The 1,153,433-nt window shown below is 42.4% G+C and overlaps 1 protein-coding gene, 1 non-coding gene and 1 pseudogene across 2 annotated transcripts; 2 read left to right on the top strand and 1 right to left on the bottom strand.

Moving 5' to 3' along the window:
- The first annotated feature begins 335,004 nt into the window (after positions 1-335,004).
- Positions 335,005-1,146,822, top strand: LOC126161883 (zwei Ig domain protein zig-8-like). Its single transcript, XM_049918024.1, has 6 exons — positions 335,005-335,106; positions 739,111-739,268; positions 962,829-963,039; positions 1,101,961-1,102,088; positions 1,111,822-1,111,990; positions 1,144,229-1,146,822. The coding sequence occupies exons 1-6, from the start codon at positions 335,061-335,063 to the stop codon at positions 1,144,336-1,144,338; spliced, it is 822 nt and encodes a 273-aa protein (XP_049773981.1). The 5' UTR covers positions 335,005-335,060; the 3' UTR covers positions 1,144,339-1,146,822.
- On the top strand, positions 442,881-442,955 carry Trnar-gcg (transfer RNA arginine (anticodon GCG)). Its single transcript has one exon. It is a non-coding gene; the product is annotated as a tRNA-Arg (tRNA).
- Positions 504,048-504,165, bottom strand: LOC126105064 (5S ribosomal RNA; annotated as a pseudogene).
- Positions 1,146,823-1,153,433: the final 6,611 nt, after the last annotated feature.

Raw genomic sequence — 1,153,433 nt, 5'->3', positions numbered from 1 at the left:
CATGAACGAGAGTCAACAGCATATACATTAGTGAGATACATAAGCTAAAAAGAGAAAGACAGAGTGAATAATTTTTGGAACGTTAGGAAGAGCATTATAAAAATATCTAGGCTGATGATTCTATAGCGAAGAAACACTGAGAAATTTTATCAGTTAACAATCATACACTTTTTCGAAATGAATGAATGTGATTTATCAATAGAAAAATTGAAGAACAGACGGCATAAAAGCCGAATACGGAGGTTTCTCACTGAGCAACAAACGCTACACCCGATTAACTTAGGCTCGACTTTGTGCCTAAGGTGTCTGAGGGGCGAAGGAAAGGCAGCAGAAGCGACCCAAGCATCTGTATAGAAATTTCACTCGTTAAGACAGTCAGTAAAATCCACAGCAGTATGTTAAATAATAGACTGTGCCCTAAGAACAAATACACTTCAAAAAAAGGACGATCCTGTACCAGTGGTATTTTTGATCTAAAGTAACTGGTTGAGAAAAAAAGGGAATACAACTCAAAGACGCACATAGGGTTTGTAGGTTATGAAAAAGCTTTTGAAAAACTCTATATGCACTTATTGTGCGCGATTATGGGAACCAGAGTCTTCCCTAAGCTCTTATTTAACTCTCTATAGGCCCTTTACAAAGACACAAAAATAATAATCGAAGATGGACATAACTTGTCTAAACAATAACAACACATTTGAATTTTTCTCGGGTTATCAGACGAGTGGTGGTGTCGTTTTGTAGCCACGTTTCAATGAGTTTCGTACCCATCATCTTCTGGCGAAGTGTCGGGATGTCTCTCTCTCTCACACCTTTTAACTTTCCCCTCCTTGGGGAGGTGTTTTGTGGAGCCTGTAGCCTATTGGCTTTCACTCCACTGTGTGCGTTTTGAGTTTGTGATTGTCTTTGACTGTTTTATCGGTCTGTGTATTGTGTTGGTGTTTTGGTGGTGTCTAGTACCTGCCTGAGGTTGGCGAGATGTTTGTTGTTTTAAGGATTAAGGATTGGGGTTAGCATTTGGGGATCTTCGACTCAGTCGTTGAAGACCGTCATGGGGCGTTTGTGCTTGTCGCAGGACTTTTCATACGGTGCTAGGGATTCGATAACGTGATTTCCAGATCTGGAAGAGCTCTCATTGAAAGGTCTTGCCAGATCCTGGAATATTTCTTTGAGGAGTGGGATTTCAGCAGCAGTGTGCAGATCGTCAGTGGGGAATCCCATGGGTAGGTGCAGTGCCCTCCTGAGGGTGCGGTTCTGCCACCTCTGGAGTTTGTCCAGGTGCTGCTTTGCCACGTATCCCCAGACAGGACACGAATACACCATGACTGGCCATATGAGGGCCTGGTAGACGTTTCGTCCCACAGAGCAGGGAAGGGACCTGGTTGTGTTGAGGACTGAGTATAGGATGGACATTCTGGCGCAGACCTTCCTGTCGATCTCGTCTATATGGGGTTTCCACATTAGTCCGGAGTCCAAGGTTACGCAGAGATACTTGGCGGATCTTCGCCAGGGGAGTCGGGATCCATGTAGGTGCAGGTGAACGGGGGGGGGGGGGGGGGCGTTGAGGGGGTCCGCGTCTCCCGAGTCTCCAGGTGATCAGCATAGCCTCTGTCTTTTCAGGATTGATGGTGATGCGCCAGCGACGGGCCCAGGTTTCTGTGTTATCTAAAACCCTTTGTAGCCTACAAATGACAAGGTCTTTATTCGCATTTCGAGTGTAAAAGGCGGTATCGCCAGCGTACTGTGCAGTGTGCACCAAGGGGGGTCGTTGGAGTGTCCACAGTGTACAGACTGTACAAAACGGGCCCCAGAATCTATCCCTGTGGTACCCCAGCACGAATATGCCTTTTGGTGGAGGTGGCTGTTTGTACCTTGACAGAGAAGGTTCTATTTGTGAGATAGCTTCAGATTAACCTGACTATGTTCCCGGGGAATCCTTGTGTGTATAACTTGTATAGTAGCCCTTTATGCCACACTGAGTCGAAGGCTTTGGCTACATCAAGTAGCACTATCCCAAAGTAGCCTCTGTGGTTGAAGCTTTCTGTGGCTGCTTCAACTAGTCTCATGATCTGTTGTGGGGTGTAGTGCTTCAGTTGGAATCCGAACTGGAAATCAGGCAAAAGTCGCTCATTGTGGTCTCGTATGGGAATAAGCAGCAGGCGCTCATAGATCTTGCTGAGACTTGGCAAGAGTCTAATCGGCCTGTATTGCTGCAGGAATAAAGGGTCTTTCCCTGGTTTGTGTATCGCGACCACTTCCGCCTGTTTCCAGTATGCTGGGAACTCGCAGGTACGAGTAATCTCGCTGAAGACGTTCGCGAGGTGTTCGATAGCCAAGGGCGGGAGGTTTTCAACTAGCTGGTTGGTGACACTGTCGTGTCCTGGTGCCTTTTTTGTATCGAGGGGTCTAATTACTTTTGCCACGTCTTCGGGGGGAAAATTGGGGGTTCATCCTCTGGGTCTTCCTCAGCGCTGAGGAAGACAGCCAGTTGATGACGGGCTACCTCTTCATGCTCGTCATCCTGGGGTTCTGCCGCTTGAGACTGCTTCTCTAAGGTGTCGGCGAGGGCGTTGGCCTTTATAGCATGGCCGTAGGCCAGACCCCTCTCGCCATGCAGAGGCGGCAGCCTAACGCGTCTTTTGGTGAATTGTTTGGTTGCTTGCCATAGTGTGTGATCATCTACTTTGAGGGCTGTGAGGCGTTTTTGCCATTGCTGGTTTCGGTGCTCATTGTGAGCTACCCTCAGCTCTCTCTGTAGACGGTTGAACAGCCTCCTGGTGGCCTAATTTCTGGTGATCTCCACTCTTTTGCCACTCTGTGCTTGTGACGGATTTGGGCTAGTAGATGTTCCGAGAGTTGTACTTGCGGGGGCGGGCAATCCCGTTGGGGGGGAGTAGCATCTTCCGCGGGCTGCGAGATGGTTCCTGTTAGGTCTTGTAGCGGTTGTTTTACTGTTTCGGCAGTAGGTGGTGGAGCGCGAGCGATGTCAGAGGTGACAGTTTCTCGGTATCGCTTCCAGTCAGTACGTTTGTACGACGTCTGGTATCGTGGGAGTGCTTCCCATTCTCCCACATCGACCTCTAGAATCACTGGGTTGTGATCGGAGGACATTCTGTTGATTGTCCTTGCGGCCACAAACCCCGCGATCCTCCTAGTGAGGGCAATGTCTATCACGTCGGGCCTACCTCCATTTCTTGGAAAATGTGTGGGCTCGACCGGATCCCTTGTTTCAAAGTGCTGGTTGCACACTAGTTGTTGCAGTTTGGCGCCTGCTCTGGAGGTTACTCTAGACTTTCAGTCGGGGTGTTTGGCATTGAAGTCACCCTGTATTATGAGTTTGCCTTCAATTTGCCTTAGAGCAGCTATGTCTCCCTCGTCTATCTCGTCTTGTGGGTGTCGGTAGATTGCAACGATTATCAGGGGTCCGGTGGCAGTGGTTGCTTCCACGGCCACTGCTTGCATTTTATTAGTAGCTGGTATGAATACCTGCTGGTGAGGAATCCCTCTTTTTATGTATGCGGCCACTCCTCCGCCTTGGGTTGGCCTGCCTTTACGGTAGCTAACATAGTTGGGAACTGTCGCTTTTATTCCCGGTTTTAGGTGGGTTTCCCCCATCATGCATATGTCGATGGAGAACTCCTTCATGAGTTCTCTGAACCCGACCTCTTGATTAACAATGCCGACTGCATTAAAGACGCACATTGTCATGCATTGGATAGTAGGTCGTCTGTCCATGATGAGGAGCGTGTGTGGAGTTCCCTGGAGCTTCCTCTGTCTCGATGGACCTGTTCGTTATTGTGTTTTTCCCGGCGTGTGTGTGTCTGGTGTTGTGGTGACAGGGCTTGCGCCGATTTCTCGACGTTTCCGTGGCTCTTTGGTGTAGAGACCACTTCTGCATATGTTGCCCTTGGAGTGTCAGACCTTGGCTTTACCCAAGTTTTGTCTGTGTGTATTGTCCTGTTTTGTCTCTCTATGTGGTTTGATAGGGCGGCTGTGTCTTTTTTTCGTGTGTGGGGGGTGGCCTTCTCACCTTTGGCCTTCTATGTGTGTTTTTTGTGGACCTTGCAGCCTTGGTACCCTGCTGTGTGGTTTTTCCCACACAGCACGCACCTTACCTGCGCGTCCATGTGTTTTACTGTGCAAGTCCTAGTGTCATGGGGTTCGGCGCATTTTCTACAGCGCACGGGCATCTGGCAGTGGGTTGCAATGTCATCCAGTCCTTGACACCAGAAGCACTACATCACCTTGTTCTTGCGGCGGAACGGCTCTGTGGTGACAGGGACCGCTAGAACAGCTTTTAGCTCGCCCCTGTTCTGCGGTATGTCCGGCAGAGTAACCTGGAATAGTGGCCACTTACTCTCTACCCCATTTTTACCCATCTACTCTACTGATTTGGCTACAAATCCCTGGGCTGTCAGGTCTGTCTTGACTGCCTGGGCAGAGAGCCATCTTGGGAGGTCCCTAATGACAATGTTTTTGTTCCTTGTCTCAGTGGTGGGGAACTTGTAATGGGATATATTTTTGTTTGTGAGGGCCTTTTTAATGGTGTTGTAGTTTTCGATGTTGTGTAGAGTGATCTTTATTTTGTGTACCCCGCCCCCCTGTTGTTTTTGCTGTAAAGTTATTCGCTTTGAGTTGTGTTCTGATCATGTCGTGGAGTTCCTTGTATTTGCAGGGAAACTCCGCGACGATGGTGGGAGACGGTGCGTTGTGTGATTTTGTGCTGTTGTTTCTTGTGTTTCGTGTGACGCATCAGCCACAGCATGAACCCTGTTTGGAGTGGGTTCCACTCCCCGAGCAGGTGGAAGTCTCGGCTGGAGAAAGACTTTTGTGTTGTGCTCTGCATATCTATATAGCTGCTTGGCCGTCGTCCGCTACTGTATGCCGGCCAATCACGTTCCTCCAGAAGGGGGTACCGCGTCGGTGGTGGCGGAGGTTGGGGGGGGGGAGAGGGGGACGCTGCACGGCGTCGAGACCCGGTGGCACTCTAATGTCTGCGGACGCCGCTGCCTTCAGATCGGAGCGTTCCTGAAGTATTTTGTCAATTGTGGGATTCCACGCTGCACTGAGCTGAAAACCGCTGTCCCTGTTTACTACATTGTTGAGCAGATGTATCTCCAATGCCTCTTTGAAGATAGAGTCCCAGAAACCGTTGGCGCTGCACAGTTTCTTCGTTTTTTAGAATTCGAAGGTGTGTCCCTCGATAAAGCTATGTTCGGCCATCACAGACTTATTTGTCTGTCCTAGTCGTACGTTCCTGATGAGTTCAGTACAGCACTGGGAGATATATCGTTGTCTGGCGGTGTAGCCGTTCTTTCGGAAGCTTTCCCGCAGATGTGCTAACTCATGCAGCAAACACTCGCTGTCACAGATCGACGTGGCTCTTTGTACTAAGGTGTACAGTACTGAGTTATGTTGTGCTGGATAGTGGCAGCTGCGAGCATTGAGATATAAGTCCGTATGCGTCATTTTCCTCTAGACCGAGTGTCCCAATGTACCGTCCGGATTTTTCTTGATCAGAATATCCAAGAAGATAAGGAAACCATTCTCTGCTACCTCCATGGTGAAAGAGTCTGAGCGTGTCCTCATCGAAGTGATCTCGGAGTAGAGCTAAGGAATCGTCCGGCGGCACCCGAGTGAAAAGAGAAGTGACATCAAAGCTGAGTATTAGATCCTTCTCGTCCAGGCAAAACCCTTGGAGTACCTTAACAAATTCGGTGGAGTTCTTGACATGGTGAGTGCAGTGACCCACGAGTGGTTTTAACGGCTGTGCTAGGTGCTTGGCTACACTATACGTCGGAGAATTTATGGTGTTCAGTATAGGATGTAGTGGATCTTCGGGAGGCCATACAGTCGCGGTGGAGTCGGTGCCAGAGGGTAAAGCTCCTGATGGTGTTTCTGTCAAGTCCGGAGCTGTTGAGAAGATCGATGGTCTTGCGGGTAACAGAATCAGTTGCGTCTTTCCCCACTCAGTATTGAGTGCGAATGCGGCATGGAATATAACGGGCAGACACAACGGTGTATCTCCCAGCGCTGTACTGAACACATCAGGAACGTACGACTAGGACAGAAAAACAAGTCTGCGGTAGCAGAACATAGCTTTATCGAGGGTCACACCTTCGAATTCGAAAAAACGAAGAAGCTGTGCAACGCCAACGGTTTCTGGGACTCGATCTTCAAAGAGGCAGTGGAGATACGTCTGCACAACAATTTAGTAAATAGGCATAGCGGTTTTCAGCTCAGTGCAGCGTGGAATCCCACAATTGACCAAATACGTCAGGAACGCTCCGGTCTCAAGGCAGCGGCGTCTTCAGACAGATTGGATAGCCACCAGTTCTCGACGCCGCTCTACGCCCTCCCCCTGCCCCCTACCCCCGCACACCACTACCGACGCTGTATCACCATCCGGTGAGGAGCGTGGTTGGCCGGCCTACAGTAGCGGACGACGGCCAAGCAGCTATATAGATATGCAGAAGACAGCATCCCGACACTTTGCCAGGAGATGATGGGTACGCAACTCATTGAAACGTTGTGACAAGACGACGCCAACACTCGTCTGATAACCCGAGAAAAATTCGTCAGTGGAATACGCTGAGAAAGACTGCAATCGCATATAAATAACAACACAGGCACTTTGATGAGAATGTGCTACATGGATGACCTAGTCATGCCTTTGAAGCAAAATATCTCCTACGGCATAAACAGCAAGAGTGATAAATGTTTTAATAGCCTGCTATGGGCCTATTACCAAACAATAATTCAAGGAAATGAAGGTGAATTTGAAAGGGCAGTTTATCTCCTCAAATAATGGTTTCAAAATACACTGAGGAAAATATCACAACTACTAAATCAATTAACGTAGTGTAGTGAAATTTAGGGAATAATTATGTCTAGGTAACATTTTGAGTGAGTAACACTGCAAGATCAAAGGTTAATATAAGCGCAAAGTAAATCATCGCTAATGTAAAATTCTGGTACATTATTATACGGTATAACCACCAGAATTTTAAATGGAAGCATGCAAACGTGCATGGGATGGTTAATGCTATTTGTGAATGATGCTGGAGTTGTCGTCCCATATGTGATAGATTGGAGACAGATCTGGTGATGAACCAGGCCACGGCAAAATGTCGATACTCAGTAGACCATAGAGGGTTACAGCAGCGGTATGCACGCGAGAGCTATCCCCCACCCTGTTTACCAAGTAGTTATCGCTTGAGACAACAAAAGTCATGAATGGCGGTTGTTTGGTTTCAGTGAATGCACGTTACAAGACGTCTGTCTTGGAGCTGTCGTAGAAGTAACCGATTTGTAACAGTTCGCTGTGACACTGTGCTGCCTACTCCTGCTGAAATAGCTGCAGCAGATGCAGTATGATGCTCCAGAGGCATACGCCGAACACGGCCATGGTCTTCCCTCTCGGTAGTGGAACGTGGCCGTCCGGAGTCCAGACTTCTTGCGACTGTGCATTCTCGTTACCACCACTGCCAGCAGCCATGTACAGTAGCTACGTTCCTGCGAAGTCTTATGCAGTACAGCAAAACTGACGTCCGACTTCTCGTAGCTCTATGGAACGAACTCATTCAAAATTAGTGAGATGCTGATAACGGCATCTTTGTCACCTTAAAGGCATTTTTCACCAATATCGACTCACCACGTCCAATCTCAAAGGTAAGTAACGCTTCCGACCCTTAAAGCGTGTATTTAAAGGAAACCTTATTTGCACCCTCACAGTGGCACTACTAGCGCCATCCTTATGCGATTGGCCCCGAATTTGAACAGACAATACTTTTAAGATGACGAAATATGTCTACCAACTGTCGTTTATGTCGAACAACTTCTTGTTGCTGTTGTTAGTTTTTGTGTCACTGCATAATATGAACACCTCCACTAATAACAGTAATGTTCTAAGCATCAAAGGAAAATCGCCTAAAAGATATAACATTATAACAAATGATATGACACTGGAACAGATTACCCACTTCCAATATCACGGCTGTAACATGGGACGAAATTCCGACAATTCAGGGCACGATCCTAAAATGTAACGCGAAAAAATTAAAAATACGTTAAAAAGCCACCAACGAGATAAATATGAAGCTTTACATAGTAGTATCACTGCCTGTTATACTGTTTGAGTGTTGCACTTGGATTCCTATGCGAAAGTTATGAGCAAGGTCCAGGCTGCAGAAATGAGATTTCTCCTTAATTAAAGCGAGTGCCCGAAATAAACACTTCAGAAATTAAGATATTAAAATGAATTACGTTTTCATTCAGTTGTGAAGGAAACAAATCTAGACAGAAAAAGATTGTAGGAACATGTACCTAAAATCCATAAATTGACTACAAACCTAGAGGGTCACGATGGACGGGAAGATCACAAAAGAGCCTTCATGCTCGGAACAGGTAAAAACACCCAATGCATGAGGGGAAAAGGAAGAACCTACTTAACCTGAAAATTTTTTTACTTTACTGTCAAATATTGTTGTGCAATATGAATTCATTTTTCAGCCCCTGTTTCACTGTTGATTTTAAGGGAATTGGAAATGTGTGCTTGGAAAGGAAGCTTCGTGCTCTCCTCCCAATTTAAGTGGGATCTGGTATGGTCTAGGGTCTCCTTTGTCGGCGGAGGGCAGTCTGTGAATCTCATTATGTGAAACCTGTCTCCCTGGGATGTTGAGCAACCTACGTGGTTGTCAGGCTGTGGCCTATTTCATCGCTTTTGTGCTAACATGCCTGGCATCTGCCCACTTGCTGGACAGTGAATACCGAGATTTCGTTGCTACCCCATTGGAATAGTACGAGCACGACCCATTTGAAGTTATGAGCCAACTTGAAAGGCTCAGACACTGTGGTGCTTCTCAGCTAGGGTGAGAGCATCTACTGCGCTTCTTCTAAAAATCTGATTTATCCTGTGAGAGAGCGTCGTTTCACCTGCAGCACTAAATGCACATTTCGATCAATCAAGGTAACGCTGTTCAAGCCGTGCCAACTTTGTGATGTAGGTCTTGTATGAAAAAGTGGTAATTTTTCTTGCTTTTCCTTGCGTTTCTGTAAATTTTGTTACATTTCTCGTCCGTCATCTATAGTTTGAAGTCGTCCCCCCGGTCCATCTATATTCGACTTCGTTCACCGTTTGGCGGGGGGACATTCAGGGATTGACTGACGGAGGGATCTGTATCTGATCGCCATCTGCGGTTGCTCGGCACACATTTCTGTCCTTGAGGTGATGTAAGTTTTCTCAATTCATAGAAGTGCCACCTGTAATCTGAGCAGTTTGCCTCTCATATGTCTTGACTACGCAAACTGAATTGCTGATTTCATTCCAGTCTGAATTTTGTCTTTTCTACCTTGTATCCGTGTGCTCCATAGGTATGTTGGTGCTTCGTTCTCCATGAAGTCTTCCTTTCATTTGGTACCTCCCAAATTGTATGCGTCATTCCTGTTACCGCAATTTCGTAAATTATTTACAGTTCTTTTTGATAACTTTTGACTAACCATTGTGAAACTATAGAGTTCCTTTATACCCAAACTACGGTTCGGTAGTCTTGGTACACTACATAAATGACGTGGTGTATGATAGATATGGTAACATTGGTAGAGAAAGAAACACAAATGAATGCGAAAGAGGGAGACAGCGAACCCGAAGTTCCTCTCTGCTTTTTGTTTGTTTTGCCCGTAATTAGAACGGCCCATTTGTAGCGGCACATAATTCAGTGTTAGTGCATTGTTTGTTTTTTAACCTTACAGAACGTGAATTGCATTTTGTAAGTAATAAAATTTAGTCGATCGCGTAACTTCTGCGCTCTTAGGTGATCAAGGCAGTTCGATGCATGTACTGCTTACATGGACGAACATAAAAAATGTATATTGTTCTTATTTGGTACTCAGTACAACGTTCTTCATCATGATCAAATGCAAGCGCTTCCTGTTATTATTGATAGATGTGAAAGTTATTTATGAACCACAGAAACAGGTTTCTTGTAAGATCGAGGAAGTACTGTAGTGACCTTTGACACACTTTTGTTCAAAGGGTCTTTTCTTATTTTGCTTTTTTGTTGAGGAATTTGTGCTGCATCGTTCCACCAAGAGCACGACACGCACAGGCCGACCAATCAAGGTAACTCTGCTCAAGCTCCTACGGCTTCCGTTAGGTACGAGAGTAATGTCGATAGCAGGCGCCTGCGCTGTTCCTATCGATCACATCATAGAGGGCATACTGTGCTCTCCCAAATAGCATGCTCTTGTTGTCCACTGTAAAACGTGCCTGTCGTCTGTATGAATTTTCGAATTAAACCGGAATTAAGGATCGACAAGTTCAGTTTTGCTATAGATACTCTTTATTTTCAAGTAACACACAGGAGGCTAACTATGTAAAAGGAAACACCTTCGTAGCTTACGGGGCCCTGTATATATCCTCACTCACTCACTCAGTGTCTAGACGCTTTACCGCTTCTGGTTTTTAGGGGAACCTAATAAGATACTGATTGCATACGTAAAGAAAGTTATAGTTATCGCGTAACGCCTGACTGTACGCAACACACCTAACATACAGGTAACGCGGGTACGATATTAAATAACAAAAGCTATTAGGACAACTACCGTAGTTTCAGTGTAGACAAGTGTAATGTGCTGCGAATACATAGAAAGAAAGTTCCTTTATCATTTAGCTACAATATAGCAGGTCAGCAACTGGAAGCAGTTAATTCCATAAATTATTTGGGAGTAGGCATTGGGAGTGATTTAAAATGGAATGACAATATAAAATTAATCGTCGGTAAAGCAGATGCCAGACTGAGATTCATTGGAAGAATCCCAAGGTAATGCAATCCGAATACAAAGGAGGTAGGTTACAGTACACTTGTTCTCCCACTGCTTGAATACTGCTCACCGGTGTGGCATCTGTACCAGATAGGGTTGATAGAAGAGATAGAGAAGATCCAACGGTGAGCAGCGCGCTTCGTTACAGGATCATTTTGTAGTCGCGAAAGCTTTACGGAGATGATAGATAAACTCCAGTGGAAGACTCTGTAAGAGAGACGCTCAGTAGCTCGGTACTGGCTTTTGTTGAAGTTTCGAGAACATGCATTCACCGAGGAGTCAAGCAGTATATTGCTCCCTCCTACGTATATCTCGCGAAGAGACCATGAGGAGAAAGTCAGAGAGGTTAGAACCCACACAGAGGCATACCGACAGCCTCTCTTTCTACGAACAATACGAGACTGGAATAGAAGGGAGAACCGATAGCGGTACTCAAAGTACCCTCCGCCACACACCGTCATGTCGCTTGCGGAGTATGGATGTAGATGTAGTTTACTCTTATTTACGGTAGTCTAGAGTTCCCTATGATCCGGCACGAATCCACCCGGCGGATTTGTGTCGAGGTCCGGTGTGCCGTCCAGCGTGTGGATGGTTTTAAGGCGGTTTTCCATGTACTTCGGCGAGTGCGGACTGGTTCCCCTTATTTCACCTCAGTTACACTGTGTCGGCGATTGCTGCGCAAATTCTTTCTCCACGTACGTGTACATCATAATTACTCTACCACGCAAACATTTATGGTTACACTCGTCTGGTATGAGACGTTCCCGGGTTGGCTCCACTGGGCCCGAACCGCACAGCAACACTGGGTTCGGTGTGGGGCGGCAGCGGGGTGGGTGGACTGCAGTGGCCAGTTGTTGTGTTGTGGACCACTGTGGGTTGCGGCAGGACGAAGCCTTTCCGTCGTTTCTAGGTCGCCGGTACAATACACAATACACGCACCCTATTTTACAACTGTACTTCAGAGTAAATAAAATACTATTAGTGGTGGATCGAAAATCTTAATTTAACCTAGCATGCTACCAAATTGTGTGTTGTCGCTTCGGCGTTCTCCTTTCGCATACAGTGGTCAAATTATACGAAAAGTTTCGTATTATTTCATTTCTTAATAGCAGTTACCATTAACTTCGCTCCATCATACCACACTAACCGAGCGAGATGGCGCAGTGCTTGGCACACTGGACTCGCATTCGGGGAGACGACAGTTCAATCCCGCGTCCGGCCATCCTCATTTAGGTTTTCCGTAATGTCCCTTAATCGCTCCAGGTAAATGCCGGGATGGTTCCTATGAAAGGGCACGGCCGACTTCCTTCCCCGTCCTTCCCTAATCAAATATGGTTCAAATGGCTCTGAGCACTATGGGACTCAACATCTAATGTCATAAGTCCCCTAGAACTTAGAATTACTTAAACCTAACTAACCTAAGGACATCACACACACCCATGCCCGAGGCAGGATTCGAACCTGCAACCGTAACAGTCCCGCGGTTCCGGACTGCAGCGCCAGAACCGCACGGCCACCGCGGACGGCCTTCCCTAATCCGATGAGACCGATGACTTCGCTGTTTGGTCTCTTTCCCAAAACAACCCCCCCCCCCCTTCCACACTAGAGTGAGCCACTTTTCAAGCTATTCTGTACGGTGCATAATGAAGACTTCTCGTTCCTATTAACTACCTTGTATATAATTACAACCGTCAGAAGACAAAGTTCGTCGTAGTTGGAGCAGAACGTGCAAAGGAGGAAAGAGCCCAGTGTCGTTAGCGCCCCGGCGAGCCGCCGCGGGTCGTCGCACCTGGCGGGTCACGGCGGCGACGACTGCCGCTGCCGGCGGCGCCAACGCTCCGCCGGCGACCGCGGCGCCTCGCTGACCCGTGTCATGCGGCAGCGGCGGCGGCTGCGGCGGTAGGCGCCGCCTGTCACGTGGCAACACGCCGCGCCGCGCCGCTCTGCGGTTTCCGCCGGCGGTCGCCTGCACGCCGTACGTACGCATTGCCCACTGTATTTGTCACGGTCCGCAGGCACATAAATTCAGAGAACGCCAGCCAAAGTAATTAAACCGAGTAGGCCCCGTGTCCCCCGTCCTCCAACTTGCTACAGCTTCAGTCACGAACGAGAGTTCCGTACATAAGCCGATACGAGTGTTTGAAGTGGGTATTATGTAGTAAATAATGTCTTCTGAAATACGGAACTGAACCACATGATGTCAGTATAGGATAGCGTAAATAACAATATTGTCATTTGTATTAGACAGTACTTCTCTAAGACAGAGATGCAGCCTTTCTTCGTACAATTCAGTCTGTACATTGAAGAAGCAGTGACGAAAATAGGTTCAGGAGTGCGATTAAAATACAGAACGGTGAGATTCCTGATGACACTGCTACGCTCAGTGAAGGAAAGGAAGAATAATCGGATGTTGTTCAAATGAGTGTGAAACCTTATGGGACTTAACTACTAAGGTAATCAGTCCCTAAGCTTACACACTACCTAACCTAAATTATCCTAAGGACAAACACACACATCCATGCCTGAGGGAGAACTCGAACCTCCGCCGGGACCAGCCGCACCGTCCATGACTGCAGCGCCTGAGACCGCTCGGCTAATCCCGTGCGGCACCGGGTGTTGTGACAGGCTGCCAAAAATGAATTGGGTTCTAAACGGATAATAAACGACACGATTATTGCATGCGTAAAACGTAAGAACTGTAATGTATTTATGGTCAAAACGAGCAACTCTTTTCGTTGTACATCTTTGACGTGACTATGGGTCAGGGCGTAGGTAGGTTAGTATAAACACATCAAAAAAGGCTTTGCATCACCCTGGTTCCCAGAACTCCTGAAGATAGATGTTGACTATGGATATTGTATCACAGGGACAGTCCCTCTGACTGTTCAGAGATGTCACTAAACCCGCGTAAAGATGTTTTTATTATTATTAGTAGTAGTAGTAGCTTTATTCATCCATAGATCTCTTTTTACAAGGATATAGGACATGTCAAAGTATTTACAAATTTAGATCAATTTAAAATAAGCTACATCGTATACGCATATATTTACAGACTTCTAGCTAGAGGCAATCATTAGATTCACTCCTGGTGTACAATACTTTCTTTTTTTTTTTTACAAATAACTTATTAGATAATGTAATGCTACATTTTTCACTCATATCTCACTATCAGGCACTGCACACACTGTACACGCATTGTTTCATAACACTTCACTCACTACACACACACACACACACACACACACACACACACACATACACACACACACTGGTGATCTCTGGGTTATTTTCTGTACTGCAACTTCCCATTTGTTATCCTGAAAAACTGAGTCAGCATCCCTCCATAATGAGTGAGATGTTGAGCTCAGAAAGAGGAAGAGGTGTGAGTATTGTGCTATGCATAGCTTGGGTGTAAGTGTTTCTAGAAAGAAAAAAAGAAGGAAAGAAACAAAAAGTGAAAGTGTTATGTGGAATTTCTGACATTTTCTAATCATAATTATTATTATTTATTTGTACAACATTTTCTATCAAACCCCTACTCTGTTTTAGCTAAGTAGTACTTCAATGTATAACAATGTTAACAACCATGCATGAGCAGCGCCTAGTAGACGGAGGGCGTCCGACAGCCGAGGAGTTCAGTCATTCCACCATGGAGGAGGTACACGGATCATGTTGTCTGTAGCTCAACCATGCCTAGACGGTCAATACCGCGGTTCGATCGTCTCTGCGTTGTTACTTTGTGCCAGGAATGACTCTCAGTAAGGAAAGTGTCCAGGCATCTCGGAGTGAGCCAAAGAAATGTTGTTCGAACTTGGAGGAGATACAGTGAGACAGGAACTGTCGATGAAATGCTTCGCTCAGGCTGCCCAAGGGATTACCGCTACCGACGGATTATGGCTCGGAGGAACCCTGACAGCAATGCCACCATGTGGAATACTGTTTTTCATGCAGCCACAGGACGTCGTGTTACGATTAACTGTGCGCAATAGTCTGCATGCTGCGCATCGTCACTCCCGACGTCCATGGCGAGGTCCATCTTTGGAACCACGACACAATGCAGCGTGGAACAGATGACCCAACTATATGCCGAATGGACAGCTCAGGATTGGTGTGTGTGTGTGTGTGTGTGTGTGTGTGTGTGTGTGTGTGTTTCAAAATGGTTCAAATGGCTCTGAGCACTATGGGACTCAACATCTTAGGTCATAAGTCCCCTAGAACTTAGAGCTACTTAAACCTAACTAACCTAAGGACATCACACAAACCCATGCCCGAGGCAGGATTCGAACCTGCGACCGTATCAGCCTCGCGGTTCCGGACTGCAGCACCTGAACCGCACGGCCACCGCGGCCTGCTTGTGTGTGTGTTTGTGTTGGGGCTTACGGGCGCTCAACGCCGAGGTTATCAGTGCCTCAGGATTGGCATCACGTTCTCTTCACCATTAAGTGTCGCAAATGCCTTCAACCAGACAATCGTCGAAGACATGTTTGGAGGCTGAACGCCTTAGACACACTGTCCAGCGAGTGCAACAAGGTGGAGGTTCCCTGCTGGTTTTGGGGTGGCATTATGTGGGGCGACGTACGCCGCTGGTGGTCATGGAAGGCGCCGTTAACGGCTGTACGATACGTGAATGCCATCCTCCGACCTATAGTGCAATCATATCGGCAGCATATTGGTGAGACATACGTCTCCATGGACGACAATTTGCGCCCCAATCGTACACATCTTGTGAATGACTTCCCTCAGGCTGGCCGATGTGGTCGAGCGGTTCTAGGCGCTTTAGTCTGGAACTGCACGATCGCTACGGTCGCAGGTTCGAATCCTACCTCGGGCATGGATTTGTATGATGTCCCTAGGTTAGTTGGGTTTAAGTAGTTCTAAGTCCTAGGGGACTGATGACTTCAGATGTTAAGTTCCATAGTGCTCTGAGTCATTTGAACCATTTGAACGTCCTTCAGGATAACTACATCGCCAGCAAGTTCTAAAGTCATGAACCCTATAGAACGTGCCTGGGACGGATTGAAAAGGGCTGTTTTTGGACGACGTGACCCACCAACCACTCTGAGGGATCTACGTCGAATCGCCGTCAAGAATTGGTACAATCTAGGTCAATAGTGCCTTGAGGAACTTATGTATATTATGCCACGACGAATACAGGCAAGCGTCAATGCAAGAGGACTTGCTATTTGGTATTAGAGGTACCAGTGTGTGCACCAATCTGGATCACCATCTGTGAACGTCTCGCTGTATGGCGATACAATATGCAATGTGTGGTTTTCATGATCGGTAGAAAGGGCGGAAATGATGTTTATGTTGATCTCTATTCCAATTTTCCGTACAGGTTCCGGAACTCTCGGAACCGAGGTGATGCGAAACCCTTTTTGGTGTGTGTACATTTATAGAATCAGAGTAACACTTGTGCTGAAATAGACTTTCGTTGGTAATACATCCAGAAGCATTGCTCAGTAGGAACTTTTTCTCATAGTACTGTTCGCAGACAAAGCTCACATATATACGCAAAGACTTCATGTTAACTAGAAGTGTCAAGCAGGCTGCTTCTAACTCTGTCGCCGCCGGACGCGGTACAGCTCTCGTTGCTTACTGTGGGCTTGACAGTGTTTGGAGTGTGGCCTGGCGCTTAATTGTCCTCATGTCCGTGTGTCGGTTAGTTTCTAGACAGGCCGTTGACGTTGGCGCGGAGAACTTCTGCGGGTGTGTCTTGCTACTTCCGCATCATTTGTGTGGCCAGCGATGCTGCGCTAGTAAGCAGCATCTTTGTGGTGTCGACAGGTCGACAGCAGGTGCCGGAGCTGTCCTTATCGACTACACCACACTGGGAGTACTTGATGGAATAAGAACTCTGCTGAGCTCCGAATACGCGTTTTATTGAATACAAACGAAGAACAACTAAAGTAAAGTGGAGTAACAGAAATGAGGTTAACGATAAACTTAACATGAAAACTGAGATTACGAAGTATATGAAGAGAAAGAATTCTGCTACCTTGGAAAAAAAGATAACGTATGACAGACGAACCAAGAAGAGCGTAAGAAGCAGACTACCACGAATAGAGAGGCAACTCATGGCTACAGAAGTCTGCTAATGAAGCGACTCTGTGTACGTCGCTTCATTGACTTTCACATGGACTTTTACATTACTTAAAGCATCGCTTATGGGTAGGAGCTCCTATAATTTCAAAATGGGAGAAATGTAAACAGCTAGGTGCCATATATGTGGTAGCCGCAAGTAATTTCAGAAGTATATATCCACGACTGAATTGTATCTCATATAGAAACTGTTTTCTATCGTATCTACAAACTTATTATTTAACTGAATCGGTAAAGCAATCATCATCTACTTGCATCGTTGTACTACGTCTTCCCACATGCCATGATTTTGTTGCCCGCCTGGAAACGTGCCTGTTGTGTGCGTGAATATCTGTACAGGGTAAATCATCTAAAGCTTTCAACAAAGATATCGCGAAAATGGAAAGTGCTACTGATGTCCGGTTTTCACATATTGGATTCGTAGTCGGGTGCTTGTATTTTTAGGCAATAAACAAATTGTGATAAAAGTGGGAAGTGTATGTTTGGTGCAGACATACGCTTTTTAAATGTAATAATGACTATTAACATTAACAGACCATAAGTAGGGTAAATTAGAACGTCAGTGGTGTCTGTTGAAGGATTGTAGTGCAAGTAGTTTACGAGATACCGTATTTTGAAAAATTCCCACGCTTACATTTATACCATACCCTCTGTAGCACACACAAGTGTGTACCTTAGTTATGTGGATTCTGAGCAGCAACCAGACAGTTGATCAGGTTTTGTTCAAAATAACCATCGGCAGACTCAATAATACTTCCAGTGTGGCACGACTGCTTCACACATGCTAGCGGCGATGTCAAAACTTTCAAAAGTGTGTGAATACCTAAGGGACCAAACTGATGAGGGCATTGGTCCCTAAACTTACATACTACTTAAAATAAATTATAGTAAGAACAACACACACACACACACACACACACACACACACACACACACACATGCCCGAGGGAGGACTTGGACCTCCGGCGGGAGGAGCCGCGCAGTCCGTAACATGACACCGTAAACCACGCGGCCACACCTCGCGGCGAAGATGTCCGAGAAGGCTGCAGTAAAGCGACGTTGCTTATTATCGGACGGAGTTCGTATGTGCTTGTAGGCAGTGTCTTTCAGCTTTCCCCTCAGAAAAATGGCTAGAAGCGTCAAATCCAGGGAACGGGCCTGCCAAGGTACATATCCTCTGCATCCAATCCTACAACCTGGAAACAATTCGTGAAGACATGCTGTATTACTTACGTGGGCTATGAGCTACACCGCCATATGTTGGTGCCACAGGTTCCTCCTAGTCTGCAGAGAAACGTTTTCTAGCATCCGTGGAAGACAGGAGGCTGCTATACTTGTTGGCGTTCAGTGTTCAGCCTATAACAGCGTGTGAGCTGATGTTTCTTTATTCCACAAGACACATGTACAGTTCAAGGGCGCTGGCGTTCCACCTGATGAAACCAACGGGACGAGTCAACAGGCCAGCGGTGCATGTTTTTTTGGTTTCTTGGCAATGATTGGTAAATGTGGCTACGTTACTAAGCAAGACGCATGATACATCTGGTGTATCCGGTCTTCAATGACCATATACAGAAGTTAACACGATTCTGATAGTCATTTCGATGCAGCTCTTGATGGAGAGAGATGTGAAGGAGGTGGAGTCTTTGTCGATGGAGAATGCGTAGGGCACTTGCCTGACTCACGCCACTTCCTCGTGAGATAACGCGGCTGTAACATGCGGAGCAACTGCAAGAGCAGCAAGGACATTAAGTTCCCCCTCTTCTGTCGTCATTTGTTTCATTCTGTTACATTGTCTAGATGTTTGCTTCACTTAACTGGTAGAATAGGTTGATAAATAATTGCCTTGATGATTGACTTCTATTGAGATGTCTTGCCGCATAAACCGTACAAGAACGAACTTCGTTCTTCCTACACTGTCCGCACACCATGAGCATGCCTGCTTTTTCTTCACTGGTGTATCCCACCGTCGACTCACAGTATATTGCTTGGACTGTCGTATACTAACTGAATAGCGAGTCGCAGTGCACTCAAGGAACAACCATGCACACTGTAAGAAAATGTAACAACATCATAGCCAGCAACTAGGCTGGTTGAAATGCACAAATAAAGGTCGGTGTGGAAAACTTTGAAATACAATATATCGTAAATGATTAGCACTAGAAGACTGCAACAAACACCACTGATATTCTAATATACCCTACTTTTAATCTGTTAATGTCAATAGGCATTTTTCTACTTAAAAAGTGTATGCTAAACAAAAAATACACTTTCTAACAATTATTAGACTCTGTTGATTGACCAACAATACGAACCCCTGACTAGTAGCCCATTCTCTGAAAAGCGCACATCAATTTCATTTTTCATTTCCGCCTTATTTGCAGAACAAGTCTTAGGTGATTCACTCTTTATGACTCTTTGACGTCGGGGTATATGTCTTTGAATGTAGGGGCAGTGTATTCAAGCCTTGTGTAAAGCTAAGAGGAACTGCATTCGGTCACAAGGACAGAGGCGACCGGTGGTTCGTCGCATTGTTAAGTTTGACACAGGTAGACGTGCGTATTGTCTATGGTGGCTTCCGATCTGCCACGGCTCAGTGAGGACAGTATAAGCAGCTTCATTGACCTGGGAATCGTCGAAGAGGTAAGACCTAGTTTTAACGCTTAATGTTAATTTTTTTATGTGTAAGTTCAGTTTAACAGATTGAAATTAATCACGTCAACAAAAGCAGAACGAGGATAATGGAATGTAGTCGAATTAAATCGGGTGATGCTAAGGGTATTAGATTAGGAAATGAGACACTTAAGGTAGTAAAGGAGTTCTGCCATTTGTGGAATAAAATAACTGATGCTGTTCAAAGCAGAGAGGATATAAAATGTAGACTGGCAATGGCAAGGAAAGCGTTTCTGAAGAAGAGAAATTTGTTAACATGGAGTATAGATTTAAGTGTCAGGAAATCTTTTCTGAAAATATTTGTATGGAGTGTAGCCTTGTATGCAAGTTAAACATGGACGATAAATAGTTTGGACAAGATGAGAATAGAAGCTCTCGAAATGTGGTGCTACAGACGAATGTTGAAGATTAGATGGGTAGATCACATAACTAATGAGGAGGTACTGAATGGAATTGGGGAGAAGAGGAGTTTGTGGCACAGCTTGACTAGAAGAAGGGATCGGTTGATAGGACATGTTTTGAGGCACCAAGGGATCACCAATTTAGTATTGTAGGGCAGCGTCGAGGGTAAAAATCGTAGACGGAGACCAAGAGATGAATACACTAAACAGATCCAGAAGGATGTGGGTTGCAGTAGGTACTAGGATGAAGACGCTTGCACAGGATAGAGTAGCATGGAGAGCTGCATCAAACCAGTCTCAGGACTGAAGATCAGAACAACAGCAACAACAGTGGGTTTCAAGTATTACAGAGTAGCTCGAGATGCTTTCCATATGTAGGAAATGATAGCAGCTCTTTGAGCGTTCTTTGTAGTCTATAACTTAGAGACAGAATGGCATGAGGCCACATGTATGTATGAGTTGTCTGAATCAGTCGTGTAACTGGTTATGAGCACTGCCTGTGTATTTAACATTCGGATGGACATATTAAAGCCGGACAGTGTTTTGTGGAGATAAGGGTGATTTTCACTGTGCGTGGCTTACACAGAGGTCGCCACGTGTTCTCTCTGAGATTGTCTTGGCTGTGTTCGAACCAATGAACCAGTTTTCGTTTTCAAATAATTTCTGGTGCACTACAGTTCGGTTTCGTGATTTCTACAGTTAAGAGGTATTTCTGTATTGTAAATAGCTACGTCGGAGCTACTGATTTACAGTGTCTCCCATTCGAGGAGAATTATTCACGGAACGTAGTTTCTGTTCACGGTATCCGTAATTGTAATTTCGCGTAATTTTTACTGTGAATTTTGGCGTAATTTTGCGTCTGAATGCTCAACCGACGAGCATAGGTTCTTTGTAACCCATTTCAGTTTTTGGTTATTTCTTAACTTTATGAGTAACTTCTGTCTTTGTGACGAATGACTAGTCTGAAGGCATGCGTGTGTAATCCATTGTGTTTCTAATTTTCAGATGATGGTATGATCGCGCACTTATTTCGTGCGTTAATCCAGTTGATTTCAGTACCAACACTCCGTGGTGGGTTAAGTTCTTTTTAATTTTTTATTTTATTGTTTTAGTATTTTTAATCCAAGAATAAATGTGTAGGAGAAGATATTGTTGCTGTTAATAGGTCACCCGCTATTTATCCAGTTCTCATCGAACTTATTCTAGGCCGACGTAGGTCACATGTGTGACTACCAGTTTTTTATAAAATGTGTTTCGCAAACGATACGGAAATAATTAAGAAGTTCTCATTGTCTACAAGGATATAATTATTTTTCTGAAATCAGGCTTATAAAGCAATAGCTCTTATCTTGAATTTCCTTGAAGTTATTGTACAGTATACTGATAGAATTCATTCACTTGTCGACCCTGTAAGATCTGTTAAATTTATTAGGAAACGCAACAGTTCCGTGCCAGAGACTCTACCCCTTCGCAATTATGTACGCTGAAAATTAAGTGGACTCCCAACGAGATTTTCGGAAGAGTCTGCGTGGACATATTACTTGTAAGACAAGGATACGATGACAGTCGTGTTAAGAGATCAAAGAATGACTTCCACGTCACTGGTAGGAGCTATAGAGGGTAAAAATAGCACGTGAAGCCAGAGATTGGAATGTTCCGCTGAAAAATAATTGAGAAAGTTGGTTGGAAGTGTTTCTCTGAGACAAAGAGATTGTTGCAGAAGAGCAGGCTGTGGTGGCCCTCATTAAGCCAGTCAAACGACTGATGACCCCCAGAATATTTTGGTTACGTTGGAAACACGCTACCTAGGTAACAACTTATAACACCACCGTCAGCTACTCTTATACTATAACCTCAAAGATGGAGGCAGTTCGTATAAGGAAATTATTTTTATTAAAGCAATTACAGTATAAAGAAGCAGAGCAGTGTTACCCTCTGAAAGGAATTTTGTTATGTTGACCGGGATGTACCTAACGGAGGAGGCTTATCGGAGGTGAAAGTTAGAATTACGTAAATATTTAAACAGTAACAAACGATAATTTACCTATCCACAGTGTCCAAATGATAATGACAACGGTCGCCAGCCTAATTAGGCATAAGAATGAGTAACATTCTTGTTCAAGAAACTTAAAATAAGAACTTCAATGGGCAAATACAGCCTATACTTTGTCACACGAGAGTGCAATGCACTATGGCACCTGCATATTTGAACGTTAAGGTTGGAGCTGACTGATAGAACAGAACAAACTATTTGCATAAACAAAACAGATACCGAAACACACTATTAACTTGAGGACTTAGTCAAACTGAATGGTCTCAATAACTTTACTATTAACATTCACCGTAGAATCGTAAATTGGACATAGTTTCAGTATTACTTTTCAAATATATTCCTATCTGACATGAAATATGGATATGGCTCACAGCAAAATTAGTTATTTTGGATAGATTAAGTCTCTCACTAGTAAACACCTTTCTAATTAGAATGAAAATTAAATGGAATTCACAAAAAAATTACTTCTCACTGTTTTTTGTATAAAGAAGTTACTGTTTTCATAGATAACGGTCTTCCAATTAATCGTTATCTAGCATGAGAACGATAGACAACTGTGGATCCTCTTACACCACTAATATGCACTTTTAATATGCAAGAGGAACTAATTATTGTACAGAATTTGACTTGACTAGCAAGAGTAATTGAAACTTTCTATAATTAAGTACCTTTGTGCATTTGAACTACTTTCAATGGAGGGGAGGGTCCTTAATCTTGTCCACTGTAGCGGAGCAAACTAAACACACTTTCAGTACACTAGAGAAACAAGCCCTTAACAAGCATGTACATATAACTTTCAACAGTAATAGTTATCAACTATTACTGCAGTTGAACACAACTTGACGTAGTTATGAGACAATAGCTCACCTTTGGTTGATTTTCAACAGGCTGCCTGTGACAATTTAATTTGCAAAACGCTATAAGCCACAGTTTTGAGAACACTCACTTTAGAAGTTGGCAACAAAATTTTAGTAAACAGTTTTAACAGAAAATTAATTTTCAGCAAGCATCATTTACTATATTACTCAGTTCTGCTACATTAACTTTAACTTAGTTTCTTCTTACTATCTTCAAATGGCATTAATTAGTAAAACACTGGGCTGTAATGTTCTTTCAATAAGGACACTCGGTAATCACTTTGGCATGGGGAGGATCCTAAGTGGAAATGTGACAGAGGATAAATCAAGGTAAGTTCTCATAAATAATCTTTTGCTTTACCTTATAATTGAAAACAAATAAATCATCCACATGAGCTGATCCTTCACTGTAAATTTCTACAAATCCTTGGTTCCTTTTTCAGTGATTGCGCAACGTGATGGCGAGTGCATGTCGGTGAGTGGATTTGCCGGCAGAAATGCTGGACTCTGTCATTTCTTGGTGGCTATGGTAGATACCAATACCAGAATAGTTCCATCTCTCTATAAATCCATCCGAGGCATTAGCACCTTGGAAAAAGGCACCAACAGCCTCTGTCGGCACCAGCAGAATACACAACTTTTACATGCCAACCTCATTTTGCGCGCGCAAGAAAGTTCCGTTCCCGAGGGGAACCACGTCACCTTTTACATACAAAATAAGTAAAAGGACTTAGTGAGGATCAGTCTTTACATAACAGCAAGTAGTTACTTTTAACAAAACATATCATTTGCCCATATTGGTGTTTCTATACAAAATTATTTAAATAAAGTTTTAAAGACAACAAAGAGATCATGTGAGAAAGACAAAACTTATCATTTGCTCATATTGTGCATATTGCAGAGATTACACTTCATTACAGTATAGAATTACACTCTAATTACAGAAATTCAACCATTGGATATTGAACAAAACAGAAAGCTAAATGAATCAACAAAATGTATGTAGTGTGTAAGCTATGGTGTTACCAACTACAACCATTAATACCAACGAATCATATATTTAAATTCAACGATCACATAAACATATTCCATTATCGGTTTCAGAATTCATGCTGCCGCCGTGTCATACGCTAAGGCACCCCAGTGTGTCATGTGAAGTGTTATTCTACTGTTTCCTGGAAATAAATCCAAATTACTGAACAACAGTCTACAATTGACAAAATTCAGTGATACATAGGAGCAATGGAGATATGGTCCGCATTGCATTTAACCACAGACAAATTCAGTACTGGATAACAACTGAGCAACCATGCCAACCGCAATTGCTTCACTTTCGATACGGAATGCAACATTAGAAATGAGAACCTACAACCACAATAGCCTGAGCCATAAATGGATATTGATCATTCTGAGTCGACAAGAGGTGGTGCAGGGACATTCATCGCCTCCAACATGATTACGGGATAGTAATCCCTCAGAACATATTCATTATACAAATACTTTTCTACAACAATGTGTTGGTAATATCCTGTCCATTAAACGATAGACACTATAGTCGTCGAGTACATAGCTGACTAGGGACATGAATCCTTCAGACGTCTGAGGTTCTGTTCAAATAACTCTTCCATATTTCCTCTTGGCTTTATTCATATCTGTGGACTATGGATGTCATTAGACCGCCACTGTCAGCAATACGGCATAAACCGGCAGTTTTCCATTTATATACGGTCCACCGGCGGCATTAAGGTGAAAGAAGGTGACAATTTGATCACTATTCTGCATTAATTGAGACGGAAAATCGGCACTGAGACAGTGGCAAATTGAAACTGAAGATAGTACTATGACACTCACCAGGTTACCTGTGTCAGTACGAGCGTTGTAATTGAAAGAGAAAGTATCGAAATCGAGTCGCGATACAGCACACCGTTTCAACAAATGATTATCTCTTATACAGGACGGAGAGTAGGACGAATGAAGACAGAATGAAATAGGCTTTTGTCCCATACATACAATGAAAATATGGCCTGCGTTTGTTGCAACTTAGGGTTTACGATTGATTGCTCCAGGATAGACGTTCTTATATAGTGGTAGCTTGATAGGCAATTGAGGTGTGTGGGAAAAATTAAAAGAATTTTGAAAGACACCTGTGTTACAGGTAGTGTGGAATAATGGTGAGAGAAAGAGCCAGACGCAAGTCCGAAGGGAGGTGACAGTCACTAGTTACAAAAGAGCCAGTGATAAAAGCGGAAAATAAGAGACGTTGCTTAGAGCTAACCCAAAAGAGATCGAGAGATCGATATTCGCAAGTTGATCTCCGTTAGCAGACTCCGTCGACTCTTCACTGGCCGCCGGAAAAGTGCTGGGCTATGCTGCGCCTTTATACAGGCTCTGTACTGCCCTTGGACTTCAGTTCATTACTTCAGTATTCTAGTAACAGCGCGTGTAACTGGTTAGAATGACTATAGTACTGAACGTAACATCTTGATGAGAGGAGAAACGATGATAAATTTATTAATTTCCAGAGATGAGCGGTGAGTTTGACAACTGGGACTATACACTCTATGACTTCGTAGTGCACGTCAATATGCCTTTAAGAAGTTCGCCAGACCCAACAGTTCCGTACTTCCATAATTGCTGGCCAGTGAGAGTACCACGTCTTTACAAATGATGGCACCGTAATGTTAAAATTGTTACTGGTTTGAGACTCCACGGTTGCCTTCTGACGTAACGCTGCGATCGTAACAGGTACAAACCAACCAGCTGAAAACAAATTGGACAGGTGTGAGTGGGACTCGTCCACTGATCCTGCTGTACAAACTTATTTATGTTTATAGACAGTTTATCCATTCCGAGAATCGAGAATCTCAAAGAATTTGGCCTTTCATCGCCATTGATCCCGGCAAGAATCGGGCCCAGGAATCCCTCGGAAATGTTTTAAATAAGTTAGAAAACGGATAACAAACAACAAAAAAAGTGAAACTTCCTGGCACTTTATAACTGTGTGCCGGACCGAGACACGAACTCGAGACCTTTGCCTTTTGCGGACAAGTCCTCTACCTCTGAGCTATCCAAGCACGACTGACGCCCCGTCCTCACAGCTGTACGTCTGGCATTACCTCGTCTCCTACCTTCCAAACTTTACAGAAGCTCTCCTACGAAAGTTGCAGAACTAGCACTCCTTAAAGAAAGGATATTGCGGAGACATGGCTTAGCCACAGCCTCGGGGATGTTTCCAGAATGAGATTTTCACTCTGCAGCGGAGTGTGCCCTGATATGAATCTTCCTGGCGGATTAAAACTGTGTGCCGGACCGAGACTCGAACTGGGGACCTTTGCCTTTCTCGGGCAAGTGCTCTACCAAGTTTTCAGGAGTGCTAGTTCTGCAAGGTTCACAGAAGTTTGGAAGGTAGGAGACGAGGTACTGGCAGAAGTAAAGCTGTGAGGAAGGGGCGTGAGTCGTGCTTGGGTAGCTCAGATGGTATATAATTGCAAATAAAGCCAGCACGGTAGCTTAGCCTGTTCGGTCAGAGGGTTTAGCTACCATCTGTAATAAAAAAAACTGAGTCAACGGATTAACGAACAACCTGAACGAGTGTCATCAGACGTCCGCCACGAGCAAAGTCAACGATTAATATAGGACAAAATGAGATTTTAAAAAAAGGATTGTAGAGCACTTGCCCGCGAAAGGCAAAGGTCCGAGTTCGAGTCTCGGTCGGGCACACAATTTTAATCTGCCAGGTAGTTTTATATCAGCGCACACTCTGCTGCAGAGTGAAAATCTCATTCAACAAAAAAGCTATTTTTTCGTGTGATTTAATTACAAATAAAGAATTTTCTCATGTTTTTCCTCTTCTTGTTCCGTGAAACCTCTTTTATCGGTTCAAACGGCTCTGAGCACTATGGGACTTAACAGCTATGGTCATCAGTCCCGTAGAACTTAGAACTACTTAAACCTAACTAACCTAAGGACAACACACAACACCCAGTCATCACGAGGCAGAGAAAATCCCTGACCCCGCCGGGAATCGAACCCGGGACCCCGTGCTCGGGAAGCGTGAACGCTACCGCGAGACAACGAGCTGCGGACCCTCTTTTATTGGCCAACCACGTGAACGTAAAGCAGCCTATAGGTTTGATTGTGTGACTTTGCGAGTATCAAATTCCATGACAAAACTGACCCTGCTTTTGTTTGCGTTGACCTAGAAGCTAACGTTTATTATACCGCTATGGGATTATAGACCTTAGTATGTGACAGAAATTTCAACTTGATACGTATAACTGTTCCCGAGAAAAACGGGTATTAACAGACGGTCGGACAGACAGTACGATAACAAGATGAAAGATATTTTTCGCGTGATATAATTACGTACAGACAGTTTTCGGAGTTCTTCCGTCGGTTATACTGTAAAACCTTGTTTCCTGCCAGATTTCACGATTCTAGGTCAACAGGAAGTACCCTATGCGTTCTGATGAGTGGTGTATTCAAGTGTCAAAATACGTGACAAAAATGGCGGTATCTTTTCATTGTATTACCTGAAGCTTCAGAGTTTTCACCAATAACGGATGGCAGACCTTGGTCTGTGACATAATTTTTCAACTTAATGCTCTCCTGGCTCACGAGAAGAACAGCTTTTAACAGTAGGACGGACAGACAGACAGACGGACAACAGACTGATCCTGTTAAGATTCCATTTTTACCGATTGTGGTACCGAACATCAAAACATACTACAAAAATACTATAATCATCTCACTGCTATCATCACAATACAGATGAAATTTAGTTCCTACACATCTCATTCCTTTTCTTCTTACACAATTTTTTTAACAGTAATACTGTTAATAATTCTTAAGTAATTCTTATATGCTACTTTCTCTTACGGCCATTCAGCGAGCTGGGTATCAACAGATCGCTGCTGCCACGTGTGACAGAATGTGTATGACAAACTTGCCGACCTTTGCATGGGGATGCTGCAGTTGTAGTAGATACGCGACGTCACTACGCGCTGGCTGTTTGCTGCTGATTGCTGGTTACGCGGTGCGTGTAAGACACCATGGGTGCGACATGTGCTTCGGCTGCCTCCATACTGACGTGTAACATCGAGAACACTAGGAAATAGAAACGAAAAGTGTGTTGGTGGGTGAAAGAACTGTGTTACCAAAGAGTTGGCATAGTTTTCACATTTTCCCTTATACTCAGTCTTGTAATGCAAGTGTGTTATATTTCCCCATGCCTGTCACTTCGTGTATGCTGCAGTCTTTTGTGAAATTACAAAAATTTCTCCGGAAAATAAGCTTTTCCCATGTGAGAGAAACTGTTTCAAGGTAAACAGTCATGTACCGTGGATGAAATATTCTTTGCAAAATTAAAAATATAGCAGTCAAGAAAATCTTGTCAGTACTGTGTGTAACAGCCTGTGTGTTTCAGTTACTACACAGCAACAATCAGCATGTGAAATCAAATTAAGAAGAAATATGATCAAAACTAGTTACATCTTAAAAACATTAGGAAACAGAAGCTATCGGCAACTAACAAAAATTTTAAACACAGGGAAAATTGTTAAAACATTAAAGTAACTCTGTTCATTAAAAAACTCTGTTCATTTGAAAATTTGAGATGCTCCATGGTAGGAGATATCCCGTGCCAAGGTACAAGACGGAGCACAACTGATGAAGTATGGCTCAACTGCCCATATGTTATGTAAATAGTTTTAAAAATATACAAAGCTCGACGCAGCACAAAATCAAGGAACTAAACAACTAACAATATACGTCAGGTAATTTTAATATAATTTACAACACTGCAATAAGTTAAACTCCTACCATTTACAAACACTGCATAAAACACAACCTTGTGTCTCACAACACCAAAGAAGCAGTAGAAAAAGCCTGCTGTAGGAGGTCTCTATCGAGCATTCCTTCAGGTGATTCCAAAACGAGTCGCTAGACTGGAATATCGTGTGTTCCTAGTCATGGCAAACATTTTGCTAATGTCTGCACAAATACGAAATACAGTTTTTCTTGAGGAATCGCGTTTTATTTTATAAAAATTTCAACAGTGGTTTATTAATTACGTACATCTTACTAGGATTTTGTCGATTTCGTAAATAAACCTTTGTGCATCCGAAATGACTGTAAAATGTATGACCTTCACATGCCACTGCCGAAATTTTAAGAAAAGGAAACGTGTGTGGTAAAGAATACTCACATCTAACAACGGCATACATGGGTATAATAAAGTAGTAATGATCAGCTTTTATAAGAACATTCCCACAGTTAAGTAGCTAGAAATAATATGAGCTGCATACTCTCTAGAAATTTAATAAATGTGTACATGCTTGATCCGTTATATGACTCTTCTTCTGTCAGGAATCCCCTTTTCTGTAGAAAGGCAGTAAAAATGTATTTTTCTGTTTCATTCTCTGAAATAGCATCTCCAGTTTGTTGCTTATATCCATTTTTGATGTGGTCTTTTCTAAATTTCGCTGTATCTGTATTGTATTCTAATGTTCTATCAGGTCAAGACATGTCTCGCTGTTCATTTTTGCCTCGCACAAACTCGAGAACTACTGTGTACTCTGCACGAACAGAGCAGTCTGAAAGCTCTGTGCCCCGGGATCAGTTCCAGGCCAGCTCGCCCGCGGTAGGTCGTGTCTACTGCGCGAGGTCACGTGACGAACGCTGACGTTGTTGGCCGTCAACCTCGGTCTACGCCCAGGCTATAAACTTGCATTCATTGCTGACAGACTTCATCTTATTTCAATAACTCTGATTCAGCCCATCTCATTATCATTATCTCTTTGTGGCTCTCCAACTGTCACTGTCTCTGGACTCACAGCCACAGGTGCCCTATAATTTTATTGGTCCATCTTGATCATACAAACTTTTACACTTTACTATTACCAGCTTCGGCTGCTGCCATCCTCAGGTCCTAAAATTTTCTGATGTTATATCTACGTCAAACTAAATGTGTACGTACATAGTAAGCACTTACTGTATACTTACTAAGTACCTACACATCTAGTTTGATGTTGATATTACATCTGAATACTTTATGTATCTGAAGATGGCAGTATGCGAAACCGGTAATAGAGAAGTGTAAAAGTTTGTGTGATCAAGACAGACCTCTAAAATAAACTTCCTAAATATGATCACGGACTTATTTTCAGACTTGATGTCTTCAATTGACAATTACCTTTCTTCTGTCCTACTACCACTGCCTCTTGTCACTTCCACTGCTGGCGTCTCTTCTCACAGCTACAATCTCTCTCTTCCTTGTCGCCATTGCCAAAGACTCGCATTATCAATGGATTTCACCCATTTCCACTTCCTAATTCCCTTTTCCCTCTCCCACTGGCACTGTCACCTTTACTATTTTCCTAGCACTATTCTCTCACTGTCTACTATGTTCCACTGCCACAATGGCTTTCTCTTTCCCCCACACTGCAGTTGGCTCCTTTGCTCTTTCGGTACCACAACCACCATCTACTATGTTACAGTATTTATTATTTTCTCATTGCGTTCACGCTGCCACATTCTCCTTCTCTGTCAGTACAAAAAACTGTAAATATGTTCATATGAAAAAAATAGTTGAGAAAATATTGAAAGCTGTTGACTGTGGAAGAATGAGGCAGTTGGTACTCCGCTTTTCAGTCAAAGTTTTTTAATAACTGGGAGCTTAATTTGTTCTAACACGAGTGTTACTGGTTCTTATCTATCTCCCTACCACAGTTTCGCAAGTACGACCTGCGAGTTAGGAATTTGGTGTTTAACCTAAGGCCTGCAAGCTAGGAAGATACCATCTCAAGTATACAGGGTTCAGAAGAGTGCAGCAGTATGGACAATGATGTAATCAGATAATGATCTCAACGTTAGTTCCACTACACTCCCTGTAAATGAAACGTTATCGCTAACAGAAAGTAGTGTATGGGTTCAGGCATAACTATATGTTAGCCAAACAACGAAAATCTTAGATTCTCGTTATTAAGGTTTACATTTTTCTCTAAGTATGACTTCATAATATCATTATTTTAGTATGTACAGGTTGGTAAAATGTTGATATTGCGTGTTCACAAATATGAAGCGAAGTTCCTAACTGTTCTAAGGTTCTTTAATTGTAAGATGGTTGATGACCAAGTCTGGGGCCCGATAGATTACAAACAAATTAAATACAGTTGGGGTCAGAGATAACAGTTAAGCTAAAAATGCACAATTAAAAACCAATTAATGGATGGGGTCGGTGAAGAGCAATCAGAAAGAAGTTAAAAATTAAAACACTTTAATAATTTCAGGGTACAATGCACTCTACAGTAGCTGATTAGTTCTTTTCATTAAATCGGATATCTCGCGTTTCTGCTTCAATTGAGCCTTACAATAGTGAATATGTTTAACTACAGGTCATGGTTGAATCTATATAAAAAAAAGAGAGAGAGAGACAGAGACGATCACAGTTCTGAGTGTTAGTTGAATATCACGTGCTTACGTAGCGCGAGGGCGCGTGTTTCCCTTTCGTTGGTGGCGGCAGTGGTTGCTGTCGGCTAGACCTGTGAACGTGACAGTCTATTACAAATCTCTCTTGACTGTTAAGCCCCAGTCTGATATATTTCCTACATCTTCGGTGAAGCTGAGACTCCTAAAGACTCCCTAGCTAATTGGCTTGGTACACGCTATTTCGCTGGAATAGCTCGTATACCATTGCCCTCAAATCGCTCACAAGTGTTTACTGTCAGTGCTCGATGCGGTTCTCCTTATTAGGAGACTTTGCAGTTTAACTCTTTTCGAGTTAAGACAAGCTTGTCAACAAGTGCTCGCATAATGACTCTCACAATCGTCTCAGTGCAGCGCAAGTCTCCTTGGTCAAACACTTAACAATTTGCTGCAAGAGAAAAGAGCGGATTTCACTGACTACATTTGTCTATATCAAAGCTGGTGGCCACACGTTTTCATTCTGGCCCATGAGAGTATATTTACCTGTTATAACTCGACCCACTAGAGGTTTTGTAGCCTACAACAGGTGTCGTTTGTTTCATAGTGCAGAGTTTAAGTTATGTAACGTATTGCTAGGATGAACAGCTTTTTTCATGTCAGTTTTAACAAAGGTTGCTACACTGAGACGCAAATGTTTTGAGTTGGGTTTCTCCGGACGTTTATCTCCCATCTCCCGTTGCATTCCTGTAGAAAGGATTTATGACGGTTTGTCATTAAAAGTAGGGACAAGGGCGGCTATGGCCAATGGTCTGTGCAGTGTCTCCAATGTCTAATTGTGTCTGCTTTGATGTCCTACTTTGTGGGTTTTGGCCTAACAGTGGGATGGGAATTTCCGTTGTAAAATTCTCCCTTCCTCAGAACAGCAGCTCGAAGCTCAGGTCTGGGAAACTACTTACGTGCCATGACTAATGTGAGTTCTAGTGGTTTACATTCATGAAATGCTGGCTTGCTTATTCGCTTTGTCTATCAATAACTCGTACATTTCCACGTAACTGTGTCGTGTGACATATCGATTTAACCAGAATTGTTTCAGAAATTCAATTTAAGGTATTTTGTTTAACATTTTACATTGTGCTTCAATAGGAGCATTTTTCCGTTAGTTCCCTTGCTTCCCCTACCACAGTGCGGCAATTCCTCATATCAAGGGAATTTGATGCGTCAGTAAAATTTTGGTAGTATATTTTTGTAGGACATCGAACATATTTGGTCAAAAGCACGCCAGAGCAGAAGTGAGTTGCAACAGAGCCAACTACAGGCAGGCAAGAGTCCTACGCACTCTGAAGCAGAACATGGTGGACAGGTGTTGCAAAGCCGAGCCAGGTGGGGGCTGTATAGCAACAGCCAATGCTGTAATACGCTACCAGGACATAAGCCATTCCGCACTTGTCATCACGGAAGTGTCTGTAGTATGCCTTATGCCCTTAACGAATATAGTCTGGAGCATGTAAGTACCCAGCTATTCGTGTACTTCTCGTCTCACTATCATGGCCTACACCATTGGCCTGTGGCACCTGCCGCAACATGCTGGGTTGAAGTATGGTGTCCCCTGATCGACCATGGCATGGGACAGCCTGCACTGAGTCGCAAGACCAATCACCATCGGAGCAGAAAGCCATGCGCTCGCAATAGGGCGGTCACCGCTGCCTCCGCTGTATCGCCTGAATGCCAGTGCTGTGCTGTCGCCATGGTCGCAGGTGGAGATGTCACCGACAATGGTATTCGTGTGAAGAAACGCACGGCTCCCCTCTTTGTGCCGTCAGTAATGCCAGACATCTATTTTTTCGCACGAGAGGCAACTGGATGCCTCCACTAAGCTGTTCCTGATGTATTACGGTCGAGGGCTGGAATGAAGAAGTGAATCAAATAAATCTACAGCCGTAATGAAATCTCATTTAATTCTCCACTACTGACAATTAAAGACACATCTAACACTGGTGTCAGACGTCGCTTTCTTATAACAATGTCTGAAGCTACATCCTATGCTACAGTGAGACTAAAAATTTTGATTGTATTTTGGTCATGGGTAAAAGTTTAACTTTCATGGATTTAATAAAGCAGACTTCATTGCAAGTAGAGGACCAGTCGATTTGTCTAGAGTTAGTGGTAATGGAAGTCACGATATGTTAGTGCCTATTAGATGCGTACACTGTAACTCTGATGTCCAGTGAGCACCATGTACAGAATTTTAACTGGTAAAATGTCATACATATAATCTTTGGGGGGCATATGACTAGGCATTGTAGGGAGTCGAGATGGCTTATGATTAGATGTAATAATTAAGTATACATTTTATTTTCTTGTCTTGTGGGTGTTAGTTCTGAAAATGAGTGTTCTCTAGGTCAAAGCTCCAACAGAACGGGAGATGCAAGGGGTGTCAGAGCAGTAAGCAGTATGCGTATTGTTTGAAAAGGTAGAGAAGTTAACATCAGATAATGCAGAACTGCACGGCTCGGTAGAATCGCGATTGTCAGAGTGGGATGTAGATTTACCAGTCGCAAGTTTAATGTCTCCTTTTTCTGGTATGGAGCTGAGGATATACAGGCCTTGAAAGTATGGCTGAATCGAAAGGTTTGTCTCTTAGGGAATTACTGAGTGTTGTAAAACAGAGAAGATTAAGAGCGGCAGCTAACACTTACGTATATAAATAAGTTCTTAAGGGAGACAGAGCTTTCGAAAAATTTGGAGGAGAGTTAATTCAGAGATATATGAAATGAAGTAGTGCCAGACACTATAGAGAGCAGTTAGGACTAATAACTAAGAGAAATACAGAAACTGTTGAACAATTTGCGGATAGGATAAAGAAAAGTAATAGACATACCTACGAATCAGGACAACATCCTGCTGCCAAGAAAATTATTTTGCAAGAAGCTGAGCAGAGGGCGCAAGATGCTTCGCATGAAGAAACGTCACAATGTGTATGGACAGGGGGTGCAACGGATTTCCGCACAGTAGTATGATTAGTTATAAAGTGTAAGGAGACAGATTCTTCCACTGGAATGCAGGTAAACGGTCAGTGTTTGCAGCTAATATAAAAAGTTTTTAGGGTGGAACTTGACGGAGAAATGTTTCAGTTAGGTGACTACATTAACCCATTGCCACTTTAGCGATGTCACAAGAGTCTGCCATGGAAGACGAACTAATTCAACCGCAAACGATCACACTAAAACTTGATTTGCACGATTGTGTATCTAAGGATAGTGGGAAATCACTTTGGCTTAGAGTCTAGCATGCGTGTCAATAAATTTTGCATCAGCATCAGTAACATAATGTTTAGAGAACCCTTCTGACAATGGAAAGTACATCATTTTTTTTCCTTGAATGTCATTTACAAACTACGTTTCCACCTCACACCGCAGTTTAGGTGCGTGTTTTACATGTTCAAGTAGGGTGACTTTGAACCTCTGTATCTTTGAAACGGATAATGATATCAATTTTCAAGTAAGTTAGACATCGGAATCTTACGTATACATTCCAAAAAATTCAGCTATTTGGTGTGGATGGCCGTATTCGAATCTGCGGCTGGGATTGGCCCACTGCTGCGGCGAAAAAATGGCGAAAAACGCTTCTTTGCGGTTTCCTTCAAATTACGTAGATGCATCGTTCATTCATCATTAATTCATTCACGGGTATACCTGCCAGTTTAATTAAATTGTGGGCTTATCATCCACATACTTGTCAGCCATCAACCTACTTAATTTTTACGAGCTTTTTTTACGTGTACGAGTGCGGTAACTTTGAATCTCTGTGACTTGGAAATGGATAAAAATATCAACAAAATTTTCAAGTTTGTTCGGGACCAGGATGTTAGGAATATATTGTGAGAATTTTAGAGCATAAGCATCTTTGAATCTTTTCTGGGTTTTGGTCCACTGGTGTCAGCGAAAATAGAGTAAAAAATTCTTTTTCGTTTTTATACGAGGACCCGCCCATAACCTAATGGTGCCTCTGTAACGTTCGTCAAGCTCATCGTAAAACATATCAAATGCTAAAAGAACCAAACAATTTGCTCCTTTTTTTCAGCAAGTTTGTGATATTCACACTTTGACACTGTATGGTAGGTTTACGGTAGGATAATGACACTAACACTATCCTTCTGTTAATTGTACAAGTGGTTCCCAACCCAGGGGCTATCCAAAACAATTGACATTACCTTTTTATCGCCAATAGAACCCGAGGTACGAGCGCCGAAAAATACCATTTTTATGCGCTGCCTTTTGAACATATTGGTAAACATGCTGTCTCATGGATACCGATTAAGATGCCGCTGACTCTAACAATGATATTTATTACTTTGGAATATAGTTTGATTGTCAGTATCAATGAAATTCTCGAACAGCCATGTAACTAAGATGTTATTTTATTTTGCTACCAAGTCTACGTATGAATCACTTGTGAAACCGTTTGAATTCACAAAATCCAGTGATAAATGTCTTGTTGGCATTATCGTTTATTTAGAGAGATGTGTATGGGGCCTGTAGACTGCACAGCGAAATGCCGAAACTATTTGTCGTCAAAATGAAATGAAATAACTTCTTAATTACACGGCTGTTGGAGAGTTTCAATTATAATGACAATTACTTAACCAGCTGATACGCTCTGTCCATGATGATCCAAGAGAGATATAGTTTGACTAGTGATTTTACTTGTTTAGGGAGCGCAAGCGAGAGATAATAAATAGAGAATAATGTTACACTGCCCTTATAGAGGTACTAACCGTAGCTTTTACTGATGGGATTTACAGTAAGTCGTAAGTCAATCATTCTCACCAGCATGGCGTTTTCCGTTGTACGTAAACGCCTTGTGCAATTTCAGAACGGTCCAACGTGCATGAATACACTAGATACCGCCAGGGAATCATCCCCGGCCATTAGAAATCGGCGTATCGCAACTAACGCGTACTAGGCAACCTGCCCAGAACTGTGCAAGTGATCAGTCAGTTTGGCTATGAAGTGTAGTGTCCTATGCGCAGGCGGAAGTTTTCTTCGAATTCCGGAAAGTTAAATAGCCCCACATCACGAACTCTTGTCACAATGTTGCTGGGATTCTTCTGCCGTCAGCACGCATTTCCGTGACAGGTACAGTCAGTCTCCAGGCACCTGTTCCTGCCGTTTAGGGGTCATATTGAAACAGTTTAACTAAGAGATACAGGTAACAGAAGAGCCGACAACAGATTACTGATCTGTCGTGGAAACAGTTAATGATCTTACTGCGACAATCACATTATTGGGAATTGCTGTGTCAACTCGTAATTACGATCGCATCCCCATCAGCGACGTCTCCATGGCGTCGCTGAGGAAATCTGCCACGTTTTCCTGACGTACGTCATCATCAGCACATCAGTCGCTTGCCATCATTCACGTGTTTCATTGTTTTATTTCAATGTTTCGTGCCTCCTGTTTATTTCTGGGTGTGTTTTTTATTAATTGACTAAGCGTTATCTACCGCTCCAGTAACACGTTTCTGTTATCCAGAGACATTTTCCACCTGCTTCAGTGCCTTTTAAACTGTTAGATCTGTAGGCTTCATTAACGTTGTGAGTCTTTATGAAAATACGCATATCTGATTGGGTCTGTGGTCGACTCTTATTTAAGCAGACCTTTTCTATACCATTCTGTATTTAATCTGTATACTGTGATCGTGAAGAGAAGTTCGTTCACAGCTGGAGTAGCAGACGAGACAATCGCTTCAGGTACGGGCTGGACAGTAGTCGCTCTATCTGACCGTTTAAATAACGCCTGCGACCAAACACTACTGCGGAACGACTCAGGATATTAGTACGATATTATATGGAATTTTACCAGTTACATTCCTGCATGAATTGTAGGGCGTCTTTGGTGCTAAATGGAGTAATCAACCAACTTCCTTTTTTTCCGTCGACAGTCTTATGAATGGTTTGATGTGGCCCGCCACGATTTACCCTTCTGTGTCTACCTCTTCACCTCAGAGTAGTACGTGAACCCTAAGTCCTCAGTTACTTGCTGGATGCATTCCGATCTCTACCTTCACAAACGGTTTTCGCCCTCTCTAGTACCGTGGAACCTTTTCCCTGATGACTTATCACATGTACAATGATCTTGTCCCTCCTTCTTTTCAGTGTTTTCCATATGTTCCTTTCTTCGCCTGTTCTGCGGAGAGCCTCCTCGTTCCTTATCTTGTCATTCCTCCTGATTTTCAACATTTGTCGCTAATACCACATCTGCAATGCTTCGATTCTCTTCCATTTTGACTTTGTCACAATCCATGATTCACCATCACACACTGCTCTGCACCAAAGGTACATTCTCAGAAATTTATTGCTCAAATTGATGCCTATGTTTGTCACTTTTGTCACTACTGTTGACTTCTCTTGGCAGAAGTCTCATCTTTGCTTGTACTAGTCTGCTTTTCCTTCTTTTCTTTTTTTTTTTTTAAATGTTCTCCTGGCTTCGTCCGTCATGGGTTACTTTGCTTCTAAGGTAGCAGAATTCCTTAACTTCCTCTACTTCGTTGCCAACAATGTTGATATTGAGTTCCCCGCTATTCTCATTTCTGTTTCTTCTCATTACTTTTGTCTTTTTCCAGTTTATTGTTGGCCTATGTTCTGTGCTCATCTTCTTTTATTTCCGTCATTGCTTCTTTGACGTATAGTTTGAACAGTAGAGGCGACAGACTGCAGCCCTGTCTTACAGTATTTGTAATCCGAGTACTTACGTTTTTAGTCTTCCAGTATTCTTCTTCCGTCTTCGGTCTTGCACATGTTAAATAACGCCATTTTTCCCCTGTAGCAATCAGTTCTTTATTCTCAAGACGTAATGAGTGCTGTTGACAACGGATGTCAACAGATCCCATATTTTTACATTTCCAGAAGACTTTTGACTCCATTCCTCACAAGCGGCTTCTAATCAATTTGCGTATGAAGTAGTCGACTTGATTCATCCTGTCAGAGACCCTGTCAGAAAGATCAAAGTTCGCAGTAATTGATGGAAAGACATCGAGTAAAACAGAAGTAACGTCTAGCATTCACCAAGGAAATATTATAGACCCTCTGCTGTTAGCAGATGATGCTGTCATTTATCGTCTTTTCATTATTTAGAGTAAACTGCCACCTTTTGCACCATACAGATGTCTTTTCTAAATCATTTTACAGTTGGTTTCATCATCGGTTACTTGATAAATCACAGAAATCTAAAGGCTGTAAATTCAATTAAAAACTTAGGGATTACAATTACTAATAACTTAAATTGGAACGACCACATAGATAATGTTTTGGTTGAAAGCAAGACAAAAACTGCAGTTTATTGGCAGAACACTTAGAGAGTGCAACAGATGTACTAAAGAGCCCGCTTACATCACAACTGTCTGCCCTCTTCTCGAGTACTGCTGTACGGTGTGGGATCCGTATGAGATGGGACTGACGGAGGACACCGAAAAAGTTCAAAGAAGGAAAGCTCGTTTTGTATCGGCACGAAATAGGAGACAGAGTGCTAAGGACATGATACGTAAATTGGGGTGGCAGTTATTAAAACAAATGGGTTTTTCGTAGAGGTGAAAATATTCTGTTGGCACCCATCCAAATAAGTAGAAACGCTCTTCATGACACAATAAGAGGCATCAGAGCTCCCACATAAAGATAGAATGGCCCCTCTATTTGGCAACGGTCGAGAGTGTAGCGGTAGGGTAACTGCCCGAAGGTGGTTCGATGAACCCTCTGCCAGGCACTTAATTGTGAATTGCAGAGTAATCAGATTTTTCTTAGAATTTCAAACATTTTGCATACTTTCACTTTGACGAACGCTATTTCTAAATTGACTGTTCCTATAAGTGTATCTTGATTTTTCTTCATTCTTGCTTCCATTACCAATTGCTAAGTCTGAAGAACCCCTCTGGCGCTTTCCTAAAGCTAAAATTATCGTCATCGAACAGATCCTTGATTTTATTTTCCGTTATTCTGCATATTATTCGTGTCAACAGCTTGGATGCAGGAAATCTTAAGCTGATTGTGCGATAGTTTTCGAAGTTAACTGCCCTTGCTTTCTCAGGAATTGTGTAGAAGATATGCTTCCTAAAGTTTGATGGTATGTTGCCAACCTCACAGTGTCTTCACACCAATGAGAATTGTCGTTTGCTCATTATTTCCCCAAATGATTTTAGTAATTCCGATGGAATGATATCAAATAAAGCAGAGGAAATAGCCTTCTTATAAATTCTGGCATTAATACTGGATCCCCTACCTCTTCCTTATCGACTCGAATTTCATCTTTAATCAGAAAATCATGGAAGTCCTCTCCCTCATAGAGACCTCCATCGTACTCTATTTATACCTATCCGATCCTCGCTCTGAGTCTAGCAGTGGAATTCACATTGCACTCTTAATATTACTATCACTTTTAGTGTTACCACCCTTGCTTTTTGTTTCACTCAACGCTGTTTTGACATTTCAGCGAACGTTGGCATGCTTTCTTTGTTATTCATTCTGACAATCATTTCTTAATAGATTTCTTCTCATTTTTCCCGCAGGCATTTCACCTTAGCTGCCCTGTACTTCCTGTTTTTCTCGTTCGTAGGCGATTTACGTTGCTGTAATCCTCTCTGCCCCTGGCACTTTTTGTACTTCCTCCTCTCGTCGCTCATTTTAAGTATTCCTTCTGTTATCCATGTTTTCTTACGAGTTACCTTGTTCTGCGTCTGAGTGTCTGGCATCTGTGTTTCCTCTGTTGAGAGAAGTTCATTCCTCTTCAACTGAACAGCTAACTGTGATATTCCTTATCGCAGTATCTATATCCTTAGCGAGCATGAAAAGTGTCTCGTCATTCTTCAGTGCTTCAGTATTCCCACTTCCTTCCACACTTACTCTCTTTATCATTACTAAATTTTGGTATGCCTCAAAATGTAATGATCTGCCTCTGCCTTACAACCCAATATCTGATTTAGTTATCTCTGTCTGACCATGACATAACGAAGCTGGAATCTTCCTGTGTATCCAGATCTTTCCCAAGCATACATCATACTCCCTCCTTCTCCCCACACCCCCACCCCTTGTGATTCTTGAACACAATTCAACATTTACTGCAGAACCGATTTTTTCTCCTCTCCCATTCTATCTAGCCCGTATTATCCTGTTACCATTTCATCTGCACCTACCCCCCACCCCAACGCGTTCCAATCACGCATAATTATTAGATTATAATCTCTCTCCACATACTGAATAACCCGTTGACTTTCCTCGTGTACTTTCCCTACTTCATCATCTTTTGCCTGCGATGTCGACATATATAACTGAATTATCGTTGTGAGTGGGGTATTACTGTCTAATCTGATGAGAACCACCCTATCACTTAACTGTTCACAGTAGCTCACCGTCTGCCCTACTTTCCTGTCCATAAGGAATTCTACAATTTCTGGTGCTGTTGGTGATACCCTGTGTTCTCCTGGACAGAAATCCTTATTTCCGTTCCGTTTCACTTCACTGACCATCACCGTATCCAGATTAAGCCTTTGTATTTCAGATTTTCTAGCTTGTTTACTTTTTTAAACTGTTGACATTACATTCTCAGACTCGTAGGATGTTATAACTTCGTTGGTTATTACAACTTCTTCACCCTCTCCCCAACTTCTTCACCCTCCCCCCCCCCCCCCATTTACCTTAGGGGCAGACCCCCGTTCCCCAGCCTGGGGATCTGGGTGGGGCTAATCCGGAATATTCATCCAAGAAACTTATTTCAACTTAGATGCTGCATACCCTGCGGATACACACTATGTATCTTAAATGCCGTGGCTTCCGTTGCCATCTTCAACGTCATGCCGTTGATCATTGCTGATTCTTCAACTATTGTGGACCAGTTTCCCACTCCAAGGGCTAGACAGTGCGTTGACCCTCCGTTTGCTCCTCCGCCTTCTTTCACAACGCCACTGGCAGATCGAGGGTGACTAATTTGTTCCAATGTTGACGAATTTTTCTTAAAATTTTAAGCAGGGACGAGGTTCGAACACGTGTCCCATTCAAAGAGCGTACCCCTTCTTACGCTCATACAGTGAGTGTGCGGAATTAGTAGTACTGTTATTATTATTATTACACGATTAACTGAAATCTGGATTTGCAGGACTGAGCGGATCAGGTTGTGGTTGTGGAAAGGGGCCAAAATCAGTTACCGTTATTAGCAGAAAACACACAAACTTTATTTTCCTAAAGACTCTCAATCACACATGCCCTTAAAAGGATTCAAAAACAATACGACTGAAGGCCCAAACACAAGTTATTAAAATTGCTTTAAGGAATACACACGGCTGAAGGCGTCAGTTAAAGAAAAATTTACTTTAAATCTCGGCTGAAGGTCACATACTGAACACTGAAGAACTGAAGGCGTAAGGCCTGAATAAGAAAGATTTAAAATAAAGCAAAATCTACTTTTTACAAATATTTTTAGGCAATTCAATCTTGAAACCTTAATGTAAGGCCTTATTTTAAATTTGAAACAACTAAATTAATAGACGGCTGAAGGCCTGGCATAGCAATTGAGACTAAAAGAAAATCACAACCTAAAAACAACAGAACAATGGTGCTCAGAAGTGCTCCAAGGGTCGGCCTGTGCAGGTAACTCGAACGTAAGATTAAGTAATCAGACGGCAACCCCACCTAGGGGCCGCTGAAGGACCGACGAACCACCTAATCAATTCCATTACGCCCGACCAACGGCACGACAACGGAAAATGTCAGCTAGGGCGAAGATACCAGCAGCACTACGTCTTCAAATATTGGCGTCTAAATATCGCCAAGGCGCAATAACAACTCAAAAATACGGACAACAACAAAGGCTGCCGAACTACACGCCGTGCCGGACTCTGTCTCAACCGACCCGTTGACAACTGCAGTGCGCAGGCAGCATTAACATAAGCTAGACACGGTTGCACAAAAACACTTCCACAAGAACTCGAACAATCCTAAAATCAATCACTGTGGAAGAACAAGGACGAATCACAAGTCGAGGCACACAGAGAACCCATAAGCGGTCGGCGACCAAATACACGTCGTCCGCTGAGACGACCGACCGAACGACCAACCAACGGTCGTTCCCGCTCGTCTCCATCCGTCGGATGGTGCACGTGTGTCGCCAGCGGTCGGCGAGTACTGGTTGCCCGGACCTCACTGGTGCTCCGTCCCCCACTGAACTCTCGACACACGACGAGCCGGAAAAACTAGCGGTCGCTTCAAAGAGAATATGCTGCTGCTACTCACGGGCAGGCAAGCCAACAACGTAATGACGCCAGTAAATCAAATAAGAAGCGAGGCGACAGCTCCATAAAGACAAGCTGTCAAGCAAGAAACGGCATGAACACGAGCCGCGCACGGCTTATTAACTAATACAGAGATCAATTAACAATAATATTTTGTTGTACTCCTGTTATTTTCTGACAACTTCTCTACTCAGTGCCTTCTCCATGCGTATCCAGCGGTGCTCCATTATTCCGTTGATGTGTCATTCCAAGAACTTTGTGGTCTCTCACATTTACGTCTGCCAAGTGGTTTCCATTCAGAAATTTTCTTTGGCCATACGTCGATGATATGGCATTTTCAACGCATGATCATAGTAGAGGTTTTACTAGCAATACAACTACAAATACCGCTGAGTAATGTGAGAGAGGTCTTGCTACTAGAAGAAGGCTACTCTCTCGCCTAATTTGGTCGTAGTTAATTATATATGTTATGCAGACATGAAAAAAGGCTCTGCGGTACTTGCTCTTTACTGTTCTCTTCAGCTGCGACCATTCTCCTCAAGAACACCGCTAATACTCGACCAAAATGTTTAAGCGTTCACTGCAATTGCCGACGTAACACATGCCAACTAGGTCGTCGCTGTGATCTTATGATATGAAATGAAAGGTTAGATTGTTTATTGAAATTTCTCATAATTAGAGATAAGGACATCCATTGTTACAAGGAGTGCTTATTCACTGTACGGTTTTTATTTGTAATAAAACTTTATTTTTAATAGAACTATACCGAAGTTGCTATATACTTCCATTATTATATCAACGTGGCGTGTGTGTTACAGTGGTAATGGTACAGGACGTATAACAACAAGATTTTAAACATCACAATATGACATTCTTAACTGTTGAAGTTGGTCATCAGGAATATATAATACTGAATGCGATCTTGTCTATTAAAGTTTCTTCAAAGTTAGATTTTAATATGTAATAATTATCAGTAGCCACACACTTTCAATTTCTAAATACACTTTGTCGGTCTGGCCTTCAGCTGACATTTTTAGCCCAAGAGGTTCAGGCATTATTTCTTCTCTTCGGAAATCTGGTCAGGAACTATTGTGGATTTCATATTTGAGTCATTGAAGCTATTCATATTTGTACCAGCCATAATATATTCAGCCGTTTGGTAGTTTTCGATGTGAACAGGAACAGAGTTCAGAATTATTCCTTGTATGCATCTACGTATGAATACCACCTTATAGTGTGTAGTAGACTGTACGTCTGGTGCTAATATCATTCCTTGTTCCTTTACGGTCGGGCTGTGTATAATGTGAAGTGAAACTCACTATGACCTCCAGTTTCTTTGATATTCTCGTACTGGTTTTGGAACGAGATGTATGTAGGACGAAGAGCTGTTCTCTTAAAAACTGCGCTCTGAATACCATCAGGTCCATGTCTCTGAATGACGAGCACCTCTCAGTCTTCGGTCAAACGAGCGATTTTTTGAAATAATTATGCTGGTTGCTAGGATATCTAAGACGCCACCCACACGAGTAGGTAGAAACAACAGCTCGGATTAATTTTCGGAATCCCCGTTCGCCACAATCTCTTACAAATCCGTGTCGCTGGATATGTTTTAATGCAGGTGGCCTATTCAGTTCACGATAACACGATCAGCTGATTTACTCGCTGGCAATCTCCAAGCGTTGTAAACTTGCTCACTACATAAAGATGACTCAGAGCTTAGTAGTTAAACCAATTTCGTTCTTGAGTATCTTACAAGAGACCCTTTAAGAATTTTCTTTGGACAGATGCAGATCGGTTCGGTCTCTTTAGAGAAGTCACCCGTATTTGCTCTCTGACGTATCTCTGCAGGGGAAACCGAGAGGGCGTTATTTGCTAAGCAGATCCCCAGTAGAGCAACACGACTCTTGCTTCCAGTTTCCCCTTTGAACAGCCGTGAGTCCGTGGTAAACACAGGGTACTCGTTGCACTGTAACACAGAACACACCACACCAGCCGCACATCAGAAAGACTCTGAAGGACACCTGGACGTCACAAAGGTCATTGCGCAACCAATACCAAACTATGCTCCTAAATCATGTCTACGTTTATTGTTGGCAGCACTCGCGTCTCCGGTGAACCAACCATCTTTCTTACATATTATGTCACACAGCGTCTGATACTTTCCATCTTTCTTACATATTATGTCACTGAACGTCTGATATGTGCTGATTTTTTAGTGAATTCCATGTACGGTTGACGAAAATTCAATGTTCAGTCGATGTCGCAGAAATACTTGCTCTGATTTGTTGCTTTACATTATTTTGCAATCAGTGTTCAAAGAGAATTTATGCACCTTTTTGAAAACTGCAAGCTAAGTACCCGGCATTTCCCTGGTATGTTTTTATATTAGGCCATTTCTCCTTCTATCTATTCCTCTCCTCCCCTCTATCTATGTCCTCCTCTTCCTATTCTCTGCCCATTTCCCTCTCCCCTTCTTACTGCCCATCTCTCTCTTCCCCACTCTGTTTGCCTCCTCTTCCTCCTTCCTTCCCTCTCCACATTTTTTATTTTTTATTTATTTATTTATTTTTTTGGTCATCAGTCTACTGACTGGTTTGATGCGGCCCGCCACGAATTCCTTTCCTGTGCTAACCTCTTCATTTCAGAGTAGCACTTGCAACCTACGTCCTCAATTATTTGCTTGACGTATTCCAATCTCTGTCTTCCTCTACAGTTTTTGCCCTCTACAGCTCCCTCTAGTACCGTGGAAGTCATTCCCTGAAGTCATTCCCTCATGTCTTAGCAGATGTCCTATCATCCTGTCCCTTCTCTTTATCAGTGTTTGCGACATGTTCCTTTCCTCTCCGATTCTGCGTAGAACCTCCTCATTCCTTACCTTATCAGTCCACCTAATATTCAACATTCGTCAATAGCACCACATCTTCTGTTCCGGTTTTCCCACAGTCCATGTTTCACTACCATACAATGCTGTACTCCAGACGTACATCCTCAGAAATTTCTTCCTCATATTAGGGCCGGTATTTGATATTAGTAGACTTCTCTTGGCCAGAAATGCCTTTTTTTCCATAGCGAGTCTGCTTTTGATGTCCTCCTTGCTCTGTCCGTCATTGGTTATTTTACTGCCTAGGTAGCAGAATTCCTTAACTTCATTGACTTCGTGACCATCAATCCTGATGTTAAGTTTCTCGCTGTTCTCATTTCTACTACTTCTCATTACCTTCGTCTTTCTCCGATTTACTCTCAAACCATACTGTGTACTCATTAGACTGTTCATTCCGTTCAGCAGATCATTTAATTCTTCTTCACTTTCACTCACGATAGCAATGTCATCAGCGAATCGTATCATTGATATCCTTTCACCTTGTATTTTAATTCCGCTCCTGAACCTTTCTTTTATTTCCATCATTGCTTCCTCGATGTACAGATTGAAGAGTAGGGGCGAAAGGCTACAGCCTCGTCTTACACCCTTCTTAATACGAGCACTTCGTTCCTGATCGTCCACTCTTATTATTCCCTCTTGGTTGTTGTACATATTGTATATGACCCGTCTCTCCCTATAGCTTACCCCTACTTTTTTCAGAATCTCGAACAGCTTTCACCATTTTATATTGTGGATCGCTTTTTCCAGGTCGACAAATCCTATGGAAGTGTCTTGATTTTTCTTTAGCCTTGCTTCCATTATTAGCCGTAACGTCAGAATTGCCTCTCTCGTCCCTTTACTTTTCCTAAAGCCAAACGGATCGTCACCTAGCGCATTCTCAAATTTCTTTTCCAATCTTCCGTATATTATTCTTGTAAGCAGCTTCGATGCAGTCTGCCTCTAAACTACCTTTCACCAGTCGCCAGGGTCAACATGTGATTCAGATTCCACGTTAAACTGTAAGTATCCTTTTATCAGTTGGATAAAACTTCTTGCCTGAGTACCTAAAATTTACATCTATTTCTAGATAAAAGTTACATACAAGAAAATCAAGAAATGTGTAGTAGCTGGACGAGAAAACTAAATATTTCAACTAAACTCGTTCTCAAAATTTGTCACGTTAGTATTTCATCTTCTCCCTGAATTCTGCGTAATAATTGATTTGACATTTCTGAAGTCCTATGGTGGTCTTTGCTTATTATTTCTTGATTTCCACGTCTTTCAGTCTGGAAGGCTTGCATGTCATATATATTATAAGGTAAAAAAGATCGTAAGATGTCGGTTCATAGCCAGGACTAGAAAATAAACGTATTTGAAATAGCTATTTCTGGAGATATAAATTTGTTTTAATTTCAATTAATGACTGTTATAGTTTTCAACTTTCAGAATTTCATCTCACATGCGCTTCATATTTACTAGTAAGAGGCTTCAGAGTAAAGGATTTTGTTAACCCTTTCCCAAGATATTCGTTAGACGTTTCTGGCAAATGTGAATATGATTCCTTCATGACAACTTTGATCGACTTTCTCTATTACAATGTCAAAATAAGCTAAGTGTTTGTTCAAATGGTTCAAATGGCTCTGAGCACTGTGGGACTTAACATCTGAGGTCATCACTCCCCTATAATTTACAACTACTTAAACCTAACTAACCTAAGGACATCTCACACACCCATGCCCGAGGCAGGATTCAAACCTGCGACCGTAGCGGTCGCACGGCTCTAGACTGAAGTGCCTAGAACCGCTCGGCCACACCAGCCGCCATTAAATGTTTAAAATTATGACCTCATTTGTCATTATTACCTCAGTATCTTAGAAGACTTACTCCGCAAACGTTGCAAACTCACTCCAAACGACTTCCAGTCTCTTTTGACTGACACTTGGCTCGAAAACGTTATTAAAGTTTGTATGCGTGCGTACTCTTCCACTGCAGTTGTCATCTTCAGTTAAATGTTTCCGGGTATGCGTCCACGTTATAAGCCTGTTCCTCAAACCAAGGTTTCTGCCACTGTTGCAACTGTGTCAAACATTTATTTTTTAAACACCATGACGAAATGATCACTTGAATGGGAACGTAGTATGGCAAATATACAACAAGGGTAGGACTCACTTGTAAAAATGTGTGTTTAATATTTCAAAATCTTAAACATGGCAGCGATTCAGCAACTGTATAAATTTTAAGAAACAGAAATAAATCATCCAACGAGTTGCAAGCCAAAGGTTTATTTAGGCCTTGATCTAAGTTTCGATACTCGTAAAAAATATCTTCTTCAGAAGTAGTGAGTTCTAGAAATGAATATAAACGGTTACAAACAATTTTTACATACGTAACAAAATATTACTAATAAATAAATATTTGTGAGGCAGACATACTCACTTGTTACATCACAAGGTTGTAAACTACATTAGCTGAAGCCGAGGCGTTCTTGTCTTATATTAAATGGACATAAAATTGATAAACATCACGTGCCACGGCTTAAGATAGCACCCAGATTACACTCAGCGTACGTCAGAATAAATGCACAAATGTACTCGCCCACTGGTAAAGGCTCTAGTCTACAATAAATTATAACAGGAATTCAAAGACTAAATATTTGCATGTTGTTGTTGTTGTGGTCTTCAGTCCTGAGACTGGTTTGATGCAGCTCTCCATGCTACTCTATCCTGTGCAAGCTTCTTCATCTCCCAGTATCTACTGCAACCTACATCCTTCTGAATCTGCTTAGTGTATTCATCTCTTGGTCTCCCTCTGCGATTTTTACCCTCCACGCTGCCCTCCAATGCTAAATTTGTGATCCCTTGATGCCTCAAAACATGTCCTACCAACCGATCCCTTCTTCTAGTCAAGTTGTGCCACAAACTTCTCTTCTCCCCAATTCTATTCAATACCTCCTCATTAGTTACCTGATCTACCCACCTTATCTTCAGCATTCTTCTGTAGCACCACATTTCGAAAGCTTCTATTCTCTTCTTGTCCAAACTAGTTATCGTCCATGTTTCACTTCCATACATGGCTACACTCCATACAAATACTTTCAGAAACGACTTCCTGACACTTAAATCTATACTCGATGTTAACAAATTCCTCTTCTTGAGAAACGCTTTCCTTGCCATTGCCAGTCTACATTTTATATCCTCTCTACTTCGACCATCATCGGTTATTTTACTCCCTAAATAGCAAAACTCCTTTACTACTCAAGTGTCTCATTTCCTAATCTAATTCCCTCAGCATCACCCGACTTAATTTTACTACATTCCATTATCCTCGTTTTGCTTTTGTTGATGTTCATCTTAAATCCTCCTTTCAAGACACTGTCCATTCCGTTCAACTGCTCTTCCATGTCCTTTGCTGTCTCTGACAGAATTACAATGTCATCGGCGAACCTCAAAGTTTTTACTTCTTCTCCATGAATTTTAATACCTACTCCGAATTTTTCTTTTGTTTCCTTTACTGCTTGCTCAATATACAGATTGAATAACATCGGGGAGAGGCTACAACCCTGTCTTACTCCTTTCCCAACCACTGCTTCCCTTTCATGTCCCTCGACTCTTATAACTGCCATCTGGTTTCTGTACAAACTGTAAATAGCCTTTCGTTCCCTGTATTTTACCCCTGCCACCTTCAGAATTTGAAAGAGAGTATTCCAGTTAACATTGTCAAAAGCTTTCTCTAAGTCTACAAATGCTAGAAACGTAGGTTTGCCTTTTCTTAGTCTTTCTTCTAAGATAAGTCGTAAGGTCAGTATTGCCTCACGTGTTCCAACATTTCTACGGAATCCAAACTGATCTTCCCCGAGGTCGGCTTCTACCAGTTTTTCCATTCGTCTGTAAAGAATTCGCGTTATTATTTTGCAGCTGTGACTTATTAAACTGATAGTTCGGTAATTTTCACATCTGTCAACACCTGCTTTCTTTGGGACTGGAATTATTATATTCTTCTTGATGTCTGAGGGTATTTCGCCTGTCTCATACATCGTGCTCACCAGATGGTAGAGTTTTGTCATGACTGGCTCTCCCGAGGCCATCAGTAGTTCAAATGGAATGTTGTCTACTCCCGGGGCCTTGTTTCGACTCAGGTCTTTCAGTGCTCTGTCAAACTCTTCACGCAGTATCTTATCTCCCATTTCGTCTTCATCTACATCCTCTTCCATTTCCATAATATTGTCCTCAAGTACATCGCCCTAGTATAAACCCTCTATATACTCCTTCCACCTTTCTGCCTTCCCTTCTTTGCTTAGAACTGGGTTGCCATCTGAGCTCTTGATATTCATACAAGTGGTTCTCTTCTCTCCAAAGGTCTCTTTAATTTTCCTGTAGGCAGTATCTATCTTACCCCTAGTGAGACAAGCCTCTACATCCTTACATTTGTCCTCTAGCCATCCCTGCTTAGCCATTTTGCACTTCCTGTCGATATCATTTTTGAGACGTCTGTATTCCTTTTTGCCTGCTTCATTTACTGCATTTTTGTATTTTCTCCTTTCATCGATTAAATTCAATATTTCTTCTGTTACCCAAGGATTTCTATTAGCCCTCGTCTTTTTACCTACTTGATCCTCTGCTGCCTTCACTACTTCATCCCTCAGAGCTACCCATTCTTCTTCTACTGTATTTCTTTCCCCCATTCCTGTCAATTGTTCCCTTATGCTCTCCCTGAAACTCTCTACGACCTCTGGTTCTTTCAGTTTATCCAGGTCCCATCTCCTTAAATTCCCACCTTTTTGCAGTTTCTTCAGTTTCAATCTGCAGTTCATAACCAATAGATTGTGGTCAGAATCCACATCTGCCCCAGGAAATGTCTTACAATTTAAAACCTGGTTCCTAAATCTCTGTCTTACCATTATATAATCTATCTGATACCTACTAGTATCTCCAGGATTCTTCCAGGTATACAACCTTCTTTTATGATTCTTGAACCAAGTGTTGGCTATGATTAAGTTATGCTCTGTGCAAAATTCTACAAGGCGGCTTCCTCTTTCATTCCTTCCCCCCAATCCATATTCACCTACTATGTTTCCTTCTCTCCCTTTTCCTACTGACGAATTCCAGTCACCCATGACTATTAAATTGTCGTCTCCCTTCACTACCTGAATAATTTCTTTTATCTCGTCATACATTTCATCTATTTCTTCATCATCTGCAGAGGTAGTTGGCATATAAACTTGTACTACTGTAGTAGGCATGGGCTTTGTGTCTATCTTGGCCACAATAATGCGTTCACTATGCTGTTTGTACTAGCTAACCCGCACTCCTATTTTTTTATTCATTATTAAACCTACTCCTGCATTACCCCTATTTGATTTTGTATTTATAACCCTGTAATCACCCGACCAAAAGTCTTGTTCCTCCTGCCACCGAACTTCACTAATTCCCACTATATCTAACTTTAACCTATCCATTTCCCTTTTTAAATTTTCTAACCTACCTGCCCGATTAAGGGATCTGACATTCCACGCTCCGATCCGTAGAACGCCAGTTTTCTTTCTCCTGATAACGACACCCTCCTGAGTAGTCCCCGCCCGGAGATCCGAATGGGGGACTATTTTACCTCCGGAATATTTTACCCAAGAGGACGCCATCATCATTTAATCATACAGTAGAGCTGCATGTCCTCGGGAAAAATTACGGCTGTAGTTTCCCCTTGCTTTCAGCCGTTCGCAGTACCAGCACAGCAAGGCCGTTTTGGTTAATGTTACAAGGCCAGATCAGTCAATCATCCAGACTGTTACCCCTGCAACTACTGAAAAGGCTGCTGCCCCTCTTCAGGAACCACATGTTTGTCTGGCCTCTCAACAGATACCCCTCCGTTGTGGTTGCACCTACGGTACGGCCATCTGTATCACTGAGGCACGCAAGCCTCCCCACCAGCGGCAAGGTCCATGGTTCATGGGGGGAATATTTGCATAACATAGGGATTCACCACTCCAGAGGAAAGGGCCAACTGTTCAAACGAACAGGCCCAAGCGATATGGAATATTTGGGATGCAGACAGCGCTAAATACATGCGCTTAAAAACTACGCGTTACTTGTTTACGTAACAGCTTTTACATTAAAGTCATCATCATCATCATCATCATCATCATTTATGACTGATTATGCCTTTCAGCGTTCAGTCTGGAGCATAGCCCCCCTTATACAGTTCCTCCATGATCCCCTATTTAGTGCTAACATTGGTGCCTCTTCCGATGTTAAACCTATTACTTCAAAATCATTCTTAACCGAATCCAGGTACCTTCTCCTCGGTCTGCCCCGACTCCTCCTACCCTCTACTGCTGAACCCATGAGTCTCTTGGGTAACCTTGCTTGTCCCATGCGTGTAACGTTACCCTAGCATCTAAGCCTGTTCGCCCTGACTGCTACATCTATAGAGTTCATTCCCAGTTTTTCTTTGATTTACTCATTGTGGACACCCTCCTGCCATTGTTCCCATCTACTAGTACCTGCAATCATCCTAGCTACTTTCATATCCGTAACCTCAACCTTGTTGATAAGGTAACCGTACAACCATACAACAAAGTTGGTCGAAAGATTGAACGGTGCACAGATAACTTAGTCTTGGTACTGACTTCCTTCTTGCAGAAGAGAGTAGATCGTAGCTGAGCGCTCACTGCATTAGCTTTGCTACACCTCGCTTCCAGTTCTTTCACTATGTTGCCATCCTGTGAGAATATGCATCCTAAGTACTTGAAACCGTCCACCTGTTCTAACTTCGCTCCTCCTATTTGGCACTCAATCCGTTTATATTTCTTTCCCACTGACATTACTTTCATTTTGGAGATGCTAATCTTCATACCATAGTCCTTACATTTCTGATCTAGCTCTGAAATATTACTTTGCAAACTTTCAATCGAATCTGCCATCACAACTAAGTCATCCGCATATGCAAGACTGCTTATTTTGTCTTCACATATCTTAATCTCACCCAGCCAGTCTATTGTTTTCAACATATGATCCACAAATAATATGAACAACAGTGGAGACAGGTTGCAGCCTTGTCTTACCCCTGAAACTACTCTGAACCATGAACTCAATTTACCGTCAACTCTAACTGCTGCCTGACTATCCATGTAAAGACCTTTAATTGCTTGCAAAAGTTTGCCTCCTATTCCATAATCTTGTAGAACAGACAATAACGTCCTCCTAGGAACCCGGTCATATGCCTTTTCTAGATCTATAAAGCATAGATACAATTCCCTGTTCCAATCATAACACTTCTCCATTATTTGCTGTAAGCTAAAGATCTGGTCCTGACAATCTCTAAGAGGCCTAAACCCACACTGATTTTCATCCAATTGGTCCTCAACTAATACTCGAACTTTCCTTTCAACAATACCTGAGAAGATTTTACCCACAACGCTGATTAAAGAGATACCTCTTTAGTTGTTACAATCTTTTCTGTTTCTATGTTTAAAGATTGGTGTGATTACTGCTTTTGTCCAGTCTGATGGAACCTCTCCCGACTCCCAGGCCATTTCAATTATCCTGTGTAGCCATTTAAGACCTGACATTCCACTGTATTTGATGAGTTCCGACTTAATTTCATCGACCCCAGCCGCTTTATTGCACTGCAATCTATTGACCATTTTTTCCATTTCCTCAAATGTGATCCTATTTCCATCATCATTCCTATCCCATTCTACCTCGAAATCTGAAACATTATTGATCGCATTTTCACCTACATTGAGCAACTCTTCAAAATATTACCTCCATCTGCCCAAGGCATCCACAGGATTCACCAGCAGTTTTCCTGACCTGTCCAAAATACTTGTCATTTCTTTCTTACCTCCCTTTCGAAGACTGCTAATTACACTCCAGAATGGTTTTCCAGCAGCTTGACCCATAGTCTCCAACCTGTTTCCAAAGTCTTCCCACTATTTCTTCTTGGATGCTGCAATTATCTGTTTGGCTTTGTTTCTTTCTTCAACATAACTTTCTCTGTCTACCTGGGTTCTGGTATGTAGCCATTTTTGATACGCCTTCTTTTTCCTTTTACAGACTGCCTTGACTGTATCATTCCACCAAGCTGTTTGCTTCATCCTACTTTTACACACTACTGTTCCAAGACATTCTTTAGCCACTTCTAGTACTGTGTCCCAGTACCTTGTCCATTCCTTTTCTAATGACTGTAATTGACTACATTCAACTAACTGGTACCTTTCTGAGATCGCTGTTATGGACTTGTGCCTGATTTCCTTATCCTGAAGTTTCTCCACTCTTATCCTCCTACATATGGACCTGACCTCCTGCACTTTCGGCCTCACAATCCCAATTTCACTGCAGATTAAATAATGATCAGTGTCATGAAAGAATCCCCTGAATACACGTGTGTCCCCCACAGCCTTCCTGAATTCCTGATCTGTTATTATATAGTCAATGACAGATCTGGTTCCCCTGCCTTCCCAAGTATACCGGTGAATGTTCTTATGTTTAAAAAAGGAGTTTGTGATTACTAAGCCCATACTGGCACAGAAATCCAAGAGTTGTTTCCCGTTCCAGTTGGCCTCCATATCCTCTCCAAATGTACCCATAACCTTTTCATACCCTTCTGTTCGATTTCCAATCCTGGCGTTAAAATCACCCATGAGCTGAACGCTGTCCTTCTCCTTTACTCTAACAATTACATCACTGAGTGCCTCATAAAAACTATCCATCTTATCTTGATCTGTCCCTTCACAATACGAATATACTGACACAATCCTAATTTTCTTGCTAGACACTGTCAAATCTATCCACATCAGTCATTCGTTTACATACCTTATTGCAACTACGCTGGGTTCCATTTCTTTCCTGATGTAAAGCCCTACACTCCATTGTGCTATTCCTGCTTTGACTCCTGACAGGTAGACCTTGTATTCTCCCACTTCCTCTTCTTTCTCACCCCTTACCCGAATGTCACTAACAGCTAAAACGTCCAGCCCCATCTTACTTGCAGCCTCTGCCAGCTCTACCTTCTTCCCAGAGTAGCCCCAATTGATATTAATAGCTCCCCATCTCATTACCATTTGTTTGCCAAGTCGTATCTTAGGAGTCCCTGGTTTGTCAGTTAGAGGTGGGACTCCGTCACCTCCAAAGGTCCGAGGCATTTTGCTCTGATTGTTGCCAGCATCATATTTAAAGTACCAGAGAAGCAGGTTGCTAGCCTTACTTGCCCCTAGTCCCATTGGGTTTTACCCCTAACGGCTGAGGGACTAACCGGTGGATTTGGTAGTCTTTGTCGTATGAGCACAAAGGTGTCCACGACTCAGAATATGTCCGAGATGCCCAGCCTTATTCCAAAGTAACTGCTATCCCTACTATCGGGACCACTTACTTGGCCACTCATACGTTGCCCATGGTTCATGAACTAGGACATGAATACAGGAACCCACACCATGAACCACTTACACTAAAGTAAGAATGAAAATTTCTTCTACAAGGTTGCTACTAAAGAAATAAATTTAGCAGCAGTAGTCTTCATCAGTATATTTCTGAAAATGGTTTGGGGAAACTTGCATTGCTAAAGCACGATTTATTGCTGAACGAAAAAACGCCCAGTCTCATAAAGTTAGCGTTTTCTCATTCAACAGTAAATCGTGCATTAACAACGCCACTTTCCCCGTATCATTTTCAGAAAGAAATTAAGTAAATTAAGACTATTTCTAGCAGTAATTAATATAAAGAAGACACAGTCGACCAGATACTTAATAGCGAAAGGGCAAAAAAAAAATTTTCAACATTAGGTGACAAAAAACTAAATAGTAATGAAGAGGGAAATGGCAAGTTCATTTCGATTACATTTTTGGGTAATATGTCCTCCAGATTTGTCCGTCTTCTGACTAGAAAATACGGTTGTAAAATCACCTTCTCCTCTAACAGTAGTTTGAAGAAAAATTAAGTACATATATTAAAAACTGGACAAGGCCCTTTCACAAATGCTGTTACTGAACTGAAGTGAGGTGGAGGTCTTAGGCGCATGTATTTCGCACTCTCTGGATCCCAATGTTTCCTTACCGCTTGAGCCTGCAGCTTTGAACAGTTGGTTTTTATGTTATGCAAATGTTTTATTCTTCGAATTACTGTTATAATCTAATGTAGACAAGAGAGTTTACAAGTGGGTGGGCACATTTGTGCATTTAGTCTGGCGCACTCCGAGTGTAATGTGGCTGCTGTCTTAAGCCATTACATGCGATGCTTCTGATTTTTATATCAATTTTATGTACGAGACGAACCGATTGGCTTCAGCTAATTTAATTTACCATAAGTGATGTAACAAGTAAGTACATTTACCTCACAAATATCTACACTGAAGCGCCAAAGAAACTGGTGTAGGCACTCGTGTTCAAATGCAGAGATATGTTAACAGGCAGAATACAAGACTGCGGTCGGAGAAGCCTATATAAGGCAACAAGTGTCTGGCACAGTTGTTAGATAGGTTACTGCTGCTACAATGGCAGGTTGTCAAGGTTTAAGAGAGTTTAAACGTGGTGTTATAGTCGGCGCACGAGCGATGGGACAGAGCATCCCCGAGGTAATGATGAAGTGGGGGGTTTCCCCGGACAATCATTTCATGAGTGTACCGTGAATGTCAGGAAACCGGTAAAACATCAGACCTCCATCACTACGGCCGGAAAAGATCCTGCAAGAACGGGACCAACGACGACTAAAGAGAATCGTTCAACCTGACAGAGGTGCAACTCTCCTCAAATCTGTGTAGATTTCAATGCTTGGCATTCAACAAATGTCAGCGTGCGAACCGTTCGACGAAACATCTGCGATATGGGCTTTAGGAGCCGAAGGTCCACTAGCGACTGCACGACACAAAGCTTTACACCTCGCTTGGGCCCGTCAACACTGTTATTGGACTGTTGATGGATGGAAACATGTCGCCTGGTCCGGCGAGGCCCGTTTCAAATTGTATCGAGCGGATGGACGTGTACGGGTATGGAGATAACCTCATGAATCTATGGACCCTGCATGTCAGCAGGGGACTGTTCCAGCTGGTTGAAGCTCTGTAATGGTTCGGGGCGTGTGCAGTTAGAATGATAAGGGACACCTGATACGTCTAGATGCGAGGTGAGACGTACGTAAGCATTCTGCCTGATCAACTGCACCCATTGTTGTCCATCGTGCATTCCGACGGACTTAGGCAATTCCAGCAGGACAATGCGACACCCCACATCGCCCAGCATTGCTACAGAGTGGCTCCAGGAACAATCGTGTGAGTTTGAACACTTCCGCTTGCCAGAAAACTCTCCAGGTATGAACATTGTTGAGCATATCTGGGATGCCTTGCAACGTGCTGTTCAGAAGAGATCTCCACCCACTCGTACTCTTACGGCTTCATGGACAGCCCTACAGGATTCATTGTGTCAGTTCCTTCCAGCACTACTTCAGACTTAGTCGAGTACGTGCCACAACGTGTTGCGGCACTTCTGCCTACTCACGAGGGCCCTGCGCGATGTTAGACAGTTTCTTTGCCTCTTCAGTGTTTTTATTACTAATATTAAGTTATGGACTTATAAACAGTTTATAACCGTTTATATACATTTTTAGGACTCACTCCGTCTGAAGAAGATATTTTTATAAATAAGTTTTGCATCTGACTGGTTGATTTTTTCAATCTGTTTGTATATTATTTAATGGACTTCGTAAGTAATAGTGAGAAATAAATGAAATATGATCAGAAGAAGTATGTCCCCCCGCCTGACCGTTTCTGTTACATCTTTGCCATCGATGGACAAAGTCCCATGTATGGCGGAGAATAAGAACGTCATAGATTGAACATCTTTGCCACGATCGGCGGTACAACCCCGTTGTTACCTTCGTGCATGTGATTCAGCTGCACAGTGAGCTACAAAAAGGATATACAGTGATAAGCCAAAACATTATGACCACTTCCATGACTTTGGATGCCGCTTGGTAGCGTTGCTGTCTTAAGCCGTGGCATGTGATTTTTCTGGTTTTTACATAAATTTCATGTGTGGCAAGAGTAACTCAGCTTCAGCTTATGTAATTTACTACTGTTTGATGTAAGAAGTGAGTACGCTTTAGTGGAAGCAAAGTATGTAACCGTAACAGACACGGATGGGGGTCATCCTAGCGAAGAAAATGGGGAATCCATACAGATAAGTGTCTTTGACAAACAGCAGATTCGTATTACACAGAGCCTGCGAATGAGTACCTTGAAAATGGAGAAAATGATCGAATGTGCACGTGCTACTGTCGTGAGCGTCTGTGGGACGAGGTAGATGGACAGTGAAACTACCACTAGGCACTAAATGGTTGGGCGTCCTCAACTCTTCACAGAGCATGGGGTTTGGAGGCTTGACTACTTTTTAAACTGGGGTAGATGGTTGCCTGTGGAATCCCTGCCGGAAGATTACAATGCTGGTGTACGCACAAGAATTTCGGAGAACGCCATTCATCGTACATTGTTGAACATGGAGCTCCGCAGCAGATCATTCCTACGTGTTCACAAGTTGACCCAATGTCATCGTCAATTACGGGTCCATTGGCACTCCACTGTCGACCAACGCAAACATGTCGGCTCTTCAGGTGAGTCACGTTTTTGCTACTCTATGTCTGTGGTCATCTCCACGAATGCCGTCAACGAGATGAACGTAGGCTCGAAATGTGCAGCGGCGCCAAAGACCCAGGCTCGTGGGAGCAGTATTATGCTATTGAAGACCATCTCCTGCGCTGGCATGGAACCTGTTGTAGAAATCGAAGACACGCGGGCAACTGCAATCTACCTGCACCCCTTCACGTCTGATGTCCTCTCTCACAGTATAATATCCATTCTCTCGGAGCCAGAGCCGTATTTCAGTGGTTTGAGGAGCATTATAGTGAACTCACGTTGATGTCTCGGCTACCAAATTCGCCTGCTGTATGTCCTATTGGACGCGTATGGGTCACTATCGGGTGCCACCACTGCCTACCTACCAACAAACTGTCGCGTGATACGCATAATCAGTGATGTATTTCGTTCCAAAGACGGGCAAACAAGTTATTAAGCATGTGGTTATAATTTTTTGGATCATCCGTGTACAAGAGAACTTCAAATCAAATCAGAAGTTACTCATTGTTATGTGGGGCCAATCTACTTTATCGAGTACACTGCACTCCAATGTCACGCAGGTAAGTGACATTAATTTTCGACATTCTCATCAAGACTGTTTAAAAAACGCTCTACCAATCGTTTATTTCCATACAATAGAGAAAGTCTCTATGGACTTCAGGGTGGAAAATTGCCGTTTGAAGTGGGTCATTTCCTAGGGTGCCTGGACATTGTCTTCTGTGCTCGATGTCGATGCCTTTCCTTTCCTATCAGCAGCATTACCCTCGTCTGTGTGCTAAATATGTTGGCATTATTTCACTGCGCCTGGACGTAACGTTGTATTTTATCTGTATACCGCCAAATTTCCACGATGAATCTTTGCGCAGTTCAGACGTTTTGCTTACACCAATTATAGTGCCGCACATTCTTCAGTTTAGGAGTAGGTTTCCAATTACCGCGCCATTTCAGTCTCGCAGTGTTATGCACCTCATTTTCGCACAGGAGCGGAACCACGAGTATGTCCGCAGAAACCTCAGAACACCTACTCTTTGCTGAAATTGTGCCAGTCATGCTGCGATATGGACATAGAGTAGAATTACATGTGCAGTTTACTTTTTAAAGTCTCCTCGACGGTTTGCAGAGCATATATCTTCCGGCAGCCATCTCAAGGATATCATCGCCAGATACGCCGCTACCTACTCAATTCCAATACGTCTTGACTCTGGTTATGGCATCTCTCAGTTCCGTAAGAAAATTCCGAATTCTTCGTCTTGCTCACTTCAGCTGCCACCGTCCATTGACACAGTAAACAGTGTGTGGTCAACCATTCTACGATTTCGTGGTCTTGGCTCAAATGGCTCTGAGCACTATGGGACTTAACATCTATGGTCATGAGTCCCCTAGAACTTAGAACTACTTAAACCTAACTAACCTAAGGACAGCACACAACACCCAGCCATCACGAGGCAGAGAAAATCCCTGACCCCGCCGGGAATCGAACCCGGGAACCCGGGCGTGGGAAGCGAGAACGCTACCGCACGACCACGAGATGCGGGCCTATTTCGTGGTCTGTCCCGTTCGATAAACTCTGATCATTTTGAGGTCACAGTCACAATCTATACGAGATCAAATACAACCTCTGTGACGGACGATAAGCGATAATGATCTCTGGCTACCACAATGGGTTGCTGTTACGGTTACTTGACTGCGCACCAGCACATTCGTCGTTAATGAGTCTGAAGATGTGGTCGGTCGTGTTCTCATGTCTTAATACAAATTACATCGTCTGTCTATGAAAATTGTGCTAGCTGTTTCAGTCATTTATATTATAACTGCGATCAACATTAACGGTGTGTGTACGCTGCAGTTGTAACACGAACCGACGAATCCTATTGTGTAAATAAATAATTTTTTTCAGCAGGTCAGAGCGGTAACATAGATAGCATTGTCTAAAAGTGTTTAACAAATTGTATGCTTGGACAGACTGTCCAGGCATTACGCATAGCTGCAAGTATGGTCAAAGTTTCTAACACAAGATACACTGAGGTGACGAAAGTCATGGGATGCGTCCTAACATCATGTCGGACCTCCTTTTGCCCAGAGTAGTGCTTTAACTCGACATGGCATGATCTCAACAAGTAGTCGGAAGATCCCAGCAGAAACATTGAGCCATGCTCCCTCTACAGCAGTCCAAACTGCGAGAGTATTGCCGGTGCAGATTTTTGTGCACGAAATGCCCTCTCAAATAGATCCCATAAATATTTAATGGGATTCATGTCGGAAGATATGGGTGGCCAAATCAATCGTTCGAACTGTCCAGAATGTTCTTCAAACCAAACTGGAACGATTGTCTCATTGTCACATTGTGTATTGTCACCCATAAAAGTTCCATCGTTGTTTGTGAACATGAAGTCCATGGACGTTTACAAATGCCCAATGATCTGTTTAGTTAGAGGACCCAGTCCATTCCGAGTAAACAAAGCCCAATTTGGAACCACCACCAGGTTGCATACTGCCCTTAGCGATCTTCGCTAAACCCTACTATCAGCTCTTACCAACTGAGATCGGGACTCATCTGACCAGGCCATGGTTTTCCGTTCGTATCGGGTCCAACCGATATGGTCACGAGTCCAGCAGAGGCGCTGCAAGCGATGTTGTGCATTTAGCAAAGGCAGTCGCGTCTGTCGATGTTGCCATAGACCATTAATACCAAATTTCGACCCACTGTGCTAACGGATAACTTCGTCGTACGTCCCACATTTATTTCTGGAGGTACTGACTGTTAGCACTGACAAGTCGACGCAAACGCCGCTGCTCGCGTTCGTTATGTGAAAGCCGTCGGACATAGCGTTGTCCGTGTTCAGAGATAATGCTTGAAATTTTGTATTCCCTTCACACTCTTGACATTTTGGATCTCAGATATTGAGTTCTATCACAACTTCCGAAGTGGAACATCGCATGCGCCTAGCTACAATCACTTCGAGTTGAAAGTCTGTTCAGTACCGTCATGTGGCCATAATCAGGCCGGAAACCTTTCCATGTAAATCACTTGAGCATAAACGATAACTCCGCCATTACACAGCCCATTTATACCTTTTTTACGTGATACTGCCGCCATCCGTATATGTGCCGACACTCTTGTCGTTGCCAAATCTTCGCCCACAATGGAATGTGCAGGAAAAAGTACTGATGCCACCTCTTCCACCATTTCTCTGATGAAACTTCCCGGGAGATTAAAATCGCGAGCCGGACCGAGACTCGAACTCTGGAAATTGGCCGTTCGCGGGCAAGCACTGGTAGTTCAGTTGGTTGAGCACTTCTCCGCGAAAGACAAATAACCCGAGTTCTAGTCTCTGTCCAGCACACGGTTTTAATGTGCCGGGAAGTTCCATATCAGCGCACACTCCACTGCAGAGTGAATATTTCATTCTGGAATTTCTCTGATAGTCACATGACGGTCGCTCTTCACCGCAGTGTTCACTTTGGCAATGACTTGGTCATTTTGGGATGTTGATAGCCGACTGAAGCGTGGATCGCTCTCCACCGATGTGCAGCGGTATTTCAACAAGTTAGACCATACCTTAATCTGTGAGATGCCCATAGCACCTTCGCCGAAAGGATTCTGAATCTTCCGAATGGTTTCCATTCGGCTGTCGTCCAGTTTCCGGCAAAATTTGATGTAGTTGCGCTGCTGCAGTCGTTGCGTTATTTCCCTTGCAATGAAAAACCGACGCCATCGTTAGATAACAAGTCACTCAACTACTTCTTACCAGAGACTGATGCTGTCAACAGCCGTGAAAAAATTCACGCATGCGCACGACGATTCAAAGTCGCCTCATGCAAGCGCGCTAGATTCAGATCTATCAAGTATTCGCAAAAAAAGTAAGGTCGGATACTTTTCTAACAGACCTCTTATGGAGGATATGTGAAAGCGGGCCCACATGTTGTCAAGGTTGTTTAGACTACGCTGCAGGAGCGTCGCTGGGAAACCCCTACACGTCCTCCTTACAGTCCAGATCTGTCCCCATTATGCGTAAAAAACAAAATGAATCATTCCATGAAATATCATTACACATAGAAACACGCACGAGACTCGGGGATTATTTGTATGGCGGATTATAGGAGCGAGGATCTGTTCAGATTCAGCCTTTGATGTGTTATGTATGTTTTAGTAAACCAGTCTTTTGGCGTAATCACGCAGTCGCTGAGCAGACACCACTTTCACATTTAATATATTAGATGACAACTTCACATAGTCCCATTACCTCCCAGTGTTTGCCAACACATTCATTTCTCTTGTGTGAAGCGATTATCCACGCTGAGTTCATGATATTTCTGAACTTGTGATCAAAGTTTTAATCTTGTATTTAAACTGCAGAACTACTGCAATAAAGTGGTTTGATGCTGAATCGTGTTTCATTTTTAGGTACTCCCATTTTTAGTTGTATGTTGCTTTGTTGTGATCCATGGCTTGTGTCTCATCACGGCCACCCTTTTTTTGATGTGTTGAACCCGTTGCGCACTATTTTAAGTTAAGATCATGAGCCTGTCGAAGTATGCAAAAATAGCAACTTCTACTACCATAATGACGCCTCTAACGTAAATTGAATGGTGTGAGGCGAGAAAGGAAGGGAAAGGAACTAATGATAGCAGCTGCATCGGGACTTTGTGCAGTATCGGCGGCGACGGGTGAAAAATATATCCCGAACCAGGACTTGAACACAGGATCTCCCACTTATTAGGCAACTGTGTTAATCACTGCTCCATTCGGACAGAGTGATGATCGCAAATGAGCGGAATATCTCGGCACTCTCCTTGGCCAACTCACATTCCCACCTAGAACTACCTATCCTCAGTCTCCCGCCCGTGTCCTCCATGCTCGTTAATTTTAAATTCCCGCTGGAGTTCTAACGTAAATTTGCCTCCGCACTGAAGATTTTGGGTTCACCGACCTTCCATGTGAATGAATTATATGAATGTGTGGTGTGTGTTCTTTCGGATACCAAGTATTCACGTAGTGATGCCCAACAAAACTACGCCACACAAACATGAAGGGTGACGCATTCGGAAAGATACAAAACACATTTGATTTCTTGCCTAATATCGAAGCACTTCATTCGTTGCCACTTCTTACCTGCTGTAGTCATATCTTTTTTCGCAGTTACATTGCTGTACACTCGTACTGAAAAGGAAACCAGTGACACCCCTTTTAATACCTACCACCAGGAAGGATTACATTTTCAGAATATTATTTCTAATTTTGAATATTTGAAATGTATATTCATTTTAACGTAAGTATTTATTCCCTTCTGAAACACCTTTTACTTTAAAATGGTTAATAGATAGAATCAATACAGACACACTCTCAACAACAATAAAAGTTTGATTACGCACACTGAAATAATATTGTTTGAAAACAAAATTTCAGGTATGTCACAAGAATTACGCGTAGTAGACGTCCTTATGAATATTACGTATACAGTAATTCTCTTTGATGACATGGTTCAAATGGCTATGAGCACTGTGGGACTTAACTTCTGAGGTCATCTGTCCCCTAGAACTTAGAACTACTTAAACCTAACTAACCTAAGGACATCACACACATCCATGCCCGAGGCAGGATTCGAACCTGCGACCGTAGCGGTCACGCGATTCCAGATGGTAGCGCCTAGAACCGCTCGGCCACTCCGGCCGGCTCTTTGATGACATGTCTTTACGATAATGTTCAAACATCAGTACCGTGAAGCAGCAATTTCTAACCTTGACTTGTCCCTTGACAGCTAATCACTTCTCTCATCGAATTTAGCCACTCATGAAATGGTATAGACGAAATAGGACCTAGAACTGGCATGAATACAAGCAAACAATGATAACAGTTTTGACGTAACTTATAAATTCAATCCACAAAGCAAATTGGATCGTCACTCTGTTACTAAATTTAGTTTAAGAAATGGAAATTTACTGCCTTTAGTTGTAGTGATTCGAAAAAACACCGTCAGTAGAAAGTGTTCAAAAGTAAAGCGCCATCTCGAACAGTACGGGCACCGTTCACTCGTTCTTCTTGCTTTCCATCATCAGTACACGGTGCGATTCTTTTAGAGGCCTGTTACTGTATCTAAAGCAAACCAAAGAATAATTTGGAGCAGGAACTAATGTTTTGGGAGAAGAAATGAAAACTTTGCTGTTTCCTGATAACATTGTAATACTGTCAGAGACAGCAAAGCACTTGGAACAGCAGTTGAACAGAATGGACAGTGTATTGGAAGAAGTATAGAAAATGAACATCACCAAAAGTAAGGATGACGGAATTGAGTCCAATTACATCAGGTGATCGTGAGGGAATTAGACAATCATTAGGGAATTATATTAGGAAGTGAGACTCTTAAAGGAGTAGAAGAGTTCTGCTATTCGTGCAACGACAAACACTATGTGATCAAAAGCATCCGGACACCACCAAAAATGTACGTTTTCCATATTATGTGCATTGTGCTGCCACCTACTGCCAGGTACTCCATATCAGCGATCTCAGTAGTCATTAGACATCGTGAGAGGGCAGAATGGAGCGCTCACGGACTTAGAACGTGGTCACGTGATTGGGTGTCACTTGTGTCATACGCCTGTACGTTAGATATCCACACTCCTAAACATTCATAGGTCCACTGTATCCGGTGTGATAGTGAAGTGGAAACGGGAAGGGACACGTACAGCAAAAAGCGTACAGGACGACCTCGTCTGTTGAACGCCGACAGTTGAAGAGGGTCATAATGTGTAATAGGCATACATCTATCCAGACCATCACACAGGAATTCCAAACTGCATCAAGATCCACTGCAAGTACTGTGACAGTTAGGCGGGAGGTGGGAAAAATTTGATATCATGGTCGAGCGGCTGCTCATAAGCCACAAATCACACCAGTAATTGCCAAACGACGCCTCGCTTGGTGTAAGGACGACTGGACAGTGGAAAAATGTTGTGTGCAGTGACGAATCACGGTACACGAAGTGGCTATCCGATGGCAGGATGTGGGTATGGCGAATGCCTGATGAACGTCATGTGCCAGCGTGTGTAGTGCCAACAGTAAAATTCGGAGGCGGAGGTGTTACGATGTGATCGTGTTTTTCATTGAGGCGGCATGCGCCACTTTTTGTTTTGCGTGGTACTATCACAGTACAGGTTTACATTGATGTTTTAAGCACCCTCTTGCTTCTGACTGTTGAAGAGCAATTCGGGGATGGTGTTTGCATCTTTCAACACGATCGAGTACCTGTTCATAATGCACGGCCTGTGGCGGAGCGGTTACACGACAGTAACCGTCCGAAATCTATACGTCTCCTCAGTGCAGCACTCTGTGAAGAATGGACTGTCATTCACGAAGAAACTTCCAGCACCTGATTGAACGTATGCCGGCGAGGGTGGAAGCTGTCATCAAGGCTAAGGGTGGGCCAACACCATATTGCATTACAGCATTACCGATGGAGGGCGCCACGAACTTGTAAGTAATTTTCAGCCAGATGTCCGGATACTTTTGATCACATAGTGTAACTGATGGCTGCCGAAGAAAGGATATGAAATGTGGACTGGGAAGAGAATAGAGGCCTTTCTGAAGAACAGAAATTTGTTAACATCGAGTATAGATTTGCTCTGTTCTGAATGGAGTGTATCCACGTGTGGAAGTGAAACATGGACGATAAACTGTTTAGACAGGAAGACAATAGAAGCTTCGGTATGCGATGCTAGAAAAGCATGCTGATGAGTAGATGCGTAGATACTCTAAGTAATGAAGAGGTACTGAACAGAACTAGGGAGAAGAGAAATTTGTGGCGCAAACTGAGGAGAAGTGATTAGTTGATAGGAGACATATTGAGACATCAAGGGAACAAAAATTCTTTATTGGAGGGTATTACGGGTGTAAAAGTCATCGAGTGAGAGCAAAAGGTGGGAGCAGATTTACAAGGACATGAGTGGCAGCTGTTATTCGGAGATCTAGAGGCTTGACCAGGATAGAGTAGCGTAGAAACCGGTATGAAACTGAGGACTGAGGATCACAACAACACCACAGAATACAACCACTTTCATATAAATTCAATGACCAGAGTAGCACACGCAGCTACTGCTTACGGCAGCGCCTGCAGGTGTTAGCGGAACTGCCCCACCACAATCTGCTGACACCAAAGAAGACGCGCCTCTGCAGCCGCCCACTCGTCAGTGGGGCGGTCGCGCCTTCCATCGGCATTATCAAATCCTTACCGTGGTTCCTGAGAGTAGCCGTAACACATACATAGTAAGAGCGCGAATGGGGACTGGAATTCGTTATTCAGACAATTTCCTCAAAATATTTACGAACTATGTATAAGAACGTTCCTTCTGAATCAAGAAATCTGTTACTAAAAACGTTATCCAACTCCCTATAGTTGTTCCATAGATTACCCTTCTTAAACCGGCGGAAAAACGGGACGTGTTTCTTTAATGTACTACAAGTAAACAAGAAGAATGTATTTAAATACTACTGAACCCGGCAGTGCCTCGCAATTACTAAATATACATGGAAATTGCATATACATACTAAATTTTTTGCCTCCACTCTCTCTACTCACTTTCTCATTACTGCTCTCTCCGTAGATCTTTTGTTGAGTGTTACTTAAGATAGGTAAATAAATTAGTGAAATCAATGTGAAGTAGAAATTAGAAAATAGATGAAAAACTTAGTTTAGTTTAGAAGAATTACAAACAGCGGACAGAGCAGCAATGGCAACAATCGGCGCTTGCAAGTCATCACGTTCAAGAGAAGCCATCGCCCTCCCCACATAAGCGGACGCTGTCGATTCAGCCGTCAGGGCATCGCCGGACCGGCTCACGTGTTTCTCGGTTGTCACACGTGACCAAAGGCCCTCGCCTAAATTCCAAAAGCTGTCGATTCAGCCATCAGGGCATCGCCCGAGCAGCTCACGTGTTTCTCAATTGTCACATGTGATCAAAGGCCCTCGACTACATTCCAGGAGCCAATGACCGACGTTAAGAAGATTCTTCGAGAAGCTTTTCAACGTGACAGAAGAGACAATGACCGTGAACTCGTTCACCTCCAGTGAACTGAAGTGAATAAATACGCGAGACGCAGTGGCTCCGACAGGAGGAGTGGTTTTCAGTGCAGTTTCGGTACTGAAGACCGTCATGCAGGAAGAGACTACATCGTACACAGAAGCACCGAGTCCGCCGCTGTGATGGAATAGCAAGCCGCAGCCTCGCCGCCAGAAGACAGAAGTAAAAGGTATTTGAAGATTTATTTTTACGTGCCCTGGTGACTCGTGAGGACGGGAAGGAGACGGCCTCACATCAGCAGTCACCTGTGGGCTGGGATGAAGATCTGACAACCGAAGACTGGCCAGCGGGAGTCCGTTGTTCGAGTCCGGGTCACTGGCCTTCGCCCGCCGAGCCGCTCCGCTGGCCGACGCACAACACACGCGGCCGCTTAGAGAAGAGAAACACTGGGACGCCACATCCAAGGTATCACCATCCGATGCACGACTTCGTTCTCAATAATTAAACGTGCCACCGCACGAGGCGCGTCTCCAGCCAACTGGGCGAAACGGCGACACGAGATACACACTGCCACGTGTAATCAGACGCCGCTGCTGCCACAGCAGAAGGCTTAGCAGACGACACAGCTGCCGCTCTCCCAGCCAGAACAATCGAGTAAGAAAACCTTTGTATAAATCTTTCAATAAAAGTTATCTTATGTAAAAATGCTGTTTCATTCTACCTCATACCCGAGCCAAGGAAGAACCCACCCTGCCCACATGTTGTTAAGAGGGAAAAAATAATTTATTTTGTGTTTCTCACCCTAACATAATGCTTTAGAATCAAATGCCCTTTGGAGTAATGCTCATCCTGACATTTGACTAGCATCAAAAGAGATAACCCAGTTACATTTTCGCACCCCGATCTCTCTGTGCATAATCTTCTCCCACTTTCTCTGTCCATCTCCTCCTCCCCCTTCTTTATGTCCATTTCCGCTTGAATGCTCAGCACTGTATCGTGTAAAAATATGAAGTAAATTGTTCAAGAACTTTTCCAGATTTTCAGAAAGAACGTATCCCCTTAATGAATCACATATGTATTTATATATGTTACATAACTGTCAAACAGATTTTTTTTTACGAAAAGATGTGACAGCCGAACTGTCAAACTGAACGCAGAGCATTTTTATTTTCTTCCCCATATCTAAATACCATCAGCATCCACAATTACGAACACACACAAAAGAAGAATCAAATCGGCCAAGCCGATCTTTCACAGCTGATTTTAATTTCCGGCCTTTGTGTTAGATTTTACAAACATTTCCTTTCATACAAATCTTGCCCTGATAATTACAAACCAACAAAGACAAAATCAACCGAATTGATCAAACTTTTCTCAGGTAACGATCTTTCTTACATGCCCATGTTCTTCCACCTACGATCAATGGAGCACGTTATCATGATTTCAACGGGATACTCTACCTGTGCTGCTAGAACATGGGCATTTACAAGTACGACACAACATGTGGTTCATGCACGATGGAGCTCCTGCACATTTCAGTCGAAGTGTTCGCACGCTTCGCAACTACAGATTCGGTGACCGATGGATTGGTAGAGGCGGACCAATTCCATGGCCTCCACGCTCTCCTGACCTCAACCCATTTGAAAGCTCTTGCCTACGCAACCCCGGTACCAAACGTAAAGACTCTTCCTGCTCGTATTGCGGAGGGCTGTGGTACAATACGCCATTCTCCAGGGCTGCATCAGCGCATCAGGGATTCCATGCGACGGAGGGTGTTGCATGTATCCTCGCTAACGGAGGACATTTTGAGCATTTCCTGTAACAAAGTGTTTGAAGTCCCGCTGGTAAGTTCTGTTGCTGTGTGTTTCCATTCCACAATTAATGTGATTTGAAGAGAAGTAATAAAATGAGCTCTAACATGGAAAGTAAGCGTTTCCGGACACATGTCCACATAATGTATTTTCTTTCTTTGTTTGTGAGAAATGTTTCCTGAAAGTTTGGCCGTACCTTTTTGTAACACCCTGTATTATATATTTATATTAGAGAGATGACCGATATGGAAGGAAAGAAAGAAGAGTTTTATACACTCCTGGAAATGGAAAAAAGAACACATTGACACCGGTGTGTCAGACCCACCATACTTGCTCCGGACACTGCGAGGGGCTCTACAAGCAATGTTCACACGCACGGCACAGCGGACACACCAGGAACCGCGGTGTTGGCCGTCGAATGGCGCTAGCTGCGCAGCATTTGTACACCGCCGCCGTCAGTGTCAGCCAGTTTGCCGTGGCATACGGAGCTCCATCGCAGTCTTTAACACTGGTAGCATGCCGCGACAGCGTGGACGTGAACCGTATGTGCAGTTGACGGACTTTGAGCGAGGGCGTATAGTGGGCATGCGGGAGGCCGGGTGGACGTACCGCCGAATTGCTCAACACGTGGGGCGTGAGGTCTCCACAGTACATCGATGTTGTCGCCAGTGGTCGGCGGAAGGTGCACGTGCCCGTCGACCTGGGACCGGACCGCAGCGACGCACGGATGCACGCCAAGACCGTAGGATTCTACGCAGTGCCGTAGGGGACACTGTTGCTCCTGGGGTATCGGCGAGGACCATTCGCAACCGTCTCCATGAAGCTGGGCTACGGTCCCGCACACCGTTAGGCCGTCTTCCGCTCACGCCCCAACATCGTGCAGCCCGCCTCCAGTGGTGTCGCGACAGGCGTGAATGGAGGGACGAATGGAGACGTGTCGTCTTCAGCGATGAGAGTCGCTTCTGCCTTGGTGCTAATGATGGTCGTATGCGTGTTTGGCGCCGTGCAGGTGAGCGCCACAATCAGGACTGCATACGACCGACGCACACAGGGCCAACACCCGGCATCATGGTGTGGGTAGCGATCTCCTACACTGGCCGTACACCACTGGTGATCGTCGAGGGGACACTGAATAGTGCACGGTACATCCAAACCGTCATCGAACCCATCGTTCTACCATTCCTAGACCGGTAAGGGAACTTGCTGTTCCAACAGGACAATGCACGTCCGCATGTATCCCGTGCCACCCAACGTGCTCTAGAAGGTGTAAGACAACTACCCTGGCCAGCAAGATCTCCGGATCTGTCCCCCATTGAGCATGTTTGGGACTGGATGAAGCGTCGTCTCACGCGGTCTGCACATCCAGCACGAACGCTGGTCCAACTGAGGCGCCAGGTGGAAATGGCATGGCAAGCCGTTCCACAGGACTACATCCAGCATCTCTACGATCGTCTCCATGGGAGAATAGCAGCCTGCATTGCTGCGAAAGGTGGATATACACTGTACTAGTGCCGACATTGTGCATGCTCTGTTGCCTGTGTCTATGTGCCTATGGTTCTGTCAGTGTGATCATGTGATGTATCTGACCCCAGGAATGTGACAATAAAGTTTCCCCTTCCTGGGACAATGAATTCACGGTGTTCTTATTTCAATTTCCAGGAGTGTATATATTAGAGAGATGACCGATATGGAAGGAAAGAAAGAGGTGTTTTATATGTGGGACAGTTTAGTTACAGTAGTTACACTGTGCTGATTCCTCCCACACATTTAAAATTATCACTCGACTCATAACTACTGTGTTGCCATAGTCAGGTTGCCGCTCATCCTGGTGTCACTGAGACATCTATCACGAGACCACCGGACGACTTAGTTTGTATCCGGTGGCAGGGCCAAGAGCATCCACAGGAAGTAAGTTGTCACGATGTAAGACATCGCTTGCCTTAATGGTAAACATATTTCCGGGTGGTGCTAAATATTATATAAAGAGTAGTATTATCTTCTCAGTAACCTTCAAACATTAAGCTACATCCCTAGTTTTTTAGTTCTGGAATTAGTGAATTTACCCATGGCTTGTGTCAGCGATCACTTTCAGAACTCAAATTAATAATCAAATTAACTAATTTAGTAAGATTTAACCTTGAACTGCTGGTGTACCCATGTATTACCACAAAGGAAAAAAATAGTAAAAGTGGAGAACAGTTGAGGAAGTTGAATGAGAACAGTGGCATAGTTAAGTTTACAAAGACAGTGACAAGTTTTTATTCGTCATTTTATAACTACAACGAGATGATAAATCTTACAAAAAATTACAAACACAAATCAGAAAAGAGATGGTGCTTGATTGGCAGAGTATTCATTGGGATGAAAAGTAAAGTAGTGAATTAAACTTTTTTACAACTCAATAGGATTTTGTTTATAAGAATCCACTGTGAGGCCTAATTCAATTCAGATGGAAACTACAACCAAGTACACCACAAACTATGGTTCACCGGAGAATAGGGAGCTGTGAATGTCGTTGAACAAACCTATGCTGTTGGAGCAATACTTTACCCTTTCACCTTGATTCATGTGGCAGCAGAAAACATCAAGCTGTGGGCGCGGAGTGGTGCGCTGCGACAGCTGTAATGTTCTAACGCGTGCACGAAAATCTGCAAACTACGCGGACTGGCGTAATGATTATTAGAACAATGGGCACTTTCCTATCATCCCAGCAGATTTCAGTGTTAGTTCCACCCATTCGCTGGTCTGGTCGAATCAGATTCATTCACAGGCACGACTGTGTGTGCTGGAAGTTTCAAATGTCAGATGGTCGACTCCAGACGATTAAGTTCACTCTCGTGACATACGATATGTCAGAGACGATACGCAGTTCCACAGTCCGTCAGTTGCACACTGCCATTGGTTCTTAATTCACCACAAGTTGCAGACTACAAGTCTCACCCACCAGGGAAAGACCTAAAGTTCTCCACCAGGGGAAGACCAGAAGATGAAGAGACCAAGAATCTCTGTAACTTTCCACCAAGTCTCGGCATGGTAGCTGAATTGTACAAACCAATCGAACTATCCTCTCCAACTTCAGTCATCCCTCTTGGTTGTTCTGCTAGCCTAGTAGCCAATCCTGACACAGTATCGGGTTTCCCACGCTGGAGGAGCCAGCCTCTCGTTAGCATATCCTGAGAGAAGCCAATCAGCGACTCAAATTCTCGCTTGTCTGAAAAAAAGAAGGAGTTAGACTAGGGAGACGTCGCTCTCATGGTAAGCACGGTCATGTTTCGGCAAAATGCTTCTGCTTAGGTGGCACCACAGCCCCTCACTTACAGAGCTGTTTAATCTTTCCAGGCTAAAGAAAGAAGGCTGTTAAGCTTCCGAGACAATCGCACTCGTGAAATATATGTTTTTGCCGCTCGCTAAAGAACCCTGGCGATTTCCTGGCGTCAGGGGAATTACAATCTTGTCTCCGTTAAACACGTGCACCAGCTGCTCTCTCCGTATCGTCTCAGCTTCTAACATGAGAACGCTTGAGATTTTACGACCATCCCACTGCTCGCACAAAACCTCATATTACAGCAATCACTCCCAAATGGCCCCCTCCACTCACTTTCCCCTAACTGGCCATCTTCACGACAGTATGTCGGCCGGCCCAGGTAAAGTGTTTTGTGAATCGGCGCCCTCCTGCTCCGAGACTAAGTGGGAAGAGGGGAAAGGAGTGCCATGGCCCGATGCCCCTATGTCGGTACAATCCACAGAGCGCTGCTTCCCAGAACCACTCGCACAGCCAGGTTACTGGGCACAGCATTAAATCACATATATTGAATGTAGTACTGGGGAAGCGAGATCATCAACTAAAATATGAATAACCATCTCAGTGACAGTGTTGTTACAGTGAGAGAGTGATGTGCCACCTCTTAACGTCACATGAACTTCTGAGCTCTCTTCCTTTTTTCACGTTTGTCAACACCTTGCTGTTTGAAGCGTCTTTGGGCTACACGCTTTTGCACCATTACACAGGAAGGTCCGAGCCAAATTTCAATTTTCTGTTCCTCAACAGTGGGAGACGATTACGGGGTTTCGAAAAAGTGACCTTTTAATTGTGTTGCGTAGTGTGTAAAGGCTTGAGTAGAGGTATTACTCCCAAGCCGATGCTACCTTTCCTGTTTGTGAGATTAATAAACTACTAAAGGTGACGTCAGGGTTATGTATTTACTCCAGCCACCCACTCCCTCCCTCCTTACAAGTTTCATTTGTTCTGTTTCTACGGTACACGTACAAAGCGGACGTAGAAGCCAAAATCGGCAGATTGTACAAGACGTGGAATTTCGTCTAATGATTACAGCAAAATGAAAGGAAAAGAACATTACTAATCTTTGTAAGTTTTTTATGTCGACTAACTCATTAAATTTTCAATATATACATGATCTAAAGGATAATGGTATAGCATGTGTTTGATTAGTAAGTCATCATGCTTTCAACAGGCATCATGACCAATCTGGATTCAGTTGACAAGCTGCAAATTCACACCATAAACGATATGTTCCGTGTACGCCAATGGTTTACTCTTCTTTTTATTATAAATGCAGTTATGATGCCAGTTGGAATCATGACCACTCTATGTTGCAGGGGACCTGAATATGGTGGTGTGTAGCACCGAAACTCGTTGCAAGTAAATAACCAGACACACAAAGCTGTTGGTGTTACTGTTGCTACAAAAAAATCGTTAAAAGACGTTCACTAAAACCAATTTACAGTGCCACTGGGTATTGAATGCAGCATCTGCACGCCCTTGCTGCAGTGACTGGGGCAGCCTCCCTGGTGGGAAACTAGTTGGCTTTGAAACCGCTGAGAGAATGAGAGATAGGCAGCCGGGGTGGCGTCCCCTGGTGTGACCTGAGACCCTGTCGTCGCGCCGTCACTACAGGGAGCGACGGCAGAGGTGAAGGGGATGGAGAGTGGGGGTGGGGGGTGGGAGCGGAGGGATGGGAGGCGTCGTGGGACGCCGCCAATTACGGCGTCCGCAGCCGACTGCAGCCGCGGCGACAACTTCCCTCCCGGGTCCCTGGCAGGTGTTTCCCGTCCCAGGCGCGGCACTGCCACCTCATCAGCACCACTCTAACCTAACCTAACCCCGCCCCACCTCGTCTCTGCTGCCGATTCGCCGTTGCGCAATTCAGTGTCTGCTTTTACGAATAGAGTTCTGTAGACCATAGTAAGTTTCTCACGGTCAAAATGGTCACTATTTATTTCTAATCATAAATGCATTATTTTATTCGTTCGATACTGAGATGCTGTACCAACCCCTATAACTGTTTGTACGGTTTTTTCATTTGCTGCTTTTCTCCATGGATTAGTATTTTGATCGTTTAGCGCTGTTAATTTATTTTACTGTAGGTTTAACGTGTGTGCAGTTTTTGTTTTATGTAATTTAGAATTGTTAGAAATTTTAGCCCATCTGTTGTTCACTTGGATAGTTAAATGGTTACTCACGTAATTTGAAGATGCTTAAATTCGAGACCATTCCATGTTTCCTTGGACAATAAAGTAAAATATAGATTTTTTTCTTTGTAAAAGTCCGAAAAGCTTATTGTCAGTGCTTTTAAATCCTGAGTGTGAAATAAAGATGTTCTTTTAGTGGTGAAAAATTTTTTAAATTACTAGAGGTCCAGTATTTTCACTTAACAGCATTTACTGGCACCGACTTTGGTTACCAGGCTCGATGAAGTGCTATTGCAATGCCATTGGGGAGCCACTGCAATGCTGCTCGAATTTAAGGGGAACATCGATTGGGCTGTAGTGTGAATGGGAAGTTGCATTGAGGAGGTAGGCATTCTAGACTAGTCCACGCAGTTGTGTTGACCACAGTGCCCAGATGGCGTAGTGGTCAATTCACCTGCCTAATGAGTAGGGATCCTCGGTTCAAACCCTGGTCCAGGTACAAATTTTCATTCGTCACTTAAATTTGCATATATACATCATAGATGTTTATGACTTCAAAACGTCTCCGTAATCATATAGATTCATTTGATTAAAGCACCTTTGTCTGGGTTCGAGGGAGGTTCCTCCATTTCGTTCGATGCTGTGATGCTATTACGACAGAGTTGAAGAACCTCTACAATGGTTTTCGAGTTTAGGAGGAATACCGAGTCAGCTGGGTCTTGAATGGGAATTTAGACTGAGGAGGGAAGTGTGCAAGGGTAGTGCATGTTTTGTGCTAAACCACTGTGCCAGTGTAGCGTAGTGGTTATCGTATCTGCCGCATGAGCAGAAAACCCAGGTTAGCATCCCACCGTTATTTTATTTATCTTTTTTTTTTTAATTTTTCGTTGCCGGTCTCCTGACAGCTTTGACGCGGCAGGCCACGAATTTTTCTCCTGTGCCAACCACTTCATCACAGAGTAGTGCACGCAAGCTATGTCCGCAATTATTTGCTGGATGTATTCCAATCTCTGTCTTTCACCACTGTTTTTGCCATCTACAGCCCCCTCTACATCCGTGGAAGTCAGTCCCTGATGTCTTAACAGATGTCCTGTCATCCATGTCAGAATTTCCCACACATGTCTTTCCTCTCCGATTCTGCGGAGAACCTCCTCATTCCTTGTGAGTCCACCGACTTATCAACATTCGTCTGTGGCACCACATCTCAAATGTTTCGATTCTCTTCTGTTCCGGTTTTCCCACAGTCCATGTTTCACTATCATACAATGCTGTGCTCCTAACGAATATTCTCATAAATATCTTCCTCGGATTAAGGCCAATGTTTTATTAATAGATATCTCTTGGAATCCCCTTTCTGCCAGTGTTAGAATGCTTTTTATGTCCTCCTTGCTTCATCCGTCATAGGTTATTTTGCTGCCAAGGTAGCAGAATTCCTTAGCTTCATCTACTTCGTGACCATCAATCCTGATATTAATTTTCTCGCTGTTCTCATTTCTGATACTACCCATTGCTTTCGTCTTCCTCTACTTACTCTCAATCCGTATCCTGTACTCATTAGACTGTTCATTCCGTTCAGCAGATCATGTATTACTTCTTCAGTTTCATTTAGGACAGCAGCGAATCGTATCATTGATAGCCTATCACATTGAATTTTAATTCCACTCCTGAAACTTTCTTTTATTTAGATCATTGCTTCTTCGATGTACAGATTGAACAGTAGGGCGAAAGACTACATTTCTGTCTTAGACCCTTTTTAATCCGAGTATTTCGTTCTTGGTCTGCCACTCTTATTATTCCCTCTTGGCTCTTGTAGATATTGGATATTAACCGTCTCTCCCTATTATTCGACCCAATTTTTCTCAGAATTTCTAATATCTTGCATATTTTTACATCGGCGAACGCTCTTTCTAGGTCGACAGATCCTCTGAACGTGTCTTGATTTTTCTTTAGTCTAATTTCCATTATCAACCGCAACGTCAACTGCCTCTCTTGTGCATTTACCTATCCTAAAGCCAAACTTATAATCACCTAACACATCCTCAACTTTCCTTTCCCTTCTTCTTTATGTTATTCTTGTAAGAATCTTGGATGCATGGCCGGCCGAAGTGGCCGTGCGGTTAAAGGCGCTGCAGTCTGGAACCGCAAGACCGCTACGGTCGCAGGTTCGAATCCTGCCTCGGGCATGGATGTTTGTGATGTCCTTAGGTTAGTTAGGTTTAACTAGTTCTAAGTTCTAGGGGACTAATGACCTCAGCAGTTGAGTCCCATAGTGCTCAGAGCCATTTGAACCGTATTTTTTTTTTTTTTGGATGCATGAGTTGTTAAGCTGATTGTGTGATAATTCTCGCATTTGTCCACTCTTGCAGTCTTCGGTATTTTGTGGATGATATTATTAAGAAAGTCAGATCTTATGACTCCAGACTCATACATTCTACACACCAACGTGAATAGTCGTTTTGTTGCCACTTCCCCCCAATGACTTTATAAATTCTGATGGGATGTTACCAATACCTTCTTCCTTATTTGATCTTAAGTACTCCTATCTCTTCTAAATCGACTCCATCTTCTATCACATCAGACAAATCTTCCTCCTGCATAGAGGCCTTCTATGTACTACTTCACCTATCCGCTCTCTCCTCTCCATTTAATAGCGGAATTCCCGTTGTCCTCTTGATGTTACCACTTTTTCTTTTAATTACACAGAGGGTTGTTTTGACTTTCCCATATGCTGAGTCAGGCCTTCCGATATCGTTTCCTTTTCGATTTCATTACTTTTTTATGCAGCCAGTTCGTCCTAACTTCATTGTATTTCCAACTCATTTCATGTCTCCGCGACTTTTATTTCTGTATTCCTGAATTTCCATGAATATTTTTGTACTTCCTCCTTTCATCAATCTACTGAAGTATTTCTTCTTTTACCAATGGTTTCTTCGCAGCTATCTTCTTTGCACTTATGTTTTTCTTCCCGATTTCTGTGATTGCCCTTCTAAGAGTTGTCCATTCGTCTTCAACTAACCTGCCTGCTACACTACTCGTTATTGCTGCACCTATAGCGTTTGTGCTCCGGTATTCAACTTCTTTGCGTATTGATTCTGACGGACTAATCTATTAAACTTCAGCCTACTCTTCATCACAATTACATTGAGCGTATATCTACTCCTGGGTACGACTTGCAATCCAGAATCATATTTCGAAATCTCTGCCTGACCATGATATGATCTAAATGAAATCTATCACCTGGCCTTTTCCAAGTATACCTCCTCTTCTTGTGATTCTTGAACAGAGTATTTGCTATTACTAGCTGAAACTTGTTACAGAATTCAATTACTTTTTCTCCTCTCTCAATTCTTGTCTCAAGTTCATATACTGATGTAGAGATTTCTTTTACACCTTATCCTACAACTGCATTCCAGTCCCCCATGACTAAGATATCCATCTCCCTTTGAATATTGTATTAGGCTTTCAATAGCCTCATCTTCAGCTTGCGACGTCGGCATGTAGACCTGAACTATCGTTGCCATTGTTGATTTGCTGTCGATTCTGATAAGAATAACCCTATCACTGAACTGTTCACGGTAACACAGTCTCTGCCCTACCCTCCTATTCATAACGAATCCAACTCCCATTATACAATTTTCTGCTTCTATTGATATTACCCTATACTCATCTACCGCAAAATCCTTGACTTCTTCCCATTTCACTTCACTAAGCTCTACTGTCTCTGGATAGAAACTTTACGTTTCCCTTTTCAGATTTTATAGCTTCCCTACCTCTTTAAAGCTTACTACATTCCACGCCCCGACTTGTGGAACGTGATCCTTTCGTTATTATTCGATCTTTTTGTCATGGTCACCTTCCCCTTAGCAGTCCCCTCCCAGTGATCCGAATGGGGGTTATTCCGGAACCGTTTGCCAATGGATCATCATGACACTTTGTCAGTTACAGGCCACATGTCCTGTGGATAAACGTTATGTGTCTTTATTGCAGCTGTTTCCATTGCCTTCGGCATCCTCATGCTGTTGATCACTGCTGATTCCACCTCCTTATGGGGGAGGTTGTCACCCCAAGGGCAAGAACCTGAACCTCTGTCCACTCCTATGTCCTCTCTGACAAGGCCAATGAACAAGTTTTCATTGGTCACTTCCGTCTGCATATATACATCAAAGCGGATTGACGGTTCGAAAGGTCTCTGGAACCATATACGAGTAGGTTCATTCGATTAAAGCACCTAAACCTGGGTTTCGGGCATGATCCTCCATTTAGTGCAGCGCTGAGGTGCTATTCCAATCCTGTTGGGAAACCTCCGCCGATCTCTTCGAGTTTAGGGAGGATACCGAGTGAGCTGAGGAAGGAGTCATGGAACGGTAGCCCACGTAGCTGTACAAGGCCATTGATCCACAGTGATCAGTCTGGCTGGCCCAAAACCTCTATCGCCGTGGAACACTGTCTGTGATGAGGATAAAACTAAGAACGTGCCACTTTTAAATGGCAATGCAGTCACACTGCATTCTACTTTGTTCCTTACTTCATATTTTTCAGCAACACAGCGATGAAACAAAACGAGTTATTACTATAATAGAATTAGTTTTGGCACGATGAAGAAATATTTTCATGTGATATAAACTATCGGCATACGGACAGACGCACACAACTTCACAGTATTACGCACTCAGGCTGCGAAATAACCATGAATTACATAGGTTCATACACATACATTAGCCGAAATATTCTAGCACTTTCACAACCTTGTTGTGGACACGTGGAAAGTAATTGAGCAAAGCAATTAGACATCTTTTCATAGGAAATTTCGAGTACCCGTGGCTTATGTGACTGCCTAATACGCATCAACAGGCCTCGTCGCTCTCTTCTGTCAGTTCCATTCATTTTAAAGGATTCTGACACTAGATCGCTAGACTGTTTCTTTTTGTGCAAACAGCTATAGGTCATGTGAACATCCTTCATATCACGAACAAATAGCGAAGGGTAAACAGAATTTCGTGCGCTGTAGTCTGCACCGTTTAAGTACCAGTGGTCTCAGCGTAGCGTCTTTGTTTCATAATCATAACGTTTTCGATCGCGATTTCGAATCACGCAGCTGATTAAATTTTGATTAATAAGCAGCACTGGTGGCCGAAAACTTCCGCCATTAGAAGTCACCCTTATTCTGCCAACAGCCTTGTGAAAGAGGGCGGAAGTGCGGATAGAGGTTCAAAACAATCTCTTGTCCTAGGGGTGGGAAACTGCCTCTGAAGGCGAAAGAATCAACAATGATCAACGGCATGAGGATGCAGAAGGCAACGGAAACCACTGCATTAAAGACACGTAACATGTGGCCTCTAATTGAAAAAGTGTGATGATGATCTCTCCTTTAGCAGAAGATTCCAGAATATTCCGCCATTCAGATGAGGGGTGGGGGGGGGGGGGGGAACACACTGCCAAGGGGGAGGTTACCATGAGAAGAAGATTGAATAATCAACGAAATAATAATATTCTACGAGTCGGGGCGTGGAGTGTCAGAAGCTTGAACGTGATAGGGCAACTAGAAAATCTCGAAAGGGGAATGCTAAGGCTCAATCTAGATGTAGTAGGAGTCAGTGAAGTGGAAAGAAGACAAAGATTTCTCGTCAGTCGAGTATAGGGTAATATCAACAGCAGTGGAAAATTTTGAAACGGGAGTAGGATTTGTTATGAATAGAAAGGTCGGGAGAGAGTATGTTACTGTGAACAGTTCAGTGACAGGGTAGTTGTTATCAGAATCGATACCAAATCAACACCGACAACGATAGTTCAAATATAAATGCCAACGTTGCAAGCAGTTACAGACTTAGATCACAATACTGAAGTGATGAAGAGTAAACTGAAGTATAGGACGTAAGTCAGGAAGAATCAATACGCAAAGAAGTGGGAAACGGAATTACTATGGAATGACGCGATACGCTTGGAGTTCTATAAGGCTAAAGATACAGCAGTAAGGAATACCTCAGTAGGCAGTACTGTTGCAGAGGAATGGACATATCTAAAAAGGGCGATAACAGAAGTTGGGTAGGTAAACATAGTTACAAAGAAGGTAACTGCGAAGAAACTGTGGGTAACAGAAGAAATACTTCAATTGATCGATGAAAGGAGGAAGTACCAAAATGTTGCGGGGACTCAGGAAAACAGAAATGCAAGTCGCTTAGAAATGAAATAAATAGGATGTGCATTGAAGCTAAGACGAAATATCTGCAGGAAAAATGTGAAGAAATCGAAAAAGAAATGATTGTCAGAAGGTCAGACTTAGCATACAGCAAAGTAAAAACAACCTTCGGTGACATTAAAAGCATGGGCGATAACAACAAGAGTGTAACAGGAATCCACTGTTATATTTAGACGAGAGCGCGTATAGGTGGAAAGAATACGTTGAAATCCTTTATGAGGGGGAAGATTTGTGTGATGTGATTGAAGATGAAACAGGAGTCGATTTAGAAGAGATAGGGAACCCGGTATTAGAAACAGAATTTAAAAGAGCTTTATAGGACTTAACATCAAATAGGCGTGAAGGAATAGACTACCTTCCATCAGAATTTCTAAAATTGTTGGGGGAAGTGGCAACAAAACGACTATTTACGTTGGTGTGTTGAATGTATGAGTCTGGCGATATACCAACTTTTTTTCGGAAAAACATCATTCACACAAATCCGAACACGCAAGAGCTGACAAGTGCGAGAATTATCGCACAATCAGCTTAAGAGCTCATGCATCCAGGTTGCTGAGAAGAATAATATAGCAGAAGAATGGAAAAGGAAATAGAGGGTTCGCTAGATGACGATTAGGTTGGCTTTAGGAAAGGTAAAGGCACGAGAGAGGTAATTCTGACGTTGCGGTTAATAATGGATGCAAGACTAATCAAAAATCAGGGCACGTTCATAGGATCTGTCGACCTGGAAAAATCGTTCAACAATTTACAATTTAGCAAGGTGTTCGAAATTCTGAGAAAAATAGGGGTGAGCTGTAGGGAGAGACGGGTCATGTAAAATGTGTGCAACGGGCAAGAGGGAATAGTAAGAGTGGACGACGAAGAACGAAGTGCTCGTATCAAAAAGGGTGTAAGGCAAGGATGCCGTCTTTCGCCCCTATTGTTCAATCGGTACATCGAGAAAGCAATGATGGAAATAAAAGAAAAGTTCAGGAGTGGAATTCAAATTGAAGGTGAAAGGATCTCAATGAGACGATTCGATTATGACATTGCTATCCTGAATGAAAGTGAAGAAGAATTAAATGATCTGCTGAATCGAATGAACAGTCTAACAGGTACAGGGTGTGAACTGAGAGTAAATCGAAGAAAGACGAAGGTAATGAGATGTAGTAGAAATGAGAACCACGAGAAACTTAACATCAGGATCGATGGTCACGAAGTACACTCCTGGAAATTGAAATAAGAACACCGTGAATTCATTCTCCCAAGAAGGGGAAACTTTATTGACACATTCCTGGGGTCAGATACATCACATGATCACACTGACAGAACCACAGGCACATAGACACAGGCAACAGCGCATGCACAATGTCGGCACTAGTACAGTGTATATCCACCTTTCGCAGCAATGCAGGATGCTATTCTCCCATGGAGACGATCGTAGAGATGCTGGATGTAGTCCTGTGGAACAGCTTGCCATGCCATTTCCACCTGGCGCCTCAGTTGGACCAGCGTTCGTGCTGGACGTGCAGACTGCGTGAGACGACGCTTCATCCAGTCCCGAACATGCTCAATGGGGAACAGATCCGGAGATCTTGCTGGCCAGGGTAGTTGACTTACACCTTCTAGAGCACGTTGGGTGGCACGGGATACATGCGGACGTGCATTGTCCTGTTGGAACAGCAAGTTCCCTTGTCGGTCTAGGAATGGTAGAACGATGGGTTCGATGACGGTTTGGATGTGCCGTGCACTATTCAGTGTCCCCTCGACGATCACCAGTGGTGTACGGCCAGTGTAGGAGATCGCTCCCCACATCATGATGCCGCGTGTTGGCCCTGTGTGCCTCGGTCGTATGCAGTCCTGATTGTGGCGCTCACCTGCACGGCGCCAAACACGCATACGACCATCATTGGCACCAAGGCAGAAGCGACTATCATCGTTGAAGACGACACGTCTCCATTCGTCCCTCCATTCACGCCTGTCGCGACACCACTGGAGGCGGGCTGCACGATGTTGGGGCGTGAGCGGAAGACGGCCTAACGGTGTGCGGGACCGTAGCCCAGCTTCATGGAGACGGTTGCGAATGGTCCTCGCCGATACCCCAGGAGCAACAGTGTCCCTAATTTGCTGGGAAGTGGCGGTGCGGTCCCCTACGGCACTGCGTAGGATCCTACGGTCTTGGCGTGCATCCGTGCGTCGCTGCGGTCCGGTCCCAGGTCGACGGGCACGTGCACCTTCCGCCGACCACTGGCGACAACATCGATGTACTGTGGAGACCTCACGCCCCACGTGTTGAGCAACTCGGCGGTACGTCTACCCGGCCTCCCGCATGCCCACTATACGCCCTCGCTCAAAGTCCGTCAACTGCACATACGGTTCACGTCCACGCTGTCGCGGCATGCTACCAGTGTTAAAGACTGCGATGGAGCTCCGTATGCCACGGCAAACTGGCTGACACTGACGGCGGCGGTGCACAAATGCTGCGCAGATAGCGCCATTCGACGGCCAACACTGCGGTTCCTGGTGTGTCCGCTGTGCCGTGCGTGTGATCATTGCTTGTACAGCGCTCTCGCAGTGTCCGGAGCAAGTATGGTGGGTCTGACACACCGGTGTCAATGTGTTCTTTTTTCCATTTCCAGGAGTGTAGATGAAGTTAAGGAATTCTGATACGTGGGCAGTAAATTAACGAGTGACGGACACAGCAAGGAAGACATCAAAAGCAGACTACCAATTGGAATAAGTGCATTCTTGGCCAATTAAAGTCTAGTAATATCAAATATCGGCATTAATTTGAGGAAGAAATTTCTGAGAATGAACGTGTGGCGTACAGCATTGCATAGTAGAGAAACATGGCCTGTGGGAAAGCAGGAACAGAAGGTAATCGAAGCATTTTAGATGAGGTGGTACAGGCGAATGTTGAAAATTAGGTGGACTCAAAAGGTAAGGAATGAGGAGGTTCTGTGCAGAATCGTAGAGGAAAGGAATATAGGGAAAACACTGATAAGGAGAAGGGAGATGAGGAAATGACTTCCATGGTACCAGAGGGAGCTATAGAGGGCAAAAACTGTAGAGGTAGACAGAGATTGGAATACATCCAGCAAGTAATAGAGGACGTAGGCTCAACTGCTACTCTGAAATGAAGAGTTTAGCACAGGAGAGGAATTCGTGGTGGAGGGTCTCATCAAACCAGTCAGAAGACATACCCAAAAAAAAAAAAAAAATAAATAAATAAATAAAAATTAAATTAAAACAAAAAGCTGTGTACTACCGACAAGGAACGAGCAAAGCAGAGACAGGCCGGGCCTTGGCACGCCAGCGGTCCGCACTTCTTGCCAAGCCTGGCCGGCCCTGGGTTAGCGATTCTGCCTGGCGAGCACCAGACCCGGGTTGTAAACCTGGCCTTGGTGCAAATTTCCATTCATTGCTTCAGTCTGAAAACATACATAACAGGTGCCTGAGTCGGGGACTTGGAACGGGAAGTCGAGAGCACACAGGTACACCGGGGTCACTCTCTTGTCCTTGAGCTTTCGTCCCGACTAGATGAGTTCTCCCGGTCCTATGAGTCTGGCTGCAGCAGATGCCTCGCCGCAGTTTAACTTTCCCGTATAACTTGGTTGTAGAAGATGGACCAAGAAACTCTATGCACTGAATCAAACACCCCTTGTGTTATCTTTTCGACTAATTTCCTCACACACTCGGACAACCAAGTCCAGCCTAAATCCCCATCCGGTCCATCCATGCACAGAAGAAAAGCAGTTACAATTTATACATCAGATGAAAACACTTTATGCGTGTCTCCGGTATTAGCAGTATATCACAAAATGTTGTATGTCTTGCGCTAGTGAGTAAGATTCCTCAGATACCAGATTGTTGCACTTGTATGAACTGTATTGAAGACCCAACTGGAATACTGGACGTGAACCTGATATATGAACTGCTCAACAGAATTAGTGTAACAGACTTTCTACGTTTATCGAACTGCATTGAACAGTAACTGAGAACTGGGTATGTTACTAAATTATACCATTATCTTTCATAAGCTAAGTACACAGTAAATCATCACTACATCCTCGATCATTTACATTAAAAGAATTCAAATGTCCATCAGGTGTCTAAGTGGAAACAATCATTCAGCCCATCACCCTGGGTGCTTTTCATTGGACTTTGAAAGCTTTGCTAATGTGTATGCCCACCGAGAGTGTTTCTGACTGCCTAAAACCGATGCTGCATGCTCTGCATAGGTCTCACCCTGTGATATGCATTTCCATTCTGCAGTGAGAGCCCATTAGAGTGCTTGGAGAGTCTGTGGTGCAATAGGACGATCATGAATACGTCTGTGGAGCATGTCCCATGTATATTCGATGGGGTTTAGGTCGGGACTCACTGCCGACCATTCCATTTCTTCATTGTCCAGTCTTCGCAACACATACTTGCTGACGCTCGCCACATAGGCCTTGGCATTAGGAGGAATTGAGGGGCACTACCACATGCATCAGCTGCTACATGGTCCAGCAGAATCTCTTCCATCTACTGCCTAGCAATAAGGCGACATCCACAATGGCGAGATTCTATGGCTGTCAACACTGACTTATCCCTCCCAGAAACAATCTTGAAAATACAGGGTGTTTCAAAAATGACCGGTATATTTGAAACGGCAATAAAAACTAAACGGGCAGCGATAGAAATACACCGTTTGTTGCAATATGCTTGGGACAACAGTACATTTTCAGGCGGACAAACTTTCGAAATTACAGTAGTTACAATTTTCAACAACAGATGGCGCTGCAAGTGATGTGAAAGATATAGAAGACAACGCAGTCTGTGGGTGCGCCAATCTGTACGTCGTCTTTCCGCTGTAAGTGTGTGCTGTTCACAACGTGCAAGTGTGCTGTGGACAACATGGTTTATTCCTTAGAACAGAGGATTTTTCTGGTGTTGGAATTCCACCGCCTAGAACACAGTGTTGTTGCAACAAGACGAAGTTTTCAACGGAGGTTTAATGTAACCAAATGACCGAAAAGCGATACAATAAAGGATATGTTTGGAAAATTTCAATGGACTGGGAACGTGACGGATGAACGTGCTGGAAAGGTAGGGCGACCGCGTACGGCAACCACAGAGGGCAACGCGCAGCTAGTGCAGCAGGTGATCCAACAGCGGCTTCGGGTTTCCGTTCGCCGTGTTGCAGCTGAGGTCCAAATGACGCCAACGTCCATGTATCATCTCATGCGCCAGAGTTTACACCTCTATCCATGCAAAATTCAAACGCGGCAACCCCTCAGAGCCGCTACCATTGCTGCACGAGAGACATTCGCTAACGATATAGTGCACAGGATTGATGACGGCGATATGCATGTGGGCAGCATTTTGTTTACTGACGAAGCTTATTTTTACCCTGACGGCTTCATCAATAAACAGAACTGGCGCATATGGGGAACCGAAAAGCCCCATGTTGCAGTCCCATCGTCCCTGCATCCTCAAAAAGTACTGGTCTGGGCCTCCATTTCTTCCAAAGGAATCATTGGCCCATTTTTCAGATCCGAAACGATTACTGCATCTCGCTATCTGGACATTCTTCGTGAATTTGTGGCGGTACAAACTGCCTTAGACGACACTGCGAACACCTCGTGGTTTATGCAAGATGGTGCCCGGCCACATCGCACGGCCGACGTCTTTAATTTCCTGAATGAATATTTCGATGATCGTGTGATTGCTTTGGGCTATCCGAAACATACAGGAGGCGGCGTGGATTGGCCTCCCTGTTCGCCAGACATGAACCCCTGTGACTTGTTTCTGTGGGGACACGTGAAAGACCAGGTGTACCGCCAGAATCCGGAAGCAATTGAACAGCTGAAGCAGTACATCTCATCTGTATGTGAAGCCATTCCGCCAGACACGTTGTCAAAGGTTTCGGGTAATTTCAATCAGAGACTACGCCATATTATTGTTACGCATGGTGGATATGTGGAAAATATCGTACTATAGAGTTTCCCAGACCGCAGCGCCATCTGTTGTTGACAATTGTAACTACTGTAATTTCGAAAGTTTGTCTGCCTGAAAATGTACTGTTGTACCAAGCATATTGCAACAAACGGTGTATTTCTATCGCTGCTCGTTTAGTTTGTATTGCCGTTTCAAATATACCGGTCATTTTTGAAACACCCTGTATGTTGATTCCCTGTACAAAATTTGGCAAGTACCGCTCACCACGAGTCTCCACACACGAACACGACCATCACCTTGCATCGGAGAATGTCTGAAGTCACCTGAAATGTAATGCGTAACACAGCCTATAGTTGGAAGCTGATTTTAATTGTTGCATACATTGAAAGGGAATATCTCAAGCGAAGCAATAAGATCTTAGGTAAGGCCAGTAACAAAGTAGGTTGAACACACGGGACATTGACGCCTCTCTACCCCTAATTCTTTTGAAGAGAATGCGTTCTATTTCGGATCTAGAGGAAACCGATATTTCCATACCTAAGAATGATGAAAAACAAATGATTTTGGATACAACAGGCACATAAGCTCTACAGCAACACATGTACACTATTTCTTAAACAAAAAGCATGGTAATTAATCTATCTACCAAATACATGCCAAAAAATGCAACTGTAGAGAGAACAACAAAATTTTCTAACAATACGAGAACTAAAAAAATATGCGAAATGAAAAACTCGAGTATAGCTTTAATACTATAATGCTATGTTTCGATAATCTGTGGATTTAATACAATCGTGTATTCGTTACGTAATTAGCATTCTTTATAGTAACTACTTTCATTAAAGCAAGAACAATATCAACGTTTGTTTGTTATCAGTCACGTCATGTTTCCGAGCCTGCCTTCTTCATGTGACTGTTCCGGACATGTTCTCTAAACTCAAGCAGTTAGCACTGGAACGTTTGAGCTGCTAGTCACGTTGTGCGTTAGTAAGCAAGTTAGTTACGGTGAATTTCTTAGCACTGAATTTTCCAAAGCGATGCAGTAACTCACACACAGCATGCGTCATATTCAGTGATCACTCCATGATAATCCTGGGAAACATTTAGGGATCACAGTAAATAAAATGTAAACGTGTCTCAAAAGGCAGTAGTAATTCATTCGATGATGATTCCTAAGGTATACCAACAATTTAATAAAAAGTTAATCACAATTTTAATCCATGTTTATGAAATGAATCCCTTTCAGCTATATATGAACTTTTATAGGTACACATGACCGGTTTCGCGATTTCAGATAACGTCTTGAGGTGCACATACATCAGTAAAGCATTTAAGCCCCTATACGGATGGAGGTGGACTCAACCTTCTCGAACTAAAATACTGTTACCCGCAACAAGCAGCACATCGTAATTCACATTTACCATTTGAGGAACTGATGTGTTAAAACATTCTGTGGCGATTAACAATACAGGGTGTTTATAAATGAATATCGGGGTTTTAACGCTTTATGACCTTTATTACATTAAACTAACAGTTATAAATGATATGTCAAATGAAAGAGCAACTCAAACGGTTGTGTTTGGCACCAGCGCGCAATGTTTCTGCCGCAATCCGCTAGACAGCGGTAGTAGCGAAGATGACGACTAGTGACCAGAAAGCGTTTTGTGTTCTGCAGTTTGCAAAGACCGAATCTGTAGTTACTATGCAACGTGCGTTCCGGCTGAAGTTCGGTTGTGATCCTCCAAGTGATACTAACATTCGTAGACGGTATCATCAACTTGAATATACCGGCTGCCTTTGTAAAGGGAAGAGCACAGGACGACCAAGAGTTAGTGAAGAGGCTGTTGAGCGAGTGAGAGAGTCGTTCACTCGTAGCCCAAAGAAACCAGTCCAGAAGGATAGTCGTGAATTACAAGTTCCCGTGTCGATTGTTTGGAAAGTTTTAAGAAAATATGTACAACTACGTCCTTACTGTTTACAGTTATTATAGGCTCTAAAGCCGGCTGACGATGTACTACGTGCCAACTTCTGAAACGAAATGTTGTTTCATGACAATGAAGATTTTCTGGATCATGTTGTCTTCAGTGATGAATCGACGTTTCACCTTAGTGATCATGCTAACACTCACAATGTGCGCATCTGGGACTCATAAAATCCTCACAAGGTGGTAGAAATGCAACGATATTCCACTAAAGTGACTGGTTTTTGTGCTGTATCACGGCAGAAGGTTTATGGGCCTTTCTTTTTTGGTGAACCACTGTAACTGGCACTTCTTACCTTGATACACAAGAGCAATGGCTCTTCCCTCGGTTGGAAAAAGATGAGCCAAAGAACTTCATTTTACAGCGAGATGGTGCGGCACCTTACTGGTACAGCGAAGTACGTGATTGGTTGAATTTCACTGTACCCAAGCACTGGATAGGCCGTAAGGGGCCCAATGACAGGGCTTGCTTTGCGTGGCCTCCACGTTTCCCCGACCTAACGCCATGCGATTCTCTCCTTTGGGGCTTCATCAAGGGTCGTGTGTATCGGGCCTCCGCTACCAGCAGACCTCCCTGAATTAAGAAACCAGACTGAAGCCGCTGTTGCTACAATCACTGAAGACACACTTATCAATGTTTGGGAAGAACTTGGCTATAGACTTGATGTGTGCCGTGTGACAAATGGTGCACACATTGAACATTAATAACTTTCTCGGTAAAATTGTTTGAGTTGCTCTTTCATTTGTTATATCATTTAAAACAGTAAGCTTAATATAATAAATATTATAAAGATCTTAAACATCGATATTCATTTACAAACTCCCTGCATTTCAGTTTGAGAAGGTTGAGCATACCTCCAACCCGTATCGGGGCTTAAATGTTTTACTGGCGTACGTAGATCTGAAGATGTGATTTTAAATCGCGAAACCGGTCGTGTTTATGTAAAAATTCAAATACAGCTGAAAGCGGTTTATTTCAGAAACATGGATTACTTCAGCTACGGTTGCCCTCAGCAGAAAGCTGTTTTTAACGATTTTAATCATTACTTCTTCTGGAATGCGAGACACCGTCCTCTTACGTTCTTATTTGTAATTAGTTCTAATGTGTTGGAAGAAAAAGGTCAACAGAAATGTATGTAAGCCGCCGCAAATAATATCGTAGTTTGACGCCCTTTAAGCCACCATTACAAGCGGAACGAATGAACGTTCGCCGCAGTACAATTGCACTGCGCGCTGGGAATTTAATATCGCTCGATTCCAATGACCGTCGTAACTTCGTGTTAATGCGGCCAATTATTAGCCAATCTTCATTGCACAGCGAATTTATGCCGCACTGCTCTGAATATACCCCAGTCTCCCAGAGAGAATAGTCTGAGCTTAAGTAGTCATTTTACGTTTTCTTGCATTATTACTACTGGAATATTGAGAAATATAATCACTATGCCTTTCCACAAAAGTCTCCGATGAAGCAGTGCGGTGAAAATGAAGCTTAAATGTATAGTAATTTTAATAAGAGTGTTAGTGATTGTGCAAAGCAAGTAAGTCCATACCCAGAGCTTACCGGGCATTAAAAAAAATATTACATAATTTAAAAGAGGTGGTAGTGTGAAGTAAATAGTATGGAGCAAACCAAAACAAAAATATCCAGTATACTGCAAGCTCCTTGCTATTACGAACAACTTATAGAAGGCAGTAATCGAACTAGACACATGACTCAGTTACTGTGCATGTATAGAGCAGTAACCATCTGTTAGTGCTCTTACAGCAGACTGTGTTCAAATTCAGGGCAAGTCGAGTGCATACATTAGTACAAAAGGAACCGGTTTGTGTTTTGATAAATTTTTGAAACGCTTTTACATTGTAGTTTTATCTCGGCCCTTACCACCATAGCGCAAGCCTATTATTCCACAAGGGAAACGACAGATATGATCTTCTGTTTGGGTGTGGTCACAGTAGTGAAAATGAAGTAGTTGTATTAGCTACTAAGGTATATATTATAGAGCCAATGACACTGGATATTTTGTTTTCTTCTTTTAGTCCATATCAACACCTCTCAAAATAGGGATTATTTTTTTTAACATTCTGAATAATAAAGCCACATCAACTGTAAGGTTTCATTATTATAGTTCAATTCTTTTATCTTGGCGGCTCGCGCATGCCCGCCCAGACGCGGGAGTTTGCTGCGTTGCCAGTTGTACACAACGCACCCGCCAAGAGAAGCAGCGCCATAGTTTAGCATAGTTCGCAAGCTTACGTTTAGGGGGGAGCGCGCAGTTCATGAAGTAAAGTCACCACGGCCGCATTAACCCTTTCGCTGCTACAGAGACGTGCTTACCGCATTCCGCGCTGTGCGCAATTTCGTCACTGCACTGCTCGCCTGTGCTGACACATGGTGTTCCGACTGCTTTGACACTCTTATCATTGGATTCCACAAAAACTATTTGGCCCAAAAATTAGATTTTTACACATCTTCTTGACTGATACCTTCCCCCCCATAAATGACTTAATTTTGTTTCGATGTTCAACGCAGATATTATGCAGCATTAAATATAGTAACCCATTGCACGAAATTTTGAAGAGTTTGCAGAGGTAAATGTCCATAGAGTATACTTTCCGTATGGTCGATTTTAGTTGCCACAATGTTGAGAATGAAATGTGGACAAGATACCTAAATTTCATATAAAATTTACTGTATAACAATATCTCATTTAAGTACCACACAGGTGTCATTGAGAAATATTCCATCTTTCGCGACTGTAACAAAAGTTTTATTTACACTGGGCACGTTTGGCTTTATTTTAAAGCACTTCAATCAATCAAAAGGAAGTAGACAAAATACATGAAACAAAACTGTGGACTTACAAAAACACTAGGACTTGAATATACCGTCTGTCAGTGAAGTGCTCTATGTCAAATAAAATTTTTGTGTGTGGCACACACAAACAGCATTTATTTACTAAAACACTGATCAGCCGACACAAATCTTGAATATTGTGTTACCGCAGCACGAAACTACGAAAGGTGACTTGGCAATTGAGAAGACAAAATACTGTCCACTGAAGATGCTCCAAAAGATAGAAACGCGTCTGGTCTAAATAAGTCGCTTATTACAGTTACAGAAGAGGAATATATTTCCATACCATTGGTAAAACTGCGACTGTGGAACGAAAACAAGTAGGAAGAACATGAGTACCATTGTGTATGTGCCATACCTTTCATTGATTGTGAAACGTCCCCTTAGAACAAATTATACAAGACTTTGCTTAAACTGACACACAATGTTTTTAGCGCAACGCAATCTGACTATCAAAGATCCCTGCAAAAGAATGGCCCTGACTAACATTAACCTATACCTTTCACAAATCACTTACCTCACAAAAATCTTCGTTACTCGAACTACTGCAATACAGCGAGCGCCATTATTGCCAGCTAAATAAAAGATTCAAACTACAGAAGGCACTAACTACTGATAGGGATAGTTAGCAAATGAAAGATATTAATAGAGGACAAACTATGTATTTACCTTAATAGTCATAATATATATAGCAGTTCATGACAAATTACAAAACTCCGCCATCTCTCTCCTCACATCCACCACTGCTGGCGGCTCACCTCTAACTGCCCAACGCTATGCGCTGTTAACATCCAGCTGCCCAACAATACAATGGCAGACAACAATGCAAACTAGCCACAGACTGCACACAGCACAGCCATACAGAGCGCTACGTGGCATTACCAATATAAAAATCTAAACAGCCTACTTACAATTGAAGTGCTTTAAGATAAATCCAAACGCGCCTGTTGTAAATAAAACTTTTATTACGGTCGTGAAAGACGGAATATTTTTCAATATTACATACGACACCTATGTGGTACTTAAATTAAATGAGATATTGTTACACAGTAAATTTTATATGAAATTTAGGTATCTTGTCCACATTTCATTGTCAACATTGTGGCAACTAAAATCGACCATACGGAAAGTATACACTATGGACTTTACAAGCTCTTCAAAATTTCGTGCAATGGTTTACTACATTTAATGCTGTACAATAACTGGGCTGAACATCGAAACAAAATTAAGTCATATATGGGGGGAAGGTATCAGTCAAGAAGATGTGAAAAAATCTAAATTTTGGGCCAAATAGTTTTTGTGAAATCGAATGATAAGTGTGTCAAAGCAGTGGGAACACCATGTGTGTGCAAAGGCGAGCAGAGCAGTGATGACAAAATCGCGCACAGCGCGGAATGCGGGGAGCACGTGTCTGCAGCAGCGAAAGGGTTAATGAAGAGACAAAGCACTAGAAATTTCAAAAAATTGCATTCAAACGAATATAATTTGTCAAGTTGTATAAATATCTCCATGTATCTATAACTTAGTATGTATTTGGAATGTGTAACATTGTTTTTTTTTTAAATAAAGGTCATATAAAAAAAGTGGTCTAGGGGGAGCGTCTTTGATTCATAATCAAAACGTCTCCGGTCCCGGGTTCGATCCCCCCAACTGCCTAAATTCTGATAAATCATCAGCATTGGCGGCCGAAGACTTCCGGCATAAGAAGTCAGCCTCATTCTGCCAACGGCCTTGTCAAAGAGGGCGGAGGAGCGGATATAGGTTCAGGGCACTCTCTTGTCCTAGGGGTGGGAAATTGCCCCTAAAGGCGGAAGAATCAGCAATGATCAACGACATGAGGATGCAGAAGGCAACGGAAACCACTGCATTAAAGACACGTAACGTGTATCCACAGGACATTTGGCCTGTATTTGGAAAAGTGTGCCTGATGATCTCTCCATTGGCAAAAGATTCCGGAATAATCCCCCATTCGGATCTCCGGAAGGGGACTGCCAAGGGGGAGGTTACCATGAGAAAAAGATTGAACAATCAACGAAAGGATAACGTTCTACGAGTCGGGGCGTGGAATGTCAGAAGCTTGAACGTGGTAGGGAAACTAGAAAATCTGAAAAGGGAAATGCAAAGGCTCAATCTAGATATAGTAGGGGTCGGTGAAGTGAAGTGGAAGGAAGACAAGGATTTCTGGTCAGATGAGTATCGGGTAATATCAACAGCAGCAGAAAATGGTATAACAGGTGTAGGATTCGTTATGAATAGGAAGGTAGGGCAGAGGGTGTGTTACTCTGAACAGTTCAGTGACAGGGTTGTTCTAATCAGAATCGACAGCAGACCAACACCGACAACGATAGTTCAGGTATACATGCCGACGTCGCAAGCAGAAGATGAACAGATAGACAAAGTGTATGAGGATATTGAAAGGGTAATGCAGTATGTAAAGGGGGACGAAAATCCAATAGTCATGGGCGACTGGAATGCAGTTGTAGGGGAAGGAGTAGAAGAAAAGGTTACAGGAGAATATGGGCTTGGGACAAGGAATGAAAGAGGAGAAAGGCTAATTGGGTTCTGTAACAAGTTTCAGCTAGTAATAGCGAATACCTGTTCAAGAATCACAAGAGGAGGTGGTATACTTGGAAAAGATCGGCATATACGGGAAGATTTCCATTAGATTACATCATAGTCAGACAGAGATTCCGAAATCAGATACTGGATTGTAAGGCGTACCCTGGAGCAGATATAGACTCAGATCACAATATAGTAGTGATGAAGAGTAGGCTGAAGTTCAAGACATTAGTCAGGAAGAATCAATACGCAAAGAAGTGGGATACGGAAGTACTAAGGAATGACGAGATACGTTTGAAGTTCTCTAACGCTATAGATACAGCAATAAGGATTAGGGCAGTAGGCAGTACAGTTGAAGAGGAATGGAAATCACTAATAAGGGCCATCACAGAAGTTGGGAAGGAAAACATTGGTACATAGAAGGTAGCTGCGAATAAACCATGGATAACAGAAGAAATACTTCAGTTGATTGATAAAAGGAGGAAGTACAAACATGTTCCGGGGAAATCAGGAATACAGAAATAGAAGTCGCTGAGAAATGAAATAAATAGGAAGTGCAAGGAAGCTAAGGCGAAATGGCTGCAGGAAAAATGTGAAGACATCGAAAAAGATATGATTGTCGGAAGGACAGACTCAGCATACAGGAAAGTCAAAACAACCTTTAGTGACATTAAAAGCAACTGTGGTAACATTAAGAGTGCAACGGGAATTACACTGTTAAATGCAGAGGAGAGAGCAGATATGTGGAAAGAATACAATGAAAGCCTCTATGAGGGTGAAGATTTGTCTGATGTCATAGAAGAAGAAACAGGAGTCGATTTAGAAGAGATAGGGGATCCAGTATTACAATCGGAATTTAAAAGAGCTTTGGAGGACTTACGGTCAAATAAGGCAGAAGGGATGGATAACATTCCATCAGAATTTCTAAAATCATTGGGGGAAGTGGCAACAAAACGACAAATCACATTGGTGTGTAGAATATATGAGTCTGGCGATATACCATCTGACTTTCGGAAAAGCATCATCCACACAATTCCGAAGACGGCAAGAGCTGACAAGTGCGAGAATTATCGCACAATCAGCTTAACAGCTCATGCATCGAAACTATTACAAGAATAATATACAGAAGAATTGAAAAGAAAATTGAGAATGCGCTAGGTGACGATCAGTTTGGCTTTAGGAAAAGTAAGGAGACGAGAGAGGCAATTCTGACGTTACGGCTAATAATGGAAGCAAGGCTAAAGAAAAATCAAGACACTTTCATAGGATATGTTGACCTGGAAAAAGCGTTCGACAATACAAAATGGTGCAAGCTGTTCGAGATTCTGAAAAAAGTAGGGTTAAGCTATAGGGAGAGACGGGTCATATACAATATGTACAACAACCAAGAGGGAATTATAAGAGTGAACGATCCAGAAGGAAGTGCTCGTATTAAGAAGCGTGTAAGATAAGGCTGTAGCCTTTCACCCCTACTCTTCAATCTGTACATCGAGGAAGCAATGATGGAAATAAAAGAAAGGTTCGGGAGTGGAATTAAAATACAAGGTGAAAGGATATCAATGATACGATTCGCTGATGACATTGCTATCGTGAGTGAAAGTGAAGAGGAATTAAATGATCTGTTGAACGGAATGAACAGTCTAATGAGTACACAGTATGGTTTGAGAGTAAATCGGAGAAAATCGAAGGTAATGAGAAGTAGTAGAAATGAGAACAGCGAGAAACTTAACATCAGGATTGATGGTCACGAAGTCAATGAAGTTAAGGAATTCTGCTACCTAGGCAGTAAAATAACCAATGACGGACGGAGCAAGGAGGACATCAAAAGCAGACTTGCTATGGCAAAAAAGGCATTTCTGGCCAAGAGAAGTCTACTAATATCAAATACCGGCTTTAATTTGAGGAAGAAATTTCTGAAGATGTACGTCTGGAGTACAGAATTGTATGGTAGTGAAACATGGACTGTGGGAAAACCGGAACAGAAGAGAATCGAAGCTTTTGAGATGTGGTGTTATAGACGAATGTTGAAAATTAGGTGGGCTGATAAGGTAAGGAGTGAGGAGGTTCTACGCAGAATCGGAGAGGAAAGGAATATGTGGAAAACACTGACAAGGAGAAGGGACAGATGATAGGACATCTGCTAAGACATGAGGGAATGACTTCCATGGTTCTAGAGGGAGCTGTAGAGCTCAAAAACTGTAGAGGAAGACAGAGATTTGAATACGTCAAGCAAATAATTGAGGTCGTAGGTTGCAAGTACTACTCTGAGATGAAGAGGTTAGCACAGGAAAGGAATTCGTGGCGGGCCGCATCAAACCAGTCAGTACACTGATTACATCACACACATCCATACCCGAGGCAGGGTTCGAACCTGCGACCGTAGCAGCAGCGCCGTACGGACTGAAGCGCCTAGAACCGCTCGGCCACAGCGGCCGGTGTGGAACAGGGACTGCTACAACTGGCAACTGTATGAAATGGAAGAAAATTATTTGCATTTGCGAATACGATTAGAATGCAACTTCATAATTTAATAGTGTCAAATGAACATTTATGCTGGACCGAAACTCGAACCCAGTTCTGCTGTTTTACGCGAGCTTTTGCCTTAACCACTTCGGCTATCAGAGAATGTTGCTGTATCATGCACTTGGACAGTTCTTTGATCCCTGCACATTGAGAGAGTTTATTATCAATGTCACAGCCTGTCTAGGCATTTGACACTATTTGCAGAGTGTGTTTTAGGAATACTCTGCACGCATCTCTGATGGACATGGCATAGTACAGCGAAAAACACGAACACCGCAAGTAGTATAACATATCTAGACAGGTCACGATAATAATAATTACGTCTCCTCCTGTGCGGAATAGCAGGAGTTGTGTGAGTACAGGACGTGTACATTCAATGAGATAAGGGGATTTGGGTCGATCCTGGTGGATTGCTGAGATAGCTGAAATGGCGGAGTCTGTCTTCGGCAGTAGCGAAGCGTGCACGCCTCGCTTGCGAGTGAGCGCGCGTTTGTTTACATCTGCGCAGCGGTTTGTCTCAGAGTCCGACGTCATCGACTATCATGGCATCGTCTTACCCCCAAGCATGAATTAAATAATCGTGTGCATTGGATTACGAACGACTGAGGGCGTATGAAGTAGAAAGTTTAATGCGTGATGAGAAGCGTCTCCCGCCACAGGATGTTCTCGGAATCCATTTTTCCATCCTCACTCCTCAAAGACTAGATATGTGCCGACGTTCTGCAGTCCTACACTAACGCTCTCAAGTTCCGGTACATAGAAGAGCACTTAGGGGCTGTCGTGGTTGAACACGCTAGTTTTGGTCTCAAGAATTTTGCGCGATTTCGAACTCTCGTAGGGCGTTGTGGTGGCCTGCTTTAAGCCTTACAGCAACGTCGTCAGTCACGTTGCTGAAACGTGGAAGACGCTCGAAATATACCGTGTCGTTAGTAGTGTCCGTCACATAAAAATTGAACTAACGAAGCACATGTCTTCCTACTTGATTATTACCGGCTGCAGGGCTGTCGACATGTACGGCGGCCAGCTGCAGACCTGTTCAGGTTGTGGCCGGGAAGCCCATGTTCGTACTGTATGTCAACGACGGAGAATGGTTCAGACGCCGATCGGAGCCGTCGCTGTCCCTGTTGAGTCCACTGTGTTACCTCTGTCTTACGCGTCTGCGTCGGTGCTGCCTGCTGCGCCCTCTACGAATCAGTCGCTATCGGATCGAATCCTCTCGACGAAGCGATGGGCGTTTCGCCTGTCTCTCCTGTACTCCAGCCGGAAGCAATACAAATGAACGATGATCGTCATCAGGTACCTCAGCCTTGTGGATCATGGAGCTGTACCGACCTGCCCTTTTCAGCCATCTCGCCGCATGTCAAATGACAGCCATCCGCTGAGCCGGAGCACGGTCGCCTAGGAAACAGAAGAGACTACCTCCATCGGGTGTCTGCACAGGATGTCGACCCTGCTATTGATGGTGCACTGTCCTCTGACGCCCTGACACCTGACGACGCGATGTGCTTCCCCGTCTACATCTACAGTCAGCGTCCACATTTGGACACCGACCTTCCCCCGCCTGCGACTGACGCAGTTGCCCCCCTTTTTGTGCCTGACGCAACATGTGGGCGCTAGTGTGACAGTAGTGAAACGATTTCGATGCTGGAGATGGACATTCTGGAGATGTACGGAGCGATGGAGCTACCTTGTTGGGGTTGGCTCCCTCCTCGTCATAGTGAAGCGCCCTCCCACGAGGGCCTAACGGGGAGTTCCCTGTGCTTACCCCGTATTGGAATCGCCCATTCTCCTGGCGATGGCAGCTTTCCAGGCAGACTTATCGCATGAATTATTTCCATGGTCAACGTCCATACCATTCGCGTACGCCACGTGCTGGCTTTACTCCATGACGTGCTATATACTGCGGAAGTTGACGTTGCTCTCTTCCAGGAAGTGCATGCCGCATCTTTCTAGCTCTCCATAGTTTTACAGCACATAACTCCCATGATTACCCTGCTGGTAGTGGGATGGCGATACTGTTACGTGACGGTACCCTCCCTGATGCAGTTGCCTGTCTCCCTGAAGCCAGAGGTGTCTCTCAAGTTTAGTGGCGTCAGGATCGTCAATGACTACTCACCATCTAGTGAGGGTCGCCACCATGACGGTTCCACCTTCTTCTCAGAGACAGTCACGCCTCTTTCCCTGGCTCGGCAGGATGCATTGATCATCGAAGGCGATTTCAACTGCAAGCAGGCACCTAAAGACCAACTACCACGTCAGTCTCCATGCGCGGCGCTGGCGACAATCCTCCAGTACCTCAGCCTTGTGGATTCCTGGCAGCACGTTCATGTTGATCGTTCGAGGTTTTCGCATTTCATTAGCCATTCTTCCAGTCGCCTCGATCGTGTTTACATCTGTCGCGATATTGACAGTGGTGTGCAGGATGCTGAAGTCTGGCCCGTTGCATTCTGTGACCATGACGCATATACCTGTGCTATCAATATCTGGCGCTAAAGGGTATGGTGCGGACTACGGAAACTGAACACAATTCACCTTACTTCAGCCGACTCTGTACGTGGTTCCCCCGATCAAACTTGTTTGGAGGTGCCAATAACACCTGCACAACCCTCTGTTGCTATCGGGACTAGTCGTTCTTGCTCACGCTCTTCGTGTGTCTGGACTTTTGTCAGCTCTTCAGCCAGGCGTTGTTTCGGATCAATCGCGACTGCTCCAGAATATGAGATACCCTGATACTAACGTCTACGTAGTAAAGCGTCTTCTTCGTGGAGCTACGTCTCGTGTACTCTACAATGGCCGTCTTACTCCTCCCATTTCGGCTCATCTATCAGTGGTGTCCGTTCTCTGTACTGTTGTATGCTTTCGCCACGGAACCCGTTCCTTGAGGCATCCGTCAACGCCTCTCTGGGCTGTCTCTCGGTGACCATGTATTCGGCTGCACTTCTCATGTAGGCCAGTTCGTCATCGTTCTTCGTAACGGTGCTGAGATAGGGAGTCACTGACATGGGTTACCTTATATAGAGAAGCTTCAGGTAGCTGCCCTAATATCCGCAAATCGAGCGCCAAGCCCATAGGTGCAGGGCTTCCTGCGGACAGCGCTGCTCCTTTGTGTGCAGCTGATAACCCCAAAAAAAGTCCCCTGCGTGGTACAGACATTTCCTATCCAGCCATCCATGGCCCGCCGCATGTTAGTTAACTCGGGTTCATTTGTTTACCACGGCTTGCTGTCCAACATCCTCACAACCCCGCATTGCATGAACGGTTTAGGCCTGTATCATGTGCACGACAGAGTGATGGGCCTTTTCATTGGCTCTCACAGGGTGTTGTGGAGCCGTTGTCCTCAGTACCTTAGCAGCCTGTTGTTGGAGGCCCTTCACCTTACTCTCTCTCTCACACCTGCCCAGCTCTGTATCCTATTCCACCTTCTAGTATTTCGATCTCTGATCCCTGCTCCACAATCTGGTTCATGTAGTTAGGCCTCTCACTCCAAGCTCCTCTAACTTGTTCTTGTAGTTCCATCTCAGGATCCCGCTTCTACCATCTTGTTCTCGTAGTTCGATCTGTCATCCTCCAAGGATGTTACAATGGTAGTTCTCTGTACGTTCCCCAGAGCTGCCATTGTACTTCATACTATTTATCTATTGAATTTAACTGTATAAATTGCTGAGCGGCTGTCGCCTAGCTATCGAGTTTCACATCGCCCCCATCCCATGCTGGATTTAATATGAAGCGTTTATTGCTTGCCGATAATGCCAGTACACATCTGTTTACAACGGAAACAATGTGTATGCTAGACATAATTATGTTCTGAACAGTCCATTTATCAGCATCATGTAATACCTAAGTGCTAAAGATCCAAGTCAGGTAAAGCAGTCTGTTGATCAGGGCATAGCGTACGGAATGACGGGAGCTTGCCTCGCTGACATTGGAGCACACACAGTGTCAGACACAGTGCTTGTGTCATACGTGCTACACTTTCTACATCACCTCTTTAAAATTTATGTCTGCCTTTTACTTTCACCATAGTAATATTGGTAAGAAATTCCATATCTTCTTGGGTGTGTGTTTCCGAATTCTCCCCATATTGTAACGGAACTTGCATGTCGAACTTTTAGTCTCCAGTGTGGAATTGGCTTGTCTCCCGTCGGGCGTCTCCCCAAGTGGCGGAAGGGGGAATGCTTACCGGATATGGTGACCAATGTATAAATAAAATAACTGGGGTGGCCCAAACTAAAAATCCAAAGAAAATTTCACGTACGACTGATCATTATATGCCGACCCATGAAAGAAATAGGACAAGGGATGAGGACTAATCAGATATATCAGAGACGTTTAAAATAGCTAAGTGGGAAGCAAGAGGTTGACGCGCAAAGGAAAAGAACTCGAACAACTAGGCAAAGCTAATATCGATATGTCTGAAATCATTGCAAAGAAAACAAAAAATAAATTACAGGGATCTACAGAATTTCAGAATTATGTGATAATGAGCAGTGTAGTACCACAAGAACAAAAAGCTGCTGCTTAAAACTCCATCTGGGTGTGGAAAGCATTGAAGAGCAAAATACGTTTCTTATACTTTTCCAAATGAAAGAATGATAGCGCTACGTCTTAAAGAACATACAGGGTCCGTCTTCATTGTATATTTACACGCCGGAATAAGAACTCACTATACTAATGAATATTTGTGGCCTGTTACAGAACACTATAGGAATAAATATAAAATTATACTTCTCATGGGAGAGTTAAAAGGCCAAGTGGGTAACAGATCTATTACAGATGAAGTAGGTATGGAGGGTGAAAATACACTTAACAACAGTGGAAAGAAGCTTATAGCGTTTGACACATAATAATGAATTAACAATAATAAACACATTTTTTAAACATAGTGACATACATATATTTACCTGGGCAGCTCGAGGTATAGTTTCTGTAACAGTCTACAGAAGCTTAGACGTGTTACCAGATCACTTTTTAGTAAGAAGTGAACTAACGTATTTAAATATGGAACATTCCACAAATAAACATCCATTCTGCTGTAAGAACTTACAAGGTGCACTACTCGAAGAATACGGTGTCAGACTATCGTATCAAAAGGGACTAAATGAAAAAGTTATGTGAAACCACTAAGCAGCAACGTAAATGGAGAATGGATACTATAATGGAGAATGGATAATTAGAAGCAAGCAGCCACTGAAACATTAGGAATAAGGAAAGAGAAATAATGCAAAAGCTGGAACGACCTTGTAGCAAACTAATAAAAGACTAAAAGGAGACATATCCAAAATCCTTGCTATAACCTAATAATATGAAGTGCAGAAAGTATTATTATAAAAGTAAATCTTCTTCTGTAAAGAAAGATACAGGATAAATTAAATGGGAAAACTGGGATCGATATGTACGTGAAGCAAAAAATGATAACTATGAAAGACAAAAAAAAAAAATGATACGAAATTATGCAGGAATTGAATAAACACGAACAAGGTTTCTACAACTAAATGTGGTATCCGAAAAAAATCGTTATAGCGCTCTAAATATTTAAATTCTGATATTGAAACGGAAGCAGAAACAGACGGCACTACCAGTTACTATAATACATCTGATGACGGTGAAAATATTGAGTACCGTAATCCAAGAAACAAGAGACGAAAAATGGCCGGGCCCTGGTAATATAAAGGAGCTGATTAAATATGCATCTGATCAACTGAAGCATAAGCTTTTTTTAAAATTTATGGAAGTTTGCTGGGTGAGAGGACATGGGTCACATGAATGGGTTCAAGATTTGGTGTGCCCTGTTTTCAAGGAAGGACACCAATCACTGTGTAGAAATTACCATGGATTGGGACTTCTATATTTCTGTTACAGACTTTTGCTAAAATTGTAAACAAAGGTTAGTACCAATAGTGGAAGTACGTACGTTAGAAGTAAAAAGTTGGTTTTAGATATAGTAGATCTTGTCCTGATTTTCAGTTTAGCATAAGCAACTAAGAAAAGATTACCAACCTGTGTTTTTGTCGATTGTGAAAAGGCGTTTGACAACATAAAACGAAAAATGGTGTGGGAATCACTAAAGGAAATGGAAGTTCCAGGACATAAGATTGCGTCAATTCAGTAATTATGCAAAAATAATGAAATATGGATCCGTTGTGTAAAAACCTGCAAATGGTCTCCAGGCATTTATCAAGGAATTAGATAACACTACTCGCTGTCCCCAGCCTATTCATTGTTTATACTGACGATATCATTCATAAGTCCTTTATTACATTACATTACATTAATAATTGATTATTTCAATTTCATAACGATACTGATGCTGATGATCAGCTTATAGTAGAAGAATCTGAAAAAACCCCTTCAAATTGCAGTACGTAAGTTAATTGCCGCTAAATATGGAACGAGGATGTCGAAAATAGTATTTTACTGCAGATCAACGACTGGAGCCCATAAGAGCAAAATTTGTAATCTAGAGCCGGATAATGGGTAAGTAAGAGATTTTACAAATTTCTTGTTCATTTTTCAAGTTTCTTAAGTCACATGATGAATACCTAAAATTTCCCAGATCCACATATTTCTATGCAACCATCCAACAGACATTAAAACATAACGTACGGAAAGAAACAATAACTATTGCTGCTGGTAAACCTTTCATGGTATAAAGTCGTCGTCAAAGGAACTCTTCTGTTCCCAAGGTTTCGTTCAGCCCTGCGCTGGACAACTTCAGAGGCCCTGCCAACTAGGCAAGATTCACGGGAGGAGTAACGCCTCTGAAGCTGTCCAGCGCAGCTGTGGACGAAACGTTAAGAACAGAAGCGTTTCATGGACCACGGCCTTATACTCCGAAAGATTAACCAGTAGCAGTGTCATCCGACTGTGAAAGCCTTCATTCTGTCAACAATAATTACACTTTGAAAAATGATAGCATTGTCTGTAAGACTGTGAATGTTGGACCCTAAAGTCTGATCTCTTATGACAGATCCAATAAACAGAGGGGAAACTCCTCTGCTTTGCAGCGGGATATTCATTACTGGATCGTAAAAGAAACGCCGGTATTAGATAAGAAACAAATGTTGAATTCCGTCAGAATTACAATTCTGAAGTTCTCCGATCATGCGCATTGTGCACCTCAGCTGGCGATAACTAGGGGAATCCGCAACAGACGCCGAGCTAGAAAATATTGGTTTTCGCTTGTTTTAGCTAATTTCCAATGTGTATCGGCAGCTGAAGTTTGGTTGTGTTTTTTAAGCGGCGTTAACTATCAATGACCAAAAATTAAGACAGACATCGACGTGATACGTCTGATCGTTCCATTGCAAGCACTGTTAGACGTGTAATACTGACAGACCGCGTAAATTGAGAGAAATGGTAGCTGAGACAAAGACTGTGATATGAAATTAGATCATCATGACTGTTGACGTCGTGATTACGCAAAACTGAAAAGATTAGAAGAACTATGAACAGAACCTGCGATATGGGATGGATACTGATGCCATCGCTATATCTGAGCAGCGCAGCTTCAGAGGACTCCAATGTATTTCATTTGCTGCATCCTCCAGCTACGTTGCTTATGTTGAGTCACATGGGGCACATATGTGACAATGACATAACAAGCTAATATACCGGGCGAAGTGGCTGAATGGTCAGCAGACTGAACTTGAGCTCAGGAGGGCGAAAAATGAGGAATCCGTCGAAGGGACTCCAGTGGATGAAAAAAATTAATGAATGGCTCTGACCGATCCTGCCTTGGAACTACTTCTAATCTGTCCCTACCCCTTCCAACCCCCTCCCCTCACGTGGTCACCCGCCTTGACTGGCCATGCAGATGTAGGTTTTCCGGGATTTCCCTAAATCACTTGACGCAAATGCTGGGACGGTTTATTTGAAATTTCGCGACCGATTTCCTTTCCAATTCTTCCATAACCTGCACTTGTGCAACGTCTCTACTGACCACTTTCGGCGTGATGTTAAATACTAATCTTTCTTCTCAAATCATAATTTGCCGCTTTTCTCTTTGCATTCGGCACAGATCTGGCTCGTGTAAATCGAACTACTGTCTGGATACTCCGACGATGACTTTAGCTATACACAGACATTTTCTAGTGACTTTAAGTGGCTGAGTTGTGTGGCGAGTGGTAATCTATGACGTTTGTTTTGTAGACTAGATTGCTGTGGGGTCCGTGTAAGTTTACGAATAATCTTGGCGTTCAGTAAGTAATGCAACTCGTTTCTTTCTAACAACAAGGTGTTTTTATTCAGGATTCCAGTACATCATATTATTCCGCATGCTTTTGGCTACAAAAACTTGCTTTTCAACATATTCTCCGTTTTGTGCAAACACGTTTATCCAACCTTACTAGGACGGACTGTCTGCAGCCTGGTACCACCGTACTAGTCGACATTTGAGACAACGTTTTGGCGCATCAATAACATCCCCATAATCCACATCATCATACCCCACAGATGGTCCTCCATTGTTCTTCATGTTCTTCATTTAGGCGGCGATTAATCCAGTGGCCACACAGCTGTGAGCAGTGCAAGTGGTGGACGAGTGTGTCAAATGGTTCAAATGGCTCTGAGCACTATGGGACTTAACTTCTGAGGTCATCAGTCCCCTAGAACTTAGAACTACTGAAACCTAACTAACCTAAGGACATCACACACATCCATGCCCGAGGCAGGATTCGAACCTGCGACCGTAGCGGTCGCGCGGTTCCAGACTGTAGTGCCTAATCCGGCCGGAGTGGCCGTGTGCTTCTAGGCGCTACAGTCTGGAACCGAGCGACCGCTAGGGTCGCAGGTTCGAATCCTGCCTCGGCCATGGATGTGTGTGATATCCTTAGGTTAGTTAGGTTTAATTAGTTCTAAGTTCTAGGCGACTGATGACCTCAGAAGTTAAGTCGCATAGAGCTCAGAGCCTTTTTTTTTTTTTTTTTGGAGCGCCTAGAACCGGTCGGCCACTCCGGCCGGCGATTGTGTCAGCACCGCCAACAGAGAAGTCCAATTGTGCAGTGAGGCGTTTGATTGCGATCTGTCGATCACTTCGAATGAGGGTGTTCACACCTTCCAACGTTGCAGGCGTGTCCGACCGGGCAGCAGATGAGGGATCGGACAAATTTGTCCGACCTTGTTGCGATGATGACAGACGCCTCCCCAGACGACTTACCGTGCTTTTCTTCACTGCCAGGTCTCCGTAGATATTCTGCAAGAACATATGAATATGTGCGATGCTCTGATTTTCTGCCACAACAAACTCAGTGACATCTCTCTGCTTGGAACGCACCTCCGCTACAGAGGCCATTTTGTAGGCCACTTATGGCACTGTCACCGGTCGGAACTTCATGAAATTGTAGGAGCTGAAGCGGAAATACTCCACGATGTTCCTCAACAAATTTAATATTTTCCAACTGTAATTATATTACATTACTTATTGAACGCGACTCATACATTCGAAAATTATAAATCTTTCTTATTCTGCCCACTCCCTGTTTTCTCCTTCCGAGTTGATTTCCAGCTTCCTTCGCCAATGTTTCATTCAAATACCTCATCATACTTTCTTCTTTGGTTCTGCTGTTTCATTTTTGTATCACGCACTCCAATTATGAACAGTAATTTGAGTAACTGGGCCAATAAGCATATTTGGTATTATTTTTGTAGTCTTGTGTAGGCAAGTATAAAGCTCAGGAGTACTTTTAAAAGCACAACGTTCATATAAGGTTCCGATATCCTTAAAAGAGGTAATGTAAGTCTTCACTGTACCATGATCAAGACGATTTTATTTTTTTTAAATATTTCGTTTCCTTAAGACGGCGTTGTTTTCCCCACTAAACTTAATAGTTATTCTCCAGGATTAATTAGTAAACGTAAGATTTTAGTAAATTATAGCTACTCATTATTATTGAGTCAAACTGACTGTCTTACCAATATATTTTATGGTCACTCTAGCACATTACGTTAATGGATACTAGTCATACACGAAGTAATTGTCGACATACTATTTGGAATAGTAACAATCATTCACGTCCTCTCTGTTTACACAAGGCTCTCTTCTGAAAGCACGACAAACAACAACAGTAAATAAGAACACGGATTTCAGAGAGATCGCATTTTGTAATAATGTTGTGTTTGATTTCTTTATTGTGTAATAATGAGGAATCCGTTGGAAAAACTCCAGTGGATGAAAAAAATGAACTACTTCTAAGCTGTCTCTCCCCCTTGCAACATCCACCCCTCACGTGGTCACCCGCCACCCTCTTTTTTCATTCATGCGATAATGACAAAGCGACCTCTGCCACCGTTGTTTTTGGTATTCCGTTAGCGATAAACATCCGAAATTTACATTCCCTTTCCAGTATACGATGGTTGCCGGATTTCATTGATTACAGAGAAGGTCTTAGCCATTATCTGCGAAGGTGGAATGGGTAAGATACCGGTATTAAGCTCCTCTATAAATCCGTCCCTTGTGAGATATTTATTACCCAGTAAATCGTAATTTCGCTAGTCTGGCCTCTCCATTACTTATACGGATTGTTGCCGAGCATTTAGGTTGGATTCGGCGATTCAGCAGAGACTGGAGAAGCGTATAAATGCCACTCTAGTCAATCTTCTGCAGCTGTTGACATATCAACTGATCAGTCTGACCACTTTCTTTTCTTTGGAATTATTAGGTTAATTCTCTCCAAAATCAGATGTTAATTTTAGGCACGCTAAAATCACCTTCAGCCAGATATCCAGAGCCAAGATTATTTCGGAAGTACTAGGCATAGAATTATTCAGAAACTCATAGGACATCTTTTGAACCACATATGTATAATAATTCCTAAAGATCGTGTTAATGACATTGTTATAAGGAATAATAACTTTGACGGTAAATAGTCATACTCCGGAAATGTCTGTGTTGCTCTAACACGGAACGCTAATTCACAGAAAAGGATGTTGTGTACGTGTGTACATGGTGGTTTATGACACTTATTATCTTTTTGTTAGGTCCCAAATTCATATAAAGTCGTATAAATGACCATATACTCGCCAAAACGACTGAATTACTTATTTTTCCTCTGCTGACCAACTTCGGCCTTATATTGAATATGGCACACTTAATTACTACGTCACCATTACAAGATGTCATATCCCTAAATTGTACGACAGCGGACTAGTAACAGTCGCTTTTGCGATACTGTAGTCAGACAAATAACCGTTTATTAACTTAATTGGCGGAAAAATAAAATGATTCGCTTGGCATTTCTGGATGTTTTCAGTATTACATTCTTCACACCTTTACGAACAATCGAAACGATAGAAATTATGTGAATAGAACCTATGTCCATAGACGTTCCGTTGACACCATGTTGCCGGGAAAAAGGAAGCAAAACCCTCTCATCTGTCAGCTGTTTGAATTTGCAATAACGCTGACAAGTATTACGTAATTACTAGATCTAGAATTAAATTCATTCGTTTCTGCTGATGTCATTTTATGATTGAAGTCTTTGAAGCCTAATTTACAGAGATCAAGCCGCCGGTACACATACTGTGCTTTCGAACGACAATGTTGAGCTTGCTGTATTCAAAGTGCTGCTGAACGCCCAGAAGGGATGCGACTAGTGCATGTGTTACGTGCGCCTCAACGTGGTATATGTGACTGCAGTGCACTCCAGCGGCAGTTGTCTATATCTTGCTCATAAGTCACAGAGTTCATGAAATTTCTACGTTAGCTCTATTAAAACACACATTTCCTCTCTTGTACAAATGCTAGTCATATTGTTCTGTCTGTAGTGTCCATAAATAAAAATTTCAATGTCCATGAACATGTCATAAGACGGAAAGGGGTGTACCATTTGCAATCAGTAACGACATCGACTTATAAAAGTTTCCTTGCAAATAGTGTAATGCAAATTTACCATAGCTTTCAACGTAAGATAAAAAAGTATTTCATCATTCCCACCCTTTAGTTAAACCCTAAGGTTATTATTAACCCATCACTGTTCCCGTTCAGTAGCAGACTCTTTACAATTTGCGAAATACAAAACTTGAAACAAGAAGGTACAAAGTATTTTACTGCAAGAAGTGCGAACTGTTTTGAAGTCATCGAACAAACGCACTTCACAGAAACAGAGCACTTATATTTATATAACTTCAGATATCATAGAATATACCAGATTAGAAGGCGCGAAGGTTGGTAAAAAAGAGCACAGCTTGTATCCGGTTAGATGTGAACTAGCATAAAATCGGCTGCTACCTTGCCGTTCTGCGAATGTATTTTTTACATTACATCAACCCTGAATGATTTACGACCATACTTTGCATCTTACCATCACCTTAATCTTTTAATCGTTGATAAGTTAAAAACTGACTTTTAATTATCGCACATCGTACCAAGAACAATGCGTTTTTGGTCTATTCTCAATGTGCTGTTGCCTTGGAACGGCATAGTTCCATAATATGCAAGTTAAAATACTTCTCTAACCACCAATATGAGGTTTCTTGTCATTTTATTACACCAAATCGTACAACTGAGACGGGTTTTCAAGAGATCCTCAGTTTTATGGTGCTTGTGATATATACATATGGGTTTCAATTGAAAGCCAATATAGTGTATCGAGTGTTTCTACTAAAGAGAGGTGGTATCATGTGACGTAAGTGGCGTTCTTCCATCTGATTTGTCTACGTTCAAACGCACGTTCAGAATACCTGACATACTAGATATTGATCTGCGCGTTCAGAAAGCGTTCCCAATGCGCTTTTTTATGCGCTTTGAGGTCCGAAACTCCGCACGTTCAACATTAGAATGTACGGCCCGTGAGCCGATGACGTTCGGATCTTACACTAATGTGATTTGAGAGATTTAGTCAGTGAAAACGGAGAAGAATTGCAAGACATACTGAATGGAACGAGCTGCCTGCTGAACACAGAATGTGGACTGAGAGTAAACCGAAACTAGATGTAAGTAGTGAGGAGTGTCAGAAATGATATGGAGTAAGACTTACCATCAAAACTGGGGACCAGGAAATACAAGCGGTGGAGGTATTCTGCTATCTTTTGAGCAAAATAAAATGTGACGAACGAAGTTAAAATGACTTAAAGAACCGATTAACACAACCGAAAAGGCCATTATTGTGCAAAAGAAGTCTTTAATGAAATAACCAGCAATCAGCTGCACAAAGGAGATTTTATTTCCTGAATTGGTTTAGGCACCTAATGCTCTTCTTCCGAAGGTTATATAAGTAATGCATTATTTGCTAGTGTCAGCAAGAAGATTCATGCAGCATATTACTATGGTCGTGTGGTTCATAGTGTTTGCAGTATGCTGCGTTCATCTTACTTTTATCACTCGCATATAATGGAGTAGTTTTATAACCTTGAGAACGACATTAGATGTCTAAGCCTTGATAAGGAAATAAAATATCTTTTCTGTAAGTGGTTGCTGATTTTTTCAATTAATATAAATACAGTTTCTGAAGACGTATGAAATACTAAAAGAAACACTAACATCTGCCTGAGTTTGAGGAAGATGTTCCTGTAAATTTAAGTTTAGAGCACGGAAGCGTTTGGTAATGAATCCTGGACTATGAGAAAACAGGGCGGGAAGAGAATTAAGGCGCCTTATAAGTGGTACTATAGACGGATTTTGAAGTTCCGGTGCACCGACGATATAAGATAAAAGTAAATATCCTCGGAGTAGTGAAGCAACTTAAATCACTTAATAAAAGCGTCTTCTGGTCCAGACTGTATACCAATTATGTTTCTTTCGGAGTATGTTGATGCATGAGCTCCCTACTTAACAATCACATAGAACCGCTCGCTCGACGAAAGATCCGTACCCAAAGACTGGAAGGTTGCACAGGCCACACCAATATTCAAGAATAGTAGTAGGAGTAATCCACTAAATTACAGGCCCATGTCGTTAACGTCGATACGCCGCAGGATTTTAGAACATATATTGTGTTCGAACATTATGAATTATCTCGAAGGAAACGGTCTATTGACACACAGTCAACAAGGGTTTAGAAAACATCGTTCTTGTGAAACACAACTAGCTCCTTTTTCACATGAAGTGCTGCGTGCTATTGACAAGGGATTTCAGATCGATTCCGTATTTCTGAATTTCCGGAAGGTTTTTGACACTGTACCACACAAGCGGCTCGTAGTGAAATTGCGTGCTTATGGAATATCGTCTCAGTCATGTGACTGGATTTGTGATTTCCTGTCAAGGAGGTCACATTTTGTAGTAATAGACGGAAAGTCATAGAGTAAACCAGAAGTGAGTTTTGGCGTTCCCCAAGGTAGTGTTATAGGCCTTTTGCTGTTCCTTATCTATATAAACGATTTGGGAGGCAATTTGAGCAGCCGTCTTCGGTTGTTTGCAGATGACGCTGTCCTTTATCGACTAACAAAGTCATCAGAAGATCAAAACAAACTGCAAAACGATTTAGAAGAAATATCGGAATAGTGCGAAAAGTGGAAGTTGACCCTAAATAACGAAAAGTGTGAGGTCGTCCACATGAGTGCTAAAAGGAACACATTAAACTTCGGTTACACGAAAAATCAGTCTAATCTAAAAGCCGTAAATTCAACTAAATACCTAGGTATTACAAGTACGAACAACTTAAATTTTAAGGAACACATAGAAAATGTCGTGGGGTAGGCTAACCAAAGACTGCGTTTTATTGGCAGGACACTTAGAAAATGTAACAAACCTAGTAAGGAGACTGCCTACACTACGCTTGTCCGTCCTCATTTAGAATACTGCTGCGCGGAGTGGGGTCCTTACCCGGTAGGACTGATGGAGTACATCGAAAAAGTTCAAAAAGAAGGCATCACGTTTTCTATTATCGCGAAATACGGGAGAGTCACAGAAATGATACAAGATTTGGGATGGATATCATTAAAACAAAGGCGTTTTTCGTTGCGACGGGATCTTCTCATGAAATTTCAATCACCAACTTTCTCTTCCGAGTGCGAAAATATTTTGTTGACACCGAACTTACATAGAGAGGAACGATCACCAAGATAAAATAAGGGAAATCAGAGCTCGTACGGAACGATGTAGGTGTCCATTCTTTCTGCTCGATATACGAGCTTGGAATAACTGAGAATTGTGAAGGTGGTTCGATGAACCCTCTGCCAGGCACTTAAATCTGTTTTGCAGAGTATCCATGTAGATGTAGATGTAGAAGAGGTTCTCCACAGAATCAGCGAATAAAGGAACATATGAAGAACGCTGACAGGGAGAAGAGAGAGTATTATAGGACATTTATCAAGACGTAAGGGAGTAATTTCCATCGAAAGACAGGAAACAATAGTGGTGCAAAGAAAAGGGTGTTTTCGGGCTGCATCAAAAAACCAGCCAGAATACATTGGAAAATGGAGAAAGAGAGAGAGAGAGAGAGAGAGGGAGGGAGAGAGAGAAGCAGCGATTCTCGTGGATCTCGCAAGTCTTTGATACTTATGTGGTAATTCCGTAAACGTTATTAACGCACGCTTCGAGGCGCCGCTTACCTTGATGAAGGAGTTTGTGTAGACGACCGTCGATCTAGTGTAGCAAAAGTGTGATTCGCCCGAAGAGCCGACAAGTTTCCAGCGATCTATGGTGGAATGTGGATGGTCCCGTGCCCACCGTAGTAGTAATTGATGATGTCGTTGGGTCAACATGGAAAAAAGTAGGTGTGGTCTGCTTTGGAGCGATCTCGACATTCTGTGCTGAGGCTTTGATGCCCAACGTGGGAGTCGTCCACTCGTGTTTTCACCTTCCTTCAAGCACTTTCCATATGTACTCTCTACAGTAGCATACAGATAGTAGTTTCGTAATGGGCATTCCCTGGCGTCAGTTCATGACAATCTGTTTTTGTCGAAATTGTTTCTGTCAATGTGTTTCATCATTTATGTTCCGTCTCGACACTAGAATGATCCTCTATTCTTCTCTGCTCCGCTTTCCTTACCGGATCACGTAAGCGCAATTGCATTAGACGGCTTTCAGTCTCACGGTGGACAGTGGTCACAATGTTTTGGCTCCTTATGCTCTCTACTAACTATACTGGTTATACTGTGGACGTACCGTGCAGCCGGCCGCGGTGGTCTAGCGGTTCTGGCGCTGCAGTCCGGAACCGCGGGACTGCTACGGTCGCAGGTTCGAATCCTGCCTCGGGCATGGGTGTGTGTGATGTCCTTAGGTTAGTTAGGTTTAAGTAGTTCTAAGTTCTAGGGGACTTATGACCTAAGATGTTGAGTCCCATAGTGCTCAGAGCCATTTCGTACCGTGCAGGAAAACAAATCGAATGTGTAGTGTGACGCGTGAATTTTATATTTGTCTTCTTTATTTGTGTTCTTTCGGAAGACCAGAGCCAGCCATTCACATTCCGGTTTCCGTCATTACCTTCAGTCGCTAAAACTAATGTTGCGATGGTTCCGTTGCAATGGTAAAGCCCATTTTCTTTCTATATCACTATCTTTCTTTTAACGACTTCTAACGACACGATAAACAATTATTATGTATTTCTTCATCTCCGTTTCAAAGTTAAGTTTAAAACTAATCTGAAATCTTTCCCTTCTGGATATCTTCTTTCATTCTCTACATGAATATTTAATTCCTCTAATTCAGGCTGAAACCACTTACGGACCAATGTGGCAGTGTGGGAGCCATTAGTTAGGCCACAATCTTTTCCTTGTATGAAAAGAATAATACCAAAAAGCTGTTTGTGTCAATTCCTTATAATTATGACTTCACATTTTATATTTTATATCTGATGAAAGAGAAGTTTCGACGTTAGCTGCAATCGGGCGTTGAAGTAAACCCACAGCGACAAATGAAAATTTGCTTTGGAAGGGGACTCGAAACTGAATTTCCGCATATCGCCAGCAGTTGCCTTAACCATTTCGGCTATTCAAGCATGCTTCCCATCCAACCCAAATTCCCTTATCTACCGCACTACATACGAGGGTCACTCCAAAAGAAATGCACGCTATTTTTGTAAAAATTACAGTTTTCGTTCTGAATGTGTGAAAGTTTTACAGTGTGTGGATACATCCTTCCCGCTTGTTTTCAAACTGACTTCAACCTGTTCCCGTGACCGGCGCCGTCACAGCATGTCTTCAAGCTGGCTGCTACACTTGACGTTCGTCAGAAGCAATGTGCTGTCATAAAATTCCTGTGCTATGAAAACGAGACAGTGGGAAACATCCACAAGAGGTTGAAAAAGGTGTATGGAGATGCTGCTGTCGATCGCAGTACAGTTAGTCGGTGGGCGGGCACGGCAATATTGAGGATTGTCCTCGCAGCTGCAGGCCTCGTACTGCACACACTCCAGACGATGTGCAGAGAGTTAACGAATTGGTGACTGCTGACATGCATCATTGTGAACGAATTGTCACGCTGCGTTGGGATAGGGAAAAGAAGTGTTTGCAGAATACTGAAAGTGTTGACGTTAAAAAAGATTTCTGCCAGGTGGGTTCCCAGGATGTTGACAGTGTCTCACAAAGAAACAAGAAAAACGGTATGCAGCGAACTTTTGGAACAGTACCAGGATGGTGGAGATGAATTTCGTGGAAGAATTGTGACAGGTGATGAAACATGGCTCCATCATTTTTCACCAGGGACGAAGTGGCAATGAATGGAGTGGCATTATGCAAATTCACCCAAGAAAAATAATGCAAAACCACACCTTGTGCTTAAAAGTTATGGCTACGGCGTTATTCGATTCCGAAGGACTCTTGCTAGTGAAGATCATGCCAAGTGGAACCACCATAAATTCTGATGCATATATGACGACACTGAAGAACCTTCAAGCTCGGCTGAGTCGTGTTCGACCACATTGGCAAAATCAGGATGTTTTGCTGTTGCACGAAAACGCACGGCGTCATGTCAGTCAAAAACCCATGGAAGCGATCACAAAACTCGGATGGACAACACTGAAACACCCGCCTTACGGTCCTGACCTGGCTCCATGTGACTATCATCTCATTGGGGAACTGAAAGGCTCTCTTCGTGGAACAAGATTTGAAGATGATGACGCCCTTGTGCACGCTGCCAAACAGTGGCTCCAACAGGTTGCTCTAGAATTTTACCGTGCGGGTATACAGGCGCTGGTTCCAAGATGGCGTAAGGTAATTGAGAGGGATGGAAATTATGTGGAGAAATGAAAATATTGTTCCTAAAGGATGTATCTACACACTGTAAAAATTTCAAACATGCGGAATAAAAGATCTATTTAAAAAAAAATTGCGTGCATTTCTTTTGGAGTGACCCTCGTGCACAGTGTCTTCTGTCCATTATCATACCTGCTCGTAGCCACATCTGATTCCCGCAAGAGGTCGAACGAAGAGTGCATGCGCACTATATTCATATGTGTGGTGTCCGTTCTTTCTGATATGTTTGAGAAAACATATACCACAATATGAAGAAAGCTTTGTATTTCTCATTCAGTGTTGTTGGATCCGTAGAGGATATCCATTTCTTCTAAAAAAAAAAAAAAAAAAGTTAAAGGAGACGGGAACTGAGTTATTAGAAAATTTTCTTTATTTTTCAGCATGTCGAAAATAAACAAACCTTTATCATATATCTCTCTTTTTTGTACCCAGCTTTTCAATAGTGTACGTGCCTAGCTTTCTTAAGCATTTGTGTTTGTTTATGACGCTCCTCGCTTGCAATCACATTACGAGTATTTCACATACATGCTGTCCCTACGTCTCACCCTGTGATTACGAGAGTGTCCATTGTGCCCGAAAGGCATGCAGTTTGTTCAGCAGCGATTCAGGGGTGCAGGGGAGCGAAGCCAGGAGCTGGTGGTCATCTCGGTGCTCGGCAGCCAACAGAGATGGAGAGGCGCCCGCGGGGTCACACGTGATGAGCCCACGCCGGTGTCCGCGGGCTGCCATTACTCACGGGCCACACAGCGCACGCGCACTGCGCACTGCCGCGTGGCACACGCAGTCTGCGCTTATCTCGCCTCGCGCCGTCCATCACGGCGAGATGAGCGACGCCCGCAGTTCGCAATCCCGACCGCTGCACACAGTACTTAGCGTCCTTTTCGCCGGCCCGGGCCGCCAGTAAGTGCCGGCTTAAGGCCGCGCCTGGATGTCACGCAACCCAACTAACACTGCCGGCAACCCGGTAGCCAGGATTTATCGTTGCCCAGCGACAGCGGCCGTAGGCAACGACTGCATTATCCGCCGGTGAGGTCAGCGCAGCCCCCTCAGTGGACGCGCCGTATGTAACCAGTATGGACATCCTGACGTGCCCTCGGCATTTCAAGCGCTGCACTTTGACATGATTTCCAGTGCAGCTCTGTCTGTCACGTCGTGTCGACCGCCCTCCCCGTACATTTATTTTCTTTCCGTCCACGTCCTGCAAAGGCAGCACACAACAAACATCAAATTAAGGAGTAAGCGGAACAGACATTTCTCTCACAACTCAATTACAACTCACACGATTTCTTGTTCGGGTTTTTAAATCATGCTTTAGACGGCCTTCATAGCTTCCCGTCTATACAGTACTACTGCACACACCATCCTGTAAAAGCATATATAGATCTATAATTAGCAAGCATAAGGTACAGAGTATGCCACTATTGTTTATCTTTACCTGTTGCATTCAAAGGTTATCAAAATGTCAGGTCTCCATAAATCCAGATATCTCCAATTATAATTTACTTGAGATACAGACGGTTTGACAATTTGGAAAAACAAAACAAAAAAAATTATTGTGCCTCATATGGTGCAGGAAACCCGTTGGCATTCAAAACAGTTTCCAGTCGCCTGGGAGTGGATAAAAGCTAGTCATTGGTCGGAATCGAATACACTATTGGCCATTAAAATTGCTACACCAAGAAGAAATGCAGATCATAGTCGGGTATTCATTGGACAAATATATTATACTAGAACTGATATGTGATTACATTTTCAAGCAATTTCGGTGCATAGATCCCGAGAAATCAGTACCCAGATCAACCACCTCTGGCCGTAACGACGGCCTGGCTACGTCTGGGCATTGGCTCAAACAGGGCTAGGATTGCGTGTACAGGTGCAGCTGCCCACGCAACCTCAGCACGGTACCACAGTTCATCAAGACTAGTGACTGGCGTGTTGCGACGAGCCAGTTGCTCGGCCACCATTGACCAGACGTTTTCAGTTGGTGAGAGATCTGGAGAATGTGCAGCCAGGACAGCAGTCGAACATTTTCTGTATCCAGAAAGGCCCGTACAGGACCTGCAACATGCGGTCGTGTATTATCCTGCTTAAATGTAGGGTTTCGCAGGGATCGAATGAGGGGCAGAGCCACGGGTCGTAACACATCTGAAATGTAACGTCCACTGTTCAATATGCCGTCAATGAGATTTAGAAGTGACCGAGACGTGTAACCAATGGCACCCCGTACCATCACGCCGGGTGATACGCCAGTATGGCGATGACGAATACACCCTTCCAATGTGCGTTCACCATGATGTCGTCAAACACGGTTACGACATCATGATGCTGTAAACAGAACCTGGATTCATCCGAAAAAATGACGTTTTGCCATTCGGGCACCCAGGTTCGTCGTTGAGTACACCATCGCAGGCGCCCCTGTCTGTGATGCAGCGTCAAGGGTAACCGCAGCTATGGTCGCCGAGCTGAAAGTCCATGCTGCTGCAAAAGTTGTCGAACTGTTCGTCCAGATGGTTGTTGCCTTGCAAACGTCCCCATCTGTTGACTCAGGGATCGAGACGTGGCTGCACGATCCGTTACAGCCGTGCGGATAAGATGTCTGTCATCTCGACTGCTAGTGATACGGGACCGTTGGGATCCAGCACGGCGTTCCGTATTACCCTCCCACATGACTACTCTGCAATTCACATTTAAGTGCTTGGCAGACGGTTAATCGAACCACAATCACACTATCTCTCTTCCATTCCACTCCCGAATAGCGCGCGGGAAAAACGAACGCATAAGTCTTTCTGTTCGAGCTCTGATTTCTATAATTTTATTTTGATGATCATTCCTACCTATGTAGGTTGGGCTCAAGAAAATATTTTCGCATTCGGAAGAGAAAAGTGGTGACTGAAATTTCGTAAATAGATCTCGCCGCGACGAAAAACGTCTCTGCTTTAATGACTTCCATCCCAACTCGCATATCATATCTGCCACACTCTCTCCAACTGAAGTTGTTCGTGATTTTAACACCCAAGTACTTAGTTGAATTGCAGCCTTGAAAACTGTACTATTTATCGAGTAATCGAATTCCAACGGATTTCTTTTGGAACTCATGTGGATCACCTCACACAACTGCGACACTCTAGACAGGAAATTACGAATCCAGTCGCACAACTGAAACGATACCCCATAGGCCCGCAGCTTGATTAGAAGTCGCTTGTGAGAAACGGTGTCAAAAGCTTTCCGGAAATCTAGGAATACGGAATCAACTTGAGATCCCCTGTCGATAGCGGCCATTACTTCGTGCGAATAAAGAGCTAGCTGCGTTGCACAAGAACGATGTTTTCTGAAACCATGCTGATTACGTATCAATAGATCTTTCCCTTCGAGGTGATTCATAATGTTTGATTACAAAATATGCTCCAAAACCCTACTGCAAACCGACGTCAATGATATACGTCTGTAGTTCGATGGATTACTCCTACTACCCTTCTTAAACACTGGTGCGACCTGCGCAATTTTCCAATGTGTAGGTACAGATCTATCGGTGAGCAAGCGGTTGTATATGATTGCTAAGTAGGGAGCTATTGTATCAGCGTAATCTGAAAGGAACAAAATCGGTATACAATCTGGACCTGAAGACTTGCCCGTATCAAGCGATTTGAGTTGCTTCGCAACCCCTAAGGTATCTACTTCTAAGGAACTCATGCTAGCAGCTGTTCGTGTTTCAAATTCTGGAATATACCATTCGTCTTTCCTGGTGAAGGAATTTCGGAAAACTGCGTTCAAAAACTCCGCTTTAGCGGCACAGTCGTCGGTAACAGTACCATCGGCACGGCGCAGCGGATGTACTGACTGCGTCTTGCCGCTTGTGTACTTTACATACTACTAGAATTTCTTCAGATTTTCTACCAAATTTCGAGACAATGTTTCGTTGTGGAACCTATTAAAGGCATCTCGCATTGAAGCCCGTGCCAAATTTCGCGCGTCTTTAAATTTTAGCCAATCTTCGGGATTTCGCGTTCTTCTGAACTTCGGATGCTTTTTCCGTTGCCTCTGCAACAGCGTTCGGACCTGTTTTGTGTACCATGGGGGATCAGTTCCAAATCTTACCAATTTATGAGGTATGAATCTCTCAATTGCTGTTGCTACTATATCTTTGAGTTTGAGCCACATCTCGTCTACTTTTGCATAGTCAGTTCGGAAGGAATGGAGATTGTCTCTTAGGAAGGCTTCTAGTGACACTTTATCCGCTTTTTTGAATAACATTATTTTGCGTTTGTTTCTGGTGGATTTGGAAGAAACGGTATTGAGCCTAGCTACAACGACCTTGTGATCACTAATCCCTGTATCGGTCATGATGCTCTCTATTAGATCTGGATTGTTTGTGGCTAAGAGGTCAAGTGTGTTTTCGCAACCGTTTACAATTCGCGTGGGTTCGTGGAATAACTGCTCGAAATAATTTTCGGAAAAAGCATTTAGGACAATCTCGGAAGATGTTTTCTGCCTACCATCGGTTTTGAACAAGTATATTTGCCAACATATCGAGGGAAGGTTGAAGTCCCCACCAACTATAACCGTACAAGTGGGGTATTTATTTGTTACGAGACTCAAATTTTCTCTGAACCGTACAGCAACTACATCATCGGAGTCTGGGAGTCGGTAGAAGGAGCCAGTTATTGACTTAGTTCGGCTGTTAAATATAACCTCCACCCAAACAAATTCGCACGGAGTATCTACTTCGACTTCACTACAATATAAACCACTGCTGACAGACACAAACATTCCACCACCAATTCTGCCTAATCTATCTTTCCTGAACACCGTCTGAGACTTCGTAAAAATTTCTGCAGAACTTATTTCAGGCTTTAGCCAGCTTTCTGTACCTATAACGAATTCAGCTTCTGTGCTTTCTATTAGCGCTTATAGCTCAGGGACTTTCCCAGCTACCAGCTGAACTCAACGATTCCATATTCTGCTAACAGACTTTTGGATCTCGACCAACGCGAGCAGCAATGTCGCGATAAGATAAACCGCAGTCGTGATAGGCTACAATCCGACCTTTATCAAAGTCGGAAACGTGATGGTACGCATTTCTCCTCCTTACATGAGGCATCACAACAACGTTTCACCAGGAAACGACGGTCGACTGCTGTTTGTGTATGGTAAATCGGTTGGAAAGTTTCCTCATGTCAGCACGTTTTAGGTGTCGCCACCGGCGCCAACCTTGTGTGAATGCTCTGAAAAGCTAATCATTTGCATATCACAGCATCTTCTTTCTGTCGGTTAAATTTCACGTCTGTAGCACGTCATCTTCGTGGTGTAGCAATTTTAATGGCCACTAGTGTATTATATCACTAATCTTACAAAATATTGGCAAGTTCAGATAACGATTATGGAGACAGATTTCGATAACGCATTGTTATTTCCAAAAGCAATTCACAAGGCTCTGTGATATTGATATCTGGTTACTTTGGTGACCAGCATGAATGGGACAGTTCATACTTGTGCTATCAATACCAGCCCTTGGCGATCACAGCGTCACCATTGAGGAACACCCATTGTTCGATGGGGGGACCTGATCAGGTTCGAATCTGGCCTCGGGGATGGATGTGTGTGACGTCCTTAGGTTAGTTAGGTTTAAGTAGTTCTAAGTTCTAGGGGACTGATGACCTCAGATGTTAAGTGCCATTGTGCTCAGAGCCATTTGAACCATTTTTGCACAGTGATCACCTTCTCCATGGGATACCACAATGTCGCTGCTCAAATCATCAATTAGTCCCGCCATGTTTCAGTCTTTGGACCTGAACTTGGTATGAAGTTCGAAACTGCGTGGAATAAGACTCTTCCTACTAAATGAGTTTCTTCTACTGCTCGATAGGCCTGGCTTTATGACTTAGGCATCACGTTTCCTTATATGAGCAACTGCATCGCTGATGAGTTGTTTCAGAGATACACCTCACAGTGCAATTCCTCACTAATGGAACTCCCTTCGTGCTGATTTGGTGCTGACGGGGTTCTCGAGTATGGCATTCAGTTATGCAGCTACTTTTGTATCTGCCGTCCCCTTAGTTTTCGTTACAGTCATTTTCAATGGCTGTCTGTCACTATCACTCTGTCCGCTGCTCGTGTCTTAGTGGCTAGCGTCGCTGTCTCTGCATCATGGGATCTCGGGTTCGATTCACGATTTTCTCCGCTCGGGGAAGTGCCTAGACAGGAAATGGAAAGATTTGGAACTCGAAGGAGCGCTGTTGACCAAGATGTTAAGCGCCCCACAAACCAACATCATCATCATCATCATCAACAAACGCTCTCGCCTGCGTTGTGAGTCAGTGGATGAGGATTTTCTGGTTTCGCTGTATGCAGTGTGAAACTTAGATACAGTACCTCTTGGAGACACTGAGATCCAGTATGTGCTACGCTCCACCATGGACACTATAGATGCTTGACACAATGCAGGTTTGTACAAGGTGGAATGTCGGTGTGGAGAAGCATACATCGGCCGAACTGGCAGACCAATAACAAAGCGCATATGGGAAAATGAGTGCTGTGTTTTTCTGGGTCAGCATAGAAAATCTGCAGTGACCGACCTCCAGCATGACTGCGGCAAGGAAATAAAATTTAATGGAACCTACATGCCTGCAAAGGAGCCTGGTTTGATAAAACGGAGGATCACCGAAGCTACAAAAATACTAAAACCTTCTAACAACACGTGCGGAGAGGATGGATGCGGGCTTGGCCTATTCTGGTGCCAACCCTCAGTGTTCAATAAGCCGCACCAAAAACAGAAGGTGCGAGCGCTACCGGCGAGTAACTACTGCCGCACGGCCTGCGTCGAGCAGGAAGAAAGCAGGTGCCCCACCTCACCAGCCGTTGACCACCAATCATGACACAATGCAAGAAGCAATAGACAACAGCAGATCCACGCTCCCTCCACCGCAGTAAACTGTTAAAAGAAAGTTTCCGTTCCTTCGTCTCAAGACACCATTCATAACAACCATCTTTTAAAGTTGTAACGTAACGAAATGTTCAGTGAGAAGTAATAAGTAGCTGTGCAGACTTAAAACACACCAATAGCACCAAAAAAAGCCACTGAAACCGTGGTCGAAACTTTGCTTCTCCCATATAGGTCTTTTTATTTTCTTACATTACGACGCGGTACGGTATTCAGAAAACTTACTTCAATGAGTTTTCATCTATACGTGCGTATAACAGAGCAGCGATTATGTTATCTTAAGTCTCTGACTAGTATGGAACTTTATTCTCGGTCTTATCTACTACTTGATGTTAAACTACGACGAGTGAAACTGAAAAGTGCACAGCGCCGAAATCAGGAAATGTTGTGCAATAAATGACTGTGATACTGTAACAGGCAAGGTGGAAAATGGACTTTTTTCTGGCTGTACTGAGAAAACTTCCTCACAGTTACCATTTACACTCCTTGGCTTTCCAACTTAAATTGCTTCGGACACATATGTCTAGTTACTTCGCGGTTGCCAATGCTAACAGTGAATGATAGTCAATCCAGTAAGAAAACAATAGTTGATTTCTTAGTATATTCGTGTGCATAACATTATCTTGCATTTATTGATGTTTTGGTTCAATCAACAGTTTTTGCATCAAGGTATAAACCCCTTTGTGTATCGCCGCGATTTGTCCATTAACAGCGACATCTTTGTTGACGCAGCTGTGTCATCTACGAATCACATCGGACTGCTACAGACTTATCGCTCAGGTGATTCACATTTACTATCACCATTAAGGCCCTCTCACGGTTGGAGTGCGCTGGACAATGCTTTCGTTCCTGAAAATATTCAGGGTGTGTCATGTACGATTCAAAGAAATGTATCTAGCGTTGTGTGGAGCCGCTACTTATCTCTCCAGTAGTTCTTCACTTGACGTCAAGAGGCTGAGTGCATTCCGTTCCACTCCTCTAACCAAGGAGAGATCCTTGGCAGCCCTCGGAATCGAAGCCGGGTCCCCCGCATGCCAGTCAGCTGCGCTGCTCACTCAGCTACGGAGAACAAACGACAGTCTAGTGTATTTATATTTATTGGTGGCTAGTTTTTAACTAGAGGCATCATCTGAATCAATCGGACACCATCACGCGATTAACAAATTTAAAGCATATGGCATAAAAGTCTGAGCCTGTGATTTCCAGTGTAAAATGGTATATTTATAAAACAGTATGCCAAATATCTACGAAATGTTAATACTTTTTGCAGTGTTCGAGGAACTTAAACATCAGTGTTGTGTAATGAAGACTTTATTTACTTTAGTGTTGTATCTTGCGTCACAGCGGTGTGCTGAAAAGAACAGTAAACGTTACAATAAGCGCCACAAATATAATCAGGCCCCTACTCAGGGTTATTCTATGTGACAATAAAAATTAAATGAAATAAAATTATCGTATTGCATTATCGATCCGGGGCTCCATCTGTTCTGCCGCCTAGAGGAAGCTTTTTTTTCTTTTCTTTTTTTTTTTTACACCATTTGGCCGACTTTCGCGATAGTATGAGACAAACAATTCACTCACAGACGACAGCTTTTTTTATCGTGTAACACTCAAAGAGATTTCCTTCGATGAGGACTCTCTTTGCACAAATGATGAATTTATCACAGTCTATTACAACATAATTGGTAGTCATTTTATTTTTATCGATGTTTTACATTCAACACATTGTTAACTTAAGGAACAATTACATTTTTTGCGATATTTGGCTACTGTGAAGAAATATTTGCACTGTAGTCAGCTCTGATGTTGAGTATGCAGAGAATTCTACAGATAAGCTTCATTAAATGCAACAGACATGCCACATATAATAAATTAAATGTCACAAGTTATTAGCAAATTAATAAGTAAAATAAATGATTTAAGCAGTAGCCTTCGTATGACGCACACATTACACGGAAAGAAAATTAAATTACAGACTCTCATCGTGGATACTGTTGTGTTAGAGTCTTTGAGTCTACTTCACAGAACTACCCACAACATCACCAAAAACTGAACATATTAAATGTTTCTTGACATTTAATCTGTGGACGTATAGATTATATATTATTGCCATCATAATCCATGCAACAGCTGCTTGGGAACCGCAAATGTTTCTTCAGTGGTATTTTGTAATGTTGAGAAATTAGGAAGATCCATCTATTTATTACTTGGTAAAAACACTCAGTAACCAAGATCGTTTACATTCGTCACTATTTCCGATAATCGGTTCCGAGATATTCCGGTGTTGAAAACAAAAATTATTACAAAATGTGTTCATTGCGAATTAGAACCTCTGCCATGTAGTCATTACGATGGATAGAATGTAACTTTTTTTACAACCATTTTTCAGGAATGAAAAAAGTACAGTTAAAAAGCAGCTAGTAAACATGTTCGTGTCCGTATGTGTAGAGCTCGTAGTATGAGATCACTACACTGCACGTGTCACGCAAACGTAAACAGAGCAAATGTGCATTTTACTGTATATAGTGAATTTTAAGAACTAACAATCGCATGCGAGCGTTATATATACGGACATGGCCATGAAATGTTTTGTTTCTGAGATATCTCTGTATAATGTGCTACATTTATCGACCATAATGGCATCGTTCCATGGGGTTCCAATTTGCAACGAACACGTTTTGTAACAGAAAAATAACTTTTTGAAGACCAGAAGATGACAGTATCTATTGAAACCGACTGTAAAAATTAATGACGAGTTTATGCGATACTGGATGTTGAAAGTTTTTTAAACATATGTTACTTTTCTCAGGCCACGAGAATTTGAAATGGACTGTTTCGCATTCTGCACATTATAAGTTGACCAATTTGTTTTCCACGTTTTACCATTGCTCCAGACCAATGAATTATCAACGTGAAGTAGATAACATTTTTGGAAACTTCCTTCATTCATAAATTGTATGTCATTTATTTTACAACCAAACTTCTTTTGGTATTGTTGGGCCGTCTTCAGTACTGATTACCTTCTAATCCAGCATCAAGTTGCCAGCCTTTGGGATATAAACCGATTGTCGTGATTCATCAGAAAATATAGCATATAATTTTATTATTATGCATTAACTGTGTACAAAAAGTGATGTTCTGTCGTTTTCCCGTGTAAATGGAAAAATTGCTCGTACAATTAAAGATTAGCTTTGATTTTTCACTTATTGAACGATTTTTAGCAGTCCTTGTAAAGCTCTGTCATAACTGATAGTGAATTCACTCATTTTCTCACCTAACGTAACTTTATAGAATGGGAAACTGACAGTTTTCGTGTAACAGGAACAAAACATGTTTGATTGCACAAGCTGCTTCAGTCATGGCATTTCGACTGAAAGCCATCGGAAATAGATTAAAAGTAGACATATTCTGTTAAATAAAATTGTTGTGCGGTATTTTCCACAGCAAGCAAAAATGAACACATGCTTTAATATTTGCAACAAAACTTTGGTGTATGAAGCAGAATATGGAACGATAAGACTGAAATATAGTGAAATGTAAAAATACAGCTTGGTAAAAATACAGCTTACTCATAAATAATGCCATATTTTACGATCGGTTTATTAGAAAGATTAAGTTCCAGAATATTACACAGCTTAAGAAAAGAGGTGTCTATTTTAGGAACCCAAAAAATTCTAAGTAACACTTATGGAGAATATAGACCGAAAATCCTGACCACAGAACTTTCGTGGCTGTGATTGCAGTCGTGGGCGCTGCCGTCTAATTCAGTGTGACGACTAACATCTGACACTAGCGGCATTCCACGTTAATACCTGCACGGAAAGGCTTTTAAGCGCATTTCCCTGCTCGTATTACATCGGATTATTCCCCGCCGAGCTCCGTTTGACTTAACCGCAGCACTGGATGCTCTCAATTCTCTTTTATTGAGTTGCAAGCTGACAATAATTTGGCTTCCCTACTCACTTCTCTGAAAGTAACTCGCTTACGTCGTTAAATAACCAGAGATGCGACTCTCGCAGCTCGTTTAACGCTTTCGTCTATCTTTTTCCAATTATTGTGCTAATAATTAAATCTGTATCTCTCAACTAAATCCAAATTACTCAGGAACATTGGCCAATAAAATTTTTCTGGTTTTTTGACCGCTTTGTCAATATGTAAAAGTATCGACTTTTCGGTCACTGTTGCAAGTGATCTTCTTCAGGGTGAAAATGGCTGCCGAAACCTGCGTTTATATTTAAAACGTTTAGTTTGTTCTAGTATTGAATGCTCCTACTATGCGTCTACTGCTGCCTGTAGCGCTATATTACTATTCTTAATTGTTGCGCACGTACCCCTAAATTCTCCTTGTTTCCAGTAACTGTAAGTCTTTATTTTACGCTTCATCTTTACATAAAGCTGACAAAATTCATTGGATAGCTATATGCACATATGCAGTTGGTGGACGTATAGTGTATAAGAAGTATAAAAGGACAGTGTACTGGCCGAGCTGTCATTTGTACTCAGGTAATTCATGTTAAGAGGTTACCAACGTGATTATGGTAATGGCTGCACGACCCGAATTAACAGGTTGTCAACGTGGGATGATAGTTGGGGCTGGACGCATGGGACATACCATTTCGTTAATCCTTATAGAATTCGGTATTCTGAGATCCATAGTATCAAGAGCGTGCCGAGAATACCAAATTTCAGGCATTATCTCTCACCACGGTCAATGCAGTGGCCGACGGTGTTCATTTAACGACCGAGAGCAGCGCTGCTTGAGTAGAATTGTCAGTGCTAACAGACGAGCAACATTGCGTGAAATAACCGCAGAAATCAATACTGGATATACGACGAACGTATCCGTTAGTACAGTTCGGCGAAATTCGCCATTAGTGGGTTCTGACAGCAGACAACCGACCCAATTGCTTTTGCTAACAACAAGACATCGTCTGCAGTGCCTCTCCTGGGCTCGCAACCATCTCGGTTCTACATTTACATCGATATTCCTCGCTCCACCTTAAGGTGCGTGGTGAAGGCTACCCCGTACCACTACTAGTCTTTTCCTTTCCTTTTCCACTCGCAAACAGAACAAGGGAGGAACCACTGTCTAGATGCCTCCGTAAGACCCCCAATTTCTCGTATCTAGTGTTCGTGGTCTTTCCACTCAACGTATGTTGGAGACAACACAATCGTTCTGCATTCAATTTCTAATGCTTTTCTCAAAAGTGTTGCTCGAAAAGTGGGCAGAGCGGCCTGAGCTGGCGAGGCGAGCGCATCGCTGCCGTTGCGCGCTTCGCTTACTCGGCCGTTGAGAGCTCGTGAAGAGGTTTCTGTGCTGTGGGCGCCGCGGAGAGCAAATTGTCGTGCGTTGTTTTCACAACGCGTGCAGATTGTCGTGTTCCGCGCCTCGCAGCATGGGAAAGAAGGGTGCGCAGAGGAAACCTGCCGCTACGAAGGGTCCTTCGATTTTGCAACTCAGTCTGCATCTGAGTCTGCCGACCATGCAAGGAACTCCAGAGAAGACGGGTCGCGGCCTGTTCCCCCTTTGTACGTCAAGTGCAAAGGCGGGTGGACAGCGCTGTTCGACACCATGACGAATTGCGCTCGGGACGAGGTGGTCTACGAGTCTGTCGATACAGACTCGCTGATCTGCGTTCGAGCCGCAAACGTGGCCGACCACAGGGCGATCAAGGTGGCAGTGGCCGACCACATCGTCGACGCGCCGCCGGCGCGTGAGAAGGCACCTTCCGTAGGAAGGATGAAGACGACCGAGGCACTCCTCAGGGGGTTACCTTGGTGCTGTGATGAGGCAGCGGTCTGGGAAGGGCTGCTACGAGTCGGGTTTGGTAATGCAACCGCAAGGTTGCGCAACAGGACGAACAGGAAGAGGGCGCCGCTCTATGCCGTGACCGTGCAAACGGTCGACGGCGGGAGCGACATCTTCGACTTGAGGAAGTTGCTGGGCTTCCCGGTTACGACAGAGGCTCTCCCGACCGCCATGGACCCTCAGCCCCAGTGCTTCAGGTGCCAGGGCGAGGGCCATGTTGCGAAGTATTGCCGCAACGCGGCGCGGTGCGTCAAATACTCATGTGGGCACGACAGCCGCGCCTGCGACCGCGGCAGCAACGTTCTGCCGACTTGTGTTTGGTGTGGCGGCCCGCACGTCGCCAGTTGGCGCGGTTGTGCAGCTTTCTCAAGCCGCAGCCGTGCCGGGGGCGGCGAGGCGGCCGCACCGGCGCAGCGGCGGAAGCGAAGACGAGGCCGGAAACGGCGTAGGGCGCAGAACAGCCCGGCGCAGCTGAGGGACGGCGCAGTAGCACATCCATCTGCCAGGGGCAGGGACGGCCGCTCGGAAACGGGCAGCCAGGACGCAGCTCGCTCTCCCGTGAAGAAACGTGACCTCGAACTCGGCGCCGCCGTGAAGGAGGCCACAGCAGCCCTCAAAGCCGTCATGGCGGCGGAGAGAGCTGCCTTCGTAGCCGTCGTGGCTGCAGAGAAGGAAGAGGCCTTGAGGCAACTGCGAGCAGTCTTCGCCCAAGGCCTCAGCGCAGTCGTACCAGCGAACACTCCTGCAACCTCGCAGAAGGACGTTCGCGCGCCTATCCCAGCGGCTGCCCCAGCAGCACCACAGGTGAAAGGTGCGAAGAAGAAAACCGCCGCCGCAGCGGAACCGGGGGCGACGCCGACCGCTGCGGGAGCGGCCATCATTGCGACAGCGAGAGCGAACGGCATGCATTACTCCGACGCTGAAGCGGCGCAGCTCACAGAACAAGCGGAGCTGCTCGAAGCTTCAGTGCAGAAGGCCTGCGCCGTGCAGTAGAGGAGGACGCTGAGCGGTAGCCGATCGCCGCCGTTCTGCACCAGCCTGATGAAGCTGCACCAAGTCACTGACGACAAGGCGCAGCAGAGAGCCTAACAGCAACGCATGCGTTGCCGCGCCGAACTCTTATGTTACAGGGAGGAAGCCACTGCGGCCGGCCCAGGAGACCCTAAGCGAGCCCAGTCGCAGCACCCGGACTGACCCAGCTAACGAAGACGCAGCACATAGGTAACGTTGCACGATACCTCACGCTAACCTTTCCTCACCTTGCATGCTCTGTCGCTGCTAGCAAGCCGCTACTGCCCTTACTACCCGTCCAACTGTCGTAGAGGTTTTTTTCCCTTGGCGCTGGCCTTGGCACTTTTTTTCCTCTGCCCTTACAACCCCTACCCTTCAATCGTTTTCGACCACTTCTATCTCCTGATGGACCATGTTAATGAGTAATCTTATCCAGACGCATGGATAACATCACAGCCCGCATCCTGTGACGCCTGATTCAAAAACTAACATGTTTACGTAGGTGACAGTAGAACTTTTGGTTTGGTCACCGCGTTGGTGTGGGCGTGGAGGGGCCCCATCCTTTTGTTTTGTATTGCTCGAAAAGTATGTTGCCGTCCCTCCAAGTATTCCCGTCTGAGTTCCCAAAGCCTCTCTCTCTTGATCGACATTACCAGTAACATGTCTAACAACCTGACTCAGAAATGCTTCACTGTCTTCCTTTAATCCGCTCTGGTACGGATCCGGAACACTCGAGGAGTACTAAAGAAAAGTCGCACTAGCCTCCTATACGCGGTCGTCTTTACAGATGAACCACACTTTCCGAGAATTCTCCCTATTAACCGAAGTCGACTTCCGTACCGCAATCTTCATATCCTCGTCACAATTCGTGTCACTATGCAACGTCACGACCAGATATTTTGACGACCTGATTGTATCAAGCAGTACACTAACAATGATGTACCCTAACACTACAGGTTAGTTTATCGTACTCATCCGGATTACCTTTTAATTTTTGCATTTCGATAAAGTTGCCAGTCATTAAGCCAACTAGAAATTTTGTGTAAGTCATCTTGTATGGAAATAGTTCCAATTTAGAGAGAACATTAGGGTGGACTATGTGGGCATTAGTCTAAAGTGGTGCACGGTTTGTAACTTATTAGACCGCAACATGCCGTGTACAAAAAGTCACCAGTAAAATGTTATGCATGCTATTATACTAAATAGCTGATGATATAGGAGAAAAAGTGGTATTTCATTGTTATGATTGGTTAAATTGTTATTATTCCCGTCGTGTTTTTCTGTTGGGATTTTCTTTATTGGATAAAGGTTCCAGAATGTCTGAGTCAACATGTACCATTTACTTGCGTTTATGGGCAACGGCCAGTCCCTGTACAGGCTGTGGAGAAACGCAAAAAGCCTTGTACCTTTCTGGCAATAGTACGTTCCTAGAGTAAAAAATTCACCGCAGTTGTAAAATACTTGTACTGACCAAAGTCTTGCACGACATGAGTCGCTGAACAGTGTCACGGATTCGGGCCATGTGTTTTCTTCTGATTCGCCATATCAGGTTGTAAGCTGATTTGCGGTTTCTACATTATAGGGTGGTCAACTTAGTTTAATTTTGGACTAGCGCGTGACTTCCACCTAACGTCCTATGGTGGCTTTCTTTTTGTTGTCTTCACGCATTCCCTGTGACAATTTTTGGACAGGGGCATTTTTCCAGGCCGCTATTGAAAGTTGACGTTCTTTGCAGACACTGTTCGTAACGTTATTTCACGGTCCACCTGGATCTGAACATAACGTCCTACTATTGCTATGTAAGCTACTTTTTAATCATTTTTTCTGACTGATCAGTTTCTAAATGTTAATCTTCAATTTCTTAAATTTTATCAGTGTTTAATCTAGAAGGATGCATCAGTTACTTACGTCAGATTCCAGATACATCCCACAAATAAAATTTGTATATTCCTATAGACTACAACATTGTCCCTGAAAAGACTGACTAAAAATGGTTCAAATGGCTCTGAGCTCTATGGGACTTAACTTCTGAGGCCATTAGTCCCCTAGAACTTAGAACTACTTAAGCCTAACTAACCTAAGGACATCACACACATCCAAGCCCAAGGCAGGTTTCGAAACTGCGATCGTAGCGGTCGCGCGGTTCAAGACAGACTGATTAAACTCCCGACTTCATGCAATACACTATGTATACAGGCTACATCACAATTAACATGGGAACGTGTAATATATATATATATATATATATATATATATATATATATATGTGTGTGTGTGTGTGTGTGTGTGTGTGTGTGTGTGTGTGTGTTTCTTTTGTAATATATATATTGGACCTCCAATCAATTGCTGCTTATTAAACTGCCTAGCCAAGTCAATATCAATCGCCTTCAAACTGCGATACACAGGTACGCTGCGCCGCCAGCGACGACGGTAACCACGTCGCAGAGGCATTGCTGTGGCACGTTAACACAAGTGAACGTAGCAAGCCAACGCCCAGCGAGACACCCAGAGCAATGCCTCTGCGACGTGGTTACCGTCGTCGCTGGCGGCGCAGCGTACCTGTGTATCGCAGTTTGAAGGCGATTGATATTGAATTGGCTGGGCAGTTTAATAAGCAGCAATTATATTGGAGGTCCAAACGTTTTTAATGGACTCCATCTGAACTTCACCTGTGATGTACAAGCAGTGTTTGGAGGTAGTACCTGGTTGACACTTGCTGTTGTATAGGGCAATTAAGCAGATTATGGTGGCCTTGAAGAATTTCCAGATCCTAACATTTTGGTTTGGAAGACATGGAGTATAGTTGAGACTACACGACTCTTGGCTAAACAGCCCTATGGTACTCTTGTTCCAAGTATGCCATTTGTTTTGGCCACGAGAAGGAAGAAGAAGTTAAATGCTGATGAGTACCTGTTTTTATGGGCGAAAGTCGGCAATGGCAATTGTAAAATAAAGATCAATGGTGATTGGATGATTTATTATAGACTATATATATATATATATATATATATATATATATATATATATATATGACAGTTTCTCCTATCAACTGTGATACAGCCTGCGCCTCTACGTCACAGCACGGACGGTCACAGACGGTCACTGAAGAGGAGAGTCTGCAGCTCGTGGTCTAGTGGCTAGCGTTCATCTTCATCATAACCATCATCATCATCATCATCTGTGAAAGTGGCTAGATTGGACTGTGTAAAAATTGGGACTTTTCTGTGGGCGCTGACGACCGCGCAGTTGAGCGCCCCACAAACTAAACATCACCATCACAGAAGAGGAGTGCGACCAAATATAAGAGGACGACAGCTTCAAAACTGACTGCATAATAGCATGCCACAATCGCGAACCCTGCCGGATGAAATATAGAGCAGCGACCCTCCTGTGTAGAATGTCCGTTTGAAACCAAGCTACATCATTTAGTTTATGCCTAGTGTACAATTGTTTCACAGATAATTTATTTTGTAATGCGGAAGACTAACGCTACTCTGTTCTTTCATTTCTCACTCCCAGGAAGTGCACACACTACACGCACTACACGCTAAGCAAACATTACTTAGTGCTGTAACACTGCAGACACTATCGTCTGACGTCAGGAATCAAGCGAGATGTGTGGTTCCAATATGATTACCGCAGCTTCTCTAGGTATCTTCAATACCTAGCTTTTTCCACAGTTGCGTGAAATGGCTAAAATTTCATTTCCAAGTGGCGGAGCATCACGCAGTGACATCTGCATGTGATCGTTTGGTAACAACGAGCGGCCGAAAATATAGATCGGCGGTATGTGTTGTGCAGATGTCTCACTGCCATGCAGGGTTGCAGCAACATGCCGACTGTTTGCCTCACCTCCCGACAACTTGGGTAAATTGTGGTGCAGTACAAAAACGTAGTGAAGACAGTAACTCTATACATGCTCGCAAAACAATGGGATGAGGTTGTCTAATGTCCTGAAGCTTTACCTGCTTTAGGTCGAGAGCACATCGAAAATGTTTGAAAGGTAAAAGAACACGTTGATCTTACATGTAATTTTAACATTTATCCCAAATTCGTATGTGTAAACAGGTGAAAGATATATATAGTCTTGTAAAATCTGAGGGTTCTATTTAAAATTAATGTTTTGCAGTATTATACCTAAGTTAAAATCTATTCCTAACTGATATCTTCATTCAGTCAGAAGACGCAGTCTTACGAAAGTGAATGAGTTTCTCAAGACACACCGTACACTTAAGGAAAGACACTGTTGGCACTTCTATCTTGAGGAAATCGAATTTCTGCTAGAAGGGTACGAGCTCTTACACATAATTTTTGTAGCATGTCACAGATTCGCACCTGGCCCTCATGCCTTTCCATCTTTGAATGATTTTAATGCATTTTCTATTCCGACAGCACTTATCTCAATATCTGTCAGTTGAGCGGTGGTGCAATGGTGATATGAACAATCTTACTATGACTTTCCACACTGAAACAGTTTCTCGTTGTACCCATTTACGTATGCTCACTGAGCAATGCAATACGTGATTTCGATCCGCCTATGACTTAACGCCAAACCAACTCTTCTTAGATTTTATTTCAGATAGCTTGGCCAACATATACTTTCAAATTCATTCAAAGCTTCTCATACTGCTCATTTTGGCTTCCATCAACTACATTCGTTAGGAAGACTTTGGCTTCACGTTAAATATCTAATGTAACTATGTTTGCCTCTGTTGCAGTTACTGAATCATGACTAAAATTTTCTTGAAATCTTTGCCAGGCACATACTATTTTAAGATACTTCTGGATTTTATGAATTCGTGGTCCATATCTTTGTCTCTAGAGGAAGATGTTTTATGTTGTCTGCTCAGATACTATGCAGTTTCTTACTTGTTACTCTTGCTAATTGCGAATATTTTCATACAATTGTTAACGTTCCTCGTAATATCTCTTGGCACTGAAATTATAATAATCTTATGACCACCGATCCCATCGTTTACAGGAAGTAATACGGAAGTTTCGTTCTTGTAGTTACTCGGAGATCTAAGACATACACTTGTGTATCGTATTGTTCAATATTATATTGCATTTGAAATAGAAGTTAATGACAAGTGAGACAATCTTTTCAAGCTGAAAGTTACGCCACTATATATTATAAATCTCGCCATTAACTTACGCTTCTCACTAGCCCATTGAACATCAAGAGTTACACGCGTAAAATTGTTGAGCCCAAAAGAAGTCATTAACACTGCAATTCAACCAATATAAAAGAATTAAAAAGAATGCATCCGACAAAATTTAACCTAGTAAAAATGAAAGAAACCATCAGCACACGATTAAGATCAATTTAAGGTGTCCCACAGAATGCATATGTTCCTAAATGAAGCGCATTGCGGGAATGAAACCTGTCTGCCCTAATGCACTTCGTGCTTCTTTTTAATTGTTGTGCCTTCTCGACTCACATGTAGTCACTTTTACCGCAACACTCGTACCAGCGTGCGTCTGCTGATATAAAAGCACAGCAGTGTGCATGCCAGTTTACACCTACCTTAAGCAAAAAGCGCCAGTGTCTCGAATTGAAGACAGTTTTTGACTCTATGCATTGCCTTTGTATTGAAATACCACAGAAACATTTCAAATGCAACGATAAATGATTTGGTTGAATAATATCAATGATTGCCAAGAACAATGGAGGATGTAGCTGACATCGACAGATTTAACTAAATATCAATATATTCAGCGGTTCAACCACAACTTTTAAGCACCAAAAAGCTATTCTACGCTTGCTTTGGAAGATCATCCGTTCCACGGAAGAATTCATTTCCCACAAATAAGCAAGTCGACTAGACAAAGACCGAGTGAAAAGCTGCCTACAGATCATAGGACGTACAAAACCTGGTTTATAGAACTCTTCTTGTCTCCAGAATACTTATAAATATCATGCAAATATACCACTAGTAAGAAAGGGGAGGGAAGTACCAATAGGTTTTAGAGAAATTACACGATAAGAGCTCCAACGTTAAACACTTAGCGTGACTATACACAGTACTGCATAATACAAGCTATGACTTTACACTGCCTGGCATTAATCAGGAAAGAATAGCAAATTTAACTACTTATTCTCCAGAAGCCTATGTGCTTCTCATAAGGAAAACCACGTACAGAATTTGTACAATCATTTACCTTGAAAAGATAACTTAAAGACAATAAACCATAGCAGAGGAGATCCCTGAATGCAAAAGTTAAAGAAACTGACTTTAAACTACACTACGGCTCAAGCTATGCTGCACTGGGACGCTCTTCCGAAACGAACGATGCCTCTACCTTCTCAACACCAACATGACAGCCAGGAGCCTCAAGTGCCATCAAACGACTCAACTTCCATGAGGCCGAAATGAGTTGCCCCTCTCTCCTTTGTTCAAAGACCAAAGGACAAGTGCCTGTCTAACATGTCCGCACAGACCTGAGACATCAGTTAGCGCAGACTGTGTGTCGCTGTGTGTTGACCGTTTCTGCCAGTTGTAATCTTTTCAGCCACAGCACGACAACTTTGGCAAATGTCTGTTTACGGTGCTATGTACGAACACATAGCAAATGATCTTTGAACCAACCATTTATTGCTCAAATCTAATGTTTCTTGTATGTACAACGTCAATTAGACATACTAAACTTGACTATTTTAATGAAAACCAACATTTCTCTCGTATGTTAAATCCTTTCTGTGTCACTAAGTTACAGGATCATGCCGATAAAAAAAAGCCCTGCTTCACAAATACGATGTGTTTATTAAAGTGAGGTGGGACAACACAGAAATGTGACATACGCAACATGACAATATGAGGCCTCTTAGTGGGTCCCAACAATCCAAGTGACAGGATGGGACAAATCATGTTTGAAAGATATGACCTAATCACTGTTTAGAGAATCGCGTTGGATATTTATATCACCTGTAGCATCTTTTCGCGGCTGAATATAAGACTCCAGCACGGAAGTATCTGTCCTGGTAAGAACGGTTCAAATGGCTCTGAGCATTATGCGACTTAACTTCTGAGGTCATCAGTCGCCTAGAACTTAGAACTAATTAAACCTAACTAACCTAAGGACATCACACACATCCATTCCCGAGGCAGGATTCGAACCTGCGACCGTAGCGGTCGCTCGGCCCCCAGACTGTAGCGCCCAGGACCGCACGGACACTCTGGCCGGCTGGTAAGAGCGCTTACAGCTACAATCCAGTGCCATGGTCGCTACCTTTCCACAACTGCTCAAAATCCAGCGCTACTCCTGTTTTCCTCAGAAACCTTGTGGCAGTCTCAGATTCACACGTCTGACGGCTGACCGTGTGCCGAAGCAGCTATGTGCTTCAGCAACCTGCAAGATACATCCCCGTTACACAAACACAATACATTGTTCGGCAACTTTTATTTTCTGCCCGAAAGGACTGCTCCCACAAAATGAGTAATTGCGTTCTGCTCACAAACGAATCGCAGCTAAACTTGCGAGAAATGAGAGTTACGTTTAATGAAGAATAGAATTTGTGCTACCAGAACCCTGCAATGTCTCTACGAGAAGATACGATTGTGAATGAAGAACGCACGGCACTTGAGTAATCGTCTATCACATTAATTATATAACCAACCGATTTAAGGCTACTGGACCACAGCCAGTAAAAAGGTAATCAATGCATTAGGACTAAATATGCCTTGAGAGATGCAGATGGTAGTGGAACAAAGAAATGGAATTTCTACAGTTTGTCGTCGTTGTGAAAAGCGGCTCATTTAGCGGCGCCATTCTTCTTCAATGGTGTAGTATCACTTTAAGGTTTTAAACATAGCTCCATGAATTTTATAGGGCTGTTGAAAAGACTGCAGGCTATAATGTAGTCATGCTGCATCCTATGACCGGCTTGCACCTGATGAAGCATACCGGTTCCATTTCACAGTTAACAATGTAATAGAACATAGGGTTGGAATGGTGAACCTGCAGCATGAAAATAACCACAGATCTTCAGTTTCCAACTGGAGATGCACTGAAATTGGGATGAAATTGCAGGAGACGATTTACGAGAAGAAGTGACGCCCTACAATCTAAAAAATGGTTCCTGTTTGGCACCTACAAGGTGCTACTAGTTATATACTGTCTACTAGTTATATACTGTAAGCTGGAGCACGGTGTGGGAAACCATCGTGCATTATGTAAGATCATACGAGAACTTCAGATTCCGTTTTGACGTTCTGTCTGCAAGCTGTGGAAAAAAAACTGGATACTGTAAATGCTCGTGGACGGGTTTCGAGTATTACTTGCACACCCTTCTGCCATATAACCATTTAGTGCTTGTCTCGTGTCGTGGAACGTGTAGATTCCATATCGGCCTAGATGTAGGCCTACTAAGGCACAGAGAAGTGAATAAAAATAAACATTAAAAAAAAACTCCACGTGCGAAATAGACAAAGATTTCTTCGATTTTAAGTATATCCGAAGTCCTTAGAATCATGTAAATTAGATGCCGAGACTAAAGAACAAAGACTAACGCTTGTTAAATAAAGCATGGCTCCTGAAAATGATAAACTAAAATATCCTTGGGTCAGAAGGGTGAAACTTTCCTTATAAGCGAACAAATTTAAACCTTCCCCTTCTGACTGAAAGTATGGCCAACAAGAGGTCAAGCGGAAAAGCTAAGATGCAATGCATATTCATTCACCCATCCTAATTCAGTCAATAAAGAGTGTGTTTATTGTTTATTCTACAAGCCTGTCTAGTATAACTAATGACGGAAGATTATTTGAGTTTCCCTGTAATCTATGACGAAGAGCTAAATAAAGATGCCGAAGAAGAATTACCAACCAACTATCAGCAGAACTTTGTATTGGAATTTGCAGTGACATGTGCGCACTCATCTAAAGTGTTCTCGTCTGTACCAGCGTCGTAAATAAAGTCGTACAGTGTAGTTTTACGCTTTGTCTCAGACGCTTGCGCTCCGTGGAACGTCTCATACCATCCGACGCGGTGTGGGTCTTTTACGGCTTCTCTTTCCTCCTCAGTGCTGTAAAAATCAACCTCACAAGCAACCGTGTCATAAATGCACGTAGCGGCATTGTCTCGTGGGGAAGTAATAAAAGGGATTTCTGGAAATGAACGAAAGCAGCAATGCACATATCTTTCATTCGTGGAAGGAGGTTAAGTTGACAATTGTTTAGAAACTTTGCGTTAATAACAAAATCTTTAGAGCCAACTCTTAATCCGAATTAAGCACTAAAGAGAAAAACAGTGTGACAAAAGTCATGAGATCTCCTGTTACCACGTGAGACCTCGTTTTACTCGGCGTAGTGTAGCAACTGGGTGTGGCATGGACTTAACAAGTCGCCAAAAGTCCTTTCTATAAATAGTGAGCTATGCGGACTCTGTAGCCGCCCGTAATTGCGAAAATGTCGCCGATGCATGATTTTGGGCAAGAGTAGACCTTTCGATTACGTCTCATAAAGATTCTACTGGATTTATGTCGGGAGACCTTGGTGGTCAAATCATTTACTCGAGTGATCCAGAATGTTCTCTACACCACGCGCGAATAGTTGTGACCTGGTGACACGGAGCACTTTCATCCATAAAAATTACATCATTCTTCGGGGACATGGATTCCACGAATGCCTACAAGCGGTCTTCAAGTAGCCGAATATAACCATTTCCAATCAATGATCGTTTCAGTTGGACCAGAATACCCAATACAGTCCATATAGACACTGCCCACATCATTAGGGAGTCATCACCAGTGCCCTGTCGACAAATTCGGTTCATTCCTTCTTGGGGTCTGTATAATACTCGAGCCCGCATCTCGTGGTCGTGCGGTAGCGTTCTCGCTTCCCACGCCCGGGTTCCCGGGTTCGATTCCCGGCGGGATTAGGGATTTTCTCTGCCTCGTGATGGCTGGGTGTTGTGTGCTGTCCTTAGGTTAGTTAGGTTTAAGTAGTTCTAAGTTCTAGGGGACTTATGACCACAGCAGTTGAGTCCCATAGTGCTCAGAGCCATTTGAACCATTTTTTACTATACTCGAACCCTACCATCAGCTCTTACTAAACTGAAATCGGGACTCATCCTACCAAGCCACAGCTTTCCAGTCTTCTCATGTCCAACTGATACGGTCACGAGCCCAGGACAGATGCTGAAGGCGATGTTGTGCTGTTAGCAAAAGGCATTTCCATCAGTCGTCTGCTGCCATAACTCAACAACGCCGAATTGCGCCACACAGTCCTGACGGATACGTTCGTCGTGCATCCTACATTGATTTCTGTTGTTATCTGATGCAGTGTTGCTCGTCTGTAAACAGTAACAACTCTTCGCAAACTCCGCTGCTGTTGGTCGTTAAGTGAAGGACATCGGCCACTGTGTTGTCCGTGGTGAGAGCTAATGGCAGAAACTTGGTATTCTTGTCACGTTCTTGACACTGAGGATCTCGGAATATTTCATTCTCCAACGATTTCCGAATCTCCGTGTCCCTTTCGTCCAGCTTCAACAACGATTCCGCGTTTATAGTCTGTCAATTCCCTTCGATCAGCCAAAATTACATCGGAAACTTTTTCGCACGAATCACTTGAGTAAAAGTGACAGCTCCGCTACTGCACTGCCCATTTATATCTGGTCTATGCTATACCACTGTTATCTGTGTATGTGCATATCGCCATCCCCATGTCTCCTCAGTGTAAAACTGTACGACAGCATTATTTTACTTATTATTATTTACCCTGATCAAATTAGGGGCTTCAGGGACTGCCTTACATCGGACCATTGTTTCACACACACGTACAGAGCCATGTTTTACGTCACAGGAACCTAAGAAATAACAATAATATTAGTGTGACAAAACCGTAAAAAGTAATTTGAGTATCGATAGTTATAATGTAAATATATAGTTCTGAGATCTAATAAATAATGGCAGTTCTTCTATTACTGATGCTGCTGCTAATAGTGATCAGTAATGATAATAATAATAATTGCTATTATAACAATTATCCATAGTGAGCTTAATACTGAAAACAGCTCACGGGGATCTGTTAAGACCTACGACTCGCTGTTAGGTGGACTGTAAGTTATCACTTATTAATGATATATACAATAACTTGATCAAGTGAGTCTAGCTGCGAAAGTTCCCGAATACATAGATGAGCCAAAACATTATTGCCACTAACAGCCATCCGAAGGCATTGCAATAATGTGACACAGTACGGAAAGAATGTAGGCGGATCAGAGTCGAGTAGGGAATCAATTGGTATGGCCCGTAAATGGATTGTTAAGACACATAAGTGACTTTGATGGACGGAAATGTGGAAGTTTATGGCCGGACGCCTGGGAAGGAGCATACCGAAAACGACTATGAAAAGGACGGCGCATACTCGCCATCGCTGATGTCGTCAAAACCAAAGTACATGCACGGCTTGGCCAGTAATGGAAGTTGCACGACTGGGAGCTCCAGATGGCCAGGCGTTTAAACAAAAATATCATTTTTGCAGCGGGTCGGACGAGGCATGAGCCATGAGCCATTTATGACAGCGTAATTTCCATGCACCGATTGGCGCAACGGGAAAAGTACACACAGTAGTCCTCGGGTTCTAAATGGTTCAAATGGCTCTGAGCACTAAGGGACTTAACTTCTCAGGTCATCAGTCCCCTAGAACTTAGAACTACTTAGACCTAACTAACCTAAGGACATCACACACATCCATGCCCGAGGCAGGATTCGAACCTGCGACCATAGCGGTCGCGCGGTTCCAGACTGTAGCATCTAGAACCGCTCGGCCACTCCGGCCGGCCAATCCCTGGATCCTAGAGTCGATTAATTACGCTTAAATTTTCTTTTTAAATTTTAGGGTTGCGTTCCGCACCCGTTAAAAACAATTACAGTCCTTATCCATACTAAACACTGTGGAAAATTAAACTACTCAGCTAAACGGACTATTGGTACATGCTGCAGAACTCTGCTGTAGACACTGACGAAAACGCAGGAACTGTGTCTAATAAAGTACATTATAATACAGAGATTCGAAAACAAAACTACCGAAGCACTCAGGTGAAACTAAATAATTCGCCCCTGGTTAGGAGCTCATAATATGTTACAAAATTGGTTTACTTTGCGACGCAAACGAAAACGCGAGAACAGTGGCTATTAGATATTAAATTAACACGCAGAAACTCAAGGTACTAAACTATTAAAGCCCACAGATGATACTATAAAACTTGCTGCTGATGATGTTTAGGTTTTGGGGCGCTCAACTGCGTGGTCATTAGCACCCTCATTTGCTCCCGGTTAGGATCACGTAAAAGTCACAAAACCGGTACTTCCCTGTCGCAGCGTCTGTCCCGGCCGCCTTCTGCTGCCTGACAAGAATATTGCTGAACATTATTTGGGTAGATCTCGTAAGTAACGAGGAGATAAAGCAACGAGGAGATACTGAACAGAATTGTGGAGAAAAGGAAATTGTGGCACAAGGTGCCTAGAATAAAGGTTCGGTTGATAGAACACATTCTGATATATCAGGGTATCACCAGTTTAGTATTGGAGGGAAGTGTAGGAGGTAAAAAACGTATAGGGAGACCAAGAGATGGATACAGTAAGCAGTCTCTGAAGGATGTGAGTTGTAGTAGTTATTCGAAGACGAAGAGGCTTGCACCAATCTGAGTAGAGTGGAGACCACCATGGAACCAGTCTTCTGACTGAAAACTACAACAACAAAAAGAACTCTAAAATTTATGGGCAAACAGTCATGAAACAATACACAGTGAACTTATATTTTGTATAGATTCTCCCTAGAATGCTCTCGCTCGTCTTGAATGATTTATACATAGCCTCCTCACGTATATTTTGCACTGTTACAGAACAATGTAGACTCCGAAATACAGATGAGGCACTGTATCTCGGAGGCAACAGTTACGTTTTAGGCATTAATTATGACAGATATTTTAGACAGGGATTGATGTTATGAAACTTGACGTAACGATTGTGCATGTGTATTTCTGTTGCGCATTATTTTATCTATTATACAGATAAATGGATGTGGAAACACTGATTTTTGGGGTTCCTTTATGTTTTACACCGAGTGTTTTACAAAGATCGAGTTCAGGTCGTTGAAAGGCGCTTCTTCAACTGTTAGACGACTAGTGCAAGTTACATGAGTGTTGTCCATATCTTTACATGATTAAAAAAATGACTGAAGAGTTTTGAATATTTTAATTAGATTGGAATCCATTTGATCCCAATGTCTGCAGCGATCAGTGATCAGTGATGGAGAAAAGGCAATCGTTCACGAAATTCGTAGTTTTATTACAGCAGGTCTAGATTTCACCTATCACATCGTCATCTTCAGTGCACGTGACAGTTAAAATTAGTCCAAAGTATTACCTAGTAAACAATATTGCTTGATGTAGAGCATAAATGACTCTAAAGGTTCAAGTTATGCTCCAGTATGCTCCACATGAACCAATGTCGTTTACTACTGGACACTTTGGACTAATGTAACCTGTTGTTATAGGCACTGAAGACGACTACGTAATTGTTTAAATCTAATTGTGGTGTAATAAAACGACTGATTTCGAGACCGACATCTGGAATTTTCTCTGTTTTGACTTTTCAACATAGCACAAAATTTAGGTGTTTCTGATATTTTTTAACATGGTGCCACTTTATGCAGAAATCACGTCTTTTGGATACTTTTGAACATGGCAGCACAATGACCAATAGCGGAAGTGAGACAATTCTACCAGGTTGAATACTTTTAAAATGATCTGGTTCTCCCGACTTTATTGCTGAATTTCCTGTCAAAGTCATCTTGCAGTTTAGACTTTCTTTCCACCACCATCACGCAATTAGTTTTTTTAAATTTCCCACATATGCCCTCTTGAATTTTTGAATTTCCCACCACCGCCATCTTGGATTTTCCACCGTTGCAGCGCTGACTGGCTGCGGCCTTTCGAACTGTATGCTTTAATAATTTAAATATCAATTTTGAGAAGCTACTAGCCTTGGTAACTCCTCGTCACCAGTTTCCTAAAGACCTCGTCTCTACCGCTGTGGAGGCAGAGTTGCCAGTGTTGTTACGGTAGGCCGAGTTTGTGAGTTCATGATACGACTTCTGCTGCAGTACACGGCTAAGACAATATCTCCCGGCAACTATCATACATATATGCATCAGGATACGTTAACAGGATAAGAGAGGGAAGGTTCTACAACACTCCAGCAAATTGATAACAAGATCACACAAATGTGTTAAAAAGGTTTACTTATCTTTATGACTTATTCAATAATGAAGTCTGCAACACTAAATGTAATATAACACAAAAAAATGCCCCCAATGGCCAAGTGCAAATAATTGTAGATAAACTTGACAGTACATAGCAAATGCAATTTACAACAACCGTCTCTTCACTTCTAAGAGTTCGCTAAACGACGTTCCGTGTCTAAGTCAGCCCTGAACGACGATCTATAAACAAGTGGACTCTTCTGTCTTCCGAGTAGGTTTCTGTTCGTGGTCGTCCGGTCATTTGCGGATTGTAGTCGGCCGGCAATTGGGCGAGGCGAAGTCGATATCGTCATCCTCAGAGCCGCCCGTGGCACAGGTGGTGCTCGAGCAAGTGGCGAGTGCCTAGGGCACTGGCACCAGCTCACATCTTTGGGCCTTTTGGCCAGGTTGTGTCTTGTTCGGTCGACACAGCACTAGCCTTCGTCAGTCAACCAGAACATCAACTAGTCTTTCTTGCTTTTCCAGTTATCTTACAGTTATCTGTTATTCCCACATAGTGCAGATTATTCGTTTGTGATGCACCTAATTATTATCGAGACATAACGTCTTGTATCACTCCACTTTTAAGAGAACATTATGTATTTATAGTGACATCACTAATACTTTTGTACCTTACTTTTGATTACAAGTAATGAGACAATGACACGATCTCTTGGCCCTTTACCACTTTCTGTAACGAGTCATCTATCTGATCAGAGTCCCTTTAACAAGTCTTGCAGTTTCTCGTTATATTATAGCCATTCAAATTTAAAAGTTCAAGTTGACAGTGTGGCAATGCAACATAATTTACGTTTTTTTCTCCTCATTCCTTCTTCGGTAGTAATGTTGGGAAATTTCCTGTCTATCAGATATTTCTTACTTCGTTGCTCCTACACTTGGATTGTAAGTGACTCCAGAGGTATATCATTGATTCCTCACTTTTTTGCGCTCTAACCATTCGATGCTGCACCAACATTGCCGGATTTGATTGATCAGTTGTATCTTCCACAGTTGCCTCTTCTTTCTTGCTTTCTCGTTTCGGGTAACCTTTTCAGTACTGTACAGTATTTCATGTTCCCACCATCTACAGCACATAATTTGAACTTCCTTCTGCAATTCTATTGGCCTATGCTATATTTAATCTTCCTGTTCAAGAGGTCAAATTTTTCTCGCTTTATATCTTCCAAATTCCCTTAGATACACCTCTCAGTCTTTCTATTTTTATGTCTTGAATTTACCCTTTAATTTATTACTAAGAAATTTTCGCTCTTTACTTCATGCAGTCCTCCATTAACTAGGCGATAGAAGTAATTCATGAGTTGTTCCTGTTGTCCCTCTGGTCACCTGACGTTGTTTCAGTATCCACTTTCATACATCACTGTATCACTGAAATTCAGTGTGACTCTAGCCTGCCTCATTTTGACGTACAACTTCCCAGTTTCACAACCCCCAGAGTGCTACAAAGCTCATTCTAAAACCCTACCCTGAACCATCGCCATCTTAAAGCAAAGTGTGTGCCAAATCATGCACGCACACAGCGAAAGTACGCGAGAAGTCAAGTAATTTAAAATGGGTCGCCTTTTAGTCCAAAATAAATAATATTTAGAATAAAATATGATAATGGTTGATGGAAAACAGAATCAGGATCACTAGGTAGTTTTTTTTTTTTTGATAAGGAAAAACATTTTCACTTTCTTACATGTAATATTACGTTCAAAAACCTGGATATATGGTGATAAATGACAAATAACAACGAATAAAGTGTAAAATCATACAACAGTGAAGCGGGGGTAATAGGTGTACAGTAGGAGTAAACACACATCGATAGAAAAAGGATTTCAAATCTACTGGGTTATGCATTCATGTAATTTGCTTGGATTCCCTGCACGTCTAGCAAATCCTGTGTCGCTTTCATACAGGCAAACCTTCTTACTCACTTTTTCAGAGTGAGATGAAATATGGTCTGTGAGGAAACATGGAAGAAAAACCGGAAAATACTCCATATGTGGTGAGACAGAGAGAAAATCAAACCATGTATGAACAATTAAAATAAATAAAACAAGGACGCGGAAAAACTGTAGGAAATTATTAAGTTAGTGATGAGAAGTCCCCTTTGAACAATTGTACATGACTGTGTTTAAACTGACACACAATATTTTTAGCGCAACGAAATCTGACTTCCAATAATCCCTACAAAAGAATAGCCCTGACTAACATTAACCTATACCTATCACAAATCACTTACCTCACAAAAATCTTCATTACTCAAGCTACTGCAATACAGCGAGCGCCAATACTGCCAGTTAAATAAATGATTCAAACTACTGAAGGCACTACCTACTGATAGGCATATTAGAAAATGAAAGATTTTTATAGAGAACAAACAATGTATTTACCTTGATAGTGTTCAAAAGTCATAATATCTAAATCAGTCCATGATATCAAATATTAAAAATGTACTGTCTCTGTCCAGATCATCCGCTCCCAACACTCCGCCATCTCATTCCCCACATCCACCACTGCTGGCGGCTCACCTCCAACTGCGCAACGCTACGTGCTGTTAACATCCAGCTGCCCAACACTACAATGTCAGACAACAATGCAAACTAGCCACAGACTGCACACAGCACACAGCACAGCCAGTGATTTTCATACAGAGCGCTACGTGGCGTTACCAATAAGATAACCTAAACAGCCTACTTACATAGCCCCCATGCTCCCCACAAAAAATTTTACAAATTGTTTTGGGCAGTGGCCAATACAGATTTGAATAAAATTTTCATAATTAAAATAACAAAGAAATCAAATGAACACACTTATTGATACAATGTTGGTCAAAAGCTAAAATTTTCTCACAGTCCATAAAGACAGTCATGATCATTCATCACAGTAAAATTGTAGTTTTTTTTCCTCAAAGTCAGAGCAGTAAAAGACAATGCACACGGAAGTAATGGATTTCAATGCGGTCTTGAAGAAGTAGCGTTGTCCTTCCAACAGGAAGACAGTGCTGACTCTTGACATGCAGACAGGTAATTGGCCAGAACAGAGCAAACCCACCGGAGAGTCAGTCGAAGTTTTGAAGAATATTGGTAGGTAGGTCATCACAGAGTAGACCCACTGTAGTCCTGGTAGAGATTACGGTATTGGTGGGCCATCAGAGATGCAGACCCAGTGCAGTCATTGTAGAAATAATGGTATTGGTGGGCCATCAAAGATGCAGACCCACTGTGGCCCTTGTAGAGACGGCCAGCAGTCATCTGTTGCGACTGTGCAGATGCACAATCACCACTGAAGGGTCTTGCGGAGAATATATCAAGTCCATGAACCACAACTTGTGCACTCACACAAATTTTTTTTTGAAATGTCCTTAGAACCAGCAATGCTGTTATCCAGTCCCTTGCTGAATTATTAACAAACGTGCAAACACTAACAGTCCTCTTTTATCACATATTGTGCATATACTATGACCAACAGAAATATGTGCAGTGAAATTAATGCTTACAAGTTACTTAATTTGATAAACTGGTGTCTATTACAATTTTATAACATAAGAATACAATAACAAAGGTAAAAAATATATCATTAAAGAACATAACAACACAGATAACATTTGTAGTAATACAGGCTTTACAAAAGAATAGAAATAAACATATACATCAGTGTTACAGGAATTGCGACATAAGTAAATACATAAAAGATCAGAATAACTTTTGAAACATCAACTTCACACACGAGCATTAAAACAAAACAGAATAAAAATGTCTAAACCTCTTTACAAAGTAAATAACATATTATTAATACAAATTATATTTGAGGACAACAGTATTCCTCATCATACTGAATGTAGATTAGTACTAGAAAAATTCTACAGCATAAATCTTATTAGCTAAACACATAAAGACAAGAAGAACACAAATACACAAGGTCACACAAACACATAGAGTGATAACACAAGAGGAAAGTGCAGGGTTTGTTTTCAGTGTAACATTTCGTACTGCAGTCCAACCCAAAACCGCATTCCATAGATCTTTCGTCTTATTTCGACATTTGTTTCCACCAAACAAATCCTATCCAAGCATGCTTTCCGTATTTATATGTTCACATATTTCTTACCTCATTATTTATTTTCCATTATCTTACCTCATCATTTATTTCCAAGAAGATCCTACCTAAACCTGTTGTCCCTAAACCCGAAACGTCCCCTTTGAACAATTATACATGACTGTGTTTAAACTGACACAGAATATTTTTAGCGCAACGAAATCTGACTTTCAATAATCCCTACAACAGAATGGCCCTGACTAACATTAACCTATACCTATCACAAATCACTTACCTCACAAAAATCTTCGTTACTCATTCTACTGCAATACAGCGAGCGCCAATACTGCCAGCTAAGTAAAAGATTCAAACTACTGAATGCACTAACTACTGATAGGCATAGTTAGCAAATGAAAGATTTTGATAGAGAACAAACAATGTATTTACCTTAATAGTGTTCAAAAGTCATAATATCTCAGTCAGTCCATGATATATAATATTACAAATTTACTGTCTCTGTCCAGATCATCCGCTCTCAAAACTCCGCCATCTCATTCCCCATATCCACCACTGCTGGCGGCTCACTTTCAACTGCGCAACGCTACGCGCTGTTAACATCCAGCTGCCCAACACTACAATGTCAGACAACAATGCAAACTAGCCACAGACTGCACACAGCACAGCCAGTGATTTTCATACAGACCGCTACGCGGCGTTACCAATAAGGAAACTTAAACAGCCTACTTACAGTGATATTTCCGCTACAGCATGTAGGAGCAGTTATCTAGTAAGTGGGAGGAAATCAGTACGGCTGACGCATGAAAAATTAATTTTTTGCGCCTCATGTGTCACCACTTCGAGAGTTTTCTACTCGGAGTTAATCGCATTAATTCCCTTCGGTATGTACTGAAGTGTAGTTCTCATTACCGTGTAAGAAAAGATAGATTTAGCTTTTTCTTTCTTGTTTTTGTTAATTACGATATTTTTATTTACTCACAACTGCCAGATTTCGATTTTGGCCTACTTTAAACCGGCCATATTCGTATGAGTCGTCGCGAGTCACGTGACATAGTTAGTATTCACGATTTTGGATAGTGCAAAACTACGTGAAACTGGTGTCAAGCCGAGGATAGATCAGTAATAAGAACAGCTGAGAGGTTAAATGGTTACGTTTTGTATTCGCTTGAGGAAATTAATGTACAGATATTACAAAGAAATGCAATACTTTCACAATCATTTCGATGATGCAACGCTGTAACGGGCTGGTTTATAGAGTGCATGGTCAGAAATGAAGACATCAGACGATATGTAGTTAATGTATACAGCGTAATGAGTAACTGAACTTGATCGTTTTGTGCATCCACGACTGAATAATGAGTTAGAGACTACAGGAGGCGCTGAAGTACATCGCTAAGGTGGCTCCTTCTGAAAATGTAAAAAAATATCGATTTTTCAGCAGGAGCGCCACTCGGAGACAGGGGAAACAGTGGTCGTTGGATAGGCTAACCACGCTATTCTTGACTGAAAATGATGATATTTTCAGTGCTCAGCGTAAAGAGATATTTAAGAACTTCGAGATACTGTCAGGAGATATGCACTGCATGGCCGCAGTATTGCTTTATTAGATTTCGTAGTAAATTTGTTTTGCTATACATGATGAATGTTAGGTACTTCAAGATTTTCTATTGCTAACTTCGTGGTTCCACATTATACTGCCTGAAAGTATATTTATTTGGTGCGTTTTTTTTTCAAGCATAGCACTGAGAGAAGTCTCTAGTTGCCGTTGTTTGTGCATCTTCGCCACTAGGGTGTTAGTCATCGTCTGCTGGCTCAGCTAAAGAGCCTTGCACGCGAACACACGAGTGGGGTAGAGTTCTGCGCTAGGTCTGAGTTAGGACGGTAATAGCGGCGTCAGACGGTTTTATCGGCAAAGTTAACGTCCTGGTAGAGTTGTGACGTTCGCAGACGCACTTCCTTCACGGATGCCGTTCGCAATGTAATGAGCTGAGTGAACTGAGTGTGGTAACGCGTACGAACGCTTTTGGGCGTGCACGATCTCTAATAGTTTGTAATATGGTTAGAACAGATAGCAATGTTGAGAGTTATTTTTTAATGTCATTTTTATGATTTGAAAATCCTGCTTGCCGCTTTACAGCAGTTGCGTTGATCTTAGTGTTACGTTCGATAAGACCATTTGGGCCGTCGCTCGATTTCGGGTAGAAGCTTATTATGACAATTCATTTATTTTCGACTCGTGTCACAGTCTTTCGGTCCGCCGCTCGTGGTCTCGCGGTAGCGTTCTCGCTTCCCGAGCACGGGGTCCCGGGTTCGATTCCCGTCGGGGTCAGGGATTTTCACCTGCCTCGAGATGACTGGGTGTTTGTGTTGTCCTCATCATTTCATCATCATCAAGGAAAGTGGCGAAATTGGACTGAGCAAAGGTTGGGAAATTGTACGGGCGCTGATAACCACGCAGTTGAGCGCCCCACAAACCAAAACATCATCATCATCATCATCACAGTCTTTCGGTGTAAGCACCCACTGATGTGATTTGGTGTGTTTATGTAGTGACGACGTGCTGCGGTGTGAATTAACGGATGACTAATGACTTCTCGCGACACAAATGATAAGGACATTGGGTCATACCCTTCCTTAACTATGTCCAAATCTTTTGACGAAGATGTTTGATAAGTTCCCTGCGGTGAGCATTTTCGTGATAGTGATGTACTAACTGCAGAAGTTTATGAGGAGATCGGCCTTTGTATGCTGCATATTACTTTTTTTTATTTGCGCATCCACATGCGTTTCGCTTTTTTAACAAGGCACCTTCAGTGACTGTCCTGAAATATTACATGATTTTTTCGCTGTCGCATGTAGGTTACAGGATGAAAACTGTTCAATTAAGTTTCTATAATAAATTGGGAACGTACCTACAGATCAAAATTAGACGCAAGCAAAGGAATTTTTGTAAACTGGTGCGGTTAACATTTTTAATCTTGTATTAATATAGTTTCTGTTTTCAATGCTTCCTTCAACGTAGTCGTGCCCAATAGTTTTGTGTAACAGATGTATACACCTGAAACTTGAACTGTACATGAAGTGCTTTTACCATGTATTTACTTTACTGGTTTCATGTTCCATTGAAGTGCGTTTTCGACTCATATTACTGAAGGACTCGACACATGTTGCTTACTGTTGAAACACCACTTTGCACAAATAAGTGCACTCTGATTGTACAGCAAAGTAGTGTGGTTCATTTCTGGTGCAGATGCAGACTATTATACCGGGTGATCAAAAAGTCAGTATAAATTTGAAAACTTAATAAACCACGGAATAATGTAGATAGAGAGGTAAAAATTGACACCCATGCTTGGAATGACATGGGATTTTATTAGAACCAAAAAACCGTTATAGGGCCTTTTTTCTTCGAGGAAATGCGTGATTCTGGTTTTGTAACTGCTGCCGTGACGGGTGAGAGGTACGTCGATATGTTACATAATCGCATCATCCCCAGCCTGGATAATAAACACCTCCTGTAACGTACGATGTTTATGCAGGATGGCGCTCCACTCCATATTGCTAGACGCGAGAAAGATCTCTTGCGCGCGTCGTTTGGTGATGATCGTGTGCTCACCCGCCAGTTTCGTCATGCCTGGCCTTCCAGGTCCCCAGACCTCAGTCCGTGCTATTATTGGCTTTGGGGTTACCTGAAGTCGCAAGTGTATCGTGATCGACTGACAACTCTAGTGTTGCTGAAAGACAACATCCGACTCAATACCTCACTATAACTCCGGACATGCTTTACAGTGCTGTTCACAATATTATTCCTCGATTACAGTTATTGTTGAGGAATGATGGTGGACATATTGAGCATTTCCTCAAATGAACATCATCTTTGCTTTGTCTTACTTTGTTCTGCTAATTATTGCTATTCTGATCAGATAAAGCGCCATATGTCGCATGTTTTTTGAACTTTTGTATTTTTTTGGTTCTAATAAAACCCCATGTCATTCGAAGCATGTGTGTCAATTTGTACCTCTCAATCTACATTATTCCTTGATTTATTCAGTTTTCAAATTTATACTGGCTTTTTGATCACCCGGTACTTCAGGTAGGGGAGAGTGCTGTGCACAGAGGATAGTGTACCTATAAGTACTTGATTTCTTTTGGTTAGTACATAAGTCTATTAACTGCTTTTAGAATCACAGAAAGAGTGCGCGTTAGAGACTGCCATAAGCAGATTCCTACATTTTCTGCACTTTTTGTCGTTGTTAGACGTGAGTTTGTGTTTAGTGTAGCATCTGTATATATTTCGTGGTCTACACATTTAAGTGATGTAAAATATATTGAAGCTATTTGGAATACATTGTCAATTCTTCAATTACAGAATTTCGTGGTGAGTAAAACGTAACGTATTTTTAGAACTCTTCATATACGATGCGGACACTTAAGCCATACTTCATTGATCGTGCACCGTCTTGCGTTCAGAAAGGGAAGGCGGCCTCTTACCTTGGAACAATGAACTGAAAAATGTGTATAAACTGAATTTGGAGGGTGGGGCAGATAAAAGTGGCCAGGAGAACAGAGTTCCAACGTATAAAGGAACACAGCAGAGGAAAGGAAATGCAGTACTAACCTGACTACAGCAAATGTTGTAAGAGGCCACTCTTCATCTCTTGGCACTTTTGTTTTCTGGTCAGAAAGTAGCTGAAGGCGGATCGAAGCTGGACTGATGGAACTGCTGCAGTCTCATCCGAAATTTCTTGCTGCAGTTCTTGAAGACTATGGGGGTTGTTGCGATACACTTTACATCTGAGGGCTCCCCACACAAAGTAAACGCACACTGACAGATCAGGTGACCTGTGCGGTCAGCTAGGTACACGACCAGACTGACCTCTGCTAACAACTGTGTCAGGTTTGAAGATTGCGTAAGTGTCCTCCAATGTTCGGTCGGCTGTTGCAAGTGGTTATGTGCATACATTTACGTACAACAGTCCACTCGTCGAAGCCACCTTTATTTGCCCTATCCTGTATTTTATGTCTCAACAGTTTTAGCTGCCCTAAACAAAGAACATTTTTTAACCTTTCTAAAAGATTCTATTTCCAAATGTAATTAAATTGTAACAGGTTTTTCGTAATAGCGTCACACATCAAGAAAGTAAGGGAATGAGAGAGTGGAATCTTCGGTGTCCGAATAGAATGCTCAAGCACAGAGAAGTATCAACATGAGCCAGCCGCTATGTGTAACATCACAACACGGGTACACAGTCACCGGGAGTGCGACGTCAACACACCTGTATGTGTCGTGTGGGCGTGTGTGTGTGTGTGTGAGTGTGTGTGGGCGAGCAATCTCATTAGAAAACGATTTAACGAGTTCAGACCAACCTGCCTTCGTCACTCTCATGACATTACGTAATAAATGCTGTGGAGGAAGCAAAAACAGGCGTGAGGGCTTGACAAAGCAGTTAAGTCACTGGGAAAAGCTGATTAAGGAAACGCACCAGAACGGAAGACCGTTGACAATTCGTAAAGATCAGAAGCGATTCGGTCATGACAAATGTCTTTAAAAAAACAGAGTCTCTCCTAGACGCCATAAATACTCAACCTCGTTACAATCAGTCGATCCGCAGCATCGATGGCGATCATGCTTTGCGGACTCGATTCTCTGATTTTTGTATTCTAATCTACTGTCTATGAGATTGTTCCAAAATCTGCAGTACTTCTGCCTACTTAATCCCCAATCTGTGTGAGTGGATGATAAAAGGCAGCTTCCAGCATCAGCCGCCACTGATGGGTAGTCTAGGGCCCTATCAACACCGTTCCATCCCGGGGCACAAACTGCTCTAAACCCTGGCAGCGCTTGGGTCACACGGCCTGCCGAAGCGGTGGCCAGATCAGCATTCAACATGACCTTACAACATCCGACATCTGATGGGGCATAACGACAGTGACTTGTCACTTGAGAGTGACAGTGTACTGCCAGAGTAACGAATGAGTCACAGCAATTACACCCGCCTTGGTCACCGCCATCTCCCAGCAGAACTTCCGACTGTTCGCCTGTTCCACACCAAGGGCCGTAACTCACTTAATGATGTACCGGTCTGAGCACAGGGCTAATACAGCGATACACGGCAGTCTGAACCAGCCACAGGGTTCAGAAAATTCCTCATTACCTTGCTCAGCCACCAGCCGCCCCTGAAGAAACAACGACGAGCTGTATCCAGAGAAATAAAGAAAGTACTACTTAAACATATTTATATATTTATTTACTTATTTAGTTAATTATATATTTATTTGTTGACTGATGACGGGACACAGGTTCCTCGGTCTTCATCCTGACAACCAGTAGCGGTTTCCAGACTAGGAACGAGCGACCCTACAATACTTCAGCTTCATTTGATTACACTTACAGATAACGACTAAGTATCGTATTCACAAGATTTTTTTTTCAGTTGCAATGTTTCTGAATTTTAGAGAAATTAGTATTCATAGGCACATGGCTATGTTGTACACTGAGGCGACAAAAGCAATGGGATGCTTCCTAATATCACGTCGGACCACCTTTTACTCGGCATAGCGCAGCAACTCCACAAGGTACAGACTCAACTAGTCGTTGGAAAAGCCTTTCAGAAATACCGAGCATTGCTGCCAATATAAACCGCCCACAACTGTGAAAGTGTTGCTGGTGCAAGAGGTTGTGCACGGACTGACCTCGCGATTATGTCCAATGAGTGTTCGTTGGGATTCACGTCGGCTATCTGGGTGGCGACACGATTCGATCGAATTTTGCATAATGTTTTCAGATCAGTTGCGAACAGTTGTGGGCCAGTGACGTGCAGCTTTGTCAGCCATAAAAATCACACCGTTGTCCATGAACAGAGACTAATTTTCTCCAAACAGCCGAACACTCAGAAGACATAGACCAATCCTTGTAAACACAGCTCGCGCCATTATGGAGTCAAACCAGTTGGCACAGTGCCTTCTTGGGTCCATGGCTTCGTGGGGTCGCTATCACACTCGAATCCTATCATGAGTATTACCAAATGAAGTCGGGATCCATCTAACCAGCTCACAGTTTTCCGGTCGTCTAGGGCCCAACCGATACGGTCACGAATCCAGGAAAGGTGCTGCAGGCAATGTCGTACCTCAGTTTAGAGTGGAAATTATTTTAACATTTGGAAAACCCCAGTTTTTTCAGTGTAATTTATTAATTACGTAATAGACTGCTACACATAAAAAGGGAATCGATTGTTTAATAATGGAATAAGGAAATACGTTAAACACCTATTACAGGGCTCGCGAGGGGGCGAAAGTCTGGAGAACAGAGCAGATCTTCCGTTGCCAAGGTAACATTTTTTATCTAAGGGCTTGAGGAGCATTACGTTTGTGTATGTTAGAGCATCAGAACATGCACTGAATTCTTTATAAGTTACGAAGAGAAGTCATTAACCGTTTCACAGGCTGGATGAATATACAAATTCTTACATTAACCAATTCCACATTTAAGAAGCACACACGAACAGTTACAGAGTTTCAATGTGCCGTGTTCAAATCATGGACGTAAATAAGTGAAATTTAATGGAGACTTTGGAACACATCTAGCGCTGTCTAAAATACACTACTGGCCTTTAAAATTGCTACACCACGAAGATGACGTGCTAAAGCCAAATTTAACCGACAGGAAGAAGATGCTGTGATTTGTAAATGATTAGCTTTTCAAAGCATTCACACAAGGTTGGCGCCGGTGGCGACACCTACAACGTGCTGACCTGAGGAAAGATTCATACCGATTTCTCATATACAAACAGCAGTTGACCGGCGTTGCCTGGTGAAAGGTTTCATGAGGAGAAATGCGTACCATCACGTTTCCGACTTTGATAAAGGTAGGATTGTAGCCTATCGCGATTGCGGTTTATCATATCCCGACATTGCTGCTCGCGTTGGTCGAGATCCAATGACTGTTAGCAAAATATGGAATCGGTGGGTCCAGGAAGGTAATATGGAACGCCGTGCTGGATCCCAACGGCCTCGTATCACTAGCAGTCGAGATGACAGGCATCTTATCCGAAAGGCTGTAACGGATCGTGCAGCCACGTCTCGATCCCTGAGTCAACAGATGGGGACGTTTGCAAGACAACAACCATCTGAACGAACAGTTCGACGACGTTTGCAGCAGCATGGACTATCAGTTCGGAGACCATGGCTGCGGTTACCCTTGACGCTGCATCACAGACAGGGGCGCCTGCGATGGTTTACTCAACGACGAACCTGTGTGCACGAATGGCTAAATGTCATTTTTTCGGATGAATCCAGGTTCTGTTTAGAGCATCATGATGGTCGCATCCATGTTTGGCGACATCGCGGAGAACGCACATTGTAAGCGAGTATTCGTGATCGCCATACTGGGGTATTACCCGGCGTGATGGTATGGAATGCCATTGGTTACACGCCTCGGTCACCTTTTGTTCGCATTGATGGCACTTTGAACAGTGGACATTACATTTCAGATGTGTCACAACTTTTGGCTCTACCCTTCATTCGATCCTTGCGAAACCCTACATTTCAGCAGGATAATGCACGACCGCATGTTGCAGGTCCTGTACGGGCCTTTCTGGATACCGAAAATGTTCGACTGCTGCCCTGGCCAGCACATTCTCCAGATCTCTCACCAATTGAAAACGTCTGGTCAATGGTGGCCGAGCAACTGGCTCGTCACAATACGCCAGTCACTACTCTTGATGAACTGTATTATCGCGTTGAAGCTGCATGGTCAGCTGTACCTGTACACGTCATCCAAGCTCTGTTTGACTCAATGCCCAGGCGTATCAAGGCCGTTATTACGGCCAGAGGTGGTTGTTCTGGGTACTGATTTCTCAGGATCTATGAACCCAAATTGCGTGAAAATGTTATCTAATGTCAGTATTTGTCCAATGAACACCCGTTTATCATCTGCATTTTTCCCTGGTGTAGCAATTTTAATGGCCAGTAGAGTACGTACGTGTGCGAGGCGCGAGCGGAGACGAGGGAGGTAGATCGCGGCACGTCTATGTTGATATGATCACGCGCGAAGAAGTAACAAAAGATAAATGGGCACTCAATGAAAGTCCAAAATATATGGGACTGCAGCGACAGTAATTAGTTTCGACCGTCAGGCTCTATATCCGCGTCGGAACGTGGCATCTGCGCGGGCTGTCTGCCCATACCCCTATTCCTTTTCAGGCCACACTTTTGATAACACAAACAGGCCGGGTGTCAAAACACAGTACCCGCCAGTGCCGGCGCCGCCGCTGTCGCACATTAGGTCCAGCGGCGACTCCACGTGCTGGTGTATTGAGCGCGGTGCAAAAATAACGCGTAATACAGAGATGCCGCCGCTGTGTGTGGCGCGACAGGACAGGACGAGCGGAACGGTCGATGGAACAAAGCGAGCAGCCGCCACCAGACAGACACTGGTACAAGCGTGCCGTACAGCCGGGGCCGCCGCCACGGGCAGCGCCACCTATAAAGCTGGGCGCGTCGAAGCGTGAAACTTGTCCGACACAGCCGTTTCGGATCACTGGCTCTTACATGCTCATCACAATAAAACTCTGCTAATGTTCAGTTATGCCTGACCACAGACTGTTGTTTGAGCTTGGGCGTTGGAATATCATGGCGTAGAGATACGTAATTACTACGGGCACTAAGGCACTTGAGTTACTGTGTACACCTAGGTCAAAATAACGAAGGGACTGATGGTCGACTACGGATAGGGGCGATGTTGGAAGCTCGCCTTGCTCAGCTCGCGCGATCTGCCTGAGACAGTTCTGAATCTAAAATAGTTGAAAAGCCATTATCGCTTCGATATCGTTTACTATATGACCGGTTTCAGCACTCTGAAGGTGCCATCATCCGATCTGTGAAGGTATAACAGATCAGGTTTGAGGGAGGACTTACATGAGTTAACTATATACATTATAATTATTACTGAACCACATACCTGAAACGTGGATTAACATTTATAAAACCATATGGACATCATGACACATGTGGCAGACCATCTGATAAAAATCATTGTCGTAACCAATAAAAATTAATAAAAAGCTGCTCTCATGGTCGTTTTTACCATAAAATATAAAACTGAAGTCGCCAGATGAAACAACCACTGCTCGCCTAACACCGGTCGGCATCATCACTGCCCTATTCCGCGCAGGCTTACCTGCTGTGATTCAAGCGGTTCACAAACGGCCACCAGATAGCGCTGTCCAAGCAGCGCGTATACAGTCCCACGGTATAGCCAATCATTACTACTAAAACACAACTGTACTATAACCGCTTGTCACATACCCATGCAAAGCCCACATTTGCGCAATCATTTCCTGTACATACTATAATCACTATGAAGTACGTGAATTACAAAGTAAAAGCATCTAAGGCACAGACATTATCCATTAGCGCCTTACAAAACTACATATTATTATTTACCTTTTTTCGTATAAGGACGCCAGGAATATGCACACTGAAAGCTGTTCATAACACGACTCAGGTACAATGTGACGAGCGATTAAAACCTTTAGGCTGGGCTTTACCTGTCTAGGCACTATGGTCTTAGGTATTGTAAGCGCTAAAAAAGAGCGTATTAACTTGCTATAAAGTCTCTCACCATCTATATATTCGTTATGAGGAAGGTACGAATCAACTACGAAAAACTGCATAGGCACGTGGAATTAAGGAATGACTGGTAAGAAGCAAACCCAAGGACACAGGAACAAGGGGGAAAATGACTTGCGGACCAAGATGCACAGTGACTCCACGTACGCTCCCGTCGGCATAGCACTCGTTTCGTCCGTGGGCCTCACCGAATGGGGAATAGTGAAAAACCATATTACTATGATGCCAAAAACACAAGCGTTCTAGCTTCATACACAAATGTGTCTGTAAAATATGAAAATAAATAAAATGAGAACGTAACGAAGACACGCTTGGCGGGCAATGGTAATCACTGAGTAAAGTTTTACTGGCGAAGCTGGCCAACTACACTTCAAGCCTTATAACAAGTATTTACTTTACCAAGGTAGGCCCTCCTAAAAACATATAAATAACATTAGCAGTATTCTAAAGGTGGCTTTCCGAGCATAATATTTTACAGTGCGTGTAGTATGTACAGGAAATGTATGCGCAAATGTGGGCTTTGCATGGGTATGTGACAAGCAGTTATAGTACAGTTGTGTTTTAGTATTAATGAGCGGTTATACCGTGGGACTGTGTGTTTGTTGCTTGGACAACGCTATCTGGTGGCCGGTTCTGAACCGCTAGAATCACAGCAGGTAAGCTGCATTTATTTCTCGATAACAGTCGTTGGTGATTATATAAGAAATGTAACTCGAATGAAACGAGAATTGTGAACGGCAGGATAATACCATATTGTGCATCCAGAGTTTCAGCAGTGACTTCCAGAAATGTTGTAGCCAGGTAATTGGATGTCCATCAGCTAGGTGACAAAGAAACGAATCAAGACACTGAACGGACAAAAATCGTCCTCTCTGTTAGGATTTATTATATTAACTGGAACAGGATAGAATTTATGGACGGTGTACCAACGACATTGTTTCACTTTGTTAATCAGCAGTTTTTATTTCAGATGCTTCAATAAATTATCATGCCTATTTAACAAATAAAAATTTGAACGTACCTCTGAAAATATACGAGAGAGATAAAGTTGAAACATTAACCAGTACATCACACAAAATGTAACAATATTCTCCAGTTCATCATTAATACAGTCTACAAGAAAATAAAACTGAAGATTTGTACCTGATGAATGTTAAACTCAAGAACTAATTAAAGGGCTAGATGTGCTTTAATTTTATGCAGACACAGATACATGTTTCTAACAATGGATATTTCTTTATTTTTGAGCGGGGCGTGTTACGTATAGAGACACATAGAGATCTTTTCTTTCTTTGAGCGTTTGCTTTCGATCTCCGTCACACACGACACGATCCAGTCCTGAGAACTAGCCGAAGTGACGTCGCAACAGACAAGCATTCTGGACGATGACGGCTCAAATACCCCTCCTGACATTCCGAGCTTAGTTTTTCATGATTTCCCTGAAGCCCTTAAATAAATTACGGAACGATTCCTTTACAACAAACATGGCTGATTATCTTCCTATCATTTCTTGTTGTGCTCCGCTTCTTATGCTCTCGCTGCGGACGAGACGTTAAACGTGAGTTCTCCCTTTTTCGCCTGGCAGTAGGCTAGTTGTGGCCGCACGCCACATAACGTGAAAAAATAATACTGAAGAACTTCACAAATATAGCAAAACTGACGTCGTAACGAAATAAATATTATCGCAAAATATCACAATCACTTTATAATCAAAATATCCACGGGTGTGCTGCCGGTCTATAGGGTTCAACGGGCACAATATGTCGGCGATCATACATGTCGCCATCATCAGGTGAACTGACGGACTGAGCTCCTGTGAACGTGCCCGCACGGAGATCCGTACGCTATGGCTGCTCAGAGGGAACTGGGTTCGGTCGCGGCGGCGGCAGATTTAAATACCCTCCGCCCGCGGCGCGCTCTCTCCGCCGTCCGCGCCACGGTCGGGCGGTGGAACAGATTGCAACGGCGTCTGAGTTGACGTCGGTGTGTTGGCTCTGTCCGCCGTGGTCGTCACAACTATACGTTTGCTAGATTTACTCTTGATTAACCCAGTTCCCTCTGAGCAGCCATAGCGTACGGATCTCCGTGCCGGCACGTTCACAGGAGCTCAGTCCGTCAGTTCACCTGATGATGGCGACATGTATGATCGCCGAAATATTGTGCCCGTTGGACACTATAGACCGGCAGCACACCCGTGGATATTTTGATTATCAAATACGCCGGGAAAAACTCAAGAATCAACTTTATAATCAATTAATATGATCTGCGAATGTCATTGCAATCTGTGTTTCTTTTGAAAAAGGATCGCTCTCAGTTCTGTTTTGTTTCTTCGTAGTGTAAGAAGCCATTTTGTGACGAGGCACGAAAACGTATAAGTTTTATGTAATATTTAGCCTAAATATAACCAAATATTACTTAAAGGTGGCGCTAATGTTTTAGTGTAACAGATCAAATACTCATGTGATGAATGACTTAAATGCTTTATGCAAATTTTAAGGGGGAACAATGGTGCAGAGGTCATCGCCATTGATCTAAATGTAACGGCCCAGAGTCGTAATAAATATCTTAATATTTGCTAGTTCTGTGTGTGTGTACTGCTGACAAAGGCCTTAATGGCCAGAAGCTTTAATTGTGTGAATCTTTTTGTTGTGCCTATCGCGACTCTGCATCTCCGCTATATGGTGAGTAGGGACTTTCCCTCTCTGGTATTTTTAATATTTGCTTATTTTGACGAATATAAATAAATGTAAATGTAGAAAGATTCTCTTGATTAATAGTACTTCCTTCGAAAAGTAATTAAGTTTTCCAGTATTAGATCATATTTGAGTAAAGTAATTCCAGAAAATTATTTGACCAACGCTAAGCGAAAATCGCCAATAATTCTACTGTCTTTTAATATAAAACCATAGTGTGGGGCAAACTTACTGCGAGAAGTACCACACCTCAGACACTGACGTAAATAATTTTGCAGTTGTGAAGTAGCCAGAATAACACTAACTCCAACTTTTCACAACTTATAAATACCAATAAATAAAAAAAGAAGCACCACGTACTCTGTCCTAGTCTTGAAATGAAGATGCCAGTCCTTCTCAAATGGACTTTGCAGCAATGGATAAAGTTGTGTCGTTTCAATTAAAATGCAGCTACCCACGGTGGTCCAATGGAGGCCGTAATTATCGTATGGCAACGAAACTTGGTAGAGATGCTAGTGCGTTAATCCGCAACTGATTAGTTCTAATTTTTGACAGCACGTGCAAATCTGTCTCTGTACACTGACTGCATGACGTCCACGCTGCCATTTGACAAGCCATTAACTTGAGCGGTACGAGAAGAGAGACCGTATGCTGGTAGTGAAACTGTTTTATATGAACGGCAGCAGTTACAATTCTACATTGAGACAGTATCGCCGACTTAAAGGTCTGAGGCTAGATCTCGTTAAACGGTTTAAAAAAATGATAATGAAATTAGAAAACACAGGTGAGGCACCTGGAAGAGGAAGCAACTTATCCCGGTGGAAGTTATTAACGAGGTTGCTGCTGCTTTAACTGACCATGGATCATGCGGCCCGAGTAGTGTTAGTGCTCGTCCACCTTCTCGACATACGTTTTTACAATGGTACGCGTACAAGGTCCAGACCGTGCAACAAATGAAACGTCATGATCGGCAGCAACGTTCTGAATTCGCTCCTCGGTTGCTGGCGCAGATCGAAGTTGATGACATATGGCCGGGCAATATTCTATGAAGTGACGAGCCACATTTTACACTGCAAGGCGCAGTGAATACGAAAAACTGCCGAATCTGGGCAACTGTTGGACAGCATGTTGTGCACGAAGGGCCATCACACTCGTCATATGTGAGCATGTGGTGTGAATTCAGAAGCACTTTAATCCTTGGTCTATTTGAAGAGAATACACCCAGAGGGTCTGTCAGTTGTACCGTGACGTTTATCGAGACCTCCATGTACAGCATGTGATTACTGCTTTGGAAGAATGCAACTTGTGGTAACCACTGTTTCATACTACGTGGGGCAACAGTCCCTGTGGCTCATCCAGTGAAGGATCTATTTAATGCAACTTTCCACGAACGTGTTATGTCCAGAAGTTTACTAGATGCATGACCTGGAAGTCCACCTGATCTGAATCCGTGTGACTTTTGGCTCTGAGGTTATCTAAAAGAATGCGTTTGACACGGACGTGATCTGTCTTATCTGCAGGCCAATATGTAAGAACACGTTGCTCGATTTTAACGGATCTGCTTCGAACAACAGTTAATCATATCGTTTTACGGATGCAATATCTCGTCGAAGTGTCCGGTACTCATACCGAACATATTGTTAAGCGGCGGTTAAGAATAAAACCAACATTATGTCTCTCTCGTTTGTTTCGCCTTTTCTGCCCCCAAACCAGAGGCTAATCCATGACGTATGGAAACATCCACATCGTCTTTCTTGAATTCACAGCGCCTTTGCACCCAGTGGTCAAAACGCTAACTAATTTTTTCAGTTTAAATCGGTTCCGCATTAACGCATTTGAATATCTTCCATGTTTCGCTGCCGTATGATAATCACAGTCCACACAGGACCTCTGTGAGTAGCTGCACTTCAATTATTAACACCAGACGTGATGTAATATTCACTGATTTAATCTATAACGAAGATAGTAAAAGGGAAATAACCATAGCCATATGTGAACTAAAGATACAGAGATATCCTTCATTAAATGCACACTTCGAACCACTTACCATTAAAGCGCATGGTTAAAGCTTCCGGCTAGTCTGTCATTTGATAAGGTGCCTCTCGCTACTACAAGTTTGCCTCTCACAGCCTTGCTAGCTACACTCCTCTTCTAACGGGTGTAAGAACCATCCGACTGAAGTGACTAAGGACTTTCTAGCTTACTGAGACTAGAGAACTCTACCGATTGTGCCCTAGTGTTCCAGCTGCACTGGTAATTTGTGTCTCATTATGGACAGCATACACGTTTCGCCGAGTTCAACAGCAACGCAACTCCGTGAAAGTGAAGATAACCCACGATTCCTTGCCGGAGTTCAATGTAACAAATAACGTTTGGAATACGCCAAGCAGTCACGTTCTAGCTGCGGAAGCTCATACCACAATTCCGTCGCTCTCAATTGTCCACCGTTAAGTTGCGCAGTTTCCTCCAGCAAGCCGTCACAACTGTCGCAACTGAGACAGAAAAGCAGAGCATGTAATAGAGAACCGACAGTATCAGGAAGCCCGGCCTTCTCCTCCTGTCAAATCCATTCTTCTACTGTCGTTCATTGCTTCACAAAACATCCTAACAAATCATTTTCGCGTATCCTGTCTTCTTATGATTTCAGAAATGTTCTCATCTACTATTCCTATTATTGCCATATTAACCATCAATGGACATTTTGTCACACATAAGAGTTTGCAATATACATCGATCCTCACCAATTAATACTAGTACGACTTCGTTATGTGCTGCGGCTTTGTGCTTAACACTTAACTTCTTATCATAGTTTTACACTTGAAATCATTGCTTTTATCTGAAATTCTCTGTTGCCCCATGCTGTCTTTCAAGGAATGTTCCAGACACAGTATTGTACACATTACTATGAAAAGTATTGGATATTAGGGGAACTTTCGTCTCCAACATCTTATTATATACGTCAAGCTCATAAATTAAGTATAATTGCAGAATGTGGTGCCACACAACGTGGCACTACACGAAACTGGCGCTAATATCATAGGCACATAGGGAACACACACGACACAGATCTGTAAGTCCACGGCATTGGTGATGGGTTGAGAAAACTGTCTCGAAACACATGTGCTACAAAACGCCACTGTTTCCTGCGCATGTATCCCGATATCAATGTGGGATATAATCATCATGCATACGTACATATGCCACACAACGGGTTGGCACACTCTGGATCAGGTGGTCGAGCAGCTTCTGGGCTATAGCCTCCCATTCTTGCCCCAGTGCCTGTCGGAGCTCCTGAAGTGTCGTAGGGGTTTGAAGACGTGCAGCGTTACGTCGGCCGAGCGCATCCAGACGTGCTCGATGTGGTTTAGGTCTGGAGAACAGGCAGTCTACTCCACTCGCCTAATATCTTCAGTTTCAAGGTACTCTTTCACGATAGCAGCTCAGTGGAGCCGTGCGTTATCATTCATCAGGAGGAAGGTGGGACCCACTGCACCCCTGCAAAGGCGGACATACTGGTGCAAAATTACATGCCGATACACCTGACCTGCTACAGATCCTCTGCCAAAGGCATGCATGGGTGTACGTCCATCAATCATAATCTTACCCTGCACCATCAAACCACGACCTCCATACAGGTCGCTTTGAAAGAAATTAAGGGGTTGGTATCTGGTTCCTGATTCACGCCAGATAAAATCCCGGTGAGAATCACTGTTCACACTATACCTCGACTCCTCCGTGAACATAAACTGGGACCACTGTTCCAACGACCATGTACTATGTTCTTGACACCAGGCTTTACGGGCTCTCCTGTGATCAGGAGTCAGTGGAATGTACCTTGCAGGTCTCCGAGCGAATAAACGATGTCTGTTTGTAGACTGTGTGTCTGGAGACAGCTGATCCAGTGGCTGCGGTAAGGTCCCGAGCAACGCTACCTGCAGTACTGAGTGGCCGTCTGGGGGCACTGTTCGTGAGATATCGGTCTCCTTGTGTTGTTGTACACTGTGGAAGTACCGTACTGTAGAGCCTGGACACGTTTCGTGTCTGCTGGAATCGTTGCCATAATGTTGAGATCACACTTTGTAGCACACGGAGGGCCCGTGCTACGACCTGCTGTGTTTGACCAGCCTCCAGTCGCCCTAGTATCCTATCCCTCATAAAGTCATCAATATGTGTTCTTTGAGCCATTTTTAACACACAGTTACCATTAGCACTTCTAAAAACGTCTGCACACTTACTCGCTGCACCGTACTCTGACGTGCACCAACACACCTCTGCGTATGTGGACTGCTGCTTGCGCCACCGTGCGACGACCGCAGGTCAAATGTACCGCATGCTCATACCCCGAGGTGATTTAAACCCGCAAAACGCCCACCAGAGCGTTGTTTCACCACGTATCTGCATTGCTGAGCTGTGCATGCATTAGAACCTATTTCTGCAGCTTATCAAACCTCTCTGCTCTTCGCATCCTGGTGATGGGTTCGCGGGTGTCCCACAGGATGCCGCACGCGGAGCTGACTTAAACGCACGCGCGCTGCCTCCTGCTCGGAATGTTTACCTGCTGTTTGCAATAGTGACTGAGGTCGCTCACCGAGGACTGAGGCCGGTTCGTCGTGTTTTGCATCGCTGTGTGCCTACAGAATTTGAAGAATTACTGCTTTCCTGTGCCATCGTGATTGCAGACTTGTATCTTCAGAGTCAGTAAAAATTCTGCTTCTACTACTTTGGTTCGTAAATGTGAGGAACTAGACTAGAAATAAAAACGGTGAGCACTTTTTATTACGTGGAACTGAAGTGCTGATTGTTCTTTGAGTGGGGCTCTCCTATGGAAACGGAATGCCCACTGGTGTGTAGCTTTGAGGAAAGACCGTCCTTTAGGTATTAGTTCCCCAGCGTTTTGTGTTCCCAGTACAAGCCCAAATTACTTTGAACCTACTCGTAAAAGGCAAAAAAAATTAGATTTTATTGTTGATTGTTTTATGAAAGTTTTATTTCTGTATTTATTTACTAACAATGAATTTATATTAAAATTGTCTGATTCCTTTTAGAGGCTCACATGCTAAAGCTTGAGAGAATTTTACGTATGACAGAACTTTTTCTTTTTAAAACATTTTACTATCGTTATTACTGTCGTAGTTAGAACCTGACACAGCCTTACGTAAATCCTTGTCACGCAAATTACAAGCTATTGCTATTGTTGCTACCTCGAGCCTTTGTGGATTTCAGATTTTGCTCAGTGTGTGCGCTCTAGAATTCCTAATCTAAGATGAGTGAATATTTTGTTGAAATTGACTTTTTTTACTAAAAGTAACCAGTGGATCTAACTTCAAAATATAATTCGTGAAGTATTTGATGAATTATAAACAGTTCGATAATAGCGTTTTATTGTTTGTTTTGTTTATGTTAAAATGTCGGAATGCCGCTGAAGCAAACAAATATTGTTTTAGCAGTCTTTAAATTTTGGCGCAGCAACTTTCCACTGCCAGCACCATGCTCCCTGCCATTTTAGTAGCCTACTGATTAACTGTAAAGTGATGAGCAACTCAAAAATGCATAATAACACTAAAAAGGAACTACTCCATTTGTGCCAGCCACTGGTTAGTCGATACATTATGGCCCCTGTCCTCCGCGAGAGTGAGTGCTGCCCGGTAAGATGAATCGCGTTTCGTGTTGCGACAGGTGGATGCCCGTGTCTGAATAGGCTGTCATCCAGGCGAACAGCTGTTCGAAACGTATACCACACCAGCAAGTGTGCCAGTATTTGTTTCGGAAATGAATGTCTGTATTAGATTATAGTAGCCCTCCTTTTGAGATGAAGTATTGTCTTTGACTGTCCTAATCTGCTCCTTCTGAAGCCGGCCTATGTGACCGAGCGGTTCTAGGCGCTTCAGTCTGGAACCACGCGACCGCTACGGTCGCAGGTTCGAATCCTGCCTCGGGCATCGATGTGTGTAATGTCCTTAGGTTAGTTAGGTTTAAGTACCTCTAAGTTCTATGGGATTGATGACCTCAGCTGTTAAGTCCCACAGTGCTCAGAGCCATTTGGACCACTTCAGCTCTTTCTGAGGGTTGGTCTAAGTTTTAATTAAGCTTCGCTTCTACTCTTTGCAGCCACACAAACGAACTGTCGACAATAATCCAAGAACTCAAATATGCTTCCCAAGCTACAGGCCGAAGAACTAACTTTCAAAAGACCTCCTGGATGCCCTATGCCCCAATAGGGGCCAAAGGAATTAAGTCAAGTAAGTCAAAGTCATGAACCATGTCATTATTGAAGGCTCTGTCGAAAACCATACTCTGGATGCAGTAAATGAATGTTTCTGTCTCGAACGTAAAATCCAACTTGGAAAAGATACCCAGATAGCAGAGATTACCCATCGAATTGGCCTCACCTGGATGGCGTTCGGGAAACTTGGTTACAACCTCAGTGAGTAGACTATCCCCTTAAATTAAAGAAACACGTTTTATGACACAGGCATCCTGCACGTAACAAATGTGCTCGAAACTGTTACACCCGTATCGATTGCTGGTCTGTTGAAGCAACAAGACTGAAGTGGCGTTGGGCAGGAGAGTGTGACATTACGTAACAGTTATCTGCTGCTGAGTAGTTGCTCTCTAAACAGTACAGAGCAGACAACATGTATCTTTAGCTGACGTTTATTGTACCATAGGTAATTGGGCTATGCACGGCTCTGTTGAAAAGAAATAGCTCAGTATAGTCGCAAGGTCCAATTGTGCACGTCTACTTTTATGACCAGCAGCAAACTCATTGCAAATAATAACCCGTAGATGGGTTCTGCAGACAAACTGTCTGTGCATTGGCAAGAATTGCGAGTTAAAAAAAATAAACAGACATATTAAATAGAGATGAACGAATAGGTAATAAAAAGGTTCTACTCTGATGGCTGTAATACTGCATGAGGTACTTGTCAAGTATTCATGCTGCATTCGTTTGCTGTCTTATTGAGCAATGCACACAGACTTCAACGATGATAGCTGCAGTGCTGAAATAGCACAAAGCGTTTAAACCTTTTAATTTCAGAGATTCACAGTGAAAATTTTTAGCCAATGTAAAACTTTAACTTCTGTAGCTTTAAAGATATTCAAAATATTGTTGTGTCAATGGATCCCCCTCATTTTTCTGAGATCACAGATGTATTCAGATTGGATTTTTTATGCAGCTGTGTTTTATTGTTGAATTTCTAACCGCTCTAAGAAGCAATATTTTCAGCTTCTACTACACCATTTCTGGTGCAGTCCGCATTCTACTGAGCGCCCGACTGCTGGCCAAAATTCCCCGCACTGTGATTTAGTCGCACCCTGTCGAGACTTTGTAGCTGCAGCTGGGATCGCATGGAGCGGTCGCAGTGGCTTGCTCGGCAGTGGCGCTTTGGCTGACAAGGAGAGGACACTTACTCGTCATTGCCGAATTCGTCCAAATTCATGGTACATGTAGGGCATGGTGAGACATGATAGCGCCCCAAGTGGCAACTTCAGATGGCCAAGCGTTTAGAAAAATAGAGGAATTTTGATATGTATCTATCACCATGTGGACTGTAGTAATTGCCCCTATGACAATTTGGTTACGATGAGGTGTTTTGGCCCAGCGGTATCAGAATGTATTGATATCGAAAAGGTCGCGGTTTCGACTCCACCCAGCGACAAATGTTTTTGTGCTCTTTAGCAATGCGTACACAATTAACCCGCATTTCATCCTATGCCAATACTTGTTGTGCTTATATAAATTAATGAAATAACCTATATGATGATATGGTTAATTGTGATGTCAGTAGTGTACGCCAAGGAGCACAAAAATATTTGCAACCAGGCAGAGTCTAACCTGCGACCTTTTAACCGCTGAGCCAAACACTGCTTCCTAAGCACACCCTCATAGGCACAATTGATAAGGTACACATGCCGATAGATACGTTTCCAAATTCATTTTTTTCCCTAAAGGCTTGGACGTCTAGAGTTACCCCTTGGGGCACTTTCTTCTCTTACCACGGCCTACATGTACCATACATTTGGACGAATTCGGGGATGACGAGTGTTCGTCTTCTCCATGAGACGTGGGCCGCTAGCGCTCAGCTGTACAAACCAGTCCATCTCATACTAATTCTAGGCGGCTGATTATACGCTTAACGTTACAACATGTAGCCAGGGACACCTTCAAATAGACCAAAACACTGGTGCAGTGGCATCCGAGGTAGTCAAAAAGAAGTGTCGACGCCGACTCGTGTGATGGAGAGACGACGTCCAACAACATTCCGGAAAAATAAAACTGGATTCAGTCCGCTCAGCAAAGGGCGACATGGAAATCTTTGGAGAGGTCTATGTCCAGGAGTGGAAGCCTAGAGGCTGAAAAAAAGAGAAAAAAGTAGAATTATTATTTTGTTTGTTCGCATGTACATTTATGCAGCAAACGAGAAACCTCGATGTATTAGAGTGTTCCTAGGAAAGCATATCTCTTCTACAAAGGAGAGTGTGAACTATCCATTCATGAGCACGAGTGTTTGTTATCCCCCACAGGTCTATTTACAAGAATTTATTGGTGCAATTCAGAGGCACGTTGCTAGATTTGTTATCAGTAGGTTCGGCCTATATGACAGTGTTACAGAAGTACTCCGTGAAGAATGGGAGTCCCTTGAGGGAAGAGAACCTTTTTTCCGATAAAGCTGTTGAGGATGTTTAGAGAAACAGCTTTTAAGACCGACGGCAGTACGATTCACCTAGCCGCCATGTATATTCTGTGGAACGTCATGTGGAAGCATACAATCTTCGTTTATCGTAGTTTCGTGTGCGAGGGGCATAGGAAAGTGGTGCGTGGTATCCAGTGCCACGTACCATTTGGTGGCCTGCAGAGCATGTGCGTACACATACTGTATCATGGCTCTAGAACAGGAAAAATTAGTAATTGGCGCAGCATATCAGCGTTTTAAAAATGGACTGCCAAATTTTCTTTTGGCTCCTACAGCAAAGAATTAATTCCGTAAGATTATTTGTTTGATGTTTATAATATTTATTATTACCCTTCACATATTCTCCTTGCTCTGTATATCTTTCGTTATCTTTTTTTCTATAGTAGGTTGATTACTTTATATAGTTGACTTTTTGATGTCACCCTAACTGTATGTTAAGTTTGAAATCCAACTGTCTTCTTCATTATCTTAAGAACTTGACCAGAAGAACACTATGCAGTTATGCACAATCGTTTTTCAAGCACTTGAAGTTGAAGACAACCAGTTTTTATGCGAGCATATGGTGACAGCTGATCTTTGGCGAGTTCTGATTGCGCTACTGCATTTACCATCAGTATCGTGTATGATTACTTACCTGAAAATGATTAAAATAATGTATACGTAATAATAATCATAGCATGCAGGATTTTGCAAGATATCTTTGAGTGTCGGTACAATTAAGCAGGGTATGTTACTAAAATATGGCCAGTTCCAGCCTTGTGATCCTACGAAAGCATTTAAATCAGTCAACGAAGACTAAAAAGAGATGGAATAGGGGAAAATTTCGTGTAGTCGGAAATTTTTGTGCAGTGGCAGGAGCGACTGACTTGAACAGCATACTAAAAGTCCTGGCCCTTAGGGTGTGAGCACGGGGATGGGATTGCGTTTAAAAGTAGCTTTTTGATGTTTCTCTTTAACAATTAAAACACCACAGCTTCAAACAATAATATTTCCAGGAGCAATATTAAACTATAGTAAGTTTCCTAAAAGGCAAGTGTTGTTCAGTTTTTTTAGTAATGGATACCGTATTTCACGGGATTGAAAAATCGCATGTTATTAAAGATTGTGTTTCAGTGATAAAAAACTGCTGACTTACAAATGAAGAGGATGGAGGACAATTATTAACAATTATTAAAAATTATTAAAAAACTGAGTGCAGTAGAGCGACATTAAGGGATAAGTAGTCTAATGGAGGCGTGTAACAGGGTGGCCATGACGAGAGAAGCGGTGGTTGGGGACAGCACGTAGCCGGATTTTTCTCATAGATTTCTCGTAGATCTGCAGACGTAGGAGCGAGTGAGCGGATCCCCACTCTCTCTCTCTACCTCATTACGTCACAAGAACCAAGTGCACGGTGTTTCACAAAGTTGTAAGGACTGGTTTCTTAGCTCGCCTGGTGAATCACTGTCGACGCAATGGACTGAAATTTACACAATAAACGAAGAGGGACGGAATCTACTCAAATCTCAGCACTCTGTTTTATATTGCTAGACGGGAAATTGATCGTCATCCAGTTATTCTCGGAAAGGAGACTTCCCTCATCATAGTTTCTGCTCGCTTTCCACTTATAGACGAGCGTATCTCTCCAGCAAACCGATTTCCAGTGTTCCTACATGATCATACAAAATAATTTCACGGAACTCGTATTTACATAGTGGAGAGATTTTCAGTTTATTAAGGGAGTATATATTTCCAGTGTTTGAATGGACTATTATGTAGAAAATATAAGTATATTCTGTCTTTAAAATATAGAAGAATGGAGAAGAAAATTGAGAATACCTTAAATGACGATTAGTTTGGCCTTAGCAAAGGTAAAGACAATTCTGACGATGCGGTTGACTAAAGAAAAATCGAGGCAATTTCATAGGATTTGTCGACCTAGAAAAAGCGTTCGAAAATGTAGAATAGCGCAAGGTGTTCGAAATTCTGAGAAAAATAGATGGAAAGCTATAAGGAGAGACGGCTAATATAAAATATGTACAAGAGCTAAGGGGGAATAATACGAGTGGACGACGTAGGACGAAGTGCTCGGATTAGAAAAGATGTAATTCACGGATGTAGTCTTTCACCCCTGCTGTTCAATCTGTGCATTGAAGAAGTAATAATGGAAATCATAGGAAGGGTTAGGAGTAGGATTAAAATTCAAGGTGAAAGAATATCTCAAAAAAACTTTAAATAATAGAACATGACCTATAGAAGGAATCTGATTACCCCTGTTAGTCATGGACGAAAGAGAAAAAAAGAAATTTTGGCATAGTTTTTGTCAGAACGTGCAGACTCTTATGTGAGGCCAATAAGACGTCAATTTCAATCTAAATGTGATATGCCAATGTTTACGTAATAAAAAAATAAGTTAGGTAATTCAGTACAATTATTATATGGATGCGATAAATCACTTCAACGGGGGCCAAATGAACAATTAAAGTCAATATAAATCCAGTAAACCTGCAAAAGTAAAAACAAATTATTGTAGGGGCCTACATAGACATCGTGCATCTGCTACATGCCCATGAAATACGTAATTTTGTTTTGAAGCTGCCAGCCAATGAGAAAATAGGTGCAGTTTTCAAGCAGTAATGGCGGACAGCATCAGCTGGTAATGTGCGTAATTTTATGGTAGCTAATTTTACTACACAAAACATAAAATATGTACGGCCTCCAAAAGAACTTACACACAAACATTAAAATAAAATTATGATGAGCAGCAAAATGTCTGAGAAGAATTTTGAAAGAAAATTATTAATTGAACTTTAATTTGGCGGATTTTCAACACTGTCAACAAGACGAAATAATGCAAAGAATATTTATTGGGACAAAACAAAATTGAGATATTCTGACAGTATTTTTAAAATAGTTAATTTAACTGCATTTGTCTTTAATTTGGAAATGAGATAGGGCGTAATAATTTTCTTTTAATGCCTTAACTGTTGCTGCAGGCAGTGTGATGACGTCAGTGGTGGTCCGCGCGGACGATGTGTGAAGTGGATCCTGGTTCGTGGCGTAAAGATAATGATGGATCCTCCTATTTCATTAATATTCCAGGTACGGCGGTGGTCCACGTCTCCGTTGTAGTCGAATCAGCTGGCAGCTGGCGCGATAATAATAGTTCCAGTGTGTTCGTTGTCGTTACGCTCGCACTTTCATTATTAAAAGTTTATTAATCACGCGGTCCGGGTAGGTCGGAATTATGCAATGTCTTTAGTATTTACGATATACACTTCTGGAAATTGAAATAAGAACGCCGTGAATTCATTGTCCCAGGAAGGGGAAACTTTATTGACACATTCCTGGGGTCAGATACATCACATGATCACACTGACAGAACCACAGGCACATAGACACAGGCAACAGAGCATGCACAATGTCGGCACTAGTACAGTGTATATCCACATTTCGCAGCAATGCAGGCTGCTATTCTCCCATGGAGACGATCGTAGAGATGCTGGATGTAGTCCTGTGGAACGGCTTGCCATGCCATTTCCACCTGGCGCCTCAGTTGGACCAGCGTTCGTGCTGGACGTGCAGACCGCGTGAGACGACGCTTCATCCAGTCCCAAACATGCTCAATGGGGGACAGATCCGGAGATCTTGCTGGCCAGGGTAGTTGACTTACACCTTCTAGAGCACGTTGGGTGGCACGGGATACATGCGGACGTGCATTGTCCTGTTGGAACAGCAAGTTCCCTTGCCGGTCAAGGAATGGTAGAACGATGGGTTCGAAGACGGTTTGGATGTACCGTGCACTATTCACTGTCCCCTCGACGATCACCAGTGGTGTACGGCCAGTGTAGGAGATCGCTCCCCACACCATGATGCCGGGTGTTGGCCCTGTGTGCCTCGGTCGTATGCAGTCCTGATTGTGGCGCTCACCTGCACGGCGCCAAACACGCATACGACCATCATTGGCACCAAGGCAGAAGCGACTCTCATCGCTGAAGACGACACGTCTCCATTCGTCCCTCCATTCACGCCTGTCGCGACACCACTTGAGGCGGGCTGCACGATGTTGGGGCGTGAGCGGAAGACGGCCTAACGGTGTGCGGGACCGTAGCCCAGCTTCATGGAGACGGTTGCGAATGGTCCTCGCCGATACCCCAGGAGCAACAGTGTCCCTAATTTGCTGGGAAGTGGCGGTGCGGTCCCCTACGGCACTGCGTAGGATCCTACGGTCTTGGCGTGCATCCGTGCGTCGCTGCGATCCGGTCCCAGGTCGACGGGCACGTGCACCTTCCGCCGACCACTGGCGACAACATCGATGTACTGTGGAGACCTCACGCCCCACGTGTTGAGCAATTCGGCGGTACGTCCACCCGGCCTCCCGCATGCCCACTATACGCCCTCGCTCAAAGTCCGTCAACTGCACATACGGTTCACGTCCACGCTGTCGCGGCATGCTACCAGTGTTAAAGACTGCGATGGAGCTCCATATGCCACGGCAAACTGGCTGACACTGACGGCGGCGGTGCACAAATGCTGCGCAGCTAGCGCCATTCGACGGCCAACACCGCGGTTCCTGGTGTGTCCGCTGTGCCGTGCGTGTGATCATTGCTTGTACAGCCCTCTCGCAGTGTCCGGAGCAAGTATGGTGGGTCTGACACACCGGTGTCAATGTGTTCTTTTTTCCATTTCCAGGAGTGTATTTCCGATTAATACCAATACTTCGCACAGTTCTTTCACTGTGTTGTCACAGGAAAACAGTCACATGTGTTCGTCACAATAACTCTCTGACACAGTTCTTCTCCTAGCCGAACCAAAGATTTACAAAGCATATAGAACCAGAACATTCATATTCGTTCAATATAAAATAAGAAACGGTAGCAAATCAATGAAGAAACAATGTGACGTATTAACAAATAAAGAATAGTTGAAATAAATGAGACATACGTACTATAACAAAGTAATGCACAAAAGACAAAAAAATATTATCGACTTTCGGAGAAAGCAATGTCTTTACAATATCAATGACACGATTCGCCGATGACATTGCTATCTTAAGTGAAAGTAAAGAAGAATTACGTGACCAGCTCAGTGGAATGAACAGTTTGATGATTACAGAATATGTGTTGAGAGTAAATCGAAGAAAGTCGAAAGTAATGAAAAGTAGCTTAAATGAGAACAGCGAGAAAAATTAACAACAAAAACAAATGGTTCAAATGGCTCTGAGCACTATGGGATTCAACATCTTAGGTCATAAGTCCCCTAGAACTTAGAACTACTTAAACCTAACTAACCTAAGGACATCACACACACCCATGCCCGAAGCAGGATTCGAACCTGCGACCGTAGCAGTCCCGCGGTTCCGGACTGCAGCGCCTGAACCGCTAGACCACCGCGGCCGGCGAAATATTAACATTAGGGATAGATGGTCACTAAGTAGACGAAGCTAAGGAATTCTACTGCCTAGGCAGAAAAATGTGGCAACGGCCTCTCCGCAGTGGTAACACCCGTTCACGTCAGATCACGGAAGTTATTCCATGTCGAGGTGAGCTAGCACTTGGATGAGTGAGCCTCGGTTCTGCCGAGCACTGTTGGCAAGCGGGGTGCTCTCAGCCCTTGTGAGGCAAACTGAGGAGCTACTTGACTGAGAAGTTGCGATTTCGGTCTAGAAAACTGGCATACGACCGCGAGAGCGTTGTGCTGTCCACATTCCCCTCCATATGCGGGTCCGGTGACGCCTGTGGGATGAGGATGACACGACGGCCGGTGGTTACCGTTGGCTCTTCTGGCCTGTTCGGGTGGTGTTTAAAAGCAGCAAAATAACTGATGACGGAGAGAGCATGGAGGATATCAAAAGCAGACTAGTACTGGCAAAAAGAGCATTCCAGGCCAAGAGAAGTCTACTGGTATCAAACACAGGGCTTAATATGAGAAAAAAATTTCTGATAATGTACGTTTGGAGCACAGTACAGTATGACAGTAAAACATAGACTATGGGAAAACCGGAACAGAAGAAAACTGAGGCTTTTGAGAAGTGATCCTACAGACGAATGTCAAAAATTAGGTGGATTGATACAGCAAGGAATGAGGAGGTCCCGCGAAGAATCGGAGAGGAAAGGAATGTGCGGAAAACACTGACGAGGAGAATGGACGGTGTGACAGGACATCTGTTAAGACATCAGTGAATTACTTTCACGGTACTAGAGGGAGCTGCAGAGGGCAAAAACTCGAGGAAGACGGAGATTAGAGTACATTCAGCAAATAACTGAGGATGTAAGTTGCAAGTTCAAATGGTTCAATGGCTCTGATGGGACTTAACTTAACACTGAGGTGCCGGCCGGGGTGTCCGAGCGGTTCTAGTTGCTACAGTCTGGAACTGCGCGACCACTGCGGTCGCAGGTTCGAATCATGCCTCGGGCATGGATGTGTATGATGTGTTACGTTAGTTAGGTTTAAGTAGTTCTAAGTTCTAGGGGACTCATGACCTCAGAAGTTAAGTCCCATAGTGCTCAGAGCCATCTGAACCACTTCTGAGGTCATCAGTCACCTAGAACATAAAACTACTTAAACTTAACAAACCTAAGGACATCACACACATCCATGCACGAGGCAGGATTCGAACCTGTGACCACAGTGGTCGCACGGTTCCAGACTGTAGCGCCTAGAACCGCTCGGCCACCCCGGCCGTCCTAAGTTGCAAGTGCCACTCCGAGATGAAGAGTTTGGCACACAAGAAGAATTCGTGGCAGGCCGCGTCAAACCAGTCAGAGATCTGAGAAAAAGTGAAATAAAATAAAAAGCAAACAGGGCTCGTGATGAGGGATATCTCCTTTCCCGGAACAATATTACAGCTAAATTAGAACTACATTAATACCTTCAGCTGCTAACGAGCGTACATATATATCAACGGGGACAGGTGAAAATGTGTGCCCCGACCGGGACCCCAACCCGGGATCTCCTGCTTACATGGCATACGCTCTATCCAGCTGAGACACTGAGGACACAGAGGACAGTGCGGCTTCAGCACTATCTCGTGCACGCCTCCCACGAGACCCACATTCTCACCTTGTATGTCCACACACTACACTCGTAGTGTCCTACCACAACACACTCATTACTCGTGGAAGACATTCTTACCAAGTCATGTAAGACTTCGGGGAACATGTGTGCATCCGCACAGAAGAAGAAAGTCGTGTCCGGTGTTCCCAGAACTATATACTTATATAGCATATCCGTATAATATTACAGCTATCGTGCAGGATGATTCAGAAGTAATTTCTCTCTAGCTGTATAGAAGAATGTGGAGAGATTTAACTATTTCTGTCCATATGTGTTTCTTATATTAGTAGAAGTGATTCAGAACGTGCGCTGTGAAGCGGTTGCTAAAACTTATTGAAACATCTTTCAGTTGCTTAATTTGATATAATGGGATTCCGCGGTTTGCGTTTTATTAAAGAAACATACAAAAAAGTATTTAAGCTTCTTACACGCTTTACATGGGAGGCAACGGCAGCACAATATGGAATGCATTTCTCTGCAAAGAAAAGTGAAATAATCGTCACAACAAGGAAGAAGAATAGGCCAAATGTGGATATAACTTGTGGAGGGGAAAAACTACAAGTGGTAGAGAACTTCAAGTTCCTGGGAAGCGTGATTGAAAGTAAGGGGGGAAACGCAATGGAAATAAATGAAAGGTGCAGAAAATCAGGGCAGTTCCACAAATGTATTAGGGGGCTTATTTGGAGCAAGGAGGTGCCACAGAAATCCAAGGGAATTATATACCGAACCTACTTTGTCCCCATATTGGCATACGGAAGTGAGACATGGGTAATGCACAAAAGCGACGAAAGTAGAATACAGGTTAGTGAAATGAAGTTCCAGAGGAGCAGGTTGGGTGTAACAAGACGAGACAGACTGCGAAATGTTTATGTGAGGGAAAGACTAAAGGAGGAACCAGTACAGGACAGGAGAGAAAAATCAAGATTGCAGTGGTATGGATACATGAAGAGAATGGATGAGGGAAGAATTCCAAAGAGGATGTTTGATCTGCAACTGGAGGGGAAGGGGCCCAGAGGAAGACCATGGGATAGATGGGTGAAGGGAGTGAAGGAATGTGTGATGAGAAGAGGAGAGAACTGGGCGAAGGTGGAAGAGGGGGAATGGTGGAAAGACAGAACACGATGGAGAGGCTTGTGTTCCCGACAGACCCAGCCAGTGGCTGGAAACTGTCCAAGATGATATATATACACGCTTTACAAAGATGTCCGCCAATGTCCGAGTTACTTCCCTCTTCTCCGCAACAAACTGTTCTTATTTCTCGAAAGTAATTTTCAAATCCCACTTTTTATACTGCAACAACTTCTTAAGCACGTAACATATAGCCGTGCGGTTAAAGGCACTTCAGTCTGGAACCGCGTGACCGCTACAGTCGCAGGTTAGAATCCTGCCTCGGGCATGGATGTGTGTGATGTCCTTAGGTTAGTTAGGTTTAATTAGTTCTAAGTTGTAGGCGACTGATGACCTCAGAAGTTAAGTCGCATAGTGCTCAGAGCCATGTAACATATATCTTGTTCATCGTCCGCTGCAACGAACTGGCCATCAGCATATTTCCTGCTTAAATCCCCATGCTCTTTCTACACCATAGCTTCACTGCCTTCTGCACATCTATCTTAAAGAGTGTGGGAGACAGACAGCATTCTTGCTTCAGTCCTTTAGTTATTCTCATGGCATCTTTAGAAATTTCTTTGCCCTTTTTATTCACACATTTTGCGACTTGTAGAGGCTACTGATACTTCTCGCATAAATGTTTGGCAATTACCTGAGCACAGCACCTCGAACAATAGCTTCAATGGCACTGTGTCACAGGCTTTCTCAAGAATTATGAAGACCAAATGACTACTTAAATTTCTCTCCAAGCGTTTCTCCATGATCTGTCTTAGTGTAAAGATGTTACCTGCACATGACCTGCCTTTTCAAAAATCATATTGTCTTTACACTTCATTTACAGACTTCTCTTTTCTTGATTTTAGAATCCTTTTGTGCAGCCTGATAACTGAACTGGTGAAACTTATGTCACGTTAATTGCTAACACCATTTTGCTTCCCTTTTTACATATGGGGCTTAAATACGCTGTGTTCCAATCCGCTGAAATGTCCTCCACACACCATGTACATCAACACACATTAAAAACGGATGTATGTACATTTGTATGTATATCGGTATGTTCCGCATCCCCTCCTAAACCACTGAACCGATTTCAAGCAAACTTCGTATACGTATGACGTTTCTCGTGGAAAGGATCGTTGTTGGGATAAGAACGATATAACTTTCAAAAGAGTGTAGTGAGGGGTGGAAAAATAGCGTTGCTAATGACACGCAATTAGTGATATTATATTCCTGCAATATTTGAAAATAGAGCTCTAAGTGGCTTGCAAAAAATTTCACACATAATTTCAAACCTTCAAGTAGCTTTTAATTTCTGCTCTTCATCAGTAAAACTCCCCACATCGGGCATGACGTTTCAATTTCTTACTGACTTACTATTAATTATATTTGAAACAAATTTAGCAGACAGTTTCCAGATACTCCATTGAATGTACCTGTAAAATTATACCACTGTAAGACATTTAGTTCAGGAAATACGACGTCATAAACACCGAGATGTGTGAAAACCTGCCACATGATGCTTGGCTCATATTTATTACTTCTTTGCTACTAACTATTCGCAACACTTTCCATAGGCAGTATCCACATATTTCGTTCAATGGACTTTATTTATTATATCATTGTACGACACACAGTTTTGGAGTTATGAGGTCATTAATTTGAACTGCTTAAAAACGACTCGACTGGTGAACTGTGTGTACAAATATGTGTGAAACATGTTAAATACTAGTAAGATACACTTGTCTATACAAGGGCGATGTACTTGAGGACAATATTATGGAAATGGGAGAGGATGTAGATGGAGACGAAATGGGAGATATGATACTGCGTGAAGAGTTTGACAGAGCACTGAAAGACCTGCGACGGAACAAGGCCCCCGGAGTAGACAACATTCCATTGGAACTACTGACGGCCTTGGGAGAGCCAGTCATGACAAAACTCTACCATCTGGTGAGCAAGATGTATGAAACAGGCGTAATACTCTCAGACTTCAAGAAGAATATAATAATTCAAATCCGAAAGATAGCAGGTGTTCACAGATGTGAAAATTACCGAACTATCAGTTTAATAAGTCACAGCTGCAAAATAATAACGCGAATTCTTTACAGACGAATGGAAAAACTGGTGGAAGCCGACTTCGGGGAAGATCTGTTTGGATTCCGTAGAAATGTTGGAACACGTGAGGCAATACTGACCTCACGTCTTACGTTAGAAGAAAGATTAAGGAAAGGCAAACCTACGTTTCTAGCATTTGTAGACTTAGAGAAAGCTTTTGACAATGTTGACTGGAATACTCTCTTTCAAATTCTAAAGGTGCCAGGGGTAAAATACAGGGAGCGAAAGGCTATTTACAATTTGTACAGAAACCAAATGGCAGTTATAAGAGTGGAGGGACATGAAAGGGAAGCAGTGGTTGGGAAGGGAGTAAGACAGGGTTGTAGCCTCTCCCCGATGTTATTCAATCTGTATATTGAGCAAGCAATAAAGGAAACAAAAGAAATATTCGCAGTAGGTATTAAAATCCATGCGGAAGAAATAAAAACTTTGAGGTTCGCCGACGACATTGTAATTCTGTCAGAGACAGCAAAGGACTTGGCAGGGCAGTTGAATGGAATGGACAGTGTCTTGAAAGGAGGATATAAGATAAACATCAACAAAAGCAAAACGAGAATAATGGAATGTAGTCGAATTAAGTCGGGTGATGCTGAGGGAATTAGATTAGGAAATGAGACACTTAAAGTAGTAAAGGAGTTTTGCTATTTGGGGAGGCAAATAACTGATGATGGTCGAAGTAGAGAGGATATAAAATGTAGACTGGCAATGGCAAGGAAAGCGTTTCTGAAGAAGATAAATTTGTTAACATCGAGTATAGATTTAAGTGTCAGGAAGTCATTTATGAAAGTATTTGTATGGAGTGTAGCCATGCATGGAAGTGAAACGTGGACGATAAATAGTTTGGACAAGAAGAGAATAGAAGGTTTAGAAATGCGGTGCTACAGAAGAATGCTAAAGATTAGATGGGTAGATCACATAACTAATGAGGAAGTATTGAATAGGATTGGGGAGAAGAGAATTTTGTGGCACAACTTGACCAGAAGAAGGGATCGGATGGTAGGACATGTTCTGAGGCATCAAGGAATCACCAATTTAGTATTGGAGGGCAGCGTGGAGGGTAAAAATCGTAGAGGGAGACCAAGAGATGAATGCACTAAGCAGATTCAGAAGGATGTAGGCTGCAGTTGGTACTGGGAGATGAAGAAGCTTGCACAGGATAGAGTAGCATGGAGAGCTGCATCAAACCAGTCTCAGGACTGAAGACCACAACAACAACAACACTTGTGGCAGATGCGTTTGTCGCCGCGTGGGATTAGCCGAGCGGTCTAGGGCACTGCAGTCATGGACTGTACGGCTGATGCCGGCGGAGCTTCGAGTCCTCCCTCGGGCGTGGGTGTTTGTGTTTTTCCTTAGGATGATTTAGACTTTTTTTCTTTTTTTTCTTTTTTTCTCCTGTTTCATTTAAGAAAAAAAAATTAAAAAAAAACAAAAAAATAAAAAAAGATGGATAGAGCGTCTGCCAAAAAAAATAGTGCTCAGAAAAAAAAAAGCGGTTAAGGAGTTGGACTTGCAATCCAATGGGTTCTACCCGCACAGGTTCGAATCCTGTCCGCAGCGAAAATTTTAATTTATTTGCTTGGACACCACGGGTCACTCCTTTGAGCGCATTAATGATATGTTCAACTGATTATAGGTTCCACACATTGCACCGATAATATATATATATATATATATATATATATATATATATATATATATATATATATATATATATATATATATATAAAAGCGGTCTAAGGCACTGCAGTCATGGACTGTACGGCTGATGCCGGCGGAGCTTCGAGTCCTCCCTCGGGCGTGGGTGTTTGTGTTTTTCCTTAGGATGATTTAGGTTAAGTAGTGTGTAAGCTTAGGGACTGATGACCTTAGCAGTTAAGTCCCATAAGATTTCACACACATTTGAACATTTTTTATGCGTTTGGAGGCAAAGCCAGAGGTAAAAAGCTCCTCCTAAACTGATAGATCTATTTGAACTGAACTTGGTACACAATACTGTAGAGGTAAGGAACAACGAGCTCCTTTTGGGGTAGGGTGATAACGTCGAGAGAGAAGGGTGTGGGAGATGAAACACTTACAGAGAGGGGGAATGAGGAGATAAACATGCTAGTGGTGGAGCGAGGGGGGACACGGAGAGGCGAAAGTACGACACTGACTGATAGAAAAATGGAAATAAATACACAAGTTGGCAGTGCCGGATACTCGGCTAGTTTATTAAATAACTTGCATAGATATTCATACAGGATGCCAGTACCATAGTTCACTAATTCCATTGTTACATCTTCAGGTCCTGTTGCTTTCCCAATTTTCATTTGCAGAGTCGTCTTTTTTACCTCTTTCATAGTTGTCAATGATAAAACACGCTACAGTTGTGAAAATTATTAATTTCAAGAAAGGGAAACACTATTCCGTTTCACGACTAACGTCCTATCTTCAGGTAGATATTAAAATGTGAGTCTACAAAGATGCGTAACTAAGATTAACATACGTTAAAACACGTTAAAATAACGCATCCCTGACACATCGTGTGCAGGGATGCACAATTTTAACCTATTTTAACTTTAGTTATGCATCCTTTGTAGACTCATATTTCAGTATGACCCAGTATATCCTGAAAATGGGTAGCTCAAATGGTTCAAATGGCACTGAGCACTATGGGACTTAACATCTATGGTCATCAGTCACCTAGAACTTAGAACTACTTAAACCTAACTAACCTAAGGACATCACACAACACCCAGTCACCACGAGGCAGAGAAAATCCCTGACCCCGCCGGGAATCGAACCCGGGAACCCGGGCGCTGGAAGCGAGAACGCTGCCGCACGACCACGAGCTGCGGACAAATGGGTAGTACTTGCCATTTTAGAAATAAATAATTTTTACAACTAAAGCGGATTTTTTCATTAACAATGAATAACAAAAGAAATGATTCAAATGGCTCTGAGCACTATGGGACTCCACTGCTGAGGTCATTAGTCCCCTAGAACTTAGATCTAGTTAAACCTAACTAACATAAGGACATCACACACATCCATGCCCGAGGCAGGATTCGAACCTGCGACCGTAGCGGTCTCGCGGTTCCAGACTGCAGCGCCAGAACCATGCGGCCACTTCGGCCGGCCAATGAATAACAGTTGTGGATGTCCCGTCAGGAGATACTTGGGAGTTCTTCGGTTATTTTCTCTACCTCTTAATGTTTAGGACAGAAAGGAATTACGGACAATAGCTACGAGCAGATATTAACTTAAATGAATGGGGGAAGTAGAAAATTTGTGCCAGATAGGGATTCGAACCCAGGTCTTTTTCTCACAAGGCAGATCCGCTGACCACTGCACCATCCGGACGCAGAGGTCGTCTACCATTATCCTCATACTCTCGGCATTTCGCCGATTCCCGTACTCCGTTTTCTCTGGCATAATTGCAAATCACATACTGCGCACAGTATACTGTCCACTCTGTTCAACAGGTCCTGTAAATTCTCTTCACTTTCATAGTGGATACCAATACCATTACCGAACCTTATCATTGTATTACCTCCACCCTGAATTTCAATCGCACTTCAGAAGCTTTTGTGTAGTATCAGAAGCGTAATGTCAGAGACAGACAGGCGAGACAGCGAGTGAGAACTTGAAGCGAATGAGGTGCACAATGAGAGAGAGACAGGGCAGCCTTCGGTAATGACGAGTGCTCCGTTGCTGGAGGCATCCCCAGCTGACAGGTGGAGGGTAATGGCCGTAGTTCTCGGCCGCTCTGCAGCGAAGCGCGCGGCCCGCTAGACTTCCTCGCTTGAGCTACTTAATCTCCGCGTGACGGAAGGTAGGGGTGGGGGAGGGTGCGGGCGAGGGCGGCGGCGGGGGCCAGGCATTACCGTGAGTGCCGCCGCGTCTGTTTCCCCTTCCAGTTCCAGCTGCAGGCAGCAGGCGGCGCGCCTCAAAGACGGAAGCCAGCCGCGTTCCGCCTCCTGAGAGGCCTTAGACGCTTTACACCTGTTGTAAAGAAAAGTAGCTCGCCATTTCTCTCGCTCTTTAATGTTGAATCATCCCCGTTCTCCCCATTTCCTCTACTAACACTTTATTACCGTCTGGCTGCAGTGCAAATAAACTGCGTCCGCGCGAGTCGCGCAACCTTTATTTTCCTGCTTCCTTCTTCACGTTTCACTAGGAAATGTCCTGAGTTTGTTGGAGTCAGGTAGGAAAAGGAAATCACGGATGATTCACGACTGACGTTTGTAAACAGCAAACTAGATTGCGAATAAAACGCTGCAGCAGCCTTTACCAGCAGCGTGCTTTAGGGTGTTAATCAGTGGCGCTTGCACCATCACGCTCGTATTACTGAAAGAAAACTTCTAGTCCATTACATTATCTGCTACGAAGATCAGTGACGAAGCAACTACACTGCGCAAAAGGAGTAAAGGATCACTTTTTCGAAATTCCGCAGTTCCCGCCCACTGGGACGCTTAGGTCTGAATTTTGGCAAAGCCGCGTACAAACTTCTGTAACGGTGCAAAAGCGTGGCGTCCTGCGAAATCGCCCTTAGGCTCGACGACGCTTTAAACAGCAAGGTTTCGACACATCTGGAGAGAAAAGGCAACAGCTCAGAAGTTCATGCGCCGTGTAAGGGTTGTTAACGATGGCGTATCGCCACCTGACTTCAGCATAATTCTTACCAGCGCAACCATGGATTTTGTCACACGATGGCAAGCTCGTCATAGTCCCTTTCACTAACATTTTACCCCTTTTTCTGACGTTACTGCGATGGAGGCTAGATCCGCGATGCACAGAGTGAAAGCTTGCGGTTTTCTTATGAATGGCGGAGGAAAACATTCCAGACACACCACCACTCAGAACTGGGACGAAAAGGCCACAGGGGATGGCATAAAGCAACTCAATGAAACCACCCCTTTCCCTGAGCAGTTTGTCCCACACATTTCGCGGTCCAAACGATAGTTCGCATTGCGATAAGGAACGTTCTTGACAACATTTGACACTTCTGACACCCTCTGACATTGTGAAGTTACATCCCTTCTGAACGTAATCGCTAGGTGCTTTGCTCTCTTCTACAAGTTTGTAACCACTAGTGACCGTCCAGAATCATCCGACGAAATATGAACGTGATCCGAAGCAGTAATCTAAGCGTCGCAGCGGGTGGAAATTACGGAATTTCGAAAAAGTGATCGTTTAATTCTTTTGCGCAGTCTAGTTGTTTTGTCACTGACCTTCGTAGTAGATAGAGTAATGGATTAACAGTTTTCTTTCTGTAACTCGAGCAGGGGGATCCACTGATTAACACTCTGCTGGTGATGGCTGTGGTACCTGGTAGTCAAGGGAAGGCAAGATTCGGTTACGATTGTGGGCAGGGCCGTAATCAGTTACTATTGGTTGCTTTTTACAGTTACACACAATTGATTTTAAACCAGAATCCCAGATTCAACAATAAATAAAAATACCACACGTTATTAATGAAGGAATAAACAACTGTGTCAATAACAGTGTTTTCAGTGAGCAAATCACCATTAAATACAGATACAGCAGATAGTGTTTTAAAGCAAACCACAGTGATCTGGGCAGAAGGCCTTACACGCCAGGAATGGCAATAAATTAAGAATTGTTTAAGAAATCGCTGCAATTTGCTACTTACAGTATTGAAATATTAAAGGTAGGTCGCCACAAAAACAGCAGGAGGCGTCAGACGCCAGGAATGGTGGTAAATAAGGTTTTAAGGCTTACTGCTTAAATACAAATATCAAATTAGAATTTTAATTCAAATGACCACAATCATGGCAGAAGGCCTTACTCGTCAGGAACGGAATAATATAAAAACTTTTGAAACCTGCTGTAAAACAGCAAATACGATAACAAAGGTCAATTAAAAAAACAAGCAACTCGTCACCAAACGGGTGAAATAAAATGATGGTAAACTTTGTAACGGAATCCTTAACATCCACTGAACACTACACTGCTAGATTTAATCTAAAAGGTGACCAGAACTATTAACCAGATATATATATATATATATATATATATATATATATATATAAACATTTGATGTAGGCATTACTAGGTATTGTAATAAATAATACAATAATAAAACACAAGGACCAGTACATAAGTACCTTAAAGGGGACTGAGGCAGATTATACCCTCAGAATGCGTGGGCTGAAGGAGCGTTACACTAAACTACTGGCGATCAGACGTCCCTTTAGAAAACGCATGTCTTACAAGAACCAAGGGGCCACAGACAGTGCTCCAGGAATCGACTTCTGAGGAAGTCAGGCAACAAACATTTCCGTGAGCGATGAGATAGGCAACCAAGAGTTGCGTTCACTTCACAAGATGGTACCTCAGTGCAGTGGCAGTCTAACGAATGACTAATGATAATCTTGCTGAAGCTACCTGACGTCCGATAAACCAATTGCAACGATTGAACAATACGCCAAAGCCGGAACCAGTGGTCTACACTATATCCCCAGAATACTTGTGTTTAGAGCGCCGGGAACGAGAAAGCAATCACTAGCACCAAAGTAGAAGAATCACCAGTCGGTCTACAGTCAAGAAAGCTGTTAAAACTACGTACCTCACCGGACAGCAGCGGCAAAGCGAGGAAACGTACACTAACCTCCAGGTAAGTGGGGCGTTAGCGGCCACCAGTCAAGAAACATTAACTCTGGTTGAACTTAACAAATTTTAACAAGTTGAACGCAGTAAATAGTAATAAGAAGTCGAATAAAGCTAATCAGATCCGCCTGCCCTAAGCACTCCACTCGCCGCTCTTCGCCTCGGCGAAACTACGAGCAGCAACACGAACCCAAGTCACTGGAGAATCGCGAGATATCACAACGGTGGAGGTTTCTCTACTTGGATTGAAATGCACTCATCTTAAAGGCTGCAGGATCTGGTTTACGTCGAGGTCGTGCACCCCCGTGACCACAGCCCTTCCATCCGGCAGTCCATGCCCACGCTTGCCGCCAGCGGTACAGGCGTGTTGTACACTGCGTGGACCTGGCTCCTCCTGAGTCTCCAACCGAAATGGCCCACTCACACGACTCGGAAAAACAACGACGTTGCCCAAAAGATAGGTCAACAGTTACTACGTGTCGATAACCGCCGCTTCTGCCACTAGCGGACAGGAAACGCTTGCGAAACCGAGTGGCGCCAGTCAACACGAGAAGAAGACAAACAACCGCAACCAGGCCTACTAAACGATATCGTCTGGCCTCCAACAGAGGGCGGAAACCTACAAACAGCACCAACGTGAGCCACAGTACGGCTCAGGCTGCTGCAAAGGGTGGGAATCATGGGGTTTCAAAAAAGTGATACTTTATGCTGTTGCTGAGCGTAGTAACAGAAGGAAATTTTAGTATAACTGAGTGGTCGAGGTTTTCGGTGTCCGGTGCTCTTCTCTTCCGTGACATTCTAAGAGAAATAGCTTCTGGTGAGTCCTGCGTTGTATATTGAAACAGTGACAGTCTGAGACGTGGAGCCAACGAAGTGATACCAGGAAAATTTTGTTCATGATACGGTGGTAATCTCACGCTCAAAGAAAGAATGTTGTTTCGTATCATAAAGGCTTCCACTACACACGATAATGAGACATTTAACAGTGTAAATAATTGGTACTTTCGTAGTGGTAAATGGGTGCACAAATAGAGTGAGTAGTTATACTCAATTTTTCTTCGCTGGTTGAGTATAGATTCTGATTGCTGGAGCACCTGTCGCATTTGGAATACCAGCTAATATGTCCCGTATAAAATGGCCCAATTACTCAAACTGACTTAATTCTCACATTCCGTTTTAAATGGTTCAGCGGTGGGTTTTTAGAGTAGATGATTCTTGCTGTAGTAAATTTATCCAACAGAATTTTGATTACATGAATGTGTACCATAATATTTTGGCAACTTCAATTTGTTTGATACTGAGAGAGGACGAGTCACTCTTCCACTGCTCTACATATTCATTTAATGTTGATTTTTACACCCAAGACATTTGTTTTGTGAGACGACAGGAAGTTATGATCATGGGCAGGCACTGGTGGGAGAATGCGTTCTGTTAATGCATGTGGGAACTTTGTGGTGGCTCTCCTTCGAACAGTATTTTCTGGAGTCGAGAACAAGCAGATAGTTCGGTAATTTAACAGTGGTTCTTGCAGTGGACGTTTGAGGCTTGGAAGCCACTTGCAGCTATTAGCGAAAGGAACAGCTCGAAGCACTTACTGGGGGCGGAATGCTGGTCCCAAGAATTTCTCGCGCTGGGGTATAGACAACGTGTTTAGAAAAGAGGCGAAAAAACAGACACTCGAGTCACAGCGGGCAGAAAAATAGGAAAGTAAAGGCGAGAGGAATCTAGGTCTCCTCTCCAACGTGTTTCGATGCCGTCGTAAACGCCCTTTGTCAACAGGGACGGCGGCCATAACAAACCGCGAGGTGCCATGTTCACCGTTGACTGGATGCTGTCGAGAGAGTCATCACGTGGTTTTATTCCTCTGTCTGCAGAGTTTTTTGGTATGTCTCTGGCCTTCAAAACAATTTTAGAAGGAACCCAAGATGAATGTCGGCTCTGAAATTATCTATGTTGGGACACAAAAGCACTTCTCTTAGCTTGGTGAGGCCCCTGGTCGGACACGCTATAACGTCCAGGCCTTCCAGATAATGAGCTCTGTGATAACTGTGTTACTCACCTTGAGCTATATAGAAACTCTAAACATGCTACATAAAGTGAACCTGGGAAATAACAATTTGGTACCACAAAGTCTTTTTCTCCCTATGTAGACATTCGTGAGTCCAGGACTGGTTGCTTCTCTTGAAAAGAGAAGAGTATTGTTAATTTTGATTAGGACTGGCTGATGGGCAGAGCAGATGAGTTCGAGGGAAGACAGGGAACTCATGCAGTCTTGTGATTGGCACGAAACAGTTGCGAGGGTGGCTGTGGGAGTGCTTTGGTTGACTTTACCAAGGTTTGAGGGAAAGAGAGGAGAGAAGTGACTTCGTATTCCTATTCAGACTCTGGTCTGGAGTGGGTCCTCTGATTCAGAATCTGGTTTGTAGAGGATTCTGGTCTGGACTTTAGTTGAGAGTGGGTTGCAACATTTGTCCTGAGAGTTACTTCACACTATCGCTGGTCTTGACTGGGAAGGCTGTGATGAGAACTTAACTGTACCGAGACCTTAGACCACATACATCTTGGACAAGTCCCTGTACTGAGGGAAATCTTATTCGTGACAGGTCTTCCGCCTTGCCATTTGATCTCTTTGTATGCACTGTCAAATTGGTTCATAGTATAACTGGCGAACGGGAATGTCACACGCTGGGATCTGCGCAGATTTCAGGGCTCATTAGAGAGTAACTACGATCCGTCTAACAGATCGCCAGCCGCGATATTGCATCTTTCGTGCCTGAGAAAGCGAATTACAGGCGCTGCACATCGTTGCTCTGGAGGCGCTTGAACCACGACCTTCACCCGAGACAGCGCCACACATTGAGAAAGGGGCATTGTATCGCTGCTCCCACTTGTTAGGGCAAACAACATCACAGTCTCGCCACTTGTTCTCACCTGCACAACCCAGAGATGCCTCACACAGAGTTCATCCCACAGTGACCCTGAGAGCTACAACACCAAGAAGAATCGCTTCTCGGCTTTTGACAAGATCAATGTGTAGGTTTTCTTATAAAAATAAACAACATAATTAAAAAAAAATCTTTATTAATCTCAAACGTTACAATAATAAACCATAACATCTCCTTGTACAGCACAATCATTACCTAAGGAACCACAACTCTTACATCATACAAATACAGGTTCAGAACTTTCTATTTTACGACAAACACGACTTCTTAAAACAAGAGGTTCATCACTTGCCAGATAACTTCCTCCATAAGCCTTATTAGACTGATGAATAATATTAAATGTCTTCCACGCAATCACATCACGTGTAGGAAAAGAATCCAAAGAACTCTGCTTAGCATCACTGGTACGAACAAAAGCAATAGTTATCCAACCATTACCAGTTCCTTGAACTGACAAAGCCAAACTAAATATTGCAACAAATCCCATCCACCTGTGTGCACCTGAGAATATGGAAGCCTCATCGGTTGCCTTTGGAGAGAGACTAATACTCTTACATACTTTGAAAACCGATGCCATAAAACGCCTTCTAAAATACAAACTATAAATAGCTCCCGCCTGGCGGATGACGTCAGTCATCCTGCAGCCGCACGAGCAGCAGCACGGGCAGCCACACAATGAGTCGAAGACGTTATGTTAGAAGGCGTTTTAGGCCATCTCTTTTCAAAGTATGTAAGAGTATTAGTCTCTCTCCAAAGGCAACCGATGAGGCTTCCGTATTCTCAGGTGCACACAGGTGGATGGGATTTGTTGCAAGATTTAGTTTGGCTATGTCAGTTCAAGGAACTGGTAATGGTTGGATAACTATTGCTTTAGTTCGTAATAGTGATGCTAAGAAGAGTTCTTTGGATTCTTTTCCTACACGTGATGTGATTGCGTGGAAAACATTTAATATTATTCATCAGTCTAATAAGGCTTATGGAGGAAGTTATCTGGCAAGTGTCCTCTTGTTTTAAGAAGTCGTGTTTGTCGTAAAATAGAAAGTTGTGAATCTGTATTTGTATGGTGTAAGAGTGGTGTTTCCTTAGGTAATGATTGTGCTGTACAAGGAGATGTTCCGTTTTATTATTGTAATGTTTGAGATTAATAAAGTTTTTATTTTTTAAATTATGTTGTTTATTTTTATAAGAAAACCTACACATCGATCTTGTCAAAAGCCGAGAAGCCCTTAATCCCTCTGGGAGATGAAACGATAAATCCCTGTTTCGTACAACGTGGTCGGCCGCTGACGGATCCACGACCACACCTACTCTTGTAGTTCCTCTTCCGGCTGGAACTGAGATCCACGCTTGTCTTTCTTCAGGTCGCGAAATACGTGAAACTCACATGGTGAAATATCTCGATTGTAAGGAACTGTTACAATGTTTTCGAACCAAGTCGATTCGTCCCGTTAGCAGAATGAACGTGCGTTATCTTGCAACAGGATAATTTCGTCCGACAACATTCCGACAGCCAGAGAGCGAGCGGTTAGGTCGACAGTCGGATATCCTACATCTCCGCCACCAAAGAAATCCGAAGCTATTCTCACAAGTTCCAGTCAGAACATGATGATGTTCTTTTTCGAATACAGGGACCCTTTTCTCGTCGAGTTCTTCAAGCGTGAAACCTCAATTAATGCGCAGCAGTGTGAAGACACTTCGCAAAAGCTGTGACGAACTCTAAAGTCAAAGTGCCCAAACATGTGGTCGGACGGATTCATCGTGTTGCACGTTAAACGCCAGACTCCACATTGACAGTCGTGCGAAGGTTACGCTTCAGCGATGTGGTTGGGAAACACTGCTACATCTTCCGTACAGCACGAATCTTTCACCGAGTGATTTTCAAATATTTGACGACGTGAAGAAAGACATGCATTATCGTCGGTTTCAGTCGGACAGGAAGCTCAAGAGTGAGTGAGGTTGCGGATCCTTCAGCGGCCGACTGCGTTCTGCTATATACGGATTGATTGTCTCATCTCGTATGAACCACAGTAAACGCCTTAATGTGTACGTGATTACTTTTGAATGGGACCATTCCATGTTGTCGTGGGTGCTCGGTTTTCACCCGACTGCCCCTCATACAACCTGCATTACGTAAGGAGACTGCAGGTTTACTTTGTCAGTAGAGATACATAAATAAACATCCATTAGTGCGGCAACATTTTTGGCAGAATGACCTGCAATATCAGTCTGCCGAGGAAGGACTCCTGATGTATAGTCAACAGCGATTGCACATGTAGTCGTGGGAACAGGACGAGAATAACAAAGGTAATTGGCCAGGGTCTTAAGTAATTGTCACAGTATTTTGTCGGTGAGCTTTATAGATGTCACAGTATTTTGTCGGTGAGCTTTATAGACAGCTTTCCGGATTTTAGGCACATTCCCGTTGACTAGTAATACAGTCGCAAGGCTCGTCCTAGTTGGAGAACTCTACACGTAAGGCCAACTAAAAAATCTTCAATCGTATTGGACCGTGTCAAGTAATCTCACTATCACAACGCAAGCAAGACTCACATGTGACCAGATTTAACCACTGTTGACTGCTTTAACTCACTCTGTCGAGCTAACCATCTACCATCTTACTATAAGGACCCGTTATTTAAAAACCGATGGAGCTCGGTGTGTGAACTACCGCCCCTCGAAGACTGATGGCAAAACTTTGAATCGCCTTTATATTCCATTCTTTCTCAAAGGTTTTCTTCATTTCATAACATCAGAAAAATACATATTCTTCAAGTATAGAATAAATGAAACCCTAACTCTCTGAGACGGAACACAATACCGGAGAAGAAAAGAATGTAATTAATATGGAAAATCGGTGACGACAGTAAATGTCTCAGGAAATGAGCGGCAGACAAGGAGGGATAACAAGAAATAAATTCTAGGATGACCAAATAATAAATTAACTGTAAGCAAGACATCTTCAATAAAATCTACAAGGATTTTAGAAAATGAAGAAGTTTAGACTTTTCATTTTCCACAGTATTATGTCTCCTATTTCATTTTCATCTATTTCCTTTCCTCTTTCTACAATATTTTCTTTACGTCAATTTCTCATGAATAGTCCTGTATGTTGCTTCCACTGTTATTGCATTTCCCATTTGCTTCGCACTGGATAGACACATAGGTAAAAATTCATAGAGTTCCTTCTCTTTTGTCGAAGGATTTTGCTATGGTCATGCACGATTCTACAAATTTCAAATTTTCCTCTTCCTATTTCTACTTTGCTATTCAGTATTTCTGCCAATCACCAAGACGAGTGTATTCACTTGTGTCTCCTTCATTTCCTGCTTTGGTATATTCCCTCTCTTGGTCAATTAATTTATTCGACACCGTGTATCATCCAACGATTTCTGCTGAGCCTTACCTTTTTGCCTATCTGAACTTCTGATATTTTTCTGTTTCAACCCGCAAAGCCATCCATTCGTCTTTTATTGTATTCCTTTCCCTGTTTGCGTGAACCGTCGCCTATTCCTCATTGTGAAACACTCAAAAACTCGGGTTCTTTACATTTATCCCTTTCCTACGTCTTTACTTTCCTATTTTTCTGCCAATTCTTTACTTCTAATCTGCAGTTCTTAACAAATAAAGTAATGTCAGAGCCCGCCCTTCCACCTAGTTACGTTAAGCGATATAAATCTGATTCCTAAATCCCTGCTTTAGCAGTATGTTCCCCTACTGTTTTCTCAATGAATTTTATCTTACTGTAGCTATCCAGCCGCAGTCATTCCTCCCTCCCCAACAGCCCCAACATATTAATTCTCGTATCCCTTAATTATCTGAATAATTTCTTTTATATCTTTATTGTCTTTATACATTCCTGCAGTGTTACTAGGGACATGAACTTCTATTACTGCGGTCGTTGTTTGCTTTGTCTCTCTCCTGGTTACGATAAAGCGTTCACTGTGATGTACGTGGCAGCTTGCGAGCATTCGTATTTTCGTACTCGCCATTAGACTTAGTCATGCATTCCATTTTCCAATTTTCTATTGATCATTCTATACCCAGCTGACGAAATTTCTGTTCTGTCTGCCATCGCTCTTTATTAATATCCGCTATATTCTAACTTCATCCTATTCATTTCCTCTTCTAGATTATTTAACCCATCTACCCGATTATGGTTTCAGATATTCCATCCGTCGCCTGTAGAGCACTAGTTTTACTTCATCTAATGCCGATATCTTCCTGAGTAGTCTCCACGCAGAGGTCAATATGGGGAATATTTTATTCAAGAGGAAGCTATCATGATTAAGCAGTACAGCAGTTGTACATGAACTTGGTGTCGCTCGGAGTGGCCGCGGTTTGAGGCGCCGTGTCACGAATTGAGCGGTCCCTCCCGCCGGAGGTTCGAGTCCTCCCTCGGGCATAGGTGTGTGTGCTGTTCTTCGTATAAGTTAGTTTAAGAAGTGTATAAGTCTAGGGACCTATGACATCAGCTGTTTGGTCCCTTAGGAATGACCTTGGTAAGTATAACGACTGTAGTTTCCATTGATTTCAGACTTTCTCAATACCTGTATAGCAAGGCTCTATTGGTTAAGGTTACAAGACCAGATCAATCATCCAGACTGTTGCCAGAGTAATTACCGAAAATGTTGTTGCCTTTCATCAACAAACAAGCTATAGTCCGCCGTCTCATTGTAACCCTCGAAATCGGTTGCAAGTTGGTAGTGGTATCACCATTATTGAGACTCGCAAGCCATCTCACCACACTAGGGTCCGAAGTTCTTCATAAATACACATCACTTTCACTCATCCCGTAAAAAATATATACTTCACGTTTATTAACATGTCGATGAATGTCTGCCGGCCGGTGTGGCCATGCGGTTCTAGGCGCTTCAGTCTGGAACTGCGTGACCGCTACGGTCGCAGGTTCGAATCCTGCCTCGGGCATGGATGTGTGTGATGTCCTTAGGATAGTTAGGTTTAAATAGTTCTAACTTCTAGGGGACTGATGACCACAGATGTTGAGTCCCATAGTGCTCAGAGACATTTGAACCATTTTTCTGATGAATGGTTCAAATGGCTCTGAGCACTATGGGACTTAACATCTATAGTCATCAGTCCCCCAGAACTACTTGAACCTAACCAACCTAAGGACATCACACAACACCCAGTCATCACGAGGCAGAGAAAATCCCTGACCCCGCCGGGAATCGAACCCGGGAACCCCGGGCGCGGGAGGCGAGAACGCTACCGCACGACCACGAGCTGCGGACTTTTCTGATGAATGTCTACAGCAAATTTTCAATATGAGAATCTCTACAAGGACTTTGCAATGTTGGGAACAACTACGTGATCTAGAATGTATTGTAATAATAACTTAATTCATAACTAAAATATAAAATTTCTAAATTTTTTCGGATAAAAATTTTACCTAACTGAGAGTCGATATTGTTTTTACCGACACAAACCTTTTAAGGAAGTAAAAATTATTCCGTTCCATTCTGTCAGGGTCCTACAGCAACCAGTTTCGAAATATTTAGAATTAAAACATTATTTATTGCGAAATTATTTTGTACTGCAATGGCAGAGTAGGCTGGCGTATTCAGGATCCACTTTGCATTTTATATGTTTTTGTGCCCCCCCATGAACCATAGACCTTGCCGTTGGTGGGGAGGCTTGCGTGCCTCAGCGATACAGATAGCCGTACCGTAGGTACAACCACAACGGAGGGGTATCTGTTGAGAGGCCAGACAAACGTGTGGTTCCTGAAGAGGAGCAGCAGCCTTTTCAGTAGTTGCAGGGGCAACAGTCTGGATGATTGACTGATCTGGCCTTGTAACAATAACCAAAACGGCCTTGCTGTGCTGGTACTGCGAACGGCTGAAAGCAAGGGGAAACTACGGCCGTAATTTTTCCCGAGGGCATGCAGCTTTACTGTATGATTAAATGATGATGGCGTCTTCTTGGGTAAAATATTCCGGAGGTAAAATAGTCCCCCATTCGGATCTCCGGGCGGGGACTACTCAAGAGGATGTCGTTATCAGGAGAAAGAAAACTGGCGTTCTACGGATCGGAGCGTGGAATGTCAGATCCCTTAATCGGGCAGGTAGGTTAGAAAATTTAAAAAGGGAAATGGATAGGTTAAAGTTAGATATAGTGGGAATTAGTGAAGTTCGGTGGCAGGAGGAACAAGACTTCTGGTCAGGTGACTACAGGGTTATAAACACAAAGTCAAATAGGGGTAATGCAGGAGTAGGTTTAATAATGAATAGGAAAATAGGAATGCGGGTAAGCTACTACAAACAGCATAGTGAACGCATTATTGTGGCCAAGATAGATACGAAGCCCACACCTACTACAGTAGTACAAGTTTATATGCCAACTAGCTCTGCAGATGATGAAGAAATTGAAGAAATGTATGATGAAATAAAAGAAATTATTCAGATAGTGAATGGAGACGAAAATTTAATAGTCATGGGTGACTGGAATTCGAGTGTAGGAAAAGGAAGAGAAGGAAACGTAGTAGGTGAATATGGATTGGGGCTAAGAAATGAAAGAGGAAGCCGCCTGGTAGAATTTTGCACAGAGCACAATTTAATCATAGCTAACACTTGGTTTAAGAATCATGATAGAAGGTTGTATACATGGAAGAACCCTGGAGATACTAAAAGGTATCAGATAGATTATATAATGGTAAGACAGAGATTTAGGAACCAGGTTTTAAATTGTAAGACATTTCCAGGGGCAGATGTGGACTCTGACCACAATCTATTGGTTATGACCTGTAGATTAAAACTGAAGAAACTGCAAAAAGGTGGGAATTTAAGGAGATGGGACCTGGATAAACTGAAAGAACCAGAGGTTGTACAGAGTTTCAGGGACAGCATAAGGGAACAATTCACAGGAATGGGGGAAAGAAATACAGTAGAAGAAGAATGGGTAGCTTTGAGGGATGAAGTAGTGAAGGCAGCAGAGGATCAAGTAGGTAAAAAGACGAGGGCTAGTAGAAATCCTTGGGTAACAGAAGAAATATTGAATTTAATTGATGAAAGGAGAAAATATAAAAATGCAGTAAATGAAGCAGGCAAAAAGGAATACAAACGTCTCAAAAATGAGATCGACAGGAAGTGCAGAATGGCTAAGCAGGGATGGCTAGAGGACAAATGTAAGGATGTAGAGGCTTATCTCACTAGGGGTAAGATAGATACTGCCTACAGGAAAATTAAAGAGACCTTTGGAGATAAGAGAACCACTTGTATGAACATCAAGAGCTCAGATGGAAACCCAGTTCTAAGCAAAGAAGGGAAAGCAGAAAGATGGAAGGAGTATATAGAGGGTCTATACAAGGGTGATGTACTTGAGGACAATATTATGGAAATGGAAGAGGATGTAGATGAAGACGAAATGGGAGATACGATACTGCGTGAAGAGTTTGACAGAGCACTGAAAGACCTGAGTCGAAACAAGGCCCCCGGAGTAGACAACATTCCATTGGAACTACTGACGGCCTCGGGAGAGCTAGTCCTGACAAAACTCTACCATCTGGTGAGCAAGATGTATGAAACAGGTGAAATACCCTCAGACTTCAAGAAGAATATAATAATTCCAATCCCAAAGAAAGCAGGTGTTGACAGATGTGAAAATTACCGAACAATCAGTTTAATAAGCCACAGCTGCAAAATACTAACACGAATTCTTTACAGACGAATGGAAAAACTAGTAGAAGCCGACCTCGGGGAAGATCAGTTTGGATTCCGTAGAAATACTGGAACACGTGAGGCAATACTGACCTTACGACTTATCTTAGAAGAAAGATTAAGGAAAGGCAAACCTACGTTTCTAGCATTTGTAGACTTAGAGAAAGCTTTTGACAATGTTGACTGGAATACTCTCTTTCAAATTCTAAAGGTGGCAGGGGTAAAATACAGGGAGCGAAAGGCTATTTACAATTTGTACAGAAACCAGATGGCAGTTATAAGAGTCGAGGGGCATGAGAGGGAAGCAGCGGTTGGGAAGGGAGTGAGACAGGGTTGCAACCTCTCCCCAATGTTATTCAATCTGTATATTGAGCAAGCAGTAAAGGAAACAAAAGAAAAATTCGGAGTAGGTATTAAAATCCATGGAGAAGAAATAAAAACTTTGAGGTTCGCCGATGACATTGTAATTCTGTCAGAGACAGCAAAGGACTTGGAAGAGCAGTTGAACGGAATGGATGGTGTCTTGAAGGGAGGATATAAGATGAACATCAACAAAAGCAAAACGAGGATAATGGAATGTAGTCTAATTAAGTCGGGTGATGCTGAGGGTATTAGATTAGGAAATGAGACACTTGAAGTAGTAAAGGAGTTTTGCTATTTGGGGAGCAAAATCACTGATGATGGTCGAAGTAGAGAGGATATAAAATGTAGACTGGCAATGGCAAGGAAAGCGTTTCTGAAGAAGAGAAATTTGTTAACATCGAGTATAGATTTAAGTGTCAGGAAGTCATTTCTGAAAGTATTTGTATGGAGTGTAGCCATGTATGGAAGTGAAACATGGACGGTAAATAGTTTGGACAAGAAGAGAATAGAAGCTTTTGAAATGTGGTGCTACAGAAGAATGCTGAAGATAAGGTGGGTAGATCACGTAACTAATGAGGAGGTATTGAATAGGAGTGGGGAGAAGAGAAGTTTGTGGCACAACTTGACTAGAAGAAGGGATCGGTTGGTAGGACATCTTTTGAGGCATCAAGGGATCACAAATTTAGCATTGGAGGGCAGTGTGGAGGGTAAAAATCGTAGAGGGAGACCAAGAGATGAATACACTAAGCAGATTCAGAAGGATGTAGGTTGCAGTAGATACTGGGAGATGAAGAAGCTTGCACAGGATAGAGTAGCATGGAGAGCTGCATCAAACCAGTCTCAGGACTGAAGACCACAACAACAACATGTTTTTGTGACGCATGGAATACATATGCAGTTACTGTTGCGGCCATTTTAGATTTTACATGTCTTCATGACGGACGGGTTTCTGATCCAACTACTTTTACACAATCAGATGATGCCCCGAAAGGTTGAACGGCGTCATTAGAATCACATAGTATCGCAACCAAGGCTATTTTTATTCTGAAATTGTTACGGAAGGTTTTTTTTTACTGTTGTACTTGCTGTAAACTTAAAAAAAACTTAATGCTTTACTTACGTTTATGAATTACTGATGTAATACAACGTAAGATAGATTGTATATCATATAAAGTGTGAATGACTTTTCTATTCCCGGTTCGTAATAATCATCAACGTAAACCGACGAACCACATTGCTTTCTCCGTTGTCGTGGTTTCCTGTATGGTCTTGACCCATCTCAGCTACGCGCGATACTTTCATCACACGTGCCTGGCCGGCCAGAGCTCTTTCCTTTTCATAGTCAATCACCTTCCAAGATTTTGTTATGCCAGTCATAAATCTGCCTTCAAAGGCGGCTTCTTCCTGAATCGACGCAGGATGCTCATTGCACTAGAACAATGGACTGACTTCGAGCAAATTCCAGGACACAGAATGATTTCTCTTTTGGCGTAGTTGCCATGTTGCTACAAGCAAAGAGCAGCGCAACTGTGTCAAAACTTTAAACCTTCCTCTATCCAGTGACATACGCATGGTGTTTCTATCTCTTATACTTCCGTGTGTAATAAAAAAATGAAAAATGTTTTTCCTCTTTGAATCACCCGATATTATTATCTGAAACGACAATTTTAATTTGTCGTTCACTTAACAAAGTACGTAGTTGTACTAACGACCAAAGTGGTAAAGTCTAGATATATTGGTCGCCCATCATCTTTCAACGGTTAAATTAGTTTTGTTATCATGTTTTAATGTAATAGTAAAATATTTGTAACAGTTATTTGGTGTCAGTTTTACAAACATGGTAGCTAGGAGGCTACGTGGTGAAAACCTTGCTGGCATTCCTCTTGTTCCCAAGCAGCTTTGCTATAAGAAAACAAAAAGGTTTCGTTAAAATCTATCAGTCTTTATGAAAGTAATGAAAAGGACTTGTCCCATCAGTACTGTCACACTTTATACTTTATATTTAATACTTCTTAATTTGCCAGTACTAACGGAAAATTACTTGCTGCTCTCACTTTGACACTGAACGCAAGCATTGTTTGTTCGGTGGGTACAACTATGTTATTAAGAGGATAACGCAGGTAGGAAGCACAGTGAAATCCACCGTTAATGTAGTTTGTTTGAAAAGAACCGAACCCCACATCCACGCAACGCTTCAGATAAAGCAAAAAAATCGCCATTCACATTAGTTTCAGTAGAGGTCAAAACATGCTTATAAGTTATCAAACGTTTTAATTTCACAGTAAGTTCTAATTCCAAAAAGCTTTCAAGAAAAGTTAATCTGTGAATTTCACAGCCTATTTCGAGTATAACATTTATAATAAGCTCGGCAAACAAGGTCGGGCGACTAGGAATGCTGACAAAAGCCAGTAGCTATTCGAAACGCTACACTTAAGAAGATAACCTCTTTAAGGCAGGATTACATAATTAAATATTTGACAAGAGGGAACGAGCGTGGGGTCACAAGTATGATACTGACTTCGACTCTGATTTACAATATCTGCTTTTAATAATAAAGTAGATCTGAATATAGAGCTTAGTTTAAATAAGTCCAGCAAAGCAGGAATCTGACAAACTGTGAGGAATATTCGTAAAACTGTAATCATTGAAGAGCTCACCAAGTTAACAAAAGTTGCGGTTACTACGCTACTCCGTTTTTCGCGCTGTTCATCAATATTTCTACTAGCAGATGAAACTGCTACTGCCAATTAAAGCCCTGGAAGCATGGTTCAAAGTCTTCCGGCATTTCACGTAACGGCTATGCTCGATAAGCTCCCCTTCATAGTTGTAGTATAGAGGAAATTGCAAATTGCAAATATTTCAATTACCTCGAACATCGTTGCAATTATAGTTCAAAATGGTACATATGGCTCTGAGCACTATGGGACTCAACTGCTGTGGTCATAAATCCCCTACAACTTAGAATTACTTAAACCTAACTAACCTAAGGACAGCACACAACACCCAGCTATCACGAGGCAGAGAAAATCCCTGACCCCGCCGGGAATCGAACCCGGGAACCCGGGCGTGGGAAGCAAGAACGCTACCGCACGACCACGAGATGCGGGCTGCAATTATACACTCCTGGAAATGGAAAAAAGAACACATTGACACCGGTGTGTCAGACCCACCATACTTGCTCCGGACACTGCGAGAGGGCTGTACAAGCAATGATCACACGCACGGCACAGCGGACACACCAGGAACCGCGGTGTTGGCCGTCGAATGGCGCTAGCTGCGCAACATTTGTGCACCGCCGCCGTCAGTGTCAGCCAGTTTGCCGTGGCATACGGAGCTCCATCGCAGTCTTTAACACTGGTAGCATGCCGCGACAGCGTGGACGTGAACCGTATGTGCAGTTGACGGACTTTGAGCGAGGGCGTATAGTGGGCATGCGGGAGGCCGGGTGGACGTACCGCCGAATTGCTCAACACGTGGGGCGTGAGGTCTCCACAGTACATCGATGTTGTCGCCAGTGGTCGGCGGAAGGTGCACGTGCCCGTCGACCTGGGACCGGACCGCAGCGACGCACGGATGCACGCCAAGACCGTAGGATCCTACGCAGTGCCGTAGGGGACCGCACCGCCACTTCCCAGCAAATTAGGGACACTGTTGCTCCTGGGGTATCGGCGAGGACCATTCGCAACCGTCTCCATGAAGCTGGGCTACGGTCCCGCACACCATTAGGCCGTCTTCCGCTCACGCCCCAACATCGTGCAGCCCGCCTCCAGTGGTGTCGCGACAGGCGTGAATGGAGGGACGAATGGATACGTGTCGTCTTCAGCGATGAGAGTCGCTTCTGCCTTGGTGCCAATGATGGTCGTATGCGTGTTTGGCGCCGTGCAGGTGAGCGCCACAATCAGGACTGCATACGACCGAGGCACACAGGGCCAACACCCGGCATCATGGTGTGGGGAGCGATCTCCTACACTGGCCGTACACCACTGGTGATCGTCGAGGGGACACTGAATAGTGCACGGTACATCCAAACCGTCATCGAACCCATCGTTCTACCATTCCTAGACCTGCAAGGGAACTTGCTGTTCCAACAGGACAATGCACGTCCGCATGTATCCCGTGCCACCCAACGTGCTCTAGAAGGTGTAAGTCAACTACCCTGGCCAGCAAGATCTCCGTATCTGTCCCCCATTGAGCATGTTTGGGACTGGATGAAGCGTCGTCTCACGCGGTCTGCACGTCCAGCACGAACGCTGGTCCAACTGAGGCGCCAGGTGGAAATGGCATGGCAAGCCGTTCCACAGGACTACATCCAGCATCCCTACGATCGTCTCCATGGGAGAATAGCAGTCTGCATTGCTGCGAAAGGTGGATATACACTGTACTAGTGCCGACATTGTGCATGCTCTGTTGCCTGTGTCTATGTGCCTGTGGTTCTGTCAGTGTGATCATGTGATGTATCTGACCCCAGGAATGTGTCAATAAAGTTTCCCCTTCCTGGGACAATGAATTCACGGTGTTCTTATTTCAATTTCCAGGAGTGTAGTTGCTACGATAAATAGGTACCATATGTTCAGTACGCTTACTCGAGTGAATGTATCACTGAAGCCACATTTACGTACAGTTGTCAGAAAACATTTTACAGGCTGTTGAGCCATGCTTTTCATTTGCCTGCAAAGGTCAACAAATGGCGCGTAGATGCATGTACTAATGATAAGGAACTTTCTATGCAGTAGCACTATTTATTGCACCTGAAATACAGTGTTTTTTATAACTGTCAGTCCTGCGACGTGAATGAAAATTTGCATCAGGATTGCTCCGGCCTGAAACAAAGCAACGTGCTATGTTTCAGGTCATCGACTGGGTGTGCACCTTCTGAGAACACCCGTGCTAGGAGCGTCATTTAATGTTTTTCCGTACAAAAAAATTTATTCGAATTTAATGAAATGAATAACGAGGCTAGGATTTTGAAGGTTAATAATACAAATAGGGTTAGTGTGTATCTACAGTGGTTAATTAATTATGTGATCTGAGCTGCTGGCTTGATACTATTGAGTAATTTAAACTTGCAAATTAGTGCCTACAAAGTAAGACGACAATAATGTTATGAAAGTGGCAGTAATAGTTTAGTGGTCTCGCGCCGCCTACAACTATTAATATGTAGGTTTTTTCAAAATGGTTCAAATAGCTCTGAACAATTTGGGACTTAACATCTGAGGTCATCAGTCCCCTAGAACTTAGAACTACTTAAACCTAACTAACCCAAAGACATCACACACATCCTTGACCGACGCTGGATTCGAACCTGCGACCGTAGCAGTGGCGCGGTTCCGGACTGAAGCGCCTAGAACCACTCGACCACCGCGGCCGGCTAGGTTTTTTCGAGCACTACCAGTTTAGCTGAGTGGTCACGTGTTTACCTGCCGTGAAGTGGACCCGGGTTCGATTTCCGGACGGGTTGCAGATTTTCTGCACTCATGGACTGGTTGTCTCATCACCTTCAGAAGCAAGTCGACCAATGTGGCGTCACCTGAAATAAGACTTGCAACGTGATGGTCGAACTTCCCCTGGCGGAGCCTCGCGGCCATCAATGCCACACAATAATTTCAAGACTATTTCGCAACTGCAGCCTTACGCCGTTTTCAAGTACTATCCATTAGCTATTTGACCACCAAAACTCCGCTATGTTACATTTTGCTATGCTGACTCGTTGCACATGACGTATTGGAAACGTGCCACTTTGCCTGGTACTTCGGAGTACAATGGCCTTATGGTTGATTAAGATGTTGAATCTAGCACCGTAGTTACGATAGCACATCACTAGCATAAGAGCACATAGAACAAGACGTAGTGTGGCAAACTTTTCGGCGCAAAACGTTCCAAGAGCACCTACAGACATTATGGGACTGTGTGTCGTTTTTTGTAACTGATCTATTTAATGTATTACGTCCAAAACAGAACACTGAACTACACAAGGGTGTCTGGTTTCTATTTCATGTCACCGAGAGATAGCAAAGGGGACCAGAGTTGCATTCCTCCTTCGCAATGAGCGTCGGTCGCCTTCAGGAGACTGTTTCGCTTGTCGTCGCTGATATTTGTGTATTGTTCAGTGTTAAAGAAAAAGGAAATGTGCTATTTTATATGCACTAAATGTTGTGAGATTGTAAGTGAGTCCATCCGTCGAACTATAACGTTTAATCTCAAAAGCTATTCGCCACATTACATTAAATGTTTTACATTTGACGACGGCAGGTACTCTTGATATACGTTGTGTGTGAACAATTGTGAAGAATGCAAATTGATTCCGGAGATTTTTTGCTATCAATCATCATCATCACTATCAAATCGGCGATCGAAGAGCCTGTAGATCATGAACTAACCTCACAATGCTCCTCATTAGATGGTGACCTTGTGCACTTAGGATCGACTTGTCACGAACTCCTAGCTGGTAAAGGTCTTTCTGTAGCTCATCCTCCAATCGCTTTCTGGGTCTTCCGACTGGATGGGTACCATCAGGTCTTTCCATAAGTACGGCTTTTGCCCGAGAGGTATCTGGTCTCCTAACAATGTGGCCTGCCAAGCTTATTCTCCGCGCTTTCAGTTTTTGAATGTTGTTCAGCTCATACAATTCTTGGTTCTTTTCTACGTCTCCACGAGACCCCAAAGATCTATCTCATAATTTATCTTTCGAAGACCAACAAGTTTTCTTCATCCTTCTTTGTTGCGCTTAGGGTTTCTGTTCCACACAACAATACTGGCGCTATCACGGCATTATAAGCTTTAAGTGTGGTTTTAATTAACAGATTCTTGGCTGACATTATCTGTTTTAGACTTAAGTAAGTTTTAGGCCCATGCACAATACGTTGGTTTATTTCCTGATTTAAATTATTTTGCCTGTTGGACCATCTACCAAGGTATTCAAACTTTTCGACTTTGACAAATTTCCTTATCCCTAACTGTAATGGGATATCGTTAGGGGCATCTCTTGATACCTCCATTACCTCAGCCTTTTCCGCATTAATACGTAACTCGCTCTTAGTTGCATTTTGTGCTAGGCCCTACACTTTCTGCCATCTCTTCCTCTGATTGCGCTAGAACTGTGATGTCGTCTGCATAACCCAACAAATCTGTCCTACCGTTTAGCGTCACCCCTTTGTTTTCTCGGATTAATTTTTTCTAGGACCAGATTAAATAACAGTGGTGAAATAACATCATCTTGTCTCACACCCGTTCTGAAATGGAATTCCTCGAACAGCTCCCCTTGGTATTTGACTTTGGCTATTGTTTCCGCTGTGCATACCTTGACCATATTTATTAACGTCATTGGTATAACAAGCTCTCTCAAGATGTTGTACATACTTAATCTGTGGATACTGTCACAAGCCTTTGAGAAGTCCACGACCGTCAAAAGGAACCGATGGTCCAATTCCCAGCACTTTTGCCAGATTTTTCTCATGGTGCAAATTTGATCGATGGTCGATCGTCCTTCCTGCAAGCCTGCCTGTTTCTCTCCTACAACATCTTTAGCAAATGGCTTAAGTTTTTCAAGTATTATTTCAAGCGTTATTTAAGAGAGAACTTTTTAAGGTACATTTAGGAGAGAAATGCCTCTGTAATTGTTGCAGTTCCTATTACTGTTCTTTTTGTGGAGTGGGATAATGACAGCTGATCTCTACTCTTCTGGGATTTTCTCTTTTTCTAGTATTTCTCTTATGAGACTGTATAGCTCTTTCTGAAGTGTTTCTCTTCCTACCTTCAACATCTCTGCCGTTCTCCTATCTCCTGCTGGTGCGTTATTATTCTTTAGTTTCCTCATTGCTCTTTCTACATCTTGTTGAGTCACTTGAATGTTTGCGGCTTCTCGTTCACCTTCTGTATTATTCTTATGTGGAAAGACATTTTATGGATCTTCAGCATTAAATAATTCTTCAAAATATTCTCTTTGCCTATTCAGAATTTTTCTATTGTCAGTTAGCATTTTTCCATCCTCTTCATTAATAGCTAAAGCTTCGTTTCTGTGACCATTCCTCAAGTGTTTCAACAACTATAAAACGAGCAACCAATACAGGGCTACGTTTTCAAAGTTCTCTATTTTGGAAAGTATTAAGATTGATGCAAGAGTAGAACGTAAATGTACCGAGTTGGCGTTAGGAGTGCAGTACAGTACCTTGACACAATGGCATCAAGAAAAAACATTTATGTCTTGGGAAGTGCGAGATGTTTATCTGTTACAACAATGTAGCGTGGGTTCAGAAGAAATTATGAAAAAGAACCGACTTTTAATCGCAGCATTTTGCGCTGACATCGAGAACATAGGAACAGCGTGTATTTTTGTAAACTGAAACGTACCGATTGACAAAGTTACCAGATACATCCGTGTAGAGGGTAACTGAAAATTTCGCACGCAGTCCAAAAAGGAACTAACGGTCCGTGCGAGCCAAAAGTTTGGTATACCGCGGCGATCGGTGAGGAAGATTTTGCGCTGGAGATTACATTGTAGGCAGTACCGTCTGTAGCCCGGGAAACAATTTAAACAGAGCAGTTGTCGCCCGTGCCTTCTTTTTGAGTTACAATACAGAAGAACTCGAAGATGAACATTTCGTTTATCTGAATCAGTTAATCGCCAAAATGTGAGAGTATGGGTCACCGAAAATCGTCATCTAATCGTGGCTCGTGGACGATATTCGCCAAAAGTTAATGTTTTCTGTGTAGTGTGACAGACGAAGCTGTATGGCTCGTTTTTCTTCTGTGAGAATACTATGACGGGTACTTTGTACCTTCATATGTTTCGGTTGTGTTTGTTTCCGCATCTGACTGCTGATTCCGAGAAGTTCATTTTCCAGCATGACGGGGAGCCCTCATTGGAGCATCTATGTACATCGCTACCTCAAGAACAAGATTCCAAATCGCTGCATTGGGCGTAGTGGCGAATATGACGTGGTTCTTGACTACCGCAGAGGACAAGCTATAAAGTTGGTGAGTTTATGGTTCGGTTCATACGTCTATCATGATTTTATATATAATACTTCGAAAATCTAGAGCTTTGAAAACGAATGAATCTGTAATAGTAGAGCTCTACGCTGGAAAACTAGAAAAGTTTATTACCAAAAGTTTATAAGAACGTTAATGACTACCTCAGGAGAACTTATTTCACATAAACACACATGAGCAGAGAAATAGTTTTAGGATAATGAAAGTAATTTTAACCCAAGCTTTGAAGTGAGTAGTCCAAATGCCATATTGGTATATATAACGTTCACGGCTCTTCTCCATAGCCAAGTGGTCTAGGCTACAGTTCAAATGCGTGGGAAATCTTATGGGACTTAACTGCTAAGGTCATCAGTCCCTAAGCTTACACACTATGTAGCCTAAATTATCCTAACGACAAACACACATACCCATGCCCGAGATCGGACTCGAACCTCCGCCGGGACCAGCCGCACAGTCCATGACCGCTTGGCTAATCCCGCGCGGCTAGGCTACAGACCCTCACGAGAGGGACCCAGCTTTGGTTCCTGGTACTGCCTGGGATTTCTCCCTGGTGGAGGAACGGCACAGGATGCATTCAGCCTCGTGGTGCCACCTGACCGAGAGGTAGTGGCTCTGAAGTCTGAACGTTGACAGCAGCCGGGACTGTGGAGTGTTAACCCCTTGTTCCCCAACGCAGCTTCCGATGATGAATGGCTATGGATGACATGGTGGTCAGTAGACAATCCCGTGGTCTTCAGAGCCTGGTAGCGGGGCTGTAGTATATTTTCTTACGATTTAAGAATGTTACATCAATAACGAAATTCTTAGCTGCCAAAATTAGTTAACGTAACGTCGCCGCAATAATTGACCAATGGTATATACATAAGTATGTGGAGCAGCAAAATCTGAAAGTTGTTGTACCTTCCAAGTTTACCTCAGCTGTGGTAAACCGAATATGACGAAAATAATTTTTGCCGTGGCATTAAGTTTTCTCCACCTTTTAGCTTTGTTTCATATGAGCTTAATAAGGACCTTTAATAATGTGTGAAGGGAAGAGATGATAAATACAGTTATGATTCATATTTGAAGAAAACCTTCTCTCTAAATAGTAACAACTCCGAATCATCGTAGTGGGCACAGGATGAGAGTTTAAACCAATTTCAATTGCATTTAAATGCCTATTGCTGCTGCTTTGCGGCGGAGCCTGATATCAAACTAGTAGCCTAACGCTGCAAGATTTAACTTGTCACTAATGGTACTTAAAAATGGCCTAGTAACGAAACTTTGAGTTACTGCGTAAATAACAAAAAAAGTCACCCGTGGTCTATTGGTAGCATCTTTGGTTGTTAATCAAAATGTCTTCGGTTCCGAGATCGAATGCCACCGCTGCTTAAATTTCGATTAATAATCAGCATTGGCGGCCGAAGACTTCTAGTACAAAAATACAGAACTCGTTATGCCAACAGCCTTGTTAAAGAGGGTGGAAGAGCGGACAGAGCTTTAGGGCAATCTCTTGTCCTAGGGGTGGGAAACTGCCCCTGAAGAATGCAGAATCAGCAATGATCAATGGCATGAGGATGCAGAATGCAATGGAAACCACTGCAGTAAAGACAGTTACGTATATCAACAGAACATGTGGCCTGTAATTGCAGAAGTGTTATCAAGATCTCTCCAATAGCTAAAGATTTCCTAACAGTCCCCCATTCGTATCACCGGGAGGGAACTGAATAGAAGGAGATCACCGTGAGAAAAAAATTCAATAATCAACGAAAGGATAACGTTCTACGGGGGCGTGGAATGTCAGAAGCTTTAATGTGGTAGGGAACGTAGAAAATCTGAAAATGGAAATGCAAAGGCTTAATCTAGATACAGTAAGGGTAGGCGAAGGAAAGAAGACAAGGATTTCTGGTCAGATGAGTATATAGTAACATTAACAGTAGTAGAAAACGGTGTAACGGGAGTAGGATTCGTTATGATTAGGAAGGTAGGTCAGAGAGTGTGTTACTGTGAACAGTTCAGTGACAGGGTTGTTCTTATCAGAACCGACAGTAAACCAACACAGACATCGATAGTTCTGGTATACATGCCGACGTCGCGAGCTCAAGATGAAGAGGTAGAGAAGGTGAATGAGGATATTGAAAGGCTAATATAGTATGTAAAGGGATATGTATATCTAATACTCATGGGTGACTGGAAAGCAGTTGTAGGGGAAGGAGCAGAAGAAAAGGTTACAGGAGAATATCGGCTTGGGACAAGGAATGAGAGAGGAGAAAGTTTATTGAGTTCTGTAACAAGTTTCAGCTATTAATAGCGAATACTCTGTTCAAGAATCACAAGAGCAGGAGGAACACTTGGAAAAGGCCAGGTAATACGGGAGGATTTCAGTTCGATTACATCATGGTCAGATAGAGATTCCTAAATCAGATACTGGAAGTGAGGCGTACCCAGGAGCATACACAGACTCAGATCATAATATACACTCCTGGAAATGGAAAAAAGAACACATTGACACCGGTGTGTGAGACCCACCACACTTGCTCCGGACACTGCGAGAGGGCTGTACAAGCAATGATCACACGCACGGCACAACGGACACACCAGGAACCGCGGTGTTGGCCGTCGAATGGCGCTAGCTGCGCAGCATTTGTGCACCGCCGCCGTCAGTGTCAGGCAGTTTGCCGTGGCATACGGAGCTCCATCGCAGTCTTTAACACTGGTAGCATGCCGCGACAGCGTGGACGTGAACCGTATGTGCAGTTGACGGACTTTGAGCGAGGGCGTATAGTGGGCATGCGGGAGGCCGGGTGGACGTACCGCCGAATTGCTCAACACGTGGGGCGTGAGATCTCCACATTACATCGATGTTGTCGCCAGTGGTCGGCGGAAGGTGCACGTGCCCGTCGACCTGGGACCGGACCGCAGCGACGCACGGATGCACGCCAAGACCGTAGGATCCTACGCAGTGCCGTAGGGGGCCGCACCGCCACTTCCCAGCAAATTAGGGACACTGTTGCTCCTGGGGTATCGGCGAGGACCATTCGCAACTGTCTCCATGAAGCTGGGCTACGGTCCCGCACACCGTTAGGCCGTCTTCCGCTCACACCCCAACATCGTGCAGCCCGCCTCCAGTGGTGTCGCGACAGGCGTGAATGGAGGGACGAATGGAGACGTGTCGTCTTCAGCGATGAGAGTCGCTTCTGCCTTGGTGCCAATGATGGTCGTATGCGTGTTTGGCGCCGTGCAGGTGAGCGCCACAATCAGGACTGCATACGACCGAGGAACACAGGGCCAACACCCGGCATCATGGTGTGGGGAGCGATCTCCTACACTGGCCGTACACCACTGGTGATCGTCGAGGGGACACTGAATAGTGCACGGTAAATCCAAACCGTCATCGAACCCATCGTCCTACCATTCCTAGACCGGCAAGGGAACTTGCTGTTCCAACAGGACAATGCACGTCCGCATGTATCCCGTGCCACGCAACGTGCTCTAGAAGGTGTAAGTCAACTACCCTGGCCAGCAAGATCTCCGGATCTGTCCCCCATTGAGCATGTTTGGGACTGGATGAAGCGTCGTCTCACGCGGTCTGCACGTCCAGCACGAACGCTGGTCCAACTGAGGCGCCAGGTGGAAATGGCATGGCAAGCCGTTCCACAGGACTACATCCAGCATCTGTACGATCGTCTCCATGGGAGAATAGCAGCCTGCATTGCTGCGAAAGGTGGATATACACTGTACTAGTGCCGACATTGTGCATGCTCTGTTGCCTGTGTCTATGTGCCTGTGGTTCTGTCAGTGTGATCATGTGATGTATCTGACCCCAGGAATGTGTCAATAAAGTTTCCCCTTCCTGGGACAATGAATACACGGTGTTCTTATTTCAATTTCCAAGAGTGTAGTAGTGATGAAGAGTAGGCTGAAGTTTAAGACATTAGTCAGGAAGAATCAATACGCAAAGAATTTGGATACGGAAGTGCTAAGGAATAACGATATACAGTTGAAGTTCTCTAAGGCTATAGATACAGCAATAAGGAATAGCTCAGTAGGCAGTACAGTTGATTAGGAATGGACATATCTAAAAAGGGCGATAACAGAAGTTGGAAAGGTAAACGTAGTTACAAAGAAGGTAACTGCGATGAAACTGTGGGTAGCTGAAGAAATACTTCAATTGACCGATGATAGGAGGAAGTACAAAGATGTTCCGGGAAACTCAGGATTACAGAAACACATGTCGCTGAGGAATGAAATAAATTGTAAGTGCAGGGAAGCTAAGACAAAACAGCTGCAGGAAAAATGTGAAGACATCGAAAAAGAAATGTTTGGCTTAAGGACTGACTCAGCAAACAGGAAAGTCAAAACAACATTCAATCACACTAAAAGCAGGGGTGATAACATCAAGAGTGCAACGGGAATGCCACTGTTAAATGCAGAGGAGGGAGAGCATAGGTGGAATGAATACATCGAAAGCCTCTATGAGGGGGAAGATTTGTCTGATGTGATTTAAGAAGAAACAGGAGTCGATTTAGAAGAGATAGGGGATCCAGTATTAGAATTTAAAAGAGCTTTGGAGGACTTAAGGTCAAATAAAGCAAAAGAGATGCATAAAATTCGATCAGAATTTCTAAAATCAATTGGGGAATGGCAGCAAAACAACTATTCAAGTTGGGGTGTAGAATGTATGAATCTGATGACATACCATCTGACTTTCGGAAAAGCATTATCCACACAATTCCGAAGACGGCAAGAGCAAATGATCGCACAATCAGCTTAAGAGCCTATGCATCCAAGTTGCTTACAAAAATAATACATAGAAGAATGGAAAAGAAAATTCGAGTCGTACAGTAAAGTGTGGTTTTAAAAAGATTATGTCTTTACAGGGTTACGCATGTGAAGTGATGTGACTGTTGCTGCAGAATGGGCGCAACCTGTCATAAAGAGGCCGACAGTGGCGTCTGCTGGTCAGCTGCCGCTGGGTCAGAAGAGAGAGGGGTCAGAGAGCGCCCAAAAATCCTACTCCATGTTGTTTGTACTGGTAAAAGGATTGCAAAAGTAGCAAACACCAGTTTCGCTACATGCAACGACATGAGCATAGCAGTCATGACTCTTATTAAACATTGGTAATAAGTTTACGTCATTAATTTGCAAGAGTTTTTGAATGTACGAATTAATAAAATTTTCAAAATGCAGTATTTTAGTACAGAATATTAATAGCAGTAGTAGTAATGCCGCCGGCCGGTGTGGCCGTGCGGTTAAAGGCGCTTCAGTCTGGAACCGCGTGACCGCTACGGTCGCAGGTTCGAATCCTGCCTCGGGCATGGATGTGTGTGAAGTCCTTAGGTTAGTTAGGTTTAATTAGTTCTAAGTTCTAGGCGACTGATTACCTCTGAAGTTAAGTCGCATAGTGCTCAGAGCCATTTGAAGTAGTAATGCCGTTCTACGTTCATAGATTTACACTTATGAAACATAATATTATGACCAATGCGCACCGCGAAATTCGATGCCGCCTGCTGTCGCTGGGGAATGTGACGTGGTAGCAAAAGCATACAAACAGAGCAGACACGGACGGGGGATCACCCTAGAGGAGATGTGGGCTGCAAATGGGGAAATACATTGAGATAAGGGGAAACGGCGAAGCTAGTTCTATGTTCACGTGCTACTGTCTGGAGTATCTATGGAAAGAGGTAGAAGGACAATGAAATTACCGTTTGGCACTAAATGAATGTACGCCCACAACTCTTCACAGAACGTGGGCTTCGTGCGCTTGTCTGTTCTGTGAAGTAAGATAGATGGTGACCTGTAGCATCTCTGCCGAAAGAGGACAATCCTACTGCACTTACAAGTGTTTCGTAGCACACCGTTCATCGTACATTGTTGAACATGGAGGTCAACAGCAGACAACCTCTACTTCTCCACATGTTGACCCAACGACATCGACAATTACAATTGCAGTGGGCACGTGACTATCGGGATTCGACGATAGATCAGTGGAAACGTGACTGCTCTTCGCGTTAGTCACATTTTTTGCTACAGTAGGTCGATGGTCGTCTGCAAAAAGCCGTCATCCAGGTGGACGGCGGCTCGAAACGTGCAGCACGCGCCGGATGCAGGCTGATGGGAGCAGCTGTCGTGCTTTGGGAGGCACTCTCCTGCACTTGCATGGCACCTTTGGCAGTAATCGAAGACATGCTGACAGTTGCGAGCCACCCGCATCCCTTCATGCTTGATGTCTTCCCTGGCGGTGAAGTCATCTTTCAGCGGTATAATTGTCTCGTAGCCGGAACCGTGCTACAGCGGCTTGAGGAGCATTATAGTAAATTCGCGCTGATGTAGCGGCGACAAAATTCGACTGATGTTAATCCCGTCATATCCATCAGGGTCCCGATCTGACGCCATCCACAAATCAGCGACCCGTTATTCGCGTTTAGACAAGTAATGCCACATTTCTCAACACACTTATCAACAATTTGTCCGATACCTGACACGCAGAATCATTTATGTATTTCGTTCCAAAAAAGGACATACAAACTGTTAAGTAGGTGGTCATAATGATTTGGTCCATCAATATATATTTTTCTGTAATGATATTTGAAATGATGATTAGCTTAATTTCAGAAAAAATGCTGCAAGGCTGTGAATTCCTAGGGTACCGCAAATGAGGTAAATATAATTAATCTCAGAAGTTCATATTTTATGTTTGCATAACGTTAAAAATTTATTTTTTTCTGCAGAAAGTCACGCTATGTAGGGAGTTATATTTAAGCATGTAGTCTGAATACATTAGATGCACATCAATCAGAAATTAGTCATGACCAGGCCGAGTAACACGTCTCTGCTCTTGAATTGTTCTCAGTTTCTGAGGAACACAGTTTGCAAGTTTCTTTAGACATGACGTATCTAATGAAGCACGTCGTTGAGGGATAATTCGCACAGAGCTACAAAATTCCGAAGATACTGACTGCTTCGCTTGTTCCTCTATTTATGTAGGATTATCGTCGGGATGTTTGCGTGCCAGTCGAGGAGCGACAGTGTCCGTAAGTGCTCATCAAAACACATACATATTCTTACAGTTCTGTGACCACGGCTGTTGTTATCTTGGGAGTGCCTATAACAAAGTCATCATGCGGATATAGAATGGGGAATATTTACCACAGACAATCTGGATAAAAACATTGTGGTTCCTATTCGTGGTGCCTGAATGTGTGGTCACAAATGATTGTACGGAAAACACCTCCAAAACACCACAGAACAATCACCACGTCTGCCGTTTAAACGCCTCATTGGGCGTTCAGTGCACTCGAAATCTTGCATCGTTTGAAAAAGTGGAAAATCGCCCCTCGTCAGACAACAATACACGCTTCCAGTCAGCTACAGTTCAGTTTCTTTGTTTGTAACAAACTGAAGATTTTCAGCTTTTTCCGCAACTGTAAACAATAAGCTCTTGTGGGTTACATGACTCTAAATGTCTTTCGCATTGTTCGCACGGAAACTGAGTGAAATGGATCTTCATTCTCTGACAGCAGCAACTTCTGTCAATTTTGAATCCGACTGTCTTAGACAAGAGCTTTCAATAAGCAATGTAATTCATTTTTTTTCCGAAAGCAGTTTGATTCTATTCAGGAGGGTGGGCAGGGGGCTGGGGTGGGACGGGGGTGAGTGGGGGGGGGGGCGGGGGGGAGGGTGTGGATCCAGCAGATGGCTGGGGCGGGATGGCGGGGTACTAGCTAATTGCTAATATCTATTTCCAGTCAGGGTTAACGGTCTAAGAAAGCCCCGTGTAATAATAGTGTTTTACTGTTGGAGAGTGCTCTGTAGAAGTACTCCATTTGATATCGAGAAAATATGTTTTCCTTGCGAGTAGAGCAGCGAGAAGCCATTACGAAAACTAAAAGCGACTGCGGATTCTCAGTGTCGTACAAAGCCTTTATTACTTATGACTAACTTATTTAACGACTTTATGAGTCGCGAAATGGAGAGCCGTTAATGTTTCGTCTTGTCTTAATTAGCCACATCCGAATCGCAGCCTTTGCTCTCTGCATTCTATTCCTGCCTAAAATATGGAGGCTAAGCGTCTGTTTTCCTTTACCTTTTGCCGTAGTGTAGGCTAACCACACACATCCCCATGTTCCTGTTTTGTCAGTCATAGAAGTTTGTAGAGCGAAACAGGAAAAAAGTAACTAGCCCGTTACCAATGCGGGGAGGATATGGAATAAGCCCTGTTTTCCTCTTGTGCCTCTACAAAAAAAGATAAAGAAAAAGGATCTTCCGTGTAACCAGGTTCAAAGGGATATGTAGAAGTAATGTTTAGATGTTGTATGTAGTAGAAGTGGAGACTGTTTTTCTGTAGACTGTGACGTGTCGTGTGTGATGCATCAGGAAGTCCTTTATGATCCATTCCCGTAACGCACATTTTAGCCGCAACATGGTGAAAGTTCCACGTCTGCCGGAGGGTGCGACATCGCTTCCAGAGCGAGTAGCCAGTGATACGGCTACGCTAAATTTGGAGGCAGTGTGTGTGTGTGTGTGTGTGTGTGTGTGTGTGTGTGACGTCACAGACAGGTCGGAGTTTCTGTTGACGGTTGGCCGCTCGGAAGTGCACCGGCTGGCTAAGCGAGTGCACGAAGACAGACACAGTAGGGAATTTGGAGGAAGAGGAGAAACATGCATATGTGCATTAATGTAATGATCCCTATGACCAAATAATTCCGCTGACGGAGTTGTGTGATTACAAATTGCCATAGCTGTATCATGAATAACAAAAGAAAGTACCGCTTTTTAAAGCTAATAAGTCGTACATAACACCTTGTCTCTCTTTGCCTTCCTTTTCACTTTCCTCTTTACTATTGCCTCTCGTTCTTCAGCTATTATAAGTTTCAATGATTGGATTAATAATGTCTTTTTTTACCCCAAATTTGAACAGTAAATTTTCTCTGCTTCGCTGCAGTCATGGACTGTGCGGCTGGTCCCGGCGGAGGTTCGAGTCCTCCCTCGGACATGGGTGTGTGTGTTTGTCCTTAGGATAATTTAGGTTAAGTAGTGTGTAAGCTTAGGGACTGATGACCTTAGCATTTAAGTCCCATAAGATTTCACACACATTTGAGCATTCTCTGCTTCAGTTTCTCTGCGTCTTGGATGCATTAAAACTTAATCTTTCTTCTACTTGTTTCAACGTTTAAGTCAACAAACTTGTCTTTGCACTACACACTATCGAACTGATTACCCAGAAAATCTATTTTCAATATCACTTTTATGTTTGGACGTGAAATAAAAAAGTTCTTCTTATTTTTACTACTCTATAGTGCTCTGATTTTCTTTAAGTGTTACTGCACTTGGGGGGGGGGGGGGGGGACCTTGGTGAAATTGTTGTCAGCATTTCGCTGCTGCTGCACGGGGTATAGAATTAGATTCGTTTACCGACAGAAACTCACGGTGAATTTGTGTACTATTTACATATTTCCCCACAAGAATCTTTCTGTCACATGAATTTCTAATTTTTAACCTGTGTCTAAATGCGGCGATACTTCAGTCGGTCTGGTATTCTTATCGACAAAGAACTGTTTTTGCGGGACACCCGGAACAAACAGTTTCTTCTTATATGCGCCACTCATGTTGTATCGTGGTCTTATCGTAGGACGACACATGTAACGTGATTCCCGGCGTCCCCCTGTGTATACTTGGGCATCAGCAGCTAGCTGCCTTATCTGCTAATATATTCTCGAACCGAAACGATTGTGAAACACATCCACTGGAAAAAATACAAACTGTTCCACGTCTAGAGGCTCCTACTTCGTCAAAAAAATGGGTTGCGGTCTTCTTACTAGGAATGCCTCAATAGGTTCACAAAGGTGGACCGATATCTCGTAATTTCGTGTTACGCTCACTATTTTACCAAGCGAAACACAATGAATACATCATCAATATGGACATCGTAATCTGCTGCCTTCTGCATGTTATAGACAAACATGGCGATATATTTCATGCGATTTTGGTTCGCAAAATCCTTGTCGAACCCTATAGATGAAGTATTTCGAACCCCAAAATGCGGATATTGCTTGAAACTAATTTCAAAACATATTTATGTCACTATGTCACTCATAAGTTAACACCAACTACTATAACGTCAGATCTGTACAACGAGCCACTCGCTACATAATATCAGTATTTACGCCACTAGCTGATGGGAAATTGCTTTGCATAGAGCGCTGTCACGTTGCGAGAGAAATTGTTCTCCGTTCGTGTATCCACTGGTATGGAGTATGGTATTTCATCTCTTTCTTTCTTTTCTGTCTTTTGCTCGCATCACGTCCTGTAGGTTCTCCCTTCTTTCGTCTGTCGAAGTGGTCCCATGCTTCTTCTTCGGTTTTCTATGGAGCTCTTTGGTATCTTGTAACTTCATTATGAGTGTCGATGTGTCCTCTATAACTCGTGGTTCAAATGGTCATCAGTCCCCTAGAACTTAGAACTACTTAAACCTAACTACCCTAAAGACATCACACACATCCATGCCCAAGGCAGGATTCTAACCTGCGACCGGAGTGGTCGCGCGGTTGCAGCCTGAAGCGCCTAGAGTGGCCGTGCGGTTCTAGGCGCTGCAGTCCGGAACCGCGGGACTGCTACGGTCGCAGGTTCGAATCCTGCCTCAGGCATGGATGTGTGTGATGTCCATAGGTTAGTTACGTTTAAGTAGTTCTAAGTTCTAGGGTACTGATGACCTAAGATGTTAAGTCCCAAGTGCTCAGAGCCATTTGAAGCGCCTAGAACCGTTCGGCCAAACCGGCCGGCACATCTCGTGGAGTAACTTTGTGTTCATCTATGTCCCTTCCACGCTGTTTCCACCATGTGCTATCCATTTTTCATTTACCCAAATATGCAAAAAGCTTTTTTGTCACTCTATTGGGAGTCATTTTTGAGATACAAGAAACAAATGAAATGTATTAGCAGTTGCGATTATTGACAACCGTCAGCTTTATAATGGAATGACGACTATGAAAATTCTTGCCAGACCTGCACTGAAATGCGGATTATTCGCGTATCAAGAGCCGTTGCCTTACCATGTGGCTACCTGAGCACGACTCCCCGCCACACACACACACACACACACACACACACACATGCATACTCCTGTACGGCAACACATTTTGCTTGAAAGTCACTGGCCCGGTATCGGCGGTAAATTTGATACAGCAACTCCGAATTGCGATGCGACGTTCATTCGGATACGCACGCCTGTTCGAAGGAACTTTCCATTGTTATTCGGAAAATATCTCCCCTGTATGGGAATATGCGTAATGGATGTACAGGTCCCGTTTGTAGACACATGGTTCACGACAGATGAATGGCTGGCTCTGGTCTGAGTCGTGTTCAGATAGTGAAATGGTGAGGCGATCGCTCGCAATAAGATGGAAATCCGGGCTCGAGTCCAGTCCGGAATGAATTTCCAGTGTCATAATTCCATTATACAGCTGGTAGTTGTCCACCTTCACAAATTCGAATGCATTTAGTGTATTTCATGACGATTTTAATCGCGGCAGTGCTTGTTCCTTCTGATTTATATATGAATGTCTGAAGAAGCTTTGCATCGTAATTCGGAATAACACGGGCACTGCGATATCGTATCGTATAATTCTTTGGATGAGGCCATAGGAAGCTATTCTTCTTTCAGTTTGAACATGTCTAACACATTTAACTAGATTTTGACATTTCTAAGGTTGTCTTAATCAGAATTAAAAATTAAAAACCTTATAAAATATCTCACAGAGAAACAAATTTCACAGAAACATGAACCAAGATGAATAGTTTCATAACATAGAAAGGTTACTTATATACTCGCGTCAAAATTTGGAAAGAAGAAACGTTCAGGCCTTTGATACGCACGCCTTGCAAGAAACAACATCAGACTGAGCGTCCCAGTGTTTTAGATTGCTGCTTCGAAAACAAGACACAAGTTGCTCTTATTATCGGGTGCGGATAGTGATATACGCCCATTCGAAACGTCATAACAGAAATAATCGAACTAAACAACAGTTCATTTTAAATAAGAAAATTCAGAGGATGAGAACTTAATGCATTTTTGAAAGTACGAAACCGTCCAGTAAATCAGGTGCAACTAGGAGCCATTTTTTAAGCTTTACTGGAATGTCCATTACGTACAAAGTATTCTAGAGTATTTACAGAAACAGATGCACAGTCCAGAAACCTCTGTATGAAGGAGACTTCAGTAGTACACATCTGTATATGGTTCGAAGGAAAAGATATTTCGGACCTAGAGGCGGGAAAACAGAACAAAAATAAAGCAATCAAAACCCGAGAGTAGTAGATAAAAGTCAATAAAATTTATGGTAATTGTAACTGTTCGGTGAGGATGAGGCAATCGTTCTTAGAAATATGTTTCAAAATTTCCAGCTCTTCGAGTACGTCCACCCCCCTGACATTTCTTTTGCCTACGCAACTTAGAAAATTCTCCTACGTTTTCGGTTTATGACGGAAATAACAGATGGTCAGCCAAAGTGAAATTATTTACAATAGTGGCTCATTTTCCAATAATGTTACTTGCACCTCACTTTGAAAAATCTTCCATTTTATCCTGTATAATAAATAGGACACCTATGACACTCCTGAACTGTTGTAGGAGGAAAGTGGGCCTTAGATTGTCAATAGTATTTTTGTGCAAGTTACTGTTAACAGGAAACGCAACTTTGGTACACACATATTAACTAGCAGACGAAGAATTCTATGAGAAACAGGACCAAAAAATGGAATCGAAAAACCTGTTTCTATTTTCGTTAGTGTCATAAGCAGCGCTGTTGACTGAAGTAGTCACTTTAGCGTCGTTTCTAACTTTGAAGATGTTTTCAACGAACACGGATTCATAACTGTTATCAACCGCAATGTTTTTTGTTAAATTCACATCATTAGCTTGTCTTGCGGCAGAGATACTGCGCTATGAATGACTGAATGGACTAGTGCTTTTTTATGGAAATGAATGAAGCACTGAACTAGTGGGCACAATTTGATCTGTACTAGCAGCTTTTCGAAAAATACCGAAGGAAAGTTTATCGTTGTCTGTAGCAGTACGTAAGGTCCAAGTAATGTAGTCGACAAACATTATTTTCTAATTCACGAGAGAAGCTGATTTCCGCATGAAGATTATTAAAAATCCCTGTCAGATGCTCTGTACCTTCCCGGGAACGACTGTATATGATAAAAAAAGTCGTATACGTACCAAGAGTATGACAAAATATCCAGATCAGTATGTGAAAAGTTACTGAAGAATGTGTCTTCTAGCAAATTAATTAAGACATCGCAAACATTCCTGCCGGTGGATTACCCATTGCTAGGCCGTCTGGCTAATGGTGTGATTTGCCGTTCAAAACAATGTAGTTGCATGATTACTTTCTTAGTAAACAAATAAGGTCAGTAATTTGCTCTTCAGAAATACCTTTTTGAAAAATACGTTGGCAAGCTGGGTGGACTGAGCCCTTGTGAGGCCAACTGAGGAACTACTTCATTGAGAAGTAACAGCACCGGTCACGAAAACTGACAACGGGGGGAGATAGATGTGCTGACTACGTGCCCCTCCGTATCCGCATCCGGTGACGCCCAAGGTCTGAGGATGACACGGCGGCCGGTCGGTGCCGTTCAGCCTTCAAAACCTGTTCGGGCGGTGTTTGTTAGAATACGTCTCCTCGAAACTTTGACTATTGCCTTCTCGCAATGTAAATTTAAGTAATTAACTTATCTTATTCTTCTTCTTATTATTATTATTTTATTTAATGGCATAAATTGGACGACTTTAGACAATATTATGAATTAGGTTCGTCCTTTTTTGTTGGCATAATACTTTTTCATCCTTTGAGATGACCCTTCCCTTTTTCTGTTTGTTAATTTTTATTAGTAGTGCGGTTTGTTTATACAGAAGTAGTTTGAACGCATCTGTCTTGCCTTTCAAATCCTTCATCATAATCTGTAATTTCGTCATGTCCTCCTTTAACTCTGCGATACATCTAATGCGACTTTTAGTGTTTCGTAACTTCTCAACTAATCTAAGCCTACTTTCTGATGATCTCATCAAATGTCCTAGGAAAGCAATCCGTTTTATTTTTCATTTTACTTGTCACTGGTTCTATTTCTTTACAAACTGCATTTGAAGTTATTCTCCGAACTCCGTCTTTTTGGTATTTTTTATTTACACATTTTCTGACTATCCTTTCTTCTAGTTTGAGTAATCTATCTGTCGCTAGACAGTTGGTTGTTTTAAATATAGTTTCGCTAGCGTATGGTATTGGCGGCTGTGTGACTGGTAGTGTTTCAATTTTGTGGCTACTGAGAGGCATTCTTTGTTGCATGTGTTCTTGGTAACATTATATGTAACTTGAAACTTCATGGCAGATTAAAACTGTGTGCCGGACCGAGACTCGAACTCGGGACCTTTGCCTTTCGCGGGCAATTGCTCTACCGACTGAGCTACCCAAGCACGACTCACACCCCGTCCTCACAGCTTTACTTCTGCCAGTACCTCGTCTCCTACCTTCCAACTTTACAGAAGCTCTCCTGCAAACCTTGCAGAACTAGCACTCCTGAAAGAAAGGATATTGCGGAGACATGGCTTAGCCACAGCCGGCTGTGGCTTCTGATAATTTGAGAGAATTTTTTTCTGATGTTGCACTTAGTTCTGTTTGGCGAGTTTGGAATTTTGTCCACGCTCGATGTCTTTCTTCATTAATTTCCTCATATTCCGTAGTCCACCGTGCATGTTTTTAACGTTGATTTACTGGAACCCATTCTTCAGTGTGTTGATTTAAAATTTGTATTGGTTCCTCAATATTATCCATTACTATTGTATTTCATGTGTTTTCGGACATACAACATTTTTAATTAATTTATGGGGTCATCTTCCCCCCATGAACCAAGGACTTTGCCGTTGGTGGGGAAGCTTGCGAGCCTCAGCCATACAGATGACAGTACCGTAGGTGCAACCACAATGGAGTGGTATCTGTTGAGAGGCCAGACAAACGTGTGGTTCCTGAAGAGGGGCAGCAGCCTTTTCAGTAGTTGCAGGGGCAACAGTCTGGAGATTGACTGATCTGGCTTTGTAACACTAACCAAAACGGCCTTGCTGTGCTGGTACTGCGAATGGCTGAAAGCAAGGGGAAACTACAGCCGTAATTTTTCCCGAGGGCATGCAGCTTTACTGTATGGTTAAATGATGATGGCGTCCTCTTGGGTAAAATATTCCGGAGGTAAAGTAGTCCCCCATTCGCATCTCCAGGCGGGGACTACTCAAGAGGACGTCGTTATCAGGAGAAACAAAACTGGCGTTCTACGAATCGGAGCATGGAATGTCAGATCCCTTAATCGGGCAGGTAGGTTAGAAAATTTAAAAAGGGTAATGGATAGGTTAAAGTTAGATATAGTGGGAATTAGTGACTTTCGGTGGAAGGAGGAACAAGACTTCTGGTCAGGTGACTACAGAGCTATAAATACAAAATCAAACAGGGGTAATGCAGGAGTAGGTTTAATAATGAATAAAAAATAGGAGAGCGGGTAAGCTACTACAAACGGCATAGTAAACGCGTTATTGTGGCCACGATAGACACGACGCCCATGCCTACTACACTAGTACAAGTTTATATGCCAACTAGCTCTGCAGATGATGAAGAAATTGATGAAATGTATGATGAGATAAAAGAAATTATTCAGGTAGTGTAGGGAGACGAAAATTTAATATTCATGGGTGACTGGAATTCGTTAGCAGAAAAAGGGAGAGAAGGAAACATAGTAGGTGAATATGGATTGGGGGAAAGAAATGAAAGAGGAAGCTGTCTGGTAGAAGTTTGCACAGTGGTTAACTTAATCATAGCTAACACTTGGTTCAAGAATCATAAAAGAAGGTTGTATGCATGGAAGAACCCTGGAGATACTAGAAGGTATCAAATAGATTATATAATGGTAAGACAGAGATTTAGGAACCAGGTTTTTAATTGTAAGACATTTCCAGGGACAGATGTGGACTCTATTGGTTATGAACTGTAGTTTAAAACGGAAGAAACTGCAAAAAGGTTGGAATTTAAGGAGATGGGACCCGGATGAACTGACTAAACCAGAAGTTGTACAGAGTTTCAGGGAGAGCATAAGGGAACAATTGACAGGAATTGGGGGAAAGAAATACAGTAGAAGAGGAATTGTTAGCTCTGAGGGATGAAGTAGTGATGGCAGCAGAGGATCAAGTAGGTAAAAAGACGAGGGCTGGTAGAAATCCTTTGGTAAGAGAAGAAATATTGAATTAAACTGATGAAAGGAGAAAATATAAAAATGCAGTAAATGAAGCAGGCAAAAAGGAATACAAACGTCTCAAAAATGAGATCTACAGGAAGTGCAAAAAGGCTAAGCAGAGATGGCTAGAGGACAAATGTAAGGATGTAGTGGCTTATCTCACTAGGGGCAAGGTAGATACAGCCTAAAGGAAAACTAAAGAGACCTTTGGAGAAAAGAAAGCCACTTGTATGAATATCAAGAGCTCAGACAGAAACCCAGTTATAAGCCAAGAATGGAAAGCAGAAAGGTAGAAGGAGTATATAGAGAGTCTATACAAGGGCGATGTACTTGAGGACAATATTATGGAAATGGAGGGGGATGTAGATTAAGATGAAGTGGGAGATACGATAGTGCGTGAAGAGTTTGACAGAGCACTGAAAGACCTGAGTCGAAACAAGGATCCAGGAGTATACAACATTCCATTAGAACTACTGACAGCATTGGGAGAGCCAGTCCTGCCAAAACTCTACCATCTGGTGAGCAAGATGCATGAGACAGGCGAAATACCCTCAGACTTCAAGAAGAGTATAATAATTCCAATCCCAAAGAAAACAGGTGTTGACACATGTGAAAATTACCGAACTATCAGTTTAATAAGTCACGGCTGCAAAATACTAACGCGAATTCTTTACAAACGAATGGAGAAACTGGTAGAAGCAGACCTGGGGGAAGATGAGTTTGGAATCCGTAGAAATATTGGAACAGGTGAGTCAATACAGACCTTAAGACTTATTTTAGAAGAAAGATTAAGGAAAGGCAAATCTACGTTTCCAGCATTTGTAGACTTAGAGAAAGCTTTTGACGATGTTGACTGGAATACTCTCTTTCAAATTCTAAAGGTAACAGGGGAGCGAAAGGCTATTTACAATTTGTACAGGAAGTAGAAGGCAGTTATAAGAGTCGAGGGGCATGAAAGGGAAGCAGTGGTTTGGAAGGGAGTGAGCCAGGGTTGTAGCCTCTCCCCGATGTTATTCAGTATGTATATTGAGCAAGCAGTAAAGGAAACAAATGAAAAATTCGGAGTAGGTATTAAAATCCATGGAGAATATATAAAACTTTGAGGTTCGCCGATGACGTTGTAAGTCTGTCAAATACAGTAAAGGACTTGGAAGAGCAGCTGAACGGAATGGACAGTGTCTTGAAAGGAGGACATAAGATGAACATCAACAAAAGCAAAACTAGGATAATGGAACGTAGTCGAATCAAATCGGGTGATGCTGAGGGAAACAGAGTAGTAAATAAGACACTTAAAGCAGTAAACGAGTTTTGCTATTAGGGGAGCAAAATGATGATGGTCGAAGTAGAGACGATATAAAATGTAGACTGGTCAATGGCAAGGAAAGCGTTTCTGAAGAAGAGAAATTTAACATCGAGTATAGATTCAAGCGTCAGGAAGTCGTTTCTGAAAGTATTTGTATGGAGTATAGCCATGTATGGAAGTGAAACATGGGCGATAAGTAGTTTGGACAAGAAGAGAATAGAAGCTTTCGAAATGTGGTGCTACAGAATAATGCTGAAGATTAGATGGGTTCATCAGATAACTAATGAGGAGGTATTGAATAGAATCGGAGAGAAGAGGAGTTTGTGGCACAACTTGATAAGAAGAAGGGACTGGTTTGTAGGACATGTTCTGAGGCATCAGGGGATTACGAATTTAGCATTGGAGGGCAGCGTGGGGGGTAAAAATCGGAGAGATAGACCAAGAGATGAAAACACTAAGCGGATTCAGAAGGATGTAGGTTGCAGTAAGTACTGGGAGATGAAGAAGTTTGCATAGGATAGAGTAGCATTGAGAGTTGCATCAAACCAGTCTCAGTGTTGAAGACCACAACAACAACATGGAGCCATACTTTATTTTCTCTTCAGTTGCTCCGTCTTTTTTTCCTTAATGGAGTGAATTTGATTTTGACCAGGGATCTGAAACAGTGGCTGTTCCTCTCAGTACTTTAACATTTCGAATTTTTTTATAAAAGAATTGGTCTATGCACACATGGCGCAAGTACTACACTCCTATTGTCCAGTCAGGATGTTTTTAAATCGTAAGCTTGCTTGGTTTCCTTTTCAAATATGTAGATTTAGAGATGAGCCCATCTTTCTACAAATTTAAATGAGTCTATGTCCGTTTCTATTAGTTAATTTAAATTAGTCTTTGTCTGTTTCTATTAGTTTGTTTATGTGGTGACCATTTTCCAATTATATCTTTGTAAATCCCCTTTTCTATGTTATGACATGTTTCATCCTTGTTACTGTTTCTGTCATCCTTATTTCTCTGTGAATTACTTTGAAGGGTTTTAAATTTTTTGTTCTGATGAAGAGGTCCTTGGAGGTGTCGATGCCCAGGTACATGTATTAAATGATTATATACAACTGGTTAGCTATGTTCGTTCTCCATTGTAACTTATATACAGTTGCTGAAATACAGCCTTGTTGAAAACAGTAAGGTTTCTACCAGCCATGACATCTAAGGTTATATCTAAATATAAAGACTTAAGAACTACACAGGTATGGCTACTATAATTGATAAGCATTACGAAGAAAATTGACTTTTGCCAAATTACTTTAACTCCTATCTTAATATCAAACAGAGCATGAAGGATACAAAAACATTTCCGTGCCTAGTACAAAAAATTATTTCCAATAAAATTAGTTTATAGAAGGAAAAGGACAAATTACATGAAGAGGCCTATGTTTTATATCTTGGGCTCACATAAAGATTTCGCTTACATTTTAATTTTCAAATTGATGCATTTTGTGATTTTAATTGATGGGAGGGACAACTATAAAAGTGTATTGATAAAAGACACAACAAGAAAGTTATTAAAACTAGAAGCATTTTACCTGTAAAAATGCGATGTAAGTAATTTCAAAAGGCATGAGCATTAATTTTTTACAGAATTCTGAGTAAGACTGAGATTCATTTTACAACAGAAGAAACAGCCTTGTTGAAAAAAGTATTAAACACAACGTAATGCTACCCTGCCAGACAAAAATGTTTTGGAAAGTATAATTGTAGATCTTAAAATAGGCCTTGATAGCGTCCAAATGGTCGCCAGGGAAGCTAATGATGTGCGCAATATTTGGATAAAAATGCACTTAAACATTTCTGATTGTGTAAGAAACTGATTGAAACTATTAATGTGAAGCTAAAAGAAAACAATGCCCTTGTAACAAAATCTGACAAACGTTATGCTGTAAACGTTGCTTCTCAGAAGGTGTATGTCCAAGACATTAATATTTTTTGAAGAAAACAGTGTTTCGGAGCTAGATCCATTCTCTATTGTACAAAAAGAAATTATCCTTGCTGTAAATAGGGCTAAGCACCTGCTTAAACCTTATCACAAGAAATAGATTATTGACATGAATCAACAGGCTCCAAAATCGCGTTTCCACTTTAAGAATTCACGATCAGATAAGTTCGATTGCTAACAGTATAAACAGTGCACATCATGAGTTAGCAACGTTTCTTCGCGATAAAATAAAAAGTAATTTGTTTTTCGCAATAACTATTCTGTCTTCAATGTTCAATCCGTAATCAGGAGAATCAAAGATCTGAAGTGTGATCAGGATGCTAAATTGTTATCACTAGATATTACGAAACTTTATAGTAATGTACCTGTTGTAACAACGACTGACATCATTCAATAAATGAACGTATTTTTAAAAAAGATATTTATGTAGAGTAAATCACTGATACTATCGTTTACTAAGAACAGTAGTAAAATACAATATTTAATTTTCAAATGGAAATTATACCATCATCCTTACAGCCTGGCAATGTTTAATACACTGGCAGGTATGTTAGCTATATCTTCACTAATTCGCTGGAAGACAAATTCTTCAATAATTGTTTGGGTACTGATCTGGATATTTTGACATATTCTTGCTACGTATACGACTTTTGATCATATATAGCCGTTCCCAGGAAGATACTAAGCATCTGATTGGGTCTTTTAGTAGTCTTCATGAGAAAATCAGCTCCCCGTGAATTAGAAAATAGTGTTTGTAACCTACATTACTTGGACGTTAGTACTACTGTAGAAAATGACAGACTTTCCTTCGCTATTTTTCGAAAACCTACTAATACCGATCAGAGTGTGCCTAGTAGTTCAGTGCATCCTCAGTCCCTTAAGAAAGCACTTGTCCAATCACCCACTCATTGTGCAGTTTCTGTATCTTTGTAACAAGACAAGCTTAAGGATGTGATGAATTTCATAAAAGTATTGCAATTAATAAAGGCTACAATTACTCGTTATTTGAAAAATCTTCAAATTTAAAACTGTCAGTCAGGTGATTACTTTAAGCATCACTGCTGTTTCTAACAGTGACGAGCAAACAAAAGTTCTGTCGATTCCATTTTTAAGCCCTGTTACTTGTAGAATTCATCGTCTTCTAGTTAAAATATATGGATGCAAAGTTGTGTTTCCTGCTATCAATCAGTTTTAATCAGCCAGGAAGTTTCATGTCAGGTCACACTACGCTGCAGAGTGAAAATCTCAGCCTAGAAACATCCCACAGGCTGTGGCTAAGTCGTGTCTCTGAAATATCGTTTCTTCTAGGAGTGATAGTTATGATAGGTTGACACAAGAGCTTCTGTGAAGTTTAGGAGGTAGGAGACGAGGTACTGGCAGAATTAAAGCTTTGAGGACGGGTCGTAGGTCGTGATTGGGTAGCTCAGAAGGACACTGTCACTGTGATGTTGCGCCTATAATACTAGACTGTTGCATGGAGGGTCGCTAGTTTAAAAGTCACCTGAACCGTAAAATTTTGTTTGTTCGGTTAGAGAGCTGGTTGGCCTCTGTAATGGAAAACTGAGTGAAAGGATCAATAACGAACTACAACGGATGTCATGTGACATCCGCATTGACCAAGCACAACGTTCAGGAAGTTTCAGATGTCCTGTTTATTATATAGGACAACCTAGAAGATCTTCCAGTGTCAGGTATAAGAGACATTTATTTTCAAACAGGGGCATAAATCGACGTAATTGAACTTTGTGCTAATTATCTGCTAATTTCTGGTCACAAACCGAAAAGAGTTGAAGAAATTTCTATTTTTTTTATAGAGAAAAGGAAGATCACAGGCTCGTCGTACTCTACAGCTGGAAATTTTCCAGCGTATTTTTACAAACGGTGGCCTCATCGCCAACGAACAGTGGCTTTAATCCACAGCTCGGGCTTTTCATTCGTTTACGTGTCATTGTGTTTTCCTGCCTCTAGTTCTATAATATCTTTATTCAAATCTGGTATACTACCAAAGTGCATTTCATGCAAATGCTCATGGACTGTGCAGCTGTTTGTGTAAATACTCTCCAATTCTGCGTATTTTACGGAATGGACATTTCAGTAACGCCTAATATATTTTTGTATTTTCAAATATACATTAAGCTCCCACCCTTTAAGTTTAATTTTTTTATAGCTAACTGCTGTTTAATTCGATTATTTCTGTTATAATCTCTCATATTGGCATACGTGACTGTCTGCACCCAGTAGGTGGCGTAACTTCTGTCTTTATTTGCGTAGTAACAATGTAAGCCACTTGGACGCCCAATCTAATGTTGTTCCTTGCAAGGTGTGCATACAAAAGGCTGGAAGGTTTCTTATTTTTAATTTTTGGCTTAAGCATCTGTGCTCTAGGCCCTGAGTTGTAATGTAACTTTACGTTAGTAACCTTCCTGAGTTATGACATTTCTCACCTTGGTTGTTTCTTCAAACTTATTTTCCTATGTGTTAATTTTATAGGGCTTTTAAATGTTGCATTCTAATGAAGACGTCCTTAGAGGTGTCGAAACCAAGTGAAATGTATTAAACAATTATTTGCAACCCGTTGACTGTGTTATTTCTCCATTGTATTGTTCTTTTCCTAATTATGCATGCAAGTTTTTCGGTACGTGTACAAGTCCACTATTATGACGTTTCCTGTAATGTATTTATCTTTGACTGACCCAAGATTTCTTCAATATTTTTGTTTCTGTCATTGACAGTACTTCCATCATCGCCATTTGTTCAGAGTTAAACATTATAAGGTATAGAGTGCTTCTGTACTCTTATAGTCGAGTATTTTTAGCTTTGATGAGTATTTGTTTTTCATTACAGACGTCGTTAGTGAGGGAGTAGGCAGTTATAATCTTATGAACTCTAGCTTAATGGCTTCTTTCTCCGAAATATCTTGTTTAATTACTTCCTCTTGATTCTGAACTTGTCAATTCTTCCAATTTTTCCATAATATTTTTCACGATTGTTAGGGCAGTTCGAATACTTGTCATAAACTTCTGTTTCTCAAAGGAGTTTAGTAAGTGTGCTTTCTCAGCTTGCTCTCTAAACAGTTATTCTATTTGTCCAATGATTGTTTACTGTGAGCCAGAAAAAATAGCTAGCTCTTAGGCAAATACCAAGCTTGCTGCCCCTTTTGTAACCTAATATGAGTAATCCATAGATTTTGCATTCTCCTAATAACTATTCCCATTGCCTTAAGATGTTTCATTATTGTGTAAGGACATGTGCAGGCGTGCTGCTGGTCAAGCAGTACACATGTTGAGTCTTTTTTACTGACGGTGTTGGTTGTTAGTTCTGGGACTTGTGAAAAGTGCGGCCGCTGATCCGCCTACTCTTAGAATGCTGTTACTATTCAGAAGTAAAAGCGTTATATAGCATAGCTTGTCCGCTGACTTGTTTAAATGTTCGGCCATTGTCTGTTGGATTAATTGCTCTACAAGCATATACTACGTACTGAGACCATGGTTCAGCCATTACAGTGATATAACTATTTTATTGTATTGGTCCAGTTTGCAAGTTCTTCGTACTGTTGCAGTTCATAATTTGTTATGTTCCAGATTTAGTCCCACTGATTCCATAATTTCTCCTAGGAAATCACTATGAAAAAGTGACTACTATCTTCTTTCTATCTGAGCCGCACCAGAGCAAAACTTTGTTTTTCGTAAAGCTTAATCTGTTGTGAATGATGTCTCTCGAAGATGCGATGGGATAGGTAGACAGAAGACAGCTTTTTCATCCGGCGAGGTAAGGTTTTCGCTGCACCGCATGAGAGCGAGCGCACATAGAGTGGGCAGACCCGCTGACCGCTCCCTCGCTAGCGTATCGTCTCCAATTCCTGGCCGTCGGGGCGAACCAGCTGGGGATCGGGCCGGACAACTTCCGCTTTGCGCCTGATCCGGGCTGACGGCGGCAAAGAAAGCCTCGCCTACACATCGGAAGCCGAAAAACATCAAGAGCGAGCTTCGCGGAAGAGTCTTTAGTAGGGGCGCGCAAGCAAGCTCCTCTGCAAAGGTGAAGACACAGCTCCCGGCCAAACTTCCGTCTACCGCTTTTATGTTATACAGTTCTTTCAGATGAGTAAAATGCATTCAGGAAGGGCAGGTCTCCGATAGTGTGTGGGTTATAAAGCAGCTGACAGAGAAATTAAAAGCGTATAGAGCGGTTATATTTAAACTCTCTACTTAATAGGCCCCCATGACAAACGAGTCATCGTAGGACAATGAAACTTGGTGGAAACATTTGTAAGGACATGCAGAAGTGATATAAAGAACAAACCGTTCAATGAAACATATTCTAATTTCCACGTGAGGAAGTAACATTTGTTAACGTTTCAGGTTCCGAACGTTGCTCAGTTTGGCAATCATCTTCATCCACGACCACCTGAACTGCTCTGTAGATTGCTCTACTGCTGCCCAGGAGGTCTCAGGTTGGATGCTGGCTACCTCGACCGATATGTTCACCTTCATCTTGAAGATCACACATTGCGTCCAGAATTCTCAGCCATGGCAACAGTAACTTCTTCAATAATTTGTGGAGTCCTAGGAGAAATTTCCAGATCGCCAGTTAATTCGAAATTGCCAATAACTTTCTTCAACCCCGTTTTCTTTAGCGCATCGGTTCTCGCAAAGAGCGGCAGCACTATTACTTTTGTTTCGATAAAACAGCTTTACGTGTTCTGTCAGAATGAGATTTTCACTCTGCAGCGGAGTGTGCGCTGATATGAAACTTCCTAGCAGATTAAAACTGTGGAGTCCGCAGCTCGTGGTCGTGCGGTAGCGTTCTCGCTACCCACGCCCGGGTTCCCGGGTTCGATTCCGGGCGGTGACAGGGATTTTCTCTGCCTCGTGATGACTGGGTGTTGTGTGATGTTCTTACGTTAATTAGGTTTAAGTAGTCCTAGGGCCAGTACATCGTCTCCTGCCTTCCAAATTTTACAGAAGATCTGCGAACCTTGCAGAACTAGCACTCCTGAAAGAAAGGATACTGCGGAAACATCGCTTAGCCACAGCCTGGGGGATGTTTCCAGAAGGGGAATTTCACTCTGCAGCGGAGTGTGCGCTGATATGAAACTTCCTGGTAGATTAAGAGTGTGTGCTGGACCGAGACTCGAACTCGGGACCTTTGACTTTCGCACAGTTCGCACAGTTTCAATCTGCCTGGAAGTTTCTGTCTTTATAGTCTGTAACAGCACGTTTCAACTCTGCGTTACCGTACCAGTACCGGTGCCTAACAGAAAGTCATGACACCAACACTACTAACAACGCAAACCCTCCGACGCACAGTTTGAAAGTTATTCCTACAAAGTTGTGTACAAACACAGAAAATAGTTTTCCATCTAAAGTAAAACAAAGGTGCCTAAAAACTTGATTAAAGCTGACGGACCGATCAAGATGTTTACCAACCAGTGGTATAATGATAAGCATTGACAATTAAGAAACTGTAAGTTTTATCTCCGTGACGTCGTGTCCTTCGCAAGACTTGTCCACTTGGAAGCGGCCAGTTATCGTTCCCGTACCCGCTCATTGCACGCCTACTCAAGCATATGTACACGGGCAGGTGGCTTAAATCACACTCCGACTTGTGAATCAGTGAAGTCATTCAGTATGCACAAATAAGGATGAAATACATGCAGTCTTTCACAATTACAACAGTCAATTGCTGGACTAGTTTTAGCATTGTGCTTTAAATATTTTTGGAAATATTAATAGCTACCTAAAATCAAAGTCTTATAACTTCCTACTAAAAACAAAATTCTGACACATAGACATGTTTTTGGAAATTCTCAAAGTATGGCCTAAATACTTTCTCGCTGTATGATTAATTAGACAGTAATTTATTGGTAATATTAATATTCAGGTTACCTTCCATTAGGAACGTGGGTGAACACAACGACTGTGATATGACTTTCAAATGATAGAGCACAGCGATCAGTCATCCTTTTCCTCCAGGCTTTATTCTACAAATCTAGATTTCGGCTAGTACCTAGCTGTTATCAGTTCACCATTTCATAGTATCAATGAATGTCCTAGTACGTAAACGCCTGCTGTTCGGCCCTAAGAACAGGGGACTGACGTACTAGAACATGCATTGATTCTATGAAATGGTGCACTCATAATAGCTAGGTACTAGCCGAAATCTAGATTTGTCGAATAAAACCCGCAGTGTGCAAACTGGGCTGTGGGCTGTGTTTACATGAAATGGATTGTCTGGTCCTACTGTACCCATCATTGACTGGAAATGGTTATGTTCGGACCATTTACAGCCATTCACCGACTTCATGTTCCCTAACAACGATGGAATTTTTATGGATAACAATGGGCCATGTCACTGGATCACAGTCGTTCGAGACTGGTTTGAAGGACATTCTGTGCCGTTCGAGCGAATGATTTGGCCCCCAGAACATTTATGGGACGTAATTGAGAGGTCAGTTCGTGCACAACGTCCTGCACCGGCTACACTGTCGCAGGTATGGGCAGCCATAGAGCCAGCGTGGCTCAGTGTTCCTGCAGGGGATTTCCGACGGCTTTTTCAGTCCCTGCCTCGTCGGGCGGCTGCACTACGACGGGACAACGGATCTCCGACACGATGTTAGGAGGCGTCCCGTGACTTGTGTCACCACATTGTAAAATAACCATCGTTTATACAGGTGGGTTGTTAAGGTTGAGACAAAACTCATTACATGTTAGAGAAGTGTTCGCTATACGCGGAAGTGTATTAAAATGCTGTAATGAATAAAAACTCTGTATTACATATCCCAGGGTGGATTGGTGGGGAGTGGTATACTTTGTATTATTCGTAGATTAGTGGCGATATGCAATTCATCTACAAATGAGATTGCTTACAAACCACTCGCTTTCCAGACGCAATGGAACACGAAGGAACCTCGACATCTGTGCTAAGTAACCTCTGCCAAGCGCTTCACAGTGGTTTTCAGTCTATGCGTTAGATGTAAATATAAATGTGGAAGTGAGAATCAACAGGGGTTGATACAGACGCAAATAATGGACATTCAGATATACTAAAGACAACTTCGTTATTATGCCTCACGCAGCGAACTTTATACTAAAGCTACAACTAAGAATTTTTTTTTAGTTGTATGTTATTCGTGTTATATGAGACTTAAATTTCATTGATGGCGTATCACTGAAATTAAGTCAGGAGCCATCCTCCGCGATTTACTATTTCGGTGTGCGAAGCAGAAGTTTTTGCATTCTGTTGCAGACAGTCAGATACTGGAAACTGCGTACCGTTGTGCTCCAAATTTTCTAAAGTCCGTGAAAAGAAATAGTAATATTCGCTTAAAGTTCCACATTTCATCTAGTGATTTATATTTTTATTTCATTGGCATTGCTATTTTCGTTTGCTGTCCTGTTAGAATGAGTGAGGTGGTGTGTATTACTCATGAATCTGGGAATCTGCTAACAATTAATGATGACTGAGCGTGTAAAGTGAGCTGTGTATCGTCTCGCATTCACAGTCTTCCTTCCACTTCATCGCTGACGTTATTACTTAGCAACGAGTTACAGCTTACCACTAGATTTGGAGCAGAGTGGTCCTGCCCTCCGAGTGATCCTTCTCCAGTGCCCTGGAGTCTTAGATCTGCCGCTAACCATTGTACGCTGGCAGAAATGCTCGAGAAATCTAGTTCAACAACGAATAATTTCAGTTCACATTTATGTGAAAGTAGTGAAGGTATTAGCGACGTATGACGAAATAAAAGTCATCAGTGAAAATATGATTAAAACGAAGGAAAAATAAATAAGGGTCCGTAACTCGTGGTCGTGTGGTAGCGTTCTCGCTTCCCACGCCCGGGTTCCCGGGTTCGATTCCCGGCGGGGTCAAGGATTTTCTCTGCCTCGTGATGACCGGGTGTTGTGTGCTGTCCTTAGGTTAGTTAGGTTTAAGTAGTTCTAAGATATAGGGGACTGATGACCATAGATGTTAAGTCCCATAGTGCTCAGAGCCATTTTTGAATAAATAAGGACAGTACTGCAGCAAACAGTAAAGATGCGTCAGAAGCAGTAATTACTAATTTTAAGAAAACCCATTTAAAAGACTAGATTGAAGTAACTTGTAAGTTATATAATTTAAGGAGAGAAATATTTGTATCACACTGGTTTGATAGAAAAAGTAACGATGAAGCAGTGTGTGATGTCTTGTTGTTGTGGTCTTCAGCCCGAAGACTGGATTGATGCATTTCCCCATGCTGCTCTATCCCGTGGGAGCCTCTTCATCTCTGAATAACTGCAGCAACCTACATTCTTCTGAATCTGCACCTTCGAATATGTCCCACCAACCGATCCCTTCGTTTGGTCAAGTTGTGGCGCAAATTTCTTGTCTCCCCAATTTTATTCAGTACCTTCACATTAGTTACATGATCAACCCACCATACCTTCAACATTCTTCAGTAGCACCACATTTCGAAGGCTTCTATTCTCTTTTTGTCTAAACTGTTTATCGTCCATGTTTCACTTCCATACATGGCTACACGTCAGACATATGCCTTCAGAAAATACTTTCCAACACTTAATTCTGTATTCGATGTTAATAAATTTCTCCTCTTCAGAAATACATTCTTTGTCATTGCCCATCTACATTTTATACATACTCTGCTTCAGCCACCATTAGTTATTTCGCCGCCCAAATAGCAAAACACACTCACTACTTTAAGTATCTTATAACTTCAACAGCTTCACCTGATTTTATTCTACGATATTCCTATATTCTTGTTTAGCTTTTATTGATTTTCATCTTATATCCTCCTTGAAGGACCATTTTGTTTCTGTTCAACTGCTCCTCCAAGACTTTTGCGTCTCTGATAGTATTGCAATGTCACTTGCGAACCTCGAAGTTTGTATTTCTTTTCCGTGAACTTTAATTACTGCTCCAAATTTTCCATTGGTCTCCTTTACTGCTTGTTCAATGTAGAGATTGAACAACATCCTTGATAATCCACACAACTGCCTCAATCCGTTGTCAAATGCTGCTTCCTTTTCGTGCTCGTGGCTCTTGTAAATGCCGGCTGGTTTCTATACAAGTTGTAAATAGCCTTTCACTCCCTGTATTTTACTACTGTTGCCTTCAGAATTTCAAAGAGAGTATTCCAGTCAATATTGTTAAAAGCTTCCTCTAGGTCTAAAAATTCTATAAACGGAGGTTTACCTTCCCTTAACCTATCTTTTATGAGAAGTCGTGGGGTCAGTATTTCCTCGCGTGCTCTTACATTTCTCCAGAATCCAAAATCGTCTTCCCCAAATCCTGTATAGAATTCGTGTCAGTATTTTGCAACCATGATTTATTAAAATGATAATTTGGTAATTTTCATACCTGTCAGAAACTGCTTTCTTTGGAATTGTAATTATCACATTTTTCTTGAACTCTGTGGATATTTCGCCCGTCTCATACAGCCTACACAGAAGAGTTTTCTCATGGCTGGCTCTCTCAAGCCTAAGAGTAATTCTGACAGAACTGTCGTCTACTCCTGGGACCTAGTTTCGACTTACGTCTTTCAAATATCTGTCAAATTCTCCTTGTAGTATAGTATCTCCCTTCTCATCTTCATCTACGTGCACTTTCCTTTCTATAATATTGCCATCAAGAACATCTCCCTTGTATAGAATTTCTATATAATCCTATATAATCCTTCAACCATTCAGCTTTCCCATCTTTGTTTAGGATTGGGTTTCATTCTGAGTTCCTGATATTCATGCAGCTGCTTCTCTGTTCTTCAAAGCCCCCTATCATTTTCGCGTTGGATGTGTTCACCTTTCAGCTAGTGAAATATGCTTCTAAATCTTTACATTTGTCCTCCAGTCATTGCTGCCTAGCCTTTCACCACTCCCTGTCAATCCTATTTTTTAAACTTCGTATTCCTTGTCTCCTGCTTCACTTATTGTATTTTTATATTTTCTCCTTTCCTTAGTCAAATTCAGTATCTATTGTGTAATCCAAAGATTTCAACTAAGCCTTGTCTGTTTACCTATTTCATCCTATGCTTTCCTTCATCATTTCGTCTCTTAAACGTACCAGTTCATCTTGTCCTTTGTTCCTTGTCCCTGTTCTAGTCAACCGATGCTTAATACTCTCTGAAACTGTCAGCATCTCTGAGTCTTTCAACAGGTCCCACCTTCTTAATTTCATACATTTTTGCAATTTCTTCAGTTTTAGTCCAGAGTTCACAACCAACAAATTGTGGTCACTATCAACATCTGCCCCTGGAGGTGTCTTACAATTTAAAATTTGGGTCTTAATCTCTGATCTACCATTATATAATCAATCTGAAATCTTTCGGTGTCCCCAGATCTCTTCCACGTACGCAACCTTCTTTTATGATACGTGAACCAAGTGTTAGCAATGATTAAATTATGACAACTTGTGGTGTTGCTGTTCTTCATCTTATGTCCGCGCTTCCTATGAAAATAGGACGACGAATTCCGCCTTATTCAAGATACCTTTTCAGTTTTATTTTACGCAGACATGCTTCAACCCTTTTTGTGCTATCTTCAGTGGGTTATTTTTATTTTCTTACTGTAAAATTGTTGTTACATATTAACATTTAGCGAAACTTTTGGTACATAATATTTATAATTGTGAATGAATAATTGTTGTAAAATAGTATACATCGTTTGTTCGTAGTTCACAGTTGAGATATGTATTAACGTATTTTAACTAAAGTTCAGTCTTCATCACAACACTTATATGTCTCAATAACATAGGTGACCGGTTTCGGTTATATTTTATATAACCATCTTCAGACCCATGGCTTCCTTGAAGGATAGTAGGCGGAGCTCTCCTCAGCTACTTTGAAGTCAACTGATCAGTCCTTGAATAAGGGTTGGCAATTCAGACCTGTGTATTGTGGAATGGCATATGAATAATGAATTATCAATTGTGCGAAATAAGATATTGTTGATTAAATAATGATTCTGAAGTGTAGCACTGGAGTGTTTTTGTGAGGTAATTTCAGCACTCGTGAAGGAAAAGCAGTTGGTTAGTTATTAATAATGATAATTTTGAATTTTATGAGAAATAATGAAAAGTTTAAGTATAATGAATTGAAGTTGTGCATATGATGATAATGCTGGTAATGAGGAATGTGACATCAATAAATAACGAAAAACATTGAGAAATTATGTGATATGATGGTTAGGGAATATGTTATAGACTTCTGTATCTGTTAGAGTTAAACTTTTAAACTGAGTGCAGTAAAAAGAAGCTGAGGGAAATAATTTTCCATTAATGCAACTGAAACATGTAAAATATGCTAGCAAGTAACAGCTACATAATCCAGGGCAACCATTTGGTTTTCTTACACTAAGATAGAAGCACTAAAGTGAAGACTGGCTGTTGGTTTATATATGGTATCAGTTTTTAAGCAAGTGAGGTGGAGTAAGGAATATTTTATATCTAATGAAGTTTTACATACAGCTGTTACGTAATTTTCAAAAAATTTAAGTTCTTACATCTCTTTTTCTTATGTCAAACGTTTTACTGATAATTTTTCTGCATTAGTACTCCTGCGTAGAAATTTGTTTTGGTAACAAGACTGTAACAGTCTATTTTTTGAAAAAGAAGAAGATAAGTACAAAAGAAAGCACAAAAGCCAAAACGTTTGAAGAATGCTGCATTATAAATCTATGGTGAAGCAATATGTTTCAAATGGCCAGACCAACAAATCCAATATAGTAAAGTACCCATACTATGCTTTGGGGATTGATATTTTAAGTTCTAATTCTATGTTTATTTACTGAAGACAAGTTAGTGGTATTTCTTTGAACTATTTTTATTATTACATATTTAATGGGATGAATGTTCGCGGCTTGTGGTCTTGCGGTAGCGTTCTCGCTTCCTGCGCAGAGGGTCCTGGGTTCGATTCCCGGCGGTGTCAGGGATTTTCTCTGCCTCGAGATGACTGGGTGTTGTGTGTCTTTCATCATCATTCATCCTCATTCACTCACAAGACGCCGTAGTGGCGTTAAAAAACTTGTGGAGCGGTGGCTGAACCGCCCCGCGAGGGGTCTCCTGGCCACCAATGCCATACGCTAATGATTATTATTATGGGAAGAATTATGTAGAGATCCTATGTTTTTTTTTGCTTGGCTAAGGATATTTAAAAAGGGGGCACCCTGAGTAGTGATTTTTGTGCCAAAATCAGACAGAAAATATATATGGATGCTGGTAAACCGTGACAGAGAATGAAAATTAGTTTTTAGAATTTATTTCAAATACAAGGGCTGTTTATCGAGAAATTTAGGATGTCATGACAAACTCAATATACGTTTCAATATTTGTATGACATTCGTAAATTTATCTTCGTATGTTCTTACTTGGTCTCATGTAAGAAGCTGATTAGGGAAGGTTTTGTATCTTTCTTGCATGCACCCACAGGGTGAAACTTGTGCCATGGACTGGGACTCAAAACGTGTTGTACATGAAGCAAAATGCAGACAGTGAATTAAGGAGTGCAAAAATGATATCACAGCTGATTTCTGAGGTTGTAAAAATGAGAACTGTTGTAATTGTTTCAAAATTTTCACAGGAAAATTTTGATAATAAAGTAAATAAGTCAATTAAAATTAAATTTTGTAAACTCCTCCCGGGTAAAAATGTTATTAAAAATTTAAAATGATTAGGTGCTTCCAATATTCTAGCGCGAGGCCGGCGCTCGCCCAGTTTCAGCCAATCTCCGTTAACTCCTAGTTTCGACTTAATTTGGGTCAGTACGTACTGCCACGTTCCAGTTCCAGAAAAACATGCCGTGCATCCCGTATGTGAGTTTATCGGCCTCAGGAACCGTCATATTGCAATATAATGTCTGAACTCAACTGTAGATTGTGAGCAGCACCTGTTATAATCCGACTGACGTTCTTCGAATGAATGCTCAATTATTTCCTTGTATGTTGTGTGAAGGTTATTAATATTACATGTACAAGTAAGGCACTTTAGAACTTTTTTAATGGTGGTTAATGAACTTCTATGGCCACTGTTACCAAGGATTACTGTTAAGACCAATAGAAAACGTAACATTTAATTTCCATAGTGTGATTCGCAAATATCCATTTCTCTTACTTACTTGTTACAAATTATTTATTACAAATATTTAAACTGTGTAAGATCTGTCATCATCTACATAAAATCAATGACATAACTAAAAATAGGAAGAATTTGCTTTATGAAACTGTAAAGCAAATGTTTGTCATTTCATTTAGTTTGACAAAGATTCCTGTTACACAAGGTTTCAGTTGGTGAACCAGCGTGTGTGCTCAGCTACCGAGTGCTGGTACTTCTACAGGTAGGTGCCGAAACGTGACTTGTTGAAAGCGGAGCACGAAACATATTTAATTAGGAGAGAAGCCTTTAAAACACAAACTTTCAGATCTCTGTGGTCCACAGCGAGTAGCTGGCACGTTTGCATAAGACGGACTTTAAGCAAAATTATTTAACTTGTGAGGTTTCATTTGTTTCCTCAGTGAGGTGGCAGTGGCATGTGGCTCTAGTTGTGTAATATACTCGTAATTTGTAAAGTTTCGAAGCACTGCCTCTGGGTTTGATATATGTGTATCCACCCTAGCCTATGTGTTATTTCAATTATATTTTCGTGTTGCCTGCTTACAGGTATTTAAATGTTAATACTTCCTTTATTTAAAAGTACGAGATTTTCATAAATATTTATTTAAAGCTGGTAAAAATTTGGGGTTTCCATGCCCTGTATGTAACCTGAAGTTGTTTGTTTCCTTACTTTCATTATTGCATAACGGTTATTCATTTCCAAGTTTAGTGAAAACCGCCTTTTAACTGTTGTCGTTGTCATGTACAACCATCTTACTGAGAGAAATTGTGAAGCTTGTCAGGCGGAGTGCGCGTCCAGTCCTGGTGATAGGGATCGGGTCCTGACAGTAAACGGCCTGCATTAAAACGCGTTGTTATAAATTCTTTGCGTGCTGGAGAGGCACTAGAATAACTTCCTATATTTATTGTTGAGCCACACGAGAATAAACTCATGCCGATTTCGTAGTTTTGGTGCGGTAGTGGCTTCAAAAAATAAATCAATAATTAAATAAAAATAAAAATAAAATAAAATAATTGGTTTCTTTTAAATATTACTCTGTAACTTCCACTGCCAACTCCTCACTCTCAACCGTTCACGAATAGTATTTTACAATCCAGTCACAATTATATGGTACTATACGCTTAACGATCAATACTTACTTTCACAATCTTAGAAGCAACATTTTAATTTCTCTTCTTAATTATAATGAAGATGAGACTACTTTCATTTTGCATGCGTTTTAGAAAATACTACCTTTGGTAAATAATTATAGTAACTTCGGAGTTGGGGACAAGTGCAGAGGTCCGTGAAATGCTCTGCAGCAGAGAGGCTACATTAATGATCCAGTCAGTCAGGATAGAGAAAAGTGGTGCGTTCTTCAAGAGGAGAGATTGGCCCTTGCTCGTCCCGAGAAGTCTTAATTCTGCTCTAATAGTATGCTGGCCTATGCTTGGGTGTCCTAATGCTTTTATAAAAGTGTGGCAATTTGCTCTCCGAATGTTCTGAGAATTTTAAAGAACTTTGTAACTTTCTTTCGATGGTCTAAGGAATTCTACGTGACGTTCAGTGCTGTCGCCCTTAGGCAATTTCAGATGACTGAATGTAGGAGAACTGTGTAGTTCTGAGTTAGCATACAAAACCGATAAACATGGTGCGAATTTCCCAACTGTTTATGGACTGGTAAAATGTTCCGTTAATTGGATAGCAGATCGCGAGACCGCACTTACCCGGGCTGCTAGTTGGAGAGAATATGTAATAAGCATATGCCACACAAGTGAACATAATAGTACAAACTATGAGCAAGTATACACTTTTTACGTCAAGAACTGGTGAGTACCGTTAAAATGAGAATATGACATGGGCATTTTTCACAGCAACTTGTTTTATTTAGTAGCCTTACTCTGACCTGTTGCAATGACCTTTCTTTCAATCAGGAAACAAAACTTCTAGGTGGAAATTAAAAACAAAATCCACTTGTTTCACTGGGTTTTGAAAGTTCAATCCCTACAGTGAGGTATGAAGTGGGGTTGAAGTTTTTTTCTTATATGTGTCGTTATTAGAGAAATTTTGAATGTAGAATCACGAAAACCGGTATTTGGTTTCTCAGTCAAAAAATTTAAAAGAAATATTTCAGAAATTTTGGAAATTATACACATAATGAGGATAAGTATTTGGTAGAAGTTTTTTTAATGAAACATTATTAAACAATTTTAAAGCTCAATTTATGAAATTCGGTATTTGATACCTCAGAAATAAAAGAAGTGTTTCCGTGCCTTTGGAAATTCAACACCTAAGGGGGTGGAATAGGGAGTGATAAGTTTTATGAAAAATATTATACTACAAAAGCATAATCGCTTGTTGGTCAGAAGCATTTTTTGCAAAGACCATGTTTATATGGTCTTAATTAGTGTCAAAAGCGTAGAAGAGTTTGTAGTTTGTGACTAAATCAAAGAAACCTATTTAACTATCATCACGAAAAATTTTCTTTGTCAAAATTACACAGAAAATTTGTAATTACTATGGAAGATAATCATTAGTGAGGACAAAATAGATACCACGCTTTGTCGCGATTCTACACACGAGAATACTCGTATGAGATGAGAGACGTCAGAGCGGAACTAACGACAGAAAAACTTTAGCACCTTGTTTCTTTCTTTCCTTTACCTGTTAAATGAAATGAAACTAACCTGCTGGTTCATTTCAACTAGGCAAAGACTGGCAGTCTTGTAAAGGGTGACTAATTTTTTATAGTGTGTAGATTTACGTAAGTTTAATGGCTGTAACAACATATAAATTCTATTTTCAAAAATCATAAACTTTTAATCACACCATCTACACTAGCAAAACAACGGGCGCTAATCCTATTTGAAAGAAAAATAAACATTTATTTATTCACTGATGGCAACTTAATTACTTTTGATGCTGAAGATAAGCTACATATTGCTCTCCCAACGCTAAACGTAACGTGCTCAGTGCAGAATATGAAGACATTTGAGTAGTTGAACATATAAAAGCCACAAACGTCTCTTATGACTAGACAAGAATTGATAAGTTTCAAGCATCGTGGAAATTATGCCTGTCTATGTGTACCGAAAAAATTCTGGAATTAAATATTTCCTACAGTAGTAGAATCACAATGGGAAAGTACTTATTAAATTTCTTGGCACTTTTTTACAAAATAATTTAGCCACAACTAATTTATTTAACACCACAAATTTCTAAGGGATTCTGTATGACCAGAATATTACAAGCAATATTAGATGAGAAAATTTGTCTTGTTGTCTACTATTCTCATGCACATTCTCGTGTCACATACAGGACAGTCATGTGTGGAAATGATGACATATTTGAATGGTTATTTACACCTCACAAAAAAAACATCAGGTTCATGTGCGATGTCCTAGCTAGAACTGCTGGTAATAGAGATTTATTTATTAGGCTTTATATTGCAACCCTGCCACACACACACACAGACACACACACACACACACACACACACACGCACACACACACACACACACACACATATATATATATATATATATATATATATATATATATATATATATATATATATATATATATATTGGTTTCTCACATACTTTAAGGAAGACTTGTAGTATAGGTCTACTCTAAATTCTGATACCCATAGTTATAATATACGATGGTGTGATGACATGAAGAAAGGCTTTCTTTATTTTAAGGGTCTAAGCAGCTTTAAATTCACATCCATTAGGTTATTTAATATACTACCAGACTCGTATGTGTATTTATTGTCTACTTTGTGTATATATTTTAACGTTTGTTAACGAGTTTTTTAGTCATTTAATTTTTCTTCTTTTCTTTGAAATAAAATCAATTCAGCTACTTTGTTGCTTAAAAATCTTCCGTTTCCACACAGCAGACTTAACGGGCCACTGTGTTATCGATCAGCACTTTATATAAAATCGGGGCGCTATCAGTACACTTTCCATGGTCGTGGCCTCGATGCTCAGCGGTCCACCGCTCGCACACAATTCCCGTCTCGGATAGGCCGTGGGAACACCGCTACCAGGTGGCGGTAGTTATCAATATATCCAATTCCACACCGCCACCTCGCACGTTGGATTCTCGGGACGTCACAGCAGCTGCAGTTATCCTTGGCGCCTGCTTAGGTACACGGTAGACCTAGGCTGTGTCATACTCATCATAATACACCCCAAAAGAAAATATTACGGTATTATTACACAGCTGTCAGAACAGGTTCTGCTTATGCATTTGAAAACACGATTTTGGTGGGAGATCCCCAACGAAAATTGTCGAAAAACGAGATTGTTCTTTTATAAGTACAGTGCGAAAACACAACTTCAATTTCAGAAAATCATTAGAGATCTATCGAGTCATCGCAGGATTACAGAAACTGTAAGGAAAGGCAGTTACTGTTTTAGATTAACTATATAGAATTGATAAGCTTATGCTCCTTAAGGATATTGGTTAATGCCTTTCTGTTGGCAAACAACATTTGTCTGATACTTTTCTTATTTTATATTTCTGGGTAAAACGTCATCTGCTGCGATAAAGAGAAATGGAACACTATATCTGTGCTATTACTTTGTAGCCTGATAGTGAGCATGTGTAGGCCAAAGTGGGAGAAACTGATGAAAACGACGAAGTGGGCACATAAATGCCTACCACAGAAGTAATTCTGCTAAATCAACAGCCACCCACGTAACGGACACTAGTGCTATATACTGGGTGATCAAAAAGTCAGTATAAATTTGAAAACTGAATAAATCACGGAATAATGTAGATAGAGGGGAACAAATTGACACACATGCTTGGAATGACATGGGTTTTATGAGAACCAAAAAAATACAAAAGTTCGAAAAATGTCCGACAGATGGCGGTTCATCTGATCAGAATAGCAATAATTAGCATAACAAAGTAGACTGGGACACTCAGATGTTTAGGACGGGTGGTAGGGACAGAGCATCGAGTGACATTATACTGAGTGCACTATCCGAAAATTACCTCGAGCAATTAAACAGAGAACCGACTCGTGGAGATAACATCTTGGACCTACTGATAACAAACAGTCCCGAACTTTTCGACTCTGTAAGTGCAGAACAGGGAATCAGTGATCATAAGGCCGTTGCAGCATCCCTGAATATGGAAGTTAATAGGAATATAAAAAAAGGGAGGAAGGTTTATCTGTTTAGCAAGAGTAATAGAAGGCAGATTTCAGACTACCTAACAGATCAAAACGAAAATTTCTGTTCCGACACTGACAATGTTGAGTGTTTATGGAAAAAGTTCAAGGCAACCGTTAAATGCGTTTTAGACAGGTACGTGCCGAGCAAAACTGTGAGGGACGGGAAAAACCCACCGTGGTACAACAACAAAGTTAGGAAACTACTGCGAAAGCAAAGAGAGCTTCACTCCAAGTTTAAACGCAGCCAAAACCTCTCAGACAAACAGAAGCTAAACGATGTCAAAGTTAGCGTAAGGAGGGCTATGCGTGAAGCGTTCAGTGAATTCGAAAGTAAAATACTAGGTACCGACTTGACAGAAAATCCTAGGAAGTTCTGGTCTTACGTTAAATCAGTAAGTGGCTCGAAACATCATGTCCAGACACTCTGGGATGATGATGGCATTGAAACAGAGGATGACAAGCGTAAAGCTGAAATACTAAACACCTTTTTCCAAAGCTGTTTCACAGAGGAAGACCGCACTGCAGTTCCTTCTCTAAATCCTCGCACCAACGAAAAAATGGCTGACATTGAAATAAGTGTCCAAGGAATAGAAAAGCAACTGGAATCACTCAACAGAGGAAAGTCCACTGGACCTGACGGGATACCAATTCGATTCTACACAGAGTACGCGAAAGAACTTGCCCCCCTTCTAACAGCCGTGTACCGCAAGTCTCTAGAGGAACAGAAGGTTCCAAATGATTGGAAAAGAGCACAGGTAGTCCCAGTCTTCAAGAAGGGTCGTCGAGCAGATGCGCAAAACTATAGACCTATCTCTCTGACGTCGATCTGTTGTAGAATTTTAGAACATGTCTTTTGCTCGAGTATCATGTCGTTTTTGGAAACTCAGAATCTACTATGTAGGAATCAACATGGATTCCGGAAACAGCGATCGTGTGAAACCCAACTCGCATTATTTGTTCATGAAACCCAGAAAATATTAGATACAGGCTCCCAGGTAGATGCCATTTTCCTTGACTTCCGGAAGGCGTTCGATACAGTTCCGCACTGTCGTCTGATAAACAAAGTAAGAGCCTACGGAATATCAGACCAGCTGTGTGGCTGGATTGAAGAGTTTTTAGCAAACAGAACACAGCATGTTGTTCTCAATGGAGAGACATCTACAGACGTTAAAGTAACCTCTGGCGTGCCACAGGGGAGTGTTATGGGACCATTGCTTTTCACAATATATATAAATGACCTAGTAGATAGTGTCGGAAGTTCCATGCGGCTTTTCGCGGATGATGCTGTAGTATACAGAGAAGTTGCAGCATTAGAAAATTGTAGCGAAATGCAGGAAGATCTGCAGCGGATAGGCAGTTGGTGCAGGGAGTGGCAACTGACCCTTAACATAGACAAATGTAATGTATTGCGAATACATAGAAAGAAGGATCCTTTATTGTATGATTATATGATAGCGGAACAAACACTGGTAGCAGTTACTTCTGTAAAATATCTGGGAGTATGCGTGCGGAACGATTTGAAGTGGAATGATCATATAAAATTAATTGTTGGTAAGGCGGGTACCAGGTTGAGATTCATTGGGAGAGTCCTTAGAAAATGTAGTCCATCAACAAAGGAGGTGGCTTACAAAACACTCGTTCGACCTATACTTGAGTATTGCTCATCAGTGTGGGATCCGTACCAGATCGGGTTGACGGAGGAGATGGAGAAGATCCAAAGAAGAGCGGCGCGTTTCGTCACAGGGTTATCTGGTAACCGTGATAGCGTTACGGAGATGTTTAACAAACTCAAGTGGCAGACTCTGCAAGCGAGGCACTCTGCATCGCGGTGTAGCTTGCTCGCCAGGTTTCGAGAGGGTGCGTTTCTGGATGAGGTATCGAATATATTGCTTCCCCCTACTTATACCTCCCGAGGAGATCACGAATGTAAAATTAGAGAGATTAGAGCGCGCACAGAGGCTTTCAGACAGTCGTTCTTCCCGCGAACCATACGCGACTGGAACAGGAAAGGGAGATAATGACAGTGGCACGTAAAGTGCCCTCCGCCACACACCGTTGGGTGGCTTGCGGAGTATAAATGTAGATGTAGATGTAGAAGACAAAGCAAGACGAAGCAAAGCTGATGTTCTTTACAGGAAATGCTCAATATGTCCACCATCATTCCTCAACAATAGCTGTAGTCGAGGAATAATGTTGTGAACAGCACTGTAAAGCATGTCCGGAGTTATGGTGAGGCATTGGTGTCGGATGTTGTCTTTCACCATCCCTAGATATGTCGATCGATCACGATACACTTGCGACCTTAGGTAACCCCAAAGCCAATAACCGCACAGACTGAGATATGGGGACTTGGGAGGCCAAGCATGACGAAACTGGCGGCTGAGCACACGTTCATCGCCAAACGACGCGCGCAAGAGTTCTTTCAGGCGTCTAGCAATATGGGGTGGAGCGCCATCCTGCATAAACATCGTACGTTCAAGGAGGTGTTTATCAGCCAGGCTGGGGATGATGTGATTCTATAACATAACGATAGCAGTGACAAAACCAGAATCACGCATTTCCTCGAAGAAAAAAGGCCCGATAACGGTAGGTGTGGTAAACCCAATCCATACCGTGACTTCCTCGTCGTGCAATGGAGTTTCCACGACAGTTCTACGATTTTCGGTAGCCCAAATTCTGCAGTTGTGGGCGTTGACAGACCCTCGGAGCGTGAAATGAGCTTCGTCGGTTCACAACACGTTACTCAACCAATCGTCACCTTCCGCCATCTTTTGAAACGCCCACACCGAAAATACCCTCCGTTTCACTAAATCGCCAGGTAACAGTTCACGATGCCGATGGATTTTGTACGGATAGCATCGGAGGGTACGCCTAAGTGCCAACAAAACAGTAGTGTATGAAATGCCGGTGCGACGTGCGACTGCACGAGCGCTGACTTCCTCGTGCATAGACGAACCCGCTACAGTCTCCAATTCTTCCTGAACTGTCTCAGCAGCATTACGCCTTGTGCTCGGTCGGTCACTACGCGGGGTCTATCATCTAAACAACCCGTGGCTTCGAACTTAGAAATCATTCTCGTCACAGCTGCATTTGTCAATGGACCTTTACCCGTTCGAATCCACTTCCTATGGCGATAGGGTCGTAACGCTGAACTCCATACTGATAATACAGCTTCACTAAAAGCGCCTATTCAGGAAACGTCAGCATGCTGCGACTGCTGGCGCATCTGATTCTCTCTCTTTTTTTTTCTTTATTGTGATTTCATTCCCCTGCCCCATATGGACAGGGGAGGGCTGTCAGCTGATTCTCTCTCTCATTACAGCTCCTTTTATACACGATTGTCATGCGCAGTCACTGACGTTTAGCTGTCCAGCGCCATCTGTTGGACATTTTGTGAACTTTGCTTTTTTTTGTTGTAATAAAACCCCATGTCATTCCAAGCATGTGTGTCAATTTTTACCTCTCTATCTACATTATTCCGTGGTTTATTAAGTTTTCAAATTTATACTGCCTTTTTTATCACTCGGTATTAACCTAAATCTGAATAAACCAGTAAATACTTAATAATTATACTGTACAACACATGCAATGACATAAATATTCTTGTACAAAAAACTATGTATCCTTAGTGTACAAAATAGATTTTATCTTAGCAGTTAGGAGGTGTTTGAAGATAAACAAATGCGAACGTCTGAAGTGATGGTGATGTGTTCGTTCTCGTGCACTGTCTACCAGATACGTATGTATCCAGCAAAAATTAAAGTAAAGATATCCCTGAGATTATCTGAACATACAGTTCACTTAATTTTGCAAACTTGAGTAAATCAGTATTTCTGAAGGGGCACAAATTTCTTTACATACGCTGTCTGGCGCACCTAGCAGATAGATCGCATCACACACGAAAATAATCTAAAACTAGAAGCTAATGCACAAGTATATTAAAATGCAGCAGGCTGCAGAGATTCGTAGCAATAAATGCAGTCAAATAAAAGTGACTGGAGATTAAAATTGTTTATATAAATCCTATTAATTTTACCTAACAACTTGACCTCTGTTTCGGATGCTGTGAATGTGTTAACAGTGTTTTGAAAGTAAACGAGTGATCTGATGCAATCATTAAGAAGCTGCGTTAACAGGTTTATGGTGGTTTCCGTAAATCGATTACGTCGGATGAACGAATGTAAACAAGACATTAATACCAGCAGTAGAAGTACGCATTTTAGACCCACAACATGGCTTTAGAAAAGATAGATTATGTTGTGGTTGTTTATTTACTCCGACACTAGTAGCTGAGAAAAGAGCCCCCTTATGTCTGTATCAATTATGAAAAGACGTTTGACAAGATAAAACTGAAAATAATACGGGAATCATTAAAGGATGTAGGAGTCCTAGCACATCTGATTACGGCAATTTATTAATTATACAAACATAATGTAATAGCGATCCGTACTGTAAGGAATGGTATACCAGCTGTCAGTATCAATCAAGGGGCTAGACAAGGCTGCATACTGTCCTTCACACTTTTCAATGTTTGTATTGACAAGGTGATTCATGAAGTGTTGACTATATGACACAATATAATAACAAGCTATAATTTGAAGTTCATGATGCTGCTGTTTTCTATTGATCAGCTTACAAGAGGAGACTCTGAAGAAAAGTTTCAAATTACTGTACATAAACGGAGAAAATACCTGTTAAATATGCAATGAAGAAACAAAAGTTACGTCATTTCAAAGACTGGAAATTGTTGTAGATGGATAAATTATTGAACAAATAAGACAGTTTAAATACATTGAGTGAAGTTTTAAATTTCGCAAATCAGATGAAGTAGAATTAAAACTGGCCAGATACTGACATTTTTTGGAACCATACAACGTATCTTAAAACATAACATAAGAAAAGTAACATTAATTTAACTCTTCAAAGTAATACCCTTGCACTTGTTGCTGCTGTACAGCAGCGAATCTTGGACCGTAACATCTGATCAGTTAAGACGAACTAAATCGACAGAGGTAAAATTCGTCTGCTTCGTACTGTGATATTCATTACTGAATTAAATGTGGAACCCTTTGAAAGTATAATCGAAAAATAGAGACTGAACTAGGAAGACTATGTCCAGTCTAACAAAAGGATAACTACAGCTACCGTATTATGTAAGCCATTACACTTGGGGTCTGATCGCACTAGCCCTCCGATTCTCCCTCTACTTTTATTTATTTATTTATTTACTTTTTGTCCTCTAACACAGAAATATCGTTCTCAAGCAGTTGTGCCGGAAACATTGTCTTTCTCATAGCCGAAATAGAATGAGTATGCAGAGATACTGTGGAGCATATTAGCAGCTTCGTCGCAATACAACGTCGCACAATTTCTCTTCTCGGCGTCTCTTGACGAGGAGTGGTAGCAAACGTGCTGAAACGTTGCATCAGGAAGAAAAAGTTTTTCAAATGAAAATTAGGGAATACTTATTCAGTGAAACTGACTGGAATGTCTTGTTCACACAAATGAGTTACGTACCCGGAGTGAGGACAGGCCCTGACATTCGGTAGCTAACAGGACAATAAACTCTCAGAGAATTGGTAGCAGGCGCTTGAGATGTTCGTACAGGGACTCAGACTTTCTGTGCTCAGGGCGAGGAGAAACTCAGGGCGGGCCGCGATTTGGTGTCCAGGGAGGCCGGCACAAGAAACCCGAGCTTTTAAAACAAGCGCAACTTGCTGGGTCTCGCTCGCCTGTGGCCGGGACCCCTGGGACTGCTTCCCAATCCTACTCCGGCGGCCGGTTTGCCCGTGCGCTCCACTACAGTGGTGCTTCACCGGCTGAGAATACGGCATACACCCTCACTTGTTACAAAATTTTCTCCCTTTTAACTTTTTCCTGTCGGTTTTGTTGCAACTGCCGTCGCAGCCAATATCATATTACATCACAAAATAGCAATCATCAATGGTTATTGTGATTACCTCAGAAATAGTCCTTACCACTAGTTTTACACACACAAATCCGCGCTTGTTAAAGGTTACGAGAAATGGAAGACTAGGCTGTAACTGACGATACTCCCAGTTTCATAGCCTACAGCCGCATCTTCAGGTGCAGCATATACACCTAAGAATTGAAATACAATTATTAACTGTACTTCAGTTCCGTTAGAGCTACAGATGGCCTTGGGAGAGACAGCCATTACAAAACTCTTCCACCTGGTGAGCAAGATGAATGAGACATGTGAAATACCTGAAACCTTCAGGAAGAATATAGTAATTCCAATTACAAAGAAAGCAAGTGCTGAAATGTGTGAAATGAGCGAACTATCAGATTAATAATTCACAGTTGCAAAATACTAACACGAATCCTTTAGAGAAAAATGGAAAAACTGGTAAAAGTCGACCTCGGGGAAGATTTCGGAGAAATGTAGGAACACGTGAGGCAATACTGATCCTAGGACTTCTCATAGAAGATTGCTTAAGGAAAAATTAATCTATGTTTATAGCACTTGTAGACTTAGAGAAAGTTATTGATAATGTTGACTGGAATACTCTCTTTCAAATTATAAAGGTGACAGTGGTAAAATACAGGGAGTGAAGGCTATTTACAATTTTTACAGAAAACAGACGGCACTTGTAAGAGTTGATGGGCACGAATGGGAAGCGGTGGTCGTGAAGGGAGTGAGACGGCGTTTTAACCTGCTCCCGATGTTATTCAATCTGTATATTGAGCAATCGGTAAAGGAAACAAGAGAAAGATCTGGAGTAGGAATTAAAATTCATGGAGAAGAAATAAAAGGTTTGAGGTTTGGCGACGATGTGTAATGCTGTCAGAGAAAGGAAAGGACTTGGAAGAACAGTTGATTGGAATGGACAGAGCCTTGAAAAGAATAAGATGAACATCGGCAAAAGTAAAACTAGTATAATGGAATGTAGTCGAATTTACTCAGGTGATGCTGAGGGAATTACATTAGGAAACGAGACAATTAAAATAGTAGATGAGTTTTGCTATTTGCGAAGCAAAATAACTGACAGTGGTCGTAGTAGGGAGGTTATCAAATGTAGATTGCTAAGGGCAAGAAATGCGTTTCTAAAAAAGAGACATTTGTTAACATTGAGTATGTACTTAAATGTCAGAAAGTCCATTCTGAAAGTATTTCTATGGAGCGTAGCCATGTATGAAAGTGAAACATGGACGACAAACAGTTTAGACAAGAAGAGAATAGAAACTTTAGAGATTTGGTGCTGCAGATGAATGCTGAAGATAGATCACGTAACCAATAAGGAGGTAGTGAACCGAAAGGGGGAAGGAAAATTTTTTGATACAAGCTGACTAGGAGAATGGATCCGTTGGTAGCATACTTTCTGAGGCGTTAACGGATCTCAAATTTAGTACTGGAGGGTAGCGTGGGGGTAAAAAAACGTAGAGGGAGACTAAGAGCTGAATATAGCAAGCAGATTTAGAAGGATGTAGGGTGCAGTAGTTACTCGGAGGTGAACAGGTTTGCACAGGATAGAGTAGCATGGTGAGCTGCATCAAACTTTTCATTGGACCGCAGCCCACAACAACAAGAACAACAGCAGCAGTTTTGTGCTGTTATATAAAAAATATTTGAGGAGTTAATAACAAAAATTATAACATTACTCCTTCAAGGTGAACTCAACGTTCTTACTCAAGGTACTGCCATTCAGACATTGTTGTCAATATTTAAAAAAATTGGAAGTGTACTTGGGAAGGTGCTCAATGTAATATCCTGTACTAATGTTGCCACGCAGTTCGACCTGATACACCGGCCATTAATAGCATGTGCTGTTATCAATGAGAGAAAGAGTGCTGTAGGCTAAAACCGATTTCGTAGATATAGCTCAAACGCTATTAACGTTGCAAATAGTGCAAGACTGTAGGTACGAAGTAGGCCGCTTTCTTATCAACCCAAACAGGGCATGGAGGCCCTGCCTTTACGGGCCACCAGAAAACACTGGCTGCCCAGGTAACCAATAACTATCACGTGGACATTGTTTCGCAATGTACACGTGTCTAAGAGCGCTGGGTTGCTCCCTTACAAAACAGTTAATCGTACAGACTATCGCAGTTTCCCTAAATGTTACGATGCTTTAATTTGAAACGACTATTCAATATGCTCTGTACACTATCTCTTTTTTATCTAATAGTTTCCACGTTTTCCAACAGATTCAAAACCTGACCTTTTTCTTTTCCATGGCGAATTAAAATATTTTCAGTAACACTTGTGATACTATGTCCCTGTTCCAGTAGATGCGACGTTAACTCAGATATGGAATCAAAATGTTCCTGCAATCTTTGGCAGAAGGATCTATCATTTTGCCCTGTGTATTTTCAGCAACAATCATTGCATGTGATGCAGTAAACACGTGATGCTCCATATATGTCACACGACACAATTTCTCAGTGTCCAAGCTTTCCACACAGGTTAGAAGACATGAAGCAAGTAGGAACGATAATTTGGGACCTCATAACACAGTCAATTTTCCCTGAGATAGAATCCAGATATGGTAGTCTACTAAGAAATATCGCTTCATTGGTCTGATCGTCTGGGTGAAGCGCTATACCATCCCACGTAGATCAGATCGGGAGGCAACAATTTCATTCTTTAATCTACCTTTATTGATTGCATTAATAACTGTACTTGATACTCATTATGATAAGCAATATATTAAATGAGAACGCATTCTTTTCTTTAGGCCTCTTTTTAAAGGGGGAAATCGTACATACAATTCAACATAGCTCGAAACGCGGAAGATTTGCACTTAAGTGGGTGTCATGAATCCTTATGAATAACAAATTCTGTCGTTGTAGGCCCCTCTATAAATGTCAGAACTGATTTTTTCATTTTTTGACGTCAGTTAGAGACCCAAAAACGGTTAAGTGACATCCTATACGTAATGTAAGATAAGCTGTATTTTTTTTATGTAGGCTAGTTAAATCTGACACGAGCATGCTTATCACCGTTACTACTATCATATTATATCAGTACTGTGCCAACATATCTATTACACAGCAGTAATCTACCAGCATTCTGAGGAAATTTTGCCATAAAAACAGGGAAAATAACGTTAGTCACGAAATGGGCGTGTGGCGTATCCGTAGCCAAACCTTCCTTTTGAGAGTAACATTATTTCCGAATTCTAATCCTTAAAAAGGCAAATACCTCCAGTAACTCCATTGATAGTATGTCACAGAAGGACATAGTAGAACAAATTTGCACTACAATTTGTAATTATATGTCAGTCCTAACAAACTTTTCTCTGGGTATTTACAAACGACGTCCACTCTCTAACGCCTGAAGACATTATCTGTGCAATATGCCGCTTTTTCGCGTCAACTGAAGTTTCTCTATCCTTTTTCCTGTAAAATCCCCAGAAACTGCATAACATAGAAAAAGTTTTGTAAATGGCATGCAGGAAAATGACCATGGTTTACCCAAAACTGTAAATACGTTAGGCATATTTACATTTTATTAACTAGAGATTTTTCTGTAAAATGTACATAAAGTTGATATATTTAACATTAGCGAATTATGGTTGTGTGTCTTTTATTAACGGAATAGTGTACTCAACCCCAAATTTCCCGTGGTTGGAAATACACGAAGAGGGGAATAAGCCTGGATGTTTGGTTTCTTTCACAGACTGAGTTTCTCGAACTAGCGCGGGTCCATCCTTAATCTTATAAAAACCTCTTTAAACCGTTGGCGCTTTCTTACTCTGTTGTTGTTGTGGTCTCCAGTCCTGAGACTGGTTTGATGCAGCTCTCCATGCTACTCTATCCTGTGAAAGCTTCTTCATCTCACAGTGCTTACTGCAACCTAGATTCAGACTTTTACCCTCCACGCTGCCCTCCAATACTAAATTTGTGATCCCTTGATGCCTCAGAACATGCCCTACCAACCGGTCCCTTCTTCTTGTCAAGTTGTGCCACAAACTCCTCTTCTCCCCAATTCTATTCAATACCTCCTCATTAGGTATCTAATCTTCAGCATTCTTCTCTAGCACCACATTTCGAAAGCTTCTAATCTCTTCCTATCCAAACTATTTATCGTCCATGTTTCACTTCCATATAAATACTTTCAGAAACGACTTCCTGACACTTAAATCTATACTCGATGTTAACAAATTCCTCTTCTTCAGAAAAGCTTTCCTCGCTATTGCCAGTCTACATTTTATATACTCTCTACTTCGACCATCATCAGTTATTTTGCTCCCAAAATAGCAAAACTCATTTACTACTTTAAGCGTATCATTTCCTAATGTAATTCCCTCAGCATCACCCGACTTAATTCGACTACATTCCTTGATCCTCGTTTTGTTTTTGTTGATGTTCATCTTATATCCTCCTTTTAAGACACTGTCCATTCCGTTCAACTGCTCTTCCAATTCCTTTGCTGTCTCTGACAGAATTACAATGTCATCGGCGAACCTCAAAGTTTTATTTCTTCTCCATGGATTTTAATACCTACTCCGAATTTTTCTTATGTTTCCTTTACTGCTTGCTCAATATACAGATTGAATAACATCGGGGAGAGGCTACAACCCTGGCTCACTCCCTTCCAAACCACTGCTTCCCTTTCATGCCCCTCGACTCTTATAACTGCCTTCTACTTCCTGTACAAATTGTAAATAGCCTTTCGCTCCCTGTATTTTACCCCTGCCACCTTTATAATTTGAAAGTGAGTACTCCAGTCAACATTGTCAAAAGCTTTCTGTAAGTCTACAAAAGCTAGAAACGTAGGTTTGCCTTTCCTTAATCTTTCTTCTAAGATAAGGCGTAAGGTCAGTATTGCCTCACAGGTTCCAACATTTCTATGGAATCCAAACTGATCTTCCCCGAGGTCGACTTCTACCAGTTTTTCCATTCGTCTGTAAAGAATTCGCGTTAGTATTTTGCAGCTGTGACTTATTAAACTGGTAGTTCGGTAATTTTCACATCTGTCAAAACCTGCTTTCTTTGGGATTGGAATTATTATATTCTTCTTGAAGTCTGAGGGAATTTCGCCTGTCTCATACATCTTGCTCACCATATGGTAGAGTTTTGTCATGACTGGCTCTCGCAAGGCCGTCAGTAGTTCTAATGGAATGTTGTCTACTCCCGGGGCCTTGTTTCGACTCAGGTCTTTCAGTGCTCTGCTTAGCAGTTTTGCACTTCTTCTAACTCTAAGGCAACTTTATATCGCTTTTAGTACCAAATATCCTCATGTGGCACTTGCACTATTCCGACACAGGAGAGAGAGTGTCGCATGCTTCTCTGGCAAGGAACATAACTATCGCAAGGATAAATGCTTGCATTCCTCGAAGCCCCTTTAAAGAAACGTGTGACCAGTAGGTGCAGGCAAGAATGACGCACACAATATCCTAATATCTAAGCCGCTGCAATAGTACCTACCTGAGAGGCAGAGGATGGAAACGTGAAATTAGCTGAATAGAACTCTATGAAACACCTGAAGTTGCTCGAGTGAGTTATAGTGCAGTGAGAACGCGTTTTGATATCGACAGTTCCTGCTCTCCGTTAGCCTCTCTGGCCGCAATAACTTCTCGAGCGGTTGGTCGCCTGCATAGGGCAGCTGTGTGGGCCAGCATTTGAGCGCAGCCGTGACCAGGAGGTGCTGTGGAAGTAGCGGGTTTCTGGCAGGTGTGTTTGACAGCAGCTGGAGTACACGCCGTGATGCCGCGGCCGACAGCTGCTAAAAGTTGCATTTTTGACTGCTGCGGCCTGGGTGGGATTGAATTCAGCTGGGGACGTGAAGATTCCTCGTTGAAAAGTCCATCTCAGTGCGGTACACGAAACTTGACTTGTTCTCCCTATTTGAATTTACAAGGAGCCTCTGTCCACTCTGGTGCCGGGTTGGGTTTCCGCCTGTCAGATTTAAGAAGCGGGTGACCCGGTGCAGGGCCATCTGGTGAACAGCATCCGTTCGTTCCTGATTCTTAGCAAACTCGTCATAACACCTACTCGAGGGCAGCCATTGGTCCAGCGGTTCTCAACTTACGCTTCGATCTGCAAGAAATTATGGCGAGCGTCCGATTAACGTGTACATGATTATGCTGTGGTGCGCAGGGACTATTTTAACTCGCCATCTTGGTCATCTATAGAAGAGTGTAAACACCTTAGTTCATGAATACTTTAAATGTTCGCCGTTACGTTAATGTGTAAGACTAAACTAGTGGTTCTCGAGCTGTTTCACTACGTCTGGCCCCACCTCAACTAAAATTTTTTGTTTGTTTGGAGTCAGGTGCTTCATGTGCAAAGTTCGTCTTTTCCAGTGCATTTACAGTGTCTACATGTGTTGTAAATACAAACTGGTAATTAGTGGCTCGTATGTTGTTTATATTGTGGATCCAGTTAAAGATGCCAGTGTATCATAAATGCCTTTACTGAAAATGTCTGTCTCTCCAGTGGAGTTCGTCATCCGCACTTGAGTGAAGAAAGAGAAATTGTTTGGCTCTGCAACTCCTACTTTTACCATAATTTGAATTTAACGTTGCAAAGTTATTCTGTTTGTTTGGAACCAGTGGTCTTCCTTCAGATTACCTGCAAATAGCCACGTGATAGGACGGCTGATGTTAATGACCTGTAAGATATTTTCAATATGTTTTTCATTTGAGATCTGACTGGGCCTCTGTGCTAAGCATTTATCAGTTTTTTAAACTTTATGTTGCCCTCCAAAATTTATTTCTTTTTAAATTTTTTTCTGTGATATATGGAAGAAATCTATATCTACTAGTAGTTCAGATGGTTCAATTGACTCTGAGCACTATGGGACTTAACATGCGAGGTCATCAGTCCCCTAGAACTTAGAACTACTTAAACCTAACTAACCTAAGGACATCACACACATCCTTGCCCGAGGCAGGATTCGAACCTGCGACCGTAGCGGTAGCGCGGTTCCAAACTGAAGCGCCGGGTACTGCTCGGCCACACTGGCTGGCGTACTAGCTGATTTTGAATTTAGTAAACACTGGGAATATCCCGTATATTTCTGTTTTATTGACAAAAAAATGGTTCAAATGGCTCTGAGCACTATGGGACTCAACTGCTGAGGTCATTAGTCCCCTAGAACTTAGAACTAGTTAAACTTAACTAACGTAAGGACATCACAAACATCCATGCCCGAGGCAGGATTCGAACCTGCGACCGTAGCGGTCTTGCGGTTCCAGACTGCAGCGCCTTTAACCGCACGGCCACTTCGCCCGGCTTTTATTGACACAATTGAGTTCTTGAATTAAAGAGAGATGGCACCGGGGGGGGGGGGGGTGCATCAGTGAAAGGAGAGTTGATCCCACTGTGTATTGTTTCGGTACGATAACAGTTAGTCAGTACTACATTTTTTCGTGTACCTAGCTCCCAAGATATGCTTTGCCATGAAACTGTCCTTTGCCATTAATGTCCGATAAATTAAAAATATGTCTCTGTGCCTTACAATGTGTAAGATGTGGAAGCTTGCCAATTGTCCCGACACGATATTAATTATGGGTTCGAATCCTAAATCTACTAGTATCAAACATAGGCCTTAATTTGAAGAGGAGATTTCTGAGAATGTACCCTGGATCACAGCACTGTCTGGTAGTGAAACATGGACTGTGGGAAGACCGGAGCACAATAGAATCGAAGCATTTGAGATGTGGTGCTACAAGCAAATGTTGAAAATTAGGTGGACCAATAAGGTAAGGAATGAGCAGGTTCTGCGCAGAATCGGAAGGAAAGGAATAAGTCAAAAACACTGACAAGGAGAAGGGATAGGATAGTAGTGATACGCCCTGCTTAACCCGCAGGACAGGGCAAGTAGAATAGATTGTGGAAAGGGGTCTAAGTAAGGGGCTGTCAGTTACACTCGAACATACAACTTTATTATTTGATTAAATATTACAAGAGCCCAAAAAATTTTTTTTAGCGCATAGCTTAGGGACTTAGTTACCGACTGAAAGACACTTTATGAAACGTCCCCTTTTGAACATTTATACAAGACTGTGCTTAAACTGACACACAATATTTGTTAGCGCAACGCAATCTGACTTTCAGAAATCCCTACAAAGGAATGGCCCTGACTAACATTAACCTGTACCTTTCACAAATCACTTACCTCACCAAAAATCTTTGTTACTCGAACTACTGCAATACAGCGAGCGCCACTACTGCCAGCTAAATAAAAGATTCAAACTACGGAAGGCACTAACTACTAGTAGGCATAGTTAGCAAACGAAAAATTTTAATAGAGAACAAACAATGTATTTACCTTAATTTCATAATTGACATCCAGTCTTACAAATTTCAAAACTCCTCCAGCTCTCTCCCCACATCCACCACTGCTGGCGGCTCACCTCCAACTGCCGCTGCCCAACACTACAATGGCAGACAACAATGCAAACTAGCCTCAGACTGCACACAGCACAGCCAGTGATTTTCATACAGAGCGCTACGTAACGTTGCCAATAAGAAAATATAAACAGCCTACTTACATAGCCCCCATGCTCCCCACAAAAAATTTTACAAATTCTTTTGGGCAGTGGCCAATAATGATTTGAAAAAATTTTTCATAATTACAATAACAAAGATATCAAATGCACACACTTATTTATACAATGTTGGTCAAAAGCTAAAATTTTCTCACAGTCCATAAAGACAGTCCAGATTGTTCATCACAGTAAAATTTCAAACAGAAAGTTCAATGGAACAACGTAGAAGATACTATCGCCCACAACCAATCATACAGAGTTATCAAACTACACGCCATGCTGGATAGTAACAAAACGATTTTTTTTATTCGTGTCAGAAGCACCATGGAACAGGAATATAAAAAAATGAATAGCACACAGAAAAAAATTAATTACAGGCATATGAAAATATATATATATATATATATATATATATATACAAATATGTGTGCACAGAAACAAAATGTTATAGGCATTTGGCCCATAAGCGGGCTACGTCAACAGCATTTGGGGTTGCCAACATCAGATCCTCTAAAGTGCAGTGTGAAGGACATTCAGGGCAGTTATACATGTGCTGGGTCGTCTGCACCTCTCCACAGTCGCAGAGATTAGATGTTGTAGAATATCCCCACTTCAGAAGGTTATCTCTTGACTGTGCAGTGTTGGTGCGTAGCCTGTTTAGTGATCTCCAGACCACCCAGTCCTCATCGTAACCTGGTGCCAATTCTTCCTTTGGTTCCATCCAGTGCCCTTCTCCCGACCGCTTCCATCTCTCCACCCTAGATCCAGGTTGGTCGCTAAAATCTTCGGTTGCTCTGAGAAAACTGCGTCTAGATTTCAAGCGTTTGGTGGCTGGCTGAGTTTTGTGGAGGAGGTGGCTCTCTGCCATCTCAGCCCTCGCTCTTTCACTATAGGCTGCCGCTTCTCTTCGCACTGCAGGAGGTGCAATCCCAGCAAGATGGTAGAGCTTGTCTGTTGGCGTCGGTTTCAGACATCCAGTGACGAGCCTGCAGGTCTCGTTCAGAGCAATGTCGACCTGTTTAGCGTGAGTACAGTTGTACCAGACACTGCTTGCATATTCGCCTGCTGGGAAGAAAACTTCTAGTGCTGTGGTCCTCACTACCTCTGGCTTTGCGCCCCAGGAGGAGTTCGTTATTTTCCGAAGAATATTATTTCTGCCGCTCACCTTCATTTTGGTGTTAATACAGTGCTGTTTATATGTCAGAGCCCTGTCTAGGGTTACTCCTAGGTATTTGGGGTTAACGCAGTGTTCGAGGAGTGTGCCCTTCCAGAAGACACGCAGCTTACGGGATGCCTGCTTGTTACGGAGATGGAAGGCGCAAAATTGTGTTTTGCTAGGGTTCGGCTTGAGTTGATTGTCGGCGTAGTACTGACAGAGCATGTCTAGCGCATCCGTGAGCTTTGTCTCAACATCCTCAAAGGAGTCACCCTGTACGGCCATAGCACGGTCATCGGCGTAGATATAGTTTTCCGTACCAGCTGGCAGTGGTTGATCGTTGGTGTATATGTTAAAAAGTAAGGGTGCCAGTACGCTGCACTGAGGGAGATCATTTTTCTGGGCCCGCCACCTGCTATGCATCTCTTGGAATTCCACAGAGAACCTACGGTTCTCTAACAGACTTCTAACTGTGGATGTGAATTTAAAGTCCCTGGTAATGGCATACAGCTTCTTCATTAGGAGACGTAAGTTGACGGTGTCATATGCGGCTGTCAAGTCTATAAAGGCGACACCGGTTATTTTCCGGTTCTCATAGCCGTCTTCAATCAGCTGCGTGAGGTTAATTACCTGAGATGTGGTGCTTTTCCCTGGGCGGAAACCTGCTTGTTGGGGGATTAGGTAGGATTCTTTGGCACTGGAGAGGCGATCCTGGAGTATTCTTTCAAAGATTATAAAGATATGGCAGAGAAGTGATACGGGTCGGAAATTTCTGGGGTCTTCAGCATTTTTGCCTGGTTTTAAAATGGCAATAACTTTAGCCTTACTCCAGATTGTGGGAATCTGACATGTTTCCATGCAATTGTTAAACAGTTTCAGTAACCATTGTTTAACGTTGGGACCAAACTGTTTAATCTGTTCAACAAAAATCCCGTCCAGGCCCGGGGCCTTCCTTGGCTTGCATTACGCTGTGGCTTTGTCTAGATCTGCCATTGCGAGAGGGATGGTCAGAGTTGAATTTTCTTGGTGTTCAATCCTGTGTATTTTGGTCTCCGACTTCCTGATTTTGGTGTCGGGTTTCCCATTCTTGAGAAGCTGGTGGGCTATTTGGTCGGCTGTGACGGGAGCATGTCCTGGAGAGAAAGTTGGGTCATTGTTGAGACGTTTAAGGAGTGTCCAGGCTTTCTGACTGCTCCTTTTCATGTCTAATTCCTCTATTGTCCTCAGCCATTTCTCTCTCCTGGTTTTAGCTAGTGACTCGGTTAGCTGCTCGCCCACAGTGATAGTTTCCGCGTGATAGTTTGCGTCAAACAGTGTCAGGTATTTCTACAACTGGTCCTCTAATTCTGGCTTAAGGCCTTCAACGTAATTGCTTCTGCATCCTCTAGGGATCGATTGCTTGGAACACCACTGCACAGCCTTCACGAAATTGTCATAGAATCTTGGTTCAGGTGGTAGGTTGTTTACAGAATCTTCCATGAGGTTTTGAAAGGTTGACCATTCTGCTTTCTTAAAATTGTACCTACGGCGAAAAGGTACGCTATGGGTTTTAACAACAGATGTGATCTGGCACATTATTGGACGGTGCTGGGTGTTTGGTATTGGTGAGCAAACTCCTTTTGAGCATTGGGACATTACTTGATGGCTAACGAAGATGAGGTCTGGGAACAACACGATGAGGAAACTACACTGCCTGAAATTTACGTCAACGCCCAGGGCATGTAACCGGAACGTTAACGGCCTCAAGGTATAAGATTCCGCTGGTGCACTTCAATTCAAGTAACCAAACACAGTGAAACTCCACCGGAGGGTGGCTAGAATTATCCACGTAGTTGCTCGCGAGAATATCCCAACAACCGACAACGAACTCCAACGACACAATGTGAACAATCTTGACATGCTGGTAGATTAAATCGAAACTCAACTTTCGTGTCCAGTGTCGGTGAGCCACGGACCTCGTAGCAATGGGAACAGCGCCACAATCTCCGACACCACGTAGAGACTGCCTGCGGCCCCCGGCCAAACTACGACCCGCCGTGAATTCCCCACTGCTCCACGCCAATCGATCGACTCCTCAGAGCTAGTAAGCCGACAAAATTTAAAATAACTTGTTCATCAAAATCACACAAACTACACACAGTTTTACGAACACCGCAAAAATAAAAAAAAAAAAACCAAAAAACAAAAAAGACTAGACAATGCTAACGGCAGTGACTGTACAATAACAGGGACGAATCACGAGTCGACCAACCAAAGTCGTCGCCACTCCAGTCATGTGTGTCACAACCGTCAGGCAAGTCATGGCGGTCTGGACCTCACTGCTGCAACACCCCGACTGAACTTGTGCCGCACGCCAACTCAAACACTGCCAGGTCCCAACTAACTGCTGGCATGCTCCAACTGACTCGTCGACACACTGAAACGTCCCCTTAGAAAAATTATACATGACTGTGCTTAAACTGACACACAATATTTTTGGCGCAACGCAATTTGACTTTCAAAAATCCCTACAAAAGAATGGCCCTGACTAACATTAACCTATATGTTTCACATATCACTTACCTCACAAAAATCTTCGTTACTCTAACTACTGCAATACAGCGAGTGCCACTACTGCCAGCTAAATAAAAGATTCTAACTACTGAAGGCACTAACTACAGATAGGTATAGTTAGCAAATGAAAGATTTTGATAGAGAACAAACAATGTATTTACCTTAATAGTGTTCAAAAGTCATAATATATATAGCAGTTCATGACATCCAGTCTTACAAATTTCAAAACTCCACCATTTCTCTCCCCACATTCACCACTGCTTACGGTTCACCTCCAATTTTAAATTGTCCTTAAAACCCGCAATGCTGTTAACCAGTCCATTCCTGAATTATCAACACACATTCAAACACTAACAGTCCTCTTTTTTTTCACATATTGTGCATATACTATGACCGACAGAAATGTGTGCAGTGAAATGAATGCTTACAAGTTACTTAATTTGTTAAACTGGTGTCAATTACAATATTATAACATGAGAATACAATAACAAAGGTACAAAATACATCATTAAAGAACATAACAATACAGATAACATTTGTAGTAATAAAGGCTTTACAAAAGAATAGAAATATACATATACATCAGTGTTACAGGAATTATGACATAAGTTCATACATAAAAGATCAGAATAACTTTTGAAACATCAACTTCACACATGAGCATTAAAACAAAACAGAATAAATAATGTCTAAACATCTTTACGAAGTAAATAACATATTATTAATGCAAATTGTATTTAAGGTTAACAGTATTCCTCATATTCAATGTAGCTTAGTATTAGAAGAGAAAAAAGTCTATGAAACAGTATACAGAGACAGGAAGAAAACAAATACACAAGGGTACACAAACACATAGTGGGATACACAAAAGGAAAGGACAGGGTTTGTTTTCAGTGTAACATTTGGTACTGCAGTCCAAGCCAAAACTTCATTCCATAGATCGTCCCTCTTATTTCAACATTTGCTCCAGCCAAAAAAAAAAAAAAAATCCTATCCAAGCATGCTTTCTGTATTCTGATCACATCCTCTTTCAAAAATAGTTTTTCTCCACTGTACGGTACTTTTTTGGCCATACCATTTTCTTATAGCATCTCAATGCATTTCTTCCAATTCATCATAGTTAGTTTCTTATATAGTCTACCCCCTCTTAAGCTAACTTAAATCTACTGATCTCAGATGCTAAACTAAGGGACGACGCCATGCAGCAGCACAAAACAATTAACACAAACAGCAATGAGAAAAAAAAATGCAAATTGGCAAAGCAAGTAGCGATATATATGTTATATATAAGTTAGCAAAGAAAATGCAACATTATCACCAATATGAGCCAATGTGCAGCAAAAAGAAAAATAAAGCAGTAGTAAAGCTGGCTTAACAGAGTAATACAAAGTGAAATTCAGTAGCACTATGCCTGGCACACAGCAGCAGCAAATGCAATAACTTATACCTAAAGATGACAAAGCTCAAGCAGAAAAAATATTACAGTAAAAATGACCATGTTTAATACCTATGTCACAACTTAATACTAGAGTGATGCATCACCTTAACGTACACTACTAAAAAGTTACTAGTCATTGACAAAAATTATGTATGCAATTCCTGTGAAGGGAAATGTCTTTTTGTGCTCCCTCGTTTTTTTGGAAGTAGATCATAAAATTACTGTTTACTGGATCTGTAGGCATAAAATATCTATATTAGTACATCCATTAAATTTTATTTTAACCAGTGCTGCAGTGCAGCTTGAAACTAGATATTAAATAAAATGTGCAATCTCTCAACTAGAAAGACAATACATGTAAAATGTTTCTTGTCATTTCATTAGGCATTTTAGTAAATATCATAAATTTAAAGCTCCACAGTATAATCATATGTTTTCAAGTTTGAGTGTGTCGTATTTGCGATGCTTTCTACAAAGGAATGTCAATAGCGAGGATAATGGCCTCTTTTTTTTCCTCCACCAGTGCCTCTGAATGGCACACACTAATGCTTTTTTCCAGGCGACTGTCCTGCAGCTGGGTGCCCACGATGCATTACGTGCAGGTGGTCACTTAACTTTCTTACCGAAATATTTACGACACCATTTTGCACTACAGTGACAGTCTCATATAAAAATTTCATGGGTCAAGAATTTGAGTTTCAAATCTGTAGAAACAAAATCCTTTAAATATAACAGTGTCCAAAAATTTTTCGCCAGCATAGTGATACATTCACGCATATATACACATTTCATAACTCTTAAAGTATGATTCTCGGTTTCCAACATCCTTTTTCACAAACCAGAGTCCCTAACCACTACTCATTATTCCTTGCTGTATTACACATATACATATTCGCAGACACTTCTTCAATATTTCATCATAATAAATACGTAGCATAATCAAATTCCTCATATAGCTGCAGCTTATTGATCATAAACATACCTCAACAGCATAATATACATTGTCATCGTAATAATAACATCATAACACCTCAGTCAAATCTCAAAATCGTTGTAGCTTCCTCCAATACTTTCAAAACCTAAAAAAAAGAAAATCTCTGCCACTTCAATAGTGTCATCTACCTCAAATGTACTTTAAAAATCATGATCCAATACCAAATACATCGTTCAAAGCTCTCATAGCATCACAATGGTACCGAAAAAATATGAACAGTTCACAAAGTGCAGACAAAATACAGTTTCATAAGTGTGAAATCATCCAACTGTGTAATTGTGTAAACATCTGTCACTGATGTAGTAAAAAAAATGTTTATTTCTCTGTTAAATACTCAGATAGCTGTGTAATTTATGTGTTAGAGAAATATGGTACCGATGTGTAAAGTTGTATAAGCAAATACCACATTAGCTAGGGCTCCTTGTGCTTGCTACACACATGGTACACAAAGTAAGCGTGTACCCCCCCTGAGGATTAATGTAATTGTACGCTCAGGTGTTTTACAGCAATGGAATGAAATGTATCACGGAAAACTTTCTTTGTAATTTAAAAATCTTGAAAAATAAATGGTTTAAGTACAAAATTAATCACTCAAATGCGTGTCCTGTAGCGCTAAATGTGCATCTTGCTGTAAGATAATTCTGTAGAAGTGTAGTAGTTATCGTCTTCTGTAAGCAAAGTTCAGCTGAAGTCAATGTACTTACCTCATCGTAAACGAAAGTGAAATGCTTTGCATATAGATATCATAGTTAATACGTACCTTACCATGATCAATAAAGTACTATAATGTAACGTATTGTTGTGCTACAGAAAAGGCTATCTCAATGTAGCTATACCACAAAAGTTACTACTAAAATATGTTTTACTTTCCAGAATAATACAGAAAAACTGTGCAGATATAAAACAGATACACCACAAAAGCAACAATGTAAATTGTGTCACAAATTAGTAGCGTCGTGATATAATCGTGTAGCTGTCAAATAAACTAACCACTGTGTCATCTGGTATCTCTCAGACAGTTCTTTAAATCCACAACGTATTTTCAAGTAAACCAAAATGTTGCATGAAAATCTCATTAGCAGTACCAGTAAATGTTCTAAGTATGTCAGCCTTATAGTCGTTACGTAATCGTGCAACTAACAAGCAAGAATGTACACACACAATAACACTGTGTCGTCTGTTCACTATAACAATGCACTCGTAAATACTGTCTAAATATGTTCCCTAGGTTCTAGACTGGATAGTGAACCTCAAAACATTGTTGCATGTTAACAGTTTCTAAGTCTGACAAAGCATACTAGTAACGTGAAGTGAAAAATTTTATGGCAAAGACTAAGTTATAAAGCAGTTTATCTTTCAATAAACGCTTTTACATGTGAAATGTGGTGCAATCCTTTACTCTTCCTAGTACCCAGAGTTTCAATTTCAAAGCAATTATCATATGGTATACGTCGGATTCTGTAAGGTACATTGTATACTAGAAAGAACTTGTGACTCAAGTGTTTCTTCTTATGTGACAAAGAATGAGCTTTAATGAGAACTTTCTGACCAATATATAATTTCTTTGCATTTGCTTTATCGTGTAGTTTTCTTCTTTTGTCTGCTGCAGATTTTATATTTTTAATAGCTAAATCAATTATGTCTTTGTGTCGAAGTTTACATGTATTCGGAAAAGGTACAAGCTCTCGGATTCTGTTCGGTGGTTCTTCATTCTTTAGTACAAGAATAGGTGGTAAAGCAGTGGAGTCATGAGGCATTTCATGCAGTACGTTTTGAAATAAGTGTAAATATCTGTCCCAATGCTGATGCTTTCTGTGACAATAAAGTCTGCAAAGCTTATTGATTTCTTTCATAATCCGTTCAGACTGGTTACAATGTGGTGAGTACAATGAAATAAAAACAGGTTTGATTTTATGGTTCCGAAGCATGCGTGACCAAACAGCAGATCTGAATTGCGGTCCGTTATCTGAAATGACTTTACTAACGCGTCCAGCTTCACATAAGAAATTTTTAACAAAGGCGTTGCATACAGACCGTCCAGTGGCTTTACGTAACGGAGTGAAAGAAACAAATTTTGAAGTAAGTTCTACAGTGACTAGAATGTACGAAAATCCATTCGATGTTCTGACAAGGGGTCCCAAGAGATCAACAGCAGCAAATTCTTTTAATTTGGAAGGAATGATAGGAAACAACGGAGCACGATGTGAGATAGTAGATGGTTTAGCTCTTTGACAAAGTTTACAAATAGACAAGACTCTTCGAATTCTCTTTTCCATATTGTTAAAACAACAAGTTGTTCGAAGAATATGATAACATTTTCGTGGACCAAAATGTGCGTAGCTGAAATGAATGTACCAAATGAACTTATAACGAAATCGTCTGGAATGCAAAGTACCCATAGCTTGTCATCAACAGTGCCGTGTTTGAAGAGTATGTTGTTTCTAACCAGATAATAATGCCGAATCTGAGTGTGTGTCTTTTTATGCCATTTACTTTTGATGTCTTTCCAAATCGGATCTATATCTTGTTCATGAGCAATGTCCTTTAAAGATGTGGTGATGAAGTTTTCAAAGGCGACTTTCTGACTGTAAAGAATACTGAAATTTTTCTCAAGGTTGCCTTCTGTGTTACTTTTCTCAAGCCCAGCCGGTGCGCGTGAAGTGCGTCCGCAACAATGTTCACCTTGCCGGGAATGTAGACTATTGTGAAGTGGAATTCTTGCAGAAACAATGCCCAACGTTTTAACCTATCATGATTTAATTTTGAAGACATAAGAAATTGTAATGCACGATAATCATTGTATGCTTTTACGTGCTTACCAGAAAGAAAGAAACGGAAGTTGTTAAATGCCCAAACGATAGCTAAAGATTCTAATTCAGTAACAGAATAATTTTTTTCAGATTTTGTTAGCACTCGGCAGGCAAAAGCAATTTTCTGAACAGTAGTGTCATTTTCTGTGGCTTATTGAAATAAATGGGCACCAAGATCGACTTTAGAAGAATCCGTGCTAAGGCAGAAATCTTGGGATAGATCTGGATGAGCTAGTATTGGCGCGTTAAGTAGCGATTCTTTCAATGAATTGAATTCCAACTGTGCTTGTTCTTCCCAGATCCGAATAGTATTTTTTCCAGTGAGAGAACAAAGTTTTGGTATAACTAGAATTTGCATATTCAGAAAACGACGGTAAAAATTTACGAGACCTAGAAAACTGCGGACTTGTTTTTTTGTGGATGGAACTGGAATGGCTCTGATTACCTCTAATTTTTCAGGATCCGGGTGAATGCCTTCAGAAGAAATAATATGTCCCAAAAACTTCACCTTTGTCCTACCGAATTCAGACTTTTCCAAGTTAACTGTAATTCCAGATTCTGCAAAAACACGTAACAAACTGTTGAGGATACGATTATGTTAATCCCATGAGGCTTCTGCTATTAGAATATCATCCACATATAAGGTGATGTGACGTTTTAAGAACTCAGGTAATATGGAATTTAGCCCGCGAATGAACGCTGCCGAAGAAATGTTCAAACCAAAAGAAAGTTTCCGAAATTGATAACAAACGCCGAAACAAAAGAAAGCTGTGTATTTTCTACATTCTGGATGAAGTTCGATCTGATAAAAGCTGGGTCTGAGATCAATAGAAGACAACTCTTTTACACCATTAAAATTTTGAAGAAGTTCTTCCAACGTTTGCGGCCTGTCTGCTTCAGGAATGATGATAGTATTGATTTGTCTCGAATCTAAGACAAGTCTGATCGATCCATTTTTCTTCTCAACAACATGTAATGGATTGTTAGATGAGCTTACTGCGGGCTCAATAATGCCCTCGTCAAGCATAGATTGTATTTCTGTTCTAACACGGTCCCTATAATGCGCTGGAATTATGTATGGTCTAATACAAAATTTAGTATGCTCACGAACACGAAATTGGTATTGAAATCCCTTGATTGTTCCTATTTTGTGAGTAAAAACTGTGGAATGTGCTTGTAAAATCTCAAAAAGGTCCTCCCTATCAGTGTCATTACAATTCTCAATTGTTTGAATTTTATTCAGAATTAACTCAGTAGTATCAAATGCACCGTCGATATCATCCCTGTCAGTACTTGCAGAGTGATTGTTAGTGTCAAGATCCGTCGAAAATTCCTAACTGTTGTCGAACAGGAGGTAAAGCCGATTAATTTCTTCCCCATGGCTTGAGAGCCAATATTCAAATTTCAAAGCTATTGACTTACCTTCCTACTCTAAACTTATTTCAGCATCGTGAAAGTTTAAGATTGCTTTGTATTCATTCAAAACGTCTACTCCCAATATAATTTCCGTCGACAATAATGGAACAATAAGAAAGTTCATAGAGAAGCTGGGGCTTTGGCAAAGGAATTCTAAGTTGGTTTGTTGGCATACATCTGCACTTTTTCCTAAGATTGCACCTTGTAATTTAATCTTACGTATCGGAAGTGTGGGGCAATCGTTCGATTTGTTGCATTTGCTAAAAGCTGTTTCAGTAATTACTGAAATGGGACTGCCAGAGTCCAGTGAAGCCGTAAATTTTAATTCATTTACTCTAATGTGAATCACAGGATATGCAATGTTGTTATGTTTTACGTCGTGTTCTTGGAGTAAGATGTCCCTAATGTCTTCCATTTTTACGTAATTACTTGCTACGGCAGCTGCATCGTCACTTTCATAAGTACGTTTTGTGGCTGCCAGCGGTATGAGTCATTGCCTATTGTGTCTTTGTTGGCGCGCGTCGTTATTGGGATTTGGAGACCTAACTTATACAAATTCACATTGTCGAGAGGGCCCTGCCCTGTTTAAATCCCGCCAGTTCTGATGCAATTCAGGTCTGTCGTTACGATCATATCGTCTGTCGTCATGTCGGTACATTCCATAGTTTCTTTCTTGTCGGTCATGTGGTGGAGAATTTCTCCCTGAATCGTAACTGCACGCTGGACCGTTGCGTCTAAAGTTATTCTGTCTCCCTTGATAATAATTATTTTGGTTCCCATATTGTCTGTTTCTCTGATTGTCTCTGTGATAGTCACTACCGCTGAGAGGTGATCTTTCTCTGTAATTATTACTACTCTGCCAACGATTGTCATATGGGTGGTGTCTGTTTTGGTCACGATTTGTGAGAATAGCCTTGTCGTGTCCAGTTATTATTTCTTTCATCGTGGAATTGCGACGGATGTGACCTGTAATTGTTGTGTTCCTGTTTTCGCGTTCCGCGATTGTCAATGTCAATTTCTAATTCTTGTAAGAGTACCTGAAAAGCTTCAAAGTCGTCTTTGCAACGTCGTGTCAAAATAATATGTCGTAAATGTTCAGGTAATTTGATTAAGCAAAATCGGATGAGCTCTGAGGGACTTTATGGGTTTGAAAGGTACTGATTTTTGTGCAACATGTCTTCAAAATATTTCACAAGACTGGAGAATTCAGATTGTTCGAAATGTTTCATCATTATGATGCTATGTTTTACTCAGTCTCGTGTAACTTGAGACCAATATGCTGAGAGGAAGTCATGATAAAATTCTCCTTTACTGTGACAATCGTGAACGAGCGATCGCATTCTTACAGCTGGTTCATTCTCTAAGTAGCCACACATAAATTCTAATCTGTGCTGCAATGACCAGTTGGGAGGAACACAATGAGAAAATTGATGATGCCATGCTCGTGGATGAATGTCGTGGCCAGAATTCTTAAATGTTTTGAATTTACGTGTAGTAATGAACAGCTTATAGTCAAAATCATCGTGTCGGCGAGTCGCAAATCGCTCATTGTTACTTCGTTTCGGCGGTTACATCTCAAAATTCAATGCGCCTTGCCAATTTCTTTCATAATTTCCGAAGTGTCCTGTGTTATTATTTTGTGGTTGTTCCGTATTTCTATGCCCCTCTTCCCGTACTGGAGCGCGAGTGTCCTCTGAAATATGTAATTCTTGTATTACTTGTGCCAACTGATCTTGTAGTTCCCAGATTTCTCTTTTGTACTGCGTATTGATTTGATTTTGATTTTGTTTGAATTTTGTGATTTGTTCATACTCTTCAATGTCAGTGGAGGCTACAGGTCTTGTGTCATTCAGATCATCATCTACCTTTGTAGATAAGTTAGTGAACTGATCTGAAATTTCGGCTACTTTATCCGATAGTGAAATTATTTGTTCTGTATGTTTTTCTGCACCAAGTTTCAGAGTGTCCATTTGTGTTGAAATCGTATCTACTGTGTCCTTTAAGTTTTCCTGAGTTTTTGCAAGTTGCGTAACCGAATCGGTAGATGCAACTGAGTCAATTTTAGCTTGCAAGGTCTCATGATTTTCATGAACAATAGTTTGCAGTTCTGTTATGGCTGCTTCGTGATTCTGTAATGCATTTTCATGCCGCGAAAAAATAGGTTGAAAATGCTCACAAATTTGTGTTTTTACATCATTACAGACTTTTTAACATTTCGATTCAATGTTATGTAACTCATTAGTTAAATCTTCACATGTTTGTTCAAGCGTGGTGCCTAACTTCCGAAGATTTTGTTCCGTTGTGTCTAACTTTTTAAGCTTTTGCTGTGTTTGTCTCTGGTGTTGTTCCATTGTGTCTAACGTTTGAAGATTTTGTTCCATTGTGTCTAACTTTTGAAGCTTTTGTCCCATTTGTTGTATTAATTGTAATAACAATGCACTGGTGTCTGAAACATGTTCCTCAGTGCTTTTCGGCAGTGAATTTGCACCGGCAACATTCACATTTTGACAAGCAGAAAATGTGTCTTGACTTATTTGAGAAAACGGTGAGGACCCAAAACCTGAATCTACAATATTTGCGAGAATGTGTCCTGTCATTTCCGATTACTGAGGCGAGCTGTTGCCGACCGATCTATCGATAATGCTTCCCTGTTCACTATTTGTTTTACTGTCTACGCCATTATTTGCCCCCCGCTCCATTTCCCTATGCACAATTACCAAATTACTACTTTTAATGTCTGTTAATTCATTACACAGTGGTGCTGATAAGCTACGCTCGTCGTCACTATTATTTCTCAGTTTCCTTTGGAGGCTAGTGTTACGTTTTACACACGCCATAATTATCACGTATTTCACACGATAACACAGAAAGGCACAATTTGAAGAGCAAAATAAGAAAACACATTAACATAGCGCTGAAAATGACATCTAATTAATTGCAAGCGCAGCTGCGAAATACTTGGTGCTAATCTACATGCATGTCACAACTGAATTGCTGTACAACAATGAAAAACTGCAACTACAAAGGAAATTCTCTCTATGATTACGCGCTAGCAATAAACAATAGCTACACTAATTACACAAACTACAAGAAAAAATCAGAAGATTCCAGTGAGGTGGCCTCGGCTAAGTGTCGACATATGAAATGTCCCCTTAGAAAAATTATACATGCCTGTGCTCAAACTGACACACAATATTTTTGGCGCATCGCAATCTGACTTTCAAAAATCCATGCGAAAGAATGGCCCTGACAAACGTTAACCTATACGTTTCACAAATCACTTACAAAAATCTTCCTTACTCTAACTACTGCAATACAGCGAGCGCCACTACTGCCAGTTAAATAAAGGATTCTAACTACTGAAGGCACTAACTACAGATAGGTATAGTTAGCAAATGAAAGATTTTGATAGAGAACAAACAATGTATTTACCATAATAGTGTTCAAAAGTCATAATATATATAGCAGTTCATGACATCCAGTCTTACAAATTTCAAAACTCCGCCATTTCTCTTCCCACATCCACCACTGCTGGCGGTTCACCTCCAACTGCGCAACGCTACGCGCTGTTAACAGTGAACTGCCCAACACTACAATGGCGAACAACAATGAAAAACAGCCACAGACAGCACAAAGCACAGCCAGTGATTTTCATACAGAGCGCTTCGTGGCGTTACCAATATAAAAACCTAAACAGCCTACTTACAACACGATGACCGGGAAGTAATAGCAGTCCAACAAAGATAATACGGCAGGGCTTATATCGATAAGCGCTGCTGCTGCCACTCACGGGCAGGCAAAGCAGCAACTCAGTGACACGAGTAATTGAAACTAACATAACGAGGTGGTAGTACGGTAAAAACAGTGTGTTAAATAAAAGATGCCATGAACACGAGCAACGTGCGGCACAGGTAGAACTGGTTAAGAGAGAAGGGAATGACTTCCATGGTACCAGAGGGAGATGTAGCTGGGAAAATCTGCAGAGCAAGACAGAGACTGGAATACATCCAGAAACTAAATGAGGACTTAGATTACAAGTGCTACTCGGAGTTGAAGAGGTCAGAAAACTGATCTGAAAATAAAGCAAGTGGCGCTACTGGCGCCACTCACACACGTCTGGCGCGAAATTTTAATAGGCGTCGTCTTTGAGTTGTGGAAACCTGCCTACCAACTTTCTTTTATGCCGCACAGCTCCTTCTCGGTTTTGTGACTTTTTTCGTTTAATGTAGTTACGACAATAAGCGTAACATCTGGGGAAAGACAGATGATGTACTGTAGGTGCGAAAACGAAGAGGAATGCTGATGACCTCGATGTTGAGCGCCCATAAGCCCCCCCCTCCCCACACGAAGAGGAAAAAGTAAGAACAAAGTACCAAGAAAGTTAGAATTATAATGTGTACAAGGTACCGATGTATTCATTCGCTTCCACTGACCGACCTACGTGGAGAAAGCAATGATTAATGTAAAAGAAAGGTTCAGACATGGTAGGCCACTGTGAAAGGACATCAGTGATAATTTTCGCTGACGACCTCATTCTCCTCAGTGAACCTGACAAAAACCTGCAGGATCAGTCTAATGTGCATACACGATGGACTGATAGTAAACCGAGGAAAGACAAAAGTAACAAATGGCTCTGAGCACTATAGGACTTAACAGCTGAGGTCATTAGCCCCTACAACTTAGATCTACTTAAACCTAACTAACCTAAGGACATCACAGACATCCAGGTCCGAAGCAGGATTCGAACTGGCTACTATAGCGGACGCGCGGTTCCAGACTGAAGCGCCAAAAACCGCTCGGTCACACCGGCCGGCGACTAAAGTAACAGGGAGTAGTAGGAAGGAGATTAGCGATAAACGTATCAAACCCGGAGACCATAAAGCTGACGGAATGAAGGAATACTCTTACTTATGGAGCAAAGTAACATATGATCAACGAAGCAAGGAGGACTTAAAATGCAGGCTAATACAGTCATGGGGGACAGTCTTGGCCAAACTAAGCCTATTAGCACTAAACATCGCTCTTGATGTAAAGATGAAATATCTGAATATTTACGTTCGGAGTGCAGCATTTTATGGTTGTGATAAGACCAAAATTGAAAACTTGATACTATATAGGTATGGTGGTAATTAGAACTGATAGGATAAGAAATGAGGAGGTTCTCCGCAGAATCGTCGAGGAAAGTATATGAGTAAAACGCTGAAAGAAGAAGGGACAGGATGGTAGGACGTTTGTAAAGATATCAGAAGTAACTTCCATGGAACTAGAGGTATTTTTAGAGGATAAACACCGCAGTGAAAGACAGACATTGGAATAAATCCAACAAATAATTGAGGACGTTGTGGGGTACTCTGAGATTAAGTGGCAGGAATCCAGGGCGACAAGCATGAAACCAGAGAACTGTTTCCAGAATGAAATTTTCACCGTGCAGCGGAATGTGCGTTGATATGAAACTTCCTGGCAGATTAAAATTGTGTGCCCCCTTTTGAGGGGGAAGTGCTCTCCCAAGCTACCGCCGACACGGTAGCTCATCGTGTTCGGTCAGAGAGTTGGTTGGCCTCTGTAATAAAAATACTGAGTAGGAGGATCAACATACGAACTTGACCGGATGTAATGTGACACCCGCAACGACCAAACACAACGGAAAACAAGGAAAAAAAAAACCTACCCAAGCACGACTAATTCACTCCATTAATTCTGCGAGTACTTCGTCTCCTACCTTCCAAACTTAACAGAAGCACTTCTGTTGACAAAAAACCACAAGGAACAATAAACAATATTATATGTTCATAACACACCATAGATAAATAATCAGCATTGGCGGCCGAAGACTTCCGGTATAAGAAGTCAGCCTCATTCTACCAACGGCCTTGTCAAAGAGGGCGAAGGAGCGAATAGAGGTTCAGGGCACTCTCTTGTCCTAGGGGTGGGAAATTGCCCCTAAAAAATGGTTCAAATGGCTCTGAGCACTATGGGACTTAACAGCCGTGGACATCAGTCCCCTAGAACTTAGAACTACTTAAACCTAACTAACCTAAGGACATCACACACATCCATGCCAGAGGCAGGATTCGAACCTGCCACCGTAGGAGTCGCGCGGTTCCGATTGCCCCTAAAGGCGGAAGAATCAGCAATGATCAACGACATGAGGATGCAGAAGGCAATGGAAACCACTGCATTAAAGACACGTAACGTGTATCCACAGGACATGTGGCCAGTAATTGAAGAAGTGTCGTGATGATCTCTCCATTGGCAAAAGATTCCGGAATATTCCTCCTTTCGGATCTCCGGGAGGGGACTGCCAAGGGGGAGGTTACCATGAGAAAAAGATTGAATAATCAACGAAAGGATAACGTTCTACGAGTCGGGGCGTGGAATGTCAGAAGCTTGAACGTGGTAGGGAAACTAGAAAGTTTGAAAAGGGAAATGTAAAGGTTCAATCTAGATATAGTAGGGGTCGGTGAAGTGAAGTGGAAGGAAGACAAAGATTTCTGGTCAGATGAATATCGGGTAATATCAACAGCAGTAGAAAATGGGATAACAGGTGTAGCATTCGTTATGCATAGGAAAGTAGGGCAGAGGGTGTGTTACTGTGAACAGTTCAGTGACCTGGTTGTTCTAATCAGAATCGACAGCAGACCAACACTGACAACGATAGTTCAGGTATACATGCCGACGTCGCAAGCTGAAGATGAACAGATAGAGAAAGTGTATGAGGATATTGAAAGGGTAATGCAGTATGTAAAGGGGGACGTAAATCTAATAGTCATGGGCGACTGGAATGCAGTTGTAGGGGAAGGAGTAGAAGAAAAGGTTACAGGAGAATATGGGCTTGGGACAAGGAATGAAAGAGGAGACAAACTAATTGAGTTCTGTAACAAGTTTCAGCTAGTAATAGCGAATACCCTGTTCAAGAATCATAAGAGGAGGAGGTATACGTGGCCGGGAGATACGGGAAGATTTCAATTAGTTTATATCATGGTCAGACAGAGATTCCGAAATCAGAAACAGGTTTGTAAGGCGCACCCAGGAGCAGATATAGACTCAGATCACAATATAGTAGTGATGAAGAATAGGCTGAAGTTCATGACATTAGTCAGGAAGAATCAATACGCAAATAAGTGGGATGCGGAAATACTAAGGAATGACGAGATATGTTTGAAGTTCTCTAACGCTATAGATACACCAATAAGGAATAGCGCAGTAGGCAGTACAGTTGAAGAGGAATAGACATCTCTAAAAAGGACCATTACAGAAGTTGGGAAGGAAAACATAGGTACAAAGAAGGTAGCTGCGAAGAAACCATGGGTAACAGAAGAAATACTTCAGTTGATTGATGAAAGGAGGAAGTACAAACATGTTCCGGGAAAATCAGGAATACAGAAATACAAGTCGCTGAGGAATGAAATAAATAGGAAGTGCAGGGAAGCTAAGCCGAAATGGCTGCAGGAAAAACGTGAAGACATCGAAAAAGATACGATTGTCGGAAGGACAGACTCAGCATACAGGAAAGTCAAAACAACCTTTGGTGACATTAAAAGCAACGGTGGTAACATTAAGAGCGCAACGGGAATTTCACTGTTAAATGCAGAGGAGAGAGCAGATAGGTGGAAAGAATACATTGAAAGCCTCTATGAGGGTGAAGATTTGTCTGATGTGATAGAAGAAGAAACCGGAGTCGATTTAGAAGAGATAGGGGATCCAGTATTAGAATCGGAATTTAAAAGAGCTTTGGAGGACTACGGTCAAATAAGGCAGAAGGGATAGATAACATTCCATCAGAATTTCTAACATCATTGGGGGAAGTGGCAACAAAACGACTATTCACGTTGGTGTGTAGAATGTATGAGTCTGGCGATATACCATCTGACTTTCGGAAAAGCATCATCAACACAATTCCGAAGACGGCAAGAGCTGACAAGTACGAGAATTATCGCACAATCAGCTTAACAGCTCATGCATCGAAGCTGCTTATAAGAATAATATACAGAAGAATGGAAAAGAAAATTGAGAATGTGCTAGGTGACGATCAGTTTGGTTTTAGGAAAAGTAAAGGGACGAGGGAGGCAATTCCGACGTTACGGCTAATAATGGAAGCAAGGCTAAAGAAGAATCACTTTCAGAGGATTTGTCGACCTGGAAAAAGCGTTCGACAATATAAAATGGGGCAAGCTGTTCGAGATTCTGAAAAAAGTCGGGGTAAACTATAGGGAGAGACGGGTCATATACAATCTGTACAACAACCAAGAGGGAATAATAAGAATGGACGATCGAGAACGAAGTGCTCGTATTAAGAAGGGTGTAAGACAAGGCTGTAGCCTTTTGCCCCTACTCTTCAATCTGTACATCGAGGAAGCAATGATGGAAATAAAAGAAAGGTTCAGGAGTGGAATTAAAATACAAGGTGAAAGGATATCAATGTTACGATTCGCTGATGACATTGCTATCCTGAGTTAAAGTGAAGAAGAATTAAATGATCTGCTGAACGGAATGAACAGTCTAATGAGTACACAGCATGGTTTGAGAGTAAATCGGAGAAAGAGGAAGGTAATGAGAAGTAGTAGAAATGAGAACAGCGAGAAACTTAACATCTGGATTGATGGTCACGAAGTCAATGAAGTTAAGGAATTCTGCTACCTAGGCAGTGAAATAACCAATGACGGACGAAGCAAGGAGGACATCAAAAGCAGACTCACTACGGGAAAAAATGCAGTTCTGGCCAAGAGAAGTCTACTAATATCAACTACTGGCCTTCAATTAAGGAAGAAATTTCTGAGGATGTACGTCTGGAGTCCAGCATTGTATGGTAGTGAAACATGGACTGTGGGAAAACCGGAACAGAAGAGAATCGAAGCATTTGAGATGTGGTGCTATAGACGAATGTTGAAAATTAGGTGGACTGATAACGTAAGGAATGAGGAGGTTCTACGCAGAATCGGAGAGGAAAGGAATATGTCGAAAACACTGATAAGGAGAAGGGACAGGATGATAGGACATCTGCTAAGACATGAGGGAATGACTTCCATGGTACTAGAGGGAGCTGCAGAGGGCAAAAACTGTAGAGGAAGACAGAGATTGGGACAGGATGATAGGACATCTGCTAAGACATGAGGGAATGACTTCCATGGTACTAGAGGGAGCTGCAGAGGGCAAAAACTGTAGAGGAAGACAGAGATTGGAATACGTCAAGCAAATAATTGAGAACGTAGGTTGCAAGTGCTACTCTGAGATGAAGAGGTTAGCACAGGAAAAATATTCATGGTGGGCCGCATCAAACCAGTCAGTAGACTGATCACCTAAAAAAAAAAAAAGAAATGAACACACCATAAAAATGAGGTACGTCATGTCTAATGACCTTTTTCATGTTGGAATGTACTAACTCATTTTCCCTCACAGCAGGTCAGGTTTTTAACATAAAAAGGATGGATACTGTCAGTTATGATTGTTGTTTAAGTTGTCTTGCACGAAACTTCTTCGTTAGGGACGTGTGAAAGGAATTCCCCTTGAGATCGCGGATGTTTAATTCATTACAGGAAACCTTATCCTATAGTTCTACGCCTCAGAATATGAGACGGTTTTAGCGCTCGATGACGACATGCAAGCAGATTCAATTTGCAATGAAAATCTTGCTTGCAGCTGAAGGCTCCTATATAGATGCATCCTGCTTTTTAATATCCGTAGCGCTCAGTGCGACGTACAGGTGGTATTACTGCCGTCTAAATTAATCCCGCGTCCGCGGAAACACTCACGAACAACACGAGAGCAGAAAACTGAATTTAAAAGAGACGGGACGCAATATGGAGAACTAGTTATGCGTTGAGTCCACATGCTTATGCACATTCTAAACGTTGCAGAAACGTGCCCCTCTCCAAAACTAAACCAAGCAAACTTAGTCGAACCGAAATCTGGAAAAGAATAGCACTTCTGCAAATATTAAAGTTTTTAATTTCAGTGTGAACAAGAAGTACCGATCTTTTCTACAACTTACACGTTTGAGAGACACAGAAAACCAGATTTTCAAGACTGGAAACCACTTCCAAAACCCTTGACGCTATGGTAGCACCGGTGCCGGGCTTGGCTACCACTTGGATGGGTGATCGTACAGGTCTGTCGAGTTCTGTTGGCAAGCGGTCTGCAAGAGCCCTTTGAGGTCAACTAAGGAAATACTTTACTGAGAAGAGGCGGCTCTGGTCACGATAACTGACCACGGTCGGGAAAGCGATGTTCTCACCACATGCCCTTTCATATCTGCATCCAGCGACGCTTGTCGGCTGAGGATGAGACGGTGGTCTGCCGGTGTTTTCTTGTTGCTGCCGTGTTGAGAAATTTCAAAACATATTCAAAGTCTCCAAGGAAGTATGTGTATCAGAGACCGAGGTATAGTTTTATCACATGGAAATCGGTCTTTTCGCTGATGTTACAGTTGCTTTAAATCGGTTACATTGGCACAAAGGATAATGTATTTCTCGCCAATTTAGCAAGGTAGGACGTTCATGAGGCTAAAAATATGATTGCCTGATATAACGATTATTCCGATGCAGACACACCGCTTCACTGACAAAATGAAAAAAAAAAAAAGGACGCGGAAGTCAAAGGTGGTTGCTCTGGTATGGTTATGATGTCACGAAGAACCTACTCAGTGTGTGCCATGATTTATCTACCTATTGCGAAGATACATTCGAGACTCCACCTTGTTTACGTCAATAAAACTTTCAGGTGTGTATGAAACAAAATGTTTTCGAATTAAAGAACGAGTGGTTGGCAGGAAAATCAGCAATAAGCAAAAATAATTGATCGTGATAAAATTCGTAGGGAATGTTCGGAAGAGGGATCTCATTTACGAGAAGTATGTTAACTTTATGGAAAAGTACATCTACATACTGCAAACTACTGTGAGCTGCGTGACAGAGAGTTACTACGGCTTTAATGATTGTTTAAATTCCTCCGTCCTGTGTGTTACAATTAGTCTGATCCTGCCCTCACGTTCCATGTGACAGCCGTAGGTAAGAGACTGTAGTACATTCGTGGTGTCATCATTTAAAACAGCTGCTTGAAATTTTGTAAATAGGCTTTCTCGGTGTAGTTTACGTATATCTTCTAGAGTCTTCCATTTCAGTTTTCTCCACCATTTAAAGCAGCTAACTGAAATTTTTGTAAGTAGATTTTCTTTTAGATTCCTCGAGTTCAGTTTCTTCAACATCTCCGCAATACTCTTCCACAGTTCAAACTGATCTATATCCATACGAACTGCCCATCTCTGTTTGGGATCACACACCTTCGAGCAGTAGTCTAGGATGGTATTTACGACGTAGTGATACCTGGTCATGTACTGGCCACAGGAATGTATCCAAAAATCAGCCCGACAGTGCTATTAGTTGTATTGAATGGGCCGATATTTAACGTCGTCTCTTCAGAAGAATTATTCTCTATATTTTGCAGGTATGTATTCATGGTGGAAATATCAATTTCAAGCTACTTCTCGTAATCAGATACATTGCAGTTTGTCACTGTTGTGAAGACAACCAGAGATGCTCGCTCGTATCACTAAACAGTCAAGCGCACGATAGCGCTAAGCATATCTCTATATTACGTATCTCCGCATTACGTATCTGTCAAAATATTTCACTTATCACTATTAATTTTCAATAAACTTTAATAAACTGTCAAGTACTTTCAGATTAAATTTAACTATTTCCACTGCTTAAAAAAAAAAAGCCCACTCAGAATCATGAGACCCAATTAATCATGTCTTTAAGCAAAAACAATCTGAGCAGTCACGTGGTATGACTGTTCAGTGTTTCTTGGTTGTGTATTACTTAATCCATCGTCTATGCTTTTTGGCGATTGAGATCTTGATTCAACTTTGATAATCAGCTTCAAGCATGCACAGTTCGAAAACCAAATAACAGCGGTTTTTTTCTTTTCAAAATAGATATCTTCTCCCTTGGTTTATTGATAATTCTTCACAGTACACATAGCATGGTATACATTTCCATACAACGAATGACTTCAATGGATCAAAGACATGAACTGAACTAAATTACAATAGTAACAAGTTCTTTTTCGTATTAACAATGCTATAATTTATTCTGTGTCGTATCTGCTGGCCCGACGACGTCGTCCCTACCGTGGCATGGCTGTCGGCTCAGCGCGTACAGCGATCAATTTCCGAAGCTGCGGTTACCATGGTTCAAATGGCTCTGAGCACAATGGGACTTAACTTCTGCGGTCATCAGTCCCCTAGAACTTAGAACTACTTAAACCTAACTAACCTAAGGACATCACACACATCCATGCCCGAGGTAGGATTTGAACCTGCGACCGTAGCATTCGCGCGGTTCCAGACTGTAGCGCCTAGAACCGCTCGGCCACCTCGGACGGCGCCGTTAGCATGCTGCTGTATGTCCGCCGTCGTTGTTGCTGCGTCCTCAGACACGTGGAACATAAGAACAGGAAAAACACTACACACAGTAGATCTTTTACATAATTTTAACCTATTACATTAATGAATGTTATCCTTGAACCTCGTTAACTACGTGCTACTTCATGTATTATAGTGTTCTTACCGCAAGATCATGCATCGAACAGCGGTATGAAGGATGGCCAAAAACATGCGATATTCGCTCAAGAATATCAACAAATACGTACAAGTTGGCTCAAATGGCTCTGAGCACTATGGGACTTAACATCTATGGTCATCAGTCCCCTAGAACTTAGAACTACTTAAACCTAACTAACCTAAGGACAGCACACAACACCCAGCCATCACGAGGCAGAGAAAATCCCTGACCCCGCCGGGAATCGAACCCGGGAACCCGTGCGTGGGAAGCGAGAACGCTGCCGCATGACCACGAGATGCGGGCACGTACAAGTGATCCGGAAAGAATCTCCTTTTGTAGAATTAATTTCCCGAGTTTTCTACCAATAAACCGAAGTTTTTTCATTTTGTGAAGTGTACAATTATACATTTCTGAACATTAAAGCAAGATTTTAATATCTGCACCACCTTGAAAACCACGTCGAGACCTGACTGAATACTTATGCAGCTTCTTTCAGATAGTGATTCATTACACATGAACAGCAACAGTCTCGCGCCACGTCACGGATTACGCGACCGCTCCCGCCGGAGGTTCGAGTCCTCCCTCGGGCATGGGTGTGTTGTTGTCCTTAGCGTAAGTCAGTTTAAGCAGTATGGAAGTCTAGGGACCGATGACCTCAGCAGTTTGCTCCCTTAGGATTAAAAAAAAATGCAACGGTCTCAACACAGTTGTCGGGAACACAACTGAAGTTACTTCTACATCGGTCAACGAACCTCCATACAAGATAACAAGCTACATACTCACTACCCAAACATCATCAACCAAACTTTGCTTGATACCCCTTACAATTATACTTTCGATAATAAGCGTGGATATGGACTGCTTATCGGAATCCGAGAAGTATTGCATCGACCTGACTGCCTTGATCCGAGTCTTTCAGTATGTCATGTGAGAAAACTAATGACCGATACTTTCGGAATCAACTCTGATTGGTATAGAAGAGATCGTTACGTTCGAGATACCTCATTATGTTTGAGCTCAGAATATGTTCTCAGATTGTACAACAAATCCGTGTCAGAGATTGTATTGTATTGTATTGTATGGAACTAGAAACGACGGAGAGGCTTCGTCCCCGCTGTAGCCCGCAGTGGTTCACAACTCCACAACAGGCTACAGCAGTCCATTCACCCCACCGCCGTCCCACACCGAACCCAAGATTATTGTGCGTTTCGGCCCCCAGTGGACACCTCCTCCACCCCCTCCACCCCCTCCACCCCCTCCACCCGCTCCTCCCCGGCCGGTAACGTCTCACACCAGACGAGTGTAATCAAAACGTTTGCTTCGTGGGGTAATTATGGTGTACGCGTACGTGGAGAAAGTGTTTGCGCAGCAGTCGCCGACATAGTGTATCTGACGCGGAATGAGGGGAACCAGCCCGCATTCGCTGAGGCAGATGAAAAATCCCTTTAAAAACCATCCACAGACTGGCCGGTACACCGGACCCCGACACTAATCCGCTGGGCAGATTCGTGCCGGAGACCGGCAAGCCTTCCCTCTCGGAAAGCAGTGCGTTAGACCGCACGGCTAACCGGTTGGGCGATGTCGGAGATATTGGACAATAGTTGTGCAGGCCACTTTAGCAACTTTCCTTGTAGACAGGTGTGAACTGTGCTTTCTTCTACTGACTATGGTCGTTTGTTCGGGGTATTTACGACAGAGTATAGTTAAAAAATGACTAGCTCAGTCGCAAATTCAGTATACAAGCTGATAGGGATTCCATCGGGCCCTGGAGTTTTGTTCAGTTTTAACGATTTGCCGCGTGGGATTATCCGAGCGGCACTGGGGCGCTGCAGTCATAGACTGCGCGGCTGGTCCCGGCGGAGGTTCGAGTCCTCCCTCGGGCATGGGTGTGTGTTTGTCCTTAGGATAATTTAGGTTAATTGGAGTGTAAGCTTAGGGACTGATGACCCTAGCCGTTACGTCCCACAAAATTTCATACACATTTGAACATTTTTTTTCACGATTTCAACTGTTCGATACCCCACTGGCATTAATATCTACACTGATAGAAAAAATTGCAAAACCAAAAAAAAAAAAAAAAATAGCGTAAAGCAATAAAATTTCTGGAATATATTTCTCTAGGTAACATATTTAAGCCACTAACGTTGGAAGTTCGCATGCCTGTTGCGCCTATTTGGTCATTATGTGGACGGTTAATGTTGGTTGTGGATGACTATAAAGGCACATTTGCATGCCGAGCGTGAGTTTCCTCGGAAACGCGAAATATTAATTAAATAAATAATCAGTGACAAATAAATAAAGCCTATGGCACACAACTACAGCGCTGTGTCGCTGATAAAACAAAAGCACAATTACGTTACTCTTATGTTGGATTAAGAAAAGGGAGAGCTCTGGTAGAAGTGGTGCGAGAAGCACGTATTTTATTCTATTGTCTGGCACACCGCCATATTTCATGTTATAGAAGAATACTGCGAGTTGCAACCAGACTAGGCACTCGATTCTGTAAAGAATTTATATTTATAAAAGTAAGTAGGATTATGAACTGTAGGCTTATTCATTGAATATATCTGATTTAACTAACTGTGTAACTTTTTTATGTTTAGTAGACAATCACCTCTGTACGACGTATTGGCATGGCTGGCCAATTATTGAAATATTGAGATTTAGATTATGAGTCCGCACCTACCGCAGCAGTCTTTGGAAACGATTTATTTACGAAGTCCGATTATTTCAGTTTTATTTCACGGTCAACTACGAGTAACATTGCCTATACGAGAAAGCCATTGTCAAGCGTCTGATACCGAATAATTAAACGTCCACGTTCCAGATAAGCAAATATTTATTACAATTACAATCACAATCACCATCATACAGATAGAAAAATTAATATTTAAATAATATTTTATTTATTTTATTTATTTTATATTGGCGACTGCGTGTCGGACTTGTTATTTTGTCATTTGTTACATTGTTCTCTTTGTTTCATGTGAAAAATCAACTTTCTGGACCTGGACGTGAATGTATGAGAGATAACAAAAAATCTGAAGATATTTTCCAATTCTAAAATTTTGCGTGAAGACGCAATGAAACTTCCAGCAAAATAAGGTAAGACGCAGCATCTTTGCATTCGCAGGCTTGACCAGACGTATAATTCAGTGTATTAGCTTTTCAGTAGATTCTGTAGTGTTTCTTTCGTGCATAACAGTTTTCAGTGATAAATTTCATTCTCAGTACTTTTCCTTAAACAATAACGTATGCAACAATACCAATACACGAGTGTACAATATGGCCGACTTCTGTACGATACGTAGTAACATGGACAGCAGCCATTACCAATAATCTCAAATTCAGTTTATATTTTTAAATTAACAGACAGCCATTGTTGCTACGAGCGATTCATGCTCAACTGCATTTTATTTTAAAATCAGTGTCAAATATTTTCTTGAAACATATATCACGTGTGGCATGGTAATAACTAGAAATCAATACGCAAAAATGGAACAGCAAAGACGTACTATTCAGACGCAATCCGACTCGGACGAGAGACAAATGTTAGAAAATGACTTTACGACAGCAACCGGTAGTGACGATTTATCAAACATTGACGCAAGTGTTGACGGAAATTTTGGCAATAGGCCGTCCACTACAAAAATTTCAAAGTCTCAGTCAGAGCCCATGTTGATGCATGACGTCACGTCTAATGACGCGACGGGGGCACAGACCTTGCAAACAGTAAACATTGCCGACATGTTACAAATGCTAATGAAACAAAACGCCGAAAACATGGCAACCTTACAGACACAAAATGACGCAATTAAATCTGACCTCATAGCACTCAAGACAGGTAATGACACTTTATGTAAACGTGTGGAACTTATAGAGGCCACACTGACCAAACAGATGACTGAACTCAGTACTAAATTTTCCCAGCTTAATACGAGACAAGAAAAGACTACAACTGACGTAGCACTTTTACAGACACAAGTAAAAAACCTTAATGTCACGTGTGAAGTTCTTACTGAACAAATTCAAACATATCCTTCAGTACATGACAACCTTGAAAAACGAATTACTGACGTACAGAATAAATTTGACAATGTTGAACAACACCTGACTGACATCTTACAATCTGATGCCACAGCTCATTTTCAAAATATTAATAAAGAATTTCATGATTGGGTAGTGAACAAAGACAAACATTTTGATAGATGCTTACGTGAAAATTTACCAACAATTGTGCACGACTCCGTAGCGCAATACATTACTAGTAACAAACAGCTGATCAGTGACGCAGTACAATCCGTCACTGCACCCATGAGACAATTCACCGATCGACCACAGTCTGAATGTAACGAAAATATCAGTCAAAATGCACAGTTCAGGAACCAATATACATTCGAGTATGACACACACATACCGCACACGACAAACACACAAGAACAAAACACACCACGACTACAACACATACCACGATGTGCAAACACAAACACAAGCTATTATCATGGTAAACCACAGCAACATTATCGTAATTACTCGCCAGCTGAACATACCAGTAATTACAGTGGAATAAATCCATATCACAATGCGAAGGAAGAAGAGAGCTTAATGAAACACAGGCAATTTCAGATTTTTATCCCAGAAAAACGAACCATTCATCCGGTGATTTTTCTTAAATCTTTTAGTAACGCATTTCCACGCACTTGGAGTGACCGGAAAAAGATTTCATATATTGTCGGTTACATCCAAGGCGATGCAGCTGTCTGGGCATACAGCCAAGCTGACGTATGTACCACGTACAGTGAGTTTGAGCGTGCTTTTCTGAACAAATTCTGGTCGCAATCCGTCCAGGAGCGACTCAGAAGACAAATTTTAGAACCTGAAACTTTTAACAGTAAAAATGGCAACGTACGCAGATATTTTGAAAAATACTTGAACATGGGACACTTTTTAGACGAACCAGTCGCAACGCGTGATATACTCCGTGCGTTGAAGGCCAAATTGCCTTTCAACATTAAAGAAAAACTCCTACATATCCCGGATGACGATTCAGATTATTTTTTAACAGCCTTAGATTCGGTTGACATGTTACTTGAAGATCAGGGCTTCGCACGGCAAAACAGCAGCCACAATGTTTACACTAGTGGTATGCAAAAACATGCAGGCTTGCCAACTCAATTCTGGCGCGCCCACAGTTGGATACGCGGTACAGAAAAAACAGCAAACACACATGCCGTTTCAATACGAAAATCAAAATCAACACGCGTATTCCAATACAAACAATAGTTACAACAGTAATAACACTTCATGCGGCAATCCATACAAAAGGCACCGCGGTAATAACTACAACGGTAACAACGGATACAAAGGCAACAACAAAAACACAAACAGAAATAGAAATAATAATAACTATGAGCCAAGACAGCATCAAGGTTGGACTCGTAACGATCAGTACTTCCATTCAAACTCTGCTTTACCACAGCATCCACCAGGACAAAATTGGAGCATACCTTACGACCGATAGGTAAGTTATAATGCGCAACAGCAACAACAACCGCAAAAGTTTGGAGATCATAATAGGCAATATCCGAATGTGAATATAATAGAAATGACACCTGATGCACAACATCAATCTGTGTCAGTACCTAGTACAAATGCTAATCCGACAAACTAGAAACAGTCACTTCTATGCCCCAGGTCGTGGCTGAAGAATTCTTGCGGGGCGACTGCAATGTTAATCAGTTATTTGACACCACACTTGAACAACAGAATAATGATATGCCGAATAATTCTAAACAAAAATTACCTGTTTTATTTATAAGATACAACTACAATAACAATATATCAGATGAACTTTTACAAGACAGTACTCGATGTCGTTCAAACACAAATGAAATTGTTTTAGCATCTACTACTGGTGTAGTAGGTGGGATTCCAACTACTATTATCCTAGATACAGGTGCAGCTGTGAGCGTTTTGTCTTTTAATTTATATAAAAAGATGTGTGAATTGGAACCTGTGCCTGAGTTTCCTGCCCAAAACTGTATAATAACTACTGCACTAGGTAATAAGTCATGTAGGGTTACGAAGCAAGTTTTTGTAAACGTTAAAATAGGTAATGGAACCGTACAATGGCCATTCCTGGTTGTACAAAACCTTGTGACAAATTGCATATTAGGAATAGATATTATGAGCGAGAAGGACTCTATTATAGACTTCTCCAAAGGTAAATGTATTTTAAATGATAAAGGCAGTGTAATTATTATTGATTTGGACAGGAGAACTCTAAAGCATGACAAACACTGTACAGGGTACAAGGTTCAGTTAGTACTTGACAATGACATTCAAGATATGCAAACACACTCATCTGACACAGAGCTATTGGACTTGAAAACATTGCTTGATCATAAGATAAGTGAAGCTACAGCTCTCAGTGTACATGAACGTATAAAACTACAGGAAGTGTTATTCAAATATTTACAAGTTTTTACCAAACGATTAGGTGTTATCAACACGTATGTATACAAGATTGAAGTTAAGCCTCACAAGATATTCTACCACAAGACATATAACGTACCATTATCTCAACGACCTGCTGTGTGGCAAGAATTAAAACAAATGTTAGACTGGAAGGTCATTGAACCATCCACCTCACCTTATTGTAGTCCTCTACTTATTGTCAAAAAATTAAATGGAAGCATTAGGTTAGTGTTAGACACACGAGCAATTAATGAAATAATTTTACCGGTTCACACAAAACCCGAAAATTTAGAAGAGCAATTACAGAAATTTCTAGATGCAAAATATTTTTCCACAATAGATCTCGCTAATTCGTTTTGGCAGGTGGGTATCACTCCTGATTCACGGAAATATACTGCACTTATGTTCGGGGGGCGAACCTATCAGTTTTGTGTTCTACCTTTCGGACTGAATGTGAGCTCTGGGGTATTCATTACAGCCCTGGATACCGTGCTTGGCGACGATTTAGTTGAGACAGTCACACACTATGTAGATGATATACTGATAGCTACACAGTCTTGGAAGGAACACGTTGACACACTTCAAAGAATTTTAGAAAAATACGCACACCGAGATCTTAGAGCATTTCATGCTGAATAATGTCAAAGTCATACCCATCAAAATATTGCTAAGCAACTCGAAAAACTCTGTTGTTACAACACAGATAATAAGTGGTGTAGAAATTTTCATTTCAGCGGTTCCAGAGTCGCAGTTGAAGGCAGAAGAACTCTTCTTTCAGCGCGCGCCACCACCTGGAAGACGGAATATCAAAATAAAATTTATGATTACGTAGCAGTGAATGATATATTAATTTTTCACGGAACATTTGTTATTGTAGGTACCACTGACTTGGTATGACACCTGACGAACCGACAGACGTCATCTGTGAAGCGATCTTTTACTTTGAGAAATAGATTAGACGCACATCTCTCAACACGAAAAGCATCTATCAGTAGTCAAGGCCACACAGACACTCTACACACACGCACAAAACGCGAGGAATCGAACATTTTCTCTCTCTTACTATTTTGAATATTATTGAGTAGTGAAAACGCCTGGTCTTGCCTACTGATGTAATGAATGTTGTGTCTAACCTATCTTAATTTCAGATGACATCACATGACACAATGTAATAACCTATAGCTATGTAATGATGATGCAAACATGTTTATGTGCAACTGTATTATGTTTATGCTAAGAAAATATGTGACGTGTGTATGTATAATTACTTATTTTTTTAACTGATGTATCATGTAACTGTTACTATGTAAAAAATTTGAACAAAACGAGTGCCTAAAAGACATTGCATAGTGAACCTCTGTTCACGGACATTAACGAACATTACTAACTCTGCAACTACGCAGAAACCTATGTGAAAGAAACGGTTAATGCCATTCATTATGCAGCATATCTATGTAAACGCGATGAATGATTTCTTTGATTAATAACTACGAACATTTAGGTGAGCTATATTCAGCAAAAAAAAACTGAAAATGTGAAGTGCATAATTCGTGCATCGTCTAGTGACATTACTACAGTACCTAACTTCAAGATGTTAACTGGATTAAATGGACACAAAGTGGCTGTCCAGAAAACAACACGACGGGTGGAAGAATTTTGGTTGGAACTTCAGGGAATGAAATGTTCTCGAAATGTGACGGACACTCTTACCTGGACTGTCCAAGGATCGACGCCAGCTATGTGCCGTCCGAGGTTCTGCAACCAAGCTTCCACGGAATGTAAAAAAAAAACGAACTGCACGTGGGCCAATTACTCGACGGGTCACGTCTGATCTGTAATGAGCAATGCCTTTAGTCACAACGAACTGCATCACAACGACTATAATGGAAATGGGAAATGGACACGCTTATGTATTAATCACGTTGTTATACAACGATGTTACTGTGATCAAAAAAACTTTACCACGACGATACTAACCTATAAAAAAAATTATTGTGCAGCAGATGAATATGAACTGTAATAACGACACGATGTGTATAGGTCAACGCACCTGAAACATACGGACATTTTTCTTTGAAGTATTTCAAAACAATACTATGTAACTAAGAACATTCAACAATCTAAGTTGTATTGTGTGATAACAAATATTGTAAATTTAAAACTAAGTTACCTGTCATAGAATGTAGTCTTAATATGTAACCTTGGTTGAATATTTTCTTTGTGCAACGACTGAGAAACGCGCGCACACGAACAATATGAACTGCAATACTGTGCCGCGTGATCTAACTGTACGATATAACGGCAGTGCCGGAGTCACACAGACGCTTCTGCGCATGCGCACACTCTATCTGCCAACATAAGAACTTTTACGGCGCACCCGCGTCATTCAAATTTTGTATATAATGTGTATAATGTAAGTCATGTAAATAGTTGTAGATAACTTAGATTTTCTTGTGCCTTTAGGTGAATTGCTCGCCTGCAGGTGTGTCCTTTCGCCTCGCAATTCAGGGGGCAATATGAAGGCACATTTGCATGCCGAGCGTGAGTTTCCTTGGAAACGCGAAATATTAATTAAATAAATAATCAGTGACAAATAAATAAAGCCTATGGCACACAACTACAGCGCTGTGTCGCTGATAAAACAAAAGCACAATTACGTTACTCTTATGTTGGATTAAGAAAAGGGAGAGCTCTGGTAGAAGAGGTGCGAGAAGCACGTATTTTATTCTATTGTCTGGCACACCGCCATATTTCATGTTATAGAAGAATACTGCGAGTTGCAACCAGACTAGGCACTCGATTCTGTAAAGAATTTATATTTATAAAAGTAAGTAGGATTATGAACTGTAGGCTTATTCATTGAATATATCTGATTTAACTAACTGTGTAACTTTTTTATGTTTAGTAGACAGACACCTCTGTACGACGTATTGACATGGCTGGCAAATTATTCTAATATTGAGATTTAGATTTGAGTCCGCACCTACCGCAGCAGTCTTTGGAAACGATTTATTTACGAAGTCCGATTATTTCAGTTTTATTTCACGGTCAACTACGAGTAACATTGCCTTTACGAGAAAGCCATTGTCAAGCGTCTGATACCGAATAATTAAACGTCCACGTTCCAGATAAGCAAATATTTATTACAATTACAATCACAATCACCATCATACAGATAGAAAAATTAATATTTAAATAATATTTTATTTATTTTATTTATTTTATATGACGCTGCAGTTGCCATCGGATGACGTTCGCATGTGTGCTCGATTGTAACAGATCTGGTAATCGGGCAGTCTAAGAAAACATATTTACTTCTGTAGAACACGTTGAGTTACAACAGCGATATGTGGGAGAGCGTTGTCCTGTTGGAAAACACCCCCAGGAAGGCTGCTCATGAATGGCGGCAGAATAGGCTTAATGATCAGACTGATGAATAGATTTTCTGTTAAGGAGAGTTGGATAACGAGAGTGCACCTGCCTTATTTCGAAATCTCACCCCAAACCGCAACTGCAGGTGTAGGATTAGTTTGTCCAGCTCTCTGACAGGTTAGTTGCTGGTCCTCAACTTGCCAGATTCTAATCAACACACAACTATCATGGTACTGAGGCAGAACCAGCTTTCTTCAGAAAACACTACAGACCTCGCCCTATAACACTCCCTAACTGCTACTGCTATACCTTAACCTCGAAGCTGGAGGCAGTTTGCAAAACAGAATTATTTAGTTATAGCAATTATGGTATAAAGCAACAGAGCAGTGTTACCCTCTGAGAGGAATTTTGTTATGTTGACCGTGTTGTTCCTAACGGAGGTGGCTTATCGGAAATGAAAGTCAGAATTACTTAAATATTTGAACAGTAACAAACGGAATTTTGCCTATCTGCACTGTTTAATGGATAAAGAAAATGGTCGCCAGCCTAACTAGGCAAGAGAATGATTAACATTCTCGTTCAAGAAAATATTTATTAGTAATTTTAGTGGATAAACACAACCTATACTTTGTTACACGGGAGTGCAGTGAACTCTGACACACATATGTTTTAAGATTGAAGCTAACAACTGGAGCAGCACAAACTATTTGCAAAATTTATAAGAGGTATCGAAACACCCTATTACTTTCAAGCTGACATAAATTATGGTTTTCTAATTTGTGGTCTTTCCATTACTTGATACTCAGCATTAATACAATAGACAAACTGTGGATCTTGTTATATTATTAATATGCACTTCCTATACACAAGAGAGACATACACTTAACAAACATGAGCATATAATGTTTCACAACTGCAGTTTTCCACTTTTACTACAGCTAAACACAATGTTGACAAAATTTCAAGAAACTAACTCACCTTTTTGAATTTACTACAGATATCTAGGTGATCATTTGCTAAGCAAAACTTTAGAAACCTCAGTCTTAAAAACTTTTAATTTTGCAGTTGGCAACAGTACTTTAATAAGCAGTTTTAATAGGAATATTTTCAGCAAACAACATTTGCTTTAACTCACTCTATTGCCACATTAACTTTAACTTTCTTTTTACTAAGTTCAAGAGGCATTAATTACCAAAACTCTAGGCTTTAATTTCTTTTAGTAAGGACACTCGGATATCACTTTAGCTCAAACGGAGAGGAACCTGAGAGATGTTATGATGAGGAGAAAATTCAAGGTAGGTACGTAAATTCAGATATAAATTACCTTATATTCCAGCACATTAGCACGTCCATTAAGCTGATCCTTCACTGTACATCATTATAGTATTAGGTTGCAATGATTGCGCAATGTGGTGGCAACTGCATGTTGGTAGGTGGAATTGTAGGCAGAATTGCTGGACTCTGTCATTTCTTGGTGGCGATGATAGATACAAACTCCAGAATAGTTCCAGCTACTTATCCATCCATCCGAGGCTTTGGAAAGAAGCAGGAAAAGCCTCTCTCGTAATCAGCACAATATGCATCTGTTACATGGCAGTGCATGGACTCGTAGCTCATCTCCGACTCGCAGCTCGTCTCCAACTGACTATCAGTTCCATCTTTTCCACCTAGGCCAACCATAATTTGTGCGCACTACACAGTTCCGTTCCCGACGGGAACCACTACAACTTTTACATACAGAATAACTAAGAGCCCTAAGTGAGGATCATCAATTTACATAACAGCAACCAAATACATTAAATAAAACAAAACATTTACACATATTGACAACTCTACAAAAAATTATTCACACAAAATTACAATCATATACAGTAAGTTTTGTTCCCTCCAAATGGGACAAAGAATATAAATTGCAGATACACTACTTTGCATAGAATCAAATAAACGACATCAAAAGTTTGACAAAGAAAAGAGCATTCAATTTTGTGTTATCCGTTCAATCAAACACATTTACAGATACTCAATGTTATAACATTAAATAAAACATAAGTAAAATAAATCCATACAGCATAAGAGCTGTGGTGTTACACATGCCCCATGTTTCGTTGAAGTTTCCTGTAAGGGATACTTCAAGGAAACATCTATAACACCTAAGTGGTTCTGGCTGCACAAAAAAAATTATTTCATCCAACTTCAGTTGGGAGAAAAAAAAACATATTACAAACATACAGTATAAACACTAAGAAACTTCATACCATTCTTCCAAAATATTTTCAAAATAAGGCATCTAAAGCAATTTTCAATTTCACACTGGTTTAAGGAAACTAATTTTGCATCATTACACAAGATATCTTTTAAACATGTTCATTTCATACACATACAATTCAAGCAACAGACAAACAGTATAAAATTAATCTGCATATTAGTAGAATAGGTAAAGCCCTTAAATAAAATAAAGAAAATACACATATACAACAACACAGAACATTCTAACTCAACAAATCAGAAATTTGTCTTTCAATAATTTTAAAGGAATGTAAAATTTCACAGACACACAAGCATATTTATGATCACAGTACATTTTACAAGGTTCAGCAATTAATGAAATATCGAAAATTTCAATTTGCATCCAGATATGCACAAATATTTACACAAACAACTATGAGAACCTTTTTCCAACTGACTCTTTAAATACCAAAGTAACTTTGCAAGGTTGTTTCAAAATAATTAACTTTAAAGCTGCTCTTCATTAATAGCAGTCCAAAATGATTGCTGCACATGAACACACTAACCTATTCAGACCCTAACTTTAATTATCACTGCTGTGCTTTAAAACAAGGCAGTCCAAAACTTTACGTTATTTCAAAAAACCTAGTATCAAAAACATCTACATCCATTTAAATAAGAATGCATATATATTTTATAATAACTTTTCACTGACTTCAATAAGAATAGTCAGTTCATAACATGTTGTTGTTGTTGTCTTCAGTCCTGAGACTGGTTTGATGCAGCTCTCCATGCTACTCTATCCTGTGCAAGCTTCTTCATCTCCCAGTACCTACTGCAACCTACATCCTTCTGAATCTGCTTAGTGTATTCATCTCTTGTTCTCCCCCTGCGATTTTTACCCTCCACGCTGCCTTCCAGTACTAAATTGATGATCCCTTGATGCCTCAGAACATGTCCTACCAACCGATCCCATCTTCTGGTCAAGTTGTGCCACAAACTTCTCTTCTCCCCAATCCTATTCAATACCTCCTCATTAGTTACGTGATCTACCCATCTAATCTTCAGCATTCTTCTGTAGCACCACATTTCAAAAGCTTCTATTCTCTTCTTGTCCAAACTTTTTACCGTCCATGTTTCACTTCCATACATGGCTACACTCCATACAAATACCTTCAGAAATGACTTCCTGACACTTAAATCTATACTCGATGTTAACAAATTTCTCTTCTTCAGAAATGCTTTCCTTGCCATTGCCAGTCTACATTTTATATCCTCTCTACTTCGTCCATCATCAGTTATTTTGCTCCCGAAATAGCAAAACTCCTTTACTACTTTAACTGTCTCATTTCCTAATCTACTACCCTCAACATCACCCGACTTAATTCGACTACATTCCATTATCCTCGTTTTGCTTTTGTTGATGTTCATCTTATATCCTCCCTTCAAGACACTATCCATTCCGTTCAACTGCTCTTCCAAGTCCTTTGCTGTCTCTGACAGAATTACAATGTCATCGGCGAACCTCAAAGTTTTTATTTCTTCTCTATGGATTTTAATGCCTACTCCAAATTTTTCTTTTGTTTCCTTTACTGCTTGCTCAATATACAGATTGAATAACATTGGGGAGAGGCTACAACCCTGTCTCACTCCCTTCCCAACCGCTGCTTCCCTCTCATGCCCCTCGACTCTTATAACTGCCATCTGGCTTCTGTACAAATTGTAAATAGCCTTTCGCTCCCTGTATTTTACCCCTGCCACCTTTAGAATTTGAAAGAGAGTAATCCAGTCAACATTGTCAAAAGCTTTCTCTAAGTCTACAAATGCTAGAAATGTAGGTTTGCCTTTCCTTAATCTTTCTTCTAAGATAAGTCGTATGGTCAGTATTGCCTCACGTGTTCCAGTATTTCTACGGAATCCAAACTGATCTTCCCCGAGGTCGGCTTCTACTAGTTTTTCCATTCGTCTGTAAAGAATTCGTGTTAATATTTTGCAGCTGTGGCTTATTAAACTGATTGTTCGGTAATTTTCACATCTGTCAACACCTGCTTTCTTTGGGATTGGAATTATTATATTCTTCTTGAAGTCTGAGGGTATTTCGCCTGTTTCATACATCTTGCTCACCAGATGGTAGAGTTTTGTCAGGACTGGCTCTCCCAAGGCCGTCAGTAGTTCTACTGGAATGTTGTCTACTCCAGGGGCCTTGTTTCGACTCAGGTCTTTAAGTGCTCTGTCAAACTCTTCACGTAGTATAGTATCTCCCATTTCATCTTCATCTACATCCTCTTCCATTTCCATAATATTGTCCTCAAGTACATCGCCCTTGTATAGACCCTCTATATACTCCTTCCACCTTTCTGCTTTCCCTTCTTTGCTTAGAACTGGGTTTCCATCTGAGCTCTTGATGTTCATACAAGTGGTTCTCTTATCTTCAAAGGTCTCTTTAATTTTCCTGTAGGCAGTCTCTATCTTACCCCTAGTGAGATAAGCCTCTACATCCTTACATTTGTCCTCTAGCCATCCCTGCTTAGCCATTCTGCACTTCCTGTCGATCTCATTTTTGAGACGTTTGTACTCCTTTTTGCCTGCTTCATTTACTGCATTTTTATATTTTCTCCTTTCATCAATTAAATTCAATATTTCTTCTGTTACCCAAGGATTTCTACTAGCCCTCGTCTTTTTACCTACTTGATCCTCTGCTGCCTTCACTACTTCATCCCTCAAAGCTACCCATTCTTCTTCTACTGTATTTCTTTCCCCCATTCTTGTCAATTGTTCCCTTATGCTCTCCCTGAAACTCTGTACAACCTCTGGTTCTTTCAGTTTATCCAGGTCCCATCTCCTTAAATTCCCACCTTTTTGCAGTTTCTTCAGTTTTAATCTACAGGTCATAACCAATAGATTGTGGTCAGAATCCACATCTGCTCCTGGAAATGTCTTACAATTTAAAACCTGGTTCCTAAATCTCTGTCTTACCATTATATAATCTATCTGATACCTTTTAGTATCTCCAGGGTTCTTCCATGTATACAACCTTCTATCATGATTCTTAAACCAAGTGTTAGCTATGATTAAGTTGTGCTCTGTGCAAAATTCTACCAGGCGGCTTCCTCTCTCATTTCTTAGCCCCAATCCATATTCACCTACTATGTTTCCTTCTCTCCCTTTTCCTACAATCGAATTCCAGTCACCCAAGACTATTAAATTTTCGTCTCCCTTCACTATCTGAATAATTTCTTTTATTTCATCATACATTTCTTCAATTTCTTCGTCATCTGCAGAGCTAGTTGGCATATAAACTTGTACTACTGTAGTAGGTGTGGGCTTCGTATATATCTTGGCCACAATAATGCGTTCACTATGCTGTTTGTAGTAGCTTACTCGCATTCCTATTTTCCTATTCATTATTAAACCTACTCCTGCATTACTTCAATTTGACTTTGTGTTTATAACCCTGTAGTCACCTGACCAGAAGTATTGTTCCTCCTGCCACCGAACTTCACTAATTCCCACTATATCTAACTTTAACCTATCCATTTCCCTTTTTAAATTTTCTAACCTACCTGCCCGATTAAGGGATCTGACATTCCACGCTCCGATCCGTAGAACGCCAGTTTTCTTTCTCCTGATAACGACATCCTCTTGAGTAGTCCCCGCCCGGAGATCCAAATGGGGGACTATTTTACCTCCGGAATATTTTACCCAAGAAGACGCCATCATCATTTAACCATACAGTAAAGCTGCATGCCCTCGGGAAAAATTACGGCCGTAGTTTCCCCTTGCTTTCAGCCGTTCGCAGTACCAGCACAGCAAGGCCATTTTGGTTATTGTTACAAGGCCAGGTCAGTCAATCATCCAGACTGTTGCCCTTGCAACTACTGAAAAGGCTGCTGCCCCTCTTCAGGAACCACACGTTTGTCTGGCCTCTCAACCGATACCCCTCCGTTGTGGTTGTACCTACGGTACGGCTATCTGTATCGCTGAGGCACGCAAGCCTCCCCACCAACGGCAAGGTCCATGGTTCATGGGGGGGGGGGTTCATAACATATTGCTCAAAAAATCTAACTTAGTTCACTGCTTGCCTCAGCACTAGCAGTCCATTTTACACATTCTGCCCAATATTGGTTTGGCAGTCTTTGTATGTAAACATTTAGGCACAAATACACAATTTAGATTAAGAACACCAAAATACACATTTTTAAATTGACACACTGCCCCATCCTCTAGGTTTGGCAGTTCGTGACCACTTATCAACTTCTTGTCCCACAATGGCAAGTTATTTGGCTACTGCTCACATAGCATATTTGGTAGCCCTCAACTTCAGGACCACAAAATTTTACTGTTTTGTCTTATTTTGCTGCCAATCAACACATCTTTGAGCAGTTTATTGTCATCATCTCCAGGTTTTTCATCATTCTGTCACACTTTTGGTACAATTTGCTTTAATGATATAAAACATAAAACCTGCAACTTTGAAACAACAATTAGACACTGGTAACAAAACCATTACTTTTCAAATGACAACATCAAGTAACATATACATTAATCAAGAAAATTTTAAATATCATATTCAGGATCAAGTTAGGATAAAGTATTTTTACTACTCATTTAACATTGCTTTTTCACACACAGTTAGGATATTTCACACATCAAGACCAGGACAATAATTTCATATCTTATTGCAAGTTCTTTCTGCCAACCCTTTGTGGTACTAGACACATACATCTCACACCTACTTTACACATATTAGTCAGGTTCCTCTCCTCAGTTTTAAACACACATACAGTTTTTCAACACCATATTTACCCCTATTTTCAAAAACCTTTACATTTAATCATATTATGGCATTCATTTACCTTTTCTTTTCAGTAAGCTATTCTTTTCTCATTCATATTTCTCTTTCCAATTACTTTTCCATTACATTTTCTCTTTAACAATATCCAGAATACTTACATTCATATTGGTCATTTTCTAGTATACCCAATTTAATTATTCATTTACTTGTCCACAAACAACACACAGTATCTTACATTATTTCCACACTATTCTAACTGATAGAGAAGAAGGAAAGAAGATAGTAAAAGTTCTGAATGATGAAGAGGAAGGTTGGCAGCACGAAAAGAAATGGAAGTAGTGCTGACAACAACTCGGGTTCCTGGTGCTCGTCAGGCACCTGACAATGCAAAGAGTGCATGTCCCCTGAGGCTTCTACATTTCATTCGTCATTGGTTCCTGTGGACATACAATTTCAGGTCAACTATATTTCTAACTCCTAAAGGCTTCCTTGACCTAGGATACACAAGAAAATAAGCATTTGCATGTGGAGTCCCTTGCACTTCAAAAGGCCCATTGTAAATGTACTTGAATTTAGAAATTTCATGATTAATTTCGCTAGATTTTTCATGGGTCTTCACTAAAACATAATCTCCAAGCTTAAATTTAGTTGTTTTGAGTTTATTATCATGCCTTTTAGATCTAGCGGCCGCTTTCTCTTTCATTCTTTTCGTAACTAACCCTTTTTTCTCATGCAGGTTAATTCCTACAATAGGTGGGAATTGCAAGATTTCTTCAATAATACTTTTACTTTTACGGTCCAACAGAATTTCCTCAGGGGTAAAACCGGTGGTTTCATGGTATAAGGTGTTCATGGTCTTTTCAAAGTCACTTACAAATCTGCCCCAAGCCTTATGGTTATGGTGACAGTAGGTTCTACCTAACCTTCCTAATTCACGCATATATCTTTCGACAGGGTTACTAGCCGGGTGGTAAGCTGAAATATATTTAACTTGAACATCATGTTGCTTCATGCCTTCTTTCCAGATTCTCGAGATAAACTGTGGTCCATTATCAGACAAAACTGCTTTAGGTTTACCAATGGTGTTAAAATACTCAGTCATCTTGCTAAAGACTGCTTTAGCAGTGGCTTTCCTGATTGGATATAATTTAATAAATTTGGAGAACACTTCCAACACTACAACAATGTAAGACCAATTACCTGAGGTTTTAGGTAAAGGACCATACAAATCCACTGAAAGTAATTCTAATGTGTCCTCTGGTACTGTATTCTGCATAAAACCTTGATTTACTCTATTTGTTACTTTTGCGCTCTGACATACATCACAAGATCTTATTCTCTTAGTAATTTTCCTAATAGCACCTACATTAATTGCAACGACATAAGTTAACTTTTCAATACTTTTCTTGGGACCACAATGCCCTAAGGCAAGATGAAAATAATCAATCACTTCAGTTTCAAATTGCCTAGGCCAACACACCTTCCATTCTTCAGTGGTGGTATTCTTTCTCCTATATAAAATTCCATTAAATATCTTGTAAAATCTGCAGATTTGTGGGTAATTAGGATTACTATAATTAACCTTCACTGACTTCCATATTTCATCCTCATTCTGGTGGAACCTCATGCTTTTACAAATTTGCTCTATTTTTTTCCTACCTGAAACCTCCTTAATATACCTTATATGAAATTTACCATCTTCATTACATTCCCTTGGTAAGTTGTTCATACCCTCAGGCAATCGTGATAAAGCGTCAGCTACATAATTGTCACTACCTTTAATATATAATATCTCATAATTAAACTGTTGTAAGTACAGGGCCCATCGACTCAATCTGCCAGTAAACAGTCGACAGTTTTTTAAAAAGGTTAATGCCTTGTGGTCTGTATGAATTATAGTTTTATGTCCCCATAAATAATTCCTAAATTTCTTTAATCCCCAAATGACTGCTAAGGCCTCTTTCTCTGGAATAGTATAGTTTTTCTCATATTTAGTTAAAGTTCTACTAGCAAAAGCAATGGTCTTATGAGCTGTTTCCCCAGATTCTGTGTTTTCCTGAAATATTTCAACACCAATACCATAAGCACTACTGTCTGTAATCATGTGGAATGGCTCACTTAAAACTGGATGATGTAAAATGTTTTCCCTTACTAACTCAGTTTTTAAATTTTCAAAATCTTTCTGACATTCAGATGACCAAACATATACACTATTTTTCTTCAACAAGCCATTCAAATGTGGGCTGTTGAAAGCTTGCCCCTTCGCAAATTTGCGGTAAAACCCGCAAAGACCTAAAAACGCTTTCAACTGTTTCCTGTTCTTTGGAGGAGGGCACTTTTCAATAGCATTAAGCTTTTCTGGGTCTTTGCCAATCCCAGATGTGGTTATTATGTGTCCTAAAAATTTAATTTCTTGCCTCACAAATTCACACTTTTTTAACTTTAAAGTCATGCCCCCTGCTTGAAGAGCAATAAGGGTTTTGTTTAACAGGTCACAATGTTCTTCCCAGTTATCAGTAGCAATCAATAGGTCATCCACATATACAGTCAATCTGGCACAAAGTTCTTTTCCTAACACAGAGTCCAAAGCCCTAATGAAAACAGAAACAGAGGTATTTAAACCAAATGGTACAAGTTTGTATTGGTAACACTTTCCTGCAAACAAAAAAGCTGTATATTTCCTAGAATCTTTGTGTAATGGGATTTGACAGTATCCAGCAGTGAGGTCTAAACTAGTTAGATATTTTACATTATGGACTTTTTGTAATAAATCGTCTAAATTTTCAGGTCTGTCTACTTCTCTCCTGACAATTTTATTCAGTGTCCGTGCATCAATGACTACTCTCAAGCCTCCATCCTTCTTATTGACTATAATAAGTGGACTATTATACTCACTATTGCTTCTCTCTATTACCCCCCGTTCCAACATTTTATCAATTTCATCTTGTACTGCTTCTTTCTTAGCTATAGGTATTGGATATGGCCTGACAAAGAATGGTTCATGTTCTATGACATCCATACAGTATTCAAAGTTGTTTACAACACCTGGTTTATCAGAGAACACTTCCTTGTTATTATTCAAGATATTAAATAAATCCTCTTTCTGATCATATGAGATTTGTTGGATAACATCAACAATTTCCCTAAAGCGGTCAGTTTTTTGATCATACTGCAATAAATCTTTTACATGGTATATTTCATATAGTTGAGATAAACCATCATTTTCAGAATCAATTTTTAACAATATAGGTTCTACATTAACATCTTGGCCCTGGGTGTCACCTTCAAATTTAATTTCTATTGTTTTGGTTCCTCTATTAATCTTAACAGTTCCACTACCACAATCTAAAATTACTTTTTCCTTGTCTAGCCAATCAATACCTAGGATCATTTCCGTACTTAGTTCAGGGATCACTAAAAAATCATGTTCAAATTTTTGACTTCCTATTTCAAAATCCATCAATACTTGTTTTTGAATGGGCTTACTGGACCTGCCAGTAGCTCCTATAATTTTTACCCCACTCACAGACATTATTACTAGTCCTGGTTTACATGAAATATGACCAAAGAAAGATTCTGATATGGCACTGATTTGTTATCCTGTGTCTAAAAGCACTTGCAGTTCAGTGTTATAAACATTTACAGGTATTATAGTTTGTTTAATAATTCTGTGTTCCTTTTCCTCCTGTTCTTCCCATAACAGATCCTGCTCAACCGTAATGTCTTTCCAGGAAATATTACCTACTGACTTCTGCTGTATATCAGGTGGCTTTTTGGGATTGTTGACTTCTACATCTTTACATATTTGCAACAATTCACGTACTACTAGATTTATATCTGGAGGTTCTTTAGGTTTCTGTAAATCTATTTCATTCATTACATCAAGCAAAGCTTGCCGTAATATAGTGTCATCTGGCGGCTCATTCGGTTTTGTTTCGGTTACGCATTCCGGATTTTGTGTCGAAAAGATGTCATTAACATTTTCGTAACCTCTTTCTGTAAAGGTATAATTGTGCTTGTCGATCTCCGAAAACTCATCTGTATCTGAATCTGTCGTCTCTCCTTCGTCTGAGCTATCACTAGGTTCTATCTCGTTATCAGATTCGAGCAGGAAGGCAACTTTTAAACAGTGAGACAGATTATCACTAGATGTTTCAGCCACTTCGTTATTCGACTCATTTCCTACACAATATATATCGTTTGGAGACTCAGGCACTTCTGTTGTATCACTTTGAACGATTTCAGCCTTAACTTCATACTTAACATAATCGTCATATACTTCGATAACTTTCATTTCATTTTCCCCTTTGTTATCATTCTCAGGTAATCGTGCGAACTTCCTACTAGGCCCTTCTGCATTAGAATCATAAAACACCTTTCCATCAACAACAATTTTGTCTGCACTGTTTATAATGCAATGTTCACTAACGTCCTCCTTTACATCATTTTCACCTATTTTTAATTGTGCACACGTCTTTTGCGTGGCATATTCTATCTCCCTTTCCTCTTTATTCATCATAACCTCCCCCACATCTACGTCTTTTACCTCATACACATCATTAACAGTGCCAATATTCTCCTTTTCACTCGCCTTTTCTGTCTCCCTTTCATTCTTTAATAAAGTCTTTTAGCACGATTCCGATACTGAGTTATCTTTATCATATGACATATTAACTTTATTTTAATTTCTACATTCATCTACTACTGAAACCGGCCAACTGAAGTGTCCGATCCCACCTCTTCTGTTTCTCTCTATGGCAGCCATCTTGTTAGGACGTCTGCCGTTTGTATGTGCTGCCAAGAGCAATGTACGCTGCTCCGGCAACCGCTGGCCCGAGCACGAACGGTCACATGACTTCGCACTGGGAACGCCACTATGTATCACTCCGCGCCCGTCTTTCATAGGCGTGTCCTTAACCTTCCTGCCCCGTATTTTGCATCTTTCCTTTTCGAATCTATTATTTGACATCTTTTCTTTGGGCCCAAAACCGGTTTCCGCGTGAATCCGGCCCGTAACACACGCGGTTTTCAGTTTTCCATTTCGTCTCTATTTTGGAAATTCTGTGCCATATATCCTCTACCGCGCATAGTATAATTTCCCCTGCCTCTCGCACGACCTCTTTGAATCGCGTTTACACGATATCTTTCGTTTTCAGGTCGTTCATTTTGGTCATTACTTTCTCGCAAATAGTTGTTGTTATTGTGCGGACGAGATTCGCGATTTCTTCGTCAGTGATCTTCATCCTCTACCCTTTCCAAAAATGCAGAAAAACTTTTGTGTGTACTCCCAACATATCGTTTACAATCCTCAGGCAATTTCTGCCAAAGAACCCAAACGATCTCGGCTTCAGTTCTTCTTGCTTTTAGGTGTATCAGTTTTCTGTACCATGATTCGCAAAATTCTTTCATGGTTTGCCTACCCCTGATGTCATACAACCTGGTCATTAAAAACTCACGCCACAACTGGTCTTGTTTTTGTTCTGACCAGTACACGTCAATAAACTTTTGTATAAAGGTTTCAAAAGACATCTGGTTAGTATCAAGATTCAACCCCCACCTTTTTGCTTCTCCCGTTAATGCACTGATTACAACATTAATTTTTTCGTGGTCAGTCAAATATTCAGGAAAATTTCTTTCGCAATTCTTCACAAAGTCTAGGGGGTGCCAGCCGTTATGTCTCTTCGCTGGGTCGAATATTTCCTCGCCCTCTAATATTTTACTGAAAGGCATTTTTTCAGTAAAATGTGTAGGTCCGGTTTGTATTTTTCTTTCCAAGTCATACATTTTGCCTTGGATTTGTGAAGTGTTATGTTCACACTTCTTTTCGCAAGTAAGAATCTGTTTGGTTAGAGCTCTGCTTGTTTCTGTTACAGATTGTTTAATCTGTGCAAATTCCGCGTTACATTCGGTTTGTATTTCGGATTTAATACCGAATACCTTTTCGTCAACCTTAGTACAGACTAAGGGTTCTATTTGATCTTGAATTTTAATTACTTAAGAGTCAAATATTTCGTTAATGTCATCAATTTGTCCTTGTACATTGGCAATATTGCCATTGATGACAGTAATTTCGCTTTTAATACTTTTGATTTCATTACTCACAATGTCTACTTTTACATCAACCTTCTCAATCTGTTTACTAAGATTCTTGCCCTGTGCTTCAATTTGTGCCTTAATATTGTCATTTTGTGCACCATTTTGTTGCCCCTGTGCTGCAATTTGATGCCCCTGTGCTGCGATTTGTGCAGACAACATTTTTAACAATTCTATCATATCTGGATTCTTTTCACTTTTAGGTTTTGCTACATTTTTGTGTTTCAGTCCCACTTCCCTTTCAGTTTTTGGTGATTCAAACATATCCTGCGATTCATTGACATAGCCACTATCTCCGACAACATCGCCCATATTGTCTTGCTTAGTATGCGCTACACACATAGCTTCGATCTGTTTATTAACGTCTGCGTGATAACGTACGTAATTTAACTCGCGCGTCATGCCATCTGTTGGTGTGCTGCCTGAACTGCTCTCGGTTGCATTCTGCTCTCGCGTGTCTAGATTTATTTCTAGTTTCCTGTCCATTTTAGCTATTATTAAGTACTGATTCCTTTTATTTTTAATTTAAACTGAACTTTCACTACTTAGTTCTGTCAACTAATGTACAGGTTCGTGCTGCTGGACGTTTTATGTTCACTCTATGTTTGTAAAATGCTAACTACTTATAATTTTTTCCGTCTGTAGGTGCAAATTGAACAACGTCCTGTCACGCGGCGCCACGTATAACACTCCCTAACTGCTACTGCTATACCTTAACCTCGAAGCTGGAGGCAGTTTGCAAAACAGAATTATTTAGTTATAGCAATTATGGTATAAAGCAACAGAGCAGTGTTACCCTCTGAGAGGAATTTTGTTATGTTGACCGTGTTGTTCCTAACGGAGGTGGCTTATCGGAAATGAAAGTCAGAATTACTTAAATATTTGAACAGTAACAAACGGAATTTTGCCTATCTGCACTGTTTAATGGATAAAGAAAATGGTCGCCAGCCTAACTAGGCAAGAGAATGATTAACATTCTCGTTCAAGAAAATATTTATTAGTAATTTTAGTGGATAAACACAACCTATACTTTGTTACACGGGAGTGCAGTGAACTCTGACACACATATATTTTAAGATTGAAGTTAACAACTGGAGCAGCACAAACTATTTGCAAAATTTAAAAGAGGTACCGAAACACCCTATTACTTTCAGGCTTACATAAATTATGGTTTTACTAATTTGTGGTCTTTCCGTTACTTGATACTCAGCATTAATACAATAGACAAACTGTGGATCTTGTTATATTATTAATATGCACTTCCTATACACAAGAGAGACATACACTTAACAAACATGAGCATATAATGTTTCACAACTGCAGTTTTCCACTTTTACTACAGCTAAACACAATGTTGACAAAATTTCAAGAAACTAACTCACCTTTTTGAATTTACTACAGATATCTAGGTGATCATTTGCTAAGCAAAACTTTAGAAACCTCAGTCTTAAAAACTTTTAATTTTGCAGTTGGCAACAGTACTTTAATAAGCAGTTTTAATAGGAATATTTTCAGCAAACAACATTTAGTTTAACTCACTCTATTGCCACATTAACTTTAACTTTCTTTTTACTAAGTTCAAGAGGCCTTAATTAGCAAAACTCTAGGCTTTAATTTCTTTTAGTAAGGACACTCGGATATCACTTTAGCTCAAACGGAGAGGAACCTGAGAGGTGTTATGATGAGGAGAAAAATCAAGGTAGGTACGTAAATTCAGATATAAATTACCTTATATTTCAGCACATTAGCACGTCCATTAAGCTGATCCTTCACTGTACATCATTATAGTATTAGGTTGCAATGATTGCGCAATGTGGTGGCAACTGCATATTGGTAGGTGGAATTGTAGGCAGAATTGCTGGACTCTGTCATTTCTTGGTGGCGATGATAGATACAAACTCCAGAATAGTTCCAGCTATTTATCCATCCATCCGAGGCTTTGGAAAGAAGCAGGAAAAGCCTCTCTCGTAATCAACACAATATGCATCTGTTACATGGCAGTGCACGGACTCGTAGCTCGTCTCCGACTCGTAGCTCGTCTCCGACTGACTATCAGTTCCACCTTTTCCACCTAGGCCAACCACAATTTGCGCGCGCTACACAGTTCCGTTCCCGAGGGGAACCACTACACCTTTTACATACAGAATAACTAAGAGCCCTAAGTATTGGATCAGCAATTTACATAACAGCAACCAAATACATTAAATAAAACAAAACATTTACACATATTGACATCTCTACAAAAAATTATTCACACAAAATTACAATCATATACAGTAAGTTTTGTTCCCTCCAAATGGGACAAAGAATATAAATTGCAGATACACTACTTTGCATAGAATAAAATCACGACATCAAAGGTTTGACAAAGAAAAGAGTATACAATTTTGTGTTATGTGTTCAATCAAACACATTTACAGATACTCAATGTTATAACATTAAATAAAACATAAGTAAAATAAATCCATACAGCATAAGAGCTGTGGTGTTACAGCCCCTGCCCTCCAGTGGGCTATCGCTTGACAACACTGAAGTTGCAAATGTCGGTGGTTTGGGGCCAGTGAAATGTACGCTACAGAGCACCTGGCTGGGAGCTGTCGTTCAAGTAACCTTTTGTAACATTTAGTTGTGTCACTATGGTGCAAACTGCTGCTCAGATTGCTGCTGTAGATGCAGGGCAATTCGGCGGAGCCATATGCGTAACATGATGGTCTTATCTCTCGGTAGTGCCACGTGGTCGTCCGGAACCTTATCGTCTTGCGACCGTCCATTCATATGATTACCGCTACTAGTAATCATGTCCAGTAGCTACATTCTTGCCACGATTTTCTACTGTATCGCAGAAGGAACATCCAGGCTTCTCGTAGCCCAGTTACTCGACCTCGTTCAAATAACGCTGTATCCGTCGCCTTGGAGACATTCTTGGTTGCCTTTAGCTCACCACGTCTAATCATAAAGCTAACTAACGATCGCTACCCTCAGATTCAGTTCCGCCCTCATCCACGAGGGGAGTCTTTGGTTCCACTGGCAGCCTTTATTGGGTTTCGTGAATTATCAGTGGACAACACTCTACTAAGTTAGTCCTAATTGGCTTCACACATTGCAACTTTCATCTCTCAATCTACAGCCTTATGCTTTGCTTTACACATATTACGGGGTAGTCTCTGTTTCCTTACAAGTGTTTTAACAGTGACCGTGCACCATGGAGGGTTTCTCCCATCACGAACAGTTCTACTGGGTACATATCTGTCCAATGGATGGTCAATTATTCTTTTAAACTTGAACCACAATTCCTCTACATGCTCTTGTCCCTCGCTAAAAATTTATATTGTTGCATTTAGATATGACGCTACTGCTTTTGTATCTAGTTAGCTAAACATACAAACCTTTCTATTTCCTTTTGTTGCCCTTCGTATTCATTGTTGCCACAATTGCCTCATAGTCAGTGATACAAGTCCTGATGTGGATATTTTCAAAGAGGTACATTTATTGCAGTTACATCTATGTTCACTGTGAGTGTGTTTCTGGTGGTCGAGGAGTAGAATAGTGTTTAACGTCCCATCGACAAAGAGTACATTAGAGAGAGAACACAAGCTCGGGTAGGGAAGGAAATTGGCCGTGCCCTTTGAAAAGAAGAATCTCGGCAGTTGCATGAAGCGAATAATGGGATTGTTGCAAAATAAACACGTCCCATCCTTCTTTTGGATCCAGTCTTTACACCATCACTGATTGAGTTCAGAGCAAATATTTCTATTGAGTGTTATGTTTTACTTATAAATTATTGTATAGTATTTACTTAAATATAAAATATACAGTTAAATTCATGAAACGAAGAGTCAAGTACATGTTGCTACATCTCCATTCTGAAAAGGAATGTCCAGCCACCCTCAATGACAAAAAATTCCAAATGTTCCAAATATTCATTCATTGTAAGACTTGCTAATATTCAGACTCTTTGTATTATCCATGAAAATAAAGTTCATTTTAATACATACTCCACACTTAACAGTGAACTGGCTTTTAGTGGGATGATGCGCTGAAAAAATTTATACGATGTTAGAATTCTGATAGATCTTCAACACATATCCTGTGATTGTAATTTGGATGGACTGTTAGCAACAGTGTGTTAAGAAATTAATGATTTGCATGTCAATAATTTTAACTAAGAAGAAACAAGTGTTTTAACAGTGACCGTGCACCATGGAGGGTTTCTCCCATCACGAACAGTTCTACTGGGTACATATCTGTCCAATGGGTGGTCAATTATTCTTTTAAACTTGAACCACAATTCCTCTACATGCTCTTGTCCCTCGCTAAAAATTTATATTGTTGCATTTAGATATGACGCTACTGCTTTTGTATCTAGTTAGCTAAACATACAAACCTTTCTATTTCCTTTTGTTGCTTATGGAGACAGTGTGTCAAATTTGACGTGTTCTCTCTCTCTCTCTCCCTCTCTCTCTCTCTCTCTCTTTCTCTCTCTCTCTCTCTCTCTCTCTCTCTCTCTCTCTCTCTGTGTGTGTGTGTGTGTGTGTGTGTTTGTTTGTTTCTAGCATTTTACATAGTAGTTGTTTTGGGAACAGTGATCTCAGGAGTAGCAATAGAAAGTAATTTTTTCCATTATTGTGTCGTCGTAACTGCCGTCTGCTTCACGTCTGCTGTGCAGCGAGCTACCTTAATTTAAGTATTAACTGTATTTTTCTTGTCACTTCTTCCGTGTGTATTTGCTTTTAGGAAGCTTTAATTGTCTGGTGCTATTAATAGTGTTCCATAGATTTCGTGTTTGTTTTGAATATAGTCAGAGAGAGTCCCTTTAGTCAACCATAGTGCCAGTAGTGCTAGTGTTTGTTTTCAATACAGTCCAGAGACAGGTAGTGCAATTTTCATTGTTTTCTACAAGAAGTGGCTAGCAACCCCAGTTTAGTGAATAAACAGCCGCCTTTAGTGAATTAGCAGTCTAGTTAAAGGTTGAACAACTCTCTTCAGTAAATTGATTCCTTAGGATGGATAGGATGTGTGACTGCTGTGTACGGACGCAGGAGGAGCTGGCCACTGTTCGCGAAAAGCTGAGCGTGTTGATGGCCGCGGTCAGCCGTCTTCAGGCTGCTGCCTCGGAGTGTAGCGGCAGTGGGGAGTCTGGTGCGTCGCAGGGTACACCCCAGGTGTTACATGCTTCACACACTGTCCCTGCTGTCGAGACATTTTCGCCGGTACCGGGCGCGGCTGGGCCACCCTCTCCCCAAGGGGAGTGGCGGGTTCAGCGGCGTTCGCGGCGCACGAGGCGGAGGGTCAATGTGGAGGCTGGCCGTGTGCATCGCCCGCTCTGCCTGTGAGTGGACATGTGGCTGCTCCTTCAGCAAGGTCCGAGCAGGCACACGGGGGGAGGGGTTTATTAGTTATTGGGAGCTCCAACGTTAGGCGGGTGATGGAGCCCCTTAGGGAAATAGCGGGAAGGTCGGGGAAGAAGGCCAGTGTTCACTCTGTCTGCTTGCCGGGGGGCCTCATCCGAGATGTGGAGGAGGCCCTACCGGCGGCGATAGAGAGCACTAGGTGCACCCGACTGCAAATTGTTGCTCATGTCGGCACCAATGACTCCTGCCGTCTGGGTTCAGAGGTCATCCTCAGTTCGTACAGGCGGTTGGCGGAATTGGTGAAGGCGGAAATCCTCGCTCGCGGGGTGGAATCAGAGCTAACAATTTGTAGTATCGTTCCCAGAACCGATCGCGGTCCTCTGGTTTGGAGCCGAGTGGAAGGCTTAAACCAGAGGCTCAGACGATTCTGCGGAGATCTGGGGTGCAAATTTCTCGACCTCCGCTATCGGGTGGAGAAATGTAGGGTCCCCCTGAATAGGTCAGGCGTGCACTACACGCCGGAAGCGGCTACAAGGGTAGCGGAGTACGTGTGGAGTGCACATGGGGGTTTTTTAGGTTAGAGAATCCCCTCCCTAGGCCCGACAAGACGCCTCCTGAGACGCGGCAAGGTAGGAGTAGGCAAAATGCAACAGGGAATAACAATATTAATGTGCTAATAGTAAACTGCAGGAGCGTCTATAGAAAGGTCCCAGAACTGCTCTCATTAATAAACGGTCACAATGCCCATATAGTACTAGGGACAGAAAGTTGGCTGAAACCAGACGTAAACAGTAATGAAATCCTAAACTCAGATTGGAATGTATACCGTAGAGACAGGCTGAACAGTGAAGGGGGAGGCGTGTTTATAGCGATAAGAAGTGCAATAATATCGAAGGAAATTGACGGAGATCCGAAATGTGAAATGATTTGGGTGAAGGTCACGGTTAAAGCAGGCTCAGACATGGTAATTGGATGTCTCTATAGGCCCCCTGGCTCAACAGCTGTTGTGGATGAGCACCTGAAGGATAATTTGGAAAATATTTCGAGTAGATTTCCCCACCATGTTATAGTTCTGGGTGGAGATTTTAATTTGCCACATATAGACTGGGAGACTCAAACGTTCATAACGGGTGGCAGGGACAAAGAATCCTGTGAAATTTTTTTAAGTGCTTTATCTGAAAACTACCTTGAGCAGTTAAACAGAGAACCGACTCGTGGGGATAACATATTAGACCTTCTGGTGACAAACAGACCCGAACTATTTGAAAAAGTTAACGCAGAACAGGGAATCAGCGATCATAAAGCGGTTACGGCATCGATGATTTCAGCCGTAAATAGGAATATTAAAAAGGGTAGGAAGATTTTTCTGTTTAGAAAAAGTGACAAAAAGCAGATTTCAGAGTACCTGTTGGCTCAACACAAAAGTTTTGTCTCAAGTACAGATAGTGTTGAGGATCAGTGGACAAAGTTCAAAACCGTCGTACATTATGCGTTAGATGAGTATGTGCCAAGCAAGATCGTAAGAGATGGAAAAGAGCCACCGTGGTACAACAACCGAGTTAGAAAACTGCTGCGGAAGCAAAGGGAACTTCACAGCAAACATAAACATAGCCAAAGCCTTGCAGACAAACAAAAATTACGCGAAGCGAAATGTAGTGTGAGGAGGGCTATGCGAGAGGCGTTCAATGAATTCGAAAGTAAAGTTCTATGTACTGACTTGGCAGAAAATCCTAAGAAATTTTGGTCTTATGTCAAAGCGGTAGGTGGATCAAAACAAAATGTCCAGACACTCTGTGACCAAAATGGTACTGAAACAGAGGATGACAGATTAAAGGCCGAAATACTAAATGTCTTTTTCCAAAGTTGTTTCACAGAGGAAGATTGCACTGTAGTTCCTTCTCTAGATTGTCGCACAGTTGACAAAATGGTAGATATCGAAATAGACGGCAGAGGGATAGAGAAACAATTAAAATCGCTCAAAAGAGGAAAGGCCTCTGGACTTGATGGGATACTAGTTCAATTTTACACAGAGTACGCGAAGGAACTTGCCCCCCTTCTTGCAGCGGTGTACCGTAGGTCTCTAGAAGAGCGTAGCGTTCCAAAGGATTGGAAAAGGGCACAGGTCATCCCCGTTTTCAAGAAGGGACGTCGAACAGATGTGCAGAACTATAGACCTATATCTCTAACGTCGATCAGTTGCAGAATTTTGGAACACGTATTGTGTTCGAGTATAATGACTTTTCTGGAGACTAGAAATCTACTCTGTAGGAATCAGCATGGGTTTCGAAAAAGACGGTCATGTGAAACCCAGCTCGCGCTATTCGTCCACGAGACTCAGAGGGCCATAGACACGGGTTCACAGGTAGATGCCGTGTTTCTTGACTTCCGCAAGGCGTTCAATACAATTCCCCACAGTCGTTTAATGAACAAAGTAAGAGCATATGGACTATCAGACCAATTGTGTGATTGGATTGAGGAGTTCCTAGATAACAGGACGCAGCATGTTATTCTCAATGGAGAGAAGTCTTCCGAAGTAAGAGTGATTTCAGGTGTGCCGCAGGGGAGTGTCATAGGACCGTTGCTATTCACAATATACATAAATGACCTGGTGGATGACATCGTAAGTTCACTGAGGCTTTTTGCAGATGATGCTGTGGTGTACCGAGAGGTTGTAACAATGGAAAATTGTATTGAAATGCAGGAGGATCTGCAGCGAATGGTGCAGGGAATGGCAATTGAATCTCAATGTAGACAAGTGTAATGTGCTGCGAATATACAGAAAGATAGATCCTTTATCATTTAGCTACAAAATAGCAGGTCAGCAACTGGAAGCAGTTAATACCATAAATTATCTGGGAGTACGCATTAGGAGTGATTTAAAATGGAATGATCATATAATGTTGATCGTCGGTAAAGCAGATGCCAGACTGAGATTCATTGGAAGAATCCTAAGGAAATGCAATCCGAAAACAAAGGAAGTGGGTTACAGTACGCTTGTTCGCCCACTGCTTGAATACTGCTCAGCAGTGTGGGATCCGTACCAGATAGGGTTGATAGAAGAGATAGAGAAGATCCAACGGAGAGCAGTGCGCTTCGTTACAGGATCATTTAGTAATCGCGAAAGCGTTACGGAGATGATAGATAAACTCCAGTGGAAGACTCTGCAGGAGAGACGCTCAGTAGCTCGGTACGGGCTTTTATTGAAGTTTCGAGAACATACCTTCACCGAAGAGTCAAGCAGTATATTGCTCCCTCCTACGTATATCTCGCGAAGAGACCATGAGGATAAAATCAGAGAGATTAGAGCCTACACAGAGGCATACCGACAATCCTTCTTTCCACGAACAATACGAGACTGGAATAGAAGGGAGAACCGATAGAGGTACTGAAGGTACCCTCCGCCACACACCGTCAGGTGGCTTGCGGAGTATGGACGTAGATGTAGATGCATGATGCATGAATCATAATATTGTGTAGCCTTTATGTTTAATTTTATTGCAATTGTGCAGGTGTACTTTTTGTGCTGAAGTGCTAAGTGAATACACTGTCATGTAATATACTACCATTTTCTGCTATATAATTGCAGCAGGCTCTCAGAAACTTCACATTTTACAAGACCATTTAGTCGGTATCAGGATATTCCACGGCGCCGTAGTGCTAGTAGAGATGTGTCCAACTCTGGTAGTGTGTACAGTGACAACAGTGGAACAGTCCCAAGAGGTGTGTAATTGCATGCCTTCTGCTCTACATTTACCATTCCATAACTTATATCCAATCAAGGACATTCAATTACCACATTAGCAATGTCCTCTATAAAGACCATGTAGTCTTTTCCAGAAAGTTAGCGGTTAATATCTACTTGAAACTATTACTTTAATGTTACTTTTATAATTTTACTTTAACTGATAGCAAGGATCACAAACAAAGAGTACTGAAAAATTGCAAAAATGTAGTAATAAGGGCACTACTGTAAAAATATTCCAGGATGCATCATTGCATAGGCAATACAGTTGGATTTGGGGAAATATCTTGACTATGTTATGTATTGAGATTAAAGTTCTTTTTAACTTAAATATTTGTTTAACACAATTTTTATTTGTCGTTTCCTAACAGTTCTTTCCCCTTTTGTGTGTGACATAACTATTACTTTTCCTTTGTTTAGTAATTTCCCAATTTGGAATATTTTTTCTGTATATATCCTAACTTTCATATTTACTTGTGCTACATTTTAATCTTCGAATGAAGAAAACAATGAGATTTTCTATCTCTTGTCCACTTATCACTTCAGTCATTTTACACAAAGTATTGCAAAACGGAAAAAAATTTCTGTCTTTGTTAGCATGCAGATAGTCTTTTTTGCGCTACTTTTCATGGAATACTTTATTTTAACATGACTTAATCAATTTTACTTAACATTTTTGTACACCAATTACAAGAATATGCTGCACTGAAGATGTATAAATATCTTCCATTAAAATAATTAAAGTCCTTTCTTAGTTGTTGTAACTTTACCATCTCTCTTATTGTGGACACCTTGTTTGATGAAGCCTAAGTAGTAGTTAGTGCAACTACTAAATACCTTTAGCAAATATGGAGGTAGTTTGGGGAGGAGGGACAGGAACATTACTCCTACAGTAACACAAATGCTATTGTAGAAACAATAGACAAAAAGGAGGAAAGTCACCAAACACTTGTTGACTGACATATGGCATGTAGACACAAATGGCAGTACGCAGACATCACTAGCTCTCAAGGTACCATTCTTTTCTGGTAGAAATATACACTCTCCCAGAGACAAACGAACAAAATTACTCACCTGTTATTACACTAACTCTTCAGGGATATCACCGTAAACCAAATCATGATGGCCGGACGCTGGTATGAACAGTCTCCTCGTGAAAGGGAGGCCTGTGCGTTAGCCACTGCGCCACCTCAGCCGGTCTGACAGTAGTTCTGACCTACTGTTCTAAGTATCTTTCAGAGAGAGTATTTAGAAATGCTTCGCGAGCTGTCTTTTTCATGCGCACCACTAAAAAAACTGTCATTTTCCCAACTGATTGATGAGTGCATTATGAATGAGGAACTCACGTGTGTGCCAACAGAGGTTTCCTCTGAAGTTTTAGACTACATCAGGAGATGAGTCATATGATCGATAGAAGGACCCAATTAAAATTTTATTCCTACCTCTGGTACTGAGTTTTGCCCAAACAATTTCGTGTGCAGCTTCAATTTCTATCCTGGTGGATTTGGATTTCTTGTCTACCCCGACAGATACACCATCTCAATTGTCGTTAGTCTATTCTTTCTGTATGTGCTTAAATTTTAGTGATAAATATCATTGCAATTAATTTCAGGATCTAACCAGCTTTGTGCAGCTAGTACTGTGTGGGCTTCACTGTTTTTTAGTAGTGCTTCAAACTCTGACTTCTTTTTGTGAATGATTCGACTGTGTACTAGGATTTTTCACCTGTGGAGGACCTGCCTTTGGAACTTACACCAGTATTTCCAATCCTCCCACAGCTGTTATCTGGACTGGATGGAGACTCGTCTAATGTAAAAATCCCCTTTGCGCACCTCATACACAGATGGTTTGGTAGCAACCTCTGATGTGTGATGAAACGTGTTTCTGAGAGAGCGGAAGGACTAGACCTCAAACAAACAATTTTACTAGACAAAGATTACCATAAATATAGAAATGTGCTTGAACATTGTTTTGGTCACAGTACTTCAAACAATGACGGTCCTCTTAATTCACGTTCTAATAACAGGACAAGACTCAAACTAACCCAGTAACTCCAGTAACTGGACGTCGCATAACAGTGGGCAGACCAATATAGCACAGTAGGTAATGCTTCTGCAACACAAATTGAAACTTTTTAGGATCTTATCGGATACAATTAGGAAAAATGTAAATTGGCTCTAAGCACTACGGGACTTAACATCTCAGGGCATCAGTCCCCTAGACTTAGAACTACTTAAACCTAACTAACCTAAGGACATCACACACATCCATGCTAGAGGCAGGATTCGAACCTGCGACCGTAGCAGCAGATCGGTTCCGGACTGAAGCGCCTAGAACCGTTCGGCCACAGCGGTCGGTGGTTAAGATCAAATAAGGTACGAGGGATAGATAAGATTCCATCAGAATTTATAAAATCATTGTTGGAAGTGGCCACAAGACGACTATTCACGTAGGTGTGTGGAATGTTTAAGTCTGGTGATAAACCATCTGACTTTCGGAAAAGCGTCATCCACACAATTCCGAAGAAGGCAAGAGCTGACAAGTGCGAGAATTATCGCACAATCAGCTTAACAGCTTATGCATCCAAGTTGTTTACAAGAATAATACACAGAAGAATGGAAAAGAAAATTGAGGATGTGCTAGATGACGATCAGTTTCGCTTTAGGGAAAGTAAAGACGCGAGAGATGCAATTCTGATGCTGCGGTTAAGAATGGAAGCAAGACTAAAGAAAAATGAAGACACATTCATAGGATCTGTCGACCAGGAAAAAGCGTTCTACAGTGTTAACTGGTGCAAGATGTTTGAAATTCTGAAAAAAGTAGGGGTAAGCTATCGGGAGAGACGGGTCATATACAATATGTACAACAACCAAGAGGGAATAATAAGAGTGGACGACCAAGGTCGAAGTGCTCGCATTAAAAAGGGAGTATGACAAGGACGCAGCTTCTCGCACCTACTGTTCAATCTGTACATCGAGGAAGCAATGGTGGAAATCAAAGAAAGGTTCAGGAGTGGAATTAAAATTCAAGGTAAAAGTATATCAGTGACACGATTCCCTGATGACATTGCTATCTTGAGTGAAAATGAAGAAGAATTACATGATCCGCTGAACGGAATGAACTGTCCAATGACTACAGAGTATGGATTGAAAGTGAATCGAAGGAAGGCAGGAATGATAACAACGATAATCAGGATTAATGGTTAGCGAGTAGATGAAGTTAGGAATTCTGCTACCTAGGAAGGAAAATAACCAATGACGGACGGAGCAAGGAGGACATCAAAAGCAAATTAGCAATGGCAAAAAGGGCATTGCTGGCCAAGAGAAGTCTACTAGTACCAAAGAGAGGTCTTAATTTAAGGAAGAAATTTCTGAGAATGTACGTTTGGAGCACAGCACTGTATGGTGGTGAAACATGGACTGTGGGAGAACCGAAGAAGAAGAGATGTGGTGTTACAGAAGAATATTGAAAATAAGGTGTCCTGGTAAGGTAAGGAATGAGGTGGTTCAGCGCAGAATGGGAGAAGAAAGGAATATGTGGAAAACACTGTTAAAGAGAATAGACAGAATGATAGGACATCGGTTAAGACATTAGGGAACGGCTTCCGTGGGGCTAGAGGGATCTACAGAAAGCAAAAACTGTAGAGGAAGACAGAGATTTTAATACATCTGACGAATAATTGAAGACGTAGGTTGCAAATGCTACTCTGAGAAGTAGATGTTCGCACAGGATAGGAATTGGTGGCGGGTCGCTTCAGACCATCAGACCAGTCAGAAGACTAATGTTCAAAAAAGAAAAAAAAAGAAAAAAAATGTGTACCAGTTCGACACCTGACCTAAAAATGCGATGGTATTTGTGCCGGCCACAGCGGCCGGCAGGAAAAATGTAAGAGGTGTAAACAAATGTGGACGCTTTTACTTTGAACTAATTTATGTACGTAGGAAAATAAATCAGACCACCATGGGTAGAATTAGTCTTTTAAAAAACAGGTTCCTGAATGCACGCACTTGTTGCAATTATATTTTATAAGTACCTGAAACTAATGGCTCATCTAAGATGTAAACATACAGTAGCATTTATATAGCCAGAATAGAACAATGCCTGCTTATGCAACCAGAAGATTTTAAAACTACATGAAAATCAGGATGTATACCCACAACAAACTTCCTTACCTTACCAAACTTTGGTGTCAACTGCACACAAGATATATCGGCCACTGATACGGTATATATAGGGACCGTGTCAATCCCTTCAGCATCAACTACAGCCTAAAGACGGCGCATTGAGGCGCCGAAACTGGTAGCTACAAAATCAATAAAATCAAAACATGCGAATCCGGTACTACAGACACAGTTGATACTTACGCACGAAATCGATTCAAATAACTACGCGAGTAAAAAAAACTTGTAACTATAGGAGGAAAAACAAATACTATCTGCGAAGCTTTTTCGTGAAGGAAAACCAACCAGCTGCACCAACAGATTAAACAGGTACATTTAAATCAATAACGAAAACACACAGCAAAGTACTTCATAAGTCAAACTGACCGGGACCGTTGCTCGATTCATAGCTTGGCAAACCCGCGAATTAAGATCAAACTGAACACAGACTTTGGAGGACTAATCCCGCCTAACATTTCTAATCAGCATTGGGTCCCCATAACATGCACGAGTTTAAGAGCCAGTTCCCACTAATCTCTTCCAGTAGTCAACACCCAGGTCAAAATGCCTTTTCTAGCAACTTTTTGTACGTCAATCCTTTTGACATGTCTTGGGGACGATGGCCGTTTATTATGGCGAGAATATGAAACGCCTACAGCCGTCCTTATGATTTTACTTATTTTATAGGTACCAGTTTCGACGCTTCAGTGCACCATCTTCAGGCTGTAGTTCATGCTGAAGGGGTTGACACGATCCCCCCGTTTATGCCCCATCACAGGGCATCATAACGGGTTTCGTAGACTACCTGAAAACTTTGGTGTCAACTGCACACAAGTTATGTCGGCCACTGATTCGGTATATATAGGGACCGTGTCAATCCCTTCAGCATCAAATACAGCCTGAAGACGGCACATCGAATGGCCGAAACTGGTAGCTACAAAATAAATAAAATCGTATGGACGCCTGTAGGGGTTTCATTTTCTTCCTATTTTCTAGCAAGAGTTACCGGTGGCACACGTGCACCTCAATGCAAAAGTCACAAAACGCTCATCTAATTCAGCTACACAGCAGCGATTCTGGAATATGCTGTAGGGCTCTGAGTGGGATCCTGGTGCCTCTCGCGTCCACGGCTACAACCCAGCACTTCCGGACAGGAAAGTCGACGTAAACACACCCCCAAGAGTTTCGGGACACTGTCACTGCTGGAAAGCTACTTACGTAAGAGCGCAACGCCACTCACCACCACTCTTTGAGGTCGACTGTGTGTGTGTTATATTAGCAGTGCAGGCCGGAGTGGTCGAGCGGTTCTAGGCACTACAGTCTGGAACCGCGCGACCGCTATGGTCACTGGTTCGAATCCTGCTTCGGACATGGATGTGTGTGATGTCCTTAAGTTAGTTAGGTTTAAGTGGTTCTAAGTTCTGTGGAACTGCTGACCTCAGAAGTTAAGTCCCATAGTGCTCAGAGCCATTTGAACCATTATGTTACCAGTATCATAATAGTGCAGACCCAGGCAAGACATTCGTGTTATTAGACAGAAACGTGTACCAAAGTCATACTTAAACAATGTAATATTATCTGTCACTCAGTATCCTTCGAAGTAATAAATGGGCATCATTGTGTTGTTAGACAGTGCTAAATATAGTGTCTTTCAGGTACACATGGATTTCATGCAGTTTGAGTCTTCATATATTAAAGTACTTTACTAAACGGAACTAGGTATTTAGTAACCGCTCGACCTCCTCAGTTGAACTGTCATCTGGGTTGCTATGACATATATAAAAAATATACACTTCTCTTGAAATGGAAAACTAGCTGTAAAACTATCTGTTAGCTATAATACATGCGAACAGTCCATGGAGGCCCCACGGTAACCACCGTTCTCCGTCTCTTCCTCAGCCTTTGGCGTCGCCGGATGCGGATATGGAGGGGCATGTGGTCAGCACATCGCTCTCCCGGGTGTATGTCAGTTTATGAGACGGGAGCCGCTATTTCTCAATCAAGTAGCTCCTCAGTTTGCTATACAAGGGCCGAGTGCACCACACTTGCCAACAGCGCTCGGTAGACAGGATGGTCACCCATCCTAGTGCTGGCCAGCGCGAAAGTGGTTGACTCCGGTGATCTGCTGGCCGCTGCCTAATAATATATGCTACAGTAATTAACTAGCAGCTTATCCAAACGACAGTGGTAACTTCTGAAAATTCTCAAAAATTTAGTTTTATTCACTTTGATACACAGAGAAATTCGGAGTGAAATATTCTCTGGCAGTAACTGTAAATCGTAAATGCTGAGTTATCCGTAACACTTGCAATTTAAAAAAGTTCTAAAATATCCTTTTGCGAGCCTCCAAAAATTCTCAAATACGAACCTTTTTCTAACGTAATTATATCCAACGAAATTAGGAAACGATTATTTCTGAACGAGGATGGACCCAGTGTTATCAAAAATTTCTAAAAGACCACAGTTTATGTTTAGGCCTACGCTTTACAATAATACAAATCGAATTTAAATTAGTTATACAAAAGTAACTTTTAATTGTGAAAAAAAGTAATTTACGGAAATGTTTGATACATCACTACATGCAGTGCATTTTCAAATTTTCTTGCCACCTAACACAGTTAGTTCCCGACATCTCACTAGATGTACAAGTGAGTTATTCCAGCAGTCACCATCGAGGCGTACAGTATAACGGTCCAGACTGTGTGCAGTGTTGTTCATTGTTTCATGAATCCAAACCCGCTATTACAGATCAGATACAATTCAAGATTAAATATCCTAAGTCACCACCTCAATGACAGTCTGTTGTTAATGGTTAAAATCGTTTCACTGAAACTGGCTGTGTATCACGTAGGACACGGAGTCAGGACAGGCTAGCAGTCTCTCACGCACAAACTGAAGAAGTTCGGCAGTCTTAGGTTCATAGCCCCGGTAGACGAGACGTGCCATCTTAGAATTGAAAATGCTTAGTGTAACAGTGTCTAAGGTATTACGGAACCACCTGTCATTCAGAGTCTATGAACTGGAACAGTTGAAGGCTTTAAGAGAAAGTGACAAAGGAAAACGAAATGAATTTTGTGTAGAAATGTTTAAGGAAATGCAGACTGAAGTCGATTTTCTTAATACAATTGTGTTGACTGACGAAGCCACCATCCATACCTGTACTAAACTGAATCGGCATAATATTCGGGTATAGGTTGAGGAGAAACAACGCCACGTAATGGAATATGTACGCGACTGCTTAAAGAAATAACTTTTTGCGCTGTAACCTCTAACAACATTCACGGTCCTCTTTTTTGTATAATCAGCTGATCAGCTATTACTAGAATACTACGCATGGACATGCTTAAAAGTTATCTAATGCCTCAATTACAATAAGAGGTACGCACAAAATTTATTTTCCAGCAAGATAGCGCGACATCACATCATTATCCTGAAGTTCTCGCGTATCCCCGTAGATGTGTGCCGACGTGGGTAGCACGTGGCGGAACAGTATCCTGACCACCAACATTACCTTACGTAACCCCATATAAACTTCTGAGTACGAGTTTACATTAATAGTAGTGTGTTTGTTCCTCTGCTTCCGGGAAACAGCAACATTGGATAACACAAACAGTTGCCTCCACGCAGCAACACTTGCTTCAGGATGTGGCAGGAATTTAATTATAGAGGGAAGATATGTCGTGTTACAGAAATAGCGACATAGATTAAATGCAAATAAAAATAGAAGATATGCAGCATTCGATCATGTGTCAAATATTTCTTTATTTACCTTTCTCACAAATAGAGCATGCTTTTGTATAACCAATTAACAAACAACCTGTAGTACGAGGGTTGCCCAGAATGTAATGCACCACATTTTTTTTTCTCAACCGAAAACAATACTACGAATGCGAAACGTTACGTATGTATTATTTGAAGTTTCCTCAGTGAGCGCGCCAAGTTTCCGCCACTTCCGACAGATAGCGCAGCTACAGGGCAGTTTCAAAATGGGGTCTCTAGGTGATACTCATTACAAGCAATGTGATGTAATTGAAATTCTCACAGGAGGGAAAGTAACTGGGGGGAATATTCACAATCGATTGTGCCAATTTTATGGAGCACCTGCTGTCGACAGAAATACAGTAAGTCGCTGGGCACGGAGGGTGAAGTCATCAGTAGGCAGTTTGGCGGAGCTCCACGATTTGCAGCGGCCGGGGAGATAATCCACAGCTGTCACACCTGACGTTTCAGCGATCAGATGTTGTCATTTGCTAAAACAGCCGCATTACGACTCGTCAGTAGGCGCTGCATCTGTCAATCAGCGAAGGAAGTTCACACAGTGAAGCACTGGCTCCGCCCCCAGGACAAGGGTTGGTACCGACAGGTCATTTACGCTCTTGTTTCAAGCTGGAGGAAGGTCTTAGAACAGGATGGAGATTATGTGAAAAAATTGGGTGTGTAGATAAAACACCATTCTTTTGTGTGTGCAATTCTCATAATGTTCAATAATGAATTGTTGAAGAAAAAAATGTGTTGTACTACTTTCTGGGAAACCCTCGTATGTTCGAAATTTCACATGATAGCATGATACGTACCAGTGCTGACACAATTAATAAAATGTTATGCAGAAGCAAGGAGGAGAGTCACAAACACGGTCTCACACAAAAATTTCAGAAGTCAGCTTTTACTATGTTAATGAACGTGTGAAATGCTGAGTCTGTGACAAGTAATGCACAGCCTGCCGAAGATGAACACTGTAGCGTCAGCTTAAATCAGTCAATATTTTGAAAATTGTACTGCATCAGCAAAGCGGGTCTTTTGCTTGAAGCAGCTAATAATCAGTTATTTGCAGCAAATTATGTAATACATTGCACAGAAACGAGGGAGCTACAATATTAATTTTCTTTGGTGACTAGTTTTGAGCCTAAGTTCATTATCAAATCATCCACTAAGCTATGCAATAACATCTGCTACGACAGCCACATGACTATACATTTCACTTAAACTTGCAAATTAGTTCAAGGCTATACTACATTCCGTTAACTTTTATACAACTGCATGGAGTGGTAGCACCTGTGAGAAAAGCAGTTGTATTTTCTTTTCTTTCTGTAACAAACAGGCGGTTTTGACCGCAGAGGTAAAGTTGTTTACATACATTCTGAATAACGCAACAGTCCCGCACACACTGTCTTCAACTGCCACCACGAACTATTTCGGGCCTGAAAAAGCAAACCGCATGAAGTAGATTTTTTAACACTGGAAATGATAATGATGTGTAAATAAATACCACATGCTGTTTTTACGTCTTTTTCATTTTTTTTTTCATTACACAACATTGTTTTAAGGCGTTGCAGTAGGACTGCATGTGTGCTAAGTAGAAACTACTCGTGCTGTGATAAACTCCGCCGATGTCTGCTGGTGTTTCAACGTTACTACTACACGGCCGCCACAGATTCAGACACAGCAAAACGCACCCATTAATCTCAGCCCGCTCTCGGGAACAATTGCTGCGTGTGACGCAACATGTAAACTGCAAACCGAAACCCCTGGCGAGCGTGCTGTGCGATCACTCCTGCAGTCCGCATGCGATATGAGAGTGTTTGATGTTGGATTGCTGAGTCTTGTGTAATTCAAGGGCACATCACACAATCATAAATTCCACATTATTCGGGATAACACTTTCCTAGTTTTGAAGAGCATGTCGGAGCACAGTACATCTTTTGCTACTTCAACAAAGGCTAGACGGTTGGACATTCTTCTTTGAGTGTAGTATATGATACAACCGTGTTTTCGAAAAGCATACGAATAGCGGATTCCTCTATAAAAGATAACCGAAATATTTCACACGTATAATACATCACCTAAATATTTCACTCATATAAAAATACTCACATTTAGTGTACATAATTTCTTCGTACATACTATTCAGTTCCCTCAGTAAGCCAGTTTTCCAAATGTATTCAAGCTTACGCGCAATTCCGGAACTTCAAAGATGGTTCTTATGTCAGCCACAGTTGAGTAATGACAGGGCACATCCATAAAGGGCACAATTGCAACATTCTATCGTGAAGATTTCTCTGGAATTGCGTGTACCCCTACCACCGCTAGTGTTTATAGGAAGAATAATTCTTTTATCCACACGAACAAGTGTGTGTCCTGTCGGAGTGGAAACCTATGTAACTCTGTTAGGACTTCAGAATATGTAAACGCCACAAATATAGTTATGCATATAGGATATTGTACGTAAAATTTTAGGAATATCCTTCGGTCAGAGATCTGTTTGGAGTACGAGAACTGAAAGAAGTCGGAAGAAAACGTATGCGAGAACTGGAATTCCGTGTTGAAAGCAGTGAGTGTCGGGTGCACAGAAACGTGAAGTGTTCAGCAGTCAACAGCCTGGATGAAATATATTTGTCACCGAGGAGCAGTATTGGATAACGTAAGGCGACAAATTTTATGAGATTTTGTTACTGAATTTTTAGCAGTGATTTGATGCTGTATTAACTTCTTCGTGATGACACTATTTAATTAAAATTGAGGATTGTTTGGCTACAAAGCAATACTTTTAAGAAGACATAACAAATTTCCAAGAGAGACGCAACATGACACAATAACGCATAGAACTCCCCGATCTAATTTCGTTGAAATATCGGTATTTGCGAAATTGTGAATAAATAGGAAATACTAACCGTGACTGAGTATTCGAACACACAATCTTCCCAATTTTATTGTACATTTCAGGAAAACTATTTGATTCGAGGCAGTTAGTTTCATTCTGGGTTGTACCCGTCGTCTAGGGGTTGCCGGCACGGTAGCTCAGCGTGTTCGGTCAGAGGGTTAGCAGCCCTCTGTAATAAAAACAACTAAGCTAATCGATCAACAACGAACTTCAACGGATGTTTTACGACGTCCGCCCCGAGCAGATGCAAGGAACAAAAGCGAACAATATGAGATTTTTTTAAAAAAAGGGGGGGCAGCGTCTTTGATTCGTAATCAAAACGTCTTCGGTCCGGGATTCGATCCCCGCCACTGCCTAAATTTTGATAAATAATCAGCATTGGCGGCCGAAGACTTCCGGCATAAGTAGTCAGCCTCATTCTGCCAACGGCCTTGTCAAAGAGGGCGGAGGGGCGGATAGAGGTTCAGGGCACTCTCTTGTCCTAGGGGTGGGAAATTGCCCCTAAAGGCGGAAGAATCAGCAATGATCAACGACATGAGGGCAGAAGGCAATGGAAACCACTACATTAAAGACACGTAACGTGTATCCACAGGAAATGTGGCTTGTAATTGAAGAAGTGTCATGATGATCTCTCCATTGGCATAAGATTCCGGAATAGTCCCCCAATTCGAATCTCCGGGAGGGGACTGCCAAGTGGGAGGTTACCATGAGAAAAAGACTGAATAATCAACGAAAGGATAACGTTCTACGAGTCGGGGCGGGGAATATAAGAAGCTTGAACGTGGTAGGGAAACTAGAAAATCTGAAAAGGGAAATGCAAAGGCTCAATCTGGATATAGTAGGGGTCAGTGAAGTGAAGTGGAAGAAAGACAAGGATTTCTGGTCAGACGAATATCGGGTAATATCAACAGCAGCAGAAAATGGTATAACAGGTGTAGGATTCGTTATGAATAGGAAGGTAGGGCAGAGGGTGTGTTACTGTGAACTGTTCAGTGACCGGGTTGTTCTAATCAGAATTAACATCTGACCTACACCGACAACGATAGTTCAGGTATACATGCCGACGTCGCAAGCTGAAGATGAACAGATAGAGAAAGTGTATGAGGATATTGAAAGGGTAATGCAGTATGTAAAGCGGGACGAAAATCTAATAGTCATGAGCGACAGGAATGCAGTTGTAGGGGAAGGAGTAGATGAAAAGGTTACAGGAGAATATGGGTTTGGGACAAGGAATGAAAGAGGAGAAAGACTAATTGAGTTCTGTAACAAGTTTCAGCTAGTAATAGCGAATATCCTGTTCAAGAATCACAAGTGGAGGAGGTACACGTGGAAAAGACCGGGAGATACGGGAAGATTTCAATTAGATTACATCATGGTCAGACAGAGATTCCGAATCAGATACTGGATTGTAAGGCGTACCCAGGAGCAGATATAGACTCAGCTCACAATATAGTAGTGATGAAGAGTAGGCTCAAGTTCAAGACATTAGTCAGGAAGAATCAATACGCAAAGAAGTGGGATACGGAAGTACTAAGGAATGACGAGATACGTTTGAAGTTGTCTAACGCTATAGATACAGCAATAAGGAATAGCGCAGTAGGCAGTACTGTTGAAGAGGAATGCACATCTCTAAAAAGAGCCATCACAGATGTTGGGAAGGAAAACATAGGTACAAAGAAGGTAGCTGCGAAGAAACCATGGGTAACAGAAGAAATACTTCAGTTGATTGATAAAAGGAGGAGGTACAAACACGTTCCGGGAAAATCAGGAATACAGAAATACAAGTCGCTGAGGAATGAAATAAATAGGAAGTGCAGGGAAGCTAAGACGAAATGGCTGCAGGAAAAATGTGAAGTCATCGAAAAAGATATGATTGTCGGAAGGACAAACTCAGCATACAGGGAAGTCAAAACAACCTTTGGTGACATTAAAAGCAACGGTGGTAACATTAAGAGTGCAACGGGAATTCCACTGTTATATGCAGAGGAGAGTGCAGATAGGTGGAAAGAATACATTGAAAGCCTCTATGAGGGTGAAGATTTGTCTGATGTGAGAGAAGAAGAAACAGGAGTAGATTTAGAAGAGATAGGGGATCCAGTATTAGAATCGGAATTGAAAAGAGCTTTGGAGGACTTACGGTCAAATAAGGCAGAAGGGATAGATAACATTCCATCAGAATTTCTAAAATCATTGGGGGAAGTGGCAACAAAACGACTATTCACGTTGTTGTGTAGAATATATGAGTCTGGCGATATACCATCTGACTTTCGGAAAAGCATCATCCACACAATTCCGAAGACGGCAAGAGCTGACAAGTGCGAGAATTATCGCGCAATCATCTTAACAGCTCATGCATCGAAGCTGCTTACAAGAATAATATACAGAAGAATGGAAAAGAAAATTGAGAATTCGCTTGGTGACGATCAGTTTGGCTTTAGGAAAAGTAAAGGGACGAGAGAGGCAATTCTGACGTTACGGCTAATAATGGAAGCAAGGCTAAAGAAAAATCAAGGCACTTTCATAGGATTTGTCGACCTGGAAAAAGCGTTCGACAATATAAAATGGTGCATGCTGTTCGAGATTCTGAAAAAAGTAGGGGTAAGCTATAGGGAGAGACGGGTCATATACAATATGTACAACAACCAAGAGGGAATAATAGGAGTGGACGATCGAGAACGAAGTGCTCGTATTAAGAAGGGTGTGAGACAAGGCTACAGCCTTTCGCCCCTACTCTTCAATCTGTACATCGAGGAACCAATGATGGAAATAAAAGAAAGCTTCAGGAGTGGAATTAAAATACAAGGTGAAAGGATATCAATGATACGAATCGCTGATGACATTGCTATCCTGAGAGAAAGTGAAGAACAATTAAATGATCTGCTGAACGGAATGAACAGTCTAATGAGTACACAGTATGGTTTGAGAGTAAATCGGAGAAAGACGAAGGTAATGAGAAGTAGTAGAAATGAGAACAGCGAGAAACTTAACATCTGGATTTATGGTCACGAAGTCAATGAAGTTAAGGAATTCTGCTGCCTAGGCAGTAAAATAACCAATGACGGACGGAGGGAGGAGGACATCAAAAGCAGACTCGCTATGGCAAAAAAGGCATTTCCTGCCAAGAGAACTCTACTAATATCAAATACCGGCCTTAATTTGAGGAAGAAATTTCTGGGGATGTACGTCTGGAGTACAGCATTATATGGTAGTGAAACATGGACTGTGGGAGAACCGGAACTGAAGAGAATTGAAGCATTTTAGATGTGGTGCTATAGACGAATGTTGAAAATTAGGTGGACTGATAAGGTCAGGAATGAGGAGGTTCTACGCAGAATCGGAGAGGAAAGGAATATGTGGAAAACACTGCTAAGGAGAAGGGACAGGATGATAGGACATCTGCTAAGACATGAGGGAATGACTTCCATGGTACTAGAGGGAGCTGCAGAGGGCAAAAACTGTAGAGGAAGACAGAGATTGGAATACGTCTAGCAAATAATTGAGGACGTAGGCTGCAAGTGCTACTCTGAGATGAAGAGGTTAGCACAGGAAAGGAATTCGTGGCGGGCATCTCGCATGACGTTTTCCTAAACTTAACGAGCATAAAAATCACAACCAGCAGCCGCACCATTACAGTCAGCGCGTGATAAGGCAACACTGCATAAATACAATACAACCAACAACAATTTTTTTCGTAAAAACTGACAACATATACCGCGCTGAACAGAATTTAACACAAGGGCGATTTTAATGTACTCATTAGAGGGCGTTACTGAAACTTATCACAGCTCTGACGTTGGTATAAAAGAACCGGCAAGTAGGCCAAGTATTAGTGTGGCTTTCGTGCCTTTCCGTCGTGGGTGGAGTAAATCAGGACGCGTGAACTATGGCTATGTTATTACCAAGTGGTTCCAAACACGACCAATGTGCTATTATTCCTTACTTGGCTGGCGAAGGACAAACACTGGCAGAAGACCATCATAGAATCAAGTATGTGTATCGGACAGCATGTCTGTCGAAGACGACCGTTCTTGAATGGTGCTGCTGCTGCTTCGTGATAACGCACGTCTCCATATCGCAAATTTCGCGGCGCAGAAGTTGCTCCAACGCAAGTGGGGGACACTGGAGCATCCGCTCGTAGTCCTTGACTCTCCCCATGCGATTATCACGCCTTCGGTTCTTTAAAAATTGATTGAAGAGACGATGACGTTCTGCAGGCAGTCAGGGTTTCTTTACGCGGCACGACGTGGTGTTTTATCAAGTGGGTATCTTCAGCTTGATGTTCATGGCGATTTTGCGTAGCTGGCATACCGTTTCTAGACTGTACAGCCTTCGAACGGAAACTTTTTGATCACTGACTATAATAAGTGAAGATATATTGCAGCTACCACTGTTAAACATGATGTAGGCAAAATTAAGGATCCAATAAGTGAGGAAAGACATCACTTTCGCAGTTGCTCGTTGTGAGGGAATCAGGGATCGTGTGCCTGCACATGGTCAAGCCTGAACGTCGACTTTATTGTTTTACATATCCAAATAGCTACCCAGATACACACTAGGCCTTGGTATTTATGCCTCGAACATTTTGCACCAGCTCGGTTACGAGGTTTCGAGAGAGTTCTCTTGGCTGCATGGCAAGTGGCGGATTAGAAAATTCTCTCACAAATACACTGTATCACAAATAAAAGTGAAGCAACCAAAAGGGGAGGTGGAAACTAAATGACACACCACGGTTTTACGTTATTTCAGTGATTTCTAAATCGAGTCAAATTTACTAAGAACTTGGAAGTATGAAATCACGTATCAGTTTGACGTTGCAACCCACGTTGTCTGGATAGAGTTGATGTTCGAGTTGGTCCCACAAGTGTTCTATCAGTGACAAATATGGGAATGTTTGTGGCCATCGTAGTATCTCAAAATCACGCATACAGGTCATAGACCAATATTCTGTGTGTGGATGAGCATTGTCCTATTGAAAAATGGGACGACGTTACTGTCACTTCAGAGAAAATACATGACGACCCAGTCGTCCATGGTCTAATATTGTGCCTTCATAGTTCGCTTATCAGTACCAATTTTGACCTGATATCGTATCCAGCGGCTTCGCGCTGCATGGTCCCAGGTACACTCCTGGAAATGGAAAAAAGAACACATTGACACCGGTGTGTCAGACCCACCATACTTGCTCCGGACACTGCGAGAGGGCTGTACAAGCAATGATCACACGCACGGCACAGCGGACACATCAGGAACCGCGGTGTTGGCCGTCGAATGGCGCTAGCTGCGCAGCATTTGTGCATCGCCGCCGTCAGTGTCAGCCAGTTTGCCGTGGCATACGGAGCTCCATCGCAGTCTTTAACACTGGTAGCATGCCGCGACAGCGTGGACGTGAACCGTATGTGCAGTTGACGGACTTTGAGCGAGGGCGTATAGTGGGCATGCGGGAGGCCGGGTGGACGTACCGCCGAATTGCTCAACACGTGGGGCGTGAGGTCTCCACAGTACATCGATGTTGTCGCCAGTGGTCGGCGGAAGGTGCACGTGCCCGTCGACCTGGGACCGGACCGCAGCGACGCACGGATGCACGCCAAGACCGTAGGATCCTACGCAGTGCCGTAGGGGACCGCACCGCCACTTCCCAGCAAATTAGGGACACTGTTGCTCCTGGGGTATCGGCGAGGACCATTCGCAACCGTCTCCATGAAGCTGGGCTACGGTCCCGCACACCGTTAGGCCGTCTTCCGCTCACGCCCCAACATCTTGCAGCCCGCCTCCAGTGGTGTCGCGACAGGCGTGAATGGAGGGACGAATGGAGACGTGTCGTCTTCAGCGATGAGAGTCGCTTCTGCCTTGGTGCCAAAGATGGTCGTATGCGTGTTTGGCGCCGTGCAGGTGAGCGCCACAATCAGGACTGCATACGACCGAGGCACACAGGGCCAACACCCGGCATCATGGTGTGGGTAGCGATCTCCTACACTGGCCGTACACCACTGGTGATCGTCGAGGGGACACTGAATAGTGCACGGAACATCGAAACCGTCATCGAACCCATCGTTCTACCATTCCTAGACCAGCAAGGGAACTTGCTGTTCCAACAGGACAATGCACGTCCGCATCTATCCCGTGCCACCCAACGTGCTCTAGAAGGTGTAAGTCAACTACCCTGGCCAGCAAGATCTCCGGATCTGTCCCCCATTGAGCATGTTTGGGACTGGATGAAGCGTCGTCTCACGCGGTCTGCACGTCCAGCACGAACGCTGGTCCAACTGAGGCGCCAGGTGGAAATGGCATGGCAAGCCGTTCCACAGGACTACATCCAGCATCTCTACGATCGTCTCCATGGGAGAATAGCAGCCTGCATTGCTGCGAAAGGTGGATATACATTGTACTAGTGCCGACATTGTGCATGCTCTGTTGCCTGTGTCTATGTGCCTGTGGTTCTGTCAGTGTGATCATGTGATGTATCTGACCCCAGGAATGTGTCAATAAAGTTTCCCCTGCCTGGGACAATGAATTCACGGTGTTCTTATTTCAATTTCCAGGAGTGTATAATAACGTTGTGCCTCTCCAAAACATCGGAAGGCTGACCACCGTACTCGCCGACGATGTTCATTTAGGCTTATGCAGAACCGTGATTCATCATTGAACACAAAGCGAAACCTTTCTTCAGGAGCCCTTGTACCACGGTCACCACTCCACCTGAAACGCAGCCGTTCGTGTTGGTTCAAAAATAGTTAAAATGGCTCTGAGCAATACGGGACTTAACATCTGAGGTCATCAGTCCCCTAGGACTTAGAACTACTTAAACCTAACTAACCTAAGGACATCACACACATCCTTGCCCGAGAGAGGATTTGAGCTTGCGACCGAAGCGGTCACGCGGTTCCAGTCTGTAGCGCCTAGAACCGCACGGCCACTCCGGCGTTCGTGTTGGATGTTAACGGCAGACTACAGATGAGGCTCTAATTCCCTAACCCAACTAGTTTTTGACAAATTGTCCAGGATAACACAGAATGTCACAGAGAATCCATTACTTGTTTTCGGGTGGCAGACTCAAATGCGAAGGACTTACAACGTGCCTGGTGCATAATATAGTAATACTTCCTTGTGGTGGTCGAACCTGATCGATTGGAATGTTGACGATGAGTGTGCTTGCCCACACGTTCACGTAAAGACCAACGTTGCACTACTGCCACGTCCAGATGCCTCAAAAATCTGGATACTGCTCTATTCGACCAGCCGACTAAATCGATATCCACAATGTGAACCCTTTCAGTCATATGCTGATAACGCTGCCTTATACGAGTACTCAGCAACTCTGTGCCCTTCACAGCGATCACTCAAATTCTGACACGACTCACGCTTCTTGTATACCCCGGCAATGCATGGCAAAAATACTAAACACGAACATCACCAATGCGCTCATTAGGTTCTTCTACCTGCCACAGAAATGAGAACTGCAACTCTAATCCTCTATATAGCCGCTGATGGTGTGCACGCATACGAAGTTACATTGACATATGACAATGTCTTCTCGGTTATTTCTTTTTTTGTCTGGCAGTATACAAGGTCTCCTAAGAGTACCTTTTTAAACATTTATCTTGGAGAAAACAGCGGTCTGGTTAAAATACCTTATAAATGCATTAGTAACATTTTCACCACAATAAAATATTTATTTGAAATGGTTTAGGTCACAATGTGACGATCTTCAGACCATTTAACCGCGGTGGTAGGCGGTGGCAATGAACGGCGTGGGTTTTGTAACTCCACAAACGTCAGCTGCTGAGAGTCATCAGGCACATTTTCTCTGGTGTTTAGAGAGATATCTGCAATTTAGTTTATGCATGTGTAGGTGAACCCAACGCAAACGAATAGTGTTCATCATGTTTTCCATGAGTAGCCCAGTGTCGATGGTAATAGTCAGTTTGTTTCCTGTTACAAACTGGATGATTTTTACAGAGAAATTTTACGTACCCTTTCGATAGAACGGTCTGCTATTAGATTTCTGCAGTACTCGTTTTATCGATATCTATTACCAGGGCCAGCAAAATAGAAAGAAGAACCATAACTCAAGCAACGACTGAGCAGCTCTGCTGCGTGGTGATAGCAGTGCGGAGTAGAATCCCTTCCCTGCTTCAACAACTCCTCCCCAAATTTACATTCCACTCACACTTACAAATTAAAGTGCATTTGTTGAAGAAAATTGGCATAGTAAATAATGTTATTCCCACGTCAAAAACTTGTCTCTATAACTGATATCAAACACAGTCAAACATTATAGTGCTGCCTCAAATTAGTTATTTTTCGTACAAGTATCACACTGTTATAATACACACACAAATGCACACACACAACACACATATACACACACACACAAACACACTCATGATAATGTTGTCGAAAATATGATGGGGAACTGTAAAGTAAGTAACCGAATTTTATTTACATGCCTAAACACAGGTGGAAAAATAAACTACACACTAAACAGACATGTAAACTTTTTATGGAATATGCAAACAATTTTAAAACTTGCCTTCCATAAATACTTAAAAACCAATGCTTACTTATGCAATGTAATTGATGACTTAGTAATACATAGGTATTGAAAAAGCTTCTTGCTTCCAGTACTAGTTTACAAAACTTGAAAATGAGCCATAAAATCAAATGCTACGCGACGTTCCTCTTGCTTGTCGTCACCAACAAAGGTCTGCATATGTAAATACTCAAAATTTTATTAATGTACTACAGAGAAAGGTACAACACAGCCTCAAATCAACTATTTTCGACATCTATGATACTTTCCAAGTGTCACAACGTTAATTCGACACTCAAAATATCAACAAAGGTACGTTACAACGCAAAACTGCAAAGTTTCCATCAAGTACCGCAATGTACAAAATTTAACTACACTACATTTCCTAAAAAAGGGGCTGTTCATATTTCCTGTAGTACTAACAATTTTCAAATATCGATCTAGAGAACACAGAAAACTTGTGCGTGGTGTTTGAAGGCATTGAGGGATTCATAAGACCCATGGGTATGGGCAGACGGATCACTGCGTATACAGAAACCTTCCTTGTGTATCAGTCCACCTGTTAGTGACATCCACATCAAAAACCCCACACTAGCTCTTGAGACCACCCTTCACATACAGACATACAGATGCACTGGGGGACTTCAGCTTATAAAATGCATGGATATTAAATGTGTCAGTATGTTGCCTTTTATATCTTCCTGTAAATTTATCATTTCACATTTATGTAAGAAACATTGATTTTTGTGATCGATTATTGTTGGTAATCCACTTCAGCACCGAAGATTTGCCAACACCACAAAAACTTAGTTTTGACGTACTTCGTAGCAGCTGATAGCGTACCCCTCTCCCATAGACCAGTTATTGGAAAGGTGAGTGAACATCACGAGAAAAAAAGTCGGCCGTGTCGGTCAGTTGTTCGCCTTAATGTGAGGTAATGAACGAATTCTCACGATATAGAGCCCAACACTGTAATCGTTACACTACATCGGTCGGTGATGTACATCATACCGCTCCTATTAGACAAAGCAGGCATCACTTACCAAATGCAAAGAACTCATGAGTACCCATGCTTTATTCCTTTTTTATTTTGCCTCCCTAGTTCCATATGGCCAAACTGACTAGCTGATCTCTGAGGTAATAGAAACAATCAATACATGAAGTTAACATCAGAAAAGTTAACAATAAATTAAAATTCGCGTGAATCCTATGCAGACGACAAGCTGCTGAATATATTTTAGCATAATTAACAATGCAACAGAGGAGCAGGCCTGAGATTTTTCCAGGAAGTGCTTCAAAGGAAAGAGGAAAGAGAGAATCAACAGTGAGAAAATTCCTTAGGCTAGACCTGCAAGTATAGCAACTACTGTTACGGGTTACTAATTCTTGTGGTAGCTTATTCAAAATGGATGCAGCAGAATACCATACGCTATCCTGCACAAGAGCCAAGAAGGTGCGATGCCAAAACAGACTAGAATTATGGATAGTACAGACCGAGTAAAATCCGCTGTTCCTTATGGAAGCCTCCCATTGTTAACACCAAAAGACATTAAGGAAAATACTTATATAGTCAGAGACCAGTGTCAGAAGTGCCAGATTTCGGAAATGGGGTTGAACAAGAGGTTTGTGACTTTACACCACAGAGAGCTCGAACTCCACGCTTCTTACCAACGAAGTATCCTTTGTGAATCGGAAAAGTTATCCCACAATTCTCGTAAGCAAAGTAGATTAATTTATGTTTGGCCTATGACTATTGCAGATACTCTTCTAAATTGGAACTTAACATGTTCTGCCATTCAACATCCTTCAGCACCAAGCTTGTGTCATTAACAGGAAGAAATATTTTAGAATAACCTGCCATTTTAGAAGGAATATATATATATATATATATATATATATATATATATATATAAGGAATAAAGCATGGGTACAAGTGAGTTCTTTGCATATATATATATATATATATATATATATATATATACGAAATGCAAAGAACTCACTTGTACCCATCCTTTGCATATATATATATATATATATATATATATATATATATATACGAAATGCAAAGAACTCACTTGTACCCATCCTTTGCATATATATATATATATATATATATATATATATATATATATATATATATATATACACGAAATGCAAAGAACTCACTTGTACCCATGCTTTATTCCTTTTTCATTTTGCCTTCCTAGTTACATAAGGCCAAATTGGCTAGCTGATCTCAGTGATAATGGAAACAGTCAATACATGAAGCTAACATCAGAAAAGTTAACAATAAATTAAAATTCACGTGAATTCCATGCAGGCGACAAGCTGCTGAACATATTTTACCACAATCAACACTGCAACTCAGGAGCTTGCTTAAATTTTTTTCTTGGAAGTTCTTCACAGAGAAGAGAGAATGAACCATAAGGTATTATATATTAGTAGTGGTCTGAACACAAATCCCTAAGGTAACCCGTAGTTAGCCTTGTCCCCTTCAGACAGCACCTCATAATCGTTCTCATTGTTGCAAAGAATGATCCTTTGCTGTGTGTTCTACAAATGTGAGAAGTACAGTGCTTCCGAACGTACGGAAGCTTGCCCACGAGAGGAGTCGCCAGTTTTGTGGTTTAACACCTTCGTGGCGCTACTGATTTCCCGATGGAATCTGGAAGCAAGGATAAACTTTTCGAAGCACAGATTGGAGGCATCCGTGTCGGACGTGCGGCTTTTTGCGGTGGAGGGCATTGTCAAGTCGCGCGCGCCGGAGACGCCGCTGATGTACTCGGCTTTCACTGGCCGCTGGAGCTGCAGCGACCGGCGGCGGTAGGCAGCGACGAGTCGGGCCCAGTCTACCCGGTGGCGCGGGGGCGGCCCGGGAGGGTGGGGCCGTGTGCGCATGCGCGCTGCCCGCCGCCGGCGTCACTCGCGCCCCGGCCGCTGCGGAGGCCGCACGCGACGCCGTCGCCGCCGTCAGACGAGCGCCGCGACGCCCATGGGCCGACACCGGCCGCCGCTGCCGCCCCCGCTGCTGTCGCCGCCGCCGCCACCGCCGTCGACATGAGCCGCCTCACGCTGCTGCTGCTGTCCCTCTCCCTGCATGCAGGTCAGCCCGCGTTGCGCCACTCGCGGCTCTACTCAACTATTACGTGACTGTGTGCCTACCCCGATCGCTAAGTGAAGTCCAGAGATATCAGTCGTGCGCCACTGCAGACTTTAGATACTCGTCGAGTACCAATAGTTCCCCTGTAACTGTGGCCAGCTGGCACATTATCTACGCTTCCTGTGACCCTTATGAATGTGCGTTGACTTCATGTGCAAAATTCTCTTAGAATGCAAGCCATTATTGTAACTTCGTACCTGTTTGCTAATGTTTACTTGCCGCTTGAACGTGGTCACATACCAGTATCAACTGTGCTGATACAGATTTATATGTCTTGAATCGTATTATTCCTTGGCGATGACATACCAATGTATTAACCCCTCTGATAATTTCCCTACATATTTTTGCCAGTGTCTCCTACTGTAGACCTTTCGTTTGAGAGCGAGTAAGCGAGCAGTATGCATCACTGTGTTTATCCCAGTGACAATTTACGTGGATCATTGTTATGTCCTCATAGTCGTTTTTGGCTATAAAGAGAAGAACTTTCGTGTGATGTGGAATACTTAATAGAGCAATGCTAAGACAGAGTAATGGGGGACGCACTGTACATAATACGTTTCTCGTCGTGTTGCGAAAGATAACACCCGAGCATACAGAAGGTGTGCAGAAATAATATGTCTTAAATATTACTCTCTGTTATTGGTGACTGATACTAATATTCTCCATCAAGTTCTTATCAGTTTGCATCCTGTTATAGGCTGTTCAGTATATTATTACAGCTCCGTTTCGGGTGGAATAAACGAAGCCTTTATGTCACTGAGTATCGCGCTAATGGTATGCTTCGATCATTGTTGTCCACACAGTTGTTTTTGCCAGGAAACAAACTTTGTCGGATGTGGAATACGTATTGGTGGACTTCAAAATAACATTGTTTGGAAAGTACGTGTACTTGTTGTATTTCTCACTACGTTTGCAAAAGAGAGCACATCATGATAATATTCGCGAGCAGATGCTATGTGCCTTATGTCGACGTTCATCGGTGTTGACTGATGACTCCCGCTGATAATTTTCTTGGTGATTTTGTTTCCGAGTTACCTAATGCAACCGTCTAACCCTAGCCTACATCTTCGTTGGAGCTACAATAGTGAACACTGTGTATCTCTGCATTTATCTCACTGAAGATATACGTAGATCATGTTGTCCATTCAGTGATTTTTTTCCTGTAAAGAACAGAAACTTTCATCTCGAGTGTCTACGAGAGGACTGCAGAGCCGAGGTAGTGGCAAAATTATTGCTGCGAAGGAGACTTCGTGTTTGTATAGAGGGTCAATCCCAATTCCACCAACAAAGTTTTATCATTTTGTTCAGGTATTTTACTGTTTCTGTAAATGGAACTCCTGATTTCAGAGCAGTAATAAAATCACGCTTTCGTCCTGAGAAAATACTGTCACGATAGCGGAAAGCGTGTTACAGGCTATCAGCAACACGTAAACAGCGCAACATTGTGTGATGCAACAACTCTCAGATTCATCATATCTACATCTACATCTACATCTATACTCTGCGAGCCACGTTACGGTGTGTGGCGGAGGGTACTTATTGTACCACTATCTGATCCCCCCTTCCCTGTTCCATTCACGAATTGTGCGTGGGAAGAACGACTGCTTGTAAGTCTCCGTATTTGCTCTAATTTCTCGGATCTTTTCGTTGTGATCATTACGCGAGATATATGTGGGCGGTAGTAATATGTTGCCCATCTCTTCCCGCAATGTGCTCTCTCGTAATTTCGATAATAAACCTCTCCGTATTGCGTAACGCCTTTCTTGAAGTGTCCGCCACTGGAGCTTGTTCAGCATCTCCGTAACGCTCTCGCGCTGACTAAATGTCCCCATGACGAATCGCGCTGCTTTTCGCTGGATCATGTCTATCTCTTCTATTAATCCAACCTGGTAAGGGTCCCATACTGATGAGCAATACTCAAGAATCGGACGAACAAGCGTTTTGTAAGCTACTTCTTTCGTCGATGAGTCACATTTTCTTAGAATTCTTCCTATGAATCTCAACCTGGCGCCTGCTTTTCCCACTATTTGTTTTATGTGATCATTCCACTTCAGATCGCTCCGGATAGTAACTCCTAAGTATTTTACGGTCGTTACCGCTTCCAATGATATACCACCTATGGCATAATCGTACTGGAATGGATTTCTGCCCCTATGTATGCGCATTATATTACATTTATACCCGACACAGAACCGAGAACAGCTGATATAACCGTGATGGCAAAGAGTGAAGAGGAAACTACTGTTGTCAAGAGTTAGTATCATCAGTGAATGGAACAAAAATGCTTCAAAATAAGACACAGAGCGCATATAACGTGATATTTTGCATTGTTTTGAAAATTTTTCATTGCAATACAGATACAAAGATACAAGGGGGAGAAAAACTGGACGACATACAACTGCCGTGTTACGAACCACCCGAGACCGCGAGTGCCTTACGGCTAACAGATCCCCGGACAGCTACAGAAATTGTGTCGATGAGGTTCGGTTTCACCGCATAAATCATGAACGGAAGTGCTACGTTCTAAATCTATTTATTGTTGGTGGCCGACATCAATATACTAGTCAATCTGAATATTTTATTCGTGCTTTTATCTGTGTGTCTGCTATTGCACCCCATTTCAATACTTCATAACACATTCGTATCAGGTGGAGTAAATGACGAGTGTGTAGAACTGCGTAAGCCCACTGATGAAATGCTTCGATCAGTGTTGTGACCATTGACTTCTTCGCCAGTAAGAGACTGAAATTGCACATGATTTCAATTGTTTGCTGATTACTTTAGCAGAAACTGCAGCAATTCTCATGTTTCTCTTCGTATCGTGAAAGACAATACAGGTTGGTGTAAATAGAGAACGCGCATACTTTTAGCACCAGTAAGCCTCAACCTTTCGTCAAAGTTTGATAGAGGTTTTTCGTGAAATATAACAAAAACTGCACTGACTCACACTTTTTGTTGGAATTCCACATAACTTACATTTTAAAACGAATTAGGTATTTGATTGTGCTACAGATTACAAAACAAGCAAATTATCCAGTCATCTTTTGGAAGGAATGCTTTGTTCGATATTAGTTTTCTTCTTCTATCAGGTTCAATAAGCACTTTTACAGCTGATTCCGAGTCCACATCCCTCATTCGAGGCATTTCGTGAACTTCAGACACATATTTCGTGCAACACAACAGACTTGTTCAACATGGTCGAACTGTTGAAATGCGGAAGTTTTCCGTGTGACCAGAGAACTGTCGAATTTCCTTTGCGCGGCGAGAGACAATTCTATGTGATAAAAGCTTCCTCTGTGGATTGGAATCCAATAAAGTACTCTGCGGACTCAAAGCGCGTGATATTCTGCGATGTTGGAGTGTTTTAGACTCTGTTGCTAGAGGTGTTTATTGGAACGTCAGTGGATTCCTGCCACTTGCAGTAATGGACTATACTATTTTACAGTGTGGTGTCGTGAACTGCTCCGTGTCCTTCACCTTGCAGGGCCAATGATTAATACGAATAGAGTGCTCCCGTTTGACGACTTTCATCAAATATTTCGATCTGCGTAGTTCTATTTATTTTATTTATTGCTCTATATAACATAGGACATGATCTTTATTCGAAAGGGAGCAAGTCACGGGGAATGAATATCGGTGCGTGCCCCTCAACGAAGCTACGCTTCGATTATTTTAATTATCGTGCTCCTTGTGACAATTCTTTTGATTCGACTTTGTCAATTTCCTCTATGCCAAACAAATTATCTAGAATGCATGAGCAAGAACAACTGCCGTCCAACCTGATTTGTGCGTAACTCCGAACAGCGTGTTCTTATCTATACATAAGGTTTTGTTAGACCGGGAAAAAATGTTACTGAAAAAAGTGTTAATTAAATTTTATATAGACGTAATCCATTTTTACGTAATTAACTGTTGTACGTAACAAATTCCGGTGGCATAAATTGAGTTTTGGATAACAGTAATCAGCACTTTAGTTTCGAAAGAAGTCCTGTGATACTTTCCTTAATTTTGTTGAAGTATGGAAGTACAATGAGCGTATGGCGCCGGGGAGGGAAGGGACAAAACACTGTTAACCAGAGCGGGTTGCAAGGAAACAAGGGGACAGCTGGCACTGCTGTTTTCAGTATGAGTATTTCTTTTGTGGTAACAATCGAGAAGATAAGAGATGCTGGGTGACGTTTTTTGTTGAACAGTCGTTCTATCTTTCGATCAGCCATGGAGAACACCAGGTGATAACACAAAATTCATTCCAGTGGTGCATGCTAATTCACACAAATGAAAATCTGAAATAGCTTCAGATTTAGGAATTGCCTATAACACACTATCACACTATGTGAGTCATAGCAAATGAAACGGTATTCTGAACGAGTTTTTAAAATCAGGTGCATAACCAAAAAAAACTGCCGTCGGCCAGAAATTACATACTTCTTACATGGTTCCAGCAAAAAGGAGCTTCAGCTCTACCATCAATGCCAACAAGCTGAAAACAGAGGCAACAGATTCAGCTAGAAGTATGAACATCACCGCTGATTTCAAGGCTTCATCAAGATTGTTACAAGAATTGAAATATAGTCATGGAACCACAAGGAGAACAATTTCCAGCTAACTGAAAGGAGTGAACGACGACAAAGTGAATCGCTGGATTGGTGAGGTACTTCCGGGTATACGAAGGGATTATCAATCTCAAAATATCTACAGCTGTGACGAGATCGGTGAATTCTTGTGTCTGCTTGCTAGTAAAGCGTTAGCTGAAAAGGATGACTCTTGCATTTCCTGGAGGCAAGAGAAGTAAAATTCCTGTGACCGTTCTTCTAGCCACAATTGCAGATCGACCTGACATACTTCCACAACTTGTGACAGGAAACACTAAGAATCCATGGTGATTCAAAGGTGTGTAAACGAAATCTACGGAATATGAATCCAACGGAATAGAATCCAATGAAAATTCTTGGATGACTATGATTTTAATGGAACAGTTGTTTAAAAAACTGGACATTGGGATGAAACAGAGAAAGAAGATGATCGTTCTTCTTATGGGTCGATGTGAAGCACATCAACCCCAAGTAGATTTAGAAAATATCAGAGTGGAATTTTTTCCTGTCAACTGTACCAGTCTTCTACAGTCACTTGATTTGGGCAGTACAGTTAATTTCCAAGAGCATTGTAGAAAAATACTTGCTCAACGTTTGATACTAATGATTGTTTTTGGAAATGAAAATCTCTCCATTAACGTACTACAATCAGTGGAATTTATTTAGGCTGGCTGGCAGCTGGTGTCATCATCCACAATCAACAACTGTTTCCGTAATGCTGATGCCTTACTGGAATTGACAGCTGATGCCAATGATGACGGTGACTATGGTCAAATTGTGTCTGCTAACGAGCTAGCTCCACTGGGCGCTGCAGATTTCTCAGTTTTGTACATTTTAACGGTGGTCTTGCCATGTGTGTGGAAATATAGGAGGAGGGGGTTATTAATGATGTGGGCCAGCAACACGGTGATGATCAAGAAGGCGGACGAGCTTAAAATGACAGTGACGGAGATGAAAATGACGACTTGAATCTTGACACACCTAAACTGAGTGAAGTGTTATGTGCAATCGATGTGTGCTGCGTCACATCACCTCGAAAAGTTGTAGCGCGAAGGCTCTGTGTATATTAATAAATTTGCAAACTGACACTTAATGCACTAAAAGTGAAGTAACCCAAATTATCTGATTTTCTTAAAGCATGATTATGTTCAAAATATTTCGTCATTAATACTGTATCGTTGTTTTTCAGTTAGGAGCGCCAAATGACAATACAGTGTCTAATTTCTCTAAAGCAGGACCAAGTAACATTTTTTCTTGTAGTACCTTACTTTGGCTTCGTCGTTTGTAAAGTTTACACGTATAGACTCATTGTACCTTTCTTTAGTGAAAAATATGATGTGTTATTGTACCTATGTCTTATTTCTAAGTAATTCTGAATTGCAATTAATCGTTTCTCTTCCCCTAGATATACACGTAAATCAGGTTCAATTGTACTGGCAAAACTACCGTGCCTTTGGTACTTCTCAGCTATTGTAAAAAAAATTTTTCAATATAAATCGTGAAAAATAATATTTCAAATGTACGCTTCTCAACAAAGTGATTACTGTTAGTAGTCGTAATTAGTAATAATTAAACAACCACTTACTTCGGTGATAATCTTTGACGTCACATGTACAGGAAGTTCAGCTGACGAATTACGTAAGATTTCCTACAACAACACAGAGCTGGCATACTCGCTTCGCGTAATAGAAGTTTCTTAAACGTCCTTAGACTTACGTAGTAGGAATCTGTATACATAAAACGGTGCTGCGTTTGTGACCGCGTCATCTTACAGGATATTGCTAGGTATCGGTCGCCGCTGTAGGTGACAATGTATAGTAGTGGCTTGCAACAGTGTTCGAAATAAATCAATATTCTTCAACATTTTGCCGTGACAAATCTAAGAGAATCTCAATGAAACTGGTACCTGCGGTTCAGGGATGGTGATTAACATCAGTGTGTTGATGAAGCGTGTAATTTACAAAAATTTTGAGTCGTCTACTTTTCTACGCATATGATTTTATATTTGTTTATTTTTTTGTTCCTACTAAAAGCTTAAAAAATTGCTTCAGATATTTCAGTTACTGAATTTTACGATTTCCTCCTTACCATCCTTTGTCAATCACTTCGTCTTACAGTAGAACTCTACCAACTTTCTGAATTATTTCTTGTATATTTTCCAGTCTCTCTCTTCGTCTACAGTGTTTCTGCTCTTCGGCTGAGTCTAGTACCATAAAAGACATTTTACGACGTCGTAACTCATCTCCTATCAACCTGTTCCTCTTCTTCATGTTTTCCCCATATTTCCTATCTCGCCAATTAGAGGAAAACATCCTTATTTGTTGTCATACCTTTGTATATCGAATTTATTTATACTTAATATACTCTTACAGTATTTCAATCAACGTACTCTCTACAGAAGTCTTTACCGTTGTACTTCGTCGGAGACAAAATAATGTGCTGTGAACCGTTTCGTTAACTTGAAAGCCGGTTTGCTTTACAAACACCCATATTGTCACGGAACATAATATACCATTTTATGAATCGTGTGAGGGCAATACAACTGTATTGGTGATACGATCAAATGTTGACCTGACACGTTTAAGCAATCAGTTGTTCAGTGTTGGATAGCACACTTCTCGAAGATCGAACTTAGCGAAGAATGGGTATCAGTGTTCGTATCCTCTTGCAACGTTTTTGTCATCGCTCTCCATAAACTACTGCCTGTACGGGGTAGTTCGTGTGAGACGGAATATATAGGGATGAATGACTCGAAATATGAATGTTTGAAAACAACTTCATTCGGCGCTCGTCGTGAAAAGGACTACTTAATGTTATAAACTACGAAGTCACACACTCGGTAAGGACCCATGACTGTCGAAACCATTCGTAGTACTTTATAAATCACTTCCACCAAATAGAATTGTCTCCTCATATTTTATGTCGAGAAAGATCAGAATCATTTAGTATAAAACACGTTAGTAATCATATAGTGACCTTAAATACGATTGAATACTCATGAAAACAGATTGATTTTGACAGTAACGTAGGTTTTCATTTTTTGTCCGTATTATCGCACGTATGACGTAGGTTTCATGTTCATCTTTATATCAGAATGTGGGTTAATACTCAGAGGTCTGTTTGGAATGCGACGAAGATTTATTCCGAAATTTTGATTGTTCGAGTATTAACCCATGAAGCATTGGTCAATCATTTAGTATACGGTTGTAACAAGTTTTCTCTGATAACAAACTAAATACAGAACTCTTGTCAATGTGTGTACCTTGATACTGATATGTTTGCAATATTACGGTTGACGTGCTTCCTACACGCGTCCTAGCTACTGTAAAGTAGCGATTAACCCATAATTAGTGTAGTGTGTCTTTGTAAATTTAAGCATGAGAATTTAAAAGGAACTCACGTCTCTGGTTATGTTCCAAACTAAATACATTACGACTCTTAAAACTGTTTACCGACAATGTATGTAAATAAATATTTCAGTTGATTCTTCTGTGAGTACACAGAAACATCATACTTGCATACTATTTTCACTCGTTCTGTAAGCATTACTATTTTCTTAGTGTACTGGAATGAAGTTATTCCATGCACTTTTGTAAATGTACCTTTGCCGTGCGAAAACAAAAACTATAGCTTACAAACAATATAATGTGAGGTACATAAAGCAAAGTGTGCGTAAACATTAATAAAGTAATAACTTGATTTCGAGAAACTGGTTGCTTGAGTCAAACGTTTCGTCATCTAACTACATCAACATATGTGTCTACCATTTACCGTCAGGCATTTATTTGTTTAGAAAAATGTATTAGCTATTATAATGCTGTTGAACTATCAGAAGCATCACTTTTAGTCCATATGGAGCGATTCTGTAGAATCTTGATAGTCAAAAAATCCGCTTGGAGGCAGAAACTGTTTTCCACTCGCATGCAATTAGTAGATTTTGATACCGTTGGTATATTTTTGTTCTGTGTGCGATGTGCTATATTCTACAACTTAAACAGATTTGATTACATTCTTATTATCTTTTAAGCAGATTACCAATTACGCACCCTATTCGTAAATGTAACGATGTATACTAGGATAAAGCAGTGTGATTGGGAACGTGTCGACAAAAGGAATAAATAGCTGATAAATGCAGAATTCGTCATAGCACATGGAGGTCACGTTGTATAATCGACGGATAATAAATGTTACTTTTTAGGCAATAAAGATTACATCGAATCATTAGAAAAGAATTGCATTACTTAAATTATAGTTATTTACAATTTTAGAATACGTACAGCGTTTTATTAATAAAATGCCTCTACTACTGTCCACTAAAAGGACTGTACAGATCTCGATGAGAACATGAATGACAGAAACATTTAGAGGAGTAATCAGTGGAGTGTTTAACGTCTCGACGCCAGCGTTACAAACCGTATCAGTGAATCTGCCGTTAGTACAGATGTGTTAGAGGTTTGCAAAAGTATGATGTAGATTGCTTCGAAAAGGCCTTAACTTCATTCTTTCTGTTATTATACACGCATTTTCTGATCCAAGGTAAAAGAACATGTTTATTGTTATGATAGGCAGACCGCCTTACAACCGAATGAAGACCGCGCTCCATAATCGAGTGTCTGGTGTCACATTTGGAAAGAGAATATGATAGCTTCTACAATATTATTTCAGTGGTACAGGGCGGCTCACGAAAAATCGGCCCCAAGTACTAGACTCCTCATTGTCGCCCACCAATCGTCATCTATTGTTTAGAAGTAATTGTTTGCATTAGCTTATTTGTTATTTCTTCACTGCCTAATTATGTTTATCTACTCTGCTCGTAGCGGTCAACAAATCGTGCGTAGTTGGCGGGCAGTCTGTACACGGGCACGATTTTTCGTGCGCCACCTTACATTATTTCACAGCGGTCAGCCACATAACGCTATAATTGGCTAAATGAGAGGTTTTGCAGAATCACAATAATTACAAGTGTGTGACAGTTCTGTTATGAATAAAAACACTGTACTCCAGGGGGGAGGCAAGTGCTCACTCTAGGCGCCTTCCATCTTCAGTCCCTATGGTACTAATTTTAAGTTTTTCATAAGAACCATATACCAAAGACAAATGAACTATGAACGAGTAAAAATGATCGGTTCCCAAAAAAGAGCGATCACCAGTGGACTATTTCAGAGGATGAACGTGTTTGCCCATCTCTACTATCAGCTCTAGCACGAACACGATCGTATCCATGCATCACCAGCATCATCATTATACCATAGCGGTATTATTATCATCAGCGATCATTCCTGATGTGTGACATAAAATCGGCTAAAATGTTTTAAAATAACATAATCTGTAAAATAAGTGTACTTTAAAAATATTGTTTACTTTCATCAACTTTTTATTTATTTTAAAACATCCATTATACAGACGTAACACCCCTTATATTTCGTGAACGGTTACCCACATCGAAACGCGATTTCCGGCAAATGTTAGAGCATCGAGAGGCACGTATTTCTTTTTGGTTAATTTTTTTGGCACAGGTAGCAACGGAGATATTGAAGCTAGTATGTTTTCTTAAATTGCACCTACACTTTTTATAGCTGCATTCGATAGCTCTTGAAAAGACAGTTACATTGATATAGCGTTCGTTAATATTGACGTTGAAAGCTGCCGTAAGAAAATCGAGAAATGTCCTAGAATTTGAAAGTGCAGTGACATTAGTGACGAAAACACTTGCCATGGAGAGTTCTCGGGCTACGCGGTGCCAGATTGTCAACACATTTGCCTGTTTATCTGTCTGCACCGCAGGCCGCGGCTTCAATATTCATTGCGTGCAGACAAAATTTGGATATACTACATTTGTTTAATGAATGTAAAAGAAATGCCATAAAAGGAGTACAGCGATGTATGGTCAGCTGTCTGGATCACCAATGTCCGATGCGCCAAAAATTGCATGAACTATTTAGACGCTAGTGTGAACAAGCTACTTGAACGTCAAACAGAGGAAAACAAAGTAGACAGCTACTGAGAAATAACACTAAGAAGTAATTCCGCCTGCTACGCAAATGAATCCGCATAGTGGTACGAGACGTTTTGCCAAGAAATGTGGAATCGGCCGGACGAGTCTCATTTGGATCGTGTATCGACGATCGTGATTGCGAACGTCTTACAGAATTTGGTCGGCTTGCCCTTCAGCAACTGAGAGGCAAACTTACGGTTTCCTAATGTGTGCGATCTAGCGATGAAACGAAGTTTTCTAACCACGCTAACGTAAATTTGCGTAACATGCGCTACTGGGCAGCCGAAAATGCACGCTGGCTCCGTCAGATGCAACAATACCGGCCGTGGAACGTAAACATATGGTGCGGCATCATAGGATATTACTTTGTGTGACCTTACTTCATTTCAGGAGTTCCGTTCGTACGCGCACTCTCTGACGAACATTCTACGGTTCTTTTAGGAGAGGTACCGGTAGTTATTCGATGTGCCTGCAGGACGACGGTTGTCCAGTCAATCGTCCCATGCTGCAACGAAAATACCGAATGAGAATTTTCCATGACGTTCGGTAGGATGAAACCCTGTCGTCTTGTGGCCTGTGAGGTCCCCCAATTTTATATTTGTCGATTTTTTTCTTTGGGGGGCACTCAAAGATGCTGTCTACGCCGAAGCCTCAACTACGCCAGACGATATGTGTCGTTCAATCGCCAGTGCATGCGCTACCATAAAATCGACTGCATTGTAATTATACCTGTTTTCAAATATGCCTTTCAGTCCACGGTCAACAATTGAACTCATGCTTAAATAAAAGATAAAGTCACTTTTTGGACGACAAAATGTTTGTTGTGTGATTTGGGTGGTTACCAAATGATGGGTAGTAAATTGTTTAACTCTCTTGCGTGTGTACGAAATTGTATCGCAACGTCAAATAAGCAGACAGCATGTATTGCACGTAGCTGATAACATTGGTATTATGCGCTTACGTTCAGCATTAAAAGACGTTTCGTTAAGAATAGTTATTTTGTGCTATACAGGTGATGACCAAAGTATTTTTAATAAAATGTTTAGTTCAGCGAATGTAACCCACATGATATAATTCAGGCCAGTGTAGGTAGAGACAGTTGTCGGACTACATCTGTTTTACGTCTAAGAAGCACGCAGCCGCGTGCAGGAAAAGAGAGGTCAAATCTGCCTGCTAACAGGCATTAATGAAATACTTGCTTTTTGCACTGCGTAGGTTCTCTTTATTTTTGAAGATTTAACAGTTGATTTCTCTGTTTCAGCTTACGTAAATCTGGGAGGATACACAATACGAAATAGTTTACCTAAGCTCTTTGTGATATGCTAATTCCAACCTATGTACTATTTCCATATACAACATACGTAGGTGAACCTGCCTCTAGGTGTAAGTTGGTTCAAACGGAAGTAAAATACAATTTTCGTAGCGCGGGCCTACCATACGGTATACAACTACCCACCGTTCTTTCATTTTCTATGACATGTCTGTGTTTTGTTTTGTTTTATCTTTTGTTTCTTTATTTTGCGTAGGGTTTCAACGTCAACATTAACAAACACCGTATGACTGTAATTGTCTTCTCAGGAGTTACCGAACTTAATTATAAAAAGTACATGGTTCCTTTTAAAATAAATGTACTTGCTTCAATATCTCCGTTGATCCTAGCGCTAAAATCATTAAACAAACAAAAACATACGTGCCCCTTGACGCTCTAACATTTGCCGAAAACCGCGTGACTCACCCTGTAAATGTAAAATCTTTGTTGGAAAGCGATTTTATCCGCTTCCAGCCCGCCTCTTCCTGTGGAATTTAGTATCAGTGCAAAAGGAAACAGCATGATGAATCGTTCTACCAATTATACTGCCCGAAAATGGGAAAATTTACTGATAGAACCCGATTTAGCCGTGGACAGAGTGCTTTGGCACGGCGCCTGCGAACGGGTATCTAAGAGACGGCGTTGCTGGTTGCTTTCTCGCGTGGTACTGTCGTGAGCATGTATGGAAAACTGTTCGACAAAGCTGAAACCACATGTATGACAGAAAGCGTGGGACATCGACCGTTCACAGATCGTGGGGTTCCGAGGCTCGCTCGCTGTGTAAAGCTGGACAGATATCTATCAGTGACAGATCTGGCGATACTATACAATGGTGGAGCAGTCACCAGTGTTTAGGTGTGCACTTTTCAGAGCCCATTTCTGTAAATTAGGCTCCACACTGACGTCACCTACGTCAATGCTGACCTAACGACGATACCACTCACGATTGCAGTGGTTAGGGGATACCTGCTACTGCACCGTGGATCATTTGAAATCTGTGGTCTGGCCGGATGAATAATGTTTCTTGTTACATCAGGTCGACGGTCGTACGCAGATACGCCGCCATCCAAGCGAACAGCTACTCGAAACATGCACCGCGCTATGTACGCAAGCCACTGGGGTCAACATTAAGCTATGAGGGGCTTCTACATGTACTTCTCTCGGATTCGTGATTGTAATCAAATGGCCCATGAAAGTTGTGGACTACGTGAATGTTAATGCAGACCGCCTGTATCCTTTCATCCTTGCTGTCTTTCTCGATGGAGACCGCGTCTTCCAGTAGGATAACTGTCCGTGTAACGAGACAAATTATTGCTACAGCTGATAAGTGAGCTCACGTGGGCGTCTTGACCACCAAAATCTCATGATGTGAACCCAATGGAACACGCCATGGATGGTGTCGTGTACCAGATCCGCGTCAACAAACCTTGATTCTGAATTTACAGGAATTGCGTGACCGGTGAGTAGGTACGTGTTCTCACTTACCCGCTTAGAGGTATCAATGACTTGCAGAATCCATGTCGCGCATAATCGGCGCTGCTTTGCAAACGTAAACCAAAACGCTATTAGCAGATGGACGTAAAGTCTTGGCGCTTCAGCGTGTGTTTACCGCAACGTAAGAACTGTTCACGGTGCGAGAAGGAGGTACCTTGTGTTTGTCCTCATCTGTCGTTCGAGCAATTTACTACGCGATTCTCAACAGTCAGTAACATTTTTTTGAAAAGACTATAATGTACAGCAAGCACGTTGTGTTTCTAACCACTTTTTTTCCTGATAATACCGCTTACCATGACCATAAAGAGAGAGCAACACTTTGGGAATCCTTAAACTGTAGGGTGTAACATTGCAATTTACCGGGGAAGCTGGTACGGAATGAGATGCTTTCGGACTGAGTTCGTAGTAAATACACTTTCAACTTTCTTTTAAACTAATACAGAACTGTAAATTGTAAATCCTGATTTTAAAATGAAGTGTATGTTGGTAGATGTCTGATGGAAGATTATTCACGGTCGACATCCGCTCTACTAGGTGGTCATTAAAAAACAAGCTAACATGTTAAACGAATGCGGAAGGAAATCAGGCTCATTCTTTCCGAAGGAATCATAATAGCATTCTTCGTAAGTGATTTAGGGAATGTCAAGCACGCACGCCTTTGTCACCAGAAGAGCATCTGAACATTGCTCCTCCTGAATGTGAGACACTTTATCCTCTGTGATACTTCTTTCAGCTTACAAGACTTTCTCCTTCAAATAGCTCATCCGTTGGTATCACGAGACTAAATGGACCCAATTCCAGCCGTCCCACTGTTGAAGTATCCCTGAGAGTATTGAGAATTGAACCCACGTCCTCTGTACGGGAATGAGACGCTCTGACCATTTATGTACAGATTAGGGGAATACTGACCTCACAGAGTGTTGTTATGAAAACTCGCCACGCGGAGTGGCCGCACGGCTTGAGGCGCCTTGTCACGGATTTCTCGGCCCCTCCCGCGGGAACTTCGAGTCCTCCCTCGGGCATTGGTGTGTTTCTTGTTCTTAGAATAAGTTGGTTTACGTAGTGTGGAAGTCTAGGGACCGTTGACCTCAGCATTCACATACATCTGAACGATATGAAAACTCCCTAAACACATTTATATCCAAATTTCTCCTTTTCAGAAGCTCTTCTTATACCATTGCCAGTCTGCATTATACAGGGTGATTGCACTGCCCCTACCGATAGGTCTTATGCAACCCACAGCACCTTCAAAAACTACGGGCGAAGTGGTCATATTCTACTGATTTCTATGCGAAAACTATAATTTGTACAGAAAAATGAACAAGAATTTTTGTAGGACATTTAATGTAGTTATATTTTGTACTGGGGAACGTTTGCGCTGTAGGCCACGATTTTCGAGTCATTCAAGAAAACTCGTTTGAAGATCATTTTTGTATGTATGTTATAATTTGGGAACTTCGGCGTCTAGTGAAAATGTATCCCAGTGGAAAACTCAGTTAAATTTCCCACAAGAAGATTCTTTTCATTTTCTTGTAGGACTAACAGCTTGCTTGTAGCGAGTAAGAGAATATGAAATATCTGGCGAGTGTTGCTTGAAACCGATTGGTAGGGGCAGCTGTATATCTGTATATCCTCTCCATTTCGGCCATCATCAATTATTCTGCTGCCCAAATACCAAAACCCATCTATCTCTTTTAGTCTCTCATTCTCTAACATAATTACCTGAGCTTTGCCTGGTTCGATTTCACTGTATTTCCTTATCAGAGGTCTACTTTAGTTGTTTTTCACCTCACTACTGTTTTAAAGAAACTACACATTCCTTTTGGTTTGTCTTGCAAGTTCTTTACCATCTCTCATGTGCGCATTTTAATGATTTTGATTACAAATTACAAAGAAACACGTTATTCATCGTAAATGCATAGAACTTTGTTGTAAGCATGTGACATATCCGTAGTCTGTACTGAATGCACACTAGGATTTCACTCAATCCTCGAGATACATATTTACGACAATTTTAATTGATCGTCGCTGAAATGTGAGAAGAGATTTTGAGCAAATGTCCATCGTTAAATAACGTATAAGCGTAATTGTTTTCCAGGGCAGGCCAAAATTAGCCGTACTTCCGGAATTGGTGTAACAGTAATTTTTGCTGCTCAGTCGGGTAGGCACGGTTAACGCAGCGGATCGCGTGTACTTTTAACGCGAGCGATGCGCACCGCGCGACCGCGGATTTTCCGCGGCTCTGCCTGCCGCTGCCGCTGGCCGACTAAGCTGGTGGCTCTTTCCGCCAGCATCCCTTCCGCCTCATTCTCTCTCGCGAGCCACCAGGCTCTAACAAAGTACTCTGTGTGTTTTGTAGCTGACTAAGTTTTGTGGCTGTGGAGAGCCCATAGCAGGCACACAAATTTACTCTCCAAAGCCACGATCTCCTCTGCTGTTTCCAACAAAAATAAAAGTTAAAGCAAGAGCTACTCTTCTGATCTCTACATTTCTTTTATGTTCATTTTTGTCCGAGATATTATGTTTAAGAGCGGCAGAGCTTTAGCCAGTTCCGCAAAAGTAAGTTGTATGCCACTTAATCAAGACTTTTTTCTCAGAGCTGTTACAATCAGTTTGAAATATAGCAATGTCTTGCCAAAATAAATCTATTAATGAAAGACGAAAGCTGTGTTTGTTGTATAGTACTAGATTAGGCCGTCTTCAGATTCAGCACTAGAACACTTGGCGGTTGCTAAGACCAGAGTAAGCTGATGAACAGCGTCTGGTTGTCTACATGTTACAGATAATAAAACGTGAGCTACCCTATTTCGTTCACTAAACTAAATGTGTTACTGACATCTACTGGGTCTATGTAGTGCATACATCACTCAGAAATCTTATTTTAAGGTTTCCCATGATTACTTTTTTCTCATATTCGCACGCCCCGACCCTCGATTTCCTTCTCCTTGCTCAACCACACTCTGCCATCTTCCTGCGCTCGTGCTTGTGCCCCCCCCCCCCCCCCCACACACACACACAGAGCCACGCGGGCAATTTTTCAGTGTTTCTTCTTAATATTGTATAGTACACTATATATATATATAGTAAAATGCGTTACTGGCATATCCTGGGTTTATGTAGTACAAACATCAGTTAAAAAACTTATATATGTATATAGACCTACAATCACCACTTTAAGAACTGTTCGATAGAGTTTTATCACCTCTGATAACGACATTCAAGTGTTTGGTGATGGCTTTTTAGGTCCAAAACGGGTTTGTGAAATGAACTAATACTCTTCAACATACACGGTTTGTCGTCTCCCTTCATAAATATGAGATTTTTCTACCATGCAGAGAAAGGCAATCCATTAATACGAGTATGGGGAGTAGATATGACATAGATATAAAATCAGTTTTGCATATTATGTATAGAACCAAAAGTATCGTATATTATATATCTCAAATACACAAGTCTCAGATTAACAGTTATTTTAAAATATCCAAGAAAGTATACTTTTTTGCATCAATACTAACATTCGAATATTCATGACAGCCTGTTTAGATACTAATTATTACAAAATTTCATTTTTATGAAAGGGTGTGAGAAACAGCATCTTGTTCATGTGTCTCTGTGTTGCTTTCACATAAGAATATGGTAACAGTGAACGACTTGACATGGCGTGGGCGCGATTATCCTTTAATCGTGGGGAATAACATAACTTTTTGAGCTTAATGTGTTTTTCTGTATGTGGTGCACTCGATACGAACAAAAACCATGAGGCTTAAAATACTATCGAAATAGTATTACAACTGTATAAAGTAGAAAATTGGCCGAGAAATTTCCGCTTATGTAAATGACGGTGGAATTTTTCTCCAATTTTCTTTTGGAATCATCTTAGTATCATATGTGTTATGATGTTGCTTCACGATCTAAAACTGCGAATCTGTGGGAGACCGATAATGTCAGTTTGGGTGCACACATATAGCTTTTCACTATCTAAAGTTTTATGTATTCGTCTTAGCGTTTTAATGAGCGCCTTTTACATAGTTGCTACATAACTTTTGTGTGAAAGTTGGATGGGATAATATTTTCCATCATCACTGCTTGTATTTTCTGGTTGAAAAATACCCATTATAACGAGAGTTTACCTTCAAAACATTTAATAATTTCTTCTTTGTTTCGTTTCATGACCCTTGTCCATTACATAAATACGTTTTGTATGATTGACGTACGCTTTCAGAAACGGATGCAATAAAGTTCCATGACACTTAGTGGCACATGATAAAATATGGTAGCGATCATTATGTTCATATCTAGGTCGCTGATGCAGCACATGCTACTATAATTTTTCGAATGATTTTGGCATGGTTTGTGTACATACATAAAGAATTAGACCAATAAATAGAATTTCATTCAGTTCATTGGTGAGTGTAGTATGCAAACATTATTTCACCAAACTCATCCTGGCGTGTGAACAGTTAGTTTTCGGTACAGAATCACTTTAACAAATTACTCCTTTTCATTAAATGGATGTATTAAAATTTTGTTAAATTATCTTAATTTCTTCGTCGTAATTGCTTTCCGATGAAACACAATGTTACGTCCAAATACTAGCCCGGTAATAAATGCAGACGGAGAGCATTTATTACGTTAAGATTCGCATTAGAATTATCAAAAATAAATCCACTGTTACTTAGACATTCACGAAATTGAATGGATTTTTCAGCAAGAGGGGAATCTGCTCCATACATAGGCAATCAATGACGGCTGTCGCGATAACTATAATCTCTTCCGTCAGTTTGTAATTCATAACCAGCTGACTATCACCTGATACAATTTAGTTAAAACTAACTCACACATTCAAGAAGAAACTCGAAATTCATTGTAACCGTACGAAACCCATATCGTTGAATGAAACAATAGTTTGAAGTTCGTGTCTTCTTCTCTGTTTCGATTCTTGAATTGTGTGGACGAAGGGTAAATTCATAAAGATACCTTAAAAGAGTCAGTGTTGGAGTTCAGAATTCACAAAAATATTTTGTTAACTGTTGTACTAATAGAATCCACAAAGAAATGAAGATACGGAGTGAGTTGATCATAAATAAAATCAATTCATATAAGATACTGGATTTTTATTGTCCTCTGATATTGGTAAAGTTTCAACTACTCCGTAGGTTTTATTTATTCGCTATTTCCTTATATTCACTTCGCTACATATATATCTGAGCACTTTGGTATTACTTTCAAGAAGTAGCTAATTTGCGGTTCTTTCGAGTTTTTCTTCTTTCTTTGGAAAATTTAATTTTTCTATGTGTTCCCTGTACCTGTATAAAATAGTAAATAAATGATTGAATGAACTGTTAACTGTCTCCATTTTGTGTATACTGTTGCAGTACTTTGCTTACAACTTTTCTTAAGTGTTACCCATCGATGATACATTGTATGTCAGTGTTCTTTCCGTGTTATCACCTTTAATGACACGCATGATCTACTAAGAATTTATTTTTCTCTTGGTTTTAAATGATTCACTGCGCACTGAACTAGGTTTAAGTATAAAGTTTAACGATATTTCCGTATTTTTATATACCGCAACTTGGGTGTTAACTAATAGTGGAAGTCTACTTGTAGTAGACAAAGGGGCTTTTGAAGACTCGAATATATTAGTTAAAGTTTATAACAGTTTGTAGAAAGTTAAGAGTGTACGACTGAATTCTTGGAACATCTGTTAGCTACTGTTTTTCTAACGTTTCATTCTTTCGTAAGCCATATGTTTGTGACTTGCATTTAAATTTCGTTAAAGCGCACTTTTTCCCACTTTTCGCAGTCTGCAGCAGATACAGCAAAACTTAATTTTCATAGCCATTGCGTCAATGTCCCGTTCTATCCAAGAATGGAGCGCTCAAAGAATGATTGTCGAAACGCCTTTGTGTTCGCAGTAAATAATCTAAGCCCGTCCTCTTGATCCCTACGGGAGAGAAAGGTAGCCCACTGTAGGTTATTGCTAGACCCATTAGTTAAAGGCGTTACTTTGTAAATGGTCTTTCTCGGGATGGTTTGCGTCTAGCTGCAGGCATCTACCAGTTCAGTTTCTTAGTAATCTCTGTGATACTCTCCACGTGCCAAACAAACCTACCGTGCGCTCTACGGCATCTTGTCACGGTTCGCGCGGCTGCCCCCGTAGGAGGTTCGAGTCCTGCATTGGGTATGGGTGTGCATGTTGTCCTTAGCGTAAGTTACTTTAAGTTAGATTAAGTACTGCGTGAGCCTAGGGACCGATGACCTCAGCAGTTTGGTCCCATAGTCCTTACTACAAATTTCCAAATTTTTTCCTTGCCAATTCGTGCTGCTCTTCGCTGTACACTTAAGTTTTATTCCGTACACTATCCTAAGACGGGTTGAACGATTGTTATATATGCAATCTCCTTTGATTGATTTTCCCTTAATGAGGGCCGGCCGCTGTGAACGAGCGGTTCTAGGGCGCCTCAGTCTACATCTACATCTACATCCATACTCCGCAAGCCACCTGACGGTGTGTGGCGGAGGGTACCTTGAGTACCTCTATCGGTTCTCCCTTCTATTCCAGTCTCGTATTGTTCGTGGAAAGAAGGATTGTCGGTATGCCTCTGTATGGACTCTAATCTCTCTGATTTTATCCTCATGCTCTCTTCGCGAGATATACGTAGGAGGGAGCAATATACTGCTTGACTCTTCGGTGAAGGTATGTTCTCGAAACTTTGACAAAAGCCCGTACCGAGCTACTGAGCGTCTCTCCTGCAGAGCCTTCCACTGGAGTTTATCTATCATCTCCGTAACGCTTTCGCGATTACTAAATGATCCTGTAACGAAGCGCGCTGCTCTCCGTTGGATCTTCTCTATATCTTCTATCAACCCTATCTGGTACGGATCCCACACTGCTGAGCAGTATTCAAGCAGTGGGCGAACAAGCGTACTGTAACCTACTTCCTTTGTTTTCGGGTTGCATTTCCTTAGGATTCTTCCAATGAATCTCAGTTTGGCATCTGCTTTACCGACGATCAACATTATATTATCATTCCATTTTAAATCACTCCTAATGCGTACTCCCAGATAATTTATGGTATTAACTGCTTCCAGTTGCTGACCTGCTATTTTGTAGCTCGGGAACCGAGCGACCGCTACGGTCGAGGGTTCGAATCCTGCCTCGGGCATGGATGCGTGTGATGTACTTGGGTCAGTTAGGTTCAAGTAGGTTTAAGTTCTAGGGGACTGATAACTTGAGATGTTAAGTCCCATAGTGCTCAGAGCCATTTGAACTATTTGAACCTTAATGAGGAAACCTGATATGATCCTACCAGATAATATAATGTATTGGTCACATATTGCTGGTATCAATACAGTTTATGTGAATGACGCCTACATGAGTGGCTCTGTCTGATAGAACCAAAAATAGACAGCAAAACTGAAAAATAATTCCCAGATATGACAGTTGCAATATACTGACGACAATCGGAGTGAAATATTTCCGTGTCAGTTAGCAGCAATTACACGTTTTTTGTTACCTGTGTTCCGACACACCTTCTGGTAGATCTCACAATGAAGCTACTAAACACACGAATATCTGAGTTATCTCAAATGGAAAGTTTCATGCGTTTAAACCCACCCATTAGTAGAACGAGTACACTCTCTGGTTGTTGTCCTCGCTAATAGTCAAGTACGCCTGTAACTGAATGACTGACTTAAGTCACTATTATTTTTTGGAGTGACATTTGAAATAACACTTGGATTGCTGTTAACTCCGTAGCACAGAATGTTAGCTTTCTATTGCAGATTTATAAAAACTTACTTTTTTCCGAGTGTAGGTACTCATTTTTGTGACGACTGGAAAAAGTACGCGAAACAGCTGCACCCATAAGGGAACTTCGTGGATCCAGACCACTACAGAAACGATTTTGTCAGCACCAAATGATGCGATCAATGAATAAAAGGCAAACTAGTTAATCTCCTACGATGTTAAACTGACGGACGTCATCACAGCATGAAGCTACAACATGACCGGGGAAGTGTCGATGTAGATACGTGAAAGCTTTTCAAAAAATGAGCGAGTTGTCTTCCCCAGACTTTTTTCTTCAGTTGATGAGGTCGTGGTCCACTGTTTTACAATGATACTTTCATTTTAATCATCACGTCTATCACAGTACAGGTGTCGGCAACATCCACCCAAGCACAATAATTTGAAATTTGTTTTACAGGCCTCCAGTTTACTACTAACGATTTCTGCTTGAGAATCGAAAGCAGTTGTGAAATCATTGACATAAGAGGGTGACAGAGTTATTCTTCCGCAAACTGAAATTAAGTGAAAACCAACTACCAATTTGCAGGACCGCAAACAGATTTTTGAGAAAGAGAAGGGATGTATGAGAAAATGTAGTAATTGACAAAGTATCTAGAGGTATAATAAGGTGTTTTGAAGGAATGGAAGACAGGTTTACTGGAGAATATAGGCTGAGAGCAAGGAACAAGAAAGGACTTTTGCCACATCTGTTAACTTGTTGCAGTGAGAACTCTTTTAGTGATTAAAAAGAGAAGAAGGTGTATTAGGATGAGAACAAGAGACCTGGGGACATGCAGTGTGGACTAAATCAGGGTTATATATGGATCCGTAAATTAAATTCTCGACAGGAATTATTCATAGCATGCTGAAATTCAATAACAGGAAGAAAATTGAATGGAATACCAAAAATGAGGGACAGAAAAAACAAAAATAAAAATTTTCTGATGTGGTGACCAATGGACAGAGTAAAATGTTCCGGAGTAGTTTGGTATGAAGGGACGGATCTAACAAACACACGGTAGCCATCCTAGGTACAGCGAATGCAGAGGGCAAGAATATATGGATGACAGTTGATATTGAGACTTGTTGGTGGAAGAAGCAACCGAGAAAATCTCAAGAAAGACGTAATTAGGCTCCAATATAGGTTACTTAGGATTGAATTTAACATGTAGTCAATCAAATAACAATGAGTGGAGAAACAGATGGAGATTTTGAGAAATGTATAGTTCTAGGAAAACTGAAATTGCTTACAGACAGGTTAAATGTAACTTACGAGAAATAAATCGTTAAAGGGTTGACCGGTAGGTAAAGAATGAACGCTTCAGTTAAATGTAGAAATATGGGCAGACATCTAGCGTCAGTAAGATGAAGAAGCCTGTCCTGAACCGTGATACGAGAAAGATGTTGATGTTGAAGAAGTAGGTGACCTGAGAACGCGGTCAGAGTTTAACAGAAGCCAGAATCATCCGACCTCATACATGTCAGCAGGAGTGGTTAACATACATTAGGAGTAATGAGTATAAACTTATTAGATTAGGTCATAAATCGATGAAACGAGTGTCTTTCCATAAGGTTCCAGAAGACCATTATCTTGAAGTGACTACATGAAAAAAATGCGAAAATTATCGGTCGCTTATTCTGAAAAATTACGTTTGTAAATTGCTGGTCAGAATGATATACTGACAACATAAGTAAAGCACCAGGAAGATTTGTACATGTAGACATCGTCGTCGGGAATGTAAATGTTTAGACGAGATGTATTATCAGATTGCGAGAGTGATTACACATCAGCTGTACAACTTATTGCTCACATATGAAAATTTCTGTCGGACCGAGACTCGAACCTGTATTTCCTATTCAACGCGAGCGGTTGCCTTAATCACTTCGGCTACCGCTACACGCCTCTGGGACCGACCCAAGCCTCCTTAAGTTAACGTGACCAAGTCTCTTAGTGCTTCCACAATTTTTTGTAATTCCCGCACGATTATCGTCGTTTTGGCTTGTCTTCGCATGTAGTACAATGTTGCAACTGTAAATTACAGACTTGCACAACTGTACAGATTTGTAAAACTGTAAGTGATTAGTGTTGCAAGTGTCTTTGACAGATATAACGGCAACCAGGGTGTGTCGCGTTTGGTGTTGTAAGGACGCCTCTTAGGATGTATAAACCGGATGAACAGTCAGTTGTTAAGTGACCACCGCGAAGGATGCGGAGATGCAACAAATTCGTTTGGTACAGCGTTATCAGCACCTGGCAAAGTTTAAAAGAGGTCATATTAAGGGCCACATTCGGACAACTGGTCGAATGGAACGATATCGTCATTTGTGGGGCGTTCGAAAGTGGCTGTGGCCCGATGTTCGACTGCATGCGAAGGAGTGGTCAAACAAACTTGTCGTCGACGTACCAGTCGACCACTTCTGACAGCCATAAGGGAGGATGGCCGCACAGTAAAACGCACTTACAGCATCCCCTTCTTACCTGTGTCTGCCATCCTCGAACAAGTATTGGACCCCTCCTTCCTCCCCCTCCCTCCTCCCCCCCTCCCGGTCCTCAATATCCCTTGTCATACCGCATGATTAGTCAGCAACCGGACCAGAGAATTACCATTCTACGTGTAGCTTGTCTAGCATCACAAAAGACCGGGGAGTATGGACTGGCGTTGTATGGTGTTTTGGTGTTTCATTGTGATCAGCGATGAATAGCGGTTCTGCACTATATCTACATCTACATCTACATTTATACACCGCAAGGCACCCAACGGTATGTGGCGGAGGGCACTTTACGTGCCACTGTCAGTACCTCACTTTCCTGTTCCAGTCGCGTATGGTTCGCGGGAAGACCGACTGCCGGAAAGCCTCTGTGCGCGCTCGAATCTCTGTAATGTAACATTAGTGGTCTCCTCGGGAGGTATAAGTGGGGGGAAGCAATTTCTTCGATACCTCATCCAGAAACGCACCCTCTCGAAACCTGGACAGCATGCTACACCGCGATGCAGAGCGCCTCTCTTGCACAGTCTGCCACTTGAGTTTGCTAAACATCTCCGTAACGCTATCACGGTTACCAAATAATCCTGTGACGAAACGCGCCGCTCTTCTTTGGATTTTCTCTATCTCCTCCGTCAACCCGACCTGGTACGGATCCCACACTGATGAGCAATACTCAAGTATAGGTCGAACGAGTGTTTCGTAAGCCATCTCCTTTGTTGATGGACTACATTTTCTAGGACTCTCCCAATGAATCTCAACCTGGTACCCGCCTTACCAACAATTAATTTTATGTGATCATTCTACTTCAAATCGTTCCGCACGCATACTCCCAGATATTTTACAGAAGTAACTGCTACCAATGTTTGTTCCGCTATCATATAATCATCCAATAAGGGATCCTTCTTTCTATGTATTCGCAATACATTACATTTGTCTATGTTAAGGGTCAGTTGCCACTCCCTGCACCAAGTGCCTATCTGCTGCAGATTTCCTGCATTTCGATACAATTTTCTAATGCTGCAACTTCTCTGTATACTACAGCATCAACCGCGAAAAGCCGCATGGAACTTCCGACACTGTCTACTAGGTCATTTATATATATTGTGAAAAGCAATGGTCTCATAACACTCCCCTGTGGCACGCCAGAAGTTACTTTAACGTCTGTATAGGTCTCTCCATTGAGAACAACATGCTGTGTTCTGTTTGCTAAAAACTCTTCAATCCAGCCACACAGCTGGTCTGATATTCCGTAGGCTCTTACTTTGTTTATCAGGCGACAGTGCGGAACTGTATCGAACGCCTTCCGGAAGTCAAGGAACATAGCATCTACCTGGGAGCCTGTATCTAATATTTTCTGGGTCCCATGAACAAATAAAGCGAGTTGGGTTTCACTCGATCGCTGTTTCCGGAATCCATGTTGATTCCTACAGAGTAGATTATGGGTTTCCAGAAACGACATGATACGCGAGCAAAAAACATGTTCTAAAATTCTACAACAGATCGACGTCAGAGATATAGGTTTATAGTTTTGCACATCTGCTCAACGACCCTTCTTGTAGACTGGGACTACCTGTGCTCTTTTCCAATCATTTGGAACCTTCCGTCCCTCTAGAGACTTGCGGTACACGGCTGTTAGAAGGAGGCCAATTCATTTGCGTACTCTGTGTAGAATCGAATTGGTATCCCGTCAGATCCAGTGGACTTTCCTCTGTTGAGTGATTTGAGTTGCTTTTCTATTCCTTAGACACTTATTTCGATGTCAGCCATTTTTTCGTATACGCGAGGATTTAGTGGAGAAACTGCAGTGCGGTCTTCCTTCGTGAAACAGCTTTGGAAAAAGGTGTTTAGTATTTCAGCTTTACGCGTGTCATCCTCTGCTTCAATGCCATCATCATTCCGGAGTGTTTGGATATCCTGTTTCGAGCCACTTACTGATTTAACGTAAGGCCAGAACTTTCTAGGATTTTCTGTCAAGTCGGTACATAGAATTTCACTTTCGAATTTACTGAACGCTTCACACATAGCCCTCCTTACGCTAACTTTGACATCGTTTAGCTTCTGTTTTTCTGAGAGATTTTGGCTGCATTTAAGCTTGCAGCGAAGCTCTCTTTCCTTTCGCAGTAGTTTCCTAATTTTGTTGTTGAACCACGGTGGGTTTTTTCCGTCCCTCACAGATTTACTCGGCACGTACCTGTCTAAAACGCATTTTACGGTTGCCTTGAACTTCTTCCATAAACACTCAACATTGTCAGTGTCGGAACAGAAATTTTCGTTTTGATCTGTTTGTTAGTCTGAAATCTGCTTGCTATTACTCTTGCTAAACAGATAAACCGTCCTCCCTTTTTTTTGTATTCCTATTTACTATCTCGGAAGACCATCGTCAACGAGTGTGGCAGCAGCCTGGGAAGAAGTCCCATTCTTCCAAAGAACTCGAGATACAGAGAGGTGTTATTCCTGGCGCTGTGGTGTCGATATCCATCTGGTATGACTTCATGTCACGGCTCGTAGTGACTGAAGGAACTCGGCACAACCATAAATCACTGACATCCTCATGTATTACCTTTCATGTGACAGTACCGTAGTGCCACTTTTCAACAGGACAATGCTCGCCTTCAGTTGTCACTTCACTCTGTGAACTGTCTGCCTGATGTTGAAGTATCCCCACGGCTGGCATCGCCCCAAATCTATCGGTGATAGAAAATGCGTGACCTCCGTCCGGACTTTAAGCTCCTTTCCACTGCCAGTATCCGCGATATCAGGGCCCAGTTGGAACTGTTGTGGTCCAACTTGCCTCAGGAAAAGCTTTATGATATCCTTCTCAATGGAATCAGTGCACGCATCACGCTAGAACAGGTGCAACGACATACTGATAAGTTCTCTGATACTGCTTAGTTTTTGTAAAAGTTGGCTGTCACTAAAATAACATCGCATACCCTTTGAACCTCAGAAGTTTCATTTCATTTGCTACATCTCTTCTCGATGCTTCAGATTTTTATGAAGAGAGGAAAATTTAAAAAGTATTGGCCGAAGTTTTGTTTGGTTCCAGGAAGGGGCAAACGTGCCAAAGAGGTAGCTCCGAGATTGTGTTTAGTAATGAGAGGAGGGCTGAAGAAAACAAAAGTAGCTTTCACTTTGCAAGGTGGAACCTCAAAAATTAGGGAAAAAAACGCAAGTGGCAATAATGAAAATGAAAGATCAAATAACAGAAGCTAATTCTATTTTTTATCGCGACAGCTTTTCGTTTTGTACGTCGATGTAGCAATTCAGGGTGTGAAAGAAAATATCGGAGGAAAATAATAAACTAATCACTTACTATTGCTAAGGTGTGCAGACTGTACACTACTTCAGGTCGGCCCTAAGGAATGCTTACAGGGCACTGAAAGGAATGAACATCATATTTTAGACAAAACGTGGTTTAAAGATACACAGAGTCGAAGGAAACGAAGAATTGTAGGAACGAGGATAATGACCTGCGGAACAACGCAACTTGTAACGAAGCGATAGAGGATGAAGTTAAATTATAGTATGCAGGAGGCACTATTACGCACTGCGACCAAATCAAGGAAAATATGAGATTTCGATTGGCAAGACAAAAAAGCTTTCGCTGGTAAAGAAGATCTGTTCGTTACATGAAACTGCGAAGAAGATTCGTTAAGGTGCACGTCGTGAGCACAGGGGTGTCTGGAAGTGATTTGTTGAGCACTGTAGATACAAAGAATAAGAAGTTTTAAATATTTGTAACTTTCATCCCATCGACGTATTAAGTGGACAGATAAGTACGAAACGTAGTGGTAATAGAAAGAGGAAGGAAGGAAGGAAATACGGAGACACCTGCCCGAATAATTTGTGGGTTAATGTAAATTTGCTACGGCATCAACAAATATTGTACTTGGTACTGGAAGACAAATAGAGGAGTAAAACCATACATAAGTTGACAACACCTACAACAATGAAAATTGAGAGTTCTGAACATAGTAATTATAGAAAATATTAGCAGAAAATAGGGAAAGAAAGAACATAGAAAACAAACTAATCGAAAGACTGAGTACGTAAAAGGAAGTCGGATGTTTAATATTGGCACTTTATAAGACTGGTACTGGTGACGAATTAGTATTTCGTTGGGTTTCGAGAGGCATAACTTCCGTAATTACCAAATTGCGGGTTCTATTCACTGTGTGTGCATTTGTCATGTATAGGGTGAGTCACCTATCGTTACCGCTGGATATATTTCGTAAACCACATCAAATACTGACGAACCGATTCCACAGGCCGAACGTGAGGAGAGGGGCTAGTGTAACTGGTTAATACAAACCATAAAAAAATGCACGGAAGTATGTTTTTTTCCGGAAGTAGGTTTTTAACACAAACCTACATTTTTTTAAAATGGAACCACGTTAGTTTTGTTAGCACATCTGAACATATAAACAAATATGTAAACTGTGCCGTTTGTTGCATTGTAAAATGTTAATTACATCTGGAGATCTTGTAACCTAAAGTAGACGCTTGAAACCTCCGACGTTCAGTTGCGTGTTGTAACAAACACGGGCCACGGTCGGCGAACAGCATCTGCAGGGACATGTTTACGATGACGACCGTGTTTACGAGTGTGGCTGTAGTGCACTGTTGTGGTTTGTTCTAGCTGTCGCAGTGTCCGCATGTAGCGCTTGCTGCTATTGTTAATCTGCATTCGTCTCCGCACGCAGACCAACTGTAGTGCACCGTGTTACCGGACGTCTGTGATAGTGTAGTGTTTTAGGAACTGCGACCATGGTGTATTCGAACTCTGAAAAGGCGGAGATGATACTCATCTATGGCGAGTGTCTACGAAACGAAGGTGAAGCCTGCAGGGTAAATGCAGAACGGTACACGGACAGAGAGCATCCAAAGTGCCTCACATTGCAAAACATCTACCGCCAACTGTATGCAACAGGTATGGTCGTAGCTCGCAAACGAGTCCGTAACAGGCCCGTCACGGGAGAAGCTGGGGCAGTTGGTGTGTCAGCTGCTGTTGCCATGAAACCACACATGAGTACACGGGACATTGCGAGAGCCGGTGGACTGAGTCAAAGTAGTGTCATGCGCATACTGCATCGTCACCGCTTTCACTTGTTTCATGTGTCGCTACATCAGCAGTTACGTGGTGATGACTTTAATCATCGAGTGCAAATCTGTCAATGGGCATTAACAGGGAATTCGTTGCATTTCTACCTGTTTTCCGATGAAGCGAGTTTCATAAACCACGGGGCAATGAATCTACGGAACATGCATTACTGGTCCGTGTACAATCCTCGCTGGCTCAGACAGGTAGAGCGACAGCGACCGTGGACTGTAAATGTATGGTGCGGAATCACTGGCGACCACCTCATTGGTCCTCACTTCATTGCAGGGGCCCAAACAGCTGCAACATGCATCGCGTTTCTACAGAATGATCTGCCAACGTTGCTCGAAAATGTCCCACTGGAAACGCGTCGACGTATGTGGTATCAGCATGATGGTGCACCTGCACATTCCGCAATTAACACTAGGCTGACCCTTGACAGGATGTTCGATGGGCGTTTCATAGGACGTGGAGGACGCATAAATTGGCCAGCCCGTTCTCCTGATCTTACACCTCTGGACTTCTTTCTGTGGGGTACGTTAAAGGAGAATGTGTACCGTGATGCGCCTACAACCCCAGAGGATATGAAACAACGTATTGTGGCAGCCTGCGGCCACATTACACCAGATGTACTGCGACGTGTATGACATTCATTACGCCAAAGATTGCAATTGTGTGCAGCAAATGATGGCCAGCACATTGAACATCTATTGGCCTGACACTTCGGGACACACTCTATTCCACTCCGTAATTGAAAACGTAAACTACGTGTGTACGTGTACCTCACACCTCATCGTAATGTACATGTGCGTCAGTGAAAAAGACCAATAAAAAGGTGTTAGCATGTGGACGTAATGTGCTGTTCCAGTCTCTTCTGTACCTAAGGTCCATCACCGTTCCCTTTGGATCCCTACGTAATTCGGTGCTCTCCGATACAGACGATCGAACAGCGGAGGAGTGGTACTCAAGCGTCAACTTTAGGTAACAATATCTCCGGATATAATTAACATTTTACAATGCAACAAACGGCACTGATTACGTATTTGTTTATATGTTCAGATGTGCTAACAAAACTAACGCGGTTCCATTGAAAAAAATGTAGGTTTGTGTTAAAAACCTACTTCCGGAAAAAAACATTCTTCCGTGCATTTTTTTATGGTTTGTATTAACCAGTTACACTAGCCCCTCTCGTCACGTTCGGTCTGTGGAATCGATTCGTCAGTATTTGATGTGGTTTACGAAATATATCCAGCGGTAATGTTAGGTGACTCACCCTATATATATATATATATATATATATATATATATATATCAAAGATTATGTTGTAAACGCATATGAATATATATTTAAAATACGGCAATATGCCATCTTAGGCACTGTATAACACTTAAAACACTTGATAATGGCACTTCGAAGCCTAAATCATGATTGTGTAAGTGTAAATGTAGCACTGCCAATAAACAGCTGTCTAATGGCGGTACTGACTTTAAAGAAATATATTATGACTGTGGCCCCGCATTATGAATTATAATTAAAATTGTTGCGTATAACTTCCACCTGTGATTTGCTTAATTTCTTTTACTACCGAGATCCTTGATAGAACCACCCATAACAAGACTATTTCACCTGGTACGCAAGATTACTAAAGAAGCTACATTCCTCTCCAGACTTGTAGAATATAATATACACAGCTACAAAGAAGGCCGGTTGGAACAAGTATAAATATTGAAACGAAATCATGGTTGGATAATACTAACACGATTCCTTAACGTAATAGTGGAAAGACTGTCAACAGCCAAGCCAGTGGCGGATTAATTTGGCTTCCGAAAAAATTTAAGAACCAGCAAGCAAGTACTGAATGAGAGGCGTTAGTGAAGACGGGAGTGAGACAAAGTTGTATGTAACATTCCACCATCCCTGTTTTCCAATTCGTACATTGATCGTGCAGTACAGAATAGCAAAGAACAATTTGGAAAGGGAATTAAGGGATGGTATTAGAATATTAGCTTGGAAGATGGTAGGAAACATCCGCAGGCATCAGAAGATAGGCAGTATGGGAATGGACGGAAGTGTAGGAGATAAAAATTTTAGAGCGACTTGTCTTAGAATATGGGTTGAAGAAAGGCGAACATTTTGCAAGTCCAGATTTAGAGACAATTTTCGATAAAGGTGTCCGGAATACACTCTTTGAAGTTCTGAAGATAACAGCAATAAAATAAAGGAGGAATGTTATTTACAACTTATTATGTAAGTTAGTTACTGTATAGCTTGCCTGCAGTTACAAGCATGGACGTGAAAGGGAGGTATTAGTTAAGACAGGAGCGAGACAAATTGTGTGTCGCCTTTACCCCCCATGTTTTTCAGTTTGTACGCTGACTGTGCACTAAAGAAAACTAAAGAATAAAGAACAATTCAGAAAGGGAATTAAGAGATGGCATCATGAGAAAAGTAAAACAAAGATAAGGAATGTAGCATTAAATCGGTGGAGATCAGGTAAATAGATTAGAAAATGAGAAACTAAAAGTAGTTGATGTGTTTCTCTGTCTGATCAGCAAAAAAGATCTGATAATGTGTAACGTAAAGAAGGTACATCAGGAAAACAGAATACCGTGAAATGTGTTTTTAAAGAAGAATCACGATGAATAGGTGAATATATTGAGTCAGTAATGTAGAGATTCTGAATGAAACTGTGTAGAAAATAAATTTGGCTAAAGGAAGATATCAGTTGATAGGGAACTTCCTGACTTCAAGAGACACTTAGATTAGGAACGGGTGGAAGTTTGGGGTATCAAAATTTTAGAATGAATCCAAAGTTTCACTACAGCAAGCAGGTTGAAGTGGATATAGGTAGTAGCAGTTAGGCAGAGATGAAGAGGCTTCCAAGACCAGCGTGGGGAGCTGCATCAAACCAGTCTTTGGACTGAAGACCACAACTACAACGGGTACTATGTGCCAGGAGTCTATGTTGCAAACCAATCCCTCATTCTGATATACAGCTGTGGGGAACCTCCAGGGCAAAAGAATGGAACCTCAGGTTGCATGGCCCTGATCCAGACCACTGGCCGTTAATCTGCGTGCGGTTTGTATCCGCGCGTGCTTTAGCTTGCAACCAATGGTACCCCGCGTTGCGCTACTCGAAGACTTCGCACAGATTTCGATAATTCTGACCTGACGGCGATTGCTAATAAAATAATGCGCCCGATCTGTTATTACGAGCAGCAATGAAATTTACATCAATGGCTTTTTAGAGCTGACATATAAATAAGAATACAATGATGGTGATTATAGAACTGTAGGTGATCAATTTGAAAATAAATTGTGATTTAGGACGTCATTGTGTTGTGGCAAGAGCTTCTAAACCTCCATTTATGCACTCAAACGACGAACAATACTATTACTGCTGAGGAATAACTATCCAATTGTTTGATATGTGTCTTCATAAAGCATCGTCGGTTGTTGCTGGAGAAACGTGACGAGCAAGCGAAGTTGGTGACTTTCTACAATCTCAAATGTGAAATCAGTCAAACTTGAAGCCACGCCATGCAAATTGGGGAAGAAGTACACTCGTTGTTCTTCGAAGAATGCAGGCAAATTCCAATCCTGGCCGATTTTATCGCTAAAGTATGGGGTGTGAAAAGTTCTGAAGTGGGTAGAGTAACCAGACCGTCATACTGCTGTTACTTATAATTCTTTAACACTTAGTGACATAACTCTATTTCATCTTCTATGCTCTCATCAACACTCACGTTTCAGAAGCACATAGTGAAGCTAGAATTTCTACTTCTTCAAGACTGTGGCAACTACATCTTTCGTGCACTGACGCGAGAGACGTCCGTGATTGTGAAGTGGTCGCTTCATCGTTGCTACTGCCACTCTATTTTCGGTGGCTGGACACCAGTCCACAGACAGAGCTGAATTTCATTTTCGAGTATTTTGCTGTTTTCAATCCGTCGTATGCAATGTACTTTTGAAGCAGTGGACGTCATCAAAATTTGTAAAACATATCACACATAAATGACATATATATTGATTTGAGAGTGATAAATGCCGTGTGGTGAGAAAGAGAAGCAGAAATCAGTTTAACGTCATCTCTTCGGCACGAGGACTCATCTATGCCGCTCTGATGATTAGTGGTGAACCAATGCAGGCGCGTCAGGTAACATTTAACATGATTATATTTTTGTTATTGGCTCTTACTTACTTTCTCAGGCTGTCGCAAACGTGCCCTGGGTTCTACATTTTCTGGCTAATCTTGTTGTTTGGTATGATTTATAATATCAAATGGCGTGTCTCTAGTTTCCCATGCCGATCTGTACCATTTGCTTATTTATCCAAGTATTTCACCTACCAAGACTAGGATACGTGTACTCTCTCTTACATCTAACCTGACTTCCTCAGTGAGTACAATTTGTATTGTACTTCTCGTGACTCTGACTTCGAGTCTGTGCGATTCTTGTTGTGATCAAGTGGGTCTAACGTTTCAGTTGCAGAAAATGCTGTAAATAAACTTCGGTTTTACAGGCTTCCTACTATTATGCACTGCCTATTAAAGTTGGGGTTTTGTTCATTATGCAGGAAAAATAAAATAAGCCAGACCACGATCAATACGGTACATCTAACTCATATATGATTTCATACTAATTTCCACTGTGCGTCGATTCGATCTGAAATGTCCTGAAGAAGTAAAACCGTGTGCCCGACCAGGATTACAACATGGATAATTGTCTTTCGCAAGCAGCTGCTCCACCAACTGAACTACCCCTGAACGACTCAAAAACAGTCCCGCAAGGCATGCAGTATAACCTTAAACTTGGAAGGTAGGAGAGGGGTCCTGTCGTTACTGAGGCTGTAATGTCGGGTCGTGAACTGTGCTTGGATAGTTCAGTCTGCAAAGACTCTTGCCCACGAAACGCAAAGGTTCCAGGTTGGATTCCTCGTCTGGCACTACGTTTTAACTTCCTCGGAAATTTTACATGAGAGACTAACACTGCTAACACTGTTGGATACGCTGTGACGTGTAAGCGAGACAGTTCGCATGCTCTTTGCGGTCTGAGACGTTTCCAGTTTACGTGTAGCGATCGTGAGAAACGTAAGTGAAGTTATTCTTGACTGGACTACATTTTGATGCCGCATAACGGATATTTATTCCGTCAGTGCGATCCTATTTTTTGAAATTGGTACCACGTACTTGTACGAAAGTGCATCGAATAAAACATTTTAAGAGTCTGGACTCAAATCTGAGAAGATTAATCTACATTAATGCCAACTCATTGCATTCTCGATGATGCACTCTGACAATGTGGAGTACTTTATTATATAGAAATACTGATGTAGAACATTGCTGTAGGATTTTTCTGCATTTATGATGAAGTACGTCCTTACAACAATGCTGGCCGCAGAATGCTAACCATGTGACCGGTCAGTCAGCTGAGAAATTATGACGGGCTGGATAGACCACATAATACTCTGATCTGCTTGCAGCCCAAGGCAGTAACCGTCTGTGCGTGCGGACCATCATGTTTGGATCGCGATCATGGTGCCTAAGGCGGACGTGTTTATTGGCCGCCATTGTGAAGCTACTTTTAAGCCTCCCTGCAGCGTTAATGTGCGCAGGCGGAGTCCCAATACGGGTTCGCCGTTGGCTGGCAGATTAATTAAGCACAGACTTAAAACTCGGCATGTAACCGCGTTGGTACAGCTCTGCCTGGAAAACAGCATGTGCGTTATTCCAGTCGGGGACACCGCGCTTGGCAAAACTTCTCCACCGCGCTAATGATATCCCCCCACCCCCATACATCGCTCCCCACCCTCACCCACCCTCTCTACGCAGTTGGGCTGCGCTCGTGATCCCGCCAAACTCGCAACATCATCTGGCGCGGCCGCACCGCGCCACTGAGCGCGCTTTCCAAATTTGCCAGCACGCTCTCCGTCTGTACCGCCTACTACCCCCACCCACCAGCCCTGCTACTGCTGCTGCGATCACATCTGTCACTCCGGGGATATTTACGTTATCGCCGGATGTCGGGGCATTAGCCCGAGAGTTAACAACATCGGCACGCGGCCTCAGAAACTAATATCGCCGCCGAGCCAGCGGTGTAGCTTACAAACACGCCTCTCCGGCCCGGGAGACAACAAATTTACGAGTAAATCGATTCGGCCAGCCCCAATAACTTTGCTTTTAATCTAATTTTTCAATGCACGTTGAAATAAAATAATGGCGTCTAAACAAAGACCGTAGACAGTTAAAGATAATGCAGTCTGTGAGAAACTGAGCCGTTGATCAATGACCAGTGACAGGTGGGGGATACCACAAACATCTATATCTACATCTACATGATCACTCTGCAGTTCACAATTAAATGCCTGGCAGAAGGTTCATCGAACTACCTTCAAGCTATTTCTCTACTGTTCCACTCTCGAACAACGCGCGGCAATAACACAAACCTTTCTGTGTGAGCTTTGATATCTCTTATTCTATTGTGACGATCATGTCCCCCCTTGTAGGTGAGAGTCATAAAAAATATTTTCACACTCTGAGGAGAATTTCGGTGTTTGAAGTTTCACAAGAATATTCTGCCGCAACTAAAAACGTTTTTCTTTTAATGATTTCCACATCAGTTCACGTATCATTTCCGTGGCGCTCTCTCCCATATTTCACGATAGCACAAAACGAGCGGTCCTTCACTGAAAGTTTTCAGTCTTCCATCAATGCCATCTGATGCGGATAACACACCGCACTGCAATATTACGGAAGAGGGCGGACGTGCGTATTGTAAGCAGTCCCTTTAGAACACCTGTTAATTTTCTAAGTGTTTTGCCAGAGAATTGCAATCTTTGGTATGCTTTCCCCACAAAATGTACTACATAATCGTTCCAAAAATGGCTCTGAACACTATGGGACTTAACATCGGAGGTCATCAGTCCCCTAGAACTTAGAACTAGTTAAACCTAACTAACCTAAGGACATCACACACATCCATGCCCGAGGCAGGATTCGAACCTGCGACCGTAGCGATCACGCGGTTCCAGACTGAAGCACCTAGAACCGCTCGGCCACCAGTGGCCGGCATAATCGTTCCAATTTATTTGTGACTATAATCCATAAGTGTTTAGTTGAGCTTACGGTCTTTAGATTTGTGTGATTTATCGAGTAACTGAAAGTTAGTGGATTCTATTCAGTGTTCATGTGAATGAAATAACACTTTTCATTATTTAGAGCCAATTTTCAGCTTTTCACAATAAAAAAAACTTGTCTATATCATTTTGCAATTCGTTTTCATCATTTGATGACTGTGAATGACGGTAAATGACAGTATTATCCGCAAACAGTGTAAGATGGTTGCCCAGATTGGCAGCTAAGTCGTTTATCTAGATCAGGAACAACACCGGGCCTATAAAAGTTCCATGGGCAACGCCAGATATTACTTCTGTGTTACTCGATGACTTTCAATCAGTTATTACGAAATGTGACCTTTCTGACACGAAATCACGATTCGAGTCACAAAAGGGGACGATAAACCACTGGCACGTATTTTATTTTGAAGTCGCTTGTGAGGAACGGTGTCAAAAGCCTTCTGTAAATATAAAAATGTGTAATCAATTTCACGCCAATAGAACTCATTACTCTATGACAGTGAAGAGCTATTTGTGTTACACAAGAACGATATTTTCTGAATCCGTGTTGCCTATTTGTCAATAAATCATTCTCTTCGAGGTGGTTCATATGGTTCGAGTACAGTATGTGTTCCAAAACCCTATTCCAAATAGACGTTAGTGATATTGGTCTATAATTCAGCTGATTACTCCTATCTCCTTTTCTCAGTATTGGCGTAACCTCTACATCACCCAAACTACTGTGGAGTGCATGCCAGAGAATACGTCACAATGTACCATTTATTACGACTTCTTTCCGTTCCAATCAGATATGAAGTGTGGGAAGCTGTGTTTGAACAGCTTTGTGCTCGCTGTATTAATCGTGTCCTCATAGTCCATGCGTAGCGATACTTAGAGGATAGTAGAACATTCACCATTTAAAGTCGGTTCTCCAAACCTTGTTCTTCAGCTTTCTCGGGGTAGTTTGCTTCTATCTTCAGGTGTCTGCCAGTTCAGTTTTTTCAGTGACATTGTGTCACTCCCACTGATAAAAAAAACCTGTAATTATTCGTGCTGCTCCTTTCTGTATGCAGTCGATAACACCTGCTAGTCCTACTTGGAACGGGTCCCACACACCTGAACAATATTTCAGGATGGGCTGCACCAATCATCTGTAAGCAATGACGTGGAATTAACGAAATGGATGAACCATTACTCTCAAATATCATCCCTGTACCTCTCTATTATACTTTTATGCATGATTTAACGTGATTTTCATATTAACATGTTGATTGTGTTAAAGATATTTTTCGGTTTCTCAATTGAGCAATTTGAGGCCCCTGCATTGAATAACTGCTGGGTTTGCAAATGTTTCGCTAGAAAATACTCGAAAACAACAAAGTAAGTCTCACAATGCAGTTACAGATATTTTCTGCTGCTAACAAATTACTTGCCGATTAAAGTATTACAGACATTTTCCATCGCCAGTACTTGAAATGGAATTCGACAGTTTTCGTAACGTATACCATAGATACGACTGCCAAAACATTTGTTTCGAAACGTTATTGAAGCGGACAACATACTGATACGGCTATGGAACTTGAGAATACGACACTCGTAACAGGTTTGCAATGGTTCCCGCGTAGAAACCTCAAGTTACGAGTTGTCAGAAGATTAAATACACCCACACGCACGCGCCCACACACACACACACACACATACACACACACACACACACACACTCACACACACACACACACATACATAATAATAATACCTGCTATGTCATTTATTTTAAAAAATTAAGAAAATAGGAACACAGCTCATGATGAACTCATTAGATCACTACGGAAGATACAGCCAAAATGGAAAGAAATGAAAGAAAATTCAGCTCCATAAGACGATTCGTAGCTATTCTGTAATACACGATAAACTGCAAAGAAAGGCACGTTCAAAGTGCAGACGTGAAAGAAGGATGTAAGATAACAGATGAGATCAGAAAAAACAGCACAGGAAGACAGGATGAACACCTGAATACAGTGGACCGAGAAAGACTACCAATAAAGTAAAGAAGCGGAAAAGTCCTTTTTTTAGACCTAAGCAAAAATGGGAGCAGAACCTCATTCCTTATCAGACCACATTATTTGCATTCTTCTTCCTCAAATTAATACCTATCATTGATACTGATACTAGTAGACTTCTGTTGGACAGTAATGTCCTTTTTGCCAGTGCCATTTTGCTTTTGATATTCTCGCTGCTTCGCTCATGATAGATTATTTTGCTGCCTAGGTATCAGATTTTTTTCACTTCTTCTTCGTGATTACCAATTCTGATTTACCCTCAATCTATATTCTGTGCTCATTATACTGTTCATTCTACTCAGTAGAGCCTGTAATTATTATTCACTTTCACAAGGATAGCAAAGACATCAGCGAATCTTATCATGGATATCCTTTAACCCTGAATTTTAATTCTACTCTTGAATTTTTCTTTTATTTCTGCCATTGCTTTTGCAATGTAAAGATTGAACTGTAGGGGTGAAAGACTACATCCCTGTCTTACGACCTTTTACTCTGAGCACTTCGTTCTTGATGTTCCACTCTTATTATTCAATCGTGGCTGTCTTACATATTATATGTTACCCATTTCTCCATATAGCGTGTCCTTGTTTACCTCAGAATTTCGAATATGTTGTGTCGACAAATCCTGTGAACGTGTCTTGATTTTTCTTTCGTCTCACTTTTATAATGTTAGAACTGTCTATCTGGTGTCTTTCTCTTTCCTAAAACCAAACTGATCGTCATCTGAAACATTCTGAATTTTGCTTTGTATTCTTCTGTATATTACTGTTGTCAGCATCTTGGATGCATGAGCTGTTAAGCTGAACTTGTGTTAATGCTGGTACTTGTCAGCTCTTGCAGTCTTCGGAATTTTGCGGATAATACGTTTCGAAAATCGGATGGTATATGGCCAGATTCACACATTCTACACACCAACTTGAATAGCCGTTTTGCCGCTTCCCTCAATGATTTTTGAAATTTTGAAAAGATGTTATCTATCCCTTCTGCCTTATTTGAGCCCGCATCTCGTGGTCGTGCGGTAGCGTTCTCGCTTCCCACGCCCGGGTTCCCGGGTTCGATTCCCGGCGGGGTCAGGGATTTTCTCTGCCTAGTGATGGCTGGGTGTTGTGTGCTGTCCTTAGGTTAGTTAGGTTTAAGTAGTTCTAAGTTCTAGGGGACTGATGACCATAGATGTTAAGTCCCATAGTGCTCAGAGCCATTTGAACCATTTGAACCTTATTTGACCATGTCTTTCTAAGCTCTTTTAAATTCTGATTGTTATACTGGAACCCATATCTTTTGTATATCGAATCCTGTTTATTCTTCTGTCATAGCAGACTTGTCTTCCTCCTCATAGAGGACTTCAATGTACCTTTCCAACTATCCTAACTCTCTTCTGGAATACCCATTCCACTTTATTGTCCTTGATTTTAATTTCACCGAAGGTTAATTTGACTTGTATGCTGAGTCAGTCCTTTTTTTAATTTTTCTTCATATTTTAATGCAGCCTTGGCTTACCGGTATTTCCTATCTGCTTCGTTCCTCAGCAACTAGCATTTCTATATACCCGAATTTTCATCAACATTTTTGTACTTCCTTCTTTCATCGATCAACTGGGATACTTCTGTTACCCACGGTTTCTTCGCAGTTATCTTCTCTGTACCTACGTGTTACTTTCCAACTACTGTGATTCCTCTTCTTAGTGACGTCCATTCTTCTTCAACTCAACTGCCTACTCAGCTATTCCTTACCGCAGTACCTATAGCCTTAGAGAACTTCAAGCGTATCTCTTTATTGCTTAGTATCTTACTACTTTGAGAATTGATTTTTCCTGACTAGTCTCTTAAACTTCAGGGTACCCTTCATCACCACTAAATTGTGATCTGAGTCTATATCTTCTCCTGGGTACGCCTTACAATCAAGTATCTGATTCCGGAATCTCTGCCTGACCATGTTGTGATCGAACTGAAATCTTCACGTATGTTGCGGTCTTTCCACTTTATACCTCCTCCACTAGTGACTCTTGAACAGAGTATTTGCCATTACTAGCTGAAATTTTTTGCAGAACTCTATTAGTCTTTCTCCTTTATGATTCCTAATACCAAGCCCATATTCTCCTGTAACACCTTTTTCCATTCCCTTCCCTACAACCGCATTCCAGTCCCTCATAACTATTAGATTTTCATCTCCCTTTACATACTGAACTACCCGTGCAGGATCCTCATATACTTTCACTATCTCTTCACTTAAAATATGCGAAGTCAGCATGTATACCTGAACTATCGATTCGGTGTTTATTTGCTGTCGATCCTGATGAGAATAGCGGTATAACCGAACGTTCACAGTAACACACTCATTGCCATACCTTCCTATTCGTAAAGAATTCTACCCCTGTTATGCCGCTGTCTGCTGCTGTTGATATTGCCTTGTACTCATGTGTACAGAAATTCTTGTCTTCTATCCATTTCACTTCACTGACCCGCGCTATATCTAGACGGAGCCTTAGAATTTCCCTTTTAAGATTTTCTAGTTTGTCTATCACGTTCAAACTCCTGACATTCCTTGATTCGACTCGTAGAACTTTATCCTTTCACGGTTATTCAATCTTTTCCTCATGGTCACCTCCCCTTTGGCAGTCTCCTCCCGGAGATCCGAATGCGGGACTATTCCAGAATCTTTTGCCAATGGGCAGATCATCTTTACACATTCCAATTACAGGTCACATATTTTGTGGGTACAAGTTATGCGTCTTCAATGCAGTGGTTTTCACTGCCTTCTTCATCCTCATGCCTTTGATCATTGCTGATTCTTCCGCATTCAGGTGCAGTTTCCGACCTCGAGGAAAGGAGAGTGCCCTGAACCTTTGTCCGATCCTGCCCCCTCTTGCACAAGACCGTTGGCAGAGTGAGGATGATTTCTTATGCCTGAAGTATTCGGCCGCCAGTGCTGATAACTTTTATTAAAAAATGTACGTAGTGGCTGGGTTCGAACGCGGATCAAAGACGCCACCTCTAGACTACGAGGTTCAAGCGACAAAATTAATTTTTTTTTAATAATTATAAATTACTGATTTAGGCCTATATTAAAATTTCATCTACTGAGCAGAAGGAGCTGTCATTCAGAATTTCTTTCACTTCACATACATGTTTTTTTGAGTATCGTAGTGCGTCATAATGTAAGAAACTGTACTGGAGAAACCAGTGTTTCGGCCATGGTTACAGTTGCCTTCTTCTGGCCACTCTACCTGTAGTCAACACATTGGTTTCTCAAGTACTTTTCTTTTTACATTATGACACGGTACCATATTGAGAAAGCATTTATGTCAACTGATTCTTGCCGGGGAATCCTACGCAACTCTTTAATTTGTTTTCAAATAATGTTTGGCTGTCTGTCAGACTTACCATGTTATTTGATAAGTGACAGTTTAATTCATCTCTTTCTGTGCCAAAGTTAGATTTATTCAAGATCAGCCTTTCTCCTAGTGTTTTAGCTATGCACATTGCTAATGCTTTTCAACTGGGAAAGGATCTACATCTACATCTACATCCATACTCCGCAAGCCACCTGACGGTGTGTGGCGGAGGGTACCCTGAGTACCTCTATCGGTTCCCCTTCTATTCCAGTCTCGTAGTGTTCGTGGAAAGAAGGATTGTCGGTATGCTTCTGTGTGGGCTCTAATCGCTCTGATTTTATGCTCATGGTCTCTTCGCGAGATATACGTAGGAGGGAGCAATATACTGCTTGACTCTTCGGTGAAGGTATGTTCTCGAAACTTTACCAAAAGCCCGTACCGAGCTACTGAGCGTCTCTCCTGCAGAGTCTTCCACTGGAGTTTACCTATCATCTCCGTAACGCTTTCGCGATTACTAAATGATCCTGTAACGAAGCGCACTGCTCTCCGTTGGATCTTCTCTATCTCTTCTATCAGCCCTATCTGGTACGGATCCCACACTGTTGAGCAGTATTCGAGCAGTGGGCGAAGAAGCGTACTGTAACCTACTTCCTTTGTTTTAGGATTGCATTTCCTTAGGATTCTTCCAATGAATCTCAGTCTGGCATCTGCTTTACCGACGATCAACTTTATATGATCATTCCATTTTAAATCACTCCTAATGCGTACTCCCAGATAATTTATGGAATTAACTGCTTCCAGTTGCTGACCTGCTATTTTGTAGCTAAATGATAAGGGAACTATCTTTCTATGTATTCGAAGTACATTACACTTGTCTACATTGAGATTTAATTGCCATTCCCTGCACCATGCGTCAATTCGCTGCAGATCCTCTTGCATTTCGGTACAATTTTCCATTCTTACAACCTCTAGATACACCACAGCATCAACTGCAAAAACCCTCAGTGAACTTCCGATGTCATCCACAAGGTCATTTATGTATATTGTGAATAGCAACTGTCCTATGACACTCCCCTGCGGCACACCTGAAATCACTCTTACTTCGGAAGACTTCTCTCCATTGAGAATGACATGCTGCCTTCTGTTATCTACGAACTCTTCAATCCAATCATTCAATTGGTCTGATAGTCCATATGCTCTTACTTTGTTCATTAAACGACTATGGGGAACTGTATCGAACGCCTTGCGGAAGTCAAGAAACACGGCATCTACCTGTGAACCCGTGTCTATGGCTCTCTGAGTCTCGTGGACGAATAGAGCGAGCTGGGTTTCACACGACCGTCTTTTTCGAAACCCATGCTGATTCCTACTGAGTAGATTTCTAGGCTCCAGAAAAGTCATTATACTCGAGCATAATACGTGTTCCAAAATTTTACAACTGATCGACGTTAGAGACAAAGGTATATAGTTCTGCACATCTGATCGACGACCTTTCTTGAAACCTGGGATGACCTGTGTCCTTCTCCAATCCTTTGGAACGCTACGCTCTTCTAGGGACCTACGGTACACCGCTGCAAGAAGGGGGGCAAGTTCCTTCGCGTACTCTGTGTAAAATCGAACTGGTATCTCACCAGGTCCAGCGGCCTTTCCTCTTTTGAGTGATTTTAATTGTTTCTCTATCCCTCTGTTGTCTATTTCGATATCTACCATTTTGTGTGCGACAATCTAGAGAAGGAACTACAGTGCAGTCTTCCTCTGTGAAACAGCTTTGGAAAAGACATTTAGTATTTCGACCTTTAGTATGTCATCCTCTGTTTCATTACCATTTTGGTCACAGAGTGTCTGGACATTTTGTTTTGATCCACCTACCGCTTTGACATAAGACTAAAATTTCTTAGCATTTTCTGCCAAGTCAGTACGTAGGACTTTACTTTCGAATTCATTGAGCGCCTCTCGCATAGCCCTCCTCACACTACATTTCGCTTCGCGTAATTTTTGTTTGACTGCAAGGTTTTGGCTGTGTTTATGTTTGCTGTGAAGTTCCCTTTGCTTCCGCAACAGTTTTCTTACTCGGTTGTTGTACCACGGTGGCTCTTTTCCATTTCTTACGATCTTGCTTGGCACATATCATGTAATACATATTGTACGATAGTTTGGAACTTTGTCCACTGATCCTCAACACTATCTGTACTGGAAACAAAACTTTTTCGTTGAGCCGTCAGGTACTCTGTAATCTATTTTTTGTCACTTTTGCTAAACAGAAAAATCTTCTTACATGTTTTAATATTTCTATTTACGGCTGAAATCATCGATGCAGTAACCGCTTTATGATCGCTGATTTCCTGTTTTGCGTCAACTGTTTCAAATAGTTCGGGTCTGTTTGTCACCAGAAGGTCTAATATATTATCGCCACGAGTCGGTTCTCTGTTTAACTGCTCAAGATAGTTTTCAGATAAAGAACTTCAAAAAATTTCTCTGCATTCTTTGTCCCTGCCACCCGTTATGAACGTTTGAATCTCCCAGTCTATATCCGGCAAATTAAAATCTCCACCCAGAACTATAACATGGTGGGGAAATCTACTCGAAATATTATCCAAATTATCCTTCAGGTGCTCAACCACAACAGCTCAACAGCTGCTGAGCCAGGGGGCCTATAGAGACATCCAATTACCATGTCTGAGCCTGCTTTAACCGTGACCTTCACCCAAATTATTTCACATTTCGGATTTCCGTCAATTTCCTTCGATACTATTGCACTTCTTATCGCTATAAACACCACTCCCCCTTCACTGTCCAGCCTGTCTCTGCGGTATATATTCCATTCTGACTTTAGGATTTCATTACTGTTTACGTCTGGTTTCAGCCAACTTTCTGACCCTAGTACTATATGGGCGTTTTGTCCATTTATTAATGAGAGCAGTTCTGGGACCTTTCTATAGACGCTCCTGCAGTTATTAGCACATTGATATTGTTATTCCCTGTTGCATTTTGCCTACTACTACCTTGCCACGTCTCAGGAGGGGTCTTGTCGGGCCTAGGGAGGGAATTCTCTAACCCAAAAAACCCACATGTGCACTCCACACGTACTCCGCTACCCTTGTAGCCGCTTCCGGCGTGTAGTGCACGCCTGGCCTATTCAGGGGGACCCTACATTACTCCACACGATAGCGGAGGTCGAGAAATTTGCACCCGAGATCTCCGCAGAATCGTCTGAGCCTCTGGTTTAAGCCTTCCACTCGGCTCCAAACCAGAGGACTGCGATCGGTTCTGGGAACGATACTACAAATAGTCAGCTCTGATTCCACCCCGCGAGCGAGACTTTCCGCCTTCACCAATTCCGCCAACCGCCTGTACGAACTGAGGATGACCTCTGAACCCAGACAGCAGGAGTCGTTGGTGCCGACATGAGCAACAATTTGCAGTCGGGTGCACCCAGTGCTCTCTATCGCCGCCTGCAGGGCCTCCTCCACATCTCCGATGAGACCCCCCGACAAGCAGACAGAGTGAACACTGGCCTTCTTCCCCTTCCTTTCCTCTATTTCCCTAAGGGGCTCCATCACCCGCCTAACGTTGGAGCTCCCAATAAATAATAACCCCCCCCCCCCCCCCCCGTGTGCCTGCTCGGACCTTGCTGAAGGAGCGGCCACATGTCCCCTCACAGGCAGAGCGGGCTATGCCATACGGCCAGCCTCCACATTGTCCCTCCACCTCGTGCGCCGTGAACACCGCTGAACCCACCACTCCCCTTGGGGAGGGGGTGGCCCAACCGCACCTGGTACCCGCGAAGATGTCTCGACAGCAGGGACAGTGGATGAAGCATCTAACACCTGGTGTGTACCATGCGACGCACCAGACTCCCCACTGCCGCTACACTCCGAGGCAGCAGCCTGAAGACGGCTGACCGCGGCCATCATCACGCTCAGCTGTTCGCGAACAGTGGCCAGCTCCTCCTGCGTCCGTACACAGCAGTCACACATCCTATCTATCCTAAGAAATCAATTTACTGTAGAGAGTTAATCAACATTTAAGTAGACTGCTAATTCACTAAAGGCGGCTGATTGTTGACTAAACTGTGGTTGCTAGCTACTTCTTGTAGAAAACAATGAAAATAGCCCTACCTGTCTCTGGACTGTATTGAAAACAAACACTAGCACTACTTGCACTATGGTTGACTAAAGGGACTCTCTGACTGTATTCAAAACAAACACAAGATCTATGGAACACTATTACTAGCACTCGACAATTAAAGCTTCCTAAAAAAACACGCGGAAGAAGAAGTGACAAGTAAGAAAAATACAGTTAATATTTAAATTAACGTAGCTCGGTGCACAGCAGACGTGAAGCAGACGGCAGTTACGACGACACTGACACTACTGCCAATAAAAAATTTCGTAAGTGACTATATATATAGTGAGTATACCTAGTTCCTAAAATAAATGTCTGTAAGGTGAACTTAGGTGGGATCCAGCTATTATTCTGATTATACGCTCTTTGCAATGAATACTTTTTTTCCCTCAACGATGATTTTCTCCAAAATGTGATACTAAAGCAGTGAATGAAAACAGACTTCGTAACCTAATTTACTGACATGTTCAAGGCTAAAATTTGTAATAACTCTAATAGCGTAAGTAGCTGAACTGAAACGTTTCAGCAGATTATCAATGTGTTTCTTCCAATTCAGTCTCTCATCAATGCACACACCAAAAAATTTAGAATATTCTGACTTCCCTACAGATTTATGATAGAAATGTATATTTATTGACGGTTTTATGCCATTTTCTGTACATAACTGAGTAGCAAGTCGTTAAGACGTATTAAGAACAACAAGGGGCCAAAGACTGAAACCTGTGGGCTCGTGTTTTCATACCTCCCTAGTTTGTGGAACCGCCTGATTTTTGCGCATTATCTTATCTATTTATTGCAACCTTCTGCACTCTACCACTTAAATGTGAACCAAATGATTTGTGCACTATCTCACTCATACCCAATATCTTATGTAGAAGAATTCCATGACTTACAGAATCAGAAGCCTCCTAGAGATCACAAAAAATACCAATAGATGATTTTTTATTACTCAGTGCATTTTATATTTGATCAGTGAAAGCATAGGTGGCATTTTGTGCTGAAAATTCTTTCTCGAAACCAAACAGTCATAGTTGTCAGAACTGAGATTGGGTTTTGCCCGTTGGCGTCAAACCTTTCGCCCTTTTTATGAACTGATTTAATGCATATTTCAATGTGTCAGGAAAAATGTCCTGTTTCAGTGAGCTATTACATCCGAATATTTGCCTTAGAATCCTAATTATCTGTGGGGACACGCTTTTAGTAATCAACTGGAAATTCTATCAATTCCATCCGAGCTTTGAGTTTTGTATGAGTTTATTATTTCCCTAATTTCAAAAAGAAAGGCTGGTAGAATTTGAAGTTTATAAAATTGCATAGTTATTGACTCTTATGAACTTGCAGGTCCTGTTTCTTCCACAACATTTAAACAATTATTACTAAAATATTTTCTAATGAACTTCTGGGTCCTGTTTTCTCCACAATATTTAGACAATTAATATTTAAAAAAATTTGGATTTCTGACTTTCTGTTAATAAAATTTTCATTCATTTTGATGGTAGTAGAGTATTTCTGTGCTCTTCATTGGCCTTTTACCCTTTCAACAATATTCCGGATTGTTTTAATCTTAATATCAGAGGTGCTAATATCAGGCATAATACACACACATCTGGACTTTTTAGTAACTTCCCTTAATCTAGGACAGTCGTTTTAATAATATTTAAGTGTTTCTGGGTTATTACTCTTTCTTCCTGTTACGTACATTTCCCTTTTATGGTACAAGGGTTTTTCATCCACTTAGTATGCCACTGTTTTTTACCTGGCTTCTTTCAGCTGTATTTCAGTGTTTACTAAGGAAAACTGTTTCTAAATACACTCACAAATGTATCATGAAATAATTTATATTTTAAATTAGCACCAGGTACCCGGTGCCACTCATCCTTGTCTAACTACCGCAAGCTTTCTTTGAAATTTGTATTGGTATCGTTCATTGAACGGACAGTTTTGGAGGACTGCTTTGCGTCGTTGTATAGAGCTATGTCATGTACTATGACTAACTGTGTATCGTGATATGAAAGACCTTTAGTAACAGGATAAATGTTTGTTTGGTTAAGTTTATCCTGGCCTACCAAAATATTATCTATTAATGCGTGACTTTCCATTACTAGCCAAGTAGGAAAACGAATAACTGATATCAAATTTAAAGAATTGAGTAATACTTCGATGTAATTATTCCTATCAGGCTCTTCTATAAAACGTACTTTGAAATCTCCGTAAACAATATTTTGGTTCCCTTTTTTTGCCGGGTAGCACAATGCATCAACATTTTTAACAACAACAGAAAATTTCGCAATGGGATCCTACACACTGTTACAATTATTAAAAAAAAGCATTATCTGATATAACCTTAAAGGTATGTAGTTCTCTGTGTTTCTCGGCAAAAAGGTTTTGGTTTCTAAATTTTTCACTCTACGATAGTTTTTAACATGTAGATCAACTCTTCCTTTCTCCATATTGTCTCTATTTACAAGTGCTGAAATCTTGTTTCACTTACATTTAAGTTTTCCATGCATTTGATATGTATAGGACGAAGTTTCTGTCACTTGAAGGACGTTAAGGGAGGCTGATAAACGATAGATACAGATACAACTGAAAATTCCAGTTACTGTGATATGATTAAAATGTGATTTTTAATTTTCATCATTTCTAGCATTATCTTACGCGTAGTCGAAAATTCCCTGACAGCTGACCACATGGCTGCCAGCTTTCAACTGCGAAGAGCCAATACCTGCAGGCGAATACACTATCCGTCTATAAGCGTGTGACAACACTGAGGCGTTTCGTGATGCTTTGCGGTAGAAGCTCGAAGCCAGCTGTGCTGAGCTCAACAGCAACTGTCATGGAACTTCTCTTTCCGGCGAAACATAGTAGGTTTGAAGAAACACGGTAGCAGTGACCGACCCCTGCCGAAACTGGGCATCAGAATAATACAGTGTTGAAAGCTGAAAAATTTTGCCGAACTAAGACTCGAACCCAGATCTTCCGTGTAATGCGAGCATTTACCTTAAACGCCTCGGCCGTTTGGATAAACTTCCGATCCGGCGCATATTCTCAATTTCCACTCGCTAGTAGATGGAAATCCTGGCTCGAGTCCCGATGCGGCACAGATTCTCAGCTTTCACCATCGAAACATTTCGAATAAAGTGGGTGTCTCTTTTGAAATTAGAAATTTCAGTACTTGACGGCCCCTCGACAAAGAAGTCATTAGAGACGGGGCACGAGTCCGGATTAGGAAAGGACAGGGAAAGAACTCGGCCGCGCCGTTTTCAAAAGAACCAACCCGGAATTTGCCTTAAGCGATTTAAGAAAATAGAGAGGATGGACCGACGGGGATCTGAGCCGTCGTCGTCCCGAAAGCGAGAACATTGTGCTAACCACTGCGCCAGCATTCTCGTTCTTACAATTTCGTGTGAACAGTGCTGACCTGTTACGATCCTAGGAAAGGAAAATGGCTTCACAAAAGAAGACGAAGTAAATATTCCAGAATTCGAATCAAAAACACCATGATTAACATACAAGTAAATATTCACGGAGTGGTGAAGCAACTTAAATCGCTTAATAAAAGCAAGTCTTCAGGTCGAGACTGTATACCAATTAGGTTCCTTTCAGAGTTTGTTGATGCATTAGCTCCATACTAAGTATACAACCGTTCGCTCGACGAATGATCCGTACCCAAAGACTGGAAAGTTGTACAGGTCCCACCAATATTCAAGAATGGGAGTAGGAGTAATTCACTTAATTATCGACCCATATCATTAACGTCGGTATGCAGAAGGATTTTGGAACATATATTGTGTTCGAAATTATTTCGAAGAAAACGGCCTATTGACACACAGACAACATGGTTTTAGAAAACATCGTTCTTGTCAAACACAACTCTCTCTTTGTTCGCGTGAAGTGTTGAGTGGTACTGACAAGGGATATTGGATCGATTCTGTATATCTGGATATCCGGAAGGCTTTTGACACTATATGACACAAGCGGCTTGTAGTGAAATTACGTGCTTGCGGTATATCGTCTCAGTTATGTGACTGGACTTGTAATTTTCGGTCAGAGAGGTCACAGTTCGTAGTAACTGACGGAAAGTCACTGAGTAAAACGGAAGTAGTGTTATAGGTCCTTTGCTGATCCTTATCTACATAAACGATTTGGGAGACAACCTGAGCAGGTAAATCAGTCAAATCTAAAGGCCCCAAATTCAACTAAATACCTAGGAATTACGATTACGAACAATTTAAATTGGAAGGAACATATAGAAAATATTGTGGGGAAGACTTCGTTACATTGGCAGGACACTTAGAAAATGTAACAGATCTGCTAATGGGACTGTCTACACTACACTTGTCCGTCCTCTTTTAGACTACTGCTGCGTGGTGTGGGATCCATACCAGATAGGACTGATGGAGTGCATCGAAAAAGTTCAAAGAAGGACAGCACGTTTTGTATTATCACGAAATATGGGAGAGAGTGATACAGGATTTGGGCTGGACGTCATTAAAAGAAAGGCGTTTTTCGTTGCGACGGGGTCTTCTAGCTAAATTCCAGTCACCAACTTTCTCCTCCGGAAGCGAAAATACTTTGTAGACACCGACCTTCGTAGGGAGAAACGACCACCACGATGAAATAAGAGCAATCAGAGCTTGTACGGAAAGATATAGGTGTTCGTTGTTTCCGCGCGCTATACGAGATCGGAATAATAGAGAACTGCGAAGATGGTTCGATGAATACTGTTCCAGGCACTTAAATGTGGTTTGCAGAGTATCCATATAGATGTAGATCGAAACACTGGAACGACGCTCTTAACAGATTATGACACTAGGGTACTTTGTCCAGTTTTCTTTACAAAAAAAAATTCTCTGAGCACTATGGAACTCAACAGCTGAGGTCATCAGTCCCCTAGAACCTAGAACTACTTAAACCTAACTAACCTAAGGACATCACACACATCGATGCCCGAGGCAGGATTGGAACCTGCGACCGTAGCAGTCACGCGGTTCCGGACTGAAGTGCCTAGAACCGCACGACCACCACGGCCAGCTGTTTTCTTTACAGATGCATTTCGCTTTGGCAGATGACTTCCGACGTGAATAATATGCATTAATGAAACACAGGGAAAAATATGACATCGTGAAAACGTTATAATCTTAGGTTAAAAATTTACTGCAATAAATCAAGTATCACTGTTAGACACTGTGAGTTTGTCCCGAGACTAGCCTAACTAACGGCATGCAAATGCCGGCAAATTATTCATCCTGTATCTGAAAATGAGAGAAATTAGCTACTTACAACGAGCTTAACAAATAATTTCAAACCCTAAAGAAACATTCTCCCCTTAACACCCCACCCCCGCCCACAAAACAGTGGAAATGGAAATGAGCGTTTTGGCGCCGTTGGCCGGGAGGCCCCTTACCGGGCAGGTCCTGCCGCCTTGGCGCAGGTCTTATTACATTCGACGCCACATTGGGCAACCTGCGCGCTGGAAGGGGATGAAGTGATGAAGAAGACACCACAACACCCAGTCCCTGAGTGGAGAAAATCCCCGACCCAGACGGGAATCGAATCCGGGCCCTTAGAACGTCAGTCAATAATGCTGACCATTTTTTTTTAATGTCTAAAAACCACATCCAGTCTGGCCGGCATACCGGACCTCGTCGTTAATCCGCCGGGAGGATTCGATCCTGGGCCGGCGCGCCTACCAGAGTCCAGGAAGCAGCGCATTAGGGCTCTTTTTTTTGAGAACTACTTTTTTTTCTTTTTTTTCTCTATCCATCTTTTGTTTCTAAAAAAATAAAATAAAAATAAAAACGCGGTTCCTCCGCTTTATGGTCCAACAATGCGACCACTTCTCTTTTTTTTTGGGAACAGGAACGCAGGGTAAACAAACAATCTTTATTCGTGCAGTTGTGCTGTCCTAGGGATAAGAAAAGTATCGAGACAGCAAAAACAATTTGGAAACCATAAAATGAACGCTAAGGCCGCCCTCTTTTTTTTCCTTTTTTTGTAACAGGAATAAAGTAAATGACAATCCTAGTCACGGGCGGGAGTGAAAATGAAGTTATCATCTGCATCACAGTCCCTGCAGCACGCGGTGTCGCATCATAAACCTGGCAGAAAGCCATATAATCTTGACCATTTCTGCCAGTGTGGGCGGTATTTATTTCTCCTGCGTCGACCATTCGAAGGACCATTATCTGAGACGGTTTCGGTGTTTACCATCGTTGTGTGTGGTTTTTTTTTTCGCGTTAACATAATGCAGTCATAACTGGCGCCAACAGGTAGGGCCCAGTTTTCGTCTCAGTGTGCTATATGCCAATATAATTGAACCGCGCAGTACTGTCTCTAGTCGTTCTGCTGCAGGAGTCTCCCCAGTTCTGGGACACCCCAGCTGTCGGGTGGATTGTGAAAAACACTTACTAAAAAATTGGAAAAGTAAGTCCTGTATTTCGTATGACGCCGTATGAGCTCGTGTTGTTCTTGTAAATACATCCAATAATCCATCACGGACTTAATATCGTACGAATACAAATATTTCGTCGCATGTCCAGTTATCCAATTGACCGCATACGTCTTTTGTTTGGGAAAAAAGGTCTTGTCCGGTAGAAAAATGACATCCGATGTGATTTCCGTGTAGTTAATGAGCCGAAGGAAGGCCAATATTCGACGCGTCAGCATCCAGACTCCCTCGCTGCGCCACACACTAAACCATGTTCTTCCGTTGCTAACAGTCCACAGTTTGTGCAAAGAGGAGAATCGACCATATGAATTGTATGTAATCGACTCCTGGTCACAAGTTTACGGTTTATAAGAATATACCACATCGATCTCGCTGCTGTTGACAGTAATGGAGTATGCACTGCACACCAAATGTGGTTCCACGTTCTCGACGGGTATTTGAATTCCATTATGTTGCGGCCATGGTGATCCATCAAGCATCTATAGATCTCCCGAGTCGTGGGTAGTCTCGTCGAAGGCGGAACAAGTACTTCTATCAGAGCTGACGTGATGGTATGCTTTCTTTGTTGCCAATTTCGTATCATCGCTCGCACGTAAGGCGCCAGAGTTTTGTTTCGCACGTATGTGAGGTTGAGGCCACCGTTCCGGAACTGCAGCGTTAACGTATCATATTTGATCTTAAATAACATCCCAGTACTAACATAGTAACGAAAGGCAGCCATGAGGCGGTCTGCGATACCCTTCGGTATTGGTAGGATCTGCGCGAAATGGGGCAGTCGTGACGCTATGTGAACGTTGGTGTATGCCACACGTTGGATCATGTCAAAGGCTCTCAGTGAGTTGTTGTGTATTGTCAGACGAACATTCTGCAGAAGCCGCCGAGAACTCGCCGCCGCTGACCGCCGTAGTGAACGGGTAAATGTAATCCCCAGACATCTCAGCGATTCCACCGTCTGAACCGGTCCCGGTACGTCTTCCAGACCCTGTCCAATGTGCATAACTTTGGATTTCGTCATGTTAACGACACTGCCTGCCGCCGTCCCGTAAGAGTGTAGATGTTCAACTGCCTGACGCACTTCATGTCCTGATCTGACAAGAAGGATTAGGTCGTCCGCATATGCGCGACAAACGAAAGAGTTCTCATTAAGCGCTATCCCAGTAAGTGAGCGCCTCATAACACACATCAGCGGCTCAAGCGCTATCGCAAACAGCATCATGGAAAGTGGGCACCCTTGTCGGACTGAGCTGTTAATAGGAATCGAGCCCGCTTCCCGACCGTTTACAATCACCTTCGATGTAGCCCTCGGATTAGCCTCATAACGATGGAGATGAAAACAGGTGGAATCGCCATTCGGCTCATGACTGACGCCAAGAAGTCATAGTTTATCCTGTCGAACGCACTATCGAAGTCCACAGATATCATCGCTGCTCGCATTTTACACGTTTCCGCTAGGGCGATAACGTCACGGTATTCACTTAACGCCGAGGAGATGTTGATTCGCACCCCTAGGCAAGCCCTATCAGGGGATATTGTCCTGGATATCGCCAGCTTGAGACGAGATGCTAGTAGTCGTGCAAATATTTTATAGTGAGAGGCCGATATTGATCAACACTGCGACTCCCTGCCATCTTCGGAATGGGAAGAAGAAAGCCCGTCACAAAATCCGACGGTAGGCGCATGTCCGGACGCATCGCCTTATTGTACATCGACACCAACTGTGGCATCATCATGTCCACGAATTCTCGATAAAACTCTAGCGTAATCCCAGCTGGCCCTGGTGATTTATGGGCCGCTCCTTTTGTGAGTGCCACTTTTATATCGTCTTCTGTGAGTGGCTCCATAAGCGCTGCCTTATCCGTCTCTGTCAGTGTCGTTTGCAGATGTTGCAGTATCTCTTCCCCCACCAGACGGTCCGTCGGTGTACCGGCATAGAGGCGGCGGAAATGCTCTAAAAATTCATTTGCAATGTCCTGTTGTGTTGTCAGTTGACGGCCATCTAAACCGTGGAGCACGGTTACCAATGCCCGGCGGTAACGTTTATGTTCCCGCGTCACATGGTGCATCGAGGTACGTTCCCCAGTGATGGTGTCGAGACATCTTGCCCGTATTGGGATGCCATCCAGTCGTCGTCGCGTGATCGATAGGATTTGTGCCTTGACACGATGAACTTCCGCATGATGTTCTGCCGATGGCTCCTGAAAGGACAGCTCACGAAGCATTGTGTAATAATAATCAAGAGTGTCTCTTTGCCATCTCGTCTTATCGCGACCATACTGTATGACCATACTTATTGCCGGCTAAGTACACTCGAGCCACCATTGAATCACGGAAGTATATGTTGGTAGACGGCGTTGACATGTGGCCCATACCTCCTCGACTCTCTGACGACATTCGGGGTCCGCCAAAAGTGACGAATTGAGCTTCCATGTCCCGCGGCTTCTCCACACACTTTGCCTAGGGAGTGATATGGTACAAATGTAAGCCAGATGATCAGTAAATGCCGCAGGCCATCGTTCCGCGTCGACCACCTTATCCTGTAGGCCAACCGAAACATATATGCGATCGAGTCTGCTCGCCGAGTGACTGGTATAAAAGGTGTATCCCTCACAGTTCCTATGAATCATGTCCCAGGTGTCGCGTAACTCCAGATCCCGGTAGAGCACATGCAATTCACGACAGGTATTGTAATGTGGAGTCTGGTCTTTTTGGGCTAAAACACAATTGAAGTCACCACCTATAATGAAATGATCGAATCTGCCAGTAAATAAGGACACAATCTCTTCCGAATAATATCTCGCACACGCTCGTCTGTTGTCTGTGCCGGAAGGGGCATAAACATTGAGAATGCGAATTCCATTAACAGTTATCGCCAGTCCTCGTGCCGAAGGTAGATAAGCCAGTCTCGAACCAGAATCCCGTCCCGGACCAATATTGCCGTTCCACTGACGTTGTTCGAGTGCGGCGAGGTGTAGGAGATGTATCCATGGACTTCCTAGAACTCAGGAATGTAAATTTCCTGCACCAGCAGTATATCCACATCCGACGCGTATATCATGTCCCCAAACAACTGCTGCTTCACGGGCGATCTAATGGTATTTACATTCACTGTCCCTATTCTGTATGCCTTGGGTCGAGTAGCAGTCATCTCCACATGATGTTAAAATGACAAAGTTTCACCGTATCGATAGTCCCTTTGCACATCCGCAGAGGGTCGCCCGACGGACGTGTCCCTGTGACATTAGGTTTCTTGAGATGCGGACGGATGCGAGTCCCCACCAGTAGAATGGTCCGCATCGGTAATTTCGTCGTCCTGCTCATACCAGCTGATATTATTGAGGTGCTCCAAATTTTCCTGTGCGGCATTGATGTGTGACATCTGCTGTTCTTTCGCAGCTTGAGACTCCACCGCAGAAGGGGTAGCAGGCCCCTGAGCGGATGCGTCTTCTGAGCGACATGACATCTTTTGGCTGTCCGAATTTATATGGTCTGCGACATCCGAAGCTTGTGGTTCCAAGTCAGACAGGTCCATAGTGTTAGACTCATCTGGGCTCCCAAGAAGAGAAGGGAGCGTCTCCGCAGAGTTTAGTCGGCGCTTCATGCGGCGCTTTGGCGAGCGTTGTTTGCGGGCCCTAACCTCGGCTTCTGGTGTTGGCGAATCTTGCATCACCTGCGCTCTCGTCGCCGCCACAACGCCCTGGGGCCGTTCCACTTCAGCTTCCATGCCTGTTGTGATGCTGTCATCCTCTTTCTGCACCACCTGTAATGTCTGGGATTGGAGGTTGGTCGGAGCCATTCCTTCTTCAGTGGGGTCCGAAGGCGCCTCAATCAATTGCGGCGTCGGTTCGATAGTGTGCTCCGATCTCGGCGTCACCTCCCCGCGAAGCGCCGCCACGTAAGTCATCGGCAGTGACGTTGGTGTAGTCGGATTCTGGAGGTCTCCGCTGGAGAGTTGCACGAGTCTCCTCTGCATACACGCAGATCTAAGATGTCCTTCACCACCACACCCGGAGCATGTCCGGGGCTGTCCATCATAGATGACAATAGCTCGACAGCCGCCAATGTTGATGTACGATGGCACATGTTTCGTGAGCGCAATTCGCACCTGTCGGACACCATTGAGCACTGGATACGTGCTAAAACTTGCCCAACGTTCGGCCGTATGACTGATAACTCTGCCATATGGCTGGAGCGATTCAGTGACCAATGATTCTGGTACCTCGAAAGGCAGCTCGAAGACTCGAATCGTACGCACGCCCAGGCCCGAATGAACGACTAAAACTTCGCCAATATGACCATCGGAGTGTCGGAAATGAAATCCTCGTTTGGTGGCTTCAATGATCCTATCGCATGCTGCGTCGTCAATCATCTTTACGTAAAGAGTGCTGCTCACGATTGATAAATGATTTCCAATAATCTCCGTGTAATGAAGTTGCACTTCGTCCCTCAAGAAATGTTCGATTTCGAAAGCCTTCGATCGTGCATACTCGTTACAGAACGTGAACTGTATCGTGGTTTTTCGGAAATTGTGTGCCATTGCGTTCGATTCAAACAATAACACACGCGAGTGACGACGGTGTAAACACCGCTTCTTCCGCGAACGTTCGCAGCCGGGACGTAAACAAGTCCGAGCTGCTCCGCGGCTAAAGGCGGACTGCCCATTCAGCTATCGGGGCGGACACAAGCCAATGAAAAGAAGATGTTTTTCACTAAACAGATTTTCGCTGTTCATCCATCAGACGTGACATTTCTTATTATTTAGTACCCTCTCTATTTGCAACCCAGTTTCTACACAGTACTCGTATATATCACTGAATGTACCTGGAGAATTATATCATTGCACGACACATGGGTCAGGAGGTAGGATGCCGTAAATATTAAAAAGCATGGTAAGGTATCTTCTTTAAAAAAATCAGCGCGAATTACTCCGTTTATATTCGTCCAGTGTTCCACAATGGGAGCACTTCGGCTACTAATCAACTTTAAGGTCAATTTCAAACCTTTTCGTAATATTTTTCCCGATCACCTGCTTAAAGCAAATATTTAATTTATTAACTCATTTGCAATCATACGTGTGAAGCTATTTTAGGTATAGGTGTTCGATTCTTTAAAAAATCTGGATTCTTTGGTTTAAAAGTGGTATTTTACGACAAGCGCAGAATTTAATCTGCGTCCCACAGACACATTGTATGTGCAGGACACAAATATGATGTCAGATCTGAAAGAAACCTCCAGATGATGACAGAAAGACCGCTCAAACAGTGGATGCAAAGAAAGTCTGCCTGCTGCAGGACGTCGTGGTTATCAGCATATTACCGACCAGTTGCAGAACTGCAAAAGTGACACATCATGAGAGACATCATTCTCTTTGTGGCGGTGTTATGCTTTAAATTTTTACCAACGGAAAACGAATCAAGTCTTCATTGGATCTCTAGGAAATACGCCGGGAGAGTTGAAATTACCACCTTAGTCTGACACAAAGACTACACTCGAAACAAAAGCGCCCGGATTAAATTTTTATTCCCCAGCGGTTGGAGCAATGAAAAGATACTTTATAACAGATTCAAAACCCTTTCAGTATCTGCGGACAGCCCTCTTCAGTCTAAAGCATCTCTTAACGCCCCACGGACAAACTAAAGCTGCAGTCTTTCAAATCTGACAGCGAATATCCAGGTGGTTCTTGTTCGGTATATAGTATTACTCTCTCAGTAACAATTACTGAATTTTTAGTGGGCAAAGCGTAGAAAGACGGATCACTATATGTGACTATTCCCACATGTCAATCTCTAATAACCATACTCTCTTATCGTATACATTTCATACTATTGTTAAAAAATAAATGCGAAATTCATCGAATTGTAAGAACCTTGGTAGCTGAATCTATCGTTTCTTTGAAAATAAGAGATTTTTAGATCCGTGTCATGTTGCCTCGATTTTTGATAACAATGTTCAGAATTCAGTTATATCAATGACGGTAAGAAATCGCTATAAGGTCTCACGTCCGAAAGAACAGAAACCATCGTAATAAACTTCTGTTTTATTCCATGACTTTCCGTCAATTACTACGAACTGTTACCTCTCTGACAGGAAATCACAAATCCAGTCATATGACTGAGACGATATTCCGTAAGCATGAAATTTCACTACAAGCCACTTGTGTGGTACGGGTGTCAAAAGCCTTCCGAATATCCAGAAATACGGAATCGATCCGAAATCCCTTGTCAATAGCACTCAACGCTTCATGTGAATAAAGAGCTTACTGTGTTTCACAGTAACGATGTTTTCTAAACCCTTGTTGACTGTGTGTCAATAGAAAGTTTTCTTCGAGGTAATTCATAGTCCATAATTCAAGCAGCTAAAAGAAGTATGCAGCTGATTCTAAAGGATATCACTGTTGAACCAATTATAAATGTTATGAAACTTCAAATTGAAACCTACTTCCTCATAGTAAGATATAATGCTTGTGCCTACTCATTTCGATATTAATCTTTTATACGCTAAAAAAACAGAAGCGAAACGTTGCAACGCTGGTAGCATTGCCATTAGCAACACCGTTAAGTACACACACTGACAGAATAACAGTAAAAAATGCGTCATACAAGAAGTATTTTAAGATAATATACCAACTTCTAACGTATTTTCCAAGTATTTTTTGTAGAGTTCCTAAGCCAATTAATTGTGTAGGTGCCAGAAAATTCACGTGTCTATTTGAGCACTTTTAATGTGCCGAAAATAATTTGCTTTACTGCATTAGTATTTACCTAACAAACTTTTTGTGTTACTCACAAAATTGTACTGCTGCAAGCTGTATGGTTATTCTTATGAAGCTGAAGTTCAGAATTGAGGGTGTGGATTAAGAATCTATCCCAGTTGACGTAACGTAGGTTAGTCAGTGTCTGAACAACGATTTGAAATGTCACTTGTTAATTATTGAAAAAATAGAACATTGAACCATGCATTTGCCTAGGAACTTTAGGTAGTAAGCTACTAATGTCATCACACGCTAAGGCCATTGTGCAACAAGAGTGGCTCAGTGTCACTATATTTTCCAGTTTGGTGCTGGCAATATCCTGCTGTGGTACGGATAACGGGTGCATCACAGTGAGAGGGTAAACTGGCGCTGCAACAGATAACATGAGCCAAAATTGAAGTTCACGGGATTGTACTATTCTTGTGGACGAAACGTCTAAATTGCACACAGATTCTCTGTGAAATTCAGCAGTATATGGACCAAACACAGAGTTATAGGTCGCCCATAGTGGGATGGTGCCAATAATTTCAGCAAGGTTGCAGAGACGTCAGTGATGCTGATCGGAAAGAAAGGCCATTGGCATCGAGCACAAACGACGACGTCTTCGCAATCGAAGAAATGTTTCAGAGCAAACATGTATCAACTGTCGTGGAGACTACGGATGCGGTCTCATCAGACGAAGTTCACTCTTATGTAAGGGTGGCGTTCACTAAGTAATGCAACGCACTTTTTCTCGGCCAGTTGTGGCTGAAAACACGCGGAATTTGTTGTGAAACATCGTGGATTATTCCCGATTCAGGTAATGTAGTTTCCTGATGTTCCGATAGGTGGCGGCGCCATGCGTAGATCAAGCAGAGAGCTATCCTCGAGTTTCTTTTGACGGGAAACTAAAGCATCGAAGATATTCACAGGCGCTTGTAGAATGTATACGGAGACCAGGTGGTGAACAAAAGCGCAGTGCGTCGTTGGGTGAGGCGTCTGTCATCAAGGTCGTGCAAACTCGTCCGAGCAACTGCGTGCCGGCCTGACGCACTCAGTTGTGACTACGGCAAAGTTGGAAAGTGCGGTCACTCATTCGAGGCGACCGACGAATCATAATCAATCACCTCCCTGTCCAACCAGACTCACACATGTCTGCGCAACAGAGAGGAACTCACAAAACTGTATTCGACTTCTACCCTCTCCCACCCTACAGCCCAGATTTCCCACATTCCGAATTCCGTCTGTTTGGCCCGATGAAGGATGCATTCCGCGGTAAGCAGTACGTGGATAATAGGAAAGTAATTGACGCAGCAAGACATTGGCTCCAACGAAAACCAGAAGAGTGGTACCATGTGGTCATATAGGACTTCCCAGTAAGATATCGTAAGGCTCTAGCACTCAACGGAGTTTACGGTGAATAATAGGTCTTTGTAGATTAGGGAGTCGGGAATAATATGGTGTACTGCAATCCTGAATAAAACCAAACTGATTTCAGGAAAAAGAGTGTGTTGCTTATTGAACGCACTTTGTAGTATCGGGAGTTGTGCTCACGATGGTTTAGGCGATCACCGTCGTCTGCATACAGAGGCGTCTGTCGTCTTCCTTGAGCGTTACTCCATAGAAGAAAGCATTGATATCCTTTTTTTTCCTTTGAATCATCAGTCTTCAGACTGGCTTGAGCCAGCCCACCACGAATTCCTGCCCTGTGTCAAACTCTTCATCTCAGAGTAGGGCTTGCAACAAACGTCCTCAATTGTTTGCTGGATGTATTCCAAACTCTGTCTTACTCTACAATTTTTGCCGTCTACAGCTCATTCTGTTAGCATAGAAGCCCTTCTCTGAAGTCCTGTTATCCTGTCTATTTCCCTTGTCAGTTTTTTCCTCATATTGCTTTCCTCTCCAATTCTGCTAGTAGCTTCTCATTCCTCATTAGGCCACCCAATTTTCACTAATTTGTCTATAGCACCACATCTTAGATGCTTCGATTCTCTTCTCTTCCAGTTTTCGTACAGCCCTTGTTTCACAAACATACAATGCTGTGCTCCAAACGTACGTTCTCATGAACTTCTTCCTCAAATTAAGGCTTATGTTTAATACTAGTAGACTTCTCTTCGCCAGGAATGCCCTTTTTACCAGTGCTAACCCGCTTTTGATGTCCTCCTTCTTCCGTCAGTCATGGATTGTTTTGCTGCCTAGGTAGTAAAATTCCTTAACTTCATCTACTTCGTGATAATCAACCCTGATGTTAAGTGTCCGCTGTCCGCATTTGTGCTACTTATGATTACTTCCGCCTTTCTTCCATTTACTCTTACTCCATTTTCTTTGCCCAGTAGACTGTTCATTCCACTTAGCAGATCATGTAATTCTTCTTCAACTTCATTCAGAACAGCAATGTCATCAACAAATAGTATCATCTATATCCTTTCACCTTCAATTTTAATTCCTCTCCTGAATGTTTCTTTTATTTCCACCATTGCTTCTTAGATTTACAGATTAAACAGTAGGAGAGAAAGACTACATCCGTGTCGTACACACCTGTCAATCCGAACACTTCTTTCTTGTTCGTCCACTCTTATCACTCCCTCTGGGCTCTTGAATAAATTGTATATTACACTTCCCTCCCTATGGCTTATCCCTGTTTTTCTAGGAATTTCGAACAACTTTGCCCATTTCACATTTTCGAACACGTTTTCTAGGTCGACAGATCCTATGAACGTGTTTGATTTTTCTTTAGTCTAGCTTCCGTTACCAACGGCTACGTCATAACTGTCTCTTTGGTGCCTTTACATTTACTAAAGCCAATTTGATCGTCTTCTGACTTATCTAACTTATTCATAACTTTCTTTTCCCTCCTTCTGTATATTATTCTTGTCATAAACTTGGATGCATTACCTGTTCAGTCTATTGTACGATAATTCTCGCATTTATCAGCACTTGCAGTCTTCGGAATTGTGTGGATGACATTTCCCCGAAAGGAAAATAATATGTCACCAGACTCATAAGTTCGACACACCAACGTGAATAGTCGTTTTGTTGCCACTTCCCGAAATGACTTTAGAAATTCTGATGGAATATTTTCCATCCCTCCTGCCTTATTTGATCTTAAGTCCTCCAAAGCTCTCATAAATTCTGATTCTAATACTGGAGCTTCTGTCTCTTCTAAATCGACGCCTATTTCTTTTCCTACAATTTAAGACAAATCTTCAACCTCATAGAGGCTCTCAATATATATTTTCCACCTATCCGCTCAGTCCTCCGCAATTAACAGTGAAATTCCTCTTGTACTTTTAATGTTAATACCTATGCTTTTAATTTCATTGAAGGCTATTTTCACTTTATTACATGCTGCGTCAGTCTTTTCGACCCACATTTCCTTTTCAGTTTTTCATGCAGCCATTTCATCTTAGCTTCCCTGCTCTTCGAATTTATTTCATTCCTCAGCGATTTGTATTTCTGCATTCCTGAAATCCCGGAAAATTTTTATACTTCCTTCTTACATCAATCAGCTGGAGTATTTTTTCTGTTGCCCATGCTTTCTTCGCAGTCACATTCTTTGTACTCATGTTTTCTTTTCCAACTTCTGAGATTACCCATTTTCAGATGTCCATACCTCTTCAACTGCACTGCCAACGGAGCTTTTCATTATTGCTGTATCTATAGTCTTGACGTACCTCACCAAATCCTTACGACTCCCGTAACCCACTTCTCTGGGTACTGATTCCTCCTGACTAATCTCTTATATTTCAGCCGATTCTTTATCACTACTACACACATGAGGAAACATTTAGCATCACATCGGTTCCGAGAGTTCCGGAACCTGCAAAGAAAACGGGGATAGAGATCAACATATACACCATTTCCGCCCTTTATATTGCTCGCGAAAACCACACATGGCATGCTGTACCACCATACAGCGAGACCTTCAGAGGTGGTCTCTAACATCCAGGAGCACGTCCTCTTGCATTGATGCATGCCTGCATTCGTCGTGGCATACTATGCACAAGTTCCAGAATGAGATTTTCACTCTTCAGCGGAGTGTGCGCTGATATGAAACTTCCTGGCAGATTAAAACTGTGTGTCGGACCGAGACTCGAACTCGGGACCTTTGGATTTCGCGGGCAAATGCCGCTCCAGAGGGAAAATCTCATTCTGGAAACATCCCCTAGGCTGTGGCTAAGCCATGTCTCCGCAATATCCTTTCTTTCAGGAAAGCTAGTTCTGCAAGGTTCGCAGGAGAGCTTCTGTAAAGTTTGGAAGGTAGGAGACGAGGTACTGGCAGAAGTAAAGCTGTGAGGACGGGGCGTGAGTCGTGCTTGGGTAGCTCAGTTGGTAGAGCACTTGCCCGCGCAAGGCAAAGGTACCGAGTTCGAGTCTCGGTCCGGCACACAGTTTTAATCTGCCAGGATGTTTTTTATGCACAAGTTCATCAAGGCACTGTTGGTCCAGATTGTTCCACTCCTCAACGGAGATTCGCCGTAGATCCCTCAGAGTGGCTGGTGGGTCACGTAGTCCATAAACACACTTTTCTCTCTATCCCAGGCATGTTAGTTAGGGTTCATATCTGGAGGACACGCTGGCCACTACAGTCGAGCGATGTCGCTATAATGAACGGAGCCGTTCACAATAAGTACACGATGGGGGCGCGAATTGTCGCCCATGAAGACGAACGCGTCGCCAGTATGCTGCCGATATGGTTGCACTATCGGTTGGAGGACGGCATTCACGTATCGTTCAGCGTTACGGCGCCTTCCATGACCACCAGCGGCGCACGTCGGCCCCACATAATGCCCCCAAAACCAGCAGGGAACCTCCACCTTGCTGCACTCGCTGGACAATGTGTGTAAGGCGTTCAGCCTGACTGGTAGCCTCCTAACAGGTCTCCGACGATTGTCTGGTTGAAGGAATGTGTGACACTCATCGGTGAAGAGAACGTGATGCCAATCCTGAGCGGTCCATTGTGCATGTTGTTGGGCCCGTCTGTACCGCGCTGCTTGGTGTCGTGGTTGCAAGGATGGATCTCGCCATGGACGTCGGGAGTGAAGTTGCGCGTCATGCAGCCTATTGCACACAGTTTGAGTCGTAACACGACGTCCTCTGGCTGCACGAAAAGCATTATTCAACATGGTGGCGTTGCTATCAGGGTTCCTCCGAGCCATAATCCATAGGCAGCGGTCATCCACTGCAGTAATAGACCTCGGGCGGCCTGAGCGTGGCAACTCATCGACAATACCTGTCTCTCTGTGTCTCCTCCATGTCCGAACAACATCGCTTTGGTTCACTCCGACACGCCTGACACTTACCTTGTTGAGAGCCCTTCCTGGCATAAAGCAATAATGCGGATGCGATTGAACTGAGGTATTGACCGTCTAGGAATGGTTGAACCACAGACAACACGAGCCGTGTACCTATTTCCTGGTGGAGTGGTTCAAATGGCTCTGAACACTATGGGACTTAACTTCTGAGGTCATCAGTCCCCTAGAACTTAGAACTACTTAAACCTAACTAACCTAAAGACATCACACACATCCATGCCCGAGGCAGGATTCGAACCTGCGACCTCAGCGGTCGCGCAGTTATTGACTGTAGCGCCTAGAACCGCTCAGCCACTCCGGCCGGTCCGGTGGAATGACTAGAACTTAATCCGCTGTCGGAACCCCTCCGTCTAATAGGCGCTGCTCATGCACGGTTGTTTAAATCTTGAAAAGTCAAAGGGACTGTGTCTGTGATACAATATCCACAATCAACGGCTATCTTCAGGAGTTCTGAGAACTGGGGTGATGCAGAACTTTTTTTGATATGTGTACTTTGTGTCTATATCTGCTCCTGGGTACGCCTTACAATCGAGTACCTGATTTTCAAATTTCTGTCGGACCGTGATATAAAATAACAGAAATCTTCCCGCATCACCCACCTGTTTCCGAATACATTTTCCTCCTGTTGTTATTTTTGAACAGAGTATTCGCTATTACCAGCTGAAATTTATGACAGAACTCAATTAGCCTTTCTCCTTTCTTATTCTTTGTCCCTGTCCCATATTCTCCTGTAACCGTTTCTTCTACTCCTTCTCCTACACCTACATTCCAGTCTCCCAATCTCCCTTTATGTACATTGTTACTCTTTCAGCATCCTTATATGCTCTCTCTATCTCTTCATCTTATGGTCGCTTCGTCGGCATGACTACCTGAACTATTGCTGTCGGTGTTGGTTTGCTGTCGATTCTAATAAGAACAGCCCTATCAGTAAACTGTTTGCAGTAAGACCCTTTCTTCTCTACGATCCTGTTCATAATGAAACCTACACCCGATATGCTGTTTCTGCTGCTGTTGATGTTAACCTATATTCATCTGACTTCCCTGTCTTGTTTCAATTCACTTTACTGACCCCTACAATAACTAGACTAAGTCTGTGAAGATCCATTTACAAATTTTCTAGCTTCTCTATCACACTCAGGCTTCTGATATTCCACTCCCCGACTCGTTGAATGTTACCCTTTCGTTGGTTATTCAATCTATTTCTAATGTTCACTCCTTTTCCGGAGATCCGAACGGGGGTCTTTTCTGGAATCTTTCCGCAATGGAAAGACCATCATGTCTCTTTTTCAATCACAGGCAACAAGTCCTATGGACAAGCGTCATATGTCTTTAATGCAGTGGTTTCCATTGTCTTCCGCATTCTCACGCCGTTGATCATTCCGCCTTTCCCACCCCAAAGAACAAAAGAGGATGCCTTGAATCTCTGTCCTTTTCCCCCTTCCTTCTTTGACAAGGCCGTTGGCAGAATGAGAGTGACTTCTTATGCTGGAAGTCTTCGGCCACTAATGATGATTATATGATTATTACACAAAATTTAATGGGTGACGAGTTTCTAACCTGGGACCTAGCACTAATCAATGACGCTACCCAATAGACGACATGTGCCTGGTTTGTTACACATTACTATAATGGCGATGAGACACAAATCCATCACGTTATATCTCAAAGGAAGAGAGCGTCTATGGAATGGAGACACACTTCTTTGCCACCACATAAGACATCGACCATCAGCAGCAAAGGTCATGACCAAAGTTTTTTCGACTCTGAAACACTCGTGTACACACAGTTTATGGCAAGGCGCACAACTGTTAATGCTGATTCGTATTGAATGACAATGAGCAATGAGACCGCTGAAAACGCCTGAAAAACAAAATGCGTGGAAAATTAAACAAGGACATGACAATCAACACTCCACACGGCGCGCACATCACACGCTTTGTCTGTTGCACTTAAGGCTACAGTAAATGTGGAATGATAAGAACACATTTCGCAGTACTATGTATCGCAGTACTATGATGACTGTATGAGATTGACAGCACACCTTTTCATGAAGCAGCATCTGTTACGAAATGGCTTGTGGACTATGACATTCCTTAATTGGTCTGGCCAGCAGGATGTTCCGGCCTGAATCCAACGGAATGTCTTTGGAATGGGTTCTGACACCGACTTCGAACCAGAACCCAGCGTCAAGCATCACAAGCTTCTCTGGTTCCAGCTCTTGAGGAAGAATGCAGTGCCATCCTCCTCAGGCATTCATATACCTCGTCCCAAGTGCTATGTTGCTGCGCCCATAGCAGTCGTTTCACCTTATTTTGTTTGCGTAATAAAGGTTATTTGCCTTCTATGCACCGCTTTAAACCTCGTTCACGAGGTTGCCTAGACGGTCAATATTTAGTTCCTCACGATTTTCAGGTCATTGAGTGTCCTCTGCCGTTTACTCTCTACACATACAGGTACAATCTGATCGTCCCTATGGTATTACTCGGAGTCTTCGACATCGCGGAACACTTGCACTAGCACCAATTTACTTGAACCGCTGCAACGTATACACCACTGTAAATTTGTCTACGCCAACTTTTCGTGGTACTGTCATGTTAGAATAGCTTTCTTGATGTTGTGCTACAATTAAAGCACGAATACTATCTTCTACTTCCGTCCCATTACAACGTAATATGATGTGAACCTGACGAGGAATACAGACACGCTGTCGTTTCACACAGTGTACTGTAAACTATTATGAACTGATAGCTGCACGGACAGAAGAAGGACTGAGGCCTATTCGAACAGAACCGGCTTTGATAAAAGCAAGTCGTTGTCGTGGTTACTATGACCGACTCTCTAGGCGGATAAACAGTCAGATACACAGCAGAGGTGCTTAGTCTTTACATGTTTATACTTGTTTTATTATCAGAAGGGGGATATGATAGAATATTAAGAAACAAATTCCTGCTTTAACCACGAATTCGTAGTTGTGACTGGTGACTGAAAAACTTTGACTGGTAGTCTGTACTATGCATTGAAATACGTGAATCTATGTATATGTGATTACTTTCCCAAGTATGTCTGATGATATAGTGTGTATTTCGATCATACATGTTGAAGGATAAACAACATGAATGAATTTCATATTCAAGAAATCCATGATCTACCACATAACAAAATATGCATCGCGGCTGCAAGCCTCCGAGATCCCATTGTTAATTATGACACGAAAATTAGAATTCTAAATACTGTTTGACGTCCGTGAAGTATCTGTCTACTGCTGCTTTTAGCATTAGCCTCTATGTTCCTGAGTTCCGTTGAGAAGGTAGGTTGACCCGACTATGATTCAAACCCATAATAAATACATATTAATTGAGAACTTTCTACTCAAGAATCAAAGAAGAAAGATGTTTCTCTACATGTATGCACCCTCTGCAGCAAAAGTCATGTCAAAAATCAAATAGTGTACTATCCCATATACAGGAATGCTAACCGACAAATTAGCCAGAACTCGCAAATCCTGCAATTATAAACAGAACTTCATTTTCTGTAAGAGGCATGACGGCTTCTTTCTTATTCAACAGCAAGGACAACACAGATTTAGTAAGTGACAGTGTTGTTTATAAAATCATGTACAATGACTGCAACAAACTAAATGTTGGTCAAACAGGCAGGGCTGTAGCAAATACGCTGACTGAACACGGACGCAGCTGGAGATTACGTAAATCAGACTCCATTTTCGCCGAACGTGTGTTGAATGAAGGACAGAGGTACCACGTCCACAGACAAGTGCTATATACAGCCAACAAAGCAAAAAATCTAAGCCTGTTAGAAGCATTTGAGGAAAACAAACATTTAGCTCAAAATCCCAAGCTGGTTCTAAATGATCATTTACAAAAGATCGCATCCCAGCTTTTAAGCGTCACATGACGCAGGCAACCGGTCCCACATGCACAGAACGTGACAATGACACATACTACTACACAAAAGTAAAATACAATAGAATAACATATACCTTAACTTGCTTACCTCACAAACATCAATAATATTGTATTATAATGTATAATATTGCAGTATTGTTATTTTAATCATGTCCTTATTTAATATTGCTCATTGTGCAAACTCTAATTTAGTACGTAAAACGTGTTGTTGCACAACATATGTGAAGAGTGCTCCAGGTCACGCCCTCACAAACTTTAGCATTATAACGATGTATCTTGTAATACTATAATATTGCGTAGTTTAATAATTTATTGCATTTTATATTGTTCATTACATAAAGTGTAGTTTAGAATGTTGAGAAACAAGTTTGGTGCACAACATTCTGAGCAAGCGCATTGTATCATTGATTAGAGTGTTTTGTTACCTAAGAAGTTGTGCCCCTTGTCGACACTTGTCACTTGTTTCCTGAAGATGGCCGAAGAAGCCGAAAGCTAGTTAGAAATAAGCGAAAAATAGTAGAACAGTTTATGTGGTGTGTGACTCCGTATACCATGATAAAGCAGGGGGGGGGGGGGGTTGCCGAGTGGTGCAGTAACTGTCGTCATAGGAATGCTGAACAGAAACAGAAGTGATTAGCGAAAAAGTTAACACTGTAAGTAGAACATATACATGATTTGCATTTCTCTGAGTGCACGAGGACCCATTCCAAACTACACTGCAAGAAACAGGGTCAAGCTCTCAATGTCAACAATTATGGGCGTCTCTGAACTAAAGCACGAATGACGGCGTCGGAGCTGCGATTATGCGGCGTAACCGTAGTGTCACGGGGCAAGTACGCTGCAAGTGCGATTGGGCTGTGTGGCTCCCGCCGACCATCCTGTATCATAGCAACAGAGGGCGCCCGTGGTATGGAGCTGCTGGAAACGTGACCCATCAGGCATGCTCAATTGGGTCCGCCAGATCCGCAGCACTGTTTTAGCGTCTAATGGAAACTTACAATTCAGTTGCCAACTTTGGAGCCTATTGGGTGGTGGGGTGGTATCGATATACACTGACGCGCCAATGAAACTGGTATGTGCATGCGTATTCAAATGATTAAAATGGCTCTGAGCACAATGGGACTTAACATCTCAGGTCATCAGTCCCCTAGAACCTAGAACTACTTAAACCTAACTAACCTAAGGACATCACACACATCCATGGCCCGCATCTCGTGGTCGTGCGGTAGCGTTCTCGCTTCCCACGCCCGGGTTCCCGGGTTCGATTCCCGGCGGGGTCAGGGATTTTCTCTGCCTCGTGATGGCTGGGTGTTGTGTGCTATCCTTAGGTTAGTTAGGTTTAAGTAGTTCTAAGTTCTAGGGGACTGATGACCAAAGTGCTCAGAGCCATTTGAGCCACACATCCATGCCGAGGCAGGATTCGAACCTGCGACCGTAGCGGTCGCGCGGTTCCAGACTGAAGCGCCTAGAACCGCTCGGCCACACCGGCCGGCCATGCGTACATACGTAAACAGGCGTACTTGTCTTGTGACAGCGAGAGCGAGAGCACCAGCAGCAGCACAGTACTGTTTGTATAAAGCGTTTATTTTGCATTTTGTTTACGACCTTCCACTAAGGAAGGGATTCTATTTGTGTTTATCTGCTCTGCATAGTAACTAACAGTTCTTGATAAAACTTTACGTAGTTTTCGTGTTAGATTTCTTAGTGTTTTCTTGATCGTTTAAAACAGAAAGCGCCCTAAAACCGTCATTTGTTTGTTTCGCGGCCGTTAGCCACTAGTCACTTGAATCAGCAGTTGTCTTGTGACAGCGAGAGCGAGAGCACCAGCAGCAGCACAGTAATGTTTGTATAAAGCGTTTATTTTGCATTTTGTTTACGACCTTCCACTAAGGAAGGGATTCTATTTGTGTTTATCTGCTCTGCATAGTAACTAACAGTTCTTGATAAAACTTTACGTAGTTTTCGTGTTAGATTTCTTAGTGTTTTCTTGATCGTTTAGAACAGAAAGCGCCCTAAAACCGTCATTTGTTTGTTTCGCGGCCGTTAGCCACTAGTCACTTGAATCAGCAGTTGTCTTGTGACAGCGAGAGCGAGAGCACCAGCAGCAGCGAGTACCGTTTGTATAAAGCGTTTTTGTACTTATTTGCTGCGCTTAGCTTTTAAATAGTTTTTCTGGGAAAACCTAGCGTAGTTTTCGCGTCTCGTATTTCAGTGAGTGTTTCTTGATTATCAGAGTAGCTCATCAGAAGATTATCTTGGGAATTTGTCACCGTATAGGGTAGGGTAAACATAGTCATGTGTAGGGACTGTGGTTGTTGTGAGCGGACGCAAGGAGAATTGGCCACTCTTCGGGGGCAGGTGGAGGCTTTGTCTGTTAGGCTCATCGAGCTCGAGGCGCAGGCGTCGGCTCGTAGTGGCGTTGGGGCAACTGTGGTGAGACCTATGCCTACTTCGGTGGCCTTGGAATCACATGGAACCCCTGATGTCGCTGCGTCTTCCGGCAGTGAGCATCTTACCGGTCAGCCATCACTCCAGGGTGAATGGCGGACAGTGGTGGGCTCTCGCGTGCCTGGCCGAAAGGCGAAGGTGGGATCTGGCCGCGTGGCAGCTGCCTTACCCCTTTCCAACAGGTACGGGGTGCTTCCTAGTGGTGATGACATCGTTTCCGAGCCACCACAGGATGCCTCGCCTGTTGGGCCAGTGGCCGATTCTCCGGCAAGGTCCCGACAGTCACAGAGGGCGGGCCTATTAGTTATAGGGAGCTCCAACGTTAGGCGGGTTATGGAGCCCCTCAGGAAAATAGCGGGTAGGTCGGGGAAGAATGCCAGAGTGCACTCGGTGTGCTTGCCGGGGGGTCTCGTCCGTAATGTGGAGGAGGCCCTTCCGGCAGCTATTGAACGCACTGGGTGTGACCGGCTGCAGATAGTAGCACATGTCGGAACGAATGACGCCTGCCGCTTGGGTTCTGAGGCCATCCTTGGTTCCTTCCGGCGGCTGGCTGATTTGGTGAAGACAACCAGCATCGCACGCGGAGTGCAAGCTGAGCTTAATATCTGCAGCATAGTGCCCAGAGTCGATCGCGGTCCTCTGGTTTGGAGCCGTGTGGAGGGTCTAAACCAGAGGCTCAGACGACTCTGCGACTATAATGGTTGCAAATTCATCGACCTCCGTTATTGGGTGGAGAACTGTAGGGCCCCCCTAGACAGGTCAGGCGTGCACTACACACCGGAAGCAGCTACTAGGGTAGCAGAGTACGTGTGGCGTGCACACGGGGGTTTTTTAGGTTAGAGGGACCCCCCCTTGGGCGAAACGATAAAATACCTGACGGCTTACCAGAGAGGACATTATCATCGTTGATAAAGAACGTCCGTCCTCAGAGACCAAAAACAGGAAAAGTTAACGTAATATTGGTAAACTGCAGGAGTATCCAGGGCAAGGTTCCTGAATTAGTATCTCTTATTGAAGGAAATAGTGCGCATATAGTATTAGGAACGGAAAGTTGGTTAAAACCGGAAGTGAACAGTAACGAAATCCTAGACACAGAATGGAATATATACCGCAAGGATAGGATAAACGCCAATGGTGGAGGAGTATTTATAGCAGTAAAGAATTCAATAATATCCAGTGAAGTTATTAGCGAATGCGAATGTGAAATAATCTGGGTTAAGCTAAGTATCAAAGGTGGGTCAGATATGATAGTCGGATGCTTCTATAGACCACCTGCATCAGCAACCGTAGTAGTTGAGCGCCTCAGAGAGAACCTGCAGAACGTCGTGAAGAAGTTTCGTGATCATACTATTGTAATAGGGGGAGACTTCAATCTACCAGGTATAGAATGGGATAGTCACACAATCAGAACTGGAGCCAGGGACAGAGACTCTTGTGACATTATCCTGACTGCCTTGTCCGAGAATTACTTCGAGCAGATAGTTAGAGAACCAACTCGTGAAGCTAACGTTTTAGACCTCATAGCAACAAATAGACCGGAACTTTTCGACTCCGTGAATGTAGAAGAGGGTATCAGTGATCATAAGTCAGTGGTTGCATCAATGACTACAAGTGTAATAAGAAATGCCAAGAAAGGAAGGAAAATATATTTGCTTAACAAGAGTGATAGGGCACAAATCGCAGAATATCTGAGTGACCACCATCAAACGTTCATTTCTGAGGAAGAGGATGTGGAACAAAAATGGAAAAAATTCAGAAACATCGTCCAGTACGCCTTAGATAAGTTCGTACCGACTAAGGTCCAAAGCGAGGGGAAAGATCCACCGTGGTATAACAATCATGTACGAAAGGTACTACGGAAACAAAGAAAGCTTCATCATAGGTTTAAGAGTAGTCGAATCATAGCTGATAAGGAAAAGCTGAACGAAGCGAAAAAGAGCGTAAAGAGAGCAATGAGAGAAGCATTCAACGAATTCGAACATAAAACATTGGCAAACAATCTAAACAAGAACCCTAAAAAGTTTTGGTCATATGTAAAATCGGTAAGCGGATCTAAATCCCCTATTCAGTCACTCGTTGACCACGATGGCACCGAAACAGAGGACGACCGAAGAAAGGCAGAAATACTGAATTCAGTGTTCCGAAACTGTTTCACTGCGGAAAATCGTAACACGGTCCCTGACTTCAGCCGTCGCACGGACGCCAAAATGGAAAATATTGAAATAAACGATATCGGAATTGAAAAACAACTGCTATCACTTAGTAGCGGAAAAGCATCCGGACCAGACGAGATACCCTTAAGATTCTACAGTGATTATGCTAAAGAACTTGCCCCCTTTCTATCAGCAATTTATCGTAGATCGCTGGAAGAACGTAAAGTACCTAGCGACTGGAAGAAAGCGCAGGTCGTTCCCATTTTCAAGAAGGGTCATAAATCAGATGCGAATAATTATAGGCCTATTTCGCTTACGTCAATCTGTTGTAGAATAATGGAACATGTTTTGTGTTCTCGTATTATGACGTTCTTAGATAATACAAATCTCCTTCATCATAACCAACATGGATTCCGCAAACAGAGATCATGTGAAACTCAGCTCGCCCTATTTGCCCAAGAAATTCACAGTGCCGTAGACACTGGCGAGCAGATTGATGCCGTATTCCTGGACTTCAGGAAGGCATTTGATACGGTTCCGCACTTACGTTTAATGAAAAAAATACGAGCTTACGGAATATCGGACCAGGTTTGTGATTGGATTCAGGATTTCCTAGAAGAAAGAACTCAACATGTCATTCTTAACGGTTCAAAATCTGCAGATGTAGAGGTAATTTCGGGAGTACCGCAAGGAAGCGTGATAGGACCTTTATTGTTTACAATATACATAAATGACTTAGTTGACAACATCGGTAGCTCCGTGAGGCTATTTGCAGATGACACGGTTGTCTACAAGAAAGTAGCAACATCAGAAGACTCGTACGTACTTCAGGAAGACCTGCAGAGGATTAATGCATGGTGCGACAGCTGGCAGCTTTCCCTAAACGTAGATAAATGTAATATAATGCGCATACATAGGGGCAGAAATCCATTCCAGTACGATTATGCCATAGGTGGTAAATCATTGGAAGCGGTAACGACCGTAAAATACTTAGGAGTTACTATCCGGAGCGATCTGAAGTGGAATGATCACATAAAACAAATAGTGGGAAAAGCAGGCGCCAGGTTGAGATTCATAGGAAGAATTCTAAGAAAATGTGACTCATCGACGAAAGAAGTAGCTTACAAAACGCTTGTTCGTCCGATTCTTGAGTATTGCTCATCAGTATGGGACCCTTACCAGGTTGTATTAATAGAAGAGATAGACATGATCCAGCGAAAAGCAGCGCGATTCGTCATGGGGACATTTAGTCAGCGCGAGAGCGTTACGGAGATGCTGAACAAGCTCCAGTGGCGGACACTTCAAGAAAGGCGTTACGCAATACGGAGAGGTTTATTATCGAAATTACGAGAGAGCACATTCCGGGAAGAGATGGGCAACATATTACTACCGCCCACATATATCTCGCGTAATGATCACAACGAAAAGATCCGAGAAATTAGAGCAAATACGGAGACTTACAAGCAGTCGTTCTTCCCACGCACAATTCGTGAATGGAACAGGGAAGGGGGGATCAGATAGTGGTACAATAAGTACCCTCCGCCACACACCGTAAGGTGGCTCGCGGAGTATAGATGTAGATGTAGATGTAGATACGTAAACAGGCATGGCACCGGTCGGCAACGCCTATATAGGCACTAAGTGTCTCGTGCAGTTGATAGATCGGTTACTGCTGCTACAATGGCAGGTTATCAAGAATTACGTGAGATTGAACGTGGTGTTACGTCGGCGCACGAGCGATAGGACACAGCATCTCTGACGTAGCGATGAAGTGGGATTTTCCCGTACGACCATTTCAGGAGTGTACCGTGAATATCACGAAACCGGTAAAACATCAAATCTCCGACATCGCTGCGGCCGGGTAAAGAACCTGTAACATGGGACCAACGATGACTGAAGATAATCTTTCAACGTGGCATGTCCGCAGCTCGTGGTCGTGTGGTAGCGTTCTTGCTTCCCGCGCCTGGGTTCGCGCATTCGATTTCCGGCGGGGTCAGGGATTTTCTCTGCCTCGTGATGACTGGGTGTTGTGTGATGTCCTTAGGTTAGTTAGGTTTAAGTAGTTCTAAGTTCTAGGGGACTGATGACCATAGATGTTAAGTCCCATAGTGCTCAAAGCCATTTGAACCATTTCAACGTGGCAGAAGTACACCCCTTCCGCAAATTGCTGCAGATTTCAATGCTGATCCATCATTAAGTGTCAGCGTGAGAACCATTCGGCGAAACGTCATCGGTATGGGCTTTTGGAGCCGAAGGCCCACTGGTGTACCCCTGAAGACTGAACGACAGAAACCTTTACTCCTCGCCTGGGACTGTCAACACGGACTTTGGATTGTTGATGACTGGAAATGGTAGGACAAATCTAATTTTATCTAGCGGATGGACGTGTCCGGGTATGGAGATAACTTCGCCGCGCGGGATTAGCCGAGCGGTCTGGGTCGCTGCAGTCGTTGACTGTGCGGCTGGTCCCGGTGGAGGTTCGAATCCTCCTTCGTGCACGGGTTTGTGCGTTTGTCCTTAAGGTAATATAGGTTAAGTAGTGTGTAAGCTTAGGGACTGATGACCTTAGCAGTTAAGTCCCATAAGATTTCACAATCATTTGAACATTTTTGGAGATAATTTCATCAATCCATATACCCTGCAATTCATCAGCGGAGGCTCTGTAAAGCTGTGGGACGTGTGGAGCTAGAGTTATATGAGACCCCAGATTCGTCTAGATGTGACACTAACGGGTGACACCTACTTCAACATCCTGTCTGATCACCTGCATCCATACAAGTCCATTGTGTATTCCGAAGGACTTGGGCAATTCCAGCAGGACAATGCGACCACCCAAAAGTCCAGAATTGCTACAGAGTGGCTCAGGGGACACTCTTCTGAGTTTAAACACTTCCACTGGCCACCAAACTCCCCAGACATGTGAAACGTCCCCTTAGAACAATTCTACATGACTGTGCTTAAACTGACACACAATATTTTTAGCGCAACGCAATCTGACTTTCAATAATCCCTACAAAAGAATGGCCCTGACTAACATTAACCTACACCTTTCACGAATCACTTACCTCACAAAAATCTTCGTTACTCGAACTACTGCAATACAGCGAGCGCCACTATTGCCAGCTAAATAAAAGATTCAAACTACTGAAGGCACTAACTACTGATAGGCATAGTTAGCAAATGAAAGATTTTAATAGAGAACAAACAATGTATTTACCTTAATAGTGTTGAAAAATCATAATATACATAGCATTTCATGACATCCAGTCTTACAAATTTCAAAACTCCGCCATTTCTCTCCCCACATCCACCACTGCTGGCGGCTCACCTCCAACTGCGCAACGCTACGCGCTGTTAACATCCATCTGCCCAACACTACAATGGCAGACAACAATGCAAACTAGCCACAGACTGCACACAGCACAGCCGGTGATTTTTCATACACAGCGCTACGTGGCGTTACCAATAAGAAAACCTAAACAGCCTACTTACACATGAGCATTATTGAGCATATCTGGGATGCGTTGCAACATGCTGTTCAGAAGATATCTCCACCGGCTCGTACTCTTACGGATATATGGACAGCCTTGCAGTATTCATGGTGTCAATTCCCTCCAGCACTACTCCACACATTAGTCGAGCCCATGCTCGCGGAGGCCCTACACGACATTTGGCAGGTGTACCGGTTTCTTTGGTTCTTCAGTGTATGATAACGCAGTTTATTTGTTATTGAACCGTAAATGAAACGTATAATAGCTGTACTCTTGCGAGTCGAGCACGATGCACCACACGAAGCACGTGAACAGATTGACAGTGGATGAGCAACTGCAGGTCTAGCGCCGTGGCACGCTTGTAGCAGTAGAGCCAGGCGCAGGCGGCGCACAGTAGCCAACGCGTGCAACGCCCACGCGGGCCTCGCGGCCGTCCGTTGGCCACGCAGCCACGCTCGCGTGGACAGCTGCGCCGCCGCCGGACCCAGAATACACCGCGCCGCGCCGCGCCGAGCCTCCCGCTGTCGCGTTCAAAGGCACGCATCAGTCACGCCGCGTCCGCCTCGCTGGCTGTCCGAAAAAATTAATTGGGCATGAACTCAATATGCTGGCACTCTGGCCGCTGCGCCGTTCCCCGGCAGTTTTTGGGAGTTACAGTTACTGGCGGCCCATTACAGTATTAGCGTACCGAATGGGTTTTAGCTGCCAGAATCCAGGAAGCCCTTTTCTTTTCCCACCATATCGCTTACGGCAAATACCAGTATGGTTCCTTCGTAAGGGCACGGCCGGTTTCCTTCTCCATCCTTCCCCAATCCGAGCTTTATCTCCATTCTAACGATCTCGATGTCAATGGGACGGCATACACTAATCTCCTTCTCCTCTTCCTCTCTCTCTAATATATGCAGTGAGCTGCTGAGTCGGTTATTGCGTTTATTGCGCGATCTGCAGCTTACAAAGGTTGGTACAGTGTTTAAATTGTCACCTCGGAATAAAATCAAGCAGACAAAGAGAACTCATGGGATTCTCTGACCTTTTCACATTTTGTTCATACTCGTTGCGCCGTGCCCGGGTATCAGTTTTCTAAAGCCATATGGCACAAATCTAGAAATAACTTAGAAAATCGTCTATGAAGATTACAAATTTCAACCACTGTTAAGTAAAAATTTTTTCCGATTATCATGGTAATCAGTAGCTCCGCACATGATTTTTTAAACTGTAAACTCACAATATCGTGTCTCACTAGTGGCAATCTTCTCTTTAACTTTTACATAAACTGCATATTTATCATCAACTGGAAATATTAACCAAACATTATTGAACCATAATTTTTTAATGGAAACCAAATTTTTATTTGTAATTATTGCTTATATGAAACTAAATTTAATTTGATACAGATATGCGAATGGCCTCACTGTTAAATGAAAAGTTATCTGTTTTACGTTTTCTATCATTCTTCAGTAGCCTCCATATTCTCATAGATGTGGGCCGCCTCTGCAACTAAATGAAAGGCTGTTTGTGCCATACGTGTTCCGCTTCCTTCAGGGGCCTGTAATACAAGTTCTGAAACACGGTACTTTAGCAAGTGAGGGCCTGGGACTGGTAAAGTTCTAGGCCACAATTAACATAACTCTTCATTCAGAAAAGACAAATTTATCATATAAAAATTTCTCCGTGCTGTTGTAGGATATTTATTTTCACGTGAGAAATTAATAAACTCGTGTGAATATAAGGAATGATCAGTAATATTTTGAAGTTTGAATTTTAAGTTGGAAATAGAAATGGTGAAATAGTGTAAACCGTGATCTCGCTGAGGTGGCTCTCCTACTATTTATATTCAAGAGAGCACTGTGTGACGTCAGTTATTACTAAAACAGACCAAAACATTTTAATTCATTCATCTGATATTTGGAAACTGGAAATTTGTGGTAAGGTCTATGGGACCAAACTGCTGAGGTCATCGGTCCCCAGGCTTACGCACTACTTAATCTAACTTAATGTAACTTAAACTAACTTACGCTAAGGACAACACAGATACCCGTGCCCGAGGGAGGACTCGAGCCTCCGACGGAGGAAACCTCGCGAACCGTAACAAGATGCCTTAGACAGCACGACTACCCCGCGCGCCGTGTGGCTTTTCAAATTTGACAGGCTGTAAAGAGTATTCACATATTTCAGCCTTATAACATCGTTTTCTTGACACGACATTTCACCTGACAACCATTCATCCATCTTCAGGTGAGCATTTTGCGTTGGATATCGCTAGTTCCCATCGCTAAATTTACATAAAAAATTCGCGTGGACATGGATGAGGAAGGGTAGCCGCTACTTGAAGACCTCTGTCGAGTTTTGCGCCCTCTTCGAATATTGCTCCATCCGTAACACGCAAGCGCGTGCTCAATGATGACACAAAATATGCACTCTTTGTCGGAATGCGAACTCGCGAATTTGTAATTCAAATGTCAAAATTATTACAGTGAACTGTCGATTGGCGTCATTGCTCACAGTTTTCTTTCTGAAGAAATTAAAGAAATCATCGGTCTACACGCTTTACCTATTGAAAAACCACCGTCACGATTAATAATATCTCGCGCTAAATGTATTTCCACAGATTCCTTAATACCTGAATCCAGAAGGATCTCCTCGAAGCCAAAATTTGCGAGGCAGAATAATCCACGGAATGTTCTGAGATACAATGATTGGCTATGGATAACACACTGGGCTGCGAAGGGCAGACCGGCCGGTGTGGACGAGCGGTTCTAGGCGCTTCACTCTGGAGCCGCGCGACCGCTACGCTCGCAGGTTCGAATCCTGCCTCGGGCATGGATGTGTGTGATGTCCATAGGTTAGTTAGGTTTAAGTAGCTCCAAGTTTTAGGGGACTGAGGACCTCAGATGTTAAGTCCCATAGTGCTCAGAGCCATTTTGCGAAGGGCAGGTTCACCGATTATGCTGAACGCTACTTACGCGTACTATGCGGGTTGCCTGACCAATGTAGGCTCTGCCACAGGGGCAAGATAATCTGAAGATTTCAGTATTCCCTAATCCCAGATTGTTCTTTGGCGAACCGAGAAGACTGCAATCCTTTGTAAGTTGGTGGAAAATTACTTTGAAATGATGTTTACTTAAGATTCTGCCCAATTATGACGAAATATTACCGACATACGGAAGGAACGCCCTGGAGTTGATCTCGTGGACGGTTACGTTTCTTCGTCCTTAAAGCTGTGCTGAAATAACGTGGATAATAACATCTTAGAACAGTGACTGCAAGTTCGTTGATAATTCAATCTTTTTCTCATGGTCAGCTTCCCTTTGGCAGTCCCATACCGGAGATCGGAATAGGGGACTATTCCGAAATCTTTTGCCAATGGAGAGAACATAAAGGGTCAAATCTTCATCGACCCTACCACGGATTTCTCTATTAATATATACCGTTTCCGTTTTATCTTTTACTGAAATAGTATTCTGTCTAACTTTTAACGAAAGGTATGAAAGAATATAGTTACAAAATAAGGATCGACGTGCACGCAATGAGCCAGAGTCGAATAATGAATGAATGAATGTTTCAGAACAGCTACAGGGAGAAAATTGCTGCACACTGAATAGTTTGCCAATCACGTCTGCTATTATGCTCCTGACCGAAAGCATTTTGGTCGGGATAATAGTATTTTGGAACTCAGTTGTGTTATTTGTCGATTATACGGACATTTATTTCGCAAGGACAAAGTGTTACATGCAAAAATTCCTTATTTCATCCAGTAGAATCCTAGCCTTCAGTAAAAAGCGGATCTATCTATTTCAGATTTCAAAGTGGTGGCGGAGGTATTTTTGAAGTACTGAAAATGTATTATTTCGTTTATAATCCGATGCGTAGTTTTTGACCTATTGTGAAGTCATCCTGTACAGCATGATATAGGTGTGCTGTGAAGACAGATTTTTCCTGAAGCTTTAAAGACATCCTGATTCTGTTTTCATGCTAACTGGTAATTGAGGTTGGACGAGTGAAGCATCTTTTATTCAGTCCTTTCGGACTATGACGCGAACAGTGGAAATTACTGTAGTTCGATTTGAATTTGATACCTATATCTCTGTAACTGGCATAGGTATGAAAATAGACAGTATGTCACTTAATCATAACTTATTCTCAGTTCATGGGTGTCAAAACAGATTTATGACATCCTAAAGAATTATGGAGATATTTGAGCTGAATAGTTAGATAAATCATACGTATACAAGGACGGTAACATTGCAATGGTTCAAATGTCTCTAAGCACGATTGGACTTAATATCTGAGGTCATCAGTCCCATAGATTTAGAACTACATAAACCTAACTAACCTAAGGATATCACACATGTTTATACTCGAGGCCGGATTCGAACCTGCGACCGCAGCAGCAGCGTGGTTCCGGAATGAAGCGCCAGGACCGCTCAGCCACAGCGGCCGGCTTGCAGTGCTCCCTTCACATAAAAGATGATCTGTGCAAGACATTCGAGACAAAGGAGTTCCTCTTATACTTCCAGCTAAGTGTTATAGATCGACGGGGCGCGACGACGAAGGGGATTTCATCTGAATTTACACTCACCATGGATGGAGCACACTTTCATACATCATAGCTCATTTTTCCCAGAGGTCTTCCACCATTCTCATGGTATACCAATGCAGCTGCTTTTCTAATCTTTCCATTACCATTATTTTGGTACTTTTGGGAAATGTTTCCTGTAATGCTAATCAAATAATCGTATCTAATGCGAAAACTACAGGCGTGCCTTTCTGGAAGCCATCAATTTTCTTACAAAGTCCACCTCGCCTTTGGTGGGTACTTTAAAACAGTTTGCGTGTGCTGCAAGTTACCTCAACGAAGCACGGAAAGCTGGCGAAGAGCCGTCTAATATGTTTACACCGATTTATACAGCGTCGGGTGACACGATAAACAGCCCCATTTCAGCGGGGCCGAGCGCGAAGTGTCGGCTCGACAAGTTGCGTTTGAGGCGCACACCTGCGCGCCGGGGCCGGGGCCGGGCGCGATGGCCCCCGGCGATTCGCCGCGGCTGCTCCCCTGCCCTCAGCGGGCCGGTCACTGCCGCTTTATGGCCGCCGCTCACGCAACGCGTGCCAGACACTCGTCCGATGCGAATAAACTGCCGTCTGTCTTCTGGCTGCCGTATTAGGGGCACTTCAGCCTTGCCCCGCGTCGTCGCTGCTCGTTTAGCGGACTCCTATAAATTGCTGACTTATTGACGTTTCACATGTGAGACCTTCGCTAGAGTTCAGTTGCCGCGAAAGAGGGAGGTAAATCAGGTATTCGATTTACAGACTTGACTGTAGATTTACTGACAATCTGCCGTCACGCATAACGATTTCGCTACGCTAAGAGTGATAAAACCGCTCTCTGCAAGGTTAACCTAAAAACATGTAAAATTCGGCAGAGTGTGCTCGTGCAGTGGATTATGCTCTACACTCGCCTTTGTGGAGGACAGATTTCAAAATTCTCATTGCAAGAGCCGTCTTCAGTTTGAACATAATACTTTGTATGTAGTCAAAGTATTACAAATTGAATAAGAAGGATGGCTGCGACTGTTAAAGACACGAAGGGATTCGCCAGCTATATTTGCATCATCAGGCATTTATAGTCAGTCCGTAGACCAGATCTGTTTAAAATCCGGAAAAAAACACTTTTCCCAACATTCTCGTCGAAATATTTCTAATTCTAATAATCAAATCCGCCCCATGAACCATGAACCTTGCCGTTGGTGGGGTGGCTTGCGTGCCTCAACGATACGGATAGCCGTATCGTAGGTGCAACCACAACGGAGGGGTATCTGTTGAGAGGCCAGACAAATGTGTGATTCCTGAAAAGGGGCAGCAGCCTTTTCAGTAGTTGCAGGGGCAACAGTCTGGATGATTGACTGATCTGGCCTTGTAACATTAACCAAAACGGCCTTGCTGTTGTGGTACTGCGAACGGCTGAAAACAAGGGGAAACTACAGCCGTAATTTTTCCCGAGCGCATGCAGCTTTACTGTGTGATTAAATGATGATGCCGTCCTCTTGGGTAAAATATTCCGGAGGTAAAATAGTCCCCCATTCGAATCTCCGGGCGGGGACTAGGCAAGAGGACGTCGTTATCAGGAGAAAGAAAACTGCCGTTCTACGGATCGGAGAGTGTAATGTCAGATCCCTTAATAGGGCAGATAGGTTAGAAAATTTAAAAAGGGAAATGGATAGGTTAAAGTTAGATATAGTGGGAATTAGTGGAGTTCGGTGGCAGGAGGAACAAGACTTTTGCTCAGGTGAAAACAGGGTTATAAATACAAAGTCAAATCGGGGTAATGCAAGTGTAGCTTTAATAATGAATAGGAAAATATGAGTGCGTGTAAGCTACTACAAACAGCATAGTGAACTCATTATTGTGGCCAAGATAGACACGAAGCCCACGTCTACTACAGTAGTACAAGTTTATATGCCAACTAGCTCTGCAGATGATGTAGAAATTCATGAAATGTATGATGAGATAAAAGAAATTATTCAGGTAGTGAACGGAGACGAAAATTTAATAGTCATGGGTAACTGGAATTTGACAGTAGGAAAAGGAAGAGAAGGAAACGTAGTAGGTGAATATGGATTGTGGCTAAGAAATGAAAGAGGAAGCCGCCTGGTAGAATTTTGCACAGAGCACAACTTAATCATAGCTAACACTTGGTTGAAGAATCATGGAAGAAGGTTGTATACATGGAAGAACGCTGGAGATACGAGAAGGTTTCAGATAGATTATATAGTGGTAAGACAGATTTAGGAACCAGCTTTTAAATTGTAAGACATTTCCAGGGGCAGATGTAAACTCTGACCACAATCCATTGGTTATGAACTGTAGATTAAAACTGAAGAAACTGCAAAAAAGTGGGAATTTAAGGAGATGGGACCTGAATAAACCGAAAGAACCAGGGGTTGTACAGAGTTTCAGGGAGAGCATAAGGGAACAATTGACAGGAATGGGGGAAAGAAATACCGTAGAAGAAAAATGGGTAGCTTCGAGAGATGAAATAGTGAAAGCAGCAAAGAATCTAGTAGGTAAGAAGGCGAGGGCTACTAGAAATCCTTGGATAACAGGAGATATATTGAATTTAATTGATGAAAGGAGAAAATATAAAAATGCAGTAAATGACGCAGGCAAAAAGAAATACAAACGTCTCAAAAATGAGATCGACAGGAAGTGGAAAATAGCGAAGCAGGAATGGCTAGAGAACAAATGTAAGGATTAGAGGCTTATCTCACGAGGGGTAAGATAGATACTGCCTACAGGAAATTTAGAGATATCTTTGGAGAAAATAGAACCACTTGCATGAATATCGAGAGCTTAGATGGAAACCCAGTTCTAAGGAAAGAAGAGAAAGCAAAAAGGTGGAAGGAGTATATAGAGGGTCTGTACAGGAGCGATGTTCTCCAGGACAATATTATGGAAATGGAAGAGGATGTAGATGAAGATGAATTGGGAGATACGATACTGCCTGAAGAGTTCGACAGGGCACTAAAAGACCTGAGTTAAAGACGGCCAGAGTGGCAGAGGGGTTCTAGGCGCTTCAGTCTGGAACCCCACAACCGCTACGGTCGCAGGTTCGAGTCCTGCCTCGGGCATGGATGTGTGTGATGTCCTTAGGTTAGTTAGGTTTAAGTAGCTCTAAGTTCTAGGTGACTGATGACCTTAGATGTTAAGTCCCATAGTCTGCAGAGCCATTTGAACCATTTCTGAACCTGAGTCAAAACAAGGCCCCAGGAGTAGACAACATTCCATTTAAACTACTGATAGCCTTGGGAGAACCAGTCCTGACAAAACTCTACCATCTAGTGAGAAAGATGTATGAGACAGGCGAAATTCCCTCAGACCTCAAGAAGAATATAATAATTCCAATCCCAAAGAAAGTATGTGTTGACAGATGTGAAAATTACCGAACTATCGGATTAATAAGTCACAGCTGCAAAATACTAACACGAATTCTTTACAGACGAATGGAAAAACTGGTAGAAACCGACCTCGGGGAAGATCAGTTTGGATTCCGTAGAAATATTGGAACACGTAAGGCAAGACTGACCCTACGACTTATCTTAGAAGCTAGATTAAGGAAAGGCAAACCTACGTTTCCATCATTTGTAGACTTAGAGAAAGCTTTTGACAATGTTGACTGGAATACGCTCTTTCAAATTCTGAAGGTGGCAGGGTTAAAATACAGGGAGCGAAAGGCTATATACAATTTGTACAGAAACCAGATGGCAGTTATAAGAGTCGAGGGACATGAAATGGAAGCAGTGGTTGGGAGGGGAGTGAGACAGGGTTGTAGCCTCTCCCCGATGTTATTCAATCTGTATACTGAGCAAGCAGTAAAGGAAACAAAATCCATGGAGAAGAAATAAAAACTTTGACGTTTGCCGATGACATTGTAATTCTGTCAGAGACAACGAGGGACTTGGAAGAGCAATTGAACGGAATGGACAGTGTCTTGAAAGGAGGGTATAAGATGAACATCAACAAAACCAAAACGAGGATAATGGAATGTAGTCGAATTATGTCGTGTCATGCTGAGGGAATTAGATTAGTAAATGAGACACTTAAAGTAGTAAAGGAGTTTTGCTATTTGGGGAGCAAAATAACTGATGATGGTCGAAGTAGAGAGGATATAAAATGTAGACTGGCAATGGCAAGGAAAGCGTTTCTGAAGAGGAGAAATTTGTTAACATCGAGTATTGATTTAAGTGTCAGGAACTCGTTTCTGAAAGTATTTGTATGGAGTGTAGCCATGTACGGAAGTGAAACATGGACGATAAATAGTTTAGACAAGAAGAGAATAGAAGCTTTCGAAATGTGGTGTTACACAAGAATGCTGAAGATCAGATGGGTACATCACATAACTAATGAGGAGGTATAGAATAGAATTGGGGAGAAGAGGAGCTTGTGGCACAACTTGACTAGAATAAGGGATCGGTTGGTACGACATGTTCTGAGGCATCAAGGGATCACCAATTTAGTACTGGAGGGCAGCGTGGAGGGTAAAAATAGTAGAGGGAGACCAAGAGATGAATACACTAAGCAGATTCAGAAGGATGTAGGCTGCAGTTGGTACTGGGAGATGAAGAAGCTTGCACAGAATAGAGCAGCATGGAGAGCTGCATCAAATCAGTCTCAGGACTGAAGACCACAACAAGAACAACAACAACAACAACAATAATCAAATGTCCGATAGTCCATAAATAGGAAACGGGGGCTAAGGCCATCCCTAAACCTCGATGTTGACTGCGTCGAGAGGAGGGTTTGTTGTTGTCAGTATTAAACAGCCAGGAGTAAACAGTTTAATACTGACAACAGAAGCGCGTCTTCCCCACGGTGGCAACATTGGATGTTTCGGAGTGGCCTTAGCACCCGTTTTCTATTTACAGACGTTCGCACCTTTGGAGCTTAGAAGTAATTATCTTTATGAGAATTATGGTGAATGTGCTTACTCCGTCTTATAAACAGATCGCTACTACGGGTTGCCTATAAACGCCTGATGTTGCAAATACGTTTTCGAAACCGGTCGTGTCATTGAATAAAGATTTTTAACAGTCTTAGCGGTCCTTCTTATTCAACAGTTTCAGTTTGGCTGCGATGCTTATAATCACTTAAGGTGAATCCTCAGCCCTCCTTGTTATATTTCGAGCATCTGGTGACTCTCTACGTACCATGTCGTTGACGGGATTTAAGCTTTAATCTTCCTTCATTATTACATCCGTTTCTGTAATATGCAGGGCGAACAGTAACTCCACCGAAAATAATTCGATTGTTGTTTGGTATTAGCCACCCTAAGAATCCGGTTGCCTGTTACATCCATTTCTTTCGATTTCTTACCCACCTGTATGCTTGCATCTCTCCTACGTTGAAAAAAGTCTGCGTTACTGTGCAATTGTCTACAGCAGGCACTGTGAATTTTTTTTGGAAATGAACTTATCCACTCATTGCCGGTAACTGTTGTTGACAACATGAAAGCCAACTCTACCCTTCGTCCTCAAGCTTGCGTTTTGTATTGCTCGTTTATGTCTCGTTTATTTTTCCGGTAGTGATACGCTGCAGTACGCTCAGTTTTAGTGAAGAAGAGCTGTCCCACATCCACACTGTGCACGGATTCACTGAATGAAGTGAAATTTCGGCACAACCACACTACGCTGAGCTGTTCCTGCAGTGACAGCGACAACATTACTGTACTTCTTCATATCATAGTTGTTATACTAGTCAGCGTTTTGTGTGGTTTGTTTCGCTAGAAGCATATTACAAACTTTTTCGCTGTCATGGAAGTCTTTTCACAGAAATAAAGGTAACTGGAGTAACAAATGAAACATTGTAAAGAGCTTAATTTTAAATTAACAACAGCGTCATTTGTTAATTTAAAATTAATATTTATACAGTGGCTGACAGAGCCGCGAAATATTGAAAATGTTGTAAAGAGCACTGAACCCTATAAAAACAGAAAATATTCCTGAATAGCCTCAGAAATTCGGTCGGAGCTTTGGTTCACTATATAATTGAATTTGTTTATTTGCGTACACACACACAAACACACACACACACACACACACACACACACACACACACACACACGCCGTGTGACTTAGTACCCATGGAATTAAGACATTCCTAGCTCTCCCATTTTTGGTGTGTAGATTTGACATTTGGTGGTATGTGGGCCTAGGTGTAGAACATCTGCAACAGTTTAATTCGAATTTGGTATGTAAGTCACACCTTATGCTGACAACTATGAAGTGCTTAAATTAAAGTAGTGACAGAGCAGATTAAACCAAATAGGTTAAAGAAAACCAAAACTACGTTTATAGATTTCGTAGATTTAGTGAAAGCTTTTGACAATCTTGACTGGACTACACTCTTGTGGCAAGTAGGGGTAAAGTACAGGGGGAAGGGGGCAAAATAAAGGTTATTTATAACGTTCTATACGATTCAGAATTGTTGTAAGAGTTGAAGGACATGGGAGGGAATCAGCGAAGAACTTGGACGAACGGAAGAAGTAAATGCACATGGTTTTGAAAATGGGTTATAGGAGGAATTAAAAAAAATAAAAACAAAAAAGGGCTCTTGGTGTGCATTCGAATTAAATCAAGTGATGCCGTAGGAATTAAATTAGGAAATAAGCTACTCAAAATTATGTGTGAGGTTTGTTGTTTGCACAGCAGAATAAACGATGATGTCTAGTCTTAATGACTAGTGTCTCGGTTGCGAACGCTACACAAGACTGACACCAAGGCAGCAACTCGGCAGATGTGGTTCATGCTTCATGTGTTCACTAGCTGGGACGTTATATAACGCCGTATTTTGTATTCGTCAAATTTTTAAATAGTTGTAAGGATGCTGGACAACTGGTCAACATAAAAAAGTAAACTACTTTTAAATTTAGCTTGAAGTTAATATCATGGTCTAAAAACATGTAGCCAAGAGAAAAGCTGTTTTGGTGGACAATGAGAAGGTTTTGTCTCGTATTAAAACGATAGGTAGCCGTCAGGACAGACTAGAATGAATGTAAAATTGTCTCCCGAATATAAGAGAAATTGTTTCAAGGCTACTCAAAATAAGATACCCCTTAAAATACAGCATGTTTAATGTGTAAACTTACGAAATCTCTTTTAAAAAAACAATCACGTGAAAATAAGTAAGAATCATTGTTATCGTAATAGACGAATGGAAATTGCTGGGGAAACTGACTTTGAGTTCTAAACGCTACTTTAACTGTAGGTTTTACACTACTCCTAATAGCACCTCATATCTAAATAGAGATTCTGACGTTTATTTTGTCAGAAATTTGAAATCTTTTAGAAAAGTAACGTATCGAGGTAGTACATTCCTACTGCATATCGAAATTCAAGTAGAATGGAAGATGAATCTGGTTTGCAGTACGTTAGACATTTCCCAGTCAATTTGTACTACCTAACCTGTGGTCGGAAATACGGCGGGCTGGTGGGGGGGGGGGGGGGGTTGAGGGAAGCACGGATTGTCATAAATAATGTAAGTCGCACGTGCATTGCTTCTCAAATGAGAGCTCAGTCTAAAGAAAGGAGTGAGAGAATGAAAGTAATTAACTCGCCCCGCACTCTACTGAAATAACAGATCTTTCATTCGAGTAAGTGTGAAAGTAGATTACCCCGAAGGGCTGATGAGGCGAGTAATTTGTATACGTGATATAATAACGAGCTAAGTGGTAGGCTTTCCATAGAAATGAGGATGCTTTCACTTAATTCTGAACCGCTGCTTAGCGTTCTCTTCCCTTCCTCTCTTTCTCTCTATCTCATTTCTCTAACTCCATGTATCTCCATAACTGTATTTTCTTCCTAATTATTTCCTCTTTATCTGAATCTGAAGTCTTTTAATTTATATCACAATACGATTAAAATTTGGTAACGATTGTAATACGACACTTCCGAGGGGACATTTTTATAGGAATAAATATCCCTTAGTCTCTTTCTCTGTATCAAACGCGAATACGAGGGTTGCCCAGAAAGTAAGTTCCGATCGGTCGCGAAATGGAAACCACTGTGAAAGCCAGAAACCTTTTATTTGCAACAGTTAGGCACTCCTTAGACCTACTTCTCTACGTATTCGCCGCTCCAACTTCGAGTTTTGTCGCAGTGTTGTATAAACTTTCCAGTATCCTCGTCATAGAAAGTAGCTGCTTGTGCTTTCGGCCAGTTATCTGCACTGTTCTGCAGCTCGTTGTCTGTGGAAAAATTTTGTGTTCATATCCAGCTGTTCTTGGGAGCAGAGATGAGACTCAGCGAGAGACAATTACGGACTGTATTTTGGGAAATAAGATACTAAAACCGTAGGTGATCAAACACTTCCCATGAGAATTTCAGGAGGAGCGTCTTCACTGCCCCTGCAGTGTGCAGCCGAGAATTGCCATTAAGAAGAAACTGCTCGACACTTGTGTTATGTGGGCTGCATGAAACTGTCGAAATCTCCAACCAGGCCCTCATACTTGGCGGGAGACGCTATTCCCTAGGCATCTTTAGGTGCTCACTGTTCACTCAGAATTGAATAGATCGACGCCCAACACATATGTGCAGAGCTTTGCCGGATTTTCCCAGTGGTTTCCATTTGGCGACCGATCGGAACTTACTTTCAGGACAACCCTCGTATTTTCTCTTTTTCAAAGTGTTATTTTCGCTTTGAAAATTTCACACTGAAATTCTTTTGGTGTTAGTATAGCACTCCTATTGCCAAGACTTGTATACTAAAATGTCAATATGAGCGAGTGTTTTACGAGGCATGCTTGTGCGTATGTGATGCCTGTTCCATGTGATTTTGTTCTTAGATGATTTGAGTGCCGAAGATTACGCTGCAGTATCGATTATGAATCTGCAGTAGATCCTCAGTGACATTTCTCCAGCCCACCTAACGATATCACAGTGGAAGAACGCTCCAGACTTATCAAGTTGCGTCAAGTCTGACATGTGGGTCACCGATTTTGATATAATTTTGCACGGACGGTGTGCACTGAAAAAAAGAAGTGCATGTTTTGTCTTTTTGCTAGACGCAACTTAGTTTCATGAAACAATCGAAGTCAAAGTTCTTGACGGAAAATCGTACTTTAATATTGTATATCGAAAGATCGTGTAAAAACAATAATTTCTTTACTAGTATAACTAGGAGTCCAAAGATAATAATGTTCTAGGTATTAAGGTTTTTGTGTTTTCCTGCTGTAGCTCGGGTGCACGTCATTCTATATGTCTAGCAGAGCGAAGTCAGTGGTGGAGAAGTCGAGGTCTTACACTACAAAACCGCTGCTGGTCCATATTCGAATCTTGATCACGGCTGATTCTCAACCGACTTGCACTTTTGAAGTCCCTCTCTTTGACAAACGTCTGACGTTTACTATTTCCGACAGTTAAACAATTTCAAAAGTTCAAAATCATGCGACATCACAGCAGAGCAGACAATTACAAGGTACCGTGGATGATATCAAAACTCATGCATTGGTTCATAACCAGCTGTACAAGCCTTTCATACACTTGGTGGGGAACCAAATTCACATCCGATAGATCTGTGTTAGGCAACTTGAATCAAATACGTTTTCCAAAAAAAATGTACCGGAAACGTGTCCCTGCAGCGAGATTTTGTTCATGTGTTGCACATGGTGCGAGAAATATTTATGTCTTTTCCTGTCTGTATGGTCGGTTTCACCCTCCTACTTGAGAGAACGCTCATGATTAGACGCTCACTTAGGATTCCGCAATACTACACTGTAGTGTAATTTTGTAGTGTGGATCATGATGAAAAAGTCAGTACATCAGACCAGGTATGCACGCTGCCCTCCGTTGACGGGTAGTTAATCTCAGAACCATAGACGTCGTAAGATTTACCTAAGAAGAATAGTTAAGGGGATTCCACACCAACAGGGAGGAGACCTGCTAAACGTTAAGACCAGCGCTTCAAAACTATCACTTTACAGCTGTAACTGGTCCTATAGCTCGTCTGTAGAAAACTTGCTTGCTGTAGGAGTTGTGCCGGGTTCGATCACTGGACTCAAGAACAGACCTAAACAATACGCACAAGGACCTAAGCACATCAATCATCAGTTTCAAGCTACGTCCATATATGATAATTTATTAACAACACATAAAGCACCAATCGTGCTTCACAATTGGCAGTATTACACCAATTCTGTCATGTCTCTGTTTGCAACACAAAACAATGAATATAATGAATATCTTGAATGATGATGTTTCAAACCTATGTTGGAGTTAGAGAGTGACATATCTTTATAACTGGGTTATTCATAACACAGATGCGGCATTGCATGTCCGCCTTGTTGAATGCACTAATGTAAGCGTCTCTCGGTAGTAACATGAATACCTCTTAACATTTCTGCAGACACAGATGCACAAGCATGACGTATTCATCCTTTTAACACATCAGGATTTTCCAAAATATTCAAATGGGTGTAAATTCGTAAGTGACCACTAGATAAAATTCTTATTTCATATACGTGTGACTTAAAGATGATGGCATTAATTAATGTCACACCTGGAAGGGGTCGAGGAAGTTGTTACACATGATCAATAAGTGACGTAATTGCATTACGTATGCACTGGCTTACTGTAAATGTGAACGATTGCATCTGAAGATGAGTCTAATAGTCTCTAAATCGATCACGTTACGAAACAAATTGCAGATAATGTAATTGCGGTTCGAGGCATAAAAGCTTCGTTGACCCGTTACTATTCAAGAAGCTAGTTTTTGAGGTAATAATTGTGCTTACGGTGTCCTTAATACATGTCTAAATTTATCAAAAGTCTCAAAAAGCAAAACAAAAACTCCAAAAGTCTTGTTCTCCGAAGCAATTATTTCACTCACATCGCTTCATTTTGTTACCCCAGTAGTTCACTACTAGTGCTATATTAAACTGAGCTCTTCCTCTTTTTTATGAGCATTCCCTTACATCGACCAAAACTAAGGCGATGTGCCATCCATAGGCAATAGCACAGTCAGTGAACCATCTGACGAGGCTGTTGCTCAGGCTACTTGATCATCAAGGATAAGTACCTCGTCACGAAAATCTGGTCAAGATACGCGTAATTCTCTTGCGAGAAACGTGCAGCATGCATTAATTTTCATTAAAAGAGGAAATCATCAGTGTCACTCATAATATTAATAATAATTCTTTAACGTAACAGTCCTGGTAGCGTAATAGTCTGTTAATTAGTGTTGTGAAGTTATCGTTAATGAGGCATTACAGACGTACAATTTTAAGATGCTAGATTTATTTACCAGCCAAAAAAGAAACATACGTCAAAATTTACAGTTTCAGAATATACTACATTTTCTTTCAAAAATACTACATCTGTAAAAAGACGTAAATAGAATAAAGCTTCGTGAGTAGCTCCACTAGAAGGAAATTTCTTGACTTGCGTATTAGACCCGCAATTAATCTTAGTCAACACTTGTCCAAATGAGGGATGTATATAAGCAGACTGCTGTCAACGGTTATTAATCAGACGGCCATAAATCGTCAGCTAATGGGTTTGAATTATTCATAAACGCGTTATAATGCATAATTGGCGCCATCACGGAAGCGTATAATGATTTCTGGCCAGTGCTGTCTGCTTCTTAAATCGTGACTATGTGGAATCTGCACTTCAATAACCGTTAACTTTTAGTTTCAACGGAGACTACCCTTCAGTAACCCTAATATGTGCATATGTCGCTGGACATACCTCCAACTTCATCTGAAAATAGTTTACCTGCAACACACAGAATGTAAAAGGACTTAAGTCAAGGCCCCTTTAATCGGCCTTGTTCTGAAGAGGGACGAATTCAATATCGCGAAAACGCTAGTGGCCTTAATGTTTGTCAGGCAGTGCTGTATTTAGGTACGAATCATCGGTCACCTTGACTGGCATAGACGTTTTTACTTCTGTAACTGAATCAGTCTTCCTATTTAAGACGAAGATTACTTTTGATTTATGTGCAAGGAATGGATGTATTATGTAAATAGCAGGCTTCCTACACACGGCAACACTCGTAATGTTTACTAAAAATAAACACAACCTAAAGCACAAGGCTGTTATGAAGGAAATGTAAAATCGTATTACATTGCCGACTGGAGGACTCTAAGGGGTTGGCTCAGCCGAGTGCCTGGAGAGAATCACTTCATACGCGCAAACGTATCGGGTGGTTATAATTAAAGTGCAGTTACTTACAGAGGTTCAGTGTGGGCTGTAATTATCGTATGCCAGCGAAACTTGGTAGACATTCTAACGCGTTAATGAGGCACGTATTTACACTGGAAAAAAATTAGTTCCAATTTGGGCCGACAGATGTAAATCTGCAGCTATGAATGCAAGAAAGACGCATGGAAATGTTCATCAGGTTACCTTCCACTGGGAAAGCTGTTGCACTCATCGACTGTTATATTGACTTGTAAATTATAAATTTCAGCGATCAGTCGTTCTTTCCAAATTTTATTGGCAGATTTAGATTTCAAGTAGAAGCTAGTCATTCTCAATGCACTATTATTTATTCTCAATGCAGGTTACGTCTGTAGGTTGGGCTTCTTCCACAGTTCATTGAATACTCAATGAACTGTGGATGAAGCCCAACCTACAGGCATAACATGCATTGAGAATAAATAATAGTACATTGAGAATGGCTAGCTTCTAGCTGAAATCTAGATCTGCCAATAAAATTTAAAAAGGACGACTGATCTCTGAAATTTATAATTTACAAGTATAGAAATGTTTTCATATGTAGTAGAGTAAAAATGGGATTTGGGAATAAAAGATCAAACAAACGAGAAAGGCATAATGTTGATTTTATTATTAACTGCTGCTTGCACAGTTTGTTCGGTATGAGCACCAGAGACGTCGACGAGATGCTTACAGCGCCAAATTTGTACCTGGTGGCCAAAATTGGAGCTATTTTTTTTAAATAAATCGATTCCTCGTTAATGCTTTAGAATACCTACCAAATTTCGCCACTAAATGATAACTATAGCCCACGTTACATCTCTGTGAGTAGCTACACTTTCATTATAACCTCCTTGTACGTTTTCTTTTCGAAATGTCGCTGTTGTGACTTAATTGTACCTGTTAACTGTACTTGACCGTGATGAGTGCGTGTAATGGCGATGGGGCAGAAGGGTACGCAGCGTACGCCTCCGCAAGACAGCAAGAGGCCGCCGAACGTGACATCATCATCCGACAGACGGACCACCACCAGTTCTGTCACATTCCTTCCCTCGCACCACGACAAGGTTTGGAATTTAACACAATATATTGGAGAAAAGTCTGGTTATCAGGAACTTCACAGCACCACCTCATTGCACGCCACATACTGGCGATGAAATTTTTCACTCTCCAAGAGTAGGATCGCCTATCTCAGTGTAGGGCGCCATCGGACAAGTGTGTCTTAGTGATGAAGGCTACAGTGGCAGGTTAAATTCGAAGTGGCTGATCGTTAATAGTTATGCCACACAGGTGGTGTAATCTGTATGATACGAGGTGTGTGTATCTAAGGTATAAATATCGAATATACAACAGCTATCAACAGTAAGACAAACAAATACTATTGGATATCATATAGTATCTTGAAACTCCAAGTAATATATCAATAAACACAAACACAATAAACATATATAAACACATATAGTTTCGTATGAGAATAGCTCGAAGTTCTGCTGAGACCTTCTCACCTGAAATACGTAGAAATATGCCATTATCAACCAAGAAGCTGCTTAAAATATACCACACATCCAAAACTAGTACATCACTTTCCTCAACAGATGGCAACTTACTTTCACCAGACTTATTGTATTAAATTTTTTCTTTCACATTTGCATTACATGAATTATATTCTCATCAACTAGGCAGAAACAAATTATATAGAACTACTTCAACAATTGTTAAACATTCAGTTCTTTATAACCTCATAGAAATTATCATGTATTATGCTCTCCATATTATTAAAAATAAATCATTAACAACTATCTACCAATAAGGCTGTAGTAATAAGAACCCTTTGCTATTAGATTTAGAAGCATCTGCAGAGTCTATGAGTGATCGTCAGCATATCGTATCTAAACCAACACTTTCTGAACAAGAAAGGCATTTCAATATTATATCAGCAACAAAGTGTCGGTGGGCCCACACAGATTTTTCTCATTGTCTTATTGCTATCTAAAAATTCCAGTTATTTAACCTACCTCCTCTTCATACTAAATAGATAAACTGACTTCACCCACGTAAGAAATCCGTCTGCTGAAACGGTAGTTAATGAAACAGAAAAGTACTGCCGGTGTGACTGTCAGGAAAAATACACAAGTTAGACATAACAAAAATTCATTTGGATTGATAATTATATCTTACCGTGGCCATCTACTGTGTCATGTGCTTGGTTTACAATATTTTTAAGACTTCAGAAGTTGGCGGATCAAGACTTTCGGTGTAGGAACGTTTTCAAGGTTTCTTAAAATACTGTTATAGCATGCTCTTGTTTCTTTGTCCGATAACCTATCGCCACTAGACGCCGAGAATATAGACTAGCGTGTGCGTAAAGAATGGATCCCTTTGGAATAATAACAATTTGGCCATATGTCATCGTCATTTTGAAACTACTACTTTGATGCTGAGCTGCAGTGAAGATCAAAATATCAACATTGGTTTTAGTTTCAAACTAATGTGGTCAGACGCCCAACAGCATTTTATTCAACGCAAAACGACCCGTGGAAACAATCGAACTTCTAGAATGTATTTTTTTGTGCAGCTTTCACAATTATCTAACTAGCAGTTATGTTGTTTCACCATGAGCTACTAAGACAACCTGTATTATTCGTACCAGTGTCATTTGTTGCTAATCATCATAATGCACAACAATTTTTGAATTATGGTTTTTGCAAGGGAACCTGCAGGATATCCCATTTCAATCTACATACCGTTAAAAACGCGAACTCGACAACAAACTTCGATACATATATTTTCATTTTTTTTGAGCCACACTGCAATGTACATAACCTGCTGCTGATTCTTGCTGAAGAGTCGGTTACCTGCAACGATTCTTTTTCAATAACTCTATTTCATTGCCTCACAAGCGGAGAACGAATCGCGTTGTAAACTTAATAAATCCTATTTCTAATTTGAACAGTGCGGTAGTTAATAAAATTTGAATATGGAATTGCAGTTATATTAAACTGAACGTGTTCATCATGATAAAGGTTGGATGCTCCGAAAAGTTCGAAAATTTAATATCAGACGGAAGACAGAATTACACTATGAGATTTACATTACCGGATTCCCGCCAGAGAACCTTATTACTTGGAGCAAATAGATAATCAGTTCACGATGCACCTAAAATGGAACTAAGAACTCATAGATTTCCTAACTCATAGATTTCTTACATTAGCGATAAAGGTCGATAAAACGTCATATTTTCGCTGTATATCTATTGAGGTGTCCCTTTGAAACCTCTCGTATTTTAAATGCCAAGACAAAGACTACCTTTGGTATGATGATTGAATTTCACCATATGCAGTAATACCTCTGAGAATTAATATTCCCTCGTCAGATTTAAGACCGCATGAATTGATAATGGTGATTCCACAGGAGTGCTTGCAAGCAGCAGTGTGGTTTGCAGAAACAAAATCGCCGATTAATGTGCAAAGAAATTATCGAAGGTTGCAGGGATGCGATTCAACCGACGTAAAAACAATTAAGGAATGATTTCGTATATTTCTGACGGTTGGAAGTGTTCTGAATTATTCTGTCGCCGTGTTTCGGAAGAGATAAGTGTTTCTCGGATGTCCACGTACGTCAATACGGCAGGCAGCTAGACAACTTAAAGCATTCCGAGCAACACTGCGTCGTGTAGTACATCAGCGTCTTCGCTTATATGCTTACAAAGTACAAATTCAGCAACATCTGAGGCCGAACGACAAAACATGCCAACAACAATAATCTGCTACGGATATGATGCAGTGTGCTGACATGAATGCCAGTTTCCTGGTAAGATGTTCCTTCCCTGATGAAACAACTTTCCATACATCGGAAACGGTTAATGGACACAATGTTCGGATTTGGGGCTCAGAACATTCGCATGTTATCATTGAACACGTCCGTAATTGCTGTGACGAGTTATCACAAACTACGTGGGTGCTAACCATGTGATAGGTGGCATAATTATTTCAGGCGTAAAATTTAAGAGTTGAAGTATACTTACAACCAAAATGAACAATTATCTTTTGTTACATAACGTCTAATTTGGTGTGACTGTGGGTCAGAGCACAGTTACATTTATATACATAGATAGAACCATTCTAACAGATGTGCTAATACAGACTGTCGCTGGTAATGCAACTCTAAACAATATTCAATAGAAAATCGTGCACGTAGCACTGTTCATTCCAATAGAAACTCCTGCACGTAACGCAGTTCAAAGACAAATTACAGAAACATATACAAGGGCCTGCATTTTATCGTGAAAGGTGTAACTTGTTGTCTGTAACTCTGTTGTTGCTAGACACGGTTCTCTTCTCGATGCTTGCTGCAGACTAGTCGTTGACTGGAACGTAGTCTGGTGTAGAGTTGACCTCGTGTCCGCGTGTCAGTCTGTTATAAGACATGGCGCCGACGGTGGCGCGGAGAACTTCTGTGGGCGCATCTTGCCACTTCCACCACATTGGTGTGGCCAGCGATGATCCTGTGGCAAGGAGAATCTTTGTAGTGTCGGTAGCAGGTACCAGCGCTACGCCTATCAGCTATACTGCAGTGATCTAAACTGAACATCTGTAAAGGCACGGTAGGATTTTGGACCCGGTGTTCTTTGCAGAAAATACAGTAAATTGGTCAGAATATCAAGACAAGTTGGAGCAGTATGTTTACCCTTAAAACACAAGGCTTGCAACCCAACACCATCTTTCAACAAGATGGAGCTCCACCGTATTGGTCAACGGATGCTCGCAAGTTGCTGAATAAGAAATTTAGGATCGAAAGCAGAGAACCCATTGCCTGGCCCGATATTACCACACTGGATTTCTTCTTGTGAGGATTTGTGATGGACCATGAGTATGCGCCCAAAGTGGACGACATTCCAATGTTAAGACGTCGAATAACTGATGGTTGGTTGATTGATTTGGGGGAGGGGACCAAACAGAGAGGTCATCAGTTCCATCGGATTAGCGAAGGATAGGGAAGGAAATTAGCCGTGCCCTTTGAAAGGAATCATCCCGGCATTTGCCTGAAGCGATTCCGGGAAGTCACGGAAAACTTAATGCAGGATGGCCGGACGCGGATTTGAACCATCGTCGTCCCGAATACGATTCCAGTTTTGCTAACCAACGCGCCATCTCGCTCGATATCTCAGAGATGTGACTTCATCTGTAACAGTGGACGTGTTACGAAGAAAATGGCAAGAAACTGAACACAGACCCGATATTTTTCGCGCTACAAATTCTTCAACTGAATAAATTGTTTGAGGTAGTCTAGGATACGGTGCATTTTCACTAGCGTATCTACAATAGTTGGTTTTTACCTGGGCCTTCGAAACATAGGACGGAGGTAAGGGACACCCTGTATTATTCATGTAATTTTTAACGGATCGTTTAAGCACTCTATATACGACTTTAAGACGGTGCACCATCCCACAGCTGTAACCCCACATCCTGCCACTACTGTTTCGTTTCTTCTTCGTAGAATTCACATTCGCATGGCTACGACTACCCAACAAGAACGTAATGCAATCCTGACAACTCATACATCAGCTCCAACAGCTTACCATTCCATTTAACTCACATATTCGGCACCACCCCAAAAACAGTTGTAAAAGAACCGTTCTGATCCTCAGTATGAACTATAAAAAAAGAGAAGGAACTGCGTTATTTGAAGTTCACAAAAATTACTGATTGTATGTGACGGCTGTTGGTAGTCTTCATAAGGGCCTGCTTAGATGGAGTGGACATTCATTAGCATTCATGGCGTTTACTCCAAAGTTATTCATCGTCTCTCAGTTCGTAGTACGTTGCACGTATACATCTACATCATTATAATAAAGTTCTTATATAATAGACATATATATAAACTTAAAAATTTTGTGTTCTGCCTTATGGCAGGTCTTGTCACGGGGGAGCCTCGTCAGAGAGGGCCACCACATGAGCGTCTTGGGAATTGATTCCGGTGGTTGTTCCCCGTTACCTTCCACTGATGATAATGAGGACAACACAACACCCAGTCCTTGAGCTGAGAAAATCTCCGAGCAAGCCGGGAATCGAACGCGGGCTCCTTGGCGTGACAATCCGCCATGCTGACCACTCAGCTATCGGGGCGGACATACATATAAAAGAAATCGCAATTCATGTACTTTACATACGAAAATTTTCGTTAGTTTTCAGTCTAACATTTATCTGTACGTAACTTGATGCGACACCTTTCTTATGTGGCGCCTTATTCTCGTTCTCGCTCGGCATTAAATACAACCTAGGAAGCTCAAACACAACTTTCGTGAAGTTGAAGACCATGTCGCTGCATCTGTTTGTTTCCTATATCTTCAAGCGAATTTTTTTATCTGCCTTTATCTGACTTATGTTCCCTTGCGACAGCCGGGGTGGCCGAGTGGTTCTAGGCTCTACAGTCTGGAACCGCGCGACCGCTACGGTCGCAGGTTCGAATCTTGCCTCGAGCATGGATGTGTGTGATGTCCTTAGGTTGGTTAGGTTTCGGTAGTTCTAAGTTCTAGGGGACTGATGACCTCAGAAGGTAAGTCCCATAGTGCTCAGAGCCATTTGAAACATTTTTTTGTTCCCTTGCAAAACATCGGTTTTATAGACGTACTTAAATTAAACTTATTTTCGTGATCTGTTTCTTCCATTGTTACATTGATTCAGGAATGAGATATTTCGGACGTCATTAGCTGATTGCGACTGGTATTTTATTGTTGTGTATGAACCATTTTATGGTCGTGGTCGTGGGGTGTAGCAAGTATACGACTAGATCCCGGCGTTGGAGGTCCTGGGCTCGATACCGAATATGAGCGTGGATATTTACACTCTAAGTTCTTCCAGAATGGCCCCAGGGCTGACTTAACCTGCTGTCTAATGATTACGCGAGACCTTTCCTGAGGGTGAAAGGCGGCCAGGGCAATGTGTCCACCATCCTCCCGCACTTACAAGGGAACCTCCCCATCGCACGCCCCTCAGATTTAGTTATAAGTTGGCACAATGCACAGGCCTTGAAAAACTGAACACAGATCAATCGAGAAAACAGGAAGAAGTTGTGTGGAACTATGAAAAAAATAAGAAAAGTAAGCAAAATGCCTCGGACCTTTGGAGGTGACGGAGTCCCACCTCTAACTGACATACCAGGGACTCCTAAGATGCGACTTGGCAAACAAATGGTAATGAGATGGGGAGCTATTAATATCAATGGGGGCTACTCTGGGAAGAAGGTAGAGCTGGCAGAGGCTGCAAGTAAGTTGGGGCTGGACGTTTTAGCTGTTAGTGACATTCGGGTAAGGTGTGAGAAAGAAGAGGAAGTGGGAGAATACAAGGTCTACCTGTCAGGATTCAAAGCAGGAATAGCACAATGGGGTGTAGGGCTTTACATCAGGAAAGAAATGGAACCCAGCGTAGTTGCAATAAGGTATGTAAACGAACGACTGATGTGGATAGATTTGACAGTCCAGCAAGAAAATTAGGATTGTGTCAGTATATTCGCATTGTGAAGGGACAGATCAAGATAAGATGGATAGTTTTTATGAGGCACTCAGTGATGTAGTTGTTAGAGTAAAGGACAAGGACAGTGTTCTGCTCATGGGTGATTTTAACGGCAGGATTGGAAATCGAACAGAAGGTTATGGGTAAATTTGGAGAGGATATGCAGGCCAACAGGAACGGGAAAAATCTCTTGGATTTCTGTGCCAGTATGGGCTTAGTAATCACAAACTCCTTTTTTAAACATAAGAACATTCACCGGTATATTTGGGAAGGCAGGGGAACCAGATCTGTCATTGACTATATAATAACAGATCAGGAATTCAGGAAGGCTGTGAGGGACACACGTGGATTCAGGGAATTCTTTGATGACACTGATCATTATTTAATCTGCAGTGAAATTGGGATTGTGAGGCCGAAAGTGCAGGAGGTCAGGTCCATATGTAGGAGGATAAGAGTGGAGAAACTTCAGGATAAGGAAATCAGGCACAAGTACATAACAGCGATCTCAGAAAGGTACCAGTTAATTGAATGTAGTCAATTACAGTCATTGGAAAAGAAATGGACAAGGTACAGACACAGTACTAGAAGTGGCTAAAGAATGTCTTGGAACAGTAGTGTGTAGAGGTAGGATGAAGCAAACAGCTTGGTGGAATGATACAGTCAAGGCAGCCTGTAAAAGGAAAAAGAAGGCGTATCAAAAATGGCTACATACCAGAACCCAGGTAGACAGACAAAGTTATGTTGAAGAAAGAAACAAAGCCAAACAGATAATTGCAGCATCCAAGAAGAAATCGTGGGACGACTTTGGAAACAGGTTGGAGACTATGGGTCAAGCTGCTGGAAAACCATTCTTGAGTGTCATTAGCAGTCTTCGAAAAGGAGGTAAGAAGGAAATGACAAGTATTTTGGACAGGTCAGGAAAACTGCTGGTGAACCCTGTGGATGCCTTGGGCAGATGAAGGAAATATTTTGAAGAGTTGCTCAATGTAGGTGAAAATGCGATCAGTAATGTTTCAGATTTCGAGGTAGAATGGCATAGGAATGATGATGGAAATAGGATCAAATTTGAGGAAGTGGAAAAAATGGTCAATAGATTGCAGCTCAATAAAGCGGCTGGGGTGGATGAAATTAATTCGGAACTCGTCAGGTCTTAAATGGCTACACAGGATAATTAAAATGGCCTGGGGGTTGGGACAGGTTCCATCAGACTGGACAAAAGCAGTAATCACACCAATCCTTAAACATGGAAACAGAAAAGATTGTAACAACTACAGAGGTATCTCTTTAATCAGCGTTGTGGGTGAAATCTTCTCAGGTATTGTTGAAAGGAAAGTGCAAGTATTAGTTGAGGACCAATTGGATGAAAATCAGTGTGGGTTTAGGCCTCTTAGAGGTTGTCAGGACCAGATCTTTAGCTTACGGCAAATAATGGAGAAGTGTTATGAGTGGAACAGGGAATTGTATCTATGCTTTATAGACCTAGAAAAGGCATATGACCGGGTTCCTAGGAGGACGTTATTGTCAGTTCTACAAGATTATGGAATAGGAGGCAAACTTTTGCAAGCAATTAAAGGTCTTTACATGGATACTCAGGCAGCAGTTAGAGTTGACGGTAAATTGAGTTCATGGTTCAGAGTAGTTTCAGGGGTAAGACAAGGCTGCAACCTGTCTCCACTGCTGTTCATATTATTTATGGATCATACGTTGAAAACAATAGACAGGCTGGGTGAGATTAAGATATGTGAACACAAAATAAGCAGTCTTGCATATGCGGATGACTTAGTTGTGATGGCAGATTCGATTGAAAGTTTGCAAAGTAATATTTCAGAGCTAGATCAGAAATGTAAGGACTATGGTATGACGATTAGCATCTTCAAAACGAAAGTAATGTCAGTGGGAAAAAAATATAAACGGATTGAGTGCCAAATAGGAGGAACAAAGTTAGAACAGGTGGACGGTTTCAAGTACTTAGGATGCATATTCTCACAGGATGGCAACATAGTGAAAGAACTGGAAGCGAGGTGTAGCAAAGCTAATGCAGTGAGTGCTCAGCTACGATCCACTCTCTTCTGCAAGAAGGAAGTCAGTACCAAGACTAAGTTATATGTGCACCGTTCAATCTTTCGACCAACTTTGTTGTATGGGAGCGAAAGCTGGGTGGATTCAGGTTACCTTATCAACAAGGTTGAGGTTACGGATATGAAAGTAGCTAGGATGATTGCAGGTACTAGAAGATGTGAACAATGGCAGGAGAGTGTCCACAATGAGGAAATCAAAGAAAAACTGGGAATGAACTCTATCGATGTAGCAGTCAGGGCGAACAGGCTTAGATGGTGGGGTCATGTTACACGCATGGGAGAAGCAAGGTTACCCAAGAGACTCATGGATTCAGCAGTAGAGGGTAGGAGGAGTCGGGGCAGACCGAGGAGAAGGTACCTGGATTCGGTTAAGAATGATTTTGAAGTAATAGGTTTAACATCAGATGAGGCACCAATGTTAGCACTGAATACGGGATCATGGAGGAACCGTATAAGGGGGGCTATGCTCCAGACTGAACGCTGAAAGGCATAATCAGTCTTAAATGATGATGATGATGATGATGATGAAGCAAACTGAGCAGTCCATTCGCAAGATAGGCAACATGAAGAGTATTGTGGGCCTGGGAGCACCGCGGTCCCGTGGTTAGCATGAGCAGCTGCGGAACGAGGGGTCCTTGGTTCAAGTCTTTCCTCGAGTGGAAATTTTACTTTCTTTATTTTCTCAAAGTTATGATCTGTCCGTTCGTTCACTGACGTCTCTGTTCACTGTAATAAGTTTATTGCCTGTGTTTTGCGACCGCACCGCAAAACCGTGCGATTAGTAGACGAAAGGACGTGCCTCTCCAATGGGAACCGAAAACATTTAATCGCAAGGTCATAGGTCAACCGATTCCTCCACAGGAAAACACGTCTGATATGTTGTATACGACACTGGTGACGGCATGTGCGTCACATGACAGGAAGATGTTGTCGGACCCACCTAACTTGCACACTTGGCGAATGGGTAAAAAGATTCTTCTACCTTGCCCGATTTAGGTTTTCTTGTGGATGTGATAATCACTCCCAAAAAAGTGATGAAAACATAAGAGTTTGTCACATAAACTTGAAAGATTAAACTTTTCACTCGAGGGAAGACTTGAACCAAGGACTTCTCTTTCCGCGGCTGCTCACGCTAACCACGGGACCACGGCGCTCCTGCGCTCACAGAACCCTTGATGTTGCTTATCTTGCTCATGGACTACTCAGTTTGTATATTTTGCTTATTTTTTTCATAGTTCCACACAACTTCTTCCTGTTTTCTCGATTGATCTGTGTTCAGTTTTTTAAGGCCTATCCACTGTGCCAACTTATAACTAAATCTGAGGGGGGTGCGATGGGGAGGTTCCCTTGTTAGTACCGCGGCCAACAGAGACTGTACTCTACTGTATTCTGCTCAGGCATACTGCCTGGTCACTGGCTTTTCTTTACCTTTTACTATTTAACGAAGTAGTTTATTCCTTTTAGAAGCCGGAATACAGTTCAGTCAGAGGTACAATTGGAGAACCAAAGCAGAATTTGTGTTGAACCTATGTCAAGCTTTGAAGTCCTCAAGTTGAGATATTGTTTTAAATAAACCCTATTTCCAACAAGTCGATGAGTACTTGTGCTTTTTCTCTTTTTTCCATTGCCAACAGTCCACATATTCGGCATTTATACCTAGTCAACCACTACACATTCTATATGTCACGTTAGTCAGCAAAACACGGGAACTTCACCGACTTGATTTTAACATCAAATATCAGTCGTATCAGTGCTTTGCTGTGAGTCGCCCATATCATGTAAACAGACAGTGGCTGTGAATAGAGCCTTTGTGTTGAAACATAGTTACACTTTTGTGAAAAACTGTTTGCGTTTCTTTCTTGTTATACATGTACACAACGAACGTTTCTGTCATAGTCCTCTTTGTGCGGTATTTATGGTGCCGCTCTTTCGCGGCGGGCTTTAATGGCAGGATGTAGCTACTTTTCTCGCTTACTACGTCTCTCTCACCAGTTCCTATCAAGGCATTTCATCTGTACTGTTTTATCAGAAGCATAAGAATTGGCTTCAGACCTACTTTACAAATTAAACTGGAATGTGTGACTGTTTTTAAGATACGTAATAATGAAATGTTATTAACAGCACATAACGCTAATTAATGTAGATGTGAAGCTACAGCAAACAGTTACTGCTGAATATGGTCAAACATTACGTACTGTTGTGTTTATCATTTAGATAAGAAGAATTCGTCTTTGCAAACTAATATTCATTTCGTTTTTAACCAGACATATTTCGTTTGTTCAAAATCTGTTATTTAGTTGTAAATATTTTCTAGCAAATCTGCAGTGTTTCCTGACAGCACATTTGAATTATCTATCTATTTATAATTATATGGTTGTGCTTTATCCGACTTAACTTTCATTTTTATATTCTTTTCAGGTGTCCATCGGTTGTTCTGTAGGCACTTGATGCACACAGAACGCATTTCTAAATCATAATATATCATATATATATACATTAACTTTTGTGTGTTTCATCAGTAATTACTTATTAAAATACTTCACTTAAAAATTGAAATGGTAACGAAAAAAAAGTTAAAAAAACACGAAATGTGTCCCCAAGCATCCAGTCTCCCTTCATTCTCTCCCCATCAGACTACTCCACTCTCACTCTTCACATTTTTAGCGAGCCTTCAGTCAGCTACAAACCAAGTTAGAAAGATCATAAACAATGCGCAACAAGAAAAATAATGTCTAGCGAAATATATGAATGTAACATACTGTCAATTGCTAAACTCTAGTGTGTGCACCAAGTGGCTACAGAACAACTAATGCTCACATGAAAAGAATAGAAAAATGAGAAGTAAGAGTACTATATAATTGTAAAGAGTCGAATAATTGAAATGTGCCACCGGGAAGCACTACAGATCACCTAACAAAATGTGTAGAACTAAAAGTGTTACTTATATAAGAGACTATTGACGATGCATAGTATGAGCATGACAAGCAAAATAAATATTCAGTTTCAAAAGAGGAAATTATTCTTATGCACTTGGTGAAGTTCAGAATCAGCAGCAAATATTAACAATATTAAGCAGAAATTACTTTGTTCGCCAGGAACAAGACCGAGCTTCCTACCAATGAGAGAACGCGCTTTTGTAGCAACTCTGACATGACGTTAATCTTGAGCCAAGCGAAAACGCATTAAACGCACTGAAAACACTTGTTGCACAGTAAATGCTTGAGAACAACTTAACAAGGCTGATGCAGCGAACAGAACCCTTATGACGGTGCCACGTAACTTGGAGTGGCATCCACTAGATGCATAAGGACCTGCGGTAATCCATTTCAACTTCATGGACATCCACAGCTCACAGAGATTCGTAATAGTTAGTTCCAGCGGGAGTTTATGTCACTTCATTGTGTCCCATATGTACCCAGTAGGTATTACGTCACATGACCTGGGTGTCCCACAATCATCCTGAGGTCGGCAATATATTTCTCTGTCATTATTGTGACACATCACCTTGTTTAAATGATTTCGAAGACTGTGCGGTGTAAGGTAGCCTGATAATGGTACTTGATACCGAAACTAGTATTATTTTGACAAAATAAAAATGCGACTGTAGACTAAAGAAAATAGTTTTCATGACATTAACAGTATTTTCTGTCAGCGCTTGCCAGAATGTGACAACAGTTCTAAATAGGAAATAACTTGCTGATGTTTTACAAAAAGTTATTTATTTGGTCACGTAATGGCTGTCGACTTCATAGGTAATCGTTACATAATATCTGAATATCGCAAACGCAGATGAAGTGATGTGCAACGTTCATTAGATAAATAAATCGTAAGTACGTAATATCTTCGTAAATAGCGCATCATTTTAACTGTCGTTGCTACATTCAGCTATTACCTGACGATGGCTTAAGAAGCCGAAGTCGGTTCATGGTCAAATATAACAATATTTGGCAAAACGACAGGAAATTATTTTCTGTTCAATATTTTTTGCTATCAGATGGCAGTACTAGTGGGACTTCTATCTTCATTTTTGATTAGCAATACCGTTTTCGGCTAACGAGGTCATTATCTAGTTGTTATGTACTGAGATGACAAAAGTCGTGGAACTCCCAATCGGACATCCTTTTGCCGACGTTGTGCAGCACATCGACGTGGCCCCTGCAGAAATGTTAAGCGATGCTGGCTCTATAGCTGACGGTAAATGCGAAAATGTTTCCGGCTCAGGCTTTTGTGCACGAACTGGTTTCTCGATAATGTTCCGTAAATGTTCGATGGGGATTCATGTAGATCAAACTGGGTGGCCAAATCATTCGCTCGCTTCAAACAAATCCCGAACAATTCTGGCCCAATGAGATGGCGCATTGTTATCCATACAAATTCCATCATTGTTTGCTGAAAATAATCTCCTAGTAACCGAACATAATCATTTTCAGTCAATGAGCGGTTCGGTTGGACCAGAGGACACAGTCCATTCCACGTATTCTCAGCCCACATCATTACGGAGTCACCACAAGCCTGCACCGTGCCTTGTCGATAATTTGGGTCAATGGCCTGATGGGATCTGCACCACACACAAACCCTACCACCAGCTCTTACTATCTGAAATCACTGGCTCACGGTTTTCCAGTCGTCTAGGATCCAACCGCTCTGATCCCGGGCTCAGTAGAGGCTCTGCAGGCAGTATGCTGCTGTTAGCAAAGGCACTCATGTCAGTCGTCTGCTGCCTTAGCTCATTAACACCAAATTTCGCCGTACTGTCCTAACGGATACGCTCGCCTTACGTCCCACATTGATTGCTAGGGTTATTTCACGCAGTGTTGTATGTCTTCGCACTGACAACTGCACGCCAACGCTGCTGCTCTAGGTCTTTAAGTGAATGCAGTCGATCACTGTGCTGTCCGTGGTGAGAGGTAAAGCCTGAAATTTTTACACTGTAGATCTCGGAATATTGACTTCCCCAACGATTTACATAATGCAATGTCTCATGTCTAGCGTCAACTACCATTCCGCGTTCAAAGTCTGTTAATCTCCGAATACGGCCATAATCAAATCGTAAACATTTTCAGATGATTCCAGAATGAGATTTTCACTCCGCAGCGGAGTGTGCGCTGATATGAAACTTCCTGGTAGATTAAAACTGTGTGCCCGACCGATACTCGAACTCGGAACCTTTGCCTTTCGCAGGCAAGTGCTCTACCAACTGAGCTACCGAAGCACGACACGCGCCCGGTACTCACAGCTTTACTTCTGCCAGTACCTCGTCTCCTACCTTCCAAACTTTAATCGGGCACACAGTTTTAATCTGCCAGGAAGTTTCATATCAGCGCACACTCCGCTGCAGAGTGAAAATCTCATTCTGGAAACGTCCCCCAGGCTGTGGCTAAGCCATGTCTCCGCAATATCCTTTCTTTCAGGAGTGCTAGTTCTGCAAGGTTCGCAGGAGACCTTCTGTAAAGTTTGGAAGGTAGGAGACGAGGTACTGGCAGAAGTAAAGCTGTGAGTACCGGGCGTGAGTCGTGCTTCGGTAGCTCAGTTGGTAGAGCACTTGCCTGCGAAAAGCAAAGGTTCCGAGTTCGAGTCTCGGTCGGGCACACGGTTTTAATCTGACAGGAAGTTTCATTTTCAGATGAATTACCTAAGTACAAACGACAGCTCCGTCAATGCACTGCTCTTTTGTATCTTGTATACTCGATATTACCGCGATCTGCTTATGTGCGTATGACTATCGCATGGGTTTTGTCACCTCATTGCACATCTACCTTCGCAGTACACATATAGTCTGTTGCTGCATTTGTACCGCCATGCTGCGTATGCTGAAAAAGGAGTTTAATATTTCTTCAGAGTTGTTGTTCTATATTTCAAATAAGAGTTTTTTCGGATATGTAATAGCGTTTAGTGAATACGACTTCTGGACGTTGGAGGGATTAGTTCATTCGCACCGTTTTTCTAGTCGGCTTTCACCGACGGCTACATTTCTGAGGAATGATTCTGGCAAGTGGCACTGTCAGAGGAACATCGGAGCCCTCTTTGGTCAATTGACTTCCCAGGGAGAACGCATTATTTTATAACCTCAGTAGGTTGTCAACGAAACGAGCTCCTCCATCATTGTCATCGTGAACACCCCTTACAGTTTTAGGTGCTGGATCTCACCATCTCTGTGCTTGACCTTCAGAAGTTACATGTAGCTCGATGCTATTTAAATATACCTTACTTTCACACCATCTTTTAGCCAGTAAAATTTGATTCGATTCAGTCGCAAATTATATGATTAGCAAAAAGAAGATACTGCTTTATGGTCAAATGCGCCGCCTTTTTAAGGCGATCTATTTAGACGACTGAGTGAAATTGGGCATCGCCTGGATATAGTCAGATAACTTGAAGCCCAGTACGCCGGCGCCTACAAATGAAGAAATCGCTTAACACAGAGCATTTCTATCCCGTCTTGCTTGCTCTTTCATGCTATAATAGGGCTGTTACGTGAATAAAAATACTTCGATTTCCAGTATTCTGTTTTGTAATCAGACCATTATGTGGTACATTAACATTACTGTGTTTTTAACGACTGTTCATGTTGCTATTGTTTGGAAAAATACTGAGTTGAGATAATACAGTTTCCTGTCTATATCTGAGAGTCTTTAATTTCCCTATCAGATACACTGAAGATCTCTGAGTGCATCTCAGACTGCAGAATTCCCAAGGTTGTCAGTATTACCATTAATCACTGTTGTACTGTGAAACACTGTGGGAGCACCGATGCTATCAACGCAAATATCTTACATATTTCCGTGCACTCTGAGAGGTCTAAGCGTCTTCGCTTTACTTTCCCGGATCTGGAAAAGACTTTTATCCAGCATATTGTGATCTTATAAGGATTGCTCTCCGAATGCAACAAGTACCTGAAAAACTATAATCCATTGTAGAGAACTGCATCATCGGTGTTTCTAATAATATTGTTTGCTAGACCATTAACACACGAAATGTGAATCTCGATCCAGGATCACGTGAGGCGTCCTCGATACCAAGAAATTCTCAGTCTAGTCACAAATTCCGTTTCACACCGCCATATTATCGTACTTTCGTAAATACGCATTAGTGCAGTATTGAGTCCAAAGCATTTTGGAAGACAATAAATATTGCATCTACTTGAAAGCCTGGATGCATATCTTCCTGGGCGTCATATGAAACTAGATCGAACCGCATTTCGAATGACTGATATTTTCGATATCCGTGCTACTTATGCAGTCCAGTTCATAGATTATCCGGTAATTTCAAAGCTCGTGGGTGTTCCATACTGATGTCTCCGCATGTGTTCCTCTGGTAGACGTTTTCATTCATTTATATTCTCGAATGCCCTTTACACGTTTAACTTCTGAGCAATTTTGTGTTCATAATATACTTTCCTCAGGAATTTCACGCTGCATCCTGTTAATATACGTAGATACTTTACCAAGTCGAATGCTTTCTTCACGACTGACTTACAAGTCACTACTCATCTCTTTTTTTCTCGAAAGAAATGATAAATAAGAATAAAGAAATCAGATAGGGGTAGAAGTTAAGGATACCTCTAAATCCGGATACCTACTACCTTTTGTATCGCCCCAAAGCCTCGCTAAGAGATGAAGTCTAACAGATTTCAAATGCGATCTTTCCCTCCTCTCACTCTTTCGAAGTTGCGTGTGATAAGCTAAAAACTAGTGACATCATTGTCGGTAAAACGTCTTCACGACTTCAGAGATTACGAATCCCGAGTACGCGTGTGCATGCGCGCCCTCACAAACATACACAGTCACACACACACACACACAAACACACACACACACCACACATACACACACACACACACACACACACACACACACACACACACACATTCACAGATATATCCTACCTGCACAATCACACGCTCCGGTACTCGCACGCAGGCACAACATTATAACCTTTTCCGAGGGAGAGGGGAACTTTCCGAAATGAAAATTACACAGGAAAAAAGCAAACAAACACACCACAGTGAATGCAGTAATTAGCACATGGTCCTCCACTACGGTATGAGGATTATCTCACGAGCTTTCGTAATCAAAACTAACTTACAGTATCCTTTCCTATTGAAACAGTGAAAGAAAATTGCTTTAGATTCTTATAAACAGAATTTTCGTAATGGAATAAATAAAAGTTTCTTGAGAAAACATTTTATTCAACAAAAACTTAAACTTTTTTTGCTACTACTACTAGTTTTACATTTGTTGGTACAAAAATGAGTAATACACCCGACCTTAAATTACTCGTATTTGTTCAGTAAAAGAAAACTGCCGAAAGAGAATCAATGAAGTAACAAGATATTCCATCATTTTCCGTTTGTATGAGCAACAGAACATTACTCATTTAAGATTTAAGTACCGATTACATGCATGAATTCCCCACTGAGCCGTTAGGAAGAAGCTACTACTTAGAAGAGCAGCTGTGAAATATACGTGCAGTTTATTCAAATGGCTCTGAGCACTACGGTACTTAACATCTGAGGTCATCACTCCCCTAGAACTTAGAACTACTTAAACCTAACAAAGCTAAGGACATCATACACATCCACGCCCGAGGCAGGATTCGAACCTGCGGTCGCGCGGTTCCAGACTGAAGCGCGTAGAACCACTCGGCCACACCGGCCGGCGTAGTTTATTCGTCTGTGAATTATTGAAGGCAGTTTTATAGGTTTTCGACACGTCATGTTATTATGAAGCGTCTAGGCTTTCACACCATGTCTCAGTGTGCTGAGATGTGAATAAAAATTAATCTTCGAATGTAGCGTATTACTTGCAGTCTGATGCAGCTGCAAACCCAAGTAGGTTCTGGAAAAGGAATGAAATTATTAAAATATTTTATTGTATTTTAATTAATTTATTAATTTATTTACTTAAGAAATTTTGTTTTCTTAATTCTCTGCTTCTTATTTAGTTTTGGTACCTTCAGTTATGATTGCCAGTGGTTTTATTTACGTTTTAGCTTCAGTCTCTTAAAAGCTAAAGTATATAAGTCTTTCGTTTTAAATAGCCCAGTGAGTTAGATATATGTCCCGCACCTGAGTCCTCGTCGGAACTGCCCCACCTGAAATCTCTAAAATGTTTATTTCGCTATGGAGATCGTTCCGCACAACTATGTACTATGTTGTATGATGCGTATGGATTGATGGTCTAACTTTTTTATCAACGTAAAGTTTATTGCTCTGAGACATTCTCTCGAAGAATATTGAGCGTGAAAAGATTCATGCACGAAGTGTCATTCGACACTGTACCTCCGATCGATCTACGTCACGTGATATCTGAAGAACGTTTGTCAAATCTTTTATAAATTGATAAATGCGGATTATTTTCTTGAATTTGTTTATTGTGCCATCGACCAACTAAACATTCACAATGGAGCTTAATAGCGTCGCACAACAATAGCAAAACCTCTCCAACATAAAACACGTCCGATCTCTGTAATCGCTTCACACAGAGTCCTCAAATATACATCTTTGATTACTTATACCAGAGAGATACGTCCGTAGCACGGAACGTGCAATTCTCGCACGCAGTTCATACTAGTCTCACCATTAATAATTCGCAGCATCTGAGTCAAAGATTTTCACCATTTGCGATCCATTACGAAGCCCATTATTGAACGCGGATTTTCTTTATGAGATAATACGGGGCCAAAACGGTAACATAATTGACCCTACTGTTGCCTAGAATATTACTAATTGGAATACGCTGGTGGCTGATGACAATTCTTGCTGCTTAAGAATTTTGTGTAGCTTTCATAAGCACTCGCTACTTCTCATAAGGTTAAATATTTTGACATTAGCCGTTTAAGTAACTCTGCAAACGGCTCATGTGGCCATGGACTTTCGACCAGAAAAGCCTTCCCGTTCGTGCAAGGGTTCCTGAAGGAAACCTTAATTTCCACCCAGTAATTTACAAAAATTAAATAAAAGTTAAAATCACAGATCTGACATTGTCTTTCAATAGGGTGTTCTTGCATTGGTGGAGTCGGGTAAATGTGAAGATGTCCTGGTAGCAGCGTCAACACGACGCCTGATGGAAGCTGCAGGACAGGTGTGTGTAGAGGCGGAGAATGACCCTCTTGGTAGTGTGTGTGTGTGTGTGTGGGATGGTAGGGATGGTCAGGAACAGGGTTGATCCTCAGGTAGGATAACGGCTGGATCATACCCTCATAGGCCATTCACAGGGCAGCGATGTGTGAACATGTATCATACCCAGGAACAAGTATCAATGTTTATCATTACTGATGGGAAACCACTGTGAGAGAATGGGTTAGTACATATACTCTTCATTCTCAATCTACTGGTCTGAATTTAGTGATTCGGAAGAAGTAATATACATTTTATTACTCAGTATTCAGGTAACCTTTCCCCAACATGACCAATTCTTTTCTCCTTTACACATTTGTTTATTAATATCAGAGTACGATGTCCACACTCATTGTCCTTGGTAAACTCTAGTGATGATTGTCTTTCGTGACTTCACCTTTTTCTTCAATGAAGCACATAATCGTTTTCGAATATGACGCACAGGAGTGCTTATTAGCACAAAGATATCTACTCTTATGTCTCACCACTGGTTTCTTTTTATGACACTGCACCAGCACGTGTTCATTATTTATTTTGTAACTGGAAACACACAACACTTAACGTGAAGTTCGTTTCTGTTCACGGAATCCATCACTACTCCGCAGTTATATCGGTCTGCGAAATTAGCTCTAACCTTTAAAGAAAATAATTACGAATTTATCTACTTCCCCCGAATCTACAAAAATTACAAATTCAGCCCAGTCGTTTCTCTTCATCATTTACCATACTTCAAATAATTACAATTTAATACCAAACACACCACAACGATCACACATATCCCTCTCTATCTGGCCCAGCACTGTCCTTCCCAATACTTTCGTTGGTAATCTGGTAATCTATCTCATATCTCAGTAAAATTTCCTGAAACTCCACCCAGTGAATTGAATAAATTCTTTAAAATAATTAATCCGCTATATTTCTGTGTCATTGCTTCGAATATATATATATACATTATCAATTGCAACTTTGCCCCTCTGCAGTATATTCCATGTTTTCCTTGTTTCCTCAGGAAATCTACCTGTACTAGGGCTCTGTCGATCCAAAAATTTACTTCCCAGGTAGAGAAATCTAGTTTTGCGTCCTTCACCCGGATGGTTTCTAATCCCAGAACACAGTCGACTATTAACTTATCTACTACTAGGAACGAGCATGTTATCGCTGCATTTCCTAGATCCAATTTTAGCAACGTCTGTGTGTTCACTGGTTGTGATCGCGTGCCAGACGCTCCTAGTATTTAACAATGTTGCGCAGGAAATGTCAGTAACGGAGTCTTCTTCATTATTTTATTAAATAAACTCAGTGATACTGCGTTAACTGATGTGCCCGTATCCAAAACTACCAGTACTGGAACACCCTCTGTTTCAACTTTCATTGCAGAAATGGGTTCCGATGAGTATTCCTCCATACATTTCGATGTGTCAGCACAAAGCACCTCCTCTAATAATCTTCCTTTGTAGTACCTCATCATATTTACTTTCCGCTCATAGCCCCTATACCTTTCTTCGACCGCTCCTGCGGGGCACGATTCGGTCGGAATAAGTTTTCCGAGCGCGATTAATTTACGTGAATCGCACCCCCTCTCACTTCTGTAATAACTGGGTATTCGTTGCCTCCAGTCATTATCCTTCACCACAGGAGATTGTGTCTGCCGGTTATTGTTTTGCCAATTCGTAGAATTCGAGTTCACATTATAACCTGGATTGTACCTTCTGTCGCGTCGATCCTGTTTTTTCCCGTATCTGAAATTCTTTCCATTACCGCTACGCGGATTACGATGTTGGTCATAGTTATTGCAGTGCGGTGGAGAGCGATTTACATTTGTCTCCTGAATGAGCTGATTGCTCGCTCGGTTACCATAAGCATTATTAGACTGCGAGAACGCGCTGTCTCTGTCTGGTCTCGCCTTAATATCCTCTTGGATCAAATCATTGGAGTCCAAGACTGACATGAATTCTTCTAAGTTCTCCTCCGAAGCATGTATTAACGTCTCTCCCGTCTCAACTTGAAGTTTCGCCTTCATAATCCGCAGAATATCCTTGTGCGTCATATGCTGATCCCAGTATCTTGATTTATTTAATTACTTCCCAAAGTATCGTCGTAGAATTCCTGCTTTTACACAGACCGCCTCCAGGTTAAAGACCTCTTTTCTTAATCGTTCTTTCAAACTCCGTGACCAATACTTAGCAAGAAACGCCTTATAAAATTCCTCATACTTTTCGCATGTACCCATCATATCCGTGGCCCATAACGCCCTATCACCTTGAATATATCCTGAAACGTAACTGACCTTTTGCGCTTTCAGTCCATGGCCTTGGTAGTACTTCACGAAATCCTCGTATAAATATCACTGGGTTTATGGATTTTCGGTCAGGTGAGAACGTCTGAAACTGCCTATGTTTCAACAATTTTGCCTCCATTAGCATAAAAGCGTACACATTATTAGCTCGCGGCTCTGCAAGCATTCCGTTATATTTTATATTTCCCTCCGGCGAAGCATGCCGGTTAGCGTAACATGGCTCATGGCTTGAGCCCTGCGTTCGTCCTAGTTCACGCAGCTCGTTTCTACAGTCTTTTACTGCCCCTCGCATCTGTTCCATATCTCTGGACACATTTTCAACAGAATGGACTATTTCGTCCTTCCATTATTTAAAATTCGCCCCTAATTGTTCTTTTACCTCTTTAAGGTCTTCTTTAATATTTTCTGCAATTGGTAAGCAGTCAATAGGCTATTTGCTAACCACTTCTTTTGTACTTTCATGTACACATAGTATCACCTGATATTCCTTAGCGGATACCCATTCATGTAACTTATTTGAGAAATCCTATTGATGTTTACTGAAACTTTTTTTTTTAAATGGCTCTGAGCACGATGGGACTTAACTGCTCAGGTCATCAGTACCCCAGAACTTAGAACTACTTGAACCTAACTAACCTAAGGAAATCACACACATCCATGCCCGAGGCAGGACTCGAACCTGCGACCACAGCGGTCGCGCGGTTCCGAAATGTAGCGCCTAGAACCGCTCGGCCACACGGCCGGCTACTGAAACTCTCTCGTATAAATTGAACACAACGAGAATCTATGGTAGTCAAAGTTTGTCTTGTGATTATTGAGTTTCTCCCGGCGTATTTGATAATCAAAATATCCACGGGTGTACTGCCGGTCTACAGTGTCCAACGGGCACAATATTTCGGCGATCATACATTTCGCCATCATCAGGTGAACTGACGGACTGAGCTCCTGTGAACGTGCCGGTACGGAGATCCGTACGCTATGGCTGCTCAGGGGGAACTGGTTTCGGTCGCGGCGGCGGCCGATTTAAATACCCTCTGCCCTCGGCGTACTCCCTCCGCCGTCCGCGCCCCGCACCACGGTCACGCGGCGGAACAGATTGCGACGGCGTCTGAGATAACGTCGGTGTGATGGCTCTGTCCGCCGTGGTCGCCACAACTATACGTTTGCTCGATTTACTCTTGATTAACCCAATCGCTGGTTCCCAATCCTTGCTAAGATTATAGCCACAGTCACGGTTTATGGGTACGAATTTCGATGGCCTCTCTAACAACGCTGTCCCAGGATCTCTACGTCTGTACCAGAATCGTCGTGCGTTCATACTCCATAGCGTGATTTTCCAACAAACAATGTTCAGCAACGGGCGACTTGCTCGGATACGTCAGTCGAGTGTGCCTCTGGTGTTCACGGCATCGATCCTCGACGGTACGCATCGTCTGACCAATATACGACTTGCCACATTGACACGGAATCTGGTACACGCCGTCCTTCCTCAAACCGAGGTCATCTTTGGCGCTCCCCACCAGTGCACGAGTTTGCCTCCACGTATTTTCTTTTTAATGGAGAATACTACGAAAAAACGGAGGGAGTCGCCATGGTTAGCCCACTCTCAACGGTGGTAGCGAATTTGTACATGGAGAACTTCGAGGAGGAAGCCCTGTCGTCATCCGAATGGAAACCTATTTGCTTTTTCCGTTACGTGGACGACACGTTCGTCATCTGGCCACATGGTATGGATAAACTCCTTGACTTCCTTACACATCTAAACTCCTTACACCCCAACATCAAATTCACTATGGAGACTGAAGCGGATGGTAAATTACCTTTCCTTGACGTCTTGGTCAAGAGAAGGGCTGACGGCACCCTAGGTCATGGGGTGTATCTGGAGACAACGCACACTGATCTGTATTTGCACGCAGACAGCTGCCACCACCCTTCACAGAGGAATGGGGTACTTAAAACTCTAGTACATAGGGCGCGCCCTATCACTGACGCAGACAGTCTACCCCACGAATTGGAACATCTGAGAACTGTATTTCGAAAAAATGTGTACTCAGAGTGGCAGATTCAACGTGCTCTCCGCCCAACCACTACAGCACAACCTGTGGAGATGGATGAAATCACGAGGGAGGAGGTAGGCACTGCGTTTATTCCATATACAGGCGCACTCTCTGGGAAAATCGCCCGCATTTTGAAGAAACACCGCCTCGGAACTGTGTTTTGTCCTCCGAATAAAACTCGTGCACTGGTGGGGAGCGCCAAAGATGACCTCGGTCTGAGGAAGGCCAGCGTGTACCAGATTCCGTGTCAATGTGGCGAGTCGTATATTGATCAGACGATGCTTACCGTCGACGATCGATGCAGTGAACACCAAGGGCACACTCGACTGATGTATCCGAGCAAGTCGGCGGTCGCTGAACATTGTTTGTCGGAAAAACACCCTATGGAGTATGAACGCACGACGATTCTGGTACAGACGTCGAGATCCTGGGACAGCGTTGTTATAGAGGCCATCGAAATTCGCATCAATGACGACCTCATAAACCGTGACTGTGGCTATAATCTTAGCAAGGCTTGGAAACCAGCGATTGGGTTAATCAAGAGTAAATCGAGCAAACGTATGGTTGTTACGACCACAGCGGACAGAGCCATCACACCGACGTCATCTCAGACGCTGTCGCAATCTGTTCCACCGCGTGCCATGGTGCAGGGCGCGGACTGCGGAGGGAGTGCGCCGCGTGCGGAGGGTATTTAAATCAGCCGCCGCCGCGGCCGAAGCCAGTTCCCCCTGAGCAGACATAGCGTACGGATCTCCGTACCGGCATGTTCACAGGAGCTCAGTCCGTCAGTTCACCTGATGATGGCGAAATGTATGAAGGCCGAAATATTGTGCCCGTTGGACACTGTAGACCGGCAGTACACCCGTGGATATTTAGATTAAAGTTTCTGTTAATTCCACTACGGAAGTTTCTACTTCCTCCTGCTTGGATTTCATGTTTTGCATTTCTTCGGTATTCCTTTTGATTTCCAAAGGAAACTGCTTTTGCGCATCTCGCTACTCGGTTATCTCATTTGAGATTTGTGGTTGCTGGCTAAGTAACGCCTGAATTGCAGCTGACATGTCTGTTTGCTTTTGACACAAGTCTGCTTGCATTTGTGATGCTGTTTGTACCACCAATGACATATCAGTTTGCTTCTGTGACATATCTTCCTGATTTTGTAATACTGCTTGTACCACACCTGACATAATCGTTACCGATACTGACAATAGTCTTAGTTGTTCTAAGACTTGAGCCATAGGATTTGTCTCCTGTTGAGACGAAGCTGCTATTTCCTCTACACTCGTATTTTCACCAATTTCCTGAACATCTAACACTTTCTCTTTATCCGTTTTCGTTTGTTATCTAGTTTTGAACATAAAAAAATTAGAAAACAGAAAAAAACCTGTATGTTTGTACACACTTAATTACAGTATCTCATATAAAACTTCCTCCTGAAAATAATGACCAAATAAGTGTCTATGTCTACTTCTGAAGAAAATACGGAAATGAAGTGAAAATATAGAACTATATTACAATATAAACATTGAGACTGTTCAGCTTAGTCCGCAGCTCGTGGTCGTGCGATAGCGTTCTCGCTTCCCACGCCCGGGTTCCCGGGTTCGATTCCCGGCGGGGTGAGGGATTTTCTCTGCCACGTGATGACTGGGTGTTGTGTGCTGTCCTTAGGTTAGTTAGGTTCTAATTTCTAGGGGACTGATGACCATAATTGTTAAGTCCCATAGTGCTCAGAGCCATTTTTTGTTCAGCTTAAACGACCAGATTGAGTTGAGATTGCTGATACTTGTGTCTGCTTAGCTTATCCAGCTTGCAACGATGTGAAGTTCTGCTATGGGGATCGTCTTAATTGTTATACCTTCCGTACTCGGACGCCATTTTATTATATATTGATTAACTAAATAATTTATTTAAGAAATTTTGTTTAAGAAAATTCCTCGCTTCTTATTTGTTTTTGGTACTTTTAGTTTTGATTTCCAGTGGTTTTATTTAGGTTTTAGCTTCAGTCTTTTGAAACCTAAAGTATGTAAGTCTTTCGCTTTAAATACCACAGAGAGGTAGATATATGTCCCGCACCTGAGTCCTCGTCGGAACTGCTCAACCTGAAATCTCTAAAATGTTGATTTCGCTACGGAGATCGTTCGGCACAACTAGGTGCTATGCTGTAGGATGGGTAGGGATTGATGTGCCTGACATTTTATCAACGAAAAGTTTATTGCTTCTGCGTAACTGTCTCGAAGAATATTTACCGTGAAAAGATGCACGCTTCGCAGTATCATTCCACAGTGCACATCCGATCGATCACGTGACATCTGAAGAATGTTTGTCAAATCTTTTATAAATTGATAAATACACACCTTGAATGTGTATTATTTTTTGAATTTGTTTATTGTACCATAGACTAACTAAACATTCGCAATGGAACCTAATAGCGTTGCACATCAATAGCAAAGTGTCTCCAACATAAAACACGTCCGATCTCTGTAATCGCTTCACACAGAGTCCTCAAATGTACATCTTTGGTTACTTATTCCAGAGAGATGCGGCTGTAGCATGGAACGCCCAATGCTCGCAGGCAGTTCATACTACTCTCGCACTTGTTAGAAATCTCGTGCTAGAATGAAATGATGCGGAAACTGACGCTCTTTACGTTTTCATAACGAGCTGATATGACACGTACGTCATATGCCATGTATATTTTCCGAAACGAAGGTGCTCAATAGAAAGAAATGATAAGGAGCTCTGGTTATAGGTTTCATCAGAAGATATACGGTTAAAATTATAGTCAGATACAATTTCATATGGAAAATTGGCGAGCAACACATTTCGTGACGAGTTTTTAGATCTTAAGATGCTCTATAAAGGCTGAAACCTGTTACCGAAAACATAATTGTGATCTCGATTGTGTTGTTCGAACAGTTGTAAAAAAACTATATGTAATGAAAATGGTCGTGGAAGCAACAAGCGAAATGAGAGAATGGTAGTAAAAACAGTGGTAATGTTTCATCTATGTGGATACAATTTTGCTGTTCAACAACACTTTTCGTGTTAGTAGTGAGGTGAACAAGGTTTAAGCCCACGGCCCATATCACTGGGTATGTACTAGGAAGGAAAACAATTATGTTATGGCGCAATTAGTAACCGACTTATAGCTACACAGTCTACGAGATCGTTTTATGGATCTGTTTGTGAAACCGGGTATGTACTAGGAAGGAAAACATTTATGTTATGGCGCAATTAGTAACCGACTTACAGCTACACAGTCTACGAGATCGTTTTATGGACCTGTTTGTGAAACCAAAAGAGGTAGATTACTTTGAGAATGTCATATTCAGTAAGCGTCACGACATAAAAGCGGCTCCTGGCTTCATTAAGCTCAGTATATTTGCTCGTAAATAAGAGATCGCGAATACACACGTTTGCTTCGTCTCTTTCTTTACATGGGTTCGCCATTATCTCTTTTCACATATCACACGGATTTGCTCGATCGTTTGCATGTGCAATGTCATATGAAAACGTGTTTAAACTACAGTTTTGGTTCTCGAAAGAATTGTAACCAAACAGTGAAGTGAGCAAAGGAAAACACCATGGTCTTTGCATGGCTATACAGTGGCAACCGATTCCTTGTGGATACAGAATTCGTATTAGGATTCAGTGCAACTGTTGGTATGTATGCTACAAGAGCGTCTCATAGGGGACAGGACGCCTTGCTTCTTAAATTTACAAAATGGAAAGGGAGGCTGAGCGTGAGAGGGGAGTAGACCAACTGGGGACCATATACTACACGGTCTAGTCACATTAACGTGGTCACCGCCTACGTTCGACGTCAACGTGCAGTAACCACTCACAGACAGCAGGTGGTAGCACTGACAGTGTTTGGTATATAAAGCGTGTTGGGCAGAGGAGGGAACGGGAGGCAGTCCTTGTCGTAACGCAAAAACGGAACGGTTTCTCGAACTTCCAAAAGGACATGGTCGTTGCCTTGCAAGCAAGGGTGGAAGCATTTTCGAAACGGTTTAGTTAGTAAGGTGTTCGCGTGCCCACGTGGTTATAGAACACTGTGCTTGTCGAAGTGGCGTTATCCAAAACTAGCGTCGCGGCAACTGTGGTGCACCGCAAGCCGTAGAGCACAGACTGCGGAAATGTACACGGACCAACGGAAGTGCAACTGGGCGCCCAGGCGAACCAACGATGCTGCCAAAAATTTCTGCATATGGGCCTAAGCAGCAAGCGCCCAGTTACTGCTCCCATGCTGGCTGCTGTTCATGGGCGACGAAGGGCGGGATTTACGAATTTTCACGCCCCTATCACAACTCCACCAAATGGTGGACTTTTGCAGAAGAATTGCACAGCAGGCTCCATTGGACAGAGGACCGTTGGCGCATAAGGCGTCAAACGTCTGAAAGCAAATACCCTGCAACAATCGTGGGAAGGGTACAATCTAGAGCAGTGAATATTGTGGCCCGAGTGGAATATTTTCGTGTCATTCCCTGCATGATCTTGTCATTCTGTAAGGCACAGTGTATCAACACAAATATGCATCTATCCCTGGGGACGACGAGCGCAGTTTGTTTCTTCTTCGACACAATGGCATCTGCCAGCAGGACAATGCAACATGTCACGCACCATGCAGTGTCCGTGTAAGGGTTCGAAGAGCACCAGGATGAGTCTACCCGATCTTGGCCACCAAACTCCCGGGTTTTAAACAGAATAGAGAATCTGTGGGACCATCTCGATAGGACTGCTCCCGCCATGGATCCTCAGTCGAGGCACCTAGCGCAGCTGGGAGCGGCACTTGAGTCGGCATGGATCCACACCCCTAACGGTCCCTCGTACAGTACCTCATTGACTCTCTTTCTGCTCGTCTTGCTTCGGTCTGTGCTGCAATAGCTAGAGTGACAATTTTTACAGTGAAAATGTGTTATAACATAGAATACATTAGACAAATCGCGACTAGGCATTGATCTATACGCTTCCACATTCACAGGAAGCATCAATACACCAAATGAATCTAATCAACAGCTATGGTCCTCTCAAGAAAAGTTCAGCTATGACATTTGGAAAATACTGAGGACTGAATAATTCCGGAGTGCCACAAATAATCACTCTCATGAAGAGGAGACAGTGGGTGTCATTACATGCTATTTCTGTTCAAGGAGAGTCCGTTGACTAGACGGCGTCACAAGGGCTAGAAACTCGAGTCTGTTACTCATGAGAAAATTAAACAAATAAAATTTGAAAATATAGAAAAGATAAAAATTTACTTTTATAAAACGCTACACAAAGGAACGTTTCCCTGCGGTGTAGGGGTTCGTTGTTCACAATAAGTTTTATATCATACGATTAGAGATGGTAAATAAGGACGGACAAGTTGATCAGGTCCAATCCGTGAAAAAAAAAAAAAGCAGTAAGTCCGCTAGAATCCTTAACATGGCACTTAGCGAATTCTCCACTGGGGGCGATTCCCAACTGTACACCACAAATTCGAACATACTGTACATGGAGATCAGTGCCACACAAAGGACTGATTTTACGCAATGGACATAGAACATAAAGACCTGGCAAACCGTTCGAACTTCCGCTTGAATAAATGCGGCGAGTTCGTTGAAGGCGGTTAACTAATGTTAACCATGGGAGAAACACTGAACCGAAAACAACTATGCCGAAGCCACGAGGTCTGAACTGGACTAAGAACAAAGCAAAATCGCAACGATATTCCTGCATTATACGAGAATTTAATCGTATCCAAAACACAACCTTCACTAAAAAGATTGTTAATTGCTAACAGGATGTAAACCCACTGAATCCTGTGTCGCCATGATTATTGTAGCCTCCACAAAACAATCTGAACTTAGAACAGACCATGTTCCAAAGATCAAAGATACAGCTGAATAATTGCAGCAAGAGTATCTTAAAAAGCAGCTCTCGGACGTCCCCTGTTTCTACAATGAAGGGGACGACTCCGGTAGGCTTAGACAATAAGTCGGGTCAAAAAAGTGAATAAGCTCTGAGTACACAGCAGCTATGACACTGGGCATCTATGGAATGGACCCCTGGGAAGTTGCAACCACTATGCTCTGAGGAAAGGAAATTTCTCTGTCCTCAAATGGTGTATTTGAAAACACTCATCCACACATTTATTCAGGGCCTAGCAACTGGACGAAAGAGGTTACTGATTATTAAGGAGATAAAAACAAAAGCGTTCCATTGCATTCCTTTCCCAAGTTCCGACACCTACTCGACTAGACAGCAAAACAGTTATCTTTAGATATTAGTAACGTATCAATTAAAAAAAAAAGAAAGAAAGAGGAGAACAACATGCCTATTTGAAAACAGATTCAGTAAACACGATCATGACTATCATTCCTACCGGTTATAGCCAGACTCTCTTTTAATGGTATATAGTGTTCCTTATACATAGATTCCTACTTCGATAAATAATTGGCTAAATCATCTCGACACAGTTGCATTCTGGAGTCGTTGCGATGTTACATCAACATTGTCATGTATTTGGCTGTCTTTAGATAATCTTGCAGTGAGACGTATTAGTCTACATAAACCATTGTCTAATTATAACTGTCGCTGCTGTCATAGTTAGCATTACACACTGTTCAGTTGAAAATTCAGTTTCCTACGCAGGTGATATCATTACGGTAAATCTGGCAAAATGCATCGTCTCCTTCTTACCTCAGTATCATCCGGAGATTTACGCGCCTTGTTCTCTAAATTTTATTCAAGGTGTTCTGTCACTACAGCTCCCGACGCATGCGGTCTATAATGGCATTCAGCACTCACCAGGTTTGACATCGCCTTCGAGGCTTATCTCTATTCCAGTTAGGCCTCATTTAGAATTTTTTATAATCTCGCTAAATACTATCGTGCACTCTTCAGCACAAAGTCCCTTTTCGCTATCGTAGTTCACAGTATTTTATGGTGTGTATTCGAATCGAAACTCTATAAAGCGCAGCTATTCCCTTCTCGTTTCAGGCAGCCTTGTGTCCATAGTAAGCGTTATTAAAGTGGAGCTAATTTTGGATCCTTAACTTGGATGTTCCTGCATCTAACAAACACTACATTATTTTCTCGTACAGTCACAGTCCTTTAAAGGAAAAGGAGTATCCACGACATGGACAGAGAACTGTGTTTCGTTGCCGACATTTTGAGGGCTATAGAACCTTCACCTTGGGGGCAATGTTCCTACAGGGCAGCGAAGTTTCTCTCAGGGCACCCTAGCCAGTAACGCACAATGTCCCATAACGTCTAGCAGTAGTGAAAACGGATAAGGAAATTGGTTTGAACGAAAACACAATTCCTTTCCTCCTCACTATGGCGGTTAAACTTGCTATAGAAAGATGTTAATAGAGCCAATTTGAAATTAGACGTGAAAGTGGATTTTAACATCACTAAAATGATGTGTAATCCACAAGCTGAAAAATTAACAGCAATTTATTTAGGCTAGACAAAGACTTAGCCTGGATTGATAAAAGAAGAAATAAACGAATGAATAAAGTGCGGACTGATCTGATTTTGGTCATCTTACAAAACAAAGTATTGGCTATGTGATTACAGAATCAATGAGTATTCCGAGTCGTGGTTCTGGTAATATTAGACAAATGTAGGCAGCTTAGAGAACAATGGATTCTTTTTCATCAATAGTCTGGTTTGATAATGTCTGCCATTATTTCCTTTCCTGGGCCAACTGCTTCATCTCAGAGTGGCGTTTGCACCCATCGTTCTCCAGTATTTGTTGGATAAATTCCAATATCTGTCTTTACCCTCTACAGCCCTCTTTAGTACCATCGAAGCTATGCCCTGATTTTTAACATATCCCATCATCCCATCTCTTCTTCTTGCCAGTGTTTTAAATATTTTTCTTTCCTCAACGATTTTGCAGAGAACTCCTCATTTATTCAATAAGAAAATACCAATCGCCGTTATACATGTTTATTTCTAGGCAACCACTTCCGACGTTACACTACGTCATTTTCAGGCCAAAACTGCTCCAATCCAGTACCTTCGTGTTACAAATATAGCATTGCCTTTAATTGGCCTCGTAATAGCTATTACGAGACCAGTTAAAGGCTCTGCTATATTTGTAACACGAAGGTTACAGGATAGGTGGAGTTTTGGCCTGAAGATGACGAGGTGTAACTTCGGAACTGGTTGCCTAGAAATAAACGTATATAACGGCGATTGGTATTCTTTCTATTGAACGTTGAACAATTTTAGTCCCATACTCCGCCAGAATATGGAGTTACATCCTTCATTTATTATCTTATCGGTTCATTTGGCTGTCAACATCCTTCTATAGCACCATGTCTCACTCTCTGCAATTCTCTTATATTCTGGTTACCCAAAGCTGTGTGATTCACGTTCATACATTGTTGCGCTCCAGACGTGCATTCTCAAAATTCCTCCTCAAATTGAGACCAATCTTCTCTGCTACTACACTACATTCAGCCATGATGGACTTCTGGTCTGTGATCCTTTACTTTTTATGTACTCGTTTCAAGTGCTATCTTGCTTCCAAGACTACAGAATACCAACACTTTATCTGCACCGTCATACCCAATTTTCATCGTAAGTTTCTCATTAATCTCATTTCTGCTACCAGTACTCATTACTTCCGTTTAGTCTCAATCCGAAGTCTGAATAAATACGAAAGTGGCGAGTAGCTGAATTGAGATTAATGACAAACATACCATAGGATATGTGCAAAAGCCAATAAATTGATCAGCGGCCAAATTGGTGTGGAAGACGTCATAGTAGTATGACGTGGAGATGGGATCAGGAATAGTTAGCAAGTGAATACCTGGTAGATGAACCAATGAAGTTCTTTGTAGGACCCCAATAGATTGGAAAAACAAATCGTAACTTCGTTGAAATGGCACAGATACTGGAAAGTATTTAGGAACAAAGTGGAGAGATGTGGCTGAACATCGCAATAAATGGTGCAAAATACAAGAGGCCGTCAACAGGCAGTGGATGTCAGCTGGTGCAGATGATGAGGATGAGTAGGATTATGGTGGTTGTAATGGTTGTTCTAAAATGAAATCGGCTTAATAGCGAAATACAGAAACAAGAAGTTCCGTCAGATGCACATAGCAACCGCAAGAGCCGCGTGGGATTAGCCGAGCGGTCTCAGTCGCTGCAATCATGGACTGTGCGGCTGGTCCCGGTGGAGGTTAGAGTCCTCCCTCGGGCATGGGTGTGTGTGTTTGTTCATAGGATAATTTAGGTTCAGTAGTGTGTAAGCTTAGGGACTGATGACCTTAGCAGTTAAGTCCCATAAGATATCACACACATTTGAACATTTTGAGCAACCCCAAGAAACCTCAATATCATATTTCCTGTATTGAAATAGTGAGACAAGAAAGGGACTATACCTGAAAGTACAGTGAAATCATACTTTTTTTGTAATGATACTATAAATACGACTTCAAGTCCGCCTCTTCAATCGAATTTCTTTACTGCGTTAGACCTGTTCCGCCTATAATTGTCATTGTCAAGCCATCTTCGAATAATACGCAGACTCTTAAATGTACTGCTTGATTTTTATTGTATTTACATGTTATAGCTGTATGATTTGTGTATACAGTGTTACTTGCATCTAATTATTCCTGACTTCTATTTCACCTCGTTGGTTGTTGTGCGTATCGAACTGTTTTGTATGATTCGTATTTCAGCGAATTTGTGACAGCTTGTTGGTCCTTTTTCATACCAGTGAATGGTGTCCAACGTGTTTTAGTTTATATTTATATGGTACGACAGGACAGTTGAGACTTGCACTGACGATGCTATATCGTCAAAAGTTGTTTCATGTAGTCTATGAAGTTAGCCGATTAATCCTTAAATTGTTACGTACCACGGCAGTTCATCGGCAAAGATAGGTTTGAAATTACAAGTGGTAGGCGGAAAATGGAGAAAGAGGATTAACATGTGCAACTAATTTGCATGCAGAAATGCAATCTTCTCGTGAGGATTATTAAGAGACTGTGTGTCTCAGTAGCTTTGATTTCCAATCCCGGTGCTTTACATTGATTTCCTGAACTACTACTTGCTTTCTCCTTGCAGATAAATGGCACCACTGCCGACCATTTTAGAGGCCGGCAGGAGGGAATGTAAGAGCATTCGTGCGGAGCAGGCTAGTAGGGCAACCCCGCCCCCACCCCGGCGTCCTCTGGTCAGCTGCGCGGCGTTTCCAATCACTTGGCCCCGCCCTCCCTGGGGGCTGCTACCGCCAGAGCCGAACTGTTTGTCTTTCGGCGCCTTAGCGACTACCTGCGCGACTCGCACACCCGTGAACGCCCTCGGGGAAAACAACAGCCGCCGGAAACTTGTTTGTGTTTGTCATCTTCTCGCACCTTCGCGCCGGAGATCGTCCGACGGTTTTGTGTTTGACGTGGGGGAAAATCGTTTCCACTCAAGGAAGCAAGGGCCTAAGTTTCGCGCAACTTTCTTTCTAAGGTGCATTTTGCAAATGCGGAGAGCTGTAGCGTGGAAATATTGTAACTTTTCTACTTTGTTTATTCTCGTGAGCTGAAAACTGGAGTAAACTGAACTAGTATTCCTTACACTGGTGTATCTGCATTGTGATGCTGAACATTGCAAGTTGTGAAATTAATAAAACTCTATCTCATAAAAAATTTGTCGTCAAGCCGGCCGGAGTGACCGAGCGGCTCTAGGCGCTACAGTCTGGAGCCGCGTAACCTCTACGGTCGCAGGTTCGTATCCTACCTCGGGCATGGACGTGTGTGATCTCCCTAGGTTAGTTAGGTTTAAAGTTCTAGGGGACTGATGACCTCAGAAGTTAAGTCCCATAGTGCTCTGAGTCATTTTTTAGTCGTCAAAACTAACTGTACAACCATAATTTTAATTGCCCTTCCCAAAGTGACTGAAAAACTTAACTCTATGGTAAATAACCTGATCTCTGAAATTCTGTTGAGCAGTATAATGAAGTGATTCACTGCACGACGTCGCAATACGTATCTTGCAATTTCTACATACAAAGTAACAGAATGAATTACTACATAAAGTTACCAGTCGAACTGTGCAAGAATAACGATCCAACATGTTGCTACAAGATTTCCACGTAAATTTATGTATTCAAAACTGACTAATATATATCTAAACGCTGAGTAATGCATATTCAAATGTAGGATGTCTCTAGACATGAAATGGAGGCTGAAATAACCTTTAACTAAATTGACTCTGATAATGAATTTTGAGGAGCAAAGCTAAGATAAATGAGCTTATTGTCTCGACTGTGATGTAACCGGACCTAACAAACTTTCATGTGGCTTACCCGTTGCAGCGGAATCCTGATACCGTTCGAAGTGATGAACATAAAATAGGCAGCACAGCAGCAAGCAAGCTAAAAGAAAAGGAAAGCCTTGCACAGTGCGATGCAAGGATATGAAACTGTTCTAAGCACCTCATGCTTCAGCTTTACTGTGTTCCGCAAAGTGAAATGCGGCGACACAAACAACCAGAAAATCAAAAAAGATCTGATATAACTTGAACTTGTTAAGCAATTGAAGGTAACCGACCTTTAAAAGCCACTGCTGCTAAACTGAAACTCATTGTCTGACTATTACAATCATCTTTAGACATTTTATCTTTCATAAGAAGTTCTTCTCGGACAATTTATTACTTTGTGAATATGATAAAGGAATGATTAAGGTTAACCTGATAACTTTATTTACCTATGTCTGCACAGTTAAAGTGACTAACCCGTAGGAATAACGAAAAACTCCGTTAAAACCTCCGGTTATTCAAAAATATCTAAGCGCAAGAAAGAGATGAGGCAACACTTTACTTCAAAATAATCTTCGCTTATCCAATTAATCTATACAAAATCATATTTCATAATTCCTCATACCCTGTAATTTTCTCTCTGTGCTCTGGAACCCATTTCCATCTGCCCTGAAGCGCTATCTACACCCGAGTCTCTCCCTAGCTGCTCTTAGAATGCTTACTGTAACAACAATGCTATTGACAACCGAAGATCAAAGTGTTTGTAGTCAGAATCTCTGTAGCGTAACATATCGACTATGAAAATCCCTGTTTGAAAAAATCCAGATACACGTGTGATATATGACACATTGACTGGAAATAGAGCTTACCTCACTTTCCGTGAATACGAAAGATAAACTTGAAACCTTAAAATATCAGATAAAATATTGCGATATGCCAGGTTAAGCTCGTTTTGAGTTTGCACTAATGAAATGTTAAGTACTGAATTAAATTCAATTAATAGCGAAGTTTGCCTTACTAACGACGAATTATATTCAGTCATAATAAATAATATGCATTACTTCAAATAAATGAAATACTGACCATTCTTACATACCAGTTAAAAACATAGACCACTAAGTAAATTTATGGCTCTTGCTACCACATTTGTTTATTGTAAGTCAAAGCATCCTACGTGCTGTAGCACGCAGCTGGCATTACTACAAGCTATTGATCAGTGTACGCGACCGTGAGGCGAAGCTGTAGTTTGCACACAACACTATAATTTGATGTGGGCCTTTAATAAGCTAATGCTCTTAATGTCTGTTGGGGTACTGCAGTCTCGCCGAAACATATAACTCCTTTCGAATTATTTGTTAAGTAAAGGAAATAAGAATTTTTGTGAGTAGAAAAGGACTTCAGATTTGACCGGCAATATGGAGATATGTATTTCATGCCGAGTCCTTAAGCAATGCTGACCAGTTGCATACTAGGTAAGTATTGTTCATTAGTGTACGAAAAACGTAATGAGTACATGAGCGAATCTTATAGTGCGTTGATTTGTAGATCGCCTACCTATTTGAGCACACGAATTTGAAACTACTGTGATTTTGCTATACGAGGACTATTAGTGTATTAAAATCCGATCGGTCGCGTAATGGAAACCACAGTAATTATCAAAACTGGTTCATTTGCAACAGCTACATCTTCCAGCTACTTCTCTACATAATTGCTACTCCGTCTTTGACGCTTGTCGTAGCATTGTCGCAACTTTCCAATACCCTCGTCATAGAAGACAGCTGCCTGTGTTTTCCACCAATTCTCTTTGCTACTTTGCAGCTCGCTGTCTGTGCCAAAATGCTGCCCTGAAAGCCAATGGTTCACGTGAGCGAATAGATGAAAACTGCAGGGGACCAATACTAGGCAGTATGATGGGTAATGAAACACTTTCCTAACAAAACGCTGCCTAAGAGCCCTTTTTCCCGTGGAGTTTGCGGCCGCGAATTGTCATGAAGAAGGAAATACATGAGTGTCACATTACGTGAGGCGAAATCGCTCAGTGGATACTGATACACGGCGGGAGACACTATTTTCTAGGCATCTTTACATGCTCACTGTGCGCTCAGCAGTAAAAAGATCGAGGTGACGCGATCGGTGGGCATACTATATAGACACTGATGACACTCTTGTGCAAAGTATCACTCGATTTTCACTGTGGTTTACATTTCGCGACAGATCGCAACTGAATAAACGGATAGCACTCCTATCAACCAACGTTAACTTAGTGAATAAAATAATTTGCATTTCTTTTAAACTCTCTACCGCATCACCTAATTGTTTGCTTGAGCTTTAAGATACAGGGTGTTTCAAAAATGACCGGTATACTTGAAACGGCAATAAAAACTAAACGAGCAGCGATAGAAATACACCGTTTGTTGCAATATGCTTGGGACAACAGTACATTTTCAGGCAGACAAACTTTCGAAATTACAGTAGTTACAATTTTCAACAACAGATGGCGCTGCGGTCTGGGAAACTCTATAGGACGATATTTTCCACATATCCACCATGCGTAGCAATAATATGGCGTAGTCTCTGAATGAAATTACCCGAAACCTTTGACAACGTGTCTGGCGGATGAGATGTACTGCTTCAGCTGTTCAATTGTTTCTGGATTCTGGCGGTACACCTGGTCTTACAAGTGCTCCCACAGAAAGAAGTCACAGGGGTTCATGTCTGGCGAATAGGGAGGCCAATCCACGCCGCCTCCTGTATGTTTCGGATAGCCCAAAGCAATCACACGATCATCGAAATATTCATTCAGGAAATTAAAGACGTCGGCCGTGCGATGTGGCCGGGCACCATCTTGCATAAACCACGAGATGTTTGCAGTGTCGTCTAAGGCAGTTTGTACCACCACAAATTCACGAAGAATTTCCGGATAGCGTGATGCAGTAATCGTTTCGGATCTGAAAAATGGGCCAATGATTCCTTTGGAAGAAATGGCGGCCCAGACCAGTACTTTTTGAGGATGCAGGGACGATGGGACTGCAACATGGGGCTTTTCGGTTCCCCATATGCACCAGTTCTGTTTATTGACGAAGCCGTCCAGGTAAAAATAAGCTTCGTCAGTAAACCAAATGCTGCCCACATGCATATCGCCGTCATCAATCCTGTGCACTATATCGTTAGCGAATGTCTCTCGTGCAGCAATGGTAGCGGCGCTGAGGGGTTGCCGCGTTTGAATTTTGTATGGATAGAGGTGTAAACTCTGGCGCATGAGACGATACGTGGACGTTGGCGTCATTTGGACCGCAGCTGCAACACGACGAACGGAAACCTGAGGCCGCTGTTGGATCACCTGCTGCACTAGCTGCGCGTTGCCCTCTGTGGTTGCCATACGCGGTCGCCCTACCTTTCCAGCACGTTCATCCGTCACGTTCCCAGTCCGTTGAAATTTTTCAAACAGATCCTTTATTGTATCGCTTTTCGGTACTTTGGTTACATTAAACCTCCGTTGAAAACTTCGTCTTGTTGCAACAACACTGTTTTCTAGGCGGTGGAATTCCAACACCAGTAAAATCCTCTGTTCTAAGGAATAAACCATGTTGTCCACAGCACACTTGCACGTTGTGAACAGCACACGCTTACAGCAGAAAGACGACGTACAGAATGGCGCACCCACAGTTAAAGTGTGATCTTTCACATTACTTGCAGCGCCATCTGTTGTTGAAAATTGTAACTACTGTAATTCCGAAAGTTTGTCCGCCTGAAAATGTACTATTGTCCCAAGCATATTGCAACAAACGGTGTATTTCTATCGCTGCTCGTTTAGTTTTTATTGCCGTTTCAAATATACCGGTCATTTTTGAAACACCCTGTATGAGTCACATACAGTAGCATTCCACTGTAGTCAATAGTACCTGAGGAAGATGCGATGCCTCACCTTTCACTGCTCTGCGACACATGGAGTGAGTACACCCGCTCACTGCAATGTACAGAACTTTTCCTGATGCTTTAAGATCTAACTACCATCCCACACAGCTGTAGTTTCAGTTTGGACAGAAACAATACTAAAGATATAGTGGTAACATTGGTAGGGGAAAATTTATACCCATTTCATATAAAACCATCACAACCCGCATATGTGACTGAGTACACACCTCAATGAAGTTGTAGTGTCTGTTCTTTCGGACGTGTCCGAAGGAACAGATACCACACATTCATGTAATTGATTCGCCTCGACAGGCAACGAATCCACCTGCTTCAGTGCGGATGCACAATTACGTCGGACCTCCTGCGGGAAACTAAAAGTAGCGAGCATGGAGGACATGGACTAGGATTGTAGATAGTTGGCGCTGGATGAAAGTGTGGGTCGGCAAAGACGCGTGCCGACACAGTCCACGCAGTTGCGGTAAACACTGTGTCCTAGAGGCGTAACGGCTAACGCAACTGCCTAATAAGCAGGAGATCCTGGTTTCGAATCCCGACCCGACACACATTTTCACTCGTTGCCGCCGATTCCGCGTTAAGTCCCGATGAAGCTGACATCAATAGTCCCTTCGCTTTCCTTTCCTCCTCCCCCCGCCATCTTTAGTACACAATATCTGGAATAGCAACCGATTCTCAGAAACGTACTTACCATTCTACAACCATCTGAAGTGGTGTTTATAACTCACCGCGCTTCAGCTGATGGGTAGAGTAACATAGCGTATTTCTCTGTCATGGTATACAACAGGGTAAACAAGATGAATGGTGCCAGGTCAGTCGATTACCTGATGTCACTTTCATCTTACATCTACGAACAGATGGATAGGTCGAGGTGAACTCACTGCGTGGCGCTTACGATCTTCGGATCCATATCAGTTTCAGTTTGACCTGCTAGACTTCTGTAGCATCTGAGGAAGATCTGCTGGCACGAGTTCTGGTCGCTGGACAACAGAGTGGCTTGACACCAGGTGTGATGGAGTACTGCAGAAAATTACTCGTGGGTACAATGTGTGTGGCGCATTTGTCGCCTTTTTCCTTTCGAACAATGTAAAGAGTTTCTTTTAAGTGTTACTACCTGTAATACTGCTACAATGACAAAGCGACAAGTTTCTTTATTCTTCCCTTGAAATTGTACGTAATTCAGTTTGCTTACTATGAGACAGATTAAAAAATTATGGGTCAGTATAGGGTTGAAGATGTGATTATTAAAATCAAATAGATGGGAGCGGGTCACGAAGTCAGTGGAATAGATGGTATTTTGGGAAAAACAAGACTTCTGCTCTTAGGGAGGAGCTATGATCTATTAATTAGAAAATTTTAGGCACAATAACATTTTCAAATAACAAGTCTCGAAATTACCATTTTATGCCATCTCGAGCCATCTGCAGTTTTGCAGTATTACAGCAGTGAGATCAATACAGCAGTCGTAGCATCGAATTGTCAGATACAGGACTTAATATGAACAACATGCCAGAACTCGTCATTACTAGATGGCGTGGCCCACTGAGGGAGAGCAACATCAGTATGAAAGATGGGTGACTGTTCATTTAAGCAAGAGATAACCGCATAACTCTACTCTTCGCTGTTTATAGCTCATGATAAAGGTTTTCGAGAAATCGAGATTGATCGCGTCGTCGGGGACGAGCTTGTTATGGGAAGAGCTAGAAATTAGACAAGACGTAGAAGTAAATGGGCTGTGGCTTTGGCAAAGAATCATACTAGCCCGATGCTCAAATTATTTGGGGAATGCGGAAACAATGCTAATCGACACTCCTGGAAATTGAAATAAGAACACCGTGAATTCATTGTCCCAGGAAGGGGAAACTTCATTGGCACATTCCTGGGGTCAGATACATCACATGATCACACTGACAGAACCACAGGCACATAGACACAGGAAACAGAGCATGCACAATGTCGGCACTAGTACAGTGTATATCCACCTTTCGCAGCAATGCAGGCTGCTATTCTCCCATGGAGACGATCGTAGAGATGCTGGATGTAGTCCTGTGGAACGGCTTGCCATGCCATTTCCACCTGGCGCCTCAGTTGGACCAGCGTTCGTGCTGGACGTGCAGACCGCGTGAGACGACGCTTCATCCAGTCCCAAACATGCTCAATGGAGGACAGATCCGGAGATCTTGCTGGCCAGGGTAGTTGACTTACACCTTCTAGAGCACGTTGGGTGGCACGGGATACATGCGGACGTGCATTGTCCTGTTGGAACAGCAACTTCCCTTGCCGGTCTAGGAATGGTAGAACGATGGGTTCGATGACGGTTTGGATGTACCGTGCACTATTCAGTGTCCCCTCGACGATCACCAGTGGTGTACGGCCAGTGTAGGAGATCGCTCCCCACACCATGATGCCGGGTGTTGGCCCTGTGTGCCTCGGTCGTATGCAGTCCTGATTGTGGCGCTCACCTGCACGGCGCCAAACACGCATACGACCATCATTGGCACCAAGGCAGAAGCGACTCTCATCGCTGAAGACGACACGTCTCCATTCGTCCCTCCATTCACGCCTGTCGCGACACCACTGGAGGCGGGCTGCACGATGTTGGGGCGTGAGCGGAAGACGGCCTAACGGTGTGCGGGACCGTAGCCCAGCTTCATGGAGACGGTTGCGAATGGTCCTCGCCGATACCCCAGGAGCAACAGTGTCCCAAATTTGCTGGGAAGTGGCGGTGCGGTCCCCTACGGCACTGCGTAGGATCCTACGGTCTTGTCGTGCATCCGTGCGTCGCTGCGGTCCGGTCCCAGGTCGACGGGCACGTGCACCTTCCGCCGACCACTGGCGACAACATCGATGTACTGTGGAGACCTCACGCCCCACGTGTTGAGCAATTCGGTGGTACGTCCACCCGGCCTCCCGCATGCCCACTATACGCCCTCGCTCAAAGTCCGTCAACTGCACATACGGTTCGCGTCCACGCTGTCGCGGCATGCTACCAGTGTTAAAGACTGCGATGGAGCTCCGTATGTCACGGCAAACTGGCTGACACTGACGGCGGCGGTGCACAAATGCTGCACAGCTAGCGCCATTCGACGGCCAACACCGCGGTTCCTGGTGTGTCCGCTGTGCCGTGCGTGTGATCATTGCTTGTACAGCCCTCTCGCAGTGTCCGGAGCAAGTATGGTGGGTCTGACACACCGGTGTCAATGTGTTCTTTTTTCCATTTCCAGGAGTGTATAAGACTGTATTGACAAGCGGATAAAACATTAGCCATTTCCTTGAAAGAACATACTGGTTCCTTTGTGTCAGTTACAAAGCACAGAACCGTACCAGGCAGTCATGTGGTACTCCACGGTATCGTAAGTAATGACAGTGAAGTTGTATGTACCACCGCAGTAAGACAGGTCGCTACGTTACAGAACAGCAGAAATGAAGTAGCATGCCCGTTCTCCTGACAGTGCCGACAATCACTTTGCCGGTTTTGTTGCTCTACCAGTGCGGACTGTTGTACCACTGATGTGCTGCACTTGTAAGAAAATTGGTCGTATAAGAAAGATCACAACAGACTGGGACAAGAGAAGAGTGAATCACGTCTTGCAAATTTGTTTCTAGTTCGGCTGTTGTCAGGGAATACAGGTCCTTCAAACGAATTTCCGAGCAAACACTTTGAAGGGTCTGAACGTCTGGGGAAGGCTACCTTCCAAAACCCTCCGTTTCTGACAGTAGCACATAAAGATACACTTCTTTAATTAGCTTGACTGTAGATAAATGGAGACGTTTAGTGTGGACCGACGATTCGCGATTTTGCCTCTGTTCATATGTTACAGGCCAGGTGGTGGACGGACGCTTAGCTTGCAATGTGTGGAGGATGTAGAACAGGGTGGTGGTGGTTCTGTCCTCTTTTGAGGGTATTTCTAGTACCATGATTTGGGCTCACTCATTCTGGTTAGTGTGGATATGAACCAGGTTGCTTATTTCAACGTTTTCGGTGGCCAAGTTTGGGAAATTCTTCTACATCTTCGTGATAAATACTCTGTGAACACTCCTCTCTTCCAAGAAGACAACAGAGCTGCTGGTTTGGCATTTCGCACCTCAGCTTACTCACTGAGTCAGTCGACATTAATTCGCTAGAAATTTTCTGTGACTCTTTAGATGAGCGACGGAACGTAGCAGTTAACATCCCCGCAATTTCGTAACATCAGTGAGTGGCTTCAGCTAACTATAGCATATCTGAAGAGGCTATTGGTAAGCGTCATTCCCTGGCCTGCCTCTTCTCAACGGTATTGGCGAGGTGTCTCCTGCCAGTGACATTGCTTAGTGTTATTATTTAAACACCACAGTTACGCGTTCTACAGACAAGAATATGCTCAACTAAATCCATACTTTGAAGATGTTGGGAAATGAAGCTTTCATTCCACATTGAAGCATTGGTTAGCAGGATAGAAAAATATGTCATGCCATAGTGCCACAAAAAGGGAAAATCAAAGATGTGTCCCCGTCATAATAGGTGACACATTTATTTTAGGTACAGACAGATAAAGTCGTAAATTCTCCAATTCATCGGTGATCGTCATAACACTTATTATACTGCAACGTCTCGCGTTACGTGTGAAATTGTTTGCGTAAGGAAATGTTTTTCCAAATCAACGTAATAGATATATCTTCTTTCCAAACAGTATTCAGACATTAGCAGAGATGTGACTGATTAGCACTAGTCAATAGTTATTTCTCTGCCGATCTCGGTTATGGTGCTTTGCCTGTAGCGACACGATAATTGGCTAAAGGCTTTTGTCATTGTGTGAAGCCGGTCTATTTTGGGATCTTAAATCCTTAAATCCTTAAATCCTCAGTATGTAATAGCACCAATAGCTTTCCATAATAATAATAAGTCACAGTCTTTTATCAATAGTCCATCATGAATCGACTCTGCGATCGTCAGATCTTGCGGTAATTACTTTACATCAAAACAGAACTTGTTTTCGGTGTACTTCCAGCTACGTCAATCTACATTGAGCAGCACAACTCAAGGGTCAGTTTTTCGAAACCCTACTCCGTCCCAGGTTTGAAATTTGGCTCAAAGGTGCCCACAATCTACTTCTGTAATAGTGTAGAGCCGTGACCCCCTACGGCGTCATGATACTTCAAGCAGCAAGCGAAGAAAATATCAGAGCTCAGAAGTTCAGGAGGGCTGATCACGTCACATTGGCATCAAATTTGACCACAATTATGGCCGACGTATCGTGGACATGTTACACGACGGGAAGGTTGTCACGTCCGCTTTTACCTACATTTCCCCCTTTCTTTTCACGCTTCTGCGATGGCGGTCAGAACCGCGATTCCCAGCGCTGAAATCACTGTTTTCTTATGGGTGGCTTCCCTGTGGGTGGCCGGGGAAAACGAGGAATTCGCAGTCGCTCAGAACCGAGACAAGAACGCCTCAGACGGTGACACAATGGGTGTCACTGAAACCATGTCTAATTTTGGGGCGTTGATTCGCAGACATTTGTGGATCGAAAACGAAAGTTTGCAGTGCGATGAGCAGTACGCTGACGTTCTTGACAATACACGGCACTGCAGACAGTGTCGGATGATTCAACGCTTCTCTGAGGATATCGTTGGCGGGCAGTCCGACTGTAAATGGTGGAGCCTGAGGTCGGTGCAATGGAATTCATAAGCGGTCGCATTTGAATAAAGAGACGTAAACTCAAGGCTCAAGATGTCACCATTAATTCTTGTTTACTGGCCAATCGTTGCTTCACTCTCCAACCGAAACAGGAGATGAATATACGATAGTTCTCTCACTTAATGTACCCACCGTCGACGAATGGGGAACCGAAACAGTTCCTTAAGATACTAGCACACAAGCGCTCATTTGATACGTTCAGCATATCGACACCTTTAACAAACTTAGAGCCTCAGTGTGTCATCAGGGTAACATTAATTATACGCACAGTTCCTTCAGAAACATTCCGAAGCAGAGCTGCCAAACGTAGTTGATACGCAATGCTCGATCGGCAACGTCTAATTCATTTCACCTATGGAATATAATTAACATCCCGCAGTTCAGTTTCTATGTGGGCTCTAGAGTAAATATTTTAGCACTGTGGGAAATTCTCCTTTAACTACATCTATAAAGGCAAAGCTGAAGAATACTCAGCATTATAGAACACTCAGTATAATGTCGTTTCTTGAACCTTAACTACACTTTCCAAACAATCACTATATACACACAAAGAAAACAAATAACTAGTAGGTGACTATTAACCAAGAGCGTCGGTAAGGTCCGTCGGAGCTGGTCCTAGCACCGCGAGGAACTGGCTGTACTACTGCTGCGCTGGTCTTATAAGGCCAGCGGAGGTAGGCGGATTACTCCAACTTCCCCGTGTCTGTGAGGCGACCTCTGCAGATAAAGGTTCGCATTAGTCTCTAGCAAGTTCTGTTTATTTTTGAAGAATTGTTTTCCTCTTGGTTGCGCCTGCAAGTGCTTGTGTATGTTATATGGTACACAGGGGTGTCTTAGTGTAGTCTGACTGGCACGGGCCGTCTGTGGCAGACGTAACAATAGCCATCCGCTCCTTGCATTTCTTTTGCAATGAAACGTCCCCTTTGAACAATTATTCATGACTGTGCTTAAACTGACACACAATATTTTTTTAGCGCAACGCAATCTGACTTTCAGATATCCCTACAAAGGAATGGCCCTGACTAACATTAACCTGTACCTTTCACAAATCACTTACCTCACAAAAATCTTCGTTACTCAAGCTACTGCAATACAGCGAGAGCCACTACTGCCAGCTAAATAAAAGATTCAAACTACAGAAGGCACTAACTACTGATAGGCATAGTTAGCAATTGAAAAATGTTAATACAGACCAAACAATGTATTTACCTTAACATCATAATATATATAGTAGTTCATGACATACAGTTTTACAAATTTCAAAACTCCGCCATCTCTCTCCCAACATCCACCACTGCTGGCGGCTCACCTTCTACTGCGCAACGCTATGCGCTGTTCACAACCAGCTGCCGCTGCCCAACACTACAATGGCAGACAACAATGCAAACTAGCCACAGACTGCACACAGCACAGCCAGTGATTTTCATACAGAGCGCTACGTAACGTTGCCAATAAGAAAACCTAAACAGCCTACTTACATAGACCCCATGTTCCCCACAAAAAATTTTACAAATTGTTTTGGGCAGTGGCCAATAATGATTTGATAAATTTTTTCATAATTACAGTAATAAAGTTATCAAATGCACACACTTATTAATACAATGTTGGTCAAAAGCTAAAATTTTCTCACAGTCCATAAAGATAGTCCTGATCATTCATCATAATAGTAATTACAGTTTTTGTTTTTCACAAAGTCTCATTAGTAAAAGAAATTGCACACAGAAGTAGTGGATTTCCATGCAGTCTTGAAGAAGTAGTGATGTCCTTCCAACGGAAAGACAGTGCTGACTCTTCACATGCTGACAGGTAATGGGCCACAACAGAGTAAACCCACAGCAGAGTCATTCGACGTTTTGAAGAATATTGGTACGTAGGTCATCAAAGAGTAGACCACTGTAGTCCTGGTAGAGATTATGGTATTTGTGGGCCACCAGAGGTGCAGACCCACTGTAGTCCTTGTAGAAATAATGGTATTGGTGGGTCATCAAAGATGTAGACCCACTGTAGTCCTTGTAGAGATGGCCAGCAGCCATCTGCTGCGACTGTGCAGGTGCACAATAACCATCGAAGAGTCTTGCAGAGAAGATAGCAAGTCCATAAACCACCACTTGTGCACGCACAAAGTTTTTGGAATTGTCCTTAGAACCAGCAATGCTGTTATCCAGTTCCTTGCTGAATTATCAACACACGTGCAAACACTAAGAGTCCCTACTTCTCACATATTGCCCATATACTATGACCAACAGAAATGTGTGCAGTGAAATGGAACTTACAAGTTAATAATATGATGAACTGGTGTCAATTACAATTTTATAACATAAGAATACAATTACAAAGGTATAAAATACATCATTAAAAACATAACAATACAGATAACATTCGTAGTACAAGCTTTACAAAAGAATAGAAATAACATATACATCAGTGATACAGGAATTATGACATGAGTACATACATAAAAGATCAGAATAACTTGCGAAACATCAACTTCACACATGGGCATTGAAACAAAACAGAATAAATAATGTCTAAGCATATTTACAAGGTAAATAACATATTATTAATGCCAATTGTATTTGAGGATAACAGTATTTCTCATCATAGTGAATATAGCTTAGTATTAGAATAAGAAAAAATTCTATGAAACTACACAGAGACAGAAAGAAAACAAATACACAAGGGTACATAAACACATAGTGGGATAACACAAAAGGAAAGGACAGGGTTCGTTTTCATTGTAACATTTGGTACTGCAGTCCAACCCAAAACTTCATTCCATAGATGTTTCGTCTTATTTCAACCTTTGCTTCCACCAAAATAATCCTATCCATGCATGCTTTCTGTATTTTTCTCGTATAACCTCTCAGTGCATTTCTTCAAATTCATCGCAACTCATTCTCTTATAGGCTACCCCCTCTTAAGCTAACTTAAATCTACTGAGCTGAGATGCTAAACTAAGGGACGAGGCAATGCAGCAGTACAAAACAATTAACATGAACAGCAGTGACAAAAAATTCAAATTTGCAAAGCAAGCAGCATTATTACAACTAATATGCAATGAGCAGCAAAGAAGAAAAATAAATCAGTAATAAACTGGCTTAGCAGAGTAACACAAAGTCAAATTCAGTAACACTATGCCTGGCAAACAGCAGTAACTTATACCTAAACATGACATAGCTCTAGCAGAAAAAATATTACAGTAAAAACAACAATGCAGATAAGGGAAATGTATATCCACATCTTAATGTCTATGTAATTAAAGTGATGCACCACAACAACTTATCGTAAAAAAATATTACCATGTACTTGACAAGAAAATTATGTATGCAGTTACTGTTACTAGTCCCCTTTTATTGTTCTTTCCGTTCCAAGAGCTCCTTTTTCGAAGAATGTGGATCATAAAATAATTATTTAATAGATCTGTTGACAGAAAATGTTCACATTAGCAAATGCATTTAATTTTATTTTATGAAACCAATGCTACAAGACAGCTGGAAAACAGATATCAAATTAAATAAGCAATTACGCAAACCAAAGCATAAAAACATCATTCAATAGCTATGTAACATTTCATAAGTTTTCTCTCAACTCTTGTAGAAAGACGCTTGTCATAATCAGGTGTGCAGATGTAAGTATCTTTCCAAGTAATGAGCGTGTCGTATTTGCGATGCTTTCTCTAAAGGAATGTCAATGGTGAGGATATTGGCCTCCTTTTTTTTCTCCACCTAATGGCTTTCTTTTGTCAGACGAGTACCTCTCAGCTGGGCGCCCAAAACGCATTACGTCAAGGTCACTTACCTTTCTTACGGAAATATTTACGACAGCAGTTTCTGCTACAGTGACAGTCTCAAAAAAAATTTCACGGGTCGAGAATTTCTGTTGCAAATGTGGAGAAACAAAATCTTATAAATATAACAGTGTGCAAAAACTTTTCGCTGGCATTGTGATGCATTCACGCATTTACACACATTTCATAACTCTTAAATTACGATTCTTGGTTTCCAACATCCTTTTTCACAAGTCAGAGTCCCTAACCACTATTCATTACTCCTTACCTTATTACACATATATATATTCGTCGGCACGTCAATCTTGCGATGACACTTCAATATTTCATCATAATAAATATATAGCATAATCAAATTCCTCATATACCATCAGCTTATTGATCATAAACATACCTCAGCAGCATAATACACATTGTCATCGTAATAATAACATCATAACACCTCAGTCAAATCTCAAAAACGTCGTAGCTTTCAGCAATAATTTCAAAACCTAAAGAAAGTTCTCTGCTCATTTCAGTAGTGTCATCTACCTCAAACATACTTTAAAAAATCATGATCTCATACCAAATGTATCATTCAAAGCTCTCATAATATCACAATGGGTCTGAAAATATATGAACAGTTCACAAAGTACAGACAAAATACAATTTCGTAAGTGTGAAGTTATACAACAGTGTAATTGTGTAAACATGTGTCACTGACATAGTAAAAAAAGTTTATCTCTCAGTTAAATGATCAGATAGCTGTGTAATTTATGTGTTAGAGGAATATGGTACCGATGTGTAAAGTTGTATAAGCAAGTACCATATTAGCTAGGGCTCCTTGTGCTTGCCAAACACATGGTACACAAAGTAGGCGTGTACCCCCCTGAGGATTATTGTAATTATACCCTCAGCTGTTACAGATTACAGCAATGGAATGAAATGTATCACAGAAAACTTTCTTTGTAATTCACAAATCTTGAAAAATAAATGGTTTAAGTACAAACTTATGCACTCAAATGCATGTCCTGTGGCGCTAAATGTGCATCTTGTTGTAAGATAATCTCTGTGGAAGTGTCGTAGTTATTTTCCTCCGAAAGCTAAGTTCTGCAGAAGCCAATGTACTTACCTCATGATAAACAAGAGTGAAATGCTTTGCTCTTCCTAGTACACAAAGTTTCAACTTTAACACAATTATCATGTGGTATATGTTGGTAAAGAATACTGGAATTTTTCTCAAGGTTAGCGTCTATGTTATTTCTCTCTGAGCCAGCCGGGGCACGTGGCAGCCTGCGGTGGGAGTCATTGTCTGTTCCTTTGTTGGCGCGCGTCGTTACTGGGATTAGGAGACCTAGCTTCTACAAATTCATGTTGTCGAAAGTGCCCTGCTCTATTTGAATCCCGCCAGTTCTGATAAAATTCAGGTCTGTCGTTATGATTATATCGTCTGTCGTCATGTCGGTAGATCCTACAGTTTCTTTCTTGACGGTTAAGTGGTGGAGAATTTCTCCCTGAATTATCACTGCACGGTGGACCGTTGCATCTGAAGTTATTCTGTCTTCCATGATAATAATACTTCTGGTTGCCAAATTGTCTGTTTCTATGATTGTCTCTGTCATATTCATTACTACGGAAATGCGATCTTTCTCTGTAACTATTACTCTGCCAGTGGTTGTCATACGGGTGGTGTCTCTTTGGTTCACGATTTACGTTGTAAGAATAGAATTGTCGTGTCCAGTTATTGTTTCTGTCGTCACGGAATTGTGACGGATGTGACCTGTAGTGATTGTTTTCCTGTTTTCGCAGCCCATGACTGTCTGTGTCAATTTCTAATTCTTGTAACAGTCCCTGAAAAGCTTCAATGTCGTCTTTGCAACGTCCTGCCAAATATAATATGTGGTAAATGTTCAGGCAATTTGATTAAGCAAATGCGGATGAGTTCTGAGGGGCTGTATGGGTTTGACAGGTACTGATTCTTGTGCAACATGTCTTCAAAATATTTCACAAGACTGGAAAATTCAGATTGTTCGAAACGTTTCATCATTATGATGCTATGTTTTACTCGGTCTTGTGTAGCTTGAGACCAATATGCTGAGAGGAACGCATGGTAAAATTCTCCTTCACTGTGACAATCGTGAATGACCGATCACATTCTTACAGCTGATTCATTCTCCAATTAGCCACACATAAATTCTAATCTGTGCTCTAAAAACCAGTTGGGAGGAAAACAGTAAGAGAATTGATGGAGCCACGCTTGTGGATGAATGTCGTTGCCAGAATTCTTAAATGCTTTAAATTTACGTGTAGTTATTTATTTATTTATCGTATGATGTGTACATTGATTTACATTTATATACAATATTTTCAGGACTAAAATGTACAATCACAAGTTCGTACAATTTTACAGCTCTATGTCTAGTTCTTCAATCCACTTGACTGCTTCGTCCGATGTACGGTGAATGTCCATTAAAGTTCCTCTGAAAGTACGATGAGGGCAGTCAGCAACAATGTGATGAATCGTCTGTGAGGGGGCACCACAGTCACAATTTGCAGAGCCAACCCATCCCCATTTGTGCAGTAGATAGCCACATCTGCCTTGTCCAGTTCGAATGCGGTTAATGATCCTCCACTGACGCCTTGGAAGATCAAATCCTTGCGTCTGCTTGGAAGGGTCCTCGACTAGATGTTTATTGGCTACTGAAGACTGTTCCCACTGGAGTTTCCATGAACTGTTAATGTTGAAAGCAGATCCTTCAAGGTCGAGTGCTGTGCGCCATGGTGGTTTCCTCGATTTCAAGCGTTGGTGTGTTCCTTGTACAATATCTTGATGGATGGGGAGCTGGGGGTTCTGCTGAATGTTTTTCCACGTCTTTAGGAGAGCTTCTGATCTTCTTAGGGCTGGAGGTGGGATATTGCTTAGAACAGGCAGCCACAGCGTGTTTGTGCTCCGAATACATCCTGTGATTAATCGCATTGCCTGATTGAGTTGCACGTCTATCTTCTTAGTGTGAACACTGTTGATCCAGGTTGTGCAGCAATATTCAGCAACAGAATATGACAGAGCTAATGCTGTAGATCTCAGGACGTTAGTATTGGCTCCCCATGATGTACCAACAAGCTTCTGAAGAATATTATTTCTAGTTTTAACTTTAGCAGCCACATTTGATAAATGCTGCTTGAAAGACAGAGTTCTATCTAGTGTTAATCCCAGGTACTTTGGTGTACTACAGTATGGCAACACTTGGTCTCTGAATATAACTTCTGGTTTGTAATTTGACTGTCTGTTACGTAGGTGGAATGCAGATATAACTGTTTTCTGAGGATTTAGGTGGAGGCACCATTTCTTGAAATATTTGTCTAAGGCTTCCAGATCAGTGGATAAAATAGTTTCAGCATCAGCAAAGTTGGAGCACTGAGTCACCAGACAAATATCATCAGCATATATGAATTTCCTTGAAGATGTTTCTGGTAAGTCGTGTATATACAAATTGAAAAGGAGGGGAGCCAGAACAGACCCTTGAGGTAAGCCGTCATTTAGTTTAAACATTCTGCTCCTATCATTATCTGAGTAGATCTGAAAGTACCTATTGCTTAGCATATTGTTGAGTAAGGCCGTGAGTTTACGACATGGGATAACACTCACAAATTTTAAAAGGAATCCTTCTCGCCAAACAGTGTCATAGGCAGCAGATAGATCCAAAAAGGCAGCCACACTTACTGATTTCTTCTCATACCCATTTTCAATGTGCGTAGTGAGAGATAGTACCTGATCGTTACAACTTCTCCCAGGTCTAAATCCTGCTTGCTCGATAGGAATATGATGGTTGATTGTTTCACAGATTCTGTTGTAGATCAGACGCTCAAGGAGTTTATAAGTGATACTTAAGAGTGCTATTGGACGATAGTTTTCCACTTTTGTGGGATCTTTATTTGGTTTCAGTATGGCTAATATTTTTGATTTCTTCATCAGATGTGGGATGTTTCCAGTTTGCAGGATGTTTGAAAGGAAGTTGGTCAACCATTTTACTGTAGCTGGTCCACAGTGAGCCAGGAATTCTGGGTATATTCCATCATATCCAGCTGCTTTTCCAAGTTTCATACTTTTGATTGCAGCTTTAGTTTCCTCTTCTTGAAATGGAGTAGAGAATTCGGAAGACTGTAGGGCTGCTCTTTTCTTGGTGTTCAACTGTAGTTTGATATCCCTTTTGACTTGCTTGTCCTTTATATTCTTTGTAACTGACACAAGGTGTTTAGCATAGTCATTCAAATTGATGGCATTTTTTGATCTTTTTGTTGTGGGGTTTGATGAGTCTAATTTCCTGATGATAGGCCAGGCTTTTCTGCTAGAATGGGTGTAATCTAGTGTAGTAATGAGCAGCTTATAGTCAAAATCATCATGTCGGCGAGTCGCATGTCGGTCATTGTTACGTCGTTTCGGCGGTTCCATCTCAAAATTCGGTGTACGTTGCCAATTTCTTTCATAATTTCCGAAGTGCCCTGTGTTATTATTTTGTGGCTGTTCCGTATTTCTATGTCCCTCTTCCCGTATTGGAGCGCGAGTGTCCTGTAAAATGCGTAATTCTTGTATTACCCGTGTCAGCTGATCTTGTACTTCCCGGATTTCTCTTTGGTGTTGCGTAGTAATTTTATTCTGATTTTGTTTGTATTTCCTAATTTGTTCGCACTCTTCTGTGTCAGTGATGGCTACAGGTCTTGTGTCATTCAGATCATCATCTACCTTTGCAGATAAGTTAGTGAACTGATGCGAAACTTCGTCTACTTTCTCCGATAGTGTACTTATTTCCTCAGTGTGTTTTTCTGAACCAAGTTTCAGAGTGTCCATTTGTGTTGAAATCGTATCTACTGTGTCCTATTTCTTGACTTTTTGCAAGTTCGTAACTGAATCGGCAGATGCAACTGAGTCAATTTTAGCTTGCAAGGTGTCATGATTTTCATGAACAATAGTTTGCAGGTCTCTTATGGCTGCTTCGTGATTCTGTATTGCATTTTCATGACGCGAAAAAATAGGTTGGAAATGCTCGCAAATTTGTGTTTTTACGTCATTACAGACTTTTTGACATTTCGATTCAATGTTATGTAACTCAGCAGTTAAATCTTCATGTGTTTGTTCGAGAGTTCGTTCCAATGAGTCTAACTTTTGAAGCTTTTGTTCCATTGTGTCTAACTTTTGAAGCTTTTGCTGTGTTTGTCTCTGATTTTGTTCCATTGTGTCTAACTTTGGAAGGTTTTGTCCCATTTGTCTCTGATTTTGTTCCATTTGTTGCATTAATTGCAATAATAATGTATTAGTGTCTGGAATCTGTTTCTCTATGCTTTTTGGCAGTGCATTTTCACCGGCAACATTCACATTTTGACAAGCAGAAAATGTGTCTTGACTTATTTGAGAAAATGGTGAGGACGCAAAACCTGAATCTACAGTATTTGCAAGATTGTGTCCTGTCATTTCGGATTCCTGAGGCAAGCTGTTGCTGACCGATCGATCGATAATGCTTCCCTGTTCACTAATTGTTTCACTGCCTGCGCCATTGTTTGCCACCCGCTCCATTTCCCTATGCACAATTACCAAATTACTATGTTGAACATTAGTTAATTCATTACACGGTGGCGCTAACACACTGCTTTCGTCTTCACTGTCATTTCTCAGTTTACTTTGGAGCCTAGTGTTACGTTTTTCACACGCCATTATTGTCACAATATTTCACACGATAACACAGAAAAACACAATTTGAAGAGCAAAAATAGGGGAACACATTAACATAGCACTGAAAATAATATCTAGTTAATTGCAAGCGTAGCTGCAAAATACTTGGTGCAAATCTACATGCATGCCACAACTGTTTTACTGTACAACAATGAAAGGCTGCAACTACAAAGGAGATTCTCTCTACAATTACGTGCTAGCAATAAACAAATTCTACACTAATTACACAAACTACAAGAAAAAAATCAGAAGATTCCAGTGAGGTATCCTAGGCTAGATTCCAGGTTCGAATCCTGGCAGTGTCGCCATATGAAACATCCCCTTTGAACAATTATTCATGACTGTGCTTAAACTGACACACAATATTTTTTTAGCGCAACGCAGTCTGACTTTCAGATATCCCTACAAAGGAATGGCCCTGACTAACAATAACCTGTACCTTTCACAAATCACTTAACCTCACAAAAATCTTTGTTACTCAAGCTACTGCAATACAGCGAGCGCCACTACTGCCAGCTAAATAAAAGATTCAAACTACAGAAGGCACTAACTACTGATAGGCATAGTTAGCAATTGAAAAATGTTAATAGAGACCAAACAATGTATTTACCTTAACATCATAATATATATAGTAGTTCATGACATCCAGTTTTACAAATTTCAAAACTCCGCCATCTCTCTCCCCACATCCACCACTGCTGGCGGCTCACCTCCTACTGCGCAACGCTACGCGCTGTTCACATCCGGCTGCCGCTGCCCAACACTACAATGGCAGACAACAATGCAAACTAGCCACAGACTGCACACAGCACAGCCAGTGATTTTCATACAGAGCGCTACGTAACGTTGCCCATAAGAAAACCTAAACAGCATACTTACAGCAATTTTAATAAGTGCGTTTAGTAAATCACGCTCACCAACAGTCTCACGAATTCAAAAGGTTCTCATTTCCGAAAAAGTTGGTCAGTACATCTCGTAGCGTCGCGGTCAAAGATGAATTTATGAAATATGTGTTTGCAGATTCCATGCTCCGAGTCAGAGAAAACGCTAGTCAAGCGTTAGGAGGCAAAATTATCTCCCACTTGACAACAAGCGATGAATCTTATAACGTCTGCATGAAACAAGCTTATGAATCGGTCATTGATGATTTTTGGTGACTCTTGTTGCCGATAACTCCAACTGACATTAAAAATGTCGTCAAATACTCCCATACGTAGCACAGTTTTGGGTGTATATGCTTTAGGGAGAGAAAACACTTCTGTAAAAATGTTAGCTTTCCACTGATATCATTCCAGCTAATTTTCCTTAAAAAAACACTTTTGGCATGTTGATGCAGGGAGTATTATATTTACCATAAATAGCAGCATGAAATTCTGTTCTTTCCTACCTGTCTGCCGACAGGCTGGTAACGTCTGTTACTGGACACACCAAAAACGTTTCAGCGGTAGAGTTTATTTTACATTGTTTATTCTGCAAATGCGGCTGAAGCTAGCTGCTCGTTCATAAATTAATTTCGGTGCGCTCCCAGTCTCTCGCTCAAAAACACCGGTCCCTGCGCAATAACCCGTGTCATTCACCACAGCTCTAGTTTGGCTAGTCTCTTTATTTGATCAGAATGTGCAGCTGAAACTTTGGTCGCAGTGCTTAAATGTATTCGTGATATAACCAAGATAACTACACGTTTTCAATATAAGTTAATATGACGTCACTCCCCTTAGGAGGGCAATCGTCTACAGATTATTCAATACGGTAGGAGAAGGGATGCTTCATTTTAAACTGCTGAACGAGCATTAGCTGTTTAATGAGTAAATGATTACATAATCAGTTGATTTCCTCAGTGAGATCGTAGTAGAAGAGGTTGTTAATACACTACCGCTTACCAAACAGCTTTCACGCGAAGTCATTACCGGTCATTGAGTGGTGTATTACATCATCGCAAAATGAAGTAACTCTAATATGAATGTCTTCATCATTATTTTCTTGACTTCCACTATTGCCTGTACACGATAGGTCTAATTAAATGTAGGAAAAAATGTACTAAATTGTACAATAACATTAAGGTGAACAAATCATATTCTAGTGTATAATTAGTTCACTGTAACTGCACAAACGTAAAGTAAATTTTGGATATAAGTACCCATGTATTTCGCATTGGCTGAATGCACTGTACATCAGCAGTTATGAATTAAACAAGTCTACTGTCACTGTTTATTATTTCCACAACGCGTTTCAAAGGTTTAAACCTCCATCATCAGGTGGATTTACGTGTATGATGGCATGTGTATCTTATGTTACGACTTTGGGGTAACCTGTGGCACTGCCGAATACAGAAAAAAAATCGCATTTTTAGAACATGCCTCTCTGTAGGTCTCTGACTAGTGTTCAAATGGCTCTAAGTACTATGGGACTTAACATCTAAGATCATCAGTACCATAGACTCAGAACTACGTAAACCAAACTAACCTAAGGACATCACACACATCCGTGCCCGAAGCAGGATTCGAACCTGCGACCGTAGCAGCAGCGCGGCTCCGGACTGAAGCCCCTAGAACCGCTAGCCACAGGTCGGCTCTGACTAAGGACTGAACGTAAATGCAAATGTAAGAATAACTTTAGTACTCACAAGTTCCTTCTCAGTCGTAATATATCATATATATGAAAATAAGTTCAGAGGACATACAGAAAAGCAGAAACATTAGATCAAAGTGCAGAAAACATGTAGCAAAACAAAAACACTATTCTGAAGCAAGTCTTAGAGCATTGTGAAGATCTTTGGTTGTGTAGATGAATAGACAGTTTACTGTGAATATTTCCGGTGATATAGAAGCCCTAGACATATTACTGTTAATATTTCCGGTGGTATAGAAGCCCTTATCTATCAAGTTTATATAGCTTATACTTTGTACCCATATATGTAATCAGGTGACAAACTGAAACAAGTGTAATAATTATGTTGCGAACAACCCTAAAGTAGTACACAAAAGACACACGCCTTAATGCACATAAGGGCACATTGAGTTGAAATCTATTAAACGCGTTGTAGAAACAAATAAACACTAACTTTTAACAGCAAACTTGTTCCATTCGCTATCGATGACAGTCATGGTAAAGCCTAACCTGAAATTTTCGCATTAGCTGTAAATTTTGATGAATAACACACGGAGCTAAAATCTAGATAGAAAATACCACTATGACAACAAGAGCCAACACATAAGTATTTTTTATGATTTTTCTGTAAGAGACTTTATTGCGGGTTCCATAAAAATTTGATCCTCGTGCAATCAAGATTTCTGGTGATAATTCCATTGCCTACTGCAGCGTATTCAAAAGCAAAGATGTTAACATAGTAGAGGAACAAATAAAGCAGAGGTAAAGGCTACTTTATACTGGTTGTATCAAAAGAAATGTTACAGGCCGTGGTCGATGATCAATTGGTACCGTGTGAGTATAGTGTGCTGGTATTCTTATGTTCGAAAATGTTTCCTTTGCGTGCTTAGCGTCTCTGAACGGTGGTGGACGAGATAGGCAGTTTGGACAACACAAGCTAGGAAAGAAGTAAAGGAGACTATCACTAAACAGTAGCGTTATTCACTTACAGAATGTGTGACTACGACTGCCACGAACTGCATAACTTTTGTTTGTCGCCTGATGTCTTGCCGAACCATTGTAAAGAGTCCCGGCGTATCACTCCGAGCGCTGCTTGTATTCGTGCTATATGATCTTTTGGTGTCTCATGCACTACGACATTCATGTACCCCCAGAAACAAAACTCCAGTGGTGTCAGGTTTAGTGAGCAAGTAGGCCAATCCATCCATTGATGAAGGTGTCATTCAAGTAGTCACGTACCAGATTCCAGAACGAGATTTTCACTCTGCAGCGGACTGTGCGCTGATATGAAACTTCCTGGCACATTAAAACTGAGTGACAGACCGAGACTCGAACTCGGGAACTTTGCCTTTCGCGGACAAGTGCTCTACCGTCTGAGCTACCTAAGCACGACTCACGCTCCGTCCTCACAGCTTCTATTGAGGCAAGGTTCCCAAGTTCGAGTCTCGGTCTGGCACACAGTTTTAATCCGCCAAGAAGTTTCACGTACCGAATTGTAGAACTCTGCTATTGCGCTGCCGTGTTGTCTTCCTACGACTTTAATTCGGGTTGTCTCTTTTACTCCTTTCCTAGTTGGTGTGGTCGAAAATGCCCGTGTACTCTTCCACATTTCAGAGACGCAAGCACGTAAACGAAGCGTTTCCTAATATAAGTTTATCAGCGCAATAAGACCACATCGTGCCCATGTATAAACCTCCACGCCTTGTACAATACGTTGTTATACGCCCAGTATAAAATTAACAGCATTTTCATAGTTCACACCACATGGTTAAAAGGGGAAGTTCGTTTGGTCTCAGCATAAAGGAGCAGCTTACAGAGATGTGAAAACTGACTCTGTATTCACATAACAGCTAGAAACAGTACACAAACAAATACCTGAGGTATAGTGCTTGTGCTGATGCTACAGAGTACGGTACATTTACGGGGTAGAAATTCAGAAAATAGTAATAAAAAAGATGAAGCATTCTCCTTGATAGGTTGCAGACTACTAAACACACCTATTTTCGCTGTTCCACTTCTGTACGAGAATAGAAATCAGTTTAACTATTTACCTTGGTATTACCTTTAGATCTCTACGAACGTTAGTAATGTGTATAGTACAGTTGCAGTATTTGAAGTTTAAACTATCGAACACAGGTTTATTTTGTGGTATCAATTAAATCTGTTTCAGTATGAGAATAGAAATAACTACAATTACTCTCCGTTAGATTGCTTTCAGCTGTTGGTATTGTTGTTGTTGTTGTTGTTGTCGTAGTGGTCTTCAGTATAAAGACTGGTTTGATGCAGCTCTCCATGCTGCTCTAACCTGTGCAATTCCTTTCATCTCCGAGTAATTGCCGCAACCTACATCGTTCGGAATCGGCTTAGTGTATTCATCTCTTGATTTCCCTCTACAAGTTTTGCCTTCCATGCTATAGCCTTCAGTTATAATGTTTTATTAGCCATACTTCATCCACTGTTGTAGTACTGAACGATGTAACACATTATTGACCAAATCCCGAGTGAACGGCCGGATGTGCAGAGTCATTAGACCCTGACATCCTGGCGCTCATCCGTAAGCTATTTCGTCATGTATTAAGCTGGAAGAAGTTGAAGAATCGCACTTATATTACTGATCGTTGGATATGTTGTATTGTGTTACTTCTCGGCTGCGGAATTTCTCTTGCATAGTATGAAGACATTGTTGGAAAAAAAAAAATGCTCCACAGTTTCCTAGTGACTACAGATACACTCCGTAGCCTGTGTCTTTCCGACCCTTCACTCCTACACCATGGCTGCACGTGCATACTATCCACTCTCTGGTCCATATAATCAGCAAATGTTACCTTAGAGTCATTTAGTATTCCGTTTGCGTAGCGTTGAGACGATTGCTAGCAGTCAGATCGATACATAGCTGCGCAGATTGCTCCTAGGTACCCAACAAGGAGATTCTGTGGGTTGTATTGGGGGACACAAAGGCGCTGTCACCGTTTTATTATACTGATAACCTTAACACTTGCAGCATTAGAATTTGAAGGTACCATGTATGCTAAAATTTACTATTCAGTTTTCGATCGTAGTATTTCATCGAACAGTATCATTACAAAACGTGACATTCGAAATGTCATTCTGCAAGGACTGTAAGGAATTTTTTGTTTGTTTCAAAGATATGTTCAAATGTGTGTGAGTTCATAAGGGACCAAACTGCAGAGGTCATCGGCCTCTAGATTTACACACTACTTAAATTAACCTATGCTAAGAACAACACACACACCCATGCTTGATGGAGGACTCGAACCTCCGGCGGGAGGGGCCTTCAAAAATATTTACCGGATTAGTTTCCGTCCTGTAGAAGTTTCAACAGTTGGTCTTTTTAACCAGGAGACCCTTAGGCCATGTGCTGTAAATATTTGTGCTGTGTAGGCGTTGGTATGATAATATTCAATCTCGTCGGGCGAACACAAAGCAGACTTTGTTTAATACTAATTACATCCCGTATGTCACTGTATGCATTACAGGCCTAACAAACGACTAGAGTTTCTGGTTTCTTTCTGTTCCAATATACTGTCACTTTTAGCGAAGTTCAGCCTGCTGCGCCTTCTCTTAACTTTTCCATTCGTTATTAGCTAATAGGACACACTACTCTCATGGGTCTTGTATTTCCCTGTGTTTTTTCTAACTCCTATATATTACTGTAGCCACACGCTTAAACCATGATAGCGTAGATTATATGCAGGGTAATAGCAGTTTTGAAATCCACACATTTGTCTTAAGCAAGTCTCTAACACGCCATCAGGACGTACACTACTAAACCACTAACAGGGAGAACTGTGTCTGAACACGTGGCTATGTCGACGCAGTTGTGTTGTCACCAACGGGAAGTCGCAGAGTTGCTACAGGCGTGTATGTTCTTTCTTCGACCATGCCTCATCTGCTCAAATGTCTGCTTCCTGACATTGGAATTTGTAGTATCTTCCTTTAGTCCAGTCCTGAGTTCGCAGTCACGGAAGAACTGAGTGGTGAACTGAATTCCATGCATATGTTGATAATCATGAATTATGCTGAGACTGGCCGGCCAGTGTGGCCATGCGGTTCTAGGCGCTTCAGTCTGGAACCGCGTGACCAGTACGGTCGCAGGTTAGAATCCTGCCTCGGGCATGGATGTGTGTGATGTCCTTAGGTTAGTTAGGTTTAAGTAGTTCTAAGTTCTAGGGGACTGATGACCACAGATGTTAAGTCCCATAGTGCTGAGAGCCATTTTTTATGCTGAGACTAACACATTAGAATATGGAACTATAAAGTTGGAAGTATGAGTAATTTTTTCTGTATTGCTACATCGGTGATACTTTGGAACGTCATAAGAAACGTGTGTTGCCACTCCAACCTACTTGCAAGATCTTATTTTGGAGGCATATTTTAAGGTTAGAATCAATGTGGCTGAAAGAAGAAAATACAGTATACGTCTGATATCAGTAGCCATTAACAGTGGTTTATCAACCCTATTACATGTTTCAGCATCATTGTAAATCGTTACTTCCAGAAGCTGGATCGCAACCAGTATCACACAAAGTGATAAATCTATAGTAAACGTTTCGATATTGTTGTTGTTGTGGTCTTCGGACCTGTGTCTGGTTTGTTGCAGCTCTCCATGCTATTCTATCCTGTGTAAGCTTCTTCATCTCCCAGTACCTACTGCAGCCTACATCCTTCTGAATCTGCTTAGTGCGTTCATCTCTTGGTCTCCCTCTACGACTTTTACCCTCCACGCTGCCCTCCAATACTAAATTTGTGATCCCTCGATGTCTCAGAACGTGTCCTACCAACCGACCCCTTCTTCTAGTCAAGTTGTGCCACAAGCTCCTATTCTCCCCAATTCTGTTCAATACCTCCTCATTAGTTATTCGATCTAACCACCTAATCTTCAGCATTCTTCTGTAGCACCACATTTCGAAAGCTTCTATTCTCTTCTTGTCTAAACTCTTTATCATCCACGTTTCACTCCCATACATGGCCACACTCCATACAAATACATTTAGAAACGACTTCCTGACGTTTAAATCTATACTCGATGTTAGCAAATTTTTCTTCTTCAGAAACGCTTTCCTTGCCATTGCCAGTCTACATTTTATATCCTCTCTACTTCGACCATCATCAGTTATTTTGCTCCCCAAATAGCAAAACTCCTTTACTACTTTAAGTGTCTCATTTCCTAATCTAATTCCCTCAGCATCACCCGACTTAATTCGACTACATTCCATTATACTTGTTTTGCTTTTGCTTGTGTTCATCTTATACCCTCGTTTTAAAACACTGTCCACTCCGTTCAACTGCCCTTCCAAGTCCTTTGCTGTCTCCGACAGAATTACAATGTCATCGGCGAACCTCAAATTTTTTATTTCTTCTCCATGGATTTTAATACCTACTCCGAACTTTTCTATTGCTTCCTTTATTGCTTGCTCAATATACAGATTGAATAACATCGGGGATAGGCTACAACCCTGTCTCACTCCCTTCCCAACCACTGCTTTCCTTTCATGCCCCTCGACTCTTATAACTGCCATCTGCTTCCTGTACAAATTGTAAATAGCCTTTCGCTCCCTGTATTTTACCCCTGCCACCTTCAGAATTTGAAAGAGAGTATTCCAATCAACATTGTCAAAAGCTTTCTCTAAGTCGATATTATCCTTAAATATTATCATCTCGAAAATGCAATTTTGAGCCCAGTATTAATGTCTGTGAGGGAACAGTTATGTCAGTTATTACTGTTTCATATCATATAGCTTGTTAGTTACACCTCTGCGATTGGAGAGTTTCAGCTGTAGCCTTTCTTCAGCATACTGCACGTGAACATATTTTGTGCGTGTATAAGTTTTGTCTCTCGTTTTGTACATCGTGTTATATTGCTACCTTTCTCGGTATGTCTGTGGAACATACTGGCACTAGTTATACAAACGATCAGTGGGTCTGAGAAACTACTTCATGCCGGAAAACATAGTGTTTGAGGCTGTCCTGACTAAAGGTCTCAGTTATACTAAGATGGTATAGCGAGAAGAGAAGAAATAAGGTCAAAAGAACTGTATCGCCCACACTGTCAAAGAGTTCCCATTTGTGACGGTCATTAGATTGTTAGCGTATAACTGTGTCGCCATCTTCCCAGTTTTCTATTTCTGTACACAAGAATTACTTACACGTTATAACAATTCTGCAGTAATTAAAAGATTTTGGCAGCTCTTTCATGACACGGTATTCACGAATAAACCTCTTTTTAAATAACCATGATTCACGTGCGGTACACTAAGTTCCACAATTTTCATATAGTCACAAACTTTGTGATTATAAAGTGAAGGCAGAGGGCAAGGAGGAATTGATAACTACCATCTGTAAATATTTTGGTGATATTCCTAACATGAAACATGCAAGACGTAGAAAATGAGCTTTCACCACATAGTGGCATGTTACATTCTATGACTGTTTTTAAGTACATTATACATTATGTACTTGTGTTTCATATTCTGCCAAAGTGTCAACTGTAACACAGACTCTCCTCATAAAGCGCTAAAAACAGAACTTCTGTTTCTTTTCATTACTTGTTTGCTGATCCACATGTATGACTCTGGATTCGGAGTAAAAGTATAGAGAAGATGCAATGTCTAAAGAGTTACACAAAGTTCGAGTTGATCAGCATATGTTGTCTAGGTCGCCGATATTATCGCCTGCACATCACGACCACTAGAATCGCTGATCAAACATTTCGTTGAAAAACTAATTTTCATTTCCCCTTCCTTTGAAACTCGGTGACGACAAAAAAAAATTTGTAATATTATTTAGTAAGGCACGCAAAAGGATGAAGCGTGGTCTAAGATGGTATGGTTCTTTCACCATATTCCAACCGCATACTTATTTATACGATATACTTTCTGCATCTAAAACTCTTACCATTCGGTTACCAGTAGCTCTCAGTGTCACCGTTAGGCCAACAAAAAAGCATCACAGTCATGCTTATTGCCGGAGCTTTGACTATAATTCAATTTCTGTGTTATCTTTATATGCAAAAATTGCGGTTAAACCTTAAGAATATCGTCGATCAGCCTGTTACAAGTGAATGATCAATGGAAACATATTCCCAATGCCAACAGCGGGACTGAATGCTGCCTGGTGGTTATGTGGGCTTATGAACCGATAACGGAGGTATGCAAGCGGACCAAAGACAAATGAGGAGTAATTCTAGGGTGGCAAATGGGAAATCTGACGATATAATTTACTTCTACAGATAGGAAGATAGTTACAGCTCGGGCCAAGAACGAGCTCCTCGGAACCAGCGAAGCTGTTAGGCTGTCGGTGTGCTACTTCCGTGAGCACCTGCGGGAAGTCGTCGAAGGACAGTGAAACCACGAGTACGTGGTAAGGTGCTGAACGTCAATGCTTCATCACATAATTTGGAGGTCGGAGACTTACTCGCTCTGAAAATCTTGATAGGCGACCGTCTGTGGCAGTCCTAATGACAGAGTATATTGCTCGAGCAGGCGCAGGTGTTTCGGTGCACAGTGTTCAGCTCATTTTGTTGAACTAGGAGCTCTTGAGCAGACGAAATAGGCGTGATGTCATGTTAAAGAATGACGTCGAAACCTACGATCCGATTGCAGGTGGATCAATGGAAATCTATTGCCTGGTCGGATGAATCACTTTTCCTGCTACACCGGGTCGATAGTAGTGACCGTGTACTCTCATTCAGACGAACGGCCACTCGGACGATGCACCTAACCAGTATCACGCTTTCTGCGGCCCTCACTTGGGCTTTCAATGGACCCGTGGTAGTAATTAAAAACACCATAACAGCTGCGAAGTAAGTGAAATGTTGCCTATCACCTGCGTCCCTTCCTTGCCCGATAACAATGGTATCTTAAAGCAACATAACTGATCGTGTCACAAGGTCGGAATAGGGATACTGTGGTTTGAGGAGCACATTAGTGGAATCACTTTGATATTATGCTCACCTAACTCACATTAGGTTACCCCGAAAGAAGACAAGTGGGACGCTTTTGGGCCTCCAACTCCGCGCCCACTAACCACCAGCTGATAAATTATGGGAACTGTGTGGTCTATGGTTATACATTTGATGCCACACCACCCATGAACCTACCTAGAACTTGTCAACGCTATGTACCGTCGCTTCCGTATTGGCTTCGGTAAGTGGACCCACCCACCTTTAAACGAGAATTTGTAGGGCTTTCCTACGTCATTGTTAGCAATGACGTCAAAGGAAAGCACCCTTTTGCTTACACCATAAGATAACGGTAAGTGAATGCAGAGTTCACATACCGACAGTTGGGAAGTACTTACGTCACAAGTGTATTTGTGCATACTGCTGGTTGCAGATCTTGCAACAAACAGTGACGCATTAACAGTAGGCAGTGACGTTTCGAAAATGGGTCTTCTGATGAGATGAGTACGCTTTTTGCCTTTTTGTGAATTATCCGCCGTGTCCTCCGCGTTACGGACTTGAGGTGGTCCTTTCTACACAAGCTGACCGTAAGTCGGCGAACAGGACGAAACGAGGTGACTGGTAGTTGTCGAAATAGCGACAGTAGTGACGGCAAAATTCTATAGTTCTCTGTTCGATGTTATACTATTTTTCCTTGATAATCTCATTCGCACTACTAATTCTTCATCTTATTCCACAAATGTAACTTTCTTTCTTTAGAGAGGAAAAGATTGAGCATTACTTTATGATCTGGGTAAAAACTATCTAAAATTTCCCGCCACATCGCAACCATGCTTTTAGGTCTATACCGATCTTCGTTTAGTACTTTCGTTCTCTATGTTGCGTAATTCTCAATCAAAGAAGTAGTTTGACGAACCAGGACGTTTCTCGATGTTGGTACACTCACTCACGTAGCTCTCACTCACGGATCGTAGGGAAACCTTCCGTACGCCAAACAACTCCATCCGCTCCAGAATAGACCAAATGAGGTGAAATAAACGAGGTAAAATATATTAACCACCTGTCCAGTGTCCTTACATGCAAAGAGTACGTGCAACTGTTGACGGAAGCTGTAAGAGGCCAACGGGTATTTAAAGTGATATGTATTGGTCACGGATTTGATATTACAGATTTGTTGAACTAGAACGACCTCACAGTGACGCTGCATTACCAGAGCCTATCCTTTGTCACTTCTGAAAAATTTTACTATCACTAACCCTAAAAAAATAACTGTTCTAGGTATTCTTGACTGAAACTATAACTAATTTAAACCAGGTATACAAATTAGGGCAGACCGTAGTGGTCGTGCGGTTCTAGGCGCTACAGTCTGGAACCGAGCGACCGCTACGGTCGGAGGTTCGAATCCTGCCTCGGGCATGTGTGTGTGTGATGTCCTTAGGTTAGTTAGGTTTAATTAGTTCTACGTTCTAGGCGACTGATGACGTCAGAAGTTAAGTCGCATAGTGCTCAGAGCAATTTAAACCATTTTGAACCAAATTGGGACTGATTTGTAATATCTGTGGAATTGGGCCTCATTCAGAATCTTTGTAAAGGAAAAAACGCACGGACTAGAGAAAGGCATCTAAAGAATGACGTCGAACTGTGTTAGTACTCTATTCTGTTTGATATTCAAAACTCCTTTGTGTATTAAACAAAGTGTTTTTTTTACATTTTTCTTATTACAGATATTTACACGTTTCGGTGCCTATGTGCCAACTTTTATGGTTCTAATTTCATTTTCGTGAAAATAATCTTCAGATTACTGCGCAATGTGATCCAAAGAGTGGAGCTACATGAACATTTCTTGAATACATTTAGACCATATGCCATTCAGGCTCCTCAGTCTGACTGCCCAAACGTAAGATGAGCGAAAGGGTCCGCCTCGGAAGCGGCTCGCTCACCTCGTTTATTGCTGGGAAAAGAGTCCCGGGTTCGAGTTCCGAGCGGGTCCGAGATTGCCTCCACTGGGTGACTGGGTACTGCGTTGTCCTTACCGTCGTGGCGTCATTATTAATTTTAAGCTACTGAGATCGATGAATGGACACAGCCCAAAAGTCAATAAAAGAGAGAGGGAGAGAGAGAGATCGAAGGGCATACAGCCGAAATACCAGTTCAGGGCCAATGCACCGTAAAATCACAACGATGCCCATTGAAACTTCTGGTTCCTTTTCTGTATTAGTTTTAGATCTGTATTTGTTTTGTAGTAATTGCTTACCTGAAATCGTACGTAAAATCTGAATTGTACTAGGTATCCCGTTGTTACACAGTTCGTGTAAAGACAGGATGTTATAAGAAAATTAGTCGTAAAATTTAGGTTTAGTTGCTCAAAAAATAATATTTAAATCTTATTTTATCTCGAGTACAATTATTGGTTGTTTTGTACTCAGGATTTATGTGCATCAGACAGAACGTACCAAGAATGCACTCTTCACTAAAGACGCCATCCACTCAAAATGTACCACTGGTACTCTCGGAACTAACTATGCAAAAAGCTGTTACTTTCCGAGCAAAGAAACAAATTATCCGATTAATTTGCATGTGCCATGTTACCGGTTAATAAAAGGCGCAGGATCGGATCATCTTGTCTTACTCTAAATTACTAGATTCAGGCGACAATTCGCAAGAAAACAGTCAGTCTGTTACAACAATCAGAGGGCGTAAATGCTTGGAGTGCTATTGCAGATTAGTTGAAATAGAACGACCTCACAGTGACGATGCATTACCAGAGCCTATCCTTTGTCACTGGTCTATTCAGTAAATGAGGTACTGTGTAACACATTCAAATGTGTGTAGTCGTCCTTCGAAGACAGTTGGATTTGTAATTTAATTTCCTAGTATTTTACCCTAAATCTGTAGGTTACTTTCCATTGATCTATAATCATGAAATTTGAAGAGAAGAAAGATTTCACAGTACAAGTAAAGGGAAAAATTGCGAAAATTGTTAATTTGTAATTGTAGCACCAGGAAACAAAAAGTTCATTTTTTATCTGCCTGTTGATATCCCTTTTTTTCGAAAAAGAGTGGACGTACGCATCAATTTGAAATTTATGTCTTCCATCACAGGAAGGATGAACTAATGATATATATATAATTATGTTTGTATGGATCCCTCAGTGCGCGATGCCTAAACGCACTTATACTGATTCTTATTTTTAAACATATCGACTGATGATGGCTTACTAAGCAGCGTAAAGAGATAACGAAATTCTTTGTGTGACATAGACCTGAATAATAAGAGAACTTCGTTTTGAGACGGTCACTTTGTTTCCCTCTCGCAGTATGCGTAGTCAGTATCTAATGAATTCTCTTACTACTTTGGTTTTGATGAAAGTCTATGTGTGTGTTAATGTAGCTAGCCGCTAACTTGGTGTAATGTTTTGTCTGTACAGAAGTGTATCTGTCGCCTTTATCGCTCTCTCACCCTCACACACAATTCTGTACAATAAAGTCAAGGGCTTAGGTTTTCTTATCAGGCTTATCCGTGCAAAGACAGACAAAACATTATACTAATGGGAGGATTCTGAGTAACTTCTAGAATTCCATTCTCTCTCTCTCTCTCTCTCTCTGTCCTTTATCTGTGTACAGTTCAAATATAAGTTACATGAAATCAGCCTAGTAGAATCTCTGGTGGAGCCCTTCTTCTTAATATTCAGCGGCTGGCTTGCTAGAAAAGATCTTTACATACGTTATTATTATTAAGCGCTGCATTCAGTTGGGAAAATCGATCGTTTGAACACTTCGTTCAGTTTACGACAGATCTAAAATTTCAGATGTGGACGAAGCCTTTTTGGACGATTTTCAAAAAACTCAGAGATTGCAGGCTCTCTTCGTCACAGCTGAAACTTCCCAATTAATTACAGGGCCCAGACAATCATCAACGATTCAGACAGAGAACGCATTCGTCATTCACTCTAAAATAAAATGGTCACAAACCTTATTTCTGAGGAAAATTGTATATTGAATCCATTTCCGTACATGTTCCGTTTCCGTGGATTTTAAGTCTCATGCAATTTACTTTTACAAGTCCTTCTTTCTCTTTATCTACCACGCTAGCGGCACAAACTTTCCTGTCTCGCTTTAGCGCGAAGAAGAGTAAATAAAAATCTCCTTTAGCAATCCGAAAATCTTCCAACCGATACTTTCCGAAGCTGTTCCTTTCTCTCTCTCTCTATAATGACCATGGAGCATACATCTCTGTACCTCTGTTGTTCCAAAGAATAAACGTACTAGAAAAATACCTTGGCGTCGACGAGCTGTCAGCGCATATATTACTAGAAAATCTGCTCAGATACTTTTCAAACGTAAATAAATGTGGATGATTTGATTGACCATTATTAATTATTGCGTGGTAGAGGGTAACTTTCCGTGGGGAGATTACAAGTATATAGCTTTGTACGTAATTTTTACAAACGAGACGAACAGAAAATGGCACACTTGTATCAAAAACTGTGTTTGATTCGTAAACAAGGATAAACGGCGAAATAAACGTATAGTTTTAACAAGATGATAGCAAATCAGTGGTAAGGCACAGTTACTCCTAAGCTGAGGCGCTGTCTAGTTGACGCGCCAGCTAACCGCGCTGTTTCCAACGCTTGCAGGTACGTTACAACATTTTAGCGTTTACTGTGCATCCGATGTATTTTCGACGTTCTTCGGTAAACTAGCGGTATTTTCACACGGGCCTTCATGCTTACAAATGTACAGAGCTGAAATGGTTTGCTTTACACTGAATGTGTATGTAGCCTTTCATACCAGAGGCGTCTATTTTCGTAGCCGCCATGAAGCGGAGGTATTCACTGCATACAGTCACACGCTTGGCTTTTGCACATTCCGATGTGAACATTCAGGCAGGAGACGCTATGTGAGGTGCTTGCTATAGAGCGATTCGCTAATTAACAGCCATTAGTCGCTGTCCTGATTTATCCATCAGCAACCAGTTTGAATCATTCACAGTACACTTTATGCACATATTCAGCAACGGAAGAAATACACTTCCTAGCAAAAAAAGAAGAAAGGAAAACATAAATCAACCATAAGACTTGGTCAGATATCAATGTAACTTAGTACACGTACACAAAATCGGCGGGTGTGTAAATGAGTACAGTTCCAATTCAGTGTGACATCTAGAACGGATAACAGAGTGCGTAAGTGTTTCTGTTGTTACCAATCGAGTTAAGTTGTATAAAGGGTACTAACTGACCACTGTTAAGGAGACGAAGATACCGCAAACTCTTCTGAGGCCGCCTTATCAGTACCTGACGAATTTTCAAAGGGGATATACACTCCTGGAAATTGAAATAAGAACAACGTGAATTCATTGTCCCAGGAAGGGGAAACTTTATTGACACATTCCTGGGGTCAGATACATCACATGATCACACTGACAGAACCACAGGCACATAGACACAGGCAACAGAGCATGCACAATGTCGGCACTAGTACAGTGTATATCCACCTTACGCAGCAATGCAGGCTGCTACTCTCCCATGGAGACGATCGTAGAGATGCTGGATGTAGTCCTGTGGAACGGCTTGCCATGCCATTTCCACCTGGCGCCTCAGTTGGACCAGCGTTCGTGCTGGACGTGCAGACCGCGTGAGACGACGCTTCATCCAGTCCCAAACATGCTCAATGGGGGACAGATCCGGAGATCTTGCTGGCCAGGGTAGTTGACTTACACCTTCTAGAGCACGTTGGGTGGCACGGGATACATGCGGACGTGCATTGTCCTGTTGGAACAGCAAGTTCCCTTGCCGGTCTAGGAATGGTAGAACGATGGGTTCGATGACGGTTTGGATGTACCGTGCACTATTCAGTGTCCCCTCGACGATCACCAGTGGTGTACGGCCAGTGTAGGAGATCGCTCCCCACACCATGATGCCGGGTGTTGGCCCTGTGTGCCTCGGTCGTATGCAGTCCAGATTGTGGCGCTCACCTGCACGGCGCCAAACACGCATACGACCATCATTGGCACCAAGGCAGAAGCGACTCTCATCGCTGAAGACGACACGTCTCCATTCGTCCCTCCAGTCACGCCTGTCGCGACACCACTGGAGGCGGGCTGCACGATGTTGGGGCGTGAGCGGAAGACGGCCTAACGGTGTGCGGGACCGTAGCCCAGCTTCATGGAGACGGTTGCGAATGGTCCTCGCCGATACCCCAGGAGCAACAGTGTCCCTAATTTGCTGGGAAGTGGCGGTGCGGTCCCCTACGGCACTGCGTAGGATCCTACGGTCTTGGCGTGCATCCGTGCGTCGCTGCGGTCCGGTCCCAGGTCGACGGGCACGTGCACCTTCCGCCGACCACTGGCGACAACATCGATGTACTGTGGAGACCTCACGCCCCACGTGTTGAGCAATTCGGCGGTACGTCCACCCGGCCTCCCGCATGCCCACTATACGCCCTCGCTCAAAGTCCGTCAACTGCACATACGGTTCACGTCCACGCTGTCGCGGAATGCTACCAGTGTTAAAGACTGCGATTGAGCTCCGTATGCCACGGCAAACTGGCTGACACTGACGGCGGCGGTGCACAAATGCTGCGCAGCTAGCGCCATTCGACGGCCAACACCGTGGTTCCTGGTGTGTCCGCTGTGCCGTGCGTGTGATCATTGCTTGTACAGCCCTCTCGCAGTGTCCGGAGCAAGTATGGTGGGTCTGACACACCGGTGTCAATGTGTTCTTTTTTCCATTTCCAGGAGTGTATATAGCGAGTCTCCATTTGGTTATCTGGTCGCATCGTGCAACATTAAAATTTAAGGGGCTTTAGGATATGATATTAACCCTATGTTGGACTGCATAGGGCCGTGAGGGCAGGTATACTCGATATCAGTGTTCCGGTCAACCACGAGTCGTATTGTACGAAACACACCTAGCGCCTTCACATCTGCAACAGCCGTCCCAGGACAAGTAATGGACTCCACGTAACATTCTGTGACGTCCCGCAGCATTAGTTGGAGACTCACACCAACCATACCACCAAATTTCTATCCCATTCGTCGGTCAGGTGTCGAACTGGAACACTATCAGACCTGAAAATATCTTTGAGTGACACTCGACGGATCTCTTACTTTCAAGGTGCATTGAATGAACTTCAAGTCGAAAGTATCTACCACGAACAATCTTCTATGAAAACTGACTGGACCACTTTGGGGCAGTCAACCAGAATAACTATGAACCTCTGCAGTGGCACTATGCTATTCTGCGGTAGAGTGTGCAAGTCCTGTTTGGTATAATTCAACATATGACAAACATGTGGACATAGCTCTCAATGTTATCTGCAGGATCGTAACAGTTTGCTTGATATCCACTGCAATTAAATGGCATCACCACCTCGCAAGAACAGAATCACCCCTTATTCGAAGAGACATAGCCTCTAATGTGGACAGAATGAGAGTGGAGCAGGATAGAACGCATCCGCCAATGTGGGGCACACTGATCAAGATGATATTCACTGTGACAGTGGAGAAGACATAACAGTTCATCATATTCTTCGATGCCAACTGTGTTCGACCTTATACACAGGAGATGAAATTCATCAAGAGGTAGAAAATGTATTAGCAGTGGTCAAGATCTGGTCAACAGAAATGTAATCATAACTGTGTATACACTACTGGTCATTAAAATTGCTACACCACGAAGATGACGTGCTACAAATGTGAAATTTAACCGTCAGGAAGTAGATGCTGTGATATGCAAATGATTAGCTTTTCAGAGAATTCACACAAGATTGGCGCCGGTGGCGACACCTACAATGTGCTGACATGAGAAGAGTTTCCAACTGATTTCTCATACACAAACAGCAGTTGACCGAAGTTGCCTGGTGAAACGTTGTTGTGATGCATCGTGTAAGGAGGAGAAATGCGTACCATCACGTTTCCGACTTTTATAAAGGTCGGATTGTAGCCTATCACTATTGTGTTTTATCGTATCGCGACATTGCTGCTCGCGTTGGTTGAGATCCAATTACAGTTAGCATAATAAGGAATCGGTGGGTTCAGGTGGGTAATACGGAACGCCGTGCTGGATCCTAACGGCCCCGTATCACTATCAGTCGAGATGACAGGCATCTTATCCGCATGGCTGTAACGTATCGTGCAGCCACGTCTCGATCCCTCAGTCAACAGATGGGGACGTTTACAAGACAACAACCATCTGCACGAACAGTTCGACGACGTTTGCAGCAGGAAGGACTATCAGCTCGGAGACCATGGCTGCGGTTGCCCTTAACGCTGCATCACACACAGGAGCGCCTGCGGTGGCGTACTCAACGACGAACCAGGGTGCACGAGTGGCAAAACGTAATTTTTTCTGATGAACCCAGGTTCTGTTTACACCATTATGATGGTCGCATCCGTGTTCGGCGACATCGCGGTGAACGCACATTGGAAGCGTATATTCGTCATCGCCATACTGGCGTATCACCCTGCGTGATGGTATGGGGAGCCATTGGGTACATGTCTCGGTCACCTCTTCTTCGCATTAACGGCACTTTGAACAGTGGACGTTACATTTCAGATGTGTTACGACCCGTGGCTCTACCCTTCATTCGATCCCTGCGAAACCCTACATTTCAGCAGGATAATGCACGAACGCATGTTGCAGGTCCTGTACGGGCCTTCCTGGATACAGAAATGTTCGACTGCTGCCCTGGCTAGCACATTGTCCAGATCTCTCACCAATTTAAAACGTCGATGGTGGCCGAGCAACTGGCTCGTCACAATACGCCAGTCACTACTCTTGATGAACTGTGGTATCGTATTGAAGCTGCATGGGCAGCTGTACCTGTACACGCCGTCCAAGCTCTATTTGACTCAATGCCCAGGCGTATCAAGGCCGTTATTAACGGCCAGAGGTGGTTGTTTTGGGTACTTATTTCTCAAGATCTATTCACCCAAATTGCTTGAAAATGTAATCACATGTCAGTTCTAGTGGAGTATATTTGTCTAATGAATACCCTTCTATCATCTGCATTTCTTCTAGGTGTAGTATTCAAATGGCCAGTAGTGTACATTATGTATGTTTCAAGCTCGAGAATAAATAAATAAAATCAATAAATAAATAAACACCGCAACACTAGAGTGTACGTTTGACGTAGGAAACTGATTAATGGCTCGCACTGAATTCAGCATTGAGTTGTGAGTCTCCCTCCACTGCCCCGAATGACTATAATGAGCTCGTATCGCAGCGACCTGATAAGTTTCCCCTTCCTTCCGATATTTTGGGGATGCACAGCGGTGTTCTGCCTCTGTCGTGGTGTAGGGAGTCATCGGCTATGACTTCAGGTCATAACTGGCACTGATTGAGAGTACAGTGACGGCACGCTGTTACGTCATAAACAACCTGCGTCTACATACAATAAGGTTATGGTGCCTATTTTAAAAGGCTTATCCTGCCAAGTTCTTTGCACATTTAACTCGATAGCTTTTTTTTCAGTCATCAGACTTCTGGCTGGTTTGATGCGGCCCGCCCCATCTTCATCTCAGAGTAGCATTTGCAACCTAGGTCTTCAATTATTTCTTGGATGTATTAGAATCTCTGCCTACCTGAATGTCTGCCTACCTCTACAGTTTTTGCCTTCTGCAGATCCATCTAGTCCCATGGAAGCCATTCCCTAATGTCTTAACGGGTGTCCTATCATTCTGTGTACTCTCTTTAACAGTGTTTTCCACATATTCCTTTCCTCTCCAATTCTGCGCTGAACATCCTCATTCCTTACTTTGTCAGTCAACCTAATTTCCAATATTCTTCTATAACACAACATCTCTTCTGTTCCGGTTTTCCCGCAGTCCATGTTTCATTACCATACAGTGCTGTACTCCAAACTTACATTCTCAGAAATATCTTCATCAAATTAAGACCTATGTTTGATACTGGTAGAATTCTGTTGACTAGGGATGCTCTCTTAATCAGTGCTAACCCACTTTTTATGTCCTACTTGCTCAGTCCGTCACTGGTTATTTTGCTGCCTAGGTTGTAGCATCTACTTCGTGACCATCAGCCCTGATATTTTCTCGCTGTTCTCATTTCTTCTACTTTTCATTACTTCTGTCTTTCTTCGATTTAGTCTCGGTACATATTCTGTACTCATCAGACTGTTCATTCACTCAGCAGGTCATGTAATTCTTCTTCGCGTTCACTCAGGATAACAATGTCACCAGCGAATCGTATCATTGATATCCTTTCATCTTGAACTTTAATCCCACTCCTGAACCATACTTTGATTTCCATCATTCTTTTTTCGATGTACAGATTGAACAGTAGGGGGGACAGAGTACACCCCTGAATTACACCCTTCTTAATCGGAGCGCTTCGTTCTTAGTCACTCTTGGTCCCTGTTCATAATATATAATACCCATCCCTCCCTATATCTTACCCCTCTTTTCTTCAGCATTTCCAATACCTTGCACTATTCTATATTGTCGAAAGCTTTTTCCATAGCGACTAATCCTATGAACGTGTCTTGATTTTACTTTAGTCTTGCCTCCGTTACCAACCGCAATGTCTGAATTGCCTTTTGGTGTCTTTACCTTTCCTAAAGCCGAAGTGAACGTCATCTGTCACTTCACCAATTTCCTTTTCTCTGGTTTAGTATATTACTCTTGTCAGAAACTTTGCTGCATGAGCTGTTAAGGTGATTGTGTGATAATTCTCGGACTTGTCAGCTCTTGCAGTCTTCGGAATTGTGTAGATAATATTTTTCTGGAAGTCAGATGAAATGTCTTCAGACTCATGCAGTGTAGGCGATACTACCACCATGTGTATATGTGCATATTGTTATTCCATGACTATTGTCACCTCATGGTTCCAACACGACGGTCCAGGGAACGTATTATATCTACACAAACTATTGTCAGTGATCTGACGAGCGATCAAGTTAAATGCCGGAATGCACATGGAGAGAAAACGAAATTCGAATTATGTTCCATGAAATATTCATTAGCTTGTAAGCTCTCGTCTCATAGCTTACTCATCATATACGTAAAACCAAACAAACTATTGCTGAAAGTATTGTGGTTTCCTTAATAAATGACATTATCAGCAGGGAGTCTTTTTCCAGAGACGATATTTCGTGGACGCCGTCTGCAGCCATTAAGCACTCCGTCATCAGGCAAGTGGCTCATCGGGCCCATCCGACCGCCGTGTCATCCTCAGATGAGGATGTGGATAGGAGGGGCGTGTGGTCAGCACACCGCTCTCCCGGTCGTTACGATGGTTTTCTTTGACCGGAGCCGCTACTGTTTGGTCGAGTAGCTCCTCAGTTGGAATCACGAGGCTGAGTGCACCCCGAAAAATGGCAACAGCACATGGCGGCCCGGATGGTCACCCATCCTAGTGCCGGCCACGCCCGACAGCGCTTAACTTCGGTGATCTGACGGGAACCGGTGTATCCACTGCGGCAAGGCCGTGTCTGCAGACATAGGTCGCTGGTTTTGGATGTCGTCACCGGAGGTATTGTCCTCTTGGGGCGACCATCGTCTCGAATTGTAGAAAGAATGGGGTTGAAACTTCACTGACTGGTCTATTAAATAAGTACCAGAGCGTTGGAGATAGCAGGCCACTTTCGAAGAATGAGAGTCGCGCGAGTACCTAGGGCTGGCTACAATTTTTACATCTATGAAGAGTGGGAATTTTGTGCTTAACTTAAAGGAACTGTGCTAGCGAAGGCAAGCTATTGTCAGGCTGATAAAGTTTTTTTCTTAGGAGGGTTGCTTTACGTGTTTCGTCACGGACAGTTTTGTTGGTCTGACTTCGAATGAGTTTTGACATTCGGGAAGAGAGTTTTAGGATAAGTTTAGAGAGAGTTGGAGCGGGCAGAAGCCTCTTGGTGCACTTTGCTTTGAAATTTGAGAGAAGACAGTTGGCGCTTGTATTCAGCCCTGGGAGTCGAGAACTCGATTATAGCGAGGGGCTCAGGTTCGACAGCTCTGGGAGAAATCTGATACCAGACGCAATTCGGTCGACAAGAGCCCACACCAACTTGCAGATTACTTCATGATGAAAACCTAAAGCCATGGGACCAGGAATGGGAGTTATCCGTCTTTTACTATCCATCTGATTTCGAATAAGTCGTATTTTAGAATGTTGATGTTGGTTAGGCTTCCTTGATACGTTGCCACGTGAGTTAGATATCCTAGTTGCATTTGACACACTTTGCCTTGTGGCGAGGTCAAAGCCAACACTGTTCGGATATGTGTTCATTTGCTTCGTGAATGGTGTGTATGGGAAAGGTTTATACCTTCCTTCCTTATTCCTCTGGATGTTCGTCTGCTTAATCGGATGTTACAGATCGGCTCACTTAATCCTTTCAACACAATTATCTTTCGAACAGTAATAGATATTTATAAACGACTTTCGCGGGTATGAAAGTATGGCAGGGCCTCATAAAAGTAAATATCGTGATACTTTTTAAAACGCAAGGAAATATTAGTTTCAACATAAATTTAAGGTTATCTTTATTTTGTTTAATTTTTTTACAGATGCCCCATATTATTTCTTACACAACCAATAAATGAAAAAGCACAACAAAAAGAATGGCGTTGGTTGCATCGCAATATATCAGTTACAGCCGGAGAAATTGCCAAGCGAGTCTGACGCTTGAAATGAACGAAACGTGGCGCTATTGCACATCCCGAGATGCAACCCCACGTTGCTCGTTATCGTGATGTGATTGACGTACTATGGAGCGACAAACGCTGTATTCTTTTCCTGTTTACTCTGTTATTAAATGGACTGGAAACAATACGGATGTCCAGTAAAACACAGTGAAAAATAAAGAAACGGTTTATTCGTCCGTGCTTTATTGATATTTATACAGTACGAGAATGGACATAGCGGTCTCGAAATGTCAAATATCACGGGCTAGGCTAAACATAATTAACAGACGGCCGAGGATCTAGCAGAATGGTATGTGCTGCCTCTAAGTAGTTCTACATCAACTACGTAATGGTACATGATGTGTACAACACATGTCACTGAACGCTTTTGATGACTACGTTAAAAATGAACGATCTCATGTAGTGAAACGATTACATAAACTTACAGCAGTACCTACAAGGTAAAAAAAACGTCTACTCAGAAACATGTAAAATGTACGCAAGTATCCAGTTCCATTTCTCATAGCAGAAAGGCTACGACGTATCTTCGTGGTTCTTGCAGCACTGTTGACCAGCGTACTGCGGTGGTGTAATGATTAGCATTTCTGTCTGACAAGCAAGAAGACGCAGGTTCGAGTCCCGACCGCAGCGCAAGTTTTAATTCACTTCGTCTGCTTCGATGATTATCGTAGTTACGACGTATGTTCGAAGAGATCGCCACTTACATGGCAACACCGCTGTGCACTCTCCAGCACTGATCAAGCCACTGCTTTCAGTGTTTCTAGTGTTATTGTGGCACATGCAGTGGTAATACGGGCTTTCATCTCGTCCATTGTTGTTGGAATTGCTGATATAGTTCGTGGGAGCGAAGTCCTGCGACCGCACTGGAAATCTCTGAACGGGATTGCCCCGTCCCATCCATTGATTTAGGAACTGTTGGTTCACTGCATTCCTTGCCACCATGACCTTATGCGCAGGGCACTGGGTGATACCACTCTGCCTGAGGCAAATGAAGTTGTATGTTTTCCGTCAGTTCAGGTAAGGCACGCCTCAAGAACCGCCCTTGCTGTCACCCGTTAAGGCTGCCATCAATGAAATACCGGCCAACGCAGTGTTGTCCTGCAACAACACACCATACTCTGAACTCCACCAACTTGATGCTCTACCTGAAGAACCCAATGTGGGTTGTCCGGTAACCAGTCATGCATTTGGTGTAAATTGACGTGCCCATGGTTTGTAAACGTGTCTTCATCGGTAGACAGTACAGTACGCATAAAGTCATAGTGATGCCACGGAACAGACTGACAGTATTCCAGGTGGATTTGAAAGTCAGTGCCATGGAGTCCTCGATGTAGCGACATGTGGTACCGGTAGTATATATGTCTGTGAAGGGTACGCATCACGCTTGGTCGGGGTTTCCCACCAGTCCCTGCATTTCACGAGATTTATTTGCAGCGGCCGCCGAAACAGGTGCATCATGTGCTACTCTTTTGCTCGTATCCGCGTCGGTGGAGACATGCTTCACGTCAAGCGAAGCCTTCGAACAATATTCGTGAAGCTAGGGCTGGCAGGATAATGTCTGTTAGGGTAACGCTGGGTGCTCGTGTGCCGTTTGAGTAGCGTTCTCCGCAAAGTAATAACTTGTCAACCACTTCTTCATTTTTGGAGACCACGTCGAATGCCTAAAACGGATGGACAGGTACATTAACATCACGTTTATAACATTAATACCAATTACAGTGTACAGTACCCCAGTACCATTTACCTGTACATACCTCCACATAAATCAGCCTTTTTCGTAGTGAGCTGTTCAGTTACACAGGGGCGATTGTGGTCCGTTCCAGTGCCTCCATTTCAGTACACAACTGCAGATGCGTGGGTTTGTGGTGTGTAGTCTAATGGATCGGCATGCACTGAGCGGTATTATTCCGTAGTGTGTGTGTAGATAAATAAAAGACGTAAGAGGGAAACCGTTATACACATATGAACGTTTATGAGCGAAAACATTATTCTTACTTTCGGCCCTCGTGATAACAATGAAAGTAAGATTCAGTGCGTCAATCGCGATTACAAGTAACGTGCTGTTCAACTTGCATCTCAAGATATGCAACAGCCTGCGCGTTCCGATTATTTCAAGCGTCAACTGTGCTTTTCTATTTCTCAAGATGTAACTGATGTATAGCGATGTTTTGATTGCGCAAGAGATAATCCAGGGTGTGAATTATATATATAAGTTTGTGTTGAAAATAAATATTCGTTTAAGTTTTACATACCTCCACACAAACCAACCTTTTTCGTTGTGAGCTGTTCAGATACACAGGGGAGGTTGTTTTCATCAGCCCCTGCCTTATATCCATACCCATGATAGGTGTTTTTCAGTTTCTGTCGTTGTTCCAGTGATATTTGCACTGAAATATTTAAGCAGGTCACCCTCTATATTCTAAAGATTAGATGTTTTCACTTGCGACTTATGTCATTTGTTTCGATATCATGGTTCTGTCTAAGAATTGTCTCAGAAGGTTTTGTAATAAGCAGGAGCCAAGCTGGGACAGCATTTTATTTAAATAAATAGATAAATCCCATTTTATTAAGCTAATTAATGCTTTCTGAAAGAACCAACACCCAGGACTCATTTGTCTTACCAATCCTCCCCCCCACCCCCACAACTGTTATTCCATTGCGTGACACTATTGCAACATCTGAGTTCCACTTGAGCAATCTGCCGGCCGAGAGGTGCATCCGATGCTGATCTTCGTTGCTACCAAATGCGTGTCCGGTTCAGCTGGCCTCTTTCATAGGTCGGATATGTATTACGACGTGATTCGTTGCCGAAATCAGTAGCTGAAGAGATGGTAGAAGCAAATAATCGCAGAGAGAGGTCGACAAATGAAATATGACGTAGTAAAGGTCGTCAATGATGTGAGATACATAATGATGAAATGGATAGAATAGTTAGTAATTGAAATCAGCGAAGAAGTGCGTTAAAACAACATTAACACTGAAGATCAAAAGGAGAATCTTGACGGTAAAAAGCGTACACAGCTTATTTTCTCGCTCATGCAGTCGAAAAATTTGTAGAAGACCTAACCAAAGACTCTGCGCACAATCTTTTATTCAGCCGAACACCTCATTGAAAAAAAAATCCATTTAGATGGTGTTTTAACGAAGGGGTGGAAATTTAGATATTCCTCTGTCTGATATTTGTTAGTACGCGTTCTTGATTCAAAACGATTGATGCATGACTGCTTCTGTACAAGGATCTCTTTCTACTATGAAAGAGATCGAAACATTTTGGAAAGTCTACGTTGGCTAAGCAATGTACAGGGTGTTTCAAAAATGACCGGTATATTTGAAACGGCAATAAAAACTAAACGAGCAGTGATAGAAATACACCGTTTGTTGCAATATGCTTGGGACAACAGTACATTTTCAGGCGGACAAACTTTCGAAATTACAGTAGTTACAATTTTCAACAACAGATGGCGCTGCGGTCTGGGAAACTCTATAGTACGATATTTTCCACATATTCACCATGCGTAGCAATAATATGGCGTAGTCTCTGAATGAAATTACCCGAAACCTTTGACAACGTGTCTGGCGGAATGGCTTCACATGCAGATGAGATGTACTGCTTCAGCTGTTCAATTGTTTCTGGATTCTGGCAGTACACCTGGTCTTTCAAGTGTCCCCACAGAAAGAAGTCACAGGGGTTCATGTCTGGCGAATAGGGAGGCCAATCCACGCTGCCTCCTGCATGTTTCGGATAGCCCAAAGCAATCACACGATCATCGAAATATTCATTCAGGAAATTAAAGACGTCGGCCTTGCGATGTGGCCGGGCACCATCTTGCATAAACCACGAGGTGTTCGCAGTGTCGTCTAAGGCAGTTTGTACCACCACAAATTCACGAAGAATGTCCAGATAGCGTGATGCAGTAATCGTTTCGGATCTTTCTTCCTTTGGAGGAAATGGCGGCCCAGACCAGTACTTTTTGAGGATGCAGGGACGATGGGACTGCAACATGGGGCTTTTCGGTTCCCCATATGCGCCAGTTCTGTTTATTGACGAAGCCGTTCAGGTAAAAATAAGCTTCGTCAGTAAACCAAATGCTGCCCACATGCACATCGCCGTCATCAATCCGGTGCACTATATCGTTAGCGAATGTCTCTCGTGCAGCAATGGTAGCGGCGCTGAGGGGTTGCCGCGTTTGAATTTTGTATGGATAGAGGTGTAAACTCTGGCGCATGAGACGATACGTGGACGTTGGCGTCATTTGGACCGCAGCTGCAACACAGCGAACGGAAACCCGAGGCCGCTGTTGGATCACCTGCTGCACTAGCTGCGCGTTGCCCTCTGTGGCTGCCGTACGCGGTCGCCCTACCTTTCCAGCACGTTCATCCGTCACGTTCCCAGTCCGTTGAAATTTTTCAAACAGATCCTTTATTGTATCGCTTTTCGGTCCTTTGGTTACAATAAACCTCCGTTGAAAACTTCGTCTTGTTGCAACAACACTGTGTTCTAGACGGTGGAATTCCAACACCAGAAAAATCCTCTGTTCTAAGGAATAAACCATGTTGTCTACAGCACACTTGCACGTTGTGAACAGCACACGCTTACAGCAGAAAGACGACGTACAGAATGGCGCACCCACAGACTGCGTTGTCTTCTATATCTTTCACATCACTTGCAGCGCCATCTGTTGTTGAAATTGTAACTACTGTTATTTCGAAAGTTTGTCCGCCTGAAAATGTACTGTTGTCCCAAGCATATTGCAACGAACGGTGTATTTCTATCGCTGCTCGTTTAGTTTTTATTGCCGTTTCAAATATACCGGTCATTTTTGAAACACCCTGTATCTGTTCTTAACAAAGAAGTCCTCAGAATAGGAATATTGCAGTATCCTACGAAGACATCATAGTGAATGTCTCTCCGTAGCAAATGGGATTAGATTAAATTATGTTTCATCCAAAAAGTTTTCGATGGTGATGAGCCACAGTAACGCACTATTTTTTTAAAGAACAAAACTACAGTTTGACTTTGAATTAGTGTATTTCTCTTGTGCAATACATTTACATCTACATCTACATGATTAATCTGCAATTCACATTTAAGTTCTTGGCAGAGGGTTCATCGAACCACAATCATACTATCTCCCTACCATTCCACTCCCGAACAGCGCGCGGGAAAACGAACACCTAAACCTTTCTGTTCGAGCTCTGATTTCTCTTATTTTATTTTGATGATCATTCCTACCTATGTAGGTTGGGCTCAACAAAATAATTTCGCATTCGGAAGAGAAAGTTGGTGACTGGAACTTCGTAAATAGATCTCGCCTCGACGAAAAACGTCTTTGCTTTAATGACTTCCATCCCAACTCGCGTATCATATCTGCCACACTATCTCCCCTATTACTTGATAATACAAAACGAGCTGCCCTTTTTAGCACCCTTTCGATGTCCTCCGTCAATCCCACCTGGTAAGGATCCCACACCGCGCAACAATATTCTAACAGAGGACGAACGAGTGTAGTGTAAGCTGTCTCTTTAGTGGAGTTGTTGCATCTTCTAACTGTCCTACCAATGAAACACAACCTTTGGCTCGCCTTCCCCGCAATATTATCTATGTGGTCTTTCCAACTGAAGTTGTTCGTAATTTTTCCACCCAGGTACTTAGTTGAATTGACAGCCTTGAGAATTGTACTATTTATCGAGTAATCGAATTCCAACGGATTTCTTTTGGAACTCATGTGGATCACCTCACACTTTTCGTTATTTAGCGTCAACTGCCACCTGCTACACCAAACAGCAATCTTTTCTAAATCGTTTTGCAAGTGATACTGGTCTTCGGATTACCTTACTAGACGGTAAATTACAGCATCATCTGCGAACAACCTAAGAGAACTGCTCAGATTGTCACCCAGGTCATTTATATAGATCAGGAACAGCAGAGGTCCCAGGACGCTGCCCTAGGGAACACCTGATACCACTTTAGTTTTACTCGATGATTTGCCGTCTATTACTACGAACTGCGACCTTCCTGACAGGAAATCACGAATCCTGTCGCACAACTGAGACGATACCCCATAGGCCCGCAGCTTGATTAGAAGTCGCTTGTGAGGAACGGTGTCAAAAGCTTTCCGGAAATCTAGAAATATGGAATCAACTTGAGATCCCCTGTCGATAGCAGCCATTACTTCGTGCGAATAAAGTGCTGGTTGCGTTGCACAAGAACGATGTTTTCTGAAACCATGCTGATTACGTATCAATAGATCGTGTCAGTGTCGTCGTAACTGCCGCCTGCTTCACGTCTGCTGTGCAGCGAGCTACCTTAATTTAAGTATTAACTGTATTTTCTTACTTGTCACTTCTTCTTCCGTGTGTATTTGCTTTTAGGAAGCTTTAATTTTCGAGTGCTCTTAATAGTGTTCCATAGATTTCGTGTTTGTTTTGAATAGTCAGAGAGAGTCCCTTTAGTCAGCCATAGTGCCAATAGTGTCAGTGTTGTCGTAACTGCCGCCTGCTTCACGTCTGCTGTGCAGCGAGCTACCTTAATTTAAGTATTAACTGTATTTTCTTACTTGTCACTTCTTCTTCCGTGAGTATTTGCTTTTAGGAAGCTTTAATTTTCGAGTGCTCTTAATAGTGTTCCATAGATTTCGTGTTTGTTTTGAATACAGTAAGAGAGAGTCCCTGTAGTCAACAATAGTGCCAGTAGTGCTAGAGTTTGTTTTCAATACAGTCCAGAGACAGGTAGTGCTATTTTCATTGTTTTCTACAAGAAGTGGCTAGCAACCACAGTTTAATGAATAAGCAGCCGCCTTTAGTGATTTAGCAGTCTAGTTAAAGGTTGATTAACTCCCTTCAGTAAATTGTTTCCTTAGGATGGATAGGATGTGTGACTGCTGTGTACGGACGCAGGAGGAGCTGGCCACTGTTCGCGAACAGCTGAGCGTGTTGATGGCCGCGGTCAGCCGTCTTCAAGCTGCTGCCTCGGAGTGTAGCGGCAGTGGGGAGTCTGGTGCGTCGCAAGGTACACCCCAGGTGTTACATGCTTCACCCACTGTCCCTGCTGTCGAGACATATTCGCGGGTACCGGGCGCGGTTGGGCCACCCTCTCCCCAAGGGGAGTGGCGGGTTCAGCGGCGTTCGCGGCGCACGAGGCGGAGGGTCAATGTGGAGGCTGGCCGTGTGGCATCGCCCGCTCTGCCTGTGAGGGGACATGTGGCTGCTCCTTCAGCAAGGTCCGAGCAGGCACACGGGGGGAGGGGTTTATTAGTTATTGGGAGCTCCAACGTTAGGCGGGTGATGGAGCCCCTTAGGGAAATAGCGAGAAGGTCGGGGAAGAAGGCCAGTGTTCACTCTGTCTGCTTGCCGGGGGGTCTCATCCGAGATGTGGAGGAAGCCCTACCGGCGGCGATAGAGAGCACTGGGTGCACCCGACTGCAAATTGTTGCTCATGTCGGCACCAATGACTCCTGCCGTCTGGGTTCAGAGGTCATCCTCAGTTCGTACAGGCGGTTGGCGGAATTGGTGAAGGCGGAAAGCCTCGCTCGCGGGGTGGAATCAGAGCTAACTATTTGTAGTATCGTTCCCAGAACCGATCGCGGTCCTCTGGTTTGGAGCCGAGTGGAAGGCTTAAACCAGAGGCTCAGACGATTCTGCGGAGATCTGGGGTGCAAATTTCTCGACCTCCGCTATCGGGTGGAGAAATGTAGGGTCCCCGTGAATAGGTCAGGCGTGCACTACACGCCGGAAGCGGCTACAAGGGTAGCGGAGTACGTGTGGAGTGCACATGGGGGTTTTTTAGGTTAGAGAATCCCCTCCCTAGGCCCGACAAGATGCCTCCTGAGACGCGGCAAGATAGGAGTAGGCAAAATGCAACAGGGGATAACAATATTAATGTGCTAATAGTAAACTGCAGGAGCGTCTATAGAAAGGTCCCAGAACTGCTCTCATTAATAAACGATCACAACGCCCATATAGTACTAGGGACAGAAAGTTGGCTGAAACCAGACGTAAACAGTAACGAAATCCTAAACTCAGATTGGAATGTATACCGCAGAGACAGGCAGAACAGTGAAGGGGGAGGCGTGTTTATAGCGGTAAGAAGTGCAATAGTATCGAAGGAAATTGACGGAGATCCGAAATGTGAAATGATTTGGGTGAAGGTCGCGGTTAAAGCAGGCTCAGACATGGTAATTGGATGTCTCTATAGGCCCCCTGGCTCAGCAGCTGTTGTGGCTGAGCACCTGAAGGATAATTTGCAAAATATTTCGAGTAGATTTCCCCACCATGTTATAGTTCTGGGTGGAGATTTTAATTTGCCGGATATAGACTGGGAGACTCAGACGTTCATAGCGGGTGGCAGGGACAAAGAATCCAGTGAAATTTTTTTAAGTGCTTTATCTGAAAACTACCTTGAGCAGTTAAACAGAGAACCGACTCGTGGCGATAACATATTAGACCTTCTGGTGACAAACAGACCCGAACTATTTGAAAAAGTTAACGCAGAACAGGGAATCAGTGATCATAAAGCGGTTACGGCATCGATGATTTCAGCCGTAAATAGGAATATTAAAAAGGGTAGGAAGATTTTTCTGTTTAGAAAAAGTGACAAAAAGCAGATTTCAGAGTACCTGTTGGCTCAACACAAAAGTTTTGTCTCAAGTACTGATGGTGTTGAGGATCAGTGGACAAAGTTCAAAACCATCGTACAATATGCGTTAGATGAGTATATGCCAAGCAAGATCGTAAGAGATGGAAAAGAGCCACCGTGGTTCAACAACCGAGTTAGAAAACTGCTGCGGAAGCAAAGGGAACTTCACAGCAAACATAAACATAGCCAAAGCCTTGCAGACAAACAAAAATTACGCGAAGCGAAGTGTAGTGTGAAGAGTGCTATGCAAGAGGCGTTCAATGAATTCGAAAGTAAAATTCTATGTACTGACTTGGCAGAAAATCCTAAGAAATTTTGGTCTTATGTCAAAGCGGTAGGTGGATCAAAACAAAATGTCCAGACACTCTGTGACCAAAATGGTACTGAAACAGAGGATGACAGACTAAAGGCCGAGATACTAAATGTCTTTTTCCAAAGTTGTTTCACAGAGGAAGATTGCACTGTAGTTCCTTCTCTAGATTGTCGCACAGATGACAAAATGGTAGATATCGAAATAGACGACAGAGGGATAGAGAAACAATTAAAATCGCTCAAAACAGGAAAGGCCTCTGGACCTGATGGGATACCAGTTCAATTTTACACAGAGTACGCGAAGGGACTTGCCCCCCTTCTTACAGCGGTGTACCGTAGGTCTCTAGAAGAGCGTAGCGTTCCAAAGGATTGGAAAAGGGCACAGGTCATCCCCGTTTTCAAGAAGGGACGTCGAACAGATGTGCAGAACTATAGACCTATATCTCTAACGTCGATCAGTTGTAGAATTTTGGAACACGTATTGTGTTAGAGTATAATGACTTTTCTGGAGACTAGAAATCTACTCTGTAGGAATCAGCATGGGTTTCGAAAAAGACGGTCATGTGAAACCCAGCTCGCGCTATTCGTCCACGAGACTCAGAGGGCCATAGACACGGGTTCACAGGTAGATGCCGTGTTTCTTGACTTCCGCAAGGCGTTCGATACAGTTCCCCACAGTCGTTTATTGAACAAAGTAAGAGCATATGGACTATCAGACCAATTGTGTGATTGGATTGAGGAGTTCCTAGATAACAGGACGCAGCATGTTATTCTCAATGTAGAGAAGTCTTCCGAAGTAAGAGTAATTTCAGGTGTGCCGCAGGGGAGTGTCATAGGACCGTTGCTATTCACAATATACATAAATGACCTGGTGGATGACATCGGAAGTTCACTGAGGCTTTTTGCAGATGATGCTGTGGTGTATCGAGAGGTTGTAACAATGGAAAATTGTACTGAAATGCAGGAGGATCTGCAGCGAATTGACGCATGGTGCAGGGAATGGCAACTGAATCTCAATGTAGACAAGTGTAATGTGCTGCGAATACACAGAAAGATAGATCCTTTATCATTTAGCTACAAAATAGCAGGTCAGCAACTGGAAGCAGTTAATACCATAAATTATCTGGGAGTACGCATTAGGAGTGATTTAAAATGGAATGATCATATAATGTTGATCGTCGGTAAAGCAGATGCCAGATTGAGATTCATTGGAAGAATCCTAAGGAAATGCAATCCGAAAACAAAGGAAGTAGGTTACAGTACGCTTGTTCGCCCACTGCTTGAATACTGCTCAGCAGTGTGGGATCCGTACCAGATAGGGTTGATACAAGACATAGAGAAGATCCAACGGAGAGCAGCGCGCTTCGTTACAGGATCATTTAGTAATCGCGAAAGCGTTACGGAGATGATAGATAAACTCCAGTGGAAGACTCTGCAGGAGAGACGCTCAGTAGCTCGGTACGGGCTTTTGTCAAAGTTTCGAGAACATACCTTCACCGAAGAGTCAAGCAGTATATTGCTCCCTCCTACGTATATCTCGCGAAGAGACCATGAGGATAAAATCAGAGAGATTAGAGCCCACACAGAGGCATACCGACAATCCTTCTTTCCACGAACAATACGAGACTGGAATAGAAGGGAGAACCGATAGAGGTACTGAAGGTACCCTCCGCCACACACCGTCAGGTGGCTTGCGGAGTATGGATGTAGATGTAGATGTAGATGAGGTGATTCATAATGTTTGAATACAGTATATTATCCAAAACCCTACTGCAAACCGACGTCAATGATATAGGTCTGTAGTTCGATGAATCACTCTTACCACCCTTCTTAAACACTGGTGCGACCTGCGCAATTTTCCAATCTGTAGGTACAGATCTATCGGTGAGCGAGCGGTTGTATATGATTGCTAATACCTAATCGGTATACAATCTGGACCTGAAGACTTGCCCGTATCAAGCGATTTTAGTTGCTTCGCAACCCCTAAGGTATCTACTTCTAAGAAACTCATGCTAGCAGCTGTTAGTGTTTCAAATTTTGGAATATTCCATTCGTCTTCCCTGGTGGAGGAATTTCGGAAAACTGCGTTCAGTAACTCCGCTTTAGCGGCATAATCGTCGGTAAGAGTACCATCGGCACTGCGCAGCGAAGGTATTGACTGCGTCTTGCCGCTTGTGTACTTTAACATACGACCAGAATTTCTTCGGATTTTCTACCAAATTTCGACACAATGTTTCGTTGTGAAACCTATTAAAGGCATCTCGCATTGAAGTCCGTGCCAAATTTCGCGCGTCCGTAAATTTTAGCCAAAATTTTAGCCAGTTTTTCTGAACTTCGTATGGTTTTTCCGTTGCCTCTGCAACAGCGTTCGGACCTGTTTTGTGTACCATGGGGTATCAGTTCCATCTCTTACCAATTTATGAGGTTTTGCTGTTGCTACTATATCTTTGAATTTGAGCCACATCTCGTCTACATTTATATAGTCAGTTCGGAAGGAATGGAGATTGTCTTTTAGGAAGGCTTCTAGTGACCTAGATTTCCACTTTTATGCCATTACGGAGAACAAAGCTTACGCAATTCAAAGCAATACCTGCTTTGGACTGGTTTAATAGATATTTCTTGCTGATGGTCTAAGTTCTTTCAGAACTTTATTAAAAAAAATTTAAAAAATGTTCAAATGTGTGTGAAATCTTATGGGACTTAACTGCTAAGGTCATCAGTCCCTAAGCGTACACACTACGTAACCCTAGGACGCCTACGGAGGGAGGGGGGCGATTCGTTGATCCCCACAATTTCTTTATGTCCCCTGCTTTTGCCCAAGTAACTTTCATACTACATATTCCCTTTGAGTTATTGTTTGTTGGCTATTTTATGAAACGTTAGTGTCAATATGTTTTATAGAAAATTCCTGCTTTGAAAGAAAAAACAAACTTATTATGGGTCCAAAAAATCGCCCCCCCCCCCCTTTTGGCTTCCATGCTATAGCAAATTTCCCTTAGGATTTCGTGTTTCTCATCTCTACAACAATACAAGTTAGTTTCTTGTTCGTTGGTATTCTTGATATTCACAGCATTCGGTTTACTTTCAAAGGAAGTGATTGTTGATGTCAGTCAGCTGTTATTTATCTTGTAAACTTGCAGTGAGGTAGTGCAGTTCCCTTCTGTTCACATCCAGACTTAGAAATGACTAAAAGAATACGTGACTCGTCTTTACAAAGAGTTCTTAATGAAATTTTAGATGAAGATTCTGACTCGGGGAGCGAAAGTGAATATGGGGATGGTGTCATGGAGTATGATTCAGATCGGGAAAGTGATGTGGATGTTAGAGAAGATGAAGATAGCGCAGCTGCTGGCAGTGACCATCAGGATGTTATTGTGGCCTAGTCTGGAAGAAGGTACGTAACCACACAGCCTAGAATTCCTCGGAACTCTGTTGCTAATATAATAAGAGAGCAGGCAGGAGTAACTCCAGCTGGTGTTTGCCATTCACCGGAGAGAATCATTGAAGTTACTTTTACACCTGATATCATGGATGTTATAGTAAAACATTCAAATATAGAGGCAGTTAGGCGAAATGTTACTTTGACTAATGAGAAAGAATTGTATGCCTTTATAGGAATCCTGATACTTATGGGGGCAAATAATGACAATTCTGTCAGTGTACACGATCTTTGGTCAGACCTAATGGGTCGGCCACTTTACAAGGGTATTATGGCAAGAGAACGTTTCAAGGAACTTATTGCAATCATAAGGTTTGATGACAAAAGTACCCGCCAGCGAAGAAGGGAAGCAGACAATTTCACAGCAATCCGTGATGTTTTCAACAAAGTGAATGATAGGTTTCCACTACTGTATAAACCAGGGGTCCACCTCACCATTGATGAGATGCTCAGCTTGTTTAGGGGGCGCTGCCCCTTCAAAGTATTTATGAAGGATAAACCGGGCAAGTATGGCATCCTTATACGCATGATGTCCGATGCAGTTGACAGAGATGTCTTGAATATGGAATCCAGTGCAGGTGATGTTCAGAATTTGTCGAAATTAGAACGGGGTTCAGCAGCTGTCGCCAAACGTATGGTAGCACCTGTGAAAAATACTGGTCGAAATATTACTACAGACAGATACTACACATCGGTGGATTTGGCGGAAGAGTTATACCCAGATTACAAAGTTACTAGAATAGGAACTCTCCAGTCAAACAGGAAGCATATTCCAGACATAATGAAGAACACGTCAAATCGAGAGCTATATTCATCAATGTTCTTGTTCACAGATCCATCAACAGATGGCCCCCAGTAACTTTGGTATCCTACATAGCAAAAACCAAGTAAGGACTTACTGATGTTGTCAACAATGCACCAAGATAAAGGCACTGTTGGAGGAGAGAAGAATAAAACGGAGATAAATGCATATTATAATTCCACTAAAGGTGGAATTGATACCATTGATCAAATGGTGCGTATGTACACCTGCAAGAGGGGAACAAAGAGATGGCCTCTATCTGTATTTTACTCTTTCATCGACATTTGTGCTATCAGTCCAACCAACATATTCATCCAGCAACATCCAAGATGGAATGAAAAGAAACACAGCAAACGGAAACTTTATCTTCTGCAAGCTGGGATGGAACTAGTGAAATTGCAGGTAGAAGAAAGAACTGCCAATGCGAGTGGGTTATCTAACCAAATTGTTCGATCAATGGAGACTATTCTACAAAAGAAAATCAAAGAAGTGACAACAGAAGCACGTCAGCCTCCTGCAGGGAAAGGTCGGTGCCATATTTGTGTAAGAGACGCTAAAACAAAGAAGCAGAAGTACAACAATCTAAGTAAACCAAAACAGTACTGTGGACAGTGTTATAAACATGTGTGTAACACACATTAAAAAAAAATTGTGAAGTGTGTCTCTTGCCTTGAAGTTGAGGACTCTGAGTAGTCTATTGTATATGAACACACCTGTGTTTTTTATTGTAATATGTCAATTTTTTATTCACTCAAGCCAATATTTATAACAATTAACAACATTTATAATAGGTTCCCTTAGTTAAAATACATAAACCATTTTGAAAGTTGTAATTTTTAGTCAGTAACTTACTTAATTCATGTGGGCTCGCCGAACCCGCCCCCCCCCCCCCCCCCTTAGGCAGCCAAGTTAGAAGAAAAGGCTTGGGCGTCCTAGGGTTAACCTAAACACGAACACCCATGCCCGAGGGAGGACTCGAACCTCCGCCGGGACCAGCCGCACAGTCCATGACTGCAGCGCCTCAGACCGCTTGGCTAATCACGCGCGGCGAACTTTACTCGATAATGGCATAAAAGCCGAAATCTAGATACTACATATGATAAATGAAGTAACACACAGTCACATGGCGGTTTATTCTTTCAAAAAATATGTTGCATCTGTTTTGTGGCATGAGCTTCTGGTTGGCTGTTGGGATATGTGAGTCAGCCGCCTATCTAATTCGCAGTCAAGCTGTTCTCACCTCAATGAGCGGCTTCAACAAGTACTCGAAGCTGTTGCTGATGTATGACGCGTCAGCTTCTCCTCACAGTCATTGGCTTCCAACTTGATCCACCGAGGCGATGACGTCTAGTGGGTGCCACCATCTGTCACTCCAGCCAGCCCCCGAGGGGTCCAGGGTTCGGTATGGGGCCTGCTGACTTCCTCAGCGTCACGGAACGCTAGCGGTTCTCCTCTACAGGGGCTGGTGTTACGACACCAAGTTGAAGTAATGGCCTACGCCAATACGTACACTACTACTGCAGGGTGCCGCTCTCTCAATGTGTCGATGGGGATTTCATTAGAGGTAGACTACTAGCCACGGCTGTCTCCTGGACCGCTGACATCGAAGTACATACAGTACGAAAGAAAGCAGTTAATAAAGAATATTCCTGTCGAGAAAGTGTTCTTGGCTACACGCTCGCCGCGGTGCTAGCTATCTTATACCGTCACTACCTGCACGTGCAGCATTGCAGCTACAACTAGCCAGCCAGTACAACAAGAGTTAGAATCGCTGTTGGAGAAAAATCACTGCTTTTGAAAGGAAACGTCGCGAAATCCGCTGTCATCGATTTGGGTAAACCATAATAATTTTAATGAAAGAATTTACTGAAATGTTGAGATGTAAAGTAGAACAGGCGACAAGTTGTTTTAGTTTTTTGCGAGTTTTTTATTTCTATCTGTGGTGTACATAATGTTGTAAGCTATTTATACATTACGTTTCGTAAGGGTCAATCGCTGCTACAGGTCTCCGTTGTTTAATGAGAACAACAAATATATTTATTATGTAAAAGTGAATGGTTGAAAATGGGGAGGAAATGGCTTTAAATATTTTTGTTATTTACTCTTTCAGTACGAAATTTGTTGTAGAACCCCTTTTTTTACGTGTGGTAATAAAAATTCATTTAGACAGAATTAAGCACATTTAAAATTACATGAACTTTAGAAATCCTCTCATGCTGATAAATTCAAACTAACTGATTAATAACATTTATGACTTTGAAAGTTATTTAAATTAAATTTTTTTACTTATTTCGGCCTTGACACATATTTTCTAGATGCAGTGGGTTTTTAAATATTTACTGAATTCTTTCGCGGCGTTAGCTATGGAACACGAGACTGTCTCTGTTAGCATAATATGGTTAAATATTGCCAAGCCGACCTGAACGTTTAATTATCATTGACAAAACACACTTCACTATACGTTTAAGTTATTTGCTTTAGAAATTGAAAGAACCAACAGATTAACAACTTCAACGTTAATTATCCTCCTATGAATGCACAAATGTAAAACCAGTAATAAATTCAGTCAGCCTCAGAATCGCTGTAAAACAAAAATATTTCGTAATTCACTGCTAATTTTACCTGCTCCCGATTTACGGGTTTGGTTAATTTTATAGCGGAACAATGTGCCGCCGCTGCAAATCGTTCGGTCGCGGCACAACCCAGCAACACCATCGATAATCGCAAAAAGTGCTGAAAATTCTTTAAAGAAATATTATAGATGACATGGGCAAGCTAATTTACATTAGTAATACATAATTTTGATAAATTGTAATGTATTTAGACCATAACAATAATTAAAATCACACACCTTTATAATTTCTCCTCTAATGGCGGCTAAAGATAGATATAGACAAAAGAAGTCTACTCATTCATATAATGCTACGTCACAGGATCCTCTCTCTCTCAGCTCTCGAGGAAGACGACAAAGAATGCACATTATGTAGTGCTATTTATAGTACTGCTGATAATAAATATCTCTTTGTAATCTTACGACATTATTTTCCTCTGTGGCTATACTTTACATTTTTTCATCGCAGATATTAATATATTTCGTCATTACATTATGAGTATAGAAATATTACAATCATAAATACATCGAGAATATTATTACAGAAAATATTACAATAATAACCAACGTCCTTTATACAAAATTAAATAATATTTTTTGTTAAACAATTACAGTACATACGAATTGCTTCATAGCGGCGTACATAGTACATTTAAATGTCATTTCATTTTATTAATAGTGTGTGTGCTGCCAGGGAACGTTACAGTTGTTCCGTCGTGGTCTCAACTCAAACCATACTATGTGCCACAGAATGTCACGCACATGTACTGTACATTAATATAAATGCCCGTGCTTTGGTCCCTTCCATTGTCCGCACCTGAAGGGGATGTGACACCACTTGTTCAACCCACTCACACATTAAACTGGATAGCGTCTAATTTACTCCAAAGTGATTCCTGGGTGCCAAGCACCTGGTGATTACGCTCGGAGAACTGTATATTTTGTTTGGCGCCGATAGCAATCAAGAGAGGGCCGTTGACTGCATTAAGGGAACATTAACACTCAGGAACTGAAAAGGGCTCCCCGAGACATAAATCAAACTTGATGGATGGCCTGTCCGCGCCTTCCTTTTCCTGTTTGCCGCAATCTTTCTACAAGGCAGATGATAACTAGTGCATTATGCACAAGGAATCTCTGGCGTTCGTGAAATGTGGTTCTGATTCTCGGAGCCCTCTTCGTGTGGAATCCCCAATTTGTTCTCTGTCGGAAGCAGCAACAACAAAATGGCCCAATTGCCGTGTATTATGCTCTCTCGCGTTCAGGTCTGACAACTTGTTTGTTATTATCTCACCATTACTCTGAATCATTACACAATGCGGAAGTGCTCGCACAACACATCCATCAGTATTACGACTCTGTTACTCGTTTCGCAGAAGCCCCTCAGTTAGGCATCACGAACCAACTCTGAGTTATTTATCTTTCACGTCCCTCCCCCTTTCGAAGAAGCAACGAAACTACGACCCATGGGCATGAGATGAACGTAAGGGATATAGGTAATACAGTATATTTATTATGAGATACACCTGAATACAGCTACTGCAGACTTTTTTTGATTAGCAGAGTTTGTTACCATAAAAGTGAGTTTGGAACCATGGAAGATGGTTTTGAAACCCTCTGCACGGAATTCTGCTACCTGAAATTTCAGGCAGTCTGGAGCTGATGTTTGAAACATTTCACCAGATTTGAAACTTCGAGCAGTAGTCATTTATTGGGAAGTAGAGAGAAATTATTGCCTGAGGGTTCGAGATAAGAGATACGAGGTTTGTATTCTCAATGTCTCATCCATTATGGTATCATTGGTGTGCAATCGTGAATGTGCTCGAATGCAGGCAAACTGAAAATTCAGTTTTCTCCCTCGTTTGGTTTGGACTGTTCGACTCTGGTTATGAAGTGTTTGATATTACAACACTGGTTTTAGCAGGTTTGTCGCTCCACCAAATAAAGCACGGTCATACCGGTATTGCCCCAAACTGCAGCTTCCATCATTTTTCTTGTTGGACACTTTGATCTTCGGTGAAGTGGAGTGCCATCACTGCTCCGACTACTAAAGTATTTACAAACCACGTTGAAGTAAGAAGACCGTCTTGAATCACAGTTGACGACGTACCGAAACAGTTTATTTAGGCCCACCATTTTGCTCAAATATGTATGTGCATTTGCGTAGGTTTATGTACCATTTGCCAATTTGTTTCCAGTAACTCAGCTTCACTCGAGCAATTAGGGACCATGTTAGTCTACAGATTTCTTCCGTTGTCACTAAACCTTTAATCTTCTTCCTGATTCGGCCACTTCAGACATCTACTCCAAAACTCGACATTTCGGTCTTTCTGCCAGGGTTGTCTCGAAGCGTCTGGCGATGACCCCTTTTCCTCAATTAGAAACAGTTTTTCCCAGGACATCTATGAATACTCCGGAGGTAGGTGAATTACTTAAGAGTTTTGATTTTCCAGCGTTTATTCATTCACACTCCCTAAAAACGTTTCAGCCTCTACTTCAGGCCCACCCCTAATGTTATCTTCGTACACTCTCTTGTAGACTTTCGTGAATACACAGAACTGGTCGTTTTACTCACTCGTTGCTGATGCCCATAAATGTGATACTGTCTTTGTCTGATGGCAATGCACTCTGCCGTTCTGCTGTGCTAAATCGAATTATTGTCCTACGACGTCGGGATTGCCTGTTTTCACAGTCATTTTAACTTAGTATCACACATAGAGAAGGAAGCGCAAGTGTTAGGTACACGAAGCTATTAAACTCGGGGGATACTGTATCCGGATTCAGTGCGCCACTTCCTTCAGCCCAAGACCAGATCAATTGACTGTCACGCTATAACCATCCTCAAAGAATGATTTGCGGACCTGGTCAGTTACATGAAATTTTTCCCTGAAGGTAGTAACAGAATATTCTCTTAATAACTGTATCTTGATTAACTTCACTTGAATTACAATGCGTTCACGAAATTGAACCAGTCTTAGCAGTCTTAGCAGGAATTAAAGTATGCGCCACGGCCGGGACTCGAAACGGAGTCTTTTCGTTTACTAAGGCAGAAATGCTAACCATTAAACCAACGGAGCTTTATAGTGAAAACGGCTGCACGAACAACCCAAGCCGAGTGCCGTCTCCAACACAAACCTCAATTCCTATCTCCAGCTAGTTTTCCCCCTACAATGTCACTACTGCCAGGGCTCTCCAGCATTGTAATAGCACCCCAGCGTTGGACGTAATGGGACAGTCCTGTAGCATAGGTGACCTTATAGATCTTATACTTAGCTGGAGATAGGAATTGAGGGATGTGTTCGGGAGGGCAATGGATTTGGTTACTTCGCGCAGTACTGACTACAGTCAGTACTGCTCCGGTGTTTTAAAGGTTAGCATTTTTGCTTAAAGAAGACACGTGTTCTAGTCCCGACCGTGGCACTAATTTTAATTCCTTGCTCCTGCTTCCATCATTATCGTACATCAACTCTAGTTTGTACACCGCTACTTCCAAATTGAGAAAGGCGCCGAAAATCATTTTGTATTTCCAAGAAGTAATTCATACATATGCATTTGTTATTTCATATCTGCCTCTGTTTTCAAGTAAGCGTGAATGTGTGCAAGTGTGTGTCTAACATCAACTTTCTTGAGCAAAGCAGGAGCGATATTAGTGGCGTATAGGTTCAACAGCAGCAACCATTCTAACATTAAATTATTTTGGTGGGACTGCAGCAATCAAGTATGTGTCTTTTGAGGGACACACTGCCTGTCATACAAAGCACAAAGTAAGGCACAAAGAAACGGAATGAAACATCAGATTTTGAGAGGTTGTTTTCTTCCTCGCGTCATCAGTCCTCTGACTAGTTCGATGCGGCCTGCAACGAATTCTTCTCCTGTGCCAGTATCTCAGAGTATCACTCGCAACCTACAACATCAATTATTTTCTGTCTTCCACTTCCGGTTTTACCCCCAACAGTTTTTACCCTCTGCAAATCCCTGTAGTGTCCTACCATCTTGTAATTTCTCATCTTTCTCTTTCAGTGTTTCCCATATACTCCTATTCTCACAAAAAAAAAAAGATTCAACAGTCTAGATCGCATAAAAATTTCTTAAGACAACCGGTTTCGTCAGACTCTGCTGTCATCTTCGGATCTTAAAAAATCATTTTGTTATGAAACTCGTTGTAGTTGGGCCTCACGATTTTGCGGAGAAGCCCCTCATTCCTTACCTAATCAGACCATCTAATTTTCTACATTCTTCTGCAGCACAACATCTCAGATGCTCCTATACTCTTCTGTTACTGTTTTCCCACAGTCCATGTCTCACTGCCATACAATGTTGTGCGCGAAAACTACATTCGCATAAATTTCTTACTCAAATGAAGGCCTGTCTTTGATTCTAGTAGACTTCCCTTGGACAGGAATGCCCGTTTTTCCAGTGCTAGTCTGCATCTGATGTCTTCTTTACACCGTCCGTCATGTGTTATTTTGCTGCCTGCGTATCAGAACTCCTTAACGTCAGCTACTCGTAATGACCAATACTTATGTTAAGGTTCAAATTGTTCATATGGCTCTGAGCACTGTGGTCTTCACATCTGAGGTCATCAGTCCCCTAACTAACCTAAGGACATAACACACATCCATGCCCGAGGCAGGATTCGAACCTGCGATCGTAGCGGTCGCGCGGTTCCAGATTGAAGTGCCTAGAACTACTCCACCACACCGGCCGGCTAATACTGATGTTAAGTTCCTCGCTGTTTTCTTGTCTGTTACTTCTCGTTACCTTCGTCCTTCTTCAGTGCAGTGCATTGACAGAGCAGTCATTTGAACCCAGGCGCTTTATATGATTTGTTTTCGACGTGATTGTGGCCGAGAGACAGGAATTAACAGACTCGGAATGGTAGCTGGAGCTAGAGGCATGGGTCATTCCGTTTCGGAAATAGTTAGGGAATTCAGTATTCGGCGATGCACAGTGTCAAGACTGTGCGGAGAATACGAAGTTTCACTACGGACAAGATTCTCACTATGGACAACACTGGCCGACTGCCTTCAATTAACGACCGAGAGCAGCGGCGTTTGTGTAGAGTTGTCAGTGCTAGCAGACAAGCAAAACTGCTTGGAATAGCCACAGAAACCAACGTGAGAACGTATGACGCCCGGGTAATGGAGTGAATTTGGCGTTAATGGGCTGTGGCAGCAGACCACCTTTGGTAAGACCACAACATCGGATGCACGCTTCTTCTGGGCTCGTCACAAAATCGGTTGGGCCCTATACGGCTGGAAAACCGTGGCCTGGTCGGATGAGTACCGATTTATGTTGGTAAGAGCTGATGGTACGGTTTGAGTGTGGCGCAGACCCCTCGAGGCCATGGACCCAAGTTGTCAACAAGGCACTTTGCAATCTGGTGGTGGCTCCATTAACGTTGTGGGCGGTGTTTACATGGAATGGACTGTATCCTCTGTGCGGAAGGAATCGATAATTGACTCAAAGTGTTTCTGTTCGGCCACTTCTAGATAATTCGTGGACTTCATGTTGGCAAACGACGATGGAATTCTTGTGAGTGACAGTGTCCCATGTCAGAACACTCTGGATAATTTTAGTAAATGACTTGGCCACTCAGATTTCGCGATACGAATCCCATAGAGCATTTGTGGAATGTAATAGAAAGGTTAGTTCGTGCACAATTCCTTCTCCGGTAACACTTCCGCAATTAAGGGCGGCTGTAGAGGCAACATGGCTCTGTACTTGTGCAGGGACTTCCAGTGACTTGTAGAGTCCATGTCATGTAAACTTGTGGCCCTAGGCGGAATAAAGATGGTTTGACACAATATTAGGAAGTATTCCATGACTGACGTTTATTACCTCTGTGTAACATTTCCGTTTCTCAGATGGTATAATGTAATGGGCAATATTCTTGTAACGATATCACACGACTTTGGGGATACAGCGAGGCTTTGCCTACTCAACAGTTCAGTAAAGAATAAATTTTCTCTGTTGGGTAAAAATGACACAGGACAAAATGTAGAATCCATTTCCAGGCCACCGTGTAGCTTAGTGAGGAGCCGTGTGCAAAGGGGTAGAGCCAGTCCACAGATAAAGCTAAGTCCACACCCCGCCGTCATTCACTACGGTCTGTAGCGAACGGAGACAGGTGGAAAGCATTCGGCCTCAGTCTGTATACAGTCAACTCACCGTGAATGCGTCAGGTGCGACCGAAACAAGTGAGAGGCTAGGTGCGCCCACTGTGAACGCTGGTGAAAGCCGGCGCTGGTGCGCCGCTTGCCAATTCCGCCGCCGCCGCCGCCGCCGCCGCCCCGCTCCTGTATAGATGCGAGGCCGACCGCGTCCCGGTGCGCACGTGTCGGCGCCCGCACTGGCCGCTCTAATGAAACGCGCGCCTTCCGCCAAGCACGTCACGTAGCCAAATATCCCGCCGCGATACCGCTAGCAGTGGCAGCTAGCTCACCGAGGGACAATTCCGGGCCGTAGAGCGCGGCGCCGCGCTGCTTTGTCAAACGTGATCACCGACAGCACAATTTCGCCTCAGATCCATGCTGGAGTCGACGCAAAGCGAAATTTTCGTGACAGGGACAGCGATGAAATCACAGGCCGCTGATGTAACATTTCTCCTTTTACTGTTGTTCCACTAATGTCAAAAAAGTTAAATCTGTTCTGTGAGAGGCCGGCCGGAGTGGTCGAGCGGTTCTAGGTGCTACAGTTTGGAACCGCACGACCGCTACGGTCGCAGGTTCGAATCCTGCCTCGGGCATGCAATAGTGTGATGTCCTTAAGTTAGTTACGTTTAAGTAGTTGTAGGGGACTGATGAACTCAGATGTTAAGTTCCTTAGTGTTCAGAGCCATTTAAACCATCTGTTCTGTGAAAACAGGGAGTAGGAGTGCAAATAATTTTCGGCAGTGGTTAACATTTCTTCACAAAATTACGTTGTTGTCATCTTCATTCCAAAGATATGTTTCTATGCAGTGCTCCAGGCTAGTCTAACTTCAGTGCCTTTTCATAATTATTAAATCCGTCCGCGGCTCGTGGTCTTGCGGTTGCGATCTCGCTTCCCGCGCACGGGCTCTCGGGTTCGATTCTCGGCGGGGTCAGATATTTTTCTATACCTCGAGATGACTGGGTGTTGTGTGTCTTTCATCACCATTTCATCCTCATTCACGCGCATGTCGCCGCAGTGGCGTTAAAGAACTTGTGGAGCGGCGGGCGCAACGCCCCGCGAGGGGTCTCCCGGCCACCAGTGCCATACGCTCACTATTATTATTATTAAAACCTACAATTTTATGCTACTCAGATGATGAATTATATTAATATTTCTCAGCCTTTAAACATCTATATGCAAATGTGCGTACCCATTTGTCACCTGCGAGAACAATCATACACAAAGTTTGCATCTGGACGCCCTAGTCTTTCAACTGCCAAAATCATCACTTCGTTACAAAGACCATAGTTCGATTAAAATAACTTGACAGTAGATGCTTCACGCGCTATAGGTGCTTTTCCCCAATCAAAGCACTCAACGTCTCGCTCGAACCTTTCGCCGTTGCCAAACTGTCACGACAATTGGTCATGATCAGTTCACTCGCGGTTTCTTCTCAGGCTTCTTTTTTCTTGATGTGTTGCATCCCAAGTCCTCGGCCTGGCCCTTTTATTTCGTATTTCATAACACATAAAACCAAAAGAAAAATATTGTCCGAACATGGCTAAAGGCCCAACGCGTCATCCTCTTCCCTTAGACGTCAATGGTTGTGTTCAACACATCGCTCTGGCGGGCGTTATCAGTTTTCATGACGGGTGCCGCTCGCTACTTCTCAATCTAGCGGCTGCTCGATTGGTCTCACATGGGCAGAGTGCATCCTGCTTGCGAGCAGCACTCGGTAGAGCCGGGCGGTGATCCATCCAAATGCTAGCCAAGGCCGACTGTGCAGAACTTAGGTGATCCGATGAGAACCGGTGTTACCACTGCGACAAGGCTGTTGGTATCATAAATGATAGCCACACCAAAAGCAGCACACACATATAAAGTGAGGAGAGGGGCTGATGAAATTCGTTAATGCAACCCATTGAGAAATGCGCGGAAGTATGATTTTCAACACATACTTATGAGTTTTTTTAATATAAACCTTTTATTACTTTTAACACGACTGAAAATAGAAACGAATACTTAATCAATGCCGTCTTTACATTGTAAAATGTTAATTACGTCCAAAGTAATTTGTAACGTAAAGCTGACGCTTCAGTAACTCCTGAGCAGTTCGATCGTGTGTATTGGAGAGAACCGAATTAATTAGGGATACAAAAAGAACAGTGATGTAACGTAGGTACAGAAGAGACATGAACAGCACGTTACGCCAACATGCTAACATTTTTATTAGTCTTTTTTCTCAGAAGAGTACTGTAAGGCAGTAATTTGTTAGAAGAAAATGTACATTAACATGAGAACATAGTTAAACTTACAAATTTCTTTTTGTTTTAAATTACAGAAAATAAACGCGTGTGTCCTGACATTTCAGGCCAATAAATGATCGAAGAGGTGCCCATCATTTGCTGCACACATTTGCAATCTACCGCGTAATGGATGTCTTACACGACGCAGTACATCTGGTGTAATGTTGTCACAGGCTGCCTCAATACGATATTTCATATCTCTGGGGTTGTAGGCACATCGCGGTACACGTTTTCCATTAACCTACCCCACAGAAAGAAGTCTAAAGGTGTAAGATCAGGAGAACGGGCTGGACAATTTATGCGTCCGCCACGTCCTATGAAACGCCCGTCGAACATTCTGTCAAGGGTCAGCCTAGAGTTCGTTGCAGACTACGCATTTCCAGAGAGACATTTTCTAGCAGTGTTGGCAGATAGTTTTGTAGAAACTCTATGTATTTTGCAGCTGTCTGGGTGCCTACAATGAAGTGAGGACCAATGAGATGGTCGCCAGTTACTCGGCACCACAAATTTACATTCCACGGTCGCTGTCGCTCTACCTGTCGAAGCCAGTCAGCGAGGACTGTCCACGGAGCAGTAATGCATGTTCCGTAAATTCACTGCACCGTAGTTTGTGAAACCTGTTTCATCTTTAAACAGGCAGAACGGCAATTTATCCTCTGTTAATGTCCACTGAGAGAAATTCACTCGATTACGAAAGTCATTTCCATGTAATTTGCTGATGCATCAACACATGATACGGGTGAAATTTGTGACGATGCAGTATGCGCATTACACTACTTAGACTCATTGCACTGCCTCTAGCGATGTTACTTGAAGTAATGTGTGGGTTCACGGCAACGGCAGCTAACACACCAGCTGCACCTGCTTCCCCTTTGACGGGTTTGTTAAGGACCGGTTCCCGAGTTACAACCGTACCTGTTGCATGTAATTGTTTGTAGACGTTTTCAGATGTGCTGCGCGTTGGATCATTTGTGACCATGTACCTTTCTGAATACAACCTGCAATCTGCACTTGCATTTAGTCCACACTCGCGGCAGATGAGTATCATCTCTACCTTTTCAGAATTAGAATAAACCATTTTCACAGTTCTTACTACACCGTACACACTGTTGTAATTGCGACGTTCTCACATTCCTACTGTGCGTACTTCTGTTCTTACTTGTTTACAGTACACTACCAGACGACTGGTAACATAGTGTACTACAGTTATTCTGAGTACATGGACTAATTCAGCAAGCACTACATGGAAATACTGAGACAGCTAAACTCGTAAACTTCGTAATCTTCGTAAACATACTCCTACAGATCTTACTTGTTACAACAAGCGCCGGCAGCCAAGGGTAGCCAAGCGGTCTCAGGCGTCTTGTCACGGTACGTGCGGCTTCCCCCGTCAGAGGTTCGAATCCTCCTTCGGACATGGGTGTGTGTGTCCTCCTTAGCGTAAGTTCGTTTAAGTTAGATTAAGTATGTGTGGCCTTAGAGACCCACAACCTCAAAAGGAGTTTGGTCCCGTAAGACGTTATCACAAATTTTCAACAAATGCTTGACCGTCTGAGGTTTCAAGCGTCAAATTTCTTTTACAAATTACTCCGGATGTACTTAACATATTGGAATGTAACAAACGGCATTGATTAAGTATTTTTTTTCTATTTTCAGTTGCGCTAAGATAATAACATTTTTCCAATTAAAAGAAAATATGTGTTGAAAATCATACTTCCGTGCATTTCTCAGTGGTTCGTATTAACCAATTCCACCAGCCCCTCTCCACACTTTCAGTCTGCAGAATTGGTTATTTAGTGTTTGTTGTGGTTTGGGAGGTGTTTCCAGTGTATAAACAGGGTGGTCCATTGATCGTGACTGGGCCATATATCGCACGAAATCAGCGTCAAACGAAAAAACTACACAGAACGAAACTTGTCTAGCTTGAAGGGGGAAACCAGATGGCGCTATGGTTGACCCGCTAGATGGCGCTGCCATCGGTCAAACGGATATCAACTGAGTTTTTTAAAATAGGAACCCCAATTTTTTATTACATATTCGTGTAATACATAAAGAAATATGACTGTTTTAGTTCGATTACTTTTTTCGATTTTTGATAGATGGCGCTCTAACAGTCACAAACATATGGCTCACAATTTTAGACGAGCAGTTGTTAACAGGTGGGTTTTTAACATAATAATACAGAACGTAGGTACGTTTGAACATTTTATTTCGGTTGTTCCAATGTGATATATGCAGCTTTGTGAATTTCTGAGAACGCATGCTGTTACAGCGTGATTACCTGTAAATAACACATTATTGCAATAAATGCTCAAAATGATGTCCGTCAACCTCAATTCATTTGGCAATACGTGTAACGACATTCCTCTCAACAGCGAGTAGTTCGCCTTCCGTAATGTTCGCACATGCATTGACAGTGCGCTGACGAATGTTGTCAGTCATTGTCGGTGGATCACGGTAGCAAATATCCTACAACTTTTCCCACAGAAAAAAATCCTGGGATGTCAGATCCGGTGAACGTGCGGGCCATAGTATGGTGCTTCGACGACCAATCCACCTGTCATGAAATATGCTTTTTAGTACAGCTTCAACCGCATGGGAACTATGTGCCGGACATCCATCATGTTGGAAGTACATCGCCATTCTGTCATGCAGTGAAACATCTTGTAGTAACGTCGCTTGAACATTACGTAGGAAATCAGCATACATTGAACCATTTAGATTGCCATCGATAAAATGGGGGCCAATTATCCTTCCTCCTATAATGCCGCACCATACATTAACCCACCAAGGTCGCTGATGTCCCACTTGTTGCAGCCATCGTGGATTTTCCGTTGCCTAATAGTGCATATTATGTCGGTTTACGTTACTGCTGTTGGCGAATGACGCTTCACTGCTAAATAGAACGCAAATCGTCCCGTAATTTCTCTTGTGCCCAGTGGCAGAACTGTACACGACGTTTAAAGTCGTCGCCATGCAACTCCTGGTGCACAGAAATATGGTACGAGTGCTATCGATATTGATATAGCATTCTCAACACCGACGTTTTTGAGATTACAGATTCTCGCGCAATTTGCCTCCTACTGATGTGAGGATTAGCCGCGACAGCAGCTAAAACACCTATTTGGGCATCATCATTTGTTGCAGGTCGTGGTTGACGTTTCACATGTGGCTGAACACTTCCTGTTTCCTCACATAACGTAACTATCCGACGAACGGTCCGGACACTTGGATGATGTCGTCCAGGATACCGAGCAACATACATAGCACTCGCCCGTTGGCCATTTTGATCACAATAGCCATACATCAACACGAAATCGACCTTTTCCGCAATTGGTAAACGGTCCATTTTAACACGGGTGATGTATCACGAAGCAAATACCGTCCGCACTGGCGGAATGTTACGTGATACCAAGTACCTTAACGTTTGTGACTATTACAGCGCCATTTATCACAAAGCGAAAAAAGTGATCCAACTAAAACATTCATATTTCTTTACGTACTACACGATTATGTAATAAAAATGGGGGTTCCTATTTAAAAAAACGCAGTTGATATCCGTTTGACCTATGACAGCGCCATCTAGCGGGCCATCCATAGCACCATCTGGTTTCCCCCTTCAAGCTAGACAAGTTTCGTTCTGTGCAGTTTTTTCGTTTGACGCTTATTTCGTGAGATATTTGGCGCGGGGGTGAAACGAAATTCGCGCACTCGGGCTTCGCAGCGTGACTCCTCACATGCCAGTGATATAAAATATCTCACTCAACATTTCGTCCGCCGAGTACATCCGGCAGAAAAAGGGCGTTAGTGGCAATTTGCCAACACTGTAACCACATGTACGGTAAGTATCTCTGTCAGTACGAATTATTTGTGCTGTACATTTGGTGCAGTGGAGAGAGTTTTGTGTTAGAGAGGAAATTTTGTGAGAGACGTTTTATTATCTGTGACAAGTGAGGAGTCGCACTGCGAAGCCCAAATGCGCAAATTTCGCTTCCCCTGTGTATATATAGTGACGCTGGGGTTTAGAGCAGTTTGTGCCCCAGGCTCGAACGGTGTTACATCGCCTGTCCGTTGCATTTTGCCTTAAAAATGGTGGGGTGTGCACCCACCAAAATATCAGCGGTCGCTGTTAATACTATCTGGCTGAATTCCTTGAAGTCGTTTGAAAATCATGTAAGTCTGCAGGCTTTCGTGGCCATTGTCACTAAAGTTAAAATATTCTCGAGTGTTAGGTCGCGTCATATTTTCTCTAAAATCATCGACTTTTCGAGCCCTCTGCTGGGACGTTCTTCAGAATCTTCGGGTTTCCACTAGCAATAGCGGACATCGGAAGATCCTGAAGTAGAACTCAACAGAGGGGTCGAATCGTCGATTATTTTAGAGGAAATACGACCCGGCTTAACTCACCAAAAGATTTTAACTATGTATAAAAATTACTTCATTTATTTCTCGGTAAATAAGACATTGCCGTTTCTGCAGCAGGATCTGGTGGCTTAGCAAACCAGCGAAGGACCTTAAATCAGCAGGTGTCTCAGACTGCCACTGTACCACTGTCTCAGACTGCCACTGTTCGCTGCTGTCTCAGACTTCCACCCTTCGCTGCTGTCTCAGACTGCCACTCTTCGCCACTGTCTCAGACTGCCACAATACGCCACTGCCTCAGACTGCCACTGTACACCACTGTCTCAGACTGCCACTGTTCACTGCTGTCTCTGACTTCCATGCTTCGCTACTGTCTGAGACTGCCACTCTTCGCTACTGTCTCAGACTGCCATTGTACGCCACTGTCTCAGATTGCCACTGTTTTCTGCTGTCTCAGATATCCATGCTCGCTACTGTCTCAGACTGCCACTCTTCGCAACTGTCTCAGACTGCCACTGTATGCTACTGATTCAGACTGCCACTGTACGCAACTGCCTCAGAATACTACTGTACGCCACTGTCTCAGACTGCCACTGTTCGCTGCTGTCTCAGACTTCCATGCTTCGCTACTTTCTCAGACTGCCACTCTTCGCTACTGTCTCAGACTGCCATTGTACGCCACTGTCTCAGACTGCGACTGTTTGCTGCAGTCTCAGACTTCCTCGCTTCGCTACTGCCTCAGGTTTCCACTGTTCGCTACTGTCTCAGACTGCCACTGTATGCTACCGATTCAGACTGCCACTGTACGCAACTGTCTCAGACTACTACTGTACGCTACTGTTTCAGACTGCCACTGTTCGCTACGTCAGCCATGTGACCATGTGAGTTACCTCAGTAACAGGGTTGCCGCCCGTGGTGCCGAAGGCACACCCCGTATGAAGGTCTCCGTAGAGATGATGGCGTCCACGGCGCGTTTGTGTTGTGCTTACACGCCGTTCTGGGAGGCAGGAAAAATAGCGCTGGTTGAACATAACAAATGGTAACAAACTGAACGCAACAAATTGTAATTAGAAATCCAGGAAAGCTAATCAGATCCGCCTTCCCCAAGCACTCCACTCACTGCTCTTCGCCTCAGATACACTACGAACATCAACACGAACTCAAGTCACTGGAGAATCGCAAGATCTCGCAGTGGTGGAGATTTCTCTACTTGAATCCAAATGCACTCAACTTAAAGTTTAAATTGATTTATGACGAGTTCGTGGCCACAGGCCTTCGATTCGACAGTCCATGCCGCCGCAGCGGTCCCGGCGTGTTCGCGCACTGCGTGGACCTGGCTCCTCCTGAGTCCTCAACCGAAATGCTTACTGACACGACCAAGAAGAACAACGACGTCGCCCCAAAGATAGGGCTACAGTTACTGCATATCGATAACTGCCTATGCTGCCACTAGTGGACAGGCAACACTTGCAAAACCAAGCGGCTCCAGTCAACACAAGAAAAAGACAAACAACCGTAACCATCTCAGCTAAACGATACAGTCTGGCCTCCAAGAGAGGACAGATACATACCAACAGCATCAACGCAAGCCGCAGCACTGCTCAACGTCGTTGCGTGCTCCTCAGCATTTACTACTTAGTATTACGAGGATAACGGAGGCAAGTTGGTGTGCACTCGTCTAATAATTTTACACTGAGATACCTCACACTCCAACACAGAAGTATTTTTGCGTCTAGCAGCTAGCTCGTGTTGATATTTCTGTGAGTTTTAGCAGTCTCTTCTTGTTTGGACTTAGAAGACACTCTTTCATTTCCTTTCGTTCTTGATGCGTGACAGTGTACAGCAACTGCCTAAACTACTAGAAAGCTATATCATTTGAATAGACCTAAGGAGAAATATCGTATATATTAGGGATTAGTATTTAGGTTTCATCAGTACCACACTGTTCACCGAGATGGATGGAAGATAAGAAATTTGTGATAAGTTACTATGGGCCAAACTGCTGAAATCATCTGTCCCTAGGCTTACACACTACTTAATCTAACTTAAACTAACTTTTGCTAAGGGCAACACACACACCCTTGCCCGAGGGAGGACTCGAACCTCCGACGGGCGAACTGTGGCAAAACGCCTTAGACTGCATGATTACCCCGTGCGGCAAGGAAGAGAAGAGATGCGCTATGAAGACCAAACTGCTGCACTAATTATATAGAGTTTTGTTGAGCTTCATGACAAGAAATTATTTCAGAGGTTCCTTAAACCACAGTGTTCTCAAAAACTTCATTGACTCTGTGCCTACATCGCGAATGATTTAATGTAGGTGCCACATAAAGGAGTTACTAAAAATTTGATTTTACATAAAGCAGATACCAAAAATTATATTTCTTGACATCATTTTTACGCTCTGAAGCAATTCGATCTCCACAAAAGACTGCCCTGAGGCCTAGACGTTTAACGTGTGTGGTCACACCGATATAAATTTGCTTTCAGTCTCGTTGTAAAACGGTTTCAGTTCCCTTATATGTGATAGTTTGTACTGAGGCTTTTGATCAGCGGAGTAATGCAAATGTGACAGTATCCATCAGTGCCTGGGAATGAGTCTGACAGTCTCTTTGTTCACCATTCCATAAAAAAGAATTATTGAACGCGACATATATATCGTTCAAAACTCGCGAATGTAACAAGGAACAAAGGGATCAGTTTTACTCTCAAGGTAACTAGCTGAATGTAAATAGAGATTGATTTGATGATAATGACACATAGTGATATGAGTATATTTACCGAAGACTACGTATTACACTTGTCAGTGTGTAAGATGTGATGAGGAGACTGAAGTTATGGAAAAAATGCTCGTTTCACAATACTGATATTTATTGGACAGGAATGCACCAGACTTGCAGTCAAAAAACTCTCTGGCACAGGCAATATACATAAAAAGAAAAAAAGAATGTTGACATACATGCAATTACTTTTATTGTGAATAATTCATACTATTTTGGTTAAACGCCGAAAGCGGTGTGAAATGAATGAATATGAAATGTGGGTTTAAAAATATTTAGACCCTTCATCAACATACGGCTACAGTCATGAGACAAGAAGAACAAAGTTTCTCTCTCACATAAAATCAAAATTACAACCACATATTCATGAAACACACGCTCAGTTTATGCACGTAATTTAGATTCATGTTACTACAATTCATTCAACGAATGGGAGGTTTCTGCAGACTAAAATGATATACAAAATGTAACAGTATACCTATGAGATGAAAGATTTAATTTCCTATGGAATTGTATTTCATTACAGAGTTGAAACAATAATACTACAGAGGAGGAGTTTTCATTATTCTAATCGGTGCATTTTCCATCGATACAAAGTAAATTCGTTTGCATCTTTTACACTCCTTAGACCCTAGTACAATAGCAAATTATTGGAGGAGCCCATTCCTAAAGTTTCGCAAGATATGGGTAGAATGTCCCGATGACGAAGGGTTCATAGGAAACAGAGTACAGGTTCGTATTTGCGGCGGGTTGGAGCAGGAATTTGGCGGGGAACTTTTCAAGCAGTCATTCCGGCATCTGTCTCAAGCCACAGAGGAAGACATAGTTCTAGATTGCCGTATGGGGATATTAACCGTTACTCTCCCAAATGTGAGTCCAATGTACTAACTGCGGCACCATCGGTATTAATAAGGGAGGTGGATGGGTAACTGGAGTGGAAACTACACACTCCCAGTGATAAATTTATTTGCCAGAAATACGGCAGAGGCTTTATTGGTAATATTTTAAGACACTTAAAAATAATTTAAAAAATGAAAACATGCAGAGAAATTAAGAAGAACTATCACGGTAAAAGCTATCAAATGAACAAGAAGAGACTAGAACTCCAATAAAAATTATACACGGAATGATATTTAAGAAAAAAAAAGCAATTCTTCAAGAAACAACCTCAGTTAGATGAACAGTTGCCAATATTTGCGCATCAGGCGTGTAACGACGTTAAAGAATTCTGTCATGAATATAACAAATAAAGGCAGAAATCTTAGTCACATCCGATTTTTTAGAATGAAAAGTAGCTGAGAAACCATACACCTCGGAGAAATATCAAGTTGCAACAATCTGCACACGAAATGCTATAAATAAGTAAAGATGAATAGTAAAATTATTTTTCTTTGTTTTTTTTTAATTCCAAGGACGTCCTTAAATTGCTTTCTTTCGTTACAGTCAATACAAAATCTTCAGTCGAGTACATGGATCCCAGACAATAGCGCATCACGAGCTTATCCGCTCTAGTAAAATCAAATTGACTGTGACGTTGACGTCGGGCAAGTATGACCGTCCAAACAACAATAATTATAAAGCCAGAGAATGGTGACCGGCACTACAACATGTAGAACACACAGGCGTAGCCTTACAATTTACAATCTTAAATATTATAAAATTAAAAAAATCTGGGGAAACACTTGCACCTAAGTAGTACACAAATCTCTTAAATCAATCAATCACATGAAGAATATCGCAGAAAACTATTAATTTGGTACAAAGATTAATGGTATTACCAGAATAGCTTAACTACAATATCTTCCTTTGCAAACACATCAACGCGATATTCAAGCTCATTAACTATCATTGCGTTGATGCCAGCTATAAACTTCTGTGATGATGATCCGCTGTAAATCAGCCTCACTAATCACCTACGACGACACACAAAGTGTAAAGTTCACAGATTGCTCACCATCCAGATTTTCTCACAGCGTTACCCACTCCACAATCATAACAGACTTTTTTTTTTAATTCTTCTGACTGGTTCGATGCGGCCCATCATGAAATCCCGTCCTGTGCCAACATTTTCACCTTAGAGCAGACTTGCAGCCTACGTCTTCAATTATTTGCTGGATTTATTCCGAAATCTGTCTTCTTCTAAAGTTTTATCCGCTGCAGCTCCTTCTAGTACCATGGAAGTTATTGCCTGATATCTTAGCACATGTTCTATCATCCAGTCCCTTCTTCTTGTCAGTGTTTTCGACATATTCCTTTCCTCTCCCAGTCTGTGCAGAATCGCCTGATTCCTCCCCTCATCAGTCCACCAAACTATCAATATTTGTCTACAGCATCACATCTAAAATGTTTCGATTCTCTTCGGTTCCGGATTTCCCACAGTCCATGTTTCACTACCATACAATGCTGCGATCCAAAAGTACATTCTCAGAATTTTTTTCCTCGAATTAAGGCCTATGTTTGACACTAACATGCTTCTCTTGGCCAGGAATGACCTTTTTGCCAATGCAGCGCGTGGGATTAGCCGAGCGGTCTTAGGGCGCTGCAGTCATGGACTGTGTCATGGACTCGAACCTCCGCGGGGACCAGCCGCACAATCCATGACTGCAGCGCCCTAGACCGTTCGGCTAATCCCTCGCGGCTACATGTTGTATATTACCCGTCATTCCATATAGCTTACACCGATTCTTCTCAGATTTTCGAACATCTTGCAGTATTTTACATTGTCAAACGCTTTGTCCGGATAGATAAATTATTTTAACGTGTCATGATTTTTCTTTAGTCCTACTTATATTATCAACCGTAACGTTAGAACCACCTCCCTGGTGCCTTTACCTCTCATAATGCCAAACTGTTCGTCACCTAACACAACCTCAGTTTTCTTTCCCATTCTTCTGAATGTTTTCCTTGCCAGCAACGTGGATGCAGGAGCTATTAAGCTGACTGTGCGATTATTCTCGCATTTGTTAGCTTTTGCATTTTTCGAAAGTGTGTAGATGACATTTTTGCAAAAAATATGTGGTATGCCATGTGACTTATACATCTACAACAACCAATTTGAATAGTCGGTTTGTTACCACTTTCCTGAATGATGTTAAAAATTGTGATGGAATGTTATCTCACCCATCTGCCTTATTTGATCTTGACTCCTCCAATGCTCTTTTAAATTCTTATTCCAACATTGGATTCTCCATCCCTTCTTCTATCACATCACACAAATCTTCTCCTTCATAGAGGCCTTCAATGTACTCTTACCACCTATCGACTCTTTCCTCTGAATTTAACAGTGGAATCCCTGTTACAATATTGTTGTTACCACCCTTATTTTAATTTCGCCGATGATTGTTTTTACTTTGCTATAAGCTTAGTCAGTCCTTACGACGATCGTTTTTCTTTTATTTCTTCACATTTTTGAAGCAGCCATTTCCTCTTAGATTCCTTGCACTTCCTATTTGTTTCATTCCCTAGCGACTTGTATTTCTGTCTTCCTGAATTTCCCTAATAATTTTTGTACTTCCATTTTTCATCCATCACCTGAAATAGTTCTTGTGTTACCCATGGTTTCTTCGCAGTTACCTTTTCTGTACCAATGTTTTTCTTTCCAACTTCTCTTATTGCCCTTTTTAGTGATGTCCATTCCTCTTTCAGTGTACTGCCTACTGAGCTATTACTTTTTACAGTATCTATAGCCTTAGAAAACTTCAAGTGTATCTTATCATTTCTTTGTACTTCCGTATCCCACTTCTTTCCGTATTGATTTTTCCTGACTAATCTCTGAAACGTCAACCTATTCTTCATCACTACTACACTTTTATCTGACTCTATATCTGATTCTGAGTAAGCCTTACAATCCAGTATCTGATTTCGTAATCCCTGTTTGACCATGACGGACTCTAACTGAAATCATCCCACAACACCTGGCCTTCTCGAAGTAGAGTTCCTTCTCTTGTGATTCTTGAACAGAATATTCGCTCATTATCTGATTACGTAATCCCTGTTTGACCATGATGAACTCTAACTGAAATCATCCCACATCACCTGGCCTTCTCGAAGTAGAGTTCCTTCTCTTGTGATTCTTGAACAGAATATTCGCTATTACTACAGGACTCAATAAGTCTTTCTCCTTTCTCATTCCTTGTCCCAAGCCCATGTTCCCCTGTAATCTCTACATCTACTTCTTCCCCTACAAGTGTATTCAACTCCCGCATTATTATTTTTCATCTTCCTGTACTTACTGTATCACCATTTTAATATACTCATATAGGCCGCGCAGGATAGCCGCGCGGTTAGGGGCGTCTTGCTATGGTCCGTGCGGCTTCCCCCGTCGGAGGATCTAGTCCTTCCTCGGGAATGGATGTATGTGTTGTCCATAGCGTAAATTAGTTTAAGTTAGATTAAGTAGTGTGTAAGCCTAGGGACCGATGACCTAAGCAGTTTGGTCCCATAAGATCTTATCACAAGTCTACAATTTTTTTTATCCTCATATACTTTCTCTGTCCCCTCATCTCCAGCTTGCGACGTCGGAGTGTAAACTTGAACTATCGTTGTCGGTGTGGATTTGATATAGATTCTGATAGGAATAACCTTCTTACTGAACTGTTCACAGTGAAACACTTTGCACCCTTCCTTTCTGTTCAATACGAATCGTACTCCCGTTATACCATTTTCTGCTGCTGTTGATATCACTCTATACTCGTTTGGCCATAAATCCTTGACTTCTTCCCATTTCACTTCACTGACCCTACAATAGGCGGCCGGTGTGGCCGAGAGATTCTATGCGCTTCAGTCTGCAACCGCGCGATCACTACGGTCGCAGGTTCGAATCCTGTCTCGGGCATGGATGTGTGTGTGATGTCCTTAGGTTAGTTAGGTTTAAGTAGTTGTTAGGTTTAAGTAGTTCTAAGTTCTAGGGGACTGATGACCTCAGATGTTAAGTCCCTAGCATATCTAGATTCAACTTTCGCATTTTCCTTTTCAGATTCTCTAGCTAGTTCAAGGTTCTCATATTCCACACGCCGTCTCTGTTAACAAGGTCATTAGCTAATTTGACCTGAATTGTTTTGTTATTAACTTCGAGCTGTAAGCGCGCGCCAGAATCTACTGGGATAGTGTTTTCGTATTATGGTAGCAATAAGTGATATGTAGGAGTTGATTGCGAGTTATGTTGGCTGGAAACATCACTAATGTAGAGCGCAGACTGACATGGTGAGTACTGATGGAGAGGTCTGTGAAGTAGTCAGTGTGTACAACTCGAAGCATACAGTTGAATCGACCTGCAGTGCTTACTCGCCTTCCCCATTATTAATTCATATACTGTTGGCTTCCTGTACAGCTCCCTGTGGAAAGAGATGTGGAAGCACAAACTGCACCCCACCATTCACAGATAAGGCAAGGATTTGTTCGTGCTGACTCTGATTTTGCGTCGTGTTCAGCCGACGACCGCTGCAGCGATGTATGGTCGATCCTTACCTCCACGAGACTGAACATAGTGATTGACTGATTAATAATCCCATACAATCTTCTTCTAAAGGAAATGCGTCTCACATTTTCGGAAGATATTGATCCTGAAATTCTTGCACGTAAGTGGTTCTTACATTACATTAAAGATGTCGAGTTAGTTTTGCGGCTCTCCTTCGAATACAACGTGTAAGGCGTTCCCTGTGTGATAGCTAACAGAAACAACCCGTCGTTCGAGACCATCTCATTCACTTGATCTCAAGTGTATAAGGCCTACGTCATCCAGGTCGAGAAGGATTCCAAAAAATGGTTCGAATTGCTCTGAGCGCTATGGGACTTAACTTCTGAGTTCATCAGTCCCATAGAACTTAGAACTACGTAAACCTAACTAACCTAAGGACATCACACACATCCATGCCCGAGGCAGGATTCGAACCTGCGACCGTAGCAGTCGCGCGGTTCCGGACTGAAGCGCCTAGAACCGCTCGGCCACCTCGTACAGCGAGAAGGATTATGACTGTCAGGAATTCCCACTTCTCTGACATTGTCTGTCATCTGAACAACTCTGGAGCTGTTTGCACGGATAAGATAGCGAACACCACTTCGAAGGGCTGTAGAATCCACTAGTTTGCGCGACTTGAGCAGATAAACCTATTCAGATTTTTATTGTGGATTAGCTGAGTAGCTGGCATTTCATGGGTATTTATTTTTTCCAATCTTCCATTAGTCCATCTCCTCCACGACCAGAGAAGATGTCCGTTTTCTTGGCCCAGCCAGTATTATTCATCTGATCGTGATACGTGAAAGAGAGGCGAGACAACACTATCTGCCAATGCAGTTAATATTTGTTAATCAATAAGTTTAAATCACCCAACGCCTAGGGATAGCGCCTTTGATTAGTAATAAAAAAATTCTGTATTCTGGGTTAAATCACTGAATTAGATACATGTAGCCTATAAGTGAAAAAAGTATCATGATGATCTCTCCAAAGTCAAAAGATTCCAGTATGGTCCCCCATTCGAGTCTCTGGGAGGCGATTGCCAAGGGTGAGGTCATCATGACAAAAATATACAATAACCAGCGAAAAGATACATTCTAAAACTAAGGGCGTGGAATGTCAGAAGCTTGGATGTGGTGGGAATATCTGAGAAGTGAAATGCAAAGGTCCATTCGGCATGTTGTTGGGTCCATCTGTACCACGCTGCATGGTGTTGTGGTTGCAAAGATGGACCTCGCCATGGACGTCAGGAGTGAAGTTGCCCATCATGCAGCCTACGTTTAAGTCGTATCACGACGTCATGTGGCTACATGTAAAGCATTACTCAACATGGTGGTGTGGCTGACACGAGTCCTCCGAGCCATAATCCGTAGGTAGCTGTCATCTACTGCAGTAGTGGCCCTGGGGCAGCCTGAGCGAGGCATGTCATCGACAGTTCCTGTTTCTCTGTATCTCCTCCATGTCCGAACAACATCGCTTTGGTTCACTCCGATACGCCTGGACACTCCCCTTGCTGAAAGCCCTTCTGGGCTCAAAGTAATGCTTTCGAACCGCGGTATTCACCGTCTAAGCATTGTTGAATTACAGACAACACGAGCCGTGTACCTCTTTCCTCTTGGAATGACTGGAAATGATCGGCTGTCGGACCCCCTCCGACTAATAGGCTCTGCTCATGCATGGTTGTTTACATCTTTGGGCGGGCTGAGTGACATTTTTGTCTGTGATGCAATACCTGTTATCAGAGTATATCTTGTCTATCTTCAGGAGTTCTGGGAACCGGGGTGATGCTAAACATTTTTTGATGTGTATACAATTTCTAGAAGAGCCAAAGAAAATAATAAAAGTGGACGATCAAGAAAGAAGTGCTCGGATGAAAAAGGGTGTAAGACAGGTATGTTGTTCAATCTATACATCGAAGAATCAGTGATGGAAATAAGAGGAAGATGCAGGACTGGAATTCAAATTAAAGGTGAAAGGATATCAACGACACGATTCACTGATGACATTGCTGTCCTGATTGAAAGTGAAAAAGAAGTACATTATCTGCTCAATCCGTTGAGTACAGAACATGCAGTGAGGGAATGGTAGAGCCAGAAAGGCAAAGATCACGAGTTCGAGTCTCGGTCCGGCACACAGTTTTTATCTGCCTGGAATTTTCAGTGTTAGAGTTGCTTCTCCTGGTTAAAAATAGGGTAGACGGGACGACGTGTACCTGCGTCAGACGATCACTGGACATTGTAATGCATCAGTCTGGTCAGTACCTACAGTATGCTCAGTACTTTTTTTCATTTTGAAGTAATGTAAACGTAATGTTTAAGTGATAGTACAAACAAATGTGCCTAAGTGATAAATGGATGTTTCTTTACATTTCCTTTCGAATTGTTACGCCATAATTGTACTGTGTCTCACCTAATTCAATTCCTCAAGCAGAAATGGATGTGTTAAACACATGAAACTGCCGTAGAACGGAAGCAGGACGTTTGAAGACATTAATACATGCAATGTACACACTCCTACCTACAAGTCCTAGAGGCTTTTAACGGGAATTTCCGAACACACTGTATATACGCACGTAAGGATAACGATTCTTATAGTACACTCCTGGAAATGGAAAAAAGAACACATTGACAACGGTGTGTCAGACACACCATACTTGCTCCGGACACTGCGAGAAGGCTGTACAAGCAATGATCACGCACGGCACAGCGGACACACCAGGAACCGCGGTGTTGGCCGTCGAATGGCGCTAGCTGCGCAGCATTTGTGCACCGCCGCCGTCAGTGTCAGCCAGTTTGCCGTGGCATACGGAGCTCCATCGCAGTCTTTAACACTGGTCGAATGCCGCGACAGCGTGGACGTGAACCGTATGTGCAGTTGACGGACTTTGAGCGAGGGCGTATAGTGGGCATGCGGGAGGCCGGGTGGACGTACCGCCGAATTGCTCAACACGTGGGGCGTGAGGTCTCCACAGTACATCGATGTTGTCGCCAGTGGTCGGCGGAAGGTGCACGTGCCCGTCGACCTGGGACCGGACCGCAGCGACGCACGGATGCACGCCAAGACCGTAGGATCCTACGCAGTGCCGTAGGAGACCGCACCGCCACTTCCCAGCAAATTAGGGACACTGTTGCTCCTGGGGTATCGGCGAGGACCATTCGCAACCGTCTCCATGAAGCTGGGCTACGGTCCCGCACACCGTTAGGCCGTCTTCCGCTCACGCCCCAACATCGTGCAGCCCGCCTCCAGTGGTGTCGCGACAGGCGTGAATGGAGGGACGAATGGAGACGTGTCGTCTTCAGCGATGAGAGTCGCTTCTGCCTTGGTGCCAATGATGGTCGTATGCGTGTTTGGCGCCGTGCAGGTGAGCGCCACAATCAGGACTGCATACGACCGAGGCACACAGGGCCAACACCCGGCATCATGGTGTGGGGAGCGACCTCCTACACTGGCCGTACACCACTGGTGATCGTCGAGGGGACACTGAATAGTGCACGGTACATCCAAACCGTCATCGAACCCATCGTTCTACCATTCCTAGACCGGCAAGGGAACTTGCTGTTCCAACAGGACAATGCACGTCCGCATGTATCCCGTGCCACCCAACGTGCTCTAGAAGGTGTAAGTCAACTACCCTGGCCAGCAAGATCTCCGGATCTGTCCCCCATTGAGCATGTTTGGGACTGGATGAAGCGTCGTCTCACGCAGTCTGCACGTCCAGCACGAACGCTGGTCCAACTGAGGCGCCAGGTGGAAATGGCACGGCAAGCCGTTCCACAGGACTACATCCAGCATCTCTACGATCGTCTCCATGGGAGAATAGCAGCCTGCATTGCTGCGAAAGGTGAATATACACTGTACTAGTGCCGACATTGTGCATGCTCTGTTGCCTGTGTCTATGTGCCTGTGGTTCTGTCAGTGTGATCATGTGATGTATCTGACCCCAGGAATGTGTCAATAAAGTTTCCCCTTCCTGGGACAATGAATTCACGGTGTTCTTATTTCAATTTCCAGGAGTGTATATTTGGATTTGAAAAGGTCTTATTTCTGCTTATAACTTTCGGGCGTTTTAGACCGAGTGAGGTGCCATCGGGATAGATTCGCATTTTGGGACAAAAGAGTTTCGGATCAGTGTCCGGCCATCCAGATATAGATTTTTTCGATTCCACCGAATAGCTCACGGAAATATTGGGATTGATTCGAAACTGTACAACTGATTTCCTTTTGGTTGCGTCCCAGATAAGTGCTTGTCCTGCTCTCTAATGACACAATGAGACGGCTGTCACCTGTCCCCGATGCTATACAATCTGTACTGGACCAGAAGAAGGGATCGCTTGATAGTACACATTCTGAAACATCAAGGGATCACCAATTTAGTACTGGAGGGAAAGAAAGGGGCTGGGTGGGAGGTGGAAGAGGGAGAATACAGTATGCAGATTTAGAAAGACGTACTTTGCGGAAGTTATGAACACAGGGTACAGTTCTACGGAGACATGAAGGCCACAATATCAACAGTTTCTTTCTGACACTGAAATCACATCTGAGATAAATAAGTCGTTATTTAATCTAAGATATCGACGCATACCACATTAAGATTGCAGAGATTTATTTTTGAAGAAAATCAAGACAAAGTCTCGTAATGCTGACTGAGAAATTGCTCCAACACAACGTGCACGAAGTTATCCAAAGTATAGAAACACAAATCTGTCTGTAATCTAAATATATTCAAGAATGTACCGTTACTTCTGTGGAGAGGTAAGTCATGTACGTGAAAGAATACTTCAGAAACACTACATGCTTTCCTACGACATTACAGTGCCTACGTTATTCTGAATTACGAGGCACTGTTCCTTTGACATACACTACTGGCCATTAAAACAACTATACCACGAAGATGACGCGCTACAGAGGCGAAATTTAACCGACACGAAGAAGATGCTGTGATATGCAAATGATTAGCTTTTCAGAGCATTCACAGAAGGTTGGCGCCGGTGGCGACACCTACAACGTTCTGACATGAGGAAATTTTCCAACCGATTTCTCGTACACAAACAGCAGTTGACCAGCGTTGCGTGGTGAAACGTTGTTATGATGCCTCGTGTAAGGAGGAGAAATGCGTACCATCACGTTTCCGACTTTGATAAAGGTCGGATTGTAGCCTATCGCTATTGCGGTTTATCGTATCGCGACATTGCTGATCGCGTTGGTTGAGATCCAATGACTGTTAGCAGAATATGGAATCGGTGGGTTCAGGAGGGTAATACGGAACACCGTGCTGGATCCCAACTGCCTCGTATCACTAGCAGTCGAGGTAACAAGCATCTTATCCGCATGGTTGTAACGGATCGTGCAGCCACGTCTCGATCCCTGAGTCACCAGATCGGGACCTTTGCAAGACAACAACCATCTGCACGAACAGTTCAACGACGTTTGCAGCAGCATGGACTATCAGCTCGGAGACCATGGCTGCGGTTACCCTTGACGTTGCATCACATACTGGAGCGCCTGCGATGGTGTACTCAACGACAAACCTGGGTGCACGAATGGCAAAACGTCGTTTTTTCGGATGAATCCAGGTTCTGTTTACAGCCTCATGAAGGTCGCATCTGTGTTTGGCGACATCGCCGTGAACGCACTTGGCAAGCGTGTATTCGTCATCGCCATTCTGGCGTATCATCCGGCGTGAATGTATGGGGTGCCACTGGTTACACGTCTCGGTCACCTCTTGCTCGCATTGACGGCACTTTGAACAGTGGACGTTATATTTCAGATGTGTTACGACCTGTGGCTCTACCCTTCATTCGATCCCTGCGAAACCCTACATTTCAGCAGGATAATGCACGACCGCATGTTGCAGATCCTGTACGGGCCTTTCTGGAAACAGAAAGTTTTCGGCTGTGGCCCTGGCCAGCACATTCTCCAGATCTCTCACCAATTGAAAACGGCTGGTCAATGGTGGCCGAGGAACTGGCTCGTCACAGTACGGCAGTCACTACTTTTGATGAACTGTGATACCGTGTTGAAGCTGCATGGGCAGCTGTACCTGTACACGCCATCCACGCTCTGTTTGACTCAATGCCCAGGTGTATCAAGGCCGTTATTACGGCCAGAGGTGGTTGTTCTGGGTACTGATTTCTCATGATCTATGCAGCCAAATTGCGTGAAAATGTAATCATATATCAGTTCTAATATATTTGTCCAATGGTTACCCGTTTATCATCTGCATTTCTTCTTGGTGTAGCAATTGTAATGGCCGGTAGTGCATATTATGTATGTTTCAGGCGTGAGAATAAATAAATAAAATCAATAAATAAATGAACACTGCAACACTAGAGTCTACGTTTGTCGTAGTGCCGCGGAAAGGAAACTGATGAATGGCTCGCACTGAATTCAGCAATGAGTTGCGAGTCTCTCTCCACTGCCCCGAATGACTATAATGAGCTCGTATTACAGCGACCTGATCAGTTGCCCCTTCCTTCCCCTATTTTGGAGATGCACAACGGTGTACTGCCTCTGTCGTGATGTAGGGAGTCATCGGCTATGACTTCAGGTCATAGCTGGCACTGATTGAGAGTACAATGACGGCACACTGTTACGTTATAAACAACCTGCGTCTACGTACAATAGTGTTATGGTGCTTATTTTCAAAAGGCTCATCCTGACAAGTTCTTTGCGCATTTGACTCGATAGTTTTTTTTCAGTCATCAAACCTCTGGCTAGTTTGATGCGGCCCGCCCCGAATTCCTATCCTGTGCGAACATCTTCATCTCAGAGTAGCACTTGCAACCTAGTTCTTCAATTATTTCTTGGATGTACGAGTACAGGTTGTAGACGCATGGTTGACGACATGTGGAAGTTTGGTCTGGCCGGGAGTTGTGCATAGATAGCGAAATGGTAGGGCGACTATGAGCGATAAGCGGGAAATTCAGGTACGATATCGGGTCCGACAGAAATTTTTATTGTCGTCATGTTGGTTGTCCATAATCGCAAATTGCGAATACACTTACTGTACATACTTTCCTATCCTTTTGAGCTCGCAAGTGAAGAGTACACAAGTCGAATAATCATGACACTGTACAATTAATCAGGTAACACAAGTTGAAGTACGGCAGTTATCAAAAAGCACAAATCTGCCCTTATCGGCGCCAGGACCTGAAGCCTCTTTCCCTCCACAGCAGGGAAGCAAGTCTCTCTCCCTGCAAGGCGATCAGTGCCCAAAATTATCCTCCTCTAAACCTAACTCCCAATTTTAATTAAAACTATGCATGGGAGGCACACACCCAGCCATTGCCACAATGGCCAGCGAGAATTTCGCTTTATTTACGTGAATACGGGGACACTCAGCAGAAATTATCCTTTGTCGGCTTGCAGAGTGCATCTTAACCTGCATGAGCTTGGCTTCAGCTGCTAGCCACGTTGCAGTCATTGATCGAGCTCTGATGGCGGATAAAGCCCATTTGATTGGATAACAGGATCTGGAGGAAAACGCAATGAATGTTCTCACTTTGGTCGAACAACGACATGGCGGCCCATTCTTTGATCTGCTTACTGGGAGGTTACACTCTGGGGACTTGCAATGGCAGAGTGGCAGCTGCCGCCAACGGAGAAGACCGCATCTGCCGCCAAATTTTCGAACAGGGGCTTACCGTAAAACAGTTTACGTGAATTGCAGTGCTCTGGGGACTCTCCTTCCCTGCACACTTTCTGGCAGACCATCTGTGCTCAATCCAGACAGCACGAACACTTCGATCTGCTCGTTTCCTAACAAAGTAATTTCAAGCCCTTTTACTGAGTTAGAGAGCCTTGTACTCTGGTCGAAAATAGCAAAGAAATGAGCAGATAAATAGTCAAATATCATCAATGATATATGACTTTCATATCACAAAGTCTTTGACAGTTTTTCCGGGGGTATTTGGGCACCAGATGTTCATTCCAATAATCTAAGGGCCAGTGTTCCATGGGTGCGGATATGGCGAGCGATATGTTTTCTTTGTGTTCAAAAAAATGTGAGTTTGGTGTTCAGGACATACCCTTTCACTGTCATGCCCCTTATCCCTCTGTAGCACGATCCGGGCTTTGTGACACAGAAAAATTATTCTGCTGGAAGATGCCATCACCATTGAAGTAGACATCAAACATGGAGGGTGCAGATAGGCTACAACAGTGTTCAACTAACCACCCAAGATACCATGGCGGCTTTTGTTATTACCACAAGTCTCATGGAAGCCCACGTGCACAACAGCCTGAGTATGAGTTTGCCTGGATCACGGCATATTCTGCCAACATTATCCATCTGACGTAACTACTGTAGAGACGTGATTCATCCGTCCGGTCGACTAGTTTTCAGTGACCTACGCTTGAATCTCTATGACTCCATGCACATTGCAACCGCAGCTGTTGATGTCATTGGAGTAACACGGGGCCGTCTGCTGTGCAGCCCAAGTTCCACAATGTGAACTGAACGGTGTGATCTGAAACATTTGTGCTCGCGCCGGCATGGAACTTTGTCGTCAGATCTGACACAGACCACCGCCTTTCCTGCGTCACAGAGCGAAAAAATGGATTAAATGGCTCTGAGCACTATGGGACTTAACTTCTTTGGTCATCAGTCCCATATAACTTGGAACTACTTAAACCTAACTAACCTAAGGACATCACACACATCCATGCCCGAGGCAGAATTCGAACCTCCGACCGTAGCGGTCGCGCGGTTCCAGACTGTAGCGCCTAGAACCGCTCGGCCACTCTGGCCGGCGTGTCACAGAGCGAGAAAACCGTTGACTTTCACGTTCTGTGTTGGGGCGTGGAGGTCGAACACATTGTCATCTACTTGTTTCACCCGCCTTTAACCACTTTCCGTATATGCTCATCACAGCAGTGTTTGAAAAGCCAATCAGTCTCTCCGTTTCTGAGAATCTCGAAACCAGGCGCTGTGCTTGGCTTTAGTTAACGATTTGGCTTTACAAAATTGTAAAGAGAGAAGCCAATAGGCAGTTTGTCGATTTGGCTTTAGTTAAAATCGTTTATGCCCGTGGATTTCCCATGTGCGGCCCATACCATCAATAAAATGATTCCACATTCTTCACTTGTTCCGCTTACGCACGCCCCTTACCCCGTCTCAATGTCGCAACGTAACCTGGCAGCAATCCGTCTCGTTGAGAGCAGTGCTAATTGTGTCTGGGATTATCAGTATATGTGGCTTCAACCACGTGACTATTCAGCGCTGTTCAAGGTATCCTAATAATTTTATTTGAATACAGTATGGTTAACGGACGAGGTTTTGTAATAAAGGTGTCAGTGACTGGCGACAACTGCTTAGGAGAGGGTGGCAGGGTCACACTGTGGACTGATAATGCATCGATGCTGCGTCAGTGCGTCTCTCAGAACTTACAGATTTCGAGTGAGATTATATTAACTATCTCCTTCCATTTGTTATTCCTATGAAATACTTAATCTGTGTAACTACTGTCACAGCCTTCGTGTCATTCCATCAATCTGTCATTCGCCTCATTACATTCTCGTTGTTTTTTGAGTGTATACTTACTTTCTTCGCTGTCTGCATTGGGGCTCGTTTTATTTCAGTGGAGAGATTAACTTGTTATTTTCATCGAAATCACGAACTTCCCTTTGTAAGTCAAATAGTGTTGCCCATTCCGGAAGCCTGTCTGCAGCTTTTGTGACGCTACAATTACAATACACATTTTTTCTGTAAAGATAATGGATAAAGACTTAGTTTTGGCTAGGATTGCTGGTGCCTGCGATTATTGAGAGGCCCCTAATGCTACGATCAAACAAAGGAAACACTCGATCGCGTTATACCACGTCACTATGCTTTCCTCACCTCGAAGTAGCTCTGGGTATTAGGTTAGACAACATGTTGGCCTGGCGTCGTTTAACATCCTTTTGCAGCGCGCAAGATGCCTCTAGTCCGAGGTAAGAGTCCACTATTATTCTCTTATGGTCTTGCGGCTTAGCTTGGCGCTCAGTGACTCGGTGTATCGGTTGTTTGTCGCTGCAGCGGCCAGCAGCTTCTTCCACAGCGCCGGTCACAGCCACCCCCGTCTTTTCAGGCCGGTGCCGTGATTAATGGGGGTGGCTGCCACTGCAAGTTGCCGTTCGCCCATCCTTTGTGTGCCTCAGCGCGCGCGCGCGCGCGCGTGTGTGTGTGTGTGAGAGAGAGAGAGAGAGAGAGAGAGAGAGAGAGAGAGAGAGAGAGCCTTTGCGTGAGTGACTTTCCATGGCGCTTCCCTTTTTTTTTCGTTTCTGTTGCAGCAATTTTTTTTTATTCATTTGAATTTGATATCCAAAGCCTTGGGTGGATGATGCAACCATCACCAGCTGCTTGTGGGGGACTACTGCAAGTTTTGTATGCTAGAGGTTCTTGCCTACGACTGTAATTATTTCACATTTTACCATAGTCGACGTTTTTGTGAGACACCCGCTGAAAACAGGAAGCTATGATTTTGAAAAGCTGGAGTACGATTTATCTTCTAGTATCTGCCATGTGTCTATGCCATTATTTTTTCTTTGTGATGTACACACAAGTTCACCATTTGCTCATCCTGGTAATGGAGTACTTCTTTCTTTATTGTATTGGTTAAAAACAGTCTTGGTTGCAACTTTAGTTTTTTATTTTTCAACCACGCGTTTCACCTTATTTAGGTATCTTCAGGTTGATCTTAATTTGGTATTGCTTAGAACGATCCTTTAGACAGTGTAGCCAAAGGGCATCGTCGAATACATCAGGCCAACATCGCCTTCGTTAAACTCAATAAAAACTTTTCTAGATGGACGTGAGTGACTCCAAGACGTGGATAACGCGTTCCCATTCACAGGAGTGAGTAACAGAATAAGATGGGGCTCAGGTAGTAAGCATAATGCTGTTACTCGTTCCTGTGAACGGGAACGCGTTTTGCAGGCGATGTTGGCCTGGTGTATTCGACGATGCATTTCGGCTACACTGTCTAAAGGATCGTCCTAAGAAATACCAAACTAAGATCAACCTGAAGATGCCTAAATAAGGCGAAACGCGTAGCTGAAAACTAAAAAACTAAAATTACGACCAAGACTGTTTTTCTTTCCGTCTTGACAGTGACACGTGTAGCCCTTCCGAAGGTGGCCTTGACGTTCGTCTATGAGGGCAGCACTACACATATTCTGAACAATAACTACGTCTCCTGTGTTTACTTTTTCTTTGTACATTTTGCCTTTCAACAAACCCAAGGAGGACTTCGTTGGCCACGAAATGTGACCATTCCAGCCGAGCCATCTTTCGGTGAATGTTAGGGTACCTCTACGCTGCAGCCTTGCTGCTGGCACATAGCTGGTAGCGCATGCGTCTTGTTTCTCACTAGGTACTTTTACTCTGGGCCTGTTCGCATGGCCAGTTGGACAGACTACTTGTAGTACGCACCATACGAATACAGACAACCCACACCGCAAATACTTTCATCACTTCCAAAAAACAGCTAATGTTCTTTACAGAGCACTTTTTCAGAAAGACGAATATCGCAAAATATTTTTCGTTTTGCTTTAAATATTATTAAGCCAGAAATAAAAGCAAGAAGACAAGGTCTGTACCATTATTTCTGTACAACAGCGATTGGTAGGACTGCTAATTATAAGGTGAGGTCAAGTTTCATCAGTCTTCATCCAGATCTGCTTCGTATACTACATCTGTCACTTTAAGATTGACGTCTTGATATTTGGCTCTGAGCACTATGGGACTCAACTGCTGTGGTCATAAGTCCCCTAGAACTTAGAACTACTTAAACCTAACTAACCTAAGGACAGCACACCACACCCAGCCATCACGAGGCAGAGAAAATCCCTGACCCCGCCGGGAATCGAACCCGGGAACCCGGGCGTGGGAAGCGAGAACGCTACCGCACGACCACGAGATGCGGGCTCTTGATATTTGATCGAAACACAGAAAACGATACATTAGATGAAAGGCAGAAGATAAATTTCCAAAAACTTATTACACTGAAGACTGCCCATCATCAAGCGATAGCCAGCCGCTGTGACCGAGCTGTTCTAGGTGCTTCAGTCCGGAACCCCTCTGCTGCTACGGTCGCAGGTTCGAATCCTGCCTCGGGCATGGATGTGTGTGATGTCCTTAGGTTAGTTAGGTTTAAGTAGATCTAAGTCTAGGGGACTGATGACCTCAGATGTTAAGTCCCATAGTGCTTAAAGGAATTTGAACCATTTGAACCATCAAGCGGTTGTGGATGTCAGTATGACCCCGGCGTCAGATAGCTTTGCGAGGAAAAATGGCTGATATAAGCGCATGTTTAAAATCGGCACAGACATTTCTCACTCTTGAAACTGTGTTGTAATCTCAGAACAGACATTACTGCATGCATTTAGTGGTTTCATTGTTAGGATATTCGGACGAGATCTCTCTTGCCAAGGAGTTCGTTTCTGGCACCAGATGGTTGCAGAAACATACTTAAAAGTAGAGATACGGAGTTCAGTTGCAGAGCAGACTGCTGTGAGATATCCATCCGCCAGACTCACTCTACTCGTCCATATGCACACAGCGGTGAGAACATCTAGTAGCATCGGTTGGTCAGGGCTCAATGGAGTTAAATATTTGCTAATGTTTCACTACATTCACGTTCTCATTATATGACTAGACAGACAGACAAGTTGCATGTAATCTGTTTTCTCTTTCTGCAACGACTATGTAAACACCGGAATCATTTCGCAGTTATGTCTCTGGTAATAATATATCAGGAAGCTGATTTACAGGAACCCCGTTTCCCTGTTACATTATCTCTGCCAACCGCACCACTATTTACTATAACTTAGTTTCACGTCTCAATTTTTATGTTACCCCCCTGTGTCCCTTTATAAATCATACAGTGCCCTTTATAAATTTGTACACAGTCAGGATTGTAGTAAATATTGGAATTACGAGGACCAAACTTCGGATTTGTAGTTAGTAAATTCCTCTAAATTTTTCAAATGGCTCTGAGCACTATGGGACTTAACATCTGAGGTCATCAGTCCCCTAGAACTTAGAACTACTTAAACCTAACTAATCTAAGGGCATCACACACACCCATGCCCGAAGCAGGATTCGAACCTGCTACCGTAGCGGTCGCGTGGTTCGAGACTGAAGAGCCTAGAACCGCTCGGCCACATCGGCCGGCCAGTAAATTCCTCTCATGAAGCTAATTAACAGTAAATTATGCGAATACCGGTTACTGGAATTCAATGCTAGGGCCTTCCTTTTCCATTAATTAATTTAATTAGACCTATTGCGTACGTTTTATGAAGTAGTAAGCTTCGAGGAGCGAATTGCTCCTCAGTAGACCCAGACTGATGAATATCAACTGGCAGGGCTCACAATTGTGTGTTCGCAAACATTAACACTGACTGCTATATAAAAACAACCTTTGTTGGCAGTTGCTCCACTTATTAAGGTTGCGCTGTACGAGAGAATCTTTGATACCCACGCAGTTACTGGTGGGATATTTCTGTCCACGGAGCTCCAACATTCGTAAGTAAATAGTTAAGGACAGGTGCAACGCTAAGAGAATGTACTGGTTACTTAGCCCTCCTACTTAAGAGAGAATTAAAATGTCAGAATTGATTTTGTCACAATGTCGCAAGGGCGCGCCTGTATTTGGTTGTGACGTTGCTGCGTTACGGGATTTTACGCAGGACCTAGGATACAACCTGTAGCTTTGAAAGACAATATTCTGGCAGAAACATGTTAGTAAGTCTGTGGAGGGAGCTCAGATGTCTAAAAAAACGGAAAAAACCGAGAGTTGGGTGTCCCTGCTGGAACCTTAGATCATTTTAGCACGTATCTGCGGATTGTTACCTTGCACAACGTGAACTCTCAAAAATTCATCAATGATTACGGTAGTGTTTAGTAAGATGGAGAATTTTAGTGGAACATTTGGGCTATGGAACTTTGCAGAGTTCCACGAGAAGATCTTTTCACCGAGCGTGAAACCGTCGTTCACTTAAAAGGAGCAGTCAGTCATTGCCACAATCGTTAACATCCGCTGCAGTTCTTTTGGTTTTGCAACCCCTCTACAGACAATTGCATCGCCCGCTAGCAGCTTCAGGGGAGGCTTGCTTACGCTGTAGTCACGCGGTATTTATTTCTTTTGCAGTTACGAGAAGCTAACACTTTTTCCCCTTTCTGACTTACTTAGTATTGTTTCCGCTTTATTTTCATAGTAAGGAATTATAAATTTGTCATTTCCTTGGTAACATCACGGGCGCTACATGTCAGCTTACCTAAAGCTCGAAAATGGAAAAAGTCAGTTAGAAGGTATTGTTTCTTCAACAACGTGGTGCTCATACAAAAGAACAAAACAAATTTCTCGAGATAAGGATGATATCACATGACCAATAACCTAAAATTCGTGAATTCTTGTACTGGAGTTCGCATTCTGCACATAATAATAACCTTCCCGCATCCAAAAGAAAGAAGAAAGGTCGGTTTCGCCCCTACATCAGTTAATCACCGTCTGAAATGACGAGAGATTCGTCTGCTTTAGCACATCTGTTCTCTCTTGCTATGCACGAAAGTCACCTGCGACTCTTCTCATCAGCATGCTGTAGTACCTGTATTATGGGGGAGGGTGTAGAAGTAAATTTACATTCCAGCAGAGTACTGTACCCCTCCAGTCGTGAATGGAACAATTTTGTATCTGTGCGCTGGCCCTACTCTGAACATGCTTCGAAGTCTAACTTCAAGATTGGACGATGTCCCAACGGCAGTATGTAGAGTACCTCTACACGAAAATGTGTAATCTAATCGGCAGAATACGAGGACTGTTTAACTGTGTATTACATGCAATTATTGTCTGTTTGATGTATTTTATTACTGACAGCAGTGGTACTGGATGGCATTTCTTTTGAAGCAGAAGTAAAAAAAATTGCTTTGATAGGAGTCGTAGATAACATTTTGAAACCTGATGATGATCAGAACTTTGAACCGGGTAGCAAATAAAGAATTATTTTAACACCAACTCTTGGCGGTTTGAAACACATCTTCTTGGCGGTTTGAAACACATCTATACACTAGAGTATCCTTCCGCTTTGGATGTGATTAATCATTCCTTCCTCTTGGAAATACTGTTCCAGAAATTACGAAGGAGATGAACATAATTTGGAAGAGAGTCGTACGTTGCTCACCTTCCAGATCCAGACCACCCTTTACAAGTCACCACACCGGCCGCAAAGTTAATGGCCCCCGCAGGTATGCGGCCCATAAATATGCCACAATGTGCAGCGACACGATGTGAAATGAATAACGTTCACACGAAATGGCCGAGGAGTAACTCTAGTTCTGGCGATGGCTCTTAGTAAGGTACACTTTAGCACGAGAAAAACTTTACATATTATTTAAAATGTACCATAAAACATATTTCGTTCATTTTAGGTTGTTCTTTTTCTATTTTGAAGCATGTACCTCGACGCACATTAAAATTTAAGATGTAAATGAAACTTAAATCAGCTAATGTGTATTGTTGCTGTATCTTGCTTCTTAAACATTTACTACTTGTTTGGACTTGCACTGAGTCGGTACATCCATCAATAAGAATAATAATTAATATAGTAATTAATAAATATAAAGTTAAGTCAGTTAATAAACTCAGCCCAGTTCTAAGGTAGGCGCGTTCCTGGGGATGAAGAACCGTCCACTTTAAACCCACAAATCAAAATCTGGCGAAGCATTTAGACTTGAGGAAAGACAGGCAAATTGGATTCGATTGCCCTTCTATAGTTTTTGTTACGTGTTTCTGGTACCGTGTACCATTTTCTCCATCACTTAGGAATGCTGAATGCTGGTTAACCACGCGGAAGTTATTACTTTCTATTTTTGCTACTATCTACAACTTTGCGGTTAATTTAATGATAAGAATAAAAGCAAGTCCCAGTTTAGAAACATTTTGGAAGGAAGTGGCCTCAAAGCAAGCCAGCTAACAGTTTTCTGAATGATAACATATCGATTTCAATATGTATGAATATATACTGCTGCGAATGTAAAAGGAAATTAACTTTGTGTGAACTAAGCATCAGTGTTCCGGTTATTATGATATGACAGTAACATCACAAAGAAAGTCGCCTTGGTATCGCGGAGCTGACGATTTGGTAACGAAGTATGCTATCTCTCCTAAAATCCCAACCATTCTGTATTTGCCACAAAGTTCCAGCAAAGTTCGTACCGCAGAAGCTCTGCGTAAATCTACAGTCTGTTGAGACCCTCCGCTGTAAGCTCACTATTAATAGCACGCTTAACTGCTATTTATGAGTGCAGGAGAGTGCAAAAAAGGCCACATTTCCTCGTTTCCACATGTTGCCTCTCCATCTCCCTAACAGGCTGCTGCTGTTTTTCTTTCTCCGACATATGCATACTCTATATCTCTCTCTTTTATACCTAGTTATTCCAAATTTTTTCATCGGATTACACCTGTCCACATTTCCTATTTTGACCCAATGTCTAATCGAGCCTCATGTACTTAGGGTTACTTCAGCGAGTACTGTCTTTTCAATGAGTATTTATTTATTTACTTTTTCGACGAAGAGATGGTTGAAATGGCTCTGAGCACCATGGGACTTAACTTCTAAGGTCAGCAGCCCCCTAGAACTTAGAACTACTTAAACCTAACTAACCTAAGGACATCACACACATCCATGCCCGAGGCAGGATTCGAACCTGCGACCGTAGCGGTCGCGCGGTTCCAGACTGTAGCACCTAGAACCGCTCGGCCACCCCGGATGGCGCGACGAAGAGATGTGTTACTGCACCAAGGTTATAAGCTTTTATCTAATATATTTATTGCTGGATTATTTCTTAGTGACAATTCAAAGGTTCCATGTTCTTCTACATGACTGCACTACTATGTAAAAGTTTATCATGTATTTCAAACAAATATTCCGGGGACAGCGTTCATGTTCCCTAACAGCCCAGTACGTGACCCTGCCCATAGCTAAATATTTACTCTGGAACGGAAGTTCATTTCTACCGCTAAGGATATTACGATGTTCCGTTGGTGTTCTCACAACCTCACAAAATTTAAAGAATAGAATTATGAAAGGACTGTATGAAAAAATAATTCAGTCACTCCCCAAGTGGCAATGCTCTTCAGTCATGCAGAGCACTTACACAGAATTGTTCATTACCAATTCCTTCTTCGAATATTGCTATTACAATAACAAACTTCTAATTAATCATTACGACTGATTTTATTCAACATTTTCTGGGTTTGGTTCTAGATTTTGTTAGTGCTTTATTACTTTTATTCTCTCAAAATGGGCTCTATTCCGCTTGATAGACCAAGTTGTTTAACTTCCTAGACCAAAGTGATTCCGTCATCTTGGTTTTTTGTTCCAGATCAGCTGTACAACCGTGAATTTTGAGCATTAAGATCTTCGTTTTTCTATATTAAGTTATGTTTTCTTGTTCCTTCAGGTCTTCATTTACTTCTCCGACCTGTTTTATTGTTTAATTTTAGCTTTGCTGCGACTTTCGTATAATTCTGCGACCTCTCTAGTTACTCTGATTGGTTCCACGTTTTTATTATGCCCTATGATCTTTCCCGCGTTTTTTCCTGCCTTCAGTTTATATCCTCTTGGTCTGCACGTTCGTCCTTCATTATTAGGTGCACATAGAATTTTTGTGTATAATTTTGGATCTATTTTGTGAATTATTTTAGTATCTCCGTTTGTGTTGAAAAGTTTTTCAGCCCCTTCAATACAACCTGGTTTGTTAACTGAAATTTTGTCTCAGTTTTTTGTACTCTTAAATGCATTTTATGTTAGAGATACGTTTTTAAGTCCGAGTACCGTTTCCATTCTCTGACAACGAATCTTGTGACAGATATTTTCTATGGCAGTTTCCTGGGAGGTTTCGCCTAAATGTTATACTTTGAAATTCTCACGACTTTCTCGATTTAGTTTTTAAAATACGAGTGACAGGCTATAGCAATATATGTGCTTTGATTTTTACAATGTTGCTTTGAGACCTACTCTTTCTGCTAATCCTTTAAAAATTGCCGTTTTTTGTCCTGTTTGAATGTCCTGGCACAGAATCATCAGATCGTCAGTAAAACACAAGCAGTCTGTCCTAATATATACTTCTTACGGGAATGGTACCTCACTCTACTTTTGTACCATATGCAACTTCACGCATATCAAGCTGCATCAACGCTAACCTCTAGCAAGATAAAATACTGGCGGTCACAGCCAGCAATATCACACATATTTCATCAAATTCGTCAAGCGTGGCGAAGATAACTTGTAATGCAAAAATGACTGGAGCTTGAGAATACTGTTCCGCTGGTAAAACTGAAATGAGAAAGAGGTATCGGTGATTATGATGTCTGATAATTTCCTGAAAAATGCTTTCCACTGTCCAAAAAATTCTTTATGGAGATGTTGAATCGCACTAGTAATTCTTGCAAGAATTGAACTGTCGATATGAAATTAAAAAAAAAAATGTTTGTATACATTAAGCCAGGTTTTCACAGGAGCAAACAAGCTAACAACCACAAATAAAAGAGAATTCTTCCTGGTGTACCTGGTAGGCCTCTTGCAGCTCTTTCATCTGGACGCCACTGCAGCTAGTTACGTATCCCTAACCCTCCAAAGTTACCTAACGTGAAATCGGAACCATCTGTGAGAAGTGAATGCTCGGTAAATCGTAGTGAAACAGTTGTGGTCGGAACGGAATTTGATCCCGCGCTCCCTTGGGCTTTCGAGCTGTGTCACTTCTTGAGATCATGTAAAAGTATACAAAAAAGAACATTTCTCATATAATGTTGAAAAATAATGCAGAGTTTTTAATATTCTGCCTTACTTCTGTTTTACTTACAAAGTGATGCGAAATTTCTGTCCTGAATCTTACCTTCGATTTTGCAGCATTTAGTCTTTCGCTAATAAGTGCAGTGGTTTAGTGGCTCGGATCTTGTTGTTCCAGAATTTACAAGAGGAAATCACGGTCCGGTATGTTATAAGCTCTTAAAATTTATGAGGGTACAAACTACTTCCATATTGTAAGATTCTTGATGTATGAGGATCAATTTCAGACTGAAATTTGTTCTGGACAAGCTATGTAACAGCGATAATAATAATAATAATAATAATAATAATAATAATAATTAATAAGAACTTAACATTGTGTCTGCTAGAATTAATAATGTTTATAATAATAATAAAATTATTTCAGTCTGTCTTAGCATCTACAGTTCCCTAAATTAACATCTGCAGTTCCCAAAATTAGCATCTACAATTCCCAAAACTTAGTACTGAAAGTACAGCAGGGTTCTCAACCATTAACAAAAAACTTGTAATTCTGAGTCCCAAAATTATCCTTAGTACATTATTCTGGCTAAAGCTCTTATTGTAGTTCCTCTCTATGAAGCCCCACAAAGACTTTCGAAAGTTATTTTCAATACTGGACTGACTTCCCTGAAACAGGCGTAGAGACAACGAAACGCGTGCCATAGGTACTGCCTCTGTGTGAGATCCCATGGTAATACTGATACATTACGTTAGATGGATCTCAGAAATCTGGTACGCATTGGACATGTCAGATAAATGAAAATTCAGTTCCAAAAACTCCAAACTGTAACACTGAAAAACAATATAAAGCGGAATATATAAATTTACTCTACATCCAGTTCATTTACTTTCGCACTAACAAGAATCACACTGCAAGTGCTGCAACCTGATTTTTCCAGAAACGTCGTTCAGTGGTAGAGGGGTCAAAATAATCGAACACGTGTCTCGGCCTTTTCTGTACCTACTCAAAGGTTTCTGAGAAACGACATAGTTTTTCGTACTTTATAAGCCTGTCAGCAAGTAACCATCTCAGTCGAAACGTGGACACAGTTGCTAGAGTAGCGATTTTACACTTCGGTGCCCCGTGTTCGAAACCCACATTGTTTTCATTTTACTTTTTCCTTTCTACATTTATCTCCCATGATCGTAGCAGTTTACTACAAAATGTCTCCTATCAAGTTAGGCATTAAATTAATTTTAAAATGGCAACTGTATTTCACGATAAGTGTCATACAATTATGTAACACATGTGTGTATAGTCCACTGCTGTCTGTTCGCTATTAGAACTAATTCGGGAACGATGTGTGACAAAACAAGCTGGGCACGTCAGAACTGACGCAACACCACCAAAATTATTGAATGAGACACAACAGAAATTTGAATGAAAATTATTTCAAATTCTTCTCTTTCATTCACTGTTTTCCACATCTGCTACGGACATGATTAGATAAATGGGAAGAGATTAAATGATAAAATCAAAGCAATAAACAGGTTTTAACACTGTGCAAAAGTGTAAATCCACGCCATCAGCCACTGTGCAAACCCCTCGACTTACGTGGTTGCTTGCTGATGGCAAGAAAGTACCTCAAAAATTTTGACTGTTGTTCTTTCAGAAACAGTCGAGTACCTATGGATAAGTAGAGATACGTGTTTGCTTATTATGATCCTATTTCCAGTGAGCGAAGTTTTTGTGAAATCGGGTTATGGCACTTGCCGTTTTCTCCTTGAAAGTTCCTTAGCTGGCACTCACCAATGTACTATAGTAGTTCACGCAGCCAGTTTTTGTAAACCATTTAAGACGGATGCCAGGGCTTCAATTTCGTAATGAAACTTGTCCTTCCAAAAAGAGTGTTCCTAGGCTAATGAGCTCGTTGCCACTGCAATTGTTGCTGCTAGTTTTTAGTGTTTTTTGACGTATCAGTCTGTGACATCAGGCATCTTCCAATGTTCTTCTTCTCACAGATTGGTACCGTAACTCCCATGACGGAACAAAGTAATCCGAAACATGTAATATAACTATACAAGTTTTCTGGATGTGGTATCACAACATGCTGTAAAGAACACCACCGATGAAACCAACATTTCGGCCACGGTTTACAATGGACATTTCTACCAGTAGACCAGTAAGCCCAGAAGTTGGGCACTATAACTGTTGACCAATCGTTTGATTCGTCAGTGATGGTTATTTACAATTTTGTGATCCGACTCTGGCTGCGGAAGCCTATGCAGTTACAGTGTTGTGTACGTGTCAGAGCATTGAGGAGGCACAAATGGCATAAGTCCTGACGAGAACTAACATGTCTACTGTGCTATGAAAGTGCCACCTAAGAGGCGAACCTGTGCCTGTAAACACACAAAGGTGATAAATGTCATGGGATACTTCTTAAGATCGTATCGGAACTCCTTTTGTCCGGCCTGGTGCATCAACTCGACGTGGTGTGGACTCAACAAGTCGTTGGAAGTTCGTTGCAGAAATATTGAGCAATGCTGCCTCTATAGCTGTCCATAATTGCGAAAGTAATGCCAGTGCAGAATTTTGTGCAATAATTAACCTCTCGATAATGTCCTACAAATATTCGATGAGATTCGTATCGGGGGCTCTTGGTGGCCAGATCACTCACTAGAATTATGCAGAATGCTCTTTAAACTAGTCGCAGTCGGAAACAGTTGCGGTCCGGTGACATGGCGCATTGCCATCCACAAAAATGGCATCATTGAATGGCTGCAAATGGTCTCCAAATAGCCGAACGTAACCATTTTGAGTCAGTGATTTTTCAGTTGGATCAAAGGTCGCAGTCTATTCCATGCTGAACACTGCTCAGACCCTGGAGCCATCAGCAGCTTGCACAGTGCTTTGTGACAACTTGGGTAAATGGCTTCGTGGGGTCTTCGCCACAGTCGAACTCTACCATCCACTCTTCCACTCTCACCAACTGAAATCGGAAGTCATCTGACCTGGCCATAGTTTTACAGTTGTCTAGGATCAGAAGTCATCCTCATCCTGACAAAGTCCTTATGAAAGAGGGTGGAGGAGCCGATAGAGGTTCAGAGAACACCCTTGCCCCTGAGGTTGGAAACAGCCCATCAAGGCGAAAGAATCAACAATAATCAACGGCAGTTTGTAGAAGGCAACGGAAACCACTTACTGACACATACTGACACATACTGAGTATCCATATGACCTGTGGCCTGTAATTGGAAAGTGTTATGATGTCCTCTCCGTTGGCAAAAGATTCCCGACTAGTCCCCCATTCTGGGATGTAAGTGCCAAGGGGGAGGTGAGCGTGAGAAAAAGACTGAATAACCGACGAAAGGATAACGTTGCACGAGTCGGGGTGCGTAATGTCAGAAGTAAAATATGGAGTTTCAGTCTTCGGTCGCTATTCTTTATTTTCAATTACCGGTTTCGGGCTAGCTGCCCATCTTCAGATCATATGTTGTAGTTACAGAGTAACTTGTCCGTACAGAACACACAGTTCACTCAGTTCACACTTGAGTGAACTGTGTGTTCTGTACGGACAAGTTACTCTGTAACTACAACATATGATCTGAAGATGGGCAGCTAGCCCGAAACCGGTAATTGAAAATAAAGAATAGCGATCGAAGACTGAAACTCCATATTTTACTTAATGAACGATCGTGGAATTCCCAATGAGACAACTATGTCTAGTTTTGATAATGTCAGAAGCTTGAACATGGTAGAAAAACTAGAAAATCGGAGAATGAAAATGCTAAGGCTCAATATAGATACTGTGAGTTCAATAGTAGCGGAAAACGGTATAACGGAAGTAGCATCCGTTATGAATAGGAAGGTAGCGCGGAAAATTAGTTACTGTTAATAGTTCAGTGATAGGGTTGTTCTCGTGAGAATCGACAGGAAACCAACACCGACAACATCAGTTTAGGTATATATGCTGAAATGTGACCTTTCAGAGTGCTGCTTAACCAAGATCAAACACATGAAAGGGCTCGGCAATGACTTTAACTACAAATAATTTATATCTGACAAATTTTATTGCCGGCTGCTGTGGCCGAGCGGTTCTAGGCGCTTCAGTTCGGAACCGCGCTGCTGCTAGGTCACAGGTCCGGATCGTGCATCGCGCATGGATGTGTGTAATGTCCTTAGGTTTGTTAGGTTTTAGTAGTTCTGAGTCCTAGGGGACTGATGACCACAGATGTTAAGTCCGATAGTGCTCAGAGCCATTTGAACCATTTTTGAACAAATTTTATCATTAAAAGAACATTCTAGAGACTAAGAGAAATAATATCTAATATCGTCAACAATTACATTAAACAGTAAGTAAGTGAAGAAAAGAGAGAAGAACAGTTAAATCACGAAAGGCACAAGAATTTCTATACCAGCTACATTTATAAAATGAAGCAGTGTCTTTTATCAAATTATAACTCTTCATAGGTAACTCCATAAAACCGGAAACCTATCAATTTAAGACTAAATGTTATTATTTAAACCACAGAGGGTGTATATTTTAACAACAGTCACAGCTTCTGAGAACAGTAATGGAGCCGTATAAGTCAAACACAATTTTCCATACTCTTTGACAAGAAAGTTACAAGCTAGCCTCACTGGGCTGACAAAGTATTTAAAGAACCATGGAATAAGGCATCACGGTCTGAATTTTAGAATTAAAAAATGAGAAATGTGAAACGTAAAGACTAGGCATGGTCGAAATGTTCAGCAAAGAAAACTTCATTATGCACAAGGTTTCAGCCACGTAATGCAGACCATATGCTTTTTCTCTTTGAAGATTTGGCTGGTAAAGCAAACGCAATAAATAGAGCCTAACAGGGCAATCATTTGACAAAAAAAGGAATAACTAAAAACAATATGCTTGCTTCTAGTCACCGCGCCTGCAAAATACAGTCAACTGTGGCCAAAAAAGCGCTAGGTGACCAAAGACAGTGGCGTAACAGCCCCCGTCATTTAAAGGTAGAGGGGGTGGGGGGGGGGGGGGCGGCCGCGGTGGCCGTGCGGTTCTAGGCGCTGCAGTCCGGAGCCGCGGGACTGCTACCGAATCCTGCCTCGGGCTTGGATGTGTATGATGTCCTTAGGTTAGTTAGGTTTAAGTAGTTCTAAGTTCTAGGGGACTGATGACCTAAGATGTTAAGTCCCATAGTGCTCAGAGCCATTTGGGGTGGGGGGGACAGCCACATCAGATAAACCAAAAGAACGACCGGTATACAACAGGAGTAGCTTCCCATACTTACTTTAAAATCTTGGCCAACTTTAAAACCTTTTTACACCGTCAAAACAAGTAGTACCTAAGAGGCACAGAATAATTGGCCTGAAAGGCCCTTAGAATGAGAAAAACGGCAGTTACATGAAAAACTTATCAGACTGAAATTGTGTTGCGAGTGGCGACCTCCATTGACAGCTTACGTCTTTAGAATGAGGATAACAGCAGTTACATGGAACACTTCATAGATTACAATTACAAAACTTAGTGAGGGCGACCTCCTCGGCGAAGATGGTGCAGACTGACCTGGCATGTAGAAACCCACCTACACTACGGTCCAAGGGTCCTATACGGCAGCTTATCACACTGTCCGTAACGACTGAACAGACTGAAGGCGCGTCCAAACTACACGGTGCACGCTCGACAGTACCACAGTTACACCGAGAGTGTAAAAGTGTTAAAGTACGCACACACTGTGGCTATACATAACAAGATGGTGCAGTAGAAAAATAATTCCAGGAATTCTGCCGAAAATTGACTTTTTTGGGTCACAAGTCTTCTGATGGTTTAATGCGGTCCGCCAAGAATTCCTCTCCTGTGCCAACTTCTTCATCTCAGAGTAGCAGTAGCAACCTACGTCCTGAATTATTTGCTGGATGTATTCCAATCTCTGTCTTCCTATACAGTCATTGCTCTCTACAGCTCCCTGTAGTAACATGGAAGTCATTTCCTGATGTCTTAACAGATGTCCTACCATTCTTTCTCTTCTCCTTGTGAAGGTTTTTTCATATAGTCTTTTCCTTGCCGATTTTGCGGGGAATCTCCTCATTACATACCTTATCAGTCTACCTAACTTTCAACATTCTTCTGTAGCACCACATCTCAAATGTTTCCAATCTCTTCTGTTCTGGTTTCCTCAGAGTCCTTCAGCCATTTCACCATTATTTCGCTGCACTTCCGTGGTGGGCCGCATCTTATCAGTCAGAGGAGTGATGACTAGAAGAAAATTAAATAAAGCGTCTAACCGATATGATTACGGGACCAGAGGAGTTACTGCCGCCGATGTAGTGCTGTTAGCACGGGCACTCGCGTCATTCGTCTGCTGCCATAGTCCGTGAACGCTAGATTTCGCCGCATTGCTTTGAGTTCTGTGATTATTTCATGCAGTGTTGCTTGTTTGTCAGCACTGACACCTCTATGTAGACGCCGCTACTTTGGGTTGTTATGTGAAGGCTGTCGGCCGTCGGCCACTGCGTTGTCAGTGGCGAGAGGTAATGACTGAAATGTTATATTCTCGGCACACCCTTGAGCTCAAGATAAAGATAAAACCCGAATAAGTAAATGTTTTGACGGGTTGTGAGGCCCAACGAAGAAAAATAAGTCAATAGCCAACTTCCGCAAACGTCGTTGAGCTACCGCGCAGTGGTGACGGATCGGAAATGATGGAGGAAAGTCTCTACGTCTCCAGAATAATTTCTGGTATGTTTTGAGAGTTTAACCGAAACGGCATCTGACTCCCTGGCAAAGAGAATCAGATAGCCATTCAAAAGAACGACCCGAGCGTTATGATGAGCAATTAGCGCTCTTAAAGGGAGGATCGAGTTAACGGCTATCTACGTCATGTAAATGAAAGACGTTTAATGAGTTTTCTTTCGCTGTTAAATGGAATATCGAGTGACATAATGGAAAGGGGTTACTGTTTTTACGTAATAGTCGTCTGTCCGTTTCGACATGACCATCCGCTAAAAATAGACTCCTATGCATTGCATAAAGGAAGACGAAAATGTAGCGTAGCACATACATGTTGGTTAGCCAGAAATAATATTGGATAGGAATTATAAGTATCTTGTATCAGTATCCTCTCGCCATTTTCTCAAAAAGTTGATCCATAGTCCTTCTGCCTCATGTATTTTTGTTTACGGTAAACCTACCTAGTTTCGTGATATTAAGGATTGTATATGAAAAAGCAAAACAAATAGCAAATCTAGAAAATTTGTATTTTACGAGTAAGAGACCATTACATGCTCTGATAACCCTTGATGAAGAACATTTAAGAAACAAAGAACTGATGAAGTTATAAAATGTAGTAAACAAAGTGGGAATGCTAACTAACTCCGCTATAGCATACCTAATTCTGTGACACTACACACTTGATTTCGTGATATGCTTAACTCCAAGATAATTTTCTTTCTTTTTTTTTTTTGCTTTGTGAAAGTTCACTTAACACACTTTTCATTCATTTTCAGCATCGGTGTTACTGTCACTAAAATTTGCGCAAGTACTGCCTTAGCATAAAATGAATTGATGGACTAACAACATTCACGAAACCATTGCAGACCAAAACAACACTGAATCCACGCGCTTTTCTTCTTTACACAGCTGTAGCTCTCTAAGTGACGCAGATGTGATCATTTATTTTGTTCTGTGACTTATGTTTTTCCTTAGAAACTGATATCACTGTGCTACCAATGTGAGTAGATTATTCGATTAATTCATGCAGAACGCTTTTTACTGCATCTACATTATGAAATTAATTGCACTTAATTTCCAGTTCACTCTTGACGGCAAACTGTCTATCCATTTTTCCAATGGTCACATTGTCTTTTTCACCATCTTTGCGGTCCACATAAAGTACTCCATGGAATGGAGAAATGTTTAGCGGATTTGTACTATCGACACTTTCCTTCCAGAACCTGAAGTTCTCCATGAAGAACATCAGGTGAATAGGACTGCCTTCTCTTGCTCACACAACACACTTTTGGCTTCTCCTTCATAGCAAATTAGAGATGGAGCTATTCTGAAATGGACACAAAACTTAAGAGTTGTTGTCGATTTCCTAACCGAATGATAATAAGACATTTAAGTCCAACCAACATGACTAAGAAAAGAAGTGTTTTCCCTTGATAATTAATGACATAAAAGTATCTCATTAATTACTTGAACAACTTATCATAATAGATTTGTGTTACAGAATAAGTGAAACAAACGACGTGTTTCTATACACGCACAGCATTCATTCCCGCCCAGAATGTCTCTCTATGTTACGGCATTCCTGCATCCGTTAATGATGACTGGAACTGTGTATTGAAGGCCTGCCTTACTTAAGGACTACGAATGTGTCTGCCATTACGAAATTAAATACGTCACGAAGTTAGGTAGGTTCCCTCCGCGTATATGTTTCGTTCTTGGGACGCATCCCGCATGTGATTCTCTCGAAAAATCTCCGTTCACTATTTAGTATGTAATGTTATAAGATTACCAGGTCTGCCCATCCTATTAAGTTCAATAACCTTTGCGTTTGTAATCATACGCTTCATACTGATGAAAGTGAGAAAGCAAATCCTGCTTTTGACTTGATGAGTACATTCTCTAATGATATTACTTTAATCAATGATTAAAAAATTGGATACAGGGAAGTAAATTTTTTTGTGAAATGACTTGCTTGAAAGAAAGAAATGAAATATATTAGAGAAAATTTTAACGCGGGTATGAGTAATGCACGAAATCATATGCAGCAAATGACCATGAAATGTTTCTCTAATCTTTCTTATTTCTTATGTTTAAACAAGTCATTTTATAGCATCTTTTACTATTTTTCAACTTTTTTGATTTTCAGGCTTTTTTTCAGAAAGTATGAAATATTTATTGAAATAGGGACCTGTATTCTGTCCTTATTATTTTTTGTTATTAAGAGTATATAGATCAGAAGAAAGTAGAAAAGTTTGAATATTTGCTGTAATTTGGTAGTTACTCTATTTTTCCACTTAAAGAATTTCACAATTACTATACCAACGTAATTTCCTTATGAGAAAAATAGCTATGTCTTGATGAGGTGAACTTTCTAACACTTCATTTACACACTTAGCAGCAGCCGTTCGTGAAATATTTCAGTTTTGAAAATGTGTTTGAACTCCTAAGGGACCAAACTGCTGAGGTCATCGGTCACTAGACTTGTACGCTACTTAAACTAACTTATGATAAGAGCGTCACACACACACACACACACACACACACACACACACACACACAGGCCCGAGGAAGACTCGAACCTCCGGCGGGAGGGACCACACAATCCGTGGCATGGCGCATCAAACTGTGCGGCCACTCCGCACTCAGTTTTCCCTCAGATCATTAATCATAATTACCTTGATAAATTTCAAGTAGTTAGATCTTTTTTGCATAACTAGATCAATCTGATACTCCATTTTCCCACTTCCCACTCTTCGCCTGGCTACGAAAATTAGGACAAAAGATTTCCTCTATATCATGAATTAAGTTTCTCTTATTTACTGTGATGACTTTCAATCATTACATAGTTTTTCCAAAACTAGACCTCACTTCGGTAATGTTTCCACCCCATTTGTCCTTTTCCACTCTTCATTTGGCTTTGAAAGTTCGAACAAAAGTCCATCGTTTAATATCTTCGGAGTTCTATGGGGTCCCAGAACCTGTTTAAGGCAAGTAAACAATTGCAAATACTCGTAGATAGCATAAAATCAATGTGGTTCATAGTCTCCTCGAATACGTGTTTTGTTGTCCGTCTCGGAAACTTTTTTCAGCTTTCGTAGGATGACAAGATCACCAGGGTACCAAGATAATCTAATAATTTATAGCTCGTGTAGTCATAAGTAGATATGTCTACTGAGCTTACTTCCTCATCATCTGAATTAATGGCGATCATCTTATACATTAATAACTTTATGTCAAATGGCTCTAAAATTTTACTCGTAATAGGTACAATAACCAACGACGGACGGAGGAGGGAGGACTAAAAAGGAAGATTAGCAATGGCTAAAAGGGCATTTCCGAGCAAGAGAAGTCTACTAATATCAAACATAGGTCTTAATTTGAAGAAGAAATTTCTGAGAATATATGTTTGGAGGACAGCGTTGTATGCTAGTTAAACATGAACTGTCGGAAAACCGGAACAGAACACAATCGAAGTATTAGAGATGTGGCGCTACAGACGGATGATGAAAATTTGGTGGACTGATAAGTAAGGAATGAGGAGGTCCTGCGCAGATTCGGAGAAGAAAGGAATATGTGGAAAACACTGACTAGCGGAAGGGACAGGATAACAGGGTATCTGTTAAGATAACAGGAACTAACTTCCATGGTACTAAAGGTAGTTGTAGAGGGCAAAAACTGCAGAGGAAGACAGAGATTGGAATACATCCAGCAGATAATTGAGGACGTAGGTTGCAAGTGCTACTCTGAGAGAAAGAAGTTGGCTTAGGAGAGAAATTCGTGGCGGGCCGTATCAAGCCAGGAAGAGGACTTATGACTCAATGACTCAAAGAAAAGATGCAATTATCATGTGACATGTGGCTATCCAAGACAATATGAAGTTGATGTAAGACTGTGCCAACGAGATTACCTCAGCATCAGAGAATTTGCAAGAGATGCTCTACCCAATCACAGTTATTCTTAAGACGTCTAACTTTCGCCTGTCGGAAGAACGTGGTGTAGGAGTGACTGGGAGAGGCGGGAGGGGGTCTAGAGACTGTAGACTGCAGATGTTGGAATCCGTATACATACGAGTTAAAAGTGCAGCAAAGGGTGGGAAGAAGTTGTTGTTCCAACAATGAACCGATCGCCGAACCTTTCGTTTAAGCTCCAGACATATCTACGAAGCTACAGACCCATGTACATTTCCATCTAAATCTACATCTACTCTTCGTAAGGTACCTTAAGGTGTGTAGCGGAGGGTACTTCTGGCTAAATCGTTTTTCCAACTTCCTGTTCCATTCGTCAACGGTGTTTGTGTTTGTGTGTGCGTGTGTGTGTAGAACGCGTGTTGATACGCCTCAGGACGACATCAATGTTTTTTTCTGATTTTCACGTCCTGATCATTTCTTACGACATAGGCGGGAGGAAGTAATTTGTTGGTCGACTTTCCTCGCAACGTATCCACTGACAGTTTAAACAGCACACCTCTCAATCACGCACTCTTTGCAACCCACAGACTTTTCGTGGGCAGGTACAGCACTTGGCGAAGCTACCAAGACTGCCCTTTCCAGTCCCAGCGACAAAGATAGAGAGTGATATAAAAATAATCCTTGAAATCTGATTACAGATACACTTTACTGGTGAGATTACTAGTTGATTGACACCGAGAGCAAACCAATTAAAAGACAAATTAAAATGCTTCTTAACTAAATGGTACAGTGTCAGTATCTGAAACAATTTTCCCAACCAACGAAACACTAGTGCCATGTTTGCAAGGCGGATTATCAGGTAGAGCGGGCTAAACTTGTTTCCTGAACGGCATTTAATTAATATTAAAATCTGCCAAGATGGCGGCTGGTCTTAAAATTCAAATCCGTTAAGTTCAAATACGAACAAATGACATGCGGTCGCGCAGGGGCACCAACTCGTCGTGTGCTCTGGACGGTTGGCAGCCAGCCGGGCCCATCAACCAAGCTTCAAACGATCTAACTGCACCTCCAATTCAAAACACAGGAACAGATGGAGCTTCCCTCTCCAGTTATGCTGACGGTGGGTTTCTTTTCACCAGTCGTTGAAGTGTACTCTGAAAAGTCGTAAGTGATAACGTAAGTACTGGAAGATTATCTCCCACCATTGTAGCACACAGTTGCTTGACGATGTTAACGGTGCACTTTGTGAGTAACCGTAATGTAGAAATTGCAAGAAACTTAGTTCAAGACTGACTTTCCATCACTTTGGAAACGATCTCGTGTAAAATCTTATTTCTGTTGAGCCTCTGGTAATCCATGAAGGAAAGTAGGACTGCAGCCATCAAAGTAGTACTTGAATAGCGGGAAGTAAGCCTCCGGTTGTATTTGAATATAACATCGTTTATACTTTTTAACACATGCAAGCAGTTTCAACACCAAATGGAGTCATCATCTGGGCCCTGCATATGGAATTTTTTTTTCTTTTTGAATTGCCGGTCTTCTAACTGGTTTGATGCGGCCCGCTACGCATACTTTTCCTGTGCCAACCTCTTCATTTCAGAGTAGCACTTGCAACATACGTCATCAGTTATTTGCTGGATGTATTACACTCTCTGTCTACAGTTTTCTACATCTCTCTTTACTACCATGGAAGTCATTCACTGATGACTTAACAGATGCCCTGTCATCCTGTCCCTCCTCCTTGTCAGTGTTTTCCACATGTTCCTTTCCTCTCCGATTCTGCGCAGAACCTCCTCATACCTTGCCCTATCAGTCCGCCTTATTTTTAATATTCGTCTATAGCACCATATCTCTAATGTTTCGATTCTCTTTTGTTTCGGTTTTCCCACAGTCCATGTTTCACTACCAGAAAATGCTGTACTCCAGACATACATTATCAGAGATTGCTTCCTCAAATTAAGATCTACGTTTAATGCTAGTAGACTTATTTGGCCAGGAACGTTCTTTTTGCCATTGCTAGTCTGCTTTTGATGTCCTCCTTGCTCCGTCCGTCATTGTTTATTTTACTTCTCATTACTTCCGTTATTCTTCGATTTACTCTCAATGCATATCCTGTACTCATAGACTGCCCATTCCGTTCAGCAGATCGTGTAATTCCTCCTCACTTTCTCTCTGGGTAGCAATATCATCAGTGAATCTTGTTATTTACTTGCTTTCACCTTGAATTTTTATACCACCGTTAAATATTTCTTTTATTTTAATTGTTGCTTCTTCGATTTACAGATTGTACGGTATTGGCGCGAACAACATAATTGTCTTACACCCTTTTCAATCCAAGCACTTAGTTCTTGGTCGTCCACTCTTATTATTCCCTTTTGGCTCTTGTACGTATTGTATATAACGCGTTTCTATCTATAGCTTGCTCCTATTTCCCTGAAAATTTCGAACGTCTTGAACCACTTTACATCGTTGAGCGCTTTTTCTAGTCTACAAACCATAAGAAAGCGTCTTGATTTTTCTTTAGTCTTGCTCCCATTATCAATCGCAACGTCTGAATTGCGTCCCTGGTGCCTTTACCGTTCCTAAAGAAAGACTAATGATCACCTAACACATCCACAATTTTATTTTCCATTCTTCTGCATGTTATTCTATTCAGCAACTTGGATGCATGAGCTGTTAAGCTGATTATGCCGTAATTCTTGCACTTGTCAGCTCTTGCAGTCTTTGAACTTCTGGATGCTATTTTTCCAAAAGCCAGATGGTATGTCGCCAGACAGATACATTATACGCACCAACGTTAATAGTCGTTACGTTCCTCTTCTCCCAATGATTTTAGAATTTCTGAAGGAATGTTACCTATCCCTTTGCCTTATTGATTTGCCTTATTGATTTGATCTTAAGTCCCCCGAAACCCTCTTACATTCAGATCATAATACAATATCCCCTGTCTCTTCTATGTGACTCGTGCTTCTGCTTCTAACACAGACTAATCTTCTCATAGAAGCCTTCAATGTACTCTTTCCACCTATCCGCTCTCTTCTCTGAATTTAACAGTGGAATTCCCTTTGCACTCTTAACGGTACCACCCTTGCTCCTAATTTCACCGAAGGTTGTGCTGACTTTCCTATAAGCCGAGTCAGTCCTTCAGACAATCATTGCTTTTTCGATTTCTTCACATTTTTCATGTAGCTATTTCGTCTTACCTTTCCTGCACTTCCTAATGATTTCATCCTTCAGCGACTTGTATTTCTGTATTCCTAAATTTCCCTGAATACTTTTTTACTTTCTTATTTAATGGATCAACTGAAGCATTTCTTCTGTTACCCATGGCTTCTTGGCATTTACCTTCCTTGTAACTATGCTTTTCTTTCCAACTTCTGTGATTGCCATTTTTAGAGATGTCCATTTCCCTTCAACTGTACTGCCAATTGAGCTATTCTTTAATGCTGTATCTACAGCCTTAGAGAACTTTAAGCGTATCTCGTCAATCCTTAGTACCTCTGTATTCAACTTCATTGCGTATTGATTTTCTTGAGCATCCCACATTAGTCTCTCAGATTTCATCCTACTCTCCATCAGTACTACAATACGATCTGAATCTCTATTTGCTCCTGGGTACTCCTTACAGTCTAGTGTTTCATTTCGGATCGCTGTCTGACCATGATGTCATCTAACTTAAATATTCCCGTATCGCCTGGCCTTTTCCAAGTATACCTCCTCCTGTTGTCATTCTTCAAGTCAATATTCCCCTTTACTAGCTGAATTTTACTGCATAACTCAATTAGTCTTTCTCTTCTCTCATCCTCGTCCCAAGACCATATTGTTCTACAACCTTTTCATCTGTTCATTCCCCTACAACTGCATTCAAGTCCCCATGACTATTAGATTTTCATCCCCCTTTGCGTACTCTATAACATTCAATATCTTCTTATGCTTTCTCTAACTTAATGTTTTCAGCTTGCGACATCGGCATGTGTACCTGAACCATCGTTGTCGGTGTTGGTTTGATGTCGGTGTAGGTTTGCCGTCACTGAACTGTTCGCAGTTACACACTATCCGCCCACCCTTCCTGTTCATAACGAATTATACTCCCGTTATACCATTTTCTTCCGCTGTTGATAGTTCCCTATTTTCATCGGATCACAGATCCTTGTCTTCATTCCATTTCACTTACCTGACCCCTACTATCTCTTGTCTGAGCCTTTGTACTTTCTTTTTCAGATCAACCTTCTGACATTCTGTAGAACGTAATTATTTAGTTTGTTATTCATGGTTTTTCCCATGGCCACATCCCCGTTGGCAGGCCCCTCTCGGAAATTCGAATTGGGGAATGTTTCGGAAATTTTTGCGAATGATGAGATCATCAAGACACTTTTTCGGTTACAGGCCACATGTCCTGTGGATAAACACTATGTGTCTTTGCCTTCTGCATCCTCATGCCATTGATCATTGCTAAATCTTCCGCTTTTAGTGGCAGTTTCTCACCCCAAGGACAAGAGAGTCCCTGAACCACTCTCGGCTCCTCTTCCCTCATAGACAAAGTCATTGGCAGAATTAGGGTGACTTCTTATGCCGGAAGTCTTCGGCCACCTATGCTTATTACTACACAAAATTTATCCATTGGCCGGTTTCGAACCAGGGACGAAGGACTTTTGATTACTAACCAAAGGCGCTGGCTCCAGATCATGTGTCTAGATGTAACATGACAGAAGAGTTTGAGCACACAGAGAACTTAAATCACAGTCTATGACTAAAAAGGGAAAAATCACATCATAAAGTTACATAATATGAATATGGTATTGTTCCCCACACAAAAATTTAGTATCTAACTTACAGCAGATTTGTTTCTTTTTTTTCATACTAATGACGTAATGGACTTGAGATGACCCAGCACGTACAAAAAGTTACATCAGCAAAGCCATCTCAGTCACGTATGTCTAACAGCCACAGTCAATATGTATCCACAGGCTTAAAAGTAGCATACATGATAAATGTCACAAACTATTGCCGAGCAACATCTCATGTGACAAATCTGCTGTTTTCATGTAACAACAGTCTATAAAGAGTAACCTAGTAGAAGTCAATCAGTAAAAACAATAGCTGCATACTTGCAACTACACATACACGACAATGAACATAGAAACGCCAGTATTTAAACACAGCACTGTAATACCTAGAACATGTACGTATTAATACACAAGAAGAAGAAAAAGACTGCGGAGATTCCTTAATAATCTGTACCCAGGTAATAACTTAAGCAAACGTGACAAATGTCGAGCTCATCCATATACGTTCCAGACGAAAAGAATAATTCATATCTTATACCTCTGCACATCTAAACAGCGCTGTGGTAGTGGTACACCAGTGGAACCAAACTGTGCGTCCAAAAGGCGCTTCACGCAGAGAAATTCAACAATGAACCCGTTCCCAGTTCCTAATAAGCCGTACGCAACGATACACTCAAATCAAACTGAAGTAGCATTTGAAGTCACTCATTATATTGCATTACATCAACCGCAACAAAGTCACAACCGAACACTACACAAACAAACACAAACTAATCAAGGGGCAAACAAACGACATACTCACACCCTTTAAAAACCGGGAGTGTTCGTTGAGTATCTAGGCCAAACGGTCCACACAACGAATTCAACACCACACACAAAAGTTTACAAGTAACATCCCTAGTAACCACACTGCAGTTGACCTCAGTAGCCATTTGAAACTAATCATAAACACAGTACATATGTTGGCCACGAAAATGAACCTATTTAGACAGGCATCACGTAAACCCTAAAAATAAAGCATGCTCTTTCGACTCCACTAATTATTTGTTACGCTGTTGGTTTTTTCAGGGGATTTCCGGAAGATTCACTATACTGTTCAAGGTATGACTGTTCGGATGTTCCGATACAGTCTGACTAGGACTAACAGAATCCTACGTGGGAATTTCACAGGCTCATATTCGTTGTGTGCCGGCAAAACTCAGAACTAAACTCCTTACGAAGTATGCTATTCACTGCTCTGCGGAAATTCTGCCAGAAATTCAGCGCGCCCACAACTGGGTCGGTGGTAATGAAATTTCCGCCAGGTCTGATTGCAGGGCCTTTTTCCGCCGGCAATCAAAGGCTAACGACGGCCACTGTGCGCAGCGCAGGCCAAAAACAAGTGAGCGAGCCTGCAGTGCTACGAGCCCGCACCTTGGGACCGCCGCACAAAGCGCACCGCCCGCTCCGCAGGGACATTATACCGAGTTCCGGCCTAAACGGCTGTTAACAGGTGGCGGCAAAGGAGAGCGTCTTCAAAGGGTAAACCTCTGCGGTTTTATAGGCCATTGCAATTAGAGGAAGAAGTGTTCCTTACTTGGATCTATTGTCCCAGGATTTAAATGCACAGAATGATATATTCCGGTGACGCATTATTAAAGAAACGAGTATCAGGTTACGACTGCTATCCATTCTTCCCTATCTTTGGATTCCTTAACGTTCCTTTTCTTCCCTTACTACTCCTTTCTATTATTACGGCATGGCCTGCAAAGAAACGCGCTAGAACCAGATCTTAGTTTCTCCAAAACGGATCTTTATCCAAATGCCATCTAGTTGCTCCATTACTTTTCATTAAACTATTATTAAATTGTTCTTCTGGTTGACTGATTAATATCGATTATTTTTAATGCAGCCGGCCGGAGTGGCCATGCGGTTCTGGGCGCTACAGTCTGGAGCCGAGCGACCGCTACGGTCGCAGGTTCGAATCCTGCCTCGGGCATGGATGTGTGTGATGTCCTTAGGTTAGTTAGGTTTAATTAGTTCTAAGTTCTAGGCGACTGATGACCTCAGAAGTTAAATCGCATAGTGCTCAGAGCCTTTTAATGCAACCCAGATGTTATATTTGACTTCCTCATCACCACAGTGATGCAATCCACAAGTTATATTTAATTTCCGCATCACCACAGTGCCCGGATCATTTGAAAACAGCATCATATTTGATATAGTTTGAATTTTATCGAGGAAGGGCGTGAAACATTTCATACCCACACAACTCGATCGAGAGATGCGATGCACCGTCTAAGAAAAAAAAAAAATGCACTTCCCTATGGAGGACCAGGATTGACATATTCATCGAGCCACTCGGAAATGGGTTCTCTATATCAGTTACGTTGAATAGCTTGGAAAGAAAAATACTAATTCCCTTCCTCTATCTCACCTCGCATGTGCAAGTGCGTAATTTGTATTCACGTAACTGTGGCAGGATGTTAACTTAAAATCTACTTTCTTAAATATTTATAGCAATACAGTATTTACAAATCGAAGGACAGCAGTTACCTCCTAGAAAAGTCGACCAAGTGAGACATAACCTTTAGTGGAATAATATGTGTGAATGAGTTGAAATGAAATGTCGTGTGGCTAGGGCCTCCCATCGGGTAGACCGTTCGGCTGGAGAAAGTTTTTTGTGAGAATGAATAAACAGAACTTTTATTTTAATACAACTGTTCCTTACAACAACAGCTGGTGCAGCATACATGGTTTTCTCCCCTGCGTAAGCTAAAATTCAGTTCAAAAAACAGTGCCTACTTAGGTCCCAGTTCACTGAATAAATAATATATTCAGTAACTGTGAAAGTTCATCCCATTCTCACCTGCATGGTTCTGAGGTGCTTATACAGTCTGACTACATTCCCGCAACATATCATGTTTATGAACGCAGCATCAAGCAAATGTCTGAGGTGCTTAACGCACGAAGGTTATTGCAGTTTCAAAGTGATTGCAAACTTGTTACACTACACAGACACACTTACTTTTCCTAACTTAAGTTTACATACGCTGGTAAGCCGAAACATTAAGACCACTGCCCACCGGGACATTGTATGCCGCCTGCTGACGTTGTGGCACTTGATGTGGTAACAAAAGTATGTAAGCGGAGCAGACACGGACGGGGAATCACCATAACGAAGATATGGGCTACAACTAGCTAAACCCATTGAGATAAGCGACTCTCACAAAGGGCAGAGTATTATTATGCAGAGCCTGCGAACGAGTACCTTGAAGACGGCGAAGGTAGTCGAATGTTTACGTGCTACATTCGTGAGCATTTATGGAAAGAGACGGAAAGACAGTGAAACTACCACTAGTCGTAAACTGGTTGGACGTCCACGACTCTTTACGGAACATGGGGTTCGGAAGCTTTTCTGTTCCGTAAAGTAAAAATGATGGTGATCTGTGGTATCTCTGTCGAAAGAGCACAATGCGGTGCTCGCACAATTGTTTCGGGGTACGCCTTTGATCGTACATTGTCGACCATGGAGCTCCGCAGAAGACCACCCATACCTGTTCACGTGTTGACCCAATTACAGTGCCAGTTATGAGTGCAGTGGGCACGGGAACATCGGGATTCGACAGTAGATCATTGGAAACGTATCTGCTCTTTGGGTGAATCACATTTTTGCTGCGCTAGATCGACTGTCGTTTACACAAAAGCCATCATCGAACTACCACGGACGCACCCTTGTGGGAGCAGTATTATACTGTGGGAGACATTCTCCTCCGCTTACATGGCACCTTTGTTTGTAGTGAAGGACACGCTGACAGCTGCGAATCACTTGCATCCCTTCATGCCTAACGTCTTCCCCGTAGGCGAAGTTATCTTTCAGCAGTATTATCGTCCGCGTCTTGGTGTCAGAATCGTAATACAGTGGTTTGAGTAGCACTACAGTGAACTCATGTTGATGTCTCGGAGACCAGATTCCCCTGATGTAAATCCTATGCAACCCATATGGGGCGCTATCAGGTGCCATCAACACGTACACAAATCAGCGGCACGTTATTTACGCTAAATGCATGACCTGTGCATGGACATCTAATGCCGCATATCTCCGCAAACCTACCGACAAACAGCCGGATTTCTGATACGCGGAGTTTGTGATGTTTTTCGTTCCAAACACGGACAAACCAGCTATTAAGTAGGTAATCATAATGTCTTGGCTCATCAGTGTCTGTATGAGTATATATTCATTTCTACTGGATGACACAATTCACGAGAGGGATAGATATGAAGGGCTTATTTCAAAACTGGTACAAGTCGAGTTTTGAACGTTCTGAGATGTTGTTGTTGTTGTCTTCAGTCCTGAGACTGGTTTGATGCAGCTCTCCATGCTACTCTATCCTGTGCAAGCTTCTTCATCTCCCAGTACTTACTGCAACCTACATCCTTCTGAATATGCTTAGTGTATTCATCTCTTGGTCTCCCTCTACGATTTTTACCCTCCAAGCTGCCCTCCAATGCTAAATTTGTGATCCCTTGATGCCTCAGAACATGTCCTACCAAACGGTCTCTTCTTCTTGTCAAGTTGTGCCACAAACTCCTCTTCTCCCCAACTCTATTCAATACCTCCTCATTAGTTATCTGATCTATCCAACTAATCTTCAGCATTCTTCTGCAGTACCACATTTCAAAAGCTTCTATTCTTGTCTAAACTATTTATCGTCCATGTTTCACTTCCATACATGCCTAGACTCCATACAAATACTTTCAGAAACGAATTCCTGACACTTAAATCTATACTCGATGTTAACAAATTTCTCTTCTTCAGAAACGCTTTCCTTGCCATTGCCAGTCTACATTTTATATCCTCTCTACTTCGACCATCATCAGTTATTTTGCTCCCCGAATAGCAAAACTCCTTTACTACTTTAAGTGTCTCATTTCCTAATCTAATTCCCTCAGCATCACCCGACTTAATTCGACTACATTCCATTATCCTCGTTTTGCTTTTGGTGTTGTTCATCTTATACCCTCCTTTCAAGACACTGTCAATTCCATTCAACTGCTCTTGCGAATTACAATTTCATCGGCGAACCTCAAAGTTTTTATTTCTTCTCCATGGACTTTAATACCTACTCCGCATTTTTCTTTTGTATCCTTTACTGCTTGCTGAGTATACTGATTGAATAACATCGGGGAGAGGCTACAACCCTGTCTCACTCCCTTCCCGACCGCTGCTTCCCTTTCATGCCCCTCGACTGGTTTCTGTACAAATTGTAAATAGCCTTTCGCTCCCTGTATTTTACCCCTGCCACCTTTAGAATTTGAAAGAGAGTATTCCAGTCAACATTGTCAAAAGCTTTCTCTAAGTCGATATTAGCCTTAAATATTATCATTTCGAAAATGCAATATTTAGCCCCGTATTAATGTCTGTGAGGGGACAGTTATGTCAGTTATTACTACAAATGCTAGAAACTTGGGTTTGCCATTCCTTAATCAATTTTCTAAGATAAGCCGTAGGGTCAGTATTGCCTCACGTGTTCCAACATTTCTGCGGAATCCAAACTGATCTTCGCCGAGGTTGGCTTTTTCCAGTTTTTCCATTCGTCTGTATAGAATTCGGGTTAGTATTTTGCAGCTGTGGCTTATTAAACTGATAGTTCGGTAATTTTCATATCTGTCGACACCTGCTTTCTTTGGGATTGGAATTATTATATTCTTCTTGAAGTGTGAGGTTATTTCGCCTGTATCATACATCCTGCTCACCAGATGGTAGAGTTTTGTCAGGACTGGCTCTCCCAAGGCCGTCATTAGTTCTAATGGAATGTTATCTACTCCCGCGGCCTTGTTTCGACTCAGGTCTTTCAGTGCTCTGTCAAACTCTTCACGCAGTATCGTATCTCCCATTTCATCTTCATCTACATCCTCTTCCATTACCATAATATTGTCCTCAAGTACATCGCCCTTGTATAGACCCTCTATATACTCCTTCCACCTTTCTGCTTTCTCTTCTTTGCTTAGGACTGGGTTTCCATCTGAGCTCTTGATATTCATACAAGTGGCTCTCTTTTCTCCAAAGGTCTCTTTAAGTTTCCTGTAGGCAGTATCTATCTTACCCCTAGTGAGATAAGCCTCTACATTCTTACATTTGTCCTCTAGCCATCACTGCTTAGCCATTTTGCACTTCCTGTCAGTCTCATTTTTGAGACGTTTGTATTCCTTTTTGCCTGCTTCATTTACTGCGTTTTTATATCTTATCCTTTCATCAATTAAATTCAATATTTCTTTTGTTACCCAAGGATTTCTACTAGCCCTCGTCTTTTTACCTACTTGATCCTCTACTGCCTTCACTACGTCATCCCTCAGAGCTACCCATTCTTCTTCTACTGTATTTCTTTCCCCCATTCCCGTCTATTAATCCCTTATGCTGTCCCTGAAACTCTGTACAACTGCTGGTTTAATCAGTTTATCCAGGTCCCATCTTCTTAAATTCCCACCTTTTTGCAGTTTCTTCAGTTTTAATCTACAGTTCATAACCAATAGATTATGGTCAGAGTCGACATCTGCCCCTGGAAATATCTTAGAATTTAAAACCTGGTTCCTAAATCTCTGTCTTACCATTACATAATCTATCTGATACCTTTTAGTCGTCTCATAGTAAATCAATTTCCAGACAAGAATGGTAGATATTCAGAAGAGACTACACGTACTGATATCCTGAAGACACAGTTGTGTTCGCAATTGATAACAGGTGCATCGCCGGCCGCTGTGACCGAGTAGGTTCTACGCCCTTCAGTCCGGAACCGTGCGCCTACTACGGTCGCAGGTTCGAATCCTGCTTCGGGCATGGATGTGTGTGATGTCCTAACTAAGGACTAAGTCCAGTGGACTGATGACCTCAGATGTTAAGTCCCCTAGTGCTTAGAGCCCGCCTTTTTGAACAGTTGCATCATGGTGTGCCAAAGTTGAAATATGCGATACAGTACGATTCGTGTCACTAAAACTTCTGCATTACAGACAGATTCAAATTCTGGCGGTGTATGAGCCAAAAGCAATGTTGCATCCAGCTGTAGTGAAATAGTTGTAACACTTTTACCAAGGTCACAAAGACGTGTGTGAAGGTGGTCGGGGGCCGGCCGTGGTGGCCGGGTGGTTCTAGGCAGTCCTTGGAGTCGTGTGTGAGCTGTCTGTGTTAATAGACGTCACACAAACAGTGACAGGGGAAGGTTGCCATCAATGTACCTTTCCGTAGATGGACCATTGCTATATTTTCGTTTGCGTGATGCTGCTGCTATATAGCTAAGCTGAACTGACTTAAAAGCTGAGAAACATGCCACCACCTTAGTTTGAAGCTTGTAGGTTACAGTGAAGACCTAATGCAGATGAATGAAGAAAAAGCCGGCCGCGGTAGCCGAACGGTTCTAGACGCTTCAGTCCGGAACCGCGTGACTGCTACGGTAGCAGGTTCGGATCCTGCCTCGGGCATTGATGTGTGTGATGTCCTTAGGTTAGTTAGGTTTAAGTAGTTCTAAGTTCTAGGGGACTTATGACATCAGATATTAAGTCACATAGTGCTCAGAGCCATTTTGATGCTAGTCGGGTAGGAAGGCCGTCGCCAGGCTACAGAGGAAGAACACAGAGGGGTATGGGGAGCTGGAAAGAGAGATTTTATAACGATGAATACGTTCGCATAGCGGTTCCATAACGACTCTGTTTCCAAGGAGCGGATTTCAGTCTTCGAGGAGTGGAGCGCTGGTAGACTGTTCTGACCGTTGTTCACAGAGGTCTGGTGGCTGTGTTGAAAAACGGTGTCACGCGTCACTGAAAGTAACTTGATCAGCCATAAAAACGTGTACGTACTGAGTCCTCTCATACTATGTTCACAAATTGATCTCTTATTGATATTTATATCCCCACGAACAGGACAACGGGTGGACCTACTCATGGAATGCTAAACTCTGGTTATCACTTATTCATCATTTCTCACAATTTCTATTTTTTAAAGGAGTTAATTATGAATGTAAAGGCCTAATCCGACCAAAAGAATTCAGAAAACTATAAAACAGTTAATGTGCTTCACAATCCAAATGTGTTATACAAAAAAAAAAAAAAAAAAAATACACTCCTGGAAATTGAAATAAGAACACCGTGAATTCATTGTCCCAAGAAGGGGAAACTTTATTGACCCATTCCTGGGGTCAGATACATCACATGATCACACTGACAGAACCACAGGCACATAGACACAGGCAACAGAGCATGCACAATGTCGGCACTAGTACAGTGTATATCCACCTTTCGCAGCAATGCAGGCTGCTATTCTCCCATGGAGACGATCGTAGAGATGCTGGATGTAGTCCTGTGGAACGGCTTGCCATGCCATTTCCACCTGGCGCCTCAGTTGGACCAGCGTTCGTGCTGGACGTGCAGACCGCGTGAGACGACGCTTCATCCAGTCCCAAACATGCTCAATGGGGGACAGATCCGGAGATCTTGCTGGCCAGGGTAGTTGACTTACACCTTCTAGAGCACGTTGGGTGGCACGGGATACATGCGCACGTGCATTGTCCTGTTGGAACAGCAAGTTCCCTTGCCGGTCTAGGAATGGTACAACGATGGGTTCGATGACGGTTTGGATGTACCGTGCACTATTCAGTGTCCCCTCGACAATCACCAGTAGTGTACGGCCAGTGTAGGAGATCGCTCCCCACACCATGATGCCGGGTGTTGGCCCTGTGTGCCTCGGTCGTATGCAGTCCTGATTGTGGCGCTCACCTGCACGGCGCCAAACACGCATACGACCATCATTGGCACCAAGGCAGAAGCGACTCTCATCGCTGAAGACGACACGTCTCCATTCGTCCCTCCATTCACGCCTGTCGCGACACCACTGGAGGCGGGCTGCACGATGTTGGGGCGTGAGCGGAAGACAGCCTAACGGTGTGCGGGACCGTAGCCCAGCTTCATGGAGACTGTTGCGAATGGTCCTCGCCGATACCCCAGTAGCAACAGTGTCCCTAATTTGCTGGGAAGTGGCGGTGCGGTCCCCTACGGCACTGTGTAGGATCCTACGGTCTTGGCGTGCATCCGTGCGTCGCTGCGGTCCGGTCCCAGGTCGACGGGCACGTGCACCTTCCGCCGACCACTGGCGACAACATCGATGTACTGTGGAGACCTCACGCCCCACGTGTTGAGCAATTCGGCGGTACGTCCACCCAGCCTCCCGCATGCCCACTATACGCCCTCGCTCAAAGTCCGTCAACTGCACATACGGTTCACGTGCACGCTGTCGCGGCATGCTACCACTGTTAAAGACTGCGATGGAGCTCCGTATGCCACGGCAAACTGGCTGACACTGACGGCGGCGGTGCACAAATGCTGCGCAGCTAGCGCCATTCGACGGCCAACACCGCGGTTCCTGGTGTGTCCGCTGTGCCGTGCGTGTGATCATTGCTTGTACAGCCCTCTCGCAGCGTCCGGAGCAAGTATGGTGGGTCTGACACACCGGTGTCAATGTGTTCTTTTTTCCATTTCCAGGAGTGTATTTGTCGAGCTAGTGCTGACTGACAATTGGAACAACTACAGAACTGACATATACTCACTACTGAATAATAACTTTTGAATTTAACAAAACCAAACAGGTAAAAAACTTACAATTGTACTTAAAGTAATATGTAGTCAGTAGAAGCCCCGAAACAATTTCAGAACAACAATTTTTAAGCAAGGTCCCTTCTGAGTGAACGAATTAATTATCAAAAATACAATTGAATAACAATTGTTTGAGTCAATGGCAGAAAGTCCTTAGTATCATAGGAAGCACTGGTATTGACGATCAAGGGGCTTGAGAGAACCTCAGTACGTGAGGCACTGAGGAACAAGCGACTAAAGACTACAGAAGGAAAGGCAGACTCAACTTAGGAAGGTGACGAAGCAGCATGAAAGGTGCCCGCTGAGGTAAGCGGCGGTGCCAGACCTCGCGCTGCACGACAAGTAGCATGCCGGAATGACGCCGTGGCGAGCAGGCGCACGCAAGATTTCGGAGCCACTGCAGTAGCGCGTCTTCCCAGGCCCCGCAACCAAGGCGAGAAGCGCTGCCAGGGAGGAAACGGCGCAGCGTAGGAACCTTCTAACGGAGACAGGTTCAAATCAAACACTAATACAGGCACAATAGCCCTTCACCAGAAGAAGGGCAAGACAAATAGACACCTAAGCCCCTTGAATTAGCTGCAATGAAACGACAAATTTTTTAGAACCAACTGAATCAATCTAAAGTTAGAATTTGAGTATCTATTAAATTATGTATTAAACAAACTCATTCAATTAAAGCTCTAAAAAAGACAACCTAAATTTAATACAATGTGCAACACCGATTGATTAAATTGAAAATAGTTACAATTACTTGCCCTGAGGGATAATGAGAAAGGTCAAATAAGAACGGCAAAGTTTATGGGTGTTGAATCATGAACGTAATGCCGTGAAGGAAAAGCCAAACAAGACCTTACCTCAGAAACAGACAGGAAAATGACGAGGCAAATAACGGATTTCTCCTTGTTAATCGCTTCAACAAACACCACGAGGACCTGACATGGCCACGCATCTGAAAAGTAACTAAAATTAATACAAATTAAAACATGAACACACATTAAACAGCACAAATGTGTAGAAGCTCGTATGATATTAGCATCTGGGAGGGCAAAATATCAAACAACAGTGACGTGTCCTGAAACCCAGTACATTGCCGGTTCGAGTGGCCGAACGGTTCGAGGCACTTCAGCCTGGAACCGCGCGACCGTTACGGTCGCAGGTTCGAATCCTGCCTCGGGCGTGGATGTGTGTGATGTCCTTAGGTTAGTTAGGTTAAAGTAGTTCTAAGTTCTAGGGGACTGATGACCTCAGATATTAAGTCCCATAGTGCTCAGAGCCATTTGAACCATCTGAACACAGTTCAGTAACCTTAAACACACTAGGAAGGTCACTTCTCACGACTTGCAGAGAAATTTTTACTAATTATTTGGTTAGAGCAACGAAGACTTTAATAGGAAAACAATAACAAATAGAAAACCTTAAGGCGTATTGAAACAAATAAACACACAGAAACATTAATAAAATATCGATATGGATACGAGCCAGCACGGCTCACGTATCTATATACGCAGAACTATTCACCATAAGCGATAACTGCAAATATTAGGTTAACACACTGAATACATTTTGATCACGGCTGATATCCTGTCCAACAAATTTGCGGTGTATTCCCTCCCAGTAAGTATAGCCACAGGAAATCGGACTTCGTCAGCTATTGTCCACATTACGGCTTTGTGAGCAGCCGGCCGCGGTGGTCTAGTGGTTCTAGGCGCTCAGTCCGGAACCGCGCGACTGCTACGGTCGCTGGTTGCAATCCTGCCTCGGGCATGGATGTGTGTGATGTCCTTAGGTTAGTTAGGATTAAGTAGTTCTAAGTTCTAGGGGACTGATGACCACAGATGGTAAGTCCCGTAGTGCTCAGAGCCATTTGAATCATTTTTTGCTTTGTGAGCCAAAGTACGATTTCTTCGTTTTCTGATATCGTTCGGAGTATTTCTGAGCCTTGAAATTAGTGTAGAATTATATAAAAATTACATGATGCTGACGTCAGACCTATCTACAAAATGTTCCATTTATCTCAACTCTCCTCTCAGCCGTCGCCTTCATGTACCCATCGCGTAAAAATGAACACTTGGGTAAGTGAAAGCCAAAGAGGGGCGAAAAGCTTCACCGTATACTGCACGTAACATTTCAGACCAACGACGTCTTCCTCACCGTTAATAGGCTTCTAAGCTTTCTTGCTAAGAGCACAAAATTAATTCCACTGTTAAACGTCGAAGAGCGAGCGGATAAGGCGCGCGGTTAGAGGTGCCATGCAACGGATTGCGCGGCCTCTCCCGCCGGATTTTCGAGTCCTCCTTCGGGCATGGGTGTGCAGATGTTGTTTTTAGCATAAGTTAGTTTAAATAGTGTGTAAGTCTAGGAACCGAAGGTCTCAGCAGTTTGGTCCCTTAAGAATCTATTCACACACATTTTAGAGCAGATGAGTGCCAAGGGAACACTGAGAACCTCTACAAAGGGGGGGTGGGGGGGGGCAACTATTTGCTAACGTAGTATGAAATGCATGTTCATTTGTAATACACACGGGATCCAGTCGTAGAGTAGGAGTTCCGCAGAGATTTGGAAGAAGCAAGGAAAAAGCGATGGATAACATTCATTCTGAACTTTGGAATACATTGGATAAATTGGGAAGCTAATGATTGTTCAAGTTATAGTGCGGAACCCAGTTACTGTGTGGAACCCATTAGACTAGGACATTTATTGGACTTTCGTAAGAAACCTGTCCAAAAAATTGTGAAGATAACTAAGGCAAATAAATGCGAGAGTTATCGCACTACCAACGTAACAGGTAATTCATTAAAATTCCTCACAAAAATCATGTACAAAAAGTGGAACAGGAAACTGAAGATATGTTACGTGACAAGCGGTTTCACTCAAGGCACCAGGGAGGCAATTCTGACGTTGACAATAGTGGAAAGAGTTAGGAAAAATTGAGAAACTTTTATAGTATTTATCAGCCTAGAAAAAGCGTTGGTCAACATAAAAGATATTCGAGTCTCAGACACTTAGATACAAGTTATAGTGGGAGACAGGTGATACATATTGTGTGCAGAAACTAAGCGGGTAGTGTTTGAGTTAAAAAGAGTGTAAATAAAATAATAGTTTAGATGTAGGATTCAAAATCAATGCTAACATTGGACACTGTTAAACTCACGCACCACTATCTGTAAACTGACAGCCACAGCGTTCCTATCCCATGCGGTCTGAGTGAAAATAATTGGCCCCAGTTAGCAGGTGAGATAAATATAGATAGGCCGTCGGGGTCTCACGCTATTATTCTAACCAGCATCAGACCGTGGGGCGGTATGGGCTATCACCCTACTTGCATCAAGCCACTGATATGAAAGGTTACCGGGGGGGAAGATGGTAGAAATCGCCATACAAATAAGTTATTTAGAAAAGAGCTCAAAGAGATATATTCTGAAATTAGCCCTCTTAACCGATGGCAACCTCCACTGGCGTAGACACAGAATGAGATGGAATTCACGTATAGCCACACAAGCTGAACTGAGAACACGAGTGGGAGTACTGAACATGAGAACTAGGTTTCGCCAACAAAAACGGAGGAGGGTGACAAAATTCGGTGAACCTTACAGTGTGTGTGGAACTGCTTCTCTCCCGTACTATTGCGAAATACCCGCGACTGCCAAACGACCGAAACGGCGATCCAGTCCGAACGTCATTATTATACTGTGCCCGAAGTCACGAACCATTAAGCCTGACCGCGACGTTGCGAAGAGTACCTACGGACAATAGGCGGTCGCATGCGGCATGGCTGCTAGTGGATCATCGAAGAAGACGTCCCAGAATGGGGTGGAGCGGCGATTCCCTGTACTTTTATTACCTGATCGGCACCTCACACCGTGTATCTACGGCTAAAAAAAGTAGTGCCGGTCAAGCGGCAATCTTCCGCCTGCTGGGCTGTAGACCTGGCTGCTTCCTTTTTGCTCCAGAAGTTTCCTAACCTCGCGCAGCCTCGGCCGTTACGAAGTCGGGATGTTCTGTATTCTTCCGCGCCTCAGGTGGAAGAAGACGCTCCGCTTGAACTTGAATTTCTTTAACAACCATCGCCACTTTGAACAATTTATTAATTTCTCTCAAAACGACGGCGCTGAATCTGTTTAAATATCTTGTTTCCCCCGTGCTCAGGGAATTATTATTACGATGTTCCTTTCGCTTCTGTTATTATTTAAGATGCTTCAATTCGCGGTTGAGTTTTAAATACTTAGAAAAAAAAAATTATATGCAAATTGTGAATAGAGCAACGGTTTGTCCCTCGTCCCGACCTCGCGCGCCCACCCACACGCCCGTCACTGAACGTGACGCTCTTGGGAGGGTTCGTAACACGATGTGTTACGTTACACTCAGTGAACATGAAGAAGAACTGAGGGACCACCTGACGAAATAAACAGTGTAATGAATGTAGAATACTGGTTGAGAGTAAACCTATGAAAGTAGGTAAAGGAAAGAAGCTTTAGTGACATGAGCGATAAATTTTTACACTAATGCCCTTGCGTCTAACTTGGAGAGCTAGGGTGCAGTTTCGAAGACGATTAGGATACTGATGACTCACAAGTGGCAGTTAAAAAGAAAATGAGACCCAGACACTGCATCACCTGACCTCTTTACCTTGCTCAGAATCGCTTTACAGTGGCCGGTCACATGATAGTAGTCGTCTGACGAATGTACTGTATATCAAGTCTTCAAGTGACCTTCGCTTATCTAGAGTAGACTGTACATCAACATTTCGGCTGTTTGTGGTGCCACTTTTATTAAGCACATGAACATGGTAGTAAGCTGTAGAAACGCTCATTACACCAACGTATCAGTGAGAGATGGCTATGTCCTTAGCACTATCCTTCTCAAACCCTCTCCCCCACTTTGTATCTCCAGAGATGAAACACAAAGATTTTCGTACATAAGCCAGATGTTATGTAGTCAGAGATCTGTTCACCAGATCCTGGTTTCTAGTAATAATCTATGGATTGATGGTTCCCCTACAAGACAGCAACCGTTTTACACACGAATAAGAGGAGGATTGCAAATACTCGAGAGAATCGGTGTTCGAAATCCGCACTAGCCAGTATTAAGTAGGATGCATGTTTCCTGTGAGTTACCTAAAAATACTTAAGAACCAGTCTTTACATCGAGACAAAGATCCGTTCATCTGCTGTCCATGTCCTAAAGAGAGTAGTAGCGACCTTGAAGTCGACGGTGCCGCAAAGCGTTCCTATTTTGTACCTATTCAGTATTCTTTTCAGAAAATGGAGATGTATATGGTATTGTTTCGTTGCTGTCTCAAGGGATTTGTGTACGAGAGGGCAGAAATGGAAACTGATATTTGCGTAGGAGCGTTTTCCTACTAATGAGATATGTTTTTCGAAAAACGTGATCCTGCAGATAAAAAGTCTGTGCTGCACTTTAAAAAGATCAGGACAACAAAGCAATGCGCCACTTACACTGTTAACAGATCACGCAACCAGAAATCAAACTTAGTATCTAAAATGGGTAGTAATAAGAACGAAATATAGCCCTTGTACATGACGGATATGCATGGACGGATCGTCAGTACCGCTCAATCAGCGGCTGAAACTGGCAGTTCTTTCTGCCGTCGACTGCGAGGGTCTGTCTGTAGTAAAGTTTCTTAATGCACAAAACGTAGCGCTGATCGAAATTGATCTTCAGCTGTGGCAGGTGTACAGCCGAAGGTCACGAGGAAACAGATGGTGCGTCGCTAATATGGGCAATATTCCGAAGTTTCTCAAAGTGTCCGTATTGACGAGGGCGGCTGTCACGAAGCACCTGCTGTTCGAAAGTTTTGTGCTACGTGGCTGCCGAAATATATGACGCAGAAAAACTAAATGTCCGCAGAAGTTACATAATGACGGCGACAGATTCCTCAACAGAATCTCGTAAGTATGATGAAGCATGAGTTTCTCTCTTTACCTCGAAGATCAAACAACGATCAATGCACTGACATCTCAGTGGATCACCGGAGAAGGCGAAATTCAGACTGCATGTGCCGGTACACAAAAAGATATGTTCGGTGTCCTCGAACAGGAAGGACATTCTTCTCATTGACTTCCAGCTAAGAGTGTAACATTGAACACATGCCGTTAGTGTGAAGAACTTCGGAAATGATGAAGGGTCATTCAAAACAGGAGGATTCCTGAACCCTCTGCAGGTGTTGCTTTTGTCCATGACAATACTCGTCCACAACGGCTTGACGCACAGCAACTGTTCTGAAGGACTTCGGTTGGGAGCTATTGATACCGTATAGTCGTGATATTGTCTGTAGCGATTTCCATCTTTTTTTGCACCTCAAGAAACTCCTGAAGACGACTGTCATATGCTCTTTCGATCCCCAAGCGGTGGACCTCTATGACAAAGGAACAAAACAGTTGGTCCCACAACGTGAAAAGGTTCTCTATTCTGATGGTAATTACGTCCAAAAGTAGCTCAAACATTGCTGTATCTTTTGCAAATAAAGTTATCTGTGTAACCATTTTTTTTAAATTGCAAACTTAATTACTGGATGACCCCCGTAACCAGATTATTTATCCCTTATATCAAAATAGAAAATGAATTAAACCACCATATAATACAACAAACGTAGTTTATTTACATGTTGTTAAAAGCGTAATCACAGTACACAGATTGTAAAATAGCATCCTTGCAATCCCGAATACAGCGGCTTCTATGATATTCATCGCTTCCAATTATTTTCTTACGTGTCGTTCGTTTCTCAACCCTTAAAAGGATGGTAGGAATGTGTCAATTCGACAAATACAACAATTAGCTGTAAGAACTGTGGGACTTAACATCTGAGGCCATCAGTCCCCTAGACTTAGAACTACTTAAACCAAACTAACCTAAGGACATCACAAACATCCATGCCCGAGGCAGGATTCGAACCTGCGACCGTAGCAGCAGCGCGGTTCAGGACTCAAGCGCCTAGAACCTCTAGGCCTCATTGGCCGGCAGGAATGTGTCACAAAGCAGACTTTTTCCCAGATAGTACCTAACATATGTCTTACGTTGGCTGAAATGTTTCCGTTCATTCCCAAGCTGTGCTTCCCAAGTATTATGTCAACTATGTATCACGTTGGTTCAAATTGTTCCCAGCATTTCCAAGCTGTGCTGGAACAACGTCCCAAGCTGTGCTGTAACAACATCCCACGCACACACATATACATACACTCCTGGAAATGGAAAAAAGAACACATTGACACCGGTGTGTCAGACCCACCATACTTGCTCGGGACACTGCGAGAGGGCTGTACAAGCAATGATCACACGCACGGCACAGCGGACACACCAGGAACCGCGGTGTTGGCCGTCAAATGGCGCTAGCTGCGCAGCATTTGTGCACCGCCGCCGTCAGTGTCAGCCAGTTTGCCGTGGCATACGGAGCTCCATCGCAGTCTTTAACACTGGTAGCATGCCGCGACAGCGTGGACGTGAACCGTATGTGCAGTTGACGGACTTTGAGCGAGGGCGTATAGTGGGCATGCGGGAGGCCGGGTGGACGTACCGCCGAATTGCTCAACACGTGGGGCGTGAGGTCTCCACAGTACATCGATGTTGTCGCCAGTAGTCGGCGGAAGGAGCACGTGCCCGTCGACCTGGGACCGGACCGCAGCGACGCACGGATGCACGCCAAGACCGTAGGATCCTACGCAGTGCCGTAGGGGACCGCACCGCCACTTCCCAGCAAATTAGGGACACTGTTGCTCCTGGGGTATCGGCGAGGACCATTCGCAACCGTCTCCATGAAGCTGGGCTACGGTCCCGCACACCGTTAGGCCGTCTTCCGCTCACGCCCCAACATCGTTCAGCCCGCCTCCAGGGGTGTCGCGACAGGCGTGAATGGAGGGACGAATGGAGACGTGTCGTCTTCAGCGATGAGAGTCGCTTCTGCCTTGGTGCCAATGATGGTCGTATGCGTGTTTGGCGCCGTGCAGGTGAGCGCCACAATCAGGACTGCATACGACCGAGGCACACAGGGCCAACACCCGGCATCATGGTGTGGGGAGCGATCTCCTACACTGGCCATACACCACTGGTGATCGTCGAGGGGACACTGAATAGTGCACGGTACATCCAAACCGTCATCGAACCCATCGTTCTACCATTCCTAGACCGGCAAGGGAACTTGCTGTTCCAACAGGACAATGCACGTCCGCATGTATCCCGTGCCACCCAACGTGCTCTAGAAGGTGTAAGTCAACTACCCTGGCCAGCAAGATCTCCGGATCTGTCCCCCATTGAGCATGTTTGGGACTGGATGAAGCGTCGTCTCACGCGGTCTGCACGTCCAGCACGAACGCTGGTCCAACTGAGGCGCCAGGTGGAAATGGCATGGCAAGCCGTTCCACAGGACTACATCCAGCATCTCTACGATCGTCTCCATGGGAGAATAGCAGCCTGCATTGCTGCGAAAGGTGGATATACACTGTACTAGTGCCGACATTGTGCATGCTCTGTTGCCTGTGTCTATGTGCCTGTGGTTCTGTCAGTGTGATCATGTGATGTATCTGACCCCAGGAATGTGTCAATAAAGTTTCCCCTTCCTGGGACAATGAATTCACGGTGTTCTTATTTCAATTTCCAGGAGTGTATATAGATAGATAGATATATAGAGAGAGAGCTACACATAACAGTTTAGAAGTATATATCCGACAACTATAATACCAATCAAATCCTGTGGGCGCACTGTGGATCCTCCTCTACTCCTTTTGAACCCAGCGGACTGTAGTGTTTTGCTAAAATTTTCATTTAAAGTGTTACCCTATGGGGGCGTAGTCCGTCAAACGGGACGACTGCGTGCAGGAGAGCCACCACAGGACATTTTAATTTGCACTGTCTACACTTTTACAAATAAATTCATCAAACTTTGTCAGGACGTACAGGAAGGATTCAGGATTCACACGCATAGAAGTGGAAGTACAAAAACATAACAAAATGATTTTTTAAATTTTCAAATTTCATCATTTTTCCACTTAGCATTGGCTGCACTTGTTGCTCTGGGTACACTTTTCTTCATAATTAAAAGAGATTCTTCAATGAATTTTGCAGAGCAGACAAACCATACTTACAGGTGTATGAAACTCTAGAATTTATTTAATTTACGAAAAAATGAATGACCTGTATAAACTTCATGTTTAGGAAAAACTCAAATTTTACAGTTAATTATCTCAGTTTTTAGCTAACTTTTCAATATATTTGGAAAATTCTAGAGTTTCATACACCTGTAGGTACGGTTTGTTGCTGTGCAAATTTCATCGAAGAATCTCTTTTACTTACAAACAAAAGTGTACCTATAGCAACAATTGCAGCCAGTAGTATGTGAAAAACTGATGTAATTTCACACTCAATTTGTTATGTTTTCGAACTTCCATCGCTATGACAGTGAATCCTGAATCCTTCCTGGTCAAGATGACAAAGTTTTATGAATTTATTTGCAAAAGTACAGACAGTGGAAATTAAGGTGTCCTGTGGTGCCTCTCCTGCTCCAAGTGTCCTGTGTCTATTTTCTCGGCAATATGCTTAGTACGTGATGTTTACCTGCCAGGATAGCCGAGAGCGCTAATGCGCTGCTTCCTGGACTCGGGTAGGCGCGCCGGTCCCGGATCGAATCAGTCCGGCGGATTAACGACTAAGGACCAGTGTGCCAGCCAGCCTGTATGTGGTTTATAGGCGGTTTTCCACATCCCACTATGTACATACCGGGCTGGTCCCCACGTCCCGCCTCAATTACCCGTCTCGCAGACATTTGAAACACATTCACACTCTTTCATGATTTACACTAGCTGCAGACAGCTGGGGTACACTGATTTCGTCCCTGGGGTACGGGGTGGCGGCAGGAAGGGCATCTGGCCACACCCTCAGATTAACCATGCCAAATCCGATTGTAACCCTGCTGACCCTGCGAAAACCGCGTGACATGGCAGTAACTGAACAAGAAGATACTTAGTGCGTCATCATTCGAATAAAAGGATATATCTAAGTATGTCTCCCTCTTTTTGTCGCGGATTAAGGGTACTGCTAGAACTTCTTGAAATTGAAGGGAATACACCTCACATTAGATAAATTGAGAAGCTTTGTGAAAAGTCGAAACATCGGCTGTATTTGAGGTACTGTGATCATCATGGTCGTCAGCGATTTACTTGCTTGTGGAATACAGCAACGGCTTCCTAAAAACATAGCATTTTATCATGTTGTTGTGGTCTTCAGTTCTGAGACTGGTTTGATGCAGCTCTCCATGCTACTCTATCCTGTGCAAGCTTCTTCACCTCCCAGTACCTACTGCAGCCTACATCCTTCTGAATCTCCTTAGTGTATTCATCTCTTGGTCTCCCTCTACGATTCTTACCCCCCCATGCTAAATTGGTGATCCCTTGATGCCTCAGAACATATCCTACCAACCGATCCCTTCTTCTAGTCAAGTTGTGCCACAAAGTCCTCTTCTCCCCAATTCCATTCAATACCTCCTCATTAGTTATGTGATGTACCCATCTAATCATATCCTATGGTATTAATAATATACACTGTCTGCCCAAGTGCCTGATGTTGCTGAAAAGTTCTATCATACTTGAAATCTAAATAATGTCTTGCGCAGAAAGCTCGATGTCACGCAGATCTGCCGTCTGCTGCCTTGGGTACAAAGCTCCTACAACTGATAACATTACCTGAGCATACAGATAAAAACCCAAATTGAAAGCAGACAAATAAAACAAAACGTAAATGCGTATGTAGTCATACCTTAACACATGATACAAGCTACGACATAGCCGCGAATAGAGACAGTAACCGAAAAAAATACAAGACTTCTGCCTTCAAATGCAGTCAACGATCGTATTATTAACGGTGTGTAAATATGAGTGAATTATTTGAATATCGCCTAGATCATAAGCACACGCGCCCGCACACATACGCGCGCCCACACACATACGTGCGCCCACACCCTCCCACCCACCCACACATACACACACACACACACACACACACACACACACACACACACAAAATAAGAAACCTGTAATACTCCTGCCACAAACAGAAGAAAAAGGCAACGAAATTACACAATTTAAGGACTATACTTGCGAAAAATATTTGAAGATGATTGTGGACCGAAGCTGACTGACGACTGTTTGTCATCACTGACTGGAATAATAGAGACACATGACGCATCATAATACACAGCATTGTTATACGTTCTCAGTAGTTCTTAACCGCACGTTGACAAATTAGTATTTGTCATAACTAGAGACAAAACAACAGGTGTTGACTGTCTAAATTACGCCGGCCGCGGTGGTCTAGCGGTTCTGGCGCTGCAATCCGGAACCGCGGGACTGCTACGGTCGCCGGTTCGAATCCTGCCTCGGGCATGGGTGTGTGTGATGTCCTTAGGTTAGGTAGGTTTAAGTAGTTCTAAGTTCTAGGGAACTTATGACCTCAGATGTTGAGTCCCATAGTGCTCAGAGCCATTTGAACCATTTGACTGTCTAAATTAAAATACACAATAACGAACAGAATTACTTTCATCATAAGACAACGTCGGACACGTCATATTTGAACGTAGAGAATTATATCTTTTAGAATTCAGATTATCAGCTACAATGTTTTCTTATGAATCGAGAGCCACATTGGAAGTTAAGATGTACATGCTGAGATGACATTTTTTCACTTTCTACAATATTTGCCCCCATTAAATATGGACCTTGCCATTGGTGGGGAGGCTTGCGTGACTCAGCGATAAAGACAGCCGTACCGTAGATACAACCCAAATGGAGTGGTAATTTCTTGAGAGGCCAGACAAACGTGTGGTTCCTGAAGAGGGGCAGCAGCCTCTTCAGTAGTTGCAGGGGCAACAGTCTCGATGATTGACTGATCTGGCCTTGTGACATTAACCAAACGGCCTTGCTGTGCTGCTACTGCGAACGGCTAAAATCGAGGGGAAAGTAAAGGCTTAATTTTTCCCGAGGGTATGTAGCTTTACTGTGTGGTTGAATGATGATGATATCCGCTTGGGTAAAGTATTCCGGAGGTAAAATAGTATCCTCTTTGGATCTCTGGGCAGGGACTACTCATGAGGACGTCGTAAGCACGAGAAACAAAACTTGCGTTCTACGGAACGGAGTGTGGAATGTCAGATCCCTTAATAGGGCAGGTATGTTAGAAAATTTGAAAAGGGGAATGGATAGGTTAAAGTTAGATATCGTGGGAATTAGTGAAGTTAGGTTGCAGGAGGAATAAGACACCTGTTCAGGTGAATACAGGGTAATAACTACAAAATCCAATTTGGGTAATGCAGGAGTAGGTTTAATAGTGAATAAAAAAGTAGGAGCGTGGGTTAGCTACTGCGAACAGCATAGTGAACGCATTATTGTGGCCAAGATAGAAACGAAGCCCCCACCTACCACAGTAGTACAAGATTATCTGTCAACTAGCTCCACAGATAACGAAGAGATTGAAGACATGTATGACGAGATAAAAGAAATTATTTAGACAATGAAGGGAGACGAAAATTTAATAGTCATAGGAGACTGAATTTCGATAGTAGGAACAGGAAGAGAAGGAAAAGTAGTAGGTGAATATGCAATGGGGGTAAGGGATGAAAGAGGAAGCCGCCTGGTAGAATTTTTCACAGAGCATAACTTAAACATAGCTAACACATGGTTTAAGAATCATGATAGAAGGTTGTGTACGTGGAAGAGGCCTGGAGACAGTGGAAGGTTTCAGATGGATTATATAAAAAAAGAAGGAGATTTAGGAACCACGTTGTAAATAGTAAAACCTTTCCAGGGACAGATTAGGACTCTGACAACAATCCATTGGTTGTGAACTGCAGATTTCAACTGCAAAAAGGTGGGAATTTAAACCGATGGGACACGGATAAACTGAAAGAACCAGAGGTTGTGGGGAGTTTCAGACAGAGCACTAGGGAACAATTGACAAGAATGAGGGAAAGAAATACAGTAGAAGAAGAATGGGTAGCTTTGAGGGATAAATAGTGAAAGCAGCAGAGGATCAAGTAGGTAAAAAGACGAGTGCTAGTAGAAATCCTTGTGTAACACAAGAGATACTGAATTTAATTGATGAAAGGAGAAAATATAAAAATGCAGTAAATGAAGCAATCAAAAAGGAATGCTAACGTCTCAGAAATGAGATCGACACTGAGTGCAAAATGGCTAAGCAGGGTTAGCAAGAGGAAAAATGTAATGATGTAGGGGCATAAATCACTAGGGGTAAAATAGATACTGCATACAGGAAAATTAAAGAGACCTATGGAGAAAAGAGAACCACCTGTATGAATATCAGGAGCTCAGACAGAAAATCAGTCCTAAGAGGAGAAAGCAGGAAGGAGGACCGAGTATAAAGATTGTCTGCACAAGGGCGATGTGCTCGAGGGCAATATTGTGGAAATTGAAGTGATCGTAGATGAAGATAAAATGAGAGTTATGATGCTGCGTGAAGAGTCTGATAGAGCACTGAAAGGTCTGAGTAGAAAGACCCCATTAGAACTACTGATAGCCTTGGGAGAGCCAGCTCTGACAAAACTGTAGCATTTGGTGAGCAAGGTGAATGAGACAGGCGAAATACCCTCAGACTTCAAGAAGAATATAATAATTCCAATCCCAATGAAAGCAGGTGTTGACAGGTGTGAAAATTACCGAACTATCAGTTTAATAAGTCGTGGCTGCAAAATACTAACACGAATTCTTTACAGACGAATAGAAAAACCGGTAGAAGCCAACCTCGGGGAAGATCAGTTTGGATTGCGTAGAAATGTTGGAATACGTGAGGTAATACTGACCCTAAGACTTATCTCAAAAGATACATTAAGGAAAAGCAAACCTATAATTCTAGAATTTGTAGACTTAGAGAAAACTTTTGACAACGTTGATTGGAATCCTCTCTTTCAAATTCTGAACGTAGTAGGGGTCAAACAGAGGGAGCGAAAGGCTATTTACAATATGTACAGAAACGAGATGGCAGTTACAAGAACCGAAGGACATGAAAGGGAAGCAGTGGTTGGGAAGGGAGTGAGACGGGGTTGTAGCCTATCTCCGATGTTATTCAATCTGTGTGCTGAGGAAGCAGTAAAGGAAACAAAAGAAAAGTTTGGATTAGGAATTATAATCAATGGAGGAGAAATAAAACTTTGGGGTTTGCCGATGACATTGTAATTCTGTCAGAGACAGCGAATTACCTGGAAGAGCATTTGAACGGAGTGGATAGTGTCTTGAAAGGAGACTATAAGATGAACATCAACAAAAGCAAAACGAGGATAATGGAATGTAGCCGAATTAAATCAGGTGATGCAGAGGTCATTAGATTAAGAAATGATACACTTAAAGGAGTACATGAGTTTGGTATTTGAGGAGCAAAATAACTGATGATGATCGAAGTAGAGAGTACATAAAATGTAGACTACCAATTGCGAAGAAGGCATTTCTGAAGAAGAGAAATTTGTTAACATCGAGTATAGATTTAAGTGTCAGGGAGTCTTTCATGGAAGTATTTGTGTGGAATGTAGTCATGTTTGGAAGTTAAACATGGACGACAAATAGTTAGAACAAGAAGAGAATAGAAACTTTCGAATTGTAGTACTACAGAAGAATGCTGAAGATTGTATGGGTAGGTTACGTAACTAATGAGGAGATATTGAATGGAATTGGGGAGAAGAGAAATTTGTCACACAACTTGACTAGAAGGAGAGATTGGTTGATAGGACTTGTTCTGAGGCATCAAGGGATTATAAATTTAGTATGGGGGGTAAGTGCAGAGGATAATAATCGTAGAGGGAGACCAAGGCATGAATACACTAAACAGATTTGGAAGGATGTAGGTTGCGGTAGTTACTCGGAGATGAAGAAGCTTGCACAGGATAGAGCAGCATGTAGAGCTGCATCAAAATATTCTCTGGACTGAAGACCACAACAACAACAACAACAATATTTGTTGTTTCAGTTGGAAATAGTCACACCTAACAACCGGATTCATTATCATGACCATTTTCGGAGCTAAAAGTTAAATAATGTCACTACTAATAAGTAACTAATTCTGTAGTTAACATAAAATGAAAATATTTAAATTTAAATTTCTTAAAGTTGTAGTTGAATAAAGAAATAACGTAGATTGACAGAATTTAAAATTTAAAGTCCTTAAGATTGTACCTGATTGACCACTTTCTGCGAAAAATCAAAATCTTTTAAAAATAACGTAATCAAAATTCGTAGATTAAAAGGAAGCACACTATAGTTCATTTCTGACAACACTGCACGGCATCAAGCATTTTAATAAAGGTATCACACGTAATACGATCTGTTCATCATGGATCATGTGTATAGGTGGGAGGAAGGTAGAAGAGGAGAAGCACTGATTGTGCGCTATTAAAAGTTAACAGAAATAAAGTCTAAGAGCTGTAATACTATTAAATTGTAAGATACGTTCCTCCCAAATTAGGTGTACTACATCTTTTAAAAGTCTGTATGAGTATCATAAACAGTGCGTTTCTTCTCCCTCTACCACCTTCTTCCTTCCCCTACCCATCATGCAAGACGCATGGCTCTTTATAACGCATAGTGAGTATATCGTAATGCTAGATGCCATGGGGTGTTTTCACAAGTGTACTACTAGTGCTGTTCCTTTTATTTTACACCTTATGACTATGTAATTTTTTTCAAAATTAACTTTTTACCACTCGTGATCAGTCAGGTACATCTCTTAAGAATTTTAAACTTTAAATATTATCCGCTTATCTTCTTACTGGGACATTATTTTGTACATATTAAATTTAAAATGTTTATATTATCACAGAAATACCGTGGTTATTTACCAGTGTTTTATTTTATTTTGAGTATGAAACTGATCATTAAATGTGATCCAAACAAGTTATCACTTGTCACTGTTTGCGACTGATATCGTTATGTATATTTTAAAATAAATTTATTATGTTGCGGTACCTCTCGTGACATTATGTGATCCATAAATAAATATTTTTCACGTCTCCTATAAGCAAATACGTGCTGGATGCGTGCCCAACGCACGGCACTTGGCTAGATTTTCATTCACAGGAACCTACGAGAGGAAATATATTTGCAATTTCAACAGATCAAAAGATTTTTACAGAAATAATTACCATACGATATTTATTAGCACCGTAAATTAATAAATTGTTTTCTAGCATTCTCTAAAGCTCCGCCGCTGTGAGCAGGATGTTATTGTTTACGTAAATAACGAATTCAAAATGAAATTCAGTACTGTGGCTACATATTTGTTTTGCATACACCACAAATTCTTTTGAGCTACTTAGTGATTGAATTAGCCATTCTAGTAATTAGCGATTTCAAATCTCTTTACTCCTTAAATATAGCGTTACTGTGCAGACACAGTTTTAATTCCATTATCTCTCTACATCTGGCTCTTTTATAACACTGTCTGAAACAAACTTATATATTCCTGATTGGGAACGCACACTAGTTTGCTGGAGACCGAGGGTGAGAAGAGCGATGCGACTCCTAGTGACTGATGAAATTTAAATAAAAGTATTTGGCCACCGAAGGCAAATGGTTCAATTGGCTGTGAGTACTGTGGGACTTAACTTCTGAGGTCATCAGTCACCTAGAACTTAGAACTACTTAAACCTAACTAACCTAAGGACATCACACACATCCATGCCCGAGGCAGGATTCAAACCTGCGACCGTAGCGGTCGCGCGGTTCCAGATTGTAGCGCCTAGAACAGCTCGGCCACACCGGCCGGCCAGAATTGTGTTGAATAAAGTTTGTTCAAGAAAGGAAATCTCAAATAAACAGGAAGTAAGTCATACGATATTCAGTTAAAATACAGATAGAAAATATCCTTATAAAATGCAGTAAATTTATGTAAAGAGCGGTAGGAGAATGGTAACAAAATCCCAAAAGTAAACAGTCATCAAAGATACGGAGAAACGTAGTCCATTTCATAGTCAGACTAGACGAAGTATGCGTCAACTCAAAATAATTCACAGTTCAACATCACGACTCAAAAATTAACATATGACACCAAGCATAGTAACTTATACTCTGTCTGTCCTCAGTTTCATAACTCAAGTAGCAAATTAATGTTTGCATATTGAAGCATAGTAGCGGTTGTTCACTACCAAGAATCAACCAGCTCCATAAACGAATTGCACTCATAACAGTGTCCACCAGTCGCTCCCCTTAGCTCTTCACTCGAAAAGTCCCAGTCTCCACTTGACTCTTGCAAAGTTTCCTACTGTCTTCTTTCCTGTTTGTCACCTCCACCAAAAATACAGCGTTGTTACATGCTATAGACATGATTTGATTCATATTGTCCACTTCCTATACTAAGCTACTATATCACAATATTTAAATGAAGAAATGTTATAAACATTAAGTCACACTCAAATTCACAATAAATGTAAATAAATGGTTCTGCATAAATACATAAGCCAGTATTCTTGCGCAAGTACGCTCACGATAAATGACAGGATATTGTACATATACTGTATATTGTTTACTAATTATTTAGACCTGCTTGACAGAAACGTAATTTTGTTCCCTGTTGAACTCTTGTATCAGCTAACACATGCGACAGATCACTTTTGCAGTAGCACAGTTTCTTAATATCATTTGCAGGGAACATTTAAATAAAGGTAATATCAAAACAGTAATCCGTTCATTAAATAAATACACAAGTATGACAGAATATGACGTATTGATGCTGTATTCATTAGCTGTGTAAATGTAGAGAATACGATGTTGTCACAAACTTTTGCATAATTTTAGACGGATACAGATATTTACCTTTCACGGATGGTAGCTATAGAGCAGTGCTATGATCTGAGATAACGTTTGCTGAAATCGCATGAAATCTCATTTTCCTGCAATCGCAGATGTGTTCAGATTCACTTCAATATGTAACTTTTACTTGTTTTCATAGTCCAGAGAGTTGCACACCAGTATTTATGATTGTCTAATACTCCGCCATTTCCTGGAGAAATATCTGTATCGCAAAGGCTGCAAGCGACAGCCATCCAAATCTCCAGCTCTGAGATTTACCCATTTCAAGTGATGCAGCTCTTCTTCTGCACGTGGCTGGCAGGAAGCTAACAACTAATCAGGGTGGCTGCAGCGCGAACCCCGTGCCCTGGGGCAGCTAGCGTCCAGCCGAGCAACAAATTCTAGGTGGACGATAACTCGCCCAAGGACTCGTAACGTTACCAATGGATGATTAAGTGATGTAGTATTTGCGTTCGACTGGACGGTCCACATTTCGAATACCTTCGTAAATATGATCTGTGGTAAATGCAGAGATTACGAAGTTATTATTCTCATTTTAACCAAATTACAAAGTTATTGTTCTCGCTGTAACCAAGTAAAATCTTTCCTTATTTGGCGTATCTGCCGTTTTGTCCCTTCTTTTCCTGTTTGCAGACACTATTTAATAAAGAAAACGTAGGTCATTTCCTGGTAACGACACAATTCGGACGCTTTTGGTAATTTACTTGTGAGGCAATACGGTAGGGTTTTGTTGTGTTGTACTTCACAACAAAGCAGCAGAGAACACGACACCCGTAAGTAAAATACTATATCTTACCTCAATGTAAATAAATAATAGTCTAGCACAATGAAAAAGATATTGTCTGCCAAACGCAAGACTCGAACCCTGAGACTCTCGTGCTAAAGTTGCACACGTGGACCCACAGCCACAGACCGATGTGCTCAACCAGTGCAAGTACGGCGAGCTACGTCGTGTGGTGACGTCACATGTTCAACATTTCTCATCCAGTTTTGCGTTATTTCACGACATTTGCCACCCAACGCGTCTTATACTAAAGTACTTGTCTCAGCGTCACCTACATCGCTTCGGAAGTTTTTCAACGGTGATACGGATCACCCTATATACTCACACCAAAATCAGTTTTGCATCACTCCGGTTCCCAGAACTCTTGAAGATAGAAGTTGACTGTGGGTATTGTATCACAGACACAGTCCTTTTGACATTTCAGAGATATAACTAAACCCGCCCAAACATGTAAGCAACCATGCATGAGCAGCGTCTATTAGACGGAGGGGGTCAGACAGCCGATCAGCTCCAGCCATTCCACCAGGTAGGTGGTACACGGCTCCCGTTGTCTGTAGTTCAATCATGTCTAGACGGTCAATACCGCGGTTCGATCGCGTCCAGATTGTTACTTTGTGCCAGGAAGGGCTCACAACTAGGGAAGTGCCCAGGCGTCTCCGAGTGAACCAAAGCGGTGTTGCCTGGAGGAGATACAGAGAGACAGGAACTGTTGAAGACATGCCTCGCTCAGGCCGCGCAGGATGTGGATGACCGCTGCCTACGGATTACGGCTCAGAGAAACCGTGACAGCAACGCCACCATATTAGTAATTCTTTTCGTGCTGCCAAAGGAAGTCGTGTTACGACTTCACTACCGACGTCCATGGCGAGGTCAATCTTTGCAACCACGACGCCATGCAGTGCGATACGGATGGGCCCAACAACATGCCGAATGGAGCTCTCAGGATTGACATCACATCCTCTTCACCGATGAGTGTCGCATATGCCTTCAACCAGACAATCGTCGGAGACACATTTGGTGTAAACCCGTCCTGTCTGAACGCCTTAGACACACTGTCCAGCGAGTGCAGCAAGATGGAGGTTCCCTGCCGTTTTGGGGTGGTATTATGCGGGGCCGATGTACGCCGCTGGTGGTCATGGAAGGCGTGTAACGGCTGTACGATACGTGAATTCCATCCTCAGACCGAATGTGCAACGATATCGGCAGCATATTGGCAAGGCATTAGTCTTCATGGACGACAATTCGCACCCCCATCGTGCACATCTTGTGAATGACTTCCTTCAGGATAACGAGATCGCTTGACATGAGTGACCAGCATTTCTCCAGACATGAACTCTATCGTATATGCCTGGGATGGATTGAAAAGTGCTGTTTTGGACGACGTGACCCACCAATCACTCTGAGGGATCAACGCCAAATCGGCGTCGAGGAGTAGGTCCAACTGGACCAACAGTGCCTCGATGAACTTGTGGGTAGTATGCCACCACGAATACAGCCATGCATCAACGGTAGAGGACGTGCTACTGGGTATTAGAGGTACCGGTGTGTACAGCAATCTGGACCACCACCTCTGAGGGTCTCGCTGTATAGTGGTACAAAATGCATCGTGATGTTTTCATGAATAGTAAAAAAGGTGGAAATGATGTTTATGTTGATCTCTATTCCAACTTTGTGTACAGGTCCCGGAATTCTCGGAACCGCGGAGATGCAAACTTTTTTTGATGTATGTATAAGAGAGAAGGAGAAAGCGTTTAATTCCCATCCTATTTGGATCTAAGTAGCACGTAACAGAAATCAGTCAGGTCGTTACAACGTCCTGTCTGTCATACTGTAACCACTGTTGTACACTTCTCCTGCTTTAGACTATCGTTGTGACTTTGTAGGTGAGGAATGTGCCTTCATGTAATCAAGAAGTGACCAGTATACCGTAACTGACGAACCTTATTTGTTTAAGACATATTTTCAGATGGTGGTATCCCACACCTCGTAAGTATTTGAAGAACGTCATGATTTAACGTCAAGAGCTGCTGATTTGTTTACGGGACAAGCTGTTTCATTTCATGGACCATCTTCATGTTCATAACATCATTTACAACATCATACAACGTGACATGTATTATATTACTATACAACAACAGTGACAAACTGATAGATTTTATTATCTGACGTCACTGATTTAAGATCGCTTAGTATGATATTGGAAATGATTTCATGAACCTGATGATAGTTCGTGGCCTGAAACTGATTGTTCATATGGAATTCATTAAAAAATGAAATCGGCGTGCTGATCGAAACTAGTAATCTGAGAAGGGCTGTATAACTTTTATCTCTGTTCCATCTAATCTCCCTCCAATTTCATGAAATATATTAAAAGCATAACACAAGCAAAGTTTCATATGGTGTGTGGATCACCAGCCTCGAGTAATGGTGCTAAGTTCAATGATCTAACTTTCTCCTTTGCTACTTGTGCTGTTTTAGTTCATCGAATTATGCTTTGCGGAACTAGACGCTAACAGACTTGGGAAATGGCTTCAATTTTGCTCCTACGTCAAAGCCACTTTCGTTAACAACTTTTTAGGTGCTTTTGAAGAGGCCATCAAAAGGCAGCCAAGCGACTCTGCAGAGGAGTTTGTCGACCATTTACTTTTCACTGGCAGACAACTGCAATTCATGGTCTGTAACGATATTACCAACAAATTAAGTAAGCTCCGTGTTCGTTATCAAGTAATCAACTGTGTACCTTCCCCACAGGATTATTTTTTAAAAGCCGGCCTCTGGGGCCGAGCGCTTCTAGGCGCTTCAGTCCAGAACCGCGCTTCTGCTACCGTCACGGGTTCGAATCCTGCCTCGGGCATGGATGTATGTAATGTACTTAGGTTAGTTAGGTTTAAGTAGTTCTAAGTCTAGGGGACTGATGACCTCAGATGTTAGGTCCCATAGTGCTTAGAGCCATTTGAACCATTATTTTTTATTTTTTAAAGGAAAATCTGGCGTGCGTTATCACGCTAAACCGATCAACTTAAATACTCTTCCCAGGGATGTAAATTTTAGTAAGACGTATATCAGTGACCTTGCAAAACGTCCAGTACTCTACCTGTCCTCTGTATCTAAAATACGCTCTGGGCAGTGAAAGCTAAATTTTACATGGCTTCTCTGTAACTGGTGTTGAAAATCTAGACAAAATTACAAACTTTCGGAATTCACTGATCAGGGAGTGGTAAAGACACACATTGTATGAGAAGTTTCTTGCTTTTATCCAGTACAAGAAACTTCTTATATAAACCCTGCCAAGCATTTTCAATTGGCCCCTACCAAAGATTGAGAGGACTACATCTCAACACTCATAAAACCGTGGAACACATTAAGTTCAACAATATCCGTCAATCCAATAACCTTGTGCCTGACCACATTAATGTGAAGATTAAGAACAGTTCTAGTGCTAGAAGTTGAAAAAGTATGGCTAAAATTGGAAATGAGATCTCTGAACAAAAAAAAAAAGAAAGAAAAGCACTTTATCTCAAAAGCTATATAAATATCTGTACGAATCTTATTACGTTGACAGTACCGCTGTTTTCTCTTATCCGGTCAACAACGATGAAAGTTACACAGACATAATACGACACAACTTGAAGGAAAAGATAACATTGCTCATGACGCAACAAACACACTACAAATAATTTGTATTACACGCATTTGCATATAGAAAACTTTTGTTTGACTTGATTTACCCCAAAAATGATCCTGTAGGTTTTTAAGGAATAAACGTAAGCGAAGCATACTACCTTTTAAATTTTTATGTCATCTATGTCTCACAACACCCGCACTCAAAATAAAGTTATGTGGTATTTTTCTTCCAGTCGTAACGGTTGCAAAGCTCTTCTGTATGCTTGTTGTCATAATTGAGATACAGTTATGAACTGCATATAGTTCGTATTTTTTTAAGTTTAGTGACAAATGATTAGCTAGGGATCATTTACTGATGTTCACGATAATCTCATTAACCTAACATCATAAAACTATCTACATTTGATATTTATTCCCTTTTTTGTATCATCTGCAAACAAAATAAACTAGGCATCTGGTACTCATCTGGATAAAAGGTCATTGAAATACACAGGAATAAATCAATGTATCCTAAGATGGAACCTTGTGTTATACCAGAGGCACGATGCCTGATAGCTTAATAATGTAGTCTTTCCTATTATTACCCTTTTTTCCCTATCAGAGAGAAACGATTTGAACCATTTTGAAACATTTTCTGTTAAATGTTAATATTCTACTTCACTTACAAGGGTGTTGTTATTTACTCAGTCATATGCCTTTGAATGATCACTAAATACACCAGTAGCCTGTAATTTACAGTATAATAAACGAAGAACATACTCGCTGAATGTGTAAATAGCCTTCTCAATACCGAAGCCCTTTATAAAGCAGAACTGTGACTTTTACAATGTGCTGAAAGTAGTCAAGTGATTAAGAAGCCGATAGTTTATAGCATTTTCTAAAATATTCGAGCATGCTGTTAGAAGAAAACTGGCCATAATTTTACGATATTTCTTTACCTCCTCTTTCCAACGGATGCTCAACACCAGCACCTTTCAACAGGAAATGTTCCTATGTTAAATAAGTTGTTACACAATTAACTATAACATGTGACTAAACTCAGAACACTCCGTAACAAAGTTTGTTTATGTTCTGTCATAACCAGAGTAATATTTTGATTTTAAAAACCTTACATTAGTAGCTACTCCTTACTTACGCAGTGAAGGTCATATTCATATTACCAAGGTCTGGGACGTTCCATGGCAATATCTACTGAATCTGATAACCCCAGTCCTCTCAGTAACAACATTCAGTTCATCGTTAAGGGTTTTGCAACACTTCATCTATCTCTTACGAACATGTTGTTTCCTGACAACGGTACCTGCCCTTCTTCAAAGAAATGGTTCAAATGGCTCTGAGCACTATGTGACTTAACTTCTAAGGTCATCAGTCCCCTAGAACTTAGAACTACTTAAACCTAACTAACCTAAGGACTTCACACACATCCATGTCCGAGGCAGGATTCGAACCTGCGACCGTAGCGGTCACGCGGTTCCCGACTGTAGCGCCTTTAACCGCTTGGCCACCCCGGCCGGCGCCCTTCTTCATCTTGGATTCAGTACGTTAAGTATATCTAGTAATGAGCAGTACTATCAACATCAAACTGTTTCTGATTGATACAGTTCATAAACTTCTGGATGAGCAATTAGAATGTCATCACCAAAAATCGCTTAAACTCTTCCTTTCCTTTCCGTAAGCAGTCATAGAGAAAAAACATAAAATGAATTATGAGTACCACATAGCCCAAACGTACTTAGAGGAAAACGCATTTGATGTTGGTGTAGTATTTCTCATAAACATACACAGAAATTAAGCAAAGATTTTGTGGTTCATTTTAGTAACTTTCTTAAATTCAGTATTTATTTTCTTTTAGATAATTACAACAATATTTGTGTCCTATGAGGTTTCGTACAACTTCAGGTATGTTGAAAAACGAAGAAAACTGCATTGGTAAGGAAGGATAAAAACACAAGTTGATATAAAATTAGGTAAACCGTGGCAAAAAGGAAAGCGGCACATTGAATAAAACACACATTGACGCAATTATTTCGTGACATAGGTGCTTTATCCAACATGACAAGATGGGATGGAGTGTTAGAAAGCAATTAACTACAGTTTTGAAAACATCTAAATAATTTTGGCATCTGCACTTAACCCTCCGTTGGGCGCAATCGGCCTGACAGGCACAGCTGAAATGCTCTTTTTTTCCCTTTCCCAATTAGTCGGCATGAGATTTTCCCGTCATTAGTACCTTTCTATATTCAGGCGCTGTTTACAACCCACTACACAAGTTTACGCGTGACTTTCGTAGAGAACAAATGGTTCAAATGGCTCTGTGCACTATGGGACTTAACTTCTGAGGTCATCAGTCCCATAGAACTTAGAACTACTTAAACCTAACTAACCTAAGGACATCACATACATCCATGCCCGAGGCAGGATTCGAACCTGCGACAGTAGCGGTCACGTAGTTCCAGACTGTAGCGCCTAGAACCGCTCGGCCACCCCGGCCGGCTCGTAGAGAACACATGCGACTTTAATGGCCTCTCAAGCTCATTGCACCCGAATACGTCTCACTTACGGAGGTGTGTGTTTTTGGTTCTTTCTCATCAGAGCTGTTATTTTGCTCACTTGGTGGATGAATATTGCGAATTTTGTGATAATATATAGTACAGTGAGCTCGACCTTTCAGGCCTGATCTTCTCTCTTTTTTACTCCAGATTCTTTACAGATACGGCTCGGAATTATTACGATTTGCCTAACTCAAGTCATCTCGAAGAAATACAGGATCTGGTGATGTGTAATGACGAGGAAGACCGCATGCTGTCTGACGATCATGCTGATGAGAATGTCACTGATTCACAAGACGTCGTGGAAGAAAGTGAAGCGATTCTGTAATGGAGCAATATGTTGAGAATAATGCTGAAGATGAGGAAGGAAGAGACATCAAAATAAGAATCTTTTATTTGGGAAGAGAATACCATGTGGGCCAAAAAGCTACTTGGGATACGACATCGTATGGGATCTCACAACATCGTCATTCACCGACTGGAGGTAATAGGAAACGCTAAGAACGCTAAAATCCATATGAATGTTGGAATAATTTATTGACTGACGACATCTGTGACACCATTGTAAAATACACGAATAAATACATTGACTATCAAGGCTAGTTTCTTCAGTGAGAGAAACATCACTTCCGTAGATGTAACTGAACTAAGAGCATTAATTGGCTTGTTGTACCTAACAGATGCACACAGAGGGAATCATCAAAGTCTGGAGGAACTTTGGGGACTGAAGTTGACGGCGTTGAAATGTTCAGTTTCGTGATGAATCTCAAGTGGTTTAAGAGTCTGATAACGTTGCCTTCGTTTTGAGAACGGAGTTATCAGAGCCCAGGTGAAAGATTTGACCGGCTAGCTCCTATTCGTAAGGTTTTAGAAAAGTTGGTGGAAGACTGTCAGAAGAGCACTGGGGATAAGATTACAATACGCTAAATGCTGTCTGGTTTTCTTGGTAGATGTGTTTTTCGACAGTGCATACCCTTAAACCTAAACAAATATGGAATAAAACATTTTGCTCTCCTTAAAGTTAAATGGTATACACAGTAAACATGGAGATCTACATTGGGCCCTTTGTGTGTCAGTAACAAACCGATCGAAGTTATCAAGAGAATGGCTAAGGCTGTATTTGGATTCGGTCGAAATATCGCTGCTGAGAACTGATTTTCTGATTTGACCACATCGACTACTCGAGGGCAAAAAAGGTGTCTTATGTTGGAATTGCCAGTAAAACAAGAAAGAAATGGCGTCAAATTTTGTTTATGTAAGAGGGAATACATAATAGAGCAGTATGTTTGATTTTAATAATAGGAAGGTTTTGGTTTCCTCCATACCGCGACAGAACAAAATTGTTATTCTTGTATCTGCGCTTCACAATGACAATGCCATTTATCCTGAATCTTGAGAGAAAAATAAACCAGAGACAGTCATTTCCACATTTCAACAAAAGCTGGCGTTGATAAAGTAGCTCAAATGTAAGCTACTTACAGCGTGACGAGAAACACAAAGCACAACTTAATGATGAATCTTTTCAGAATGTTGAATGTGGGTGGTATCAACTCCCAGGTTATTTATCTAGGAAATTAGGTAGAGAAACTGTGCAGAACCTAAAATCGGTGGCACATGAACTTTTCTTGCAGAACGATGCAGAAGAAATATGAAGGAGATTGGATTCCTATCCATCATGCGAAATCTGCTCAAAAGACTTACCCCAAGAAAGACAGAGAAACATCACCATCTCTCCCACATTTCAAAAGACGTAGATGCATCACCTACACTACACAAATGGGTCGCAGAAGGATGTCAAAATATGAATGCAATAACTACCACAACGTGATCTCCTTATCGCATGCAAATATGGTCCTCCAACTTTACTTCTCTGTCCTTCAATGTATTTCTTATTGTAATTCTGAGTGAGTGTGAAAGGCACCAGCACCTAAATACTGACCTAACATGGAAGTTTATAATATAAATTTACTTTTTAATAAAGTTGATGTACTGAAAGCTGTAACTTTTTGGAGGTGGATTCAAAATTTCGGGCTTTTTGATTAAATAAAAGTTTTTTTTAGCATCTGTTTTCATATTTTCTGCTCTGAAGATTCCCACGAAAGCCCCTAATTACGTTTAGGTTACTGAAATTGAAAATAAGAGCTGGTAACTGATTTCAAATTGTGGCCTGTCAGGCTCATTGCTCTGAAACACAGGAGTTCCAGAATTGCGAATGACGTAAGATTACCGGAGAGAAATCCGGAACTTCTTATAAAAGTAGCGCATGTGTGTGTGAATGTCATTAAATATTTTTGTTATCATATGATACAGATCGTAAAGGTATAAGTGTTGCTACTTTCGTACGTAGTAACCCAATATGTACACACATCACCATGTCGTTTTTTTTTCCTGCATCGAATAGTCTTCCCACAAACACGTCACAAATTTTAGTACCTGATGTTTTCTACACTGCCGTACTGCAACACTACATGGACTTCGCTTGTCACTACAGACTAATCGTTTTGCGTCCACACGTCCACATTTCTGCACCTAATCTTCCGCCCGGGGAAAATAAGCACATTTGCTTGCTCTTGCCGCATGTATTTGGGGGTATTAACGTACGTAGAAACGTACGGCATGTAGTGGATATAAATATTAGTTTGCAAATTATGTAAATACTGAGATATTGTAGTTCAGAATGCCGTACTCAACCAACAATAGAAAAGTAAGAGATATATGCATTCATTCCTTTCACATGCTGTACTGTTTATGAATATTTTGCTGAGTACTTCGTGTTCATATACCTAGCTAACAGAAGGAGTAGATTTGATATGTTGTATAACGATTATTAAAGGTTTTCGACAAGATTTGACAATGATTGAGATTGCATCGTTGTGTTTGTATTACCGAAATGTTTGTTGTGTCAGTTATTCCGGTAATATACACGTAACTACTAACAGTACGGCCCATATTACGAGTAGCTTATCTTCGGTGCAGATGTGCTCACATGAGCATCACGCTGCTGTGGATGAGAATTTGATTTATGTCTCGAAGGTGAAAGTGTTATCAATCGTCGTTTATGATCAGTATATAAAATTAAGTTTTGTCGAGTCACAAGGAAAAAGTTCATTTAATCCGTGCCGCTGTGTCTAAGAATATAGATGGCGTTCGAAAATTTCCGTTGCCAACACCTAGGACATGTAGAGGGAACTGAGTAGACGATATTTTTAAGTGAAACCCATATCCGGATGTTTGCTAGTTAGGTATGCAACAGTGCAGGGGGGGGGGGGGGGGGGACGGAGAGGGTGCTTGCGTCGGATCGCCTGCTGTCATTTGATGTCTATCCTACCTCTCTGACATGTTTCGTGTTTCATTCACGCGTCTTTGAGTGTTAGAACAATATGGTTGACTACACGTTTGCAGAATGCACCCACATGATCCACGCCATCGCTTACCGTTTGCGCCAAGTTACGCAACGGCTTTGAGAAAGAGGCCATCAGCAGGCTTCACTGTAGTGCTCTAAGGAGACGTCGTATACCCGAACTGGAAGAGGCCGTACTTAAACAACACTGTTTGTGGAAACTGGTTAAATTTCCTTTTTTCTTCTTTTTTTCTTTCTTCTTTTTCTTCTTTTTTTCAATGAGCAGAATTGTAAGACAGTGTTTGTGAAAACGGGTTAAATTTCCTTTTTGCTTCTTTTTTTTTTTTTAATGAGCGGAATAGTAGGACAAGTGGATTACTGGGTCAAGTATAATAGACTACTGGTCATTAAAATTGCTACACCAAGAAAAAATTCAGATGATAAACGGGTTTTCATTGGACAAATATCTTATACTGGAACTGACATGTGATTACATTTTCACGCAATTTGGATGCATAGATCCTGAGATATCAGTACCCAGAACAACCACCTCTGGCCGTAATAACGACCCTGATACGACTGCGCATTGAGTCAAACAGAGCTTGGATGGCGTGTACAGATACAGCTGCCCATGCAGTTAAAGCGCGATACCATAGTTCATCAAGAGTAGTGACTGGCGTATTGTGACGAGCCAGTTGCTCGACCACCATTGACCAGACGTTTTCAATTGGTGACAGATCAGGAGAATGTGCTGGCGAGGGCAGCAGTCGAACATTTTCTGTATCCACAAAGGCCCGTACAGCACCTGCAACATGCGGTCGTGCGTTATCCTGCTGAAATGTAGGGTTTCGCAGGGATGGAATGAAGGGTAGAGCCACGGGTCGTAACACATCTGAAATGTAACGTCAACTGTTCAAAGTGGAGTCAATGCGAACAAGAGGTGACCGAGACGTGTAACCAATGGCACCCCATACCATCACGCCGGGTATGGCCAGTATGGCGATGACAAATACACGCTTCCAATGAGCGTTCACCGCGATGTCGCAAAACACGGATGCGACCATCATGATAGTGTAAACAGAACCTGGATTCATCCGAAAAAAATGACGTTTCGCCATTCGTGCACCCAGGTTCGTCGTTGAGTACACGATCGCAGGAGCTCCTGTCTGTGATGCAGCGTCGAGGGTAACCGCAGCCGTGCTGCTGCTGCTGCTGCTAATAGTCCATGCTGCTGCAAAGGTCGTCGAACTGTTAGTGCAGATGGTTGTTGTCTTGCAAACGTCCCCATCTGTTGACTCAGGGATCGAGGCGTGGCTGCACTATCCGTGACAGTCATGCGGATAAGATGCCTGTCGTCTTGACTGCTAGTGATACGAGGCCGTTGGGATGCAGCACGGCGTTCCGTATTACCCTCCTGAACCCACCGATTCCATATTCTGCTAACAGTCATTGGATCTCGACCAATGCGAGCAGAAATGTCGCCATACGATAAACTACAATTGCGATAGGCTACAATCCGACCTTTATCAAAGTCGGAAACGTGATGGTACGCATTTCTCCTCCTTACACGAGGCATCACAACAACGTTTCACGAGGCACGCTGGTCAGCTGCTGTTTGTATATGAGAAATCGGTTGGAAACTTTCCTCATGTCAGCACGTTGTAGGTTTTGCCACCGACGCCAACCTTGTGTGAATGCTCTGAAAAGCTAATCATTTACATAACACACTTCTTCTTCCTGTCCGTTAAATTTCACGTCTCTAGCACGCCATCATCGTGGTGTAGCAATTTTAATAGCCAGTAGTGTATTAGCGGTTTTCGACAAGGTTTGACAACGATTGAGATTGCAGCGTTGTGTTTGTATTACCGAAATGTTTGTTGTGTCAGTTATTCCGGTAATATACACGTAACTACTAATAGTACGGCCCATATTACGAGTAGCTTATCTACGGTGCAGATGTGCTCACATGAGCATTACGCTGCTGTGGATGAGAGTTTGATTTATGTCTCGAAGGTGAAAGTGTTATCAATTGTGGCTTATCAGCATAGTATAAAATTATGTTTTGTCGAGTCACAAGGAAAAAGTTCATTTAATCCGTGCCGCTGTGTATAAGAATATACATGGCGTTCGAAAATTTCCGTTACAGACTTCTTGGACTTGTAGAGTGGAACCCATATCCGGATGTCTGCTAGTTAGGTATGCAACAGTGGGGGATGGTTGCGACGGATGTCTGTCCTACCTCTCTGTCATGTTTCAAGTTTCATTCACGCGCCTGTGTGTGTTACAGCGATATGGTTGACTAAACGTTTGCAGAATTCACTCACATGATCCTTCTGTATGGCGATGCTCATGGTAAGAGGTGCTCTTATTTTCTATCATGATCGTAATGCACGACGTCCCACTCCATCGCATACCATTTGTGCCACAATTACCCAACGGCTTTGAGAAAGGGGCCGTCTGCAGGCTTGACTGTGGTGCTCTAAGGAGACATCGTATACCCGAAGTGGAAGAGGCCGTACATAAGCAACAGTGTTGGTGAAAACTAGTTAAATTTCCTTTTTGCTTCTTTTTTTTTTAATGTGCGGAATTGTAGGACAGTGTCTGTGAAAACGGGTTAAATTTCCTTTTTGCTTCTTTAACATATAAGGGTATTTATCGACTCGTCATTTTAGGAAAAGTCGTACATTTTGGCTTCTTTGCAGAAGCGAAATGACTTCATCGTAACTAAGGTACAGTCTGAAAGCAATGTGGGACGTGAAGTTGTGATCGTGGCTTTCAAGGGTATTGACAGGGGAGTTCCCAGAAGCTTTCACTTCTTTCGCACACAAACCAAGCCAAAATTCCCAGTCGTGGTTGTCAGTGTGACGGTGTCGAGATACCCGTTTTCTCCGTAAACACGACAACAGAGTACTCTCAGGTTGCTATTTGAACGGAAAGGGTTTGTGCAAGGTGTGGCATCGGATTTGCATCTAAAAACTCTAAGTTGGTTCCAAAAAGTGACCTCAGTAATATATTTGTGTATCACGCTTAGTTATGTTGTCCTTTAATACGATGTAGGCTTTCACAACCGAGTCCTTGATGAAAACGTTTTACCTCCGAAGATGCCTCTAGCAGTCGCAGACGAAACGCTAGCGGCTGGTTTTACCTATAGACCACGGCCTGTTAGGTAGGAAAGTTTAACTGAAATGACCACCGGCCGTCAACACCTACATCGTATGCGTGAACGATTCTAAGGGAAGACATGTCAACATTGGTTTGGACACAGGGAACGCGCAAAAAAACGCTCAGCTGTGTACGATTGCTGTCCTGCTACGCTGTCGGGATGCTTCGACCATTCTGATATTTCTTAAGACGAAGAGGATGTTTCGCTTCTGACAAGATCACCATAAATACAACCGCCCTGAAATAGCGATGTTACGAGAGCGGGTCCACCAGAGGGGGCGACAAGTGTCGGCAGTTAGCAGTAAGCTACTACGTCTCCATTTGTGCATCAGCACCCATACGCAGTGTTGGTACTAGGTTAAGGCAGAAGTCTTAACGTTTAGGACTGCGGATTTAGTGCAGAGATGTCAGCCAATTCAAGAAGAAGCTTGCTAGCTTACAGAAGAACAATGCTGAAACTTCGATTGTTGACGATTCTCGAAAAGGCATTTACCTCTCAAGATCTATATGAGTATTCTGCAACTGACACTTAAGTGCCTGACAGAGGGTCCATTTCAGGCAATTCCTCTACTGTTCCTCTCCCGAGCAGCGCGTGGAAAGAACGAACATCAAAATTTTTCCGTGCCACTTCTGATTTTTCTGATTCTTTATGATAATCATTTTTTATGTAAGAGAGAGTGAACAAAGTATCTTCGTATTCGGATGAGAAAATTTGTGTCAGAAATTTCCTCAAAAGATCTCGCCGCAAAGGAAAACGCCTTTGTTTTAATGGGTGCCACACAATCTTACGTATCGTATCCGTGGTACTTCTTCTCCTGTCTCATGGTAGTACTCTTTACTTTTTCGATGTCCCCCGTCTATCCTATGTGGTAAAGATGTCGTACCGCGTACAGACAATCTAGCAGAGGACGGACGAGCCTAGTATAGGCAGTTTCTTTGTCGATTCGTTGTATCATCAAAGTGTACTGCCGATAAAACGCAATTTTTGGTTTGTGTTACGCATCTACGTGATCTTTCCAACTGAAGTTGTCCGCAACTGTTTCCAGTTGTTTAGAGCCAACTACTATTTTTCGCATCGTACAGATAGCGTGACTATACCATTCTGCAAATGGTTTTGATCTTCTGATGTTTTTATTTGACGGTGAACGAGAGCATCACCTACAAAGAGTCTGAGAGGGCTGCTCAAATGATCTAAAGCGTTTACCAAAATTAGAAACAGCAGAGGACTTGTAACATTTCCTTGGTTAACGTCATATATCACTTCTGTTTTACTCGATACTTTCTGTCAGTTACAATAAATTGTGACATTTCTGAAATGGAATATCGAATCCATGCGCACAACTGGGACGATAGTTTATAGGCACCCAATTTCATTAGAAGTTGTTTATGAGGTCAGGTATCAAAATGCTTCCGGGAATCTCTAAATATGGGATCAACTTCAGATACCCTGTCGATAGCACTCATTATTTCTTCAGAACAAAGAGCTTGCCGCATTCCACAAGAACGATATTTTCTGAACCTGTACTATTTCGCTGTAATTACAGGCCCACATCATTAACGTCGATATGCAGCTGAACCATATGAATTATCTCTAAGAAAACGATCTATTGACTCATAGTAAACAAGAATTTAGAAAACATCGTTCTTGTAAAACACAAGTAGCTCTTTACTCACGCGAAATGTTGAGTACTATTGACAAGGAATTTCAAATTGATTCCGTATTTTTAGATTTCCAGAAGGCTTCTGACACTGTACGACACAAGCAGCTTGTAGTGAAATAGTCTCAGTTATGTCACTGGATTCGTGATTTCCTGTCAGAGATGTCCCAGTTCGTAATAATTGACGGAAAGTCTTCGAGTAAAACAGAAGTGATTTCTGGTGTTCCCCAAGCTATTGTTACAGCCCATTTGCTGTTCCTTATCCATATTAAGGATTTAGGAGGCAATCTGAGCAGCCCTCTTAGGTTGTTTTCAGATGATGCTGTCGTTTGTCGACTAGTAAAGTCATCAGAAGATCAAATGAAACTGCAAAATGATTCAGAGAAGGTATCTTTATGGTGCGAAAATTGGCACTTGACCCTAAATAACGAAAATTGTGAGGTCATCCACATGAGTACTAAAAGGAACCCGTTAAATTTCGGTTACACAATAAATAAGTCAGATCTAAAGACCGTAAATTCAACTAGATTCCTTGGAATTATAATGACGAACAAGTTAAATTGTAAGGAACACATACAAAATGTTGTGAGGATGGCTAAACAAAGACTGCGTATTATTGGTAGCACCTTAGAAAATGTAACAGATTTACTGAAGAGACTGCTACAGTTCACTTGGCCCTCCTCTTTGAGAATACTGCTGCAAGGTGTAGGATATTTATCAGATAGGACTGAAGGAGTACATTGAGAAAGTTCAAAGAAGGCCATCACGTTTTGTATTATAGCGAAATATGGGAGAGAGTGTCACTGAAAAGATACAGGATTTGTGGTGGACATTATTAAAACATTCACTATAATAACGTAAGGGAAATCAGAGCTCGCACAGAAAGACACAGGTGTTGCTGTTACCCGCGCGCTGTACGAGATTGGAATAAAAGAGAATTATTGTGAAGGTGGTTCGATGAACCCTTCGGCAGGCATTTAAATGTGATTTGCAGAGTATCCATGTAGATGTAGATGTAGATCGCTTCCTTCGAGGTAATTCACAACGTTCGAGCACCGAGTATGCTCCAAACTCCTACTGCAAATTGACATCAGTGATGTGGCTTTGTAATTCAGCGGATTACTCCCATTTCTTTTCTTAAGTATTGGTGTTACCTGTGCAACTTTCCATTCTTTAGGTACAGCTCTTTTGTCGAGCGAGTGGTTTTTTATGATTTCTAAGTATGGAACGATTATAACAGCATATTCTGAAAGGACGCTGCTTCGTATATAGTCTGGATAGAAAGACTCTCCTTTATCGAGTGATTTGAGATGCTACACTACACCGGGGACATCTGCTTCCAAGTTACTTTTGTTGGCAGCCAGTCTTGCTTCGAATCCGGAAATATTTACTTTGTCTTCTTTGGTGAAGGAATTTCGGAAAACTATAGTAATTCTCCTTTCGTAGCACTACCATCGGTAACATTACAAACGCTGTCGCACTTTGAAGGTACTGAATGTGTCATGTCGCTGACGTAGTTTAAGTATCACCAAAATCTCTAGATTTTCTATCAGCTTTCGAGACTGAGTTTCGTTGTGGATACTATTAACAGCATCTCACATGGAAGTCCGCTCTAAGTTTTTGGTTTCTATAGAACTTTGCCATTGCTTCTCCGACAGTGCCCTCATTTGTTTCGTATACTGTGGGGTGTTAGTACCCTACCTTATTAATTTATTTGGTATGAACCTCAGAATTCCTCGGATAATATTTCTTTGAATTTAAGCCACATATGGTCTACGTGTACATAGTTTGGAAGAAATAGAGACTGTCTCTTAGGAAGGTGCCAAACTAATTTATATCTGCTTTTTAAAAACGAAATATTTTCATCGTTTATTTTCATTGGATTTGGATGTTACGACAATGAGTTTCGCTTCCACGACGTTGTGGTAACTAATCCCTGTATCCACTATGATACCGCCTATTTGCTCAGGATTATTTATTGTTAAGAGGCCAAGGATGTTTTTGCAACCATTTACACTTCGAATGGACTCAGAACTAATCGTCCAAAATCATTTTCGCAGTAAGCATTTAGTGCAATTTCGGACGACATTTTGTGCCTACCATGGCTCTGAACACGTATATCGAACGTAGAATAAAGTAACCACCAATTATAATTTATAGAACTTTTTCTTACCTACTATGGTATGATGCACCAATCAGTGGCAACGGTACGAAAGAACAAACAGTATTGGTTGCAAAATGGACTTTTTTTAAAATTTTATTCCTTCTCCAATGATGCACTTCGTCTTACACAAGGCATCTTCACATAGGCCTAAGAGAAAAGAAATACAATTTTCATGTACATGGCACGACGCCGATTTAGCGAAGTGAGCTAGCATGGGAAAAAAATTGTGTAGTTTCTTTAAAATAAAAAAAAGACATACCGGAATATGGCCGATAAATATTCATAAGCCAGTAAACAATCTAATGCATTAAAAGCCCAAAACATACTCAAACAAACTTTAAAAATATAAGGAAACAACTTACTGATGTAGACCACGTCAGCTACATTGGGGAAACCGTGTCTAAAGCACATGAAAGCCCCAGTAGGTAGTTTCAACTTTTTTCAATGACCTCGCGTACTGTTCTGTAAAACATACCACCTATAACCCCTAAGAAGTTTTGTAAGGCAAATAACTGGCTTAGTCTCAAAAGAAGTACGTATATAAGTATATACAGATATGCGGCTCCGTCTACATGTCTAAAACGGGATGAAGTCTACGTAGATGCACCACACAGTAAATGCGTAGGAGGCGTAGCTGCTCATGCAACTTAAAAAAATTGACAGGGCCACTACCTGGTGGTATCCTGCTAGGTCATTTATAAGCGCGGGATCCTATGTCCTTATCACCTTTTTTTGTCTTGCTAGACCAATTCTGCTAAATCGGAGTCATGACATTTATATGCTAAGTTGTATTTTCCCTCATAGACCAATGTGAAGACGCCTCGTATAAGGCGAATCGTTCACTGGAGGATCAATCAGATACCCACTTTTGCAACTAAAACTGTTTCTTCTTTCACATACACTACCACTCACTAATTTCAATACACCCAATAAATGGCATCTAGTCCCCTGTAGATAGGTCCAATATCGTAGGTACGGTTGAGGAAGCAAAGGAATAGTACAACAGTTGTACATATGTCATGATTTTTGTTTGTGGTTATCGAGATACAATAGTATCCAGCAAAAAACGTTGTGAACATAAACGTTATGTACCTATCTGATACAATTATTTACCTATTTGCCGACAGACGCCGCATGTGGTGCATCTGTGTTGTTCCCTGTAGTGATGTGATGTCCGCAGCGAACGGCAAGCAGTGCTACGATATATAACATGTGGTTCCTGCATGTCACTTCCTTCGTGACATTGAAGTGTGCACATCGCTAGTATAGCTTCACGAGTAGAGATATCCATAGAAAAAAGTGCTGCAATTTTAGCACTAAGCCAAGCAGGTTTATCTATTCGCCAAATTGCAAAACAGTATAGTGTATCTATAGGGAGAGTGCAATACACCCTTCACCGCAAGAAGACAACAGGTACCAATAAGGACATACCATGAACAGGACGACTTCGTAAAACAACTAAAAGTGATGATAAATGTATCAGAATTACTAGTAAGAGAAATAGATCCAAAACAGCGCCCAAAATGAATTGGTAGAAATGAACACGATAACAATATCTGTTGCAACAGTAAAGCGCTGATGACCTCGATGTTGAGCACCCATAAACCCCAACACACACACACACGCAACAGTAAAAAGGCGACTGACTGAAGCCGGCTTGAAAGGATGTGTCACAGCAATAAAACCCCTTCTAAGACCCATAAATAAATAGAAAAGACTTGAATGGGCTAGAAAGTATCGTAATTGGACGTCGGAAGAGAGGACGAAGGTGTTATTCACTGATCAATCCAAGTCCTAGATTTTTCGAACGAGAAGGAAAATATTTGTTCTCCGATTTGTAGGGGAAAGGGTAGCCCAGTAGTGTGTTCTACCCACAGTTAAGGACAAAGGAGGTTCTATTATGGTTTGGGCATGTTTTGCAAGAGATAGAGTTGGTGGCATTGTGAAAATAGAAGGGTGTATGGATCAAAAACAGCACCACCCCATACTTCAGTATCATGCAGTACGAAGTGGATTGCGCTTAACAGGGAAAGGGTTCACCTTACGACCGGGTAATGACCCAAAATTTCGGTCGGCATACTGTACGAAGTATGTTCTGTCAAAGAAAAAGCAGGAAGTACTGATCGATATGGTATTGCCGTCCCAAAGCCCCGATTGTAATCCCATTGAAATGGTCTGGGATGGAATGGACAAACGTATCAGGGATGTTAATATATCGAGGAAGGAACATCTCTGGAATATTGTTAAGAATGTGTGGAATCATATAGATTCACGACACATACAATAACTGATTGACCGCACGCCTCGAGTTTGTGAGGTACTCATTAAACTCAGAGGTGAATACTTTGATGAAAGTAAAATATAATGATTGTGATTGTATTATATACGTGGAAGTTAACATAATTATATTTTGTGATAAATAAAATTCATTTGTGTTGTAAATCTGAAATACCAGGGTCTATAGAAATTAATGAGCGGTAGTGTAGTTGTGTGAGTGGAGTAACTGTTTGAACTGAAACTTAATGAGTCTTTGAACCATTCAGCAACTCTATCATACTAGTTATGGAGTCAGTAAAAGGAACCAGTTATTAATTTATTTTGGTTGTCAATTAGAGCCTCTACCTCTGGTATATAATTAACTAAAGACATATTGGAAGGTTTCCACAGAAGATATTACAGTAAATGTTGACACAGCTATTGGTCTGTTACCATAACAGTCTGCTGATTAACTTAGGACAGAAAAGGCTAGGATATTACTTAAATGCAAGTCACACTCATTTAGTCGAACATGAAGTAACACGAAAGGAAGTGCCGAAGAAGAACATATTTTCCGAGATCAAAAAATTAATTTCACTGAGACGATCTTTCTACCGAAGACCATGCTTTATCATTAGAGAGGCCTTATGGATTCACAAACATCCTAATAATTTAAAAACAAAACAAGGTGTTAAAATAAGTAAAATACACTCCTGGAAATGGAAAAATGAACACCTTGACACCGGTGTGTCAGGCCCACCATACTTGCTCCGGACACTGCGAGAGGGCTGTACAAGCAATGATCACACGCACGGCACAGCGGACACACCAGGAACCGCGGTGTTGGCCGTCGAATGGCGCTAGCTGCGCAGCATTTGTGCACCGCCGCCGTCAGTGTCAGCCAGTTTGCCGTGGCATACGGAGCTCCATCGCAGTCTTTAACACTGGTAGCATGCCGTGACAGCGTGGACGTGAACCGTATGTGCAGTTGACGGACTTTGAGCGAGGGCGTATAGTGGGCATGCGGGAGGCCGGTGGACGTACCGCCGAATTGCTCAACACGTGGGGCGTGAGGTCTCCACAGTACATCGATGTTGTCGCCAGTGGTCGGCGGAAGGTGCACGTGCACGTGCCCGTCGACCTGGGACCGGATCGCAGCGACGCACGGATGCACGCCAAGACCGTAGGATCCTACGCAGTGCCGTAGGGGACCGCACCGCCACTTCCCACCAAATTAGGGACACTGTTGCTCCTGGGGTATCGGCGAGGACCATTCGCAACCGTCTCCATGAAGCTGGGCTACGGTCCCGCACACCGTTAGGCCGTCTTCCGCTCACGCCCCAACATCGTGCAGCCCGCCTCCAGTGGTGTCGCGACAGGCGTGAATGGAGGGACGAATGGAGACGTGTCGTCTTCAGCGATGAGAGTCGCTTCTGCCTTGGTGCCAATGATGGTCGTATGCGTGTTTGGCGGCGTGCAGGTGAGCGCCACAATCAGGACTGCATACGACCGAGGCACACAGTGCCAACACCCGGCATCATGGTGTGGGGAGCGATCTCCTACACTGGCCGTACACCACTGGTGATCGTCGACGGGACACTGAATAGTGCACGGTACATCCAAACCGTCATCGAACCCATCGTTCTACCATTCCTAGACCGGCAAGAGAACGTGCTGTTCCAACAGGACAATGCACGTCCTCATGTATCCCGTGCCACCCAACGTGCTCTAGAAGGTGTAAGTCAACTACCCTGGCCAGCAAGATCTCCGGATCTGTCCCCCATTGAGCATGTTTGGGACTGGATGAAGCATCGTCTCACGCGGTCTGCACGTCCAGCACGAACGCTGGTCCAACTGAGGCGCCAGGTGGAAATGGCATGGCAAGCCGTTCCACAGGACTACATCCAGCATCTCTACGATCGTCTCGATGTGAGAATAGCAGCCTGCATTGCTGCGAAAGGTGGATATACACTGTACTAGTGCCGACATTGTACATGCTCTGTTGCCTGTGTCTATGTGCCTGTGGTTCTGTCAGTGTGATCATGTGATGTATCTGACCCCAGGAATGTGTCAATAAAGTGTCCCCTTCCTGGGAAAATGAATTCACGGTGTTCTTATTTCAGTTTCCAGGAGTGTATGTATGATGACCTTGCACCTACAGATTAGAGAGCGATTACCTTTAGTGGAGAGCAATGCCATCAGCCACGTGCCCTCTATGCAACTCTAAAAATTAGGCTTTCTTTCGAACCGTTGCTGTTTTACATCTGAAGATGCCTCCCAGAGCTGGACAAGAAAATTCAGCTATTAGTTTTATATGTCGACTATGGTCTAACAGCCTGGAAGTTTTAACTGAAGTAAGTTTAACTGATATATGTTGTCCGATAGTTGAGGTATACATGCCGACGTGGCAAGCCAAAGCTGAAGAGACAGAGAAAGTACATTACCTCATGATGACGCAGAGATTTCGAAATCAGATAATGTACTGTAAGATGTACCTAGGAGAAGATATAGACTCATATCACAATTTAGTAGTGATGGAGAGTAGTCTGAAATTCAAAAGATTAGTCAGGAAGAATCAATATGCAAAGAAGTGGGAGGCGGAAGTTCTAAGGAATGACAAGATGCTCTTGAAGTTCTCTAACGTCATAGATACGGCAATAAGAATAGCTCAGTAGGCAGTACAGTTGAAGGGAATGAACATTTCTAAGAAGGGCAATCACAGAATTTGGAAAGAAAAGCATAGGTACAGAGAAGGTAAACGCGAAAAAAAACGTGGGTAACAGAAAAAATGCTTAAGTCGATCTATGAAAGAAGGAAGTACAAAAATGTTCGGGGAAGTACTGAAACACAGAAATACAAGTCACTGAGAAATGAAATCAGTAGGAAGTGCAGGGAAGCTAAGACGAAATGGCTGTATGAAAAATGTGAAGATATCGAAAAAGAAATGATTCATGACTGACTGAGAATATAGAATACTTGAAAGAGCCTCCAGTACAATTAAAATTAATGTTGAAAAAATTAATAATGCAATGGGAATTCTACTGTCGAATGCAGAGGAGAGAGCAAACGGGTGGAAAAAGTAGGTTTGTATGAGGGGGAAGATTTTGTCTTATGTGAGAGAAGAAGAAACAGGAACTGTAAATAGGCGAGACAGGGGATCCAATATTGGAATTCATAGGAGCTTTTTAAGACTTAAGAACAGATTTGACAGAAGGAATAGATGAATGAGAGTTTCCAAAACCATTTGGGAATGGCAACAAAACGACAGTTCACTTTCGTGTGTAGAATATATGACTCTGTATTATCTGACCTTCGGAAAAGCATCATCTACACACTTCATTGGTTTCTAGGAGCTAAGAAATAGGAGAATTATTGCGCAATCAGCTTAACTGCTCATGATTCACAGATGCTTTCAAGAATAATATACAACAGAATGGGAAAGAAAATTGATAATTTATTCGATAAAGATCAGTTTGGCTTTATTATAGGTAAAGGCACACGACAGGCAATTCTGACGTTGCGACTGGTAATGGAAGCCAGACTAAATAAAAATCGAGAAGTTTTCATAGGGTTTGTCGTCCAGAAGAAATAGTTGTACAATATCCAATGAATGGCACAAGGTAATCGAAATTCTGAGAAAAATGGCGGTAAGCTGTAGGTAGTGAAGGGTAATATACAAAATGTGTAACAGCCAAATGGAGCAATAAGTGTGGAAGAACAAGAACGAATTGCTCGGATGTAAAAGGGTGTAAGTGAAGTATGTAGTCTTTGCAGTTACTGTTCAAAACCTAAATCGCAGAAGAAATGTCGGAAATAAAAGAAAGGTTCGGGAGAAGAATTAGAATTCAAGGTGAAAAGATTTCAGTGGTAAAAGGAAAGAAGAATTACAGGAATTGCTGAATGATATGAGCAGTCTATTGAGTAGAGAATATGGAAGACGAAAGTAAAGTATGAGCAGTCTATTGAGTAGAGAATATGGAAGACGAAAGTAAAGTATGAGCAGTCTATTGCGTAGAGAATGTGGAAGACTGAAGTAATGAGAAGTAGCAGAAATGAGAAGAGACGGAAACTTAAGATCACGATTGATGATCACAAAGTAGATGAAGGAATTCTCCTACCTAGACAGCAAAATTACCCGTGACGGACGGAGCAAGGAGGACATAAAAACAGACTAGCACTGGTGGAAAGGACATTTCTATTAATATCAAACATAGGAAGAAAAAATTTTTGGAAGATATTTCAGAGAATGTTCGTTTGGACCACAGCATTGTATGGTAATGAAACAAGAGCTGTGGGAAAATCTGGAAAGAAGAGAATCGATGTATTTGAGATGTGGTGCTTCAGGAGAATGTTTAAAAGTAGGTGGACTGGTAAGGTAAGGAATGAGAAGGTTCTCCGTAGAATCGGCGAGAAGGGGAATGTATGGGAAACATTCAGAAGAAGAGGGGACGGGATGATAGGACGTATGTTAAAACATCACTTAATCATTTCCATGGTACTAGGGAGAAGGACGTAGATTGGAAGTACTACTGTGAGGTGAGGAGGGTGGCACAGAAGAAGATTTCGTAGCGGCTGCATGAAAGCTGTCAGAAGACTGATTACTGACGATTTTTACTCCAAATAGCGTCTTTATTGCTTACAGGTGCGGCTTGGGAAATAGATTCTGCTCAAAGTTACACGCACTAATGGTAGATAATTCAATAAATATGGCAAAAATCGTTTAATTTGTATTAAATATATAAGGTATTCCGGCAATGGAACTCGCAGATGACACTTTAAAATCCCTATGGCTCTAAGATCAGAACTTTTTGTGTTACAGCCTTCTAAAATACACATCATCAGGCATATCACAGCAAAATGATCAACAGATGTTAAAGTAATTCCACGGATTAGCTGTTCTCAAACGTATCAGTCGCACTATCGCTCATACCTGTTACATCAGTCGCAGTATTGTCTAAATTCACAGAATGAGGAAAGAAGGAATGAAGCTAGCGTGACAGGGGCAGTGGCAAGAAACTGACAAGTTGCTACCGTAATTTTGTCACTGAAACGATTAATGATCGTGAGATAATGAAGAAAGATATTTTCCAAAATTTGACAATATATCATCAGTGACGACCGGCCGCAAATGTATTTTGTGCCCTGTGTTCATATAACATACAATCCACCACATGATACGGAATAAACACGTAAAAGTAACATAAGAGGAGTGCTAAATCATTTAAGGCAATATAATGTTTCAAGCGTGTAACAGTTCAGACTCTACAACAAAGAAGTTTAGCGGAATTGGATGACAGTCGTGTCATTCAGAGCAATCAACAACGCTCTGCACAGTAATAATAAAAAAAGAGAAAGACAGGAAAAGGAAAAGAAGAAGGCAATAAATTGGTTCCTTACGTCTCAGCATAATATTCAGGGAGCCTTTGATGTTGGTCTGTACACGTAAACCTTTTTTTCCTGTTTACTGGAGCTTCCTTGTTAGCATTCCTTACAGCGCAGTTTATGTGACACAACTCTGAATGTTATTATTCTTTACTTTATTGTAAGTGTATTTTGAACATGGTTAAATACATTTTAAAGTCAGGATTTATTATTTGATAAAAAACGTTGAAATATGACGTAAAAAATCTGCCACCAGTGCGTAAAACTTAAGACAAATTCAACAATTATATGGATACTGAGCAAGTTTACCAAATATGAGCTGAATTAAATTAGTTTTGCTGCGCAAGGAACTTAAAATACAATGAAAGCTACTAATCTGTCTGTACCACCAGAACAATCATAGTGAAATTTGAAACCGCTACTACTTCTCATTTTATTGTGAATGTCTGGTATAAATTTTATAAGGCTGGGATCTGTAGTTTCAAAAATTTTGTCATCAAAGAAAATAATGTACTGATTAAATGACGAACATTACTTTCTAATTTAACTACTAAGACGATATCAGCATTTTAACTCGCTGATACATTTATTCCAACTAGTAATGCATTTTCTATCGTTCTAACCTATTCCCAAATAGGAGGTTGTATGTTGTATATTGAGGCTCATGCGAACTGGCGTCCAAGTGGGCAGAATCAAGTACAGTTTAAGTGTACTCGTTTACATCGGAGTGCTGTTTACTGACTGCGCTTAGCATGCACTTACGTCTAGTTTGCATGCACAAAGCGTCCGTACTGGCGCCATTGGGAGTTATTTGCTCCTGCGACGAGGCGTCATGCTTAAACAGTTGCGCTAACAGACGCTTTAGACTTAGCAGCTAGTAAATATTCAAGAGGTAGAGGAAGAACCTACTATGAAAAAGATGAAAAGAGGGAAAGAATAGAATAATCAGTGCGTGTTCCCGTTAATTGTATATTCCACGATACTAGGGAATAGCAGGCGTTGATCTTATTTAATCGTTTACTGTTTTACCATTCAGTGTTTGTGGTTTGTTTTCCATATCTCCCGAATGAGACAATGAAGAATGGAAACAGCTTTACATCTACATTGATACTCCGCAATCCACCTTACGGCACGTGGTGGAGGGTACCTCGTACCGCTGCAAGTCATTTCCTTTTCTATTCCACTCGCAAATACACTCCTGGAAATTGAAATAAGAACACCGTGAATTCATTGTCCCAGGAAGGGGAAACTTTATTGACACATTCCTGGGGTCAGATACATCACATGATCACACTGACAGAACCACAGGCACATAGACACAGGCAACAGAGCATGCACAATGTCGGCACTAGTACAGTGTATATCCACCTTTCGCAGCAATGCAGGCTGCTATTCCCCCATGGAGACAATCGTGGAGATGCTGGATGTAGTCCTGTGGAACGGCTTGCCATGCCATTTCCACCTGGCGCCTCAGTTGGACCAGCGTTCGTGCTGGACGTGCAGACCGCGTGAGACGACGCTTCATCCAGTCCCAAACATGCTCAATGGGGGACAGATCCGGAGATCTTGCTGGCCAGGGTAGTTGACTTACACCTTCTAGAGCACGTTGGGTGGCACGGGATACATGCGGACGTGCATTGTCCTGTTGGAACAGCAAGTTCCCTTGCCGGTCTAGGAATGGTAGAACGATGGGTTCGATGACGGTTTGGATGTACCGTGCACTATTCAGTGTCCCCTCGACCATCACCAGTGGTGTACGGCCAGTGTAGGAGATCGCTCCCCACACCATGATGCCGGGTGTTGGCCCTGTGTGCCTCGGTCGTATGCAGTCCTGATTGTGGCGCTCACCTGCACGGCACCAAACACGCATACGACCATCATTGGCACCAAGGCAGAAGCGACTCTCATCGCTGAAGACGACACGTCTCCATTCGTCCCTCCATTCACGCCTGTCGCGACACCACTGGAGGCGGGCTGCACGATGTTGGGGCGTGAGCGGAAGACGGCCTAACGGTGTGCGGGACCGTAGCCCAGCTTCATGGAGACGGTTGCGAATGGTCCTCGCCGATACCCCAGAGCGACAGTGTCCCTAATTTTCTGGGAAGTGGCGGTGCGGTCCCCTACGGCACTGCGTAGGATCCTACGGTCTTGGCGTGCATCCGTGCGTCGCTGCGGTCCGGTCCCAGGTCGACAGGCACGTGCACCTTCCGCCGACCACTGGCGACAACATCGATGTACTGTGGAGACCTCACGCCCCACGTGTTGAGCAATTCGGCGGTACGTCCACCCGGCCTCCCGCATGCCCACTATACGCCCTCGCTCAAAGTCCGTCAACTGCACATACGGTTCACGTCCACGCTGTCGCGGCATGCTACCAGTGTTAAAGACTGCGATGGAGCTCCGTATGCCACGGCAAACTGGCTGACACTGACGGCGGCGGTGCACAAATGCTGCGCAGCTAGCGCCATTCGACGGCCAACACCGCGGATCCTGGTGTGTCCGCTGTGCCGTGCGTGTGATCATTGCTTGTACAGCCCTCTCGCAGTGTCCAGAGCAAGTATGGTGGGTCTGACACACCGGTGTCAATGTGTTCTTTTTTCCATTTCCAGGAGTGTAGAACGAGCGAAAAACGGTTGTCTATATGCCTCTGTAAGAGCCTTAATTTGTCGTATTTTACAATCGCAGTCTTAAGTGCGATGTATGTTGGAGGTAACAGACTCGTTCTGCAGCCAGTTTCAAGTGATTGTTCTCTAAATTTTCTCAGTGTTGTTCCTCGAAAAGAATGTCACTTTCCTTCCATTTGAGTTCCCGAAGGATCTCCTCCAAATTTGCATGTTGTTCGACCTTACCAGTAACAAATGTAGCAGTCCGCCTCTGAATGGCTTCGATGTCTTCCTTTAATCCGACATGGTACGCATCCCAAACATTCGAGAAGTACTCAAGAATAGGTCCCACTAGCATCACTTTATGCGGTCTCCTTTACAGATGAACTACACTTTCCTAGAGTCCTCCCAATACATCGAGGTCCTCCATTTGTCTTCCCTACTACAATCCTTACGTGCTTCTCCCGTACAATAATAGTCAACATGACTGTATCAAGCACCACACTACTAACAATGTATCCGAATATTATGGTTGTTTTTTCCTGCGCATTAACTTACATTTTTCTATATTTCTGCACTGAGAGCTAGCTGCAATTCATCACACCAAGCCGTGTCTAAGTCAGCTTGTAAACTAAGACACTCACTCAACTTCAACAACTTAACGTACACCACAGAATAATCACCAAACAACCGCATATTGCTCCCCACCTTGTCCGCCAAATTTATGTATACAAGGTCTTCATTTTAACCGAAGACACTGAAATATCTCGAAAACTATACATCGAATCAAAAAAATTGTAATTCCAATTTGTTTGTTTCGGATGGGGGCCTCCATTGATACTATTGACAAGCTGCTATCGGAATTTTATCACTGAAGTGGTGTGTGATCGCGAGAAGATGAAGAAAGACATCTTCCACAACTAGACAATACGTCTTCAGTGATTACCGGCCACCACATGTAATTTCTGCCTCTCAGCACCGTGCGTAATTGGCGGGGTGCAACTCTGAAGTCTTCAGTGGTATCCCTCCGTTTTTTTATTGCAGCTTACGATTCTACGGCAAAATCTGCGTACGTTTCGTCTGAATCATTTTCTTCGTTTCACCACATATGACGCTGTAATCGGAGAAATAGAAATGAGTACACAATCACAATTTAAGACATGCTACTCAATGGCCCTTAATATTGCCCTTTAATACCCAATGACACGTAGGATCCTATTTCCATGCTGCGATGATAGAACAGGCCAATTTTTCACAACTTCTTATTGGAAACCCTATTCGCAACATTATAATCGTCGGACTTATCGAACTGGGGACTACCCGACGCACCACTGTGGCCGTGGCTCGACGCGAACGACATCCAATTAGAGTAAGTGTTCAAACGGAGTACCGCTAATTTCAATACACTTAGTGATCAGCTTTGCAAATAACTGTACACAGGACAGTAGCGTATGTGCAGAAATGTCAGCACAGGCGTTGGCGTTTCTGATACGGTCGACCATGTCCTCACGCCCTGTTGGCACTTGCTGGTATACCATATCTTTTAAATAAACTCACAGAAAGATATCAGGCTACCTCAAATTCATTGGTCTTGCCTGCCAATTAATAGGGCCACCTCTGACGATCCGCCAACCAGTGTAAACACGGTGTTTCGTGCTTCAGTTGCGTAATGCATTGGGCAACCGTCATACTGAAACTACATACCTCATCGAACGTCCAGAGCATCATCCTAGAGTAATACCGGTAGTTGTTGTTCCCAAAAAATTCGATGTTTGTGTCTATTTAATGAGTTAACGATAAAATACGGACCAATGAGTTTTTCTCCATTATGCCATACAATACGTTCACCGACCAAAGATGTTTATGGTCAACTTGTCATAACCAGTGGGGATTCTCTGCATACCAGTAACGCGTAATATGCCACTTAACACTACTATGGTTTATGAATTTAGGTAGATTCATCGGAAAACTGTACTTCGGCAAAGAACATGGGGATTACAGGTCCCGTTGGGCATTCAAGGGCCATTGAGTAGCATATCGGAAATTACAATTATGTACTCAATTATATTTAAAATTAAAGCAATAACAGCCCTCTGTCGCAAAAATAAACAAGGGGATCGTTTGCATTTGTTGACGTGCTCATTCACAAAATACTACCCAGTAATGGAGAGCGGCTCCATGAAGTGCTTGATGCAGTGACTCTTGGTATGATATTACTTAGTTTTATGACAGTGCTACCTACGGACATACTGGAATCACGGTGTAATTGCCGGGCGCTTATACGCGGGTTGTGATGCATTGACGCTAATACAGCTAATTTCGTTAGCTCCTCCTGCAACAAGTTTCCTTCGTTCCCTTTATCTGGCCTGTACGCTGCCATCAGATGTGATGGCGTTCACAACCTTGTCAAAGAACGAACGAGAGAGAGCTTTGTCTGGAAAATGCTAGGTAACAGCTGCCTCAATTTTTCTCATACATCCTCCATAAATCAGGATCTTCCGTTTTTTTCTGTGGTTGTAATATTCATCGTCCACTTGCTCATCTGTTCTCCAAGTGATAGGTAGGTACGCAGGCAATAAACGCTGTAAAAATATTGTAAAGTTTAGAGGCACTATCTGTTTTACTTCTGCACGATACGCGAGCTCCGGTTGCAGTGTACTGTCTGTTGTGATGTGTTGTAGTTCGCTACACGGCCACGACGGCGCTTTGAGTAGTTCCCTGCTCAACATGCAGGAGATTTACAATGTTGCGAATGGGGTTTGCTATTACAAGTTATGAAATATTGGCCTGTCCTACCCTCGCAGCCAGGAGGTGGGGTAACAAGTGCCGTTGGGTACTCAAGGGCCGTTGAGTGGCATATCGGAAATTACAATTATGTACTCAATTATATTTAAAATTAAAGCAATAGCAGCCCTCCGTCGCAAAAATAAAATCTTTTGACCTAGGTTTCGGCAAATACTAAGAGTGCCTTCATCAGAAGTAAAACATTCAAACTAGCCTATAACGTAAGTACAAAGTTTAAAAAAAATTATTTATTTACTTCTTTCTTATTTTATAAGCCAGTTTGAACGTTTTACTTCTGATGAAGGCACTCTTAGTAGTTACTGAAACGTAGGTCACACGACTTCATTTATGCAACCGAGGGCTGTTATTGCATTAATTTTAGTTTGTAAACGGTCACTGACCATGCAGCCGTGTTCAAAATTATCATTAATATTTCTCAGATAACAGCGTCATCTGTTGCGAAACGAAGAAAATGCTTCAGACGTATGCAGGTTTTTCCGAAGAATCGTAATCTGAAAATAAAGAACTGGGATTCACACTGAAGATTTCAAAGTTGTCCCTCGCCACCCACGCACGTGTTGGGACGCACGTTTTGGGATGGGGGTTCGAGTGTGGTAGCATTGGACATCCCCCTCCGAGGAAAACAGATTGAAGTTATAACTTCTTTTGATTCGAAGCGTATTTTTCGAGATACTTCAATGTCCTCACCCTATATAACACCCTATATAAAGAATAACAGCGGTCCTGTAGCACCCATCTAGGACACTCGTGACGATAGTCCTGTCTCTGATGAACATTTGCCTTCGAGGACAACATACTGGGGCCGGCCGGTGTGGCCGTGCGGTTCTAGGCGCTTCAGTCTGGAACCGCGTGACCGCTGCGGTCGCAGGTTCGAATCCTGCCTCGGGCATGGATGTGTGTGATGTCCTTAGGTTAGTTAGGTTTAAGTAGTTCTAAGTTCTAGGGGACTGATGACCCCAGATGTTAAGTCCCATAGTGCTCAGACCCATTTGAACCATTTGAACCAACATACTGGGTTCTATGACGTACTAAGTCTCTGGCCCACTCACGTATCCATGAACCTATTCCATATTCTCGTGCCTTCTTCAACATCCTGCAATGCGGCACCATGTCAAACATTTTCCAGGAATCCAGAAATATGGAATTTGCCTGTTGCCGCTCATCCAAAGTTCGCAATATGTCATATGCGTAAAGGACAGTCAAATCCATGCTCATTCGTTGACATCGGTTTCTCAGTGTTAAGAAAATTTGTTGTATGCCGCCTGAGAATATGTTCACGGATTCTACAAAAAACCGATGTTAAAGATGTTGGTATGAAATTTTCGTGTCCGCCCTTTTGCCCTACTTATATACAGGCGTAACCTGCGTTTATTTTTCCAATCGCTTGTTACTCTGCGCTGGGCGAGAGATTCTCAATGAATGCAAGCTAATTAAGAGGATAATGCTGTATAGTACTCTACGAAAAACCGAATTAGGATTCCATCCGGACGTGCTGACTTTTCCAGTACTTCAACTGTTTCGCTTCGCCATCGATGCTATGTCGTTCATACGGGTGTCTGTTCTCTCGTCAAACGACGGTGTAATAAATAATAATTATTATTATTATAATGGCCTGTGACGAGTGCCTCCCGTCGGGTAGACCGTTCGCCTGGTGCAAGTCTTTCGAGTTGACGCCACTTCGGCGACCTGCGCGTCGATGGGGATGAAATGATGATGATTAGGACAACACAACACCCAGTCCCTGATCGGAGAAAATCTCCGACCCAGCCGGGAATCGAACCCGGGCCCTTAGGATTGACAGTCTTACTCTCCCGCGTGAACGATTACTTGAGCGTGAAATTTAAAAATTCGGTTTTCGTTTTTCTGTCTTCGACTGCCACAACAAACTGGTCAACAAGTAACGGAATGGAAGCCTTAGACCAACATAGCGCTGTTACGCAGGACAAGAATCAGGTACTTGTTTACCTCGGAGTAACGTGCACTGGTTGCGCTTGGCCTGCATTTACGTATAGTTGGTACGCAAAAAGCTTCCGTACTGGCGCAACTACGAGTTTGCCAATAAATGGGATAAAAAAAGCAAAAAAATGACCCGAAGGATATACACAGTACAAATGAAATAAATAATGTGTTTTGGAGTTTTAAAGCTGCGTAATATTTACACCGCTGGGCATTAAAACTGCAGCACTGTGAAAACGAGCGGAATATATGCGATATTGGCATGGAACGTACTGCATGCTTGGATTTACAAGTGATAAACGTTGCAGCACATCTGGAGACCAACTGAAAAGACCCGGTAATAGCTTGCGGAGAGATTGTACGTCAACACTCGGCAGTTATTGAGAATGATGAAATCTGGTATGGAGTTGAAGCAGCACGGAATGACGTACCCATACCTGTCATCCAGGCTCAGTTCGGCTCGATGTCGACCCATGTTAAAGCTATCGTTGTGCCAAAGGCGGCAGATACGTGTTCTAATTTCGCACCATTTGTAAGCTCAGGTCACCACAAGTTTAATGATGTTGTCTTCCTACTACACCAGCAGTGTATTTGAACTTACATTTTTATTTTCTTAAGTCATTCACATAATTAGACAAAATTAAAGGGGTGAAGTGTTCAGTTGAGCAGGCCGGAGTAGCCGAGCGGTTCTAGGCGCTTCAGTCTGGACCCGCGCGACCGCTACGGTCGCAGGTTCGAATCCTGCCTCGGGCATGGATTTGTGTGATGGTCCTTAGGTTAGTTCTAAGTTCTGGGGGACTGATGACCTCAGATGTTAAGTCCCATGGTGTTCAGAGCCATTTGTTCAGTTGATTTTTGAAGACAAGTCCACATTAAAAACAGCACGTTCATTTACAAAGCGTGGAAGTGACACGGAAATGCTCAGCTATCTCCAGTCGCAGACGCAGCAAAAAGGTTACTGCATAAGGGTTCCTAGAAAACTCAGCCAATATCTCGCGTATATCTCGCGAGAAGACCATCATGGTAAAATCAGAGAGACCTGTGATCACACGGAGGTGCAGCAGTAGCTGTTCTTTCAGCAAGCGATCTACAAGCGACTAGAACAGGAGGAATTGATACTGGCACATAAAATACCTTCCCCATACACCGTAAGGAGTATAAATGTAGGTTAAGTTTTCTATAAACAAAAGAATCGCTCACTGTTTACCATTTGCAGACGCTGAATGTAAAGAAATACTATAAATAAAATATTTAATTGTGTGATGCAAACCATTGAAGAGAGAAAAAGTGAAAATCCGATAACATTGCTATGCGAGATGACCTAAACAGACAGTTGATATAATAAAGGTAAGAGGAAAGCGGTAGTAAAGAAGAAAAATTGACACGATAATGAGCCGACATAGCTGGCTAATACAAAAACTAGGAGCGAAATTAGCAAGTGATAGCAAAGTACAGCAGGCAATTGGATTTTATATTGTGTAAAAAGGAACTAGTCTGAAAGGCCGACTCTCATGTTTCAGAAAGTGAATAAAGACTCCAGAACACAAAATATTTAATACACTATGTGATGAAAAGCATCCCGATACCTGGCTGAAAATGACTTACAAGTTCGTGGCGCCTTCCATCGGTAATGCTGGAACTGAGTATGGTGTTGGCCCAATTTTAGCCTTGATGACAGTTTCCACTCTCATATGCATACGTCGAATCAGGTTCTGGAAGGTTTCTTGGGGAATAGCAGCCCATTCTTCATGGAGTGCTGCACTGAGAAGAGGTGTCGATGTCGGTCGGTGAGGCCTGGCACGAAGTCGGCGTTCCAAATCATCCCAAAGGTGTTCTATAGAACTCAGGTCAGGATTCACTGCACGCCAGTCCTTTACGGAGATTTTATTGTCGTGTAACCACTCCGCCACAGACAGTGCATTATGAACAGGTGCTCGATCGTGTTGAAAGATCCAATCACCATCCCCGAATTCCTCTTCAACAGTGGGAAGCAAGAAGGTACTTAAAACATCAATGTAGGCATTTGCTGTAATAGTAACCCCCGGAACAATATGGGATGCAAGGCCCCTCCATGAAAAACACGACAACACCATAATACCACCGCCTCCGAATTTTACCGTTGGCACTCACTACACATGCTGTCAAATGACGTTCACCAGACATTCGCCATACCCACACCCTGCCATGGGATCGCCACATAGTGTACCGCGTTTTGTCCCTCCACACAACGTTTTTCCACTGTTTAATCGACCACGCGTACACGTGGTCTCGTCTTTGATTCATAATCAAAACGTCTTCGGTACCGGGGTCAATCCCCGCCACTGCCTGATTTTTGATAAATAATCAGCATTGGCGGCCGAAGACTTCCGGCAAAAGAAGTCAGCCTCATTCTGCCAACGGCCTTGTCAAAGAGGGCGGAGGAGCGGATAGAGGTTCAGGGCACTCTCTTGTCCTAGGGGTGGGAAATTGCCCCTAAAGGCGGAAGAATCAGCAATGATCAACGACATGAGGATGCAGAAGGCAATGGAAACTACTGCATTAAAGACACGTAACGTGTATCCACAGGACATGTGGCCTGTAATTGAAGAAGTGTCATGATGATCTCTCCATTGGCAAAAGATTCCGGAGTAGTCCCCCATTCGGATCTCCGGGAGGGGACTGCCAAGGGGGAGGTTACCATGAGAAAAAGATTGAATAATCTACGAAAGGATAACGTTCTACGAGTCGGGGCATGGAATGTCAGAATCTTGAACGTGGTAGGGAAACTAGAAAATGTAAAAAGGGAAATGCAAAGGATCAATCTAGATATAGTAGGGGTCAGTGAAGTGAAGTGTAAGGAAGAAAAGGATTTCTGGTCAGATGAGTATCGGGTAATATCAACAGCAGCAGAAAATGGTATAACAGGTGTAGGATTCGTTATGAATAGGAAGCTAGGGCAGAGGGTGTGTTACTGTGAACAGTTAAGTGACCAGGTTGTTCTAATCAGAATCGACAGCAGACCAACACCGACAACGATAGTTCAGGTATACATGCCGACGTCGCAAGCTGAAGATGAACAGATAGAGAAAGTGTATGAGGATATTGAAAGGGTAATTCAGTATGTAAAGGGGGAAGAAAATCTAATAGTCACTGGCGACTGGAATTCAGTTGTAGGGGAAGGAGTAGAAGATAAGGTTACAGGAGAATATGGGCTTGGGACAAGGAATGAAAGAGGAGAAAGACTAATTCAGTTCTGTAACGAGTTTCAGCTAGTAATAGCGAATACCCTGTTCAAGAATCAAAAGAGGATGAGGTGTACTTGGAAAAGGCCGGGAGATACGGGAAGATTTCAATTAGATTACATCATAGTCAGACAGAGATTCCGAAATCAGATACTGGATTGTAAAGCCTACCCAGGAGCAAATATAGACTCAGATCACAATATAGTAGTGATGAAGAGTAGGCTGAAGTTCAAGACGTTAGTCAGGAAGAATCAATACGCAAAGAAGTGGGATACGGAAGTACTAAGGAATGGCGAGATACGTTTGAAGTTCTGTAACGTTATAGATACAGCAGTAAGGAATAGCGCAGTAGGCAGTACAGTTGAAGAGGAATGGACATCTCTAAAAAGAGCCATCACAGAAGTTGGGAAGGAAAACATAAGTACAAAGAAGGTAGCTGCGAAGAAACCATGGGTAACAGAAGAAATACTTCAGTTGATTGATGAAAGGAGGAGGTACAAACATGTTCTGGGAAAATCAGGAATACAGAAATACAAGTCGCTGTGGAATGAAATAAATAGGAAGTGCAGGGAAGCTAAGACGAAATGGCTGCAGGAAAAATGTGAAGACATCGAAAAAGATATGATTGTCGGAAGGACAGAGTCAGCACACAGGAAATTAAAAACAACCTTTGGTGACATTAAAAGCAACGGTGCTAACATTAAGAGTGCAACGGGAATTCCACTGTCAAATGCAGAGGAGAGAGCAGTTGGCGGAAAGAATACATTGAAAGCCTCTATGAGGGTGAAGATTTGTCTGATGTGATAGAAGAAGAAACAGGAGTCGATTTAGAAGAGATAGGGGATCCAGTATTAGAATCGGAATTTAAAAGAGCTTTGGAGGACTTACGGTCAAAAAAGGCAGAAGGGATAGATAACATTCCATCAGAATTTCTAAAATCATTGGGGGAAGTGGCAACAAAACGACTATTCACATTGGTGTGTAGAATATATGAGTCTGGCGATATACCATCTGACTTTCGGAAAAGCATCATCCACACAATTCCGAAGACGGCAAGAGCTGACAAGTGCGAGAATTATCGCACAATCAGCTTAACAAGTCATGCTTCGAAGCTGCTTACAAGAATAATATACAGAAGAATGGAAAAGAAAATTGAGAATGCGCTAGATGACGATCAGTTTGGCTTTAGGAAAAGTAAAGGGACGAGAGAGGCAATTCTGACGTTACGGCTAATAATGGAAGCAAGGCTAAAGAAAAATCAAGACACTTTCATGGGATTTCTCGACCTGGGAAAAGCGTTCGACAATATAAAATGGTGTAAGCTGTTCGAGATTCTGAAAAAAGTAGGGGTAAGCTATAGGGAGAGACGGGTCATATACAATATGTACAACAACCAAGAGGGAATAATAAGAGTGGACGATCAAGAGCGAACTGCTCGTATTAAGAAGGATGTAAGACAAGGCTGTAGCCTTTCGCCCCTACTCTTCAACCTGTACATCGAGGAAGCAATGATGGAAATAAAAGAAAGGTTCAGGAGTGGAATTAAAATACAAGGTGAAAGGATACCAATGGTACGATTTGCTGATGACATTGCTATCCTGAGTGAAAGTGAAGAAGATTTAAATGATCTGCTGAACGGAATGAACAGTCTAATGAGTACACAGTATGGTTCGAGAGTAAATCGGAGAAAGACGAAGGTAATGAGAAGTAGTAGAAATGAGAACAGCGTAAAACTTAACATCAGGATTGATGGTCTCGAAGTCAGTGAAGTTAAGGAATTCTGCTACCTGGGCAGTGAAATAACCAATGACGGACTGAGCAAGAAGGACATCAAAAGCAGACTCGCCATGGCAAAAAAAGGCATTTCTGGCCAAGAGAAGTCTACTAATATCAAATACCGGCCTTAATTTGAGGAAGAAATTTCTGAGGATGTACGTCTGGAGTACAGCATTGTATGGTAGTGAAACATGGAATGTGGGGAAACCTGAACAGAAGAGAATCGAAGCTTTTGATGTGTGGTACTATAGACGAATGTTGAAAATTAGGTAGACTGATAAGGTAAGGAATGAGGGGGTTCTACGTAGAATCGGAGAGGAAAGGAATGTGTCGAAAACACTGATAAGGCGAAGGGACAGGATGATTGGACATCTGCTAAGACATGAGGGAATGACTTCCATAGTACTAGAGGGAGCTGCAGAGGGCAAAAACTGTAGAGGAAGACAGAGATTGGAATACGTCAAGCAAATAAATGAGGACGTAGGTTGCAAGTGGTACTCTGAGATGAAGAGGTTAGCACAGGAAAAATATTCGTGGTGGGCCGCATCAAACCAGTCAGTAGACTGATGTCCAAAAAAAAAAAAAAAAATCTTCAAATGCTCACGCTCCTTAGACCAAGCGAGACGTCGTCTGCTATTTACCGGCATGATGTGTGGCTTATGAGCAGCCGCTCAAACACGAAACCCAAGTTTTCTCACCTCCCGCGTAAATGTCATGGTACTTGCAGTGGATCCTGATGCAGCTTGGAATACTTGTGTGGTGGGCTGGATAGATGTCTGCCTGTTACACATTACGACCCTCTTGAACTGTTTGCGGTCTCTGTCAGTCAACAGACGAGGTCAACCTCTACCCTTTTGTACTGTACGTGTACCTTCACGCTTCCACTTCACTATCACATCGGAAACAGTGAACCTAGCGATGTTTAAGAGTATGGAAATCTCGCGTACAGACGTAAGACGCAAGTGGCACCCAATCACCTGACAACGTTCGAAGTCCGGAGTTCCGCTGAGCGCCCCATTCTGATCTCTCACGGTGTCTTATGACTACTGAGGTCACTGATATGGAGTACCTGGCAGTAGGTGGCTACACAATGCACCTAATATTAAAAAACGTATGTTTTTCGGGATGCCCTGATACTTTTGATCACATAGTGCATGTTTAATAGAGACGCAGAAAATCCAAATTCCAGGAAGCGGCGGATCTATACTATGACTTAATCCAATGTAGCAAAGATGACATATGTCTATTACAGGTTTTCTTCTGGAAAACAATGACATACGCATACCGAATGTATTTATGTACATTGTGTCCTTAACATTAATCATTTCTCAAATTCAGAATTGATTCTGTGAACTAACGGACGTACATGAAGTAAGTTTTTCGTATATTTGCGGTGTAGCTGTATACGGTGTTAATTACACTTCCGAAAACTGAGCAGATTAACTTAAAAATACAGATTCATAATATAGTATACCATTGTTTAGTGACCGTTTACTTACTGAAAACTGACTCGTTCCACATCATTTCGATATAAGAACTGTTGATATAATCTATGGAACATAACAAACTCTAAACGTACTTGAAGACTATTCCACAGTTTACAAATACTACTTATCAGATATCGAAAGTAAAGCATTCCAGACAACCGACCTCTCCATAATACAGATCACACGCTATATTGGGAATATGTCTAGTGATCATAAATTGTACAATTTCTTTCCTGCAGACAGATCAGACTTTACTACATATTTTGGGAAATGACAGCATCAAAAGAGTCATTGAAATGAAGAAAAAATCAATTAATAATCAAATCTATGGAACACCTAATTAATTACGCTAGCCCCTAAATTTTATCAAAGGGAAATGTGGAATAGAAGTAGTATATTAAAATTCCTCCTTTTCCCAGAGAACGTCCACCACACACAATAGTACACCCACGCATACAGAATATAAATGAATATCAGACTACATACAGATAGCACAACACAAACAAAATGCGAAGTAAAAACACACAGTGACAGGTGGAAACATTATAAACATTATGAACGAAAAACGCAGAGGTCTGCTTTAATATTCTACAATATTTATAGTTTCAACCTCAGATTTTTAGCTGATACGCACTCGTCAGGTACAAAGACAATAAGTGTATCTGTGAAATTTTTGTGGCATAAAATATTTTAAAACAGTACTGATAATGTTTGAATCAAGGCTAAAACGACACCAAATGGTTCAGTAAATATTTGATATAAATTACTTACGTGAGATAAAATATGAGACTGATTACATAATTAAGTACGTAACAAATTACAACTCATCGGAAAAAATAAGTTGAATGATGTTTAGCAGACTTTGGACACGGGTTCCAAGGAGGTGACGGAATAAAATAATCATGTCTTTAAAAGGACATTTAATAAACAGGTACTAAATAGGTAAATGAAGCAACTGTGATTCTTTTGCTTCATCTTATCAGTGTTTCCCACGTGTTCCTTACCGTATCAGTGCAGATTATTTTCAGCACTCTTCCGGTTTTCCCACAGTCCGTGTTTCACTACGAGACAGTGCTGTTTCCCAAACGCACATACTAGAAATTTATTGCTCAGACTGAGGCCTATGTTTGATACTAGTCCACTTCTACTGGCCAGGAATGTCCTCTTTGCCTATACTTGTCTGCTTGTCATCCTTGTTTCGTCCGTCAGGGGCTATTTTGCTTCCATTTAGCAGAATACCTTAACCTCGTCTAATTATAGATCCCTGATTTTGATGTTAAGTTTTTCGCTATTCACATTTCTGCCACATATTGTTAGCTTTGTCTTTTTCCAGTCCACTCTCAGTTCATATTCTGTGATCACTGGGCCATTCATTCCATCCAAAAGATCCTGTAATTCTTCTTCAGCTTCATTGAGGATAGTAACCTCATTATTGAATTCTGTTACTGATATCCTCTCACCCTTAATTTTAGTTCCACTCTTGAATCTTTCTTCTATTTTCGGCATTACTTATTCGATGTATAGTTTGAAGAGAACTGGTGAAAAACTGCTTCCTTGTCTTAAACCACTTTTAATCCAAGCACAACTTTCTTATTCTTCGAGTATTGTTTGTATGGACCACACTATAGTGGCAACTTTGCGGGTGGTGGTGCTTGTGTGCTGATGCTGTAGGTAGTAGGGAACCGTATGGAAATGCCGTGTGGCTAGGGCCTCCCGTCGGGCAGACCGTTCGCCTGGTACTAGTCTTTCGAGTTGACACCACTTCGGCGACTTGCGTGTCGATGGGGATGAAATGATGATGATAAGGGCATCACAACATCCAGTCCCTGAGCGGAGAAAATCTCAGACCCAGCTGGGAATCGATCCCGGGCTGTTAGGCATGACATTCCGTCGCGCTGACCACTCAGCTACAACGGGCGGACAGGGAACCATACAAACGCTATGGACAGTTTAACAAAATAACTTTATTGTATCTTCAATTTTACATGGGGCAGGCACGCCTCTCCTCGTGAGCTCTGGACGGTGCAGCTGGCATCGACTGCTAGGACGGCGCCCGGCGATGCTGCGGCACGACTCCGGCCCTGCGGCGAAGGCATGGCCACGGCCAGTTGCGACAGTGGTGCTTCGCGGAGGGGTAGCATGCCAGGCGGCGGCGTCGCTCCTCTTTGCTTCGTGGTGGCGCAGGCAGCTGTGAGCGGGTCTCGACGCGCGCCCTCCGGACAGCGGCGGAAGACGGCTGGCGGCTGGCATTGTGACGCCGAGTCGCTCCCTGGGCCTCAGCGTCGGCAGCAGCAGGAGCGTACTGCAGGCCGACGGAACGGTGACACCAAGTCTCATGGAGGAACCAGTGCGATGGCACACGCAGCCTGGCCTCGAACCGGAAGCTGCTGCTGACGCTGGCCCAGTCATCTCGCGGTTTGACGGCGTGGCTATTCAGCGATGATCAGCTCCTTGACTCGAACGACGTCCGGTCCTCAAATTCAGCCTCATTCATCGTCCGTTACTGCTCGTTTGTTTCTCTAAAACGCGGTATCTAGTCACGTCACCCATAACAAAGAGTCTCACTCAAGCCTGATGGAAACGACCCACTTACTACATCATTCTTTGCTGCGCGGTGCAGTTTTTCTCTGCACTCGGTTGTCCTCTTTCCTGAAACCAAACTGATAATCTAACAGAACCTCGATTTTGTTTTCCAGTATTCTGTATATTATGCTTGCCCGCGGATTGTACGCGTGAGTTGTTAAGCTCATATTAGCAGCACATGTCTGCTCTTGCTCTCTACGGCATTGTGTGCATGATAGTTTTTCGAAAATGTGATGGTACATCGGCAGTCACATAGACTCTACAAACCCACGTGAATTATGGTTTCGTTGTCACTTCCCTAATGATTTTAGAAATACCTATGGAATGTTGTCTCTCCCTTCTATCTTATTTGATTCAAGTCTTCAAGTCGGACTAATACTGGATCCCTTATGTCTTCCATACGGATTCCTGTTTCTTCTTCCATCACGTAACTGGACACGTCCTTCCCCTTAAGCATTCAATAATGTACTCATTCCATCTGCTTTATCTCTCCTGTACGTTGAACAGTGCACTCTTAATTATACCACCGGTGCTTTTAATTTCACATGTTGAGTCAACTCCTTACCACGATCATTTCTTTTTCAGTATCTTTACATCTTTCCTGTAGCCATTTGGCATTACCCGCCCAGCACTTCCTATTTATTTCATTACTAAGGCATTTATATTATGTATTCCTCCCTCTCCCTGATCAGTTTGGCACTTTCTTTTGTCATTGAACAACTGAAGCATTTTTTCTGTTACCCATGGTTTCTTCGCAGCTACATTCCTTATACATATGTTTTACTGTCCAACATCTGTGACTCCCTTTTTAGAGATGGGCATTCCTTTTCAACTGAATTCCGTACTGTGGTATTTCTTATCACAGTATCTACATCTTTACTGAACTTCAAACTCGTCTCCAGATTCCTGAGTGCTCCAGTACCCCACTTTCTCCCACACTTATTCTCCCGGGCGATTCTTCAGTGTACTCTTCATGTTCAGTAAAATGTGATCTGAGTTGTGGATCTATATCTGTTCCTAGGTACGCTTTACAGTCCATTATATAATTTCGAAATGTCTCTCCATCGTGTCATAATCTGCCGGGAAATTTCCAGTGCCCCCGGGTCTTTTCCTAGTTAGACTCCTCCTTTTATGATTCTTGATCAGAGTATATGCTGTTACCAATTGAAATTTATTGCAGAAATCCATCACTGTTTCTCCTCTCTATCGTTCCTAGTGCCAGGCTCATATTCCTTCGTAAACCTTTCTTCTATTCCTTTACCTACACCCGCTTCCCAGACGCCCATGGTTATTGGATTTTGCTCTTTGTTTATATATTGAATTATCCCTTCAGTATCGCCATTTACCTTCTCTATTGGTTCATCTTCTCCTTGCGACGTAAGGATGTATGTCTGAACTATCTTCGTCGGCGTTGGTCTGCAGTCGAACCAGATGAGAACAACCCTGTCACTGAACTGTTCACAGTAGCTCACTCTCTACCCTGCTTTCCTATTCGTAGCGAATCCTACTCCAATTGCTTCATTTTCTGCTGCTCTTAACATTGCACTGTATTCGTCTTAACAGAAATCCATATTTTATTTCAATTTTATTTCATTGAACCTCAGTATATCTAGACTGAGTCTTTAACTTTTCGGATTTTCTAGATTTCCTGGTACGTTCAAACTTCTTAACTCCCAAGCACTGATACGTGGAATACTATCCCATTGCTGATTATTCCATCTTTTCCTTATTGGCACTCAATGACACGAAGGGGGGTGGGGATAACAGACCCGGAAAATTTTGTCAGTGGAGAGCTCGTCCAGACGCTTTTACTATTATATCCTAAGTGCCCTGATGGTAGACATTTTGCGGTGGTTTCCATTGAATTCTGCATGCTCATATCGTTCTTCATTGCTGGTTCTTGCATCTTTCAGAGGCAGTTGCTCACACCAAGTGCAATAGCGTGCCCTGAATAGAGTGCCCATAAACTCTGTACACTCCTCCGCCCTTCTTTAATAAGATGATTGGCAGAACGAAGGTGACTTCTTACGCCAGAAGCCTTCGGGCGGAATAGTTGATGACTTTTGTTGAAAATGTTATGCAGTGTATGTGTTTGAACGGTTGACCTTATGACGTTTTTGTTACCGTACTGATCTAAGTCTCTACCCCTACACCATGCATGCTATTATTAGCAGTATCTACAGTCAGAAGTGACGAGTAAGGGTTCTGTGATCATTCAGTAGTAAGCTTTGGTAAGTGGTCATATGTTTCACAATTGCCATTGATTTAAGGTAATTAACCTTCCTTGTGCATTTTAAGTGAAATTTCGGCCTGCACCTCGCAACTGTGGCTTTCTTTAAGCAGGTGGCTTACAAAAATAGTCTCCTTTTCTAAGTCTCAATCTTTTATGGTCTCCCTCCTAGCTGGTAGATGTTGGCATGTCAGACTCACCAATAGGGCATTTCGCTCAATTATAATTGATTTTATATATTCCACTCTTTCCGATGGTTGAAGTACTCTCTCTCCCGTTGGACAGCAAGTGTCGAATAGTGTTTCGTCCATGCAATGATGTTTTAAAGTACTTGGATTTAAGCTTTCTGGCCACATTCGGAGAGACATTACCTAAATACGAAAACGTGCCTCATTTGTTAGGGTCCTGAGTTTGTGGTTCAAGCAGAGGGAGAAATCTGTCTATATGTGTTCAGAAAAGTAAGAGAACTCTGAAATTCGTGGAATATTTTAACTTCAGCAAGGAACTACAGTTTTCATTTCGAAAAGAACCACTCTATTTTTCGAGGATTAGGTTTTACACACATCCAGATACAACACGATGTCCTTTTCCAAATTTTCCACCGAAGCTTTCATTTACCTTCCACAAGTTTTCAGTTTGCCCTCCGCCGCAAACTGAAAACACTCCCAGAATTAGTCAAAGATATCCGACAGTTTTGTGAACATATCTGGATTTGCTACGCGGCTTTGCAGATCATCTAAATCTGGCCTGCGGGGCACCACATGATGTCATTCAGAAGCCCTTACAAGAAAAGGAAGAAAAAGTAATATGAACTTAAACGATCTTGGAAGCTAAAATCTGTATGTTGCTTCACTACCAATGCAACGTCGAGATATCTCATTGTTAAGAAATGTTGTTACAGTGAGGTGCCAGTGCGTTGGTGTTCCGTACTGAAGTTTTCGTCATATTTTCGTGATTGTGAAGAATGTAGGTAAGTCATTCCTCTAACTGTATTTTCCGCAAAAAGGAACGGACACTACATTTTTTCTCAGGAAATGGCTCTAGACAAATGACGCTTTGGTGAGTGTCTTTCATGGTCGACGATGGTGTGGTATTAGGCTGCAGCGCTCCCGTACACTTACCTTGTAGCAGTTTACTTTTCCACTCAAATGGAACGCAGGTTACTAAACGTGAAAGAAAATTGTTGTCTTCCATCTCGACACGTAGAGAGAGCTCATCTAGCACTACAGGTTGTCTATTATCATTATCAGGGGCTTTCAGCAGGTGAATACTGTACAGTCGCAGTGGAACACGCGAAACACAAGCATTAAGAATGGCCAACTCTCGGCTAGCATCACGAGGTGATTTTCGTTGGCTGCATGCGAAATTATCGTCCGTGCTCTATGTCTTGAAGGAGAATTGGACGGCGACGTGCAGCGTTGTCCGATATGAACAGTGTCTTGAAATTGCCGTTAGTGTCATCAAATGCCTTGAGCTCCAGAATGAGCAGTGCCGCACTGGTGATGAAAATCGCGGCACAAAGTTGTAACTGAATTCCACCTGTCGAAAGGAAGGACGCAGAATGCCTTTTGCTGCCACCTTATCGCTACCTAAACTCGACGCACTCTGGATAATGAATGAGTGAACGACGAATCTAGCTGCACGAGGATCTCTTTATCGACAACTGCATGAATGAGTAACTTAAATGGTATGAGATTTCCAATCTGTAGCGGAGTGTGCGCTGGTATGAAACTTCCTGGCAGTTTAGAACTGTGTGCCGGACCGAGACTCGAACTCGGGAACTTTACCTTTCGCGGGCAAGTGCTCTACCAACTGAGCTATCCAAGCACGACTCACGCCCCGTCCTGACAACTTTACTTCTGCCAGAGCACTTGCCCGCAAAAGGCAATGGTCCCGAGTTCGAACTGTAGTATAGTACACAAGGTAGCTGAAAGAAATGGCGCTATAGTCAAAGACAATAATTACACTGAGGTCACCGCGATTTATGTCGGTCCCTTGAACATTATAAACGGCGGTACATGGTTCTTAATAGAATGTGTGGTGCAATGAACTCCCATGCTGGCCACAAGGTTAGTAAGCAGTTCTTGCGGGAGGGTGTTCCATCCATTCGTCAGCATGGTTGAGAAATGCTGGATGGTTGTTGGCGCATGTAGACTAGTGCAGTACGTGCTCGATTAGATTTAAGCCGGTGGAACGGAAAAGTCAGTCCATTCACCGACTGCCTTCTCCTCCAAGAGCACTTCCACATGCACAGATCGATATGGTCGCACATCATCTTACATAACAATGAAATCAGTACCGAAAACACTCAGGAAAATGTGCAAATAGTGTAAAGAGTACAGTGTCACCAGAACGTTGACCGGTGAGTTTACCGCTTTCAACGATTTGGGAGTCAGTATACGCTTGCTACATTAAACTTCTACACCATAACATCTGGATCTCCAAAACGATCATGTTCGGCGGCGTTCGTGGGTACATTTGGTGTTCTAACCTCTCGCTGTATACGGTTACATCCACCATTGTTGAGTATGATAGTTTTCGTGATCTAGGTGGCAAAGTGTGGGGAGACATAATATTGCAAGGTGTACTGGCCTCCAAACTTCAGGACGCGAGGCACTCACCCGTCAGCGTGTTTATGTCACTGTACTCCTTCCTGCGATCTTTTCCGTCATTACGGATGACAGTGCGCTACAGGATGTAACGGGGCAGGTGGAGGAGTCCTTGCAACGCGAGATTATTCTGAGAATGGGTGGGCTAGCCCGTTCCGCGACTGTGGGATGCGTTGCAGCACCCTCGACAGTCAACAATGAACATTACTAATTGTCAACCGCTCTAGTGAAGCAAGAGAACTTCTTACCAACTTTTTGGCCGACATAAGTGCTCGTTTCAGAACATGCGCAGCCGTCCGTGGTAATCACAAGCCCTTTTATGAACCACATCCCCTCCATTTTTTATGTCAAAGGAACCATCCTGAGTCGTGATGACTTCAGTGTGGTAATTGACTTCGAATAATTGCATCATTTATGTTTCTCCCAACAAGAGATTCTTTCAGTTAGTCTCTAAACTATGTTGTCGCAGTTCTTTCCGTATCGTCCAAGTTTCATCGAAGTATGTTTCTTGCCAGTGACACAAAACGCGGATCTTCGTACATCCATAGTTGAAACGCCGGACAGTGGGACGTCAGCTGGTACAAATTTATATTCTACATCTACATTTACATCTACATCTACATGACTACTCTGCAATTCACATTTAGGTGCTTGGCATAGGGTTCATCGAACCACAATCATACTATATCTCTACAATTCCACTCCCGAACAGCGCGCGGGAAAAACGAACACCTAAACCTTTCTGTTCGAGCTCTGATTTCTCTTATTTTATTTTGATGATCATTCCTACCTATGTAGGTTGGGCTCAACAAAATATTTTAGCATTCGGAAGAGAAAGTTGGTGACTGAAATTTCGTAAATAGATCTCGCCGCGACGAAAAACGTCTTTGCTTTAATTACTTCCATCCCAATTCGCGTATCATATCTGCCACACTCTCTCCCCTATTACGTGATAATACAAAACGAGCTGCCCTTTTTGGCACCCTTCCGATGTCCTCCGTCAATCCCACCTGGTAAGGATCCCACACAGCGCAGCAATATTCTAACAGAGGACGAACGAGTGCAGTGTAAGCTGTCTCTTTAGTGGACTTGTTGCATCTTCTAAGTGTCCTGCCAATGAAACGCAACCTTTGGCTCGCCTTCCCCACAATATTATCTCTGTGGTCTTTCCAACTGATGTTGTTCGTAATTTTAACACCCAGGTACTTAGTTGAATTGACAGCCTTGAGAATTGTACTATTTATCGAGTAATCGAATTCCAACGGAATTCCAACGGAATATCCAACGGATATTAAAAATGAAGAAATTCCTCCAGCTGTATTTAAGGTATCCATTTTATTTTGGCAACTAGTTTTAACGTTGTAACAACGTCATCTTCAGTCCCATACAATTCATGTCCATTATAATTATCCGGGCTGTTATGCCGTGGTCGGTTGATGAATGCTGTGGTGATTCCCAACGTTTCGTCTCCGACTGCGGGAGACATCTTCAAGGGGGTCCGTAGCTTGATGGAGGATCCAACACACACACTGGCTCGCTACTGACTGCCGCTACATTCCGTGTCCGCGCGCCCCCGCGCCGCGGCGTGACGTCACGTGTTTTGAAAACGTCAGTGCAATTGGCCGCTGTCCGTCGCCGTCGATCGCCGTTGCCGTCACCCAGTAGTGGACGAGTGGTACACATCTTTTTTAACACCGGCATCCATATACCGTTTAATTTGACGCCCTCCTCCTTTCTGTTGAAATTATTTGGGTGTTTAGCGATTCGGAGTCGGAGACGAAACGTTGGGAATCACCACAGCATTCATCAACCGACCACGGCATAACAGCCCGGATAATTATAATGGACATGATATTTCCGGCCGTGAAAGTTTACATTTTAGTATCCCATACAATTGTTGACGTCAACTGCTTGCGGCTGATACTAGACGTCAGTGGTGAGATACGGACGTGCTCCGTGTGGAAGGTGGACTAGCCACCAACGTCATCTTCAGGTCCATACACTTGTTGACGTCAACTGCGTGTGGCTGATACTAGATGTCAGTGGTGAGATACGGACATGCTCCGTGTGGAAGGTGGACTAACCACCTTCCACACGAAGCACGTCCGTATCTCCCCACTGACACCTAGTATCAGCCTCACGCGGTTGACGTCAACAAGTGTATGGGCCTGAAGGTGACGTTGTTACAACGTTGAAACTAGCTGCCAAATTAAAATCGGCACCATAAGTACAGCTGGAGGAATTTCTTCATTTTTAATACAAACATAACGTTACTTGCATCCTTAAGCTTTGACCACCATTGCAGTTTTGTATAACAGGTTGGCTCCTTTGCCTTTTGAAAAACTGCTAACTCGACTTAGAGCAAAACCATAATGTGGCAAATAGCTGCATTAACCTTGCGGTGCATAGAGCCCACTATCAGTCTGTCCTGAATTTGCTAATGTACACAGTCCACTGCAGTGGGTGATCCCGGCTGCATGTATTTGCAACCTCATGACTGGTCTAAAACGCCCGGTGAGGTGACAGTTAAAAGCTGTCGGCTGCAGTGAAAATCATACATAACAGCGTTGAAGTTGCAGAGGTTTACAAGAAATAATCAGGGTTAGCAGCATCCCGTGAGAAACACGTCGGTTGGTATCCAGCTATCCGCGCAGGAACGGACATCCGATGCTAGTCTCCTGACGAGGCCGCTGGAGTCGGCTGCAACTTTCCAGTCCTCTGCAGAGCCACTGCCACAACTCTGCGGAAACAAAGCCACGACCCTCGTCCCTCTGAGGCGAGGAAATTGGATGCCCGCGCTAGCTTATCAGCCGACAACGCGGACGCTGCTGGCCAAGCCGGACCAGCGCGCCGTATCTACAGCTCCCAGACCTCAAGTTTCGTGTAGCATTATACTTACCACCGTCCATTCATTACAACTACGTCGGCTTGCGCATTTCTTCCAAGCAGCCTGAAACGTATTCTTAAGTTATGAATGGAGTGAAACCTATGATTTTATCTTAGCAAATATTACTTTTGTAGATGTTGCTTCCTTGGCTGTGGGACGCACTGTTGAAACAACAATACTCGTACCGGTACGTAAATTTGTCATTTATTAATCAGGAAGCTTCGATTGTTATACATATTTTCAATAAACCAGTGCGTACTGAATGCGGATTTAAGCCTGCTAGACACTTCTTGATCAACGAATTTACCGTTCGACTAGTAAAGAGATAGCAACGGCACTGAACATTATTTACTGATCCTACTGATTTTAATGTCAATTGTTTTATGAAATAATTTTGATGAACGTCTATCTTGCAGTCAACTTAGTAGCATCGTGAGATCTCATGAAAACTCTCTCTCTCTCTCTCTAGAAGTTTTACGAAAACTATCCCCTTTTAATAATGTATTTACTAAGTTTCTTGTGTGTAGAATCCAGAAATAATATGTTACTCCGTTGTTAAATAATTACACAATTGAGAGTGGCTTCGTCATAGGACACAATTACTAAAGAGACAGTTAATGAATAACTGCAGTGTGCCTAGATCACGACTTAACTAACAAACAAGCAGTCAGGATCGAAAGACCACACACACTGCATAATGATCGTTGTTATGCCGATAACTTGTCACAAATAGTCACTTACTATAGGGTTATTACCTTCAACTCTAAAGCTCTAATTGTATGGCACAGTGCAGCATAAGCACCCCTTTCACAGGGAACTGTTATTCACCATTAACACTTTCACCTATAAATCTGAAAACCCTAACCCTTCCAAGTGTTATCCTAAACTATATAGGGACCGATGGCTTCAGCAGTTTGGTCCCATAGAACTTACCACAAATTTCCATAAACTATAAACTCTGTAGCTGTAAGGTGCTGCTATTTCATTACTTATGCGAACTAAGTGTTACTGTGCTGTGTTCTAGGTTCATGAAACTGTAAATGCTAGACTGCATTACTTATGTACTATATCTCTGTTGCCATTGTAATTTTAACACTACTCCATGAATGAAAATCAACACAAAATCTGCCTTTATGCAATACAAAAATGGTTCAAATGGCTCTGAGCACTATGGGACTTAACTTCTAAGGTCATCAGTCCCCTAGAACTTAGAACTACTTAAACCTAACTAACCTAAGGTCATCACACACATCCATGCCCGAGGCAGGATTCGAACCTGCGACCGTAGCGGCCACGCGGTTCCAGACTGTAGCGCCTGTAGCCGCTTGGCCACACCGGCCGGCTTATGCAATACAGATCCTATAGTTTAATGTGTAGCAAAAGCAACTGTAACAATGTAGATTCTGCATCAATGTTTTTTTTTTTAGTTTAAGACGATTCTCTTACTTACTTGTGAAGCACCATAAATGCGTTTTACGTTCAGTATACAGTTGGTGTTTTGAAGTACAACTTGTAGCAATGGTCTTGTTGTATGGAATATCTGTTACGCGACTCCAAAAGTTGATGACCACGTACTATTTAGCTCACATTCCTCTTGATGTGGAAGAATGAGCATATAATTTCCTCTGGACATACGTACTGATGAACACCCATGAGATGCTGGTAAATTTTATTCTAAGAGCAGGAAGGGCCTCGATAAGTGCTCTGCCCTCTTATCTTGTCGCCTTCCGTTGAAACATAAACACGGCACTGCTTAGTCACAGTTCACAGTACTTTATGCACAGGCTTTTCACATTATAAAACAAATTGCTGGCCGGCGTTAAAAGTCTTTTTTAAATATTTGTAGTAATTCAGACTGGGGTTTTGTCACAGTTTTGATTTTACTGCCCAGTATCGCTCAAGATATGTTATTGTAACCACGGCATATTGCCAAGTGCTAAGTCTTTCTTTCTACTGCAGCGGCGCGCGCTTAACAGTTCTGGTACGTCCCATGTCAGCAACACGCTCAGTAATACTGCTAACCAGGTGTGTAAAGTCTCTATGACCATTTTATATTCGATAATAGTTTGCAGATACATTTACGCCAAAGCACAGAAAAATACGAGTCGTTACAAGTTTCTAATATCACACAGAACATTAAGAAATCATTAACAAAAAAAAAAAACTTTTAAGATGTTTCGTGGTACCTTTATACATAAGCGTTATAGGTTGTCTCACTTTCTGCTTAACGGATTAACGTAACCGCAAGAAAACAATATTTACGAATTCATTTAGCATTTTATCTCATAGGTGATACGTGGTAATTACTGGAAATAAGGAAAACCTGGAAGCGAGGACCCACCCATATAACTTTCTTTCCACGCAACCTGTTTATTTAATAATATATAACTATAAAATTTTCTTTGACAAAATGAACAAATTTGCAAAATACTTTTGACCTTAGATCTTAAGTTGAATAAGCTCTTTCAAGATAAATCAAACAGCAAACAATATGACAATGATTACAAGACGGTCGGACCTGCAACCCGCCCGTTATCGAGTGAAACAGCGGTGTTTACTACGGTACTAGACACAGTCTGTTTTATTAAATGCCATTCTGCAACACATGAAAACTATATAAGCACCACTGATTTCAAGAGTGATTCAATTACTCAAAACAGATGACGTAACTTCTAATTTCAAAGCTGTATGTCGAAAGGTTCGGGGTTAGGATGCGTATCTGTGCTTAAAACAGATTAGGAAACAATATGACAATGATAAGGATTAGTTCATAGCAACCAACCTCTTAATTTCAATCTGTAACCTAGGTGTGACTGGATCACAATCCGTGCCTTCTGAAATTTTAATTTTAACTAAAGCCCTGGTGACAGTTGGCTGTTAATATTTTTAAAATTAAACTGATGGTCAGTTATTAAGACTGCTCTGAAGGAACGTCTTAAAACATTACTTGTGAACACTTATTACAAGAGAACTCACTCGGTGGGACAACAAGGTCCAGCTAAAATACATCAATAATGACCAGGTCTTTCGAACACAATTACGAACAGCATAGCACAACAGGTTGTTCAGATTATAACTAGTGACTGAAAAATGAAATTATAATCAAAGAACTGAACCGGTTAACATCCAAATCTAACCACAGGGTCCCTCTTTGTTTAACGGCAACATGTGCTTTAGTACAATTGCTCCGGCTGTATTTACGGCCAGGAGCTGATTCATTAGAACATTAATGATCGGGTACGAACCAGAAAGGCAGTATAATCGGGGCACAAAATTTCAAACGACAACTTGTGTCTCAGTACAACACTACGGCTTATATTTACGACCAAAGACCCGAGAAGAAAACTCTGATGGTCGGGTACAAACCAGAAAATAATAAGGACGGCAGGTAGGCAATGACACTAATCACCACGAGGATTACGAAATGTTACTCCCCTTTATCAGCGAGGAGTTCCATGGATCCACGGTGCCTCGCAGCGGTTACTGAGTGGTGCCGATGAAAGCCAGGTAGAAGAGGGCAGCCACGCCACGACCGGTCGTCTGACACGGCTGTTGCCAACCAACCGACGGAATGTCGGCCTGCTGCCTGTAATCGACGCAGACCCCGGTGAAGTTCTCTGGTATCTGCGCTCTGTGCAGGCCCTCCTTGCACACCTCGTGGCTTTGGCCTCTCGGATCTCTTGACCAACTCTTGTCGCGACTCTACCGCCAATCCCCAAACTTCGTGCCTCCCTCTCGGGCCAGCGAATCCCGTAAGGACACACCCCACAGATACCAACTATTCCTCATAGAAATTGGCAATGGGGCCGCAAGAGGGATGGTCGATACTGTACCTGAGCCAGTGGCGCCAGACCGAACAGGCTACTAACTCATCGCGCTACCCTCACTTGGTAACATTTAAATATTAACATAGTTTATGTAACGTAAGTCCAAGTAAGTAGTCTCATACTTGGGGAACGAGGGTAGGAGAGGAGATGCAGGAATCCTACTTCACCATTCTATGCAAGGTCCAACTGGAGTTGGTTTGTCGTTGCCTTCATTGGAGCATATACATATTACAATGACAAATAAAAGATACTGCATTCAGTAATCAAAATGTTTCATTTGTTCAATGAAGAGCATATCGAAGCGTGTCAGGAAAAGTGGCACAACGACAAAAATCGACTTAAAGAATTCTATAAATCTTATACTAAAATAGTATGAACGTCATTTACATTTCAAGTAAATAATTTTGATACAATACTCCATTGTAGTCTGTACAACAGTAATATGGACATATAGTCCCATACTCGTTGAATATGAGGTGTTGTCGGGTAATTATTAATTAATTGTTTATGTTGTGTCATTTTTCATGATTTTCTAATTTCCTTTTTACGATCACTCAGGTAATTGCTTGCCAGTTTTCCACCCCAAATAATATTGTTTTACTTAACGTAGTCTAATATGACATTCAAACCTCCATAGACAAAAATAATGTTTAAGTTAGAATAAAAAATTAAAACAGTTCGAAATTGTTGTATTAGAGAAATATAAAAGGCAGAATTGTAGTTTATGAAAATTAATAAAATTTAATAACGGACACCTAGCAGGTACACTTTAATGAACACAATTTACGAAATCATAGAATCATAATTGGGCTTATGTATTGTAGGAATACTTTTCGCCGAGAAAAGAATGCTCTATGAACTTCATTTATAGCAGAAGTTTCCCTTTTTATTTCGCAAGTCATAATGCACTAAATTTGCTAATATTTTAAACAGCTGTAATCTCCAAAGCAGGACATTATCATGTTAGTTTCAGACACAGTATGAACACAGACATTGCATCAGTCAATGATATTAAAAATTACATAACCGTATCTTACACATTGAAAGTTTCACAACTCAGTATGAGTCGCTCCCCTTGAATTACTCATGAACACCTGCCAGCAGCAATGCTGAAGTGAAGATGATCTTGTCATTGCGAATCATGAAGTAGCATACAACAGAAGTAACGCACCGGCCACCAAGTGGACAAACATTGAGACAGAGACGCGACGCTTTTCGTGTCCTTTGGGGCAGTTCATACATATTTTTCAAAGACAAAAACTGAAAATTGCATTTAATGACTTGTGGCATTTTCGTTGTAGGGTTGCGAGACAATGAACCTGCAGTAAGGTTCAAAAATATTCAAGTAGAACAGGCGCAGTCAGCACGGTGTGCTAAACGGTAAAAATAAGATCACGCTCATGATATTTCCAAATAATATCTACTGTCGTAACTTAAAAGTGTTTATTTTTCCACACTCACAAATATAAATTTTCTACATAACTTGGAAGCTAAATAATCTTTGCAGGAATGGCCTATTGAAAGACTGCTGTTGTTTTTCTTAATTAATAGCATTTGACAACATCCCGAATTGCCGTTTAATGAAAAAAATACGAGCCTACGGAGTATCGGAGCAGACCTGCGATTGGATTCAAGACTTTCTTGCAGCTAGAACTCAACACATCGCTCTAAACGGAACTGTATCGACAGATGTAAAGGTAAAATCCGGAGTATCTCAGGGAAGTGTGATGGGAGCGCTGCTGTTCATAATATATATAAAGGATATAGTAGAAAGCGTCGGGTGCTCTTTAAGGCTATTCGCAGATGATGCAGTTGTTTAAACCAAAGTAGCAAAGATAGTAAGAATTTGCAAAACGGCCTGCAGAGAACTGATGAATGGTGCAGACTCTGGCAGTTGATCCTGAACGTAAATAAATGTAACAAATTGCGCATACACAGGAAAAGAAATCAACTACTTTACAGCTATACTGTTGATTACAAACAGTTCGAGACAGCGCTCGCCGGAAAATATCTAGCATAACTGTCCAGAGCGACCTTAAATGGAATGACAATATAAAACAGATAGTGCGAAAAGCAGACACCAGACTCAGATTCATCGGAAGAATCTTCAGGAAATGAAACTCAACCACGAAAGAAGTGTCTTACAACGCGCTTGTTCACCCGATTCTTGAGTGTTATGTATCTATCTGGGATCCCTACCAGGTAGGATTGGTAAAGAACATAGAGAAGATCCAACGAAGAGCGGCGTGTTTCGTCACGGGATCGTTTAGTTAGCGAGAGAGCGTTAGTGAGATGCTAAACAAACTCCACTGGCAGACGTGGCAAGAGAGGTGTTGTGCATCACGGAGCGATTTACTAACAAAATTTCTGGAAAGCACTTTTCGGGAGGAGTCAGACAACATATACCGGACCGCATAGAAATTTATCTTATAGGCGATCTTCCGTGCAGTGCACATGTTTTATGCAGTTTGTGCAGACGGAAACAATTATGAACCATTCTTAAGTACGAAAACCCTGACCTTTTAACATACAAAGGAGGGTCTCCCTCTGACCATTGGTGACAATCTGTGACGTGTGGTGGCGGCACTCTTTCATATGTCGTCAGTCTAATGTGCAAATACTTACCCAAAAAATTTGAAATATCGCATAATACATATTAATACTCATGGTGGTGTAGAATGTACCAGAGCACTGGTGCTATTAAACAGGGAATGCAGTCATTATGTGGGCTGCAGCATACCACGATCTTACAGGGTGTTTCAAAAATGACCGGTATATTTGAAACGGCAATAAAAACTAAACGAGCAGCGATAGAAATACACCGTTTGTTGCAATATGCTTGGGACAACAGTACATTTTCAGGCGGACAGACTTTCAAAATTACAGTAGTTACAATTTTCAACAACAGATGGCGCTGCAAGTGATGTGAAAGATATAGAAGACAACGCAGTCTGTGGGTGCGCCATTCTGTACGTCGTCTTTCTGCTGTAAGCGTGTGCTGTTCACAACGTGCAAGTGTGCTGTGGACAACATGGTTTATTCCTTAGAACAGAGGATTTTTCTGGTGTTGGAATTCCACCGCCTAGAACACAGTGTTGTTGCAACAAGACGAAGTTTTCAACGGAGGTTTAATGTAACCAAAGGACCGAAAAGCGATACAATAAAGGATCTGTTTGAAAAATTTCAACAGACTGGGAACGTGACGGATGAACGTGCTGGAAAGGTAGGGCGACCGCGTACGGCAACCACAGAGGGCAACGCGCAGCTAGTGCAGCAGGTGATCCAACAGCGACCTCGGGTTTCCGTTCGCCGTGTTGCAGCTGCGGTCCCAATGACGCCAACGTCCACGTATCGTCTCATGCGCCAGAGTTTACACCTCTATCCATACAAAATTCAAATGTGGCAACCCCTCAGCGCAGCTACCATTGCTGCACGAGAGACATTCGCTAACGATATAGTGCACAGGATTGATGACGGCGATATGCATGTGGGCAGCATTTGGTTTACTGACGAAGCTTATTTTTACCTGGACGGCTTCGTCAATAAACAGAACTGGCGCATATGGGGAACCGAAAAGCCCCATGTTGCAGTCCCATCGTCCCTGCATCCTCAAAAAGTACTGGTCTGGGCCGCCATTTCTTCCAAAGGAATCATTGGCTCATTTTTCAGATCCGAAACGATTACTGCATCTCGCTATCTGGACATTCTTCGTGAATTTGTGGCGGTACAAACTGCCTTAGACGACACTGCGAACACCTCGTGGTTTATGCAAGATGGTGCCCGGCCACATCGCACGGCCGACGTCTTTAATTTCCTGAATGAATATTTCGATGATCGTGTGATTGCTTTGGGCTATCCGAAACATACAAGAGGCGGCGTGGATTGGCGTCCCTATTCGCCAGACATGAACCCCTGTGACTTCTTTCTGTGGGGACACTTGAAAGACCAGGTGTACCGCCAGAATCCAGAAACAATTGAACAGCTGAAGCAGTACATCTCATCTGCATGTGAAGCCATTCCGCCAGACATGTTGTCAAAGGTTTCGGGTAATTTCATTCAGAGACTACGCCATATTATTGCTACGCATGGTGGATATGTGGAAAATATCGTACTATAGAGTTTCCCAGACCGCAGCGCCATCTGTTGTTGACAATTGTAACTACTGTAATTTCGAAAGTTTGTCTGCCTGAAAATGTACTGTTGTCCCAAGCATATTGCAACAAACGGTGTATTTCTATCGCTGGTCGTTTAGTTTGTATTGCCGTTTCAAATATACCGGTCATTTTTGAAACACCCTGTATATAACCATGTGTTGGGAAAAATTACAACAAAGATGTAAACCCTTTCAGACCTGCAATATTAAAAATAATTTTTTGGAATTTTTCTTGTTTATATTAGCTTATTAGACATACATTGAGACAGAACACTGTACGAAAGAAGTGCTACATGCATTATTGGAACACATGTGGGTTAGTTTCAAATGAAGCCACTGTGCATGAGATGTCGTTACTTTTGGTAATAAAGTGAAATGCAGTTCCTTTCAGCAATTAGGGACCGGGCTGCTCAACAGAGAGCACACTCTCATCTGCTTCTGTGATGTTTCTTCGTCGTACTGCAGTGTACACAGTGTTCTGAGATGCCATGTACTGACAGATGGTTTGCTTCTGTTGCATGTTTTTCAAGTGGAATAACCGTTTTACAATTTTTGTTAATGGTTCTTTCTCTCCGTCTTTGAAGTAAGGCGAGGTAAGAGTGATTTTTTTTTTTTCGTTCGAAGATCAAGATCACTGTCTTCGGCTAACAAATCATTCCACTTCCACTAATACTGTCAGTCTGAGTCGGTACAGAAGGAAATCGCTTCCAAAAGGCTCCACCGCCGTAGACCACGAGATTATATAACCACGTGGTAGGAAAAGCAACAACAAGGATGTTAACCCTTTCGGGCCCGCAATATTAAAAATTAATTTTTCTAACTGTCTTCTTTTTATTAGCTTATTAGACATACACTGAGAGAGAAAAATAAGGAAAACGACTGTTACATACATTAATTGAAAAGCACGGGGTGGTTTCAAATGAAGCCACTCTGCATGAAATCAAACTGAGCACAAAAGAGATAAATTACCACTGCATGGCATCTGATACACTAAAACCAAAGAGCATCCAGTGAGGAATGTCATGCATCCTCTCAGTTAAAGAGACACGATAGGCCATCGACTACTGACTGCGAGAGCACATCGTGTGAAACTGGAAATGTTGGCCTTAGAACTGTAGTGGTCTGAAAGGGAATCATCACAATAATTAAGAAAATAAATACATAGATTTAATTATTACCGCAATACACAGAACATAAATTTTAGCAGGACAGTTTTCTGTACCTAATCCATGCGCAAAACATGCAGAGACAAATTAAGTCATAATAAGAAACCGAAGACAACCGTGCACAGCATACAAAAATGGCTCCCACGTTTCCTAGTCTAACTACTAAGATCAGAAACACGTGAATTTCTTCAAGCTACAAAGTTACAATTCAGCACCTACTGGAGAAGTAAAGGGTGGCTATAGATGTGGCTACTGTGCAGGTGCCACGAAATGAGGAAATCCTAAGTGGCCTATACGGAACCACATCGCCTGAAAGGGTTAAAAGAAACTAGCTCAGCGACATCAGATTTTCTAATAGCTCGCTCTATTAAAAAACCATCTCTTTACCGAGCAGGCAGGTATAAGTTGGACCTTCTCAATCGACATCGAAATTTGAACTGAGTACAAAGGGGATAAATTCCTGCTACATGCTACCTAATAGGCACTGAGAAACAAAGATAAACCAGTGAGAGATATCAGGCGTTGCTCCAGGCCAAAGAGCCACAATAATCCGTAGACTATCGAGCCCAGCGTGTCAACATGCGCGTCTGTTTGGTTAAGGCAGGATAGCGTGATGTTAACCCATGAGTGAAACGAACCAAGGCGAAACCAGATGCGTTTAGAAATTGCTAATTTTAAAAGTCAATGCTACTATACACAATGAACTCGTTCTTCAGCGAAATCTGAATCTACTGTAGGCGGACAAACCAAGTACTATGAAGGCTTCACACTTTGCTTGAGACTTTGTAGGCATCGCACTGCGTTCGTTAGTTCCGACAAACTAAATATTCTTCCAATATTCCATCCGGACAACCCTTCACAGGCTATACACTAGAAATTACTTTATTCAAGCAATTCTGGTGGCCAATTAAAGCTTTGAGTTTGTCTCTGAGGAGTGATCGAATATCACAATGGGTTGCGCACTGTCCGTGTAGATGAAAAATATGTGTTGGTGACCAGACGTGGCACGCTATTAAATTTGTCACTACTGTGGTGTGGCTATGGTGGTCCAGCGAATGGAGGACCAGTCTCCGGCTGCGAAGGTCCCAGGTTCACTCAGGGGCAGAGATGTTTCCTCTTGGGAGTTCCTCCAGGTCGGTCTCAGATACACACAGATCGATATTAGATGAGTCCAAGGAATCTTTTTCATGGGTAAAGGGTGACTGGGGAGGTAAGCCCACTCTCCCCCTTCTGGTGGAGTGGCGAAAAATGTCAGTACAATAGCCATTCACATGCTTACGACAAAAATGGACTTTCAGGTTAAATCACGTAATCTACACACAGAAAAATGTAAATTTCGTTTGTTGAGCATCTTAAATCTTCGACTGCTTTAAAATTTTGACAAAATTGCATTCGAATACACATGTGTTTTTGCATACCAAATGGAGCACCGTATGGCATATAAATATACAAAGGAGATAAGTTGCCACTCTCAGGTTCGTTTTTATTCAAAATCTTAAACATCCGAAAGTTCTTCACCGATTGCTTTGAAATTTTGATGCAACATTGCATGCAAATACGAGCGTGTTTTATATAACTCTTTCTAAATATGTAGAATAAATAGATGGAAACTTTCTTACTAAAAATCTGGAAAAGTTCTTCACCCATTTACTTAAAATTGTAACATGATGCTCTAATGAACATTGGGACTATATAGGTTATATAATTTTATATATATAATACATTAAGCAATGAATATGCAATACATGAAGAAGAATAATGGGAAGCACTGTTACCAAAAATTTCAGAAGGTACTTGACTGATTACTTCAAATCCGAAACGAGTATTTAACTTTCAGACGGATGCAAACTACATACATTTAAAAAATGCAGATTTTCTTCGACTGCGAGAAAGAGAAGGCTCTCCTGTACTGTGCTGTAAATATGTGCGCTTTTGTTTCCCTTGTTTTCTGGCTTATCGGCTTGTGATTAGAATACCAATACGGACTTTAAATTCGCAATAAAAATAAAAAAGATCAGAGAGGTTGGGAGTGGATATGGACAAAGGCTGTAGGAGGAAAGGAACTAGAAAAGTTGAGGAAGCAAATGGCAGGGAGAGGAGACAGGAGGAGATGGACAGAGAAGAGAAGGAGGAGAAGAGGGGTGGAGGGTTGCGGGAGGAGTTGATGACAGTGGGACGGGAAGGAGGAGGAGATGGACAAAGAGAGGAGGAGCATGAGATGGACAGACACAGGGAGGAGAAGGAGATTGAGGAGCATATCAAATTCCCATACGTATTATAAAGGCTTCCTTCCTTTATTTCTTTCTTTTCCATTAAACCAGTTTGGGCCACAGCAACGTGTAGCCGAGTACAGCTAGTAGAAAATAATTTAAGTACTTAAAATAAGCTGGCGTTTTCCGACAGGCATTGAAAGTAAATAAATAACATTACTGTAATGCATACAATCGATTTTAAGATGAAAAAATATGTTTTTCAATATTTAATTGTGAGCTGTTTTAATACACACAAACACACGCACAAAACTTCGGCATTAAACGACGGAAACACGCCGTGGTTCGAGAAAATAATATTTGTGACGTGTTGCCCGTTGGTGCACCTCTCGGGAACCCGACGGGCATTTACGGTTCTCCAACGTTTCGCCAGCACGAGACGCTGCCATTGTTAGTCACTTATTTGCACTTGCAGTGCTAAGGTTTCAAGCTATTTCCTTGATAATGACCGCTGATTTTTTCCCCTGTTAGAAGCAATGGTATGGGCGGTATTTACAGCTAATCTAATCTAATCTACACGGAATATACTGGGTCTTCTGGTCCAAACGCCCCGAGAAATAACTGGTAATGGTTATTTTCGGCTACTTGGAGATCTTTGATGTCATTCAAGGACTTCATATCCCCAAACAACAATGCATTTTTTATGGACGAAATTGCACCATAATTATCCGTGATTGGTTTGAAGAACATTCTGGACGATACGAGCGAATGGTTTGGCCCCCCAGTTCGTCTGACATGTATCCGATCGCACACTTATGGGACGTAATCGAGAGATCAGTTCGTCCACAAAATCCTATACCATGTTTTCTTTCGCAGTTATGGATTACTGTAGAGGAAGCGCGGCTCGATATTTCTGCAGGGGACTTCAAGAGACTTGTTGAGTTCGTGCTACGTCGAGTTGCTACACTACACCGAGCAATAGGAGGTCCGACACCATATTAGGAGGTCTGCCATGACTTTAATCACCACATTGTTAGTGTTGGCTGCTGTACTTTGTGAGATTAATTATTTCATAACTGCACAACTGTATACAGGGAAATCAAGTGAAGGTAGAGAAGTAAATCAATGGAAACGAGTCTTTTACGTTGTTTAGTTGATCACCTGAGGGAAAATGCTATCAACATCAGCAATGAAAACTTTGTTATAAGTTTGTAACTTAATTATTGGATGCAAATATGGAACTGTAATTTCAATAATGTGCATGGGTTCTCACAATAAGTCCTCACCATTTTTGTGGAAATATTTCACCTTTTATCGCCAGGTAATTGCTAGACTCACACTGGGGTCTAAAAGACCCTATACACATAATATGTTTTTCCAGAGCCGATACCATCTGAGGGAAAAATGAATATAATTTCACTTTGGAAAGCCAGAAGGAATTCAGTTATCACTTTTGAATGCTTTCCAGCATCTATATAAACATATCTTATTAGTTCCTTTAGCCGGCCGCCGGAGCCATGCGGTTCTAGGCGCTTCAGTCAGGAACCGCGCGACCGCTACGGTCGCAGGTTCGAATCCTGCCTCGGGCATGGACGTGTGTGATGTCCTTAGGTTAGTTAGGCTTAAGTAGTTCTAAGTTCTAGGGGACTGATGACCGCAGATGTTAAGTCCTATAGTGCTCAAAGCCATTTGAACCAAGTTCCTTTGTATTTCCTACGAAAAGCATCACTGGAACCAACAAACCTCGAAGACATGCGGAACATAATCCAACGATATGTAGTCTGAATGGCTTCCCGTATAATATTGGTGATAGGTCAGGTTAGAGATTGGTATAACGTTCAGTAAGACAAATATCATGTTGTTCCGCATTGTACAGGCATGTATTTCTGACGTGTCCACTCTCAAGAAGCGAGAAGAAAACAAGAGAAAAACGAGAGGCTTCGAATTCTTCTATTTTTAAATCACATCCGAGTCTTTTATAATTTAATACCGTAACGGCATTACACAAGGTCTGAAAAAATATAAAGAATCACGACTAGTCCTATTACTAAGGTACATTTTCTCGCTGAGTATTACTGAGCGTCTGATTTTCGAACTTAACATCTTGATAAGTTTATTGACAATCAATCGACTTTGTGGCAGCAGACGAGACCCTTACTGCCGACGATGAATTTGAAACTTATGTAGCACCTTCACTGCTTCAAGACAAACAACATGCGGAAATTTTTTGTGACGTCAGAACAATGAATACAGAAGCCTATGAACTCAGATCGTTCCTGCTTTGAAGACAGCCATCTGTAATAGAGCTTACTATTCACAAAATAATTTTTCTGCCTTTATCCAGTCTTTGGGGGGAGGTGGGGGAGGGGGGGAGCAGGACGTGGATAGGACAGCACATGTTGACGTCATCATTTTCCCACACAGCGCGTGAAGACGACTGTAGCTTTTTAGTAATAGAAACAGCCTTGCTTCTTTTACATTAGGCATCGCATAACGACACAAACGATTTGCAAGTCTCCCGGATATGCTTTTGTGCTTTCTATCTTACACTTAATTGTCGTTGTGTGTATCGTCACAAGGTTGTGATAAAGCTGCTCACCTGGCATCGGTGCAGAGATGTTTAGTAGCAGGAGTATACACAGGAACAACGTGCGCTTCTTCCCAATATACAGTTGATTACCAACTACTCTTGCGAGTACATTTTATTTTTCTCTAAAATTTCTTGCTTCAGTTACTGCTTCCCTTTTACTACTAAAACATCGTAAGTGCATCATAACTCAGTCACTCAAGCAGTTTTCATAACGCGGATGAGCCGACGAGAATTCAACATTTACTATACACGCACAATCAAATGGTTCAAATGGCTCTGAGCACTATGGGACTCAACTGCTGTGGTCATAAGTCCCCTAGAACTTAGAGCTACTTAAACCTATCTAACCTAAGGACATCACACACATCCATGCCCGAGGCAGGATTCGAACCTGCGACCGTAGCGGTCGTGCGGTTCCAGACTGGAGCGCCTTTAACCGCTCGGCCACTCCGGCCGGCACACGCACAATCCTCGTCACTATTTCAAGCACAAGAGTTATGGCTCTGGCGGACTCGTTTTAAGGAAGTTGTAAATTTTTGTCGTAAGTGAGAAATACTGCAAGGAGAGTTTCGTATTATAAAGGGGAAGAAGAAAAAAAAAAGGACGGGAGAAGTGCAGAAGACTGATGGCGTTTTCCTGTCTTCTTTCTGGTGTTCGTTTTCCCTCGCAGTCTGCGCCTGTGAGATGCTTTTTCCAGCTGTTGATAGGTTTTGCGCCACGCTGATATGCTTGCAGTCTACTGCTCCCAAAGTAAGAATTAATTTTAACTATGTGTTTGGCGTACATACTGTTCGGTGAGACATGATGGCGACTGGCAATAGCTAAACTTTCTTCAGATTTTTGGGGAATGAAATTGTAGTTAAATAGCACAAATTCAGAAAATTTTTCAGAAATTCCGTTGTTACATAAACATCGGTTACGGCCTATGGTTTCCGTAACGCTGCGATAAAGCTCCTTGTAGACAATGTAATTTCGCTAGCAGCCCTTGTAATCGTGTGTAAGGTGTCTTTGTTAATAGATGTCACACACACAGTTACACGGCAAGGTTGTCTTCAATGTACTCATTCCGTAGATGTACGATTGCTATATTTTCGTTTGTGTGACAGCTGCTGCTATGTAGCTAAGCTGAACTGACTTACAAGTTGAGAAACATGCCACCATCTTAGTTTGAAGATTGTAGCTTACAGCGAAGACCGAATGCAGATGAATGAAGAAAATTGTGTTATTTTTTGCTGCGCCGGGTTAAAATTAAGTTGTGTATGGTGATACCATCAATTATATCAAGTCTGCTTGGTGTATACCATTTCTAAACGAATCTCCTCCTCTTTTCATGGATATATTCAACTTTATATTACTTTCCCGCAACTTTCTATCTAATGACCTGTATAGCAGACCCTACAGTGTTATCACCGTCGAACCACTACTAGCTCCCATGTATAGGCATCTGGTCCATTCATGGGAATACCGTAATATTATTTAAGGATATCATCTGCACAAACAGTATTAGGATTTATTTATTTTACTGGTGAGAGCTACTTGCAAGAGGCCACTCCTGTTCCCCTGATAGGTACATAAATATAATTTAAATTACAAATATTGCATACTGTAAACATTAACTGCAATTACATGTACAACCAATGGTATTAAATTATTATTCCACGTTAAAATTTTTCTAGCAAGTTGAGTAAAAACAGTGGTGAATTATGTTTAATACTATAATCTTGTCATCACATGTACTCTTTTTTTTAATGCAGTCGACTCCGATCCGTCCAATGAAGAGTAAACGGTAGTGACAGAGACAACACTACTACAACCGACAGAGATGGAAGAAGCGTTAGGTTCAACGTCATACTTAGAGCATCAACAACCGTAAAGGCCGTCTGAAAGAATACTACTGGACCCAGTCGTTCGACTGTTCCTTTATCAAATATTTCTCCTGCTCCCAAAGTTGCCACGTCACTAAAGACTGTGTCAAGAGAAGACAAAAAGCTTTAATATTGACGAGTTCTCATACAAGAATCAATTATGAGGCACTAAACCTTGCACTAACCTAAAGAGAAAGCTGGCCAAAGTGTGTCAAACAAAACAAGTGAAAATACGAACGTCGGTGTTAGGTTTTGTGAGTTATGTCAAAAATGGATCAGTGGGCGAAGAAAGTGGGTGCACGAAAACTTCGCTGGAGTTAGGAGGAATACTAAAAGATTGTTTTAATTGCCTGTGTTACGGAAAAAAGTTCGAACTGGCTCGTACTTTGTCCGCAATTATATGCAACAGCAATGATTTTATAAAGTAGCCTAAATCTCAATTAATTTCATAATAGCATCAGTTTAGAATTATTCTGCACTTCAGTACTAGTATAATTTAGTTCTTTTTATGTACTGAACCAACATTCTTTGTTCATATTAAAACTAATTTCCACTTGTTTATCCTTTTATTTTCTTGATTATTCTATGTCTCCATATTCAAATCCACCCAGCCATTGTACAAGTAAGAGATGTTCAATCACTAAATTTCGGATATTTGATTAATAGTCCATTCACGAAATTCAAGTGGTCCATTGATGGAAACGGGTATCCATGAATGGATCTTTACGAAAATGATTCGCATTTTTTCATGGTGGCGTCAAAAGTACTTCAGGAACAACCTTATACACTGCAATGTAGGTTACCTGAAGAATTATAACATTCAATTTCATAACATTTGATACTTGGATTTCTTTTAATTCAAGACAATATATAATTGGTCCTCCGATGCAGCCTTACCTTGTCTGCTATTTAGGAGGCACTTCAGCAAGTAAATTACACATGTAGTTTACGCTAAGACTGAGCCAGTGTGACACGCTCTGAGAAGAGGGTACATCCTGCAGACACAGTGTGAGTGCGGAAATCGGATATGGCTCTGAGCACTATGGGACTTAACATCTATGATCATGAGTCCCCTAGAACTTAGAACTACTTAAACCTAACTAAATTAGGACATCACACAACCCCAAGTAATCACGAGGCAGAGGAAAGCGGAAATGTAATCCAACGTTGAAGTTCGTGGGTCGGTAAGATTTTTGTATGGGAAATATCGAAATTTCAAAGAGATTCACCGTGAAATTCACATACGACAGTGACCAAATGTAATTCGCGTCCAGTCGCAGTTGAATAGTGAGAAAGTTTGACTAAGAATGGACAGGATGATAATGACCAGTCATACAGAACACTTGTCGCAACATGTAATTTACATCTTTTCGGCAAGCTGGTAGAGCATCGTGGGTCCTCGAATGGCCCTGTGGCCTAAAACGGATTCCTATGGTCGAGCGGCGCAGGGTAACGATGAGTAAAATGTTCCTACGGTGGTTTACAGATGTTTGATGAATATGTAGAAAAATAGTGTCGTGTAACTGCGTCATTCTGAAGCGTAGGGCAGCATTCGATAAAAGTTACTTGGCCTACCATTATAATGTGTAACAAACTTTTCAAAGTACCCTCGTACATATAATGTATTCGTCGTATTTTCTGATTCTGGTGGACTAGCGAGAAATGAGTGTGTCCACTTGGTTATTCTCTTGCACACAGTGTTATCCTGTTCACGATATCACCCAAGGGAGAACATGTGATTCAAAATAAATTCAGTCATCTTGAGATACACAAGATACAGAGATATGTAACTTTTTCACCGTGTAATACCGCTATAGGCGGACAACAGTATTTTATGTATTTTCTGAAAGGCCATTATGGATTTAATTACGAAGAATCACAACGCTTGCGACTACAGAAATAAGATAGGAGACTGTCGAAGAGACCTGACAAATGGGCCACTCAGCGGAATATGGAGTTTTGCAGATACATTTTTCTGACCACTACTACTCACTCTGTGCCTCAGTATGGTGTTTGATACAAAGCACACTTCCGCGGCCGGTTTCAGCATGCTTGGTAATTGTTGTCATACGCCTTAGAACGCAGCATAATGCTCTTATAAAAGAAAAGACCATGACTGAAGATGTCTATCAATTCTGCTATTGATATTTTATGAAAACTTTTCCACTCACTGACGCTGGTGAAGTAAACGAACAGCCAACTCGTTTCTTGGGTTTCTCGCTCACCCACCTGAACCGATAGGTCTAGCTCTACCTACAAAGTTCCACAAGAAGATTATTTCCGAAGGCCTTCGAGTTCATGTGAAACGAAGAGTGAGGCTTAAATCATTTGCTTCAAAATGACCCACGATTGAAATTGTCAATTGCACGGATAATAAACAGATCTCAACCTGCTTGGACCACGTTTCCATTCTCATATTGAAACGCTGGCCACCCACAAAAATTAAATTTTAAAGAGTTTAGGAACATTAACACTATTGAAATTTTACTTGTTGAGCTATCGCTGTCAAAGGCGGATGGTTTCTGGAAGTGATGCCCCACACCTACACACCTAGAACAGGATCTTAAAAGCCAATTGAAACCACCTACATTGGCATGGCAAATCATTTTATTTTGGAACCAGTTTCACTAATAGCTTATCATCATACTCTGCGATACTGTGTGGTAACTTAATGAAAAATTTCTTACTGGTTTGCTGTCACCGAAAAGTCCACATTTCTTTAAGTAATTGCAAGCAGTCAGCCTACATACTGTAAGGTTAAGGCTGTTAATTTAGGTGGCTATGGATCCTCTCTTGGATTCAGGTAGCTGTGAAAAATTTCGGGAAAAGGACATATCAAGGAAACCGACAATGAAATTCATCAGATATGTAACGTCTTAGAGCATAAGCAAGTATACAAGAAGTACATATGTGATACAGAGGGAAGCTGACGGGTACAAGTTGGCGCATCTCTGACTGATGTCAAGGAAGCTGTCTACTCAAAAATATATGCCAGCCCCCGCCAAATGCAGTACAGATTGCAACTGTTAATATTATTTTCAACAGAAATGTCACTTGAAAACACCCTGTGGATACTTCCGTGATCCTTTGGAAATCCGTAACGTTGAAATGGGCGCCTGTCTCCACCTCAGGAAAAGCTTGGGTAGGAGGAGATAGGCGGCCAGTTACGAGTAATGGATGTCTAAAGATCACAAAACTATCTTAAACGCGTTCGTCTATCCTGGTGCCTCTTCAAGTGCAGGTTTTGGCTTGTACTGTATTGTATTTGGTGGGGTGAGGCTGACGGTGTTTACTTCTCCTTTACCAGAGGGGGAAGCATTTTGCTCAGCGCTGGTGGGTCCTGCAGAAAGAGCGGTTGCATTTCTTTTGTTTCTTCATCAGTATTAGTTCACACCAGTGATTTCGCCTCCAGGTCTCTCCCATATTAACACTAGGAGCTGTAGTCGCACAACACAATGACAACTCAGGGAAAAACGTAAAGGTAAGTAACGGTTTTGCTTTTTAACAGATGGAGATATCGTCACAATAGTTTATTTCTCATCCTTTTATAACAATTACATTGAAATCGAAAAGAAACTATGACATGCACACATACACACATGCACACAGACAATAACAATATCTCTTTCTCTCTCCCTCTCTCTCTCTCTCTCTCTCTATCTCACACACACACACACACACACACACACACACACACACACACACAGGCACATACACATCACACACCCACACACAAACACAACCAACACAATATATATAAGCCGAGTGTATGCATGTGTGTGTGTCTGGGATCTCCTGAATTGATATCAACTAAATGTGGCATAGAAACAGTAAGCCCCACGAGTAGCAGCACTATGGAGCTCATAACATTTAAGCTCCAATAAAAGTGGAGAATTGGGTAACAATATCTTTTGTCAACCCCTCCACGACTGGCATTGTGTGGGAACAGTATCGGCCTGCCAAATCAGTCTGGTTCCCAGGATGGCCTGCATGTCGGGACAAGAAACAATCATCCAGGCCCCCATACGTAGGCTGCCTTGCATGATCTATGTTCTAGTGGTGAAGTATCAGCCTGCCTTAGCGACGTGCTTTGAATGGCGGCCTCTACAATAGTGGCTACTACATGATATTCTAGCCCCTTTCGTGTATCTTGCTCTGCATGACAGGTGTGGAAGCGGTTTAGGACTGCTTTATTCAACTGCATTGCAGAGGCTACATGTACCAGTGAGCATGATTCCTGACAGGTCGAGATGACTAGAGAATTGTAGGAGCTGAGTGAGGAGGAGGAGGAAATGGGAAAAGACAGGGGGAGAAGAAAAAAGAGACTGAGGGTGGAGGAGGAGATTGAAAGATTGGCTTGGAGGATGAGATGGACACAGGGAGGAAGAAGTGGACACAGAGCGAGATAGGACGAGGTGTGTTCAAAACATGTGCCAAACTTAAATGCGGGCGAAACCGCGGAGAAAAGACTGGCGCCTCTCTTCTTCGAGACACCTAACTGCCCCCAGAAACTTCAAGTAGCAAACAAGTGTCGACGCATTTGAAACAAATCAAGACCTCAGAAGTTCATGTAAAGTGGGGTAATGATGCCAAATTGGCACCTCATTACATCACCGTTCTTCCCGACCCCCGTGGAGGTGTCACATGATCGGAAGGTCGTATCATGTTACACCTTCAAGATAGCCTTGAGCAGAACTGTGTTGAAATTTGGTGCCAATGTGACACCATTATTCAACCTTACCGTTCACAAGAACTTCTTCGCTCTAGCCTGTTTTTCGCTGTTTGAAACGTCGGCTAGCCCGAGAGTGACGTCGCGGTGGGCCACGCTTTCGCACCTTCACAGAGGATAGTTGCAGGCATCTTTGAGTCAAATTTCAAAACATCTCCGTATTTATGGAAGACAATTAAGGGATTTCTAAGAAGTCATCATTTAATTCTGTTGCGCCTTATATGTGCGTACTTTACCAAATTTCTGTTTCTAGTTGTCGTACTCTACTACTTATTGTTAAAAGGATCGTAAGTCCTCGACAAGTCAGATCTAAACAAGGGACGCCTTAAGACCTCCGCTTCAACAATGGTGTTATTAATTTTATTTGTCATAAGGTATATTTCGACGCTGTGGTTGTAAACTAAAACAGAAGCGTTTTGCTAAAGGAACTGACTGATTATAGCAACCGCCACTCTTTGGATACGTCTTATAACGAAAGCCTGATGTCAGTCAACAGGCTGCCAGCTCCCGACGCGACCACTGCAGCGGTAAAAACGTGTTCAGATGCCGAAGATTCGCCTGTGGGTGTCACCGTGCGGGAGACGACCGACTTATCCCTGGCGTGGGCCGTGGAGTGGGGCGAATAACTGCTGTTTGTTCGCGAGGCGTCTGTATTGGCAGCACGCCAGCGCGCAGCCGTTTCCGAGAAGGCATTCCTCTGTTTGCTATTCCTCCAATATTGGCTTTCTCCCCACTGCTGACAGGCGAAGACTTAATTGGCAAACTGATGAAGCCATTCAGTAGCCGACAAATAACTGGGCGCCGGAAACAGTTGCTATGAGGTCCTGGTTGTCTACCGGAATTCGTGCTACATCGATTTTTGGATGACTTTCTGACATTTGGGGACACGTTATTTTATTCTTTCTGCGTACTTTAAATTCTAAATACAAGTCCCAAACAGTTTTATTCCTGCAGGCTATTAATATTCAACACAACTCAGCAGCCGCATCATCAAACTGTATAACTTACATGAGCAGAACATTATTATAATAACGTCTGCCCTTGCGGGGAACGTGAGTTGTGTGGCTGTTACATTTTAATATGCACAAATTCTCTGTAGGCCTTGCAGTCTAACATTCGGAGATGAGTCCCGTCATTCTGTAGCTGTAAAGCACGTTCTCTTCAGATACAGAGTTGTCACTGAATATTGCTGGTCAAACTGACAATCAAATTTCCCTTTAAGTACTTTCGACTGAGCATTATTACCGATGTGCAGCCTCTTCTCCACATACACAGCACTGGAGTTGCTACCGTCTACGGGCGGTCTAAGGCGCTGCTGTCATGGACTGTGCGGCTGGTCCCGGCGGAGGTTCGAGTCCTCCCTCGGGCATGGGTGTGTATGTTTGTCCTTAGGATAATTTAGGTTAAATAGTGTGTAAGCTTAGGGACTGATAACCTTAGCAGTTAAGTCCCATAAGATTTTACACACATTTCAACATATTTTTTTTTTTTTTTTTTTTTTTTTGCTACCGTCATTTGTAAAAACTGAATAAATCAAAACAGAAGGTTCAGTTTATGACGGCACTTCCTGCTTCACACATTACCCACACTTTGACCATTAATCAAGTGAGTTTTACTTTTATTAAATATTACAAAATTTTTAACGTTCAGAAAATCTGTAATTGACTAGTGAAAACTCTGTAAAGCTAATGTACATTAAAGAAAACATTTCTTTAGTTTGTTATTAACCACAGAATAAGAATTCGACAGAAACGGATTGTAACACTACTGAGATAATACATTTTACCACAAAGAGGAAGATACAACACCAGCTACAAAAATGAAACCATCTACTTTCAAATTACATGAAAAGAGCCAAACTTAGATCACCTTGCAAATCTCAGATGACGTCTTAATTTTCTTTTTCAGATTACATTAGAAGCACAATTCGATGTTCGGTGCATACTATTACTGCATAACATATCGCGCACCAAATTTCTGTTAGTAAAAGCCCTTTTCGAAACTTCTGTTTTATGAGCCATGAGGGACCACATAAAGGTCATATTTTCAAACTTTTTTTCCATACTTCGCCTTCTCGGATTGTTATGTATCATTTACGATTCTTTGCTATACTCGTATCCTTTGATTTGACGGAAGATACTAATAAAGAATGCTTAGTAACGGTAAGCTGTTACATTTTTTCAACATTTTGAATCCTTCATGTCTACTCTAGATTTCCTTGAAATCTTCTTGCAAATATTTCCCCTGGAGTTCTCTTAAAAGTTTTTATTTGCAATTTGTACATTATAGGCTTAATTTCTCATTCAAACTTGACTCTGCTACAGAAAATCTGGCGAGATTCCTCTGTTTTTGTTAATACACCGTTTATGATTTCTGTTGTTGAAATATCTCACCCAAAATTGATCCTGCAGCAGGGAAGGCGTTTTTTTGTTTCTTTTTTTTTTTTAATTCACCGTTTGTGCTTTCTACGTTTCCAAATTTACCATCCAAATTTGTGCCTACTAATGAAATCACGTACCACACGTTTTGCGAACGCAGAAGAACGTTTCCCTGTAACATGTATTGATTGACGAGTTCACCTGTCAATACTTTTGCCGGCACTGACTTCTTTTCCATCTTTCATAGTATGCGTCCTCTTTTCTGTCCTGAACATCGTTTCAAAGTTGAAAAACATTGTTCTATTGTTATTCCTCTAAAGCCTATTATAACATCTGCTCTCGTCTTATTAGTAATAATGTAATGACCGAGAGAATTAATTATTTCTTTGCTACGAATAACTCTTCTTTCACTTTTACAGCTGATTATAATGTGAATATACTTTGGAGCCGGCATGACACCATACATATGTAGTTAACGCACGATCGCCATTATCAAGAGTTGGCTTTGAGCGACGGGTTCAGAAAGAATTACATTATTTTGAGTGGGTGATTACATCTAGGTCCAAATAAAGATATCTTTTCGGTTCTGTTGTATACAGTTCAGCCAGTAGCCGAAACATGAGCTATCCGTTCAAAGAACTTAATAGAAGTCTCAAAAGCTACTGCATGGACACTTTTATAACGTAAAAATGTCACAGAAGCCACTACATGGCAATCACTGCGACTTCTATGTCTCTAGAATGTGGTATACGGGTAGCGTCTTTGATTCATAATCAAAATATCTTGGGTCCCGGGTTCGATCCCCGCCACTGCCCGAGTTTTGATAACTAATAGGCACTGGCGGCCGAAGACTTCCGGCATAAGAAGTCAGCCTCATTCTGCCAACGGCCTTGTCAAAGAGGGCGGAGGAGCGGATAGAGGTTCAGGGCACTCTCTGGTCCTAGGGGTGGGAAATTGCCCCTAAAGGCGGAAGAATCAGCAAGGATCAACGACATGAGGATGCAGAAGGCAATGGAAACCACTGCATTATAGACACGTAACGTGTATCCACAGGATATGTGGCCTGTAATTGAAGAAGTGTCATGATGATCTCTCCATAGGCTAAAGATTCCGGAGTAGTGTCCCATTCGGATCTCCGGAAGGGGACTGCCAAGGGGGAGGTTACCATGAGAAAAAGATTGAATAATCTACGAAAGGATAACGTTCTACGAGTCGGGGCGTGGAATGTCAGAAGCTTGAACGTGGTAGGGAAACTAGAAAATCTGAAAAGGGAAATGCAAAGGCTTAATCTAGATACAGTAGGGGTCAGTGAAGTGAAGTGGAAGGAAGACAAGGATTTCTGGTCAGATGAGTATCGGGTAATATCAACAGCGGCAGAAAATGGTATAACAGGTGTAGGATTCGTTATCAATGGGAAGGTAGGGCAGAGGGTGTGTTACTGTGAACAGTTCAGTGACCGGGTTGTTCTAATCAGAATCGACAGCAGACCAACACCGAAAACGATAATTCAGGTATACATGCCGACGTCGCAAGCTGAAGATGAACAGATAGAGAAAGTGTATGAGGATATTGAAAGGGTAGTGCTGTATGTAAAGGGGAACGAAAATCTAATAGTCATGGGCGACTGGAATGCAGTTGTAGGGGAAGGAGTAGAAGAAAAGGTTACAGGAGAATATGGGCATGGGACAAGGAATGAAAGAGGAGAAAGACTAATTGAGTTCTGTAACAAGTTTCAGCTAGTAATAGCGAATACCCTGTTCAAGTATCACCAGAGGAAGAGGTATACTTGGAAAAAGCCGGGAGATACGGGAAGATTTCAATTAGATTACATCATGGTCAGACAGAGATTCCGAAATCAGATACTGGATTGTAAGGCGTACCCAGGAGCAGATATAGACTTAGATCACAATATAATAGTGATGAGTAGTAGGCTGAAGTTCAAGACATTAGTCAGGAAGAATCAATACGCAAAGAAGTGGGATACGGAAGTACTAAGGAATGACGAGATACATTTTAAGTTCTCTAACGCTATAGCTACAGCAATAAGGAATAGCGCAGTAGGCAGTACAGTCGAAGAGGAAGGGACATCTCTAAAAAGGGTAATCACAGAAGTTGGGAGGGAAAACAAAGGTACAAAGAAGGTAGCTGCGAAGAAACCATGGGTAACAGAAGAAATACTTCAGTTGATTGATGAAAGGAGGAAGTACAACCACTTTCCGGGAAAATCAGGAATACAGAAATGCAAGTCGCTGAGGAATGAAATAAATAGGAAGTGCAGGGAAGCTAAGACGAAATGGCTGCAGGAAAAATGTGAAGACATCAAAAAAGATATGATTGTCGGAAGGACAGACTCAGCATACAGGAAAGTCAGAACAACCTTTGGTGACATTAAAAGCAATGGTGGTAACATTAAGTGTGCAACGGGAATTCCACTGTTAAATGCAGAGGAGACAGCAGATAGGTGGAAAGAATACATTGAAAGCCTCTATGAGGGTGAATATTTGTCTGATGTGATAGAAGAAGAAACAGGAGTCGATTTAGAAGAGATAGGGGATCCAGTATTAGAATCGGAAATTAAAAGAGCTTTGGAGGACTTACGGTCAAATAAAGCAGAAGGGATAGATAACATTCCATCAGAATTTCTAAAATCATTGGGGGAAGTGGCAACAAAACGACTATTCAAGTTGGTGTGTAGAATATATGAGTCTGGCGAAATACCATCTGACTTTCGGAAAAGCATCATCCACACAATTCCGAAGACGGCAAGAGCTGACAAGTGCGAGAATTATCGTACAATCAGCTTAACAGCTAATGCATCGAAGCTGCTTACAAAAAGAATATACAGAAGAATTGAAAAGAAAATTGAGAATGCGCTAGGTGACGATCAGTTTGGCTTTAGGAAAAGTGAAGGGACGAGAGAGGCAATTCTGACGTTACGGCTAATAATGGAAGCAAGGCTAAAGAAAAATCAAGACACTTTCATAGGATTTGTCAACCTGGAAAAAGCGTTCGACAATGTAAAATGGTGCAAGCTGTTCGAGATTCTGGAAAAAGTAGGGGTAAGCTATAGGGAGAGACGGGTCATATACAATATGTACAACAACCAAGAGGGAATAATAAGAGTTGACGATCAAGAACGAAGTGCTCGTACTAAGGAGGGTGTAAGACAAGACTGTAGCCTTTCACCCCTACTCTTCAATCTGTACATCGAGGAAGCAATGATGGAAATAAAAAAAGGTTCAGGAGTGGAATTAAAATATAAGGTGAAAGGATATCAATGATACGATTCGCTGATGACATTGCTATCCTGAGTGAAAGTGATGAAGAATAAAATGATATGCTGAACGGAATTAAGAGTCTAATGAGTACACAGTATGGTCTGAGAGTAAATCGGAGAAAGACGAAGGTAATGGGAAGTAGTAGAAATGAGAACAGTGAGAAACTTAACATCAGGGTTGATGGTCACGAAGTCAATGAAGTTAAGGAATTTTGCTACCTAGGCGGTAAAATAACCAAAGATGGACGAAGCAAGGAGGACATCAAAAGCAGACTCGCTATGGCAAAAAAGGCAATTCTGGCCAAGAGAAGTCTACTAATATCAAATACCGGCCTTAATTTGAGAAAGAAATTTCTGAGGATGTGCGTCTGGAGTAGTGAAACATGGACTGTGGGAAAACCGGAACAGAAGAGAATGGAAGCATTTGAGATGTGGTGCTATAGACGAATGTTGAAAATTAGGTGGACTGATAAGGTAAGGAATGAGGAGGTTCTACGCAGAATCGGAGAGGAAAGGAATATGTGGAAAACACTGATAAGGAGAAGGGACAGGATGGTAAGACAACTGCTAAGACATGAAGGTACTAGAGGGAGCTGTAGAGCGCAAAAACTGTAGAAGACGACAGAGATTGGAATACGTCAAGCAAGTAATTAAGGACGTAGGGTGCAAGTGCTACTCTTAGATGGAGAGGTTAGCACAGGAAAGGAATTCGTGGCGGGCCGCAGCAAATCAGTCAGTAGACTGATGATCAAAAAAAAAAAAAAAAAAGAATGTCACTCGAGGTTGACCTATGTGAAGGCATGCGTGTTTTACATGTATATCTGCATCCATACTATGCAAGCCACCTAACGGTGTGTGGCGGAGGGTACTTTGATTACCTCTATCGGTTTTCCCTTCTATTCCAGTCTCGTATTGTTCGTGGAAGGAAAGATTGTCGGTATGCCTCTGTGTGGGCTCTAATCTCTCTGAGTTTATCCTCATGGTCTCTTCGCGAGACATACGTAGGAGGGAGCAATATACTGCTTGACTCCTCGGTTGAAGGTATGTTCTCGAAACTTCAACAAAAGTCAGTTCCGAGCCACTGAGCGTCTCTCCTGCAGTCTTCCACTGGAGTTTATCTATCATCTCCGTAACGCTTTCGCGATTACTAAATGATCGTGTAACGAAGCGCGCTGCTCTCCGTTGGATCATATCTATCTCTTCCATCAACCCTATCTGGTCGAATCCCACACTGGTCACCAATATTCAAGCAGAGGGGGAACAAGTGTACTGTAACCTGCTTCCTTTGTTTTCGGATTGCATTTCCTTAGGATTCTTCCAATGAATCTCAGTCTGGCACCTGCTTTACCGACGATCAACTTTAAATCACTCCTAATGTCTACTCCCAGATAATTTATGGAATTAACTGCTTCCAGTTGCTGACCTGCTATATTGTAGCTAAATGATAAAGGATCTTTCTTTCTTTGTATTCGCAGCACATTAGACTTGTCTACAATGAGATTCAGTTGCCATCCCCTGCACCATACGTCGATTCGTTGCAGATCCTCCTGCATTTCAGTACAATTTTCCATTGTTACAACCTCTCGATATACTACAGCATCATCCGAAAAAAGCCTCAGTGAACTTCCGATGTTATCCTCGATGTCATTTATACATATATTGTGAATAGCAACGGTCCTACGGCACTCCCCTGTGGCACACCTAAAATCACTCTTACTGCGGAAGACTTCTCTCCATTGAAAATGACGTGCTGCGTTCTGTTATCTAGGAACTCTTCAATCCAATCACACAGTTGGCCTGATAATCCATATGCCCTTGCTTTGTTCATTAAACGACTGTGGGGAACTGTATCAAAATATTACTATGCCAGACTGCAAGCTCTTCATTTCTGCACGATGGCGCTTTGTGTGCAATGAAACAGACGAAAGCAATAAAATCGTGTTAAGTCATTGCACCATACGCCAAAGATATGGATGTATACTAGCGGTGATTAATTATGCTTTCACCTTTCTGTGTTGTGAGAGGCATCACTAATACAGATCCTTTTCTCGGAACTTGGTTAAATGTGCATCCCACAACGGGGAAAGCTGTGCCGAGTGAAAAGTGTATAGAGAACCGCAGCTGTCCTTAATTAAAATAATTTCTATGAACCGTTACCTGCCGCTTCTTAAATATTCACAGGCGAAGCCGCGAGACTTCCAGATGATACCCCGAGGATAAATACTCCTCCACACAGCTAACGCTCCTGGTTCATGGTAACTTACGCGTAATGGAATACGCTAAACCACGGGAATGACTTCCCTCGTGTAATTAAATTACCCACCGGTAACGCTCAGACTTTGTAGGTCAAATCTCCAGTACGTCTAGTCTGACAGTTAATATGAAAACTTTGGTGATTCGCGGGAATTCTTATAACGTCCAGCTCGAATAGAGGTTAGCCTCTGCATTCATATTAAACTAGAAAGAATTCGCATTAGAAGAAATAAGATACTTTTGAAATAACTGTGGAAGCTCTAAGACACGGTATTTAACAGTTACTGTTCAACCGTGTGGCGAAGTGCAGTGGAACTGCAATGGATGAGATAGATCAAGTGTGAAGGACCTAATTCTCGTGCCTTATATCTTGAAAATCATATATAAATGGTTAACTGACTATCTCACTTACGGCGCCTTTCTGATACGCTTTCTCAAAACTTGAACCCGCAACTACGAATAATAGTTTCCAAACAACAAAATCAGTAGATCCGCTCCTCTTTCAAATAATGTCACTCTATTGTTGCGATGGGAGCATCGAAAATCATTTGAAAATTTAATTCATATCTGCACATTTGTAAACAACTATACATAAACGTTGAAATTCATAGTCTACAGATAGAATTATTATTGTTGTGCAATGAATTTGCTCAGTACAGATCTTGTTTAGTGTGTCGCTTATTCATGTATTCTGTTCGTCTGCAGCTCTTATAGCTATGTCTCTGCGCCTTAAAATTTCACTCAATCAGGGTCGGCAATTGATAATTGGAGTAATTAATATTCTGTTTGGTTCCAGAACAGTTTCCCTTCCCGAATATCATCTTACAATTAGCTATAATGGTGAATGGAAATCGGTCTTGGACCAAAAATTAAAAAAAAATGTCCACACATTTATATCATTGTTTTTGAATCTGCAATACCTCTATAGTATCAAGCAGTGTAATAAAAAAATGGCTCAAATGGCTCTGGGCGCTATGGAACTTAATATCTGAGGTCATCAGTCCCCTAGAACTTAGAACTACTTAAACCTAACTAAGCTAAGGACATCACACACATCCATACCCGAGGCAGGATTCGAACCTGCGACCGTAGCAGTCGCGCGGTTCCGGACTCAAGCGCCTAGAACCGCTCGGCCACCGCGACCGGCGCAGTGTAATCATACATCAGTAAATTTATATCTTTAGAGTATAAAATTGTATATTATACCTTGTTCATAACCTTATTTGTCTCGGCACCTGACCAAATCTCGTAAAGAAATTTGTCTAAATGTGAGCAATGATACACATCATCAAGTACTGAGGTAATGGCCCATTAATTTCTGACAATCTTGTAATGTCACCAGAAAATTATGTCTCTTGTTTGTATCGAGACAAAGTGTCGCCATGAACTTTCCTCACCTTCATTGGTGCTCTTCTAGTAATTCTGCCTAACAAGATGTAATGTTTGCAACTGCAGCATTACTTCTAGTCATACATTCGGTTCAAGTAAGCGAGATATGTTTTTAATATTGTCTGGCTTTATGTTCTGTTTCGATTCCGTTATTCAGCATTTTCCTTCATGCAAGTTTCGCGCAGACTCGTGAAGAAGACAATCATCTTCTTGTCTTTCCACGTAACAAAGTGCTATACACTGAGGTCAGACTAGTCATGGGCTAGCGATCTGCACAAATACTTATGGTGGTAATACCGAGTACACAAGGCATAAAATGGCGGTGCATTGGGTGGAGCTGTCATGTGTACTAACGTGATTCGTGTGAAAAGTTTACCGACGTGATTATGGCCACACGACGGGAATTAGCAGGCAACGCAGTGGCCGAGCGCCTTCTCTTAACGATGAGAGCAGTGGCGTTTGCTTAGAGTCGTCAGTACCAACACACAAACAACACTGAGAGCTATCAATGTGAGACGTGCGACGAATGTATCCGTTAAGGTGCGTTTACACTGCCATTTGTATCGGCACATGTATGAGATACATGTATATGGGACTTTGCGACATGTATCGCGACTTGTATGAGTTGACAAGTATCAACCTCATACATGTATGAGCGTGCGTTTACACTGGTTGATATGTATCACTGTGCGATAGCTTTCGACGACGATTTGGAAGATTTCACATTTTTATGTGCTGGTACACTTGCTCTTTTGGAAGATGATAGGAAGAAAAGGCGGAGGAAGCGTAGATGGTGGCAGAGAGAGTTTCTCGCGAATTAACGCTAAAGGATGGCGCATATTTTAGAAATTATGTTAGGATGAGTATGGAGGATTTCCGCGGTTTGTTATCACTTGTGGCTCCTCTTGTGTCCAAAACCAACACAAACTTTCGGGAAGCGATTCCACCAGAGAATCACTTGGCAGTAACACTCCGTTTTTTGGCCACTGGGGATTCCTCTTGAAAAGAAGATTTCATTGCAAAACATTTGCATTGTCGCGCGACTGCTAATGCCAACGTCTCACACACGATTGTCGGCATCCGTTGTCAACATTATCACGCGAGGCCGCCTGAATAATAGCAAAAAATTGATATACGTGCCAGATGCATGAAAAAATTATAGAATGTATTACATACTCTGATATATATAAAACTTTTACCTTCACTTCTTGCAATAAAACTTGCACAATGGCCTCGCAAACACGAAGATTAATGTTGCATATGGCACTTTTTGATGTTCTGTGCAGATACATTAACGTCGAAACGATAGTCGGCACCTCCAAAACTCAAACAGCCGCCAAAGAGCCTGATACTACGCATGCGTTGATCGTCAAAGTAAGCGGCAGGCGACAAGACGACAGGAAATGATAGTACTGCGCATGCGCGAGTTCAAATGTCGCTCATACATGTCGCGTATATGGCCAAAAAGCGATATACAAAATGTATACGCGACATGTATGAGCTCGAGGGTCCGTATACAAGTTCCGTAAATATTTGTATGAGGTGATGTATCGCGACATGTCAAATTGACATGTCGCTCATACATGTCGCGATACATGTATCCCAGTGTAAACGTACCTTTAGGATAAACTAAATTAAACTCCACTCGAAGGCCCAACGGTACCACCCGACCGCCGTGTCACCTTCAGCCAGCTGTCGGATATGTAGGGGCATGTGGCCAGCTCACAGCTCTCCTGGCCGTACGTCGGTTTCCGAGACCGGAGCCGCTACTTCTGAAGCAAGTAGTTTCTCAGTGGACACTGGTGCGAAATGTTGAGTTAATGGGCTGCGGCAGCTGAATGCCGACGTGATTGCCTTTGCTAACAGCACGACATCGCCCTCAGAACATCTCCTGGGCACTCGACCAGATCCATTGGATCCTAAACGACTGGAAAACGGTGGCCTGGTCAGATGAGTCCCAATTTCAGTTGGTAAAAGTATATAGTAGGGTTCGAGGGTGGCGCAGAGCCCATGAAGCCATGGACCTAAGTTTTCAAGATGGTACTGTAGAAATTAGTCGTGGCTCCATAGTGGTGTGGGCAGTGACTGCATGGAATGAGTATACCCCTGCTTAGCGAAAGATCTGGCTAACTAAATCATCCTACATGAATCCCATCGAACATTCACATAAGATAATACAGGAGTCAAATCGTGCTCAAGGTCCTTCACCGGCAACACTTTCGCACTTATGAACAGCTATAGAGGCAGCGTGTCTCAGTATTTCTGCAGTGCACTTCCAACGACTTGTTGAGTCCATGCCGCCTCGAGCTACTGCACTACGCCGGATAGGAGGAGGACACGATGTTAGGAGTCATTCCACGACTTCTATAGCCTCAGTTTATACTGGTTTCTAATTCACATATTTTTTTGTTGTCATACAAAACGTCAAATAAAGGCATCTCAGACCTCTCTAATGGACTGATCTATTTGTTCAGTTACAACTTAATTCAGTTACATTTGTGCAATGATCGCCTTTGCTCTGGTATCGTGTACGACTCTAATGATTCGTGTGGTTTTGTCCAATTTCAGATACAGTTCGTAGCACTACAATGGATCACGAATTTAACCTGTTCGTACATATGTTTGCCACTGTTTTCTTACGTTGTTCTAAATCTAGAAAAGTTTCTTCAATGAGACCATGTACAGCCACGTCTTTTCGGTCGTCAGATAAATCGCCCCGTTTCCGCATTTTTGCAACTGCATTGTTTTCCACGTCCCCCCCCCCCCCCTCCGATGCATTTTATATTCCTCCACTGCTAGTGCTGTCACCCGCTGTTTGTGAGTTGTTATTACACGTAGACGTCGAACTTAAGCCGTAGTCAGATTAATGTGAGTGGACCGTGTATAGCACTCCCTTCAGGGACGTCCCATGTTACCTTTACATCTATCGACTTTGCAGCGTTATGAGGAAGTACTGAGTTCTGTCTGACAGGAAGTGTTGTTTTATTCATACTGCGACATCGTAAAACTGTGTTGCCATGAACATCCCACTTCTTTATTCGTGGTTTTGCAGTAATTCTAGCTAAGACGATACAAGGTTTCTAACGCCTGCGTTAGTTCAGTCTCTAAATTCAGTTCGTACACGTCAGCTAAGTTTTCAGTGTCGCCTTGCTTGATGTTCTGCAACGATTCTCTTCTTCCGTAACTTCGGCGTGTCAACCATGCTCTCGTCTCTACATGTAATGTGCAACTATATGTAGGTTTCTGCTTTACCTATGTTTGTGTTACAACACTAATCCACAAAAAATTTCTCTCAGATATTACTAATGCACTGATCTATTTTCCATTACGAAAAAGCCTTAGTCTTAGCTGATTACTGTATTCAAAGAACTGTAGGTTTCATACCCCCCTTCCATATTTCCGTTACGAAACTGGCGATTCTTTCATGCCTCAAGATGCGTAATATCACCCGATCTCTTTTTTATTGTCCAGTGTACCATATATCCTATCTCTCAGCAATTAATTCAGTAGATTGCCACATACGCAACAAATTTTTTGTGTAACACCACTTCTACGGCTTCCATACTCTTCTCGTTTGAACTCTTTATTGTTCGCGCATCAGTTTCCCTATAAGGCCAAATTCCAGTCACGTACCCTCTGCATTCGTTTTCGTTATGACAAAAGATTTCCTTTCTGTTGCCAGGGCGAATTTTATATCCTCTCTACTTCATCCATCACCAATTTTTTGCTGCCAAAATAGGAAAACTTCTGTCCTATTTTTAGTGGTTCATTTAATAATCTAATAACGGCAGCATATCCTTTGTAATTAGACTACATTCCATTTTCTTTCCCATGTCATCTTCAGTGCGACTGGCATAAGAAACTTATCCTGGATAACTCTTCTTCTGCGTCCTTCTAATTAACACAAATAGTAAATGATTGAATAGGTTATCAATTACTGTAGTTAACAGTAATATGGTTTAGTTAGTTGGATGATTTGGGGGAGGGTACCAAAAAGCAAGGTCTTCGGTCCTGTCGCATTGAGGAAGAATGTGGAAGGAAGTCCGCCGTGCCTTTCTAAGGAAACATCCCGCCATTTGCCTGAAGCGATTTAGGGAAATCACGTGTGTTTCGAAATTCTCCATTTACTGAATTAAGTTGTTACATACTATCACACACACAAAAAATATAGGGCTTCTGTTTACGTCTGCTCAGTTCAGTAACCACTAGGAGAAGACGAAACACATCTGCCTTTGTATTTATCATTCATTTTAAGGCAGCCGAAATTTGGACAGTAGCAGAGATAAAACTGCTGAAGCGAGCGCACAATCGACACTTAAGTTACATGGTGAGAAAATAATATGAAGGTGTTATGTAAAACCACAGAACTAAACAGCTGGAGTTATGTCGCAGTGAGGAAGCTTTGATGCGTTGCGCTTTGCATTATTTATTTACTTTGATATTGATTTTATAACACCTTTCTCTGATATTATCCCTTTCCATCTGTTATTCGTCATCAATGGTAAAATGCACAGCAGTTGCAAAATTTATTTAGTTAAGGAAAGCAAAACACGGTTTCAAGAGGTATCTCCCATCTTCAGGTGCATATTAAAACATGAATCCACACATTTTAACTGGAGTTATCCATCCTTTGTAGATTCACATTTTAATATGCACTTGAGCGTCAGTCACATGTGTTGAAATCGGGCTGTGCTTTCCTGTTTAGAAATAAATAAACTTTACAACTATATCGGATTTTATCACTCACTATCCGTTGATTTGAAGAGATATTTCAAGTCTTGCCAAGTCCGACAGAATTGTGCTACCAGCAGCCTTCAAAGATTTTGTTTCTTCTACCAGAGTCTTAATTCCCTTTCTAAATTTTTCGTGGTTTCCTTAATCCTTGTTTGATATCCAAACTGAATGTATCTGCCTTACTCCCTTCTCAACTACTGCTCCTCTTCCATGCCTTTCGACCCTCATATCTTGCACTTTAGTTTACACAGAGATTCTAAATATCCTGTCTCTCCCTGTAGTATATCCGTGCTGCCTTCGGAGTTCTAAAGCTGATGAAAAGATATAACATAGATGGTATTAAATCACATACCTTTAGTTTTTGTTTTTAATTAAAAGTGAAGAACCTTCTCAAATTAATAGGATTTAATATCACCAGTCAATTTAAACTGATGACTTTTCTCACTTGTAATCGAAAACCAGAAGCTATGGGTAAGCGACTATTGACATGAGCGTTTTGTGTCACATATTTAAATAGGGAAGTACAAATAAACATCCTTTGCAGTAGAGTACTCTTGGTCTCCAGTACTGCTCAGACCATCAACAAGACTCGAAGGATCATTTCAGAGTGAGACTGTGTCCCAAAGTCAGTATGTAGAAACGCCCTCTCCCGTGCACAAAGATTTGGAAGATGATTGGCAGTGAGCATTGTACTTTAAGAAAGGTTGAAAGCCGTTCATTGGGGAAAGATAGGTGAGGGAGAAAAGCGTTAGGCGTTCTGTGGTATTATAAGATGAGGGGAGGTATAATAGTGAATGGAAAAATCCTGATGTGAATCAAGCCCTTCATAGTCTGCAGGAATTACATGTTCCAGCTTTTAAATCCCTATGTGAGAACATCGCCGGGCTTAAAGTTCTTTACTAAGAGAATTGTACGGGGCTTCCGTAGGAACAAAGAACCTATCACCTTTGCGTATAACCGGCAGAGAGGCTGACGTGGTTGCCCGGGTGCCCCAGAAGATGAGATTGTTTGATGTACAGCAGGGCGAGAGAAGAGAGCAGGGAAGGCAGCCCCATCTTCCCCAGCTGTCAGCCGGCGGTGTTTTCAACTCCTGACTTGGGAAACTCTGGGAGCAGAAGAGCTGCGGGGTTGCCGCCCAACAGGCGCTGCCAGGCAGGCCGGCAGCAGCAACTGTCGTTCTCTCAAACTAGCTGCCCGTCTTCACCCGTCAATCGTATCCCGTTACTTCTGAAATCTAATTTCTCTGACTCTACTCGTCGCCCAAACTTAGATGATCAATCTATTTAGCGAACTGTTAGTGAAACAGTTTTTAAGATACCTCTACCAGTCACAAAATTTGTTGAATACTTAAATTATTCAATCAGCAAGTTGTTTCAAAGCTGGACCTCATCATCAGGTTAGAGTCACAATAAGGAAACACTAAACACAAGTGCACATAAGTATAGTTTTTTTACGCAATTGTAGTAAATCTCTTTGTACTACCACTGTAGCCTCATGATGAGGTCTAACCTCGAAACATGTTCCTAACTACATCGTTTAAAATATCAACAAATTTTGTGGCTGGTAGAGGTATTTGAATAACCTTTTTATATTTTTAAACAGTCACAGTGATTAACAGTAAACTCGGATTCATACAAGCATTTGAATCTATTTATTTTACGATATGTTTTAAGAACTTCCCTATCTCAGCGAGACATAAATGGCTACTTCCATTCATCTATTAGTGTGCTGTAGTATTTAATATCTAAAAAGCAAATGGCCTTAAGAAGTTAGTGACAACGTCGTCTTTCAAGCACAGTTTACTTGTTATAAAATTCCAGAATGGAATTCCTCACTTCCTGAAGTGCTAATTACTGAGAACGTAGTACGGAAATCGTTCTTTTTATTCAAATCCACACTGAAGCAAGAAGGCCATAAATTTGAAAACCATGCCTAGTTTGACAAGTTTATAGGATTCCTCATATTCCCAGCAGTTACATAAATATTCGTCCATAAGCAATTTGCCTTTTACTTGCTGTGGTGTTGAAACTCGAGACGCATTTCGACCCTTGTGTGAAAAGAATCTTCGGTGGGCATTATGTAAAACATTTGACAAAAAGACCTTATTGCCTATGTCAAGCGATGGTGTAAATGTCTACGCCAGAATTTTACCAAAGTGCGGGAAAGAAAGTTGGGCGAGATGCGTCACAGTTCATGGAGGCTACATTGAGTAGGTTCAATGTATAGCTAAATGTTCCAAGTATGTTCACAAATAATTTCATTTTCCCCCTGCAAAAAAAAAAAAAGGAAAAAAATAGAGACGATTGTGAAAACCTTTTAGAACGCCATTTGTAGTAAGACGTAAATGTCCGTGGAACTTTCCTGGTGGTTCTCCATGTGGACAAAAGTCGAAAGTCACACTACAGAATATTTTTAACATATTATTGACGACGCAATTCCTGTTTTCTGAGGATTAGTTCATCGCACAGTATATTTTTCACGTTTACCACTTACGATCTGCCTCCCAGTAATCAGATATGCCACAGAGAGTTATTATTTCGCATAAGGAATCGAAAACGCTAAAATCTTCAGGATGTGTAAAACTAACTAAAACATTCTTCCCCCTACCACCACCACCCGAGGTGCCTTTCACAATAAAAGCGAACGGAGTCGTGTTTTGTTATAAAGCCGAGTGAAAGAAGCGTTTAGTCATTTTTTTTTTTTTAGTTTCGGATAATTTTCCAGTACGTTCCTCCATGTTATCGTAGTACAGCAACATTTAAAATCTACATTAGAAGAAGGCGTTGAAGATCGCAACACAGATGCCCGATTCAACTATCACACGAATGCCGAAATGGCCCAAAGTGAGATAAGCGACTACAGAACAGAAAATCAAGTAAAATCACGAAACAGTGAAGTGGCAGATGAATTGAATGAAACTTCTGTGAGATTGTATACATGTTACCCAAGAGAATCGCTCTCTTCGTGGCGGTAGTTAATTGTAACATTCTGGATCTTCTCGTTAATGTTTTCTAGGTATTGGAAAGTGACTGCGCTCGACACTATTTTATATCAGTAAATTGCTTTAAAATCTTTTGTCGTATTGTGTGTTTTGGTGTCTTTGATGGACAAGATTAGTTACTGGCTTTTGAATACTTTTGGCTATTATATTCAATTTATTTTTATTTTAAAGGGCACCACACAATATTATGAAAATATTGAAAACGTAATTTGCCCACTAAGGCAGTTACATGGACGGCAGCCTTTGTGTTTATGAGCTGTTATGCCGGTAAGTTGATTTTAATATTTTCCTTTGGAGTCCATAGATTTAATAAATTGGGTGTAATGCCAACTTCTAAGAAACTTTTGTATTTGTCTTTGTAGGCCAGTTTCAATATACCTTAAACAAGGCGACATGCGTTATTGGCAAAATGTGAAATGATAAAGCCTGTTTTGTAGCCAAGACTGTTATCTTTTCGAAACATTCAGTCCCGCTGAGTACTCCCCAATATCATCAGAAAATTTCTCCTGTCGATGGACCAGCAATGGCGCGTATGACTTGATGTCAGAGAGACCGAAAATGCTAAATCTACAGTACAGTCACAATGAAATCCATTTACCTGCACAAGTTCCACAAGTTGCTACGTTTACAATAATTGCTCGAAATGCCGTCCCCCAGCGCCAGTTCAGGCCCTACCCATTCTAATATCCTCCGTGTCGTCTGAACAGTGTCGTAGGCAGCAAGAATTCTTGCCAGGAGATACCCCTCAGTTTCACATGGCACCACAAGAAGATATTAAGAGACTTCAGGTGAACTTGCGAAACGTAGCAGAACCTCCTCCACCTATTCACTTATCGTGATATTTCTGATCCAGCTGTTCACGAAACCTAAGTCCACAGGGAGGTGAATCTTCATCTTGCTGGAACCACATCTGTGGACGAATAACAGGTAGACTATATTCCAAGAACCTGGGCAGTATGTTTCTGATAAACACCGTGTGCACAGGTACATTTCAGGGTGGAGGAAGAAGAAATGGTCGTAATGCGTGACCACTGACTATGCCTGGCCACAAATATGCTGATCGTCTCTGTTGATGGCACTTCACAATTTTAGTGTGGCGATTCTCATCGGCCAAAACCTGACTATGGCGAGCATTTAGTACTCCGTCTCTGCTGAAGGAGACTTCATGTGTAAAAAGTACATAAAGTACATACACTGGAAAGTTAGGATTGACTCTAAGGTGCTTTAAGTACCCTTGGCTGAACACACGTCAGCAGGAGTCAAAACAAGCACTTTCTGTGGATGGTAGGGGTGTAGCTGCATTTCCCGTTCTACTCGCCTCACAGTACACTGCCAAACATTCATTTCACGTCGAGGTGATGAATGCTGATTGCATGCATCTCTTACACTCGAGCGAGTAGTGCATCTTCTAAGTTGGGAGACAGTTCAGTTCGTCGCCCTCCTCGGTTGTTGCCAGTGCTACCAACTTCCATGTTTTACTTACTTTTGAAACTGTCTTGGAAACATGGTGCGAACCGAACGGCATCCCAGCGGACATTTGATTTTGTACAATCTCTCCCTACCTCTGCTGCTTCCGTTTGCTTGACCACGCACGAGAAACATGCCCGCCAAGATCCGTCGCCGGTATAACTGCATTTGGTTAGGGATAATCGACGTTAGTAGTTCGAATTGTACACGCAGTCTGCAGGCAACTACTGTACAGACATTGTACACCATGACTGCTAGTTTCAGTGCACAGTACGCCATTGCATCGGGTTAGTTAAGTTATTATTCTAAGGTCTACAAAAGGTTCAAATGGCTCTGAGCACTATGGGACTTAACATCTATGGTCATCAGTCCCCTAGAACTTAGAACTACTTAAACCTAACTAACCTAAGGACAGCACACAACACCCAGTCATCACGAGGCAGAGAAAATCCCTGACCCCGCCGGGAATCGAACCGGGAACCCGGGCGCGGGAATAAGGTCTACACCGGGATCCTAATCGGGATTGCGTACCCTATAGTCTTAGCAACAATGAAACCGTTAGCCAATGCCAGAGGTATCTGAACAATTTGCGCTTGTAACTTCCTACTCGATCGTTTCCGGACTAGGATACTTTATCTCAAAATGATACATTTTACCCATATTCATTGTATCTGAAAGTGTGTAACATCCTGTATAACAAATAGCAAGAACATCATTTGCTTTTTTCATTGGGAGAATCTTATAGAAACCTAATACAACCATTAAAGAGATAGCTTACAAAAATTATTCGAGCAGTTCTTGAGTATCGTTCATCAGTCTGGGGTTCTTTCCAAGCAAGATTAATACGAGATTTAGAGAAGTTACAGCGAAAAGTGATACATCTACTCGAAAAGATAGCGTTACGAAAAGAGGCGTTGTGCATTACGAAGAGGTTTAGTGCAGAATTCCGAAAACCTTTGTTCTAAGAAGAGTCTCGGATTATATTACCTCTTCCCTTATACTTCACGCGAGATAACACTGACCAAGTAATGAGAACAATTTGAACTGATGAGAAACTTTGCCGACAATCATTCTTCCCACGTGTCTATATACCAAGTAGAGGGTGGTGGTTAGATAGAGGTACCAGAAGAACTCTTCGACGCACACCGTAACGTGTGTTACGGTGTATAGATGCCATTGTGGGTGTAGGTACCGTATTGGAAGCTTATAGCATACTTTACGGAAATGTGTGTTGAGAGAAAAGCACTTCTTTCATTAGTTACGCATCGCCTTTGGTGGAAGTTTTAAATGAAATGCGGTGGAACGTCTGTTTACATAACACTAGTTTCTTATAGAAAAGGAAATTCGTTCACAATATGTTCTCAGAATAGTTACTTTTCTAGAGAAGCCATTGTCTGTTTCTCCAAACGATGCTACGTAATTCTTTAAGTCGTCGTAACTGCAATAAGTAATATTTATGACCATACAGTGGATTCTCCCGTTTCTTCTGATCTCTATAATGGTGAAATACAGCTTTAAAAATTTATATAGAGATCATAAGAACAATTTTTTGCCTAGATTTTCGTATAGTGCTGTAGGTAGCTAGATTAGTTTGTGAATGCAGGAAGCACAAGTTGGGTGTTACGGCGCGAGAGAAATCCCATTCCGTCGGTATCAGTTTGGCGCAGTTCCATCGCAGTGTCGAGCAACCAAACACTACTCATCACCACAGTGCGCACTTTTCTAGCTACCTGTAAAAATATTGATAAAGGTACAGCGATGCTATGGAAACCTATCACCATCAATGAACGAAACTTGTTTTGTCGATGTCAGATTCAGAAAGGGGATAAAACATACTAGTCCAACTCAGGGTACCGCTTGAAATAGATGATGGATCATTACAAAATGAATGATTTTCGTTTTTAAACGCTTGCCTTTTCAAAGTTATGCGTACGACTATCAGTTGTTATAGCGATAAAGACTAGCCTAAGGACTACCTCCGAATCTCGTCACCAGTAAGTTCACTTAATGCTTTCTGTCCTCTCATTTTGTCCGTGGTCTGTTCATGGAGCGACTCTTCAGTTTCACCTTACTACCGTTGCATGTTAGGCAAACTTTGTGGGTGGTAGATTCGCTGGAGACTCTCCTTTTGCACAAACATAATAGAGTTTGCAAAATGACGCAATCAGATTTCAGACAGGTAATTTAAAACTAGATGGGCTAGCTCACATTCTAATCTTACTCTCGCCGTTTTATAGCGCAGCATACCGTCTCCACACTGTGGTAAGAGTATCAGTGTTACTACAACCAGGCAACTCTTGAAATATTATACGCGGAAATATAACTTGTGTGATCATATATGGTTCCACTGTACCTCGGAAACGCTTATGAATCTGTCTCAACTAATTTAGACATATAGTCATATGACGTGACAGGATTGTTTATGTTCTAGTGGAAATTCAACATCATGACAGCTGCACTGAGTTTTCGTAGACGAACGCGAAGTGTGCGTCCCATATCATCATATGAATGATGAGATGCTAAACAGAGTAGGTTCACATTTATCACGTACTTATTGTAAAATTGTTCTAAACCACGTAGAGTAAAAGAATGTTTTTCCATGACAGTAAACACAGTGGTCTTCAGCAGTAGACAACAACCAACTCGTAAAAACACTCATATAGCTCTTGTTAAAAAATATTTTTTGAAGCAATTCATCAGACACTTGCCTCTGAATATTACAACGCATATCTTCTTCTTCCTCTTTTTTTGTGTCTTGATTGTGAATGGATCTGGCACTGTTAATTGGGGAGTGGCCGGCTGGGTGCCTGTCGCGGATCAGTAATCCCCTTGGCCGGAATACAGTATGTGCACCCCATCCATCTGCGTGTAATGCTATTCACGTGAAAGTCAGTGAAAGTTTTCTGAATATTTGAGAATCGTGTAACTGCAGTAGTTGTTGGGAAACAGCTTAAAAACAATATCCATGCTGCTCGGCACACCGATCCTCGTCGTTTATCATCAACTGCAACAACATTCTTATTCGGTACGTCATGTGACCCTCGGTATGCCTTCAGGCATACTATGGAGGTAAGTGTTAAGAGAGTCCATTGGAGTTTGACGCTTTCTCATGAAAGCTTTTCTAACATTCCTGTGACGCTGGGAACGGCTTCATAACTGACGTCACTAACGCAATGTAATGCAGTCCTACTCGATCCGAAGGCAGCGAATGCTAATCCTTGGATGCGAAAGGCTAGTTATTCACCATTGCTTCACCGAAAAAGTGACAGAGATAGACAGTGATTAATCTTTAGGCCATCCATCAAAGTGCTCGGTTTAATCTCCTAGTGTCTAAGAACTGTCTCAGCATTGGGTTTCACCGTCTTTCTTCATCCCTTCAGCCTTCTGTAAAAATACAGACACTTGTCTTTACAAGCTCACATGACAGGGAAAAAGATGGGAGAGAAAGGTGTAACAGGTGAGGGGGCGGAATGAAAAGAAAAGGGGGACAGGGGGTGCACCAAGAGGCACGAGATGGGTGGGGTGGGAAATGGAGAGGAAAAGCAAGTCACAAGGGAGTGCAGAGACATAGAAGGGTAGTGGAGCAGGGAGGAAAACCGCTCAGGGGAAGGCGATGGGAGAGGACGCACTGAGGATAGGGAGGGGGGAGGCAAGGTTAGAGTTGGTAGGAGGGGGTAGATGCCAGGACGAAGCTAATCATCCAGGAGGGGTAGATGCTGGAAGTTGCGTTGGGAATGAAGGTGGAGCGTGTGGAGATGGAGAGAGGGTGGGACACAATAGTAAAGGCACAGCAAGGGCTGGGGTTGGAGAGGAACGGAGACTCCAAGGGGTGAGGGGGATCGAGTCTTCGGATGATGTACAGGATGCGTATGCATTCAAGGAAAAGAAGAAGGTAGTGGAAGGGGATGAGGTCATACAGGATGTTTGTGGGGGATGGAAGGTGGATACGGGAGGTGAGGTAGAGTACATGGCGTTCTAGGATATGGAGGGCTTTATAGAATCTGCATGGGGGGGGGGGGGGAGTAACACAGTCACAACAAACGATGGGGTGGATCAAGGATTTGTAGGTGTGAAGGATGGTGGAAAGATTGAGTCCCCATGTCTGGCTGGACAGGAGTGCATGAGTGTCATGGCGGAGTCTATTGTGGGATTTGTGTTGGATCATAAGGAAATGGGGAGTGCAGGTAAAGTGGCGTTCAGGGGGGAAGCCAAGAAATTTTAGGGTGTGAATGAGGTGGATAGGACGACCATAAATGGTTAGGTAGAAACGACGGAGACGGGTGGAGTGGGTGGTAAGGCCTATGATGATTGACTGGGTCTTGGAGGGGTTGATGCAAAGGAATCACTCGTGCACCAGGTGGTGAACTAGTCAAGGTGGGTTTGGAGATTAAGTTGGGACTGTTGAATGGTAACATAAAGGGCTGGGAAGAAGGGCTGGGAAGGCGTTGTCATCAGCAAACTGAAGGAGATGAATGGGCTGGGGAGATTTGAGCATATCAGCAGCATACAGGAGATACAGGAGAGGGTGAAGGATGAAGCCTTGGGACACACCAACAGTGGGATAGGTAGTATGGGAGTTGGAATTGTGTACAGTGACATAGGAGGGACGACGGGAGAGGAAGGAAGCAACAATATGGACCAAATGGGTACGGAGGGCATAGGTCTGGAGTTTGAAGAGGAGCCCATGATGCCAGACATGGTCGTAAGCATTCTGGAGGCCCAGGGAAGCAAAGATAGAGGAGTGATGGGAGGTACGTCGGAGGCAAAGACGATTGGTATGGTTATGGAGCTGGTCGTCAGCTGAGAAGGAGGGCCATAAGCCACACTGGGTAAGGGGAAGGAAATGGCGCTGATTAAGGTGGCGATGAATGTGGCGGGAGAGAATGGACTCAAGGATCTTAGTGAGGTGAGGCAGATGGGACGATAGGAAGAAGTGTCAGAGGGGGGTTTGGAGGGTTTATAGATAAACAGGACATGGGAAGTCTTCCACAGGTCAGGGTAAAAGCCAATCTAGAGGGCAGACAGGAAGGGCAGGGGGGATTCCTTGAGATGATGGAAGGTGACCCCCTCATGACCAGGGGCAGTGTTGCGTTTCGAGCAGAGGACGAGTGTGATGTCGTGTGTGGTGATGGGAGTGCTTATGTCGGGGGGTGGGGGGGGGAGAACTAATCGAAGTACTGGAAACTAGGGGCGAGCGTTGGGACAGAGGTATCAGTGCGTTCAAGGACGGTGGGGAAGAGGGAGTAATAAAAATGGGGACCGTCAGGAATGGAGAAGACCTTGGATAGGTGGGAAGCAAATTGGTTAGCCCTACTGAGGTTGTCAGGGAAGGGGCGATTGTCGTGGAGAATAATGTAATGCGAGGTGGCATGGCTACTATTAAAGCGGTGGAAGGCTGACCAGTACTTGGATGAGTTGAAAGGGAGCGTGGAATTGGGGTGTGTACATTTCTGGTGCCAGTCCCAGCGTTTCTTTGCTTTAAGGAGGTTCAGGATGTTTCGCTGTATTTGCCAGTGGTGGAGGAGTGTAGACGAGGCTAGCTGGAGCGGCGCTTATATTCTCTTTGTATAGGTGCCGCTCCTGTCGTGGTGTCGTCCTAGTCAGCGTTCTGTCGATTGGCGTCGTCTTACAGCCTTCTCTGCAGTATCGTTCCAGGCCGACGTGCAAGCGCGTGATGTTACACCGGAACGTCTTAAACACAACAAAATCAATAAACAGTCGTTTAAAATACATTAAAAACAGTCTTCACAGCAATAAAATATTTATTTTTAATAGTAAGTCGTTTCCGCCTTCACACCATTTATGCCATGATGGTAGGCGATGACGGCGAACAGAGCAGATGTTGTCGCTCCACAACGTCACCCCCGAGTTACAACGCCTGCTCCCTTCACCGCCACCGCCCACCATCAGGATGTAAATGGCGTGAACATAGTCATATTCTGAACGTAACCAGTAGTTATAGCAAATAAATATTTTATTTTGGCAAGCCCGCCGGTTTTCTTCAAGAGAAACATCCCCAAATATTAATGGACAATCGATCCATTATGTACAGGACTCAAATTGTCACAGCTGCTTATGGAAATTGAAAGTGACCACTGCTGTCAGCTTCAGCGGGACATTACGCAGAATCAGCGACAACGAGCGGAAAGTATACCGGACCGAAATTCGAGGCGGGGATCTCCTGCTTACTAGGCAGGTGCATTAACGACTGCGCCATTTTGGGACCTCCTGTCGGAATCACAGAGTAGCGGATAGCGGATAGGCGACGCAAGGTGGCGATTTGGATCAGCAGACATAGTCTGCGCAGCTGCGATAACCTTGTGTTACGGATGGCGCCGTGGTTGCCCCACTTTGCTGGTAAGCAGGAGTCCCGACTTCGACCCAGTGACCCCCATCAGTTTGCAGATAATTTTCCACGGCTGTGGAATCTGCAGGGTGTCTGTTCTCTCGGACATGTCCTAAACAACGAACACTGTGCATTCACATAACTGATACAACTGTGACATATTTATCATCATATGGTAAATACACTCCTGGAAATGGAAAAAAGAACACACTGACACCGGTGTGTCAGACCCACCATACTTGCTCCGGACACTGCGAGAGGGCTGTACAAGCAATGATTACACGCACGGCACAGCAGACACACCAGGAACCGCGGTGTTGGCCGTCGAATGGCGCTAGCTGCGCAGCATTTGTGCACCGCCGCCGTCAGTGTCAGTCAGTTTGCCGTGGCATACGGAGCTCCATCGCAGTCTTTAACACTGGTACTTCATACAGTCTTTAACACTGGTAGCATGCCGCGACAGCGTGGACGTGAACCGTATGTGCAGTTGACGGACTTTGAGCGAGGGCATATAGTGGGCATGCGGGAGGCCAGGTGGACGTACCGCCGAATTGCTCAACACGTGGGGCGTGAGGTCTCCACAGTACATCGATGTACTCGCCAGTGGTCGGCGGAAGGTGCACGTGCCCGTCGACCTGGGACCGGACCGCAGCGACGCACTGATGCACGCCAAGACCGTAGGATCCTACGCAGTGCCGTAGGGGACCGCACCGCCACTTCCCAGCAAATTAGGGACACTGTTGCTCCTGGGGTATCGGCGAGGACCATTCGCAACCGTCTCCATGAAGCTGGGCTACGGTCCCGCACACCGTTAGGCCGTCTTCCGCTCACGCCCCAACATCGTGCAGCCCGTCTCCAGTGGTGTCGCGACAGGCGTGAATGGAGGGACGAATGGAGACGTGTCGTCTTCAGCGATGAGAGTCGCTTCTGCCTTGGTGCCAATGATGGTCGTATGCGTGTTTGGCGCCGTGCAGGTGAGCGCCACAATCAGGACTGCATACGACCGAGGCACACAGGGCCAACACCCGGCATCATGGTGTGGGGAGCGGTCTCCTACACTGGCCGTACACCACTGGTGATCGTCGAGGGGACACTGAATAGTGCACGGTACACCCAAACCGTCATCGAACCCATCGTTCTACCTTTCCTAGACCGGCAAGGGAACTTGCTGTTCCAACAGGACAATGCACGTCCGCATGTATCCCGTGCCACCCAACGTGCTCTAGAAGGTGTAAGTCAACTACCCTGGCCAGCAAGATCTCTGGATCTGTCCCCCATTGAGCATGTTTGGGACTGGATGAAGCGTCGTCTCACGCGGTCTGCACGTCCAGCACGAACGCTGGTCCAACTGAGGCGCCAGGTGGAAATTGCATGGGAAGCCGTTCCACAGGACTACATCCAGCATCTCTACGATCGTCTCCATGGGAGAATAGCAGCCTGCATTGCTGCGAAAGGTGGATATACACTGTACTAGTGCCGACATTGTGCATACTCTGATGCCTCTGTCTATGTGCCTGTGGTTCTGTCAGTGTGATCATGTGATGTATCTGATCCCAGGAATGTGTCAATAAAGTTTCCCCTTCCTGGGACAATGAATTCACGGTGTTCTTATTTCAATTTCCAGGAGTGTAATTTTCAGGGCCCTGAAAATTTATAGCAACATGGCATAGCCTACAAACGCCAGCCTCGAATTATATGGAACATTACACATCTTAAAATTGCTCCACTTAAGTTACATTCTCCACATGCGTAGTAATTCAGTCCATTGTGTAGGCCAATGACATATTGCAAACAATCGCGTCGTAAGCCACCGTGTGGCAAAACTATCGTGCCACTTCAGGTAATTAATTCTAATATAAAAACGGAAACCTCAACGATACCCCAAAATTAAAATCAAAGTGTTAAAGTAACACACAATTCGTACTGCCAACAGTCAACACGCCATTTATAGCTCAAATTCTCTTTTGAGGTCAAGTACACTTACCGCTAGCCATTGCCAGCACATGAAAAGTCACGAATACAAAAGACTTATAAAATCGTACAAAGGCAGTCTTTCGACGAATATAACAATATTTTTGTTGTTCTAACTGTTGCAACATTCGATACAATTGGAGACTATTAACTAATATTATGCTTTGTGGATATAATTGTTCGCGTCAAGTACATAACAAATTACAGAAAAGTGTCTCACTGTACCGGTATTAATTTAGTCTGAACTATTTTGTGCATTTTTTAGCTCTACTGATGAATAATGTACCTAACTATGTTTGACAAATGAAAGAAGAATTAGCCCTCCTAAACCGTTAGCTTTAAATACAGAACACTGTCGCAGACACGAGTTTTAACTGCAGCAATTTAACCCACCGTCCGAACACGCGCACCATTGTAGAGAAGCAGACCTTGTGCGCCATTCCACGCTCATTCCCATGCTGCAACAGCGTCGCTTCCGGTTTTATTTTAGCAGTTACTTTCAGGTTCCACTTTGACAATTAATCACCATGTGGCGCACCTGTACAGTTACTTTCCTCTGGCATGACTTTGGTGCCAGTAACAGTGGTGCTGCATTGAGCAGTTGCTTTGAGGAAACATTGGTGTCAGTAACAGTGGTGCTGTGTTGACCAGTTACTTCGAGGAAACAACTGTACTGGATGTCCACGCTGCACTAAGCTTAGTTTCTGGTCGGTAGTACTCTCGTATTACTTGACACTAGTCAAAGTTGACAGTTCAAAGAGGTTACACAAGTTACATATATTCACGTGATACATAGAACTTAGAACTAATTAAACCTAACTAACCTAAGGACATCACACACATCCATGCCCGAGGCAGGATTCGAACCTGCGACCGTAGCGGCGCTGACGACGTATGGAGGTTTGGCTGAGGTTGTGAGTAGTGCACGGGTAGCCAAATGGTAGTTTCACTTCCAGCGCCGAGAGGGAAGGTTCTTGTTTATTGCCGCGCGAGATTAGCCGAGCGGTCTGGGGCGCTGCAGTCATAGGCTGTGTGGCTGGTCACGGCGGAAGTTCGAGTCCTCCCTCGGGCATGGGTGTGTGTGTGTTTGTCCTTAGGATAATTTCGGTTAATTAGTGTGTAAGCTTAGGGACTGATGACCTTAGGAGTTAAGTCCCATAAGATTTCACACATATTTGAACATTTCTTTGTGGTTTATTTCACTTGCCACAGCGTCGCTTATGTGGAGTGTTCCTCGTTAATGTTGTTCTGTCTGCCGAGTAAGTCGTAGCGCCTTCTATCGCCTAAAGCCGTCGGCACACGGACCGTGCCGTCGAACGTTAATTGAGCATGACAAATTCAACGTTCTGCTGAGCGCTCAGGAACGATGCGAGTTGTGCATACGGTACGTGGTCCCCAGCGAGGTATACGCGATCGCAACGCCCTCCAGCGGCAGTTGAGGGATGTTTATAGTTCGTAAATCACAGTGTTTACCCAACGGGCAAGCGTAAAATTCCCACGTTAGCTCAATTAAAACGCACATTACCTCGACCGCCCACGAAAAGGAAAGTAGCATACCCAATCAACAAGGACACAGGCTTATAAAAGTTCCGTTACAAACAGTCCGTTACAAATTTGGAATACTTCTCAGCATAAGATAAACATTATTTCATCATTCCCACATTTTAATAAAAGCCCAAGGTCAGTCTTACTTGATCACTGTTCCTACCCAGTAGCAGAATCTTTCCAACATGTGAATTACGAAGCGTAAAAGAAAAACAAGCATAATATCATTATACAAGCAGCACAAGCTGTCCTGTAGATTAAGCCAATCGAACAAAGACACCCTTCAAAAAAAGATGAACCCAAATAGCCACACATAAATTCAAATCTGTGCTCCAGTGACCAAATATCGTTGCCAGAATTCTTAAATGTTTTGAATTTACGTGTTGTAATGAACAGCTTATAGTCAAAGTCATCGTGTCGGCGACTCGCATATCGGTTATTGTTACGTCGTGTCGGCGGTTCCATCTCAAAATTCGGTGCACCTTGCCAATTTATTTCATAATTTCCGAAATTCCCTGTGTTATTATCTTGTGGCTTTTCCGTGTTTCTAAGTCTCCCTTCCCGTGTTGGAGCGCGAGTCTCCTCTGAAATATGTAATTCTTGTATTACTTGTGCCAACTGATCTTGTACTTCCCGGATTTCTCTTTTTTCTGATTTTGTTTGAATTTCCTAATTTGTTCGTATTCTTCAGTGTCATTAAAGACTACTGATCTTGTGTCATTCAGATTATCATCTACCTTCGTAGATAAATTATTTAGCTGATCCGAAAGCTCGACTACTTCCTCTGATAATGAACTAATTTCCTGCATGTGTCTCTCTGAACCAATTTTCAGAGTATCTACTGTGTCCTTTAAGTTTTCCTGAGTTTTTTCAAGTTGCGCAACCGAATCGGTAGATGCAACTGAGTCAATTTTAGCCCGCAAGGCCTCGTGATTTTCATGAACAATAGTTTGCAGTTCTTTTATGGCTGCTTCGTGATTCTGCAATGCACTTTCATGACACGAAAAACTAGGTTGAAAATGCACACAAATTTGTGTTTTTTCGTCATTACAGACTTTTTGACATTTCGATTCGATTTTAAGTAACTCAGCAGTTAAACCTTCACGTGTTTATTCAAGCGCTTGTTCCATTGAATCTAACTTTTGAAGCTGTTGCTGTGTTTCTCTCTGATTTTGTTCCATTGTTGTGTCTAAATTTTGAAGATTTTGTTCCATTGCGTCCAACTTTTGAAGCTTTTGTCCCTTTTGTTGCATTAATTGTAATAACAATGCACTGGTGTCTGAAACATGTTCCTCAGTGCCATTCGGCAGTGCATTTGAAAAGCCAACATTCGTATTTCGAAAAGCAGAATATGTGTGTTGACTTGATTGAGAAACGGAAGGCACTAACTACTGATGGGCATAGTTAGCAAATGAAAGATTTTGATAGAGAACAAACATTGTATTTATCTCAATAGTGTTCAAAAGTCATATATATATGACATCCAGTCTTACAAATTTACTCTTTCTGATGTGCACACGTCCAGATCGTCTGCTCTCAAAATTCTGCCGTCTCTCTCCCCACATCCACCACTGCTGGCGGCTCACCTCCAACTGCGCAACGTTACGCGCTTTTCACATCCAACTGCCCAACACTACAATAGCGAATATTCCAACAATGCCAACCAGCCATAGACTGCACACAGCATAGCCAGTGATACAGAGGGCTACGTGACGTTACCAACATAAAAAGCTAAACAGCCTACTTACAACGTGTAACGACATTCCTTTCAACAGGGAGTAGTTCGCCTTCCGTAATGTTCGCACATGCATTGACAATGCGCTCACGCATGTTGTCAGGCATTGTCGGTGGATCACGATAGCAAATATCCTTCAACTTTCCCCACAGAAAGAAATCTGGGGACGTCAGATCCGGTGAATGTGCTTCGATGACCAATCCACCTGTCATGAAATATCCTATTCAATACCGCTTCAATCGCACGCTAGCTATGTGCCGGACTCCATCATGTTGGAAGTACATTGCCATTCTGTCATGCAGTGAAACATCTTGTAGTAACATCGGTAGAACATTACGTAGGAAATCAGCATACATTGTACCATTTAGATTTCCATCGATAAAATGGGGGCCACTTATCCTTCCTCTCATAATGCCGCACCAAACATTAACCCGCGAAGGTCGCTGATGTTCCACTTGTCGCAGCCATCGTGGATTTTCCTTTGCCCAATAGTGCATATTATGCCGGTTTACGTTATCACTGTTGGTGAATGACGCTTCGTTGCTAAATAGAACGCGTCCCAAAAATATGTCATCGTCCCGCAATTTCTCTTGCGCCGAGTGGCAGAACTGCACATGACGTTCAAAGACGCCGTCGCCATGCAATTCCTGGTGCATAGAAATATGGTACGGGTGCAATTGATGTTGATGTAGAATTCTCAACACCGACGTTTTTGAGATTCCCGATTCTCGCGCAATTTGTCTGCTATTGATGTGCGGGTTAGCCGCGACAGCAGCTAAAATACCTACTTGGGCATCATCATTTGTTGCAGGTCGTGGTTGAAGTTTCACATGTGGCTGAACACTTCCTGTTTCCTTAAATAACGTAACTATCCGGCGAACGGTCCGGACACTTGGATTATGTCGTCCAGGGCACCGAGCAGCATAAATACCGTTGGGCATTTTGATCACAATAGTCATAGATCAACACGATATCGACCTTTTCCGCTATGGGTAAACGGTCCATTTTAACACGGGTAATGTATCACGAAGCAAATACCGTCCGCACTGGCGGAATGTTCCGTGATACCACGTACTTACAAGTTTGTAACTATTACAGCGCGATCTATCACAAAGCGAAGAAACTAAAACATTCATATTTACTTACGTACTACACGAATATGTAATAAAAAATGGGGGTTCTAATTTTTAAAAAACGCAGTTGAGGTCCGTTTGACCTGTGGCAGGGCCGGCCGGAGTGGCAGTGCGGTTCTAGGCGCTACAGTCTGGAGCCGAGCGACCGCTACGGTCGCAGGTTCGAATCCTACCTCGGGCATGGATGTGTGTGATGTCGTTAGGTTAGTTGGGTTTAATTAGTTCTAAGTTCTAGGCGACTGATGACCTCAGAAGTTAAGTCGCATAGTGCTCAGAGCAATTTGAACCTGTGGCAGCGCCATCTAGCGGGCCAACCACAGCGCCATCTGGTTTCCCCCATCAAGCTAGATGAGTTTCGTTCTTTGTAGTTTTTTCGTTTGATGCTTATTTCGTGAGATATTTGTCCCGGTCACTATCAATGGTCCACCCTGTATACACATGAGCGTATAAAATCCTTGAAATCACATTGCAATTTTTCTTAGTTTCTTGTTTAGAATATGAACTGATTCGATGTCTTTCTGCTTTTAGATTCTGTATAATACAATATAAATACAAATTTAAAAAAACTATCCAAATACAAAGAACTTCCGAGGTGTGGGGTTGATCTGTTATTCTGTTATTCTGCGCAACGGATTAATCTGAGATGTACCCTTTACCCTGTGGCTCCCGCAAAATGCAATTTCCACCCCCACACTACTACAGAAGTCAGACAGACGCTCCTAACGTTCTAAACAGAAATGCCTGAAAAACTTTCAGCAATAAATATCTTCTGGAGTCGTCCGCTGTAAGGAAATGACACAAACATTCACAAAATTTCTTACGTAACTAGGGTACTGGAGTAGTGCTAGTTAGTGTAATAAAAACATGAAACTAACGAAAGTTATTGTTTATTTTGCAAAAATTCTGAGAAATCACAATGACACTTTTAGTTATGACCTGAACAAGTTATATCCTGGTTCTTTTTGGAATGTGAAGTTACCTTTCAACGATAGGATTCGCTAATGAAATTTCTATACAAAGTTTAAGATGCCTGTTGCCTTGGCAGAATGGCTGAGAGGCACAACTACTCAACTTGAATAATTATCCTTTAGAATGTTGCTAGATACGGTCGAGGCTGTCGCGTACGAAATGCAGTGGAAGTGTACTGTTGTGGAGGAAATATGGGGCTCGCAATAGCTGTAGCACACAATACCGTAAGCTGCGATGACTGCTGTCTGCGCCGCTCGCTGCTGACAAATAAGATGACTCTCGTTCTGTCTGGATTGACCTTCGCCAATCAAACTCTCCCTACACCTTGATGAAGTCAAGGATTCCTATTTGCCCCTAGTCTAACTATTGGCGTTGTACACCGGTCAGATAAGCAGTCCACCATGATGCCACTCAAAATTCGCTCACAGGCGTTTAACTATAACTCTGTCCATTCACACCACACAATAAGTGTGTCGGCCAACACAGTGAACAACGCTTAATCGCAAGGACTCAATATTAGAGTCGCCCTTTGATTCGCTCTCGACAGAGGTGCTCTCCCAGTGAAGTACTGAGGAGAGACTTGTTCCTCGCTCTTTCGAGTACACGTACGAGCGCGCACGCTCTCGTTACGTGTTCTCGCTCCCAGAGCGACAATGGAACCGCGCCTCTCCACGCGAGACATGAAGGGGTATATTTTTCGGTCTCTTCCATTACGCCTTCAGCTCAAGGCGTCAGGAATATCGTCTGCCAATCAGCATTGCTCTTCTAAAACGGGAGAATGAAGTTTCGTAGAAGGCGACCAATCCGGAAGCTTGTAGCTTTGGCGTTTGGCGCTTGCTGTCTCCCTGTGAAAATCTCTGAAACTGCGTGCTATGTGTAAGGAATGCATAGGCTGGCCGCTCCCACACAAAGTAGCGGAATTTGCTTTTAAGCCGATCGTGGGGTTGTTCCTCCCTTTCACTCTGGCCCACGCTGTCCACTATGGGCGGTCACTGGCTGACATGGGCTGGGTCGTCCTCTGAAGGGACCAGCGTCCTGTTGTGTGGCCTCTCTCCCGAACTAAAAGCCTCTGTGACCGTTGTGTCGGGAATGTATGTGTGCACGCCAGCCTCGAGTATTTCAACCACAGTGCACTCACTTGTCAATTGCATATCGTTTACATGAATTTTATACAACATTGACTTCATCTTATCGAGGTTGGGTTCGAATGAAGCGTCTTGATGTGCGGAACATGATTGTGAGGTCGGAATATGTAAGCAATGAAGGTCAGGAGAGCACGACGTCTTACAAACTATACATATCATGAGAGCATGGTAATTGTTTTTTGGCTATGTTCTCGCTTTTCTCCTTTCTCCTTTTACTATTGTTTTGTTCTCATAATTAACTTGTGTTCCCATTTTCAACTTATATTACACGATGATCTGACTATGGTCTACTGAAGTTTCATGATAGTAGCAAGTGACCCTGATAATTAAAAAAAAAAAAAAGATTGATCAGTCGGATAGTGTGTCCTGGGTTCGAGTCCCAATCGGGGAAAAAAATGGTAATGCGACCGCTGGCGATATGACGCAAATTCGGGTTCGAGTCACGGCCCGGCACAAATATTCGTAATTGTCTTTCATTTCTACAGCTGATGGTTGCCCTTACTCACAATTGTGAATACATTTAATGTGTCTCATTGCAGGTTGAATACGCACTTCACGACTGTCCAAGATATCACATCACTAATTGGTGTCTTGCTCCAACAAAACACCCTTAAACACGATGCTTTAGACAGATTCAATTCGGACTGCAGCACCGTGGGACATGTGCCATTATTTGCTCAGTACATTTCTTCAACAAACAAGCATATTATTTTGAGGCTCCTGAAAGCCGTTCATTCGTCGAACACTGCTAGTGGATCCAGAATGATATTTTCACTCTGCAGCGGAGTGTGCGCTGATATGAAACTTCCTGGCATATTAAAACTGTGTGCAGGACCAAGATTCGAACTCGGGACCTTGCCCTTCGCGAGGAAGTGCTCTAGCAACTGAGCTACCCAAGCACGAATCACACCCCATCCTCACAGCTTTGCTTCTGCCAGTACCTCGTCTCCTACCTTCCAAAATTTACAGAAGCTCTCCTGCGAACCTTGCAGAACTAGCACTCCTTAAAGAATTGATACTGTGGAGACGTGGCTTAGCCACAGCCTGGGGGATGCTTCCAGAATGAGATTTTCACTCTGCAGCGGAGTGTGCGCTGAAATGAAACTTCCTGGCAGATTAAAATTGTGGAAGGTAGGAGACGAGGTACTGGCAGAAGTAACGCTGTGAGGACGGGGCGTGAGTCGTGCTTGGGTAGCTCGGTTGGTAGAGCACTTGCCAGCGAAAGGCAAAGGTCATGCACCCAGTTTTAATCTGCCAGGAAGTTTCATCGCTAGTGGAATTCGCCACTGTCCACAAGTTACCCGAGCAGCGTGTGCATAATCTTCACTCCTCCCTTCTATCCACACTCTTCGACGGATACATCAAAAGGCAGCCCGCCAAAACCTAATAGTGCTCTCCTCGGTCGACATGCGTTGCGTCAGCATGGGGAAATTTCGACAGCGTGCCGCAAGCGAGACACACTCGCTGCTAATTTGCTTCTACGGCGAATCGTGTCGCTTACTCCCTCCACTTCGGCAGCTACTTCCTTTGTACTCTACAGACACTTCGTATTCCTGCAGTCTCACCCACTGCAGCTACCTCTAGCAGGCATTTCTCAAGTCTTGTCTCAGTCAGAGAATTAGCTAGCTGCCGCTTGTGCTGCGCGCAGATCTCTCTCGAATCAATAGCCGCTGCGACGGGTCAGATTTCAAAAAATCTTTCAAATGGCTCTGAGCACTATGGAACTTAACATCTGAGGGCAACAGTCCCCTAGAACTTCGAACTACTTAAACCAGACTAACCTAAGGACATCATACGCATCCATGCCCGAGGCAGGATTCGAACCTGCGACCATAGCGGTCGCATGGTTCCGAACTGAAGCGTCTAGAACCGCTCGGCCACAACGGCCGGCCGTTCAGATTTCTCGACCTGTCTTCCCATATTGGACACTAAAGTCTGTTCCCTAATTGAAAGTCTAAAGTCTACGCTAGATGATTGTCTTCGCAAGAACAGAAATTCAAAATCATAATTGAGATTAGTGAGATTTAAATGTATTAAAAGTATCATTAAAATTTACAGCTTCTAGGTTAGATAGTATTTGGAAATGATGATTTTGTCACCACCCACCAAGCTTGACATAAAACTGGCCTTCCAGATTGCACAGTGGAAAGCTCTGCAGAGCTGCAGCCGTCGGCTGACGGGCCGTACTTTCGGACGTCAACATTGGGCGTGCCTAGTACGACGTGTTGCTGAATGCTCAGAAACAATCTGACTTGTGCGTACGGTGCGTGTGTGCCTCAGTGTGGTATGCACAATTGCGGCGCACTCCAACGGTAGTTGTCGGCTCTATATTGCTCACAGATCACTCTTTTTACGAAATGGACCGACGTAAACTTCCTGCGTTAGGTCTGTTAAACTAATACGAAAGTCAGTATAGTCGACATAATTGTCTTCAGAGATTCAGCAACTGCTTAGGTAATTAAAATAATTCTCGTTTATTGTTACGTCTCAGTTGCACATTTTTCATTGGATTACATGCTTTGATACATCAGGATAATGTTCAAATCTAAGTAGCTGTGTCAGCAACACGTCTTAGCTACTCAGAACCACGTATGAATGCTACTGAGACTGGATAGTGAAACGGAATTATCATAATATGACAGTATCGCAGCTTATTAGGGAACTTGAAGGTTATTTAAATTATTCATGTACAGAGGGAAGCGAACAGGCGGCACATCAGCTGCATCACAATAAAATTCTTCTCTCGTGCTCATTACGCTACGCTGGCCTTTAGTAATATATGAGCTTACTTTGCTTTTCCTTCAAGCCTTAATCAATGGACACGTTTACTAACTGACAATGAATTACAATAAACGGTAACGAGAACAATACATTTTTTATTGATCTTCAACCTTGAAACGATATACGTTCACAATATCCAAGTTATATTTATTCCTTAACCACCACTATGACGTTTCAAGATTTTCGAGAGATCCTCAGTTTGAGGCATCTAGAACGAAGATAGAAATGGTGTTCAACTGAAAGCCAATACGGCGTCTCGCGACTCTGTACTGGAGAGAGATGGCGTCATGTGATGCAGGTGGCGTTCTTCCATCTCATTGGTCTACGTTCAAAAGCAATTTTAGAATAACTTATGTGGTAGATATTGCTCTCCACGTTCGGATAGTCTCCCCAACGAGTTATTTCCACGCTATGACGTCAGAAATTCGGCAAGCTAAACGCTCGAATCCACGACCGTCGGCCGACGGCATCACGAGCTTGCTATCCACTTCACTTTTTACTGTTGAACTGCCCTACACGCCCTTCGGGAAAGATTTCATTCAGGCCGTTATTTGTGGCCTCGGTAAAATCCACAACCGTTTGTATATTATCCGACAAATTGGTAGACAAAAAGACTCCCACTCGGTAGTGTCCGCTCCTTCGACGTGAAAGTCGCTTCAGGCCGCACCAAAACTTGGCGAATTAAAAGCTCCCGGGAGTGGGATGTGGCGGTTAAAAAGGCCAGTAAGCCCGCTACTCGTGTGTCAGTCTCTCCCCCTACGCCACACACCTAACTCTCTTTCCCTTACAGGGCAGAGCGCGGGCCCCCTCTGAGCCGAGCCCAATATCCGGCATGCGTGCCGCCCGAGGGGTTAATTGCAGCGGCGCGGCGCATGCCAAATCCCGACTCTAAACTAATTTCCTCTTTATCCCGGACAATAAGGCCGCGGCTGTCTCTCCCTGCTCTCCGCCCCCGGCCCGCTTCCGGAGGCATTAGACGGCTGCCGCCAGCCCAGCCCCCTGTACTGCAGTGCGTGGCCCCGGCTCTCGCTGGCCGCCGCACCGCCCTGCTTTAATCTGCAGAGGCCGTCTGTGGCGGCCCGCAGCGCGCACGGGGCTCCCGGCTGAGCAGTCGCCGTCTCTGCCGTGGCGCGTATTATTGCTCCGTTTGTGCGCTGCTGCACTTCACGCCGTCAGCCACTAGTGCTTGCGTTTGGCTCCACTCCTGTGAATTGGTGAGTCTCCACGGCACTTATAGCGTAATAGTGTTTCTAAAATATTAGTCCACTTTCACATGACTGTGTCCTCAGCCTTTGAGATGGAAAATATCACAACTGCGGATTGCACGTTGTGTCGACCATTCGGACATGTCCGAGGGAACATATAAACATTCACAAAATTGAGTCCCCTTGATGGGCAATGAATCCACAATCTTCACTGCGGAAGCACATTTACGTTCGATGTCAAGCGGAAATATAAAGTTAGCGAGCGTGGAGGACATGAACGGGCGGTCTGCGGACAGGTGGATGTGTGGCTCGGATGAGGAGCCTGCGGAGAGGTCGCGCGTTGCTATAACCACTGTGGCCGTGTGATGCAGTGCTTAATGCCACTGCCTACTGTAGTGGTGGGCAGGAAATCGCGTATGTTAGAAATCACAGTGATCGAGAAGTCACAGATATCACAATAACAGCTTCACAGAATCTAACTGCGATTTCAGTCACAGTTAGCAGTCGAAAGTAGCATTTCACATTCAAAGCCGTGAGCCATCTGTTGGCCGAATTTCGTACTGTTTTCTGCGGTTTCAGTGGCAAGTCATGGCTAGAAGCCGCAAGTAGCAACTAAAAAAGCGCAGTTGACAATGCCATCTCTTGGCCAAAATTCGTACTATGCACATCTGTGCAATATGTAATCGAGTCCAACTGTTGTTTCCGTGACAAGTCGCAACTAAGAGTCACAAGTAGCGACTTAAAAGCGCAGTTAACATTCTTTTCCAAGTGCCATCTGTTGACCGACGTTCGTACTTCGTTATGAGCGCCTTGTGCCTCACGAGATCGATGTGCTGTGTGTGCATATTATATGACGACATGCACATTCAGCACCAGTTATGCTTGGTCAGACACAGCTGTGACTCTGAATGTATTATATTAATAAGAATCAACATTGCCTTTTTCTCCTGAAAATATCAAGTAACCTAAAAAATGTGTTTGATTCTGCTTCCAGTATGACAGTTTTGGTTAATACTCCACATGCCTACAGAACTTCGCAATGATAACACAGCAGAACTCAGGCATCTGTATAAGTGTAATGAAATGAAAACAGTAGTATTGAGTCATATCAATGCCTCACTTTTGTTCCGACACCGTTCAAGACTCTGGAGAAAAGTTCTACACCTGATGTTCTACATGGCAACTACACAAACAAGAACTTTTTGCCGACACTACAACCACCTACATAAGTAAGCTTTTCCTGTGTTACTTTCAAGTACTGCACTTAAACTATTCCTGAATTAACTGGAAGATCTGTACTTCCCACTTTCATATCAACAGCCTCAAAATGCATATTCCAGAGCTCGAGACATATTTACAGGTCAGTGTCACACCAAGATTATGGGGAAAGGAGAAGGGGGGGGGGGGGGGGGGCGGCATGTGACTCTCCAACAAGTGTTTACCAATAAATAGGTGGCGCAAAATTTACAGGTATAGGACGGCTTAACATGTTAGAAAATGATATTTTAATTATTTAACATGTATCATTCCTTTAAAATCGCATAACTACTCCAATGAAACACAGTTTAATCACACATTCTGCACACTTATTTCATAATTATGGCACTTTTAAACTGCAAATCCTCTAAGAGCTGTCTTGAATCTTCACGATTCTCACTAAAGAGCCTTGATGTGGATAAATGCGTACAGCAACCAGTAATCAGAGTCGGAGCTGCGTCTGCAAAAACACAAGGATTATTAAGCATTTTTGCCGTCACTAATTACAAGCAATGTAATTGACAGAGTAGTACTGCTAATATTAGCTGTAATGAAAGCCATTCAATGGGATATATTTCACATTTGCAACAACGATCTCACTTAAGTAATTAAGTTTATCGAAACACTTAGAAACTAACCTCTCGCCTGATGAGCACAGTCTAAAGACGCATTGGCAATTTCTCCAGATCTGTTGACAATGGTATTTTGAATTATCACTTTACTGAGAGGCTGGAACGTAGTTCGGGTACCAGTAAACATAACAGTATGTTAGAATTCATTTTCTAAACACGAACTGTTACGGTATGGCTACCTACATATTAATTACACAATTAATATTTTCACAGTTGTTTCTTTAGTACAAAATTAAAGCCAACGGAAGAACAAACGTAAAATATACTTACTAATGACAGTTTTGTCGAGGTGCAGTTTTCTGTGTGGACAAATGTAGCTTTTTCATACGGTGGTAAGTCGCAGAAATCGAAGGAGTCGCAGAAATCGCAGAAGTGGCAGAAGTCGCAGAAATCACGGAAGTAGCAGAAATCACAGAAGTAGCAGTGGTAGAGTGCGGAGGGATACACGACCTGGATTCCTTAACTGCGACTCTTAACAGCGACAAATCACAGTTAATAATAACAGATACTGAAAAGTAGCATTCACAGAAATCACTGATATCGGAACAACGCAGTCTAGCCCATCACTACAGTGCATAGTAAGCAAGCGATCCCTGTTTCCAGTCACAATCCAGCACATATTTTTACTATTTGCCACTGACTGCGCACCAAGTCCCGATACATCTTGTGAGTTAACGAGCATTGCGCTCTCATTTAAATATATGGCCGAAATAGTCAGCCTTCAGGAATTGTGAAACTAACTCTGTCGTCGAGGACCGTGTGCCACAAAGGGCGCAGATTCACCACGAGATGGGGAAATTCACAGGCCGTCTATTGTTAATTGAGGCCTAAGCGCTGTAGTGTGCGACTGGGACAGACGAGAACATACGTCAAAGGGAAACCCAGTAGAAGCCTTTGTGGTCGAAGAGACGGACCTAAGATCGGCCATAATGGGTACATTTATGAAAACTAATTAATTCTGTAGTAATGCAGGAAATGAAGCCAAGTAATTTTAATCTGCCATCCTCCATAAATTTTCATGGTGATCCAAACAAAACTTGAATATTGGTCATACCTATAATAGAAGTTCATCATTAAAATGACACATGTTGTAAATATCAAGCTGTAACTTTATGTGTTTAAAAGATATAGTAAATTTAAATTATCCGTAATTTCAGTTAAGTATCAGTTCATCATTTCCACACACAAAACACATTCAACAATGACAGCATGACACCTTATTGAATCATTAGGCAATCGAATATTTGTTGTAAAATTTAGTGCATAATAGTTACTTTTGTTTTTTATTTATTTATCAGAAAGCAAATTGTTGCAAGGCTACTGGCCGTGACATTCAAAGTTAAGAACGAAATTGCATTGGCTTTATGTAAATGAATTTAATGTTTATTATGTAATGGATATTATTGTTACTTTATTTAGAACGTGAAAGTGGTAAGGCTTTGATTAATTAAATAAATTAAATGTAAAGTAATGTAGAATAAGCTATAGCCAATCAGATGTACAGCTTCAGGGAAGAGAACTGCACTAGTCAGGTGAGCGAAGATCTTCGACGCTCGGGAAACGTGGTCGGAGATGGGCAGAGGATAGTTTTGGTCGAGACACCAAAGGGGACAGTTCGGATGGAGACGCGGAAACGGACAGTTCGGCTGGAGACACCAAAGGGTACAATTCGGATTGAGACGTGAAAGCGGACAGTCGGTCTTTAAGCAGCTAGGAAGTGAAGTGAAACGACAGAAAATTTCGCGTTGTGAGGTATCACGGGACTTAGTCTCTGAGTGGTGAGCAGCCGCGTGCCTGGTTTGAGCTCTTATCATTTCGCGTAGTTAACGAGGTGGACTTGTAATCCGAGATGAGATTGTGAATGATCGAACTGTGGCAAATGGATATGCGTTCGAGTTTAACAGTAACTCCAAATACGACCACTATCGCTTTTAGTTTGCTTTCTGAATAAACAGTATTATAATCAAATCCCAACTGTGTGGCCAACATCATTTATGGGTAGCCCGATATCATTATTACTGTTATTATATGCTATGTTAACTCTGTATTTCGGAAACTTGCCATCAGCTAGACAATCTAACCAAAGGGTCACTTCACAAGTGCGTGAGTACTGTTACACGTAACACGGAAAAATGTTGGAAGCAGCTGCCGTTAGGTATTATGGGAAGGCGAGATTCTTCGTTCATAGCTGACTTAACTGCGGCAGTCGACGCTTTTTGAATTCACACTCATTTTCTACCCGAAACATAACGTTATAATGTGCAGTGTATCCGAGAAAATGGCAGTCAGCAACCCCAACTATTAATCACGAAAAATTCCACTTTCGGATACCTGAAACTATCCTCACACTGGCTATACGAGCTGACGGGATACCATCTGACGAGCAGTCATGGTTGGTACTCAGTTACGACTTAGGGGCGTCGTAGGCATAAACCAAACGAAAAAAAAGAATTGTAAGAAGAAAAAGTAACAGCAAATAAAAAAATTAACACGATGATGAAAATGAAGCGACAAAGGATTAGGAATAAAAATTGCATGTAAACCTATTATTACGATAAAAATAATGATCATAGTCGTTTTGATAAAGATTGAAAAATTAAAAAAAAGTGTCACCTGTCTAGATTCCGCACGTGAAGGATGTAACAAAAATATTACGCTTCACCATCGCGGTCACTGCAGTGTTATATCTACACCTCTACAAAACCAGTCGCAATGATGATTTGTTGCCTCCATAAAGTTCGGCTTCATGCAACTTTGTAAGCCAGTCTCTGTCAAGACAATAACAGACTGTGTGTCTCCAACTCTTATCCTGTGCGAAAGGATTAGTTAGTATTTGGTTGATGCTGCGCATGAGTATTTCCTTAACACCGTTGTGTGTATGTTGTTGTTGTAATTGTTGTTGTTATTATTATGTGTGATGAAATGCAAAGAAAAATGGCCAGACACAGGGTTCGGGATCCAAACGGATCGTGAAAGAAAGCCGGATATGGATCTGGAAGTTAGCGGACCATTTGTTGTGGCAGTATGGCAATAGTGAACAGTTCACACGTGACGCTGAAAATTTGGGATGAAACCACTTACACTGCATGAAGTATCTATTAATCAGTATAGAATCTTAGGTTGCTTAGCGCAAGCTCGTCTAGACGCCATGCTTTGCAGGCGGTAGCTGCAAACCAACCCTGAGTCAGGTCGGTTGAGATTTGAGCTGGCGTATCCATGTGAGAGAAAGACAGTTGTCATTATAGCCGACACATTCCTACGAGAGAACAGAAACTGTACCGCTATCGATATTTTAACCAATTTTAATGTTCATTTTTCAGTCACAAGTTGCACATTTTTTTATAGTATGTCTGTTTTCGTACGCCGTGGATCATCTTCAGATCTATCTAACGACACCAGCAAATCGTCGTGTCGGTATCAGATGCATATATGCTGAAATGTGGTTCTCATACGGAAATGATGGGACTACATAGACCAGAAAATTGTCGAAGGAGATTCTAACTACTCATACCGTTAAAATATTTGCAACTGTCACCGAGAAATGAAGGATATTTTATAATTGTTTTAAAGACACGTGTGTATCCGGGATCACATGGGCTGCCTGCACTCTTAATGGAATTTTGATCCAAATTCGATGTGTCTGTCCAATGTTGCATTTCACTAGGCATTTATAAGCTGCAACCTACAAGAATTTGTGGTGATAACGTTACCTGGTCGTCCACTTTGGTGTAATATACTGCTTGTTTCTCAGCTTTATAGTTGTGCTCTTCCTCGTGACCAAGGCTAAATCTGTTGTTCACACTGAGAAACTTTGGTAAATGTTCAACGATCAATATCGCTCTTTGATTAGTCATCTGTGAAACACATAATGGTTTACGTTACTATTCCACTTACTTAGAATGACTGCAGGTATGAGAAATTATATAGGTTCTGCTTTTGACGATTTGTAGTCATTGTATACCACACAATTCCTCTATGATTATGTTCTTTCATTACTGAGGTATCGTGATGTTTTCCTTGCATAGTTATCAAAGATTACTCATACGCCTCTTTATTGTTCTTCTTTCTTGGTCAGTCTATACGTGCTTTACAATTCGTCTAACGTGAGCGCTCTTAACTGAATACATAATGCTTCAGTGGAATCACTGTTCACACATCGTGCCATCAGGAGATTAAACAGCTGATTCTTTGGTAGAATATTAAAGCAAGAATAAGGCAGACGTCAGCCGCAGACATCTTTGAGACAATTTCTTATGCTGAGCATTCGGAGAATGTCTATTGTGATTAATGCTTCTTGTGGAAGGGTATCAGTTTATGCAACGTGCACTCTGTATCTCAATTGCAACACATGATCTCCGTAAAGGAGGATGCTATACACTTTCATATCGTGTTTGTAAGTGTTGAAAACATTCGACTTATTTGCGCAGTATGTACAATACTGACCATTAAAATTGCTGCACCACGAAGATGACGTGCTACAGACGCGAAATTTAACCGACAGGAAGAATATGCAGTGATATGTAAATGATTAGCTTTTCAGAGCATTCACACAAGGTTGGCACCAGTGGCGACACCTACAACGTGCTCACATGAGGAAAGTTTCCAACCGATTTCTCATACACAAACAGCAAATGGTTTAAATGGCTCTGAGCACTATGGGACTCAACATCTTAGGTCATAAGTCCCCTAGAACTTAGAACTACTTAAACCTAACTAACCTAAAGACATCACACACACCCATGCCCGAGGCAGGATTCGAACCTGCGACCGTAGCAGTTCCGCGGTTCCGGACTGCAGCGCCAGAACCGCCAGACACAAACAGCAGTTGACCGGCGTTGCCTCGTGAAACGTTGTTGTGATGCCTCGTGTAAGGAGGAGAAATACGTACCATCACGTTTCCGACATTGATAAAAGTCGCGATTGCGGTTTATCGTATCGCGACATTGCTGCTCGAGTTGGCCGAGATCCAATGACTGTTAGCAGAATATGGAATCAATAGGTTCAGGAGGGTAATACGAAACGCCGTGCTGGATCCCAACGGCCTCGTATCACTAGCAGTTGAGATGACAGGCATGGTATCCGCATAGCTGTAACGGATCGTGCAGCCACGTCTCGATCCCTGAGTCAACAGATGGGGACGTTTGAAAGACAACAACCATCTGTACGAACGGTTCGGCGACATTTGCAGCAGCATGGACTATCAGCTCGGAGACCATGGCTGCGGTTACCCTTGACGCTGCATCACAGACAGCAGCGCCTGCGATGGTGTACTCAACGACGAACCTGGGAGCACGAATGTCAAAACGTAATTTTTTCGGATGAATCGAGGTTCTGTTTACAGCATCACGATGGTCGCATCCATGTTGGGCGACATCGCGGTGAACGAACAATGGAAGCATGTATTCGTCATCGCCATACTGGCGTATCACCCATCGTGATGGTACGGGGTACCATTGCTTATGCGTGTAACCTCCCCCTCACTTACCGACCTTAATGACAGTGAAAAATGAAACCGCGTGTACCTAATGGGAGTTTTGGAAAAGCAATCGTCACCGAAGTTAACCTGTCGGTAAAGAGGGAGGAAAGGGTTACATCTAAATGAAAGGAAAAGTGCTAATGAAACTGGTGGAAATTAATTTTGAAAAAGGGTAAAGTTAATAAAGAAAGTAAATGAGCAGCCATTACGTTAACAATTAACTAGCGGTAATTAGGTATTTGAGATTTGGGGGAAATCACGGTCGCCAGTCCTAAGGACAATTACTATAGTAACTGAAAAAGAAAGGTTATTACACATATAATTAGCACTAGAAGTGTGGCAACTGAAGGTTGACACATGTAGTGTGAAAACTGAAAGTTTGTCAGAAGTAATAAATTTCGCTACACCCTGACTTAATTTAGCAAAAGAATTAATAAAACCGGAAAATCGAAAGTTAATTTAGTGACTGAAGTTAATAGTGAGCTTTCTTTCTGAAGCACGTCGAAATTCAGTAAAATACGGTTAGTCTTGGACTACCTCAACAATCATTTCAAAAGCTACTTGAATCTACGCAATTTAGAAAGAAGAGATTTAACTTTGAACTTGAATTAAATGATTCTGAACAATTAACAATAGTAAAATTTAGTACGTACCAAGCTGAGCTGCAGTCACAGGTAAGCTAAAATACGGTAACAAAGCTCGCACTCTTAATTCGTGCTTGTTTAATCTGAATATTGTAGCCAGCTATTAATGCCATAATTGAACTTTGAAATTAAAGCAGTGAAAACGAGTTAGTTATATTACTTTAATGCTGGCGTTTGAATTTCAACGACACTCGGGTTCATTTTGGAAAAGGAAGGGACTCTGCTTGGTAATGCAATTGGGACAATGAGCAACAAACGTTCATGCTAAGTTGTTGTAATTATAGTGACGAAAATGGAACAGTTTGAAAAGCTGAGGTCTGCCATACAGTTCTAAAACTTTACGTGCGTCCAGTCTTCCTTGTCGGTTGATTGAAGGTTTGAAGCTGTCGGTCGAGGAGGTGGCGACAGTCACTCATTGTCGGCCGTCGCTGTTGTAGAAGCTGGATGTTGGCACGCCTTCTTCTCGACACGGTCACCAGACGAAACGGGCTCTTGATGTGCGCTAGTTAATGTTTCCCGCCCGCGACACCATGTCAGAAACTATCATCGCAAGTCGAGCGCAATTACATGCTGCCAAACCCCGAAAGCGCGGCAACTCGCGGGAGCGTCACACAACACACCTGCTCCACTCGCTACTCCCGCCACACTCCTTCTCTCAGCTCTCTTCAGCCCGCGCTCCACACGGCAGAGTTAACACTACCAAAGATCCTACACACTTCGATTCTTCACACGACCTATCGACATAATCGTTCGATAGCAGTCTTCCCTAGGCAAGACCCAGCGTAAAAATACAAATAATATTTACGAAACAAACCAATTATACATCGACATAAATGTATAAATATATATATACAAACAGTAAAACAAGTACAATATACAAAGAGACAGAAATGTCATATCTTGAGGTAACAAAGCAAGGAAAAAAAATAGTACAATAGATGGAAATAGGTGGCTATGCATTTCCGGCGTTACACGTGCCCCACATTGTCTGAGGATGTTCGTGTAAAATGTCCCCAAAAAAGAAACAGCGGAAATGCATACGCTCAAAACATCAAAAAAATTTAGCATTCGTCTAATTAATCATAAACCAATTTTTATACAATAATAATTGAGTGGAGATACTCCTAATCTTATTCCACTCTGTCATCTTGCACAAAGTAAAACAGGTTGACAACATATCAAAATTCATAAAAAACATAGAAAATGGTGTAGCTATTCCAAAATCATTAAAATTCGTAACACTATAAGAAATGGAATACTATTTGCAAAATTAATCAGAGTACATGGTCATAAAAAAAACAGGTATATCAAAATACGCAAACTAATGATTAATTACATAGAATACACATTTTTATGTAACCTTTTCATAATTAATTTTCTCGTCATGTCCAATTAACGCTAAACAAAAAAATAATATACAGCAGATCGAAAAAAACATAAATATTGACAGCGGAGTTCTTTCACATCAGCTGTCCGGGAAGAAAAGCAACTCCACATTCCGTACTCGCGAGTACAAAGAATGCCGACAGTGGCACAAAAGCCGACAGCGACACAAGAGCCGACAGCTGCTCCGCCTCGCCAATATTGTTGCGCCCGCCTGTGCGGCACGCTTGATCTCACTCGCCTGTGTAACGGCATTTGCAGAACGTCCGTTTCACTGAATTCTTTCGGAAAAACTCACTCCCGAGTAATCTCAAGGAGTCCATAAACACTATCACAGTGGATAACTCAACACTGTCCATCATCACACGCATGTACTAGCCTGAAACTTAAAACAGCGTCTAAGTACATCGGCAATGACTAATAAAAACACACATTCATGAAATATTACAGTAAGTTACAATATCATATTTACATTCCTTAATCTACTGTGACTCAGCTGAAAACTTAAACTAGCAGCTTGGATTTTTCAGATGATTACTAATCAGTTACTCTTAAATCATTTAGTCAAAATTAATTACTTATTAATTACAACTTCTTTAATGACCTCTAGGTCAGGCAAAAGCGTCGTAACATGGCACATCCTTAAATCTTACACTCTATATTTACATACTGTACAAATTACCCTTTCTGTGGTATTAATGGATCCTAGGTTGGTACAATTTCAAGTCTACAATATTCCGTATACCTAATCGTTTTCCAGAGCTTGGATACTCTAAGCAATAAGCATTTGTGTGAGGTATACCAATGACTTTATATGGTCCATTATAAGCAGACTTAAATTTAGAGATTTCATTGTCTATCTCGCTCTATTTCTCATGAGCTTTTACAAGTACTAAGTCTCCGATTGCAAACTTAGCAAAACGCGCTTTAGCGTCATGACGACGTGTGCGTGCGTCGGCTTTTAGCTTCATTACTTCTCGCAAACGATCTTTTTTCCCACCAATACTGATGTCAATCCGTGGAGGGAATTTGATTATCTCTTCCAATTCACTTTCTACACTTTTGTCAATGCCGAAATTCCTCACGTTACGGCAGTTCAAATTCATACCTACGTCAATAGCATCCGGCCAGTTAACAATGTGTATAGGCTGGTATTGCCTATGCACACCGTCTCCTGCCTCGTCAAAACTAACTACTATTGTTTTATCTTGTGACGTACATGTCAAAGTTTTGCTTTCGCAATTAATCACTGCACGGTACTTTAATAGCCAATCTAACCCGATAATTACTTCCGTAGTCAAGTCTGGCACGACGACAAACTCTTGATGAAATCGTGCCCCACATATCTCGAAGTTGACAAAAATCTGTTTTGTGACCGGTTTACTGGCCTTCCCAGTAGCACCGATAATTTTCACTCCTGTTACTGGCATAACTACGATGCCAGGTCTGTCTTCCAGTAACTCAAATATTTTCCCAGATACAGCACTCAATTCTGCACCGGTGTCAATCAACACGTTTAGTTGTAGGTCGTGCATATTAACAGACACTACTATCTGTCTACACTTGTCCTCGACTGTATCTTTTTTTTCGCACAGTAAATCCTCGTCTATATCCAGGTCATTCCAGAAAAAACCATCCGGCTTTGATCCTAAATCCGGCTTATCTGGCGGCCTTTTCAGCCTCTGTTCACATACAGTTTTAATTTCAACACGTTTGTCCTGAGGCTTAGTCTGTAGCTTCGCCTCCAATACCGAAACCTTTTCCTGTAACTCGTCAACTAGTGAGTGTTGCTTTGCTATCAATTCATTAATCGTCACCTTCGTTGATTCCACTTTGGTCAGATTAATCTCATCCGCCAATCTACCTGGAGGAATGTGTCCAGTAGTTTATGCAATTACTTCCGCTAGATCTGCGCAACCCACACTGCTATCGTCTGACCGTATAATGTCAGCTCTAACCTCATACACGTTGTAATCTATGTGCTTTTCTACCAATCGTGTCCGGCTATCACTAAAATGTTCGCAATCTTTCTCCTTAATACTCTCGCAATGTTTAAACTGGAGGTTTGCGTCGGATGGGTCGGTTACTTCTACCACTGAAACGTTCGGTAAGGTCTGCCGGTTAGGGCCAGAACTTTCCGTTACTACTTCAACATCCAACCCTTGCGGGACGAAACACGACGAATCTTGCTCATGCTCCCCATTAACATCAACTATTTCTGGTAAAGTCTGCCGGTTAGGGCCAGAACTTTCTATCACTTCACAAACACTATCTTCTTGCGGGACGAGACGCGGCAAATCCTGCACGCGCTCCCCATAAACACTTCTCCCATACAGACCCCTATAATCTCTTAGTTCGTCGTATAAGCGACCGAACTGCCTTAACCAGACCTCATCCCTCTCTGCATCCCCTCGCTCGATGACGGACGTTTTATCCGACATCTGATCTTCTCTCAACACTTGCGAATCATTCTTAAACTCAATCTCCAGTTCCGCTGTGGGTATTACAGCTGCCACTTTATAATCGATTTCCGGAACACTACTTAAATTGTTCTCACTGACAGTGAATGTACTACCTACTGCCGTGTATACAGATGATCTACTACTTGTGGGCGCACTCCTTTCTCCTAACACTGGCACACACTCCCGCCGTTGATTATTCCACACGGAATTTTCATAATGACGATACCGGGGTTTTCTCCTGTTATTGGGCCGCCAAAATTTCTCCACGCCCGCTCGGCCCCTCACCGGCGCGGCTAATGGTTTCCCTGTCTCGTCCCAGCAGATACGCTCCCCGGATGCTGCTGAGGCGGCTGATCACACCCTCTGGCGTTATTACTATTCTGTGAAGCCCGTATCACGTTAGTATGATACTGGTTTCTGTCATTCCTGTTATTATTTGCATTGTACCGATTGTTATTACGGTCCGAACCATTATTGTTTTTGCTGCGGTATGCATTATTCCCATGGTTATCGTTGTTATGGTTGGGGTGGTACCCGTTGTTGTTACCACGGCCTCTACCACTGTCGCGATCATTGCGCCAATTGTCCTCGTCCTCAACTCTTTCCAGGAAATCATTGATTGTCCTGTAATTGCTTCCTACGTAGCGTTTTGTATCATCTGGAAGCTTCTTGTAGAGTTCCCAGACTATTTCGGATTCCGTGCGGCGATCACGCAAATATTCCAACTTGCGGATCCAGCCCTCACAAAACTCCCTCATCGAACCGCGCGAATTCGCATCGAAAGGCCTCGATACGACAAATTCGCGCCAGACACTTTGTTGTTTTTGCTCTGACCAGTATTCAGCCAGAAACAAATTTTTAAACTCGTCAAAAGTCAGGTTCGTAATGTTGAGGTTTAAGCCCCAACGCTTGGCATCACCAGCCAGCACATCAAAAACCGCATTACTTTTTCTCTCATTAGTCCATGATCTGGGTAAAACTCTTTCACAATTTTTAATGAAATCCGTCGCGTGTATACCGCCTTTTTTCAAGGGGTCGAACCGCTCCTCTTTCGTCAACAATTCCGAACTATGTGCACAGATTGGCACATAGCTCTGTTTTTCGTCAAGTTTCTTTTCTAATTCCGACACTCTCGTAATTACTTGGCAAGTGGTTGTCGCAAGCGTTTCCACTTCCCTTTTAGGTATTAGCCTGCTTCGTCACTTTGGTATCTACTTCGGATACTAACGCCTTTAAAGTTTCCACCTTCTTTTGATCCTCTTTTTTCACTAATTGAATTTGTTCCGTCACCTTATTCTCAATCATCGGAGCAACTGCTTCTCCTACACTTTTCTCGATTCTGCTAATTTCGGAATCAAAACGAGTATTTATGCTCGCAATTTCCGCCTGAACGCCTATCATTTCCTGTTTAAGATTACCGATTTCAGTATTAATTACAACAATATCTTCTTTGATTTTATCAACTTTTGTATTAACAACTCCAACATTGTTGTTAACAACATTAATAGCTTTGTTATGATTGTCTAGCTTTCGTTCAATTTTTTCAGACTGAGCTTCTTGCTTGGCAGCCTGAGCTTCTTGCTTGGCAGACAGAGCTTTAATTTCTGCCGATTGACTCTTGATTTCATTAATCAAAACATTCAATAAATCAGTTAAATTCCCGGAGACTACCGCTTTTACTTCCGTAGCTGGTTCCTCTATATATGTTCCCCCATATTCATCATCAAGGGGTACAGATTTGATTTTCGCTTCCGATTCCGAAACATTTTCTAAAGTTTGGAATTCCATTTATGGTCTTTGTTGCGTTTCGGCGGTCGCGTCTTTCATGCTAGCCGCCTGCCCCTGAACAATGGGTACCGCGGTGCGCGGTTCCCACTGTTCGACCGATTGTTCCGTATCCAAGCCTACCAAATCTTGGCAATTGTTGCCTTCACTCATTTTAATAATTTTCAATATAAATGCCAAATCTCAAATATAATTAGGATTACTCCCACTACTTATTCTCGCTGACGTAACGGCCTGTACGTAACCAGTACTTTGTTACGAGATTTGCACAATGCAAAATTCGTGTCCAGAACAACCTCAGATCTAAAGATTGTCCTGTCACCAGGTCGCCACGTGTAACCTCCCCCTCACTTACCGACCTTAATGACAGTGAAAAATGAAACCGCGTGTACCTAATGGGAGTTTTGGAAAAGCAATCGTCACCGAAGTTAACCTGTCGGTAAAGAGGGAGGAAAGGGTTACATCTAAATGAAAGGAAATGTGCTAATGAAACTGGTGGAAATTAATTTTGAAAAAGGGTAAAGTTAATAAAGAAAGTAAATGTGCAGCCGTTACATTAACAATTAACTAGCGGTAATTAGGTATTTGAGATTTGGGGGAAATCACGGTCGCCAGTCCTAAGGACAATTACTATAGTAACTGAAAAAGAAAGGTTATTACACATATAATTAGCACTAGAAGTGTGGCAACTGAAGGTTGACACATGTAGTGTGAAAACTGAAAGTTTGTCAGAAGTAATAAATTTCGCTACACCCTGACTTAATTTAGCAAAAGAATTAATAAAACCGGAAAATCGAAAGTTAATTTAGTGACTGAAGTTAATAGTGAGCTTTCTTTCTGAAGCACATCGAAATTCAGTAAAATACGGTTAGTCTTGGACTACCTCAACAATCATTTCAAAAGCTACTTGAATCTACGCAATTTAGAAAGAAGAGATTTAACTTTGAACTTGAATTAAATGATTCTGAACAATTAACAATAGTAAAATTTAGTACGTACCAAGCTGAGCTGCAGTCACAGGTAAGCTAAAATATGGTAACAAAGCTCGCACTCTTAATTCGTGCTTGTTTAATCTGAATATTGTAGCCAGCTATTAATGCCATAATTGAACTTTGAAATTAAAGCAGTGAAAACGAGTTAGTTATATTACTTTAATGCTGGCGTTTGAATTTCAACGACACTCGGGTTCATTTTGGAAAAGGAAGGGACTCTGCTTGGTAATGCAATTGGGACAATGAGCAACAAACGTTCATGCTAAGTTGTTGTAATTATAGTGACGAAAATGGAACAGTTTGAAAAGCTGAGGTCTGCCATACAGTTCTAAAACTTTACGTGCGTCCAGTCTTCCTTGTCGGTTGGTTGAAGGTTTGAAGCTGTCGGTCGAGGAGGTGGCGACAGTCACTCATTGTCGGCTGTCGCTGTTGCAGAAGCTGGATGTTGGCGCGCCTTCTTCTCGACACGGTCACCAGACGAAACGGGCTCTTGATGTGCGCTAGTTAATGTTTCCCGTCCGCGACACCATGTCAGAAACTATCATCGCAAGTCGAGCGCAATTACATGCTGCCAAACCCCGAAAGCGCGGCAACTCGCGGGAGCGTCACACAACACACCTGCTCCACTCGCTACTCCCGCCACACTCCTTCTCTCAGCTCTCTTCAGCCCGCGCTCCACGCGGCAGAGTTAACACTACCAAAGATCCTACACACTTTGATTCTTCACACGACCTATCGACGTAATCGTTCGATAGCAGTCTTCCCTAGGCAAGACCCAGCGTAAAAATACAAATAATATTTACGAAACAAACCAATTATACATCGACATAAATGTATAAATATATATATACAAACAGTAAAACAAGTACAATATACAAAGAGACAGAAATGTCATATCTTGAGGTAACAAAGCAAGGAAAAAAATAGTACAATAGATGGAAATAGGAGGCTATGCATTTCCGGCGTTACACGCGTCTCGGTCACCTCTTGTTCACATCGACGGCACTTTGAACAGTGGACGTCACATTTCAGATGTGTAACGACCCGTGACTCTACGCTTCATTCGATCCCTGCGAAACCCTACATTTCAGGAGGGCAATGCACGACCGCATGTTGCAGGTCCTGTACAAGCCTTTCTGGATACAGAAAATGTTCCACTGCTGCCCTGGCCAGCACATTCTCCAGATCTCTCACTAACTGAAAACGTCTGGTCAATGGTAGCTGAGCAATTGGCTTGTAACAATACGCCAATCACTACTATTGATGAACTGTGGTATCGTGTTGAAGCTGCATGGGCTGCTGTACCTGCACATGCCATCCAAGCTCTGTTTGATTCAAAACCCAGGCGTATCAAGGCCGTTGTTACGGCCAGAGGTGGTTGTTCTGGGTACTGATTTCTCAAGATCTATGCACCCAAATTGCTTGAAAATGTAATCACATGTCAGTTCTAGTATAATATATTTTTCCAATGAATACCTGTTTATCATCTGTATTTCTTCTTGGTGTAGCAATTTTAATGGCCAGTAGTGTATGTTCGAGATCCGCTACGTCTACCTATGAAAGTCTCCCTACCAGTCAATATATCATATTAAGAAGTGATACGCAAGTCAGACCAGTTGTGCCCCCAAACCGAATTTAAAATGGAGTACGAGAGTTTCAGAATTTACCATATAGCCAGTTGTAAGTTGGGAAAGATCATGCCGCAGGCGATTGATGTCTCCCTACAGTGGCAAGCTCGTTCTCCCGTTCATTCCGCTCATGGCAACTCTGGCTCTTCAGTCCATTATCAGTTTTATCGGAAGTATCCAATGTTTTATAGCAGCAGCTAATGTAACAGAAAAGAAATATATCGTTGTCTCGGGCTAAGGAATGTTGTGTCTTGGTCGGTTTGCACACGGCACTACAGTTGTGAGTTTCTACTAACGTGAAATCAGCAGATACTGCTACGTCTTGATTGGCTAATGAGGTTTAGCCAGCGCGCCAAATATGTTACTTCAGTAATGTTGACGAATTGTTCAAGGCGTCAAACAGGAAAAGGGGAATAGGTTTCTCATTAATGTACTCATAAGTACGTAGTTATTGAAATTCTATCATTTGTAGAAGGCGAAAAGACATGTATAGCCCGAATCACTTCGTGGAATTTTCTGTGAGTCACGAACAATACCACAAGAAAAAATGCGTGCTGGTAATTAGTCGTGGCATGCTCTCTTTGGCGGCAGCAGTGACGTTGCGTGTTGGCACGAATCTGCAAGCAGCGCAGAGCAGTACTACGGCAGGAGGTTTATTTCCTGCTCACAGCACTGTAGGACTTAACATCTGAGGTCATCAGTCCCCTAGAACTTAGAACTTCTTAAACCTAACCAACCTAAGGACATCACATCCATTCATGCCCGAGGCAGAATTCGAACCTGCGGTCGTAGCGGACGTGCGGTTCCAGACTGAAGCGCCTAGAACCGCTCGGCCACACCGGCCGGCCTGCTCACAGAGTATGAAGTAGTATTTTTCAACACGTATAATCTTTCGTGTCGAATAAAGATCATTTATCATTATGAGCACAGTAATGTGAGATTTTATTATTGTGGTCAATGCAAACATCGTGAGTAAAATAACTGGATCTCTTCTGAAATTTCGACTACGTCTGTTAGTAATCTTCCTAAGCCAGTGTATCCGAGCCACACATGTTAGGACCAATTTCACGTAATGGTACCTGATGACGTTCCGACGCCTCGGCGTTCACTGCAATGGGACGAACTACAGGGTGGTTCATAATGACACTGTCGCTACTTGAGCCAGTGAAGACGGAAAACATGTCCCATATTGCAACCCAACTTCATAGGGATGATGTTCAGACAGTGCACTGCAGGATTTGCGTTGTTAGTGGTATTAGTATCGTGACCTGCCGTTAGGCGCTTGTACTGGTATGGTGACGTAGGTTAGAAATAAAGCCTCGGTTGCAGACAGTCAACAGGGGACTGGACAAGGTGAACTAGGATTTACCGGTCAAGCTGTTCTACCAAAACGATAGCAACAGTGCTGCTGCCCTCCGCGAATATCGACGCATTAAACGAATACGTAGAGGTTACCTTTCCGCAGTAGGGTTGAGGAACGTGATTCGGTATTTCGAATAATCTGGCCGTTTAGCAATTGCTTCTGGGAGAGGCCGACAACTTGTTGAAGAATTTACTGTTGCCACGGCTGAGAACGCTGGAGGCAATGTGCGATCTTCGAGCGTTACATGGGCTGTGTGATGGCACCTGAACATTCCATGGTACGCCGTTATTTCGGGCAGCAGTAGAGCAATCCCTAATGCGGCTCCTGGATGTCGTGGATGCAGGTGGTCGTCACGTTGAGTAACATTTGTGGCCTGGAACGTAAACATGGTACGCAAATAAGAAATGTAGCCTGATGATTTGGAAATTTTACTCTACTGACGCACTGACACAAGCGCGTCCCCCACAAGAATTCAAGCTGAAATGAATCATGTAGCTGTAAGTGCCGTCCTTTTTTAATGAGGGTGGGAATAGCGTTATCTCGGCCGAGAGCTCCACTTTCTGCATTCTTCGTTCATAAAATCTTTTGTGAGACGGCACCCGCTGGTGCCATGATGCCTGTTTACTCAATTGTATTCCCTTGTCTTTCAAACCTGCATGGCTAGGAGCAGCGATCAGACCCGCCGATTATGTCGTCAAATGTAGTGAAACAGACCATGACTCTCTCTCCTGCCGCGCGGTGTGACCGCGCGGCTAGAGGTGCCATGTCACGGATTGCGCGGCCTTCCCGCCAGAGATTTCGGTCCTTCCTCAGTCATGGGTGTATGTGTGTGTTGTCCTTAGCATAAGTTGGTTTAAGTAGTGTGTAAGTCAAGGGACCGATGACTTCAGCAGTCTGGTCCCTTAGGAATTCGCACACACAGACACACACACACACACACACACACACACTCACACGCTCCCCACAGCGTTACTGCATGACCCTCGGGTCACCCATATAGACAGCTCACTCAGAAGGGGCTCACAACATCCCTCCCTGTCAAACTTCCTGGCAGATGAAAACAATGTTCCGGGCCGAGACTCGAATTCGGGAGCTTCTGTGAAGTTTGGAAGGTAGGACACGAGGTACTGGCGCAAGTAAAGTTGTGAGGACGGGTCGTGAGTCGTGCGTAGGTAGCTCAATCGGTACAGCCCTTGCCCGCGAAAGGCAAGGCCACCGAGTTACAGTCTCCGTCCGGCACACAGTTTTAATCTGCCAGGAAGTTTCATATCAGAGCACACTACGCTACAGAGTGAAAATGTCAGTCTAGGAACTATCTGTTTATTCCAGCCTAACAGAGGAACAGAACTTCTGGCCAGTTCTCAGGAATTTATGCACCTCAGTAAATTCTAAAATGGACCTGGATAAACAGCGCCCCGCGAGCGCTCCAGCCGCGCTTCTGTCTAGCGCTCCTTGCGAAGTGGCGAGTGGGGCTAAGTGATGTAAAGGAGGTGGACGCTGAAGGCTGCAGCCGGAAGTCACTAGAGATGAACTGTTACATCGTCACGCGAAGTTGAGTTTGCTGACTAACTTGCGTGAAATCAGATTGAAGTTGTGCTTTAGGAGTACTCTGGCGTCCACACAAATGTCCAAAAAAATGTGGTGAACTCACATCATTGAATTTCAAATAGGAATAACCTTTCTTTTCCTATTGCTTAAAGGCCAAGCCAAGGGCTTAATATTCCATCGCAATATTATGAGATGGGAAAACTTTCTTTGGAATGTCAGTACAACGGCATACAATGATGCTATGACGCACTTTTTTCTGATGAACGACAATGAATGCTGGATGAACCGAAGAAAGCTATTCGGAAACAAAAACTAAGTTCATGGTAAGTAGAATGGTGATGAAATCTTTTATTTGAATTTATTAAGTGTCGTAATGCAAGGGGAGAATCATTTGGCAGCGCATGTGGTGGACAAGATTGATGCTATAAACCAAAACTAAATTTTGTGGAAAAATCAGCTTCAAGTCCATGACATGAAACATTTCTCATAACCCAAGACAGTGTTTTGTGGATCACACGTGACCGAAAGCAATTAATGAAGTCCCACCGACATTCGAGTTTCAGAAATTTTAGTCTCTATAACTCGATGTGTTTGACTGTAATATGAACTATAGTTACACATACATTACATATTCTAAGCTCGAAATGTAAGTTTACAAACATCCAAACTTAATGCTAAATTAGTTTATGTAATGCTTTTGTAGTTCTGTTCACTGAATTGGCAATATCTAATGTATTTATTTAATAAAGTAATAGAGTTATTATTTTTGCAGAGAGGTAAAACGTTGAGGATAGGCACACAGGATTAACCCTCCTGATACAAGTATTCTGCAGTGTTCGACTCTTATAAGTAGCTGCACGCCTTCAGCATACAGCTGTGTGACCCACAGCTGCTCGGAATAGGGTTGTGTTGGGCAATCCAGAGCACTCAGCAGATTCTACTGTGCTGGTGGAGCAGTGTGCGCTCTAGGAGCGCCAATGTTGACCAGGCCTGTTCTAAATTTCAGAGGGAAAAAGAAACGAAAATAAATTAACATTCCACAACTTGAATCTCTTAGACACTCGTTGTGGGATAAAAACGAGCAACTTGACATCAAAATTATCAGAGGAAACCCGTAATTCTAATTTAATTTCATACAATACTGGAGAAGAAACTCTCAAATGGGTGCTGCCTCACAATACTTGCAATTTAAATCTAGTGACCACTGTAATTCAGCTCATCGTCTTGGGCGATATTGATGTGCATACTGACTGACTATGTAGCAGCTGTCTGTAATATACATTCCAATGTAAAGATAAACTACAACACTGAAACAATAATCTGTTGGTGATTATTACCCTGGAGCCAACTAGTACTGATTTGAAAATTGTTCTCAGATGCGGGTATCAGTAATAACTGTATTTGAGGGGAGGTACCAACGTCAATCGCAATTGGTCATTGAAATAATTGGATGGCGAAAGTTGAAAATTGGTGCCAGACTGGGACTCAGACCTGGATTTTCCACTTTACGTGAGCAGTTGGTTTAACCATTTCGGATATCGGAGCATGCTTTCTGTCTGACCCAAATTCTCAGCTCACTATAAATTAGCGTCTATCTCATGTACTTAATTTTTTCTCACAGCGTTTCCTATACTTACGCAAGAGGATCGAAACCTATTGTGCATCCACTCTGTGGATATCATAGATACCCAACCTGCCGATATACAATATGTGTGTTGTGCCTAAAGTCATGGATGCTACTTCGTAGAGTATGGTAAATTGAGAATTTGGGTCGGACGGAAAGCGTGCTCGCATAACTCAACCACTTAAGGTGATCGCTAATGTAAAGCGGGAACTTAGGGTTCGAGTCCCGATCTGGCACAAGTTTTCAACTTCAATTATTTCAGTGCCCAACTGCAGCTGATATCGATATCTTCCTCGAAATTTCGGTATTCATGGATACTGTATCAAAAACATTGGTGTCTATTCTATCAGACATCTCGGACATACACTCATCAAAAATAGTATTACATCACCTCGGTTCCAAGAGTTCCGGAAAACCGAGCGAGGTGGCGCAGTGGCATCACACTGCACTCGCATTCAGGAGGACGACGGTTCAATCCCGCGTCCGGCCATCCTGATTTAGGTTTTCCGTGATTTCCCTAAATCGCTGCAGGCAAATGCTGGGATGGTTCCTTTGAAAGGGCACGGCTGACTTCCTTCCCCATCCTTCCCTTATCCGATGAGACCGATGACCTCGCTGTTTCGTCTCTTCCCCCAAACAACCCAACCCAAGTTCCGGAAACTGACAGATACTGTCAGGATTCCTCCACACATAATCCGTGGGTAGAGATCAACATAAACATCATTTACGCTCTTTTTATTACTCATAAAAACAACACATTGCATGTTGTACCACCATTCAACGAGACCTTCAGAGGTGGTGATCCAGATTGCTGTACACACCGGTACCTCTAATACCCAGTAGCACGTCCTCTTGCAGTGATGCATGCCTGCATTCGTCGTAGCATACTATCTACAAGTTCATCAAGGCAGTGTTGGTCCAGATTGTTCCACTCCTCAACGGTGATTCGGCGTACATACCTCAGAGTGGTTGGTGGTTCACGTCGTTCATAAACAGCGCTATTCAGTCTATTCGAGCCATGTTCGATAGGGTTCTTGTCTGCAGAACATGCTGACCACACTGATCGAGCGAAGTGGTTATCCTGAAGGAATTCATTCACAAGATGTGCACGATGGGGGCGCGAATTGTCGTCCTTGAAGACGAACGCCTCGACAATTGCTGCCGATATGATTGCACTATCGGTCGGAGGATGGCATTCACGTATCTTACAGCCGTTACGGCATCTTCCATGACCACTAGCGGCGTACGTCGGCCTCACGTAATGCCACCCCAAAAGATCAGGGACTCCATCTTGCTGCACTCGACAGACACTGTGTCTAAGGAGTGAAGCCTCCAAATACATTCCGATGATTGTCTGGTTGAAGGCATATGCGACACTCACAGATGAAGAGAACGTGATGCCAATCTTGAGAGGTCCATTCGGCATGTTGTTGGGCCCATCTGTACCGCGCTGCATGGTGTCATGGTTGCAAAGATGGACTTCGCCATGGACTTCGGGATAGAAGTTGCGCTTCATGTAGCCTATTGAGGACAGTTTGAGTCGTAACACGACATCCTGTGGCTGCACGAAAAGCAATATTCAACATGGTGGCGTTGCTGTCAGGGTTCCTCCAGCCATAATTCGCATGTAGCGGTCATCCGCTGCAGCAGTAGCCCTTGGGCGGCCTGAGCGAGGCATGCCATCGACAGTTCCTGTCTCTCTGTACCTCCTCCATGTCCGAACAACATCGCTTTGGTTCACTCCGAGACGCCTGGACTTTTCCCTTGTTGAGAGCCCTTCCTGGCACAAAGTAACAATGCGGACTCTATCGAACCGCTGTATTACTGACCGTCTAGGCATGGTTGAACTATAGACAACACGAGCTGTGTACCTCCTTCCTCGTGGAATGACTGGAATTGTTCGACTGTCCGACCCCCTCCGTCTAATAGGCGCTGCTCATGCATGTTTCTTTACATCTTTGGGCGGGTTTAGTGACATCTCTCGACAGTCAAAGGGACTGTGCCTGTGATACAGTATCCAGAGTCAACTTTTACCTTCAGGAGTTCTGGGAACCGGGCTGATGCAAAACTTTTTTTTGATATGTGTATAAAGGAAACAGTAATGTTCACCTCATTTAATTTGCAATATACTTACTTCAAATAATAAATTTTATTCGTGATACCATGCTACATAAAACTATTTGTAGGTCTTTATATATGCCTGGTCCATTTCCTAGCATCCATCTAAATCAACGAAAGAGGTATCGAGCGACTGAAATTTACATTGAAAACAGAAAAAGATGTATTTAAATAAATGGCACAACTTGAAATAAAACAAATTGCACTAGAGCGTCTAGGTTTCTTAAATTGACATGAAACGAATGTACCACATTACTAGTGAAGTACTTAGAAGAAATATCAATGTTATTAGGTTTGATCCTTGGCCGACTCCAAATAACACACAAATTTATCTTGTCGTCACTGCAGATTCTCATGAACGAAACATTTTATTAATTCGACAGCTGCGAGGCAATTACATTTCTTTGTCTGTGTGAAAGGTAATGGATTTGATAAAAATTAAAATATCGTACTAGATAAATATATATGTTGTTGCTATATTTAATTGCCAGTCTTTGAATAAACATGACCTTTAAGCGACTCGTTACACCCTGAAGGCTATTCCCTGTGGTAGTCACGAAAGTTTTGCCAAGAACATGTTACACGACGTCCTTATAATGGTTCAAAAACCCATCCTTCATTAATTAACATTAAATGAGATATATTTAGCAATAAGAAGGTGTACATCAGCTCACAATTCTGCACTGTTTATTCTCATCATGATCAGTAAGGTGTCGCCAATCGAGAGCTCATTTGCTAACGGGCATATTATCAAACTCGCTGTGGAACAGCCACCTATTTACTGCCCGTTCTCGTTATAATTATTCTGGTAACATACGTAATTTAAGCTGTACTGATAATCCTGACGTAACAGCTACGTGTTTCCACCCTGTCTCACGCACGGGACTCTCATCTCAACGCGGTAGTCAACAATTAAACAGTTGGTTATAGTGGACTCGCTACTGATTATTGGGGTCTTACGCAACATAGCATGATCACCTAGTTGTACATAATGACACACTCTGCTTATTTGCCCATAACTTTCCATTTTTTTGTCAACATAAATAATATCTGATAGTAACAGAGACAGGGTACACTAACCGCTGGAAGGACCAGAGTTTCTGGAATATAACTGAAAATGGAGTTTGTAATTAAATCGAGGAGCATATTATTGCTTACCCCTTTCCACAGCAGTTAGGAAAAGCTTGCCAAACAGGGACAGATTCTAAAATTTGCACTTATGATGTAACAAATTTTGTGATTCTGAGAATGTGTTGCACCCACGAATTTTATTTTACAGGATGTAAACACAGGCTGAAGACTGTCAAACTATTGCTAGCTGTAATTCAGTATTATGGAAGTAGAAACACGAGATCTGAAAGTACCCCCATTAGTACGCAAACAACAGCTGAACAACCTTTTATGTTATTTTAAATAAGGGTGGTACATTTTTGATATAGTGATCCCACATTACTTCCCGTTATGGTGAAATACAGCGTATCGACCCATTTAGGAAATGAACTTAGAAAACAGGTATTTTTGTTCATATGCTAATAATGTTGTGACGACCCTGAGAATCTACACGAAATCTGAACATTTGAGAGAATACGTTAGTTACTAACATAAATAACCAGGACAAATGCGACCGATTAATATTTTACAAAGTGATGAAACAAGAAACAATTTTTGTACGTTTATTCAATTTTGATGTCATTTGTAACTAGTTCTTTAGACAACTTCAAAGTGAGTCAATCTAGCGGATGTATGACCTTAGATTTTTTAAACATGATTAGTGTAATGTAAATTTTATAAAATGCATTTTGGAACTTAAATGTTTTTGGTTTTTATGGTTTGTTTAAATTTTAAACCAGTTCAGCTTTCAACGAGTTGAATGTGGGAAACATCCTACAACAGGATTCTCAGCGGGACTCTACAGCAGAAGTAGCATTCTTCTGAAGATGGCGGCCCTCTGGGTCGCCGAATTACCGAATCGAGTTGATTTTAGGATCCAGCAGCAAACCCGAAGAGACTTTCAAGAGTTATTACGCCGGCAAAATCCTATGATGTCACATCATAAAACAACCTCGACTGTCCAGTACAACTGACTGTTAACAAAAAAAGGCTGAAACTACACGGTCTTCGTCTCCACATTTGCCATACTATTGAGCAAACTTGCCAACTGAGCTTCTGTAATCGCAGTTCAATGAGTGCATGTTACACCGTGTTACGCTTCATGCTATTGAGGAGGTTCGTAATTTCTGGAGGGGAAGTCTTCCAATTTCAAGCATTCTTTCCTATTTCTAGGGCAGAAAGCGTTATTTTCCGTTTTCGACTGATGTATTTGGATCCATAGCTTAAGTACATATGAATACACATATTGTGTGCGGAAAGATCGTGTTCTTCAGTGTCTGCAACAATCGCTCTCCGATTGTGAAACAGCGTGTGGCCCGAGCATGCCATGAAGAGTCTTGTTTGTCCACAGATAAATAGACAGTTGTCATTACGTCGTGCAGCCGGAGGAGGGGCGGGGGTCTTTGTTGAAACTGGAGCTGTGTTTACACTCTGTAATCAAAAGTGTTCAGACACCTATTAGTGGTCTTTACTATGGGACATGTACATCCTTCGCCTTTATGGCAACTTGTCGCTGGATTCTGGAGCGAAGTCGACGCTCTAACTCGCCCCAAAGGTACTCCATAGGATTCGGGTCGGGACACGAGGCAACACCGTTCATTTAAGAGCAGTCACTGTCTCCGAACAGTTAGTTCTTCTGCAGTATGCAGTACACAATACTCTACAATGTGTTTACACCCAACCACACGTAGCGTTTTCTAAAGCACAGTGGGGTACCACACCCTAAACGAGAAAAACAGGTTTGCATCACAACACCTACTCCTCGGTAATGAGCTCTAGGCGCTACACGTTATGGCAGGCAATGTTCTCAAAGCATTCGCCAGTCCATAACTCTTCCATCGAATTGCCACAGGGTGCATCTCGATGCACCACACGTTTGCAGTTATCCAATGTCCAGTGTCACCTCAAGGTCGCTTAGCGTTGACTACATAAATGTGTGGCTTATTAGGAGCTGCTCAGTCATTGTACGTCATTCTTTTTAACTTCCTACGCACAGTTATTGTGTTACAGGGAGTGCTGGTAGCACGTTGAAGTTCAGGAGCGATTCCTTCTGGGAATTTAATGCGACTTTTTCACAAAAGCATCCGCAGTGCTCGAAGGTCCCTGTCGATCGGTACACAAAGTCTGCCTGGTCTTGGTTTAGGTTTGATTGTTACTTCGCGTTTCCACTTCACAATCAAATCGCCAACAGTCGGCTTGGGCAGGTATAGTAAGGTTGACTTATTTGCTCGTCAGGTGAGACCTAACGACTAATACACATTTGGAGTCACTGAACACAGTATCCCCCCCTTCCACCACCCTCCACCCTGTACGAGGCGTGTTTTTTAAGTAAGTACCGTTTTGAAATTAAAAAAAAAACTTGCGAAGATATCTCAATAATTTTGTTTTTACATGAAAGTCTGTACCTTAACCTACTTTTCTACACAATTTCCGTCAATATTGAGGCACTTGTCATAACGTTGTACCTATTTTTGAATACCCTCCTCATAGAAGTTTGCAGCCTGACTTGTTAACCACTGCATCGCCACTGTTTTGACTTCGTCAACGTCTTGAAGACGCTGACCGCCCAGGTGTTTCTTCAAGTGCAGGAACGGATGGTAGTCACTGGGCACAAGATAGGGGCTGTACGGAGGATTATCTAGAGTTTCCCATCGAAAAGATGTGACGAGATCTTTGGTCTGCGGACGGGCATTGTCTTGCAGCAAAACGATGCCCTTGCTCAACTTCCATGGATTGTTGCTTTGATTCTGGTGTGAAGTAGGCCACCCATGTTTCATCGCCCATCGATCGCTTTTAAGCCTTTATCACTAAGAAATCTTATAACAGCCCGTACTTTACAGTCGGCGGGACTCACGATTATCGGAGGCAGTACACAACGTAAACAAGGAAGAATCAGGCTGTAATGGCGTCAGTACGTAGATTAAGGTAAAGGGTTTCATGTAAAAATAAAATTTTTGAGATATATTAACACAACTTTTTTTAACTTCAAAACGATACTTACTTAATAAACATTCCTCGTATATTGGCGGTTCCACGACTAGAGACTCGTAGTGGTGAATCTCTCGTTACATTTGGCTGTCATGATACATTTTATCACATAGTGAATACCGTGCTGGGCTTAGGCATCGGAATTCGCGAGCCCTCACTCGATGTGGACTAAACGAGGAAGGGAGAGAAAATACGCAGGCTCAACTATTTTGTTACATAGCAGGATGAAAACACCGTTTTACCTAGAGGAAGGCATAATTTTCGGCGAACAGCTTGACAACGAAGTAAAACAAAGTTATCAAGTGATACTAGCTAAGAAACTCGGCATTTTCAAGGTATTCATTTTGCCAATATTCTGTTAGAAATTTAAACAAAAAATCAATTATGTTTGCAGTGTAATGTCTAAAAAACCTTTGAAATAATGAAGCAGTCTCTGTACGCTGGGCGTAGCTGCTTTGCATGTCTACAACGTGACTGTGTAAACGTTTCTATGATAACGCCTCTTCTTTGCTCTATAGACGGCTATTATTTTCAGCTACAGCCGTTTGTGCTACTCAGTCGAAAAGTCTCGAAAGCGCTGCCAGGTGTGAGGGATTTCCGGAAGTGGATTAGACTGTGGGAGTAACATAGTGGCAAAGAATAAATATATTAAAACTTCAAACACGTATCTGAATGTTTATGACGTCATATGATCTATGTGTCATACAGTGATATAATTTTGTAGGTATATTCAGCGGAATATCTGGTCACTGTCGCCAAAATGTGATGCGAATAGAGTGAGTAGCAAAGAAGTAATATATTTACACAATACAGTTCTTCACACATTCGATTATTTATGACGTCATATCTAGTGAAATATGGTAGGTAGGTGGTTCTTCCCCCACAACAATTGTTGCCTGACAGCAAGGGATATTTTTACCAAACTTGGCTGAAATCCATCAAATGATTTAGTATATGTGGCACATACACGCATACGAGTATATACATCAGTTTTTTTTTTAAATACATATGTACGGTTTTCCCGTATCGCTAGGCAGTATTATACGGTACTAACACAGTCATACCTATAAACGACTGGGAACTCTGCATTGAAGAAATGAGCTGTATTCTACATTCCACGAGTGACAAATGTCCCCATTTTTGCTTCCCTACAATACTTGCGGATGCCCTGACCTTTATCCCAATTGACTTTAAACTGCATTTTACCTAGTCGTCCCATTCATTTAGATTTGAACCTAACGATGTTTTGCGTATCGGAAAAGTTGGTGAGACGAATTGTAAGCAAGCTATTTTGAGCCATGACTGGAAGATGTAGCGTCAAAATGTTACAGACGTCCATGTCTGTGTGTCTGGCAGGCTGGGCGGGGTCGTTCTTCCTAACGGACTTCCTTCACGAGCTGCCGACGCCCGCCACGGGCCCTCAGTTCGACACCTCCGTGCCGGACAACCTGACGTCGCTCGTGGGCAAGGAGGCGGAGCTCAACTGCCGCGTCAAGAACCTCGGCAACAGGACGGTGAGTCCGCCCCATTTACATACCGTCACACACATAGTTTAATTGTGGAGACTGTCGTTTGGACACTATACATCGCATAACTACATAAATAGAGCTACATCTCTACAACCCCAGTTTGTGATGCCATATTAACAGTGTATATATATATATATATATATATATATATATATATATATATATATATACATTCAAATTTCATACATATTAACAAGCACTGTTTTCTTTCTTTGTCTGCACACTGCTATTGTACTCCTGCTGCTATTTCGCTCTGTCGTATGTTGTCGTGTGGATACATTCAAAACAAATTCAACCCTACCAATTTTTTGTAACTGAAGGTGGAAGGGGGAGACAGGAAAGGAAGAGGAAGGAACAAATGATATCAGCTGCATCCTGTATCCCCCTCCCCTCCCCAACCCACAGTTACAAAATATGCAGGGTGAGTCACTAACTATTGCTACCAAATATGATAGGATGTGGGACAAAAGTTGCATGGGACAACGGGGGTCGTAATATGACGTTGTTTTTTGTTGCCAGATGGGGTCGCTTCAATGATATGAAGGTCAACTTTGCTTTTTTAAATGGGATGCTACAGTTTGGTACCTATTTGCTGACAGCGGCTATCGAGACGAATCCAATGATGTGTAACAGTAAGGTCTTTGAAGGTCAACGAAGGTCCCAAAGGTGGCATGAACGCCCATTTACAGAAGGTGTTCGAAGTGATGACCATTGGTATCACTGCAGTGGTGCAATCTTCTTGTCACGGATTGAGTGGTATTCCTTATCACATCGGCACTTATCAAAGCAATTCTCTCTCGCATATCTTCAGGTGTAGCTGAAACGTCTTTGAAAACAATGTCTTTTACGAATCCCCACAAGAAAAAATCCAGAGGCATCAAGTCTGGAGAAAGAGCCGGCCACGACCCATCTCCTCCGCGTCCAATCCAACTAACTGGGAATTGTCTATGTATCTTATTTCTAGCCATCAGCGAAAAACGTGCCAGACACTAATCGTATTAATAACATATTTTGTTCCTATTCCTAAAGGTATTTCTTACAATAGCAGACCTAATGTTTCTTGCTGTATTGTAGTGTACTTCCTACAATTAAGATTTCCTTCGGTGAAACAACGGCCTATAATTCTGTCCTCCAGAATCCCATACCATACATTCACCGACCACGGTTTTTGGTGTGCAAGTTGCCGCAGCAAACATGGATTTTCAGTTGCAAATTAATGCATTTTCAGGAAATTAACATTTCCATAGTTCGTCAATGTAGTCTCGTCAGTAAATAAAATGGAATTAATAAATGTGTCATCCCTCTGAAACTGAAGTTGAACCCATCGGTAGAATTCAATGCTACGCAAACAGTCCGTAGCAGTTAATTCTTGGTAGTGACTAATATTGTAAGGATGATATTTATGGCAATGCAGGACACGAAAAACACTACTCTAGTTCATGCCAGATTCCCTTGCGATCTGACGCGAACTGCACAAGGATCTCGATCCACAGTGGCAAGAGTACCAATTTCCGTGTCCTCGTTAGTAACTTTTCTTTACCCGATATGTTTCCGATGCGTTAAAGATCCAGTTGTTCTCAATTCATCATACACATATTTAAATGTACGACGTGTGGGGTCAGTACGTTGAGGATACCTTGCGGCGTATAAGTCTCTAGCTTTCACTGAATTTCGTTGGCATTCTCCGTAAATGAGAAGCGTATCGACTTGTTCTTCGAAGGAATACATCACTCACATTCACTTTATTCGACGATAGTAATCTTACCGTTCCAGTCAGTCTTGTATTGCGAAACCGTCGAATGGTGTTTATATGGCATGTTAGATAGATGCGCCGTATTCGGCATATATTTTCTATTTGCACTATATACGAGAGAGAAATTTCAGCGTATGTGCATCGATAAGTGCCGAAGAGATAAGGAATACCACTCATTCCGTGATAAGATGATTTTAGCACTGGACTGATACCAATGGTCATCACTTTAGAAGACCAACCAGCGATTATAACGGTTTAAACACCTAATCTAGTGCAACATAAAGAAACAAAAACCAATAAGAAAAAGAACATATATAAGTTAAGTAAGGGAAAATTACTCAAACAGCCAAAGAAATCATTAAATTAAAAACAGGAGAAAAATAATAAAGTAAATAATTAGATATAATATGAATTGGCTGCCCCTTACAAATCAACTTAATAACACCTTCTGTAAATAGTCGTTCATGCCACCTTCTTGACCTTCACTGACCTTCAAAGACGTTACTGTTACACATCATTGGATTCGTATCGATAGCCGCTATCAAAAAATAAACACCAAACTAAGGCACCTCATTTTAAAAAAAAATTTGCCCTTCGTAGTCCTGACGGGAGGCCACCTAGCAACAAAAAACCAACGTCATATTACGGCCCCCGTTGTCCCATGCAACAATGGTCCCACAAACTTTTCAGCTACTGTCATACTTTCGAAGTTATTCTAGGCGGCAATAGTTAGTGACTCGCCCTGTATAGCACAGCTGTGGTTCCCACTTGGTGTCTGTTCATCCGGATATGTCAAAAGAAAAGACACTTCGCGTTTATATGATTCAAACATAACGCCTTTTTATTATTATCGTAATGATGTGCTAGCACAATGGAAATGGGTGAGAGTTGCTGTTAAGAGTATTGTTACTGCCAAAATGAAATTTCATTTGCGGCGGAATGTGCGCCGATTGGATTATTCCTGGAAGGTGAAAACTGTGTGCCGGACAAGAATCAGTGCCTGAAGCTTTAACTTTCGAGGGCAATTGCTGCACTGACTGAGGCATCCGACGCTACAAACGCCCTGCCCATACAGCTTAATTTCCGCCAGTACATCTTTCTTACCCTCCATGTTTCTCCAGCATACCTAGTAAGACTACACTCCTGGAAATGGAAAAAAGAACACATTGACACCGGTGTGTCAGACCCACCATACTTGCTCCGGACACTGCGAGAGGGCTGTACAAGCAATGATCACACGCACGGCACAGCGGACACACCAGGAACCACGGTGTTGGCCGTCGAATGGCGCTAGCTGCGCAGCATTTGTGCACCGCCGCCGTCAGTGTCAGCCAGTTTGCCGTGGCATACGGAGCTCCATCGCAGTCTTTAACAATGGTAGCATGCCGCGACAGCGTGGACGTGAACCGTATGTGCAGTTGACGGACTTTGAGCGAGGGCGTATAGTGGGCATGCGGGAGGCCGGGTGGACGTACCGCCGAATTTCTCAACACGTGGGGCGTGAGGTCTCCACAGTACATCGATGTTGTGGCCAGTGGTCGGCGGAAGGTGCACGTGCCCGTCGACCTGGGACCGGACCGCAGCGACGCACGTATGCACGCCAAGACCGTAGGATCCTACGCAGTGCCGTAGGGGACCGCACCGCCACTTCCCAGCAAATTAGGCACACTGTTGCTCCTGGGGTATCGGCGAGGACCATTCGCAACCGTCTCCATGAAGCTGGGCTACGGTCCCGCACACCGTTAGGCCGTCTTCCGCTCACGCCCCAACATCGTGCAGCCCGCCTCCAGTGGTGTCGCGACAGGCGTGAATGGAGGGACGAATGGAGACGTGTCGTCTTCAGCGATGAGAGTCGCTTCTGCCTTGGTGCCAATGATTGTCGTATGCGTGTTTGGCGCCGTGCAGGTGAGCGCCACAATCAGGACTGCATACGACCGAGGCACACAGGGCCAACACCCGGCATCATGGTGTGGGGAGCGATCTCCTACACTGGCCGTACACCACTGGTGATCGTCGAGGGGACACTGAATAGTGCACGGTACATCCAAACCGTCATCGAACCCATCGTTCTACCATTCCTAGACCGGCAAGGGAACTTGCTGTTCCAACAGGACAATGCACGTCCGCATGTATCCCGTGCCACCCAACGTGCTCTAGAAGTTGTAAGTCAACTACCCTGGCCAGCAAGATATCCGGATCTGTCCCCCATTGAGCATGTTTGGGACTGGATGAAGCGTCGTCTCACGCGGTCTGCACGTCCAGCACGAACGCTGGTCCAACTGAGGCGCCAGGTGGAAATGGCATGGCAAGCCGTTCCACAGGACTACATCCAGCATCTCTACGATCGTCTCCATGGGAGAATAACAGCCTGCATTGCTGCGAAAGGTGGATATACACTGTACTAGTGCCGACATTGTGCATGCTCTGTTGCCTGTGTCTATGTGCCTGTGGTTCTGTCAGTGTGATCATGTGATGTATCTGACCCCAGGAATGTGTCAATAATGTTTCCCCGTCCTGGGACAATGAATTCACGGTGTTCGTATTTCAATTTCCAGGAGTGTATTACTATTGGAAGGAAGAAAATTTTGGATAAATTCCTAAACCTCTTGTTAGGTGATGGTCCCTAGAATGAATTTCGCTCTGCAACGGAGTGGGTTCTTGTTTGAAACTTCTTGGCAGACGTATTGCAAAATAACCTTGTACTGTGCAATTGGTAATGTGTTGGGTGCTTACACTGCTCCTGATTTCCTGGTGGCGTTGAATTATTGAAACAAAATTCGAAGTTCCATAATTGTCAGTAGTGTAAATCTTGGCGATCGTGATAAATGTGTAGGATCTGAATTCTGTTGGGAATAGTAGTATCCAATAATCCGTGTACACCAAATAACTTTTATATTTCCTCGTGCTGTGTGTTGGCCGCCATGGTGTAGTGGTCATAGACGCTGGTTTGCGACCTTTGGCGTTACCAGATAGATTCCCCCCTAATTCTATCATTTATCAGTTAAAATCATGTCATGTGGAGGATTGTGGAACATGCGAATTTTCTGAAACATTCTCTGTGTGTACATGCTAAATGGGGTACTCTTCAGTTCTGGCAGGCAGTTCAGTTACGTCTGCGTGTGCCCAATAAACATGTTTTCAGTGTGAAGTGATACTTATTGTTGCCTTTTTTCCCATGTCTTCGATGCTTACATGATTTTACGTGATAATGTAGACTAACTCAAGACCGTATGTCGATATCCCCAGATATTCTGTCTAGTAGGCACCTAAGACCTGAAACCAGAATTCATCAGATAACACTGCCAACCTCCATCACTGGTAACTATTAACTGACAACTGTGAGTCCGTTCAACCACAGAGTCTTTTAGTCTGTGATATTAATGAAGTCTATAGCGCTGCCAACATACAAACACATAAACAGGTTACCTAAATAGGCCCTCTGCTCCTCTAAAAACATTTTACGAAGTGTTTAGGATAGTAGCCAATACTAATTCGTAAAATTTTTTGTATTAACAGCATTAAACAGATCAGATGGACACAAAAGTTAAGTAACAAGCCGTTGGTCAATAAAGTAAAAATGCTCCTCACAGTCCCTAAAGGCAGTCCCAATCATTCATCAGGAGAGTAACCTATGACAGTTTAATGCACAAAGGCTGAGTAGTGTAAGAAAAATGCACACATAAGTAGTGGAAGATCATGCAGTCTTGAAGAAGTTGTGTTGTCCTCCCAACGGAAACACAGTGCTGACTCTTTACATGAAGACATGAAGATTGGTATTGGGCCCCAACAGAGCAGACTCACAGCAGAGTCAGTCGAAGTCTTGAAGAATATTGGTAGAATTGGTAGGTCACCACAAAGCAGACCCACAGTATTCCTTGTAGAGATTATGGTAGTAATGGGCCACCAAAGAAGCAGACCCACTGTAGTCCTTGTAGTGATTGTGGTAGTAATGGCCACCAAAGGTATAGACCCACTGTAGTCCTTGTAAAGGTGGCCAGGAGACATTTGTTGCGACTGTGCGGTTGCACAATCACAATTGAGGGGTCTTGGGAGAATGTAGCAAGTCCGTCAATCATCACTTGTGCACTCACAATTTTTTTGTAATATCATTAGAACCAGTAATGAAGTTAACCTGTGTCTTGCTAAAGTATCAGCACATGTGCAAGCACTAACACAATCATATAACCTCTGAGATTTTATGCATATAGTAGGACCAAGACAAATGTGTGCATTAAAATGAATCCGTGCTATATACCTAACTTGAAGAACTGGTGTTTATACAATTACAATTTAACAGTATACAAATTCCGTTACAAATGGAAAGAAGACGTCATTACAGTAAAGAACTTCGTAATACCAATAACGTTTGTAGTAACACAGGCTTTACAAAAGAATAGAAATAACCATATACATGAGTATTGCGGGAATTGTAACATAAGCAACTGAATGAAAAAGGAGAATATCCCTTGAAATATTAATTTCACCCATGAGCATTAAGAGAAAACATAACAGAATAAATAAGGTCTGAATATCTTCTTGAAGTAAAGAATATGCTACAAAAATAGACTAGATTTGAGGATAACAGTATTCCTCATCATAGTGAGTGCATCTTAGCATCAGAAGAAAATAAAATTCTACCAAATTTATCTTATCAGGTAAACACACAGAGACAGGAAGAACACAGACACACAAGGGTACACATAAACGTAGCAGAATATGTAAAGGCCAGGGTCTGTATTCAGTGTAACATTTAGTACTGCAGTACTTGGGGTGAGCATTTTATACCTCTGTTTCATTCTTCTGCTTTCAGTAATATTCTTCACGCTGATACCTCTTTAACTTTTAACTAAAGCTACTTCATTTCCAACCAAAACTTCATTTACCTCTCATACTTTAATATTTGTTCCCACAAAAAATTCTATTTATCTGTGTTTATACTTTCGTGTCTTTCTTACATCAACACTTGTTTCCAAAAAAATCCTATTATTCCTAATTGTACAACACTTTTTAGCGAAACCTTTTTCTTATATCTTCTGAGTGCATTTCTTCCCAATTCATCACAACTCATTTGCTTGTATAGCATACTTCCTCTTAAACTAACTTAAATCTACTGAGTTCAGATACATAATCAGATACAAAAACAATAAACACACACAACAATGACAAAAATGCAAAGTGGCAAGGCAAGCAGCAGCATTTCTAAATTAGCAAAGAAAATGCATCATTACAACTAGTATAAGGCAATACACAGCGATCAAGGAAAATAAATCAGTGGTAAAATTGGCTTATCACAGTAATACAAAGTAAAATTCAGTAGGACATTGCCTGAGAAATATCAGCATCAAATGTAATAACTTATACCTAAACATCACACAGCACAAGCAGAAAAAAGTCAAGACAGTCAAGACAGCAATGCAGATAAGGGAAATGCCAATTCACATCTTAACACAAAAATTCTAAGTCACATCTTACCAATAAAATTCTATGTCAAATCTTAACATTAAAGAGGTGCACCACAAAAACTTTTTCTACCAAAAGTTACCAAGTCCTTGAAAAGAAACTTATGTATGCAGTTCCTTCTGCTTCTTATTGTTCTTTCCTTTCAAAGTGCTCTTTTTTAAGACTTTCGATCATAAAATTATTAGTTAATGGATCTTTTGACAGAAAGTGTTCACGTTAGCATATGTATTAAATTTTATTTTATAAAACCAATGCTGCAGCGCATCCAGAAACCAGATATCAAATAAAATAACCAAATATGTACAAAGTAAAGTATAAAAACATCATTCATTAGCCATGTGGTATTTCATAAGTCAGTAGAAATTCTTTCAATATTTGTCATAACCAGGTGTGTAGACGTAAGAGTAGTTCTCATCAGTTCATAGGCATTTCAGTAAGTAGCACAAAGTACTAACTCCAAAGTGTAGTAATCATATGTTTCCAAGTAATATTATGTCATGTATTTGATGTTTTGCAAAGAAATGTCGATAGCAGAGTCAACGACCTTTCTTTTCTACAGATGTGAGAGGGCTTGTGGGAGTGCAGTGAGCTTAAAAGTGGCACCAGTAGAGTTGAAAGGCAACACAACAACGGGTTTTTCCAGGTGGCTAGCACGCAGCCAGACACAGCAGAGCATTGCGTCAATGTCACATACGATCTTTACCAAAATATTTACGACAACAGTTTGAGCTACGGTGACATTTCACAGGTTGAAAGATTGCGGGAGAAGTGTGTAGAAACGAAATCTCACCAATAACAGTGTCCAAAAATTTCTGTCGGCATTCTGATACTCACATTCACCTATATACTAACTTCTCATACCTCTTAAAGTACGCTTCTTGGTTTCCAACACTCTTTTCCACAGAGCAGTGTCCATAACCCTACCCATTATTCATTTACCCATATGTCAACACTGCTTCAACACTTCATCATAATAAACACATAGCATAATCATTTTCCTCATATAACATCAACTCATTGATCATAAACACGTCTCAGCATTATAATACACGTCGTCGCCATAATAATATCATCATGACACATCAGTTAAATCTCAAAATCGTCGTAGCATCCTCCAAAAATCTCGAAATCTGAAAACATTCTCTCTGATCGTTTCAATAGTCTCATCTACCTCAAATGTACTTCAAAAATAATGATTCCATGCAATATACATCACCCAAAAGTCTTACAGTATTGCAATGATTCCGAAAATATATGAACAGTTCACAAAATGCAGAAAAAGTACAATTTAGTAAATATAAAGTAATCCAACTGCGTAATGATATAGACATGAGTCACTGATGTAGACAAAAAAGTTTATTTCTCTCAGTTAAATGACCAGATAACTGTGTAATTCTTTATTAACGAAATATGTACTGATGTATGAAATTGTATAAGCAAATACAATATTAGCTAGGGCTTCTTGCCCTTGTCACACGCATAGTACACAAAGTTGGCGTACCCCCATGAAGGATAATGTAATTATACCTCAGATGTTACAGATTAAAACTTCAGAATGGAATACATCAGGAAAACCTTCTCTGTATCAATGTAATTCAAAAATATTTCTGAAAATGTTCCAAGAACAAAAGGTAATCACTGAAAGGCATGCCACGTAGCGCTAAACTATGCTTCTTGCTGTAAGAAAAGTTTTGTCCTCACTTAATGGTAAAAATATACCAAGCGTCGTCGTTATCGTCGTACATAAACAAACTTCTCCAAAAATCATCGTACTTACCTTGTCATACACAAAAGTAAAATGCTATGCATATAAACGTTGTAGTCATTAGGTTCATTGCCGTGACCGTGAAAGTACTATACTGTAACGTATTGTTACGTTACGCAAATAACCATCTCATAGCAGCTGTGCCACAAAAGTCATTATCAAAACATGGTTTACTTTTCAGAAGAACGCAGAAAAATGTGCAGACGTAATACAGACACAGCGTAAGAGCAATAATGAAAATTGTGTCACTCATAAGTAGCGTCGTAGCAGTAACGTGTAGCTGTCTTACATACCAAATACTGTGTCATCTGATCCCTCTCAGAAAGGGCTTTAAATAACAAATCTCATCAAGTAAACCAAAATGTTGCAGTAAAACTTCATTAGCAAAACATTTTCCAAGATTGTGAGCATTATTAGTCTCGACGTAATTGTGCAACTAGAACAAAGTTTTTGTGTTACTAGAATTTCCATATTCAGGAAACGACGGTAGAAATTCACGAGACCTAGAAAATTATGAACTGTTTTTTTATTTTTTTTATTTTATTTTTTATTTATTTATTTATTTTTTTTTTTGATGGAACTGGAATGCCTCTGATTGCTACCAAATTTTCAGGATATGGCAGAATACCCTCATAAGAAATCATGTGACCCAAAAACTTCACCTTTGTCCTACCGAATTCAGATTTTTCCAAGTTAAGTATAATTCCAGATTCAGGAAAAATACATAACACACTGTTGAGGATACGATTATGTTGTTCCCAAGAGGCTTCTGCTATTAAAATATCGTCCACGTATAGGTCGATGTGTCGTTTTAAGAATGCAGGTAATATGGAATTTAGCCCATGAATATGACTTTTACGCCATTGATATTTTGAACACGTTCTTCCAACGTTTGCGGCCTATCTGTTTCTGGAATGATTATGGTGATAATTTGTCTGGAATCTAAGACAAGCCTAATCGATCAGTTTTTATCTCAACAACATATAATAGATTATTGTATGAGCTAACTGCTGGTTCATTAATGCCCTCGTCAAGCATAGATTGTGTTTCCGTTCTAATACGGTCGCTATAATGTGCCGGAATTACGTATGGTCTGATGCAAAATTTATTATGCTCACGAACACGAAATTTGTATTGAAATCCATTAATTGCTCCTGTTTTGTGAGTAAAAACTGTGGAATGTGCTCGTAATATGTGAAAAAACTCCTGACTATCAGTATCACTACAGTTCTCAATTGTTTGAATTTTTTCTCAATTAAAACCTTAGTATCTAATACGTCATCAATATCATCCCTGTCAATATTTGCAATGTGATTATTAGTGTCAGATTCCGTCCAAAGTTACAAACTGTGATGTGACAAAATGTAAAGCCGATTGATTTCCTCGTCATGGTTTGAAAGCCAGTCTTTAAATTTCAAAGCTATTAACTTATCTTCCTTCTCTAAACTTATTTCAGCATCGTGAAAGTTTAAAATTGCCTTTTTGAAAAGTCTACACTCAATTCAATCTCCATCGACAATAATGGAACAATAAGAAAATTGATAGTATATCTGTGGCTTTGACAAAAGTATTATAAGTTATAATTTTTTGGCGTACATCTACACTATTTACAAAAATTGCACCTTGCAATTTAATCTTATGTATAGGAAGTGTGGGGAAATCTTTCGATTTATTGCATTTATTGAAAGCTGTTTCACTAATTACTGAAATAGTGACGTGAATTACACGTTATACAATATTGTTCTGTTTCATTTCATGTTCCTGGAGTAAAATATCCCTAATATCTTCCATTTTCACGTAATTGATAGTCACGGTTGCTACGTCGTCAGCTCCATAAGTAAGTTTCGTGGCTGCCTGTGGTGCGAGTCATTGTCTATTATCTCTTTGTTGTCACGTGTCGTTACTGGGATTTGGAAGTCTTACTTCTACATCAGCTTGTCGAGAGGGCCCTGCCCTCTCTGAATCACGCTAGTTCAGGTCTGTCGTCATGACTATAGCGTCAGTCGTCATGTCGGTCATTTCTGTAATTTCTTTCTTGTCGGTTAAGTGGTGGAGAATTTATCCCAGAATCGTAACTGCAAGGTGGATCATTGTGTCTGAAGTCATTTTGTTTCTCTTGATAATAATTATTTTGGTTATCATATTGTCTGCTTCTACGGTTGCCTCTGTCATAGTCATTACTATGGAAATGTGATCTTTCTCTGTAACAATTGTTATTCTGCGAATGGTTGGAAAACGTGTGGTGTCTGTTTTGGTCACGATTTGCGTTGTAATAATAGGCTTGCTTCGTCCACTAATTATTTCTGTCGTCACGGAATTGTGATGGATGTAACATGTAATTGTTGTTGTTTTCCTGCTTTTGCACCACGCGACTGTCTGTGTAGATTTCCAATTCTTGTAAAAGTCCTTGAAAATCCTAGATATCATCCTTAGAACGTCCAGCCAAAAAATTTTACCGCGCTGGAAAATTGAGATTGTTCGAAATGTTTCATCATTATGATACTGTGTTTTACTCGATCTTGAGTAGAAGGCGTGATAAAAATCTCTTGCACTGTGACAGTCGCTAATAACCGCTCGCATTCTTAACGCTGGTTCATTTTCTAAAGAGCCACGCGTAAGTATAATCTATGCTCTAACGATCAGTCGGGAGGAAAGCAATGATCAAATTGATGAAGCCAAGCTTGTGGATGTGCTTCATTACTAGAATTCTTGAATGTTTAAATTTACTCGTAGTGATGAACAGCTTATGGTCAAAGTCTTCGTGACGCCGAGTCACAAATCGCTCATTCTGTGTTCTGTGTCGGCGGTTCCATCTAGAGATTCGGTCACCCTGCCGATTCCTTTCAAAATCTCCGAAATATCCAGTGTTATTACTTTGTGGCTCTTCCGTATTTCAAAATCCCACTTCCCGTGTCGTAGCCCGAGTATCCTCTGAAATATATAGTTCTTGTATCACGTGTGCTAACTGATCTTGTACTTCCCGCATTTCTCTTGTGTATTGCTTATTCATTTGTTTCTGATTTTGTTTGAATTTCCTAATTTCCTCGTACTCTTCTTTGTCTGTAAAGGCTACCGGTCTTGTATCATTCCCCTCATCATCTGCCTTCGTAGATAAATTTGTTAACTGATCCCAACTTTCGGCTACTTTTTCCGATAACATGCTAATATCCTCCGTGTGTTTTTCTCAACCAAGTTTTGGTGTGTCCATTTGTGTCGTAATCGTATCTGCCGTTTCCTTTAAGTTTTCCTGTTTTCACAAGTTGCGTGACCGTATAAGTGGATGCAACAGGGTCAATTTTAGCCTGCAAGGTGTCGTGATTTTCGCGCAGAATGATCTACAGTTCTTTTATGGCTGCTTCATGATTCTGTAATGTGTTTCCATGTCGTGAAAAAATAAGCTGAAAATGCTCACCAAAATGTGTTTTTCATCTTCAGAATTCTTTTGATATTTCGATTCCATCTTAAGTAGCTCAGTAGTTCAATCTTCACGTGTTTGCTCAAGCGTTGTGTCTACCTTTTGAAGATTTTATTCCAGTGAGTCTAACTTTTGAAGCTGTTCCTGTGTTTGTTTCTGATTTTGTTCCATTTGTTGCTGATTTTGTTCCATTTTTTTAATTAATTGCAATAACAATGCATTAGTGACTGAAAAATTATCCTTCTTGGTTTTCGGCAGTGCATCTGCTTCGGCAATATTCGTATTTTGAAAAGCAGAGAATGAGTCTTGACTTAATTGAGCAAATGACGATGACGCAAAACCTGAATCCATGGTATTTGCTAGATTTGGTTGTGTTATTTCGCATTGCTGAGGCGAACTATTACCGACCGATCGATCGATCGACAATAGTTCCATGTTCGCTGATTGTTACCATTTCTTCCCCGTTATTTACTGCCTAGTCCATGTCCTTATGCACTATCACGGAATTATTATCTTGAACATTTGTCAATTCGTTACAAGGCGGTGCTAACACGCTAAGCTCGTCTTCACTGTCATTTCTTAATTTACTTTGCAGCCTAGTTTTACATTTTTCACGCGCCATGATTATCACAGTACTTCATTTTGGAAAGCCAAATAAGAAGACACACTAAATTAGCACTGAAGATAATAAACATCTAATTAGTTGCAAATGCGACTGCGAGATATTTGGTGCAAATCCACACGCATGCTACAACTACTTTGCTCAGTACTATACAGTACAACAGTAAGAAACTGCGGTACAACGGAAATGCCATATACAATTAAGCGCTAGCAGTAAACAATAACTAATTTCTAATCATGCTCTAATTATTCAAACTACAAGAAAATCAGAAGGTTTCAGTGAGGTATCCTCGGCTAAGGGTCGGCAGATGAAATTTCTCAATTTATTACTGAACCTTCTGTATGCAGCTGAGTGCAACTTCTTAGTGTTTACCACAAGATGAAGATAGTGCAACTGAACCTACTGCCTCTTTATTTGTTTTCATCACTTCAACACTGACCTACAGAATTTCCCCTGACAAATATAACTCAAACCTCTTCATTTATTACCCACAATATACAAGGATAACGCAATCTGACTGCAAATAGTTAACACAAAAGACTGGCCCTGAATTAGAAGAAAACATAACAATAACCCATACATTTCGTAAGTCACTTACCTCACAGAAAATCTTCATGACACGAACTACAGCAAATACAGCAAACAGCAACTACAGCCAGCTAAATAAAAATATTTTACCTACTGTAGGCTCTAACTACTAATAGGCATGCGGTTGGCTAAGGAAAGATTTTGTCGCTGAGCGAACAATGTATTTAGTAGATTTTATCTCAATCATGGGACATCCAGTTCCAAAAATTATATAATCGTCAATAATTCCATTTCCCAAACATTAGCAAATACATCAATCATCATTTTAGAATCCATTTCCTGCCAACACTAAATCTCCATTAAGGACACACGTCCAAACCGTCCGCTCGTGCTAACACTGCCAACCTCCATCACTGCTAACTATTAAATGACAACCGCGAGTCCTTCCTACCACAGAGTCTCTTAGCGAGGGTGCAGAGTGCAGTCAATGATATTAATGCAGTCTATATCACTGCCAACATACAAACATATAAACAGGCTACTTTCAAAATATACACAGTGATGAAATGCACCATGAACAGATACTATTATTGTACGAAATAGATTAAATATTCTGCTGGCTGTAATACCATATACGTAGATATGTTACCTGATGTAGAGCAGTGAGCTGGTATGGTATGATTATTAACGTACACAATAACAAATTTGCTACTTCCACACGTTATTTTAAAAACAGATCCTATTTCCTTTCATTGAGTAATGATTGTTGATACTACAGAAAGAACCATGATGCATGTATTTTGATGTGAATAGAAGCAGCACTGTAGACTACACCACTTTAATGCTAAGAAGCTTTTGGTAATTGAGACAGATGAGTCATAAAATTGAACTTACATGGTGCTTTAATAATACACTGAGTTTTCACGAATTTTTTTCTTTTTTACTCCGTGTCCTAAGGTAGGACTGAAATTGCTCACATTCTAGAGCTCGTCTCATTTCAACCAACTCGTAACAAACTAGGAGCGGTGTAGAATAAAGCTTTATAAATGGAGATCATATCGAAAGACTTACTGGCGCCAGCAAAGAGAATCCTCACAAACACCCTGCTACGACTGTTTTTACTTTCTTACAGTGTGATTCTATCCCGAACAGCAATATGACTTCATACCATTTGTTTATGTATTTGTTCTTGTGTGTAAGACAATATCGTCAGTGACTTGTTGGACTTGTGCATTGTACCTCCTTCCACACAATTAGCTTTAATTTAAATCAGTGTGCGCAAATGAATGCGATAGTATTACTAATGAGTTGGTTTGAAATTTCACTTAACGTTTTATGTAGTTACGCTCGTCAAATCATTTCTGTATTTCCATTTCATACTGCTACCCATGCAACACTGAAGTATCAGAATTTTAGGTTGCGTGACAGTCTGGCAAATGATTGTTACGGATGTACACTGACGAGCCCAAATATTACGTATGACCACGTGTTTCATAGCGAGTAGGTCCACATTTGGAACGCAATACAGAGGCGATTCTGTATGACATGGATTCGAGATGTCCTTAGTAGGTTTCCGGAGGTATGTGGTAGCATATGTCAATGCACAGATCGCGTGGTTCCCGTCAATTACGGGCTGGGGGTTTGTCGGAGCAGAGTTGACGCCCGATAGTATCGCAGATTTCTTCTTTTTTCAGATTTCATATCAGACTAATTTGACGGCTAAGACAGCAGCGTGAGTTCACTGTCATTCTCTTCGAATCACTGTAACACTGTTCTGGTCTTGTGAACAGTTATCTTGCTTGAAGGTGCCAACATCATAGCGAAAGACATCGCCCTTTAGTGAAGCAGGCAGCTGCGATAATGTTCGTGTAGTTCACGGGCCTGGCTGACAATGTTCTAGACACGAACATCGACCTAACGTTAACAAGAAACGTGATTTTTTGTAACCAACGACACTTGCATTGGCTTACCGTTCAGCCTCGATGATCCCGTGTTTACTTCAATCGTAATTGACTTTCTAGCTGCGTCAACTTGACAAACTCGGAGGTCGTCTGCTGCAAAGCCACTTGTTCAACAATGTACCTTAACGGTGTGCTCCAGGGCACTTACGCATACACCGGAAATGAAAGATGTCGTCAGAACTCCTATAGATCGCCGCCTACCCTACTTTACACAGCGGGAAAGCCTCCGAGTTCTGCGTTCTGTGATGAGGCGTGGACGTCCAACACCTTGCCGCCTTATCGTCGTTTCGCCGCCATTCAGACTCTCTTCGAAGATGTTCACAAAAATACTGCGCGAACACCCGACCAGCTTCACATTTTGTAAGATATTTGTCCGTAGGCGCCGGTTCCAATGGTTCAAATGGCTCTGCGCACTATGGGACTTAACTTCTGAGGTCATCAGTCCCCTAGAACTTAGAACTACTTAAACCTAACTAACCTAAGGACATCACACACATCATGGCCCGAAGCAGGAATCGAACCTGCGACCGTAGCGGTCGCGCGTTTCCAGACGGTAGCGCCTAGAACCGCTCGGCCACCTCGACCGGCGCAGGCGCCGGGTCACAACAATCTGAACCTTCACAGAGTCGTTTAGATTAGCTGATTTCCCCATCTGCGGCCCATAACATCGCTGGAATGATTCCCGGCTCTTCTCCATTTTTATACTTATCTTACTGCGTCACGTGATCGCCAACGCCACCAGGCGGCATTAAATCTCGCGGTGGTCAGTGGTTTTAATGTTTTGGCTGATTAGTGTAGTTTCTTCGTTGTTTACTTTACATCTAGAGTGTACCAAAAATTGAGAACCTGTTTCCTCTCTCTCTGAGTCGCTCTCTCTCTCTCTCTCTCTCTATCTCTCTCTCTCTCTCTCTCTCTCTCTCTCTCTGGAACAGTGCGAGCACTGCCATCTCTGAAACAGTGTCCAACGTTACCAGCCCAGATAATTTTTATCGCTGATGCCGTGATATTTTTATTATCTTCGATGGAACAAGGGAAGAGATCAAGGTATTAGTAGAAGACTTTAATTAACTGCATCCTAAATGGAACTCATCCACGAATTGACTAATAAATGTAATATACCTAATTATTTAGATTTGCAGGTAAAACTCAGTGGAGGTAGCATGTAATCGGCTACATACCGGAAATTTATTACGAGTCACATGGTGATCTTGTCACCCAACCCGTAAAAAAACTTTGCTTCATTATATATATGATTCATCGGGTTTGTGAACTGCCAATATATTAACCTCCACTGTGAAAGAGTAGGCTAATCTTAGGTAAACTGCCGTTCTTAAGGGCTATAAAGCGGTGGTAGTTGACAGTTTATACAGGAATCCTACGACAAATGAAAACAGGCCGCTTACATCCCCAACCGCTATCCCCAAATTAGTTAGCATCCCCTCCGCAGGAAATCTTTCGTAGGACTTAGCCAAACTCTTTCAAGAATATAATATTAATTTTGTGTATTCATAGACTAATGAGCTGCAGAATCATTATATTCGTAATGAACAACCATACAGAGACAAATTTTACGGTTCTTCGGTATACATCATTAACGGAAGTGAATGTGATAGGACACATAGATAGAAAGTTCAAGACCAGATTCTACAAATATTAATTGAACATTCTAATATTATTGGCAGGAAAATAGTGGTAGCTGTTTCAAATTCGTGTATTCATTCTGCTGCGAAGAAATAACAGTTACGCTCACAGATAAACGTTATACGTTTTCATTCATATATTTACCGATACAAAATCAAAATAAATTATACAGGTGTGACATACTGTAGACAAAGGAAACCAATGTATCATGTATAACTGTTTAATACGTATTTTTGATTGATTTGTACCTGACAAGAATTTAGTCAGAACTCATTTGGTGAGAAAAGAAAACGCAACTTTTCTCCAGCTACTGAATGATACGAGAGTGCTACGTCATGAAAGTTAGACGAAAAGTTAGTATCCGCCGCACTTCGGATCCCATCGTCGTCTTAACGGTACCTGGGGAGCCATCAGAAACTCATTCCAAGTTCCCGAAGATCAGATTTTTTTTATGGTCAGTAGTAACTCCCACGTGAGGCAGTGTATGAAAGAGAGAAGATTACTGACAGTAATGGAGTGATCGATGGACTCTTATAACCTTTCGTATACCGTATAAAGTAATTTTTGCAGACGTGAAAAAGTAGTTTATCACCGCTTTGTGTTTTATCGTCTCGTTTTTACAAAGCGATCACATTAAATTTGGTACTGCTGTACCAATAATAATATATATTACGTTAATAGACAAGGTAAAATATGTTTCGCATGAATTTGCAGTCAAACCTTAAGCACTAGAAAACACTTCCATTTATCTTACATTTGATTTTACACCCTGCCGTCTCCTTCAGTTGTTTAATTTTCCACAGTTTTCATTTTCAGCTGACAATAATTTTGCTATAGAACATCATCAGCTAAGCGAACCAGAGCGGAGCGTCTAGTGTACCCAACGGCTCCACATATCATTATTTCAGGCACTGTGTCATTTTGGACGACAAATATTTGCTGCAGTGTGAGATCTCCTCGGAGTGTCAACATGAGGACATAAGTATATTTTGTCATATTTTACGTCAAGAGATATGTAGTGCTTTGAACGAACGTGAAATCACGCCAAAATATCAGTGCCGATAGAAGGGAATGTCTGGAACTGTACAAGCAGTTGACAATGACAGATGTAAATAGAACTTAGATAAAATTCGTATCACTAACGATGTTTTCAGTTAGTAGAACGAGAAGTGTAAGGTCAAACAATTAAAAATTTTTATTAGTTTCCAAGATTGATTTTAGCACTTTAAGCAATTAATAAGAACTAGAATATAATAATTCCAATCCCAAAGAAAGCAGGTGTTGACAGATGTAGAAATTACTGAACTATCACTTTAGTAAGTCACAGCTGCAAAATACTAAAGCGAATTCTTTACAGACGAATGGAAAAACTGGTAGAAGCCGACCTCGGGGAAGATCAGTTTGCATTCCGTAGAAATGTTGGAACACGTGAGGTAATACTGACCTTACAACTTATCTTAGAAAAAGATTAAGGAAAGGCAAACCTACGTTTCTAGCATTTGTAGACTTAGAGAAAGCTTTTGACAATGTTGACTGGAATAATGTCTTTCAAATTCTTAAGGTGGCAGGGTAAAATACAGGGACCGAAAGGCTATTTACAATTTGTACAAAAACCAGATGGCATTTATAAGAGTCGAGGGACATGAAAGGGAAGCAGTGGTTGGGAAGGGAGTGAGACAGGGTTGTAGCTTCTCCCCGATGCTATTCAATTTGTGTATTGAGCAAGCCGTAAAGAAAACAAAAGAAAAGTTAGGAGTAGGTATTAAAATCAATGGAGAAGAAATAAAAACTTTGAGGTTCGCCGATGACATTGTAATTCTGTCAGAGACAGCAAAGGACTTGGAAGAGCAGTTGAACGGAATGGACAGTGTCTTGAAAGGAGGGTATAAGATGAACATCAACAAAAGGAAAACGAAGATCATGGAATGTAGTCGAATTGAGTCGGGTGATGCTGAGGGAATTAGATTAGGAAATGAGACACTTAAAGTAGTAAAGGAGTTTTGCTATTTGGGGAGCAAAATAACTGATGATTGTAGAAGTAGAGAGGATATAAAATGTACACTGGCAATGACAAGGAAAGCGTCTCTGAAGAAGAGAAATTTGTTAACATCGAGTATTGATTTAAGTGTCAGTAATTCGTTTCGGAGAGTATTTGTATTGAGTGTAGCCATGTATGGAAGTGAAACATGGACGATAAATAGTTTAGACAAGAAGAGAATAGAAACTTTCTAAATGTGGTGCTACAGAAGAATGCTGAAGATTAGATGGGTAGATCACATAACTAATGAGAAGGTATTGAACAGAATTGGGGAGAGGAGGAGTTTGTGGCACAACTTGACTAGAAGAAGGGACCGGTTGGTAGGACATGTTCTGAGGCATCAAGGGATCACTGGAGGGCAGCGTGGTGGGTATAAATCGTAGAGGGAGACCAAGAGATGAATACACTAAGCAGATTCAGAAGGATGTAGGCTTCAGAAGGTACTGGGAGATGAAGAAGCTTGCACAGGATAGAGTAGCATGGAGAGCTGCATCAAACCAGTCTCAGGACTGAAGACCACAACAACAACAAGCAATTAATACTACACGATCACTATTATTGTGTCCATTAATAATTTATGCTCATTTTTTCAGCCAGTAAATATTTATAGAAATCTTAGAACGTTTGTAAAATTTTCTGCCTTTTGATTTTGATAATGAATCTCTCATCTCAACTAACTAAACATGGTGTCTCTCCAACAAACATTTCTGCTTTGGCTTCTTCATACAGTTACAATTTTCATTTGTCTCTTACTAAACCTGTACTGATTTTCTCAGATCCTGTTGAAGTCATTACTAAACAGCATCCAGTATATACCAGAGTGGGGTTGAAATTCTTGGTGAAATGGTGTCTATGATAACATCCGATTACATTTCTATTCTCAGTGAAAGTGAAGAAAAATAGCAGGATCTATTGAATGAAATGAAATGTCTAACGAAGTACAGACCATGGAATGAGAGCAAATCGAAGGAAGACGAAAGCAATGAGAAATAGCAGAAATGAGAACAGCGAGGAACTTGACATCATGATTAATGGCCACGGCGTACATGAACTTAAGGAACTCTGTTACCTAGGCAGCAACATAACCCAAGGCGGAAGGAGCAAGGAGAACACAGAAACAGATTAGCACTGCCTAAAGGGGCATTCCTGGCAAAGAGAAGTCTACTAATATCAGACATTGGCTTCAATTTGAGGAAGAAATTTCTGAGAATGTGCGTCTGCGGTACAGCATTGCAGAATAGTGAAAGGTATACTGTGGGGAAACAGGAACAGAAGAGAATCGAAGCATATGAGATCTGGTGCTACAGAAAAATGTTGACAATTAGGTGAATTGATAAGGAAAGGGAAGACGTGGTCCTCCTCAGAACTGGTGAGAAAAGAAATGTATGGGGAAAAGATAAAGGAACAGGATGACAGGACAAGTGTTACGGCTTCAGGGAATAACTGCCATAGTACTAGAGGGAGCAGTAGACGGTAAAAACGTAGAGGAAGACAGAGATTGGAATACATCGAGCAAACAACTGAGGACGCCTATTGCAAATGTTGCTCTGAGATGAAAAGATTGAGACAGGAGAGGAATTCGAGATGGGTCGCATCAAACCAGTCAGAAGACTGATGTCTATATAAAAGGGAAAAAAAAATCGGGTTCCTACTGCCATATGTGGTATTTCTTTCTGTCTATCCAGTAGCCACTTGCGGATCTGAAATTTTTATTCCTTTCTTTCCATTTCTTCTTACTTACTACATGCTCTGCTGGTTGCGAAAGGATGTTTGTTAAATATTTCGCCCTTTTGTCTGGCTGTATAATATTCACATCCTGCTGAACTTGGTGCTGGAGTTAATTTGGTAAAGCTTGCTATTTCTAAATAAATTTTCAGAAGCTGAAATTAAAATCTTGTGTCCCGTATATTAAGATGCTTGCTTAACATCTACATCTACATCTACATCTACATTCATACTCCGCAAGCCACCCAACGGTGTGTGGCGGAGGGCACTCTACGTGCCACTGTCATTACCTCCCTTTCCTGTTCCAGTCGCGTATGGTTCGCGGGAAGAACGACTGTCTGAAAGCCTCCGTGCGCGCTCTAATCGCTCTAATTTTACATTCGTGATCTCCTCGGGAGGTATAAGTAGGGGGAAGCAATATATTCGATACCTCATCCAGAAACGCAACCTCTCGAAACCTGGCGAGCAAGCTACACCGCGATGCAGAGCGCCTCTCTTGCAGAGTCTGCCACTTGAGTTTGTTAAACATCTCCGTAACGCTATCACGGTTACCAAATAACCCTGTGACGAAACGCGCCGCTCTTCTTTGGATCTTCTCTATCTCCTCCGTCAACCCGATCTGGTACGGATCCCACACTGATGCGCAATACTCAAGTATAGGTCGAACAAGTGTTTTGTAAGCCACCTCCTTTGTTGATGGACTACATTTTCTAAGGACTCTCCCAATGAATCTCAACCTGGTACCCGCCTTACCAACAATTAATTTTATATGATCATTCCACATCAAATCGTTCCGCACGCATACTCCCAGATATTTTACAGAAGTGACTGCTACCAGTGTTTGTTCTGCTATCATATAATCATACAATAAAGGATCCTTCTTTCTATGTATTCGCAATACATTACATTTGTCTATGTTAAGGGTCAGTTGCCACTCCCTGCACCAAGTGCCTATCCGCTGCAGATCTTTCTGCATTTCGCTACAATTTTCTAATGCTGCAACTTCTCTGTATATTACAGCATCATCCGCGAAAAGCCGCATGGAACTTCCGACACTATCTACTAGGTCATTTATATATATTGTGAAAAGCAATGGTCCCATAACACTCCCCTGTGGCACGCCAGAGGTTACTTTAACGTCTGTAGAAGTCTCTCCATTGATAACAACATGCTGTGTCCTGTTTGCTAAAAACTCTTCAATCCAGCCACTCAGCTGGTCTGATATTCCGTAGGCTCTTACTTTGTTTATCAGGCGACAGTGCGGAACTGTATCGGACGCCTTCCGGAAGTCAAGGAAAATAGCATCTAACTGGGAGCCTGTATCTAATATTTTCTGGGTCTCATGAACAAATAAAGCGAGTTGGGTGTCACACGATCGCTGTTTCCGGAATCCATGTTGATTCCTACATAGTAGATTCTGGGTTTCCAAAAACGACATGATACTCGAGCAAAAAACATGTTCTAAAATCCTACAACAGATCGACGTCAGAGATATAGGTCTATAGTTTTGCGCATCTGCTCGACGACCCTTCTTGAAGACTGGGACTACCTGTGCTCTTTTCCAATCATTTGGAACCTTCCGTTCCTCTAGAGACTTGCGGTACACGGCTGTTAGAAGGGGGGCAAGTTCTTTCGCGTACTCTGTGTAGAATCGAAGAACATGGGTGCAGTATATCTTTCATGCCCAGAATATCATGAAGTGATTTTGCCACAGATCACTTTTGACGGTTACTCTCTGAATATGAAATATGAGGTAGCATTTTCAGGGGACCGAAGGGAAGGTCTTCGTCTCATTCACCTCACTCAGCACCAGATGAGGCAGTCTAACATTCCGGCATTATGCATCGCAGCACTTGGTCACCAGGGGCTCAGGGTAAAGGGACGACACTATCCAAAATAAGGATCTACTGAATGGAGTGAAAAGTCTACTGAAGTACAGAGTATGGATTGAGAGTAAATAGAAGAAAGAGGAAAGCAATGAGAAATAGCAGAAATTAGAACAACGAGGAACTTAACATCAGGATTGAGGGGAGCACGTATATGAACTTAAGGTACAGTTTAAGTCAATTCTTTGCTTCACTTTGTATGTGTTGTCGTATTAAAAGACAGAGCAGAAGGCAACCAGTAAGTACCGGACGCCTAGGGATATTTGAAAGAAGCACAGAAATTCCAATTGCAATAAGAAGGTTTATTGTTGGGAGATATCTTTCCTGACGACTCAACAGTGTAGACAATCAGTTGAAGTAGTTTGTAGTGGAGTTCACGAGAAAATACGAACTGGAATCCACTAAGGAACGCGCTGTCCATGGTGTCTATTCCCACAACATGAAACAGCGTGAGAGTGAGGTTAGAGGTATGCAGCAGCCTAGAGACTTCCCGACTGGTAAGATAGCAAATTTTGTCACTTTATGTGTAGTTATGCAGTGTCGCTCATTCATTGGGTGACGCTGCAAATAGAGCCTAACAACCACAAAGGCGATATGAGCGGAAATTCAGCGTCCTGGAGTGGCGGACAATGAACAAAAACTGTCGAGCATGGACAGCCTGGAGGTGAGAGAGGTTAACGTGAGGGATCAGACGGGCAGTGAGCGGTCGATTAGTTAGAGGAGGACCCAGAAAGCCCTGAGAAGAAGTGGTGAGCCTTGTTCTAAACTCGCCTTCTGAAGGGATGATGGCCTATTGTCGAATAAGTTTTGGAATTTCAAGCCTGATCTCTGCACTCATCGCAATGTCTATCATCAATTTTCAACATTCTCATTTTCCATTCCATGTCAGATAGATTTCTTCCTTACTGCTGGAGTCTGTTAATCTAGATGTGTTTCGTATGAAACTGTGTGACTCGGGAGTATATGCTGACTCAAGCGACGAAAGAAAATTTCCATCTAAGCCGGTATTAGAACCCTGGTCTCCTGCTCAATAGGCAGATATGAGCTAACTACTATGCCACCCTGGCATAGTGGTATCTCTGCATAACAATTCCGCCTAAACACGTACAGCATTTCAGCGGCTCTCCAACTATACTGGAATAACATCGCTACATGGAACGAAACGGAAGATTTCGCCTACAGCCCAGCCGTAGATGCTTTAATCAAATGAAGCCATATGGCTCCGGAGTTTTCAAGTCTCAAACATCTGTGATGTATACATGGTGACTCTCACTAACGTTTAAAAACCTCCTAAGAGGCGTAGCTAACGCTGAGACAAGTAATTTAATATGAGACACATGGGGTCGACAATATGTATGACAAGTGATAAAGAAAACAAAAGAGAAATTCGGAGTAGGAATTAGAATCCATGGAGAAGAAATAAAAACTTAGAGGTTTGCCGATGACATTGTAATTCTATCAGAGACACCAATGGACCTGGCAGAGCAGTTGAACGGAATGGACAGTGCCTCGAAAGGAGGGTATGAGATGAACATCAACAAAAGCAAAACGAGGGTAATGGAATGTAGTCGAATTAAGTCGGGTGATGCTGAGGGAATTAGATTAGGAAATGAGACACTTAAAGTAGTAAAGGAGTTTTGCTATTTGAGGAGCAAAATAAGTGATGATGGTCGAAGTAGAGAGGATATAAAATGTAGACTGGCAATGGCAAGGAAAGCGTTTCTGAAGAAGAGAAATTTGTTACCATCGAGTATAGATTTAAGTGTAAGGAAGTCGTTTCTGAAAGTATTTGTATGGAGTGTGGCCATGTATGGAAGTGAAACATGGACGATAAATAGTTTGGACAAGAAGAGAATAGAAGCTTTCGAAATGTGGTGCTACAGAAGAATGCTGAAGATTAGATGGGTAGATCACGTAACTAATGAGAACAGAATTGGGGAGAAGAGGAGTTTGTGGCACAACTTGACTAGAAGAAGGGATCGGTTGGTAGGACATGTTCTGAGGCATCAAGGGATCACTGGAGGGCAGCGTGGAGGGTAAAAATCGTAGAGGGAGACCAAGAAATGAATACACTAAACAGATTCAGAAGGATGTAGGTTGCAGTAAGTACTGGGAGACGAAGAAGCTTGCACAGGATAGAGTAGCATGGAGAGCTGCATCAAACCAGTGTCAGGACTGAAGACCACAACAACAACAAACATGTGAAGTCACCAGATGACGTACATCACTAGATGTGCAGCGACTGAGTCTTTCGGTTTGTCGCACCTGATTATCCCAATCCAAGTCACACAATTTCCTCGAATGTCAACATTTTAGCGCTAAATCATCTCTTGACGCCCAACCCCAACTGCTGCTCGAGCAGACTAAACGACGATAGCGGCTGTATTATGCTGCTCATGGCGCTAAGCGACCTTGCGGTTGTCATTATATTGCACATAGACTTTTATCTGGTTGACAATCACGTTGTAATTGTACATTTTAATTTTTATTACTACGACATTACTGTTTTACGAGAGCACTTTTGCTTTGACGTTTTAAACCATGGTATGATTATATGTATTCCATATAACTTTTTATACTGATGAAGATTGCATAGTGAAATCAAAACCGTGGTCAATCAACAAATTTTGTGCAACCGAAGTGGCTGTATATACGTTACTGTAACTAAACAGACTACGGTTTCTGGATCACAGCCAGTAAAATGTTTAAAATTTCAACTTCGGTTATATAATATTTCGGAAACAGTCACACAAATATCGAACGAGACCATTGTGAGGTAACATCAGGTCGTTCTATAGAGAATCGAGACAAAACTGATGGAAGAATAAAGTTACGAAATTCGCATGCAGAACAGTATTTATCATACATTTCACGAATGACTTGCAGGTACTGTAGCATTCATGCGACAGCGGTCACTGGATGAGTGGTCTGATTCCCTGATAGCATAAGCGTAACAGCGAATCATAAACTTTTGAATACGTAGCAACACGATAGCGTAAACTGCTCAATTACAGCGGTAATTTACGATCCGAAACGCATCAATAACATTAAGAGTTTCATACCGTGGGGTGTGAGAAAACGAATGAATCTCCACCAAGCGGTTGTACATAATTCAGCACTGTTTGTGTTACAATGACGTGCACATTTGTTAGTGCTTTGCATTATGTCGCACAACTCTGATAGCGTTATACTTATGACGGGTCACACAATTGAGCTACAAATTTATCCAAGAAAGCACTATGCTGTTGCGTGACGTAAGAGAGTGATGTTAGTTCCGCACGTACTGATCTTTAACTGTCTACCGCGTGCAGGAAACACATTCGCACTGTTAAATACATTTTAGTTACTAGATTTTTTGTTTTGCAATGATGTAATGGTGTTTACTCGTTAAGCCAACGGAAAGAACTGCAGTGTTACGTATTCCACAGAGTCGACGTCATTAACAGAACACCACAGACTGTGCTAAAATTTTTACCTTGATGTATCCAACCTTGCCGTTGACATGCTGTGGCCATACAGCACAGTTTGGAATCACAACGAATAGAAATGGAACACCTTTGAAATGTACCTCATACGTAATGGATTCCACCAAATTTCCATAGAACTTACGTGTTCGTTGTTATATGATGGACAACTGAGGACCAGCTCAGGCTGCGACCAGGAGGGACATACCGGTTCTGAATCCAGGTGCTCCATGTGGAGCTACCTCAACGATTCCCTATTACCTCTCTCCCACTAACATATATGGAGTCAGCATGACTTGATGTGATAGATGATCGAAGCGTGAAACAACTTCGAACCACTGAGTTCCACTGGAGACCTAGCACTTATGCGATGCCGATTCCCCACTGTCACAGAGTGGAGAAGTTCTGGCAGCCTCTTTACATTACAGCACCGAGGTAACCTAGCCACAGTCGTTGGTCAGATCAGAAGCAGGGATTACTGATGACAGTGCCGAACCACACCTTCTGTTTGATGCTGAGTCATGAAGCTGCAAACTAAAGTCACCCAAGTGACACAAAAAAGATGTTAGCTGAAGAATATCGATTGTTGGAGAATGACGCCAACAGTCTTGCAGCATCTTCGGATGCGACTGATTCCAGCAGCCTCATTCAACAGCAGGCACCAGACACTCTGGAACACTCGCCCGCTCCTGGTGGTTCGGAAAACGAGGCTCTTAATGTCTATCCCCTGAATGTGGGCACACATAAAAGTTGCCAGCCACCACTTGTCTCCCAATCCTCTCCTGGCGATTGGGCAGACAACATGGAGACATACAATACACAGCACACACCGACGCCCATGGCTGTTGTCGAGTCCTGAGGGCCCTCATAGTTTGGAAACCATACTACCACTGTAGTGCATGTCATGCGGCCGAGCGGATGCATACTGTCCAAACATGCCATGGGCTTCCACCTGCACATTGCCCCATTACCAGAGATGTTTCAATCTTATTTGTGAGAACAGTCATGTCAGTGGCGTTCACTCCACTGTCAAACAGTGGAAGGTGGCACAGTAGTTGGCATTCTTGGCTCGCACTCATGAGGATAATGGTTCAAACTCACGTCTGGCCATCCTGATTTACGTTTTCTATGATTTCCTAAATCGATTAAGATTAATACTGGGATGGTTCCTGTTAAAGGATGTGGCTGACTTACTTCCCCATACTTCCCTAATCCAATGGAACCAATAACCTAACTGTTTGGTCTCTTCCACCAAACTAACCAACCAACCACTGTCAAGACACATACTATAAATCATGATGAGAACTGCAGACTTGGACATTACCCCTCTCCAATGTCTGTCACTGCATGCACTGATACACAACATGCACTCCTCGAAACATGCCTCTTACACCACAGGAATTAACATGGATATACTCTCTTCACCAGCCACTCTACCAGTCAATTGGATCAGACGTATATCCCGTGCAACCTCCGCAGAGTGATTGGTGATGCAGAAATCTGGCCAACAGCCTTCGCAGATCGTCTCATGTATGTCTGCACTGTCACCCCGCTCCATCAATTGACCCGATGTAGTAGAGGCCCTTAGACACTAAATGTCACCCACCTTCATGAGGAAGCATGTCGGCGAGTGGTTGCTGACATGGGTGCCATTGTCTAAGATGCCTGGCCTCTTATTAACATCACATTGGTGGCTAGGATTTGTCAGACATGCACTCCAAAAGTATATAGATATGACAGAGTGAGTCAGTGAAGTGCGACATCAGAATTTAACTAAACAGCGTTATGCAAGCTCATGGCGGAACTGTCTTCCTCCATTGTCAGTTGGATATGCAATGCATCAAAGCCCATCCACTCCACATGACGGTGGACCAGTTAAAAGGCATCCGTGTCACGTCCAAGTCTATGCGAGAGTGCAAGACGATATCCTCCCAAAATGGCGTTACTCTAACGCTTAGTCCACGAGAGGAACCATTGCAAATGTCAATTCATTACGGCGATCAACACGGAGGCCAGCGGGAGCTCTGTGACACAAATCAACATAGCACTCACATTTGCCTGGTACTTTGAGACCTTTCATGTAGAAGATAAGAGGAACGTTCGTGACAACGGAAAGGTGCTGCACTATTTGCCCATCCCTAGAGATTTGGCTCCCAGTGATAGGCCTGCTATTGTCCATTACGGTCAACGAGTTGAAATCGGCTTTGAGGCAAGGATCTCCAAACAAATTGCAAGAGCTGCACTGCATGCCACAGGAATTGTACCACTTACATTACACTTCACACACACACACACACACACACACACACACATATATATATATATATATATATATATATATATATATATATATATATATATATATATACAGGCAATACATACATACAATATTGGAATGGAGCATGTTGCAAATTAGTAGAAAAATAAAAAAAAGACATGCAGGCTGTTAGGAGCAGTATTATGCTGGGTGTACATAGGACTTGTGGAAGTAATCGAAGAGGTCGAAACTGTGGACTACGAAATCATTTTTGTGAACCGGCTGCTTTCCTTCACGCTTACTTTCTCCTCCAGCAGTAAAACGTACATGAATATCGGTGACATTCTTTCACTCCACTGCCATAATAGCTACAAATCGTCCAGTGCCATGCACCTCGCAAATCGACGTTTCCGTGTAAACATGTAAGAGGACATGCGACACGAGCTGGTTGTGCAGCGGATGGAGAAACAAGTTGAGAAGGACACTGGTGTGTAGGTTAAACGGTTTCAGCAGAATCTGAAGAGGACTGCATCTCTTACGTTAAGATGAAAGACTTTTCTTGAAGCGCTCCGTTTACTTGTGCTTTTATCACGAATTTTTTATGCTTGCGCAAATTTCAATATTTTACTCCATCATCAAAATGTGGCCACTGAAAGAAGGAAAAGTTTGTGATCACTAGATTGCGCCATTCTCATGGATTAATCCTGTTAAATAAGTCGGATTTCGATCAAACAGTAGCTACATGGATCAAGTACTTTCACTTACAAGTTTCACAGAAGCTGGCTTCCAGAAACAGTTAAATACCCCTGCTGTTATTATTGTCTGTCTTCAGCTCAAGATGTCGTCTGGAAGAGGGGTGTTGTCTACTAGCTGCTCCTCGTACGACCCTGTAGAAGAATAGCACCACTTTAAGAAGGACTTAAGTATAATGGGACAATGTTTTCGTAAATTTGGACCTCAACTGGACCCTATGAAACAGATAACACATATTTTCATCTGTGTAATATCGTATCCAATCTTGAATTGGACATAATTTTAGAGAGTGATTTTCTGGCTCGTAACAAACATTCACGTTGCCCTAGAGTTATAACTAAAAGAACACTGTAAACTAAACTGCATCTAACAGAGAATACAGCTGAATTGCGGACAATAAATGAGATTAAGCAAACTTATAGCATACAACATGGGGTTCTGCAGCTCCGAACTTAACGATCACCTGTCCTTGATGTTGTCTACTTAGGTGCGGAATATGGCACCCCGACTGCATAGACAGAACCCGCACGAAGGCGGTAGATGCGCAACTAAATAAGAGGTTGCGGAGTTACTAGCAGCATTAAGTCCACTCCAGTATTCTGATTACTTACCCTGAACCACATTACACAACCTAACCTGAGAAGAAAGACTCTAATCCCGAGGGAATGTAATTATCAGCTGCTGCAACAACCAATAGCTGCCAAAACGTGCGGCCATATCTGCAATCCGGATTAACAGACACCGTTTCAGACAGCCCTCACCAACAACAGCTACCAAACTGAAGGACCACAACTTCAGTCTCCGCAGAACTTGGACCCAAAAATAAGCAAACTTATAGCATACAACATGGGGTTCTGCAGCTCCATAGCAAGAAACCATGTGAGCTTGATATGACCCGCACTATACGGAGCACACTTAGCAGCATCTGTACTAGCCATGGAAGTTGATGTGACCTGTCATACAGTGGGTGAAATATTACCACTCCAGAGCGCACCAGTTTCATTCCAAGAGAGACTGCTATATTGTTGGAGAGTGACCTCGAAATTAGTCCCCTGGAAATTCCTCGGACCTCTTGAACGCATTAGGCGTGATTAATTATGTAAATAATCTCTAAATTTGTAGATTATATGCATAATTTGTTTGTGCTTCGAAAGTGATGCGCAAAATTCCTTGCCATTAGTGATAGTAATAATAATAATAATAATAGTACCAAGTATGTTTCATCATTTCATTTCCGAGCTGGTTCAACATAAGTAATACAGTTTTCAAATGAAGAAGCAGTCTTTGTTACAAGTATTTATTTTAAAATAGACGCGTTTCACGCTACTGGCGCATCTTCATAATTTTCGTAAATTAACACTAACGTATGTATTACATAAAGTTGTGACGACGAGCCTATCCAAATCCTGCTAAGTAGCAACTGACTTAATTAACTTTTAAAAGAACTTGGCATAGACTGTGTAAACCGCACTAGTCAAAACGTAAACATTAAATGGAGCGTAAGCGAAATCTTCAAATATAAAACTAGAAGCCTGAAAACGTACACAATTTTTTAAAAAAATCGGTCTAAAACAGATAGCTACTAAAAATTCCGTCTAAAACAGATAGCTACTAGAACCGACTTTCCGTATCTATGAGCACAAAGAGACTAACCGGGTGTTATTTGACAGTTACACTCACCAAATCATGGAGATAATCTGTATGTGCATAGGCTTGCGACTAACAGTCATCTCGCACAACAGTGAGCAATAACTGCAATATGCAGGCTGCTGGCTGCGACATCGGGAAGCGTGCTGATACAACGTAAATGAACCGCTGACATAAGCGCCAAGCGGCCATCGCTTGTGCCTGGTATGTGGCCATCATTTACATACTGAAAGATAATTAAAAACAATGGTACAAGATAGTCAGTAAAGTACACAGTTTAAATAAATTAATGATTATTAAATAAGGCCTTTAAAGATGTTACAACAAATATAAACTTGAAAATGAACTGAGTATATATGAGGTCATAGTGGCGGCTGACAAACGGCAATCGTGATGGCGATTACTTAGCCGTAGAGGAACGGAATACTGAAACTTTGTAAGGCTGTCACCATTGTGTTATAAACATATCGCTTTTATAGTTTAGCCAACGGCCTTACCACAATGGTAACACCGGTTCCAGTCAGAACACTGAAGCGCTGTCGGGCTGCCTAGCACTTGGATGGGTGACCATCCAGTCTGCCGAGAGCTGGCGGCAAGCGGGGTGCACTTAGCCATTGTGAGGGAAACTGAGCAACTACGTCATTGAGAAGTAACGGTTCCGGCCTCGGAAACTGACATACGGCAAGGAGAGCGGTGTGCTGGCCACAAGCCCCCCCATATCCGCATCTGGTGACACCTATGGGCTCAGGATGACACTGCGGCCAGTCGGTAACGTTGGGCATTCATGGCCTGTTCGGGAGGAGTTTACTTTTTAGTTTAGTTATTGTTATTTACTTTTACGTAATATGCCTGTTCACCGCAAGCCTGTCCACGCCCCTGTTTTTTCTGTGAATTGGTGAGTGTTACTGTCTAATAGTTCCCAGTTAGCTTATTCGTCCCCATAGATGTGGTTAGTCCGTGCTAATACACTACTGGCCATTAAAATTGCTACACCAAGAAAATATGCAGATGATAAACGGGTATTCATTGGACAAATACATTACACTAGAACTGACATATAATTACATCTTCACGCAATTTGGGTGCATAGATCATGAGAAATCAGTACCCAGAACAACCACCCCTGGCCGTAATAACGGCCTTGATACGCCTCGGCGTTGAGTCAAACAGAGCTTGGGTGGCGTGTACAGGTACAGCTGCCCATGCAGCTTCAACACGATACCACAGTTCATCAAGAATAGTGACTGGCGTATTGTGACGAGCCAATTGCTCGGCCACCATTGACAAGACGTTTTTAATGGGTGAGAGATCTGGAGAATGTGCTGGCCAGGGCAGCAGTCGAACGTTTTCTGTATCCAGAAAGGCCCGTACAGGACCAGCAATATGCGGTCGTGCATTATCCTGCTGAAATGTAGTGTTTCGCAGGGATCGGATAAAGGGTAGAGCCACGGGTCCTAACACATCTGAAATGTAACGTCCACTGTTCAAAGTGCCGTCAATGCGAACAAGAGGTGACCGAGACGTGTAACTAATGGCACACCATACCATCACGCCAGGTGATACGCCAGTATGGCGATGGCGAATACACGCTTCCAATGTCCGTTCACCGCGATGTCGCCAAACACGGATGCGACCGTCATGATGCTGTAAACTGAACCTGGATTCATTCGAAAAAAATGACGTTTTGCCATTCGTGCAGCCAGGCGCTCCTATCTGTGATGCGGCGTCAAGGGTAACCGCAGTGATGGTCTTCAAGCTGATAGTCCATGCTGCTGGAAACGTCGTTGAACTGTTCGTGCAGATGGTTGTTGTCTTGCAAACGTCCCAATCTGTTGACTCAGGGATCGAGACGTGGCTGCACGATCCGTTAAGCCTTGCGGATAAGATGCCTGTCTTCTCGACTGCTAGTGATACGAGGCCGTTGGGATCCAGCACGGCGTTCTGTATTACCCTCCTGAACCCACCGATTCAATATTTTGCTAACAGTCATTGGATTTCGACCAACGTGAGCAGCAATGTCGCGATACGATAAACTGCAATCGCGATAGGCTATAATCCGACCTTTATCAAAATCTGAAACGTGATGTTACGCATTTCTCCTCCTTACACGAGGCACCACAACAATGTTTCACCAGGCAACGACAGTCAACTGCTGTTTGTGTATGAGAAATCGGTTGGAAATTTTCCTTATGTCAGCACGTTGTAGGTATCGCCACCGGCACCAACCTTGTGTGAATGCTCTGAAAAGCTAATCATTTGCATATCACAGCATCTTCTTTCTATCGGTTGAATTTTGCATCTGTAACACGTCTTCTTCGTGGTGTAGCAGTTTTAATGCCCAGTAGTGTAGTAATCTATTATAGGAAGAATTTTTATAAAAGTTTATTTACGTTTTCAAGCTTCTTGTTTTATGTTTGACGAATGTGATTACTCTTAATTCAATGTTTACTTTCAGTCTAGTGCTGTTTGCATTGCCGAAAGAAAGTTCCTCTTATAAGTTACTTAGGTCAATAGTTACGGGGTTTCGACAGGCTCTGGTCACTACTTTACGTAATACACTCGTCATTTTTAATTTACAGAAAATCTATAGTTTCGGCACTAGCGCGAGACGAGTCAATCTTAAAACAAATGCCTACAATGGAGACTGCCTTTTCATTTGAATAACCCTAAAAGTGGACCTATGGACATGAAACGTGATGCCTTTGTCATGGGTTCCGGTCTCCCCAACAGATCTGTCCATCAGATGAGTCAGTTAGGATCAGCGATTTTGTTGGTTACTACTACTCCAGATAAGTTGGATATTGCCGGAACCAACCTTCACTCTTCTTGTTTCTGAGTGGTCAATGCGATACACAACTGGTAAGTCATGCAAAAGTCGAATAATATTATTGGCAAACGTCTTCAGCAACATGATGCTCAGTTAATAACATGAGTTATCTCGCATTATTGTTCACTGAAATTAAGGTATGAGGATTGATCAACCAATAATTATCAGAATTCCCTTGTGGTATTTTCTAGAAGTCGACCATCGATACATGGGCGAGACGTAGCTGAGAATCAAACATTTCGTAATTGCAGCATTAAGGAGATGTTAAAAGCATTTCTAGCTTTCATGTTTTATTGCGTAACATCGATACAGGCAGTTCTCGGGTACGCTGTTGATATGAAAGCTGCCGTTGTAACCCTATAGCAAGTACTTACGAAGGACGTGGCCTAGCCATTCAGTTAGTCAGTCGTGCAAATTGCTCTCTGCAGTGCTGTAGAGTGAGGAAGGAAGAGGCCACTTTATACAGAGCGTGTACAGCAACAACAGTAAAGTTACGAGGACCACTGCATCCAAACAACGTTGTCATGGCAACGTTAGCACAAAGGTTCCAAAGAAGGAAACGCTCTTGGCTTGCACACGAAAGTCGCATGAACAGGATGAATAATTACTAAAGCGCACTGGTCCGCTCTTCTTACTGCACTGTGAACTTTCCTCGTTTCCTGCCAGATAGAAGCGAGAGCAAGCTGGCGTGTAACTCTCGTCAGAGGCACCATTCGACTCGTATAATCGTGTAATTAGGCTTTTCAGATACTGAGTAGGGTATGAACTACTAGTTTAGAAATATCAGACGCTGTTATGCAGGGCAATATAAGCATACACGAGTTAATTAATGGAAGTACATAACATTTAAAAATATATTATAATGTTCGCCTACCTATCCGTTACACACTGGGTTTCATGAAACGCTCTACGCACCGTGCACAAATGACCGGTTTTATCAGATTTATGAGGCCACATCTTCTTCACTTTCCTAGCATAACTGACTTACGTTCTCTTCCCTTGCTTCTTCTAAACTTGTCTCGCAGGGTCGGACTGCTGATATTTTTAAAAAATATCGAGTATCCGATATATCGATATTTAAAACTATCAATATTTCGACGGTAAATATCGATGTACCGACCAAAAAAAATGTAACGGTTGCACATTAAAAATATACTGCCAGTGTTAGAACTGTGTATTCAAGTATTTATTTATTATTAGGTGTTCTGTACATCAACAACCTAACAGTCTAATTATCCCCCTCAGAACAGGAATTGAAAAAGATGCACATTCACGCTTGGCGGTAATCACTTTGGTAACAAGGTAACCCCACGTAAGTGGCATTAAAAAAGATGTCCGCTGTGCCTGTCGTCCGGTTGCGTCACATATTGGATTTGTCAGGAACACTTCGTGTCGACTTCCCTGTTTTTTTCATTTCTGCAAACGCCAACGACCTAGCAGTTGTAGTGTCGAAATTGGGTGACGAAGGTAAACGTAGCAGTTTCTGTCGTTAGTGTTGGGCCCCGATTGCGTCTGCATTTCTTCGGCCACACAAAGATCGGTCTTGTCATTTAGAATTATTTTCATCAGCTTCCATTTTTTGAAGATTGCCGATGTTAGGACAGAGCACGCTAGCTGCGTTAAAAATAGTTTTTTTAACGCAACTGGTATTCTGTTTCTTCACATCGGATATCTCGTTATGCCTTTCACACCGCCACCCGCTAGTGCAATTGGACTACTTCTTTGTGCCATCTCTACTTGCCCCACACAGTCGAAGAGAAAGGCTGAACGTGATGAAAGTTCAAAAAGTAGTAAGACTTCTTCACACAGAGAAAGTACAGTAAAGTTCAACTTCATTTTTAAATTGAAATATTTATCAAAAATTGAAAAGAAAATATAATATAAAATACAAATATCGGCACTCTACATTGGCATTTAGATATCGATATAACGGCGAAGGAACCATCGCCTATGTATATCCATGGTTTTTGGTAAAAGTACCTGTATATCGATATTTTATCAACAGCCCTATCGTAGAGCTCATCCCAATTGTCTTCTCAATATGAAGGCAGGATTCGACGTGCAAACAACAAACAGTTGTCAAGTGGAAGTGTTGGAGAAAATCAGTGCTACGAAATAAAAGTTATCAAAACCTAGGATGCCACTTGATTTTTGATTATTAACGTTTGGCGTTAATTAAGAAAGGCAACTAAGAACCTGACTATGTTCGTTCATTAAATCAAATTCTGCAAAGGCTAACTATGTTGAGAGCACCGAAACAAAACACGTGTAGTAATTCACAGTACTCCAAGATGTTCAAAAACTGTTGAACACGATAAATGATTTTCAGGTACTCGTTACACTGCATAGTTCAAAGCGATTGTTGCATTTTTTCATGCCTGATATAAAACTTCCAGTGAGTTTTTACACACAAACGTTTTCCGAGGTACCGTAAACTGCGACGAACAATTGTTGGCATCTTATTCGACGTGACCGTCCCGGCGCGCGTTGCCCCTCTCGTACCAGGAAGAACACTCGTAGTGGTTTACAGTAACAGCTTGTCGCCCGCTTATTCAGTGCGCGCTTCTCATTGGGCAAAGGTCTACTACCAATAACGAATAATTTAGAACGATGTTCTCATTTACTTTTGGTTTTAGTTAATGACTTTATTAAGGCTACTATATTTTCTTTTTAGCATATGAGACAGCTGCAAAGGGAGTCCATCATCATCCTCGGAGACGAAGACGACCTGGGTATTCACTAAAACGACTTATGGATCCTGTTTAACAGGAATCGAAAAGGGTCAAAAATGGCTTTCCGTGTTTGGAATGTAAGGATATTGCATATCAAAGATAATAAAAAGCCTTTATTATTTATATGAAACTGGTACAACTTAGTTAAAAGAAAGAACATATCACATTTAAAACTATTTAACATTTCTAACAAATCTTTCATGCGTAGAACAATCTTTATGCAGTCATTCATGTTCACTTATTTTAATATTTTGTACTGTAAGAATAATTTGACAAGTCTTTCTGAGACTCATCAAACTGTCATGCATTTCCGTGCATGGGAAAGTGAAATTTCATTGTACCACTGAGGAATTTGCAAGCGTAGATTCCAAAATATTGGCCTCTTCACACGATTAGCACATATTTATTTCTAAAAATAATACGTTCTATGGGTGCATCTGAGTCTGGAGGACAAAAGATCAATTATATAGCCTTGGGAAGGATTTTAACTGCAATGTATTTCTCCTTGAATTCTTTGAAAATTTCCATCCACGTATCCTGTACTGCTACATTGTCAGCACAAGAGTGAAGAGTCAAGGATTCAATTACCTATGTCCTGTGTTGTTGAAAACTGGCCTCCACACCTGAGCATTTTTGTTTCGATTTCAAATTTTAGAGCATATTTACAAATGAATAACATCCATCTTGAGCTGGATGGTCACAATCATACAGTTTCAGTAATGCTGATTTAACTAAGAGACTCAAAAAATTATTACCTCTCCTATTTTTTATATTTGTTTTTAGTTCCAGAGGCACCACAAATATTCTGCCTCTCAGCTTGTAGAATGCTTATTTAAAAGATATTTAGCAAGCCTTGCACAAACCATAACCATAATTCTGATTCCTCCTTTCAAGCAGCAGAGCATCCTGACTCTGACAGAAAAAATGATTTTATAGTAAGCTATAATTTCATAGTCCTTTCAGGTGCAGGAAGCAATGCTAGTAACCTTGTGCTGCTGTAACCCAGTACCTACTGCTATTCAGTATTCACCAATCCATAGAATTCCTTTAGTCGTTCGAGCCCAACACTGTTTACATGGAAATATTTTAACTTGTTTTCTACAGCGATTGGTAACTTCCCTACTGCTGTTGTGAATCATAAGCGCCATGTAACCAATCCCTACAAGAAACTTTCTCAGACTTTCTTCTAATTTGTCGGAAACATTTTCTTCGCCTCCTCTCTTAACAGCACGAAATAACCATTCGTATTATCAGCTGAGAGACACACAAATTTTGACTCCAAGTTATGGGCCTGTAAAACGTATTGTACATACTGTGATAAGACAGATAATGTTTCATTATCGACAGAACGGGAATCTAACAACTTTGCATGTACCACACTTTCAGGTTTGAGGTATCCGACAGTGAGAGGAAGTAATTAAGTAGATTTTTGATTGCTGGTATCGATAGAAATGCTTATAAAATTCACTTCATTAAGGTCTTCAGCACGAAGCTCTTTGCACCACGGACCCAATACATTATTAACAATACATTCTAATTTTGGCCTTGCACAACTAACGTTATTTCAAACCGTTTCTTAATCATTTGTGATGTGCAGTCCGTGGAACTATAGCTGTGACAGTGTGGCAGGCAAATGTTTCTTCTGCAACAGCCAGTTTTAATTCTTCATTGACTGAATTTGTAAAAGTTACTAACAAAATAAAACAATGCAGTACTAACAAAAGCATAAGATTTCAATATTACAGTATTCTCTTAACATATCTAATGTTGCAGTGGGGAAGGATGTGCTCATTTTCGACGATATTGCAGCAGCTGTAGAACACTATTTACGTATCCTAGTTTTCTCGTGCTGTAAAATGTCTGAACTTCCACCATGTGCTATGGAAAACGTGTTGTGGCAAGATGTTCATGAAATCTCACAATTTATTAAGGTACTTTCCAGAAAAGGGTATTTTTCCTTAGGTTTAGATGAAAACATGCACTTGCGTTTGGCGTAAGTTGAAGAAATGTTGTATCGTAGTAAGGAAGAGAATGATTCTCTGAATACAGAATGTGAATACAATACTGATATGATTACTTACAAAGTTGAACAATAGCACACGGATTTCATAGAACATTAAGCATTCAATAGTCACCACTCAGCTGAGGTCGGCACAAGAATGCAGAGAAAATAAATAAGAATTGTCGATATTCAAATAAAGAAATATTACATGTGGCTAAATTCAAACTTTCGCAAAACAATAGTTTTACTTCTCAGTTAAATCATGGATTGTTGTTGTTTGATAGTATATATTAAAATGGTTTAGTATATGCGAAATTTTAATGTACAGGACATTTGTGCGTCCCGGCAAAAGTTAAAGGGGACGTCGGATACCTGAGCCAGGAAAGGAGACCGTCCCGTTTTTTACGGGATGTATGGTAGACTTACACTTTATGAAACTATTATTAACCTTCTATCAGTGCAACTAATGTTGACGCTATGGGCGGAAGAGCATAGCACTGTTCAAATAATAACTGTTAACTAACAACACTGTACTGCTCGCGCCACGCTCAGTATGTGGTTCCCGGCTGCCGATACGGTATTCCAGCGTATAACCGCTAGAAGGGGCGTTATATATATTTACACACACAAAGATGAGGGCGAAAAATATACAGAAATGGCACAATTAGTGTAGTGACGGTAGAAAATATGGTAGCATATATACGTCTTGATATTCAAATACAGATGCAGTTTGGAATTCCTGTGTGATGGTCTGGATAGATGTCTGTCTATTACACATTACGACCCTCTTCAACAGTCGGCGCTCTCTGTCATTCAACATACACTATGTGATCAAAAGCATCCGGACAACTGGCTGCAGATGACTTGCAAGTTCGTCGCTCCCTTAATCGGTAATCCTGTAATTCAGTATAGTGTTGGCCCACCCTTAGCCTTGATGACAGCTTGCACTCTCGCAGGCATACGTTGAATCAGGTGCTTGAAGGTTTCTTTGGGAATGGCAGCCCGTTCCTCACCGAGTGCTGCATCGAGGAGAGGTATCGATGTTGGTCGGTGACGCATAGCACGAACTCGGCGCTCCAGAACATCCCAAAGGTGTTCCGTAGGATTCAGGTCAGAACTCTGTGCAGGCCAGTCCGTTACAAGGATATTATTGTAGTGTAACCACTCCGCCACAGGCCGTGCATTATGAACAGGTGCTTGATTGTGTTGAAAGATGCAGTCGCCATTCCTGAATTGCTCTTCAATAGTGGGAGGCAAGAAGGTGCTTAAAGCATCAATGTAGATCTGTGCTGTCATAGTGCCACGCAAAACAACAAGGGGTGCAAGCCCTCTCCATTAAAGTTACCACCACACCATAACACTACCGCCTCAGAATTTTACTGTTGTCACTACACACGCTATCAGATGACGTTCACCGGGCATTCGCCTTACCCACACCCTGCCATCGGATCGCCACATTGTGTTCCGTGATTCGTCATTCCACACAACGTTTTTCCACTGTTCAATCGTCCAACGTGTACACTGTTTGCACCAAGCGAGGCGTAGTTTGGCTTACCAGCGTGATCTGTGGCTTATGAGCAGCCTCTCGACCATGAAATCCAAGTTTTCTCATCTCCTACCTAACTGTCATAGTACTTGCAGTGGATCCTGATGCAGTTTCGAATTCCTGTGTGATGGTCTGGATAGATGTCTGTCTATTACACATTACGACCCTCTTCAACAGTCGGCGCTCTCTGTCATTCAACATATGAGGTCGGCCTGTACGCTTTTGTGCTGTAAGTGTCCTTTCACGTTTCCACTACACTATCACATGGGAAACAGTGGGCCGAGGGATGCTTAGGAGTGTGTAAATCTCGTGAACAGGCGTATGACACAAGTGACACCCAATCATCTGACCACGTTCAAAGTCCGTGAGTTCCACAGAGCGCACCATTCTGCACTCTCACGATGTCTGATGATTACTGAGGTTGCTTATATGGAGTACCTGGCAGCAGGTGGCAGCACAATGCACCTAATATGAGAAACGTATGTTTTTTGAGAGTGTCGGGATACTTTTGATCACATAGTGTAACTATTCGAAACTGACGTTTCTCGATAATTCAAATAAATAGACGTCTAGAACGTATCATCTACTGATCCCCTTGACTTCTGCAAACTGGTGTAACTGATTACAAAGCATACTGTAATATAAACAAAATATTGAACTATGAAAGGCAGCGTCGTTTTCGGTCAGACTGAGCATTTCAGTATTAAGTTCATCATTTGTCTAAACCTGTATTTATTCCCGGAGAAAAGAACGGTGATTTGCTGCATTCAGTGTACTTTGGTCTAGATCCGAACTCAACACAGTACCTTCGCAAAGGTGGACGTTAAACTATTTGGTTACATCACGTCCTAAGTGTTCTCTTACATCCTTCTTGCTATTTTGATATTCACATGACAACAGTTCTACCAGGACCTTTCAACTAAACCGCACTCCCACAATACTGCATACGATCGTAGTCTTGCTGGGCACTGTCTCTGGAACAAACTCTACTCCTATTTGCTGTAAAAAATAGTCAAGCACTGTTGCTGTTGATGCAGAACGGACCAAACGCCGTTCCATTATCACCCACGCTCTTCGACAGCAGAAATACCTGGTGATCTACATGGATACAGCAGTTGACAAATACATTGACCGTGCAAATTAAATTTATATGCGAACTTTATTGCTGGAGGAGCACTTACACGTGACGTTCACTGTAGGTGTCTACACTATAATGCTCCGAACTGATACTGTGTGTAGAGGCATGATACGTTTCGATTTCTGCTGCTTCCGTGGTCGACATCGCACTCAGAATCGTCAGTGTTTTCATCATTGAACTCTACTTTACATCATACACACACTTAATTACGAAATTTTAAAGACAGGGAGATAATGTATGAGAGAATTCGTCAGCATTCTTGCGCCCAGTCAAATTTCCACAAAATAAAGTGTCCAATGGTAATAGCTATTAAAATATTGGGTCAACATAGGTCGTAGCAGGCGTTGCAGTCTCCCTGCTATCAGCAATAGGAGTCATTCTCATGCAAGGGTTTTGTACGATCTGTTTACTCCCACCCTTAGTAACCGAGAAAGTTCATCTCCAATGAGCAACTGACACCTCACGAATGGCGCATAAGAACAGTATCGCCATCCAACCTGACCTAGACCTCGGGCTTCACTACTTGTCAGTTAAACACCAGAAACACCATTCCAGAAAAAACATAGTAGCAAAATTTATATTTTCAGACCGAGCATGGTGGCGCAGTGGTTATCAGATAGGAAACGCATTAGAGAGGACGACGGCTGAAATCCCCGTCCACCCATCTAGATTTAGATTTTCTGTGATTTCCCTATATCGCTGAGGCAGATGTCGGGATGCTTCATTTTAAAAGGGCGTGGCCGATGTCCTTCCTCATCTTTTCATAACCTGTACTTTGGTCTATTGGCCATGCTGTCGTCTGGACACCAAATCCTCTCTTTTTTTTATCTTTTCGATCTATGTTTGCGTACAGTGATGTCAGGCGTCATCGTTCAGTATCGGTAGGTTTAATTCATCCGATGGATGAGCATATAATTACTCCAGTGGACTTCAGAATGAAATAAGACGTATTCTCTGGCTTCAGTAATTATCAGATTAAAATATTATCAAAGACCGAGGTCTGTATTGAGGAATTAATTAACGCTCCATTATCATTGTCATTTGTATACAGGGTACTTGTAATTTTTTCTGTGAGGAAGAGATTATGAAATTCTGTCAACTATTCAGTAGTTAAGCGCAGTGACAGTGTCGGGCTCGGGCTATTTCGTAGCCAAAAACAGCTGTACACCAAATTGTGTTGATGTTCATATTGTGCAGTCCAACTCGAGTAGACAAGCAGCATAAAACTCATTTTATCAGAAAAAATATTACCACATTCATCAAATTCGAGAAAGACAGCGACAGTAACGTCATGCAATTCAACAGACGCTATGGTTAATAGCTGTGGAGTAATCCAATTAGGTGCCAAGAAAATTGCTTCCTGACATAATCACAATTCAGAGCTCCAAAAACACTGAAGCTCGTACAGTATTGAAGAAACATACGCCTTTCTGCTTTGCAAAGTCTTGTTGCCAGCAGTGGATCGGGAGCCAACCCAAGCCCTACTGAGTGGACGGTAGTTCACCAATTGCCTTGTTAATGAAGTCTCTGTAACTATGTAAGACGTTCGTGTGTCCACATCGCTTTCATTGATCATTCCATAATGTAACGGCTGTCTTAAGCGGGTATGGAACATAAATGACAGGAGCAATACAAACTGTACTTCACACGGAAGAGAGCACATTCGCTATCCTGATAGGATCAGGATGGCTGTCTTCGTTCAGATACTTCATCGTTTCTAATGAAGCACTACTCAGCTTCCCGCCCATTATTCAGGCCGCAAAGTATCAACATGCCTCTGTCAGCATTCATTAAATCCCTGCGCCGAGTGCCGTGATCTCCAGCAAACAATGCTCTTAAGCTTGGCTCTTGGCAACTTAATGAATTCAGACGCGGTTTACTCTCCACAAGAGCGGTTCCAAAGGGAGACAGTCTTAATGCTATTGTAAACAACAAATAATCCTTCAATGTACTTCACTAAATCTCATGCCATATAGCTATTCACAAATACGTCTGATTTTTACTTTAATGGCTTTATTCTGTTCTCTAGAGTCTTTCATATAGCTCAGAATCTGAGCATTGAGAACAAAGCTAAAATCCCATAGCGTTCATGTGACGGAAAATTTTCAAAGAATTTCAGAGCCATTGGCCCATGGGCTAGTATTAGTACGGCACCCAGAGGTCTGTCGAACCCAACGTCGGCATATGACAGACGATTCGCCATCAACATTGGCAACTGGACACAATGAAGAGCACAGAAGCTGAAATAACGCAATAAAATTTGTGCCACGGCCGGAACTTGGACCCAGGTCTCCTGCTTGCCGTACAAATTGGTGAAAACTACTATAATCAAGAGTTATTATATTTACCGCTCGACATTTGAGTATGCTGTGTGGTTCACGAACGTAATACCACCACCTTTCCCCCGCTTTACTGTTGAATACTGCCGATGACAATTTTTACGCACAACACGACTTGCTTTGGCCACTCCATACCACTTTATTAGCCGCTCGGTTCGAGGCGCTATGACATTGATTGCGCAGCCTTCCTGTCGGAGGTTCGAGTCCTCCCTCGGGCATGGGTTGGTTTAAGCAGTGTGTAAGTCTAGGGACCGATGACCTGACCAGTTTGGGCCCTTAGGAATTCACAAACGCGCGTCACTCCAGGGCTTTATCCCTTCTTTATACATTTTAGTGACCTGCGATATACCAAGGCGTTCACACTCTCCTACCTATTTTTAAGCACACTACTAAACATGTTGCCTTCAACAAAGTGTAATGTTTCCTCATACATAATTTCACTATCAGTTTAACTATTCCCTTACAACATGCATACGGTAGCGTTCTCGCTTCCCACGCCCGGGTTCCCGGGTTCGATTCCCGGCGGGGTCAGGGATTTTCTCTGCCTCGTGATGGCTGGGTGTTGTGTGCTGTCCTTAGGTTAGTTAGGTTTAAGTAGTTCTAAGTTCTAGGGGACTGATGACCATAGATGTTAAGTCCCATAGTGCTCAGAGCCATTTGAACCATTTGAACAACATGCATATTGATTGTTCAGTACTTTGGACTTTCTCAAAGGCTTATTTTCTCAGGGGATTTTTTTTTTATAATTCACTTTATAAGATATTTCTACTTTCACAGCCGATATGAAACTGAGTGTATTCGAGTGCATTAATTGGGATATAGTATTTGAGAGTCTTAAGACAGCACCTGCGGTCTTGAGGTAGTAGCGTCTTTGATTCACAATCAAATCGTCTTCGCTGAGTCAAGACGGCATATTCAGTGATAAAACAAAGCTTTTACCAGAAATATTGACCCTTAAACAATGTGTCTAATAGTATATTTTAAGTACGACAGTATGCCATTTTAGGCACTGTATAACATTAAAACACTTGATAATGCCAACTTAAAGCCGAAATCATGATCGTGTAAATGTAACACTGCAAATAAAAAAACAGTCTAATGGCGGTACTGAATTTAAAGAAATATATTATGACTGTTCCCCAACACTATGAAAAAAAATTATTGCATGTTGTATAGCTTTTCTCAGGTTTTCCGATTTCCTCACAGTAAAGTGCTGATGCACATATTAATTTTTTTAGTAGTACTTGCAACCTACTTCCACAATTATTTGCTGGATGTAATCCAATTCTGTCTTCCAATACAGTTGCCGGCCGGAGTGGCCGTGCGGGTTTAGGCGCTACAGTATGGAACCGAGCGACCGATACGGTCGCAGGTTCGAATCCTGCCTCGGGCATGAATATGTGTGATGTCCTTAGGTTAGTTTGGTTTAATTAGTTCTAAGTTCTTGGCGACTGATGATCTCAGAAGTTAAGTCACATAGTGCTCAGAGCCATTTGAGACAATACAGTTTTTATCCTCTACAGCCTCCTACAGTACCATAGAAGTTGTTCCCTAATGTCTTAACAAATGTCGTATCATCCTGTCCTTTCTTCTTCTAAGTGTTTTCCAAACATTTCTTTCCACGCCGATTCTGCTGAGAACATCCTCATTCCTTACCTTATTAGTCCCCCTAATTTTTAGAATTCTTCTGTTGCACTACATCTCAAATGCAACGATTCTCTTCTGTTCTGGTTTTCCCACAGTCCGTGTTTCACTACCACCCACTGCTGTGCTCCTAACGTACATTCTGAGGAATTTCTTCCTCAAATTACAGATTATATTTGATACTAGTAGATTTGTCCTGATCGTGTTAACTGCATATTGTTGTTCCAACCCAGTACTAGGCATACCCAACGTTTGAGATTCGCTTGTTCATTTGAGGAGGATGCAGGAATGCTTTATGCAGAAAAATAAACGGTAGCTCGGTCCCATATCTGTGTACAACGGAGTTTATGTTCCGTTTCTAAGCAATCGGTCACAAAGAGACGCAAACCTTGACACTCGTCCTCTCCACTACAGGAGCACGCCTGCTGCCTCGGATCGATGCCATCTGCCACTGCTTCACCCTTTCTCTTCCAACTCAGACTCTCTCCTACACACGTATTTAAATGATTTTTGTAGAATAGCCGTAGGAGTGAAACAACATCATACTCCAAAAATTCTGCTTAAGCATATAGTTTTAATTACAACCGAACGATTACGTATTTAAATGGAATAATAAATCCTTACACCGTCAATTTTAATAACATTAAGATAGACTGTCTGTCCTGTATAGAAATTTTGTAACTGAAAATCACGAATTTCTTATAAAACTGGTAGCAATGTGAGGATTCATCTGTGGTTCATCACGATAGTTTGTCACAAGACTTAGTAATTTGGTCATGTGGAACATCTGTGATATAGTATGTGGAGAATAATTTTTATCGATAAATCATATTACTTGTTACATATGATGACCTGAACACGACACGATAGTGCTGTTACTGAAAGACCTTCGCGGAAGTATAGCATGCGACTATGAGACGGCTGTAATAAACGTACGATCAGTGATATGCTCCCAACGCAGAATGTATTTTGAATATTTCTGAGATTATTATCACGCCAGTAACTTGTTACTTTTGAGTCATCGATATTCTGACTTGTTCGATGCGGCCCTCGACGAATTCCTCTCTCTTACGCCAAGAAGGCCGTATGAAATTGGTGTGTGTTCGAGGTGGGTAATCACATGAGTCCCGCCATACGAAAAGCCTTCGCAATGGACGCCCTGACATTTAAGCTGGTTTTCTGGTTAACCAGGGGTCGCGTGTTGCATTTAATGTACCCTAAAAACCAAAACTAAGGTGCAGTCATACTTTTCAGATTAGTAATTCCACAATACGTCTTCAAATATTTGTTGGGTGTGTACCAATCTCCCCTGCAATATTTACCATCTGCAGCTCCCACCAGAACGACGGACGTTATTCACTGATGTCTTAACACAGGTCCTATCGTCCAGCTCCTTCTTCTCGTCAGTTTTCCCTGTAATCCTTCCTCCGCTGATTATGTGTGGAAACTTCTTATTCGTAATTCTATCATTTCGCTTCATTTTCCACGTCATTCAACAGCAACATATTTTAAACACTTCGATTCCATACAATGCTGTGCTCCATGCGTACACTCTGAACAATTTCTTCCTCAAATTAACGCGCGATGTTTAACACTAGCATACTTCTCCTGGCCTGGAATGCCCCCTTTACCTGCGACATTGCTTTTTACATCCTCCTTGGTTCGTCTGACCATGGTGTGAGTTTTGTCATCCTGTAGAGTGAAACCACCAGTTACTGCGCGAGGGGTTTCAAGCGTGTATACTATGTACGCCTGAACGACTACAGCTCCACAATGAGTAGCAGGAACGACTGTGGCTCCACTTAAGTATAAACCTGCTAACTCCCTCAACAGACTGTTTAACTGGAAGAATGTCCTGCCGTGACTATTAAAAATCACGTCGACACACAAAACTACTGGGTCCAATACAATATATGCAACCAGTTTCACACAGTATCATCATGATGATGGCCTTACTTGATTGAAACAGGTTACAAATAAAGTAACACGCATAGAATTTTGGTTTTCAGCATCTCGTTAAATAAAACTGTGTAAGCTTTGAGGTACTATCTAATTATTGTCATAATTTTGTTCGATGGTAATAATACATTATAGCTAAATTTCGAAACGGAACATAATACTTGTTTTTCTAATGTATCAGCCGTTTCTCGATTAACCAGCTAACCAGTTTCACTTAAGTGCTCACCTAGAATATACACTAACTTCATAAGGCCTTCCTTGCACACTACTCCATGATATCATTGTTCTAGTGCTTTGACTGTGGCACACCATGGTTGATACAGGGAGCCCGGTCCGGTCTTTCGACCGACCCAGCTGGCCCCGTAAATACGGTATTACACTTGCATTCGATGGGATGACTGTTCATATCCCCGTATGCCCATCCACATTAAGACTTTCTGTGAATTCATTAAGACAAAGACTGAGAGGGTTCCCTTTAAGCGATTTGATGATGCACGGTAGAAAATAAATCTAGATGATCCGACGGTAGACTGAACTTGGTCATTCCAAATTCGAGTACCAACAGCAAAATGGTTTCGAAGGTTTACTTGAGTTTAGTATTTTGCATATTCCGTGGATCGTATTGACCATGAAGTGGAACATATGAAATAAGTCTTACTTTCTCGTGGTGTGTTAGAAGATGGGCATGCAAGAGATTCCCAAGTAAATTTCTCCTGGAGAGGTGCACCAATGCACGTTCCTTAGTGGACTCATCATTATCTCTATGGAAGCAGCACGTCTCACCATAAAGTTGGTGGGTAAAGCGCATTCCGCCGAACCAGCCTTGTACGTTGCACATGATAAGTTAACTACGCCTCATTCAGTTTTGGAATTTCCGGTGTACGTCGCTAATTATTAGTGAAACGGTTCATTACCTTGTTAGTAGCGCGCATGAATGGCTTGTCAAGGATTCCCGCTAGGTACGTCCAGCGCTGCAGTTTAATCTAACGTGTTGCTCGATACACTGCATTGTTCCTGTGCAAACGTGTTAACTTGGGTCTGGAGTGGAGGCGACCGACATTTAGACTAACAGCCTCAAGTCGGGTGTGTGAAATGAGATCCTACTTCAACACTGGATATATAGACGATTAAATTTTTTTTCGGGATACACTTCCAGGGAGCTCCCTGCGTTGTCTGATCTAGAAACTTCTTATGTAATCAAAACTGTATGTCTGACGTTTCACAGACGCAATGTGCACATAAATAAGACTGCACGACTCTTGGACGTTTCTGAAAAAACATATCCACAAATTATTTTAATATACCGGGAAATGTTATTGCAATACGCTAATTCCATTGTCAAAAATTCGCTCTTGCTTGTCTTGTTCGACTGGCGTTGTAGACCTGTCAAACCTAAGGTTGTCTTGCAGTCAACAACTGAAAAGTGTTGCGTGGATCAAAGGTAATCAGCTTTGAATTTATGGCAATTTCTACTTTTATGTAACGAAGCAACAAATTTTCTACTGTGGCAATAAACCTTAGGGCTTGTGTCCGTAATGTTGAAGCTGTAATACGTAACGTAAGAAGAAGTGACAAGCGATTTTAGAGTTAAAGGTGAGTACCAGTGTGGAAATATCTTAGCAAGATAAACATGGCAGCATAGAATCCGGTGACGAGTTTCTGATAAAAGGAGAACGATTCTGCTAAAACTACATATCATAAAATGATTTACAGGTGTAAAACACCTTCCAGTCTCACTACTGAGTCTGTAAAATGACACGATCGGGTAACCTACGTCTCCACCAATCACGGGCTTTGGAATGTGTTGCACAATTTCATTGCTTAATCACGCAAACTTTTCTCAGTACCTAATAGCTCTCAGTCTGTGAGTCTTCTGTCTTTGATGTTCTTTAGTTATGAGTAGCTTTCCAGTAACTGAATATCAGAGCATTTTCGTTACGACAGGCGCTGCCTGCCGTCAGGTTTGTTTCACGTGGAAACCAAATAGTTATGAAAGGATTTTAATGAGCAAATGAAACAATCAGGAACTGTTGTTGTTGCTAATGTTCTATTGCTGTATCAACATTCGCATGTCAATGGCAGTCGGAGACTGCTAGCTAAGATTCAAGAACAGATTGTAGCAGCCCGATCGTTAGAAATCGGCTCTTACCCATGGTAAAGTAATGCATTTTGATGATATTTATTCATACTAATGCAATATAAAACAATCCGGTTGAAATTTATGCCAATTTGGTTTCTCACACAGTTCTTGTGACAATATCTGTAGTTATTAATAATGAAATTTTGCAGTCTCCCACCCGTGCATCGACTTCTACCAAGCAATGTAGGCAGTTCAGTTAACTCCGTTTCCAGCCATCTGCTATGCTTCAGGGCATAAAGCACGTGGCTTCCTGCTTTCAAAATGACGAATTTTCGCCAACCAACTATTAAGAAATGCATCCAAGTCGAAACCACAATATTAACAAAGCAAAGTGTAACGTAAACTGTTGAAGCCAAAAAACGTTACAACTAGTATTGTATATGACAGAACCTGACTGGATGGATTACTTCTTTGGTCAGGTAAACGCAGTCGAGAGATACACGATGAGAGGTATCGAAGGGTGATTTCACTTCAACGCGGACGTTGTATGTAAGACACACTCTCACCTGCAACAGACCCTTTAGCATAATTACAGACTACAACCTGTGATATGAACGTGATAGGATTCCCTCAGTTTTGGTCAACGCACACATTTCCTGAACTGCGCACCCACTCTCCCTCCAGAAACAGACCCCTTGCAGAAAGACACTGGTAGGCGTGATGTTCTGATAGCTTCATAATATTAGCAACAATATTAAACGATGACTGTAGACTCCAATAGAGCAGGAGTTATTAAAGGATTTCCGTTGCGCGCCCTTTCGAAAACTTAATTATTTTGCCTCCTAGCCCCTATTTGTCTTTCTTTCCTCAGCGCTTCTCAGACTTGGCACAAAAACGAGCCACAGTATCTATTTACTTCTAATTATTGCAGCTGTTAGTTACAGTAGTAATAATAATAATAATTAGAGAGAATCCTTCGAGCACATCAGAGTTACACATTTTTTTTAAAAAACTTATCATACATCTGCATTATTCACATGTGGTGAAAGTTAACAATAACAACTAGTTTATAAATAACCACAGCTCTTTTACAGTTACGGAACTGAGCAAATAGATGTACTTCACAATCTTTTTTTTAACAAGTTAATTAAAGTTTAAGTACTGCTATTTATATTGCTTTTAATTTATTGAGAATGTTCTAATATTTGGAAGATCACGACGACAATCAACATTTAAATGACAAATCGTTCAAAAAGAAAATAAACAAGAATAAAAATGCATACAGTTCAAAATTCGGAAGTTTTTGACATATGTACATTTAGCGTGATGGGTGTGCTTTAATATAATAACAAATCCAATCCAGTCTTGGTTGGATCTTTGAAACAGCAGTTCGCATACCCCCTCCAGCTGCATTCGACGCCACTGTTGAAAATATTGGCGCAAACAACTAAGTTCATGCGAAGGCTAATAGCACGTCGAATGCCGTTCCTACTAAACTGGATTAGTCATTCCTAGTCTTCACTCAGAAATTTTCATAGAAAACCATTTATATTAGTATTGAAGTATTCTATCACTTCATTTAATTTATCGTGTATATTTGTCAAATGGTGTATTGTGATCGTATCGAACGGATGTGGAGCCAGTCATACTCAGATGAAGATTCTGGAAATTTATCCTCGAACTGTTGACGAAGGTTTTTGAGATATACTACGTCCGTTCTACTGATTTTACTTGCATCCAAATTATTTTTCTTCACAGAATCCTTCAGACAGTAAAATATCTCGTAGTTACCCTTCTCCACCTGCGTTTCACAAAGTCCATGTTTTGTTTTATACACACGCACTATCTCGCTTAAGATGATAATATTACCATTTCGGCCTCGAAGTGATACTTCAGATCACTCAGCTTCTCAAAAATTTAGGCCAAGCAGCAAATCCTTAGAATACATTTTCATCCAGAAACAGAGCCGCGAGTGTAGGCCTATTCTTCAATAGGAACACGAAGTTCATCCCTCACCTACATAACGCAACGTAGAATTTTACCACGAGAAAACCAAAGTACCTCTGTGTTCAGTGGAAGCAAATCGTCATTAAAAATCCATTCCTCGCAAAGAATGGAGAATAGCGTACAGTCTCGAACTTGTGTTTTCACATAATTTACGGCATTGAGTGCAGCTTTCATCAATTTATAGAATTTCGGTTGTACTACTTTAGAAGCCAATGCCTCCCTGTGTATCATACAATGTCTGAAACTTACAGAACGAGAAATAGCACACACTCTTGCCATGCAACCCCTTTTCCGCTCTAGTAAATGCTGCCGCCACTTTGCTACGTACACCGACAATATTTGCCTATGAAAGAATACAGTCAACAAAAGAGGAATTCAGGAGAAAAAAATTTCTTACCGGACGTTTATAAAATAGAAAGTCGTCATGCATTTGATTTTTATAACGGTCGCGGACAAAAACAAGAACGCCGGCAGATTTCTATTATCAGTAATGCCACCAAGTAGCGGGACGAATTTTGTGCTTTCATGAAGACGTGGTAGCAACTAATTTATCGGGTCAGTGGCTATTACGCCAGGATGAAGGGCTCTAGTATCTTCTGAGAGTAGTAACTTTCGCCAAATATTTCTCCTTGGATTATGTCTGCTTGAAGAATAAATTTCTCACCAATAATATCTGGCGATCTGCATTTTGCAATTAAGTAGCATACCTCTAGGGATACTCTTAGGGCTTTCTTACGAACTGGTACCTATTTTTGAGGAATCTGACATTTCCTATTAGTTGTCGCTATGGCTCTTAAAAAAGTTCAGTGCGTTTACGAAAATGTTCCTGGTGATTTGCTTTATAGGCTTCAAGCTAACGTTAGCTAACTTCTCATAAGAACACATAGTGGTCATTTCTTCTTGTTAAAAAAATGCTTTTAAAACCCAGTGAGGGATAATCAACTTCATATTTGTGAATGTTGGTTTTGCGTTTAGAATTAACGTTGCTTATAGGAACAGAGGGAGATGCGAAAGAAGAACGTACTTAGATTATATTCGAGTATTTTTCCTTATTTGAGCTGCATAGTTTCCAAGGATGTGAATCACTTAGATAGCTGGCCCCTTCAACCCCCACAAACCAACCAACTGAATAAATTCTGTGAGCTCTCTTGTTACCTATGCGAATCGGCCTTTTATCCATGCGAACTTACATCACTGTATTTTAAATCCGTTTAACTAATGGCAGTGAACACGTTGTAGGGAGCAACTTCAACCCAACTCATTGTCTATGAACTGAATTCTAATTCCCGTCTAAAATCGCATGGACATCAACAGTGGCTGTGACGTACTATTCTTATAGTCAGTGCTGCAAGGACGTGACGGTCACATTGTCAAGCGGCTTATTGTCGTTAGTGGTTGTCAAATGTTTGGCAAGTAGCTAACCTTGCGGGAGGTCAAGGTGACTTTTCTCAGCATTCCTACTGACAAGATCTACTGGTCAGTTCTTGTAAAATAAAGCAGTAAATTAACTTGCTTAAATGCCGGCACGGTAGCTCAGCGTGTTCGGTCAGAGGGTTAAACTGCCCTCTGTAATAAAAAAACTGAGTTAGTATATCAACGATGAACTTCAATAAGTGTCATAGGACGTCCGCCCCGAACAAATAGAACGATCAATATCGAACAAAATGAGATTAAAAAAAAGAAAAAAGGGGGGAGCGTCTTTGATTCACAATCAAAAAAGTCTTCGGTCTCGGGTTCGATCCCCGCCACTGCCTACATTTTGATAAATAATCAGCATTGGCGGCCGAAGACTTCCGGCATAAGAAGTCAGCCTCGTTATGCCAACGGCCTTGTCAAAGAGGGCGGAGGAGCGGATAGAGGTTCAGGGCACTCTCTTGTCCTAGGGGTGGGAAATTTCCCCTAAAGGCGGAAGAATCAGCAATGATCAACGACATGAGGATGCAGAAGGCAACGGAAACCACTGCATTAAAGACACGTAACGTGTATCCACAGGACATGTGGCCTGTATTTGAAGAAGTGTCATGATGATCTCTCCATTGGCAAAAGATTCCGGAATAGTCCCCCATTCGGATCTCTTGGAGGGGACTGCCAAGGGGGAGGTTACCATGAGAAAAAGATTGAATAATCAACGAAAGGATAACGTTCTACGAGTCGGGGCGTGGAATGTCAGAAGCTTGAACGTGGTAGGGAAACTAGAAAATCTGAAAAGGGAAATGCAAAGGCTCAATCTAGATATAGCAGGGGTCAGTGAAGCGAAGTGGAAGGAAGACAAGGATTTCTGGTCAGATGAGTATCGGGTAATATCAACAGCAGCAGAAAATGGTATAACAGGTCTAGGATTCGTTATGAATAGGAAGGTAGGGCAGAGGGTGTGTTACTGTGAACAGTTCAGTGACCAGGTTGTTCTAACCAGAATCGACAGCAGACCAACACCAACAACGATAGTTCAGGTATACATGCCGACGTCGCAAGCTGAAGGTAAACAGATAGAGAAAGTGTATGAGGATATTGAAAGGGGAATGCAGTATGTAAAGGGGAACGAAAATCTAATAGTCATGGGCGACTGGAATGCAGTTGTATGAAGAGGAGTAGAAGAAAAGGTTACAGGAGAATATGGGCTTGGGACAAGGAATAAAAGAGGAGAAAGACTAATTGAGTTCTGTAAAAAGTCGCAGTTAGTAATAGCGAATACCCTGTTCAAGATTCACAAGAGGAGGCGGTATACTTGGAAAAGGCCGGGAGATACGGGAAGATTTCAATTAGATTACATCATGGTCAGACAGAGATTCCGAAATCAGATACTGGATTGTAAGGCGTACCCAGGAGCAGATATAGACCCAGATCACAATATAGTAGTGATGAAGAGTAGGCTGAAGTTCAAGACATTAGTCAGGAGAAATCAATACGCAAAGAACTGGGATACGGAAGTATTAAGGAATGACGAGATACGTTTGAAGTTCTCTAACGCTATGGATACAGCAATAAGGAATAGCGCAGTAGGCAGTTCAGTTAAATAGGAATCGACATCTCTAAAAAGGGCCATCACAGATGTAGGGAAGGAAAACATAGGTACAAAGAAGGTAGCTGCGAAGAAACCATGGGTAACAGAAGAAATACTTCAGCTGATTGATGAAAGGAGGAAATATAAACATGTTCCGGAAAAATTAGGAATACAGAAATACAAGTTGCTGAGGATTGAAATAAATAGGAAGTGCAGGGAAGCTAAGACGACATGGCTGCAGGAAAAATGTGAAGACATCGAAAAAGATATGAATGTCGGAAGGACAGACTCAGCGTACAGGAAAGTCAAAACAACCTTTGATGACATTAAATGCAACGATGGTAACATTAAGAGTGCAACGGGAATTCCACTGTTAAATGCAGAGGAGAGAGCAGATAGGTGGAAGGAATACACTGAAAGCCTCTATGAGCGTGAATATTTGTCTGATGTGATAGAAGAAGAAACAGGAGTCGATTTAGAACAGATAGGGGATCCAGTATCAGAATTGGAATTTGAAAGAGCTTTGGAGGACTTACAGTCAAATAAGGCAGAAGGGATACATAGCATTCCATCAGAATTTCTAAAATCATTGGGGGAAGTGGCAAAAAAACGACTATTCACGTTGGTGTGTAGAATATATGAGTCTGGCGATATACCATCTGACTTTCGGAAAAGCATCATCTACACAATTGCGAAGACGGCAAGAGCTGACAAGTGCAAGAATTATCGCACAATCAGCTTAACAGCTCATGCATCGAAGCTGCTTACAAGAATAATATATAGAAGAATTGAAAAGAAAATTGAGAATGCGCTAGGTGATGATCAGTTTGGCTTTAGGAAAAGTAAAGGGACGAGAGAGGCAATTCTGACGTTACGGCTAATAATGGAAGCAAGGCTAAAGAAAAATCAAGACACTTTCATAGGATTTGTCGACCTGGAAAAAGCGTTCGACAATATAAAATGGTGCAAGCTGTTCGAGATTGAGAAAAAAGTAGGGGTAAGCTATAGGGAGAGACGGGTCATATACAATATGTACAACAACCAAGAGTGAATAATAATAGTGGACGATCAAGAACGAAGTGCTCGTATTAGGAAGGGTGTAAGACAAGGCTGTAGCCTATCGCCCCTATTCTTCAATCTGTACATGGAGGAAGCAATGATGGAAATAAAAGAAAGGTTCAAGAGTGGAATTAAAATACAAGATGAAAGGATATCAATGATACGATTCGCTGATGACATTGCTATCCTGAGTGAAAGTGAAGAAGAATTAAATGATCTGCTGAAGGGAATGAACAGTCTAATGAGTACACAGTATGGTTTGAGAGTAAATCGGAGAAAGACGAAGGTAATGAGAAGTAGTAGAAATGAGAACAGTGAGAAACTTAACATGGGGATTGATGGTCACGAAGTCAATGAAGTTAAGGAATTCTGCTACCTAGGCAGTAAAATAACCATTGTCGGACGGAGCAAGGAGGACGTCAAAAGCAGACTCGCTATGGCAAAAAAGGCATTTCTGGCCAAGAGAAGTCTACTAATATCAAATACCGGCTTTAATTTGAGGAAGAAATTTCTGAGGATGTACGTCTGGAGTACAGCATTGAATGGTAGTGAAACATGGACTGTGGGAAAACCGGAACTGAAGAGAATCGAAGCATTAGAGATGTGGTGCTATAGACGAATGTTGAAAATTAGGTGGACTGATAAGGTAAGGAATGAGGAGGTTCTACGCAGAATCGGAGAGGAAAGGAATACGTGGAAAACACTGATAACGAGAAGGGACAGGATGATAGGACATCTGCTAAAACATGAGGGAATGACTTCCATGATACTAGAGGGAGCTGTAGAGGGCAAAAACTCTAGAGGAAGACAGAGATTGCAATACGTCAAGGAAAAATGTGAAGACATCGAAAAAGATATGAATGTCGGAAGGACAGACTCAGCTTTTATAGCTTTTATTAGATACGACTCCATAATAACGAAGACAGTGGTGAACAATACAGTAGTAGAACATGTCATTTATTTTACTTATCTGGGATATGAAATTACATGCATTTGTATGAAACGTATAGCGAAGAAAGTAGCAACATTTGAAAAACAGACAAGTCACAAACAAACACTCCTCAACAGACGTGAAACGTGGGTCATTTAGAAACGACAAGAAAGTAAGTTTCAGGGAACTCAAATGAGATTTCTTAGAGCTTTGAGTGACTGTACCACAGCAGGCAGATGAAGAAGCAGTGACGTCAGGAAAGATTTAAAAATTTTTAATGTAAGAAAAGAAACTGAAGATTGCAGAAGAAATTGGACTCAACATCTCAACAGAATGAACAATAATGGACAAACTTAAAAAGTCTTAAATTATAATACTGTAGGCGGAAGAAACTGACGCTACTGTTACTCGTTAACATAGTATGGAAGTAAGCAGTGTTTAAGCAACTGTGTTATTATTCACAAATGTCGCTTCACAAGGCTAGATAGTTCTTAAGATCCAGAATTTTAGATTTTAAAAGATGCGACAAGGAAACCTCCTGCATGTGGTATCAAGATTTACTGAAAATAAATAGATAATTTTCATCAAACGTAGCTCTATTTATATTTCAATGTGAAAACTGATTAAATATCCAAATCTGTGTTAATGATTTTGCTTCTCTTTCTCTCTGCCTTATTGTCTTGTAAGTACCAGGCTGCAGTTCATCTTCTTTCCAAGTCATTCGTCTCTTCTTCAGTTGGTTGTTGACTCTTTTCTGGAAGAAAATTTGAAGATCCTATTGGTTAACCTATTTTCCTTTCCTCCATAAATGTGCTCAGCGAAGATGAAATTTGTGTTCCTAATTGTTTTCTATGTTCTGGTACATTTTATAGTTACTTCTTAGTTTCGGAATTTGTGACGTTTCCGAGGGACCTAATATTTTCATTATAAATTCATAATAGATCTAGCTTTTCTAGCATATAATCAGCACTAAGCATTCTGTGGTGTATAGGTATCCCGTTTGCACTGTGCTGTAGTGCATTATTTTAATGTGTTTAGATAACCATTTTAGTACCATAAATTCCTTTCGTCCTATGTATATTTCATAGCAGTTTAATACAAAGTATATCTTGAATATTTCCTTCAAACTTTTGAATTGCGTTACCTTTTTGACCATCGTGTCTTCATAAACATTTTATAGGTTTTTTTGTGTTATCATAAATTTAAGTCAAATATGTTGACACTCTCTTCCGGGGTTTAGCCTTCTATTGCTGCATTTGTTACAATTTCAGAATGTATGGCTAAATCATATGCAAATTTTAGGCACCCTATTGCGTGACGTCATGACCTTTATTCTTCCTTCGCAGCAAGAGTGTTAGTATTTTGCGTACATAATTTCCCAACGCAGTATTCGAAAATGCGATTCAATAGCATTTGAGGCAAATCATTGTCTCATCTGACACCTGTGCTTCTTTTGAAAGATCGGATTAAATGTACCATAGATTTTAGAGACGTGTCCGTAATGGTAAATGGACCAAATTAGCCATTATAGATTTAAATTCAAATTCCCAGATTATTGCATGTAGGTTATCTTCATCACCAAAGTCAAAAGCTTTTTTAAAAGCAACAAATGTTACGACTATGTCTTTAGAAGTCAATATCCTGTTACGAATTGTAGAGTTCAAGCAGAAAGCTAGCAGGAGTAGGATCTTAGGAAAGCCACCTTCATATCCCCACAGTTGACGGTGAAGCAAATATTTATTTATATCGAAGTAACCAGCAATCACTTGCATAAAAGAAATTTAGTTTGTTAACCCACTTCGTGTTCTTAGAGCCCTTCTGCAGAAGGTTATAACTATCGCATTCTTTGAAGGACACCAAGTAACCGAAGCCCGTTAAGAATCTGAATTTCTTTTTTTCATGTAGTTGCAGATTTTTCCGATATATACAGCTACAGTTGCTGAAGAAGATGTGTAACATATTAAATTAATTTTTTATTTAACGTGATCTAATGAGGACCAGGCTCTCTCTAACATTGAACCAGGTTTCCATCACTGTTATCTAAGAAATAACAATTTTGAGATGACAACTAGCATTAAAATGATCTGAGTGTCTGAAGTGGCGCTGTGAGTTAATCATGCTGACTATGAACCAATAAAGTTATTATCAGCAGTGCTTGTATTACTGCAGCTGCGGCCACTAATAGTGATAACAGTAATAACAAAAATAACGACAATGATAGTGGAAGATATAAGAATTCATAGGTGTGCCAAACAGATGTTTTCTGATGTAGCGAGTTCTGGGGAAAGGAAATTTGAAGGGACTGCATCGGCTAAGAATACTGGCAAATGGGGAAGATTAGGTTGGAAAGAGGGATGTACAAGGATAACAAGAGCGTACGGGCACAGTGGTAGTCCTTTTTGCTGTTTTAGTATATGTGTCATTAACAGTCTTCTGAAGCTGGAGATGTTATGAAGTTCTTTAATATGCTGCGGTAGCTTATTTAACAGTCGGATTCCAGCTACTGAAAAGGACTTCGAGAAAGTGGCTGAACTATGGAGTGTTACAGAACGGACTTTACTCTGATGGGAGCGGGTATTTCCGCCATTCACAATAGAGGTCCCCCATATCTCTCGAGGAGAGACAGGAGAGACAGTGGTCACTGACGAGAGAGTAAAGGAGACAACTGTAAATATGGTGGCAAAATATGATCAAAGAATCGACCATCATAAATGTAACGAACACAGGCATTCATAACAATTTCCAGGCGCCGAGAGCTCTCCTGAAAAAGGCCTTGCAGCGTAACATCGCTGTAGTTAATATTATAAGTGTTCCTACAAGTTTCTCTTTCAGGTCAAGAAGCATTTTAGAAGGACTTATTTCATACGTTAGGCAAGCAATAATTCAGTTGGTACCACACTAATTAAATATGTCAGGTAAAGTACTTTGTCTCTATAAAAATACGCTTCTGCTTAGTGTATGTGAGCTTCGTCGACGAAAATAAAGAAACATTAGTTTACTGCATTTATACATGGTTCGGCAATTTCTGTTACAAAATTCTAGGCCTTGTAGAGGGGTGTGAGTACATAATATTTTGAACAGGTCCCGATACCCGGAAACGCACAGTTTCCATTCTACCATGGTTTCAGTTCAGATGTACAACACGTCCACGTCTGCCGAGGGAAAGAGAAAAGTGTTAGAGTTGCTTCTCCTGGTATGCTGTAGGCTAGACAGTATACTACGTCAGACAGTCACCTGATGTCACTTAAGGCCGCGAGAGATTAGCCGAGCGGTCTAGACGCTGCAATCATGGACTGTGCGGTTGGTCCCGGCGGAGGTTCGAGTCCTCCCTCGGACGTGGGTGTGTGTGTTTGTCCTTAGGATAATTTAGGTTAAGTAGTGTGTATGCTTAGGGACTGATGATCTCAGCAGTTAAGTCCCGTAAGATTTCACACACATTTGAACATTTGTCACTAAACGTCTGCCTTGCTACGAGACTCCTGCAGAGACAGAGGAGGATCATTTTCGTGTGTGTAAGACCGCGACTCGAACTCGGGAGTTTAGCCATTCGCAGTCAAGTCCTCTACCACCGAGCCTCCCAAGCACAACTCAAGATCCGTCGTCGGAGTAATACTTCTGCCAGTACCTCGTCTCCTACCTTCCAAACTTCACAGAAGCTCCCCTGTGAACCTTGCAGAACTAGCACTCCCGGAAGAAAGAATACTGTGGAAATATGGCTTAGCCACAGGCTGGAGGATATTTCCAGAATGAAATTTTCACTCTGCAGGGGAGTGTGCTCTGATATGAAACTGGCAGATTAGAACTGTAGAAGAGGAGCTACTGCTGGAAGTAAAGTTGTGCGGAACGGGTTGAGTCGTGCTTGGGTGGACCAGTGTGTAAAGCAAAGAGTCCGAGTTCGAGTCTCGGTGTGGCATACACTTTTAATCTGATTAGTTTCATTTCGGCCCTTACTCCGCTGAAGAGTGAAAATTTCATTCCAGAAGAAGATCTCGAAGAAGTTCTGGCCGCTGCAATACAAATTGAAGAGACTCATGGAGAGCGTCTACCACACTATGCTTTGTAGGTACAAGGTCCGTAACAACGATAGTGGTCGCTACATCGAGCCTCTGCTGCAAAGCATCAGTATTGTTTTATACGTACATGCGCTGGCTTCTTTTTTGTTTTGCAATAGTGTAAACACGTAATACAAACAAATGTGCTTAAGTGATAATGGAAGTTTAGCAATGTTTGCTTTAGAAGTGTTACGTAGTAAGTATACTGTGTCACACGTAATTCAGTTACTAAAGTTGAGGTGGATGAGTCAAAACTCTGATTTGAAACCGTCTTAGAACAGAAAAGACACGTTTCCTATTCTAAATATTATGCACTCACTCCCCTCTCTACATCCTAAGAGTTTGTAACGGAAATTCCCGAACACCCTGTAGAAGCTTCCAATTTTTAAAAATTATTCCATTCGATTGTGGACGGGTCCCACAGAAACCAGTTTCGAATTATTTCAGAATAAAAACAGTCTCTGTTGCGAAATATCAGTGAAGCGTTTCATCCTTTTAAGGGTCATGAGATAGTGTAAAAGTAGCTAGATATGAAACCCATCGTCATAAAGCCATATAAAATGGAAAATGTAATATCCAATTACGGTGGCTTCCATTTTCCATTCTGTTGGCATTATGATGAACGGGATTCGTATCCTGCTACTTCTACACAATCCGACGACGCCTCAAAAGGATGAAACGCATCATTGATACTAAGTAATTTCTCAAAGACTGTTTTTATTGTTTCTATTCTGAAATACCTCCAATTTTTATTCCTAGTAATTACATAAACTAGAAGGCTGCAGCATAATTACTGCTGAGTGATTTTTGCTACATGTACTGTGAGATAGCGCGAGTTTCATGCAGTTTTAAGCACTATCTTCGGCAGCCTTGTGAGTAGGTCGCCCTAAGCTCAGGGCTGGGACAGCATTCATCTCGCTGGCGGCAGACTTTGCTGCCGTGCGGAAGTGGCCGTAGCAGCAGCGGACAAGAGGGGCCCCCTGCTGCTAGCTAAAGGCCATTCAATTTTCGACGGGCGGGCCTGGTGCTGCGCTGCGCGCCACGTGCTGGTGCTGCCTCACGGAGCGACGGTCAAACTTGGCCGCGCCATCTATCCGCCAAAAGTCGCTGACGCGCCGCTCCCGCCACTAGTTATTGATAAACTTTTTCGGCCCACAGGCACTGCGCCAGCTGATATCGACCCACCGGTTTCTAGCGCCAGTGAGGTCTGACCCCACCACCTGCGCACCGCAGTTGCCAACTGCTGCTCAGGTGTGTCTGGTATCTGTGTCTCAGTCACAAATGCAATTCCATTGTTGGTATAAGTTATTAAACATACGAGCCGACAAATTCGTGTACGTGAAGATGGCACGCAGTAACCGTCTCATTGGCATGAAGTGTACCACGGATTTTATTTTGCAAGTACACTACTGGCCATTAAAATTGCTACACCAGGTTCAAATGGTTCAAATGGCTCTGAGCACTATGCGACTTAACATCTATGGTCATCAGTCCCCTAGAACTTAGAACTACGTAAACCTAACTAACTTAAGGACATCACACAAGACCCAGTCATCACGAGGCAGAGAAATTCCCTGACCCCGCCGGGAATCGAACCCGGAAACCCGGGCGTGGGAAGCGACAAGCTACACCAGGAAGAAATGCAGATGATAAACGGGTATTGGACAAATACATTATACTAGAACTGACATGTGATCACAATTTCACGCAACGTGGATGCATAGATCCTCAGAAATCAGTACCCAGAACAACCACCTCTGGCCGTAATAACGGCCTTGATACGCCTGGGTATTGAGTCAAACAGAGCTTGGGTGGCGTGTAAAGGTACAGCTGCCCATGCAGCTTCAACACGATACCACAGTTCATCAAGAGTAGTGACTGGCGTATTGTGACGAGCTAGTTGCTCGGCCACCATTGACCAGACGTTTTCAATTGGTGAGATATCTGGAGAATTTGTGGCCAGGGCAGCAGTCGAACAGTAACTGTATCCAGAAAGGCCCGTACAGAACCTGTAACATGCGGTCGTGCATTATCCTGCTGGGTTTTGCAGGGATCGAATGAAGGGTAGATCCACGGGTTGTAACACATCTGAAATGTAACGTCCACTGTTCAAAGTGCTGTTAATGCGAACAAGAGGTGACCGAGACGTGTAGCCAATGACACCCCATACCATCCGGCTGAGTGATACGAAAGTATGGCGATGACGAATACACGCTACCAATGTGCGTTCACCGCTATATCGCCAAACACGGATGCGACCATGATGATGCTGTAAACAGAACCTGGATTCATCCAAGAAAATGACGTTTTACCATTCGTGCACCCAGGTTTGTCGTTGAGTACACTACCGCAGGCGCTTCTGTCTGTGATGAAGCGTCTAGGGTAACCGCAGCCGTGGTCTCCGAGCTGATAGTCCATGCTGCTGCAAACGTCGTCGAACTGTTCGTGCAGATGGTTGTTGTCTTGCAAATGTCCCCATCTGTTGACTCAGGGATCGAGACGTGGCTGCACGATCCGTTACAGCCATGCTGATAGATGCCCGTCATCTCCACTGCTAGTGATATGAGGCCGTTGGGATCTAGCTCGGCGTTCCGTATTACCCTCCTGAATCCACCGATACCATATTCTGCTAACAGTCATTGAGTCTCGACCAACGCGAGCAGCAATGTCGCGATGCGATAAATCGCAATCGCGATAGGCTACAATCCGAGCTTTATCAAAGTCGGAAACGTGATGGTACGCATTTCTCCTCCTTACACGAGGCATCACAACAACGTTTCACCAGGCAACGCGGGTCAACTGCTATTTGTGTATGAGAAATCGATTGGAAACGTTCCTCATGTCAGCACGTTGTAGGTGTCGCCACCGGCGCCAACCTTGTGTGAATGCTCTGGAAAGCTGATCAATTGCATATCACAGCATCTTCTTCCTGTCAGTTAAATTTCACGTCTGTAGAACGTCATTTTCGTGGTGTAGCAATTTTAATGATTAGTAGTGTAATTAGCATTACGGTACATCCGCACAAAATATGCTATCAAATGAATATTGAGGGGTGTCCACCCATCAAGTTTCCGGTGACTTAAACTCTTCTAGGGATACTTTCAGAGAGGTGTCTGAAGGTCTGTCGAGGAATGGCTGCCCATTCTTCCTCAAGAGCCGATACCATAGAAGGTTGCGTTGTGGACATTGGGATCTGGAGAGAAGTCGTCGTTGTAACTCTACTCAGTGGTGTACCACTGACTTCAGTTCGGGACGCTCTGAAGGTCAGTCCACTTAACGAATGTTGTTGTCCACAAACCATTACCTCATGGACACTGAGGTGCATTGCCGAGGTGGTACAGTCAGTCATCGCCACCGAGTTGTTGCTCTGCTGTGCCCAGTACACAAAAGTATGAACTGAGTAGGTATCCTTCCGCGATCAGCGTTTTCTTAAGCGCAGTAATGCGACCAGACCCTGAACATGAAAATCACCCCCATATCGTAACAGTTTATCTTCCGTACTTCACCCTTGCCACTACACTTGGTGACAGACAACGTCCTCCAGCCGTTTGCCAAACCCACCCTGACTGTGAAAACCACCCCCATATCGTAACAGCTCTTCTTCCGTTCTTCACTCTTGCCGTTACACTAGGTGGCAGATAACGTTCACCGGCCGTCTGCCAAACCTCAACTCTTCCATTAAACTACCACAGGGTGTGCTGTGGATCATCGGTCCAAATCACATCTTTCTATTCATTCTTTGTCTTGTGGCGTCGCTCTTTACACTATCTGCAGTGTCGCCTGATGCTGACTGCAGAAATAAATTATAATTATATATTAATATCTTCAGCTGCTGACGGGCGTTGATTATATCAACGGGGCAGGTGGAAATGTGTGCCTCGTCCGGGACTCGAGCCCGGGATCCTTACATGGCAGACGCTCTATTCCATCTGAGCCACCGAGGACACAGAGGATAGTGCGACTGCAGGGACTATCTTGCGCACGCCTCCCGCGAGATGTCCGAAAGAACAGACACCATATGCATATAAGTATATAGTTCTGGCAATTCCGGCCATGACCTCCTTCTTCTGTGCGGGTGCACACATATTCCCCGAACTCTTACGGGAGTTGGTAATAATGCCTTCCACGAGTAATGAGTGTGTTGGGGTGGGACACTACGAATGTAGTGCGTGGACATACAAGGTGAGAATGTGCGTCTCGCGGGAGGCGTGCGTGAGATAGTCCCTGGAGTCGCACTATCCTCTGTGCCCTCGGTGCCTCGGATGGCTAGAGTGTCTGCCCTGTAAAAAGGAGATTCCGGGTTCGAGTCCCAGTTGGGGCACAAATATTCAACTTTCCCTGTTCATATATACCAACGCCCGTCAGCAGCTGAAGGTATTAATATAATTCTAATTTCGTTTTAGACGGCTGCAGGTCATCAATGGTGTCTGTTCTTTCGGACATGTCCGAAAGATCAGACAGCACATCCGTAGAAGACTACAGAAATGTCCGGCTTATGAACAGCTGTTCGAGCATTCTACCTATCCCATTCTTTTTAACTCCTTACGCACAGTCACTGTGCTAGCTGGATTGCTGGTAGCGCTTCGGAACTCACTTTTGTTTCCTTCCGCTAATTTCATGCGATGTTTTAATCATCCTTCTCAACGACGGACGGGCCCTGTGTGTCAATTCATGCGGTATGCCTGATCCTGGCTTGCCTGTTGTTGTCCGTCCGCTTTTCCACAAACACATGTTCAACACGCAGGCTGAAATGTCCATGGTGGATTTGTTCCTCAGCTAATTTATAATATCACAAGCCAAGTTAGCTTGATGTGAAATAGTTTATTTCATGACCAATTTTGACAGTCCGTCGATGAGACTGATGTGTAGTTGCATTCGTATCTGAGACTCTGAGGATGACAGCTGGATACTGTCGATACTGGTCATGAAATAAACTATTTCACCTCAAGTGACCTTGGATTGTGGTATTATAAATTACAACATTAGATCGCCTCAACAGTATGTGTAAATTATATATTTCCCAGGTGACATTCGATGACTAGTCCACATTCGAAGTCACTGAGCATTACCGACCGACCCATTCCACTGTTCCTCGTCCTCTACTGACAACGCTGTGCACTCCGCCTCTTTTTATACCCGCAGGTCCCCTTCTCGTGACATCTGGTGGTCAGTTCTCTATTACATAGCGGTGTCCGGACACGTCTGATCAGAATGTGTAGGTAAGAATAATGCTGTCTACATTCTGTATTATAACAAAACATTATTCAGCGAATTTTTCACTCAGAAGTCAATTCTGAATGTTGTTTGTTTGGGAGGTTGGAGAAGCGTTAATGTATCAACTTCAGGTAGTCCGGAAACGATGGAGTCGAAAGACGTGCGTGAAAATCCTTCTCATAAGACAGATAATGCAATATTTCTATCGGTAATGTTGCTCTTAAGACTGTCAGGCAAGTGAGATTGAAGGGTTCCTATTTATTGCTTTCTTTTCTCTTACTCAACTGATGTTTCAAACATCCATTTTGGGGGTAAAGACTCTCTCTCTTTCCAAGCATTAATCCCGACTTGCAGGGTCTGCTGTTATGGTTAACCGGAATTGGCGTGTTAAATTTGAAGGGTGGCCGGATGGCCTTCCTGTCGCCACCCCGACCTCCTACCCCCCCCCCCCCCCTTAGGCACAGAATGTGTGTACCCCAACTGTCTGCATCTAGTGTAGACCATGGAATAGTGTGAACGTGTTTCAAATGTCTATGAGTCGTCTAACTGAGGTGGAACGCGGGGACCAGCCCAGTATTTACCTAATGGAATGTGGAAAACCGCCTAAAAACCACATATAGGCGGATTTGATCCGGGTCAAGGCGCGCCTACCCGAGTCCATGAAGGAACGCGTTAGCGCTCTCGGGTACCCTGGCAGGTATTGTGGGAGAAAGACTATGCACTCTTTATATATATCTTAAAATATGCGCTTGTCAAGAAACTAGGTAATGCATTTGTAAACATTGTAATATTTATACATAGAGAAACGTGACGATGTTTATGTAATGTCGCTGATAAAGAATTGATAGAGGCTTGTTATAAAGCTACCAATTTGTCTTTTCCGTTTGGGAGCTTGTACTGATAGCATTTAACTCGATTTGGTTGTTATTTTCTCGCTTAATAATTATTTATTTCACTATAATTAGCTGAGTTTGTTATTTAACAAGATATACCATCCTATCTCCTTATCACATACATATTCTTTACTGTGCTTCAACTGTGCAAGATAAGAGAAAAAAATGGTTCAAGTGACCCTAAGCACTATGGGACTTTACATCTGAGGTCATCAGTTGCCGGCCGGAGTGGCCGAGCGGTTCTAGTGAAACGTCCCCTTTGAACATTTATACACGACTGTGCTTAAACTGACACACAATATTTTTTAGCGCAACGCAATCTGACTTTCAAAAATCCCTACAAAAGAATGGCCCTGACTAACATTAACCTATACCTTTCACAAATCACTTACCTCACAAAAATCTTCATTACTCGAACTACTGCAATACAGCGAGCGCCACTACTGCCAGCTAAATAAAAGATTCAAACTACGAAACTACGGAAGGCACTAACTACTGATAGGCATAGTTAGCAAATGAAAGATTTTAATAGAGAACAAACAATGTATTTACCTCAATAATCGTAATATATATAGCAGTTCATGCCATCCAGTATTACAAATTTCAAAACTCCGCCATCTCTCTCCCCACATCCACCACTGCTGGCGGCTCACCTCCAACTGCGCAACGCTACGCGCTGTTTACATCCAGCTGCCCAACACTACAATGGCAGACAACAATGCAAACTAGTCACAGACTGCACACAGCACAGCCAGTGATTTTCATACAGAGCGCTACGTAGCGTTGCCAATAAGAAAACATAAACAGCCTACTTACACTAGGCGCTTCAGTCTGGAACCGCGCTACCGCTACGGTCGCAGGTTCGAATCCTGCCTCGGGCATGGATGTGTGTAATGTCCTTAGGTTAGTTAGGTTTAAGTAGTTCTAAGTTCTATGGGACTGATGACCTCAGAAGTTAAGTCCCATAGTGCTCAGAGCTATTTGAAGCCATCTGAGGTCATCAGTCCCCCAGACTGAGAACTATTTAAACCTAACTAAACCAAGGACATCACACACATCCACGCCCGAGGCAGGATTCGAACCTTCGACTGCAGCAGCATCGCGGTTCCGGAATGAAGCGCCTAGAACCGCTCGGCCATAGCGGCCGGCGCAAGATAAGAAACGTTGGGAGCGGATTCTTTGGGGGCGAACATTTGAACACTATTTGTGTTCATTCGTTAACTGCTTTTCATTCTGTAGTCAGATCGCCCTATTTTATCCGATCATTTCACTTGCAGCATGTAACATTTTATTGCGAGAGTTGTGTGAGAATGATCGGTTGTCGCCTTAGAAGAATGACGCCTATCAGCCTACTCAGTAACCTGGTGATAGCTTTGAAACAACAAAGTGTGATTACATGATGGACCAGTAAAGGTAAAATTTCAGTCAGTACTACTGACATTTCAGGATTCTGGACCGTACGTTGCTCTTAAAAAAATCATTGTCCATCATCATTGTAGGTTGCTCCACGTCGTAACAGCCAATTTATGAAAATTTATTTACTTTATGAACTGGTACTTAATGACATCTCATTGAATGGAGGAAATTCCACATCTGCTGCCCATCCAATAATTGACATGCTATCATTAATATTGGTAGCTAAATGACAAATGAAGTAGCCTATACCATATTTTATCGCCGACATTACATCAACATCTTCCATAGATCGGGAGGTTTCTCTGTGCTTCGACTGTGTTTCAGTAGCAATATATAAGAGGCCAGAGGCGGATTCTAAGGGGGCAAACAACCAAACACTATTTGTGTTCATTCGTTAATTGCTTTTCAATCTGGAATCAGAGAGCGATATTTCTCTAGGTATAAATGTTGATTTAATTTGTTAATATGTGCATATTTCGTCAAATATAATTAGGAGTTCATTGCCTTCATTCTAAATTGGATTACTTCAAAAATCAGTCAAATATACGCAAAAAATAAAAAAATAAAATAAATAAACAGAAACACTTCAGCATGGACCAGGGAAAAGTCCGGTAAACATGGACTCCTAAAAGCGAACCTCAAGAGCTATGAGCACTTGATCATCTCCGCTTCGGAGAAACTTATCTCTTCTACTAAACAAGTGCTCCTTGCTCTTAAGGAATGCTCTTTCGAACGCATCTTTACTACACATTTATCGTGTTTACTAGACATTTCCCGTGTTTACTAGACATTTCTTCGCCGGCCGCGGTGGTCTAGCGGTTCTAGGCGCTCAGTCCGGAACCGCGCGACTGCTACGGTCGCAGGTTCGAATCCTGCCTCGGGCATGGATGTGTGTGATGTCGTTAGGTTTAAGTAGTTCTAAGTTCTAGGGGACTGATGACCACAGATGTTAAGTCCCATAGTGCTCAGAGCCATTTGAACCAATTTTGAACATTTCTTCCTTGTTTTTGTCCACATTACCACGTCTGAAAACTGACTGACCTACAGTCTCAGTGACTGGTATATGTACTCCATTGTCAGAGGTTGCAGAACGATTTTCGCTTATGACTTTTGACCCGTTCGTTTCTGGACCAGGGTTCCCTAGCTCAAATTGATATTTTTACCCTTCTGTATCATCCCTGAAAGCTTGTAACAGCATCACTAAATCACCCTGTGTAGATACTTTCGCATTAGATTCTGACAACACTGACCTACAGTCTCAGTGACTGGTATATGTACTCCATTGTCAGAGGTTGCAGAACGATTTTCGCTTATGACTTTTGACCCGTTCGTTTCTGGACCAGGGTTCCCTAGCTCAAATTGATATTTTTACCCTTCTGTATCATCCCTGAAAGCTTGTAACAGCATCACTAAATCACCCTGTGTAGATACTTTCGCATTAGATTCTGACAACACGTTGATATCTGATTTCTTGCACTGTTAGTATATTTAGAAGCGTCCGTGTTGAACATGGTTTACTAATATATTCAGTATATTATTTATAGTACCCGGACAACAACACCCCCCCCCCCCCCCATAAAACATACGTTTTTCACATTGGGTGCACTGTGCTGCCACCTACTGCCAGGTACTCCATATCAGCGACCTCAGTAGTCATTAGACATCACGAGAGAGCAGAATGGGGCGCTCCGCGGAACTCGCGGACTTCGAATGAACCCAAAATGAAATGTAAGACACCAGCAGTGTGAACGTGAGTCAAACCATGACTGATGATGTTACCTGCAATAACATCGTGATTGGGTGTCACTTGTGTCATACGTCTGCGCGCGAGATTTCCACACTTCTAAACATCCCTAGGCCCAATGTTTCCGATGTGACAGTCAAGTGGAAACGTGAAGGGACACGTACAGCCAAAAGCGTACTCGCCGATCTCGTCTGTTGTCTCACAGAGACCGCCGAGAGCTGAAGAGGGTCGTAATTTGCAGAATTGAATTCCAGCATTACCGTTGGAGGGCACCACGAACTTGTAATTTTCAGCTAGGTGTCAGGATACTTTTGATCACACAGTGTAAGAACGTTACGTAGAACTACCCACCTTAAACGTGACCTGTTTGCACGAAATGAGAGTCATCGGGATTTTTTGCCCTATCATTTCTGAGGTGAAAAGTGGTGTTACATCTGATGGAATTTATGGATTTGAAGCTAAGTTCATAATCGTATTTAATGAACCCAAAATGAAATGTAAGACACCAGCAGTGTGAACGTGAGTCAAACCATGACTGATGATGTTACCTGCAATAACATCGTGCATTGCCTGTTCATGAGCACTCAGACATAATGTGTGGAGGAGCACGTCTTCGACATTTTTTAAACCGATTTGGTACGGACGCAATACTTTCTTCCAGTTTTCTTTGATTTTATTTTTGAATTCGAGCTCATTGATACAAAGTTTTCAACGGAATGTTATTTCTCGTTCTGTTACCATTATTGGTGAGTGACTCATATCACATTTAGGCAGGTGATTAACACCAGAAGTGAATACTTCTCTTCTCTCATTCTCAAGTAATTATATGAACCAATATTAACAATTTATGAGAACTTTTGCCTCGAAAAAGAGTATACAAACAATAGTTGTTCCCTTGCTCATCCGCAAATGGAGTAAAAGAAATGTTTAATACTAGTACTAAATATCCACCCGCTCCCTCCCACAATCTCCACCACCGCTCACTCCCACGCCACCCCCCCCCCCCCCCTACCACGCACACATCCATTCAGCCCATCAATGCCACGCACAATGCAACAGATTGTGTTGCACGCGTACACTAAACTAAGAAAGGATGAATGCATACGGTGGGCTACAGTACTTCAGCATCTTCGGTGATGTTTCATCCCAGTTTCCGACCGACTCTTTTTCTTCAAGGACGTCAGTAATATCTCAATAATGCCAAATCTCTTTTAACATTTCGAGATATACTGGTGTTACTTCTTCCTCTTTTTCCCTGTGTTTCAGTAATGAATGTTAATCGGCTGTGAATAGTGATCGTGAATAAGATGGCATATTTCGCTGGGATTACATTTCCTGTCTGCCAACAACTTATGGTCTCGTGTTGCTTTCTTTTAGGAGTCGGGAAGTCGGGTCGTCAGTCTGCACTTACAGTACTCTACAGAAAGAAGAGGTACAAAGCGCACCGTTAACATTATTTTCATTTGTATTAAAATTTCATATAATCATTATTATATATTATTACATATTATATATTCGTTTCCTTTACAATGATGAATTTCTTAAACAAGGAATTCAACAAGATGCATCGTTCGACAGCCAAATACGGATGCTGACTTCTGAGTCAGAATGTATACCCAGTGTTGGCTCTTTCCATCGCTGTCTTTTTACGTATTACTGTAATTACATTGTCAAATTTCTGAACTACAGTAATATTTGCCTATGTTCTCTCTGTATTTACAACACTTCGTATGTTTTTACCTTTATCACATGTGTTGGTAGCTGTTGGTTTGAATTGAGGAATTTGTAATATCGATATCTTGAAACTAAGTCAATAGCAACAGTTGTCGCTGTCTGATTTCTGTACTTTCTCTCACCTGCCGAAGTAGACTCACTTTTTTTTCTTTTTTATGTCACTTTATGAATAAGCAAACGTCCTGCTCGGTGCTGATAACTACTCCTGAATTTCTCTCATTAGAAGCAGACTATTTCACTCACGTAGTTGTAATAATTCTCACTGGGCTCGTAGGCTGATATGACGGAATGCGGATTGCACCTTTTTGTGAGTCATTACGTGGATGTGTAAAACTAATGCAAAATCTGTAAAACATATTGTGCTGTCTTTGTTGGTACGATCTATATTGTGTTGTTTTAATTCCGTGTGGTTAAGCGAGAACGACCTTTACCGACCATCCGGACCATCCCTTGCAGATCACGGCTGTAGGGGATGTCAACAGATTCTTATGTATTGGATTGGGTGACATAAGACGGAGATCACTCGAGCAAACGAGTATTTAATATTTTTCTGGAACAACGTGAAGTGTCGAAATCGCTTGTGTGGCTGCTGTACACTTTAAGTCTGGCTCTTGCTCTGATCACCTCCTCGTCGACAGAGCGTTAAATCCCAATCTTCTCTATTACCGCAGGGAGTGGTTCAAGTACAGTCTAAGTGATTTTTTGGCACTTCGTTATTATTTTCGTCATGAGAGAAAGGAATAAAAAAAAATGGAGACGAAAATTGTTTTCTCTCCTGAGAACACTTTTCATAAAAATGATTACGACCTCATGTGACTCGTTTTTACTGGTTACAACGAACTGACCAAAACGTGAACAATAAGACGATCAGAACGGTTCGTTTTGTTTAGGAAAATACACCCACGCACATTTTCAGTTTCAATCAGCTAATCGTGTACCTGTCTTACTCAATATTTCCTGTCCGAATATCGTAGAATATCGTACAAATTTGTCATGTTTGGTCACATGAGCACTTCCTTTTGGAAAACTTGAAAGGTCTTGAAAAGAAAATCAAATTTTGCAGTAATCTAGAAGCAGTATCCTTTGTAACACTTAAATACATAAAGAAAATTGAGACTGTCTGCTACGATAAATCAGTACTACGCTGAAGCCAAAGCAAAAAAAAAAAAAAATTACCGCGCTTGAAACTCATTTCCTCTGTACATAATAAATCGGCAAACAGCCGGTATAAACTAGCGGTTCATGAAGCTACACACAAATGGAGTGCGACGCTTATGTTCGGAGACACTGCCTGCTTTCTCATTCGTTTTTGAAACAACTAAAAATTTGCCGGGCATCTTCCCAGAGTCGTAATGACCAGTTAGAGAAAACGATACAGCGATGCAAATGGGGTAGCTGCCTTAAAAGATCTTTTTTCGGCTGTTTTCTTGATAGCAGGAGTTAGTTGGTGAGAACGCCTTCTCGGGCCCTCATTACGTTTTATGTGGGCTTCCTTGCAGAAAATGGACGCGTGCACCGCAGCCGTTTTGCCCCGCTTCGTTTTCATAGCGGGCCCCCGCTCTAAACACCGAGACGGCTACTTCACTCGCTTTCGGCGCTAAGGTTGGTTCGCTGCGGAATGTATTCACCTGCGGTATAAAAGAAGAAGCCAGAAGTACCTCTGAGCCACACTCTGGTGACAAATGGCTTTCGTAAGTCTTCTTGGAAAACAAGTGGTTTCACCTTTTCAGTAACAAGAACGTAAGCAAGTTTAACAATAATGCATTACTGAAACACGAGCTTACGTTACACTCAGAAGCAAACTATAGTGAGATATTTCACAATGACCTTTAGCAAGCAACAACTGAAGACCTCTCTCAAAGAAGGCTGTGTTTCTCATTACTGGCAATATTGAGGTTTCACTGGAATAAAGCTGTGCGTCACAGGAAACATGAAGCCTTAGCCATGGATTTCATTTATTCTTTATAGAACTTGAGCCAATTGTAGTTGCAATGTTGGCGACGCTGGAAGAACGTTGTATATCAGTGAAAACAGCGGATGTGTCTGTTGAGGGTTTCACTCCAAGGGATACTGAATCGCTAAATAAAAAAAAATCGATCAAACAGGAAGGAGAATGTCAAGAAAAGGCTTGCCTCAAAAACCTACATCAAATGTGATATGTGAAAGAACGTCGTATATCATTATACAGGGCTATTACAAATGATTGAAGCGATTTCATAAATTCACTGTAGCTCCATTCATTGACATATGGTCACGACACACTTCAGATACGTAGAAAAACTCATAAACTTTTGTTTAGCTGAAGCCGCACTTCAGGTTTCTGCCGTCAGAGCGCTCGAGAGCGCAGTGAGACAAATTGACGACAGGAGCCGAGAAAGCGTATGTCGTGCTTGAAATGCACTCACATCAGTCAGTCATAACAGTGCAACGACACTTCAGGACGAAGTTCAACAAAGGTCCACCAACTGCTAACTCCATTCGGCGATGGTATACGCAGTTTAAAGCTTCTGGATGCCTCTGTAAGGGGAAATCAACGGGTCGGCCTGCAGTGAGCGAAGAAACGGTTGAACGCGTGCGGGCAAGTTTCACGCGTAGCCCGCGGAAAATTGGCTCATGCCACAACTGGAGACCGACAGCGCCGACTTCATCTTTCAACAGGATGGTGCTCCACCGCACTTCCATCATGATGTTCCGCATTTCTTAAACAGGAGATTGGAAAACCGATGGATCGGTCGTGGTGGAGATCATGATCAGCAATTCATTTCATGACCTCCACGCTTTCCCGACTTAACCCCATGCGATTTCTTTCTGTGGGGTTATGTGAAAGATTCAGTGTTTAAACCTCCTCTACCAACAAACGTGCCAGAACTGCGAGCTCGCATCACCGATGCTTTCGAACTCATTGATGGGACATGCTGCGCCGAGTGTGGGAGGAACTTGATTATCGGCTTGATGTCTGCCGAATCACTAAAGGGGCACATATCGAACATTTGTGAATTCCTAAAAAAACTTTTTGAGTTTTTGTATGTGTGTGCAAAGCGTTTTGAAAATATCTCAAATAATAAAGTTATTGTAGAGCTGTGAAATCGCTTCAATCATTTGTAATAACCCTGTACATCAAAATTGTGTACTTAAATAATTAGTTTGGTCTGATCGTTGATTTGGGCAAACCAAAGACGGGACAATGACACTTTCTGTACAACTACCTTGTCTTGACTGAAAGTGCGTTTCAGGTTATAGTTTTGTCCTGGGGCGGTACTTTTCCATTAAATGTAAATGTCGCGTGACTAGGGCCTTCCATTGACTAGACCGTTCGCCGGGTGCAAGTCTTCCGATTTGACGCCACTTCGGCGACTTGCGCTTCGATGGGGACGAAGTGATGATGATTAAGACAAGACAACACCCAGTACCTGAGAGGAGAAAATCTTCGACCCAGCCGGGAAAGGAACCAAGGCCCTTAGGATTGACATTCTGTCGCGCTGCCCACTCAGCTACTGGGGGCGGACTACTTTTTCATTTATCGGATCAAAAGAAGAGTAATGGACATCATGATTACCTACGAATGGTAGTGTGCAACATCTGAAACTTGTTTATCTATTTCTTTCGTTATAAAAGAAATGAGGCACAATGAATAGTTTGCTGTCACTGTTCTGGAAGAAATTAGGAAGTGTGAGCCGTACTCGAAAATTCCTAATTCATTATCAGTATCAATGAAAATTCAGCCTGTCTTGTTCACAATTTCATTAACCCTTGGTATTTCTTTGCTAAAAACCAAAGTGAAAAATCAACCTCAAGTAAACATCCCTATTCCTGTCATGAAGATTCCGACATCTACACCTACACGACTGCTCTGCAGATCACACATGCACCGAAGAGCCAAATACTGTGACCACCTATTTGTATCGTGTTGTTCCACTTTCCAAACACAGTAAACCAGAGATTCCACTTGGTATGTATTCTACAAAATCCTTGACGGGATACAGAAGTATGTGGTCAAGCAATTCCCGCAAATTACGGGACGGTGGTTTACGGGTACGCAGATGGCGCCTGATATGTGTTCCAAACGGTATAGATCAGGTACATTTGCTGGCGAAGACATCAGTGTGAGTTCACTATAAATCCCTCAAACCTCTGTAGCACGATTCTGACTTTGCGACACGGACAGTTATCCTGCTGGAAGATGTCATAGCCGTAGGGGAAGACTTCAAGCATGAAGCGATACAGATGGTCTAATGTAATGTTCACGTAGTTCGCTGTTGCCACGATGCCTTAGATTGCCAAAACAGATCGCATGGGAGCCAAACTCAATGTCTCCCTTACATTAATTATGTCCTCTCCGGCCAGAATTGCGGCGCGGTGATGTTTCGTGCACCCGTTCGCCTGGATGACGGCATGTAAGGACCCAGCCTTCGACCTGGTATAACAAGAAATGCGAATCATTCGACAGGTGACACGTTTTTATTGATCCACGGTGAAAATTCAGAGATTCTGCGCCCATTATAGTCATAAATGACGATGTCGATGGGTCAGTACAGGAAAACGTAGGGATCGTGTGATGTGGAGCTCAGTGCTCAACAATGCCCTTTGAATGGTGTGCTCCGAAACTCTGCACCAACATTGTACTCTTTCGTCAGATCGTCGCGCGGTATGAGGCGCCATGTCACGGATTGTGCGGCTCCACCCGCCGAAGCTTCGAGTCCTCCCTCGGGCATGGGCGTGTGTGTTGTTCTTAGCATGTGTTAATGTAAATTAAAGTCGTGTGCAAGTCTAGGGACCGATGACCTCTGCAGTTCGGCTCCATAGGGGTTCACACACATTTGAACAATTTCTGTCGTCAAATCTGCCACAGATCGCTACCTACTCGTTACTCCACCATCCTTGAACCATTTTCCATAGGTGCCCATGTCAGCAATACGCCTACAGTCATTAGAGATCTCGTTTCCGGCCGCAGGGACGTAGCAATGCACCCTTTATCAGAACTGCTTAAGTCAGTGGGTTTCCATATTTATGGCTCGTATGTTCGCTATAATAACTGTCCATTCGTCGCTCTTCTGCTTACATTCCTTCTTTAGTACGTAGCGTGTCCACAGTATTACCAGGGAGTATTCAAACCTCCCGCGATGGGCAGTTGTCATAATTTTTTGGATCATCAGTGTAAGTGCATGGCAGAGAGGTCAAGGAATCTACTTTCACAGTATTCCTCTACCGTTCCAATCTCTTAACAGCGCGCGGGAAAAACCAATACGTGAATCATTTGTTCGAGCTCTGATTTCTCCTACTTTGTGAAAATCATCATTACTCCCTGCGTAGTTGGGTGCCAAGAAAATATGTTCGCACTCGGAGGAGAATATGTGAGATTGAAATTTCGTAAAAAGATTCCGCCGCAATGAAAAACGTCTTTTTTTAATGGTTGCCATCCCAACTCTTTTGTTATATCCGTGACACTCTCTCCCCTATTTCGCAATAGGAGAAAACGAATGGTCCTTCTTTGAACTTTTTTGACGTCCTCCGTCATCTCCTCCGTCAGCACTAAATTTGTCTACTGTATCAATAGCTTTTCCCTCTTGAAAGCTTCCCACTCGCCTTTGGGTGTCTTTTTATTAATTCGAGCACGCTTGGTTTGCGTAGAATAATTTTCTTGCAGATCATTTCCAGACTGTGATAGAATCCTTTCCCACCCCTCCTTCGTCGATTCATGCCTGAAAAATTAGTGTAAGGAGACAGCCCAAAATAATTAATTATTCAGATTCGTATTAGTACCATGAATAAAGTAAGAGAGAGCTCCGGCAACCGAGTAAGGTAGCCATCTAAACCACACACTCTGACAGGATCCATATTTTTTACAACATTAAATTTTTGTGATAGCTAGGTTATACTTATTACAATATTAACGTTCAGTGCAGGAGTACTTAAAATGGTAGGGATAGTGTTCAAAATTATCACAATTAATGCAGAAAATTTTTCTCTTGGGGAAAATTATTTATTTATTAAAGCATGCACATGAGACTAAAGAAATGTATGCATTCACAAAATCTTTACGCTCATGTCACGTACTTGCTAAAACCCTCGTCTCTTAACAAGGGAGTGGACAGACTTGTCATGTCGAAACCTGTATTGCATTCCTTACCACTGTGAGTTGACGTTGTAAAAAGCCCGTACGCAATATTTTAGCTGCTTGCTTAACATGGAACACTGCAAGAAAACTTCATGAAGTAAGACATTTATCGCATGGTTTGCGCGCTAGTAACCGCTTGTTTTACATCGCTGACCTCCCTCGCTACTTTATGCCTGCGCCATCAAGGGACAGGGTGACGTCAGCTACGCGCCGCTCCTTACCACAGCAGTGAGCGAGCAGATTCGTCCAGTGAAAGTGGTCGTAAGGTAATTAAACATTCGTTGACAAGTACAACTGATATGTTATCTACGACTTTCTTTCTAAATTGCTATTGATTAGACACAAATAAATATACGATTTAGAACCCGACAATATTGATTTTATTTCTTTTAACTAACGCAAAAATGCGAAATAAAGATGCAATGTTCTAAACACACATTGTCCTGCACCAAGAACATACAAGTAAAGACGACATGACAGATCTGAGAGTCGCAGATATCATTAGACGTCCTTGTACAAAACTAGGCCTGAGTCGGAAATGATCCACGTCTAATATCTGTATATTTTGAGGAGTGCCACGCATATTCAATCAGACCTTGATGCCGTGGAGAGGAAAACTGATAATGTAGTACTAGACGGCCGAGCGGAATTAGCCGAGCGGTCTTAGGCGCTGCTGTCATGGACTGTGCGGCTGGTCCAGGCGGAGGTTCGAGTCCTCCCCCGGGCATGGGTGTGTATGTATGTTCTTAGGATAATTTAGGTTAAGTAGTGTGTAAGCTTAGGGACTGATGAACTTAGAAGTTAAGTCCCAAAAGATTTCACACATATATTATATAGTACTGGACGCCACTTCAGAATATTGTAACTGTGACAGAATGGGAACTGCAGTGATCTGCACACAACAATTAACTCTGTTTTCTGTAAAATACCTTCCAAAGACGGAAAAATTCTCTGTCTACCGGTTAAATTCCGTTCGTCGGTCCTGGTAGAAACGTAAGAATCTCTGCTTCTTTGTCAGGGTGAGCTCGAAATAAAGCTTTTAATTAATCAGAACTTTTATGGCGTGACCACTAATCTAGAAGGAGAAAAGATTTGTTCCCACAGAACTAGAGGAAAGCATGTCACATGAAAACTATAACGTTTCAATTTTCGGTTTTTTCTCCTAGTTCGATGGATCTACCACATGATTGTCCGCATAGAACATTATTGTTTTGACACGTGGTCCAAAACAACCGTTGATTCTTGAAGATATTTTTTACGTGGTCGTCTTTTTTTTTCTTTTTTTCTTCTGACTGGTTTGTTGCGGCCCACCACGAATTCCTCTCCTGTGCCAACCACTTCATCTCGGAGTAGCACTGTCAACCTAAGTCCTCATTTATTTGTTGGATGTATTTCAATCTCTATATTCCTCTGCAGTTTGTGTCCCCTACATCTTCCTCAAGTAAAATGGAAGTTATTCCCTGATGTCTGAATACATGTCCTACCATCCTGGCCCTTCTTCTTGTCCGTGTTCACTATATACTCCTTTCCTCTCCGACTCTTAGCAGAACCTCCTCATTCCTTACGTTATCATTGAACTTGATTTTCAACACTCATATGGAGGTCCACATTCCAAATGCTTCTATTGTCTTCTATTCCGGTTTCCCCACAGTCCTTGTTCCACTACCGTACATTGCTGTGCTCCAAACGTACATTCGCAGATACTAGTAGACTCCTATTGGCCCGGAATGCCCTTTTTAGCAGTGTTAGTCTGGTTCTGATGTCCACCTTGCTCCGTCCGTCATGGGTTATTTTGCTGCCTATGTAGCAGAATTCCTTAACTTCATCTACTTCGCGACCAATCCCGATGCTAAGATTCTCGTTCTTCTCATTTCGGCTACTTCTCATTACTTTTGTCTTTCCTTGATTTACTTTCAATTCACATCCTGTACACAATAGACCGTTCCATTCAAAAAACTTGTAGACAACATATATTTTTGTAACTTGTTATGTGAATTATAGTGTACGAATGTTTTGAGTGCACTCATGGACTGTGCAGTCACCGCTGTATATGTCTTCCCTTTTCATTGACAGCATTCTTGTAGCACGCTTTTCTTTTTGAAAACCGGACTGGTATGCTCTGTAAATGAAAGTTTCACTAAAGCTAGTGATCCCATGCTTGGCATTAGTAGTAAAAGCTTATATCACTTCGGTTTGGATTAATTCATTGTCGATCTGTTCATCAATACAAATTTTACTTGTTATTCTTTTTGTCACAATTCTAGGTGACCTTCGAAGCGACTAATCCAAGTTAGAGAAGCTATAAATTCTTTTGTGCCTATCGAATTGGCTATATCTAACGCTCAATAACGTAAAGTTGTATCGTTGACACTAAATGACTTTAGCCTGACTTTGGTATGTAGCTCAAAATGTCGCGAATTTAACTTCATCCCAATTTCCAGTCGATTCTTTATGTTGTCCAGAGACTTCCTTTTTCCATCTATACAATGCGCATTCAGCACGGACAAAGCGATGTTTATTGTAAAAAATATCGTGTAACTAGGGTCTCGCGTCGGGTCGACCGTTCGACGGGTGCACGTCATTCGATTTGACGCCACTTCGCCGACTTACCAGTCGATGGGGATGAAATGATAATGATTAGGTTAACATAACACGCAGTCACTGAGCGGAGAAAATCTCTAACCCAGACGGGAATCGAACCCGGGCCTTTAGGATTGCTATTCTGTCACGCTGACCACTTTTTCTTATCTCCTTTTGTTCGATATTGTTTGTTGGCGTTCTGTACTCCACCTTTATACAACTTCTTAATTAACTTTTAGACTTCGAGTGGTTCAGATCCTCATTTTCATATATATATATATATATATATATATATATATATATTTAATGTGTGGACGTCCCATGACACCCGTTCAGGTTCATCGATGATCCATACACTCAGTTTTTTTTATTGCAGAGGGCAGCTATCCCCCTGACCGAATACGCTGAGCTACCGTGCCGTTGGTTACTTACCACCTTCGTTCAATCAATACATCACCGCATTTTCTGTATCCGATAAGCTAATTTTATTTCCTGATGGTGCTTTCGGAGGCAAGTGATGACTATACGCAGCACTATCACCCAAAGGGTTTTCACGAGTATAACTTTCTTCGGTTTCATCGCCGTCTGTGAATCTGCAATATTTGAGCCGTTTCTAGCCACAAGTCTGAACTATTCACAAGTTCAACTAACGTTTCGCACATCACATACCCTCCTCACTTTTTTTTTTGCATCTGTTGTATGTCTCCACAGCTGCAAGCAGCAAAACATTTACAGGGTTCGTGATCAACTGTGAGAGGATTCAATTGGTTCAAATGGCTCTGAGCACTATGGGACTTAACATCTATGGTCATCAGTCCCCTTGAACTTAGAACTACTTAAACCTAACTAACCTAAGGACAGCACACAACACCCAGCCATCACTAGGCAGAGAAAATCCCTGACCCCGCCGGGAATCGAACTCGGGAACCCGGGCGTGGGAAGCGAGAACGCTACCGCACGACCACGAGATGCGGGCACTGTGAGAGGTGATTGAATCTTTAGCTTAAAGTGGTTTGAGGAGTACAGATGGACAGATGTAGATGTACAGAATATTTTTCGCAGATCGAACCAGCATCAGACGATTTTTTTTTTCGAAATACGTTCCAGAAATTGAAAGAAAATGCATCCCAACGAAACGAATATTAGTTTCCCTATTTTATCAAACCAGCAATGATATTCCCCTTTAGCGAACGCTGCGATAAGACGGCCGCACTTCCCGACCACGCGCGCAGCACCCCCCGTACCAACAGTTCGCGACTCGCGATTACCACGAGTGGCCAGCCTTCACTGGAAGCGTCAAGTAACAAAAACATTTGTCTTCGTGGTCTTGTTTAGGTGACTTCCAGTTCATATCAGTAGCTACAATTCTGAGTGCGTACCTTTTTCACTGTTAACTAACAGTTGTAAAAAAATCAATACATTTTGGTATTAGAGGTCTCACCATTCCTTTCTTACATATGATATCCAAGTGTACATTGGTCGTATCTATGCAGCTGTACTAGGAGACAATCAAATCTCTGTCAAAAACAGATGTCGATGTACAGTTCAAGCACGAACATGTAGTCCGCCTTTAACGTACGAGACTGGCCGTGCAAGGTTGTTGATAAAGAAATTTTTTGGGACTGGAAATCAACATTCTGTTCGCGAGAAGATAAGGTAATTTGTACGAGAAAGGGACTTGCAGGTATGACCATTAAAAGTAACACTGGCACATTTGCAGCAATACATCCCACTGAATGCTTCACACTCGCGCACATTAATTCCTGGTCTGAATTACATCAAGAGCGTGTAACATCTTGTAGTTTAATGCTGTCATCGCCAGGATGATAAATGGCAGTCATCCTGATCAACATTACTCACCGTTACAATGACACGGTCTTGGCCTATAACAAAGTGGTCATTCGCAGATGCCTCAACTAAACTTCCTCAATAACGATCCACCTGTTCCATGCTTTACTCACCGTCGTTAATCGTTCTTGGGCTATATTACATACAAAATTTCACAGATTTACATACGATTACTAAAATTATGATGTTGGCGGCCGATTCTCCTGCTGCGACTGCCCAAGAAGACAGATTTGAGACAGTGACCGACTGTAGAGAAGTCTATTAAGGGGGGTGGGACGTCAAACGGGCCGACTTGGAGCAGGAGAAGCACTCAGGACATTTTATTTTTCCAGTGTCTATACTTTTACAAATAAATTCAAAAAAACTTTGTCAGCATCATCAGGATGGGTTCAGGAGTCACACCCATTGCAGTGAACGTTCGAAAACATAACAAAATAAAGTTTTTTACGTGCGAAATTTCATCATTTTTCACTTACTAATGGCTGCATTTGTTGTTATAGGTACACTTTTCTTCGTAAGTTAAAGAGATTCTTCGATGAATTTTGCACAGCGTACATACCATACTCACAGGTGTAAGAAACTCTAGAATTTATTTCATTTATGAAAAAACGAATGAACTGTTATATTTTAAACTTCATGTTTAGAAGAAACACAAATTTTATAATTAATTACCTCAATTTTTACCAAGTTTTTAATAGATTTGGAAAATTCTAGAGTTTCATACACCGTTAAGTATGGTTTGTATACTGTGCAAAATTCATCGAGGAATCTCTCATACTTATGAAGAAAAGTGTACCTACACCAACAAATGCTGCCATTAGTAAGTGAAAAAAATTATGAAATTTCACATGTAAAGAAAATTATTACGTTATGTTTTCGAACATCCACTGCTGTGAGTGTGAATTCTGAATCCTTCCTGGCCATGCTGACAAAGTTTTATGAATTTATTTGTAAAAGGATAAACAATGAAAATTAAAGTGTGCTGCGGAGCCTCTCCTGCTCCAAGTCGGCCCGCTTGACGTCCTACCCCCCTCAAAAAGCAAGTTACATCACACGCTGATATTTCTTAAATACTTCACACAGATGACACCTGTTTCCTAAATATCTGCACATGACGTCTTTGAATCATCTAAGTTATTCAAGTTACGACCACAAGGGTAGTTCAAACAATGGATGAGGCCCTATTTACTAATAAAAGTCTCAAATTCTTATCAAAACTGCAAAAGTTAATCGTCGTCGAAATTGAATTTAGAGCTCATTTAACATCAGTTGTGCTTAAGGCACCAAAACATTAACTTCATTCTAACGGATGGTGGGATGCTCCATGTTTGCATCTGAATACGAAAATCCTAATTTCTGAGTTTAATATTGAAAGATACTACAAATGGTGGTCGTAACGAAAATTTCGCTGTCTGTCGCCTGCAAGAGAACGGATTAGACACATAAATGATATAATACTTCATGAATATTGTCATAGAATATTCGTATGGCGGAGATTATCAGTGACTCCGTGCACAACCTCTGCATTCCCGGAAACAAGTAACCAAAAGACGGTGACCACCACCAATGGTCTCTCTGCTTTACCTGAATGGAAGGAGAAACCTGTGAGTTAACGAGCGCTTCGCTCTCATTTAAGTATATGGCCGAAAGGGTCAGCCTTCAAGAATTGTGAAACAAACATCTTCGCCATGAGATGGGGAAACCGTCTATTGTGCTGAATGAGGCCTAAGCGCTGTAGTGTGCGAGTGAGACAAACGAGAACCTACTTCATACGGAACCCAGTAGAAGCCGGTTGTGGCCGAGGAGACGTATCAGTTTTAAATATGACGGACCCAAGATCGGTCATAAAGGGAAATATTTATGGAAACTATTTAATTCTGTAGTAAGTCAGGGAATGAATCCACAGTAATTTTAATCTGCCATCCTCCATAAAATTTCATGGTGATCCCAATAAAACCTATAATAGTTAAGGATTTACTGCTAAAGTGAAATTAACAAGTTTTGTAGCAAAGACCTGAATGCTAAAATCTGAACGCTTTGGTCGATCTTAACGATCGACATTTCATATAGAAGAGCATCATTAAAATGAGAAATGCTGCAAATATCAACTCTGTAACTTTATTTGTTTGAAAGATATAGTAAATTTAAATTATCAGTATTTTCAGTTAAGTATCACATCATCATTTCCTCCACACATAACATATTCAGTGATGACAACATGACAACTTATTGAATCTTTAGGTAATAGAATATTTGTAATAAAGTTGGGTGCATAATAATTACTTTTGTTCTTCATTTAGTTATTTATCAGAAAGCACATTGGTGCAAGGCTTCTGGCCGTGGCATTCAAAGCCAAGAAGGAAATAATATTGGTTGTATGTGAACGAATTTAACGTTTATTATGTAATGGATATTATTGTTGCTTTATTTAGAGTGTGAAAGTGGTCAAGCTTTGATTATTAAAATATGTTAAAATGTAAATGAATGTAGAATAAGATGTATCAAATCAGATGGACGGCTTCAGGAAACGGAACTGCCCTAGGCAGTTTCGCGACGATGTTTGGCGCGCGGGAAAACGCGGCCGGAAATGGGCAGAGAGAGGCAGTTCTGCTAGAGACACCAAAGTGAACACATCGGATGGAGACGCGAAAGCGGACAGTCGGTCTTTAAGCAGCTAGGAAGTCAAACGACTTAGAAAATTTCGCGTTGTGTAGTATCGCGGGACTTATTCTCTGAGCGGTGAGCAGCCGCGCGGCTGGTGTGAACTCTAACCTTTCGCGAGGTATTTTGGGATGAGATTATAAATGATAGAACTTTGTCAAATCGGTATGCGCTCGAGTATAACAGTAACTCTAAATACGACCAATTTCGCTATTAGTTTTCTTTCTGAATAAACATTGTTCTAACCAAATCGCAACTGTTTGGCCCACATCGTTCATGGGTCGTTAATTTGGTTCCCGACATTATTATTACTGTTATTATATGTTACATCAACTTCGTTTCATACCATTTCGCAAACTTGCCATCACCCAGACAATTTAACCAAATGGTCACAAGTGTCTAATTTAGGCCGTTTAATGCGACACGTGCAGTTCAACCCCTGGACGAATTTGAGCCAAAACATTTCGATACTCCATCACACAGCAGACGACCTTTCCCAGAAGATCAATCAACATTTAGCAATCCATAGCGTCATAGGGAGGATTGGATGCACATAACGAGATTTGTACTAAAGATACACAGTGATGTTCCTTCCCTCACCAGAATTTCACAGGAAAATATGAAATAAAATAGATAACAATTTACGCCATTGAGACAGCAAAACAATTGTTTCGTCAAGATAAGGTAATGAGGCGGAAGAATTTCTTCGTCACTCTATCGCCAGAGAAAACGAGGGACTTCTTCGATATGTGTAAATAACGTGATGTAAATTCGGAGAATTTTATGTGTATTTCCGAGTGAACAGTTCAATTTATTCTTCCTTTGTTTTATTTTTTCATTGCTTTTGTTCCATGTCCTGTTTATAATTGATTTCCTTTGGTGTAGAGGTTCACTAAATAAAGATATTATTTCAATATGTCATACAATATATTATGTTAATTCTTTCCATTATTTTTGCCGTTGTAAGAGACAATTACATTTTTTTGGTATACGACGTCATTCCACAGTGTTATTTAACAGGATATGCAATGTTCATTCACGGAAAGCTACATAAAATCTAAGATAACATTCTAAATATTTTATAATATGCTAACTACGTGTTGCTGATCTGCAATAAATACTGTATCCCTTGATCATACACAGTAAAAGCAGGATATAAATAAATAGTACCCCAAAGGAAACAACAACTAACTTCCTGAATAGCTAAGGGAGTTTGATAAACAATCTTCTTTGAGGAAGTCTTCAGTTATACATAATTTTCTTCGAACATCTATCGAAGTTGATAATACTGGGAAGGAACAGGGAGTTGCGACATGTTTTATGTAATCTACGAATGACATGAATTAAATGCCAGAAATATAGTGTTTGAGTGGGAAATTGCAGCACTATCTACTGTCAGGTTTGAAGTCAGAGATCAAAAGCCTGTAGTTGAGGCTGAATGGGGGCAAACGCGGCCAGCGCTTTGAATAAAAACCTATCTTAGAATTTCCTCTTTGGGAGACCCTTGGAAATAAAACTTTATTTGCGGCTGGATCAAAATTTGAACCCTTCGATGTCATAATCTTTTTATGCCTTGACCTTAGTGTCAGCTGCCTTGGTGGGGAAAGAGGTTGGGGGGGGGGGGCGGAAGGCGAATAGCATCAAGGCTCCTATCACCTTTTAACTACTTGTTTACTCGAATCTGTGTCATCATTTATCTGTCTTACACTCCGTAATATCGGTCTTCCGCTAAAAACATTAGGTACAGACTTCTCCGATCATTCCGAGATTAGCAAGTGACTGACATCTCAACCATAGCCCTACCAACCGGCTGCTTATTCGGGGAAAAATTTTCTCTAATCTTTGAGCTGACCCCTGCTTTAAACATATCCGATTCCCCAATTATTGTGTCCAATCGTTTCGTTTCTACACCTTCTTTGCTTTTCCCACGAACAAAATTTCAATCAAGAATGCTTTCTGATTAGATAATGCTTTCGCTGAACACAATTTCTTCTCATTTGCCACCCTGTTTATCTGTGCATTCGTTTATTATTTCGCACACTTTTGTCCTCCAGTTCTTCTAAGATGTCATTTGTTCTACCACATGAAATTTCTGCTTACTGCTATTTGTCTTTAAGTTTATATTTGATGTATATCCCAGAGTTTTAGTTCTTCTTCATTCTTTTTAGAGCTAATTTTTCGTGGAAACGTATCTTTAGAGCATAGACATTAACATCAATTGACCATGAATATCAATGAAATTTTAGAATGCTTCATCACACGAGTAACAAAACGCAAGTGTCTACTTCTTCATTTTGAGATTATTTAAGACCAGAATATGTGTACCAAATTGTGATAAAGTATAAAACGCCAGTGCCTTGTATACCACATCACCACGTTGGCGTACGCACCGTCAGTAGTGCTGTACCACATTAAACTAGTTAGCCTAATGCGGAGTTCTTAATGTTGTTGTTGTGGTTGTAGTGGTCTTCAGTCCTGAGACTGGTTTGATGCAGCTCTCCATGCTACCCTATCCTGTGCAAGTTTCTTCATCTCCCAGTACCTACTGCAACCTACATCCTTCTGAATCTGCTTAGTGTATTCATCTCTTGGTCTCCCTCTACGATTTTTACCCTCCAAGCTGCCCTCCAATGCCAAATTTGTGATCCCTTGATGCCTCAGAACATGTCATACCAAACGGTCCCTTCTTCTCGTCAAGTTGTGCCACAAACTCCTCTTCTCCCCAATTCTATTCAATACCTCCTCATTAGCTATGTGATCTACCCATCTAATCTTCAGCATTCTTCTGTAGCACCACATTTCGAAAGCTTCTATTCTCTTCCTGTCCAAACTATTTATCGTCCATGTTTCACTTCCATACATGGCTGCACTCCATATAAATACTTGCAGAAACTACTTCCTGACACTTAAATCTATACTCGATGTTAACAAATTTCTCTTCTTCAGAAACGCTTTCCTTGCCATTGCCTGTCTACATTTTATATCCTCTCTACTTCGACCATCATGAGTTATTTTGCTCCCCAAATAGCAAAACTCCTTTACTACTTTAAGTGTCTCATTTCCTAATCTAATCATCCGACTTAATTCGACTACATTCCATTATCCTCGTATTGCTTTTGTTGATGTTCATCTTATATCTTCCTTTCAAGACACTGTCCATTCCATTCACCTGCTCTTCCAAGTGCTTTGCTGTCTCTGACAGAATTACAATGTCATCAGCAAACCTGAAATTTTTTATTTCTTCTCCATGGATTTTAATACCAACTTCGAATTTTTCTTTCATTTCCTTTACTGCTTGCTCAATATACAGATTGAATAACATCGGGGAGAGGCTACAACCCTGTCTCACTCCCTTCCCAACCATTGCTTCCCTTTCATGTCCCACGACTCTTATAATTGCAATCTGGTTTCTGTACAAATTGTAAATGGCCTTTCGCTCCCTGTATTTTACCCACCCCCATCTTTAGACTTTGAAAGAGAGTATTCCAGTCAACGTTATCAAAAGCTTTCTCTAAATCTACAAATGCTAGAAACGTAGGTTTGCCTTTCCTTAATCTTTCTTCTAAGATAAGTCGTAAGGTCAGTATTGTCTCACGTGTTCCAATATTTCTACGGAACCCAAACTGATGCTCTCCGATGTCGGCTTCTACCAGTTTTTCCATTCGTCTGTAAAGAATTCGTGTTAGCATTTTGCAGCTGTGACTTGTTAAACTGATAGTTCAGTAATTTTCACATCTGTCAACACCTGCTTTCTTTGGGATTGGAATTATTATATTCTTCTTGAAGTCTGAGGGTATTTCGCCTGTGTCATACATCATTCTCACCAGATTGTAGAGTTTTGTCTGGACTAGCTCTCCCAAGGCCGTCAGTAGTTCTAATGGAATGTTGTCTTCTCCTAGGGCCTTGTTTCGGCTCAGGTCTTTCAGTGCTCTGTCAAACTCTTCACGCAGTTTCGTATCTCCCATTTCATCTTCATCCACATTCTCTTCGATTTCTATAATATTGTCCTCAAGTACATCCCCTTGTATAGACCCTCTATATACTCCTTCCATCTTTCTGCTTTCCCTTCTTTGGCTAGATATGGGTTTCCATCTGAGCTCTTGATATTCATACAAGTGGCTCTCTTTTCTCCAAAGGAATCTTTAATTTTCCTGTAAGCAGTATCTATCTTACCACTAGTGAGATAAGTCTCTACGTCCTTACATTTGTCCTCTAGCCATCCCTGCTTAGCCATTTTGCACTTCCTGTCGATCTCATTTTTGGGACGTTTGTATTCCTTTTTGCCTGCTTCATTTACTGCATTTTTATATTTTCGCCTTTCATCAGTTAAATTCAATATTTCTTCGGTTACCCAAGGCTTTCTACTAGCCCTCGTCTTTTTACCTACTTGATCCTCTGCTGCCTTCACTACTTCATCCCTCAGAGCTACCCATTCTTTTTCTACTGTACTTCTTTCCCCTACTGCTGTCAATTGTTCCCTTATGCTCTCCCTGAAACTCTGTACAATCTCTGGGGTAGTCACTTTATCCAGGTCCCATCTCTTTAAATTCCTACATTTTTGCAGTTTCTTCGATTTTTATCTGCAGTTCATAACAAATAGATTGTGGTCAGAGTCCACATCTGCCACTGGAAATGTCTTACAATTTAAAACCTGGTTCCTAAATCTCTGTCTTACCATTATATAATCTATCTGATACCTTTTAGTATTTCTGGGATTCTTCCATGTATACAACCTTCTTTTATGATTCCTGAACCAAGTGTTAGTTATGATTAAGTTATGCTCTATGCAAAATTCTACCAGACGGCTTCCTCTTTCATTTCTTAGCCCCAATCCATATTCACCTACTATGTTTCCTTCTCTCCCTTTTCCTACACTCCAATTCCAGTCACCCATGACTATTAAATTTTCATCTCCCTTCACTATCTGAATAATTTCTTTTATCTCATCATATATTTCATCAATTTCTTCATCATCAGCAGAGCTAGTTGGCATATAAACTTGTACTACTGTAGTAGGCGTGGACTTCGTGTCTATCTTGGCCACAATAATGCGTTCACTATGCTGTTTGTAGTAGCTTACCCGCACGCCTATTTTTTTATTCATTATTAAACCTACTCCTGCATTACCTCTATTTGATTTTATATTTATAACCCTGTATTCACCTGACCAAAGGTCCTGTTCCTCCTGCCACTGAACTTCCCTAATTCCCACAATATCTAACTTTAACCTACCCATTTCCCTTTTTAAATTTTCTAACCTACCTGCTCGATTAAGGGATCTGACATTTGTAATCTCCCCTTCACTTATCGACCTTAATGACAGTGAAAAATTAAACCGCGTGTACCTAATGGAAATTTGGGAAAAGCAATCGTCACTGAAGTTAATCTGTCGGTAAAGAGGGAGGAAAGGGTTACATTTAAATGAAAGGAAAAATGCAAATGAAACGCGGAAATTAATTTTTAAAAGGGGTAAAGTTAATAAAGAAAGTAAAAGTGCGGCCGTTACATTGACAATTAACTAGCGGTAATTAGATATTTGAGATTTGGGGGAAATTACGTTCGCCAGTCCTATGGAGAATTACTATAGTAACTGAAAAAGAAAGGTTATTACACATATAATTAGCACTAGAAGCGTGGCAACTGAAGGTTGACACGTGTAGTGTGAAAACTGAAAGTTTGTCAGAAGTAATAAATTTCGCTACACTCTGACTTAATTTAGCAAAAGAATTAATAAAACCGGAAAATTGAAAGTTAATGTAGGGACTGAAATTAATAGTGAGCTTTGTTTCTGAAGCACATCGAAATTCAGTAAAATACGGTTAGTCTTGGGCTACCTCAACAATCATTTCCAAAGCTACTTGAATCTACGGAATTTGGAAATAAGAGATTTAACGTTGAACTTGAATGAAATGAATCTGAACAATTAGCAATAGTAAAATTTAGTACGTACCAAGCTGAGCTGCAGTCACAGCTTAACTGACCTTTGAAATTAAAGCTGTGAAATCGAATGATATTACTTTAATGCTGGCTTTTGAATTTCAACGACACTCGGGTTCATTCCGGAAAAGGAAGGGACCTTGCTTTGTCATGCAATTGGGACAATGAGCAACAAAGGTTCATGCTAAGTTGCTGTAATTTTGCCAGGCAAATGGAACAATTTTGAAAAGCTGTGGTCTGCCATACAGTTCTAAAACCTTACGTGCTTCCAGTCTTCCTTGTTGGTTGATTGAAGGTTTGAAGCCGTCGATCGAGGAGGTGGCGACAGTCACTCATTGTCGGCCGTCGCTGTTGCAGAAGCTGGATGTAGGCGCGCCTTCTTCTCGACACGGTCTCCAACCAAAACGGGCTCTTGATGTGTGCCAGCTAACGCCTTCCGTCCGCGACACCATTTCAGAAGCTAAGATAGCAAGTCGAGCGCAATTACATGCTGCCAAACCCCGAAAGCGCGGCAACTCGCGGGAGCGTCACACAACACACATGCTCCACTGCACTACTCCAGCCAGACCCCCCTCTGCTTACGCTCATCACGGCAGAGTTAACACTCTCAAAGATCGTAAACACTTTGGTTCTCCACACGACCTATCGATGTAATGGTTCGATAGCATAGTTTTCCCTAGGCAAGACCCAATGGAAAAATACAAATAGTATTTACAAAACAAACCAATTATACATCGACATAAATGCATAAATATACAAATAGTAAAACAATTACAATATACAAAGACACGGAAACGTCATGTTTTCAGGTAACAAAATAAGGAAAAAAATTTATAGTACTATAGATGTAAATAGGAGGATATGCATTTCCGGCGTTACACATTCCACGTACCGATCCGTAGAACGCCAGTTTTCTTTCTCCTGATAACAACGTCCTCCTGAGTAGTCCCCGCCCGGAGATCCGAATGGGGGACTATTTTACCTCCGGAATATTTTACCCAAGAGGACGCCATCATCATTTAACCATACAGTAAAGCTGCATGCCCTCGGGAAAAGTTACGGCTGTAGTTTCCCCTTGCTTTCAGCCGTACGCAGTACCAGCACAGCAAGGCCGTTTTGGTTATTGTTACAAGGCCAGATCAGTCAATCATCCAAACTGTTGCCCCTGCAACCACTGAAAAGGCTGCTGCCCCTCTTCAGGAACCACACGTTTGTCTGGCCTCTCAACAGATACCCCTCCGTTGTGGTTGCATCTACGGTACGGCCATCTGTATCGCTGAGGCACGCAAGCCTCCCCATTAACGGCAAGGTCCATGGTTCATTCTTAATGTCAACAAAGTAATAAATATGTGAGGTGAAGCTATGTGCTGTAGCTAGAGGACGTTCACTATGTGACGCATGGCGCATTCTATGTTAATTTTTCGCATTGGTACACACGTAGTGACGGCTGGTCTTCATTAGGGTTTGTATAAAATAAATAAACGAATAACTGACAGCGACATCGTCCCTTAAAAGAAAATATTTCGAGAGCACGTCACAAGGAAAAACTGTGCTCCGATAGATACATTAGATAGGAAATTGGTCCGTGCGACCGACATCCCCAAGATGCTTTGTGTAGGTTGCTGTATAACATTATGACATCAGTATATGTACTCCCTTTGGAGGAGGGAATTAATTCAGGCTATTTTTCTTATTTTTTCGCACTTCAAACTTTGATAAGCTGTGTAATTAAGACCATAAACTAATACTATAGAAGAATAGAGACCAACCCCATGTGCGGCCTAGCTGATAGAGAACTTCTGTTGCACCTCTAGACTATTTTAGATGAGTGGAGGGTCAGTTAATTCAGATTGTTCTTGTGGGAGATAAACAGAGGAAACAGACAATTTTCTTTCTGCCAAATCTTCGGTTCAGTGGTATTAAGTATTCCATGAAAGTTGAAAAGGTAACAATGAACCAGCGTCGTCCCCTTCGGCTGCGTTTGCATGGGAACATGTCGTCCCTACTTCGCACCAGCAGGTCCCTTAAAAGCACCAAACATGTCCATCATTCTGCGCAGAACGTAAGGGAGAAAATCATTGTCAGTGGACCGTAGTTACCATTGATTTGATATTTATGTGCACACCCAGCCATGCTAACTACCAAATCCTACACAAAACACTTTCTTATTTATATGTGAAAAGAATAGCCCAGACAATCCCCTGTTCAGAGACAATAAATGAAATTACTTCACACCGATATCTGTTCGAAATGTCATGACATTTTGATGTGTAACAGTAACCTATATCGTTCGCTTGACGTAGGTAATAATTATACTTTTCTCTTTAGTGAATGCCTTCAGCGTATGAAACAAATTACGTATTTGACGTATTAATATGCTAAACTGCTTGGACTTCTGAAAGAAATACAGCCGCGCGTAAAACCGTATCTTTTCCTCGCCTGGTTCTGAAATTTAGTATCAACCTGAGATCATGTCAGCTTACATCCAATTAGATTCATACGATCAGCTCTACCGTATGCATACGTTATCAGTTATTGCCCTAGATTATATCTGGATGTATTCATCTTTCAGTTAATCACTTTGTTCTCCTACCATCAAAGGCTGTTTTTTTCCTACAGTTGTCATTGTTATTAAATTGCATCTGGCTCAACATAATAACGCAGTCGTCGTCCTTTGAGGGCTTATTGACATCTCGCATCTGCTATAAACACTTACAGTCGTTGACAGAAGTGTCTATAAGGCTGTTCTGAAAGTCGCTTCCCTTCTCAATACTGTGGAGCGTCGTGTGGATGTGGTGGACGGGCAGGAGCCACCATCTACTCTGTGGTAATCTCCTAATACACACTTCCATCTAGTTTTTGTACATTGTTGAAACTATTTCCTTTACTCCCTTTACTATAATGTTTCCATTGCTAGTCACCCCTCCGGTCAGCCTTAGACATGCGTTCCAGATCAGTATTGGCACTCTTCACTAAATGCATAAGGGCATGGTATTATATATCTGGGCACGCTAACAATTTCTTTCCTACACTCACCCCCACGGATGTGTAAACGTTATGCATGCGTCTGAAACAGAACTTGCTTCCAAAATCGGCAAAACCACACTTATTTGTCTCTTGAATGCAGGAGGATCATAGGTCAGGCCCACATCTCATCGTCTTGCTATAGGCTTTCCAAAGTTTCTTAAAATTATTTATGGATTAGTTTCTTCAGGAGAAACATAGTCTGTTGCCTCTTTCGTAAACATTCAACATTGCTAGGACTGCAACTGTATCGACCTCATCATCGGAATGACGTTAAATTCTGAGCGTCCATCTTCTATTTTTATGTGTCACACGTAACCAAAAATAATGAACATGTGTTCGTTGTAACTTTGGTCACATTACGTTATATCAGTTCCACAAAACACTTCCATTTTAATGCAACAGGCGCAAAGAAGTAAATGGTCGTTTAAAACCTACTCTGGTAGGTATTTTAAGAGCCGTGGTACACTCTTATATTATTATAAGCTTTAAATGCAACAGCTTCCTCATCATATAACAAAGAAGTGTAAAAACGGGACTCAGTGCATTTCTGTTTGCTAGTGTCAAATGATAATGCTTATTCACTTTCGCAGAGCATATTTCAGGAATTGAATGTTTCAGAAATTCTGACGTCTCGCTATTTGGAATATATTATACGTGAGTCATAAATTATGCGTGCAGAAACATGCCCTAAATCGGATATGCCGATGGAGGTCAGAAAACTTGCTGTACGTATACAAGCGCGACTAAAATCTCGCGCGTTTGAGTAGTAACGCTAGCGAGCGAGAGTGAAAAATACTGCAACGAGACCTGTATTTCAGAGATAAATACGGAAAAGAGACATGTCTGTTGAAGAGTAATGGCATTTCTCTGTCTTCTTCCGCATGTTCTTTTTTTTCCAGTGCCTGCGAGAGTACTTTTATGTCCGTTGATATGTCGTCTGTTTAACGTCTCTTCCCTCAACGGAAAACTCTAGGAATTTTTGGCCGTTGGGAATAGCGCACTCTCCTAGCATTCACGGACAGCTGCACAGTTCAAAATTCCCTTCACATTGTACAGCAGATGTACGCAGCTGAGTACGACCTACTCGTACTATTTCAATCTACCATCCTCTTTTCCCTCTATTTGCCCTTCTCTCTGTCTCTTTCTTCCCAACCCTGAGACAGTGTCTCTTGAATCAAACATTTCTCTTTAGTGTACAAAATGAGATTCCTCAACTTCCTTAATTGTATTCACGTTTCAGGATCCCTAACTATAAATCCATAATCCATATATCAACTTCGTGGTTCTTTATCCATCAGTTCCCAATTTGGGATATATGTTCAGTGCATCGAAATAACAAATGGTTATATCTTAGATTTGAGCATTGTCTAAACTTATTGGTGTAAGCGACACCACGAAGAAGCAAAATCGTCAATTTTACGTGAGCTCTATGTGGCAGCATTCAACGTACGTAGGCGCTGGACCATGCAACCTCTTTGTTCCTAACATTTAGTCCAGATTTTGAAACTTCCTGGCAGATTAAAACTGAGTGCCGGACCGAGACTGGAACTCGGGACCTTTGCCTTTCGCGGGCAAGTTGGTAGAGCACTTGCCCGCGAAAGGCAAAGGTCTCGAGTTCGAGTCTCGGTCTGGCACTCAGTTTTAATGTGCCAGGAAGTTTCAAAATCAGCCACACTCCGCTGCAGATTGAAAATTTCATTCTGGATTTCGCCCAGAGTTGCATTCGAGGTCTTTAGAGGTGCCCCTGGTTCCGTTGCGTCGTGCTGCCTGACCTATATTTCTAAAGGTGGTTACAAATAAACAGTGATAGATACAGTGAAAATGGTTTGATTTGTGAACAAGGAATACCTTCTCAATACTTGTCCACACCGTATTTTATAGACCATAAGACGTGTGACATCTCGTTTTGTCTTGGCTCGATGGTGATGGTTGTCCCGGTTGAGATGACGTGGAACGGCATCCGTCGATCACGACAACGCCAATGTGTAACTATTATAAAAACAAACTCCTCGCGCGGTTTGGTTATGTTTCAGATACTTTTCTCAAAACTAAATCAACGTGTCGATGGAGCAGCACGCCGGAGTGTGTGCGCCGCCCTTGCTTGTACTTAAAGCAATGGTGTTCGATGTCTATTGATCTTCTCCACTCATAAATAAAGTGACTGCACCACTCGATAACGCGATGACTCCCTTGATCTGAAATGATAACCAAAAGTCCTTTGGGTGTTCGCGACGGTCTTTTCAATTTACGACAATTTGCTCACTGTAGTTCTTATGCCCAGTTTGAGAATGGGTATTCAAACGTTGAAAATATAATGTCATGAGTCATCAATCCATCACCTAAGCCGATGTCACATCATGATTTTTGCGAGTAAAATGATTCAAATGGGTCTGAGCACTATGGGACTAAATTGCTGAGGTCATCATTCCCCTAGAACTTAGACCTACTTAAACCTAACTAACCTAAGGACATCGCACACACCCATGCCCGAGGCAGGATTCGAACCTGCGACCATAGCGGTCGCGTAGTTCCAGACTGTAGCGCCTAGAATCGCTCGGTCACTACGGCCGGCTTTTCCGAGGATAATGTTAATTATTATTCCGTCGTCAAGGCGTCGCTACGTCGGGTATTCAACAACTACACGACGTAATTCCAGAGATAACATACCCTTGAGCAGTGTTCATAATGTGTCATCTTTCGGTGTAAACTTGCTGGTGTTTACAGTTAAATTGTCACTAAATCAGTTTTCACTTTTATGTTATCCGAAGCATTAGTTAATTCCACGAATACACTTTATATGTACATTAAATGATGTATGCGACACGCCTACGCAAGACTAATAATTGAGTTTATGTCGGCGATCAGTCTCTTTCTGTGTCCTTTGATGTTCGTGACTATTAAGTATCACGAAGACTAAGTCCATCAAAAATCAGCAATCACACGAGTTATTTTTCTGTCACATAAATCAACTATCTCGTTATCTGTCTAAACGGTAAAGACGATTTTACTTTAGTCCAACTTCTGACTTATTTTTCCAAACGTAAAACTTTTAAACTTGGTTTTAAAACAATCTAGAAGCGGTTAACGTGCCTACTACGATTGCAAGAGTACAAGAGAGAAGTGAAGTTAACATCTCCATCGCCGAGTTACATTGTAGTCACAGCAAACTTACAGCTCGATGCGGCTACAACTGTCTTCTAGGATAGATGTTATCTTTGGTCAATTTATGGTCTGGGCTTTAACTTTCGTAAATAATAATTTTTGGAATTCTTTCTTTAATGTTTCTATTTCGTATCATGTAGTATTCTCTTTCATTCAGTCCTTTCATTATGATAAGCATTAGTATTTACATAACATTCTTGTTAATCAAACCCTCAAGTGTGTACATTTTGTTGTCAGTAGATGTCCTAACTGTCAGGATGACTGATTTTTCTATTAATTTTGCAACAAAACGTGTTCATTATGGGTTCTATAATTGGGGTGTTACAGACGCTACTGACTATAAGACATACATTCATTTTTAAGCTATTTCTTAAGAAAATAAAGTTTTCACCATTTTTATTTTTAGGTTTTTTGAGCCAGCCTACAAAAATCTCAGTCTAAAAAAAACCGAACTAATCTTTAAAATACCTGCTCTCGCGGCCTACCGACCTCGTCCCCGCAGTGGCGCCTGATGTTTCTCTTCAGCCCAGGTAATGTAGATTCATGACTGGTTACTACGGTGCTACAGTTTTATACTTGACATCTCCAAACATTGGCATGCAGTAGTTTAGGGTCACTCGCTTCTGAAGAAGGCCAAATTATTTTGTCTGAAACCGGAGTAAAGTTTGCTTTCTATTTGCAATTGAGGCTGACGTGTTACATGGTCAATTACCTGAAAATCGTCATCTGAACATTCTTCTTCTTCTTCCTTTTCTTTGTTATCGGTGTCCTTTGCATACATAAGGTTATCTTCAGTGTCATCGAAATCGTCATGCATGCCTCACTTCTTGAAAGATTTAACAATGATGTCTTCGCTCACTCTAGACTACGACTGTTTTATCCACTGACACACTTGTTTGATTGTAGGTTGTTCTGAAGCTCGCTTCGGCGTGAATTCAATTTTGGTTTCACCCATCATTCATTTGCTCTATTCCTCTCTCATATACACTTTAAATGGTGTATTTATCGAGACATCAAGAGGTTGCAGTTGTGAAGTAAATCCTCCTGGACTAACAGCAAGCTCTGAGTTGCTCTTGCTTTACTGCTCCTTCACAGAATTTTTCAAATGACTGCTAAACTGTTCTAGCACAAGAAGAGAACTTTTCTTCAGTAAAGCACTTTTTGCTTCTCTCGCACACTGTGTTAAGCCATAATTTCATACCAGCCTCCCATCCGCCTGTCGTCATGTATGTGCACTGTAGACTACAATGACGCATTATGGGCTAGACAGTGTTCTGGGTTTGTGGTAGCGGAGTGGAGTGAGACAGTGTCAACAAGCTAGTGAATCGCGGAAGCTCATGCTCGTCGCATCGGCGCACTGCTGCTGCCAGTTGAATCCATTGTTGCCAGATGGTGAAATGTTTCCCCCATTCCCCCAGCATCAAATATATGGCCATTTTTAAGGCTGGCTGCAATTTTAAATGACACACTGGAAATTTTTACATTAATTTCGAGAGTAAGACGAACCTGAACTCTGGACGCAATTTTTCAAAGAAAAAAGTGGATTTTCTATTCCGAAAAATGCGGTAGTTCTTCCTATGCTTTGGAAGTTTGTGTGCGTGTATGTCAAGATCTCTGCGCCGATTCATATCACACAATCCCAGGGTAACTGCATGTCTAAGTGCTGAAAGCTTTGGAGACTGTTGGGCGGACGCCCTAACAAGCGTGACATTTTCCAGCGTTGTTCCAATCCAATGTCGGCCACTAGATTTTCTTTCTAGTTCAGGAACTGATAAGCAAACCCGAACAGCTCTCCTATTGGAACATCTCTGCACCTGCATCAAAGCTCATACAGCGTCCTCTCCGAATATGGGATCTATTTTCGCCTGGTCAAAGATAAAATTTACTACCGCACTGCAGTCAGTCAACGATAAAACTTATCTGTCGATTCTGTATAGCTGCTGCCCATACATCACTATGATTCGTGGTTTCTTCGTTCTAAAATTGACCCCATGTTTGGGTCTACATAGAGGGATGGGGCAAATAGAAGTGGCCCAGAGAACAGAGTACCAACGTACAAAGGAACACAACAGACGAAAGGAAATACAGTACCAACGTGACTATAGTAGATCTTGATGCAATAATTTACCAACAGCCGTATGTATTGTAGAAATTTATTTAATGAACTTCTTATATGCTACCAGTTTCGGCATTATATTGATGCCGTCTTCAGGCCCCACACGTCATAGTCGTAAAATCGCTATACACGGAAGGAGCCATGTAACTGGGTTCGTGAACTGTGTCGCCTGGCCACCAAGAGCTGTTGCATAGCGATTTGATTCACGGATCCAGTTATATGGCTCCTTCCGTGTATAGCGATTTTATGACTATAACGTGTGGGGCCTGAAGATGGCATCAATGTTTTACCGAAACTGGTAGCATATAAGAAGTTCATAAAATAAATTTCTACAATACATACGGCTGTTGGTAAATTATTGCATCAAGAAATACATGCCAGCTGTTGTCTCACAGTCCATAATGGATTAACAAGAATGACTATAGTAGATGTTGACCACCAATCATCGCTTGGCACTTTCGGGCCCTGGTCAGCAAGTTGCTGAAGGCAGGTTGAAGCTGGACTGTTCAAGTTGCTGCATAATCGTCCGAAACATTCTACTGCATTTCTTGAACACTATGAGGATTGTTGCAATACACCTTGGACTTTAGGGCTCTCCACACAAAGTAATCGCACACTGACAGATCAGGTTCCTTGGGTCGCCAGCTAGGGCCGCGACCAGATTGACCTCTGCTAACAACTCTGGCAGGAGGAAGACTGTGTACATTTCCTCCAAGGTTCGGTCTTACACGTGGTGTGCACCTCACGGGGTGTGGTTGTTGGTATACATTCATGCCCAATCGTGTCCACTTGCATGGGCCACTTTTATTTGCCCCGTCCTGAATTTCATGGCTTCCCCACTTCGCGCTGGATAATACACGTTGCAGTCACATTAATGTGAATACCACCTATGTTCGACGTCAACGTGCAATAACCACTCAGCGGCAGGTGGCAGTCCTAGCAATGGAGAGGGGATGAAGAGAACAGGACAGTCGTTGTCGAAATGTGGAAACGAAATGATCTGGTCATTGGCATTCGAGCAAGTGTGGAAGCATTTTCGAAACGGCTAAGCTTATAAACGGTTCGCGTCCCGCCGTGCTTAAAATATATGGTGCACTGTGCAATGGCGCTATCCAAAACTGGAGCCGAGGCTGCTGTGGTCATCAAGGGTTGGTTTGGGTTGGGTTGTTTGGGGAAGGAGACACGTAGTCTTTACAGATGAATCACGTTTTATACTCCATCGGCGTGAAACATTCTGAAAGCAAATACCCCGCAACAGTCCTCGGTTCGCAGCCGTGAAGAGTGCATTATGGTCTGGGGAATGTTTTCGTGGCATTTCCTGGTGATCTCGTCGTCCTGAAAGGCACAATGGATCAACACAAGTAACCATCTATCCTTGGGGACCAGGTCTACCCCTAGGAGTACATTCCTTTTCCTCGGCATGATGGATTGGTAGATACATCATGCGGAGGATACAGTACAACGTGTCACACAGCTCTCAGTCTATGTGCGTGGTTTAAAGAGCGCCAGAATAATTTGATCATACTCCCCTGGCCATCAACCTCCCAGGGTTTAAACCCAGTCGAGAATCTTTGCGACCACGTTGATCTGGCTGTTCGACTGATGGATCCTCAACCGAGAATCCTACCGCAGCTGGACATGCCACTGGAATAATTGAGGGTCTGTATCCCTGTCGGTACTCTCAAGAACCTACCTGACTCTCTACCTACTCATCCGTAACGGTCCGCGCTGCGGAAGTTGGTTATTCTGGCTTTTGACGAGTGGTCACATTAATGTGAGTGGAAAGTATAATTCGTCTTTCTTGACTAAAGCACATGCTCTGCTGTTGCACATTTTTCTAATGTCTCCAGTCGACAATGACTTTTGTGTTCCTTCAGATGCGTGGACACGTTTCTGTTTGTAGTTCAAATATAGATCTTCTACACGTACATGGAATCATATATCGTTCGCATGCTAACAAAGGGAGGCATTTATCTTTTACGGAAACAAAGGGTTGGCACCATTTATCTGTTTGTCTAAAAAGCGATGACCTGTTATTTTTCTGTAAACTGTTACCGATACGATCAGTTAGGTTTTTATTACAACAGGAGAAAAACTGTGATCTCCCTTTTTTTCATCCTTGTCCTTCTGGCTAGTGCTGCCCGGTAAGAGAATATTTACTTCTTTTCCTGAGTAGACATTCCTCTGAACGAGAAGTTAGAAACAAGGGGTACTGCGGACCTCGACGATAAAACCTGGAATATTCACCGGCAACTAAGACAACCGGTCGTGAAAAGCTTCATTGTAGTTTCCATATGCATAAACTGCGTTGACAAAGTTTCCGTTCGGCAGCCAGACTAACCCTTGCCTACATTGCGATACTTCTATAGCAGCATCAGAGTCCCACTGTCTTGGTTATACGCTGCAGCAACGCCCACAAACGGAAACTCAGTGTTTGCCCCTTTATAATTGGACAAGTAACATGCAAGACGCATCTTACTCGTAAAGTGCGGTTGCAGTCTATGTACAAACTCACGTTTTCTCCAAACAGCTGGCCTAGTGGCAGTCGTCGCACCTCGTATCTACGACACTTCTTGCTGTCATCGGATGACGTTTCCTATCATCAGTTTTTTCTCCACACACCCTCTGTAACCCCTCGAATTTTGTCAGTATCGTTTTGATACGCGTGTATAAGTGGGTGTAGCATCCATTTATTGAGAGAATGGAGTATCAAGCGTAAAGAAGCAAACGCCCATGAGGTACTGTCATATAAGTCCTGAAAAGTCTACGAGCCATGCGTGCCATATCTGGTTTGATATACTGTTTTTACTGAACTAACACCTCGTTATGTTAATTTCAATTACTGGTCTCACTGAGTTGCCGCCTTGCCTGCCCGTGAGCGGCAGCAGCGGCGTTTATCGATATAAGCCCTGGAGTATTATGTTTGCTGACTGCTACTACTGCCCAGTTGTCGTGTGCTGGGGGTTAGTTCGGATCTGCCAGTGAGTTGAGAGGCGCTAGCAGTGGAGTTCGTACCTGGTAATGTTTGGCAGAAGTTCAGTCGGGGCGCTGCTGCAGTGAGGTCCGGACCCTTGGTTGGTTGATTTGGTTGATTGGGACGGTTGCCGATGCATATCACTTGAGTGAGGACCACCTTGGTCGGTCGTCGGTCGGTCGTCTTGTCGGACGACGTGTATGTTGGCAAGCGATCGCTTATGGGGTTTGTGGTGTCACCGCCAGACACCACACTTGCTAGGTGGTAGCCTTTAAATCGGCCGCGGTCTGTTACTGTACGTCGGACCCGCGTGTCGCCACTATCAGTGATTGCAGACCGAGCGCCGCCACACGGCAGGTCTAGAGAGCTAGCGATGGTTCACTGACAAAATACGCTCTCATTTGCCGAGACGATAGTTAGCATAGCCTTCAGCTACGTCATTTGCTACGACCTAGCAAGGCGCCATTACCAGTTATTATTGATACTGTAATCCTGTACCGTCAAGAGCGACGCTCATCATTAATGGATTAAAGTTAAGTATTCCACCAGCTACGTCCGTTTTTCTAAAGTCTAATTTCCTTGTGCTGTTCCAGACCTCACGCCAGCCTGCGTGAGCTAAAACGCGTGCCTTTCGGCTTCCTCTAATAATACGGTGTTGGCTCTCCTGCCAACACACAACAGGGTTTCCTGCGTGTGCCGACTCGTGATTCGTCCTCGTTATTGCACAGTCGCTGCCGTTAGTAATGTCTATTCCTTCGTGCAAGTGTTCGTGAAACTGTGTGTAGCTTGTGATGTCGACGGCTCAGTTATTTGAGTGCTGTCTCCGTGCCATGTATGGCAGTCTGTCTGTTGGTGTGGATCAGCCTGGAAGTCTCCGGGCGGCGCAGTGGGTCGGGATCGCTGGCGGTCTCTACGCAGTGTCGAAGTGTGTGGCAGCTGCTCCGATTGCTAAGAGGTTCGTGGCTCACCGAGCCAGGACATAAAAGTTGAGTGGTGATTTAATTACCGAAGCCAGACTGTTTATAGTGTGCATTTGGATTTTTATGGTTGGCTGTTGGGGGTATTCCCGTGAGCAACGGCGAGTGTTCGAGTTGGCGAAAGTTTAACTATATTTTGGTTATTTGAAGTCCAAGTGCACCAGCGGAATTGTCTGCCTTGTGGCCGTTAGCGTTCCGGTTACCTGCCCTGGACGCTGACGTAAAATTAAGGTGGTGCCCTTTCCTCACCGAGTTGTCGTTGTACAACAGGTGTGTTTAGTTTTGACAGCTTATGCATACTTGGTTGTGGGCGGTTACACCTTTTACGTTTTAGCTTTGGAGTTCCTTGTGCACTGGTAGGGTGGAAAAGCAAGTCGTCTTGTCGGTGGGTCCGTTAACTGTCTCTTGGTTGAGTTGACGGCGGATCGGATATAGTTCGGCCGACTACCTGTTACCCCTAGGCGAACGTTAATATTTCAAGTGAAGACCGACTCCCGGAAACTTCTGAGCGCCGCTGGCTGTACTGCCTTTTCTCATTGGTGTTTGGTTGTGTATTTTAGTGGCTCACAGTCGATGGTTTGAATCTGTGTGCTTTTGGTTGGGTTTTAAATAATGGGCGTTCAGCCGTTTTAAAATTTAAACTCCGTACTTGTTAAATCTCAGATTGTTTGGGCCTTCGGCAAGTGTAAAATAATATTTAGAAATAAAACTTTGGGCCTTCTGCCTGTTAAAATTTATTTTAGTTGTTTTAATTAATCGGCCTTCAGCCGTTTTTAAATTAAATGTTCTTGTATTTCAAGTATCATACTGTGTGGGGCCTTCAGTCTAATTGAAGATAAGGTCTTCTGCCTTGTGTCTTTAAATTAAACTTGTTTGCTTTTCAAGTGTTAGATTTGTTGGGCCTTCGGTCAAGTTATAGAACTTACTTACGTGAGGCCTTCTGCCTTCTAAATATTCTGTTTTGAGTCTGAATTTTAAGTTCTGTCTTGCGGACTTAAGCAGGGCATTTCAGTCTACCCTCGAAGAAAGCAGTGTGGTTGTAAAATCTCTGAAACCGGAATTAATGTTACGAATATTATACAGTCTCCCCTCCCTACCTGTCCCTGATCGAGACCCCGAAATATTATTTACTAATCTGTCGAAAAGTAACTTTTCAACTTATTATTTCCACGCTCTGGCTTTCGATGAGACTAGGAGAAGCACTTATACTGTGATGCAGTAGGATGTAGAATATAGAAGCCAGATTGACAATAGCCTCACCGACTGAGACATCTTACGTACTTCGTGACGGTTCGTCTGTGATGATCTTCAGTTGCGTAAGTTTAATCCCAACGTAAATCGTAAAGCTAGAGATTTTATAGATCAATCTTGCTGATCGTCGGAGCAAAACTACAAATAGGGTAACTGTCATCAGCTAATGTTTGTAAATATATTTTACAGAAGTTATTTATCGTAACGCGGTATCCAAGCGGGCTGGGGAAGATAAAATTACCTGGGAGTCAGCTGCGTGAGCGATGGCAGTAGGCCGATAACACACCGTCAGCCAAAGAACGTCGCCGGCCGTTGTCGCCGAGTGGTTCTAGGCGCTACCGTCTGGAGCCGCGCGACTGCTACGGTCGCAGGTTCGAATCCTGCCTCGGACTTGGATGTGTGTGATGTCCTTAGGTTAGTTACGTTTAAGTAGTTCTACGTTCTAGGGGACTGATGACCTCAGACGTTAAGTCCCATATTGCTCAGAGCCAACCAAAGAACGTCGGGGTGCCACTACTGTGGAACATGTAAATGATATTCTTGTACACCTGCCTTGCTCGCGCATTCGTAATTGACTTACGTAATAATATACTTCATTTGAACGACGATAGAGGGAGGTAAAGAACTATCAAAGCAAGACAGGAATACAGCAAAATAAATCACTCAGGAATGAAGTAAATACTAATTGCGAGGAAGTCAAGGTGAAATTGTTTCAGAAAAATTTTGAAGAAATCGAAGACGAAATGATCACTGAGAGAACTGGCGCAGGATGTTAAGTCGAAAACAACGTTTGGTGAAATTAAAAGCATGGGGGGGGGGGGGGCGAGGAGGGCAACATTAAGGGTCCAATGGATTAGATGGTTGATAGGTGGAAATAGTACACTGAAATCCTGTTTAAGTGAAATGACTTGTCTGATGACGTGATAGATGAAGATACTGGAGTCGATATGGAGGAAGTACGGTATGTAGTATTATAGTTACAATTTAAAAAAGTTGTAGAAGACTTGAGATTAAATAAGACAGAACAGAAAGATAACACCCCAGAGGAATTCCCAGAATCATTGGGGAAGTGTAACGAAACGGCTCTTCAAGTTGCCGTGTATAATCTATAAGACTAGCGACATGCGGTCAGAGTTTAGGAAAAATATCATCCATTCAACTTTCAAGACATGAAGACAAGGTAATTGCGAGAATCATCGAACCATCACCTTAATAGCTTATGCATCAAAACGGCTGACAAGAGTAATATGCAGAAGAATGGAAAAGTTAATTAGGAAGCTGTTACACGACGATCAGTTTGCTTTTAGGAAAGGTAACGGTGCAAGAGGAGCAGCGTCAGAATGGAGCCAAGACTGAAGAAAAAAAGAAAGGTCAAGATACGTTCACAGAATTTGTCGACCTGGAAAATTTGTTAGAAAATGTAAAATACTGCAAGACGTTATAAATTATAGGAATACAGGAGTAAGAAATAAGGAAAGACGAGCAGTATGCAATACATTCAAGAACCAAGACTAAACAATAGAACTGGTAGACCAAGAAAGAAGTCCTCGGATTAAAAAGGTCGTAAGACGGAGACTCAGTCTGTCGGCCCTACTATTCGATCTATACGTCGAAGAAGCAATGACGGAACTAAAAGAAAGGTTCTAGAGCGGAATTAAAATGCAGAGTGAAATGATATCAAAGATAAGGTAGGCTGATAACATTGCTATCCTCAGACAAAGTGAAGAAGAATTAGAGGTCCTGTTGAATAATGGAATGAACTGTCTAATGAACAGATATATGGATCGAGAGGGAATCTAATGAAAAGAGAAGTATAGAGATGTAGTAGAAATGAGAAGAACGAGAAACTTTACATCAGAACTGATCACAAAGGACATGAAATTAAAGTTTTGTGATACCTAGTAGTGCCGTAGTATTTAGGGTGCATGAACATGGCAGAGCGTAGCGAAGCGAGGGTTGGAGTAAACCGCACCGTTCTAGATATTATCCGCGTGTTACGGTTATGTTATACGTCTACTTGTTTCACAAGTCACTATTATTATTGGTGGACCATAAGTTCAACTCGGACTTGGAATAAATGTGCTACTTGGAATTTTCAACTAATACAGGGTATTGTAATATCTTTGCGAATAACGTATAGAGGTGTTAGATTGCGTCATGAGGGACAGCTTATTTTAGTGACAAAATGTTCACGGGCGCTACCCAGAGACGCCAGGAGTTCTTCAGTATTCTCCGGCACTGGAACGACGAGATTTCACGGCACTAACAGGATCTGCTAGTCAGGTGCGCAGCATACTACCTACCACAGGAAATTGATAGTTTTCAACATGAAAATTAAAAGAACGAGTATCTCTTCATGTAAGTAAACTACAAGAAGTTTATTATAAAGATTTACTAAATATTGCAAGAATCATATTCGCATTTGCAAATACGGTGAAGCTCCATCTGCACAATGTATTGGTAACAATGAACATTTGCGCCGGACTGGGACTCGAAACTGGATTCCCCGCTTTACACTAGTTGCCTCCTTAACCGCATCGGCTATCCGTGCACGCTCCCCGGACAGTCACAAATTTCCGCATGTCACAGTTATGTCTACGTCCTATACTCACATAGATACTGAGACTAATGTACTAGGAGAGAGATTTTATTAAAGTCACACATTTGATCTTAGCCATAAAAAAACCATATTAAAGTGCCTGTGTTGTTTCTATGTACTCTGCAATGTCGTTCACACACGCACGTACGTCGAGTACATCGGAGCAATGCTGGTAGTGCAATATGGTTCTTGATTTTGGTTTAACTGACGTCAACATCTTTCTTGAAGCAGCATAATGCCATGACATGCCAAAAACGTGCACATTTTGTGTGATAAACAGAGATTGATCATTTACAGTAAACGAATCACTTTGATGTACATAGTCGAGTTGCTGCGCTATCAGTAAGAAACATATATAAAAGCATATAAAAAGTATAACTGACGCACGTTGAGGAAGTTATATATAATATATACGGAAACATGGCACATAATTGCACATGCGTTATTGCTGATGTTAACTGGGTTAATTACGGCCATTTTATAAGAGACTATATAGAATCAAAATAGTATGTATTGTTCAGTACAAGCAGATCGGTCAACAAATCTTTGATATTTACATACGAATGTATATTTCGAACCCTTCTATGATTTCACTTCCGTAGCTGTTGTCAACTGCACAAAAAATTTCCTTGTTACAGAAAGATGATGGAGGAACAGTGTGTTTCTTTATTTTGAGATGCTATACGAAAGTTAAATTATATGAATTTTCACCATCTTCGATGAGCAAGTGCTCAGAAAGCAGGCCTTAAATGTCCTGATTGTCGGTCCTCTAAAAATTCGGACATACGTTACATTGAATTTTATACATCACAGATTTGAGAAGTCTGTCAACTATAGACTTCTAACTATATACAAACAGCCGCTTGGTGACATTATTCATGGTAAAACACATAGAAATGTCATATTAAAAAAAAAATTAGTTATACGATATGTAATGTTATCTAGAAATGGAACTGTAGCGTATTTCTTAACAAAACGATTATTTTTATTGAGTGTAGATAAATTTACATTCCGAAGATGACAGATTGTTGAAACCGGCAAAGTGAAATTAATTTCCTAACTGTGCAACTGACGATTGAATTTTATTCTAACACACACATTGGATGCAGATGCCACACACTGGCTACAGCCTGCAACGTCTTCGGGGGATGACCAGTCTTAAACGACGTCTCGCATCTCCGGAAACTCGGCGAGCAAAATGTGACCTGTTATCCCTGGATATTTTCCACAAAGACTTTGAAACAACCTGTACAGAAATCATTGTCAGGGGCGTAAAAACATCAAGAGGTAACGAGAAAACCCGAGAATCTGAAGACTAAGCACCTTAACTTGGGATATTTGCCTGACACCCGGATAGTCAGACCCAGGGACTCTCTTCAAATTGGAAATTTCGATTTGTGACAATGTGGTAGTCTCGTCGTCGAGTAGGTCTTTAGAGTGGTCGACGCGGCGTGTACTGTGAAAACAATAAATTAATTTCAATTCGGTAATCAAATTTTGCTAAGGTCAATCGTAGAGTGAGATGAATAGGTTTGCAGATAAGGAGCGTGCAGCTACTAACTTGCACCGCTACCTTTCGGCAGCTACATCTACATCTATATCTACATCTACATGATTACTCTGGAATTCACATTCAAGTGCTTAGCAGAGGGTTCATCGAACCACAATCATACCATCTCTCTACCATTCCACTCCCGAAAAGCGCGCGGGAGAAACGAGCACCTAAACCTTTCTTTTCGAGCTCTGATTTCTCTTATTTTATTTTGTTGACTGATATTTCGTAAATAGATCTCGCCGCGACGAAAAACGTCTTTGTTTTAATGACTGCCATCCCAACTCGCGCATCATATCTGCCACATTCTCCCCCCCCCTTTTTTTTTTTTTTTTTTGTCATCAGTCTACTGACTGGTTTTTCCTGTGGTAACCTCTTCATCTCAGAGTATCACTTACAACCTACGTCCTCAATTAGTTGCTTGACGTATTCCAACTCTCTCTTCCTCTACAGTTTTTGCCCTCTACAGCTCCCTCTAGTACCATGGAAGTCATTCCCTCATGTCTTAGAAGATGTCCTATCATCCTGTCCCTTCTCCTTATCACTGTTTTCCACATATTCCTTTCCTCTCCGATTCTGCGTAGAACCTCCTCATTCTTTACCTTATCAGTCCACCTAAATTTCAACATTCGTCTATAGCACCACATCTCAAATGCTTCGATTCTCTTCGGTTCCGGTTTTCCCACAGTCCATGTTTCACTACCATACAATGCTGTACTCCAGACGTACATCCTCAGAAATTTCTTCCTCAAATTAAGGCCGGTATTTGATATTAGTAGACGTCTCTTGGCCAGAAATGCCTTTTTTGCCATAGCGAGTCTGCTTTTGATGTCCTCCTTGCTCCGTCCGTCATTGATTATTTTACTGCCTAGGTAGCAGAATTCCTTAACTTCATTGACTTCGTTACCATCAATCCTGATGTTAAGTTTCTCGCTGTTCTCATTTCTACTACTTCTCATTACCTTCGTCTTTCTCCGATTTACTCTCAAACCACACTGTGTACTCATTAGACTGTTCATTCCGTTCAGCAGATCATTTAATTCTTCTTCAATTTCACTCAGGATAGCAATGTCATCAGCGAATCGTATGATTGATATCCTTTCACCTTGTATTTTAGTTCCACTCCTGAACCTTTCTTTTATTTCCATCATTGCTTCCTCGATGTACAGATTGAAGAGTAGGGGCGAAAGGCTACAGCCTTGTCTTACACCCTTCTTAATACGAGCACTTCGTTCTTGATCGTCCACTCGTATTATTCCCTCTTTGTTGTTGTACATATCGTATATGACCCGCCTCTCCCTATAGCTTACCCCTACTTTTTTCAGAATCTCGAACAGCTTGCACCATTTTATGTTGTCGAACGCTTTTTCCAGGTCGATATATCCTATGATATTTCTTTAGCCTTGCTTCCATTATTAGCCGTAACGTCAGAATTGCCTCTCTCGTCCCTTTACTTTTCCTAAAGCCAAACTCATCGTCACCTAGTGGCATTCTCAAATTTTCTTTTCCATTCTTCTGTATATTATTCTTGTAAGCAGCTTCGATGCATGAGCTGTTAAGCTGATTGTGCGATTATTCTCGCACTTGTCAGCTCTTGCCGTCTTCGGAATTGTGTGCATGATGCTTTTCCGAAAGTCAGATGGTATATCGCCAGACTCATATATTCTACACACCAACGTGAATAGTCGTTTTGTTGCCACTTCCCCCAATGATTTTTAAATTCCGATTCTAATATTGGATCCCCTATCTCTTCTATATCGACTCCTGTTTCTTCTTCTATCACATCAGACAAATCTTCACCCTCATAGAGGCTTTCAATGTATTCTTTCCACCAATCTGCTCTCTCCTCTGCATTTAACAGTGGAATTCCCGTTGCACTCTTAATGTTACCACCGTTGCTTTTAATGCCACCAAAGGTTGTTTTGACTTTCCTGTATGCTGAGTCTGTCCTTCCGACAATCATATCTTTTTCGATGTCTTCACATTTTTCCTGCAGCCATTTTGTCTCTCCCCTATTACGTGATAATACAAAACGAGCTACCTTTTTTTGCACCCTTTCGATGTCCTCCGTCAATCCCACCTAGTAAGGATCCCACACCGCACAGCAATATTCTAACAGAGGACAACGAGTGTAGTGTAAGCTTTCTTTTTAGTGGACTTCTTGCATCTCCTAAGTGTCCTGCCAATGAAACGCAACCTTTGGCTCGCCTTCCCCACAATATTATCTATGTGGTCTTTCCAACTGAAGTTGTTCGTAATTTTAATACCCAGGTACTTAGTTGAATTGACAGCCACGAGAATTGTACTATTTATCGAGTAATCGAATTCCAACGGATTTCTTTTGGAACTCATGTGGATCACCTCACACTTTTCGTTATTTAGCATCAACTGCCACCTGCCACACCACACAGCAATCTTTTCTAAATCGCTTTGCAGCTGATACTGATCTTCGGATGACCTTACTAGACGGTAAATTACAGCATCATCTGCGAACAACCTAGGAGAACTGATCAAATTGTCACCCAGGTCATCTATATAGATGAGGAACAGCAGAGGTCCCAGGACGCTCCCCTGCATAACACCCGATATCACTTCAGTTTTACTCGATGATTTGCCGTCTATTACTACGAACTGCGACCTTCCTGACAGGAAATCACGAATCCAGTCGTACAACTGAGACGATACCCCATAGGCCCGCAGCTTGGTTAGAAGTAGCTTGTGAGGAACGTTGTCAAATTACTGGTTCAGTTGGGATAGAAACGGCAATGAAGCCAAGGGGTCCTCACAATCTGACGCCAATGTCAGAGGTGCCTATCGATTCTTGTCCCGTTTTTTTCCCCCGTTTAACTGCAATCAGATGAACAAACAATTTGGCAGAGTAGCAGTGTTCGTGACCGCGTTTCTTACCAACGGGGCGTCCGAAATCCAGCCGGCCGTGGGAGGAATGTTAATGGGGCGTAATGAGAGCGCCAGGCGCCAGGTTTACGTACGGCGAGTAATGACAGGGCGGACCGCTCTGACTGCAAAGGTCAGGGTTCACGGCTCGTCAGCGGCCTCCCGCGGCCTTCCGCGTGGGACCCTCGTATTAGGCGGCGTAACAAGCCCCCGAGGGCCGTGAAATCCGGGGCCACGCGACGCAGCGCCGCCCCGCGCCACCAGAGCAGCCCACCCCAGGCCGGGCTGCAGGGGGCTACTGCCGAGTACTGGCCGCCAGAGCGCTGGTCACGCGACCGGCCGCTGCGGGGCTACCGGCACGCTCCGCTCCCGGCCATCGTCCACCTGATACACAGATCCACCTCGCTACACAGCAGGTGAAAGACTCGACCTCAGGGACAGGAAGGTAACACGAGGCTTCTCCTTGAAGGCTACCGCTGGTAGCTGAAATTTAACAAAGCCAAAGCTAGGCGTTGGGGACTGACTTGACGCGCTTTGTGTTATTGCATTCGTAACGCGGTCGCGTTCGAAGCTTTCTACTTAAGTTACTTACACATTCCATCCCGAGTGAAACTAACCAGTTTCAGTGTTCGGGGTGCGGAAAGGCGTGTGCCTATGTATGCAGACCCCATCAATTCGTCCCATATATGTACTGCATTATCTTATGAAACGGCAAAGAATCAATTCAGTTACAACTAACTGCTTCATAATATACACTGAAGAGCCAAAGAAGGAGGTACATCTACTTCATTCCGTGTAGAGGATATAAGATGAACATCAACAAAACCAAAACGAGGATAATGGAATGTAGTCGAGTTAACTCGGGTGATGCTGAGGGAATTAGATTAGGAAATGAGACACTTAAAGTAGTAAAGGAGTTTTGCTATTTTGGGAGCAAAATAACTGATGACTGCCAACGGCAAGGAAAGCGTTTCTGAAGGAGAGAAATTTGTTAACATCGAGTATAGATTTAAGTGTCAGGAAGTTGTTTCTGAAAGTATTTGTATGGAGTGTTGCCGTGTATGGAAGTGAAGCATGGACGATAAATAGTTTGGACAAGAAGAGAATAGAAGCTTTCGAAATCTGGTGCTATAGAAGAATGCTGAAGATTAGATGGGTAGACCACATAACTAATGGAGAAGTATTGAATAGAACTGGGGAGAAGAGGAGTTTGTGGCAGAACTTGACTAGAAGAAGGGATCGGTTGGTAGGACATGTTCTGAGGCATCAAAGGATCACCAATTTAGTATTAGAGGGCAGCGTGGAGGGTAAAAATCTTAGAGGGAGACCAAGAGGTGAATACACTAAGCAGATTCCGAAGGATGTAGGCTGCAGTACGTGCTGGGAGATGAAGAAACTTGCACAGGATAGGGTAGCATGGAGAGCTGCATCAAACCAGTCTCAGGACTGAAGAACACGACAACAACAACATTTCATTTTTAGTAAATTAGAACTGAATTTCTTTTAAAAAGTATTTAGCCTCTACTTGAAACCTTTAGCTTCGCCGACTCCAGTTTCTAAAAAGAAACTATGTAATTTATCCAAGTAATCCTCTTGCTTCAAAATAATGGCTGTGTTCCTCTTGTCACCATCAAAACCAAAGCTTCGATATCGTCAAGCTTCCCATTTACTTATTTTAACCCGTTCTCTTCTCTGCCCACCCTACCGAATGATAGTTAATTTTCAGTTTCGATGTTCCTCTGCTTGGCGCCAACTGTTTATGGAAAGGAATAATGTCTGAAGTAGTGCTGGAGGCAATTCACACCATGAATCCTGTAGGGATGTCGATTAATCACTGACAGTAGGAGGAGAGATCTCTTCTGAACAGCACATTGCAAGCCATCCGAATAATGTTCATGTCTTGGGAGCTTTGTGGCCAGCGGAAGTGTTTAAACTCGGAAGAGTGTTCCTGGAGCCACTCTGTAACAATTCTGGATGTGTGGTGTGTCGCATTGTCTTGCTGGAATTGTCCAAGTCCGTCGGAATGCACAAAGGACATGAGCAGATGCAGGTGATCAGACAGGATGCTTACGTACGTGTCACCTGTCAGAGTCGCATCTAGACTTATAAGGGGTCCCATATCACTGCAACTACACAACCCTCACACCATTACAGAGCCTCCATCAGCTTGAACAGTCCCCTGCTGACACCCAGGAGCCATGCATTTATGAGGTTCTCTTTGTTGTATCCTGCCTACTCGTAACGTATGGGGTGCCTAGGAAACATGCTTTCTCGGATCGTTAGACAACAATTCAAGCTAATCGTTTTAATGAATTTATTACAAGCCGGCATCTGTGGCCGAGCAGTTCTAGGCGCTTCAGTCCGGAACCGCGCTGCTCCTGTGGTCGCAGGTTCGGATTCTGCCTCGGGCATGGATGTGTGTGATGTCCTTAGGTTACTTAGGTTTAAGTAGTTCTGAGACTAGGGGACTGATGACGTCAGATGTGAAGTCCCATAGTGCTTAGAGCCATTTGAACCATTTTTTCAAATACAAAACGAAGTGATTACAGTACTTAACTTTCTGTTAAACAGAATTGTTGCAGGCAAAGGGTGACAGACAGAATAAGGAATCTCTTCAGTATATAAAATTCTTAATACAAGATAAGTACTTAAGTCGCTGCTATACAAGTGCCTATTCTTGATGCCGCTCTGGGTAGAACTGCTCTTCAACTGGGCAGCGGCCAGACGGTGAGGCGGTTATGTGATCTTCGTGTTGTGGGCACTGCCGTCGCGTTGTCGTACTAGAGCGGGGTCGGTCCACCTGCAGTTGGCTGAAGTCTTCTTCACAGCTCTCTTTGCTCTAACGTCCCCGCCCGACGTGCCGGCTCTTGACTCTACGCCCGAAAACTCTCCACAGCCGTACACGTCCATCCGCGCGATACGCTTTGAAACAAGACTCATCGGTCTAGGCAACATGTTTCCAGTCATCAACTGTCCAGTGTCAGTGTTGACGGGCCTAAGCGAGACGTAAATCTCTGCATTGTACAGTCGCCAAGGGCATACGTTTGGGCCCTCAGCTCCGAAAGCCCGTATCCATTAAGTTCCCTTGATTGGTTTGCACGCTGATACTTCTTGATGGCCCAGCATTAAAATCTGCAGCAATTTGGGGAAGTGTTGCACTTCTTTCACGTTGAACGACTCTCTGCAGTCGTCGGTGGTCCCATTCTTGCAGGATCTTTTTCCGGCAGCAGCGATGTCTGAGATTTGACGATTTATCGGATTCCTGACATTCAGGGTACACTCGTAAAATGGTCGTACCGGAAAATCCCCACTTCATCGCTTCCTCGGAGATGCTGTGTTCCATCGCTCGTGCTCGAACTGCAACGTCACAGTGAAACTCACTTAAATCTTGATAACCTGCCATTGTAGCAGCAGTAACCGATGTAGCAACTGCGCCAGACACTTGTTGCCTTATATAGGCGTTGCCGACCGCAGCGCCATATTCTGCCTGTTTACGTATCTCTGTATGTGAATAGGCATGGTTATACCAGTTTCTTTGGCGCTTCAGTGTAATAATAAGCAGTGAAGAGATACAGAAAATGAGTGTCATACAATACAAGTCCAAGTACGTGCACTGGGAACAGCCAACAGCTCTGCAGGGTATTTCACAATTCATGTTACACTTTTTCTAGGAAGCCAATTCCGAAAACGTCATACAAAGATGCTACAAAGCGTCAATGTGGTAAGCGCCGGCGCCTGTAAAAGTATGTGTATACATGGCGACTCTAGGATGATAGTGAAGGAGGAATCTATCAATTTGAGATAAAGATCCCAGTACCGGAAACGAACGAGTCGAAAGTTATAAGCGAAAACTGTTCTGATAACCCTGATCTTCGAATACACGTACTGCTACTGTTGTTGTTGGGATTGTAGGGTAGACAATATCAAAGGTAACAGTATGGACCAAAACAAGGAAAACATGTCTAGCAAACATGTACTGCAGAATACATACCCGAGGAGCTATGAGCACTTCTTCGATAGAGGAGATGTGTTTCGCGCCACCGGAAATGAACAAGTGCTCCCTTGTTTTGGTCAATATTATCACATCTTGAAGTTGCATACTCCACGTCCTCAGCAACAACAGTACTGGTAATGGACTCCATTTTCAGAGGTATCAGAATGACATTCGCTTGTAACTTTCGACTCTTTCGTTTCCGGCACTGGGACCCTTATCTCCAACTGACATATTTATCATATTTATCCTTCGCCATCATTGTAGCAAGGTCGTATCAGCAACACGGAATCGCCTTTAACTTTGGCACTCTGTATTGTAGGATGACGTTTCCGAACATGGGATTCTGTATCTTGATCTATTACGTACGTTCTAAAACCCCTATAAGTGTGTAACACGAATTGTGGGACGCCCTGTATATTGTCACAACAGAAGGACATAATCGTTGTTCAGTTACTTAATTTCGGTAACGACGTAACTATGACAGATGAGCATAATATCCTCAGAAGCACACTACGGGTTTAAAGGCGACACTGGCAGCACTGCGCAGTGAAACTGAGTGACCGCCAAAACTTCAAAATAAAACATCTTTCTGTGAAGAGAAGCACAGCGAATCGCTATCACTAGTCACAAATGCATTAGACCTTAGCTGCAGCTTTAACGAACATGTGCACTTACAGATTATGTTGTTTTACGATGTTTGAATGCGTGTGCTCGCGCTGTGTAACAACGTCACGAGTGTATTTAAGACTATTGACAACGATATACAAATGTGTCAGATTCCATTATGTTTATACGCCCTACAGATAACGCCGTTTATAACCAACATACTAAATGAACCCCTACTGAAGGGAAGAGTTCCGGCAGCCTGGAAAACTGCGAATACTGTAGTTATAAAGAAGTCTCCAGATAAAGAATCCTCCGACCCTAGGTCTTACAGGTCTATATGCCTGCTCAACTCGCTAGGCAAAATCTAAATAAGACTGCTATACAGCCCGCCGACTACAAGGACTGTTTTTTTTCCCTTTTTGACATCAGTCTTATGACTGGTTTGATGTGGCCCGCCACAGATTCCTCTCTTGTGCTAACCTCTTCATCTCAGAACTGCACCTCCAACCTAAGTCCTCATTTATTTGCTGGATGTATTCCAGTCTCTGTCTTCCTCTGCAGATTTTGCCCTCTACAGCTCCCTCTAGTACAATTTACGTCCTCATTTATTTGCTGGATGTAATCCAGTTTCTGTCTTCCTCTGCAGATTTTGCCCTCTACAGCTCCCTCTAGTACCATGGAAGTCATTACCTCATATCTTAACAGTTGTCCTGTCATCCTGTCCCTTCTCCGTATCAGTGTTTTCCACATATTCCTTACCTCTCCGATTCTGCGCAGAACCTCCTCAATCCGTATCTTACCAGTCCACCTAATTTTCACCATTCGTGTGTAGCACCGCATCTCAAATGCTTCGATTCTCTTCTGTTCCGGTTTTCCCACACTCCATGTTTCACTGCCATACAATGCTGTACTCCAGACGAACGTTCTCAGAGATTTCTTCCTCAAACTAAGGTTCAAATAGTTCAAATGTCTCTGAGCACTATGGGACTTAGCATCTGAGGTCATCAGTCCCCTAGAACTTAGAACTACTTAAATCTAACTAACCTAAGGACATCACACACAACCACGCCCGAGGCAGGATTCGAACCTGCGACCGAAGCGGTCGCGCGGTTCCAGACTGAAGCGCTTTGAACCGCTCGGCCACAGGGGCCTGTCCTCTAATTAAATGCGATATTTGATATTAGTAGTGTTCTCTTCGCCTGGAATGCCCTTTTTGCGTTGCTAGTCTGCTTTTGATGTCCTTCATGCTCCGCCCGTCATTAGTTACTTTACTGCCTAGGTAGCAGAATTCCTAAACTTGATCCACTTCGTGACCGTCAATCCTCACGTTAAGTTCCTCGCAGTTCTTATTCATACTACTTCTCATTGCCTTCGTCTTTCTTCGATTTACTCTCAGTCCATACTGTGCACTCATTAGACTGATCATTCCATTCAGCAGATCCTGTAATTCTTCTTTACTTTCACTCAGGAAGTAATGTCATCAGCGAATCGTATCGTTACTATCCTTTCACCTTGAATTTTAATTCCACTCCTGAAATTTTCCTTTATTTCCAGCATGGATTCCTCGACGTACAGATTGACCAGTAGGGGCGGAAATCTACATCCTTGTCTAACACCTTTTTTAACAAGAGCATTTCGTTCTTGGTCGTCCACTCTTATTATTCTCTCTTGGCTCCTGTACATATTGTATATGACCTGTCTATCCCTATAGCTTACCCTTACTTTTTTCAGAATTTCGAACACCTTGCACGATTTTACATTGTCGAACGCTTTTTCCAGGGCGACAAATCCAACGAAGATGTCTTGATTTTTTTCAGTTTCGCTTCCATTATTAACTGTAACGTTAGAATTGCCACTCTAGTGCCTTTACCTTTCCTAAAGCCAAACTGATCGTCATCTAGCGCATCCTCGATTTTCTTTTCCATTCTTCTGTAAATTGTACTCATCAGCAACTTGGATGCATGAGCTATTAAGCTGATTGTGAGAACTAAAATGTCTAGATGAAAATGGATTCCTTAACAACAAATCAATAGACGGTGTCATTAAGATGATACCATTATCAGATGTTTCGGACAGTTCAAGAAACAGCCAAGGAGTTATTTTATTGTGATTTTCGTACAGATCCTGGGAGAGTTCGTTAATGTGTGGACTCCGGGACTTTTTACCCGGCTAAGCGAACTGCAAGTACCGGCGTCCATGGACCATGTACTGTAGTGGCAGGGTGGCGCAATGGAGGGTAAAGAACCGGATAGTGGTGAAGAATATCACAGAAGGATCAAGATGTGGTTTACTCTTAAAATTCTGAGTGATTCCTGAAGAGTCAGCCAATATATTATTTCATCCTTTATATTTCTGGAGAAAGGACCATGAACGGAAATTTATGGCGATTCGGACTCACATGAAGGCTTACCGCAATCTACCTTTTCATGAAACATTCGAGACAGAACAAGAAAGCGGGGAAATGGCAGCTTCACCCAGAGAATCCTCCGACAAACACCGTAAGATGGCATGCTGAGTATTTCTGTATTTGTAGATGTACACTGTCTATCCATATAAGGTGACCAAATTTAAAAAGTCTGAACAATGAGCTTTTTCTGCGTGGGATGCTGCGAGACGCGCAGGAAAAGAGACAATGACGTTCTGGAAAGTACCGATAGGGTTGTGGAGACATGGCGACTCCAGTGACGCATCCAGTTGCGCGATGTTCTTCGGTTGAGGACACATGGCGCCACTCCGATGGAGGAGGTCCCTAATATTCTCGATTGGATTTAAATCCGGGAAATGTGATGGCCAGAGGAATACGGTGAACTCTTCCCGGTGCTGTTCGAACGACACACGTACACTGCGATCTGTGCGAGAGGTTGCATTGTCGGGCTGATAGATGCCGTCGTGCCGAGGAAAAACAATCTAGATTTAGGTGTGGACATGGTCCCCAAGGATGGATGCACAGTCCTGTTGACCCACTGTGCTTTGCAGAACGACGAGATCACCCAGGAAATGCCACGACAACATGCCCTAGGCCATAACGCTCCCTCCTCTGGGAACTTTCCCACTGTCGTTGCAGGGAGTTTGCTTTCAGAATTTTCGCGCTGACGGCAGTCTGTCGAATGAAGGAACTGGCATGTAAATTCCAGTCTTTGTCGCCGACGAACGGTAGTCAGCATGGGTGCATGAACCAGGAGTCTGCTGCATAGTCGAGGAGACTATGTTGGTAGCCTCTTAGCTCAGTTTTTCAATAATTGCACATCTATTCGCCTGTACACATCTCCACAACCGTCGTTCACCCCCATCATCTATGGCCCGTGGCGCAACACATCTGCCTCGGTACCTATTATGGATAGCGGAATTTGCTATGCACTGTACACTTCAACCACGGCGGCACGCGAACGCTGTAAAAACATAGCCACTTGGGAAATGCTTTCACCCTTGGCTCGAAAGCCATTGATCATGCCCCCTTCATGTCAGATAAATCATTCCGCATTACGACAAAAACTGCACTGTTTTCCGCGACTCCCAACACAGGTACGTGCCGAGTAAAACTGTGAGGGACGGGAAAAACCCAACGTGGTACAACAACAAAGTTAGGAAACTACTGCGAAAGCAAAGAGAGCTTCACTCAAAGTTTAAACGCAGCCAAAACCTCTCAGACAAACAGAAGCTAAACGACGTCAAAGTTAGCGTAAGGAGGGCTATGCGTGAAGCGTTCAGTGAATTCGAAAGTAAAATTCTATGTACCGACTTGACAGAAAATCCTAGGAAGATTTGGTCTTACGTTAAATCAGTAAGTGGATCGAAACAGCATATCCAGACACTCCGGGATGATGAAGGCATTGAAACAGAGGATGACACGCGTAAAGCTCAAATACTAAACACCTTTTTCCAAAGCTGTTTCACAGAGGAAGACCGCACTGCAGTTCCTTCTCTAAATCCTCGCACAAACGAAAAAATGGCTGACATCGAAATAAGTGTCCAAGGAATAGAAAATCAACTGGAATCACTCAACAGAGGAAAGTCCACTGGACCTGACGGGATACCAATTCGATTCTACACAGAGTACGCGAAAGAACTTGCCCCCCTTTCTAACAGCCGTGTACCGCAAGTCTCTAGAGGAACGGAAGGCTCCCAAATGATTGGAAAAGAGCACAGGTAGTCCCAGTCTTCAAGAAGGGTCGTCGAGCAGATGCGCAAAACTATAGACCTATATCTCTGACGTCGATCTGTTGTAGAATTTTAGAACACGTTTTTTGCTCGAGTATCATGTCGTTTTTGGAAACCCAGAATCTACTATGTAGGAATCAACACGGATTCCGGAAACAGCCATCGTGTGAGACCCAACTCGCTTTATTTGTTCATGAGACCCAGAAAATATTAGATACAGTCTCCCAGGTAGATGCTATTTTCCTTGACTTCCGGAAGGCGTTCGATACAGTTCCGCACTGTCGCCTGATAAACAAAGTAAGAGCCTACGGAATATCAGACCAGCTGTGTGGCTGGATTGAAGAGTTTTTAGCAAACAGAACACAGCATGTTGTTATCAATTTAGAGACGTCTACAGACGTTAAAGTAACCTCTGGCGTGCCACAGGGGAGTGTTATGAGACCATTGCTTTTCACAATATATATAAATGACCTAGTAGATAGTTTTGGAAGATCCATGCGGCTTTTCGCGGATGATGCTGTAGTATACAGAGAACTTGCAGCATTAGAAAATTGTAGTGAAATGCAGAAAGGTCTGCAGCGGATAGGCAGTTGGTGCAGGGAGTGGCAACTGACCCTTAACATAGACAAATGTAATGGATTGCGAATACATAGAAAGAAGGATCCTTTATTGTATGATTATATGATAGCAGAACAAACATTGGTAGCAGCTACTTCTGTAAAATATATGGGAGTATGCGTGCGGAACGATTTGAAGTGGAATGATCATATAAAATTAATTATTGGTAAGGCGGGTACCAGGTTGAGATTCATTGGGAGAGTCCTTAGAAAATGTAGTCCATCAACAAAGGAGGTGGCTTACAAAACACTCGTTCGACCTATACTTGAGTACTGCGCATCAGTGTGGGATCCGTACCAGATCGGGTTGACGGAGGAGATAGAGAAGATCCAAAGAAGAGCGGCGTGTTTCGTCACAGGGTTATTTGGTAACCGTGATAGCGTTACGGAGATGTTTAACAAACTCAAGTGGCAGACTCTGCAAGAGAGGCGCTCTGCATCGCGGTGTAGCTTGCTCGCCAGGTTTCGAGAGGGTGCGTTTCTGGATGAGGTATCGAATATATTGCTTCCCCCTACTTATACCTCCCGAGGAGATCACGAATGTAAAATTAGAGAGATTAGAGCGCGCACGGAGGCTTTCAGACAGTCGTTCTTCCCGCGAACCATACGCGACTGGAACAGGAAAGGGAGGTAATGACAGTGGCACATAAAGTGCCCTCCGCCACACACCGTTGGGTGGCTTGCGGAGTATAAATGTAGATGTAGTTTACATACCCTGCACCGCTGCCACGTGCCACCTTTGAGTGGTTATTGCACGTTGACGTCGAAAATAGGCGGTGAACACATTAATGTGACTGGACCCATCTGGTGAATCAGTCTATTGCGACCTATATTCGACAAAAAGAAAATCTGTGAGGCCGTGACTACATGTCTGGAGCCGTCAACAGCGGACCAGCGAGTGCGAACAGGAATCGCAAACAAGCGGGAAAGGATGAGTGGAGAGAGTATTACAGGTAAACAAAGTCCAAGCTAGAGAGATAAAAAAGGAGACCAAGAATCAACATTGCGTTACAGCGAGATGATAGCGAAGGGAAAACATCGCTGAGTGCCGTGTCGCTATGCAGTAGAACTAGTCTACCACAAACTCTAATTAACCGGTGGAATGGTTTGTGCAGTACGTTGTGGCAGGCGAAACAGGCGCTGAGGGTTGCTCTGCTTAGCAGCTGACGTCAGATTTCGTGTTCGGGGGCGTGATTTCAAAGTTTCCGAGCCAGCCTCAAAGACTCTCCTCCCAACGACCGTATCTTTTTCGATTTTCTCACATACTTTCTTCAGCCATTTATCTCTGACTTCCCTGCACTTCCTACTTATTTCCTTCCTATGCGATTTATGTTGCTGTATTCCTGCCTTCCCGTAAACATTTATCTATTTCCTCCTTTCGTCGATCCCTTGAAGCAATTCTTCCCTAACCCATGATTTCTTCGCAGTTACCTTCGTAGTACCTACGTTTCTCTTTCCAAATTGTGTCATTGCCCTTTTTAGAGACGTCGACTCCACTTTAACTGAAACTGTTATTGTGTTATTCCTTACAGCAGTGTCCACATCTTTAGCGAACTTAAGACGTGTCTCATCCTTTCTGTGTTATTCCTTACAGCAGTATCCACATCTTTAGCGAACTTAAGACGTGTCTCATCCTTTCTCAGTATTTCAATATGACACTTTCCTCCACACAGATTCTTCCGTACAATGCTCTTAAACTTCAGTCTACTGATGATGATCACCAAATTGTGACCCGACTCTTTATCTGCGCATAGGTATGTCTTAGTATTCTGTATCTGATTTCCGAAACTCTGTCTGACCATGATATATTCCATCTGGAATCTTCCCATGTCTCTGGACGTTTTCTACGTATACCTCCTTGTGGTTCTCGAACAGAGTAAACGCTGTTACCATCTGCAACTTATTGCACAATACAGTCTCTCCCCTCCCTCATTTCTACACCCAAACTCTCACTTTCCGATAACTATTAATGCTACTCCTTCCCCTACAACCATACTGCAATGCCCCACGATTATTAGATTTTTATTTCCCTTTTTATACATAATTACCTGTCCGATATCCTCATGTACTTCATTTCTTCATCTTCTGCTTTCGACATCGGCATATATACCAGAACTATCGTTGTTGGCGTTAGTTTTCTGCCCTGGGCCATGCGAATATCCGTATCACTGATCCCCTCAGTGTTCGCAGAAGCTCAGTTAGTACCTCAGTTCCCATTCATAACGACTCCCTCCCACGAATACCACTGTCTGCTGCTGTTGAGGTTACTGTATATCTGTTTGACCATCAATCCTTGTCTTACTTGCACTTAACGTCACTGACCTCAAATATATCTAGCCTGAATCTTTCCTATTCCATCTTTTGTTTCGCTAGCATGTTCTAACTTCTGATATTCCACGCTCCGACTGCCATAGTTGATTATTCCATCTTTTTCTCGTGGCAGTACCCTCCCGGAGATCTGAACTGGGGCTAATCCAATGTAGTGATCTTCAAGACACTTTTTTCAATTACAGGCTACATATCCTCTGGATACGCGTTATGTGTATTTAATGCAGTTGTTTCCAATTACTTCGCCGTTCATCATTGCTGATTCATCTGCCTTTCCCATCCCAAAAATAAGAAAGTTTCCAGAGCCTCTGTCCGCTCTTGCACACTCTTTTACAAGGCGGTCGGCAGGCCAGCTTCTCGTGTCGGAAGTGTTAGGTCACCATGGCTAGATTTATTTATAATTTGAGTAATAGCTAGACTCGAACCTGAAATGCAAGACTTTTTGATTACTAGTCAAAGACGCTACACTCAGACCAAGCTTCTAAATTTTCTATTACATTCCCTGCCATTCTTGTACTTTCTTATTGCTACAATAAATTGAAGCACGTCTTCTGTTACCCAAGGTTTTTCTTAGTTTACCTACTTTGTACCTCCGTTTATCTGTCCATTTTAGAAACGTCCATTCCATTTTTCAACTAAACTCCCTACTGTTGATGTCATGACTGCGGTATGTAGCGAACGTCAAACGCGCCTCGGCATTCCACATTGCTTCAGTATCACACTTGTTTCCACGTTGATACTTCGGGACGATTTTTTCCAACTTCAGCCTATTCATTATTACGGAATTATTATCTCAATGTCCATCTACTCCTCATAACCCTTTGTATCCAAGCATTTCATTTTGGAATTTCTGGTCATGATGTAATGAACATTTAATCTTCCCGTGTGTCCAGACCATTTCCAAATGTACATCCTCTACTGCTGTTTTTTGAAGTTGGTTCACTATTGGTAGCCGAAAGTTATTAAGTAAGGCAAGTATTCTCCCTCTTCACAGTTTTTACAATCAGTTTTTTTCTCGAAATCCCTAACTACATCATTAATATAGACGGCAGTCATTTTACTTGACAATGGCTGTTTGATCGAAAGCGCGTAGCCGACTATAATCTATATCCTTTCTCTGCCCCTTTATCTTGTGTTCATAATGTCGGTATGCATACCTAAACATTCCCATTATCATTGGCTTTCAGAGGATTCAAATGACCGTACCCTATCACTGCAATGGACATAGTAACTCGGCCCCACCCATATCTTCGTTTCACAGTGGAACCTGCTCTTATGATATCAGTATCTGTTACTCTTGAATTTGCCCATTTGGCCACAAATCCTTGTTTTTAATCCATTTCACTTAACTAATACTTACTACCTCTCGACTGAACCACTGAACTTCCCTTTTCCCAGCTGCCCCGTCCCACGATTTTCAAATTTATGGCATCCCAATTGCCGACTCGTAGTATGTTATTATTTCGACGGTTATTCTTTGTCACAATCACTTTCCGCTTGGCAGCTCCTCTAGGAGATCCGAATGGGGGATTAATCCGGAATGCTGTAGAGAGATCATCACCAGACTTGTCCAGTTGGAGGTCACATGTCCTACGGATGCACATTAAGTGTCGTTAATGCAGAGGTTTCCATTGCGTTCTGCATCCTAGTGTCATTAGTTATTACGGATCCTGCCTAAAGGATACCAGTATAATAATGAAACTTATGATTTATTCGAACTCGCGCACTTGACAGGATCCCCATCATGGGCATAACTAAGGTATCTCTTGAGACGCCCTGCTAAACCCACAGGACAGGACAGGCAGTTTAAGTTGTGGAAAGGGTCCATAATAAGTGGCTGTCAGTTATACTGGAACATACAACCTTTTATTTGATGAAACATTACAAGAGCCAAGAATAAAAAAATAAAAAAAAACACCTTTAGCTTTGGAACTTAACTAGCAACTGAATGCGCAGTACAGTCTCATGTCTTAAGGGCAAGACCACTTTAACTTAAAAACGGCTGAAATCCAATATTTTAAAGCTCAACGAAAATCAGATATTTAAAAGGAAAAGCCTTATCTTAAAACAGTTCTTTAATTAGGCTGAGGGTCCAAAGAATCTGACACTTTAAGAGCAAACAACTTAAATTCAAAATCGGCTGAAAGCCCAACACTTAAGACTCACTAACATTAATTTAAAAAAAAATGCCAAAGGCTTTATGTAAAACAGTTCTTAATTTAGGCTGAAGGCCCAAACCATCTGACAGTTTAAGAGCAGAACAACTATAATTCAAAATCGGCTGAAGGCCCAAAGCATCTTACCCCTTAAGAGCGAAACAAACTTATCTCAAAATCAGGAGAAGCCATGCAAGTACAAACAACAAGAACAAACAAGAAAAGGCAGTACACCCAACGGCGCTCAGAACATCCGAGGGTCGGCCTGGAATTCAAACACTAAGGCTCGCTTCGGTGAGACAGGCCGTTGGTCCAAACATTGTCGATCAGACGACCGTCAGACGGTCAGCAGACCCACCGACAAGATAACCTCCGCTTCACCCGACCAGCACCCAACACAGAGTTCAATGGAACAAAATCGGAGACATTGACGCCCACAACCAATTATACATTGAGCTGTCAAACTACACACCAAGCTGGACAGCGATGACACAATGATGAAGATACATTGCCTGAATTTACGTCTACGGACAGGGCAGGTAACTGGAACGTTAAAAGCCACAAGGCAGACGATTCCGCTGGTGCACTTCAATTCAAATAACCAAGTACAGTTAAACTCCATTAGAGGGTGGCTGTAATTTGCCAACTTGAAATCACACATTGTTGCTTGAGGGAATATCCCAACAGCTGACAACGAAATCCAAACGACACAATGTGGACAGTTGTGACTTGCTGGTAGATTTAGTCAAAACTCAACTTTCATGCCCAGGATCGGTGTGCCACGAACCTCGTAGCAATCGGAACAGCACCACACACTCTGACACCGCATAGAGGCCGCCAGCGGGCCCGGCCAAACTACGTGCCACGAAGATTTCCTCGCTGCTCCTCGCCAACCGACCAACTCCCAGGCCTGGAAACGGTGAAGGACCAAATATACGTCGGCCGATGAGACGACCAACCGAACGACCAACCAACGGTCGTCCCACTCCAATCTCCCTCCGTCGGACACTTCATGTGTGTATCCAGCAGTCGGCGAGCACTGGCTGTCGGCGCCTCACCGGCGCTCCGTCGCCGACTTCACTGCTACTGCGTCCCGACTGCACTGCTGGTGTGTTCCGAACTCACTGCCACACACACGACGACCCGGAATCCTATCGGTCGCTCCAGAGATGGTACGACAGTGCACTTATCGATACGCGCGTCTGGCGCCGTTTACGGGCAAGTAAGGCAGGAAGTTAGTGACGACAGTAAATGGAATAAGAAAACGAGGCGGCAGTACCGTTGTAGATGACAAACAATAAATGGGATAAACGCGAGCCATGCACCGCTCATCTTTACTTTCTCTACGTAGGTATTTTTAGCTGAATCATTACTCAGAAACATAACTGCGTGTTTCTTATAACTCGATTCCTACACAGCGAAGAGTTCGTATACTTCCCATGTTTTATGGGGATGGGAGATGGGAGATGGGAGATGCAGGTAAATTAAATATTTCTTCGTTTTATCCTCATTTTTATAAGTTCATCTGTAACTTGTTACCGTGTCTACATTAAGTCACTTTTAACAACGCTGCTTCCCCGAAGTGTTGAACTCAAACCCAGTTGCCTACCACCTCATTAAGTATTAAATAGTTTTCGAAGCGAATGCTGGGAAACTTCTTTCAAAATGACCGAGCCAGTTGGCGCTTTGGTAAGATACTGAAATAGTTTGCGTCGTGACCTTCTATGCATCCTTTTACGAGTTTTCCATCATTTCTGTAAACAGTTTATGATTGGTTCCTTTGAAAGGACACGCTCTCTTTCCTGCTTCATCCTTACGATATTCAAGCTTGCGCTCCATCTGTATTGATCTCCTAGTTTAAAGGATTAAAAACTAAATATTCTTTTCCCTACTTTCAATATTCCCGTATTTTCTGTCCGTTCTTGCACATTCTTTGTACTTCCTCAGTAATGATATAGAAACAAAAAGACTGTTTCAAATTCAATCTTCCTAACTACTCTCTTCACTTTCTACAGTATCAAACCTTAAGTTTCAGTTTGTGTTGTTTTTCCTGTTCATCATTGTCTCTCTACTTTCCCGTTGTGACGTTAGTAGCTATTCAAAATTCATCCTCCCGAAACTGTTGCTATTGGCACCCGCTATTTTTTACATTGTTCAGTCCATCACATTGTATGCATATAATATTAGTTTAGTGTTATTGTTGCTCGTTCATAGCAGAATCACGATGAAATTATTCTCTCACGCAACCGTGCAGTGACCTCCCCACTAATCCCGCTGTCAGCCATGAAGTGCAGAGCTATTACAGCACAGCCTGTCGCAGCAAATGCCGTTTTCTCGCTGTGAATTGTTTGTAATGATACGACTAAAAATACGACGCTCCATAATACAACATTACTTCCGTATACCTGTCGCACGAGCCCACAGAATTACGGACTATACGTCGGGTAATCTAGATTTATTGTTATCATTCCAAAAACCGAATAAATCTTCTAACACAGTAGAGTTTATTGCCTACTGTTTTGTGCTTCATAAACCACCCATAACCTTGTACTCATTTAATTCGCTATTCCATTTCTTCTGTTGCATATCATTGCCTCCACAGAATTTTTTTGTGAGTGTGATCACCGTTTTTCCTCAGTGAATATTTTGGTAACATTTTTGCAAATTATTTGTTCGTGAATATGTGTCGTACCAGTCGTAACCTCCCTCAAAGCTTTCCTTTGAGCAGTTAGATCCATCTGACTGTTCTGCGGACTGATTTATGGTTAGCTCCTTTACAGCTGGGTGAGACTTGCGTAGTCTCCATATTACTGCTTCCTCACGTGTCCTCTCAGTTCCAGTGGCAGTCGGCAAACCATTGTAGATAACAGATATAGTGCAAAATTACAATCTCTTCAGGCTATCGACTTCAAGGAATGATTAACGTTTTCTTAATGACACGAGAGAAGAGTGATAGTTTAACAGTATCGCTGTGAGAAAATAAAGTGTTCAATGGTAAATTATAATTATTGATTCCAGTGAGAAATTCGTTTTGCTTTAACCGATATTATAACAAGGAAAGCCCCTCAGGATTTAACTTGCTTTCATTCTCCAGGTCATTAATGGCATAGGATTTCCAAGGTTGGACAAGGAAGGATAAGTAATTCATCAAAAACGATTTACGAAATACCCGGCAATCCCCAATATCTGTCTCGTGGTCGTGCGGTAGCGTTCTCGCTTCCCAGGCCCGGGTTCCCGGGTTCGATTCCCGGCGGGGTCAGGGATTTTCTCGGCCTCGTGATGGCTGGGTGTTGTGTGCTGTCCTTAGGTTAGTTAGGTTTAAGTAGTTCTAAGTTCTAGGGGACTTATGACCACAGCAGTTGAGTCCCATAGTGCTCAGAGCCATTTTGAATCCAATATCTGTGGTCGGTGGTTAATTCGTAACCCTGAGTGCGAGACTGCTCCTGAATGTTAGACACAAGCTTCCACCTCGGCTGTTAGTATTTAATTTGCCACTACTATTGTTAACTACATTTTACACGATTAGCTACTTTTGGCCTTTCAGGGCATTCTCATATGCTACTGGTATCAAAACAACGACAACATGTAAGCACGAAGGAGCTGATATGTTCTGTAAGGCCGGAAATACTTGTAAATCAAGCAGTAACGCCGATGTGGAACTATGTCTCAGACCTTCAATAAATTCACGGCTTGGTACACTGCATTAAGAAAATGATCGAGACCACTCTCATAACCACGAATTATCTCTGTCGAAGAGTTCGGACCTCAAGCGCATCTTCAGTTTGCGGTGTAAACTTCTTGAAGTAACACTGTATAACTGCAGCGGTATTTCTCCTATAAGAAAGTTACAATGATTTCTTATCAAGATAAGTAAATAAAGTATTTTGTATGTGAAGGATGTTCAGAATGTTCAAATGTGTGTGAATTCCTAAGGGACCAAACTGCTGAGGTCATCAGTCCCTAGACTTACACACTACTTAAACTAACTTAAACTAACTTACGCTAAGAACAACACACACGCCCATGCCCGAGGGAGGACTCGAATCTCCGGCGGGAGGGGCCGTGCAAACCGTGGGGACACTCCGCACGGCCGAAGGATAATCCAGTATCTGTAGATGGGCTTCAGGTTAGAATAAAACGTATGGTGATAGATCGGCTTTGTTTTTCTCATAAATATAAAGCTGAATCTGCAAGTTTGTGACAATTTTGAAGAATCACAACTGTATATCCTAGCGATAAATGAATAATTCTTAATATTATTCTTGCAACAGCAACTGGAGACACTCTTTTGACCAAAAGGACAATAAAGGTGAGGATTCATAGCAGACAGTTGGGAATTAAGAAGAAAATATGGAGTGGTCATAGTGATTAAACTGTGAGTAGTCTATTATTACGGGAATATAAAGTATTTAGCAGTTTTAAAACAACATTTAATTCGTTGCCTTCAGACTTATAACATGAACTAAGCAAGGTCCACTGAAACATAAGAGTCGCATATGCTGCACTTCAAACTTTCTCTTGACATTTACCTTTCTTCTATAAAGGGCCTTCAAAATACTTTCTTACCTCATGGAATTCATCTGTCTTCGATTTTCTTGGTCCATTCGTTAGGCTCTATGCTAAGTTCCACTCTATTTTATTTAAATTATGGTCTTCCTTATGTCTTCCATTCCAATTTGATCCCAGATCAATTTATTTATTTTCCTGGATCTTAAGCGTACGTATGCATTCTTCGATGAGTAACTCTCTGTTTTTGACGAGTATTCACACCGGTAGCCTATGTCTCACTCACAAGAGAAAAACAATAATAATTGACAATGATAGTAATCTTTGCGTTTCAAACAAACTGATGGCAGAATTCCGAAAACTCTGTTTTGGTAATCGAAAGTACTTCAAAGAACGTTCAGTTTCCGTTTTCCTATATTATTCTTTCTCTACCCCTCCATCCGTCTCCTTGAACTACTCTTAATATAGAAATTAGCAAGTTCCTTGTATGACTTCATTATTAATTCTTTATCGTCTTTTATATCTTTCGTAACTGAATTACCGCCCTAATTTCAGGTTTGACTCTAGCAAGTTCTTCTACTGAAATTCACCGACACTGGAGAAAAAGAGCACAACGTCATCAGTGAAAAAATATTTTTCCTTTTTATCAATTAAGATTTATTCACTCTAATACAACTTACGCTAATCTAATATAACTTACGCTAATTTCCATGTTTTCGGCACTAATTCGGCTGTTGAAAAAAGAGCCATTGTACGCCTTGGTAGCTCCGAAGCTGAAACATTCTTTTACGCTATGCTGGGGAAGACGCAATGCCTTATCGAAAATTTACAGCCATCGTATGAAATGTTCTTTGTCAATACAATTCGTAGATTGGTATCTGCTGTAGGTTGTGATCGATGCCGCGTTCGTCGCAGAGTTTCAACTTCGTGGTCAATTGTCCACATCGCCAGCAACACATATAAACGCTATCTGCACGACTAGAAAACTAGGTATTGTTACTGTAGCTGGCGTAGGTCCGACACTGAGTTTTAAATAACTGTAGGTTTGCATCATACTTTACCCCAACACTGTCTCTATGATATTTTCTGTGCAGAATCCAGTTATTACTACAACGCAGCATAACACCACAGTGAACTAATGTTCTAGACCTCCAGAACCTTTGCTACACTTGCGAGACTGTATGGAAGTGGAAACAGTAATACAATGCAGGAAACTGGTCATAAGGTGCAGACACGACACACGACATATTTTCTAAGGCCAAAACACACGGCTGCGGCGAGACGGACTTAACCGTATCGCTTACCCTTTTTCTTTTATTTCCTTGCTCGTAATGTTAGTTGTAACTCTTCGGCTTTTCTTTGCAATATATGTCTTTTAGGTTATGTATTAATGGGCTGCACAAAACACTAACAGTCTGCGCGATTGAGTGACACAAAGTTTCATAATTTCAAAATAAGTCGTTTCAACTTTTCGTTCACGATTATGGCGTACTTTAGTTTCTAATAAAGTGCGCCGTAGCCACACACTGATAACCGGAGAGCTAACAGGGTTACTCAGAGGGAATTAACCGGCACTATGACAGAAGAAAACGAGAAAGTGTGGCTTGGATGAACTGATGCACATAATGGGCTCTATGCCAGTTTTACAGTCCATCGTCCAATAGTAGAGACTGCTGTCGATGAAACCGAAAGCTTCATTGCAGCGGATGTTACACTCTGAAATTCAATTTTGTCCGACGCGTGCAAGTGTCATATGCTTCACTGTTTACGCAATGAATTTTTTTTTGTTGGGAAACAACAGATTGTTTCACATCGTGATTAATTCCGTTGAAATATTAACCCTATATTTCCATACAGATTATAGAAAAGAACTGAAGTACGTAATACAGACTAGAAATTTCTGGCAGAGGGCAACAAGTATTTTCTCTAAGTCTAAAAATGAAAGTAAGAAGGAAGATGTCCTGTCAATGATCAAGTCTCAAGAGTCAGAGTATAATCTCGGGTAAGGTAAGGACAGCATAGGACAGTGGACATGTCCTTTCCAAAGGTACCACGCTGAAATCAACAAAAACTTTAGTGTCGTTTGCCGAACTGAAATTTGAACTCCGCTCTTCCGATTCGCTGTCCGTTATCTTAATCATCGCACCAAGCATCTGGAAAAGATCGGCTGGTAATTAGATCGTTTCCAAATGTGTTTCGGAGAAGCAGGTAAACTTCACAAGCAAAGTGTGGTGGGCCCTATCTTGCATGAAAACTGTTGAGTTCAATGCGCCTCTCTCCTGTAGGGCGAGCACCACAGGCCCGCGAAGCATATCGCAGTATCTCTGGCCAATCACATTGCACGTCTTTGATCCCTGAGCGCCAACCTGTTCAAAAAAGAATGGGCGAATGATGAACGTGGTTGTGAAGCACACCATACACGTTCACCAAACAGATGAACTTAATGCACAGCGACTGGAGATGAATATCCCCACATTCGACAATTCTGTGTGTTTACGTCACCCGTCAGAGAAAAATGAGCTTCGTCTGTCCATACGATGGTCAAGTTCCTGCCCTCGTCAACTTCAGTCCTTGCGAGAAAGTGGAGAGCAAAGTCAACATGTCGTTGTGCGTCGTGCGGTGCAAGCTGCTGTAGGATATGAATCTGGTACAGATACCGTTTGAGAATGTTTTGAAGCACCTTCCTTACAGTGACCAGGGGATGTTCAACTTCGTGACACAGCACGCGCACTGCCTGACGGTCGGGAATTGTAAGCAGCGTTGTTTGCCATAACAACACTGATTTCATCAATCACCTGTGGTGCAACCGATCGACAGCTTCTTAAAAGAAAAAAAAAAATGCGACGTCCTGTTCTCCAGCTCATTCGAAATTCTTCATCATGCTCCGCACAACAGGTGGAGAAAGAGGACCCTCAAGTGTTTTTTATTCCAGTCTTGGATCACAATACGAATTCCTCAGACGATGACCGGTTTCAGTCTGTAATGACCATCCTCAGATCTTTTTTACACCATGTCCCATCTGAGGATGGTCATTACGGACTGAAACCGGTCATCGTCTAAAGAAGTCATATTGTGATCAAAGACTGGAATAAAATACGTTTGACATTATTGGATCACTGTTTGTATACGCGACCATGTCGCAGTTGGTGAAAAGAGGACCCTTCCATAATCCTTTCAGCTCGCGATATTCTCGAAGGGCAGCTACAGCGTTACTGTTTCACCAATAATGCCCTGCTCCTTTTGTCGAAGCCCATGTTGGCACGTCAAGAAGTGCACTGCGGCTGTGTCAGGTGTGGGAGACTGTGAATCACGGCGACTGATCACAGCACCAGGTGGCCACAGTTGGAACTCGAACGTGGCGCTGTGACACATGAAAGTTACGCACCACATACTTCCGACATTAATGCTACCAAGTTTGGTTCTCGTGCGGTCATTAGTTTCTGTCTTATAAAGTGTTAAATAGGGATGGTTCAAATGGCTCTAAGCACTACGGGACGTAGCATCTGAGGTCATGAGTCCCCTAGACTTAGAACTACTTAAACCTAACTAAACTAAGGACTTCACACACATCCATGCCCGAGGCAGGATTCGAACCTGCGACCGTAGCAGCAACGCGGTTCCGGACTGAAGCGCCTAGAACCACTCGGCCACAATGGCAGGCTGTTAAATAGGGAACATTTAATCATAACCTCCCGGTAAATTTGCCACAAATTTATGAATTTTATCATCTTCTTTCCACATACTGGATTTCTCTTGAGAAAAAAAAAATTATCAGTGGAATGATATAGGATAAGTGCAAACCTTCGTTTCTTCAATTTTTTAATAATAAAAAAGGTCTGTGTTATTAGGAATTGAACCACAAATCTTCAAATGTGCAGTCGCATTCCCATGGTGAGACTCTTAGTAAATGGATAAGCAATGATATCTTCATTACCTGCAGAATATGTTGAACGGTATGTCTTTACGCTATTTTGGAGTAAGATAAGAAGTAAGAAGTGAAACGATAAAACACTACTACATCGGAGTCACCATAAATGTAACACATTTCCCTACAGGCAATAAATGACATCTTTGGTCCTCGAATTCCATTCTTTCCGGTGCTCCTGGAAGAAAAATCACAGAATTATACGAGCAAAGTCAGCGGATCCACCAGTAGATTCTGCAGCGCGGACCAAACAAGAAACCGGCAACGGCGTCTTTTTCTTGGCGCGGTGGAGGACTCTGACTGTATGCAGTGACTGCCCGGGGGGAATCGGCGCGTGGTGAGGAAGCCGTGCCCGGAATGCGGACGGACCTGTAGTAGGGTGAGAGGGTGGGGTAGGGGGAGGCGGAGGTCTCGGCAGGGGAGGGGTGTGGGTGGCAGACTTTGGACGCAGAAACCTGGCGCGCCATTCACCGCGCGCCGCAGGCTCGGGGCAAACGCGCAGACTTTGTCAACCGTGCGATTTTATCGCGCTCGCCAGCGCCCGGGCTTTTCAGCAGGAAGTGCCGGCGTGCTATAGGGCCCCGTGTAAAGGCGGGCGGAGCAGGCGTCGCGGCGCTGCCGCTGGCGCTGTTGCCACGCGGCTTTCGACGCCTCCGCCGCGGCTTCTGCCTACACACACTGTGCGGCCCAAGCAGGCGGTGCTCACAGCCGCCGGTAAGTGGCGATTGTTTTATGGAGCTCTACAGCACTCCAGTCGGGAGGGTAAAACAGTTCGGCAACGCAAGGCCCCCAACAAGTGTCGCGATGATAAAGCCCCTCAGTATAATAGACAGAACAGTCACCTTGATTTATAGTTTGAAGCGGTTTGAGCCAATATTTTGGCACATACGAGGACAAATATGTAGCAGCATCGTAGCACGGTTCATTCTAACCAAAAAACCAAATATGTGAATGAAGCAAATAATCCAGCATGTAGGGCATAACGGAAATCATAGCACATAACACTATTTTCACTATTTGGGGTGTGTAACGTTACATAAAGTAACCTTTATTTGTGAAAAGGGTAAATAACTTACATAAATATTTGACAAAGCACTGTATACAGTGTATTTTCAATTCTTATTGCCGCATAACAATGTTAGTTCCCGATGTTCCTGCTAGGTGGCATGCATGAATGAGTTATTGCAACAGTTATCACAGTTCAAACGAATGCGTAATGTCTGTTCCAAAAGAACAGATATCACACAAAGGGTGGTCAGTGTTGTTCATGGTTTCATGGTCCACCTGCTTAGCAGGGTGGTAACGTTGTGGCCTCCCGTGCACTGGGCACAGATTCGATTCCCGGCCGGTTTGGAGGTTTTCTCCGCTCGTGAACTGGGTGTTGTCCTTATCATCATTTCATCCACATCATCGGCCGCAAGTTGCCCAATGTGGCGCCGACTGAAATAAGACTTTAACTTGGCTGTCGAATCGGAATGAGATCTCCAAGCCAACAATGCCACTCTATCATTTCGAGCATTTCATTTCATGGTTTCATGAATCCAAATCCGCTACTTCACCTCAGAGAGAGTTCAGGACTAGATATCGCAAGCCACCATGTCAAAGGCAAATATTAATTGGTGCAGTCGTCTCACCGAAACTGGTTGTCTGTCGCACAGGACGCCGGATGACGGTAGGTCAGCAGCTAGCATCCCTGCACGTTCGTTTGTCTGAAAGTAAACACCCAAAAAGGGCTTGAAATGTTATGTGATATGGTTGGCGTCTGTAAGGCTACTTGTTTTGGTACGGCCGTGCTACCTCTTCACGTTTACCATCGGTCTGGCCGTGCACGAACACTCGCCGCTTGTTCCCAAAATGAATATCGGACCATCTGCTGCTTACAGTACGCTGCGTCAATCACACAACCTGCAACGCACAAGGAACACACGGCAAGTGGTGATAGGGACGTTCGTTCATTCGTCAGCGTCATCTACCAGGTTTCCGAACACATTTTCATAGGACCTTTTTTCCACCATTTCCAGGCAGAAACCCGTCCCTGTCGTTTGTAGGTTTTACTTTCACCCTGTAAAATGCATCGGTTACAACAGGATATGGGAACGGAATTTATTTTACAGTAAGATGGTGCGCCATTACATAACCATAATGAAGTCGTCGCGTATCTCCGCAGGAATGTGCCGCGTTGGATTGGACATGGTGGAACAATATCTTGCCCACCATCTGATTAGCCCCAATGGTCTTCTGTGTATGGGGCTAGATTAAAGACAGAGTGTTTGTTTATCCGCTTCCAGGAAACGTCGCCGAGCTTCGATAACGGACAGCAAGCAGTCACCACCTTACATCAAAACTTGCTTGTGGGATGGGGTAGAAAATTTATTACTGATGGAAAATTTGTCGTTTTACAAAGGTAACTACACTGAACATTTGTAAATATAACTCGAAGATATTTTGTATTCAGAGCTGTATAAAACATTTCTGCAAGTTACTTAGCTTTTCCACAATTAAAGATTACTTTTGAATATGAAACTTCCTGGCAGATTAAAACTGTGTGCCCGACCGAGACTCGAACTCGGGACCTTTGCCTTTCGCGGGCAAGTGCTCTACCAACTGAACTATGGAAGCACGACTCACGTCCGGTACTCACAGCTTTACTTCTGCCAGTATCTCGTCTCCTACCTTCCTGCGCAGGAGAGCTTCTGTAAAGTTTGGAAGGTAGGACGCACCTTACCGAAGCGGGGCGGTGGCCTCGATCTGGTTAATTTGAGAGCCAGGACTACGGCACTTTACACCAATGCTATGCTCCGGTTATGGAAAAGACAAAATGCTACTTTTACTGGAATGTTGACCACTGAGCTCGGGCCTGTTTCGAGACGCCCACCGACGTCTCTGGCACACATCCCACCTCCGATGTCACATATCGGCCGTTTCTTTTTGGACTATAGCTACATATGCACCGAGCTCCCCGGGACCAGGCAGACGACCACCCGCGACATCTATTGCCTTCTCCAAAAGTCTCCACCCCGCAACCCCGTCGAAACACGTCACCCCCAGGTTTCCTGGCTTACAGTTTGGAAAGCGATCCACCAACCATATCACACCACTGACACCACCTCTATGTGGTACCTTCTCGTCAACGGCAAGTACACTACAAGACAGAAACTGCATCGCATCGCACTAGTGGACTCACACCTGTGCCTCAAGTGCAATGTCGAAGATACAGATTTACATCGTTTTGAGTGTGGGCCAGCAGCAGCTGTCTGGACCCTCGCACAGAAGATTGTGGCTTTCTACCTCCGAGTACCACCACATCACGTTTCTCCTACCATGATGATATTCCCGACTCGACCTACTTTCCATCGGCTAAGTGGCACGCCATCACATGGATCAGTGGCATGGCTTCCGCGACGACATCGTCGATCCGGCGGACTTTTGGACGCGCCTCCAAGTACATCACCACACCCTTCGCCGACATCGACACTATCGGGCCACTTTCGCGAACTATTTACAGAGTATTTTCACCAACCCACCTCAAAGCTGGAATCTCAACAAACTGTGCCAGCCAAGACTGGACGATCCCACGTTCCCCTTTAATGGTCAATGTTAGAATGCATTTTGTTTTGATGGCGCGCCAAAGTGGAGCATGGCGCGGAAAGTATTCCTATTTTATTTCACTTCTCTTTTCTCCTCCTCTTCAAAGTTTTTTTTTCCTTACACATGTAACAAAAGAAAGAAATAAATAAATAAAAAAAATAAGGCCGTTGCGGAAATATAGCTACCTTTTATGTTTTACGTTTTCAAAGGATATTGTGTTATTTTATGGAGAATGTCGTATTTTATTTTCATACGCAAGAGGTTTTTATTTGTTTTCTCCTTACCTGCAACTTAAAAAAAAAAGTTGGTAGAGCACTTGCCCGCGAAAGGCAAAGGTCCCGAGTTCGAGTCTCGGTCGGGCACACGGTTTTAATCTGCCAGGAAGTTTCATATCAGCGCACACTCCGCTGCAGAGTGAAAATTTCATTCTGGATACTTTTGAATAGCTAATTTATAAACACTCTGTACATGTTCCGCATTTTGACATGTTTTCAGAAATATAAACATACTGCCGATGCTCCAGCTATATCACAAAACGTAAATTTGGCATCGTTTCTTGAAGATAGTTCGACCTAGATAAGAACTGAAGGTGGATGTTGGTCGACGCCATGCTATTACGAAATATGAATGAGCGTTATACAAGACTTTAATTCACAGATACTACTCTGAAGAAGAAATGAAGTGTAAAAAATTCACTTACCTGGAAGTGTAGAAGGCCTCTACGAATGGGTACTTTTAATGATAATACGTCGTACAACCGAATTCGTTTAATGAATGAACAAGGAGACGGATGGGTAAACTGTTGTAGTTATGAATCTACCTGAAATGATATTGGTGAGAAGAGCCATGTTACGTTTACCTAGTAGTCAGATACATCCCAAGACAATCCCTTAGCAAATTTAGCACAATTACTATTCATGCTAGACTGTCGCTTTATTCTTTCAAGCAAGAGAGATTTTATTCATTTGTAGTGCTGAATCCTTGTAATTCTATACCTCTAAGACTGTAAATATCTGTATATATGAATTACTTTACTATTCTTTTGTTCTTTTTTTGTAAAACCAGGACATGTTCAATGTCGTTTTGTAAGATACCTAGTGATAAATAAAACTACTACTACTATTACTACTGCTCCTACTAAGTATTTGAAATATAAATCTGCTAGGTAGGACGCATCTCACTCTCGACACACACACACACACACACACACACACACACACACACACACACACACACACACACAAATCATCACAATGAAAGTTGTTCTATCGCAATTCTCTGACCAAATCTTTAGGAAGTAATCTTTTGTTTACTTTGTTTAAACAGTTTAAGATTAGGGTTAAACCGAAAATTCAGTTTTGTAAATTTTCATACTGTAGCCACAGTTTCACAAACAAAATGCACTATTTTATAACCCTTCCATATCATAGGGAGCTGCCGCACATATTTTCAACTGAAAACGTAAATAAATAAAGTGACCTGTACTTCCCAAGCCACGAGACAACGGAATGAACAGGATTCATGATGGGATGGGATGGGATGTGCATCTCGTTCACTAAACTAACCTACCATATTTCATAGGCATTTTTCCGCATACTCTTAATCAAATGTTGGTTTTGTATTCCTCATGTCAATCATCTAACACAGATGATTAAATCACGAATATATAGAGGGGAAAGTTTTTCTCATGATTTACGTAAGCGGCACAACAGCTTGATTACTTTACCGCAACTCGAGGTAGTTACCACAGGAAGTGCATCAAGTAATGTCAGTGGGCTGTTTAAGGTGGTGAAATGAACTTCATCGAGAGGAAGAGAAGAAAAGAAAAAACCAAATAGGAAAGTATGCAGAAATAATAACTTGCATATATAGTGGTGATCAGCATTCGATCCAAATCACCACCTACACGGTATGAAAGAGTTAATTGTTTTGTTACCACAAAATGGTATAACTTACCTGTTACACTTTCATACAAAAAGTCAGACTTCCGAATCTCTACTGTTTGTATTATAAGCGCACCGGATCCCACACATGTTTTTATTTAAAGAATGATTTGTCTTCGCCGACATTAATTTTCTGGGAACAGTTTTGGCGTTTCTCGAAAGTAATATTGTATTAGCCGATATATGGGGTCATTTATACCTCAAGAAGAATATAGTCCACAATATAATTGTTCTGAAGGAGCCTAGAAAATTTGCGGAACATTCTGCAGTTCAGATTTAAAGGGCGCAAACTGCTTTATGCTAAAATCTGACAGTGATTAACGAAGAATGGAAAGGTAAAGTTGATTGATACATATGCTACATAATTGGAACTGAAAAGTATTTTGGATAATTATTCGAACATCAGCTGCACATTATAAACAAATTTCGTTCCTCTGCGTATAATACGAACATGATTTATGCAGTCTCACCCCTACTTACACAACAGAAAGGAACTCTATGTCATCTCCTTGATAAACAGTCTAACGCATTATCCTTACCGCTGCTTCCATTTATTAAGCCGTCTTTTGTATTGAATTTCACGTTATCGTTGAGGAAGTTTCTCAACGGAATGGTCAACTGTACAAAATAAAAACATTGCGTCCACTTTCATTTTGATGACATTAAAAGAGAATACCTGAGCTGCCTTCCTTTGCAAACACCATATAATTATTAAAACCGTGGCCGGTGTCTGACATGAGCAAAGATATTTTACAGTACCAAAAGACGTGTAACTATCCGCACTAGGGATAGTTAAATTAAAATAATAGCAATAGTTCTAATACATATCAGTTTTAATTACTATAGACCAGCAAACAGTTAATTTCATGGTTACATACCTGTTACATGCCTGTTCACTACGATACCCTATAGAATAACACAAAATAAGAGTGATTTGAAGTAATTCTCTTACAAAGAAATAAGAGAAGAACTCTATATTTGTATCTGATTTAGCGACAAGGCGTTTAATATTTCCGGCGATCGATAAAGTTCCACTATGAGGTCACAGAATAGGCCTACTGTCACATTACATAGAACAACTAGAATCTGTGTTAAATCTTTTCTCCTTCCTCCTTCAGAAGCTATTAAAGGAGACAAAAACACACATACGCCAGGAGACTGGTTCGTTCCGAACGTTAATAAACGTATATTCTCGTTGAGAAAAGAAGCACTTCAAGGTGGTCTCTTCTGCGTTCAAACAGTTTCTCACTGCTTTGTACCGCTAATTTGCACGTTAATGACGTGTGTTATTCTATTTCACGCCAAGACCAGTTGCTGCCTAATAATATCGAGAAATGATGCTGAAACGTATATATATCACATCTGCCTGTCGTGCAGTATATTTGGGCCATGACCCGTTTTCCTTCTCAGCGATTCAGTTGCAACATATCCTGTAAAGTCCATGATTTTTGACGCTTGCGACATATCAGGTTACTGACGTACATCTGAGAAAAAATTTTATCCGCTACACTTAACGCCACAGATGCCTTTTGTTCGTGTCGCTTGCTGAATTCCGTCGGGAAAACGTTAATGGCAGCATGTGCGCAGAATACCAATGAGGATGTACATAAAAACAAACGTGCGTTCCTTGTTTTCTCACGGGCCTTTGTGTTGTGTTACCATCCCCGCATGTTGATCCTCTGTGTTATTTTTGACGACGCTTTTGAGGACGGAACTGCGTACCATCGACAGTCGTGCCCGTGTATTCTTTTGTTATGCATACGTCAGCACCGAGTGCAGAGTTTTGGCTCGTGAGGAAGCCTTTCGTTTAGAGATTAAAAGCGTTTTCTGCTGTGCACTCTCCTCCTGGTGCCATTACTATTTCCCGTTGATAACGATCCACTTTGCTTCGTCTGTCCTTAAATTTACGTAACTTAATGTAACATTTGTATATTACTGATTAGTGCAACTACTGTCGCTGCACGATTCTGATCTTCCAAACACATTGAGACCATTATTCATAAACTTTCGGGCGTGCATCTGGGATATTATTAATGTTTGTTCCGATATTTAGATTTGCTGACTTTCAACCATTCTCATTTTTTTTTCCTTTATTGATTTTTAATCCCCCCCACCACTTGGAGATGGGTGGGCTGACAGGAGCTTAATACGCTGCTCTACAGCCGAGAGAAAAAGGTAAACAAACAATGATGAGACAACAAGTAATAAAAAAATGCGATAAAACGATGAGTTTGTTAATAATGGGGGAAGGTTGCGGAACTTAAAATACAAAAACAGGACATTGACGATGCCGATGAAGACACACAAGAAGGAGACATGCACAATGAAAAAAACATGGCGACAGTCTGGTTTCTGTTCGCACGAGATAAAAAACACAACTAGCGACAGAATGGTGGCTGATCGCAACAATGACAGGGGACGCACAACAGTGACCACTCACTTAAACAGCACTGTAGAGGCGACACAGCGGCAGATTGGGTGGGAGGGGGGGGTGGGGAGGTTCCGGACATATGAAGGGGAAAAAGGGGGAGGAGAGGAAAGGAAATAAAAGAGGGAACCAGTGGAGGGAGGGGACATATAAAAAAAGGTGGGGGGGGGGGGGGAGCTCGACAGACGCGAGAAAGAGTGGGAAAGGCAGAGGAGGCAGAGAGAGGCTCAAATGGCTCTGAGCACTATGGTACTTAACTTCTGAGGTCATCAGCCCCCTAGAACTTAGAACTATTTAAACCTAACTAATCTAAGGACATCACACACATCCATGCCCGAGGCAGAATCCGAACCTGCGACCTTAGCGGTCGCGTGGTTCCAGACTGTAGCGCCTAGAACCACTCGGCCACTCATCCCGATGGAGGCAGAGAGAGGGTAGGCGGGGAAAAACAGGATGGAAGGGGGAGGGGGAGGGAGCCTAGGAAAAAGAGAGAGGTAGGGAGGGCAGGTGAGGATCAGAGTTGACAGGAGGGATAAATGGAGGGAGAGAGGATATCATCTGGGAGGGGGAGTTGATGGAAGCCACCTTGGGAAAGGAGATGAAGGATGTAAAGATGGAGGGTAGGGGGGACACAACAGTGAAGGCAAGGCAGAGGGCGGTGGTTGAGTGGAGCAATCAGGGGATGAGGAGGATCAAGGCAGTGGGAGGTGTAGAGTATGCTGATACATTTGAGGAACAGGAGCAGATGCGGGAAAGAGTTCATAGAGGATCTGCGTGGGGGACAGGCGGTGTGTACGGAAGTCGAGGCGGCGTGCATGGCTCTCGAGGACCTGGAGGGACTTATAGAATTTGGGGGTGGGGGGTGGGGTGGATATTCAGATGAGACTGGAAAAACAGAGGATGGGACGTATTAAATATTTGTAGGTGTGAAGGATGGTAGAGGGGTTCAACCCTCATGTCCACCCAGAGAGGAGTTTGAGGAGTAGGAGGTGGTTGTGGTCTTTGGATTGGATAGAGCGGAGATGAGGGATCCATGTGAGGTGACAGTAAATGGTGAGTCCGGAGTAGATGAGGGGAGATGCGGACAGGGCAAGCGCAGATGGTAAGGGAGAAATAAAGGAGCCAGAACGAGCGAGTGGTACGACCTACGATGATTGCTTGGGTCTTGGAAGGATCGATGTTCAGGAGACACTGGTTACACCACGCTGCAGCCATTCTCAGCCGTCAGCATTTTTAAACATTGCCCGCGAATCACCTTGAAAATGGTTACGACATTGTGAATGGAAACATTAGAACAAGAATTAATAATATTCCAGATAGACGTCCGAGGATGATGGAATATTCTATAATTGATAAGCCTAGCTGGATAGTGAATCCACCTTCTTCAGTGTGAATGCACAAATACGTTCGGCCCCTGTGGGAATCTCTGAGTAGCGGACGGAATATAATGGACAGGGACTGCGGATAGGTGGCGCTCGGTGCGAGTGTTGATCGGCTGTGAGACGTGCAGAGATAGTCCGTGCAGTTGCGATAGGGTTATGTACCGGATAGCCAGTGGTTGCCGCACCTACCTAGTAAGCAGGAGACCCTGGGTTCTAATCTAGGTCCGGTCCACGTTTTCGCCTGTCGCCACTTATTCCACTCAATGATCTGCTGCAGCTGTCAGCAGTGTTCCACCTCGGTTTACAGATAATGTTTCACAACTGCGCATTCTTTTCTGGGCGAAAACTTCAGGCTCGCCGGTGTGGCCGAGCGGTTCTAGGCGCTACAGCCTGGAACCGCGCGACCGCTACGGTCGCAGGTTTGAATCCTGCCTCTGGCATGGATGTGTGTGATGTCCTTAGGTTAGTTAGGTTGAAGTAGTTCTAATGTCTAGGGGACTGATTACCTCAGCAGTTAAGTCCCATAGCGCTCAGAGCCATTAGAACCATTTTTTGAAAACTTCAGAAAAAGATTTAGACTAACTGCTCGTGGTAGCTGCATGGAGCATAAAGTTGTATACAGATCAGTGGCAGTTTCCCTGTAGCCGTTTTCAAATCTTAAATAACACGTTAGCCACTCTGATTCCACGCGAATCTGGTATTCTTACATTTCCTTCCTGTTTTGCGTATGTTGTACCGGTGAGATGTTTCACCTTCTGTACGAACTGGTCTTCAGGTTTCATTCCGTCATTTCTGTTCGTAACGCGTGGCATTTTATATATTTAATAGATGTTCCTTATCACAGCCATTAATCTCCTTGAAACAAAGGCGAACTCTCTATAATGGATTGAAACAATGTACGTACACTGTCATAACACATGGATTACAAAAAAAAAAAAATAATAAAATAAAAAAATGGTTCAAATGGCTCTGAGCACTATGCGACTTAACTTCTGAGGTCATCAGTCGCCTAGAACTGAGAACTAATTAAACCTAACTGACCTAAGGACATCACACACATCCATGCCCGAGGCAGGATTCGAACCTGCGAACGTACCGGCCACGCGGTTCCAGACTGCAGCGCCTATAGCCGCACGGCCACTTCGGCCGGCGGTGGTTACAGTTCTGCAGTGAATAGCACACCAGCTATGTAAGTGGAGTGAAGAGTTTCTAGGAAATAGAACACAGCATGTTCTTTTAATGAAGAGAAATCTTTAGACATAGCAGCAGTTTCGAATATTCCCTCAAGGGCTATTTACTGCTCACAATATGTACGAATGCCTACTGGACAGCGTCTGAAACTGCATTAGACTGTTTGCAGATGAAGTTTTTGTATATAGACAAGGCACAATCCTACGAAATAGCAGCGAAATGCAGCAAGATCTGCAGTAGATCGTCATTTGGTGCAGGTATTGGCAGTCTATCTTCAACATGATGAAATGTATCGTATTCCTCATGATTTGGCAGAAATATCCGATATTGCTTGATTATCCGATCGCTGAACACTCACAGATGCCAATGAAGTGCATAAAATATGTGGCAATATGTATACTCAGTGATTTTAAGAGGAGAAATCACATAAAATGCAGGAAATGCAGATGCTAGACTGAGATTCATTGGAAGAACCATCAGGGAGTTCAGCCTCGAAGGATACTTTAGAATTGTTCTTAGTCTGGGGCCCCTACATCTTAGTATTTACAGAGGAAATAGGAAAGATACAATGATGAACGGGACGTTTCGCTGCGTGATAGTTAGGTAAGGGTGTAAGCGTTACGGTGATGCTGATCCATTTATAGTGGCAGTCGTTGCAAAAGAGCCGATACCCAGCTCGACGAGATGCACTGTTAGAATTACGAGGACGCACGTACCTAGAAGAATCAAGTAATACATTGGCTCGTTCTATGTACGTCTTGAGAAAAGACTACGATGGGAGATTTTAAGTCATATGGAGATTCACCAGCGATCATTCTCCCCACGCACAATTCGGGGCTTGAACAAAAGGCGGGGCAACTGACAAAGCTACGCGAAGTACCCTCCGATACACATCGTAAAGTGACTTGTTGACTGTGATGCAAATTTGGATGTAAAGGTAAGCAAATCTGAAACGAAGACAATTATTGCAAGTGCAGGAGAGTTTAACGAATCGATAAACCAAATTTAGGCAGACACTGCAATACAGGTATTGAAGATATTCCACCTAGAAAGAAAGCATTCGCAGAGAATGAAAAATTAAAATAAACTGGCGTCAGCTATTTTCGCCTATCATTTAATTTCAATTAAGTGAGAAATTTGTAAATGTGTACGTCGTGAATACAGTAATACATGGGAAAGCTGGAGTGGAAGAAACCTGAAAGCATGAAAATTGGATGCTACAGAAGAATGGCAATAATGAATTGAACGGACAAATTATAAATGAACAGGAACCAGAAAGAATTCAATGGCAAACCGTTACCAAATTTTAGGATCACACAAAGATTAAGCTACGGAAAACAAGCTACGAAGTATGTTGGTGTGATAAGTAAACAACAATGATAAACTTAGTTCAAGAAAGAAAGTGACTGAATATCAAAATAAACCGCTTGTAACAGTGATGAATTATAGGAACAGATTAAAAATACTTAAGTCCACAAAACCGAATATATATATATATATATATATATATATATATATATATATATATATGTGTGTGTGTGTGTGTGTGTGTGTGTGTGTGTGTGTGTGTGTGTGTGTGTGTGTCTGACTGACAGAGACAAAACTAATTTCCTGGCCTCATACTTCCCTGAAACTGTGGAAGATATTTCTGAATATAGCCACTCACTTTCACAGGAAACCTGGCCTCCGCGTACTGCCGAAGTGAGACTAGACTAACGTCACAGTGAAGTTGACCTGCCACAGTCCAGCAGTCAGCTGTAGCTGGCAACATAATGGGCGGCAGTAGATTCTAGAGCAAGTGATGTCTCGCGATCGAGCAGTCTCTTGCTTTTATGCAAGACATAACGCTTATGTGTGCAGACTTTTATATTGATGAATGAGGACCATGTACTGAAGAACAGTTCCTCACTATTAACGTCACTTGAAAACTGATAATTATAGCTGTTATAAGTAATATTTTTTAGATTGGGTAGTTTGTTAAAGTACATGTGGTAGTAGTGAGACATTAATACTTATTTTCCCCTGAGTGGCAGGTCAGGTGTTGAAGTGTGAATGCGTGGACGCCATTCAGAGAGGCCATACTGCCAGGGGTCGTTCATTTCATTTCCCACTTACGGCCAAGCAGAAACCATCAGGCAGCAAAGTCTGTGACATGTTAATGGGCAGACTGTTTGACACAGAGGAAAAAACAACCATGTACAAACATGTCTGCACTTCTATCCATTGCACCCCGCATAACCCTGATGTAACATAAATAGCATTTCATTAGAAACATTCGATAACATTTTGATACCGTATTTTGTCAATAAGCTAAAACATTTTGTCTAATGCAACCAAAGTCACATGTTATTCCATTTTCCTACATACGAATAATAACTGTATCATGACAAAGTGATCTATATTTCAGAATTCACCCATGAGACGAGAAGGTTCAGTCAGGTCAGGGCCCAGGCTCTCATTGTAGTGAGTGTAAAGCTTTTTGTTGTTATGATACGATTTTACACTGAAAATGTCTACAATACTATTCAAAGTGGAGAAATGACTTCTCCTTTTGACTTTCGTGAAAGAAGACCTAAAGAACGCAACGCGATAAAAAATAATGTAACAAACGTTGAATTAGCTTTTGTCCACAACGGGTAGTATGTGATCTGGAAGCACGGGAGAACCTCAAGGATAATAATGGCGGTATTACTGGAAATCGATGGCAATAATATCTATGACAATTTCTGAGCCACCTTACGGAGGGATGGACGTTAAAGTGTGCTGTTTACCATCTCTATTGAAATTTATCAGAAATTTGGAAGAAATTTCCTTCATATGAAGATCTGCGGTGAAGATTTGCTTTGGTCAAGGAGGATTTAACTACAAACGCTGCCCATTTAAAATTCACGGAGCTGAAAAGCTGTTAATATCTTAACGAGTATCGATATTAGATCATCTTTATTTAAAGTAGCAGTTTAGATCTGCCCCGAAAACATGGTTTTGTGGTGGTAGGAACAAAAGCATAGAGATATCCAGTTTAAAATGTTCAGTCTTACATTCTAGTCACTGAAACTGCGTATTCAGACAGAGAACTGAAAATGCTGTCAACTGTTGTAGAGGCAGGTCAGAGATATGAAAAACTGTAATCCTGCATTTAATAAATATTTCACCTCCTTTTGCACCAGAAAAGAACTAGATTGAAACTTCCTGGAAGATTAAAACTAGATTAATTACTCTGTTCACTGTTTCGTCGATTACCTACTTTTCTTAATCCCGAAATTACCAATAAAACCTGAAACAATGCCTTCACAGTTCCTTAAAATCTTTTCTGAGAATTGTTTCATTCAAGCAATCTGATGTCTCTGCTGCACACATGCACGACTATTGTTAATGAAGCATTGACATTAGGTTGCAAACAGACGAATGCTTCGGAATTCGTAATGGAATTTCGTAGTAGCGGTTAGCTGGTCGACTGTTACGAGTGGGAAAGAACTGACAAACTATATTGGTTTTCCTGCAATGGAAAGCCGACAAGAAGTCGAAAACAAAGCAATACGGGTAGCGTGCAACATGTTGTCCTTTAGAGCATTGACTGGGAGTAACGTGTGTAAATTCCATACTTACCACTTAGACACTGTATTCACATAATACAGGTCTACACCTGTATCAAACAATAACGACGAAGAGCTGAATTACACGAAGATTCTATCTGAAGGAAGAAACTCCAACTAGAGTGTTTAACAGAACAATTCAGTGAAAAATAGGAAAATTATTTTGTCAATCACAGTGATTCACGTTCATCTGATTTCCTCGCCATGCCAAGCGTGGTATTTTCGGCCACTTTCTGTCTTTGTTTTTGAAGAGGGGATTGGGGGTAGAGGGGGGGGGGTCATGAGTCTTCAGGCTTTAATGTGGTATAGCACGACATACTCTCTATCGACACACGTACTACAACCTCTCCACAGTGCTTACAAGCAACGTCCTCAATTATGTGTCTGATGTATTCCAAAATCTGTTTTCCCCAACACTTTATTTTCCTTTTTGCAGTTCCTTCTGCGCTATTCCTCGATATGTATTCTATCATCCTGTCCCTTTTTCCGATTATTGTTGTCCACATAATGTCTTCCTCGTCGTTCTGCGGAGAAACAATTTCTGATCAGTCATTTCTACCTGACGAATCTCAAACGCTTCCATTCTCATCTTTTCCTTTATTTTACACTGCTTGATTCACTTCCCAAAAAGTACCATACACGAGATGGACATTCCCACGAATTTTTCTCTCAAATCGTGGCCAATGTTTAATACCAGTAGCCTTATTTTTGCTTGGAATGCCGTCTTTGCAAGTGATAGCTTCTTATATATTTGTTGCTTCGTCCATCATGCATTAGTGTATTTCAGAATCAGAATCAGAATTCCTTCAGTTCTGCTTCTGCATGATCCACGATTGTCATGTTCAGTTTGTCCTGTATTTCTGCCTCGCTGTCTCAGAACGTGGATACGTCATTTACTAATTTTATCATTATCACGCCTTCACACTGAATTTTAGTCTCACTCACGAATATTTCTTCGCACGTTTACTGGTAACCACGTAAGAGGGGTCGTCCTAGATACCAGACCATCTCTGAAGCCGTTTTCATCAGCTGTCAGATCAAACCTACGCCTACAAGATGAGTTACCACCTCGATTAGCGGACAGATTATAACAAGAAGTGGATAACTGCATGTAGAACGCTACGTGTATAGCATCATCATATGAACTTCGGTAAGATTTATACATTTACTGGTGGTGGACAAAAATATGGAAACACCAAAAACAGGCAAACACTGCCATGCCTAACACAGTGCAGGAAATACTCTGGCGTTCAAAAAAAGCTTCCATTCGTCTCGGAATGGGTAAATAAATGACTGTATGCTTTACAGTTCTTTGTGCAAAATAGTTTCAAGCTGATGTAACGATAAAAGACGTGGATAGCGATCATGTACACTTCTCTCCAAACTACGTCACAAGAACAATATTTAGTTCTGGTGACTGTAGTGAGCAGGTCAAGTGCGAAAATTCATCATCCTGCCCACAAAACCAGTCGTGGACGATGAGAGCTGTTTGAACAGGGCCCCGTCGTCTTGGGACGCAGCTCACCCATGGGGAAGTAACATGAACCATGGGATGCACTTGATCAGCCAAAATGGTTGCATAATCCTCCGCAGTATCGTGATCCTGCAGACTACCCATGGTGCCCGTGCAATAACACTTTCTGGCTGCCAAAATTACCATCGAAAATTACCACCGAACCCACTTTTAGGACGTGATCTTGGCCACAGACTGGAAACAGTGCGAATTAAGACACAACCAACGAAATGAGTTTCTTCCGTTGCTACATAGCCCAGGTTTCCGTACCACGCTTACCTGCTACGGTACATTTGCGTCACTGATGTGTAGCTTTGGAATTCCAGGTAGCACAGCAATTCACTGCTTATTGATCTCCTTTCGTGTTATTTTGGTGCCGACACGGTTCACGTATGCGACATTTAGATCTGCAATGATATTCGCAGGTGTCGCCCTTTTATTTTTGGTAACAATCCTTTTGTATGACAGTCCGTCACAATCACTCAACACGCACTTTCATCTGCGTTGTGACTTAGCTGGTGACGTTATTTTCGCTTCCTGGTGGTGTAAATTTTCGATCGGTTCTTCTTGCGCCAACGATTATCCAGCTGTTCTCAACAGCATTGGTGAAGGAATGGAACGCCCTACCACAAGAACTCCTTAACAGCACTATGGCCAGCATGGGAGCACGCTGCAGAGCATGCCGTCTGCGGTTATCATACACCCTGTGATGTCTAGGGGACCATCATGAATTGCAGTGCCTTTAGTGTAATAATTGCCTCTGGATCAGTCATTTCTGTTCGTCTGACTGCATATTACTTTTAGTTATCATTTGCACTATACTATAGCAGCTGGTTCCCTGTATGTTGCCCATACGCTGGACTTCTAATCATATGCATATCCATGTAAAACACTCCATGCCAATTTTGGCGTGTCGCGACTATCCGCCGACGGCACACTGCAGAAACAAACAGCATGGCTGGTGCTGCAGGCCAGAGGCTGCAGCCGAGCGTTCGGCAAATTTCAACAGCCGGCGCCAGATGGCCCCTTCGGCGCGGAGGTCACACAAGGCGAGGACGAGCGCGCACCACCGGCTTTATTGGCGGAGAAAGCCGCACTACACTGTGCTTCGGCAAACACGTCGCGCCACCAGTACTACTCCTATAAGCATCCGCCACCTGTGTATTTAGGGCCGTGCTGACGTCTCTGCAAAGGTTGCGGCTGCTTCTCATCTCAGAATATATAGTTTATAATTTAAAAGTCTCCAACTACAGAGCAGCAATATTTCTATATGTGGAGAAAGCCTTAAGTGCCTGGAAGGGTATATTATTGCGAACGTTACCAGATTACTGCATATCGCTCATCATTAGTTTTCTTCAGCATCGGAGAATTTTGGTGAAAATCGATGGGCAGTGTTTAGGTGTAAACAGCTTTCCGATGGCATCCCACAGGGATCAGTCTTCTCTCCTTCGTTATATACGTGAACGATCTCCCTACCTTACCAAATGTGGTACTGCTCGCTCAGTTCGCTGAAGACTCTGCCCTTACCACCAGTGGTCGACAGTGACTGCAGTTATCTCGCACTTTCAACAGCAACTGACAGTCACTGAAGTATGGGCCAAAGAGAACTTGACGTTTTTCAATGCCATCAAAACAAGGGCGGTAATTTTCAATCGGAAGCGTCCACTGCTATGCGTCTCAATGACCGAGAAATCCCTTGGACCAACCATATCTGGAACTTCGGTGTCTTACCGAAGGCAAAGCTACTGTTTAAACTTCACATCCAGGACAAATGGCAGATTATGTATCGAGCAACGGTCCTCGCAGCAGTACCCTACAGGTGTTCAAGGTCGGTGACGACCGGTGTCTCAAACCCCACGCCCGTTCAAAGGCTACAACACTACTGCAACCGTCAAATCCTATGGGCACTTAGATGGGTGAGGTTTCGTGACCTTCACGACCGATTGAATCGACCAACGATCAGGGACTCCATCGCCCGCTCCCCACAAGCGACTCATTAAAATCGAGGCTTTACGTCCCATACTTCGTCATCTTGAATACACAGGCTCTGTCCACCCCGAACTCTGGCACCGGATTCGAGTGCCTCGTACTATCACAGAGTTTCCACCATGACATGACACCTATGGAAGAAGCCACGTTATACAAGGTAACAAGGACAGACAGTCCATAGTCCTTAAGATCAGTAAGTAAAGAGAATATTATCCATATACTTCACAGGCAAAAGTCCAACCACGAAGTCGGTAGAACTTCGCAGACACTGCAAACACACACACACACACACACACACATACACATATAGGAAGAGAAATGCTTTACAACTAGCTTCTTCGCCGTCAGCTTCCTGATGCCCGCCGACCACGCAGCCAACCACCACCAGGTACCACACTGCCCGCTCTTCATCAGCCTGCTCTGCCATGGGGCCGTTCTGCTGGAAGTGCGGTATCTCACCGGTGTTTGGACGGACTGATCGGCGGACTTGTCTCAGGCTGTCGTAGCGAATTTTAAGTTTACACAGGCATGTTAAGTGCAGACTTTAGTCTTTGCCAGTGTAATTCAGACTTCATATAACCCGAAGAAAGCAGACTTGACTTTTTTTCTTTAGATATCTTTAGTAGTAGACTGTCAAACAGATAGTGATTGGTATTCAAAATAGCGGTCCAAGAATTAATTTACTGCAATAATTGGAAGACACTGTTTCGCTTCGTTTACAAATTTCCTGAAGATAAACTTTAGTCAACTCCATTTTCATCTTTTTTTGTTTTTGGTACAGTGATAAACTTTCACTTAACGTCTTGTGCCTGAAATGTTCAGAACTGAAACTTACGAAGAAAATTTGTTTTATTTTGGATATTCATGTGTTCTTTTTCGACTGCCCCTAACGCGGGGCATTTCATATTTGGCACATATTGTGCGGCGTCTTCGTGGTGTTGCAACTTTAACGAGCAGCACTTCCCAGTACCCGAGTACTTAGATGGACAATTATGCTTCACACTATGTTCTGTTTGTCGCTCTTACAGTATCATTTTATGTTGTTTGTCTTGTCTGATATGCTGCTTTTTGTACCGTTTATGTCCACCATTTCGTAGCCGCATGCCTTACGAACGGAACATAAACATCTGATATCATCACGTATGAGACAACAAAAACGTTTTACATGCGAGATGGGTTCAATAAGTGGTGCAACACATGTTTTTGTTAAAGTAGATTGGTTTTGCGATTGCAGTCCCGTTGCCAGAAGCTGATGGGTACGAAACTCATTGAAACGTTGCGACAAGACGACGCCACCACTCGGCTGATAACCCGAGAAGAATTCATCAGTAGATTGGTTTTATTCTGGATTCTAACACACCGTATTATTCTTCCCTATTTCTTAACGTAATCTCCGTTCTGGGCGACGATCTTACGCCACCGTACTGGGAATGCCTGTATGGTATCACTCTACTAATCCACGTTGGAGACAGCGTCTCGCTGCATCCATAATCGTCGCAATATCTATGTATTACTTCCAGCAGAGTGCATCCCCCTTAGGGCCAAATAGATGGTAGTCGGAAGGAGCGAGATCTGGACTGTAGAGCGGATGAGGAAAAGCGATCTAATGACGTTTTGTGAGCTTCTCTCTGGTGGGTAAACTTGTGTGGAGCCTTGAGTTGTCATATAGAAAGAGAAATTCTTTAGCATTTTTGTGGCAATGAATATGCTGAAGTCGTTTCTTCAGTTTCTTGCGGTATCACAACATAATTCTGCATTGACCGATGCACCATGAGGGAGAACATCAAACACAATAAGCCGTTCAGATTCCCAGATGACCACCGCCAAAACTCTACCACCTGAGGTTGCGGCTTTGAACTTTTTCCTCGGAGGAGAGGTGATTTGGCGTCACTACTTGGATTAACATTTTGATTCCAGTTCGAAGTGATGAACCCATGTTTCATCGCCTGTGAAGAAGTTCGAATACCGCACAGATGGCCCTTCGTTGCTCTTTATATTCTTCTGTTAGGCGCCAAGGAACACAGCTGGTGGACGACTGTGTCAGTACTGGCATCAGAGACATCCAGTTGAGCAGCTAGATGTGTGACTGTGATTTAGTCGACCACCTCGAATGACACTGCCAGAAACACAGCTGTGCGCAGCCGGCAGGATAGGTTTGCGCGACCTTGTTGCGATGGAGATGGAAACGAGCGTTTGATCCCTTACGGGGCAGGTCCTTCCGCCTTGGTGCAGGTCTTATTACATTCGACGCCACATTGGGCGACCTGCGCGCCGGATGGGGATGAAATGATGATGAAGACAACACAACAACACCCAGTCCCTGAGGGGAGAAAATCCCCGACACCGCCGGGAATCGAACCCGGGCCCCTTACGACGGCAGTCCGTCACGCTGACCTTTCAGCTATCGGGGCGGACACCTTGTTGAGATAATGATAGACGTCTCACCCAACGACTCGCAGTGCTTTTTTCACCATGTTTCCGTAGACTTTCTGCATTTGCTTATGAATATGTGCGTTGCCCTGGTTTTCTGTCAGAAGAAACACTCTGCTTGGAACCCACCTCCGTTACAGATGCCATTTTGAATGCTACGTATAACGTCACCGCAATTCGGAAGTTCATGGAACTGTTGGGGCTGAGTGGGAATACTCCACGTCCCACGATACATTCCGCATGTTTTTGTTTTTTCAACCTAAATTGGCTATATAATCAAAAAGTTAGTTTTTTGTTGTTGTTTCTTCGAGTCAGCGATGAATAAACCAGGTCTTACAGCTGAGAACCAACGTAAAACTGAAGCACAATTTCCCTACAGGCTAGTGAAAACGATATAAACAGACACATATATTTGCTAAAAGAGATAGCAGATGTAGGAGAGAGAACTTGAGGATAAATATTATTTGATACAGTTTTGTTTGTGTTAGTAATTGTTTGAAGGGCAGTGGCCCGCGGCGGGCGGCTCGGTTTCTCTGTGGAGGCGGGCGGCAGCGACGTGTGGGCCAGAGAGCCGGGGCTGCCGGGATGATGACGCCTTTCAGCCACTTCTCGCGTCGTTAGGCAGATGTTTCGCCCAGTGGCTCTTTGCCTGCGGGACGCTGCTATTCGCCTGCTCGAATTTCATTAGCTGCGCTGCTTCCAACTTCAGTGGCAGGGAATTTCAAACCGGTGGAACTGCCCTCGCTGCGTTAAAACGATTCCCGCGAGAGCGGACGCAGGGAGCTGGGGGGGAAAAAATTAAAACTCCGGGCTGTGTGTTCGTCCACGCAGCCGGCGGCGGGCGTTTACGCCGTAATTACTTCAGTGTACAGTATTTCACCATGAGTGCTTTTTCATATCTAGCGAATTAACTGCAATGACGATCGCAGAAAGATGATCGTACTAGAACGAATTCGCCTAAATGTTCAGGCGATTCGATAATCGTGATAAAATCGCCGATGGATTTCGACGCTTACATCCAAAGTACTGACAATTCAGTGGCTTTTCTTTGCTTCGGATTGGATTATATGTTTTTCATTGTCTGTTGTCGAGACTAAACATCAGCTATTTCACGTCATTGCCTGTTTCCGATGTAAATTGTGTATGGGGCGTGAGACGAATCAGATTTAGCAATGAAGGCTTTACAAAATTGTTAGTGACGTCGTTTCAGTGGAGCGATGCATAAAAAAAGGAAAACGTTGCAGTAAGTTGAAACGACCACCGTATTTTTTATAAAGACGTGGTGGTCAAGCTTTTTCAGTAAAAACTGACTTATCGAATATCAAATTAAACTGCTCCTTTACAAAAGTAGATTGAGCAACCAGAAAGGAATCCATATTCTAATACTGAGTATCTCCAGCCACCCAAGTATGTCACCAATGTCTCAAATGTAACGTCCACAAGTGGTGCCGATGTACTGCCCAAGTACTTATAGCTTCCATCCTGTTGATGGAAATAATCATCATAATCGCTGTTTCTACTGCAGTTACTCGTCTGTGTATAATCTCTTAGGTTACACCCCAAACAAGTCTGTAAATTTTTACTTGCTCAGAACATTTATCGGTCAGTAATACGAAGTCCTGAATTTCACCAGCGAAGTACGCTACGTGTTGTGATAAGATTCACCACCTCTGTCGTTGTTTAGCTACCGGCGGTGCATGCGCGTTACACAGTCTGAGATCTGGCGTAATTTATACTTTGGATGACATTACAATTTGCATTTGAAAGTAGTATGATTCACAACTCTAAAACTTGAAACACGTGCACTGTTTCTTTAAGGATACAAGAAGAATGTTTCAGATGTTTAGTGTTTAAGAAAAAATATAGTTCTTAGGAAAAAATTCGCAGGACGAGTAGATGATATTTATCTATTAATGGTATTAATGGATTCGTGCATAAGTTAGTAGCGTCGTTCCATAAGTTTAATAAACACATTAGATACAGGGTGACACAGAATAACGAGAATGTTTGAAATAAGTAACGGCAGTCATGGGCAGATGGCAGCACTCCGGGTTCATGACAGCGAGTAAACAGTCCGCCATTTCAGTAATCATTGATCAGTTGAACGGACAACAGCGTGCGTTAGCCATAAAAATGTTGTATAAAAACCACGGTAGCGGCGCAGAGGGAGTTACGACGTTTTTTTAGTTTAGGACGTCATGATATCGTTCCGTCGAAACACGCGATGAAATATTGGGTTAGTAACTTTGAAGAGACTGGATCTGCCCCCAAGGAGAAACCAAAGGGACGACGAAGAAGTGTGCGCTCTCCAGCGAACATTGATGCTGCACGCGAGTCTGACTTACGGAGTCCACGGCGTTCAGTTCGTAAGCAAGCAGCAGTGGTTGGAATGTTCCGGGAGAGTGTTCGCTGAATTCTTCATCTCGATCTAAAATTTCATCCTACAAACTACAGATGGTCAACAATTGAAGGACAACGATTACCGGTTACGATTAGGATTCTATCAACAAATTATAACAAAAATAAACAATGACGATGAATTTCTAAACAAGTTATGGATGACAGATGAGACACATTTTCATCGTATAGGTGATAATAAACAGAACTATAGTTACTGGGCATACACAAATTCTAATGACGTTCATGAGCGCCCTTTATACGCTAGTAAAGTGACAGCATGGTGAGGTGTTTCATCACATGCGATTATCATACCGTGTTTTTCCGCAAATGAACATGGAAACACAATAGCTATCAATGCTGATCGTTACGTGGAGAACTTTCGTTACACATGCATTGATCAACTTTCCAAACGTTCAAGAAGCCTGATTTCAGCAGGATGGCGTGACATCACACACTGCACGGCAATCAACCCAAGAATTTTTGGCAACCGTGTGATTTCACGATTCGGTAACATTCCCTGACCCCCTAGATCGCCAGATTTATCCGTTTGTGATTTTTTCTTGTGGGGCTACCTCAACAGCAAAGTCTACACGACTCGACCAAGAACCCTGGATGAGTTGAAACAGAGAATTCTGGATGCAATTCACAGTATCCCTGCAGAGATGTTACAGCGGTCAATGGGGAATCTCTACAGCAGATTTCACGAATGTATTTATACAGGAGAACTCCCTCTAAAGGACGTAATTTTTTAAAAAAGTATAAATGCCATAATGTTTCGTAAATGGCTAAGTTGTAAGATTTTAATTACGACGAATGAAATTTCTTTCCTTCATCACTTCTAGTTTTATTAGATTGTAGAAATGTTACCGTTTTTCTGCGTCACACTGTGTATAAATAACACAGATTTTAATCGTCAACAATATATTCTTCTTCACTGTTTACAACAGTCTACCATGTTGGGGTAACCTTCCAATCCCGCGACTGAAGGAATCTCGTTGTTTTGAGGTAAAGAACTCGTCGAGCCACATTCGGAGCGCATTTTCGATCGGAGAGAAGTTCTTTGGAACTTACTCGATACAGACCGAGAAAGATTAAAATAGAGTAAATGTCCACTGAAGACGAAAGTAACGGGAAGTAGCAGAATTGAGAATAGCCAGAAAACTAACATCAGGATGATGTCATGATGATGTTAAGGAATTCTACTATCTAGGCAGCAAAATTACCACTGACGGGCAGAGCAAGGAGGACATCAAAATCAGTCTAGCACTGGCAGAAAGGGCATGACTGGCCCAGAGAAGGCTACTAGTATCAAACATAGGCCATACTTCGAGGAAAAAATTATGAGAAGGTACGGATGGAGCACAGCATTGTATGGTGGTGAAACATGAAGTGTGGGGAAACCGGAACAGAAGAGAATCGAAACATTTGAGATGTAGTGCTACAGACGAATGTTGAAAATTCGGTGGACTGATAAGGTGAGGAATGAGAAAGTTCTGCACAGAAACAGAGAGCTAAGGAATATGTGGAAAACACTGACAAGGAGAAGGGACACGACGATAACACATGTGTTAAGATATCAGGGAATGACTTCCATGGTAGAGTACAGTAAGACATCACAATACCCTATGACACACTTAACTGAGCAACAACGCAAAGACTGTGCTCATATCCGAAACCAAGCGTCAGGCAGCCCTTCCTATAAACGTGTTGAGCTCGGAAATTATGCGATTCCATCCCGATGTTTATCGGACTTATTTTTCTAGTTTCGATGAGCACTACCATCTCTCAAATTACTCTACACTTCTACTTAACCACCACGTATAGACTTGCTGTCATGTCGGACTATGCGCTGGATCTGTGTTAGCTTCGAAATTTCTCGCAATTTATTACAGTATGTGATTCGGTCTTGATCCTCACATTTTCTTCACAAGTACACTACTGGTCATTAAAATTGCTACACCAAGAAGAAATGCAGATCATCAACGGGTATTCATTGGGCAAATACACTCCTGGAAATGGAAAAAAGAACACATTGACACCGGTGTGTCAGACCCACCATACTTGCTCCGGACACTGCGAGAGGGCTGTACAAGCAATCATCACACGCACGGCACAGCGGACACACCAGGAACCGCGGTGTTGGCCGTCGAATGGCGCTAGCTGCGCAGCATTTGTGCACCGCCGCCGTCAGTGTCAGCCAGTTTGCCGTGGCATACGGAGCTCCATCGCAGTCTTTAACACTGGTAGCATGCCGCGACAGCGTGGACGTGAACCGTATGTGCAGTTGACGGACTTTGAGCGAGGGCGTATAGTGGGCATGCGGGAGGCCGGGTGGACGTACCGCCGAATTGCTCAACACGTGGGGCGTGAGGTCTCCACAGTACATCGATGTTGTCGCCAGTGGTCGGCGGAAGGTGCACGTGCCCGTCGACCTGGGACCGGACCGCAGCGACGCACGGATGCACGCCAAGACCGTAGGATCCTACGCAGTGCCGTAGGGGACCGCACCGCCACTTCCCAGCAAATTAGGGACACTGTTGCTCCTGGGGTATCGGCGAGGACCATTCGCAACCGTCTCCATGAAGCTGGGCTACGGTCGCGCACACCGTTAGGCCGTCTTCCGCTCACGCCCCAACATCGTGCAGCCCGCCTCCAGTGGTGTCGCGACAGGCGTGAATGAAGGGACGAATGGAGACGTGTCGTCTTCAGCGATGAGAGTCGCTTCAGCCTTGGTGCCAATGATGGTCGTATGCGTGTTTGGCGCCGTGCAAGTGAGCGCCACAATCAGGACTGCATACGACCGAGGCACACAGGGCCAACACCCGGCATCATGGTGTGGGGAGCGATCTCCTACACTGGCCGTACACCACTGGTGATCGTCGAGGGGACACTGAATAGTGCACGGTACATCCAAACCGTCATCGAACCCATCGTTCTACCATTCCTAGACCGGCAAGGGAACTTGCTGTTCCAACAGGACAATGCACGTCCGCATGTATCCCGTGCCAACCAACGTGCTCTAGAAGGTGTAAGTCAACTACCCTGGCCAGCAAGATCTCCGGATCTGTCCCCCATTGAGCATGTTTGGGACTGGATGAAGCGTCGTCTCACGCGGTCTTCACGTCCAGCACGAACGCTGGTCCAACTGAGGCGCCAGGTGGAAATGGCATGGCAAGCCGTTCCACAGGACTACATCCAGCATCTCTACGATCGTCTCGATGGGAGAATAGCAGCCTGCATTGCTGCGAAAGGTGGATATACACTGTACTAGTGCCGACATTGTGCATGCTCTGTTGCCTGTGTATATGTGCCTGTGGTTCTGTCAGTGTGATCATGTGATGTATCTGACCCCAGGAATGTGTCAATAAAGTTTCCCCTTCCTGGGACAATGAATTCATGGTGTTCTTATTTCAATTTCCAGGAGTGTATATTATACTAGAGCTGACATGTGATTACATTTTCATACAGTTTGAGTGCATAGATCCTGAGACATCAGTAACCAGAACTACCACCTCTGGCCGTAGTAACGGCCTTGATACGCCTGGGCATTGGGTCAAACACAGCTTGGGTGGCGTGTACAAGTGCAGTTGCCCATGCAGCTTCAACACGATAACACAGTTCATCAAGAATAGTGACTGGCGTATTGTGACGAGCCAGTTGGTCGGCCACCATTGACCAGACGTTTTCAATTGGTGAGAGATCTGGAGAATGTACTGGACAGGGAAGCAGTCGAACGTTTTCTGTATCCAGAAAGGCCCGTACAGGACCTGCAACATACGGTCGTGCATTATCCTGCTGAAATGTAGGCTTTCGCAGGGATCGAATGAAGGGTAGAGCCACCGATTGCAACACATCTGAAATGTAACGTCCACTGTTCAAAGTGCCGTCAATGCGAACAAGAGGTGTCCGAGACGTGTAACCAATGGCACCCCATACGATCACGCCGGGTGATACGCCAGTATGGCGATGACGAATACACGCTTCCAATGTGCGTTCACTGCGGTGTCGCCAAACACGGATGCGATCATGGTGATGCTGTAAACAGAACCTTTATTCATCCGAAAAAATGACGTTTTACCATTCGTGCACCCCGGTTCGTCGTTGGGTACACCATCGCAGGCGCTCCAGTCTGTGATGCAGCGTCAAGGATAACCGCAGCCATGGTCTCCGAGCTGATAGTCCATGATGCTGCAAACGTCGTCGAACTGTTCGTGCAGATGGTCGTTGTCTTGCCAACGTCCCCATCTGTTCACTCAGGGATCGAGACGTGGCTGCACGATCCGTTACAGCCATGCGGATAACATGCCTGTCATCTCGACTGCTAGTGATACGAGGCTGTTGGGATACAGCACGGCGTTCCGTATTACCCTCCTGAACCCACCGATACCATATTCTGCTAACAGACATTGGATCTCGACCAACGCGAGCAGCAATGTCGCGATACGATAAACCGCAATCGCGACAGGTTACAATCCGACCTTTATCAAAGTCGGAAACGTGATGGTACGCATTTCTCCTCCTTACACGAGGCATCACAAGAACGTTTCACCAGGCAATGCCGGTGAACCGTAGTTTGTGTATGAGAAATCGGTTGGAAACTTTCCTCATGTCAGCACGTTGTAGGTGTCACCACCGGCGCCAACCTTGTGTGAATGCTCGGAAAAGCTATTCATTTGCATATCACAGCATCTTCTTCCTGTCGGTTAAATTTCGCGTCTGTAGCACGCCATCTTGCAATTTTAATGACCAGTAGTGTATGTGATATGAATGTAGCAGCGTCACCGCTGCACTTAACTGCATCTAACTGTACGTACAGCATACGTGTATCTGCAGATCTAATCAAGAAAAATCATAATAATCATGGAAATTGTAAGTGGGAAATTCTCATATTTATTAAAAAAACTATATTGTAAAAAAAATGTGAAAATACGAAAGTCGAATGGAGCTAGTGATCTCCAGAAACTGGAAACAAGAAAGCTATATAAACAATGCGAAACTACATTCGACATACGTGAATGCCTGTTACACATGTCAACTGCCTAAACTTCTCACAGACGATGCACTGGCAGCCGAATATAACTTTCACGTGATTCTCTATTTATTTATTTTGTTTTGACAAGTCCGTGACACGCGTTACCGTCACTGAACCCATTGTACAGTTCTGCGATAAGCTCACAGTTTGGCATATCTGCCTTCACACAAAGCCATGCGCGTCTTCTTTTGGGACCACTCCCGGAAATTGCCTTCTCTGCTCCCTTTCAGGCCTACCCTCGTGCTAAACTCCTTGGAACTTCACTTCACGCGTTTCGCGAGAAACTGAGGATTAAGAAGCCTGGTCCCGAATTCATAATACTCCTCATTCGCCAGTGTAGCCGACTTTCAAGCAGCTGAGCGAGGGCGGGGTGTGGGGGGTGTGGGGGGGGGGAGGAAGGAGAGGTGGCGCTCTGCAGAATTTTCATGCAGCGCGACGGCTGTTTGGCAGCTGTAGAAAAAAGCATTTAGCAAAAAATTTTTTAAGTCTATTCAAAGGGTCTTTTCAGTCTACACTACACGCTTCGCATATCTGAGCTGGTATATAAATAACACATGGAACCACGAAATAGCGAGCAGTGAGGGAAAAGCAATGGGACATAGCAGGCGCTTACCATTGAAAGAACGGGATATGCAAATTTTTTTTATCGCAAAAGAGATCAAGTCGTTCCTTTCAGCCTATTCGGTACTCTAAAGTAGGTTGTTACGTTTTTTACAATAACTGATTGTTTCAGAGATTAAATATGATCAGGTTTATAAAACAAAAGTGCTTTTGCTGGTGTGTTTTTGTTTCGACGCCTTTTCTTACTCAAGACGAGTTCGGCAAATAATTTCATTCGTCAGCGTGATGCTTGATCCGTAAGCTCATGCACTGTTCTAGTGACACCAGTGTATTGTAAACATTCGAAAATGCACTGACCTTTTCTTTTTTTCTATACACGTCGGAAACGTGAATCTGAATTGACTTTCAGAGTTTTCAGTATGTAGTTTGGAAAAACTCACACGTGCTTCTGATTAGTCACTGATATTTCTATTTTTTTTATTTGTACAAGCCATAAATGGAGACATAAACAGAGGAATAGACAGATAAATGTAACCTCTGAGGAAAATCACTGGGTGTTTTCATTTAATTATATTGCTTTTTTGTATTCGTGTTTTACTAATGCAAATCTCCAGTTCTTCTAATATATCCACTCTATAATTTGTTTTAATTCGTGGAGAACTGAAAGATGTTTTTCCTTACCTTCCAAATTGCATATGTGTTTATGCGTGTGTCTGGCATAAGAGAGTTTTTGCAGGGCATGGCACTCAAAATTCAACTACTGGGATTAATATTACATTTTTCACAATCTGAGAGACAAAAATGTAGTATTTTTGGTGTGCTTCTTTTGCTGACTAATTTCAAAATTACGCAGGTGCTCACATATTGCAAGCAATGCGTTCATATTTTCATGCATCAAAACGAGGAATAGACATTACTATCGGGAACCCATTGGCACAAGATAAATATAATTAATGTAAAAAATAGATCATATAAGGGGAATAACGGTTCAACCGACCATTGTACATATTGAAAAGTAAATTTTATGATGTTTAGCATTACACGAACATCACTTCAGAAAGGTCGCTGTATGCCATTCCTCAATTTTTCTTTTAAAACTCGTCGTTTTTGTTTTAAAACTGAAGCACTGGGAAATATTTATAAATCAAACTTAATACATACTGCACTGTTCTCTGGTCAGTAGCTGTCCGTGATACTCGGGAACAAGCCATAGTTGAAGTACGGGTCTCCAAGTGCACCCGAACTACTCTTACGATTGGACTTCGTGACGTTTTCACCGGCACATAATGGCCATTTTCTTCCGTAAACGGAAGAAATTAGAAACAACTGGTGAATCAGTTCGTGTAATACCGATCCTGGTAGTGACGAACACTTGCCTTCAAAAAATCCAGTTAAAATGGTGGCTCCAGCTACGTTTCACTTCATAGATTTTACCTACAATCTTGGTGCATTCCGGAATATGTGTGGTTCCGTTTCCAGTTGATGTGGTAGAGGACTCCAGGTAGTTATAAATCCGGTATGTGTCTGACCAGCCATTGATTAACGTGTAACTAGCGTATAATAAGAAAGTGTCTTACGGCGTTAGACATGTTGACACAGAAGAACTGGATTAGCTTATGCCACGCATGACACATGTCTGGAGTATCTGAAATACGTTGTACTTCACTGTTAAAATTTAATTCTCACTGTTCGTCCTCATGTTCATTGTTCTCAAAACCAAACATTGCATTTGTCATTGCACATAATTTGTTGAAGGTCATCCTCTTCTCGTTTAGGCTGGATGGTTGTTGTGCACCGGAAGTGAAACACAATGTACAGACTTAAATTTTTAATGTACGTTTAATTTGGTAAGTGCTTAAAAATGGTTGAAACTGACAGAAAACACGAAGCCCCATTCAAAAAAGATAAGAAACTGCTGAACCTAAATAAGTAGTTTGTCAGTCCAGTTGCACCATTCGGCTCGTGTGTGAACTACACTGCATTTTTCGCAAATATTAGCAAACAATAGAACCATGTCATCATCTTTCAAGTGTGTATCAGGACAGCAAAATTTCTTTTTCCGATACATCGGATGTTTGAAATACAGGTATCTTAAACGTGAGTATGTGTCTTATTTAAAAGTACTTGACATAAGGACCTACTGTTGGCTAGAAGAGCGTGTCAGAGGTAGTCGGCATAAGAATGGCAGTCATACATAAAAATTCATTCATCTAAGCATAAAATCTAGCAAGCGCCGAATCAGAATACACAGCGTTATGATTATGTGATTAATTATTAACATGGGTAGCACGCGTTGGACTGCCAGGCAGTGAAGTGTCAGAACAACAATCCCTCTAAGTTCACAGACCCGAAATGAGTCATCCCATTCTTGCCGAGTTGAAAGCCACTCGAAGCACTGGAAAATCTCACAATAATACGATACAGTACACGTTGATACACGAGGATATCAGGATGTTAATACGTCAAAACACCCAATAAGCAATACATATCACCTGGTCACCCGACACCAACCACACAAATGGATGAGATATTCTCGTGTGGAACGATGTTTATCAAGTCATACTCACGAGGTTGGTCCTTCATATGTACGTTCACTGAGTCAAATAGAGATAAGAACGTAGTCGTGCCCTGAGGAAGGCTGTTGCAATTCGGCCGAAACGTCGGTTTTGGTTATTATTATTGTTAGTTTTTAGCAATGACGCGGCATAATACCCAGAAGATTTTTAATCTAAAAGATGTGTTTGAACACCAAATACATACCTCTATTTCTCGTAGCCTTATCGAATCTTGAAGGCAATTGCGTTCGGCCCAGTCAATGAAGGAAAAAAATGTGATAAATAATTCGTGTAGCCACAAAACTTTGTGCAGTGATTGGAGAGACTGCCATTAACAACATAATAACCAATCCTGAAATTGGGGATGAGCGTGAGGACGGGGGTGCGTTTAAAAGTCATATTTTATATTTTACTAGAACAACTCGGAAACAGCAGGCTCTAGTGAAAACTTGACCCGGTTCTAAATTATGCTATATTAAATTTCCTACAAAAATAAGTCATATTCATTTTTTGATCTAGGACTAATTGTTTGTGCCGTGTAGGAGATGGAACAATCACAGATTACAAAAAATAGTGTTTCAGTGATATAAAAGTAATGTTCACCGTCAGTTGTACTTGGCGCACACTTTGGATCACGGATCATGGAAAACGGCTTTTCGGCATCCTCAACGTCCTCCACACGCAACAAAATATCAAAAAAGATATTGTTCAGTATCGCATCAGGGACCACCGGATCTTTAGTCATTGGGGTGAGTAGTTCATCTTCTGTTATATATTCACGTTATCATTAGCAAAATGCTACACCGACAAAGCACTGTCTAATATTGGCTAGGCCAAACAAACAACCCCTTCAACTTTTCGTAATGTAAGATCTTCCATATTCCGCACCCTTTGTTTTTCTTCTCCTGGAAAGTTGACTTCTTGCGCAATAATACACGGTCCATCTCATTATTGATTTAAAACTGATGCCAAACAAACGTCCTCCGCTCAACCTTTTGTCAAGTAAGGCCTTCCATATTCCACACTCTTTTTTTCCTTCTCCTGGGAAGCTGGCTTCTTGCGGAATGATCCTAGCTAAAACAACTTGAGCCAGTAAAAGTCCTCGAACACCTCTGCTTAAGCATGCCCAGTTATCTTGTCAACTGAATCTGCTGCATAAACTAGGTGTAAAGTTTCTTTTGGCCCCTATCCTGCCAGTGAGTGACCAGTGCACCCGATGAAAGACCTGAGTGAGTCAAATTCTCCAAATCTCGCGAAAATTATCTCAGATATAACTTTTCGAGCCTAAACAAATGCGATTTTTAACAATACGAGGTACTGTTTCCTGAGGTCACTACAGAATTTGTCAAAAGGCGGAAAAACGAAATTGAAACTTCTCATTGAGTAAATGTCTTCCTAGATTTTTGATACAGCCCTCTCTGCTTATTCGTCTTTGCACTCTGAAAAATATCACGCATTCAAAATTTGTTCACGCTAACAAAGAAAGCTCAAAACAGTTTTCATCGAGTGAATTGCCGTGAAAGCAACGTGTTTCCCGTATTTTTCGCTCATGCTATTCGTGACTGTCATTTCATGGGGTATTGTTGCGGGAACTTATTTCAGCGACCCATCGAAGGAGAACTGTCAGTCGTCATTTGTCTCTTTGTAAGGGAATATCTCCTACAGGTATGTGGCAATACCTTCTTCTCTATGTAGGTGCTGAGCCCATAAAAAGCTTCTATAGGAATCCCACATCTACAGCTACGTCCTCGGCTAGTGTCTCCCGTTCAACCTTCCTCTCTTGTGCACTGACTGTTACTGTATTGTCAACACTGGCGTGTCGAACACTATAAACTTTTGGCCGTAATTTTAGAGATTTTTTTTGTGTATATCAAGAAATTCGTTGATAACAGCTTCCACGTTAAACAGACAGGTACTTTTAAAGTCATATCGCGCTTCAGCTGTACACAAACGTGAGGCCCCACGAGACGTCGAGGAATACTCCTAGAAAAAATTTACGGTTTACAGCAAGAAGCACGAACAACATTTTCTTTTTGTTCCTAAATGCTTCAGCTTTCCAAGCCTTCCTTAGACAACTTGCATGTACCAATACACAGACTTTACATAAACACTAACAAATCACACCCACAAATGAAACACTTGTCAGGCATTGTTTTTAGGAACTTGTTTTACGTAAAGACTCTCTCAACAACTGCAAATGAACACTCATTTAATAAACTGTAAGTAGCCCCCACCGAGCGAGGTGGTGCAGTGTTTAGCACACTGGACTCGCATTCGGGAGGACGACGGTTCAATCCCGCGTCCGGCCATCCTGATTTAGGTTTTCCGTGATTTCCCTAAATCGCTCCAGGCAAATGCCGGGATGGTTCCTTTGAAAGGGCACGGCAGACTTACTTCCCCGTCCTTCCCCAAAAACCGATGAGACCGATGACCTCGCAGTTTAGTCTCTTTCCCCAAAACAACCCAAAACCCACTATATAAACGCGAGGTCAGTGAAATTATTTTGTACATTCACAAAAAAGAACTGGACAGAAAATGTCGGTGTCGCAGGAAGTGAAGAGCGAGTAGGCCTTATGGTAGTTAAAAGTAGCATTTCCGAGAATAACAATGCGACTTCTGTAAGAGGATTAAGGACGTTAGCCGTCTAGCAGTGGAAAGCAGATTTTGATCATTTATGTACGAAATAAATCTCGGGTGAACAGCCTGGTATGAGTGTGCATAGGACACAATATTTCGGCAATAGACCACGTTGCCATTATCAGGTGCGCTTATGTACTGACTGGCGGTGGGCTGGCGCCATATATATAGGGCAATCCCCCTCCCGCTCCTTCCTCAGGCGCTTCCTATGAGTCTGTGCGGTCCGCGCCCCGCGCGCGGTCCAGGTACAGCGTCCGTTCTCCCGCCGTCTGGGCGCTGCGTCCGAGGTCTTCTCGTTCAGGACGGTCTGCCGGCACCGCTCTCGTTATTCTTCCCTCCTCCCCCGAAGTCGGTACACTCTGGGAAATATCCTTTTTCTTCTTAATCCGAGTGATCGCGAGTTCCCACGCCTTGCTAAGGTTTTAACCGCTGTCACGATTTAGTTGTGGCTCCCTTACTCTGATCTCTATGGCTTCTATGATGACACAGTCCCAGTATTTGGAATTCGGTGACAGGACTTTGATTTGGTCATAATCATGCTGTGGAGTTCCGACAGGCAATGCTCAGCGATTGCTGACTTACTAAGCTGTTTGTTGCAGTCTAGTGTGCCGTTGATGTTCTCGGCATCGGTCGTCAATGGTACGAATGGTCTGCCCTATATGTACACTACCGCACTGGCAAGGTATCTGATAAACCCCTGATTTACGTAGACCAAGATTGTTCTTGACAGTACCAAGAAGGCTCTTGGTTTTGCTTAGAGGACGGAAGATGGTTTTCACTTGGTGTTTGCGTAAAATGCGTCCAATTTTTCCGGATAAAGCCCCACAAAACGGAATAATAGCCAAGGCCGCCTCCTCCTGAGGTTCATCGTCAGCTTACGCAGATTCTGCTGGTGTGGCATGTAGATTATGTCTCTTTCCGTTTGTTGCTGTAGTTTTATTAGTAAGTAATATCTGTATTCCGTGTAGTTTAAATGCTGTTTGCGTAAAATAAACATTCCCACGGCGTGTCTGCGCAGTGGGTATTTACTGATTTATAGGGCGCGCTGCAGGAGGGTCGGTGTAACTGTGAAACGGCGGGTAGTGGCTTCCTGTGATACAGTGGCATAGAGAGTAGAGAATCGCTTTACTCGCTCTTCAGTATGCAGATTCATGAGTGAGGAAAGTGGAAGTGCCTAAATGCATGGGAAATGTGTGGGCGTGCCCATAAATTGCCAAGATTGTTTCGACTACGACGCCGAGGTTTCACTGATGGGCTCTTACACATCCTACATTGAGACCCGATCTCTTCGCATGTGATTTCCATATTGCTGGAGTTCTGAAGAAACAGATTGGTGGTTTTTCACTTTCTTTGGGCGAAGAAGTGCGTGCCTGGGTGCAATCATCTTTCCGCGGACAACTGCAAACATTTCTTCACGAGAGCGTTGCCGGCTTGAGTCACAGTGAGATAAACGTATTAACAGTTATGGTGCTTACTTCTGAAATAATAAGTAGTTTACTCGCGCTACTTTTTTCCATGTGTCTCGTTTTCGTTTGACACTCCTCTATAAATCGGGCAAAATACTGGGTGATTCGTTCAAAAGAATTCACACGTTTTAGAACACTTAACATTGTAGTTTGAGTACCGCCTGCTGTAGTATAAATATTACACATTTTTATAGAACAAACTCTTTGATATCTTCCCAAGAGATATGTCCTACAGTGTGTAGCCACTTTCATTAGATGTGGATTGTTGACTGCCAAAGGACAATCATACAACTTGATAATAACTACCTCGCACTGGTTATCTGCAGCACGTACGATCTGAGAGTTTACACACTCAAAATACACACTCAAAAAAGAACAAAAGTATGAAATGATACAGATGAGTGTTTAATATGGGGCACAGTGAGTAATAGCTACAACTTCGGAGACACCGAAGTGCAAAATTATGCTTCCTTTTCGACATTTCACGTGTGGTAACTGAACGTCCAGTTAGAGATGAAATTTTCACTTACTTAAAGTAGTTGTAGACAGACTTGTGAGCCAATGATACATTTCTTGGTGGATACAGACAATACACCTTCTAGGTAGAGAAGCCGGTGAAAAAAGGACTATTCAATATTTCATTAAAATCTACGCAAGATAGCCACACTTGCGTATGCCAATTTGGACCCCGTACATTCTAACATTCTGCGTGGTGTCTAATTGATCTATATCGTGTCTCCCTACCACTTTCGCGCAACGACGCTCTGAGCGTGTTGTTTAGGGAATTAACCAGTTTGAACCTGGGACCTGTTGCTGGTAAGGAGACGTCAGACCACACATGACATGTAGAATTCAGAATAGTTCAGTGAGACTAGCGATGATATAACCAAATAGTTAATGATTTCAGCGTCAGCTCCACTGCACTCTCTGTATAAGAATCTTAATACTAACTAATTTTAGCGGAAGGGGTTCAAGGCTTTCCTATTTTTAGTTAGCTGGTAAAATAGCGTCGATAAAGCAGTTAAGTTTACCATTGGAAATTTTATTCTACTCACAAAACATTGTTTATAAATTGCACTATTGGTAAAAGGAAATGTTTTAATACAGGATGGTAAAAACCAACTGCGTTCAACAAAAATGTGAACGAATATTACCTGAATGGGTTTCCAAGTTCTAAAATGGATCGAAGGATGACCTATGCCATATCACATCTACAGTCTTGGTTTAAATTAAGTTTTACAAAAGAGAAAACTATCAAAATGGTCTACAGTGACCCTCAGTTATCTTTAATTACTTATCTAACTTGTCGTAAATTACAGTGGCTGATGTGGCTTGTCAATAACTATATAACAGGAAAATCATCGCGTTTCAGATTTTTACTTCAAGTGGCAAATGTGAACACCATGAGCTTTAATTGACGATCGACACTAGTATTACGCAAAAAGAGGGTGTAACAGATGAGACTTCTGCAGTTCTGAGTGAAGCTTTATGCGCTGTTATGCGGCATCGCGTGCGTTCATTACCTTGTCGGTGTTCGTCAGGGGGCGGCAGTCAGCACAGCTCCGCTCACCTCGCCGTCTCGGAAGCAACTCTCTCCTAACTTCTCCTTACTACAATTTACCGAAGTTGGTTTAAAAAACTATCTGGCTGTGTTTTCATCTGACCAATCAGGATCTCAATGTTAACCTTAAGCTCAGCCTACAAAAATTCTGTGGTGGGACAATGTTTTTAAAGTTTGCAACGTAACAGAGATGCGAAAAAGTCTCACGCTAAAACTTGCGGCTGAGGTGACCCTTTTTGTGTTATCGTAAGATCTATACTGTTCTTCTGAAGGGCTTTAGCTTTTTACATCGGCTGAGGGGGTGGTCCTGACGTAACAGAGACGCGAAAAAGTCTCACACTAAGGCTCTAGCTTTTAACATGGGCTGGGGGGTGGTCCTAACGGTTAGCTGGCGACGTGGGTGTCCGTCCCTTATCGTAGGGCCTTCTAACTTAACACGGTTCTGCTCTCAGCTTCTGTTCTCGTTTCTCCCCTCGGAACTGCATCTGTCTCACAGTGGGAAGGTATGACATGCATTTAGGCATTCTTGTGTTAGTTTGTGGTATTCCATTTGCTCACTCGTTACTCGTATTACTTTGGTTAATTTAATGTCACGATTTATTCGGAGCTATGTGACATACTACTGGATTTGCTTATCATGTCAGGGTTTTCATGGAAGGTGTTGGGTTTGCCTGACACCTTACAACATATTTTATCATTTCTGGTATTTTAAAGTGGATAGCGCAAATTCCCAATTTAGTTTTTCTTTATTAGTAGAATTCATAGAAGATAAGTTCCCAAAGCGTCAATGATGAAGGTTCTGAAAATTAATTAAATGTGTAGCACCGCCATCCTGCCACATCAACTTTATGGAGCACAACTTCAGTACTATTGCGGTCAACAATTCCATGGATTACTTTGAAGCAATTTTACATAGGATTCATCTAGAAGACTGTAATATACACTCTTTGAATTTATACAATCCTGGAAATGGAAAAAAGAACACATTGTCACCGGTGTGTCAGACCCACCATACTTGCTCCGGACACTGCGAGAGGGCTGTACAAGCAATGATCACACGCACGGCACAGCGGACACACCAGGAACCGCGGTGTTGGCCGTCGAATGGCGCTAGCTGCGCAGCATTTGTGCACCGCCGCCGTCAGTGTCAGCCAGTTTGCCGTGGCATACGGAGCTCCATCGCAGTCTTTAACACTGGTAGCATGCCGCGACAGCGTGGACGTGAACCGTATGTGCAGTTGACGGACTTTGAGCGAGGGCGTATAGTGGGCATGAGGGAGGCCGGTTGGACGTACCGCCGAATTGCTCAACACGTGGGGCGTGAGGTCTCCACAGTACATCGATGTTGTCGCCAGTGGTCGGCGGAAGGTGCACGTGCCCGTCGACCTGGCACCGGACCGCAGCGACGCACGGATGCACGCCAAGACCGTAGGATCCTACGCAGTGCCGTAGGGGACCGCACCGCCACTTCCCAGCAAATTAGGGACACTGTTGCTCCTGGGGTATCGGCGAGGACCACTCGCAACCGTCTCCATGAAGCTGGGCTACGGTCCCGCACACCGTTAGGCCGTCTTCCGCTCACGCCCCAACATCGTGCAGCCCGCCTCCAGTGGTGTCGCGACAGGCGTGAATGGAGGGACGAATGGAGACGTGTCGTCTTCAGCGATGAGAGTCGCTTCTGCCTTGGTGCCAATGATGGTCGTATGCGTGTTTGGCGGCGTGCAGGTGAGCGCCACAATCAGGACTGCATACGACCGAGGCACACAGGGCCAACACCCGGCATCATGGTGTGGGGAGCGATCTCCTACACTGGCCGTACACCACTGGTGATCGTCGAGGGGACACTGAATAGTGCACGGTACATCCAAACCGTCATCGAACCCATCGTTCTACCATTCCTAGACCGGCAAGGGAATTTGCTGTTCCAACAGGACAATGCACGTCCGCATGTATCCCGTGCCACCCAACGTGCTCTAGAAGGTGTAAGTCAACTACCCTGGCCAGCAAGATCTCCAGATCTCTCCCCCATTGAGCATGTTTGGGACTGGATGAAGCGTCGTCTCACGCGGTCTGCACGTCCAGCACGAACGCTGGTGCAACTGAGGCGCCAGGTGGAAATGGCATGGCAAGCCGTTCCACAGGACTACATCCAGCATCTCTACGATCGTCTTCATTGGGAGAATAGCAGCCTGCATTGCTGTAAAGGTGGATATACACTGTACTAGTGCCGACATTGTGCATGCTCTGTTGCCTGTGTCTATGTGCCTGTGGTTCTGTCAGTGTGATCATGTGATGTATCTGACCCCAGGAATGTGTCAATAAAGTTTCCCCTTCCTGGGACAATGAATTCTCGGTGTTCTTATTTCAATTTCCAGGAGTGTATTATACCCACAGAATTATAATTAAAAACTATTAAAATTCTTATATCCCATATATACAAAAAACGTCATGAGGGAAGCTTACTATAGGTAGAGATATTAAAAAGAGAAAACTCTCTAGTAAATTCTTGAATAGTTTCTGAGGAAAATATAGATATATTATTGTTTGAAAAAAAATTCTTTTTTAATTCCACATAAATATTAAATATAATCATGCAAGAAATTTAACTGTTAATTATGTTAATCTCGTGTAAAGGATAGCACAAAATTACCTTGTTCTCCTTCAAAATTAAAGATTTGGTGCATGTTTTAAATAGTGTAGGTTTCTTGTGAACGTCTCCACTTAACAACATTAAAACATTACAAGTTACATTAATCCCAAATGCATGAAAATGAGCGTGAATATACGCGTCAAATAGCCACAACAAAGTTCTTAGGGTATTACCTATCCTAGATGATTAATTACAAGTCCATCGTCACCACCACCTCCCTTTCATGAAGTAAGCTATTTTACATTTCGAAATGACAGACGAAATCATTCCAAACTTTCAATATCTCTTTTCCCGTTTGGTTTCTAGCTCAGGAAATTTTGGGGAATTCTACCACCTGGAATTGTCGTAAGGTATTGTCTCCAACTTTCGCAACACTTAAATTCTTTTATTCGCGTTGACAATATTTAATTCCACTTTTTCTGCAGTCCCTCGTCCTCTTCAGCAACCTCATTTCTTCTGCTTGAATATTTTTCTTTTTTCTTTCTTTAAAGTTATCCAGCTTTCACTTCTCTATATTGGGAAATAAATCATCGTCACTTTACAGAATTTCATAGTTGCCTCTTTATGTACTTTCTGACTGAATATTGTGTTAATCGCAGCACGTATAGCATGGAATTTGTTTATTTTTAATGTCAGAGTCAAAATCAAAACATATATGAATCAAATCAAAACCTGTATCTCAGAGTGTTGTTCTATAGTTGAATTATCTAAAACAATTCTGGATCTGCCATGCTGTTTTCGTTGAATACCATTATTTTCGTGTTATTACGAGAAGCTTTTAAACTGTATTTTTTTACACATTTCGTTCAGCTGCTATACGGGTCTTTGGAGGTATACTTCATTCTTCTGAGTAATAACGATATCGTCTGCAAACAGACATTCAGGTAACCATTGTCTATCTTAATCGTTTTGTTCGCTTTACATTTACGGAGAATGAAGTCAATGTAAATATTAAAAATAGATACCGATAGTCAACATCCGTTTCTTACTCCTTGATTAGCAACTATTTCCTCTAGTTAATATATGCCTGGGTTTAATACAATGTGTGTCTTCTTATAAAGACTTTAACTAACCCTATTAGGTGATAGGGACATCCACATTCAAACACAATCTTCCATAGCTATCACTGCTCACATAGACGAAAGCCATTTGAACGTAGATTAATGTCATATGGGTTTTTAGATTACACTCACTGCGTTTTTCTGTAATGTTCTTAATTACAATTACACTGTCTGTGCACGAACGACCTGATCTAAATCCATTTGTTTCCTTGGCAATAATTGCTTCTGTCATATTCTTCACGCTGTTTTTGTCTACCTTTGAGTATAGTTTGCGGCCAGTGCTTAGAATACTAATGACACGTTAGGTTTTACAGGCAACTCGTCTCAATTTTCTGAAGAGATAGATTACTTCTGCTCTATACCAAGGGTCTGAGATTTCGTAATACTTCCAACATCCTTTTATTAATTGTAAAAGACTTTTACCTGGTGAGAAGCTCCGGATCAAATTGGTTTGACATTTTCCCATCCATTCCAGTAGCTTTTTTGTGCTCATACGTTTCAAAGCTTCATGTAGTTCCTCTTCTGGGTCTACTGTTTTATCGTACATATTTTTTCCAGTATAATCTTTGCCCTTGTGTGTACATCGTAAGACCGTATTGTGACTAATCCATTGCCCAGTTAGTATAATGTTCAGTGAATCACTGTCTGTTTGTTTCTTGTTCAAGGCGCATTGCCGTCTACCGTGTACATCTAGAGGAACTTAAGGAGTATGCGTGCCCTCCGATGGCTGTTGGAATTCGCAACAAATTCTTCCTTTGTCTCTCTTGCAAGATGGAAGCCAAGCTTTTTTCTTCTTGATTGTCTTTCTTTGTGCAGTTCAAGCAGTGGCTGTGCGGCAGTTTGGGCCCTGCATGTGTGTGTTCCTGTTTTGGGACCGCGTATGTCGTATACTAAGACGCTACTGGACGTGTGCCATGACCCTTGGTGAGATCTGTGCAGTTTTTGTTTATCAGCATTCCTTTTTATTTTGTATGTTTCACAACTCTCTGACGCTTTTGTCTGTTTTTGTTTAACAAACCTTTTAATTTCTGTGTTTCAGATTCTGAATATTCTTTTTCCATTCGTTTTCTTTCTTTCTCCAAGTGCTTCTGAGATTTCTTGGACGATACGGGTGCCGGCCGCGGTGGCCGAGTGATTCTAGGCGCTCCAGTCCGGAACTGCGCGACTGCTACGGTCGCAGGTTCGAATCCTGCCTTGGGCATATATGCGTGTGATGGCCTTAGGTTCGTTAGGTTTAAGTAGTTCTAAGTTCGAGGGATCTGATGACCTCAGATGTTAAGTACCATAGAATTCAGAGCCATCTGAACCATTTTGAGCGATACGGGTCTTAACGTAAGTCCATCCCATGTCGCTGTCCTTATTGACTGGAGGTGAACAAGCTTTTCTTGGAGTTTTCTGATACCGTATTCCGGCATCAGATGTGCTTTGAATAACTCATGTTGTGGCTTATTTCGGAGTTCTTTTCTTTCCTTCCAATTTGATAGTAGCCTCATCTTAATTCCCAGAAGGAAACAGCTACTACCTTTCTCACCCTCACTATAAACACCAATATTTTTCATAAATTTCTTCAGTTATCATTAATAGGTATATAGACAGTCATAGACCTCGAGCCCCATGCTCTTTGTGTAAACCTGCGAATGTCTATCATTTTGGAAAATGTGTTAACAGTTATCGAAAGTAGAAAATTGGCATAATTCCTGTCCATTATTATTAAAAATCCTTTACCTAAATAATCCTATTAGTCCTGGTATATCCAGTTTTCCCAACACACTAAAATCACCAACGATGACGTGACCCATTTTGTTAATTTTGTTCACGTCTTTTTGAAGGTCATAAAAATGTTAGTAACAACCTTACCTACTCCGAAACGAATACGCCTGTCACTGTTAGATAACCTCTTGGAATTTTAAATCTGACTGTCAATATTCTTTCAGAATGAGATTTTCACTCTGCAGCGGAGTGTGCGCTGATATGAAACTTCCTGGCAAATTAAAACTGTGTGCCCGACCGAGACTCGAACTTGGGACCTTGCCTTTCGCGGGCAAGTGCTCTACCAACTGAGCTACCGAAGGTCCCGAATTCGAGTCTCAGTCGGGCACACAGTTTTAATCTGCCAGGAAGTTTCAATATTCTTTCAGTTATGAAGTTGTGCTCACGAACCTTTCCTCTTTGCTTATCATCGATTAAAGTTACTACGCCGGCACTAGCTAGTTATCTTTGTGTCACGCTGCCATAAGCCACAAGGTAGTGTGTGAAATATTTTGTTCCTTTTAGTTTTGTCTTAGTTGTGTTGTTATCGTAATGTCTACTTCCCTTTCTTCGAATACTTAACTCGCTATATTTGTTGCTCAATCGTCGTGCATTTCACTTTGCCAATTACAAGTTATGAATGCCCAAATTTTACCTACTTAGTTCCATTCACATGTATAGTGCATACTGTTGTTGCAGTACCTAGCTTGCTGATGCATCCTTAATTTGAATAGTCTTCAGTTATAATTAATTATAATCCCAAATTGCAGTTAGTGATTATACAAACAAATTCTGCATACTACCGATTTTCTTCCACGTTCAATGCTGAACATGAAACGACAGAACAGCGCTTTCCCCTAGCTTCGGCCTCCTAAGACTCATGATCAACAGGCGGTCAGCTTGGTACTTATTCTGCTCGGTGAACCAACGTGGTTCCTTCATAATTCATAGCCACGTGTTCTTCCTGTCCCAATTGACATTGACAGTTATCTTACAACTCGTTACGCCCACTCTGTAGCACTCAAATCGTCTCGCTTCACGCCTCAGGTTCCACATTCTGCCTTGTGCGGAGTCAATAACAAATGAGAGAAGTCAACCAGGAGTGAGTTGATTTGAGTCAGCAATAGCTTACCAGTAACGTAGGGCAGTTCAGTTTAACCATATAACGTACTGCTAGCTCGTGTTCGCTCTATTTCGGCGGATGAATGTATCAACCTCAGGTAGAAGTATATTCAGTTGCCGCGGGCTCGAGAGCCACAAAACCACAGTATAAACTGTATTCCCAGGTAACACGCAAGCCACGATCGCCAGCTACTACTGTAACCCCCTTCCCCCCTCCTGTGCACACCCGCTTACCCCACATACAAACACATTTCTCTCTCTCGCTTGAAGCTTTGTCATGAATTTGGCCACAGGAAGCATGGGAACAATGTTTCATATAACTGTTTTTGTACTTAATTTAAATATGAGCTGCTCTCTCGGTGTTGAATGCTCTTTGCGAATGAGTTTCTGGTGTTTGTTTCGCTTTGCACAAATGTATAAACAAAGCAGTCATTAGCTCGGACCCAGAACGTGTCTTACCACATTTTCTTGTTAACAGCTATAACTATGTAAAAGCTAAACTTCAAAGGCCAGAAGTTGAGCAGGTATTAAAATATTCCAGGCTGTTGCATCGAGGTCGACTGAATGCTTTGAAAACTCAACGTTTCGTCGCCATTTGCGTGGAACGTCATCAGAATGATGAGGATGTGTCGTTGTTGATTGAAGAGGCTCTCGCTCGACGGAAGCTTCGTACCTAAACACTGGAAAGGTGCGCAGATCACACAAATACTCAATAAAGGAAATGTTACTCTCTCCTCAATTACAAACCCACCCAACTAACGTAGGTTCATAGTAGGTGTTTGGGACATGCATTGTGTTTGAACATTATGAAGTGCCTCAAAGAAAACACAGTTAGCGCACGTTCAGAAAATATCGTTTCCGTGCAACACAGCTAGCTCTTATTCCCTCGAAGTAACTAGTGCTATCGATAGGAGATCTTAAATTGATTCCCGGTAGTTAAACTTCCTCCGTCTAATTAAACTGCATGCCTATGGAGTATAATCTCAGTCGTGCTACTAGATTCGTATTTTTGTGCCAAAAGGTCATGGTGGACGTGTGGTGAGATCTGGCCTTTAACGGACTAAAAGCAGTAGAAGAACGACGCGAGTATCTTCCCTAACAGCATGACATCGCCTCCTGAGCTCGTGACCACATCGGTTGGACCCTAGTCGACTGGAAAATCCTGGCCTGGTCAGATGAGTCGCGATTTTAGTTGGTAAGTGAAATTTCAATGAAATCCAGGCCCTTAACTGCTTACAGGTGTTGATAAATGTCAACGGGGGCAGTTGCAAATGTGTGCCCCGACCGGGACTCGAACCCGGAATCTCCTGATGGAGTACATCGAAAAAGTTCAAAGAAAGGCAGCACGTTTTGTATTATCGCGAAATATGGGAGGGACTGTCATAGAAATGATACAGGATTTGGGCTGGAAATCATTAAAAGAAAGGCGTTTTTCGTTGCGAAGGAATCTTCTCACGAAATTCCAATCACCAACTTTCTCCTCCGAATGTGAAAATATTTTGTTGACACCGACCTACATAGGGTGGAACGATCACCACAATAAAATAAGTAAAATCAGAACTCGTACGGAAAGATACAGGTGTTCATTCTTTCCGTGTGCTAATCGAGACTGGAATAATAGAGAATTATGGAGGTGGTTCGATGAACCCTCTGCCAGGCACTTAAATGTGATTTTCAGAGTATCCGAGTGGATGTAGAATTAGATCGCAGAGACTCTAGCAGTCTGAGCCACCGACGACACTGAGGATAGTGCGACTGTAGGGACTCTGGCATCCTCCTCGTGAGACCCACATTCTCGGCTTACTGTCCAGACACTAAATTTTGTTTGCCCCTGCCCACTATAGTCATTACCCGCGGCAGTCTATCTACCGATTCCCGTAAGAGTTCGGGCAATGCGAGTGCATCCGCAGTGAAGAGGATCATTGGCCGGTAAGCCATATCTATATGAAGATTGTATCTGCTCTTTCGGACGTGTCCGAAAGAACAGATACTATCTTCATACAGTTTGAAGAATGGGAGAAGAGCTGCAAGATCGCCAGTCATATCTGTACAGATACCAGCTTCATATAGAAAATAGCATAGTTAGACAAACACTGTAACACATTATTACATTTTTACTGATCGTTTTCTTTGGGTACTTTCATACTTTCTTAGTTATTGTAAGTTATGGCACCGTGCGACCGTGTAGTAACCACCCATAAACTGTATATAAGAATGACATTTAGCATAGTGAAACTGTTACGAGCTGAAACTAAATGAAGGGTTGGGACGCAACGGTATGCTGAAAAATGCTCAGCGCTTACAAACCCAGGCTGTATCATTCCTCTTCACAAGAACATAGCGTAGTTGGCGCCGACAGACAGCTAAAAGTACTTGGTCTTGCGCTAATTCTCCGTTCCATTCCAAAGAGCCAGTTCAAGATAGGACCCGTGTTACGTTGACTGCCATTTATCAAATGACCACAACTTTCGAGATAGCGGCCAGTCTGGCCTGCTGGACTTAGCAGTTGTGACCTGGTGCTCTCCATTGCCGATTTTGAACACTTGGAGCTTTCGACCTCCTGCCTATTGATGACTCAGCAGATAGTGCTTAGTGCGCTGCCGAACCATTTCTCTCTCGGGAAGGCACGCTAACTTCAGTGAGGAGACACCAGTGTCCACGGCTACTGCCAACGCACTTAGAACTACTGCAAGTCTGCTAGGAAGCTGTCTTCGATGTTCCCTAGTAATCCGTGTTGCCATGCTGTCGCAGGTCACCACCGAAAGGGAAACACTTGCGGCCAGTTGGGCCGACTACGTTGAACAAGACACATTCTGCTTTGGCCCTGACCACGACACATGCTCTCGAGGTTGCAAGGGCGGAAGCACTAACCCATGTGCCACTTCTGCTGCCATAGCAGCTGCCATGGAGAAGATTATTAAATAATTGTAAAACTAAATGTGTAAACTGCTGATGCTGTCTTGTGAACATCCCTGGACACCAGGTAAGTTCTCATCACCACACTCCACCCATCATCCTGTATTTATACAGGTCATACTCCACCGACTATTGTGTCCAGTGCTGTCGTTGGCGGCACTATGGACAGTGCACCTCTCTCTACAATTGCGTCAAGGGATGCGACAAAAATTTTCAACTTTCTGGCTGTCCATGATTCTCCAGATTACATCGCCATCTTGCTGTGGATACTTGTCTTGCTACAGGTAAGCTCACTTACTAACTCAAGGAACATGAGGTAGATGTATGATCCTGCACAGCTGTGCAAGAAGTGTGTCTATGCTCTTGGGCGCTAGTCGCACTGGGCCACTGAGATCCTACACGGCGTTGGGCTTGGAAATCTTGAAGATACTGATATGTGTATAGAGTCACGGCATTCAGACCAATGAGAGCAGCAACATCATGGGCTGATAAACCTAAGTCTCGATAGGGAACGGTCTTGCAACTGTCGAATTCCGACACAAGCTGGTAGATGTTACCCTTTGTTATTGGAAGTATAACGCGATGTTCTCACAAACAAACTACATTCGAAAACATTTCCTTAATGAGAAAGCCGATGTGTAATCTCTCTTTATCTAGCTGAGTACCCTGTATGTATTTATTTCATTTTTCTGTTAGTCCATATCCTATTCCTCCCTCTATTTGTCCATCTCACGCTTCATCCTCTGTCTGTCCATTTCCCCCACCCCTGTCTCGCTGTCCACTTCCACGACTCCCACAACCCCTCCTTTGCTCATCTCCTATTGTCCCTCTCTCTTTGCATCTCTTCCTATCCCTCTCTCTCTGCCCATCTTCTCATCCCCCTCCCTGTGTCCAGTTCCTTTTCTCTCTCTCCCTATTCATCTCCTCTTTTCCCCCTCTGTACATGTTCTCTGTCTATCCCCTCCTCTCCCCTCTCTCTTTCCTTCTCCTCCTACGCCAAACCTGTGTTAACCTCCTCCACCTACCTTCTCTCTTCACGTTATCGCCCTTACCCTATTGGGAGGGTAGTGGTTCTTACCACCATGGTATTTCTTTCCAGATACTAATTAATATCTGTAGCAAATTTCGCTGAAATCTTTCCAAGGCTTGAGGATGAGCTTTTTATTCCTGGCTTTGCCCGCCTACGCACTTGTCAACTATTTTTCACGTATATTTAACGTATGTCATACGTTTTTGCATACGTATTCCATATGTATCTCCAATGAATTTCGCCCTAGAGTTCCATTTTCATACAGCTTAGTATTTATGACGTTAAGGATATATCTTTTTAGGTTCATTCAGCGGTATATGTGTATACTGTCTGCGAAATGTGTCGTTAATACAGGTAGTGGCATCGAATCAATAAATTTAAACGTCATGCACGATGCGAAAGATTTTCACTCATTCAAGTGTTTATGACATAATATCTCTTAAAGCAATTATCACACATTGACATAGTTTTGCTGTTACAGTCGGTGTTATATGTGTGTACTGTCTGTAAAATGCGTCGCGAATACAGTTAGTAATAAAGAAGCATAAATTAAAACATGCTTCATACAGCACGTAAGCGATAAAGTTTTTCCTTTCATACATTTTATGAGGGTTTTCAGCGAGAAAAAGTTTCGCACAGGCTTGAATTGAAATACAAAGTCTGTAGAACGTCACTAAGTCATCTCATTCTCAAATACTGGGTAACTAATGTAAGGGTATTAGCACGTAGTGGGCTACTATGCTTTTTCATCCCCACCCACGTCTCTGTGATAAGAAGGTGGTTCTTACTCCCAAAGCGATTCTTTCCAGATGTGGAACGTCGATACGTAGGCCGACGTATATACGTACATATATTTTTTAGAAAATGTTTGGGTATAAATGGTGTTACTCCTATCTCCTTCGTGCGGTTATGTTGGAATGATAATCGTTTGCGGGCTTAAGTAAGCATTTCAAGCAAGTCTGACGTTTGTTGCATGCCATCTTAAGGGCGTTGCAATTTTAATGGACAGCAGAGCAATTAAGCCAAATTCATGGGTTTCAATGTGTGTTTATGCAAAAAGGTGAAATAATGAGACATGAATACCCCTTACGTGTGTATCCGTGGCATTTTGATAGCCTGGAAGTCTTCTTGTGGATGAAGCTACGGCTGTTGGTGGGAGACGGCAAATCCCATCGCTTTCTCGAAGCCGACTACTGTCGAGTAATGCCTATGTCCGAATCAGAAAGTCTTCGAAGCCTTCGAAGTAAACACTCAAAAGACGCATCCAGGGAATCCAGATATTGATGGGTGCAGTATGCAAGGATCGGTATATCTGACTGTCTGTACGTGAAGTGCCTATGGGCCTAAAGATGGCATTATTGAGATGCCGAAATTGGTTGTCCAAATAAAGTAACTAGTCGAAACATAAGGCTAGTTGGAGGTTTTCCTTGGTAAATAAAGAGGATATGGTCAGTGTTAAATAATTACACACAGTCTAAAAGCTGCTTTGCTGCCTATATGTTTCCTATTAACATTTCAGCAGACCTTTGAACGCACATGCACAAAGAAGTGCGATAACGGTCCCTCTACTTTACTAAGCAGATCATTTCTACTGGCTGCCCGGGAGTAACGGTTTTGCCTCTCCTTTCTGAAACATTCAGATATCTGTCAGACTGGAGATGTTTTACATTAAAGAAAATATCTCAAAAGATATTCCAGTGCGGCTCTGGGAACTCAGTAATTAGCCATCGTTTGTTGCCAGAGGAACAAGACGTCAAAGAGAGCAGCAGTCTCGTCCAGTTCTCGTGTTCTGTGGCCTCCGGACAGAGCTGTACTCAAACGGAATAAACGATCCGCTCTGATGTCTGCTCACCCTTTTTTCTGTTTCTACTCTGGGGCCGTATATAAACTACGTAACCGCCGCTGTGCGCCACAACTGTTTTAATACACGCGTGTTTTCCGCCTTTCACTGGTGGAGTTGTGGTAAGATACGGTTCCCTTACATTTTCGTGTGTGTTCTAGCCCCAAATGACGTGTGATACATACGCAGAAAGTAAAAGCGGACTTATATTTAGCAGCTATTCCTTTCACATGAACGGGATGTAGCAACCAGGCCCTCTCCGGGATCCAGAGGAAGCCTGTACACTAAAGTCTACATGGTACGCCTAATCCACAGAATAAAGCTTACAATGCAATTACCCCAAGGTGTACAGGGTGAGCACGAGGTCTTGCCTGATTATAAAAATTTATTACAGAATAACCGTTTGACATAATAATTTACATTTGATGCCATTACATACTTTAATGTTACTAGTCATTTTAAGACTACTTACGTCAGCAAACCTTAACGTGTGCTCCAGTAGTAGCTCGGAGAATGTCGAAGCGGTATTCCAGTTCCCACCAGGTGTTTCGTAACATGTGTTTTGTCACAGTATCCACAGCAGCTTGTATCCTAGCCTTCAGTTCGTCGACGTCTTCAACTGGTGTGTCGAAGACTCCGTCCTTGTTATAGCCCCCAGAAAAAAAAAAAGTCAAGGGGCGTAATGTCTGGAGAGCAGGGGCTCAAGGGTGTTGGACTGTTCTTTCCAATTCACCGTTCCGGAAATGTTTCATCCAGGAAATCGCGCACTATGGAAGCCCAGTGGGGGGTGCTCCATCTTGCTCTCGCTTCCCGCGCCCGGGTTCCCGGGTTCGATTCCCGGCGGGGTCAGGGATTTTCTCTGCCTCGTGATGACTGGGTGTTGTGTGATGTCGTTAGGTTAGTTAGGTTTAAGTAGTTCTAAGTTCTAGGGGACTGATGACCATAGATGCTAAGTCCCATAGTGCTCAGAGCCATTTGAACCATTTTTTTTCCATCTTGCTGGAAAATTATCCAGGGTTGCTTTTCTTCTAACTGTGGGGCAATGAACTGTTGCAAAACGTCTGAGTAAATGTTAGTGGTAATGGATTGTTCCGCAAAGAAACACGGTCCAAAAGCCTTGTTATGCATGAGGCCGCAACAAACATTCACTTTTTCGCTGTCTCGCTGCAACATTAGCATGTGGAGACTTTGAACCCCATATACGAACACTATGCCTATTTACCATTCCACTGACATGAAATGTGGATTCATCGGTAAAACATATGCGATTTAAGTCATCGTTAGAGCCATCCATACTGTTGAGAATCTCAGTTGCAGATTCCATGTCTCAGCAAATCATTCCGTTGCAAGGCCTGCACGATTTGCACTTTGTAAGCATGGAACCTAAGCCTTTCATGAAGAATCTTCACCACACTTGCTTCCAGTGTTTGAAGTTCACGTGGTGCTTGACGAGTTGTTTTAGACGGACTCAGGTGAAACGATTGCCGAACACGATGAACAGTTGCATCACTCACACGAGGCCTGCCGTTACGAGGACGATCTTCAACGCTGCCGGTTTCGTTAAACTTTGCATACCGTCGCTTTATTGATTTAACGTCAGGAGGGCTTCGTCCATAAGAAATCCAAAATTTACGCTGAACACTGATGGGCGATTTCGTTTCGTGAAGCCAAAGCAAAAAAAAGAATGGTTCAAATGGTTCTGAGCACTAAGGGACTAAACATCTGAGGTCATCAGTCCCCTAGAACTTAGAACTACTTAAACCTAACTAACCTAAGGACAACACACACATCCATGCCCGAGGCAGGATTCGAACCTGCGACCGTAGCGGTCGAGCGGTTCCAGACTGAAGCGCCTAGAACAGCTCGGCCACTCCGGCCGGCAAACCAAAGCACACATTGCGCTTTCTCCTGCTTCGACGCCACTTCGCTAGCAACTAACGTGACCAAACAGGCCGCACCGGTGTTGTGGAGCACTAGCGCCTTCTGTTGGTCACAAAAACTAGTAACACTAACCTGTGTAACGCCATCAAATGTTACTTATTATGTCAAACGGTTATTCTGTTATAAATTTTTATAGTCAGGGCAAGACTTTGTGCTCACCCTGTGTGATGTTTATGGCAGAGAAACTGTAGATCATAATCGCACTGACAGTGGTAACTGTGCAGTACCTGCGAACGGAAGAAGGTGGCAACGACAGTGATGCACGAAGTAGCCCTCTGCTGAACACAGTATTTTTCCTTCCACAGTATAGATGTGATCTGGGAAGATTCGCCCCCCTCCTTTTTTTTAAGAAAAAAAAAATCAATCTTCTGATTGGTTTGATGCAGCTCACCATGAGTTCCTATGCTCTGGCAACTTATCCATCTCACAGTAGCACTTGTTGCAACCAACGTCCTCATTTATTTGCTGGATGTGTTCCAATCTTTATTTTCTGATTTTACTCTCTACAGCTCCATCTAGTTATTTCCTGATGTCTCAATAGATGCTCTACCACCCTCTCCCGTCTTCTTATAAATGTTTTCCATACATTCCTTTCCACACCGATTCTTCGGAGAATCTCCTCATTCCTTACTTCATCAATCCACCTAATTTTCAACATTCTCCTATAGCACTGCATCTTAATGCTTCGTTTCTCTTGTTTTCTGGTTTTACCACAGTCCACATTTCACTACTCTACAATGCTGTGTTCCAAACGTGCATTCTCAGAAATATCTTCGTTAACATAAGGTCTATATTTGATACTTGTAGACTTCTCTTGGCCAGGAACGCTCTGTATGCCAGTGATAGTCTGCTGTCTAAGTCCTCCTGACTCCGTTCGTCTTGGGTTATTTAGCTGCCTAGATAGCAAAATTCCTCTACTTCATTTACTTCGTCGTCTCCAATCCTGATGTTAAGTTTCTCACCGTTTTCATTTCTGCTACTGCTCATTATATTTGTCTTACTTCGATTTACTCTTAATCCATATTCTGTACTCATCAGAGTGATCGTTCCATTCAACACACCGCCGCGCGGGATTAGCCGAGCGGTCTTTGGGCGCTGCAGTCATGGACTGTGCGGCTGGTCCCGGCGGAGGTTCGAGTCCTCCTTCGGGCATGGGTGTGTGTCTTTGTGCTTAGGATAATTTAGGTTAAGTAGTGTGTAAGCTTAGGGACTGATGACCTTAGCAGTTAAGTCCCATAAGATTTCACACATTTGAACATTTTGAACATTCAACACACCCTGTAATTATTGTTCGCTTTCACTGATGCTAGCAATGTCACCAGCGATTCTTATCATTGATATCCTTTCACCTGGAATTTTAATTCCACCCTTGATCGTTCCTTTTCTTCCGTAATTGTTGTTCGATGTGTAGCTTGAAGAGTATGGGGCAATACTACATCCCGGTACACCCTTTTTAATTCGAGTACTTCGTCCTTGAGTGTCTATTCTTATTGTAGTGACTTGGATCTTGTACATACAGTATATTACTCTTCTTTCCTTATAGTTTAATATTTTTCTTAGAATTTCGAACTTCTTGCACCATTTCACATTGCCGAACGCTCTTTCCAGGTCATAAAACCCTATGAATGTGTCTTGATTTTTTAGTCCAGCTTCTATCATCAATCACTACGTCAGAATAGCCTCTAAACTTCCTTTACCTTTCCTAAAGACATACTGATTATCGTCCAAAACATCCTCAATATTATTTTCCATTTTTCTATATTTTATTATTGTTAGAAACTTCTGTGCATGAGCTGTTAAGCCGATTGTGCGATAATTCTCTCACTTGTCGACTCCTGCAATCTTCGGAACTGCGTGGATGATGATATTCATGTCGGGTCTCCAGGCGGACCATATTGTTGTCTTGACACAATATTTCGGCGGCCTACCGGGCCTCCATCTTCAGGTCGCATGTTCCGGCGAGTTAGTGCGACGGCTTACTCACCTGAAGATGGTGGCCAGATGTACCGCTGAATTATTGTATCAAAATGATGTTACGTTCCGGCTGGAGACCCGAAATTAATATCATCAATTACTACGCCAGGAAAGTTCACGGAGGCACATGTGTGCATGATGTTACACGTAAAGTCAGTTGATGCATCACCAGACTTATATATTCTACACAGCAACGTGTACAGGCGTTTTGTTGCTATAGCATCAAATGATTTTAAAATTTCTGATGGAATGGTATCTATCCTTGCTACCTTATTTGATTTTCTGTCTTCCAAAGCTCTTTCAGATAATGATTCTAATCCCAGAGCCCCTTTCTCTTCTATATCGATACCTGTTTCTTCTTCTACCACTACATTAGGCAAGACTTTCACCTTCACAGATGCCTTCAATGTAATCTTTCGACCCATCCTCCGTCTCCTCCTCATTTACCAGTGGAGTTTCTGTTCCACCCTTAATGTTAACACCCTTGCTTTTAATTTCATCGAAGGTTGTTTTGACTTTTCTCTATGATGAATTAGACCTTCTGACAATCGTTTCTTTTTCAATTTTTTCACATTTTTCATTCAACCATTTCGTCTTAGCTTCCCTGCCCTTCCGATTTATTTCATTCCTAAGTAATTTGTACTTATGTACTGCAGAATGTCTCTGTACAATTTAGTACTTTCTTCTTTCACCGATAAACTGAAGTATTTCTCCTGGTACTCGTGGTTTATTCGTAGTTAGCTCCTTTTTACCTGTTATTTCTTTGTACCTATGCTTTTCTTTCCAACTTCTGTGATTTTTTTTTAGAGCTGTCCATTCCACTTAAGTAGAACTGTGTACTGAGCTATTCAGTATCGCAGTATCTGTAGCCTTAGAGAACTTCACGCATATTCCTTTATTCTTCAGTACTTCCATACCCCACTCCTTTATGCATTTATTCTTCCTGACTAGTCTCTTAAACTTCAGCTTAACTGGTCCTGTGTCCGCCTTACAATACGGTACCTTATTTCGGAATTTTTGCCTGACCATGATATATCTTCCTGTACGTGCTGGCTCTTTCCAAGCATATCTCCTCTGTGATTTTTTGAACAGGCTATTCGATATTACAGCTTGAAATTTACTGCAAAACTCAATTAATCTTTTTCCTCTCTCATTCCTGGTACCAAGCTCACATTCTCCTGTAACTTTTCCTTCTGCTCCTTCCCCTACATTTCGTCTCCCTTTACATGCTTAATTACCCGTTCGATATGCAGGGTGATAACAATTAAATTTAAGCTTTCAAAAGACTGTAGAAATAACACCACACCAAAATGACGCCAAATTGCAACGAAGTATTATCGGAGAAGGGGGAAAATGCATGGCAGAAGAAAAATAAACCGTTACAAAATATAACAACAGATGGTGCTGTAAGCATCATAATTTAATAGTGGTCGACTACAAATGACAAATGAATCATATTTCTGATATTTCAGCCACTGAAAAGATGGAGGTAAACTCACGGAAAAAGACACTCCCATACAGCAGTAAGTACAGTGAAACAAAAGCCGTAACTATATCAGTAAGGCACAGCTATGGCTTTTATGTTAATGTACTTGGTGTTGACTAGGAGAGTCTTTTCTGTGCGTTTACCTCTGTGTTTTTCAACGGCCGTATGGCAATGTGGCTTTTTCCTTCACGTATCCGATGATCTGTAGATGGCTATATACGTTACTGGAAGTATTAATAAGAACATGTGTCAACTGCTTCTGACAATCTCAGGTAGTTACATTAAGCAATCACTTGCTGTGAGAGCTGGTAAGTACCGCGGCTACGGAAGAGTGCCAAAGTAAACATCAGTGATGCTTGCAACTGTTACCCGGGCAATATGGCGTCTACCACTGCAAAATGATAGCCGTCCACGTCGATTTGACCAGACTGGACGTCTAAAACGATTTTTCCACATTTCAGAACATGCAAATGTGATGATGTTTCCCCGAGAGACTGAGTGGTTCAAGATAACGCCCCGTTGATCGAAGACGAGACTCGGCACGACCTTTCCTGATTTGAGAAGAGCTGGAACACATGTTGCTGATTACATTCATGTGTCTGCATGTTCGTCAAATCTTTCTGCACTGAGCTTTTTGTCATTAATTTATTAGAGAGGGTGCCTGCGGAAACGTGTACCTTTTAGAGAGGAGATGGTTTGAACAATCCAGTAATGTCATCCAACAAATAACTCAAGACGTAGGGTGCAAGTGCTACTGTACGACGAAGATATTGGCACAAGAAAGGAATTCGTGATATGCTGCAGCAATGTGTGCTAACTTCTTCATCTCATCCTGTGCTAACCTCTTCATCTCAGAGTAGCACTTGCAATCCACGTCCTCGATTATTTGCTGGATGTATTAAAATCTCTGTCTTCCTCGACAGTTTTTGCCATCTACAGCTCCCTGTCGTACTATGGAAGTCATTCCCTCACGTATTAACAGAGGTCCTATAATCCTGGCCCTTTTCATTATGAGTGTTTTCCACATAGTCGTTTCCGATTCTGCGCCGAACCTCCTCATTCCTTACCTTAAAGGTCCACCCAATTTTCAACATTCGTCTGTAGCACCACATCTCAAATGCTTCGATTCTCTTCTGTTTCGCTTTTCCCCCTGTCCATGTTGTCCTTACAATGCTGTACTCCAGACGTACGTTCGGCGAAATTTATCCTTAAACTAAGGCAGATATTTGATATTAGTAGACTTTTCTTGGCCAGGAATGCCCTTTTTCCCATTTCTAGTCTGATTTTAATATCCTCCTTGCTCCGCCCGTCACTCGTTATTTTACTGCCTTGGTAGCAGAATTCCTTAACGTCACCTAATTCGTGACGATCAATGCTGATGTTAAGTTTCTCGTTGTTCTCGTTTCTACTACTTCTCATTACCTTCGTCTTTCTCCGCTTTACTCGCAACCCATACTCTGTATTCATTAGACTCTTCATTCCATTCAGCAGATCACGTAATTCTTTTTCACTTTCACTCTGGATAGCAATGTCATCAGCGAATCGTATCATTGATATCCTTTCACCTTGAATTTTAATTCCACTCTTGAACCTTTCTTTTATTTCCGTAATTGCTTCTTTGGTGTATAGATTGAACAGTAGGGGCGAAAGGCTACATCCTTGTCTTACACCTTTTTTAATACGAGCACTTCATTCTTGGTCGTCCACTCTTATTATTTCCTTTTGGCTGTTGTATGTATTATATATGACCCGTCTCTCACTATAGCTTACCCCTAGTCTTTTTTCAGAATTTCGAATATCTCGCACCATTTGAAATTGTCGAACGCTTTTTCCAGGTCGGCAAATCCTATGAACGTGTCTTGATTTTTGTTTAGTGTTGCTTCCATTATTAACCGCAACGTCAGAATTACCTCTCTCGTGCCTTTACCTTTCCTAAAGCTGAACTGATCGTCATCTATCGCATCGTCAATTTTCTTTTCCATTCTTCTATATATTGTTCTTGTAGGCAACTTGGATGCATGAGCTGTTAATCTGATTGTGCGATAATTCCCGCACTTCTCAGCTCTTGCCGTCTTCGGAATTGTGTGGTTGAAGCTTTTTCCGAAATTCAGACGGTATATCACCAGACTCATACATTCTACACACCAATGTGAATATTCGTTTTGTTGCCACTTCCTCCTATGGTTTTAGAAATTCTGACGGAATGTTGTACCCCAATATAAATAAATAAATGAAAGGAAATTCTAAAGGTGTTTACGGCAGTGTCCATCGGATAGAATTGCAAATTTTAGCGTTGGCGTTTGGCCATTCCACAGAATCGTTAGTTTTTGATGATGTCTTCCCTCGTTATAATATGTCTTAGTATTCACTATTGTTTAAAGATCAGGAATGTATTCAAAGTTAATTGCATCACTGTAACTATCGTATGATTTCTTGTTCTGTTCTTCAGCAGGAATGGTCTCGTGCAAGGAAACACTACCAGTCGGTGGTCTGATGTTGTACACTCGCCGAAAATTTTGATGTATGCGATGCAGCTGTTCCTTAAGCCTTACACTTACTCGTCAATGTGGCAAATCTTTGTACTTGGTATTAATATGCTGCACGCTGTTGTTACTGAACATGCCCTCCGTTGTTTTGGTGTTTTGCCGCAGTTTTTTAGCCGCAGGTGGTGTGTTTCTGCATATGCTGCTGCAGATTATTACCTTTCATTACCTGCATACCTCAGCACTGCGCGTACATTTACGCAATACTGTGTCATTGAAAGTCGCATTTAACCATCTTAACTGATTTGTTACAGAAATCTCGCTGTATGGTAGCAAGAGAAATCAGTATCTCACAGTGTACCGTCATTATTATTCTCTATTCTACTGTAGAAAATTTTTGTACTAGTATCCTATCTTAACTGACATCGTTATGAGGACGGGTGTGGTTATTGTCGTATTGTCGCTGCCATCTGCTCTCTACCGATAAGACGAGCTCTCGCTGACTGTGGGCTTTCATGGCTATTTCTAACACTTACAGGAGCTCAGGTTTTTTATTTAGCTGTCCTTGAAAACATCGTATTTTAAAGTCGTGTAATTTTTGTTCTGATGTAATTCTCATTTAATTCACTGCTGAAAGGATACGCTTTCAGGCTCCACTGCTAGACTTAAGGGATTTACTGATGAAATCTCTGTCGTTGAGGCTCTTTTCATCGCTGATTGTGAATTGAAATATGACATATGCATTCAACGACGTAGCCCTACACTGGAGACGTTTACATCGGAGACGTACACATTGCTCAATTTTGCGACTCCGGAATTCGTAAACTTCAACAGCAAAACAAAGAACTATGGATCAAATACTATGACAAACGAGGAAATAAATGACATTTAAATCAGCTTCCTTCCCCAACCGAGCGAATGTATGTACCTACACGCATGATAGAAAGGTACACCGAAATAAACAGATTTCATAGTCACAGGTAGGGGTAAAAGAGGAAGACTCTAAATAGCAAGGCGCACATATAGCACTAGAAATCTCTACAAGCAGGTGCTGATAAAATTCATAAACACGACTGAGGATTTTGACGTCTTAAATCTAGGAGACAGCGAATGTACATAATTACAAAATAGTAAGCTACAAACTTGCCATGTTGTGGTCACGTTTTCTTTCGAATTATTCTAGGATGAAACAATCATCTAACTGAAATTAAAAAAGAAATTGTTATACTACCGTCTAACAGAATCTATGTCCAAGAGGTAACAACAAAAGCTCGCCTAGCCCTTAATTTTTTCGTCATTATTTTGAAGAAATTTCGCGTTAATGATTTAAAGTGGGTGAATAAACACGAGCACAATATGAATATAAATCATATTAGCTCACATCTCATCAGTATCGACCACCTTCCGCATTCACAGTACTGGAGTAAGGCACGACGTCATCTAGCCCAAAACAGAACGACACTAGAGTTCCACAGTCAATTTTTGTTCCATAAAGGGTGAATCGAAGTGAAAATTTTGTGACGAGTAGCACTGAACACTGTATGATCAACTTCTACCTGTTTAGTTAACAATATAACATTCAATTTTGATATAAAATCAGAAATTTAGCTTGCTATAACGCCTCACAATAATATTAACTATTACTTAAAGGAAATATAGAAGGCTGCACAATTTTTATCATTGGACGCTATTCTGAATTGAGATCTAGTCATTCCTCGTGATGCCAAACGAGGAGTTCCAGTAAATAACCAGCGGAATTTGGACGTGCACAATCGAAAATGACTCATTAAAAGGTTTATATTCGGTTAGGAAAGCATCAGAAAAACAGCTCGTGCATCCATGTTGCTTACAAGAATAATATTCAGAATTAAAAAGAAACCACCCGAACAGGTTATGTAAGCCCATCGATACCGACCGGCCGCCGAGTCATCCTCAGCCTACAGGCGTCACTGGATGCGGGTATACAAGCATCTACATCTACACTAAATGATCAAAAGTATCCAGATAACCCCCCCCCCCCAAAAAAAAAAACATGCGTTTTTCATCTTAGGTGCATTATGCTGCACATCTGCTGCCAGGTACTCTATATAAGCGACCTCAGTAGTCATTGGACATCGTGAGTGAACATAATGGGACGCTCCGCGGAACTCACGGACTCCGAACGTGATCAGGTAACTGCGTGTCACTTGTCTCATACGTCCGTATGCTAGTTTTCCCACTCCTAAACCTGCCTAGGTCCACTGTTCCCATTGTGATAGTGAAGTAGAAATGTGAAGGGACACGTACAGCACATAACTGTACAGGCCGACCTCGTCTATTGATTGACAGAGACGGTCGACATTTGAAGAGGGTCGTAATGTGTAATAGGAAGACATCTACCCAGACCATCACACAGTAATTCCAAAATGTATCAGGATCCACTGCAAGTACTATGACAGGTAGGCGGGATGCGAGATTACTTGGATTTCATGCTCATAAGCCACACATCACGCCGGTAAATGCCAAACGACGCTTCGCTTGGTGTAAGGAGCGTAAACACTGGACGACTGAACTGTGGAGAAACGTTGTGTGGAGTGACGAATCACGGTATACAATGTGGCGATCCGAAGCCAGAGTTTGGGTATGGCGAATGCCTGGTGAATGTCATCTGACAGCGTGTGTAGTGCCAACAGTAAAATTCGGGGGCGGCGGTGCTATGGTGTGATCGTATTTTTCATCGAGGGGGCTCTGCACCTCTTTTTGTTTTGCGTGTAACCATCACAACACAGGCCTATATTGATGTTTTAAGCACCTTCTTGCTTCCCACTGTTGAAGAGCAATTTGGGGAAGGCGATTGCACCATTCAATATGATCGAGTACCTGTTCAGTGTACATGGTCTGTGGCGGAGTGGTTACACGACAATAACATCCCTGTAACTGACTGCCATGCACAGTCTTGACCTGAATCATGATCATGGGAAGTTTTGGAACTCCGACTTCGTGCCTGGTCTCACTGATCGGCGTCGATACCTCTCCTCGGTGCAGCAGTCCGTGAACAATGTGTTGTCATTCCCCAAGAAACCTTCCAGCACCTGATTGAACGTATACCAGTGAGAGTGTAAGCTGTCATCAAGGCTAAGGGTGGGACAACACCGTATGAATTCCAGCATCACCGACGGAGGGTGCCACGAACTTGTAAGTAATTTTCAATCAGTTGTCCGGATACTTTTGATCACGTAGTGTACATCTACATCATACTCCGCAAGCTACCTAATGGTGTGTGGTGGAGGGTACTTTCCGTACCACTATCTCATCCCTCCAACCCTGTTCCACTCGCGAATAGTGAGTGGGAAGACTGATTGTCAGTAAGCCTCTGTATTGGCTCTAATCTCTCTAATTGTCTCCTCGTAGTCAATACGCGAGATGTATGTGGGGGGAAGTAATATTTTGTCTGACTCCACCTGAAAAGTACTGTAGCGAAATTTCAGTAGTATATCTCTCCGTGATGCACAACGTCTCTCTTGCCTGCCAGTGGAGTTTTCTTAGCATCTCCGTAACGCCCTCTCGCCAACTAAGCGATCCCGGGACGAAACGCGCCGCTCTTCGTTGGATCTTCTTTATCTCCTCTATCAGTCCTATATGACAGGGATCCGGAATAGCTGAAAAATATCAAGAATCTTGCGAACAAGCACCTTATAAATAACTTCTTTCGTGGGTGAGATATTTCCTTAATATTCTTCCGCTGAATCTGAGTCTTGTGTCTGCTTTTCCCACTATCTGTTTTATATGGTCATTCCACTCAAGGTCATTCTATACTCCTGGAAATTGAAATAAGAACACCGTGAATTCATTGTCCCAGGAAGGGGAAACTTTATTGACACATTCCTGGGGTCAGATACATCACATGATCACACTGACAGAACCACAGGCACATAGACACAGGCAACAGAGCTTGCAAAATGTCGGCACTAGTACAGTGTACATCCACCTTTCGCAGCAATGCAGGCTGCTATTCTCCCATGGAGACGATCGTAGAGATGCTGGATGTAGTCCTGTGGAACGGCTTGTCATGCCATTTCCACCTGGCGCCTCAGTTGGACCAGCGTTCGTGCTGGACGTGCAGACCACGTGAGACGACGCTTCATCCAGTCCCAAACATGCTCAATGGGGGACAGATCCGGAGATCTTGCTGGCCAGGGTAGTTGACTTACACCTTCTAGAGCACGTTGGGTGGCACGGGATACATGCGGACGTGCATTGTCCTGTTGGAACAGCAAGTTCCCTTGCCGGTCTAGGAATGGTAGAACGATGGGTTCGATGACGGTTTGGATGTACCGTGCACTATTCAGTGTCCCCTCGACGATCACCAGTGGTGTACGGCCAGTGTAGGAGATCGCTTCCCACACCATGATGCCGGGTGTTGGCCCTGTGTGCCTCGGTCGTATGCAGTCCTGATTGTGGCGCTCACCTGCACGGCGCCAAACACGCATACGACCATCATTGGCACCAAGGCAGAAGCGACTCTCATCGCTGAAGACGACACGTCTCCATTCGTCCCTCCATTCACGCCTGTCGCGACACCACTGGAGGCGGGCTGCACGATGTTGGGGCGTGAGCGGAAGACGGCCTAACGGTGTGCGGGACCGTAGCCCAGCTTCATGGAGACGGTTGCGAATGGTCCTCGCCGATACCCCAGGAGCAACAGTGTCCCTAATTTGCTGGGAAGTGGCGGTGCGGTCCCCTACGGCACTGCGTAGGGTCCTACGGTCTTGGCGTGCATCCGTGCGTCGCTGCGGTCCGGTCCCAGGTCGACGGGCACGTGCACCTTCCGCCGACCACTGGCGACAACATCGATGTACTGTGGAGACCTCACGCCCCACGTGTTGAGCAATTCGGCGGTACGTCCACCCGGCCTCCCGCATGCCCACTATACGCCCTCGCTCAAAGTCCGTCAACTGCACATACGGTTCACGTCCACGCTTTCGCGGCATGCTACCAGTGTTAAAGACTGCGATGGAGCTCCGTATGCCACGGCAAACTGGCTGACACTGACGGCGGCGGTGCACAAATGCTGCGCAGCTAGCGCCATTCGACGGCCAACACCGCGGTTCCTGGTGTGACCGCTGTGCCGTGCGTGTGATCATTGCTTGTACAGCCCTCTCGCAGTGTCCGGAGCAAGTATGGTGGGTCTGACACACCGTTGTCAATGTGTTCTTTTTTCCATTTCCAGGAGTGTATATAGGTACGCCTAGATATTTTACGGCAGACGCCGTCTTCAGCTGTTCGTCATGAACAGTGTAGCTGTACAGCAGTGGATTTCTTTTCCTATGTATGCGCCATACGTTACATTTATTTATGTTCAGGGTCAACTGCCAGAATCTTCACCAATCATTAATTCTCTGCATGTCGTTCTGCAAATTCTTTTCAATCTTCTACCGTTGCTAGGCTTTGGTATAAACAACTGCATTGTCTGCGAATAGCCTTAAAGAGAATACGACGCTTTCTACTAGATCATTGATATACATTGTGAACAGCAACGGTCCTATCACACTTCCTCGTGGTACTCTAGCTATTATCTTTACATCTACCGACTTAGTTCTATTAAGAGCGACGTGTTTAGTTCTACCTGCAAGAAAGTCTTGAATCCAATCGCAGGTCTGTTCCGATACTCCGTAAGCTCAGAATTATTTTTCATTAAACGGCAATGCCGGACTGTGTCAAATGCCATACTGAAATCAAGGAACACGGCATCAGCCTGAGCGCCGTTGTCCACTGCGCTGTGGATCTCATGGAGGAGAAGAGCAAGCTGAGTTTCACTGGGTCTCTGTTTATGGAATCCATTTTGATTTTTATAGAGGAGCTGTTCAGTTTCCAAGAACATCATAATTCTTTAGCATACAACATGTTCCATAATTCTACAACAGATCGACATCAACGATATAGATTAGATCTGTCTTACAACCTTTCTTAAAAAGGGGAATGACCTGCGCTTTTTTCCAGTCGTTAGGTACTTTTGTTGCCCAAGCGAGCTAAGATAAATTAACGCTATAAGGGAAGCAAGTTCTTACGCATAATCTTTATAGAATTTTATAGGTATCTCATCTGGTCCTGAAGCCTTTCAACTACTAAGCGATTGTAGCTGTTTTTCAATTCCCCGAGCGGTTATCTCAATATCTGCCATTTCGACGTTCGCACTACGATTGAAAGGAGCGACAGTGTTACGATTTTCCGCGGTGAAACAACTTCGGAAGACCGAATTTAGTATTTCGGCCTTCTCTCTGTTATCTTCAGTTTCGATGCCGGGGGTCTTCGCTGAAAGAATGAATGGATGATTTTGACCTACTTACTGATTTTACATAGGACCAAAATCTATTAGGGTTTTTACTCAGGTCGGTTGACAACCTCCTACTTTCGAAATAATTGAACGCTTCTCACATTGCTCTCCTTACGCTCATTTTTGTTTCGTTCAGCTTTCGTTTGTCAGCTAGGCTTTTATTTCTCTTGAATTTGAGATGAAGTGCTCTTTGTTACGTAGCGCTTTTCTAACACTGCTATTAAACTATGGTGGATCATTCCCATCCCTTAAAACCTTACTCGGAAAATACTTGTCTAGGGCATATTAAACGATGCATTTGAATTTTTTCCATTTGTTCTCCACATCTTCGTCCTCATCTCCGAATATTTGATGCCGACTGCTGAGATATTTTAAAATTTTTATTCTGTCACCCTTGCTGAGCAAATATATCTTCCTATCTTTCTTGTCATTCCTTGTAGGACCCGAAGCTATAGCTGCTGTCACAGCCTTATGATCACCGATACCTTCCTCTAGGTTAACTGATTCGATAAGTTCAGGTCTCTTTGTTGCCAGACAGTCTAAGACCTTACCCTCATTAGTTGCTTCTCTATCTGCTCAAGGTAATTTTCTGACAAGACATCCAGAACAATTCGACACAATTCCCTGTCTCTGGCACCAAATTTGATGGCATAACACTCCAAATCTATACCTGGCAAGTTGAAGTCACCCCCTATTACAACAGCATGATTTGGAAAATTACTAATGATATTCTGCAAGCTCTGTCTGAAGCGCTCTATCACTACAGATCCTGATCCAGGTGGTCTGTTAAAGCATCAGGTCACCATTTTTGACCGTTATTTGATACTCAGTTTCACCCATATTAATTCACATTCGGAATCGGTGAAAACCTCGTAAGATTTTATCGAATGTTTTACTACAATAAACATTCCAGTCTGAACTTAAGATTTCATTGTCATTGACGTCTGGCTTCAAGCAACTTTCTGTTCCCAATACTATCTGTGCATTATAACCTTCAATAAGCGATATTAATTTTGTTGCTTTCCTTGGATGCTCCTGCAGTTTACTAAAATCCTATTAATCTTTTGTATCTCTGATCTGCGAGGAGCAAGATACTCTGAGGTCACTGTGGCTAACATGCAAATCGTATTTGCTCGGAAAGGGGGGGTCCTCTAACCAAAAAAAGCCCCAAGTTCTCGCCATACGTGTTCCGCCAACCTAGTAGCCGATTTATGTGTGTACTGCACACCTGAGCTGTTAAGGGGAACCCTACAATTCTGCACTCGATAGCGGAGGTCGAGATATTCGCATCCAATACTGCTGCAGAGCCGTCAGAGCCTCTGGTGTAGACCTTTCACTCTGCTCCAACCAGAGGACCGCAACCAACCCTGGGCACGATGCAACAAATAGGTTAGACTGCACCCCGCGTGCGTTGCCAGTTGCCTTCACCAAATCAGCCAGCCGCCGAAAGGAGTCGAGGATGGCCTCTGAACCCATGCGGCAGGCGTCATTCGTGCCGACAAGTGCCACTACATGCAGCCGGTGGCAGCCAGTACTCTCGATAGCCGCCGGCAGTGCCTCCTCCACATCACGGATGAGACCTCCCGAAAAACATACCGAATGCGCACTGAAATTCTTTATCGCCTTGCCTGCTATCTCCGTGAGGGGCTCCATCACTCGCCAAACATTGGACCTACGAACGACTAGCATACCCACCCTCTGTAGTTGTCCGGACCGGGCATATGGTCAGCACACCGCTCTTCCGGTCGTTATGTCAGCTTAGGAGCCGCTACTTGTCAACCAAGTAGCTCATCAGTTTGGCTCACAAGAGCTGAGTGCACCCAGCTTGCCTACAGCAAGTGGTAGCCCAGCCCGACTGCACTTACCTTCGGTGATCTGATGGGAAACGGGGTTATCACTGCGGCAAGGCCGTAAGATACAGAAGAATGGAAAAGAAAACTGAAGATCTGTTACATGACGATCAGTTTGGCTTTACGGAGGCAATTGTGACGTTGATAACAGACGCGAGAGAAAAGAAAAATCGAGACGCTTTCATGGGATTTGCCGACCTGGAAAAAGCGTTTGATAATATCAAATGGTGGAATATACTCGAAATTCTGAGAAAAATAGGGTAAGCTATAGGGGAAGATGGGTGATATTCGGTCTGTACAAGAACCTAGAGGGTATAATAGGAGTGGAAGACCAAGAACGAAATGTTCGGATTAAAAAGGGTATAAAACAGGGACGTACTCATTCGTCCGTCCCATTCAATCTATACATCGAAGAAACAATGACGGAAATAGAAGAAAGGTGAAAGGACATCAATGATAAGATTTGCTGATGACATTGCTAACACCAGTGAAAGTGAACAAGAATTACAGGATGAGTTGAATGGAATGATCACTCTGATGAGTACAGAATATGGATTAAGAGTAAATCGAAGAGAGAGGAATGTAATGGGAAGTAGCAGAAATGAGAACAGTGAGAAACTTAACGTCAGAAATGGTGAACGCGAAATTGATGAAGTTAAGTAGTCCTGCTTCCTCGACAGCAAGGATGACATAAAAAGTAGCTAGTACAGCCAAAGAAGGCACTCATGGCCAAGAGAACTCTGGTAACATCAATGATACGTTTTAATTTAAATAAGTGATTTCTGAGAATATACGTTTGGAGCTCAGCATTGTATGGTAGTGAGACATGGACTGTGGGAAAGCGGAACAGAAGAGAATTGAAGCAGCTGAGATGTGGTGCTACAGAAGAAAAAAGTTAGGTGAACTGTTAAGTAAGGAATGAAGAGGTTCTTTGCAGAATCGGAGGGAAAGGAATATGTAGATAACAGTGCCAAGAAGAAGGGAGAGGATGATACGACTTGTGTTAAGACATCAGGGAATAACTTCCTTTGCACTAGAGGCAACTGTAGGGAAAGACAGAAAATGGAATACGTACATCAAATAATTGAGGACGTAAGTTGCAAATGCTATTCTGTGGTGAAAAATTTGGCACAGGAGAGGAATTCTTGGCAGGCAGCATCATCAAACCATTAAGAAGACATCCGTACGGTAGAACAGAGAACATTATGTCAAATTATTAAGAAAATACTCTTTTAGTATCTGTTTCGTTGGTCTTCACCAAAATAATTATTTGTGGTAAATTCTCTATTTCCATTATGTGCAGTTACAGCTGCATGTGAAATGGACATAAGGTATGGGGAAGCTTTCAGAGCTATAATGGAAATGTCCGCAGTTCTTGTGGCACAAAGTAAATTGTTATTTTTGTTTTTGTTCTCTCATTATCTGTGCTGCCACTGAAGCGTTGAGGGTTTGTGAATCATATGTACATATAAAATGAAGTGCCGCGGCCGTTCGGTACCTGTAGAACATCAATTAGTTAATTATACTTCTCTCTCCCTCTCTCGGATTCATCAATAGAGCGCAATATGTGACCAAAGTACACCTGACCAAATACAGTAACTCTTGCGATTACTAAGAAATTACTTCGGTTATATGGAAAACTAAAATGTGACGTAATTTTCTTTTTTGCTGGAACTAAAGGGCAAAGAAAGGTTATCTATGAAGTGTTGCATTAATAATATGAGTGTTACTGTCTTCACTATCAGAGTGATACATCAAAACAAAGATCGACCACTGCTCGCATTACTAATAAAGTATTTTGCCATGCCGTTTTACTCCATGATTTTCAACTTTCTACTGTAATTTTAAGGTGTGACATGTTTTATTGGAACAGTGAACGACCAGTTCATTAGAAGTAACGTGAAAACGGTGAAGTCTCAAGGGAAAGGGTGAAGAAATTAAACCTATTAGCATTTTTGAAGGTAAAATAATATTATTGTTTAGTGTAACTTGTTCATGACTGTGCAGTGTTTTAATGCAGCAGACAAAACAGACCATTAACAGAAAATTGGTTGGTTCTTGGAAGTCTGAACTGTATATTCGTTGTACTCATATTTTATTAAACGTAATTCCACGCATTGACAATTGGCGAAGGAGACTTATTTGCATACTCTACTCTACTGCGGTCGTCCTTGAATTATTACTGAATTGTGGCACACTATTTGCTTCAGGTAGTTAAAAAATTTCTGGTAAAAATAGTTAGTTATTCTGAATTAATGTTAGTCAACTCACCTCACGTAGTGCTGTTCCTCACAATACTGTTTTACGTCCTTTCACTAATTTGAAGTTCAGCAATAGTGTGTATTTACAGCTTATTTGCCTGTTATGTTTCAACAAATTTCTCTGAAGTTCTAATATGTGCTTTAATATTTGACCATTTCAGATACTTCGTAATGTTCGTTATCTCTCCCCGAAAGTCGTAGTGGTAGGTTTTCATTTGTTAGGAACAACGATCAGGCCTCCCAAGCGACTGGTCGTTACATTTACTGTGCGGCATAGTCTGACGCACACTTTCTTTTTCGTGGCTTTTGTTCCGTATCTTCACGGGGCCTGCTTGTTAATCTTCGATTTGGCAGTGGTAAAGCTTGGCCTGCGTCTTGTGTTATCCAATGTGAAAGCGTGTTACGGAGATTGCGCTACCTTTAACCGACCCTGATAGTACCTCGCGCCGTACAGTTGCCGTTGGAGTGGAAGAACCTGGTTATGGTACACTCACTAATAAGGGAATGGTCCAACCGCACATATCAAAACCTACCCTGATATTTTTCGCTCCGGAGGAATACACCGAAAGAAACGCACTGTCAAAATTTTAGCTACTAAGGCTCACTGCAGTTATTTGAAAATGGTTTAAATTTACTTAGTTTTCCCGCGCAAGGAACCACTTAAAATAGCATTTGTACAGCTTCACACAAATGCAAGATCTAAACAGTCGCACGCTACAGAGTCGCAACAAGTATTTACCAACATTGATGCAAGAGAAGTTGTACGCCTTGCTTAGTTGCACCCTACTGCTGCCCATGATCGTGCATTCTGGATTTGTTCAGTGCGTTATTAATATATATCCATAGTACTGGAAAATACTAACATACGATGTGCATCGTGAATTCGTGATGTTTGTGCAGGCTGTTAGTCAGTAATTTGTAAATTCTAATATATTCCCGTATAGTCAGATCCAAGAGGAACTGTAAAATTTCACTAGATACTAGATAAAAGAGTGTCTGGAATCGCTGATATTTTCTTAACCACACGACTGATAGATAGACACTAGCCTAGAAGTCTATCTCCAACAAGCTGTCGACAGCAGAAAGAGAAATTAGATTTAGAAGTAACTTGAAATTATTTTTTATGAGGTGGATTACTTGTCACCAACAGCACATACACTGCAATAGACATCCATTGTATGCAATATAGTCACCAACACTAGTCACATTTAAGTAATATCAGTCACGAATCACAAACGATAGGCTTCGAATGAACGAAGTACTCCGGATTTTGACGGTTGAATGAGAACAGGTAATTCCTACTAAAAATGCACAACGAGAGTTATCTCCTTATGTCACTCGGGATGTAGATTGCAGGTCCACTTTGGGTGCTGCTGTTGTTTGTGAAAAAATGTATCAGCGCGGTTGAAGGTTATGCTTTAGTATTAAGCCTAGAATGAAGTCATTACAGACGATTCATTGCTACAGGTTCGAAGAATGTGGAAAATCAGATCCGTGATCTCCTCTTCAAAGAAACCATACTCACTATAGACGTACGCAGATTTCAGAAACAAAATAATCTCTGTCAGGACTTCCGGATAAGAATGTGAACCACTGTCCAAATCGACAAGTATAGCTAAACTCGATGAAAGAAGAACCCTAACAGACGCAGTGGGCTTCGTACGACTATTTTGAGCGTATCCACGTCTAACAAGCACGTAACACGAACTTATATACGTCTCCATGGCGATGTCTGTGTTGTCGCAGCTCCATAGACGACTACTGTTATTGCCTGCAGCTGTTTGTGCTTCACAGTTAAAAGCAGGCTACAATTTTGCTAGCTGACTCTGCTACGTGCGTAGTTAGCCTAAATAATTCATCAAGTTTCAAAGGACTTTTTATTGACAAGTAAACGACGTACAAAGACAGACGTAAAGAAAAGGACGGTACTTGGAAAGATGGATACACTCACCAAGGTTAAAAGTCCCATCTCGTGGTTCGCGAGCACATCAGATGGAAAGCTTGTGACGGAACTCTACAAGATGGCGGCAATGCAGGTGAAGGGTTTTTGAGTGTAGAAATATGTGAAGTGTGTGACGGTTACTAGCGTCCAGCGCTCATCCCTACGCAAATACGAAAATGCTGCACCTATTCGCCTTAGCATTTTCCGCTCGTTTCTAAATACTGGGCGTTTGTGTAAAGGGTAAAGCACGGAGTGATCGTGTGTCTCAGAGAAAATCGCGGAGCGCGTGAGACAGAGCTTTGTGTGCAGCCCACAAAAGCCAACCGTTCGCGCAAGCTGTGAAGTGGGTATTCCACTGGAAAGGGTGCGGCGTTTGCATGAGAAACCCTACCGTTTGAAACTATTAAAGCGCTTTATTCCGCATCAGAATGCCTGCTGATTCGAGTTCTGTTCCCCAATGCAGGAAGCTATGGGAGATTATGATGACTTTGCGGAGACAATGGTATTCAAGAACGGGGCGACTTCCCAACTGTCGGGAAACGTGAATCGTCATAACGTGAGAGTGTACGGTCCTGCAATTGCCGCATGTACGTGTGGAATTGGAAAAGGGATTCACCAAAAGTGAATGTTTGCCGTGCTCGTCTACCTGGATATGTTGCAGTTTTGGTTGTTGCCACAACTGACTGCTGACTCCTTCCATATTTCAACAGGACGGCTCTCCAACTGATTTGAGGAAACTCTCCCCGCCTTTCCCGACAGAGACCTACCATACCGTTGGATGGGGCACACTGATCTGGGTGATCTTCTTTGTTTACATATCTCCCCCTCACCCTTATTTCTATCGCCAGATCTCACGCCATGTAATTCGTTCCTTAGGGGTTATGTTAAGGACGAAGTTTTTGTAACCCCATCGCCAACGACGATACAAGAACTGCATCAACGCATTACTGCTACTGTGACGGACAGTGACAGAAATATGCTGGTGAACGTATGAGGGGAACTAGATTGCTGTTTGGATGCATGCAGTGTGGCCAAGTGTGCATGCATTGAACATTTGTAAAATGTCCCAGAGATGATTGTGAGTATACCTATATTTTCAATGTATCTCCCATCTCTGTTGAATGTTTACCTGTAAGCAAACAGTGCTTTGATACCCAATGAATTGTTTAGACTAGCACCGTATTTGCAGTAAGTCTTACGCTGAGGTGACAAAAGTCTTGGGATGCCTACTAATATCCTGTCGGAGCTCCTTTTGCCCTGCGTTGTGCAGCGGGTCCACGTGGCATATAGACTCAACAAGACCCCTTCAGAAATATTGAGCCATGCTGCCACGGAAGCTGGCCATAATTTCGAAAGTGTTGTTGGGGCAGGATTTTGTACACTGACTGACCTCTCGATTATGAATCATAAATGTTCGATGTGATTCCCGTTAGGCGATCTGGGTGGTCAAATTATTCGCTCGAAATGTCCAGAATGTTCCTCAGACCAATCGGAAACAATTCTGGACCGATGACGTGGCGCATTGTCATCCACAAAAATTCCATGTCAGGGAATATGAAGCTCATGAACAGTTGTAAATCCTTTACAAGTAGCCAAACACAACCATTTCTAGTCATGATCGGTTCAGTTGGACTAGAGTATGCAGTCCATTCCACGTAAACACACCCCACGCCATTGTGGAGTTCTCGGTTTCGTGGTGTCTGCGCCACACACGAACCTTACCAACAGCTCTTACAGATTGAAATCGGAACTTATGCAACCAGGCCAAGGTTTTCCATTCGTGTAAGGTCCAGTCGATATAGTCGCGAGCCCAGGAGAGGCGCTGCAGGCGATGCCATGCTGTTAGCGAATACACTCTCATCGGCCATCTGCTGCCATAGCCCATTAACGCCGAATTCCTTCTTACTGTCCTAACGGATACGTTAATCATGCGTCCCTCATTGATTCCTGCTTTTATTTCAGGCACTATTACCGGCCTGTTAGCAGGAAAATTCTACGAAAATGCCGCTGCTCTCGGTCGTTAAGTGAAGGCGCTTGGCAACTGCTTTGTCAGTGGAGAGAGTTAAGGTCTGAAGTTTGGTATTCTCTCCTCACTCTTGACACTGTGGATTTCGGAATACTGAATTTGGTAATGATATCCGAAATGCAATATCCCATGTCTCTAGCTCCAACTACCATTTCGCTTTCACAATCTGTTACTTCTCGTCGTGCGGCCACCATCACGTCGGAAAGTTTTTCACGTGAATCACCTGAGTACAAATGAGAGCCCTGCTAGTACGCTACCCTTTCATACCTTTCGTAGAAGACACCACCAAATGAATATATTCCCATGACTTTCATTGTAGTGTCTGACATGCACACTCGCACTGTTTGCTGAACACCGAGTTTTATACCCAACGAATCTAGTATTGAATGTGAGAAAAATCCGTTTCGGTTGTAACTAATTTGTCTTTTTTATTGCACCAGCAGTTTCGGAAGCTACATAATTAGGTGCCATCAAATAACAAAAAAAAAAATCAAGAATATGTGGCGATCGAGCCTGTTAGTAACAATTTTATTCCATCACAATGATCCTCAGTGGCGGATGTTCACCTCATCAAATGGTTTGAATACGAGAAACTTGAGGCAAATTCAGAACGTGCTGGATAGTGCATTCGTCTGGTATACTGAGTAACAGGCTGTGTTGTTTAAAAGTGACAGTGTTATCATGCTCTTCAATAGAAAAGACCCACAGGCAACGGAGTGTGAGAACTGTACCATGCAAGTTTAACCGGCGATACTGAACGGATACACTGAAGCACAGCATGAATGTCCACAGTTTTGTTTGAATATTACGAAGAATTAACATTAGGTGAGGATTCAAGGAATACTCATACTTACGCCCTCTATTTGTCGCTACAGCAGAGTTTCCGAAGAAACGATTACATTAGATAGAATCTTAACGGATCCGTGTAAGCAGTCATTTCTTCATCTTGAGCTTTGTAAAATGCTTTAATCTTTTTGGAATTCTGTGGAAAAACAAGAATCATGGACACATTTCTACGCCAGTCAGTCACACTCTTTGATGCTATCCATCTGAGTTAATCCATTGTGTGGACTGGATTAATGCGACAACGCTCTGCAAGATGAAACTGGTCCCAACCAAGTTCGAACGGACTGGTGTCAGCAGACACCACAGGCCATTGTTTTCGGTTGATTCCTGTCACCCGCGCGAAAGTGTTCCCCAAATGGACACAGTGTGCTCGTAACTTAGCTTCCTGAATGAGGAGGTTATCGCAGAAATTTTGACTTTAGGGCTGGACTACAGGTCTTAGGATCCTTTCCCGATACTACACTGCTCTCAGGTTACCATAGACAGCAGTGTAGATCCAGAATGAGATTTTCGCTCTGCAACGGAGTGTGCGCTGATATGAAACTTCCGGGCAGATTAAAACTTTGTGCTGGACTGAGACTCGAACTGAGGACGTTTGCCTTTCGCGGACTAGTGCTTCTGTGAAGAGCTTCTGTGAAGTTTGAAAAATAGGAGACTAGGTACTGTGGTACACATACGCCGGACGTAGGGTTCCTGTGAGAAATCGGCTAAATCTTACGCAGTTTCACCGTGAAATTCTGGCGGTATGTAGACCAACTGCAACGGCACGTCTAGCCGTAGTGGAATGGTGCGTCAGTTTCATAAAGGACGCATAGAAGTTGGTTACGCTCATAGGGAACGAAGGCCATCGATATCCCCTTCAGACGAGAATGTCTAGGCAATCGACGAATTAATTGGCAGTAATCGCAAACAGCGTCTCTCGAATGGCAGCAGATAGCTGTCGTCGAAGAACTGAAATTTTGTTTGAGAGTTCTGATCGTTTTGTACATAGGCGTGATGGCAATGTGGAAAAGTAATGTCATTTCACTGTGTGCTTTATAGTGCAGCATTCCCTACAAGCTAGTTGGCCTGCCATAATAATGTGTAAATCACTTTTCAAATTCACCTCGCAGCTAAACCAACAGTGAAGAGAACCGGCCGCCTTTGATCAAGATTCAAATCCAGATGTTCTCTTGCTCATCTGATTCGCACACAAATGTGCTCTGGGTTTTGTACTTTCGAGGTCAAATAGATCACGTGGAAACAGGCATAGTCTTTCCTGTTATTCAAAAAGGGCATCCGTTTACCTGTTGTTGTTGTTGTGGTCTTCAGTCCAGAAACTGGTTTGATGCAGCTCTCCATGCTACTCTATCCTGTGCAAGCTTCTTCATCTCCCAGACCTACTGCAACCTACATCCTTTTGAATCTGTTTAGTGTATTCATCTCTTGGTCTCCCTCTACGATTTTTACCCTCCGCACTGCCCTCCAATACTAAACTGGTGATCGTTGATGCCTCAGAACATGTCCTACCAATCGATGCCATCGTCTAGTCAGATTGTGCCACTAATTTCTCTTCTCGCCAATTCTATTCAGTACCTCCTCATTAGCTATGTGATCTACCCATCAAATCTTCAGCATCCTTCTGTAGCACCATATTTCAAAAGCTTCTATTCTCTTCTTCTCTAAACTATTTATCATCCACGTTTCACTTCCATACAAATACTTTCAGAAAAGACTTCCTGACACTGAAATCTATACTCGATGTTAACAAATTTCTCTTCTTCACAAACGCTTTCCTTGCCATCGCCGGTCTACATTTTACATCCTCTCTACTTCCACCATCGTTAGTTATTTTGCCCCCCAAATAGCAAAATTCATTTACTACTTTAAGCGTCTCTTTTCCTAATTTAATACCCTCAGCATCACCCGATTTAATTCGACTACATTCCATTATCCTCGTTTTGCTTTTGATGATGTTCATCTTATATCCTCCTTTCAAGACACTGTCCATTCCGTTCAACTGCTCTTCCAGGTCCTTCGCTGTCTCAGACAGAATTACTATGTTATCGGAAAACCTCAAAGTTTTTATTTCTTCTCTATGGATTTTAATTCCTACTCCGAATTTTTCTTTTGTTTCCTTTACTGTTTGTTCAATGTACAGATTGAATAACATCAGGGATAGGCTACAACCCTGTCTCACTCCCTTCCCAACCACTGCTTCCCTTTCATGCCCCTCGACTCTTATAACTGCCATCTGGTTTCTGTACAAATTGTAAATAGCCTTTCGCTCCCTGTATTTTACGCCTGTCACCTTCAGAATTTGGAAAAGAGTATTCCAGTCAACACTGTCAAAAGCTTTCTCTAAGTCTACAAATGCTAGAAACGTAGGTTTGCCTTTCCTTAATCTATTTTATAAGATAAGCGTGTTCCTACATTTCTACGGAATCCAAATTGATCTTCATTGAGGTCTGCTTCTACCAGTATTTCCATTCGTCTGTAAAGAATTCGTGTTAGTTTTCTGGAGCCGTGGCTTATAAAACTGATAGTTCGGTACATTTCACATCTGTCAACACCTGCTTTCTTTGGGATTGGAACTATTATATTCTTCTTGAAGACTAAGGGTATTTCGCGTGTCTGATACATCTTGCTCACCAGATGGTAGAGTTTTGTCAGGGCTGGCTCTCCCAAGGATGTCAGTAGTTCTAATGAAATATTGTCTACTCCCAGGGCCTTGTTTCGACTTAGGCCTTTCAGTGTTCTGTGAAACTCTTCACACAGTATCATATCTCCTATTTCATTTTCATCTACAGTCTCTTCCATTTCTAGAATATTGTCCTCAAGAACAGCGCCTCTTTATAGACCTTCTATTAACTCCTTCCACCTTTCTCCTTTCCCTTCTTTTCTTAGAACTGGGTTTCCATCTGAGCTCTTGATATTCGTGAGCTGTAATTTGATTGTACTGTTCGTCAGCTGGAATTATTGCTCCGGGCGTCCTCAGGAGGAGTATATCTGCAGCGTTTTGTGACTCATGACTGTAACTAAATTTGTGTACTCCAATTTGGCCTATAACTTCACATATTTACATCCCTTTCTCTTGTGAAGTGACAATGAAAGGGCTATCTTTCCTGGAAATGACCCTTCAAGGTTTGTAGCACAACCAGTCTACTTCTTCCATTTTATTTGATTCAGCTAATGACACTGAGAGTGAGCCGAAGTACTGTGAAGACTTCAGCACGCGATTCCCGTTCATCGTAAATAACATTTTCGAAATATGTGTGAACAGCTTACAAGATATGGGCTATTTAATTTTACAAATAACATGAAATTCATTCAGGGAAACAGAAATTAAGCCAGCCGGTGAGACAGAGTGAATGGCTGAGCGTTAGATTGGAGAATATGTATATGTTTTGTGCTAGACGTTCTTTCATTTTCGTCCTGCAGAGTACCCTGCAACGCATTTAATTTTTCAAATATTCTGTTTCATACACTGATATTACGTATTGAACTGGAAACCGGCATCAGATATGTATGTGTATACTTTTTCTCTTCTTTCTCTTTTTTTAGGCTTGGGAGTCCGCGTTGATTAAATTTAAATTAAATTCGTTTGTCTGCGGACGGACGTTTATCGATGGGAGGCTTTGACATGGCGCGTAACGTTCTGGTGAACCCACCTGGCGCGCGTTATCCAACCGCCGTTGACAGCTCGGCTATTAATAGCCCCTGTTCCCGCCGGATGCCGGGGCCCACCGTGTTGTCACGTGATCAGTCGCGTGATGGTCGCATCCGCTCGGCAAAACTGTATTTTTCGAGCCATTTGGTACAGCTGTCGGACGCAAGCCTCATCCTGCGTTAAGCAACAGCGGCTACAAACAGTCGAAATTCGGCATAAAAATGTTTTCATCTAATTGTCATTTAGTTCATACAGTTTGCACTCAAACTACCAGGGCCGCTCTGAAAGTAATGAGTAACAATTTTTAAAATTTCAATCTTTGTCTTTTTAGTCCATTCTCGTGTATCACCTTAATCTACACAATTTCTTTCACTTTCCACCACTGTTTCCATTTCTTCGCACACATGTTCCCCATCGTTCTGCAAGTCTGAATGTGCTATAAAATTGTTTTGTTGTCGTGTTAGAAGCCAGATCTGGAAGCTGGAGAGATCCGTCGAGATCGAATAAGAGACTCTAACCGTTCTTTCCACCAACCTGTCGTCTTCTAAAGTTTTGTCCCCAGCACAGAAGACAGCTCGTCGGTCGTAGGATCTTCTTCGGCGGAAGCTGCTATTCTGTCGTCTCGAACTTGGACCTGTGTTTATGCCTTTTTTGTGGGATGCCACTTGCCCAGGTCAGGCTCTGTATCTACTCAGGGGAAGATCTGTAGTACTGACAATGGTGGTCTGCGACACCTTTCATTAATGTATGCTTATATTTTAAAATATCTCTTTTTACACTGTCGTCTACAACACTCGACATAGCTTTCTTAATAGTGCGGTAACTTTTCCGACAACTTCCGATACAGAATAGGACATATCCGTCCGAAACAGAGATACACCTCCGGCTCTGAAGAACATCCGAAACAGTGACTAGCGTAGCCGAAGGACTTCGTCTACCAGTCGCGCCGAAGCGACCCAAAGGTGTCCTAAACACTTCTGTTGTAATATCTTTACTCTTATGTTTCTCAAAACTAGTGAAATTTAATAAACAAAATCCGGTAGACGCGCATGGCAACCGTGACAGATTGTCATACTGTAAACTGGATTAAATACAATGAAAAGTATATAAATAATTAGTAAGAGAAATTAGGCGTTTTGGCGCTTAACACCCGAATGTTCCGGCCAATCAGAAGCAAGTTCAGTACAATTGGCCGACTCTCCCACGGGACTGGTACATACTGTACTATCTGTCGCTTGTACCTCACTCCACTTTTGTACCATATGCTACTTCAGGTGTATCAAGCTGCAACAAGGCGAGCTCCTAAGAAAATAAAATGCTGCCGGCCACAACCAGGAATATTACAGTGCACTTACCACAGAGCTCCGCTCCAACTTCTCGAAGGCACTGACGCACTTCTTGCTGGGTGTCCTCCACCATCTCGTAAAACGTCAGCCTTGCGTCTGTCCTTTACCAGAAGCTAAACGATGGTAGTCGGAGGGCACCAACTCGATACCAACGGAAAATCTGAAAGAGCGTCCCACCCAAAAGGCCTGATCTTTTCTATAGGAAACGAGAATTGAGAGGACGGTTGTTATGTTCCATATGATATTTTGAAAAGGGTGTTTATCGCGCAACGCTCGACGTAGATTAGAAAGTGTTTCAATACAGCGGGCAGCTTTTACCGTTTGCCCACGTGTAGTCAGAACGCCGCACGGCGGCGCCCCAAAAGACGGCGCCCGTAAGTTTCGTGGCAAATTGGTTGTGTCCTTGGCTCTTTGTTTGTTGCTCGTGGTGATGGAACCACCTTTCATCGGCTGCCACAATAGGGACTAGTCATAAAGAAATCGTCTCCTTCATTTTGATATTTCTGAAGAAGATTTTGGATAATGGTTCATCTCTGAAGACTGTGCTCTTCGGTCAATAAACGTGATCCCAAAGGGTACAAACATGTCGATAGCCTGTGTTTTCAGGTATTTCTTGCACTGAACTGCGTCCCACTGCAAGTTATGCAGTGGTTTCTCTCACTGTGCTATGCCTGTTTTTTTTCTAGTGAGCTCATCCACTCTTTCCTTGTTTCGTTCCGTGGAGGCAGTCGACAGCGACCGTTACGAGGCTCGTCTTGGATACTCTTGTTTCCATCTTTGAAATATTTCAACCACCTCCTAACTTAGCTAGCCTCCATACCAACATCTCAATAGGCACATAGTCTGGGGTGATTTTCAGCAACACTGCCTCTTTAGCAAGGAATTCAGTGACATCACGCTGTCGCAACGAAACATTGATGTCGACCATTTTGGTAGCACTGCCTGTGGACTCGTGATAGAGGCTAATGACATCAAAATATTGCAACATATGTTGCAATGTCTGTAAATTACAATACTGCTGCCGTTTTTGTTTTAGTGTTGCAAGGAATTTTAAAGTGGGTTGCTCACGACCTTCTCTCTCTCTCTCTCTCTCTCTCTGTGTGTGTGTGTGTGTGTGTGTGTGTGTGTGTGTGTGTGTGTGTGTATTATGTTTTCAGAAGCAGGGGGGGGGGATGGATTTACATCACCTGAGAACACAGATAAAAGTTGGTAGGCTGTGGAACAGCTGACCAGCTGACGTTTCCATGACAGTGAAATACCTGATCGTTAAAACAGTTTAAACGATAGACATGACATCTTTTGGCAGATCTATGGGGGACGTTCTTAGTATGACCTGATACTAGGAAACAGGAAATACATTGCTCTATTCCGGGGTTACAATGGTTTTGTCATGGTGGTCCTATTACAAAATCAGGTTGGTCACCAGTTAAGACGTATACGGACAAAAAAGGATTTGATCGACGGACATATGAGGAGAACAGTTAACGATAGTCCAAACGAGTCTGGGATATAGATGATTATAAAATTTCGATCAGCTGCTTTAATGAGACTGTTACATCAGTGGCTGAGCAGTACTGACTTCGTTGTTCTGTCACCGTTATGAGTGACATTATTCTGATAGTTTGTACTATAAAACGAGTTTTGTCGTGTCATAGGTGTTTCGCCTTTATGTTTTGGAAGACATCATCAGTGTCAAGGTTAGTAAGTACTGCTCTACGTGTATTCTTATTCTGGTTCTGATTTAAGGCTTGTTCTTCTGCTTTATGTCATTCATTGCTGAAATTATGAACACTCGTTTACTTCTTGTTATGTTTTGAATTCACAAGCGAAACGTGTACGACACGATAAAGCTCGTTTTATTCAGTTGCTTATAGACAGCGCTAACGTGAAAATCAGAAACACAGTAACATGTTTGTATTTCGTTGCAGGGCTGTTGCATAAAAAATATGTATCTATGGTTGCTGATGCCTGTTCTCTCTTACTCTACACATCAAACCATAGCCACCATTGTTGAAATCATTAGCTATATTCCGTCACCCTTAAGACGCTGTATTTAAGCCCAATACATCAACAGAACATTTTGAACCATGAGTTTCATACATCATGCCACGCAGTAATGACTTTTTAAAATATTTCATAGTGTTTCGTGCCCATCTGAATAATTCCACACGTTTCCAGCAAAGTTTATGACTGTTGCCTGTGTTTTTGCAGTTTTACTTTAGACTGGTCATCATGAAACCCATGATGCTATCTGCGTTATTCATAGTCGAAATACTGAGGTAAAACAGGTTTCTTAGCTAGGGATACATATTGCGTAATAGCAATATGTTTACTCATTGGGTAATTTCTTGGCTTCAAAGCTATGACACTAGGATTTAATTTAAAAAAAAAAATTATATTAGGGCACCGTAATGCAGGAAGTTACATAAATATCAACAGTTTTTGAAACTGGAAAAGCACAGGAAAAACTGAGCTTTAGGGGAAGACTACTAATAAAATATAATAAATAAATAAAGCTTGATCTTTCTTCCTGTTCCTATCGAACATCGATATTGCAGATAGGACAATAGAATAATGTCAGCCAGCATAGTACACGAGAAACGCGCACGAAACTAGAATCATTTCCCAAAAAGCGTCACGCAAGAAACAAATAAGAAGGAAATCGTAACGGACAGCTGAAAAAATAATTGTCTGCCGCTGAACAATACGACATCAAACATAGGCCCATGCAAAATAACAATTAATTAAAAAAATCCCTACCACGATCGAGTAATTTGCGACACTATCAGACATTTTTGTGAAGAGTGTGCATTGAATGTTTATGTACTGATGTGCTTTTAACATGAACTCTGCGTATGCCTATCAAAAAGTGTCTCTGACTACATCATTGCCTGGTATAGGTACGAGTAACAACTGCCGTCGCACCGCACGTTCCATGCGCTCTCAACTCCCCATTCCAGGATTCATGGGAAAGTTGACTGCTCTCCGTTGGATCTTCTCTATGTCTTCTATCAACCCTATCTGGTATTGATCCCACAAAAGTGAGCAGTATTCAAGCAGTGGGCGAACAAGTGTACTGTAACCTACTTCCTTTGTTTTCGGACTGAATTTGCTTAGGATTCTTCCAATGAATCTCAGTCTGGCATCTGCTTTACCGACGATCAATTTTATATGGTCATTCCATTTTAAATCACTCCTAATAATTACTCCCAGATACTTTATGGAATAAAATGCTTCCAGTTGCTGACCTGCTATATTGTAGCTAAATGATAAAGGATCTTTCTGTCTATATATTCGCAGCACATTACACTTGTTTACATTGAGAGTCAATTGCCATTCCCTGCACCATGCGGCAATTCGTTGCAGATCTTCCTGCATTTCATTACAATTTTCCATTGTTACAACCTCTCTATATGCTACAGCATCATCCGCAAAAGCCTCAGTGAACTTCCGATGTCTTCCACAAGGTCATTTATGTATATTTTGAATAGCAACGGTCCTACGACACTGCCCTGCGGCACACCTGAAATCACTCTTACTTCGGAAGACTTCTCTCCATTGAGAATGACATGCTGCGTTCTGTTATCTAGGAACTCTTCAATCCAATCACACAATTGGTCTGATAGTCCATGTGCTCTTACTTTTTCATTAAACGATTATGGGGAACTGTATCGAACGCCTTGTGGAAGTCAAGAAACACGGCATCTACCTGGGAACCCGTGTCTGCGTCTCGTGGACGAATAGCGCGACCTGAGTTTCACACGATCGTCTTTTTCATAAACCCATGCTGATTCCTACAGAGTAGATTTCTAGTCTCCAGAATAGTCTTTATGCTCGAACATAATACGTGTTCCAAAATTCTACAACTGATCGACGTTAGAGATATAGGTCTATAGTTCTGCACATCTGTTCGACGTCCCTTCTTGAAAACGTGGGTGACCTGTGCTCTTTTCCAATCTTTTGGAACGCTGCGCTCTTCTAGAGACCTACGATTCACCACTGCAAGAAGGGGGACAAGTTCCTTCGCGTACTCAGTGTAAAATCGAACTGCAAAAAGATGCCACTCAGGCCTTCCACAGGTGATCACATTAATGTTACTGAACAGCGTATCAACAACGGGGGAAACTATTCACACACAAGCCAAGAACGTGTTCTTCTAACGAATGAAATCTTCTCTTGTTTACAGACTCACCGAGATGAGAGAGGGCTCAATGAAATTGAACAAATAGTCCACAACAATACGTAAGAGCATAATCTAAATGTATATAAATGAATCAAATGTCATCCCGCTTGCTACTGTCAGTTTCACATTATTTATTCTACTATTGGCCTTAGGCCGTTTTCATGCATTTTGATAAAAATAACACACGAGAATTCAGTATACAAAACATCGTTTAAAAATTAAACCATAAAATATGCTAAGATTAATAAGGACTTACTACCCATTTATAGAAAGCTTGTTTATCAAAAAACAGCGTTAAATATTCCAAACTAGTGTCGTGCACATGTTGTGATTGGCTGTGGACACTCTTCATATACAACATATTCAAGAGACAACAGTGGAATAACGTTGCAGCGATGATTTTCGACAAACGCAGTGTTCACAAACATCCAGGAACGATTTACTAACTTAAGCATACTTTATGACCTGGTTTGTCACCATGTTTCATTTTCGAATAACCTTCCATGCATTGATTTCTTATCAGGTCTTTTGATCAGGACACTTGAAAATGTCCTAAATGCCCATTTAAACATCCCTTAAATCGTGCAGCAAAGCGGACGTTAAAGTGGTAGTGGAAATTTGCTTGTGGTTAAACGCGACTCAAAGTAGACGTCAGACTGCAGACGCTGCTTTACATTCCACGACAGCGAACAACATGGAAAGAAGAAAATGGTTTCCTTGATGAAAAAAAAAAGATGATCAGGCGGGAGTTCAAATGGCTCAGAGCACTATGGGACTTAACTTCTGAGGTCATCAGTCCCCTAGAACTTAGAACTACTTAAACCTAACTGACCTAAGGACGTCACACACATCGATGCCCGAGGCAACATTGGAACCTGCAACCGTAGAGGTCGCGCGGTTCCAGACTGTAGGGCCTGGAACCGCTCGGCCACTTCGGCCGGCCAGGCGGGAGTAAAGAGGAAGATTGATATATATTTAATAATAACTAGCATTAGAGGACGAATATTGACTTCGAAATTAAGACCTAGTACAACAGTACTGACACTGTAATTAGAAAAGCAATTACTATTCCTGCGATGTTATCAGCTACTCTAAAGTTGATGCTTATGACGGAGTCTGTCATCAAGCTATGCTTTTGGTCTGTAAAAACTCACACTGTCAACACTACTGCTCATTGGGTCTAGACGACACGGTTCTTTAGTATTAGTGTAAGGCAGATTCCTAATTTTCTTTGTAGTGGCTTCCGCTGTTTTCATTCTACGTTCTTCCAATAACGTACCACGTTTCTGATAAGTTTCACTTCCGAAGTCAACAAGATGTCGCTTCAGCTGCTATAGTTCCTTGCACCAGGTTGCCATATTCTGTCGTGTTCTTTCCCGTTATCACAATGTCAGTACGCTGCGGGAGCTCTGTATTGCGCAGCTGCTGTCGGTTTCGCCGCTTGAATGCACACATGGAGCGACGCTCCGGCTTCCACTGACAACATTCGGGTAACATCATATGCGGTTTCACGGTTCCGTGCAAAATGCAGCAGTAACGCGGAGATATCAACTTTAGGTAGTCTGAGAACTCCATGAACTCTAGTTGTGCGTTAAAAGGAACTTTTAAGTTGACACTAAGGCTGAAAATCTACAAGAGTACAAACGGTTCTGTCACAAGTGGAATACAATCGCTTAAAACATCTGTCGCAACTCTTGACCCCGTTTCAATGAAAAGTATTTTAAATAAGTCACCAGGGATGGATGTTACACGGCAACTGGAGAAATGAACTGAGGAAACTATGTACCCTATGTACGAATTATTTGAAGTATCTTTCTTTACTAGACGTTGTTTCATTTTCTATCTGTGCGTAGTCCTCAAGTATAGTAAAACTGCGACGTAATTAAGAAAGGCAGACGTAACCAACTCAAATGTCATGCTACTCATCTGCAAAAGAAAGGAGTTCATGGACTGTCTTTACCTGTACAGCAGCCTGTGTGCCAATACTTGTGCTAGGACAGCTACGATGTCTAATTTTGTGATGAACGAAGAAGTACAATGAAAGACTTTTAGGTGAACATGGGAAAACGATGTCTGTCGGTTACTCATGACCATTCGTGCAGAAGCTATGGAAAGAATATAATCCCGAAATTACGAAACAAAGTCTTGGAAGACTGTAAGGTCTCGAAAGTAAGCAGAGAAAAGCTATTGTCTGAATGATTATGGCTTTGCTGTACTAGAGTAGCTAGCTGTAAATACACTGATGTGCATAGCTTAAGGATGACAATAACTTTCGCATGATGAGTCACTGCCGAGTAATATAGATCCATCAAACTCAGACCTTGCCTAGAAAGAACTGCTACTGTATAGGGCAGAAGGAAACTGAAAGAAATACGCAGCGAAACGAAAAAAGATGACACTCTTAATCAAGGACAGTAATGACACACGTGACACTGCGTTTTACGATGGTCGCCTGGGCATTACAAAAGGCGGGACGTGGTTCTTGTTTTCTCATGCTGGCGACGAGGTTGATATGGATTTCTTGTGCTAGGGAGTGCTCGATGAGATCTAGCTCATGGGAACGGGTAGGCCAGCGCGTTCGCAGGATATCTTCTCGTTCCAAAAGTTCCCTCAGCTGAGCAGTTCGATGCGACCGCGAATTGAAATCGATAAAAATGGAGTCTGGGTTGAATGCAGCCTTGTAAAGACACACGTGATGACCGATTTCAGAGTCACGATAACGTTGACTAGTGAGAATGTCTCGTTCTGAGATTTAAAGGTCAGTATGCCCTAAAAACATTATGCCTCCCCACACTGTAATACCTGGATCACAAAAACGATCATGTTCGACAGTATTCCTAGGCGCATTACGTGTTCCCATTTCTCGCCATAAGAGAATTCATAATGTACCTCGGGACATTGTCGAACTTAATAGTTTTCATGGTTCAGTTGTTGTAGTGTGGTGAGGGGTAATGTAGGATTGGTATATAGACTTCCAAATCCTTGCATATGGTACACTTGCCGGTTAATGTTATTGCTGCATTGGACTACTTAATCCCTGTGTGTCTTTTCAGTGCCGCATTCTGCTCTGAATTCATTTTTATCGATGACAATGCGCGGCCACCTAGAATTACGCAGTTGGAGGAGCTCTTGACAATAGAGGATAGTCGCCAAATGGACTGGCTTGCCCGTTCCCTCGACTTAAATTCTACCTAGCACATGAGAAATGCGCTTGGGAGGTGTGTTGCAGCACCTCCATGTGCAGCAACGACTGCCCAGCAGTTGCCAACCGCAGTGGATGAAGAATGGAATTCCGTACTACAAGAAATCGTTATCAACCTTGCGTCTAGTATGGGAACACATTGCAGAGCATGCATTACGCAGAGTACTTAAAACAGGCAAGTCTTGTACCTGTGTTAAAAAAAGGTAATGCGGAAGACACATAAAATTACCATTTCTCTGCTGTCACTTTTCTTAAAAATAATAGAATTTATTTAGAAAGATAGTTTAATGAATTACCTGAATAAGTACAATCTTTTAAGTGAGTCATAGTTTGGTGTCCATTAGTGCTAGTCACAGGGAAAAACTCATTGCTGATGACAGCAACATTATAGACAATGGGAAAACAAATACACTCCTTAAGCGAATGAAACCATCAATGAAGTTTACAATTGATCAACAAACAATAAAATCAATTTGACCACAAAAAGACAGATGCCGAGAATTTCAGGGAAAATGACACTATGAAAGTAAATGTAGGTAGCACATTCGTAGGCAATGTAACAAATGCATAATTTCTATGAATGTATATTGTATCTCAGTTGAAGTGGTGTTAACACACAAATATATTTGAAAATAGAATGTTATCAGCATATTACTCCTTAAGTGCTCTGTTATCAGTTTGTAATAGCTGGAGTCTTTCAGTCACGTACTATTTATATGTACACTGAGTTCATAGCTAAGGCATTCCTTTCTGGGAATCAAATGCACAGCATATAAGTACAAGTTTCAGATTGTACAACAGGGCCATAAGAATAAGTGTAGAATATACACTACTGGCCATTAAAATAGCTACACCACGAAGATGACGTGCTACAGACGCGAAACTTAACCGACAGGAAGAAGATGCTATGATATGAAAACAAGGTTGGCGCTGGTGGCGACACCTACAACGTGCTGACATGAGGACAGTTTCCAACCGATTTTTCATACACAAACAGCAGTTGACCGGCGTTGTCTGGTGTAACGTTGTAGTGATGCCTCGTGTAAGGAGGAGAAATGCGTACCATCACGTTTCCGACTGTCACAAAGGTCGGATTGTAGCCCATCGCGATCGCGGTTTATCCTATTGCGACATTGCTGCTCGCGTTGGTAGAGATACAATGACCGTTAGCAGAATATGGAATCGGTGGCTACAGAAGGGTAATACGGAACGTTGTGTTGGATCCCAACGGCCTCGTATCACTAGCAGTCGAGATGACAGGCATCTTATCCGCATGGCTGTAACGAATCGTGCAGCCACGTCTCGATCCCTGAGTCAACAGATGGGGACGTTAGCAAGACAACAACCATGTGCACGAATAGTTCGACGACGTTTGCAGCAGCATGGACTATCAGCTCGGAGACCATAGCTGTGGTTACGCTTGACGCTGCATCACAGGCAGGAGCGCCTGCGATGGTGTACTCAACGACGAACCTGGTTGCACGAATGGGAAAACGTCAATTTTTTCGGATGAATCCAGGTTCTGTTTACAGCATCATGATGGTCGCATCCGTGTTTGGCGACATCGCAGTGAACGCACATTGGAAGCTTGTAATGGTCCTCGTCATACTGGCATATCACCCGGCGTGATGGTATGGGGGGCCATTGGTTACACGTCTCGGACACCTCTTGTTCGCTTTGGTGGCACTTTGAACAGTTGAGTTACATTTCAGATGTGCTACGACCCGTGGCTCTACCCTTCATTCGATCCCTGCGAAACCCTACATTTCAGCAGGATAATGCACGACCGCATGTTGCAGACTCGTCACAGTACGCCAGTTACTACTCTTGATGAACTGTGGTATCATGTTTAAGCGGCATGGGCAGCTGTACCTCTACATGCCATCCAAGCTCCGTTTGACTCCATGCCCAGGCGTATCAAGGCCGTTATTATGGCCACAGGTGGTTGTTCTGGGTACTGATTTTTCAGGATGTATGCACCTAAATTGCGTGAAAATGTAATCACATGTCAGTTCTTGTATATTTGTCCAATGAATACCCGTTTATCATCTGTATTTCTCCTTGGTGTAGCAATTTTAATGCCAGTAGTGTAGTAGTCGATCTCATTGTAAGGACCTATTCAGAACACTGTGAATGTTAGCTGCATAATATGAATACATTTGCGAGGCATTTGTACACATCAAAAATAACATTGTTAATTAGTGGGAAAACAGTTTTGTTCGTGACCATGAACAAGATATAGACTGGATACACGTTAACCAAGAAAGAATCAACATAAAGTTAAAAACAGTATTTTCTACACAGGAATAAAACAGTACAATAAATTACCAAAGAAGAGTAACCAAATTGCTAAAACAATCTCATTGAAAAGGTTAGTTAAAAAGTACCTGTATACATTGAAGGATTGCTTAGATAACAAAGAGTAGGGATGTGGTAAAAGTGCAATACCAATAATAATTACGGTAGTAAACTAACATACCACATAACACTTGATTTTCCTTCACACTTGATTTTCCTTCTTTCCTCCTTTCCACAAATCTATGTAATGTATATTAATACCACCTTATCCTCTCTCTTTCTGAGCTCAATATCTCAACCCGAGAGGACCCGGCAGTATCAATGAAGGAGAGGAATATTATGTTGTCAGCAGAGAACCAGTAGCATCATAATCGGTTGGTGAGGGGAGCTCAGTGACATCGAACGTGAACTAGTCATTGGACGTCAACTGAGTAATAAACCCGTCTGGGACATTTCGACCCTTCTAAGGCAACCAAAGTCGACTATTAGGGGTCTGACTGAATCGGATGCGCGAAGGAACAGCGACAGGTAAACCAATATCATATAGTTCACATAGACCGACGGACAAGGACCGTCTAGCATTGCAGACTGTTTGTAAAACGTTTCATCAAATCAGCGGAACCAGTCACTCGTTGAGCCAAAGTGCTACCAGCAGCACAGTTAGCACTATCAGTCTGTGTAAGGAGTCAAAAATAATGGGCTACAGTGGTAGAGCAGATCCTCATAAGGTCGTTTAAAGAGAGACGCCACTACACAGTGGATATGTGGCTCGACGAATGCGAGCTGGTTCCCCTTATTACGCCTCAGTTATGCTACGTCAGCGAATACCGCGGAAACACTGTCTCCACGTACGCGTACACCATAATTACTGTGTCACGCAAACATTTGGGGCTACACTAATCTGGTATGAGACTTTCCTAGGGGAGGGGGGGGGGGGGACCACTGGGGGCCGAGCGCACAATAACCCTGGGTTCGGTGTGGGGCTGCAGTGGGGTGAGTGGACTGCTGTAGGCTGTTGTGGTGTTGTGAACCACTGAGGGCTACGACGGGGACGAAGCCTCTCCGTCGTTACTAGGTCCCCGGTTCAGTACACACACATACACATAATGGATAACTGGAAGCGAGTAATTTAGAGTGACGAACCACATTATACAATCCGCTATACTGTGGCAATCCGCCGGACACTGAACTCGCATTCGGGAGGACGACGGTTCAATCCCGCGTCCGACCATCCTGATTTAGGTTTTCCGTGATTTTCCTAAATCGCTCCAGGAAAACGCCGGGATGGTTCCTTTGAAAGGGCACAGCCGACTTCCTTCCCCGTCCTTCCCTAATCCGATGAGACCGATGACCTCGCTGTCTGGTCTTCTCCCCCCAAAACAACCTCCAACCCAATCCACTGGAGGGGTTCGGGTGTGGCGAATGCCTGTAAAACTCTACTTGCCATCATGTGTAGTGCAAACTGTAAGATAGATAGGAGGTGGTGGGAGCGTTTTTATGGTTGGGCTGTATCCCCATTATGGCTCTTAAGAAAACCTGAACGCAGGATATGAACACATTTTACAGCATTGTGAGCTACGTTCAGCAGGGGAACAGTTCGGAATCGATGATTGTATTATCAAGACAATTCGCCCTCTCATAAAGCAGTACTGTGAGTCAATGGTTAGTGGTTAGTAACAGTCCTGAAATGGCAGCCTCCCCCGAGCCCCGACCTTTGGGTCGAGATGAAACGTCGATTTTGCTCCAGATCCCGGCGTCTGACATCACTACCTTATCTGGTTTCAGCTCTTAAGGAAGAATGTGCTGCCATTCCTCCAGAGACATACAGAAGCAATTAAAACTGTCCATAGCAGGCAATTTCAACAGAAAGCGTGTGCATTTATTTATATTTCAGGAAAAAAATACATCTGGAAAGACAACGTCGATTCTGATATGATGACGGTAAATGCCAAATGGGGGATAGTGGATTTACTTGTAACGGTTTCAAAGTCGTCCCCCAACACAAACCATAATGGCATAGCTACCATAGCGCTATCTGTCTACAAACCTTTTATAGTGAATACTTACAGCGAGAAGGGTTAGTGCAAATGTGTGAAGCAAGTAGGCAACCATGCCATGGAAAAGCACTCCTGCTTCCTACAGTCGACTTAGAGAGTTTGAAATGGGTCAAATTGCGAGCTTCCGAGTGACGGCATGGTCCTTTGGAGTAATTCCCACAGAAGCTTCACGTGCTGCGTTAGTTGTGCAATGATGACGATATCACTCACATACTCAGAGACGAGATTCTGGACGTCCACGCACCACGTCCACGTGCCACGATCGTCATAATGTAAGGGCGGCAGTGGCAGATTGTACAGCTACTATAGGACAGATAAGAGGGCTTTGGAGCCCAGGCGTGTCAACACGAACTGTTGCGAACTAGTTATTAACGTTGGGACAACGGGCACGTATAGTTCTAGCCCGTCTTCTACTCACGCCACAGTATCGTCGGGCACGGCTCGAGTGGTGTCATTGGACGATCATTTGGAAGAGGGAGTGGCACGCCGTGGTCTTCAGCCATGAAAGCAGGTTCAGCCTGCACGCAAGTGACGATCATTTGCGAGAACGACGTCGACCTGGTGAGCGCTGTCTCATACAGTGTTCAAAAATGGTTCAAATGGCTCTGAGCACTATGGGACTTAACATCTGAGGTCATCAGTCCCCTAGAACTTAGAAATACTTAAACCTAACTAACCTAAGGACATCACACACATCCATGCTCGAGGCATTATTCGAATCTGAGACCGTAGCGGTCACGAGGTTCCAGACTGAAACGCTAGAGCCGCTCGGCCACACTGGCCGGCTTCATAGAGTGTTTTGGTCCACGATATACTTTCCCTACCCCAGGCCTTATGCTCTTGGGTGCGATATGCTACAACTCTCGTTCACCTTCGGTGTTTCTGGAGGGGACGCTAACCAGCGGCTGGTACATATTTAATGTTGTAAGACCCGATATTTTGCCATTGTTGCATCAGGAACGTGATGTGTTGTCTAACAGCATAATGCTCGCCCACACACTGCTCGTGAAACTCAACGTGCTATGCAAGACATGCAACAATTTCCTTGGCCAGCACGATCTCCTAAATTGTCTCCAGTCGAGCATGTGTGGGATGTGTCTGGACGAGAAGTGATTCGTGGTCAACCAACAACTTTTACACAGCTATGTGAATAGTTTAATCAGGCGCAGCGTAACCTTTCCCAGGACAGTATTCTTCATCTGTACGATCGACTGGATGCCTGAGTCGGCGCCTGCGTTGCTGCTCTTGGAGGCTTCTCCACGTACTAATATTGTTGTTTCAGCATCGGTCGATATCTGGTACTCTAGGACCGCTTATGCTATTAATATGTAAATGTAATCATTTCATGTAATACGTGTTCTTGCAGCAATAAATTCTGAGTAAATCTCTAAAGGAATGCTCTAATTTGTTTCCGAAGAGTGTTATAAGTCCTTGTAATCGGTGTCGGAGATCTGTTAAACTTTTATCCAATGTTGTGGTTTATTTTCCCGAAATCGAAGGTATATAATCTCCTCATTATGGCATTGGTTATAGGAAAGTAGCTGATATTCCGAAATATTAACTCACCTCATCACTGGCGAGAAGCGTGACACATGTAAACTTCAAGATCATTGCGTAGAAGGGCCATAGTGAACTTCTGATAACTGGTTTTTATCGATCGCTCATAGCATCCCATTTGTCTGCCTCGTGCTGTCGTCCTGTGTAGTTGTGCGTGCCCAGTAAACTTTTATTTTAGCGTTTTTCAGACCATCAACCATGAGACAGCGTATTTCCTTATTGACAATAAGACGGAAACCTCTATGATGAAAGATTACCTATTTCTGTCCACCGGCAGGTGTCTTGGGTGAGGCACCGCGACATCCACTTGCTGACGGTCGGCCGCTACACGTATACCAGCGACCAGCGCTTCGAGGCCGTGCACTCGCCGCATTCAGAGGACTGGATGTTGCGCATCCGGTACCCCCAGAAGAAGGACTCCGGCGTCTACGAGTGCCAGATCAGCACCACGCCGCCCATCGGCCATCAGGTCTACCTCAACATCGTGGGTGAGTTTCATTCACTCTACCACTTGCACTCTTGCGGATACTCTTTAAACACTATCAGCTTTGATAAACAGGCTCTGCGGCATGACACCGAAATTAATGCGTGCCCAATACTATTGTGTATTGTGACTTATTTACTTACTCTTAATTGCGTAGCAGCCAATCCACTGGTGTAATCTTCACTTTTTATGACAAACAAAATCCAAAGTCTGATTATGAGGCAGCCGAATTCGCTTGCTCAGCACCTTGTAATCAAGAGTGTTATGGAAAGCATGTGGGAGGTCAGTTACTTCGTATCAAAGATAAGTACAAGAAGAATTTTGGGACTTTGTTAGTTACATTTCCATAAGCCTACAACATTTCTTATTTCTCCAACACTTTTTTAAAATTTTCATAAGCTTAAAAACACAGCTTCCAGGTAGCTAGGGTTGCTTTATTTTTAACCCCTAACTCATGAGGTGACTTTTCTGTAACATATACTACGAGTGTGGTGTGTCTGGACTCATGTGTTTAAACCGACGTCTCTGAGAGTTGTATGCTTAAACCGATGTTTAAGAAACAAATAACTTGTAATATTTAATTTAAGTTGAATAAGATTTAATTTTACAATTATTTAATATAGAAAATTTAATAACCGAAGTCGTATTGAATCCTTTTTATTCCTGATGACTGGTTCAACCTCTTAATACTGTCATCATCTAATCTCCAAAGACCTTCTTGTTATACGTCCTGTTTTGTAATGACTGTACCACACGTGTCTTGTTATTATTATACGTTCACTTCCATCACACATGAGTGATACAGTAATAGTAAAACATGATGTATAACAACATGATCGATTATGCAGGTTGTAACGGTTGAAACCGGTCATCAGGAGTAAATACCATTGAATGTGATATTGGCTATTAAATTTCTTCAGATCAATTAAAAATAGCTCCTTCGTGTCTAATTACACGAAATTTCCAACAATTAAGTGCTTCCTAAATGCTCTTCATTGATCTTATAGCACTCAATAAAGCCTGCAGTATTTTACTTTTTATAGCACATAATCACATACTCTGACGATTGTTTTTAATAATACGCATTAACTGATTGTTAGAGAACTGGATTTTAGAGTCTTAAAAAATTATGGCATCTCTGTAACAAATAACTTTTACGTAACACTAAATTCCAGGAATCAAACTTACACATAAAACTGCACTCCATAGGTGCAAAAAGTAAGTCTGCAAAACCTACTTTCAGTGCAGGGATCCACATTTTTCTTGCTCACTGCTCTAACATATTTGATTTTAACTAATGTTTTAATCATTTTATTGGAGAAACAAGAACGTTCACTTCACATTTGTACTGAAGTTCTCCCTCTGAATGATACTCTTACTCGCCAGCAGAACTGTGGTCTCTGGTATTAGGCCCTGTATTTTAAAATACTAAAACAACTAAATTGCCGACGTTTCGATTCGGCCCACTACCCAAAATAATTTTATTCAAAATGACACCGACTGTGGAAGCGTACGAACAAATTAATTTGTCGAAGCTGGTGAGGCAAAATGAAAAATATTTGCAACGGACGACTTAATTTTATTCTGAAAACATATTTACTACATTTGCTGAAAATTACAGTAATCAATAAAATAATTTTATTCAAATCTACAAATATAGGTTCGTCTTTCTAAAGTCTATTTTCTATGATTAGTTGTACCGCCATTATTACCTAGCGTGCTTCTTTTCTGAGGTTACTTATAGGCCAGTGATGCCCCGCGTGCTCCTACATCTCTTACAAACCTAAACTGATTTTCACTGATGTCGACTTCGACCAGTCTTTCCATTTTCCTGCAAATAACTGATGTTAATATTTCGCAGTCGTGACTTACTAAACTTATGATCCTCAAATATTCACTATTGCCCTTTTGAGAACTGCAATTATATTGAGGTATGAATATATTTCCCCTGTTTTATATACCTGCTTTTCGCAGTATCATATTTCCTTCCTCATTTCTATTGGAATGGCGGTAATTAATCATGGCACAGGTTAGCTTGGTTGCAGGGATCCTTGAGCAGTACGTCACTGACACTTTTATTAAACATTTTAGCTTGCCAAACAAGCAAGGTTTACTCCATGCGCCAGTGAAGCCGACGCGGGGGTAGAAATTGATACATACGTATGATTTATCTACTTTCTCTTCCTTTACCGTTATACCTCCCACGACTGATTTCGAGCGTACTGGCTATTTTCCGGTCGACTAGTAAGTACAGGTGTAAAACTTGGCGAGGCAGTATTCATTGAACACATCTGTGTGTGAATAATTGAATACAGGAAGTACCATTAATTCCTAAATCAGTTACGTGATACGTATAGTCTTCTGATGAAAGTTTTGTAGACATGGAACTGTAATTCGAAATTTACGTGCTTTGTTCAGTATTATATGTATCTATGATGACTTTGAAACGGTCATATAAGCCGAAATCGTTTGAGTATGTGATATTAAATTGTTGTTGTTGTGGTCTTCAGTCCTGAGACTGGTTTGATGCAGCTCTCCATGCTACTCTATCCTGTGCAAGCTTCTTCATCTCCCAGTATCTACTGCAACCTACATCCTTCTGAATCTGCTTAGTGTATTCATCTCTTGGTCTCCCTCTACGATTTTTACCCTCCACACTGCCCTCCAATGCTAAATTTGTGATCCCTTGATGCCTCAAAACATGTCCTACCAACCGATCCCTTCTTATAGTCAAGTTGTGCCACAAACTTCTCTTCTCCCCAATCCTATTCAATACCTCCTTATTAGTTATGTGATCTACCCACCTTATCTTCAGCATTCTTCTGTAGCACCACATTTCGAAAGCTTCTATTCTCTTCTTGTCCAAACTAGTTATCGTCCATGTTTCACTTCCATACATGGCTACACTCCATACAAATACTTTCAGAAACGACTTCCTGACACTTAAATCTATACTCTATGTTAACAAATTCCTCTTCTTGAGAAACGCTTTCCTTGCCATTGCCAGTCTACATTTTATATCCTCTCTACTTCGACCATCATCGGTTATTTTACTCCCTAAATAGCAAAACTCCTTTACTACTTTAAGTGTCTCATTTCCTAATCCAACTCCCTCAGCATCACCTGACTTAATTTGACTACATTCCATTATCCTCGTTTTGCTATTGTTGATGTTCATCTTATATCCTCCTTTCAAGACACTGTCCATTCCGTTCAACTGCTCTTCCAAGTCCTTTGCTGTCTCTGACAGAATTACAATGTCATCGGCGAACCTCAAAGTTTTTACTTCTTCTCCTTGAATTTTAATACCTACACCGAATTTTTCTTTTGTTTCCTTTACTGCTTGCTCAATATACAGATTGAATAACATCGGGGAGAGGCTACAACCCTTACTCCTTTCCCCACCACTGCTTCCCTTTCATGCCCCTCGACTCTTATAACTGCCATCTGGTTTCTGTACAAACTGTAAATAGCCTTTCGCTCCCTGTATTTTACCCCTGCCACCTTCAGAATTTGAAAGAGAGTATTCCAGTTAACATTGTCAAAAGCTTTCTCTAAGTCTACAAATGCTAGAAACGTAGGTTTGCCTTTTCTTAATCTTTCTTCTAAGATAAGTCGTAAGGTCAGTATTGCCTCACGTCTTCCTACATTTCTACGGAATCCAAACTGATCTTACCCGAGGTCGGCTTCTACCAGTTTTTCCATTCGTCTGTAAAGAATTCGCGTTAGTATTTTGCAGCTGTGACTTATTAAACTGATAGTTCGGTAATTTTCACATCTGTCAACACCTGCTTTCTTTGGGATTAGAATTATTATATTCTTCTTGAAGTCTGAGGGTATTTCGCCTGTCTCATACATCGTGCTCACCAGATGGTAGAGTTTTGTCAGGACTGGCTCTCCCGAGGCCATCAGTAGTTCAAATGGAATGTTGTCTACTCCCGGGGCCTTGTTTCGACTCAGGTCTTTCAGTGCTCTGTCAAACTCTTCACGCAGTATCTTATCTCCCATTTCGTCTTCATCTACATCCTCTTCCATTTCCATAATATTGTCCTCAAGTACATCGCCCTTTTATAAACCCTCTATATACTCCTTCCACCTTTCTGCCTTCCCTTCTTTGCTTAGAACTGGGTTGCCATCTGAGCTCTTGATATTCATACAAGTGGTTCTCTTCTCTCCAAAGGTCTCTTTAATTTTCCTGTAGGCAGTATCTATCTTACCCCTGGTGAGACAAGCCTCTACATCCTTAAATTTGTCCTCTAGCCATCCCTGCTTAGCCATTTTGCACTTCCTGTCGATCTCATTTTTGAGACGTTTGTATTCCTTTTTGCCTGCTTCATTTACTGCATTTTTATATTTTCTCCTTTCATCAATTAAATTCAATATTTCTTCTGTTACCCAAGGATTTCTATTAGCCCTCGTCTTTTTACCTACTTGACCCTCTGCTGCCTTCACTACTTCATCCCTCAGAGCTACCCTTTCTTCTTCTACTGTATTTCTTTCCCCCATTCCTGTCAATTGTTCCCTTATGCTCTCCCTGAAACTCTCTACAACCTCTGGTTCTTTCAGTTTATCCAGGTCCCATCTCCTTAAATTCCCACCTTTTTGCAGTTTCTTCAGTTTCAATCTGCAGTTCATAACCAATAGATTGTGGTCAGAATCCACATCTGCCCCAGGAAATGTCTTACAATTTAAAACCTGGTTCCTAAATCTCTGTCTTACCATTATATAATCTATCTGATACCTTTTAGTATCTCCAGGATTCTTCCAGGTATACAACCTTCTTTTATGATTCTTGAACCAAGTGTTGGCTATGATTAAGTTATGCTCTGTGCAAAATTCTACAAGGCGGCTTCCTCTTTCATTCCTTCCCCCCAATCCATATTCACCTACTATGTTTCCTTCTCTCCCTTTTCCTACTGACGAATTCCAGTCACCCATGACTATTAAATTTTCGTCTCCCTTCACCACCTGAATAATTTCTTTTATCTCGTCATACATTTCATCTATTTCTTCATCATCTGCAGAGGTAGTTGGCATATAAACTTGTACTACTGTAGTAGGCATGGGCTTTGTGTCTATCTTGGCCAAAATAATGCGTTCACTATGCTGTTTGTAGTAGCTAACCCGCACTCCCATTTTTTTATTCATTATTAAACCTACTCCTGCATTACCCCTATTTGATTTTGTATTTATAACCCTGTAATCACCTGACCAAAAGTCTTGTTCCTCCTGCCACCGAACTTCACTAATTCCCACTATATCTAACTTTAACCTATCCATTTCCCTTTTTAAATTTTCTAACCTACCTGCCCGATTAAGGGATCTGACATTCCACGCTCCGATCCGTAGAACGCCAGTTTTCTTTCTCCTGATAACGACGTCCTCCTGAGTAGTCCCCGCCCGGAGATCCGAATGGTGGACTATTTTATCTCCGGAATATTTTACCCAAGAGGACGCCATCATCATTTAATCATACAGTAGAGCTGCATGTCCTCGGGAAAAATTACGGCTGTAGTTTCCCCTTGCTTTCAGCCGTTCGCAGTACCAGCACAGCAAGGCCGTTTTGGTTAATGTTACAAGGCCAGATCAGTCAATCATCCAGACTGTTGCCCCTGCAACTACTGAAAAGGCTGCTGCCCCTCTTCAGTAACCACATGTTTGTCTGGCCTCTCAACAGATACCCCTCCGTTGTGGTTGCACCTACGGTACGGCCATCTGTATCGCTGAGGCACGCAAGCCTCCCCACCATTAAATTATGTGTAATAATTACAACCAAGTAACGCATAATTGTCCTTACTTAATTTTGAACACTCTGTCGAACCCAGTTCGAATAAATCGCTTACATACTTTATAATCTCAGGTTTAACTACGAAGTACAAAACTGACGAAAACGGTTTTGGGAAGTGTTATACATATTAGAAGAAAATGAGAACAGGATGTCTGCAAGATAAATATGACACTACGTGGGGAAGAGAAGGCATAACTACCAGATATTCTGCACACGCTCCGCAAAGAACAGTCTGAGGTCCGCTATTGTTTCTCTTATAGAGGGTGAAAAGTATTTAAACCGACAAACTCTGGGAGGTTGTAGGGGACATCAAAACAAATATTTTTCCCCAACGTCATTTTTTCTCATGAGGAGTATTTTCACCGGTAGAGGAAGATTTCTCTGTCGGCAAATTAATTAAACCAACAAACACTTTTCCGTTTTTTGTGACCAAGAGAAAACACATTAACACAACCCAATTTCAATTACAGTAGATTTTCAAAAATGCCTCCATTGACACGTAAACAAAGGTTACACCGTCGGATCATGTTCCGTCTGACACAGGCAAAACCCCCAGGAGTATCCCGAATTGTTCCTACTGCTGCTACTATCCGGGCATCCAGATCCTCTTCTGATGCAACAGGAGTTGCGCAAACAAGGTTGCGCATCGCTCCCCACACAAAAAAGTCCAGAGGGGACATATCTGGGGATAGAGCAGACCATGGTACAGTACCACCTCTGCCAGTCCACGTTTCTGGGAACCATCGGTCCAGGAATCGACGCACACGACGACTGAAATGTGCCGGCGCCCCGTCATGTTGGAACCACATGCGTTGTCTTGTAGGGAGCGGGACGTCTTCCAGCAATTCTGGAAATGCTCTGGCGAGAAAATTGTAATAGTGCCTGCCAATTAATGGCCTAAGTAGGAGATACGGCCCAATTAACAGTCCTCAACAACACGACCAACACATTAACGAAGAACCGCACTTGATGAGCGCTAGTAAATGTGGCATGTGGGTTATCCTCACTCCAAACATGCGAATTGTGTATGTTGAAGACTCCATCACGCCCGAACGTTGCTTCATCGGTAAACAACAAAGAGGATAGAAATTTTAGATGCATTACACACTGTTCCAGGTACCACTGCGAAAACTGTGCTCTGGGTGGATAATCAACTGGTTCCAGGTTGTGGACACGCTGTAAGTGAAATGGACGAAACAAGTGCTCTTGAAGGACTGTTCTTACATTCGTCTGATTCGTCCCCATGCTACGTGCAATTTCACGAGTGCTGATTGAAGAATCCCGCTCCACATGCTGCAAGACAGCTTCCTCAAATTGCAGCGTTCTTACCGTGCGACGGCGTCCCTGTCCAGGTACTCTGCTAAATGACCCGGTTTCACGCAGACATTGATACACAGCAGCAAAGGTCGTATGATGCGGGATATGGCGATTAGGATATTGTAGTTGATAAAGCCTCTATGCAGCTCGTCCGTTGTGGTGTGCTACGTAGTACGTACCAACCATATCAGTGTACTCACTCCAGGTGTATCGCTCCATTAGTAAACAGAGACAATGCACTACTACACTGGTGGACAACTGAAGAGCGTAATACGCCCTCTAACAACTGAAGATCGTAATACGGCCTCTAACAACTGAAGAGCGTAATACGGCCTCCACCGGTTTAAATAATCCCCATAGGAAAAAATTCCAGTACGGAAAAATATTTGATTTGATATCCCATACAACCTCCCAGAATTTGCTGGTTTAAATACTTTTCACTCTGTATGAAAACGGTCTTTTGTCTAATATACAAGAAGCAGAATTAATTTTCTTGCAAATTACACCATTATTATAACAAATCAAAACATACAGAACGCAACAGAGTAAGTGGTAAATAATGTTGGAGAATAGTATCTGTAAATGACTAGTTTTCTGCAAGTAGTTTCACTATCAGTTTCAAAAAGACAAAATATATTCAATTCTGTGTAATTAGAGGTCCTACATCAATGATAATTACAACATAGCGTGAGGTAATAATAACTGGGACAAAAAAAATTTTTTCCATGTTGGTAAGAATTTAAACTGAACAATAATATACACTTGGGATATCGTCAAACAATTAGCTCTGCTACATTTCCAATTAAAATTATTGTAAGTATTAGGAGAGAAAACTTCAAGTCGACATAATTAGCGTATTTTTATTCAGTAACGTCTGTTTAATAAGTCACAATTGCAAAATATTAACACGTATTCCTCACAGACAATTGGATTCCGTAGTAATGTTGTAACACGTGAGGCAATACTGACCCTACGACTTTTCTTAGAAGATAGTTTAAGGAAAAGTAAACCTGCGTTTCTAGCATGTGTAGCCTTAGAGAAAGCTTTTGACAATGTTGACTGGTATACTCTCAAATTCTGAAGGTGGCATGGATCAAATACAGGGACCGAAATGCTATTTACAATTTGAACAGGAGCCAGATTGCAGTTATAAGGGTAGATGGGCACGAAAGGGAAGCAGTGGTTGGGAAGAGAGTGAGGCAGGGTTGTAGCCTTTGTCCCAATTTATTCAATCTGTATATTGAGCAAGCAGTAAAGGAAACAAATGAAAAATTTGGAGTAGGAATTAAAAATTCATGAACAAGAAATAAAATCTTTGAGGTTTGCCGATGACGTTGTAGTTCTGGCAGATACAACAAAGGACCTGGAAGAGCGGTTGAAGGTAATGGACAGTGTCTTGAAAGGAGGATATAAGATAAACATCAACAAAAGCAAAACGAGGATAATGGAATGTAGTCGAATTATATCAGGTGACGCTGAGGGAATTAGATTAGGAAATGAGACACTTAAAATAGTAAATGAGTTTTACCATTTAGGGAGCAAAGTAACTGATGATCGTCGAAGTAGAGAATATATAAAATGTAGACTGGCAATAGCAAGGAAAGCGTTTCTGTATAAGACAAATTTGTTAACATCGAGTTAGGCTGAAGTGTCAGGAAGTCTTTTCTGAAAGTATTTGTATGGAGTGTAGCCTTGTGTGGAAGTGAAACATGGACGATCAATAGTTTAGACAACAAGAGAATAGAAGGTTTCGAAATGTGCTACAGAAGAATGCTGAAGATTAGATGAGTAGATCACGTAACTAATGACGTGGTACAGAACAAAATTGGGAAGAAGAGGAATTTGTGGTACAACTTGACTAGAAGAAGGGATCGGTTGGTAGGACACGTTCTGTGGCATTAAGAGATCACAAATTTAGTATTGGATGGAGGTGCGGAGGATAAAAATCGTAGAGGGAGACCAAGGCATGAATACACTAAACGGATTCAGATCCAGTAGTTACTCGGAGATGAAGAAGGTTGCACAGTATAGACTAGCATAGAGAGCTGCATCAAACCTGCCGGCCGCGGTGGTCTAGCGGTTCTAAGCGCTCAGTCCGGAACCGCGCGACTGCTACGGTCGCAGGTTCGAATCCTGCCTCGGACATGGATGTGTGTGATGTCCTGAGGTTAGTTAGGTTTAAGTAGTTCTAAGTTCTAGGGGACTGATGACCACAGATGTTAAGTCCCATAGTGCTCAGAGCCTTTTTTACCATTATTGCATCATACCAGTCTCTGGACTGAAGACCACAACAACAACAACAAAGTCATACGAAATAATGTTCTGCGGCAACCCATCTTTTAGAAGGCAAGTCTTCATTGCTCACATACAGGCTGTAAATTAATATGTGGCGCTCACATACGATCGTGTTGTAGACATCTATTTAAGGAGTAATTCATTTTGACTGTTGTTTCATGTTATATTCATTGCCTCGTGAAGCTTGTTGTAAATAACCGAGTACAGTTCAATGAGGTACATAATTACAATACCAGAAGAAAAAAATTACATTCATTGTCCCACATTAGAATTGTCTTTAGAGGGTACGTAATTCTGGCACCAAAATTTTTGATCACTAGCACCGTGATAGAACTGTCGGATAGACAAATAAGTCAGATTAAAAAACCAGCTGTAAAAGTTTGTCATCGACAGATCATTCGATTCCGTACAAGAATTCCTATTTTTCTGTGTAAAAGATTGCGAGTACGTTAACTAATTCGGATCGGTATTTAAAATAAATATTAAAAAAGTAAAATATGCAAAAGTCTTTGAATAGTCAGTATGTAGCCACATTTACATACGAATGTATAATGTCAACGTAAAACAGGCAGTTCCACATCATCAAGGTTAATCGGACAAAGGTCAATCTAAAATCGCGCCCCACATCCGAGAAGTGTCATGGACTGTGGAGAAACGAGAAACATCTTTTAAATAGAGCGCTATAGAATGAGGGGTACGTTGTTTACGTCTAAAGGATGCTACATTTTTTTCTTTTTGATCAATAGTTTCTTAAATGATGATCAGTTTGGGTGTAGCAAAATTCACAGAAGCTCTCCTGCGAACCTTGCAGAACTAGTACTTCTGGAAGGAAGGATACTGGGCAGACATGACTTAGTCACAGACTGAATGATGTTCCCAGACTGATAATTTCACTCTGCAGCGGAGTGTGCGCTGATATGAACCTTCCAGGCAGATTAAAACTGTGTGTGGACAGAAAGTAGGAAACGAGGTACTGGCGGATTTAAAGCTGTGAGGACGGGGCATGAGTCAAAGGTTCGCAAGAGAGCTTCTGTAAAGTTTGGAAGGTAGGAGACGAGGTACTGCAGAAGTAAAGCTGTGAGGAGTGGATGTGAGTCGTGCTTGGGTAGCTCAGATGGTAGAGCACTTGCCCGTTAAAGGCAAAGGTCCCGAGTTCGAGTCTCGATCCGGCACACAGTTTTAATCTGCCAAGAAGTTTCATCATTTCAATTATTAGTAGTAAGTTTCAGAGCGCCCACAAAAGAACAACACAATAATTAAAGATAAACGTTTTCGCCGTCGCAAAATTGTCATCGTTCTAGAAATTTTAACTACGTATCGAGGAACAGATTTTCATCTTAATAACATTATTGGAATCAAAATCAGGGAAAACGTATGTACTCGAAACGCAGTTCTCGAGTAATGTATTAAATATCGTACAGAACTTTACATACAGTCAGTTATCAAATGCCTCTCACGCAAATAGCATTAACTCAGTTATCGGGTATTATTAAAAATTCTTTATCCAACCACACTACCTTTAACTAAATTAACAAACTAGATTCTTCATTGGCTGTATCGTAGCCAGTTTACACGGAAACTGACTATGCACTATCCATGTCAAATAATTGTAAATCTTTGGTCTTGATAACGAGACAACACTTTCGACTGTTATTGATCGTACTACTTCTTCACATACAGGATGTTTCCTCGATGATGCATCCAACAGTTGCTTGCAGAATTAGAAACATTGTGTAAGTGGTCATTGTGCGAAAATACTCTTCGGAAACGTTATTAAGGAGGTTTCCTACAGGCCGAAGATATTACGAGTATGAATTGACATGAACACCCTCAAAGGTATCAGCTGTGTATTGACACTTGAGCGGAAGTATGCCATAGGATAAAAAGACAAGCCGATTACCTGAGATAATGAGACAGTCACGTCGGCGACATTTCTCATCACGTTTGCTACTTTTGTGAAGCTCTTTCTCTTGAATAAATCATCCAATTGTTATGAAATTGTAATCAATTTTCTATCTGTACCTAAACATCACATCTACCGGTTTCCGTCCCTATGGTATAATCCTTAGTCGTGTGCCATTTTTTTTTTTTTTTTGGTCTTAGAATGTATGTTTAGGTTACTGGCCAGTTCCAGCTTCAAACTGCAATGGCCTGGCTGTTTATTAAAGTGCTCTTCCTCACTGTTTCCTTTTGCAATGTATACATAATGAAGTGAAAAACACTGTTATACACACAAAATCTGTCCAATGAACCCTAATGTTTGTCCTACGCATAACTTGCGAAACGACCATTAAGATAACATTAAAAGGATTCGACCTCACATGGAGGGCTAGCAGCATTCTTTAGTCCCGCACACCTTCCGCGAAAGGAGAGGGAAGTTGTGGCAGTGCAAACCAGTATCACCTGCTACACTCCATCAGGTGGCTTCGGAGTACAGATTCAGATGAAGGCGTACAAGTTAGCGTTTCACCTGTCTATTAAGTTAAGTAATAACTCAAAATATGATTGTGTCAGGTGTTTTGTGCATCAGTCAGTGTTCATATCATCAGTTATAATGCAACGCATTAGTTGTGAAGGTGCTATACCAATTTCAGTTAGTATCTTGTCATCTTGTTTCTACTTAACTGACCGTTTTTGCTTCTACCTGGCGCCTAACAAACACTGACCTACTGGGCAAATAATAACACGGGTGACTAACAGAAACGGCCATGACACAAGTGGGAATGCGATAGGTTCCTCTGACAGAGAATTTTACAGACATTACCTTCCCTTGTCGACAGACATTAGTGGTGCCTTTCATTTTATGTGACGATATGATCAGGAAATGGATTTAAAGTTACAACACCTTCTGATCCTAACTGTACATTAAGAATATAACTGACAAAAAGTTTAAATGGAAACCTGGACATAAGGAATTTGCAGATAAGGGAAACTGTCAAATGTCCTCTTGACATGTTGCCGTCTCAAACCGCTTCCAAGTGTCCATTACCGCGATCATTACCCAACTTTCTCACGCCTCATCTGTTGAGGTGGACTTGCATTTAGCAGTAAAACATGTTCAGGTTAAGTGGCAAAAAATTTTTTCCTAATAGGCAGCAGTTGCTGTGAGCCTTTAACACTAAATAGACAGAAGTTTTCATCTGCAAGGAGTGTTTCCATCGACGCTTAATAGTAACTAGTGTATATATACGTAATAATGTAATAAGGTTGATACTGGTGACCTTATAATCCTCTTTGTTTTCATTATTCCTGTGGTATGGTTGTCAGGATTTAGGACCAAATTGTAAGCGAATTAACACAGCAGACCACCCGATAGATGTTCACAGGGTTTCAGGTGAGGAGCTCTGAACGTGCAACCAGCATATGCACCTGGTTATCGACGATCCACAATATAGTAACTCATTTTTATTTAAAATAGTATACTAAAGCTAGTACAAAAATATTATGGTCCCAAATTATTATCTAAGTGATTTTTCTAATTGTAGAGGTTCGACTGTACTGTAATATCCTTCAATAGTTGTATGAAACATAGTTGAAAGCAAAGATCAACCTTCTCTGAATGGAAAATAAACAAGATAAATTGAAAGGTCCCCATTATAATCGGCCATCTTCCATATATTCTGTTTTTATGTAGTTTCGTCTGGCGAGCAGTCTTTTTTACTATATCTGTGGCACATTCCGCATATTCATGACTTCTTCCGGTCCGCGAATGAATCTACCTGAAGCGTACGTAGCTTCGACCATCATTTTGCAAGGTTGTTGTCGCCATACATGCTTTGCTTGTTTTGAAGGAAAACAAGTTCTGCTTTAGGCTATTCCGTTTGAGCCGTCCGAACACCGATCTGGCTAATAAACATTGGAGCTACAACTTCTGGTTTGTAAGACGTCCTTTGACAGATATCTAAGACCTGTGGACATCAAATATTCAAGATTTTTATACCATGACGCATGTAGGCGCATATTAAGGTAGCAGTATGATTCCACAGCAAGGAATTCTGTTGCTTGGCCAGTACGGTATCTGATAACTCAATGTTGGCTATTGATATGAAAGATTGTAACAACTAAATACGGTATTTTGAAGAAAGGTAATTTAACGAAAAATAACAACTTTAACACAGAAGTAATGAAAGCTATGTCAAGACGTTAGTTATAGAGTGTTAAATTAACATCGTGATGGATGGACTGTCGGAAAACAAGAAATGAAGAACAGAGTTTGGAAAACAGAGATGCATACACGAAGAAACATAAAAACATCATAACTGAACAAAAATGGTAACATATAGTGCGCATTCGCATAAATGAAGTAAATAAACAAATTGCAGAAGGGGAAACAGGCATTTCTGAACTACGTTTTCTTTATTTTTTTATTTTTTTTAATTTTATTTTAAGAATACATTCTCTGGGAAATTCGTGGGATGTAAACTATGAGACAAGTCAAGGGCATGCGGACTGCAAAGAGCAGTCTGTGGAACACTTAGAACACAACGATATGGACAACAGTAAAGAAAGAAATGTTGCGGCAGCTAGGCGGTGCTTTTGTAAATGATGATAAGCGTGGAAAGTTTTCAGGCACCCTCGCGCTAAACTTTCTGTCGATGAATTGTATTAGTCCGAGCCGGAATGACAAAAAGAGTTTTTGCCTTCAACTTACCTGTACTGACTTACGCTGTTTCCAGAACCACTCAGTTAAAACCGTTCCATTTCCATCCACTAGAGTAACACAGGCCGATATGAGTGCCACGTCGTATAGCGTTAAGTCATTTTCTTGAGATGTATCGTGCATCAATTACCGCAATGACTGCACCATTTTTACCCGTTGTCTCAATCACAAGTAGCTTCTGTGCAGCTGAATGTCTATGAAAACCAGGGCTTATTTCCCACGAATCGATCGTTTTGTAGCTGCAGTTGAGCTGCAATTGGAGTCCTCTGCAGTAGATTAAAGGAACTGATAATTACTGCCTCCATTGTAAAATTGCATTGCTGATGGTCGATCGGGACAAATGTAAATCCTGTGAAGCCTCTGTATGTCGATGTTGTTCCACGTGTCAGATAACGTGTTTTAGAGTTATATCTACTTATACTCATTATAACGCGTTTGGATGTGCACTATCTTCAAAGTATTGGCGTATGTCAAGGTCATTGTCTCGTCTATATGTTTCCGCAACTAACATAAGTCTTATCAGTGCCACAAACCAAACACATGTCATTCGAATCAAATTCTCAGTTTATTAATTCTTACAAAAGAGATGTCCATGATATTGACTCATTACAGTTTCAGTTAACTTCCCTCGGATGCGTATGAACAATAGAGTACTCGGAGACAGTCATAGATTGTAAGATCTACCGGTGGGAAAGATGTAATAAAACTGTAAATTACTAAACAACAGTTATTCGAAATAAGTCTAAGAAATGGATTTGTTATTCCTAAGTTATCGTTGAAAGATCATACTTCAGAAGATACCGATATACGTAGCATTCAGTGCACAGTCGGTAAGGTAAAACGCTAGTGAATTCTATTAAAATTACGTACATAAGCCAACATCTCATAATAAAGCACGGTCCGATATAAAAATATTAAGACTAGAGCCTTTAATCATACAAACACATATCCAGACAAGACTCTAGCATTTTAGGTACAAACAGTGTTCAGTTAAGGAACTTGAACTTCGGACTTTTTCTGTACCTTATGCCGTGTCTCATAATTTTCTAACATAAAAACTACCATTATGCAAAGATATTCATTTTGTCATTTTCATCCTGTGAAGAGGATGCTCCGGATGGTTGACTAATTCGTGTAGAAGCATAAATCAGGGTTAAACTGTACGTAGGTGATGAGCCAGTAAGAAGAACAAAACTGGTGGTTGTATTGTTTTTGTTCGGTGATAATTTATATGCATTTTTAGCGTTGCATTCACCATAAGATCAAGCCATTCACAATAACAGCAATTACAGGATATTTATTCACTTCCGACAGTGATGTAGCTGATCCAAACTGCACACAGGACAGGCCGTCACACACACACACACACACACACACACACACACACACACACGTCCGCGCGCATGCACTTGCTGTAACTAACCGACATCAGTGAAGTACTCTCAATGAACGACAAGCAGATCTCTTGATATTCCATACCTAAATGTAACCAGTTAAAAGGTCAACGATTCACTACGCTTTCTAGCGTATTGATGTCTGATGTCTACTTTCACTGACTGATACAATGGTCGAAATCAACGAAAATTCAACGATGCTGTCTGAAAGATATACAGTTTTGCAGAAGGTACGATATTTCGATGTCATTTTAAACGTGTTTCTCTTCCATATATTCGTCGCCATCCGTGTCTATACCTAAGCTCACTAACGCATACCCTAGCATCGTTAACGTAACTATGTAGCCGTTACTAATCATGTTTCCACAAGGAACTTCCATTACTGATATGCAGCGAGGAAAGCGTACGTAAATGCAGAGAGGAGTGACGTCCAGGGATATAGCGTCACTCCGGGAGCGGTTAACTGATGATTTGTGGCATTATAGGTAAAATGTCTGCCTGATGGGGATATTAACTCGTAGGAATAGGGTATCAAGTGTCTACGGTCTTCACACCACACCTCCCTTAGTTATCCATAACAAAACATATAATACTTCAAAACGTATACTCTCTAGAGTAGATGCATTGTAACTATGCATATAATATGTATACGTATCTTCACTGATCGACTGGTGACATCAGCAAACCACGTCCATTCAAACTGCGCATATATTTATTATATTCAAGTTATTACTTTCGGTCAACTACGACCTTCTGCGTAAATGCAGTACACCGCTCTATTCGTGCCACTGCGTATTTTGATGGTACAATAAATTATACCAACACACGAACTGTAATAGTATATTGCATTGCTACGTACTTTTAAATGATTGTTGCGTATGTGGCCTACACTGCCTTCGAATTGCGTATTTCGGTAAGAAATGATTACATGCATAATAGGGCACAGCGATGAGCAGAACGAAATTCCGATTATTATTACTTCCGTGTCGCTGATACGAGGACAGTAATTTACCGTGATGGACATGAGTATTGTATGGTCGGTGTAGCTACTACTCCTGATTGTTGTTCTAACGATTAGTGACTAACGTGGATAGAGTAGATGCAGATTTCTGAGGCACCAAAAGGCACTAAAGGCCACATTACAATCACTAAATAGCCACATTTTGTTAGGGCCTGTGAAAAATTTATTTTATTATAATGAACTTAATTTCGGTCAACGAAGACTTTCTGCACATCTCTGTAAATGCAGTGCACCGCACAGTTTGTCTCATAGGGTATTTTGATGGTACAGTGAAATACACCATGATACGAACTGTATAATATACTGCCTTTAATGATGTGAAGAAGATAATTGGTGACCGAAATTAATGACTTTCATAAACGTGACTCGATTTACAATAAAATAAACAGTTCCTGGATCCCTGGAGAGCCTTACAGCGGCTGTGTAAAAGTATTTGGAACAGTCGTATTCCAAGGTTGTATTAGAACCAATTTAGCATTGCTTCGATTCTAAAAATTAACAACAACACGCAATACATCGTTATATGAATCCAATCCCTGTCAGGCGCCGCATTCACTGGCATATCGGTTGGATGGGAAGAAGCGAAAGAAAGTACTCCGCCTGAAGACTTTCTTGCGGACTGAGGGAAGTAATAATCGCCGTAGAGTTTAATAGCAGCAGCCGGGGTTCCAATATCTGGAGGGCAATCAGCGACACGGCTTCGCTCCTCGCCGACAGCTCTCGATAGGGCGAGGAAGGGAAGCGAGCAGAACGGGACCACGCCTCTGACATTCTCGCTTCTTCTACAGAGGAGAAAAAAATCCACTTCACGACATCCGGAATTGACTTACCGTCGCCTGCTCCAGACAACGCTCTACCTCATCGACACATCTAGTCCGATAACTGGGACACACAAGTTTCGCCATTCGCTGCACTAAAGCTTGTAACATCCTCATAACAAAAATACTCTAAGGAAATTAGTAATATTTCTTAAGAGGGTACTGTTGGTCAACAAAGACTGGCACTAGATACATTTGCTGACTTGCTCGTTAAAGCATTCAAGAGATGTATCCAAGAAGTAACAATAATTTTTGTACTCTGAAAATAATTTTATTTCTTTCATTCGTTTCTGGCCGGCTGAGTTATTTCAATTTGAGAAACAGACTGTATTGGAATTCTTTTATCTTCAACAACTCGTTTCGCTCTATCAGGGCACCACCTGAGTTTCTAAAAGTGGGTAGACATAAAGCACACACTTGTGTTAGTGTTAAATGTGCCTATTGTCCAGTTCATAGCTGATACCGCGTTTATACTTCTGTAATTGTGGGCCTACGCTGTGCTTCTATGGCGGTTCTGGTGTTGTAGATAAGATGCACCTCTCATTCTGAACGAATATGTGATGGGTGGATTTTTATCCAGGTACTTTTGTACAATCTGATGATGCGAAAAGCATTATTGAAATTAAATAACTTTACACTCAGACTGGTTTTCAGTTTCAATGAATTCTACTTATTCGTCCGTATCAATGTTGTTCCCTTCAGAATAGTCTACATTAGACACTTTACACGTATGCCAGCGCTTTTTCCAGTCCCCGAAACACTTCTTGAACTTATAAATATCATACTGCAATGCTACTGCGTACGATAATTGACTTCAGTAAATTATCATTGTCTTGCGATATAAAACTAGTGCCCTGAGTAGCAGATATATAAAAAAACTGTCTCTACTTATCTTTTCGATGGTGCAGTAGTCCAGAGACTAGAATTATCTATCCATTACTATCCAATGAAGATAACTGGGTTCGCTTCGTGAAATGACAGCAAACTAATTATTTGCTGTTGTGTACTGGAAAGCAAACTTTATAATGATACACTTTGGAAAATACTGAAATAGTTTCAATCACATTATTTTTCGATTCTGATTCATGATTTTAAGTTACGTCATGGAGTGTGTAAGGTGCTGGCTATGATTTTAAGTTTGCTAGAATGGATTGAGCTGATTGTAAACTAGTGGTCTTAATATGTATTTTTAATTGATAATAGGCAAAAATGTGACAGTGATACACATAATCACTAATTTCTATCGTTGTTTTAAAACGTCTCCTGATGATGGTGTCGTACACCGTGAGGGCAATGGCCACACTGTGGTCAATTGAAGTAGGACGAATTTCTGCTCTGAAGACAAATAAAATAATTTATGTAACCTGATCCAGCGGGTACAAGCAGCACAGTATGGTCTCACGGAGAAAAACACGATGTATAGCCGTACCTCATATTTTCCTTTATCTATTGCCTGATGCATCTTTAAATTATTTGGGATGCTTGAAGTGAAAGACTGAATTGAAACCTTCAGATTTATCAACAGTTACTTTTATAAGAACGAAATTTGAATTAATATCCTACAATGTTCTTAACTTACGAAATGAGGACTTGACAATAACTTAGCAGACGAAGTGATCAGATTGTGATGTACCTCTGTGGGAACATTGTAAAGGATTTTATAGGCTTCTGCGTGATCCAACATGCTGCAACAGAGGTATGCGTTGCTGAGGGTAAAGAAAAAGAGAGAAAGTTGCTATTATTCATTCACAGAGATTTGCGCTGCTCAGAAACTTACAGTTTTTTTAACCAATTTGCACGGGACATGGGCAGAACGAGAGAGAAATTGACGTTAGTTGCAGTTATTAAACCAAGAGAACGAGCACTCTGGTCAACCTAAGACAGGGCGATGTAAAGACTTTGGCTTACGACACACGTAACAAATATTTCAGCGGTTCTGAAGGAGTTTGGTACACTGAATTGCGACTAGTACTAACAAGATCTTATCGAAACCTAACTAACAGCACGCCAGCAATCTGCCGCAATGCGTCTCACCGACATTGCCTCGCAGTAGAGCTGCTCAGCGTGTCCCCACAGGCTAACAGCATCTCCAACCCTACCACACTGCAACTCGTCCCGTCTGCCAACGCTTCGGCTCTCAACACCGCCGAGAGAATACACTTTTTGGCACACATTCCGGCCAATCACAGGCCTCACTTCCGGGTGCAAAACAAGAGACCAATCGGCTCGCGTCAAAAGCGCACACGACGGATTCCATGTTCGCCCGTTTTAACTGACAGATTTTCTAGAAATATCTCGATGCTTCTCCCACGAGCTTCTGGCAACCAATGGAAACACTCGCCCACGAATTCAGCTCGAGAGATCGCTTTTCACCTACGCACTCGGAGACATGTACGCCAAGGCAGATAGAGCTGGAGTCCTCTGCTACCATTTCTCTCATTGCTCTCTTCTCCTCCACCTGCTTTTGTCGTGTGCATTCCAACGGTTCAGTACGCCATTTTTATCTCAGAGAGAGCAAAAACATTCGCATTACGTCACAACTAAACTATCAGAATGGATTTCATGCAGGGAGTGTTCATGAAATAGAGGCTATTAATCGTGACGGAAAATTTATGATTAAATAAAACACATACCCCAATGATCACTTCATATAGGCACTGGTCAGAGTTGAATATGATAAAGATGGCATATAAAAAAAGGTAAAATACCGTCCGTAGTTGGCAGAATATACTATAATGAAAAATGTACTCAAATAAACGTACGTCTTTCACGTATACATCCGCTACCACTTCACAGAACCGAGACATAAACACGACTACTCGCCTCGCTTGGCACCAATTATTTCCATGGATAATCTTTTTTCAAAGATAAATATTTTCACTGCCTTTTTTCAGTCATCAGTCTTCTGACTGGTCTCATGCGGCCCGCTACAAATTCCACTCCTGTGCTAACCTCTTCGTCTCAGAGTAGCACTTGCAACCTACGTCCTCAGTTATTTGCTGGATGTATTCCAATTTCTGTCTTCCTCTACAGTTTTTGTCCTCTACAGCACTCTGTAGTACCATGAAGTTATTCCATGATATCTTAACAGATGTCCTATCATCCTGTCCCTTCTCCTTGTCAGTGTTTTCTACATACAGCTTTTCTCTCCGATTCTGCGCAGAACTTACTCACTACGTACCTTACCAGTCACCAAATTTTCAACATTCGTCTGTAGAACCACATTTCAAACGCTTCAATTGTTTACTGTTCCGGTTTTCCCACAGTCCATGTTTCAATACCACACAATGTCGCGCTTCAAATGTACAGTCTCAGAAATTTTTTCCTCAAATTCAGGCATATGTTTGATACTAGTAGACTGCTTTGGCCAGGATGCCCTTTTTGTTAGTCCTAGTCTGCTTTTGATGTCCTACTTGCTTCGTCCGTCAGTGGTTATTTTGCTGCCTAGGTAGCAGAACTCGTTTACTTCATGTATTTCGTGACCATCAATCCTGATGTTAAGTTTCTCAGTGTTCACATTTCTGCTACTTCTCATTACTTTCATCTATCTTCAATTTACTCTCAGTCCTTATTCTGTACTTATTACACTGTTCACTATGTTCAGCGGATAATGTAATTCTTCATCACTTTCACTCACGATAGCAATGATTTCAGCGAAGCGTATCACTGATTTACTTTCACCTTGAATTTTAATTCCGCCCCTGAGCGTCTCCTTTATTTCCATCATTTGCATTTTCAACGTACAGATTGAAAACTAGCGACGAAGGACTATATCTCTGTCTTACACGCTTTTTAATCCGAACATTTCTTTCTTGGTTGTCGACACTTATTATTCCCTCTCGACATATTGTTTATTACATATTGTATATTACCCGTCTTTCCCTATAGCTTACCCCTACTTTTCTCAGAATTTCGAACATCTTGCACCATTTTACATTGTCGAAAGCTTTTACCAGGTCGATAAATTTTGTGAACGTGTCTTGATTTTTCTTCAGTCTTGCTTCTATCATCAACCGCAACATTATAATTGCCTCTCTGATGCGTTTAGCTTTCCTAAAGCCAAATTGATTGTCATCTAACACAGCCTAAATTTTCTTTTCCATTCTTCTGTGTATCATTCTTGTCAGCAACTTGGCTGCATGAGCTGTTAAGATGATTGTGCGATAATTCTCTCACTTTTCGGCGCTTGCAGTCTTCGGAATCCTGTGGATGATATTTTTTCGAAAGTCAGATGGTATGTCGCCAGCTCAAACATTCAATACACCAATGTGAATAGTTGTTTTTTTGCCGCTTCTGCCAGAGTTTTTAGAAATACTGATGGAATGTTATCTAGCCCTTCTGTCTTATTTGATTTTAAATTCTCCGAAACTCACTTAATTTCTGATCCCTATACTTTACCCCCTGTCTCCTCTAAATCCCTGTCTCGTCTAAATCGACGTCAGACAAATATTCCCCATCATAGTGGACTTCAGTCTACTCATTCCACCTATCCGCTATCTCCTCTTCATTTAACAGTGGAATCCCCATTGCCCGCTTAATGTTACCACCCTCGCCTTTAATTTCACCAAAAATTATTTTCGCTTTCCTATTTGCTGAGTCAGTCCTTCCGACAATCATTTCTTTTCCGATTTTTTACATTTTTCATACAGCCACTTAGTCTGCGCTTCCCTGCACTTCCTACTTATTTCATTCTTAAGCGGCTTGTTTTTCTGTATTCCTGATTTTACCGAACATATTTGTACTTCCTTGTTTCGTCAATCAACTGAAGTATTTCTTCTGTTACCCATAGTTTCTTCGCAGTGACGTTCTTTGTGTATATGTTTTTCTCTCCAACTTCTGTCACTGATTTTTAGAGGTACCCATTCCTCTTCAACTGTACTGCCTCCTCAGCCGTTCATTATTGCTGTATCTACACTACTGGCCATTAAAATTGCTACACCACGAAGATGACGTGCTACAGACGCGAAATTTAACCGACAGGTAGAAGATACTGTGATACGCAAATGATTATCTTTTCAGAGCATTAACACAAGGTTGGCGACGATGGCGACACCTACAACGTGCTGACATGAGGAAAGTTTCCAATCGATTTCTCATACACAAACAGCAGTTGACCGGCGGTGCCTGGTGAAACGTTGTTGTGATGTCTCGTGTAAGGAGGGAAAATGCGTACTATCACGTTTCCGACTTTGATAAAGGTGGGATTGTAGCCTATCGTGACTGCGGTTTATCGTATCCCGACATTGCTGCTCGCGTTGGTCGAGATCCAATGACTGTTAGCAGAATATGGAATCGGTGGGTTCAGGAGGGTAATACGGAACGCCGTGCTAGATCCCAACGGCCTCGTATCACTAGCAGTCGAGATAACAGGCATCTTATCCGCATGGCTCTAACGGATTGTGCAACCACTTATCGATCCCTGAGTCAACAGATGGGGACATTTGGAAGACAACAACCATCAGCACGAACAGTTCGACGACATTTGCAGCAGCATGGACTATCAGCTCGGAGACCATGGCTGCGGTTACCCTTTATGCAGCATCACAGACAGGAGTGCCTGGGGTGGTGAACTCAACGACGAACCTGTGTGCACGAATGGCAAAACGTCATTTTTTTTGGATGAATCAAGGTTCTGTTTAGAGCATCATGATTGTCGTATCCATGTTTGGCGACATCTCGGTGCCGGCCAAAGTGGCCGTGCGGTTAAAGGCGCTGCAGTCTGGAACCGCAAGACCGCTACGGTCGCAGGTTCGAATCCTGCCTCGGGCATGGATGTTTGTGATGTCCTTAGGTTAGTTAGGTTTAACTAGTTCTAAGTTCTAGGGGACTAATGACCTCAGCAGTTGAGTCCCATAGTGCTCAGAGCCATTTGAACCATTTTTGACATCGCGGTGAACGCACATTGGAAGCGTGTATTCGTCATCGCCATACTGGCGTATCACCTGGCGTGATGGTGTGAGGTGCCATTGGTTACACGTCTCGGTCACTTCTTGTTCGAATTGAGGCACTTCGTACAGAGGACGTTACATTTCAGATGTGTTACGACTCGTGGCTCTACCCGTCATTCGGTCCCTGCGAAACCCTACATTTCAGCAGGATAATGCAAGACCGCATGTTGCAGGTCCTGTACGGTCCTTTCTGGATACAGAAAATGTTCGACTGCTACCCTGCTCAGCACATTCTCCAGATCTCTCACCAACTGAAAACGTCTGGTCAATGGTGTCTGAGTAACTGGCTCGCCACAATACACCAGTCACTACTCTTGATGAACTTTGAAGCTGCATGGGCAGCTGTACCTGTATCCGCCATCCAAGCTCTGTTTGACTCAACGCCCAGGCGTATCAAGGCCGTTATTACGGCCAGAGGTGGTTGTTCTGGGTACTTATTTCTCAGGATCTATGCATCCAAATTACGTGAAAATGTAATCACATGTCAGTTCTAGTATTATATATTTGTCCAATGAATACCCGTTTATCATCTGCATTTCTTCTTGGTGTAGCATTCTTAATGGCCATTAGTGTATAGCCTTAGAGAATTTCAAACGTATCTCGTCATTCATTATTACTTCCGTATCCCACGTCTTTGCATATTGATTCATGTTGACTAATCTCCTTAAGTTAAATTATGATCTGACTCTATATCTGCTCCTGCATATTCCTTACAATCCATATCTGACATTCGAATCTCTGTCTGACCATGCTGTAATCTTAGTGAAATTATTCCCATTATTACGCGGTTTTTTCCAAGTATACCTCCTCCTCTTGTGATTCTTGAGCAGTACTCTGCTATTATAAGCTGAAAGTTATTGCACAACGGCGTTAGTGTTTCTGCCTCTACATCTACATCCATACTCCACAAGTCACCTGACTGTGTGTGGCGGAGGGTACTTTGAGTACCTCTATCGGTTCTCCCTTCTATTCCAGTCTCGTATTGTTCGTGGAAAGAAAGATTGTCGGTATGCCCCTGTGTGGGCTCTAATCTCTCTGATTTTATCCTCATGGTCTCTTCGCGAGATATACGTAGGAGGTATCACTATACTGCTTGACTCCACGGTGTAGGTATCTTCTCGAAACTTCAACAAAAGCCCGTACCGACCTATTGAGCGTCTCTCCTGCAGAGTCATCCACTGGAGTTTATCTATCATCTCCGTAACGCTTTCGCGATTACTAAAAGATCCTGTAACGAAGCGCGCTGCTCTCCGTTGGATCTTCTCTATCTCTTCTATCAACCCTGTCTGGTACGGATCCCACACTGCTGAGCAGTATTCAAGCAGTGGGCGAAAAAGCGTATGGTAACCAACTTCCTATGTTTTCGAATTGCATTTCCTTAGGAGTCATCGAATGAATCTCAGTCTGGCATCTGCTTTTACCGCCGATCAACTTTATATGGTCAATCCATTTTAAATCACTCCTAATGCGTACGCCCAGATAATTTACGGATTTAATTGCTTCCAGTTGCTCACCTGCTATATTACAGCCAAATGATAAGGGATCTTTCTTTCTATAAATTCGCAGCACATTACACTTGTCTACATTGAGATCAATAGTCATTCCCTGTACCATACGCCAATTCGCGTATAGTGGGCATGCGGGAGGCATGCGGGAGGCCGGGTGGACGTACCGCCGAATTGCTCAACACGTGGGGCGTGAGGTCTCCACAGTACATCGATGTTGTCGCCAGTGGTCGGCGGAAGGTGCACGTGCCCGTCGACCTGGGACCGGACCGCAGCGACGCACGGATGCACGCCAAGACCGTAGGATCCTACGCAGTGCCGTAGGGGACCGCACCGCCACTTCCCAGCAAATTAGGGACACTGTTGCTCCTGGGGTATCGGCGAGGACCATTCGCAACCGTCTCCATGAAGCTGGGCTACGGTCCCGCACACCGTTAGGCCGTCTTCCGCTCACGCCCCAACATCGTGCAGCCCGCCTCCAGTGGTGTCGCGACAGGCGTGAGTGGAGGGACGAATGGAGACGTGTCGTCTTCAGCGATGAGAGTCGCTTCTGCCTTGGTGCCAATGATGGTCGTATGCGTGTTTGGCGTCGTGCAGGTGAGCGCCACAATCAGGACTGCATACGACCGAGGCACACAGGGCCAACACCCGGCATCATGGTGTGGGGAGCGATCTCCTACACGGGCCGTACACCACTGGTGATCGTCGAGGGGACACTGAATAGTGCACGGAACATCCAAACCGTCATCGAACCCATCGTTCTACCATTCCTAGACCGGCAAGGGAACTTGCTGTTCCAACAGGACAATGCACGTCCGCATGTATCCCGTGCCACCCAACGTGCTCTAGAAGGTGTAAGTCAACTACCCTGGCCAGCAAGATCTCCGGATCTGTCCCCCATTGAGCATGTTTGGGACCGGATGAAGCGTCGTCTCACGCGGTCTGCACGTCCAGCACGAACGCTGGTCCAACTTAGGCGCCAGGTGGAAATGGCATGGCAAGCCGTTCCACAGGACTACATCCAGCATCTCTACGATCGTCTCCATGGGAGAATAGCAGCCTGCATTGCTGCGAAAGGTGGATATACACTGTACTAGTGCCGACATTGTGCATGCTCTGTTGCCTGTGTCTATGTGCCTGTGGTTCTGTCAGTGTGATCATGTGATGTATCTGACCCCAGGAATGTGTCAATAAAGTTTCCCCTTCCTGGGACAATGAATTCACGGTGTTGTTATTTCAATTTCGAGGAGTGTATTTCTATTTACGTCTGAAATCATCGATGCAGTAACCGTTTTACGATCGCTGATTCCCTGTTCTGCGTAAACTGTTTCATATAGTTCGGGTCTGCCGGCCGCGGTGGTCTCGCGGTTCTAGGCGCTCATTCCGGAACCGCGCGACTGCTACGGTCGCAGGTTCGAATCCTGCCTCGGGCATGGATGTGTGTGATGTCCTTAGGTTAGTTAGGTTTAAGTAGTTCTAAGTTCTAGGGGACTGATGATGCGATGTTAAGTCCCATAGTGCTCAGAGCCATTTTTTTTAGTTCGGGCCTGTTTGTCACCAGAAGGTCAAATATGTTGTCGCCACGGGTCGGTTCTCTGTTTAACTGCTCAAGGTAGTTTTCAGATAATGCACTTAAAAAAAATTCGCTGGTTTCTTTGTCCCTGCCACCCATTATAAATGATTGAGTCTTCCAGTCTACATCCGCCAAATTAAAATCTCCACCCAGAACTATAACATGGTCGGGAAATATACTCGTAATATTTTCCAAATTTTCCTTCATGTGCTGTGCCACAACAGCTGCTGAGCCAGGGGGTCCATAGAGACGTCCGATTACCATGTTTGAGCTGCTGAGCCAGGGGGTCCATAGAGACGTCCGATTACCATGTTTGAGCCTGCTTTAACCGTGACCTTCACCCGAATTATTTCACATTTCGGATCTCCGTCAATATCCTTCGATACTATTGCACTATTTATCGCTATAAATACGCCTCCCCCTTCACTGTCCAGCCTATCTCTGCGGTATACATTCCAATCTGAGTTTAGAATTTCATTACTGTTTACATCTGGTTTCAGCCAACTTTCTGTCCCTAGTACGATGTGGGCATTGTGACCGTTTATTAATTAGAGCAGGTCTTGGACCTTTCTATAGACGCTCATGCAGTTTACTATTACCACTTTAATATTGTTATTCCTTGTTGCGTTTTGCCTACTGCTACCTTGTCGCGTCTCAGGAGGCGTCTTGTCGGGCCTAGGGAGGGAATTCTCTAACCTAAAAAAACCCACATGTGCACTCCACACGTACTCCGATACCCTTGTAGCCGCTTCCCGCGTGTAGTGCACGCCTGTCCTATTCAGGGTGACCATACATTTCTCCACCCGATAGCCCAGATCGAGAAATTTGCACCCCAGATCTCCGCAGAATCGTCTGAGCCTCTGGTTTAAGCCTTCCACTCGGCTCCAAACCAAGGGACCGCGATCGGTTCTGGGAACGATACTACAAATAGTTAGCTCAGATTCCACCCCTCGAGCAGGCTTTCCACCCTCACCAACTCCACTAACCCCTTGTATGAAATGAGGATGACCTCTGAACCCAGACGGCAGGAGTCATTGGTGCCGACATGAGCTACAATTTGCAGTTGGCTGCACCCAGTGCTCTCTATCGCCGCCGGCAGGGCCAGCTCCACATCTCGGATGAGACCCTCGGCGAATAGAATGAACACTGGCCTTCTTCCCCGACCTTTCCGCATTTTCCGTAAGGGCCTCCATCACCCGCCTAACGTTGGAGCTCCCAATCACTAATAAAACCCTCCCCCCGTGTGCCTGCTCGGAACTTGCTGAAGGAGCGGCCACATTTCCACTCAACAGGCAGAGCGGGCGATGTCACACGGCCAGCCCCCACATTGACCCTCCGTCTCTTGCACCGCGAACGCCGCTGAATCCGCCACACCCCATGGGGAGAGGGTGGCCCAACCGCGCCTGGTACCCGCGAAGATGTCTCGATAGCAGATACCGTGGGTGAAACATGTAACAGCTGTGGTGTACCATGCGACGCACCAGACTCCTCACTGCCGCTACACTCCGAGGCAGCAGCCTGAAGACGGCTGACCGCAGCTATCAACACGTTCAGCTGTTCGAACAGTGGCCAGCTCCTCCTGCGTCCGTACACAGCAGTCACGCATCCTCTTTCATTCCTTGTCCCAAGTCCATATTCTCCTGTAACCTTTTCTTCTACTCCTACAACTACTTTAAAGCCCCCAATGACTATTAGATTCCTTCTTTACATAGTACATTACCCTTTCAATACCCTCATATACATTCTCTATCTCTTCATCATCAGCTTGCGACGTCGGCATGTACAACTATCGTTATCGGTGTTTGTTTGCTGTCGATTCTGATAAGAACCAATCTATCGCTGAACTGTTCACAGTAACACACTCTCCGTCCTACGTTCATATTCATAACGAATCCTACTCCTGTTATACCATTTTATACTGCTTTGACGGATATAAAATATTTCTGTGGTATTGCGTCGTTATCGAAAAAAACAACATTTTGTTCAAATGGCTCTGAGCACTATGCGACTTAATTTCTGAGGTCATCAGTCGCCTAGATCTTAGAACTAATTAAACCTAACTAACCTAAGGACATCACACACATCCATGCCCGAGGCAGGATTCGAACCTGCGACCGTAGCAGTCCCGCGGTTCCGGACTGAGCGCCTAGAACCGCTAGACCACCGCGGCCGGCCAACATTTTGTTACATAAACGTATTTTCATTTTATGAGATATATAACTTTACTCATTTTAATTTAAGTTTAGCGTAATAATTGCCGAATATTCTCCTAAATATGATATAGTATAAAAAACTAGAAATAACTGAGAAATGCAATAAAGAAAAACAAGCTCCCCAGTAAAAACCATGTTCCACACAAATACGTCCAGAAATGTTACCGTACGATTCATAAATAGAGAGACTGGCATCGAGAGATTCAGTCGGGAAATAGAATATCAGCCTACCATCGTTACAGACTTTATATTTGGAATAATTTTAAGCTCCCTGAGAAATGCGTTCTTAATTTCATCTATGCTTTCAAACGACGGCGTTTTAATGTTTTCTTTGTTATTGTGAACACAAAAGCCGCATGGACCCATGTGTGGCATACCTAGAGGCTGCGACAACGCTACGGAACTATTTGTTTTATAAGTGACTGCGGCGGAAAAATTGGTAGGGTGACTACAGTTAGTCGTATCTAATGTTATTCCGTAGTAAGTTATAGCGTTCCAAGGAGGGAAGATAGGGTATAATGTCTCATTGATGATGAGGTAATAAGAGCCTGTGCAAAAGCTGAGATTAGGAAGAATGGGGAAATAAATGGCCGCGTCACATTATAGGAATCATCTCATCGTTACTTAAAGCGGTTTAAAGAAATCACTGATAGCCTAAATATGGATGGCCAAACGAGGATTTGTGTCACCGTCGTCCTGTGTACAAGTCTATTTTCTTACCACTGCGTCGCCATGCTAGTCACGTGGTTCAAGCGAAAACTTTCCCCGTTGAACATAAACCGGAAGAAAAATACTGGTCTAGAGAAAGTTTCGTAAAAAGAATTGATACCACTAATAGGAAGACCACTGCCACTATTATACGGTGTCTCGGACACTTTGGGTCAAACTGAAACAGGAGATTGTCGGCCAACAACCTATTATATTGAGATAGTGATCCAATGGTCGGAAATGTAACTTTACTGTGTTATGGACAAATGTGGCGTACACGGCATATGTGTAGGCCATATCAATTGTTCAAATCTACATACGCCAGTCTGAATGCATGTATTGCAACGGTGCATGCAGTTCTGCCGGACCCTCTTAAGGACCCCATGTGTCTGTTGTATACAGGACAGGCAGCGGGTGATAAACAGCGCACGTCCCTGACAACCAAAAAGACATATTGTACACAACTTACACATAGCACGTGTGACATGTGACGACCGCACCGCACCGGCGCATTAACCTGTGCCACACACACACCACTATTCTTGGTGTCATTTGTCCACAGCATCAGAGAGCTCTGTGTACAGAGAATGAAGCGTAGGCGAAGATGGAACGTTGATCTTCTGGATATAGTGCCTGTAAAGCAGCACTAATATACGGCGAACGCGTTCCCAGCAGGCGTTATCCTAATTGGAAGAAATTTATTTCTGTGGATAGCAACTTACGAGACACAGTGTCATTCACATCACAGAGAGATGGCCAAGTTCCCGCCAAGACATTACCTAACACCAGGTTATGCGGAAATGGTGTTGGATAGAGTGGCCGATCACCCAGCAAAAAGCATCCGTCAACTTGCCCATGAAACGCAGGATACATTGTGGAAAGTACTGGTATTACACTTGTATCATAAAGACCGTATACCAGAACTGGTATCAATGGCTTTCCGTCATTGGATTATCAACTGCTGTGCTATAGTGGCAAACTCCACACGATTTGTATTGATCACTGATGCGGCATCATTCATCTGTAACCGTTTTTTCGATGTTTTCAACACTGGCAACACCCATTTCAGGAGGAGGAAAATTCGCATATCACCCACCTGCAACAATTGTCTGTTATCGTAAGGGCGGGTATTGTCCAAGGTCATCTAACAGGATCTTATTGGCTACGTTCCCGTTTCACTGGTCCACGTTACCTGTTGCCTCTGAGAGGTGTGCTACCACCGTTCTTTGAGGCTGAACCTCTTGTTCTCCTCGACAGGATGTGGTTCCAACATAACGGTACATCAGCCCACTTCAATGTTAATCTCCACGAGCACCTGAAGAAGACGTACCATCATCGTTGGATGGGAAGGGTAGATCCTGTCCCATGGTCAGCGCGATCCCCGGGTCTCACAACTCTGGAACTTCTCCACTGGGGTTACGTCAAGATTCTGATGTGTGAAACCCCGTAAAAACGGATGAAGATGTGCTTACTAGGGTCCAAGGTCCCTGTCTCCTGGTACAACAGGCACCAAGAGTCTTTGAAAGAGTGCGGAAGAGCTTCGTGCGTGGTTGCCACGCATGCGTTAAGAATGGCAGTCGTCACTTTGAACAATTACTATAAGCTACATTGTTGGTATTCAGTGTACACTGTGTATGTTCAAAACACAAAAAATATGTACTCCGACCATTGGTTCGCTATTTCGTTATGGACTCACAAAATGGTTCAAATGGCTCTGAGCACTATGGGACTTAACATCTGAGGTCATCAGTCCCCTAGAACTTAGAACTACTTAAACCTAACTAACCTAAGGACACCACACACATCCACGCCCGAGGCAGGATTCGAACCTGCGACCGTAGCAGGCCTGCGGTTCCGGACTGTAGCGCCTAGAACCGGACGGCCACCGCGGCCGGCTATGGACTCACAGTCATCTGTTTCCTTTTGACCCAAAAGGTTTGAGACACCCTCTGCACACTGACGGAGAAAAAAATATCGCAACACCAAGGAGTTGTGCGACAGAAACGAAAGATGGTAGGTGCGTTTCTACATCTGAAAGGATATGTGTATTCAGATTTTGCAACAGCTTCATAATAATCGCGCTAGTAGCGCTACCATGAGATGCAGATCAGTTTTGGTTTAAATACACTCTGTAACGGTCGTGAGCGTTAGTTATCTTTGAGATTCGACGTGGTGAGTGGATGTTAGTTCGACAAACGTTATCCTGCTAATGTTCATTGAAAAACTTGATTTTGATACATGTTAATGCACAGTCTTAACATTGTTTGCATGCTGTTACGGAAAACACTATTTTTCTGTTTTAATTATATGAAAATGGGTTCAGGTAATTAATTAATTTATTTATTACCAAATTATAGACTTGATACCTGATGTTTAAAACAGGTCGTACATCTTACAATTTTCGTTTTTCATCTTTTTACAGTTTTCTTTTATCTACAACATTTACAAAGAATGATACTTTTCAAAATAACAATAATTTAAGGTTGAAATGTAAATAAAATTTTGCCGTTTTTTAAGAAGAACATAAAAAGAAGATATAGTGCCATCATCGAATGTGACTGACGGTGAATACCTCGGAATGGTTTCTTCGAGCCGTTGACCGCCAGTCTCTCTCTCTCTCTCTCTCTCTCTCTCTCTCTCTCACACACACACACACACACACGCACGCACACACATACACACACACACACACATACACACACACACACACAGACACACTCAAGTGGTTATTTGTAGAGAAATAATGTTGCTTATCATATTTATTACTAATCGGATGTATTAACTACTTTAGGCGCCCATCCATGTACAGCATTTGGTGTTTTCTTGGCTAGAACGCCAGCACTTACGCTTATTTAGTGTCACATCTCAGCTTCCTCCTCCTCTTCCTCCTCATTGTCACTATTTTCGCTGTCACTTTGGCTATCACTGGCCACCCTCTGGAGATTGTTGTTACGTTGCACATAGGCATGTCTGTAATGTCGTGTCCGTATGTACTCTTCATGTGTTGTTTTTGAAATACTGTTTGTCAGTGCGTTTAATTGTGCCCATTGTTCTTCGTCTCTAATAGCTATGTATATATCTATGTCGGTATCTGTGTAGTCTAGGTGTAGTGTATGTCTATAGCTCGCGTATTGCGTGCGGAAGAAGACAGTGTGTTCTGGGGAACTTTCTTCCCCGCATGTGCGTGTAGGTGTCAGCCTCAGACTCACGTGGTTTAAGTGCGTGGGATAATGTCCGTGTCCGGTTAAGGTAACCCGAAACTAGTCATCAATTAAACAGAAAAGCTGGATCTAGCAACTTCAGCTGTTTTCTATACATGGACTGTGCGGCTTGTCCCGGCGGAGGTTCGAGTCCTCCCTCAGGCATGGGTGTGTGTGTGTGTTTGTCCTTAGGATAATTTAAGTTTAGTGGTGTGTAAGCTTAGGGACTGATGACCTTAGCAGTTAAGTCCCATAAGATTTGACACGTATTTGAACATTTTTCTTGTTTTCTACATCAAATTGGTTAACACACGTTGCTCTTCCGTCATTAGCCTAGCATGTTGGAAATCCACTTTATGACTTTCCTTAGTAGTTCTTTCCCGCTACAAACGCACAAACACGTATGCAGTACGAAACTGCAGTGCCTGTGTTGTGAAGAAGTACCATGCTATGTTCCTTCGGACATGTATGATGCGTGCGAAAGATCCGGGACCGTGATCTGATCCGGCACAGATTTTCATTGTCGTCATTTCATTATACAGGTGGAGGTGGTTCATATTTGTCATCCGAATACACTTCACATATGCAGTAGCAACAAGCACCCAATTATGATAACGAATGACATTAGAACAACGAGCAGGAAGATTCTTTATAATATGAAGGGCATTCAGAGCCCGGTAACACAGATTTCCAACACACAATACAGCAAATAGCTGTGGAATGTCATCAGGCAGGCTAAAACAATGTATCATACAAAGATAACAAAAGCTCCCAGAATAAAATTAAAACTATATGTTCCACTGTGAAAGGGGTATCAGGGCGCACTGTTGGCACACCACAAATTTCGTCTCTTTTGCTTGTTAATTAAACTGTTAGTGATGCTGCAGAGCTGTGCAAAGTATTTAATAATCAGTTTTTAAAAAATCAGTGTCGCTGTTTGTAAGTTTTTATTTATTTATTTCACTATCGCCTTTTCGACTGTAGGCCTATTTTCAGGTGCACTTGAAGATGGGTTTTCATCCGAAATCGCGATGCTGAAGCAACTAAATAAAAACAGTCAAATAACGACAGTGCTTTCATTTCTAAAGTTTATTATAACTGTTGTCCCCGAGCACAAAGAAGTAGTGTTCATTAATATGGGATCCATACCAGGAAGGACTGCCAGAAGAGTTGAGTGGATCCAACGCTGAGCGGCGAGTTTCTCCACGAGATAGTTTAGTTGGCGCGAGAGCGTTACCGAAATTCTCAACAAACGCCATTGGCAGACGTTACAAGAGAGGAGTGGTACATCAGACAGAGGTTTACTATTGAAATTTTGAGAGAACATTTTGCGGGAAGAGTTGGACCACTTTTACTTCCTGTCGCAGGCGTCTCGTGTAATGGCCATGACCGGAAAATATCGAGATATCAGAACTAATACACAAGCTATCCGACCATTATTTTCCCACGCGCCATTAGCGAACGGAACAGCGTAGGGAGATGATTTGGTGCACCGGAAGAAGTCGCCGCTACACGATATTACGTAGGTTGCAGAAAATGCTGTGAACACATAGTGTGTTGTGGGGCGATCACTCTGTTGTAGAAATAATTCAAAACCCAAGATCGCTTAAATACTGTTTACTAGATGACCGGTTTCAACACACTAAAGGTGCCATAATCGGATGTGAATGTAGTTTAACATGTATAAATCATTTGGATATAATGATATATGCGGCAGACCAGCTGATATAAAATCTGAGACATTGATTTTATATCAGCTGGTCTGCCTCATGTATCGATATATCCAAATGATTTATACATGATAAGCTTCATTCAGATCCGATGATGGCACCTTCAGTGTGTTGAAACCGGTCATCTAGTAAACAGTATTCAAGCGATCTTGGGTTTTTAATTATTTCTTGCAGAAAATGATGAAGATGTAGATACGCTACACTTGTTTATATTGATGGTCAACTGGTGTTCTGTGCGACCACCGACTATTGTCTCTATCGTCTGCAGGTATCCTGCGTCTCGCTACTATTTTGTGTCCTTGTGACTTTTCAGTATACAACACGGAAAGGCTCGCTGAGTTTCTGACGTTCTCCACAAGGTCGCTGATAGGGGTTGTGCGAGGTAATGGTGCTATAACATTAACATGTAGTACGCCTGAATCTACTTTTTCTTTGACGATTTCTCTGCGGTTTTCTGCGTCTACTGCGTTTTCTTTACTAGCAAATCTTCGTTCCAACAACATGGCTGCTCTGATGTTCCGTTCAGTCCTATTTTGTTCACAAGGCGGCAGTGTGGGACTGAGTCGACTAAAGCTCTGTATAGGGAAAGTACAGCCAACTTGCCAGTGGCCCCCATTATGGGCCCACTGCGCCGCTGGTGATACCTGTACCACCAGTGGCGCAGTGGGCCCAAAATGGAGAGCACTGGCCAGTTGATCGAACTTTCCCTATACAGAGCTTTAGTATCGACCGCCTTCTAGAAGTCAAGGAAGCCAGTATCAACCTATGTGCCGATATTTACTGCTTTCTAGGTCTCGTGGACGAACAGATCGAGTTTGGTTTCACACGATCGCCGTTTGAGGAATCCATGCTCTTTCTTATAGTGAAACCTCTTCACTACAGTTACTTAATGTGCCTTCATAACATTCTCACGAAATCAAGTAACTTTCAAAATTTCGTGTTTGCTCTCGGACGTAACAGGTGAACGGAACGTTCACTATATTACAATTTACATGCACAAAGAGTCTTTTATGATCAGAGGAAAGATCACAACATGGCAGTTTACGTAGTTGCACTGTAATCCAAGGGGAAAATTACTTTCGTGTTCGGAGACATCGCGCACTTCACAGTGAGGAGGTGTGTGTTGTATTTTACTTTCACTTTTGGGCCCAGTCACTGAGATTACGTGATGCCGTATCATCATGGACTCCATCCTCGACTAACCAAGTGAGACAGCGCAGTGATTAAGACGGTGGACTCACATCGGGAATGGTTCCTGCTAAATTCCTGACCATCCAAATTTAGAACCTCTGTAGTTCACAGTGCCAGAATAGTTTGTTCCTACCCTACCCCAATCCGAATTTATGATGTGCCTGTATCTATCTTTTCCTTTCTTCGATGTTTTATACCATGTAGAATGTTGAGAGAGAGCGTGCTATGTTAGAAGCATCGGTATTTTTCAATCTGTTTTCGGCAAAAAACTAGTGAGACAAGAAAACTCTCGACTGAGAAATAATGGGAGAGAGATTTCAATTTTCTTGAAATTAAAAAGATGTCCTCTCTGCCTTTATCGTAGCCGGTGTTTCTAGTTTAATGCATTGCGTTTTTCACGCTCTCTCATTACAGCCAAAAATGCTTGGGCCACGCACTTGTACAGGGATTTGACAAAAATATGAAAAAATTGCGATAAATGCACGCTTAAACGTAAATGTAGAATCAAGCGAAGCCTCCAAGTTGCGATCCTGTATTTGACCACGAACGGCACCTGTGCAGTGTCCTCAATACGTTCCAAGTGTCGCTCGTGGTCAGAAGAGTTATCTGTGTAGTTGTGAGGGTATTGTACCTAAGTGGATTCGATCGTGTGAAACTTGTCGATGCTTGACTGTTGGGTACTTCCGTAACCAAGCGAGCCGTATCAAAGATACATACTGCTTACAGGGAAAGTAGAAAACATCACAACGCGGACGATAGTGAATGTTGAGTGATCGTGGTAGACGATGACTGAGGAGGATTGTGACGAAAAATAAGGGATCGACAGCTGCAACAATCACTACAGAACTGGTTTGTCACACTCGAGAATCCAGTGAGCACCTAAATAACAATAAGGGGTGCCATAAAGGCAAGCACTTGCTTGGCAAGCTGTAATTCCAAAACCACTCATCAGTACTGAAAACGCACTAAAGAGATATTAGTGGTGTCAAGCCGTGAAACCTGGAGCAACTTCTGGCCACGTTTACGTTCTAAGAGTGAAACACGGTGTGCTTTCGTTGGTGATTTGGGCAGCCATATCGTAGTATTCCATGGTGACAATGGGTACATGTAAGGTCGCATTACTGCCAAGGACTATGTGACCATTTTGGCTGATCATGTCCATTGTAATGATCAATGGGGTTCCAGAGCCACTGTTCACACAGCTTACTTCGTTCAGGACTGATTTTGTGAGCGCTAGGATTAATTGTTCCACCTGTCTTGGCCATCGCAGTCACCAAATCTCAATATTATTGTGTGTGGCCTACTTTAAAGTGTAAGGTGCATAATCATAATCCATCTCCATGACCGCGACATGAACCTGCCACTAATCTGACACAAGTTTCCTTTAGAGAACTTATACGACCTTTATTTATCCGTTCAGGGACGACTGGATACTGTTTATAATGCCAATTGTTTTTCTACACCGTAATAGTCGTGGGAACGTATTGAGTGCTTGGTGTTAGTGTGTGTTTTCTCTTAATGTAGTAAATAGGGTATTATGTCTTAGGGCTCGCTATTGTCTTAGGAAAATAATTGCGAGCTGTGATTGAAGAAAGACATCCTACCATTAAGATTTATTCCCAACGATGGATCAAATTCAGAAGTTTCGGGTTTCAAAGCGGAACTGGAAATTCTTAGTTAGGTTTCCAAGTATACCGTAAATCAACTGAGGTGTACAGGATTAAAGCCGTAGCTCCACATTCTTATTTATATTTCCAGTATACCTGAAATAAATTCAGGTGCGTGCTTCGATGGTAACTTCTGTTATGCTCTCATCCTCGTCGACCCGGTACAGAGTGCCGTCTAACAGGACGTCAAAATCCAAAATTCCACTGTATTTCAATTTCAAGTTGTAATAATAGTATGTAAACTTCTCCACAGTCTTTATCGAAACCAGAGCACTAGGCTCAGACCGAAAATGATATTATTTAAATTTCAGAACTTTCTTTTCGGTCAGACTTTGTATAAATATCGAATAGCGGATTGTATAGTTACGTAAAATTTCATGTCTTCACGTGTGAAATGAAACCATTTGTAGCTTCTTTTGTCCCACTTGTAAGTCAAATGAAAGAACTGGAAATCATCTCCCAAAATAACGAGCTGCGGCTCCCTATTTCCCACTACGGGTTGGTCCGATGTTTGACTGAAAAGTCTCTGGCTCTACAATGGGTCCTTATTCGAACAGACCGCTATACCTGAATGGCGAAAAATGTTAAAAAAATGTAAACAGTTGCGCACGATGCGTTTTACACCGTGAAATTCACCACTTAACATTTCTATTGAGTGTATGCGCTGCATTCTTACACATGCCTTCTTACAAATATACCACCAGGTAGAAACGAGCACTAAGTCTTCTTATTTATTCTCCGGATGTATCATTCCGGGAAAACGAAAAACTCACTTGTCAGAGCCACCGTTAGACAGTGGCCGATAATGCTGTTACTTTTGGGAAATCCATTGTACAAATACGGCGCACGCTTTGCTTATGGTCTCTTCCTAGTGCTATGGCATATGCTTCTAGGCTGGGATCTTATTATATGTTATTCAGATGCCACACGGTTGCAGTTGTCCACGATCAAATGCCTGCAAGCGCACAGTCAATCCTCTGAAACTTACAGCATGCAATAGAGTCTCTCTCAAAGGTTCCGTTTCGTTTACTGTAAAAATAAAGTATCTTTTTTTTTCAGTTTTGATGAGCAGCTCTCGGATGAGGCGTATTCGGGAACTGATAGTCCTTTCCCAAATATTCCCAATTGGGAAGTCCTATGTAGCATTCCTAGACCCCTGGTATTTAGCTGAGAAGAACACAGCTCACTGAGCGAGTGTGTTTAGAGGTATATGAATTACATATATGTTTGGTTCTTCCCTGGAACTTAATATAGGTACGACTTTGCCACTCGGCTGATATTACCGAGACATGAAAGCGGCATTTGTAGCTGCAGGACGCGAGGAAACACGCGTAGAGTACACCACGCCTTGTGGAAACTTGTTTGCGACATTCGTTGACAGCGTCTCCTCCGCAGCTGCGCCGCCTGCCCGTGACAAGTGCGACGCCAGGGGAGGCGTCCCCAGTGTCCGGCGCCAGCCCGCCCCCGCCGCCCCCGGCCACAGGAAGGCACGCCCTTGTCCGCGCGCCAGCCCGCTGCCACAGTGTCCGCCTGTCGCCGGGTGCTCCGCCGCCGCTCCCGGATGATATTGACATTCTGCCCCCGTAAAGCCGCCGCCCCATCCGGCTGGAATTTCCTCCCTTTATCCGGCCCGGTAACTCGCCCTTCCTTTCGGCAGCCCCGTGGACGCCGTGTGCTCCTTGTGCTCTGTACACAGTCGCCCGTAAGTCGCTTCCGCTGCCTTCCAATATTAGACGTGTGGATATATGTGGCTGGCGCAATGTCCCCACCCTTTGTTTGCTCCTCTGTGCGTCTGCTGTCCTACGTTCTGCTAACTTCTCGCTAGCCTCTCTCAAAAAACAGAAAATCGCCATCTGCGACCTACGAAAAGAGATATCAGAAGAAATCCTAATACAATCAATAACATAATTCGAATAAAGTTGTTTCACGTGTCATGATATCATATGACGAGCTTTGTTTATGGTCAGATCTCTTTCTATTTATGCAGTCTCCTTCTTGCATATAACCTAGACCCGTTTCATCACGAAATCTTGTCCTTTGGTAGATGGGATTGGATATTCGTGTCTGCTTTCGTCGACTGTTGTCATCCTTTTTTTTTTCATTTTCTTCGATTTCCGAGTCACTATAACTACTTGTTTCTATCGCGACAAAAAATGGTTGAAATGGCTCTGAGCACTATGGGACTTAACATCTTAGGTCATCAGGGCCCTAGAACTTAGAACTACTTAAACATAACTAACCTAAGGACATCACACACACCCATGCCCGAAGCAGGATTCGAACCTGCGACCGTAGCGTTCGCGCGGTTCCACATTGAAGCGTCTAGAACCGCTCGGCCACTTCGGCCGGCTTATCGCGACCAGTGTTGTTTATAGTGTTCCTATAATTTAATCCTCGCAGTGAAATAATTTTTTTTTCAAGTATGTAATACGAATTCACAATTGCGAATATCGACAACCATCAGCTGTATAATGGAATGGCGACATAGAACATTTGTGCCGAACTGGGACACGAATTGGAATTTCCCGGTACGAGCGAGCGGCCGCCCTGCCATTAAGCTGTCCTAGTACGAATCACGGCCATGCCCAAAATTCCACATGTCATCAGCCGTGTGCAACGGCGAATACATTTCATGCATTTCATAACAGTTGTACTCGCCGCAGTGCTCACTAAAACTGTTTTGTTGACTCGGCACAGTAGAGGAACACGTCGCCATAACAACTGAGGCTGAGAAAGTCGAGCCACAGCATTCGTCTTTACAGAACTGGGCAGATGGCAGTGAGAAAATCCAGCCGCCTGTGACCACAGATATCACGGTTGAGGCTGAAACGTCCCCTTAGAACAATTCACACACGACTGTGCTTAAACTGACACACAATACTTTTAGCGCAACGCAATCTGACTATCAAAGATCCCTGCAAAAGAATGGCCCTGAATAACATTAAACTATACCTTTCACAAATAACTTACCTCACAAAAATCTTCATTACTCAAACTACTGCAATACAGCGAGCGCCACTACTGCCAACTAAATAAAGGATTCAAACTACTGAAGGCACTAACTACTGATAGGGATAGTTAGCAAATGAAAGATATTAATAGAGAACAAACAATGTATTTACCTTAATAGTCATAATATATATAGCAGTTCATGATAAATTACAAAACTCCGCCATCTCTCTCCCCACATCCACCACTGCTGGCGGCTCACCTCCAACTGTGCAACGCTACGCGTTGTTCACATCCAGCTGCCGCTGCCCAACACTACAATGGCAGACAACAACGCAAACTAGCCACAGACTGCACACAGCACAGCTAGTGATTTTCATATAGAGCGCTACGTAACGTTGCCAATAAGGAAACATAAACAGCCTACTTACATAAAGAAAACATAAACAGCCTACTTACATAGCCCCCATGCTCCCCAAAAAAAATTTTACAAATTTTTTTGGCCAGTGGCCAATAATGATTTGATAAAAATTTTCATAAATACAATAACAAAGAAATCAAATGCACACACACTTATTGATACAATGTTGGTCAAAAGCTAAAATTTTCTCACAGTCCATAAAGACAGTCCTGATCATTCATCACAGTAAAACTGCCGTTTCTTTTATCAAAGTCTGAGCAGTAAAAGACAATGCACACGGAAGTAGTGGATGTCAATGCAGTCTTGAAGAAGTAGTTTTGTCCTTCCAACAGAAAGACAGTGCTGACTCTTGACATGCTGACATGTAATGGGCCACAACAGAGCAAACCCACAGCAGAGTCAGTCGAAGTTGATGAATATTGGTTGGTAGGTCATCACAGAGTAGACCCACTGTAGCCCTGGTAGAGATTGTGGTATTGGTGGGCCATCAGAGGTGCAGACCCACTGCAGTCCTTGTAGAAATAATTATATTGGTGGGCCATCGAAGGTGCAGACCCACTGTAGTCCATGTAGAGACGGCCAGCAGCCATCTGTTGCGACTGTGCAGGTGCACAATCACCATCGAAGAGTCATGCAGAGAATATAGCAAGTCCATAAACCACCACTCGTGCACTCACAAAGTTTTTTTTTTTCTAATTGTCCTTAGAACCAGCAATGCTGTTAACCAGTCCCTTGCTGAATTATTAACACACGTGCAAACACTATCAGTCCCTACTTCTCCATATACTATGACCAACAGAAACGTGTGCAGTGAAATGGAACTTGCAAGTTACTTAATTTGATGAACTGCTGTCAATTACATTTTTATAACATAAGAATACAATGACAAAGGTACACAATACATAATTAAAAACATAACAATACAGATAACATTTGCAGTAATACAGGCTTTACAGAAGAACAGAAATAGACATATACATCAGTGTTACAGGAATTATGACATAAGTAAATACATAAAAGATCAGAATAACTTGTGAAACATCAACTTCACACATGAGCAACAAAACAGAATAAATAATGTCTAACATCTTTACAAGGTAAATAACAGAGTATTAATGCCAATTATATTTGAGGATAACAGTATTCCTCATCATAGTGAACGTAGCTTAGTATTAGAAGAAGAGAAAATTCTATGAAACTACACAGAGACAGGAAGAAAACAAATACACAAGGGTACACAAAAACATAGTGGGATAACACAAAAGGAAAGGACAGGGTTTGTTTTACTGCAGTATTTTGCATGGAGATCTCCCTTCATTCATCATTATTCTCAAAAGTCCTATCTAAGCCTGCTTTCTGTATTCTGTTCACATCCTCTGTCAAAAATAGTTTTTCTCCACTGTACAGTATCCTTTTTTTTTTTTGCCCAAACCATTTTCATATAGCTTCTCAATACATTTCTTCCAAGTCATCATAGTTAGTTTCTTATATAGTCTACCCCTCTTAAGCTAACTTAAATCTACTGAGCTCAGATATATATACCAAGGGACGAGGCAATGCAGCAGCACAAATAATTAACACAAATAGCAATGAAAAAAAACGCAGATTTGCGAAGCAAGCAGCATTAAGAAATTAGCAAAGCAATTGTAATATTACAACTAATATAAGGCAATGTGCAGCAAACAATAAAAATAAATCAGTAGTAAAACTAGCTTAACAGAGTAATACAAAGTGAAATTTAGTAGCACTATGCCTGGCAAACAGTAGTAACTTATACCTAAACATGACATAGCTCAAGCAGAAAAAAATATTACAGTAAAATGGCCATGTCTAATACCTATGTCACATCTTAACACTAGAGTGATGCATCATGAGAACTTACACTAGCAGATAAGTTACCAAATCGTAAATAAATTATTTATGCAATTCCTGTGAAGGGAAATGCCTATTTATGTGCCCTCGATTTCTTGGAAGTAGATCATAAATTTCTTATTGACTGGATCTGTAGGCATAAAATAACTATATTAGTACATATATTAAATTTTATTTTAACCAATGCTGTGGTGCAGCTAGAAACTTGATATTAAACAAAATGTGTAAATAAATACATAAAGCAAGCCATATGGCATTTTTCTCAACTAGCAAGACAATAGCTGTGAAATGTTTCTCATCGTTTCATTAGGCATTTCAGTAAATATCATAAATTACGAGCTCCACAGTATGCTTTCAACAAGGAAATGTCAGTAGCGGGGACAATGGCCTCCCCTTTCTTTTTTTTCTACCTGTGCTTCTGACCAGGCACTCACACTAATGGCTTGTTCTCCAGGCGTCTGACACGCCTGGGTGCCCACGACGCATTATGTGCAGGTGGTCACTTAACTTTCTTACGGAAATATTTACGACAGCAGTTTCCGCTACAGTGACAGTCTCATATAAAAATATTTCACAGGTCAAGAATTTGCGTTGCAAATGTGTAGAAACAAAATCCTATGAATATAACATTGTCCAAAAAATTTTCGCCTTAATTGTGATACATTCACGCATTTACACACATTTCATAACTCTTAAAGTACGATTCTTGGTTTCCAACATCCTTTTTCACAAGTCAGCGTCCCTAACCACTATTCATTACTCCTTACCTTATTCGTCGACACTTCTTCAATATTGCATCATAACAGATAAGTAACATAATCAAATAACTCATATAGCATCAGCCTATTAATCATAAACATACCTCAGCAGCATAATACACATAGTCATCGTAATAATAACATCATAACACCTCAGTCAAATCTCAAAATCGTCGTAGCTTCCTCCAATAATTTCAAAACCTAACAAAATTCTCTGCTCATGTCAAAAGTGTCATCTGCCTCAAACGTACTTTAAAATCATGCTCCCTTACCAAATACATCATTCAGAGCTCTCATAGTATCACAATGGTACCAAAAAAATATGAACAGTTCACAAAGTACAGACAAAAATACAATTTCGTAAGTGTGAAGTTATACAACGGTGTAATTACGTAAACATCTGTCACTGACGTAATAAAAAAGTTTGTCTCTCTCAGTTAAATGATCAGATAGCTGTGTAATTTGTGTTAGAGAAATATGGTACCGATGTGTAAAGTTGTATAAGCAGATACCATATTAGCTAGGGCTCCTTGTGCTTGCCAAACACATGGAACACAAAGTAGGCGTGTACCCCCCTGAGGATTAATGTAATTATACCCTCAGGTGTTACTGATTACAGCAATGGAATGAAATGTATCACGGAAAACTTTCTTTGTAATTCAAAAATCTTTAAAAATAAATGTTATAAGTACAAAATTAATCACTCAAATACATGTCCTGTAGCGCTAAATGTGCGTCTTGCTGTAAGATAATCTCTGTGGGAGTGTCGTAGTTATCGTCCTCCGAAAGCTAAGTTCAGCAGAAGCCAATTTACTTACCTCATGATAAACAAAAGTGAAATGCTTTGCGTATAGATATCGTAGTTATTACGCTTATTGCCGTGATGAGGAAAGTACTGTGCTGTAACGTATTGTTGTGCTACAGAAAATGCTTTCTCCTTGTAGCTATACCACAAAAGTTACTACTAAAACATGTTTTGCTTTCCAGAAGAATTCAGAAAAACCGTGCAGATATAAAACAGATACACCGCAAAAGCAACATAGTAAATTGTCACTCATTAGTAGCGTCGTGATAAAATCGTGTAGCTGTCACATTAACTAACCACTGTCTCATCTGGTATCTCACAAAAAGTACTTTGAATCCAGAATGTATTTTCAAGTAAACCAAAATGTTGCATGAAAATCTCGTTAGCAGTATCAGTAAATGTTCTAAGTATGTAAGCCGTATATTCGTTACGTAATCGTGCAACTAACAAGGAGGAATGTATAAATAACAACACTGTGTAGTCTGTTCGCAATAACAATGCATTCACAATTACTTGTCTAAGTTACCTATGTTCTTGACTGGATAGTTAGTTAGCTTTAAAACATAGTTGCATGTTAACAGTTTGTAAGTGTGACAAAGAGTACTAGTAACGTGAAGTGAAAAATTTTATGGCAAAGACAAAGTTAAAAAGCAGATTATCTTTCAATAAACGGTTTTACATGTAAAATGTGGTGTAAACCTTTACTCTTCCTAGTACGCAGAGTTTCAACTTCAACGCAATTATCATGTGGTATACGTCGGATTCTGTTAGGTCCATTGTAAACTAGAAAGAATTTGTGACTCAAGTGTTTCTTCTTATGTGACAATGAATGAGCTTTAATGAGAACTTTCTGACCAATATATAATTTCTTTGCATTTCCTTTACCGTGTAGTTTTCTTCTTTTGTCTGCTGCAGATTTTATATTTTTAAGAGCCAGATCAATTATGTCTTCGGGAAAGGTACAAGCTCTCTGATTCTGTTCGGTGGTTCTTCATTCTTTAGTACAAGAGTAGGTGGTAAAGCAGTGGAATCATGAGGCATTTCATTCACCACATTTTGAAATAAGTGTAAATATCTGTACCAATGCTGATGATTTCTGTGACAATAAAGTCTGCAAAGCTTATTGATTTCTTTCATAATCCGTTCAGACGGGTTACAATGTGGTGAGTACAATGAAATAAAAACGGTTTGATTTTATGATTCAGAAGCATGCGTGACCAAACAACAGATCTGAATGGCGGTCCGTTATCTGAAATGACTTTACTAACGTGTCCAACTTCACGTAAGAAATTTTTAACTAAGGCGTTGGATACAGACCGTCCAGTGGCTTTACGTAACGGAGTGAAAGAAACAAATTTTGAAGTAAGTTCAACAGCGACTAGAACGTACGAAAATCCATTAGATGTTCTGACAAGGGGTCCCAAGAGATCAACAGCAGCAAATTCTTTTAATTTAGAAGGAATGATAGGAAACAGCGGAGCACGATGGGAGACAGTAGATGGTTTCGCCTTTTGACAAAGTTTACAAATAGACAAGACTCTTCGAATTCTCTTTTCCATATTGTTAAAATAACAAGTCGTTCGAAGAATATGATAACATTTTCGTGGACCCAAATGTCCGTAGCTGAAATGAATGTACCAAATGAGCTTATTAACAAAATCGTCTGGAATGCAAAGTACCCATAGCTTGTCATCAACAGTGCAGCGTTTGAAGAGTATGTTGTTTCTAATCAGGTAATAATGCCGAATCTGAGTGTGTGTCTTTTCATGCCATTTACTTTTGATGTCTTTCCAAATCGGATCTTTATCTTGCTCATGAGCAATGTCCTTTAAAGATGTGGTGATGAAGTTTTCAAAGGCGGCTTTCTGAATGTAAAGAATACTGAAATTTTTCTCGAGGTTGCCTTCTGTGTTACTTTTCTCAAGCCCAGCCGGTGCGCATGACAGCGCGTCCGCAACAATGTTCTCCTTGCCGGGAATGTAGACTATTGTGAAGCGGAATTCTTGCAGAAACAATGCCCAACGTTTTAACCTATCATGATTTAATTTTGAAGACATAAGAAATTGTAATGCACGATGATCACTGTATACTTTTACATGCTTACCAGAAAGAAAGAAACGGAATTTGTTAAATGCCCAAACGATAGCTAAAGCTTCTAATTCAGTAACGGAATAATTTTTTTTCAGATTTTGTTAGCACTCGGCTAGCAAAAGCAATGGTTTTCTGAATGGTAGTGTCATTTTCTGTGGCTTCTTGAAATAAATGGGCACCAAGACCGGCTTTAGAAGAATCCGTGCTAAGGCAAAAATCTTGTGACCGATCTGGATGAGCTAGTATTGGCGCGTGAAGTAACGCTTCTTTCAAAGAATTGAATTCCAACTGTGCTTGTTCGTCCCAGTTCCAAATAGTATTTTTTCCAGTGAGAGAACAAAGTTTTGGTGTAACTAGAATTTGCATATTCAGAAAACGACGGTAAAAATTTACGAGACCTAGAAAACTGCGGACTTGTTTTTTTGTGGATGGAACTGGAATGGCTCTGATTGCTTCTAACTTTTCAGGATCCTGCTGAATGCCTTCAGAAGAAATAATATGTCCCAAAAACTTCACCTTTGACCTACCGAATTCAGACTTTTCCAAGTTAACTGTAATTCCAGATTCTGCAAAAATACGTAACACGCTGTTGAGGATGCGATTGTGTTGTTCCCATGAGGCTTCTGCTATCAGAATATCGTCCACATGTAAGGTGATGTGACGTTTTAAGAACTCAGGTAATATGGAATTTAGCCCACGAATGAATGCTGCCGAAGAAATGTTCAAACCAAAAGGAAGTTTCCGAAACTGATAACAAACGCCGAAACAAAGGAAAGCTGTGTATTATCTACATTCTGGATGAAGCTGGATCTGATAAAAGCTGGATCTGAGATCAATGGAAGACAACACTTTTACACCATTAAACTTTTGAAGAAGTTCTTCCATCGTCTCCGGCCTGTCTGTTTCAGGAATAATGATGGTATTGATTTGTCTCGAATCTAAGACAAGCCTGATCGACCCATTTTTCTTCTCAACAACATGTAACGGATTGTTGTATGAGCTTACTGCAGGCTCAATAATGTCCTCGTCAAGCATAGATTGTATTTCTGTTCTGACACGGTCCCTATAATGTGCTGGAATTATGTATGGCCTAACACAAAATTTAGTATGCTCACGAACACGAAATTGGTATTGAAATCCCTTGATTGTTCCTGTTTTGTGAGTAAAAACTGTGGAATGTGCTTGTAAAATCTCAAAAAGGTCCTGCCTATCAGTGTCATTACAATTCTCCATTGTTTGAATTTTATTCTGATTTAACTCATTAATTTCAAATATGCCGTCGATATCATCCCTGTCAGTACTTGCAGAGTGATTGTTAGTGTCTAATCCCGTAGAAAATTCCGAACTGTTGTCTAACAGAAGGTAAAGCCGATTAATTTCCTCATCATGGTTTAAGAGCCAGTCTTCAAATTTCAAAGCTATTGACTTACCTTCTTTCTCTAAACTTATTTCAGCATCGTGAAAGCTTAAGATTGCTTTGTATTCATTCCAAAAATCTACTCCCAGTATAATTTCCGTCGACAATAATGGAACAATAAGAAAGTTCATAGAGAAGCTGTGGCTTTGACAAAAGAATTCTAAGTTGGTTTGTTGGCGTACATCTACACTTTTTCCAAAGATTGCACCTTGTAATTTAATCTTACGTAACGGAAGTGTGGGGCAATTGTTCGATTTGTTGCACTTGCTAAAAGCTGTTTCACTAATTACTGAAATGGGACTGCCAGAGTCAAGTACTGCCGTAAATTTTACGTCATTTACTGTAATGTGAATCACAGGATATGCAATGTTGTTACGTGTTACGTCGTGTTCCTGGAGTAAGATGTCCCTAATGTCTTCCATTTTTACGTAATTACTAGCTACGGCAGCTGCATTGTCAGTTTCATAAGTACGTTTTGTGGCTGCCAGCGGTGTGAGTCATTGCCTATTGTCTCTTTGTTGGTGCGCGTCGTTATTGGGATTTGGAGACCTAACTTCTACAAATTCACGTTGCCCAGAGGGCCCAGCCCTGTTTAAACCCCGCCAGTTCTGATACAATTCAGGTCTGTCGTTACGATCATATCGTCTGTTGTCATGTTGGTAGATTCCATAGTTTCTTTCTTGTCGGTCACGTGGTGGAGAATTTCTCCCTGAGTCGTAACTGCGCGCTGGACCGTTGTGTCTAAAGTTATTCTGTCTCCCTTGATAATAATTATTTTGGTTCCCATATTGTCTGTTTCTCTGATTGTCTCTGTGATAGTCATTACCGCGGAGAGGTGATCTTTCCCTGTAATTATTACTACTCTGCCAACGGTTGTCATACGGGTGGTGTCTGTTTTGGTCACGATTTACGTTATAAGAATAGGCTTGTCGTGTCCAGTTATTGTTTCTGTCGTCACGGAATTATGACGGATGTGACCTGTAGTGATTGTTTTCCTGTTTTCGCATCCCGCGACTGTCTGTGTCAATTTCTAATTCTTGTAAGAGTCCCTGAAAAGCTTCAATGTCGTTTTTGCAACGTCCTGCCAAAATAATATGCCGTAAATGTTCAGGTAGTTTGATTAAGCAAATGCGGATGAGTTCTGAGGGGCTGTATGGGTTTGAAAGATACTGATTCTTATGCAACATGTCTTCAAAATATTTCATAAGACTGGAAAATTCAGATTGTTCGAAACGTTTCATCATTAAGATGCTATGTTTTACTCGATCTTGTGTAGCTTGAGACCAATATGCTGAGAGGAAGGCATGATAAAATTCTCCTTCACTGTGACAATCGTGAATGACCGATCGCATTCTTACAGCTGGTTCATTCTCCAAGTAGCCACACATAAATTCTAATCTGTGTTCTAATGACCAGTTGGGAGGAAAACAATGAGAGAATTGATGGAGCCACGCTTGTGGATGAATGTCGTTGCCAGAATTCTTAAATGTTTTGAATTTACGTGTAGTAATGAACAGCTTATAGCTTATAGTCAAAATCATCATGTCGGCGAGTCGCATGTCGGTCATTGTTACGTCGTGTCGGCGGTTCCATCTCAAAATTCGGTGCACATTGCCAATTTCTTTCATAACTTCCGAAATGTCCCTCTTCCCGTATTGGAGCGCGAGTGGCCTCTGAAATACGTAATTATTGTATTACCTGTGTCAGCTGATCTTGTACTTCCCGGATTTCTCTTTGATGTTGCGTATCAATTTGATTCAGATTTTGTTTCAGTTTCCTAATTTGTTCGCTCTCTTCTGTGTCATTAAAGACTACCGGTTTTGCGTCATTCAGATTATCATCTACCTTCGTAGATAAATTATTTAGCTGATCCGAAAGTTCAACTTTTTTCTCTGATAATGAACACATTTCCTCAGTGTGTTTTTCTGAACCAAGCTTCAGAGTGTCCATTTGTGTTGAAATCGAATCTACTGTGTCCTTTAAGTTTTCCTGAGTTTTTGCAAGTTGCGTAACCGAATCGGTAGATGCAACTGAGTCAATTTTAGCCCACAAGGTCTCATGATTTTCATGAACAATGGTTTGCAGTTCTTTTATGGCTGCTTCGTCATCCTGTAATGCATTTTCATGACGCGAAAAAATAGGTTGAAAATGCTCACAAATTTGTGTTTTTACGTCATTACACACTTTCTGACATTTCGATTCAATGATATGTAACTCAGCAGTTAAATCTTCACGTGTTTGTTCGAGAGTTTGTTCCAATGAGTCTAACTTTTGAAGCTTTTGCTGTGTTTGTCTCTGATTTTGTTCCATTGTGTGTAACAGTTGCTGTGTTTGTCTCTGGTGTTGTTCCATTGTGTCTAACTATTGAAGCTTGTGCTGTGTTTGTCTCTGATTTGGTTCCATTTGTTGCATTAATTGAAATAAAAATGTGTTAGTGTCTGGAATCTGTTTCTCTATGCTTTTTGGCAGTGCATTTGCACCGGCAACATTCACATTTTGACAAGCAGAAAATGTGTCTTGACTCATTTGAGAAAACGGTGAGGACCCAAAACCTGAATCTACAGTATTTGCAAAATTGTGTCCTATCATTTCGGATTCCTGAGGCGAGCTGTTGCCGACCGATCGATCGATAATGCTTCCCTGTTCACTACCTGTTTGACTGTCTACACCATTATTTGCCGCCCGCTCCATCTCCCTATGCACAGTTACCAAATTACTACTTCGAATGTCTGTTAATTCACTACCCAGTGGTGCTGATAAGCTACGCTCGTCCTCACTATTATTTCTCAGTTTACTTTGAAGCCTAGTGTTACGTTTTTCACACGTCATTATTGTCACAATATTTCACACGATAACACAGAAAAGCACAATTTGAAGAGCAAAAATAAGAGAACACATTAACATAGTACTGAAAATAATATCTAGTTAATTGCAGCTGCGAAATACTTGGTGCAAATCTACATGCATGCCACATCTGTTTTACTGTACAACAATGAAAGGCTGCAACTACAAAGGAGATTCTCTCTACAGTTACGCGCTAGCAATAAACAAAATCTACACTAATTACACAAACTACAAGAAAAAATCAGAAGATTCCAGTGAGGTATCCTCGGCTAAGGGTCGACATATGAAACGTCCCCTTAGAACAATTTATACACGACTGTGCTTAAACTGACACACAATATTTTTAGCGCAACGCAATCTGACTATCAAAGATCCCTGCAAAAGAATGGCCCTGAGTAACATTAAACTATACCTCTCACAAATAACTTACCTCACAAAAATCTTCATTTCTCGAACTGCTGCAAAACAGCGAGCGCCACTACTGCCAGCTAAATAAAGGATTCAAACTACTGAAGGCACTAACTACTGATAGGGATAGTTAGCAAATGAAAGATGTTAATAGAGAAAAAAACAATGTATTTACCTTAATAGTCATAATATATATAGCAGTTAATGATAAATTACAAAACTCCGCCATCTCTCTCCCCATATCTACCACTGCTGGCGGCTCACCTCCAACTGTGCAACGCTACGCGCTGTTCACATCCAGCTGCCGCTGCCCAACACTACAATGGCAGACAACAATGCAAACTAGCCACAGACAGCACACAGCACAGCTAGTGATTTTCATATAGAGCGCTACGTAACGTTGCCAATAAGAAAACATAAACAGCCTACTTACATAAAGAAAACATAAACAGCCTACTTACAAGGCTACAGCCCCCAAGGTGCCCAGTTTATGACTGATGATGGCCGATTCATTGACGCCAACGACGAAAACCGCACCGACAAGGACAATGAGCGCCTCCATGTACTCACCACAGCAGGTAGGGCGTCAACAGGCGTTCCACATCGCATCCATTAGCATTAACACCGTACGTTCTCGGATCAAAAGACCTTAACCACAGATATGGTGCATGCAGCGGATATACTAGGTATATCTCTTTTACACGGATTCCCGTCCCTCGGTCGTTACGACAATATGGTGTCACCAGCTTCAGAAACTGGCAGTGGCATAGCGATAATAATTGTTCAAAGTGACGACTGCCAGTCTTAATGCATGCGTGGCAACCACGCATGAAGCTCTACCGCACTCTTTCAAAGACTCTTGGTGCCTGTTGTACCAACAGACAGGCAGCTTGGACCCTAGCAAGCACATCTTCATAGGAAGCCATTGTACCGGTGGGCATCACATCTCTACCATCGGCACGCGGAATGGCTGTAACAGTACTTGGGGCTTGTCACTATCCAAGCCTCATCAGTCTCAGAAAAGTGAGGAGAAGGATCGCCCTCCTTTGCAGAAGACTAATCCGCTCTTTCTGGGACGGCACACTCATTGCAACCTCGGCGTCGACTTCGATTGTGTGCTGGCTCCGAATGATAATTTCCCCCGTGATAAATCATGCCCCGAATTGGGAACAATGGCAAGAGATCTGCAGTTGGTAGATTCGTGTGAACTTGTCCATGTATACTGAACGAGGTACACATACTAGCCACTCTGCTACCGTATCAATCGCGTCTTCGTCACGCGCAGCTTCCAGTCTGCCATTCATGACCCAGAAAGGTGACCAGCGGCCTTCAACAACCACACCTTCAACGACCGCATGGTATATACCTACACGATCGCCCTCCTAAGGCAGAAGGTATGGCGAAGCCTCAGCCTATGGAAAATGAATGTGGTCCCCGTTAAAGCTCCAGAGTGTCACCAAATTTCTGAAGAAGTCTGAGAATCTTGTGTAGTACGTCGACTGGTGTACGCTGCGACGTCACATTGGTGGTTAGAATGTAGAAAACGGCTTACGGCGTGAAATTATTGCATTTGGCCGCGAGAATTCACGGTGGAAAAAAATGGCTCTGAGCACTATGGGACTCAACTGCTGAGGGTATTAGTCCCCTAGAACTTAGAACTAGTTAAACCTAACTAACCTAAGGACATCACAAACATCCATGCCCGAGGCAGGATTCGAACCCGCGACCGTAGCGGTCGTGCGGTTCCAGACTGCAGCGCCTTTAACCGCACGGCCACTACAGCCGGCAATTCACGGTGGAGACGGTGGACTTTAAACTTATATTTCAAGGTATTACGAGGACGTACCAACCAGGCCCAGTCTCATACACGGCGGACGGTGGTACAACGATTCCAGGCAAAAATCACTGCTATTATGCGTTCTCATTTGGAAGGGGCAGCGGTCCGCATGAGGGTACTAAATCGGGCGAACGTCAGTCAATGCACCATGTCATTAATGATCATAAGCGGCGCCGCAGAGTCCTAATACATACCACTGAACAGAGAACGATACACATCTGACGACACAAAATGAAATGGCAAATGCCTTCGTTGACCATTACATCGATTACGAGAGGATTGCCCTACAAGATGCTACTCACGGGGCGGAGGCCACACTAGGGGAGGAAATTAACGTGAACGGAGTGGTGGACGCTATAGGCAAGAGGGAGCTCAGTAAGACACCAGAGCCGGACAGAATACCCTTGGACATTTATCGGTCCTTTCAAAACTTGATGGCTCGCTGTTCGACTGAAATCTTCCTCGAGCTAATATCTCGCGACGTGTCTTTGTAGAGGGACTGATCATCCAAGTACATAAAACTTCAGGTGGCACACGACGCGTGTACTACCGCCCACTAGATCCACTTAACTGTGATTTTAAGATTAGTACCAGACTGATGGCGGCGTGACTCACAAGAATATTGCGTAGCCACTAGTCACTTGATCAGATACACTCAGGTTCGGTAGTAACATCCAAAAGGCACTTTGCGAATACCGCTACTCGAACTTACTGGCGAAAACATGTAGATTACAAGGAGCTCTGATATCCACAGACTTCGATCAAGCCTTTGACAAGAGGAGCTATGCATACTTTGCCGAAGTGTTGACACAAATGAAGTTCCGGCAGCCCTACGTTGCCAGCTCTAAAGTGCTTGTTAATGGCCACTTAATATTACGAGTTCAATCCGACAAGGATGTCCCTTATCGACGATCATATATGCAATGGACCTTGATCGACTTCTCAGCAGCCTTCGCCAGGACGTAGTTAGAAAGACACACTTTCCAGTGAAAGGCGTACGCAGAATACCTATTCCTGGTGGTGCGGAACGCCAACGACAAAAAGCATCGTTGGATTGTAACAATAGATAAGGTGCCGCTACTGGCAGCCGTATGAACCTGGACAAATTGGTCGCCCTGAATGTTGGTACTGCATTTCCTGCTGACTGCGTTGCACCCTTCCAGATACGAGGCAGTATAAAGTGTCTGGGGATCGTCTTCAGGAACAACGTACGACGCACCATGGCGGCGACCAACTTCAGGAGGTTGTTCCTAGTCGTCCGGAATGGTGTATGAGCGAACGCCTTGTGCGCCTTAGACATGATTCAACCGGTTGCCGAAACAAACAGTGTCTTGTCATCATATATCCCCCACCACAGACAGATTCTTCCGATGCCATAAATGATCCCTCGATGCACACTGGCAGCGTTTGGATACTTCGTCATCGCAGGATTATGGTTCAAATGGCTCTGAGAACTATGGGACTTAAGAACTGAGATCATCAGTCCCCTAGAACTTAGAACTACTTAAACCTAAATAACCTAAGTACATCACACACGTCCATGCCCGAGGCAGGATTCGAACCTGTGACCTTAGCGGTCGCGCGGTTCCAGACTGAACCGCCTAGAACCGCTCGGCCACTCCGGCTGGCATCGCAGGATTACTCTTCAATATCCACTACGATGGTAGAGGAGACCTCGACTTCGTACACGCTCAAGAACGCACAGTGGCGCTTTATCTCAGTGCGATCCTGAAAACGTGGTGTAGCAAGAGTCGAACCTGTCGGGACTCTTGATAGAAGAACTGGAGCCAGCTTCTCGACCTGAACCGATGATGATGAAGAATATTTCCCAACGCTATCAGTATGTCAGAGATTTTTTCTCGATTATAACTACGTTATGAAAGATCTACCGGCCCACAGACTGGTGACAGAACGTGACACCTACCGAATACTGACGGGCAGGCGTTCTGCCAACACTGTGGAAACACAGCGCGCCACAATCCACTGACCGAAAATATGGCGGACCATTCACCGTATCACCCTTGACAAAGAAACACAAACAACGTGGTATCTAGTAGTTATAGAAAGTTAACGGTAAGAACGTCACCGGATCCGCCCCCCCCCCCTCCCCCACCACCAATATGGTGAACTGCCTGTTCGGCCAGGTGTGTCAGGTTAAAGATGACGACGCCCACTGTCTTATGTGCGGCCCCTCTGCGGAAGTGTGGCAGATAGTGAAGAAGATGATTGCCTTCCTACTCTGCGTAGAGCATTAATGCATTAATTCTATGATCGGTCTTCTTCCGGACATAACGTACTACCCACGAGCCAAGACGAACGCTTTGTCGTGGCTACGAGCCCAGAGGATGCATTACTTGCTTCGCGACGTCCTGAAGACTGTGCTGGACTTCTCGAACCGCCTGCATAATCGAAGTACGGCGATTGTGCGCAACCCGAAATACTGAATATTATTTTTCTAATTTTTGAGGACTGCATTACAAGATCCTCGGCTCAGCTGGAACGTCACGGGTATGAAAAGCTGATGTAGAACACTATGAAGAGGCATACAGTGACGATGACGAAACGGTTACTTCCTCCAGTTCTACGAGGTAAGCGCTCTTATCCGTACTCCCCCAATACTGGGAGATTTTCTTTAGTGAAGAGGTATCCTTTCTTTAGTGAATGAACGAAATCGTTATAAACTCAAAAAAGGTGGAGTTTGGTTAATTTGAGTTGTTCCCTTTTCAAAAGCGTTCTGAAATATCTGCTACTTTTGAGTTGTTTATTTTCGACTGTCTATCTGCAACGGAAAAACGTGCAGCCTCGGCAACTGTTTCTAAGGAGACCAGGTATAAGTTTTGAAATAGAGAGCTGTTCATCGTACTGATCTTTCAGATGGTTCAAATGGCTCTGAGCACTATGGGACTTGACTTCTGAGGTCATCAGCCCTCTAGAACTTAGAACTACTTAAACCTAACTAACCTAAGGACATCACATACATCCATGCCCGTGGCAGGATTCGAACCTGCGATTGTAGCGGTCGCGCGGTTCCAGACTGAAGCGCCTAGAACCGCTCGGCCACTCCGGCCGGCGATCTTTCAAATAATCCATGTGAGGACCTCTGTAACATGAACATTTGGCGACTGAAGAAGGTTCAAACATCACACTGTAGTGCATATACATTAATAACACAGTTCAACAAATAAAATTTAATAGACTTGGAAAGCGGTAATCTTTGTTAATTTGCTGTCACTGAATTGGAAATTGAAGTCAAAATTCACCTATTAGCTCAATGTTTCGAATTTCAGACTTACCTGTAATTACTATTTTTCACATAAATGATTTTTTTGCAGTTTCAAATGATGTGCAGATTGTCATAGCATAGCATAGTATAACCGCAAGGTGAGGTACAAGCACTGCAAGGGTTCGTCACTTGAAAAGTAGAGTTCTGGGCAGAAGAGGATGTGCAGATTTGAAAAGTTGTTGTAATCAAGTGGATGTAGTTCGACGCTTCTTGAATTGCTTTCCTAGGTATTGTGTTATGATACACCACAAGCTGTTAATCTGCTTTTAACAAATATGTGCTAAGATGTCTCGTGGATGCTTTAGTAATTGAGATGCTTTCTGCTATATTTACGGTGTACTTATATTCTATACCAAGAGCTGACCAATTACAGCTTCTATTAAAAGGGGCATATTGCTTGTATTTTCAATGTGAGGTAGAGCAGGGAATGGGCAATAGGACGGCACGTGTGCTGCACGACGTGTTGGTCCAATCTAAAAGCGTGGGTGAATACCGAAGAAAGTCGTCTACTATTTTGCCTGTTGATGGTTTTAGGGCAGCCACCATCTGTACTAATGACGTATTTGTATATGTTTCCCCTTTATCAAAGGAGTCGTTATGTAGAAATAACTACATGATGTATATCCTAACATACTGTTACTAATTCGTCTTGTACCTCTTACCAAAGGACATTGTATTCCTGAAATACCGAAAAAGCTGTCTGTAGTCTCCAGTGAGTCTTAAATTGAAGACTTAAAACAATTCAGCGTGAGAGATGACTCTGCATGCATTTATCTTAAAAGCAGCCCCAACTCAGTTTTGAAAATAGTTAAAGCAGACGTCTTTATTGGCGCACTGCCAAGGGAACTTTTCATCTGCGGAAGTCCAGGGGGAACTAGCATGACTATCCCGTACTAATATTTCCACTTTTTTGTGAAATTTGAACGCTGATGTGTCTGTACGAACATTTAGAGTGTTACAAGCCATTAGAAATGAACTACGTGCAACTACCTATGCGTTTCTACTTACCTTCTTGTAGTGATGTGTGTGTTGAATATGGTAAGCACTTTCACCAAGGTATTTCACAGCTGGAGGAAAAGTGTAATGAGGAATGAAGTGCTGACACGATAAATAAATATTTTGGGGTAATGAAAAAGGACTCTTCTGTTACAAGTAACAAAGGCAAGCCAAAAGGTACACTGTGAAAGCGTTCTATAATTGTTACATCTTTTCTTATAAGTCACAAATAAAAATATCATCATATCAAAATCATGAACCGATAAATAAATTTTAACTTCACTTTCGCTTTCTGTGATCCATAACGTATGGAGGACTTTGAAGGAAAAATGGCTCAAATGGCTCTGAGCACTATGGAACTTAGCATCTGAGGTCATTGGTTCCCTAGAACTTAGAACTACCTAAACCTAACTAACCTAAGGACATCACACACATCAATGCCCGAGGCAGGACTCGAACCTGCGACCGTAGGGGTCGCTCGGTTCCAAACTGAAGCGCCTAGAACCGATCGGCCACTCTGGCCGGCTTTGAAGGACAGTAACAAGTGCAAACATGTATCGGTTGTGAATAAATAGTTGCCACTATTTAAATTTCAACCCTCGCAGTTTCTGGCAGGCAGTCCCACCCTAAACCGCATCGTGCTTATGTGGAACAAACTTGACGGACGTGGTCGTCCTGCTCAATCAGTTATTTTTTTTTTAAATTGTCTTGGGTTCTCATCGAGGAATCGGAACGGATACCACGGGGAGACCTCCGTAGACGTATTTAGAGCATGCCACGTAGGTGTCAGGCATTGATAAACGCTCACGGAGTTCGTACATGTTACTGAAACTCTCAAAGTCCAATGAAAAGCACTGAGGATGACATGATGAACGATTGTTTCCACCCTGTTTTTGACACCTGTCGGAAATTTCAGCTATTTTCATGTGAACGATAAAGGATATATTGTTGTTTTCTTTTGTATTTAATTTGTGAAAGATAATGGTGTAATTTCGTCGTACCCAGTGCTCCATTATTGCTCAATAGATTATGGCAGACGTCCAAAGTCATTTTCTCCCAATTCTTTCGAGCACTGTATATAAACGATTTCGAAGACAATCTGAGTAGCTTTCTTAGTTCGTTCCAAAACGATGCTGTCGTTTGCCGTGTATTAAAGTCATTAGAAGATCGATACGGATTGCAAAAATAATTTACACAAAATATCTGTATGGTGCGAACAGTGACAATTGTCCCTACCGTAAAAAGTGTTTGGTGCTCAATATGAGTACGGCACAAAAGCAAATCTATTAAATTTTGGTTGCACGATAAATAACATAAATTTCAACGTTATCGATTCAGATAAATCGCTACGGATTAAAATAAAGGAAGTTTTACCGGCAGAACAGAAAATGAAACAGATCTACTGAAGAGACCACGTCGATTACGCTTGTCTGTCCTCTTCTGAGGTACTGCTGCGCAGAATGCGGTAGTAGATGGGCTCGACAGGTGACATCGAACAAGTTGAAAGAAGGGATCCTCAGTTTGTATTATCATGAAGTAGGTGAGAGAGTGTCACAGATATGACACGCGAGATGGGGTATCAATTATTATTGCAAAGGCGTTTTTATTTGTGACGAAATCTTTTCACGAAATGTTATCATTCTTCTCCGAATGCGAGACTGTATGTTCACTTTTCCCACGTCCTAGTCGTGAGTAGAACGGTCGAGAAATAATCTGAAAGTGGTTTAATTAACCATCTTCCAAACACCTGATCGTAGTTACAGGATAGTCATGTGGACGTAGAATGAAATTCATAACAACTCAGAATTATCTGAACTCCTGAGAGAAACCGACAGATATACGGCAGCTAGGAAGACTTCTGCGACGTAGTCTTTCGGAGGTTTGCCGGTAGCGGACCTTCAATGAAAATTGGGCTTTCGCTGCCTGTACACGATCACTCTGCGGCGGCAGTTCTGGCCGTGTATTTCCTGAAACCAAATTTTTCCTTCGGGCACATTTCTGGAACTCGCCGATACCATCCCGACGAGTTCGGCTTTAAGCGGTAGAAGCCGCTGTCTCTCGAGTTGTAGCAGTATTTTCCTCGTACGCCTCTGGGGGTCATTACGTTTTAGTGTCACGCCACCGAGATTAAAGGTCTCATTAAAGAGGTCGTGCCGCCTTCTATATTTCACAAAGATGAGGAACAGTTCTCTCTGCGCTCGTCTCAGGCTTCCGGATCGAAGCATCTGCCACACAGCACAGAAGAATAACCGTCGGCGTTGAATCACGAACACCATTTAAACGTCAAAAACGGCGTTTATAATTACTAATTACCTCGGGGTAAAATACTCTTCACTTAATTGAGAGACGAAGAGAGCGAAAGATAAAGGGAAGAGATAGAGATTTGAGTGAGGAAGAGAGAGAGAGAGAGAGAGAGGGAGAGAGAGAGAGACAGACAGAGGGAAGGAGATGGAAGGAGATAGAGAGAGAGCGAGAGAACGGAAACGTAATTGTCTACGAAATATGAGGCGCAGTAGCAATTACGTTGCAGTTGATTCAGTAAAATGTGCCGGAACCTCGCGTAAACAAAAGGGAAAAATGCGGACAAGCAGAAGCTGTCTCGCAATGTGACCTCGTGAATCTTTCCTCGAAAGATAGAATAGGAACTTCATAAATCAACATCCCATCGTTTTATTTGCTTCTCAAGATTTCACAGTAGTCAGTCATCACCGTCACTGTACAGACATATATGAGGCGACCATTAAATTTACATCCATGTAATTGATGCAAACAAGGAAGCTGACGGGGAGCGTTATCAGCAGACACATATCACCTAGACCGTGCCAACGACGTATGACCGCCCTCACGTTACCACTATGGAACTAACTGTTCACTGTGTGACGTAAATAATGTGCTGCTATGGCTGCACATTTCACCATTACACATACTTTAGAAAATACAGTACACTTTACCCGGAAGACCTACACTAATAAACTTATAGCAACATGGCGAACAAAAGGCAAAAAGAAAGTAAATTTAGTGGGCCACAAAGAAACGTATATTTGTTCATCATTCTGTGGTAACGTTAGTGACAGGGCGGTCTTCCAAAAAGGAAGTCAAAACGTAAGTGTGGGGTTTTGTACTGCGGTTAACCTGGGTAGAATGGTTAAAAAAAGTGCAGAACTGATTGTCCCAAATGCGCTGCTTGCTGTGTAGGATAGAAGCGTGAATAATGTGACATTGTCGGAACAGGAGAAAGCGATCGCAGAAAGATAAACAAATGTAAAATTATAAAAATTTGAAAAAAATTTTTACAAAACTTTATAAAACTTTCAAAATTTTGTATGTATTGTATCAATTGCTTCTAACATTAAATTTTTTTTACGAAGTGATGATCAGTTTCAGTAGCTGAACTGCCATCTTCAGATAATATATGGTATTAAAATGTACTCGCAGTGTACAATACTGATGCATCGTACACAACACACATACTTTAAATCTCCAAATAAAATGTGCTATGTACAGCCACGTTATCTATGAGAGCAGTTGAAACAAAGAACCTGTACACAGTTGTAATTCCTTTATACATAAAATTGTTCCTTTTCTGCTTTACTGTTGACTCCAGGTGCTGCACACATGGTAAATCTCTGCTTGCACTTACTGGCTGTAACAGAAATAATTACATGGACGCTTCATTACGACATTGTACACGCCTTTTGTTTCAATTCTTGTTATAGATTTTAAAAAGTTTTTTAGAAAGTTTTTTTTAAATTTTCATAATTTTATATTTGATTATGTCGCTTTAATAAAAAATGTGGCAGAAAAACCTATTTCGCTGCCCACCTTGCTGAAAGCTGATGTAGTGTACCAGAGATGTCCTCACATATGAAAACATTCCTTTATTGATTCTTATATAAAGCTTATACAAATGCACATATAACAAGGCATGATGTTATCTTACAGGAAATGTTTTTTTATGTCTTTCGGCATGAATATGGCCACACAGTGACCGAAATATGGATTTGTAATAAACGTTATTTGTTGCTGATTGTTGTAGTCTTTATCTAAAAACTAAACTAAAATGAAATCTTTCCGAACAGGCCTTGGAAGGCCCAGCGGGATACCGACCGGTCGCCGTGTCATCCTCACCCCACGGGCGTCACTGGCAGCGGATACGGAGGGGCATGTGGTCAGCACACCGCTCTCTCGGCCGTATGTCAGTTTACGAGACCGAGGTCGCTACTTCTCAATCAGTCAGTTTACGACACCCGAGCCGCTACTTCTCAATCAAGTAGCTCCTCAGTTTGCCACACAAGGGCCGAATGCATACGGCTTGCCAACAGCGTTCGGCAGACCGGATGATCACCCATCCAAGTGCCAGCCCAGTCCGACAGAGCTTAGCTTCAGTGATCTGAGGGGACCGGTGTTACCACTGCGGCAAAGCCGTTGGCGTAGTCTTTATCACTTGAAATAAAGACAGTCATTCGGCATATTTATTTCCACATGGAATGAAACCTGGTTATACCATTCGTCCTGCAAACTAGTGGCAAGTTCAGATAAAGATGATGGAGGTGGTTGGCAATTATTCACCCTTCCCTCCAAAGTAGACGGTAAAGACTCAATAACATTGACATGTGTTGACTGTCGTGGCCATTATCGTGCTCACAGAAGTAGTCCTGGACGAGTGCGAGCAGTATGAATAGGAACTTCATCTTCTTGGAACACAGCGTCACCATTTGGTAGCAAATATTGTGACATTATATGCGCCTGATCAGCCAAAATTGTCACATAATCCTCGGAAATGATACGACTTCGCAAAGTAACCATGGGGCCCATCGAACACCACGATATGGGTGCCCTAATCATCGACGAACAACCGCCATATTTCACTCCTAGAAGGTGTACTCGGCCAGAAGTTGGAATGAGTGTGAAAAAAGTCTCATCCGACCAAACTATTTCCTTCTATCGTTCAGCAATCCAGATTTTATGGCTTCGGCACCACGTTTTCCTGTTACGGGCATTTTCAGCACTGATGAGTGTTTTTGGAATTCCATTTCGCACGGAAATCCCCTGCCTAAGGAGCCCCCTTCCTGTTCTTTTGATGTTGACGGGATTCAGGAGAGAACTTTTCGGTTCTGCATTGACTTTTGTAGCTTTCGTCCTCTTACTTATCGTCATCATCCTCTTCAATGACCGTCTGTCACCATCACACTACACTTACGACACTTACATTCGCATGCGTTGAGACTTAGCAGACTATGTTTTTCCGCTTTCCTTGTATGTGGTGCAAATCTTGGTTACCGTATGAGCACCAACAGTTTTCTGACATTCGAATTCACTTACCTTCGATTTTGTGGAAATGTTTGGTCAGTTGCTATGGGAATAAACTGCTGAGGTCATCGGTCCCTAGGTGTGCACACAACTTAATCAAACTTAAACTAACTTAGGCTAAGGACAATACACACATTCATGGGCGAGGGAGGACTCGAACTTCCGACAGGGGGAGCCGCGCGAACCGTGGCAAGGCGCGCTAGAGAGCGCGGCTACACCGCGCGGCTTTAGCTTCGACGTAATGCAATCGCAGCTACGAGGGCAGTTCAATAAGTAATGCAACACATTTTTTTCTGAAACAGGGGTTGTTTTATTCAGCATTGAAGTACACCAGGTTATTCCCCAATCTTTTAGCTACACAACACTATTTTTCAACGTAATCTCCATTCAATGCTACGGCCTTACGCCACCTTGAAATGAGGGCCTGTATGCCTGCACGGTACCATTCCACTGGTCGATGTCGGAGCCAACGTCGTACTGCATCAATAACTTCTTCATCATCCGCGTAGTGCCTCCCACGGATTGCGTCATTCATTGGGCCAAACATATGGAAATCCGACGGTGCGAGATCGGGGCTGTAGGGTGCATGAGGAAGAACAGTCCACTGAAGTTTTGTGAGCTCCTCTCGGGTGCGAAGACTTGTGTGAGGTCTTGCGTTGTCATGAAGAAGGAGAAGTTCGTTCAGATTTTTGCGCCTACGAACACGCTGAAGTCGTTTCTTCAATTTCTGAAGAGTAGCACAATACACTTCAGAGTTGATCGTTTGACCATGGGGAAGGACATCGAACAGAATAACCCCTTCAGCGTCCCAGAAGACTGTAACCATGACTTTACCGGCTGAGGGTATGGCTTTAAACTTTTAATTGGTAGGGGAGTGGGTGTGGCGCCACTCCATGGATTGCCGTTTTGTTTCAGGTTCGAAGTGATGAACCCATGTTTCATCGCCTGTAACAATCTTTGTCAAGAAATTGTCACCCTCAGCCACATGACGAGCAAGCAATTCCGGACAGATGGTTCTCCTTTGCTCTTTATGGTGTTCGGTTAGACAACGAGGGACCCAGCGGGAACAAACCTTTGAATATCCCAACTGGTGAACAATTGTGACAGCACTACCAACAGAGATGTCAAGTTGAGCACTGAGTTGTTTGATGGTGATCCGTTGATCATCTCGAACGAGTGTGTTCGCACGCTCCGCCATTGCGGAGTCACAGCTGTGCACGGCCGGCCCGCACGCGGGAGATCAGACAGTCTTGCTTGACCTTGCGGCGATGATGACACACGCTTTGCCCAACGACTCACCGTGCTTTTGTCCACTGCCAGATCACCGTAGACATTCTGCAAGCGCCTATGAATATCTGAGATGCCCTGGTTTTCCGCCAAAAGAAACTCGATCACTGCCCGTTGTTTGCAACGCACATCCATTACAGACGCCATTTTAACAGCTCCGTACAGCGCTGCCACCTGTCGGAAGTCAATGAAACTATACGAGACGAAGCGGGAATGTTTGAAAATATTCCACAAGAAATTTCCGGTTTTTTCAACCAAAATTGGCCGAGAAAAAAAATGTGTTGCATTACTTATTGAACTGCCCTCGTACATAGAACACACGGTGCAGTGCCTCTTGAAACGTCAAACATTTCAGCTCCCTTGGTTACGGATGCGTCCACCATATGAGCAGCAACAATTTGCTAACATTTGAGTTCATTTTGCTCCGACATAATGTAATCGCAGCTACACAGATAACTCGTACTCTGACCTCGGCTGTCACTTGTAGTGTACTGAGGGCACTGCGCAGGTGTCAAGTACAACAACGCTGCATGCAGGCTTGGCTGCCGTCTACATTTATGCTCAAGCATGAATTTCTTGCATTATTTCGATATTTTTGTCCACCTCCAATGTGTCTCGTACACATTGTCACGGTTTCTTTATTTCTTAACGAGATACAGTTTACGTACCTATCTTGTTCTACTGCGACGTAAACAAACGAGTTCCCTGTCTTCATTCATCTTGGTGAAGGTGAAAATGGATAAAAATATCAGCTAATGAAGGTTTGTTAGGCGACGTCATTTATGAATTTGTGCTGTTTTAGTGCCGTATTCCTCTAATGTATTAATAATATACTGCCATGCAACTCTGCCTACGATGGTCGCCGTGCAAGGAAATACTAACTTTCACATCATAGCTGTGCAACGGGTCGGACAAAATGAACACATCACTGGACAGTATTGTGACTGAGCTGTTGGGCGTCAACGGTAGGTAAAAGTCTATTGAACACAAATAGAACATGTAGAAAATTCGGAAGATTACGATCCGGTTTAGTTCCTCATATGGTCACACCGACCTGCGGATAGCTGGGATTAACGACTGGCTTATTGTGAAACTAGATTTACCTCTAAGGATAAGCGTAGATTTCAGTTCGCTTTGTGAATCTAGGAACGCAAGGGACATTGGGTCGAAGCCGACCTTTGACCTTTGATCTTGAGCTAGACATTTGCTCCTTCACACCTCTCACTCCCTTCCCCGCCCCTACCCCTCCACCAACCTCCAGCATTTTCTCTCTCACTTTCTGTGCTAAGCAGTGTCCCGTTTTTGGAAACAGACCAGTTTGAGAGCTTCCGAGTCGACACATCTATTTAGCATATATGCAGACTGAAGCGATAAATGAAAATTGGTACCAAGGCAAAGATTACAATCTTGATCTCCTGCTCAGTGGACGGACACGCAAACCATTATGCCACCATAGGACGACCTGTTTTCTAGAATCATACATTTTCATTTGATAAAAGCACCTATGCCTGGATTTCAGGCAGGATACCCCGCCTCGTTCGATCCTGCGATGCCATTCAAATACAAAGAGCATCTGCAATGCTATTCGAGTTCAGAGGGAATATGGAGCGGGCTGAGGAGTGAATGGGAATTTTGATTGAGGAGGGGCGTGTGCTAGGGTAGTCCGAGCAATTGCGCAAAGCCACTCTGTCAGGGTGGCGTAGCGGCCATCGCATGTCCCTGGTGAGCAGCACCCTAGGTTCGAATCTTGGCCTTGATACAAATTTTCATTCATCGCTTTAGTGTTCACATATACATCATAGATGTTTGACACATGGATCGGTCTATGGAACCATAAAATTACATGCTCTCTCAATTACGACTTAGTATTTTGCTAGTATGCCTGTTGTTCGTACACGTCCTAAAATTTATGTTTATTCTAAGAGGGGACGTACGACGATTTTGTAACACTTGCTAGGTGGTAGCCTTTAAATCGGCCGCGGTCCGTTAGTATACGTCGGACGCGCGTGTCGCCACTATCAGTGATTGCAGACCGAGCGCCGCCACACGGCAGGTCTAGAGAGACTTCCTAGCACTCGCCCCAGTTGTACAGCCGACTTTGCTAGCTGTGGTTCACTGACAAAGTACGCTCTCATTTGACGAGACGATAATTAGCATAGCCTTCAGCTACGTCATTTGCTACGACCTAGCAAGGCGCCATTAATGCTGTAAAACATGTACCGTCAATAGCGATGTTCATCATTTATGGATTAAAGTTAAGTATTCCACAGCTACGTCCTTTTTTGCTAGTCAAATTTCCTTGTCCTGTTCCAGACGTCACGCCAGCCTGCGTGAGCTAAAACGCGTGCCTTTCGGCTTCCTCCCATACCGGGTTGGCTCTCTTGCCAATCCACAACAGGACGAATGAACCAAAGTCTGCTAACTGTCTTCCTGCGTCTGTGCCTATTTAGTCATAACCATATGATATCCACATATATCTCCACAAACTGTTTTACAGTTCAGTATTTGTGTGAGTATTTGATTGCAGTTCTGACTCAGCATTATTGCAGTAATAGGATATTAGATTACTGTGTTTCCGCGTTTACGAACATTTAAAGCAAGTTGGCAATATTTGCCCAACATTTTAATCTTAACAAGATCTGATTATATCTGCTTGCAGTTTTTTTCAGTTAATATTTCGTTATGGATAAACGAGTAATTTGTAAATATTCTGAGGTCATTATTAATGACGACTGTCACATCATCCAATGCAGAATTTCACGGCTTTTGTTTGTGTGCTAGGTGATTATCATTTTATGGTCATTAGGTCGTGGTACAAGACATATTTCTCTTCCTAACGTTTCGTCTTCCAGTGTTTGAGACATCATCATACGCTAAACCGACAAAGAAAGCAGTTACGATCTCAAAAAATCTCTGCAAGCCGCACTGCTTACAACCTATCTGCAGAACAGTCCGTTCGTGATGTCGTCAGATCGCTGCATAAGAGCGCTGAGTTTCACCGACGTGGGTTATAAAGCTTCTAGTGGGAAAAGCGCTGTACTCTTTATTTAGCACCAAGACACACAACGTGTCCTGTTTGAATCCCTATTTTTGGTCTTTCTGTACATCTACCGCAGTAGTAATTGGATCGGGGAAACAATTTAGGTAGTTCCCTGATTACAGTGCATGATCCTGGTTAGATTATAGAAATGATTCATGCTGTTCTTTAACATCCACTGAACACGGAGGTGACAAAAGTCGTTATTTACGACTTAATACCGTGTCGGACCTCCTTCTGTTCGACGTAGTGCAGCAGCTCGACTTGGTATGAACTCAACAGGTCACTGGACGTTCACTGCAGAAATATTGAGCCATGCTGGCTGTATATCCGTCCATAGTTCCAAAAGTGTTGCCAGTGTAGGACGGTGTGCATGAACGGAGGGACCTCCCGATTACTCCCATAAATGTGGTCCAAGTAGCCGAACATTACTTCCTGTTAGTGGTCGGTTCAGTGGGACCATACCCAGTCCATTCCATGTAAAGACAGCCCTCACCGTTATGGAGTCACCACTAGCTTGCACCATGCCTTAACGACAGCTTGAGTCGATGGCTTTGTGGGGTCTGCGCCAAACTCGAACCCTACCATGAGCTATTATCAAATGATATTGTGACTCATCAACCAGACCACTGTTTTCCAGCCATCTAGGGTCCAACCGATATGGTCGCGAGCCCAGGAGAGGCACTGCAAATGATGTTCCGCTGTTACCAAACGCGCTCACGTCGGTCGCCTGCTGCTGTAGCCCATTAAAACAGGATTCGTTCGACGAATGTCCCTCATTGAGATCTGCGGTCATTTCACACAGTGTTGCTTGTCTCTTAGCAGTCACAACTTTGCGTTAATGCCGCTACTCTCTGTCGTTATGTGGTAGCTGCGTTGTCCGTAGTGAAAACTAATGCGAGAAACTTAGTATTCTAGGCACCCATGACAATCTCGAAGTACTGAATTCCCTACCGATTTCTTAAACTAAATGTCCCATGCGTCTAGTTCCAACTATTATTGCCGGCCGCGGTGACCTTGCGGTTCTAGGCGCTCCAGTCCGGAGCCGCGCTGCTGCTACGGTCGCAGGTTCGAATCCTGCCTCGGGCATGGGTGTGTGTGATGTCCTTAGGTTAGTTAGGTTTAAGTAGTTCTAAGTTCTAGGGGACTGATGACCACAGCAGTTGAGTCCCATAGTGCTCAGAGCCATTTGAACCATTTTTCCAACTACTATTCCGCATTCAGAGTATGTTAATTCTTATCGTGCGGCCAAATTCACGTTGGAAAGCTTTTCATATGAATCTTCCAAGTACAAATGACAGCTCAGCCAATGGACCGCCCTTTTATACCTTGTGTACGCGATACTACCACCTTTTGTATTTTGCATAATGCTATCCCATGAATTTTGTCACTCAGTGTACGGTGCCTACTGGCATCCTCGGGACATGTTTCTCATCTTTAAGTATGTCAAGTGATTTAAATTGTGTCTGAATCACTCTTAGAAATGAGCTCGTGAATTCCAAGGAACGTGATCCTCCTAATCATTTGTACTGCAGTTTCCTTCAGCGACATTTGTCGGCTGTATCCGGCTCGCAAACGACACAGTTTGTTATCGAAAATGCACGGGGGCAAATGCCGACGACAGCTCTTACAAAACGAACATTTCCTGTATTGTCCATATGATGTTCTTCCATCGGTAGTATGTATCTGAAATATTTCCATTTCCAGAAACATTTCGTAAGAGGAATAAATGGAAATTCCGTGTCCACTCAGTAAGATCACCAGTTTATAAAAGTTCAATATTAATTTACAATCGTCTTCCATATAAGAATCAGAACTGTTTTGTCGTCACACTTTTTAACAAAACCCAAAAACACTGCTTCTATTTTTAAAACATGTTAAATACAGGACCATAAAGAAGAATGCGCAATATCTCCTAATACTTTATCTGTACTTCATGTTAGTGTGTGTGTGTGTGTGTGTGTGTGTGTGTGTGTTTGTGTGTCCACGTGCGTGATAGACATAGTCATAAACAATTTTTATATAGCAACGTTTTTTAGATGAATAACTACATACAGATACACGATTGAATCAGGCAGTGACGTAGAAGAAAATTTTTAATTCCTTAGTCCATTTTTCCCATGCATGTTCACAAAAACATCGATATTCGCTCCATATAGAGTGTGCTATTATATTTGCATAACATCGAATATTACAAAACATACTTTTATAAAATTTACGAGAAAGTCCTAGAACCTTTAGAAAACGTAAAGGTAAATTAAAAAGAAAGAAAGAAGAACTTGATGTAGCAGGATGCGCACAAACCTCATTTAACTTCCCAACTCCATTCTCTGTGCTGAACCTGTAAAACACGAGTCTGTGTTTCTTACGATCTGCTGAAGGCTATATTCACCGATATGTTATTAACTGACAGTCAGATACAACAAATCGTTCCAAGATGTACACGTTTTTATAAATCTTCAGTGAGTCATTCCCTGAAACTGCATAGGCCATAAAACGTAAAGTGTAAGAGGAAATCACCCATATACGAAAATTCCTTAATCATCAATACTTTGTCCCCATCATTTTATTACAACAAATCAAACCAATAACGACGCATTACCGAGAGTTTCTCAACAGTATGTATTTATATGTCATAATGTATAACCCACCAAAAAAAAAAGGGGAGAGAGTCTTAAAGGCAATGGCAGTGAGAGGCAGATGCTGAACTTGGAGGGATAACGACAAAGAGAGACTCAGTAAAATTCACTTAGAATGTGTCAAGGGAGCGCTAATATGTTGGCATGATTTGTAAGGTTTGTAAGGAATGTGGAATGAGGATTAGCAGTCTGGAAGCGTGGAGGGCACTAATTCATAAGGGATTCGTGGTTAGACAAGGATAGTGGTTTACATAAACCTTCAGCTTTATTTTCAGAGAAGTGAAGAAGGAAGGGAACCAAAATTTAGGAATACGAAAATAACGTGCAAAACTGGCAGTTATCAGAGCTAAGGTTCGAAAAACTATTGAAAAGCCTGAAAATTTTGCTTAGCGCAGAATATGAGTTAATATATGACACAGCCAATACGAGATTGGGAACGATATTAGCCAGTTATTTGACATTAAGCAGAAGAATAAAACAATGAGCAGAAATGTGAAAGATGGCCATAGCAAGGAGAATATTAATGGTAAGCTTGAGTAGGTGGGTATTCTGTTGTGGGGATACACATCATTCCACCGCCGTAGTCAGTAGTTAAACAATGGGAACTTCGCATTTCATTCTACAGTTCTGACGGATGGTATTGTCACCTGAAAATTTCTCGAAAAAACCATGACTCCGACTTTCTCCGTATATGCAGGCTCCTTCAAGAACTTTGCCTTAAAACCTTCTGCATTTTAGTTATGGAGATAGTTTCAGTGGGGTGGTAACTTATAATAAAGGAGGAAAAACACACTCTTTAAACCACTAGACATGTCTGCAAAAGAAATAAAAACTTTTCAGAAAAAATAACACAATCAAGTACTTTCCAGCAAGTGCCTGTGCAGTGATACAACAGAATTCTCCCCCTTCAACTGTTCTCATTCTGAGCGCGCACACCCGTTAGCTGACAGACGGAGAGGTTGCAAATTATGCCAGCAAAATTCGTTTAAGTGATCGTCCTGAACAAGATTCTTGAAGTTCTATTAAAGTTTCTCAATATTAAAAAACGTCATTCGCCACGCGGTAGTATATGTCGTGCACACACCTGGTTTATAACATTCACAGTGCTTCAGCTGCTTGACAAAACTTAGAGCCCCAAATCTAGTAGAGTCTTCGGAAGTTCGCCATCTAGTTTGACGAAGAATCTTCTATGTCCAGACGAACACCGTTCCCGAATGACAGGAGAGACTAGAGCGCTGAAGGGGTTTCTGTACCATCGCTGTACCATCGCTACCTACCTTTGACTGGCGAGAGGCGCAGCTTTCAACTGACAGAGCGCACGGCAGCAGGGACATCTATTATATGAATGCGGGGTGTCTATTCTCTCGAACATGCGGTATCCGCAGCTGTGATACATTATATGTAAATTAAAGGTGCAGACGGAAGAAAGGAAATGAAAGGAACTATTGATAGCTGCATCGGGACATTATGCAAAATCAGCGGCGACAAGCGAAAATGTGTGCCGGACAGTTCTTCGAACCCGTGATCTCTTGTTTACTGTTCAAATGCGTTACCTACTATGCATTCATACTCGTGTAACTGATTCGCCTCGATGGGCAACGAATCCACCTTCTTCCGTGTGGATGCACAATTATGTCTGACCTGCTGCGGGAATCTCACAGTAGTAAGCAGGGAAGACAGAGGACATGGACAAGGACTGTGGATAAGTGGGTCGTCCGAGAGGCGTGACGAGACAGTTCACGCAGTGACGATAAACGGTGTGCGTGGGTAGCAAAGTGGTTAACGTACCCCCCTCGTAAGCACGAGCGGTTCTAGGCGCTACAGTCTGGAACCGCACGACCGCTACGGTCGCAGGTTCGAATCCTGCCTCGGGCGTGGATGTGTATGATGTCCTTAGGTTAGCCTTAGGTTAGTTAGGTTTAAGTAGTTCTAAGTTCTAGGGGACTTATGACCACAGCAGTTGAGTCCCATAGTGCTCAGAGCCATTTGAACCATTTCGTAAGTAGGAGATCCCGCGTTCCAGCTCGGGGTAGCCGCTCGGTCTGCGGCGCCTTGTCACCGTCCGTGCGGCTCCCCCCCCCCCCCCCCACCCCACCCCACCGTCTCGGACATGGTTATGTGTGTGTGTTGTCCACAGCGTAAGTTAGTTTAAGTTAGATTAAGTAGTGTATAGGCTAAGTGACTGATGACCACTGCAGTTTGGTCCCATAAAACCTTACCACCAATTTCCATTTTCCGGGTGACCAATCCCAGTCCGACATACATTTTCACTCTTCGCCGCTGATTCCGCATAAAGTCATGATGCAACTACCAGTAGCCTCTTGCCTATCTTTTCTCTCTACACACTCCACTTCCTCTTCAATTTACATATAACAGAAGGAGCGTCCATCCTCACATCGCTAGAGCCTACTTTCAGGGAGCAAATGTCGTCCATCCGACCAACTAAATCACTCACGGAGTTCCCATTTTAGTCTCTACTATGATTTGATAACTTATTGACATTCATGGATCTTTTCGTGGATGATTCCCAGCAACAAGTATCCTGCTAGTCCGCAAACCAGATGCAGGAGAATTTCTTAAGGATGCAACATGATCGCTGTGGGCTTTGCAGGGATGCATAATGGCTTCACTGGGCTTGAATTCTGCTCCAAGTCCACTTATTCGTACTGAGGCGTAGCGCCGTGTAACGATCCTGCCTTGGAGGCGGTTAAGTGGGACCCGAGACTGGACGCGCACGTAGTTTATGTATCAGCCGATAGAGGACAATATTTGATAGGGGGACTGTGATTTTAGTTTCGATTGTACCCATTAGAGTGCACTAAAGTAATAGAATGTTTTTCATAAACTGTTCTAGTATTTTCATAAAGTGTTATTATTTCTTTTTGTGTATGTAAAATGTTATAAATGTGTTTTAGCAGTATGGATGATGCGTGAGTGTGGTTTAAGGTTAATATGAAGATAATTGTTTAACTAGCTATGTAGTGGGATTTAGTGTGGGAACATTTCGAAGGAGAATGGATATGGACAAAGGGGATTTTTGTAGAATAGATTTGTAAAGTAAGTTTGTGGTAAAGGGATTGTTAATTCAGTTATAAATAACAACAGTAAATAACTTTATGCATAAGCAAAACTTTAGCATATTAGATAATTACGTCGGTAAAAAGTGCAGTCGTTAGGTTCACTATTTTGCGATTGCTAATTGAGGAAAAGCGCGGATTGACGCGGGAGAGTGTTGGTTTGCTATGGCTGTTGAGTAAACTGACCAATGGTAAAGCAATATTCTTCGCGCGCCTTTCTCTGCTGGTAGAGAAGACTTAGAGTATTCTAGAGAGGAGTCGAAGCCTAGTCATGAAACAGATCGGACGTGTGTAGTAGTAGTTCCGTTGGAAACGATAAGTTGCCCGATCTAGCAGTGTTTCATGCATCAAAAGTGTGATAAAGTGATGGCAAAATTATTCTGATGGGTGTGTAGAAATTTCGGAATTCTTAAGTGAATTTTGTGACGAGAAAAGACATATATTCCGCGTGGCGTAGTGAGCAGTTCGGTGGCTAAAAACTGTGACTGCATATAGTACCGACAGACTTAATATTTGGCGAGCATTCTCAATCAAAAACAATCAGTATTTTTGTAGCTATTACGTTTTCGGGAAATGCAACATCATAAACTTGCTAACGTGAGTGAAAGGGATTGTGAGTGACTGTGTTAAGACTAGCACGGGCTTGGCAGTGATATTTGTTCACCTAAGTTTCAGAATGTATTAATTGAGGACAAAATTTCCAACCTTTCGTTTCGTGTGACAATTTTCTCCCGAAACGTAGATTAGTGACTTTAATTGCAGCCTGGTTCACTTCGAAGTACAGTAGATTTCGCTCGCCTTCTGTAGTGATGAAATGCTGAGACAATGTTCACCTGTAGGTGCAGGTTCGTCGTAAAGGGACGCAAAGAACCGCACCGCCGCAATCCGCATTTCTGTTTTACTCGAAATTTGAAAATATCTATACTGAGTGTTTTAAAAGAAGGATAGTTATTCATAAATTTCGTTATAGTTAGTGAGTCATTAATTTCATAACAAATTCCTCAAACTGAAAGATATTTGCAGATGGTCTCTGAGATTGCTCCTGAACAGGAAACAGGCTTCACTCTAGAATTACAGCGCTCTAACGCCATTCTTTAGCATTCATCAACACATCGAAGAAACAGAAATATCTCTAAAAGTATGTGTTTAACTTTGAAGGAACTACAAAAGGTGCTTTGAGAATACAATCTTCTCGCTGACAGAATTGTATTTACGAAGAAGGTTCCTTTAGCACCTCTAAAATTATTGTACAACTTGTAATCTCCCCACGGAAAATTACCCTCTACCACGCACCAATTAATCATTGTCAATCAAATCATCCACATTTATTCACTTTTGAAAAGTATCTGATAGGATTTTCTAGTAATATATGCGCCGACAGCTCGTCGACGCCAAAGTATTTTCTAGTACGTTTATTCTTTGGAATAACAGAGATACATGTATGTATTCTCCAAGGTTGTTAGACTGGTAACTAGGACAGCTTCGGAAGTATCTGTTGAAAGATTGACGGGTTTCTAAAAGAGACATATTTGCTTTTCTTCTCGCTAAAGCGAGCTATTAACATTTGTGCCACTAGCGGGTTGTTTGAAGAGAAAGAAATTGTAACGGAAAATAATTAAGACTTGGAACCAACAGAGATCTGGACATGTAATGGAGATGGATTGAATATACAATTTCCTTCATAAATAAGGTTTGTGACCCCTTTTATTCTGGAGTGAATGAACGAATGACTTCTTTGTCTGAATCATTGATGATCGCGTTGGCCCTGTAATTAGTGGGGAAGTTTCAGCTGTGTCGAAGAGAGCCTGCAATCACCGAGTCTTTGTCAAATCGTCCAAAAAGGCTTCGTACACATCTGGAATTCGAAATCTTTCGTAAAAGGAACGAATTGTTCAAACGATTGATTTTCCCAACTGAATGCAGCGCTTAACAATAATAATAAATGTAAAGATCTCTTTCAGCAAGCCAGCCGCTGAATACTAAGACGAAGGGCTCAACCAGAAATTCTATTTGGCTGATTTCACGTAATGAAATATTATATCAAAAACTGTACATAGATAAAGGAGAGAGAGAGAGAGAGAGAGAGAGAGAGAGCGAATGAAAATTAGAGAAAATACTAATCATCCTCCATTAGTCTAATTTTTCGCCTGTCTTATCACGGATCAGCCTAAAGACAAAACGGGAGGCCCTTACTTTACTGTATAGATTTATGTGTGAAAGTAAAGGGATCTTAAAGGCAACAGATACACGTCTATACAGACATGACATTACACAAAGTTAGCGGCAAGCTGCATGCATTCATTCATTCAGTATCTAATCTTCTTATCATAATACATTATAAACTGACTGTAACGTCACCACTAAGCTGTATGCGCAAACAACAGACAGAGCTGTGTGTCTGAAGCCTGGCGGCAGGTTGGAGTAAGCCTCACAAGCTTCCTCACAGAATTTTTTTACTGGCGTGATGTATCCACTTGGGACTGAGGCCGAAGTTGCTGAAAGTACACTGTGAACCCTGGTAATGGCGGAGGAGTAAGGTTTGACAGAAGCAGCGAGTGGAAATTTGTACTGAGTCACCTTGGCACAGCATTCACACAACCACACCGATTACCCTACGCTTCTCAGGTCCTGACTCCCGCCCCAGTCTAGTCTAAATTCCTCGTTACTCTCGAAAGGAAATACCGAGGCTCTCCATGTTCTGGAACAGCACCTCAGCATTGGACATAAATGGCGGATTCATCCCGAAATCCAGGAGCAGGTACTTACACAAATGAAATGACACAGCTTCAGAGATTTTACTAGTCCCATAAAGGCATAATTTTATGTATACAGGGAGTTTATAAATGAATATCGGGGTTTTAACGCTTTATAGTACCTATCATATTAAACTTACAGTTATACATTATATGTCAAATGAAAGAGCAACTCAAACCGTTTTACCAAGAACCTTATAAATACACTCCTGGAAATGGAAAAAAGAACACATTGACACCGGTGTGTCAGACCCACCATACTTGCTCCGGACACTGCGAGAGGGCTGTACAAGCAATGATCACACGCACGGCACAGCGGACACACCAGGAACCGCGCTGTTGGCCGCAGAATGGCGCTAGCTGCGCAGCATTTGTGCACCGCCGCCGTCAGTGTCAGCCAGTTTGCCGTGGCATACGGAGCTCCATCGCAGTCTTTAACACTGGTAGCATGCCGCGACAGCGTGGACGTGAACCGTATGTGCAGTTGACGGACTTTGAGCGAGGGCGTATAGTGGGCATGCGGGAGGCCGGGTGGACGTACCGCCGAATTGCTCAACACGTGGGGCGTGAGGTCTCCACAGTACATCGATGTTGTCGCCAGTGGTCGGCGGAAGGTGCACGTGCCCGTCGACCTGGGACCGGACCGCAGCGACGCACGGATGCACGCCAAGACCGTAGGATCCTACGCAGTGCCGTAGGGGACCGCACCGCCACTTCCCAGCAATTCAGGGACACTGTTGCTCCTGGGGTATCGGCGAGGACCATTCGCAACCGTCTCCATGAAGCTGGGCTACGGTCCCGCACACCGTTAGGCCGTCTTCCGCTCACGCCCCAACATCGTGCAGCCCGCCTCCAGTGGTGTCGCGACAGGCGTGAATGGAGGGACGAATGGAGACGTGTCGTCTTCAGCGATGAGAGTCGCTTCTGCCTTGGTGCCAATGATGGTCGTATGCGTGTTTGGCGCCGTGCAGGTGAGCGCCACAATCAGGACTGCATACGACCGAGGCACACAGGGCCAACACCCGGCATCATGGTGTGGGGAGCGATCTCCTACACTGGCCGTACACCACTGGTGATCGTCAAGGGGACACTGAATAGTGCACGGTACATCCAAACCGCCATCGAACCCATCGTTCTACCATTCCTAGACCGGCAAGGGAACTTGCTGTTCCAACAGGACAATGCACGTCCGCATGTATCCCGTGCCACCCAACGTGCTCTAGAAGGTGTAAGTCAACTACCCTGGCCAGCAAGATCTCCGGATCTGTCCCCCATTGAGCATGTTTGGGACTGGATGAAGCGTCGTCTCACGCGGTCTGCACGTCCAGCACGAACGCTGGTCCAACTGAGGTGCCAGGTGGAAATGGCATGGCAAGCCGTTCCACAGGACTGCATCCAGCATCTCTACGATCGTCTCCATGGGAGAATAGCAGCCTGCATTGCTGCGAAAGGTGGATATACACTGTACTAGTGCCGACATTGTGCATGCTCTGTTGCCTGTGTCTATGTGCCTGTGGTTCTGTCAGTGTGATCATGTGATGTATCTGACCCCAGGAATGTGTCAACAAAGTTTCCCCTTCCTGGGACAATGAATTCACGGTGTTCTTATTTCAATTTCCAGGAGTGTATTCAATGTGGGCACCATTTGTCACACTGCATACATCAAGCCTACATCAAGGCTATAGCCGAGTCCTTCCCAAACATTGATGAGTGTGCCTTCAGTGGGCCGGCCGGTGTGGCCGTGCGGTTCTAAGCGCGTCAGTTTGGAACCGCGTGACCGCTACGGTCGCAGGTTCGAATCCTGCCTCGGGCATGGATGTGTGTGATGTATTTAGGTTAGTTAGGTTTCAGTAGTTCTAAGTTCTAGGGGACTGATGACCTCAGTAGTTAAGTCCCATAGTGCTCAGAGCTATTTGAACCATTTTTTTTGTCTTCAGTGATTGTAGCAACAGCTGCCTGAATCCGGTTTCCTAATTCAGGGAGGTCTGCTGGTAGCGGAGGCACGTACACACGATCCTTGATGAAGCCCCAAAGGAAAAAAAAATAGCATGGCGTTAGGTCGGGTGAACGGGGAGGCCATGCAAAGCAAGCCCTGTCATTGGGCCCCTTGACGCCTATGCAGCGCTTGTGTACAGTGAATTTCAACCAATTGCGTACTTCGCTATGCCATTGAGGTGGCGCACAATCTTGCTGGATGGCTCTTGGTAAAACTGTTTGAGTTCCTCTTTCATTTGACCTATCATTTATAACTGTAAGTAATATAATAAATGTTATAAAGCGTTAAAACCCCGATATTCATTTATACACACCCTGTGCTGCATAGAGTGAAGTAGACTGAGGGAGGGGGGGGGAGGGGGAGACAGTGAGAATTTCGATCGAGGAAGGGAGGAAGGAGGCGTGCCAGGGTAAACCGTGCAGATGTGTGAACCGCTGTGTCAAGGTGGCTTAGTGGGTAGCGCACCTGCCAATATATATATATATATATATATATATATATATATATATATATATATATATATATATATATATATATATATATGAGACCAGTAAAGTCTCTGAAATTTCGTCAATTTATCCAAAGTAGATACTTTGTCGTGTTTTCGACACATTTTGTAAAATGTTTAAAGTGAGTTTACTTACGGATCTATTTCAATCACATATTTATTCATTAAGGAATGAATTTTACCCAAAATGTAAGCAATATAACTAACCTTTAGTGTGTTAAATGTATTATATCTATAAATAAGGTGAAAATAATTTTTGGCTCTGAGCACTATGGGACTTAACAGCTGTGGTCATCAGTCCCCTAGAACTTAGAACTACTTAAACCTACCTAACCTAAGGACATCACACACATCCATGCCCGAGGCAGGATTCAAACCTGCGACCGTAGCAGTCGCGCGGTTCCGGACTGCGCGCCTAGAACCGCGAGAGCACCGCGGCCGGCAAAATAATTTTTAAATAATTTATGAGTCTGCTGTATGCAACCAATAGTCACACAATAAGAAGTTAGTAAAATGACAAAGGATGAGAAGTGTATAAGAAAAAGAGAAGGATATTTTAGTGATAGGGTATTCCATTAAATATGTATAATGATATTAACTTCATAAGAGAGTATAGGTGCAGAACGCATTAATAAACTTACTAACCTACCTTAATGTTCTGGCATTGTAGATAATCAGTTTGTTAATTGGTAACGAAGGAATGTACAGTACTTTATCCAGCAACACACAACGTGGCTGTTTGCATTGTACAGATATTTCATAAATCGCTGTTCACTTTTAAAATAGCGCCCTTGCAGGACACTACATACCTAGCCGGCCCTGTATTTGCGGTAGGAATTAAGACACTGTAGCTTTATCGATATTCGGCGCAGGTAACGAGCAGAGCTATTTGCAGTAGCGGCACGTCGCCCCTATTGGGTCACGGGAGCCGGTTGGCGCGTGCCCAGTGGCATCGAACTCATTCTGTGCCGATAAAGGGATTCCTTAATAATACGTACTTTCCGACTGCAGTAAAATGCAAAGTACATTCATTTTATTCCAGTCCAGTAAAACCATTTCCGATCTCTCATTTCACGGTACCAGCACCTCCCAATTCAAATCAGTCGTCTACGCAAACAGCTTTAATAACTAAACTTCGTTCTTTTGTCCATACTGTGCTTTCTTCTCCTGCCTGTATGCATCATTCCAGAGTTACCCACATCTCTATGAACTTAATCAGGAAAAATTAGTGTTCGTGCGGCTATAGGAATGTATGTTCAGAGCAAATTTAAGTACATAATCGGTTTCCGCAATTAATCGTTACAGTCGTATAAATAGCCCTAGGAGATTTTAATGGAACTCATGGAGCCTACCATTAACATCACAATAAATTTCATTCCGTTTTGAAGTGGAATAAATATGTGACTGAATATACAGTATTATAAAGGGTGAGTCACTAACTATTACCACCTAGAATAACTCAGAAAGTATGATAGGAGCTGAAAATTTTGTGGGACAAATGTTGCATGCGACAACGGGGGCCACAATATGACGTTGGTTTTATGTTGCTAGGTGGGGTCGCATCAGAGATATGAAGGTCAACTGTGTTTTTTTACATGAGATGTTATAATATGATTTCTGATACCGGCTATCGAGACGAATTCAATGATGTGTAACAGTTAGGTCTTTTAATGTCAACGAAGGCCACAAAGGTGGCATGATCATCTATTCAAAGAAGGTGATCGAAGTGATGACCATTGGTATCAATGCAGTGCTGCAATCTTCTTATTATGGATTGAGTGGTTTTCCTTATCACTTCTGCACTTATCGAAGCACATGCTCTGACAATTCTCTGTCGTATATCATGGAAAAAGTAAATATTCGCCGAATACGGTGTATTCATCTAACGTGCCATTGACATGTAAACACCATTCGACGGTTTCGCAATACGACACTAATAGCAACGTGGTCGTGCGGTAGCGTTCTCGCTTCCCACGCCCGGGTTCCCGGGTTCGATTCCCGGCGGGGTCAGGGATTTTCTCTGCCTCGTGATGGCTGGGTGTTATGTGCTGTCCGTAGGTTAGTTAGGTTTAAGTAGTTCTAAGTTCTAGGGGACTGATGACCATAGTTGTTAAGTCCCATAGTGCTCAGAGCTATTTGAACTAATAGCAACGGTAAGACTTGTATCGTCGAAATAAGCGAATGTGAATGATGTATTCCTTCGAAGAACAAGTCGATATGCTGCTCATTTACGGAGAAGGCCAACGAAACTCAGTGAGAGCTAGGGACTTATACGCAGAAAGATATCCTTACGTACCCGTTCTATACGTCGTACCTTTAAATGTGTGTTTGATAAATTGAGAACAACTGGATCTTTAACGCACTGGAAACATATCCGGCAAAGGAAAGCTACTAACGAGGAATCGGAAATTGTTTCTCATTCCAATGCGGTTCCAGATGTCTTACTTCGTGTCAAATTGCAAGGGAATCTGGCATGAGGCAGAGTAGTGTTGTTCATGTTCTGCATCGCCATATATATCATCCTTGCCTTATCAGTCTCCACCAAGAATTAACTGATACGGATTGTATGCGTCGCATTGAATTCTGCCGATGGGCTCAACTTCAGATTCAGAGGAATGATACATTTATTAATCTGATTTTATTTACTGACGAGGCTACATCCACAAACCATGGAAATGTTAATTTGCGTATAACATGCATTATTGGGCAACTGAAAATCCATGTCGGCTACGGCCAGTTGCACGCCAAAACCCGGGGTCGGTGAATGTATGGTGTGGGATTCTGGAGGACAGAATCATAGGCCCTATTTCATCGAAGGAAATCTTCATGGTAGGAAGTACACCACATTCCTGCAAGAAACATTAGGTCTCTCATTGAAAGAAATACCTTTAGGAACAAGGAACAGACTGTGGTATCAAAACGATGGATGTGCGGCACATTTTTAGCTGATGGCTAGAAATGAGTTGCAGAGAAAATTCCCAAATCGTTGGATTGGACGCGGTGGACATGTGTAGTGGCCATCTCGTCCTCCAGACTTGACGCCTCTGGATTTTTTCTTGTGGGGACTCGTATAAGACATTGTTTATGAAGACGTTCCAACTACACCTGAAGATATGTGAGAGAGAATTGTCAGAGCATATGCTTCGATAACTGCAGATGCGATAAGGAATACGACTCAATCCATGATAACAAGATTTCAGCACTGCATTGATGCCAATGGTAACGACTTCTGACACCTTCTATAAATGGACGTTCGTGCCACCTTTGTGGCCTTTGTTGACCTTCAAAGACTTTACTGTTACACATCATTGGATTCGTCTTGATAGCCGCTAACAGAAAATAAGTACCAAACTAAAGCATCACATTCAAAAAACAGAGTTGACCTTCATATCTCTGACGTGACCCCACCTAGCAACATAAAACCAAAATCATATTGTGGCCCCCGCTCTCCCATGCAACATCTGTCCCACAAACTTTTCAGCTCCTACCATACTTTCGGAGTTTTCTCGGTGGCAGTTGTTAGTGACTCACCCTGTATATTTCCATTAGAGCACTTCGAACGGAATAAAAAAAATGGTTCAAATGGCTCTGAGCACTATGGGACTCAACATCTTACGTCATAAGTCCCCTAGAACTTAGAACTACTTAAACCTAACTAACCTAAGGACATCACACACACCCATGCCCGAGGCAGGATTCGAACCTGCGACCTTAGCATTCCCGCGGTTCCGGACTGCAGCGCCAGAACCGCCAGACCACCGCGGCCGGCGAACGGAATCACAAGATGGAAAATTTTAACTAGTGTTACGTTTAAATTTATGGGTGAGATATGATTTTTGGATTGAAAATGTTCCTACGACAAATACTTTTCTACGTGGCGTTTCAATTGCGGGGAACACTGCAACAAAATTTGATGACACGTATGTCAATCTATCGACGTTAACTGCTTCAAAGAATATACTCTTTAATCAAGATATCACGAGCGACAGACATTGCGTAGTGAAATAACGCCATCGCTGTCGAGGTTGAGCGAGACGCAATAAATCTCTAAGCTCATTCATCCGATAAGTATAAAAGGTAACGTCTCATTCCCATGTAAGAAGACGGAATATGTAAGATGGTGACAGATATTCAAACAACATTAATCGTGATGTGGATGCCGTACAAACAACTGCATATAAAATAATGAAGCACTAGCACCCGAGTGAACGTGCACTGTTTTAGTCATTATGATCACGAGGATTCTGGGTTAAATTATCAAGAACTACGGACAATCCCTGGACAGGTTTGTGCTGACCCATACTTTGTAGAGGAATAAATTTAGGATTCTACTCGTATAACATATGAAGTTTCTGAGGAAATGTTCGAGCCACCAAAAATAAAATGGAAAGCTCGTAGAGGTTCAAATGGCTCTGAGCACTATGGGACTCAACATCTTAGGTCATAAGTCCCCTAGAACTTAGAACTACTTAAACCTAACTAACTTAAGGACATCACACACACCCATGCCCGAGGCAGGATTCGAACCTCCGACCGTAGCAGTCCCGCGGTTCCGGACTGCAGCGCCAGAACCGCACGGCCACCGCGGCCGGCAGCTCGTAGAGGAAATTGTGTGGTTACTGAATTAAGTAAATGTACTTCATCGTCATTTTATATGAACTTACTGAATGTTTGCTTGAGTACGTACAGAGCATCGAAGGAATTGTCAGAGAACGTAATAAACGACATTTTTAAAAAAAAAGGAATAGAGAAGAAAGCCACAGTTACCGCGGAATCAGGTCAGTGAACGTACAAAATAAAGGCGCAAATTGTGACAAAAAGGTAGTTGGTGAAATCCCTCTGACAAAAGAACGCTGCGATTTTAGAAGAGATCGTTCCCATTCTCATTGTAGAACAATTTCAATAAAAATGGGGGAAACCTAATACAGTCTACCAACATTCTTGTTATTCATGGATTATGATGAAGGATTTTCCTGCAGTTAAAAAGATATCCCAAACATTAGACCAAAGAAGAGAAATCGAATTTTATATATAAACCAAGGAATGAAGATTGAGGCTGTACAGTTACTTAAAAAAGTACTTTCACTGTACGCCTCGTCTCTGGCACAGTCATTGTAATTTATAAGGGGCGGTCGAAAAGTTCCGGTTTGGAGGCCGTGCAGTCCAGAATCCGTATGCCAAACAGGCGAAATCGCCGAGAGCCTCGAGGCGATCATCCCACGGACGCAGCCGGTCGAAGATACTAGTTTGGTAAAGTAATGTGTCATGCTGCGTGAGCGTCGTTAATTGCCTGCTGAACGTCCTCGTCAGACAGGAATCTTCGATCATCCAAGGCCTTTTTTTAGGTGCTGAATACTTGATAATCGGATGGGGGGGGGGGGGGATCATGACTATAGGGCGGGTGCTCGAGTGTCTCCCACTTGTGTTGACGTAACCTCTGCGTTGCGATGAAGCTGATGATGACGTTTAGTTTGTGGGGCTCTCGACTGCGTGCTCATCAGTGCCCGTACAAAGTCCAAATTTTTACGCAGTCCTATCTAGCCACTGTCACGAATGATGATGATGATGAAATGTTGAGGACAACACAAACACCCAGTACCCGGGCAGAGAAAATCCTCAAACCGGTCGGGAATCGAACCCGGGACCCCGTGATCCAGAGGCAGCAACGCTAGCCACTAGACCACGAGCCGCGGACTCTGCGTTACGAAATTTACGACATGCGGACGTCCGTTACCATGAAACCGCAGCAGCCCTTGGCACACAATTCCACAACGCTGGACGTCAACCGGCGTCTGTCCTTCGGCAGACAAGAAAAGAGTAACAGCACGTTTGGGTGCATTTGGTAACAACGTCACAACTTCAGGTTTCCGCATTTACTGCACACGCGTCGGATGGACGCGAATCCCACATTAGTCTCTTGCTTACATGTTGGTGCTTTACACCCGCATCGGAGTTGAGCAACGTTGCATGTACGCTGCAACAACACCCACAAACTGAAACTTTTTATCGCACCTTACACATCACATTACGTCATAAAAGCGACGGTGATTGTGTAACAACCAAGAGATAATGGAACTTTCTTTTAACCACTTAGTGGCTGTAGCAAACGATATGAAGAAACTAGCGGCAAAAACAAAACGTTCGAAAATCAATAAGATAGGGATGTCCAATGTCATCGTCCTGTTTAGTATATGGGTAGACACAGTCACTCAGGAATGGCAGAATACTCTGACCAACAGCTTTAAAGTTGGTAATCCGATTTTAGTGCCCTTTTATTTTCAGATGACCTCGGTTACCATTTTCTATTCAGAAAAGGCGTGAAATTTGCGGCAACTGATCAAAAGGCTTTGAACTGAGCATATATCTAACAAAAACGAAGGTGATGGGCTACCAGAGGAAACATTTGAGGCCGGCTGGAGTGGCCGAGCGGTTCTAGGCGCTACAGTCTGGAACCGGGCGACCGCTACGGTCGCAGGTTCGAATCCTGCCTCAGGCATGGATGTGTGTGATGTCCTTAGGTTAGTTAGGTTTAAGTAGTTCCAGGCTCTAGGGGACTGATGACCTGAGAAGTTAAATCCCATACTGCTCAGAGCCATTTGAACCATTTGAAACATTTGGGAACTGAGATAATTATACACAATATACATATAGAACAAGTTCGTAATTTTAACTACGTACCGTGTAATGGACACTACAAGATCAAAAGTACTCGGATTCTCCTACGCAGTGCTTAATGAACCTCTGTATGTCACTAGAGGCTGACCCGCCAGAGTAACATGAGGTGGGTAAGATTGTGTTGTCAGTAAATAAGATGAAACAGCAAATGGGACGTCCAGGACAGCTCAGCGACTCTGGACGTGGGCAAGTTATTGGATGTCACCTAAATAATAAGTCAGCCAAGGACATTTTACCCTTCTAAAAACGGCCAGCTGTTGTTTGTGAGTCAGTGACGTGGAAATGTGAAAGGACAACCGCAGCTAAACTAAGATCAGGAAGACCTCACGTAATGACTGACAGGGATCATCGAGCGTTGCCTAAGATGATTGTAAAAGAATAGCAGGAAATCAGAGCAAGGAATCACTCGTGAGTTTCAAAGTACTGCGAGCAGTCCACCTATCACTATCAGTTTGCGAAGGGATACACATCAAAAAAAGTTTTGCATCAACTCGGTTCCGAGAGTTAAGGAACCTGTACACAAAATTGGACTAGACAGCTACATCAACATCATATCTGCCCTTTTTATTGCTCACGAAAACCACACATTCCATGTTCCACCATCATACAGCGAGACCTTCAGCTTGCATTGATGCATGCCTGTATTCGTCGTGGCATACTACCCACATGTTCATGGAGGCACTGTTGGTCCAGATTGTCCCACTCCTCAAAGGCGATTCGGAATAGATCCCTCAGAGTGGTAGGTGGGTCAAGTCGATAAACAGCCCTTTTCAGTCTATCCCGGGCCTGTTCGATAGGGTTCAGGTCTAGAGAATATGCTGGCTACTCTAATCGAGCGATGTCGTTATCCTGAAGGAAGCCATTCACAAGATGTGCACGATGGGGGCGCGAGTTGTCGTCCATGAAGACGTATGCCTCGCCAATATGCTGCCAATATGCTTGCACTATCGGTCGGAGGATGTCATTCACGTATCGTACAGCCGTTACGGTTCCTTCAATGACCACCAGCGGCTACGTCGGCCCCACATAATGCTACCCCAAAACTGCAGGGAACCTCCAATTTGCTGCAGTCACTGGGCAATGTGTCTAAGGTGTACAGCGTGACCGGTTGCCTCCAACCACGTCTCCGACGATAGTCTGGTTGAAAGCATATGCGACAGCCTATTGCGCACAGTTTGAGTCGTAACACGACGTCCCGTGCCGGCCGAAGTGGCCGTGCGGTTCTAGACGCTGCAATCTGGAACCGCGAGACCGATACTGTCGCAGGTTCGAATCCTACCTTGGGCATGGATGTGTGTGATGTCCTTAGGTTAGTTAGGTTTAACTAGTTCTAAGTTCTAGGGGACTAATGACCTGAGAAGTTGAGTCGCATACTGCTGAGAGCCATTTTGAACGACGTCCGGTGGCTGCACGAAAAGCATTACTCAACATGGTGGCGTTGGTGTCAGGGTTCCTCCGAGCCATAATCTGCAGCTAGCGGTCATCCACTGCAGTAGCCCTTGGGTGGCCTGAGCGAGGCATGTCATCGACAGTTTCTGTCTCTCTGTATCTCCCTCATGTCCGATCAACATCGCTTTGGTTTACTCCAAAACGCCTGGACAGTTCCCTTGTTGAGAGCCCGTCCTAACACAAAGTAACAATGCGGACGCGATCGAACCGCGCTATTGACCTTTTATGCATGGTTCAAGTACAGACCACACGGGCCGTGCACCTCCTTCCTGGTGGAATGATTGGAACTGATCGGCTGTCGGACGCCCTCCGTCCAATTGGCGCTGCTCATGCATGGTTGTTTACAACTTTGAGCGTGTTCAGTGACATCTCTGAACAGTCGAACGGACTGTGCCTGTGATACAATGTCCACAGTCAACTTCTATCTTGACATGCAGTGCACGCGAATTTGTCCCAACTTTGGCCATACCTGTGAGCATTGTGCGTTAAAATTCACGAAACATCTTTCATTCCTATCCATATAAAATTAACTAAGCTCAGGAGTTGCTTCATACTGACCTGCCAACGAGGCAAACGTTTGTGACCCACCAATCAGGCAAACGTTTGCTCCAGAATTTCTTGCTCGCAAGGAAGTGAACAATGAATGGCCACGGATCACTCTGTGTAAATATGAGGCTCGTTATCCCCTTCAACGAGTTGTCAATACGCATTATTACAGAATATGGTCAATGGAAAATACTGTCGCACAGCAAATGGTACCACGTCATTCTGCAAAGGAAACTGTGTGGTGCGGCCCTATTTTTCCGAAAAGATGTGATCTGCGGTTCCTGTTATTTGCAGCGTCACTGTTAAAAGCTATGAAAATCTGTTGCTCACCAACGTCATTCCAACGCTTCAACAGCGTGGATGTGTGAAGGATCAATCTCATGCAGGATGGTGCGCCTCCTCACATTCTGCAGCCAGTGAAGCAGCTGCTGCAGAGCCATTTTGAAAATGCTAGAATTATCACTGTTCGACATGGGTTCTATTTCTGATATTAAAGTATGTGCTTCTACACCATTTTACCGTGGGAAATTCAAATATGTAAACAAAATATCGTTGTCAGGGATACTTTTTATGTAATATGTATATATATATATATATATATATGTATATTCACAATTCATGGCAAACACAGAAGTACGGGTATGTTGCCGTATCCAGTAGTGATAGAACGTGATAATTTCTTGTGTAACAGCAGGTGGGAAGAATCAGACATCATTGGGTTATCCCCCGCCACACCTACGTCATTAAGACCACCTGAAACATATCATTAACTCGAACGGCGACAGCCGGTCGCTGCCTCGGCAGTAAAGCTTCATGCCTCCTAAGGGCAGGTGCATCGAGTTTACAACAGTGGTGTTAGCCGCAATTTGTGTAAGTCTTAACGAGTGGGTGTTTTCGCTGACAAGTAACTGTCTGTCATATTTCCGAGCACGGTTGAATTTTTTAGTTCCTGTGTGTAAACTGATTGAGCCTGGTGCTGAAGGTAAAACAACTGCTTGTTTTTACACATCAGCATTCCTCTAGTTTCCTACTATTAATTTAATACTGGTGTATTACCAAAGTGGTATTTTTAAATTTGCAGAAATGCCACGTCGTTGTGAATGTCGATATTAGCCGGACAACTTCTGCTACATCTGTGGGAAGTTCACTTTTCCAAAAAATAGTAAGAAAATTTTTTCAGTCATAAAGAAAGCCTACAAATATTACTTTGGAGTAGAGGTAAGAGACCAAGATAAAGAATGGGTACCACATTTCTGTTGTGCTACATGTTACTGCAAACTAATTCAGTAGTGGAAAGGTAAAGAGAATGTGGCATTGTTTGCTTTTCCCATGGTGTGGAGGGAGCCTAAGGACCATGTTACTGATTGTTATTTCTGTCTAACAAAAATTCAGGGTTTTACAAACAAAAAGTCAAAGAGGCACATTGTTTACCCAGATCTGCCTTCAGTGAGAATGCCAGTGCAGCATTCCGACAACCTTCCAGTACCTTCAAGAGCTCGAGGTCAAATTCAGAGTGACAGTGAAATAAGTACGAGTAGTACTGAAGAAATCATAGATGATGATTCTTTATATCACTGCACAAGTGAGTCATTCCCACATTTGTTAACACAGGCAGATTTAAATGATTTAGTACGTGATCTAGGACTAAGTAAACAAAAGGCGCAGCTGCTTGGTTCAAGATTACAAAAGTATAATCTACTGCACCAAAGTACTAAAATCAGTGTGTTCAGGCACAGAGAACATGCTTTTATTTCCTATTTTTCAACTGACGAAGCACTGACATGGCCTGATGAAAGTGCTGAACTTCACTTATATTTCACAGGAATGGAGACTTTTCATACATACATCGAAAACAAGTCTGAAGGGTGTTTTGCTCCATAACGGAAATAAAATACCCTCTGTTCCAGTAGCTTACGCTAGCTTGACAAAAGAGAATTACGAATTCGTACAAAGGATGCTAAATTCATTAAAATACAATGAACACAAATGGAAAATATGTGCAGATTTCATGGTAATTGCTATGGTACTGGGAATGCAACAAGGCTACACAAAGTATGCCTGTTTTCTTTGCGAGTGGGATAGTCAAAACCAAAATTCTCACTACGTAAAAAAGAGATGGCCTAGGCGAAGATGGAAAGTTGGCGAAAAGAATGTACAACGTGAAAGTCTGGTAGCTCCTGAATATATACTACTTCCACCGCTTCACATCAAACTTGGCCTGATGAAACAATTCGTGAAGGCCATGGATCCAAAAGGCTGTGGGTTTGCATATCTAGCTACCAAATTCCCCTGTCTCTCAGCTGCAAAAATAAAGGAAGGTGTATTTGTGGGCCCACAAATCAGGGAGCTGCAGAAAGATGCATATTTTGAAGCATGTTTAACTGATAAAGAGAAAACTGCATGGGACTGTTTCAAGATGGTGTCGGAAAACTTCCTCGGAAGAAGAAGAGCTACTAACTACAAAGCAATGGTGAAGGATATTATCAAAGCATATCAGGATTTGGGGTGCAATATGTCTTTGAAGGTACATATGATGGACTCTCATCTGGACTACTTCACAGAGAGTTGGAATGACGTATCAGATGAACATGGGGAAAGATTCCATAAAGACATTTCTACCATAGAAAGACGCTATGAAGAGAGGTGGGTACCTTCTATGTTAGCAGATTATTGCTGGAATATCATTCGAGAGAAGAAAGATTCACAATACAAGAGAAAAAAGTGATGTACATTACAAGGCAGTGGCTCATTGTTTGTCAATTTTCTGTAATTTCTTATGTCAAATAAATGCTTCGAAGTGTATACACAAAGGTTACTATGTTATATGTTAGATCCCACCCTCCATTAATGTGATGAACTTATAACATCATAAAGATGTGCATTTGTTTGTCGAATTTCACGTCACGTTTGCTGCACTATATCATAAACTGAAAAGAGAAATAAAACTGTGATTACTCATAAACTATCCGTGACAGAAAAAAACCAAAACCAGTTTTCAATTCAGCACTCAAAGTACAACTAGGATCACAATATTATTTATCAGAAATAGAAAAAAAGGTTTTTTTTGTAGAACAGTGTTATCGGCCTTAATACTCTGTAGCCTGGCCGTCCAGATCACCTGATCTTAATCTGGGTGACTTCTGGCTTTGCAGTCACCTGAAAGATGTTGTGTTCAGTGCTCCAATTACGAACGTCGCTAAACTGAAGACATGCACTTCACAACGCTTTCTGAACGTGACCCCCGAGACATTCCAATCCGTTATGGAATGTGCTGCTTCTCGATTTCAACTTGTAGCAGGAAATGGTGGACAGCCTATTGTTCTTCTTTTGCGCCAGCTCAATGACCGTTACAAAACGGATTTCACTGTTGATATTTTATGCGGTTTTGGCTTCAGGAGAATTAAAAACCGATTTCCCTAACAGTGACGCAGCTGTTAAATGCCATAGCCACACCGTAGCCGTCGCATTGCAATTCATCTGTTATATTTAGCCCTAATTATTTACCTAGGACACAGCACAATCTAGTGGGAAAATTTTCGTTAAATTTTTTCCATTACACAACGTTGCCTCCTTCTTCGATCCATAGGGGCATCCTAATTCCTCTATTTTAATGTCTTAGTTTTACTGTTATTAATTTAATGCTCTGGCACTTGATCTATAGCCATTCGCCTTCTTGCTTCCCAGTGAAATGTTACGAAGCCTGAATTATAATCACTTGTACATGATAAAAATTGTCTTGTGACGTACAGTATACAGCAGGACTGAGATATCCACGTGGGAGGCTAAACATTCATGCGCAGTAGTCAAGCGGGATATGCCTAATGCTACAGTTTCTTGGTCCACTAGATAGATTTGAATCATCGTTGAGGTTTATCTCTGTATTTCCCTCAAATTCAATTTCATTCGATTATTTTAATTCTGCTTGAAGTAAGTTGTTAATAGGGTGTTTCACTATAAGATGCGACACATTAACTTTTCCAGTACGCCTAATTTTTGTGCCCTTTTTGAACAGAAAATTTGTTTTCAAATTCCCGTCTAAGCCACAGTGAGATGGTAGCCACTGAACTGCAATTGCTTTTTTTCTGTTGTAAAGGTTAGTTGCTTCTTGGGGTTCCTTAACTTTGGTGATTGATTTCTTGTGTTGGTAGTTTCCGATATTGCTGCACTGGATTCACAAGATCTGACTGTCAGATACGTGCAGGTAATTGTTCAGATTACTCATTGCATTTATGATGACCTAAAATTCGCTTCCAAAATTTTACCTTTGTCGTCGTGAAGTTTGACAGCAAGAGAAATTTTTGCTGTATATTCGCAGGATGACGTGCTGTTTTTTCTCCATTCATCAACTATCTGGGTAGGTGTGGTGCCACTGACCTTTGGAGTGTCTGCGACTGCGTCTACAAAGGAAAGACAAAATATTCAAATCCATCGATACAATTGTAAAGCAAGACGAGAGCCTAAACCCATAAACAGAATTCCAAATTTGCTCAATGTTACGGGTATGTCCTTGCAAAAAGCTTCTGAACAGCATGAAAGGAGTGGAAACTTTAATCCAAAAAGCTTCATACCGCGATTCCCTGTCTTTTGAACTAATTTGCTGTTCCGATTTAATGGGCGCAAATTTACGGAACGATAAGCTTACAGCGTCACTATCAATAAAGCAGAATATCAAAGGTTCTAATGATGTGGAGCGAATTTAAATAAACCGCATTTCTTGCACGAACAACTATACATAGCGTGTTCGCGTGTCGGTCAACCACAAAACTTACTCGTCTTTGCAAGGGAAAGGATAACTCCAAATATAGTTCATAAGAATATACTTTGAAGAAGTTAGATTCTCTACAAATTAGATAATTAATTGCACATTACTTTTCAATTTAGGAAGCAACTAAACAAAAAGACCAAGCCAAGTGGGTCCTTTTCAGCTAATATTGCACGAAAAATGTTCGCAACAATGCATTGGTACTTAAATCGGCTGATTCGTTTCGTGATGCGTACAAAAATGTATTACTATATTGACATTTTGTTTACTGTAGACAACTTTTTTTCGAGTTTGTAGCATAATCTTTAAGGGTTAGTTGATTATGGGACAAGTTTTGGCTTTTTATACGTCATGTGGACGAACAAAAGTGTCTATACCCTATGGGTTTGCAATTAATAAATCACTCAAGATGCATTCAGAATGTAATTTACTTTCCCTTTATTTTACAACAGTATGACACAAAACTCATTTAAAATTCGTGAATAAATGTTAATTTTACCATTTTCAAGAATTTTATACACCATACAAAGAAGGAAAAAAAATGAATTCCTGCAAGATAAATGCCATTGCTCCTGTTTGTTAACCATTTTTTTGAGTTAGCGGTCTTCTGACAGGTCTGATGCGCCTTATCATGAATTCCTCCCTCTGCCAGCCTCTTCGTCTCAGTGTAGCACACTCAACCTATGTCTTCAATGATTTGCTGCATATATTCAAATTTCTGTATACCTCTATCTTTTTACAATCTACATCAACCCCTAGGCCTATTTTTGATACTAGTAAACTTTTCTTGGCCAGGAATCCCCTATTTGGCAGGGATAGTCTGCTTTTGATGACCTCCTTGCTCCATCCGTCATAGATTATTTTGGTGCCAAGGTGGCAGAATCCCCTTAACTTTATTTACTTCGTGATCACCAATCATGATGTTAAATTTCTCGCTCTTCTCATTTCCACTACTTCTCATTACTTTTGTTTTCCGTCGGTTTACTCTCCATCCCTATTCTGTACTCATTAGACTTTTCATTACATTCAATAGATCCTGTAATTCCTTTTCACTTTCACTGAGGATAGCAATGTCATCAGCGAATGTTGTCATTCACGTTGAATTTAAATCCCACTCCTGAACCTTTCTTTTATTTCCGTCATTTCTCCTTTGATGTATAGATGCAACAGTAAGGACGAAAAACTACACCGCTGCCTTACACCCTGTTTAATCCGTACACTTCGTGCTTGGTCTTCCACTCTTATTGTACCCCCTCGCTTCTTGTAGATATTACATATTACCCGTCTTTCCCTACAGGTTATCCCTGTTTTTCTCTGAAATTTCAAACATATTACACTATTTTACATTGTAAAAGCTTGTTACAGGTCGAAAAATCCTGTGAACATGTCCTGCACTTTCTTGAGTCTTGCTTGTGTCATTAATAGCAACGTCAGAATTGCCAAACTGATCGCCATTTAACAGATTTTTAATTTTCTTTTCCACTCCTCTGTATATTGTTCTAGTGAGCAACTTGGATTCATGAGCTTATAAGCTGATTGTACGATAATTCTCGCACTTGTCAGCTCTTTCTATCATCGGAATCGCATGAATGATATTTTTCCGAATGTCAGATGGTATGTCGCCGGACTAACACATTCGACACACCAACGTGAATAGTCGTTTTATTGCCACTTCCCCCAACGATTTCAGAAATTCGGACGAAATCTTATCTATTCTTTCTGCCTTATTTTACCTTAAATCTTCCAAAGCTATTTTAAATTTTGATTCTAATGTTGGATCCACTGTCTCTCCTATGTGGACTTGTGTTTCTCTTCTGTCAAGTTATCTGACAAGTCTTCTTCCTCGTAGAAGACTTCAGTGTAATCTTTCCTCCGATCCGCTCTGCACTAATGCTACCATCATTGAATTTCATTTTACCGAAGATTGCTTCGATTTTTCTATATGCTCAGTCAGTCCTTCAGACAATCATTTTATTTTCGATTTCTTCACATTTTTCCTACAGCTATTTTGCCTCAGCTTCTCTGCGCTTTCTGTGTACTTCATTTCTAATTGGCTTGTATTTCTGTATTCCTGATTTTTCCTGAACGTTTCTGTATTTCCTTGTTTCGTCGGTCAGCTGAAGTTTTTCTACTCTTACCCATTGCTTCTTGGCAGATATCTTCTCTGTACCTACGTTTTATTTCAAACTTCTGTGATTACCCTTTTTAGAGATGTCCATTTCTCTTCAACAGGACTGTCTACTGAGCTATTCTTTATCGCAGTATCTTTAGCCTCAGATGGCCTCAAGAGTATCTCTACATTCATTAACACTTCCGTACCCACTTCTCTGCTCATTGATTTTTCCTTACTAGTCTCTTCAAGTTCTGCCCACTCTTCATCATTACCTAATTGTGATCTGAGTCTATATCTGCCTCTGGGTACTCCTTACAATTCAATATCTGATTTCGGAATCTTTAAATGAAATCTACCTGTTTCCCCCGGCCTTTTCCAAGTATGCGTTCCCTCTTGTAATTCTTGACAAGTGTGTTCGTTATTACCATCTGAAATTTATAGTAGAACTCAGTTAGTCTGTTCCTCTCTTATTCGTATTACCAGACCCATATTCTCTCGTAATCCTATCTTCTGTTTCTTCCCCTACAACCGGATTCCAATCTGAACAGTGATTAATTTTCAGAGAATATACTTAAGAATTTATTTTATTTACTAGCGATTCATCAAAAACATTAACACATTTAATCACACTATTTAAGCATGGAAGTAGTTGCCAGGGAGTAACTGATAAAAACATAACCAAATTCCTTTTAACAAGTGGGACTTTTATTCACTTTAATAGTGCCTAAAAGCATTTTTTAAAAGAAACAGATTTAAAATTATAATCAGAAAGCACCGTCTAAATATCAAAGTTACAATTTATTCAGAGGAAGAAAGAAACAAGCTTTGACTGTATGAGCTTTCGGGCAGAGACCCTTCCCGCTCCTTTTCACAGGGCCGTAGTTACGACCGCTCACAACAGCCTCTGAAAGACTACACTGGTCCAAATCTGCAACACACCAGATTACTTTAAACTAAAAGTTTTAACAATTTACACAAGCACACAAATTACGCACCCCTGTAGGAGGGACGGAAATGGTACAAAACACTAACAATTAAAATATTAATTTTGCCACCGAAGGTGCAACTTAATTTTAACCTCTAAGAAAAGTCTTACGGTGAAAGGGTGGCACCTTTATATACTAAAATTATCAATGAAATAAAAGTCCATGAAATGCAATCTTATGTAAAATTCTACAAGGTTGGCCAAACAATAGTTAAGATGCTCTACAGTACACAGGTACCGCCTCTCAAGATCATAGGGAATAATATGAAAGTTTCCAAAGATCAAAACATATTTCAGGTATTAGGCTGTTACACTCCAAGCTATAAACTCGCTAACACACCAAATCCGACAAACATGACAGAGGCAGCTACTAACGTACGGTAGATTGCTAGGGAGATTACCGAACAACCCAAATCGCAGTTTGCTCTAACCTGTCCCTATTCAACAAGGGAAAAACGCACCACCCAATTTATAAACAACCACCTTCGCGCGGCTGGGAAAACGGAGAAGAATGGTGGGAGACCCCAAAGCAAAACGGCTGGTGACCTCACGAAGAAAACCAGTAGACTTTAACAAGAGTAAATCAAACAACATATCAGCAAACTTCTAATAAACTGCGATTTCTCGAGAAGACCTGGTGCAGCAACCCCCAAATCGCTCTCCCGAACCGTCCGCTGCCATCCGCTTCAACAGACGCAGGAAGGCGTGCCGATCTCCCGTCTCACGGCGTCACAGTTCGCACCGGCCAGTCTGATGTCGTGGGTTGACTCCTGTTGCTCTCGTGTCGACCGCGAAGTCACTACCCCTCGGTACACGCCGCGGTCCACTGGACTGACGTGGTGACCTCACATGCGCCGACGCTCAAGACGGACAAGTCATCTTGTGTCTCAGTGCGCGACCGACCAACCGATCGATCCAACCGCCAGTGACCATTGCCTGAGCAAACTCGAGCAGACTGTCGGCCTAACGCGCAGACTCAGATGCAGGAACTAAGCCCCGACCGGACGACCACTTGCTGAGATCTCATACTGGCGGAGTAGCAAAACTCACATTTTTCCAGCTTTAAAGGTTGATCCGAACGAGAGACATACTAGCACTCCGAACGACAGACAGACACTAAGTGCCTAACAAATGCGGACGAGAGACAGACAGCAAACTGGGGACGAGAGACTGTCCCAGACTGACTCCCTGGTGTGCTCATAGCGCCCCTTACACGTGAACAGTCAACCTTCCCCCTTTCCCGCCAGAAGGAGACACCAAAGCTGCGATTTCCACAGCGGCGCCACCGCCAAAAACGGAGGGTGACTGCTTCACACTACGCGCTGCGGCGCGCTCTTCAAAACAGCAGTTTTTACCATGGCTCACAATCCTCCATGATTACAACACTTTCAAGTCCATCTACGTCCTGAATTAACTCTCACATACCTTCTCTGTCCCTTCATCTGCTTGAGACGTTGTCATATTTGCCTGAAATCATTGTTGTCGAAGTAGATTTGCTGTCAGATAGGATGAGAACAACACTATCACTGAACTCTCCACAGTAACACACTCTCTGCACTACCTTCTTGCTCGTAATGAATCCTAGTCCTTTTTACTTCAATTACTGTTTCTGTTGATATTACTCTATACTCGTCTGACCAAATTTCCGTGTTTTCTTTCCATTTAATTTCACTGACGCCCACTATATCTCCGTTATACCTCCTCATTTCCGTATTCAGGTTTTATTGCTTAGATACCACGTTCAAACTTCTGACATTCACGGCCCCGACTCGTACAACGTTATCCTTTCTTTGGTTATTTAATCTTTTGCTCATGATCACCTCCTCCCTGACAGCTCCCTCTCGGAGAATCGAAATGGGGACCATTCCGGAAACTTTTGCCAATGGAGAGATCATTACGACACTTATTCAGGGCATATGTCCTGCGGTTACACATTACGTGTTTTCAATGCTGTGATTTCCGTAGTCTTCTGCAGCCTCATGCAGCTGATCATTGCGGATTTCTTCGCCTTTTGGGCAGATTCCCATCCTAAGGGCAAGAAGTTCCCTGAACTTCTGTTCCCTCCTCCACCCTCTTGGACAATGGTGTTGGCAGAATAAAGGTGACTTCTTATGCCGGAAGTTCTCGGCCGCTATTTCCGATCACTATTATTCAAAATTTAAGGAGTAAAATGGTTCGAAGCCGCGACGGAAGCCTTTCTCATTACTAATAAAAGACGCAACGCCCCCCTTTTTGAGTTATGTGAGGGAATGGGGGCAGAGAGGGAAGGGGTCGCCTCACGATGCCTGGCCATTGTGTCGCCCTGGTCTGGAACACACACCGAAGGAGGAGACACAAAGGGTTGTTCCTTTTTCTGTTTTATTTGTTTAGCTATTTGCGCTTTAATTACAAAGTAAATACTATTCTAATTAGGTAAAGGAAATCCTACAACAACTAAGCACGGAGATCCTCTATGTCCTCTTCTCATATGATGAGGAGTTCAGCCTCTTGTGTACACAATTTAAAATCGAGCTTGAATTGTTGGCCATCGTCATCTATCTCTTCTCGCACCTGGAACGCTCCAGCTAGTAAAAGGGTCCATGAATAACGAACGCAGAAAGATGGTAAAACAGAACCTATATTTCGCTTTGCCTTGTAAGTCTGCCTGTTTGTCCTGCCCCTAGATCGGATATTCGATATGTGGTTGTGAGTAGACAAGGCGGGTTGCTGGCGCTACTTCTTAGATACAATCGTGATTCAGAGTGATCGAAACGTGTATTCTAATAAAAAATGTGCAACTGAGACGGAACAATAAATGAGAATTATCTTGCCGGCCGGCGTGGCCGAGCGGTTCTAGGCCCTTCAGTCTGGAACCGCGCGACTGCTACGGTCGCAGGTTCAAATCCTGCCTCGGGCATGGATGTGTGTGGTGTCCTTTGGTTAGTTAGATTTAAGTAGTTCCAACTGTAGGGGACTGATGACCGCTGATTTTGAGTCCCATAGTGTTCAGAGCCATTTGAACCATTTATAATTATCCTAATTGTCTAAACAGTTACTGAATCTCTCAAGACGATTATGCCGACCATAGACAAAAGAGTTCACCAACGTAACAGATTAATAATGACAATCGACGTTGTCGTGAAACTACTGAATATGAAGTTAGAGACATCGTAATAAAATGTGAATGGAAAATAAAGTTATATTGCCTTAAACCAACGTTTATTTTCCAACTTTATTTGTGTTTTGTACTTGTGAGTCAACCAAGGAAACGGAAAACTAACCTCTGTCAGTGTAATGCTCTCATTTGGTACTAAAAGACCAATTTAATGATTTAGAACGAAATGAGTTTAGTATTACTGATGACTTCTAGCAGCAAACGAAAGGTACTGATAGACATTTGAGGTATAGTTTCATGTATACCTCCTACTCTTTCAGGAAACATGTAGAATCAGGATGGAACAGTCTATCAGACGAATTCCCTTGTCCGTAATACTGCACTTATTTGGATGAGTTTGCCACTCAGACACAAAAAGAGGGCGGAGAAATCGAATTTCAAACCACGCATAAATTTTGGAAACGAATATCACTAGGAGCAGTAAGATGTAATACTCAAGCAAAAGCGTAAAAACTGACGCAACAGAATTGACGTACCTCAGGAGGATTCAAACTGTGAACAGTGTAGACGCTCTACACAAATTCGCAGTGGCACATTTGGTATACCTCCCAACCACTTGAACCTTAGAAATTCGCTCAAACGTAAAAGAGCATGACGGAATTACAGATCGCGTTGTATCCACAATTTACACGATTATCCATTCCGCACGTGCTTAGTGGATACTTTAAAAATGTCAAATTGTGAAGTAACTTCAATAACGGCTGATTTAAATGGACGTACACACACACACACACACACACACACACACACACACACAAATACGCGCGCTCTCGCGAAGGGAGGGAGACGGAGCGGTCGTTGGGGGTGGGTAGTGTAAATAATACCTCTTATTATGAAACTAGGAAACTCAGGTGATGATGAGAATGGCTGAGCACTGACTTGCGAGATCATACACGCAGTTGCGATGAGGAAAAGTGGCCTAACCCATTTTCACACATAAATTTTGAATGGATGGCAAAGGCAATTATTCACCTGGCAGTATTTTATTACGACATGAGTTACACAGCAATGGCTTTAATGTACGCTTTTTGTGACTACAGAATCACCAAACATAACAACTGCAAATTTTGACCCTGCCGATGCCAACCACCTCCTTTGGACCAAGACGACATAAATCACTGATTGAAATACAATATGCGTAAAATACACACCGTAACAAGAACTTGAGTTATTCTCGTAGTTTCGAACTCATTGTCTGCGATAAAAAACACTCAGTGTCACTTTCCAGCATAACTTTGATATCGAGGCATGCTACTTTGCTCTTAGCGCAACTAAGAGTTCTTATACATATTAGTTGGCTACAACAGCCCACTGCAAAACTGTTATCTTCCAGTTCAGCCTAGATTTTCACTACTCTACAGATCAGTCGGGTGCTACAAACTTAATTTTAAACGATTGTCACTGTTTTTCTTTTACACTATTTGCAGACATTTGATATCATACACCAATACATTATTGTGTACTGTGTATTAAACCAGGGACCTAGATACGACGGAAAGGCTTCGTCCCCGCCGTAGCCCTCAGTGTTTCGCAATCCCACAACAGGCCACAGCAGTCCACCCACCCCACCGCCGCCCCAGACCGAACTCAGAGTTACTGTGCGGTTCGGCCCCCAGTGGACCGTGGACACTAATCCACCGGGCCTATTCGTACCAGTGACCGGCACGCCTACCGGCTCGGGAAGCAGCGCTTTAGACCGTGCGACTAACAGAGCGGGCTAATACATCATTGGTTCACAACTCCAACTCGACGTGCAGTATCGCTTAATGCAAACGACATTCATCCACCTGCTCCCAATTTTACGGCGTAATCGTGACATCACAGTCTGGTGACAACTGGTTCGAATTCTGCTAGAGGTACAAGAATTTCATATAAGCAGAATTTGGCGTAAATGTAATACGAAGTTTACTGTGAATATGCGAAGAATTCATAATAAGTACAACTCTATCATATGTGTTGGGCTAAATTCGTTGCATCTGCTGTGCGTCACAATAAGAACGTGAGGCACAGCTGATTGTGAGCCACGCGTCAGACGAGAACCTAATACTCTTCGAGAGGAAAAGTATATGTTACAGCAGATGCTTTCCTCTCACCCTTCTCTCACTCCCTCATAAGTTACGTAAATCAAATGCTACGTATTATATGCCCTCATTATCGACAGCTTCAAAGAAACAACTACTCTGAAGCTATTTCATAGGCCTTACAGGAGACCTTTCCATCTTGTGCAATGATTTACCAACATTTCGACCAATACTGAAAGTGTCGAAAGTAGCCCTCATCAGTATATGTAACGTTACGCAGTGCTATAAATTTACATTTCCACGCTGTACGGAGGAGGCTGCAATGTTTCGCAGCCAAACCGTTGACTCGTAGCTTTCACCCGATTGGCAGTTTAAGGGCGGACGTTATCGTGCAGGGGTGTGATTCCGTCAAACAGCATTCCGGGATGTTTTGACTTTACGACGCATCGCAGTTCCTGCAAAGTGTCTTCATAGCGCTGCACATTGCTTGTGGTTCCACGCTCGAGGAATTCGATGAGCAGAGAGCCGCTGCAGTCGAAGAAGGTCATCATGACCTTACCGTGCTGGGGAACCGGGGGATGTTTCCACTGTCGGCTTCGGCATTTGTCCTCGGGTTGTCCGAATGCTGTCGGACGGAGTCATCCTGTTGCACGATAACAGCGGCCACCACACTGCCAATCGGACAAAGGCCACGCTTCATAAGTTGGCTGGATTACACAGCAACAATTTCCGTACAGCATGGATCATTCACGGTGTGATTGTCACATGTTTCGCGGCCTGAAGAAAGGCCTGCATGGACGTCGGTTTTAGTCGGACGAGGAAGTGCTCTTTACAAAACAAGAATTGAGCGTCTCGTCTCCTGAGGGAATAAATGCCTTACCAAATGTGGTGATTATTTTCTAATGGAATCCTTCCATGGTCCCGTTGTGTCGGGTGTTTGATTTTCATTTGACTACCTCCCAAACAACGTTTGAGGTTGTAGCCCACTAAGCGTAGGTCATATAATATGGAGAGACGAACAGAAGTGACACTTTTATTGAAAGACAGTAATTACACTGTAGTCACCGCCGTTTATGATAATTTCCTAGACATTACCAAAGGTGGGACGCGTGGGATTAGCAGAGCGATCTAAGACGCTGCAGTCATGGACTGTGCGGCTGGTCCCGGCATGGGTGTGTGTGTTTGTCCTTAGGATAATTTAGGTTAAGTATTGTGTAAGCTTAGGGACTGATGACCTTAGCAGTTAAGTTCCATAAGATTTCACACGCATTTGAACATTTTGAACCAAAGGCGGGACATGGTTCTTAATACTGTGTGTGATGGACACGGGCAGCAACGGTTCTGCTATGTGCTCCCGTGGTGGTCACAAGTTTGCTAAGGAGTTCATCTCGTAGGGCGTTCCACAGCTACGCCAGTACGGTTGGATGGTTGTTGGTGCAGATGGACGTACTTCAATAAGTCTCCCCAACGCATCCCACAGGTGCTCGATGAAATTTAAGTCGGAGTAACAGGTAGGCCCGTACACTCGCGGAAAATACTCTCGTTCCAAGAGCTCTTCCACTTGAGCTGTTCGATGCAATCGCGCACTGACTTCCAAAAAAAATGAAGTCATGGCTGGATCCACGCGTAAAAGACGCTCATGGGAAGCAGTACAGTATCACAGTAGAGTTGACTGACGAGCTCACTGCCTTTAAAGATTTGGAGGCCAGTGTGCCCATGTTACATTATGACTCGCCACACCATAACAACTGAACTGCAAAGAGGATCATGTTCGAACATGGCGAAATGTGGGAAGACGTAATGCACCCAGGAACACCGTCGAACATGATTATTTTCGTGGACGATGCGATCTCGATGCTGTCGTGGCCAGTGCCATCGTAATTGGAGGCATCGTTGGGCCAACATGGAAGTACGTAGATATTGTTTGAGGCGGAGCTCCTTGTTCAGCAATGGGGGCTGAACGGTATGCTCCGTGCACTTGTGCATGGTGCAGTGTTTCCCTCCGCATTTTGCGATGATTCATGGACGCCATCATTGCGTCGTGTACTCGTGATTTCGTCGTCCTTCAACTACATTCCGTAGAAGTTCACGACAGGAGCGAGCGAACAGCCAACCAGCTTCGCCCTTCACAAACTGCTCGTTTCCCCACACCTAGTAATAACAATCTGCTCTTTATTAAAGACACATAATGCAGAGAATGTTCTTATTTGCGGCCCGCATCGTCGCTAGGATGATTCCTCATACGTCTCTGCTACCCCTATACGCTTTCGTTAACACGTCACGTGCTCGCAACGCAGCGGGCGACATTCAGCCTCGAGATGGGCCACTCGTAATACAGAGCGAATTACTAATGATTAATTATATTCGTAAGTATAGCAACTGTTTAAACTAAGTAATTTATTTCGGACACCAAGCCCGGCGTGCTGACAAGTACTTCAACAATTTAGGGCACCTTTGCAACTGGACGTTATGAAGACGTTATTTATACGCTGATGCGATCACAAATAAATTAACAATTCATTGAAAAAGAGTGGAGCGTATGATGTGGATGCGCATACAGGGGTTGGGATAAAATCTTGAAACACCGCGAGAAATGTATTGTTGAATATGAAGTAATGCAGATGCTAGACAAGCGTCCAGGTTGTGCTGTTGTGTTTGACACGATCGGAACCTGCGCAGTGTCCACAATGCATTATGAGTAGCAGTCGTGAGCAGAGCAGTGTTCTGTATAGGTTACAGGTGAAGACGAAAGTCTGCGTTGACTGATCGTGACGGACGGCCACTGAAGGGGATCGTGACGAAAAAGAAGTGCAGTTTCAAAAGTCGCTGCTGAGCTGAATGCAGCTCTCGTGGACCTTGCCAACACCAAAACTACGCGAAGTTAGCCCCTGAAATACACAGTTCCAGGTCGAGCTGTAGTTCCAAATCCGCTCGTCAGTGATGCAAATGACAACGTTGTGATGATGCCATGAAATGTGGACTACGGAGCAGTGCAAGACTGATCGGATGACTTGCTGCAAACTGTTTCCAACTTCTAGCCGAGAATGAAATACAGCGGTGTTCGCTGACGGTTGGTCCAGCGTTACTGTGGTAGTCCTTGCCTCACTTCAGTACTGTGCAGGGTTCCATTACTGCCAAGGATTATGTCGCAGCCGGCCGGAGTGGCCGTGCGATTCTAGGCGCTACAGTCTGGAACCGAGCGACCGCTACGATCGCAGGTTCGAATCCGGCCTCGGGCATGGATGTGTGTGATGTCCTTAGGTTTAATTAGTTCTAGGTTCTAGGCGACTGATGACCTCAGACGTTAAGTCGCATAGACCTCAGAGCCATTTGAACCATTTTCATGTGACAATTTTGACCATTTTCTGGTGCAATGTTTGTTTCATAATGGTGATCTTGTATTCCCAGATGATAGTGCCCTTGTTCACGTTGCTCGCATCATCGAGGACTGGGTCTGTGAGCACGAGGATGAACTGTAGGACCTCCCCTCGCCACCATGGTCACAAGATGTCAAAATTATTGAGCCATTATGGTCTAATTAGGAGAGAAGAGTGCGGGACTGCTCTCCATACCTCCTGAACTTGCCACTATTTTGCAGGAAGTCTGTAACCAATTTTGAATGTCAAAGGTTCTCCTACACCGTATCGTCAACACTAATGAGTTGTCCCCATATTTTTGTGCACCCCTTGTACTTTTTACGTACCTGTAGTATTTGGGAGCGGGGTAGTGTTAGAAAAATTACCTCATTTATAACTAGTCTGATATCTTTGATACGGTACTTGTAAAACTGAATATAGTTTCCACTGCCGGCTTCTACATTGACTGAGTTCTGAGTTCTCCTGCCGTTTCTCCTGAAGTTTACTGCTCGTGTCTCATTTCGTAAATGCAGTGTCGCCTCTAAGATAATCCTGGCGAGCTCTGAAGCTGCGTCGACAGTTCGTGCTCGACACGCCGTTACTCATTTTTCACTTTTTTACTATCGCAAATGAAACAAGAATCGCTGCTACGAGGCGACATGCCGGGCGCAAGGTCGCCGGAAGGCAGAAGGCAGACTGCGTCGTAAAAGTTTCCTCTCGCCTGCGGCCCGCACTCGCTGGAGCCGCGACATAAAGGCGGCACAGTAGCGAGCAGCGGCGCTGGCGTCGTCAGACCAGGGCGGACCCGCCGGCCGGCTCAGGGGTCCTGCCTGATTGAATGAGTGCTGAGCCAGAGGCGCACCAGCCACCAGCTGCCCCGGGGCAGGACGTCGCCGATACCAGCGCTGTGTGGGCCCTCCTGTCAGTCCAATCTCATTACTTTGTCTCCTGCTTTTCACTTCCAGCCTCTGCCGTAAAGCTGACCATGATGTTACAACCAGTCTCCAAACACAATGACAGAAAAAAAATCGCAACGCCAAAAAGTAATTAATGTAGAGTCATGAAACATTGGAAATACACTACTGCCCATTAAAATTGCTACACCACGAAGATGACGTGTTACAGACGCGAAATTATCCGACAGGAAGAAGATGCTGTGATATGCAGATGATTAGCTTTTCAGATATGCAGATGATTAGCTTTTCACACAAGGTTGGTGCCGGTGGCGACACCTACAACGTGCTGTCATGAGGAAAGTTTCCAACCGATTTCTCATACACAAACAACAGTTGACCGGCGTTGCCTGGTGAAACGTTGTTATGATGCCTCGTGTAAGGAGGAGAAATGCGTACCATCAACGTTTCCGATTTTGATAAAGGTGGGATTGTAATCGCAATTGCGGCTTATCGTATCGCGGCGTTGCTGCTCGAGTTGGTCGAGATCCAATGACTGTTAGCAGAATATGGAATCGGTGGGTTCAGAAGGGTAACACGGAACGCCGTGCTGGATCCCAACGGCCTTGTATCACAAGCAGTCGAGATGACGGCATCTTAACCGCACGGCTGTAACGGATCGTGCAGCCACGTCTAGATCCTTGAGTCAACAGATGGGGACGTTCGCAAGACGACAACCATCTGCACGAACAGTCCGACGACGTTTGCAGCAGCATGGACTATCAGTTCGGAGACCATGGCTGCGGTTACCCTTGACGCTTCGTCACAGACAACAGCGCCTGCGGTGGTGTACTCAACGACGAACCTGGGTGCACGAATGGCAAAACGTCATTTTTTTTTGCCTGAATCCAGGTTCTGTTTACAGCACCATGATGGTCGCAACAGTATTTGGCGACATCGCGGTGAACGCACATTGGAAGCGTGTATTCGTCGTCGCCATATTGGCGTATCACCCGGCGTGATGGTATGGGGTGCCATTGGATACACGTCTCGGTCACCTCTTGTTCGAATTGACGGCACTTTGAACGGTGGACGTTACTTTTTAGATGTATTACGACTCGTGGCTCTAGCCTTCATTCGATACCTGCGAACCCTACATTTCAGCAGGATAATGCACGACCGCATGTTGCAGGTCATGTACAGGCCTTTCTGGATACAGAAAATGTTCGACTGCTGCCCTGGCCAGCATATTCTCCAGATCTCTCCCCAACTGAAAACGGCTGGTCAATGTGTGCCGAGCAACTGGCTCGTCACAATACTCCAGTCACTACTCTTGATGTACTGTGGTATCGCGTTGAAGCTGCATGGGCAGCTGTACGTCTACACGCGATCCAAGCTCTGTTTGACTCAACGCCCAGGCGTGTCAAGACCGTTATTACGGCCAGAGGTCGTTGTTCTGGGTACTGATTTCTCTGGAGCTATGCACTCAAACTGCGTAAAAATGTAATCACATGTCAGTTCTAGTATAATATATATGTCCAATTAACACCCGTTTACCATATGCATTTTTTCTAGGTGCAGCAGTTTTAATTGCCAGTAGTGTACATTTATGTAGGTTACACATTTAAGTGATGAACATTGCAAGATCACAGCATAGTTTAAGCGGGAGATAAGCCATTGCAAATCAAGCATGCTGAAATTTTAATAACCGGTGTAGTGACCAATATCTTGAATGCAAACGTGTTTTCATTGTGTTTTACAGGTGCCGGATATCACTTTTTAGGTTGGAGTTCCATGCCTGTTGCACTTGGCCGGTCAATAAAAGGACTGTTAATACTGGTTGTGGATGACACTCGAGTTGTCGCCCGACGATGTTCCATATGTATGTGACTGGAGACAGATCCAGTAATCGAGCAGGTCAAGGCAACATGTCCCCATTATGCAGATCAAGCTATGTTACAACAGCTGCATGTGGACGAGCCTTATTCTGTTCGAAAACACCCCCTGTAATGCTGTTCATGACTGTCAGCATTGCAGGTTAAGTCACCAAATTGTCGTGCAATTTTGCAGTCGGGGTGCGTTCGATATCCAATTGAGTGTTCCTGCTGTCATACGAAATAGCACCGCATTTCATAACTCCAGGTGCAGGTCCAGTGTGTCTGGAAAGCAGACAGGTTGGTCGCAGGTCTTCAACTGGCCTCCTTCTAACCAACACACTGGCACCGAGGCTGAACCAGCTTTAATCAGAAAACAAAACAGACCTCCGCCCTGTTCTCCAATGAGCTCCCACTTGAGTGCCGTTGGTTTGGGATCAGTGGAATGCACAGTACAGAGCGTCTGACTCGCATCTGTCCGCTAAGTAACCGTTTTGTATCAGTTGTGTCCCTGTGCACGACACTCCTGCTCAAATTGCTATTGCAGATGCAGTACTATGAGCCACAGCCACATGCCGAACACGATGGTCTTCACTCTCGGCAACGCCACGTGGCCGTCCGGAGCCCGACCTTTTTCCCACCGTATATTTCCATGACCACCGCTGCCAGCAGTCATGTAAAGTAGCTACATTCCTGCCAAGTCTTTTTGCAATATCGTAGGAGGAACATCCAGCTTCTTGTTGCCCTGTTACACAACAAGGTTCAAAATCAGTCAGATGCTGATACTTGTGTTTTTGCCGCCTTAAAGACTTTCTTGATTACATCAGCTTAACATGTCCATTCTCAAAGATAACAAACGCGCACCAACGTTACACCGTGTATTTAAAGTAAACATGATTTTCATTCTCATAGTGACGCTACTTGCGCCACTCTTATGCGACTGGCGGGAAATATGAATAGACGTCTTTCAGATGCAAAAACACGTTTACCGACTTCCGTTTATAACGCACAAATCATTCTTGGTGTGGCGACTTTCTTGCTGCCTCTGTAGTTCTGCCATACACCTAATCGAGTTCACACTCAGGATCGCTTTACCGCATGTCCTCCAGTGAAGAGTGTTTTGGTGATGCACCAGCGGAAGGAATATATGCAGTTTTTTTAATGAAAGAAACAACTTCATGTTATTTCACCCTCTGCAGGGTAGATGAAGAAAGTAGATTACGAAATGTACTGAAAGACGAAGTCGAAGAAAGTACTCAATGGAAGACTCTTAGCACAAAAAGGTGTAGGTTAGTGAGGATTGGCGTTTAGTTTCCGGACCACATGTCAAAAACCAAGATTCGTCACGTTCATCACGCTTTCTGAGAAATCAGCATCATTTCAACAGTATTCAAGGTGTTAGTACAAACATTTTCCCGAGCTTCTTTTTGTTCCACTGTGAGAGTTTTTGGCACGAGTTTCGCACGCACTACTCTCATGTTGCAATAGCTATCTAAAATTTGCCTTACGCGCTGCTTGTCGTCAATTCTTACAGTTTCAGCAATTGATCGAAGACGCAACTGACAGTCAGAATCATATTACCAATTTTTTCGGTATTTTCATCCATTTTTGATGTTGGAGGCTGTCCCGCGCTCGAGGCATAACGTCTTCTCAGTCATCTTGGAAACGCCTTAACCCGTCAACAACTCGTGTACGTCATTAACGCTCATCGCCATACCCTTCTTGTAGAAAAAAATACACTATGTGATCAAAAGTATCTGGACACCTGGCTGAAAAGGACATAAGTTCGTGGCGCCCTACATAGGTAATGCTGGAATTCTATAAGGTGTTGGCCCACCCTTAGCCTTCATCACAGCTTCCACTCTCGCAAGCATACATTCAGTCAAGTGCTGGGAGCTTTCTTGGGGAATAGCAGCCAACTATACACGGAGTGCTGCACTGAGGTGAGGTATCGATGTCGGTCGGTGAGGCATGGCACGAAGTCGGCCTTCCAAAACATCCCAAAGGTGTTCTATTGGATTCAGGTGAGGACTCTGTGCAGACCAGTTCATTACAGGGATGTTATGGTCGTGTAACCACCCCGCAACAGGATGAGCATTATGAACAGAGGGAAGCAAGAAGATACTTAAAATATCTGTGTAGGCCTGTGCTGTGATAGTTCCACACCGGTCGGAGTGGCCGAGTGGTTCTAGGCGCTTCAGTCTGGAACCGTGCGACCGCTACGGTATCAGGTTCGAATCCTGCCTCGGGCAAGGATGTGTGTGATGTCCTTAGGTTAGTTAGATTTAAGTAGTTCTAAGTTCTAGGGGACTGATGACCTCAGATGTTAAGTCCCATAATGCTCAGAGCCATTTTTGATAGTTCCACGCAAAACAACAAGGGGTGCAAGCCCCATCCATGAAAACCACGACCACACCATGACACCACCGCCTCCGCATTTTACTGTTGGCAGATGACGTTCACCAGGCATCCGCCATACCTACACCCTGCCATCGGATCGCCACATTGTGTTCCGTGATTCTTCACTCCACACAACGTTTTTCCACTGTTCAATTGTCCAATGTTTACGCTCCTTACACCAAGCGAGGCGTCGTTTGGCATCTACCGGCCCTGATATGTGGCTTGTGAGCAGCCGCTTGACGATGAAATCCAGGTTTTCTCACCTCCTGCCTAACCGTCATAGTACTTGCAGTGGATCCTGATGCAGTTTGGAGTTCCTGTGTGATGGTTTGAATAGATGTCTGCCTATTACACATTACGAACCTCTTCAACTGTCGGCGGTCTCTGTCAGTCAACAGACGAGGTTGGCCTGTACGGTTTTGTACTGTACGTGACCCTTCACGTTTGCACTTCACTGCCACATCGGAACCAATCAACCTAGGGTTGTTTAGGAGTGTGGGTATCTCGCGTACAGACGTCTGACACAAATGACACCCAATCACCTGACCACATTCGAAGTCCGTGAGTTCCGCGGAGCGCCCCATTCTGCTCTCTCAGAATGTCTAATGACTACTGAGGTTGCTGATAAGGAGTACCTGGCTGTAGGTGACAGCACAATGCACCTAATATGAAAAATGTACGTTTTACGGGGTGTCTGGATACTCTTTATCACATAGTGTAGGCTTCAGTAGCAGTTTTGTCAAGTTTTATGTGGAATTTCGCAAGTTCGTTGCTCTATTATTAAACTTATAGTTTTACCGGCGAAAGAAAGTAACTGCTCTTGCACAAATGAAGGCCACGGCTACAATGAGTTGTCTACGGATACCACAGATGCCTGATTCGACTGTGAAGATGTTCTGGTAGTGGGCTATGCCCGAAACGAATAAGTAAATAAAAATGTTTGACAGCTATTGACCAGCTATTCCAGCGATCCTATTCAGCAGTGGCATAAGTCTCCTCAAATTGAATGTAATATTTGCATAGAGATTCCACAAGGCAGGCGGAAAAGAAATTGCATCAGACCAGCTAAAGCTCGTAAGAAAATACTGCATACCTTGTTCGTCACTACGTAGGGTGAATATTAAGTACGGGGGCAAACTTCGGGAGACGATCCCCCGCAGGAGAAAAAGTAATATTGTTCATATCAACATAAGTCCGGAAACTGACTGCCAGTCCACAGTGAACCACTTTGTACTGGTACGTCTCACTACACATTACAAGGAATTATTCTCTCTCATGCTACAGCAGATGTTCGATGTAACAGGCCGTTGGACCCAATGCAAATGTTCAAACATCACATAATGGATTGCCTCACTCGAGTGTTGATGGTAACTTAATAGAGTCACAGATTACACCGACACGGTATTCAAAAGTCTTCACATCGGCAGCTGGTTAAGCAAACTCGAATATTTGTTGATGTTCACACAAGTGACAGTCACCTTGGTTAAAGGTCGAGGTTGACGAAAATGAGGGAATCTTCATACTATTCATCTGCTGTGGAAAATGTAACTGAGATATTGACAAACCATTATACAAGAGTGAGCTGGTGTCCCATCATGCATCAGCCACATAACCTTGGGGACTGCTGAAGGCACATTCTCCACAAAGAGAGGCAAAATGTTCTCAAGGATTTCCAGGTACGTGTCTTTGGTTCCACATGTACTGTTCCACAAATTCAACGTAATTCCTCACCGTAAAAACCGTTTCTTACGTCCACAGTATATTGTCGTATTCTTTTATTATACTGCTCAACTTTATCACATCACATTAGTTGTATGGTTTCAGTCTGTCTGTTTTCAGATAACCATAATATCAAATGTCAACGAGCTAATACAAGATAAAGAGGTGAAACACCTTTTTATAATTTAGGTATACTTTGGAAGTCACTGCTACACAAGTCTAAAATCTGTTCCCAGGTGGCGCTAAATAGTCTTTGTATTTTAAATATAATGGCATACATTTCATCGATCCAACTGTAAGTAACTCAAGAGCAATGTAATTTGTAAGGCTGAAAGATGTTGAGAAAAATGTTTTACCTCCTTACTTTGTGTTAGCTCGCTCATACTGCAGGCATTTGAAAATTTGAAAAAGGCAACAGACCGAGACATACCGGCGTGATATAGTAAACTTAAGCTGTAAAAAAAAAAAAAAAATCTGGAAGGTCAAGACGTCCATTAAACGTACACCAACATACACGTGTACATAAATGTTTTGTAGCAAATCAAGTTGTCCAAGGAGATGGTTGTCAATAATCGCTGCCCAAACATTCATACTAGACCATAGCTGGAGAGACGATTCCCTGAGGTTTCTCTCAAACCCACGGAAGCTGACTATCTATGTGTGTGGTGCCATCTGGTAGAATGATTTATTCAGTTTCACTGTCTGTTTCTTGATGGATGTTGATATGTACTTCTTTGTTCCAGAAATAAAATCCTTTAATTGGTCACCAAATTTAATATTCACCTTGCATATAGATTAGAGGCTGAAGACTTGGATTTTAATACATCGCCTACTTTTAAATTGAAATATTTTTGTAATAACTACGTGATACTGTGATTCGTGTTAATAACAAATTTCAGCTTGTTGGATTAATTTCGTCATACGTGTATCAGTTTGGCCAAAAAGTAAAACTGATGCTCTGAATACCAATTCCATTTCTTTAGCAAATGATGAATGACAAAGGGTAGGCGCTCCATCAGAGCCATTACACAGGTTCACTGTGTAGTGTTGGCCAGAAAAGTCAATTGACTTACAGATAAATTGAAAAATGTTGAATCATTTTTTACGCAAACCAATATCAGCGAAGCTCCGGCAGCTTCTCTGTAGCTGGAAATAGGTCGGAAGAACAAAAAACTAATTAACACATAGATATAACATATTAGACAGATTTCATGGAGCAGTTTCATGTGAAAGAAGCACGTTTGTCATGAAATGCATGAACAGTTCCAGTAGTGATCCAAGAGCAAAACGCTCGTAACTTTGGGAACACAAACATTAGTGTGAGCTTGGCTGGCAGGGTTACGTGCCGAACGTCGTCGAGTGAATGTAGCGTATTCTTCATTCCACGTACCCGAGATGTGTTATCAACAAAATCTCGGAAATTTTCAGCATGTCAGCTTGTGCCAACATCCACATGCTCCTCCCTGTTTTGGTTGTAGTTGGTTTCGACAAGTGTTAGCAAATCACTTATTTTACAAACAGTTGACCAAACAAAAAATAGAAGAGAGGTTTTGCTCACCAAATTGTCTGTACTCTCTGGCGGCTACGTTTTCCTTACACATCTATAAGTAAATTAAAAACTATTCCGAATATTGCACTCTATTTTTAGAATAAGTCATGAATATCTGTTACTTTTTTGTTCCTTCATGACATATTGCTTGCAGAGAACAGAAATAAAGTTAATCATTTTACTAAACATTAAAGGATCTCAGGAAGTATGCGCGTTATGCACCCACTGTCCTGATTTGAGCAGGTCTGAACTTAGAGCATATCTGAAACGAAAATCTCATAACAGAATATGAGGAACAGTGAGATATCCTCTCAACCACGTGTCGCCAATAGTTTCAGTGTTAGCTGTTAAGACTAGTTCGAGGTATATACGAAACACGTTCTCTAAAGAAGAAGAATGAGTATGACATAGTTGTGGTGGACAGCTTTGCAGTATTAGTATTATGTGATAAGAGCCACATCAACAGTTGCAAATGAAGCAGTGCTATCGCCATGATAATGTTTAGAAATATGGAATACACCAACATGCATCTGACCTGTGTTCATGTAAAAGGAAGAACATAATTTTCGAGAGACCAGTTGTAACAGATAGTTACTAAGATACGCAAGTGAAAATAAACAATCATCTCTGGACAAATTATTCACGGGGAACTGTGCATTTTTCTAATCTGCACTAAGCAGACGAGGATAATTTGTTGCAAAGTGTTACGGGGAATAAGGACAAAATTTTGTACCACTGGAGTAAATTTGTTGGAAAACTTCACTGTGCGAACACTGAAAGAAATATCTTCTGCACTCAGAAGATGCAAACTATATTACTGGCAGGTTACATATGAAACTACCAGAATAAATTAATGACTGCATTCGTGTACGCCGGCAACAACGAAGTACTGCGACATTATCTATAGTCATCTTACAGAGAAACATTTCATTCTTAAGCAATCCGTAGTACTGGACTCCTACCTTATCTTGGCACTATTACATCTTATGAGTTTTGACATAAGCTCCAGTACTTCCTCGACTACATACATATTTTTCGCCTAAATTTTCGCTGTTATTATAGTGTTGTATTTATTAACGCTTTGTTATTTTTCACTAATCTTCTAGTGAACAAGTCTCAACGCTTTTACTGAGTCATCGGTCAATTCTGTGGAGAATTTTGCTCTCAGTTTTCCCTAATTTTCAGTATTTCGTCATATAATCCTTTTTCTATGTCCTCATGAATGTCAACCTGCCCATCGCCGACATTGGATTATGATCTAATACAACATCCCAACCTGGGAAGTCCAGATAATGATCTTTAAATATTTGTTTGATCTTGATACAGTCACGTTGTCGATAGATTATTAACAAGGACAATATTTCTTCTGGTTACTTTGGGCTATTTAGTGTGATAGTATCCTTATAAATATTTATTGATTCGCGCAATAGTGCCACATTTCAATAATACGGTGTAACGCAGTTTCTGCATTTCCGATCGGGCCGCACGGGGAAGCCGCGCAGTCTTAGGCGTCCTGTCACGGTCCACGCGGCTCCCGCCTTCAGAGGTTCGAGTCCTCCCTCGGGTATGGGTGTGTGTGTTGTTCTTTGCATAAGTTAGTTTAAGTTAGGTTAAGTAGTGTGTAAGCTTAGCGACCGACAACCTCAACAGTTTTTTCCCATAAGACATTACCGCAAATTTTCAATTGTCAAATTTTCGATCGTTCGTTAAAACTGCATATTTTTAGAGGAAGGAAAAGGTGCTACTTTGTTCAAACCGTACCGTAGCATTGGCCTATTGAATTTGGGTTGTCTATGAAGGACAAAATAACCTTTGTCATATTTAAATATAGTTATAAAATTAGAAAATCTTAATTACAGTAGAAAATGTAATGTGTTGCGTGTACATAAATTCCCGATTACAGTAGTTGTTCTACAGACAGATATGTATTACCAGCTTCTTACCCGCGACTGCTATCTAGAGCAAGTAGAAATATAATTTGCAGCGACTGACTCTGTTATTCACTTCATAGTTACCATCACAGTACCGTTGCTTCTATATTGTTGGTTATACTCCTCCGACAAAGTTGCATTAAAATATGTTAAAAACTACAACCAGGTATCTTCATAGCTGAGGTCACTAGCGCAAACTTGTAGTCGCACACGATTTGGAACTACCATCTTTGAGTCCCTGTAATGGATAAAATTACCTTCGTCTCTATGAGGCTAGCACCAAATATTGGACAAATGTCGGAGTAGATTTTGATCACCCTTCTCTAAGTCTGAATCTCCGATTAACTATGAAAGTAATTTGCGGTGTTTCATACACTGCGAGCATGTACTTATTTTATTCGTGTTAATTCCTATGATATGCTGAGCTCGTCGGTCTCCTAATTGTTGTTGAGCATGAGAATATATCTCAAGCTCTTCATTCTCTTACATTCTCATCATCAACACGAACACGGTACTACCATGCACATGCTATCCTCATTCAACCAAGTTACATAGAAACGGAAAGTAGAACGTCAGTAAATAACAGCAGTAATTTGATGTTTTAGACTGTTAATTTGGTGGTTACTTCTAACAGAACTCTCTGAGTTTTATTCTCAGTAGTATTATTTTATGGACCTAAAGGTTAGCATCCATGTAACAAATGAACTGTCCCAATATAATTTACTCCATTAGAGTTACATTTGTACATTCAAGAGAAAATATTTGCTTTAAAGTTCTAGCCAAAAATTATAATGGACGTTGTAAATCATTTAAAAACTGCCATGAAATGTAGTTAATTTCCAGCATCTGGAATCGTGTGTCAGATTTCTTCGTAGTTGCCATAAATATAAACGCACAAAATAAGCGTCATTACAATGTTTGATTCTGCGATAAAAATTCCGTAAATTTACGAAGCAGGAGTAGCCTCCAAATGAGTAACAATTTTGGTATTACATTTTAGTTTTACTGCAGAATGTCATGGGGAAATAGTTTTTGTTTTACTTTCTACTTTATAGTAATACAAAGAATGCTGCTGCCAGCGAATAACATTTTACTGCACACAAGTAAATAAATACATAAATAAATTAGCGTTACAGAGGCGACGTCCATTATTTTGCATCTACATTTTTGCGCTGTAGTCTAATAACTCCCTGGTTTAATAATGAATATCATTACGGGGTGACTACTTCATGCAACAGATAGCGGCGAATTCGGCTTTATAAATGAAAATTTATGAGACTAAGCAAAATATTATACACAGAACTTCCAGTTTTGTTCAGATGCCGGACTGGTATGTTTGTATGCGCTATATTCATTAATAAATTCTCTATTAATGGCTGTTATGATTTTATATTTGTGTACAGCTCATTGCTTTATAGTAATATCGAACAGAGCATTGTTCGTATCGCGTGTTATTATCGACAGTATCCACACGACGAGGATTGTTTTACTGCTAAAAAGCATTTTAATATTTTGAAATGCATATAAGTCTAAAGCCGTTAGTAATTTCCAAGTACACGATAAACTTAGGCTTGTTGGCAAATAAAGCAATTAATATCAGCACTATCCACAGTCGACAGCGCACAGAATCAGATACCGGAAGAATAATCCATTAATCACGAGTATCTCAATTCAGACCTACTGCAAGAACGTTGATTAACAGAAAGTTTCTACTTTTCGTGTGCTGTATTCCCGCATGACAACCGACTCGGGTAGAGTTGCAGCCAAAGTGATATTTTTAGACTAATGTAAACAATGGTATGAATCTCATTATCTACGGTATGACAACTGCGTATCGTAAATGGTTTTCATGTAGGACCTACTCTGACTAAGGTTAGCGGTCTGCGATCGGGATGTAATCGTAAAGGTATGGTCATAATATAAATTCATCAAGATGCAGCCGCTTACGTAAGATGACCAGCGCACACCGAGCTGCAAACAGGAATAACAATTTAGAATTAATGCCTAGAAAAAAAGCCTCTATCCCATATGGTGAATTTGAAAAGATTAAATGATGATGCATGAGGGTAAGCTTTCACGGAAGTAAGTTTCCATAAAATACATCTAGTACGTTCGCAGCATCATACTGCAACGCAAGTCATCGATACGGGTAACACTGTAAGGGGTCTTTTCGAGAACCCTTCACACATACGACATATCCACATAAGACCCGAATATAGTTTTTGTAGTATTGGTCAAAATATTTAACTGCGTTTAATTATGACACAGTCCAAACCGATCAAAATGGTTTGATGTATTGCTTCCTATCGCTGAAGAATCGCTGCACTAATTGAGGAATGACAGGCATTAGTGAACACGAAGCGTTACGAAGAGAAATTTCACAACTGTATTTTCGGTCCAGTAATATTTTCAAAATGCAAATTGCTGCCCATCGTTCTTTTAATGGTATCAATGCTAGGAGTATTGACTCTGTGACACCCAAGCTCACAAAGTTTCAACCTTACTACCAAGATCTTGTCTCTGAAGGGAAAAACGAGAGAATTAAAATCCTCGGAACTCACTACTTATGGCTTATATTCATATAACAAGTACGTCAGTTCTTCTGTTTCGATAGAAAAGACACAGTGATTAGCAAAATAGTTAAATTTCGTGTTTCCAACTGCAGTCACCGAATGACTACTATCACAAGACTCATTGAAACCACTGATAATCCGAAGTCTCCTAGAATCCAATGACATGAGAACAAATCTATCATATTTAGCTTGCAAATTTTTCAGGAATATATCTATCAACTTCGTGTGAAAACTTTAATGAAACTAACACTATTAATTAAATTATTTTGTGAGTTCTTACATTATTTAATGATAACAGAAGTCACTCCGCTCATCATAAATAATTAATAATCACTTTTTAAAGTAAAATGAAAGTCAAACGAAACACCACACTCGTAAAAGCACAATGTTCACAAAACAAAGATGTCCGCGATGTCGTTATTGCACTAGTTGTTGCGATACACAGTTTACAGAGTGATATGATGTGGCTCTTCCTCTAACCTTTGCAAATCTCTTCATCTCTGTACAACCATTGCAACCTACATCCACGTGAAGCTGATTACTGTAGTCAGGTTTTGGCTCCCTCCATAATTTGTACCACGCACACATGTGGCGTTACGAAGCTGACGTTTCTTGACACCTCAGGATGTATCCTGTCACCCAGTCACTTCCTTTAATCAATTTGTACCACAAATACTTTTTCTTCACAATTTGATTCACAGCTTCCTCATTAGTAACCCAGTCTATCTATATAATTTTCAGCATTATCCTACAGCACCCCATTTCAAAAGCTCAAATTGCAGTCTTTCCTGAATCGTTTATCGTCTACATTTCTCCTCTAACTGTAGCAAGGTACCTTCAGAAAAGGCTAAATAGGAATAAAATTTAAGTTCTGTGTTAATAAATTTCTTTTTTTTCAGAAATTATTTTCTTGCTGTTTCCAGTATCATTTATATTCAGTCTCCTTAAGCTGTTTACAATCACTTCGCAGGGCAGATAACTCATCCGCCAGTTTTAATGTCTCATGTCCTAATCTAAGTTTCACAGGATCATCTGCTTAATTCTTTTGCGTTCTACTGCCCTTGTGTTACCTTTAGTATTTTATTGAGTATATTTCAGTCAACCCTGTCAAATGCTATTTGTAAATCTACAAGTACTATAGTTGTAGGTTACCTCCCAATAAGAGATCAGTATTGACTCGCGTATTCCTACACTACTCGGGAATCGAAACCCTTCTTTCCCTTGCATGATTTAAACCTTCTTTATAGAAATCATAATGTCCCTATATTTTCCAGATTACTTGAGGTCTCCAGGCTCTTTTCTATCTCTGAGTATGTCCCACACAGACCTTTCCGAGAGGTAAATTTTTTGCGATAAAAAGCTTCCAAATCATCTGTATTGGAGTGCAAAGCGAGATAAACACAATAGACTTCCATATGGTTGGCGCCCTAGGAGCTACGCCATGAGAGCAAGAGGTCTTTTAGCCTACATCTGTCCAGAGGTAGAATGGGGTTGGTGGGGGGCAGGGTGTCGGACAAAAACAAAGCAGCTGGAAGCGCCAGATAGGGTTAACCTCTGCCGTAGCGCCTGCAAAAGCGGAGCAACAGGAAGTACGGCAGAGTGCACGCGGTGCATCGGCCACCCGCAGCACAGCACTTGACCTCGTTCCCGCTGGCCGCTCCGCTTCACAATCCACAGCGCAGAGCGGTGCAGCACACGGTAGCCTACCTACAGGGCGCCCAGCGCCACGGCTCCGCTCCTGCCGACGCCTGCAGCGGCGGTAATTGCCCACATGCGAGTGGCGCAGCGAGGCGCCCGGGGCCCCGTCAGTGGCTCGTGTGAGAGTAAATATCGGTTAGCCGTCCGTTCCTTATGGCCTGGCCGCCAACTTCGCCGCTGGCCAACTAGCGGCGTTAAGCCGCAAAGTGGGCGCCACACAACCCCCTGCCCCCGTTCCCCAGCTCTATTTACATCGCTCGCGTCCGCCCTCCCCCCCTCTTCTGCCGCGCCCTGTCGGCCTAAATTGGTTTTTCGCTCGCTCCCCGCCACCGCTCCAATCTCTCACAAAGAAATCTCGCGCAACTGGAGAATTCCTGCGCGTATTTTCCAACTTATCCCTGTACTCTTGCTAGGTTCGCTGATTAAAGGGTTTTTTCCCCATTATTGCTCAGTTAGCAACGCAACGGGGTGGAAAGCTCCGGCAGGTAAATACTGGCTCAATCCCGGCGCTCGGCTTTGCCGGGTTTCCAATCTATACTGTTCCGCGCAACAAACCTCGCGGGCCTAAGCAGTTTGCAAAGTTTGGAATACATTCTTTTCTAAAAGGTGAAATAATGAAAACACTTTCTTTTCTCTCTGAGTAACACAAAATGAACCTTACCAACCGGTATCCATCTAAATGGTGTGTTTAAAGTTGTTAAGCTGGAATCATACATTTCCTTTTTTTGTTTGGTGCAATCTGTATCTTCGAGAGTGAAGACACAGGCTTAATGTAAAGGCCATCGATTCCACTAAATACTGAGGAATTACAGCTAGAATCACGTTTAATCTGAATTTTCACATAAAATACTCTGTAACGACCGTTTTATTGGCTGAACGCCTACAGAGGATAAGAAATGCACTTAACAAACAGCAAACACTACACTTGTCCGTCCTCGAGTATTGCTGTGCAATATATGATATTTACAAAATGCATAGTAGAAGATTTGTAAATAGCGCAAACAAGGTAGACTTTTTGGTGTTATCACGAAATAGGCGAAGGAATGACAGTTAAAACTGGCTGGGATGGCGATTATTAAAAGAGATATTTCCTTCGTTGCGACAAAATATTTTCCAGAAGTTTGAATCAACAGTATTCGTCTCACTTACCAAATTAATTTGTTGAATCCCACTTACTCTGGAACGATCGACCATCACGGTAAAACACAAAGAATATTTAAATGTTATTTCTTTGCACATTCTATTCGAGAGAAAAACGAAAGCGATATAGGTTAGAAGCGGTGTCTTTGGTCATCTACCAAGCACTGCAGTGTGAACTACGTAACAGTCAAGTAGGTGAAGATGTTACCTGATCTCCTTCCTCTTCTCCTTCCAATGGATGAACCACTTAAACTCTTATGCGTCCACGTTATACAGCGTATTCTTATCAGGTTTTCTACTATCCCCACCACTATTTGGTTTTAAATATAATCCTTATTTGTGCTGAATATTTAATTACGCATCATTCTCCCAAATTATTGCTTAATGTTAGCATCTTCGAGTCCTGCGTCTTGTCACATATGTCCAAATGTAGCTTGATTTACATATAAGTTTTTATCACGATCTAGAACAATCAGATAATCCAAACAGCCGAAGAAAGTTGCATGTTCCATGATTACTCAGTTATTTTGATTAGGGTTAGATCTTTGCCACGAACAGTTTAATTTTCTTCTTAGATACAACCACAAATGTGTATCTGATTGGAACAATGAGTTGATAAAACCCTCCTTCAGACTTCTCAGAGAGTTCTCATATTTCGTAGTGTCATCAGTACACCTGTTATTACGTTGTAGTTGTAATTTAATTTCTTAAAATCTGGTGAACAACTTCCGTTGTATACCTTTCCATTATTGGACTGAAACCATGTCGCACTCACCGGCTCCGCTACTTCAGTGCAGCCAATATATCTGGAAAATGCCATGTTTCGTTCTCACGTATATATCACATGTTTATTTCACTTTCCAAATGTGATTAATTGCTTTGGCGGCACCAGTCAGGTTGAAATAACATTTCCATGCATAGTGCTATAGGACTTGCATGAAAGTCTACGTCAGGTGTTGTAAGATATGATCTTACATATGATCCTCATCTGCGCCCCAAATATACGTATTTTCTGTGGTATTACTCGCACTGCAGCACTATTTGTATCCGGCCTCGTCTCTTGGCAAGGTCCAGTATTTGAGGGGCGATTCTGGCGTTTCCACCACAGAGTCACATCTGCTCCACGATTATACACAGACAAATCTGACGAGAGGTATTTCAATGGGCTCATCATTGCATCTCTAGTGCTTTTCAGTTTCTTAAGTTTTCGTACATGTTTATTTCGATAGACTTTTCTGTTTGGGATGGTGTGTTACATTTACTGGTTATGGGCTCACTGAAAGCTGGTTTGCTACAGTATGTACACTGCTTCAGTATGTGGTATGCTCAGTTTCTTATAACGGCTTCATATAAGAGACTTCTGAAATGCGGTATACACAAGTATTTTTGAGAGCCAGATCGCCTTCCACACTCGAAGGTACGTATTTTCCTTTTGTGAGAGTGCGAAATACCCTGGATACAATTTACTTGTTTTTGCTGCTGGCTATAATTCCGGAGATAAGGATTCATCTATCGTTTTTTCGTTACTGACTACAAATTCCACTACTGTTGTTCCTTTTGACTACAGCACCTCCTTGATTTGTGTTTCTTTGAAAAACTGTTCATAGGTTACGTGGTTCTTCAGCGAAGCTCCCCTTTCTTACAGTGGCTGATCATTGTGGCTCAGGTCCTTAGAACTGTCTACTTTGGAGTGTTATAATACAAACCGTTATTCACATTTTTAACCGTGCTTCCTAAATATTTCTGTGCAATTATCGGAGCGCTTAGATAAAAGAACACCACGCCAACTCCAAGACTCGACCTTGCCCGAGAGAAATAAAACTCCCTGCTACTACGTGAGAGTGCACCGAACCTGCTTTCGTAACTTGGACACTTAATTCGCTGTGTCGAGGAACAGTAATCGCAATGCATCTCGTACTGCTAGCGTCACTCGCTTAAGCTCGTATTACCAACGTTCCTCTTCCGCCAGAGGCTATTGACATTACAGTCGATGGTCATTTCACTTTTGGTAAGATTCCCTGTGATTCAAATTACGTAGGGACTCCATTATCGTCCTTGCGTTGCTCTACTCATCCACTGCTGCATTTAATCAAAACTTTAATTTCTTTTTCTTATTCTACTGTTTTGACTTTCAATGTTTGATTTCTTCGATTGAGTCACATTCTGTAGAGACTGTACATCATTTGAATAAGAAGTTTGTTAACCACTAGTATTCTATTTCAGCCTAAAGCTCATTTTCAAGTGTACGTATACATCAGTACTGAGGATATTACGCACCAGTTGTCAACTGTGGGATACGTTAACCACTACTTGTTACAGGACTACATTATCCCATTACCAAGTGCTATAAAACAAGGAAACAAGTCAAAACATTTCAATATTGACAACCATCTAAATATGTATATTGTCCTGCAGTATAAATACCTTAAAATTTCTATTCCAGCATCAGACATGCATTATCAAACATAAAACTCTTTCCTGGCGCATCGTACTCTCACAAGGCTCAGTTGTAAACTAAAAGCATCTGCTTTCACCTCTAAAAGATAGTACTAAACGGTCGTGCATGTGTCGTAGCCACCAACGGTGCAACTGTCACCATAAAATATTTGAACAATACGTGGAATACCTGCAAATACTAAACCTTACTCTGCTTCAATACAGAACATGCACAGAAGATTCTGACTCTAAAGCATTACTTACGAGAGGATAGTTTTGAATCTCTTTTAGATAGTGTACTTTCCCATTATAAAAGCATTTTTGAGGGTAGATACCGAACCATTTATTCGATAAATATTAATTTTAGGTTTTGAACACATTACCTCGGAAATAGGGTAGTTGGTCAGTAACGCAAATGCTGTGTAAATGGAGCTTCATCTTCATACCCTTTTCTTTGTCTCTCTACCCAACTGATAAAGAGGGCTGTTTGACACTAGGATCCATTAACAGAGCCTTGGATGTTTGCAGCTAAAAACCCCCAGCCCAACACACTCACACAAAACCCTACACACAGTTCGATTAGAATATTGAGGAGCAAGAAATAGCTAGTAGAAACAGCAGAGATACAGCAGCGTACCTATATTTTCAGAGAGACTATCATCCTATTCTGTTGAATACCCTACGGAACAAAGAATCAAAAATGGATGCGCTTCATTCCCAGATGTGTTAGTTTCTTAAACTGGTCTGTGGTAACTACATTCCCTAAACTCAGAGTGATGATGAAAGTATTTGACGTAGTTTCTATCGCCACTCACGTCTACATTGTAGAAGCAGCCCAAGTTACCTTCCCCTGTGAGGAGGATTACTGCATATTTCGCAAACACTTTGACAGAAAGAAAGAAATTCTAGAACATAGATGGTACGATTTTAAGGACTTTTTTACTAATGTGATGCTGTTCCTCCATGAAGGAAACCTTTTCAACATTTTATAAACTTTAGACTGTATCCCAAAAGATATATAAACATATCTATGGATAAAATGGTGCTAATTTAAGGAAATACTCAAAATTAAAGGAATTTTACTGCAGAATCCAACTACTGCTTCATGTGATTAATACATAATGAGCAATAACTCATCGTTTCGTTACACACTCGTCCTTAACCACACAAACACAACACTGCATGAGCTTTGTTCATAGTCAGCACCAGCAGACACAATTTTGAATCTTCGTAAAAAGACAGAACTTCAAATAATCACTACTACTTCACCACTACAACGTTTTTCAGTTAATAAAAAGGAATTATCGCATTATGCGTAATACAACTTATATGATTACTTAAGTCTTATCGAGTTTGGATATCATAACTTAAACGTATAGAGAAAATATTCTTCCTTAAGCTTGGGGATCAACATGTTCGTTATAGTTTTCAAAATATCCCCTCCTTTCGCACCTCCATCTTTCCCTTTAAATGTTTTTTCTGACGAGTCGGGTAAAAGAGTCAGTGGTTTATAGAGAATGAATACGCGAAAGACGTCTAATTAATTAAATCTGGGATTTTCAGTTCGTATTTATAACTAGTACTTTCGTCACTGGGTCATATTACATTCCTGAGGAAAAAAACTGTCACCAGTTAGACGCATCGTACCCATAAACAATTACATCAGTTAAAAAATTCTTAAAAAAGAAGTTGTGAATTTTCTGTAGGTTATACTGTAACGCTGCTTTCTTTCGTGACCGTCAAGATCCATTGTAAGCATTTTTATTACAGCAATTCCCGTTCGTTCACCACCTCAATAACACCGACGAATTAAGCACTTAAAATCCGGTGGTAATTTGTCTACGACAGAAACATTGCTTTTATCGAATTATTATCACACTGAAATTAACCAGGCGTAATTGAGGTGACTTACCTCGCGTGGTGATAAAAACTTTGACAGCCGTAAATTTAGAACTTGAGGCGTGTTATTAAAGATATGCAAAATCTTTCCATCACTCTAGAAAACTACTAGAAGCACAGTGCTTAAAGGTCCACTGTTATGTATTTTTCTAAGACTTAGTGCTCTTAATAACTGAATATATAGCCCGTTATCTGAATGAGAAATTGCGTTAAAAGTGTGCATTCATATGTGCATTAAGTAATATATCAGAAAATGTCATGGAGCGATGAACTTTCTAAAATGGAGGAGTTTTATCTACTTTACCCAATGAGTAGTAATGACTGCAGTACTTTGCAAACGACTGTGAGGATCACGGTAGAAGCTGCTTCCCACTACATCTCTTATGTGGGCTTTTTTCTGTTCGATCAGCGTATAGATCACGAGAGGAATGATTTCTTAGACGCCTGTGTATAAGCTATAATTGGTCTGACTGACCTCACGGTCCCTATTGGGACAATAAGTAGGGAGTTGTTGAATATTCCTAGAGTCCTCACTTTAATGTGCTTCCTGAAACATCGTAAGTAGACTTTTGAGGGTTAGTTGCCATCTGTTTTTAGCGCTTGCCAGTGGGGGTCCTTCAGTATCTTTGTTACAGTCTTCCTTGGGCAAATAAACTTGGGATCTTGCGTGGTGGCATTCACTGTATACCTTCAATATGATCTGTCTATCCAATTGGCTATAGTTGAGCAATGATCTGGGATAGGTCGAACTAGTGTTGTATAAGCAGTGTTCTTTGTAAACTAACTACTCTCTGCCAGTGTCCTATCTATGAACCGGAATCAGCCACCTGCTTTACCGACAAGTGAGCCTATGTGACCATTATATTTCATATCCCTACAAATTATTTCACTCAAGTATTTGTACTACATCAATTGTAGAAACATTGAGATTGCTGTTAACCCTTGCAAAACCAACGCGTTTTCCGCGATGTCCACACGCTTACCAACATAAACGCACTTTCGACAATGTGTGTTACAAAAGATGTGAGAAGTACTTTATGTCCACACTCAAAATGCAAATTTCATTACTTGTTTGAGTTTTACTCGTAACACACTTTTTAAAGAGATGTTGATGTGTAGCCGGCCGCTTTGGTCGAGCGGTTGTAGGCGCTTCAGTCTGGAACCGTGCGATCGCTACGGTATCAGGTTCGAATCCTGCCTGGGGCATGGATGTGTGTGATGTCCTTAGGTAAGTTAGGTTTAAGTACTTCTAAGTTCTAGGGGACTGATGACCTCAGATGGTAAGTCCCATAATGCTCAGAGCCGTTTGAACCATTTTTTGTTGATGTGTAAGCAAGGTCTTGAAACTGAAATTACCGAATATAACATTCACTGCGGAAAGAGACATCTACTACCAACATAAATGTTTGATCTTCGTACATCCATATTGAAATTGGATTATGGTGAAACAGAGCTTGTATAATTTTTATTAAAAATGAAACTCCTCCATCTGTACTTAAGATTTTATATTTATTTGGCCACTAGTTTCGGCGTTGCGTCAACTCCATCTTCAGCCCCGTTCAAATTGATGAAATCAATTGTGTATGGCTGAGTACTAGAAGTCTGCGGTGAGACCAATATGTGCTCCACAATGTTTGGCTTAAGTTTAGTTGAATGTTTTGAAACATATATAGAATCAGGAAAAATAATTCATTAAAAACAATTAATATTTTGTTCAGAATTCTAAAATATAAAGTAACTTACTATAGTGGAATATTTTCAAAATATGGGCATGCAGTATCTACATTCGTATTGCGAGGGTTAATACTGTGTGCAAGATCATTAATAAATAACGGACAGCAAGGAATCCTATAAGCTTCCCTGGGATTCACCTGAAGTCGTTTATCCGTTTGCCAATGACTCTTCATACGAGATAACATGTTGTGTTCTCCCTAGCAAAAATCCTCAATCTAGTTACCAAATTTACTTAAATACTTACCTTGGCATTGCAACAACATTAAACGTTCTAAAATACTTCGAAAACTTTGGATTGTAATGCGTGTGACATTGGGAAATCTGTACAGAAAAGACGCTGTGAGAAAGCAATTTGCTTATGATGCAATGGTTCTAGCATTTCGTACCTGGGAAGGAAACTGTAGCTGATAGTGTTGCTTCTCAACAAACAGGCGCGGTGTCAGGCACCATCTAGAAATTCCGTCAGATGCTGAAACAGAAGTGACTCCTGTCTTTGAAATTAATATCGGAGGAAATTAAATTTTCTGCAGCAAAAATAACTGGCAATCTCAAGACATAGTGAAAGAAATCCATTTGATATTACTCTTTCATCTGAGTTAAAGATCTATCTTATATATAAATTGCAATTTACTTGCAAGAACCATCTGGTTCGAAAATTTCTACGTGGTTTCTAAGACGCTGTCACAGAAATATAGAGTTTATCATCTCTCCCAAGCCTTAAAAATATGCCACCTTCAAATGTCAAGGATCACGAAAATCTTAGGCATCTATCAGCAAGTATTACGTTTTGACAACAGTGTGTGATCTGTGGACATCAGATTAGTTTGTATTTTCTGTACTTCTTTCTCTTTCAAACTTCCACATATATCTTATACAGTAGCTACAGAATGACACTACAGATCTTTATAATGCCACTCAACATGAACTTCAAAGTAGCCTTTGGGTAATCTTAACTACTTATGGGTGACCAATAGCTATTCCTAAATAATATTAAAGTTTAACGTGTGGTATCTCTTTAACAGTGAACACAAATATGTGTGAGAGGGACTGACACCGGGAAACTGCTACCCGTCTACTGATTGAGGAGAAATGTTGGCGATGCAAGAATGCACCGCAATGACTGCAGCTCGAGAAAAGACAATGCATGCTTTATCTTGGTTTCCCTCAGACTCTCCAGATTAATTCAATACGCGTTGCTGTTTTGTACCGATTGTTTCATTTCCATTACACAGATATATAGTTTTACATCTGACTTCTTTCTATACCATCACAATTATCTCCTCTGTTGCGTCATAAGAGTGAAGTTAACTATTCATGGACGTCTTAGCACACAGTTCTCTTTGATGACCAATGATTTATTTTCATTAACTAGTTTCTCAGCTTTTCCAGTCTCATCTTCAGATTCGTAGAGAAGAATGATGCTGATCATTGGATGCTGTTTTACTGCGACAAAAGTCATAAACTGAGATATATCGCTTTCTGCGGTGGCTATTCGGCAAATTATATAGAATGTTGAAATTGAGCGTGATACTGATATAATGATCATTGTAGAATTAAGCACTATACATTGTCTTCGAATATTTGTTTCTATTATTTTGCAAAACACACCGTGTCACGGGAAACCGACCTGCATTTACCATCTTCCGTACAGCTATAGCATGAAGATGTTCGAAAAAAGATGTAAAGTTCATTTAATAGGTTGTTACACATATAAGACAACCACTGTGAACACAAGTACACTAACATAACATTCTAATAACATGGACGTTGAATTATTGATTTACAAGAAACACAGGTTTAGAAGCTTACAGCTGTTGCCAGTTAAATTTTCTTTGCATTATTGGAACAATTCAGAATTTATTGAATGACTATATGAGTAAAATATCGACCTTCATAGTATATCACTTCAAGAAACTTAAAACTATCTGGTTAAATCACAAGCAATATTCTTTTAAAGGCTACTGCCCAATAGCATAATCAGAAATACATTTGCGAAATGAGAGATAGAGTGTTAATAAATCTTGAATGTTCTACCGTAAAAACTTGTTTGCCAGTTTATGCATTGTTCAGCACTATCATAGGCTTGTAATTATTACAAAGGGGAGTTTTTTTAACGGTATCCTCTTCTTGTTAGAATATGCTAAGTGCTTTTAAGAGTATTTATTTTTCGAGTCATATGTTTTTGTTTCCTTTTTGCTTTTACGGATATGAGATTTCTGTTTACGGCTTTGTAGATATTTCTGCAGAATTCGAGGGTCTGGTAGCATTTGTAGAGGGAGATTCGATCCTTCTTTCTTTTACTCACTGGCCTTTGTACTCCAACTTCTTCTTCTGCCCGCTATCTTCGAGGGTGTCCTTGAACTTTCCCTTAAATTTTCAATTTCCTCAGTTCATCTGATAGCTACAAAATGAACCTTTTTATCAGGCAGTGGTGTCCTACTACCTTTTATCATTATGGGCAAGGTATTGTAATAGTTATGCATTATCTTCTGGGGACATTTGTGGTTATTGTATAGGTTAATTGGTGAATCGTGTCGACCCCGCTTTTCAGTTCTTATAAAATTTACGACTTCAAATTTCTTCTCTCCTTCTTTGCTTACTACCACTACTGCAGGCAAAGTTCATAGAATAATTATGTTTTCATTTCACACACTCAATGAACAAACCCTTCCACTAAGCAATCGTCTGGTGGTTATGGAGTATATTTGTGCTTTGGGATTATACGATATCATCTTTGTGCGAAGAATTTTGTTTACTGTTGCCACCGAAGTAGTTTCTGGAATGAGATAAACCTATTCTCTACTTGAAGATAGATTTGAACTTCGTAAATGGGTGATATTGACCATGAGTTTGAAATTGGCAGAGAGCGAATAAAAGTATTACATAGAGTTACTGCTTTAACATTTAATTCAATCTGAAAGTAAGTACCACGTTCCACGAAATGTAATTCATCATCCCTCCCACGTCGAAGCTCATGTAGGCAGTTCCTTGGTAAAATTGTCGAGTTAAAGGGGCAGGATCCTCTCGGGACTTTGTTTAACGAAAACATATTTCAGAAGTGTTTGAGGAAATACTTGCTGTGGACACTTCACCTCTAGAATATGAAATCCAGTTTGTAATAACGTCACCTAGCTGCTCTATAACAGAATGTTAACTTTACGATAGATGATATGAGGCTCAAAAATTTCCATCGTGATTTAAGTTTCTTAGTACTAATGAGACGAACTGTAAATTTGTCCTCGGATGAAAATAGCGGTGGTAAATTTTCCATGAAAACCAGATGTAGGTGGTATTTACATTGCAGTTTTGACGCATTTTGCGCTACCGGTGACTCTCTGAGGATTGTCAGTCGGGAGACACGCGATCTGTTCTGTTAAAATGTGTCGATAAGAATTATAAGACAAGATCGCAAAATTTCTTTTATTGATTACTAGTTTGAGCTTATGACGGCCTTGCAGTTCAATATGTTAATGACAACAAGGGCGATTCAGCTCAATACAATATGACGATGTCAAATGCATGGTGGCAGATACAAGATGAATTAAGCTATAATTTTTACTGATCTGAAGATGGCTTGTCAACACGCTGAAAGTAGTTTTCGATAAAGGAATTTTCGCGAATTTGACTAAAATAGTTTCATTCAGACGCTCTCAGAGGAAAGTGAGTTGCTTAACTGTAAGTTATGTGTTTCGTAGAACTTTATTACGGAAATATTTACGCTATTCGGATTTGGGTAGACCAATGGGGCAACTTTTCGCGGCGATAATTCGTAATTCGGTTGCGTGTCGACCGGTAAAAGCAGTTGTCAAAGCCATTGAAGAGAGGGGGGGGGGGAGCAGAGGGAAGTAGAGGAGAGGGAATGAACATTTTTCGGGCTATTGCTGAATTCTCTGTAGTATTATACATGACTTTGAAAGAGGGGGGGGGGGGAGCAGAGGGAAGTAGAGGAGAGGGAATGAACATTTTTCGGGCTATTGCTGAATTCTCTGTAGTATTATACATGACTTTGAATGTAATAGAATTAGTCTTAGTGTGGACCATCTCAACCGCGACCGAGGTTTCCACTGCATTTGCTGTGCCACATAGCTCGCAATTATTATTTTCATTTCAGAAGCTGACTACCCAAGAATCTAAAGCGAAATATTCATTATTTTAAATCAGTCGCATACTGTCTGGTGGCACTTATCATTCGGAACTAATGTCCGTAAACTGAATTACGAGACAGAACTTTTGCCAGTCGTCTTACATCGTGTGTGTGAGGTTCGAGTAATAACCCTTTTTCTTAAGAGATGCATCATAACGATCATTTGTGGAGCATAATAGAATTTCCCTATGTAAAGTGCCATATTGTCTACATAGGGAAAATAGTATTTCCTTACTTTGGCAACATGATTACTCTACACATTTTTCATCGTCACAAGTGAAAATCACGGATGGGAGACACAGTGGAAAATTTACGTATTTATTTCACGTAGCCTTCCATTTAAAAACAATTACTTTACATTCTTTCGTACTCTTACGTGTGGTCATAAGTTCATTTCGTTTCTGTCCTGCAGTAATGAACTAAATAACTGGACCTTGTTTTAGCTTCTGTGTCCCTCGACTACCTCATATGGAAACCATGTCACGTTCTCTCGAATTTGCAAATGAGAGACCATAGTTAGCGTGAAACTATAGAGGCGAAAAGAAACAGTGAACAAAGTTAGGTTCCCTTTTAGTGGTATCAGAGGCCCACAGAATTCAACAATACACAGTCTAACGGCAGCGACATGAATTACTTTCTCGATGGTTTCGACCGAATTAGTATTACTGTTTTGAATAACTCTATCGAACTCACTGATGGTAGTAAACATCGTCAATATCTCCAACTCATTTTCAAAAAGTTCATTATCATTGGATACTGATTCCATTGTGTAGATGACGTACAATTAGTGTAACTGATGTTGCAGACCATTGAAAATGCACACGAAAAAATTTATTTCTTACAGTGGCTGGTTATGAATAAGGCATTTGTTCTCAGATGAACGAGGCGGTATACGAGTCATGTAATGGGAAGTTTGTAATTTCTCGACGTAAGCCGGTGAGATATGCGCCATTTTGTTGTTGTGTTGGTAATCATACCTGAAAAGTGCCTCTGCAGTGTTAGTCAAATTGGATACATGGTTAGTTATGAGCTGTCAAAGAAATTATATCCGTTTTGGTAGTATCGGCAGTTAATAACTATGTGTACTACTGTATACAAACAAGTAGTTGATCAATATTGTTACCAACAATATCGAAAAGTACTTCCTAATTTACCTTAGAATTTTAGACTATACTCGAATGAATATTCGGACGGACATATATACCATTTTAATATGCGCAATACATAAATGTATAGCGATATATAAACGGCAAACGTTCTTACCAAATATCGTGAAAACGTCTTGAGCGATTTACTTTAAATTTTTACGCTTTAGTCTAATAAACGTTCAGACGGACATAGGAAATATTTTTTAAAGGTACTCTATGTGATCAAATGTATCCGTGCACCTGGCTGAAAATGACTTAGAAGTTCGCGGCGCCCTCCGTCAATAATGCTGGATTTCAATACAGTGTTAGCACACCCTTAGCGTTGATACAAGCTTCCGCTGTCGCAGGCATACGTTCAGATAGGTGCTGGAAGGTTTCTTGGAGAATGGCAGCCCATTCTCACGGAATGCTTCACTGATGTCAGTCTATGAGGCTTGGCATGACATTGGCGTTCCAAAATATCCCAAAGGTGTTCATAGGATTCAGTTCAGGACTCTGTGCAGGCCAGTCCATTTCAGGGACGTTATTGTCGTGCAACCACTCCGCCATAGGCCAGGCATTATGAACAGGAGCTCGGTGGTGTTGAAAGATGCAATCACCATCCCCGAATTTCTCCTCAGCAGTGGCAAGCAGGAAGGTGCTTAAAACATCAATGTGCGTCTGTGCAGTGATAGTTCCACGCAAAACAACAAGGGTTGCAAGCCGTCTCCATGAAAAAGACAACCACACCACAACATCACCGCCTCTGAATTTTACTGTTGGCACTACACACGCGGACAGATAATGTTCACCGGGCAGTCGCCATACCCACACCCTGCCATCGGATCGCCACGTTCTGTGTTGTGACTCGTCACTCTACACAACGTTTTCCACTGTTCAGTCGTCCAATGTTTACACTCCTTACAAAAAGCGAGGCGTCGTTTGGCATTTACCGGCGTGATGTGTGGCTTATGAGCAGCCGCTCGACCATAAAATCCAAGTCTTCTCACCTCCCACCTAACCGTCATAGTACATGCAATGGATCCTGATGCAGTTTGGAATTACTGTCTGATGGTCTGGATAGATGTCTGTCATTACACATTACGACCCTCTTCAACTGTCGGCGGTCTCTGTCAGTCAACAGAGGTCGGACTGTACGCTTTTGTGCTGTACGTGTCCCTCCAAGTTTCCACTTTACCATCACATCGGAAACAGTAGACCTAGGGATGTTTAGGAGCATGGAAATCTCGCGTACAGATGTGTGACACAGGTGACACCCAATCACCTGGCGACGGTCGAAGTCCGTGAGTTCTGCGGAGCGCCCCATTCTGCTCACTCACGATGTCTAGTGACAACTGAAGTCGCTGATACTGAGTATCTGGCAGTAGATGGCAGCACAATGCCCCTAATATGAAAAACGTATATGAATACTTTTGATCACATAGTGTGTACAGTGCGTACATATGTAGAATATAACGGAGCATCTTTCTTAGCAGTTGTATCGAAACGTTCTTGGCATCTGGACGTAATCTATATATTTTTGTAAACAATAATAACAATAACCAACGCTCTGTCAGGGGGAGAGAGAGAGAGTGACAGAGAGATAGAAAGAGGAATAGTTAAGAAGGACATAGATATGTGGAGGAAACTGACATAGAGAGGACAGGTGGAGGTGGTCAGGGAGAGGGGAGGAGGAGATGCAGAAGGTGTGCGATGGAAGAGATGGACAAAAGAGAGGAGGAGGAGGTGATGAACAGAGAGAGAGAGAGAGAGGAAGCGGAGGAAATGGACAGAGGGAAGGAGAGAAAGAGATTAGGACGTATATCCAAATCCCATACATCTTTAGCAATGTGAAGCATTGCCGGGTTTCTTTGTTTTGTATAAAAGTACTTCAGACAATTTGGACTACAATTTGTATTAGACGAGAATATGTTTCAGATTAAAACTATTTATTTCAGTCAGTGTGCTACAAGTAGAAGGAGGGCTAATGATTGGTATAGGCGTTTAGGAAGAGATCCCTGTACGCTCCAGGATAGCATCGACCGATGAAATCATGGAAAAGATAAAATAAAATTACAATGATCTATTGTCAGATCATAATCTGAGAAATACCCAATAGATGATGGAACATCAACTGGCTCTTCACAGAAGAATGTTTAGGAAGTTTTTGATATTGAGTTTCGAACGAAAATCACACGGATTGCAAGTTGCCCAGAAGTCGCTAGATGAAGCGACAACGACGCAAAACTACTGAACTGTGTCGTAATAGGTGATGAAAAGTGAAGTTCTTGATACGACGTGGAAACTAAGACTCTACTGGCCGATTGCATGTCTTCTGGATCGCCATGAACGGCTAAAGCTCGACAAATGCGGTCAAACGTAAACTTTATGGTACTAGTTCTACAGTTTGAATGGAATAGTTCAAAATGGTCCAAATGGCTCTGAGCACTATGGGACTTAACATCTGTGGTCATCAGTCCCCTATAACTTAGAACTACTTAAATCTAACTAACCTAAAGACATCACACACATCCACGCCCGAAGATGGATTCGAACCTGCGACCGTAGCAGTCGCGCGGTTCCGGACTGACGCCTAGAACCGCGAATCACCGCGGCCGGCAATGGAATAGTGCACCATGGATTCTTCTCACGAAGTCTGACCATCAATAAGAGGCACTAATTACAAGTGCAACGACGATTGCATGAAAAATATAAAATAGCACGGTTTTGTGCCCAAGAATTTCATAACTTTTGCAACACGATAGTTCATATGCTACCACTTAGTTTGTTGTTCGTGAAAGTTTCCCTAAAAACAATATTGTAGTGATGTGTCAACCTTCATATTGACCACACATGGTCCCATGTGGCCTTTTTCTGTTCCTAAAAACTAAAAAAGAATAGATGAGACTGAAATTCCATTGCGGAGAGGGCTATAAGGTATCTCAAAAGTCGAGTTCCAGAAGTGATTCGAGGAGTAGAAAAATCGCTGGTATTAGTGTATAATATCTAATGAAAACTAGTTTGAAGTATATAACGTTGATATAAACGAATAAACAGAATTCTTTCAATAAAAAATCCGTTTTCTTAACTCATATAATAAAAGATGAAGATGGTACGCTATAAACACTCAACATGGGTGGAATGATATTCTTATTTGGACCACATCTCGTTAAATGCGTACCAGACGTGGTTTAGTGATATGAAACAAAGGTCACGAAAAAGTACAAAGGCCCTGGAAAATAGTTAGGCCATCGTTAGCACATCCACAGTTTCTGATGTCACGTGTAGTAAAATTTAAGACTGTTACCAGCGTTGTTAAAAGCTTACAGTGCCACAAGCCTCAGAGAATACAGTGAGATCCATGATGCAATGGAAGAAATTTATAGAACATCAGCGTAACTGGCACACTTGTGGACAGTAACACAAGGTACAAGGCTCTGCATCATCCGACGCTCACACGGGATGACAGTTGACTGACCTCTATTTGGTCTTCATAGGGGAATGTGATCACGCAGCCAGCTTGTCTCTGCTGCACTCATTTAGAATTTAATCACTGAGGATTTCAGTGTATCATACATCATCCCTCATGAAGTGAAACTGATCCGCTGGCTTCAATGATGTGTTTATTGGTAAATATGCTGTAGATGGCAGTAAGCTTTTCCTTAATCTAGGTACGAGATACATTATAAAGATAATTTTAATGTGAATTTCATTTCGAAAATGTGAGACTTATCTTGCATTTGGAATGGTCTCGAATTTCTGTATTTTCCAGTGTTTTAGGATACTTCACAGAATGTGAAATATTCGTTTCAGCCCACCGATCCAATACTTAAAAATATTAAGTTTACGGTCCTTTATTAAAGTAATTTGAATGATTCTCAGATTTACGTTTCTGAACTCCGTATAGTGGCAGACAGTAAACGATAGCTACATCTATATACATACTCCGCAAGCCACCTACTAAGGGCTAACACGTACTACTAATTTCGTTCCCTGTTCCATTCGCAAATAGAGAGAGGGAAAAGCAACTACACTCCTGGAAATTGAAATAAGAACACCGTGAATTCATTGTCCCAGGAAGGGGAAACTTATTGACACATTCCTGGGGTCAGATACATCACATGATCACACTGACAGAACCACAGGCACATAGACACAGGCAACAGAGCATGCACAATGTCGGCACTAGTACAGTGTATATCCACCTTTCGCAGCAATGCAGGCTGCTATTCTCCCATGGAGACGATCGTAGAGATGCTGGATGTAGTCCTGTGGAACGGCTTGCCATGCCATTTCCACCTGGCGCCTCAGTTGGACCAGCGTTCGTGCTGGACGTGCAGACCGCGTGAGACGACGCTTCATCCAGTCCCAAACATGCTCAATGGGGGACAGATCCGGAGATCTTGCTGGCCAGGGTAGTTGACTTACACCTTCTAGAGCACGTAGGGTGGCACGGGATACATGCGGACGTGCATTGTCCTATTGGAACAGCAAGTTCCCTTGCCGGTCTAGGAATGGTAGAACGATGGGTTCGATGACGGTTTGGATGTACCGTGCACTATTCAGTGTCCCCTCGACGATCACCAGTGGTGTACGGCCAGTGTAGGAGATCGCTCCCCACACCATGATGCCGGGTGTTGGCCCTGTGTGCCTCGGTCGTATGCAGTCCTGATTGTGGCGCTCACCTGCACGGCGCCAAACACGCATACGACCATCATTGGCACCAAGGCAGAAGCGACTCTCATCGCTGAAGACGACACGTCTCCATACGTCCCTCCATTCACGCCTGTCGCGACACCACTGGAGGCGGGCTGCACGATGTTGGGGCGTGAGCGGAAGACGGCCTAACGGTGTGCGGGAACGTAGCCCAGCTTCATGGAGACGGTTGCGAATGGTCCTCGCCGATACCCCAGGAGCAACAGTGTCCCTAATTTGCTGGGAAGTGGCGGTGCGGTCCCCTACGGCACTGCGTAGGATCCTACGGTCTTGGCGTGCATCCGTGCGTCGCTGCGGTCCGGTCCCAGGTCGACGGACACGTGCACCTTCCGCCGACCACTGGCGACAACATCGATGTACTGTGGAGACCTCACGCCCCACGTGTTGAGCAATTCGGCGGTACGTCCACCCGGCCTCCCGCATGCCCACTATACGCCCTCGCTCAAAGTCCGTCAACTGCACATACGGTTCACGTCCACGCTGTCGCGGCATGCTACCAGTGTTAAAGACTGCGATGGAGCTCCGTATGCCACGGCAAACTGGCTGACACTGACGGCGGCGGTGCACAAATGCTGCGCAGCTAGCGCCATTCGACGGCCAACACCGCGGTTCCTGGTGTGTCCGCTGTGCCGTGCGTGTGATCATTGCTTGTACAGCCCTCTCGCAGTGTCCGGAGCAAGTATGGTGGGTCTGACACACCGGTGTCAATGTGTTCTTTTTTCCATTTCCAGGAGTGTATCTGTATGCTTCTGTGCAAGACCTAATTTCTATTTTTTTACCTTCGTGGTCCACACGCTAAATGTACATGGGTGGCAGTAGAATCATTATAAAGTCGGTCTCAGTTTCTGGTTCCCTGAATTTCCCCTGTAGTAAAATTTGTCTGCGTTTCGCAAATGAAAGTACTAAGTGTCCAGGGTCTGTGTTACCGGCATAATTTACAGCATTAGTCCTGAAACAATTCCACTTAGCCCATTAAAACTAATTTGTAAATCAGAGCGGTAAAAGGGATCAAATTTCTTCAAAATAAGACCCTCTTGCGTCAGTATATTTTTAAAGAGTAAGATTTCAAAGTATTGTAGGCATCCTGGATGACCTCGATCGGAATGTCCTTTAAGGAATTCCACGTAGTCTAAGGCCTCGAAACGGTGCCCTTTCAAGCGTGTCTTAAGCCGAGGTAACAAAAGAACGTTCATCAGAGTGTCGTTTAGATTGTAGTGGGGATGGGATAGCGTTGCCACGTCGTTTTTGCCCAGATAAAGTGGATGGTATCTCTGGGAGTATTGCCCTAATGGAGATCCTAGAAATCTGCTCATGGTTTGGAAACGTTTCGGCAGTGGAATTGCTACGTTTAACAGATAATGGTTTTGCGGACCGCTGCTCAAGGGAACGTTGCATCGCGGGTGCAACTGGACCACTTTCCGGGAGCTTCGAAGAAACTTGGTTTGGTCGCGAGCGGGAAACTAACCACCTCCATGAAGCAGCGCAGGCAGGCAGACCACGCTCCGAGCACTAGAAACGTGATAATTGTACTGATAACGTTACGTTCCGACCGATCTTATATTATTGAAACTATGCTACAGTCGTTAGTTTGCCTACTGATTTTCTTCGCAATTTGAGAACCTAGTAAACCTGTTCTAAAGAAGAAGGTCTTGACTCACTTCAGCTCGTGTACAGGGTGAGTCACCTAACATCAGCGCTGGATGTATTTCGTAAACCACATCAAATACTGACGAATCGATTCCACAGACCGAACGTGAGGAGAGGGGCTAGTGTAATTGGTTAACACAAACCATAAAAAAAATGCACGGAAGTATGTTCTTTAAAACAAACCTACGATTTTATAAATGGAACCCCGTTAGTTTTGTTAGCACATCTGAACATATAAACAAATACGTAATCAGTGCCGTTTGTTGCATTGTAAAATGTTAATTACATCCGGAGATATTGTAGCCTAAGGTTGACGCTTGAGTACCACTCCTCCACTGTTCGATCGTGTGTATCGGAGAGCACCGAATTACGTAGGGATCCAAAGGGAACGGTGATGGAACTTAGGTACAGAAGAGACTGGAACAGAACATTACGTCCACATGCTAACACCTTTTTATTGGTCTTTTTCACTGACGCACATGTACATTACCATGAGGGGTGAGGTACACGTACACACGTGGTTTCCGTTTTCAATTACGGAGTGGAATAGTGTGTCCCGACATGTCAGGCCAATAGATGTTCAATGTGGTGGCCATCATTTGCTGCACACAATTGCAATCTCTGGCGTAATGAATGTCGTACACGCCGCAGAACATCTGGTGTAATGTCGCCGCAGGCTGCCACAATACGTTGTTTCATATCCTCTGCGGTTGTTGGCACATCACGGTACACATTCTCCTTTAACGTACCCCACAGAAAGAAGTCCAGAGGTGTAAGATCAGGAGAACGGGCTGACCAATGTAAGGGTCCTCCACGTCCTATGAAACGCCCTTCGAACATCCTGTCAAGGGTCAGCCTAGTGTTAATTGCGGAATGTACAGGTGCACCATCATGCTGATACCACATACGTCGACGCGTTTCCAGTGGGGCATTTTCGAGCAACGTTGGCAGATCATTCTGTAGAAACGCGATGTATGTTGCAGCTGTTTGGGCCCATCCTATGAAGTGAGGACCAATGAGGTGGTCGCCAATGATTCCGCACCATACATTTACAGTCCACGGTCGCTGTCGCTCTACCTGTCTCAGCCAGCGAGGATTGTCCACGGACCAGTAATGCATGTTCCGTAGAGTCACTCCCCCGTGGTTTGTGAAACCCGCTTCATCGGTAAACAGGTAGAACTGCAACGCATTCTCTGTTAATGCCCATTGACAGAATTGCACTCGATGATTAAAGTCATCACCATGTAATTGTTGATGTAGCGACACATGAAACGGGTGGAAGCGGTGACGATGCAGTATGCGCATGACACTACTTTGACTCAGGCCACCGGCTCTCGCAATGTCCCGTGCACTCATGTGTGGGTTTATGGCAACCGCAGCTAACACACCAACTGCACCCGCTTCTCCTGTGACGGGGCTGTTACGGACCCGTTTGCGTGCTACGACCATACCTGTTGCATACAGTTGGCGGTAGATGTTTTGCAATGTGCGGCACGTTGGATGCTCTCTGTCCGGGTACCGTTCTGCATACATCCTGCAGGCTTCAGCTGCATTTCGTCGACACTCGCTATAGATGAGTATCATCTCCGCCTTTTCAGAGTTCGAATACACCATGGTCACAGTTCCTACAACACTGCACTATCACAGACCTCTGGTAACACGGTGTACTACAGTTGGTCTGCGTGCGGAGACGAATGCAGACTAACAATAGCAACAAGCGCTACATGCGAACACTGCGACAGCTAGACCAAACCACTACAGTGCACTACAGCCACACTCGTAAACACGGTCGTCATCGTAAACATGTCCCTGCAGATGCTGCTCGCCGACCGTGGCCCGTGTTTGTTACAACACGCAACTGAACGTCGGAGGTTTCAAGCGTCAACTTTAGGTTACAATATCTCCGGATGTAATTAACATTTTACAATGCAACAAACGGCACTGATTACGTATTTGTTTATATGTTCAGATGTGCTAACAAAACTAACGTGGTTCCATTTAAAAAACGTAGGTTTGTATTAAAAAACATACTTCCGTGCATTTTTGTATGGTTTGTATGAACCAATTACACTAGCCCCTCTCCTCACGCTCGGTCTGTGGAATCGGTTCGTCAGTATTTGATGTGGTTTACGAAATATATCCAGCGGTAACGTTAGGTGACTCACCCTGTAGAGCGGAAAACGCTTTGCACTAAAATGAGATGAGGTGATTGGTGATTTCGGTTTGTTCAGCTAACCATCTTCAAGTTTATCTCTGCAGCCCTGGATAGAATCTTTCCTGTCATAAATACAGTTTCTTAAATAAGCCGAACAGTCAGTAGCCGGAACACGAATAAAATATTTTATTTCCAAAATAGATTTTTCACTCTGCAGTGGAGTGTGCGCTGATATGTAACTTCCTGGCAGATTAAAACTGTGTGCCACACCGAGACTCGAACTCAGGACCTTTGCCTTTCGCAGGCAAGTGCTCTACCTTCTTTTTTTTTTCATTTTGTTCGATATAGTTCATTGCGTTTAGTCTGGGCGGACGTCACAATGCACCTGTTCAAATTAATCAGTGATTCCTTGACTCAGATTTTTTATTACAGAGCACGCAGCCCTCTGACCGACACGCTGAGCTACGTGCCGGCGCCATCTTAGCTACCCAAGTACGACTCACGACCCGCCCTCACAGCTTTAATCTGCCAGAACCTCGTCTCTTACCTTCCAAACTTCACAGAAGCTCTTCTGCGAACCTTATTATTTTATTGTTATATTTACTGGTGCTTCGGGTGATGACAAATTTTATAACATGTTCAAGAAGTGTTTGATATTTGCTGCTGGAAAACGTAATCTATGACAGTAGCGATATAAACCGCTTACACTTTCCATATGAAAATGTAGTGCAGGAAAAATGTATGAATGATAACATCCAAGTGTTTCATCGTCTTGAACTATTAGCAGCATAGTTCAGATCACCGATAAAATAGCTTAACTGTTATAGAAGCGCAGCCCGCTCTCCATAGCCATTTGTCAATGCAGCGACACATACTCTGTCTCGACAATAAGGTTTTCGTTATTTGCTCGCAGAGCCACGCTCCGAGATCTTGGGCGGACCTGACATCTTCATCGACGCGGGGAGCACCATCAACCTGACGTGCCTCGTCACGTACCCGCCAGACCCGCCTCCCGACATGGTCTGGACGCACAACGGCAAGGTAAGCACCTACTATAGTAAATTTCTCCAACATAGACAATGATTTTTGTTTAATAGGTTACAATGACTACAAAATGAAGTAGTCTGAATGGTCATGTAGATGGTTGTGGTTTGACTAGGAGGTCGTGCTGGCAGTAGAATGATATCTAACTCTGATTTCAGAATTTTAAAATCCGTATCAATTTTCTTATATTAGTGTTACACCAACTACACTACTGGCCATTAAAATTTCTACACCAAGAAGAAATGCAGAGGATAAACGAGTATTCATTGGACAAATATTTTATACTGGAACTGACATGTGATCACAGTTTCACGTAATTTGGTTGCATAGATCCTGAGAAATCAGTACCCAGAACAACCATCTCTGGCCGTAATAACGGACTTGATGCGCCTGGAAGGAGCTTGGATGGCGTGTACAGGTACAGTTGCCCATGCAGCTTCAACACGATACCACAGTTCATCAAGAGTGGTGACTGGCGTATTGTAACGAGCCAGTAGCTCGGCCACCATTGACCAGACGTTTTCAGTTGGTGAGAGATCTGGAGAATGTGCTGGCCAGGACAGCAGTAGAACATCTGCTGTATCCAGAAGGGTCCGTACAGGACCTGAAACATGCGGTCGTGCATTATCCTGCTGAAATATAAGGTTTCCCAGGGATCGAATGAAGGGTGGTGCCATGGCTCGTAACACACCTGAAATGAAACGTCCACTGTTCAAAATGCCGTCAATGCGAACAAAATGTGACCGCGACGTGTAACCAATGGCACTCCATACCATCAGACCGGGTGATACGCCAGTATGGCGATAACGAATACACGCTTCCAATATGCGTTCACTGCGATGTCGCCAAACACGGATGCGACCATCATGATACTGTAAACAGAATCTGGATTCATCCGAAAAAAATGACGTTTTGCCATTCTTACACCGAGGTTCGTCGTTGAGTATACCATCGTAGGCGCTCCTGTCTGTGATGCAACGTCAAGGGTAACCGCAGCCATGGTCTCCTAGCTGACAGTCCATGCTGCTGCAAACATCGTCGAACTGTTCGTGCAGATGGTTGTTGCCTTGCAAATGTCCCCATCTGTGGACTAAGGGATCGATACGTGGCTGCACGATCTGTTACAGCCATGCGGATAAGATGCGTGTTATCTCGACTGCTAGTGATACGAGGCCGTTGGGACCCAGCACGGCGTTCCGTATTACCCTCTTGAACTCACCGATACCATGATCTTCTAACACTCATTGGATCTCTACCAACGCGAGGAGCAATGTCGCGATACGATAAACCGCAGTCGCGATAGGTTACAATCCGACCTTTATCAAAGTCGGAAACGTGATAGTACGCATTTCTCCTCCTTACAGGTGGCATCACAACAACGTCTCACCATGAAACGCCAGTCAACTGCTGTTTGTGTATGAGAAATCGCTTGGAAACTTTCCTCATGTCAGCATGTTGTAGGTGTCGTCACCGGCGCCAACCTTGTGGGTATGCTCTGAAAGGCTAATAATTAGCATATCGCAGCATCGTCTTCCTGTCGGTTAAATTTCGCGTCTATAGCACGTCATCTTCGTGGTGTAGCAATTTTAATGGCCAGTAGTGTACATTGGGTCAATTTGGTATTACGGGGCATATATATTCTAAAAACAGTGCCACAATAACACTTTTAGTAAACAGTAAGATTTCATATAATTTCAGAAATTCTCATAATAATCAGTGAAATTTATGAATACACTGGGTATGCAATGATGACCAAATTCAAAAGGCATGTATGTTCGGTATCCTGTTGACGGAAGTCATTTATGTTCATATCGTGGGGACACTGTCACGGTTTCCTGATAATGCCGTTGTAATCAGGGGTGACTTCAACTTGCCAGTGTAGATTGGGAGCGTTATACTATCAGAATAGGCGTCAGAGATAGGGACTCATGTGATTCAGTTCTGGATGTCTTGTCCGAAAATTACTTTGAGCAGATAGAGAATCAACTCGTGTGTGTAACGTCATAGACCTCCTGGCAACAAACAGACCTGAACTTATCGAATCATTTAACGTAGAGGAGGGCATCAGCGGTCTTAATGCTGTGACAGCATCGGTCTTACAAAGTATGTTGAGTAAGGTCGGAGTACTTATTTAATTAGAAATAATGACAGGGTACAAATTTAGGAGTATCTGATCAGCATCAAATATTCGGTAATGAGCACAAAGATGTGGAGAAAAAATGGAAAGACATCATGCAGAATGCCCTATACATGTATGTTCCGAGTAAGATCTTAAGGGATGGGAAAGACTTACTATGGCTTAATAGTCATGTTAGGAAACAGTTACGTAAACAAAGAGAACTTCTTCTCCGATTCAAGAGAAGTAAAAACCTAGCTGACAAACAAAAGCTGAGTGAAGCGGAAATGAGCGAAACAAGAGCAATGAAAAAAGCGTTCGATGACTTTGAAAGTACAACTTTGTCAACTGATCTGAGGAAAAACACTAAGTGGTATGTAAAAACAGTACATGGGTAAAAGAGACCTATTCATTCACCCAGTGACCATACTGATACCGAAACGGAAGATAACAGAGAGAAGGCAGAAATACTGAATTTGGTCTTCGGAAATTGTTTCACAGCAGAAGATCGTAACAGGGAAGTTCCTGTCAGTCATTGTAGTAACTTCAAACTGACAGTTATTGAGATAACAGAGCACGGAAAAGAAACACAACTACAATCGCTTTGAAGTGGAAAGGAGTCAGGACCAGATAAGACACCTAAAAGATTCTACGAAGATTATGCGAAAGAACTTGCTCCTCCTCTAGCAGTAATTTATCACTAATCGCTTGAGCAACGAAGGGTACATAGCGGCTGGAAAAAAGCGCAAGTCATTCCATTTTTAAGAGGGGCCGTAGGACAGATGCACCCTATTATAGACCTATATCGTTGATGTAAATCTGTTGTACAATTATGGAACATGCTTTTATGCATGCTTTTATGTTCAAGAATTATGACGTTTTTGGAGAATGAAAATCTCCTGTCTAAAAATCAACACGGGTTCCACAAAAAGAGATCCTATGAAACTCAGCTCCTCTATTCCTCCACGAGCTCCACAGCGCCGTAGACAACGGCGCTCAGGTTGACGCCGTGTTCTTCAATTTCAGGAAGGCATTTGCACCGACCCGCACTGCCGTTTAGTAACAAAATACGATTTTATTGAGTATCGGAGCAGATCTACGACTGGATTCAAGACTTCCCTGAAGATAGAACTCAACCCGTCGCTCTTAACGGAGCAAAATCTAAAGTTGTAAAGGTAATTTCCGGAGTACCCCAAGGAAGTGTGATAGGACCGTTACTGTTTACAATATATGTAAATGATGTAATAGAAAGCATCGAATGCTTTTTAAGGCTGTTCGCAGATGGCACGGTTGTCTATAACAAAGTAGCAACACCAGGTGATAGCAACGATTTTCAGAATGGCCTCCAGATTATTGATGAATGGTGCAGGCTCTGGCAGTTGACACTGACGGCAAATAAATATAACATTGTGCGCATACATAGGGAAAGACGTCCACTGCTGTACAGCTACACTATTGATAACAGACCGCCAGGAACAGTATCTACAGTAAAATATGTAGTGGTAACTAACCAGAGCGACATAAGTAAAATGATCACATCAAACAATTAGTGGGAAAAGCAGATACTAGTCTCAGATTCGTAGGAACAAAGGAAATGTAACACATCCACGACGGAAGTGGCTTATAAGGCGTTTGTTCGACCTATTCTTGAGTATTGGAAAATTTGGATATTTGTGTTAACATCTGTGAGACCAAACTGTTGAGGCCATCGGTCCCTAAGCTTACACACTAATTAATGTAACTTAAACTAACTTATGCCAAGGACAACACACACACACACACACACACATGCCCGTGGGAGGACTCGAACCTCCGGCGGGGGCAGCCGCGCGAACCGTGCCAAAGCGCCCTAGACCGCAAGGCTACTCCGCGCGGCTCTTGAGTTTTGTTCATCTATTTGGGATTCTTACCAGGTAGGACTCACAGAGGAAACAGAGGAGCTCCAACGAAAAACGGCGCGTTTTGTCATTGGTTCGTAACGGAGACGCTCGACAAACTCTATTGGCAGACTTTACAAGAGAGGCCATGCGACGTACATCGTGGAGAGATTTGCTATGAAATTTCGAGTGAGCACTTTCAGGGAAGAGACGGGCAACATATTACTTCCGTACGCATATGTTTCACGTAATGACCACGAGAAGAAAATTCGAGAAGTTAGAGCCAATACAGAGGCTTACCGACAATTATTCTTCCTGTGTGCTACTCGCGAGTGGAAAAGGGTTGGAGGGCTTCGTAAATGGTATGAAAGTACTTTCCACCACACACTATCAAGTGGCTTGCGGAGTATGATATAGATGTAGATGTAGATGAAGATGGGACGTCGATCAGTCAGCCCATCTCTCACATTGGTCAACACTGTATTCAATTCGCCCACCTCGTTTGTAGCATTGTTCCTTTTTTCGATGCCTCTGTCGCAGTCCTGTGCTACCCATCTGATATAACTGAGATGCGGATTGCGATTTGATTCAGAAGTAACGTACAGAATGTCTTTAATATAGCTATTTCATTATAACATCCACCTCTGAGTCGACCATTGCGTTTGGCAGTAAACACTCTACGTCTCAAAAGTGAAGAGGGAATGTTTCCTTGATTTTTCAAGACTTGCGCGGTACTGTAGGAAACAAATTGTTGGGATGTGGACGTGAATACCTACCTCAAGCATAGTTTCAGTGTGTAATGTAAATTTAATAACGTGTATGCTCGCCGAATAAATAATGCAGTTTCAACTGGGAAATTGATAAAATGATTGCCATTAACGGGCAAAGCTTCAGAGCGATTTTGTGCCACTTAAAAAAGTTTGTTTCCACATGGGATCCAGGTTACGGATGTTACTTGTCAGAGGAAGGTAATTCTGGCTTAAATATGATCGTTGTGTAGACGACAGCGATTTGGTTGGTGACTACTTGACTTTAATTTCTTTCATGTGGAACTCGTTAACACAAACAGATTTGTACGTAGGCCTACTTAGATTGTTGCGTGTAGAACCCATCTTCGGCCTGAGAAGATCGTCTGAACGTCGTGGTACCACTGAAGAAGAGGCACGGGCGCATCGTTCCGATCCATCATGACTGCTTAAAGCTTCCCTAAGCATGAAGTTCCATCGCAGCTACTTGCAAGATATGCACATGCCGCTCTGCGGCGTCCCAGATGTAATGAATAGGACTGGAATCACATGATGTCGAGAGCCACAAACGTACCCCAACTTCCCGAAACGAACCTGACACATTAGTAGAGCCGAGTACTGGTGCATTTCTTTTCGAAAGCGTACGGCGCACTAAGCGAACAAACTGAAGTACGTGATCGAGCCGTAAGTCTCTGCATCACCCATAGTAAGAACCCTTTGTGCTCTGTCATCAGTTCCTGACAACCTGTTTCAGATATTCGGGCGTCAAGTAGGGGTGTGTGCAGTGAGGAGAGGTACACGCGATGGTCGATAGCTCCTGTAGCGAGGAGGCGCTTCACACGAGAGCTGACCTAGCCTGGTGTTGTTGTCGAGCACTGAGTATCTGTGTGATTTTCTGCACAGTTATCCATCTATCCGTTGTTTCACTCTGTGGTAGTGTACCGTGAGCACTGTCATCGGACTGCGTAGTTATGATACTCCTTCGACACAGTGGCTTATGAGAAGCGCACGCTGAAAATGGAGTACCCACCCATATACGTCGAGAACCCACGATCTGACTCTGCTGAAACGTCCTAAGTTAGATCGTCTTCCCCATCCTGGTATCGACCCCAATGCCAACGACCAGTACAAGATATCAAGACATTCCAGTCATCTAACATTACAAACTATTCTAGTCAGACCAGTGGCATCTAGAGGGAAGAACGTGATCTGTCACTCTACCATCCGCCCCAGTTCAATGCCACAGTCAAGGTAATGATCCACGGAAGGAATGCAGAAAGGAGGGCAACAACCAGCATCCACTGGCGAGAACAGTAGCTGCAGTTTATACGAGAGCATCAAGACAATAGTTTCTACAGTTTTGTTTATTTATTTATTAGTAAGGCTCACATTCAGTTTAAAATTACAGGTATATAATTTAAGTAATACTTTATATAAGAGGAACATGAAAATACAAAACTAAAAAGAAAACTAACAAAATGTCAGTATCTAGGTTCCTAATCCATATAAGAGCCGTATCAACAGTTCTCATGAGGTCGCTCCAACTCCCCTGGTAGGAACGCAAGGGGCATTCATCTCTAATGTGCTTGACTGTCTGGTTCGGAGCCCCACAGCCACAAAGCTGAGACTCTGTAACCCGCTATTTGTAAAGAGAGTCTGCGCATCGTACATGCCCAGTGTGAGCTCTGTTCAATTTGACCCACCTGTTTCCTGTCGAGTTCTGTGCCAGCAGTATCACAGTTATATTTTCGGAACCACTCATGCTCTTCTCGATTTTCAGTAAGTTGACATCTCTGACCCCACAGGTCTCTCACCCCAGTATTACTGGCGTCTAGCTGTTCTGCTTACCGTGGGTTCTTTGAACGGAGTCTATTTCGTCGTAAACTTGGTATGTCTTTATGTATTGATAAATCCAGGTTCTCCTGTAGCTTACCGTGTTTCCTAAACAAGGCCTCGCTTCTGCGTATTTCGGGTGGATAGATATTTCTCAGCACAGGGAGAGACTAAATCGGTTTTTGTCGGATACCCCGGTTGTTAACCGCATACTGTCGTTCAACTGGACGTCGATCAAATCGATGTGGCAGCTGTTTAGCCACACCTGGGCACAACACGCGCCTTCTGAGACGACCAGCTGAATGGATGGTATGCGCAAGGTATCTACTGAAGCTCCCCATGTCATTCCACACAATTTTTGAATATTATTGTTACGAGTATTTACCTCGGCAGCAGTGTTTTCAAGATGTTTTCTTTATGATCTCGCTCTTTCGTATAGAAAACATCTAGTAAATACTGCTGCCAACATAAAAACTCGTAACAATATTATTCAAAAATTGTGTGGAATGAAATGAGAAACTTCAGTAGAAACCTTTCCTACACCACCATTGCGCCTGGTCTCCTCAGCAGCTGAGTATAGTGCCCCATTGTGGGGCACAGTCGAATTATTACACTATTCAACAAATTTAAACATTTTTACTGCCTCTGGTTTTTAACCTGGTGGATATAACTATTTTTTGGGAGCTGAATCCCATAGTATAATCAGTTTTTCTCTATCATGTCACATTTCATAGCTATACATTAGACTCGAAAACAGTGCTGGCGAACATTGAACGATTAAAACAAACAGGAAATACGTATTTGGAACTAAAGAATCTCTGATTAGGATTGAATGGAGAAGGAAATCGTCAGTGCCTTTTTCGAAGGAACCATCCCAGCATATTGCTTAAGCTACATACGTTCCGCCAACAGAAAGCCTGAATTTGTTCACGAAAGGTTTCCAGCTTTAATCTTCCCTGGTACCCTATAAATGCGACAACGATTTTCTTCCTTTGTTTGCTGTTTCGTCACTCTCTTTGTCAACATACCATCATCGAAGAGTTTCAGTTAATGTGATAATGGCTTTCCTTGGTACGGGTGTATTTGATAAGAGAATTCACTTTCTGCACACAATCTTCTTACAGCAGTCCAACAGATCATTTATAATGGAAATGTAGCAATTATCTCTTCTGTCACTCAAAAGACCCTTACAATTGTTCTGAAAGAAGACCGGCAATTAATTCGATATTTGCGAGTTTAGTATTAAAGGTTAGAATTTTAATATTTTTCTTGTTTGCGGACCATCAAATACAGTTTACTTCAGTTTAGCTTCACTCAATTTGGGAAAGTATTCTTTCAAGTGAATGATGGCCAGACAGTAACAAAAATTTCAAAAACTCAAAAACTTTACGTGGCAGAACATTTTGAAAGGTAGAATCAGATTCTTCACACCAATGTACATAAAAATTTACATATCACATGCCAGGTGCAAAATGATTGGTGTAATTATTGAAGAGATTAGCACTCTTTTTAAGAGGGAAACGATTTTTCATAAACATTGATGCCGGAAATATAAAGAAACATTGAGTCTAAAGCTTCATTTCATGCTATATAACAATCAGATAAAGCAGCTGTTTACAGTTTTACTGTACGACAGTTAGACATACGTTCTCTCAAGATGTAATTTTCATAGGGGGCGAGCTGAGCTATGCTGTTATCCAGGTGACCAGCATAGAGTTCCCAGCCTGCCGATAGTGAAGTACGTATCTACACTCCATTTGACAGATTATTCAGAACGCTATGGATGCCAAATATCAAATATTTTTGTTTTTAGTTTTATTTTAAATATCTGGTTAGACGATATTGTCTGTGGTCCATAGCGAGTCTAGTAATGGAGAAATGCTCTGTGACCACCAGTCTAATTCGCCTTTGCACAGTTCACAAATATAATGTTTTAATTTTATGTAGTTGAACTATTTCGACTATCACTGCAGCTTTTTGTACCCGTTATGAAATGTCAGCTATTGTGCAATTTATCTGCTCATACGGAAGGTAGTGCCTACAAAAAACTGGCCATGTGCGAGTAGGACTCGCCCACTAAGGGATCCGTACAAACTAAATTGTTTATTTAGACAGTTTATCTATTCCTGGAATTGAGAAAATTGCCGATATTTGACTGTTGTCGACATTGGTACTGACAAGTTATCGTTCCCAACGATTCCATGACTTTCGAGAATGTTTAAATTTCAAGTTTGTAGTCGGATAAAACACGAGAAGAGGTTTATCTTTTCGTGTGATATAATCACAAATCAACTATTTCGAGCCGGCCTCTGTGGTCGACAGGTTCTAGGCGCTTCAGTCTGAAACGGCGGGACCGTTACGATCACAGGTTCGAATCCTGCCTCGGGCTTGGTTGTGTGTTAGGTTAGTTAGGTTTAAGTAGTTCTAAGTTCTAGGGGACTGATGTCCTCAGATGTTAAGTCCCATAGTGCTCTGAGCCACCACAACCAACAATTTCGAAATTTTCCCTTACATGTTCTGTGAAACCTTACTTCCTGCCAGATTTCATGATTATATGTGAAAGAGGTGTACCCTATAGGTTTTGATGACTGAGTTTTAGAGTTTCAAAATAGGTAACATAAATGGCTGCATTTTTTGATTGCATTGACTCGGAAGCTTAAAATTTTCACACCACCAAGCGACCATAAGCATTTGTATATGACATCAACTTGTACTTCTTACGTCTACTCTTCCCTGAGAAAAAGGGCTCTTAACAGTCGGACATTGAGACAGACAGACAGATGGACAAAACAGAGATACTGTAAGAGTTCTAGAATGAAATTTTCACTCTCCAGCGGAGTGTGCGCTGATATGAAACTTCCTGGCAGATTAAAACTGTGTGCCGGACCGAGACTCGAACTCACGACCTTTGCCTTTCGCGGGCAAGTGCTCTACCAACTGAACTACCCACGCACCACTCACGCCCCGTCCTCACAGCTTTACTTCTGCCAGTTTCATGTAAGAGTTCTGTTTTCACACTCTAAGGCACGGAAAACTGATTACGTTTCTGTTTCCGCTGTTAATGGGCTTCGACTCTCTGCAGGACGGTATGAGCCTAGTAACAAAGGCGCCACCGTTAGATATTCGAGCTTTGATTCAGAAGGCGGTGTTCTGTGCAGGTGATCAGCTTCGATTCTCCTCGGGGCGGGGTGAGCCTGGTGACGGAGAAGGGCGCCGCCACCACCAGCCGGCTGCTGATCCAGAAGGCGGTGCCCACAGATACCGGCCTCTACACGTGCACACCCTCCAACGTCGCGCCTGACAGCGCTCGCGTGCACGTGCTCAGTGGTGAGTACTCCTCACGTAAGCTAAGCAACCTACTAAAAGAGGTCAGCTCTGTTCAGTAACCTACTGGGCACAGCCCCAAATTATGTGTTCCAGGCAAATCGGATCCTTGTAATATCCTTTCGCACACGATTTTCTTAGAAGTAAATCAATGTTCAGGAAGTGTTTCAGTGGTGACAAGTTATAATGACATTTGTTTCTTCTGCTTCACCCGGCCTAATTCATGACATTTAGTTCGTGGGTGAGCGGTAGGATGTCAGTGTCTAACGAGCGCAATATTTCAGCAAGCGACCACGTTGCTATCATCAGGTAGACGGCTCGACTGACTGCTTAGGATCTGGTTTGGCGCTTTTATCTCTAAATGGACCTGCAGCTCTGTTCGAGGTGGTCCACGACGACGGATGAGCGCGCATCCAGCACCTCCTCTTTGTCTCCCCCTCCCCCCCCCACCTCCTGCCGTCTTCCGCCCAGAAGTCACTCTGCCCCATGTTCGCGCCACGCCCAGGGACGTATGCTTGCGGTGTCTCTTCTTAATCTACATGTGGGTTCAAAAGCCATACTGAAGATGTTGCCACTACACGAGAGATAAGCGGTTTTGGGAAAAAAGCCATGTATATTGCTATTAAGATTTTTATTTATTTTTTATAGCATTTCATCCACAGTCATCAGCAGATATCAGAAAGTTAAGACCTTGCAAAACAATGTTCACTGTTGGCACTAAAGCCTATGCCTAATCGAGGCGTCCGTAAATTCTTCCAGAAACTTCCTATATAAAATTATAAAGAATGTCGCAACCAGTCGCGGAAACATAATTTATTTATCTTGTTGCAAATCGATTTCGACTGATATCAGTCATCATCGGTGCTAAAACAAATACATGAGACAGGGCATAAAAAACAACTGCTTTAACAAATGGATAAAGACAATAAAACATAGTTACATCAATTACAATACATACAGATGTCTGGAATTAAAATTCAGAGTCATAACATACGATTTTTCCAACCGATACATGCCATAAGAAAAAGTACTCTCCTTGGCAGACTTCTATCGTGAAGTGACACATCATAGGTCAACACTACAAGTTAGTATATAGAACGGCAGATGGCCATTGATACCACTATTCGATTTCGCAGTTATGACAAATAAGTGTCATCTCCTAAAATTGTGTGAATGGAATCATAGTTTTAGCGAGTTTATCTCTTCTTACAACTTTGACGATCGTAGTTTTGACGTATATATTTAATTTTTTATGATCAACTGACATACAATGTTCAGACATTTTCACTTGTTGTAATTATTTAAATTGGTATTATCAATTACTATCACTGTCTAATTTATTGCAATGTGATATATCCCTTATTGCTTGTATTTTACATTACTTTTGTGTTTACATAGAGGGAGCTTATTGCAACGTGGCGGCACCTCATGTTTTCTTGTTGTAGTTTTGACCTATGATGTGTCACTTCATGTCAGGTATCTGCCAAGGACAGTACTTCTACTTATGGGATGAACCGGTTAGAAAAATGGTATCTTATAACTCTGAATTTTAATTTCAGGCATCTGTTTATGTTGTAATTGAGTAACTATGTTTTATTGTCATTTTTTCGTTTGTTAAAGCAGTTGTTGTTAATCCCCTGTCTCTTGTATTTGTTTTAGCACCGATGATGACTGATCAGTCGAAACCGATTTGCAACAAGCTAAATAAATTATGTTTCCGCGACTGGTTGCTACATTCTTTATAATTTTATATTCCACGGCCGCAGCACAGAATGGGAACCTTATGGAGCCCAGCATTCAAAAATTCCTATATGCAGTGTGATTCAATGGCCCCTACCAATATCGTTTTATGCGACTCCTCATGACAGAATAATGTTGGCAAGTTCGCTCCAGAGATAGGAAGAAAATTGTGAGAATGCCGCAGAATAATTGGTAAAGTATTTCAGATATCTTGGGAAGCAACTAGGTCATTAGAGGCGGAGCACAAGTTCGAGTTGGGAAAGGATGCGGATGGAAACTAGCCATCCTGGCATTTGCCTTAGGTGATTTAGGAAAATCACCGAAAACCTAAATCTGGATAGCTGGATGGGATTTGAACCGTCGACCTCCCGAATGCAAGTCCACTGTGCTAACTACTGCCCTCTTTTGCTCAGTGATGACATCTTAGTCCTATTGTATTAACTTTGTTTATGAAACTACTTTAGCACGTTAACGTAGCGAGTCACTTATTAATTTTTTCCGGAAGGTGTATCTTCAACATCTCCCATTTTCTATCTCCTGTTAATTTCGTTGTTTCGCATGATGAGGCATACTACAAAAGGCAACGTTTTTAAGCATTATTTTATTCAAAATAGTCTCATTGCTATTTATACATTTTTCCCGCTACGCCGGCAGCCTATGGATGCCACGCCAAAAAATTAGTTCTTCTCTTGAAACGAACCAGTCAGCGAGCCATTTCTGTACATTTTCATACGAATTGAAGCGCTTTCAGCGAGAGTATGTCCCAGTGATGCAAATACATAATAATCGGACGGAGCAAATTCCGGAGAAATAACTGCATGCCCTAGTATTTCCCATCTGAACGCCTCGATCGTTTTCCTGACCCATTTTGCTGTGTGTGATGGGGCTTTATCATGGAGCAATATGACTTTGTATTGCATTTTTCCACATTCCGGTCGTTTTTCACGTGATTATCAATTTAAATCGATCATTTGCTGTTGGTAGCGAACAGTGTTAAAGGTTTCACGAGGTTTTAGCAGCTCATGATAGAGGACAGCCTTCTGATCTCACCAAACACAGAGCATTGTCTTATTTCCAAAGGGATTTGGGCTTGTACTGGATGTCGATGGTTTTCCCGGATTCACCCATGATTTACGACTCTTAGGATCTTCAAAATAAATCCATGTTTTCATCTTTCACTATTCAATGGAGAAATGACTTCATTTTGTATCTAGCGTTCAAAATTTCACAACTGGTCTTTCTATTTGCTTTCTGTCTTTCATTTAGTTCACGCGGAACCCATTTTCCAACTATCTGCGCCTTTCCCATCGCTTTCAATCGATCACATTCCTCGAATTCGTGTTGAGTTTGAGTATCATTTTCATCCAATAAGGCCTGAAATTAGTTGTCTTCGAATTTCTTCGGTGGTTTTCCTCGCTCATCGTTTCTCACGTCAAAATCACCACTTTTGAATTTTTTTTGAACCATTCGAAACACTGTATTTTCCCAAGAGCATGTTCTCCGAAAGCTTCGACAACCATTCATTGCGATTCTGGAGCAGTTTTCTTCAAATTATAACAGAAAACCAATGCTGTCAGCAAATTGCAGTTGAGACAGATAGCGATGTATGGAACTTGGATCACTGTGTGTCGATATTCGTCGTCAGCCGGTATAGGAAGCAGATGGCGCTGCAGACGTGATCTCATTGGCCCTACTGACGGCTAGCACCATCTACAGGGAAATTACGGTTTCATACGTCTACACCTGGTAAACACTATAAACGAAATAAATTTACAGAGGTTCTAAAACCTGTGTGGCTAGACCGCTAATTACACAAAGAAACACAGGAGACACCTGTAAAAGTATTGCAGAAGTAAGGTATATCTTGTTCCAAAAATACGTTGTAGCTCAGTGCCATTCCTCACTTTACTTTTATACAGTATGATTCCGTTGGCTAACCTTCTCTCAAACCTCTGAGGAGGAACTTACGAGGGCTGTTCGGAAAGTAAAATCCGATCAGTCGCAAAATAGTAATGACAGTGAAAATTAAAAAAAAAAAGTTTATTTGCAATCGTTAGCTACGTTTCCAGATAACTTTCTACACAGTCGCTCTCCGAATTCTATGCTTGTAATGGTATTGTATCAACTATCCAATACTCTCATCATAGAAGGCAGAGGTCTGTGCTTTTCGCCAATTCCCTACGCTGGTCTACGGTCGTTGTCTGTGCCAAAATGTTGTCTAACAGCCAGCGGTGAATGTGAGCAGAGGTGAAACGTAGGGGCAGCCAGTTACAGGATGATCAAAAACTTCCCATCGAAAACGCTGTGGGAACATCTTTATTGTCCCTGCAGAGTGCAGCCTAAAATCGTCTAGAAAAAGGAAACGCATGACAGTCAAGTTATGCAGGCTGCATGGCATCACGTTAAATCTCTCACCAGGCTCTCATAGCGGGCGGGAGACGCTATTGTCTAGGCATCTTTACGTGCTCCCTGTGCGCTCAGAATTGAAAATAGCGACGTGATGCTATCAACGGGCATACTAGAGACCCTACCTAACACATTTGTGCAGGGCTTCATCGGATTTTCCCTGTGTTTTCCATTCCGCACCAGATTGAATCTCACTTTCCGAATAGCTCTCGCACATCGGTTACGTGCCTGTCGCCCAGTTGCATACCGTTTCTGGCACATATGTTATGAGGGTTGCATAAAACGGTCGGTAGGGGTAGCTGATAGCCCTGTATGCATTCCAAACTTTTCAGTATCCTTAGTTAGGTAGGTTAGTGTTTTTTAACGTCCCGTCGACAACGAGGTCATTAGAGACGGAGCACAAGCTCGGGTTAGGAAAGGATGGGGAAGGAAATCGGCCGTACCCTTTCAGAGGAACCATCCCGCATTTGCCTGAAACAATTTAGGGAAATCACGTTTTCAGTATCCTGTCACATACCTACCCATCGCAAATTTCTTGACACACACTATCATCACAGTTTTATCATCATTAATCTTCTTTTGTTAACCTTTCTTCTGGGGAAAACAACCTGTTTGAAGACCTTCTGTATCCTACTAAACACCAACATTTTACAGGTGTAGAAATATGTAATTACCAAAAAAAATTATGATGTTTGCTTTACCGTTTTTATACATTTTATGCCCATCGTCGGTCAATCTCAGATGAAGCAGAGCTTTAAATGCAATATGCGAAAGCTTTGCGTTGTCCATTTATCCACAATGTCTAGCTTTCATTCACTAAGGTATTAAGACGACTGATGATCGGTAATAGTTTGAAAACCATGAAGGGTTTGTGTCAGTAAAATGAACTTCATACGAAAACCTTCTGTATTGCTTATAATATTCCTAATGAGGTGAATTTGAAACATTGGCACAAAACAATAGCACGCTTCTGGTGCTAGAAGTACCTTCTTCTTCCATATACACCAGCAATTCCTTGATTCTCAAACATGACAGACGCCCGATGCGGATAAAAAACTTAACAGGTAATCTGTAAGAGCCGCAGCTCTTGTTATCTTACGGTATCAATCTACTACCTTCCAGGCACCACAAAGAAAAAGAATCGATCACATAATGTGAGAATCAAGCCTGCAGCTAGTATGGCTGCAGACGTTATTGCGTTGTGTCTCATGACAACATCATAGCACTACTTTGTCCTAAGATGGGAAACTCGGTGTATGAGAGGCGTAGCACACAGTCGGATATGGCGGTAAACACGCCACCGGGAGGCAGGTTATCGAGTAAGTTAGCAAGTGATGGGATCGGCCAACTCTATTCAAGTGGGTCAGTAAGTCAATAAAGCCTGCCGTTTAGGGATACGGCCGGTCCCAATAGCCCGTGAAGGACGATAGGGGACGGCTGGAGTGTAGGCCGCTATAGAGAGGCGGAGAGGGGTGTGGGTGGCGCGGTTGGGGGAGGGGGAGGAGGAGTAGGTGAGTCCCAACTTGGGGTCGTTCTCAGCTGATAGCTTACGATAAGCGGCCGCTCAGAAAGCTCTTCTCGTTCGGGACCCTGAGAAAGGGCCGCTGGGCATACTTCTTTTCACCTACAAAACTTATTACACACTGAATTCCTTTCCCAGACAGAGAAATCCTTGCTTAGGCCCAGAACCAAACAACGACGAAGCTCTCGGTTATGATATTCCTGTCACTGCCCGAGGGAAACAGACACGGGGCGAACATTAATCGTAATACATCCCTCTGTTCCCACCTGAAAGTTACATGAGCACGAATAATCTTCAGATGTCCCTGTTTTCAATAATTTTATCTTTGTTTAACCCACTAGCAGAGTAATGTTGCTTCAGAGGTAATGGCTATAGAATGGAGAGACATTTCCATCCGTGAGCAACAGCTTACACAATCAAGCAAGTGCCCTTAATAAATATTACAGCCTCGGTGGAACGTATCGCCTTCGTTCCACGTAAATACACAACAGGCCATTAATATTGCTACACCACGAAGATGACATGCTACAGACGCGAAATTTAACCGACAGGAAGACGATGCTGTGATATGCAAATGATTAGCTTTTCAGAGCATTCACACAAGGTTGGCGCCGGTGGCGACACGTACAACGAGCTAACATGAGGAAAGCTTCCAACCGATTTCTCATACACAAACATCAGATGACCGACGTTTCCAGGTGAAAAGTCGTTGTGATGCCTCGTGTAAGGAGGAGAAATGCGTACCGTCACGTTTCCGACTTTGATAAAGGTCAGATTGTAGCCTATCGCGATTGCGGTTTATTGTATCGAGACATTGCTGCTCGGGTTAGTCGAGATCCAATGACTGTAAGCAGAATATGGAATCGGTGGGTTTAGGGGGGTAATACGGAACGCCGTGCTCGATCCCAACGGCCTCGTATCACTAACAGTCGAGATGACAGTCATCTTATCCGCATGGCTGTAACGGATCGTGCAGCCACGTCTCGATCCCTGAGTAAACAGATGGGGACGTTTGCAAGACAACAACCATGAGCACGAACAGTTCGACTATGTTTGCAGCAGCATGGACTATCAGCTCGGAGACCATGGCTGCGGTTACCCTTGACGCTGCATCACAGACAGGAGTGCCTGCGATGGTGTACTCAACGACGAAACTGGCTGCACGAATGGCAAAACGTCATATTTTCGGATGAATCCAGGTTCTGTTTACAGCATCATGATGGTCGCATCCGTGTTTGGCGACATCGCGGTGGACGCACATTGGAAGCGTGTATTCGTCATCGCCATACTGGCGTATCACCCGGCGTGATGGTATGGGGTGCCATTGGTTACACGTCTCGGTCACCTCTTGTTCGCATTGACGGCACTTTGAACAGTGGACGTTACATTTCAGATTTGTTACGACCCGTGGCTCTACATTCAATCCCTGCGAAACCCTACATTTCAGCAGGATAATGCACGACCGCATGTTGCAGGTCCTGTACGGGCCTTTCCGAATACAGAAAATGTTAGACTGCTACCCTTGCCAGCACATTCTCCAGATTTCTTACCAGTTGAAAACGTCTAGTCAATGGTGGCCGAGCAACTGGCTTGTCACAATACGCCAGTTACTACTCCTGGTCAACCGTGGTGTCGTGTTGAAGCTGCATGGGCAGCTGTACCTGTACACGCCATCCAAGCTCTGTTTGACTCAATGCCCAGGCGTATCAAGGCCGTTATTACGGCCAAAGGTTCTGGGTACTGATTTCTCAGGATCTATGCACCCAAATTGCGTGAAAATGTAATCACGTCAGTTCTAGTATAATATAATTTTCCAAAGAATACCCGTTTATCATCTGCATTTCTTCTTGGTGTAGCAATTTTAATGGTCAGTAGTAGTAAACGCGTCCCCTATTGTACGACTACATTTACATACATACTCCGCGACCCACCGTACGGTATGTGGCGGAAAATACTACAGAGTATCTTCCCTGTACCACCTGCAAATGGAGCGAGAAATAAATGACTCTATATTCCACCTTACGAGCCCTAATTTTTCTTGCCTTCGTGGTCCTTACGCTAACTGTAGAATTGCGTCGGTAGAATCGTTCTGCAGTCAGATTAAAGTGCAAGTTCTCTAAATGTTCTCTAAAGTGTTCCTCGAAAAGAACGTCGTCCTTCCTCTAGGGTTTTCGATTTGAGTTCAAGAAGCATTGCTCTAGTACTCGCGTGTTGATCGAACCTGCTGGTAACAAATCTAGCAGCCCACCTTCCTCTTGCTTTTATGTCTTCCATTAATCAAGTTTCGTGGGGGTCCCAAACACTCGAGCAGTACTCTTGAATGGTCGCTCTAGTGATTCCTTAAAGTATCTAACACTCATGTATACAACAGCTTCAAACCAGTGAGTATTTCACAAATGAGTAATGTGTTAGATATTTGACTTTAAGTAAAACCTATATGGCTATAGATGCAAAATCCTGTTGATGGTTAACTTTCTCATTATTCGGTAACAGACTAATGAAAAAGTCAAAACTGAAACTGGTAAACCGAAGAAGTGATAAGCCATTTGTTTGTTGTTATTGGATTCTTGGCTTAAATCTAATGTCATAACCTAAATGTCGACAGCTTTGTCCGCCTGAATCATGTCAACTGATGTGATGAAGAAAAAGGTGCCTATAGAAATTTGATAGCAGCGTGTAGAAACAACGGCCCACGGTGCCACTGCCGTATCAGCCAGCATGTAACTTCCTATGGTCCTATGGTGACATTTTTGTTGCTCGTGGAATCCCAGCTCAGATCCAGTTTTTACTAAGCTAAAACGAGTATGCCGCATACCACACTGCAGCGATTGTAACCTGACTGTATTGGGTTTTGGTTTTCATGCGACACGGAGAGTCTTTCATGACCTCATCTGCACTGGACATAACGGGCCCCTCGTTATGTTGAGTCTTGGCGACTGACGGGAAGGATGTCAGAGAACAACACAAATACTACAGAAGAGAGACGTGGTCAAAGATTACAGGTGATCGGAGGAGATGATCCTATGTCAGAGAAAGAAGTTAACCATCCACATCTTCTGTCGAAGATAAAACTAATCTATAGAATCTGTGGAGCAATCGTCGCTATATCACTACGTTTCATGGTTTCTTCTTTGCTGTTAATGTAATCCCTACAATTATGTGGTCAGCTGCTCTTTGGAATCGGTGCAGCAGTTTTGTATTTGATAGGTGATGATCTGTGTTATTTATCTTTGACACAGGGTTATCTTTTCCAATCATTTGTAAATTCCACAGTATTTACTTCACTCTCCAACGCTCGGTCCGCCAATCTGCAAGACACAATGTAAAATATCCGGCACAGCTCACGATGAAGTTTTAGGAACGGAAAAGTTTCAGTGACCATACAATTCGGAACATCCACCGGCGGCGGAAGGCAGTGCTTGCGTAGGACGCAAAACACCATGTGGTTAATGAACTTGGCTTATGAATTCATGTTGAGCCGTAATGCTGAATAAAGCAAATGTTAACAAATATAATCACGACTGTATTTCAGGTACATTTATTACGTCGCAACTTGTTTAGTTCTAAAAGAATGTTATTGTGTAACATCGAAAAATCACCAACAATCTTCGTAACAAATTTTCTTAAAACGGGAAAAATGCACTGTTGTCATGACTCAAAGACGTGTGAAACGCGCTAGTCAATGTCATATGTTCGTATTGAACGAAACGGGTTGCGGCGTTACATACGTGTCTGAAAAACAGGTTTAGTGGTGTTTACTACTATTCACATCATTTCTCGGGACAACACAGAGAGCTGACTTGTCCTATGTGCAGCAGGAAACAAAATGACTGATTTCAGGGTATGTGCGTAATGAAAACCCACGACACTGTAGGCGTACCGAGCTTTCAGACGGGCGCGCCCGCCGCGGCGGTCAACACACAGTAATTGATCCCGCGGGACGGTCCCAGACGGCGTTACCTCCTGCTGTCTCCTCCCCTCCCGTTTTTAATCTGGGACGCGAGCGCACGCCATTCTGCGTCGCGGCCCCACACGGACGGCGCGGACGGCTCGCTTGCTGAATCAACACGCGGGGGGCGGCGCTACGTGCGTGGCCTCTGCGATATCCGCCTTCTTACCCACCTCCCCGCCGCCTCCCCCAACGGCGCTGCCTTCCCGACTCGTCGCGGAAGTTTGCTTAGGATTAAGAATTTCGCCAGCGACATTATTATTGCAGGCGGTCGGAGGTATTGCGGATCTCTGCAGGACCGCTGCAGGTAGCTGGATCTCCGACCGTTGTCCCTCTGCGGCAGCGAGCAGCGCGGTAGAGTAGAACTGGCGCAGTGGTTGCCACGGAATGCCACGGCCTTGTGATGGTATACAATGTGCTAGACAGCATAGGGCCTGCTATCTAGACATCATTTGCAGACATCGAATACAATAAACGCAACACAGAGGATGTCGGCAATTCTTGCAATATTCCTGCAATTGGACGGCAATAGTTCAGTCGCCTTAGAGAATTTGCCACTGAATACAGCTCCGTCTAGTCAGCACCTACGTTTCCAGTAATTAAACAACCTTACTAAAATAATCAAGGTTCGCACCATACAGAATTTATTGTTTTACAGGACTCTCATTTTTCACATGTAACGGAGGGTGTTTAAGAATGAGTATATCTCTTCACTTAAAACTTCCGGGCTGATAGGCCGTGGTCGAAGTATAAAACACTCTCCTGACGTTTCGTCTCCAACTGCGGGAGACATCCTCGGAGGTAAAGCGCTTTACCTCCGAGGATGTCTCCCGCAGTTGGAGACGAAACGTCAGGAGAGTGTTTTATACTTCGACCACGGCCTATCAGCCCGGAAGTTTTAAGTGAAGACAATACCGGCCGTGAAAGCTTACATTGTATGATCAATGAGTATATCTGTTTGTAGGCTGTGTAGCATTTATTACCTTCAGCTTGCGATTATAAATAATACATCAAATTAAAGAGGAGCTCGGACTGTCTGTCTTACAAGTGTTTAATGTGAGCATCGATTTGACAGGCAAGTTCTGTCCAAACTTGATCTATGAACTTAGTCATTGTTGCATAACTGCTTCAGTCCTGTTTGATAAGTTAGATAGATTAGCTTGTAGCAGGCGCATATACACGTGGCACTTTATGAGCCCCTCAAGGTAAAATTCGCATGACATCAAACCAGGAACCGTGGAGGCTATGGGATACAATCTCTGTCATGCTACCCATTGCAGCCAATCCGCGGCCGGGTACAATGGCGTTTGACCAGCCGCATACTCAGTTCTTGCAGTTTGTTCGCGCACCATCTTGCTGTCACATAAAGTTACGTGGTTCCGCTGCTTTCAGTCGGAGAAACAGCCATAGTTTATCGCATCAAGATAAGAAACGCTAGGTGCAATTGTTCCACCGAAAAAGAATGGTCCATACACTTTGCAGTAGGATATGGCACGAACACAGTTCAATTTAGTGGAGTCCCGTTGCAGTTGTGCGATCTCGTGGAGAGTTGCTGAACCCCAGATGAACACATTATGTCTGTCCACATTTATACTTACGTCAAATGTCCATACATCACTAAAGACGATACGATGCAGAAAATCTTCATCTTCCTGAGGCAGCATTCTTTTTGCAAAGTTGGCATGTAAAGCGTGTGATACTTGTTTCCAGAGCACAAAATAACAGTACCCTTCACACTTCCTTTTTTTAGCGCGATATAATAGAATAACGGCACAGCACACTGATATTATCACAGATATTCAGTCTACTATAATCGATTATTAGCTAGTAAATTTTATTTGAATAAAATATAACAAAATGAAAATCTAAAATTGATAGTATATTGAATTTATAGATTGGAGGCACCTGCGATTAGCCTGTCAATTATAAGACTCTCTCATTCACGCAATAATTGAAAGCACAAATTCGTAAAAAAAATGAATGTTTATCTATGATTGACTCAATGTAAAACAAAGTTCACTCCTAGACACGCTTGTGAAATTATATCTCAACTGTACTTAAACTTCATATTCAAATATCGCAATTCCATAAAAGATTAACCATCACAAGGATACTATCAGTTGCTTTTCAGGAGTAATTTAAGCAAGATACAATTTTGCAGCATCTAAACAAACTTACTTTGGAGGAAAACAGAGAAAGCAGATCTTTCAAACAGCAGTTTTAGTTTGTCTCTTCTGCAACCTGATGGCTACAGTAGAATCAATATAATCTCTTACTTGAGACAGCATGATTGACAACTCAAAACAGTTTCTTGAAGAATGCACTTTCTCGCCAACATTGTGTTGTTGCACTATGGCACCGTTGAGAGAGCGTAGGCTCGCTCCACTGACAGCGCCCGAAGGCGGCAGCACCTAAGGCAGCCTCGGACACGACACAGGCAAACAAGTTGCACCCTGTAACATATGGAAAACCAAATAAATTTATAATCAAGCGTTGGGTGTCTTGTAAAGCCGTGAGGCTTTTACGCAGCACTAATTTAAGATAGAAGACACTTATTAACGGATCTGAGGAATCGGTTATTTCGGTAAATACCACACACCTCCTATTGTAGCTCACATAGAAAAGTTTCAGACAAGGAGTTGATACATAACTCTATCTTTCCTCTTTAGATAACCACATTGAAAACTGACAGCATATTAGTATTTAACTACACAACACAAGTTATTGAAGCACTGGGTGAGTAAGAGACTTAACTAACCAAACTAACATGGAATACCAGTAATGTTCAGCAGGAAGGTTTGAAATTTACAGTGTTTATAATGACACCTCCCAGATTGAATGTAATTTGAGATCACTAGCAGAAGTACTACACCTGCTCTTTGTTTTCCACTGGATTAATTTTAAAACATTTTTAATGGTATGTGCCTGTTGCATCCAGAGAAACTCATTATAAAGCCAGAAACCTTAACACGGGCCACATGAACATTCAAAACCAACTGATTTAAATATGAATTGCGGTATAGAAGAGACATAACTCGGGTGCGGCTGAACCAGAAAGTGATGTAATCCGGTCACAACGGGGAACGGCTTCCAACAGAAAAATAGCAGCCAGCCACTAGTTATTTCGGAGTACAGAATTTAAAACGGCTCCCCAGCTAGAAAGGACGCCGTCAGTAACTGTAGCACGAGGATTGGACATACTGTGTGATGCCACAGGACAGGATGCAGCCACGGGCATTCCTAAACCGCCCACGGACAGCAACGGCCTCCACTGCGGATGCTGCTAACCTCGGATCCGCTACGCCAGCGTAGCCGTGCCGCCTCGAGCCAATCAGCTACTCCGCTCTTTGCGTCGCGCCAAACCTACCACGTGGCCCTGCACTGCTGCAGGGCTGACTGCTCTCTGCGACCGCCGTGGCCCTCCCACCCTCACTACGGGAGGGTACGGCCCTCTCCCGGACGAGCTCGTAACTCCCTCCAACCTCGCTGCAAACCGACCTGTCAGCCCCTCTCAGCCCGCTCCTTTTAAGCTTCACGTGACCAATCACGCCACGGCAAAGCAATGTAGGCGAAGAGTCTACACACGGCTGGTAGATACTGGACTGTAAGACTCAGATCACAATGTAGTAATCATGAAGAGTAGGCCAAAGTTTAAGAGACTATTCAGGAAATATCTGCGCACGAAGAAGTGGGGACGGAAGTATTAAGCAATGAAGATATTCCCGAGTTCTCTCAGCAACATGTCATTTTAGCTGATCTTTCATCTGATATATTATTTGTTGTTTTAAGTTCAATACAATAAATGCTACGAAGCCTTAAAAAAGTTATATTCATTTTGAAAGACCCTAAATACCAACGGAATTGTATACCTTGACAGGACGTAACTGGAACTCTCTTCCTTTGGAATATTTTATATCATTCTCAGGCGAGCATATTTTCAGTACAGAAAAAAGTCTGTTCTACAGACGAAGAGATTCCGAAATCAGATACTGGGTTTTAAGGCGTGCCCAGGAACAGGTACAGACTCGGATCACAATGTAGTAGTCGTGAAGAGTAGGCTGAAGCTTAAGAGACAGTTCAGGAAGTATCTATGCGGGAAGAAGTGGGAACGGAAGTAGTAAGTAATGAAGATATGCCCTAGTTCTCTAAGCCTGTAGATACTGCGATAAGGAATAGCTCAGTCGCAGTTCAGTTGAAGAGGAATGAACACGTCTAGAAAGGCTAATAATAGAAGATCGGTGAAAAAAGGAAGTACAGATATGTACAGGAAAATTCAGGAATACAGAAAAACAAGTCGCTTAGAAATAAAATAAATAATAAGTCCAGGCAAGCTAAGGTGCCACGGCTACATGGAAAACGTGAATAAATATAAAAAGAAATGATTACCGGTGAAACTGACCTAGCGTGTCAGTGTACAGAAAAGGTAAAACAACCTATAGTGAAATTAAATTCAAGGTTAGTAATATTAAGAATGTAATGGGAATTACGCTGTTAAATGCAAAGAATAGAATGGATGGGTCGCAAGAGTACACTGAAGACCTGTATGAGAGGAAAGACTTTTCTGATGTGATAGAAGAAAAAACAGTAGTCGATATAGAAGAGATGGACGATCCAATACTAGAATATAAGTTTGAAAGAGCTTTGGCAGACTTAAGATCAAATAAGTCAAAGGGATAGACAAAATTCCATCAGAATTTCTAAAATCATTGGCGGAAGCGGCAACAAAACGACTATCCACGTTGGTGTGTAGAATGCATGAGTCTGGCGATTAACCATCTGACTTTCGGAAAAATATCATCCACATAACCCCGAAGACCACACGAGATGACAAGTGCGAGAATTATTGCACAGTCAGCTTAACAGCTCTTGCATTCAAGTTGCCTGCGAGAATAATATACAGAACAACGGAAAACATAATTGAGAATATGTTAGATGACGATCAGTTTGGCTTTAGGAAAGGTAAAGGAATCAGAGAGGTAGTTCGGACGATGTGATTAGTAAGAAAAGCAACACTAAAGAAAAATCAAGGTACGTTCATAGGATTTGTCGAACGTGAAAAAGCGTTAGACAATGTAAAACGGTGCAGGATGTTCGAAATTCCGAGAAAATTTGGGGTAAGCTATAGGGAAAGACGGATAATATACAATAGATGCAAGAGCCAAGAAGGAATAGTAAGAGTGGAAGACAAAGGCCGAAGCCCTCGGATTAAAAAGTGTTTATAGCAGGGGTGTAGTCTTTCGGCCCTACTATTGAATCTGTACATCGAAGAAGCAATGATGGAAATAAAGGAAAGGTTGAAAAGTGGAATCGAAATTCAATGTGAAAGGGTTTCTGTGGTAAGATTAGATGATGACATTGCTATGCTGAGTGAAAGTCAAGAAGAATTACATGATCTGCTGAGTGGAATGAAATGTCTAATGGGTACAGGATATAGACTGAGAGTAAATCGAAAAAAGATTAAAGTAATGAGGAGGGGCAGAAATGACAACAGGGAAAAACTCGACATCAGTGGCACTGGTCACGAAGTAGGTGAAGTTACGGAATTCTGCTACCTAGGCAGCAAAATAACCAATGACGGACGGAGCAAGGGCGACATCAAAAGCAGACTAGCAATGGTGGAAAGGGCATTCCTGTCCAAGAGACGTCTATTAGTATCAAACGTAAGCCTTAATTTTAGGAAGACATGTACGTTTGGAGAACAACATTGTATGTAGCGAAACATGTTCTGTGGAAAACCGGAACACAAGAGAATCGAAGCATTTGAGATGTGGTGTTACAGACTAACTGTAAAAATTAGACGGACTGAGAAGGTAAGTAGTGGGGAGGTTCTGTGCAGAATCGTAGAGGAAAACACTCACAAGGAGAAGGGAAGGGAATGACGTCTTTGGTATTACAGGCGTTGTAGAGGCGAAAAGCTGTAGAGGAAGACGGAGATGGGAATACATCCAGCAAATAATTGAGGACGTAGGTTGGTAGCGCTACTCTGAGATGAAGTAGTTTGCACACGAGAGGTATTAGAGGAATTCGTGTCGGCCCACATTTAACCAGTCAGAAGACTGATGACAAAAAAAAGAAGAGGAAGCAGACGAAGAATGGTGCATGGAGGCTATTGGGTGTAGCTAAACTTATTAGAACTGGAGGTCGCTTTAAATGAAGTGAAGGTGCAGCATATCACCATCTTTTCTACTTGAGTATGTTCGAATCATCGGCATGAGTGACGGGATGGATTCAGGACAAAAGCAGGCACGGGACCTTCCAGAAAGGATGCACAATGAGAACATCGTAGGATTCTTCGACAGGCTTAGACAATTAGATCGACAGATCGTTACAGGATATGCATGCGTGATTAATGATCACACTACTACTTTTAATCCCACTCATGCATCTAGCCTTTACTATTTATTTATTATTTGCTGGCTACTAGTCTTTAATCAGAAATTTGCCAGTGGAAGAGAAGGAGTTGTCCAGGAGAAGTGATTTTAAATTAGATTCAAAATATGCTACGCTCTCTGTTAGACTTTTATGTTATGAAGTAAATATCCAACAATTTATGTTGCAACATACTGAACTCCTCTGAGCCACTTACAGCTTTAACGGTGGGTAATAAAGGTCATTTTTCCCTCTAGTGTTGTAGGTATAGTTATCACCGTTCAGAAATTGTGATGGATTACATATGCCGAATTTTACTAGTGAAAATACATACTGTGACGGCGCTGTTGAAATGCCTAGCTCCTTGAGGAGCTACGTACATGACATTCAAGGGGGAACACGTTATATTATCCTCGTTGCTCACTTTTGTGCAGTCAATACTTCCTTTCTAAGTGACGAGTTGCTCCAGAAAATTATTTCCGTAAGACGTTATTGAGTGTAAATATGCAAAATATGTCAGGAAGTTGATACGTTTGTTTCCAAGATTAGCAGTTATACGAAGATCAAAAGCAGCTGAACATAATTGGTTCAGAAACTCAGTAATATGCTTCTTCCGCTTCAAGGTTTTAGCAATATGTACACCCTGTTTACTGACGCCTACTCAAGTTGTTGGCATGACTTTAAACTCAGTTCGCTCTTCTCCTCCATGAGATCCACAGCGGAGTGGACAACGGTGCTCCGGCTGATGCCGTGTTCCTTGTTTTCAGTAATGCGTTTGACACCGTCCCGCATTGCCGTTTAATGAAAAAAAAAAATACGAGCTTACGGAGTATCGGAGCAGACTTGCGATTGGATTCAAGACTTTCTTGCAGATAGAAGTCAACGCGTCGCTGTTAACGGAACAAAATCCACAGATGTAAGGGTAATATTCGGAGTACCACAGGAAAGTGTGATAGGACCGTCGCTGTTTACAATACCTATAAATGACCTATTAGAAAGCGTCGGATGCTCTTTAAGGCAATTTGCAGATGATGCAGTTGTCTATACCAAAGTAGCAAAGCCAGAAGGCAGTAAGAATTTTCAGAACGACCTGCAGAGAAATGATAAATGGTGCAGGCTCTGGCAGCTGACCTTGAACGTAAATAAATGTAACATACTATGCATCCATAGGAAAGGAAATCCACTAGTGTACAGCTACACTACTGATGACAAACATCTGGAGACAGTGTCTGCCGTAAAACATGTAGGCTTAACTATCCAGAGCGACCTTAAGTGGAATGACCACAAAAAAACAAAAAACAGATAGTGGGAAAAGCAGGCACCAGACTCAGATTCATCGGAAGAATCTTAAGTAAATGTAACTCATCCACGAAAGAAGTGCCTTTTAAGGCGCTTGTTCGCCCGATTAGTGAGTATTGTTCATCTATCTGGGATCCCTATCAGGTAGGACTGAATTCTGAGATAAAGAATATACAACGAAGAGCGGCGCGTTTCGTCACGGGATCGTTTACCTGGCGAGAGAGCGTTACGGAGATGCTGAACAAACTCTACTGGCAGACGTTACAAGGGAGGCATTGTGCATCACGGAGAGATTTACTATTGAAATTTCGAGACAGCACTTTTCCGGAGGAGTCGGACGACGTATTACTTTCCCCCATATATGCCTCGCGTATTGACTAGGAGGAGAAAATTCGAGAAATGAGAGACAGTATAGAGACTTAAAGACAATGATTGTTCTCACGCACTATTCGCGAGTGGAACAGGGTTGGAAGGAACAGATAGTGGTACCGAAAGTACCCTCCGCCACACACCATTAGACGGCTTGCGGAGTATGATGTAGATGTATTTGTTGCACAGAACTGATCGTAGAGTGATCTTTTTTAAATTTAGGGAGAGTCCATTTTCAGAGGATCACTTAATAATTCTTTAGAAAATATAATTTACCGACACTTCTGTTTCTTTCTTTCTAATGGGATTTATGATAACATTAGTGTCATCTGCCAAAAGTATCGATTTTGCTTACTGAATGTTAATCGCATGGTCATTCACTTAAACAGAGTGTTTAAAAAAGGACTCTATAACTTTAAAAATTCACAAAAACGTATTGGAAGAAGATATAGAGCTGGGTTTAGTGTTAGTTTGTAGGGAATCACATCAAGATTTTTTTTACCTTAAATTAAGATGCCGCATGTGGCTTCCGTTGGTTACCCTGCAAACATCAGTTTTTTCCCAAACTCACTGTAACATTGCAGGTGTAACTTGCTCAGTGGCTAAATAAATTCTTGCTCAAGTTCAGGTAGTGAAGGAGGTACAAACACGGTATCGTTCATGAATTCCCATAAAGGGGAAACAGGGGAAATTAGGTTCATGCAATTGGAACATCACGACTAATCCCGTGACTTTGAAAGCAGTCACTGAGAAAACCCTCGACTTAAGCCAGGTAGTAGGATGGTGCACGATCTTGCATGAAGTAAAAATTTCGTTCTTGATCGTCCTCATAGATCTGTAGTATCAAAAATTGTTGTAACATATCCAGGTACACAATCCCGTTGATGGTTCTTTAAAGGAAAAAAAAGAGGCCGTACACTTTGTTCTCGCTCAGTCCACAAAAAACCTTCATTTTAAGGCTGTCATGAACATGTTGCAATGTTTGGTGTCTATTTTCACTGCCCCAAGTCCGACAGTTATGTGTCCTTGCCAGTTAAGTGAAAAGTCGACTCGTCAAAAAAGATTATTTGTCCAAGAAACGTTCATCCAGATGTAATAGATTTAACATATCCGCACAGAAGTTGTTGCGAGCAATTTTATCCGTGTCTTTTATTGCTTGTACGATCGTCAGTCTGTTAGTAAAAGCATGAATGGCCTTTCAGACCATGATGCACAAATTTTAACACTAAAAGGCTTTTGTACTCAAACCAATGCCATATTTAATTACAAACTATGTAGGAAAGTTAATCCAACAGCAATAGAGAGTTTTTTGAAACTTTTCAGGGAACAAGAGTGACAGGTTGTTTATAGTGCCGATAACATAGTTGATAAATACAATGCTTTCCTTAACACATTTCTCATACTCTTTGAGAGTTGCTTTCCATTAGAACATTCTAAACGGGGTACTAGCAGTAATGGGCAGCCCGGGTGGCTCACTAGTGGGATAAGGATATCATGTAGAACAAAGTGGGAATTATATCAAAATGTTAGAAGCAGTCAAAATTAAGACACAGTAGCCCATTACAAACACTATTGTAAGGTGCTTAAAATGTTATTAGGAAGGCAAAGAGTATGTGGTATGCAAATAGAGTAGCTAATTCACAGGATAAAATTAAAACCATATGGTCAGTTGTGAAGGAAGTGTCTGGTCAGCAGCACAAGATCGACGTTATAAAGTCAGTTCTCGGTAAACATATTTCTGTTACTGATAAATCAGATATATTTACAGTATTTAACAATCATTTTCTGAACGTTGCTGGTGAATTAAAAATAATTTAGTTTCTTTAGGAAGTCATACAACTTTCTTTGCAAATGTCTTTCCGAGATTGATGTCTGAAATACTCCCCTGTGACACAGACAAGAGGGAGATTGATTCAATAATTAAATCAATGAAGACTAATGACTCTCATGGAGTGTCTAGCAGAATATTAAAATACTGTGCTGCACATGTTAGCCCTGTAATTTTTCGTTTTGGAATGGTCAGTTTCCTGAGCGATTAAAGTACTCAGTAGTAGAGCCACTTTATAAAAAGGGAGAATGGGATAATGTAGATAATTTTAGACCTATTTCTATGCTATCAGTGTTTGCAAAATCATACGATTTTCTATCAAATGTACAGTTCGGCTTTAGAAGTCGTTGAACAACTGAAAATGCCATATTCTCTTTTCTCTGTGAGGTAGTGGATGGGCTAAACAAAAAGTTTCGAACGCTTGTCGTATTTTTTGATTTAGCTAAGGCATTTTATTGTGTTGATCACAAAATATTGCTCCTGAAGTTGGACCATTACGGAATACGGGGAATAGCTCACAATTGATTCACCTCTTACTTTAGTAACAGGCAGCAAAATGTCATTATTCACAGTGTTGATAACGGCTGTGATGTGGGATCTGAGTGGGGTACTGTCAAGTGGGGGGTGCCCCAGGGATCAGTGTAGGGGCCAATACTGTTCATTATTTATATAAATGATATTCCCTCTAGTATTATGGGTAACTCTAAAATATCTCTGTTTGCTGATGACACTAGCTTAGTTGTAAAGGATGTTGTGTGCAACACTGGCTCGGTTTCAAATAGTGCAGTTCATGACCTCAGTTCATGGCTTGTAGAAAATAAACTAACGTTAAATCACAGTAAGACTCACTTTTTACAGTTTATAACACACAATTCAACAAAACCTGAAGTTTTAATTTCACAGAACGGGCATATGATTAGTGAAACTGAATAGTTCAAATTTATCGGTGTTCAGATAGATAGCAAGCTGTCGTGGAAAGCCCACGTTCAGGATCTTGTTCAAAGACTTAATACTGCCCTTTTTACTATTCGAACGGTATCAGAAGTAAGTGATACTTCGACACGAAAATTAGTCTACTTTTCATATTTTCATTCGCTTATGACGTATGGTATTATATTTTGTGGTAATTCTTCCCAACCTACGAGGATATTTTTGGCTCAGAAACGGGCGGTTCGGGCAACAAGTGGTGTAAGTTCATGAACCTCTTGTCGACCTCTGTTCACAAGTCTGGGTATTATGAAACTGGCCTCTCAATATGTATATTCCTTATTGTCGTTTCTTGTTACCAGTATTAGTTTATTCCCAAGAATAAGCAGCATTCACTCGATTAATACTCGGCAGAAATCAAACCTGCATTTGGATCCGACTTCCTTAACTCTACTGCAAAAAGGTGTGCAGTACACTGCTGCATCCATTTTCAATATGCGGCCACTCAAATTAAAAAATCTTAGCAATAATACTCGCGCTTTCAAATCGAAACTGAAGAGTTTCCTCATGGGTCACTCCTTCTATTCTGTAGACGAGTTCCTTGAAAAATTAAGCTGATTCTTATTGTATTGCTAATATCGTTTACTTAAACATATGGACTGGCTATTTTCAGGTTCATGAACATTTATTTTTATCTGTTATTACTTTTATGTTGTAATTTCATGTACTGACACATTCCATGGCCTTGGAGATTTGCTCCTCTATTTGGTCCTACGGAACTTGACGTGTAAATAAATAGATAAATAAATAAATGCAAACGGTTTCTCAGCACACTCCAAACAGTCGTATGTGGGATTTGCAGTTTGCGAGATGCACAGGTCGATTTCGTAGGGCTGTTGACAAAACGTTGTCTCACTCGCCGGCCGGAGTGGCCGTGCGGTTCTAGGCGCTACAGTCTGGAGCCGAGCGACATCCTGCATGGAAGTGTGTGATGTGTGTGATGTCCATAGGTTAGTTAGGTTTAATTAGTTCTAAGTGCTAGGCGACTGATGACCTCAGAAGTTGTCGCATAGTGCTCAGAGCCATTTGTCTCACTCGCCCAACGACTTCGTCTGGTGTGCTCGGACGACCTGACGATTTCCCATGTCATACTGGGCATCCTGTTTCTACAAAACATAAATTGTCGGCCTATTAGGAGGATCTTTAGCGTACTTGGTACGGAAGTTACGCTGAATTGTTGTCGCTGACTTCGTTTCTTCAAACCAAAACACACAGCGAGAGCGCTCGGATCCAATGAAGGCAGCCATCTTTATCGTTGCTACCGCTAGTGCTCCTTACTGTACAATTCGCCACTAGTGAACTATGCGAAATAAAACTGGAAGTATTTCCCTACAAATTGACACTACAATCACCGCTGTAGGTACTTTGAATTAATTTATATGAATTTTTAAATTAACAAAGTCCTTTTTGAAACATCGTGTATAAGGAAGAGGAGAGGACCCGAACTGAACTCTGTAGCGCTAACTTTGTGATTCTTTTCCCTCCAGTCACTAAAAGGTTCTACCTTTTCGAGATTGTCTAAATTATTCACACAACCTGCTGCATACTGTTCGTTAAGAATGGTTCAAACCAGCTCTGCATAAAGCCACCAATTCCATAAAACTTGAGTTTTCCTAAGAGAGTAACGCAATCTTCACAATAACACGCCTAGGAATATTAAAAAAGTACCAACTGGCTCTATATTGTTATTTAAGACTTGTACTATTTGATGAGTGAATGCATTAATAGGATTCTCAGTGGAACAAGCCTCCTGGAATACAAACTGCGATATGGTAAGTAAATTATCTCACTTAATTCTGCGACTGCTCTTGAGTACATTACTTTTTCAAATACTTTGGAAAAAGATGTCAGTAAGGAAATTGGACGATAATAGTTTAAGTCTAACGTATCCCCTCTCTTTTGAAGTGGTTTAACACACGCACATACAGCAGTTGAAATCTGGGCAGAGGCTGTAGAGAGAGTGTCAACAGGAACCGTCTCCAACACATTGTTCAAAAGTGGATTGAAATCTTAAATATTCACGCATCGCTTAGTACTGGTAACAAAGGCTGCTTTGGTGTGGACTTAGAGTCAACAGAATCACTGAGGGGAGGGGGAATATTCTGTGGTATTCAGCGACCAGTCTCGATTTTGTTTGGCTCTGTTTTGTTTGTGGTGGTTAGACTCACGCCAAAGTACCCGCAGACGAACTGAGTGAAGGTCACAAGAAGCAGCGATACTCGACACCCACATCTCACCAACACCCCTAGACTCGTGGTGAACTGAACTACTGGATATGAAGACAAAGCATATTTGGTGATCCTTGAAGGGAGACTCGTCAGTACGTGGTTACTGTTGTTGTGGTCCTCAGTCCAGAGACTGGCTTGATGCAGCTCTCCATGCTACTCTATCCTGTGCAAGCTGCTTCATCTCCCAGTACCTACTGCAGCCTACATCCTTCTGAATCTGTTTAGTGTATTCATCTCTCTACGATTTTTACCCTCCACGCTGCCCTCCAATATTAAATTGGTGATCCCTCGATGTCTCAGAACATGTCCTACCAACCGATCCCTTCTTCTAGTCAAGTTGTGCCACAAGCTCCTCTTCTCCCCAATTCTATTCAGTACCTCCTAATTAGTTACGTGATCAACCCATCTAATCTTCAGCATTCTTCTGTATCACCAAATTTCGAAAGTTTCTATTCTCTTCTTGTCTAAACTATATATCGTCCACGCATCACTTCCATAAATAGCTACACTCCATACAAATACTTTCAGAAACGAGTTCCTGACACTTAAATCTATACTCGATGTTAACAAATTTCTCTTCTTCAGAAACGCTATCCTTGCCATTGCCAGTCTACATTTTATATCCTCTCTACTTCGACCATCATCAGTTATTTTGCTCCCCAAATAGCAAAACCCTAATCTAATTCCCACAGCATCACCCGATTTAATTCGACTACATTCCATTATCCTCGTTTTGCTTTTGTTGATGTTCATCTTATATCCTTCTTTCAAGACACTGTCGATTCCGTTCAACTGCTCTTCCAAGTCCTTTGCTGTCTCTGACAGAATTCCAATGTCATCGGCGAACCTCAAAGTTTTTATTTCTTCTCCTTAGATTTCAATACCTACTCCGAACTTTTCTTTTGTTTCCTTTACTGCTTGCTCAATATACAGATTGAATAACATCGGGGATAGGCTATAACCCTGTCTCATTCCCTTTCCAACCACTGCTTCCCTTTCATGCCCCTCGACTTTTATAACTGCTATCTGGTTTCTGTACAAATTGTAAATAACCTTTCGCTCCCTATATTTTACCCCTGCTACCTTCAGAATTTGAATGAGAGTATTCCAGTCAATATTGTGAAAGGCTTTCTCTAAGTCTACAAATGCTACAAACGTAGGTTTGCCTTTCTTAATCTATTTTCTAAGATAGGGTCAGTATTGCCTCACGTGTGCTACGGCATCCAAACTGATCTTCCCCGAGGTCTGCTTCTACCAGTATTTCCATTCGTCTGTAAATAATTCGTGTTAGTATTTTGGAGCCATGGCTTATAAAACTGATAGTTCGGTACATTTCACATCTGTCAACACCTGCTTTCTTTGGGATTGGAACTATTATATTCATCTTGAAGACTAAGGGTATTTCGCCCGTCTGATATATCTTGCTCACCAGATGGTAGAGTTTTGTCATGACTGGCTCTCCCAAGGGTGTCAGTAGTTCTAATGGAATATTGTCTACTCCCAGGGCCTTGTTTCGACTTAGGCCTTTCAGTGTTCTGTGAAACTCTTCACACAGTATCATATCTTCTATTTCATTTTCATCTACAGTCTCTTCCATTTCTAGAATATTGTTCTCAAGAACATCGCCCCTTTATAGACCTTCTATATACTCCTTCCACCTTTCTCCTTTCCCTTCTTTGCTTAGAACTGGGTTTCCATCTGAGCTCTTGATATTCATACAAATGGTTCTCTTTTCTCCAAAGGTCTCTTCAATTTTGCTGTAGTCAGTATCTATCTTACCCCTAGTGATATGCGCCTCTACATCCTTACATTTGTCCTCTAGCAATCCCTGCTTAGTCATTTTGCACTTCCTCTCGATCTCGTTTTTGAGACGTTTGTATTACTTTTTGCGTGCTTCATTTACTGCATCCTTATATTTTCTCCTTTCATCAATTACATTCAATATCTCAACAGTATGTGATAAGAATGCTAAAAGTCTTCATGACCAGGGTACCAAATGGTATATCCCAGAAGGATAATACGAGACTTGACATTGCTGTGCACACTACAAACGCCGTAAGGAATGTGACGATGATGATGCCCCATACTACGAGGAGTGTAGCGGACGATGGGAGAGACCCACACCGCTGTACTAGGCAAGGTCCTAGCGGAGGTGGTTTGCCTTTGTCTTCCTCCGCCTGTAATGGGGATGAATGATGATGGTGAAGACGAGACAGAGAAAATCCCTAACCCCGCCGGGAATCGAAGCCGGGACCCCGTGCGCGGGAAGCGAGAACGCTACCGCAAGACCACGAGGACCGTAAGGACCGTAAGGAATGTACAGATCCATATCTGGGATGAACGGTGCCTCTGATCTGTCACCCTCAGATTAGGTCTGGTACGCGAAGGGGGAAACGTAATTTCATATAAACCTCCATTCAAAGTCTTCGTGTTTCGGGCAATGGAATAAATTCTCAATTTTACTTTAGAAGACTGTTTGTCTGTTACTATCCGAGTACAATAATCTCTCTATTCATGCCCGTCCATATCGTAACTGATAATGATGTTGATGGCGGATTACGTTTTGTAATGCCTGACGTGGTCAATAGTGTAGAGACGTTATGTTAATTATGAGCATAAAATTTACTTGTCTACTTCACGAGATTTCGATTGCGCTAACAATCATCTTCACATCATAAAATAGCGTTACAGAGTCTAGAACGACATCTATTGTGCTATAAAGACTTGATACTACAGCATACTTGCATCATCTTCAGATTCTAAATTGTCGTTACAGTGTGTAACACGTCACATGTTATACAATGCAATGTGTGACTGTACAACATGTTACGTTTGATACTCTGTAATGACATTTTATGGTCTAAAGATGATTGCTAGCATAATCCACATCGTTCGTAGCACTTTGCAAGCCCGCGTGTTACACAAAAGTGTTAATACTCGAATTAGAGACATAAGTTTATTAATGATTCACCACGCTGTCGTAGCACGCGGGGAGGTGATACTCTGATGTGGCACGTCGCATGTGACGGATGGAGGGTCATCACCGACTTGCAGGCAGATTTAAGTGAAATCAAATAGCTCTACAGTATCAACGGTTCGCAACCGTAGTGGCAACTCGGAGCTTGCTCCATGCAAGGTTGGCTGCCTTCGATAATCAGACATAGAAGGAAATCTTTTAAGGACAAGTCCACTTCTTGGCAGTTGCGAAGGGCGACTGAACACCGATTCTGTGGGCAATCCCTTGTAAGATAACTTAGACGAGTCGCAACATCTGAAAATACCCAAGGCTGACAGAAGATCAAAACCTAGTGTCGAGGCAGGACAGAACACGACATAGCAACACACAACATAAAAGCCATCAAATAACCAGGTAAACTCAAAATTTCGACTGACGAAATGGATCGCAAAGGGCTTCTAATAACTAGACTTCAAGATATAAGCAACACTGACCAGGCATTAATAGAATCAAAAGGTTATATAATTTATAAGAGAATAACAGGAAAAGGAGTACAGAAGCGATGTCTGCAATTCCAAACGGGATTTCTAATCCTTCTTAAATTAATTGAATTCGTAATAAAATTTAAATCACAATTCTCCAGGGTATCAACAATAACTATTATTGCAGCAAATAAAATATACAGAATAGTGCATACCTGTGCCCCATCTAAAGATTAAGATAACAAGAAGGAACACAAAGATGATGTGGATGAACTACGTAAGCTTTCAGGTCAGATGACATCAAACATAAACAAAAATCACACCAAAATTTTAGTTGCAGATTTTAATACGCCGTCAAGAAGGAAAAGAGATATAGAGAGGGAGTGGGGAAATGGCCAGCACAAAGACAAATAAACAAGAATGGCATAAGACTGATGGGATTCTGCAGAAATCGTGAAATGGTCTCAAAGTCAACATACTTCTCTTGAAGACCAAATAAGCTAAAATGTGGAAATGTCTAGACTGAAAAAAGGAGAATGGCAAGTGCATTATGTCTGCATGGATAAAAATTACGACGGATAACGCTGCAATGTGGAAGTTCTAAGAGGGACAGATACTGGTTCATATCATTTCAAGATAAAATTGAAAATTAGATTCACGCTGCTGAAGAAAATAAATCCTGAACAATAAGAAAACCTACGACCTCCTTCATAAACTGATAAGTAACGGAAAATGAATAACAAACGAGAAATTCAAATATAGCATATAATATAGAGGTTCAAATGGTTCAAATGGCTCTGAGCACTATGGAACTTAACATCTGTGGCCATCAGTCCCCTAGAACTTAGAACTACTTAAACCTAAATAACCTAAGGACATCACACACATCCATGCCCAAGGCAGGATTCGAACCTGCGACCGTAGCAGTCGCGCCGTTCCGGACTGAGCGCCTAGAACCGCTAGACCACCGCGGCCGGCTAATATAGAGGAAATAGTTCGTAGTTGAAACAAACAGCCCCAGTAAATCCAAAGAAAAAACACCAGTGGTGGAACTATGAGTGTGATAATTCAGTGGTAGATAGACAATAAGCCTGGTTCATACATCAGAGACATAAGACAGGAGAATCACAATTAAAACTAACAGAACAAAGCAAGATAACTCAAAAAATAATAAGAAGAATTAACGCCAACTTAACTAAAACTAAACTCCGTCCGAACAGGCCTTGGAAGGCCCAATGGTACCGACCGGCCGCCGTATTGTCGGCAGCTCACAGGCGTATTTGGATGCGAATATGGAGGGGCATGTGGTCAGCACACCGCTCTCCCGGCCGTAGTTCAGTTTACGAGACCGGAGCCGGTGCTTCTAAATCAAGTAGGTGCTCAGTTTGCCTCACAAGGGCTGAGTGGAGCCCACTTGCCAACAGCGCTCGGCAGACCGGATGGTCACCCATCCAAGATTAACGCCAACAGCAATATATATATATATATATATATATATATATATATATATATATATATATATATGCTTCTAATGAAAGAAACAAACAGTGAGAAAACAGGCTCAGAGGGTTAGTACAAAATATTTTGCACAGAGACGTTAAGACATCACCCTCCTACATTAATGTTAAGGAATAAAAATAATAAAATGGCCCATAGCAGTAGAAAAAAAAGCATAGAAATTTGTATAGAAACATTTAACAAATTACTCAGTAGCAAAGATTCCCACAACTACTGCACATAAATACAGATATCCCTGTTGAAACACCAGATGAAAGTATGAATCCATCTACAATCCCTAAAGTTTATAAAGCTTTGTAAAGGCTCAAAAGCTACAAAGCATGTGAAGAAGATCAAATATTCGTAGAGCTTTGAAAATACTCGTATACAATAGCCATCATTACAGCAATGTGTAATGAAAATTTGGAACAAAGAAGAACTTCTAGAAAATTGGACTATGTGCTCTATCCATTACTCAGAAATGAAAATAAATCGAATCCAGACAACTATATACGGATTTCCCTTTTGGATATCACATACAATGTCATGTCAAGAATTTTAGACAATCGTTGTAAAGATTAGCTTGAACTAAAACTGGGAAAATACCAAGGAGGTTTTAGACCCTAGAGAATCTGCCCAGAACAGATAATCGCTTTGAGCTTTGGAATGGATTACTACAAAAGGAAACAGATACAACAACCTTCGTAGACCTCAAATAAGCTTATGATTGTATCCACAGGTCTACAATGATTATGTTAAGGAATTTGGAACTCCATTGTAAATTATTAAAAGTTATGAACATAGTTCTAACTAACACTAAATCTAAAGCTCAGAGGAGAAATATCTGAACCATTTACGATTAGAAGAGGGTTAAGACAGTGAAACGGTCTATTGCCATATTTTTTTCAACTGTGCTCTGGAGTGATGAAGGAATGACACAAGGAAAATCCTAAAAACATAATAATTGGAACCAAGAAAGGTCACATAAACTTACATGGTATGGAAGGCTCATATGACAGGTCAATAACATTCAAGTAGCCAGAAATCAAGCAACAAACGGACAATATATAGTACAAAAGAATAGGACACCACATATCATTCGAAAAGACAGAGTTAATGGTAGCAGCTCCACTAATAATTAACCACACAAAAGTATATAACACGAAAGCAAAACTAATGAAACAATTTTAATATCTAGGGGAAATTACAACATACATCTTGGAAAGAAACTTGCAAGGCAAGAAAGAACTAACGATAAAAGCTTAAAAATAAAATTGGTCTACAAGCAACGTAAACGCCTATCAGTCGGGAGTAAATTAAAACGTTGCAAGACAAGGGTTCAACAAGAAATGACAAACAGTAGTTAAACACTTTTCAAAGCCACCCAAAGAAAGAAAGAATCGACAAAATCCTAAAAGTACAGATAAGAACAGCTAGAACATGTGTAAATAAGATATATCAAAAATATGGGCAATGGCAGATAGTAACTAGTTTTTTGGTCACATGATGACTCCAAAAGCCAGATTACCAAGAAAAATCATAGAGAAATTATGGAACATGAAGCAACAAGTAGAACGGATAAAGGAAATAATGGAAGATATCAAATAGCTATAATGATCCATGGAAAACTTGAAAATCAAAACAGAAAATTTAAAGAAACTGAAAAACATGAAAATAAGATGTAACCAGTAACAGACAAACGGCATACAATATAAAGGGTATATACAGATAAGGAACGAAAAAAAAACAGTAAAATGAAAAGATAGTTCGCAATTCGGAAGGAAAACTTACTGAAGAATGTAAACAGAAAATGGCTGTTTGAAGTGATTCAGCAATGCCACAAAAGCTGAAGAAGAAAGAGAAGAAGACATAAAAACCCGTTCCTTCGATTTAGATGTAACGAACTCATCCTCAAAAATATCAAAGTACTGTTTTACGCAAACCGGATCCACAGTGATCGAAGTTCCTGGATTAAATTCCACATATTGTAAATAAGAGTGTTATTTGAAGTTAAGTGCATAAGATAAGAAATTTACAGTGTAACAATGCACGTTCTTCTTCTTCAGTTCAGGAGGAGAGAGAAAAAACAAAGATTATCGTAAGAAAAGTAGATGGCTTATACCACTGTTCGCCTCTACAGCCCTCCCTACAATCAGGAGATTCGATATCCTGCTCACGAAAATCAGGCGTTCCAACTGGTTTTAATATTTGCTGCACTTCCCAGAATTACGATAATCTGACGTCGTGGTCAAGAGAAACAAACTCAGGAATTTTATGCTAATATTTAGTATACATTTCTTTCTGGTAGAAATTGCCCTAACCTACTTGTGCTGTTTCCTTGTAACAGCCCTTTCGTCTCACATTGGTCCCTTGGTCACCTCTTTACCTTCTCTTCCAGAATATTAATGCTTATTCTTTATTATTTTATTTCTTGTTTTGTTCTTCCTTCATCAAAATTCTAAGAAAAATGTACTAGATTTTTTAATTTTTTTTTTTAATATTTCGTCTGATACTTCTTTATCCCCAACCAGATGGTCAATTCCTTATGTAACGGCTACCCCTGTCGGAGGTTCGAACCTTCCTCGGGCATGGGTGTGTGTGTTGTCCTTAGCGTAAGTTAGTTTGCCTTATTTTAAGTAGTGTGTAAGCCAAGGGACCGATGATCTTAGCTGTTTGGTCGCCACAGGAACTCACTACCATCTCACGTGAACAATTGCCAATCCAGAAAATTTTATATTTCTTCTAATCCTTATTTATGCCCAACCAGATGGTCTATGCCTTACGAGAACATTTTCATTTGTACACGTTTCTCCTCTACTTTATATCCTATTTCCCTCAGTTGCGTGCCCATATTCCAGATGAAGAGTAGTATGGCATCACTCTATATTAATTTCTTTTTCCTAACTTGCTATCTGTGCGGGGTGGTCCATAGGTGAGGAAGAACCTTTCCAAAAGAAAAAAAGGCGGAATAACAGAAATAGTAGTGTGCTTAAGGACGATGCCATGAAGCTATTTAACCAACATGGCGACAATATTGGAAATCACCATTCTGCTTGCTACTCGTTAAAATTGTTCATTTGACGTATCAAACAATTCAAAATTAGGACAGAGAAACAATGGTGCCTCTAATCTGAGCGTCTCTTCTTTCAAGTAGTGACTGGTGACTCGCCCCTATAGCTACGAAACTTGATGCCGTTAGCACAAAATGAACGCATTGCGCCCTGATATCAGTAGAGAGGAGTACCTGTCGTATCGCACAAGTTTTCTGTCAAGACCACCGAGACAGTCAGCCATAGCCCGCACTGTGAAGCTGACATTTGTTGCAGAGCATCACGAAACTGTCTCTACCTCAGAAAAAATGAGTGCTTGACATCGGAGACGGCTCCTATTAAAGCAATATCAACTGCTGTTCCGGAGTCGTTCAGTTAGAGAAACTGGGGTTAGCTGTACTTAAATTACTATGACAACTCCGGTCACGCAGAAATGGCACCTAAACAAACTTCTCAAATGGCTCTAAGCACTAGGGGACTTAACATCTGAGGTCATGAGTCCCCTACACTTAGAACTACGTAAACCTAACTAACCTAAGGACATCGCACACGTCCATACCCGGGGCAGGATTCGAACCTGCGACCGCAGCAGCAGCGTGGTTCCGGACTGAAATGCCTAGAACCTCTCGGCCACCGCGGCCGGCTAAAGAAACTGCAGATGTTACATCTCACCGACGACGGTCCAGATTGCCACGTTCACTTTCTAGAAGCTGGTGTACAAGGCTTGCCAGAAACCACCGTTTCGCCATTGACGTACGTTTTAAGGCTGAAACTCTGTGTGAACGAAGGATCGCATGTACTCGTCAGATGTCAGCTTTCACTGGATGGATCCAAGGAAGATAGTCGGCGCATCGAACGAGGCGGTGTGGAATATTGTGTCCTCATATTGATGGGCCACTCTTCAGTCGGAGTACAGTAACCAGTCCTTTATTTGGATTTATCGGGAAAAGATGTGCTGCCGTCTCATCAGTACATATTTTCTTCAAAATGCTGAAATCACAGAAACATAAAATTAATCATTCAAGTGTAACTTTGACAAGCTAACGTGAAAATCAGGCTTTTGTAAGATTCTCCGTGAGCTAAGGTGTATCTCTTAAGACTGGCTTCATGAAGAAATCGTAAGACATTCGCATGTACGCGGTTCTTGGGTTCCAAAAAAGTTATAGGGAGCCCCTCCCGAATTATTACTTAATGTATGAGAAGGATTCTTCCTAATAAGGCTTCAAAATATTTTCAAATGCAGTAATGTTATTTGTGTGATAGATGTTCTGCGCATGTGGCAACCATAAATATAAAAGAGTTCGAAATCACTCCCCAATCCCTCCTGCCTCCGTCCTGATTTAGACACACATGGGTTCCCCAATAGTAATTCAGATGAATTTGTAAAATCTGTCGATAGGCAACACTAAAATATTTTCTCGATCCTTACTATGCTTATCCGCTTGGGTATGTTTCCTTTTGTCACGGCCTCTAAGGCTGTACGTAGCGTTCTCCCATTCTGCCTACTCGTAAATTCTGCAGCAGACAGCAGTGCAGCATCACGTTTCTTCTGTTATCAGATCAGACGCCGGCCGCTATGCAACACAGCGACGCATCGCCACAACCACGTGCGCTGCACGTGCACGTGCTGCTACTGTTGTTGCTGTTGGCGGCTATGGCTGTCTGCTAGCACAGACGGGACTACGGCGGAGACGGACTTGCTGACCACGCCTTCACTTTCATCGCCGCGGCCGAGGGCACTGCAGCGGGTTTCCAGGATGCGTCCGATGTCCCGGTCACCGGAGGCAGAGCAGAGGATCTTCTGCAACTAACTTACGCAACAGTGACCACGGTCCTAACACTGGCAGTGATATTTCGTCGCTGTTGGTTGCCGTATCCATCACTGGCTCCAGAAAAGAGGACCTGCAGAATGTGATATTCGAGAGGCGAAATAATCTTCTGCTTTATACGTCGTTGCGATAAAGTGGAAATACGTACAGCGGACATAAAGGTAGTCAGAGGAACTGCTTGAATTTTGAGGATCGTTGTGGGCTGGGTAAGGCGTAGTGAATAGTGATTACCCGTCTATGTTTTGATCAGGGAGGACTCTCACATGGAAATGGTCGACATTGTCAGTTCGTCGAAAAGAAGATGTCTTTTCTCGTGCGGATATTTGCAGATGTCGTAAATAGTGGAGGTACTGCAGGGAAACATGGTTCTCAGTTTCAATGGCCCACAGGCCACACAGTGCTGACTTCGAAGATGAAGCCAAGTAAACGTGTGGAAGGCAATACCGTTAAATTTCTATTTCTAAAAATTTGAGGGAGAAAAAATTGTTTTGGCGACTGCGAAGGAGGTAAATGTCACCAACCTTTGGTCATACACTTGCTCGAAAAAATTTGAGGACGTGTTAATGTTTTAAATTGATGCACAGGAAAGGGAGCTACGATTTTAGTTTCGTTGACCAACCAACCAGTGCATAGTCACTTCAGTTGTGGTACACAGTTATTACACCTTTGCCCACATTCAGTAAAAAACATGAAATGTAGACGAATATCTTAAAGAATTAGATTTCAGTCAAAGTAAGGTAAAAGAAAGATGCCGAAACTGTCAATTTTCGATCCTGTTTCTCCGTGTACTAATTTCAGAGCTGTTTTCTTGTTTCTTTCCACTTTTGACATTCTTTATTTGTTCTGTAGAAACGGTATCGCATTCAAAAATGTGCAGTGCCGAAATATCTGAAAGAAACGATTTACCACTATATTCACGCCAGTGAAATGGTGACACTTGGTATCATGTTGAGTAATTCGCGAGGATAATACGTCATGACTGCGTTGATTTTTCATATGTCTTGAAAATTTGTGTTTATTGATGGAATTAGGAATTTTAATAACGCATCGATGGTAATTCCACGAAAGGAACTATGCGGCGAAATTTTAAACGTTGTGCGAGACGCAAAGAAACCTTGGGACCATGTACCAAATACAAATAGTATCAATCCTGATTAGCTTGAAATCATATCCAGAAAGGACGACTTAATCTAGGAAAGACTGAAATCACCTTGTCATAGCAAGGCATGCACGAGGAAATTGAATATCAAACAATACGTTTCCAAGCAGGATAAGAATTATTGCTTGTTGTAAAAACTGAATGAAAATAACGGAAACATGTTTATTGCTAGTTCAGACATTCATGTGTCTACTTAGCGCAAATACCCGACATTTATGTTGTTAGAATGGACAGTTATACGGCGCAGCACATAGGCAAAAGACACAGATTGATTTCAGTAGCTATTTAATCCTTACGGCTCAGTTAGTCCCGAAGTAATAGAAAAATGGATAGAAATTTTGAGATTGCCAGTTACAGAATCGGGAACCATGTTACGTCCCGTGTGGATCATCTTGCATAGGAATTTGGAGGAAATCTTGTCATTACCCTTATTTCGGTTTTTCTTTCTTCACGGTAACATTATACAAAAAAAATTAAGTTTTGCCAACTTTGCATGAATATTCTCATATCCGCTGTATGACCACGTCCTGATGTATATAACAGTTCACTGGAAATACCGATGTTTGTTCTTAGTTATGGACATAGCTGTAGTTGCCAAGCAGCATCGGCAGTTGACAGAACCATTCCGTATTAGGAGGGAAATCTTAGCGAATGGATTTCTTTAATACTGGAGTTTAAAGACACAAAAGAATATCGAAGTTCATCAAGAAAGAGTTAAAGATGTCCCGATCTGTTCCTCTGGTTTCAACTTTCCCTGCAGAATGGTGTTTCCATTGTGACAAATGACTGTGTGAGTGGTGCAGCGAAAGGGAAAACCTGTGCCTCACATCAAAACTTAATTCGAATGTTAATGTGTATTATTCAAACAACGTCCGTTGGACTTTGTCTTTTTAAAAGATATATGACTATATTTATGAACTAAAATCGTATGAAATATATTGAAATTTAATTATTTCTTTTTTTTTCATAACATTACGTTACTTCTTACATGCGTATGTATTCAACGAGAGATATTCCTGTGGATAGTTCTCCGAGACAGTGGCCAGTGCAGGAGACTGGACACGCCACTGTATCCAACCTGGTTCGTGGTTTCGTCTAGTACAACGTTTCAGCCATCGACGGAAAGGAGTACATCTCTTTTAGTGACTTTGTGGACTGTAGTAAACGTGAGACATTAAATTATTTTTGTATCAATTATGGAGTGTAACACCTTTTTAAAACCTTACATAACACATATTGTATTTCATTGATTTTGAAAAAAGGTAATGGACTGAATATACAACATCTTTCATACTTTAGCCACATCACTCATGGGCTGTAATAGGGAAACCAGTCGAAGCAATATTGTTTTCCTTTGATTTCAGTATGTAAATTCGTCATTTTCATTTAGAAATTGCGGAACATCTGTTTAGCTGTTTGCTTAATAGCCGGAATCTATGTTAGCTCTAAATAATAGGAGCACGTATGTATGTGTGTATGGAACCGGCGACCTAGAAACGACGGAGAGGCTTCGTCCCCGCCGTAGCCCCCAGTGGCACACAGCCCCACAACAGGCTACAGCAGTCCACTCACCCCACCGTCGCCCCACACCGAACTCAGGATCATTGTGCGGTTGGCCCCCTCCAGACGAGTGTAACCCCAATGTTTGAGTGGTAGAGTAATGATGGTGTACGCGTGCGTGGAGATAGTGTTTGTGCAGCAATCGCTGAGATAGTTTTAGTGAGGCGGGTTAAAGGAAACCAGCAGGCATTCGCCGAGGCAGATGGAAAACAGCCTTAAAAACCATCCTCAGGCTGGCCGGCACTCCGGGTCTGGTCACTAAACCGCCGGGCGAATTCGTGCTGGGAACGGCACGCCTTCCCACTCGGGAAGCAGTGCTCTAGACCTCACGTCTAGCCGGGCGGTCATAGTAGGACTCAGTCACACAAAATATTGATCAGGTGCTTTTCTATCTGGCAGTTGCGTAGAGCACTCTACCCAAAAGTTAAGTTAGAGACACACATTCACTCATTCTGAAACTAAATAATACTTACATTCTCTGTATATTTCGAAGAAACCACTTGAGCCATAAAATTTAACTGTCAAAATAACGGTTCGTACGTGTTAATGACTTATTAAGAAAAAAGCCAAAGCATCGGGCTACTAAAATACATTACTGTTTGTAAAACGTGAAACACTCAGAAGCAGTTCTCTGCCACATACCACGAAAAGAGGCCGTGTGGACCAGCGAAACCATAACAAGTGACTTAAGGAGCAGAGTGGCAGTGGTCACATACGCCCACGCCCAACAGCGCCGCAGTGGTCACAAGATACGCAGCCGTCATATGAAGGGGAAAGGTGTAACCAAGTGTCACTATGCCTTGGCGACATGACAGTGTGGAATATAGGCATTTGAGTGCGTTCGAACGGGGCGGAATGATTGATTTCCGGGATGCGGGTCTGAAGGGCACGCTGCTTCTCCAGTGAGGCACATGTGGAACCAGTGGAGAGAAGAGGGCCTTGTATAGCGACGAGAGGAAACTGAGCGTCACAGCGTGATCACAGCACGAGATGACCGCCATCTTATCTGCTTGGCCGAAACGGACAGAATAGCAACGCCCACAATGATGGCGCGACTTGGAGCACTGCAACAAGTGCGGAAAATTCTGCGTCAATGGTTCGACGCCTTCCCCTGCGAGCTGGACTGGTGGCACGCATGGCATAGCGTTGTTTTCCGTATGCCACAACCCACAACCGCCGCAATGGGCACGTGAACGCCGACACTGGCTCGCTCAGTGGCAAAATGTTGTGTTTTCGGAAGAGTCTTGCTTCAACTTCTCATACAGTCATGGCCGCATACGCGTTCGGTGCTGTCGTGGTGAACCCAACCGGCCAGACTGTTTTGTTGTGCGGCATAGCGGACCAGCTCCAAATGTGATAGTTTGAGGCACCATTGCCTATAACATGCGGTCTCGCCCCTCCTACGCCTTGAGAGTAATCTGATTAGCTAATCGGGGAGATTTTAATGCTCGAAACAATGCTCCTCCTCCAGGCCGTTCCATATGTCATATTTCAGCACGATAACACTTGGCCGCGTGTTTCGAGGAAAGTAGAAGCCGTTTCCAAAGATCGGCTGGTACCACGCTTCCCTGGTCTACCTCTTCACATTTGATGGTATGGGACGTCGCCCATTGGTCGTATCTGGAATATGGTTTGCTCGGTAACTTGTTCATTTAGATCTCTATGGAGCCACCGCTGCGTCGACGAGAATTCCCCAGCACTATATTCAGGCGCTTTTTGATTACTTGCTAAAACGTCTGGCGGCTCTGATTGTAGCACGCGGTGGCGCAACTTCGTTCTGAATTTCCACAGTCATAGTAGAAGCACAGGTCTGCAAATCTAATTATTTGTGTAGTGTCGTGTCCGTAATCGGTGGAATAAATTTCTTTGCGATCACATACCCCATTCTTGATGATTCACTTTCCCAAGAGTGGAGGTGGTAGATCAACTCGGAACTCAAGAAACGAAGTGTTTAAGGTGGTAGATCGCTATTTAGATAAAGTTGGGTTCAGATACACTTCAGATCGCAGCCTTGAATTTCATCAATCCTCTCAGGCTAATCTCGGGGTTGTTCGGGCAATAAGGTCACTACATTTAGCGTTCCCATTCTTGTCGAATTAAGTAATTCTTTCTCCCTAGTGATCCAGATATCGACTGGACACTAATACCTTTTGTGAGCAGCGCCTGACACACTCGACTCAGAAAAAATGTCTGAAATTCCGAAAGGAACAGTGTCGCAGAATCTGCTGACGACTAACTATAAGCGTTTACCTTTCTTTCCTTCACGAAGGGTTGATAAGGATACCTTGTAGGTCGAGCGCAGAACACACTGCAGTGCACCAGTGATTCCAACATGAGGAGCAAAACACGCGTGTTATTTCACACACCTCAAAATTTAACTGTACCACTTCGCAAAAATGAATAAAAATTTTTGTTGATATTTATCTACTGTATTGAAAGCACACGAGAAAGAAAGCACAGATGGTGATAAACCTGTGGTTTACCGTATTGCATGAAGTATACGCAATATTTTACATGTTTTTCAAGAAGTTACTATTATAAAAATCTTTTAGTTACCCTTAATTCCCAGTGCTACGTAAGAACTACTAAAGTTTACGGCGATATGAAACCATTGAGACAAAATTACAGCGCATACTCGTGGGCCGTAACTACGGCAGTATGTGCGAACGATTATGTTACGTTTATGTTGGTAGAGGCATCACATACTATAGGTAACATATTTACGTACTGTGCGATGTTTACACTGGCGTCTTTAATGCTACCTGTTTCTGGATTGATTCACTATCGCAGCCCACGAGTGACTTCCTTTTTTACTAATAACAACGCACTGACGAACAGCGAACGTGTCGAGACTGACCCCGTAAGTATGAATCATTTCGCTATTGTTTCCTTGTTCATCTTCGAAATGGAGGTCTTTATTAAATTTGCTGATACTTTCTAAAATGATGGGTATATTTTGATTCTCAAACATTTTAACCGATCCATATTGAGCCTCTTTAACAAAATAGGTAACAAAGAAAAATTTTGCAGACTTTGTTGATGCTCATGGTAGATATGTTTTTTTTTAATTTCGAAAATATGCTAGCAATAACTATGATGAAATTCAGTAGATTATTCTGTGAGATGCAATTTTAATCTTGAATGTACGAAGCTGTAACCCCACTCAAAATTACTCTCTCGACTGTTGGCTGTCAACTGGAGTACAGACAATTATAGGCGAGTTTCTCTCGAAACATACATGACTCTTTAGCCGTAGTCGCCGACACATGCAGCCGCGCTCGACAAGAAGGTACCTGGTTCGAATCCTGGTGGTAGGAGAGTCGTCGCAAGCAGTTGGCTGACATGACTGCGGTGGAGTGGGTTGAGGTTAGAAAGGTATTGCTGTAAAGTTGCTGGTAACGAGATAGTGCGTCAGCCTATATAACAAACTTTTACCTCTGTGTTCATGCAGCAGTGTTGCTGCACCAGGGCGTTAAAGTCAGCAGCCCCATTGTAATATTCAAGAGCACTTGGTCCTAACACGATGTTTCACTCACTCCCTTCTGTTTAATCACCATCACCTGTAAGTGGCGTGACACTAAAACTCTACACGAACTAATCGCAAGTCACTTTACATTTACTCTAAGTAAGATACAACTGTCCCACTGCAAGAAGGGATGGTGCCGTTGTGAGCTAAAAAGGGAAACTCCGCAGGACAACCCAATCAGATTTAGTGGTGAGATGGCTCAGTGGATAGACCGTCAAAATCTGTACACAGATAAAGCGTGAAAAAAGGGAGATGGACTACTGAATTGTGCAAAAAGCAGCAAAGTCGAAACAGCGAACTGCTCAACTTAAAATGTGCAACATCGAGCGAATGTGAATACCTGCGGCGTCGTAATTATATGATCACGGTGTTCAAATCACCCTAGCGTTCACTATTTTTCCCACAAAATTATGAACTGTCCATCCGGTCACTGGCGTGTCTATTCGTTGTACACTCCTGGAAATGGAAAAAAGAACACATTGACACCGGTGTGTCAGACCCACCATACTTGCTCCGGACACTGCGAGAGGGCTGTACAAGCAATGATCACACGCACGGCACAGCGGACACACCAGGAACCGCGGTGTTGACCGTCGAATGGCGCTAGCTATGCAGCATTTGTGCACCGCCGCCGTCAGTGTCAGCCAGTTTGCCGTGGCATACGGAGCTCCATCGCAGTCTTTAACACTGGTAGCATGCCGCGACAACGTGGACGTGAACCGTATGTGCAGTTGACGGACTTTGAGCGAGGGCGTATAGTGGGCATGCGGGAGGCCGGGTGGACGTACCGCCGAATTGCTCAACACGTGGGGCGTGAGGTCTCCACAGTACATCGATGTTGTCGCCAGTGGTCGGCAGAAGGTGCACGTGCCCGTCGACCTGGGACCGGACCGCAGCGACGCACGGATGCACGCCAAGACCGTAGGATTCTACGCAGTGCCGTAGGGGACCGCACCGCCACTTCCCAGCAAATTAGGGACACTGTTGCTCCTGGGGTATCGACGAGGACCATTCGCAACCGTCTCCATGAAGCTGGGCTACGGTCCCGCACACCGTTAGGCCGTCTTCCGCTCACGCCCCAACATCGTGCAGCCCGCCTCCAGTGGTGTCGCGACAGGCGTGAATGGGGGGACGAATGGAGACGTGTCGTCTTCAGCGATGAGAGTCGCTTCTGCCTTGGTGCCAATGATGGTCGTATGCGTGTTTGGCGCCGTGCAGGTGAGCGCCACAATCAGGACTGCATACGACCGAGGCACACAGGGCCAACACACGGCATCATGGTGTGGGGAGCGATCTCCTACACTGGCCGTACACCACTGGTGATCGTCGAGGGGACACTGAATAGTGCACGGTACATCCAAACCGTCATCGAACCCATCGTTCTACCATTCCTAGACCGGCAAGGGAACTTGCTGTTCCAACAGGACAATGCACGTCCGCATGTATCCCGTGCCACCCAACGTGCTCTAGAAGGTGTAAGTCAACTACCCTGGCCAGCAAGATCTCCGGATCTGTCCCCCATTGAGCATGTTTGGGACTGGATGAAGCGTCGTCTCACGCGGTCTGCACGTCCAGCACGAACGCTGGTCCAACTGAGGCGCCAGGTGGAAATGGCATGGCAAGCCGTTCCACAGGACTACATCCAGCATCTCTACGATCGTCTCCATGGGAGAATAGCAGCCTGCATTGCTGCGAAAGGTGGATATACACTGTACTAGTGCCGACATTGTGCATGCTCTGTTGCCTGTGTCTATGTGCCTGTGGTTCTGTCAGTGTGATCATGTGATGTATCTGACCCCAGGAATGTGTCAATAAAGTTTCCCCTTCCTGGGACAATGAATTCACGGTGTTCTTATTTCAATTTCCAGGAGTGTATTTAAATCTGTGTCTATCTCGTGGTGTAACGTCCGTTTGCCACAGCGAGGTGTAAGGAAGGGACCTACAGACATACGAACCAACTATTTGTCCTACACAAGTACCATATGACTCCTGCGTTTCGTTTTGCTAGTTTTGATTCATAAATTGCTTTCTTGTAAAGTAACCACATCCGATGATTTGTTGTTTTCAATTCTATGAGAGGGCTATTCGACATGTCACCTGCTCTCACAGCCAGCCAGGTGGCCGAGCGGTTCTAGGCGCTACAGTCTGGAACCAAGCGACCGCTACGGTCATAGGTTCGAATCCTGCCTCGAGCATGGATGTGTGTGATGTCCTTAGGTTAGTTAGGTTTAAGTAGTTCTAAGTTATATGGGACTGATGACCTCAGCTGTTAAGTCCTATAGTGCTCAGAGCCATTTGAATCTGCTCTCACTAATCACCACACGACGGTAGTATAGTCTTACCACACGAGTCATATGTAACCAATGTACAACATGACAACTGGCAGGAATACAGAAGAAGAAAAGAGACGTCAGTAACCGAACGGAAATTTAATAATTTTGTGAATAAAATAATGGATCATGAAAGAGATTTGAATGTGGATCTCCTACTTTGCTGTCCAACACTTTGACCACACAACCACGAAGCCAGGGTTTTTGCAATACCCTCGATGTTACACATCTTGAGCTTGGAATGTTCTTAGTTTCTGTTTTGCTTCTTTTTCCACAGTTCAGTACAGTGGCGGCTGCTATATAAGAGCACAAGAGCATGTGAACATTCTAACTAGAGGCATCTTGCGGATTTATTGATTA

This window comes from Schistocerca cancellata, chromosome 1, assembly GCF_023864275.1.
Source record: "Schistocerca cancellata isolate TAMUIC-IGC-003103 chromosome 1, iqSchCanc2.1, whole genome shotgun sequence".
NCBI classification, from domain to species: Eukaryota; Metazoa; Arthropoda; class Insecta; order Orthoptera; family Acrididae; genus Schistocerca; species Schistocerca cancellata.
This window is presented reverse-complemented; position numbering and strand designations above follow the sequence as displayed.

Bases quoted from the DNA above. Each gene is read 5' to 3' on its own strand.
- LOC126161883 (XM_049918024.1), top strand. From the start codon at position 335,061: ATGAGCCGCCTCACGCTGCTGCTGCTGTCCCTCTCCCTGCATGCAG. The intron at 739,269-962,828 runs GTGAGTCCGCCC...GTCCACCGGCAG, and splicing joins AGAACCTCGGCAACAGGACG to GTGTCTTGGGTGAGGCACCG. The intron at 1,102,089-1,111,821 runs GTAAGCACCTAC...TGTTCTGTGCAG, and splicing joins TCTGGACGCACAACGGCAAG to GTGATCAGCTTCGATTCTCC.